The sequence below is a fragment of the Sus scrofa genome, chromosome 11, assembly GCF_054392235.1.
Source record: "Sus scrofa isolate SSC_HxYL_T2T_F1_AM1 chromosome 11, Sscrofa_HxYL_maternal_Yorkshire_Landrace_v2.0, whole genome shotgun sequence".
Classification (NCBI taxonomy): Eukaryota; Metazoa; Chordata; class Mammalia; order Artiodactyla; family Suidae; genus Sus; species Sus scrofa.
The window spans coordinates 78,390,795-79,544,227 of record NC_139393.1 but is presented as its reverse complement, the minus strand read 5'-3'; the positions used below and the strand labels follow the sequence as shown (position 1 = coordinate 79,544,227).

The 1,153,433-nt window shown below is 40.0% G+C and overlaps 3 protein-coding genes and 1 long non-coding RNA gene across 11 annotated transcripts; 2 read left to right on the top strand and 2 right to left on the bottom strand.

The window, feature by feature from the left end:
* Positions 1–627,946: 627,946 nt before the first annotated feature.
* Positions 627,947–792,754, top strand: LOC102167506 (uncharacterized). The gene is made up of 3 exons (XR_014819882.1): positions 627,947–628,215; positions 788,893–788,968; positions 789,505–792,754. It is a non-coding gene; the product is annotated as an uncharacterized LOC102167506 (long non-coding RNA).
* Positions 744,191–1,133,932, bottom strand: LOC146398708 (uncharacterized). Of its 5 annotated transcripts, XM_084982270.1 has the most exons (8): positions 1,133,604–1,133,932; positions 1,116,313–1,116,423; positions 1,085,226–1,085,424; positions 1,082,714–1,082,897; positions 1,075,365–1,075,495; positions 1,074,237–1,074,409; positions 1,073,436–1,073,976; positions 1,066,653–1,071,608 (listed from the first exon to the last, which is right to left on the bottom strand). In XM_084982270.1, exons 1-3 carry the CDS (start codon positions 1,133,751–1,133,753, stop codon positions 1,085,335–1,085,337), a joined length of 351 nt encoding a protein of 116 aa, XP_084838396.1. In that variant the 5' UTR covers positions 1,133,754–1,133,932; the 3' UTR covers positions 1,066,653–1,071,608; positions 1,073,436–1,073,976; positions 1,074,237–1,074,409; positions 1,075,365–1,075,495; positions 1,082,714–1,082,897; positions 1,085,226–1,085,334. The 5 variants fall into 5 exon arrangements, 2 of the variants coding, with proteins under 2 accessions (XP_084838397.1, XP_084838396.1); XR_014819879.1 differs by lacking the exons at positions 1,066,653–1,071,608; positions 1,073,436–1,073,976; positions 1,074,237–1,074,409; positions 1,075,365–1,075,495; positions 1,085,226–1,085,424 and adding exons at positions 744,191–744,475; positions 806,627–806,740; positions 945,967–946,144 and having other exon boundaries at positions 1,133,461–1,133,739; XM_084982271.1 differs by lacking the exons at positions 1,066,653–1,071,608; positions 1,073,436–1,073,976; positions 1,085,226–1,085,424 and adding an exon at positions 945,427–946,144.
* On the top strand, positions 977,812–997,792 carry SLC10A2 (solute carrier family 10 member 2). The gene is given in 6 exon segments (NM_001244463.1): positions 977,812–978,286; positions 985,003–985,121; positions 989,485–989,573; positions 991,376–991,551; positions 994,491–994,648; positions 997,473–997,792. Coding segments are annotated over 6 exon segments (1,047 nt in total). The 5' UTR covers positions 977,812–977,909; the 3' UTR covers positions 997,601–997,792.
* LOC102165734 (methyltransferase-like protein 21E) lies at positions 1,133,509–1,152,248 on the bottom strand. 4 transcript variants are annotated; one of them, XM_084982267.1, is made up of 6 exons: positions 1,152,085–1,152,248; positions 1,151,064–1,151,117; positions 1,139,291–1,139,457; positions 1,138,250–1,138,367; positions 1,134,958–1,135,401; positions 1,133,509–1,133,684 (listed from the first exon to the last, which is right to left on the bottom strand). In XM_084982267.1, the coding sequence occupies exons 2-5, from the start codon at positions 1,151,113–1,151,115 to the stop codon at positions 1,134,998–1,135,000; spliced, it is 741 nt and encodes a 246-aa protein (XP_084838393.1). In that variant the 5' UTR covers positions 1,151,116–1,151,117; positions 1,152,085–1,152,248; the 3' UTR covers positions 1,133,509–1,133,684; positions 1,134,958–1,134,997. The 4 variants fall into 4 exon arrangements, with proteins under 4 accessions (XP_084838393.1, XP_084838394.1, XP_020921561.1 ...); XM_084982268.1 differs by lacking the exon at positions 1,133,509–1,133,684 and adding an exon at positions 1,139,562–1,139,726 and having other exon boundaries at positions 1,134,076–1,135,401; XM_021065902.2 differs by lacking the exon at positions 1,133,509–1,133,684 and adding an exon at positions 1,139,647–1,139,726 and having other exon boundaries at positions 1,134,076–1,135,401.
* Positions 1,152,249–1,153,433: the final 1,185 nt, after the last annotated feature.

Genomic DNA, 1,153,433 nt, shown 5'->3' with positions numbered 1-1,153,433 from the left:
TGTTCGCCATTCTGCTATTAAAATATTCTAATTAAATCAGTCACCCTGGTCCCATCTGTTATCACTGATCTCATGTGGAGAAGCTGCTGGACCCTCTCCAGGGCAGGGAATGTACTTATTTCTTTCATGGCTCATTGGATGTCACAGGCAAAAGGACCTTGTTCTTGGTCTGAAATTATCGCTGAGGCTCGGGGAATGCAATAAACCACCGTGAACGCAACGAAGATTAAATCAGCTCTTTTTTTTTTCATACTCTCAGAATGCTTGGAGAGTAAATCAATTGTAGTCCGGGATGCAATTGAGCCGTCTATTCCTGGTCTCAGAGGGAGGCATGAGAAGAAACCCAGAACGTTCTCCCCAGTCCTAAGCATGAGATGATGGTCTCAGGAGCCTAGTCTGTAGCAACATGGGGGAACTGTGGAGTCCCTGCCAAGGCTGCACCTGGACACGACACCAAAGTCAGTGCTGAAGCTACATTTCCAAGTGCAGACGTCTGTTCTCCAAAGATCACGGCACCTGCGATCGCCATTTGCCAACACATGTACTGGTTTTACATTTTAATTTCTTGGAAATGAACAGGATTGAACATGGGTGGGGGTCGGGTGATGGGGGTTAATTCCTGTAACTTACCATGTATAATCTTCTTGTGAAAAGATAATGACAAAAGTCTTAATATGTTAATCAGGAGAAATTAGTTGATGAAATGTAGGATTCCATAAGACATGGGTGAGGAAACTACATTTTCCTCTGCATTTGTCACTGCAATTTTTCTGCACTATTTAATTCAGGAAATAGCAGATGTCTCTTCAAGCAAAAGCTATTACCTTTAATACCATGTTTATATATGTATTATATATATATTTTATATATATGTATGTATTATATATATATATATTTTTAGGGTTGCACCCATGGCATATGGAGGTTCCCAGGCTAGGGGTCAAATCAGAGCTATAGCTTCCCGCCAACACCGCAGCCACAGCAACACCAGATCTGAGCCATGTCTGCCACCTACACCACAGCTCATGGCAATGCCGGATCCTTAACCCACTGAGTGAGGCCAGGGATCAAACCCGCAACCTCATGGTTCCTAGTCGGATTCGTTTCCGCTGTGCCACTGTGGGAACTCTTCGCATTTTAATAATTAGGTGGATTAGTCTAGCTGATAACTGCTGTTCCCTGAAATGCATAGCTCACACTTTGTGAAGATGCTTTGTTGTAGAGTTGGAAAATTTGTTTATAGCTCAGATCCTTTTTTTTTTTTTTTTTCCTCTCTTTTTTCTTTTTTATGGCTGCACTCACTGCATATAGAAGTTCCAGGGTCAGGGATTGAATCCGAGCCACAGCTGCAACCTACACTACAGCTGTGGCGACACTGGATCCTTTCACCCACTGCGCCTGCTGGGGATGAAACCCACGCCTCTGCAGAGTCCCAACCCACTGCAGTTGGATTCTTAACCCACTGTGCCACGGTGGGAATTCCTCTCAAATCCTTTTTGGCATGAAGAAGGTCATGAAGTGTAAACAAATGGAAACATACATTATTCAAACAATTAACCATATTACTTTAGCTAGCTAGCTAGCTATACAAATGTGAGCATATACTTTTTTTCTCTCTTCTCCTATTCCTTTCTTGGTATTTCAAATGTTATTTTTTATCAGGCAAATAAAGAATCAACTAATTCCACCAGATTTAAGAATAAAATGCAGTCCCTTTAACAGGAAAATGTTTAGCTCTTGTATCAGATTCATGAGAAATCACCTCTTTTTACACCAATTGGCTGTCTGTTAGCATCCATTATCCTTCTGGATGGTTCTTTTCTACTTAGTTCTCTTTTCTTTCCTTGCCTCCTCCCACCTCCATGTAACTTCTTCATCCACTGATCACGTTACATTCCCTTTTGTGTTTAATCAGTACTCAATGTTGGTGTCTGTATCACTCTACATTCTCCCAGAGCTCATGTCATGTTTACCCAGTCCATTCACTCTCCAGGCATCCATTTCAAATGTTCTCTCTCTTCAAACCTCTAACAGCTTTCTCCCAATCCTCAATCACAGCTTATCTGGCTTCCTATTTTCCCAAGTAAATTGATGGGAGTAGGAAAAAGAACTTCCACCAGCTTTCAGATATAACACGTTGACCCCACATCTGCCATGCACCCCACCCTGTCTCCTGTAAAGACAGACGTGCTGTCTGGTCTCCTAACTACTGCCTGTCTTTCCTCCACCCAACAGAACCTTCTGGTCCACACTTGGTATTTGCTGCAGCTCTTCTCCTTTCTCTGCATTTCTACCAAATCAGTAGTATCATCAAATTAAGTTTTCTACCATTAAAAAAAAAAAAAACAAACCTCTCTTAACATATTTAACCTCATTCAACCCCACATTTCCTCTGCAATTATCTACTTCTCTTCCTCCTTCTACCCAGTCTCCCCATTAAGGTAAATCCACAGGAAGTATTGTCTGAACAGACTCAGTTCTCTTTGGTTGAACTTTTCACATCAACTCCTGAACCTTCCTCAGCCATGATTTCATTCTCACCATGCTTGCAAGCCTTTCACAAGAATACTGATTCCTATTCTCCTTCTGATGTGAGTATCGACAATGGACATAATCTCACCCTGACACATTGTCGTCACTTGGATTCCAGGAAACATCTGGTGTACTCGCTTTTTTCGTGGTTGGCTTTAATGAACTTGCCTCAGCCCCTGACCTCTGAATGCTGTCAAGCCCCAGGTTGTCTTCTGCTCACATTCCAATCCCTCATGATATGTACTTAACTGCATGCTTCACATTTATATCCCCAGCCTGAATCCTTCCTCTGAATCCCAGCGTTAGACTCAACTGCTTTTTCAACATCTCTGCTATGACATCTAACCCAGGTTTCAAGCTCACCATGTTTAAAACATACCACCCCCAAGAAGAAATGAGGAAAGAAAGAAAGGAAAGGAAAGAACACCTGTTTCTACCTCGAGTAAACATTTTGTTTGTCACAGACTTACCTTTCATTCAGTTCAGAAGCAAATTCTATTAGTTCTACCTCCAACTTTTGTTTCAATATGGGATCCCACCATTCCTTCCAGCTTTCCTGCTCCCTTCTGAAGACAAAGACCCTTTCTCTCCTCATCTGCAATTTATCACAAATGCTACACCTATATAGACTTACTTTGCCTTTGTCTGGTTTTCTGTTGTTCTCAACAGAGCAGCCAGGTTGATCCAGTTGAAAAAGATAATGACATTTCTCTACTCAAGACATTCCAATGGTCTCCCGTCTGCTCCAGTAAATACCCGAGTCATTACCGACGTCTATCAGTTCCTGAAAGATTGGACTGTTTCTTCTCTGTGCTCATCTCTGAACATGATCTTCCTTGCACATGCCACTCAGGGAACCCTGGATGACTGTACCCAGGATAGACAGGCACATACCCTCCAGCCAGCACCCGGGGCACTTGGAGAGCCATTGTCCACCTCAGCTCACATCCTTTCTCTCTAGAACATCTCCTAAGTTATCTAATTAAGGGTGCTCTCCTGTCTGTTCTCTCTCTTACTCTTTGTAAATCTCTAGTCCTTCAACTGTGAATGTCTTGGAATGATTTTTCTTTTAATCTTTTCTCACATATTCCATCTTTGTCTTTCTGCTCTACTTACTGAAGATTTTTTTTCAATTTTATCTTCCAAAACTTCTACTGGGTTTTAGTTCTGCTCTCTTGATTTTAATTTCCCGAAGATATTTGGTGTGTGTATGATATGTGAAGTGTGTTTGTGTATTTTTGTGTGTGTAGTTTTCGGATTGCTCTTTTTTTCTGGTATATTTTTTCTTACGTCAAGCTCGCCGTATATTTTCTTATCTGAGGATATCCAGGGTGGAGTTTTAGTATTTTTGAAGTTTTCTACTCCCTGGAGAGTCTCTGTTTCCTCCAATTTCTTTCTTTCTTTTTTTCTTTTGTTTGTTTTTCCCTTAACCTCAAACCTTCCATTTGAGGTTCACTCCCTTTGATTCTGCTCACTGTAAGGAGGCAGACTAAGAGGCTGTTTGGAGGTTCCAAGTGTATGTCCCCCGAGATCTTCTCTAAGTGGTAATTATTTCTGGCCGTTTGATGGGGAACAAACATGTCAGTATCCTCAGGAGTCTTTCTGGGAGTCATCAGTTTCTTGCTAAAAAATTGCTCTCTGCCATAGTGCAGCAAAGCCGGATCCTTTCACCCACTGCATGGGGCTGGGGATCGAACCCACACCTCCCCAGGGACCCAAGCCACTGCAGTTGGATTCTTAATCCACTGTGCCATGCGGGAACTCCCACAACTTTGGTTTCATTCTTGCCTTTTCAGTCTCCTGCTACCTTACCATTCTTCTCTATCTTAACTGTAGAGCAACCAGTTAGCACTAGTATTCTTGGCAATTCACAAATCTGTTGACAATGGTTTATTTTATCTTATTTTGGATCTATGCCCATCCCCTCCCCATGCCTCAGTCCAGTCTGGAACAAGATTTTTGTCATCCTGGGTCTGGTAAGTCGACATTTCACTACTTGCCTTGCCTCTTCCAAAACAGTGTTGCTTTTTTAACACTTTCTGTCCAGATAACTTTGGTTTATTTCTTTTAAAATATCTCTTCATTGTTGGGTTAAAGCAGTTTAAAGAGGGATCAAAAAGATACACGTGTTCATCGAATGTACCAATGCACCTATGTGGGGAAGGAACATATCAGAACCTGTGCCAAAACTTATCTTTAGGAATTCCTACCTAGGACACCAGCACCAGGGTCTGGCTGGGTATGATGGCCTCAGAGTGAGGCACACCTGCAGAGATGCTGGGGACTGGACGTGGTGGACCAAGAGCAGGGTGTGGCTGCATAGATGGGGAAGCCCTATGCCCAGAACAGCCCAAGCTGCAACAGCCCACGACTGACCCAGCATCCCTGATTGTTCTTTAGGAGACACTGATGGGTTTTGGACAGTAAATGATAATGGTTGCGTCACAAAGGGGAACCTGAGATAGTTTTCGGCAAACTCTAACTGTGAAGAATACACGTACTTTGGGAGAAGATGTAAGCCCCATATCAAGTAGGGCTACATGAGTGAAGAAGCACAGCACGATGCATATGAAGCAACGGGGCCATGAGATTTGTTGATGCAGCCAAGACGGACAGCCAACACATAGTTCTTCTATGGAAGACTAACCTTTGGGGAGATGCATGGAAGTAATAAATAGAGGCAGCGATTTTTAAGATCCTACTGGGGAAAAAAAAATAAAACTCTCCATCCCTTTGGACTAGAACACCACCTAAAGTTTTTCTAACCAGGAACTTTTGGTACTAGGATTAAAATGATTATCATCCTGCAGAAGGTTCTGGTTGCTGGGCTGATCTTACCATTTATTTTTCACTACGTTGACTCTATAGCAGGGTGTTAAATACCTCTTTTATCACTTTCATCCACACAGTTATGTATACAGATATTGACCCGCCTTGCCTGGGACTAGACTAAGGGAAGCTGTGGACCATTTCAAAACAAAGAGACAAAGGTAAACTTAGAAAACTCTTGGGGGAAAAGCATGAGGGAACAGAGAACTAAAGGGTGCAACATTACATGGAAGAAAGGTGTCTGCATTTCTGTGGTAGAATCCTAGGGTCCAGTGAGCACTTCTTTTTAAAGGAACATTCAACATTATAAATCTTTCATGTGTATGACTGTCAATTGACATTTAAATGAGCTATACAGTCTGTTAAAATGGACTTTGAAAACAGATGTTTTGTTTCCTATTCCTGACCACATGTTGTATTGTTACTGAGAAGACAAAATAGTTAAATTTGCTAAAGCTTCATTACACCATTTTGAGACACATACACAATGCTAAATACAACCTGCCTTTTAAAAAATTTAGAGCGAAATATATTTGCTCAACATTATTTGTAAACTCAAGCCTTGAGTTTGTAATTGGAATGATTATTTATAATTGGCAGCATTTCTTTCAAAAGAAGAATAAAAATGACACGTTCTAAATATGCATTAATGAAATTGCAATTTAAAGTAAAAAGCCCATCAGTGTCTTCTAAGAGCCTTCAGAACACAGCTTTACTTTTCAAACATTAAATTGCAAGATCTCGGAGTTCCCATCGTGGCACAGTGGAAACGAATCCGACTAGGAACCAAGAGGTTGGGGGTTCGATCCCTAGCCTAGCTCAGTGGGTTAAGGATCTGACATTGCCATGAGCTGTGGTGGCGGTCACAGACGTGGCTCAGCTCCCAGTTGCTGTGGCGTAAGCCGGCAGCTGTAGCTCCAGTTGGACCCCTAGCCTGGGAACCTCCATACGCTGCAGGTGCAGCCCTCAAAAGAACAAAAAAAAAAAAAAAAAAAAAAAAAAGATCTCCATGCTGACAAATTATTCAATTAGATAATATTTAACAAAAATAGTTATTATTTGTACCAGATTTCTAAGATATATGCTAAGGGTTGTACAAGTCAATAGAAGGCATGGCACAACACTGTAAATCAACTATACTTTAAAAAAAAGGCATGACTTTAATATCTATTTCCATATGACCAAGATGAACAAATCAGAGAACATCTCACTGCCAACATGCATGGTTCTAAAAGTAAAATGATCCTTTCCCTCATGGCTCAGACAATTAAGCATCCAGCATTTGTCACTGCTATGGCTTGGGTTCGATCCCTAGCCCCAGAACATCTGCATGCTGCATGCGTGGCCAAAAAGAAAGGTTTTTTTGTTTGTTTGTTTTTTCTTTTTTCTTTTTTAAAAGTAAAATGAGGGAGTTCTGCTATGGCTCAGCAGGTTACGAACCTGACTGGTATCCATGGGGATGCAGGTTCGATCCCTGGCCTCATTCAGTGGGTTAAGGATTCCGAATTGCCGTGCGCTGTGGTGTAGGTCACAGTCTCAGCTCGAATCCCAGGTTGCTGTGGCTGTGGTGTAGGCTGGCAGCTGTAGCTCTGATTCAGGTCCTAGCCTGGGAATTTCCATATGCTTCAGGTAAGGCCCTAAAAAGCGAAAAGACCAAAAAAAAAAAAAAAAAAAAAAGAAAAGAGAAGAAAAATGAGAGGTGAGAAGAAGGAATACTCACTATTGTTTGGAGAATTGGGGCAAGACTGAGAGGAGTGGAGGTTGACTCACGTTTGAAGGGACGGCGGAGACTTGGAGGGTAGAGCCAAGGGCCAGAAGTGGGAAGAAACTTCTCAAGTCAAGCTGGCTGGTGGAAAGACTTTGTAACATCACATATAAGAACATAGTAGCTATTTGGGAATATTGAAAGGGATATTGAAATGAGAATTCATGTTTAAGAGAGCTGTAAAGCATCCCATTGTAACAAATGCTTTGTGCGGCTAAACAGCAGGAAGGGGCTTTTCTCAGGGCAGGCTTCCAAATCAGATCCAGCCCTGGTCAAATTCGTTTTTGCAACCTTGTGAGAGATCCCGGAGCAGGGGACCCGGTGAAGCTGTGTCCAGAACCCTGACCCTTTGAAACTGTAAGACATCAAAGATGTGTCAATGTACGCCACACATTTTTTTTTTTTTTTGCAGTCATGTGTTCCAGAGAGCACTGGATCAGTCATAAAACATATGAATCTGAAATGATAGACAAAGGATGATAGTATCCATGTTTAGTGAGGAAAAGATCACACATGTGATATTAAGTTACTCATATGGGCATATTATTAGAACCTTGGGCTCCAAGGTTTGAAGGTAACACAAAATGCTGGCTACTAGTATAAATAAGATATGGTGCAGTATGTCTTAATCCTATCCTAAAAACCCAAGGATATTATAATGACTTTTGTCATAAAAGGGGAGTTTGGCTACTACTTCTTTAAGTAACAAAAACAATAAAATCTGTCTAATATTTAAGAATTTCTTTTTTAGGTTGAAATCTAACTATAGAGATATGCAGCAGAGTCTCTGAATAAAATGTATATGGTTTATGAGCAAAAATAAAATAGCATGTGTTTCTCAAATGTATGTTTTGAGCCAGAATAGCTTCCCAAATGGTTATATGGTTTGAGATGGCAAAAACTAGGAGGGGCAGAGAATAAATTAAGAGCATCATGGTTGCATAATTGCGACATAACTTTTATCCCAATGACAAGTGTACCATAACTATAATAAAAGTTTTAGAAATGATGTGGCACTTATAACTTCAGTGAACCATGTAAGTATCTCATATTATATCTTTGGCAGAAGATACTATCCTGTATTTCATTAGGAACAAGCCACTGATATCTGTTGTAGATGTTAAAAATTTTTGTGTCCTGGACTGCACTTTCATTTATATATTCATTTCAAAATAATTGTTGAGAATTTTTTGTTATACTACTTTTTTCGTTCTTAAAGTTTCATTGAAGCATAGTTGACTCGTCACGCTTTGATAATATCTGCTGTACAAGAAAGCGATTCAGCCATACATAGACACACATTCATTTTTGTTCAGATTATTTTTTCCCTTATAGATTATGGGCACTGAGGTCTATGGAATGACTGGCCAATGGGGACTTTCTGTATAGCACAGGGAACGCTACCCAATATTCTGTAATATAACACAGATTTTAAAAATGAGTATACATGTAGGACCAGATCATCCAGAAGCAATTCAGAGGTATTGTGGGCTTGTTTCTATCTGGTAAATTGGGACGTACTGACATGACCAGAGACTAAAATGCAAAAGCCTTAAAACAACCACTGGAGGTGGGAAAGTAAGGCTCTTACAGGGGTCAAGGACGGCGACGTTTCCTAGCTGGGGTAACATGGTAATGATGTTCATGGGGAAAAAAATACGAGGAATTTGATTGCATGAACCAGAAATTCCATAACTAGACCTATACTTCAAGGTTAAAAAATACACAAATATTTCACCAAGTAAATAGGCAAAAAGTATGCCCGATTCTTTTAAAACTAAGCTTGGGAGGGGATGTCCCCCCCAAAATTCATAATTACAAATCACTCCTCATGTGGTTTTGGTGTATGATTTCATGTCATTTGTGTATCCCCCAAATCCTCAAGTATTTAATTTATAGTGGATTCAGACAGTGATTATCCTCAGGCATTGGCAGAAGTAAAGGCAAGCCTTTATTTTATTTATTTATTTATTTATTTGTTTGTTTGTTTTTGCTTTCGAGGGCCACATGCATGGCGTATGGAGGTTCCCAGGCTAGGGCTCGAATTGGAGCCATAGCTGCCAGCCTATGCCACAGCCTCAGCAACTCGGGATCTGAGCCGAGTCTGCAACCTACACCACAGCTCATGGCAACGCTGGATCCTTAATCCACTGAGCAAGGCCAGGGATCGAACCCACAATCATGGTTCCTAGTCAGATTCATTTCCACTGATCCATGACGGGAACTCCAAGATAAGCCTTTAAAACAAACAAACTTCAACCTACGCCTCAAAGAAGTTTTACAGATAAAGTGGGAAGATATTGGGGCTCAGAGTGACAGATTACAAAATTCCCAGGGCAGCTTGGTACCTTGAAGAATTGGCACGTATAATACAAAGGCTTCCGATTTGGGAGTTATCATCCACAGAATATAAAATAAGTAGGTTTGATATCTTTTTAAGGAAGTGATTTTGAAAACGTGGGCAACATTTAAGAAATAAACCATCAGGTTTTTAAAAATAGAGAAAAGAATCACTAGAAATGAAAAATATCAGTTGTAATTTTGAAACTCAATGGATTAGACCTAGATGGAGAGAGGTCTCTAAGCTCTCAGAATACAGTCCAGAGAGAAAAAGATTGGGACTGTGAAAAAAGGTGCAGATGAAACACTTTAATATGTATTTAATTAATTTGCAAAAAGGAAAGAAGGGAAAAAGAGGCACTAAACTGTGCCTGAATAATTTTAAATCTAGAAGACAGTAAACTTCCTATCCAGGAAGCACGGAAGATACAAGGAAAAAGAAATCCACACCTCGACATTTCACATTGAAATGAAAACACTTCAAAAGAAAAAGAAAAATATTCACAGAGAAAAGACAAATCACCCACAAAGATCCATTAGTCGGACCACTGATGAATTGACAGCATCCGTGAATGAAAGCCAGAAAGCAGTGAGATAATAAGTGCAATGTACTAAAAGAGCCACCAACTTAAAATTCAAAATTCCAATGAAGAATGAACTTTAAAAATGTTTGACATCCATACCTCAAAAGTGTTTATCACCCACACACTTTCACTGAAAGAAATTGTGAGAGACGTATTTCGGGAATGAGGAAAATGATTTCAGAACGTAAGCTTTGACACAAAAAGCATGGTTAAAAATATAATGCAACTGTAAGAGTAAATACAAAGGAACTTTAGTTCTGTGTCACAGCAACATGGGATGTCTAATTGGGGAGGCTGGGATAAAGCAGACATGGGTTGGAGCCGAATGCTTGAAGCTAAGTGGTAAACTCCTTAATTAAACTGGGGGAATAAGCAAGAATCTTAAGTGACACGAGGGGTGTGCAAAGAAGTTTTGGGGTCCAAGGGACAGGAGTTGATCAAAGAATGTCTTTGGATTTGTAATCTGAAAAAAAAAAAGAGAGAGAGAGAGAGAGAATGCAGTTCCTGAAGGCTGATTTACCATAAGGATATGGAAATTCTTGGCAAAGCAATATAAACACCCAAGTCAGAGTGCCTTTACACTGGAAATCCATATGGTCTTTTATGTGCTTCAAAAATGCTTGGAGGTTAACAAGTGCAGGGAAACTCTCTACACAATCATGAAGAATAAAAGTCCTTTACATCCTGGGGCTGCCAGGGGTCCCTCCTCTCATTAACATATCATTCTGACTCCTTGGTTTGCCTGGTCTCATTAAAGGTAAAAGAAGCTGTAAGCCTCATGCCACAATGCAAGGTTTTATGTTCAAATGTATTTATTTAAAGAAGTCAGAAGGGAGGAGATTATTATTACTCAGCTTAATTTCACTTTGAAAGCAAAGCTCTAGCATCAGATGCTAATGTGTTCGGTTTCCTAAACAAGTCCCCTTTGAACAGTAAAAGCATTTCTTTGTCAAATCCTTCTTCCATTTTTTTTTTTCTTCTCTCCATCAAAGGGATAGAAAAAAAAATGCTGACTTTCTTTTTAATGCATACTCTATCAATTAGTTAGCTTTTTACAGATAATTTAAATTTTCCCAGATATGTTCAAATCTGAAAGAGGCATGTAATTAATTTATCTTCTGTAAAGATGAGTCTGCAGTGTGTATTTATACTAGGGCAGAGGACTAAAGATAGTAAGTAGATTTGGTCATCTTATTTCACGTATTTCATGTTTCTCTAGATTTTTGCATCCCTTCTTGTTCCTGGGAGCCTTTAGCCATAGACACTGCTGACTTGTTTAATTCCTCATAACTTTTTCAACCTCACCCTTTGACACAACTGCTGTAACTTACTTTTCGGCCGGGATCATTGTGGGTCTTTCCATCATTTCCTCAAAGGACAAAGAGCCTTCTTATTCTTGTATATCCAGTCAGCATTTTCTATTAGACACCCCTTTCAGTTCTTAAAGAGCATTATACACAGTTCTTGCTGCTCTTTACCTGTATCTTCACTAGAAGAAATCACTCTATTTCTTGCCCTTATTCTATATCATTTTCTAACTTTTTTTTTTACTAAAGTGTAGTTGATTTACAATGTAGTGCCAATCTCTGCTATACAGCAAAGTGACCCAGTCATACCTATATATACATTTATTTTCTCATATTATCTTCCATCATGTTATATCCCAAGAGATTGGATATTATTCCCTGTGCTATAGCAGGACCACATTGCTTATTCACTCTAAATGTAATAGCTTGCATCTACTAACCCCAAAAAGAGGTGGGCGAGGCACCCCAAGGTAGGCTCAAACTCCCGTGCTTTGGGTTAACAGTCAAATGCACTGACCAGTTGCACCACAGAGACACACTAACCCTTTTATCTTCCTTTCCCCTTTCCCTCTCTGCTTCTTAACCACGTCTGTGCTCCAAGATATGATCCTTCATCATCTGCTTCTCTCTACTATCTCATCCCTGGAGATGTGTGTCTTGTCGTAAACTCTTCTCTCTATAATTGTGTAATGTCCGAGGTAGATCATACGGCTTTCTGAAAAAGATAAAATTTTACACACAAATTAGGTCTATGCTTAAGCAGTTAGCATGGATTGTTTCTTTGAACATCTGAAAGAGTAGTTACACTATAGTCTATCAAGCTTGAACATACAATTAAGAGAATAAAAATATCTGATACTTTAAAGTGATATAGTAAGATATTACACTTAATTCTTGAATATGTTCTCTATCAACCTAAGAATTTAACAAATAATATATACATATAACCCCATATTAAATCATTTGTCCATGACCTTTTTCTCTTGCTCCTTTTTTTTTTCCCTCTCTCTCTCTTTTTTTTTTTTTTTCTTTTCTCTCTTATTCCTTCTTAACTCTTGACATTAATTGAATCATTTGGGATAATGATACTAAGTGTAAAACTCAGGATAGTAAAAGGAATTCATTAACCCCCCAATTCCCTGGGCCTCATAATTCTCTCCTCCTTTGACTCCACCAAAATATTAATTCAGCGAACCTTAGAGCAGGTTCAAGAAAAATCAATTTTGGTTTGGTCTTTTCCTAATTGGTGTTAAGGGTCCTGTTACAAGAATGTGAGACTGTTTTCTCTTATTTTAGCTTCGTTTTGATAATTTCGTAACATATTGTCTGTGAAAATCCATGTCCATTTTTCTTATTGTCAAAAATCAAGCAAAACATATAGTTTATAATTAAATATAAGTTATTACTTGTCTTACCTAAATTCTGGATAATTAACCAAGCTTCTAGAATCAATATTCTTTTGGGAAGAGAACCAACCTCTCCTAAAGTACTTTAACATGTCATTCCATTTTATAACACATATAAATAAATAATTTCAATAGTTTTCTTTCCTGAAATTATTAAGAATTATCATTTCCACTTTTTGTTCTGACGTTACCCTTGGCACTTTCATTGCTGGCACTGTACTGTTTTTTCCTCAATTACCACTATAATTATCAATGCATAATGTATAAATAATGCTTCAAGAAATTACATTACTCTGCAGCTGCTTTTTGTTGTCACTGACTCATTATGAGATAGCTTCCTAGTCTGAGGCATTTCTTACATAGTTGAAAATAGGCTTTGGATTTATTTCTTTTCTTAAGTTTGATGGTACTATTTCTACATTCATCGGGAGACCACTTAATGAAAAGGCACGTGGGTAAAATCAGGATGTATAAAATGATAGAGCAAATATAAAATGACTCAGGGATTTTGGTGAGCAGACAAATGTGAATGAAAAGTCTAGAAAATTGTGTGCGAAATTGAAGTAATTATCAATACTTGAGTAACTTTATTGAAACTTTTAGTAAATATGAATGAATCTTTTATTGAAATCAAAGTTGCTTTTTTGCTTCAGTAGACCACAGCTAATCTTGCATTTTATTTTTAGTTCTTTTATCTTTACTCCTAGTTCCACACTGACTTTCATCTGATATTTAAACTCATATATTGTACAAATAGTATGTATTATTTAAGATTATAGCAGGAATTCCCATCGTGGCTCAGTGGTTAACAAACCCAACTAGAATCCAGGAGGATGTGTGTTCGATCCCTGGCCTCGTTCAGTGGTTTAAGGATGAAGCATTGCCATGAGCTGTGGTGTAAGTCGCAGACGTGGCTCGGATCTGGAGTTGCTATGACTGGTGTAGACTGGCAGCTATAACTCTGATTCGACCCCTAGCCTGGGAACCTCCATATGCTATGGGTGTGGCCCAAAAAAGACAAAAGACCAAAAAAAAAAAAAAAAAGATTATAGCAGACTCTACAAACACACATATGCCACACACATAGAAAGGAGGCAAATTGCTGCTTATAAATGGAGAAGATAAAAACAAATAGGAATGAATTATTTGTTCACATGTTTAATAAAGTATCATCATAAGCAATCTATCGGGGAAAATTCCAAATAAAAGTAAAATCTCAAAGATTATTTTAATGTTTTTTGGTTTTAGTAAAAAAAATATATTTCTATAAGGAAGAAGTAACCAATAAGACATTCCTAGAAAGGAAGAGAGGAAAGAAAAAAGAGGGGGCGTGGCGGGAAGAATGAGGAGGAAGAAAAGAAGGAAGAAACAGCATCTCAAAGCACTTATCTTCGAAATACTAAAACAAAAGGGAGGAAAATAGAAACAAGGCAAAGCAGAACTCCTCACTGCAATTAAAGTTACACTTAAGGAACACTACTAAATGAATGAATGCAATCAATCTAACAATCAATCAAAAATTAAATGAACAAAACAATATGCTTCTCCTCCCTTTAATTCACTTTTTTTTTTCCAGTTTCATCGATGGATACATTCAAACAACAGGGAAATGAACATCCTATTTCCAACTATCCGTAAGCCTCTCCCACAGTGTGCGAGGGTAAGTGCCAGCCAAACATTTTAAATTCAGTCAGAATTTTTTCCCATGTGGTAGAAATGATGATTCTTTTTTAGCTACATTTTTCTTTTTACACTTTCAAGGTACTTTAAAAATAAGTCATTTACTGTTAAATATCTCAGACTTGGAAAAAATGAGTTTTTATTTTCTTTTATAAGCCATGCCTTCTTGGCTACACACAGCTTTTACAGCAACAGCATCATCTTTTGGGTTTGTCCTCAAAAGGATGCTTTTTCATCATACCATGCAACACTTTTTTTTTTTTTTTAATGATTGAAGAGTTTTTCTTCAGGGTGTTATGAGAACTAATTTGCAGTGACCTTAAAAATATACCATGTGCAAGGCAAAACATTCATACATAAGGGTAAGGATTTTCATGACTGGTGAGGCCGTGGCCATGATCTGTAAAATTAAACAATTAATTAGCACTGTGTTACCACCTCCAGTTTTATACCTTTAGCAATGCCTTCCTGTTCCACAGCAGGAACCCCTGGAATTCTACAAAAGCTGTAAAAGATCCTCAGTTGTTCTGTGACCTTCGGTCACATCATCTATGGACTCTACAGAGAGGCTTACTCTCTGCCTTGCCCCTTGAGAATGACATTTACTTTGTCAAGATGCCCAGCTTTGCCACAGGCCACTGTCTTCCTTTGTTGGGGCACCACAGCCTCCTGCAAAAGTCTTTCCCCTCCTTCCAAGTTGTGTTATGTGAATTCCTGCCATTCGTATCCTGGGATCCTACTCTTGCTTGAAAATAAATTAAGCAGATACTTCCGATTTTATGAACTCAGAACCTGAGAGATGGTCACACATACGATCTCATTCCAGAATCCTTGGTTTTTAGGACTTAGTCACTAAGCAGCCTTGAATACGCAACATTAATTCATTTACTCAACTATTCATCAGCTCTGGTATCTAAGAAATAAGACCTGAACTCATTCTGTGGGTCTAGAATTGGACTAGATGATGTCTATGCCCCTTGGAACCCTAAACACCCACATATACGATATTTTTACAGCATTCTAATTCAAATCGCATATACCGGGTAACCTATCGTGTGTGTAATATTGTGTTAAATCAAGGGCATTCTAGCATTGGATCAGATGAAGTGATGCTAGAAGGATCATGTGCTCCCACCAAAAATATTTACATTTTAGCATCTCATAGACTGTTTTCAAATTAGTTTAGGCACACCTTTTCACTATAAAACACAGAGAAATGTACAACTTAATATCTAAATAAATTAGTTTTTAAGTTACTAAAAGTATCTGCAATATCTATCTAGGAGTTCCTATTCAATAGTGTAAAACACTCTTCTTTGTGAAAATCTGTTCTCAGATGCCTCCACAAATTTTATATGACGCATGTAATTATTTTGCTCCTTGAGGATTTAGGAAAAAAATGCTCTGAGATGATCAAATCTCTATTGTTAGAAAAAAGAGTGATATCTCTTAGAGGTAGAAACAAAGTGTATCATTTCTCCTACATTTCTTCCAGACTCCTGATTATCTAGAAATATGGTCATTTAAATATCAAATTTAGTGTTATAATTTCATAAATACTTTTTTAAAATTATGAAAATACACCTTTCTTTCTCTCTCTCTCTCTCTCTTTTTTTATTCTTTTTTTTTTTTTTTTTTTTTGTCTTTTTAGGGCTGTACTATGGCATATGGAGGTTCCCAGGCTAGGGGTTGAATTGGAGCTGTACCATAGCCCCAGCAAAGTGGGATCCGAGCCATGTCTGCAACCTACACCACAGATCATGGCAACACCAGATCCTTAACCCAGTAAGTGAGCCAGAAATCGAATCTGCCTCCTCATGGATGCTAGTCAGATTCATTTCGTCTGAACCCATGATGGGAACTCCCAAAAATGCAACTGTCCTTGACCAGGAATTATGTGCCTTAGGTTGACTCCTGCATGGATTAGGTTAGGCAGGTCTTGAAGACTAATCCAATCAACTGGGAATTGCAAATATGACAATTTCTTACATCAGAAATGCTACTACAAAGTGCCACTCTTTTTTTTTTTTTTGTCTTTTTTTTTTTTTTTTTGTCTTTTCTAGGGCCGTACCCATGGCATATGGAGGTTCCCAGGCTAGGGGTCTAATCGGAGCTGTTGCTGCCAGCCACAGCCACAGCAATGCCAGATCCGAGCCACGTCTGCAACCTACACCACAGCTCACGGCAATGCTGGATCCTCAACCCACTGAGCAAGACCAAGGATTGAACTTGCAACCTCGTGGTTCCTAGTCAGATTCACTAACCACTGAATCACAACGGGAACTCCAAAGTGCCACTCTTAGTGATGAAAATGTAGCCTATTATTCAAAGGTGCCAGGAAAAAGAATACTTGGAATTTATTGATTTAGAGAAATGAACTTGCTTTTACTTGCAGGTTGGATGTGACCGATTTTAATGTTTATATTGATTTTATGGACATCAACATTTTTAAACAGAAAATTCTATATCATTGACCTACATTCTTAAATGATGGTTGGAACACAATCACAAGAATAAGCAAACCATTACACAACACTCAAACAAAAATGTGTAAATCAGTCATAAGAGAAAAATGTACTTAATCACTATTAGATTCATAATATATGTTGACTGTCCAATGATCATGAGAGACAGAATATAACACAATAGAAACATGAAATGAGGAGAATCTAGGCAGCTATAGATATAAACTGTATTAAAGGCAGCGCTTCTCCAGATGAAATGCAGATGGTTTGTCCCTGTACAATTTGGGGCTGACTTCTCTGAGACACTTCTGTGAACTATGAGAATTCGGGAAAGAATTTTACAGGAAAGACAACAGAAATTTAAAAAATAAATAAAATTTTAAAAAGGGAGTTCCCATTGTGACTCAGTGGGTTCCAAACCCAACTAGTATCCATAACGAGGCAGGTTCGATTCCTGGCCTCACTCAATGGGTTAAGTATCCAGTATTGTCGTGAGCTGTGGTGTAGGTCACAGACCCAGCTCAGATCTTGTGTTGCTGTGGCTGTGGCATTGGCCTGTGGCTTCAGCTCTGATTCAACTCCTAGCCCCAGAACTCTCATATGCCACGGGCACAGCCCTAAAAAAAAAAAAAAAAAAAAAAAAAAAAAAAACAATAATAATAATAATAATAATAAAAACAATGGCTCAAGACTCTAATTTATGAGTAGGGAGTACATCACCTTGGGAGTTGGGACTGCCATGCCAGGGCTTTAGCTCATTTCTTTATCCCTGGGATTTAAGTAATGTTGCATTGTTAAATTTAGCAATTTCATTATCTCATCTTCTAGATGGATCTGGGGACAAACAATACAAAGCAGGAACAGCTGATGAATGTCTCATTACCAAAACTTGTTAGTTAGGATTTGTTACAATCATTGACAGGAAAAAAAATAATAAAAAGTGAAATTACCATGCATTTCTTTAGTAATATTTGTTTATAACCCAGAAGACGCTGCCCATGAAAGTATAAAACTTTAGTGGGGGCTTCTATATATGTGCTATCACCATCATCACCAGTAACAACAAAACAAGTATTTCTGCGTATGAAGGGTGAGGAATATTCCTCTATATTCAGAAAAATAGTGTTAAAATGTCTGTGCATTCAGCTGAGAAAAACATGATAATATCCTTATGGTTATCATTATAACATTTTCCACTTACGGTAGTTTCAATTTATAATATTTAATATGAAAAACATAAATAAAAATGAACAGTAAGATTCTGTAAAGTATCCCATTTAGGAGGAATGTTCAGATTATAAATGCTGAACACATGAGTGATTACCAGAATAATGCACACAGATCGCCTACTTCAATGTGTCAAAAATTGCAAAAATAGCACTTTATTAATAGATGACATGATGATATTCTAATATTTTTGTCATCAGGAAACTGTGTGGCTGCAAATGATCTTCACTAGAAGTATTTGGCTATAAGACGTGAAATTTTCCATCAAATACTCAGTTAAAAATAATATCTCAGAAATGCAATTGTCCTGATATGTTCTAATAAACCATCCTAGAGATATTCATATATATGAGAATCTATTTCTACAGTTCTAAAACAGCCTTAATGAGTTCCCTGGTGGCCTAGCAGCTAAAGATCTGGTGCTACCACTACTGTGGCTCTAATCACTGCTATGGTGTGTGTTTGTTCCCTGGCCTGGGAACGTCCACATGCCATGGGCATGACCAAAAAAAAATTTAAATAAAACAGTCATAAAAGTTCCAAGAGGTAGATTTCGTCCTAATTTTTGTATGTGCTATAAACAATTCAGCTAAAAGAATTTAAAAACACACCAAAAATTAGTTTAATGGAGAGCATGTCTACAAATGCACAAACTCTACATTACCAGCCAAACTTATTTTTAAAATAAAAAAAAGTATGATTCAAATCAGTGTTAAGTACAAAGGTAATTCTGATTCAGTTCCTAACCTTTCATAGAATAATTTAATATTCAAAAATATTTTTGTACAGATGGTTCTTCACATCCTCCTCCTATCCTCTTTTAAATACTCCACATCATTGAAGACCCTTGACAAAGGATGCAGCAAAAAACTGACTGCAATATATCTTGACTGCAGTGGAAAGACATGATACCCATTTGATTCATTTATTCATTCAACAAATGCTTATTAAATGCCTACTCTTGCCAGGCAAGTTTTCCTGAAAAAAACAAACAAAAAAACAAAAAAAAAAAACAAAAAAACTCTTTCCATTGCAAGTACTTTAGGATCTAATGGAGTAGCAAGTGATGACAAAAATAAGAAAATAACATGTTAATGATAAGTGCTAGGAAGCAAAAAACAGTATGATGCTTAGTGAGACTGGAAATGCCAGAAAGATGGATATTCATGGGAAGGCCCTCAGAGAAGGGGGATTTTGAGTCAAGTTAGGAGAAGAGTGAGCAGATACTGTAACAGAAGGAATAGCCTCCTAGGATGAGGGCTTGCCCTGCCTGATGTGGCCAAGAAGCAGACCAAAGCCCTGGGTGGCTAGAGCAGGAGAAAAAGAAATGGATAGAAGGTGTCAGGCAGTAATGAGAAGCCAGACTACCGAGAGTCTTAGAGGGCATAGCAGGTGTTTGCTGTGAATGAGACTGGAGCCCAATGAAGGTTTGACTTGAATATCAACATGGTTCCTCGAATTGCTCTGTTAAAAGAGCCTCTACAGGAAGTGAGGTTAGAAGTAGGACTAATTCAAATTGTTTTCCATCTTTTTATTAAGCCAGAAAACATTGGGGATTTTTATTTTTTTCATTTTTTATTTTTTTGCTCGAAGATGTATTCTGAAGAACACTACATTATATATTTTTATATATCCTATGCAATAGCAATATATATTTTGTTAATTTCAGACATGCAACATTGTATAAAACAGTATGTAAACATACACTTATCCACTAAGTTAAGCTAACAAACATAGCTGGAGTTGCCAGTAAAGACTTCCCTGCCTCACCTCAGTGACTTCGGCTTCTTCCTCCTTATCCCAAAGGTCATCAGTATCGTGCATGTCATGTTTATGATTCAACGATTTTTTCATATTTCACTTTTTTCGCAAGCAGCTCTAAGAGTATACGTGTGTGTCCCTTTCAGCATTTCATAGTGTGTCCGGAAAACAGAATTCCTCTAAGTATGTTCAACAGAGCCAAGGTGATGCAGTGAATTATTTACACAATCTTGAAACGATGAGGAGGTAAAAAGAGCAAGAAGTCCTAGCACTGAGCCACAAGGGTTTCAGTCCTCTAACGTGCAAGCTGCTGCTCCTGCTGTTGTTGCGAGGAATGATGTGCGGCAGAAGCCTGTATCCCTCCACCAATCCTAGGACCGGCTCTGGAGGTTGAAGTTCCTGATGCTGATGTTTCCCTCCGGGAAACAGGCCAGGGACAGGTGCAGCAGTGAGGCTGCAGAATCGCAGCTACAGCCATGGGAGAGCAGAACACGATAAAGAGAAAGTGGAAACAAGCTGGGAATGAAATCCAGGACATTTGATTTTCAGACTTCTAGCTCTCTGCCTTGCAGAGAAAAAGCACAGGAAGTTGGAATCAAGCAAGGAGATATTTGACAAATTTGGCACACTTCCATGTAATCGTCCCACTTTTTACAATTCCCTCCGCCACACAAGTAAATCTCTTAAATTACCTGGAACTAATTTCTGTCTTTGGTGTAGACAGCCAATTTTGCTTTTCCCAAGTTATCACTAATGATTCCGATTGATGTCGTAGGTTCACTAAAGACTAATGCCACCTTGTCGTACGTTATGCATGCTCAAAAGTTTAGAAGTTATTTTTTCTGTATCCTGTTTTCTATTGCACAAGTAAGTATGTTTAATGATCTCTGCATCAGGAACTATAGACTCTGGGCCTTAGATCTGGTAGGACGAATGTCCCCACATTAATCTTTGATAGTCTTAGTTATTCTTGGCAACTCTCATTTTCAAATACAGTTTAAGATAGTCAAGTTTTCTAAGAAATTAGGTAGAAAAATATTGATATGGTTTTAAATTCATAGAGTAATTTTTGGGAAATTCTATCTTTGTATTAGACTTAACCAATGAATGTGATATCATGTCCTTAATAGCTCTTAATAAAGTTTCTATTCAATATTCTGTGATAATCTATATAAGAAAAATAATCTGAAAAAGAATGGATGTGTGTATATGTATAACTGAATCATTTCGTTGTACAGCAGAAATTATCACAACATTGTATCTCCGCTATACCTCAGTAAAACCTTTTTTAAAATAAAGTTTATGTGTCTCCACAGGAGATAATTTATCTTTCGTTAGAGTTACTCCTGGATGGTCTTTTGTTGTTGTTGTTGCTATTACAATTATCTTTCTTTTAACTACTTTTTAAAAAGCAGTCTGTGACTAGCATGTGGGAGTACAGTTGATTTTTAAAATATGTATATCTAGCTACTCATTTATTTTAGAGACTTGCAAATCCTTTGGATATAAGCAGTAATAGATACTAATTGTTATCTTCATACCCTGATTTGAAACATTATGCTTCTAAATTTTTTTCTACTAAAAATTTATAGTAAGTGACACAAAGTTATTTGTTCAATTTTTTTTCAGTTTTTTTTTAATAATTTTTTTTTATTTTCCCACTGTACAGCAAGGGGGTCAGGTTATCCTTACATGTATACATTACATTTTTTTCAGTTTTATTGAGATAAAATTGAGATAATATCACTGAGTCTCAGCTGTGCAACACTTGTTTTTTTCTTTGAGTGAAAACATTTGGGTATGCTATGAAATTTTTACTTTGGAAAAATTTTTTAAAGAAACCCTGGCTGCTTGAGAATTTATAATGAGATTATTCTTACTTTTCTTGAGTTAAAACAAATACTCCTTGGTTATGGAAACCCAAAGACAAGGAATTAAATGCAAGCTCTCAGTTCCTACATCCCATCAGTACATTATAAAGGCAAATATAAATCCCACTAAGGGGACAGTTTTATAAATTAGAATTTCAAGAATCACACACAAGGAAACAAGTCACCATGAGTGAGGAGTAGCAATAATAAAACACAGTTAATTCAGATAGCCATGTACCTCAGACTGCAATAATTGGATAAACCACACAACGACTGTCTAAGAACTGTTTCATGAATTCTTGTTGGTATTTCCCCAGGCCCCCTCTCCACCCTTTCCGGGTGCCCAAATAAAATCAAAACAAGAAAGATTATCAAAGACTTATCAGGGAGAAAAACAAAATGAATTTTTAGGAATAAAAAAATAAAATTATTATAATTTTAAAATTCAACAGACCAATAAAATCAAAACAAGAAATTATCAAGGACTTATCAGGGAGAAAAACAAAATGAATTTTTAGGAATAAAAAAATAAAATTATTATAATCTTAAAATTCAACAGACCAACAGCACAGCTTGAAAGAAAGGTAGTAATAAGGAAATTACACAGAACTCAGCAAAGAGGGTGGTAAAATTTAAGACGAAAGAGTGATCCAAAGACCCTGGACATATACTAGGGCTGTTGTGATGTCTGGTGGAGGCCCCATCTCTTCTGAAGAGCCTTGCCCTTGCTTCTGCCAGGGCCAGCCCAGAACTATTGACTTGGGATCACATTACCTTAATTTTAACTCTGGCATTTCCTGGACCATGACAATCACATAAATAATACAAATGCAAATCCTGAAACTGAGAGAAACTTGCTATAAATATCTGTGGAGATGTTTCCCCCTGTGAGACCCTAGGCTCACATGGGTAAAAATTCCCCTCTTAATAGAAAACTTATTTTTCCCCACTGTTCCTTTTTAGGAGTTCGCGGGAGTGGCACATCCACCCCAAAACAGGAGGCTGGCCATTCAGAATGCTGGTTTCCTGCTCCGCGTCACCTTTTAGGCTCTCTGATGCCCTTCTTCTCTCAGAAGATCGTAGAGAATTTACAGGGAAGTTCTAGAGATTTTCAGAGTATTTGGGATACCTACTCTGCTGCAGTGTAGAAACACAAAAACGTCCACATGTGCTTTATGCTTTGATGATGATCTATGTAAAACAGGATATGAGCATATTCTGACGAAGTGGGTGATCATATTTATCTAGTAATGATCTCAAACTTTCATTGTCCATCCTTGCAACGCATAATGTTCTTTTTAATGTGATGGGCTAGTAAGACATAACATGGGCATAGTTAAGTCATGTTGACTTAACACATGAATGATTTATGAACATCAAAGGAAGCCTAACGTGTTCTGCACAGCAGGTCAAACAGAAGGATGGTGGATGAATAGAGACATGGTGGAGCACACAGTGGGATAAACAGGCTGAATTCCAATGACACTACATCGAAATAATCAAGAGCACATTTATATCATGCATATCAAATTAGTAAAAGATCATCCTCCTAACTTGATATTGTTACGTGAAAACTATGGCGTTTGTAATGTTATTTATAATTAGATTGCCTTTGTGATATATATTTTATGATTACAAGTAGAAATAGTTATTACATGATTTTGTGTTCTACTGTCTTTTAGTGACATTGAAAAGAATTTGCATTAGTATGTTTGACCACTGGCCCCCACCCACCCAGTAACCCAGGGTATTGAATTCCTCTGTAGCCAACAGATTATTAGTCAAATGTTGAAGAGAAAGAATTTGGAATTCTGAGCAATCCAGTAATTTAAAATAAAAACTTAAGAGAATAAAATTAGCTAAATATTTTGTTGAAGGAAAAGCTTACATTATATTGCAGAAGGTTGGAGGGTCCATTCTGGTAGCTGATAGTTTCCCTCAATGGGTAAATTTGAGAAGCTCAAGAATGAATTATATTTGCAAGTTGAATGTAAAATAAGTATAATCAGGCCATAATATTAAGACATATAAGAAAGACGGAAAGAAAGAAAGAAAGAAAGAAAGAAAGAAAGAAAGAAAGAAAGAAAGAAAGAAAGAAAGAAAGAAAGAAAAAGAAAGAAAGAAAGAAAAAGAAAGAAAGACGGAAAGAAGGAAAGAAAAAGAAAGAAAGAGAAAGAAAGAAAGAAAGAAAGGAAAAGAAAGAGAGAGAAAGAAAGAAAGAGGGAAAGAAAGAAAGGTATAAATATAGATAGTTATTTTGAAAGCTTCTGATGTCCAGGAATTATGACTAAACCTTACACAAGCTTTAATTCTTTAAATACTCACAAACCCCAAATTTCCAAACTGGATTTTAGAGACATAACAGGACACACTCACTATCCATTGCTAACCCAGTCCTAGTTGTCCGAATGTCTAACTCCAGAGTATATGCTTTTTTTTTTTTTTGTCTTTTTGCATTTTCCAGGGCTACACTCGTGGCATATGGAGGTTCCCAGGCTAGGGGTCTAATCGGAGCTATAGCCGCCGGCCTACACCACAGCCACAGCAACGCAGGATCTGAGCCGCATCTGTGACCTACACCACAGCTCACAGCGACGCCAGATCCTTAACCCACTGAGTGAGGCCAGGGATCGAACCCTCAACCCCATCGTTCCTAGTTGGATTCGTTAGCCACTGTGCCACGTCGGGAACTCCATATGCTCTTAATCTGATGTTATATTGCCTCCTAGACAGAAGTCTACAAAGAGCACATGTGTTTATGTAGAGAAAGAAGGCCTTGTGCTCAGTTCTGCAACTTGCCAGAATAAATTATTTGCTCCTTCTAGGTTTGGGCCTTCTGATTTGTAAAAGAGAAATGATAGCTACTCATTAAGGATGTTGTAAGGGTAATGGTTATGGCCACGCATGGCACCAGGCGTGCCACAGAGATTCCTTCACCATCTCTAAAGGAAATATCTCAATCCGCCTCATTTTCTGTACTCCTTGCAGTTTTCCTTTTGTCTGCACACTTCTTGTTTGTTTTTGTTGTTGACGTTCCTTTATTTTGTGGCTATTGTTCCTTTAATTTTTTTTGGTTGTTTCACCTTCTCACAAGTTTCCCTTTTGGCACTTGCCAACCTCTCCTTTATCTTCCTCCTCCATCTCTCCCGTTCTTCTCCACATCTTTAATTCTCTGAGCCATTATCTTTGCATACTTCTCACCTCTGCAGCCCCTGCGTTTTTCTCCTCCGATTACTCCGTTTTCCCCTTGGATGTCAATTCCTTTAAATAACTTCCCTATTTATTCATGGTGCACTAACGCAGTCATTCCAGAGGGAAGGCATCAAACTACTTTAGCTTAAAATGCCCGGACATATATTACAATATTTATTTTTCCCTTCTTGCTATGTATATCAAAATTATTGCTTTAGATTTACCCTACGTTCAACAATAAATAGAATGTCTTGCATAATACAAGGAAGCTTGCTGTAGCTGTTCAAATAAAGTCCTGTGATCTGAGCAGATCACAGAGATGAAGCATAGGAAAGGAGATCTTTTCAAGCTTAATCAAAATCCACTGTATGGAACTTATAGTTATGAGTTATCAATACCCTGTTTTGTTCATTGTTGGGGGTTAGTAATAATCCTATTGTTAAAAATATTTCTGGAGTTCCTGCTGTAATACGTGGGTTAAGAATCTGACTGCAGCGGCTCAAAGTGGCTGCAGAGGGTCAGGTTCGATTCCTGGCCAGGTGCAGTGGGTTAAAGGATCCAGCATTGTCACAACTGCAGCATAGGTCACAGCTGTGGCTCAGATTTAGTCCCTTGCCCAGGAACGTCCATAGACTAAGTGTGCAGCCATAAAAAAAAAAGAAAATCAGAATAAACCAGAATTTCTTTAAGTTCAGGTTATAGTCATATTAATCTTTTGTTCTCATGGTGACATATAAAAAACGGATGATGAACATGTCATATATTTAGTGATCTATTTAAAATAAAATTTATTTTACAAACATGAGTATTTTTCCCTAATAGTCTAATGACATGTGTGTCAATTAAAAATTGGTTGCTTTTTAAGGATGGTTTTTCTCTTTGTAGTCTGGGATTATTTCCTCTGAACAAATAGGACTTCCAGAATAATCTCAATTAAGTAAAGCTGATGTCAGAAACAGTTTTATAAATATTTAGGAACCAAAACCTTTGATTCTAAACCATGGAAAGTGACTCTGCACTAATATTGTCTGACAGTGACCTAATTAGAGTCATTTGCATACTAATGAGACTTTGAAGGAGATAAGCAATAGCATGCTTGTAATAGATAATTAATTTGTATTTCAAAATAAGCTATGGCTATTTAACAACAACTCAAATGACACATTGAATTAAAAGAGTTGTTCAAGTTACTTCCTAACAATAAACTCCTGTTACCGCTTTTCAATTTTGCTTACACTTCAAGCTGATGAACGTAGCCCAAGAATCAATTTATATTCATAAGGTGACTCCTCATTAAGTGCTTAATTCTCAAATTCATCTTCAAAATAATCTCTCTCTTTGCCAAGAAATTCAGAATGATTTATGTATCATTAATTAAAATAGTTTCTTATGTAGCAATGTGCATCTGGATAGTACAACGCGCTTTTCAAAGAATCTTACATCATCTCCCAGAATCATAATTCCCATGTTTTAGTTGTTGAAAGGTTTGCACCGAGGGTTGCAAAGATTTGGGCACAGAAGGCAAATCAAAATGAATCAGGCTACTGGGCTCGTCTTCTGTCGTTTTCCTTTTGTCTCCTAACATGAAATAAGATGCACAGAAGCTGGAACACAGTGACCAGGACAACTAATACACTTGTTCTCCATGTCCAGTACATTCCCCCTTATTGATCATTGAAAGCATAAAATACCCAGCATCACTCACCAATCACTGCCATCCGTAATGGATAAGTGAGCCGGGGTGATTTATATGAATGCCTTTCTCCTCTAAGCCACTAATTTTTCTTTCATGTAAGTTTCCAACGGTAACTGCGGTTTATTTTCATAAAGATAAGTCACTCTACAGTATAGCTGTTCTGTTATCAATTACCCTATGCCTAGCTGTCCTGAAAACAGAGCACTGAGGACATAATTGTGGGTGAATTATGAAAATAATACAGGCCTTTATCCAAGAGAGAGTTCAAATTTTCACATGAAAAAAATTTCCCCACTGACCCCAGAGGGCACCTTCAACCCAGACAAGCATTACTGTTATTTATGTAGCCTCCGACAAGAAGATTAAGAAGAACCATTGTTGGAATTTCAGGTAAGTAGGAAAGAATTAACAGGTCAGCACAAAGGTGAGGAGGAAAAAGAACGTGGGCCATATGTATGAAAAGCATGAGGCTTGTCAATCATACGGTCTTGAAAATTCAGAATGATCTCAAAGGTTCCAAATGGGTTGTTATAATTTTATAAGTATTATTTTTATAATACGTTTTATATTATTCAATATGAAAATCATTTCACTGAAGTCTGAGGCTTGCCATTGTTTACATGATATTGTTCTAAAACACCAGTGTACACAGACACCGGAACTAGAAGAAACGTCAAGGGATGTTATATAATTTTATAATCTTTTTTAACCCAAAAAGTTTCGAGATTGTTATATTTTATATGGGGGAATCACTAAACACTGAAAAATGTTAGGTGACATTCTTAAAGGTCACAGACAAAAAGCAGTGGATTGCATAGTACTAAAAACTGCCACCTATATAAGATCTTAAATACCTGATTTTTTAATCTTCAAAGTCACTCGGAAATGTCAGAACAAGACACTTTTATGATTAACGTTTTTGGTTTTGCTTTTGTCTTAAGGAATCACATATTTTTAGTTTAGCAAATGGGTCACAGTTTAGATAAGTCTACTTTTCTTGCAAGGAAGCCCCTTCCAGGGTCCCTATTTTTGCAAAAGCTGATTTGAAATCTACACATAACAGTTTATCCGAGCAGGTACATTCTAATCTTTGCATTGCAACATCCCTGTTGAATGTCTGCATTTGAAGGCTAATGATCACACGCAAATATTGCAGATAAGACTGAATTGAAATCAAAACAAAAACATCCTACCAATTCGGCAGTGCCTGTTTGCTAATATGTCAACACCTAAAACTATACTTACCATGCTAAAATATCCCATCTATTTCCAAACATAAAAATAAGCCAAGTTGGATTTTCTGACACAGATAGAGCTGAACCTGTGCCACTCTGTAGCGATTAATCTTTTTCTCCAAACTGACATCAGCATTTCCTATGCTCCTATGCTTAGGTTTTGGGACCCTAAGTCATTTCATGCCTTGTTCAGAATTTATACACCCTGCTCCATGGATACACACTCACAGGTAGATACTCAGAGAGTAGAACCGTAAAACTGCAAGTGAAAAACAATGCGGTGTGATCTAGCATCTGAAGAAATATTGTCTTAATCACTGAGATTCTTTCAGGATGCTGAAAATCCTGAGTTTCTGACTTTGGGCACTTTAAAGTACTGCTCTAAAAGTCACCTTGTGCATGTGATAGGAGCTAGCAACACATCACCAAAATGACATTTCCTTTAAAAAAAAGTCATCCTTTCTGTGCACTTCAGATAAAAATAGCAGAGGCCTCCAGCACTGTTCCACATTTTATGGTCTCATGGACAAGCACAAGAAGTTTCATTTAAAAAACAACAAAACCCATGGTGTGTTCATTTAATTGTACAGAATGTCAGAGTTTTCCGGAGTTACCCCTTCAGTCTCAATTAGATCTGCATAGTTGATGGGTATCTGCCGTTTGCTCTGGCAGTCATGAGGCTGAGCAGATATTATGGGCAGTTCTGCAAGTGCTGTTGGCCACACTGTCCTCCACCCCCTGGAAACATTTGGAATTTGGGGTATTAACGTCCAATGACTTTATAAGAAAGAGAAAAAGAGACTCAAAGATGGAAGTCCCTCTTGGTTCTTCTTGCATGGTGTTCATAAAGATAGGGTAGCTCTTATCAGCAATAGCCTTGAATGCTCAATCTTATTAAAGGATTCATGTCAAAAGTCACCTGCAAGTTCAAGACTCTTCTTGAAGCTCGGAGCCATTAAGCATGCTTTGCTTCCCACCACCACCATCATCCTTGTACAGATTTTTGTCATCTGCTTACTCCATTTCATTGTCAATAAATTTCACTTTTTTTTTTAATCTTGCCCATAGCATGTGGAAGTTCCAGGGCCAGGGATTGAACCTGTACCGTAACAGTGACCCAAGCCACTACAGTGACAATGCTGGATCCTTAACTGGCTGAGCCGCATAGGAACTATTATGTTTCCTTTAGTTGTCTGAGTTGCCCAAATGGAACCTACGTCCCATTCACCATTTTACTTACAGAGACTAGCCCATCAGGCCCTCTGTAAGTCCAAAAACACTTCTCTGTGTACAGCTCATTCCTAGCTTGTAGCTCCATGCAGCCAACAACTACAGGAAAAAGAAGAGTCACGAGGTCTGTGTATTTTCCTCCCAAGTAGTCCTCCCCAGCCAGCGGTTAAAAGGTGAGTGAGTCCAGCACTGGGCTGGACGCAGGGCAGTTAGCCATGATGTTCCTTGTCTACACTATGTTGGTAACAGGGATGTTGAAAAAACCCTCTTCCTCAAGTCGCCCGAGGTAGAGCTTTCATCAGCCCTGAGATAATAGCTGTCACTAAGGTCCTCCCAGCACTGTCTCAATTAACCTCCCCATTCAGGCATCATCCAATCTTTTGGGCTGATGGGTCTAGGAAAGTCTACTGAGGTCATACCCAGACCAGAACGCTTCTCAAGATAAATACTGAGAAAAAAGCACGAAGGGATTGGCCGCAGGGTAGAATGCAGCCCAGTGGTCACCTGAAACTATTTCCCTCACACTCAGCGTCACAGGTTTCAGTTAAGTAAGTGTGTTTGGGGAACATCCATTTAGGTAAACCTTCTATAAAGCAGAACCCCTTCAGTGGATTGTAGATGGTTGGTGGCTTCCATCGAATCTTTGGAGAATTCTGATCCTCAGACTTTCTTTTCATTTTTTATTTTTGCTTTTTAGAACTGCACCTGCCGCATATAAGAAATTCCCAGGCTAGCGGTCGAATCAGGGCTGCAGCTGCCGGCTGTCACCACAGCCACAGCAACACAGGATCTGAGCCACATCTGCATTCTTAACCCACTGAGCATGGCCAGGGATCAAACCCACATCCTCATGGATACTAGTTGGGTTTTTTAGCATTGAGCCATCATGGGAACTCCTGATCATCAGAATTTCGATGGAGATGATCAAGACCAGTGCTGTGACTACGGAAGGAAGACGAGAGCAAAGACACATGCAAGCAGAGCGCTTGCAGGCTGGCGTGTGACCCTCAGCGTCAGACATGTCACATTGGGTTAGTCAGCCAGAGGATCAGAAGACAGGCTGTTTATTCCTGTCTCTCTCTCACAGTGGATTAGCCACACTGGATGGTTCTTCTTCAGGGTTCACGTCCACGGTCGAGAACAACTCCGCACTTTCCCAAAACCTCAGGAGGGTGTGTGAATCTGCCTCTTTGAGATGAATGCACTCATGTCTATATTGTTTCCCTTAACAGAAAAGTCTGTCTCCCTCTTTCAGAATAAATATGGATAAATAAAAAAGGTGAGCATATGTAGACGTAAAGAAAAAATATGGGGGCATATAACTGTGAAAACTTATCAAACAGTGAGAATAAACCTAGAGGCAAGATATATTAAGATAAGGCCCATGCTGTTTCCATATAGATATGGGGACCATTTATTAAAAGTTTTAATATATCAAAGAGGCAGCTTCTGATTAAAAAATGTAAAAAGACACTGGCTTTGGGGGCAGTAGGTATGCCATAGCAGGAATGAATCAATGTGGTTGAATTAATTCACTTCCAAGGGTCTCTTATTTTTTTGCTTTTAGCCTCAATTATGATTTTGAGATTGGAAAGCCTGAATTAGGACCCTAAGTGCAGATTCTGGAGTCAGATATCCTACTTTAACTCTAGATCCACTAATTTCCTAGCAATATGACTTCATCCAGTTCCTTAATTTCTCTAAGCTTCTGTCTTCTTATGACAAAAATGGATATTTTATTAGTAGTGACCTCAGGACACTTTTGGATGGATAAACTAGAGTGTAGGCAAGTTGCTTTGCACACAGTCAAATAAATGCTCTAAACAAATAAATTCGTGCTTCTGAACAGAAGCCACAGGTCTAGTTCCAGTCATGATCTTGCGAAGGTCAGCTGATTCCACACGCATTTATCTCCAAAAGATTCATCTTCTGCACCGGCTTTCTTTGGTAACCATCTTCTCTCTCTCTTTCTCTCTTATTCTTACACACACACATGCACACAAACACACACGTAGTACACAATGAGGACAGTGGTAATCATCACTCACAGAGTTAATGCACATCAGACAATGATTTGCATTAATGTTTTCCATCATTTGCAGTTGGTTAAAGAACCTTATAAGGTAGACGCAACCTCTTACAGTGACCATGTCTACCTTCTTAATGCATCTTTTTCAGATGTGCTTTCTTTGGATACTGCTCTGAGAAAGTTAATTTATACAGATAATGACACTAGCTTATGATTTAAAAAGCAAATCCTGCTCTTATCTTTCTGATGTTACTATTTTTTTATTGCCAAAGTGCTCAAAATACTTGAGTTCTCTTCACACTTGTGATATGAGCTAGTTTCTCAAAATTTTCATCCTTCGCTGTTGAGTGTTGAGGGAACTGCTTATTCGTCACAGTTGAGAAAGGATTAAAATTGAGCCAACGATGAAACTGCTAAAAATTATCTTTAGTCTGATTTTGTACCTGAGGTTTTATTTAAAAACTAAAAGAGAGGAAAGGCGGAGTACAGAATAAAATATCATAGAGATGTGTACTGATTCGTAAATAGAATTGGCATTGATTGGCACAAAATAGAAATATTGAAACTCTTAATTATTAAAATGTGGTAATAATAATAATTAATGCCTATTAATGTGTAGTATACCCAGGGTGGTCCCGTGAGTTTTACTCCTTGCTATTCAGGACATACAATCTCTTCCCTTCTGCAGGTGAGGGCCACCTGACTTGCTTTGAGCGAGTGGAATGTGGCAAAAGTGAAGGGACTTTGTGAGGAAGTAGTTAAGGTAAAGTTAATCTTTCCATTGCAAATAGGTGTGTCCAGGTTTGTGGGGGCTCTGTTGCCTGGGAGTGGACAGAGGAGCTGGTTCAGGACCCTTTGAAGGAGGGAGCTACTCTTTTACAGTGAGGAGTCTCAGGAAAATAACAATGATATTCCTGATTCCAGAGGTGGAGGGGGCCCATGGGGTGGTAGGTGTGGTAGGAAGAACAGTTTCAGTAGTCAGCCTGATGGAGCAGCGAGCTGATAGACTGGACGGTGGAGAAACGTCACAGAGGACAGACACCTGCTTAGTCTTCCAGGAGGAGGGCCTCTCCATTCCTCAGCTTCCACCCGCCAGACCTGATCTGGCAAAGTGACCCTCACACCCTTTGTGGCATACGGAGCAACTCCTATTGATGAAGCAGATGTAAACTAAGGACATACATCTCAAGCCTTGATGTTATTGAATGAGTAATGTAAACAGCCAACACAGCACAAAGATTGATTGTGAAGTGAAGGGATTTTGTGATTAAGTAGTTAAGGTAAAGTTAAATGACCCAAGGGTAACTGGTGTCTCTTGCTGATAGCCAGAATACCACTCTTCTCCAGACTCAAAACACACTGTCATTTCTGCACATATGCCTGGCATTATTTTCTCTGTGAGGTTTTCACTGCTCTATACCAAATGTAAGAAAGCAAAAAGGAGATGCTTTTCAGAAGTGGAGATATAAATACACTAATACAGCACTTAATAAAGAAATCAAATATTGCCTTTGGTGTTCTAAAATAGTTTAATAACTTGCTTCAATAACCCACTTCCTGTAAAGTTTGTGTAACTCAAAGGAAAAGTAAATATTTTAGTTGGTTTGTTTTTGCTAGTTTTGAAGTACCAAATATAAACCAATAATAAAAAAACAACAATCATCCAGAGATAATCTTAAATTATGAGATTCTATCTAATGGCATGTGTAAACAGAACTGAGGATTGTGCCAGCTTTTCTAGAAGTTTCTCTGATATGTATTTAACAACATTTAACATTTTTCTAATGACAAAAATCATATACAATATAAGAAAATATTCATTGAATACAAGCTTTGATTCAAAAATCTAGAACACATTTTTGAAAAATAATAAGTGAAACAAATTATACTAAAAAATTTAATTGTATTTGTGGAAAATAAAATAATTATATTAGTAAGAGTCAGGAAATATAACCAAATTGTGCCAACCCAGAGACAAAAGCTGGCTTTTTGAATTGATAGGAAAAAACAGAAGACAGTTTAAAATAGGTGGGTGTTAACATGGACAGAAGATCATACAACATTCATGTTTTTACATAAATATGGGGAGTGCAGCCCAATATGAGGAGATATTGGGAAATTTTGGGAAGCAAAATGATAGTAGATTCTGGACAACATCGTTGTAGGTTAAGAGACATTTTCAGCCGATGAGTAAATAATAATGAAATGTTCCTCTAACAAAGGTACTAAAGCTCTAGTTCATTGATTTTCAAAAATATATGTCAGCTAAGTGTGCTAATTCTTTAAATGAATCTTGTTGGAAAACCAAACAGACCACTAACCCAAGTGGAAAGGCAAGGTTAAGGTGGGGAGAGTTCCTTTTGCCGTTCTCAGCAGCTCTTAAACACGGTTCCCCAGACCACTACAGGTTCCCCAGTTTGCAAACCACTACAGCCCCTTAGAAGTGTGAGTGCTTGACAAGTATGCCAATTGGGAATTATTTGGAGGAGCTGCAGCCCTACTGCTGAACCCCTAATGAAGTTGCTTCAATAGATTTGATTCCAACATTCCTACATAGGGGCTGAATAAACAAGTTGTGTGTACAGATGAATCACAACTTGGCAATGCAATTCTGAAGAGCAAGTGTTTTGAAAGATAATAGAAATACATATTCAACGTTGGCTAAGTATTACTGAGTAATGGATGCCAGAGACATGGTTACTTCATCCTCAAGGGATCGAGTTTCTTTGTGTTACCTCCTCAGTGATCCCAGGTTCATGCCACATCCCATCACGGAAGCAAAACCCATCCTTGGTCCTGAAGTGAAGGTCCAGGGATTCTGTGCTCTTATAAACGGTGCTGAATTTTTGGCCCTGCACTATCAGAATGTCTACCCCAGACGTCAGCAGTCTAGGGTGCACCCCTGATGTGTGTGGCCAGTGAGGAGAAAAGACTTTTCCCTATCTGTGAGATTGGAAAGTTGAGAGAAGGATTATATAGTCTAAAACTTTAAATCATATGAAATTCAAATCTCAGTGCCCAGAAATTAGGTGTGTCGGTACACAGCTACCTTCACTTGATCGCATATTGTCTGCTTTCCTGATATGATACTGTTCCCTAATCTAATGGAGATCCTAAGCTCTCAAAGCCAAAAATATTTACTATCTCTTGCTTTGCAGAAAACGTGTGTCTGCTCCTGAGAGGTGATATCAAATTAGCTACATTAGCGTGCTTTGTCAGGAATATGGTCCTAGTCTAGCTTTTTAAGAATTTCTCTTTATGAAATCATCATTTTTCATGACAAGAGAAAAAATACAGAGTCACAAGTTGTGCGTATTTTCCACCTATTTTTCCACGCTGACTTTACATCAAGCCATAAACTTTATAGTACTTTACAAAATTGGAAAACATCGGGTATCACCTGTATGTTGCATGTGTTTTTATAGTGAAACAGCTGTTTAGGATTAGCTATGATTTCATATTTTCCTAAAAAAGCAGCTGAGAAACATCTTGTCTTACACCAGGGCCATAATATCTCATTATTACTTCAATCTGCCTGAATAAGTAAGCAATATTGAAACAATGACTAGAACTTGCTGCCCAATTTTTAAATGTTAAAAATTTTTAAATGGTACATTTTTATGCATTTGGAAAGAAATACTATATGATAATCAACATAAAAGGAATATAGGTATTGCAAAGTTTATTGTAGACATATGGGCCAAACTAAGTGCCAGATGACGGAACTAAAGTGAAGATTTATAGATTACATGCATTCATTCTCAGAACAGGAATTTTCAATGACAAAGAAATTACTAAACTAACCTTCATTCATAGATATGTTCCCTTTTCGACTCTACCCCTGAGCCTTACAAATTTAGCTCAATTAAAAGAAGATAATTACATTATTATCTTACTGGAAGATAACATATTACAGTTATTTAAATTGAAAATTAAAAAAGAAATTTTATTTAATTTTGTAAATCGGCATAATTCTTCTTACCTTCGATAACACTACCCAGTACAATGTAGAAGTAGATAAAACTTTTAAATAGTTTGCATACATATTTCATGCAGTACACGTCCCCACTGGCAATCTGTTTTTTAATAAACATGAATTTGAAGGCTGAAATAAAATGGAAAACTATTACATGTTTGTATTAATCCTGTCTTTCAATAGAGGGGATCTCGAGGAACATTTAGGATTCTTCTAAAAAACAATTAGGTTAAAGTTAATTTAAAATTTTATATGCTTGAGACATTAATTCAGAAATGTAATTCTTCACTTGTTTGCCCTTATTTCGACTATCTGATTGAGAGAAATGAAGTCAGTAATCACTTAGGAAAATCAACCCCTAGTTGAAATACAATAACTTCAAAAGGCTAAAATTCAATTTCTGTCCAAAGTAAGAATTATCTAATTTGATAATGGAAAGAGCATGTTTGGCAAGTATGAATATAAATCTTAATTTGCATGTAACAATTTCATAATGCTGACAAAATGTGGATGGGTTGAATATTTACACCTAATGAACATTTAGTCCTTATGTTGTTCATATAGGTGGGAAATGGTAAATGGAATTGATGATTCTAAGTTCTCTTTTTGTTCTAATTTTTTTGAATTAAGATTGTTCATTTAAATGATGCAATTGACAAGGGCCTAATCTTTAAAATATACAAACAACTTATACAACCCAACAGCAAAAAACAAACAACCCAACTGAAAGATGGGCAATGGACCCGAATAGACATTTCTCCAAGGAAGTGATACAGAAGGCCAACAAGCACTTGAAAAAATGTTCAACATCACTGATTATTAGAGAAATGCAAATCAAAGCTACCATGAGATACCACCTCACACCAGTCAGAATGGCCATCATTAATAAGTCCACAAATAACAAAAGCTGGAAGGGGTGTGGAGAAAAGGGAACCCACCTGCACTGTTGGTGGGAAAGTAAGCTGGTACAACCACTATGGAGAACAGTATGGTGGTTGGAGGTATCTTAGAAAACTATACATAGAACTACAGTATGACCGAGCAATCCCACTCTTGGGCATATACCCAGACAAAACTCTACTTAAAAAAGACACGTGCACCCACATGTTCATTGCAGCCCTATTCAAAATAGCCAAGACATGGAATTAACCCAATGTCCACTGATGGATGATTGGATTAGGAAGATGTGGTATATATACAAAATGGAATACTACTCGGCCATAAAAAAAGAACAAAATAATGCCATTTGCAGCAACACGGATGGAACAAGAAACTCTCATCCTGAGTGAAGTAAGCCAGAAAGAGAAAGACAAATACCACATGATATCACTTATATCTGGGATCTAATATACAGCACAAATGAACCTTTTCACAGAAAAGAAAATCATGGACTTGGAGAATAGACTTGTGGTTGCCAAGGGGGAAGGGGAGGGAGTGGGAGGGACTGGGAGCTTGGGGTAAATAGATGCAGAATGTTGCCTTCGGGATGGATTAGCAATGTGACCCTGCTGTGTAGCCCTGGGAACCCTGTCTTGTCATTTATGATGAACACGTAATGTGAGAAAAAAGAATGTATACATGTATGTGTAACTGAGTCACCATGCTGTACAGTAGAAAAAAATATGTATATAAATAAATGATTTAAAAAATTATCCTAACAAGTTACAATAAAATGCTATGCAAGTAGGAAAAAAAAAGATTGTTCATTTCAAAATGACATAATTTCTATTTTCTCAAAAGCAAATATTAAATCAATATTTTATTCTCTCATATGATTAACTACACTGTTCTCAGTCCTATATAATTTGTACTAATGTAACTAATACCTAGAAGAGGCTAATTTACTTTCTTGAATAAAAGAATGAGCATTTAAAGTATCCCATTAAATCAATAACCTTAAAAACAGAGTTTATGTTAGTGACATAATAATGCCTCACCCCTTAAAGGCAATAGCAAGGAAAATATAATTTTCATGTGTATTACCTTTATTTAATTGTTACACAAGAAAACTTAAGGAAAAATTTTATTTGAAATTTCAATGGAAAAAGCAATATCATTTGTGACAGGATATTATAAAAGTCTATTTTGCAATTATTTTCTTAGCTCTAGTAATATCAAGTTTTTATAGGGAAATGCTCCTTTAGCTAAAAGTTACCCAGCACATTTTAGTGTATTTTAACTATAAGGAGAAAAATTCCAATTAGTCTTTTTTTTCTTTTTCTTTTTTTTTTTTAACAAACAGACTGATGAACCACTTCATTAGCTTTTTCATTGGAGAGATAAATTGTATGCCAAATAATTCACTGAAGAGTTATGTCAATATAATCCCTATGGCAAAAGGTACACCAAATATATAAAAAAGATAGAAAAGTGTGACACTCAAAGACACTCATTCTGCCATGAAGTTTTCCCTTTCAAACTATGCCTTCATTTAAGGGTTGTGTCTTAGCCCAGAGAAGTGATTTCTTTGCCACCAAAGAGAAGTAGCCCATTGCATCTCAAAGGTAGACATGCCATTGCAGTAAAGAATTTCTCTGGGCGTTCCCATTGTGGATCAGTGGTAACAAACCCGACTAGTATCCATGAGGATGTGGGTTCGATCCCCAGCCCCGCTCAATGGGTTAAGGATCCAGTGTTGCCGTGAGCTGAGGTATAGGTCGCAGATGTGGCTCACTCCATTCCCATGTTGCTGTGGCTATGGTGTAGGCTGGCAGCTGCAGCTCTGATTCAACTGCTAAAAAAAAAAAAAAAAATCTGTCTACGGAAAAGTCAGTATGTGCCTTCTTTGTTTTCTATACCAAGAGATGAAAGGTTTCAACAGCACACCATATTTTAGACATTGAAATGTCAAAGCCATGTATGTATTACCACCAGTGAACATTTTGAACACAGGATTCTGTTGGAAAGATCCAGTTCACTGTCGCTGCTAGTGGAAATGCCATAACAAATTAGAAACACTGTTTATTAACAATAATTATATGATTGTATTGAGAAGCCTGGACTTTTAATCTGGCAAGAGTGACAAAGGAAAAGAGAAGTGGGAAAAGGCACTAGCAGTATATTGAACAATGTGTTTAATAAATGGAGGCTGGCATGCGAGAGGGATATTATAATGTCTCCTGATGATGTGTATATATGTGTATGCATATGTATGAATCAAGAATCATAATCGACATAGATTTCTCACTTAATTTGCTTTTGTAAAAAAAAAAATTTTTTTTTTTTTGGCCATGCCTGCAGCACGTGGAAGTTCCCTGGCCAGGGACGGAACTCATGCCACAGCAGTGACTCAAGCCACTGCAGTGACAATGCCAGAGTCTTAACCCACTGTGCCACAAGGGAGCTTCCTTAACACGCTTTTCTGACAACAATTTTCAAACAGTCTTACCCTAAACTTCCTGCACATTATCACTAGAGTCTCTGGGAAAGTGATGGAGTAATTTCAAAAATGGCAACTTTCAGTGTATACGTAGTATTTCTATAAAATCAAAACATTGGTCATAGAGTGGGCCAAAATCTCATTTATTTACATCAATAAAATATGCACCTCAAGACAAACGGTCTCAGTTGAGTAATGTATTGCATTTTCCAGTGTTTTTAGAAGGAATGAGTAATGACAGTGAAAAGACTTAGGTTCATTAAAGAAAAACAAATGTAATGTACTGTAGTCCTTTATTTAGAAGGAGTCTGTGATGTGAGCTGACAGTTGCTTTGTTTAGACAAGTGTCATAGTTTTATTTCATTGACCACATTTTCAAAAGTCAAAGAGGGCAATCATTCTCTCAGCATCCAGCTGGACATCCGACCTCAACAGGCACACTAAAGAACTAAGGTATTCAAAATCAAATAACTACATGTTTTTTTCAATAATGGCAACATTTTATGTAATTTGACCCATATGGGTCTAGATCATCAATGGCCTGTTGAGGTGAAATCTAACCCTTGATTCTGAAATATTTTACAATAAACAAGAGATTTGTTGTTAATTAATGAGTGAAAACTAAATAGGCTATTTTGAAGTTTAACTATAAATAAATAATCCTCCGCCTAACATGATGTGACTTTGAACAACGGCATGCCACTCTGTCAGAAAGACTAGAAATCAGACAGTTCCTGTCTCTCTTAAGGTGATACCACTCGTCCTTAAAATGTTAGCACGTTTAATAAGAATGAAAGTAAATAAACTGGAAATGGCAAAAGAAGACTACATTCAGAGTAGAAGGGTTCTAAAAATTCTCAGTAAGGTTATTATTTTGCTGAATCATTGTCATTTGTATGTAAGTAGAATTCATCTACCATAAAACCAAGTTTGAGGGGAAATCTACCAATAACATAAAATTTAGAAAATTTATGTCTTTGGTAATTAAAAATAAATATTTTAATTAGTTTAAGCCTTAAGTCCACATTAAATTTTTATTAGTGTTTTCTAAAATTTTGCTTTCTAGTGGAAATCATAGTTTTTAATTAGGGATGCTTTTTTTTTGGTAAATTCAGCCCCATTCAGAATATTAGACACCATCATTTCTTCTATATAGCTTTGTTCCTCAACAAAGCTTTAAATAGATGACTTTTTTTCCTTTTTTCTTTTTCATTTTAATGACCACACCCATAGATATGGAAGTTCCAGGGCCAGGGCTTGAATCTGAACTACAGCTGCAACCTATGCCACAGCTGCAGCAACATCTGATGATTTAATCCACTGTGTTAGGCTCGGGATTGAACACAAGTCTCCACTGCCACCTGAGCCACGGCAACTTTATTCTCAACCCATCATGCCACAGCAAGAACTCTCATGACAGCGTTCTTCTTGAGTATCTCAAGACCTAAAACTGATCCACAGGATTAAGGCAAATGTCCACACTACTTCAGCTGAAAATAATTTAGTTGAATTGTCTAAAACGTGACACCAAAGCTTTAGTTCGGTAGTATTATTCAAATACTCCTCTTCATTAATTAATTTGCTCTTATACGTAGTAAAATTCTCTACCATCAAAAATCCAACAACTTATATGTAGGACCCTGTGAGCTCTAACCAGTCTTACCCCAAAACACAATCGCCGAGTTAAAAAAATAAAAGCAAACTCACAAGAAATTTTTGAAGAGTGTACAAATAACTGATAGTGAGCAAAGGGAGATGATTCAATTCAAGTGCCCTCTGGCTCTTTTCAAAAATAATTTTGTTTAGTCTGTGCTGTGAAATATACACCATGACGTATTGAATATTGACTACACCTAGAGTGGATGTAAAAGCTGTTTCCCAAACCCATGACAGATGGTTCGATGTAAATTAAAGCCATCACGCTCCCGTTTTGAGTATGCAGAAAATGGATACATTTGAAGGTACATTAGTTCCAAACTGTTTATTTCAAAACCATCGTACATTAAGAAAAATCGACCAATTTCTTGGCACAGACATCGTCTACCAGAAAATGTAAAATTGAAGCGTAGAAAAAGCCCAGTATGATATAAAATATTGAGCCTGTGTACAGCCTTTCTCAAGGTATAGTGAACATGGTGTTAAATATACAGGATTGTCTGGGCAAAGCCATTTAAAAAGTTAGCCGTCAAAAAAGGGAGGTGTGTGTACCCAACTCTTCTAACCGATAATGAAGAGACAAAATGCAAATCATCAGGGGTCATGGACCCTCAGCTGCTTATCTGAAAACCTGTTCTTGGAATGTAGTGATTTCTAAGTTTCTTTCATATACGATCTGGTGATCCATGCTATCTTTCTGTGGTTACCTAATTTGGGCTCAGGTGCAAATTTTGGACCTTCTTGAGTGCATAGTTGAGAGTGTTAAGAGGAATAACTGACAAGCTTGGCTGGAACCCATCCTCAGAGTGGAGTCTACTTCAGAGAATTTCCTCGAAAACAGACATGATGCTTACGCATTTAAAGCTGAGCAGTAAAGGGAAACCCTGAAGGATTAATCACCCAAAGACTCATATATGTCAGATCAATGGCTTCTTTACCATTGAGGTAGGTTTACCATAAACTAGCTCCTCAAAGTCCCAGGAAGGGGGTTAGCAAAATGTTCACCTGGTTTTACATTTGGAAAAACTGTTCTTATGACTGTGATTCTCTTTCCGCCCTGATTTTCTCTCCATTGCAATAGTCCTTATCTTAACTGGCCATTAAGAAGCTGCTATGGGAGTTCCCCTGTGGCTCAGTAGGTTAAGGAGCTGACATAGTGTCCAAGAAGATGTGGATCCAATCACTGGGTTAAGGATCACTCAGTGGGTTAAGGATCTTTTGTTTTGTGGCTGTGGTGTAGGCGGCAGCTGCAGCTCTGATTTGACCCCTAGCCCGGGAATTTCTATATGCTGCAGGTGTGGCCATAGAAGGAAAGAAAGCAAAAGAAGGAAGGAAGGAAGGAAGGAAGGAAGGGGAGAGGAGAGGAGAAGAGAAGAAAAAAAGAAGTTACTGTGATTTGGGGGATGCAAATGAGGGATGTTAGTATGGGAATTCTTTTCATTTGGATTTGGTAATTCAGGTTTATTTTATGCTTTGTCATCACTTCCATGGTAAGTTTCTGTGGGCTGACCCACAGAGCAGGAAACACAATCGGGAAAACATCCGCTGTCATTTATGCCAACCTGTTCAGTCTGAAGATGTGGATACAAGGCCAGAAGTCATATCACAGGTACCACACCCTTGATATCAAATCCTTCATTGCAGTCCTGATGAGAGAGGTGTAGAAGCAAGGTGAGGACTAGTGTCCCAACCCCTAGAAAGGTGAAACTGTGAGCAGGAGATTCAGTTTTCATTGACACTTATCAAAAGGAAAATTCAACTTCTCCCAGTAAAAATACGTATAAATGTGTGTGTATCCATATGTATATGTTTATGCACATATATATTATATACGTACATATAATAATTATAAAGGAAATGAAGATTTTATATTTTTTGATGAGAATTGGTTGGGATAGAATGAGGAGCCTCCCTGTGTTCATGGGGTACTGCAAAGCTCTGGGGTGCCTGTGTGAGTGGTTGCAGGTTTTATATAGCCCAGTCTACCAAATCATGTCTTAGGATGTCTAATGCATTTTTCTGATTAAATCTGGCAGTTCTAGACAAAATAAGACATATAATTGCTACCAACTCAGTAAATAGAGTATAGAAACTATAGTACTCTAGTGAAGTATTACAGCAACAGAGCATGTATTAGTCAATAGATCAATGCAGAATATGACTAATCTGATTACATAATAAGATAACTCAATGTACAGAGCAGAGATTTAAAATGTGTTTGAACTTATCTTCTATGTGCCTTAATTTCAGTTTACCTTTGTGTATCTTTTTCTCAAAAATATTAATCAAACCTGTAATGGAAAACAAATATTGTGAAATGTCAGGCAACTAATTAATCAGAATAGTTTTCTATTTTTTTTCTTCTACTGTTTTTTGTTTTGTTTTGTTTTGTTTTGTTTTGTCTTTTAGGGTTGCTCCCAGGGCATGTAGAGGTTCCCAGGCTATAGGGGTCAAATCAGAGTGGTAGCCGCTGGCCTACGCCACAGCCATAGCAAAGAGGGATCAGAGCTGTGTCTGCAACCTACACCACAGTTCCCAGCAATGCCAGATCCTCAATCCACTCAGAGAAGCCAGGGATCAAACCCAAACCCATGTCCTCATGGATGCTAGTTGGGTTTGTTAACTGCTGAGCCATGATGAGAACTTCTAGATTTTTTTTATGTTTGTGATATGTTCCAGTTTTTTTCTCAGTTCCAACGTTCAATTTCTTAACTAATTTTGGATTATAACTTTTATTCATTTTGTCTTTGAAAGTTATCAAAATAAAAAAAATTATAAAAGTTTCAGCTCTCCTAAGTTGAGATCTGTACCTGCCTATTGTTTATGTTGCTATTGATAGAGTTTCTTTAAAGACTGAACCCACCTGGGAAGCATCAGTTGTTTTAATGGCCTCTTTTGTCTAACACAGGTGGATTTTTTATAGCCTGTATGTAATAATGTTTCCATTTTATATTCACTGCCATCAATTTACAAGGTTAGGTTGTGCTGGTGCAAGTAATTAAAAAAAAAAAGTTTTCCAATTTCAATACAAAAGGATTTATCCTTGCTTAAATACTCAATATTTTAGCGTTTCTACAAAATTTATTAGCATTTATTACGAATCAAGCAAGTTAGAGATCCAGTTCATTTTGTATAATCTCAAAAGCACGTGGAGAATCTTGACCAGTAGAAACATTTTCTCGGCAATCTTTAACACACTAAATTTCAGTTGGACCAACGTCTTCTCTGCACATAAAGTATAGTTCCCAAGCCACTTCGGAATGAGGGTCTGAGGATCCTTCTGCTGCTTAGAGACATATACACCTACAAAGCATTATTTTATTCTCTTGCCAAATGATTTTTGTTGACATCCATCAGCGCTACTATTTATATTTAATGATTCTGTTCATTAGAATACTTTGAGCTGCAAGCAGAAGGTCCTTACCCAAGGTATTTTTCAGCTGCATAACTAGAATCTAGACAAGAGGCAACTTTTAATTATTACACACTTGTATTTCCGTCTCCATTCCCTGAATGCTTTCAGGCTTACGCTCATGTTGTCCTCTTTCTCTCTCAGGGAGCCAAGATGACTGCCAGCAGAAGCCTGTCCATCCCCTGAGAAATAATAAAACCTGATGTTTTTCAATACGTAACTAAGAGATAATAAAGCACACCTTATTCTATTGTTTTACACTAACAAAGATAGGAAAACAAAATAAGCTGAGTCTTTAGCAAGTATCAAAGGAAAATACTATTTATTTATCAACCTGACAAAACTGGTCTCTATATAAATTTTGAAGCGTCGTCTAACTTTGTGTCTTGGTCCCTCCAAGAATTTACATTCTCCACAAACATCTCATTTGCAGGCCTGTCCTATATTCTTTTTTCATCCACATCAATGCTGCTGCTCAGGACCTGGATGCCCACTTAGACCAAGTGTAAATGTCCATCCAGAGCTCACCTGAAAGTTCTAGACCCAAGTACCAAAGGCACTCCAAGGGTTTCCTATTTGAGTAAATAACATTATTCTACAGTCAGTTATGTGAGAGACAGATTTATTTATTTATTTATTTATTTTTATTTTCCCACTGTACAGCAAGGGGGTCAGGTTATCCTTACATGTATACATTGCAATTACAGTTTTTCCCCCACCCTTTCTTCTGTTGCAACATGAGTATCTAGACATAGTTCTCAATGCTATTCAGCAGGATCTCCTTGTAAATCTATTCTAGGTTGTGTCTGATAAGCCCAAGCTCCCGATCCCTCCCACTCCCTCCCCCTCCCATCAGGCAGCCACAAGTCTCTTCTCCAAGTCCATGATTTTCTTTTCTGAGGAGATGTTCATTTGTGCTGGATATTAGATTCCAGTTATAAGTGATATCATATGGTATTTGTCTTTGTCTTTCTGGCTCATTTCACTCAGCATGAGATTCTCTAGTTCCATCCATGTTGCTGCAAATGGCATTATGTCATCCTTTTTTATGGCTGAGTAGTATTCCATTGTGTATATATACCACATCTTCCGAATCCAATCATCTGTCGATGGACATTTGGATTGTTTCCATGTCCTGGCTATTGTGAATAGTGCTGCAATGAACATGTGGGTGCAAGTGTGAGAGACAGATTTAGAACTCATCCACCACGTCTTCCTGTCCATCACATCGCCTAGACACCAAAACTTTTCCATTTTCCTTCCCCAATGTCTCTGAAACCCTCTTATATTCCCTCGTATTACTTTCAAAGTGCCCTGTACTATTTTTACATGTCATTTATAATTATACAGCCTTTGGTGGAACTCTTTATAAACACCAGTTCCGCCCATTAAACTCCAAGCTTCTTGAGAACAGTTACAATATATGATCCGTCTTTATTTCATTCCCAGAAACTACCATAGGCCTTGGTAACTATTCACATGAAAAATGAATGTGGAAACTTGAGATTACTTCATTTTTACTTTATTAAAATGAAAGGTTGTAAATATTATTATGTATAAATTTTTACCATATATTCTTCCTTAAGGTAATTTTATGCACATAAAAGTATTGTTTCAAACACTATTGTTCCAGAAAGGTCTTTCAAAAAAGCTCTTATCATTTTATATTACCCAAGCTGAATGTGAAATTACTTCTTCTCTGCCTTCCCAAGCATTGACCATTGTGAGACTTATTCTTTGTAAATGTTGTAAGAATTTTTTAAATTATTTCTTTAATTTCTATGAATTTGATTTCTTGTGTGGCTCAACTTTTAAATTGATTTTTATGAATTTGATTTCTTGTGTGGCTCAACTTTTTAAATTGATTGGAGATTTATATGATTTCTATAAATTATCTTTTAGAGCCATTTCTGATTATACTAGTATATTAATAATTCCTTATCCAATAAAATAGTTATGTATATGTTAATAATAATTTGCTAAAAAGTATTATCTTGCTAATTGTATTTGTGATATTTTGACACGCGGAGTATTTTACATGCCAGGTATTTTGCACTCTATTGAACTAAAGGTGAACTGTGTTTTTGTCTTTCTTTCAGAGACAAATATAAAATTATATTGGTATCTCTTGGATCCGAATTCTAATTTTTAGACATATTTTTTTAAATCCACCAACCTTTTGTTAGTTAAATTACTTTTATAAAAATAATACATGAAACAATTTGTCTTAGAGCTAAACAATTTGATTATTACAGCTAAAATAAACGTCCCTTTTTACCTTCACCTCTAAATCCATTGCACAGGCATTGAGTTAAATAAGGCAAGAATTAATCCAATTTTGTATGATGAAGAAGAGTCAGCAGGGACAGTTTAAAGATATAAAGTGAGGCGATCCCATAAGACAACAGAGCGTGAAGATACCTTATCTAGTAAACACAGAATAGCAGATAACTCAACAGGGCTGAAGGATGTGTTATGTTCTGAGGGCCACGACATGGAGAGGAGTCAGAAGCAGGAGTTTAGCCAAGCAGAGCTGAACCCCCACCCAAAGTGGACACATACCTACTGGGGCATGGAACCCACACTTTCTGGTAACGCAAACGGCACCGTGATGAGGAAGAAAGCCCTGGCTCCAGGAAATGGAATTTGGCATGCTGCTCCACCATGTCAGGTATTTGAGGAGATATTTAGTTTTCTTATTTATGTATGTATTTACCTATTTATTTATTTAGGAAAAGAACCAACTTGGGAGCGTCATTTACAGGTGTGCTGCTCAGGAAGTTGTGGATGTATGTTTGGACATGCGCAGTGCTAGCAACTGTGCCTTCCCCTGAATGTCACTCAAGCAGGTGCAGATAAGAAAGAAAGCAGCTGCACCCCTAACTCTGTTACCTTTTTTTCTGGTTTGGCATCGCCAAGCGGGAGGGTCCTCGAACTGGGAAGACGCTAAAGCCCCTCCTGAGTCACGGCGTAATTCAGCCCAGTTCTGCCGAAGTCAGACCTGGACACTCAGATTTTAAAAATTACGTCAGTCAGACCTGGACACTTAGAATTTAAAAATTATGTCAGTTTCGGCCTCATTATGCTCCTGTCCCTCTCTATTTCTTATTGCTGTTGTCGTGGTTTTTAATTCGTCAGACTTCTTAATGAAAATTTTAGGTTTTATTCATCAGGACTAATTTGTCGGTGATGGATTTTGTCATTTCTACTGTTTATTAATTTATTCTTTTTTTGATTAATCTTGATTTTCAGGGGTTTTTTGTATTTGTTTTTGATCTCAAATTTTTTTTTCTAGACTGCTGAGCTAAAAACTTACTTCATTTGTTTAAAAACGTTTATATTTAGAGAAAATGTGTTTAAAATAAAACTCTTTTTTTAAGTACCGTTTTTTTCTGTATTCACATATTTAGCGTTTTTGTCATTCAATTCAAAGTATTTGTTAAGGGTTTATTTTGGGAGTTCCCGCTGTGGCACAAAAGGATCCAGAAGCATCTCTGGAGAGCTTTCACACAGGTTGAATCCCCAGCCGGGCACACGGGCATAGGGTGTTAAGGATTGGGCGTTGCCACAGCTGTGGCATAAGTCACAAGTGCGCCTTGGATTGGACCCCTGGCCCAGGAACCTCACATACCACGGGGTGGCAAAAAAAAAAAAAAAAAAAAAATATATATATATATATATATATATATAATTAAAAACTAAAGTTTTAGTTTGTTCACCTTCAACTGCATGAAAAATGTTTTAATTTCATTTTAAAAATATGTTATTTGTTGTTACATTCAAATTTCATTGACCTGTGATGAATAATAATGGGTTTAATAATATCAAATGTGAGAAATTTCCTGAAATTTCCCTTGTGGTTTAGTGCATGGTTATTTTTATAATGGTTCATTGAATATATTCACTGTTTTAAAAGTAGATGTACACATATCTATCTTTTAGATCAAGCTTGTTAACTGTTTTATTTATTTCTTCCTTAGAGTTATTTATTTTCTGTCTGGGGAACTTTCCATTTTCTTGCAAAGTATATTAAAAATTTCTAAACAGTTTAGCCGTTTGACAATACTCACAGTAGTTTGTTAGTCTTTTGCCTTAAATATTTGGAGGTTCCTAATTGCTTAAATATCAATAAAAATTATTTTCCTTTCAAAAAGTAAAACAATTTTCTTTTTTAATGCTTTTGATTTGTTTCGCTTGTTTCTCAGGGCAACACTGCTATGTAGCATTTGTAATTAACATTTTTCTGGTATATTTACATACAGACACTTATTTTCAATTATTTTCTTTGACAGGTTTTAGCTCAGTTTTTAGGCAGCATAGTCTTTTAAATCTGTGCTGACATAGGTATGTGTAATCTTTTAAATCTATCCTGGCATCAGTATTGTTAAAATCTCACAATTCTTAACTTAATCCTACCATCTTATTTTACTTTTTCTTTTTACCTTGTGTCTATTTTTATTTTGCATCTATTTACCTTATGTCTATTTTAGCTACCCCAAAATTAAAGTGTATTTGTTCCTTGTGCAAGAATTAAAGGATATTCTTTGCTATCAGTTGTCTCTTCTGCAGCTAGAAACCAAAGCAGGTGGCCCCCAAATCCCCAAAGTTATTTATTCATTTATTTATTTATTTATTTATTTATTTATTTATTATTTTCATGGCTACACCTGCAGCATTTGGAAGTTCTTGGGCTAGGGGTCAAATGTGAGGTGGAGCTGCAGACCTACACCACAGCCACCTCAACAGCAGATCTGGGCCACATCTGTGACCTACAGCACAATGCATGGCAACACCAGATCCTTAACCCACTGAAAGAGGCCAAGGATTGAATCCGCATCCTCACGGACACTATGTTGGGTTTTTAACCCTGCTAAGCCACAATGGGGGCTCCCCAAAGTCATATTAAGTTCTCTGCATCCAGGGAAGTATGTGAAAAGAGAGTGGGAAAAGGGCCACCATTTCTTTCCATCTTGGCCTGGTGTGGAGCCACGTCATCTCTGCCCTCACTCTGCTGGGAAAAATATGCCCTTGTTCTATGACCTTGGATCTGCAGGAAGCTGGGACATAGGGACCTTGAACAGAAACGGCCTGCTTCTGTGCACCTTCACACTCAAATGCGAAAATCTGACTTTGGTGAACATTCCACAGTCCCTGCCAGGCCGTGGTTGCCTTGGAGAATGTTCCTGAACCAAACTTGGGTCCACTTGCCTGACCTTCAGCAAAGCCAGTCTATGGACACAGGGTTGTGGTGAAGGAAGGTACAGTGTTTACTGCCAGGCACCCAGAGTGGGCCAGACGAGGCAAATGGGCAGATCATACTCAGAAGACCTGAACTCCGTAAGGATTTCGGGGGAGGGTTTTTAAAGACGGTGTGAGGGCGAGGGTCACAGGCTGTGCCCTCAGGTCCTGCACAATGTTATGATTGGCTGATGGTGAAGTAACGGGCTGAGGTTTCAGGAATCTCAATCATGGAGGTTTCCGGTTTCAGTTCAGTCTGGGGCTTTACGTGATTGTGTTCAGCGTGGAGTTAACTTCTTCTACATGGCGGGGTTTTTAGCATCTGCAAAACAACTCAAGGATACGGCGCAGGATATCATCTACAGTCCTGGAGGAGGAAGAGAAGATCTTTGATTTTGTTTCATGGCTACGCTGTTATTACTTTGTCTTGCTTCACTGCTTTTCTTTGTTACTGCATTTTTTTAAAAAATCCTCTGATAAAATTTGCTCTTTGGAACTTGGGGAAGGCCTAGAAAACTAGAACTTTTCTTAGAAGCAAGCGGCAGGGGATGGGGGGTTGGGGGGATTTGAATAACTCAAATCCTTTCATATATGCTCTATACATGGAAGATAGATTTTCACAGGTGTTTATTCTATTTTGACATCTTATTGATTCCTGTACCAGGTTTGTTAAGATTATATTATTTATAATATATTTTGACGTCTGATTGGGTCTTGTTCTTCTGCATTTTGAAATACATTTTAATTATTGTTTGCTTTTTTGAATTTTTTTCTTCGAGAAAATTTATCTCACTTTCCCTTTTGAGCAACCTCTTCTACCATTTATAGTAAATTTGAATAAAAAAAAATTTGCCTTACTCAAGATGTCCAAACTTTTGATCTTATTTGAATTAGGCTGTTTCTTCTAAAATTCCATGAAAAAGAAATCTTATTAAGGCTACCATTGTAATCCTTGTTGCTAAATGCGATGATCAATTTATAGTCCTCATCTTTGACACAGGTAATCATTCCTGGAAATAGTTATTTTTTATTTCCTTGGCAGAAAACCTCACTTCTCGTTTTCATTCTAACTAGCAGGCCACTTCAGTGAACTTTATAGAGTCTTTCCTTGTTGCCTGAATTTTTGCCCTTTTAGCATCTCAAGTTTCAATTCTTGGCCCCTGTTTTATTTAAATTCTCTCTCATGGCCCCTCAATCAGATTCACAGGGCTTTATTCATTATAAGGTTGTGGGCTTATAATGTTTGCATATAAATAAATCATCTAGAAATAGTGAATGTTTTGTATCACATTAAAAAACTACATGTAGTATTTCTCTTTTTTGCATTAAAACTATGGCCACAAACAGAAAATATGTCTGTCCAGGATGCCCAATGATTTGTCATATATGTATATATATATTTATTTATGTATGTATTTATATATATATATAATATACACTTTGCTGTTTTGATAAAAAAGGTTTACATTCATTATAAATGAATATAACATGTAAAGAGAGAAGTAAAAACAATCTCTCCATATAACCATTGTTAACATTGTCTAAAGTTCATTATAGATATCATGACACATACATAGCATGGGCGAAAGTAACAGACCCTTTTCTTTCTGCATGAGATTTTGGCTTTTTTTGTATGTTTGTTTTTGTTTTTTAGAGCCACACCCCCAGCAATATAGAAGTTCCCAGGCTAGGGGTTAAATCAGAGCTACAGCTGCTGGCCACAGCAATGCTGGATCAAAGCCACATCTGCAACCTACACCACAGCTCATGGCAACGCTGTACCCTTAACCCACTCAGCAAGGCCAGGAATCGAACCTGCACCCTCGTGGATACTAGTCAGTCATTTCCACTGCACCACATGGGAATTTCCGAGAATTTAGCTTTTGATTAACTTTTTAGTTTTGTTCCCTTTCTGAGCTGATACTATGAGATGTGTCAACCCATTGTACTAGACAAACTTACTTAGGGTGGGAGGCCTATAAAGAACTACGAATAAATTGTCAATACTTGACTGCTGGACTATATCTTCCTTGAGTATGGTGAAACATAATAATTGGGCATAATCTTTGAGGGGACATTAAACACCATGCCTGTGGGATTATAAAAAGATTGGATCTTATGGGGATCCTACAAAAGCCTTCTCAGAAACCTTTTCCTAATCCAACCTCCTGTATTATGTCACTATTTTTCTTTACATTCTGATTCTTTATATTTGTACTGATAATCTCCATTCTCACTTTTTTCAAGCTTTGTATGTTTTTTAAAAAAATCATTGGAATGTACTGGATTTATAATGTTGTAGTTTCGGGTGTACAGCAAAATGATTCAGTTATACATATATCAATTCTTTTTTTACATATAGGTTGTTACAAAATATTAAGTAGATTCCCCTGTGCTATACACTAGGTCCTTGTTAGTTATATATTTCATATACAGAGTGTGTGTGTGTTATAACCATCCTCCCAACTTATCCGTACCGCCTATGGTTTCCCCTATGGAACTAAACTCTTGATTTTGAAATCTGTGGTTTTCCTTCTGTTTTGAAATAAGTTTCCTGAATCATTTTTATTAGATTCCACATATAAGTGACATCATATGGTATTTATCTTTTCCATGTGACTTATTTCACTTAGCATGATAATTTCTATATCCATCCATAATGGCGCAAATGGCACTATTTTGTTCCTTTTCATGGCTAAATAATATTCCATTGTATATATGTACACATCTTCTTTATCCATTCCTCTGTTGATGGACATTTAAATTTCTTCCATGTCTTGGCTATTATAAATAGTGTTGAAATGGACAGCAGGGTGCCCGTATCTTTTCATGCCATATCTTATCATTCAAATGCAAGCTACAACATCCCATGCAAATTGCTGTGCCAAGAGCTACCAGTCACTTCTCTGTGCCCAACTGCATCTCTGTGCTCATCCTTCTGGAGGTCTCTGTAACATCTGATACTATTTATTCTTTGAACACTCTTGCCTTCACCATCCTATTCCATATGAGTTCTTTTCTCATTCAGACGCATTCTTTTCAGCTCTTCTAGAGTCTCTATTTCTGCTTTTCCCATTAAATGTAAGTATTATACAAAGCAATATCCTTTTTCCAGTTTTACACAGTTCTGTTGTTTCAGTGATCAACTCAATTTTACGCCTGTCAATCTTCTGTGGAAATATTCTGACATTTTTCAACTGTTCGAGTGTGTAAATAAAAACTCATCTTTCCTTTAAAATCAGCAACTCCTTTTGATATCAAAACCTATTTACTGCACTTCTATTTTCCCCCTTCTTGGGCTCAAAATATCAGTGGTTATGTAGGAAACTTCTATTTCCCCCCAACCCAGTCTACTTAGTCAAATCAGGCAAGTCTATGTTACTGTTGAGTTATACTTGAGTCACTTTTTCTCTTCCGATTCTATCATTACTATGGCCATAGACTCATTATTTCCCATATACACTATCCCAATAACCTAACATTTATTCCATAAATGACAAAAAATCTCATGCTATCCACCACCCCCACTGCTAAAATGTCTCTGTCCTACTAAAATAAACCCTGTTTTTAATTTTCTATTAAAGAATTTAAACCAAGGATCACAAATGCAGACTCTTTCCCAGGGTGAGAAGGTTGGTTAAAACCCAAAATGCACCTGGGAGGTACACACTCCATGTAAAGGAAGCAGCTACTACTTAGCCTTGGTGTAATGCTGCCATGTGGAAATATGGTTCATTGATTCAAGATCTTCCATTATCAAACAAATCCCAAAACCCAAACTTGGGAACTGTGATAAATCTCCTGAGTTGATAAATTTGGTCTTTATTTTTTTTAACTACATGTATATGTCAAGCAGTAAAGTGTTGGTTGGCCAGATCTAGCTTATGGTCAATTTGCCATGATCAATTTCTATTTAACAGCCTTTGCCCCAATATTTCCCCCCAGTTGTTTTGTATTACATGGATTCCAAAGAGATCAACTCACCATTTGCATCATTTGTGTTATTAATTTTTACTTTAGGGCCATTTATCTCCACTCTAACTCCTGCCAACCATCTCCAGTTCGTTACCAGATCACCACTTGAAGTGAATGTAGCTTTATTTTTTTATGTTATCTCCATATCCTATGGGCCAATTTTTAAAATTATTTCTATATAATCTGGAATAAAAAATGATGAGGGATGAAAGAAAAGCGTTTGTTCCATAGTTCCGGGAAAGAGTTCCCATTTGACTCAGGGGATTAAGAACCCGACATAACATCCATGAGGACTCAGGTTTGATTCTTGGCCTCACTCATTGGGTTAAGGGTCTGGTATTGCCATGAGCTGCGGCATAGGTCGCATATGAGGCTTGGCTCTGCTGTTGCTACGGCTGTGGTGTAGGCCTGTAGCTGCCGCTCCAATTTGACCCCTAGCCCAGGAACTTCCATATGCTACAGGTGCAATTATAACAAAAAAAAATCCAAGCAAACAATTTTTATGTCTCTATGACTGTGGTTCTCCGTGGAAATAGCATGTTCCCCAGGGAAGACTGTAGAAATTAGCAGAGATGATCTTGTTTGTTGCAAGAGATTTGGTGGTTGAGGTTTTCTTCATTTACTGGATGTATGTAGTCAAGGGAGATTAGTTATTCTGTAATGCATGTGACAGTTCTGCCTATGTAATTGCCCTGTGTCCCTTCAGTCTTGCTGAAATCCTTGTAGACATTTATGTTGGCTAAAAACTTGTTTAAATAATTCGAGCCTAGAACCTAACACTATTTCACAAGGAAACCAGTCTTTTTGCAAGATTTGAATAAACATTATTTTTTTAGGAATGTAACGACCAGGGATATTTTACAATATTTTACTTTGCTGTATTTGGATCTCTTACTAAGATTGTCACCACATTGAAAAATCTCATCAGTGGAAGCTGTTTAACGTATTTGAGTTGCCCATTAAAATACATGCGACTTATTCTGTCTCTTTAGCTGCCATATTCACCTTGATTCTACATGGATTTGTAAACATCTAATAACTTGTCATTCTAGTGCAGTCAGACCTGAACATACTCATATCAAAACACACATTATGGTATTCTAAATTACTTGAAATATTCCTCCTTCATACCACAAAGCGTTACTGATTTTGTTTTAAAATTTTCACAAAAGCTGAGATAATATCTATCTATATTTTTTTTCTGGATGTTAAACTATCCATTACAGAATAACTTTTGTTATTAAAAAAGGAGGACCTAGAAGCCCCTTTCTATGGTAAGCACGGTGCTGAGGGGGTATGCGTTCCTCAGGGTAACTTAGTGAAGGTAGAGTCATCCAGGAGTGGTGAGAAGATGAGGTACAAGCGTGCAAGAGAACAAAATCCCTCTTCTTTGCTTTATTTCTCACATCATTAAACATGATGAACATGATGCAATTTAAAATGAAGTAACATTTCAGGTCAATTTCACCCTTGTACCCTGTCAAAGAAGACTGGGTGAAAAGTCTGCCAGATGTTTCCCAAGGAATCGGAGATTTAGTTGTGCCTTAGCAATTAATTATCTCCTGTTTTTGCAAATGAGGATTTCCTTATTCCTATTAAATTGCATGATCCCTGACCATAGTGACTCTCTTACTCATTTTTTTAAAAATATACCCATTTCCTAGCACGTCATAAATGATAACCCTTTTAATTACAAGCAGCAGAAGCAACTGCTAACATGAGAAAACCGTGGTTGTAGGCTTTACTGGATAAAGGTTGTTGAGGCTCACATACTGTAAGGAAGAACTGAACAACCCAGACTCAGGGAAATTACAAACCAGAGCAGCACCAACCATGTTCAGTGCCTGTGTTCAGGGGAAGTTGAATAAAATAGTTCCAGTTTGAATCATGTTTTCTGTTTTGGTAACACCCAACCATGCTTGAGGAAAAGAGAAGTAGTATTGTTTTAAGTCAGGGCAATTGATGGATGCTGGACTTTCACTCCAATTTGTCTATTATAAGCACTGAATAATATTTGTTCAATATCAGTAAATATAAGGAAAGAACTGTGGTCAAACACATTTTCCATGAGCCAATATTTCATCATTTTTTTTCCAGTCCAGCTCAAGAAAATGAAATTTGTAATGCTAACATGGAACTAAATTATTTTATTTATACTTTGTAAAATTTACATTCACATTACAATGCATCTATCATGACTGAAAGTGAAAAGAAAATATTTTAAATACATAAGGAAGTATTTTTTAGAACTTGGAACTTTCATCCTCAATTGATAAATGACAATATTTTACAAGTGACTACACATTATTTTCTTCCAAATATCCGGTTGCCTCCCACATTATCATGATAAACACTATTCAAAAGTCCTATTAGGAAATGGATTGGTTCACACCTGGCTGAACACACCCTAAGATCAAATGGCAATCCATTTCCTCCTGATTTAAAATATTCTTCGAAACTTTGTGTATCATGTAAATCAACTATACTTGAATAAGAAGAAGAAGAAGAAGAGTGACGGCAAAAAAAATAAACAGCCTATGTATTATCATCCGGCCCGTAACTCATTCCAGTAGGATAATTATGTCAATTGGACTATCTTTTTTTTATCCGCCTAAATGTTATTATTGGGTTACGTATTTCTGTCATTTGAAATTGTTAAATATTTGTCATTAAACAAAAAAGGTAATTAAAACCTTAGGTAATTAATTAAGTTTGACATTAAAATGGAGAAATACAAATTATGATGATTTCCACTTTTGAATGAATAATTCAAATTTAAGCCTACAGAATTTCATTTTTAATACAAAGCTTTGTCACACTGGATAAAACACAGAATAAAAAATTCACAAAATAAAAGGGTCATGGGGAAAATTATTTACAACCAATGTCAAAGTAAACTTTGTCCAGAATTGTGAAGGGTGTGAGCTTCTATCTTTTGTTTTTGGTTTTTTGTTTTCTTTTTCTTTTTATGCCTTACCTGTGGCACATGGAAGCTCCTGGGCTAGGAATTGAATTGGAGCTGCAGCTGCCAGCCTACACCACAGCTAGGGCACCACCAGATCTGAACTGTGTTTTCGATCTACACTGCAACTTGCAGCCAGATCCTTAACCCCCTGAGTGAGGCTAGGATCAAATCTGAATCCTCACAGGGACGATGTTGGGATCTTAGCCCACTGAGTTGCAGTGGGAACTCCAGCTTCTATCTTTTGTGAAAGCTAACAGTTTAGCCTGCCACATTCTCATGAGTGCGGCAGAGGACACGGATCTTAAAGCGGAAGCATAGTTTACTATTCCCAGAAATCACATTAGCCAAAAATCATCATTTTTGCTCCAATTCCCACAAAGTGATGCAGAGAGGCTCAATGACCTCTTTGTACACAGGGCATTATGTGAAAGCAGAAGAACTCTGAGCTTAGCAACCCAGGTACTTTATTATGGGCAATAGGTCTGCCTGTCTGTTGCTCAGGGGAAGACCCATCTCTACACTCCAGGCTGTTGACCATGCAGATACCCCTGCAAAGACCCTCTATGCCAGGGCAGTTGGTGCTGTTCATCAGTATGCAGAAACGTGAACAAACATACAGAGAACAATCTCCCATCAGCTTACTACAAACTCCCCATGCTTTTCCCAGGTGTACAAAGTCAACTTGCCAAAGTGCGTCTGAGACGAGAAAATTCACTTATAATTCTGATTGGTTAGTTCCCTTTTCTTCTCAAGTGATGTAATGTTGCTGAATCCCTAACAGACAGGCCGACAATGAATCAAAACCACTGTTAAAAAAGAGTGCTCCCAGCAGACAACCCAGAATCTTGTAGTTCCCTATAAAATGGAGGAGGCGTAGACAGATGACCAAAAAGGTCATTTTTTCACAGCTCATACTTTTATTGATCTCACTCCAAAATCTCAAGTGTACTTTGCTTTTTACAGCACCTTGGGAAAATTTTTTTTGGTTTTTAGGGCCGCCCCCACGGCATATGGAAGTTCCCAGGTTAGCGGTGGAATCAGAGCTACAGCTGCTGGCCTACACCACACCCACAGCAAGGCCAGATCCAAGCTGCCTACACCACAGCTCATGGCAATGCCAGATCCTTAACCCACTGACCAAGGCCAGGGATCGAACCTGGGTGATGAGAGATACTAGTCAGGTTCGTTACTGCTGAGCCATGACAGAAACTCCCTTGGCTAATTTTATAATGACGTCCTCTCTTGCTTTACTAAGATGTGCTTTGCATTAATACCCAAAATGTTCCTTAGACTTAATTTTGTGCATATTTGCTCTATTGATCTGAATAACTCAGTTTAAGCATTTGCCCCTCGCCAATTGGAGACTATTAATTTATACTATTAAGCTTCACAAATGATGCTATCCAAGTAATAATGTCCAAACTCACTTGTGCATTGATTTATTTAGTCTTAAATACTAATTTGAAAATATTAATCTTGGAAGTTTGTGCTAGCTAATCCTCAGTGCTGTTTCTCCTTGGTTTTAAAAATAGATTTCTGAAGAAAAAGCATGCTAGATTAATCATCTGTCTCATATGGCAGCCATCAAGCCCATTGTTAAGAACTTAAAATGTAGCCTGTATAAATGAGAAACTGAATTTTTATTTTTTTAACTTGAAATTAATAACATATTAAATTGAAAAACCAATGGTCAATTTGGCTATTTGAAAACTTTAAAGTATGTTTGGAATAACTGGTGTGTATGAATCTACTTTCCAACAGTAACTTTAGTGAAAACTAAACACAGATCAAGTATTTCCCATGAAAATTGAGCACCCAAAATTTGATGTGATATGAGTGAAATTCAAAACAAGACTTTAAAAGAAGGTATCTTTTAAATTACACAGAAGGTTTGCAATATATTGGGCAGAGCTAGAAAATGTCAATTGCAGTCTTCAAACAGTTGGTAACTCTTTATGTCCATATTTTCTAATAAGATCTTTGTGTGACTGCCTTCAATTCCAGGAATCCAATTACATATGTTAAATAATTTTGTTAAAGTCATGATAAATGTCTTTCATTTTATTAAATATTACTTTGCATACCTTGGAAATAATTTCAGTGATAAGTGATTCAAAATATAAGTGATTTAAAATAAGCCAATTTGATGAATCTATGTTTTACCTGATCAGAATCCTTAGTAAGCCTCTCCTTGCTAGGTTTGTTAACTTACACCTGTTTCTACATGGAAGCATCAAAATTATTTCCATGTGAAAACCAGTAGCATTATTAAGCCACAGGATAGCACTCTACCTGCAGCATTTCGGTGACAGGTAGAACCTAAGCCACTGATTCCACTGAAAAAAATATCAAAACCAAAGAACCATTTGAAAATGTTATTTTCCCCCTGAGAAAATTCTGCATTCTCTATCCCAGTGGATAGGGTGTCAAATTGATTGAGAATCGTGCCCACACAAATACAGCAGTTTAGAAATGGAAATGTTTACTATGTAGAAACCCCAAACCATATCCCCTAATATGTTTAAGATTAAGTCCACCCAAGGAAAAATGTCTGGGGCCACAGAGGGAGGGACCAAGCCTCCATTTACCCCCTCACCCCAGAATGCAACCCTTCTTCTTCTCTCGGTCTTCATTCCTCTTTCACTGTAGCGTCAAGAGAAACATCTGACCCCAGTCAGGAATTCCAGAGCAGGGATCAAGGCCGATGGCTCTGAAAACCCTGACCTGTGTGAGTGTGGGTGGCGTCAATGTATGTGGACAGAAGCTTTTGCAGAAGGAGAAAGCAAAGAGCAACCGCCACAACTCTTCCACCAGTGGGTGTTTGCTTTTTCTCCTCCTCACTCTATTCTGTCTTCTATTATCCTCAACTATTTTTCCGCCACTAACACAGTTCACTTCCCGGTTAGCTGTGACTCCTGCATCTGCCTTTGTTTTCCACTCCGACCAGCTTCAGGTATCTTTTTGTGCACACACGTGATTTACACATTTACATCTCATGGTAGACTAATTTTTAAATTATTTTATTCACGAACATCTTTAATGGGCATTAAACCCACTGCTTGCTATGTTTATGTGCAGAAATCGGATTGCTACTCAGTTGTAAGGGGAAAAAGAGTAGGAGAAATAAAACTCGGTTACCTACTCTCGCTAGTTGAAGTTGTCATAATAAAGAAGCTAAGTTCTTTTTTCTTTTTTGGCTTTTTAGGGCCACACCCATGGCATATGGAAGTTCCCAGGCTAGGGGTCGAATCGGAGCTGCATCTGCCGGCCTACACCACAGCCACAGCAATGCCAGATCCTTAACCCACTGAGCAAGGCCAGGGATGGAACCCACCTCCTCTTAGATCCTGGTCGGGTTTGTTATTTCCAAGCCACAACAGGGACTCCTAGAGGAGCTAATTTCTGATAGCCTTCAGATATTAAAATTAAAACATCTCAGTCTCTGGTGCAGAATGCCAAGTGTAAAAATCTGAAGTATTTTCTTTAATAAATAATGGATATTTGATGGCTTAGAAAGTATTTTCTCCATTTTCTGTTTAATATGCTAGAAATCTGTTCTTCCTGTTCTAGCTTTAAATAGACCTGCATGTAAAATAAACAGTGAGATGTCTTGAAATACCATTATTTCGCTGAAAGCTTTAATATTACGAAATTATTTAGACATTGTTTCCCTTCATTTGTTCGAAGGCTAATTCAAACTGGCAGTAAAAATTGTGATTGAATATTGATTCTGCAAGCAGAATTAAAACTTGAATGCATTCCATTTAATTTTGATAATTAAAATATAGACAGTGAAATTATACAGAGTTATAATTGTACTTCTATGTAAAAATATCAGCCAAATTAAAGGGAAAAATAAATGTATAACACTTCCTCTGAGCTAGAAAATGCTCTCGCATGCACATGCAATTTTACCCAGGAGAACTATTATGAAAGTTTGTGGATGAATCAAATCACAACTCATTCTCAAACTTGAAAAGGTTAAGAAGCTATGCACTTTTTGCCATTTAGCCTTTACAGCAATTCTATGAGGCAGGCATTATCATCTTTATGTTAAAAATTATGAAGCTGACTTTCAATTGCAATATGGCACAACAAAGAATTTTCTGACCCTTACTCTTTTGCAGAGAACCCCTAATGTGCACATCAAATAAGCATCAATACACAATTTCCATCTTCAGGAAAGATATCTTTAATATAACCCGTAATATGGGCAGAGACCATGCAGAGGCAAGATGACATGTAGTGAGGGGAAAAAGCCTATGTCTAAAACCAAACAAAGAGGCCACAAAAGACAAGCACCAACTACTCTAGAAGTGACAGCAAGAGAGTGGTATTTGCTAAAAGTCTGCAGAAGGGACTGTCGGGTCATGACGACCACCTTGGGCCAGGCAGATGTTGGCACTTCCACAGGAGCCAGAAGAGTCATTTCTGAAGAAGGGGGATGGGACAGGGAGTGGAAGGTCGAATTAGGGAAAAGCTACATTCTGAAGGGTGAAACCACCTAGGGCCACCCCAGTTTTTGAACCCCATCAGCAAGTTGTCCAAAGTAAATGTTTGGAAGAGCCTTATCTGAAGTCACTGAAAGATCCCAGGTGAATCTGTTGTTGTCAGATGGATGGCCATGGAGTTCTTAAAAAGAGCGCGGTGACAGATGAGCTGCTATTTTTTCCAGTTATTATAATTATGTTGCTTTTGGTATCCTCTAGCTTCCTCAAAAGTGTGTTGATTTGTTATCTTGATAAAAGTAAGAAATATAAAAATAAGAATGAGAGTCACAAAGGTTAAGGAACATGCACATGGACCCATAACTTGAAGCAGTGCGAGAGGGAACATCCACTCATATGCGGTTCTCCAAAGCTCGTGCTCTTTCAGACTAAAAGGTTGGTACCCAAACTCCCTTTTCTGTATGCACAAGCGAGAAGGAATAAAGAATAAAAAAAATTATTAGATTATGAAAGCAACATTCATGGCATTTTAAAAGAATAATTTGATGCACAACAAAAATGTGTAATGACCTAAACACTTGACATTTCAGGAAATAATTGCCAATTTATCACTGAGCCTTACTCACAGAAAAGTAATCTTCAATTGTCCTCACTGTGTGGAAGGCTAAGAAAAACTTGTCTATTATTACTATAGAAAAAGCACTATATTTTGGCCAGCAATAAGGCAAAGTTATTTTAATTGTTTTTAATTAAAGCACAATTGTTTTTAAGTGTTGTAGTCTCTGTAGTTTTTTTGAACTTTGATGCTGCAAAGTTGATGTCACAGGAACTTATACATTCAAGACCACTTGGTGATCACATGAAATGAACTGGACGTTGGGTAAATTCATTTTTTATGGCAGACAGATAGTTATAAAAGTTGTAAAACAACATAAAATTAAGGGAGCATTTTTCCCAGCAGAGGTCAGGGAGTTGGGAATTGCAGAGGTGGTGAAATGAGAACAGAAATGTGAACGGTGGATTAATGCAAGCTCACAGAGTTAGCGTGTAGGAGTTCCCTTCATGGCTCAGTGGAAGTGAATCTGACTAGTATCATGAGGACGCGGGTTCGATCCCTGGCCTCGCTCAGTGGGTTAAGGATGTAGCATTGCCGTGAGCTGTGGTGTAGGTCACAGATGCAGCTTAGATCCTGTGTTGCTATGGCTGTGCTGTAGGCCAGCAGCTGCAGCTCTGATTTGACCTCTAGCCTGAAAGCCTCCATTTGCTGTGGATGTGGCCCTAAAAAGAAAAAAAAAAAAAAAAAAGAAAGAAAGAAAGAAGGAAAGAAAGAGTGTGAAAAGGCCATCAGGATTATCTGTGTCGTGACACCTGAGGATAGGAGATTATAGTGTTTTCTAAGAACTGCAAGTAATTCATTTCACGGGAAACTTTGTGTTTTTTGTGTTTCGGGGGCGAGGAGGGGAGTGATACCACTGAAATAGGCAGGAGCCAGATCCTAAAGAATCTTCTAGGGCAAGGTGAAAAATCTAGTCATTATTTTTTTAGGCAATGGATCCATTAAGTTTTTTTTTTTTTTTTTGAAATAAGAAAAAAAAATAATTTTAAGAGAAAAAAACCTAGCATCAGTTTGGAAAACAAATTAAGACTGGAAAACTGAAGAGGTGACATTGTAGACAAAGGATCTGATAAGTTCGAATGCTCTTTAGTCCAGTAGAATGTGGTGACCGAGGACTGAGGAAGGTGGAGCCCCCTTAAAGTTCTGGCAACGCCAATCCTGTGCCTCTCGGCAGCCTTCTCCCAGAAGGCAAGTGCTGGATGTCAAGGAAGGCTTTACATCTAGTGTGTCTGTGGAATACCTTTATGAGGTCACTTTTAGACTTTTATTCACCTATTCAAAAGTTTCTATTGGACATGTTCTGACGTAGATGGATATGTGTCTTTACCTACAACGACTGTGAAATATCTCAGTGAAGGTGGGCAAAAATATTCTTTGAATTTCAGCCTGGAGAAAAGTATTTGGTTTTTTTGTTTTGTTTTGTTTTGTTTAGAGGAATTTGTGAGGCTGGGATGGGGTTTTTTTGGAGAAAACATGACAATTAAGGCAAGTACACGTTAATTTAAGATTTTCGTTGATGAAGAAATTCATATTGGTAAGACAGTTCAGAACGTTGAGTGGGACACTGTGAGAGGGCTGTATTGAGCTGAAAAGTCTTGCATTCTATAACAAGTCTATAGTTAACATCAATTAGTACAGCAAATATAAAAACATCGAGGCATTTTACTCTCAAAACTTTCATTCATTTTATGGCTGAGAAATATTCCATTGTATGTATGTACCACATCTTTATCCATTCACTTGTCCATCAAATATTCATGTTCGTAGTTAATGCCATTTGCAGCAGCATGGCTGGACCTAGAGATTATCATACGCGGTGTGGTTAGCCAGACACGGAAAGTCAAACATCATATGATATCACTTACATGTGGAATATAAGAAAAGGATACAAATGAAATCATTTGCAGAACAGAAACAGGTTCACAAGACTTTGAAAAAGCATGGTTACCAAAGGGCGCAGGTCGGGGGAGAGAGGGATGGGGTGGGCTTTGGGAGTGGCATATGCGCACTGAGTTCTGCGGAATGACTGGCCAACAGGGACCTGCTGTCCAGCACAGAGAACCCCACCCAGTATTCTGTGATCATCCGCGTGAGAACAGAACCTGAAGGAGTGTGTGTGTGTTCTTGTGCGACTGCATCTCTTTGTTGTACCGAAGAAATGATCGATCACGACCTTGTCAACCAACTCGACTTCAATAAAAATTTTAAAAAGAAGAAAAAAAAAAACCTGGGCCGATTGTACGAGGTGTCGGTAACTGTCACTCAGCAGCTGATTTCTCACATGCAAACCGTGTGTGAGGGTTATGGAGACTGACTGTCACACTGAGGCCCGAGTTTCATGTGAATCCAGGCTTAGTGGAATGTATGGGGGACATAAATTCCCAGGGGAAACAAATCCAGTATTTATTTATCAAAAACTATACACCAACTACACACAACTATTTAAATCCCCATTCTCTTTCTTTCCCAAATAAGCTATGAAACAATATTCGTTGTAATTGAAGAGTAAGGTTTCGGTGAGTGTCACAAATATTGCTTTATGTAAATATCAAGGATATTATAGAGTCAAAAATAACAAAAGTCACATTATAAAATAGTTTTAACTCTCCGTAACCTACATTTACTGCAACAGACCGCAACACTCCTACTTCACAAAATGTAGAGTACATTTTTTGAGTGTAAAGCCACTTCTAAGAAATGTGCATCTAGAGGCCAGGAACTAGATATGAACGAATATTTTGAAAATATATTTATATACATTTTTAATTAAACTGTATTGATACTTTTTTGCTCTTTCAACATCTTTGAACTCTGAACTTCGGTCAAAGACTCAGATATTAAGTGCCTATATTCTATTTAACTACCTGCAGGAAATCAACTCGAAATGAAAATATTCATGAAAATGACCTCCTAGCCTATAAGCAAGCATCCAAAGTGGAACACAAGTTTAGGATCATTCTGCCAATGTAATTTTTCTACCACTATCAAACACAGTTTCGAGAAATCACCACAGAATAAAAGAGTACACTTTTGTCTTTACTGCTTTCTAAATGCTTGACTTTGGATGTTACTGAATTTTTACTTTTAATATTGAAAAATGAAAACATTTTCCTTAGGTTTTGTTTTTTTTGTTTTTTTTTTTTTAGGAACGGCTGAGATTAAGTGAATGGACGTGCTGGTAAATGAGAGAGAAAGAGGGAAAAATAATAACAGTAATTATAGGGGGGGTATAGAAATATCAGTGGAAATAAGAGATTACCTGACATAATTTCCACATTTGACATTGAAGGGTGAGAGGCAAGGCAAGAAATGGGACTTGCTAAAATCACCCAGAGATGAGATTGGAAACTGAATCTTGCCATTACTTTCCTAACTTTTCCATCTTCATCTGTGAATACTTTTATAAGACACCATGATCCAGGAGAGAAACTGGTAGTATGGTTTTTATGATAATGCTTACATTTTATCTGGATGCTTTGCTGCTCAGCTAGGACGATTTTTGCTTGGCTTCTCTTAGACATCACTGCTACCGTGTGACTAAGCACCCCCTTAGAGGTAGGACAAGCGTATTGCAGAACTTCAGTCAAGTTTCCAGGGAAAACTTGCACGTGACCTTCCTAAGTCTTTCTTCCAGTCTGTTGCTTGGACCAATGGAGTTATTGACTGAGGTTCCAGAATATTTTGGGGTGAAGATTATGAGAAGGACATGCTATGTTTGGCAGAGCAGGGAGCTGTTGTGGAGTCCCTGGGGATCAGGGAGAAGCCATAGCAGAACTGAAGTTGCTACCTCTGAATTCTTTTACTGAAAAAAAAAACTTTTGTATTGTTCCGTCTTTGCTGTTTAGGACTTTTCATCTTATTCAGCTGAAGCTTTCATTGAAAATTAAATTAAATTACATGTAGGGGTCTCATTAAAAGAAGAGAGAATATGGATGTTGGGATAGGCAATTAAAATTTTCTGACACATTAATTTAATGAGCTCCCTTATATAACCAAATATTTATTAGAGATTTACTGTGTGTCAATCAGTCTGCTTGCCACCTGGAATCTCGAGCTAAGTAAAGGTAGCTTTTTTTTATATATATAACCACACCCACAGCATATGGAAGTTCCTGGGCCAGGAATTGAATCCAATCTGTAGCCTTGACCTACACTGAAGCTGCAGTAATGCCATATCCTTTAACCCACTGTGTTGGACCAGTGGTTGAACTTGCACCTCCTCAGTGACTGAACTGCTTCAGTCAGATAGATCCTTAACCCACTGTGACACAGCGGGAACTCCTACAGGCCGCTTTACAAGGCAGTGGCCCCCGATAACGTAAAACTGTAACTAACATGTGAGCCACACACTGTCCGTTACCGTCTATGAGGAAATATGTACAGAATTTGAAAGTGCGTGTTAGTTTTTGTTGTAGTTTGACAGAGTAATTTATGTCTGTTAAATATTATAACAAAATGTTGAGGCTTATGTTTTATGGCTTTAAATTTGTTTTGACATATTTTTTCATATATTTAAGAAAAGCACTGGTCCAAGATGGCTTGGAAACAAAACAAAAAACCAGTGTGAAGATACACAGATGCAGGACAAATAGCAAAGACTGTTGAATCAGGATCCATTTAATGCTGATAATCCTATTCGGACTTACTGAAGTGCATATAGAATCACATTCTGAAGATGCATATAAGCTTTGTTTGAATCTTTTATGCCAGATGGATGACAATTCAACACAAGTGATCTGAGTCCTTACTTCAAAAAGAGAAAAATATTGTTGACCGTGTTCCAGCTTAGTGGTGTTTCTCCCAACCAAATGAAATCCCTCTCGATTCAGCTACCTACGCCTGAATGATTAATTTATCATCCTGCTTACAAAACGTATATTGAGTATAAATAATAAAATGTGTTAACCAGAGCAATTATAAACAGCAAACATGTAATAAAAATATTCCCATTAAATAAGAATAGCAATTTGGCTCCATTGCTCATATCCTGTTGCACAGATAGAACAAGGAATTTTGCCTTCACAGTGGAGGTAAGTTTCCTAGTCAGTCAACTTAGTGGCCTCAGATCTAATCCCTGAGAGCAGAGTCCTTATTCACGTCTTTTACTGCTGTAGCTAAATGGGAGTGGTCACCAGATCACTGTGGGGTCGCAAACATTCGCTAGACTCATCCGACCTGGGATATCCATCTTGCTGACTGCATCAAAGGGCCAGTGGGCAAAGTCAGAGACGGTCCTCGTTCTTGACACCTTGGGAAGGCATTCTACCTTTGACAAATGCCTGACTTAGCTGGAGATTTTCTCCCTCCGCCTGTCCTGGTTCTGCTCCTATCCTGGCCGCTCCTCCTGAACCAGGAACCTGTCCAACTACCCAGAGTTGCCTTCTTTTTTTTTTTTTTTTTTCAGTGCAACTTTAGCCTTTGTCAAGCAATAAACATCAGGATAATTGCGGCATCAGGCTTCTCAATTTTCTGTCTCCACCTACCTTGAAATCTTTTGTCTCTATTGCCTCCATGTCTCTGATTGGGTCAAGGACTTTGCTATACTTTTCTAAAGCTTCAAGGTACATTGTTATGATTGCTGGATGTATTGGTTGCTGACTACCAGCCAAAAGCGTTTCTGGCAATCTGGAAAATTTGCTCTCTTCTCTTATTTCTGATGGCCTGTTTAGGCTAAGACTCAAGTTCTGGAAGGAACTTACTTAAGGCTGGAAATAGTAAGCAACACACATCAGTGTCCTGTTTTTTGTTGTTCTTTTTTAAACCCAGTCCCCTAAAACTTTAGTCATGAAAGTTCCATTATGTGAGTCTAAGATACAACAGGTATTATATTATTTACATTGACTAGTTGTCATTTGACTATCTTTCTCAGCGTTCAAGTGTCACCCGCTGTATTTTCAGGTATGTCTCTGTCCTCACAGAGAGCAGATCTGGGTGGAAGTGGGAGACAGAGGGTTAAAAAAAAAAAGTCCCAAAGAACTCTTAACATGTCAGCTTTAAACACTCCTAGATTAAGTAGCTTTCTGAGAAAGAGGGCTTACTTCAGTTACCCTGGGTCACATACCCATCCCAGAGTTGGGCAAGGTCAGATGGAAAGCAGGTTCTCAGAATAATGTAAGGTGGGAGGGGGGATGAGCTGGGCTGCCAAAAATGGACAGATTTCCAAAACAGATGCTGAACTTCAACTCAAGACATATTAATTAAACACAGTGCAATCGAAAGTATAAACATTAAGCATTTAATAGTCATCATTATGCATTTACAAGTTATTTTTGTTTTAGTATACACTTTTATATATTTATTTTAATAATGTGAATTAATGCATGGAAAAATGCATTTCACATTTAACCTTTCCAAGAAAATTTTTTGGAGCTGTTTCATGAAAAACATGGCAAAGAAAAGAGCCACAAGGATTTCCCGTTGTGGCTCAGTGGTAATGAACTTGACTATCTGACTTCCATGAGGACAGGGCGTTCAATCCCTAGCCTTGCTCAGTGTGTTAAGGATCCAGTGTTGCCATAAATTGTGGTGTAGACTGCAGACATAGCTCAGATCCCACATTGCTGTGGCTGTGGTGTAGGTGGCAGCTACAGCTCTGATCCAATCCCTAGCCTGGGAACTTCCATATGCTGCACATGGGGCCCTAAAAAGACCCCCCCCCCCAAAAAAAAAGCCACAGCAAGAACTGAGAGCAGCTCTTTGGCTAAAAGTCTTAGGTCACCTTCCATCCTGTCAATTTCCATCAATTTCCATAGTACATGATAATCATATCTTATACCTGAAAATAAGGAGAGATGTATTTCATACATTTTAATTGTTTATATGATTTTATGTTTCTTTTTTTTTTCTTCGTAGGAACCCAAACAATTTCATAAACAAGTGTGAATAGTAATTACATGTGCTGCGGATCTAGAAATTCTGGCATGGGTAGAGGCTGGAGAGAGGGAATTAAAAAGAGGGGCTATAAGCTTCCACAGACTGGGTGTTTGGAATGTGTATTGGATATCACAGAAACAAAACTTTGTCCATTTTTTCAATCCAGCCACTGGCTAGCTCTGGTAAGCATGTGCAATATCTCATGGGCATATTAACTGGCAAAGCTTAAGCCTAGCTTTGTGCCCTGTACTCACAGAATACTTTAATGAATAGTGATGAGTGAGCCTAGCAACAGTTGTTTTTTTTGTTTTTGTTTCTTTTTCCTGGCAAACATCAGCTGCTTTTTAAATGTTTGGAAATAGCAAATCCTTGATTAAAGACCAAGAACATTCACTCTCCTAATGTTTAAACCCATGCATATTGTAATATAGAATTAATGTATCATTTCTGATTCATTTAAGCTTATCTCATCACAATGTTATAATAACAGTGCTATTTTATAGGCCAAATTGCTGTTCGGCTTTTCAATTAGGCATTTAAAAAACATCCAAAAATAACATTTTAACCAGGTGTAAAAACAGCTTGAAATCTGCGTGGTCTAAGCTGGTTGAAAGCATGGATTTCCTGGTTTCACATGGGCCCCATACCACACATTCCTCTGTAACTACAGGACATAATCTTGTCAATCAACCCGTCATCTTTCTCAGGGTCTTACCTTTACATCTCGTATAATGCCTAGGTACACTACGGTCTAATTATTATAAAAATTTGGCTGTTTAAACTATAAATATTTACCCAACTTTTCCCCATAGATAAATTACTGTCTGGGTGTTAGGCTCCTTAAGGCATCCATAAAATATTTCAGTGATTTGTGGTATATTTAGTAAAATAATTCACTCCAAGGTACACAAATACTCTGGGAAGATGGCATGCCTTTGTTCCTGTCCTGCAGGATTATACAGACAAGCGGTCTTAGGAAGCGATCTGATCTTCAAAAAAGTTCTCAATTAAAAGCCAAACTTTACTGATTTTCTATCTTTCCAATGATAAATAGGGAGAACTGGAGCATTTAATGACTGTCATTAAAAAGTATATTCATGGGGGTAAGTTATATGGTAGAAAGAGTAATTTTGAGCTGATCCCAAATGATGTTACTATCCCTGTATAGAGATTAAGATGTCTTGCTGGGATTTATACAGGTCAAACAAAAGCCATCGCAAGTAGTAAAAGCTCTCTAATGCATTCATTCATGTATTCCCGCATCATTCACCCAGACTGGGCAGCCAACAAGCATTTATTCATTGTCGACAGTGTGTTTGTCAGGGTGCCTCAAATCAGAAATACTAACCACTTTCTGGAGGGGGAGACACACACACAAGCAACGAATTGTAACATGTTGTGATAGAATTGAGGAGAAATGTACCAAGTTGAGAGGAAACAAGTAGTAAGAACTGAATGGGGTCAGAATGGTCTTCCACAAAAGGTGACGCTTTTGCCAGAAGGTGTGAAATTAGGGTAGATTGCCAGCAAAGATGTGTGGGAAGGGAATTCCACACAGGAATTAGCACATGCAGAAGTTTTGCAGGTGACACAGGAAGAGTAGTAGGCGTGCAAGTTCTTTGATGCATTCATCAATGACTACGTTCAAAAAATGAAGTCCTTTGTTCTATGTCTAAGACCTTATCTAAGCCATTGCAATATGGAGAATTTTATAGTGAGGAACTAGTCACAAGAAAAGTTGGGATTTTATAAAACATGGGTGACATTGAGGGTAGGTCTAAGTGGGGCTTTTCCTACACAGGTGACTCTGTGGTGACTCTGGGAAGACAAAATGGGGTGGGGGGATGTCTTACCTCTGCTGTTTTCTCAGAGCACTGGGCTTAGACAAATTTTTTGTTAGTCTCTAATACTCTGGAATATTGACCTAAATTAGTAAAACTCTAACAGGAAAAAAATCAAAGACCTGCAGATATTTTAAAAATCCTAGGCCAGGAAAATAAAAGCAATTATTGAAAACAAATAAAAACCAAAATAGCCACAGAACTGAAGGCATAAATATAAAATTATGTATTTTATCATTTGAAAAGTTTTCACTTCAAAATAAAATTCATATCTGTACATATAACTATGCATTATTATGGAAGCAAGTGATGCACATTTTGCAAAAATGATGCTTATTAACTTTCCATTTGTCAACATATACAGACTTCTTTCATGTAACCAAAGACATGAAGAAATTTTAGTGTTTTGAGCAGTGCATGAACTCAGTAGAGAGACAGCATATATATGGTACGATGAAAAAGTAATGCTTTTCCTTTAACATTTAATACTGAAAAGACACACTATTTAAAATATATATTAATGCATGCATGCATGCGTGCATCAATAAATGAATGAAAAAAATTTTAATTTATAAAAATCTTTGGGGTATATACACTTATATTTTTAAAATTGTGAATCAGACATAGACTATTACATATGCATTTTAAAATTTAAATCTACCTTTAATTTTCTATTCCATTCATCTCAGAAGGGCTGATGGCATAATTGAAAGGAGTATCTCCAGCAACCTTGTGTGTATGCATGTAGGCAAAGATGGATAGGTAGGAAGATAGATAAATGGTAGATCCAATGCAAACTGTAAAACAAGAAGCTTCAATTGCCATCCGGTTCCAGATTGAGTCGCTAGCCACTGCAGTTGCTGGCCTTCAGTGACACCCTCAAAGGAAATCAGGACAAAGAACAGGACTTATCCTGCGCTTATTCGGTGCTTTGAGAAAACAGGTAAAACAAGTCCTTGGATGGATACATTTCAGGACAAATTTTTTTTTTTATAACCCAGATTCTTACATCTTCCCATACTTAGAAAAGCGCTAACATCATTAATTAAGACACCGATTCCCCGTGGCTAGCAGCAACTCTGCCAAGACATTTACTAGACTGCATGTACTCCTCAGCCAAAACCACATATATAGAGAGGCCTGGCTGCCTGTCTCTTCAGAGCAGTTCCTCAGAGCTATTTGGGATGCCGTCTCCCAGGCTATAGTCCTTCATACAATACGGAATCAAACTCAACCTGCTCTTCCTGAGTTTTTGTTTTGTTTTGTTTTCCTGGTCCACAGTACATACCTACATACAGATTTAGAGATAGATGTGTGTATGGGTGTTAGTGGGTGTTTATGAGTGTAGACTGTAGTTACACACATAGATGCAGTTTGTAGAGTAGATTTCTTTGGTTGGTTGGTTGGTTGATGCGCCAAGTAATTCTCTCTCTTGTCAGTCCTTTCTGATCATTTTGTCTGCACCCTCCTCCCTCCCTCAGTTCCTGGCTTGCTCAAGTTTCCCTCCTGGTTCTTCTGATTTCCTATATACCTTCTTTCAATATGTTAATATTGAATACTTTAGACTTAAATCCTACTAGCCCTGGAGGCTTTAAGTCTGTTTAAATTGAATTTTCACATGCTTCCTCACATGTTGATTTTACAGGTCAGTCTCTCAGGGCAATTTTATTTCTCACTTTTACTGGTGCTCAGGGAATTCCTCCCAACTCTTGTGTCAATTAGAGCATGGTGGCATAAAAATGCACTGTGCGTTTGAGGAATGGTGAGTGGTCTCCTGGAATTACAAACCAGAAGTACTGGGGATGAAAATGGGACTGGCATAGTAAGCTAGGGCCTTAGTCACAAGCCCAAGATATCTGTTGTGAACTTTTGGCACCAGTAGATCCTGGACTTGGTCAGGGGAGAGCTCTCCTGTAGCTCACAGCCTAAGAAGAGTCATATTTACTATACTGTCAAAGCTCAAGTCTAGCAAGTACCTTGCCCTTAGCCCTATCGAAGCGCATTATCTGTCATGATATTCTTGTGGAGATGAACTTAACCATCATTGCTTGTATTATTGCAATATTTTCATTTATTTATTTTTTGCTTTTTATGGCCGCATCCATGGCATATGGAGGTTCCCAGACTAGGGGTCCAACTGGACCTATGCCACAGCCACAGCAACACCAGATCACAGCCGTGTCTGCAACCTACACCACAGCTCACGGCAATGCTGGATCCTTAACCCATGGAGCGAGGCCAGGGATTGAACCTGCAACCTCACGGTTCCTAGTTGGATTCATTTCTGCTGTGCCACGACAGGAAATCCTATTGCAATATTTTTAGAAGTATAATATTTTATGTATGTTCTTTACCTCCATTCTGTTATTTTTAAAGCATTAGCGACACCCCAAATTTCCCAGCCACAGTATTATCTTGAAGACAACACACAGTGGAATAGAAATAACTTGATGATCAGGTAGCCATGAATAGCCTTGTGTTGATTTTCAACAAATTGCTCAGACTCTGACTCAATAGTAATACAAATTTTTAAATAAATACATTAAATTAATGGATGAGGAGTTATAAAATACAGCAGTGAGAATCTAAATGTTTCTTATTTGTCAGTATTTTTATGGCATACAATAACACAAATAAAAGTTAAATTTATTTTAATCATAGTCAAGATTTTTGTGTAGATTAAGGACAGGTATTCAGAGTAGTTCTAAACTTTAAAAAGCTAAATATTTACATGAAAATAAAGAGCTTCCTTTAGGGGATTGAAATTGACTGAATAAATCAATTGCCATTTTTAGTGGATGGAAGAAAAATTCAGCAACCCAATCAGTCCATACTTTTTTTTATTGATACGATCAACCTGGTAAAGAACTCTGAAAAATGTCAACAAACATCTGAAATAGCTTTACCAATTTTTACTTGAAAAAGTACATGATGGGTGGATGGATATAGAACATACACATCTATTACCTTGAAAAATAAAGTGCTTGGAGTTGCAACACAGATTCCCTGCCATTAGTACCTAACAATTGTGCCAGTGAAAGAGCTGAGGAAAAATCCCTGAGAGACACAAAGTACATGCATGAAAAGGAAGGAAAAAGAAATGTCTTTCTCTAAGAGCAGTTAGAGTCAAGAAAGTACTGCAGTGAAAATACGATTTGGGGGTCTGTGTTTATTCTTTTTCAATGAGTTTTACAGTAATGTTTTACATTTATATATACATACGTATATATGTATATATATACACATCTATATACACATATTTTTTAAAAGGTGATTTCAGTAACTGCCAGCACTTTAGACTCAGTCTGGGACCTTAAAAATTAGGCTGTTCTTTCTGCTTTTCACACAGGGACTAATAATAAAACTTCTTAGGAATTACTTCATTGGAGATTTAGTTCATGATGTGCAAGAAAGCATAGAATTTGACTCACTCTCCTGAAAGGATATTGACTCTTTAGTTCTTGCAGCAGCAAAAACCACTTGTCCTTGTATAGAGCAAACAGACTTATGACTCAAAATAACACCCATAACAGATAAGTTGAAAATGAAAGTGTCAATTTCATATAGTTTCTTTTCTTCATAAAACAACACTTATAGTCCATCTGATACATTTTATGTCTCAGTAATACAAAGAAAAATGTAAGATTCCACAGTGTATCACTGAGCCCTAACAATAGCAGAATAAAAATAAAAATTCTGTCAAAACAAGATAGTTTAAGACTTATTTTCTCTATGTCTTAGTTGTTCCCTAGGTTTAAGTTGGTTAGATCAAAAATGGAAAGAAAAGAAGAAGAGGAAAAAGAGGAATTCTTGGTTTTGGTTAAGAATTGAAATGGTAGTTTCTTTTCTTGATACTATCATGGACGCACTACTTTAAAATTAAAAATTTGAAAATTTAGAGCTAAATTAAATCTGTTTTGAGGATTAAATATGTGCAACTTATACAAATTTTAACAGTGATAACAAAGATGGACTGTGTTACACACTCTTTTTGGAAGAGCATTTTGATATCTATTTGTTGCAAAAATAATTGCTTCATATTTTTCATGAGGCTTAAAAAAATCTAGAAATGGAGTTCCCATTGTGGCATAGTGGTTAGCGAACCCGACTAGGAACCATGAGGTTGCAGGTTCGATCCATGGCCTTGCTCCGTGGGTTAAGGATCCTGCGTTGCCGTGAGCTGTGGTGTAGGTTGCAGACGCGGCTCGGATCCCAAGTTGCTGTGGCTCTGGCATAGGCAAGTGGCTACAGCTCCGATTCAACCCCTGGCCTGGGAACCTCCATATGTCGCAGGAAGCGGCCCTAGAAAAGGCAAAAAGCCAAAAAAAGACAAAAAAAAAAAATCTAGAAATGTATCCTAATTAAAATAGGAATGCAGACCACTAATTATTGGATAAGCTTCATTAAAGAATTTCATAGAAAGATGAAGACATAATTCACATTCAAAGACTAGAAGGGTCATAAATTATGATTAATTTATACAATTTCTGGAATTTTTAAAAATTCTTGGATTTTGTAATTATTCTTAGGTAACTACCTACATTTCTTTTCTCAATTTCCATTACACCTGTTAATAAAACATGGCAGCACGCATTCTAAAGGGTTCTCTAGACTTCAGATGGCTACTTCTCCTCCCCCTCCCCTCCCTTCTTCCCCTCCTTCACTGAGATTTCAATGTTCTCTTTTATCTTTACTATAATAAAATGGTTTCAATAATTTTATTCAGTCACTTATTGATTGCTAAAGCTTATATTGCCTCTGATACTGCACTATGATTAGCAAGGTAAGGACTATCAAATATCTAATGCCTTCGCCTATTCATGTGTGTGTGTGTGTGTGTGTGTGTGTGTGTGTGTGGTATGGACGTAATTCTTTAATTGGCACACATCCTTAAACGTGGGATTGCTAGCTGGGAAACTGGACTGTTCGAGGTGTCTGGCTAACTGCTCTTTTAGCAGTGTCGTGACAGTGTATCTGCCCCCAGCACAGGAGTACAGATCTTTTACTGATGCTTCCATTCTTGTCCAGAACACTCCAGTGACTATCTCTGCTTCATCTAATCATGGAAAATCTTAGTACGTCCTCTTTTACCTTTCAGTTTTGTTTATGGTGATATTTGTCACAGCTTTGAACTTTTTAAATAGTCAGTGGCTTAGAGGTTCTGTGGTATTGAGAATTGCTGTCATTTGAAAAAACATTTTTGAAAAATCCCTACCTTCGTATTATATTCTTTCAGAATGTACGTGTGCATCAATTTCCTGTGGAATTTATTTTGATGTAAGACATGTATAAGGTATTTAAATATGCTATTTCCAGATGATTAACTGTTGTCCCATCATCTTTTATTAAATAATCTTTCTCTAATGGCCTACTTGTCTCACTAGAAACATATTTTAAATTCTTAATTATAATTTAGAGAGCTTCTGACCTCTCTAAAATATATGAGTATTCTACCTTAGTGGTATTTAATCTCACCAGACCAAATTGGCTTTTCTAATGTTCCCTTTACAATCTTGGAATGAAACTCATATTTAATATAAACTACTTCACACATATTTTTTAAAAAAATCAATAAGCTAATATAATTAATATAAATGAAAAGGGAGATTCATGTTAAAATTATATATATATATATATATATATTCTTTTTTCAGTGCCTAAGCACTACTATCCTAATAGCCATAATGAAGTAATTAGAATCTTAAACGTACTTGAAATGAACAAGATGGGTTTGAGAAGAGAAGTAAAACAATATTTAACTTAACATTATCAACATTTCCTTTAACCTGTGTACACACACAGACACACACACACGCATTTGATTCTTATCACCCATGGTAAGTACGTTCTATAAAGTCCCTGTGGACACCACATTAGTGAATACCAAGCGATGTTCCTAAGAGAAATGCAGAATAAAGTTCCTGTGACCCTGTGGGAAGAGCTTTATCAAATGAAACCCCATTTGTGTTCCGTAGGTTCGTCTATGCCCTTGTAAGACAAGCCACAGTCTCATCAGCTTGAGAACCTCTCTTACACATCAGCTTTCCTGTATAACCCTTAGCAGGTATATGAAAAATTCTTTCAGCTCCTGTTGTGCCTAATATGCCTCACATGCTAGTGAAACATTTTTGAAATGTGAGAATCAACCCACATTAGCTGACTTTGAGTGATGTGTAGGTCTCTTTGGCTTTCAGCCTCACTAAAATACCACCTACTACTTTTTTTTCTTTTGATCTTTTTTTAAGGCTGCCCTGCGGCATATGGAGGTTCCCAGGCTAGGGGTCGAATCTGAGCTGTAGCTGCCAGCCTACACCACAGCCACGGCAATGCGGGATCCGAGCTGTGTCTGCAAACTTCACCACAGCTCACAGCAACTCCAGATCCTTAACCCAATGAGCCAGGCCAAGGATCAAACCCATGTCCTCATGGATACTCGCTGGGTTCATTGCCACTGAGCCATTATAGGAACTCCTACATTTTTTTTTAATCGGTGATCAACTCATGATTCCACAAATTTGACCTCATATCTGTTTTTTCCATTGTTGTGTCACACACTGTAGATGTTACTTTGCAATTTCTGGAGTCACCTCAGGTACAGAGCAGCATATTTCTTCTTCATTTTCCTGGATGTGCCATCTCACTGACATGTTAACACCGACCTCACAGGCAACAGCACTAGAATGCAGGCCAGAATGAGCTTACTTAACCCATACTTTCTTCATAAGGCCCATCACAGGCTTCTTCGACTTAAGAACACTTGAAGGTGCTATATTTGGGAGGCCTTTTTTTTTTTTTTTTCTTCCAGTTGTATTGAGATATAACTGACATATAGCACTGTGTAAGTTTAAAGTGCACAGCATAATGATTTGACTTACATATCTCATGAAATGATCATCAAAATGAGTGAACATCTATCATCTCGTATTCATGCAAAATTAAAAAATAGAAAAATATGTTTTCCTTGTGATGAGAGATCTTAGGATTCACTCTCTTAACAACTTTCCTGCGTAATGCAGAAGGCCTGGTCACAGAAATCAGACAGGAGAAAGAAATAAGAGGAATCCAAATTGGAAAGGACAGTGAACTGTCACTGTTTGCAGATGATAGTACACATAGAAAATCCTAAAGATGCCACTAAAAAACTACTAGAAGTCATCAATGAATTTAGTGAAATCGCAGGACACAAACTCAATATACAGAAATCTGTTGCATTTCTACATAGTAACAACTAATTATCAGAAACAGAAATTAAGAAAGCAATACCATTCACAATAGCATCAAAAAAGATAAAATACCTGTGAATAAATCTAAGGAAGTGAAAGACTTGTACTCAGAAAACTATGAAACACTAATAAAAGAAATAAAAAATGACACAGCAGATGGAAAAAGGTACTGTGTTCCTGGGTCAGAAGAATTAATATTGTTAAAATAAACATTCTGCCCAAGACATTATAAAGATTCAATGCAACCCTTATCAAAATTCCTAGGCATTCTTCAGAGAACTATAAAAATTAATTCTAAAATTTGTATGGAAGCACAAAAAACTGTGAGTATCCAAAACATTAGAGAAAGAACAAATCTGGAGGTATCACACTTCCTGATTTTAAACTATATTACAAAGCTATGGTAATTGAAACCGTATGGTACTGACTAAAACAGACACATAGATCAAGGGAACAAAATAGACAGCCTAGAAATAAACCCACACTTATATGAAAAATTAATATACTATAGACAAAGCAAGAATATACAAGGAAAACAAAGTCTTTTCAACACATGGTGTTAGGAAAACAGGACAGCTATATTCAAAATAATCAAACTGAACTACTCTCTTACACCAGGAACAAAAATAAAGTCAAAATTGCTTAAAGGCTTAAATGTAAAATTTGAAACCACAAAACTTCATAAGGAAACTTAGGCAGTAAGCTCTTTGACATAGGTCTTAGTAGTATATTTGTTGTATATATTCCCTCAGGCAAGGGAAACCAAATCAAAATCAAACAAATAGGACTACACCAAACTAAGAGATTTGCACAGTGAGGGAAACTATCAACAAAACAAAAATGCCACCTTCTGAATGGGAGAAGATATTTGAAAATGATATACATGAAAAGGAGTTAATATCCAAAATACACAAAGAGCTCACATAATGCAACAACAAAAAAAATCAATCAAACTAATTAAAAATGAGAAAAGTACCTTTTTTCAAAAAAAGTTTTATTGAAGTATAATTGATTTACAGTGCTGTGATAATTTCTGTGTAACAAAGTAATTCAGTTATACATAGACACACCCAAAGGAGACATATGGAACATGAAAAGATTTTCCACATCGCTAATAATTAAGGAAATGCAAATCAAACCCACAATGAAATAGCACTTCACACCTGTCTGAATGCCTATTATCTAAAAGACAACAAACAACAAGTGTTGCAGAGGATATGGTGAAAAAGGAACCCTTGTACACTGTTGGAGGGAATGTAAATTGGTGCAGTCACTGTGGAAAACAGCAATGGAGATTCCTCAAAAACTTTAAAACAGAACTACCATATGACCTAGCATTTCCATTCCTGGAACTTTATCTGGAAAAAATAAAACACTAAATAGAAAAGATAAATATATACCCCTATGTTCATTGCAGCATTATTTCCAATAGCCAAGACATGGAAGCAATCTAAGTACCTCTCAATAGATGAATGGATAAAGTTGATGGAATGTTTCTCACCAAAAAAAAAAAAAAGAAAATGAAATCTTGCTATTTGCAACAACACGGATGGGCCTAAGTGAAATACGTTAGATAGAAAAAGGTAAATACTATATGATTTTGCTTCTACGTAGAATCCACAAAATGAAACTAATGAACAAATACAGCAAAGTAGAAACAGAGTTATGGTTACAGAGAACAAACAAGTGGTTGCCAAAGAAGAAAGGGGTGAGTAGAGGAAATAAACAGGTGAAAGAGCTGAAGAGATTCCAATTTTTAGTTACAAAGTCAATGAAATGTACAAGGTGGGAAATTAGTCAATACCTATGCAATATTTTGTAACTAGATTTATGATCATTTTGAAATGCATAGGAATATAAAATCACTGTGTTGTATAGCAGAGCGTTGTAGTTCAATTATAGTCCAAAATCAAACAGACTCATAGAATAATAGATCATACTTGTCATTACCAGAGGTGTGGGAGGGATTAGAAGTCTGTCAAAAAAGTACAGAATTGCAGTTGTAAGATAAATAAGTAATAGGAGGCCATTTTAAACAAGAACATCACCAACAAAAGCACCAAAATCCAAAAGAAAAGTGACACTAAATAGTATGTGAAGCCTCAAATCCCATGGTTCCTCGTCTGAATATTTTCATCTTTCTCCTCAAGACATAACAAGGGAAGAACATAGGATTGAAATTTAAATAATTATTTGAAAGTCACCTGGAATGGACTGTAGATTATGGATGTTATGACAAAGTGTTTTGGCAGCGATCCAGAATAGCAACCAAGATAACTTGTCCTGAAGAAAAGGTGTGAAACTCAGTTCCAACCTACAGATGACATGTAACAGAATTCTGATTTGGGGTTTTCAGAGTCTAGATCAGCATGCTAGAATCCTGTTATGAATGACCACTGAAGCACTGGGAATAAAATAACTTCCAGTTGCCCAAATTAAAAGCTTTCTATAGGACTTTGAACTATGGAGGTTTTTGCTGATCCAGGCTTAGGTAGGTCCAATGGCCGCACCAGAGCTGGGTTACTACGTAATATGCCCCCAGTAACTCAAAGTGCTGAAGTTAACATTTAAATGGACTAACCACAAGCTCGGTCTCTTATCAACAACACTGTGTTGCTTCTAGTATATTGCATACACCCTCTGATTTTTTACATTTTGAAGAGTTTTATTAAGTGTTGTTTCTAATTTGACTATATTCAAACACTCTTCAAATGAACATCCTCTTGCATATACATATTACAACATTTGTGGTCATTAATGTAATTCTCAGAAATGAAATAAATAGGTTAAAAGGTATGGAGAAACTTGAGACTTTTTCAAAATTAAATCAAATTGTCTTATAAAAAAATCTGTATCCCCATTTTTATTTCCACAGGAAGGAGTCTCACATTGGAGAATCATATATACTTTATATTTCTGTTAATTTATTGTAGGCAAAAAAAAAGTGAGCCAACTGCTTTGGTCATTTACATTTTCTCCATATAATTTTGTATGTTTAGCACACATCTATTTACTTTTTTAAATCTCGTCTTTGGAGAAGTATCTGTATAAGTATAGCATGTATATGAAAAATTTTTCAATAAATATAATGCATCATCTGTATAAATTAGGACAACGCTGATATACATGCTTATCCATTCAACTATCACTAAAAAAGAATTTGCACAACAATTTTCTATGGAAAAATAATTATAATGGTGGTTTAAAATATTCTAATAATAAATTGCTAAAATCAAGATTGAGAAAAGTTTAATCAACAGGATTTAGAAAAAACTCTCAATAGCAGAAAAAAAAAAAAAAAGCCAAAATTTGAAGAAATGACTTTAGGTTAAAAAAAAAGAAAAAAAAGCAATATAATTAAGAAGTTAATATGACTAGAAAAGAATTTGGTAGAGGAGAAAGATTACAAGCAAATAAAACTGATAAAAAGGAATTTTGCTTTTACTTCACCTCAGATTTAAATTATAGAGATTTCTCCTCTGGGAATAGGCAAAGAAGCATGCAAATAAATGTATCAATTGTTTAAGTCTGTCTGTAAAATTTAAAAGTTAGCCTGAGACTTTTTTAATACATCCTATCATGAATTATTCCACATAAAAATTACATGCAAAAATGAGGTGATTGTTCAGGTAACTGTTAATCAAAATGTATTTGCTATATCTATAATTTAACACAAGATATAAAAGATTGATTTTTTTGGTGGAGTAAAGATTGTTTATAGATGTTTAACAATGGACATTTGATGTTTATGAACCTTGTAGAGGATTTTAAAAAGCATTTTGGTAATAGTTAACGAGTCTCAGAAAGTCCATCAGCATTGAACGTGACAAACTTGTTGTCGTAACATATGATAAAATCTTTAGGTGTAGGTGGAAACATTGCATTATAGTTCCTTGCTATCTAAACCCACAGAGAACAAAGCCCACTGGATGTGCCCATTGAACCAACCAAATGGAATCAATCAAAAGACTCACAAAGCATCTGCAAACATCAGAGAATACAAACAAAAAAGAGTGCAAGAAAAATGCATCTCAAGGGCTCTGTTTGTACAGGTCTGGCCTCTCTAAGATCCAGCCATGCCCAGTGCACTAGCTGGAGAGGCTTCACTTAATGCACTGCCTAATGGCTTGGCTTTTCATGCCGGACACACTCCATTACAGCGCATATGGTATATTGCCTGTGTACAGTCTGCAAGATAAAACTGAAGCAACCATTGCCCTCCCAACCCAAACAAACTTAAAATTTAATGCTGTGTAGGGGAGACGTGTTTTCTGAATCTCCATAAACTAGTATCTGTGCCAAATTAGAGGAATATCAAAGGGGCAATGTAGAAGTATTATAGGAAATAAGAAAAAAGGTCCTTTGGAGTTGAGTACTTTAATGGAGGAAGAACACTCTCCATCCCAAAGTGCACTCACAGCCACGGATGGGAGTCACAGGTGTGCCCTCCATCACTTATTCAATCCCTTGCAAATTGTTGACCTTGACAAAACTGAAGGCAATTCTCTCGTCAAGGTGAAGAATAAATGGAGATGGACGACACGCTCCTGATTTCAGGGAGTTTGGGAGCTTGTAGAAAAATCAAGACACATGCCTGATATTAATAATGCAAGGCGAAGATCATTACACAAGAATTTTTTTTAGAGTAGAAAAACATATGCTTTTTGAGATGACAGGTGTAAAAATATAAATCTCAAACCATTCTCTCTGCTAACATAATTATGCCCTTTTGCACTATTTGTAATTTAGCATTTTGTCCAAAAATAAAACAAAGCAAAAGAAATCTAAAACTATGCATGTAACACGTCTTATGGAATACAGGGTGATACAGTGAAGAGACCTGAAAAAGTAAGTATCTCTAATAATTACATATTTGTTTCCTATAGAAACTCATAGTTAGCTAATATTTCTAATTACTTGGCACTGATGGGTGAGCGCTACCAATCACGTAGAAATGCTGGTCAGGCATGTGCCACTGTCCTGGTTCTCAGTAAAAGAAAGATAACCAAGCCTGTAATGGATGGCGCTAGGTGACTGTCAACTGGGAAATTTTACATGGTGATCAAAACCTTCCACTGGCTTTCAAATGTCATTATTTTTTTCAATCCCATCTTTCACAAATACATAAGTACCCAATCCCATTATGCTGTTCAATTCACATGATTATAAAAGTTCCTCATGATACAAGATTCAAGCAGAAACATTCTGCCTGGTATAATATGAAGCTCTGGGGGTACAGATATACTTAATAAGAGATCAAAATATGCATTTTCTTCTAGGGGCCTAGTTGAGGCATGGTCAGTATATTTGAATATATTATTCCCTTAGGCTCACATCTTCTTACCTTTTGATTCTTTTTTTTTTTTTTTTTTTGGTATTTATTTTTTCCTTTTCTAGGGCCACTTCCCATGGCATATGGAGGTTCCCAGGCTAGGGATCTAATCGGAGCTGTAGACCCTGGCCTACACCAGAGCCACAGCAACGTGGCATCCGAGGCGCGTCTGTGACCTACACCATAGCTCACAGCAATGCTGGATCCTTAACCCACTGAGCAAGGCCAGGGATCGAACCCGCAACCTCATGGTTCCTAGTCAGATTTGTTAACCACTGCACCACAACGGGAACTCCCTTACCTTTTAATTCTTGAAAAAATGTCAGATGTGTATTCTTATAGAATATAATATGGAAAATCTGTGTTAAAGAAAATTCATATATTATCCACTAAAATTATTTAAATTCAGACACACGTACTTATAATATTAAGTCCCCTTTCCTCTCCAACATTATAAATCTTTTAAAACAATATTAGTGGAAACTTTAATGTGATGCTTATTCATAACAGTGATTATTATTACTTTTACAAGAATAGATTTCTGCATTCCGATGACATGCTCTCTTCACAATTTATGCTTCTGTGGTCATTTTAATTTGAGAGAAAGAATGAATACCAAACATCATTAAACCCAGCTACCATACTTTTGCTTAAATTCAGGAATCATAAAACTCTTAGGGCAATAGGCAGATTCCCCAAATTGTTGTGCGTCATTAGCTCAAGAGTAACAGGATTTTTTTGTCTCATTGTAAAAGATCAGAGATGCTTTAATTAATTACTGGCAGTGAACTTTTGGAAATTATAAATCTTCAGGAAAGCAAAACCTTTGACACACCTTCATTAGGATAGGTTCTCAGAGACAGTAAGCAGGAGACGACAGAACCAGAAAAAAATATCAGCAGTTTTTCCCTCATGCCGGTCTTTTGGATTAGAAGAGAAGTCAGATTGTTTATTGTAGACGTATTTCTTCCCAGATGCTACTATAAGCACTTGGATGCATTGACTCTTAACACTACAAGAAAGGTGTCATTGATTCCATTTTAAAGAAAAGGAAACTAAAGTTTCAAAAGAAAGTAACAGGTTCAGATTCATGCAGAAAAGGCGGAATTTAGATATGAGGACATTGCGATTACACCTGTCATGATAATTTACACAAACTAAAAGGATGGGGACGAATGCTTAACAAGAGGATTACATATAAAATTGAAGCACCTGCAAAAGAAATGTGGAATTTCTTAGAAATGCCAAGAAAAATGAGGCATAGAAGCCATCTTGGAGAGAAGACTACATAGACAAGCACTTTCCTCTACCCAGAGTCCATGAAAATCTCGGGTTATAAATACAGAAAGCAGATTACATTCATAAAGGAGATTTTTCCTCATCTAGAACAAGCAGGAAATGGAGCCATTCCTCTGGCAACTTCCTCAAGCAGGAGACCACGTTTGGAGATGAGAAATAGATTTCACGCCTTGTGCCATCTCTGGCCACTTGGTACTGGTGTTGAGAGCATTAGTGGAAAAAGATTAAAGCAGATAAAACCTTTGACCTTCAAAAGCTCTTGGGAACAGAAATATATGGTAGAAATAAATTGATGATGATGACTCTCAAATAATTTTGATAAATAAAACATGCAGTTCAGTCTATGCATTTGATGCTTTTAATATTTGTGCTTTTGAAGTGAATGGTTCTTATACTGCACTGTTCATGTGGGTTTCTACAGGGACTTGCAGATTTCTGAGCCTCTATTCCCACTGACTCAATAAACCAGGATAGGACTCATGAACCTGCATTTTAGAAGGGCTTAGGACATCAGCTAATAGAAAAAATTAATAGAATGACGATGTTGAGGAATCCTGCTTTAGTAATTTTTTCCTCTTAAAATGAGACAAAATACATCCTACCACCAAGAAAACTCAGCAGCCCTCTGATGACCTCATATCTCCCTCCACCATCATATGTCTTTGTTCCTCTTCACAGGAAAATAAAAACATTCTTAAAGGATTTTCTTCCTGGGCTGGTCCACTTCCTCACGTCCTACTCACTGTAAATCTATTTCAGTTTGATTAATGCCTTCACTACTCTTTTGAAATCCTCTAACCAAGGTCACCAATGGCCACTTGTTCTCAAGTCTCTTGACTCCAACTGACATCACCTCAGGAAACCTCTCTCAAGGGGTTGCAGAGTTTTCACCATTCCTCCTTTCAAAAAAACTTCTCTCTGCTTGTTTTGGGGAAACAATATTCTACTAACCTCTTATTTCCCCATCAGGCTAAATTTATTCCTTGTTTCATTTTCTCTGTTCACTTCCTGTTATCTACAAATGATGTTATTGTTTCATTTCCGATCACTGTTGCAAAGGAATCATTTTTGCAACCACATCGTAAAGGCACAATTTATTCTTATACGTTATGTATAAAATAGAATACAGAAATGCATGTGATAAAAGATGGTTTAATAAGTATACTCATTAATACTTGCGTATGTTTACAAACATGTGTCAATATCATATGTGGTACGAAAATGCCACATATTTTACAATCTTTCTTAAAGGATAACTAATGTTTTATGGACATAAACCAAATCTTCTACATCCTTTAGACATTTCTTAGTATAATTTGCTAGGCACATTATTAGCCCTCTGAAGTTTCTAGTGTTGGTCAATGGAACAAGATCCTTCAAAATAGGAAATTTAACATGCTGGAACAGATTGAGGCTTCGCAGTTAGAAAGACCTAGGTTTTCTCCACACCTCCTCAAATTCCTTGATATTTAAATCTGGAGAAGTAACCTGGGCTCATTGAATCTGATTATCAGTATTTAGAAGAAAAGGAACATTAGAGTAGCTGATAAGGACATTGTCTAGAACAGAGAGAATGCATGCATAGAAATCACCCAGCCTAAGAAGTGTCAATAAGTAATCACTGTCACAGCCCCTCAAGATTCATCCTGATGTTTTAAAAGGAAGGGAGTGGTTAAATGGCAATTAGCTAATTCGCTAGCACTTGAACTTAATGGGAAGAAGTCATGAGTCGATCCAATGATGATAAAAATACACAGCAGGTGTTGGGACACCCCCAATCTGCCAAGGAGTAATCGTATTATTCCTAGGAACTATCTAACTGTATCTTCTTCTTTGAGTGCCTTCTCAATCTCTATGCAATCGCTCATTTGCTCTGTTATCTTGGGCAAGGAAACAAACCTCTCTGGGCCTCAGTTTTCTCATATATAAAATAGAGTGGTGTTTCAGTAAAGATTAAATTTCTTAATTCATGCAAAATAGTTAGCAAAGTATCTGGGAGGTAGCATGTGCTTAATACACTTTAGCTTGTTCATCTTAGGAAGAATCATTACCCTTGTTCTTCATATGATTATGGGTTGAGCTCTGTGACATATTCCTTATGTATACTGTCATTTGTTCACAAGCTTTCTAGAGAAAAGTAATTTTTTTTCCCATTTCAAGAGGAGAAAATTGAGGTGTAAATAGGCCATGTGTTTTACTCAGGGATATATAGTAAATAAATAAAAGAGCTGAGATTTGAAGCTAAGCCTGTATTATTTCCATGCCTGTGCTAATAAATTCTCTGAGTAACATTATTATAAATGTCAATATCCAGAGCCCTTTAGAGAACTGGTTTAAACTTTTGCGATCATGTGTCCTTTTCAGTATTTAAAAATACACATGTCCACTCTTGAGAGTTTGGAAATAGAAGTACAGCTGTTGCCTCATTTAATCTTCACATTCACTCATAACCATAACTTAAGAACTTGGTGTTGTTATTTCATTTTGCAGATGTGGAACTGAAGCTTAGATGAATGAAGTGACTCTCCCAAGGTTAGATGATGTTAGTGGCAGAGAAAATGTCAATAAAAGCTATAGTTTAGTTTCTTGTTGTCACTTAGCACAACTTTCCATCGATTAAGTCATGTCATAATTCTAAAGCTGATTCAGACTTTACAGAGGAAGCAACAGGCTCTGAGACACTATGTAACTTGGTCAAAATAACACACGAGTATGTGACAGAATCAAGACATAACTCTGGATTTGTCTAATTGCAATGTCCCTTCTTTTGCAAAACTGCTTTCTGCTTCAGTCTTTGAACAAGGATTCAGTTGCGACTCAAGAAGCCCTGTGCCTCACCCATAGAGGAGCTGATTCCTGCTTGGGAAATTTGGGGGACAGGTTTTAACCTTTGGCATTTTGAGTCATAAACTAACTTCAGTGGGGTCCTCAGAGAGCGTCTCATTTAGAACATCTCTCCCTGCTAATGGGCCTTCCAAGAAGAGGCAATTGTCTATGGCCTGCCAAATACGTCAATGAATTAACTTGCTGGAGGAACTTATTTCCTAATGTCAAGGTGTCCTGCAGGAGGAAATGAGGTAGAAAATGATCACGCTTAACCCCTGCATAAAAGCTGTCACAGTGACATTAGGCCCCATCTTCGAGCGATGGTTTAAAGATTTAAGTTTAGAGATTAAGTAAAATGGCGCCACGTACTGTTCTTTCCATGAGAAACAAAGGTGGGAGATAATTTTTATGGACAAGGAAGAGGAATACAAGGGAGAGAAAAATAATTTCACCTTCACAGTTAAGCATCCAGGATGACGCTTTTTAAAGAGGGGATTTTAAATCTGAGAATGCCAGCACTGCAAGGCTGGTTGCAATTTAAGACATTTAGGAAGACCACTGCTTTTGTTTTTCATGTTTCCTAATTGGCCTGCTCATTCTATAAATTTGGCCAGCTACCATAAATTTTAAAATTAAAAATACCAATGAGATTTTATTAGTTAAAATGCTTGGGCCATCGTGGCCTCAAGTGTTTTCTCTCCTCTTGTCGTAAAGTGAAGTAGTTTTTCAGATAAACATCAAAATGGTAAATTGCAGTCTCTCTTTTAGAAACCTTTTTTCTAACCTCTCTGTGTACCCTGCCTCAATTTCTATTAAATCAAGTCCACTTTCTCTAAAGGCAGAGTTTGCTAAAAGCACTCAGGGAAGGATCAACTTGTAAAATGAAAGGAACTATTGATTACTTTCAAGTGTAAGTACGAACAGCATTGAGAGAATGCACTAAATTAGAGGTGAAAAGCCAACGGACACACAGCTAAGAGCTCATCTTCACATTAGCAAAAGGACTTTTAGATTCTTTTTCTTTTTCTTTTTCTTTTTTTTTTTTTTTTGAGGGGGTGTTACCACTATTTCCTTCCAGTAGATTTTAAAACATACCCAAGAAAGGCAATCTTAGAAAATCAATATAACTCATTTTATAGGAACATCCACTATTGGAGGTAAGTAAACAAATCAAAAGGCAAACATGTTAAAGAACTCAAGTGGAACTCAAAACCCATGGAGGTGACTCTTTTGAAGAACATCCGTTATGCACTGTAAATACATTATAAGGAAACTGTACAAATGTCACACAGTTGTCATAACTGTTAGCAATTTCTTTGAGCAACCGAGAGCAGACTTTTCAAGTGTGTAATGAGCCCACAGAACCTACGCAAGGTATCCAAATCCTTAGGAGATGGGAATAAGAGACATAGTCACTTATTCTGCCCTTTCCAATGCCAGTCCTATTCCAAATGTCTCTGGGCTGTGCAATACCCTAAATGTGCACAATTATAGGAGCAGCTAAGCTGTTTCCTACATAGGACAGGACAGGCGACATCATCTACTTGACACACTCTAATTGCTCTCAGCTCTAGTATGTGCAGGTCTACTACAACTAGCTATGACTGAACTCAGAATGAAAATGAGTTGATATTTTTTGTAAGGGTAACCCTACATGTACTGCAATTATTTGTAAAAATTAAAAAAGATATTGATGATCAGCGGAAATACTTATTTTTTCTTTTTAGGGCTGCACCTGCGGCATATGGAAGTTCCCAGGCTAAGACTCGAATCGGAGCTGCAGCGGCCAGCCTACACCACAGCCACAGCAACCCCAGATGCAGCCACATCCATGACCTATGCTGCAGCTTGCAGCAATGCTGGATCCTTAACCTACTGAGCAAGGTCAAGGACGGAACCTGCAACCTTATGGCTACTAGTTGGGTTCTTAATCTGCTGAGCCACAACGGAAACTCCCATTATTTTTCAAACAAAAAGAGCTCAGATGTGACTCACTCAGGTGCCAGGGCACCGAAGTTGTGACTAGAGAGCTTACCTAAGAGGTTAAGCAGAATGGAGGTTATAAGCCGCCCCATTACCCCTGTCTCTTGTCTTCTGATGAAAACCTTAACTCTGGATTTGATCAGGGTTAGTCTTTGAAGAATAAGGGGATCCTGGCATTGAGATATCTACAACTCAGACATGAGAGTCAATTCTCAAAAATATTGCTGTAGGAGTTCCCAATGTGGTCCATTGGGATCATTGGCATCTCTGCAGCACTGGGACACAGGTTCGATCCCTGGTCTGGCTCAGTGGGTAAAGGATCTGGTGTTGCTGCAGCTGCTCAGATCCAATCCCTGGTCTAGGAGCTCCATATTCCAGGGGTGGCCAAAAAAGAAAAAAAAAAAAATTGCCATAAAGAACCATGGGTTAATACTAATTTGTGTTGATGTTTACGGATAAAAGCCAATATTTACAGGTCATAATAGAACATCTTTAAACATTTATTTTTGTCCTAAGCAAAAGTACACTACAGATGTTGTGATACCTATGAGGAAAATATTCTTTCTGGAATGGTCTTCCTGCTCCTGTCAAGCTATGTCTCTTTGTTTCCTCCTTTTTTGTTTGTTTGCTTGGTTTTGGCCATGCCCGAGGCATGTAGAACTCCCCAGGCCAAGGACTGAACTTGCTTCACAGCAGTGACCCCAGCCACTGCAGTGACAATGCCTGATCCCTAACCTGCTGAGCTACATGGAAACTCCTGATTGTTTCCTTAAGCCACACCTTAATAGAAAGACCATGTGCTCGAGCTTAGCCAACTCACTAGGAAGACAGAGGTATTTAAGATAGCAAAATGTAGCAAAAGACTCCAACCGGCAGAAACATTTTTTTTTTTTTAATTCAATGTCTGATGGAGATATTCCATTTTATGTTGATTTGTTAATTAAAAAAATGGAAGGTCAAGATCTTCATTCGAGAAAGGCAACTATTGAATTTCCCAGTGCAATTTATATCAATTTACTTCAAAGAAGTTCACAATTTTTGGTAATACTTAAAATAAGATAATTTTTATTCACTACTTAATATTTTCAAAACTTATTATGTATATAACACAACTAAGGAAGAAAGCACATCCTAAATTCAAACAAAGATTTCCATGTAATAAATAAGACTGTTTTCATTGCTAGTACAAAATACACAAGCCTTTAGAATATTTCTGATGTGATTTGTTTTATAAAGGGTCACCGTCTATTTTATTTGCACTAAAATATTTAAACGTACGATTATTTTCAGGGATGTATTTTTTTTACACACTCTTTTGATGGACATGAACAATTACAGCTTAGCCTTTAGGTTAACTGTTATTCACCTGTCTGTTACTGTTATTCACAGCCTTAAATGACTGAAAGTTAAGAACTTTTGCACACATAGTCTTCAATATTATAGTAAATAAATGTAAATTCCTTCTTGGGACCACAATTTTCTCCTATTTTATAACCCTGTGGCTATGAAGCTTTCAAGCATAGAAAGGATTTATTTCCTTAGTAGCTAGTATATTATTTATGGGCATTTATTCACTGTTCAACTGTGAAAATGCTGGATGTACCATCAATCCAGTCACCAGGCTGGTTTTGACAAGACTGATTAGTATGTTCTGAAAATAATTTATGTAAAATATAACAAACAGCTCATACAGCTCCATATCAAAAAGAAAGAGAAAAAGCCCAATCAAAAAACGGGCAGAAGGTCTAAATAAATTTCTGCAAGGAAGACATACTGATGGCCAAAAAACACATAAGAATAGCTCAACATCACTAATTGGTAGAGAAATGAAAATCAAAAATGCAATGAGGAATCGCCTCATATCAATCAGAATGGCCAGAACCAAAAATTTGTAAATATAAATAAATTTATAAACATTTATAAATTCTATGTCAAAGCTAGAGAGGGTGTTGAGGAAAGAGAACCCGCCTACACCGTTGGTGGGAATGTAGATTGGTGCAGCTACTATGGAGAACAATGTCAAAGTTTCTTTAAAAAAAGCTAATTTTGCCTGTTCTAACCTTGCTTTTAAGATGAATTTTCAACCCTGCTCTTCATTTACTTTTACTCACTAAGCCACATGTGCCCAGATGGCATTTTCTTCATGTACAGCATTTTAAAATCACTTTTAGAGAATTTTCATGCCCTTTCAAGTTGGATGAGATTTGTGTCTTATCCCTACCCAGTGCTTTCTTAATGAATGAATAACTCGAGGCATAGAATATTATTACATCACTGCACTTTTAAATTATTTGTGTTTAGGGCTTGAAGTTCTTCAACCCCAACCCATGTGTTAATCTTTTCTAATTTCACAGTATTAGCACCCAGTAGCTGTTCCATAAGAAGCATAGCGTTGGCAATATGCGTATATGGATGTATAGATTTATGAATGAATGAATAAAGGAACAATTGAAAGTATTTGAATTTAACCAGAGAAGGGAAATCTTATGTACACCGAGAACAGGAATAATCTTCTAAAACTGCTTTTTAAAAAGGCTTAATCTAGTTCACTGTGAAATTTCTTCAACCGAAATCAGATTTCTATCTCAGTGAGAGCTTGTCTCTTTGGTTGACTGTTTGAAATGTCAGAGCAGATTTCCCAGGAAACATTTGTTTGTTTGCTGTGAAGTCAGAGTACTTTTCCTGTGCATCTGTTGTGGACCATCTTGTTCTGAAGGATAGCAGCCCCCCCGACCCCTGCCCCCCCGACCCCCCCCCGACCCCCCCGCCCCCAGCCCTTTCTGTGGGGTGTAAATTACAAGACCCGCAATGGACGTCTGAAACCACAGATAGGACCGAATCCTATACATACCAGGTTTTTTTTACTACATACCCATGACAAAGTTAAATTTATAAATCGAGCACTGTGAGAGATTAACATCAATAATAAAATAGAATGATTTTAACAATATAATGGAATAACAGACATAAAGGCAAAATATCTTATCGCACAAATTTAATGCCTCGTCCATCTCAGCTAGGCAAATATCGAGGACTGTGGCCGTAACTTTTGCAGTGTGGGTACAGTAACAAAGCTAGCACAGATTTCTTTCTCCTTCTTCACAATTTCATGGCTAGAAAATGTATCCATCTTCATAACTTCAACATGCTTTTTTTTTTTCTTATACAGCCTAGGACTTTCACCTTTTCACTTAAAGGAAGCACTTTACAGCTCTTTCTGGCACATCCCAGTGACTGGCATCACCCCTCTTGCTCTTTGGGGCCATTATTAAGTAAAATAAGGTGTCTCGAGCACTAGCACTGCAACAGTTGATCTGATAACCAAGCAGCTACTACGTGACTACCAGGTGGGACATACTAGACAAGGGGACGACTGACATCCTGGACAGAAAGGAGCAGGTCATACACCATTTTATCACACTGCTCAGAAGGGCTCGCAGTTTAAAATTTATAAATTGTTTATTTCTTGGATTTTCCGTTTAATATTTTTGAACTGCAGTTTCGCATGGGCAACGAAAACTGCAGACATCAATGCCGTGGACAAGGGGGGAATGGCTGTAATTGATTAATTCCAAGTATCTAAGCCTATATAGTCTAATCTTCACCTTAAATGTATTATAGTTAAAAGTATAATTTATTTTTGGTAAATACCTTGCCTGAAGAATGACTCCCACTCTTCAGTTTGATAGAAATGAAACGTTTTTTTTTTTTCTTTTAAAACAAAAAGATCTGCCCTATTAGCCTTATTTTTGGTTAAGTCTCAACCTAGTACAAAGAATAACTTGTACCCTGTGCTGGTTCAGCATAGATTTATAAAATAAAATATACATTTTAAAAAGTAAAATGATATTATTTCTTTTATGATTTGCCTACTTACTGGCTACAGTGATGGAAATAAACTCACTCAAATGCAAAAAATATTAACACTCAGTAAATAAATAAAACTCTTTGAGTCTGAAAAAGCCAGGATACAGTTTGAAAAAAAAAAACAGTTTGAATAATTCCTGACCCCCAGGATTCTGAAAATCAAGCAGAATAATGGAGCACAATCTCTGTCTGGAGAAAAAAATAAATGATGAGTGTACAAACTAATTTTATAAGACAGTAGTTAACACAAACTAGCGTTAAAATATGAATGCATCATGGGAAAGGATAACTTATTCTCAATCATGAATACAGTAAACTATCCATTTAGCACTTTCCCACTTGATAGCAAAACGCCTGGTGGGAACAGAGGACCCTTGGGTCTTGATAATATCTTTTTTTTTCCTTAGCACAATGAATTTTATTACATTTATAGTTGTACAACGATCATCACAGCCCAAATTTATAGCATCTCCATCCCAAGACAATATCCTTGAAGGTCAGTGAAGGTCGGACAAATAGACCCCCAAGGGTTATTTGATGTTAGGTAGCTCTCAGGAGACTCCCTTAAGTCTCTGGAGCCTGACAGGGAGACCACGTAGAGACAGGTTTCAAAAACCTCCCCTACAGGATAATGCAGTTGAGAGAAGGCAGACCAACCACCACATAGTTTGGCAGAGAGAAGAAATCTAAGACTATCATCAAGGGTGGAAAATAAAAAGGAACAGATATCCCAGAGACACGTGATTCTCCCAGAAAGAGAATGGGTGCCTTATAAACAAATATGTCTTGCCCCATTAAAGACTGACTATCCTCATTACATAAGGCCCAATTTGATGGAAGTTCAGGTATGAATCTAAGGTACGCTTCAAATATTTTTTCAAAAGGCTCATATATATTAAAAACATGGGAGTGCTGTGTTTGTTTATGGCTTTAATTACTCATAATATATAAAATTATATATATATATATAAGGTGCATATAAGATGCATTACATGAAGGACTTACCACAAGATATTTCACTTCGAATTGACTTACATTTATTTTTTTTTCTTTTTCTCTTTATGGCCACACCTGAGGCATATTAAAGTTACCGGGCTAGGGGTCGAATTGGAGCTTCAACTACCTGCCTATGCCACAGCCACAGCAATGTGGGTTCCTAGCCGCATCTGTGACCTACACCACAGCTCAACAGCCACACGGGATCCCTAACCCACTGAGAGAGGCCAGGGATTGAGCCACATTTTTGCCAGAAATTTTCTTCTCATTAATACCTTATATAAATACCAATTAAAATAAATGTTTTGGTTCTTTTTTTTTTTTCTTCAATTGTCTTTTCTAATATGTGTTATCAGATCTTCATTGGTCATTAAGCAGTGTTATTTAAAATTTCAACCTCATAAGACATGTTTAGTAAACTTTTTATTGCAAGTAATAATATCAATATGGATGGAAAAAGTGGTAAATATTTCTATTGCATGCCTACAAAATACAATGTTCAGATACGTTCCTTGGTCTCATAGGTGTGTTCTTAATAACTTAGCCAAATATTCTTTTTTGACTCCCAGAATTAATCATTATTGTATTTATTTTCTTATTAAGTCTGTGTCTACTATTGTCTCAAACTTTTTATTAGTAAAGTATTTTGATTCCAATTTCTGCTTATGAGCTTATTTTGTATTACATATATACATGTTTATTTGCAGTGATAGAAAAATCTATTATACCAATTTTTAATACAAATTCTGACTGTTCTTTACACTGATTTTTGCTCATGGTGGAATTTTCTCCTCATGTATTTGCTAAGGGCCTATTACTGGAGCGATAGCTGTGTTAGTTTCTGTTAAGTTCCCATGCGTTACATATTTTTATGCTAATAGCTCTGCCTGACGTTTCCTAGACTACTCAAGCCTAAAGTCAAGCCTAAGGCAATATAAATTCCAAGTCCAAAGTCAAGCCTAAGGTAAGATATTTTTTGACAAGGTTATTTTATGTCATCTTACCTTTTGCACCTAGAGCAGGGAAGACACATTCATTTATTTCTCCTTGTTTAGTCCACAGGACATTCTCAGAAAAAAAAAATTCATTGTTTTATACCCTTATATCTAGCGACCACTTCAATTTCCCTTCTCTGTGAGCTAAAGACCTTTTCTCTATTTCTCATTCCAAAAACTTTTGTATCTTCAAACGTCCTGAGAGTAGCCGAGCAGAGACCCACCTCCACACTCTTAACACTTTTGTCCTCAAAAGGACACAGTTGACCCTTCATTTTTGTCCTTCGGGAATTTTCCTCATTTTGCGTCAGCTCAGTTAATCCTTCAAAGGACCATTTATTAGAGTTTGCCCAGCAATTTTTTCAGATGTTTTATTATGGTACACAGTCGGTCTTTTTGTCGGTTGCAAGAATTTTACTTTCCTGATTCTCATTCTATTTGCTCTTCTTACTCATTTTTAGAAGCCAGAGCAAAGGCACCTGTTTTCTCTAAAGGTTTCCAAAATGTCTCCCATGATGATTAATTTTATGTGTCAACTTAGCAAGGCCAGTGTAACCACGTATTTGGTCAGTCATGTCAAGAAGTCACTGTGAAGATATTTTACAGCGAGATTAACATTTAAGTTAGTAGATTTTGAAGAAACAGATTATCCTCCATGATGTGGATGGACCTTATCCAGTCACTTGAAGATCTTAAGAAAAACACTGATGCTCCTCAGAGAAAGAGTGCATTCTCCCGGGCCTTAAAAGCAATCACTCTCTCTCTCTCTGGATATATATATTATATACATATAATTATATGTATATAATATACATATAATTATATATATATAATGTACATATAATTATATATATAATATACATATAATATATATACATATAATATATATATTATATGTATATAATATAATTATATATATATAATTGATATGGCATTAATCTAAATTCAGCTTTCCTTTCTCAAAGCCATAAAATTATGGAATAAATGTGGGAAATAGCCATGCCTTCATAATTCTGCTCTTTTAACAATATTTTTATCTCTTAGAACTGTCCTCAGGTCACAAAATTCCAGAACTGATGATCCAATGAAATGTTCAGCCCAGTTGTCTTACCTCCCTCCCTGGTTTTGAAACAATTTTCTATATTTTCCAATCCACTTCATCTCTCACTTTTGCTGACTTTTTCCATTCTCATTGGCATATGTATTTTCAACTAGATGTTGCTTCTTAAATTTTTACAAAGGGTATTAATTGTCTCACCCAATTGTACTTGATATGCATAATACCAGACCGAATTCTCCATGTACAAAGATGTGGTAAAAAATAAAATCTAATTTGGATCGGTCTTAGAAAAACTACTGAAAAAGCAAAAGCGATGGCATTAGTAATATAGAAAGAACAGCATATTCTGTTTTCCAGTATGCATCAATAAATCATTAGTTTATTTCATGGTACTTTTCTGCATTCATTTTATTTTCCTTTGTTCAAAAATGCCCTTATTTGTATTTAAGAACAACTGCATTCATATCTTTGGTATAATTGTTTTAAATAAGAATCTAACACAGCTTTAGGTGTCCTCTTAGTGTCTTTAATATTATATGATAATGATATTGTGCAAATGTTTTTTTAATTTAAAGTTACTATTTTCCACAGCAAATATCTACATTATAAGCCACAAAATATCGATTCTGTTTATTCACCTTTCTCAGCATGTGTGCAGTTTGACGTAAACTACCTGAGTGGCATAGGAAAAATCATTAGAAAAAGGAAGTTTTGGTTAATAGTTTAACTTTATTTCACATGCTTTCATGTAAAGCTTAAATTCTCACCAGTGATTCTTATGCATCAAACGGTGTTTTTAAAGCTTGTGTATTTGTTACCATTAACAAGCTATAATCATTCACTTTTTTCTTAGTTCATACTTGGAGGTTAAAGATTTCAAATTAAATTGGTCATGATTTACAAGTAATTAAAAATTATATTTATTTCCAGCTGGTGATACAAAGATTGTCTCATCTTTCAATGCTGGTTTCTTAAATAAAATGGTAAGCTCTAGAACAGCTTGGGTTAAATATCTTTTATAAAATCTGACAATTGTTTAGATAAACCAAGTTCTTTCCCTGGCAAGAGTCAAACTCCATTTAGATTGTTTGAGTAACTGAAGTGCAGAGATAAATGTAGAAAGACCCCCGAACAAGCTAGCTGTGCTTTTAAAATGAACAGAGAAGAAATCCCAGGCCTTGGTTTCTGTAACAATTCAAATACCCCCAAATTACTACTTTTTTTATGTTGCATAAGAAAGAATTTTAATTTCGGTTCCAAGAATTACCCAATACCTCCATCTGTTTGCACAAAGATTAAAAAAAAAAAAAAAAAAGAAAGGAAACAAACAAACAAACAAAAGAACACCCGAAATCGATTGTTTTCTGCCTTCTTGAAGCACTTCAGTGTTGAAAGTCTTGGAAGTTCATATCCATGAAACACTCAATTTGAATAGCCCTTCTCAATCCATATGGTTTAATCTTTTTTTTTGTGAGTCTGCCAAATGTATCAGAGTTTTCCATTGTAACCCACAGAAGGGGAAAAGCACCTCATATTTGAAAACCAATAACAGAACAGTGGGGAGCTCTGTTTTTTCTCACTCTTCCTTTGTAACCTGATGAGCTCCAAGGACTTGTCAAGTTTTCACTGACTCTACACAGCTCAGAACATTCCCTCCTTTTTCTTGAAGGGATTTGATGAATACTAAAGCTTTATTTTGAAATATAATTTGGAGATAGCATGTCATGGTTATCAAGTCAAACTTATTTGGGAGGTATTTGTCCTGGGACCTTATTATAAGAGTCTGCTGCATGTGAAATTTTGCATTACTCACACTGTCTTAGGAGTGCGTGGAGTCATAAGATGTCAGAGCCAAAAGGGACCACAGTGAGTTATTTAATTCAACTCCTGAAATTTACATGAGGAAACTGAGATTCCAAGAGAGGTTGAGTTAGGCTTGAAATAAGCTGGTGAAGGACTCAAGGCTAGCCAGTGGAAGAACTGGGATGACACAGGGCAGGCCATTGAAGCAATGCGTGCCCGTGTGAATGATACTTAATGACCTTGACTGAGAGCCCACTGTTCTTGGATTTTGGTTTACTTTGGGTTCAGTATCCCATGTTGCCTTCTGTAGAAATCATTTCTACTTCAACCTTCATTTTTTTGCAGAATGAGATTATGAAGAAATATTGAATTAAAATCTACAACTTGGTTAGTCACAAATGAAGTTTCTAAAATATCTTTAAGAATTGCTTTTTAATGTTTTCAATGTGTAACAGCTCATCGTTAGGGTATGTTAGAAATACAGATGTCCTTGGTGGAAATATTGGTTTGACTAACCCACACAACCATTCATTTTTTAAGCCTTTTCTTAAAAATGCCATCATTTTTACCACTGTTTCCAATACAAGATCATTTAGAAGGGAAATAAATAGCCACACTCATTTTTGAAATTTTATATCACTTATGTACATACTCCAAATATCACATCTATAGTCTACTAAAAACACACACAAAAAAAGAAAAAAGATGTCTTATTTTGGAAGAGGGAAGACCTCTATTTAGACATAGCATAGAACTAGTACCGTTTGTGGAGCTTTCTCTTCAAACAAACATTGATTTCTTATGTACATCCCATCATTTTCAAGCCTGATTTTAAAGGGTTTTGCCTATTAAGGATTAGATAAAATGCAGGTAAGTGTACTACGCCAATTAGTTCACCATTAGGACTATCCAATTAGTTTTAATATTACTAGTCATGCTACTATCATCATTTATTGAGATCTTATCATAAGCAGGCATTTGCCAAAGTGGTTTATAGCTATTAACATATTTAATCATCACAGACACCCCATGGCAAAATTCCTTGCAAGTATTATTTCCTTCTTAACTCTCCAGATGAAGAAATTCAAGGCCCAGAGAGATTAAATAATTTTGCCAAATGTGAAACACCTGATAAGCAGAAGCAGGGTTTATACTCTGGCAATCTGGTGCAGCTCTCTTGTATTAGCTAGAGTTTGAGCTCATTGTATTAGCTAGAGTTTGATCATCCAAGGTAGAATCACTATGACTGATACAGAAGAAATAACCCATTGTAATAACTAACTTTTACCTGATTGTGGCAGTTGGTTATACAGTCTATGCATGGCTACTGCGTTTGCAACTAATAGTAGACCAGAAGTCAGTGGGGCCAAGCTCAGGAAGGCACAATGGAAAGAAGAAAATGGAAGGAGAGCAAGAAAATACTCGAGCCCATGTCTGTCCCTTTGCTGTCAGCCCTGAAGGTGTGGATGACCTTGCTGAATAAGTTGGTGTCCTTCACATGAAGCTACAGACACAGCTAATTCCAGGATTTGGAAGATTGAAGGAGGATATTAGTCAAAGTTCTCCAGAGGAATAGATCCAAGGGGGTGGAAATAGATAGAGGCAAGAGGAAACTTCTCATAGGAATTAACTCACGTGGTTATGGAGGTGGACAAGTCCAAAAACTGTGTCTAAAGGTGCTGGAAGCCAGTGATATACTTCGGTTCTACTCTGAAGATCCGAAAACTAGGGAAGCCAAGTGGATAGTCCTGGTCCAAGGTCAAAGTCTTAAGAATGAAGGTAGGGAGGTGATGGTGTAGATCCTGTCAATTCTGGACGCCTGAGACCCAAGACAGCTGATGTCTGAGGGCAGGAGATGGATGTCCTGGCTCAGGCCAGACAAAGAAATTTTCCTTTGCTCTGCCTTTTTGTCCTCCGTGAGCCCCTAGTGGACTGGTTGAGCCCCACTCCCACCCTGCACTGCTGAGGGTGATCTTCTGAACCCAGTCTGTCAATCCAAATGTTAATCTCTTTCAGAAACACTCACAGACACACAAAGAGTCGTCTTTTACCAGTTATGCGGGCACCCCTTCCCTTAGCCCAGTCAAGTGGACACATAAAATTGACCATCACAGAGGAGGTTGCTGCTCCACACCAACCAGGTACAGGGCCAACAATACTTGAGCTACGGCAGCAGCAGGACCAGAAACAACCTCCAAGCTTAGTGATAAAGTCTTGGCTCTGTCAACGGGAAGGGCATTCTGGGAAATGCAGCTCTAATTACTCAAGTTGACACAGTACATCATCATCACAGCCACTGAACTAAACTTTGCATAACTAAGCAAGACAGGAAACATCAGCAGTTTTGTTTAATCTCATGTGAATGGGAGCACCAAATCCTTGATGATAGTAGTTAATTTTAACACCTTTGGAGTTCCCATCATGGCTCAGTGGTTAAGGAATCCAACTAGGAACCATGAGGTTGCAGGCTCGATCCCTGGCCTCGCTCCATGTGTTAAGGATCCGGCGTTGCCGTGAGCTGTAGCGTAGGTTGCAGACGCGGCTTGGATCTGGCGTTGCTGTGGCTGTGGCTGTGGCGTAGGCCGGTGGCTACAGCTCTGATTAGACCCCTAGCCTGGGAACCTCCATATGCCATGGGAGCGGCCCTAGAAAAGGCAAAAAGACAAAAAATAAAAAATAAAAATAAAAAAAATTTTAACGAGTTTGATTAGGAGAGCCAGTATTGTCCATGCAAGAAGTTGAATTAGATAAGCTAGAATCAAGATAAATTACTGAAAAGAAAAAAAAAAAACTGAAAAAAGATGATTTTGTTTTGCTGATTTCATAATATTTCTGAAGCAGATCTATTAAGAAGAAAATATTTCCCAAATTTTGTTAGTAAGAGTTATGCTATCATCTATCATTTATGCAGAATCCATTATTTTCTGAAATGACATTTAGATATCATACAGAGTGTCCCATTTAAGCCAATATGGCAAATAAGTGCATAGCAAAACCTTCTGGCTGAATCCATTTAAAGTGCTAGGTAAAGCATAAACAATTATTTTTAAGTTTAAAAATGATCTGGTAAGAAATTGAGGAATACTCAGACACCAAAAAGTAGTTGAACGGGGGAAACAAGAAAGATGAGCAAAGCCATAAAATGTACTGAAACACAAGAAAAAAATTACCGTGTCCAGCAGAAACTAATCCACAAGTATGAAATGGTTTGGAATTAACAAAAATAAAATACGATATTTGAATATTTAGCATAATTAAATCAATTAGAGAAGACATTAAAAGTGTGAAATATGGTCATTTTTTATTCTTCAAGGTAAATTTAGAAGTAGGCTTATAAATACTTGTAGATATGAAAAATCTATTAACTATATTTAATGGTTTAAGAGCCGATAAGTACTGCTAGATAAAAGCTTAGTGAATTGGAAAAGAGAACATAAGAAATTATCAGGGAGTTTCCATTGTTTCCAACTCAGAGGAAACAGTCCGACTAGTATCCATGAAGATGCGGGTTTGATCCCTGGCCTTGCTCAGTGGGTTAAGGATCCAGCATTGCCGTGAGCTCTGGTATAGGTTGCAGATACAGCTCACATCTGGTGTTGTGGTGTAGCTCCAATTTGACCCCTAGTCTGGGAACCTCCATAGGCCATGAGTGCAGCCCTAAAAAAACAAAACAAACAAACAAACAAACAAAAAAAAACCAGCAAAAAAGATGTAGCCCTCTTGAACCTGCTAAAGGATTCGTATCTTACTCAGAGTAAGGTCTAAAGTCCTGATCTTCCAAAGCCCTACACCTTCCAGCCTTGTCATCTCTTTGACCTCATTCCTTTAACCACTGTCTTCCCCAGCTTCCTTTACTCTGAGTCATCCTGGCCAAACCACTGCTTCGGGAATTCTCCAACCAATCTCTGCCTCACGGTCTTTGCCCTACTGTTCTCTCTGCCTGGAACCCACTTTCCACCGATATACACATGGGATCTTCCTCACTTCCTTCAGATTTCCTAACAAATTCTGCTTCATAGCACGCATCAGTAACTAACTTTATATATTTGTTGACTTGTTACAAATCTTATCTTCCCTCTTGTTTAATTGTCTCTTCCCATGAATGGGACATTTCTTGTTTTATTCAACGTTGCACTCCTAAAATCTAGGCAGTTCTTGGCAAATATTACTCATGCCTATAAATATTTAACCAACACATAAAGGAAAAAATAAATAAATGAGAGTGATAGGTCTCCAGATTTTCAAACTGAAATCATTCCACTAATTGAATTTCTCAAAACTGTAGACAAGCATTTTCTTCAGTTGCCACATGAAACAAGTGGAGTGCAGAAGTCATTAATGACACTAAGTTTTAGTCTTTAAAATGATCTTTGAAGAAGGCAATGGTAAAAATACAGAATGACATCTTCTCATTACCTTGAAATTTTCCATCTGCCTTGAACAATTTCTACGTGATAGTATTTATGTTTTTAAAATACTGCATAAATTATAATTGTGAAAACATTTCTCTCCTTGCCTCTCAACTGAAACTTCAATTCCTCTTCTTCTACTTAAGGAGCCGACTACTTCTGTATATTACACTTGAACCTCACACTTGCTTGACTATAGAATTCTAAGACATTGATATTGACCTGGGTAATGGTTAAATCCCTGGTTACTTCAGAAATCACTTACCTTCGTGATACTCACCCTTGGAGAAAAGAGATCAATAGGGCAGTCCTGTCTGTGATCCAGGGAGTTGAACTTCTGCCATTTTCCCCAAAGGATACACATATCTGGAACTCATTTCCTCTTCATTACAACAAAGCGAAGGCCCTTGGCCTTCGGGGAACTACTCAATATTAATTTGTTTAGTTAAGCTTTTACCTAACTGATGAGGTGGAAAGAGTAATTGAATTGGTAGCAAATTCTAATACATATTTATAGTGCTATGCTTCTGAACATATTCATATATTTCCATCAGAGCTTCCTCTTATTAGATGAAACGGTTTAACAATGATAACTACTCCCTATTTCTTTAAATTTGCTGTGAATTTATTTCTGCTTCCTAAAATCCTATTTTTCAAACATTCTGGGCAGATTTTTCAAGGTAGAGCTAGGTTATTCAGCTTTCTGCTCTGATATGCTTTTAAATATAAAGTGGATATTTTATTCATTTACCACCACAGTAAAAAAACCAACCAACCAAAAAAAAAAAAAAAAAAAACCCAAAACTGATGGGAGCAGATTGTTCTATAAAATAATAGCAATGCTGCCCTGAGAATATAGTGTTACTACAATACTTTACTATATTTAAAAATATCATAGGAACCAAAGGGATATTTATTTCAGTATAAAGTAAACATGTGACCACACATGATTTCATTCAAAAATTATTAGATGTGTAAGTCAGATTATTAATTATCTTTAAATGAATGGAATTGGAAAAAATAGAATATATGAAATTTGTAGATTTCACAGAGGTAAAGGATTGAATTACTAAAGTATGCAATTTTATAGCAGTTGCGGGAATTATTTATTTGACTGTTTCCATTTAAAAAGTATTAACATATTTTTTCAAGATACTTCGGAATGGACACTTCAAAGAAAATCTTTAAGTGTCTTAAACATTTGAATTAAGAGTCAGGGTGAAACTTTCAATTTCTGACACGCAATGATGCTTTGTTGGTAATGACATTCCTCTATGCTTTCTGTTTATTACCCACAAATGTCCAAAGAGTTATGCCACTTCCCTGGCTAAATAAAATCCAGAAGAAAAGCCTGGAATGTTCAGCAAAATGATTGTACTTATGATGCCAACATACTTTACTGATGTGGTGGAATTTCACTCAATCAATTGAATTATCAGTTCCCAATTATCTTTCCCTTGATTTTATAGTTAACACAGAAAGAACTATACCCAATCACTTCTGATAGAACATGACAGAAGATGATATGAGAAAAAGAATGTATATATGTGTGTGTGTGTTTATAACTAGGTCACTTGCTGTACTGCAGAAATTGACATAATACTGTAAATCAACCGTAATAAAAAATAGAATAAGGCTATATTTCTTTGATTTCATAAGAATATCAAAAGAACTATCATACAACAAAACTTTATTAAGTCCAGTTGAAATAAAACGAATGATTTCCTGCTCAGCTGTTTATAAAATAAATAAATAAATAAATAAAAGCCTTGACATGTATGCGACGTCTACGTAATATTATTTTCTTTTCCTAACTCTTGACGGAAAGATTATTATGCCCAGAATTTTGAAACTCTCTCGTGGGGTTCACAAGTACCTAATAAACACTGACAGAGAACTAGGCAGGCGTAGTGTCTATATGCCTGAATGATATTTACTTAAACCGGAGTATTTACGTGTCCCTTTACCCCCAAGCCGAAAAACTGCGAACACAATGGGCGCCAGCCGCTCTCACAGGCACCAGGACCTGCCCTCCGGATGCCATCTGCGAGGCAGCTGAAAGTGACTGAGTCTTCCTTTGTTGTGCTGAGATGATGTTATGCCAGAGTTAATAACTGAGAGTCCAGGTTAAAAAGAGAGATGAATCCCTCTGATGTCATTCTTTTCATTGTGTCGGAGGATCTGTGCCTCACCACCCACAAGGCTTTCCCTGCCTGACCCGTGTTTACCTTCTGCCGGTGCCACTTCCCACTGGGTTATTGATGTGCTTCTCCGCCCAGGAGGCCGGTGCTCTCAATGCACTTTGTTAAGCTGACACCACGGGGGCACAGGGGCTTTTGTTGTACTGTTTGTGGAGGGGGCGCTGCATATCGCAGTTAAACTCTTCTCAGAAGAGAAGCGGGGGGGGGGGGGGGGGGGGGGGGAGAACAGACAGACTTATTCCAAGGGCTCCTTATTCAGATCACACCTGAAAACTGCCAAGACCAGGAGCCCTTTTCACAGCATAAGGTGACTTCAGTTGACTCCCAGAATAAAAACAACCCTGCAGGACTGAACAACTGCGAATGAAAATTTACATCACTTATTGTGATTTCCTGTCCTATACAAGAAATGGTTCTCTTCCTTTTGTTTAGATTGGACCTGTGTTTTATCTAATCATCCCTTTTTGTTTCTCATCGGAAAAAAACAAATACGGAAATTGACCCCATATTTTAGAAAAATTTAGAGAGCGTTGCTGACCACACGAAATTGTCATGTGCCGTTTTCACTATTTTATGCCGAATTTAAGGAGTTCAAAATGGAGTTTGCAGTTCTTTTTAAAAAGTCTATGCAAAAGTCTTTGCCATAATAGGCCTACATTTGACTAGATATATGAATATTATACATTGCAGTGCAAATATGAACACAAAACAGATAGTTCTGAGATTAGAACAAACACTACTGTTTGTAAAAATCTGAATATGAGACTAAAGTTTTCTGACTGAGTATTAATGTGTCTGTCCTTTTCTCTTTGGAGGCCTTCATTTCCTATTTGTCAAAGAATTTAACGATATCACTTCAATGCCCCGCTGAACTCTAAAACATGCAGCAACATGAACCAAAGGCAAGATTTTTAATGTAATTCCAGACATAAAAGTTAAAATTAAATTCATATTTAAATTGGGGGATGCTTCTTCATGTTCCTTGTGACTGATGCTCCAGTTTTCAGAAAATTTATTCTAGGTCCACCATCAATCTACTGATGCGCAATCAGGAAGTTCAGCGTTGTAAGAATGCAGAGGCTGCATGACGGATGCATATTGCTTCTGTGCTTCATTGAAAATACTTTAAGATACTGTAAGAAGTGGTGTGCATTGATTTTGAAGTGTATGTTTTTATACCAATAGTTAACTCAGACTGGCTCCTTAGATGCGAGTGAAAACCTGAGTTGTTCCTCCTTCATGGAAAATCGAGGGGTCACGTTAGGCATGACTCTGACGTGGGTGGGGGAATTACTGGGTGCTGGCCCCAATCGCCCTAGTTCAGTTTGCGGTGGCGTAATATGTAGTTAAGTGTAAAGTTAACATTATTAAAGACGGGATGTGTCTGTAACTTCCGCGTAATGTGTAACTTCTGTCCAAGAAGACTGTTAAGTGTCTGGGTTTTCATTAAAAAAAATAGTAATAATAATCCGGAGTTCCCATCGCGGCTCAGTGGTTAACGAATCCAACTAGGAACCACGAGGTTGCAGGTTCGATCCCCGGCCTTACTCAGTGGGTTAAGAATCTGGCGTTGCTGTGAGCTGTGGTGTAGGTTGCAGACGTGACTCAGATCCCATGTTGCTGTGGCTCTGGCGTAGGCCGGGGGCTGCAGCTCCAATTCGACCCCTAGCCTGGGAACCTCCATATGCCCTGGGAGCAGCCCTAGGAAAGGTACAGAAAGACAAAAAAAAAAAAAAAAAAAAAAAAAATCCATTTTTTTCATTCACTTATTTAGGATGTAATGAGCCTATTTCTTTATGGGGAGGAGGAATTAAGGTAAAATAGCATAGTATGTCTTCTTGAGAAAACAAAACATTAAGTTTTTACTCAAGGCTATTTTAATCTTTTGTGGTCCTCTCTAAGCCTTGGCACTGGGTTACAAATATATTTTGGAAATATTGCCTGTTTCTCTAAAAAATGCAATGTAATAAAAAGACTTCTGTAGAAAAATTATTATTTAGTAGCAATAACTTAATAAGGATATTTGCTTCTTTTTAAATAAAAACATATCAAAATGATTTTTAGTTTATTTTCAAGTAAATAAAATAAAAATAAACTCTACTAGTAAAAGTATAGTTAAAAGTATGGTTAAAAGAAATGGCCCTGAGTACTTTGTTAAATATATAGAATATTTAGTAACTATATAGAATCATTCACAAGATGTGAAACTAAACTATATATTTGGAGATTGATATTATGGGTGATAGACAATATTACATTTATGTAATATGCATATTATGTATAGTATTATATTTATAATATGTATAATTATGTTTTTTATGATAGGTAAATATTAAACTTGAAGTTGTTTCCTTTATTTCGTTAAAGAGGCACCTAGCATCAGTTTATACACATATGTATATATATGTAAGTACTATATAAACTTTATACATAATCTATTTATACATAAACTTTTATATTTGCATTTATAAACTATATATTTATAAACTTATGTATGATGTATAGTTTTTAAATTATCTGCATGATTAATTTTAATTTTTATAATTTTTTGGAGTAAATTTATTGAAAATTATTTTTATGATTTAGTTTTCGTTATCCTTGGTATGAATATTAACTATCATCCTATTATTTGGAATTTGTGTCTTTGAGAAGCCTAGTACCTTAGTAATAATTTGCTGAATTATAAATCAGAATTTTCTAATAAAATTGAAGCCAGGAAAAAAGGGTAGGAAGGGAAACTTCAGTAATATTCAAAATCTTTCAAACTAAACACAAAGCAATAAAATGAAATTCTTCTGTTTCCATTATCTGTGGCGTTTGGGTGAAATAAATGGTTTTCATTTAACTGATCTCAGTTTACTCCCTTGATTCTTCAATTTATTGTGAAATGATGCACTTCCTTTTGCTTAGATGAAAGTGAAAGAAATTTTGACATCTTAGTGAATTTTGAGGAGTTATTACTGGTACCACCTTCTAACTGATACCTTTTATTTTACCACTGAAAATATATTACCATGTTTAAAAATCACTAGGAAAGGACGAATGTATTATCCGTGGTACAGTTAAAACTTTGTACTTAATTTTGATTGATAATAAGACCTTAGAAATAATTCATTTCTTTGTTCAATAAATTATATCCTTTTAACAGATTCGACTAGAATGAATAAAAATACTCCCCCCAAGTAATTCCAATTTTTAAAGAAAATTTTCCCTCTACCAAGAATGTGTTTCTAGACAAATAAAGCAAATCTTTTAAACGTTCAGAATAATTAAGTACCAGCAAACATGTCCTCAAAAAAGCATTATCCCAAAAGAATACTCTTAAGTAAGTAGATGTTTATGATCATAAGCAATGACAATTTATGCACATGCAGATCAAAACCTCACGATCAATCCATCTATACAGTATCTACATGGATTTTTTTACAGAAATATTTATATAAACAGTTGTGTTGTAGCATGGGTTTATATTTCCTAAAATGTAAGAAAATTCCCTTTTGGGAGAATTAAATAGCCTGAGTTTTGGAGTAATAAGCAAAAGCCATTTCTGGAAAAGTTTTGGCCAAAAAAAAAAAAAAAAAAAGTAAAAGTCCATTCTGCTGTTTTCCAAAAGTATAAGATTTGTCTGCAAATGAAATGCTACACAATATGCCATCTCAGTCAGTCTTCAAATTCACATGGCTGTGCCCTATGTTCATCTTATTACATTTCAACATAAATGAATATCCTTTCTGTGTAGAAGCAAAAGAAGACATTCAAATATCCCGCAATGCACTAAAAGAAAGGTATTTTAAATGTGGCCATAATGGAAGATATGACTAATCCAGCGTATTTCCATTTGAAAGAGAAATGACTAATAATTGATTGGCCTGAGTCCAAAGTCACAGTGGGGTTCAAAAAGCTGGTAAGTGGCCTCATAAAAATAGAAGCTGTATCAACCAATTGCATTTAATTATATATGAAGGTGGTGATGGAAATAAACTGCCTGTAATTGGAGTCCAATTACTCAGCTGGTCTCCCATAAAATTAATTCATCTGAAAGTTCGCCATTGTCCTGTGCTCCAGGTCTGCGGCTGGTTTAATTAGTTAACACTGAGAAATCCTGAAACAGTAAATTATTTTGACTTTATTGCCAATTACTAGTTAACGAAAATTGTGTATTAAATATTAACATCTGCTTCCAGCACAAATAAGAAAGGGCAGGATGAAGACACTTTTTTTGATTTCCACCTACAGGAGGCTGAAGCGTTGGAGAGCAAACCTGTCGGTCAGATTTACTTAAGAGGAATTGGAACTTTAAGCCTTTGAATATGCCACCCTTGTAGACACCAGCAGTCGACAATAATTTCATAAGAAAGCACATGGCCCCTCGTGGGGGTACGCAGGTGAAAATTAAGGTTAACGTCAATGGAAACAAATTATGGGCAAAGAACAGTCCTGAAGAAAATTTCTTCAGGGCTTTCACTCACCTCGAGCAATATTTGGTAATGCCCTCGCATAGTTTTAAAGTGATATTGGCTGACTCCTGCTGTTTGATAAAACAATGTCTTGGATTTTTTACAGTCATCTGAATTGTACATTAAGTTCATCACTGAGCAGTTGAAACTACTGAAAACATGGATCTAATGGCTTAAATACCCCTGCTGAATTATTGTTCTTTTTATTATAACAAAATGAAATATATTGCCAATTGCGTTGAAAGCGCTGACACCATTCCAAAGCTATGCCCTATTGATACCATGTCGATGTAGCCCATTTCTATTTAGCAGAATTCACCACCCTGCACTTTCATTTAGAGAGACACACAATTCACATTTTATCCTTTAATTCCATGTCCCATAACTAATTTTAAATGAAAGGGAAGTGGAAACCTTTGATAATGAGTCAATTGCCAAATGTTAATTTATCTCGAAGAAGTATTACAAGAAGAAAATTAGTATGACCAGACCAAAAATAACCTCATTAAAAGCCATCGTGGAGTAAACATTGCCGTTCTCTCCAAATATACCACAACTTTTAGAGGAAAATGAAAAAATAGTTTGCATAAATTTTAAAAAATGTAGTTATATGTATTTGGCCTCCAAGAATATAGAAGTCTTTAGGGCAAGGTAAAGTGGTAATTAATTACAACACTATCAATTTTAAGACGTAATTTTAAGTGTTGCAATAGACTTAGCTTTTGCGTAGACTTATTCAGTAGATGTGTCTCTTCAGATTTGTAGCATGTACAATAAATAATTCTTTTACCACAGCATGCAATTAAGGTAAGAATTGTTGTTACACTTTCAATATTCCTTCCAAAAATAACACTGCAAGAATGATTGTTAAAACCCTTGTATTCAATCCCAAATGTCAAGATAAAATTAAGCTTTTACAAGAAAACTGAAGTCAATCCTTTTAAAAAGAAATGTGCCTTAACAAGAGAAGCAAGATACAGAATATGATCCTGAAAATAGTATTTCTCTTCGCAGGGTTTCACTGAAGCTTTAAAAAGGAAATGCTTTATTTAACATGTGAGTAATTAGAAGTCAAGTTAGCTGGGTTTTACCAACTTGATAGAATGTTGGCAAATTCTTTATGTAGTTAGATTGTTTTATTTTCTTCTATGCTAGTTCCACTTCCATGTGTATATTTTGAAAGAATCCAGATTTGCCAAATACTATTAACCTGGTTAACGTATGTATTTGACCATATCTGTGATTTTTTTGCCTCCACCTTGGGCAAAGGTTGCAGAAAATGTCGTTGTCAAACAAATTTGCCTCTCAAACCAAGGATGGCAGAGACTCTTTCGTTTCAATTTAAAAATAGAGACATTTGCCAAAATATTTGTTTTTAATACATCCGTGGATAAGAAAAGATTGGAAGGAGTCTTGAGGTTTTCTTCCGAGTAAGGCTTTTAGGAAGCTTTGCACACCATGCGGTTGCTTTGTATGACTAAAGGAGAGAGAGTAATATTGAGGTGTCCCTGTAGCGCTCAGTGGCAGAATGTCGGCTCTGAAATGCCACTGAGCTGCCCTGGCAGGAAATGTGAGCGCTAATGCAGCCTCTTTTGTTAGGGCTGTGAGAGCTCTCTATTAAAAGAAGTAAACACACTCTATGCAAAAAGTGGAGATTTTCTCACTTTACACAAATAACACATTTAAGAGGAAGTAGCCCATAATGAGAAGGATGGGTCGCTGGTCTCCTGCTTTCTTGGGAGCTTTTCTGGAGGCACTAGCTTGCTCGGATGATAATATGCATTCCGCTGAAGTCAACACATAAAGGTGTCGTTATTTTGCTAACTTATTACAATAAATTATGAGAAAGCTCAGTGTGCGCTGTGTTTAAAGGTAACTTGTTATCGGTGTTTCTAAGGTTGTTTAAATTATTGTCTCCCTTACCCCTCATTTTGCACACTCTTGAATTTGCATGCATCCACACACACATGTGCAACGCATGGACACTCATGAAGAGGCTGCCTACCAAGGAAGAAATATTTGTCTTAGAGGGTAACTTTCTCCATGTAAGGGCCAGGACACTTTCCTAGTTTTCCTAAGACCCCGAGACTCCTGAACTTCACTGTATGGTTTACAAGACATCCCTAAGGATGCCATACAAGCACAGTCAAAGGCGCCCTTGTGATGACCATGTGACTGGTTCACTATTTGCAAGTGTTAGCAAATCGTTTCTTCAATCTCTACTGAATTTTCAGAAGGAATGGCTCTGGCAAGGCAGAGGAGATTAGGAAAGGCAACCTTGATCAAGAAGAGCAAGTAGCAGCAGTGGGGAAGCCACTGAATACTGCTGCTGTTCCAAAAATCAGCAGAGAATTTTGAGTGCTTTGTTTTTGTTTTTGTTGTTTTTTTTTTTCTTGCCCTGTAAAGAAAAAGTATCATTCCCCCCCACCCCCCAGTCTTAAGTTATCTTACACAGCAAGATGATTAAAAAAAAAAAAAAATGCCAGTTCTGTTCTGACAGGCCTTTGCTTCTGAACAGTAGGATTCTTTTTCACATCAAACCCCAAGTAGCATAAGACTTGCATATCCTAGGGTAGCCAATCTGTAGAGTCTTGACTTGAGAAAGTCAGAGCTGGAAACAGAACTGTTGGAATGGTGATGACTGGTTGCTCAGCTCCCGAAATAAATTCTCGAGGTTCTGCAGGAACAAATCTGCAAATGGATTTTCTTCCCTTGTGGGCACGTGGTCACAGCCTCCCTACCCACAGCCCAAGGACCTCATCGTCTTACTTCACTTTTGAAATTTCTGTGGATGTTTTCTCATTCATGGAAGAAAAGGAGACTACAAAAGATGTGCATTGGTAAAGAAGGTCTATTAAAGGAAAATATAAGTCGGGAATTTCAGTGAAAAAACCGTTTACATTTTTCTGCTCTGTTTCTGAGTTTGGCAAGTACTTTTCGTTGGATTCAGTTGGAAATGTGTTCCCAGGAAAACCAGTTTATTATTTCTAGGTAACTTGGAACTGGAGTTGGGGTGACAAACACCAGATAGTCTTGGGTAATTAGGCTAAATATCTAGGTAATGAATACAATCATCTTTGGAGAAGCAGAGATGTATCTGGAAACTTTTCATTCACTCACAGGTTCGTTTCTTCACCCAACGGAAGTTTTGAATACCCATCATCACCAACCCGGCAGTATGGTCCAGAAGCAGCCCTTAAATTAGAGAGAACCGTGAATCGATTACAGAGCACTTGCCAGTGTTTAAATTCATATGTGGGTCTCATCAATACTGGCTGACCATCTATCATGTGGGTACAGTCTAGTGCCTCTCAAGGATATCAACCCACATTCCAAAGCAAACAAACAGCAAGCTTTTCCTTCTAGTATTGTTTAAAGAATGGCGATTGATTAATGTAATAAATAAGTGCATCCTGTGATCTTTTAGAAGGTTAGAATTGCTAAGGGAAAAAAACAGAGTTGTGTGATGGGCAGTGGCTACAAATAGAAAGGCTATGATCAGCATGGAACTCCTGGAAAAGAAAATGCCATTTCCTGCATTTTCTGATGAGAAATACTGATGTCATCCCTTCCCCCACCTCCATGTTTATAACGATGGAGAAATGATGGAAACTCACAAGCAGCTAACAGTGGACTAGAGTCCGGGAAAGGAATGCCAGTCACTGCAAAGCCTAATAGACATAGGCTGAAATATAAATTTAGGACCCATCTCCATGCGTTAGTGGAAGCTGAGCAAAAGTGTGGCACTGGTGGACAGTGTGCAAATTGTTGTTCCTTTTCTAAATTGGTGACCACACACACACACACACACATACACACACACACACACACACAAAGTTGGAGGACCTGGGATGGCTTGAGTGGTTAGTACACCAGAAAATGTCATTCCTGAGATAGACATCTGGGTGGAAAGGGTGAGACCCGATGCCAGAGCAAAGCATCCCCGACAACTGCAGCCATGTTAAACTCAAGTTTGTCAAGTTTAATCTCACTGTTAATCTAAAAAGTACAAATTACTGCCCTGCACACTATTGCTCACTTCTCTGAGATTCTGTCATAAAAAATGGTAATATTCAATGCTGGTGGTGCTGCACTGAGAAGACAAACCTTGCATTTGTGGGGACAAGTAAATTGCACAATATTTCTGGGAAATAACTTAGGAATATTGGGCAAGTTCTTGAAGCAGCAATTGACATTCTGTGGCTGATTGTACCAATTCACGCAATGAATCAAACATGGTAATGTACAAGGATTTTTTTCAGCAGCTTGATTTGGAGGAGATAAATCTGGAAACAACTTTACACATGCAATTATAGGAAAATGCTTACATACATTATGGTGCTTTCAAACAGGGCCTATTAAAATAACTACAAACATAATATTTAGATATATGAAAATGTTGACATTACCGCAAATAAAAAAATGCAACAGTATTTGTGCTATTAATTAAAATATACCTGGAGATGAATAAGAATAAAGAAACTTAATAAAGTGACTTTTTCGAAGGAAGAGTTTATGGCAGATTAATATGCTTTTGGGTTTGTTTTTTCTCTGCCTTGTAAATTTTCACCAATGAATGGGGTCCCTTTATGACTAAAATATAAAAATGAGTTTTTGTTTGAAAAACACCATTCAGTATAAGATTCAGGAAAAATAAGCTGTCCTGCATTTCAGATTTAACTGCTACCATAATTAACAAAATATAGTATCGCAGAGAAGCAGATTCTAGCTCAATTTCTTTAAATAAGACCTCACAGATAAACTATTGGAGGCCAAGAAATTTCCCGCATTTTGTTTAATTTTGCATTTTTACTTAGTTGAAAATCTAAGAAAGAATAACTTAATCTAAACAATAACAAGCATGAGATTAATCTGGATGCTCTCTGCTGAGGGCTGGTGAGGGCAACCGGGGTGCAGAAGGCAGGACTAACACCCTGCTGGAACCCCATTTCCATTGACAGCAGTCCCCTGCCTCTGATGATGGACTCACCTGACCTTGTGCCCATAGCCTGGAAACGCTTCAGAGCTCTGGTGTCCACGTCTGCTCCCTTCGTTAACTTCCAGGCTTCCACTTCCCGGCTTGTATCAACCTCCTACTGGCTTCTGTGTTCAACCATCTTCTAGATATTTGTTGAATTCTCTTTTTTACTACAAGGTCCCCTTCTTTTTCTTGAGCTATGTGGTTCCTCACTTCATATTTTTTAATGTGGTCCAGGGGAGGAAAAGAAACAAATACTCGAGGAGTTCCTACTGTAGCTCAGTGTGTTAAGAACCCAACAAAGTGTCCATGAGGGTGTGGGTTCAATTCTTGGCCTTCTCCTGTGGGTTAAGGATCTGGCAGTTCTGTGGCTGTGGCGTAGGCCTCAGCTGCAGTTCTGATTTGACCCCAGCCCTGAAACTTCCATATGCCTCAGGTATAGCCATAAAAAGACAAGAAAAGGAAGAAAGAAACAAACGCTCAAGCTGAGCTAAGGATCTCACACTGAGCATCTGCTCTGGAACATATGAACTAGAACAAATAACTGGACATTGACTGAAGAATTGGGGTATCTTAGCATTTAACTTGTGTGGGTTCAGTCAGGATATAACTACAAAAAGAAAGATGGTTTTCCTCTATACTTCCTAGATTCTTCATGTGGCAGACAGACCCAAGGCTGATCTACAATAATTTCAGTCCCTAGTATTCAGGCATTTTAAAATCCTCTCTTCTGCAGCATTGGTGGCCCTGTGAGTTCCTTCTAGTAGAACTTAGCAAAAGTTGATGCGGCATCACCCTCAAGATTGAGGTGTGTTTTATATAGAAGCAGTGAAGAGAGGTCCCTTCCATATCATCTCCCCTAGACTGCAGACTTAGGGCTGGAATGAGAGATTCCCTTGACCTCATGTTCAAACTGCCATGATGACACTGCCCATGGAGAGACCTCATGGTCAGAAGCCGTTAGCAGGTGACTCCTACATGCTAAGGGCATCAACCCTATGGCAGCTGCATGAACTGAATTCTGCTAAAAGACTCAGAATTTGGAAGAAGACCTTGAGTGCTAGATGAGAACATGGACTGTCTAGTACCCCGACTTTGGCTTTGGGAGACCCTGAGCAGAGGTCCCAGTTAAGCTATGCCCAGAATCGTGACCCACAGCAACTATGAAATAATAAATATGTGGTGTTTTAAGTCACTAACTTAATTGGAAATGACTTCACATCTATAGAAAACAATTCAGCCCATCATAACTGCTTTAGCAATTTTTTTTTCACATAACCCAATAGAAACTATTTCTGTTACAATGGGGCCTGAGGCGTCTGTGTTTCTGTCCTGCCTTGCCTCTTTTTTCTGATCAGGATACCATATGCTTTTTTTGGGGGGGTGGGTGCTGCACTTTTGGCATATGGAAGCTCCCAGGCTAGGGGTCAAATCTGAGCCAAATCTGAGCTACGACTGTCAGCTTACACCACAGCACAGCAATACAGGATCCAAGCCGCATCTGTGACCTACACGACTGCTCATGGCAATGCTGGCCCCCCGACCCACTGAGTAAGGCCAGGAATCAAACCTGCATCCTCATGGAAACTAGTCGGATTCATTTCTGCTGCACCACAGCGGGAACTCCCAAGAGCATCTGCATTTTGCCTCCTTTTCTATATTGGGGGTCTGGCAGTTATGACATGATTTTCCAACGAAAACATCAAGCCTACTGAAATATTAGGCAGAGTATTACATACCACCAGGACACATTTTAAACATATTTGTCATAATTACACAGAATACATTTCCCTCCCTCATATGAGCGATTTTCTGCTTTTCTTTCTAAGATTAATCCCTGCGGGGAGTTCCTGTCATAGTGCAGAGGAAGCAAATCTGACTAGTGTCCATGAGGACGTGGGTTCAATCCTTGGCTTCACTCTCAGTGGGTTGGGGATCTGGCGTTGCCATGAGCTGTGGTGTAGGTCGCTGACACGTCTTGGATCCTGCATTGCTGTGATCCCTAGCCTGGGGAACTTCCATTTGCCCCAGGTACAGCCCTAAAAACAAACAAAAACAAAAAAAAAAAAACAAAAACAAAAAAGATTAACCCCTTCCTAAAAAGGATGCATTTCACTTATTTTTATTTTCATTTATTTCTTTCTATATTTATTTACTTTTTTATTTTTACTGCCACACCTGTGGAATATGGAAGTCCCAGGCTAAGAGTTAAATTGGAGCTGTAGCTCTGCCTTATGCCACAGCAACGTGGGATCCTTAACCCACTGAACAAGGCCAGGGAATGAACCCACATCCTCATGGAGACTATGTCAGGTTCTCAACCCAGTGGCCACGGGGAAAACTCCCGTTTCACCTGCAGATTATCACCTGCTGGAAATTTAGGTCCCTCAAGGCAGGATTTCATCTAACATATTCTCTACTGCCTTCCAACACCTCAAACAGGGACTGACACACACGACTGATGCTGAATCCATAATTATTGATAATGCCTAATCATAGTTTCTGAGGAGAAATTAACAGAAGCCTCTAAGGCCACAAGAGGAAAGCAGATTAGAAAGTGAGTGATCCACTCAACAAGTTTGCCATCCTGGACTAAGACCTGCTAAGTTAACCTTCACGACTGCATACACATCATGAGGAAATGAGAAGACGGAGACAGAAGAACTGGAGATCCCACTGAGGTTCAATGGGATGGGTGACGCCTCTGGGAGCGCTGGGATGCAGGTTCCATCTCTGGCCCCGCAAGGGGGTTAAGGATGCATCTGCAGGTGTAGGTCACAACTGTGGCTCCGATGTGATTCCCTAACCCAGGAACCCATATGCCACACGGTGGCCAAAATGAGAGACAGAGAAAGTCAGAGATCAGAGACACACATCTAGAGCTTTCTGGGAGCATTCCTCCCACTGACCTTCCAGACTCTGACCTTTCTACCAGCACAGACTGCAGAGGTAGTATTTTTGCCTGTGATGTTGGCTTAGATACGCTTGAAAAGTAAAAAGCAAGAACAAGATTCTCAACAGTCAGGTAATAAATGATGTCATTTCCTTACAATAAACCCACCACGCACAGTTCTCTTAGAACAACCTGAGTGTGTCTTTCTCCCTTGTTTCCAGAAAACCAAAACACTAGGCTTCCTGGGCATGGCTCACCTTTTAAGCCTATTTGTATCTCCTGTAAATGGAAACCAGAGATTGTCTAGAAAATCAGAAATGTCTAGAAATTTAAGATAAGCAGAGGAGACAATACAGTAGGAAGATGATCATAGTTTTTGCGTTATTGGTGCTTTGCTTCCCTGCCAGTTACATCTCCCGTGGGTGGGCGTAAAACATATGCCAGTCCGCAGAAGACTCACACGCTCCTGTTGGAGTAGTGAGACGTTTGCCCTCTCTGGAACCGTGACCCTCAGAAAACCACTGAGGATGTCTGTCCCAGGCTTTCTGGGAGGAAATTGAGGCTACATGTTAATCTCTCTGGAGACAAGACGGTGATGGTCATAATTTTTCTCACATTGTATATGATTGCATACCATTTGTGCTCTTTAAAATTGCATATAATGGAAAACCTTTTTAGTTACAGAGTCCTCTGTAGGGTGCTCTGAGGAAAATGCAGACAAGACAGATGATAAATGCACAGATAATCAAATAGTGGGAATCTGTTTCTTGTCCTCTCCCTCATCTAAAGACTTCATGTTTAGAGCTGTGTGAAACCACCAATTTTCACTTTCCATCCATTCAGTTCAAAAACTCGGGTTTTGCAATGATTTGAAAAGTTAATCCTGTGCCTAGTAATTCCATCAGCGATGAGACTAGAGTGCGGCTGTAATGCTGTGATTTTTGTGAGCTCTCATTAGCATTGCTTACAAAATACACCTAAATAAGCTCCTGAGTATTTATCCCAATTAATTATTTGAGCCAGAGTTCATTTCAAATGCAACTGGGATCAAGCTACTAAGGGATTTGTATTGTCAGTTTCAAGTGCGTCACGTCTCCTTGACTTATGCTTATGTCCACTGCACGTATAGACCACCTACTTGATATACATACGCACAGGGCCATTGAACACTATACACAATTTTTCCTTGGTCTTTTAACTTCCTCTATGGAGGTAAAGAAAGAATGAGTCTTCATCCTGGACATTCGTGCGCTCTAATCCTATTGAAGCTGGACCCGCAAGCCCATTACCCTTTGGTAGTTAATGGGAAATCTCTACATGAGGTTGCGGGGACAATGTCAAGACATAGCATCCTATACACGTCCATGCCCATTTCTTTTCATATTATGGTTCCTCCTGGACCCTTGTCTTGCATGACATGATGACATTGCTTTTGGTGAATCACAGCACCGTGTGGCACTGGTGAAGGAAGGGAGATCGGGAAGGACAACACATAACATGAACTAGGCAAGGACTTGGTCAAGATAAACCTCTGACGTAATCGTCACCTATCTGCCATATACAATAAATTCCAAGAGTTAAAGAATCCAACGTCCAATTTTTCTAGAACTATCAGTTTTCTCTGCTTACCCTACTTGCCGTTATATTTTATATATGCAGCTGAATTTCCTAAGAGTCTTTTGGCTTCCCCTTATCTCCATTCAGTGTGCATGTACTTTCAATAATAGTCACTGTTTTAAAATCTAATTCTTTTTTTTTTTTTTTTTTTTTTTTTGTCTTTTTTGCTATTTCTTGGGCCGCTCCCGCAGCATATGGAGGTTCCCAGGCTAGGGGTCGAATCAATCGGAGCTGTAGCCACTGGCCTACGCCAGAGCCTCAGCAACGCAGGATCTGAGCCGCGTCTGCAACCTACACCACAGCTCACAGCAACGCCGGATCGTTAACCCACTGAGCAAGGGCAGGGACCGAACTCGCAACCTCATGGTTCCTAGTCGGATTCGTTAACCACTGCGCCACGACGGGAACTCCTAAAATCTAATTCAATTCATTGCATCACCCCCTCCATAGCCCTGTTGTAAAAATGAGATGGGCTATTACCAGACAATGCTTTATAAAAAAATGGTATTATACAAGGATTCTGGTACTTTATTCTCAGAAGGAGTCAACGTTATTTCACAGAAGCATCAAGGAAACTTTTTCATACTATATTTTGAATGTGTTTGCACTTAGTAAAATCATCAGTGCTATCCAAATCATTTTCATCATGTAAGATAAAAATGTGAGAATGGATTTAAGTTACTTTGCTTTAAAAAAAAATCAAAGAGCAGAGATTCTACTCTGTGGACAATATAATATGGTTTTTACAGATTATATCTCTTGTTCAAATATTTGAGATGGTATAAATACCATAATGAAATAAAAGCAAACCAAAGATACTAACATAATTCAATCTGCTTTTTAAGAACATATGACAGACTCTTTCATAAGAACACACTGGATTTCTGAAGTATGAAATGCTTCTTGTGCTAAAGATTTCTGAAAGCTGTGCTTCATTGAATTTGTCAGAAAATACAGTTTTATAGAATTCCTTGTTTATAAATCAATTCTTTCCCTTTGTTTATAAAAAAACAATAATATATTAAGTTTTGATAATATATTAAACAATGTCTCAAGATGTTGATACCTCTCATAGCATCAAACACTATGTAATACAAAATGCAATTCCTTAAAAACCTGTTTTTGATTGGATGATGGCATCTGTTTTTTTTTCTCTAAATATAACCAGTTTTTTTTTATTGTTTCTATGTCTTCTTTTACCCCTTTAGTTATTTTGAATTTGTTATATTCTTCTTATTTTATTACCTCCATTTATGAGAATGCAAGGTATTGTTACATCTTGTAATTAAACCGCTTGAATATCTTCCTTCCTGCAATTTCACTTTTATTCTGAGGGGATGTTTTCCCCCCAAGGAGTATTGTGTACCATTTGCCTAATACTGTCAAAGCAGCTAAATAATTTTTTTTTTCTTTTGGCCAGTGCTCACAAAGGATTTCTCTGCTCCTGGACCAGTTTTCACGTTGATTTCTTGGTTCAGGGGTGCAGACTTGTATAAAGTAGAATCACTGAGCTTGGCTGAAGCAGGTCTTGGGTTTTAATTGTTTGCAGTTGACTATTTATTGCTATTGTTTTGTTTTCTCTAATCGTGAACTTGGGCAGAAAGTGAGCGTCTTTGCAGTTTTCCTATGCTGATGGGCAGAACTTTTTTAAACACAGAGATTCTTGAAGATTTCAGGGTTTGAAAAAGGATCTCTGATTAGACCCTACAATGAAGCATCTGAGGCCCCATTTCCCAAGTCTTGACACCCACTAACCAATAGTGGCATCAATTCTAGTTTATTAATTCAGCTTTGAGTTTCATACCTGTTTCTAAGAATAGCTATTACATTTTCTTTTTTTTTTTTTTTTGTCTTTTTTAGGACTGCAGCCACAGTATATGGAAGCTCCCAGACTAGGCGTTGAATCTGAGCTGCAGCTGCCAGCCTACACCACAGTCACAGCAATGTGGGATCTGAGCCCTGTCTGCGAACTACACCACAGTTCATGGAGCTGCCGGATCCTTAGCCCACTGAGAAAGGCTAGGGATAGAACCTGCGTCCTCATGGATACTAGTCAGATTCATTTCCACTGAGCCATGATGAGAATTCCTATTAATTTTATAAATATAGTTTAATCCATCATTTCCATTGGGTTTTAGTTGGGTCAAAGGAGTGTCAGTCAATGCTAGTTTAGATGAACATACAGAGATGTCTCTCACTAGGTTTGATAATAGTTTTTAGCATTATTTTAAAATAAGGGAATCCATTTTCCAAATTATTAGTAGCAATACAATATACAATGTGGTAGAAACAATTGCTTCAATGAACACTAGGGTTTTTTCAGAGTTTCAATAATTGTAATGTTAACAAGAAACAATTTTTATAATTATAAAAATAATCTCACATCATAGAATTTTTGCCGAATAATTTTTTACATTGGATCTGTTTGGTGGGGTCCTACTGTAGTGTATTTCATGACCATCTAATCTTCTACACTTTGCAACAGAGTTCTGATGAAATAATAAAGAATTTGACACTAATCTTTATTGCACGTTTCATAGACTTACAAGTGTCTTGAGGAGTACATACTGTTAACTAACATTTACGATATTTCCATAAAACCCCTAATGTTTTCTTATTTAGAAGATAATAGCCTTCAGAAAGAATATAAATAAATTCATACATATATTAAATTTATATATACATATAAATTCAGTACTTGGATATTAAAGTAATACATCATTTAAACCCATATCTATAAAATGTTTAAAAAAGTAACCTTATCTCTTAACTGGTACAATGTTGCTATAAATTAATACCTTTAAAAAGCCACTTATTCATAAAAGACATATTACAGTGATTATTTTCTTCAAAAAGTTATATTGTTGCTGGATATAACTGATATATCATCAACTTAAAAAAAAAAAAAAAGGTGAATTTGCCCTCTAAGCTAATAAAGTGGTATTTCCGCTCTATGTCACTAAATGCCTTAGGCCATACCCTGCACTTTTCAACTCACGTGTTCATCTCGACTAAAATCATGGACACACTGACAGCTTCGGAAATATCTGATGTGCGCATGTGATCAGTAGCAGGGAGAAACTCTCAAACGGAATTTCAATTGCTTAGCAATAATAGAAACATCTGTACAGTGAGTTATTAAGTCCTGGCTTAATATAATTTGTATTGAAATGATAGTTCTCATGAAAAACAGGCTCCTTTAAGTGAGTGAAGTAACAACATTTTGGGGAGGGGGGCTGCACCCACAGCACATGGAAGTTCCCAGTCCAGGGACTGAATCCAAGCTGTAGCTGCGAGCTGTGCAACATCTGAGACTCATGCCACAGCTACCGAAGCAATAGTGCCTCCTTAAGCTACTGTGCCACAGCTTTTATTTATCCTTAATTATGATTTAATAAAATACTCAATGAAGCAAGTTGAGAGATTGTTAACCAAAGACCTAAACATGTTTCAAATACACTTTAATATATGATCTGAATAATTTATTGCTTAAATATGTATACTCTCTAGTGTTTGTCTTTTGACATGTTTTATTTTGCTCTTGACATTGAAAATTTTATGATTGACATGATCAACATTAGGCAAACATTAATGAATGGAAAACAACTTTCTTTTGTCTTTCTAGGGCTGCATCCAAGGCATGTGGAGGTTCCCAGGCGAGGGGTCAAATCAGAGCTACAGCTGCTGGCCTACACCGCAGCCACAGAAACACTGGCTCTGAGCCACATCTGAGACCTACACCATAGCTCACGGCAACGCTATGAGCTACTGAGCGTGGCCAGGGATCGAACCCACCACCTCATGGATACTAGTTGGGTTCGTTAACTGCTGAGCCAACGCTATTAACCCACTGAGGGTGGCCAGGGATCGAACCCGCCACCTCATGGATACTACTAGTTGGGTTCGTTAACTGCTGAGCCACAGCAGGAACTCCTGGAAAACAAATTTGTAAGTATAACAATTGGCTATGGAATCTCACTGCCGAAATCGTTATGATGTGTTTATATGTATAATACCGCTTTTATAAGGCTGCAAAATATTAGGTTCCTAATGGGTGCTGAAAAAATTAACTGTTGAAACATTCTGAGGTTGATCGCTATGAAGGGCAACATGTCTTCTAGTTTATCAAGTAGGATGGTGACAAGACCCAGGACCTGTTCCAGCCACATTAAGTTAAGCTGGACGAACACAGAGTGTGGAGCCACGAAGTAGTGGAAATCTTATTCAACTAAGATTGTTACTAACGGGGCCATTTGACAAAGTGAGAGCAGGGTAAAAGCTAATACAACCGAGTTATCGTTAACAATGAGCACCAAATTAAAGTTGGGTAGAAGAGGGAAGTTAGGAGATGAGGGAGGTGAAGAGCATTTAAAAATGGTACGTCCTGTTAGATCTGATAGAGATGAAGAGCCAGGATGCAGCTGTGAGCTCCCTCACAGCACAGAGTCCTTAAAATTAGGACTATGGAGGGTTTGCAAATCTTAGCAACAGATCTAAGGCGGGACCAATTAAGTGTTGCTTTTGTTGTTATTTTGCTTTTTTTTTTTTTTTTTTTTTGTCTTTTTGCCTTTTCTTGAGCCGCTCCCATGGCATATGGAGATTCCCAGGCTAGGGGTCCAATCAGAGCTGTAGCCACTGGCCTACACCAGAGCCACAGCAACGCGGAATCCGAGCCACATCTGTGACCTTCACCACAGCTCACAGCAACACCGGATCCTTAACCCACTGAGCAAGGCCAGGGACCGAACCTGCAACCTCATGGTTCCTAGTCGGATTCGTTAACCACTGCGCCACGACGGGAACTCCAGTGGTTGCTGTTGTTTTTAAATGAAGGCTTTGTAAACCGTCGTGTTCTACCTCTTCCATATAGAAAGACTATTTGCTCTAGTAAAACTAAAATCTTTAATCTTGCCACCTGCTGGTCCCACTCTCCTTTGTCTCCTTACTCCAAGACTCTTGTTTTCCCCATGCTGCAGAATTCTGCTCGTTTTATGTCTCCTCCAGGAGTGATTCCTTTGTGACACTGGTCATAAACCACCTCCCACGTCTCTTCAGTTCCATTGTTTTGTTTTGTTTTTTATGAAAAATATATTTTTTAATTTCCCAAGAACACTATTTTTTTTCTACTGTACAGCATGGTGACCAGTTACACATACTGTGAATACACATCTCTGTAAGTTCCAAAGTGATTTTCCCATAAATTCAATAACATGAGCTTTACTTCTAATCACGACCTTATTTTTGATCTAGATATGAAGTAATAAAGGAGTGAACATAAAAACCAATGAAAGTCACTTTTATCTCTTAAATTTTTTTAGATACTGCTAAGATATCAGACGCTGGATTGACTAGATTATTGATCTGATGGAGTTTGACATTTTAATGCTATTTCTTGTTACTTCCTCACCTGGGTTAATGTAATAGACTGAAATAAGGTATAGAAAACCTAAGTTGACATCTAACTCTATAAGTTAATTGATGATACACATCAAAAAAATCATGTAATTCATATGGATATTAATCGCTGTCTTCTTGAAAAAAGTACACAACTAATCAATGTAATGGTGACGTGAGCACCACCTAAAATTATTTGTATTCTTTGCTAGCAATGACCAAATGTCAGATCTTGGTCAATCTATCTGAAACTCTTTTTATTTATGTATTTTGTTAACTATCGCCGAGCTTTTAGGAACTTAAAATAATGTGAAGACCTCTTTTATGTTGAATACTATAAAGAAATACTAAATTTTTTCATAATCTCATTTCACTAATTTTGGGTGAATTAATGTTTTATTTATAATCTTTAATTTTTCTCATTTAAATTTAGCAAAATCACATATCAACTTAAGCTAGAGTGTATAAATATTGATGATGAACATACGAAAGCTCTAATAGAACTCAATATATAAATATTTTTATGATCCTATTTGTTTCTCAATATTTTACTGTTCATATTTGCCAGTTTTAAAATTCTGTCTTATTTCCAGTGTGTAAGAAGAAATTTTCCTTTATGTTTCCTGAGTTTGCTGACAAACATTATGCATATAATCTTTCCTTTTTTGGTATATGATAATGCTTTATTTTATCTCAATGACATAAAAATATACGTTTCGCAACATTATTTGTTATTCAATTACATCCGCTCCTCCACTACATCACATGAAACTGCTATTTTTTCACTGAGAAGGTTTATGACTAAAGACTTTATACAAATAATCTCAGCATATCTATATCACAAGCAGAGCAAATTGATTATTTGTAAGAGAAGGAATTAATATAGGTCACCCTCAGTGCTGGTGGTCAAGAGCCAAGTGTTGAAAGTAACAGGCCCCACATTAAAAACTGCTCTGAAGGTCATAGAAAATGCAGCATCTACAGCCCAAATGAACTTCAGCATCAGACAGTTGTGAGATCAGTTAGACTCATATTTGCTGCAGTGTACTCATGGTATCCGGATACGTCATTTAAAAGAATCATCGTTCCTCTTTTTGTTTGTTTCAGTAGTTTGTTTAATAATCTTAGGAGAAAAGGTGACCATGTGTCAGATATTTGGCCAGCTTTTAGTTCATGAGTTAGTTTAATCCAGAAATCCCAAGCTTAGTAAAATGCATGAAAACAAAACTTCCAAGAGAATGGTCAGACCTATACTATACGGATAACGAAAATATCAGAGAACGTAAACGTGGGGAGAAGCTTGAAGATGTTCGCAGACACTTGGGAGTTCCCTCGCGGTGCAGCGGGTTAAGGATCTGGTGGTGTCACTGCAGCGGCTTGGGGAGCTGCTGTGGCGCAGGTTCAATATCTGGTTGAGAAATTTGGGATGCTGTGTGTGCTGCAAAAAAATGAAAAATTCACAAACACTTCACATTAAATAGAAAAAAATGAATATTTTCATTAAGTCTTGCAGGGAAAGAAAGTTACAGCTTTTCCTGCCCGTAGCAATGGTGTATAAAATTCACGAGACGCCTTATGGGATCCTGCAAGTCTTAAGTGGCAGGCTCTGAAAATGACCATTCGTACAGATGAAATCTCGGTAGGGTGTCCATGTGGAAAGGATAGTTGGGAAGTCACTTGCATCTATACCTAGACAATCCTGACCTTTGCAGAGTGGAGCTGTTTCCTATATGTAAATTCAAAAGCTGAATCCTTTAGATATCACCTTAAATTTTATTAGTTGATGTACTTCTTACTTTACTGTGCTTGGAAGTTTGTACTTTTCTTTAGGTAGATGTTCACTCCTCTTGGGAAATTTGTAAGATTTCTGCCTCTTTTTAGAATCTGAACCAGAAGACAGCCACATTCTCGACCATGAACAGCAGAATCTAGGCAGAATAGGATTCCAGCTGCACCCTGTGACAACTGTGGTGGCTTACCTTCTCAGGGCCAAGGGTATCCTACCAATAAAATAAAATACAATAAATAAAGATATCTATCTCTCGCCTGCACAGAAATTTTGTAAAGCAAAATGAAGCAATCAGGGAATCAAAATAAATAAATAAATTAATTAATTAATAGACCTGATAGGAACTTGCAAATCCTAAGTCCTGTTTTTCTTTCTTTCACAAGGTAAATGTTGGTCCTTTCTGAAAAAATAAAATGAAGAAATAACTCCCCAGAATATAAGAATAACCAGTTCACTTGGAAATCTGTTCTAATATCAAGCTACTATCATTAAAAATGTTTTATATATTTCACGTGAATTGTATGTTTTATTTTTTAAGAATTTTTATGGAGTTCCCTTCGTGGTGCAGTGATTAACGAATCTGACTAGGAACCATGAGGTTGCAGGTTCGATCCCTGGTCTTGCTCAGTGGGTTAAGGATCCAGCGTTGCTGTGAGCTGTGGTGAAGGTCGCAGATGTGGCTCGGATTCCGCGTTGCTATGGCTCTGGCGTAGACTGGTGGCTATAGCTCCGATTGGACCCCTAGCCTGGGAACCTCCATGTGCCGCAGGAGTGGCCCTAGAAAAGGCAAAAAGACAAAAAAAAAAAAAAAAAAAAAAAAGAATTTTGAGTTGTTTTGGCAAGTGTACTGGTATACTCTAATATGAAAGTAAGTTATTAGTATTCACTCAGTTAAATATGATTTATTTCTATATACTTTGCTATGTAGGCAGGTTACATTTTGTTTCTGCTATTTCTTTCACAAGACTCTGGGCCAGGTTGGGTTAAAACACTTGATTTACTCTTTTGTCACTGCTCCATTGTGTTTAGTTGGCAAAACTATTTCTTCCTTTTGTTCTAGCAACTGGATAGAAAACTTCTCAGTGTGACCTTTGCTTCCTCCTATCGTGGTCATTATCCTATTGGCCAGACCTAGAGAAGATGCAGTTATAGAAAATGGTTTTGTTGCTCAGCATCTTCTCAGATCCATATGGCTGTTGTGATTCTCCCTGTACCATATGTCAACATAGCCTGAAATTTATTGAGAGCCATTTTCAAGGTAATCATAAAAAGAGATGAATTACAAATATCGCTAATAAATCAGAAAGCTGAGAAAAATTCTATGACATTCTATATTAATATAGATGTATTTAAACGTTGTTTTTGTGCTTCTAGTTACAATATATTTAACAATATAAATACTATCATAGTTGTACAAACATAAGAGATTCGACCTAATTAACTCAACGTTCTGGATTTACTCTCTCTTTTTTATTATTGTCCTTAGAGTTTTAATTCCAATTTTATATTTTACTTTAATAACCCAATGGAAGTAGGAAAAGAAGAAAAACATATGTGCCATACAATCTTATTGCTAATTTTAGAAGATTACAAAATAATGAATTTAAGAGGTTTCTTCCATAGTGAACCTATACTTTTCCCAGTAAGCATCCATACAATGCCTTTTCTATAGACCATGAAATGAAAGATTGAATTTATTAAACTTTTTTCTATACTTGACTGTGTTCTTTCTCAAAATTTAGCCATATGGTACAGCATCTGTTGAAAAATATCCTTCTTAGATTCTGGTTTTAGTTATAATTAGTTTGTCCTTCAAGACACCATTTTACCTGATGCAAATAAATATAATTTTCTATAGCCCAAAAATACAAAAAATAACCCCAAACAATAAGAATTTGTTGAAACACCAGGCACAATGGCTTCTACTTGCTGTTAGGGTGTTGAAATAACAAGAAATCCTCCCCCTTCCATAGATATAGATAGATATGCTATATAATATGGTTTGTTTGTTTCACCCATCAGAGGAGCAAGTATAGGGAATCTGAATGAAGCACAACGAAGACAATGAGAAGCACTTTTTAGACAGAGGAGACCCATCACTGTTTGCACCGATGCAGAACAAGGAATGCGCCATAGATGAGACTAAGGAGAACCAGAACTGGGGAGAATATGCATTTGCCAGCTTTGCAAAGACTGACTTGTGAGATGAGACATGAAAGAAGCTCTAGTTCCACAATCAATCCACACCCACATCCAGATCTTTCTACTGATCCAAAGTATTTGGTATATACTAAGAAAAGGAAAAAAAAAGCAAGATATGTGAAGAAAGCAAGAAATGTGATCAATGATCAACAGGAAAAAGAGTCACTAGAAGAAAAGTCAGAGATCACCGAGATAGTAAAATTAATCAGAAAAATATTTTAAAGTAAAATTCATACGTATATTTAAAAAGCTGGTATAGGATTCCCATCATGGCGCAGCAGAAATGAATCCAACTGGGAACCATGAGGTTGCAGATTCAATCCCTGGTCTCACTCAGTGGGTTAAGGATCCGGTGTTGTTGTGAGCTGTGGTGTAGTTTGCAGATGAGGCTCAGATCTGGCATTGCTGTGGCTCTGGCGTAGGCTGGCAGCAACAGCTCCGATTGGAAGCCTGACCTGGGAACCTCCATGTGCTGTGGGTGCAGCCCTAAAAAAAAGGACAAAAAGACCAAAAAAATAAATAAATAAAAATAAAAAATAATAAAAACCTGGTGTAAAAGATAGACAACATGTTTGAGCTCATGGGAAGTTTAAGCAATGAGACAAAAACTATAAAAAATAATCAAAGGCAAGAAAGAAAACTGTCTCCATTTGCAAATGACATAATTACTTAGGCAAAGATCCTGAGGAATCTACATACAAATTAAATCTAGAACTAATCAACGCATTTACTGCAGTTGTTCAACCCAAGGTCTGTAGAGAAAACTTAATAGCATTTTTAAATACTGAAAGCAAACAATAGGCACTAAAATAAATGACCACTTACAGTAAAAACATAATTTCTTAGGAAAAAATAGCAAATGATGTGTGAGACATTTACACTAAAAATTATAAAATATCCTCGAGAATAGACTCATACACATATGGCCAATTATTTTTGAAAAGATGCCGAATTAATTCAATAGAGAAATTAATTAATTAATTCAAACGATACTGGAATAAGTGGACAACCACATGATAATAATAATGCCATTCTCTTTACTCATACATTTTTCTGAGCTGGAGCAAAGGCATAAGTATTAAAGATAAACTGTAAACTTTCTGGAAGAAAACATAGGAGAATATTTTTGTGACCTTGAGGTAGGCAAAGATTTTTGTACAAAGTTTGTAATAAGCACCAAGTAAAAAATAATTAAGCTATTAAAATTAAAATGTTCTACTTATTAGAAAACAGAATTAACATTATGGGCAAACCATTATCTGGGAAAAAAGTATCCACAAGTCTTGCATCCATAATATATAAAGGAGATACAATGATCCAATGGGCAAAAATAGGCAAAAGATGCAAAGCAGTATATCAGAAAAGAAGATATAAAAATGGTAAATAAATACATAAAGAAATCAATGCTCAACATCTTTATCATCTGGGAAATGCAAGCCAAAATAAAATATGATTTTTCAATGGTTGTAATAACTAAGATTAAAAAGGTTGAAAATAGTTGTAGGTGAGAAACTGGACGCTGGTGATGCGTTTGGAAATTAGATTGAAACAACTTTGGAGAACTGTGTGAGGTTTCATGGAAAGTTAAATGTATACCTACCTGTAGACCAGTGACTTCACTTCTAGGTCTTTATCCAAGAAAAATGAAAACATCTATCCTGAAGTGAAGTCTGTTCAAGAACATTCATAATAGTCTAGCGCATATTAGTCCCAGAATTGAAATAGCTCAAATGCCCATCAATATAAAAATGAATTATCAAATTGTCCTAAATATTATACAATGAGGAATTCCCATCGTGGCTCAGTGGTTAACGAATCCAACTAGGAACCATGAGGTTGCGGGTTCGATCCCTGGCCTTGCTCACAGGGTTAAGGATCCGGCATTGCCGTGGGATGTGGTGTAGGTTGCAGACGTGGCTCGGATCCCATGTTGCTGTGGCTCTGGCGTAGGCTGGCGGCTATAGCTCCGATTGGACCCCTAGCCCGGGAAGCTCTAGGGCATGGGACCTGCCCTAGAAAAGCCAAAAAGACAAAAAATAAAAATAAAAAATAAAAATATTATACAATGAAATACCACTAAGAAATTTTAAAAATAGCGACTAGTATAGCCAAAATCATGGATGATCTCCTAAGCATTATTTGGAGCAGAAATCTAAATATATATATTATGATTCCATTTTTATGATGTCTCAGAACATGCAAAACCAAATTTGGGGTGATAGAAATCAGAAGAGATGATGAGCGGATGATGGATGGATGATGGGTTGATGAAAATGTTTTTTCTAGACAGGGGTGGGAGTTACACAGCGAAAATTCAATTATCAAAATTCATTGAACATTTTGATTTTGTTATTTATCAATTATACCTTAAAAGAGAAAATACAAAATTTAAAAGAAAATTTTAAATACCTAAGTCAAGCACCACAACTTTACGTATTGCCAATGACTACGTATTTAATTGTTGTTTATTTCATAATGAGAAATCCGAAAAATGAGGACTTTTCATGTTGGGTAGTATAGGACCTTAATATTTTAGGGTGAATTACAGTTCCTTTGAATTACTTTTTTTGCTCTGGGTGCCATCACACAGTATTTCATATTTAAGCTATGGTTATTTTAAATGTCTTATAGGAAATGAGCCAAAGCAGTGCCTAACACACCCATAAGACAAAAATTGATAGAAAAACTTAACACTTTATTTTTTTGACACTTCCAAGCTACAGAATAGAATTTAAGAAATGAAAATTCTAAATGAAAGTAGAATGTGGAGTTCCCATCTTGGCGCAGTGGAAACAAAACCGACAAGGAACCATGAGGTTTCAGGTTCGATCCCTAGCCTCGTTCAGTGGGTGAAGGATCTGGTGTCGCCATGAGCTGTGGCATAGGTCACAGACACGGCTCAGATCTGGCATTGCTGTGGCTGTGGCGTAGGCCGGCAGCTACAGCTCCGATTGGACCCCTAGCTTGGGAACCTCCATATGCTGCAGGTATGTTCCTAAAAAGGATAAAAGATCAAAAAAAAAAAAGTAGAATGTAATAAAAGACAACTTTTTACGAACTAAAAAGAGATTTTATTCATGCAGTGTAAATGGTAAATCCTGCTAAAATGTTATCCTACGAATATTTTTATTCTACCTCGCCCAGCCAACTAATTGGCTTGAGTGGCAGAAGCCTAATGAAAAAATGAATTTATCACAATAGGTGGTTATAAAAGCATCCGTGGTATTCAGAAGAAGACACTTGGGAAAGTTCAAAGCACCTGCCACTTCGTTTATTGTGTCTGAGCTCCTGAATGCTTTCTATAGTGTTCATCTCTCCCTTGCCTCTTCTCTCCATCTCTACTGAAAGTTCTTACCTTACGCTTGCTATATTTCCCCCTCTCTTTTAAAATTCCAAGATTATCTCTTTGGATGCACCTATGTCAATGGAAACTGCATTACCCTGCTTTTTCCACAATAATTTCACGCATCAAATACCACAAAAAAACCCTGGGTAGCACTGTTGCCACATGTTTGTGCTACTCAGAGCAGGTGCACTGAACTTCGCGCTATTCCCAAAGGATGCAGCAACTGCAACGTCTTAGATAAGAAATAATAGCAATATTTCCAAAGAGCCATTCAGACCAGGGACTGACAGTATGTGTATGCTCAAATCCAGCAGAATAACAGCCGTCTCCCAATTTCAGCTTCAATATTGACTGCCCTCAGGGATTAAAAAGAAATCATAATCTCTCTTTTAAAAAAAAATGGTGACTGCTTCATCCAAATTATATAGCTCAAAACAATGTGGAAGGGACCCAGGAGCAGCTGGGAGGAAGTTCAAACACAGGTCAGCATGCAGACCAACTGAGCTAAGACTTCTACCACTTTAGCCTAAATTAAAGGCGCATTAAAAACCAATGCCTGTGATGTGAAATGGCAGCTCCGAGTCTCGTCCACAAACAACGTGCAGAAACGTGGACAGGGTGTTGCCTCACAGATATGATGCATGTTGAAAGCCCTGACAAAAGCTTGCAAAATTAAAATGTGAAGAGTTCAAGCTCTCGCCCTCCCGGCACCCCCCACTCAAAGCCTGAGATGAGATGAGGGTAGTAAAATGCCCTTGTACTGAACTCCATATAGACTATAAAATTTATATGGTTTGTAAAGAGGTACTTTATAGGATAACTCGTCTGATAAGGGCTGGGGGGCAGAGAGAACAAGACAGCACGCAAGCGGGAGAAAGACAGAACCAGGCAATGATTAGCGAATGGGGTCTGTTAAGAAACAGATGAAAGGAATCTTGTCCTTCGGTGTTTTGCTTTGTGCATCCCGTCATGTCAACCTTGTTTATGTGCGTTTTCTCCGATGTTAACGTTTTTATATTATATTTCATTAACGCTCACCATTAAGGACTAAAATCCTTTCATCTGACCCCAATTTCATATGAATTCCACTGTCTGTGTCTGAATGATGCCTCTGGATCCCGCGTCATCTGACTCCATTTACAAAAACAGCTCAGCACAAAAAAAAAAGACTCTAAACAGAAATACTGATTTCTTGTGCTTTATGTGAGCATAATAGAGGGGTCTCAAGATTGAAGTAATAACCTAAAAGCAGATGTCAAAGCTGAAGGGAAAATACTATTTATTTCTGCGATTATTATTTCACCAAATATCAAATTTCACTTTGGAGACTTCTTTTATCCTAGGAAAAAAGATGAAGCAAAAGTATGACACTGTACAAAATTTCATTAATTAATACCAAATATGCCAGTTATATCAGAAGAGATTAGATTTTTTTTCTGGATCTAAATTCCTAAAGGAATTTGTTATTATAGGCCTTTATATGAGGTGCTAATTAATTAGTGGGAAACAGTCGTTTACAACCTAGTCAAAAGTAGTTTACAGAAAGCATAGATTTTCTTAGACTGGCCTCTTTCTGTGTCAATCCTTCATAATATTCAAAGCTTACAAGTTTAGTGAAGGCCATTCTCTCTAGCTTACACTAAATTTGGATGTATCCAAAATTGTATCAGAGTCTATGCTGCAGACATGCAAAAGTTCCAGATTCTGTAATGAGATCATACATAAATGCAAGGTTCAAACATTTGAACTTTTCTGATGTCTAGGATCTCTGATTATCTCCTTTACACTCTTTAAATCCACCAAGTGGTTATTTGGTTAAATAATAGTAATTTATGATTATAAACTGCAAATACTTAATAAATATATATTTCTTTTTTTTTTTTTTCAAAGCTGCACTTGAGGCATATGGAAGTTCCCAGGATAGGGATCAAATGGGAGCTGCAGCTGCCAGTCTACACCACAGCCACACTAATGCCAGATCCAAGCCGCTTCTGTGACCTACACCATGTCTCACAGCAATGCCCAATCTTTTTTTTTTTTCCACTGTACAGAAAGGGGGTCAGGTTATCCTTACATGTATACATTGCAATTACAGTTTTTCCCCCACCCTTTCTTCTGTTGCACCATGAGTATCTAGACATTGTTCTCAATGCTATTCAGCAGGATCTCCTTGTAAATCTATTCTAAGTTGTGTCTGATAAGCCCAAGCTCCGATCCCTCCCACTCCCTCCCCCTCCCATCAGGCAGCCACAAGTCTCTTCTCCAAGTCCATGATTTTCTTTTCTGAGGAGATGTTCATTTGTGCTGGATAGTAGATTCCAGTTATAAGTGATATCATATGGTATTTGTCTTTGTCTTTCTGGCTCATTTCACTCAGGATGAGATTCTCTAGTTCCATCCATGTTGCTGCAAATGGCATTATGTCATCCTTTTTTTATGGCTGAGTAGTATTCCATTGTGTATATATACCACATCTTCCGAATCCAATCATCTGTCGATGGACATTTGGGTTGTTTCCATGTCCTGGCTATTGTGAATAGTGCTGCAATGAACATGCGGGTGCATGTGTCTCTTTTAAGTAGAGTTTTGTCCGGATAGATGCCCAAGAGTGGGATTGCGGGGTCATATGGAAGTTCTATGTATAGATTTCTAAGGTATCTCCAAACTGTTCTCCATAGTGGCTGTACCAGTTGACATTCCCACCAGCAGTGCAGGAGGGTTCCCTTTTCTCCACAGCCCCTCCAGCACTTGTTATTTGTGGATTTATTAATGATGGCCATTCTGACTGGTGTGAGGTGGTATCTCATGGTAGTTTTGATTTGCATTTCTCTTATAACCAGCGATGTTGAGCATTTTTTCATGTGTTTGTTGGCCATCTGTATAGGAATGCCCAATCTTTAACCCACTGGTCAGGGCCAGGGATCGAACCGTGTCCTCCTGGATCCTAGTTGGGTTCGTTACTGCTGAGCCACAGCAGGAACCCCATGAAAATATATTTCTAAAACTCAGGGAGGAAATGATTTCAAATCAGAAATTTCGGGCAATTTCAAGAATAGTAACTATTCCTTTGGTATTTCTAAACTTTATTTGAAAAACAATCTTAAAATTTGAGCCAGGGAGGGAGGGAGGGAGAGATACACTTGGGCCTTCTCTGTTTACATCCATCGAGGTCATAATATACCCGTCCGTTATGTTATTATCTGTTGCTTTGCTCTACCTAAAACGTTTATGATAGTAAAGAAATAAACCCCTAATCTGTGTGCAAATGTCTGCCTACAATGCCTGCATTAGAAATCTCGTTTCTAGATGTCAGAAAGTTAGAGTGTGTAAAGCGTCTTTGAAGAAAAATGACCTGTATCTGAAATTCACATGAAATACACTGTCAACAAATTAGAAATTTTTTTGTTTAAACTTTCCTTTGGGACAACACTGAACTCCTGCCCTGTTGAGCCGGTCAAGACAATTGAAGGAAACTGATGTAGAAAGAGGACGAGGGCGTGTAGCCTCCACGTGCATCAGAGTCCTTATAAAAATCTCTGTTATCCATAATTAAAATGTCATAATTAGTTTTTCAAGTGATTTTATAAAATACTGTCTTAAGCACCCTGGCCCTCTATGCCAGTTGACAATAATCTGTTTTCATCTTCCTTATGTCAAATGTTTTTCTCCCTCATAATTGAAATTTTCACCGCAAAGACTACAGGCAGAACTGATTCATTGCATGGTGGTTGCACACCGTTTAATAACCCTTGAACAATACAGATTTGAACTGCAAGCATCCACTTATAAGCAGATTTTTTCCAATAAATACTATACTATCTGATCTGAAGTTGATTGGATCTGTGGATTCAGAACCCAGCATACGCAAGGTGAATATGGGACTTGAGCATGCAAGGATCCTGATGTCTTCATTGGATCCTGGAACCAACCCTCAGTGTATAGGAAAGGGGGGGCTATAGATTAGAGCCAGATATAATCAGGGCTCCTAGGCATCATCTCGACAGACATATATCGGAATTCACTGATGTCTGGCTTGTTTATCCTCCTGCAATATTCGATGCGTGTTTGAAACATTCAGTATTTCAAAGGTCCACATTCCATCCCATCTAGAAGTTTCTTACTCAGACTACTCAGATAGTGAATCACAAATACATGTTAGTTGGGAAAACCTTTCTTGAATCTCTCATTTTGAAAGGTTTGGCTGGAAACCATTCTGAGTTTCTCAAAAGTCAGAGTGGCTTTCTAGTTTCACGGCAGGCACCTGTAACACCTCGTTACTGGTCTTAGACAGAACCAAACTGAAAACCAACTAAACCTAATAATCAAATTATGTTCTTAGAAGAAATACTCTTCTACAAATATATTTTTTCTTGCAGGGATTGAGAACAATTGTTTGGGGGTGGCACACTTGTGGCACATGAAAGTTCCTGGGCCAGGAATCAAATCCTGAGCCACGGCTTCAACCTATGACACAGCTGCCGCAACAGAGGATCCTTAACCCCCTGCTGGGCCGGTGATTGAAACCGTACTACAGCAGAGACAAAAGCCAGATCCTTAACCTCCTATGCCGCAGTGGGAACTCCTGTGAATAATGCTGAGTAATAGAAACTAATCATTGAGAGAGGTATGCTTTGGGAATCACCTTTTTTTTTTTCCTTTTTATTTTTCATTGTGGAAGGACCGAGAAGGTGCATTTTGAATGTTCCAGAGGGGATAGTTGAAAGGCGATAAGTGTGAAGTGTTAACTCCAGGTTTTCAACTGTGATGGCATTGGAGAAACACTCTTATTTTTCCAAACAGTTTAGACAGTGCTAGTACTGAGAGTTCCTATCTTATTTTATTTTTTATTTATTTTTTAGATGGAAGCATAGTTGAGTTGTAAGGATTTAGGTTTGCAGTAAAGTGGTTTGGTTATACGTATGTATTTAGGTATATATTTTCAGATTCTTTCCACATCGCTATCCTATTCATATAAGATTATAAGACAGTGAGTTTAGTTCCCTGAGCTGTGCAATAGGACCTACAGCTCGCCTATTACATACACAGCAGTGAGTAGCTGAGATGGGTATTTTAAAAAGGGTGGGTATGCCTGCAAGCATATGCACGTTTATGTCCTATTCAACAGTTATACATCAGACACAATAATAAGAAAGGGAGCCTGCGATACGCATGCCAGGGGAGAACTTCCAGTGGGGCCACATTCGCTCTGGACCACTTGAGGAACCGCAGGCTCTAAGCACCTGACGTGTGATTCTCCGGAACCAGGAACGCCCATGCTCTCACAAGCCGTCTTAGCAAAGCCAGGTGGCCTCTAGACAAAATATCTCATGCTTGTGGGGACTCAGGAAACGAAGACTAGAGGCCCAGTGGGTTTTCACAAAGGTGAGTTGAGTGTCATAGGATGGATTCGAAGGGAAAAGCATCTTCTCAGAAGGCGAGGGAGCAGAGGGCCGGGCTGTGCACCCGGAAAGTGGCGACTTCCCTGCAGGATCCCATTTGAAGGAGGTCTTTCCACGGATGCTTCCTCCTTGCTGTGCGGGAAGAGGTCTCCAGAGCATACGAATGACCACCTTCTCTTTCCTCCTCATGATCCTTTGACTTTGAAATGTAAAATCTGCTAAAGCCACATCGTTGCGCTGCAGGGATAAAGGAAGGAAAGGAAGAGGAAGGGTCTCTCTCTCTCTCTCTCTCCCCCTTAATGCCAACAGTCTGCAGCCTCCATTCAAAGGCCTGGATCCAGGACCCCCAGGCGGGGGGTAGCCCACAGGAAAGAAAGAACTGCCCAGGGATAGGCTGAGAAGAGTATAAGCTGCAGGAGAAAAATGACTACCTGGACAACGACAACGCAGGGGTCCGTCTGGAACGGCTCCACCTCCAGTTTCCCACGTGTGGTGTCTGTATTCCTTAAAAGAAGGGAAGCATCAACTTTCAGAGTCTAGATGTGGACGGTGGGACCCAGAATCACACAGTTTTCTAAGTGTAGACATTTCTTATTTTGGTTACAAACACATTATTGTTATTATTATTTTATTATTATTACCATTATTATGATTTGCCTTGTGACAGTATTCTGAGGCTCCTGGTTTAAGCGGCTCCTTCCACACTTGTTCCAGCTCCAGATAGGAAATTTAATTTTGTGCCATGAGAAATGCTCTCATCATGCCTTTCATGAACATTAATTCAAAAACCACCTCCGAAATGAATGGATTGCCTTTCCCTGCAGGGGCACGCGGGGCCCCTCCGTGGGCCTGGGGGCGTGGGGACACAGCTGCCTAGGCTGCCACACCTGCGGGAGCCTGTGTCTTTGGGAGGTGGGCTGGGGAGATGGCTTTTGGCGGACCAGCTTCCCAGTAGAAACAAAGAAAATAATTTGCTCTATTAGATCATGGCTTGTCTTGGAAAGAGTCCAGCCTTGGGAAATGCTTTAATTTCTGCCAGCATTCTAAAGAGAGCATCCGTGAAAGAGGGTACTGTGTACAGGAGCGGTTCAAGAATTAAAAGAACAATGACAAACAACACACCAGCTCTGCGCTGCAGAGCATATGTGAAGTCTTCCAAAAGGCAATGTCTCAGAAGGACGACCATACCTCACACACGAAGAGCATCGCTAAGTGAGCGTATCAACCAAGAATTAGGAAGCTACCCAGAGGTATCAGCGGGGTTTTAGGAGGAGACTGAGTCACATATTTATCTAGGAAAGGAAAAACCTTGTGCCTCCTTTTCGCCGTCCACTTGCTCATATTGATTTTTATCATAATTTAGAAACAGAGCCAAACGCTCCCAAACACAAAAGCAGAATAAACCTCGGATTCTTATTACACCAGAGAGCTTCTGAGTAGCGGAGGATTTTGATTTAGATTCAGGCATTAAAATTAAATCACACATCCTAAGGAAAAATGATCTGTAATAATGAAAGCCACACACGCGGGATATGAAAGCAGGGGTGAATAATGAAGCAAACTACAGTTGCCGTGTGTGGGGCCAGTGTGATTTAATGAAGGGTGCTTTTGAAAACAAATTTCTTCTCCGCTGTCATCTATCCATTGCTGGCATATTAGCAAACAAATTACTGGAAGAGATGAATATCATAAATTAGGAAGGAATTATTTCTCCTCAATTAAAGTAGCTTCCTTTTATGGATGCCCTGTGGAGGCGGGTAGGACTGGGCCAGGAGATGCAATGGCAGGCACAGCAGAAGCATGTGGAACAGGTGAGAAAAGCTGCCATGCCCCTCACTGCTCCTCGGGGACACCAGCCACCAGGTAATGAGCAAGTGTGTGGTTCTGATATTGGCCATTCTCTCATTATCTGGGCTCCTTGACCTCCTTCTTATAACAGCCACCCAAGGTAGTGACCGAGGCCAAGGTTTTTCTGCATTCATTCTGAGCTCCTTTGAAATCCTCGACTTGGCACTTTTTTTTTTCTTTTCTTTTAAAATCAACAACTTTATCTTCTTGGGTCCATTTGAAGCGTTCCCGATTAAAATGTTTATTGGTGATCGTTTAACCAGGTGACAGAGTTTTATGACTTTTTTAAAAATACTGTTTTTCTATTGGGCGATAAAGATCATTATGGTAAATACCTTTTTATTAGCAGATTAAACAGAGGAGGATTGAAATCCAATGAACTCATGAAAAGGGCTTTATCCACCCATCTCTTTTTTTTTCGTGAGTGATTTTTCTGTCGCTAATGTTTTGGGAAAACACTGAGCTTGTTTCAATTGCTTTGATTTCAATCACAAAAAGAATGCAGTTTTCAGTTAGTCCTAAAAAACCAGACATTCTTACTTGGTAGTGGGAAGAAAAAGAGCCAGTCCAGCTATTTTCAAATCCCTTTTTGACCTATGCTATGTGACTTTGCATTGATTTCACTTCTATATTTGACTTCTAAGGAATTTTAAGTATGTAACACTAAAATAATGTCTAGCAGTAATCATTGTGAGATATGTTAAAAGGGAATTAACTGCTTTTACTGATATTTATAGGAAATATAAGAGAAAAAAGAAAGGAAGGAAAAGAGAGATAAAGAAAATGGTTTTGTGGTTGCAAAACTGAAAAATAAAATCCCCGAGAGAGGAAAAAAATCTCGACCTTACTGGTTTGGGCTGGAAACTAATACGTGAACATGTGCAAAGAGGCTTGGTAACTATGAAGCTCTCTATAAATAAGAAAGATGAATACACTGGAGTGGAAGAGCCATGATGGACTCTACTTGTCACAAAAGTTTTTCACCAATCAGCTGGGTCTTGAGATTTTGAATAAGCGGTTGTTGGCAAGGTCTTCGGAGATAACATTTTAATAATGATTTCGTCCTCAAAATATAGAGTGAAAAACTGATGTTAAAATATCAGCCAACATTATCTGGTGGGTCACATCTGCTCTTCTTAGAGGGAATGAATGGACAAGTTGGAAATACGCCTGCTGGCTTTACACAGCAAATTAAAGAAGATCAAGAGTAATCACACAAACTTGGTATTTATTTATTTCCTTTTTGCTGCTGCAAATATCTGTCTTCTCATTTATTCCTGAGGATTCTACATAAAAACATGCAAGTAAAAAGAATGCAACATCAAGTTAAATGAGCAGTCTCTGTATCACTTTAGATGTTTTCTAGGTAGATGAAGATAAGAAATTAGAAGGGAGAAAGAAACTTATATTTTTGAAAAGCCTGAAGGCCATAGATAGACCTATTCTGCGTATATTCATGAGTACCTGTAAAAATGTCATAGTTTTAAAATACAAATGTTTTTACTCAAGCGTCAAAATCAATATCATTCTTAATTGAAAGTCGCTTTTCAAAAAACAGCTGTAAGAGAAACTCAGTAGTAAAAAAAGAAAAATATATACATTGGAGTGTGTGTGTGTGTGTGTGTGTGTGTGTGTGTGTGTGAATACACACTAAACCCTCTATTTTAAGATACACAAGGGTCAAGAGGGTACCTGGGAACCCTGTCTGTGTTCCCCTGCTGGTACCCCGTTACTCTTTAAATACAATTTGAAGATTATTGAAATAACCCCTCAAAAGTAAAAGTGAGACTTCTAATTTTTGGCTTTAAGTTAACAAAATCAAGCAAAAGCTACAGAAGTTTTGTGCCACCATGGGAAATTATTATCTTTAACAGTATTTGTCAGAGTTCCCATTGTGGTTCAGTGGGTTAAGACGTGATTAGTATTCACAAGGATGCAGATTTGATCCCTGGCAACACTCAGGTGGTTAAGGACCTGGCACTGCCACAAGCTGTGGTGCAGATCAGCACCTGCAGCTTCCATTCAACCCCTAGCCTGAGAACGTCCATATGCAGCAGGTGTGGCCCTAAAAAGATAAATAAATAGGTAAATAAATAAAGTTTTTATCAAAAAATAACCATTCTTTCTACATTTATTAGAAGTAATATTATTTACTTATTGGAAGTCACAAGCACTATACTATTCCACGTAAGTTTTTCTGCATAAAGTGAAAATGACATGAATTTGAAAAAAAGAAAATCTCATTGAGTTATGTAGCCTGCATCATCTCCCATTATACTAAAAAATTTCAAGAGATTTTTATTGAAAACGAATTTATCCATTAAATGACACCAGCCCTACCCAGGTCCTTTCTGTATTCCTTAACTCTTTTATTATCAACAAAACACGTCCATAAGTTCAAAAAGAATTTCCATTTAAAAAATGAGCCTTACCAAATACATAAACCATGAAACTATTATCAACAGTGCCACAATTCCCTTGAATATAAAGTGCAATAAAAATACTCTTGTCTTAGATAAAGTCTGCAAATATGCTGTCACATGAAGATAACATGCTAAATTGACATTTATTAATCATAGTAAAATACCCATTAAAATTAAATTGCATGTGGGTTCCTCGGAGGCATGCGGGGCATCATAAGACAAATCGCAGTGTTAGGTTTAGCCTGGGTTTGAGTGGTAACCTGAGATCTCACAATCTGAGCTCCCCGGGGTCATGGTTCTTCTGGTGACTGGTCTGGGTGCAACTTCACACTGGCCTGTCTGTGGCTCCGTTCCACCACCAAAAACGGCTTCTCGTTCACGTGAAGTAGAATAACTGCTGCCAAAATGACCACATTGTGTTTGATCCTGTTTGCTCTGGGGAAAATAAAAGGAGAGTCTGCCACCAAGGAAATACTGAGTAACTCTGCCGTTCTTGGCCAAAGCAGGGATGCTTTCTGAAAGTGAGAGCAATGGGTGTCAAGAGGGGGCATGTAGGCTCCATTTACCAAGGACCTGAAGAAGCAGGACTCCCGGGCCCGGGGGGTGCACTGGCTGTATTGAGGTCAGCTGTGATAGTGTGCCTGTGACTCTGTCCTAAAAGGCCTTGGGGAGGAGCGAAGCCGTGACAGTTTTGTCTTGGTTGTTTTGTTTCTCCTTGCATTTCCCCAAGAGTTGATGAGACGGAAGTCTGCTCTCTTCCTGGTGCCTCTCGCAGGAGACTCACTGCTGCACTGAGCATCATTTTGTTCATAGCCATCAGCCTGAGACCAGAAGCAGAATCCAAAAATCGCATTTAGTTGGCAAATGAAGAGATAGAGCCTCTGGGTTAAAACAATATGCAGATAATAACTCACAAAATAGTCCGTGTGGAACAACCTAAGATTGTCCACTGGGTATGTTTCAGTCTTCCACAAATGTTGGACTCAATTAATGGCGACCAGGTATCCAGTTTTGCTCCAAAGCAGTTGTCCCAAGATGTGAGACTAAACCTAGGATGCCTAGGCAAAGCAGGATGAGAAGGCCACCCTATTTTTTTTTTCTCCACATATTTTCTGTAAAGTGGAGATTGCTAGTAATGCATGCTTCCAGGAGTGAAACTCTTCCCCTCAGTGGCTTTCGAGATAATAAGAGAAAGAAAATAATTTTGAAAGAGAAAGTAAGGTGAATCCAGCTATAAGCCTGAGATGTGAAGCCTAGTGGATATACAATAACAAATCTGAGTCTCATCTTGAGAAGGGTGCTCCAGGGGAAAATTGGTATTTATCTATAATGATCAATTTATGTCTTATCATTTCCACAGTGGTGAAACTCTTGCACATTACAACGTAAATTAAACACACTTTAAGACGTCACACTATATCCTCTAGGGAACACTCAGTAGTATAATTCAGACCTTTAAAATAAAACCAAGTAAGTATTAGGCAGAAATATACTTACCAGGTTTCATTGACCAAACCAAATACTGACACATATATTTGAATAATGATTAGCAGCCAAAGACAAAGTCCACTTAATTCAATGCTCAGAAGTGAGTCATGGGTCAACTATTAACACCATATACCCTCCTCCTTTCTGGAAACAAGTTAAAGAAGGGCCACAGACTGGCTGTCTGTGAAATAATTTTTGACCTTGTTGACTAGAAAATAAAATTTTGATTTTGGGCCACTCCTGCAGTATGTGGAAGTTCCCTAGTCATGGATCTAACCCATGCTGCAGAAGTAACCAGAGCCACAGCCATGACAACAGTGGATCCTTAACCCACTGAGCCGTAAGGGAACTCCAAAAAATAAAAATAAAAAATTTTGATTGCTTTCAATGTAAAAAATGAATTAAAATATTTTATAAAGCTTACGTAACTGCACTAATTTTATTGATATGATGAAACAACTATTTGCTATTATCTAGATTGTCTTGATATCCTCACACACAAAAAGGAAATTCTATAAAATCATATTTTTCTTTTTGTTTCCCCTGTGTATCATATACCTTACTGCTACCTAATGATGGGAATTTAGATGGTTTCTAAGTATTTTGTTACTTTTAAAGACAGTATAATTAATAATCTGCATTAACATCTTTATTTACCTTTGTCCAATGGTCTCCTTGCAACAAGAGTAAGATTTCTGGATTAAAGAATATGTTCACTGCTTCTTTAACTTTAATGCACATCGCCAAACTTCTCTATTAGAAGCTTATGTGAAAATAAATTTCTAGATTCCATACTGTAAGCAATACTTCATTATATCTATTGTAGATGTATATTATATAAGATATACATACACATACATAAACACAATGTATATGCTTAAAACAGGTAAAAAGGGTCATGCCATTATTACTGCTTACATTTCTTTCATCATTCGGGTTTTCTAAGTATAATATTTATTCATACTCAGTAATATTTATCCTTCCTCTATATTTTAAAATGTTTTACTCATAGAGACTATGTGATTATCGAAGGTTTGAAATAACTCACCTTTAATTCCATCTAAACCACTATTATGTGAAGCAATTCTCAGAGAATTCTATTTTTCTCAAGCTATAGTGCATTTATTTTCCTATTACTTCTTGAGTCATATACACTGTCTTATTTTCCTTTCCATTTTCCTTATTTTTTGTTTTTCCATTTGTTCATTAAACAAATTTGTGTTTGAGGGTTGCCCTTGTGCCAGGCACAGTTCTCTATTCTCAGTGAACCAGAGTCAAAGATTTCTGGCCTCATAGAATTTCTATTTTAGCACAATGGAAAAGGTCTCTCGAGAGAAAATAAAGAACAAATAGAACATACAAATCTTCGAGTATGTTAGAAGTCAACATACTAAAAAGAAAATAAAAAGCGAGCAGATTAAAGAGCATGTGAAGTATGAGTATAATCAAGCGGGAAGGAGCAGTTTGCAGAATTAAACAGGACCCGCAGAGCGGTGCCATTGACAAGATTGGAGGGGATAAAAGCTTGATGCGAGTGAGGAAGTGAAGAAAACAGCTAGCGGAAGATTTTTCCCAGTAGAGGGAAGCGCTAGAGCAAAATTCCTCTGTCATGAGTGTACTTTCTGTGTTCTCGGTTTCGCAAAGATCCCGCATCACTGAGCAGAGTACAGATGATTATCATACAATAATTCATATTCATCCAGATCCTCTGTAGCTCTCTGTTTTACTCCTGGCTCCACCCCTTACTGGATCGTCCCGACCTCCCATAAGAGATTTTACCTCTCAGTTATCTCATATAGGAAATGAAAGTATTATGGAGTTCCCATTGTGGCACAGTAGTTAACGAATCTGACTAGGAACCATGAGGTTGCGGGTTCGATCCCTGGCCTTGCTCAGTGGGTTAAGGACCCGGCGTTGCCGTGAGCTGTGGTGTAGGTTGCAGACGCGGCTCGGATCCCGCGTTGCTGTGGCTCTGGCGTAGGCCGGTGGCTACAGCTCTGATTCAACCCCTAGCCTGGGAACCTTCATATGCCGAAGGAGCAGCCCTAGAAAAAGGCAAAAAAAAAGAAAAGAAGGAAAAGAAAATGAAAGTATTATGATGCCTCGGTGTGTTGATGAGAGCAATGAATGAATCAGTGGGTATCACTTGTTTGAAACAGTGCCCAGCATGTTGTGAGAACTAAAAGTGGGTTAGCTCTCATCATCATAACCACCCCACCATCAATATCATTGTTTCTCACCCAAAAGAAATTAATTAAGCCAATATCAAGTCATTGAGATTTCTGCAGTTTTGGCCCATTGAATTGTTTGCCTCGACATTTCGTCTAGGTTGATTGACATAAAATTGCTGTATTTTTCTTTCTACCCCTTCAGATGTCTAGGACAGTAAAAAGGCTCCCAGAGCCTGAAGAACCTATGATATGTCTTGGGAAGTGGTTGTTATTAAAGCTTTTTCTGGGGGTGTTCTGTCAAGCTGGAGATGTCCTCATGGGTAAGTGGGTGAATTTCCAATTGAATTTGATGTGAAAGCCTCATGTTTCTTCAGTGTTGTCTATTTTATTTTATTTTTTAAGTTGTATGGAAGTATAGGTGGTTTACAAAGTTGTGATAATTTCTGCTGGGCAATAAAGTGATCCAGTCATACACATCCACACATCCACATCCATTCTCTCTCAGATTCTTTACCCACAATGATTATCACAGAGCATTAGGTTGAGTTCTCTGTACTCTACAGCAGGTCCCCATTGGCCAATCATTCCATATTCCTCAGTATACATATGCCAATCCCAAAGCCTCTCTCCATCCCTCCTACAGTCCCTGGACTGTTCCCTTTGGTAACCATAACTTTTTCAGTCTGTAAGTCTGTTCCTGTTCTACAAATAAGTTCATTTGTATCCTTTCTTCTTTTTCCTTTTTTTTTAGATTTCACATATAGGTGATATTATACAATGTTTGTCTTTCACTGTCTGACTTACTTCATTTAGTATCATAGTTTCTAAGTCCATCCATGTTGCTGCAAATGGCATTATTTCACTCCTTTTGATGGCTCAGTAATATTCCATTATCCATATGTACCACATCTTCTTTATCCATCCCCTGTTGATGAGCATTTAGGTTGCTTCCATGTCTTGGCTATTGTAAATAGTGCTGCAATGAACATGCTCAATTTGCTCTAAACGAGTTTTTCTTCTGTTGTTTCTGTTTGACTTGTCTGTATTTATCCCCAATTTTTCTTTCCCATAAGCACAGTTTTTTCTTTCTTCTGATGGTCCTATACAGATGACTATGTGTTCTATATAATTTTTTCTTCTGTTTTCGCTTGACTCCCTGATACCACCTTGAATGGTGACTAGAATTCCAACTGGAGCCATTTCTCACTTGGGATTCTCAGTAGACTTTAAATCTGTGGTGAAGGAAAAGAGGAAAGAGGCTGAGGGCGTGAAGTCAAATATCTACATCTCTGTGGTCACTGTCATTCTTGGTCTTACCTACCAAATTTGTTGCTATCAATAAACTGTTTCTATCTATGAATTTCTATGCTTTTGCTAATGTAATCTCTATTTTTTATGCTATATAATAATGTGCTCTGCTAAAAGGGCATTAAGATGTGGATTTCTGGAATCTTCTGTCAATTTGTTCAAAATTATTATTGATGTCTATCTTTCAGTTTGTGATATGAGCTTGGGATCACTCTTAAATTCAATATTTATTACATATTCTATGTAATCACCCTTTTGTTCATCTTCATCAGAGAATCAAAATACTGAAAATAAAAGGGTAAAAAAGTTCAGCATTAAGAATCCCTGAATAGGAGTTCTGGTCGTGGCTCAGTGATTAACGAATCCAACTAGGAACCATGAGGTTGCAGGTTCGATCCCTGGCCTTGCTCAGTGGGTTAAGGATCTGGCATTGCCGTGAGCTGTGGTGTAGGTTGCAGACACGGCTCGGATCCCATGTTGTGGTGGCCCTGGTGTAGGCCAGCAGCTACAGCTCCGATTAGACCCCTAGCCTGGGAACCTCCATATGTCACGGGAGTGGCTCTAGAAATGGCAAAAAAGACAAATAAATAAATAAATAAATAGAATCCCTGAATAATTCATCCATGTAAATAAAAAAGTTCCACTAATCTTAGTTTTCAATTCCTCAAAATTAATGTACTACATATTATATTCTGTATTATATATATCTCAAGGATAGAGGTTTGTGTCTTATAGGACAAGTATTCTCATTAATTGCATATTAATTCATTTAACTTTTTCTATGTAAATCTAGGATTATAAATCATAAGAATATGTTTCAGTATTGTTCCTAAAAGCAGTGGTTAACTTCCTGAAATTTGTTCCATGTTTTCATAACTACATTCATGAGGCTTCTTGTCTCCCAGGTTATAAGAATCCTACAGACACAAAGCTACAATTTTTTATCCAAATTTTATGTTCATACATAACTACACAATGACAAGCAGATAGATGTTTTAGGGGAAAATATACAGTCACGCTGCTGCTTTAGTGAGGAATGGATATTCTCTAAAACATCCCATGAACTCATTTGATGGCGTATTTATCTTCTGGGGGAGGAGGCAGGCACCAGGAAGAAGCTGTTCAGTCAATATCAGGATATCAATAGCTTTCCTGGCCTAACAAATGGTCCGGGTTGACCAGTTGTCATAAAACAATGAGAGGGCTTGCTGAAGCAGTATGTAGACTTGAGTCTCTCTTTTGTGTTACTGACTGGCCTAGTGAGAAGTCATTTCATTTGTTGATCCTTAAATTACTCAGCTAGAAAAAAAGAATAAAATTAAAAATGTTTCCCAGGCCTTTTCCATAGAGAACCCTGATCCTCGTCCTCTGAAATGTAGTATATCCCAATTCATTAGGAATCTCTTTTGAATTAACCAGAATATTTATTTGGCAAGCTTTAATTCCATGTCTAGTTAGGTGTGCAGGCAGGCCAAAAAAAAAAGCAACCAAGTCCTTGCAATTTGAGATCTCTTCAAAGACTGTTTGCCTAAAGCATCATACTTCATAGACTCCAATTATAAACTATCCACAATTAGACCACTTTTTATAGACCTCTAGTAACTTAATGACTTTAACCTTCCTTCGGAGGCTGTCATAATGTCAGGCATCTAATGGATTACATGGCATGTAGTAGCTACTTCATAAATATTGAAGGAATGAAAGAATGGATCAAGAAGGAAAGGTTAAATGACAGCAACTCTAGACCACAGCAGACAGCAGTAACTTAAGGGATCACACTTGCTAACCCAAATTATTTTCCAAAAAGGAAATCTGGTTAGTACCGAAAAATTAAACTTCAAAAAGAGCTATTTTTATTTTTTACTCTCAGGGTTATTTTTTTTTTTTTTTCCTTAAGAAAATACACAGTCTGTGACATAAATGACAAAAGAAGCTATTTGGATTTTCCACTTCATTATATAATTAATGATAAGATGAAAGTAAATTCTGCAAAAATCACAGAAGGCTTTTTTAGGCACGATCTATTATTATGTCACTATTTCCTTCGAACCATTTTGTGTGTTGCTTTTGACGCTTAAAATACTTCTTCTAAAATGGGAAATGAGATAGCTTTTTCAGCTGTCATGATTTAAAGACAATCTTTTACAGTTCCTTTTACAGTTTCATTTTTCTAAATCTCCATGTCTACCTCCAAAGCTCTATCTGTAACCAAAGTACTTTCTCAGAAGTTAGCAAAACTAAATATAATATTATCCTGTATGTTTGGGATAACTTAACCAATACTATTTAAAATATTTTGCATTATTATTTTAAATGAAAATATCTTACCTTTAAAAGAGAGTGAGTATGATCAGTCAGAGAATGTATAATTAAGGAGGAACTCTGGAGAATTTCAATCCCTTGTCTGAGGATGGTTGAGATTGACTTTTTGGTTTAGGATCAGTTTATCAGGTGGTAAAGACTCTTGGATTTTAGTAGTAGAAACTTGAGCTACTACCTTAAATATATAAATATTTATCGTCACAAGTAAAAGAGTTCTAGAAGTGGGAGTCCAGCGTTAGAATGGAATGCCCATCAGGTAATTAAGGAGGCTTCTTGCATGTTTCTGTTCTTCCATTTCTATCTTCTGTGTTCAAAGAAGCTCACGGTCCCATACGGCTGCAGTAGCCCCCAAATCATGCTGTCTAAGTTAGAGGCATGAAGCAATGCAAAATGGAAAGCAAGCCTTTCAGAGCCGATGCGCAAATCTTTTAAATGCCTGCTTTAAATAACAAACATCTACACATATTTCCTAGTTTTATGCAAATCGTTCGGTTCTACACTCACACGCAGCTGGTCATAGTCCAAGTCTCATGCTCCTATCAGAACTAAAGCTCTAGCTTCGAAAGCTGACACCTTCTATCTTATTTTTATTCTGTGTATTCCCCATGATTCCTGTGGTTTAAACTCCCACTGAATTTTCTCCTTTGACACGTGGGGATTTCCCTTTATAAATTGATACGTAGCCATGCACTGAATTTGTCCTATTTTTGCAATCCTTGTTGTAAATTCCTGCATGTGGACTACAACTTCACCTCTCTTAAGTAATGATGTTCCCAGTTCTACTTCCGGTCTCGAGGACATTTTCCGTGAGAGAGTTTGATTAAAAACAAACAAACAAAAATGTATGGCAGAAAAGGATATCTCCCTCTGCTTCCACGGCACCTATTTGTACTAAAGCCACGTGGAGGTTATGAAGCTGGAAAGCGGCTGTGCAAGGCAGTTCACAGCGTGGGTGAGCTGGAGCCAAAATCTCCCACCTCAGCCCACCAGGCCGTGTGTCTTTCTCCGTACTCACAGAGGGGGCATCCTTCTCCAGAGAAGTGGTCCTGGAGGGGGCAGTTTCATTCAATTTCTCAGCTTGTTTTTATACACAAATTTTGACAGACATTCAGTTATAATTGTGTCACCAGCAATTCCTTCTTTCTAAATTTTTTTTCTGATTCTAAGCACAAGTCACACCAAACACTGTGATATACAGGTTTTCAGAGGAAGTGTTTCCTACTAACCCTTCTGTAATTAAAAAATCTCTGTAAATGTAACCGTTCTGTGACAACATCATTGCTATCACGATGAATACATCATCTAAATTAAGGTGACAAAACTTGATTTATTCTTAGTGTTCACACTAAAGTGCTCCTCGTGTCACCCGGTATAGTTGGGACTCCTTTCATCTTTGTTCCTTCCTCCCGGGCGGTATTCATATAACATTCCTCAGCTCTCTTTTCTGTGCCTCTGCATCCCTTATGACCCCCATAATGTGGGTTGCATTATGCCTGTTGTAATGCTCTTCACCATTCACTTGCCATGTATGTTCCTTCTGGTTCTTTTGCTTTGAGGCAGTTCTTTTTCTATTGAACTTACCTCTTGACTTAGGTCTCACTTGATATGCAACCTCAAGGTTCTTTCAGGGTTATTTTGATATATCCTACACAATCTTTATTTCGGTTCAGCTGTCATAACAGCATATATAACTTAAATAACAACCCCCTTTTCTCTGTTACCTGTTTGCTTTGGACAAACTAAAAAGTGTTGAAATTTCATTTCTTCATCACTAATTTAACAAATCTATAAATGTTCCCATAAATATCACTTAAGATAATAAATTGTGCGTGGGGTATATAATTTATGGAAACAATTTTGTATTAACAAGATAATGAAAGACAGACGTGTTTAATATACACATTATCAATAAACTCGTATGCTAGACAATCATATCTAACACATTTAGTTGGAGTAAAACAATTTTACCTCCCAACATACTATTGTTCATAAATCAGTCTTTTCAAAGTTTTGTTGTTGTTTTTGTTTTGTTTGTTTGTTTTTTGAGAATATAAGTGCTTTGAGGAAACAGTGCCTAAGTAAGAAGGATGAGCAGAATTAAATTCTGGCATTGTTCAAACCAAATGTTTATATGTAATATCTGACAAGTCATGTAACTTTTCTGAGACTGGTTTTATCTGTGTATATTGTGTGTACACTCCTATCTGATATTGCTGACATTGAAGGGTTGTTTTATGATCAGATATAACAATGATGATGCAGTGATTTAAAAATATGAAGCATCAAGCATCACACGTGTTCAAAGTAGTTGACAAATGACCTACCAGGAAGATAGAAGGCTAGTTCCCCACTACCCCATTCAGAGTTCTCTAGAGGTTAGTTATGATTACTGCTTGACTTATTACATGATTGGTTTTATTGATTAGATATTTGCTTTCCAGTAGCTGACATCCTAGGAGGGTGAAAATTGACAATAGACAAGAATATATACGAGTCAATACATCTTGATGGAGAAAAGTGCACTGATGTTCACCGCAGCATAGGAGAAGTAAATAACTGAGAGGATTTGTTGTTTGATAGGTCACAGTTACTGTAAACAGGGTACTCATGGAAAGCTTCTGAGAAGATAAAGTTTGAGATGAGATCTATAGGGTAAGAAGGAGCTAGCTAGTACACCAGAGTTATAAACACCAGTATAAATGGCATTGGAGAATGAGATGGGTGCATGAATCTTGCATCATATGGAAGGGAGACTTGGCTATATTTGTTGATAGGTTGAATATGGAGGATGCGAATAAAAGAGTTTGAGAAAAGGATTTCTGTTCAAGGAACTGGGTAAATAATAGTATCACTTACTGTGATTGGAAAGAATGTTGAGAAGAACTAATGTAGAGCAGGAGAACCAGAGGTCTCTTTTGGACCTGTTACCTTTGACGTCTGTGTGAAACACCCAAGTGGAAATGTCACAAAGGGTATATGCTCTTGGAATTTAGAGAAAAGTTGAATATCAGGGACATAAATCTGTTGATCATCAATGTATGGAGGACTTTTGAAATCAGAAAATGAGTTCGTGGAGAATTTGTAGATAGAGAACATCCTATGAGAGAAAGAGAGAGAGAAACTGATGACAAGAAAGAGCAAAACTGATATGCAGTGTTTCGTGTCCACTTTTATGAGCCTTGCTTGTGTCATAACCATTTGGTAAAATGTTGAATAACAGAAAAAACAGAAACAGCCTTCTTTGAATAACCTGGATAAGAAAGAATATGGACCATAACTTGGAGGGTGAAATTTTACCAAAGGAGATGTTGCTTCCATTGTACTTTGAGAACAGATTTATTAGAGTACAAAGTTTGCAGAAGGTTTGGAATTTTAAGGGTAAAATATTGATGAAGTTCCTAAAAGACAATTTTTATATCCCAGTGAATTTATAAGCAACTTCGGCAGAAATTGTAGGTTTTCTGGTTGGATTTTTTTTGTTTTGTTTTGTTCTGTTTTTTGTTTGTTTGTTTTTGAGATTTGGGAAGAAAGGAGACAGAATGAAATATTTGTCTGGTAGAGTGGGAAAACAGTCTTCCTAGAGTCACATAATAAGATTGCTAGTGAGGGACTTTTGCAGCTTTCAAGGGATCTGGAGGAGAAACAAAGTTTGAACAACATTGAAACAAGATACGAATATTATTATTCTTGTTCTTGTTCTATGAGCAGCGGTGAGGAGGTGTGTATCAATTCTCACTACTTTACAAAAGTCCCTTTAGCCCTATATCCTTCACATGTGTTTTTGTTACCCTCAGACTGGGATTTAATCAGAGTATATTAGATCTGGCAATGACCTGAAGGTTCATTCTTTCCAACTGTGCCATTTTATACATAAGACAAGTGAGACCCTTGGGAGTTTAGTGGTTTATACAATTGTACAACTGTGCTGTGGTAGTCAGGATGGTTTAGTTTTGTAAGAAATTAGAGCTCTTCTATTAGAAGATTTTTAATTTTTTGATTCCCCTAACAGTCAATTAGAGATAACAAGACAGTTCTCCCATACATGTGATATAAGAAATTAATTGGGAAAGAAGAGATACATTAAAAAATACATTATTGTTCTGATGTTTCCTTTATGAAGATTAAAAAACAAAGATATATTACCATTTTGGTAATATGGTTGTCATACATTATTAGAACTTCTTAAGTTAAACAGTTTATAATGACACAAAAAGGAATTGTATTTCCCATATTATCTTATAGAATATTCTAAGAATAAAACATGTGCATAGAATATTCTAAACACCTCATACTATAAAACCTAAAATGATGTACACAAATACGGATAAAGTATATCTACACTGTTGGGAGATTTAATTAATGATATTTCCTACTGATGTCTATTTTATATACTTGCAGTCTCTATAAATGCAATTTTAAAGTTCCCAAGTGCAGTGAGTAGGTACAAGGATGGATTTAAGAAATCTCATTAGTGAAAATCGTTTTTGAAGTTGCAAATGAAAAAAAAATTTATTTTCACACAGAATCATTCCAAGACCTCAAAACATAGTTAATTGTGACAATTCATTTAAAGCAAGAAGAGTGCCAAGAAAAGTCTTCATTTTTTCCTTTATACAAGAACATGCTGAAAGGATAAATGGTCACTGAATATCTGCTTCACAAACTGCTGGTGTAATTTTAAAAATATTTTTAACTCCAGGAAATCTGTACTATGACACTTAATGCTTCCTTCTCTTCTCACTTATTATTTCTTCCATAACTCATTAGACATCTGATGAAACTGTATGTGAAATAGTTAAAGTGGCCATGAGTCTTCTCTCACCTTAAATAATAATCAATTTTTCTTGTGAAGTTCTAGACAATGAATAAACTCAACCTATGGACAGAATTTTCAAAGCAAAACTCATTCAGTTTTTTCACTGATATAATGTCACATATAGCTCCTTTTCTTTTCTGCAATGCTATATACAATGTTTTTTTAAAGTATCCAATTAATATTTTTGAAATAGCAGTGTAGCATTGAGTTATTAAATTAGGAAACATTTATATGTATGGTAGAATCAATAGATTAGAAACATCAAGGATCACTAATCCAAGGAGAATGTTTTTAGAGGGATAGAATTGCAAAGTATGAACCACACACAAATAAAAAAAAAATGTATTGACTGGTTTTGTTGATTTTATTTAATTGAGCTCATTTACAAAAAAAGTAAGATTGAAACACAACTGTATTCATATCATGTATATTTCTGAATAGAAAACATTCTAGGTGATATATGAATATTATATAAATAATAAATAGAATGAATGGAATTTGTTATATAATTTCTAAGTGAGTTTTTCTTTGAACAGAACCCTTCTGCAAGGAAAACCCAAAAGAGTCCAAAACTAATAAATCAGGTCAGTATTGGGGATAGGGTTGGGATAAAGAGAGGAAGAAAAGGTTTTCTTAATGTCTCAAATTTATTTGCAGAGAGAGAGGGTAGTAAAGTGTCTCAATGGAGAGGTTTGTGTTTGTTTACAATAATAGAAAGTATATTTAACTATGGGGATATAATTAACTATTTTCAATTTAATTATATATTATTACATATATTTAATTATTATTTCTTGCTAGATGGTAAGAGTAAAATTAAGCCAAGATTTTTAAAATCAGTGGTTTAAAATATAGAAGTGCATGTCTTTCTCATGAACCGCCAAGAAGTAGGTGGTGCAGATAGCAGACAAGGGAAGGACATACCTAATCCCATATATTATAAATCTTTTTATCAGGTAAACTTTCAAAAATATACAAATTAAGTAGAATAGGGTAACTAATCCCTCATGGATCCATCACCAATTTTAGATGGTTGTTCTTAATGCTATCCTATTCCTATTTCATTATCTCATCACCTACAACCCATACGCCAACATTCACTTTTTATCATTGGTTTACAAATGTATATATAAAGATAGAAAACTTCCATCACTCTGGGACTTTTTTTTTTTTCACTTCCTGATCTGGATCCTTTACCTATTTATAGTTATTTGTTCTTTGCTTTCTTTATGTTATACTTTGAGAATTCTTTATATTTCCTGAAAAAAAAATCTCTTTATCAGATATTTTATTTGAAAAATTTCTCCCAGTGTGTGCCTTTTCTTTCCATAATCTTATCAGTGTCATCTGAAGAGCAGTAGTTCTTAATTTTAATGAAGTTTAATTCATTGATATCTTATCTTATGGATTATTCTTTTGATGGAAGTGTCATCCAAGAAATATTTGCCTAACCAAGTGTTTTCTTCTAGTGGAAGGAAAGAGATTTTCTTCCATTAGAAATTTTAGAATTTTAAACTTTATACTTAGCTCTTTGAATTTTATTGAGATCATGTGTGTGCATAGAGCATGCTAATGATAAATTTTTATTTTCTTACATAGGGATATACCATTCTTTCAGCATCATTTATTGAAAAGATTATCTACTGAATTGCCCTGCATGTTTGTCAAAAATCAGGTAACTATATATGCTTGGATCTTGAATCACTTTTGTTATCCATTTGCCTCTCTGGATACCCAATACCTGTAGTGATTCTGTAGCTTTATTATAGTAGTGCTAAATTCTCAAACTTCAATGGTCAATTTGTTTTGACCATTTTAGGTTGGTTGCATTTTAACATGTATTTTAGAATGAGGTTGTCAATTTTCACAAAAACTTATGGTTAGGATTACATTGAGCCTAGAAATAAATTTGGGGACAACTGACAGTAGTGAGGTGCTCAATTCATAAGCACAATACGTTTCTCCACTTATTTACACCTTTAATTTCTATTACCAATGTTGTATATATTTCGTAATAGATGCCTTGCCCATCTTTTACCAGATTTGTCTCTGAATTTTGATGCTATTGGAAATTATATTTTATTTCCATATTTGATTGCATGTTGCTAATATATAGGAATAAGACTAATTTTCACATATTCATCTTTCATCCTCCAATGTTTTTGTTTTTTGTCTTTTTGCCATGTCTAGGGCTGCTCCCACGGCATATGGAGGTTTCCAGGCTAGGTGTCTAGGTGTCATAGCCACCTGCCTACGCCAGAGCCACGGCAATGCGGGATCCGACCTGCGTCTGCAACCTACACCACAGCTCACGGCAACGCCAGATCCTTAACCCACTGAACGAGGCCAGGGATCGAACATGCAACCTCATGGTTCTTAGTCAGATTCATTAACCACTGAGCCACGACGGGAACTCCTATCCTCCAATGTTATAAAACTCACATATTGGTTCTGGAAGTTTTCTTTTTTCTACACTTCATAGAATTTGCTACATAGATAATCATATTGTATGAATATAAATAACTTTATGTCTTAATTTCCAATCTGGATCTTTTTTTCTACCTTCTTTTGGAGGGGGGCCTGTACCTGAGGCATCTGGAGGTTCCCAGGCTAGGGGTCGAATCAGAGCTACAGCTGCCAGTCTACTCCATAGCTACAGCAATGCAAGATCCAAGTCACAACTGTGACCTACACCAGAACTCACGGCAACACGGGATCCTTAACCCACTGAGCGAGGCCAGGGATCGAACCTGCAACCTCATGGTTCCTAGTTGGATTCATTTCTGCTGTACAACGGGAACTCCCCAGTCTGGATTTTTAAATTTCATTGGTTTGCCTTATTTCACCAGCTTAACTCACAGTACAATGCTGAGAGATATAGAGAAATTAACACCTTCAGATGGTTCTTGATCTTAGATAGAAAGCATTTAATTTTTCACCATTATGCATGATTTGTAATGTAGGGATTTTACAGATGTCATTTACAGGATGAGGAAGTTGACTTTAATTCTTAGGTTTCTTTCAGAAGTTTTATCAGTAATGGTTTTTAGGTTTTTGAGAAAAGTTTTTATATTCCATCAAAATGATCATGTGCTTTGTTGAGATTTGTTAGTTTGTGTCCAATTTATTCTGAGTTGTAGAAATTATGAGTACAGTGTCATTTGTAGTTTCCCTGATTAATATGAAGATTAAACATTTATTAGTTTTCTCAAAGAACCAGGTTTATTGTTTTTTTAGTGTATGTTTTCTAGTTCATCAATTCCAGTTCCAATCTAATCCTTATTATTTTTTTCCACTTACTTTTGGTTTAGTTTGCCTCTTTTTTTTTTTTTTTTTTTTTTTTCCTAATTTCTTAAGGCAGAATCTGAGGTATTTGTTTTCATTTTGAACATGGGTAAGAGTGCTATAAATGTCTCAGTACCACTTTATCTGCATTTCGTAAGGCAGATATGCCGTCGTTTTATTTCCATTCATTTCTAAGTATTTTCTGATTTCTTTTTGATTTATTCCTTGTCCTATGTGTTACTTTTGAAACCACTTTATTGAGGTATGAGTGGCATACCAAAAACTGTGCATATGTAGTGTATACGACTTGATGAGTTTGGAAATATGTATTTATGTATGTAATCACCACCATAGTCTCTCCCACAGCCATATCCATCACCTCCAAAAGTCTTTAATCTCATATCATATTAAAAAGTACTCAGTATTCATCAAAATTCTATTATAGTGAACTTTTTGTCAATAAATAAGTTTATTTTTAAATCGGAAAATCTAAACTACTAAAGAATTCCCCTTTAGGCACCTTGTTATTCTTTTTGTTTTTTATCACTGGTCAACACACATTTTTATGATTTTGCACAGACTGTTGTTTTGAAATTATTTTTACTTCTTCAAAGAGCGCCTTTAAAAAAATGTTGTAGAAGCTTAAGTGTTGCAGGAAAGTAATTTTGCCAAATCGGAAAAAAAATTTGGCTTATGACATCAAATAATAATAGTTTAAACTGTAAAAAACATTACGTATTCTTAAAACCATGTTGACCTTCAAAAATGTCAATGTCAAATGGCTCCGCCTAACTCTTGCTATACTTTGAGGAATGCACGGTCTTTGGATTTTTCTTGAGTATCCCTAGAGATTCCCTGAATCCTCTCAAGGAGCTTTTAGTCATTTTTCAAGGAAATAAAGCATGTTTTATTAAACATGCCCTTATTTAAAGAACATGTATTACAACACTCCAGGAAAAGCACAGGAGCTAATGTAAGATTCTTCTCAGTTCTTCACCACATGGAGAAAGTGCTAATTAGTGACAGTGCATAATTTGAACAATTGCTACTGACAAAGTTCATCATAAGCCTGTATTTCAAGGTTCCAACAAGTCCCCTTGATGTGAAATGCAATCAATTTCATCCAAAGGCACTCAAAATAATGGAAATTCCCATCAATTAATATAGCCATAGGTAGTCTGGTCAGACACAGATTTTATCTCATTAACCTCTAGTCCTTCTTCGGGTCCAGTATGCCATTTGTATTTTATTAAAATAACATACTTCTGCATAGACTAGATTGTCACTATTTTAGTAGTAGCATTAAGTTAGAGATATACATTAAACCAATACAGATGCAAAGAACAATGTTTAAAATAACATATTTCTTTCCTCCTGACCATCTGACCTAGACTCAAACACTGCTTCTGTAGACATCAGGTCATAATAATTCATAACCTTTTAACTTTATTCTTTAAAGTATATTTTTAGTGCAGAACAGTGCACACAGTATGTTTTCAGGAAATATTTTGGGAAGGAGATATATGATAAGAAATTAAAGAAAGGAGATACTTAAGAATGAAAAGATGTTTGAAATTTCCTATTATTTTGTTTCACCATGAAGAGTGTACAACATGAGCTGATTTCCCATTAATTATTTTTTAAAATCTACACTGTGATATTTGATCTTAGGTATGATACCTTTGAAGCAATAGCAACAACCTACCAATTAATGGAGGACTCTTCTTTCTCACAGTGACTTCTAAATAGCAGTCTTTCAATACAAAGGGGGGGGGGAGGTGCCTATTGAAAACAAAGTTAGTTATCTTTGTCATCAAAAACATTTCATCCTGGAGTTCCCGTCATGGCTCAGAAGTAATGAACCCCACCAGTAACTGTGAGGATGCAGTTCAATCCCTGGCGTCACTCAGTGGGTTAAGGATCCAGCATTGCCGTGAGCTGTGGTGTGGGTTGCAGATGTGTCTTGGATCTGGCTTTGCTGTGGCTGCGGTGTAGGCTGGTTGCTGCAGCTCCAATTTGACCCCTAGGCTGGAACTTCCATATGCCACGGATGTGGCACTAAAAAAGACAAACAAAAACATCGATTTATGGAAGTCATAGTGTTGTGTGTGCTACAGTAAGAATTTTTAACATTTATTCTAAGAATAAGTGGTCTAAAGTAAATAAAACTTATATGGAATAAAAAAGTAATTAGGCTTGAATGTTTCGGAAAATAAGACAAAAATAAAAATAAAACACACAGAATTGCGTTTTAAGTATTTTTCTTACGAAAGTAAAGATTTTCTTCCTATTGACATAGCCAGAGTACATTCTGATTTGAATGCAGGTACAATTCACAAGTCGAATTTGGTATAAGCTCCAGTTTGAAAAATGCTGTCAACTTATAATTATAAAAAAAAGCATTTGCATGGGCTGTGTGTGTGTCTATGTATGTGTGTGTCTGTGTCTGTACAAAGAAACCTTGATCTTATATTAGGCACATTCTGTAGAAATGTTTCTCCCAAGTCCCCCGATTGCCAAGAGAGATATGTTCTTATAGGATTATAAACTTCATAGTCAAATGCAACTTTAGATGAGCTGTTTTGCTGCTTTGTCTTCATTCCTGTATTATTATTTTATTCCCTTGGTGTTTTAAGACAGTCACCAAAATGGCAAAGGATTTGATAAACCTTTTCATATTCCAACCAAAGTGTTTTACCCATGAGGGGAAAAGGGCATGGAACTAATTTTAACCCAAACTTGGGGAGAAACTCTACTATATTCTCTCGCAAAGCCTAAGTATTTGCACAATGGATTACTAACAAGGCTTTCAGTTGCTTTGTGAACATGGGAGAAAACTAAATACCAAAATGCATGGAGGCACCAAAACCAAAGTTATCATAGATACATATATATACATATAGATACATACACACACACACACACACACACACACGTATATACAATGTGAAATCTTACTATTTTAAAAATTACCATAAACTACCTATCCAGCCTGAGACAAAACAATATTAAAGGTCAAGATGCCATTTATTAATTAACTAAAGTGAGAAGGAACATTGAATACTACCTCATGGTAATTATTAGTGTTTTCAAACGATACTTTACAGGAGAAAATTAAATAGGCACTCTATGGAGTTCCCGTCGTGGGGCAGTGGAAACGAATCTGACTAGGAACCATGAGGTTGCAGGTTTGATCCCTGGCCTTGATCAGTGGGTTAAGGATCTGGTGTTGCCCTGAGCTGTGGTGTAGGCCGGCAGCTGTAGCTCGGATTCAACCCCTAGCCTGGGAACCTCCATATGCTGCAGGTCCAGGCCTGAAAAAAAAAAGAAAAAAAAAAAATTCAATAGGAACTCTGTCTGACTCTCCAGACATGGAGTCCCTGAATAGCCTGACACAAATACAGTCAAGCTTCACTCTTTATATCCATGTCTATATTTAACTACTTCTCCTCAAAACATAATATTTTCTTTTAAGTATCCTTCATTAGGATTCCACTCAGAATAGATGAAAGATATATGGGAGGTTATAATCCTGCTCTGGGTACCAGTAACCCACACACACACAAAAAAAAAATTGCAAGGTTTATGCCCTCTCTCACACTCAGGAATTTATACTCATATAAATTATAAATGATAAGGCCCAAATTTCTTTCTTTCTAAAATGTTGCTTTGTTCATAATTATTTTGTGATGCTAAGATTTTAATTAATTAGTCTCCATAGGAAAATATATTTGAAGTGGAAGAAGAAGGTTACAAACATTTCCCACCATCTAGAGATTCTGGCAACATATTAGCATCGCTACGTTTGGTCTTTTCCCTTTGCTGGTTACACTTTGAAGCTCCCTCTGTATGTGAGAACTACATATGAAAATCATTTTCTCATGTTTTCAGAGGCTATTCTTCAACTTTATTCTTGGTGGCATAGCATTTACATAAATGTTGCAACATTCATAAGAGGTCTTAATACTTTGTCTAACTTACAACCAACTTGCTATTAACTATAGGCCATTACCATAAATAAATGCCTAATTATAAAACAGATAAGTTTAGAAATTTCAGAAAGACAGATATTTTAATTTTGAAATGGGATTCTGAATATATTACCATTTCATTTATTTATTTATTTATTTATTGTTACTTAATGGATTTTATTACATTGATAGTTGTAATACAATGGAGATGCTGAATGATATGGAACTGGCAGTTACTGAATAACTCTTTGGTTAACAATTCCCTAGACACCCATTCTCTGGATTGGTATTTTGATAATTCAGTGGGGGCAATATATATGGAGAAGTTAACTGCACCAACCCTCTGCTGTGTCACCTGTGCTTAAAACTCCGTTGTGTAGGCGACAGATGCATAACCGTGGATAAGTTATTTAGCCTATTTCCTCCTTTCTTCTCTTATAAAGTGAAGGGAGGGGAAACATCCACCTGTTTCAAAGGATAGCTGTGAGGATTAGTGAGCGAATATAAGCTAGTAGAACAATACCTTGTCCATAGTAAATCACATATCTGTGTTAGCCATTATGGTAGGAAAACATATGAGGTTACCAAAGTTTTCCTAATCCTTCTAAGTTTTCCTTTTGCTTATGCATATAAATATCTGCTTACTCTATGTCTTTATTCTTTGAGGCTTGTCCAACATCTATTAAAATAGAACTAAAATATATTCCGAGACCAGAAAAGATCAGAACAGTGTCTGACCAGGCAGAGCAGTGCTGAGTTATGTCACTGGGTTGAATGGATGGCAGCTGGTAGGATGAAGATGGTTTTTCTGCTGGATGAACCATCACTTCCATCCCAGTTCTAAGCCATGCTCTGGGGAATCCTGCAAACCCATTCCTTCCTGAGAGGGGTCTCCTTATTGGACATCCACCCCCACCATCTGAATGTTTTTTCTTTTTACAGTTACACCTGGAGCATGTAGAATTTCCTGGACCATGGGTCGAACTGGAGCTGCAGCTGCAACTTAAGCCACAGCCATAGCAATACCTGATCTGAGCCACTTCTGTGACCTACACCACAGCTTACAGCAACACGAGCTTAACCCACTGAGCTGGGCCAGGGATCAAACCCGCATTCTCACAGAGACAACATCAGTGGGTCCTTAACCTGCTGAGCCACAACGGGAACTCCCCCACTACCTCAATTTTTTACCCATGCTTTCCAAATGATTAAGGCTATGTCACTATAAGTATATAATTTAAGACAATTTTTAATAACTGATAAACTGTACATAGGAAAGGAAAGAAAACTGATGTTTCCAAAAGAGAGTCGACATTTGTTGAGATTTGAGGTCGCATCTCTAAAAACTAACAACAAAAGCCACCACAGAATTACATATATGTAGGGCAACTGTAAAAGATGAGGAAAAGCTGTAAAATCCAAGAGGTTTTCATACATGGTTGGCTTTTTAAATGTCATCAAATTCTTCTTACTCTAAAGAATGGAACCACTGAATTACATACCATGCATTATGGATTTTATCCAACTAAAACCATCAGGAAGTTAAAATGTATTAAAAATATGAATTGGGCGTTCCCATCATCGCTCGGCAATAAAGACGCTGACTAGTATCCTTGAGGACATGGGTTCGATACCTGGCCTCGACTCAGTGGGTTAAGGATCTGGTGTTGCCACGGGCTGTGGTATATGTTGCAGACAGAGCTCAGATCCCGTGTTGCTGTGGCTGTGGCATAAGCCAGCAGCTGTAGCTCCGATTCAACCCCTAGCCTGGGAACCTCCATATACTGTGAATGCAACCCTTAAAAAAAAAGGAATTGGTGGTATTCCCTACTCCCCAACAAGTTGTGCTGATGGTTAATTTATGTATTTATAATAGACTTTATTTGGGGGGCACTTTTAGGGTGATAGCAAAACTGAGCCCAAAGTAGAAATTTCCCCTATAGCCTCAGGCTTTCTGCATACAGAACCTCCCTGCCATCAATACCCTACATAATATTTTCCAGAACTTTTTCTTTGATGTAGTTGGAGATTTGCACGCAGTGTATGAAATACAGAGACATCCCCCTGCTACCAACACGTGTTGTCCCCAGTCGTTGGATACACTTGTGGCGCAAGGCCACTCTCAGGATTTTGACATTGATCCAGTCCACTGACCCGATTCAGCTTTCACCAGCTATAAGGACACTCTTGTTTTCACATGCACTTAGCTATGTGCGATGTTATTACATGTGTAGATTTTTGTGGCTATGACCACAATCAGGACACAGGAGAGTTCCAGCCCCCCGAGTCCCCCTGCTGTGCTGTCAAAGCCACAGAGCAACGGGACGGTGGCCATAGTCACTTTAACGAATACATGTAACATGATCCAGGCAGGATTCTAGGAAAACGTTTAAAAAGGTAACTCATTAAATGCCTTTCTCAATGCTGCAGGTGAGGAAGAGTTCAGATAAAGAGAAATGAGTACATTTCCCTAAGCGGTAGAGCTGATGGGTATCATGGTTTATTGTAAGAGTTGAACCGAGGACACAGGATCCAGAGTTTGTGATTCAGATTCTTTGCTAACTCATACATCAGCTGATTAGAGCACTCATGTGTGTTTATATTTTTAGTTAAGATAAAATATTTAAGGTTTATTTATGTCCTTTCAGAATTTGTCACTTAAATTATCCTATCAAAGACTGCCCTAAGATGATCCGATAAGAAGGTTGACGCACATACTTAAAACTTACATGGTTTTCTAAACTCAGATGTAATAAATGCAAAATTATATGCAGGTTATTTTTGATAAAACAAAATCCAAAATGCAAAATCCAAAATCTATCATGAACTTATAATTTCCTAGAATCATAAAGTTGATTTTCAATATGAAACCATTCAAAACCCATGAAATTGAATGTTACTTTACTTGCAAAATTTTTATTTATTTAAAAAATTATCTTGGAGTACAGCTGACTTAGAAAGTTATGTTATTTTCAGATGTACAGCAAAGTAAATCAGTTATACATACACATATATCCCTTCCATTTCAGATTTTTTCCCATATAGATTAAAATATTGTGTAGGTTACCCTGTGCTATATAGTAAGTCCTTGTTACCTGTGGGTTTTTTTTGTTGTTGTTGGTTTTTTTTTGCCTTTTCTGGGGCCGCTCCCTCGGCATATGGAGGTTCCCAGGCTAGAGGTATAATTGGAGCTGTAGCCGCTGGCCTACACCAGAGCCACAGCAACACCAGATCCGAGCCACCTCTGTGACCTACACTACAGTTCACAGCAACACTAGATCCTTAACCCACTGAGCAAGGCCAGGGACCAAACCCGCAACCTCATGGTTCCTAGTTGGATTTGTTAACCACTGAGCCACAACGGGAACCCTCTCCTTGTGTATTTTATATACGGTAGTGTGTATGTGTCAGTCTAAATCCCTTAATTTATCCCTCCTGTCCCCCAGTTCCCTTTGGTAGCCATAAATTTGGTTTCAAAATCTTTGAGTCTATTTCTGTGTTGTAAGTTCTTTTGAATCATTGTATTAGATTCTACATATTAGTGAAGTCATATGATATTTATCTTTCTGTGACTTACTTCCCTTAGTATGATAATCCCTGGGTCCATCCATGTGGCTACAAAAGACGTTATTTCATTCTTTTTTGTCACGGCGTAGCACTCCATTGTGCATGTACCACAGCTTCTTTATCCATTCCTCTGTTGATGGACATTTAGGTGCTTTCTAACATTTCACGAGAGCAGATGAAAGATGCTCTTCTGTGTCAATAGGAATACACTCCTTGATTCAGAGATACTGCCCACTTACCTGACAAGGGATGGTTATTTAAGTACACCAGGGATTTTCGCAGGGATTACAATCTTAGACCTCATCTTTGTCCTAATTGAGTCTATGGTCCAGGAGCTTTATCCTGATAAATGATAATGCATTGGGGTAAATGCAATCTGAAAAGGCAGGTAAGACTACGTCAGCTTAGGGAAATAGGGGCTAGGAGTCAGGGAGAGCTACCTGGGAAACATAGCACTGAGAGTGAGCCAGCAAAGGCAGGAATGGCTTCGACCGAGGGAGTGACACAAGCAAAGTGGCAGAATCCTGAGCGTACATACATCTTCTGGAATATAGCTGAAGCAAGACCTGATACAGAGTGAGGTGTCCAGTGATGAAGTCGCCACCAATATAGAAATGGAAAGACTCTGGGTACCTGGAGGGAGAGGAATGATGTTTGTTCATCTATGACTTATAAAGAAACTATAAGTTGCACTGGAGGCTGGCAAGACAGAGGGCCACTGTTAGTACCCAAAAAGCTACCTTTTGCCATATAAGGCAAATGACATTAAACACAGAAGGGAACAAGTAACAGAATTTCACCTCTGACCCCTAGAGCCACTGATGTTGCCTCCTTGTTTTGCCAAACTTTAGATTCTGTCTGTTGGAATCTGTAGTGAATATTGTTGGAGGCTGCAGGGAGCAATGGTTGTGAGTATGGGTTTTGGAATAAGAGACACCTGCTCTTGCGTGCTATAACTTTTACTTTCTGGATGAGTAAATTAGGCATGATACCGACTCCTAGTGTTGTGTTTTATAAAATATAGATGATAGTTGGATTCATCTTTTAAGTAGGCTGTTAAATCTCAATAGAATTGTGTCTATAGAATACAAAGTCTGGAAGTCCTCAAATAATGGTAGATATTATTATTATTATTATTATTATTGTCTTTTTGCCTTTTCTAGGGCCGCTCCCACAGCATATGGAGGTTCCCAGGCTAGGGGTCCAATCGGATCTGTAGCCACCTGTCTACGCCAGAGCCACAGCAACGCGGGATCCAAGCCGAGTCTGCAACCTACACCACAGCTCACGGCAACGCCGGATCCTTAACCCACTGAGCAAGGCCAGGGATTGAACCCGAAACCTCATGGTTCTTAGTCGGATTTCTTAACCACTGAGCCACGACAGGAACACCAGTGGTAGATATTATTATCTCCTCCTAGGAAAATCGGAATTTTTTTTGTCTAGGCTTGGAGTATTTATCATGCATTTCTGAAATTTTAGCCTGAACTCTGCTGGTCTGCTTTGCTCCATCGTTGACACTGTCCTAATTAGCCAAAGAAGGTATTTTAATTTAATTCAGCTTGTAGCATGTGTGTGCTGCTATGAAGATGCAGTGGTTTGGTTTGGTCTGCGTTGCCTTTGCTGTGAAAACAATCCTGAGAAATGGCTGGAGCAAAGGGAGATCAGGGCATTGCATCCTTGGCACAGGTCAAAAGATGTGTAAAAGCTTGGAGCCCTCAGTGAGAAATCTCTCTCAACAAGCACGGTCTCTGAAGGATAACACTGGAAAATTAGTCATTCTGCAATAGATGTTGATGGCATCAGGTATGTATTCAATTCACATCCATTTATTACCTGGCCACTCTACTATCAGGCACAGAGTTTTGGGCCCAATGCACAAAATGGACATGGGTCTCATAACTACTCAGTAAAGGAGATATAAAGAAAGAAATCAGGGCATAGACAAACACATAATTTCATTAAAAAATTTTGAGACCTTGAAGCAGGAAATAAGAAGAACAATCTCATCGAGTTTCCCTAAACCAAGGAAAGTCTCTTTGGGAAAAGCATAGGGAAGTATGCGCCTACAAAATCACCCTGCCGGGGGCTGGGTCCCAGACGTGTTCCACGTTAGAGCACCTGCTAAAATACAAAATGCCTTTCTCTTCATTTGAAAGTCTTCCAACGCATTCATTTGATGGTCCAAATTTTAAAATAATTTTTGAAATTAAAAAATTAAAGTAAATGCCTCCCACCTCCATGTAGAGGGCACGATGGAAAATTCTGAACCTGGTCTCTGCCGTTTGTGGAGACCTGGACTCTACTGCATGGACGCACTGTCCTTTGCTGAGTCCTGTTTTTATAAGAAGTTCTATAAATTTTAAGAAGTCAGCAAACGGGAATTGCGCATTTGGAAGAACACGCACACTTTGGCTCTGTGAGAGATGAATGCGGTCTGTCTTCCTTTGATCAGAGAGGAACTGCTGAAGAATTAACTCTGCAGTAGGCACAGAGGGATAATTCGTTCAGCATCTTTGAATTTCATTCTGACATCTTCAAGGATGCACGCTCCTCTGGTAGTTGAAAGATCACTTGTCATTACATGCTCCTAATTTGTCATTTGCTCGATTCAAACAGCCCTAAAGAAGCATCTCTGATTCAAAAGAATGATTCTTTAATTTCAGGCTCCCCTCTACTTTCTGTCAGTGTGTCGGAGTGTCCCAGCTAAGCGCAAACCAAGAGCCCGCTGGAATGTGCGCGAAACTGGGAGGCTGTTCGTCTCTCTGGCATATCGTTTTATGATTTGCTCAAGGGTTTTTAGGAGCACTTGTTGGATGTGGGGACAGAAACAAAAGTGTGATATATAGGGAGTGGGTGAGAGCAGAGAGATACACAGAGGCAGAGACAGAGGGAGGCAGAGACAGAAGAATAAAATGATAAAAAGGCTTTGGACTGCCCACGTGGCTGATTACTTTTGAGAGAGTTCTGTAGTGAGAGTGCTTCTATTAAGGTTCTCCAGAGAATCAACCCTTGTCATTTTGGAGACTGAGAAGTTCCCTGAACTGCTCTCTGCAGGATGGAGACCCAGGGAAGCCATTGGAGTCCAAAGTCTTAAGAGCCAGGCAAGCCAATGGTTTCCATGTGAGTCCAAGAACCAGAGAAAATGAGACAGCTGAAGCATGGAAGCAGGGAACAAAAAGGGATTAATTAGGACTTCCTGTTGTGGTTCAGTGGGTTAAGAATCTGACTGGTATCCATGAGGATACAGGTTCAATCCCTGGCTTCACGTTGTGGGTTAAGGATCCCATGTTGCTGCAAGCTGTGGTGTAGGTTGCAGATGCAGTGGATCTAGTGTTGCTGTGACTGTGACATAGACCAGCAGCTGCAGCTCCAATTTGATCCCTAGCCTGGGAACTTTCATATGCCACAGGTGCTGCCCTAAAAAGAAAAAATGAAATGGGGGGTGGTTGGTTAATCGTCCTTATCGTCCTTCCTCTAACCTTTGTACCATTTAGACCATCAGTGGATTAGATGATGCCCTCCCACACTGGGGAGGGTAAGCTACTGACTCCACAGAAGCAGTTGCTCACCTAATCTAGAAAATCGCCTCACATCAAGCACATCAAGATGCAAGGCCTAATCTGGGTACTTTATGGCCATAACCTTAACCACAGTGGCTTTAGAATCAGAAGCTAAAGAGGCCGTTTTAATGACAGCAATTAAACAACAATAGGGAAATCTCTTCAGAAGCTACAATGGTCAGGATTATAGGAACAAGTGAAATTCAAATTCGGGTTGGGACTCAATGTTTCCTTTCTCCATTTCACAATATTTCTATTGTGTTTCACCAGCTTCTATAAGGGCTCATGTAAGGTCCCAGCAGAGGCTGAGGAAAGCAGGTCAATGAAGAAGCCAGAGGGGCGAAGCTGTGTGGAAATTAATGGAAACTTGGAAGGATTGTGGTATTAAGATGGGTCCCGATGACCTGCATTCTTTAAACAAGCATCAAAAACATTCTTGAAGCAAGTGGTTAGCAAATTGCACTTTGAGAAATACAGCCATGATGCTGCTTTTGTCTGTTGTCTGTTTTGATTATCTAGACATTGGGTTCAGGCTCACTGCTTATCTAAGAAAAACTGAAAGTGTTTTTGACTTGGAAGTTTAAAGATATCAAAGTAATTATTTGGGAGGCTATTAACTGATACAGTGAAAACAATCACGGTCAATGTATTAAAGTGTTAACTTTAGGAGTTCCCTGGCGGTGCAGCAGGTTAAGGACCTGGTGTTGTCACTGCAGCAGGTTGAGTTGCTGCTGTGGCATAGGTTTGATCCCTGGTGGCCCCCCAAAAAAGAGTAAGCTTCGGGGTAAATAATTATGGGAGCCATTATACACACACATTTGCTAATATCTTCAGTATAGGTGTATGTACATTCCACATGTCTAACAGAGTACCTTAGACCTGTTGCCCATGCCAGAGGAAGACGCCATCTACAAGGACAGCAAAGATCATCACTATGCCAATCGCGGGAAATAGAAATCCAAACACCTCGCCTGTCGTTTCTTGTACCGCAGTCACCATGAAAAGTGCAACGTAGTCAGGCTCTTGATAGAAAGATGCTTTCTAGAGAAGAGGCAAAGAAAGGTCAGCTTCAATAGCAGGCAACCCAATGCTACATCTGTCCTCCACAGAGAGGGGACGGACAGTGGGGTTAGCCAGGTGCCCTGTGATAACCATACTTTAAGTAGAGAAAAGAGTAACTCAGTAAGCCTGAAAGGAGGTATTCCCCCACAGAGTGGTAAGCCCACAGCTTTTAAGGGCTCTTTATCTCTTGGGAAAGCATTGCTCTTCACCCAAGGCCCATTCTTATGCAGTGGAGTGGGGGTTGAAAGATTGCATGTATGAGAATGCCTTCCCCAATATTACAAGTATAAATCTACTTACTGATTTGTATATCTATATTTTATAGATATATTTATATTTTACTATATGCAAAATATGTCACATATTATCTAGACTGTATATTAATATATAAGCATATCACAATGCTTAAAATGTTAGACGCCAACATCGGTAAAATCTTCTGCTGGCTGTGACTAGAGAAATACCTCTGAGTGTTTGCAGAGTTCCTTCTTCCATCACCAGCTTCCTCACGGGCTTCTTCTATGTCCCCTGCCACCAGCCTTCCTTCGTATCTCCTCACACAGCTTACACAACCTGACCACTGTGCTCTATCAGTGTGAATTTTAAATGTTAAATTTCAGGAAAAGGAAGGAAACCAATTGTACATGCTATGTACCAAGCACCGCCATCTTGGACTCTTTGCAAAACATTTTTTTTTCTTGGCCACGTCCATGACATGTGGAAGCTCCTGGGCCAGGGATTGAACCCATGCCACAGCAGTGACCCATGCCACTGGAGTGAAAACCCTGGATCCTTAACCTGCTGAACCACGAAGGAGGTCTCCCAAATATTTTATGATTTAATTGAAGTTACTTAATTTTTACTGTCCTATGTTTTGTTTTCTTGTTGTTGTGGGTTGTCTTTTCTGTTTGTTTTTGTTGACATGCAAATTTTGTAGGTCTTTCAAGTACATAAGCAGGGCTTTTTTTTTTCCAGTGTTTATTCTGCAATATTCCTGCAATGATGCTCTGCTCATAAATGTGGTAGCAAGGGATGTACAACAGTGCATTCGAGCTTAAGAAGCAGTATTGAAAAAAACGTTGTTACTCACTGAAATATTGACCTCTTCCCATTGCTTAGAGAGGTTGTGTCAAAAAAACTTGGTCCTATGTCACAACAGCAGCACACAGACAGAACCTACATGGCACCTGCACTATCTATAAAGAAGAATTTTAACAATATTGGTGGATTTAGTTACACATTTACAAATACACTGCTGACAATCAAATATCATCTATTAGAAAATATCAACTATTTCATCATTATGTAAATGTATAAATAGAATGTCTAGGAGTTCCCATTGTGGCTGAGGGGGTTAAGAATGGACAAAGAGTCTGTGAGGACACGGGTTTGATCCCTGGCCTTGCCCACTGGGTTAAGGATCCAGCATTGCAGTAAGCTGCGGCATAGATCACAGATACAGCTCGGATCTGGCATTGCTGTGGCTGTGGTGAAAGCTGGCAGCTACTGTTCAGATTCTAGCCCTAGCCTGGGAACTTCCGTATGCCACAGAATATTTTCTTCCTGTGATCCTGTAAGGAGCACACTTCAAGTTGGAGAGCCCTGTTTTAGAGAAACCCTCTTTTGCTTGCTGGCTGTTGTTACAATGGCTGTGCCATCTGTGAATAAAAATTTTCCCTTATTTTGCATATATGTGAGCTGACCGACATTCCATTTCTTTAATGTATTAACGAATTCTCAGTCTACACTGAGATTGCAAGGAATTTGGAACAGCAGTCCCCTAGGTAAACAAATACCTGATTTAGATGTAATCAAAGTTACCCTTGTTTCGTTTACAGAAATAAAACATGGCGTGAAAAACTCTGTTTACGTGCTTTCAATATCTTGCTATCCTTTTATCTAGAAAGGCCCCTAATAGTACAGATATGCCATCAGATGTGGAATTTCAATGGCATCAGCCACTTCTAACACCATTCAAATTCAAGCTTACTATGTATATGAAAACATCACCTGCAAAAAGGTAAAGAATTCTTTAAAACTCTTCCTGAAAGCCAAAACAATCCTGTTATTTTACTTCTTACACCATCAAATTAGATTTGCCCTTCTTTCGCTAATTCTTTATTGTTTATAGCTTCCTTTTAGTGCTTGTTCTAGTGTATATGCAGTTTGGATCATTTAAATCATAGATGCATGCAAATTATTTTCAAGAATTCGAGTCTATTTTTCCCCTAATATATTAATATGCATTCCATATTTGAACTTTGTAAAATTTGCTATACAAATTGAGGCAACTCCTTTGATTCATATAGTGCATAATATTTTATATTTACTTCGATAGCACTGACTTTCAACTGCTATAATTTTAACCCCATCTAAAAGCAACAATCAGAAACGATGTGAGTCAAAAAAGAAAATAAATAGTTTAAATCCTCGGATGTGGCGTATATATCTTTTTTTCAATTCAACTTCACTGAATTTGTCATCCAATCTTTTCTAAAATGCTCAGCAGGAACTTTACGAGGGCCCATTAGAAGCAATCAGTGCATGATCAAACGTGGGACAAAAAAGGAGCTTTGCATTTTCAAACAGGAAATAGGATTTAAAAAATAACCTGTGATCAATGGTTTGTTATTTTTCTTTGGGCCTCAAACTTTGGTTTCTCCTGTGAAGTCTTGTGCCGTTGAAATTTCAGATGTTGATTTGGCTAATAGTCACTAAAGGGTAGGAAACTAGCAAGGAAAGTGTGTCGAGTAATTTAAACATTTCCCCCAAATTTTTAAAACAAAAAGAGGAGCAAGTTTTAAAGTTTATTAAAAAGAAAACAAATTTTAAGTATTTCAAGGGGACAATCTTGCTCGAAGGTTGTTTAGCACTGATCATAGTTTAGTATTTTCGCAGTGGGGGCATCATCATAAATTCTATACCTGCATGTGTGAAAGGCAATATGGTAGCTCTGAAAAGAAAAGAAAAATATAAATTATCAACAACCACAAAAAAGATTTATTCATGACCATAATCCCCACTGCAACATATACATTTTATATATTTATATACATTCCTCTCTCTTTATCATCTATCTGTTTTTACTATCTGTTTTTCTATCCATCAGTCTATCTATATCATTTGACTTACTCTAGGAGAATCAAACAAAATCACAAGACATATGATTTTTTAAATTAAAATATAGTTGATCTACAATGTTGTGCCTATTTCTGCTGTACAGCAAAGTGATCCAGTCATATATACAAATATGCTGTTTTTCTCATATAATCTTCCATCATGTTCTGTCTCTGGAGACTGGATAGAGTTCCCTGTGCTGTACAGTAGGACCTCACTGCTTATCCATTCTAAATGTAAGAGTTTGCATCGACCAACCCCAAATCCCCGTCCATCCCTCTTCCTCCCTCTTCCTCTTTGGCAGACACAAGTCTGTTCTCTATTTCTGTGAGTCTGCTTCTGTTTTGTAGATAAGTTCATCTGTGCCAAATTTTAGATTCCAAGTATAAGTGATATATATGGTATTTGTCTTTCTGACTTCACTTCACTCAGTATGGGAATCTCTAGTTTCATTCACATTGAGAAAAAAGGAAATTACAAATGGCAATAAACGCATGCCATTTTATAAACTAAATTTTGCCATTTAGCTATAGAGTACACCCTTAGATGGTTGTAATCTAAAACAAGTCAGATTTCCTCACCACAACTGTATTGTGTGCTGATAAGATGCCAGTATGCTACAATGCAACATAATTATATTATTGAGGAATCTAGATTTTTAATATAATAGTAAAAAAAAAATAATGATTGAATCAAGGATTTAAGTGGGATCAATGTCATGTTGAAACTAGATTAAAATTATCAATATAAATTTATGAATTTAATTCAAGAGTAAATATATTGCCTAGCTCTATCTACTGAAATGGACAGAAGTGCTGCTTACACAAAGTTATCCTTGCAACAAAAGTCTGGACTCTAATTTTTCACTGAAAAAGGGCTACAGAAGGAAAAAATAATAAACTTTATGTTCCTTGGCACTCTGACATCTTTATTTGAAAATTCTCAGTGGAATGTGGCAGAAATAGCAAAATCACAAAAAGAAAAAGCAAAGCTGCAGTATAATGGGTTTGGTTATCGTTTCCATTCCTTTAACAGAGGTTGGAATAAAAGGTCCTGGTGCTGCAAAGAAAGAAAAAACTCCATGCCCAGAGCATGACTTCAGGATTTGGATAATGTCACAATCGTTCAAGATGGGCTGGAAGAATATCAGCACAACATTGCTGCTGGAGGGGAGTAAGGAAGAGTTAACACCCAGAGAACCAAACGCATCACCATTGCAGGTACTTTGAAGAACTCTCCCTTACATTTATGATGAAGAAGTCCCATTAGTGTTACCAGAAAGAAACCCATTAAAGAGCCAAGCAAATAAAATTCTAAATAGACATCGACCTCCAAATCCAACTTTGTTGCATGAAATTGAAAGGCCGGAGAGGTAGAAAGTGACCAGAGAATGTAAAGAAATGCAGAGAAACATTTCTTATGCACAATTCTGGTGCTCAATACATGCAATAATTCCTGTTTACTCAACTTAGGTCCAATAGTCAATATTCAAGCGTCAGTGCCCCATTATTCAGTGGCAGCATCTTCAAGATGGTATCAACACTGTTCCCTCAGTTATTTACTATGCACAGCGTAGTCCTGGGTTTTACATGCCATTATTGCGTCGACAATAAAATAGAGAGGAGACACAGGTATACCTATGGGGAAGGACTTGTACTTGCATGGGAAAGAAATTTTGACATTAACCCTTCTTTGTGCATAATAGATTTCAAGATTACAAATATGAATGTGATTCACCGACTCCTAACAGATGCACAAGTAAAGTGATGCCTGTTTCACTTTTCAAAATCACTGTGATGAAAAGTATCTTCTTTGGGTCTAACACGTGCGTATGTGACAGTTGAAAGCAACAGCCCTAAGTGTGAATGCTTATTGGCTTGGACTCCCAGTTGTGCCTCTGGAAAATGTAAATGAAATTTTTGAGGACGTTGTAGAGAATGCAGAAGAAAATGTAATCGGTCACGCTGAGAGAGTGCAAATCCGCGGAAGGCAGGAAATCAGAATAAGACCAAAAGCCCCAAGATTTCTCCCAGAAACTTGGAACGTTTGTACATTGGGACTGAATGACAATCACAGGATGAATGATCCAGTGGTAGCGAATTTCAAAAATTGGTAGTGCCTTAACATTCAGTTTGGAGATCTACTAGCCTTATAAGTGAAGAGGAAAGAGGAGCAGGCCATCACCCTGACATGGCCCATACTCAGATATGGCCACCGCCTTCACAACCACGTGGACGAAATCAATTTGGAAAACCCAAATCGTGGACAACTGTGATGAATATAAAGTCGGTGATCAGGTTGATATAATCTTGAGTGGAACTGTGCTCACTGACTTATGAGTAACTCTGCCAATTTCATGATGAGGAAGAACAAGAATAAACGTGAAATCCAAAATCCATCATGAATTACAACAGAAAACTAAAATAAATAAAATGTTAACAAAGTTAAATGATGGTATTATTTAATAAGTCATAGACCAAATGACTGAATGGAAGCTGTGAAGAGAATCAAATGCCCTGCAAGCTATATAGCTCTTTAAGATCTATATCATTCTAAGAATATGGAAAAAATTTTGAGATTTCATCAAGTCGTGAATTTGCATTTCTTAGAATTTTTTAAAATTCAAAGATCTAGAGTGAGAAAGAGAAAGACACATAGTAAGGGCATATCCACACACGTGGGAGTTGCAAATATCTACTGGGAGACAATACAACTTGGATTCTAGCGAATGGGTGAGGTAATCACTCCTCTACTCAAGTTGTGGAGTCTCAGATGAGGTTCCTAACAAGGTTTTTAACAAAAAGGAGTTAACCTTCCAGCCTTAAAAAAAAAAATGTCACTTGAACCAAGAGACTTACAAGCTTCTTGGGGCCTTTCAAATGATCACTGGTGCTCTTGCAAGCTGCTGTTTTTAGACTGTGTGGCTAAGGCCTCTGACGGTTTCAGCTAATGTCTCCAACTCGGAGGGGACATGAAGGGTTACGAAGGGCTCTGTGTAGTCTTTGCATCCTTTCTGCCCAAGTGTGGCCTGCCAGAACTACACTGTGGACTCTCTTCTTGTTGGCTCACCACCTGTCCCTTCATATCTAAACTCTGGGGAAAGAATACCTTACACCAGAGAGAGGGACAGGTGTCTGCAAAATTCTTCTGACTGTCCCATGGCTGTTCTCAATGATTCCAGGACCACTTCAACAATGCATTCATCTGCCTGCAAGTCAGTCCCTCACAACAAGCACAAGCCTGTGGATCACAACCCACAATCCCATCAAAACCACCATTAAATGGGTCGATTTCTCTGCAAATTGCCAGAAATTTAAGACCTCCAATGCCGAGACCAGCTCAGCAGGATGGGGCTGAAGAATGGGTGCTGTGAAACTTAAGGAAAAAAGTTAACATAAAACAAAACACAGACATTTATCTTATGTAAAGGTGGGAACCGGGGGACTCAAGGTCTAAGGGACAAAGTGCACCGCCTGAAGAAACCACACTGCTTTGATTGTGTGACATCAAGTGAGGAGGGGGTTGTAGGTGCAGGATATAGGTTTTTTAAGTTATTTTAAAAGTCACATAGCTGGTTGCTGATTAAGCTTTTATTCTAATCTTTAGGCATTTAACCATCATTAGCATTTGAGGAAGCTGGCCCTCAGCTATCTGCATAGCATCTAGAGAATCACCACTGTGCTTCTGCAGACGGCTGCATGCCTATCTGCAGTAACCCAGTGTGCCTAGGTTTGCACCTCAGTTCTCCTTGCTAATGCATCTCCTGCTAAGGACCCCTCGTACACCCCTTGGAACCATGAGGCTCCTCTTTCTTTTATTCTTTAGAGGACATACCATGCTGTGCAAATGGCGTGCCAATCTGTACAGGTCCGGCGTGCCTAGACCAACGCATCATGTCCTCATTCAACTGACCACATGAATAACTTAGGCCTTTAGGTCTTTGTTCTTAAGCTTAGGTCATTCACCAGCACTGTGACTGTTTTTCAAGCAGGAAGATGGGGTAAAGTAAAGCAGGACGAGATGGAGTTTTCAGCAGAGAGGCTAAGAAAATATTGTAGAAACATGTCTCTCGACACTCCAAAGAGAAGAACCCTTGGTTTTCACAGGGAATATGAGTACTGCTTTTGAATGAGCATAAAGCAAAATTCATGACATTTTTGTCTTAAATATCACTGTTGTGGTTTTATTTTTTTATTTTTAGTAATTAAAATATATGTTTATTTATTTACATGCCCAGTTAAACCAGCTTTGTCTACAGGTGTGAAGGGGGGAAGTCTATAGGTTAACAGTTTTAAATATATGACATTAGTTTTTTACTAACTTATTTATTCGAAGTCTAGATTAAGTGTTTTTGTTCTGACAGTGGTTTAAGGATACTGTTAGGGACAAAGTCTGACCTCTTAAATACAATGAGTATTATGTATACATAAAATTCAGGACAGAAAGGTGATATCAAATACCAAAACGAGTATAACATAGATCTTTTCATTTACAAGTCTTGCTTTTGGAACTAAAGGAGTTTTCTCTGAGTTCTTGTAAATTTTTTTCATTAAAAATTTTTTTAATGTATTTATTTTTGGCCATGCCCATGGCATGTAGATGTTCCCTGGCCAGGGACTGAACTTGCACCACAGCAGTGATCCAAGCCACTGCAATGACAATACTAGATCTTTCACTCACTGTGCTGCTTTGGGTTTGAGAACTCCTTTTGTGACTTTTTGCTGTTGTTGTTCTCCTATATATTAGCCAAACTATGGAACAGGAGGGTAGGGAAGGAGGAGTCTATGAAAGTGAAAGAGGAGGAAGAGATGAGAAGAGAGTCCTATACGTTCAGGAGGAAAAAGGGTGTAAAGTTATCAGGTGCATGTTCATTTTACCGAAATATCTCCTATTATCTTTTGCATAACACTCTGTAATTACTTGAAGTCTCTTTCTGTGTGTGTGTGTGTGTGTGTGTGTGTAAGGTAAGATTTAAGAATGCACAGTCTCTCTATGACAGACATTACCTTGTTCTTACCAGACCACATCCCCATGGTACTGAATTTCACAGACACAAACACATCTAAAAACGTCTCCATCGCCAGTGAATTCAATGACAGAGTAAATGGTCCCTACCTTGCATTCGCCTCATCCATAATGAATGCAAACAGGGTCAGTTCTAGTCACCAAGCATAAGCCTTTTATTTTAAATTTAGTATATGACAGGGATTCATTTTCTCTCCAGAAATGCAAAGCTAAATATTGACCATTTAAAACCTAATAAGATGCTGAATGGAAAAGATTAATAAATCAAATGCATTAACATTGCAAATGTCTTTGAGTGTTGCAGGTTGCCATCATAGCAAGGATTTTATTTGACTCCATGGTACCATTACACTAGCTGCTGCTCTAAATTTAGCTCATTGAATGCCTGATGAAATGTCATGTACCACGAGTCCATTATAAGCACATCAACTCTTGCATCTGCAGTTTGCAAATTTCGACAGTTATTCTTTGAAAGAACTCTTAATGGGCTTTAGCATTTGATAAACTGTGAACTATTTCACCGAGGACAAGGCTCTCCTAGTCAAAACAAGTGTGTTTTCTCTTCTAATGTAAAGACCACAGCAAATGCAAATAAAGAAGTGGCAGTTACAGCAAACCCTTGTTATATATTTATGGCCAGCCAAGATAAAATTCATTTCAATCAGATAAAACCTAAAGCTGATGCTTTTTATTTAAAAATATAAACAACTCTAATAATAGCAGCAGTAGGTTTCCTCACAAAATACCTAGGATAAACTGAAGATGCATAATCGAGATATCATTACACCCCACAGTGTCTCTCTGTGTAGGTCCTATTTCCCTTTGTACAACTGAGGAGACTAAATTTCAAAGAAATTAATTACTTTGGAAAGAGTCACGAGGTTAATCGCAGCAGAGCCACATTTGGAGGCTAGAAGTAATTATTTCCAAAGCCACCTGTTACTTAACCATCCTAATAGAGGTGAGTAGTTAGTTCCTCCTTTCAGCTCTCATAATTTCAGTTGTCGTCAACTACGGCCTATCATTTTGATGGTGAAAATCAGAACATGTTTGGGACAAGACTGCCAGCATTGGAGTGATGGTCAGGATGCATTCGACACCTTGCACCACACGTGGCATCTTCCCACTGCATTCAAGGAAACGCTTTCTTAGGCTACATAGAGTGAAAGGAAGTAAAGAGACACCGAGGTGTTGACCTACTGTCTAGGACCCAGTCACTCCCGGTAGAGGTAGTTCTGCAGGGGAAAAAAAATTCTTCTTTTATGCTGTCAATATTCAAAATAATGAAATGTGTTTGACCACCTACTCATTTAGCACAGCTTCATAATCAAGGCAAGTTCCATGTATGATGCAGTAACTCCAAAAATTATACAACTAATTAGTATTAAATTGCAGTTTCAGTCTTTAGATTCCAATTCCTTTGCATTTGGAGACCATGCTTTTTCTTTGATGTAAATATTTGGAATGCATGCGCAATGTTTTCCTTCCCCCTTTTTTAACAGAATCGATTTGAATAATGTGACCAATCATTTACACCCTCAGGCTACAGTTTTTCTTATGCTTTGCTTGCATATTAAGTCTTTTCTTTCTTTACAATAGTGCAGATAGAGAAAGTAGGTCTGGGCAGATTTAGGCTGAGACCAGAGTGACCCAATCCCAGATACTCCAAAGAGTGAGATTTCTTAGAATTTCCCCTAGTCTTCCCTTTGAGAGCCTGGTGTAAAAAAAAAATGCAAGAGGGTGCCAACGTCTCTAGGTCTGCAGTCTTCAAGGGTTCCATCCTCTCTCACCAGCCCAGAGTTGACAATGCATGGTACATTTCCAGCTGAATTTTCCCAGCTTTTAGGGTGTTTAGGGATGTCTCTCCCAGATAAGCTAGTGCTCAGATCCTGTTTCTCCCTGCAAGGGTATGCCTCTTCAGATTTGAGGGAAGGTGAATTGCCCTGAGATCTCAGTTCTTTGTTGGTTTTAAGGAACGTTGATTACTTAACGTCTGTTCCCCATTATTCCTTTTGTAAGGGGAGGAGCAATATTTTTTAAAAAATTTTTTATTGTTATTTCCCCAATACAATTTTTTTTCTTCCCCTGCCTTCACATATCCAAGCTTTCCGTCTCTTGCAGACTCAGGTACACAACTTATTTATAAAACAGAAATGAACTCATAGGTTTTGAAATCAAACTTAGGGTTACCGAAGGGGACATCATGGAGTGAGGGATAAAGTAGGAGGTTGGGATTAACATAGACACACTCTTGTGTACAAAATAGTCGACCGACAACGACCTATGCACAGCGCAGGGAAGTCTACTCAACACTCTGTAATAACCTATGTGGGAAAAGAATCTGAAAAAGAATAAAATATATATATGTATAAATGATTCACTTTGCTGTACACCTGAAAGTAATAACATCGTAAGTCAGCTATAATCCAATAACATTTTTAAAAGTCTTTTAATAGCAGAGGAGGAGCACTCACCCCACTCTTCCAGCGCTAATGGAAAACTCTATTTAGGAATGTATTTTAAAAGGGAAAAAAAAAATGTGAGTCCAGAGAAAGGGAATTCCCAGGGACAGGATCTGTGCCTGGAAACCACATTTATGATAAAGGGAAGCATAAACATATTGGAGTCATTACGGCTTAAGTTTTGAAGGAAAAAAGTGCCAAGAAGTAAGGCTAGAGAGGGAGATAGTCCGAGATATCAGATGCCATTTTAAGAAGTTTAGACGTGGTTCTCTTGGTTATAAGAAGTTGTGAAATGGTTCTACAAGTAATTAATGTGGTGAGCTTTAGAGTTATTAAAATCTTAAGTAGTGCAAAAGGTAGATTCAAGACACTTGCCAATGGATGCAGGATGGTTGTTTAGCGCTTTATAACAGAAGCATAGAAATAAGATAAGAGAGTGTGTTACAGCTGTCATTAATAAAACTAGAGAATAGGCATTCCCATCATGGCTCAGTGGTTAATGAATCCGACTAGGAATCATGAGGTTGTGTGTTCTATCCCTGGCCTCACTCAGTGGGTTAAGGATCCGGCGTTGCCGTGAGCTGTAGTGTAGGTTGCAGACGCAGCTCGGGTCCCACGTTGCTGTGGCTCTGGCGTAGGCTGGCAGCTACAGCTCCAATTAGACCCCTAGCATGGGAACCTCCATATGCCACAGGTGCGGCCCTAGAAAAAGAAAAAAAAAAAAAAAAAAAAAAAAAAGAGAGAGAGAGAGAGAATAAAATGCCAATTTTTTAAACCTTAGGAGGTAGCATAAAATTTATAGATTGTCTGGATGTAAGGGTAAGGTGATAAATGCCTCTGGGTTCTTGACAGGAGATATGAGACAGAAAAAAAAAAAAAAAGACAAACACGCTTATGTAAGAGAATGAGTTTGGGTTTGACATATGAAACTTGGGATGTTTGTGGAACAACAGGGCTGGGTTCCACAGGAACATTGAGGGCATGATTCAGAAGCTCAAATGAGCTGCCTGGCCTTGGAGACAGTCTCCAACATCAGTGCAGCAGTTTAAAGGCTAGATCCATATAAATATGACCTAGGATGGTGGGTCAGGAGGGAAGGGTGGAAGACTAGGGCATCATCTGTGAATTCCTGAGGAGCTAAAAGGAGGAGCTGAGGAAGAGTCTGCAAGAAACAGTGAGCACTCCTGTGGAAACCCAAGGAACAGAGGATTACAGTCCAGTTTACAAAAAAAGATGAAAGAGAGGTCTAGGAATGGTGGAATGGGGGAAAAAAGAAAGAAGGAAAGCAAAAGAACCTGGAAAAGCCATTGTTTCTAACAAGTAGGAGGCCAAATTAGAAACAGCAGTTTTAGTAGCATGCTATGGGCAGAAGTCAAATTTCAAAGCATAGACAATAAACTGGAAATAAAGCATGTGAGGACAGACTATATTTATGAGCAATCTTGAGTAAGATGATGAGACTAGAAGGGAAACTCAACAGCTCTCAGAGAATACTGCAAAGGATGAAGTAACAAGGACCAAAAGTCAGAAGTGTCAAAGACAAATTCATTTGTATACACGTGCATAAAGATTCCAATCTGGGTGGCGTACTGGGTTATTCTGAAAAGTCAAACAGGTGTCTCTCCCTCTAATGGGTCTCTTCCCATAAAGTCCCCTCTTCTTGTTCACTCTGCTTTCTCCTTTCTTTCCTTCTCTGCCCTCCTTCCTGCCTCTCTCCTCCATTTATTGCTCTTTCTCTTTTAGCATTTGCATTAGTGTTTTCCCTTTCCATCACATACAGATAAAATTGATATAATTTAAAATAAAGTCTTAAAGTTCAGAAAATCAAAGATGGAAGTTCCATATGATGCAGTGGGTTAAGGACCCAACATTGCCACAGCTGTGGTGCAGGTTGCAATTGCAGCACATATTTGAGCCCTGGTCCAGGAAATTTCATGTGCTGCAGGTGTGGCTGAAAAAAATAAATAAAGGAAATCAGGGGAAATAAACACTGACTTAAAAAGTCAATTGAAAAGGGAGGTAAGGACAAGTAAAGTGCTCTTTGGGGCCAGATGACATCAGTCATGTATAATGTTTCTTTCTCCTGAGAAGAGAAGAATTTTGATAAACCATCACTATTTTTTCCTGAAGCTTGGTGGTACAAGGCTCCAGCATTCCATCTGATGACAAGAAGGAAAGGAACCAGAGACTGGTAATAGTCTGAAAAATTCCTATGATATCTTTCTTTATCTAGAAATTTTGTATGCTTAGTATCTTGAAGTTTCTATTTAAGAAAAACAGAAAGGGAAGGACACACACATATACATGCCCTTTCTTCTCAAGTCTCAATACGAGAAAATCTGTAAGTGCAGTCTTTAAATTTCTATACAATTTTTAAAGGTTACACCCATTTAGAATTATTACAAAATGTTGGCTATATTCTGTGTTTAAGTGTATTTTTTATACCAAGGTTTTATTTTATTTTATTTTACTTTTTTATTTTTTACTTTTCTTTTTATGGCTGCATCTGTGGCATACACAAGTTCCTGGGCTAGGGGTAGGGATTTAATCAGAGCTGAAGCTGAGGCCTATCAGCCACATCAACACTGGATCTCAGCTGCATCTGGGACTTACATACAGCTTGTGGAAAAGCCCAATCCTTAACCCACTGAGCAAGGCCAGGGATTGAACCCACATCCTCACAGACACTATGTTAGGTTCTTAACCCCCTGAGCTGCAACGGGAACTCTGTACTTTTTAAATATCTACCATTTCTGCCATGAGAGATTATGAACAAGTCCGAATCCCATCATTTTTCTTGAAATAGTTTTGCCCATGACACACCTCTGTCTCTGTCCATCTATATGTCTTCGAGTCAGTTTAGATTATAGCTAAGAGTCAGCACATGATGTCTGCCTATGGAGTAGACAAGTCTAAAAACTAGCTAGCCAGTTTCCAGTCTGGGGTTGACATCACATCTGCCCTGTTGTGGACCAGACACAGACAGATGCCCTCAATGGTGTTACAGAATGCTGTCCTCGCGTTGGTCTAGGCACTAGCTGAACATAACCCAGCCTGGAATTTCATCTGAGCAAGTCCATCTGGATTTCCAGATTCATAATGGATTGTTGTTCTCTTTGAAAAGATGAATGCGGGAAACTCATTCTCCACACAATTTATAATCCCATTTTCCTTTCATTAAAAATAAGTCATTAAATTTGCTGAGGTGGAATGTGACTAATAGTAACTTGTGCATTCCTTGTTTCTAATTTTTTTTTTTTGGTCTTTTTTAGGGCTGCACCTGCAGCATGTGGAGGTTCCCAGGCTAGGGGTTGAATTGGAGCTGTAGCCACTGGCCTACACCACAGCCACAGCAATGTGGGATCCGAGATGTGTCTGTGACCTACACCACAGCTCATGGCAACACTGGATCCTTTAGCCCACTGAGCGAGGCCAGGGATCGAACCCAAGTCCTCACGGATATTAGTCGGGTTCATTACCACTAAGCCACAAAGGGAACTCCATTTTTTCTATTCTTGAAACATTGGAGTTGCTGATACCAACCCAGAGATGGAAGCCTTTACATTAACAAAAGCAAAGAAGTCCCACCCTTCTGAACAGCTTGGGAATACACCTGAGAGGGTAGTGAACTGCTATTTTATTTAACTCATTAGACTTTTTCGTGGCCACATGTGCAGCATACAAAGTTCCTGGGCCAGGGATCTAACCCCTGCCACACTCGTGACAAGGCCAGATCCTTAACCGCTAAGCCCCCACAGAGTACCTAACTCATCAGACTTTGAGGGTTTTCGTTTGAAGAACTAAAGGATTCCTAGTTTGAACCCTAACCAATATCTTCATTTTAGGTGAGTGGTCACCTGGATGGATCTTACCTGCTTTCTCCTGGATCACAGGTCACCTTGGTAACATCTCCACCTTGCACCTCCCTATGGCTCCTTCTATGCTTTCAAGATACACAGATTTGTACACAGTTTGGGAGCCCAGACTTTTGATGCTTCAGCATCTTCCCACTCACGACCCTCTGTCTTTAAGAGAGAAGTTCAATTGGAAGTAGTCTTAAAACACCAGCACCCAGGGAGTTAGTTTCATTCAAGTAGGTCAATCAAAGTTTTCAAGCCTCCATTTCTATCACAACTCTATTTTAAGGAGTTAAACACAGATACTTCTAAGCAGTACACAAAAAAAACAGCTGTTAAGCAAATCTTAACTGTATTTGCCATTGAATATTGAATTGAGATGGATGAACATACTAGAAAATATCCCATTATCCCTCTCATTGTTGTTAATAATAATAATTACGAATAGGTGAAGAACAGATTATGACATGGAAGGAATAACATTGTTTCCATTTGGAATACGTGCATTTCAGGTGCTTGTCTAGCAATTACATGTATACACCGGTCCAGAAATCTGTGCAGTTTTAAAAAATACATTTTGAATCACGATAAAGGGTAATTGGTAAAAACAAATGCAAAAATCACTTTCGAAGAGAATGTAGAGTGAGAAGAGAAAAGAATGGAAGAGAACCAATAGAATGCATGGTCGGACATCTGAGGAAAGCTCAAGATGTTTCAGTAAGAGAGACAGGTGATATCTCCAGAGGATGGAAAGAGAAGGAGACGGTCATGCTACAGAAGCAGAGACAAAAGGAAAGTGAGCAGATGGGAGGGAAAAGTCAAAGAAGCTGACTCGTAACCTACTTATTCCTTTCATCAGCAATTCAGCTCCGGCTCCCGAGAGAGGAAAGGAGGCAGACGGGGAGTTCCCTGGTGGCCTAGGGGATTAAGGATCCTGTGTTGTCACTGCTGTGGCTAAGGTCGTTGCTGTGATGCAGGTTCAGTCCCTAGCTTGGAAGTACTGTATGCTGCAGGCGCAGGCAAAAAAAAAAAAAAAAGGAGTCAGATGGAAGGTGACCTGATCTCTCTTTGTCACCTGGTCTCCTCTGATGTCTGCACTGAGGAGTAGAATTCATCTCTGAAATATCCTTAGCAGGATGTCAGTGGCTAAGATCACCAATAGGAACTTGGATCCAACGTCCAGGAGGAATGACAGCCTCGAGAATGTCGTGTAAGCTAAGTGGATATAAAATAGAAATACTTACAACATAAATGATCCTACTCTGTGACCATGGGCCTCATTAGAGACCTCATCTATTACTCTGAGCCAGAGGCGCATGACTGATTCAGGAACACAGGATGCTGAGGAGCTGCTCTTGATGTCCCAGACTTCTCTCTGCTTCAACTGAGCTTTGGAATTACCAGCACTGCTAAAAACTCAGGAGCGTCTCAGGGTCTATGAGTCTGGTTTGACAATAACGTTCTCTAAGTTTGTACACAGTCAATAGTATTAAATGTTTCAAAGAATTTAGAAAAATAATGTTTAAAAATATTGGTTGGATTCTTTTTTAAATTGGGCAAGCATTAGTGGACAGTTACTGGTAACTTCTCTGTGAGCAAGATTTTAGTGGACTGCAGATGAGATAAGGAATGACAACGTAGGAACAGCCATTCCAGCATCATCCATTAAGAAGATACGCTGAGAATTAAAAAAAAAAAAAAATGAAATCTGTGACATAATAAGATAAATAGATAAAGAAGAAGATACGCTGAGAATAAAAGGAAGGATGCACATTTTCTCTGGGAAAAATATTCAAAGAAGAGTGGCTCTTTTCCTCCCTCTCTCTCTCCCTCCCTTCCTTCCTTCCTTCCCTAGTTAATTAATGAGAGAAGGGAAGAGGACATCAGAACAAGAGCAGAGATTAAGGGGTTTTCGCTTTCTTCTTTCTTTCTTTTCTTTCTTCCTTTCTTTCTTCCTTCCTTCCTTCCTTCCTTCCTTCCTTCCTTCCTTCCTTCCTTCCTTTCTTTCTTTCTTTCTTTCTTTCTTTCTTTCTTTCTTTCTTTCTTTCTTTCTTTCTTTCTTTCTTTCTTTCTTTCTCAAACTCATGGTGTCTAGAAGTCCTTGGACCAGGGATAGAACCCCAACCACAGCAGCAACATCATTTCTTAACCCACTGAGCCACCAGGGAACTCTTAAGGGATTTTGTTTTTAATGGAAAGAAAGAGGACCATCTCTTACTCTGAGACCAGGAGGTAGCAGATGATCAATAATGACCCTAGGAATTTTGAGACTGCAGGTAGTTGGAGGATGTAAAAAATTCTCTCCTTACAACTACTTTACTCAGTTAAACCAAACTCTTAATATTATTTTGCACTTTGAAAATTCAACAAGTTAATTTTCTGTCTCTAAACTTCTGGCATGTCAACTCTTATGGGACCTTTATAAAGCCTAATTTTTTTCTTTCTTTTTACACACTGCACCTGCAGCATATGAAGTTCCCAGGGCTAGGGGTTGAATCTGAGTTGCAGCTGCAGACCTGCGCCACAGGCGCTACAACACCAGATCCAAGCTGCATTTGCAACCTATGCTAGATCCTTAACCCACTGAGCGAGGCCAAGTATTGAACCCACATCCTCAAGGACATTATGTTGGGTTCTTAATCCTCTGAGCCACGACAGGAACTTCTCAAAGCCTAATTTTCAATAACTGCTCTACTCTCCTGTTTGAGGGCTTTCTAAATGTATCTAAAACATATTTTATTAATCTTATTCTGTCTGCCGCATCCTGGAAGCTTGGTGTTGGAACTTTATTTTGTTTTTCTTGCCTTAGTTTCCAAAAGTGACATTTTTTTATAAGAAGTAGAAGAAACAAACCTTTATTCCTTTGCAACATATTATAATATCCACTCTCATTCCCAATGAAAATTTCTCCTTCTTTCTCCACAACCAAGATTACAGAGCATCATATCAAGAGATACAGAGAAGATAGCTAATTTATAAGGAGTATTGAAGCATTACACCAAATACGTTGGTGAAATATAAATTAGTCACAAGTAAGCACTCTCATGTGTACACATATTTATCTATGGAATACTTTTCCATTTACACAATGCAGCCTCAGTGCCTTAAGATTCTGAAACAGGAATGCAGTGCCTAATGCCATTTTCCCAGAATAAGTTGTATTTCATTTAAATTTTATATCCTTCAGTGATCTCATAAGAAGTTGTTAATTTCAGGAAACAAAACAAAACAGAAAAACAAACTGAGGAGAATTATAACTAGGTAAAATAGAGAAAGGTTTACCCTTTTTAAAAAAAAAGCCACTGTCCATTTTATGTTAAAGTAAATAAATTAATAAATTAGTCAAGGAATCTGGTTTTATTTAGAATTAAAATCTGATACATAACGTCATAACCATATATAGGTAGTGATAGAAAACAACAGAATGATTACAAATAAATTAGAAGCAATGTATATCACTACAAGTGAATTTCTTTCCATTTCCTCTAAGTACATTTTAATCATTTATCATTTTTGTTATTATTATTTTAAAAATTTTGTTATTATTAAATTGTTATTTTTGTTATTAATTTTTTGTTTTTTTGTTATTATTAATTGTGTTATTTTTGTTATTATTATTTTAAAAATAATGTGTTAGAGTGTCTGGTGACTTCCTGCTACAAGGTGTCATATATTTATCCTATGGTTGCTCTTCTGTTTCTCTAAATGGTCAATTTCCTTTATGAAATATCCAAGTTAGCTACATTCTTAGGGCTTGGGTCACACCCACCTCTCTACTCTGTCCACCCTTCCCCCATGGCCATCATTAGTTACCCTGAATAATGCCAATTTATTCTCATGCCATAAACAAAATGGAACAGGTGTGGGCATAATACTGCAAGGAAAACAAGATAAAAAAATTGTTACCTTATCATTATGTTGGGTGAGTACAAGAAACTATACTCCATCTGGGAAAAATAAAAGATAACACTACATTGATTTTAGACCTTGTTACTTAGGAGGAGAACTGGAGTTTCTCGATCAATATCCATAGCCCTCTTTATCCCTTGGAGTGGTATTGACCTCTGAAATACTCTATGGAGTCTCCAAGCAAATGAGGACATTTTCAACGTAGAGCAATTCGATCCAGCATACAATTTTATTCACTCGTTTTGAGGCCCTCTGTGTCATTGATAATCCGGGATCAATATTAGATACAACTGCTACCTTCTGTGAACTTCCCTTGATATTATGAAAGTGCCATGTAACCTCTGTGAAGGCCATGACCACGAGTCACTCCTCCTTCCTTTGAGAGACCAATCCCTTCTTGGTGGTTCTCAGAGAAGTTCAACACCAGTGATACCAAGAGTGAGAAGGAAGATGCACGAGGAAAGGGAAGCCCGTCCCCGGAAGCTCACAGGCTAATCACCATGGTTTAACCCCAGTGAGCCCAATCTGGCTAAGGACCTGATGGGACTGATAAAAGAAGAGTATGATCATAGGACAAAAGAGCTACCAGACTTGGTGAGTGTGCGCTTGTAGGCGTATCACCAGGGTTGCATCGTGAGCATTGTGACTGTGCTTGATTAAGAGGTTTGGGATTGAAGGCTGGAAAAGTACATATCTATCCATCTGGGGGCAGTTTCTTGGGACACAGGATTTTACATGCTGATGATGAGCTCATCCTAAAGACGAGTCTGAGAGACTGATATCGTGTTAGAAGCTTTGAGAAGGTGGGGTCTGAGGCTAAGAGAAGTGTACGTTTCTGAGCTGCTGTAACAGGTGGTAGAGGGAGGGGCACAGAGGCTGACAGAGGAGGGCTGGCAGTAGATACCTTATGTGATCCCAGACGACCCCCTCAAGGATTATGTTCCCTGGGGCCATGCAGAGAATGGTCCATTCATCAGTGCCACAAAGGATGCCTTGGGGTACAAGATAACCCATGTTCAGAGGCTGCTGTCCCTTGCAGGTGCTGGCTAAGGTTAAAACGCTTCTCTGGAATGATATTGTCAGGGTCCTTGTGAGCATATACCGGGAGAATTCTCATCCATTTGGATTTCAAAGACCAATGAAATTCAAAATTTAGAGAGAATTGTAATTGGGTTGTCAATTGTTTTTTCTAATAAGGATATGAAAAGGCAAAACAAAACTAGATTTTACCACCTACAGTAGAATATTTTTAGGGCCACACCCGAGGCATATGGAGGTTCCCAGGCTAGGGGTCGAATTGGAGCTGTAGCCTCTGGCCTACACCACAGCCACAGCAATGTGGGATCTGAGCCGCATCTGCAACCTACACCACAGCTCACATCAACACCAGATCCTTAACCCACAGAGCGAGGCCAGGTATAAACCTGTGGCCTCATGGATGCTAGTCAGATTGTTTCCACTGAGCCACAACTGGAACTCCATCAAAGTAGAATCTTTTATCATGGCCCTTTCATGAAAGAATAGCACTTCAATATCAAATTTTATATAAGAAATCATCTCAACTCCTAAAGGCCTTAATAATGAATACATTTAGTTTTCGGAAATTTTTACTGAATTAACCTTGTTCCTCTCATGTTGATACGGACCAATAAAATCTCATTATGGGCAAATGCTAGTTTGCTGATCAGAACTCGGAAATAGCTAAATTAGATTTGGTTCCAAAACAAACCATATGTACCCAAGATAGAGAGCAACACCATGCCAGGTGCTTAGATGTGGTTGAGAAGCCTCAAATTGGAAGGTCTGAGACTTAATGCATTTGCTCCCTATTAAAGACTCTTACATCTGCCAGGGAAAAGCTTCCCCTCAGCTCTTGCCTGAGCTGGTAAAGCAAGACTTCACTGGACACAGGTGAGTGGAAATTCAAATTGGATTAGTTGGCAACAGATCAAAATCAAGACAAGTGAAATTGTCATTAGATCTTGAGGACATAATCTGTTTGACTTTCCCTTGTGTGTAAATCAAGGATTTCTCCTTTCAATGTTAATTAGAATAATATGCTGGAGAAGTAGCACTGCACTATTTATAGGGACATGGACTGTTTCTCATCAACCTCAATGAAATAAGCTTGGTCTTAAATGTGAGTAGTCCGTGCAAAGGGGGAAAACAATAAATGATCAGGTAGTGTAAGTGGGCTTTAACCTGTTCCAGGACTCATCTATCAAAGTTGCTCATGAGCAAGGCATTCTAAAAAATGCTCTTTCCATATTCCTGTGCTGTCCAGTGCTCCATGCACTACATTCTCCGGGGATTCCTAATTTGTGTGTGTGCATCCTGTGTCTTTATGTGTTTCAGAAACCTCAGTCCTGTGTTCTGAATCTATTTTCCTGTTCACTAATCTTAGCTTTACTTTTGCTTCTCCATTTAGTCTATGCTCTTGGTTTCACCGACATCTGCGGCTTTCCATAATTATAATAACCAATACTGTAGACTTGCATAGATTTTTATTTTGATTTTTTTTTATTATTAAAGTAGAGTTAATGTACAATGCTGTGCCAATGTCTGCTGTGCGGAGACCCAAGCATACATATATATACATTCTTTTCCTCATATTATCTTCCATCATGTCCTATCCCAAGAGCTTGGAAATTGCTCCCTGTGCTTATCCATTCTCATTGCTTATCCAGTCTAAATGTAATAGTCTGCATCTACCAAGCCCAAACTCCCAGTCCATTCCACTCCCTCACACATAAAATGTCAAACCCCATTTCTACTTGCTTTTATTACAAAGTTTTTGTGGCAAGGCCAAAACTGTGGTTCAAGAAGCATATTGTTAGAGTCAGGTAGAAATGAAATTTGGGGAGTTCCCATTGTGGCTCAGCAGCAATGAACCCAACTAGTATCTATGAGGACATAGGTTTGATTCCTTGGCTCCGCTCAGTGGGTTAAGGATCAAGCCTTGCCCATTAGCTGCCATGTAGGTCACAGACACAGCTCGGATCCCGTGTTGCTATGACTGTGGCGTAGGCTGGCCACTGCAGCTCTGATTAGACCCCTAGCCTGGGAACTTTCATATACTGTGGGGGCAGCTCTAAAAAGAAAAAGAACAAATGAAAAAAGAAAGAAGAAAGAAAGAAAGAAAGAAAGAAAGAAAGAAAGAAAGAAAGAAAGAAAGAAAGAAGAAAGAAAGAAAGAGAAAGAAAGAAAGAAAGAAAGAAAGAAAGAAAGAAAGAAAGAAGAAAGAAAGAAAAAGAAAGAAAGAAAGAAAGAAAGAAAGAAAGAAAGAAAGAAAGAAAGAAAGAAAAAGAAAGAAAAAGAAACTTTGACTCCATGCTGATGAGTTTGAATTTTGTCCAGTAATGAGCCAACAGGGGGCTGTCCTGATAAAATTAACTTAAAACAGAAACCTCGGTGACAAGGTAGGTGATAAATTAGAAGGGATTAAGACATAAGTAAAGCTAGAAAAATAATACAGTCTTTTAGGTAAGGGATTTTGAGAGGCTGAGATAGGAAAATTTCACTGGGGCTAGAGAGGAAGGCAGAGATTAAAGAGATGTCTTGAGGTAGAATTGACTTAACGATAGTAAGTAAAGTAGATAGGGGAGAAGTCATAGCTAAATTCCTAGACAACTGGAATTTCCATTGTGGAGTTATGCAGAGAGAAGAACCACTGCCAGAAATTTGGAGAAACAAAGTTAGAAAGAAAATACCATGCTTTCGGACATACAGGGTATCTACAGGATACATGGACTATCCTGAAGAGGAACCATTTTATAAATGAATACCTGGTTATCCTACCTTCCAGGAAAATAAGCACTGTTAATCTTTCCATTGTTCTCAGTGTAGAATCCAGCACATAGGCGCACAAAGTCTCTAATCCTGACCTCACTCTCATCTGTCCGTGAGCACTGACTGCTCCCTTTAGCTGTACCTAAATGTTCTTCCTTGTTCTTTATTTCATATCTCTTTTTGCAAAGTTGCCTCTTCTGCAAGACAAGTGTTCACCTCAGGTAGAGCGAACCCTTATTTATCAAGACTCACACCAACAGTCACTCACTCTATCTTTGGATTTTTTTATTTTTATTTTTTTCTTTCCCCTGAGCTTCCATCCTCAAGATCACATCACAAACTAGTTTTACATGCCCTGAATATAGTCCCTATATTTTTTTCTCATAGCAGACGTCATTGAATTCAATGTTTTTACACCTCGTTTCCTCAATACAGAACAGATGCTGTACTGCATTTGGTTCTCTAGTCCAATAGCCAGTGTAGCTAGGGCAGATAAATGTTTGTTGAATGATTAAATGAATGATTAGTTGCACCAACATTGTCTATTAGGCAGGTGTAAATATGAATCAGGTATCCTGAAGATAGCTTGTTGGTTTAGATAAATAATTGGGTGGAACTCAAGGAGACAGAAGAGTGTTTCAGCGGGAAAGAAGTTGGTTAAAGACTTCAGATATTGAGGGGAGACTAAAAGATTAAAAATTGAGAAAAGGCTGAGTTGTAATTAAGAAGCAATTGAGACAGAAGTCATGGTTGAAAAATACTAACTAGCATGAGCATAGAATGGGGCAGTGCTGTGTCAAGAATATACAATTTATCTATCTATCCATCTATCACCTATCTACTTAGGTAATTAGTGTAGTACTCCTTGCTCTTTTTATGAGGCACTTGTAGAAGAGACACATGAACAGAGCCAATTAAAATAACCCAAACTCTCTACTGAGAATGAATGTTCTTTTACAGTCAAAGTTCAAACAAGAAAAAATAACTTAATATTATGCCAACTGGACCTCGGTGATCTCATGCTAGACAGACTAGTTCCTGAGATGAGTGTATTGTATGGTAATCAATTTAATGACTATATTCCTAAAAGGCATTAACACGTTATCCCCCCTTTACTCCATTTTTCAGAGCACTTTTGCACAGAACATTATTTGACTATGGCTTCATCTTACTATAGAAAAAATAAAATGTATTGAGATAGTTCAGCCAAGCATCCAGGAAAAAAGAGTTTTTTCAAAGTATCGAATCCATTTGTTTATTTTTAAGGTTTAAATTTTGAATACATCGACCAACCTATATAATAAAACAAATTGTTCATCTAATGATTTTTTAAGTAAAACCCAAATAAACGCATATCCTCATGAGGTCTAGAACAAAATAAACATTTACAGGGACTAACTACATCTTCAAAGTCTATATAATAAACTAAGAAATTCGTGACGTGTTCATTTTAATTCATCAGGTTAATCTATTTAATTGTATTTTCTTGAAATATTATATTGATTTAACAGAAAATGTCTAATCCTACAATTATACAGAGATTTACCAAGTTATAAATTCTCTTTTCTCATCATTAATTTATTTCATAATATAAACTATCAATTTTCCAATCACAACTGAGGTAGTTCACAACAGCTGAGCGTTTCAAAAATAGTTTAGATGGCCTGTTTCTCATTGCAGGAAAAAAAAAAAAAAAACTTCAAGAGCTTCTGAAATAGGTCAGATCATAATGGTGATATTGAACTTTTCAACTGAGAATAATTAGGTTTTATTTTCAGTGTTCACTGACCTAGCCTGGAATTTAAGGTAATACAGGAAGAGTTTGGCTACATTTGGCCTTATTTAGCAGCAAATATTCACTCTCTGTCCTATTAAAATGGTTATCATCCTTGAAACTTTTGCTGACATCTGCATTGGCAACTGCCGCAGTTTAAGAATCTGAAGCGATCAGTGGCAAAAAAAAAAAAAAAAAAAAAGCTTACTGTCACTTTCTCCAAAACAAAAATTGACCATTAAATCATTTTAGCTTCAGAGGTCCTGCACATAACCCCAAAAGCTCTAGTGTTATTACTTCCGAAAAAATTTAAATAATTCTAACACAGAGCATGATGGCATTATAATTTCTAGTTTAATACTTAGTGTAATAATAAGAAATCAACTTTCCTTAGCCTAATTTCTCTTTTATCCCATGACTCAAGAAAAAGCACCTATTAGATCAAATAACATTTGTCCTTTATACCAGGACATATCATATGCCATTCAGATCGTAAGGATTAGCAATACGATATCCTTTTCCACAATTAGGGTTGAATATTTTACTTGCCACAATTGTTAAGGCCTAAAACAATGTACCATCTGCTTTTGTTCTGAATGTGTTTTCCTAGGTGTGAGGGCAGCCTGCTACCCCATGTCAGCATCCATTATAAAGCACCATGCAACTTGACGTGACACAGTATGACAGATGAAAGCCAACTCAATATGGCATCCGTGAAGCTGATGCAGATGAGGAGCTGCAGTGCAAGTGCTTTCATGTCCTAGCAGAGAAATAACAGAGAGATGTTCGGGCATTTTGTTTCAGCTATCTGTACCAAACGCATTTTTCAAAGAAACAAAATCTGTTCAATTGATGTTTCTTAAAATTTCCAAGGCAGAATCCACATAGTAAAGTAGAACAAGAAATTTTCATTTAAGCTGTCATTTCTTCCCAGAAAATTTTCAATAAGCAGAGGTAAAATTATTCAAAGTAAAAGGGCAATAAAGTCACATGGGTTTATGTTCTGAATTGGTTTCTATTTTTAATTGAATGCATTTTCTGATACCAAACCTTTAAAATAGCAATAAATACTACACCCCCAATACTTAGACACGCTGTGTATTGATAGTTTTGCTATTTTAATGTATAAAACTTTATAATGATTCATATATTATCACACATGCCTATTTTTTTCTCCATCTAAGCTGTAATCTTACTGAAATCTATCACATCATATAGATTTGAATAGGAGAGAGCTAAATAACACCCTACAATATCTAAGATATAGAACTTAAATAGTTATAAAGGTACTTTGAACCTCATGGTGGTAGATTTCAGTTCTTATAAATCTTGACCGATGAAATAAAGTACATACTTTAAAATAAAAATTTAAACTCATTACATGGTACTGTAAGTGATCAAGAAAATACAGAATTTAAATTGGCTTTTGAAAAAAATAAGTATTTTTACAAATTTTTGGTAAGCATAATATAAAACAAAGTACTTTTTAAAGGCTTTTTGGTTTCAAAAGTCACAAAGCAATATCTTATTTTTATGTTTCAGTGACACAATAAACAATAGGATATATTACTTTCTTTTTTTGGAAGATGCATACAAATAGAGTCATATTTTTGGCTCTTAAAAGGCAAAAAGAGAGAAACCCAGCCTGAAAAGCAGAAGATTTAGGTCTTGTCCATATGTTCCTCTGATTCTATGAATTCTGTAAGTTTGTTAGATTCTTATAGTCATCTTCTTGCTTCCCAAATAGCATAATCATTATAATATGATCTGATTTCTAGTACATCTCTGTAGCACAAGGACAATGTATAATTTTATTTAATTTCTAATAAAATAAATGCTAGGAACATTTGAGTTGATGCTATATGAGAATCCGAAAGCAGTTTCACATATACAAATGAAAATATGTCTTTCTCTCTACATATATTTATATATATATGAGAATCTTAAAGCAATTTCACATAAACAAATGAAAACATCTTTCTACATTTATATAGTATATGTATACACATATTTCTACAATTATATACACATATATATGCATATGTGTATACATATATTTGCATATATGCAACTCATATACACATAAATGATTAGATTTTGGAAATAAAATAAGAACTAACTCTAAGTTACTTGGTAAGGGGAAAAGGTTAAGTAAGCTTTTAATATAGGTTTTAATGACGTTTTTATAGATTTTTAATATAGCATCCTAGAATTTGTTACAGGGCATTTCCCTAGATTTTCACTCCTTATATAGGTTAGGTCAAGACCTAAATAACTCAACATCTATGTTGTTAATATGTACATATGCTGGTACTGTGCACATTTAGGTATATTTTAGGGGAGGGATCTACAGGGTGCTTTGTGTCATAAATATAAATGTGAGTATATGTGTAACCAAGAAATAGCTACCTTCTCCTTGATAACTGCTCCAAAACAGGTATTTAAGATAAACAAGAACCTTCACAACTCTCAACTCTTCCCAAATTAAAATGTTCACTTTGGGAGTTCCCATCATGGTGCAGTGGAAACGAATCCAACTAGGAATCATGAGGTTGCGGGTTTGATCGCTGGCCTCGCTCAGTGGGTTAAAGATCCCGCGTTACCGTGAGTTGTGGTGTAGGTCGAAGATGCGGCTTGGATCTGGTGTTGCTGTGGCTGTGGCGGAGGCCAGCAGCAACAGCTCTGATTAGACCCCTAGCCTGGGAACCTCCATATGCCACAGGTGTGGCCCTAAAAAGACAAAAAAGACCCCCCAAAATGTACATTTTATTTAAGTACTATGGATGACATTTACATCCTTCTAATGGGGCCAAAAAAGCTGAGTTCCTTTTAATCTCTTTTCCTTTTATGCTGATACTTGCTCTTTTGCAGGATCAACTATTTTTTCCTTTATTTCTTGTCTCTAGCCTAACCACATAATGATGTGATAACATGCATTAAATCAAGATCCCTCATTTCTGCTCTTCTCAGAAGTTGGATCTACCTATTAGGACATAAGGCTATGCACCCTTGTCATCCTGCCTCTCCCTTGTCCCCCCCACCCCCGCTTCAAAGAAATGTGTTCACATTTTCAATTGTGCTTAATCAAAACTCTTAGTCTCATATTCTCTGTTGACTAATGTTCTAGTACTATTTGAATTTTTTTTTTTCTGTTGCACTAATTCTACGCTCTTAGTCCTAGGAGAAATCGTTCTATATGCTGTTCCTCCAGAGTTAAAGCAGATTCGCACTAGACCCTGTATCCAAAGATGGCACATTATACGTGTATGTTCAGGATTCAGGCCATTTATGCTTATTTGAAAGACTTCCTTGATAAGTTTGCCTACCTTGTTCATAACGGATATGTTAAATAGTGCTTTGTAACATCTCACGTCATAATCTCTTTTACAATGTCATCATTGTGTGTGTTTTATTGAATAAGTGACATTTATAAAAAATTAAAGTGTTCGGTAACAAAGTATCACTTAAGATTATGTTTGTTTCTTCACAGTCTCTTATTGATCAGAGTTTTCCTTAGTTGAAAAAATAAAGTATGGCTCTATAATCTCTTTTTGGGCTTGGCAATGTTATCATAAACATTTTCAAATTATTATATAATCCAAACAGTTACCCTTTTAGTGATCACAACCAAAAACAAGTACCCTTGAAATTGGACTATATACTTATACATTAGCTCATTTTGTCTCCTTACAAAATTCATAATTTGGTATTGTTATTTCCATTAATTTATGAGGAAAATTCTAAAGTCAAGATATTAAGAGATTTGCCGAAGATTATACCCAGTTAGCAAATGGACAGCCCAAGTGTTTCAGAGTCTCCTTTAATATAACAGGAAAGAGCAAATCTGACTCTGTATTAGATCTGTGTGTTTTTTACCTTAACCTTTGTATTCTAGTACTTCTGCTACAAGTTAGTCACTAAAGGGATGTTACCTATAAAGTGTACATTACGGCCCATCTCCAGGAACCCTGCCTCCCACGCCTGAATGAATGTTAAACTAGCTTTGTTCTGCCCACAGGGAACATTCTTACCCAGCCCACCTATGAATGGCTGCAGGAAAGAAGAAATGATTGCATCCCCTCCAGAGTCTGACCAAAACCAGGAAATGCTTGCAACAGCTTATGACCTTTTCACTTCACCTCCTCACCTCCCTCTTCTTTGTTTTGTAAAAGAAACTAGCATCCAGACCTCAACAAGATGCTTATTTAGGACACTAGTCTGCCATTTTTTTGGTATCCCAGTGTTCCAACACAGTTCCTTGCTATTCCTTGTCCCAATACTTTGTCTCCCGATTCACTGGTTTGTCGTGGGGGATCAGTAAGAGCTTGAATTAGGAACACTAGCAGATGCGCTCACGCACTATCTTTATCACTACATCCTCTCATTGCACAACGTTTCCCCCAGGGAATTTATTAACATTTATCATGGTTTTCCTTTTTGTTTCTTGGCTACTGAGAAATAACCCGTATGTTGCCTATTACTGTAAAGAAATATTCCAGTTTATAATATAGGTTCAGATCTGCAATAAGAAGTAAGTTTGCTCCTTCAAGTGATTTTAGTTCGATTGGTAAACTGCATCCTCTGCCATCTCATCAGCACAATAAAAATATTTAAGTAAACTCACTGGGTTTATCTAATATTTAAATAAGACCCTCTTCATAAACATAGCTCAACAAATGAAATATGGTGTACTTTTCATAACTTGAAGAATTATAAAATAACAATAGCCTTCCGTTTATAAGATTGACAGCTATACTTAGCAAACCAATAAATAAAAATAAAATAAAAAAGCCTAAACACTGATTGATATTCTTTCAAGTATTGCAATTGATGGAAAAGACTAATTTCTTCCCTCTCTCCTTCCTTCTGCCCTCCCTTCCTTCTTTCCTTCCTTCTTCCTTCCATCAGTCTCTTCCTACAGCTTCTCCTTCCCTTACTTTTCTATACTTTTTCCTTCTTCTTCACCTTCGTCTCAGGTTACAAATGATTCTGAACTTTAGACATTTGTACTGAAGATGTTAATTTGTATAAATGTTATGGCTATCCATATTTTCATAAATAGCTTCAGAATAATTTCCTTTTATGGTATATAACTGTGGTTAAGAAGGTTAAATTGTTGATGGTCTTATATAAGCCAATGATCTGTGTATGCCACCCCTGGTAAATTTCACAATAGCCATTTTTTCCAGATATATAGTCAGGAGTAGGATTTCTGCATCACACAGTAACTCTATTTTAGTTTTTTGAGGAACTTCCATACTATTTTCCATAGTGGCTGCATCAATTTACATTCTCACCAATGTAAGATGAAATATTACTTGGAAACTTTTTGATGATAGCCATTGTGGCTGATGTGAGGTGACACTTCACTGAGATTTTGTTTTTGTTTTTACTTTGGCCATGCCCATGGCATGCAGAAGTTCCCGGGTCAGCGATCAAACCTGTGCCACAGCTGTAACCAAAGCCACAGCAGTGACAAAACATGTTAAGCCAAGGGGGAAATCCCTCACTGTGGTTTTTGATTGGCATTTTTCTAATGATTAGCAATGTCAAGCATCTTTCCATGTGCCTGTTGGCCACCTGTATGTCTTCTTTGGGGAAATGTCTGCCTAGGTCTTCTGTCCATTTTTTGATTGGATTGTTTGTTTTTTGACACTGAGTTGTATGAACTGTTGTATATTTTGAGTATTAATCCCTTGTCCGTCACATCATTTGCAAACATTTTCTCGCTGGTTGTGTCAAACCCAAAAGCTTGTATAGTTTCCTTTCAGCATTTCAAAAAGAATCTTCAAAGAGACCGTTAGGTCAGGTACCAGCCATAAGTTTGAAAATGCATTTGAAAATTGCATAGGTTTTAAAATGCATTTGAAAACTGCACTTTAATCCTAAAAAGAGAAATTAAAATTTTAAAGACGTCATGTGTAATGAAGATTTTTATCAGAAAAAAAAATTTAAGTGAGAAAAATAATAAAATATTTTTCTTTAAATTCTGAGCAGATAAATTAAAAAGCTGTAACATAGTATTGCCATAAATATGAATGATGAGATATTTCTGTACTATCTTGCTGCATGCAGATGTTTTCCTAAATGCAGTGCTTAATAACATATGAAATGCTATGCCTACAGTTTTACTAGTTTTCAATAAATAATTTAAGTAAAAAAAATATGCTGTTCTCTAGTAGCCACTCCTATACATTTAATTATTTGGACAATTTGGGGGCTATTTCTTATCTGCTAGGAGCATATACAAAATTTTAGCAAAGGTTCAAAGGGGAAACTATTAACTCTTCTGAAAATGGCATTACAAACTTCAACTTAGGAAGCATTAATAAACATCATGGTGTGATGAACATGTATTAGTGTGTACAGAATTATCTCATTTTTAAAACATTATTTTGACATGATTTTATTTTATTTATTTATTTATTTTATGGGCATACCAGTGGCATATGAAAGTTCCTGAGCTAGGGGTCGAATCAGGGCTGCAGCTGCCAGCCTACATCACAGCCACAGGAACCTGGGATCCAAGATGCATCTTCGATCTACACCATGCCTTGGGCAATGCGGGATCCTTAACCCACTGAAGGAGATCAGCGATCAAACCTGCATCCTCATAGACACTGTGTTGGGTTCTTCACCAACTGAGCCACAACAGGAACTCCTGAAATGATTTTATTTTTATTTCACATATGTTTGTATTATTTACCACTAGTTTATAATATCTCTGAGAATAAATATTTGTTTATAAATATATTTTAAATTAAAAATTAAGGTGAATTAAGGATGTTAATAATTAGTTATTGAATCTTAATACAGGAAAAACTTAATGAAAACATAGGTTACATATCATGTAATATACCCCTACCTGGTCCACCTCTGAATAAACATCATCCTTATGCCACTGAAGTTTCTAGGATTGAAAAATAGAAGGATAGGGCTACTGGACGGTTCATTCTTTTGAGCAAATAAACTAAAGGGCTTTGGGAATGGACTCCTTCCCCAAGTACTATGTTTCATCTGTTCGAGATACACATTTTCCCCTAATTCATCAACTCTAAGGTCAAAACACAGCTAGGAATTGATGGCCTCTTTCAATCTCTGCCGGCAGATGTTTGCCATTGGAGGAGTGACTGCAATTCCATTTATTTTTGTGCAAAACAAAAATAAAGTGCTTTATTGTACCAAAGAAGGGAAAAAAAAACCCCACAATCAGATCACAAGTTGGTTCATTTTGCAAGTGAGTTATGTGCAAAATGATTGTCCATCACCTGCAAACAGTATAAAAAAGGAAAAACAATGGCATCTCCCTCGGAATATATTTTAAAGTTTCTAGAGGTTGGTGTGATGAATATATATGCTCTATAAGCTATTCCTAAGCATGCATTATGGCTTATAAACTTTTCTCTCTTTCTGAATGGTACATAAAATAATGGTACATTTAGTCATCAACGGCCTCTCGGATTTGAGTGAAAACAATCTCTCCATATATCTACAATAGCGCCTGCCATTCTATTATTTAGATTTCTAAGCACTTTGCTCAATGGAAATTTTATAAGAAAATACTTCACTGGATTGATCGAAAGCCTTTCTAAGAGTAAGGCTCTGCAAGCCAGCCATACAAGTAATGCTTAGGATATTTGGGAAGAAGTGGAAAATATGGAGAAGAAACACAAAAGTCATTATGAAAAAAGATGCATGCAGTCTTCACTGGTGTCTGATCTCTCAGCAAACTTGCCTAGGTCATTTTTCCCACCAGTAAGCAAACTGATGTCAAAATATTTACTTACAATTAATGTATTACTTAATACACCTTTGCCATGTATTCACAACCCTGAAGAAGATGAAGGAAAATAAAGTGATTTTAAAGGTTGATACATAGGAGTCATCATTTCATGATCAACTGAGGGATGAAAGCATTGTCTTCATCCAGGTGTTTCTGAAACGTGCTCAGTTAATGACTTCATTCATGCATTTTTTCCTCATCCGTTCTTGCCTCTATGAAGGTTATTGTATAAGAGTTAAGTAATTGAAGAGGCTTTGTAAATCTTCCAGGAAACTATGATACCGTTTAATAAATGATTCCAGCCAGAGCAGTAACATGATTAATATATGCCCCATATTGTTCTACTTTCTTTTAAAAATATGAATGAAGGCAGAAGAACACTCTAACAGAAATATATAATTGGATTGGCTTTCCCACTAAGCATTTCATTAAGATCAAACAGTCCTGTTTAATCCATCTTAAATCTTCACCTGAGGAGGTGATTTATAGAAATCACAACTCGCTCCCAAAGTTATGCTTCCTAGAAAACAGGTCATGATATTCCCAGAATCATGGGAATGACACTGAGGGGAACACCACATTCCTTTTGAATGGACACATACATTTTTTAAAAAGTTTTACCCTTTCCTGTTTGCCAAATGCTTCTAACAAACAATCCATCTCCTGGAGTCAACTTACTTACTATGCTGTTTACAACTATTCATGTAAGAAATAGCCAAACATAGATGTCTGTGTTTCCTCTCTCGAGAGCTCAGCCACTGGGTTCTACTAGATTAAAGTTTATTCAAAGATAAAGCATCACATTGCATTATCATCCCCTGTGGGAAATGGGACAGATTTGACCATATATAGTTATATATGCATTATTGGCATCTTTTATTTTTTTAAAAAAAAATCCTTTAATTTTTAAAGCCAGACATTGTGATTCATCGATAACACCTTCATATCTTCACATATTATTTTTGCAGTAATTTATTTAATCAGGTGAACAGTTCATGTTTCCAAGGCACCTTTTAACCCATACGCATTCTTGCTGACATAATAACACTAGTAAGGGTTTAAATGCGCCGAGAATTGCAGGATGGGAGTGAACGTGTCATGTCCTTCCTTAACCATTCAGGCTCCAGTAATGAAGCACCAAAAGTCACACCCACCAGCTACACTCTGTACGTGAAGTAGAAACAATGCTTAGTTCAACTGTTACCTATAGAAGCACAATACAGTCAAAATAAAGACGAGACTTTTGCTTATCATAACCCTGCTTTGCTTAGAATTCTGGCTTCCAGAACTGCACTAAAGAATGTTGTTGTGGGTACAGGTTTTCTCTGTACCCTGCACTCCTGTACAATAAAAAAATGCACTCCGGTTCCAGATAAATATGCCATGTTCCAAGAGTTTGTGTTATAAACCATTTCCCTGAGCTTGACCTTTTTCTATGAAAATGTGGTTGGCTTCTCAGGCAAATCCATAAAAGTCCATCTAATGCATAATCAACACAAGTATGTGGTTCCAAACCCCCTTTCCCTTGGATAAATATTGTTTCTATGGGAAAAACCCCTAAGCATTCCAACTGGGGAGGCCAGAAGCACCTCCGACTCTAACAAGGAAATAGAGGCCGCTCCCAGCCTCATCTCCTGCTATTCTCTGGCTGGGCGCGGGGGGGCGGGGGGGTTCCCTAACACAGTGATCTGCAGTCCAGCCGTTGTGCGTTGGGTTGATAACTCCAAGAAGACAGAGCTATTCCAAGGTTGAAGGTCAAGATGGGTCTTCCCAAAAGGTTGCTGAAGGGTCAAAGACAGCAGTGCCCAACACTGACCCTGATGAGATGGTACAGCTCCTGGGATTACCACTTTCCTCTACGTTGCTCTGCAGGTCAGGAATCTCGGCTCCAACTTTAAATTAATCTAAATGTGTTTAATCAAACTTGTTATCCAGAAATAGAGCATCTGTCCACAACTGGAAATATCTGATGACTGGTTCCCCTCCTCCATGCTACTTTTAAGCACCCTTACTCTCCTCCTTCAAACTTGGAAGAATTCATTAGCACACATTCCCAACCCAGTTTGGAAGGAGATTAGTCTGTTGTCTCGGTTCAAGGTTATCCACTGGAGCGGATTTTTCACTTGGCTGCATCCAGGGGCTCACGTGCCTGACCCTTAAAGTCATGCCTTCTTTTACCAGGATTCTGGGAATGAAGAGTGGCATCTAGGGCATTTTTTTAGTGACAGACGCCAGCTCACATGATAGTAAGGGAACCTGGGGAGGACTAGCTGGAGGCACATCATTCAACACCTTGTTACTTTCTTTTAACAATTTGACGCCAAGACACCAGACCCAAAATAAACACATGAATAAATAAAAAAATACGTAAAAGGAGGGAGTGGAGGAGAGGAATTAATTGCATCGTCCAAGGAAAGACCTCAAAACAGATTCAGGTTATTTTTGATCTATTTATTACTTATCTATATTTATATCTGTACAAGTATCTATATCTGTATCTGCCAATATCTCTCTCTATAAAGATATAACTATAAAAAAAATCTATTTCTGTCCAATTCATACAAGACACAAATCTAGATGATAGAGTATGGAAAAAAAATAAAATTCAAAGCATGATATTTAACACAATCTTGAAGACCCCCCCACCAAAAAAATAAAATGTTACTCTCAGTACAGCAAAACCAATTGAACGGAATTAAAATAAACTAGGCATGAACTCAATAAGTAAGAATGAAAAGTTGTAAGAGAGCCCCAACATCAGAAAAATAAATTAATAAAGAACAAAACATATTGACAAAGATAACTGAAAAAAATAAAATTATAAAAATTAAAATAAATCCTTTGAAAAATAAAATACAACAGTTATTTAAAGAATAAAAGACTAAATCAGAACTGTCAAAAATAGGAATTAATATGGATATAAAATAAGGCCATATCCTTTATTAAGCAGATGTTGTGTTTTAGTGCTGTCTCACTGGTGCTTTGAAAAGTGAAATAGAGTTTAGTGAGCTTAGCGAACACTCTGCTTTTATTGTTGATTTTCTTTAATGGGTGTAATAGCATGTGGAAAATTTATCTTTGTAAATTTGATTTACTATATAGATAAGCCAAAGGAATACAGTTGACATATATTGAGTCAAGAAATCAAATTCAAAATTTTCCAAAATCTAGCGATATAATTAAGAAGCACATAGATTCAAAGTTTTCATTCCCCTACCATGAAAATGCACATCATCTGAAAAGGAACTTGGTATATATGCATATCTCTATTTATCTAGAGAGAGAGAGAGAGAGAGAGAATTTTTTAAAACCATATGAATAAACATAAAACATTTACAAAATGCAACTTATCCCTAAATAAGATATAAATACAAATAATAATATGATTTGGGGCTACTTAAAAAATGATGCAATAGTTTTAGAAGTATTAATGAGAGAACGTTTATCAAATTTTTTAAAATTTTTATTTAATTATAATGAGAGAGAAAACTTGCTGTACCAAATATTAAAATACATCTTAAACAGTCATGTAATTTAAATGTTGAACTCCTGAGATGGAAAGAGAGAAAGAATTTAATGAAATAGAACCAAAGGTATACAGGTTTTGGCACATATATGCTGAGGTGACACTGTGATAAAAACAAGAGATGTTATTTAACAAACAGTTCCAGCATAACGTATTATTTAAAAAAAAAAATTTAGCCATTCTACCCTACTGCATATGCAAACATAGTACATATAGATAATATGAGGTAATATTCAAAACAAAATAAAAGAACGATAAATATTGGTAGACATCTCCATGATTTGAAGATAAGTTATTATAAGCACCATACAAAGGCATAAATCATAATAAAATGTTACATTTAATTGCATTTATTTGGAATTACGCATAGGCAGAACATAAACCTATTAAACTTGCCAAAAAAGAATGGATGTGTGTATATGTATAACTGAATCACATTTTCATATAGCAGAAATTATCACAACCTTGTAAACCAACCCACATTTCAATAAACCTTTAAAAAATGAGAAAAAATTGGTAATATATGATGAGTGATTATATAGAAGACATTGATATTAATTAGAAAAAACACAATTGATATTTACATTTAAAAATCCAGTAAATATATATGATAGTCGGGAGTCCAAAATTGCAATTTAAAACACCGAAAAAGCATTTTTCTTACAATTTGGGAAATTTTATTTAAGATATTTGTATTACCTGCCTTACAATGGACAGTTTCCAAAATTACCGTGGACCTATTTTATAAAAAGATAAATAGCCTAGGGTTATATTTAACATAGGGAAAAAAGGAAATAAACTAAATACTCAAAAAATCTGATTAACTAAACTGTGCTGTATCTATGACATGGAGAATCACAAAGCAAACAAAATTTCTATTTCCAAAGAACACTGGCTGACACGGTAAATATCCAAGATACAATCTTATGGGAGAGCATAACACAGATTCACAAAAATAAGCAGCCAAGTTTCCCATTTATATTTACCCACATCTGTATAACTGTATCTATTCTTCATGGATCATTGAATGAAAGCAATCCAGAGTGGAAAGTTATACACCAAAACATTAGGTCCTCGAAGTGCATTCTGATAGGGTTATTTCTCCTTTTTCACCATGTGTGTAGTAGCATTGAGCTCCTATAAAATCATATGTTGCTATAATTCAAAATTTATTTAAAAAAATCACTTAAAATCATTTTTACTTCAAATATAGATTTGAAGCATTATAAAACAATAATCATTCAAATCAATGAAAATCATTATTTTCTATCAAATAATGGACTACTTCAATTATCTTAAATGTTTGCATGACTATACATGCATTAATTTTATCAAGACTGCTGGTTTGTTTTAATAGAAGATTCCCCACAAACATGAAGATAGAGTTTCCAAATTACAAGGCTTTCTAGGCCTTTACTCACTCCTGATTAGATCATCTTCATTTGCTTTATTTCATTTCCTTTTCCAATGTCTGTTTTGAGAAATCAGGAGTAAATAATTATTTTTCAAATGAATAAGAACCGAAACCAGAAGGGTTCCAGAATTAAAACTCTGGACAGGGGGAGGAGGAGGGAGGGGGGTGGACTGGGAATTTCAGGTTAATAGATGCAAACTATTGCCTTTGAAATGGATAAGCAATGAGATCTTGCTGTATAGCCCTGGAAACTATATCTAGTCACTTATGATGGAGCATGATAATGTGAGAAAAAAGAATGCACATACGTATGTGTGACTGGGTCACCTTTCTGTATAGAAGAAAATTGACGGAACACTGTAAACCAGCTATAATGGAAAAAAATAAAAATCATTATATATATATATATATATACGTATATATAAACTCTGGGCAGTATAGTTGGACAGGGGATACATTTAGAAGGACATTATTTTTATCTTCACAAGTCAAACAATGGAGATCACTTGCCATAGAGATGCAGCTTTAAAATGAGACTCTTAACACGCAACCAACAGAAATCTGCACAAATGCCACTCCAAAACTTTGACTCTTTCCAAACAGGATGCACGGCTTCCTCCCAAGATTAAACATGGCATATATTCTACAAACTACAAATGTGGCATTGTTTCTTCATCTGATTACCTATCTTTCATGCTTCTCATCACTTCTTTTCCAGTCCTTCCTTTCATCCAAGTAATAAAGAATCTGGGCCAGTCTGAAGGAGAACGTACTTCTCTCCCTTCTTCATTTTATTTTGAGGAATTCCCGATTAACAAGATTTATGGATGGGGGCTTATTTGGCGAGGCTCTGGGGCTGTTTTATTTTACTGTAGTCATTCTACTCTTCCGTTGTCTCTGTTCTTCCTCATGGATTGAACTTTTTACCTCCAAGGGTCCATATGCTCAGTAGACTACAGAAAACACCAAATGCCGCTTAATTGTATTTCTCCCTCAAAACTGGGAACAATTATTCTCATTTCAAATTTTACAGCCAGTGAAAAAGCTCAGGAAAGGGAAGAAGCACCCCATGCTGAGAGCGCACATCAAATTTCATTATTAATTTAAACTAAACAGAAACAGGAAAAGGTTGGGGGTGTCCGCAAACCTTACATGCACTTTTTCTCTGTGTTTTTTCTAAAATTTATTTTGAAAAACAGTCTCTACCTTTTTGTAAATGTGCAACCAGTAAATGGGGCATTTCGCTTAATGCAACATTCTTGCAAATGATGCTCAAAAACATCAACAGATGTGAACCCAATTTCTACATTTATTGTGAAGTTTGGTTGCACAGTGTTTCCAAAAGAAAGCCACTGAGGAAGGTGCTAGGTTCCTGGATTGCTCTGTTCTTCATTTGCTCACATTCTGTCCCCTTTAACAGGAGCGACTTTTAGCAAAATTAGAATGAAAGTATGTACCATTCTCTCTAGGAACTTTAGTCGGAGTAAGATGATATATGTCAGCATTGACTTGCAAGTTTAATCATAAAAATCTGACCTGTCATCCGACCCAAATATTTGTAAATATTATGCTTCTGGGATTATTACCGTGGCGTGCACAGAGCAAATCCAGAGGAAAGAGAACTCAAACCTGGGAGCCTTTGGTGGAAGTCATTTGACCGCCGTATCAGCAAAGCAATCACTTTACTAGCTTTCTCCTTTATTTGTCTGTTTCTGGTGCTTTTTTTTTTTTTTTTCCACAAAAGATGATTTTGAATTTGCTGATTTGCAGCATCTCTTAGCAAAGGGGGTCTGTCTTTTTTTAAGCTATTTTTAAAAAGCTTTCTGTGGTAACAGAGGGGCAGAATTTCCCCATCTCTATAGACTTGTCCTTAGAAAAATCAAATTCCCTCGGAAAATGTACAGTAGGCTTAATCCTAAATTAAAGTAGCTGCTGAAATGCTATGACTTAACCCTGAGGCATATGTGATTTCTAAAGAAACAAATTCCGCGTTTAATTAACTCTGAAATCCCCCTGTAAATGGAGCTTATGTGTGTGTGTAAAGTTCAAGGCAGGATGCATTTAGGGGAGAAAACCGCTCGGAGGGCTGGCTGTCCTATAGCTTCTCGCCCACCCTATCTGAGGCAGACAGATTCGGCACAGGGCTCCATGCTCTAAATTAGGGAGCGCGGGGGTTCATCTAGAGTGCACAGATTAAAATTTTCAATAGACCTAAAAATGTCTCGAAGGCATGAATGAGCCTGTCACTTTGCCTCTGCCTCTGCAGCAAATGATGGATTCACTTTATCCCCACCATCTAACCCGAGAGATCTGCCCGCTCTTCCGCCGTTATTCTTCGTCCTCATTCAGGCTGAAATCCAGGTTGTGGTTAAACAAATCTGCTTTCACGGAGCAAAGCGCTGTGAAACAGAGCTGATTAAGGCCTGACACATCGAATTAGAGCGGGCTATAAAGTGGGCTGATGGCTCTATTGTTTCAGGGGCCTGGTTCTGGCTTTGCTCTTCTTTCTAACAACGGCCAGGAACTTTGTTTTATGTTAATTGGGGCGGGGGATCTGGGGGGAGACCTTGGCGAGAGTGAAATAAACATTATTGCCATCGTAAGCATTTTATTTCTAAATATAGTGGATGGATTTCTTTCATTTTTTTCCTTGCACCTTGAAATCTAGGTTCTTGCCAACTGGACACTGAACAAAGCAGCTAACAAACATGAACACTTAATATTGAAGGGTTTCTTAAAATATTATTGTGTGGGAAATAGCAAGGCAAATGACTGATAAAGTATATATAAAAGTCTGTGAAATGTCCTGAAGTTTTGTTTTTTTTTTTTTTTCAATAAAACCACCTCTGTAAATATGACTAAGGCTACTGTGTAGTATCTAGCACAGCAATATTAACTAGTTTGAAAACTTTTTTTTTAAACTACTAATCTTCTTAGAAGAAGATGGTTATTATTGTATTCAAATAAGTGGTATCTCCTATGTTTTTCTATATTCCCTGGATGCTCCCATGTGTGTATACACATTTACCCAAAAAGGTAAATCCAGAACATCCATCAGTAATTTACTCAAAGTTTTGAGCAAATATTTCCCCAAAGATGCTTACCTTTAAAGACTGCATGATTGCTTTTTAAGCAAACACATTAGACTTTCTTTTTCGGACTCTAGAGAATTTTGAAAGGTTACTCTCAGGTTTTTAATCTGGAAATCCTGAAGCTAATACCTTTTCAGCAGTCTTCTTTGCCTGAGATAGTAACGCACCTTAGGAAGCGCATAATATAAAGAATATTAGTTAGGAAGCAATGGATTTTTCTGTTATCAATTCGTTGCATGTAGCATCTTTTCGACAAACTGAAGTTCAGATTAACAGAGGAGAGATGGATTTGATACGGGGGGTCAAGTTTTACGTAAGCAGAGGTCCCTGGGCCTGACCTCCTCCCTCAAAACTCCTGTGTTACTCTCTCTACCGCCTGTGTGGCCCACCAGCCACTAGTGTGGGGTGTGCCCACCAGATGGTCCCTGTGTTCGGAGTCTTATCTGCACCCTTCTTAGGGCAGGTGATAGAAGTAGGTCATCTTAGACATTTTTCAGACATTTGAGTGATGTGTTAATGGCAAAACAGAATGTAGCATATAAAAACAATTGTTCATGAAATTGTTAGTTTTTCCTTGACATCTTTTAGAGTTTTTTCAAGTTCAGACAGTTCAGGGAGGATTTGGGATTGTTTGTCAAGTTCAGACAGTTCAGGGAGGATTTGGGATGGTTCCAGACTTCTAAAATTTGGAAAAAGATTGAACACAATCTGTGTTTTATTGTCAGTATTTAGATATTCTAACAACTGAGAACCTGGACCTGGACCAGTCTGACGGTCTCTGTGCAATATCAATGTGGGAGAATAACTTAACCACAAAACCCAGATTCATCTTTGTATTATGTACATGGCACAGACCACATGCGAGTGTGTGATGGTTTGGGGTTTTCCTCCTCTACATAATGTCTGACACTATAGGAAAGAAATAATGTTTTTTTTCTCTCTCAGCACCTCTAGACATGGTCACAGCTCTCAGGACCACCTACAATCTTTATATGGTGTAGAAGGGCAGGAAGAAAGGAGTTCTCATAACTTGTTATGATTTCATTACTTTTGTTGTTACATTTATAATAGAAACTGTGGGTTGAGGAGACCCGCAGGAGGGTCCCAGAGGGTGGGGCTTGAATAATGTGTTTCCTGAGTTGGAGTTCAGAGGATTCCAGGGATCAGGCACTTTCATGAGCCATCTTTCTGATGACATCAGCTGGTCCTGATTCTGCTCTCATGAGAGGCCAGAGGGCTTTTCTGGAACCTTCTGTTTATATCTGAGTTTGTTTTTTTCTTGACACATTTAAAAATGACTCCACCATGATCATACATATGCATGCCTACCCACACGAACACATCCTGGAACTGCACGTCCCACCAGTGATAACAGTAGATGACTATGACGCAGAGCTACAATTGTGAAGTTGACTTTGGTTAACTCTGAGATTATATAGAAGGGTTCCTTCAAATTAAATCCTGACTGTACCTATGGTAATTTTCACTCAGTATGTTAATACAACTAGTTAACTTTTCCCAACCTATTCGAAGTTTAAAAAAAAAAAACAAAAAACAATGCATGGGATTAAAGGACTATGTGAAGAAAGTCTTCGGAAACTCATCTGTGAGATCTTCCTTTCAATGAGATACCCAAATACCAAAAAAAAATGGAAGAGTCCTGTCTTCAAATTAGCTGAAGGTAAGCAGTAATAATAAAAATAACAATTTACCAAACAAAATATTTGCCAGATACAAAACCATTTTCCGCATAAGTCTATGTAGGTTTTATGATATACTTCTTTATGCACTTGAATGATATTTGGAATATTAGAAAAATGGTTGCTTATATATTCTAGAGATTAAGCTCTTGTCCGTTGCATCATTTGAAACTATTTTCTCCCATTCTGTAAGTTGTCTTTTTGTTTTCTTTTTGGTTTCCTTTGCTGTGCAAAAGCTTGTCAGTTTGATGAGGTCCCATGGGTTTATTTTTGCTCTAATTTCTATTGCTTTGGGAGACTGACCTGAGAAAATATTCATGATGTTGATGTCAGAGAGTGTTTTGCCTATGTTTTCTTCTAGGAGTTTGATGGTGTCCTGTCGTATATTTAAGTCTTTCAGCCATTTGGAGTTTATTTTTGTGCATGATGTGAGGGTGTGTTCTAGCTTCATTGCTTTGCATGCAGCTGTCCAGGTTTCCCAGCAATGCTTGCTGAATAGACTTTCTTTTTCCCATTTTATGTTCTTGCCTCCCTTGTCAAAGATTAATTGACCATAGGTGTCAGGGTTAATTTCCGGATTCTCTATTCTGTTCCATTGGTCTGTCTGTCTGTTTTGATACCAGTACCACACTGTTTTGATGACTGTGGCTTTGTAGTATTTCTTGAAGTCTGGGAGAGTTATGCCTCCTGCTTGGTTTTTGTTTCTCAGGATTGCTTTGGTGATTCTGGGTCTTTTGTGGTTCCATATAAATGTTTGGATTGTTTGTTCTAGTTCTGTGAAAAATGTCATGGGTAATTTGATAGGGATTGCATTGAATCTGTAGATTGCTTTGGGTAGGATGGCCATTTTCACAATATTGATTTTTCCAATCCAGGAACATGGAATATCTTTCCATTTCTTTACATCTTCTTTGATTTCTTTGATTAAGGTTTTATAGTTCTCGGCATATAGGTCTTTTACCTCTTTGGTCAGGTGTATTCCGAGGTATTTGATTTTGTGAGGTACAATTTTAAAAGGTATCGTATTTTTGTATTCCTTTTCTAATGTTTCATTGCTGGTATACAGAAATGCAACTGACTTCTGAATGTTAATCTTATATCCTGCCACTTTGCTGAATTTATTAATCAGTTCAAGGAGTTTTGGGGTTGAGTCCTTAGGGTTTTCTAGGTATAGAATCATGTCATCTGCATACAGTGACAGTTTGATCTCTTCTCTTCCTATATGGATGCCTTTTCAACTCAACAGCAAAAAAACCAATCAATCAATGGAAAAATGGGCAAAAGACCTGAATAGACATTTCTCCAAAGAAGATACACAGATGGCCAGCAAACACATGAAAAAATGCTCAACATCGCTGATTATAAGAGAAATGCAAATCAAAACTACCATGAGATACCACCTCACACCAGTCCGAATGGCCATCATTAATAAATCCACAAATAACAAGTGCTGGAGGGGCTGTGGAGAAATGGGAACCCTCCTGCACTGCTGGTGGGAATGTCAACTGGTACAGCCACTATGGAGAACAGTTTGGAGATACCTTAGAAATCTATACATAGAACTTCCATATGACCCTGCAATCCCACTCTTGGGCATCTATCTGGACAAAGCTCTACTTAAAAGAGACACATGCACCCGCATGTTCATTGCAGCACTATTCACAATAGCCAGGACATGGAAACAACCCAAATGTCCATCGACAGAGGATTGGATTTGGAAGATGTGGTATATATACACAATGGAATACTACTCAGCCATAAAAAAGGATGACATCATGCCATTTGCAGCAACATGGATGGAACTAGAGAATCTCATACTGAGTGAAATGAGCCAGAAAGACAAAGACAAATACCATATGATATCACTTATAACTGGAATCTAATATCCAGCACAAATGAACATCTCCTCAGAAGAGAAAATCATGGACTTGGAGAAGAGACTTGTGGTTGCCTGATGGGAGGGGGAGGGAGTGGGAGGGATCAGGAGCTTGGGCTTATCAGACACAACCTAGAATAGATTTACAAGGAGATCCCGCTGAATAGCATTGAGAACTATGTCTAGATACTCATGTTGCAACAGAAGAAAGGGTGGGGGAAAAACTGTAATTGTAATGTATACATGTAAGGATAACCTGACCCCCTTGCTGTACAGTGGGAAAATAAAATAAAAAAAAAAAAAAAGAAAAATGGAAAGACAAACACCATACGATATCACTTATATCTGGAATCTAACATAAGGCACAAATGAAACTTTCCACAGAAAAGAAAATCATGGACTTGGAGAACAGACTTGTGGTTGCCAAGGGGGAAGGGGAGGGAGTGGGAGGGACGGGGAGCTTGGGGTAAACAGATGCAGAATGTTGCCTTCGGGATGAATTAGCAATGGGATCCTGCTGTGTAGCCCTGGGAACTCTGTCTAGTCACTTGTGATGGAACACGTAATGTGAGAAAAAAGAATGTATACCTGTATGTGTAACTGGGTCACCATGCTGTGCAGTAGAAATATATATATATGATAAAAAAAAGAAAAATAAGAACATCTCAGAGATTTTTACATATGGATATAATTCTTTTAAAAGAATTACTCTCCTGCAATGCCTATCAAATATTACATACAAAACAGACATAACAAAAATTACAGGCATTTTTGCCTCCATATTTTTACATTTCTGTCACTGGAAATCACGGTATAGTCAAACAGTTTAACACTTCACTACTCAAATAAAGTTAATTCTATATTGTTAGGAGAAAAATATATTACCATAGTTTAAAGAAAATTAATCATATATTAGCTAGAATACATAATCTTACATATATTTAAGCATGTAAAGATAATAAAATACAGAGATAGCATTAAAATTGATTAAAGTTTCAATATGACACTATTTCTTTCTAGATTGATATATAAATGATTTAATGGTGGAATGCTTTCTCAGAATTTCAAAAATTTTGTATGTACACATTGCATTTAAAGTATCAATCTTTTTATTTATGTTTTCCTAAATTGGCATGTGTATGCACTATTATTTTATGGTACTTTATGGTACTGCCTTATGATTTTCACTGTCAGAATGACAGATATCAAAGTTAGTGTGGTCTGCAATAGACAATTCAAATGAGGTGGAATAAGTGTTGCTGATATCTAATTTTCAAAAATACTACCTTGTCACTATAAAAGGAAGAAATATAAATTTACCATCACTGTAAGCCATGTTTTGTTGGTGCCAAAATATTGATTTTTCTTTCAAATCCTCTCACATTCTTCGTGGAAATGTGTTCAGATTCACATCAGGGTTTTATTTTATTTTACCTTTATTTCTAGGGGTGCAAATAACCAAAGAAAATCTTGCAAAGTTTGTAAAGAAGAGTTACATGCAGAATTACACATGTGTGTGTTTAGGGAAATATTGATTGAGGATATTGACATTCCCTATAGAGTTACTGTCAAACAGTATAATAATGACTTTAGATGTTATATTGATAAAGAGTTATGAATTACTTATGAATTATTTATGACTATTAAAGAAGCACTAAATCATAAAAATATTTAAGAATATTAAAATATGACAAACACAATCAACTTCACAATTGATGGGCTACTCAGCAAATGTTGTTCTGTGGACAAATACTTTTAGGGCATGTAAAGTGTTCCAAACCCCTTCTGACAATTGGGTACATGGTCCCAAGAAAGACTGGACAGTCTGTGCTCAGTTTGACTATCGGAACTATGTAACATATAAACAAAAACCGAATAGAAATCATAAATACAATAAAATAGGTAATATGGTCAAGAGTACTGACCTGTGGCTATGTGGAGGGTATTCAGGGATTATGATTAGGTAAGACACCTGTGGGGAGCTGGGCCCCTGACTTGAGAACTATACACAATTTTAGAGGAAATTATTCCAAGGGAAAGGAATAGTGTTCATAGCATGCTAATAGAAAGGACCTTAGGGGAGTTCCCATTGTGGCACAGTGGAAACAAACCCGACTAGTGTCCGTGAGGAGGCGGGTTCCATCCCTGGCCTTGCTCAGTGAGTCAGGGATACGGCATTGCTGTGAGCTGTGGTGCAGGTCACAGAGGCACCTCAGATCCCACAGTGCTGTGGCTGTGGCGTAGGCCAGCAGCCGTAGCTCCAATCTGACCCCTAGCCTGGGAACTTCCATATGCCGTGGGTGCAGCCCTACAAAAAATTTTAAAAAGTAAAATAGAGAGAAAGGAGAAAGGAACTTGGTGGTTTGGTAAAATCAAAATGAAGCCAGTTGGGCCAGGATGTGGTGAAAAGGGGAGAGTGGGTGAGAGGGTTGCAGAGAAGCTGTCACCCAACACTGCAGGCCCTTTCAGGTCAGAATAATCAGCTGGGATTTAATCTTAAGAACTATAGGAAACCATTGAAGGATGTTAGACCAGGGAATAATGATTCACATTTCACAAAAATCACTCTGTTTTTTTCCGTAGAACATGGACAGAAAGTGCAGAAGTGGGAACCAGTTATTAGCTGTGGTCATACTCGACAAGAGAAGATGCTGAGAGGGGCTCAGACTGTGGCTGTGGAGGTGGGAAAGCACCATTTAATTGGGAGTATTTTGAGAGTAGAAGTGACCAGACTAAGTGAGGGAGTGAGCGTGGGTACAAGGGAAAGAGATAAGTAAAGAATTTCTCTGAGCAGTTGTGTGAACCATCCTGGAATTAATGGAAAGGAAGAATGCTTGTTGGGTGGGGGAGCTGGAAGAAGGTAGTAGAAGGAAAACCATGACCTCTGTCTTATCTAAACTTATTACATATCCTAGTGCAGAGGGCAAGTAGGAAACTGTATGTAGGAATCTGAGGGTCAAGGAACAGAGCTCTGTTATTTTTACATATTGAAAGTCAGTACATGGATGCTATTTGCAGTCATGGGACAAAGAAGGTTTTGGGAGGAGGGAGTGAAGATCTAGGGAAGAGGATTGAGGAAGGAGACTTAGGATACTTCCCTACTCAGTCACTGATAAAGGAGAAAAATATTTATACCTACAAAGGAAATGAGTGTGCCTTGCTAGTGACTGAGTGACATGTCAAGAAAGCTGAGAAAATAAAATTTTATGAAAAGGAGAGTGCCAAATGCTGCCAAGACATAATGTAACCTGAAGACCAAAAGTGGATCTTCAGGTTTGGCAGATTTTATAAAAGAAGTCTCTGAAATGATGGTGTAGAAGGTCTGACCAGACTTGGATGAGGAGAAACTAGGAGATGAGGAAATGAGGCCAATAAGGTGGGACCCTTTTGGAGAATTTTTGCTATGAAGGAAGGGAAAGCACAGTACAAAGGCAGAGGGGGATAGAATTCTAGACACAGGTAGTGAGGCTGGCTCTTGAACAATGACTGTTCTTTCGTCTCCATGGGTGGGACAGTTGAGCCTATGGGGAAGGATTGGTTAAAATGATGATGGAAGACTGAAGTAGTTCTTGACGGGTTTCAATTATTTTATTCCCATGCTGAGAGTCAGATTGGGGATGGGTTGTTGAAGATTTGAGGAGGCAGAGAGAGATCATCATCCCCAAAGGCAGAAAGGATAACTTGGTAGGGGAATGTTGCATTTCCCAATAGTGCTGAGAACCTGTTTGAGATCCGTGACCATGAATGTGAAGTGAGCCCATCCAGCCAATTTGTGGGATGTTTTCTCCATCAACATTCAACTGCTTGGGTGTGTGTAGCACCTGCAGATGGTGGAGCTTCTGAATTAGTGGTACAAACAGGTGGGACTTCACCCCAAAAAAAGAAAATCTAGAAGGACAAGGAAGTTAATGCAAGAGAATGATTACAGTGCTATGTGAAAAAAGAAGTTGGAACATGAAGAGGGTGAGGCTAGAATAAAAATAAGGTCAGGTTTGATGTGTTCATTGGAGGTTGTTGTGGGCAGTAACGTAAATCAGATAGAGATAAACAGACAGATTCATTTAAAAAAAAAAATTAAGATTTAGGAGCTCCCGTTGTGGTGCAATGGGGTCAGCAGTGTCTTTGGAGTGCTGGAAGGGGGGTTCAATCGCCAGCCCAGCACAGTGGGTTAAGAATACAGTATTGTCACAGCTGTGATCATGACTGAAGCCTGGACCTGACCCCTGGCCAGTGAGCTCCACATGCCGTGGGGTGGTCAAAAATGAAAAAATAAAACAAAATAAAGATCAAGATTTAAAAGCTGGCATAGGCACTGGTCATGAGGAGATATGCAGTAGAATGTCTAGAGTGAATTTGAGAAAAAAGAACAAAGTAGGTCCAGGAACTGATGAGTCAGTGACATGTGTTGGGTGGATCCTCCTTGTGGATGTTGAAGTTTTTAAGAAGGATGCAAAGCTGTTGGGGAGAAGGCAGGAGGACAGTGCCTCTTGTGCTAAAGTCACTAACTCAGAGAACCAGGACCTGGGAGGTAACCCCCACTATCAAGGGTAATGGCAAAAATGATTTCATGGAAGGTGCTTCAATGCTTTGGGGAATCTCGAAGAAGGAAGTGAATAAATGGCTTAGAACAGCAATGAGAGGGCTGTATCTTCAGGTGACAATAAACGTTTAGATATTAGGATCTGAAAGCAAAATTAAATGATAATTTATACCATACTTTATCATGTGTAGTTAATTATCTTACAAATACATTAGAAATACAAAGCCCCATGTGAAATTCTAAAGAGGCCTTGTAACCCTACAAAGAGAGGAACAAGAAGAGGGCACACTTGCTAAGGATGCTGAAATTGAATTCTGCAGATACTGAAGGCAGTGTCTGATTGAGAAACTTTAAGGAAAGTAATTCTTGAAGATGAAAACCTGAATAATGATATCAAGCCCAAGAACTAGACTTATTGGATTTATTAAAAACAGTAGGAAAAAAATGGAAAAGAAATGTAATTGAAAATATATTTATATTTTTAAGAAATGATAAGGAACTAATCAGTTCATTAAGGGTTAATTTCAATTTGAAGTGTGTGTGAGAGAGAATGTGTAATAACAGTATTTAGATATGCTTTGAGTAACATTACATTTAAATCTTATTTGTATTGGAAAGTTTACAATTTGAAAAAGAAGTTTCGGGAGTTCCCACTGTGGCTCAGAGGTGATGAAACTGACTAGTATCCTTGAGGATGTGGGTTTGATCCCTGGTCTCACTCAGTGGGTTAAGGATCCATCACTGCTGTGAGCTGTGGTGTAGGTCACAGATGAGGCTTGTATCCTGCATTGCTGTGGCAGTGGTACAGGCCAGCAGCTGCAGCTCTGATTTGATTCCTAATCTGGGAATTTCCATATGCCACACGTGTATCCCTAAAAAGCAAATAAATAAGTAAATACATTTAAAAATTAAACAAATAAAAAAGTAGTTTCAATATAAAGAAAAAATAATAAAGCTCCTTGGTATGAAATTAAGGTTTTTTTAATCTAAAGATTATTGAATTGATGTTTATATTATAAAATCTACACTGTTTGTGTACTGAATCAGGATGCTAGTGGCATGGGTCTAAATATTTTACAGTACAGCTTACTATGAATTTCGACAAATGTGTTCATTATTAGGTTTCTGGGTAGAGACTATAGTACAAAAACTCTGGACTGAGAATAATTTGTACAGATGGAATAATGGGTTAGGAACAATTTACATTACATTTAATTCAACAAACTTGTCTTATTCTATCCACATCTATACTGCAATTGACATTTAATTTAGTTGACCTTTTGATGAGTATCATTTGATTATAAATTTGGTGGTATTCAAACATGAATTCAATAGAATCATCATATGTATATTAGCTAAGAGAAATATTGATTTGATATGGATGTATTGCATTTGTTCATGTTGTTATGTGATCATAAAATGTATTAATTGTAGCGTAACTGTATTTTTGTTACATTTATTAATGAAAATTTGGATAAATAATTGTGATGGCTCTTGGATTTTTCCATGAAAGGCAGTTAGGAAACAAAAGCAGGCATATTTATTAACTCCATGCAATTAAATTTTAATTGAGGCATCCAGATTAAGGACTGGTAGTTGCTGATATGTTTTTATTGGAATTCTTTTATTGAGATCCCTGAATATAAATGTTGCTATTAAAATAGATAGCATTTTGGGGCAGTGTGAATTTGGATGATTTTTCCTTTTTGAGAAGGAAATAGAATAGATTGGAAATTCTGATCATGTAATTCCAAGAATAAGGATGTGGGTTGGATCAGTTTTCCCAAACAATTATAAATGAATGCAAGTTTAAGATAATGAATCTATTCATATAACACTACAATCTCACTATTTGAAGCCTGACATTTATCTTCCCACCCGTGTTCCCAGTTCTGCTTCCATTCAGCCTCTGGAATCTGGGCAGAGAGAAAGAAAAGACATAACAAACGTATTTCTGCTTTGATTAGTCACTTGACAGAGGCTAGTTGAGGTAAGTATTAATTCCTGGAAGGAAATGCAGTCCTTCATTTCATAAGAAAGAATACAAGAAGTTCTTTGGAGTTAATGTATTCTAAAAAGACTTGGGGAAGTCTCCCAGATACTGTTATTTAAAATATAATGAAAAAGGCTAGATTAATAACAAGAATAGCTGAAATGGAGTTCCCGTTGTGGTTCAGGGGTAGCGAACCCAACTAGTATCCATAAGGACTCAGGTTCGATCCCTGGCCTCGCTCAGTGGGTTGAGGGTCTGGTGTTGCCATGAGCTGTGGTGTAGGTCGCAGACACGGCTCAGATCCTGCATTGCTGTGCCTGTGGCGTAGGCTAGTGGCTACAGCTCCGATTCGACCCCTAGCCTGGGGACGTCCATATGCCATGGGTATGGCACTAAAAAGACAAAAAATAAAATAAAAAAAGATGAAGAAGAATAGCTGAAATGTATTAAGCAGTTACCACGTGGAACTATGATCAATATTTTACATGTATTATTTAATTTCCACACCAACCCGAGGGAATAAAGTTTACAATCAGTTCTCTTTCCTTAGGAAATGCTAGTGTTGAATGATATTAAGAAATATGCTCACAACTAAAGTTTGGAACCAGGATGCAAAGCTGAGTTCATTTAATTCAAGTGCTAGTAGGTTCTACAGGCCTATTGGATGCTTCATTTAAAAAATTAAAAGTAAAAAAAGCTTCATGAGCAATAAAGTTTGGAAATTGATGTTTTGTATATAAAAGATTTCTTTTGAAGAGTCAGTACCTGTTAGGGTATTAATATGTCCAAGGAGCAAAACTTTTAAAGTGAATATTTAAAGAAAGAAAAGCATTTCAGACGTATTGGTCCTTTTGTATTTAACTTCTGATTTTTAGTACGCTAGTCAAATCAGTGAAGAATAATTGGCTTAAAACCCAGGGTTTGGAAATGTAAAACCTGAGAAGAAGGATTCCTGAGTGGGGACAGGTGTCTGATAGACATAAAAGACCCACAAATTATGGTGCAGATGTGTGCGTGGATGTGTATATTTTTGTGCAAGGCAAACAATAATTATAACTTGCTGTTCATAGAAAAGTAGCAGGTTATACCCACTTCTTAAGTTCTACTCTTTGGTTGGGTAACTGGAACAAATTCTTGAACAGGAGTAAAACTCCTTTCAAGTCTAAAGGTTAATTACACTGCATTTTCGCTAAGATAAACGTTGAGCCCAAACATATTTCTCATACTACGCCAGACTGCCAGCATTCGAAAGAATGAAATGCAATGTTTAACATAATTTTCCCACATGAACTGGAGGCATTCAGGAAATCACACTATGATATTTGTAAGGCATTGTACTAAACTACAGCTAACCACTGAAAGTGGATGGTGTATATTTCTGAGTTGAAGGAAGAGGCATCAAGATTGAATGTCAAAACAAAAGCTGGAATAAAATATATAAAGATTAAAATACCACAAATGACACGTTTTAATTTAATATAGCATCGATGATAGACAATTTAAAAATACATCACCTCCCATAGGTTTCATACATAAATCATATCTGTCATGTTATTTTGGTTTGCAGTATATTTGATCTAATAGTTCCTGCTTGTTTAATTTAGGGATTAAATGCATCTAATTGTTTATACACCAAATGCCACTATGATGATGGTAATTTCCATTCTGTGCTCTATGGCTTCTTTTAATTGACATTCAAACAACTGTTGACAAAAAAGGTTTAAAAATCAGCTAAAACTGATTATTCGGAAAGCTGATTATCTGGCATCATATAAATAATAAAACGACCTCATTTTATTGAAATTAAACCTTTCTATCAAACTCAATACAGGAAAGCCACATATGTAAATAAGTGCCTCAGTCAAAGGGATCTTTATTATACACCCATTTATTAAGAGGGAAACTTATGGGGGGGGAAGGAGGTACGGACTTTTACTGAGCATCTACTGTGTTGAAATTAAACATCCTCATAGAAACTGTTATTGAGTTTCATTGAGTTCAATGAATTTCACAACATTTGCTGAAGGAATGGTCAAGGTTTCGCTGCAGGGGGTCCTCGTGATCTTAGGAGCATCTGCGTGTGAACAAAGCCACGGGCACGAAAGACCAGCCGTGAGTGATCAGCTAATGCATGCACGGACCCCTCAGAAGACACTGGAACTCCTTCTGTAAGTGAATCAGGCCGAAAGTTCAAGGGGAGAGGCAAGGAAAGGCATCTGTATTACAGAGCAACCGCCCCTTTGAAAGGCACTGGACTTTTCAGTTTATTATCCCCTGTCCTCTTGTGAACCCTATGAAGTATTAACAGCCCGTTTTACAGGAAAAGTTCCTTGAACCTGAGAGCATTTATATAGGTTATCCAAGGTTCCCCTGCCAGTAAACACTGAAACTAGAATCGCATATCCAAACAAACTCACTCAATAATCCATGGTTTGTCAACTAAATTCTTGCTGCACAGAGTGATCCGTGTCATGGGACGCGCGGCGTCTTCATGTGTGGGAGCTTTTACTGGAAATGAAAAGGCTCAACCCCGGCACCAAAACTACAGAAGCAGAATCTGAATTTTAACAAGAGAGCCCCAGATGCTTCTCATCTACGTTCAAGTTTGAAAAGCCCTAAACTAAAACCCTGTCCTGAAGCAGGACTAGAGAAGGAGTGGAACCAATGATGGAACTCCAGACGTGGAATGAGCCAGAAAGTGTGGAAACACAGTGAAAGTTATTTTCTGTCGTGCAGAGCACCTGCAGGGCTGTTTCTGATCTGCTACCTGCTACTTCAGGCAGAGACAGAGGATTAAACAGTCCAGAGGTGGCTAGACTGTGGCCAAATTAGGAATCGAAAAAATAAATAAATAAAATTGTGACCTGAAATAATTTTACCAATGGTCTGCTCTCACACCCTCGTTTTCCACTTCAGGGGCTGGCTTGTGCAAACGTGGTAGTTTAAAACCAGAGCCGAGTCTCCCAATTGCCAGCCCCAAATCATGCCTTTGGAAAAGAGTTCTACCTCCCCCCAAATGAAATCATATATCTCGAATATTTCAGGATAACTCTGAGTTCAGATATTTGATGATGATTAGACCAGACACATCAATGTAATGAGATACTTGGATCTATACAGCTTAAATTTTGAAAATGTTGGTTTTCTAGAAATTTTGATAAATCTAGGCAGAAGGCTCTAAAATCTGGCATTATGATGTTACATAAATTCAAGTCCAAAAAGAGTACTGATTTTTCATTGATAGTTTATATGAAGGTTGTTAATGTCACTTTTTCGCAATTATTCAAAGTGTTGGATTTCAGCATGTTTAAATTATTGCTAAATTTTAGATATTTGTTAATTTGTTTGCTGAGTGTCTACGAGAAGCTAGATATGTTATTTCAGTTATTAAGGTTTAAAAATGCTTCTGATTGAGCTTAGAAAGCAGAAGCATATAGATAAAAAGTATCAAGGTGCCTTGTTAGCTGTAGTTCAGAATCACACAGGATTCTGTAGGCACAAAAAGAGAGGCTTAATCCAATTGGGATGAGGCTGACTCCTTCAAACAAGATAAGAAGCTCGAGATGAATAATGTTGATGGTTACTATGTGAAAAACCTGGTTGGGATAAATCCCAGGGGAATGCACCACAGTGAGCACAGGATGTGGAAAAAAGGCAGGAACACCTTTGAGAAAAATACAAGCAGCTAGGATGCCTGCTTTGTGAGTCGTGAAATGGATTTTGGTGAGAAATCATCAACCTACGTGAATAGGTAAGTCTGATATATGCAAGATTACAGTTTGCTTTTTAGATGCTGGGGGAGCCCTCGAAGGACGGAATAAAGTGATCACTCTGACAGTTTTGAAAATGATTCTCCTGTTTGGGTGTGTGGGATAGATTAGACCAAAGGTAAAGACTAAGAGAGGAGAGTCTGGAGAAGAACCAGAATTAACAAAACATATGGTGATACAGTGTCTTTCTGCATCAAGTATGCCATCCGATTATTATACATGTTTAAAAAAAGTTAAAAATTCCATCTTGGGGGAAAAATTTTTTAAGAAAGACTTTAGTAAGAAACTTGAACTTGAATGGGAAGTAAGACCCTGAGGGCATGGATTAAAGGAAAGGAAATGATTGTTCTGCTTCAGAAATGGTCAGGAAATGGTGAAGCAGTGCAAAGAGGAGAGGTGAGCAGAGGGAAAATGAGTAAAGATACAGAAAAATGAAAGTCTGGATGGTTCCGTTTTCAGGGTCACAGGTGTCTATCGTTAAGCCTGCTTTACATACAAAGGCTGATGTAAACGTTTTACTATGCCAAGTATCTGCATGTGTATTAAATTTAGGAGGAGCTAAATTTAATATCTCCAACCATAAGATAGGAAAATAGAGGGATTAAGTAACAAGCAAAAAATAGAAGTTATCCTCAGGGAACAGGAGCCCTAGCCAATTGTGGAAGTCAAATCAATTGTAAGTTAGCAACTTTACAATCAGTAAAAATAATAAATTGGATGTGTAAGAGACACAGGAAGGGTAACATTCGAAATACTTAAAACCTTCTCGCAGGTGCTCTGACTTATAAGAAAAGATACATATATATATATATATATATATATATATATATATATACATACATACAATCCATGTGTCCATAGAGGGCTTACTATCTGAATACAAATCTTGCTGAAATTATTGGTAAATGTTGCTTAATTTGGAGCTCAGCTGAAGAGGGCCAAAGAAATACGGTAAAGAATGACGTCATTCATCCCTTAGGGAGCCATTTGTACTTGAGAAATCTGTGGGCTTATGCAGCCAACGTAGGGCAGGAATCACACCAATCCAGTTACATATTGAGTCTTTATGTCTGAGCTTGTGCTTCCAACCTAAGAAGCCATGTCACTGGCATTTGACTCCCATATTTGCTGAGATTTACTTTCCAGGATCTGGATCTAGCATTTCTAGCTGAGCCATCTAGACTACAGTTTTCAAGTTACTATATCGGCTCTTTCTAAGAGCTTGTGATCTTTATAAAAAACAAAATCAAAGTGAAGATAAATATATTTTAAAATGCCCGCCAGACTGCCAACATCCTGAAATAGCCACTGTTTTTATTTTGTTATTATTATCTTTTTTATATTTTTTGGCCTCACTTGAAGCATATGGAGGTTCCCACTCCACAGGTGCAACCCATGCCACAGCTTTGGCAACACTGGATCCTTCACCTCCCTTGCCTGGGAGACCAAACCCAAACCTCCACAGGGACATGAGCCATTGCAGTTGGATTCTTAACCCACGGTGCCACAGTGGGAACTCCCAATACAGCCACTGTTGATTTTGCAACAATCCTTTGCCATATCTCTTGCAAGAACATGGAAACCTATTATGCATGTGTTGTCACTGAAGACACAGTTTAAAGTGTTTTGATTAGTTGTGTTGTTTGTTTTGTCTTTATTTACCTTTTCACCCCTCATCCACTCCTGATGCTATAACACCCAAGGCCCTACAAGCAATGGTAACAAAAAGGCTGACCTGCTTTCTAAGAAATTTTACATTGGAGTTCCCACTGTGGCCTTGTGGGTTAAAAATCTAACTGCAGCAGCTCTAGTGGCTGTGGAAGTACAGGTTTGAGACCCAGAGGGCATAGTGGGTTAAAGGATCTGAAGTTGCCACAGCTATGGCATGGGTTGCAGCTGAGGCTCAGATTCAGTCCCTGGCCTGGGAACTTTCATTTGGGGTAGGTGCGGCCATAAACAAATTTTAAAAATAAATAAATAAAGTTTTGGATTGAAAATTTCAAAATAATATTTAAATGAGTTAGATTTTCAGGCCAAACAATTAATTTTTGTCTTTATCACATAGGTATAACACAAATTGAATAAAAATAACCTGGGTCAGATAAATAACATTTGATTATAATCAACATTGTCTAATATATTCAAATGCATTATAGCGACAGCATTTTGGAGTGACTCTGAAGGCTGGCTCCTGAGATAAACTGTACCCATTGGTGTCCTGATTATTTTTTTTATTATTATTATTTATTTTTATTTTTATTTTTTTTGAGTAACTGTGTGATGCAAGGGCAGTTACCTAACTGCTTTGTTTTTCAGTTCCATTATCTGTAAATAAGGGTGAAAACAGAACCTTCTGAAGCGGTTTGAGAATTAAATTGGCTAATACAGGTAAAGCAATTTGAATAACATGGCAACAGCAGGTACTCAATGCAACACCCCCTCATTTTTGTTTCGTGCTATTGTCTATTCATCAGTGTTATTCCTATTCCACTCCTCACTCTAGAACCACCTGTGATTCCCCCGTGACTTTGTCTACATTTCTAAGTCCCTGAGGTGCCCAAAGATCTCTTTAATGATGTACCTACACATTCAGGTGGTGAGGGGAGGAGGGCGTGTTACCTTTGTCCATCAGAGTTTTGTTGGAAAAACCGAGGCCCCGTGAGATGATGACTTAGGTCAGAGTTCCACTTCATAAGAAAGCACCTGTCTTCCTTACAGGCCTTTTGCAGGTCTCCCTTGACCTAACTCCCCTCTCGAGATTACCCCAAAGGGCAGTTTTGGGGAGCACCTGCAGGGCCTTTATGAGGCTGTGATCCTGCTGCCTAGCCCCCTCCCTACAGTGTGGATGACTAGGAGGAAAGAAGCATTCCTTCGGCAGAGACCCACTGGAAAAATCGCTGTTACCGTTGATGAAAACAACAGAGCAAGTCAGAGAAGATTTAGCAGCAGGAAACCCACACGGGTCGTTGGCAGCTAAGTCCACTAAATGCTGCGTTCCCCTTGTCTTATCTTACGATTCATCTTCTGCCTTTAATTACTGCGTGGCAGCCATAAGTTACCCAATTTCAAATATTATCAGTATTTCTTCAAGGGCATTTGCCTTGATGGCTTCTTGAGCTCACAGTAAACAGCAAGTGTTTACTTTGTCTTGTTCGCCCTTGTCTAAGTCATCAGTCCTCATATTAAAGAATATCTTATCTGAATTTGAATAAAGATCAAAATATCTATTGTAAAGGGTCTCAGAGAAGACGAATGATATCTACAGTTCTTTGAATTCATATAGCCTAAAAATGTGGCTACTTTTCACGTGGAATTCATTATTTCCAAGGATGTTGGGGACGTTATTTGCCGTTGACAAGTTAGGCTTTGATAACTTGTAAATAATAATAATACATAATGATTGTTTGCTGATGAGCAATCAAAAGGAAATTTATTAATACGTACTTTGATTTTGGCTATGTCTAATTTCATTTTCTGTATCAGTTACTGAAATCAATCAGAATTTAGGAAAGCAATTTTTAAACAAGAGGTGGCTTATTGAGATTTACCTATTTTCTTTGCAATATACGACTCATTTAATAATTATGTTCCTTGGAGCTTACAAAGTTAGACAGTCAGTGCATCAGTGGATTTTATCCATTTGTATCAGATGCAAAAGACATAATTTTTGAAGGAAACTGATTGGCCAATTCAGATATTTAAAATCAAGCTTTAATCTACGATAGAATTAGAACTACAAATTACAAATCTGCTCTCCATTTTAAAAAAAGAACAGTAAAAGAAGTAAATAGTAAAATAATATAAATATTAAAATATTATTTTCCTTCAATTTAGTAAATGTGAAGTCTTAGCCAAAATACAGGCTGAGTATTTGGCCATCTCAACAGAGTTTAAGTCCATTTAAAAGAATAAAACAAAGCAATTTTGTTTGAATTCAAATCACTAAGCCTTTTAATTACTAGGTAATATTTCTTTCACACATAGCGAAGAAACATACTCAGAATGATTTCAAATAATAATATCTAGAGAAAGGTATTAAAGATTAGCATACTCTCGGAAAAAAAATCACCTTATCTCTTAGCCTGTTAAAACAATATATGCTCCACTGCCATTTGTAGCTAAATAATTTCAGCAATACTTAACATTCTTATTGTTACTACCATTTATAAAAAATAGACTAACAGGAGAAAGAAAATTGCAAGCGCACAGTCATTGAAGTTGCTTATTGGCTAAACAATATTTACAAATGTTTATTTTTAAATGAATGAAATTTATTGCATTGTTGCCTCTATGATGTCAAATATGTATGTGTCCCAGTTAAAGAGGAAGCAGTGATTACGGGATGTAGGGAAATGCTCCCCAGCCAATATGAATGCAATATTTAATATAAAGTCAGGAAATACAAGAGCTGCAGGCCCTTGGTAGCTAACCCAGAGACCTCTGGGTGCTGAGCTAGAAAAAATGAAGTCTGATTTTGACTTCACCGTATAAACAGAATGTCATCGACACATCAAATTCCACCCACAGTGAACCCCTGGCATGGTTAATGATTATAATCTTCACATTTAATCACGGGAACTCAGTGACAAGCAAACAAAGGTTAGCTAAACTGACAGCTCAGATGGTTTCAACAGAGAACTCCACAAGTTTTGTTTTTAAAATGTGTACGTACAATTCCAATGGCACTTTTCCACAACGGAGTTGGATGTGTACAAAGCATACTGACACGGAAGAACTGACCGCCTGCTTTAGCCTTTATCCAGTAGGAATTACATGGACGTTTGTTAGATTTCTTTCCCAGATTCCAATGCCTGTTTTTCAATGCTTCTTTTCCCAGTTGAATGAAGGGATGGGTTCTTAAATCTGAAACAATGATCTGAATAAAAACCAGCTTCTTTTTTTTCCCCTCCCTTTCACTATTTTTTAAAAAATTATTTATTTATTTTGCTTTTTAGGGCCACACCTGTGGTATATGGAGGTTCCCAGGCTAGGGGTCTAATCGGAGCTGTTGCTGCTGGCCTCTGCCACAGCCACAGCAACACCAGATCCGAGACGCATCTGAGACCTACACCACAGCTCATGGCAACATGGGATCCTTAACCTACTGAGCAAGGCAAGGGATCGAACCCGCAACCTCAGGGGTTTCTGCTGTGCCATGACGGGATCTCCACTATTTTTTTTTAATTAAAGTATAGTTGATTTACAGTATTGTGTCAATTTCTGCTGTACAGCATAGTGATCTGGGTTCTAGGTTTTTTTTAACTGAAAATGTTTTCATGTTCTCATCTTTCTTCAAATCCCTGAATTCATTTTTCTAAATAATCTCATTTTCACGTGTTTCATTCCCTCTCAGCATGTGAACCCAAATCATGTATAATCTAATAAAATAAGTGAGAGAACTCGAGATTTGTTCTCTAATAGCATATACTCAGAATTCCTTGAAATGATAATTATTTAAAGTTTTTAGAATTTTACACAAACACATCATGAGAAGAAAATTAGTATATTATATTTTAATTAGATAATCATGATAATTCAATGAATACCTATTTAATCAGTGATCAGTACTAGTTACCTACTAAAAAATAAAAGCATGCAGAATTTATTTTACATTTATAATAAAAGTTTTATGAAATTTGTGTTATAATCCATAGTGTATGCCATTATATACAAATGATATACTTGGTTTTATAATTTCTGTACCTTTTCCAATATTATGCTTTTCCTTAAATGATAAGATATACTTTAAAATGTATTAAAAGTTGTTTGATGATTTGCATTCTATTTGGAAATCATTAGCTCCCACAAATATATAGTATGTTGTTTCTCATAAAACATTAATATGAGATCATTTTTAATAAATATTGTGTAGTATCTAATAGATTGTTCTACTCAAGCAGTTTTTTAGTTTCTTTGTTATTATTTTTCCAAAAAGTGAATTCCCTGACCTTGTTCAGCATGCAACCATAACATAATGATTCTTAAAAAAATCATGTATTTCATAAGTTTATTTATATAAAGAAATCTATCTTCAAAATAACTACAAAAAAAGGCAAAGAGAGAAAGACTGAAAATTAAAGAATATATGAAGGTGCAATCAGAGTTGTATGGCATCTGCTGCTTACACACTTTAGGGGCTCATTTTAAGAAAGATGAGACAAGCTCATGAATAAAAGTATGTGTAAAAAGCAGATTTCATGTAGAGCATGGTGACAATAGCTAACAATACCATATTGTATACTTGAAATTTGCCAGGAAGATAGATCTTCAGTCTCCACACATACAATCACAGATATACATGGCATCTACCAGGTGATGGAGGTGTTACTTAGCTTGATTGTGTTGATCTTTTCACAATGTAGGTATGTTTCGAAACATCGCATGTTCACCTTGAATAGACACAGTTTTAGATGTCAAGGATATCTCAACAAAGGTGTTAAAAATCAGAATGAAAAAAAAATTTCAAAAATAGCAAATGAAAAATATCTCTAATTGCAAAATCTAGAAAAACCACACATTCTGGGTAAGAATTAGCTGCATAACAAACTATAATGCTTCCTTCATTTTCAGTTTCTTACATTTAGATCACCCCTCCTACAGCACAATATTATTAGCAATATTCTCTGTAGAGATAAGGAAAAGATAAGTCAACCTTTCTTAAAGCCTGATTAATTGAATGCTTCTTTTCATAATTGATTGTAGAAAAATTTAGAAAAATTTCCATGCAAGTCAGGAGGGTTCCAAAGCTTCAGTTCCTTTATGTTCATGGAAAATTCTGCTGTGAGTGGATGACAGACAATACAATCTCCATTCAGGAGATATTTGAGGCTCTCTGCTAACACAGATTTCTTTTCATGGTTCACTTTAAACATGTGAATTTGTTGAATTATATAACCATGAAATAGATAGAATTTGCATAAAGTTTCGCCCTTGCTCTCCTGTACCCCAAAGGTTCAGTTGCAGGCACCTCACATTTAAACTCTTAGATGCAATAAATAGCCAAGATGCAAATTCTGCATTTCCCCAATAAATGTTCCTTTTAGTCAATGAACATATTTTAAAATTAAAATAATTATGAAATTATTGAGAAGTAAAGACTCCAAGATCAGGGTCAGTTTAAATCCTCCAGAGTTTGTCAGCTACGAGCAGACCAAGAAAGAATTAATTACATGCAAGGAACAAGTCCCAACAACAACTGAGATTAATGAACAACCTTTTCTTACTTTCTAAAATAAAGAATAAATTGAAAATCAGTAATTCGGATAGGAAAATGCTTGGGGAGGGTCATATTTTATTTGTGAAAATCAAAATAATTTCAGCCGAGTGAAAACCCCAGAAATGTTATTACTGTCAGATAAGAGTTTACATTCCTCTTCTCTGCACCTGTGAGGAAGGACTTTCAGTGTGGGTGCTACCAGTTGAAGAGATGCTCTTTAATGTTGGAAGGAATGTTGGTGCCCTGATGATCTGTCTCAGACGTTGTTCGCATGCTTGCCTGTCATCAATTATGTAATAAGAAAACAGGAGTTCCCGTCATGGCGCAGTGGTTAACGAATCCGACTAGGAACCATGAGGTTGCGGGTTCGGTCCCTGCCCTTCCTCAGTGGGCTAACGATCCGGCGTTGCCGTGAGCTGTGGTGTAGGTGGCAGACGCGGCTCGGATCTTGCGTTGCTGTGGCTCTGGCGTAGGCCGGTGGCTACAGCTCCGATTCGACCCCTAGCCTGGGAACCTCCATATGCCGCGGGAGCGGCCCAAGAAATAGCAACAACAACAAAAGACAAAAAAAAAAAAAAAAAAGAAAACAGCAACAAAAATTGTTAGCTGTACACCTGTAGTGCCAACAAGTAAAATTATGGTTTTAACCCATCGTTTACAGTTTAATAAAAGTCAGATTTCATCAGTGTTGTTACCAACATTTTGACCACATTACCTCTCCCATCCGATCAGAATAGAAGCACACAGTTTCTCCACTGTTCCCCCGAAACATGGCACGATTATACGAGTTGTTTCCAACGAAGGTAACTTGCCTTTAGTTCACGTATATTTGAAATATTTGCAATAACAAAGATGTCCCAATCTAAGTGTTAACATTACCAAATACCTCATTTATGATGATGCTATATCAATCCATTTTAGCGATGTATATGGCAAGTGCCACTCTAACTCATCAGGATATTTTAAATAGGAGTGAATTTCAAATAAATTGTCGCTTTTTTATGTGTAAGATGAAAAAGAATAATAACTCTAAGAAGTGAAGTGACAATTTCAAGTGTAGGTGAATATTAGGAGACACTGAGTGATGATAGATATATTTTAATCTATTCCCAAGGTTCTATAACACAATATTTGAGTTGTCAAGATTTTCTTTTTCAGGGCCATATCCATGACACATGGAGGCTCCCAGGCTAGGGGTCTAATCAGAGCTGTAGCTGCCGGCCTGCACCACAGCCACAGCAACGCCAGATCCGAGCCACATCTGTGACCTATACCACAGCTCATGGCAATGCCACATCATTAACACACTGAGCAAGGCCAGGGATCAAACCTGCAACCTCACGGTTCCTAATGGTTCCTGGTTGGATTCATTTCCGCTGTGCCACAATGGGAACTCCAAGGATTTGTTAAAGAGGAAAAAGAAATGAGGAAAAAAAAAATGATGTTGCGTTTTGAGCCTGAAATGATAGAGCGGCAGCAACAAAAGAGATTAGAAGTGTTGTTTAGCCTCATGTCATTGATTCTGGCCAGTAGACGTTTAAACTGATGGCAGCTACCAAGGTGAGAATGAATGGGTAACCCATGCAACTTTTTCAATTTTACTGCCACAGAAGCAGGACGCAATGACTTATATTCCTGAAGCATCTGCTGTCTACCCAATGGGAAGGGGCAAAATTGAAGGACCGGCTGCTCAACTTTCTAGAATAGGTAAGGACTAAAGATCTGTGAAGAATATTGAAACGCAAAAGAAAGGAGTATGAACATGAGCTTGGAGCTCTGCAGTCAGAGCAAATTCATGTGGGTACGTCTACCTGGGGAAAAACAACAAGAGCACCAACAAACAACCAGGGAGTTCTTGTTGGGGCTCAGTGGAAACGAACCTGACTCGGATCCATGAGAATGCAGATTCCATCCTTGGCCTCACTCAGCGGGTTGATGATCCAGTGTTGCTGCAAGTTGATGCAGCTTGGATCTGGCTGTGGCATAGGCCAACAGCTGCAACGCCAATTGGACCCCTAGCCTGAGAATTTGCATGTGCTGTACCTGAGACACTCCAAAATGCACCCCCCAAAAAAAACTCCAAGCCACAGTGTCTTAGTGCAAATTGCCTAGTACCAAGATATAGCTACCATGATACACGAATCATAAGTGAGGATATTTAGGTAAGTTTTTTTTTTAATTTTTAGAATAGTGATAATGCTACATCTAAGTCATGTACAAATTACAGAAGATGATCTATGTGACAGCACTTTTAAACTGTCAAGTGTCACGTAAATAGCGGATCCGAAACCCTGCAGACAGGCAGGAGATGGTGGGAGGAAATATTTGATTTGCTCGTCTCCCAGACAGTCTTCATTTCTGACTGCCTCTCACAGAGCCAGGGCCTCGGTTCACTGGTCATGTTATCTTGATGATATACATTTTCACTTTCCATGCTGATTTTAGAACCTAACCCCACATCAGAGATTCCATGTCATGTGGAGTGAAGTGAAGTGTGAGATAGAAAAGACGCCCCCAGGGCTATGGGGGGGCGGTTCCCAACAGACTGCGATCCTCTGTTGAATAAGTCTTTTCTCAGAATGTTGTCCAAGTCAGTTCAGTGCCCAGAGAATAATGGTAAACAACTCTACGAGGCCCGAGTGGATAAGCATCAGTTATCCCCAGCTCCATTGAGACCAAACATAAAACGGATGCTTTGTCTCCAAGAAATGTGGTGAGGGTGGCTACCATTTTCCTTATAGCCTGCGCTCTTCTCTGCAGAATTTCCATCCTGCTGCACTTGCAAGCACGGAGAAGAAGAATGTTTGCTTCCTGGATTCTCCATGAGTGCCCAGAAAGGCACCACTGGATAGAAAAGACTGCAAATCTGTGCATAAGGTCACACTAGCATTACATTTGCCAGAACACTTGCTGTCATACAGAGTGGCTTTTCCTGTCCATCTTAATTGGACTCAGAATTCGCTAATATTGCCTAGTCATGGATGTAGCAGGACTGGGCATAGTTTCTTATGGGTGAGTTGTACATCAGAACACCTTAGAGAGCTACAGCCTACAGCCATGGCAAAAGAGAAGCTACACAAAAACGAAGCCAAAATGAAACTAGAAATAGAAGATGTGATATGAGTCGAGCTGAATGAAGCAGATTAGCCACAGGAGATGACCCCAAAGGGGGAAAAAAAACTTCAGAAAACTTCCCTTCCTTTCTTACTTTATTACTTCATCAATATTTTTAGCTAGCAGGCCAGAAATAGGTGTTTGTGTGTATAAAAAAAATGTGTGTGTGCATTACTATATATAATAATGTACATAAATGTAAATTCATCTTTTCAAGGTGTTCTAGGAGGACAAAGCTATGATCTCTCCTTTGCTAAACTACCATTAATCATGATTTTGTTAGGGAAAAATGTTTATTTTTTTATTGCTTCTGGTTAAGGTACCCAAACAGAGATTTTCCTCAGCAATCATTTATGGAGTGTCTATTACATGCTGGGCTCTGTGCTATTATTAGTTTTGGAGGGAGTAATAATTTCAAAATGACAACCACTGCTTGAACTTTTAAGTTGGTTTTTTATGCCTTTTCCAAAAGAAAACTTGCATAAGGTACTGGAGCCTGGTATGGTAATTGTCAAAAGAATACTGAACTATCAACATTATTACTGACATTTTGAAAATGGTTGAAATTCTCTAGCACTGAGGTTTGGGACCCATGGAATGATGTCTGAGAACTGTTATTTATAACCCAGTCCCTGACCAAAAGTCGACAAAGCAGCTCCAATCATTAGCCCCATTTTGGAGATGACAGAACTTCAGGGAAGAGAGGGCATACTTTACAGATGTCTCAATGACAGGTGGCTTGCAGGTGCTGGGTGGCCTCACACCACAGCCCAGGCTCTGAGTCACGGTGGCATCTCCCCACCAGCAAGGGAGCAACAGAAACGGACTGGACCCCGTTACAACCCAACCCTTCCTTCAAAATCCCCATGTTTCCTTCAGCACATCCATTTCAAACTTAAAAACCGAAAAAACAAAGCGTGCTTACTAACACATTCTCCTGTTGTTCTGATATAAATAAGAGATCCAACGCATATATTCATTTTTAACAAAGCTGAAAACATTTGTGTCACATTTCTAAGGTCTCTTATATAAATTGTTATTTTATCACAAGTTATTTCTACAGCTGAAGATACATGAGCCACCAATTACAATCCAACAAGAGCTGATTTTACATCATGCTACCATGCTGTGCATATCAAAGTAGCAAACACAGGAGATTCTTTGATTTCCTGAAGACAAAACCAACTATGTTTCTTTGGAATGGATGTTAACCTTCCTTTTGGTCAAATATGGAACAGCTGAGCACAAAGAAAACAAAGACCCTCCATTTCCATTTTCTTTCTTTCTTTCTTTCTTTTTTTTTGGTTAAAATAGAATTGCATGGAGTTGCCTGGTGGCTCAGTGGGTTAAGAATCCGGCATTGTCCCCGATATGGCGTTGGTTCAACCCCTGGCCTAGGAACTTCTCCACGCCAAAAAAAAAAAGATAGTATTTCTTGTCTTGTGATCTTGTAGAAATGTGTTTTCATTAATAGTAAACTGTCATTGCTTTTTATTCTGATTTTCAAGCTCAAATTTTAAGCATTCTCTTATTTCAGTGGTTAAAACTGTCTTGTTGGATTTGCAGTCTATGTAATCAATTTTTCTGCATTTGAATGCTTTTATACAGATTGTCTTGCTATGAAGAGGTTTATTCCACCAAAGTAAATAATTCTTAACAATTTTTAAGAGACCAAAAGAAGAAAAATTGGAGTAATACAGAAATCACTGAAAAAAATGCTCACTTTTCATGGCTTATTTTACTTTTTAAAGAATGGTTTATTTTGAAACAATCACAAATATGCAAAACTTGCAAGCATAAGGTGGAGAAATTTCATTTTTCTGGAATCATTTGAGATTAAGCTGTCTTCCCAATTACCCTGAAATGATTAAATGTTAATTTCTACAAAGAGTATCCTGGGATCACAGTGCCACAAACAAAATCAAGACATTAGGAGTTCCCGTTGTGGCTCGGCAGGTTAAAGACCTAACATAATTTCCCTGAGGTTGCGGATTCAATCCCTAGCCTTGTTCAGTGGGTGAAGGATTCAGTGCTGCCACAAGCGGCAGTGTAAGTCTCACATGTGACCGGGATCCCGAGGGGCTGTGGCTGTGGCAGAGGCCTCAGCTGCAGCTCCAATTTGGAAACTCCCATTTGCCACCAGTGCAGCTGTAAAGGAAAAAGAAATTAACACTGATATTCTACTACCATCCAATCCTTACTCCTCATTCATATTTCACTGCATATCGCAACAGTATCTTATGACAAAAGAACTAGTTTAGAATCACTGCATTTAGATCTCATCTTGCTCAGGAGCCTTTGTGAAAGTCTCGGATTTCTACCTGTCATTCATGACATTATCACCTGATAAAAGACGTTTAGTGACAGTGTCCCACTATTTTTGCTGATTGTGAGAAGTTACATTATCTGAAAAGTAAGAGTATTCTTTAAGTGTATAAGATAATTATGATGAATCAAATCCAAATATAAACCACCACAAATATCAGAAAGGATTCATGTTAGTAAAATTAAAGCAAACAAAATAAATCATGTAACCAATTAAAATTTAAAAATAAATACATAAACATTATATGACACAATTTGTCAGACCTAACAGCTAGCATGTCTGTCATGTTAATAAATGCTGGTGGGAAGAAAAGGGAAATTCATGGCCAAATGCTTCAATTCACCTCTCTCAGATTCTGATTAAAATATATGTTAGTATATAGTATATTTCAAACATAGGACTGATTCTTAAATATGTCAAACACTTGACACAAAGAAAGGGCATTATAGTTATTTTCCAAATGCCTATGTTATATCCATAGATAGTGATCATAATTTAGGTCACAATTAAAATTCAATTACTCAAAAATAGAATTACTATACTACAAAAAGTTAATAAATATTAGAAAAAAGACTTTCATTCTGGCAATTAACCTAAACCTTTAAGCAACACTTGGGTGGAAAAGAAAATAGAAATCGTAATTATAAAACCTATCAAACCTATACCCTGAGAGCAAAACTTATGTGATATTTTAAAACAGAGATACATTTATCTGATATTATGTAATAAAGTGTGTCAACAACTACAGCATGGATAAAATTCATTGAACAAAAATTTTCCAAATAACCAGTGCAAGATGTTGCAAGATCTTGTGAAGGTAGAGGATGCATTCAAATTACAAAATGAATTTTAATTTGACAGAGTAAGAAAAAAATGAATGGCTACAGTTTCAGATTCTACATTGCAACTAGCTTTTAAGAAAGTACTACTTGTCAAGTTTTGGTATAATATAAAAGAATATTCACAATTATCTGAAAAGTCCATTAAAATACTCCTCCTATTTTCAGGTACATATTTGAGGCCAGATTTTTTTTTTTCCTTTATTACAACCATAAACCTAAAGCAATAGTCAAATGCTAAAATAGTTGTGAAAATTCACTGGGTTAAGTCAAATTTTAAGAGGGATTTGCAAAATTTAAAATCATGCCAGTATTTTTATCTTATTTTTTTGAAAAATATGGTTATTTATGTTAATGTGTAGGGTTTTATTCTTTTTTTTTTTTTTGAATCTTTTTTAGGGCTGCACCTGTGGCATATGGAAATTCCCAGGCTAGGAGTCTAATCAGAGCTGTAGCTACAGGCCTATACCACAGCCATAGCAACACCAGATCCTTAACCAGGTGAGCAAGGCCAGGGATCAAACCTGCATTCTCGTGGATACTAGTTGGGTTCATTACCACTAAGCCGTGATGGGAACTCCTTAACTTGGATTTTTGTATTCACAGCCCTGACAGAGATGATCTGGAACATTCCTTCTATAAGAGCTTTTCCAGGCTTGAGTATCAAAGTGATGCTAGCTTAACATTTCATTCGGGAATTATACCCTCGTTATTCTTAAAGCCATCTAACTGGGTTATATGGTTTTTATGGAACAGTTTTAATATTGGTTTACTTTAAAAAAAATTTTTTAATAGTGAGAAAAAACACACAAAATGTATCATCTTAAACATTTTTAAGTGTATAGTTCAGTGGTGCTAAAATATATTCATATTGGTTTACAACAGATCTCAGGAAGTTTTTCTTCTTGCAAAACTTAAAGTCTATACTCATTAAATGTTTCCTATCCTCCCTCCCCCTAGCTCCTGCCCATTTGCACTCTCCTTTCCGTTTCTATGAATGGACTACTTTAAAATACTCCATAGAACTGGAATTGTATAGTATTTGTCCTTTTGTAACTGGCTTATTGGTTCCAAAATCTAAAGCACCTTTAGGAGTAACTGTATTGTGTTTCTTTTGTGATATTTTAAACTAGTATTTTTTTTCAATGAATTGGTCAATTTCAACTTGCAGCATAAAAGCTCATCATGTTTTATTATGGTTGACTACTATAGAATCTATAGGGAAATATTTTCTCCTTCTCATATCTTTTATTCCTCTTCGTTCTCTCCCTACAACCCCGTTTACCCTGCATTAGTCTTACCGAGAGATGACCATTAATCATCCTTTCAACCGATGTTTGACTCGTTCCTTGTTTGCCTTAGAGAATTAAAATTCACATTTTAGGCTTCTTGTCTAATGGATTTATTTTCGATTATAAATTATATTTCTAGCACTATTTTATCTGCTTTCCCGTTTGATATTTTTATCATTTGGTTCAAGATATTTTCCAATATCCTTGAGATTTGCACTATTTAGACGTATATTGCTTGTCTTCCAAAATGCCGGGGCTCTTTTTAGCTTCCTTTTTATCATTGATTTCTACTTTAATTCCTACTTTAAATCTGCTCTGAGCAAATCGAGTCTTTGGAGATTTTATCAGTTTTGCCCACTGACCCGGTTAGGGTCAGTTTGGGTATACATTTTCTGCATTTGAAGAGAATATGTTTCATGATGTGGCTGAAGCACACTTTCTTTATGTCAGTTAAGTAAACTTAATTGTGCTTCAAGTCTTTTATATCATTACAGAATCTTTGTCTTTTTCTTGAATCAGCTTGTAAGGAAGTTATGTTAGCATCTTTCACTGAGATTGCCCAATTTCCTGTTGCTCTTGCAACTCTTCGAGGGGATATAGAGTCAAACTGATCAGAGTAATCTAATCAGAAACCATACTTTCTGCCTGTGGTTTGTCCCTCACCATTAAGGGCTTTTATCAGAGTCCTGTGTATTCTGCATGCTTCTTACCTCAGGCACCTTCAATCAGGTCTCATCAGACTGCAGAAAAACTCCAGTCTGCTTCTCAAAAGCTTTCTGCTTGGGCTGTTAGTCAGCTGCCCTTGGTGTAATGGCAATGTCCACTGCCCCAGGCTGAATCTCCACTATCTAGAAATGTCCTGGGGTGGTGTTGCGGCAGCACCATCCAGGTGTTTGAAGCCCACAGGTCTCCGCCAAAGCTCTGGGGTTTTGCTGTTGCTTTTTCTGTCCTTCTAACCTTCAGCTTCTTTAAATGGATGTAACATCGGATGCTTAACTGCTTTCTCTCACAATGAATCTCCCTGGATGAAATTTTTGCAGGTCACTAACCTGAACAAGATTTTTGCCTTCAGATGCTTAGCTTTCTGCCTCCATGTGTTCCTGCATCTTTCCGCATACTTCAAAAGATGCCTTACCATTTTGTATTCCTCTTTTCCAGCTGTGTAGGCAAAACTTCCCATCTGCCAATGACTACTCTATTCTACTTACAATCAGAAAACACTCCAGTTCAAATTATCAGATTATTTCCTTTTTATTTTTTTGTTGTTTCAGCTTTACACAGACAGGCGCTTCTTGGATCCGATATATCTACAGGTCTTGGGTGCTTTTCTGTTTTACTGTTTTTGTTTTTGGATTTGGGGGGCTGGGGAGAGTATGGGTAAGGAAGGGTTTCTGATTTCCTGGAATTTTTCTTTAATTACCCTCCAAAGTTTGAGGGTAAATTAATTTTTCATTTGCTTCTCTCTAACCAAGAGGGAATAAAAGTGGTATTTTTTTGTTAGTTCATTATTTACGATTTTATTTTAAATGCAAAGAATGGATTTTTTACCCCTCCACAGTCACACACAAAAATCCAAATCCAAATATGGATTTTTCATGCAATTCCTTATTATCTGAAGAATCACTTCCTGAAATCAAACAGGATTTCAAGGGCTCTCTACTATCATCCTACCCAGACCTTTTCCCTGTGTTGCCAACAAGTGGTTTGGATTTTGCACCTAGTCCTTGAAAAATGTATCTGACTAGGTTTTTTGCCCACTGAGTCCTCTTGGACTAATTTGCCTTTAACTCAAAAAAGAAACTTAATTTGTCATGATTCTCTGGTCGCTTCACCGTCCTGGAAAATATTGCAACTAGTTTTCACATGCCTGTAACTTTCTCCTAGTTTTACTTTAAAAGAGAGAGAAAGAAAGAAAAGAAAGGGAATGCTCTGTTTTAAGTCTTGTTGCTTTTAGATTATGTCTAGGACAGAAGGGGGAAATGCCAGCTTTATGCATCCTCAAAGAGAATTAGCAAGCACCACTCTTAATTCCTGTATTTTATGGGTGAAATACACAATCAAATAGATTGGCTCTGTAAAATATTTTCCTAAATCCTCTAGCTTTTTTATAAGAAAAGGACACCTGGCTGCCCATATGTTACATTTTAAATTGGATTCTTAAGGTTGTATCTTATTTACATAATAGTCAAGGATTAAAATATGTGGGACTAAATCAGAAATATAGCAAAAGAGATAGAGCAATAATTCCCATGAATGGAAATTAAAATACACACACATATGGATAAACACAGAAGAGATGCTATAACAATATGGCAATAACCAGTATGCTTCTAAATTAATGATCTAGAGTAAAACTCAGAGGATCCTTAGATCCTATCGCAACAAACCTCTTAATTAAAATCTGTAGAATTATAGTGACTCAGAAGAGAAAGGATGCTTAGTAAAATTAAGTTTCTTTTTTGAGTTAAAGGCAAATTAGTCTAAAGTGCTTAATACTGTCAATTTTTTTTCCAAATATTGTAGAGTCTCAGGGTAGAGATTTACTGACCTAAATTAATGCATCAGAAAGTCATGAGAAACCACATAATCCTAGTCTTCAATTCTTTCAAATCCACAGACAGAAACAAATAGGAGAATTCCAAAATATTTATCTTTAATTTACATCACTTTTCTGGCAGTCTAGTCTTATAAATGTTTCAGTACTTCAATTCAGGTGAGACAAAAGAGAAGATACTATGTTAGCTTCAGGAATATTTACAACCTCATGGAAAAAAATTCTATTTCCCATGAGTAAGTATCTCACCTCAGAAGGCTCAGTATCTGCTTAACAACATTGTTTGCTGCATCGCTAAAATTTCTGGTAATCTTTTGCCAAAGGAACTTGCAAAAACTAACAATAGTTAAAAAGCAGAAGGAGATAATTACCTTCATTAATGAGGTTGCTTACCAGTTTCTACATCAGTAGCTTGCCTGGCAGGAGAGCCAGGCTATTTTTATGTCAAATATATGTATTTGGCGTTCTTTCATTATTTTCCTTAATTTTCCTTGACTCACCTTAACTCTTGCAGAGTCTCCCCCCCCACCCAAATCCACCACCACTTGTAGATAATTCAGATGAAGTTCACCCACTCCTGGACTTGAGGTTGCACTGGTCCTAAAAAGGTGATGTTTATTTTAAAGAACTGAGGACCACAAACTCCATGTTAGATCTCCACATTTAGGTTTATTTTTAACACTAAGAGGAAAAATTTAAAAACTCTGAATGACAAGATTGCCTTTCATGTACTCAATTCAAAAGTAAGCATTATGAAGTTTACTCTAAGCAATGATATTCACAAGGGATAAGTGAGAGAGGGACTTTGGAAGAATAATTAGAGTTACAAAGTTACTGAGTACTGAAGATGTCTACAGGTTAGGTTGTTCTGTTATTTCATTAAATTTATACAATACTCTGATTCAATTAAAAATGAATCTGTTGATTATCACAATTCTTGATGGCTTAAGATAGGGATGAATAACTGGCCTAAATGCTAAGTCCTGAGAAAAATCCCATAAAATTGACCAATTATTTTCATGCAATGGCATGTTTTAGGGGTAAAATCAGTCCCCTGACAGTGTCATCTGTTCTTCTGTAAATTAAAAATATGAATGATATTTGGCAATGAACGAGAATAAAAGCAATTAGGTGATTTGGTATAAATTTTTCATTATAAAGGCGTTTCTGTTTATTTGTTCCCAAGAGGGAAATCCCTACTGTTTGCCAATATAAAGTAAGAGTAGCAAAATGGAGTGGCTCCTAGAAGAAATACATTTAAGTAAAATGTTTAAAAAGAACTTCAATGACTTCATATGAATCATTATTGCCATATAAGACTTTGTAAAGCAAGTTAATAGAGACAGACCTTCATGTGATTCAAAGTGGTGACAAAGGGTAATACGGCTTCCGGAGTAACGGGGAGATGACGCAGCTTTCAGGGATCTTAATATGATCAGTGTCATGTTTGTGTCTTTGATGCAAATGAATTCAGACTCACCATTTTACATACACCATCTATAGTTCCTAAGGAATTATTTACAATCTTTTAAGGCATATGCTTCACATTTATTCCCTAGTATTAGGAAAGGTTTGGCACACTCGTTCTTGCTATTAGCTAGTGAATCCTAAGAGGAGAATTAACAACTAATGTTCAAAGTAATGAGAAAATAAGTACCTTGAAGACCGATTAAATAAAATTATGACCATAGGTGACAGAGCTGTTCATACTTACTCGATCTCACAACGAGGGGTGTGTATTTAAGACACATTCATGTAGAATAAAGCAGGTGCCCGTTACTTTGAAAAGGTCACATGGTCCACGTGAAACGTATTGACTAACGTAGGATATTGATGTTGTCACTGTCTGTTGATACGATGGCTCTAAATAACTGATTTTTACCAAAATGCACCAATCTTGGTTTTTGTCCACATGACACCAAATCCTTCAGGTAAAAGCTAAATTACAAAGAGGAAATGATTTAGCCTAAACTCTAAGTGTCTTCCCACCATAGATGTTTAAGTTTCAAGTTTTTGACTCTTGTGGCACCTCTACAGAATTTCTCTTATCTTTCAATCCTTTGATAATGTCTGTCCTGTACCTGAGTGTCCCTCAGTACACACTACAGTCCATTACAATGGAAATAACGTGGAATTTATACTCCTGAAAAACTGGACTTACATCCTTATTTTTGGCAAGTAACATATTGTACATCATAATTGTGTTTATGAGCAGTAGCTGCTGCATATTGAAAAAAGTAATCTGCGCTCCAGAATTAAATGTAGACTATCCAAATCTTACATAGTACTGGTAGCATTTTGGTGTCTCAGTAAAACCAAGTGTTTATTTCATTAACCAATGCATGATTAATTTATACTTTCACACCTGCATGTGATTCATCGGCAAGGTGTTTACTTTTTGTTCTTCCTCATCCTCGTGGATGCTCCAAATCATTTCCCTGCTACTCTGTTACACACACATTCTCCCCTTGAAAACAAAATTCTCATCTTTTCAGGATTACAGGTGTAATTTTTCTACATTATAATTCCTCTCTCTTGTTGCTGGATTTTGTTAATTCACAAATTATACCTTTTCTTTCATTACTTGAATTACTATTTTATATTACCGTGATTATGTATTTACCTTTAGAGACAATGTCCTTTTTCAATGTCCAATGAAATTGAGAAAATAAACTCTATTTTTTCTTTTTATGGCCACACCTGTGGTATATGGAAGTTTCTTGGCCAGGCATTGAATCAGAGCTGCAGTTGCCAGTCTACACCACTGCCACAGCAACATGGGATCCAAGCCACACCTGTGACCTATGCCACAGCTTGCAGCAACACCAGATCCTTAACCCACCGAGCAAGGCTGGGGATCAAACCTGCATTGTCACAGACATCAGTCCTTAACCTGTTGAGCCACAGCGGGAACTCCTAAATGCCTTTTTTACTCTTTTCCTATTTCTTGAAATAGATTTCACAGTTTTTAATTTTTGTATTGTATTTATTAATTTTATTTTATTAATTGTATTTAGTTAATTTTTATTCTTCGGGTTGTTCCTTTTTTGGATTTTAATATATTTTCACAAATCACCTTCTTCTTTTTTTTTCCCCCTTTTTTGTTCATTGTATAAAGGCCCCTACCTAATAGATTTTGTACTCTTTCCAAAGTCTTTTGTTTAGGGTTTCTTTTTGGGGCACCTACCCCTAAATGCAACCACTCTAACTTAGGTTTCATTTGGTCAAGCCATCCAACCCAAACTATCTGCATGTTTCTGAATTAGTGGATTTCTCTCAATCTCTACAGATACCCTTGCATCAACACTTTCCTAAGAAGGAAAGTCATGAGATATACACGCTATGCTTATATTTCCTTTTTCTTCCAGTTCCCTCATCCCTGCTGGAACTACTCTTTCATTTCCAGTCTGGTGATAGATAGGGCCTCCCTCTGCCTCCTACCCTCTCTCGTTCTTGTTCTTCCTTGTCATTTTCCTTAGATTCTGGGGATGGAGTTCATAGGCATTTGATCGCACCTCAAAATCCGAGCCAGATTTTCTGATGTTCTGCAATTGAACATGAAATTTAATGGATTCCCCTGAAACGCTACACCTTTGCGTGGAGCAGGAAAGGTGGTGAGGACTATATCAGAGTATAAGAAAAGTGATACAGATTCTTAGACATCAACGACCAATTTTCTCCAAAGGCCCCCAGGTACAAAGTGAAAAGCTCCTCTCAAACAGGAAGCTGTCTTCAAACTTTGAAAATAGTACTGAACAATTTTAAGACAAATGCCTTCTTCTGACCAAACTGGATAATTACGAACTTCTTTAAATTAACATCTTCATTATGAAGCAGATGATAAAACAAAATTCATCTCATAGGGATGCGTTTGTTTGTTTTTGTTTCCCTCTGCTTTATAACAGTAAAGAAAAGTCATCTTAAAACGTAGTTACGGAAACTATTTTTAAAAAGACAGGTTACATGATTGGTCTTCATGATAATACACTACTAATACTTGGCTTGATGCTGAGTCTCAATTTAGAAAACTTAGGAGAAAAGAGGCCCGTGATTTTTACTTGAATAATGATTACAAATATTTATTTTTAGTTTATTGTTGTATAGCACTTAAAGAAATAAACCTTTTCTCTTTTTCTTCTGCCAATCTGCCCTTTGTGGTTTACTATTTGGTTATCATCAGAATGATTTTAATCTCTAAGGAATCCAAATAGCTATGATATTCAATGCCACTCATTAAGCAATATACTTTTCACGCTGAGTAATGAGAAATAAAAGATGGTTTAAACACAAACAGCCCTTGTGCTATAGGAAGTTACCATGTCAGCCAGTGGTACAAACCCACATTAAGATTACAGACATAAATAAACAATTCCAAGAGTAAAATATGTGCATTTAAATTTGAGAGTGATGGGAAAGGGAAGAGCATTTCCTGGAAGCTGGAGGAATAAGTGAGATGTTAGAAGTAAAATTCTAAAAGCAGCTTAGCTCCTGGCCAAGCCCTCAGTGCAGACTCCTTAGCATGGTGCTGGAGTGAATTTTGATTGGACGCCCTGGGCTGGTGGCCACGGAGGCTGCTGAGGATTCACTGAGTGTCCCCTCGGGTCAAAACTCTTCAGCATTTCTCAGAACAAATGGAAAGTTATACTTCATTGGAACCAAAATCTGTTGCATTTTTCTGGCGAGACCAACAAATAGAAGTTGCTAAGTAGGCTGATATTAGTCTATAGCTAAAGGGAAAAAAAACAAAAACAAAAACTTGAACAGAGAAAACTGAAAGCAGTCTCATGATCTGAGGTCAAATATCCTGGGTTTGCATTCTGGTACTGGCCGACAAAATGTTCTAAAAATTAATGAATTGAAATCTCAATTGGCTTAAATTTCTATCACCTGCATGGCCATAGCTAGACTTTGTCCTGACTGGTAAGGGCCTCCATTCCAATTTAAAGTCCATGTGTCCCGCTCCGGTACCTCTCCATCCCTTTTCATCTCTCTCTCTCTCTCTCTCTCTCTTTTTCTCTCTCTCATACCATAGTTTTATCAACTTTTCAACTCCCACCAGGACCTCCAGTTCACTGATTTGACCAAATACTTACTGTCAGGCCCACAGGGTTATCCTCATTTGCCCACTTACCTCACAGTTGGCATTCAGTCTGGCAGTAAATCTAGTTTACCTTTAAAATATATCCAGAGTCAAATCTATTCTCATTGCCATGTTGCTCATTATCGGAGCAACATCAGTTCCGTTTTATTTTATTTCAATAGTCTCCTAACACCTCCCTTTTTTTGCATGCTTGTTTTCTCCATAGTCTCTGCTATACCCAAGAGATCCTTTAAAAATATGTCAGGGTATGCGTTTTTCTGTTTAGAACTTTCTCTAAGCCACACCCCACTTCCCCAAGTTACTCAATAAAAGCCCTACTTTCTTCTGCTTGGAGTCCTTTTCCCAAGTATCTACTTGCTATCTCCATGATGCCCAAATACCACCTTTGCAACAAAGTTTACCTTCACCCAGGATTTAACACTGCCTCCTTGAACTCCGCTCCAACCAGACCCCGCCAATCCCTATTACCCTGCTTGCTGCATGTGTTACAGAATTTATCTACTTCCTAATGGCCCATATAATTTAGTTATGAATTTATTTATTTTATTGCTTATTGTCTATCTCTAAGTAGAAAATATGTTCAAATAGAGTAGGAGTCTTTGTACATTGTTCAGTGATGCATAGAGTGGGTCGATGAATGCACTTTAATGAAAGAAATGAATGAATAAATAAAATTGTTAGGTATTGCTATTATGCATAACCTGCCATAGGTTTGTTACAAGGGCTATACGAAAGGTTAAATAATTTGGTTAGCTTAGTGGCTAGCTCAAATCAGGCCCTCAGTAAATGTTGTTATATTGTTGTTATTTTCTGTTGGTAGATTGTCTCAGTAAGTGTTATGACACTGTTGTTATTTTAGGTTAAGTTAGATTGTCTTATTTAGACTGCTGAAAGAAAATACGAATCAAATAGCTTTTGAAGCTTTATGGCTATTAAAAATATTTTGAGACGTTCCCTTCATGGCTCAGCAGTTAAGGAACCCGACTAGGATCCATGAGGATGTGGGTTCGATCCCTGGCCTTGCTCAGTGGGTTAAGGATTCAGCATTGTCATAAGCTATGGTAGGCCAGTAGCCGTAGCTCTGATTCGACCCTTAGCCTGGGAATTTCCATACGCTGTGGGTGTGGCCATAAAAAGAAAAAAAAATGTATATATATATATTTTGAGAAAAATATTTTCATTCTAATTTTAAATAGCACCAATATAGACGATATTTATGTTCTATTTAGCATTGTGGTAATTGCAAAATCCACGATTATACAACTTGACATATCTATCTTTATACACATATAATATATACTTATATATATGTGTGTATATATGCATAATTATGCTGCAGTTAAGCATGCATATTCTATTAACAAAACTACTAGTTTCATTTGAATTTTTAGTTTTTTTGTAAATTAAACAAAAATAAAAAATATTTGAGAACTTGATATTTGGTTCTGGATTTCTCAACAAATCATGAAAAAATTCAAGTTAAAAATGGCACACTAAATGACTACAAGGTTAAAGAATTATATTTTATATGTGCCTCTGTTTTATTTCTCCAGGCTCATTTCTTTCTTAAATTGCCTTTGCATTGTCAATGTTCCTAAAAGAAATGTTTCTGAGGTTACATACTGCTTGCATTTGTTTCTTTTTATTTTCACAAATGTTGCCAATACAATAGCACACTGACAACCCTTTCTGAATGTGCTAGAACCCTCAAATCAATCTACGTTTCTCTCTCTCCCTGTCCAATGAATCCATCACAATACTCAGAGTATTAAATCAAATCCTATTATGTCCTTCCCTTGTTTACTTGCTCTCTTCTACAGAATAGAGATCGAACTCCTGCTTCTGCTAAGGGAGGCTCTCCATGACCTGCTTTTGTTTGCCTCTCTCCCCATCAGATTTGTCATCTCGCCATTTTCACAAGAAAAAGCCGTACCGACTACTTAAAATCCCTTAAGATGTTGCATTCATCCCTGAAGCATTGTCCACGTGGCTTCCAATGTGTAAAATTTCAAAAGCATATAAAAATGCCTTCTTTACCCAGAGCCTCTGCCCATTGCCCTCGATAGTTCCTTCTTCTCCTTCAAAGCTCCTGCAGCCGTAGTTCCAAAGGGGTGTCTTTGTGGACGGCGCGGGGCTGTGTGTGCGAACCCTCCTCTGTGTCTGCACAGCGCCTTTCATTTCCCCAGTTACAGCCACTTCCACGTGCACGATGCCTAGCTTGTTTACTTGCTCAACTCCCACAAAAGGGTATACATTTCTTGAAGCAGGAGCCAAGATGTGCCATATTCTCAACCTCGATAATGCTTGATACAGGGAAGTAGTCAATTACGGTGGGCTGATTGCAGAAAAATGCACAAGTGGGAAGTCAAATCCAGCCTTAGAAGTGACAAACCCATTAAGAGACACGGGTGAGCACTGACCTCAGTGCATATGCCATTCCAGTCTGGAAGCCACCTGGCATCGCAATCCCATCCGGAATCCCAAGGCCAGATAGTTCTGGCCACACTTCTATCCCTGACATCTCTGTGAAATTTAAAACTTTTTTTCCTCTTTGTTGCTTTCCATTCCATGCTTTCATTCTTTGACATGACTCAATCATGACAGCTAATATTCTTACCAAGCATTTTCACTTTATTATTTAGTGTCATCCGTGAATTTCTTTCTTCCTGCTGACTTAATTACCTCCCCCCAGACTGCAGCTTCTGCCATTGCCTCTTTGGGTTAAATCTGCTCGTTTTCTCATATTATCTATGTTGCCAATGAGGGTTCATGGCAAGGTTGTTTTCAAAGCTTCTCACTGCAGGCTTTTAAATCTATCATTCATCCTGCAAAACCTCTTCTTTGACATGCCCTTGACTTAACAGTTTTACTCTTAAAATTATGTGCCCCTGACTTTTACAAAGTTCCAAGCCCCTCCCAAACTTGGCATTGTCTCACACGCTCAACCCAAATCGCTGCCAATATCTGAGTCATTGGTGGACAGAAACCATACCCCGGCCTCACAGGTTGTTAATCCTCCCACCTCGGTGACCATCCTTTACTTCTCTTCCTACTTTTATAACCTGGAGTGAGGTTTCATTTCTTCAGTTATTTCTACCATTCCTCTTGAGAGCATATTTCTAATTTCCGTTCTTTCACTGCATGTACAGATGCATCAAATGCATGAAGGTATGCAAAGTTCCACATTCTCGTCTCATTATAACTGGAGTTAGAGCGATTCTAAACACTGACAGGGGCCACGTGGAGACCTACTTGACTTTGGTAAGAATTTACCGTGGGGATCGGAGAGGTAACCACTTCCGTTGCACCCAAACAGTGACTCTTTCTGGATGAGAAGGTGAAGGGCGTGAATCTGTGTCTTCCACAGTCTCTGAGGCGGAAGCAAAGAAACACAGCACAGCTGGGAGGAGGGGCTGACAGCAGACCTACGTTCTGCGGATTCCCTAGCCATGGTCAGAGCAAAAAGGTGGGCTAAGAGCATTTGACAGAATAATAAGACGGTGCTAATTCAACAGGCATCTTTATTTTCATTGTCTGGTGTGGATATTTACTGCTTTATTGCCAAGCATTCCTTCCTTCTCTTGCTCATGACAGCATTCTAAATTTTTTTTTTTTTTAAATCAAGAGCAGCCACCTCCCTGGCTCCTAGTCCTTGTGGTTGGAAGGAGGCCCTCACTCTCAGTTTGCAAGGAAGTCCTAGTGTAAGTCATTTGTAAATCCCGACCTCCAGCCAAAGGATTAGTCCCAGGGACGTGCAACTAATCCCATGGAGGCCGCTGGGATCCAGACCCTGGCCTTTCCATTCACTCCTACAAAACTGCATCTCTTCCTTTTTTAATGGACTTTGGGAAGATGTCATCCTGAGTCTCCAGAAACCTGCTATGTTGATGTTACTTTCTCGGGGCGGGGAGGGGGGCAAGCATAGACGTGACCAGAGCTGAGATGGAGAAATGCCAGCTTCTGGTGATGAGGCCTTGGATTCAAGTCACTTCACATGACTCGATGAACACCTTTTCCGTTATGCAAGTTTGAATTGGTTTATTGTCACTTAAAATCAAATCCCCTTGAGTAATAATTACACCCGGTTTCCAGACAAGAAGATTCAGATGCTGAGAGGTAAAGTACTCTGTGTCAACTCAGATAGGCTAGAGAAGAGAGTGAGACGTTTATGGCACATGCACTCAAATTTAGATATCCCGGTTGCATACCACCCTATTACATACCTCTTGCACTTATCTAATCAGTGGCTTAATTTGAATAACTTTTAAAAAAATTATAGCTGACTTATAATGTTATGCCAATTTCTGCTGCACAGCAAAGTGACTCAGTTATACATATGTATACATTCTTTTTTTTTCTGTATCATTTTCCTTCCTGGTCTATCTCAGGAGACTGGATATAGTTCTCTGGGTTATACAAGAGGAACTTGTTGCTTATCCTTGTTGAATAGTTATGTAAATAGCTTGTCATCTTTCAGTTTTGCCAAGTCCCTCTCAATTTAATCATTCTGGCATTTCCATACCAGAGTTTTCTTTCTAAAACATCCATAAGATCATGCTTTTCCTATTTAAAAATCTACTATCATTCTATATAGCCTCAAGGATAAATCCCTAGTTTAGAGGCTGACATGTAAACTCCATTATTCAATCACAGCAAACATGCCCTGCCCTATGGTTTACCCATTTCTTCTTTTTTGGTCTCTTGAGCCTGTGTTTTTATTTTCTAATTTTTATTGTAGTATAGTTGATTTACAATGTTCCGTTAGTTTCAGGTGTACAGCAAAGTGAATTTGTTTTATATATACATGTATTATATATATGTTCATATTCAGTACTTTTCATATTTTCTCCATTATAGGTTATTATAAGATGCTGAATATAGTCTCTGTGCTACACAGTAGGTCCTTGTTATTTGTGTACTTTATGTACAGTAGTGTGTATATGTTAATCCCGCCTCCGAATTTATTCCTCCCTGTTTCCCATTTCTAATAAGACCTTTCCTCTAGACGCGATCTCTGCTCTCGGTCATCCCCAGACTAAGAGTCCTATCACCTTGTCTAAACTCACACCTCTCAGGAATGCAGTGTAATCTTCATACACCGTGTGTTTTAAAACACACTTATCATGTAGTCATCAAGTACGTTTTGCTTATACTTGAATGTGGAAGATCTAGGAACTTCCTAAGATGAATTCAGCTTTTCTAACTTCAACGAATGTCTGAACAACACGTTAACAGTGATATATTGATAATCATAATGAAATTCAAACAGGTTGTTTCAGAATTATCACTGTAAAATGAAAAAGCACGTTTCACAGATTCCATGAATTCATTTCCCCCACCTCTCATCCCTTCAAAACAAGGCAAATATACTCATTATTTCTATTGAAACCAGTTTTTTGGCAGCAGTTTCTTTAGAAATGTTAGGGCTACATTTTGGCATCCAGTTATGCACATGTACACTTATGATTCAAAAGGGATTTGAATCTTATTACTTGATGGATTTAGGTATGGGCATCAAATCGGCAGTGAAATGCAAGGCAAAAATATCATTTTGTAAACAGTTTGCGTGCATAGTGTTTATTCCCATTCTTATAAAACAACTGAAACTTCTTGAGATAATTGCCACATCCTACAATGGCTTTAGCTCTAAAATGAATTCTGTTTCATCCATCATCCAGTGAAGCTGCTGGCTTATCTCTATGTATCAGACTGATATCAGATTAGCAAGTTATATCTATTGCTGGTATTTGTTTAGAAGTCATTCTATTCTGTTTCCCTTTAGAGAGCACTTGCTGAAGTAAAACTGAAGGAAAAAATAATAAAGCACTAGGCTCCTTAACATTTATGAATCAACATCCCCAGTGCTCCTCTCATGCCTTTAAAACTGGTGGGTAAATTAAACAAAAACAGCATGGCTCGAGATCACAGGATCTCAATTCCTCTGGGATTCCACTTAATGCAAATTCCACTTTTGGAGCTGAAAGGAAATTAGAGAAGTTTAGTGTGGATAGAATGTTTCAACTCAGGAATTTAAAAGAAACCAGATAAACTCTTAAGCATCTGCTTGATGTAATCACATTGGGGAATACAACGTCTTGAAATGAAGCTCCAAAAAAATAAATAATAAAATAGCTATTTTCCCCAAAGCCTAGCACCCAGTGTAAGTTAATGTTATTTTTTAATGACTTCCACTGGTGAAGTGATTTTTCAAAGACTGTTGAATCCAAACCAATTCTTTGCCACATGAAAACTTTAGATATTGCACGGATGCATAAATTAACAGAAACTTCACCATGGCTGAACCAGTCTTTGAGGTTCTAGTACTTTCTCCCCATATGAAAGTTAGTCTACCTGAAAATATTCTACCTTTATCTGCCTTGCTTCTCCTTGACGGCTGATGGAATAATGGTTAGATCACTGGGTAGTCTGAAATGCATTCAGTGTATAATTTTTTCTACTAAGTCTCAATGTGGCTCATAGGTGGGAAAATCCATTTTCAGGTGTGTTCTTTGTCACCTGATCCAAAGATCACCGGCAAGGGAATGACTAATGGCAGCAGATAGCATCAGGCAGCCATTGAAGCTCCTCTCGGCTTAGGTGTAAATCATACACAAGGAAGGCACAGAACTTTAAAGGCAGAAATTCTATAAAACCAGTTGAGCTGATTAGCACTAAATTACTGATGTTCCATCTGCTGGGGTGGTAATATTTTTTTTTAACTGCCTGACTGAAAAGCATCATTTCCCAAAGAATCCACGTTCAGCAGTCCCATGAGATGTACCTTTTGGATACCCCAAAGAAGGAGGTGGTGACAAGTAGGAAATCTTTTTAGGAGGGTTTAATCCCCCATTAAGAAAACTAGCAACTCATACATGAAGACATTAGGAAAATAGGTTTTCCAATAGTGTGCAAATGTATGTTTTCCCATCAGAGCGCTGAATGGAAGTAAAGACTGGAGCCTCCAGATTTTCAAACGTGTATATAAAAGTATGAATAAAACAGAAGAGAATTTATGTCCCATCACACTATCCTATATTAGTACAGATGTTAAGGTTAATAGCCAACCTGAGCTGTTCAGCTCTGAGCATTCCACACCTGCTGAAGCCATTCAATATTAAAGATTATCGCATCTTAGCCCAGTGCAAATAAACGTTTGATTTACCTAAGATATTATATAATGATTGCATGTTTTCCAAGCAGTTTTTTCATCACAGTTTATCTCCCTTTGTAGGTTTGCTTATAGAAACAGTATTCACAGATCATAAGGACTTAGAGCCTCAGAGTCTCAGCAATGGTATTTCTCTGTAAATGATACATGCTGTTGAGAGAATAATCTAGCAATATGACGTTTATCATTATAAATTAAAATGCTGGGAATCTAGTGTTATGTATTATTTACAGATTCTGTGCATGAGAGATGAATCCCTAATTAGCATCCTGACAAAGAAGGTTTCTAGTCTGCAATTATTTTGAAGGTAACAGAAAATGTAAATAAGGCCATTTTTCATGGAATGGTTATTAGCAGATAAGAACTTGTTCAGATAAGTTTATGGCTCATACAGTTCAGACTTGGTAATAGCATAGATCCAAACAACCTCTACACTTCCATAGCTCACTTGAGCCAAGGTTTGCACACATACTTATATTTCCTTTAATGTGAGCTATGAGCCTCTGTGCTGTCTTCATGCCAGCACCCAGCCTGGAGGAACAGCTGCTGTCGGCAATATCACAGGGCTCAGAGCAGAAGCAAAAGAGTGAAGAGATGGAAGACATGGTGGTCTTAGAGCTTTTCCTCCCAACTCCTACATATCACTTAACTCATTGATCAAAATCAGACAAGGGAAATACAAACAATGGAATATTACTCAGCCATGAAAAGAATGAAATAATGTCATTTACAGCAACATGGATAGACCTAGAGATGACACACTAAGTGAAGTCAGACAGAGCAGAACAAATATCATATGCTATCACTTATATGTGGACTCTAATAAGAACGATACAAAGAAACTCATTTATAAAATAGAAACAGACTCACAGATTTTAAAATTAAACTTGTGGTTACCAAAAGGGGAAATGATTCGAGGGAGGGATAACTTGGGAGGAGGGAATTATCACAGACACACTACTATATATATAACAGAAAACTGACAAGGACCTACTGTATAACACAAGAGGATCTGCTCAATATTCTGTACAAACTAACCTATATGGGAGAATAGAATGAATATATGTGTATGATGTATAACCAATTCGCTTTGTTGTATATCCCAAACTAATACAATATTGTAAGTCTACTTATGCTCTAATAAAATTTAACAACAAAACAAAGACAAAATAAGACCATGCAGGAGTTCCTGGTGGTTAAGGAGCCCACCCTGTCACTGCCGTGGCTTGGGTCACTGCTGTGGGACAGGTTCAATCCCTGTCTGAGGAACTTCCACATGCTGTGGACATGGCCAAAAATAAAAATAAAAAATAAGACCATGGTCAAGGAGATCAGAGGAGGAGATGCATAATCACTTTTGTGCAAACTAAAAACAGCATTGCGTACAGCCAGAACAAACTGTTTCCAATTGAACACAAATAAGATCAAATACGGCCAAACTGAAAGCATGCTTGGAACAAGACAAGGACACCCCCCCCACCCCAACAATATTAACAAGTCTCCTATTTGATTAACATTGATGCTGTTGTATTTTTTAACCAATGACAAGCCTAGCCCACTCCAATATGCCTTCTTCCTAGATAATATGTTTGAGATACCCTACATCTGAATTCCCTCTGCTTCCAAAAAATATCCAATTCAGAACCAGCCACATGTCCCCCGATTCCTCCCAGGAGTCATTTGGCACAAGCCTGAATTCTGTAAATTTTATAAAATGCTTCTCCGAACAGTGCTTTTGGAGGTGCTGCCACAGTTCCTCTGGAAGGCGTTGACCCTGCTGCAGTAAGCTACATCAGCCTGACTTTTAGGGGACAGGCACATCCCTAGCTGCTTTGGTCAGTGACTTTTAACACTGGGTACAGAGAGGGACCATTTGCAACCATAATCCCAGCGACCAGATTTAGGTTTATCTGCCTGTAAATTACATCTCCAATCGGAGCCACACACCACGACAGGGACATATGCTTTCAACACTCTATGCCATTTGCACATCATAATGAATTACTAATTGAACACAGCTTTGAAAAAACAGTTACCCAGATTAAATCTATCTTCATGTTTACAGACATTTGTTCTAAATCATTCCTCCATATCGTTTTGTTTCATTTTTTTTAATAAAGTCCAATGATTGGAATGAATTTATTTTCTCTACTTCAGAACCAAGTAAATCATAGATAACAAAGAGTAATAGAATCCCTTGGATTCTCTAATGGTAGACATGAGTTACTAAAAAGCAGTATATACAGGAGTTCCCTTTGTGGCGCAGCGGAAACAAATCTGACTGGTATCCATGAGGATGCGGGTTTGATCCCCGACCTCACTCAGTGGGTTAAGAATCTGGCATTGCCATGAATTGTGGTGCAGATCTCAGATGTGGCTTGGAGCTGGCATGGCTATGGCTATGGCATAGGCCAGCAGCTGCAGCTCCAATTCAGTCCCTAACCTAGGAACTTCCATATGCCTCAGGTGTGCACCTAAAAAGAAAAAAGAAAAAAAAAAGGTAATATATACAAATCAACTTACAGTAACTAATACTATTAAGACCTTACCTCATGAGAATTTAAGAGAACATCAATTAGTTCTTTCCTTTTTTAAAAAATTAAGGTACAGTTAATTTACAATGCTGTGCCAGTTTCTACTGTACAGCAAAGTGCTTCAGTCATATATACATATATACATATGTAAATATATACACACATTCTTTTTTTAATATTATTTTCCATCATGATCTATCCCAGGAGATTGGACATTCTAAATGTAGTAATTTGTATCTACTGACCCCAAACTCCCTGTCCATCTTACTCTCTTCAATTAGTTCTTTTCTCTAATAGATGAAAATTTACTCATCAAATTCTTCCATAAAGAAAGATATCAAGGAAGAAATTTTCATTGTTATGGTTTAACAGGTTAATATTTGAAAGGATATATTTTCATCTCTTCTTTCAAACTAAAACGAACAAACAAAAAAAGCCAAGTCTTTGTGTTTCTTCGCCTGGAGAGCTTTAACACTATTAGCAAGACAAAGGGATGGATGGAATAAAAAAGGAGTGGGTGCTTTGCATTGAGGGGTGAACATTTGTGGAAGGATATGAGCAAGACAGTGCAATACATATTGAAGAAATTGATACATGCTCAGTATAGCTTCAGAATAGAGAACTGGAAAGAGGGTTAAGAGAAGTGTCAGACGCTAAGCAGATACCAGACCACCATAGCTCCAACAAGCATCTTCAGGAGTGTAAACTCGATCCCAAGAGCAAAAGGAAGCCCTGAAGAAACTTTCACCAATGGAGGACACTGTTATATTATTAGTACAAACTGGGCAAAATATGGCAGATATCAAACTGAGGATAGGAAAACCATGATGATATTGTGGCAGAAATCCATGTGCAAAGATGGGAATAAAATGAAACGGAGGAGTTCCTGTTGTGGGCACAGTGGAAATGAATTCGAGACTAGTATCAATGAGGATGCGGGTTCGACCCCTGGCTTCCTCGATGGGTCGGGGATCTGTCATTGCCATAAGCTGTGGTGTAGACCGCAGATGCAGCTTGGATCCCACATTGCTGTGGCTGTGGTGTAGGTTGGCAGCTGTAGCTCCGATTTGACTCCTAGCTTGGGAACTTCCACATGCTGCAGGTAAGGCCCTAAAAAGCAAAAAAAAGAAAAGAAAAAGAAAGAAAGAAAAGAAACAGAATAATGGCACTGGATTTGGAGGAAGGGGAATAGATGGGGTGGAAGAAGCAAGATTTGGTTGCAATCTGGTGGTATAAACAAGACCAGAGAAGAGTCAAAACACATCCAGGTTTATGACTGATGAGAGAGACATTTATCATGTGAAGGAGGGCAGACAGGAAGGGGAAAGTCTGCGGGATTAAACAAGTTTAACTGTGGGCATTTCACGGTTGACAAACCTGTGCGGCCTCCACCTGGGTGTGTCCAGAGATGAATTACATGTAAGGCATCTGATATTTAGAAAAGAGCTTGCATTGAAAATACTGACTCTGCACTCACCTTCATTTACATGGTACTCAAAATACGAGGACGGATACAACTGTATAGGAAGGAAAAGTGTCTAAAATGAGGGTTAAATCTTGCGAAAGCAGAAACTTGATGGGCAACTAGGTTTATTATACATAGTGAGAGAAGCCCACAAATGAAACCCAGGAGAAGCCAAAATGATGACACCTTTGGAAATCAAGACTATGAAGATTATATCATTTTTATTGTTATTGTTTCCCATGAGACAAGAAGAATGAAAAGTTGATGAGCTGGACCCTACTAAGCCTACTAACACCAGAGAGTTCAGTTTCAATGCAATGTGGTTTAAAAAAAAAAAAAAAAAAAAAAAGAATGGTGTAAATGAACGGGTGATTACATTTATTTGAGATAGTTAGTGAGAGAAACTTAGCTTGAATATTTATGTTAAATCAAGAGATGTATTAGTAACATGAGATAAAGTGCACGTGTGGCTGGACCTTGGGTCTTGGAGCTCAGGACACTTTTTGCACTTAATCCTTGACTTTTGTGTGTACATAAGCATTATGCTCTCTAATTTTAGGAGAGATGGCAGCCAGGGAAGGTGCACCGAAACTCCACCAAAGGATCGGATCTCTTACTAAACCAAAATTTTGTTTGAAGAATCATTGGCAAGACCAGGGACCCACTTTTGGTCTGAATGCATATGTCACAGCCCTGCAGTGTGAGTTAAGTGCATGCCCTTAAATTAACAAACACTCTCCGGTGAGGATGGAGGCGCAAGATTGCATTATCTTCCCCCAAACTCCAACCCACACCCACATCCCTAGGATGGTCTTATCTGTGTGCCTGTGATGGGTGGGGTGGTGCTTTTCCTTGTCTGGCACCAACCATAAGACTTGCCTTGGCTAATGAACTGCCGTGGTCCTAACATTAGCAGAACCTTGAAATGTGCTGGCTTTGCCCAGCTGGTTCTCTCACACCCCAGCCATCAGGGCTGGAGGGGTTTCTTCTGAGCAGCTCTGGTTCCTTCAGCCTGATCCCCAGGATGATCATTAGTCGAGAAAATCTGAGTCCAAATAGAGAGACAGCCAACACAGCTAGATGTACAGCTTAAATCACATCTTCCCATTTGCACTTCAAACTTAAGCTGCAACACGTGGCCAACCAGTGGTCACAGTGAATAAGTGGTTATTGATGAAAACTTCTAAATTTTAGGATCATTCTTTGCCAGGTGACTTTATGAGGCAACAGTCAAAGGACAGGTGGGGAGTATCATGGTTTTCATTTTCCTCCAGGAAACAAAATAAGACTCACATTTTTAGTTAAGAAAAAACTATCTCATTGGGATGAGGAGAGAGTTATCCAGGATAAAAGACAGTGATGGAAAACCAAATGGCCAATACTCACCACTGTTGAGGGTGAGAAAGGTTGTCAAGTTGGGGGGTTGGGGTGTAAGAAATTTGGTGGGAAAACAAGGAAGAACTGCAGGTGGGAACTTGAGGGTGTTGTGAAGTTGAAGTTTGTTGTAGATTTTATTTTGTGTTTTGTTCGTTTGTTTTCAAGATTGGAGAGCTTTTTTGGGATATAAAAGCTAAGAAAATGGAGTGAACAAAGCAGGAACCTCTGAAAATATCAGCGATGGAGAGTATGATTGGAGTGTAAGGTTGCTGAGGAGGCTGAAGACCGTGTGGTCCAGAATGAAGGAGAGGACTGCAGGGGAGAGGGAGCAAATGTTTGCCCACCAGCAAGGGAGAAGGGAAAGTTGTGTCTGGAGAAGGTCATTGTGAAAGGTCCGTCCATGGTGGAAAGGTGAGGCAGGTAGGGCTTTCTTGGATTGTGTCAAGTGATTTCTGTGATGTAGACAATAAGTTCTTTTGCCAGAAGTTTGGAAGTGCATATTGTAGAGATATGCGGAGAGGAAAGAAGGATTGAGATAATTACTGCATAAGCTAAAGGACAATGAAAAACACAGAAATGATGAAGGCTTATACCACCATACCAAGCAGAATTTATGATACAGTCATTTACAGAATACAGGAGGAATTTTCACCTGTCAGTATGATGCAACCACTGAGAAACACAATGGGACTTCAATCATTCTTAGTTATTAGAATTTCTGTAATCCCACTGTCAAGACACAAGGTAGAAATACACATTTGTACTGTTTGTGCCCATGCTGAGAATAATTAATATCGGCCCCTCCACCACAAACAAAAGACAAGGCATAATAATGAAAACCAGCAAGTAATAGTGTCCTGATCACTTTTGCTGTTCTTTGAAGCAGCCACAGGGCTGTCGATCCAGCTCCACTAACAACTCTCTCTTTGAAACATTCCACTTTACAAAAGTGGGGAACTACACATCCAAGAAGTGTGAAATAATCAACATGACCAATCATAGCAGAAAACCAAATCCATCACTTCCTAGAATGACTATAAACTGATTAAACTCTCCTTTGGTACTCTGATAAATTATAATATTAAACCCTGATAAATACTACTTAGAAGAGTCACACCTAAAATGAAATTTAACATGAAACTTTTAAACAAAAGTGGACAATGATATGGACAAAGTACATGAAGACAGTACACTTGTGGCAAATTAATTGTGGACACAGGAGAATTTAAGGAAGTCTTTCATCAAGATAAACAGGGTTGGTTCAACTTGATGAATCCAATCCACAATGAGTAATCACTCATGCATGCTTCTATAATAAATAGTACGGCAACAAAATATATAAGGCAGACCCCCATTAGGATAATAATAATAAACGAAGAGAAACACAATTATTCTGTGACTTTGACAAGTTTCTTCCTGGTTCAACTGGTCTCACAGACCCTGAGATACACAAACGGACGACTTAAATAATACAATTAATGTAAAAATAAAAGATATGCAGAAAATTTTACTTGCTTAGTGAAAGACTAAATCTTAAATCAGAGGACAGGATCAAAAAAGAATATATTGATTATATTGATAACATGGAAAACATTTCACACTGCAAAGAAAAACATGTTAAGAGATAAAAAGAAAACATTTGTGACAAATATGGCAAATAAATAACTCTTAACCTCAGTACAAAGACGTTTCAAATGAATGAGTAAAAATTGAGTTCTCTAGTTAGTATTGGCAATGCTGGGTCTTTTATAGTTCCATATAAAAATTGGACTGCTTATTCTAGTTCTGTGAAAAAACATCATGGGGAGGGAGTGAGATGGACTGGGAGTTTGGGGTTAGAAGATGCAAAATATTGCATTTGGAGCGGGTAAGCAATGAGATCCTGTTATATAGCACAGGGAAATATATCCACTCACTTGTGATGGAACATGATGGATGACAATGTGAGAAAAAAAGAATGTATGTATATGTATAACTGGGTCACTTTTCTGTACAGCAGAAATTGACAACATTATATATCATCGGTAATAAAAATTTAAAAAAAATAGAGATTAATATTAGAAGGAAAATAGCGACCTCCTAACAACACCTCCAGGGATTATTCTCCCATGTATATTTTTGCTTTGTTTTGTTTTCTTTTTTTTTTTAAGGCCACATGGACTGCACATGAAAGTTCCCAAGCGAGGGGCCGAATGGAAGCAGTAGTTGCCAGCTTACACTGCAGCCACAGCAACACCAGATCCAAGCTGTGTCTGCAACTTACACCACAGCTCACAGCAGCACTGATCCTCTACCTGCTGAGCAAGGCCAGGGATCCAACCTGCATCCTCATGGATACTAGTCGGGTTCGTTACTGCTAAGCCACAACAGGAACTCCTCCTAAGTATACTTTTTAATAGTTTCCAAAGATATTATAAACTATTGTGCATTTTATATAAAAAACATATGTTGTAATAAACACAAATGAGACAGTGGACAGAAAACGACATTTAAACTCAGCCTCTTTACATCTTTATCATCAAGTCTTTGTGGATAATGGAAATTCCATTATCTTTTTCACACAAAAGAATGTAATGGCTTGAAAATTATTCTGACCACTTCTTCATGTCCTACACAGGTGATATTTATAGTTGTCTCTTACTACCTTGCCTTCTTCTGCTCTATTTTCTCTGAATAGTTCACCTCCTTAAGGGTATGCAAGTAGGCAGTATCTCCAAGAAACCTGTGTTGAGATGTGTTAAGTTTTATTGTTTGGTTCTACTGCTGTTTTTTTTTTTACTTCAGTTGTTTGTACATCACTGTAACTATAAGACTCAGTTGGAAGTGGCAGTGCTCAGAGTAACAATAATTATGTTTTATCAGTACACGGTTTGCATTCTAACAAGCAGAAGAACTGATAAATGGTACAATAAATAAAAATGACTTGAATTAATGTGGATTCTTTTGTGGGGCCCATCAGAAGACAAATAATTTTTTAAAATATTAGAGAAGTGCCCAAAGCTAAATGCCTTCAATTCAGCAAGCAATATAAATCAGAAAATTCTATTTGAAGTTTTGCAAATATGGTGACTTGAATATTGAATAATACAGATAAGAGAGCAACAGAGAGAATAACAAGCTAGTTTGGATAAAACAATGTTCTATAAAGGGTGCTGCTTATCGAGTTTAATTTTCTCTACCCCCAAATCAAAACAAGTCAGGCAGGAATAATTTGGTGTACAAATCTACCCATAAAATTATTTAAAAAGTGTATCTAAAAATAACATGTGTACCATTTGGACAGGACTGAATATACATTTTATGATCTATCATTCTAAAGCATACTTATAAGAAGTTTCTGATATTAAAAATTCAAATAACTTATTTACTGATATTTACCCACGAATCTTTAAAAATAGTTTCTTCATTTTCAGTCCAATTTATTAATTCTGCTCTGAGTCTTGTTCAATTTGACTCTTACTTTTCCAACTTTTATAAATTCGAGGGCACCTCCGTTTTTAAATTTTTGGATTAGATTCCTTCACCTGTGTATATACTACACTCTCAGTATTTAGATTCTTGCTCAAATTTATTCTAAATGCAGTGTCTTAACAATTACATTACTACCAGCACTTAATTTTTGACCAGTATTTTTGCAAACTGCTTGACTAGTTACTAACTTGTGAACTGCTCGTCTTTCATTTGAATTGCTTTGCAAATGAATCCTCTGCGTTTGTGGGTTGTCGTATTAAAATCCGATCCCCTGGAACGTGCTGTCTGAAGGACTCTACCTGAGCCTTCTGCCCAGGTGACATATTTATTTATTCATTCTTTTTCATTCATTAAACCAATCGATATTTGCAAGCATCCATTCTGTGCCCTGCCATCTGTGAGGTGGGCAAAATACGAAGTAATTTACACCAAAGCAGTCCTTTGCAGGAAAGCCACAGAATCGTGCCACACCTTTTGATTTTGAGCCGAAGCCGTGATATTGTCATTCTCGAAGCCTCCTTCCATAACTGCAGAACTTCACGTCTGTACGTTTATGTTGCTGCCTTCTTTCCCGGAGAAACGACTTACACTTCAAGAGCTGCCCCGATTCAGATCACATTTCATTGACCATCAGGTCTCTTTCCCCTCAGGCATTGACATTTTATCACAACTGCCACCTTTCAGCATGTTCAATTATCACTCTACTGAGTGACATTCCTGAACATTTGTCAACACGTTCACTTTCTTTTGGATGGCATACGGGCAACTGAAGCGAACGTTCCAGCAACTCAGTAACTGTGGACTGTTGGGAAACGTCTTTATTGACAGCCAACAACAGGACAAGCTGGCCAGCAAATGAAAAGCCATGTGTCAGTACCTTCTCTTTAGCAAATGTGTGGCTTAGACCAGGAGGTGAAATATCCATGATGGTTTCAGCAACGAAGTCGATAAGTGAAAACAAAATAACAGTGTAAAATGCACGACTGGCCACGAGCACAAATCAGCGCTCTGTGTGTGTGTGTGCGTGTGTGTGCGCGTGCGCGCGCGCACGCATGCACACAGAAAGAGATCTTTGTATTTGTATGGTATCTTTGTACTTTCAGGTTATCCTTGCAGTTGTATGAGATCAGTTCCTTTTATCACAGGTGTAATACTGATACCCAAAAGAAAGATTCACACTTTCCAAAGCCCACAGGATGGTTAAGATCAGAATTATAACTAGGCAGCATCCTTCCCCTTACCTCACAATATCTCTCATGTACTAGTAAAAATTGCAAATCAACATGAATGTTAGAAGCAGCTCTGCTGTCACTCTCATATTACACATATACACATATAATAATAATGCTCATATTACACATATTACACATATACATATATCTATAACACCAGCTTGGTGTATGGTATCGTCACACATCTATTTTCCAAGTTTTGGTACCTGATGGCATTTACAAATGAAATGCCTGCATAAAAGTGTATAAAGACTAAATAGGCAAATTATAAATATGCTACAGTGCTAAACATAAATATTGAAAGAGGGTTCTTAGGGAATTGCCAAATAAAGCCTTACTGAACATGGGATGAAGTGGCTGATAAATAGACATATTTATTAGCTATTTATGCATGGGTGGATGGATGGATGGATAAATAGGTAGATTGGTAGAAAGATGGGTGGATGGATAGATAGATGATAGATCATTTTCTCTTGCCTTTGCAAATGCTACATTATTTTTTAGAAAAATATCATGAATGAGATACTTAAATCAAAAGATGTATTTCTTGCAATAATGGACTTCTCTGCACTTTCGCTAGTAGAATTAAAATATTTTCATTAATCTTTTGACCTGATTCCAACCAGCTTATTAGAATCACGATTCCATGCTCTGTAAGAGGATATAAGTCAGCTATTTCTCATGTTTGAAACTCAAATATATTGGAAAGGAAGAAGTCTGCCTAAGATATATTAAAATGTTTGAGCCATTGAATTTCCAGTTTGACCAAATACAACACTAAATTCTTCTTAGTGAGGACAAAAAATTAATTATCTTAGTAGAATTGCCAAAGTGGAACTACTTTTTGTTATGATGAGAAGTGGCTTTTAAATTGAATTAGTTTTGAATTAACTCAATTACACATCACTATTCAACTGTGATATTAAATTTAGGACATTTAATGGTATGAAATACTTTTACAGAAATATCTTGGTGACAGAACATTTGAAATGTTCATATTTAGAAAATATTTATTATACATATTGAATTATTAAGGAATATTTGTTATAAAGTATCATTTAAGAGAGAAAATATTTAAGTGCATAATACATGATTAGCAAAGCAAAACCAATTAAGACCATCATGGCAAAAAAAGAGGATTAAAGAGCACTTAGAATTCTTTGGCAAAAATTTCCATGATCTGGAAAAGGATGATATGCTTTCAGAATGAAAATTAATGACTTCTGTTTTATTAGTTTTCAATATATTCTGGAAGGAAATGAAAATTCCTTGGAACATATTACTAAAACACCATTCACCCTAAATTTTAAAAATAGACAAAACTTGAATTTATATAATTTTTTTTCCAAATACCTTTTTAAACATAATGACACAAGACAGAAAACTGTGTCTAAAATATCACTGGCTTAGTTTCAAATTTCTAGTTTGTGCAAAAAAAAAATTTAAGTAAATTTTATTTTAAAATGAGGAAAAATCATGAAGGATAAAGTTATGTATCTTAGACTATTACAAACAATATCTTATAAAATTCTATGAACTGTACATTCTTTTCATTTTGAATGAACTGAGTATAATGCATCTTAATGTAATTAAGCTAGTAAAGCAAAGTATATCATTGTGACATAACTCACTGTTTTGGCCTAAAAGTATATATACCATGTAAAAAAAATCATTTTAGCTTTAAACTAAACTGTCTATTGATAGGTAAAATGGGAAAGCATTTATAAATGCTTTGCATACTTACAAGGAAATATCTTTATGCTTAAATCTTAAAAAGCCATAAGGGTTCACTCCAATACATTTTACCAGGACATAACATTTTATCGTAAGGTAGAAATTAATACTTTGAGAAAATTAATAAAGAATATTATTTAGGATGTGCACTGAATTAAATTTAGCATACTCTGACTAATTAATAGATACCAATTTAAAAAACTATTTTGGAACATATTATTTGAAAGGGCAGTAACCTGGAAATAATGTTCCATTTACTATCACTGTATTAGCTGTTCTATTCTCTGTATAAGTATACTAAAAAATATATTAAATAATCATCATTCTGAATAGACGTGAATGGAACTGAACACCAAAGCATTCTTTTTTCCAGATTTTAAATATAATACTTGCTAAATACTTTTCTGTCATTGGAGTAAGATACCTTTATAATTTTTTTTTTAAATCTCCTCATTAAAGTAGATAAACTTCTTCCTTGAAAACAGTTCATTATGTCTCTGCCATGAAAAAATAAACTTTGTTAAAAGATACGATCTAACATGAGTCTAATGACTGCGTGGTTTTAATTTGTCAGGGGATTTCACGTAATTTTTGCTAAATCATACATAAATCAGCTTAAATAATGAGCTCTGTGGTACATCCAAACAAAAACAAAAAGATTAAGAATAAAGAATCTATTTTGTCAAAATCCTATTTTAAAATCAACAACTACAAAAACGGAAGGAAGTACTTAACATGGTAAGCAGTCATTAACAAAGGCTTTCGATACTATGTGACTTAGTGATTTCATATTCTTAATCTTGCAGAATCTGCTTTTCCATGTCCCATGACAAAGCTGTATTTTCCGATTTTAAATAAATATCATTGTAAAGTGTGTTTTAATCTTTAAAATAATAAACATGACTTATCATTTAATTTTTTCATCCCCAAATCATTTTATAGAGAATCCAACTGAGAGTTTTATCAGTTTTCTAATTCGGCTGTGGACAGGCAATAAGTACAATTGATTGAATGCTAACTATATACTCTTTGCTGGGCTGTTTGACATGTTTTATCTCATTCACTATCTTCAAAAGCCCTTCAGACAGTTTCAATTTTCCCATTTTACAGGTGGGAAATTCAAGATTCAGAGGTAGGCTACCCAAGTCCACTCAGCTACTAACTAAGGTATTACAATCCAGGTCTGTTTGACTCAGATAATATACTCTAAGTAATTACTCAAGTCTTTCTAAAACACTGACTCCGTCAAGTGGTTTTTAGATTTTATCACCAAGGATGTTGCCTTTAAGCCAATGAGAATCGTCACTAATCAGTTAGCCTTCCCTAGTTGCAGAAGCTTTCTTTCCAAGGAATTATTTAGTATTCTCCCATATAAATACATAGCATTAATTAGTTTACAATTTTTGATATTGACTACCAGTAAAAAAGTTTACAACAAATTTTAATTGTATCTTTAGTTAGCCTCATATAGTAACCTCTTCTCTCTCTCTCTTTGTTTGTTTCTGAGGAAAAGACTTACTATATACAATATATAATAGATTTGAGTTTTTAAAAAAATCAAAGTATCTTGTAGAATTCCCAACCATCGAATATGATACCATTCAAAAAAACTAAACAGAACAAAAAATGCTTCATCTTAGTCTTATCTCCAGAATTAGTCTTATCTCAAACTATATTAATCTCACATTAAGGTTATAGTAAAATGAAAGTATAATATTATCTCCTTATTCCCAGGACTCCAAAACTCTTATTTATTTAGAGGTTCCTGAAATCTCCTTTTAGGAGTAATTGATTTGTTCTGTTCATTTTAAAGATGAAAGCTAATGGAAAAATACAGTGGAAAAATACTAGTAAGTAATTATAGAATTGCTCCTTTATGGTTTGATTTTACTCTTCAGATGCACGGATTTTGATTGAAATCAATGAATGCATGTGAATGAGTGACAACCCCCCAACAGAGACTGTGGGAGAGCATGGCCTTTATTTAAGTTGTATGTGAATATTATTAAATTTTAATTAAATCTTTACATTGTCTCTCTGAAGTCAATAAAAGTTGGCTCCAATACATATTTCCACTCCAGTTCAATCACCATTTGACTGTATCCTCAAAGGAAACTCTTAAGTGAAAACTACCTAGCAGAGCCTAGTAAACCCACAGACACATGAGAAAAAAATAGATTTTTTTCAACCTAGAAAGACATAAAATAATTTTTTGTTTGTTTGTTTAAGCCACTAATTTTAGAAGGTTTTTCTATAGAGCAAGAGAAAACTAGAACAGACTTAAGAAACCTACTAATCTGGGAGTTTCCATTGTGGCTCAGTGGAAACGAACCTGACTAATATCTATGAGGATGAGAGTTTGATCCCTGGTCCCGCTCAGTGGGTTAAGGATCTGGCATTGCCTGGAGGTACACTGTAGTTCGCAGATGAGGCTCAGATCTGGCATTGCTGTGGCAGTGGTGCAGGCCAGCGGCTGTAGCTCCAATTCAGACCCTAGCCTGGGAACCTCCATATGCCGTGGATGTGGCCCTAAAAAAGAAAAAAAAAGAAAGCAAGCTACTAATCAATTATAATACATATACTACATTAGAAACCCTGTTGTAGGACAATTCGGAAAATGAAATTGGGGGGTTGTGCCTGTTACATAATTACTGGTAACTTTCAAGTTGTGAAAATGGGTGTAACCTAAGGAGATTCAGTAAACTTTTCTTCAGCTTAGTTCTTTCATGTATTAAAGATGAACAGCAACATAGGGAATTAAATTGAAAACAATGCATGTATTATAACAAGCACAGTAACTGGTTCATAGTATGTTCTTGATAAACTTTAATCCCCGCATACTCATTATTTCAATCAACTATTTATATAAAATAATATCCAATAATCTCAAAATTCACCAAAAAATGAGTGAAAGAGTATCAGGAAGGTCAATATCAGAATATAGGATAATTTTGATGAAATTTGTTGTCCCATCTGTTGAGAATCTAACAAAAGTCTGTCCCGAAAATAAACAATGAAATGTTCACATTTAATCTTATTTAATTCCAACAATGAACTAATCATGATAAAAAAGAAGGGCTGGAACGAGGGCAGAATTTAGAATTTGTTATTCATGAATAACTTGAACTTGAAAATTATATGACTGAGAATAATCAAGGGTCAACTCTATTGCGAGAAAAAAAGAAACTTATTAATGACTCTAAATGATCAGTAGGTACATTGAATGGGACCTCTGATTTCTCTTCTCGGGGTCAGAGGAAAGCCCTAAAGGGCTGTGTTTGCAAGGGATCACTAGCTTCTATTTTATTGTCAGACTGCTTTTGAAAGGGCACCAGTATAAATGTACTGTTATTAAAAAGCAGTTTATCTTCTATTTAAATATATTGCATCTAACTATATTTAAAGGCAAAGAATAGACATTTCTAATGTATTCATATTCGTCATTAAATGCATTTATTGCTGTGCAATGATCAAGAAACATTTGAGGTGGATTACAAAGCAAAACGCATGCAGTGGGATGGACATTTTGAAATTAAAAACTAGCCCAAGGGAAAAACAACTGGAAAGCAATACAAAAAGCCCATTTGGCCTGGCTGGCAGCTACAGCAGCATTTGTTAAAAATTGTATGTGTGATGTTCACTGGCTGATATGGATTATCTGGTAGTAGAGGAGTCTTCTTTCCTCGCCAACCAGAAAAGCAGAATTTAAATGAAACTATGAGAAGGGGATGCAAGTCTGAAGCAGGGAGAACTGGACTAGGGCTGCTGGGAAGAAGGACCCTTTAGACAGACACCAGCCCTCTGCCAACGATCCTTCCGTGGCACCATTTCCGAGTCCTGAGTGATTACCAGGCTGATGGTCCTCCTTGCAGGCCCACGGAGGACACCTGCTGAGAGAAAAAGGGAACTGGCAGATATTGTTGCAGAGATTCAAGAGGCCACAAACATATGGCCAGTTTTTCCCTAAGCACATTTGCTGAATACTAGAATTTGATGGGGCTGAGACGAAAACACCTAAATTGAAAGCCCAGGGAAAGCAACGTAGAGCATTTTGTTCGTTTTCTGAGAGAAGGATAAGACTGCTTTATGGAGGAAGGCCCCAGAGGACCCACAGTGACCTTATTTTAAAACCCTACAGGACGAAGGAGATCATAGATAGAGAGCTGACCTTTCCCGGACTGCAACACAGCTGAGATATGGCAAGTCCCTGATTAGATTAAAATGATCAAAAACTACTTTATCTGCTGAGAGCTGGGGGCATCCTTTTTCTTCGGTAAAGGTCCAGATAGTAAATATTTTTGGCTTAGCAGGCCAGGCAGTCTCCTCCCGCAACTCCTCAGCTATGCCAATGTATTGTGTATGCAGTCATAAAAAATACGTAGATAAATAAGTGAGGCTGTGTTCCAATAAAACTTTATTATACAAAAAAAAAAAAAAAAAAAACAAAAACAACAGGAAACCAACCTGATTTGGCCCATGAGCTATAGTTTGCCAAACTCTGGTCTAGAGGGTGATAATATTAACCAAAGGCATCACGATTTTCATATGCAATGTTAATGTACGGAAATCAGTCGAAAACTGATTGTTGCAGCAAAAGATAGGACTGAAAAATCAAGAAAGAGACAGGAAAATAAAACAGATGGACAGGTGAGCAAGAAATTGAAATTAGCTGACTAGGGTTTTGAAGTGACTCATGATTTTTTTTTTCCAAAAAATAGACAAAAACGTAAAGACTTTCACAAATTAGTTAGAATCCATGAGGGGAAATATATAAGAATTCTGGAACTGAAAAGGAGAACGGTTGAAATCAAGAATTATTTAAGTCCCATTAGCAGATTAGACACCGAAGAAAGGAAGAAATGGAGGTCACAGAACGTGTGCAAATGGGAGGAAAACGTTTTAAAAATACTGAGAAAAACACAGACACAATTTCTTCCAATGGACAAGCGTAAGACTGACAACTAACTTCCTAAGTGACATCAAAAAAATCATAGGATAATGGGCAGCGTTCTTCCAAGGCTAAAATAAAAAACCAAGAATTCTGAACTCTGGAACAATAGCTTTGAAAAAAAGGTAAAAAAAAAAATACTTTGAGGCAAATCTGGTAAAATTCTCATTGTTCTTGGTGTTAGCAACACTAAATTCATCTAATTGTACATGCATATCCCTGTGTTTTTCTATATTTATATATAATTTAACAAATGATACATCAGCATTAACATGTACAAAAAATAAACACACACTTTGCATGCGCGCGCACGCACACACACACACACACACACTGGATATTCTATGAGGGTTAAATTAATATTGTTTAAGTGAATAGCCAGATGGATACAAAGACAGATCTGAGGCGCACAGAAGAGTAAATATAGACTCCATCACATAAATCGTATTATCTTCATAACACTTCACTCAACCAGATTTCTGGCAAGATGCCCATTCAGGATCTTGTCCATAAAGGGCTCTGGAACGCTGGCAATTTATTTTGTTGGAGGAATAGCTCTACTTGCTCTAGGATTCAGACAAGGATGCAGTAGGGGAATATTTCTTATGGAAATCTAAACATATCAGTGGTTTTCTGTTCACAATCCTTCAGAACTAATCTCAACTGGTAGCTAAATTCACTCAACAGAAACTAGAAATAGTGAAACTGTGGCTTTGATTGTATTGCTATTGCAATAATAGATAATATTTAAACATTTAATAGTTTAATGTTTCTGCAGAATTGTTTCAATAAAACTTCATATAAAATCCCAAGAGAAAATGGTAACCATGCAATTAAATGCAGTTTAAGAGCCTGAGACAAAAAAAATAAGTTTTCTGTCCTTTCCTGAGCAACTTAGTCATTTTGTAAATGTGTTATCCCTGCCTACCGCATAACTGAAAAACCAAAACATGCTACGTACTCTGGATAGAAAGGAAAGGTAGTATCTTCCTTGTGGGGTTATAAACTGATTTTGATAGCTAGCTAGATAAATGAATACAAGAGAATGGATATACCTGCGGGGAGGGGGCTGTGGCATCAACTTGATAAATACATGGAACCAAAGGCTATTTTAAAGAAAAGTAATAGTCTTGCAGGGTTGCTTACCTCCCCCATCCACTCATGTTATCACTGGTCTAATTCATTGTCTTAAAAACTGCCACCATGTCTTAGCCAGATAAATTCTACCAAACTCTTATAAATGACAGCACTCCCCTGTGTGATATTTTAGGTTGCCTGGAGGTGGGGGAGGGGGGCTCTAAAATCTCTACATTGTGGTCATTCTTCTTGGATCTTCTAATCCTCCAGTCAGTATCTGCGCTACCATTTCCAAAGTCCTAGTCATTTTTCAGTATAAACGCATAGTCTTAAATTAGAAGGTTCAGCCAACTTCGTTGCCCTTTTTTACATTTTCTCTTTCTATATGAGGCTTTTTTTATTCTGATCAATTCACTTTCCTCTAAGATGCCAGCAAATGCAATTCATCCATGCTCTCTGGCTTATTAAATCAAAGTCATATAAAGTTGGATCTTCCTCCCATGTTTAGCTCCTATTTACCTCTACTGTTGACAATAATTGGTGTTTCACTGAGTCAATAGTTTCAGTGTAATGATAGCTGACTCTGATATTGGCTCTCAAAAACATCGTTAAAGACTTGGAGTTCCTGTCGTGGCACAGCAGAAACGAAACCAACTAGGAACCATGAGGTTGCAGGTTTGATCCCTGGCCTCGCTCAGTGGGTTAAGGATCCTGCATTGCTGTGGCTGTGGTGTAGGCTGGCAGCAAGAGCTCCGATTAGACCCCTAGCCTGGGAATCTCCATATGCCGTGAGCGTGGTCCTGAAAGGACAAGAGACAAAAGACCAAAAAAAAAAAAAAAATCATTAAGGACAATTAGGAGTTCCTGTTGTGACTCAGTGGTAATGAACCAAACCAGTATCCATGAGGATGAAGGTTTGGTCCCCAGCCCTGCTCAGTGGGTTAAGGAACCAGTGTTGCCGGGAACTGTGGTGTAGATTACAGACCCAGCTCAGATCCATTTTGCTGTGGCTGTGGTGTAGGCTGGCAGCTGCAGCTCCAATTTGACCCCTAGCCTGGGAGCTTCCAAGTACCATGAGTGTGGCCCTAAAAAAAAAAAAAGACTTTTAAAACATTGCCTCATTTTAAAATATTGCCTCATTTGAGTCAATGGCAAACTCTGATGCCATTAATTTTTTTAAAATGAACATATAATTTCCCTAAATTATTTTCAAACAAATATTATGGTATATATATGTGGGTATTACCTGATCCAGCATTTCCATTGCAATTTTGCCAAAGTATTTTTTTTCACTAATTGTTATATAAAGCGTTTTCTTTGAAATGCTGATTTAATAGGAAAAAAAATAATATATTGTGGAAATTTCATTACTCTAGTTGTTTCACACTTTAGATAGATGTATAAATATATATGATATTATAAAAATAGTAAAAAATACAATTTCCAGTTTTCCAGAATATCATGATAAGAAAACATTATACAACTTCAGTAATTTTAACTAATATTTTTATGAATTTTTGATTGAATAATTTTGGTTGTCATTAAGTAAAAATTTCTCTATGGCTAGTCAAAACAATGCATAGTTTTCAACATTCTGTAGGAAACTGTTATTTAAATTGCTCTCATTTAGCATATTAACTGCAGGATATCTGCCTAATATTTTACTGTCAATTAATTTAAACATCAAAGAAAAAATTGAATATTAAAATATCCTATGAAATGTTTTCTTAGCCAGTAAAAGGTCTAACACTGTTAACAAGTTCAAAAATGCTGTACGGAAGAAAATCTTTTTTTTTTTTTGGCCTTTTCTAGGGCCGCTCCCGTGGCATATGGAGGTTCCCAGGCTAGGGGTTGAATCGGAGCTGCAGCTGCCAGCCTACACCACAGCCACAGCAATGCCAGATCTGAGCCACGTCTGCAACCTATACCACAGCTCACAGGCAATGCTGGATCCTTAACCCACTGCTCAAGGCCAGGGATCAAACCCGCAACCTCATGGTTCTTAGTCGGATTTGTTAACCACAGAGCCACAACAGGAACTCCAAGAAAATCTTTTTGAGTGGTTGAATAAATACCCAAATGCTGGCAATATCCAGGGAGTCATTAAGAGCCTGAAAATGATCCAAGTGTATTTTGCTTAGATGTAAAATAGCAAAAAGGGAATAGCATTATCAGACTTTGATATTCTTACTCCCAAGCTTTCGTTTTCTCTAGCAATCTCTGAAAAAACCAAGAGAACCATGAGCCAAGAAATTTCAGTGTTTAAAAAAAAAATTAGCACCAGGAAGACATGAAGAGACACAGAATCAAGAGGAATCTATTTGAATTCCCATGGACCGTCCTTGCTGCAGAGAAACGGTTTTGCTCCTTGTGGAGGCATCGCCCACATTAGACCTCTCAGGAGTCTGTGACTGCAGACTATTTGAAGTCAATGAAGCCGTCAGACAATTAGACGCAGTTTTCTATTTGGCTTAAATGAGTAATCATCTCATTTCCTTTATACTGTTTCTTGACATCTACAACCATTTCATACCCTGCTGCCAGAAAAAAGGAAAAAAAATCCTCAACCCGGAGCAGTAATGGTATTATGCTCGTGATTCAGAGGTGACCTTCAGCAGTGGGCATTATCTTTTTATTTTATTTTTTTTTAACAGAAAAGCAAATAAAAAATGTTTATGTGCTTGTTTTATTCTAAAACATTTTTTCCCCTTCACTGGCTCATACACTTTTGCAAAGGAAAGAGGAATCCTCTTTGAAGAGACGAAGATAGTTCTATATGCTCTTCCGCTGCTGGAGAGAAGAGAGATGAAATCCAGGCATATTAAAAGTAATTAGAAAATGGCCACAGTTGCCTTGCAAAATTTTTATAACAGTTTATATTTTCTTGCCTGAAAAGATTGAGGAAACCAATTTCTGAACTTCCACAGCAACTTCTCTTCGCTATTCTTTGCGAACCAGAATAAATAAAAATTCACATAAAATGTAACAGGTCCACATGTTGATGAATGAATAATATGGTTGTGAAACTGAGGTTACTTAATATATCTTTATTTTATTTCATTTTTTGGGGGGGTAGTCTTTTTGTCTTTTTAAGTCTGCACCCAAGGCATACGGAGGTCCCCAAGCTAGGGGTCCAATATGAGTTGTAGCCACTGGCCTACACCAGACAGAGCCACAGCAACACAGGATCAGAGTTGCATCTGTAACCTACACCACAGCTCATGGTAACACCAGATCCTTAACCCACTGAGAGAGGCCAGGCCAGGGATCAAACTCACATCCTTGTGGATGCAAGTTGGGTTCGTTAACCCCTGAGCCAAGACAGGAACTCCCTTCTTTTTAAAAATATTTAAACATTTTGTTGATAATCAGTTCATCATTGATCCTCAGACCATGAAATATGATTAAGTCAATTTACCAATGGATTGGTACTAGAAATGTGACTGGTGAGAGAGACAACAGTTATTGTGCATCGTACTATAGAGAGAACAACAAAGACAGAAGTGAGTAAACTGTATACAGTTTGTGATAAGTGGTGTAATCACCACTGGTCAAAAGGAAGCAGAGGGGTTTGGAGTTGGACCAGTAATGGACAGGAATAAAGGGCAAGTGATGGAGTGAAGAGGAGAAGGGGGAAGAAAATTGTGCTTAGTAGGACATGGAGATATTTTAGACTCAGTACCAAACAGTTCTAGTCGGAGGGCTTCTAAAAATACATACAAAGTAAGTATTCACCTCACAGCATGAATGCATTATACATCATGGGTAATTATGCTGCAAATAGAAAGAGGTGGCAGAGGCATGGGTTCAGTTTCCAGTCCAGCACAGTGGGTTAAAGGATCTGGGGTTGCCACAGCTGCTGTGTAGGTCGCAGCTGCAGCTGGGATTCAATCCCTGGCCCGGAACTTCCATATGCTGTGGGTGCGGCCGAAAAACAAACAAGCAAACAGAAGAAGAGAAAGAAGCTTTGCATACAGACATACCCTAGACGTGTCTCTGTTCTTCCTCTGGAATAGTTACAGACGAAATGTTAATGAGGGAGAGATGTATGCTACGTGTTACTCTGCGGTCGTTTGCGGTCCATGAAGGTAGTAAACTGAAGAAGTGATGTGCTCGTATGAAAGGATCAGGCTAAACGTCACTGTGTCTTCTCTGCTCCTTCTCCACCAGCTCTGAGCAGAGAGAGTTTTATAACTCATTTATTTGTTAGTTCTCCCTCCCAGAACAATTCTATGAATTTCTTTGTTTTTCTACCCTTAAGGCCTGGCATAGTGCACTATACAAATTCTAATGAGTAAATGGCTGGATGGGATACTCATAACTGTGACCTTAAAGCATAGCGAGATTGAAAAGCAGAATCTATAAGAAGAATTAATTAGCAAAATGCAATTCCATCACATTGCGGATTTTACAGAAGGAAGACACCTTTCTTTCTAAGTAAGAAAGGGCTATGAACGGTCACCAAAAAAAGACTGAATAGAAAAAAAATGTTTTAAATTCATTTTCAGAAAAGTTTACTTAATTAATCTTTCAAATGTATTTTTTATTTAGTGATAATGGAAAATCAAATTACTGTGTAGAGTGATAGGTAATAATCACATATATTGAGACACTGCATCATTTATGGCTTAGTATATTTCAATGGGAAAATGTTACCCATCAACCTAAAAGCCAAATTATATCTAGCTGTGCCTACCTTGCCCTAAAATTAATATTTAATAACTAAGTATCCTTATGCTTCGAATATTCACTACTATTTCAGTGATTTTAAAATGTAAATAGTAGACAGCACTTGCATTTAATTAGATACATGTAAGTTCCATAAAATCCATTCATCTCACGGACCTAACTGGAAATTATGGGATTTTTGATTTGTTTGAGAAGTAACAGAGATTAAATAAATTTAGGTGTAAACACGATGACATAGTAAGATAGAACTCACATACATGCAAAATATTTTTTCCCTAGAATACAAGTGAAAACTAAACAAGATTTTCTACAAGATGATTTTTTGTCTTGGCAAATTTGTTAGTTCATCAACAGACACAGACATGAATGGAAAAAAAGTTTTAAGAAATGATTTCATATTTTACTGTTACTGTGTTTCAGTTTTATAAATTAAGTAGCCCACCGCCTTTCAGTAAGTATGTTGTCACCTTAAGCTTTGGATAATACTGATTTGCTCCAGACCCTACCTAAAGACATAATTTATGAATAAAGAAATGAGATTTTTATCAGCAGAATCTTACAAAGCAAATGAGTTCTCACTTTTAAAAACTTAATAAGAAGGTCAAAGCAATAGATTTTCTTTAAGTATTCTGTTAATGAGTCTTGGCGTTGAAAAATATTAGGCTTTCCACATCTGACACATCTTCCATGTAATTTTAAACATATTTATAAAACTTGCAATAACTGAATTGTGTCATGTCCCTCCTTGAGCAGCTCCTATACCTACAATAGTTGCTCATTACTTCAAGAAAAAAAACCTAAACACCCCCAAATTGCACGCAGTGGCCTCCTCAGTCTGCCGTGTTCCACTGTTCCAAGTTCATCTGTTGACGTTTTGCCCACTGACTCTGACCTACTGATCCTAGCTGGTCTCTGAACATATGCTACTCTCACACCTCTCTTTCTGACCATGATAGTCTGTTTCCTGAGATTTAATTTAACATAAGTCATATCTTTTCTTAAAGTTTCTGCTCTTCAATCATAACTGAAGAGTGATTTCGTCTCTTCTATACCGCTAACTATATGATTCTTTTTTCTCACTCGATCTTGTCTCTTCCATAGCACTAATTATATGCTTTTCTTTTCTCACCCATCACAGTCATCTGTATTAATGTCTGTACACACATGACTATGTTCCAACATATTTACATATTTCAAGACCTAGAAATGCCTTCCACATTGCAATACGTAGGCAGCAACTGATTATAAGTGGATCATATCATAAGAGGAACAGAATACTGAACTTATTCAGGAGATCAAAGGCCTAATTTTGGATTTTTTTTTAACTAATAAGTACATTTCATCATGATACAAGTTAATGACATAGGAGGATACAAATCTGAGCATGTGTTTAAATTTAAATTAGCTCCATCACTTACGACTTACATCACTCATGACCTTGAGTGTACTATTTAGTATTGCTTATGTCTAATTTCCTGCTTGAAAAATAGGGAGATGTACAGATAGTTTGTGGTTAATTGTGTAGATTAACAATTAATTGGAAACAGACTCACAGATAAAGAGAACAGACTTGTGGTTGCCAAGGGGGTGAGGGGAAGGAGTGGGATGGACTGGGAGTTTGGGGTTAGTAGATGCAAACTATTACATTTAGAATGGATAAACAATAAGGTCCTACTGCATGGCACAGGGAACTATATCCAATCTCCTGAATAGACCACAATGGAAAGTAATATAAAAAATAACATACACATATCATGAGTCACTTTGCTGGACAGAAGAAATGGGCACGACATTGTAAATCATCTACATTTTCATAAAAAAAAAATTAATTGACCTGCCGGAAATACTTAGAAAAGAGTAGAGCACAATAATTAGAGATACTAGCTCATATGTTTTAACTCATATTAAAAAATGCTTAAAATTTTTATGACTCAGTTCATTCATATTGAAGGAAGATTTTGAAATGGTTTCTAAATTTCTATTTATCACTAATATTCTAATCGAATAATGATTTCCTAGGATTCAGTAGCATTTGTTTGTACATGTGAAACCCCTCTTATAAATCTGGGATAGCACCATATAATAAACAAACCCGTGAATTTAATAATATTTAATGCATGCCTAGCTTTTCAACTGTTGATTTGCTTAAGACATGTCATTACTTTCCGTTTTTTTTTTTTTGTTTGTTTTTTTTTGTTTTTTGTTTTTTGCCACACCCATGGTGTGTGGAAGTTCCCTGGCCAGGAATCAAATCCGAGCCTCAGCTACAACCTATGCCATAGTTACAGCAAAGCCAGATCCTTAAGCCACTGTTCGGGACCGGGGATGGAACCTGCGCTGTCTCAGAAACAATGCCAGGTCCTTAACTCGATACGCCAGAGCAGGAACTCCAGCATGTGACCTCTACTAGCCTCTGCTTTTTTTTTTTTTTTTTTTTTTTTTCTGCTTTAAGCAAATTTGGAGCAAAAGTTTCTTCCCTGTCTAATCTAGTTGCTGAAAGATCAAATGACAACACATATGTGAACATTCTTAAAATAGAGGAAGGTGTGAAATAAGTATGGGGTATTTTTATATTTTACATTTATAGTTTGAACATTGTTTTTTATTATCCAGATACTCAGAAAATTCCTGAAAAGTGGCTATTTATAGTATATCCATTCACAGGTAAGAAACCAGAAGTTCACAATGCAAGTGGCTTGCCCAAGATCTCCTAGCCAAGGAGCAGAATTAGGATTCAAATCCAGATTTTCTCACTCCTGATCCAGCTCCCTTTTCCCTATACTAAAATGTTATTAGTAGTTCTTTTTACTTTGAGGCTGTAGCATACAAAGCAACATAACTTTAGAGTCTTCTAATCTATGAATAAATTGACTACAACTGAAATACCAAGAGGATTTTATCAATTCAGACATCAACAGGTAAAGTATCAATAATAAAATGGTATATAGATAAATTTACATATTTTTTTATGTAGAACTACTTTATCATTGCTACCTAAATTTATTTTGTGCAATGCCTGCTGAGCCAACATAGGTTGAAGTCACGTGGAAAAAAATCATTCCTACAATAATTTTCCTTCTCTGGACTTCATGGCTTTAGCAGTCACATCACCAGCTTATCATACACCCCTAGAGAGTCACATACCTTGTTGTCAAAATAGAAATTTTTTGAACGTTAAAGAGGGCTCTGCGTATAATTACTTCAAGTATAAGATCACCCTATGCCTAAACAACCACTCTCTTTATTTTGCTTTAATATAACTTTTAATAAAAGAATGGAAGAATACGAGAGTCAAAAGGGTGAATATTGACATTACCAGAGAAAATCATATATATCAGAATAGGAACATAGGTCTTGGACCTAATAATTTTATTGATGAACCTCTGGCACATTTGATTAGAATAAGGGGAGAATACATTTCAGTGTTTATTTTTTCAAGAATTCAACCAGTCACACTTACACTTAATCAAAAACAGTATTTTACCATCAAAAATCTTTTTTCAAAGGATACAAATTTCCACGTAGAAGATGAATAAGTTTGGGAGATCTAGTATAGTGAACAACACTATATTATATATTCAACATTGCTAAGAAAGGAAATCTTGAAAAAGAAAGGAGTTATATGTCCTGATGGAGGTGTTGGCTAATGTTACAGTGGTGATCATGAGCAATACATGTGTATCAAATCAACAGCGTACACATCTTAGGCTAAAAGGGTTATAGGTCAGTCATATTTCAATAAAGCTGAAACAAAAGAAGAACTTTCTTTTAACTGCTTCAGCAACTATTCCTTTCCTTTCCTTTGTACCAAAAGTCCTCATATGAACTGCCAGTTCTCACTATCTGTTCATACCTCTTTGCCATATTTCTTAAACTCAGTCCAGTTGGTCTCTTTTCCTCATTGCTCCATAGAAAGAGCTCTCATCAAGGTCAACACTGACTCCAGCATTGCCAAATCCAAGAGTCAATTCTCAGTTTCTTCTTAAGTGATGAATCTGCCTCTTTCTTCTCTTCTTTTATTCTGTTTGTTCCTAGGTCACTATTCTACGGTTTGCTTCCTATAAACATCTCACTCATCCTTCCCAAACAAATTTGCAGGAGTTCCTGTTGTGGTTCAGTGGGTTCAGGACCTGACACTGTCTCTGTGAGGAGGGGGTTCAATCCTGGACCTGGCTCAGTGAGTTAAGGATCTGGTGTTGCCGTAAGCTGTGGAGTAGGTTGCCGATGTGGTTCGGATCTGGTGTTTCTGTGGCTGTGGTGTAGGCTTAGGCTTCAGCTGCAGCTCCAATTCAAGCCCCAGCACAGGAACTTCCATATGCCGTAGGTGCAGCCATAAAAAGAAAAAAATAAACAAATAAATAAAATCACTTTCCCATTATTCACTAGTCACATATGAATAGAATAATTATTACCTTTTAGTTACATTAAAGATATTTCAAGTACAAAATATTACTGAGCATTTGGAAATAAAACATTTTGGAAAACATATTAATACATTACTTACAAATTTTAAATATATATAAATTGTTGTATCAGGTAACGTTAATATTTCGTCTCTCTTTGATATTTATTATCAATTTCAGTTCACATTTTTGAATGTCCTTCCATTTCGTAGCTAAGGAATACTAAGAACTATACTTTCTACTGAGCTTGAATGTCATAAATTAAATTTCTTTAAACTTCAAAGATTTCAAAGACATCTGCAGAGATAAAAATCCCAGTAGTAGAATAGTGTTTAATTTCATTCATTAATGCAATAAATGTGATACCTATCATGTGCCAGATATAGATTTTTTAAGACTACCTTCTCTTTTTCTAAGCATATTATAGATATAATACATGCTTAATTGCAATAGGTCAAAAATATTTACCTTTGAAACTAAAATAGCTTTCAGTATAGATTTTGATATTGTTATTTTCCTGTAAGTATTGCCTTTTTTTTCCAAAGAAAAGATCATAGATGGTCTGGAGACTTTTAGCCTTATCTGTTGTAAAAATTTGAAGACAGACAATAATAAATGAAAAACTGAAGCCACATATGTCATCATTATTGATTTTAATCTTAAAATATGCAAAGGACTTTGGATAGTCTATTGATTTATTGTCTGGCTTTGTTTTTCTTTTAAAATTGCAATTGATTTTTAGCTCTTTGGTTTATTTTGGGCCAACATGTTAAAATGTGTGTATTCTGTAACAGAGAGAGATGTAGGTATAAAGAAGAGAATGTTTCCAAAGGTCAACCTGTTCCAAGGTAATTCCAGAATAATGCTTTTGCCATTCTGAAAATTACCAGGAGGATTCTAGAGCTGGAGATAGTGTTATTAAGTATATGGCAATCATCTGTCAAATTGAGAGATATTTCTATTCACATCAGGAGCTACATGTTTACTACAAACATTATGTTCTTATGATTGTACATACTCATTTCTTTATTTGGGGGAAGATGCTGGAGCAGCAAGTGTCAGAATCACTCCAAGAATTTAAGATGCATTTGCCAAGTCAACATTCTTTAGAATATTACTTCCCGAGGGGCTGGGGGAGAAGGAGCTCTTTCTTTTCGAAGACTATGTAGACCAAATGTAGAAAAGGAATACATATGAGATTCAGGTTGGTGCTGGATGTCATTTCTTAAATCAGACCCCTTCCTTTCATGCCCAACACTTGACCTACACTCAGGAGCTTTCAGAAAGTCCTATAAAAAGCATTGAGTTTTCCAGTTCTGGAGCTGGCCCCCAAAACACTAATACGATCACAGGTCAGACCTACAGTCATGTATCAGGATCCTGTGAATTCCTGGGAGAATACTGTTTAAAGGACACAATCAAGGGGAAAAGTCGGGGCATACTTGTTGGCAAATTGACATTCTCTCAGAAATCACTGCAAAACTTTCTTTGGATACGAACAGTGTAATGATTTATGTTGTCTGCTTTCAGAGAAATGTTCAAAAAGTTATAGTGATTACAGTAGGAATTATATGCATGGGAACAATGTAATCTATATTGAGAGGTAGACAAGGTAATCTTAGCAGTCAATGCAATCTTGAAGTTGAGGGAGATTATTCATGCAACATGCACTCACTCAATTTTGGTACCCTTGTTTCTTACAAGAGTAAAATAGGTAGAATTCATTCTCTAGACAGGAACCTCGGGCAATAGCTCCTGTGCAAGGAGGCCCAAGGAATTCCATTACAATGCACCCTGAAGAAAGCAGCAAGCCATCAAGGGATCCAATGCTTATAGTGTATAAAATGGCTAGACAGAACAATACCCACAGAAACACGAATATGAGTTTATGATAAGTTCCATAAGCTCTTTATCATAGAACCCATTAGAGGAATAAGCTAGAAAATTGATTCTATTAATAATTCTATATCTGTAATATAATAGCTAATAAAATAACCAAAAATGCACCATGATATCAAAGGTAAATTGATTTTTTTTCACTGTTGAGTATGTGTGCCTGTATTTCTCATGTGCACCCTCTCCAAGTGGTAGTGAGGATAACTTCTTCCACGAGTATCTTTAGTAGAAATACGCACCATAATGCCAACATCAAGAAACTGGCTCTTGATCACTTGAAAACTCAAACAGAATATGCTCTCTTGAGTACAGTTTTGTGTGTTTTTAAATTAAATTAGTTTAATGGAATTTTGAATATCTTAGAAGAATAATGTCTGTACCTAGAATTATTAATCTATGGTACTCCATGGACTTCCAGTGTAATACAAAGAAGAATTTCAGGACTATGTTCTCAGGAGAAAAACACTAAGAAAAATTTATGAGCATTTCTAGACCCATAAAAGGAAGTAATGCGGGAGAAAGAGAATTAACATTTTGGAGCCATTTGTTGTTAAAATGTAAAAATGTAATTGGCCAAAGTGTGTGTAGGGGTGTGTGTGTGTGGTGAAATAATATATCTATAATTTTCATGTTAACCAGAATCTTTATTCTCTGATGATGCATGAAGGAAAGTGTGGTCAGGTGGCTTTGAAAAACAACTCAGAGATTTACTTCATTTTGTTTCACTGAATTTTTTATGCAATGGGCTTTTTGTTGTTGTTTTAACACACACACATATGTATATGCATGCATGTATATATACACACAATATATATAACTGCCGTATATATAAGTTATATATGCATAGATATAATGTATGATGTAGCTATACAAAAAAATTTATAGAAACTTTAATATGAGTTTATGATAAATTCCATAAGCTCTTTATTCCTTACAGGAATAAGCCTAGAAATCAATTCTGTCAGTAAATCTATCCCTTTCTAATAGCAGAGTTAATAAAATAATAAAAAATGTACTACACAAACTCAAATTGATTTTTTGAAAGTGAATATGTGTGTCTATATTTCTTAGATGCACTCTTTCCAAGAGGTAGTGAGGACAATAACTTTGTCACAAATACCTTTTGTTAAATCAGGCAACATAATTTCAACCTCAATAAATTGACTTTTTATCCATTCAAAATGTCCATAATATTTTGGAGAACAACATCTTTCTATTGTGTTTTAATCAAGTCATATCATAAAGTTTGAATAATAGAGTTTTTCAAAAGTCTCCCTGAGATACTTTTAAAGATTAATGATTGCCAGTTATTATGACATATAAAATTGTTAACGATCATTATAAACTTGATGACACAATAAGAAATCTTCCAAGTCTAGGATTCTATGAGACTATCATATTAGCTCAGTAGAGGTGAGAGAGGATAAAACAAACAACTTTAATACAAAATCCTTTGTAAAACACAGACTTCAATGCTAATGTTTATTTTATTTCTTCCTTGACATATCATTTCTTCCTTAAGCATTCTCTGATGCAGTCATGAAGAGGACATCACCAGGAAACATGTAACATACTGGTGCAAAGATCACAGTGGCCTGAGGTGTCCTCCTGTTCAGTAATGGGTCTGAGGATAGTTTTATTTTTTTTCCTTCTTCTTTATTCAATAATCAAGACTACCTGGATATTACTAGCCAGAAATTGCAATCAGGATATGGATATTGCTGGGAACTCTGTGATAACAGCTAACTCCCAAGCTAAGTGTTTCCCAAGACAATGGATTTCACCCAAAGTGGGTAGAGGGCTTTTGAACACTGTATTCGCTGTTAAAAACATGGTTTGGCTTAAAACAGAGCATGTCCCTGTCGGTTCCTGTGGGACTCTGTGGAGTGGGAGGATCTCAAGGCAGCCTGAACATTCAGGTATAGTGTTCACTCTAATCTGGTGGCTGCTCATCAGGGACAATGGGAGACCAGAGACAGGGCAGAAGTTGTTTCCCTTCCGGTATCCAAAAGTAAAAGAGGTATAATTACATCATTGGACTCTGCATAAGCAAAATCATTAATAATTAAATAGAACGTAAACTCTTGATTTGGCACAGGGGACATATATCAAAAATGGGTGTTATCATTTGCCCTTTACGGTTGTACTATTTAGCTAGGTGCTAAATAGATGTTGCATTCAATTATTTAAATGCTTCTGCAGCAGTAGGTCTGCTATTTTCAACAGGAATAAATTCTAAAATCTCACGACATTTGAAAGCTCTTTGTGTACCTGTTTATACCATCTACATTTGGTAGGGAGAGGTCTTGGGTCAGACACAATGTAGTCATGTGACGATACTTCTAAAGGCCCTATGTTTATAAAATAATTATCAAAATCCTTATCAGCTTTCTCAGAAAGTGAAACCATATCCCTTTCTAACTTGTTAGGAGATGGAACTACCCCAACACATGCATGCAAGAAACTTGGTTGCTGAAGGGCAGCTAGTTTGTGTATTGGTTTGTTAAAGCAGGTAAGACGAAAAACCCAAAGACTGAGTGGCTTAAACAACAGAAATGTATTTCCTCACGGTTTTGGAGGCTGAAGGTCCACAGTGAAAGTGGCAGTAGGCATGTGTTCTAAGGCCTCTCTCTGGGCTTGCAGATGGCAACCTTCTTGCCATGACCTCACAAGTCAGCTTAGATTAGAATCCACCTCAACAGCCTCATTTTAAGTTAATTTTCTTTTTTAAAAGCCCTATCTCCAAATAGAGTCACATTCGGAGGTAGGAGGGTTAGGGGCTTTGACCTATGAATCTGGGGTGGCACAACACACTCCATGATGATTTGCAGAAAGGAATGGCCAAGCCCATGAAAGAAATAAGTCCAAGACTGGCAAAAGGCTTTTGGTGTGTCTCAAAATAAACACTTTTTTTTTTTTTTTTTTTTTTTTTGCTCATGCCTGAATTAAATATCAACCCATCCAAGAATTAACTCCTCTTAGAAAAAGAGGTTTGGAAATTGTGAAAAAATATCATCTTGCAAAAATAAAAATTGTCATGTCCTTATTGATTCAACCAAATGGAAACATCTCACAGTCTGGCATAACAAGCTTTACTTTAAATAGAAATAAAAAGGCAGAACTACATTATGTATTTAAAACTTTGGGAAAAAAAAGGCCCTCATCATATTATTGTCATTGTATACAGATCCAGTGAAACCCTCAGAGCCATATAAAGATGGGTATACGCATTCTGTAATCTCACTTGTGAAAGAGACTCTCCAGCTTGTGAAACGCAGTCACTTCCCTTGAATCTGGCAACATCTCCAATAAATTATGCAGTTCCATATGGTCTGGAAATAGCTCATATTACTTTCCTTGTCTTCCTCAAATGAGGCTTATTTGTAAAGTGATAAATAATGGATATTATGAGTAATTTAACTTGTTCACACACATATATATATAATATGTATTATATATGTGTATTCATATATATAGGCATATGTATATATTAGTTTTATTTTGTTTCTTTCCTATTATTCATCAAAGTCAAGAAGTTATTCTTCTATTTCTAAACACCAAATCATAATTCTTTGTGAAAGCACATGAACCTAATGCCTTGCCAAGAATATAAAAACTGTAATTTGAGTAAATGCTAGCTAGCTTCCAGAATGGATTTTGGATAAATAGATCATTTATTACAAATTCATAAATGAATGTTAACCTCCAAAGCCCAATATGCCTTTAGATTGAGGAGGCTGGTTTCCAAAATCAAATGGAGAAGTTGGCTTAGTCAGGCTCATCCGGAAAGCCCTCAACCACATGTTTATTAAATGTATACTTGAGATAGTGCACGTATGGCTCTGCGTTGTGGCCTGTACAGACTGCCCACAGAGCCACGAATTTGGTTACCAAGATCCTGCTTCCATCTAAAATATGCCGGAGTAGCTAAGAGAGTCTACGTGGCCAGTCTTTGAGAATTCTCATCAGTAATTCTGTTTGTCTTAAATTGCCTCTACTCCTAACCATGAGCAACACATCTTCATGCTCAGGATGTCTTTCTTCCTTTTTTTCGGCCATGCCCACAGCATGGGGAAGTTCCCCGGCCAGGGATCAAACCCACACCACAACAGTGACCACGAGCCACTGCAGTGACAGCGCCAGAACCACAACCCTCTGTGCCACGAGGGAAGGCCGCCCTTCTTCTGCCACGCGTACACTAACAGCTCTTACAGAGAGAGAAACCAGATAAGCAATCTCTACTTGCACAAGTTACTTTTTTATTATCCCTTTAATCAAGGTGTGTTTTTCTTTTTATCCAGTTTTTAAAATCTTTTCCTTTTAAAAGTTGAGAACAGAACTGTGAGTTTAAGAAAGGAGTGATGGATACAATCTGTTCCCCACATACAGAAAGTCAAAATGTCCCCCCCCCCCCAAAGAGATCTTAGTGAATTCTGAGAACACAAGTATTATCTTCTTTCTCATTCAAAATGAATGCCTGGAAACAAACTCAACTGGGTGACAATTTGACGACATGCCTTGAAAACCACAAAACTGCAAGTCAGGGAACCGCAAGCCAGATGTCCTCTGGGAGGCACAATGAACTCAGTCGTAGAAAGACCCAAGAAAAGGGCAAGGAAAATACAGCCTCGGAGATTCTTCCGAGCAGTTCAACGTGAAAGGGAGGGCCATGCTTACGGTCTTGGACATTATCCAGGGTAACATTTTTCCGCCATACTCCGTTCTTGTATTTATTTTTATTAAAGTATATACAGAAAGTCGTACTTGTGATCATTGTGCATCGTTTTGAGTGCTCACAAGGGGAACACACCTGCATAACCAGCCCCAGGAGATGAAGAGCGTGTCCACTGCTCAGCTGTTTCTTCTGCGCCCTCGTTCCGTCACCACCTCTCCTCCTGACATTCACCAGCAGAGGGGAGTTGACTGCATTCTGTCAATCAGATCATATACTCCATGCTCTGCATCTGCCTTCGTTCGTTCACGTTGGTGTGGGCAGTTGCCTGGTGTTTATCACATTGTCTCTAGGATTCCATGGTGTGATGGCGCCCTGATACTAATGAAGAGCATGTAGGGAGTCCCCAGTTTGTTGCCATCCCAAATATTGTCAAACATTCCATCTAGTATGTGCCTTTGGGACAAACACAAATGCATTTGTGTGTGTGTGTGTGGAATTATATGTAGGAAAGGAGTTGCTGGAATAGAAGTTACAGTTTGCAGACATTACCAGAATTTTCCAATGTAGTTCAAAGGGGTTGCTACCAATTAATATTTCTGCCAGCGACGCCAGAACTATTCAGCTTTTCCACAGTCTTGGTAATATTCTGTATAATTCTTTATTTTATATTTTTTAGTTTTGTTTACTGTTGCTTCCCATTTTAAGCCATTTGGTAGTACATCATAGTATTGTATTATATTCTAGTTTATTTTTCTTTGATGAATAAGAATCTATTTTGACTAATACTTCCCTGTTTTCCCCTTTCCCCAGCCTCTGACAACCATTGGTTCATTTTCTGCTTCTATGATTCGGACTATTTTATATCCTCATATGAGTAGTATCATGTAGTGTTTGTCTTTCTGTGTTTGGCTTTTTTCACTTAGTATCACCTTCTCCAGGCCCGTTCACGTCATTGCAAGGGGCAAGACTTCCTTCTTTTGGGTAGGGCTGGATATTATTCCCTTGTATGCATATACCACTAGCTGATGTATACTACATTATGACATAGTTGGTGGTGATAGTTTCACAAATATACACTGATCTCTAAACTCATCAAGGTGAATATGGTAAGTACGTACAGGTTTTTTTGTATGTCAACAACAGCTCAGGAAACAAGCATAGAGAACCAAAGAATCTATTTTTAATAAACTGCAGTCTAGGATATGAAACAAGTTTGACTATACAGATCTTACTCAACCTGAGACGAGGTTAAGTTCTGATAAACCCATTGTGTGTTGATAATTTGTGTAATATACCTCACTGAGTCAACACCACGGTTTAGCCTAGACTAACTTAGATGTCGTCAGAACATTTACATGAGCCTGTAGGTGGGCAAACTCAAAGACCACTCTATAATAAAGTGTTAAATATCTTAAGTAATTTACTGAATATTATACTGAAAGTGAAATGCTGAATGACTGGATGGGCCAGAATGGCTGTAAGTGTAACAGTTGTTACTGCATATCACAAGCTCAGGAAAAGACTAACTTTTGAACTTCAAAGTATTGTTCTACTGAATGCATATGGCTGTTGTACCACTGTAAATGGGGGAAAAATGCCTAAGTCAAACCATCCTTCTATATTTTAAAGGATTTTCTCTTATTTAGTAAGTTTTATTTATGTTGGATTTCATCCAAATTAAAAAAAACGCTTTTTGAAAGACAGAATTAAGAAACCAGTTATTTACTAGGATAAAATATTTGTAATTTATAAGCACATAGTATATTTAAAAACGCACACGCTCAGTAATTAAACAAGAAATCCAAGTAAACATGGATAAAGGACTGAACAGACATTCAACCAAATCATATGCTTTTCATACCACGCATATGAAAAGATGCTTGATATCATTATTCTTTAATGATTTTCAAATACATTAAACCTGCAATGAGATATCCACTTATTAGAATGTCTTGAACTTCGAAAGCCTGACCGTTTTTGTCAGGCTATTAAGTAACTGGAACATTCATTTAATGCTGATGGGAATGTAACATTGTACAACACTGTGGATTACAGTTTTGTAGTTTTAAAAAGGTTTTTTGTAATAAGTTTAGCATCCTCCTGACACTTGATGCAACTATTTGATTTCCAGGGATTTAACCCGAGATAAATTACATCTTGCACTGACATAAAGTCTTGTTCACCATGTTCCTAGACAAGGTATTAGTATCATATTTAATGTCCGTTATCAGATGAATTGAAAAACAAATGGTAGGGTAGAATACCACTCAGTAATAAAAAAATAACTGTTGATACACACAACCTGGACATCTCGAAATAATTACGCTGAGGGAAAGAGGCCAACGAGAAGAGTGTGATGTCATTTCAATCAAACGATAGAAAATACAAAGAATCCTAGAGTGAAGCAGTGCAGATCAGTGCACTGCCTGAGGACGCTGGCTGGCAGCGGTAGCCGCAGTGCGGAGAATTAAAAGAGGCGTGAGGAAACTGGCGAGGGTGAGGAAAGAGCTCAGTCAAACACTGGATCCGTACATTCACAGATTTCAGGGATGTGCCATTCATGTGCATTATTAATAGGTTCATAGTAAATCAGGGGGCACATACTCATCACTCCTTTTCGTAGCCAGGCATATGGCATGGCTAATGCCGATGCCATCATGTCAGTGTGAATTGATTATGATTTGCATGGAACTGTCTCTTTCATGTATTTCATTTGAAACAAAAAGAAAAATGAGTATTGCACAAGCATCTTAGAAAATAAATGTTTGAGAAATGTTTGTCTACGAGTTCCCGTGGTGACTCCGTGGGTTAAGAACCCGACATAGCGTCTGTGAGTGTGCGGGTTCGATCCCTGGCCCGGCTCAGTGGATTAAGGATTGGCATTGCCGCAAGCTGAAGCATAGGTTATAGATGTAGCTTAGATCTGGTACTGCCATGGCTGTGGTGTAGGCTGGCAGCTGCACCTCCAATTTGACCCCTAGCCTGGGAACTTCCATAGGCCGCAGGTAAGGCCATAAGAAGAAAAACAAAAAGAAATGCCTGTTTAATATGTCTGTTTAATATCACAAGGCAAATGAAGATAATTATTTTAGACTGCATTTGAAAATATTTAAAAATTGGTTTTATATCCTAATCAATTATTAAAGCCAAATCATACTTCTTTAATTTTTTGTTTCTCATACATTAGTGACCTTACATACTATGTGTCTAGATATAGTCACATGCTAATTTGTGATGATCAGGCAAATAATAAGGACTAAGTTCAAATGATCACTCAAATTGTCTTTGGATAATTCCAGTTTTATCAACATTTAATTGAGGTTCAAGCTGATTAATAGAATCACCTAGGTTTGCATAACTCATAAAGAATTATTCATAAAATACATGCTAAAAATAAAGCTACTTGATGGGTGGGAATTTAATGTATTCTGGCTGAAATTATAATTTACCTTAAGTAAAAGCTATCATGGCACAGAAAACTTTCTTATTGTTGCTGAACTAAAGGAAACAGTTTCTGTTTCTTTTCAAATAATAAGAGAATAGGAACTTAATATCCCAACTGTTGCTAGCATATATTTTGTTATGATAAGAGAGTGAAATTCATAGGAAAAAAATAGAGCAATTTATGTTTTTGACTCATAGCTATACAATATTTCATGTAACACTGCTCAGGCATTACAAATGATATTTTCTTGACTTCAAAAGAGACAAATTACTCACTATGTGTTATTTCCTTTTTTTTTTTTAACCACAATGGTATCTATCCTCTTTTCTATAACCTTTTCCTACATATGACTACATATTATACAATTATGAACTTTTTTTTCTGCACCTGCAGCATGTGGAAGTTCCCAGCCAGGGATGAACCCACACGGTAGGTGAAACCTGCGCCACAGCCTGCACGCAGGATCCTTAACCAACTGTGCCACCCGGGAACACCCCAAACTCTTTTTATAAGTAAAAATCATAGGAATAATAAGGAGAAATCAGCAGATAGTTGAGTAAATTTTACTGGATCTTCTAATGAAATAGTAAAAATCCTTCACCTTGTCCCTCACCCCACAAAAAAAAAAAGCAAACAGATACAGAAACACAAATCTCACTTTCAAACTGAAAAGAATCTTAACATTGGTTATGTAAAGACTTAAATTTGCAATCAGCAGTACAGCCTTTTTCTGGAAAACCTGCATAGATTTCTCATTCTTATTAGAGACTTTCTGTTCTTTTAGAGACTTTTGCTATTTACTTGCCTTTTTTCCCTTAATAACAAGCTTAGGTAGTAAAGTCTTGACTCAATTAATTGTAGACAAGGGCTTTTAACTACCCGTTATGGTGGCTGAAATCTTATTCTCTTCTATATCTATCACGTCTTGCCTAAAACAACCCATTTTAAAGATAGTTTTAAAATATATAAATATTTGAATATTTTCACTGCCAAGTCAAATAATGTGTTATTATTATGTTTCTTTTCCAGGGTTTTCTGAAACTTAACCATTCATTCACATATTTTCATCTCACTAGTATTCTATGTCTGATTTCAGGTTTTTTTCCCCTCAAATTCTAACATACATCAACAGATTTGCCAAACTCCTAGCCGTTTTCCTAAATAAACATTTTAGAGTATCCAAACACTATACATAAATATAAAGTTTGCTTTACTTTTTTTATTTAAATTTTTTTCTGTTCTTAGGGCCACACCCATGGCACATGGAAGTCCCCAGGCTAGGGGTCTAATCGGAGCTATAGCGCTGGCCTACACCACAGCCACAGCAACGCTGGATCCTTAACCCACTGAGCAAGGCCAGGGATCAAACCCGCATCCTCTTGGATGCTAGTTGGATTAGTTAACTGCTGAGCCACGACGGGAACTCCTGCTTTACTTTTTTAACTTAACTAACAATATCCCAGGTATCTTTCCAAAATGTATGAGACCTAGTTGTATCTTTTTAATTGTTTCACATTAAAATTATCTTTTGCAGAAAGCAGTGTTGCAATGAACATGCTAGTTCATTTCAAATCTTTCATGTTATTATTTTTTTTTAATGGAATTGGTTTTAGAAAAATGATGTCTGGGGCAGAAAATGTAAGCAGTTAATTTTTTTTTTTTTTTTCTTTTTAGGGCCATACTTGGAGCATATGGAAGTTCCCAGGTTAGGGGTTGAATTGGAGCTATAGCTCCCAGCCTACATCACAGCCACAGCAATGTTGGATCCAAGCAGCTTCTGCAACCTACACCACAACTCACGGCAATACTGGATCCTTAACCCACTGAGCAAGGCCTCGGATCAAACGCTCATCCTCATGGATCCCAGTCAGGTCCATTCACTGCTGAGCCACAAAGGGAACTCCAGCAGTTAATATTTGATTGAACTGGTTATATCTGAGGATCAACCTCATGCCTAGTTAGTGTTAGTCACTCTTCTAGGAGACAGGTGTAGTGGAAGATTTGGTAGGCATTTTAATTTTATGACGATACCATATTTGCAGGTAGAAATTTTTATGGTTCTCCTCAAAATGGACAATTCACCAATAGTTCATGATAGTAGTAAATTCCATGCCTTATGGCCAGAGTTACTGGTGATCTTTTAAAAGTTGATTTTTATAAATCTGATGGGCAAAAAGAGAAATGCTATTGTTATTTTATTTTGATTTATTTTGATCATAAATAAGGTTCAATATAGTTTTATATATTTATTGGCCATTTGCAGGTCTTGTTCATTTCCTGTTCATAGAGCATGCTGATTTTTAATATTAGTCTCTTACTGATTTGTAGTAGCTCAATTATGTTTTTGTTTCAACTAAATATTACTGAACTGTTAATAATAAAATCACCTTATATAATGTTTTCAAATAGGTTTTCTGAGACTATTTCTTGCCTTTTCAACTTTGTTTATGGTGTATTCTCTCAAGATATTTCGTTTCAGTAAGTTTTGGTCTGAGAATTTTTATTTAGGAGTTCCCGTTGTGGTGCAATGGGTTAAGGATTTGACTTGGGTCCCTGCAGAAGTGCAGGTTCAATCCCTGCCCAGTGCAGTGGGTTAAAGGATCTGGAGTTTCCATAGCTGTGGTGTAGGTCGTGGCTACAGCTCAGATTCCATCCCTGGCCCAGAACTTCCACAGGCCATGGGTGTGGCCATGAAAAAGGAAAAAAAAGAGAGAATTTTTATTTAAAAAAGAGCACTGAATTGATTTTGTTGATGATCTAAATTTGAAAATGCTTTATTTATGCAATTCTGTGTCTGCCTTATTTGTTCTACATAAAAACATCTAATGAGAATGTCCCCCACTGCCCCCAGAGTGGAAGAGAAGCTCTTGTAATTATCTCTAAGTTTTCTATAATAAACACTATGTGAATATAGTTAATCGACTAAAGTTTCAAAGAAAAGTCTACAGAAAATGGCGCACATTGCTTGACTCTATTAGAAAAGTTAGCCCAAGGCTTTATGAAAATATTCCCCAATGATTTGAAATATTAACTACAGAGTTTACTTTCTTCTCAAATTTTAATGCTCCTTAGGGTGGCACTGCACATTGGTTCTTATTCTCTTGAATAAAGTAAGCATTTTTAAAGGTCATCAATGGAGGTTTGATCAATATCATGGCCCTTTGTTGGCATTATAATGCTGAGAGGCTAACATGTTAGTTGAAATTTAAAAAAAAAAAAAAAAAACTAGACCTTTTTATCAATGTGACAGATACACATGCCTTGAGCACTAACAAGGCATAGCTAATTACTGATACACTTGCCGAAAAGGGATTCTGACAGTCATGATAGATGAGCAAATTTGTCTTGCGAGTGACAAGTCAGACAGAGGTTATTTGGAGTTCTGGGCACTGCCAGCTTAGTGGGTGGGTTACAGAAAGTGCCTGCTCCTGCATTTGCCTTTGCTGGGGTTGGAGGTGGGGGTGTGGGAGAGAGCCGACCACCTATCTCTTCAGCTGCTGAGTCTCTGGTGTACATTCATACTGTGTCATTAAAAGCCCCCAAATTTCTTTCCGCAAATGTTTCCAAAAGGATTTGGAAAATCCAACTGCTAGTTTTCCTCTAAAAGTTCCTGCCTAAATTCGTTGCATCTGCAAGCTGTCTCTAGCAATATGCCTTTTGTCTAAATTATATACATTTTATATCACCCTTTAGTTGCTTTAGTCATGCACTTTGCTTACTGGTCAAAGTATGTAATTTAATGTAAATAAGGCATAATAAGTCTCATAGTATTTGATGATGGCCAAATTTCCTTGTTATATCTCAAATACAGAAAATTATAAGTCATATGCAGAAAACTGGAAACTATTTTGCTATTTGCTAAGACAAAGCAGACACGGTGATACTAAGGTATGTACATTTTGCTCCATCCAACCTTCATCATATCAACTGCCAAATGAATGTTCTGCCTCTTTGGGAAGGTTTATTTTTTTATAAACAGGAGTAAACTATTATGGAGATCTGTATCCATGTGCTATGGCTTACCTGGGATACAATACGAAATGTCCCTTTTGTATAAAGAAATAAACGAGACTATAAATAGATGGGTTTTACATGTAGAAGAAAATTGCCCTTATTGACGACATAACAGAAAACACACTTTTTCAAGCCTGAAGGAGGAGGGTGGTGGCGACAAAGGTGCTCCTGTGATGAGGTGAGTTATGGAGCTGGTGGTGGTGGCAGTGATGGAGGTTCCTGCAAGGACAGCAGTGGAGTTAATCTATGAAGAGGAAGTAGGGCTGGGCTGAAGAATGGACAGATGGGCTGAAGATGCTCCATAGTGTTCAGACAGAAACATTAAATATGCGAGTTTAGGTTCTTCTATGAAACAGTGTCACGAGAGATGGTCTGTCTCCTATTTCCACCCTCACCCTCACCCCTGTACGCATCTGGCTTAGGGAGGATGGGCTACTTCAAAGAACATCTTTTACCTTGTGATTTGCATTAACATACACTATTCACGTTGACCGTTTCCTTCCATCTTCCTTGCTAAGTAAGCTGCTCATTTATGCAGGGAGAATCCCTATTGGTAATTTTATCTTCAGTACTAGAATAGGGTTTGCTTCATAGTCATCACATAATAAATGATTCCTCAAGATTCAATATGTTATCTATCTATTTTATGTCAAATCCCCTGAGGTGGTAAATTTTCTACATCAATTTGATGGGCTAAGGGATGCCCGGATTGTGGATAAAACATTATTTCTGGGTGTACCTGTTAAGGTGTTTGTGGAAGAGATCAGCATTTGCATCAGTAGAGTAAGTACAGAAGGTCACCTCACCAGTAAGAGCAGGGCTCATTCAACCCATTGAGAGCTGCACAGGACAAAATGGCAAAGGAAGAATAAATTCTCTCTTACGTAGAGATAGCCATCATCTCTTGGCCTCAGACACTGATTGCGCCTGGATCTTGAGCCACTGGACTCAGACAGGGCTTATGCCATCAGACCTCAAGTTCTTGAGTCTTCAGAGTGAATTACACCACTGGCTCGCCTGGTTCTCCAGCATGCAAAGAGCAGACCATGGGATTCCTCAACCTTCATTATTACATGAGCCGATTCCTGTAATGTCTCCTCTTGTGAATATCTATATATCTCCTATTGGTTCTACTTCTCTGGAGAAACCCCAGCTATTTTAACCCCCTTATAATATTTGAGAGATCTCGCAAATAAACACACAGATCATAAACATCAAATGTTTTAAATGGTGTAATAAGAACAGTGGAAAGGTAGAATGTGATAATTAAGGTGCTTCTGAAACAGAACAAAGAGTATTTCCAGGACAATAAATATATGTATTTCCTTGATGTACATTGTGCGCTAATATTTATAAATCTATAAATTAACTTGCATGTAAAATTCAATCACATAATATTTGTGCATTTATTTAAAAATAGGTATTATAAATATGACAATATTTTAAGCAGATTTTATTTTTAGTCCAGTGAACACAAGACAGTGACATGGGAGGCCAAACACCACACTGTTGTTTCACTGGGAAGGGCTGCTTGATCTCAGCAAGAATAGCAACTTGTTCTCTGCCCTGTTGAAGGAGAATGAAGATGAAAGACAAAATGCGTAGGGTTGATGAGGTATGAGGTTATTGGGAAAAATAGAGAAAAAATAGAAAAGGGGAGAAGGGGGAAATATGAGCAAGTTAAAAAATAAAGAAAAAAGTAGAGTAGAATAAAATATTTATCTTCTGGCTTCCTAGAATAGTTGTCTACAAGTACCATCTCTGAAACATTGTTATTCTCTGTTCCATGGCCATATATTCCTAGTTTCATAGAAAGTCTTGTTTACCTTGGTGACATACACAGAGTTTGTTTTTTGCTTTTTCTGATTAACAGTCATCTTTGAATATTTTCACCCAGAAACTAATTTCCTACAACAATTCTTCAGGGAGATGACAGCATCCTGCTTGAAATTTAAAAAAATCTTCTTAGGAGACATATGGCAAATTTACCACAGATATTTATAATGTTCCCTCCTGAAATCAAGTTAAAATTTAAAAATAAAATAAAATTTATATAATCCCCTATCAGCAAAAGAACAGGGCAGAAATCAGCAGAAAAGAAATTGCCAAAACTTTAGTAAGAAGGAAGGCTGGGGGATAATCACCGATCAATGAAGCTAAGCTGATCGTATAGGATACAAATCTCTCAGCAAGTGCCAGAACCTGTGAGACATGACTTACTATACAAGATGCAAATGGAGGACTGAGAGGAGAACATTTAGCCACTCAAAACAGACCACATTTTACTAAGTGAGATAGCCAGGTGATCATATCCAAGGCAAAAAGGGAGGTTTGCTTTCCAAAGAAGTTGAAGAAAATGTCAAGACAATTACAGTACCTAGTTGGACACGTCACAATTAAGATTTCCCATCTCTACATGTGAGTGGTCTCCAGCAGAATGTCTGGTTCTTCCAAAGCAAGTGTGAACAGATGATGGACTGTGTCCATTTTCACACAGTTACTAATTTACAATATTGTATGACCACATTTTAAAATATTGTGAACTGAGAATGTCACCTGCCATATCAGTCAACAAAGGATGTTGCAGCCATCAAACTGTCAGCCATTGCAGTTCTCCCCTCAACAGTGTACCCTGAAAAAGCTAGGATGGGAACAGGATGCATGCCATCAAGCCCTCAGCCACTGCGATTACCCCCTCCCAAGTTGCACCCTGAGAAGGTTTAGGATGAGAAAGCACAAGATACCGACCCCAAATAGCTGAGGTGCATATTCAATAAGCACGGAATTTTGCATCTTCCCATACCTAGAAAAGCACTAAATTCAATAATTTGAGATGCCTGATTTTCTTTAATTAACAGTAATCTTTTTCTGATCCAACACCTGGGCTTTGTTACAAAACCCTGAATATCCTGGCTGCTCCCTTACCTCCCTGGAGTGGTCCCTTGGCCCCCCTACCCGCCTTGAAGTCCTCAGAAAATCTGCCAAATAAAATATGATTTATATTTTATTTTAGATGATGCATTTAGATTTAGATGACACACTTTTTAGATTGTGCATTTTAGATTATGCTTTTTTTAAGATGATGCTTTTTTTTTTTTTTTTTTTTTCAGTTAACAGTATCTATGAGAAAACATTGGTCATACCTGTAAGGAAAGGCTGAAGCAAGGAAGAGTAAGTCTTAGGAAAACAAGAAATTCCTAGTGATATAATTTAGGAAAAGTTACAGAAATGAAAACAAAAGTGTCCAAAATAGCACTTTTCGTGGAAAATACGGCTATAACATTCATAAATTAAAACAACAAAAGTATCCAAAAAGAGAAAAATAAAAGAGCTCTTGAAAACTAAAATTATAAACAAATTCACCACAAATTCTAGAATACAGAGTCTGATTTATTCAATAAAAAGGATGTCAAAAATACGAGGACAAAAGACAAATGACGTAAATCACAAAATCAAGAAATTGATGATCTCATCAATGTGAGTCCCAGAAAGAAGAAACAGTAAAAATAGAGGAACAGAAATTATCAATGAAATATAAGAGAATTTCTCAGATTTCAAATGGCATAAGCTTTTTTTCAAGGGCTGCATATGGAAGTTCCCAGGCTAGGGGTTTAATCAGAGCTAGAGCTTCAGCCCTATGTCACAGCCACAGCAACATGGACTCCAAGCTACCCCTGTGACCTATACCACAGCTCCCCTCACAGCAATGCTCAATCCTTTACCCTCTGAACAAGACCAGGGATCAAATCCACATCCTCATGGATACTAGTTGGGTTCGCTACTGCTGAGCCACAATGGGAACTCCCAGCATAGACATTTCCAAATTATATAAGGGTTACTGAATAAAATTATGAAGCAAGCCATATGTAGATAAAGAATGTCAAAACATCAGAATAAAGAAGAAATTAAAAGATTCCAGGGCACTGTGGGTTAGGTTGCCTTTCCCCAAGGATAGGTTCAAATCCTAAACTCCCAGTATTTATCAAAGTGATCTTATGTGTAAATAAGGGCTAAATCAAGTTAATATGATTGTCATGCTGCATTAGGATGGACCCTAATCCAATGACTGGTTTCCCTTTAAGAAGAGGGGGGTTTGGACACAAAGACACAAGGACAAATGAGGGAATTCCATGCAAAAACAGGCAGATTTTGGAGTGACACAGCTACAAGGGACACCAAGGATTGTGGCCATGCCAAAGCCAGGAAGAGGCAAGAGATGAACCTGCAGAGGAAGCAGCGCCCTGCAGACACCTGATTCCAGACCTGTGGTCTTCAGCACCATGTGAGAACATACTTCTCTCTTTTTTAAACCACATGATTTCTGATACTTTGTATGACAGCCCTAGGAAACTAGTACCCAGGGTGTCAAGAGGTAGGAACAAAGTAACCTCAAAACAAAACAAAATAAAATAACAGAATAAACTGGAATAGTCAGCAGAGCTGGAAGGTTCAAAGAGAAATGCCTTCTGTTCCAGCTCACAATGCTTTTCTACCTAGCATCATTCCCTGTGACAAATTAAGTGAGGCAGATTAAGAATATTTTTAGACAACCAATGAATTGTACATTTAAATCATGTGTACCATTTCTTACTTAAGGATGTATTTTAGAAGAATGAAGAATTAAACCATTAAATGAAAGGCATGGTGTCTAGAAAATAATACACCATATTCAGGAAGCAGATGATGAAACATTTCAGGAGGACAGCTTTGTAAGTGCTTGGAAAGAAACCAGCCTAGATTTTAGAAACATGGAAACCATCTGAATAAGAATCTCTTCGGGAAAAAATAGACTGTCCACCTTCTTAAAATGTTTATAAAAAGTTTAAATTGGATACTTTGATAGTGCAAATAACAAAACAAATGGCAAAGAGAACCTCTCAGAAAAACAAAATGCACAACAGGAAATCAGGTATAATCATAATCCACTCTTTAGATATGTACTGAACAGAATTAACACAGTATTATGTAAATACACAGACACATACTTGTATATATATCCATATGTTTATATATAGCGGATTTATGTGTTTGCCTTACTTTAATTATAAATGAGAAGAGACACAGCACAATATAATTACTTAAGTAGATAATTTATCAAGTCAAAAGTTCCCACGTTAATATGTAGCAGTAAATCTACCTTTTTGTGTAGCTAAGACCAAACTACCTAAAAGGATGCGCTCTGTGTGTGTGTGTGTCCATCCAGTGGGAGATAGCCCAGCTTCACTGGAGCTGCATGACCAATATTTCACTGCTTTTGACATACAAAAATAACAACTTCCTATGATTCAACCTTGTAGTTTTTGATGTGGTTTGAATGAATCACATTGAAATCTAGGTTTCTAATGAGAAGGTGTCAGAACATTGCCTTCAAAATTTCTGTGAAGTTAATGTTGAAAGAATTATTCAAAAGATATTTCTTTTGGTTCATGGTAATCCATGGATCTAAGCTGTTCTGATGCTCCTGTATTGTCAGCCAATTGTGTTGGACTTAACTCACAGAACTTCTTTCATAGGCTATCAAAGACCTTCCTTATAAAACGAAGCCTGATCTGGATGCTTGATAACTCAAGGAATAATTAATGTATCACAGAAAGGAAGGTTGTTCAGATAAGAAGGGAAGAGAAATTCTGCCTCTGCCAGGTGTGTTGGGGTCTAATTTGAAATCCCAGTGGACAAGTTGGGGAGTGGATAGGAATAGAAACATACAGATAAATATGCAATTGCCAAGAAAGCGTCTCCTGTTTTCTCAAGTCTCCAGGTGAAGTCCCATACGAGCAATGTTCAACATAATGTTAGTTAACTACATTGCAAAGGGGAGAATTTGCTAGGTCCATGATGAACAGATCACACTATGGCTTGTTCATGCCATTCAGGAAATCGAGATGTTTCTGTGTGCTTGGTAAGGACGTATGTAGCTGCTGACAGACTTAGTTGGCAGAGACCTGGGGTGGGTTTGCATGTGGCCCACTGTCAGCAGCAGTGATTTCTATGCCATATCAGAGATGGATGAATCCATTAATCTCAGTTGATGCCAGTACGGAGACTACTTAAGCCAACATCTCATGGCAAGGGGTAGCCAAAAAGACAGTTTAGGACTACCTTGTTACTGGGAAGTATGGTCAGATTGCCCCTATTTCACCTTGAATATGAGAAATATAAAAGTTTAGTTGGACTCAGAATGAACTGAAATTTAACCAAAGGCGACTTTTTAAAGAAGATAAAATCGGGATAAAATTAAGGGATAAATCTAAATGTATTTTCTACTAAGTAGGCTGGGGACTTATTAGGAGATTAAATGACTTCTAGAGAATTAGAAAAATAAATCAATTGACTTTGTGTATCAGATTTGCATGATTAAATTTTTGACCTTGACTACATTATAATTTGTATAAACTTCAGTTAAAGGTTTTAAACAAATGACTTTTTCTCCAAAGATCACAAGGATAAGATAAAGAAAGGAAAGTTTCAATTTCTCTTTTCTCTCCCCTTTGTCATTAAAGCTGCAGTTTAGCAGTCAAGCAAGTGAAATGACTCAGGTTTAAGACATAATCATAAAGAAGGTAAAGAGTACGTCTTTGCATGTGGTCGAAAGATTAACTGGTCAAAAGCAAATGCGTTGACATTTGGAACTCAAACTAAATTTAGCTGTTATCTAGGGACGCCATCTTGAATTTTTGAAGAGGCAGAAACTCAGTATGCACATGGTACATACATACTTAAATGACGATCACTAACCAGAACTAGGAGGAACATCTATTCATCCCAACCACATCTTAAATCTTACGCTCACTTCACTTGATTGTAATAATCCCTGTACACAACGTTAATGTTTTTCCCTGAATGAAATAAGATCAATCCTTCTAAATAAAGAACAAAGACAAAACTTACTAAAATTGTTCCAGTGAGTCTTAGTATCTTCTATGTGAAGCAATAAATAACTCTAGAAATAAAGCTTAATTTACATGAAAAAAATGCCCGCAGAGTCTAAGTAAATGCTATGATTACCTTATACATTATGGTAACATAACTAAAATAAACTATCAGGACAAAATAATTTACTTCAATATTTTCAACCTACCCATGAATAACATTGGCTGTCCTTGACTTGTTTGGTAGGAAATGAGTCTTTAGGAACTCAAAAGTAGGTGGAAAGGGGGACAAAATTAAGATAAGTGCTTATCACTGCAGTAATTTTTCCTGCACTAGGAACACAACCAGCAACCTGACATGCTTATAACTCAGCTGCTAAAATGCTGTGTGCTGACAACCAGGGCAGTTCTCTCCCAAGACAGCTGAGGAGCTAATCTGCCATAAAATCCATCCCCACATTTTATCATCCATTAGATGTCAGAGATAGAGTTTGACCTAAGATTACTGTTTAAGATTTCTAAAAACAGAAAGGAATGTGCAAATGTTTCCAGTAGCTATTAGAACCATATTGAGTCTAACTGATTATGGGATGCACATAGTGCAATAGAGAAATTCATTAGACGTTTGGTATTTTTTTTAACTTGTAATTACTGTAGAAATGTTTATACAATGCAGGAAATACGTCTCAATATTATATTGTCTTTAGGAAAGAATCCATGAAGGGAGATCCTATACAAATGTTTCACGTAATAATAAAAAAGAATAAGCTGAAAAACAGTTGATGATGGTATTTGCGGAGACACACAAGACCAGCTTTTCCATTTGCTAAAAAATCTACATGAGCCAATGGCATCATTCAAGTCAAAACTTGTCTATATGATGTCTCCAATTCATTGTCAAGAATCACTGGAACATATTTCATTGTTTATTATTGACATTTTATTGAAAACAATTAGTTGATTAAAAACTGCACCTCTTCAAGAGCAAAAACTTTATCCAAACTCATGGGAACTAGTAAAGATCATGTTTTCCATTTATATTGATTATTTCCGAAGTAACAAAACAAAACACTAAAAAGCAAAAAGATAATCAATGACATGCATAACTACTTTCCTGTATGGATTACCGTAATTTCTGCTTTTACCATGAAATTAAAAAAAAAATCTTCAAAATGCTCTTAGCAGATATCATAGTCCTGCAAATAGCATTCAAGAACTAAAATAAGAAGAGCATAATTCTGATATTCACTTGTGGGAGACAGGGTGATGATGATAGCAACGACCAATATATTTCTAGAACTGATTTACGGTATAAACTTTTATTATTCTACCTTAAACCTATTATCACAAAGAATCTCTTGGTAAAACAAATTCTGATCACATACTAGAAGCTAGAGGCCTGCAATTCTTTTATAAATCAAAACTATTTGAATTATGTTTTGATACTTATTTTCTTGACTTCTTTGAAATCTGATTTCAAAACACACAAACACAGTATCATACAAGATGACTGATGCAAGATTCCTCTCTTAGCTTTTGAAGTGGATGTTATCTATCCATGGACCATAGCATGTCTATTCTTTATGGCTTCTCAGGAAGAAAAGAAGAAGAAAAAATTCTCTATTTCGAGTCACATGATGTGAAGATTTTATTCCTCCAACTGATTGAATAAATGGTTTGCTTTTGTGACACAAATATCATCCCACATAAGACACTATTGTTTTTTTCTGATTGAGATATCTTTCTTTTTCAGGTAATAATTTTAGTAACCTGGATTTGTTTAGTCAATGTTCCGATAAGAATGGGATTATTTGAATTTTTTTATTTGCAAGATTTAATATAATCATTATATACATGAGGATCAGATCAACTCCTGCTGCTTTTTCTTTCTGTCTGTTTTTAAGTGATCAGTCATGTAGTTTATGGAATAAATTTTGATTCGTATCAGCAGCAAAAGAGGTCAAACTCTGGCAGCTAAATAAAACCAATGAGGTTAACTAGGCCATAAAAATAAATGCTGAAGTGTTCATTTCTCTGTCTGCTTTACTAGCAGTGACTTTTTCCTACCTTGCCTATTTTATTGCCATTTTTCAGAAAAGTTATAAGTAATTTTGAAAGAAAAAAAAAAAACAACAAGAAAACTCAACTGCTACCTATGGTTTGTGGATTTAGCAAAATGAGCTAAATGGCAATATAACTGTATGTAAGGCAATGAAAATGCCTTTATTGACATTCATATATACTTAGTATTAAATAAAGGTGAAAGGAGCCATATATTTTCCATAATTAATTTTGTACTCCAATTTCTATTCTCTGCAGAGCTCAAATAGTTCTATAATAAGTGTAGAGGAAAACAATTCTTTGACTACTAAATGGTTATTAAAGATTCAACAGCATTTGATCGCAATCTCACACCATAAATAAATTTGAACTATAGAATTTTACAGTTGAATGTTACAGAAGAGGCATTCACTATACAGAGGAAACACGAGACTGATCTTTGAACAAGAAATTTGTGTAAAATTTCTATTTTTCTATGAAATAGCATTTTATCACATTGTATTTTTTTTCTCCTGTCTAATGCTACTCTCTCCTCATATTGATTTTTTTTTCCTTTCAAACACTAAATGGAGCCCCTTTTTGCTCAAGGAACATCCTGGTACCCTCACTTTTTCCTAGCTGCTGGTAGGTACCTGTTCATGTGTGATTCTGTATTGTAATTCTAGCCTACAGGTGATCAATGGAAAAGGAGGTGTATCAATTCTAAGCTAAAATAGGGAAGCACAGAATCAGTTCTGTTCTCTGGCTCTGCTCTGATGATTCAGGAAGTCACATGATGCAACAAAAGAACTGGGAGCACGGCTGAGGCTCTTCATGGAAGACAGCTGCCCTGGGGAGTCACTCCATTAGTCCCAGACTTTGCATAGACCAGAAATAAACATGTTTACTTATATGTATATATGTTTATTAATACGTAATAAATAAAACTTCTGCGGTTCGTTGATTAAATTAATACTCCAACACAGCTTAGGCTGCCCTGACTAATTTGTTCTACAAAGTCATTCCTCTGGCTTTCACCTCTCTGCATTCTATTCTACACCCCAGTTGCCTTTCGCCATCAACCTTCTCCTTTTCAATGCTGGAAATATCTAAATTCCCTTCCACTTCTCAATTTCTTTGTATTAATGTATTTATTTCATTGAAATTGTTGTTATTCAAACATTCCCTTGTAGTGATGAGATCTATTTCATCCTCTGTATCCTGCAAGACCAGCTGACATCACTAAGCACCTTCTCCTTTAAAGACATGTCTAGCTTCAATTACCAGAGATAGCAAATCTTCTACAGGTTCTCTCAGTCTCCAGAACTGCCCTTTCTCTGTCCTTTCAACATAGAAACTCAGACCTTTCCACAAAGACCTTATGTCAGCTTTTTTGTCCTTTCTTTGCAAAAATAATACACTCCTTTTATTTTGTATCTAGCCTCATGCTCTTCACTTTCATATCTACATATAAAACAACGAATATTCCACTAAAAGATTTGGCCAATATCTCATTCACATGTCAAACACTGGCCTGGTGGTTTTCTCCACCATTTTCCTTACAATACTGTTTTGTAGGAATTAACATCTACTAATAATCGAGATTTTAAGACTAGAGTTTGTATCTCAACTGCTCCTCCTTCTCTTTTGAGCTTCGCCTTCTAGCCATGGTCTACATCCTGTTAGTTCTACTTCCATCTGTCACTTACCATGTCAATTTCTGCTTTTCCAAATCCCACTTAGCTTAGGCATTGGTAATAGTTCCATTCAGAGGGCAAGACAATTTAAATTAAAATAGGCAATAATATTAGGGAAAAAGAGTTAATGCTTTTTCAAACTAGTTGTAGTCCCATAAACTGAGAACATATATGTCTAAAAACTGACCTAATCAGCAGAAAACTATGGCCTTTGCTAGTTTCCATAGGTTTTTAAAATTTTTTCTGTCGAGTTCATGATTCACTTTGCTGAATATAATTCTTGTTTTATACAAGACCACTTATTCAACATTCCAAAAGTCTTTCCAGCTCATTCATCCCTCTAGAGTCAAATGGGTGGCTTGACTCTATTCCTCACATTACCAGCTATTAGCATTCTAAGCCAAATAGAACTCACTGAATTAAAAAATCAACACCCTTGTTTTTCTTTTGAGGCTACTATTTTCAGAGCTTAATCATCTTTCATATAGAATATAATTATACCTTCTTAATTTCATATCTGACCTTATCCAAATTTAACACTGATCATTACAGTGGTTCCTGGAGGTTATGGCCATTCCCTTTGATTGAGCCACACCACCATTTAGATCCTTAATATAACACCCAAGTCTTTAATACAAAATCTAAGGGGCTTTATAATTAGGCTAAAATCAAAATACTAAATTATAGATACTATATATGCATTCTTTGCATCAGTTTGCAGAGAGAGGCAGGGTGACTATACCATATAATTTATTATAAAAATCAGAAAACTATTGATAATAGTAATTGAGCACAGGGATGCCAAACATATATCAAATCTATCCCTGGAAAACTGGGATGTCTGGCCAACCTGACACAGAATTTTCATCTTGCCTTGTGATCTTCTACTTGTGCAAAATGATCCTCCTTCCCTTTGTGACCAATATTGGAACGCTGGTCAGAGTTAATTCTAGCTTATATGTTAGTTCCCTTGCATTCTCTCATCCTCCAAGCATGAAGTGCATCCTGTAGAGCTTTTCAGGTTGTAAAAGACAGAAACCCAACTCAAAGGCACACACTGGGAAGTCCCTAGGTGAACCGAGATGCGAGCAAGAGTGAGTAGAATGGTGGGCCTCTCTCCCTGAGCTCTGGCATCTTTCCCTGTGGCTGTAGCTGCATCTTTCATACAGTAAGAGGAGGAGGGACATGGCTTCAGGAGGCAGTGGTTTATGTTGTTTCAAACAGAAATCCAGGAGAGAAGCGACAAGGAAGGGATCGTACTGCTTTGGCTCTGGCCTTTGGCATATTCCTGGGCTCACTACGGTGGCTTGGAGGCCTTATTTGCATTCCCATCTTTCCAGGATGGAAGGCCAAGGTACCCCGTACTCAGCTTCCACCATAATCACAGTCAAGGAAGGTTTTTTTAACCAGAAAATGGGAACAGGATTTCAGACAAAGTGAAAAGAGCTCTTGGAGCAATGTAGTAGCACCACAGCTTTATGTTTGGATGTAGACGTTTGAGTCTTCACTCTGTAACTTGCCAGCTTCCTCCTTAAGCTTTATCTATAAAGTATGTTGTCTGGGAGTTAAAGGTGATTTCTTTTAATGGCTCAGGGTTTAAGCACTTTTGCTGTTATTGACATCATTGTCTCTCTTCCTTTCCCTCTTGATGTGTCATTGACCTCATGGCGCCTTTTCTTATTTCTTTCATGGCACTTAGCTTCTTGCAGTTGGGGTCCATATTTTGCATCTTCTTGACCCCATAATTCCTAGCATGACTCCCTGCTCTAATGAGACACTCACTACCTAACTCTTGATGGCACACTGCTTGTTCAGATACCATGCACTGCTCATAATCATCTTTTTCCCTAAAATAATGGTCAGCTCCCCAGAAGCAAAGGTTCTTGCCTCATCCTTTTTGTCTTAAAAGAGTTTAGGGGAGTTCCCCCTGTGGTGCAGTGTTAAGAACTGACTGCAGCAAATTGGGTTGCTGGGGAGGATGGGTTCAATTCCCAGCCAGGCATTGCTGTTGCAGTGGTGGCATGGGTTGCAGTTGTGGCTCAGATCCAATCTCTGACCTAGGAACCTCCATATGCCATGGGTGTGACCAAAAAAGAAGACTTAGGCAATCTTTTACCTACTTTGCATCTATCACGCATTTGCAAATAAACTCACATGAAAACACGATGGACATAATGTTGCCCATAATATCCAACATCCGCCCTTCGACGGAACCCGTGTCAGAATAAGCTTCATCTATGCTGACATATCAGATGCACCACCTCCACCATGCTCTGGTGTGTGTGTGTTAGTTCCGTACTCTCTCTAGATGACATCTACATGCCTTAAGGAGTCAGAAAGAGCTTTACGGTAAGACCATTGCAAGTCCAAGGTCATTTAGATTTAAAAAAAAAAAAAAATGAACTAATCTGCGTTTCTGTCTTTACTTAAAGAAAAACTTTTTTTTCTAATTTCCAAATTTCTACAGCTTCCTCCTTTCCATCCCCACCACCATAAAGCTGCGAACACTCTTCTAATTCTGATTTGTTTAAGGGAGAAAAGGGGTGAAGAGTTCACGCCGTCATTTTTACGAGACACAAATAAAATAATTCTGCTTCTTCTGCGGCACATGGAGGAGTATGAAAAGCCGCTCCGATTCCTGACTGAACTGTCATTGTTTACCATTAGCACTGTCATAGCTGTGTGCCTTGTCATTCTATGCAGCGGGGCAGGGGCTGGCTCCCTGCCTGATACTGATTTGCAGACAGGGAACATGGCTTGCCTCCCAGGACAATTCCTGGGGAAAGTGTGCTCCCTAGTGTTAAGAGAGGCTTAATGGCTGGAGGGTCCAGGTGACCAGACAGAAAGAAGGTGGAAGTTCATTTCTCAACATGCTCTACTTAAACCTTTTGTCATCCTCAGATCACCCATTTTTCCAACCAGTTGTATTGCAGATTTGCCATTCCAATGCAACAAAATATACACACAAAATTTGTCCATGCTTACCAGAAGTCATCTTAATGTTAGATCTTTTTTGGTGATTTTCAAGTAAGTTGACATCTTAATGGAAATCATGACTAATTATTATGCTTATGACAAACATACAAATGCAAATTTATGCTCCTCTTTTCTGCTTTAAAATTGTATCCAGAGTGTGGAAATAAAAAACTCTTTTCTGTTTATATTTTCATATAAAATCAATGTTTCTTTTTTGTTGAGCTGTAACTTTTTGTAAATAATTTGTTACTTAATAAAAGTGAGATGGTAATAAATGATAAATAAATTAGTTATTAAGAGGCAAAACTAAAGTATGCATCTTACTATTTTTCTAATTAAAGTCTATTTAATTCAAAGCATTTTCATCAACAGATTTATTTTGCTAGAATAATTTTGCAGATTATAGCTCTTAGAAGTAAATTTCTATTTTATTTTCTTTTGGAAAAAATTTGTCTTAGTGTTCTGGATTCTTTTCAATATTATTTTAAATAAATATGATGGAGTTATTTATTTCTCCAAGCACCTGCATATATGCATTTTGCTTACAGAGTAGTTTGATGACGAAATCCTTTTTAACACCTGAAAAATTCACTTCTGCACGTCAACACTGTATTGTTACTATTGATGTTTAAGAATCTAAATAAACTTAAAATACCTTAATAAAAGGCTAAGAATATTTTTAAGTCATTAATATTAGATTGTTATGTATTTTAATGATTTGATAGTCATCTTTTAAAAAGTCAGTATAATAAGAATCACCATTGCCCAAGATTCTCTAGCAAATATGTTTCTCTGAGGACAAACACTGTACTTTAATGTAGTTTATAAAAGTAATTGTGATGCCAAAAACTGACACATGAGGGTTAGAAACATCCTCACTGTGACAACATGAAGAAAAAGATAGTTTGTTCCAGGTTCAATAATTGTGTCCCAAACAACTGATATAGTAATTTCTGCTATCCAGAAAACCTGAAAATACTAAATAACATTAAGAATACGCTAATATTTTGTAGAATCATGTGTTGAAAATTACAGAGATAGGGACAAAATTAAAATAATTCAATTCTACTGGGTCCCTATGACTAATTCTACTTTGTTCAAGGACTCTTGGAAAAAAGACCCAGTAAAATAAATTGATAAGGAATTTTCTATATCAAGTGGGCCAAAAGTACTATTATTTACTTGTTAAATATGGAGAGCCTGCAATTTCTTCTTTATTTTAGAGGTGATTTACATGGTTATTTGTATAGGTTCTCCAGTTTTAGGAATCTGCACCCTCTCCACACTCGTTAAACAACCTATATTTGATGAAAATAATACTTCAAGATCAATAAAATGATGATACTGTTTTAGAATCAAAGTAAGGCAATTTTCACATGTAGAACTTTGTTAGATATTCTTCTGCGTACAAGAAGTTACTGAATTGGCTCATTTTCAGCCATAGCTCTCAGTTCTAGGAATCTGTTATTGGTAAGTTATAACTTAAAATAAGCTTAGCTTATTCTATAATTAGTGAATAAAATGTCTGACCATTCCAAAATGAAGCCAAACATATTACTTTCATGCAGTGTTTGGCCCTTACCCCCCACATACTCCCTTCCACACAAAGTTAAATTAGTGAGTTGAGGGTGGATGGTGAGAATACTTAAATATCATCCTTATAGGATTAATCCTTTTCTGCTTAAATGTGTACTTCTTTTATAATCATATGTAACTACTTTGAATTTTTTGTTACCTTTTTTAGGGAGAGGGAAGGGAGAAGGACTAGAATAGAAATAAGGAAGGAAGAGGTACAAACTATTAGATATAAAATAAGCTACAGGGATATACCATACAGAACATGGAATATAGCCAATATTTTATAATTGCTACAAAAGGAGCATGTAACCTTTAAAAACTGTGAACTGCCAGACTGCACATCAACTACACTTCAGTAAGAAAAGGTGAATAATAAATAAATAAATAAAGTAGAACGCCCCCCCCCCCCCAAAAAAGAAAAAAGTCGATAAAATGTTGCAGTCTGGGGGCTACATACGTGAAAACCTTGTTTCTCAATGAGAGACGATCCTAGGAGTTAGAGAGATGGAGATTAAACTTTATTTTTATTACCTAAGAAAGTCTATGTTAGAGAAGGTGAATTTTCTAATACCAACTCAGGAATCAGGCATTTTCGTCCAAACTGACACAGTAGAAAAGCAGAGCGGAAGGCCCTCTATAGGTAAGGCCACTCCAAGAGAGGTAAAGACGAAAGCCCCTTAGCGAAGAAGCCAAGCCTTTTCTCCAAAACTTACCAATAAGATAAGGCGCCTCTCTCCCTTGAGAAGAACCCTAACTAGGAGCCACGGAAGGAAGCCAGGATGCTACTGGTCACATGGATTGCTCTCTTCATTACAGAAAAGAAGCCTGGCCTCTCTGCATCCTCAACAACCAAACAACAGCATTCCCAACCTAAAATGGAAATAACTTGATTTCTTGAAACCACTACACTTTTCCTTTAAATCTGGTCAGAAATGTTACGTCACAAACTTTTTTTTGGTCTTCTGTTTTTTTGAGGCCCACGCCCATGGCATATGGAGGTTCCCAGGCTAGGGGTTTAATCCGCGCTGTAGCCGCTGGCTTATGCCTCAGCCACAGCAATGCCGGATCCTTAACCCACTGAGTGAGGCCAGGGATCGAATGGTTCCTAGTCAGGTTCATTTCCGCTGCACCACAATGGGAACTCCCGAACTTTTTTTGACGTGAAAAAAATTCCACAAATATTCTTGGAAGTTGTTTCAAATCGTTAGCAAACAAACCAAAGATGACTTCTACTCACCAAACAGACTGTTCTAAAGCAAAATAATCACTTGAACATCAGAGAGCTTCTTTGGATCTGATAGTTTTGCCAAATTCCAGGGAAATTCAAATGGCATATTATGAGAGTTAAACAGAATTTCTTTTTGCTTTCAACTTCATTGTTTTTTAATATGCAGCATTTGATATTTAGGTTAATGTTTTTCCAAGAAATGTAATGAAGCTAATATTTTATTTGCATAAAGTATTTATAATCCTATATGAAAATATTATACGGTTTCCTTTTTTTTCTGTCAAATACTTCAAATACATGACTGCTTAGCAGATATTAAATCACATTAAAATCTGCATAATAACATCAGGATTCACTCTGCCTATTCAGATCATATCCACATGACACCATGGAAGACTTTTGTCAAGAATCAGATTGAACCTGTTTAAATATTTTCTATTTGGGAAAGAGAGTTATTGCAACTAGGCAATAATCTTTGCTGACTGACATGGATCCATTAGCCTCAGCAGTAAGGAAAAGACCAGGTGTGAATCTTGAACAAGGCTGAACTTTCACTTTCCAAATTTGAGATGATACAGAACTGGGAGGAATAAGCACTATAACTGATGTAACAGCTGATGACAAGATTGAGATTCAGGTTATCTCAAAAGACTGGAATGCTGGATGAACACCAAAAATATGAAATTTGATAAGATGGATCTCAAGCCATGCCTTGGGTTTAAAAGAGAAAAAGAAATGCAAAGTAGTGGATAGTGTAGACAGTAGTTGTTGGTTATAAGATCTGACTTGACCGTAACTCAATAATCAACAACAGTGCCAAGACGCTGCTAAAAACAAAAGCATATGTTGCACTAAAAGAAATTGAGTACACACAACTGTGGCGCGCATAGACCTCATTTTGGAATGTTAAGTACACATATCTGAAATACTAGGCTTGTGATGTAAAAAGGAGGTTGATGGGTAAAGACAGAATTTATGGTAAGATAAATGAAAGCACCAGAATGTTAACTGGGAGAAAAAGAATTTTCTTTGTTTGTTTTTTGTCTTTTTAGGGCCATACCCACAGCATATGGAGGTTCCCAGGCTAGGAGTCAAATTGGAGCTGTAGCCACTGGCCTACACCACCGCCACAGCAACGCAGGATCCAAGCCATGTCTTCAACGTGCACCATAGCTCATGGCAAAGCCGGATACTTAACCCACTGAGTGAGGCCAGGGATTGAACCCGCATCCTCATGGATACCAGTCGGGTTCATTAACCACTAAGCCATGATGGGAACTCCAGGAAAAGAGAATATTTTTGAAGAAGAAAATATAATGACTAATTTAAAATATTTAATGGCTTCACTGCAGAATCATAAAGGACTATTTTTGTTTCAACACTTCCAAGAACAGGATTACAAATTAGTAATCAAATTGGAGTCTACATTTCAGCACTTACTATATAGTAAATGCATAATTAACCATGTTGAATGAATTAAGGGTCAAACCAAGAATTTTGTCACACTTCAGTTTGTGAAACAATGAAAGAGGATTCCTAATAAGATAGTGAGTTTTTATGCACAGAGGGCATTTGAGTGCAAGACTATTCATGTTTCAAATTTTGTTAATTTGGTCAACAGATCATTTCAATATCCTTCCTTATTTGCTCTAACTCCATTCATTTCTACAATTATTTCATTTTTCACGATAAAATACCTCTATGTAAATCCGTGTTTGTTTCCATTTCTTGAAGAGTCTTAGAAGATATGCTCTGAGATGGAGAAAATAAGTAACACCGAAGAGATTCTTAATGACTAAGAATTTTACAACAGCCAAGACCAATTAATCGGAAATCTAGTAGCTTTATCATAAAATATTCTCAGTCAAGAGAAAGGGATGTTCCCCTAACATTTTTGCAACATATTTGTGCCCTAGCCGTGGGAGGACACATTTCATATGGGAAGTCCCTGATAGTGTGTGTGACAGTCTGTTTGGGAGACCATCTTTAAAATTTTTCACCAGTGTTAGTATCAGCTCATCAGCACCACTTACCACGGCCTAATTTGTCAACTTATTTTTAAAATGTGGCCTAGTGTTCTGCTATTATAGAAGTTAGGAGGCCAAATATCCATTTCTCTCTTCATTGAAAGGATGAATTCTCTCCATCTTCGGTAAAAATACACACAGATATCAGCAAGTGAATAAGAGGTTAAAGTCAGAAAGATAGAGTATGTTTATAAATCTGGGGGTAAAATTCTTTAAGTTTTTTCATGGTTAACAGTCAACTATGCATAATGGATTAGACTATTTCTGCCAAGGTCCTAATTGGCTATTAAGATAGCTTAAACCATTGATTTGAGTGTGCTAAGTTTGATGGGTTTTTTGGGACATTCTGAAATTGCCCAAGGTGAAAAGGGCTCAGGTATACATAATTTATGAATTGATTATCATACTACCCAGATAAACTTATATGGCCTCCAGGCTATTTGGGTGTTACCATATCAAGTGCAGCTCATTTAAATTCATCAACTTTCTCTCTCTAGGTACCTGGTTTGCCATCCTGCATGAAATATTTTAAAGTAAATAACAATGATGAAATAAAGGAAGTAAAATGGACAGCCATAAGGGAATAAATCATAATAGGCTGAATTTCCATGTCAAAATACCTTTACTTATTTTTTTATTAGAAAGACAAATATCTCTATAAGTGATTAAAACAGTGAGGCCTTTTCTAAAATAAAAATAATTGAGAGCATAATGATTAATTTAATGTGATGAACTTTTTCCTTTATGAAAATAAGAAGTAATTAACACAAAAATAGAATGTATGTAAACGAGAAATAGACACAAAATTAACACTAAAAATTTTGCTTTGAGAAAGATTCAGTAATTGAAGTGAAACCTAATTCCAGTTGGGGGAAAGGATCATTTTTTATTCTCTTTCCAACTTTCCATGTGCCAATGCTCACACAAATATTTTGTTGGACTCTCCTGAATGTCAAAAAGAAATCTCTGTTGAAAATATGAAATAGTTGCTGTGTTGCACACTTCTGCAGGCTGAAATATGGAACAGGCATCAGCAAATACATTTTTAAAGTGCAGGAAATTAGCATCGATAATCCAACTCCATTCACATATTGGTTCTTTAGAATGTCTGTTGGAAGAGCCTAAGACTAAATGAAAAACCTATGAAGGAGAAAAAAAAAAAAAAAAGGCTCTGTAAAAATCGGAATTTGCAACGGCACACAAATTCGTAAGTGGGATGATGAAAGGGTGATAAAAGAATTTAGACATCTTGAGATTTCTTGTTCTCCTCATTTTTATTTTTAAATTGTGTTTTTGCGGTGTCCCATCATTCTATTCATGAAGTTGTTATCTAAACTCTATGTAGAGCAATGTCTTGATATTTTTACAGCGAAAATGTGGTTATGTGGTCTGGCTGGAGGATTTTTTTTTTTTTTCATGCTCATGGGCCAGGGATCAAACCCAAGCCACAGCAGTGACAATGCCAGGGAACTCCAGGATTTTTTAAAAGGAACGAAATATACATTTACACAAGGATGTCATCAAGAATGTACCCACTACCTTCACTGAATGTGCTGCTCATTGTAGTAAGTCACCCTCTTTGTGGCTGACATCTATAGGCCACAGTTACCTCCCTTCTTCCTTTCTAAAAGAACCTATTTTTGTTCTAGATGACAATGTGTCTTGTCAGCATGATACGCCTCCTCCCAGACTTGCTTAAGGCAAGAGATAATTATGGGACCCAGTTCTGGCCAATTGGATGAAAGTGCAGTTGAACAAAGTGGGGTCACTGTAACATACTGAATTTTGAGAGAAACTAATTCAGTGAGCATATGACTTTATCTATTTTTATTTTTTTGTCCTTTCCACCTTTTACTGCCTGTGATGCTTGCAGAAAACCAGAGATGGGGTGGCCATGTGGCCAATCTGAAGACAAAATAGCCATAAATGGCCGAGGAGGAAATGAGAAGGACCCTGGGCCCACAAGCATTTCTGGGTGAAATCTCTTCTTACTTCCTGACACCCAGTGAGGCGGTGAGATCCCTGTCTGGTGAAGCCACGATGCCTGACTGAGGATTACAGCTTTTCTGTACAATCATAATTAGGCTGTGTTAATAATTTTCCTTTACATATGAATACTTAAATAAACTGAGCCTTGGGGATGATAATGTGTTTATAGGTAGTGAGAATTCTCAGGAAAGAACTGAGAAGAGGTACTATATGATTTTTTTTTTTTTTTTTTTTTTTTTTTTTGTTGTTGTTGCTATTTCTTGGGCCGCTCCCACGGCATATGGACGTTCCCAGGCTAGGGGTCGAATCGGAGCTGTAGCCACTGGCCTACGCCAGAGCCACAGCAACGCAGGATCCGAGCCACATCTGCAACCTATACCACAGCTCATGGCAACGCCGGATCGTTAACCCACTGAGCAAGGGCAGGGACCGAACCCGCAACCTCATGGTTCCTAGTCGGATTCGTTAACCACTGCGCCACGATGGGAACTCCAGAAGAGGTACTATAAAATAACAGTGCTGCTTCAGAAATAATAAAATTTACTTGGAGATGTATATGAAATGTATAGAATTTTAAAGTTATTGCCTAGAAGTGTTTTAAAAATGTGAATATTATTGGAGATACTGAATAGCCTGACAAACCTAAGGGATGAAGGAAAATCCAAAAAAGGGAAAAGAAGTGAAAATTAATCAGAGGAAAATTGAACACATGAATTTAAAGTTTTGTTGGGTATTATAAGCTACTTTTTTATTTACCAGTAGATTGAAGTATTTTTGGACATGAATAAAAAGGGCAGCATTCCAAATAACACTTCAATTCAGACAGTGAAAGGACCATGTGTGTATTAACAACAAGCATAGAGTCCGCTTTATTTAAAATGTGTTTATTTATGAATAAATGTATTCACTTCATTCCTCAAGCTTCCATTCACACATACTGGACATTTATCACCTCTCATGGGCTGTACTAGGTCATAGGGCTATAGAAGGAGACCACATAAGCAGTCTGCTTGTCCTCAGTGAACATATATTCCGACAGGAATAAATCAAAATAAATATTATGGTGCCTGAGATAGTCTGGGTTAGATAAATTGATCAAGAAGGCTTTCTCTGAGGAGGCGACTTTTTAAAACATGTATGTTAGAGTAGGTTTAGCTAATTATATTGTACATTTTATAGATACAGAAAAACATGTGTGTGTGTGCTTTCCAATGTGTGCGTATTTCTTCCTCTGTGTCTCTCTGTCCATCTCCACCGCATGTGTGTGTGTATGTGTATGAATAGATAGAGATGAATAAGTGACTGTCACAGAAACTCGTGCAAAACAACAAATTCCCATTTCACATCCTTATCATTGGATAATTAATTTGTCATCCAAACCACAAAGGTTGCCTACTCACTTTACGGCAGTCACTGAAAGACACCAGTTGCTTTAAAAAATGAACAACAGCAGTTTCCACACTGGAGTAGCTCACATCCCAGAGGGGAAGAAAGGCAGTAGTGGTAGTAAATGTGTGTGTGTGTGTGTGTGTGTGTGTGTGTGTGTGTGTGTGTGTGTGTGTGTGTATTTAAAAGAGATGCTAAAGTTCCTTAGAAAGAAGACTGTCTCTTATTAAGCTGAATACCTTGACTGGTCATTTTGACTGACTTTCATTGAAAAGCTTCGTAACAAAGAGACTTAATTCTCCAGGCACAATAAAACAAAAAAGAAATTTGGAATTTTATTGGGAATCCAGAACAAGGAGTGATGTCAGGGAGACTGGCAGAAGAGAGGGCAAGGACACGGTAACATGGTGTGGTACCCAGCCTGGTAAAAAAACAGAGAGTCCTCTAGATAAGGACAAGGATGGCACTCCTGTCAGTTAAAAGGTTTAACTGATGGATGCGTGGTCAACCGCCATTCTCCCAATTTTCTCTAATACCGTCATCCTCCAACCTAAGTGGTCAACAGAATCAGCTCTTGCAACACACTTTGGGGGCCCCACCCCACAGTGTCTGACTCACGACAACCAAGAACTATCCGGGAATTCGCTTTTCTAACAGGCATTATGGTAATGGGTGCTTTTAATCCAGAAAGTGCACTGCTCTAGAATAAGCCAGAGCTTGCTAGGATTTGTAAAGCACTTTGTCTTTATTTTTAATTTCTCCACCACAGATATATAGTCATTTTGTGCCCTTCTGCATTCTATTACAGAGCTGCTTGATACATTTCTTGGAATTTTCCGTTAGCCATTTCATTTATATTTATACAGATATAGATCTTTTTCAATACATATTCATTTGCTCTCCATCATAGCAGTCACCTAACTTCAGTGGTTAACAGAATTTGAATATATCTGAATATGAATATATATCATAGATTTAGGGAGAGGGAACATTTTCACTACTCTTTTGGCTTCTCTTATTCTCCTACTTACAATAATAGACACATTATATTATTATTTAAAAATTGTTTAGCCTAAAACCAAAGTAAACAGAGGAATACTATGATGAAATAGATTGGAAATCAAAATTAGGCACCCTGACCTGAAGAGACTTTTCTAAACCACCTACACTGATCTTTATGTGAATTCCTTTTCCCTGAAACCCTGCCTTAATTTTATTATTCCCATTTTAGTGCTAAGATTTGAATTCTATTTAGACCTGTTTTTTGTTTGGCTTTTAAAAAAAATTCTTTCTAACCAAGACAAATGCAAAGCAACAGTGAGGTGCTGGGGCCTTTCCAAGCATCAGCATTTTCATAGATGAAGGAATCTGAATTCTTTGTCCCTTCTTGTCTCAAAACCATCACATGGTAATGATTGGTCATTGAAAAGATGCTCATTTTTTCTCTTAGTTGTTAAGTCTTGTCATCTACTTAGTAATAGCAATAATGAAAATGGTAAGTATTATTTACAGAATGCTTGTTATTGCACTGTTTTATTGCAGCCAAACCACACAAAGATGTAAAAAGCATTCTTTCTTAGCATATGAGGAAACTGTAGGAGAAAAAAAATCACACTCAAGTTTATACAGTTCTTCCAAATCCTGTATAATTAGTATTGTGATTCTACATTATTGACAGCCTAAAAAAGTTTGCTGAATTAAAAACAAATGAAGTGTAATGTGAGAAAAAGAATATATAATAGGTTATGTCAAACTGGGTCACTTCGCTGTATAGCAGAAAATGAGAGAACACTGTAAATCAACTATAATAGAAAAAAAATCTTAATAAAATAAAACGAAGTATGGAGTTCCTCTTGTGGCGCAATGGGACTGGCGGTGCCTTGGGAGCACTGGGTCGCAGGTTTGATCCCCGGCCTGGTGTAGTGGGTTAAAGATAAGGTGCTGGCCCAGCTATGGCTTAGGGTGCAGCTACTGCTCAGATCTGATCCCCTCTCGCGGGACTCCATGTGTTGCAGGGGCGGCCGAAAAAGAAAGTAAATAAATAAATAAAGTACGTGAATGCACAAAATGATGATTTAAATGCAAAACCTACTGGAGGAGAGGGTTGTGCAAACCAACAAACTTGCCTTCAGTAACGAAAGGTGCTAACGGACCTTGGCTGCCAGATGTCGAATGACTGAGAGATTTATTCTTTGGAAACCTTTATGGAACAAGGCCCTAAGGAAACCGGGCATCTCCATCTGCAGGACAGAGGAGCCATATGCCATCTTCAGTCCCTTTGCCTGTTTAATGTTGGTGGAACTTATGCTGTTTTGAAGTGTTGTTTCTTCAATATAAGCTGGAATACATTTACTATTACTATTAAATATCTTTCTATGCAATTTATTTCAGAGATAATTATTTTTAAAAAGCTAACACTGGCACGTTGCTGATTCAGGGTGCACCCTTCAGCATTCCAAAAGTTTAGGATTCTCTCTAGGCCTATATACATTTTGAATTTTGCATAAACCCTTCAAAAGAATCCTAAAGATTGGTATCTGTGCATGTTAACTGTGATGAAATACTTAATTCTGAGATTATAAAGATAACATCTTGGTATTTTTTTGAGACTATCATGTAGATTATATTGTAAAAATGAAGAGAAGCCCAATACTCTGGTCTAATTCTCAGTGGTAACCTATAGGACCTCTACGTGACCATTCGGCAGGGGCTCTGCTGTTTTAATTAAATTATAGCTGATTTACACTGTTGTGCTGACTTCTCCTGTACAGCAAAGTTATCTCATCTATCTATCTATCTATCTACCTATCTTCTTTCTCTCATATTATCTTCCATCACGTTCTATGCCGAGATTAGAGTTCCCTGTCCTGTACAGTGGGACCTTGTGTTTACCCATTCCATATATACTAGTTTTCATCTGTATATATGGAAAATACAGTTTCATCTGGATATATTTTGCCTGCATATGTATATATATACTCTCAACCCATCCCTGCCACATACACACCTCCCTCTTGGCAACCCCAAGTCTGCTTTCCATGTCGGTGATCTGTTTCTACTCTGTAGATAGGTTCATTTGTGCATATTTTAGATTCCATATATAAGGGACATTATAACATCTTTTTCTTTCTGACTTATTTAACTTAGTATGATAATCTCTAGTTGATCCACATTACTGAAAATGGCATTATTTAATTCTTTTTAATGGCTGAGTAGTATTCCATTGTGTGCCTTTAAACATATTATGCAAAGCAGTATCTCCTAAATAACCATTCCTTCTATTTCATCTATATTCTAAAGAAACAGTAAATAAATAAATAAATAAATAAATAAATAAATAAATAAATAAATAAACAAACAAACAATACAGAAATACCCCAAAGTTAAATTATGGCAGTAACGGCAGGATCTCAAGAGTATTCAATTTGTGAAACTAGAAAATAAATGACAGCAATTATCACATACTTGATAGCACCTCAGGATTGTAGGGGCCTCCAAAGCCTCTATTATGCCTTCCAATTCTTTAGTCTACATCTCCTTAAGACTATTCTTAGACATTTCCAAAATCAACGATTCACTGCCCATCTTTCAAGAAATATAATTTTCATTATCACGGAAATGAATGGCAAAGTCAGATGTGTACATAAAATGAATGCAGTTTTCTCTTCTCATACAGGAGCAGACATTGGTTGTTCGTGATTCCTCCCTCTCTATCACCAAATTATTCCCAACATCAACAAATCTACCCTTTGGTAGATACAGCACTCTTAAGAACAAATGATTCAAGGAGTATCTCTTAATTCAAATCAACGAGAGCAAGCAGAGTTCTTCTGCAGACTCTGGAAAGGTTTGAGCTTTCTCCTACACTGACACTTCCACAAGCAGCCCTGCCTCCCTGTTATTAAGCAGTACCCTTTTTAGATAAATAACCTTTTATTGCCTTAAACATCAGGCTACCAGCTGGAAAAATCAGGCATCGGAAAGAAAGTGGAGCCTGGAAAACCTGGGTGTTTCCTGCTAGTCACTGCAGCAGTGAACATCAGTTCATGGAAATATAAAGTTCTGTTTCTTTAAGTCAGTTTCATCTGGGTGAGACAGATACAAACTAGTATGTACCTGAAAAAAAATTAAAATGTGCAAAAGAGAAAATATATGACATGCTGTAAGGCTGATTCTATCTACATAAAGCCTAAAGTCAACTTATCAATGACATATGAACTGATACAATTCTTCTGACATATTTTCATGTTCTGGAAATGTGTTCCTTTTATTCACAATTAAGCACAAGATTTATTGGTTTATGTTCATCGAGCATTCAATTGAGATTAAAGATTCCTGGCTTTAGTTTGCCTAATAATTTCCAACTCTGATTCATTTATATTGTGTTTGTGAGACTCTCAACTGAATCAGCAGTTCAGTCTTGTTCATTTCTTTGTGAAGAAAAGAGTAAATACATTGGAAGTATTTTGAAAAGGAGCAAACGTGTTAAATAGCTAAAAAGAATATGGCAAAAATTGTACTTTGGGCTCTTTTATTCAGTAGGCATACAGAATTCAATAAGCATGCGGACCTAAGTAGATTAATTTACTCTACTATAAACTCACTGAGCATAGAGGGTATTTGTTTATGTATACCTTGCTAGTGTATCCTCAATGCCTCTGCTTTTTTGCCTAAAACCTAGAAGGTTCTCGAGATGTATTTCTTTAACAAATAAATGATTTTCCAAAGCCCTGATTAAAAAAGTCAGTATCTTCCTCAAGACTAAGATATCCTTTAATAGAGAGCCTCTGAAAAGTGTGAAAGTTCAGTAGGACTTCCCCTTTGGGTTCGGACGATTTTACCCTGACATGAATCAGAGACGATCCTAAAACAAAAGTTCCATCAATGCAGTTCAATATCCAAATATTTACTTAAGCCTTTCAACTATTTGGACTAAAAACATTTTATGAAATGAGTTGGACTGAACATAATGTAAATTAAATCCTCTGCTTTTCCTCCCCTGTCCAGCCCTTATGTCTATTCCAGGGCATCATTCGTTATCCCTGCTCAACAACATCTCTGATGGGACCAGTTTTAAGAGAGTCATTCTCAGAAAGTTAAAACTCCCCGCCTCCTTCTCAAGCATCTTAAGCATCCACATCACAGGCTTCCATCTTGACTAGTGGACGATTATTTATTTTTAAAACTTATGACGCTTATCCTGCACAGGCTGCTCAAATGGGGCACCCCCTGAGAAAGACCAGTACGTGAAAAGCTTCTTCCTTTCTGCTCGCTTGCCTCCTCCCCAGTCCATAACTCCTATTGCTCACCTTCGCCCCCTCCCGCCCACGGGAGACCAGAGTGGAGAAGATGGGAATTGACGGAGATAATCTATTGGGAGAGCAGAGCCCTAGTGCATCTTGGGAGTTGGAGGGGTGTAACGCTGGCCCTGAACTTCATGGGGTGTTTGGGTGGGCTACACAGATGTCTCCCGCCGGAAATTCTGAGGTTGCACCCGCATCTTGGTGTAGGCTGTGTGATTTCTCCAGATCCCGCAATCCAAGGAAGATCCCTCAGTCACCAAAATGACAAACCTCATAATTCATTCACCCTCAAATTCCTCCTTTTACCTCCGTCCTCATCTGTGGTTCCAGCTCTTACAGTTGGTATCATACCATTCTGTGATTCCCTCATCTTTCTTGGGTTTCTTTTCTCCCCAAAGTATACTTTAGTCTAACGTGAATATTGCTGTCCCAGATTTATTTCATTCTCCTGGAATAATATTTTTATCTGTTTCTTTGAATATCTTCATATTTTTATATGTATCTGATTCACCAGTAAACAATCTCAATTTTGGAGTTCCCATCGTGGCTCAGTGGAAACGAATTCGACTAGGAACCATGCGGTTGCGGGTTTGACCCCTGGCCTCCCTCAGTGGGTTAAGGATCCGGCATTCCTGTGGCTGTGGCGTAGGCTGGCAGCAATAGCTCCAATTAGACCCCTAAACTGGAAACTTCCATATGCCACGGGTACAGCCCTAAAAAAGACAAAAGATAGAAAAAGAAAAAAAAAACCCTCAATTTTACGTTACGTTATGTTATTTATTTATTTATTTACAAGTGCACCTGTGGGCACATGGAAGTTCCTGGGCCAGGGATCCAATCAGAGCTGCAGCTGCTGCCTACCCCACAGCTAAGGCAAAACCAGGTCTGAGCCGAATCTGTGGCCTATGCTGCAGCTTGCTGAAATGCTGGATCCTTAGCCTACTGAGTGAGGCCAGGGATCAAACCCACATTCTCACAGAGAGAGTATAAGGTCCTTAACCCACTGAGCTATAACAGGAACGCCTCAATTTTATTTTAATTCACTATGACTCTTTAGATCATATAAAGTATGTCTGATCTGTTATGATGATTGATGTATTTGAATTTTGGTCAATTATATCATTTTGCACTTTCCATTTCCCATCATGACTATTTTTGTCTTGTCTCCTTTTGATTGAATTGACCCATTTCCTTTCATTGCCATCGCTAGCTGAAAATTTTACATTCTGTGATTTTGATGGTTACTCTAAAGCTGTCTGTGTTCACTGACGTGATAAAACCCTTATTCAACTAACTTCTGTATCTAAAGAAGCAGTCCAACCTCTAGCCTTTTAACATACGTAATTTCCCTTCCTGAAACCATCCGATGCTGTGTTAAAAAATTTTTAACACTTATTTCATCCTATTAGAATATAAGTTCCAGAAACTGTGTCTGACATCATCAGTGCATATTCCCAGTGCCGAGGCATTTGCTTGGCACATTCTAGGCCCCTAATAGGTAGATTTCAAATGAATACATAGGGAATATTGTTTGGTTTCATTAAAGTAGCAGCATCATATGGACATATCAACTTTCCTCCTCCTTGCATTTCTAGATCGACAAAGGTGGAACATTAGTTCACATGGTTTGGTGACCGTTAGTTTGATCATGGAAGAGAAATCAAGAAGAGAAAATGGTACAATTATAATTTAACTGGTTCTTTTTTCCTCAAAGTGGCCAGGTATTCTACATCTAACAGGCAGCTGAAAGACAAACTCTAACATGCTCTTTGGAACAAAATTAATCTCAGGGATTTAAAAATATTCCATTTGACAAGCTCTGACTTGATGTTTGGCCTACTCCATCTAGTCCCTGATCTTTTGGGTTCAGAAATGAATACAACATTGTTTTTGACATTGAAGCACGCACATTCTAGTAGGAAAAACGGACCTGGAAACACGGATTACTGTTGTTCCCTCTCTTTGCCCTTTAGCGCTATGAGCTCTGCAGACCATTCACTGGGGTCTCAGACAGGTCTTTGAGGCTGCCTTACAAACCTGCTCCCTGCGTTCTTCACGTGGCCTTAAAAACACCGTACAAACTGTTTGAGTTTGTGTCCCCCTAGAATTCCTATGTTGAACCCTGACCCCCCATGTGGTATCTGGAGACGAGTCTTTCAGGAGGCGATTAGGTGCCAACAGTAGGGTCTGCGTAGATGGGATGAGTGCCCTGAAAAGGGGCCTCGGAAAGCTCCTCCGCCTCTTCCAACATAGTCACAGTGAAAAGACAGCTTTCTACGAATCAGGAAGAGGGTTCTCGTCAGACACCTAAGAAGCCAGCGCCTTGGACCTCCAGCCCCCAAACTGCAAGAAATACATTTCTGTTGCTCACAAGCCACCCGAGCTACAGTGATTTTGTCACGGCAGCTGGAACACACTGAAATGACCTCATATAATTAACCTTACCCTTGAGGTCCAACACGCATGCCGGTGGCTTCAGGATCTTACAACTTTCTGTGCTTTGGTTGAAAAGTTCTTCCGTGAATGCTCACAATCTTATTCGCCGGGTTCTCACGGGCTCTTTTCCATCATTCCTTAGTCACAAAGGCACTCCCGGATCAGCCTCTACGACATCCCCTCTCCCCTTCACTGCCTCATCCTCTAATACCCATTTTGTTCCCTGAAATGATGCCTCATAGTCATTCACTTGTTCCCAGGAGGATGTCGGTCTTCCCAATAGAGTAGGTCTCATGGAAACAGGATCTCGGCCAACCTATGACGTTAGTGGCCAGAATGGTGCCTGGTACATGGTAGCCATGCACTGTACCTATTGAATGAATGAATCAGAAATCCAAAATTTCTAACCATTTTATAATAAAACAAGGGTTTTACAACATGTTTGGGGAAGCTGTTGGAAAAAATAAGCTCACCAAAGTAAATATTTACCCTTTATTGCATTTTATTAAACACTCCAGAGTTAAGCAAAATAGAATGTGGAAATGGTGCTGGAGCATATTTGGCCTGAGGGATTATGGCCAGAGAGCACTGTTGTCTGCTCATTTCAAGACACTATCCCCAGACTTAGTTCTCTTCTCTTGGGACCTTTTAAAAGTTCAGAAATATTTTAAAGTTCCAATATGTTTTGAAGGTGGTTTTGAGGTTTCCTCTTTCCTTATATTCAACACACTTTTATATTCTATCTGGAACCATAACTTCAATTATTTGAATACCACTAGTGTATTGAATAGAAAGGAGTTTGGCTAATTTTGACAGATTGCCATTAAATTGTGCAGACATAAGGAAAATTAAGCACCACATTTTTCATTCTCTATCAGCTGGCTCATTAAAGCCCCCCCTTAATGTGTCTAGTAGTACTGCCACATATAAAATTATTGAGTTTTATAATAGTTAAAATTCCCAGGAATCTTTAAGTCTCACTGGTGATTTGTATAAACAGTTCTTTATTTTAAATATTAATTCAAACATTCAATTGCATTTGCACTTCCAAAAGGTTATACAAATAAAACAAATTAATAAGTAAAATTATTAGACAACATCAGAATATTCAAGCTTGAACATTAGTCCACAAAGGAAGAAATGCAATAAGTTGACAACCTGTGTTTAATCTTGGGGGCCAAGGTCATGCAAACTATAATAATAGCTAATATTTATTGAAAGGATAGGAGTTCCTATCATGGCTCAGTGGGTTAAGAGCCCAGCATAGTGTCTATGAGAATGTAGTTTTGATTCCTAGCCTTGCTCAGCGGGTTAAGGATCTGGCATTGCTGAAAACTGTGGCATAAGTCGCAGATGCAGCTTGGATCCGGTTTTGCTGTGGCTATGGCATTAGGGTGGCAACTGCAGCTCCAATTTGACCCCTAGCCTGGGAACTTCCATATTCCACAAGTACAACCTTAAAAAAAAAAAAAAAAAAAAAAAAAAAAAAAAAAAAAAAGAAAGGATATTGAGTGTCAGAGATGATTCCAGGAAGTTGGTATTAATTCACTAATTCAGTCACTACAATAATCCTATGGAAACAGCATTATTATCGTTACAATCATTTTATCAATGATGCTCTCATGAGTAGTATGTTGTGAGGTTTGTTTGTAAAACTAAGACATGCTGGTCTCAGAGAACACACACTTCTCCAACGCACAATTCTGCCTGACTCAGCCTGATTAATGTCTGTCTGTTTGCCTTCACGCCCTTATACAACTCACCATTCACCTGCCATACAATTGAGCACATGAATTTTTGCATTTATCTCAGAGACATGCAAATGGATGTTCACCCCAAATCTTGTGCTTCTCGGCTTTGTTTATAATATTCAAAAACTGAGAACAGCCAAAATTTCTGAATAAGCTGTGGCACATACATACTAAAGAATGCAGCAATAAAAAAGCGGGAACTATTGATACACAACTTGGATGTCTCTTTCATGGACATTCTGTTGAGTGTGAAAAGCTCATCTCAAAAGGCATATTTGAACCATACTGCATGACTGCACTTCTCTGACATTCTCAGACGGGCAAAATGATACGCATGGCAGGTAGGTTTGTGGTTGCAGAAGGCAGGGATGGTGACGGAGGGGTCGTGTGAGGAGCCTTATGGGCAGAGGGTAGTTTTATATCTTGATTGTGGTGGTGTCTATCCATGGGATAAACTTGCACAGAACTGCACACACCCACTGCCACGCCCTGCACACACAAATGAACAAATGCCTATGAAACCGACGAAATCTGAATAAGCTTTGCGGTTGTATCAAAGTCAATAACCTGCTGGAGTTGATATTGTCTGACGGCTACGCAGTGTATTAGGGAGAGGAATCATGGGTCCGGTAGGCAGGACCTCTATCTGCGTAGTTTGGCAACTTCCTGTGAATCTATCCGCATTTAAAAGTGAAAAGTTCAGAAAAAAATCCTGGTTCTTTTAGACTTCTGTTTAGTCTCAAATTCTAACTTGCGTTTAGTCATTTAACCTCTTTGGGCCTCTCTACCAATAATTTGGGGGAAATAACATTTTCCTTCAGAGGAACATTGTTAATTTGCCAAAATATCTGCACTATTGCATGTGAAAGCACTTGGTCTTTGAGGATGAGGGCGCAATCTATGACAAAAGATACTGACCTAATCACTTGGGGGGGGGCTTTTTTTTTAGCGCTGTACTCATGGCATATGGAGGTTCCTAGGTTAGGGGTTGAATCAGAGCTCTAACTGCCAGCCTACATCACAGCCACAGCCATGCGGGATCTGAGCCATGCCTGCGACCTACACCACAGCTCATGACAACGCCGGATCCTTAACCCACTGAGCAAGGCCAGGGATTGAACATGTGTCCTCATGGATATTAGACGGATTCATTTCCGCTGTACCACAATGGGAACTCCAAGCCCTAATCATTATTGTAGCCATTTTTCTGCTACACAAAGACAGGGGATATTCTTCGGGAAACTATAATGTAGTGTGTATTACAAAGCAATGAGTTCAATGAATTGATATAAATTTAGATGAAAAGGCCATGAGTAGAAACCAGCTAAAATTGCTTTTACTCCCCCCCAAGACGATTCCCTTCATAACAAAGTCATTTTTAATTATCAACCCGCAAATAGTGTTTTCACAAGCCAACGGTATACAGTGTTTGAACTAGAAATATATTCACAATTCTTTAAAAAAATCCCAGTTAATTTAGTCTGTTTCTCATAATCATATAGTAGTAGTACTTTTCATAGTGAAATTGCTACCACATTTGATATACCGTCTGTGACAACATATTTACCACAAATAAGAGGAAAGCTTTTAAATGATCATTTTCACCCAGGAGGTTTCAAAGAGAGATTTCTGTGTAATGTGCTTCTCTTCAGGAGTAAGCTTGTTGAATTCCAATTGTTTCCAATTGAAAAATATAAATACAATTGAATTACAAGCTCAAGGTTTTTCTTCTTAAGGTCATTTACCAAGAAGCAGGACACTAGTCAAGATTTATATTTGTGTTAGTATAATATGAATTAAAACTTGTCTGATGCAAAATACATGTGTGCGTATTCAAACATGAACATGTAACTGGACAGTCAGTGTCCCAAGACATGGTCTCCAGGAGTTTCTCATCTGTGAACCCTGACATGGTCTGAAAAATATTACGAGACACAAAAAGATTTTTCTCCTTACACTGATTCTGTTTATTCTGACTTCAAAGTAAATATTGTTGGAAATATAAATGAAGTGAAATCCAAATCGATGCTAAAACAGAGCGAATTTCCGCAAGCTCTTGGTAAACTGGGCAATTTTTAAATGGAAAATATTCCTATGGTAACTTCATCAAGCTTTATTTCTCTCCTGTCATTATTGTCCGTGCCCCTTTCATTTTACAGAAACGCATCCACTTATCGAACCAAAAACCTATCTGAAAATATCCCTGTCAGACGATTTACATGTGAATAAAATTGTCAGCTGAGTTAATGATTAAGAAAGGAAAAGTCTTAATAGCTTTTGAGGAAAAATCTTTTGTTAACCTTTGACAGCTGAGATAATTGCTCCTGTAGGTAATTAAGAGGAGCCGAGACCTGCGTGTAGCAGAGCCAGTTAACGGAGGCACAGGGATGCTGGGACAAGCACAAGCCCTGCTCATTTGGGCAGCGCTCAAAGGAAATGCTCTTCAGGAAGGTTCCCTGGCCTCTCCCTTCACTTCACAGCTTCCTCTTCTGGTACTGCTCTCCCAGCCTTGACATCAGAATTACCACGGTGATGCCACAAGGTTCAGATGCCCAAGCCCCATCCACAGAAATGTGGTTTGTGTTGACTGAAACTCAAGCCTGGACAATAGAATTCATTTAAAAACACACAAGGAACTAGAGTTCTTGTTGTGGCCCAGCGAGTTAAGTACCCAACTAGGATCCACGAGGATGCGGGTTGGCTCTCCGGCCTCGCTCAGTGGGTTAAGAATCTGGCGTTGCTGGGAGCTGCAGTGTATGTCCCAGGTGAGGCTCGGATCCTGCATTGCTGTGGCTGTGGTGTAGACTGGCAGCTGCAGTTCCAGTTCCAATGTGACCCCTGACCTGGGAGCTTCCATATGCTGGGGGGTGCAGCCCTAAAAAAATAAATAAATAAGAACAGCAAAAAATAAAAGATGAAAAATAAAAACAGCCCACAACAGCAACAAGAGCCAAACACCATGGATGATCTGAACGAGCCTCTCTGTACTTTCTCCTCACTTAGCTGCAGACATGAATATTTCCCATGAGCAGTGTGTGCTCTGGCTTTTCACCTTCTGTGCACAGGCTTTGAAGAGAATGATCTGCTTCCCTGAAAACAAGAAGAAATGGCTGAGGGAACCACAGAGCTCTGTCCTCACAGGGTTGATCCCGTCAGCCTGTGAACAGAGAAGCAGAGGAGCTAGAAGAGCTAAAGCCGTTTAGAAAGAGGAGGAAAGAAGTGAAGAAATGGTACTGGGCAATTCTGAGACTTGTTAAAAAGCTACAGCAATCAAGACCGAGCACTACTGGAGGGAAGCCAGGCAAATGATCGAACGGATTGACTAGAGTGTTCAAATACCCACACACATACGGCAAACTGATTTTTGATGTAGTTTCCAAAGTCATTCTATGGAGAAATAGAGCCCTTTCAACAAATGGTGTTGCAACAACTGGGTATACACTTTTTTCAGCATCTCTGCTTCACCTCACCTCATACACAAAAGTTAACTCAATGGATTACAAATCTGCGTGGAAAATACACAACTTGTAGAAGAAAACATAGAAAATATTTATCAACTGTGGTTAGGAAAAAGTTCTCAGACAGTATATACTAAGCAGAATACAGTAAAAATCATAAATTTTATAGAATACAAAAGACCTTTTGTTGTGAGAAGGGCACTAGTAAGAGGATAAAAAGATTGGATGTGGACAGAGAGAGAATATTTGCAAACCACGTATCTGATGAGGGATTTTCATCATCCAGAATTTATAAAGAACTTTCAGTACTCAGTAAAAATAACAGGAACGATCCAATTAAAAATAAGCAAAAGCCTTGAACAGACACTTTACCAAAAAGAATACACAGAGGGTCAATAAGCTCATGAAAATATGTTCAACATCATTATTCACTACGGGAATGTAAACTATAATAATGAGATACCACTACACACCTCTTCAGATTTTCAAAGTTTTAAAAATGCATCTTTTATTAAAATAAATGCAATTTTGACTGGTTATCTGGCAGACATCTTTCTCTGAATTACACGTTGTCTTTATGTTTATGACTATGAAATTGAAGAAATGTTATCTAGTATTAACATTTTATGGAGACTATTTTTACCCGCTTATATATTAGAATTTTTTGTATTTGATATATTCTTGTTTCTCTATTTTTTTCTTTCTGAATCTGCAGGAAATATACCCACATGGCTCAAGAAAGCAATGGAATAGCTTGCCTTGAGAAAAAATAACTGGGTAAGAATAAGCGACAATTTCAGAAGTACGAAATCACTTCTGACAACCACTAGCAGAAAAGGAGAGCATTTTACTGATTAATAACTTTACTCTACCAGCCATCATGACTGTCCTTAGAAATATTAGTGACAGATCTTTAGAGGCATGAGACATCATCAAGCACCTTGCAAGGGGCTCCTGAATCCATAAACTGATCGCAAAGGGAAACAAATGGCACAATGAAAAAATAATTTGAAGATTTAAAATAAAAATAAGCATTGAGGAGTTCCCATTGTGGTGCAGTGGTTAACGAATCCGACTAGGAACCATGAGGTTGTGGGTATGGTCCCTGCCCTTGCTCAGTGGGTTAACGATCCAGCGTTGCCGAGAGCTGTGGTGTAGGTTGCAGACGCGGCTCGGATCCCGCGTTGCTGTGGCTCTGGCGTAGGCCGGTGGCTACAGCTCCAATTCAACCCCTAGCCTGGGAACCTCCATATGCCGCAGGAGCGGCCCAAGAAATAGCTAAAAAGACAAAAAAAAAAAAAAAAAAGTATTGATGCATCAAATGGATTTTATTATAAATTTAAACAGCTCCACTGTACTTGTTAAAATATATTATTAATTGATTCACAGGATTAATTAAATTTTATAGAAAATTTCCTAGTTCATGTGAACGTGTATTTTTGGAAGTGAAAACATTATTTTTATTTAAAAAATCAATATTTTTCCCTTAAATAAAGAAATCTGCATCATCAGTCTTTTAAAGAGTGTCTCAAACTGACATGAAGGAGAGTAGCCATTAAATATGTTAAATATGAGAAAATAGTTTTTGTGCAGCTTCTAGCACACATCTGTGTATAAAGGTAAAATTGAATCTTTGATTCAGAAGGACAACGATTTATACACAAAAATTGAAACTTTCCTTTAAATATACATGAAATTTTTCCATGTAAAAAGGCAAATATTCATCAAACATTTTTCAAATTTAAAATACCATGTCTTGGAGTTCCCGTTGTGGTCAATGGAAACAAATATGACTAGAATCCATGAAGATGTAGGTTCGATCCCTGGCCTTGCCAGTGGATTGAGGAAAGGGCATTGCTGTGAGCTCCAGGGTGGGTCAACGGCTACAGCTCCAATTCGACCCCTAGCCTGGGAACCTCCATATGCTGTGGGTAAGGCCCTAAAAAGACAAATAAATAAAATAGCATGTCTATATTGAATTAAAAATAATAATAATCTGCCTTGAAATTATCTCAACTCTTTTCCATGGATTGGAATTTATTTGCCCAGATAATGTGAGAAAAGTTTTTCTACATCTAATGAAAGATTCCTTTTTTTTTTTTTGGTCAGGCCCATGGCATGTGGAAGGTCCCAGGCCAGAGATTTAACCCCACCAGAGCAGCAACCCAAGCCACTGCAATGACAACCCAGGAGGATCCTTAACCCCCTGTGCCAAAAGAGAACTCCCAAAGCAGATTCTTTTAGGAGGCAACAGCATCTAGAAAGTCTAACTGTGTTGGGTTTTCTTGGTTAAGTTTCCCCTTTGCAGTGTCTTTCACTGTCATAGTGCTTAGTCAATGAAAACAACATGCCTCCACCAGTTAATACCTGGAAGACAAGCTCAGAATCATGACAAAGAAGCAAAGGCAAGGGCAGTTTTAGTTTGGGGGTGGGGGGAAGAAAGGCAAAGATGGCAAATCTTTAAAAAAAAAATCTCCTCAGAAGACTAAATATAGAACTACCATGTGACCCAGCAATCCCACTCATGGAAATATATCTGGACAAACTTTCCTTGAAAAGACACGTGCAGCACTAATCACAATAGCCAAGACATGGAAACAACCTGCATGTTCATCAAAAGATGATTGGATTAAGAAGTGTGGTAAATATACATGATGGAATACTACTCAGCCATAAAAAAGAAGAAAATAATGCCATTTGCAGCAACATGGATGGAACGAGAGACTCTCATAATAAGTGAAGTTAAGTCAGAAAGAGAAAGACAAATACCGTATGCTATCACTTATATCTGGAATCTAATATATGGCACAAATGAACCTATCTACAAAAAAGAAACTCATGGACTTGGAGAACAGACTTGTGGATACCAAAGGGGGAGGGGGAGGTAGTGGGATGGACTGCGAGTCTTGGGTTAATAGATGCAAACTATAGCCTTTAGAATGGATAAGCGATGAGAGTCTGCTCTATAGCACTGGGAAGGATATCTAGTCACTTCTGATGGAGCAGGATAATGTGAGAAAAAGAATGTATACACGTATGTGTGACTGGGTCACTTTGCTGTACAGCAGAAAATTGACAGAACAGTGTAAAACAACAATACAGTTGTTATAGGGAAAAAAATCATTTAAAAAATAAATAAAATTTAATTTGCCATAAATTAGGCAAAATTTAGGCTGTTAGGCAAAAATGATCAGGTGAAAACCATACTCATGTTTCCCTTTCATAGCACACAGTTTTTGCTGGAAAATGAACAAAAACACTTGCAATGAAATGTGGAGTTTATGACATATAGAAGTTAAATGTATGACTATAATAGCACAGGGTCCAGGAAGAGAGACACATTCTGAAATAAAGGCTGTTTTACTACACAATAAGTGTCATAAAATCACTCAAAAGTAAGCTGTGATAAGATGTTCATCATGACAAAATTTGAGGGGACCTGCACACTCAGAATTTTTATCATAGTGATATTTTTACAAATGACTATTTATGCTACAACATCAAATTTTATACTTTCAATGTTTTCAGTTTCCAGGCTATCAATTATGTCTAAATAAAGCTGTTTAAAGGGGGGGGGATTTAAAATTTGTGCTGAAAATCTGTGTTCTAATTGAGCGTCTAGGATTTCCTTGCTAAGTTTGTGCCTCTGGTCATGTGGCTTGCTATTTATGTCCTTTAGTTTTCTCATTCACAGACTTTCTCTCTTGTTTGGGGATTACATAAGAGAAGAGACGCACCTAATACAGAGTAAGTTCACGACGTGCCAGGCTTCACCATCGTAGTCATTTCCAATCATCATCCGCTCCATCTCAAATTCCTGGTTAGAGTGAGGGTAGAGCGTCTTTAAGTAGGAAGTACTTTTAGAGTTAGTGTCTGTCTTAATGTGCTTCCAGACATAATACACACGGCTTCTTTAAAATGGGTCAAAGGCCACATCTGTAATTTTTAAAATTCTTATACACCAGTGGGAAAAAAATATCTACACAAAAATCTTCTCCATCAAGCCAGAAAGTAGTCATGTACATGCTGATTTTGTGTCAAGATTTATAAACACACAACGTGTCTTTTACATATTAGGAATTCATGAATGTATACCTGGCGGCATGCATGGATGAACCACAGTGCCAATTTTTGTGCTTTAATAGTGTGATGTGATCACTAAGCCATAAAACATCTTTAGTAAACAGCGTTCAGCAGAATGTGATTAATCTAAACATCTTTGAAACCTTTACTGACTGTGCATGTTGTGGATGTGAAATTTCTGGAAACTGAATCTCTAGCCTGTTGGAACAATGGTGGGACAGATGGCCAGTTGTTACATAAGGCAGTAGTTGAAGAATTTGCCTCTCAGCAACCTCTTCAAGCTAAGAGTAAGCATCTGGTGGGTATGGACGAGGTATTAAGTGGACTGCAGAGTCTGGGAGGGAAGCCACATGGCTGCTCTGAGTTCTCTAGGCTTCCTCAAAGACAGCGCCATATGGATGTACATTGGGAGAAGGGTGGCTCAAATGGAAACTGAAGAAAGAAACAAGCTGAAGGAAATGAGAAACAGAAGTTCAGCAGATTTGCGAAGAACTAAAATCGGAGGCCTAAACTTGAGCTCATAGTTGTTTCCATTTATTATACAACTTACTTCATGACATTTCTCTGCCAAGGCAATGCCATTTAAGGACTGACACAGTGTGATTCATAGAGTCCTACACACGGAGCTATTTTATGATTGTTTGGTATGTCAGGGTCCATTTGTATATTTAGTTCTCTACATACGTGTGTCATTCTCAGGTTAACTATTTCTTTGTAAAAAATTTTCCTGGAGCCTACTTGACTTACAAGTTGTGCGCGTTTCAGGTGTACAGCAATGTGAATCATATATATATATATGCCCACTTTTTCTCATATAAGTTATTGCAACCTGATTAGATTTCCCTGTGCTATGCAGGACATTCTCATGAATCATCTATTTTATACAGTAGTGTGTACATTTTATTCCAGTCCTCCAAATTCCTCCCTTTCCCCACGGTAACAGTAAGATCGATTTTGAGATCTGTGAATTTGTTTCTGTTTTATACATAAGTTCTTTTGTATCGTTTTTATTAGATTCAACATATACATGATATCACCAACCCTTCTGTTTACAGTCTTTTCTTGACAGAACACCAGTTACCATTTTTGTTAAAATCAGTGTTGGCAATCAAAATAACATGTTTCAAGATTGGTAAATCTCCAAACACACACACACACACACACACACACACACACACACACACACACACACACACACACACACACACTCGGTCTGACTCAAATGTCTGTTTAGAGTTTACCAGGAAGGGCATTTCATGTTCTTTTAAACTTCTTCTTCTCCAGAAACTTTTACTGAGCACTTGCTATATATGGGGTTCTGTGATGTGAGATAAAAATACAACACTAAACAAGAATGTTTTAAATCCGGGAGCTGGAAGTCACAGAAAAATACGTCAAGAGACTCCACTGGCGTGGTGGTAGTCAATCCAATAATGATGACATATATTTGACCCTGGAAAAGCAAAGGAGATTCCTGCCCAAGCCTGGGGTGACCAATGATGGAGGTCAGAGAGGGCTTCCTGGAAGAGGAGACATCCAATTAATACTAGTTACTAACCCAAACATAGTGAGGAAGGAAGAAACGCAGAGGGAAAAAAATACAGCATCATTTGCAGAGACACAGAAGCTTGATAGAGCTAAGCATTTTAGGATATTTGGTGAGTCACGAAGTTGTTGGAGAAGGAATAAGGATTGAGTGTGGCAAGCGGGGTGGAGACTAGCTCATAATGAAAACTTTCATGCTCTCCTTTGCTAATCCTGGGTATGATAAAAGGACATCAATTGTTTTTAGTCGGGGAAAAGATAGAAACAGAATAACAATTTTGGTAGCATGGTAGAGAAAGGAGCTCAAAAGCTTAGGGTGTGAGTGCATGAGAAGCATTAGTTCTGCGGGCCTCTGGGCTTGGAGAGTGCACAAGGCGTCCCCTTGCACTTTCTTCTGTGGGGCAAGCAATGTCCAGTGACACAGGAAAAGAAGGGGCTGTGAGGATGGCAGGGTCCCCAAGTACAGTGTTTCCAGGCTCAGACGTGGGCTGTCAGACACATTTTTCTCCCCAAAAGCTGAATCGCAGCCCAGCAGGCAAAGGGGACGGACCACACGGTTCAATCTGATTTCCAGACTCTGTCATTAGTCTGTGTATAAGTGAATACATAAATCTCTTTTCCAAGCGCCATCTTTACGTGTGTGCGCCTGTGTGTAAACTGTGAAGCGAATATGTTCGTCACAGAACACTGCCACCTACTAGGCATGACGTGTGTTTAAGCAAAATACTTGTAAGCTCACTTCATTTTATTTTATTTGTATTTTTTATTTTTTGGTTATTTTGGCCACGCCCACACATGTGGAAGTTCCCAGGCCAGGGATCAAATCCAGTGACCCGAGCCTCAGCAGTGACAACACTGGATCCTTAACCTGTGGCACCACCAGGGAACTCCTGTAAGCTCCCTTGTGGCTTTTGGACTAGGCTCCCTGTGACATGGGGCCATTCCCCACACACACACACACACATCCTTCCTATGGAGGACCTGCTTTGGTCACAGACAAGGACAGTCAGAGCAGCCCAGCTCTCACAGGGGTCAGCACGATGCTCCCTTATCCTGGGTGCTCAGCCCGGGGGGAGGGGGGGCCTCCCCCGCTCCAGCGCAATGCCCAGCAGCCAAGGCAGCCTTCTCCTGGTGGCCCTCATTCCTCAGAAGGTAACCCTCTCCGTCTCCTTCTCAAGGGACGGGAGCCACGTTTCCTTCTTCTGGCTGCTTTAACTGCCAGTAGCTCATGTTCTTTCCAAAGCTTTCTTTAGAAATAAGGACCATAAAGATGGTGAGGGCCACTGAGAGGAAAAGACTGACGTGTGTTCCCCTCCAAGCTCATCCTTGTCCCCCAGAACTCATTTCGGGGCACCACAATGTGCCAGAAATAGAACGCCAAGCCACATGGGCAATTCTGAATTGTCTTGAAGCCACTTTCAACAAGGAAAAAGAATCAACTGGCCTCAATTCTAATGATACGTCTCATTTAACAAAAGGTATCCAAAATGGTATCATTTCATTATGCAATCAACACAAAATTATTGGTGAGGCATTTTACCTTTGCTTTTTTGGCACTGTGTTTGCAATCCGATGTGCATCTCACGGTCATAGCCCTTTTCCATTGAGAAGTATGTCCAGGGGTCCAGAAGCCATGCTCTAGAGGACTTTTTGTTATCGGCCACCAGGCTTTGCCCCCCATGCTCTCTGCCCCCTCCCAGGACCCCCTCCTGGCCCCTCTGAGCCTCTGTCCACCAGAGAAAAGGGACAGGGTGCATCTACATGGAGGCACGTGTACCAAAAAGGTCTGTTGCTGTCCCTGCCCCTTCCTCCATTATTTGCATTTTTAGGGCCTTGAACTTGTAAAGTTCTCAGGAATTGCATTGGTCATCTGTAGGTGAGCCATTTATTGTGAAGATTTTCTGAAAACACAGCTTTTTTAAAAAAAGTACATTTCCTATTGAGTTCAGGTCAGTCTTATTTTGAGAGGGACAAAGCTGAGCAAACAGACAGCTGTCTTGGCGTTTGCAGAGTGATTACAGCCTCACCAGGTGACAATGGCTCTTTGAAGACATCTGAGTATCTTCAATGTCCATATTTTCTGGATTCACCTTTCTTTCATCCGGGAGGTGAGCTCTGCTTTTTGTTCTGTAATCCTCGTTATTGGTATTCAGAACAGGGCTGCCACGTGGCGCTCACCAGTGGAAATTAAACCTGAACATCCACTTGCTACCTGCTTGCTTGAGGCACTTGAAAAATTTCTCTCGGCTCACCATGGGGCGAATGAGAGCAGCGTTGTCGGCTGAGAAGAGTTTATTAAGCGGAGTTCAAACCTCCGGTAAACAGCAGCCAGCAGCTCTCTCTCCATCATGACATCCAAAGGCAGATTTCTAAGCTAATGCATGGGGGCTTCTGGGGAGAAACGGAAGCCTCAGATCCTAACTCCCACAGTGTGCCCCGTGTAACTCAATTTCCCTGCTCCGCTAAGAGAAAGGAAATACATGAGCCGGGGTGGAAGGAACCCCACAGGCTCAGCCTGTAAGCCTTTTAGATGGAGAGATCCGGGCCTGGTATACGTCACGTAAATTAATGGAATTATGATAGAGCACATCACATTCAATATTCTTAGGATATTTGCAGCTCATTGGGTCTTTTTGATTATAGGTACTTATTTTTAATTTTTTTAAATCAAAGTATAGTTGTTGATTTACAATGGTGTGACAATTTCTGCTGTACAGCAAAGTGACCCTGTCATCTATTTATATGTATCCTTTGTGATGATATGTACTTAAAGATTAATATTCAAGAAGCATAGCACCCAAGAAGGAAAGAATATACCCTTTGCTGAATAAAAGTCTTCTAGAATTTCCATATTTGATTTCAAGAAATGTGGTTTAATTATACTATATTGAACAACCAAAATGGTCTAGAAATAGACATTGAGCCAAGATCTCTGGTGTTGGTAACATTATATGCCAAATAAGACATGCATGCTACCAAAAACATTACTGTGGAAAAAAATGGTATAAAGGTAAAGCAGACAAAAAATCAAATGGTTTATAGAATATGAATAGAATAAGCAGCTTATAGAATATCTCTCTTCTAAAGTGAAGATCAGAACTGGGTCGTCCATAAATCTTTCATGTGAGAGGAGTTCCCATTGTGGCTCAAGGGGTTAAAATCTGACATAGTGTCCTTGAGGATGCCTGGCCTCGCTCAGTGCTGCTGCAAGCTGCAGCAGAGGTCACAGATTCAGCTTGGATCCAGCATTGTGGCTGTGGCTGTGATGAGGCCTCAGCTGAAGCTCTGATACAACCCCTAGCCCAAGAACTTCTATATGCTGCAGGTGCATGTAGGAAAAACAAACAAACCAAAACACTCACATAAGAATTTTTCTTTTTGTCTATTTTTAAGGCCGAAATTGCAGCATATGGAGGTTCCCAGGCGAGGGGTCAGATCAGAGCTGCAGCTGCCGGCCTACACCACAGCCCTAGCAACTCGGGATCTGAGCCAGGTCTGTGACCTGTACCACAGCTCATGGCAGTGCTGGATCCTTAATCTACGGAGTGAGGCCAGGGATTGAACCTGCGTCCTCATAGATACTAGTCAGATTCGTTTCCACTGAGCCGCAATGGGAACTCTTCACGTGAGAATTTCTATAGGTTTACACACATTGTTCATGGTGGCAAAGTGCAGTTTTCCTTTATTTTCTCTACTATAAGGAAAATGTAATTACTCATCCTTAACACCAGCAGCCCCTCCTTCATGGTAAAATGATCTCAAGTAGGAGGATCCAGAGGTCTTTGTTGTGAAAGAATTTAATCCCAAGTTGCACTGCCCTGCCCTCCACCTTGAGCAAAACCACCGTAATCCCTGAAACACAGAGACTTTGCCATCAGATGAGATCAAGTACCAAGAGGATGTGCTGCAGGGATTCAGAAAGATGGAACGCAGTATGGGGAGGGTGAGGTCAACCTCTCAGAAAGATGACGCACACTGAGAGAACTCATGAAGTGATCTTCCCAAGAGAGGGCACATGGCGTCCTTTAATGACTCCCATTAAAGTGTCCTGGCATCACTGCTCACTAGCCTCTGCCTTGGGTAAGTCACTTAACCATCAAGAACTTTGAAATGTCCTCACACGGAAAGTGGTCACAACAATAGCTTCCATATGCTGAATAAATTCTATGGCTCCATCATCATGTTTGATACTTTACGGACCGTATCTTTTATTCTTTTACCAACCGCTTAAAGTTGGGCCTAGTATTTCCATTTTGCAGAAGAAATAAATCAAGTCGATAAAGGTTAAAGGTTTGATCCAAGTCCAAAGTTCTCTTAAGTGGCAGAGCCAGAATGCAAATATATGTCCTTGCAAATCTTCCATACTATATTTTGCTTGTTACACCCAGAAGAGTAGCATCTCACCACGTTACCCAAGCTTCACTGCAAGTACAGATGGTGAGTTACCATGGTACTGAGTGTAGTATTTTCTTGCCATTCTTCTAAAAGACCTCATCTCCATACTCTCCATGACTTTGGTTATTCGCACTCCATCTGTGCAAGCATCGAGCATCACCAAATCTCAATTTTGATGAAATCTTACATATCTGGAAGGACCTCAGCCCCTATCAAATCTCTACAGATTGCCCAGTTCCTCTAACACGAATTCACCTCTTTCTACTACTTCTCGATTGTAATTCTGTAGTTTTTTACCACACGTACCCCAGACTTGTCTTGCATTACGGTTATTTTTACATTCATCGGTGTCGTCTACTGGACTCTGACCTATTATCAGCCACAAGCTGGGACTTTTGATCTATAGATACTTATTTGATCCTTAGTATAATGCCTTATATGTAGTTGATAAGCAGTAACTGTCAAAGGAATCAAATCAAATTATCTGACAAGGAGAAAACAGTAACGCATATTTGAAAAATGACCAAATTTGTTATTTGTTTGATGTTATATGTTATTTGTTTGATGTTATGATGCCTAGATTTAGGTGATATTTTAAGACTACTAATATCCATGGTGATGTCAAACATTTTCTATATATTTGCTCTCTGGGACACAATTTAAAAAAAGAGGTGCAAATAAAAATGCTTGTGGATTCTTCTGCTAGCATCAAAATTTGCATTTGAAAATCCATTATTTATGTTCTTCATAAGTGCATGTATATTTATTTTGGTAAGCTACTCCGATGACATTCTGTGATGGCTGCATTTGGCTAGGTAATAGAAATGACACCCATGGACGATAATTTCAAATGGACCAAGCAATCCACATATTAATAAATTCAGAAATAAGCAACAAACCTTTAAATAGCTTATCCTTCCACCTCACCCAAGGAATGTCATAATTTTTATGGCTGCTGCCGGTAAAAATTATGAATATTCTCATCCAATCCCTGTTAGGGAACCAACTGAAAAAACGAAAAAGATTTTTTCTATCAATAAGGAACAGTGAATCAAGCTAATGCAATGGTATTGTGATGTCCATTGTATTGTGAAATAGCTTTTTAGGTAAAACTCACACCACTCTTCCCTAGTGGCATATGCACTGGAGAGGTGCTTGGGCCTTTTTCTTTTTCATGAAATCGAGATGCTCCTTTTACACTAGAATGTCTTTTTATTCTATTTAAGAATTAGAACGGTGAGCCATTTCAGAGCTGACCTTTAACTGTACTGTTGCACATCCACACAAGGGAAAAACAGATCTGAACACATTCTCGCAACAGAAATTTCTCTCATTTTCCCATGGTTTACAATAGCATGCCTAAAAATACAACCGAGTTGATAAAATATCAAACACTGGTAATGGAAGAAGAAATACCTATTATTTTTTCAGTTTCAGAGGACCATTGTTGTAACTATAGACATATTTCCAGTTTCCGGTATTTGTGTGGTATATGTACGATTTCTCTGCAGCACTTGAAAGAAAAGGATCCTAGGGTGAGCAGAGTACTATTTGGCCATTGGAGTTCAAGTTCAAACCGAGCACTCTAGATTTCCAATTTGTTTCATATTTCCACATTATGTTCATAATATTTTACACAAGATCTGTGGGGGGGAATTTTTTTTTCTTTTTTTTTAAGGGCCTCACTCACGCACATGGAAGTTCCCAGGCTAGGGGTTGAATCAGAGCTGTAGCTGCCGGCCTACACCACAACCACACCAACACGGAATCCTTAACCCACTCAGCAAGGCCAGGGATCAAACCTGTGACCTCAAGGATACTAGTCGGGTTCCTTACCGCTGAGCCACAATCAACGGGGGGTATGTTTAATACAAGCTTCACGTATGTCTCTGCTAATATTTCTAAATATCTAGACTGTTTCATTTTAATTTTTGATGTTGTTGAGATTATTCTGACCCAATCTCTTAACTGCACTTTGCTATCAAGCAGGCAACTGATAGTCTGTGTATATTTCTACCCTTTTGATTATTTTACTGTTTTCCTGCTATGACCTCCCCTTCATTTTCTCTTTAATCACTGTTTTTTAAAAGTATGTATCTAGGCACAGAGCACTGAAAGTCAAATTTTTTTCCACGACGATGGACAGGAGATTCCGTCCTCTCTCCCCCAAGCTGGTGGCAGCACACAGAAGTAGTGTCATGAAGGATGTCCCAGTGGGGGTCAGGCTGTTAACTCCACCCCTCTTATTTTCATTTGTGTACCACTAGTTCTTGATTTTTCAGGTTTTGGCATGACCTAATGATTTCAGTTTTGTGGGAGCTGAGCATCTGGCTCTGCAGCACTCATGACGTGAATGACATACTTTTTCTGCCTCATCCAAACAAGATCTCTTAATTTTGGCAAGACAATGTGCAATGGTTACATACCAACCAGTTATGCAGCATCTCGGGCAAGACAGATGCGATTCTAAGATCACATATCTTGCATCACTTTGTTTTCCCTGAAGTTAATAATGGTCTAATACTTTCATTTAACTTTTTTCACTTTGCATTAAATCGTTTTCTGGCCCCCTCACCTTTGTTTTTGGTTTGTTTGTTTGTTTAGGGCCACATGTGGAACACGGAGGTTCCCAGGTTAGGCGTCTAATCAGACCTACAGCTGCCCACCAGATCTGAGCTGTGTCTGCAACCTACACCACAGCTCACGGCAACGCCAGATCGTTAACCCACTGAGCGAGGCCAGGGATCGAACCCACAACCTCATGGTTCCTAGTCAGATTCATTTACACTGAGCCACAGTGGGAACCTTTGAATCACTTTAGACACATGCATGTTTTCTTCTTTCTCCCAGGTAAAATTCTCCTCTAAATGGGTTGCATATCTTCCTGATCCTCTCTTTGCTCCTTTTTTTGTTTTTTTTTTTTTTTTAATGGAGGTTATCTTGAGAATAAAGGTAAAAACTTGAGAAAATAGGAAATTGCCCCTATTCTAGCATCGTGCTTAGTTAACTTATTACTGCGGAATCGATGCTGGAAAACCCTTTTCTTCAGTAAGACCTATTTTTTTGAAAGTATTACTTCCCTTCTACCTATTCAAATTTTGCTTTTGACACATTGATGCATAGTTGTATTAATTTTGTTTTTCTGGAAGGCTTTAGAAATTTCTTTGTTCCCAATGAACTGAGGTTTGGAACAAGAGGCCTTGTTATAGACGTATTTCCATTAATTGACTAAGAACTAGGTGACCCTAGCAGTCAGACAATTCATGTCCTTCAATTTGGACAAATTTCCTAGACTTGCTCTTTAATAATGTCTTTACTTCAATTTTCTCTATTCTTTTTGTGAAGCTCCAATATGAGTTTTGGGTCTAGTGGACACGGATTTTTTAAAAATTTAATCTTTTCTCTTTTTTTTTTTTGCTTTTTAGGGCCAAACCCCTGGCATATGGAAGTACCCAGACTAGGGGTCAAACTGGAGCTACAGCTGCTGGTCTACACCTCAGCCACAGCAATGCCAGATCTGAGCTGTGTCTGTGACCTACACCGCAGCTCACGGCAATGCTGGATCCTTAACCCACTGAGCGAGGTCAGGAATTGAACCTGCAACGTCATGGTTCCTAGTCGGATTCATTTCCACTGTGCCACATCGGGAACTCCTCATTCACTTTTTGATCCTTTATCTGTATAAATAGGAGTATCTATTAGCAAATATTAATCAAGATAAAAGAAGAAATTTCATGACCTCTGAAAAGGAAGCAAAGACACTGTTAAGGATTTCCCACTTACTGGAAGATGGATTTGGAAAGAAATCACAATACTTTCTCCATCCTCAACAATGACTCTAGAGAAGCGAGTCCCAACCACTCCTCACTATCCTTAGTGAAATATTTTCTTGAGGGCTCACCGTATAGTTAGTTTTGTCAAATGACTTGGGTGGTCTTGGAAATTGCACATCCTTGAATGGAACTAAATAATCTGTTAATGTCATTTAGGTCTAATGAGTTAGTAGTATTACTTCAGTATTCCATAATCTTACTAATCTCATTGGTTGCCAATTAACTGAGGCAGATGTGGTAAAACCCCTCACCATCAGTATGGATTTGCCTATCTTCCTTGCAGTTATTCTATTTCGTGCTTTATCTATTTGGGTTATGTATTATTTTGTACATACTAATTATTCCCGTTGAGTTGATCCTTCAGCCTTATGACATATCCTCTTTATCTCTAATAATACTTTTTGCCTTAAACTGTATTTTTTCTAGTATTACCAGTATTATGTATGTATGCTATATTTTTTTTGGTCCTTATGATTCCAAATATTCAGTATCCTTATATTGAATATCTGTCTCATAGACAAAAAGTTTTTTTTATTTTGTTCTGTTTTGTTTGGTCTCGTTTTTCTCGGGTTTGACAGTGTTTGCTGTTCATTGTGGTATTTAGCCCATTTACATTTAAACTAAATACGAACATATCTGGGGTTAAATCTACCATCTAATTATTTACCATCATCATATTATTTTACTGGAGTTGCCTGTTCTGCCTCTTTTTCTCTTTTAACTTTTGCAGTTTGAGTAACTAGAGAGTATTTGATCACATCCCATATGTACCACTTCCAATCTTCTTGACCTCACTTCTCACTCCATCCACTGCTGAAGCACACCACTCTGCTTCAGGCAAGGACAACTTGACCGCACCTTGATTCAGATGCCTGCTGCATTCTTCTTCCTGCCTTGGGGCTCAGAGATCCTACAAAACAGGGATTACTTAGGACCCACAAGGCTGCATTTGACTGATGATATGTCCCCCAATTTTTTCTCATGGATGAAGGTCTTGGCTGATACATCAAGCATGCAACATAGACTAGCTAAAGTGCTTCAAGAGGCTGAAAAAAAAAACAAAACAAAAAACAAAAAACAAAACGAAAGCCTACATTGAGTGGTGGAAGCTGAGGAATATTGATATGCATTATTCTAAAAGAAACTAGTAAATTGGAGTTCCCATTATGGCTCAGCAGTAACTGAATCTGAGAGTTGAAGAAACAGGCATGTAACTGGATGAAACAAGACCATAGAAAGACCTGGTTAAAGGCAATAGAACTTCAAACATTCTATTGATTTTTAAACAAAATATATAAAGTAAAAAAGAATGAGTTAGTATTTCAAAAGAGAAAAAGCAAAGTCTTTAAGAAGAGGAAGCACAAATGAATCCTTTCAGACCATTTAATCAAAGTTAATTTCCTTTGACCACTATTTTATGTTTACTCATTGCATTCTAAAAAGACATAGTCATAACGTTTAAATATTTGTCTTAAATTAGATGTTGACATTATCATGGATAATTGTGTACTCCATTCTTACTTCTATTCCCAGATATTAGTATTGCACTTGGCGTTTAGTGGAAACTAACCAAACGCACGCTGAATGCAGGAATGGATGAACTGATATTAATCTACCAAAAATTTTGCATTAGACTGATTTTGAACCAAGCCTCAGAATGTGTTACCTTATTATGGAGAAGCCATGGTTGTATAATATTACGGCTGTTATGTATTGAACAAAATAGAAAGGAAAATCAATTTTAAAATAGTAAAGCAAGTACAAGGGAGGAAAATCTAAACAAAAATAGTTCATAATAGAAGAGCTGGAAAGGAAGCAATACATGGAACAACTCTGTTCTTATTTAAAAAAAATTACTTAGGCATTTCCCCCATATGTTAGTGATTTTTATGAATCAGATAAATAGATAAATGATGATGATGAAAAGAGTAAAATGGGTTCTTAAAGGGACTAAATGTTCATGTGCATCTAACAGTTCTTCTGCACACAGTATAACTTCATTGGAATCTCTATTTAGATGTCAACATCAATATTAAATGGTACCAGTAAATCATTATATAAGACTTATGGAAAACAAAAAATAAAAAAAATCAATGAAGAAACAGAAGCATGTTTAAATGAAGTACAAAATGACCAAAAATATTAAAAAAAAAAAAAAAACCACAGGGATTGTCAAAGATAAAATGTATCTCTACAAGAACTCTGTGTGATCCTTCTTTATCATCAAGACTCTCTCACTAAAGCCTGGCATCTCAAGTTGGCTTGATAAAACCTAACTAAATCAAAACTCCATGTGGAAAGGTTTCTGGCATCTTTCTTTGAGCACTGAGAACTTTTCCTTTGCACAGCATCTGTTTCTGCCATTTTGGGAGAGAACAATATGATAAGAAATAGCACAATATTCTCCAAGACGATTTTATAGAGAAATCAAACTCTCCACTGAACTTAAAAAAAAAGATAGAAACTGAGTAGGAAATGAAAGCACTTGGTATTTACATTTACTGTCTTAACTTAAAAAGTGTTCATATTCCATGACTAAAAACTATACAAATATTGTTTCTCCTTAGTTTGAAGAAATGGACATATTTTTAAAGAAGCCTTTTAAAATTAGAATAAAAGACAACTTCACATCTCAAAATAAATGAAGTCTGTTCCACAGTTCTACATTGATCGGACTCAAAGAATCATCTGTGATTATTTCTGACACGTAAGGAAAGGCAACACGAAGTGAAAGGAGTGTCAGCAAACACCTGTCTGTCACAAAAGAAGAGTCTTTTTTTTCTAAGTCATACCTAATTTTGATGGAAGAAAAATTAGTATCATTAACTACTTTTATGTTAGTCATTTTCCTGGCTGTCCATCAGATGAGGAAAAAAACAAAACAAAACAAAACTCCTGCACTGAAACACACAAATAGGTAAGGCCTCTGACCTTGCCAGGCACTGACATCTCTGTCTCCCATTTGTCATTTGATCTGAGGTTGTCAGCAAACAGATGTCTCCTTTAGCCTGAGGCGTGCTCAGAGTAACTAGGACAGCTGTTGCTATGACATCTGATGAAGGTATGGAAAGTGACGGTAATGTGGTTTGTAGGTCCATCCACAGTAAGTGCTTGAGAGTCTAAGATGGGAGTGATGCAGTCCCTGCTAATTTGTTAATGCTCTTTTTAAAGAGATGCTTTTAGTTCTGTGTAATTTCCTGTGCCAAACATTTTTTTCCTTTAAAGTGCTTCCTAAGATAATTTACAAGAAGGCGTTCTGTGCCTGGGAGATGCCTCTATTTAACATCGGAACTCGAAATGTTATTTGCATGAGAGCATTTGCATGAGATAGAACCTCCAATCACCTTGCTACTTTAAAGGCAGACGTGTGCTAATCGCCACAGTACCTTCTCCTAATGAATGTATATCCAAATGGGGGTAGTTTGTTATACTAATATGAGCAGAGGGATACTAATGTGCTTTAGTGAACTTAGAAGAATCAATAGGAGTCTGCAGGGATGAGAGAGGAGATCGCCTCCAGGTGGGGTGTGAATTTCCATTTTACATGCGTAGGCACCACATTTACTCAATGAACGCATCCAATGTGTGTGCATATAGGTGGGCTTCAAGATAAGTGCTAAGCTCCTTCAGTCTTAGGATTTAAAAAAAAACGCATATCTTACACTTTTAAATGTCTTTACGTCTGCATTGGGAAATGAGGATTATTATGAATGTGACAGCAGTATTTCAGGATAATGGTAAAATTTACTTTTGTTTCTATGAACGACAATTTATCGTTTCAGATATTCACATGAGTAATTGCACTGGATCCTAGTTAAGCTCAGAAACATGGCCATGATAAGTAGTTAAAGATTGTAGTACACTCTGATTGTATTTAACATAGTTATCGGAAATCTATGGGGGTGGAGAAAATGCAGAATTTGAAACCAAACCAGCACAGTCTCTAGTATTTTGATAAAGGTAATTCCCACAGACTCTTTAAGTCTTAGTTTCTTGACATATAAAGTGAGACTAATTATATAACCATCTTGAAGGATTCCTGCCATCATTGAAATTAATATTCATGAGTCATCCGATGACATGCCTCCTTCAAAACATATGCAACAATATTACACATATAATAAATGAGTGCGACTATTACGATTTCCCAAATAGATAATCCCTGTATATATATATACACATACACACACATAATCCCTTTGGGCTATATAATCCCAAAGAGATAAGTGTATGCTTGTAAGTGTGTGCATATGTGATGTGGGGGTTTTTTGTGCATGTGTATATAATGATGAATAAATAAAAACCCTTACTATATTTAATAAACCTACTTGAGCTCTCAGGAAAAAATTTAATAAACCTACTTCAATACTCCTAGGTTAAAGTGGTTAAATTCTAGGCTCTCTCCTTACAGTAAATTAGTGACTCATCTTAAATCTCCTGTGAACATCTTCCTCTTAATTCTGCACAGGACCAAGTAAGGGGAGGATTATTCTTAGCTCTTCATAAGAGACCCACATGAGAACCATGCAAGCATTGCCCTGCTGTGTCACAGACCCCGTGGCGCTTTGCAAAAATGGTCACAGAAGTGTTACTGCATTTTATAGTAAATAGTAGGCACTTGCTATTTCCAGGACAATTCTAAAGTAAAATTTTCTAGGACAGCTTTTTGGAAAGGACTAATTGAATGGCATACTGAGAGACACTAGCATACTGGGACAGGACTCTTCCTTAAAGCAAGTTCATCATTTTATTAATATATTTGTTTTTCCCACGCCTACAGCATGTGGAAGTTTCTGGGCCAGGATTGAACCCATGCCATAGCAGCAACCAGAGCCACAGCAGTAACACCACCAGATTCTTAACCCACTGAGCCACCAGGGAACTCCCATTATTTTAAATGAATGATGTTTGCTTTTTCTCAAAGGATGTCTTCTCTGTTTGAATGATATAATCACTGAAAACATGTATTGACCTTTTCTGTGAACTAATGTGCCTCCAAATATGTGTTCATTTTAAACAGCTCCACATAGCAGCCATTGGTTTAAAATAATTCCTTCTTTTAAATAATTAAATACATGCTTTAAAACATTTATTTAAATATCCAATTGTATAGGACCCTCCTGAGTGATAAGTTTTGCGTTGTATGTAAAATAAGTTATCTAAACCGATCCAGTTAGAATACAGACACGAACACTCTATGGTGTCAAAGACTTTCTTTTGCAAGTAAGGATGGGTGAGTAACTATGTAAACTGTTGTTTGACATCACAAACTGTTAAGGAAAATTGCTCTCAGTTAAAAAACCTGGTGAGCAAAAACAAATAAAATGGGAAGGCACCTTTCTAAATAGAAGCATTTGACACTCTTTAAAATGTACTGACTTAAATTCAATAGAACGTGTACATATTTTGACAGAAATAAAGGGGAGACTTTATTTATAGACTTGCTCTTGATTTTAAAGTCTATTAATTTAAATATAGAATAAGGACTCCATGCAACTGGCATGCACAGCGTTTTAAAGTTTTAATTGGACTTTAGAGGGAGCACAGACATGCTCAGTTATATCCACAGAACCTCCTGAATCTCCAGCCAAGAACATTAAGACTGCAATCACATAAAGCTGCATACACACTGCATTAGCAATGTTTTAGAACCTTGTGAAGCAGTAATGAAAGCAGGGAAAGAAGAAGGTTCATTCAGAACAAATTTGGCTGGAAACAGTATCGTTATTCTGAAGGTACAGATGCTTGAAAAATTATACTAGTTTCTGCTGAGAAGAACAACCTGGGGACTGTGTGCTTGGCATTGATTTCGTGTCTGTTATGATAGCACACATCTGATTCACAACAACATTTGCAGCAGTTAGAGATGCGGGCATTACATGACCCTTGATGCAATAAGTACAGAAGAGAATGATGATGAACAACATGTGAGAAATTTAATGGAGACACATCAGGAAAATGACTATGCCATCAATGAAAAAAAAAAATGCTCTGGATAATCTCTTATTGTTGGTAAGTAATATAAAACCCACCCAAAATGGCACAACAGAAATCTTAACAGATGGTAAGTCATCTTAATCAAGCAAATTAAGGGATCATACATTAAAAAAAAATAAAATAGTAGGTTATTTGACATGCACTGTAATTACACTGGATCTATTGCTTTCAATAAACGTTAAAGGACAAATTAGCATTAGTCGTGCCAACTACATTTCTAAATCTGCTTTTCAAGCTTATAATTAAAATCCTAAATTATTACTGCCGCAAATTAACAGTTCTAATGTAATGCAGACATTGTAATCATCAGCGCTTAGTTGTTTTTTAAATGGATTGTCTGATGCAAATTTAAACAAGATTCACCTCAGTAAATAGTAAATACAAATAGCCTTTTTCAGTGTTGCAAGAGAAAACTGTATGAGACAGACTTCTCTGCTGTATACCTTTCTCGGCCAAGAAGAAAAACTCGACTCACAAGAGGCATGGTGCAATCCTTCATAGAATAATCGTGTCTGCCTCCCCCAAAGCAGAGACAGACTTGGAATACAGTTGTGCAGAATCTTCCATCTTACAAAAAGCAAAGAGACTACACTGTCTCATCTGGATGGTGAATGTTCTGATGTCACTCCCTGGGAGTCCTTCAGCCCGAAGATGCATCTAGGGGCTGCCCAGTCTTCCCCTTTGAATAAGATTCTGACACTCTCATTGAACACATGAGCTCAGTTAATTCTCACAACTTCCTAAGTGATTTCTTATTATAGCAGCTTATAGGGAAATAAATTTTAAGACATTTATTGCACATGTGGAGTCTTGTCAAATTCCACTTGAAGCTCTCAGTGTTTAACTGCATTGATCTAAATTGATGTTTGGTGGCATCTGTCCCCATTCCTCTGTCTCCAGTTGTACGTCTCCTCCTAAGTCAATGTTTTTTTGTTTGTTTCTTTGTTTGTTTGGTTTTTTAGCCTTGCCTGAGGCGTGCAGAAGTTACCAGGCCAGGGATCAAACCCAAGCCATATCTGTAACCTGAGCTGCAGCCGTGAAAATGCTGGATCCTTAACCTGCTGAGCCACCAGGGAACTCCTCTTAAATCAATGGTTTTGGATTGGACAATTAAATGCTGCAGTTGAAAAGTGGACTCTCAAACAGCAAGGGCTTATTCAATCAGGCTGATGATACAAAGTTTGAGATCATAGAATTTCCTCTTTATTATGTTATTGATGAGGACGTGGTTGTGAAATAGGCAAATCAAAGATTATGTATAATGATAGCATTTCCTAAGGCAGGATAAATGAATAAGAAATATTTGTAGGACTTCCTGTCGTGGTTCAGTGGTTAACCATTCCGACTAGGAACCATGAGGTTGTGGGTTCGATCCCTGGCCTTGCTCAGTGGGTTAAGGATCTGGCATTGCCGTGAGCTGTGGTGTAGGTTGCAGATGCGGCTCGGATCCCGTGTTGCTGTGGCTGTGGTGTAGGCCCGTAGCTACAGCTCCGATTTGACCCCTAGCCTGGGAACCTCCATATGCCGCGGGAGCAGCCCAAGCAATGGCAAAAAAAAAAAAGACAAAAAAAAAAAAGAGAAGTATTTTTAAATCTGGACTTAAATGCATATTGGTCATAGCCCAAAGAATCAAAATGATGATGGAACTACATATACATACACAGTTATCAGTATTATTATCAGTTGTTCTTTGCATAGATTATTTTACTCAAAAAAGACTATAACTCCAAAATACTTTTAATCTTGGATACCATTTTAATTAAAGTAATCTTAGTATAGGTAGATCCCTGGTGACAGGTTAAAAATGTGGCACTTTCACTACTGTGGTTTGGGACACTGCTCTGGCACAGGTTCAATCCCTGGCCCAGGAACTTCTGCATGCTTTGGGTGAGTCCAAAAAAAAAAAATCTGAGTATACATCAGCAGTAGCTTATTTCCAGGAATTTTTTTTTTTTTTTCATTTCATGGTTGGAACCATAGGAAAAACCTTTACCAACTTATGAGGCCACTTAGAATTCTGAAGACAAGATTTGTAATTGTGTTGTCAATTATAATTGCCAAATTAAAACTAGAAATAGTATAATAATAGGAGTTCCCAGTGTAGCAAAGCAGAAACGAACCCGACTAGTATTCACGAGGATGTGGGTTCAATCCCTGGCCTCGGTCTGTGGGTGGGGGATCTGGCGTTGCTGTGAGTTGTGGGGTAGGTCGCAGACAGAGCTCAGACCCTGCACTGCTGTGGCTGTGAGGTAGGCTGGCAGCTGTAGCTCCAACTGGACCCTTAGCCTGCGAACTTCCATATGCCATGGGTTTGGCCCTGAAAAGAAAGAGAAAAGGAAAAAGAAAGAAAGAAAGAAAAAGAAATAATATAATGATGGTTTATGAAAAGAGAAACCTATTATCTTCTTTCTAAGCCTTCTGATTCATCTACTCTACAATAGTAATACCAGCATTCTCACTCAAGCCAAAGACATCTTTAGTTTGTTAGTAATAACCCCATCCTTTTGGAAATCAATGGGGACCGATGATGATGATGATGACAGGGATGTCTGTTTCGCAAATTATGAAAATGTTTGGTGAGCATAAACTGAGAAAAAGAAGTGTCTTCTAAACTAACACACTGCAAACCTAATGCACTGGATGTCAGAAGTTGAAGTTGTTCTCTTAATTTCTTTTTATTTAAGGGCTACTGTGTTGACGTCAAAATATATCACTTTAGGAAGATAACTTGGAAATTAACTACTTTTTAATCTCAGCTGTAGCATGTATTATGTCTTTTTTTTGGGGGGGGGGTTCCCAGGCTAGGGGTCTAATTGGAGCTGTAGCCACACGCCTACACCAGAGCCACAGAAACATGGGATCTGAGCCATGTCTTCGACCTACACCACAGCTCACAGCAAAGCCGGATTCTTAACCCACTGAGCAAAGCCAGGGATCGAACCCTCAACCTCATGGTTCCTAGTTGAATTCATTAACCACTGCGCCATGACGGGAGCTCTGAGTGTATTATGTCTTTGCTAAAAAATATTTTATAATTTTTGTAACCCTGGTGCCTATTTTAAAAAGGCCACTGATTAATTTCATTTTTTCTTGGAAATAAACTCATGAATCAGGGAAAATATCTACGTCGTAGACCCTTTCCTGCAGTCACTCAAACTCTTATCATGAAAAACCTTTCACTTAAATAGCTGTGCAGCACACCCAAACCTCAGACTCAGCACTGCCCTTGTTCTCTTCCTCCCGTGGTTTGAGACTCCGGAGGCTAGAGCACACTAGAATTGCACATGAGGCATTCTACATCCCAGAAAGCTGACCTGTGGCATGCCATTTTTTCTGCCCACTCCTTATTATACACCTTTCACCTAGTGGATCAACCCCCTGAAGTCAGCTTTCTTTGCTGGTCAACTCTTACGGATTCTATAATGTGTTGAGCTTCCAGGACACGTCCTAGATCTTCAAAGTTGTCTGATTTGCCCCTATTCCCCCATTTTGGAGGCCTCTCTAAGACACCCTGAGTCATACACAAAAGGTGCATCACCCACCATACGACCCAAGGAAAATTCTGTGCTCTTGCATCCCACATACTCATTTCCACAGGCTCTTCCTCTGCTTGCTTTATCTTAATGAACCCCTTTTTTAACCACTTCGGTTATTACTTAATGCCTGTTGAAGTAATAATGATTATTAATGGCTGTTATTAATCCAAATAAGTCTACTGCACCCATACACTGAGAATTACACAGCGGATTTTGTTTGTTGGCTTGTTCTTTCAATTTAGTTTAATTTGGTTCTGCCCATTTCATCCCCTCGGTTCCACAGGCAAACACAAAGACTACTCATTCCACTGAGCAACGGCTATTCTTACTTCTGTCTGTTGGCCAACAATCTAGACTATCTGATTCAGTTCAAAATTTACATCTGTGAACATTACCCCCCTTAGTCTTACGTTCAAGCAGAGAAACTGTAGTTCAGTCATCCACCAAGTGGCCATCCTAGATCCCGAGGCAAGGATTGATGGATCAATGTGGCTGTTCCTACTCCCGTCAGTCAGGAGCATGGCACATACAAGAACACCAGCATATACAGGTTACACAAAATACTATGGAATAGAGATTAAACATGCAAACTCGTTGGGAGTTCCTGCTGTGGTGCAGTGGGCTAAGAACCTGACTGCAGTGGCTCAGGCTGCTGCAGAGGCACAGTTCAATCCCCAGCCCAGCCCAGTGAGTGAAAGGATTAAGGTAGGTTGCAGCCGCAGCTGGGATTCAATCCCTGGCCAGGGAACTTCTATATGTCACGAGTGCAGCTATAACATTAAAAAAAAAAAAAAAATGTGGACACTCATTTGCAGTTTCAGAAATTAAGAACACATATTCTACAGTTAGAAGCTTTGTGCTTAAGTTCTGAGTCTGCTGGTGACAGTGTGGTGGTGTCTCTGCCTCTCTTAATCCCATGCACGGTCTCTATTTCCAACTATGGTTGCTCACTACTGGATTCCTCACTTGACACTCCCTGGGTAACAGTCCTTGACAGAGGACCCTGGACTTGGCAAAGGGCTTTTCATTCTTCTGCTTAGAAATTTACAATGACTTTCTATTGTCTTTTGTTTCCAGACCAGATCCTTCCAGATAAGTTGGAGGTTTTCTGCTTTTTGTTTTTTGTTATTTAATTATTATTGCTAATTTTTAAAAAGCCTTAAGTAACTGTCAAAAGTGTCAGTCAGGAAGGTGAGAGCTGAAATGAAGCCAGTCACAATGCTGACGTGGCTGACAATTTGTTGGAAGTGGCAACAGCAATGAACCAAGGATGACAGAAAGATAATAACGACATTTTGTTGACTAATAGACTTTAACGGCCACGGAAGGTAGCCCTAAGAGGAAAATCAGAAACTCCATTCCAATATACTATTATTTATATGGGGTTGATTACAATATTTTAAATGTTTACCCACACACAGTATAAAAGACCTGGCTCACAATACCATTTTAAATAGAAGATAACTTTTAAGAGAAGATCTTAATACATTCTAGTCCTGTCCTTTACTAGACTAGAATCTCCTAAGAGACTTATTTAAGAACGAATGAGGGTAAGAGGCTACACAGAGTATTTAGAAAGAGTGTAAAACAGTGAGAGACATGGCTCAAATAAGCCAGCAAGCAACAATAAGAAAAGGAAAGAGTGAATTTTTAAACGGATTTAAATACCTTAATTACATAATCAGTTGTTACTCTCTTATCTTTTGCACTGGAAAATTAATTTTGCCTGAAAATACAAATGTGAAAATATCAGACTTTTCTTATAAAGAAAGTATGTAAATTCAAAGTCTGATGATTAATTTTATGGTCAACTTGATTGACTTAAAGGACGCCCAGAGCGCGGGTAAACTTCATTTCTGGGTGTGTCTGTGACGGTGCTTTCGGAAGAGATTGTAGGATGGGTGGAGAAGGGATTGCCCTCACCAATGCAGGGGGGCTCGTCCAACTCACTGAGGGCCCAAACAGAAGGAAGAGGCAGAGGAAGGGCAAGGGGGGCCCTCTGTCGGATCTGGGAAACCCATCTTCTCCTGTCCTTGGGCATCAGTGGTCCTGCTTCTCAGGCTCTCAGACTTTAAATTTCGCCACTGGCTTTTCTGGTTTTCCAGTTTGCAGATAGCAGATCATGGAAATTCTTGGGCCTCCTTAGTCTATAACAAATCTGCCTCTGTCTCCCTCTGTCCCTCCTTTTCTCTGTCTCCCTCTCTCTCTCGCCTTTCTCCGTCTCTTGTCTCTGTCTCTCTCTCTGTCTCTGTCTGTCTGTGTGTCTGTCTCTCTCTCACACACACAGAACCAAGAGAGGCTATAGAGCCTCTCTTGGTTTTGTTTCTTAGGAGAATACTGATTAACACCCAAGGGCTTCCTGATGATAAATTACAACTGTGTAACTATGAATTAATTTGAGGATAAAAACATAAACTCTAGGAGTACTTGATGCATGGAACTCAAGAATGAGCTATACATGTTAAAAGTTTCATGTGCCTCATTTTCTGTCATTAGAAATCTTTATGTAAATCTGGAAATAAAATTCTAGGCCTTCTTTAAAACACGTATGCATTTTTCATTTATGTTAAACTGACAAAAATTATATTCTATTTGACACACATTTTAGACTGCAGAGAGAAAATTTCCTTAAAACATGAGGTGATGAAGCATAAAATCATGCATTTTGTTTCCTAAATTCACAGTCACATTAGATATCTATTATTGCTAACCTCAGTATTGATGCTGTTATTATTTTTTCTTCACCAAGTGGGAATAGTAGTTTCAGAAATTTGATATTTTCAATAGACACTTGTATTCCCCCAGGCTTTATTTATTGAAATATTATTGCAAATATTTCTATCATGATCATCTAAGTGATACATTATACCCATCTTTCCTCTGAGGAGATTTCATTGTTTCTGTTTTTAATATTAGATACGTGCATTCTTAGCTTGAGATCTTACCATTATAAACTTTTGAAATCTGCTTTATCAACTTTTGTTGCATATGTTTGATAACAGGATATAAGAGAAAGCCAATATATTTTTTTGTTGGATGAGGGCGACCACAAAACCAGTCGATATGCTATGAAAACTTTGATAATCTTATCTTTATGTTAAACATCTTAAGAGCTTCTAAAAGAAACATTCATTATGTCGAAGTTTTGATTTTGATATAATACTGTCCAATATTTTATTTTTTGTTGCATTTGGCTCAGTGACAAAAGTATGCAATATAAAATAGCAGAATAGACAAAAAGCAAACGTCCTATAAGAATGAAATGATACACAGACAATGATGATAAAATTACAATTTATATCTCTATGGCAATAACAATTGGAACTAAGGTTTTGCAATTTTTCATGACATTAAAAGCCATTTATTTTGTTGGAATACTGTTCCCTAAAAATAACACTATGTTTTTATATTTGTACTTGGTTTTTGAATACAGTTTTTTAAATGATGGAGTAAATATTTATATTTGGCAAAATATAATTAAAGGAAAATATATAAACAAAATACTTAAATACCCCCCCTTTAAGCCAAACATTCAGCTAACAGTTTTACAATGCTGTATATCTATTGTATTTGATGGACAAAATATACCATTGTACTCGGGCCATTTCTATATTAAATAGTATGCTTTCATATGACGGCAGTAGGAATCCTAGATATTAGTGGTTTTAAGTAAAAATAAATGTATTACCTCACAAAATGTATGGTTATCAATTATTGGCTCTCATTTCCAAATTCATCCTTTCAGAACTTCTTAAAAATAACAGATGGGTTTATTCCAAGGACACAAGGATGATTCAACAATCACAAATCAACCAATGTGATATACCACATTAACAAAAGGAAGGATAAAAATCTCACCATCATGTCAACAGATGCAGAAAAAGCATTTGACAAAATTCAATATCCATTCATGATAAAAACACTCATCAAAGTGGGTAGAGAGGGAACTTATCTCAAGATAATACAGGCCAATTATGACAAAGCCATAGCTAAAGTCATGCTCAATAGTGAAAAGCTAACAGTCTTTCTTCTAAATTCAGGAACAAGACAAGGATGCCCTATCTTGCCATTTCTACTGAATGTGGTATAAGAAGTCCTAGCCATAGCAATCAGACTATAGAAACAAATAAAAGGCATCCAATCCAAATTGGAAAGAAGTTAATTTGTCACTATTTGCAGATGTCATGATATTTCATAAGGAAAACCCTAAAGTGTTCACACAAATGTTCTTAGAACTAACAAATGAATTCAGTAAAGTAGCAGAATACAAGATTAATATAGAGAAATCAGTTGTTTTTCCCTACACTAATAATGAACAATCAGAAAGCAAAGGGAAAAAAAAATCCTGGTTAAAGTCACTTCAAAAAGAGTAATATACTAGAAATATACTTAACCAATGAGGTGAAAGACCTATACTCTGAAAACCATAAAATATTGAGGAAGGAAACTGAAAATGATTCAAAGAAGTAGAAAGATTCTTCCAATCTAAGAGCACAATCTAGTGCTCTTAGATTGGAAGAATTACTATTAAAATGGCCTTACTACAGATTTAATACAAGTCCTATCAAAATACTCAGGGTATTTTTCACAGGACTAACAAATAATCCTAAAATTCATATGCAACTACAAAAGACCCCAATGGCCAATCAGTCTTGAGAGAAAAGAACAGAGCTGGAGTGATCACCCTTTCAGATTTTAACTATATTAAGAAGCTACAATAATCAAAATAGCATGGTACTAGCCCCAAAACAGACATACAGTTCAGAATATCAGAATAGAGAGCGCAGAAATAAACTCAGTCACCTATGATCAATTAATATACAACAAAAAAGGTAAGAATGTACAATGAAGAAAAGACAGTCTCTTTAATAAGTGGTGCAGGGAAAATTGGACAGTGAAATAATGAGGTTAGAATATTTCCTCAAATCATCTACAAACACACACACAGAATTTAAAATGATTTAAAGACCTGAAGGTAAGACCTGAACCATGAAACTCCTAAATGAGAACATTAGGCAGAACACTCTTTAACATAAATTGCAGCAATATATTTTTGGATCTGTCTTCTAAGTCAAAAGAAATAAAAGCAAAAATTAAAAAAAATGGGACCTAATTAAACTTAAAAGCTTAGCCTTTGCTTTCAAAGTAAACCATTAACAAAATGAAAAGACAACCTACAGAATGAGATAAAATATTTGTAAATGATATCACTGAAAAGGGATTAATATCCAAAATATAGTAACAGCTCATGCAATTCAATATAAAAAGTAAACAACCCAATCAAAAAATTAGCAGAAGACCTGAACAGAATTTTTTAAAGAAGACATACAGATGACTAACTGGAGCAAGAAAGGATGCTTGACACTGATAAGTATTAGAGAAATGTAGACAAAACAAGGAGATACCACCTCATACCTCTCAGAATGGCTGGCTATCGTCAAAAAGTCTGCAAGTAACAAATATTGGAGAGGATGTGGAGAAAAGGTAACAATTATACACAGTTGGTGGGAATGTAAATTGGTACAGCCACTACAGAAAACAGCATAGAGGCTCCTAAAATAACTAAAAATAGAACTACCATATGAACCAGCAAATTCATTCCTGAGTATGTATCTGGAAAAAAATAGTAACATTAAAATCATGCATGTACCCAATATTCATAGAAGCCCTATTTACAACAGCTAAGATATGGAAGCAACCAAATTGTTCATTAAAAGACAAATGGATAATAAAAGAAAATGTAGGATATTATTCAGCTACCATAAAATGAAATTCTGCCATTTGCAGCAATGCGGATAGACGTACAGAATATTACGTTTCAGAAATGTCAGACAAAGAAAAACAAATACTGTATGATATCACATATGTGGACTATAAAAATCACACAAACAAAAATACATAGCAAAACAGAAAAAGACAGAAATGGAAAACAAACCACTGGTTACCAGTGAGGAGAGGGAAGGAGGGAAGAGCAAGATAGCGGTATGAGATTAGGAAATACAAACTATTTCAAGGAAAGTTCTGTCCGGATATGTGCCCAAGAGTGGAATTACTATGCGGAGTTCCCATCATGGCTCAGGGTTTAATGAACCTGACTAGTAACCATGATGACACAGGTTCCATCCCTGGCCCCACTCAATGAGTTAATAAGGATCCAGCATTGCCAATGAACTGTGGTGTAGGCTGCAGACCCAGCTTGGATCTGGCGTTGCTGTGGCTGTGGTGCAGGCTGGGTGGCTACAGCTCCAATTAGACCCCTAGCCTGGGAACTTCCATATGCTGTGGGTGTGGCCCTAAAAAGACAAAAGACAATAAAAAAAAAAAGAAAAAGAAATACAAACTACTATGTATAAAATAGATAAGCAACTAGGATATACTTCATAGTACAGGGAACTATAGGAAAGAATCAGGAGTTCCCGTCATGGCACAGTGGTTAACGAATCTGACTAGGAACCATGAGGTTGTGGGTTTGATCCCTGGCCTTGCTCAGTGGGTTAAGGATCCGGCATTGCCGTGAGCTGTGGTGTAGGTCGCAGACATGGCTCGGATCCTGCACTGCTGTGGCTCTGGAGTAGGCTGGCAGCTACAGCTCCGATTAGACCCCTAACCTGGGAACCTCCATATGTCGCGAGAGCAGCCCAAGAAATCTCAAAAAGACAAAAAAAAAAAAAAAAAAAAAAAAAAAAAGAATTAGATAACAATATGGAGAGAAATAGAGAAATATATGTCATACATATATATATTCATATTCAGGAGAGATGCTTAGAAATTGGATTGCGGGTTCATAGCTATGCACAATTAAAACACTAATAGATGCTATCAATTTATATTGCAAAAATTTAGCACTGTACATTTTCATTGACATTTTGAGAGAATATCATACTTTCCATAATTATAAAAGAACTATATTTTGCCAACTCTTTCAATAGGAGAGAAATAGTGTCTTTTGTTTTAATTTGCACTCCCCTGATGAATTATGAAGTGGAGTATACTTGCACAAGTTTATTGACAATCTATGTTTTCTTCTGTCAAAATACATTCCTTTTTATTTTTTTTTTCTAGGAACTCTTGGCACGTAATGACTATTGATCGTTTTAAGTGCTACAACGAATTTATCGCAAGCTGTTTTGACATTTCTTAAAAAGACATTGAAAGATGTTGATCTTTCCAGTTGACTGTTTATCACTAAATCTCTGACTCTCCCCTACTTCTGAAGTTGTCCTCAACCACCCACCTTACCAAAATGATTCCCTTACTTTACGCTTCAGATAAAATCCTATCATCTCTCTGCAATCTGACTTGTAGCTGTCCTTGATTTTCCATTTCTATGAATAATTCTTTTAAAAGTCACTTTTTAGCATTTATTTTGCAGTCACTATGTTCCATTTTGACATCTGGTTCTACATAAAATGCATTTTCAACCTTATTAAGCCATTTGGCTTATTAGGCATCATTTGATTGGCAAGAAGAGAGGTAACCTCAACCTTCCTGAAGTAAAATCAGGACGTATTCTGTGAAACAATGGATAGGCAAAGGTAACCAAGGAAATGAAACACCACAAGCCTTCCATCCCTCGCCCAAGTAGGAGGGCCACTCAGGGGCACATTGTGCTACAGATCATGTTGAATATAGACCACGGGAGAGACTACACTCTTGCCTGGAATTTTCTAGTTCTCTGTTCTTCATTCCAATGTTCTCTCCTAGGACCACGTCCTCAGTTCCTCATACACGCAAGAATCCCTGTTTCAGGCTCTCGCCATAAGGAAGAGCCCCTAAGAGAGAAGGCAATAAGAATGAAAACCAAGAAGATATTTTCTCTGTTTCTTATTACAGTTCTACTTGGCAAATGAAAGAAAACAGTTCTCAGAGTTCCCGTCGTGGCGCAGTGGTTAACGAATCCGACTAGGAACGATGAGGTTGTGGGTTCGATCCCTGGCCTTGCTCAGTGGGTTAAGGATCCGGCGTTGCCGTGAGCTGTGGTGTAGGTTGCAGACGCGGCTCGGATCCCGCGTTGCTGTGGCTCTGGCATAGGCTGGCAGCTACAGCTCCGATTAGACCCCTAGCCTGGGAACCTCTATATGCCGCGGGAGCGGCCCAAGAAATAGCAACAACAACAACAAAAAGACAAAAGACAAAAGACAAAAAAAAAAAAAAAAAAAAAAAAGTTCTCTTTTCTGCATTTTGAAACACAAAGTTGAGACTTGATTTTGAATTAACTGGATAATTTTCTGACTATAGGCTGCTAGACATAAACCATATACTTGATATTGCCTCTGAATTAAACTGTTCTCTGCTTCCCCCCAAAAAAGCACATACTAGCAAAATCTCACAACTAAAAGGAAAGGACACATAATATTACAAATGTAGTTGACAGGTAAGCTTGCAATGAAGTTTAAAACACAAAATTATTTGGGTGTGTATACGCACATCCATGTGATGGAAAAACTAATATTTATATAAGATCTATTTTACGACACTCTGAGTATTTCACATAATATTTTTATTTTTATTATGTATTATTTAGTCAACTTAATTCCATGAATAATTTGATCATTTATATTTCTAAATATAACATAGATCTGACTGATTTACTAATAAAAAGAAAAAATGGATGTTGGAGTTCCCATCGTGGATCAGTGCTAATGAATCCAACTCATACCCCTGAGGATTCGGGTTGGATCCCGGCGTTGCCATGAACTGTGGCATAGGTCGCAGACACGGCTTACATCTGGTGTTTCTGTGGCTGTGGTGTAGACTGGCAGCTACAGCTCAGATTCAATCCCTAGCTTGGGAACTCCCATATGCTGCAGGCATGGACCTAAGAAGACAAAAAAAAAAAAGCATTTAAGGCTCAATTCAGATAATTCATAAGATATACTTACTTCCTCACCATTAGACTATTTTTTTCAATAAACACAAGATACTTATAAAACCTTTAAAATTTATCTGAACAAGTGATGATATGATCAAAAATTAATGAAGAAAAAGGCTGACTCAATTTCTCTATTTTTTTTATTTTCCATGAATGTATTTTTTTTTAACTGATTTGACCACACTGAATGGCTAATTTTGGTAAGAAACAGACACAAGTGCTGTGTCGAATAGAATGCAGAGGATTGCAAAGGGTTTGGAAGAGGACCAAGAATGGCCTAAAAAAAGGTCCATGAGGACCAAAGCACATGATGGTGTCTAGCGCTCATTGTAAAGCATATTTTGATACTGGGTGGCTTGTGTTCCTGAACAGCCCTGCCCATTTGAAACCTCCCACATTATAACAGCACATGGGCTTTCTTTTTCAAACAAAATGGAAGTAGGTAAAGAAAATGCAATGTTTGTTCCCTTTAAAAGAAATATGTTGCTTTGTGTCTGGCTGAGCCCCTCTCTAGCTTATCTACGTATCTTACTAATCTATCCTTAACTGCGTTCTTGAATGCACTTTCCCCTGCATTTGTATGCGGCTCCCAGCAAAGTTGATTATGTGAACCTCTTATCTGAAAAGCTCTGCTATCTGAATTAGGCCATGTTTCTCTACATGCATCATTTACATTAAGAGCTTCACATTCTTATCCGAAACCTTCATTATCCAAATGAAGTCTCTGACCTTCTTTCCATCTTGCTAATTGAGGTTTAATGATATCAGAATTCATATTCTCTGATTTATGAGAATAAGGGGGAAAATTTTCCTGCATAACTGGACCAAAATATAACGATTACTCATCTGCATGAAAACGTTTATTTTGTGGCTGTGTTGCAAGTTTTCTTTTCAGATGTCAGATAATAGGTATCACGTGCCTCTGGATATCTAGACGAAAATCTCTATATCTATGCAAATTATCTATCTATGTTACACAGATATATAGATAATTATAAATAAGTTTAGTGTTAATATATATATATTTTTAAATTTCTGGCCACACCCACAGCATGTGGAAGTTCCTGCACCAGGGATCAAACCCAAGCCACCGCAGGAACAAGGCTGGATCCCCAAGCCTCCTCACCAGCCCACTCCCACCCACTCCCACCCTGTGCCACAGAACTCCTTCTATTTTTATTTATATTGTTCTACACTGTGTTTATTTACCTTTGAGCCTGGAAAACTGACTGAAATAAAGAAAAAGAGATGAGGATGCCTGTTAGAAGTTTTATGTATTGTAACACACTCTTGACCAGAAATATTATTTTTAATAATATTATTATTAAACAACGTGAGAAACATTATTTCTGGCTAATTATGCTGATAGAATTATGTGAGAACCAAAGGCTGAATTTACGAATGATGAAAAGTTTATCCACAAGAAAAAGGACTGATGATATCGTAATAGGACCCTGCCCAAGTATTAGGATTTCAGAAGTTACATAGCCCGAGGATGAGTTCCTTACATTGGTTTCCGGAAGTCACCATGTATTTTAAGGGGGAACCATCACTGTATTTCTCAGCCAGCAAGACTGAAAAGCAAATACCATTATCAGGTGCTCGATGGCGTGATTTTACGAAGTCAGACTGAGGCACTACAGTGTCGGCATATCGAGTTCAGGTGGTTGTTGTGAATTAACTCTTCCAAGAGCAAGAAACTTCTGTAACAGAGACCTGGCTTAAACATCACGTGTTAAGTACGACAAAAAGAATAGGGAAATATTTAGATAATTTAAAGTAAATAAGGGCTAAGTCCCTCATCTACTGAAGTCTCTAAGCAATCAAGGCTTCAACATTTCTCACTTTTCGTTTTTGTGTCGAGGTTCCTCATTTATTTTCAACAACCATGCAGGTACTGATCTGAAAAATCTTCCAGGCATTGTAATGCCTTTTTCTTGGGTTTATCACCTTTCAAGTAACATTGTACATCCTTTCATCTTGAGAGATGGGGAAGTCATAATTTTGGTAGGATAAATAGTTAGGGATGTAGAAGGGACCTAGTTCCCTGACAGCCTTCCCACTGGCATTTTCACCAGATTATCGTCTATTTTCCATCTGTTGGAAATTCTGGGGAGAAAAGATCACCTAAATGAGATGAGGTCAGTGGTGCTCAATGCTCGTTTCATTTGCAAATATGAGCTATTCAAAAGAAATACTAGCGAATCCTTATTGGTAGAGACCAATGGGCTGGGGGTGGGGGTAGGGAAGGCTGAGTTGGAGTTGTGCAAATGCAAAAGTTGTTTTCAAAAGTTCCCACGGCTGATTTTTTTATGAGTAGCAAGAATTAGGTAGAGATAATCTCAACTATTTTTTCTCTTTTGTCTATGGTTTTCTGAGCCTCTCACTTCTAAACAGCTCTATTAAGAATAAAAACATAAACTCACACTTCTTGGGATTCTGTCTCCCTTTGTTTCAGAAGTCACTTAGAATCTATTCATAGAAGAATATGTTAAGTTGATTAATAATGAAGGCGGGGATGATGAGGATATTAGCTACAATTTGCTGGGCAATTATTTTGTGCTAGAGACTGTTAAATATCTTTCCTACGTCATCTCATTTAATCTTCATAAGAAGACACAAAGTAGGAATTATTATCACTCCTATTTGTATATAAAGACATCGAAATACGGATGGGAATTAAACTTCCTAAAATCACACATTCAATTCCAGGGTTGGAATAAGAGTAAACATTCCTGGTTCCATTGTATTTAAAATCTTTATAGTTTTGGGGGAAAATGTTTACAAGAATGAGAAGCCCACCTAGTAATTTACCAGAGACATGAAGGAATCTACCTGGATTTGATTCTTCACCCCTCCCCCATGCCTCCTACCAAAGGAAGGGAAGATAGTATGATTCTGATGATAGAGCTAATTATTGTTATTTTTACCTTACCAATAAGGGTTAGGGTTAGGGTTAGTTTTCCCAGGACCTTTCCTATAGTAACAACCTATGCAAATATTGTTTGAAATTTAAATAAATTGTATTTAAATGTTGATTTTTATAACACAGTAGCAAGATAAAATTTAATTTTATTTATCCATTACAAACTACTAAAAGTACTACTTTTTTCCTAATAAAATTTATTAAGTAAGCCATTCCAGCCCCTCCTTTAAAAAAGGGCTTTTAGTGTTGGGAAAGCGACTCATTGAGCAATTTTAGCTTCTTATATGGAAAAATGGACCTGAAATCATCTGAATATCTATTTATTTTACGTACTTTATGGTCCTAACCTTGTGCATTTCTCTGATCATCTATTTTTCTTTTTGATTTGTAAGAGTTCTTCATAACATGGAGATAAAAGCCTTTCTCCGTCATATGGGTTACAAAGAGTTTTCAGTGTTTATCATTTTTTTTTATTCTTGCTTTGATATTTTTGTCACACTTTGTTTTGATGTGGTTTGATTTATCAAGCTAAATTGATTAAGATGTCTCTCTATGTTGTCTTACGTTTGTCATGTTCAAAAAGATTTTCTTGCTTAAAGGCTTTTCAAATTACCCATGATCTCTTACAGTTTCTCCCAACTGGAGCACCCTGATAAAACCAGCATTATGGACATGATGTATGTGCTTCCAAATTGAGATGATGCATTTTAATTCTCTCAATGCATGGCATGTACAGTGTGGTTCAACTTCAATGGTAAACACTGGAGACATACCTAATTAGGTCTTTTCTTTACACAGCATAGTATTCTGGTGCGCAGGTTTATGGCTGTCAATAGTCTCGTGTACTCGTTCTTCCCCCTCCACTAATGGGCTTTTTTTTTTTTTCACTTATTTCTTTTTACTTCCCTTTTCCCTCCTCCTCCATCTCCTTCTCCTCTTCGTCTTTTACTTTTAATGAATAGATTGATGGAATAATCCTTTTATTTACGTAGGATAAAATTTTAAACTCATGCAGTTTTTGAGCAGTAGATTATTAGGTTAGGGACACTTTAAATTTAAATCAATATCTAAACAACTTTTAAAAACCCCAGTATTTCATTTTGAATAATTACTGCCCTACAAACTAAACCATTATCCATTTACATAATCTTCTTTGAATTACATGTTTGTATTTTTGACAGGTGTTGAGTTGGCTGACTGTGTTCCCTGGGTATCCACTGGTAGATTGGTTCCAGGAGCCCCTGAAAATACCAAAATTCAGGAATGTTCAAGTCCCGTGTAGAAAATGGCACAGTAAGTGTATTTATCTTTTTCCAAAATTTTCTGGAATTCTTTGTATATTTACTGTATTATCTGATTTCACCATTCTACACATGTCACAAATATTAGGTGAAAAATTTTTTTGTCTTTTTACCTATTCTGCCATTAAAATGTTTTAATTTGTAATGAATGACATTTGACAATATCTTTTTAAACAATTTTTTCATTTCTGTACTTGTTTGGAAAACTTTTTCAATCCATACATTACAAAAATATTCTGCATGTATTCCCAATTTTTAATATTATTTTAAAATGTCATCCGAACTCTTTTTTAATTTTTTCTTAAATTTATATAGGTTATTTGCCTCAAAATACTTACTGAATCATCTATTTCCTAATGTGATAAATTAACATACTCATTTGAATGAATTATAAACTCTATAGTCCTTTGTGTCTATTTCTCAACATCATCCAGTTACGAGTGCTGTGTGTCCCTGTAGCTTTATAGCACAACTTAATGACAATAATTAGCTCTATCATCAGAATCATACTATCTCTCCTTCCTTTGGTAGGAGGCATGGGGGGGTGGGGTGAAGAATCAGATCCAGGTAGATTCCTTCACGTCTCCAGTAAATCACTAGGTGGGGTTTTCTCTTCTCATTCTTGTAGACAATTTCCCCCCAAACGATGAAGATTTTAAAGAACTGTATCCATTCATCAAACACTTTAAATTAATCATGCGTCCAGTGACATTTTTAGGTTTGGAGTCCAAAATATGAAGAAGCAGACTGGAGATAAGAGCTGAGTTCCTTGCCCCGGTGGGGGAGACTGCCTAGGAGGAAGGTGCTATAATGAAGGCTGAAGATGATGGGGCCAGTGGAGGAGAGAGGCGGTGGGAGGCAGGGATTGACGGCCCAGCTGCCTGAGGTCTCCTCTGTGATGGGACCACTAGACTAACGCCTTAGGTGAGAGCAGTGGGTGGAGAGAGCATGCCTTGCCCATGCTCCCCTGAGTGAAGCAATTATTACTGGCAGCCCCTTTCCTTGCAGCGGGATCTGACTTTATTTAAGGTCTATGAAATCCCGCTTTTTCTCCCTTCCCCTTGCAACCCCATCTTCCCAGCACACCGTCACAGCAGCACTTGTGTGTCGGGAGCTTTCTCAAATTTCCAGGCTATCGTGCTAAGCAGACTCCTTGCAGGACATCTCCCCCTGCTTTAGACATGTTTGTCCACCGTTGTGGGTGTTGATTTTGTTAATATACGTTTAATTTTGTGTATAATCTCTTCTGGAGACATGAGGTAAAACACTGGAGTGGATGCTGATAATTAAGTGAATTCTAGTCTCTAATCATCCGAAGGGATGGGAAAAGAGCAGCCTGAGCCATTATGCTAATTGGATTTGTTAAAACGTGGCAAAGTTACTGTAAATAAATGCTTGCAAATGTTCTTCCATGTAACAGAAGTACGCTTACAGCCAACACTTTTACAATGGTTTACTAAAGCCGTAGTTAGGGAGCTACATGCATGACTGAAAATCTAATTTCGTAAACTCAAACTGCTAAAATGTGTTTAGAGAATATGAAAAGAGGCTTAGTCTGTTATTGCTATATAAAAAAAAAAAAAAAAAAAAAATCAGGTACCATTGCCTCAAAATCAGGATCTCAAGGCTCTAACAACTTGTAAGTAAGATCTAGTTAATTGTGAGAAAATACTTCGGGGTATTTCATTAGCATTGTATTTCCGTATTCATACTGCCAGAATGATTTGAGTTCATCATGCATACATTTCTTAAACTGATAATGTGAAAAGTCTTAAAAATCTTCAAAGATTTAAGAATTTAATTTAGAATGGCAGACATATAGTTCCTAAAGATAAATCATTTATTACTTCATAGTAAATCAAGTAGCCTGGGTTTTGGTTTGGGGAAGGGGTCGTTTCTTTTTCTGCTAAGTCAATGCTTAGTTTTCTTTTTGCATTTATGAAGGTCGTGCTTTCTTTTTAGCCACTGCTAAAAAAGCGAAATTGCTTTGCAACAATCCTTTTCAATCTTCTATAAGGCAGGATTTTTAAATCCTCTTTAAAAATCAAAATCTACTATCAGGACCAGAGGGAAGAATTTGGGTTCACACACAGAATTCTGAAAGATGATGCCAGTACACTAAAATCTTAACCTCATGTGATCCTGGTACATTGTGATGTACCTGTGAACAAGTATTGGCATAACGGAAAATTGCTCTCATGACCTGTATTTGGTGTAGACTAATAAAGGTAGGAAACAATTTAATTTGAAAATATGAAAAAAGATTTTTTAAATATCTAAATAAAAATCTGCACACTTGCATATTTTTCTTAGGATTCCAATTCTTCATTTCCTTTTATTTATTTGTTGGCTACTCACACCATTAGAGTACATTAGAGTTAGAATATTTTGGCTTTTTCATTAAAAGCAATGTAAAAGCATTAGCAAGTCAGTAAGACTGCAACATCTGAATAGTCTCTCAAAATTTTAAGAAACTAAAAACTCATTCAAAAGAATAATCCCAACAGTTCTAGTTTGGGGTTTTTTTGTTTGTTTAGTTGTTGAGAATTTAATTTTCTTAAAACTCAAGAGTGTTTTCCCCGTTCAGTTTCCTGAGAGGCATGTCCAGTTGGGTCTCGAAAAACATTAAATCAACTTGATCACGCTTTCATAAACTTTCAATTACATCAATATCTTAAAAATTTTGTTGTAAAAATGTATGTCGTAACACATACATTTACGAATGTATTATTCTTATGAAATGCATTATTACAGCTAAACTTAGAGCTGGTATTCTCAAAACTTCTACACAAAATACTTGGAAATATATTTGTGAAAATTTGCATGGCCTAAATAATGAAAAAAGTAGTTACTTTCCAAAATAGTTGTTCAAAGATATTTGATTTTTTTCTTGTCCAAGTGCTTCATTAATTATTAAATGACTTCATCATAATCTGTTTCAAAATGAAATTGAGGTAATATTCTAAACAGAGGGTCTTGCATCATTAGGAACATGAGCTTTTTAGTAAGACCAAGCTGGGCTCCAGACCCACCTCTGTTATTCTCATTAGCTCTTTGAGTTAGAAACTTAATTTTAAGCATCAGTTTCGTCACTTCTAAAATCCACTGCAGGACTTCCCACGTCTCAGGGTCTTTGCATACATTATGTGAAATAAACTATATGAAAATACGACATTTCAGAAGTGCCCCATATATAAAATCTATTACTAAGAGCCATTATTTTTTAAAAATATGAAACAATCGACATTAGTGGTTCCTTATTTGTTTCCTTTCAAATGCGAAACAGAATGTCAATACATTTCTGGGCGGATATGAATTTAATTCTTATAAAACTTTGGATCAAACTGTCAGCATCACAGTAAGATATAATTACCTCTGGCAAGCTGTATCTTTGATTCTCTTTCCTGCACCCAGGTTTCTCAGAAGAAAATAATTCCATCACTAAGACACATGGTATAAAATGTCTGAGAAAATGATTGAAAAGGCAGCATTGTGTCCACACATCTGATTGACACCCGAGAGTCTTACCATTGAACTTGGTGAGGTCAAGTTCTCCACTGCACCCTTCTGATAAAATGTTGTGAGGGCAGAGACAGTCATAGGAGAAAAGATGTTATAATCATAGCAATTAAAAATAACCACCGCTCCTGCAAATATATAGTGATTTAAAATACACTGGAATCACAGAGAATGCTTTTCTGATTATCTGAAAATGAGTTTGAATGCAAGTGACAAAAGCATAACTTGAAACATTCAGAACCTGCCACCGGGTCATCTGGGTTTTGCAAGTTAAAGGAAAACATACTTTTTTCTCCTATAATGAAGTATGTGTTCCAGCTCTCTAAAATTCTTAGAATGCTGTTCCTCCCACGATCAGGTGTTCTTTGAATATATAACTTTCTTGAATCAAATAAAAAGGCAACCACCACTTACTGTGACAGAAATGGTTTTGATCCCCAAATTACTAAAACGTGCACTATACTATGAGCTGTGCTTTTGCTGCAGACTAGCAAATATTTTAACACGTGGAGATAAAGCTCAGGTCCAAGTTTACAACATGTTAGCAGCACCTCATGGAAATGCGGGGAATGGGGGTTACGGAGAGTTCAAATGGAGGCCAGTGCTCTCCCCCCACCAGATTAAAAGCAAAGGTAAGAGAGAAGGTCTTTCATATTTTGAGAAAAATAAATTCAGTACATGTGAAATGGGAACTAAAAATATTATGTGTGTAATAATTATTTGAAAGATTGACTATCACATTTCAGGGAGTACGAAGGCTATAATAAATTCAGTCAAATTGGTTCAAATGTAATTATGTCAATTATACTTCACAGAAGCCTGTGTTCCAGCTCCATGGTCAGTGGCTTTATTGTTTGCAATATGCCAGTCTGTGCTTTATCTGTATAACGCAAATGAAAATTCTTTTCAAAATCTCATAAAGCAAATTCATGCTAAAGACACATTCCTTAAGCTATAACCTAATGGGCCTACATCATTTAAAATAAGGCTGATTAATAAGTGATATGTTTTGATTTTACATTACATTTGGGGATCTTAGAAAGTAATAATTATGATTCCGCATGCTATTGTGTTTTTTTGGTCTCATTCCCATGAAGTGAACCACCAGACCTAAATGTCATGAAGCTACCAAAAAGCAGGAGCCTAAAGAATACACTCAAACAAGAAGTAGTTGTGCCATGAAACTGTTTCCTTTAGTATTCATTTAAACTTTATTTTGTCTTAAAGCAATGGAAATTAATATACGGCAAGTGGAAAGGGTTTTTTTTTGGTTTTGGTTTTTTTTTTTTTTTTTGCTACTACTACTAATTTGTGTTACTGCAATGCCCTTATATTTTGAGAGCTTTAAGCAACATAGCTACCTCTATCAACATTCTAGGAAAAATGACTATGGGAATAACTCACTCCAGCTACAAGGGGAGAAGATAAAGCTCTAACTTAAAATCAACACAAGAATCATTTGCCAAACTAGAAAGGTTTTGTTTCTATGGTTGCTGACATAGTAAGTGAATTTGGGAGGGAAAGTTAGAGGAACGAATGCAAGAAATTAGCATAATACTGTTTCAGGAACTGGAGCCTAAACTTGGATTAGCCAATTAGGTTCAATTTGTACACAGATATCCCTTGCCCAGCACTGTATTGAGTAAACAGAGAAAAAATTTCTCATTTCCACAATTTTCAGATATGCAACCTTGAACAATAAATATTAATATTGATCTGAGTCCTTTTTTTTTTTTTCCTTGATTGTTAGGGCTACACCCATGGCACTCCCAAGCTAGGCGTCAAATTGGAGCTGTAGCTGCCAGTCTATGCCACACCGAGAGCAATGCCAGATCCAAGCCGGGTCTGCAACCTATACCACAGCTCATGGCTGTGCTGGGTCCCCAACCCACTGAGGGAGGCCAGGGCTGGAACCCACATCCTCATGGATACTAGTCGGGTCCATAACCTGCTGAAACACAGCAGGAACTCCTTGATCTGAGCCTTTAATACAATAGTTCACAGACACAGTAATCAAGATGATCACGCGTATTCTACAAAGTTTACTTTATTTTCACTTTTCGCCTCGGGGGAAGAAAATGATAGTTTTAACTACGATTTTCTAAACAGCCAGAAAATGGAAGCTACCGACAAATCAGAACCTCAATGCTTTACATGGCCTCCAGGGCTCTTCATGAGAAATGGCCCATCCTGTGGTGAGCAAATGAAGATGAGTTTTGCTAAATCCAGAGGCTAGATTAGTCTAAGAGGTTCTGGACTATGAGCTGTTTTCAGGTCACTAAGTTGTGGCGCACTGTGCCCTTTGCCGGATGAAGTTACGTTGGATCTGCCGGCAGAGAAGGGTTTCGACCATCAGGGAGCAGATCCTGAGAAAGATCGGGCAGCGGTCAGGAGAACATTCAGCCCAGGTCCCGGCGCAACCTCCCTTCATCCCTGGGGCCTCTGCTTCCTAACCCGCATCCAGCGCACCGGAGGCCGCGGCACATGCTGCTGGAGAGAGCTGTGTGGGGGAACTCTGAGGACTGCTTGAGCAAACGTCCGAATGCCGCTTTCCTCTGTTAGCAGTTACTTTGGGTCTTTGTAAAGTTGAAAACATCCAACAAGCAGGCTCTTGAGCTTCCCCCTCACTGCCCCACCCCACCCCGCTGCACCCCAATCCCTCCACAGATTAAGTCTTGACAATCCTACTATTTAGTTGGCTTTTAGGATCGGAAGCAAGAGAAAGGAAGCACATTTCGTTTATTTAAAACCACAGGCCCTGGTATCAATCTCTGCTGCTTTTTTTATACTTTTAGAAACAAACATAAATTTATTAGAGAAAACGGCAGCCAAGAAACTGATGTCCCCATTAGCACGCGGCCTTCCTTGCAATCACCCCACTGCATTTCTCACTATCAATTCATTTTGATGCTCTCCCAAGCCAGCTGCCTCCAAAAATGTGGGTGAAAGTGAATATGTTTGCAGCAAAGCCTCCAAACCAGATAGTGATTGAAAACTCTACACAGAGACCCGTCACATCCTCTCATTTACAAAACCCCAGGCTCCTGAATGGAAGGCTCAGGGCAGTGTGCTGAAAGCTTGGTGAGAGCCTCACCCCGTGCACCTTGACCTCCTGAACCAAAGCTGACGGCCAGTCAGTCGTGAGCCTGCAGTTGTGCTCCAGTCTAGGAGCTGACATGTGAGCCTAGCAGCAGTGACAGGCTGCTCTAACTTGGCTGTCATCTGGCCCATTTTCTACACAAACCATCAACATAATTCACTCTAAAAGGCTCTCTGAGAGGACCTAATGCTTTTTCTTTCTTCCCTTGTACAGTGCAGAATTTAGGACAGCTTATTTTAATTTGATGACCTGTACTATGATCTAATAAGGGACAGCTGTGGCAGCTAAATCCCCAGGCTATTTATTGTCAATTAGAATGAATCCTGAATAAACTCCCTTCATTCTAAACTTGACCCATTCTTTGAACGGTAGACGAAAATGACACTTAGAAAAGGAAGTGGCGGGGGAAGCGGAAGAAGGAGCCAATGGGAGGTAAAAACTGTGAGTGAGAGAGAGAGAGAGTGAGAGGGGGACTCTTCAAACAAAATTAGGAGGATGTGGGGTGATAATGACATTTCGATGTCAAATAATTGCGTGGCAATGGTGGTATTGGGGTGACTATCCACGGGAGGAACACAAAGGAACAGCAAGATGTCAAATCAAATGTACTATGTTATTAGAGTTCAGCTAAAAATAAGTGCATCTCATTTGAAGGGAAAATCTTTATTCAAATAAAGACGTTAAAATGGCCGAGGGCAGTGAAGTACAATCTTTTTCTTCTGTCTGGTATTCATAATAGATAAACATTTTTCAGTCGGACCTAGGACACCAGTGTGCTATATAGAACACGATGGAAGATAATATGAGAAAAAAAATGTATATAAATGTATGACTGGGACACTTTGCTGTAGAGCGGGAACTGACAGAACACTGTAGATCAACTATACTTTGAAAAATTAAAGAAGACTAAAACAAACAACCCAACAACAAAAAATCCACATATATATATTAAAAGTCTCTTGAAAGAATACTTACTTTGCCATGGGTGATGATGCACCCTTGGTCGGAATTCTGCTCTATTCTTTCTCTAATTAAAAGAAATGCTAATCCCAATTCATCAGGTTGATTTCACTACCCCCTCAATGGGTCCAGACCCACCGTTTGCAAAAAAGTATTCCAGAACCAAGACACAAAACACCAAAAGGAAATTGCTAAAGAAAATTTGAAGCGTTTTGAAATACTGAGGGGATTTAACAGCCCAACGAAGAGGCAAGTACATCATGGGCCTATGCAGAAGTAATTTATTATATAACATTTTTTACTGCTTTCTTGAGTGTGGCGGGCATGGTGGAAAGCATACAGAAATAAACATCGGAGCATGTAACTGTTAGCCTTAAGAGTTTCTGAGCCTTTTTTTCTAAGTATGACTCACTTAAGTCTATAAAACATGAAATGATGATTTCGCAGTATCCCTGGCAACTCTCCTGCGAATAAATGTTAGAAGTGATAATGATGTTGCATAAAATCAAGATGCGAGGGAACTTAGGACACAAGTACAGAGAAGTTGGGTGATTCTGTTTGGGGGAAACGGAAGACTTTTTAAAGGGACTGGATTGCTGGACTTGTGTTAAGATTGCAATGATGGTTTTGAAAGTGGAAGGGCAAACGTGACCCATCGAATTGGTAAAAGGGATTGGCGCCCCCTTCTGGAGGACCAAATGTGTGGAAGAGCGCTGTCCGTGTGCACCCCTTGCTGTGTACCTCTATCTGTCTTTCAGGAAGACGTCAGGCTGGCTGTCGCGAGGGGCCTTCTGCCTATGGGGAAAAGCCACCACTGAGGCTCCCCAACTCTGGACTCGCTGCAGAAAAAGCCATGTTCCCCAGCCTGCTGGGCTGAGGACTCAGAACCCAGGTGCGGTTTCCTCAGCCCAAAGGCTCTCCGGTACCCTTATCAGCAGGCTCAGTCTTAAACGCTGAACCGTCCAAATTTCTTCATGTGCATGTTAGTTGATATAGCAATTCTTTGTCTTCTTTCACATTAAAAAAAAAAATTAAAACTGTCAAGACACAAGAAAATGTGTCAGATCTAAGCAGGAAAATCTAAATTTTTGTTTTGTTTGTTTTTTCGTTTTTTGTTCCTTTGGCCACACCTGTGGCATATGGAAGTTCCCAGGCTAGGGACCGAATCAGAGCCATAGCTGTGACCTATACCCCAGCTGTGGCAATGCTGATCCTCCGCCCACTTTGCTGGGCCGGACCCAGACGACTGCAGAGACAACTCAGGATCCTTCACCTCCTGCACCACAGCTGGAATTCCGAAATACGGTTTTTAAAACCTCTGCTTCTAATCTCAATCAGACAGTTTCTCCAAATTATAGGCCCCACCAGAAAGATGTCTTTAGTGTCTCAATCACATGCCAAAATGGACATGTGTCTGGAGAATATCTCTGAGACTCCCCATGTTGCAAAAGGAACTCATCTTTCATGAGCAAAGCCAGAGGAGAGATGTCACCACTTGCATGCTGACATGTCTTTCCGATGCCATCAAAAGGCAAAGGACAAAAGAAGTGGAGATGAAGGAAACCTGGTCTAAACTAACACATGCCGACTGCAGGGACGACCGGAAATGCCTGCAATAGCGAAAGGGGTCATGTAAGCCTGGAAATGAAGTTGTCAATCGGTGGAATTCACTGTCATCTACTAGCAAGATTCGCTCGTGTCCATGGCTACCGTGAGCAGGGTCAATGTCACCGCCATGCCCAGAATCTGAGCCGTCAATCCTTTGACTTAATTTCACAGAGAGCAGGGAAAGGATGGCAGCAGCCTAGTAAGATACTACATAACTACCTAAAATCGCTACTCTCATTCGTTGGCTGCTTGACTTGGGACCTCAGACCAAGTGATGAACCAAAGTAAATTCTGGGGATTAAGAAGCACTTCGTGCAACTATTATTTATTTTACTATCTTGGCATTCGAGATGGAAATAGAAACATAAATTTGATGCTTTAATTTATGAAAGAGGGCAAAGAGTCAAGCTAGATATTGATGCTTTATGATAATTAACAATAAGTGCAAGAAACTTAAAACCTTGTCGCTCATTTTTATTTATGAATGTTCAAAAGTAGACACACACACACAAACACCCACACACATTAAAATAAGAAGCCAGAACTGATTTTCGAGCTGTGAGTTGCCCTCTGTATTTGTTTTGTTTCCTTCCTCTTTTAAAAAACCTAAGTTAGGAGTTCCTGCTGTGGAAAAGAATCTGACCAGCATCCATGAGGACACAGGTTCCATCCCTGGCCTTGCTCAGTGGGTTGAGGATCTGGTGTTGCCCTGAGCTGTGGTGTAGGCTGCAGATGTGGCTTGGATCCCGTGTTGCTCTGGCTGTGGTGTAGGCCAGCAGCTACAGCTCTGATTCAACCCCTAGTCTGGGAACCTCCATGTGCCACAGGTGTGGCCCTAACAAAGACAAAAAATAAAAATAAATAAAAAGCCTAAGTTAAGAATAACCATAACTTTAGGTGTCAGAAAAAAGATTTTAAAATCAAAGCCTAGCCTCACCCTATAGAACAACAGGTCAATACTTAAGAACCGCACTGTCATCGTCCTAATGGAATTTCGCGGAGCCGTGAAACACAGTGGGCCATTGTATTTAGGGCCTCTTACATACTTATGATTGCAAGTTACCTGTGCTATAAAGCTAGGTAGAAGATAAAACTAAAAATAATATGGTCTCACATCAGAAAACAATGCATAGAAGGATAAAAGTACCGCAACCTGTTTCACTGAACTCTCTCTATGATAATATAATGGGAGATTTGATTTGTTCAGCAATATTAAAAGCATTTTCTTTCCAGGCATTTTGTCATTTATACGTACTACTATTCATATGGAAGATGATTTCATCATCCAATTAATACATAGTTAAATTCTGAAGATGTTCACACATTTGTATACAACTAATATTTATCCACAAACTAGAAGGCTAATGAATATAGATCTAAAATATGATGCAGCCTCATGAATAATCAGACAAATGGTACTTGAAAAAAGTTCTGTGATACCATCTGATGGGTAGAATACCAAGGCTGATGATTTCACGTGTGGACAGAGATACAAGGATACAGAAATTCATACACTAATAGTTTGATGTGTAATTTGTTAAAATAACTTCAGGGAGTTCCTGTCGTGGCTCAGTGGTTAAAGAACCCGACTAGCACCCACGAAGATACGGGTTCGATCCCCGGCCTCGCTCAGTGGATTAAAGATCTGGCATTGACATGAGCTGTGGTGTAAGTCGCAGACACAGCTTGGATTCTGCGTTGCTGTGGCTGTGGCAGCTGGCGGCTACAGCTCTGATTCAGTCCCTAGCCTGGGAATTTCCATATGCCATGCATGGGTGAGGTGCTAAAAATACAAAAGACAATAAATAAATAAATAAATAATTGCAGAGAGAAATTTAGTAGTATTTGGGAAAGTTGAAGATTCAACAATTCCACTTTTAAGAATATACTCTAGAAAAGCAACCCCAGCTATGCAGAATGAGAACTTGGAAATTTCAAACTACATATCTCATTAAGGGAGTAAGTGAATAACAACAATAAATTCATACAAAGAAAAGCAATTAAAATGAGTGAATTTGATCTTCATATTAAAATGAACAAATCTGGAAAACAATATTGATTGTAAAAGAAAGTTTTAAGAAGGTATTTCTATCATGATAGCATTTATAGTAAGCTTTTAAAAATAACTACACATTTTGGAGTTCCCATCATGGCTCAGTGGTTAACCAATCCGACTAGGAACCACAAGGTTGTGAGTTTGATCCCTGGCCTTGCTCAGTGGGTTACAGATCCGGCGTTGCAGTGAGCTGTGGTGTAGGTTGCAGACGCGGCTCAGATCTGGCGTTGCTGTGGCTCTGGCGTAGGCTGGCAGCTACAGCTCTTATTGGACCCCCAGCCTGGAAACCTCCATATGCTGACAAAAAAAGCCAGAAATAAAACAAAATAAAATAAAAATAAAATAAAAACACTACACATTTTTATAGATACCAACAAGCTTGATAAGCGAAGATAAAGTCAAACTTCAGGATGGAGGCTACATCTAGGAAAGGAGAGTAGAATGGAAGAGAATAAACCTGCAAGACATTAACTGCAAAAAAATCTGAGGAATGGCTTCACAAACTCAGCCTTTATTTTATCTGAGCGAAAACTTTGTGGGCCTCTGGGTCTACTATTCTCTCTGATTTTCTGTATGTTTGAGACGGTCGGTAATGAAATTATATTCGTATAATAAAACACTAAAAGTTTACAGCTAAAACTAATTAAATATGCATTTTTAAACATCGCTTTTCCTTTCTTTCATGTTTATAGGGATAGTTTTATCCCTTTACACAGATTAGCTCACATATGAGAAGAATCTGTTCACAGTGAGCGCAGTGAAATGTGACGTCGCTCCTGTTCATACTGCAGATTCAACCGAGATGTTTCCTCGTGTTTCCTTTTGTTTTCTGGAGGAGAAATGTAATTGGTGCAGGTGAGCCCAGGTACAGACCTTGCAGCCCAGGCAGCATCTAAGAGTGGGCTGTGAGGTTTACCTCTGGTGCTTGGAAATGGGCCTCTTCCACAAAGACTGCCCTTTACCAGGACCCTCCTCGCCGGGTCTGTGCCCTTTCAACCAGTGGACTGAAGCTCCATCAGTCTGCTCCACAGAGAACAAGTCAACGGGGTGCGACGATGAGGAAAGAGAATAAAATCACTGACGGTGACACAAAAGCAAAAAAGACCCCCGACCACCTTGCCTGTCGTGATGAGTCTGTGGCGTGGCATTTCTCTCCTAGTTTTGTTATAATAACACAATTTACAACACAGATTCTGACAATGCTCATGAATCACTATTTGATAAGGTAGTTTGAAAAATGGATATATACAGCTATTAATTTTCTCTAATCATACACAGGTATGCATTTACATTATCTACCTAAGATGTCAGTCATACTTATGCATTAACCAGGCCCGAGGGGTAATGTAAATACAGCTCTCTTCTAAAACCTAAAACCTAAGGCTGTTTTATTAGTTTGGGGAACAGCTACCTTTTCTAAGCAATCACATTTAATAATATACATTGTTATTTTTTATTTGTATCGCTTCTGTTCCAGTCCAGACTGTTAGTTTTGCTTCGCAAGACCAAGAACACCAGCATTTCTCCTGATGCCTGTGCAGAGACTACAACAAGCCACTGCTATTGCGAAAAAAGGAGTAAAAAAGGAGAATTGTGAAAAAAGTTATTATCTTTGAAAGATTAACTTTGAAGCTAAGGATTTCAGCTCATATTGGTATTGTTTGGCCATGGCATAGTCCGAAGAGCTTATATGTTGAATGATGAATGTCTCAGATACCTAGACAGTTTGCTGTAAGGTGTTAAGGCAGCCTTGCTATTAGGAATCATATTCAAAGAGTGGCAAACACAAGAAGGTCCCTTGTACAGCATCTGTTCTCAAGTGTCTTCTTCCAAACCTTTCACTACTTCAAACGTAGAATCTAAATACCATTTCTAGCCGCTGTCTAGACAGGGCTGGCTGCTTCATTAAACTCTGTCCCGGAGCACGTAAACGGCAGTTTGCTGGGAGGAGCGTCCTTTTGCAGACACAAAGTCCACTTGCGGGAAAGCTCTTGCGCCCTCCTACAGCCTCTCCTTGAGGCCTCAGAGACGCGACCCCTGGAGGTGCGACAGGAAACACGAGGACTAGGGCAAGAAAACAGTGGCCGGCAGGCTCTGAGATGACGTTCTTAACTAGCTGCACTTTCCTCCGTCTCCCTCCTTCAGGGCTTCGGGTGAGAAGAGAAAATAATCTCACGTGTTTCGATGTGCTGCCCAGCAGTGTCCTATCGCTGGCAGTAGATCACAGTCCTGGCTGATACACGAAAACAACCCTCGGCCCATTCGTCATGAGGAATAGTATCCCCTGTACAGACTCCTCCGACACTCTTCGACACGATAGACAATAAGCTGTAGTTATTTAGGTTACATCTGTTCATATCTTTACTAAATGCATCTGAGACGTAGTTTTCAGCAGAGAAAATGCCAGTGTGAGCAAACGAACACGCTCTGCTTCAAACAGATGGGCAGGGCAGGGGCACGGTGTGCTGGATAAAATTACCTTGCTGCAGTCCTTCGGGACGCCAGCCCTTCCCTTGATGTCATTGACACTAATATCATGCTGATAACGCAAAGATATACGGTGGTGTCTTAAAGTGTCTTTTCAAGGATCTTGGTCCTGTGCCCACTCATTCATTGCAGCCCTACCCAACTGTTGATAAATCTGGCCATAATTTCTCCCCCATGCAATGCCTCGCAGTGCCATGACTTCAGGGCAGTAAAAAGCAGCATGCTGTACTAAGGAAAGCAGAGCTGAAGCCGTTCCTTCTCCACCTTTTACAGACCTCCATTGCCCTAGTTTGCTTTCTGCCATTGCCTTTCTGGTGCTGTAAATATCTCTCACTCCCTGGAGTAAATGGCTTTATACTTGAAAACCATATTGATAAAGTTTCGTGTAATGATCACCTTAGCTGTGTGGAGAATGACAAGCCCTGTTCTATATAATGCAGGAGTGATACTGTCGTCATTCAAAGCCAGTAACTACCTCTGGCACACACACCGCACTTAATATGTGTTGGTTGCTTGTGATGTCAGCAGATGCCTGGGTTAAACTGCAGCCCTCTATCATAATGCTGACGGTGCTTTATGACCGCTCTCTCTTCCAGTTTACCTTGCAGAAGATAGGAAGACAGACCGGCCTCCACAAATGCAGCATCACTTCTCAGTGACTCAATAAGCAATGGTATTTGTCAGGCTGTTTTGAGCAAAAAGCCAAGTGTAAGTAAAAAATAAAGTGAGTGCCTGCTGCTGTTTAATCTTTATTTATTTATTTATTTATTTTGGGGGTGGGGTGGAGTGGAAAACTATAGGATAGTACCAGGAGGTAAATACTAAAACCTGGTCATTTGTTTTCATTTAGAAATTATCAAATTGCAAATAGAATGAACTATGTAAGCACTGACAAGCAGTTACCTAGACACATCATGAAAGCACTTTTTTCTGGTTGCTCTGTGGCTCAAAAAATGTTCAGATTGAACCATTTACATTACAAATTCATGCACTTACAAGGTAAGGTACATCTTTTTCCTCGATAAACCCAAACTTCATCCATTTGCTGAATATGTTTTTATTTCCTCTTAATGGAAATTCCCACATGTTCTATAAAGATTAATTCAGATAACCTGTAATTAAACTTTGATCCAGAGTTATGTAAAATTTGGTGTGGTACGTTAAATACTAATTTATTTAGCTAAAATCAATATTTTACAGCATTTAACTTTATTACAAAAATATGGAAAGGCTTTATATATGATTCTGAAGTGCTTATGAAAAATGATTTTAATGGCATCAAGAAGAGATATTTCTGCAAATTCTCAAAGTAACAATTTTGATAAACAATAATGCATGGAAGATTTAATATAAAATTTTACCTGCTTAAATTTTCAGAATATTGTATTGATATCTTCTTGGAATTTATACTCTAAGTCACAGATTGTCCCTGAAAAAACTTTTCTTGACATTTAATATTGTTTTCATATTTTATCATAAATTAATCTAAAAAGTGTGATATAATATTTTCATTTATCCATCTCATCTCTCTGAAAATTGAATTCCTGGACAGCCACCCCATCTGGGGACACTCCTTGGACTACCTGCTCTCTCCTTAGACTTTGTACAAAGTGTTCAAAGTCTGGAGACTCTTTCTAGACTCTTTCTGATTCCATAAACTAATTAAGATTTCTATAAGGTATCTTTCTGCATGAAGATTATTAAGTTTCCCGGGGTGGGGAGGTGGCCTGGATACTATTGTTTAGAATGGTATTATTTTTTCTTATTGATTGCAACCCTGCAATAACTCAACCCCCCTTGAGTTTTTAGGCTGGATGTCATCTTATCTAAATCAAATCAAAACTCAAGTCCTATGTTGAGAAATGGCATAGAATACACTCTAGCAAAAAATCACGCATTGTTAAAATGACAAATTTGAGACAGGTTGTTTTCTGATGGACTAAACCACAGAAAGGAAAATAATAGAGACATGGATATCTTCAAGATAACGTTGAACGAGTTTGATATTTCACGCTGTTCATTGCCAGAGGAAATATATACTTTGATTAATTATATTTCTCAGATTAGCAAAGATTAAAAAGATGGACAGGGCTCACAGCAGGGAAACCAGCCACACCAATCCTGTCTCCTCTGATCAGATTTCCAGACTTTGACAGTGACACCTGCTGGGTGACTTGGGGAGACCATTTAGCCTCTCTTTGTCTATTTTTACAGAAGCACATCATGACATTGGTGAATGTAGTTCCATTTTTTACAGAGATATTGTGAATTAACTGTAATTCACAGAGAAACTACAAAATACCTATACAATTGCTGCCTAGAATGACACTGGACTTTCACATAATTTTTTATCCAAAATGAAGCCTAAAAGAACTGGTGCTAAGTTTTGCTGTTAATGAAGTAATAATAAAACTTTCAAAATACTGAAGAAATGAAAGCTAAACATCAAATGTGATCCTCAGGCACCACCAAGCTCATCAATGGGTAAGACCTTTCCAACAACACAACTAGTGCTGCCTTGCTATGCGTTTCAGACGCTGAAAGGTAGAGCAGCTTCTACCTGTGAAGGACCAGCCATCTCCTGCAACAAAGGAAACCACGGCTCTCTGCCCCTTTAGGGTTGAGCCTCACACAGTCTAGGAAGCAACGGACGCAGGCGGAAGAGGAAAGGACAGGCATTTCAAAGCTTCATTTCCTCCTTTTTCTCCCAGAACTCTCTTCCTCTTCCTTCTTTTCTCAGGGAAACTGACTCTTATTTTTTCCCTTTCTTAACAACCCATACACCTTCATCTTCTCAGTCGTCCCATGAAACCATAAGTGGAAGTTGCCAAAAATATCACTCTCAATTCTCTCTGACTTGGAAAAAGGGAAGGTGTGATCAGCAAAGACAGAGAGAGAAAGGCAAACTCTTTCTCTTACACTGCAAAGGTTAAGGCACACATTTTATGGAGCACTCAAATAAAAAAACAAAACCCGCAAAGTGTCGGCAAAGTAAACGCAAAAATAATGACCGCTTTTGAACACATTCATGTTTAACTGAAAATGGTATGTTTATCATTCACTTCACTTATAATTGGGTATTTCTTTTTAAAAAATTGTGAAATGTGTCAGGCATCTAAAAAATCTCAAATTTTCCACTGAAATAATTTTATTTTATTTTTGTCTTTTTGCCTTTTCTAGAGCCGCTCCCGAGGCATATGGAAGTTCCCAGGCTAGGGATCTAATCAGAGCTGTAGCCGCCAGCCTACACCACAGCCATAGCAACGTGGGATCCTTAGCCCACTGAGCAAGGCCAGGGTTCGAACCTGCAACCTCATGGTTCCTAGTGGGATTCGTTAACCACTGAGCCACGATGGGAATGCCCAATAATTTTATTTTATTTATTTATTTATTTATTTTTTTTGTCTTTTTGCTATTTCTTGGGCCGCTCCCGTGGCATATGGAGGTTCCCAGGCTAGGGGTCAAATCGGAGCTGTAGCCACCGGCCTATGCCAGACCCACAGCAACGAGGGATCCGAGCCGCGTCTGAGACCTACACCACAGCTCACGGCAACGCCGGATCCTTAACCCACTGAGCAAGGGCAGGGACCGAACCCGCAACCTCATGGTTCCTAGTCGGATTCATTAACCACTGTGCCACGACGGGAACTCCCAATAATTTTATTTTTTTATTTAGCAACTTTTATTTTATATCTCCATTTGTGTAATCAGTGTAGAGTGGGGAGAGACTGCTGAGATATACACTTAGACACAGCGCCAGAGCAACCGTGTGAATTAGACAGCATCTCTCCTCTCACAGTCTTTGAGGGCGTTCCCGTTGCGGCTCGGCGGATTACAAACCCAGCTGGGATCCATAAGGCTGGATCCCTGGCTTTGCTAAGTGGGGTAAGGACCCTGCTTTGCTGTGAGCTGTGGTGTAGGCTGCAGATGCAGCTTGGGTCCCGTGTTGCTGTGACTGTGGCATAGGCTGGCAGTTGCAGCTCTGATTTGACCCCTAGCCTGGCCCCTAAAAAGCAAAAAAAAAAAAAAAAAAAAAAAAGGCTTTGGATATATTCCTAGCTCTCAGAGTAAAAGCTGAGGACCTACAAAGCCCATCATGATCTTCTCTCCCTGCCCTGCCTTGGCCATCCCGTAACTCAGTAATTCTATCTGTTCTACTGCCTCTGAGCTCCTCCAGCTCCTGAACTGGATCACGACCTTGAGCACATCTGGGTCAGTCCCACTCAGTGCATTGGTCCTGAGCTGTACTCTTCCGTCTCTCTTCGTCCACACTTCCTCACCTCCTTCAAGTCCTACCTCAAGTGCTCCATTCTTTAATGAAGCCCACCCAACCACCTGATTTAAATGCCCCACCACCTTCTGTGGTCTTTAGGATGCCTAACCTCCTAGGACCTTTCACTGTTTCCCTCAAGAACTTTATGTGCTTGTGGATCAGTCATGCTGTTTTCCATCAAAGCAAGGTGAATCAGACTTAAAAATGTCCCTATTGGAGAAAAAAAATTACATAGCCCTCTTCCTTATAACCAAATACAACTATTGACTTATGGGTGAAATATAAAGTGCATTTCTTCGGCTAAAGTCAAAAATGAAAACTACCTAACGACATGAGTATTGAACCAGAATCATGTGTGCATGTCACTAAATTTGCCTTGAGTAAAGTCCTCCAAAAACATGGAATCCTAAACAACAATCATGTCTTTCTCTGTCACTTAGCCTTTTGCCTGCAGCGCATTTAGGGATAATTACAGTACAATTATTCACCTGCATCAAATTTGAGACTCCTGCCTAATGTTTACCAAAAGACTTTACAAAGGATATTCAACTCGTGATTGATGGCATAGTAATTATCAAACCCTTCAATCTAGTTCTAAATAAATAAATGCCCAAATAAACAAACATAAAAAATGGCGCCAGTTCCTGCTAACTACGGGCAAACAGAAAAGTTTTGGTTAAAAACAATGCACTTTGATGAACAAAAGATAATTCTAAAAAGAAGCTTCAAATATCCTTAAAACCCATCAAAATGTCTATTTTTATTCTCCGATGTCCATAAAGGATTAAATTACAAAAACATCCAAGAATTTAGCTAACAAAATATAATAGAGCTTTCTAAACAGGTCTACATAGTCTTATAGTTAAATCTCTCCTTAAATGCATATTTAATACACAACTAATAATACAAGGATGTCATTTCTCACAGTCCAAAAATAGGCTGGGATTGAGAAATCTTATTAACACTCGTTAAATAACTATCTGCCATCATCCATTATTTCTCCATTTATTCTCTATAGGGTAATTTCACATATTTGCCTTCTGTCTGTGCAATCATTTTTACATAAATGCATTTGGTGCCTATAAAATTAACTTTGGTTTACATTCAAACTTGAAAGATAAAACAGCATCCACTATGTGATATCTGTATAATTGCTGAAGGTTTTATTTTATATATGTATTTACATTAGAATATTAAATAACACCATTTGGTTTTGGTGCCTGTGCTTGAATTTTTAGCAAAGAAAACACATACAAATGATGCTGTGTCAAAAACTCAAATGTAAGATTTCATATCCTTGGTTACTGCTGAGCCAACCTCTTTTCTCCTTTCATGGTCTCATAAATCTCACTGAAGAAGATTTAGTTACATCAATATATTGTTGATTTTTTATGGTCTTTTGGGCTTAGGATAAAAGAATAACAAAATGATATTGATTTCATTCAAACTAGGTAAATCTTCTATGACCTTGTTGCTCAACAAGTATAATGTCCCTGACTTTTAGATTAACTTATTGCAGAACAAATCTACATTTGTTCATAAAATTTGAAGTATGAATAGATAACAAAATGAACTTTAGTTTCCTGAAGGATAAGATCACATCTTGTTTTGATCTCCTACTTATGAACTCACATTTATTCATCTGCCTTACTACCCTATATACAAATTTATTCCATATAAATTTTAAGTAATTTCAAATTTCTCAAGGAATAAGTTGATATGGACCTGAAACACACCATCAGAAGCAGATACAGAACAGAATTGGAGCAGTACATAATAAACATAGAGATAAGGAAATGAATGTAAAATATATTGAAGAATTTACTTGATAAAATTTGGTGCCCAATCTTTGCAGACATAAAAAATTGGAACAGGAAATAGGTAAGACTAAAAGAGACATATTTGAGTGAGTAGAGTATGTTAGTGATGATTAAATTAACTGAGAGAACACAGGCAGTAAAATAGATTTGAAAAAAAAAACCCAATTTGGTTTTGTTTTGAAAATAAGGTGCACAGCTTGTGGTAGAACTGGGCACATGTGACACTCCGGTGTGGTTGATGACTTCTGTTTCTTCCTTAGTTCCGTCCCTGTATTTAGGGTAATTTTGTTTCAACATGGAATGCTCATTTGTTTACATCAAAGAGAAAGATAACTGAAGTACACACATGTGTAAAAGGGAAAAGAATTAAATATGAAAATATTGCCATCCATTCAATGAATATATTGACAACTGTATCATCTCAATAAGAGTTGAATAATTTATATAAAATGACTACAATGCACCTAAATACTTTGAGACTAACATAGAGATTTTTTTAAACGAGTCAAATTTAGCCTAATAAATATATTATATAGATATATCCAATGTTATAGAAGAGACTTTTTTTTGTCTTTTTAGGGCCACACCTGCGGCATATGGAGGCTAGGGGTTGAATCGGGGCTGTAGCTGCTGGCCTACACCACAGCCACTGCAATGCCACATCCGAGCCTCATCGGCAATCTACAGAACCACAGCTCACAGCAATGCTGGATCCTTCACACACTTAGAAAGGCCAGGGATGGACCCTGCATTCTCATGGATACTAGTTAGATTCGTTTCCACTGAGCCACGACAGGAACTCCAAGAAGAGACTCTTGAATGCTGTAGGAATAACAACTTGGAATATGTGTGCCACAACAGAATGCTATATAAATAAGACAACAGGTCTTCTTTTATCTCTAAATAGATATTTCCTCCTTCCAAAGCTCAAAGGACCATTACCCATGGACTTGAGTTTCTAATTCTTCCCTGGGATAGCTATTTTTTCCGTCCTTCATTCACCAAAGAGGCAGCCCTCTGAACTACTGATAAGGTATGACTCATGGTTGTCCATTCCTAGTCTGACCTAGAATTTTTCTGGACCCTTCTGTACCAAACCCCTCAAGGTAAGGTACTTACTGTTTCTTGTAGCTCATCCAATTAGTGATCTCTATTATTCTTCTTGGATTTGGGGCTGATTTTTAAGAATCCAGAAGACAATAAATATTAAAGCAATGGATCAAAGACCTAAATGTTAAGTGCTAAAAACATACAAAAAATTAAAAGAAGCTAAAGGAATAAATCCTAGACCTTGGATTTGGTCATGATTTTTAGCAATGACATCAGAAGCACAAGAAACAAAATCTAAAATAAATTTTTTTTAATTTTTAAAAAAATTTAAAAAAATAAAATAAATTGGACTTCATCAAAATCAGAAATTATGTGCAACAAAGGACCGTATGAAGAAAGGAAAAGGCAACCTACAGAACGGGAGAAAATATTTTCAAATCATATATCTGTTGAGTCAAGTATCTAGTATATATAAAAATTTCTTTTAACGCAACAACACAATATAAATCACCCAAGTTTAAAAAAAATAAGCAAAGGAATTGAATAAAAATTTCTCTAAAGAAGGTATATATAGGAAGTTCCCATTGTGGCTCAGCAGTAACAACCCGACTAGTATACATGAGGCGTGGCCTCACGATCCCTGGCCTCACCCAGTGGGTTAAGGATCTGTTGTTGCCATGAGCTGTGGTGCAGGTTGCAGACATGGCTTCGATCCCCTGCATCTGTGGCTGTGGCGCAGGATGGCAGCTGCAGCTCTGATTTGACCCCTAGCCTAAGAACTTCCATATGCCACAGGCACAGCCATAAAAAGACAAAATGAAAGAAAAGATATACAAATGGCCAAGAAATACATGAAAATATGCTCAGCATAATCGGTCATTAGAGAAATATACATCAAAGCCACAATGTAATATAAATTAAATGCACTAAGATGGTAAGGCGGCTATAACTTTTAAAAAAAAAATCTAAAACAGGAAAGAACAAGGTATTGGTGAGGGTGTGAAAAGAGAGGATCCCTAATATGTTGTTGATGGAAATGGAAAGGCGAATTGCCATACGACCCAGTAATTCCACTCTTAATAATATTCCCAAAAGAAGCGAAAACAAGTATTCAAAGACTTCCACATAAATGTACACAGTCACACTATTCCCAGGAGCCAAAAGGTGAAAACAACCCAAATGTCCATTAAAAGATGAATGGCTAAACAAAATGTGACATAACCACACAACGGGATATCATTCAACCAAAAAAGGAATGAGTTCTGATACATGCAACCTAGCAAACTTTATGCTGAGTGAGAGAGGCCAGGCATGAAAGGCCACCAAGTGTATGATTTCATTTAAATGAAATAGCCAGAGAAGGTAAATCCATGGAGACTGAAAGCTGACTAGCTGTTGCCAGGAGCTAAGGGGAAGAGGAAATATGGATGCAGTGACTGCTTAATGGGTAGGAGTTTCCTTTAAGGGGATGAAAGGGCCTTGGAAGTGGAGAGGTGATGGTTACACAACTTTTTGAATTACTAAATACTATTGAATTTATACTTCAAAATGGTTACATTTTTGTTGTGTGAATGATGCCTCAATTTTAAAAAATGATAATAAATTCCCAGTCAATGGAAAGTACACTGAGTTTCATCTTAGTTTTCTAGCCTGGTCCCAAAGTTTTCTTGACTATGCACTCCTAGAACAAATAAATGAAAGGTCATCTTTCTCAATGGAAATAGACATGTCTTGCTTTAAAAACCTTCTTTTTGAACATAATAATGTATGTCTTTATTCAGATATACACAGTATAAATTAAAATAAAATGGTTGCTATTTTATTTACCATTTTTAAAATGGTAAATTTTAATGTAAAATACAAGCTATAAGGCAAGTTTTAAGCAATTAGTCAACTAAATTTCGAGAATGCTGGTGGGATATTTTATATTATTATATGTTTTACTTTTTCAATGGTTAATCACAGTCTCAATTCATCTTGATTATCTGTGAAATGCCGTTAAGCTGGAGTGACATTTTATTCTCCTGAGCTGCATGTTTAAGTTCAGCTATAAGTGTTAAAAAGCATAATGCTTCCAAACTTATTGATGGGTTATACCTAAAATTTTCTGTATAACTTTAACAACTTATGAGGATTGGTTCGGTAGTTGTTTTATATTATACCTCGGGTTTCAACATACTAAAAGTATGCATTAAAGCATCTGACCACAGACAAGGAATGCCTGACAGCCTTCTCTCACATTCCTTCCCTCCAGTTAGGTCTTAATTGTCCCCAACTAGAGGCTCAAGTCTAAGTAAGTGCTGACCTTGGTCTGGTTCACAAATCAAAGTCATTCTAGAGACTGACTCCAGGATCTGCTTGAATTCTTTCAACCTGTCATTTAGACATTCCTCACAGGTCCATTAGATGACTTTCTTTCTTTCTTTTTTTTAACACTAGGTGACTTAAGATTAAGATGATGAACCAGGCAGAGCAGATGTCCCTCAAAGATTCATGGTTTGATGGATGTGAAAGACAAGTAAAATCACCCTAATGAAATGAAGTACCTTTTTTACCTACATGGAGGAGAAAACAGAGTACCTTGCTCTGGTGAGACGTAGGGTAAAGGCGCAGTTGAGGAAGAATTCATAGAGGAAGCACGTCATGAAAGATTCTCCAGAGATGTGCAGGGTGGCAGGCAGAGAGTGTGTCAGGGCTGAAGCTGGCTTCCCTGCTCAGGCCTCTCGGGGGCCCCTCTCCTTTCATTCAGGGCTGATCTTTTGAACTCCACTGCTGTATCTGGACGCATGGTCCTCGGGTAGACTCCCGCCTCCCTCCTGGTTTCCGTCGGGGGCTTTACACTCAGCCGGACTGTCAAGATCTATCAGCCATGTGTGGCCCAGCAAGACTGCAGGTAAGACTTCTCTCAGCCTCTGTGCGGCAGGCAAGGGGGGATTCTTCCAGGAAAGGGAGTGACTTCCTCCCTCTGAAAGAGCACAGTCATGACACGCAATGCTCGTGGATGTGTTCCTTACTCTACGCTCCACGCCTTACCAAACAAGTATGTGAGTCCTAACTGCAGCACAGCGCTTCCCCATCCTCAGCTGCAGTGTTCGCAAAATGAGGGTTTTTAAAACATTCTTTGCACTCTTCCTGCTCCAACAATTTCTACTCCTTTTTTTCCTCCCTGCAGAAATCAACGATCCTCAAAGCTAACTCAAACGTTACCTCCTCCATGAGACTTTGAGTCTCCTCACCCTACTCAGGACTGTTTCTGTAGCCTGTTAGAGCAACTGATATTTGACCATTGGTTTTGTCATTGTTCAACTTACTATGTAAGTATCTGCCCTCCCACTATGGACTAGGAGAAGATTGAAAGCAGGGTTTTTTGTTTGTTTGGCCACACCCACAGCATATAGAAGATCCCCGGCCAGGGATCGAACCCAAGTTGAAGCTGTGACCTACGCCACAGCTGTGGCAGATCCTTAATTCCACTGTGCTACAGCGGGAACTCCAAGAACAGGGGTTATTCCTTACTCTTGCATGCATCCACTAATACCTTTAGCTTTTCCTTGAGTTCATTCATTCTTTTATTCATTGAACAAATATGAATTATTTTATATACATATATAATGAATGTATCTTCATTTTTTATACATATACATATATATATATATGAATGTATCTTCCTGGCAGTGAGTTGAAGTGAATTAAATTGTAACCTCTAGCACAGAAGGACAAAGATTTTATTTGTTTAGTAAGTTAATGGGGGAGAATATAAACAGATAGGGCTTCCCTGCCCCCCTTTAAATCCAAAAAATAATATACAACTAGAATTCTGGGCTTAAAGCGGGAGAACCAAGGGCTTTATAATAAACCTTGTCATTCAACATAATCATAAGAAATCACAAACCCCTGTGCTTTTTCATAACCCAGTACTTCTTATTCAAATGCCATTTTAATTCTCAGATAAGTTCCACGTGTTAATACGCTGAAATGAAAAGGTCCCACGGCTCCATCCTTGAGGAAGTATGGTCATGTTCCCATTGCTTGAAATTCCAGACTGAGAACTAAAGTGTCCCAGAATGCGTTAAACAACAACCAAAAAATCCAATGCAGCTGTGTTTTTGATGCTTAAAAAAGATCTTGTCATTAGTCGTTTATGTTTAAGACATTTTAGAAAGCTCGCCCATCCTCAGGCTTCACATCCCTGAAGAAAGCCCAGGCCAAAGGCCAAAACAGCAGCTGCCAGAGGTGGAAGTGCTGAAGGCTCTTGTCTTCGTCGGTGGGGCCAAAGCTGCCCAACATGGAAGAAGAGGTTCCTGGACACATATTTCACATGAGGGTTCTGGCTTTCCAGAGTAAAGGAGGGGAGAGAACACCTCCAAGGCAGTCTCACCAGGGAAAGAAAATCGTGGAATAATTGTAAATTTCCTAATATCAGAGGTAAAGGCATAAAGCTACGGAACAACAAAAGCAAAATGTAAAAATCAGTGGAGTCACTGAGGAAATGGTTCTTTCCAACAAACACAGAAAGTATGTGCTGTCCTTTATTTTTTTATTTTTTATTTTATTTTTGGTCACACCCATAGCACGTGGAAGTTCCTGGGCAAGGGATCGAACCTGAACCACAGCGGTGACCAGAGCCACTGCAGTGTCAACACCATATCTCTAGCCACAGGGAATTCCTGTGCTGTCCTTTGAATGCAGAAAAGTTTCTCCTTTATCTCTTCATCCTCAGGAAAAAAACAGAGTATTTGGATGGCTTTTGCATAATGCTAATGAATTAGGATGAATTTTCACTTTCTGATTTTGTGTCCGAGACTCCTGGCATATATTTTTGAGGAACCAGACTGTGAACTTTGGATTTCAAAATGAAGTTTGCCCTCTTTCAGGGAGAGTACAGTTCACTGGCTCAAATAAATTTTCTATCTGTGATGGGAAAGTTCCCTAAAGTTTAGCTCACTCCAAAGAGTCAACACAGCACTACGAATTTCAATTGTTCTCCTTGGTAAACTTTCATCCTATTTCTTCCTCTTGAATATTCAGGGATTTCTGAGTACAGAACTTCCACCCCTCCCATCTCAGGCCACAAGGAATAACACAACAGCATCCAAGGAACAGGAATCCTAACAACAGTCTTTGTCTTTTGAATCTCTGATTAGGTGGCCAGGATTTGAGATGCATCATTTCTTCATTAAACACCCGGTATGCTCTGACACCTGCTTTCTGCCTTCATCTTCAGATCCGATCCCCACCACCCGGGGGCTGCATCTGCTCTCATCTCTACCACTACACATGATGGACATCAGCAGCAGTTTCAGAAGTTTCTGATGCCTCCCCTGTCGAGGTCGTTGGTCCCAGCCCTGCTTGCCCATCATTTCCTCAACATACAACTAGCGCAGTGGTTAGTGAAGGGTCTCTTCCAGGAAAGGCACAGATTTGCTAAACAAATAAACGGATGCATGAGCTCTGTTGTTTGTTGGTTTGTTTTGTCTTCCAGTGGCATTTCTAACATGTCCCGCCCTGTTGTTGCTCTCTAACCCCTGGTCCTGGTCACTCCTGATGCTCTGGGTACCTACAATGCCCATAATTATATCTACACTATTTGTAGATCCAAGCATCAGCAAACCCCTATCGTGATGTACACTGCCAGCTGTCCCCCAGGCAGACTTCCTCCTATGCACCTGAGTGTTCAGGTAGTTACATTCTCCAACCTCCTTTGTTTGTAGAGGCGGTGATGTCCCTGCATCCCCACCAGTGCGATGTGAGGGATGAGGACAGGATTAATCTCAGAAGCTACACATTAAGAGGGCACAGCTGGCTGCTAGCCCCGTTTCCCGAAATATTTCCAAGAGGACAGCACCACCCACCCTAAACTGTTACCCTATAAAGGAATTACCCTCGACTTTGTTTGAATGACTGTATTTTGAGGCTTGTTTGTTGCAGCAGCTCAGCCTCATTCTAATTAACAACCGTCATTTGTACCGTATAAATCAATACCCTCTATGCAACTGAATTGACAGGACATGTTTGAAATAAGCAGCCTAGGGAAAATTCTTGGGTAGGTGGTATTGTTTTCCTGACCAGACATGGCTGGATGTGTGGAATGCAGATGAGTTTATTATTTAGAAATACTTCTGTATAGGTATTGTTGAACTGAGATGCTTTCTATTAAGAATAAAAGCTAGGACAGAGAGTGCATTCTCAGAAAACTCTACAGGCTGTTGATATTATTTTATTTCATATTTGAGAGAGAGCTGGAGTTATATGTGAGAACCGATAACATGTTTTAGATAACAGAGTGTAAAAAAAAAAAAGTAGGAGAGTTAAATATGAGCATTCAACATTTTAAAACGGTAAAGTGTTCTATTTTACTGAATGGCTTAAAATTTATAATAGTAATATATTTAAAGTAAAATGTATGTACATTTACTGTAGAAATTAATTTTTTAAATATAGAATAATAAACAGAAAGGACTTATCTAACACAAGCCCTCCCATCAGAAGAGGTGAAGCAGCCTTGTAGCAAAGCAAGAAGCAGTTGCAAACTACAGGGGAGGGTCTTTGCAATAAAACAAATGATCTCTCTCCAGAAGAGAACTTGAAGAACTGACCGTCCTTCTAATAAGATGCAGCTCCTCTCTTCACTTCACCCCCTTCCTTGAGAATAACAGTTTGTGATCTCAGGGTCCCGTTTCATTGACTACGATCATTTCAACCTGCTATTCTCAGCTTACACCACGTTTAACTATGGAACTAAATTGAAGACATTACATATAAACCGTGCTTTGCAACATCCTATTAATAAAACAAATCAACACACAAAAACCTATTATGTGTACCCTGAGCATCCCTGGGCTGTGGCCTTTAGGAAATTTTGCAAGGAACTAGCACTCCTGTCTAAAAGGAAAGGTTCCAAGCTTCAGAGTAGCTGATCTGTAACCAAGAAGGCAATAAATAAATAAATAAATAAATAAATATTGGCTTGCTCTTGCAGGACAGTTATCTGAATATCAATCTCAGTTATTTAAGGGCTTGGGCAAATAATCTGAACTTGCCTAAAACTTAGAAGGATCATGACTCCTTCTCAAACACACACACACACACACACACACACACACACACACACACACACACTACACTCACACAAAAAAACACGTGTAACAGCTGTCCCTATTCCACTCAGTAATGACATTAGGACCATGCCACATAGAGATTTTATTGTGCATTAAGTAACAAGATTGTATACCCAGACTTCGACTCATAAAGAGTTAAATATCAAGTGATGTAAGGTAAATGTTTTTCAAGGTCATCGATCCTAACACTAAGGTTACCCCAACTGCTACTGATGACGATGACCAAAAGATGGAACTGAGGTCACACCAGGAAACTACGCACTCTGTGCCCTCCAGTGCTCTCTGCACCTCATTATCAGATCATTGCATCCTCATCCAAAACACGGTGGCATGGGCACTACTATTACCCCACTGAACATTAGGGGAAAATGAGGTAAGAAGAGGAGAAGTGAGTTTGGCAAGGTTTTATCTGCCCCATTCAATTATAAGGTCGTGGAAGAATCTGCACTGGGGATGGCAGCCACTACTCAAAATCCATTGGGAGGAACTGCTGAGGCTAGAGAATATCAGCCGGGAGACTGAGAGGTGGGGATGCAGGAGGGACCAGCAGACCAGAGGGACCAGCGGTTCCGAGGAGAAGTGACATCACACATTTGGAACAGGGCCAAGAATGCTGGACTCAGCAGCTTAAAAATAGAGGAGCAGCAGTGATTTGCATTGAATTAATCCTGGAAGCTAGCCAGGAAATAGTCTCAAACTCGACCTACATATTACAGGTTAAGTTTTGCTGATTGGAATATGGAGCCGTAGTATCAGAATTCTCAGAGGCTATTCAGAAAGGATGCTTTAGAAATTCAATCCATAATTAAAGCGGTTTACTGGGTGAAACCAAAAAAAAAATACATTTTTTCCAATTTTGCCCATTTATAGTCTCAGAGTGTTAGACAAAGCACATGCACACTTCAGAATGATAGGCTTGGGAAGTTTATTCCTCAAGACGTCTTAAAGCCCCATTTGTGCTGACATCATCCTTTAAAGAAATTCTACTTCACGATGATACGGTATCCATATAATTAGAGCGTACGCTTTTTCTCTAATAATGTAGAAAATTGAATCAGTATTCCACTTCATTTTGTACATGTAGACACTGTCTTAGTGGCCAAGTAATTAGATAGATAGCAATTAAAGCATTTTTTGTTGTGGTATATGACATTCTGTGCCTGATTTATACTTAATGAGCACCGTGGTTCACTAAGTGAATTCAAAACACAAAAAGGAATTATGCAAATTGGAACACATAGCCAACTGTTATTAAAATAATTTACTTATCTTTTCCCACAGATCAATTACTAGGGCAAAGGTTATTTTTATTTAATTGTAATAATCACTACTAATATATTTATTCAACAGCCACAGGCCAAGTCCAATAAGTGGAACAAAGTCATGGAATTACGTCAGATATACGAAACTGCAGGCGGAAGCCCACATTTTACCTAAGCACTGCGCCAAGATCATGTTTAAGAGAAAGATGGTGAGTTTTGCTCTGGCCTTTGGATACGCCTATAGCTATCAAATAAATAGTACATGTGCACACTTCAGTTCACACTGCAGAGATGGCTGTCTAGAAGCGGGTAGAGAGAGGGTTGGCCCCACTGCGAAGCTTTTCCTCTAAAGACTCCTCTGTTGGGAGCCTAAAGCGCATGTAAACACATGCACAGATGCCCACACACAGAATCCAGATATACACACGTGCATGTGTGCTTTCACCAGAGCCTAAATCTCTACTAAGAGACCCTGAAAAGGGATCTGTGGGAAGGGAGAGAAAGCAGCCAATTAAATTCTGTTGGACGGGCCTACAAGATAATGACCCAAAAGAAGCAATAGATTTTATTTAGGTCATCTATAAGTATGATCATTACAGTAAAATGGAAAGGCGGATTGGTTTGAGGCAAGATAATCTATGCATAATGCCAATAATAAATGGCCAAATAATTACAGTTAACATTTACTGTGTACTTGTATACGAGTGGAACTATATGAACAGGCAGTTTTATAGTGCATTTCCAATTTAAATGTTTTAACAACCCCATGAGGTACGGACTAACATAGTGCTTTATAATAGAATGCCTTTTCTTTCTTAAAAAAAAAAAGAAGTTTATGTTTATGGAACTTGAGTCATTCTCTCAAGATAACCGACAAGTGGAAGCAGATCCAAATGTATCTGGCTTCAAATATCACACTTTTAAACATATGTCTACCACTGCATGAGCCTCAATAGAAATAAAAGGAGATTATGAAGGAGACACTCCTTTGTAGAAATGGAGCCATAAAATAACCTTGGAAATGTGTGCACTTGACTCCAGCCAAGCAAGATAAGGGCTCCCTTCAACCCTCCAAGAACTGGGCGTGTAAGGCAATTGAAGTCTTCACCTAAAACAGTGACCCTTCCTTTGAAATCACCGTGTTCTCAATAATAGCCAGTGATTTTTTTTTTCCCCTTTATGGGCAAAAAGGAACCTGAGGAATGAAAGTTCCCAGGCCAGGGGTTGAAGCAGAGCTGCAGCTGCCAGCCTGCACCACAGCCATAGCGACACCAGATATGAGCCACATCTGTGACCTAAGCCACAGCTTGTGGCAACACCAGATCCCTAACCCACTGAGGCCAGGGATCGAACCCTCATCCTTAAGGAGGGCGTGTCGGGTTCCTAGCCCACTGAGCCACGAGGGCCAATGATTTTCAAAGTAAATAATAAAAGCAATTAGAACATAGGATCATTTCTTGTTGGTGATTTTAGTTTCTTTTAACATTGCTTTGTATTATCCAGGCTTGGAGTTCCCTGGTGGCCTATCAGTTAAAGATTCAGTGTCATTATTGTGGTTTGGGTTTAATCACTGGCTGGGAATTTCTGCATATTGTGAAGCCAAAGGAGAAAAAAATATATATATATTGTCCAGGCTTTCCCTATACTGCTCTAGGCACACAATACAACATCAGCTTGAATTTCCTCTGTATCATCTTTGTTGTTGTTGTGAAGGTGTTTCCTTCCTGCGGCATCAGTCTTCAAAGACACCACTAATCATGGAAAAAGTGCTTCCAGTTTGAGTACTAATAAAATAAGACATGCAATTCTAAAATGTAGTATATCCTAATGTATTAAATTTGCTGTGACGCGAAAGGACTCTTAGATTAAATGCTATTAGGGGAAGAAGGCAAGGAGGAGAAAGAGCATTGAGGAGGCTCTAGAGGCAACATTTTGTTCCATTTTAATATATCCAGATTAGGAAAGAATCAACAGCTAAAATGTTATTGCCGCAATTGAAAAATCCTACCTATCAGAAGAAAGGGTTGAAGTTATATAACCTAATAACAGGTTGGCATTAATGGGAATTTTTAATGTAAAAAAAAAGGGAAAAAGGGGTCATTCCCTTGTGAAGTGCGTCTACACCCCTGGTAATTTTTATACAAATTCAGATTCCTATTCCACGTAGAAAAAAACTTATTTCCCTTCCATTATTGTATTAGCAATAAGACTGGTCTCAGAATTAAACAGAAAATTTCACCGAACCTGAGTTTTAGAGTCTTGTATTAAGTAAATATTTTAAATAATCTCTTATCATCAAACTTCAAAAAAAATTCATTTTCTTAGACATCATGTCTGATGGGAAGAAACGGCAGTAAGCTAGTCTTTTAAAAAATTTTCCAAATGAGTTCTCCCAAGTAAAGTTAAATTGGATTAGCTGAAATAACTGTTTCTTTTGAGATTAGGACCTCAAAAAGGATTTATTTCTGTATCGCACATAAGAGTAATATTTGATCTTCAGTAGATTCTTAAGAACATTTTAAAATCTTAATTCATACTATTTTTAATTAGATAAAGGAAAGAATAAGTAATGGAGGGAGGGATTAGGGAAGGAAAGTGAGTGACAAGGAACACCATTATCAGTAGTTGGGTTTAGTTCTTGCATGGCTGGGTACAAGTTTCATTTGGGGGGTTTGTTTTTCGGCCACGCAAGCAGCATATGGAGGTTCCCAGGCTAGGAGTTGAATCAGAGCTGTAGCTGCAGCCCTAAGCCACACTCACAGCAATGCCAGATCCGAGCCGCATTTGTGACCTACATCACAGCTCATGGCAATGCCGGATCCTTAACCCACTGAGCAAGGACGGGGTGGAACCTGCGTCCTCATAGATGCTAGTCAGATTCGTTTGGGCTGAGCCACGATGGGAACTCCACAAGTTTCATGTAAAGATACAGTTTTTATGTTACCTGCTATAATAGTTCTCAAATGTTTCCTTTATAATTTTTATAGCTTTGACTGATTTCAGTATATACTCATCCAGTGCAAAAAAAAAAATTTTTTTTTTTTTTTTGTCTTTTTGCTATTTCTTGGGCCACTCTCACATCATATGGAGGTTCCCAGGCTAGGGGTCGAATCGGAACTGTAGCCACCGGCCTACGCCAGAGCCACAGCAACGCGGGATCCGAGCCGCGTCTGCAACCTACACCACAGCTCACGGCAACGTCGGATCGTTAACCCACTGGGCAAGGCCAGGGACCGAACCCGCAACCCCATGGTTCCTAGTCGGATTCGTTAACCACTGCGCCACGACGGGAACTCCCAGTGCAAAATATTTTAATGAAAATCATATTGGAGTTCCCTTGCGGTACAACAGATCAAGGATCCAGTGTTCACTGCAGCAGCTGGGGTCACTGTTGTGGCAAGGGTTCGATCACTGGCCTGGGAACTTTTGCAGGCCACGGATATGGCCAAAAATACATAAATAAATAGTTTTCAAAAATCATATTAATTTTGCAAGATGATGAAGACATCATCTAAAATTGCAAAAGATGGGATTCAGGAAAAAGAACAAAATAAAAATCTGTGCACCAGCATAGCACAATTATCTTCCAAATGAGCTATAAACCCTAAACCCAGGGTGAATGGCCCAGATGTGTGTGGCCCCCCAGCTGGCCCCATTCTACCCATCATGAATGCATCTGGCATCAACTTCGCCAAATTGCTCTTCCTAGGTAAGTAGCCGAGACTTACCTAAGGCAAGTCTCAAAAGAAAATAAGTTATTGGGAAACGTATGAGAAATACTTCACAGGCCATCAAATTACAATTTCGACAGAACAGGAATGTATTTGCTTTATGCAAAGCCTTCTAACCTCTTTTCTCTCCACACTGCTCTCCCTTCTAGTGCTCAAAGAACAGCAGTATAGTCAAAGGACTCAGAGTCAGAGAGGCCTTTTTTCAGAAATCCAGTTACTCTTCTTTCTTTATCTAGTTTTATCATTTTAGCCCCTAGAAGAATTAGTTCTCATTACAGAATGAATATGAGTGGAATATATGAAATATAGGAAATGAAAGCTCAACCTAAAATAAGAGTAGCTTAAATTTTCTCTTCGATCGCACCTGAGAACACCACAGCTAAGAAAACCCAGCCCTCAGAGGTTAAGCTCTAGGTTCAGGTTCGACGGACACGGAGGGAAACAGAGTACATGATGAAGATCGTTTCACTTATTTTTTTATGAATGGATAGATGCTGATGTTTTCAAAAGGCTTTCTGCATTTATCTTCGTGATCATGTAATTTTCTCATTTGTTTATGTGATAAACTATACTTATATATACATATATATATATATATTTTCTTTATAGGACCACACCTACAGCATACGCTAGTCCCCAGGCTAGGAGTTGAATCAGAGCTGCAGCTGCCAGCCTACACCACAGCCACAGCCACATGGGATCCGAGCTGCATCTGTGACCTACAACACAGCTCAAGGCAACGCTGAATCCTTGACCTACCGAGCAAGGCCAGGGATAGAAACCCCAGCCTCATGGATACTAGTCAGGTTCATTACCAGTGAGCCACGACAGGAACTCTGCACATTAATACATTTTTAATGTTAAATCGACCTTGCTTGATTTAATCTTTCTTGGCCCTACTCAATTACTCTTTTTAATATGTTGCTAAATTCAGTTGCTAATGTTTTTTGTTTTTTTTTTTTAAGTTTGAACTCATGAAGGATAACTCTTCTACTATTTTCTTTCCTTGCAGTATCTTCATCTGATGTTGGAATCAATGTCCTCTGGCCTCAAAAAACAAGCTGAACCATCCTTCTATTTCCTAGAGATATCTGTATGAGTTTTGTATTATTTCTTTGTTAAACATTTGATAGAATCCACCTGCTGCAGATTGTCCCATGAAGCTACAGAAATACATATTTATTCAGGAAAACTATTTATGTAGATATAGCTCTTTGAAATACAAGTATACATATATATTTCTGAGTATAGGAAAATATCAAAAATACTCTATTTACATATTTTGTCAGAGTATAGACCATTAAAACTACAGTACAATCTAAAATGGACAGCACTTCTGGCATTGTTAGAAACACTTTGAAATACACACGTATTATTTTGTTCGTGAACTTTTAAACTATATTTTATGTAAATAAGATTTATAATCTTGGAGTTAGTTCTCTTGTGGCTCAGCGAGCTAAGGACCCAGCATTGTCACTGAAGTGGCTCAGATTACTGCTGAGGTGCGACTTAGATGCCTTGCCTGAGAACGTCCAATGGAAAAAAAACACATAATCTTATAAGCACACTTCTATACAATTATCCCCACTTTTTGAAAGTTCATTTTCCACCACTTTGCTTTTGGGAAAGACCTATATTTGCACCTGTTTTTGCTAACAGAAAGAATATATCACTCATATGTGGAATCTAATTTTTGAAAAGATACAAATAAACTTATTTACAAAACAGAAATAGACTCGCAGATTCTGAAATTAAATTTATGGTCACCAAAGGGGAAACAGGAGGGGGAGGGATAAATTAGGAGTTTGGGATTAACATATACACACATTTATATATAAAATAGATAATTAACAAGAACCTACTGTATAGCACAGGGAACTCTACTCAGTATTCTGTAATAACCTATAATGGAAAAGAATCTGAAAAAGAATGGATATGTGTATATGTATAATTGATTCACTTTGCTGTACACTTGAAACTAACACACATTGTAAGTCAAGTATACTCCAATAATTATTTTTTAAAAACACATAAATAAAATTATTCTGGAAAGTTAAAAAAGAAGACATCCTAAGAGGATTTTCACTTCCTTGAAATAAAGGTGCAAAGTGAAGATAACATTCAGCATTTGTTTTGTAAGGAGTCACTACTGAGGCTGGTGCACCTGAGCAGGATGAGTGGCTGTGCAAGCTCCTTCCCCAGGAACCAGACTCAGCATATCAGCATCAGGCCCCCAGAGCTCTGAACTGTGTGAGCATCTGTGTTTTACCTCGATTTATTCTGTGCATCCCTTGGCAGGATGTGTCCCAAAGTAATTGCTTCTTCCTTTGAAGCCATTTCAGCTTGCAGAAAGGCTCTACTTTTCAGATAGAGGGGAAACCCGTGGTCAGTATCTGCCTGCAGCATGGGCCCATCAACACACGGTCTTGACTCAAAAGAAAGAGGTCAGTGCCAACGATAAAATTAGCACAGCCACAATTTTGTTTCTTGCATTTTCTTTCACTCTTTATTCCCCTTTCCTCTTTTTTTGCTTAGGACACTTAGCATTTATTCTATGTTCATGCTATACTTTCTTACCTTATATGAATTGTAAAAATGTACAAAAATAATTTGTTATGTTGAAAATAGCATCAGTTACACATGGCGTTATGCCATAATAACTCAAAGAGCCAAGGCGTATTCTCACATGACATCTCTGCCAAATTGGTTTCCATGCTGGTAAATGGAAGAATGATTGATCGGCTGCTGCCTAAAAATCTACAGCCATTTTTTGTCCTAAGGGTGACAAGATGTCTCAATAGCAAGTTTTCATTGGTAGTCAAATCATGCAGGGAAAGAGAAAGAACTCTGATGAGAATGGCTTTGCTAGACAAGAAGTCAACCAAATTGCTATGGAAGGGAGAAAGCAAAATAACAGATGACTCTTCAAATGCAAATGCATTATCCATGCAAAATATGTCTAGAGAAGGCCAAGTAGCAGCTGGACCTACACAGTGTCAGAAAAGATGCTTAAATCTGAAAAGTGTGATAAAAGAATATTTTTACTGTGCTTATCAAATAATGACAGAATGGGATTCTCGGACATGCACCCGAAGTGGAGAGATGATATCTGAAAAGCACAAAACTTGGGAACATGGAGTCACAGAGCACAGCAAGAGCCTGACTAGAGCAGGTCTTCGCTCACAAAGCTGGATGTATGCTGACGCCCTGATGATGACAGTATCTTGTCTGGAGGCACCGCATTCTATCATCTGAGCGCTTACTGCCTTGCAAGGAACTGATTCACACAAGCCTTCTTTTCTTTTTTTTTTTTTTTTTTTTTTTCCCTTAACATAAATGGAGACTTTTAGAACTAAACCTTTTCCTAGAAATACATAAACTTTTGAAAGAAGAATTTTAAAAAACCCCATAAGTAAAATACTACCAGAAGAAAAGGAGTCTTCATTTACCATTATTCCCCCAGTATATTTTTAAAAATTTATTTTAGCGAAGTTAGAAAATAGGGGGATTAGTATCATCAGATCAAATGCAGGCAGCATTTACTAGATTATCTTTACCAAGCAAGGATTAAGAGTTGCTTAAGAAGTTGGATACTAGGGACCAGATAAAGGGAATACTAGGCAATGTAGCAAAAATTTCTATTTATCAGCTTCACTTTAAGCCCTCTGCGCATCTACTCTTCCAACAGACTACATTTAATTTTGGTTTTCTAAGAAACCTGACTTCTGAGTATCCTAGTTAATCTCCTAACTTTTTGTGATAGCACAAATATACAAAGTAAATAAATAAATAACCATGTACCTCCTAATGTTTGTACATGTATTACAGACCTAAAGTAAGTTTAACATGAGGGATGATTTAAACATTGATGTATTCTAAATGGCTTACAGGAACCATCTACACACCATTAAAGGCATTTGTTTATATAAGGATCTTTCCCCAGGGCCGGTGTAAGTAGTTTATTAAACTCAATATAAAGTAAGTGGCTGTGATTTTAAAGACCAAAGCTAAGTGTGTATGTAAAAATCAGAGCACTTTAATAGATCAGTCTCTGAAAATCAAATACTGGTGTAATAGATACAAATTAAAATATTTTGTTGCCTTTAAATGCAGGAAGACTAGAAGATAAATCTAGAAGATAAATCAGACTCTCATAGAGGAATGAAATATTTTTAAGGTAAAATTTCAAAATTTGTTTTGCAAAACAGTGGAGTAAGAAAACAAAGGTGTACTGTAAAGTAAACTTGGATACTGTTTTATAATTCTTTGCACTTTTTCCCCTGAAACTTCTGTGAAACTGTGCCTATTTATACCTTCTAAAGTTTGTTTTTGCATCTATCCTCCTGCTTGAGTCTTAAAACTCCACATACTTTGTTTAGCTTCAATGGACTCTTTCTGAATATTTTAGGTTTTGATTTTAGGCTTATCTTTTGAGTTCTAGCAAGCAAATGCAGTTATATGAGCAAAAGGTCAAGAGAATAATCAGTGATGACTCTTTAAAAGGGTTCTTTCAAATTGATTATTCACTCCAATTGTGACAACTGCTTTAAAAAAAAGATGTCAATTTATTCTCCATTAAAGCTGTATTGTATTTTTTGCCTTGAAAGAATATAAAGAAATTGAGTACATTTTTCTCCCCACACACATTCCAGTTGTAAATACTAACACTTCTGATATTTCATTTATGAAACAAAAATAGGAATTTGTTGTCAATTCTTCCATATGTAAGTTGCCATGAGTATTACTGTCAGTTAAGCATGGTCTTATTTGTTTAACGAAGAAAACTGAAAGTCACAAGGCACTGTAATTACTGATGATTATTTTTAAAATTTTATTCTCTCTGCCTGAAATCCTTCCCTCTAACCTGTCACTTATTCTGTTCCCAAATTCAGGTCTGGCTGCTTGAAATCCAATATTCAGGAGACAAGTGATGGTAGAAAGAAAGTTTGCCTTATTCTGGAGGCCAGCAACCAGTGGAGAAGGCGGACTCATGTGCAAAGGCCAACTCCCCACTCTTGGTCAGTGGGCAAGAGCCCTTAAAGGGGAATTTCAGGGCTTCTAAGTGGAGAGAGGCAGCTGCATGTAGAACAGTACAGTCAGCTCTCACAACCATTTTGAAATTGCTAGGGTAGTGTATGACCTTTTGCTCATATAACTGCATTTGCTTGCTAGAACTCAAAAGATAAGCCTAAAATCAAAACCTAAAATATTCAGAAAGAGTCCACTGAAGTCTGATTAATGTCATCTTGATTGTTTTCAATACAACTACTCTTTAGTTCCAGGGTTGGTTTGTTCCCATTTCTTTGAAGCCAGTTATCAGAACTGTGGCAGCTTATGGCATGGCTACAGCCTGGTCATCACATAGTTAACTTCATCCACCTGGTGGGGTTTCACTATCATTGAAATGGTCAAAGGATATGGCTCAGAATATTATCTATAACCCTTGAGGAGGAACTAAATGTCCTTGACTTTGCTTAATGACTAAACTGTTATTATTCGGTTTTGTTTGACTGCTTTTCTTTGTTTCTGCGTTTTCTTACTTCTCTAATTAAATTTATTCTTCGGATCAAGTTTTTCTGTAGATGAAAGGTAGGCTGAGGACATGGCAGTAGAGCAGAGGGCTCTATCCTGGGAAGGCCCCCCAGGATCTTGCTCTGTTTCAATTCCAGTTGTTGTTCCCTCACTCCCTTTAGGACTTGTTCTCAAACTTCATTTTATCATTGACGTGTTTCCTGAACTCTCAGTTTAGAATAGCAAACTTTCTTATATGATGAAGTGTTCTGACAAGATGTCTCTTTTCTGTGGTTTTCTTAATCAGAAATCCTGTACATTCTACACTCTACATTCCATGTAGCCCAAAGTCTTGCATCAAACTAATGCTTCCTCTTTATAGTCCTTTTCCAAACTGGCTTTAATTGTGTCCACCATCTCCATGAACCTTGCCCCACATCGAAGATAAGCCCTAAGTGGGTGGGAGATGTCAGCTGCTGGTCATCACGAAAACCCTGAGCTTTTGTTTACCAGGGTCATGAAGCCAGTTATGTGCATTTTACATGTTTATCAGGATTGATCAAAGTGAAGTTCAAGCCTCCCTTCCACATGATGCAAATAATCCTCTCTTCATCCAATGCAATACTATGTGGACATATCCTCCTACCCATCCCTTTCATTCTAGTGCTTACAGTGTGAATGGAAGAAATTAAGTCAAATTTGCATATATTCGTATATATGCATGAGTGGATATACACACCTATATTACTAGAAAAGAGTCCCAATAGAAAGTCTCAACATAAGAAATAATTTCATGGTGATTTTTTTTCTTATTGACATTTATTTGATTGCTGCTTTTATTTCTTTTTTATGAATATTTCATGTAAATCTGAAAAGAAAATACATTTCTCAACAGCATTGTTTGAAGATGAAAAGATTTTTCTGCTGCCTTAACTGTCAGGGAAGTATCCTGCATGAGATGAGTTTTGAGCATCATTTTGGAAGAGGTATGTTTTAGAAGGAGAACTGTAATGCTAATCTTCAAATACTTCCATATTTCACCCTGAGCTTGCCAAGTAGACAGTTACATGCATTGACCAATGTGTCTGGAATGTTACCCAGACAGACATAAACTTGCCTTTGGATTCCAGTGATCAAGACTCTATCAAATCTCATATGTCAGCTGTTTTGTTTTGTGATTGGTCTCATCATATTTCCTGAAGATTTTATCTTCCATAGATAGATTAGAATGTCTTCAAAAAGAAACAACTTGATGTTTTCTTCAGTGTTTTCCATATAAAAGGAACTTAATAGACGAGAGAAAACTATTTCACCTCTAGTATTTTTCAAAAAACCTGTGAGCCTCTATGAAGTTCACATTTCAAGATACTTATGTCTCTACACTTGTATATATTTACAACTCTGCCAAATGTTACTTGCATGAATCTTACAATATTTCAGTATGTTTGCACTATTTCTGTATAAGTTAATAAAATTATAGCTTTCAGTTTTTGAATGTGTACATCTTAAAACATCCTAATAATCTCTATCAAAAAATGCACTTGGCAAAATAACATAAAAGATAAAAATAATTATAAAAATCTCTTCTTTAGTCCGCAAACTTAATATATTTGATATGTGCAGGAGCACTCAAAAAACAGAAACAGGGATGGACCCGGCGGGTACTACGCTAAGTGAAATAAGATAAAGACAAATACTGTATTTCATGTGCGGAATCTAAAAAAAAAAAAAAAAAAAAAAAAAATAGTGACTATAACAGAAAAGAAACAGATACAGAGAACAAACTAGTCATTACCAGTGGGGAGAGGGGAGCAAGACTGGCAAAATGTACGTGGGGAATTAAGAGATACAAACTATGGGAGTTCCCCTCATGGCTCAGGGGAAACAAATCTAACTAGTATCCATGACGCAGGTTCAATCCCTGGCCTCACTCTGTGGGTTAAGGATCTAGCATTGCCATGACCCGTGGTGTAGGTCGCAGACACGGCGGGCTCGGATCTGGCATTTCTGTGGCTGTGGCATAGGCTGGCGGCTTCGGCTCTGATTCATCCTCTAGCCCAGGAACCTCCATATGCCGCAGGTGCAGCCCTAGGAATACAACAACAACAAAAAGAGATACAAACTACCATGTATAAAATAAATAAGCTACAAGAATATACGTACAACACAGGGAATATAGCCAGTATTTTATAATAACTATCAATGAAATATAACCTTTAAAAATCATGAATCACTATGTTGTAGCCTTGAAACTTACATAAAATTATATATCAACTGTACCCAAATAATAACTAAGTTTAAAAAAGGGTCAATAAAAAAATTTTAGGAATTCCCATGGTGGCTCAGTGGTAATGAACCTGATTAGCATCCATGAGGATGTAAATTCCATCCCTGGCCTCACTCAGTGGGTTCAGGATCCAGTGTTGCCATAAGCAATGGCGTAGGTCGCAGATGTGGCTCGGATCAGGTGTTGCTGTGGCTGTGGTGTAGGCCAGCAGCTGCAGCTCTGATTTGACCCCTAGCCTGGGAACTTCTATACGCCGCAAGTGTGGCCTTAGGAAAAAGAAAAAAAAGATTTAGTTCCAGCTTCGAAGGGGTGCTCATTTTAGCAACAAAGATGTCAAGTGAACATATTCTGTTACTTGGAGGTGAAGCTAACAGCTACAGCTTAACCTCTATTGAGCTCTTGCCTCTCGGTAGTTTTTGAGAACATTTACCAAAATCATGGGGCTGAAAATTAATATAAAAGGGTATCAATTTAATGTCAAGCAGGGCGATACGTTCTCATCTCCCATCCTTACGGCGAGGCCTCTACAACCTACCTTGCTCGCTCTCCCTCTCTACTGGTCTCTGCAAGGATTTAGATTTGAAATGACACTCCATGGTTTTGCTTCAGTAGATTTAAAACTGCTCCTTTCATATGTTATGATTTCACACGGTCTGTCCTCGATGGGAAATTAGTTTATCCTCCATTACCTTCAAAGTGAACTTTGACTAAAGTATTTCTAATATGAAATCCAATGTAAAGCCACAGCTTCTTCCCATGATTTTAAAAAATTGTACCCTCTTACTTTGCTCTTTTAGCTACTGATGGTTTAAATGACCTAAAAACTAGGATCATAAAGACACCGCCATCAAAAGAAAAAGAATTTTACTTTACATTTTCTTTACTTACAAAAATCAGAATCATTTGAACCACTTTTGAAATGGGTTAAGGGTATTACTTATCAATTTTTGCTTGATTTTTGAGATTATTGTGCAAAGTAAATTCACCTGCTTCAAATTGTTTAAAAAATTTTTTTGAAACGGAACTAGCATAAGCTCAAAAGTTAATATACCCTAAAATGTTCTAATTTTTTTCTACTTTAATGTCATGACTATAAAGCATGATCTTTAAGGAAAGAATTTGGAATCTTTTCTTGAAATTTGCAGATTGAGAAAAAGTTGCTATTAATCTCTTTGAAAACACTTGATTTTGTCAACATGGTATCTATTTGAAAGCAAAATTTCTTCAAAGTTGAATAAAGAAATTTGTAAATTATTAAGTAATAATCATACAAAATTACTTCTCTTATGTATGTTAACTAAAAATAAATAGAAACAAGTATAACATGTAAACTTTTACAGGATTAATTTCTATCTCTTTTGCACATATCAAATGATTTAATTATCAGCAGCGTAAGTTAGGTAAGACATTTCAAATAGTAAGTATCCTTATCAATTTACCAGTTAGCAAATAGAAAGTTTAAGTAACTTACACAAGGTCATGGTTTTTCACAGAGGTCAGAGACTGGGTTTTCACCTTGTATATTGTATACTGTAACCAGTAATTAGGTGCTGAATCAAAATGTGCTTTTTGGTGAAGGGTCCCAAGCTGGTGCCCTTTCCACTAGACCATGCACCTCTCAATGGTTGTGACAACCTGAAAAAATCTTTCACTTAAATGATGGATTCGATCCGTAGCCTAACCCAGACCATATCTTTTAAATTCTTTTCCTAGTGTCTTTAATACAAACTTATTGAGATATTTAATGAGGAATAACTGAGTACCTGTTACAACCTGCAAGATTTAGAGCATCATATCCCAAAATTCACCATTATAACAAAAAAGTAGGATCTGTAGGCTAAACTCCGGGAGAACTGTTTGCACTTGGGTCATGCAGACAATGTTTTATATGAAGGTTATTTATTTCATTGCAACCATTTTCAAAATACCCCACTTTAACATGAAAACTACAAAATTTGAATGGCAAGCCAATTTATGGCCTTACATGGCTAATCTGGCAGCCATAAATTTGTGAGCTGATATTGAAATCAATGTGTAATGCTTCTAATGACTGTCAGTGTTGATGACGGTACTGATATTTTTGAATCTTGAGAGATGCAAGAGCAATTTTTGCATAAATGTACAAATATTACCCCCATTTTCCATCCCATTCTTTCCTTCTATGTACAGCGGCATAAACTGTCAGTGCTGTTATTGCCATTGCCTACCCAATTTTTTTTTTCCCATAATTGAGATTTAATGCAGTACAGAAAAATGCATAGCGGTAGGTATTTGGTAATGATACATGGTACAGTCAGCCACGGTATCTGAGGAGACTGTTTGCAGGACCCCTGCAGATATAAAATTCTGCAGAGGATTAAGTGCCTTACAGAAGATGACCCAGCACCTGCTGCACCTGCACATTCCACTCTTTTGCATTCAATCAATGGAATCAGTTGGTTGAAACTGCAGATGCAGAACCCGCCTACCCGGGTAAAAGTCAACCCTCATTGTACAAACTTCTCATCTCAAATACTGCACATCTCAGAAAATCAGCTCAATAAGCTGGAATGAAAAGCACATGGAAGCAATGGTGGTACATAAAAGGAAGATGCCAAGTCTTTTAACCCATATGTGTTGGTTAAATTAGGCTTGGAAGTGTCATAGGTCTTAGATAGTAAGCTGCCACTGTGCCTTTGGGCTCATTGGACATTAAATAGCTTTTAGGGTAACTTTAAATAAACAGTTGATTTGGAATAAAAAGGAAAACCCAGTATTGGATGAAGGGTAGCAGGACAAACATTTTTTAAATGACTGGAGAAAGCTAATGGGGAGATGACCAGTTGTTGGAATCCAGGAATATGAGCATCGGGATTGGAAACCCCACACCAAAAGGAGGAGGGACTAAATAAAGCACAGTCTCCGTAGGATGGGTCAAGGAGCATTTGATTAAGTTAGAAACTTTAGTGTTTATGGAAAAACATCATTTTACATAAGAGCTTGAGAAATCAACTGGAGTTCAGGAATATACAATCATTGATTCGTTTGGGAACCCTGCAATAACACAAAAGAATCAGGAAAAATAGTTTAAAGAAAGAATGTATCAAAGTATAAAATAAAGGAATAAAATGATCAGAGCATGAAGACAGAAAGCAGAAAGAGAATATACCGTTTGACACTTTCAATTTGTGACTATAAATAAATAGTAAGAAATTACGCACCTGTCATTCATCTGAATTAGGTATTTTTTCACTTAGACACTGTTTATTATCACAAATTACGTTCAATAAAAAACAATCTCATTCACAAGAATGGTTTCTTAGTGTGCAAAGGACAAGGCGGGGGAGAGGTGCCATGAAAAGGTTGTTAGAAAGGAGACTCACTACGTGAAAAAAGAAAATTGCTGGCAATAAATAAATGAAGAAAATAATTCTTTAAATAGAGATTTCTTTTGTAATGAAAAGTGTTTGACAATATATGGTGTTTTCATTCATTTTTTCTTTTTCAGTGTTACAGGGCTTTTTTCCCCACCTCAATAATTATACATCTACATTATAATTTTGATAGCCCCATAGTGTATCATTGTATCCCCTATTGAATTTAATCATACCTTTTGTTATTAAATATTTGGGTTAGTTTACTACTTTTAATTCTTAAAAACCCCACTGTGATAAACATTCGGTAGATAGTTCCTTATCCTTGTATACTGTTATTTCATAAGAACATGCATTTTAAATGACAAAAAAATGCCCATAAATCTACAAGGTTGTTGTAGTTTTGCTGTTCATTGACTGAGAAAACAGCTTAAAATATTTGAGTCTGGCACATAAAAGAAATTTAAAAAGTATTTGCTAAATGAATAAATTAACCCTTAAAATATTTTGACATTAAAACAGCATCTACATATATTTGAAAAACATGACCCTTATTTCCCATGTTCTAGTCAACGTGTACAATTTGATGAGTGTGGACATATGCAATACCCATGGCCATGACCTGTGTTCATGTCTATCCTCACGTCACCAGAAGTTTCTTGTAGTTGCTGCTGCTGTTGTTTTGTAGAATAATTCACTGCTGTTTGGCTATGAATATCCATCATGACTGGCAAGCGAAGGATGCACTTGTATTACTGAAGCTCCCTTCAAGACTGTTAGAACTGAGGCTCTTCTCGTAAACTCAAAAGCCTCAAGGAATCAGCATGTTTGTGGACCCGCCTGTAGCATCCCATAAACAGTCAAGCATAGGAGGAGAGAAGGGTGGCTTGTCAAAGAGGAAGAAAGACCTGGGAAATGGTCAACCACCAGATGCCCATCTAACTCACTGCCTCTGAAATGTGACCTGAGGGGAAATGAGGGGAAAATCAACTCTGATCTGCTTCTGGCAATAATGAACTGTGTGTGTGTGTGTGTGTGTGTGTGTGTGGAACAGCAGCTACGACACAGTAGGAACTCAATAAGCATCTGAATGAATATATAGTACTATTTATTTTATCGTGGCTATCTGGATTCTGCACACTGCAGTGATTCTAGAGTCCTACAATGGGCTGAGGATCATGGGCGTGAACCACTGGCTTATCATCTTCCAGGGTAATGTTTCTAGACTGCTATTTATGTCATCTCTCAGCCTCTGCTCTGATCTGGCTTCCTAGATGGTAAACTTAGCCTACTGCCTTGCATTACAACCCTCTTGGCCAAAATCAATGATCTCAAACAAAACAAACCCCTGCCAAGTCTTCCTACCCAGCTAGCACCAAGCAAAAAATAAAGTTAAAAAATAATTACATAATATCATAGTACAATTGCTACCATGATACAACAGTCTTAATTATTATTAATTGCCAATGGTATGCAATATCAATATTGCATTGGAAGATCCAATTTGATCACGATGTTTCTGTCTTTCTTCTTTTGCTTTATAGGGCCTTACCCGCAGCATATGGAGATTCCCAGGCTAGGGATCAAATCTGAGCTATAGCTGCCGGCCTACACCACAGCCATAGCAACACCAGATCCAAGCTACATCTGTGACCTACACCACAGCTCGTAGTCCAATCCTTAACCCACTGAGCAAGGCCAGGGACTGAACCTGCGTCCTCATGGATACTAGTCAGATTCATTTCTGCTGAGTTACGACGGGAACTCCAGTCCTGATGTTTCTTGCTTATTGTACTAACATACATTAGTATTAGGGTGCCATAATTACTATTAAGGTCAAATAAATTCAAACATAATTGCTGAATTATTAACACCTAATAATAATAAAGCAAGTCAGGTTGAATAAGAGATTGTGGTAACACTCTTCAGCTAAAATGAGTCTCTCTAAACCATAGACACTAATCATCTACAGTCATTTCTTCTCTGCTTTGGCCCATCTATCTTCCTCTAAAATTAATCTCCATCAACATTCTCCTCTGATAATTTTCATTGACCTTGGCATGTTCTTTTCACTCACCAAAGACTGACCCGATATGACCTCAGAGGAAAAATACTGTTGATTTTAAAAGTTACGAAAATTGTAAGCTTGGCTTTCCTGGGCAGGATACTAACGGTGCCCAGCAACTCCCTGGGTATAAGAATTGTCATATGAATTGTGCGCACAATAAAAATGGACTTAGTTAATTACCAGTTATTTCCTTTTCTTCTGGTATGATTAAGTTGCTATTTGAAAGAAGTATTTTAAGTACTTTACCATTTTAGCACAAGATAAATTAATTTATTTTGATTTAAAAAATTTTTAAGTCACATTACCTAGAAAAATATGTATTTTATACACCTCAATGTATTTGGTAATTTAGATTTTGCTTAATATCATGTAAGGAAATAAAATGCAATGTTTACCTGGCTAACTTGTCAATTTTTTCATACTTAAGAAAAATCTTCCTCTAATGGCTAAAAGTTTATTTAAGGAAAATATTTTGACAAAAACTGCATTCGATATCATCTATTATTAGAGCATCTGTACACACTTGGCATTTCTCTTTTAATTTCAATACAGTTACATGTCATTTATGCCTGTTCTGTCTGGTAATTACTAAGTAATAATAATTATGAGAATACAATTTAGTTCTATTAATGATTAATTTGAAAGTATTTACAAAATTCTAAAGGCAAAGTAAAATTTTACATGTATACTTAGAGAAGCAAAAATGCATTAATTTCTTGCATATCTTATGGAATGTCATAGTGAGGGAAGTATCTCTGAATTTTTGCAGGAAAAAAGTTTCTGCTCTGGTAATACATTAATAGTAGTGATACCAACGAGGGTTCTTGGCCTCCTAAATCCAGAGAAACTGAGAAGAGGGCAGGCAAGAAATTCAGGCACGTCTTTATTGGGACCTTGGCTACAGCAGTGGGGAGTGAAAACAAGCAACAGTTTCCTCTGCTCACTTGCTCACTCCCTGAGTGGGCGTGAGCTGGTTCCTTACATGAGGTGAGGGTCAGGGTGGGTCGAGGGGTTAGGCCACAGCGATGGTTTAGGTGGTCTGGCCAGCCCTTTGGTGGTGTTGTGTGCAGAGGGCATGTGTAGTATCCTGCTTTGGCTCTAGCTCTTCAGAAGTGGCAGGTTTTGTTTTAAGTCTTTTTGTATCTCTTTGTCCATAACTTGCCCCACTGTGCACGCATGCACTTATTTTTAGTCCTTATTATTTCTTTGTTATTTCCTTGCTTGAAGAGATGTTTGACCAGGTGCAAGCACTGCAGCAAAAGATCCCAGGTCCCAGCCTATCTCAGTAACACTGTATTGTTTCAAGATTCATATATGTTACCAAAAACCTGACAACTCTGGGTTGTAGGCTGGGGAAGGGGGGATGATTCTATTGCTGAGAACTCATGTTTTGCCTTTATTTCCCCCTTCCATTTGATAAGACCCTCCTCTATAACCACAGCCAGCTCTCCTATTTCTTATTTTTATATATTTTCATGTTCACATATATGATTTACTCTTCATCTACTGCTAGAGAACATGGCAATACTGCAACATTCTGGAATAAAATAGCATCAGCCACATGAAGTTATTACAAAACAATAGCTGATTTGACTTGTTTTACTTACTTAAAAGCAAAAGCCAAAGAGGAAGGAAGGAAGGAAAGAAAGAAGGAAGGAAGGAAGGAAGGGAGGGAGGAAAAAAAAGGAAGGGGGAGGAAGGAGAGATGAGAAAGAGAGTGGGAAACAAAACTAGAGAGAAAGAAATGGAGAGCCCGCCTCGTCTTTGCACGGCAGCTCTGTGTGGGGCTCACTTGCAGCAATTTAGCCTCAGGCTTCCTCAGGCTTCACTTCCTCTGGTCCTGAGCCTGGAGATCACCCAGAGGGAGGCACAGGGTCTTCTCTGAGCCTGGGTTCTGTGTCGAGTATGTGTATGGCCCCCTCAGTTGCCTGTATGCAGGTGTTTTGAAGACCCTCATTTCCCAAATATGCTCTCACTCAGCTTTTCCCTCCAGACTTGGCACTTTTTGGTGCCAAGACATCTACCTCAAGCCACAGATACTGTTTCCTTACCTTATGATAGTTACGGGGAATGTCTGCTGCTTTTCTGCCCTGATTGAGTTCCAGATTTGGCAAAAAATGGCAAGCTCCTTATGTCAGTCCCTACGTAGCACCCAGACAGGTTAGAAATGAGAGCAACATATGCTTTGAGAGGAAGGTCTGTGCTGCTCCCCCAGACCTTCCCCAGGAACCGGGTCCCGAGGTGGAGACGTGGGCTGCTGTCTTCCAGACAACTGCTGAGCCTGGTTAGAGGTGGGACAAGCACCGGTAAAAATATTACAAAGCTTTCCTCCCATTTTTGAATTATTTTTTTCCTGATTCACTTTTTTCCTTGGTTCCTATACAGCTTTGACTGTTTTCCAAAGTGTTGTTTCTGACAGTTTTTCCTTGAATTTTCAAAGTTTCTGTATAAGGATGGGTCTTTGGAACTAACCACTATTATATCACTTTATTTTATTGATGTCACTCTTGCTACTCATTAGAGTTTGCAAGATTAATGAGAAAGTGTGCATATACATTTATATACATGATTACAAATCTAATCATTATATATTTGGCATAGTTTTAGAGTATATAGTTTATAATGAATAATTTGAGATATTGGAGGAATATATGTAATTATGGAACTAACCATTGCCAGGGAATTACGGCAGAAAAAAACATTGTTTTTGAAAGTAGCATTTTAGTCCATTTGTTCTTTTAAAATGTCAGTTATTTATTTTGCCTCTAACTTCTTGCTTCCAAATGAAAAACATACTGATATCACATATTTGAGTGACTGAATTGCAATTTCTCATTGCAATTTCATACCAGCCCTTTTCAGTACTACCTCTCTTCCTTCTCAGCAGCAAACAGCCGCAGACTTTTATCACGGCGTAATTTGAAAAATCCATTAATACTATCATCCAACATCGAAAACAGTTTCTTCCGTAGTTGAACAAAATAACGTGAAGAAGTACCGTGGTTGCCTCTGAATTGTGTGGCTCATTAAAACCTGAGAATTAAGTAGTGCATTCTGAACAAGCTCATCTTAGTAAGAAGCACTATTCACTTGTAAAGAGTGGTGGAAAAAACCCTATGCAACTCATTTACACCCTAAGTAAACTTTAAATAAAGATCTAGTGTATAGAAAACGTTTTAAAATAAGCTCAAAAGCCATTTTCCACATGAGTCATCACAGTGTCTTATTTATCCATCTTGTCATTTTAAATATTTACTGTTTCATCTCTGCTACACGTATGTAAAACAGTATTTAGTTTTAGGAAGTGACATTAGAAAGTTATTTGGTTTTTTCACATCTTTCATACATGACTTTTAAAGCCTTCTTTCAACCATGTCTCATTCAGAATTTTGTTCAAAGAGAACACTCTGAGAATATACATTAAATCGAGTCATTTTAATAATATAAGAAATATTTTCATAATAAAATAAGAAATATTTTCATAATAATATAAGAAGTTATGATAGCCTACTTATATTGCATTGTTGGTGTTCTTCCAAAAACGTACCTTAAAAAATTGACAGTTAGAAATAACAGTCAATTTAAATGCCGGTCCATCAGGAAAGCACACTGTATACTGGTAGAATAATATCAAAAGATTTAACTACAAATAGAGTGTATGTGTAAACCCTGACCCACAGTAAATTTCAACAAATGCTTCTGAAAGAATTAATCAATAAATGAAAAATGAATGCACAAATGATAAAGGAAACACAGATTATAATCTTCATCAAGTTATCTTATTTTCATTTTTTATTTTTTGTATTTTCCAGGGCCGCACCCGGTTCCCAGACTAGGAGCTAATCGGACCTATCCCCACCGGCCTTCGCCAGGGTCACAGCAACGCGGGATCCAACCCACGTCTGCGACCTTCACCACAGCTCACAGCAACACCAGATCCTCAACCCACTGAACGAGACCAGGGATCGAACCCGCAACTTCATGGTTCCTGGTCGGATTCGTTAACCACTGAGCCACAATGGGAACTCCAAGTTATCTTATTTTCATGAAGGCAATCTATCCTTTTATGTATTTTTCCTTTTTTGGAAAGGACATTTTATAGATTATAAATACTTTCACACTGATTAACTTATCAAATACTGCAAATCAGATGAACTTTTATCATATATTATACATATATGCAGTTGATCATTTGAAAATTAAAATAACCTCCACCCCCCCAAAATATTAAATATGTAAGAAAAATACGTTTCTTCTCTGTTTGTATCCAGATAAAAGAAATGAACTATTTATGGAATAATTACTATGTACCAATGTGTCAGCTGCCTTCGATGTCCCCTTTAATGCAAAACTTGTGAGAGTCTGAAATAGGAATCATTGCCTTCACTTTCTCATTTTATGGGCCTTACACGTTAGGGGAATGTCCCCGTGTCACTGAATTGTGATAACTGAGCTATGAGTGTCTCCCACTAATTAAAATGGTCAATATACTCTTAAAGAAAAAGCCCAGGGACTTCCCTGGTAATGATCCAGACTAGTATCCGTGCGGAGGCAGGTTCGATCCCTGGCCTCGTTCAGTAGGCTACATATCTGGTGCTGCCATGAGCCGTGGCATAGGCGGCAGCTGCAGTTCTGATTCAAACCCCTAGCCTGAGAACTTCCATATGCCGCAGGTGCGTCCATCCCAGAAAGAAAGAAAGAGCCCATATTCTTTCCACTTCTATAAGAACGATGTCACACATGAGCAGGTCGCACAAGTTGAAGGAATTCCTGTGGTACGAATGAAAAACCTATATCCTATCCTGCTATTAGGATATAGCAGGTCAAAGTTCAATTTAACTTAGAACAAGTGAGTTGATAAATGGCTAGATTACACTGGGTCTTCTATTCTGAGTTTAATATACATCACAAAATATGTTGCCAATGGAACTTATTAGGACTAAAATTAAGGAAAATAAATAGCGAGATACTATTTAAATGTGTAAATTAGCTTGTTAGCCAATATGCAAAGAACTATGTAAAACAGAAGATACATTTTTTTAAAAAAGTTCTCCTGAGTAGTTGTCTATCAAATGGAAAAATTCACTACTGTGCAAACAATAACAAAGTTTGCCTTCAGAGTTGTCTAGAATTTTGTGTCTAAAATTCCTTTTTGCATTACTTTTAGCTTTCGACTATATCACACCACCGTGTTTACAAGTTCATTCATTCATTCACTGACAGCATAATATGTGTGTTTAGTAGTTGCTCTGCAAAGAACCATAGACCCCACCCAGCACTGGGCAGGCGGAGGGCCCTCCGACAGCGCTTCTGACAGGCAGGAGCAATGTCTGCTTGAACACGGCGCGGCGGCTCCATCACCAGACACGTAATATTGACTTACACTGAACGGAACTTGTTTCTCTATAATGTCTACCCTTTGTCTACTGATTTACATATTAAGGAAATGCAGCAATCCCTAAAATGACACTTTGGATTTTTTAAACTTTCTCTTTTCCTCCCCATTCATTCTCTATATGCATCTAACCACCTCCACTTGCCTCAAATACCCCTTCATGATTCCAGGTCTCTCCTCCAAATTAGTCCAGAACATTGTCACAGGACACAGCACTCTGCTAAAATGCTGTGGATAAAACTAAGAAAAAAGCGCCAGAGGGCGTTCCCGTCGTGGCTCCATGGAAAGGAGTCCGAATTCAACTAGGATCCCTGGCCTTGCTCAGTGGGCTGAGGATCCGGTGTTGCCGTGAGCTGTGGTGTAGGTTGCAGACACGGCTCAGATCCTGCACTGCTGTAGCTGCGGTGGAGGCCAGCAGCTGTAGCTCTGATTCAAGCCTTAGCCTGGGAACGTTCATAGGCCATGGGTGCGACCCTAAAAAAGCAAAAAAAAAAAGGGGGGGGGGGAGAGTCTTTGAACTTAAGGTTTTGAGGATCTCCAACATTTTCCCCTCAGATGCCCTTTTCCTCACTACCTTATTAAATCAGCAAGCCCCATGCACGCCCCGCCACCTCCAAGTCTTCAAACCCCTTGAATTATCGTCTTCTTAGCTCATTAGCTCACATAATCTCGAGTTTTTCTTCACTTTCTTCTGTGTTGTCTCCCAGCCCCCTTGGAATGCGAACTCTGTACAGGAAGTGATCTGATTTCTCTCACTTCTGTGCATTTGGCAGCGATGAGTCTTCTTGAAACATAGTTGACATTAAATACATATTTACCAATTCAATAAATCTACTAAAAATACAACCTGCGATCACACACTCCCATAATAAAAGTTTACGTATTAGGTGCTGCAAAGCAAACAGGACGTTGTGGTCACTTACGATTCGAGAAGGAAGGAAAGGCTTGCGCTTCCTGAGTCCAGAGGCAGGTTCTACGCAGACGGCCTTCATCAGGAACCGGGGAGAGGACGGTCTGTTGAAGCAAAAGAAACAGGATTGAGTTTGCTGCTTAAAATATGGCAAAATATTTAAGTGCAGCTTTTGTGAAGAAAGCAGGAACATCACAAAGACAGGCCTGACAGGGCTGAACACGTGTGAGCGCTTAGCTGAACTTAAAGCAGCAAGCATCCTTGTTGAGCACTCTTTGACTCATTTAGTCCACATTCATCGAACATCTTCTTTATTAACCGTCCTGACCACTTTCTTCTTTTTCTTCTTTGTCTTTTGAGGGCCACACCCACGGCACATGGAAGTTCCCAGGCTAGGGGTCGAATCGGAGCTGCAGCTGCCAGCCTACACCACAGCCACAGCACCGCCAGATCTGAGCCACATCTGCGACCGACACCACAGCTCACAGCAATACCAGATCCTTAACCCATTGAGTGAGGCCAGGGATCAAACCTGCGTCCTCAAGGATACTAGTCAGGTTCGTTACCACCGAGCCACTACAGGAACTCCCTCTTCTTTCTTTTTCAGATATGCAAATTTATACCCAGACATCCTGTCTTATATGCTAGACAACCACTCAACAAAGGGTACTGGAAGGACTTTGTGCATAAATATGTGGCAGATGCTATATCATTTCTTTGGAAAAGGTTCTGAAATCATGAATGATTACTACATAACTTCATACACTCTAATTTTGTAAGCATATAAAATTTTAGTGAGTTTATTCTCTAAAATACTTTAGAGACTCTAAAGTAGAAACCTTGTTATGATCACTTAGCTTTATAATTCCGTCTTTGAACCTAAATGTATCTCTTTGAAGACTCCCATAAAGCAAATTTATCAATGTTCCCCTATGTATGTATATTTACAATTTATTACACTTAAGTAAAGGGAAGTTCGCTCAGTCTCTCTCTCTCTACCCCCCTCTGCCTCTCCCTCTCTCTGCCAGAGCTACATGCTTTAAGAAATGGGGAAAAAAAGGGAAAAAAAAGTGCAGATTGCTTAATATGTCTCATAACAATAAGAATGTGGAAAAGCATTTTAGTTGGCAAAATTGATAAAATGATGAATATAATCTGGAGAGAAGAGATGACACGATAGGAAGGCTGAAGAGTATTTCAAAGTAGACTGAAAGAAAAAACAAAACGAAAAGAAAGTGCACGTCACCATGGGCTGGGGCGGGGGGTCGGGGGCTGAGATAAAACTGAAGTGTGGCTATTAAGAGGTTAATTTCCTCTCTGAACCCAGATGTTCTGATCTACACCTTTTCATGGCACAAGATTTGCTAGCAATTTAAGGCTGTGTAACATTTGCCACTGGGAATTCGTCTGAGCTTGTTTTTGGAGACCACAGGCTCCTCTGCAAGGGACGTGGGGGGGTGTCTCTTCTCCCCGGGTCCACACGCCTTCCCAGCGCACTGGCCTCCTTGGTCCTGGTTCTTGAGAGCAGGGCTCCTGCTACTTCCTCCTCCCTCTGCCTGGAATCCTCCCCTGCTGGAGAGAATTGGGCTAATTGGCTGCCTTCCTGCGGGCTTCCCTGTAAGAAGACCCTGAGATGAGGAAAGCAGTGAGCATGGAAGGGTTACACAGGACAGGAGGAAAAGCCCAAAGAGCGTCTCTCTGTGGGCAGTGGGCTGTTCTGCCAGCCCCGAAGGCCTCCTAGGAGCAGGTGTAAATGCCAGCCCCTGGATGTCCCTGTCTCTGATTGGCTGAGAACTGACCAAACTGTGATAGAGAAGCCAGGGCAGAAGGAGAAGGACACACAAGTAACACTCTAAGTGAGATGCTATGAGCCAAGGTGAGTCTGTCCTTGCGGAAACATGTCCACTGCACTTACGGCAAGAAGCAGAAATACGCCAAAGGTCACCAGAGGCCTCTTCTCTTGCACCTGCTAAGTTAGCTGTTTGCTCATGGAAGACACACTAGTTGATCCTCCCTGCCCCCAATTTTTGCTCTGTGCCCTGTTCCCTGCTGTTTTTCCACCTAGCATGTGACTTGAGAATTGTGGGGAGAGGTAGCCCTGCATTAAATACATACGTTAAAGGGGTGCAACTCCAGAGAATTAAAGACATGATAAACCCACTAAAGCCTTTTGTTTTTCATGTTCAGGATGCACTGGGTGTTTCAAACAAAGTCACTGATAAACACATTTTTTCTCTTGGGCACTGACCACACTCCACGGCTTGGCCTCCCTTGACACTTTCAGTTATTCTGTTAAGTTTGGCCTCCCTCACTAAAATGTGATTTCTATGCACTGATTTTTTTTTTTTTTTGGCTACTTTTTTTTCACTGATGTAAACTTAGTGCTTAAAATGTACCTGACGTATATTATTATGGAGAAAAATATTTGCCTCTATGCTTCTAGGTTCTTCTGGCCGGTCTAAGAAGAAAATTGACATGACACAGACTAACAGGAGAAAATCAAACAGAATCAAATATATACAAGGAAGAGACCTAGGAATATTAATTCACCAAAATGGCCTAAATCCTCACCTTTAAACACCATCTTCAGCTAAAGACAAAAGAGGATATTGGGGCAGAGACTGAGGACACAGCAGAGTCTGATTCTAGGCCCTGCCAAATTTCGTCCACCACCTCTAGCCCATATTTTTTTCAGATATTTCTGATGATAACTCTACTCCACAAACAGACCCTTTATCTAAATTCTTTTTTTGTTCTTTTTTATGGTGATAGCTATAGCATATGGAAGTTCCTGGACTAGAGGTCGAATCAGAGCTGCAGCTGAAGCCTATGCCACAACCACAGCAAAACCAGATCCAAGCTGCATCTGTGACCTACACCAGAGCTTGCAGCAACCCCAGATCCTTAACCAAATGGGGTAGGCCAGGGATCAAACTGCATCCTCATAGATACTATGTTGGGCTCATAACCCACTGAGCCGCAACAGAAACTCCAATGTAAATTCTTTTTGGTAGTTAAGGAAGAGATGCAGAAAACAAAAACAAAAACAAAAAAACCTGAATCTTCTGGGTTTTGTTTTTAATAATCAGTTTAAATGAATCCTCATAACAAAGAGACACATTTTCTGGTGGCATATTTTGCTCGCCTACGATATATATTTATTGACAGACAGAGTGTGTGGCTGTCCTGTCTTCCCCACCATGATGGGAAGGTGGACAAACAAAGAGAAAGTAGCCTGACGCCAAGGGGCTGATGGTTAAGAAAACTAAGTCAGAAGGAGAAATTTAAAATCCTGGAAGGCTTTCAGTTTTTCCCCATTGAGTATTATATTTGCTGTGGGTTTATCATAAATGGCTTTGATTATATTCAGGAATGTTCCCTCTATACCCACTTTGGCGAGGGTCTTGATCATGAATGGATGTTGGACTTTGTCAAATGCTTTTTCTGCGTCTATTGAGATGATCATATGATTTTTTACTTTTTTTTTGTTAATGTGGTGTATGATGCTGATTGATTTGCCTATGTTGAACCATCCTTGTGAACCTGGGATGAACCCAACCTGGTCATGGTGTATAATTTTTTTGATATGTTGTTGGATTTGGTTGGATAATACTCAATACTCAGATCCCGGTTGCTGTGGCTGTGGTGTAGGCCAGTAGCTGCGGCTCTGATTCAAACCCTAGCCTAGAAACTTCCATATGCTGTGGAGCAGCCCTAAAAAAAAGAAAAAGAAGAAAAAAGACCGCATCAATATTTCTACGTTCATAAGACCTATCTTTGGCTTTAAAAATAAGTAAGTAAACAGAAGATAATGATGAAAAGAGCAATTAGTCTGTGCTCTAAGTAATAAATCTAATACTGGGAAAAGGCTAATCCCAATTTGCTTTTAAAATAAGCACTGTCACAATAGGAAGCTGTATACTTATTCCAGAATGTTGTTAATGATAGAACATTTTTGCAGTCCCCGTTTTTGGGGCTGATTATTTCAAAGCTAGTATATGAGTCATGGAAATCAGCATGATTGCACTGAACACTGTTGTTAACCAGAGGTATCCTGCTGTTCTGACTTGAAATAAGAAAAGGAAAAAACAAAAACTTCCATAATGCATAAAGGAGCAAAGGATACTATTATATCTACTAACAGATTTACCTACTTCTCAACTTGTTTCATGTCACGTAAGACACATGTTTCGCCCGTTCTATGTTTATTCAAGTGAAATTGCAAAGGAATCTTTTTTTTAATAGTTATTTCCCCAATACAATTTTTTTTTCTACAGTGCAGCATGGTGACCCAGTTACACATACACGTATACATTCTTTTTTCTCACATTATCATGCTCCATCACAAGTGACTAGACATAGTTCCCAGTGCTACACAGCAGAATCTCATTGCTAATCCATTCCAAAGACAATAGTCTGTATCTATTAACCCCAAGCACCCCATTCATCCTACTCCCTCTCCCTCCCCCTTGGCAACCACAAGTCTATTCTGCCAGTCCATGATTTTCTTTTCTGTGGAAAGGTTCATTTGTGCCATATGTTAGATTTCAGAATAAGTGATATCATATGGTATTTGTCTTTCTCTTTCTGACTTACTTCACTCATATGAGAGTCTCTAGTTCCGTCCATGTTGCTGCCAATGGCATTATGTCATTCCTTTTTATGGCTGAGTAGTATTCCATTGTATATATATACAACATCTTCCTAATCCGATCATCTGTCAAACGACATCTGGGTTGATTCCATGCCTTGGCTATTGTGAATAGAGCTGCAAAGAACATGTGGGTTCATGTGTCTTTTTCAAGGAAAGTTTGGTCTGGGTATATGCCCAAGAGTGGAGTTGCTGGGTCATATGGTAGTTCCATGTATAGTTTTCTAAGGTACCTCCATACTGTTCTCCATAGTGGTTGTGCCAGCTTACATTCCCACCAGCAGTGCAGGAGGGTTCCCTTTTCTCCATACCCCCTCCAGCATTTGTTATTTGTGGACTTATCAATGATGGTCATTCTGACTGGTGTGAGGCAGTATCTCGCGGTAGTTTTGATTTGCATTTCTCTAATAATCAGGGATGTTGAGCATTTTTTCATGTGTTTGTTGGCCATCTGTATCTCTTCCTTGGAAAAATGTCTATTCAGGTCTTTTGCCCATTTTTCAATTGGATTGTTGGCTTTTTTGCTGTTGGGTTGTATAAGTTGCTTGTGTATTCTAGAGATTAAGCCCTTGTCATTTGCATCATTTGAAACTACTTTCTCCCATTCTGTAAGTTGTCTTTTTGTTTTCTTTTTGGTTGCCTTTGCTGTGCAAAAGCTTGTCAGTTTGATGAGGTCCCATTGGTTTATTTTTGCTTTTATTTCTGTTGCTTTGGGGGACGGACCTGAGAAAATATTCCTAAGGTTGATGTCAGAGAATGTTTTGCCTATGAACTCTTCCGGGAGTTTGATGGTGTCTTGTCATATTTAAGTCTTTAAGCCATTTTGAGTTTATTTTGGTGCATGGTGTGAGGGTGTGTTCTAGTTTCATTGATTTGCATGCAGCTGTCCAGGTTTCCCAGCAATGCTTGCTGAAAAGACGGAATCTTAAAATGTATGTAATGACAAAGAATGGCCACTGATCTTGAGACAGACTGCTGGATTTGTACCCAACCTCTAACTCTGACCAGCTGCGATGCCGTGGACAAGTCAGGTAACCCCTGTGTGCCTTAGTCTCTCTTTCTAAGGTGGTGCCTACTCTGTGGGGTATTTCAAAAATTAAATGACTTTATAACAGTATATACAGCACACTTAGGAAATCACCTGCACATGGCAAGTATTAACCAGGTTAGAATCTCTCATGTTTCATGGGCTTGGTGAAGTTACCATGTCTTCCTTTGCTGGACTCTTCTCCTAGTTTCGGAATGTGCTGGCCTTACGGATTTTTCAAATTCCAATGCTTTGTCATGAAGGATGAAAAATTACATGATTAAAAGTTTATGTTTGACTTTTAAGTTTTATTCCATAAAAGTGCCCATATTTATCAGGAGAATTTGTTACTAGATTCACTTGACTTTTGCACACTAGAAACAATTTCCTAGAACTGCTTGGACTTCTCTGTTGCTGCCTTATATGTACATACTTATACCTTGCTCCAGAAGTTGTGGCACCTTCAGTGATTGTGTCCCTGAGGGATCCCAGCCACCGGGCAGGGCTCCTTGTCCATCACTGTCACTGGAGAGGGGAGCAGGGCAGTCACATGGAGATGGCTTCGGCAAGGCACTCAGGGCATCTCACCACTCTTTCCTGATGACCTATTTCTGAATGTATCCTTGACCTTTAAATATTGCAGATAACTACTTTTTTCTTTTACAGGTATAATAGCATCTAAAAGTTATGCTCTTGAGTTCAGTTTTAAGGTCTTCTTTTCACCTTTAAGGGCAACTAATACTTTAATAGATTGCCTGTGTTTTATTAAATTATTTTATTTACTTTTTCTTTTTAGGCCACACCTGTGGCATATGGAGGGTCCCAGGCTAGGGGACCCTCTATAGTCCTGTGGCCCTGTATAGTCCAGCCTACACCACAGCCACGGCAATGCCAGATCCAAGCCGCACTGTGACCTCCAACACAGTTCAGGGCAACGATGGATCCTTTAACCCACTGAGCAAGGCCAGGGATCAAACCCTCATCCTCACAGATGCTCGTCGGGTTTGTAGTCACCGAGCCACAATGGAAACTCCTATTATATTATTTTAAATCTCTTCATTCATCTCCACCTCTTCTTGTTTCCACTTGAAGTTTTCTTAATGTTTGCTTCCAGTTTTTATGATAAGCTTGAGATCTTTTCCTGTAATTAATTAGAGTTAAATAAATCTAGAATTGAGAATTAATATTTATATAGTACCAGCTTTCTATATTTGATTCTATAAATTTTATAAATATTATATTGTACTTACTGGGCAGATGCTAATGATTTCCTGTACTTGATTCTGCAAATTTGAAATGCATCATTCTGCACTTAATGCATTACTGCTAATACACACCTAACAAGCTTTTAAACTGAATCGATACAGGATTGATCTATATATCTTCAAGTTTCAAGTTATTATATGCCCTTGGAAAGCAGTCTTATATTTGGGTATTATTTAGGTAAGTAGTTGAACTCAAATCTTATAATATTTTCTTATTTTCCTTAGACTATCATGAACAACAAATCAGTAGAAGAAAATTACAGTTAGAGTGAAAGGGCTGAGAATTAGGTAGTTCTTTTCAAATGCGTAACAGTTCTTACAGGAAATAATTAGTGATATTCAGGAAAAAAAAAAAGAATTCTAATAGCATGAGACATGTTGGCACATTTAAAGTGTTAATAGTGCCTTTCCTTCATGTGTACCTCTATTGCACCAGGCAATGGGGGCCAAGCCACTTCTTTAGCTGGTATTTTCCTCACTAAGCTAGGTTGTTGGGCTTTAAAAATCAGATGCTGGCTAGATAGGTGGTACCCATCTCCTTTCTAGACATAGAACCAGTGAGCTCCTGGTGCAAAGCCTCAGGCCAGGACTGCACTCCTAAAGTTTTCTGTCCATCATCCAGATTTTGAGGAAGTTCCACATGGAATTCATCACTCCAGTTTTTTTAGATTTCCCTGATGTATTGATTTCCTGTGCTGTTTAACCAAGTACCACAAACTGGGTGGCTTAAAGGAACAGGTATTTCTTCTCTCATATCTCCGGAGGCCACAAGTCCAAAATCAAAGTATTGGCAGGGTCATGGTTCCTCGAAACCCTCTGCAGAGGGTCCTTCCTTGCCTCCTGCAGCTTCTGGCAGTCCCAGGTGAGCTTTTAGTTGGCTGATGACTCCAATCACTGCCTCTGTTTTCATATGGCTGTCTGCCTTCTGTGTCTGTTTCTCTTCTCTATGAGAACACCCGATATATTACATTAGGGCCCACCTTAATGACCTCATCTTAACTAATTACATCTGCCAAGACCCTGTTTCCATACAAGGTCACATTCATGGGTACAGGTTAGGAGTTCAATGTATTTTTTAGGCGGCATAATTCATCCCATAATAACTAGGGTAGTGACTGATTATTTTATTGCTAGCAGAATTTGAGCCTTTTACAATTGAAGAATGGGCTGGCTGTACTTGATTATCAGTAACTTGATTTAGACAACATGTTGCTGTGTGTTTTTTGCTATGTTTATGAAGACGGGTGCATTACTGAATGTATTTATTGATCGACAGGCAAGGTGCTGGGCTGAGTAAAGAAGGAAATGCATGCAAGTTAGGCACAGCTCTCCTTTGAAAGGAGCTTCCATTGTAGAAACTGAAAGAAAATATTACAAATGCAACATAGAAAAGAATAAGTGCTCTGAGAAAAGGGAATTAAATGCAAGGAGGAAGGAGAGCATCTACGTAAGGGGATTTGTCAGCTAAGACCCGTGGTTCAACAAAGGAATGTGTTTCTTCTCCCCCGTGGAATTCTAAGCTTGCAAAGATCTTCTCCTCACTCTTCAAATACATCAGCGTTCATGGCTAAGACACACCCATGACTTCGAGCACTTTTCCTCAAGATGTAGCCTGGATGGGTTCTGTCCTGTTTAGGTCTGTGGTGAGATGAACACAGAAAGCACAAATATTTTGAAATTTTTAAGTTATTTCATGTATGGTGAAGTTTTGAAATTTTTTTTTGTAATTTTACGTACGGTGAACACAATCTATATCGTTTTTTAAATGCAGGCTTGTGTTTTGTATGCTCCTTTCACTTTTCTTATTCTAGTAAGTTTTCACTGGGTTTTATAAAAGTAGATAGTGGTGACCTATTAAAACTCAAAAGATTATACGAATTCTTCACCCTAGATATTTGCAATGTTCTGAAGTAAGGACTTTCTCCTGGAGAAGAGTTGCATTTAAATGTACAGCACAGTAGGCCTTAGGCTGTATCTTTCTTACCTGCCCGCCCCATAGAGACTGAGCTGAGGGGAATTCAAGGGAGTAGGAAGAAATTCAATTTTTTTCTTCCTATCCAGGCTGATCCAGATTATCTAGGAAGGCATTCCAGGTGTGGGTGTGTGGGTGTGTGGGTGTGTGTGTGTGTGTGTGTGTGTGTGCGCGCGCGCACGTGTTTTGATCTCTTGAGGGCTGCACTTGCCACATAGGGAAGTGCCCTGGCTAGGGAGTGGAACTGGAGCTGCAGCTGCCGGCCTCTGCCATGGCCCCAGCAATGTGGGATCCGAGATGCATCTGCAACCTACACCACAGCTCACCGCAATGATGCCAGATCTTCAGCCAATGGAGCAAGGTCAGGGATCGAACCTGTGTCCCCATGGGTGCTAGGAAGATTCATTTCTTCTGCACCACAACGGGAACTTCAAGATAATTATCTTTTTAAAGAGAGAAAGATTATGTCCTCATTACGCCCAGGTTTTGTCGTCACATTCCTCTACCCAAAATAGTCAAAGGAACACTAACAAACTGTCAGAGGGCTGCTGTCTACTTTCCATTCTCCAGCTTCCAAGAGGCAGGCCCTGAAGGCTTCAGCCCCTCACGCTTCACAAATCGCTCCCCATCCAGCACAGAGAGGTTTTTGCACCATGAGATTTGGCAGGTGGAAACTTTCTGCCAAAATCAAAGCTCTTTAGACATGGCAGGGATGAGAATTTTATGGCAAGTTCGGCATTGATTCTTCAGGGATTTTCCCCCAAGAAAAATGTCCCCGAAGTGAAATCCTAGGCAAAAACAAAGACAGTGGGTTTTCTTGAGTCTTTCTTTCCCGATTTTTTTTGGCTGAGACGTAACGTAGGATCGTCACCAGGTGACTATTTTCACTGTTTCCGTCGCCTGACCTTTGGATAGACCTGGATGTGTTGTTCCACCACCCATCAGGGATGGTGATTAAAACACTCAAATACTTTGATATTTCTGGATCACTTTATCTTACTAAAACTAAAGAGAAATTTAATATGTTTAACTTTTTCCTGGAAAGTTTTCCAAAATAAATAGGATGCCACCATTGGAGTCACACAATTAATCAAACAATATAATCTAGAAACTAATGAGAAAGCCAAGCTCCAGTGGGATACCAGAGTTCATTCATGTTTCTTTTCAAATCATAGGTAAAAATGAAGGATGGCAGTTCTTGCGTCTACGAATATGTGTTTGGGTGTGGATGTTATACTAGTAGATAGCTAAAAAAAAAATTGTCCTTAGTTTATTTATTTTAATTTCTCTCTTAAAAAAAATACATGCTATCATAAGTCAACTGAAGATCAAGAACTTAAACCAGAATAATTTCTGTTCCTGTATTTAACAATAATAGTATGCTTTCCTTTAATGAGATCAAGCAAAGAAAAAAAAATAGCTTATTTTCTCATTCCAGGAATTACCTGTTCCTAGAAGATAAGACTAAGAAGTAACTAAACTACTCACTTATCAAGCCTAAATTCAGTCATCCAACTCACTTCAAGATTCTCAACTCTTTGATATGCCTGCAAAATCAAAACTCTTGTATTATGAACTTTGACCAATCCTAAGGAGCTCCTCACTCTGAAATACCTGCGTTAAATATCACTTATCTCAGTTACTCAAGCATCAGTAAATACACTTTCATAATATTTTTACATTGAGTCTCCCTAAGACTATCAATATGGTTTTTTTTCTTATTTTTACAAGTTTTATTAACTTGGTTTGCTTAATCAACAGATTTTTCTTCTGCTTTTTTGGGAAAAGGACAGTGACTAAGGTGCCCCCAAATAATTTAATTAATAGAGAATTCTAGGTCAACATATATGACAGTATTTTTCTACCAACTCTCCATTCTTCCCTTAAAATCAATATTATTAGAGATCTTGTTTAAACTGCTTGCTTTGACTTGTCAGTTATCTCTAAAGCATGTAAATTTAAAGCCTCTTTCTTAGGTAGCTCCAACCGAAGTTTATTCAACCCAAGCACTGCAATTTGTGTCTCCATCTAATTGCTTTGGTACTTACTTCTTCCTACGAAAACTGGGAAATGAAAAGACCTTGGGTTAGCGAATGTGAATACTCAGATGTGGGCCCTTGGACCAAGGGGAGCTGGGTGCAGGCACAAATGGGTTTTGTTTTTTTTGTTTTTTGGGTTTTGTTTTTGGCCTCACCTGCAGTGTGTGGATGTTCTAGGCACAAATGTGAACTGAGAAAAGACGTTTGAGTGCAGTTACTGGGGAACCAGATTGAAATAACAAAATAAGAAGATCCCAACCCCAGAAGCCTATACCTGGGATATAAGAAGCAGGTATTCTGTAAGAAATAAGATTGATTGATGAACTAATGGAGCCATGGAAGTCTGCTGAGGTGACGCTTAGGTACATTTGTGGCCTTAGGGTATTTATGAGGATTCAGAGGTCAGTGGTCCCAAAGAGCAATGGTTTTACAAATGTTTCAAATTCAAGTAATGTTTTTCTAAGGAGTATTTGCTTATGAATCAAGTCTCCAAGGACAGTTTTATTATTCACAGAAGAAAATTTAAGACCAAATTTAATTTCCCAATACATCAACAAAAGTTTATAGAGAAGGAGGTAGCCCCACGTTAAATCTAAGGAAAATCTTCCAGTAGGTTGCACACATTTACACAACTTAAGAGATCCATATTCATCAGCTTTGCATTGCTTCTCACTGTTTTAGAGGAAAAAAGCGCAGATTGTTTGTACAGAGACATTACCTTTCAAGTTTTTCATTCTTAACATTATGACCCTAAGGATCATGACAGAAAGGACTGGATGAAGGAGGCGATGCCGAGTCGGGGACAGACTATTTAATCCTCCTAATTCTACAATTAGCCTTCTGAGGTCCAAGGATTTACTAGTCAGACACTTAAAACAAGGTGTCCTCCTTAACTGCATGCCCTTTCACTTTGTGGAGCCTGTATCTGGGGGAAAATAAAAAGGAGAAAGGAAAAGATTCATATGAAATTAATTTTGGAAGTCACTAAAAGACAGGCCAGTAGATATAATCTAAAGTCACTATAAGTATGTCTAAATGTGTGTGTGTGTGTGTGTGTGTGTGTGTTGTTTTCATTTCTCTTAGGGAAATTTTACAGAGGGATCTAGATACTTTTCCAATTGTGCTGTAGTTGAATAACTCATTATTTTAGGGATTCAAGGACCAGTTGTAATAAGGAAGTCAACCAAATTATTTATTCTAAAAAGCACTTCTCAATTAATTAAAAACATGGTCTAATAGGAGTTCCCATTGTGGCTCAGTCGTAATGAACCCGACTAGTATCCATGAGGACTCCAGTATTATCCCTGATCCCACTCAGTGGGCTGGAGATCTGGCATTGCCATGAGCTGTGCTGTAGGTCACAGGTGCAGCTCAGATCCCATGTTGCTGTGGCTGTGGCATAGGCCAGCAGCTGAAGTTCTGATTCAACCCCTAGCCTGGGAACTTTCATATGCTGCAGATGTAGCCCTAAAAAGAAATAATAATAATAATAAATAAATAAGAACATGGTCTAATATATCTCCAACTAGAAGAATTCATCTGAATCTTCCATTAAAATGAAATTCAAATTCCTGCCAAATGAAATACTATTCTTAATTCAACACATAGTGTTTTATCAGTATCAATTAACTGATTAGTTTATTCAGGAATCTTTGAAGCTTATTTCAGATCAAACACAGTGCTTGCTACTAAAAACACATAGATCCAAAGTCTTGGTCTGTCTTTATAGAATTCCAGGCATATAAAATATGATAAGTTCATTGATGAAGATTATGTTAATTAACTTTACGTGTCCACTGATTGGGCCATGAGGTGCCCAGATATTTGGTCAAATATTACTCTGAGTGTGTCTGTGAAGGTGTTTTTGGATGAGATTAATGTTTTTTTTGGGCCGCACCCACAGCATGTGGAAGTTCCTGGGCCAGGGATCAAAACTGTGCCACAGCAGTGACCCAGCCACTACAGTGACAATGTGGGACCCTTAACCCACCGAGCCACTAGAGAACTGAGATTAACATTTAAGTCTATAGACTGAGTGGAGCAGATGGCTGTCCCCTAGCAAGGCTGACCCTCCCCCATGTAGGAGGGAATCACTGCCTGACCACCTTCAAACTGGGACACTGGCTTTTTCTTGCCTCTAGACTGGAAATGAAACACTGGCTCTTCCTGTGTCATAAGCCTGCCACCCCCAGACCCATCCACTCTCGTGGGTCTCCAGCTTGCTGATTCCAAGTCTAGGGACTTGTCAGTCTTCATAATCACATGAGCCAATTCCTAATAATACCTATATATTATATCCTATTGATTCTGTTTCTCTGGAGAACATGGACCAAGAAAGAGGTTTATAGAGGATATCATAAGATTGTGGCAGAAATACCATATAACGAACCATAGAATTATTACAGATGGATTTTCCACGGATTGAAGCCTAATCTGAATCTAATTTAAATATCTTAAAGAGTATGCAAATTATAGTCTTCATCAAAGGAAAAATGTAGTCCACTTCAGTATCTTCAAAGTTTGTTAGTATTGGAAATTTCTTTCAAATAACGTCTTATAAAAAGTTCATTCAGTACAACAGATGCATACATAGGAGCTCTAATTGATGCACAGGTGCTAATCAGGCACCCAGTAATAGCTGCAAACTCTGCAAAATCTTCTCCATAGACCCCTGAGTCTTACACAGTGGTTCACAGTTTAAATATTATGATTTGACTGCATCAGACAAAGGGAGAGGGGTCACACGATTATATTTGATTAAATATCATACAATTTAAACCATCTTACTTTACAACCACTTTTAACACCAATAATTTACAAGATACCATTTTTATGAGGAGCATGTGTTTTTAAGCACAATTATTCCACTTGTATTTATTACTATATCTATTCCATCTGTGACAGAAGAATTAGATGAAGCAGTTAATCAAATGTGTTTTTCTCTAGGTTGATCAGGAAAGAATGAAAGGTATTTTGTTCATAACAGGGGAGATAAGCAAAGATTTATGTCTAGAGGCCTGAGGTTTTCCTTGTCTTGAAGGAGAGTCAAAACATCTAAGATCGTGGAAGCAAATGGTAGGGTTGTCCAAAAACCAGAGGGTTTGAAGAGAGGCCGAAATTCAGAATATAATAAAGGTAATGTCCAGTCAATGGGGAAGATGCATTTTTCAACAAATGGGAAAATTAGGTAGTCATCTGAAGGAACATAACAATTTGGAAATTTACTTTACATCTTCCATTAAAATAAATCCAGATGGATTAATGCTTGAAACAACTGGTAATAAAAAGGAAAGTACAAAAAGAAAGCACTGGGGGTAGACTGGTTTAAAATTTTTGAGCGGGCATGTCATGTCTAGGTATGAAACCAAATACAAAAAACACAAAACACTGATAAATTTTAATGCATACGTATTTTAAGATTCATTACAGAAAGTTTTATGAAGTCCCAGGCAGCAGGAAAATTTTTCTTAATATGTAAGCATTTTTGTAAATCAGAAGGACAAAGCAAAACACCACCAAGAAAAACAAAGGTCAGTGTACAGTGTACATGAAAAAAAGAAAGAATCCTTAAAAATATACACTGTTGGAGTTCCCGTCGTGGCTCAGTGGTTAACAATTCGACTAGGAAATTGAGGTTGCAGGTTCGATCTTTGGCCTCACTCAGTGGGTTAGGGATCCAGCATTGCCGTGAGCTGTGGTGTAGGTTGCAGACGCAGCTTGGATCCTGTGTTGCTGTGGCTCTGGCATAGGCCGGCGGCTGCAGCTCCGATTGGACCCCTAGCCTGCAGCCTCCAAATGCTGAGGGTACAGCCCAAGAAAAGGCAAAAAAAAAATAGACACACACACATATATATATATACACACACTGTTCATAGGATAATACATATTTATAACCTCCATGCAAGGTAATTTGACAATAACTCTCAAAAATCAAAGCATATATTTTGTATCTCAGCAATTCATTTTCCTGGGCATTTATCCCACACATTTACAAAGTATTGTACGCATAAGGATAGCCATTGTGTGTTGTAATAAAAGCACTTAGATGCCTACAAATATGGGACAAGTTAAATAAATTATGCCACAACCATGTAGTAGAATGCCTTAGAGCTGCATACAGAATAAGGCTTCTCTAGATGTACTGTTAAATGAAAATTAAATCACATATCATGTCTCTTTTTGTGTTGAAAAAGAATACATGTGTAAGGCTTGGAATTGTGGAAAAGCATCTGAAAAGACACCCAAGAAGAGTGAAGGCATCCAGGGAGGGGTGTGGCGAGTTAGGCAGAAGGAAGAAAGACACATTTTCATAGTATTTCTTTGCGTACTTTTTAAAACTTATCTGGTGCATGTATAACCTCTTGGGTAATAAATAAATAAAAATGTTTAACCCACCAAACATTTAGAAACAAACAATGCCAAAATCATGGTTCGTACTGCATAGGTCAAAGAATAATGTCATAAGGAAGACTACAAAACACTTAGAACTAAATCATAGCAAAAGATAGTTTAGATAAAACTAAACTGGTAAAATACAGCTTCAGCTGTACTTAATGAAGATTATTGCCTTAAATGTTTTTGTTATAAAATAAGAAACACTAAAAATAATTATGTTGATATCTAGCTTGGAGAGTAAGAAAAATTACAGTAAATTTAAATAAAATGAAGAAAAATGCGAATAACAAACTACATGAAATAAAATATACAAAATAAGAAATGAATATAAGCAAAAAACCAAAAAAGACACCAACAAAATGAAAAATCGTCGTACACATACATTTAAAAACTTAGTTAAGTATAGACAAAGGGAAAAAATAGCGAAAATAAAAAAGAGGATTTTATCTCCTAAGGAAAAGAATGACCCAAATCATTTGGAGAAATTTTAATTGCAAGGTATGTATAAGTCTAAAGTGACTAGAAAAGTGCGTACAGTAGGAAAGTTAATCTACACACACACACACACACACGTGCATCCCTAGTAAAGAAACTCACTTGTAAATAACTTACTTCCCTCTCAAACATATGGAAAGTAGAGGCACACACTTTAGGCACACACTTTTAAATTTTCACAGAACAGGAATACCAATCTTATACAAAACTCTTCTCTGATCCTATGCATTTTCTTCTTGAAAAATTAAAAAATTAGGATTCTCTAACTTATTTCAAAAGCCTTCTAACACCAAAGAAAGGAGAATTGCCTTTGAACAACAGACTTGAACTGCGTGGGTGGAGTCATAGGCAGATTTCTTCCAACAAATATAGTATCTGTTTTCGATTTACAGATCTTTAAATTAACCAAGTGTAGAGGGAAGTTTTTGCCCTGAGATCACAACATTTGGAATCTAAAGAACAGTTTCCGCTTCCAGCCCCTAGGTGAGTCACTGATCAATTCTTTTGTTTTTGAGGGGGATAGCAGTTTGAAGATTTTCTACCAGGTGGCTGTCAGTGCCCTTAAGTCCCATCTTGTTCAAGGGTCAACTGTATATTTAATTCAGTAGAGTGGTTTAAAAACTGTATTCTAACCAAGTAGTCATATCCAAGAAATATAAGTAATTTCATTCTAGAAAATTGGAGAACACAGTATTTGCCATTAATAGACAAAAAAAAGGTCATCCTAATACATGCAAAATGTGTTTTATAAAATTAAAACACTCATAATAAAAAGTTAGAGTAGGATTAGACATGGTAGTCATTAACCTGATAAATGGCATTAGCTAAAAAAAAAAAATTAGTTGTGAAATTTTGATACATGCCATTACATTCAAGGGAAAAAAAAAGCAAGAATATCCGGAAATATACTACTACTATCATGCATCATTATACTATCTATCCTAGCCAATGGAATAATACAATAAAAAGAAATACAAAAATAAAATGACAGAATCACTATTCAGTGATATGACTGTCAATGTTCAAAACTCAAGAGAATTAGTTTAATGAAACTGATCAGGTTTATAAGACCAAAACCCCATTTTTTATTTTTATTTTTTTTAGGGCTACACCTGAGGCATATGGAAGTTCCCAAGCTAGGGGTCAGATCAGAGCTACCACTGCTGGCCTACACCACAGCCACAGCAATGCTGGATCCATCCAAGCCACGTCTATGACCTACACCACAGTTCATGGCAACGCCAGATCCTTGACCCACTGAGCGAGGCCAGGGATCAAACCCGCGTCCTCATGGATACTAGTCAGGTTTGCTACTGCGGACCCACAAGGGGAGCTCCCCAGAACCACACTTTTAAATAGTAGAAACTTTAGCAATTAATAACGAAAGGAAGAATGAAATATTATAAGAAAATCAATTTCAGAGCAACAGTAACTAGAAAATTACCTGGAAAATAAACCTATTCCAATGTATAATACCTTTGATAAAAATTTACAAATTTCTACTGATCAACATTAAAAAGATAAGTGCAAATATACACACATTCTGAAATATGAGACACAGCTTCTTGAAAAAAAATATTCATGGCCAAAAACATATATTTCAAATGCAAATTTCCCACAAAAAGCATGACAAAGAAGTTTATTTGGCAGTTCTGGAGGTGTGATTATAGCTATTATCTGAAGATTTATGACCTGACTTCAAGTTAATCATGCAAAGTCAGTGGAATTGTCCTCTCTTCTCCCACCAAAAGGAGGGTTTACCATAATGTCATGATGGTAGGACCCCAAATATTCACACCAAGCAACATGAGAGTGAAGGTCTTTGTCCAAGTGGACCCCTCCAAAATCAGGTGCCCTGTGGAAAAGCTTCCATTTCTTAAATGCAGTTCTTCTACTTTGGGTATTGGAGCTTCCCCATGAACTAGAAAGGACGCCTTATTGATCTGAATACAGACAAGCTGTAAAAACAGCAGTATTAGACGACCTCACTGTGTAAGCGGCATAGGTTCCCTGTAGGTAGAAGATCGTTAATGCAGTAGATACCCACGGGTGAGAGCCTGTAACCTCTAATGATGGCAGCTGTCATCCTTGCCACTTCAAACTATTTTATAGTTTGGTGACTGGGTCCATAAAGAAGTGGTTGATATAGTACAATAAATAACTGATCCGAATTCTGCCTTTCAAATTCATTCTATCCCTTAAGATGTAGGGTAGAATTCAAACATGGAGCACGTAGCTTTAAATACCAAATTGTGTTTTCAGTAGCTGATCAATGTATTGGCCACTTACATTAAAGTTTCTGTTGTAAGGATCGTTTGTTTTTTTTTTTTTTTTTTTTTTGTCTTTTTTTGGCTGCCACACGTCATAGGGAGTTTCTGGCCAGGGATCAGATCCGAGCCACAGCTGCGACCTACACCGCCATTGTGGCAACGCCAGACTAAGACTGTTTTAAACACACGTCTTTACTACAATAAGAGAATCTCAAAGCATATACTCTGTCGGATCTTTCAAGACCTCAATCTTTGTTTATTAAGTACAAAGACCACTAACTTAGTCATTTATCATCAAAGCAGGCAGTTCCCGGTCACAATTGCTCAAATCATGGCTATATTCTTCTTTGAAGCACACACAAAAAAGAGTAGGCTGTGTATTTCATTCCAGAATTCTCCTTCTGTTTTGTTTCCATAGGCTTAATATTTAGAAAACCCAGACCTTTAAAAAAAAGCAGTTCAAGAGTAAATAGATAGATTGTATGTCAAACAAGGGATTTCTTTTCGATAATCAATAGGTGACCCATCAGAGACTTGACCAGATATAGTTGCAATCTAAACCTATTCTTTAATGTCTGACCAAGTGGTTTCTAAAGGCTGCCATTTATTATTGCAATCTCCTATCTCAATTCGCAGATGAAAATTAAGTCAGGCCTATAAATTTAAATATAGAAGAAAGCTCTTTCGTCTTCACAAAGGTTTTCTCTTTTTTTGCTGTAACCAGTTGAAAGATTGAGAACTCCAAATTCATTTAGATTCCTCTTCTGCACCCGGCCCTTCCCCACGTTCTGGTTGTTTGTGTTGACAGATTGAACAGGGAGGCTTGTTTTACGGTAATACTCCAACAGTCATATTTTCTCCAGGCTGAGTCATCGCCACTCTTTATTCATTCGCTGGCTGCATTTGAAATTTGAATTTTGTCATTCTCCTGTGCAAAGGCAATGGATTGGGAGAACTCGGGCCTGCTAGATAATAGAACAGAGCCTGCTAATCTTTGATAAAAGACTATAATCCGGTATAACATGGTGTCAGCCTGCACTTTTTATACCTTCATTTTTAATCGGATGAAGAATGGCTCAGCCCACTTAACTGATGATAGCATATAAATGCGCTTTTGGAATCATACACCTCGAGTGATAAATACTGTACCTGAGCCAATACTTCTTTGACATGTGGCAATGAAGACCATTTTCCCCCTTTCCTATAATTTTGTTCACTCTGCTCCCTGCCACCTTTTTCTCTGTTGACAGAGAGAGGAGTGATCATTCAGGTGTGTATCTGATTCAGAGAACATAACACAGAAAACTGAACCTTAATGCCTATGGTTAGCCCCTTACTTCCATTCAAAACCTCCACATTAGAAAAATGAATTAGAAAAAAAAAATCCAATTTTTAAAAGAGAAAAATAAAAATAAACACCCCTCAGTCATGGCTCCAAGTAAATCCCAGAATTGGAAAATCTCTAATCTAATCTGAATACCACAGCCATCATCACCTTGCTAAATTCTTAAGTAAAGGCATATTTATTTAGACAATATGCTTCAGTCACTAAAATGATCTGTATTTTCCTCAAAGTCTATCTGGTCTCATATCTTGGTCTACAGCCCCAGATTACACCTAACCTTTAGTGCGTCTATTTTCCAGTGTCGGCAGGAAGAGCAGAGCATGTAAAGCCACAGGCTCACCGCTCTCTTCCTGCTAGCAGTGATCTTGCTTTGTTTCTATTCTGCACTTTGCAAAGTACCTCACAATCTGGGAAGAATTCCGGTTTCATTTTTATACACAGATTACAAGAGTTCAAAGAAAAGTGTTGCATAAAGAAAACAATATTGCGCCTGCTAGGTTCCATACATAAAACTTTAACTCATCCATGAAAAGATCAAATGCCATCCTTCCTGTGTCTCTGCAGACTCGAGATCTCCACCTTGCCCTTGATTTCTTTTTTTTTTCTTTTTTCTTTTTTTTGTCTTTTTTTTAGGGCCGCACTCACGGCACGTGGAGGTTCCCAGGCTAGGAGTCAAATTGGAGCTGCATCCTCCGGCCTACACCACAGCCACAGCAATACAAGATCCAAGCCTTGTCTGCGACCTACACCACAGCTCACGGCAACACAGGATCCTTAACCCACTGAGTGAGGCCAGGGATCGAACCAGCATCCTCATGGATACTAGTCAGACTTGTTGCTATTGTGCCACAACGGGAACTCCACATTCACCTTGCCCTTGACTCTTGACAGAACATGTCTTCCCCTGACCTATGGCCCTCCTTGTCCTGACTGTCCCTTGACAATCAGGATGGTGCAACTCCAGCCCTCCAAAGGGTGGTGGATCCAGTTCTTGGTTCTCATTCATTTATTTTCCGCGATAAAGTGAGTGTACAGCATGCGTGGTCATGCTGATGGTGACCACCGTGAACAGTCAGGAAGCCCCTACCCTAGAGCTAGGGGTAAACACACCCTCGTCTGCGTCCTTTTTTTCCAGTGTGTTTTTAAGGCCCTGAACCCAATTAACTAGGTTCACTGTGCTCGCCACGTGGGAGAGGCATCTTTCCAGGACAATTCTGCCTGTCCCCTTGAACTCTTTTCTCATAAGTTACGTTACTCTGATGGATTAACGGTCAAAACAGAATGTGGATCACACCTATGGCCTTTTATTTATTCTGTTATCTCCAGAAGCTGTGTAACATCTTGGCTGTTGTGGGAATAGCTTTCAAGTCTCAAGTAGTTGAGCAGAAGCAAGGAGGCTCAGTTGGGTGTGATGTGAAAGTCTAGGTGAGACCTTGTGGTTGGATGGCGATGGTTTGGATTAGGGTAGGAGTGGCAGAAATGGTGAGACGAGAATGGATTTCTGCTGTATTGTGCAGGTGGTATTACTGTTCAATCAGTATTTTCTCATCATTGCGATGTTACCCTTAAGAAAGGGACATAAAGGAGATGCCCTGTGATTCTGGCATCGTGACATCAGTCACGGACACGCACCAGACTGGGGAAGGAGGAGTCTTTGGGAGTGCAGGGAGAAGTCAACGAGAAGCTTCAGAGAAGCTAAGGCAGAGGTAATTTCACAGCATCCACATAGAGATACAGAGCAGGTGGCTGGAGATGTGAACGCAGGGAACTGATGAGGGATGGAGAGAGAACATTAGGAATCACCAGAAAAGAGATTAAACCTCAGGTCCTCAGGCAGGGTACACCTACCACGGGAGAGTGTGCAGGTGAGTAAAATGCAACACTGTGCCTCCCCTCTTTCTATCAAGTCGGCCCTTGTTCTCACTGACAAATCAGAAGAGCTACGAGAGTAAAAGTCCACTTCCTTGTTCCCCCATATCAATTTTGCACAGTCTGAGTGCTCACTTATGTACCAAAAAATGCATGTGACAGGTACCTTCTTATCTCAGCTCTCTTCCAGCGTGAGGAACAGCAGTCAAGTGAACAAATGTCATTTCATGCATTTCTTTAACAGCTAACGCCTCGGATATCTTCCCATTGAGATCATTTCAGCACCTCCAAAAATAGCTCTCACTAGCCACATCCTTCGACAGTTTCGGGAAATACTCAGAACACCCAAGAATACCACAGCTTTGCCCTCACACCCGCAAATGGGGAAACAACCAAAATATCAATTAAATGTGACAAACAGCAGTTTATAATCTACATTCCAATTACTCTATTACACAATTTTGCTGCAAAACATGTGTGTCAGGCTCAAATATGCATTTTAAAGTCTAGACTTGAATTTTCATGACCAGCTGCAGAGAATTATTGTTATTTAGGGGGAAGAAAGATATATAAGGAGGACAAAACAAAAAAAAAGATTTCTAGATTTCAGAGTCTTTAGGGCATTATTTCATTTGCATCAAAGAGATCTTCCTTGCCAACCTGAACAGTTAAAACCAGTTATTGAGATGTTGCTACAACATTAAGAGAAAAATATCATGATTAGAAGGTGAATTCCAGAACAAAGACACCCATGTTCAAGTCTCAGCTTTGCCAAACATTTAAAGTGTGTGCTCAGACAGATTACCTAACTTCAGTCTTTTTCAAACTGCTCACCTTTAAAATAGTTATAACAATATTGCCTAACTCATGTCTCCACTTAGAACTTGCCTGTGGAAGTGCGGTTGCTCGAATCCCATCCGTGCGTGTATATTCACTCTTGCCTGCCTAAATATGCCATAAATCCATCATTTTTCCAAGACATACCTAGAATTTATTTGCCTTTCCCTTTTATATTTCTTTTTCTAACCTGAGATGTAATGAAACGGGCAATCCTAAAACTCTCCGTAAAGATTTAAGTCCGCTTAACGAGCCCAAGGAGAAGGGAACATTGTGCTTAACAACTATTTTACACAAAGATTTTCTTCATGTCATGTCTCTTTATACAGAAGACTACGGCCAACCTAGCATTTGTTGTGTGCCAGGCACCACTGCAGAGCTCTGTAAACTCTCTCTCTTTTTGGTGTTCAGAGCTGCCCCGCGAGGCTGGTCTGGGCTCTCAATCACTCTGCTGGGCTGCCTCTGACTGTAAACAAAGGATATTGTACCTTTACTTAAAAGACTTGGTGAGAAATAAGAGGAGAGCCAATCGTGGCTGATGTCTCCTCCCACTCAAGTAAGTTTTATGAAGTGGTACCCCACCCACCACAACACAAACGAACATATTAGCAAGTCCAAGATGTCCTATCTAATTTTATAACCTAGCATTTCTCAAACTGCCACAATTTGACTTGCACTGTGTATATTTATTAAATTCTCATCGTGACTAGTGTTCAAAAGAACCCAGTCAGGGAAATGCTGATTTAGATACTTTTCAGGAACAGTAGATGTGTCTTTTGTAGAAATATTCTGAGAAGATTGACTTTCATTAGCATCAATGAATGTGTTTCTGGAGAAACAGGATGGATAATCTTTTCAAAGGGTCTGTTTTACTTGTTAAAGGAGACTTAGGAATCCCCGAGTGATGGCTATTGTGAAATGAGTGTCCCGTGCCTTAACTAATTTGGTTAACTGGATACTGGCAGGTTTCTGACAACTTTCATGCTATTGAGGATTTAGAAAAGATGGTGCCTGATGGAACAACCAAGACTGTCTTTATACAGCTTGTGTGGTCCATATTTCTCTTACAAATTCTAATTATTTTTCCCAAAAGATATAAGGGATCTTGCAGTAAAGGTCCCTCTCTCACACACACAAATATACACACATAATAAATAATTAACCTGTATCTCTGTCACCTCCCGGTATTACATGGTGACCCTACAATTATGAGATGAAGATCTTTAAATATTCCGAAGGTATATCTCCTGTGCTTTACAGCAACTGCATTATGTACCAAGTGCACAAAAAGGATGAGCAACAGTGTAAGCTCTTATACCACATTCATCTAGCCAGTCATGGAGTGTGTCTGGCATACCAGGGATATTATTTTGTTTGGTCACTACAGCAACTCTATGGGCTAAGAGTTTTTGTCCTCATATTTGAGAAGAAAGAGGCCCAGAAAGGAATTTTAATAGAATTCAAATCATAAGTAGTAGCTGGATTCAATGCTGGGTCCTCTGTACCCAGTGCACCCTCAACCTGAGCCTAGTGGCAAAGATCCCTTCCTGTGGCATTTGTTTTTCTTACCTTCAGGATGCCGTGATTTTCAAATAGACAGAGTTGAACTGATGTATCCTAGACATTTCTGTTATGGAAATTCCCTATGTCCCTTAAAGTCCATTAAAACACTGTTAACTCCACCATACAACTCTAATCACATCTTCTATTGAAATGATGGATTTAGTGGGACCCTAGCAACTCTAGCTGGATGGAGTTTCGGGGCAAACTGCTGTGTCGGTTTATGCTGATGAGAGAACCAGGAGCAGAGAACTGACACATCTTATTGTTAGTCACACGTGCTAACCACCAGGGCAAAAATTCTCAGTGAGAAGTCTGTGAGTGAGCTTCATGGATTTGTTGGCTCTCCGAAATAAAAGGCAAAGTTGCTGGAAAGCAGGAAGGCATTTTCCTGAGGACAAAAGCTAAGGCTCTATTCGTGCCTTAGGACCCCCAAATCTCCATCCATCTATGGAAGAGAAGCAGTCCGCTGCTCTATACCTCACCCACGCTCCACACCGCACCCACAGCACCTATTCTTGTCCTGAGCATCGTGACGCATGCCTACTGGGTGTAAGGTGCACAAGGTCCTGTCATTGGATTTATCTTTTTCTCTGTCACTCTCTGAACATAGATATGTTTTGCTAAGATTAGGATGAAAAACTCAGAAAAGGGGGTCAAATTAGGGGAAAATAAAGCCCTTGTTTCCTATACTTGTTTCAGTCCCTTGCATGCACTAAGGTCAGAAGTCTAATAGCCAAGTTTGGAAATCCTCAAGTGTTTAAAGAGAGTGTGCATTCAACTGGAAGCATCCCTTTCTATACACCTCCCTTTAAGCCTGTGGCAGCTTAAACACATGGAAAACAATTGAAGATCTCGGGATTCTAGTGTTTTCCACCATCTTTCCACCAAGATGAGAATATCGATGATTGCTGTAAGACGGCTTATGTGTGGGGAGGGCTGAGTAGCTGGTGGTGCCGTAAACAAGGATTGTTGAGCTTATGCTGACCATCTGGGAAGAAAGTTTGGTCTATATTAAAGACAGGGAGGGTCACCCAGGAAGTCAGGAACTCCACATGAGAAAAGGACTGGTCTAAGACACAACCACTTTCTGGCAACCATTTAGACTCAATTAAGAAAAGCCTCGGAAGCCTGTGGGACAAACTGACAGGGAATTAGTTTAATGTCCTTTGGAAATAATTGATTTCAAGAGACCATGACATTAAGGCCCAACTGTTAGAACTTCACAGTTTGAGCTCTCTTTCCATTGGTGGCATTAGCTGTGGGACCCTGGTGGTAGCAAAGCAGCAAAGTGATGTTAGAATCAGTAGCATTAATGGAAGAAGAATCAAGGCCAGAGGCCCCAGTGTCAATGGAGAAGAAAAACAAAATCTGCAATGAGTTTAATTAAAACCATAAAATCTGCTATCCACTTCACAAGACAGCAGCAGCTAACTGGTCTTCTGGGATGGATACGGGAGCCTCATTGGGGTCCTCTGGGAGCAATGAGTGGAAGCACATGGTGAGACCTATCCTCACTTAGCCATCCTCACAAGAGGGAAGCCAACCCAATTTGGGGCGTGGGGGATACTGGGGGTTCCTGGGGGGGAAGAGGATTGGTTGAGCTAAAGATAGAAGCATAGAAGAAAACTACGAATGGCTTCAGGCTAACCACTTTGTGATTAAAGACAAGAGCCACTGATCTTCACAGCAGCTTGAATCACTGGAGAAAGTATGGTTTCTGCAGATAGGCACAAAATAAGCACTTGCCTACAGAGGAGTTGGAAACAGAAGGTCAGACAGGTGGATTCCATGCCTATAAACAATCTATTCGATATTTGAAAGTACTGCACAAGTAGCATTTGTGGAACATTTTCTATTCAATTGAAAGCTTTTGAGACAAAGAATAGAAGAGGTTTAATATGATATGCTTAATGCAAGTGACTATTGGAGTAAAATTGCTGAGAATAATATTTTATATGCAATTAGAAGTTAGAAGGATTATCTTGACCCTGTGGTTCTGAGTTTAAGAACAAAGTGCATAAGATGTTAAGCACTCAGAATCACAGGGGATGAAGAGAGAGATCATCAACTGACAGAGGAGAAATGGCAGCCATAAAACAAAGCAGAACTGGCAGAAAGTTTCTATTCTGGTAGCATTTCTGGTGAAGAGTTCTGCCCACCTGACCCCTCTATCTCCTTCGTGACCACTGAGGAATTCCTGTGGGATCCACTTGAGTTCCATATAGCTGAGATACCAAGTTCCCTATCTATAGATTCCACTGAAGATCTAAGCTGCCATCCAGTTCTCTGACGCATGTCTTTTTATCTTGAATCCAATCCAATTTCATGTCTACCACATGCCTCATTCTATTTATTAGCATCTTTAGAATCTACGCACAAGTTTTGCTGCAGCTTTGAAAGCTTTTCTCTTTTTGCCACTCTCTATACTCATACTATTGATTTGTTCACTTTTAATAAAAGCAAACATATTTGCCATATGAAATGATTCCCATTATACAAGTCATTTCAAGTAGTACGTATTGAAAATGCACGCTAATTCCTGAGTGAGAAAAAACTAAGCGCATCAAAGATCTGGCAATGCATTGTGAGCTACATCCGTGAAGGACAAGTTGACCAGATATTTGAAAATGATGGATACCACTGACTTGTTTTCATCCTTTAAGTCAATTCCAACTTTTTGCTTTTGAAAGACAGTGTGAAAAGTGGCTCATTTGAAACCTTATAATTTTTTTTATGGCTTAATATACATTGAAGTATACCTTAAGGAGTAGGTTTCATGCCTGAGTATTTTAATGCTCATATCAAAATACCTGGCCCATTATCATATAGCATCACAAGATGCCATTCTTGAAGGTTGTGGGAACGTTTGCATCATCATGTTTCTTTGTAGTGACATATGGAATAAACATATGAGGATATTAAAATGATACCCACATAGATTCATTCATCCAGACAGATTGTTTATACAAAATACTCCATGCAATTAATTTTAAGGTATATTTCTAAATCTTATTTTCAGAATGTTCTAAAACATGGGAATGTAATAAGTCACTTGGTAAATTTAATTAAGGAATTGTCTTCAGTTTGAATGTGAAGGTAAAAATTTAGTTTTCTGCTATCTCATTTTGGAGGTCATTGAAAAAAAATAGCAAATAAAAAGGAAAAATCAATTTTCAGTAAAACAAGGAGGCAGCTGGGAAGCCAGACAACAAAACAGATGGAGTGGCTACCAGGAAAGATACAGATGAAGTAGGCACACAGGAAAAAGTGGAGCTAATATACCCATAGAGCAGATTCCGTTCTGATCGATCCCCAGCTAAGAAGCACAACTCTCAGAAGGTGGTGAGACAAACACATTAATTTGCAAAACGCTAGTTACCATTGAGGTGACTGGTTCTGAGAAACAAAGGAGGCAAGAGTAAACAAGGATTTGTGGGGGGACAAAAAGCCATTTTTACAGAATGCATAGTGTCTCCATGACAATAGACAAGAAAAGAGTTTTTGCAATGTAATTTTTCACAATGAGCTGTTTAATTGGGAAGAAGAAAAGCATTATCAAATTCAGATGAAAAAATACATCTAAGAAAACCAACAATAACACTCAAAACTCCAATTAGCTCCAGTCAGACAACTCCCAGAACAAATCATTTACAAGTAACCGTCTGAGGGGGTGGGGGTTAGAGAGTGGGGGGAGTGAGCTGAAGGGATGAGGAAACTGCCTCTTTCAGTGATGTGCAATGTACAAGGAATGAAAGAGGAATCAATACAGACTCTAAGCAAATATAGTACATAAAAAAAGGAAAAGCATCAAAAATGTCATCAAGTATTTGTAGCACAGTCTTACCATGAAGATGAGAATGAAAACTGAAATACATACACATATACATATATATATGTATACCCACCCACACACACACGTTTTAATTTGAGAAAACAAACAAAAAAAATGTAAGCAACCACAGCAATGTAAAGTTAAGCTAACAGAATTAAAAGAAAAAAAGTAGATGGATGGACAGAAGATTGTATAGAATCGTGTTTCCTTGCATATGCATGAAATATTCGGAAAAGATACACAGGGAGCTACTAATGCTAATTATTTACTGGAGGTGAAGCCAGCATCTCTACAGGGTTTAGCAGGACACTTATTGTAGCACGATTTATACAATGCTTATACTTTTTTTGAGTTGTGAATTAGGTATGAATGCAATACCTAATCAATACATAAATTTTTTTTTTTTAAATATCATGAGCTGTTAATAGGTAGGAACACTATAAGAAATTCCCAGATGACTTCGGGCCAAAGCATCTAAAACATCTTTAGCGTGCTTACAACTTTAACAGCTCCTATTCCTTAAGTTAACGTGTGAAATTTTGGGATGCGTAGGCTTCAGTGTTTCTTAAAAAATTCTCTGAAAGGCAGGGCCTTAGGCCTGGGCAAGGCTGCTTTTATTTTTTGTCTCTTTAGGGCCGTACCCAAGACAGATGGATGTTCCAGGCTAGGGGTCAAATCGGAGCTTCAGCTGCTGGCCTGAACCACCACCACATTAATGGGGGATCCAAGCTCTGTTTGCCACCTACACCACCTCGGCTCACAGCAACACTGGATCCCTGACCCACTGAGTGAGGCCAGGGAGCGACCCGCATCCTCAAGGATACTAGTCAGATCCGCTTCCACTGCGCCACGACGGGAACTCCAAGGCCACCCTTTTCTTACATTTTCTTTCTACCCTCACTGACAGCTCCACTCTGATTTCCTAGGCTTCAAATCTACATCTCTGTGTTCTAAGCAGCCTCGGGCCACAAAGGATCCTCACTTAATTGATTTTTTTTTTTACATTTTCCTATTTTTGCCTGTATTTACCACAGTCACATCACAAGGACCATGTCATAACTACAGTCACTTGTTATTTTGTTTTTTGAGTTTTTCCTCTCTGATGAGAAAATTGAGACTTAGAAGATGAAACATATTGTCCCAAGGTCACAAAATGAGTTTGCTTTTTTTAAAAAAAGTGGAAACTACATGGATTGAATTTCACCTTCAATGTCCCATGTATCACCTCTTATACTCTTTTGTTTTAAATAAGAGCTAGTTTTCACACAAGAACAACTGTGGTTAAAAGGCTAATATTTAAATTCTATTAAACCATTAAAATCAACTTCAATAACATGATCAAAACATGTTTCTGTACCTTCTCATGTAAGAGATATACTTTTCCATACGACCTTCAACATTAAAGTTTCAAACATTGTGTACTCCTTTGGGGAGACCCAGAATACACATCTTAACTCACACTTCCCTCAAACTTTGTTTTCCACCTCTGCAAGCAATTTGATAAAAACCATATGCCTCCATGTTGATTCTGTATCCAGAAACTTTGCTGAATTCATTTATTGGTTCTAAAAGTTTTTCAGTGGAATCCTTAGGTTTTTCAGTGTACAAAAATCATGAAATCTGCAAACAGAGGCAATCATTTCTTCCTTTCTAATTTGCATTTTTCAAATTGATTTTTTTCTATCTCATTGCTCTTACTTCTGGTACTAAGTTGAATAGAAGTGATGAGAATGGGCATCTCTTTTGTTCCTGATTTTAGAGGAAGTTCTTTCAACCCTTCACTTGTCATATGCGGCCTCTACTACATTGAAATAGATTTCTTCTAGACCCAATTTGCTGAGAATTTTTGTCATGAAAGAGTATGGACTTTTGTTAAATGCTTCTTCTGCCATAGAGATGATCATATGCTTTTTGTTCATCATTCTATTAAGTGATAGATCACCTTTATTGACTTTTACATATTGTTACGTTGAAACAGCCTCACATCCCAAAGAAAAACCCTGCTTGGCCACGATGTGTCACCCTTTACATGCGCGGTTTAATCTGTTTCTCAGAATTCTGTTAAGTATTTGTGCGTCTACGTTTGTGAGAGATATTGGCCTGCAGTTGCCTGGTCTTGGGCTGAGGTATCAGGGTGACACCACAAAACCAACTTGGAAGTGGACCCTTTTCTTCCATCTTTGGCAAAAGTTTGAGAAGGATTTGCATTTATTCTACTTTAAATATTCTGTAGAATTCACCTGTGACGCCATCTAGACTTTTCCTCATGGGAAGGTTTTTGATTATTCATTCAACATTTTCACTAAAGTTCTATTCAGGTTTTCCATTTCCTCACAATTTCTTCTGAGTCTTCTTGATTCAGGCGATAAGTTATATGTTTCTAAAATTTTTTTTTTCCATTTCATCTAGGTTATCCAATTTCTTGGCATAAAAATGTTCATAGTATTTTCTTATGATTCTTTATATTTCTGTGACACTAGTTATAAAGTCTCCTCTTTCATTTAACATATTTATGTCTCTTTTTTTCTTAGTCTACCTAAATATTTGTCAATTTTGTTAACCTTTTCACAAACCAATGCTTACTTTTCTTGATCTTTTCTATTGCTTTTCTAGTCTTGATTTCATTTATTTCTGCTCTAATCTTTATTACTTCCTTCCCTCTGCTAACTTTGAACTTAGTTTGTTCCTAATTTTTTTAGATCCTTGAGGTATAAAGACAGTAGGATTTTTTGCAATGTTTCTTCTTTCTTAACATAAGTGTTCATTGCTATAGCATTTCCTTGCAGTACTACAGCTTTGGCTTCACCCCATAAGTTTTGGTGTGTTTCATTTTAATTTGTCTCAACATATATTTCATTTCTCTTTTGATTTCTTATTTGAGCAGTGAGTCATCCAGCAGTTTGTTGTTTAATTTTCACGTATTTGAAAATTTTCCAGTTTTCCTCCTGTTATTAATTTAAAATTTCATACCACGTAGTCAGAGATACCTGATATTATTTTAAATCTGTTATGAACTGTTTTGTGGTCTAACATGTGACCTGTCCTAGAGGATGTTTCATGTTCACTTGAGAAAAGTGTGCTCTCTACTGCTATTTGATGCAGTATTCTGAGTATTCCATCTGATCCAAAGGCAGACATACAGACCAAAGGAACAGAGCAGACAGCCCAGAAATAAGTCCACATGTATGTGGTCAACTGATCTTTGACAAGAGTGCCAAGACCATCAATGGGGAAAGGACAGTCTCTTAAACAAATAGTACAGGTAAAACTGAATATCCACATGTAAAAGAATAAAAATGGATTGCTTTCCTACACCATACACAGATATCAACTAAAAATGATCAAAGTTTTAAGACCTAAACTATGAAATGCCTAGAAGAAAACATAACAGGAAAACTTTTTGATGTTCATCTTGGCAACGAACACCAGAAGCACAGATAACAAAATAAACGTAGATAAGTGGGACTGCATCAAACTAAAACCTTTCTGGACAGCAAAGGTAGTAGTCAACAGTGTGAAAAGGGTTCCTATATTATGTGAAAAAAAAATGTATATGCACATATGAATCTCCTGCAACTCAACAGTAAAAAAAAAAAATGCCAATAACTGGATTTTAAAATGGAAAAAAAGACTTGAATAGACATTCAAGAAGACATACAAATGACCAAGAAGTATATGATAAGATGCTCAGCACTACTAATCATCATGAAAGTGCAGATCAAAATCACATGAAGTATCTCCTGACTCCTGTTGGGATGTTTTTATTAAAAGAATAAAAGATAATGAGTGTTGACTAGAATATGGAGAAATGGAACCCTTATACATTATGGGTAAGAATGTAGAGTGGTTCAGCCACTGTGGAAAACAATATGATGACTCCTCAAAAAATTAAAAAAATTAAAAATAGAACTGCTATGTGATCTAGCAGACCCACTTCATAATACATATATCTGAAAGAACTGGAAGCAAGATCTCTAAGAGACATCAGCACCTATACATTCATTGCAACATTATTCATAAGAGCCAGTAAATGCAAACAACCTAAATGCCCACAGACATAGGAATAAAGATACACACACACACATATATGACACAACAATGCTGAACTATTATTACTCTTCAGTAATGAAGGAAATATTGCCATTTGCTACAGTATGAATAAACCTAGAGCATGTTATGCTAAGCTAATTAGGATAAACCAGTCACAGAACAAATACTGCATGATTCCACTCATATGAATTACCTAAAATAGCCTCATAAAAGCAGAGAACAGAATGGTGGTTGTCAGGGGCTGGGGTAAGGAAGAAATGAGGAACTATCTTTCAGTGGGTATAAAGTTTCTATTATGCCAGATGAGTAACTGGCATAATCACTGCGTCACTTTGGTACGCAGCAGAAATTGGCACGACATTGTAAATCGACTATATTTTAATAAAAATTGTTAAAAAAATCAGAAAACAACAGAAAATGGTACAAGGGTACTTACTTGTAAAACAGAAATAACTCACAGATTTCAAAACCCATCTTATGGCTGGGGGAGGAAAGAATTGGGAGGGTGGGAAATACATATACACACTACTATATTAAATAAATGATTTGTGAGAATCTACTGTATAGCACAGGAAAATCTACTCAATAGTTTGTGATAACCTATACGGGAAAAAATTGACATTTATATTGATGACTGATTGACTTTGCTGTATACTTGAAACTAATACAACATTGTAAGTCAACTATACTTTAATAAAATTTTACAAAGTATGTTAAGAGGCTATATTGCATGTTAAGGGTGATAAAATAAACAAAAACAAAATAACACAGGACATTTTGGAAGTGACAGGTATATTTAGTGCCTTGCTTGTGTAGTTGTGTTGATTGTATATGGAGATATCCCACCTCGAGATATATACATCAAAAATGTGCAAGTTTTTTGTATTAATTATATCTCACTAAAGCTAAAATTATAGTGACTTATAATTTTAAGAATCTAGTTTTTCTCCAAGGACATTGCAATTTGCTCCACTTCCAAAACTGACATTGCAATCCTTTACCCCCATAATTTGAATTAATAAATATATAACTTTGAGGGGAGTTCCCATCATGGCTCAGTGGTTAGTGAACCCGACTAGCATCCATGAGGATTCGGGTTCGATCTATGGCCTCACTCAGTGGGTTAAGGATCCGGCATTGTCATAAGCTGTGGTATACGTTGTAGACTCGGCTCAGAACCGGAATCGCTGTGGCCGTGGTATAGGCCTGAGGCTATAGTTCGGACTGGACCCCTAGCCTGGGAATCTCCATATGCTGTGGGTGTGGCCCTAAAAAGACAAAAAGTCCAAATAAATAAATATATAACTTTCAGGGACATCTTGCATATGTTTCTTATTCATAAACTACAACCTGTCCCCTCTCTGGCTAATTATGGTCTCTGCTCTGAATTTTGCTCCTAGGGTAAGTTATTTTTTCTTCATTTTATCCACAAATAATTTCTCCTCTGTATATATTTTTTATCGGTTTTTATTTCACCCTCCATCTTTAGTGACTCATTAAGCAAGAAATTACCTCCATCTGTTGCTCCCATTTTTCTTATGTTATAACCTTCTTTTTTTGCTTTCCTTCAGAAATGCACCTAATGAGTCATGCATTATTCATTTCTTTATTTTTTAAGCTAAATATTGACTCATCATGCTCTAGAACAAGAATCTTTGGAATAGAATAAATTTAATTAGTAAACTCTAAAGGAATATGTAGCAAGCAATCACAGAATTAATTGCATAGACTAATGCATTTTAGAGTAGAAGCTATTTATTTAGTTATTCACAGAGTCCAGCTACCATTTACACTACAGATTTCTTTCCACACACAAACTATGAATGTAATATATATCTGTCTTTTTAGCTTAAAATGCCCCAAATCAAATCAGGCTCTGGCTATCTTCTACTTTTTTTGACACCTAGGAAAAATGTATTTCTGAATCCTCTCTCAAGCTCTATCGCTCCATCTTGATTTACTACTAGAGAAGCCCCCATCATTCAATCACGGAGCTGGCTATACACACGTGGGTTATGCACCTCTCCACAGGTGACAGCAGAAACTTGGAAGGAGAAAACTGTTTTAGCCTGGTTTTTCAAGCTCACTATAATTTCAGAGGTTTTTTTCCCCCTTTTGTTGTTGCCTTATCGAATAAACTCTCTAAAGAAATATGAATATTTCAGCCTTTAATCTATGTTCATGAGACTTCTTCTGACTACTAAGAAATGGCACAGCAACTTACTTACCTGAAGACTTGCATTCATAACTAAACCTGTGTTTTCCCTAAGTGTCCTACATGGACATTGTTGTGGGGGTCTCTGTCCTCGCCTCCCAACGGCAAGGCCATAGATTACTTTTTTTAAATTGCATTCATTTAATGGCATATCATTTTAAAGGAATTTATCCTAGGTTAAAATCAAAAGCTCTGTCATTTCTGCTTTGTTCATTACTACTAGGGGAAATATAATTGAAGAAAAGAAAGTCATTGTCATTTTATTGATCTTAGTGAAATTATTTGTAGTAAAGCCTATTTTTCATCTTCTTACCAGGTGACTGTGAATTTTTTTTTTAACGAATTTGACTTCATAAAAATCATGTGATTAAAAAAAAACTGTCTTGTATATTACTGAATTCAATATATTTGCACCCATCTTAGAAGACTCATGTCCAACTCAGTTAATAAGTAAGAGCCCAGAAAGGAAGGGATATGTGAACAGCAAGAAAAGCAGACTGAGAGAAGAGGTATGAAATACTAGCGACTGAGTCTGGGACATGTGGGTCTCTAGTGAGAATGAACAGAAGTCCCAAGCATCATACTGCACACTAGAAGATGCAGTGGCTTTATCTAATTATCTATTGGGTTTTTCAAAGATGCAGTGGCTGAGGACAGGGGAGGACACGAGGAAGCTAAGTGCCGTTGGAAAGAGCTTTCAATCTGCCATTCCAAGCACCTGCTTCATATGTTTATTCTATAACTTCTTAAGTCCATGAGTTTAGACCATTTACCGCTTTCATTTTTCTGTAACTCTGAATTCACACTATCTGCATTATTAGCTGATTGTAGGAGTCTAATGAAATTTTCTTAAAGGTGATTTAATAAAGTATAGTAATTGACATAAAATTCACCAGTTTTAAGAACTTAACTGACGAGTCTTAATATCCATCATATAACGACCACCACAATAACAATATAGAACGTTCCCGTCATTCCACAGTTTCCCTCTTGCCCCTGGGTGGTGGATCACTTCTCGCCAACCCACAGCACCCCCGCCCCCGTGACTATGATCTGCTTTCCATCATCACAGTTGTGTTGGTTCTGGAATTTCATTTAAATGGGGTCCTACAGTGAATATTTTATGTCGTCTGGCTTCTGTCATTTTATTTTCGACATTATGGTTGCATATATCAGTGGTTTCTTTTTTTTATTAATACAATTTTTTTAAATTCATTTTCTCTGGTGTCTCTTTTTTGGCCACACCCAGGCTCCTGCAGTGACAATGCCAGACCCTTCACCCACTGCGCCAAAATAGAACCCCATATTAGTGGTTTCTTTATCTAATTATCTATTGGGTTTTTCGGTTTGTTTATTTATTTGCTTGCTGTGTTTAGTGCTGAGCATTCTATTGTATAGACGTATCGCAATTTATCTATTAATTTTTGATAACTAATTCTTGATAGCTGAAGGTTGTTTCCAGTTTGCAGTTACTACAAAGAAGCTGCAATGGGCATTCAATTATAATTCTTCCTATGGACATATTTTTATTTCTCTTGGTTAAATAACAATAAGTGGGAATGCTGGGTTTCCTAAGCATGTTTACCTTTAGAAGTCACTGCTGAGCTGTTTTCCAAAGTGGATCTTTTATTCTGTAAGATGTTTCTAGTTGTTGAATCCTTAACAACATTCAGTTAAGAAAAATTGCTACTTTGTAGTGTAGTGATGTACAGTTGTGGTTTGAATTTACCTTTCACTAGAGTTGTTAAGAATGTTTTCATGTGCTTACTTAGTCTCTGTTTATGTATCTTCTTTGCAAAGTGTCAGTTTAAACAACAGAAACATTTACTTATTGGATAGTTTGCCTTATTATTGAGAGGAAGAGTTCCTCATAAATCTATATGAAAATGTATGTTTTTGCAAAATGTTTCTTAATAGTTAAGAATCGAGCACTTGTCGGGACATAGTAAATATTCAATAAATATCAGGAGAATCAGATTTTGAAGGAAACTGAATTTGAACAGAATTTGACTCTGTTCATACATAAGAAATAGTTGTGTATCTTATAAGAAATATTCACATGAAAATATAGTTTGCAATTATTTCCAAGTTGTTTACTATACCTAGTTGAAGAAGAATCCACTGTTGCTGAATCAAATCTAGGATTAAGATACCTTTGTTTGGAGTTCTCGTTGTGGCTTAGTGGTAACAAACCCAACTGGCATCCATGAAGATGTGGGTTCGATCCCTGGCCTCGTTCAGTGCGTTACAGGACTGGCACTACCATCAGCTGTAGAGTAGGTCGCAAATACAACTTGGATCCCGCACTGCTGTGGCTTTGGTGCAGGCTGACAGCTACAGCTCCGATTCAACCCCTAGCCTGGGAACTTCCATAGGCCGCAGGTGCAGCCTTAAAAAGACGAAAAAATACCTTTACTTTTACCTCAGTTTAATGAGAAACCCTAGAGGACTGTTTTTAACATGATTAATTATAATGGAGGGCAGACCACTGTCACTTCAAACATTTGCAAAACTTATTTGGGGTCCCTTATTTAAATCTTGTGACAATACTGTAACAAACAAAAGAAGCAAATAATAGAGCTTTTAACAATCTAGACCCTGGAGTCAGACAGACATTTGTTCAGTCCTGGCAGTGTGGTTAGAAGCTCTGCAACAATTTACTTAACCTCTTAAAACTTAGCTTCTTCGTTTTCAAAAGAAAGAGACACATACTTCAGAGAATCCTTGTGAGGATAAAAGGGGTAATGCATGTAAAGCCCTCAGGATAGTAGTGGGCACACATTAAGTCCACAGAACAGTTCAGCTGAATATTTAGAGAATCATTATCTGGTTCCATGGAAATGTGAAACTTACATGCTGGCATAAATTATTTATAAGCCTGAACAGGTTCGAGATACAAACCCAGGTCTTCATTTACGTGGCCACATTAGTATGACAAATATGTCTGAGAAGCTACTGTTTCATGACCTGTAAATTAACTTATTTTAAGCCTCTCCCTTGTCCTACCTCAAATGAACTGTGGTACCAATTCCAAGGGCATTAGGTCCGTGGCCTTAATAACTCCTCTAAACTCATCTCCCGTCTTTTTTGTAAAGGACACACTCACAACTTTTGTTTTATACTCTAGAAAGAAAAGAAAGAAAAGGAAAAAGGCTCATGCTAACGTCATTGTCTAGCATTTCCCACGTTTCTTTAGGCTTTCCATAATCTAGGTGAAGTAAGAGTCAACGGTCCTTGAGCATTACTTCCTGTGCTCAGGCTCAGAGCGTGGGCCAAGAGCTAGCCTGGGCTCGGAGTGTCACCCAGGGACACAGAGAGCAGGGTCTACACTCAGGGGGAGATCCAGACTCCAGGTCAACGGCAGTCACTGCGGCTGCCCTTCTAGGTAGCGAGGCTTACCTGGGTTGTATACTTTTGGCCTATGGGCTGTGGTTATGGAAAGGACTCAGGAGACACCCCAAAATAAAATATCTGGACAAGTTATTTAATCATAGGATTTTGTTTTAAAGGGAATAAAACAATGTATGGAAAATCGAAACCTTTAACCAAGTGCAACTAGAGATTCTCATACTAGTTGAAGTAGGTCAGAAAGAGAAAGACAAATACCATGGTGATATCACTTATATGTGGAATCTAAAATATGGCACAAATGAACATATCTAAATGAACCTGAAATATGGCACAAATGAACATATCTACAGAATAGAAACAGACTCAGAGACTTAAAGAAAGGTCTTGTAGTTGCCAAGGGAAACAGGGGAGGGAGTGGGATGGATGGGGGTTTGAGGTTGGTAGATGCAAACTATTACGTTCAGAAGAGATAACCAAAAAGGTCCTACTATATAGCACAGGGAATTATATCTGATCTCTTGTGACAGAATATGATGGAAGATAATATGAGAAAAAGGATGTGTGTGTATACACATACGTATGTACATGTAGCACTACGGCATTTTGCAGTACAGCAGAAATTCACCCAACACTGTAATACAACAATGCTGTAATAATATAAAATTTTAAAAAACATCTTCAACTAAGAATATGTTTACATGCATGTAAGAATACAGAATGTGTAAAACACTAGTGTGTATATATCTTAGTCCTGTGTGTGTGTCTATACACACACACATAAATATGATTTTAACAATACAAACTGCATGTATATTGCTGTTTTATGTGTCTGGCATTAAATACCAATCCCACCCCACTAGAGTATTAGTAACATCTTTAACCACGTGTAACGAGAGGTTTGGGGCCAGGCCAGTCCTCTTCTATTTTCATCTTCTGGTTCTGGGCCTCTGGGATCTGTTTCTATATCCCTCATTGATTTAATCTCCTACCTTAATGTCCAGACTTTTTCTCAGCTCAGAGCTAAGATGTTACTCCAAGAGTCCTCAGTCTCAACAGCTCAAACACTCCCAAGTGAAATCTGAACCAACAAAGACTTCATCAGCAGCATTTGCAATGTGTCGCAACATTTATTTCTCTTTCCTTTGGCTGGAGTATCTTTAAATGTGGTCACTGTTGGTGAGGTTTTGTAAATGCCCTCAGGAAAAATGTCTGGCTCGAAATTTCCATGAATTCCTGTCTGCAGCTGAAATGGCAGAATTTTTAGAGCTCCATGGCTGTAGGCAAGCAAAGGAAAACTTCTATACTTGTTTTCTCTTTGAATGCTCTATCGGAATAAGCACAAGCACTTTTTTCCTAATTGTGTCCTCTTAATCCTTCCTCTTCTAACCACTCAACATACTGAAGCCACTGGAGGGGTTACGCCTAATTGCTTACAGCCATCCAAACAATGGTACTGTTTCTTGCATTTGGAATGTCAGGGAGGACGAGCTTCTTTTTTTTCCCCACTTTTTCTTTAATTGTGGCAAACACACTTAACCCGAGATCCACCTCCTTAATAGATTTTAACTGTACTGGTAACTACAGCCACGATGCTGCACCACAGCTCTCCAGAACTGATTGATGGTGCATGACCATGACCGAAACTCCAGACTCTCTGAACAACAATCCCCCCATGACCCTCTCTTCTCAGCCTCTGGGGACCACCATTCTCTCTGCTTCTAAGAGACTGACCCTTTTAGATACTTACTGTAAGAGGAATCATGCAATATGTGTCTTTCTGAGACTAGCTTATTTCACTGAGCATAATGTCCTCCAGGTCCATGGTGTTTGTTTGCTTGTGTTTGTTACGCAAAGTACAGAAGGAAAAGAGAGCTCTGTAACCACCCGCCCTCGTGGTTTGCAACATGCGACTTTGCTAATGATTTTTATCTGCCCACGTTCAGGCAGGTCTCCTCCAGGGCTCCTCCTTGGGTTTAATGCTCGCTCATCTCTCTCTAATTATTTGGAAAGGTCAAATTAATACTTTGGGAAAAAATGCCAAAACCTTCAATCCCAACAAACAAATAAACCTGCACTGGGCCCGGGATGAAATCATAAACCAAGGATAGTTAGAACTGAACTATTTTCTCCTCCTCTCCAACAGTTTATTTTTCCAATTTAGAAGACAACAAGCGTTCAAAGAAATGGCATTGGGCAAAATATCACGGAATTTTTGATTAGTCAGACAGAAGCATTTGACCCTTATAGTTAAAAGCATAGGGTCAATTTTGAAAATAAATAGTTGAAAATCCTGATCAAGCAAAATCTCAACCAAGACAACTTCTCAGGATTGGTGTTTACCCTGTTGGTTCAGCCCCCACCGTGAAGTCTACCAAGAATAACAGGACCATTGATTTAATCCCTTTCTGGCAGGCCTTTAACTGAAATTTAATTATGTTGCTTTTTGTCTGCAACCTTCCCCCAAGGTTTCTGTGATATTAGAATACCTCCTTTAAGTGTTATGAAAAGCGCATTAGAGGGTTTTTCCTCTGATTATTTCATAACATAACATAGCAGTTCCTTCTGCCAGCAAGCCCACACAACTGTTTCCAATAAATGAAACAGTTTTCTTTTTTTTACCTTTTATAAAGTGTAGATTAAACATTAATTAGTTGTAGTTGAGTTTCAACATTTTCCTTTCACAGCGATTTTTTTTTGCAACCAGTTCTCAAACGACACAAATAAGTTCCTATAATGTGTGAACAATGGCACAGCCTAAGACTTCAGAAAGGGCAAGGATGCTTGGTTAAGTCAATCTTAAACTGTTTTGCAATGATTTCATGCTGAGCAATTATTTCTATATTCCTTAAATGATGGGAGTTTCAAAGGCATGGTTGAGTGTGTATTTTTATAGCCAACAGAATCTTATTAAAGGGGTATGGCTTTCTGGATTTCTTTCCTTCCTCTTCTCCAAACTCATAAAATTGAAAGAGGCCAACCCCGGTGTGTAGTAACCACAGTAGCGCCCACGTTTCATGGTCACCAGTGTCAATTCTTGTCATTTTTGTTTACTATTATTGGCTTGTCACGAGCTCCATATCTCCAAAAATAATTGAAAATGAAAACAAACTTTTGTGTGTGTCCTTTTTCTCCCCAGCAACGTGTCAGCCTGGGAAAATGCTCTCTTTGAAAAGAAAGCAAAGCTGACATATAATTGTTGCCTTTACCCCAGCTGTTACTGACATTACATGCTGAACCTTCCTTGGAGACGGAAAACCAATTTTGATATGACACTCTGAAAAGCCACCACTGGTACTTTACAAATAGTTCAAGGTCACAGGAGTCTTGCCTGAGACACTCTCAGGTAAACCTCTGGAGGACTTTTCTTTCTTGGGGAAAGCTGTGTTTTTATTGATTTTGCAAATTGTAGACTTAAAGTCTAACAAAGGAAAAGCTATCAAGAGGGAGAAAAAAAAAAAACTAAGTACAAAATCAATGCTTTTGCACTGAAATTTTCAAAAGCAATTCCATGCAAGTGTTATGGTGAAAGAGAAGTTAAAGATTTCAAGTCTGACATTTGAAACTTGTATTTGGGAACAGAAAACCTCAATATGACATTCTATTAATGAAACATTTGGTAAAGAATTTAACTCTTATTACTGAAATATAATTCAAGGTCTCTATTTAAAGAATTATGATCATTTAGAGTATCCTACCCATATTTTGTCAGCCTTATGTTACTTTATTGAAATTTTTGTGATTCAATCAGCAATAGATTACCTTACGATATTCTAATAAAAACCATTTTTCACCTTCATTAGCTAAGCAGTGCTTCATGAGTTTCATTCCTACTTAGCAATTTCTGGGGTAAACTAATCAGCCCTTATTTCCTTCTTGCCCTTTGAATCCTCGGAGCAAAGCTGAAATACTTTTTTAGTTGCTAAGATATTAAGGCAGCCAATCTTCCAAGGAAGCTCAACGTTATTAACACTAAGTATCAAGACCTCAGTGGTCAATTTTGTTTCTGAGCTTGCTGACCACCTAAGCTACCCTGGCCAATAACCCAAATGGTTAATCTGAACTCAAAAACTAAACTGAACTGGCCTCGTGTTCATGCTGTATCAGTGTTAGTGCTGTCCCTTTTTTCTCTTACTTCTATATACTAGGAAATTTATACTCACCCACATGGGATGAGTCGATAAAGCTCAATTTCCGAACCAGATGTCACTAAGAAAAAAAAATCCATTTGGGAAATAATGGACTCTTATCTGTGTTCTCTTTTATAGTCATCTTTTAATAATATTCTTATTATTTGAGAGCTTTAGGGCAAGAAGCAACACATTTAATTTATAAAGTTTATGACTCATATTCACATTACCGCTACTTCAGAGACAGAGCCATTTTTTACATGTCAGGTCATTTTGCTTCGTCCTAAATTAAGATGATAGATAGATAGACAGATAGATAGGCTCTCTTATAACCACTCCAAGAAACAAGTTTCATAACAAGTTCATGATATCACTGAATCCATAAAGGAACAGTGATAAATACCACTCAATGTGCAAATGTTCACTGAACGCAGGATATAGCGAACATTATATTTGCATTACAACAAGATCCGATTATGATACATTCCCTAACTTTTACACATTTAACATAATTCTAATTATAATAAGCATTTATTACTTTCTGTGTGCTATGCATCATATGCATATGTGTGCATGTGTTTCTCACTGCAATCTTGAAAAGTATTATATCTCTAGTTATACAAATGAGAAACTGGCCAGGATGAGAATAAAATGACTCATGTGGGAATGGGTAGTGAGTTGGATTTAAACCCTAGACTATTAGACCTAAAAATCCGTATGTGGTACATTACACTAAACCAATACACAAAGAAAACTGACAATTAGACAAATCACTCCATTAATGAGCACGACGTGATCACTGTCATTTGAGATAGAGTAAGTTCTACAGAAAGCAACATCTTACCATTGGTATCAGAAGAACACTTAGCAGCAAATGGAAGCTTAATTACAAACTTTGAAGTCCAGCTAAGGAGTAGACACATGAACACCAAAGCAAAACAAAACCCAAATAAATGGAGAAATGGAAGAAATGTAATCCTGGAGTCCATTCATTATTTTTGACTAATTGCTTACTATCCCCTTAGTTTAGAATGTGCAATGTCATGTCAGGCTTAAAAAAAAGAAAGCAAAAGGAACAAATGGTTCCATTCCATTCATGTGTATAATGAATCAAATTCTCATTATTGTAATGAGGTTTGCATTTGAAGACTGAATTATTTTTTTAAATGGGTTGGCCCCTAAGGTTATCATTTAAGAGGAAGTGATGAGGTTAAACTTACAATTGGAGAATGAAGACGCTTGAGGCAGGAAAATTGAGGAGGGAGATGTAAGAGCTCAGACAAGATGTAAAACAAGGGTTTGGGTACAGAAAGTAAGAGAAATGGATAGGTTCAAGGCCCTTAATAGGTAGGATGCTGAGTATTAGGGAAACTGATGACAGAGGTAATAAATCAGGGACTCCCAATGTGGGGATGATTTTTGCATTGAGCATTTCCATTATCCTTCTCTTACATCTCATGATATTCAGAATATTGCCAGTGGTCCATCTGAATTTCAAAATACAACTGATTTGACTGTGTAATTTCTATAAACTCCTCTAGGTAAGAACTCCAGAAATGAAATAATAAAGAAGTCTTGTCAGTTAAAGTTTTCCATCTCATGTTAGCTAAATGATTTGGAGAAATTTACCCTAAATCAGTCATGATTTTTTCAGGTAGAGAAAAGGAGATGATGATATATGTCTATTTTGAGTTAAAGGAGTTAGCAAAGATATACAATAATAGCATGATGTTTGACTGAAAAAAAACTAACAAATGTTGAATTTCTTCCCTCATTTTAGGTGCTGTGAAAGGTCATATTTTTATTTAGATTTGGGGTCTGAAAACCTCCTATCAAGGGTCAGTGTCCCTACAGGTTAGCTCAGTTGGCTATAATAAAATACCACAGACTGAGTGACTCAGAATCAACAGAAATTTATTTCCCACAGTTCTGATGGCTAGACGTTTTGAAGTCAGGGTGCTAGCACGGTTGGGTTTCGCTGAGGCCCTCCCAGGTTGAAGATGGCCACCTGTCTGCAGTATCCTAACAGGTAGAAAGAAGGGGAGAGCGCTCTTGGGGGTCCTCCATGTAAGGGCACGAATCTCCTTAATGAGGACTCCATCCTCAGGACCTGGTAACTTTTACAGGTCCCACCTCCTAACATCATCCTCTTGGATGCTAGCATTTCTTTTTCTTCCTTCTTTCTTTCCTTTTTTTTTCTTTTTTTTTTTTTTTTTTTTTTGCTTTTTAAGGCTGCACCTGTGGCATATGGAAGTTCCCAGGCTAAGGATCGAATCATAGCTGCAGCTGCTGGCCTACACCACAGCCAGAGCCACGCCAGATCCAAGTCACATCTGCAACCTACACCACAGCTCGTGGCAACGCCAGATCTCTGACCCATTGATCAAAGCCAGGGATCGAACCCACATCTCAGGGATACTAGTCAGATTCGTTTCTGCTGTACCACAACAGGAATTCCCGATGCTAGAATTCCTAGCTAGATGCTAGAATGTCAATACGTGAATTTGAGGGGGAACAAACATTCAGTCCATTGCAATAATTAAGTAACAATTTTAAAATCTCGGAGTTCCCGTCGTGGCGCAGTGGTTAACGAATCCGACTAGGAACCATGAGGTTGCGGGTTCGGTCCCTGCCCTTGCTCAGTGGGTTAACTATCCGGCGTTGCCATGAGCTGTGGTGTAGGTTGCAGAAATGGCTCGGATCCCGCATTGCTGTGGCTCTGGCGTAGGCTGGCAGCTACAGCTCCAACTCGACCCCTAGCCTGGGAACCTCCATATGCCACGGGAGCAGCCCAAAGAAATAGCAAAAAGACAAAAAGACAAAAAAAAAAAATAAAAATAAAAATATAAAATAAATAAAATAAAATCTGCTAGCAAGAACAGTCTCTGTTACCGTTAAGGCGCAAAAGTAGGCATAGGAAAGGCATATGGTAAATACCCCCAAGTTCTAATAAAACTTAGTTTTAAGTAGGAAGCATTTATTTGACCTGTGTGGAGGATCTGCCAGCTCCTGACATATCATGGGCAAGTGGGGCCATGTGCAATTTGTTTATAGGTAACAGAAAGATGATATGTGTATCCAGTAAAAGTGTATTATAAATTGGGAAGTCTACTTCATCATTTTTGCTCTATATTAAATATTAATAAGTTCATGTCACAGAACCTAAACTCTAGATGAGACAGCTTAAAATAATATTTTTACATGTATTGTGGTTCCTCCAATAAAGCAACTGAGTTGACCTAAGAGAGTTAAGAAGAATTCTCAGAAAAGTTAGATCTTGACATACAGTCTTAAAGAATGATTGAGACTAATAAGGAGAGAAAGGAAGGAAAGAAAGGCCAGACATGGCAAACAGTATGTAAAAGATTATGAAGACATACTGCTCCGACATGCTGAGAGAACAAAGGGAATTTTGACACGGATGTACACAAGGTGTGTTGGCATGATGAAGACAAGGCTGGAAGTGTAGGATGAGCGCAGTTAAGCTGTGGGACAAAAGGACTTTGTATGCATGCCTGAGATTCACCAAGGAGGAAGCACAAATGGTAGCCATCGCGCGTTGCACACCCATTATGTCTGGTTTGACAAGAACAGGCAGAGGGTAATTTTCCAAGTTTCTCCCTCCATGAAGTTAGCTGCGGCCACATGGCTTGCTTTGGCCAAAGGATAAAAGGCAGAAATGGCAACCGTCACTTCCAGGCAGGCCCTTCCAGGGTGTGACCTCCAGGACACCGTTCTCCTTCGGAGCCCTCACGGAATTACAGAGAGCAGTGAGGGTGCTGTACAGCAAAGAACCCTACTTTACCTGTTCCAGTTGTCTGGTGAGAAAGATAAATGACCTTTAATAGTTTTAGGCCACTGGGATGTTTTAGGCCTGAGCTGTTCTCTTTTCTTATCATAGGATCTCCTATTCTGACCAATATAAACGTCTTTAAACAATAAAGTAAAATAACTACCCAAGCAATCATTTAATGCCCCTATAAACTGTGATTTAGAATAGCTGCATTAAAATTTGCAAAGTGCAGTTAGGTAAACATTTTTTCGATTATCTTTATGATAAAACATAAAAAGAAAGGAAAATTTTAAATCACGGACGACCTCGAGTTCCCAATCCTAGGTAACTTATCATGTATGCTGAATTTGGTCTCCATAAAATAAGGACCCATGGGATTTCATACGACTACACACCTAAATAAACAAAGGCTGTATTAGAAAGTTATTGAACGTATACTACAGTTATCATGTATCTATGTCTTTATTCAGTTTAGAAAATCCTTACATTTCAGAGTGAAAACTGAAACTGTCATTTGTGAAGGTATGCATGATTTTATAATAAAGCAGACCTATTTTTGCTGTGATCAACATGTTTGGTACAATGAAAATATTTAATCTCTTGTTGGCTGTGCCACGGAAATTCTCCAGGGAGACAAACATTTGGCCATGTGTGTAACAGCTTAAAGAGAGGTGCAAAGGAGTGGCAGACATATAAAACGGCTGTTTTGTTTTATTCTTCCTTATTATGAAAAGCAATAGTGCACCAGAAATTTTATACACTGTAAATCTAACTCCCTAGTGTTTATGTTCGTAAAGGTTCAGCAACGGAGGCGAAAAAGTCCAGATCAACAAATTAAGTTACACTCACACTGACTGGCATGGGCAGATGCAATTCCACTCTCTCTTCCCACCAATGGTACTGGAGGTCACATCTCAGAGGAAAATGAAAATCCCTGTGTCTCAACCTGACACATTCCATTTGGTTTCCGAACATGATTTACCAAAGTAGTTATGAGTATGACACAGTTAATTTAGCAAACACAGTGGTTTGTTCAATACCATTATAGCTTTCTATGAAAATATCCCCACCTGTTTTCTAAAGCAAATATTATAAGATGTGAGTATAATTAAAAATTTAGACAGTGTTTGGCTCTATGGAATGCAAAGATGCCAATAAAATAAAGTTATATATACATGTATATATATAAAGTGTTATATATATACATGTACATATATATACACACACGATAATACATATAATACACATATATACATACATATAATACATACGTGTATACACATATAGAGTTATATATACATGTTATATATAAAGTTATAGATAAAATTCTCCCCCATAGGATACATTGAGAAAGAATAAGAACATGATGGCTGCCTTTTCAGGACACACTTGTTTTACATGATGTAAAAACAGACTTTGGTAGTCAAAAGCCGATGAGACATCACTCTTACCTTAAGGAAGACAATGTCTTAATAAAATATTAGGACAAAATTGAAACACCTGACCATGGCCTACAAGACTCTATATGAACTTAATTCCTTTCTGATTTAATTCCATGCCATTCTTTCCTCATTTATTTTTTAGTAAACTGCACTAGCTTTCTTTCTGTTTCTTTCAAAAACCAGCTTTCATCCCCACCCTTTGCTCTTCATATTGCTTGGCTTTTTACTCTCCAATGCCATGTTGGAGAGATTGTCTTCGAGCCCCCAGTTAGAATAACTCCTTCTTCTTTGGCCCTTTTACTCCAATAGGGCTATTGCATTTTCCTCCTACCAACTGTCACCGTCTAATATCATCCTGTTTATTTATTTAATGACTTATTTGCCTCCTCCTAGAAGAACAGAAAGTGTTTTGAAAGCAGGAAACATTTCTATCCTGACTATTCTATCTTTGTGTTCCACTTGTATTTGTCGAATGACAGAAAGAAAATGGTTTTCTTTACATTTCTATGGATTCATTTTTTTTTCTTTCTCTTTCCTTACATTTTCATGGATTCATTGTATTAGTGATTCTTAAATATACATTAGATTCTTACATTTTACCTCGAAATTAACCATGTCAGAAGTATGCCACTTTTTTATATAAACGGGCTTACGTATATTTTCAGAGTGCTCATGTGACACACAATATAGGCAGATACATAACTGGTTTGTGGGTCAAAGTTCTTCCCCATGCCTTAGTGATGGCTTTCATGATAGTTTAAAGTAAGACCACTACCCTTTATTCTCTATAAGTAAAAGCGTGAAATAATTTCTGAGTTGCTTACCTCTGGACTTTCGAGACCATCAAGATAATTAGCTCCACAGATCTTTGACTCTGTTGTAAGTATCACATTTATATGTGTTTATAATCTTGATGCTGAATATGTCCATGCTAACACATCGGAAAAGAGGACCAGAGGGGTGGATATATCCTATCTAAATGTATGTTCTTAATGAATCATAAAAAAATTGTTAATGTTTAACCAATAGCAATATGATGTTTTTATTGCCGTAATAACCACTTAGACTATGCTGAAGGATGCTTAGCACAATTAAATTCCATTGTGTGCTCATTACATTAAATGACAAAAGCTGACATCTACTCAGAATTAATACAGTAATATTCTTTAATAATTTACCATTTGTGGAGCATAACAAATGGAACTTCCTATCAATTATTTTACCACTTTCTGAGGTACTAAGACTGCAGGATTAGAAAGCAGGGAAATAAAAATCTTTAGAAAGTGAGTGATTTCCCTTATGCCCATAGTTAAATAGCTGGTAAACTTTCCTCTTGAAATTTTTTTTTTATTATTAATAAAGTATTCCTCCTGAATTTTGATTTGAACTGGAAAAGACATGTTTTCATACATATGAGGGCACAAAACTACTCCTGTAGTGGAAGAAATGCCATAAGCAGATGGGTAGAATAACTGTAGAAAGATGAGAAATCTAATTTACCTAAAATGTGTGTTGTATGTTATGACAGTAATACAGTTAAGGTAGGTAGGAACAAATAGATTTTGAAATTTTAGTAAAATTTTATTTTTCAGGTGAATAGGGAGCAAGTGAAGACCTTCCGGAAAGAGAATATAAGATCAGTTTAGGAGGTCCCGTCGTGGCGCAGTGGTTAACGAATCCGACTAGGAACCATGAGGTTGCGGGTTCGGTCCCTGCCCTTGCTCAGTGGGTTAACGATCCGGCATTGCCGTGAGCTGTGGTGTAGGTGGCAGACGCGGCTCGGATCCCGCGTTGCTGTGGCTCTGGCGTAGGCCGGTGGCTACAGCTCCGATTCAACCCCTAGCCTGGGAACCTCCATATGCCGCGGGAGTGGCCCAAGAAATAGCAACAACAACAACAGCAGCAAAAAACAAAAAAGACAAAAAAAAAAAAAAAAAAAAAAGATCAGTTTAGCATTTCTAAATTAATACATATGTGTGGAACTGGTGAACTAAGGAAATAATAATTCATATAAATGAATACGCCCCAATCATAAGAAAACCAATCTAATGGTGATTTATGAGGAGATTTTGAAGAATAATTATAAGTAATAAATATTATTCAACAATGATTGCTTTGTAGGGAGAGTAAAGAGGTACTGAGGACCTGCATCAAGACAGTGATATTATTTATGTTTGGACTACGGGAATCACTGCAGGGGGGACAAGGGAAATCCACCAGAGATTATATATCACTCAGGTAAGGCTGGAGCTGGAGGAAATAAGCCAGCTATAAAGACTGGTCTCAGAGAAGAGCAGTATGGATGGTACTGACAAATGCAGCAACCTCCTGCATGGGTCCAGCCTGGCGCTACGAAGTGCACACAAGACAGCACTGGGGATCTCACATTGTAGATTAAAATCAGAAACCTGTTGAGCAGCAGCCCTTTCACACATTGCAGGACTTCTGCAGGAGAATGGGAATAGGCGAGAAGTAGACCACATACCTGAGGAAGCTGAACAGGGAAGTCCCCAGATGGGAAGCTGTGGTTTAGTGTGGGATCCTGAATCCAGTGCAGGGGGGCTATTCTTGAACACCAGCTGGGAAGATAGTAGAGGGATGTTGGCCAAGTCTGAAACCAAATCCAGAAGACTGAGCCAGGCCCAGGGCAAGGAGAGCGCTGAGTTTTGTAGCCTTCTGGGTGCTTGAGATTGTCCCCTAGCTGGAAAAGGAGAAAAATATGTTAGTGCATAACAGCCCAGAAAGACAGGTTGGCTTCCAGCCCCTGCATCTGTCATAAGTCATCTTCATGCCTTCCAGTCAAGCCACGTCAGACTGTCCGTCTGAAGCGTTTGAACTACATCTTCAGTGGGATTGTTTTGGGAACTAGGATTGAGTGATGAACACGTGTAGAAAATTGAAGTAAAAGATAAAATCTGGAAGTCGACAGTGGAAGCAGTGGGAATGATAAGCAGAGGATAAATGCCCAAGGATCTGTACGGATAAGAACGATGTGACTAATCAAATGGCTGCAGGTTGGTTTGCAGTTAGAGGGACCAAGAAGTTGAAACTGACTCCAAGTGGTCCTAAGCTTAGCCGCAGGAAAGAGTGGCCAAAGGTAAACAGTCAGCAGGAGAAATTGGTTTGGTGGGTGAAATGTAATGAGCTATACAATATGTAATCAATGAATAAAATGTAATAGATAAGATGAATTAAAGTATGGTTTTGGTCTCAAATGCAGTGTTACAATCACAAAGGTACTGGTAAAGTACAGCTTTGTTGAGTGTTTGAAACCACAGAAAAGAGAGAACATAGACACAGGAAAACATGTTTGGAGAAAAAAACTTACAGATTGACATCATTTAGGGTTTAAGATGAGTAAGAAGAACAAACAGTGATAACAAGGAAGCCATGTTCATAAATGTAACGAGCCTGACCAGGATCCATGAGGATGCAGGTTCAATCCCCGGCCTCACACAGTGGGTTAAGGATTTGGCATTGCCGTGAGCTGTGGTGTAGGCCAGCAACTACAGCTCCAATTGGACCCCTAGCCTGAGAACCTCTGTATGCCGTGGGTAAGGCCCTAAAATGCAAAAAAAAAAAGGATGAAGTCTAGGACTCTCTTTTTTGTCTTCCATTTTCTCCTCCAGTCTCTCTTAAATGTATGTGTATGTTTAAATTGGTGGGATTTCTAGCATTTACTTTATGTCCTCTAACCTTAATTAAGTAGTCTATGATATGCACATTTTTTTTTCTAAAAATTAAAGGCTAGCAGGCATTATTTTCAGAAAATTAAATTACACAAATACTGGTCACTGCAAACCCAAGTGTCACCCTTGGCTTTACGATGCTTGAGCTTACACTTTGGCATAATATGATCCTGATTCTTTCAATGTCACTTCTAATATGCCAATCAAAAGATCATGTAACATGGTCCATACAAATTGAGTTTTGTAATTACATTCAACGAACTGCTTAAAATCATGGTTCTGTTTACTTTAAATTTCTACCATAATATTTTTTAGAGACTTTTGTTTGTTTTCTCCTGGAGTTTGTAGTTGCCTATTTATTTATTTAATATTATTTATGTTAATTAAATAATTTATTATTTTATTTTTATGGACTGTCTCATGAATTTTAGATTTATATTAATGATTTTTCCTTTAATTACTATCTTATCCTGGAGACTATTACCCTTCTGCTCTAAGCTGGACTATGAGAAAATTTACCTTGAAAAATCTCCTGAGTCATCTGATTTTCTCCTACTAAGTTTATCTTCTAATTTTGCTAGAGTATTGTCTCAGACAACTTTCCATGAAAGGGTTAATAACACAAGTTTTATACATCTTTGACTATCTGAAGATACTCCTCTATTCTCCCATCATTCTTGATTAATAATTTGAATAACATAGACTTTTTGATAGAAAATGTTTTCTTCATAACCTGGAAGATATTACCACTGCATACATTTATCTCTTGCCCCATCTAATCAAATTCCATTTATAGCAGAGACAATGGAGATTATGAAAAACACCTGTAATAAGAGACAGCTCCATGTAGCTCAAATGAAGTCTGATTTGGGGAGTTTTTTGGGTGCAATATTCCATTGATGTATCTTTTTTTGCTCTCTCCTGAATACTGTTCTACTTCATCTAGATGACTGGGTAATTTTTGTTTTTTATCATTTTGTGTTGGCAGTTGATATAGTCTTAATAGGCTTAGGTGACTAGTTTCATATCTATTAAAGATCACAATTTGCCCACTTCTTTGCAATGTGAATTTTGGGTACTTAAGGATGTGTATATAAAAAGATTCTGTGTGAATTTAAATTCTATTTTGTGACAAACAAATACTTCTAGTTTATTTTATTTGACTTGCAGCACATATTGAAACTATGGAACAAAACTTTATGATCAGACATTAATTAGACTCAAATTAATGAATTTTAAAAGCATGTCTGGGATTTCTGGAATAACTGATATGTATAAGGATTTTATTTAGTCCACGTTCTATGTTATACAGCTCATATATTTGATCCATATGTTAGGAAAGAAGAAGAAAGAGCAATAGCTAGCTTGTGTAATAGTTTATTCAGTTCCCTTTTATTTTCCTCAACGACACATTTCTAGACAGAAATAAATATGCACAGCAACAACCACTACTAGTTTCTGGCCTATGTGTTGCTAATGGTATTGCTGTTATAACTTAGGGAAATTTCTGAATGGAATGTAGAAGGAAGAATTTTCCCTGTCAAGCCTGCAATAAATTATGGATGCACCAATCTCAGTATGAAGTGGGCTATCAAGCTGGAGACATTTGATGAGACACCAAAGGGAAGCCACTGAGAGCAAAGGTTCAAGGATTTGTTTAAAAAGTAATTTATTATTGGCTTCATGCCATCTTTGAAAATCTTTCCCCAGGCAATAAACATTAGAAAGTTTATTATCACTGCCCCAGTCTTCAGCTTCTTTGGGAATCAGATAGCTTGTCTCACTGTAGCCTAGGGCAGCCTTCATAGTTTTCTCCAGGAAAAGTGACCCTGGTTCGCAATAAAAGTCGTGAGGTTAATCTGGTACTTGGCATCGCTTTCCCCTAGAGATCCTAATTCTTACATTAAATTATATTTTTTCATTATTCATCTTCCTCATTAAAATTCTTTGCATTAAAACTTTTCAAATTATAGCATATTCTGACCCATGTTTTCTGAGTGAGATTCTGGGCATTTATGATGTGGCATTCTCTGCCATACACCCTTTGGTAGTTCAATAAGAGTAGGCTTTATTTTCCATCTCATTAGTACCCCTGAGTGATGAGATCTACAAAGAGTCACAGATAGTCAGATGTCGTATATACATTCAATACTGTTTTATGAATAAGAACTTCCATTTTTTTTTTTTTAGCTGAGTTTATTCACAAGTATGACCACTGCAATAGCGTATCTACTTTAAAAAACACCCTATTCAGGGAGTTCCCGTCATGGCTCAGTGGTAAGGAACCCGGCTAGCATCCATGAGGACTTGGGTTCGATCCCTGGCCTTGCTCAGTGGGTTAAAGATCCGGCATTGCCATAAGCTGTGGTGCAGTTTACAGACATGGCTTGGAACCAGCATTGCTGTGGCTGTGGTGTAGGGCTGCAGTTACAGCTCCCATTCAACCTCCAGCCTGGGAACTTCCACATGCCGCAGGGGAGGCCTCAAAACAACAAAAAAAGACAAAAACACCCTATTCGACAGAACAGTAAATTACAAAGAAATAAAGAACAAGAACAAATCTGCACTTTATTCCAAGAAAATAAAAAAATAATCTCTTTTCTTAGATACAAGTTAGTAATCTTTAAGGCTGATAGAACTACACAATATAAATTATACAACAACCTTGTACTCAAGATTTATTTTTATGTATTATATTTTCCACATTGCATCATTATGTCTCAGAAAGATAAAACAAAAGAAAAATGTATAGTAATTCAGGTGAGACATGAGAATTTTTTTCCCAGAAGAAAAGAGAGTGTGAGGAGAGAAAAAGTATCTAACAGCAGCATAAGATTCCCTCCATCCTGGTAAAACCTTCACATGTGTGATATCTTCTGAGCATGTATCAGACGAAGATCAGCAAATCCAAAATTACTGTAGTTGATTTTGTTAGAGACAGATTTAATATACAACAGTCGGGAAAGCTGGGGAAGTAAAGGCCAGCTATTCCTTCCAGGAAATCGGGGATTTCAGGGATCTGTATCTCACGGTCCTGTGTCTGCAACGGCAGAGTAGTTCAGGAGAAACCAGGAAGCTGAAAGACATCACTCCTGATAAGCTAAACTACGCTACCTGTGAGATGAATGACATGAACTTCTAGGATTGGCTAAGATGGAATAAGCCCATTACACTTCAAAATGCTGGGTAAATAGAAAAAGCAACTGCCAAAAGACTCTGAAAAGGAAGCGAAATCGAGTTGATTGGGAAGTGAAGGCGAAATTTGAAGAAACAACCTTTGTGGGGTGAGAGCCCAGAGGGAGGTGAGTTTTGTTTTCCTTTTCTACTTTCTGTCCTGACATGGATCTGAGGATGTGACCCCAGCAGGGCTGCACAGGCAGCAAAAACTCTGAGAAGCCTTGTCTTTCTGAATGTAGAATCAAGAGGAAGGGCCACTGGAGTTCCCATTATGGCTCAGTGGAAACAAATCTGACTAGTATCCACGAGGATGCAGGTTTGATCCCTGGCCTCGCTCAGTTCGTTAAGGATCCAGCGTTGCCGAGTGCTGTGGTGTACATCACAGATGCGGCTCGGATCTGGCATTGCTGGGGCGTGGTGTAGTCCAGAGGCTCCAGCTCTGATTCAATCCCTAGCCTGGGAACCTCTGTATGCCACAGGTGTGACCCTAAAAAGACAAAAATAAAAATAAAAAAATAAAAGAGCAAGGGCCACCATGAGCAAGAGAAAGGGAGGGGTCTTTCCCATCACCTCCCGCCTCACACCTTCCCTCTCTTCCTTCAGCCCAAGGATGATCTGAGCTGCAGCAACTAGAGCAAATGAAAGCATTTTGTTTCTATGATACGATGTTCAAGATGATATTTAAACTGGGGCCTACTGGCAGGAAAATTGGGAAGAAGCTGACTCAGGAGGATAATTGAATAAATAATTAAATTACTAAAGAAAAGGCAACATGGTTGGATCCCAGTGGAGTGGTACAGAGTGAGATTGAAGAGAAAAGCAGAGGTCAAATGATGCGATGTTTAGAAGGTCAAGGCAAGTACAATTGCAAATTCTTATATGGTACTGTCTATATTCAAAGCACTATTTTAACTGCTTGCAAATTGAACTCATTTAATTTTCTCAAGAAGCCTATGCAAATGTATTTTCACCATTAACATTCTCATTTTTAAAGATGATCCAACTAAGGGCAAAGAGATTACACCCTGAAGTGGAGACAAATTACAACTACGAAGAGCCAGGAACAGAATCCATGTAGGACTCCGCAAAAAAATCCCGCTGTTGCCCGACAGGTAATAAAAGGTGATGACAGGGTTTGGGGCCAGTGAAGTAATAAGAGTGCTTTAGCTTTTCAAAATACATTTCTGGTTGTTACGTAGCAAATGCATTAAAGTCAAGCAAGAATGAAATGGGAAACCAATAAACCACATAAGAGATAGCAGTTGATCAAAATAGAGGGCCAGCACTGAAAACAGAGAGGAACAGATGATTCAGAGAAACATTTGTAAGTAGAATCAACCCAACTTGCTCGTGAATTTGGGGCAGATGTGTCAAGGACAATCCCTAGGCGGTTTCGCTTGAGCAATGAGTTGGATGGGAATGGCTTTTACTAGAGACGGGAAACCCTAAGCTAAAGGCAAGCTAGTTTATTATGATAAACATGAGAGCTGACTATGACATTTCCATGCAAAATTCAAATAAGTCATTATATAAGCATGCATCTTAGAAAATACATCAGATGCACCACATCTGCAGATATAAATATAGGCATTAGAAAATACTGATGATATTTAAAGCAACATTTGACCTGAGGGAAGGAGTAGAATGATAATTTTTAAAAAGCCAAAAATCAGGCCCTACTAACGCCACCATTTAGAAGATGGTAAAGGAGGTGCTTCTGGCTGCAGAATATTCTGGTCTTTCTTCTCTCTCTTAACATTTTTTGCAGTCATTTCCTGATATTTAATTTAGTAGTGTGATGCTCTCAGGCTATTCCTCTACTTATAAATCAGTCCTGGAGAACAATGGTCATGGTTGGTCAATGTTCCTTAGAAGTTAAATGAAACATTTAAGCAACCGGTGAATAATGTCCATCCCTAGAATACCTCCAGAGTCCATTCCTCCATGACCTTGGCTTTGTACTTCTCCTACAGAAGAGTCTGTTCCCATAAAAAGGAGTCACTACCAAAAGATCATTAAATCAGAGGAAGATTTCTAGCTGGCATTTGTGTTTGTATGTGCTTTGCTGTGGAAATGCTCAGCCTTTTAGTCTTTAATCTTAGGCTTCCAGGCTGACAGCTTTGAAATTGCTGCAGAAAAGTTCACTGAAAGAGATAAATCAGGATATCATCTGCATAAAAAGGACCATGCATCATCCTGGTAAATAAGATAACCAAATGAAGCACAGACACTGGGTAGGTGCAATAATAGGACTAGGGAGTTCAGGAAAGTTAAAGCAGCAAAAGCTGTATGATTATAAAATAACATACAATTTCATCATGGAAATAACACACACACACACACACACAACTGTAATCATGCACTTCAAAATTCCTCGAAAGTGTCAAGACACTCTGAATCTGAAATTACTGTTAAAGAATCAACAAAAAATAAACTAACACGCTTATAGTGAAAAGGTCAACATAATAAACATAATGAGCTTCCCTTTCAGATAAGAAATCTTTTTAGGACCAAATTAAATTTGCCATTTAAATCGTAATTTATTTAATCCATCTGATCCCAAAGTCTAGATGAATCCAATTTAAGGAAAACAATATGACACATAAATTGGAACTATCATACCATAACATCTTTGTTTAGACATAGGGTGGGTTTGAAAAAGGGCAGAAACCTGATTCATTTTCTAAAGACAAGGAGATTCCTGCATTATTAAAAGGACAAGTAATCACCATAATCTCTCCCAACTGATGGCGAAGTGAATGCTCTCAAAGGCTGTAGGCTCTCTTATGAGCTACGACTGGAGAGAGATTTTAAGAGTTTTTTGCTGCTACCCTTGTACTTTTTTTGGTAAGGAAAGGCACTGTAGACATTTCGATATGTACTGTAGAACCTGAAAGAGGAAGGTCAGAATCCATGGATGTTTCAATGTCAGGAGAAAAGAAGATGGCAGTCAGAGGTGGCCAGCTGCAAATGTTCTCAATTTTCTAAACTAGAAATTCAATTCAAACGGCTGAACTTCTGTGCGGTGCACTGTATATGAGAGATGAATTAACACCGAAAATGACTACGTTCATTGCCTTTCACTTCATTTTTTAAAGAAACATTATACAGCTGTTACAAAAACAAAATATCTGTTTGGGAAGTGTCACAGTGCAATAATAGTTGGTGAATAGAGCTATGAAACAAGAACAAAACAAGAATGCCACTGGGCAAAATGTGTCAACATGAAGTAAGAGGTTTTAAAGCCATGTTTTCAACTGTATCATGAACTTGAATGGATCTTTAAACTGCCAAGAAATGCTGCTATGAGAGTGCTAATATTTAGACAATTCATTAACATTTTAGGGGAGATAGACTGAACTTCAAGAAAATAGCCAGGATCTCCTTTGGGAAGTTGATCAAGTGTAATATTTGCGTGGCATCAAATTTCAGGAAAACATGAAATTCTATAAGAAGTAGTCAGAAGTCTTCCATTAATTAAGAGGTATACAGTATTAATTCATCTTATCTCCTTTCCTACCCCCATATTTATTTCCTTCTGTGAACTTACCCTATGATGTAGGTCATTTGAGTTTCTCAATACTCCATCATAACAGAGGATTCACATACCTTATCTCCCTATCTTGTTAATCCATATGCTTCCTCTTACCCAACACACATATTAAAATGCTGTCTCTTTCTATCCATTCCCTCTGAGCCTATTAGTTTTCTGGTATCCATGCATCATTGAAATGTTGCCTGTTGACCATGAATTTTAGAACCCAAAGCTTGGTTTCAATTCACAGCTCTTCAGAAACAAACTCTAAGCCATCTGACAAAGCCACTATCCTTTTTTTTTCCTATTCTGTTAAGTGAAAGTAATAATAATACTCACATCAAAGAACCAGAGTAAAGATGAATGAGAAAGTGGGCGTGAAAGGTAGTTTTCTGCATATGAATGCCGGTATTGGTAAGGTGATACCCACTCAGGTATGGCTGCCCGTGAGGAATGATCCTGCTTTGAAATTTTCAGATGTAAAATCTAGTTAGTAAGTGAATTCTTGTGAAATTCCAGCATGTATATGCAGCATTTTGGAGACTTTTTCATGGTTAGGAGAGATCCACTAAACTTGTAGATTAATGGCTGAAAACAGGATGAGATGATGGATAGTTTTTATTTTCCCTACCCAGTATTATTGGAACACCTTTGCTATATCGGATTAATTTCTAGATTGATAAGAAATTTATTTAGATTTTGATCTCCTAAGGTAAAATCCAGAAGAATATCTCGAGAACTTGAATTCAAAAGTGAGGAAATTTAGGAGGTAGGTTCATCCAAAATTAGTTTTGTTCCAAGGGCAGTGGTGGCTGGGGCATCAGATTATGAGGGCAGCAGCAACTGGAAGTTCCTGGCACAGACCCACCTTCAATCAGGCAGTGATATGAAACCTTCCCACATTGCTCCAGGGATTGTAGCAGCATCAGTGATGTCTCATCAAGTGAACTCAGTGTTATTCCTGGAAAGTTTGTTTAAAGCTTGGTTCTTTGATGTCAAAAACTCTGTGAGCTACTCAATGTTCTTTGAATAGATACCATTTCTGCTCAGTCAGCCAGATTCAGCTTTGGTTCCAATTTACGATCATTGAAATGATATCCGGGGTAGGTGCACAAGAGCTGCACAAAAAGATGCTGAGTAAAAGATAAAGAGCCAGTAACCCATTTCAATTGGATAAAATGTCCCAGACAAAAATTTTTCTCCCCCTCTCTTTCTCTTTCTGTCTTTCTCTATCTCCATTTCTCTCTATCCAAGCGACCCATAATTAAGTAGAAAGATAGTGAGAGAGGCATAGGGATAAAAAAAAAAAAAAAAAGCTACAGAGAGTGCCAATGTAGGAATTGTGTCCAGAAAGAAACAATGACAATGAACACGGATACACAGAACCACATTGGGATCCAATCAATAGAGGCGAACTTAGTTCTGAGAGTGTTTTTATGTCAAAACCGCAACTTTCAAGTGACCCACTTGAGACATAAAATGACCCTTGGCCCCCAGGAGTCTACAAGCAGGAAGCAGGCTGAGAAAGTGGTATATCTCCAAGGAGAGTGTATCCTCCAACTCAGACGTGGCCAAGCAGGGTAACGGAAAAGGAGGAGCCTTGAGAAACAATGGACAGGGAGGCACCCACAAAGAGCAACCAGAGTTCAATCAATGACTGTTCCCCATCCTTGGGGTAGAGGAACCAAACAGTTCAATTTCGTGAGCGCCTATGTTGCTATGGCTAAAGACTACTGGCTAACAACTGCTGCCTGCTCTTCCACTTCCTGAATGAGTGGTTGCCTTACATTCACCCCTGCACGTATACTGGGGGAACGAAGGGAGAGGAGAGCAAATCTGTGTTTCCTTAGTTCACAAGTCTCAAGTCTCAGAGAACACTCCCAAGAGCTGAGCATGATGTTAAGCTCTTGGGCTTTGAGCTGGACTAGTGACTGGATCCGAGCTTTTGGCCATCTCTGCTTAGGAGAGAGGTTGGTATAATCTGCACCTCAGAAGGAGAGTGAACTAATATTTCGTGAACTAAAGGGTAAATGATGATCGTCAATATTGCACTGAAGTTGCTCACAAATATTTTTCACTTTCCATCAGGGCAATGAAATCATCTTCTCTGTGCTCTAGATGTAAGGAGCAGTTAGTTAACTTCTTTGGCCAGTGAAATGTAAGAAGTGGAAATGAGTAGAAAAGTAAGAAACACTTTTAGCAGAGTAGTTAAGGCACCAAGGTACCTCTCACTGGTCTCTCCCTCTGCCACAGAGACAATGTTCCAGGTAGCGGCTGTTCCCTCAGCACAGGTTCCACAGATGCCCAAGAGAGTCCCCCACAACCTTCCCTAGACACACAGCAAGAGCAGGAACAAAACCTTTCCCGCTTTAAGACACTGAGATTGGGAGGTTACTGTCTTCACTGTAGAATAATGGAGACCACCCTGATGGACAGAAACAGCATGGAGCTAAATTTCTAATCCTGTTCCAGCAGGTCATGGTTATGCTAGAGAGGGATATAAGAAAGAGGCAAGACAGACTGATATGGTACAAAGAAATGAGAAACAATGCTTTCTGAGAACCAAGGTTTTTGGATTAAATATAAGACCCAGAGCTACATAGCAACAGGATCTAACTTTGCAAACACAATGACAAATCTAAGCGCAATCTCTCTCTTTTTAACCCATTACTCTCATTTATTATAATGCTTTTAACAAAACTGTGAGGTTTTACTCCCACTGTAGAGAAAAGAGTACTAAGATCAAGACTGCTGAATTACTTCCTGGGGTGCTACAATCAGTAAGTGACAAATGTGAGGCTTAAACAAAAGCTTTTCATTCCTATTCAGTGCAATCTTACAAGTGTTGGAAAGTGAGATAATAATATTGGCTAGAATTTAATTTAAAACCTAACTGGCAAGCACAAATAGTAAAAGAGGGAGAAACACAGCACTCAATTCACTCTCGAACTCTCTGTGCACGTGTATATAAAATCTACACTCACTGAAGAAAAGCAAAGGAAACATAGGCAAAACATTCTCTGACATCAACCTTACAAATCTTTTTTCAGGTCAGTCTCCCAAAGCAACAGAAATAAAAGCAAAAATAAACCAATGGGACCTCACCAAACTGACAAGCTTTTGCACAGCAAACGAAACCAAAAAGAAAACAAAAAGACAACTTACAGAATGGGAGAAAGTAGTTTCAAATGATGCAACTGACAAGGGCTTAATCTCTAGAATACACAAGCAACTTATACAACTCAATGGCAAAAGAGCCAACAACCCACTGAAAAATGGGCAAAAGACCTGAATGGACATTTTTCCAAGGAAGAGATACAGATGGCCAAGAAGCACATGAAAAAAATGCTCAACATCCCTGATTATTAGAGAAATGCAAATCAAAACTACCGCGAGATACCACCTCACACCAGTCAGAATGGCCATCATTAATAAGTCCACAAATAACAAATGCTGAAGGGGTGTGGAGACAAAGGAACCCTCCTGCACTGCTGGTGGGAATGTAAGTTGGCACAACCACTATGGAGAACAGTTTGGAGGTACCTTAGAAAACTACACATGGAACTACCATATGACCCAGCAATCCCACTCTTGGGCATATATCCAGACAACACTTTTCTTAAAAAAGACCCATGCACCCACATGTTCATTGCAGCACTATTCACAATTGCCAAGACATGGAAACAACCCAAATGTCTATTGACAGATGATCGGATTAGGAAGATGTTGTATATATACATAGTGGAATACTACTCAGCCATAAAAAAGAATGCATAATGCCATTTGTAGCAACATGGACGGAACTAGAGACTCTCATACTGAATGAAGTAAGTCAGAAAGAGAAAGACAAATAGCATATGATATCACTTATATTTGGAATGTAGTATATGGCACAAATGAACCTTTCCACAGAGAAGAAAATCACGGACTTGGAAAAGAGACTTGTGGTGCCAAGGGGGAGGGGGAGGGAGTGGGGTAGATTGAGAACTTGGGGTTAATAGATGCAAACTATTGCTTTTGGAATGGATTAGCAATGAGATCCTGCTGTGTAGCACTGAGAACTATGTCTAGTCACTTATGGTGGAGCATGACAATGTGAGAAAATAGAATGTATACATGTATGTGTAACTGGGTCACCGTGCTGCACAGTAGAAAAAAAAAAACTGTAGTGGAGAAATAACAATAAAAAAATAAAATAAAATAAAAACAAATTGAGAAGAGGTCCATCTGCATTAAAAATAAGATGACAATATTAAAATGTCTTTAAACTGTAATTTCATTTATAACCTTAATTTTATCAACTTTATCAAAATAGAATAGATAAATGGGATCCTCTGAGACAAAATTCCACCCAGGTTTCCAGATACTATAGACTTAATTCTCCTAACTACTTACCCACAAAATAAACAAATACTTTTGCTATCACTATAATTAAGTAAATATTGACATATTTACCACAACTTATTCCAAATCATTCTGGTTTTCATTATTACTTTCTTATCATTTTTCATTTTTCTATGACAATGAAAATGCAATTTATATACAACCTTTTTCAGAATTAATACAAGTTTTTATTTCCCCAAGAGGGTAAAAAAGGTAAAGAAACTACCCTCATTTTTCTAAATTATAAATTTGCTTATTCTCAGAGAGACCAACTTCCTCACTTTGGCCTAGATAATATCAACCTTGTCCATTAGTCAAACAGCAAATCAAGTTCAACAAAAATGTCAACAGAAAGAGAGGATATTATTAAGCAAAAAACAAAACTGGGACTAAAGTGTGTTTTGCAAAGCAAGCATGGGAGAGTACCCAATTTCTTTGCTAAGACAAAAATGGTTCTTGAGACTGATTAAATGATAAGCTAGCACAGGGAGTTATCCAAAGCAGTGGTTTTGAAAAGGTGTAAATGAACGGGGAAATGGCAGATATAATGTCATATTTAGAGAAATACAATCTTTAAAATATCCTAGGGAAAAGGTCGCAGATCTACAATCAGGAGCTTTTGCACAACAATGGTTCTCCACCCAGGGTGATTCTGACACCTTCCATTTCCCATCCCCCAGATATTTGGCAATGTTTCTGGAAATATTTTTTGCTCATCACGACTGAGACCAGGGATACCGTTAAACATCTTACAATGCACAAAACAGACCCTCAAAACAAAGTGTTTTCTAAAACAAAATGTCAAGATCGAGCAATTCTGTTATGGCCAGTTTTAGAATTTTAGAATTTCATGTATTTATTTTGCTTCCAAACCAAAACCAACCAAACAAACACCAACAACAACTAGGTTTGGGATATGTCAGAAAAGTTTCTTTAACTGAAAAAAAAAGATAATTTACTTCTTAGGAACATCCATATAGTATTTTATCACATTAAAACATCTCTAGTGAGTGAGTGCTTTGGTTTTAGCCAGACCTCAGTTAAAATATTTATTTTGCTAATTATAAGCTTTTTACTTTGGGCTTATGCACAAAACTCTCTACTCCTAGGTTTCTTATCCCTGCAAATGGACTTTTGTGGTGCTTCCATTTCAGCAATGCTATAAAGAGTAAATGCCAATATTCACACAGAGCAAATGACAGCAATCACTATTATTATTGTCATTATCTCTATTTTACGTGGGGTAATACAAGCCACTCAAATTCTGTACAATTAAAATTGGGAAAGTTTAAGGGACATTGATAATGCTTCAGTGTGAAGAATCAATAAGAAAGAATAGACAAGAAAAAAATCATTACTATTCTCAAGACTCAAAATTTCCAGCTGATGTGAGTCCTCTCACAAAGTACCCTTGATGTTGCAATAAGGAGTAGGGGCCTAAAAACAACCTGTCTGCCAGATGGAATATAACATGTGGATAAAATAGATCATTGGTGGATTTTAAACTAATAGGTTTCCTTGATGCAATGGGGGAAGTGTCCTGCCTTGTACAAAGCCTAAGATGAACTTCAAAAAAAAAAAAAAAAAAAATCACATCTTCTGTAATTACTTCCACCTGAGTGGAGGTGGAAACTATGACATATTTCTAACCAACAGAATATGTCACTCCCATGGTTATGTCCCGTTATATAGGGCCCCATTCTAACAGCCTGGAGAGGACAAGATGCTTGTGCTGGCCTTGAGGAAGCAAACAGCCATGTTGACACCTGTGTATAGAAAAAAACCACATGGTAGGACCTAAGGGTGGTCTCAAAACAAACAACTAGTTAGAAACTAAGACCTTCAGTCTTACAGTCAAAAGGGAATACATTCTGTCAATGACCTGAATGATCTTGGAAGTGGATTCTTCCTAGTCAGCCCTCACATGAGGACACAGCCTAGTTTCAGTGTGGGTATACACTGAGAACTCAGCCAAAGTCTGGATCCTGACTCATATACACTATGAAATAATAAATGTGTGCTATGCTAACCCTTGATTTTGGGGTAATTCAGTATGCAGCAATCGAAAGCTAATAGAAGGATTGGCCAAAAATACAAAGTGTATCCCTAAAGTGGAAATAATGGCTTGGATATTTATTTTTGCTGTTTGCTTCCTCAAGGCCAGAATTACAAATAAAGCTAGGACATAGAGGTCCATGAGTCATGGATCTATACTAGTTGGACAAGATAGTCCTATATTATAATTACACTGTCTAATTTAACACACACACTATACACATATACACATATTGATTTATAGGAGGAAAAAACTAATCACAGCTAATGAAAATAGTTTATAAAGATTTTACTAAAAAAAATTGCAACTGGATATACATCTATATTTTTATGCAAGAATTCTATACCCCATGGAGATAAATGAGAACCAATTAAGCCAATCTACTAAGCAAGAACTTTTAAATTGGGAATACTCCTACAACATATCATCATGCTGGAAATCTGGATGCTTTACATGGGTATTTCAAAGTTATTAATGTCATAGTAAATACTATAAGCATATGAACTTCAACATAAAAAATGCAGATGCATTCATTCATTGACAAAACAGTATCAAGTTAAATGGGCTTAAGAAGCATCCTCTTGCCGTTGAATAATGTTGAAGTCAAGGTCAAAGTTTACAGCAGGACTTGAGTATATGATACCCTACTTTTTTTCATCAAAGGCATGGAAGGGGTATTTTAACTAATTCAGGAAATATATCATTTACAGAATTACATGTAAGTATAAAAGTAAGGCATTTAACCTGCTAACAGGAGAAGCATTAGATTTCTGCATATGAGAAAAATAGGAGATACGTAAAAGAAAATTGGAAGCAAAATGAAAGATAAGGCTTTTCTGATGAGGAGCGAAGGACACACAGGGGACAGATCTTCCCTCTGAACCTGGCCGTGTTCTCCACATGTTTTCTCCATCACCTTTAAATCCAAAGAGGATTTCACATGAGGACCGGTAATGTTTCTCATCTAAAAAACACGCAGCTCTCAGGGTCCTCCATCCTACTGCGGCTGATGATAATACGACTCGCAGCAGCATTTGCATTAATTACCCTGTTTTATACAAATGCATCAGGCTGGTATTTTTGATGTCACGGTGAATACTTTTTGGATATTGCAAGGAAAATGCATACACAAGTAAACAATTAGGCAGAAATACCTCCCTAACAATTTTTGACAAGATGAAGTAAGAGCAACAATAAGGACTGGGTCTGAAAAGAACCACAGTGGAATGAGTAAAACTGGATTAATAATAACTTCCTTATCCATAAAATACAATAATAATGCATGTGTTTATGGTGAGAATTAAGTAAAATCACATTTACAAAAACAGAAAAAGTAATGCCTTATAAATGGGAGTGTAACTTCAAGTATTGTTGTTACTGGGTTTAAGTTACCCAGTCTCTAAAAAATCACAGCCATCATTTATTTTGATGCAAATGGTAGCCACCAGAGACTTTTCATATAAGATCCCATCTTGATTGGCTCTCAGGAAAAAAATGATTTTAAAGGAATATTTCTTTTTCATAAAGATGCCAAGGCTGTGGATGAGCCGAAAAGGTTGCATGTCTTCTTCCAACTCATGAGATCATGGCAGGAAAGTTCTTTCTGCAACAAATTATTGCAGCACAGCATCAAAGGGAAAGAAATCCCAAGGGTGTACTGCTTTGAAAGGTCTCTGTGGGCCAGAAGATTCATGATAAAGCGAGACAGTGAAAAGCAAAACCTAGTATCAAGAACAGTCACAAACCTCTGAATTGTCCAGTCACAAACCTCTGAATTGTCCCAAGAACATTTGACCAATCCTCCAGGTTTAAAAAGAGCCATTTTCTTCCTTCTTTGCAAACATGAGGAAAATATGGGGTCAGATGACACAGATACTTTATTTTTGCTCCATAATGATAACAATGAAAAAGTGTAACAACAACTAATTTTAGGGGCAAGTGAGTTTCCCATTATAGACTTCAAATGATTATAGTATTAGCAGTACTAGTAATTCTACCAACATATAACTTGACACGACTCAAATGAAGTAGATAAGCAAATGCAGATATCCCCACGTGGCAAGTGCCTCCTGCAGTTTTCTCTGCCTCTGGAAAGCGCAAGTAGTAAAACAGCATAATTCACGGACTCTCTAGAGTGTCATGGTTTAATGGCATTTCACAGCCATGGCACATCACATTACATTATGTTCAGTGTCACCACGAAAGCCACTGCACCATAAAGTGATAACATTGCATAATGAGACATACAAACTCAATGTAATGTGACACACAAGAAAATCAATGCAGCATATCACTTAAAAGTACCCCAGTTTGGAAGGGGGTGCCTATGAGTATTTCAAAGGAATTTACAGATCACTCATTTCCTATATAATTCTACTGTATTTAATTTCTGTGCATCTGCAGGCTTCCACAGAGAAATTTAATGCTGAATTTGCAAGCTGCGCAGTTGTGCAACCAGATTTCTTTTCCAGAGGAAGCCATGGATTAAAATGTAAATATGACCATAAACTACCTGAAGGAATTTAAGAAGGAAGGTCTTTTTAGGGGGTGGTCTCTTTGTAAAGACTGTGTGAAGGGCTATACAGTCCTTAAATGTACTGGCACAATTCTTGCTTCTCAGCACAGGGAAAAAAAAAAAAATAGGGGTCCCTTTTAAAAAAAGACATAGCAATTATAAAAGGATTAAAATGTAGGATTTATTAGGAAGGGCTACAAAGAACACAGGAGTGCTATACAGAATTAGCCACTGATGCAATAAGAAACTGCTCAACAATAATCTTTTATTGCAGGAGGAGGAAACCCTCCCAGCTAACACTACCCCAGGCCTGGCACTAAGTTACTACGGGTACCCTGAAGGACCAAACTTCTGATAGCAAACCACTGACAACACAGTCTTTGCATTCACACAAGAAAGATAACAATAATGCTCTCTCTGGTATGTTGACCAGCAAAATTCCACATCAGTTGTAGGGAGTACAAGGCAGACGGAGTTAGGGATCTGATGGTATAACTGGCCAGGTGTGTCTGTAAGCGATCTGCAAACTGGTACAACATGATGACTGAACACGTTAAGTCAGACAAGAAGATATTCTTAGGACAATTTCAGACCTTCGAGTGTACTGGTTTTTAATCTTTATGGTATCATGATCAAAACTGAATCAAAAAGTTAAGGAAACTGGATTTAAAATAACACTGAAAAAATGGAATACTTTTTAAAGGCTAGGATTTACATTCACACAAATGCCATGGACTTAGGGTGGAAGTATGTTTCACCAGTCCTACTGTGATGCCATCCTACTTGAACCTTAAGAAGACCTGAAAATTTGCACTGCTTCCGACCCAGGAACATTTGCGGATCTTACCAACCATTTCTATCTATTTATGTCTAACCTATTTGCAGAAAGGACTATGGGGTGGGGGCGGGGGGGGACAGGTATCATAATTCGTAGACAACCAAACATCCTTCTTTATCTGGAATGCATCTAATCTGCAGCCTTACAGTGGACACAAAACAAAATAGATTCCATGTATAAGGCTAAAAAAAAATGAAAGCATTTTGGCTGGTTCATGGCATGTTTTCACTGATAAGAAAATCTTAGACAGCACTTTAGACAATTTGGTAACAAGTTTCCTCATCCATTTATTTGTCATAAAAAAAGAAAGAGATATTAAAGATTATAAAATAAACATATCATGTTGAAAACTATTTGCTCCAACTTAAATCTGACATCCCAACTAGTCCTCCAATTTTTCTGCTTTGTTTTCACCTGCTGCGCAAATCTTATGTTAATGTGGGTTCAAATATCTAATTCCTCTGCTTACAACATGTCCTCTAATTATGGCAAACACCCTTGAAACTAAAGTAGCATTATTGCCAAATAACCATTCAGTCTTGTGTACAAACTAAAGAAATGCACAAGCTAACCTTTGGCAAATACAGGTACAAAAACTTTCATTTAACAACATCCATCTTAGAAGGATATCATCAAGGACTATTGACCACAAGTGATGATTCATTAACAGCAAATCTGTTTGGGGCTCAAGCTCCCAGAAGGACAATATTAGGAACTTCTGACAGTCCCAGAGTGTCTGACAAGGTGTTCGCACAACCCATGTCAGTGTAAATAAATAATCACTCCTTGCTGAACAAGGCACAGTCTGTTTTCTACTTTAATCAAGGTCACAGTACAATTATTGGATCTGAGTTCCCTCCCCACCTCCTTCCTCTCCATCCTTTCTGCCTAGAGAACAAGGACACAGCCATGACTTATTCAGACCTCCTCTTCAGCACTGAAGAGACCTCAGGCAAGGGGACACATTTGTAAAAGAGACTCAGTAACTGCAAAGTTCTGGTGCTTTGTTTGTTTGTTTTTTTTAAATCAGATTCACTCTGTCATCTGATTGGATGTTCTTCTCCACTCTCATGATATGGCACCTCAGTTCAGGGCCACTGGAGAGAAAGCTCTTCCCCTGGACCTGAAGGTCCCCGCCCCTTTGTCCCTCCTCTTCATCACTCCAGGAATTAGGGGAGTCTGAGAATCCATTCTGTCATTTTTACTCTCCTTTCTTATATAAGGAGTAGGAATCCGAAGAGGAGTCCCCTCCTCTACTCCAAATTATCAGGACTTTACCCCAAGTATTCTTCCAAGGCTTTATTTGGGGGGGGGGGTGTCAAAAGATTTATGGCATCAGTTCTGGACAACCACCAACAATGTGAGATAAATACTTTCCATTAAAAATGTGGCACAGCTGTTTTGCTTGTTACCTGCAATGATCATAAAAATGCTGTTTTGTTGTTTGTTTTTGTTCTTGTTGTTTTCATACCCACAACAGTATCCTCATTGACGCTGGATTTATACATCATCATGATTTGATAATTTCAGAGACCTTATCTAACTTTCTTAGTGCATTTAGTATTCATTCACTCTAACTTTCCTAAGATTACATTTCTAAGAGTGTGTTCTTATTTTATCTTACTTTTATTTTCTTTACTTCTGATCTTCTTTTTTACCAAAGATTAGTCATTTATTGTGTTTCCAAAAGAAGAGTCTTTTCAAAAGATTCACTATTAATTAATAGCATTTGCAAATTCTAGAGTCTGAAATATACATAGGTATGTTCTTTATATGTTTGAAAACATCATATCAGAATTTAACTAATGCTTGAAACATGCGTGCAATGTGAAGCAAAAACAAATTATCAAGATAATTCAAATTGGACTGGGATATTTTTTTAAAAGGCTTTACATGAAATGGCCAAGCAATCATAAAGAAATCTTTTTTTTTTTTTTTGGTGAAAAAGTAATATCCTCACTTTTATCTTTATGAGGAGACAAAGGTACTTCATGAGAACAAGTCTCACTTAAAAGTGTTTTTCCATGAAAAAACAGAAATACAGAACAATTGACAGAACACTGTAAACCAATTATAATGGAAAAAATAAAAATCATTAAAAAAAAGAAATACAGAATAAGTTGGCGGTTGCTGGGGGGGAGGGGGGAGAAATGGCTGAAGGGGGTCAAACGGTACAAATGTTCAATTATAAAATAAATAAGTCATGTGAATAGAATATGCAGCATAATGACTGTAGTTAGTAATGCAGTATTGCATATTTGATAGTCTCTAAGAGAGTAGACCCTAAAAGTTCGCATCATAAGAAAAAAATTGCAACTATGTATGGTGATGGCTGTTACTGTGACCATTTTGCAACATATACATATATTAAATCATTAAGTCATATACCTAAAATTAATATAATGTTATATGTCAAATACACTCTAATAATAAAAAGTTACCAGACATTGCCATATACTCCCTAGCAGCAAAAGCACTCCCACTGAGAACTACTGCCCTAGAAATTAACCAGCAATGCCATTTTCCAGTCCTTATTTCTGCATATATACCAAAAAAAGTGTTTTTCCATGAAAAATGTAATAAGCTTTCCACAAAGTTCTCAATCCCAATTATCTACCATAAGTAATATTTTAACAATCTCTCTATGGATATAGCCACTCATCTATCACTCTATTCAGTTTTCTTTGACCTCATTTTTATGATTTTATTTAGATAATTGTTTTTCATTTTAAATTTCAGATCAAAGGAGTAAAATGAAAACAAAAGTTTTACAATTTGCTGATATAAAAGTGTAGATAACGGACTTACAAGGGGCAAATGTATGTCGCGTACATTTGTCCAAGAATTAAATTTTCTACTTTTATTCTATTATGGTTCAAACGACTGCATAAAACCTTCAGGTGCCCCATGGATTCTATAGCAGGACAAGGAGAAATGCTCTCTGGAAGGGCTCTCTCCTGCCTACGAAAAGGATGGAGTGTCACTGTATGTTTTCTATGCGGTATGAGTAATGAAAAGGACAGTCAGATTGGAGGACAGAAAGATATCCTGGGCTGACATCTTTGTAGCAGATGTGGAAGACTTTTTATTACTAAAAAGAAAACATTTATGAAGGCATTGGTCTCAAAAGCAAAATCAAAGGCTGTAGTTTGTACTATACTGGACTGCATAATAAACCCTCCTCTCTCATGTTTGAAACTGTGTTTTTATATGATGACAGTGACATTTTATATATTTAGCCCACAGTTTTAACAGCTCCTAAATATTCATAATGCTAATTTTAAGTCACAGCATGATTTGTTAATTCTTATAACTCTGCCAAACCTTGATAAATTGGGCTAAATTTGAACCAGATTTTCTAAGCCTTGCAGGGACATATTAATTCAATATTATTACTGTCAAGCATAAAATATGTTCCGAAGCTTCCAGCATCACATCACACCACTTCACAGCTGAACCGGCATTTCATTCCCTTAAACTGACTAACTTATCTGCCATTGAAATAACCAATAATATTGTCTATTGTTCTTGCATTTAATGGGGTTCATTCTCTTGACCAAAATCGTAGAGCAGGAAAAGGAAATAGGGGAAATTCTTTTGAGAAAATTAATAGCTTAGCTGGTTAATAAATATGAAGTCCCATGTTTCACGAAATTTAAAAATGTCAAGTAAGAGAAAGAAGCTAATTGTTGTTGGTCTACCAAATGCTGAGTATGGTGAATGGCTCTAAATGAGCAAAATAGAGAAAAGTCTGTTCTTTTCTGAGGGATATTTCAAAAGAAGTTAAACATGGGTTATTGGATTTCTGTCATTTATAGTGCATTATAAGTAAGTCAATATCGATTTACATTGTCTAAGAAAATCTTATTTCCTGGATAGTAACTTGTGTTGCATTGACATTGCTCTATTTTCATGGCAAATCTGAACCTGATTTAGATTTTGACTTTGGAAAAGGAGACGTTTTCCTACTTTATTATCGGACTCCTCTTTCCCCACCCCCAAGCCAGGGCGAGTTAATAGCACCTGTGGTTATAGAAATGTAACACCAGCTGATATGAGGATCATTACTTAAGGGATAAATGACACAGATATTTCTCCAACAAGGCTCTTCTCTTGTGTTATCCTACTTATGACTTTCTGCCTGTCTTTATCTCTGCATCTAAGACTTTCTCCAAACCTACAAACTTAGTCTCCTCTCTCCTGCATCTGGGTTTTATCCCCTTTCATTTACTCAAGGATTTCTGTTTTGAAAATTGTGCTCCCTCTTACACACTTTCCATTTTTCCCTCTCTGCTACATCCTGCTTTAACAGATGCCATCTTGGGAAAAAAAAAAAAAAAAAAAGGTTTCTTTTGACCTCACTTCTTCCTCTGACTACCATTTCATTTTATGGTCTTGTTCAGAGAAAAACTTCTTGAAAAATGTCTGTTGGTTCCTTTCTCAAATTCCACAGCAACATACACTTTCTTTAAAATGCTGTATTTATTTTTTTGCTTCTTTTTGAAAAATAGACTATTTTTAGAGCAGTTTTAAGTTCACAGAAAAATTGAGCAGAAAGCATAGCGATTCCAAAAAAATGCCCCTCCCCCACTATCAACACCCAGCATCAGGGTGGTACGTCTGTTACAACTAATGAGCCTACACTGATACATCATTACTACCCTAAGTCTACAGTTCACATTAGGGTTCACTCTTGGTGTTGTGTACACTATCTTTTTTGGCAAATGTATATATGACATGTATCCACAATTATAGTAGCATGCGGAATAGCTTCCCTGCTCTTAAATTTATGTATGCTTATCCTACCCATCCCTCTCTCCCCCTTATCCTTGGAAACCATGGAGGGAGCATTTTACTGTCTCCAGGGTTTTGCATTCAACATATACTTTTAATCCAATTAAATGTTTCTACCAACTATTCCACAACTACTCCTGCTGGAATCACTAAGCAAGATGGAGGGGAAAAGGAAGGCTGCTAAGAACCTAGAGAATCAAGGAATACTGTGATGGTGGCTTCTCTGGGTTATACTGTGCTTCAACTATTCCACACTGGGTGCTGAAGACATCAACCTGGAAACATCAATGGGTACAGGTCAAAAAAAGCCAAGGGAAGTTGCTCTCTCTAGGCAAAGGGCCAGGAAAGGAGCATTCTGCCAATGCGGAAAGCTTTCAGAAAAATACCTTGAATAAAACTATGACCCTCCCAAATTTCCACTGTCAGCAAAAGCAGAACTAAAACCCTGGATTGCCAGGTTTGCCTACCTACTTTATTCCTCACCAGGGTGGGTTCAAAGAAGGCCATTTGGGGGGTTGAGAGTTTCATCTTTATTTACAAGGTAGGAGCTCCCCTACCCCTCCCCACACACAGATCTGGAGTGTCAGTGGAGGACACTTAGAATGAGGTACCCCTCCAGCCCCAGCTAAAATGGTCACCGCAGAGCCTGCTGGGGAGCCTGAATTATCATCCAACTAAGCAAATCACATTAGGTTTCCTTGGCATGGTGTCAGAGAAGGACCGTTAAAATAGAAGGGTTAAATAAGATCCATATTTTCACAACAATATTCAGAATATCCCAGGATACACCAAAAATCACTTAGGGCAAAACCCAGAAAATATCTCAAATTATATCAGAAGACGGTCAACAGATATCAACACTGTGACGACATGTCATTGGAATTATCCTACAAGGATTTTAAAGCAGCCATCAAAAAATACTTCACTGCGCAATTACTAACATGCTTGAAGAAAATGGAAAAGTGGAACGTCTCTTCAAAGGAACAGAAAGTGTCATCAAACAAAAACCAAATGGAAATGTTAGGAATGAAAAACACAAAAACTGAAATTAAAAAAAAAAAATCTATGAATGAATCTAACAGGAGAATGGAGATGACATAGGAAAGAATCAGTTAACTTGAAGACAGAAGAGAAAAATTACCCAAACTTAACAACTGAGAAGAAAAATGACAGAAGAAAAGTGAACAAAGCCTCAGGAACACGCAGGACTATAACAGAAGATCTACATTTCATGTCATCTGAATCTCAGGAAAAATGGAGAGAGTAGAGTTGAAAATGTATCCCAAAAGCCAATGGCTGCAAACTTCTCAAATTTGGAAAAAGACATAAACCTACATATTTAAGAAGTTGAGTAAATCCCAAATAGGATAAACCCAAATAAGTCCATATCAAGATACATCATAATCAAACTTCTGACAACCAAAGGCAAAAAAAAAAAAAAAAAAAAAAAATCTTGAAAGCAGAGAGAAAGAAAGGTCATTTTACCTATAAGGGATAAAAAAAATTCAATAGTAGATTTCTCACCAGGAGCCCTGGAAGACAGGAGGAAAGGGTAAAATAGTCTCCAATACTAAAGGATAAGAACTATTTCCCCAAGCAAATAATAGGTGAAAAAATAACTTATGATGTTGAGATTTTTTTAAAAACTTGTGACCCTTGTTTGGATTATTTTGTGAGTTATGGACCCAATCAGCCAAGCTATTCTCCCTTCCAGTTTGAAATGTTGTCATATATCCTCATGAGAGTTGAAATTTTTATTGATATCTAGATTATTTCAAATGCATATAACCTTGAGATTTTAATAAAAGGAATTTCAGGGTTGATGATGAAGCATTATATTAGGAAACAAAAATGTCTGTATTCAAATACTTGTCCACCCACTTGTAACTGTCAGTAAGTATCTCTGATAAGGACTTTGACTCTCTGAATCTTAGTTTCTTTATTTATTAAATGAGTTGATAATATCTGTGGATATCTCCCAAAGAGAATCAGAGAGTAATAAATAAAGTAGCAGGTTTTGAGATCGCACATAGTTTTTTTAAATTATAGAACCAAATGGAGACGTGCACCACTTAATTTATTTAAAATATATTGAGTAGTTCTTGAGTGGCTCAGTGGGTTAAGGATCTGGCATTAACTGTGGCTCTGGTTACTGCTGTGGCTCTGGTTACTGCTGTGGCAGGGGTTTGATCCCTGGCCTGGGAACTTCCAGATGCCACAAGTGCAGCCAAATATATACAGAGAGAGCACATTTTTTTCTGGGCATGGAGGAACAAAAAAGTAAGCCTCTGTCTTTAAGGCAGATAGTTAATTAAGGAGACTGACCTGAACACATTTTATAAAGGGCAACATGATGAGACAAAATAGGTTTCTAGATGCAAAAAATAACTATCTACAGGAGCAGTAAGGACCTTGGTATAAACCGCTGCATATAAGTCCAGGCACTGACACTCAGGTCATTGGATAGATTATTAATCTCTCCAAAGTTCAGTTTCCTCTTTGACAACTAGAAATAATGTATCCTCATAGAAGGGTTGTGAAGCTCAAATAAAGGCAATTCATGTGAAGCATTCAGCCAAGAGGGTGACATATAGCATTACAAAATGAGAAATTATTATGATAGTTATTAATCATAAGATTATTCATCGGGAGTGGTGTTCACATGACATAAGTTGAGGGAGTACTGGTTTTCTATATGTAAGTACATCATGAATTACAAGTGGATCCTAAGCTAATAAAGCAGAACATTGAAAGTCAAAGAATTAGAAAGCTTCAGGATAAGTTCTGTATTCTGACAGGGATGGAAGAATACGATGTAAATGAAAAAAGGAGTACATTGCAATCTGACTTTTGATCTCATAGACAATAAGGAGCCATGAAGGGTGCTGGAGAACAGAGGGGGCATGATAATCACTGCATTTCTTCAAGGTAAGTCTGCAGGCAGAGAGAATGTCACACATAAAAGTTCAGAGGCTGGAAGCAGGAACATCGATTATAATGTTGTTCCAATTATCCGGGCAGCAGATGGCAAAGGCCTGAACTAAAGAGAGGAAATGAGTATGCATGATGATGGGTACCAGTAGCAGGAAAAGGAGATCTCAGATAATGCACGTGAACAGATTCATTGAGAAGAATCCCCCACAGTAGTGGTGGGAAACACAACAGGTTTTCTGAACTGGATAACTTTATCACCACAAAACCTTAACCTGAAACGCCTGAGAACTTCGCTAAAGACTCAGGTCATCTATCTTAGATATTCTTTTGTTGGTCTTCTTAGGGCTGTACCTGTGGCATTTGGAGGTTCCCAGACTAGGGGTTGAATCGGAGCCACAGCCACTGGCCTGCACGACGGCCACAGCAACGCAGATCTAAGCCACGACTGCGACCTACACCACAGCTCATGGCAACGCCAGATCCTTAACCCACTGAGCGAGGCCAGGGATCAAATCTGCATCCTGGACACTAGTCAGATTCGTTTCCACTAATCCACGACAGGAACTCCTATCTTCTTCAGCTTGATTTTTGTGTCAAATGACCTTCTTCCTCTCAAGGGCAAACATGATGCCTTATTGACTCTGGTTGGGAAAGCAAATATCCTGAATGCCTAGTTACTGACACTTAAGAATTATAGCTTTTCTAATGACTCAGTGGGTGTCACATTCAATAATGGGAGTTCTTCATTTGCGATTTGGATACACCAAGAATTTGTCACAGCTGAATTCTGTCCGCTGACGTCATTGACTGCAGAGATCCCATTCACCTACTCTGCACGCAATTTCCTGTTACGTACTCTACATAATTGAATGATGCCCTCGGCACTGGTTTTCCAATAAATATCACTCAGAATGACCTTAGAAATACCCTTTCTCCTTCAAATATTCCTCATTTAGCTCAGGTCATTAATCAAATTAACTAACTTAGTCATATTTATGTTAATCTGAAAACTTATCGAAATGTGATTTTCAAGTCAAATTGGTTCTTTTGGCACTGCTAATTATATTAAATGATAGTTCATTAGCATAAATATAAAATAAAAGATATGCAGCTACCTGCAGAAACATGTTTATATACAATTCTATTATTTAATATTTACTGAGTGTTGCAATGGGCTGAACACTGTTTTAGGGCTTTATGTGTATTATATTGTTTGAAACCATAAAAGGTGAGTAATATTATCGTCCTAACTTGAGAGAAGAGCAAAGAGAAGCTTAGAGAGTTTAATGGCACACCTCAAAATCAGACTGAAAGGTTGTGAATTTAATGAATCTGACTCAAAGTCCTTATTCTGGGTCACTATGAAGGGCAGTGTGTATTCAATGGCACTGTGCATATCTGTGTAAGCACACATGTGTGCACATGTCTGAATACTTACATGCATGCACACTCATCTATACTTGACCCCATAGATGATATTGGCAACATACACTGTACCTTAATGTCGATGACAGGAAGCATGTGCCCCAGCCCTTTTACGAAGTCTTGAAACAAGGCAAAATGTCCAGCTATAGGCCGAGTTTATTATTTCTCTTCCTCTTGGCCCCTCTATTCATAATCTGAATTAAATTGCATGAGAAATTCTACCATTCTACTTTCCTCAACAATTACTGGCAATACCAATCAACTAATTTCCAGAAACTTCTTCATAATTTCTAAAAATAGCAGGATTTCAAATTTCAATTTTCTGTAGCAACAACCTTACAACACACCTGTAATTAGGACATTTTAAATTAACTTAGGGAAGCTTCGAGTGTAATTTTCACATCGCTCGATTAGCTTGAAAAAAAGTCTGAGTCACTCTGAACACCAGCCTGAGGTATGACTACACATTAATGAGTGATTTAATAAGCAGTTTTTAAAAATCAATCCTATTATTGTAGAGCAGAGGTCAGAAACTGGCAGGCTACAGGCCAGATTTTGCCCTCAGATTTGTTTTGTTTGGCCCACACAACTTTGGCGTGTCCATGGTTATAAATCTTTTAAAAACGATGCCAGCATTTAAAAATTGGGAGATAACATAAAAACCTGAGTTTCTGGCTTCTTCTGTAAAGCCTGAAGATCTGGCAAGCTGGGCGTTCTTTCTCTCACGGCAACTCAACTTATTGGAGGGTAATCTCTTAGCACACGTGTACTGTGATCTTGTCTTTCATGGCTGGAATTCTGCTATATTCGGTCGGTTTTATTCATCCACATTACCTGTCTAGTCTCTTGGAACTATGTGAGTCTAGGTATCCTGTTTGAAAGTAGAACTGTGATTTAAGTATGACTGTTCATCATCCTGAATTTCATATTTCCCCAATGGTACACTGATAGGCAAAATTCTAAGATTCCACCCACCCCCAGATCCGAGATCCCCAGCCTCTGGTATACACACACCGTCTCCTAGTTATTCAATCAAACATTAGTCTAGTTGCTGCTGTGAAGGGATGGTGCAGAAGTAATTAAAGCCTCAAATTAGCTGACTTTAAAATAGGAAGATTATTGAGGTGGACTTGATCTAATCTTGGGACCTCTTTAAAAGCAAAGAATTTTCTGGAGCAGGTCACAACAGAGGATATTAGGGATTGCAGGACATGGCTGTGGCCAAGCAAAGATCCCTGCTGTGAAGCACCTTTCCATCCCACCGCAGGAAGCCTGCAGAAGCTGAGAGTGGTCCCAGGATAAGAGCTAGAAGGAAACCTGGGGCCTTACTCACAGCACAATCCGAGCAGGAATTCTGCAAACCAGGGGACGTCAAAGAGTCCTGAGCCCAGGTGAGAACCAGAGTCATGGCTGGTAACCTGGATGTCAGCCCAATGAGACCAAGCAGAGAACTCACCCATGCCAGGCCCAGACTTCCCACCTACAAAACCTGTGAGATGATACACTGTATTGGTTTTAAGTCTCTACGTTTGTGGTAACTGTTAAAGTAACAGTAGGAAGCCAATACAACATCCAATCATTCTCCCAGTCACCCTGATATGAATCCTTAATATTGATATGAACATTCATTCCCAAGTCATTGCCAAGTGTGCTGATTCTACTTACCTGCTATATCACTGATCTAGTATGAGCTTTTACCCTCTGAACCTGAAATTCAGCTGACCTTCCCCCGGCCTCCGTATCTCCAGTTTTTCCCCCACACAAATACATGATATGCAATATTTTTATTTTAAACTTTCAGAAGTACTTTTCAAAATATCTAGTGAATCCTCAGCATTTATTTGGAAATCATCATGGTATAGTCTAGAAAAATATTTCTATTTTGGGAAGTGTAGCTATTGATTGATTTCTGGATTTTAAATTTCTCCATTAAGACTTAAAATTTAATGCTTCCACACTTTCAGTAACTATGTTAAAACATAACAAAAGTATATGACTGACCACTTAAAAAACAGGATGACCCAGTACAGCCACTCAATATCGGTCTCCTTCTTTGTACTTGTTTGTATCGATGGTCTCATCAGCGTAAGTTGTACTACATTGATTTTTTTAAATAGCAAGGTTAAGAATAAAGGAGGATTTGGTATGGAAGCAATGCTTAGTACAAAAAGTGAAGGTTGAACAAGGTCATAGTAAAATGTGGCTAAAAATTTCATTTTACTTTAAATGGAAAACACAACAGTATTTTTTAAAAAAAGAAGAATAGTATAAGGAGTGACCCATTATAATACAAATTCACTCTATTTTGTGATCAGAAATTTAGTTTCAGGAAAAACAAACAATTCAAAACAATGCGCAATAATATTAATTTTATTGGTTGAATTTTAGTGGCTTTGTCCTTTTGTCATTGTGTTTGTATCTAATTCATAAATTAGTTTTGGATTTATAGCAATGTTTAAGATGGGAATTTTTATCCAATTTTATTTTTGTCCTATACTTTAGTAACAACATACGAATAATTCAAGATGACAGAGAAGCCAGTGTTTCTCAGACTTTCCTTGTTTTCAATGTCCTTGGCCGTCTTTAACAAGACTGGTCAGGGATTTTGCAGAATGTGCCTCAACTGGGATTTTGCTAGTTTTTCTCAAGACTAGACTGTGATTATGTTGCTTTAGGAGGAAGAACACAGAGGTAAAGGGTCATTCTTATCACCTCTTATTAAGACTATAAATTATCAACATGACTTAGTGTTGATAACTTTGATCATCTGGCTAAGATTGTCAGCTAATTACATTTTTCACCTCCTTGATAGCAAAATATTTACATAAATTATTTTGGATTCTTCTGCATGATTTCTCTTAATGAAAATTTAGATTGTGAATATAAGGAATCCCACATTTCAGAACAACTGACAGTGAATATTTAAGAGACTTAGTCTTCTCAGGAATCTATTTGTTATTTATATATTTCTCACAATTAGGTTAAACTACCAGGTTTGATAACTTTGTATCCAACACAGTATCTTATAAAAGGTAGACATTTAATAAAATTTTATTTTCTAAATTAATACATCATGACCACCTCAAATGTGTTTATATAATGTATGTGTGTATTATAAATTAATAAATCATTTTATTAATCAAAACGAGGCAGACAAAAAATTATATATCCATTATGACTCCATGAATCATTAGTATATAGTGATAGAAAGCAGAGCAGGGGCCAAGCTAAACTAGGATTAACTGGAGGATTTTGGGGCGATGGAAATGTTTTATAATTTGATTTTGGCCAGAATTACATGATATTTACATTCATCAAACTCATCAATGTGTGCCTTAAAATGTAATCACTGAGTTGATTTTTGAAAAGTAAAATATTGACTTACTTTCTAAGGTTTCTTATCAGTTGAGAGAAATACTTGAAACTGTGAGAAAAAATAAGATTAGGAAATGTTAAAGATGGGTCTAAATTTAATAAATAAAGAAAAGAATAGCAGAGACTGGTAGTTGGCCAACAAAATTTATCTTCTCATTTGCTGTAATAATGGAGTTTAAACAAGAAATATGGCCTCCTATCTAGAGTATATATTTTCCATTCTCCTCTGTAAGTAGTTATACAGCCACGTAATTAAGTCTTGGCCAAAAGGGTCTGGAAAGAATTGACGTGTATAGCTCCTGCCTTACCTGCTTATAAGAAAATTGCTTGCATGGTCTTCCCTGATTTCCCCATCAGGATCACTACCACACAGATGTGTCTGTATCTAGCTTTGTTCATAATGTGAAGATAAGCATCTAGGAACTGGTGAAGCTAGACCACTGGACAAGCCTGAATCACTGGATGGCCATGTGGAGCAGAGCCTCCCACCAGGCACGCAGGGGAGAGGTAGGTAAGTGAGTTAATCTTCCATTTTAAGCCACTGTGGTTTTGGCCCCTTATACAAGTACAGACTTTGTTCTCACTGAAACCAGGAATATACAGGACATTTCCTGTGGGAAGAGAATGAATAGAGGCAGAGAGATATACACAGCTGGCAGTCGGTAGGCAGGACTCAGGGCACTAGGAAAAAGGACTGGGATAGAGGAATGGAAAATTGGGTTAGTGAGATGACCAGATTGTTGACAAACTTACAGACTGTACGGTTCAACTGAGGATGAGCAAAACACAGAAGAAATGAGTGATCATGAACACCGCCAGGACTTGTTGCAAATATTTCTTCAGAAGACCAATCAGACGTATATAACTGATTGGAGAAAAAATGATTCTAATAAAATACAACTGCAGAAATCATTGAGAAATAAAGTGATATGTACCAGGTCCAACAGAGAGGCTGTAAGAATAGAAGAAATGAAGAAGCCAAGATACATCTTGAGGAACCAACAAAATGAGGTGATAGATTCCTTAATAGGATTTAAAAAAATAAATGAGGTACAAAAACTCAGAAAATGCTGGTAATGTTTTGTAGAAATAAACAGATCATCACAGTATAATGAATACTTCGATGTTATTTTCATAAAAGCTATATTCTGCTAAACTTTCCAATTAATTTCAGTAATCTAATATTTTTAAATAGGTTGCCTGCATGAATTTCAATGAGATTCTATAACAGAATCATATTGATTTTCTTTGGAAATAAATTCAAATTATATTTGTTTGCCCTTTGTTCTCATTTCAAGGAACAAAGAAGTGTACCTGTACTGAGCAGCACAGGGTAGGAAGATGCCTTACAAAAAGACCATTCCGTGGTGTTAAATAATACACAGCCATTTCTTAGGTATGCAGATGAAAGGGCTTGATGTATAAGAAAACATGGCAAAATTAAGGGACTGCAAATATTCTGAATAGCCAATACAAGAAGTGAGTATCTTAGGGAAATGAAACTGGAAAATATTCCTTTCCTTCCAGATCTTAGTCCTAAAGGTCTAGGTCGAGATTCATATTATCCAACATTGGTTTGCTGGTAGGCTTCCCTATTCTCGTTATCCTCTTTCTCCAGTCTACTCTTCGCATTGCCAATCATGATATGCTTTATCATGCATGTGGGAGTGAGCCTTCCCTGGTTTCCAACGTCTGCCTGCAGGCCCCACATGTCCTGAAGAATATAGTTTCACCTTCCTGCATGGCCGTCAAGGCTTTGGAAGCTCCGACTCCGAATTTTCTCTTATCACCTGCTAACTTATACCGAAAGTTGCACTCTGGTTCTAGAAGACAGTCCCCGGTTTCATTCATTAGTTCTTTCCCAGAGTACTCGTCTTCTAACCTTACCTTTCAAAAAATCTACTCATCTCTAAAGGTTCGGATTAAACAGCATTTCTTCTTGGATTTTCTTATACTATATTTAACTCTGTTATGTGATTTACCACCCTTTTCAATTATTCTACTTAGTTGTGCATTGCATTTTTCTGTGAAGAGCTAAGTTATGGTGCTCCAATCTGAAACTCTGTAAAGATGTTTCTTTTGGTTTTTCCACATGCTTCCTCCCACTCTGTCCAATGAAGCACAAAAAAATCTTTGCACTAAGGGAATAAACTACACGCAATTATACAAATAAGCTGATATAACTGTTTCACTTTCCTAACCATTTAACTAGAGACTTAGAAAGAAAAAAAAAACCACACTTATTTACCGCATGGCATTTCTTTTTTACTTAATTACTCAGTAGACATAATAATTTTTTGACAACTTCAAATACCAATTGTAGGAGATGATGATTTTAAAAAGTGATCCTCCTGATGCTGTCTCACCTGTTATATTCATAATATAGAGAATGCAAATAAAATAAAGAATACAATAAAATCCTTCTAAGAATAGAATAAAAATTGAAAATGATATCAACTACAATAACAATAAAAATTGTTGTTGAGAATATTTCTGGAAGTGACAGAAAATCCAAACTAATCTCATTTAAGCAAAAAAAAAAAATTTAAGGATTTTATAAGAAATATATAAGCTCAAAGATTGAAAAAAGACTCAGGTCTAGCCATAGATATAGCTTGATTGAGGTCTTAAATAACATCACTGATTGTCATCTCTGTATTCTCCAACTGGCTTTCAGCTCAGATTTCAAACTGTAACTTCCATTTGCTTAATTCAACAAATATCTTTTGAATGATTCTTGTATAGCAGTGTGTGTGTGTGTGTGTGTGTGTGTGTGTCTATTTAGTGAAAAATGTGAAAAAGAATTCAGGGTAAGGGACAGAAGGTGATGAGGAAAAGTATTTTTTGATAGTTGCCAGGGAAGGCTGTCAAGGAACAGGACCTCTCATAAGAAGGGGTTTAGGCTAAGACCAAAACGGTCAAGAAAGGAGGATGTCTCTCCGAAGAGGCTTCCAAGCCACAGGAAACCAAGGAAAGGATTCTGAATCTTATATGTGCTTAATGTGACTGAAGAAAACTAAAGAAGTCAGTGCAATTAGAATAGAAAGAGCAAGGGGAGAATGGATGGGAGGCAATGATATTAGAAAGGTAACTCAGGTGACAAAGTAACCTAGAGCCATTTAGGTCATAATAAGAATGTTTGCTTTTACTCTAAATGAGACCTGAAACTACCAGAGGGTTTTAGAGCAGAGACTGGAAGACTGATCAACACTTTAAAAGGAGCATTACTTTCAAGGTTCAGGATCATGTTCAAAACTCTGAAGCTCTCCTTATCATGGAGGGCTCAATGTAAATTCCAGGAAGTGAGTTTGTTGTCACTGAATACCTGACTTATGTCATCTACACCTTTCTAAACTAATCATTGGGTTCATGGAAGGGGTTGGAAGGTGAGTACACTGATTGGCTCCATCAAGATCACATGCTCCCCCCACTTCATATCTGGTTGAGATAGCATCACCTGAAATTCACAGAAAATATATAAAATATAGAAATCACTGAATCAAGAAAATGATAAAGATAATGGAGGATACAGCCAGGAAATTTGAAACCAGATCAATATAAATGATCTAAAGAGAAAAGACACTGAATAAAAATATTCAGGGCCTCAAGAACATGATTCCTAATGCCAAGAGATTTAAAGAACTGGTGATTTCAGGACAAAGAGGAGTGAGAACTGGTCAGCAAAAAGTCTTTGGAAAGGAGGTGGTTGAAAACTTTCGCAATGGAGTTTCAGACATAAATTTACAGGTTCAAGGAGCTCAGTGAAACCCAAACACAAATGTGAAGAAACCCACTCCAGAGTCAAACTTATGAAAAGCAAAAACAAAAGGAAAGTAGTCAAAGTAAATAACACTATCTACAAAAGAATCATCATTTAAAGGTCAAACAGAGTTGAAGGAATCAGGCTCCCTGACTTCAGACTATCCTGCAAAGCTACAGTTATCAAAACAATATGGTAATGGCACAAAAACAGAAATATAGCTCAATGGGACAGGATAGAAAGCCCAGAAATAAACCCATATACAAATGGACAATTAATCTACAACCAAGAAGGCAAGAATATACAATGGAATCTCTTCAATAAATGGTGCTGGGAAAACTGGACAGAACACTCCTGTGTAATTCTTCTTAGAAATGATCTAGACTAGAAAAAAAAATGAGACTTGTTTAATGGTCCAATACATAGTCTATATTGGTGAACATAATAATGTGCACTTGAAAAGAATGTTTATTCCATAGTTGTTGAGTGCAGTGTTCTGTAAATATCAATTAAATCTTGTACGTTTTTAGTATTATTTCTAGGTCTTCCATAAACTGCTTAGAGAGGAATGTTAAAGTCTATTATGATTGTAAACCTATGTTTTCACCCTTTAATTTTAACAATTTTTGATTCATACATTATGAGGCTCTATTATCAGAGAACTCTACATGTATAATGGTTTTGTTTTCTTGATGAATTGATTATTTTATAATTATGTAATGGCTTAAAGACTTGAACATAAGACAAGACACCATCAAACTCCTGGAAGAGAACATAGGCAAAACATTCTCTGACATCAACCTTACAAATCTTTTCTCAGGTCAGTCTCCCAAAGCAACAGAAATAAAAGCAAAAATAAACCAATGGGACCTCACCAAACTGACAAGCTTTTGCACAGCAAAGGAAACCAAAAAGAAAACAAAAAGACAACTTACAGAATGGGAGAAAGTAGTTTCAAATGATGCAACTGACAAGGGCTGAATCTCTAGAATACACAAGCAACTTACACAACTCAACGGCAAAAGAGCCAACAACCCATTGAAAAATGGGCAAAAGACCTGAATAGACATTTTTCCAAGGAAGAGATACAGATGGCCAAGAAGCACATGAAAAAAATGCTCAACATCCCTCATTATTAGAGAAATGCAAATCAAAACTACCACGAGATACCACCTCACACCAGTCAGAACGGCCATCATTGATAAGTCCACAAATAACAAATGCTGAAGGCGTGTGGAAACAAAGGAACCCTCCGGCACTGCTGGTGGGAATGTAAGCTGGTACAACCACTATAGAGAACAGTATGGAGGTACCTTAGAAAACTATACATGGAACCACCATATGACCCAGCAATCCCACTCTTGGGCATATATTCAGACAACACTTTCCTTAAAAAAGACCCATGCACCCACATATTCATTGCAGCACTATTCACAATTCCAAGACATGGGAACAACCTAAATGTCTATTGACAGATGATCGGATTAGGAAGATGTTGTACATATACACAGTGGAATACTACTCAGCCATAAAAAAGAGCAAAATAAAAAGAGCTAAAAAGCATAGATATACATTTGTCCTTAGACTGAAAGTTTTAATATTTTTACTATGTATGTTTCCCTTGACCTGATCTAATTAATATGGATGCACTTCAATTTCCATCAAAATCTCTGAGAGATGTTTTGTAGATGTTGTAAATTGATTCTAAACTGTACATGGAAATTATAAAGGTATAGAATAATCACAGCAAAGTTTTAAAAACACCAAAATTGGAGGGTTTTATACTACTTGATTTCAAAATTACCCAAAGGCTATAATAAACACAGTGTAATATTGGAATAAAGGTAAACAAGTATGTAAAAGGAATAGAATAGAAGCACAGTAATAGATCCTTTGCATATACAGTCAATTGATTTTGACTGCAATGGGAAAGAGCAGCTATTTTAACAAACCATGCTGGAAGAACTGGATATCTGCATGGGGGGAATTAATGATCATCTTTATTAACATCCTATACAAAAAATAAATTCAAAATGGAGTCAGACCTAAAGGCAAAAAACAAAAACTATCAAGTTTCTAGAAGAAAACAGAAAACAACATATTTGCAAACTATTCCTTAGCTAGAACTCAAAAATCACAAATTCTAGAAGCTTATATCAATAAGCTGAAATTCACTAGAATGTTCTTCAAAAGGCAAGATATAAAATTAAATAAGCAAACTACACATTAATATAGAACTGATTATGTCCATAACACATAAAGAACTCTTACAACTTAATAAGACATACAACCTATTAAAAAATAAACAAAATATTTCAATGGACATTTAACAAAAGAAGATATGGATAAATACATTAAAAAGCCTAAACGTTAGCATTAGTTATTAGGAAGTAGTAGTAACAGCCAAGATAATAACAGCTAATAGTTAGATAGTGTTACTATGTCCCAGATGTGCTTCTAAGAACTTTCAACATATTAACTCATTTATAGGAAGTACTCAGTTATGTTGTAAGCGGGACTTATGTACAGAGAAACACGAGACACCAAGGCTTTTCACCAGGAAGCAGCTGTTTATTCATGCTGGCACTGGCTCAGCAGATTAGTATCCAGAGGCTGAGCCCCGAACAAAAAACAGGGCACCGCCTTATGTAACCCGCTTGTTTTCCTGCTACATCTAAGTTTCTCTGTCCCCTTTACCAAGTATACTACAAATTTTAGGCAGACAACTATAGATGCGCCTGCGCTCAAGGATATAGGTTATGCTCCTTTGCTACAGAACTACGCATGTGTGTACAGACACTGACAGTGCTGCTCAGCTCCTTCCCTTTGATCTAGGAGGACACGGCCCCTTCCCACTACAATATGTGATAAAAATCCACCTTATATAACATAAGAGTACCCAAATACACTACAGAAACTAGTCATGTAATTTTCAATAGACATTAGTATTGGTGTGAGACATGCAAGCCTAATGCACTGCAGTGCCAATAGGTGAGGCAGTATATGAATTACTCTTCTACGTTTTCAAAATTGAGAATACAACTAACTGTATTTACAAGAAAGACTGAAAACAGCAAGAGGCAACCAAGAGGCATTTCTTTAGTCATTAACCTATATTGGCTATTTGTTCATCACCGATGCTCCTACAGTGCCTGCCATTCTTTGAAAACCTAAGATGCTATAGAGTTTAGATTCTCCTTTCAAGGAGTCGCCGCTATGTCACAGACTCTTAGAAATGCATCAGCACATGTTCTCCCGCAAATGTGAGGTCAAAAGAGAGTTTGGCATAAATCCCTTTAAAGCATCCTTATGAGGTTTTCATCCAGGAAATAACCTGGGCACAACTAGGTTCTAGTTTTGCTGGGAATGTATCTTTTAGTAAAGAAACATCTACGCATAATCGTAAATGCTGATCAATTAAGAGAAACTCACTGGTGTGAGTGAGCCAGTCTGGATTTCTGTAAACTTTTCAAAGGAATAATTACGAGTAAGCCACAAACAGCTTCAGTGCATCCTAGAGAAAGACCACCTCCAGCATTTGGCTATTGCTTTCACTATTACATGGACTATTCTCACAGTCTTCAGTAATTAAAGACCATAACTCCATTATCTATGTATTTTTCTTATTCCCATACTATAGTTTTTCTCATGACTATGTGCTGAAAATCTTGCATAAAGGTTAAAGATAAGTTGTAATATCTGTCCTTTTTAAAATTTTTCTTATTTTTTGTTTTTTAGGGCCACACCTGCAGCATATGGAAGGTCCCAGGCTAGGGGTCAAATCAGAGCTACAGCCTCTGGCCTGCACCACAGTCACAATTACATGTGGGATCCGAGCTACGTCTGCAACCTACACCACAGCTCACAGCAACACGGGATCCTTAACCCACTGAGCGAGGCCAAGCATTGAACCCGCATCCTCATGGATCCTAGTGAGGTTCGTTAACTGCTGAGCCACAAAGGGCACTCGCTGTCCTTTTTTTTTTACTGTCGGTGTGTAGGTAAAATCAAGATGATCTTCATAAACTGTAGAAGCTCTAAACAACAGGAAAGATGGCAGTTTTGAAAAAATGGAACTCATCTTTGTGCTCCTGTCTAACCAAAAAAAACCTTTAAACATCAAACACATGTCTCTTAGAGAAGAAACACCAAATGTGCGTAACTAGCCTGAAGAGATTATGATGGAGAATTGAGAAAAAGAATGACTCTGGGTAGTTTTGACAGCAGAGCGTTTAGCAAACGGAGTCAAAAAGTCAAGCGTCTGAGTGACCCATTCAACACGAAATGACTCACTGAACGCCGTCAGAGGCTGTGGTCGAATTCCTCTGCCATGGAGCCAGCTGGTGGACAGAATGAATGATTGAGCACTGCGTACGAATCGACGGCATTCTATGTGTGGGTACCCAGCAAGCGGCTGGCAGCAAGGGGGAGAATGCCAATCACCGGTGCCACGTCTCCATTTACATCCCATTGGGATTCAGATGGTGACTGAGGACCCAAAAAGTGGATTTATTGTTGCAAGAAAGTCAATATTTCACACTAACTCTAGGCAGTGATTTAAAAGGCCATTCTGTGAACACCATTTACTTCTCCGCACATGCGTGTATTGCTATTCATGGCCACGGATACTCAGGAGCAGAGCGATTCCGTGAGGCCACTGCATTTGAAACACAGGGTCTTTACAAAGCAAACAAATGGCCTGTGTCTCACCAGGAAAACTGAGTTATTAGAAGTTCCCTGAATTTCAAAAGAGGCTGTTTACTTCACTTGTCCCATCCTCCCCTCCCCCATTTTGCTCTTTTTCTGAAAGGATTCTCTTCATTTTTAATGAAATCTGTCACCAAGTCAAAACCGTCAAGTGTATCCTTCCTACAGATGACTTGCCAACATGATGCTGTGAAAACAGACACAGATAACAGAATGTAAACTTGACTTTTAAAAGTGACATGTTTTGATTGGGAAGGGAGAGAATATTTGTAAATCTCAAAGCTAGTGTCCTTTTTGAACTAATATCTTCTTGCTCATTTATAAAAAGAAGTGTAACTGTTATTTCTGGTTTTGCTAGCATGCTTTTTAAATGAATTTACCTTAAATAAAAGAGACTAAGATTTTTATACGTAACTGTCCTTTATGGCGCACGCACGCACACACACACACACACACACACACACACACACGCAACTTAAAAATGTGTTCACCATTTCTCATAACAGGTATCCAGTTACTAAGACCGACAAAGAGAGAAATGAATACATTTGATGCAGCTATTAGCACTATAAAATCCTTCCGCCTCCTCCCCCTTGCCTTTGTGGAACACAAGATGGACTGGCGTACCTGTTTACCGGCATCAAGTTCATATTTATGCTGGTATCAAAGAGTAGCTTCTCTCTACCTTTATTTTTTACTATTAAAAAAAGGGAAACTTTGTTGAAATATACTGTCAGCTCTGAGCTTAAAAGTATAAAAAGGATGTTATCAAGAAGGAAAAAAAAGGGTCCCTCTAGACTATTTTCCAATTTCTTCGGTTACTACAAAGCACACAAACCAGCCACACAGCCTGCTCTCATCTGTATGGTACTTCATGTGAACCTGAATACTGGAGTCTGGGAGAGATTCTAGGGTTGGAACTTATGTATAGCTTCTCTCCTTCGCATTGCGTGTTGACATACGAAGTTAACCTCACAATAGAACTGTGTATGTTGGGATAACTGGCCACAGCAGAAATTCCCCCTAAATTGATTAAACATGACCTGAGCCACCCAGAATCACTGTTTTGGGAATGAACTGATGTAAAAGACAACCAAGATGAAAATGAGATCGGAACGGCTTGAATGGCTGCAAAATGCCTCTCGAAAGTGTTTTGGGGATGGAGGAAGCAGGAGGTCAGTTTTTGAACCAGCCAAGAAAGAGGCCCTTTACTATCCTTACAAATCCCAGCACCTGTGTGGGGGGGATTCAAGAATGTGTGCATTGAGTGGTGTGATACAGAAAGTTTCAGAAAGGCTATATGGCCAGCCCTCAGAATTTGGTAACTGACCCTTGCCCTGCTCACAACTTCCTCGCCTCCTCTTATTGCCTAATAATTCTCTCAACTCCCACAACTTCGGTTCTTCCAGTTTTGTATTCCCAGTGAGTAACCGTCCCTAGCTTTCTCATTTTCTACATCATTCTCAAGTTTATTACTGGACTCTTTTCCCACTGGGCAGTTGCTTCACACAGTCCTTCTGGTAATGAACTTGTAGGACACGGGCTCTGAGACACTCTTCCAGGAACCCTTTGATTTGGCACATTTGCTCCAAAGGGTGGAATGTCCTATGGTCCAACCCTTTCTCTTTTCTGGTCTTAAGTCAACAGAAATGCATAATTTTGCCAATTCTGCTTAACAACAGAAGTGCTTTTCTCCATTGAATTCCTCTTCCTATTACTTTTGAAATATTTCACATTTGCTACTCAAAAAATTGGTCCTGTGTTTGTGCAATCAACTAAGAAGGGGAAAAAAGACAATCTGATGAGCAATTTCTTCAAACTTGTCGTGGGGAAAATATAAACCATCCCCAAATCTATTATCTTTATGATTTATTTTTTTCAAACTTCAAGAAAGGGCTGTTTTTGATATTACAGGACCAAAGATCAACTCCCACGGTTAGATTTAACTATTTAAAACAATGCCAGGAATTTTTACTGTGGCTCAGCAGGTTAATAACGAGACATAGTGTCTGTGAGGATGTGGGTTTAATCTCTGGCTTTGCCCAGTGGGTTAAGGGTCCAGCAGTGCTGCAAGCTAAGGTGTAGTTGCAGATGGGCTCAGATCCAGCATTGCTGTAGTTGTGGTGTGGGCCTGCAGCTGCAGCTCTGATTTGAGCCCTAGCCTGGGAGCTTCCATATACTGCCGGTACAGCCATAAAAATAAAATAAAATAATGCCAGCTAATTTACATTTCAATAGTGTACTTACTTGAATCATGACGGTGCTAGTCAGGATGTGGTGACCTGTTTACAAATAAGATGTGTTTGAATTGATTAAGTGTGAAAAAAGTTTATTTGAAAGTAGAAAAGGAAATATTTATGGGATTTGCTATCTTGTCACCGTCATATAATGTTTTACCATTTGACAGCTCTACCCCTGGCATCTGCTCCACTGGTATCTGGCTGCAATTAAGGGGATGAGGCCAGCACTGGGTTCAGCATTTTGATAAAAATCAGCTCAGCCTAAAATCACTTTAACGCAAATGGCAAAAGTTGCATGGAAAATTAATTTTAAGGATCACTTTAAGTCTTGTTGCTGAAACTATGTGGGTGTCTTTAGGATAAAACTGCCAGGGCTTCAGGAAATATGAGTGTCAGCAATGACATTTGTTAAATCAAATGAAGAATGGCAGGAGGCTTAGGAACAGAGGAAGTGGACAAGATGACACTCGGAGAGCAAATCTCACCAGGAGCTTTTAAGACAATCAAGGATATAAAGTACTGGGACATATGAGATAAATCCGAGCACATTTTCATCCATCATCCCTTTGAGAAATGGAGCACACATAAACAAGAGGAGAAACTGGTAATCACAGAAGCAAACTTTCCAATCTCTCCACTGCCCTCATCTCAAACACGGTTTGTGGGCCTCTCAATCGAGCATGTTGCTTGGACCAAAAATGCTAAATGGCGAACATCTACAGGGCCAGCCGTAAAAGATAAATGAATCCTTTTGAAAACTCTAAAAGGGAGAAATCCAATTTACAAGCTACCACTTATAGGACAGCATGAAAATAAGAAAATGTATAAATTACACCAAGAAAAAACTAGCAAGGATGAGATCCAAAGACATGAGACTGAGTGAAAGGAGATGAAAAGGGACGGACTATACAGTTTTACTGTGTGACTATATGAGGTCCTGGAACAGGCTAAACTAACCAACAGTGATGGAAATCAAGTCAGTATTGCATTGTTTTACAACTTAAGAGAGTGGTGGGTTACATGGAATTTGTCAAAACTTCTTGGGGTATATAATTAGATCTGTATATTTCACTCCACATAAAGTATACCTTCAATACATTATGCATGGAAAAAACTGACAACATAGTTGAAAAATCTTAAGCCCTAGGGACAAAAGCTTTTTCACAAATATAAAAAATAACAATTTGTTCAACAAATATTTACTGGATGCCTTTTAAGTGATAGAAATTGCCTGGAGCACTTTCGATACATCAGTGAGCCAATGAGAAAATGTTCAGTGCCGACATTTCAGCAATGGAGAGTAGAAGAGCAGCAGAGAGGAGAAAAAATAAAAGAAAGAATAAGGATCTTTACAGCACAGTAGCAGAAGGCAATAAATGCTAGGGAAAAGGAAAAAGGCACAGGAAGGCGAAAGGAATCAGGAGTGCTGGTCAGGGAAGCAGAGGGCTGGGCTGACATTTTAAACAGGGGCCAGGGTGGGCACTGCTAAGAAGGTGAACTGTGCACGAACCAAGACGTGCAGTGCTGGAGGTCGCTTCCCATGTAGACATCTGGGTAAAGGGAACTGAGGGGAGAGAGGAGGGCAGAAGAAAGGCAGAGGCGGGAATGTGCGTGGAATGGGTGAGGAACGCAGTGAGGTCAGTGGAAGCAGTGAGGACTGATTCAGGAGGAGAAAGCAGAGAGGCCACGGGGATTCAGACGCGCAGGTGCCTTGGACGTCATCACAAGAACCTTGGCTTTTGCTTGGAAGGAGAAGGGGAACTACTGAAGTTAAAAATCAGTGGTGAACCTTAATTGACGGGACGTGTGAAGAAACAGAAACCTGTTGTTAGCAGAAGGTGGTGAAAGTGGTCATGGCCTGGATATATTGCACAGGCAAAGCTTGCAGGACTTGCTGAGCAATTAGAAGGGCAGTGTGAGAAAAAGAAAAAGGTCAAGTTGATTTTAACTTTTCTAGTCTATTCAAGGGGGCTGGTGGAGCAGTTAAAAAGAAAAAACAGGTTAGGAGTTCCAGTCGTGGCGCAGTGGTTAACAAATCCAACTAGAACGATGAAGTTGCGGGTTCAGTCCCTGCCCTTGCTCAGTGGGTTAACGATCTGGTGTCGCCATGAGCTGTGGTGTAGGTTGCAGACGCGGCTCAGATCCCACGTTGCTGTGGCTCTGGCGTAGGCCAGTGGCTACAGCTCCGATTCGACCCCTAGCCTGGGAACCTCCATATGCCGCGGGAGCGGCCCAAGAAATGGCAAAAAGACAAAAAGACAAAAAACAAATAAATAAATAAATAAATAAACAGGTTAATTATAGATCCATATTCAGCAAGCCAAGGTGAAGTCACTACTCAAATGAGAATTATTCTTATCACAACAATATGGGGCACAGTTGAAAGAATAAGAATAATCTACAAAGAGTAAAGGATCTAAAGTAAGAAATTACTGAAGTGACTTCACACCATTATTCCTCTCTTAGCTCCTCCGGTCACCTTCTGGCCATCTCTTGAGATTACTGTGCATAAAACAGCAACAACAAAGAATAAACAGAAAGATAAAGGAAAGCAAATGTTTCACAAGTAATCAGAATTGAAGTTATTTTGAAAGTCAACTCTAGCTTTCTCTACCCATTAAAAACACACACACACACCAGAATTAAACAAACCAAAAAAAAAAAAAAAATCACCTCATGTGAGGTATCCAAGACTCTTGGTCCATTGAGAAATCAGAAGCTCAGCCCCTCAAGAAATCCCCATTCTATGACTCATTGTAATGAAGTTCTTAGGTGGAACAATGAAAATCTGTCTTCACATAATTTTTGTTTTTGCGTTTAGCTTTAACATCTGCACTGAGTAAGCATGGTCTCCTTTATCTGACACACACACACACACACACCCCTTTCAGAACAATGAGCATACTCCCCTGGTCTTTCCTGTGGGAGCGTCCACACCCTGCTTTCCTCAGAAGTCCCCCATTGACGCTTGCTTCTAAATCCCCTGTTGTCATAGTTTGTCCAGTCTCTTTGGATGGATGCCCTGGGTCCTTCCAGCTTGGGTCTAGCATGAATACAGCTGTGGATATTCACATGCAAGTCTTCGTACATCAGAAGGTAAGTGTGTGTGTCCTATCGTGAGGTACTGCCAGAACTTTGCCCAAAGCAGTGGCACTCTTTTACATCCTCACCAGCAATGCCTGACACTTCCGGGTCTGGGTGCAGCAGAGGTGGGGACTGGCTGAGCACAATCTTGAGCATCCTTCTGGGGCTCTGGAAATGACACATCTTCATATGGATTTTGGTTGCACACTTGCACATACTGGTCAAAAGTTAGCACATATATACTTTTGTGTACATTTCATTGAATGTAAAATTTATATCACACACACAAAAGTGTAAATACTAAACGTCAGCTAATGACACACTTACTAAAATATTTAGTGTGAATTGTACCTATGCCCACAATTTACTTTGTAATGTGTTATTTAATTAAGATAGGTTGATGGGTGACCAGAAGGATGGCTGCTTTAGTAGATATCTGATCACACAAGCACAGTATTTTTTATTACAGTCTAGTTGATTTACAGTGTTGTGCCAATTTCTGCTGTAGAGTATAGTGACCCAGTCACACATATACATACACAGTGTTAATGATGAAAATTTATGGTGGGTAATGCAGGTGGCCACTGTGAAAATAGTTTCAACTCCACCATGTGTTTAAAATATTTCAAAACCAACTGCTAAAAGAAGAGAAAAAAAGTAAGTCATACATTGACTATTGAAGCCAGCTCTTCTACTCATGAAATGAACATATGTCCATATGGAGACCTGCCTGTGAATGTTCAAATCAGCTTTATCTGTGGTGACAAAAAGCCAGTCGCATCTCAGGTGTCCACCAGGAGGTCGAGTGGACGAAGAAAAGGAGACAAGAGCCTTATGATGGACAACCGCTCAGTAGTGAGAAGGAAAGGACTATCCACAGGCAAAGCATGGCTGAATCTTGAAAGAACTGCGCTGCATGAATGAAGAAGCCAGAGCCCCACCCACCCCAAATTTACACACACACACACACACACACACACACACACAGAGAGAGAGAGAGAGAGAGAGAGAGACTGCTGGATTCCACTTACGTAAAACTTCAGAAAATGGAAACCAATCTAGAGTGACAGAAAGCAGAGGAGCAGCTGCCTGGGGATGGCCGCAGGGAGGAGTGGGAGGGATAAGGACAACGGGCAGGGAAGGAAGGCTTACAAACGGGAATGAGAAGACTGGGCCTGACAGTGGGGATGGTGTCGCAGCTGTATACACACATCAAAGCCTATCAGACTTTACAGTTTATTTTTATTTATTTGTTTATTTATTTTTGTCTTTTTGCCATTTCTTGGGCCACTCCCGTGGCATATGGAGGTTCCCAGGCTAGGGGTCCAATCGGAGCCGCAGCCACCAGCCTATGCTAGAGCCACAGCAACATGGGATCCGAGCCGCATCTGCAACCTACACTACAGCTCATGGCAACGCCAGATCCTTAACCCACTGAGCAAGGCCAGGGATCGAACCCGCAACCTCATGGCTCCTAGTCGGATTCGTTAACCACTGCACCACGACGAGAACTCCAGCCTTTATAGTTTAAATAGGTGTCGTTTCATATATATCAATTGTAGTTCAATAAGGCCGTTTTTAAAATTCTAAAAAATTATTTATTATTCACAAATTCATTTTCTTCTCACAAGGTTTTCGAGTCTTTTAAATGGTCTCAGCAGTAGAGAACACGGCTGGTTTTCTCTTTGATCTATATGCTTTACTTCTATCAATATGGATTTAACTACCGTTAGTTTGTTGATAACATTACATATTGTTAGTTTATAGTGTAACTAGAGTAAAAAACAATCTCTTAAGTCCTTTAACTTTTTATTTAAAATATGTAGTGCTATTAAATCAGGTCATAGGCAATCATACTACATTGACCTTGCAGTTGACTTTTTATTTCAAATGCAGAATTTTACATTTTGCATTACTCAATTTGAAATATTTTGGCTCATTATTATAGTCCATTTCAATATTTGTGTGCCTTCGTACTATAATCAATGTATTAGTGATACTTTCATTTGTGATGACACTGCATTGGGATGACAAGTGAAAAAAACTTGGCTGTTCAGAAGAACATAAAACTTACAACTTAGAAAAAAATTAAAAATAAAATGAAGAATAGAATTAAATCAAATTACATAATGTGAGAATTACCTTTTACTATGAAGCTCATGATATATCAATGTTATTCTCAATCTAACACTTCACATTTTGTTAACTGAATGGTTTACTAACAGGTGGAACTACTGAACATACAGGCAATAGTTACATAATATATAACTTTAATAAATGTTATTCCTTAAGTGAAAGAATGATACATATTTTGAATTTTTTGTTATGATGGATGAAACTTTTCCTTTGTTCTTAAATTGTGATAGAAGCTATTCATTTTTTTAGTTATTGCCATTTGCTGATGTTCCTGTTCTGTCCTATCAATAATCATTATATTTTTGTATATTTATTTACACCCTGAGGCTATGCAGAGAATGTTCTGTGCTGTTATTTATTAAATAACAAGGAATATGGATAAGATAAAAGTCTAGTTAGTATAAAAAAGAAGAGTGAAAAGTTTAATTAGTGGATGCGTTTTTTTTTAACAGCATGAAGACAAAAGAAATAATGGCTTGGAAAAGTTGAAACTTCTACATGAAGTAGAGGACAAAAACTGTACAAGGAAAAATAGCACACTGCTTGCTTTGGCATATTAGAATAAACTAAAGCAATAATATATGCAAAATCCATCTATAAGCAAACATACTTAGTGCTTCTTAGCAGAGACAGCACAATTGCTTCTGACAAAACACTGTACCTCTGCTATTACATTCATAGGGAGGCATTACCATCACAGCGTACTACTAAAATTTATCATATTTTAGAAATTAAGTCAAAATGGAAACTAAAGTATGAATAAATCCAACTGAACAAAAGTTTAATCTATGAGATAGAAAGAAACGTAATGAAAGCGTTCTCCCAAAATCCCAGCCTGATAATACAAAATGAATATTTACTTTCAGTGATAATGCTCGAGGGAAAGTGCCTTTTATTCCTCTTTGGTTGTATAAAATGTCACTGTGCAAATAAAGTTTTAACTTGTCAAGCACTCGTATTACCTAGTGTAGCTGATGGTCTGCTAAGAGGTTCACTTATGCTGTGACTGAGGACATGGGAGGGGCAAGTATCTTTTACTCCTCTGCCCTCACTGTTAAATTTCCATTAGATTGACACGAGTAATGATGTAAACATGCTACCTTCTTTTTTGAGTGCTAATGGTCCTTCTAATAATCATCATCACTGAAAGATCCTGTATTTCTGGCATGTCCACTGTTGGCTAGAAAATTTGTTCTCTGTGAAAGCATTTTGGATGAAACGGTTTGTGGTTTCCAAATAAAGCCAGTAGTACATAGGAAGTGTATACAATCAACAGTAAATATATTTTAATAAACTTCTAGCCTAAAAAAACTCAAAACATAAGATGCAATTAATTGCATAAAAGGTAGTCTTACCTGTCAGAAGACAGCTCTGAAGTAACCACTGCTGAAATCACTGTCTTTCTGCCTTTCTGCAGCAGTATATACCAAGCCAGTTCTCATTATCTGTTTACTTAACTGCTAGGAAGCCCTCTACCCAATAATCTCTTTTTGTTGTTCTCAGGGAGTTATAGGGAGGCAGAGCAGAGCACATGAGGCCTTATGGGATGTTCCAGTAGAAGAAACTAGAATAAACATTGTTCCTTCTCCATTGTCAGGAGAAGAAAAGGATGAAGTGCACTTCACCAAAAGCTGTGGGATGTTGCCCATGCACATTCACTGGGCAGCAAGTCTTTTGCTTTGGGCCAGGCAAAGATTAGGTCCATGCCTTGTGTGCCCATACGAGAAGGTCCAAGACTCGGCCCCTCCATAAGCCATGCTACCTAACTCTCTGCTTTCTTAAATTAGAACTTGGCAATTGAAGACTCCCCAAATAAGAACCCTAGAAACCCTTTGCCTCAAGGCCAACTCTCTCTGTGGAAACCATGAGAAACATCAGGACTGGGGGTCTGTGAGTGAGAGGTTAAATACAAAATCCTAACCATGAGTAGGAACACGTTCCTTGGGCTTGCGTGGGAAGAGGATGTTTTTTCTGGGTCTACTTTTTTGTCTGGATTCTAAATGTTATCTTACTAATAAGGACATTTTGGAGGTGGGGATGCTGTAGGAAAATAAACTGTGACTTATTAACTACACTCTTCAAGTAGAAAACCCATTAGATGCTCTGTGATATGTCATGCAGTAAATTACAGAATATAGTGGAAACACAGCCCGCCTGGTTTTATTACCCATCCTGTCACCAGCTGTGATTAGATCAGTGAACCACATTTAGAATCAAAGGGTAGGGAGGGACACCGAACGACTGCCAAGTGAAATAGTGAGGCGTTGGCATGGTGGCTGCTGTCCCCTGTGTGAACTGGGGGCAGGTACCAATTTGGGGAAGGATGCAGCCCTGCCGGGGTCATTCTCATTCATTCCATGTTGGGTGGCACAGTCTGAAATTTTAGTTAAGTGCACAGGTTATTCGGGGAAAGGATTTAATAGTCCATAGATTCTCTTCCAGTAGTCATGTTCTACTAAAAGACCACGAACAACAAGGGAAAAAAAAGATAAAACGCGTGTAAGAGGATTATAAACTGCACGTCTGAAGGTCAAAGAACAGAAAGGTCACATACAATCACTGAGATTGGAAAGGGCATGGGAGCACGTTCCACCGAGGTCAACTGCCTTCCCCATGAAGGAAGGGCTCGGGTGGAAGAGAGGAGGTAGAACTACTGGAACACATTCTAAAAGTGTAAATAATCCAGTTTGATTTTTAAAAAATGCACCTCAGATTATGCAGAAGACCAGAGAGATGAGTCTAGAAGGTCACCGAGGATACTTCACTTCGGGCTAAGCCACTGGTTTATCCTTTATTCTGACAACAGAGGATTTTTGGAGGTTTTTAAGGAGAGAAGTGACACAAAGATAATTGTGCCTTAAAATGATTCATCTTGGGTCAGGAGAGGAGATAACCTAAGAACATTTTGCAATCTTCCAGGGAAAACACATTGAAGACCAAGCCTGGAGGAGCAGCAGGCAGAAATGAGGGAAGGAATAGCCATACCAGGTGTCAGGCACAGGCCTTTCTGAATGGTTAAATGCAGGGCATGGAGGACAAGAAGGACTCAGAGATGTCTGAGAATCAAACTTGTGGAATAAGGGGAATTATATTATTACCAGTAATAGAAATAAGGAGATGGGATATAGGAAATCTGGGAAAATGATGGGACTGATTTTATGGTAACTCTCTGTTACAATGGTTAAGAGCATAGGCTCTAGAGGCTGACTGCCTGCATTCAAACGTGGATTCCGCGACATACCAGCAATATAACTCTGGGCAAACGATTTTGAGTGTCTCATCTGCCTCTGCCTTAACACTGGGGAAAATAATAGCCCCTGCTTCGTGTTTATTTTCTTGTGCTTTTTGGTCCCAAACAGGTTAATGCGCACTAAGTGTTTTGAATAATACCTAACTCATAGTCAATGTCCCCAATAAAGGCTGGCTGTTCTTATTGCTATTATTTACTAGTTGGCGTTTAACTACTTTTTCCTTTAACACATTCTACCTTACACCTAACTGCTCTTTTTACCACACTTACACTACGTATCATTTATAAAAATGGAACATGATTGCTCACACTGCTCGCTAATACAGCCCTGAATATAAATTAATCTACTCTCTATGCCTCCTAACTAGTTTATTTCTACTTTTTAATAAACTCTATGGCTTTCTTCCTCTTGCATAAAACTAATCTAATGGAATGCATTTCCCCCAAACTAACCATATAACTACTAATGCTTATTGCTCAAAAATACTGTCTCAATGTTTTGTAATGGACTGCATTAATTTACCTGAATAAATAATGCCTTTGCTGCAAAAGCAATTCCTGTAAAAATCATGTTTAGCAAAAAGCCTATTAAAAGAGATTTTTCTAGAAAATGAGAATTAAAAGTGGCATAGATCACTTACATATACACACTGATTACATCAGAGAGCAAGAAAATTACTCATGTTCTATAATCCTGTATTTGTCTCATGTGTAATTTGTGGTATGGCCACATTGGTTTTTACGCATACACAGATCCCTCTTCAGAGTCAATGAGATGTCACATTTCAAAATCACAAAACTAATCCATCTTTTCTATTGTATTTTTTCAATAAAATCTCAGCCCTTCATCACTCTTGATCCCCACACAGAATTTCTATTGATGTTGCTAAGAGACGTGCCCATGAATCAAGCCTCCTAAATGACACATAATAACTAGGAGACTGAATTGCTCCAGGGATTAGTAATGGGCCCCTGACCTACAGGTCAACCATTTGAATCCAGACTCAGTTAATAGTAGCAAAAAAATTGCTACAATCTGATGTCCAATTGACAGCCAATGAAAGGAGACCTACAGTCTCTGTGGAATTCCAAGTTAACAGGTGCCATTGCATAGAATCCCCCAAAGAATAGCCAGGTTCAAAGGTCAAAGATTATATCCCTTTATAAATCTAGTGGCTTCTGACCAGGAGAGGAAGTTTCTGCAGTATTTCCTGGTGTGCTGCTTGTGAAATAGATTCTTCCTCTTTCACATAAATGGGAGACTGTTCCTTCTACGACAGTGTCAGTAGAACAGCACAACGTCACAGCAACCTAGAAAATTAACTTGTGGATATGCTGAAAATATTTGTTTGCCTCCAGGTTTGTATAAATTTCATCTTAAATGCAATTGCTATAATGGAAAGAATGTAGACTCTTCACAGAATTGACATGATATACAAAAATAAAAGCTTTTTCTTTACACACACACACACACACCCCCCACTGAAATGATGAAAAGAAGATCCCTCACAGATTAAAATTGAATAAATGTGAGCTCTGTTCTTTAATGAGTATACTTGCTGTTACTTTATTTTCCTGCTGATGTTATCATAAAGTTTCCCTTCACAGATGAGAGTCTCAGTTTGTAACTCTTAAGAAATATCTCAGCAGTGCTACATTTATAATGTCGTATTCACAAGTAATAACAATTACTGAATATCTGTTATACACAGAATGAATACTTTGAGCACTCAGTGAAAGCTCTTCATACCCATATTTTGATAGGCTATCACCAGATTCAATTTATGATAACAACAAAGAAAGGTAACTCTGTATCACTCATCTATGAAAGTAAGGACATTTATAGGGTGTTTATAAAATCCTAATGCAACCTTAACTTCTAATAAATTTGGATGTATTCACAATAAGAAAAAAAAGCACACAAAAAAAATAGGTTCTTATTCGAGATAACATGATTTGGAAGAAATGTAAGCCAAGATTTATACATGTGTGTCTGTGTGTTATATGAAAGTACTCTGCTCTCCAGTTGTAGCTGAGTGTATTGTTAGATTGTAACACGACATAACATTGTGTGTCACAAGAAATCTAGAAACATTTCCTTTTAACTTTTTTCACAATACAGATTTTTTAAACAACTCTATACCACTTCCTAAGCAAACTTGGGACCCTAAATTTATAGGCAAGCTATTTTTACATGGCCTCTATTCTCATAACACCTGGGTTTTCTTTAAATGAAAAGAATCTAGGTTATATAAAGTTCCCATTTTTAAAACCATCTGTAATTATATCTACTATCAAATAAAAAGGCATCATCTATCCAAAATTATTCAAGTAACCTGAAAAGGTCCCTAGCATTCTGAGTGAATGATGACTTGATGAAACATTTTCTGTATCATAGCAATGAAAATAAATGAAAAAAAAAAAAACCTTTTTGAATATGACATATTTGAAAATTTAAGTTCAGTAATATTTCTGACTCTACCTCATTTGGACTACCCAACTACTCAAGTCGCATCAGAAATGGCCCTCTTTGCTTTTTCACAGGGTTGGAAGTCATTTTTGGTTTGCTGACATAAAACTCCTTGCTTTCTGTGCCTGTTAATAAGATGATTTATTTATAGAAAGACAAGGAAGATAAGCCCACAGATGCTATGCCTCGCATGCTTATAAGTGGTTTGCCAAAGGTCAGACGCCATTGACCTTTCAGATGACTGGAGTAGTTGGTCGCACAAAGAGACCACTTTTCTCTCCCTGATTGAAATGGAGATTGCCTCTCTCAACTAAAACAATATGAGTGGGTAACTGTTAATATGTTCAATAACCTTGCTATTTTTAACAAGAAATTTTAAAAATCTCTAACCCTAATATTAGCATTTCTCCTCCTGACAAAAGGTACTATTTTCCACTGGAGATGAGTCAGTTTGTAAATGCAAATAAATTATTCATATCTATTTTATAAGCTCACAAGTTTAATAGTAGCATGTGATGTTCGAGTACTTTCAGACTTGTTATTTGATTCATTCTTTTTATTTGCTCGTTCTTTTAACCTCTACTCTGCCTCATTTCAAAAAGGCTTCACGGTGAATTATAGAAATATATGCAATATAATAAGACAAATAGCAAAAATCCCAAAGGCAGATAAAACGGACAAATACTGGAGTTCCCACTGTAGCAATGCAGGTTAAGAACCCAGCATAGTGTCCATGAGGATGTGGTTTCAATCCCTGGCCTCACCCAGTGTGTTAAGGATCCAGCATTGCCATAAGCTGCAGTGTAGGTCACAGATGCCACTTGGATCCTGCGTTGCTATGGCTGGGGTGAGGCCAGCAGTTGCAGCTCCAATTCAGCCCCTAGCCTGGGAACTTCCATATGCCATAGATGCGGCCTTAGGAAAAAGAAAAAAAAAAAAATTGACAAATACTAAAATTAAGCAGCAGAGACCACAAGCTTTCATGCACATCCATTATAATGTGTATAATGATGTATATACACATGAGAATATGCAAAGGCGTGCATACAGATGCAAACACACATACACACACAGTACTGACTTGGAGCAACTGAGGCCTCCCCAGTGCTCAGCTCTGGGACACACTAATCCTCTGGCCCTCTTAATGGGACAGTAAGTGATGAAATTTGTGACATTCTCAACAATATCCCCAAAGTCCCTTAAAATCGGAAGGTGATTTTTTTCAGCCACATGCCCAGCATATGGAAGTTCCCGGGCCAGGGATCGAACCCATGCCATAGCAGCAACCCGAGCCACTGCAGAGAGACAACATTGGATCCTTAACCAGAGGACTCCAGAAGGCAATTCTTTCCTACAACCTTGAAAGCAAGGTAAAGGATATTTATTCAGCTCAGTTTACTTAAAACAACTCTGCAGGACACAGAAATAATTCAGTCCCAGATACGATGTATTGATGATCAGCTAGGTGACAGTTTAAAATCCAGACGGATGATTCTTGGACTTTACTGTGCAGATGCACTGGGTGGTGGTTAAAATACACATTTTGGGTACCACTCACAGAAATTCTAAGTAGAAGAAGGACTGACCTCTCCTATTTAATGAGGACCACTCAAGATTCTGCTACAGGTATTTTGATGGCCATCTGGGAAGAAAAACTAAGTAGGCAAATGGAGGCGATGTTTGCAAATGTGATACCCAGTCTGTGAGAATACTGTTCCCGAAAACTCACACTCAAAGAAACATGGATAGCAGTGTTTTTAAGCTATAGTCTGGGAAATGGGGACTTTATAAATTAATGAAGGGTAGATAGCCCATTAAAATACTCATTAGGTTTCTTTATTAGGAGACTAACAATCTAAATCAGGGAACACGATGGTCCCACTTCATTTATTTCTCTCAGCCACATCTGGAATTCTAGGTTCAAATTTTGTGTGACACATTTATGGAAAATAGTGATAATTTATTCAACAGACCCTACAAAAGATTTCTGTCCAACACAGCATGACTATGGCCTGATGTTGCTTATTTCTGGAAATGAAAGCACGTCCATAGCGGCAAACAAGAGGGAGTGGATGTGGACTGTGCTAGTTAAGGTCCACATAAAAGACTGCAGCTTTCTTGTTGGAACCGTGAATTTGGAGCCACAATCACTGAACTCAGATCATGGTTCTGCCACTTACTAGTTACGTGTGCAATGTGTGTAACCTCTCTGTACCTTAGTTTCCCCATCGCAAAAATGGGCATAGTATCAGTACTCACCTCAAAAGGTTCTTATAGGGGAAAAGTATTTTCTTTAAGGATGGCACTTAGAATGTCTACTTGTCATATAATAAGCACTCAATTAAATGTATCTAATATCTATTAAAAGCTTGATAAAATCATCACTAACCCATCATCCTAATAAATCTGATAAGGTGAAATGTTCACAGTTCACTTTAGGAACTATCCTGAAAAAATTAGGATGAATTTGACTTACTTTTAAAATCAGATTTAAAGAATAGTATTGACCAATTAAATACCACTCGGCAGCTTTTCCACTTGAGACACTTTAATAGCCGTCCATTCATTGTCACTTTGCTGCTTATCTGACATTTTGCACCATTCTAGGAGCCATAATAACAATCAGAGTTCCTGCCATTAATTAGCATTAGCCAACAGCTTTGAAGAGTAAACTGACAAGTAAATGTCAAGTTATTTAGCAGAAAATGTGATTTTCACTACCATGGGTGTAAGCACAGGGGATTAAAGGAGCATATGAGTTCACGGAAGGAGGGTCAGGCACAGGTAGAGGCTGGGCTCGTGGGCATCAGAGAAAAGTCCTTGAGGAAATGATCCTTGTGTGCAAATGGGAGGGTGACCAGAAGGGAGTCTGCTGTCCTGTGGGATGAGGCATCCTGGGCCACATCACGGAGTGAGGAAGAGCAGGGCACACCGGAGTGTGACAAGAGCAGAGTGTGCAAGACGAGGCCTATGAAAGGTGGTGGATGGAACTTCCCACAGAGGCTCAGATTATGAGGAGTCGTACAAGTGCTGAATTAAGTGTACAATTTTGAAAATTAGGTCATGGAATTTCAGCCTGGGAAAGTTCTGTTATCTACAAAATCTACAACAGATTTGGTTAGTAGCAACAGGAGGAGACTACTAATTTTTTTAGAAATTAGAACATGGCATGTACTCGAGGCTAGGTAGCCTGCAGTCACTCTCCGGGCAGTGGGTTATTCATCATCATCTAATATGACATAGAAAGTATTAAATATTATAATGATAAAATATCCCCAGCATACTTTTGTGGGTTGAATCATGTCCTCCAAAAAGATATATAAAATCTGAACCCCCACTACCTGTGAATGTGACCTCGTTAGGAAATAGTTCTTTTTCCACATGAAATGAGTTAAAATAGTTCTTTTTCCACATGAAATTAGTTAAAATAATTTAACTAATTAACTAATTTCCACATGAAATTAGTTAAAATAAGGTCAGACTGGATTAGAGTGGGCCCCTGAATTCAATGACTGGGGTCTTTCTAAAAAAGCCATGTAGAAATACAGAGACACAGACACACAGGGATGGCACCACAGGATGAGGGAGGCAGAGCCTGGAGTACTGCATCTACCAGCCAAGGAAAGCCAAGGGCTGCCAAGACAACCACCAGCAGCTAGAAGAGGCAGGAAAGGAGCCTCCTCCCGAGCCTTCAGGGGATCCTGGTCCTGCAGTCATCTTGATCTCAGACTTCTAACCGCCAGAAGCCTGAGAACAAATTTTTGCTTTTAAGCCACCAAGTTATCAATAGTTTGTTACCCTAGGAAATGAATATATGCGCAAACATGCTCTCGTTTCCTTCTACTTATTAAGTATTTATAAATGATACGTAGCAACACACACACACATTTGTATCACTGATGTCTGTCTTCCTTTGGGTTCCCCCTAAAGCTGACAATGAAAGATTTTGGTGCAGGCAGGTTATTTGAGAGATGATCCCTTGGAGCCTATGGTGAGTGGGAAGTAAAAGAGAAGATGGAGGAATTAGAAAAATCAGAGTTCAATGAACAGATTGCTGCTGCGGGCACTGGCCACCCTTTGACAGAGTACATGAAACCCTTCTCTACATTGGACCAGAAAGAGGTAAGAAAGTTGGCTCTTCATTCATGCATTCCTGTCCCTCCCTCACTGGATGACGGTTGATACCTGAGGCATTGACTCATTGGCATTTCAGGTCTATACTGATACCCTAAGCAGGTAGGCGGCCTGCTTGAGGAAGGAAGCCAGGACACTGAAGGAAGAAGCTGCATAACAAAGCTGCAAGTGGCCTCCAGGTGGAGCTGAGAAGACACGGCAGGGCATTAATAATGTCTATACTGTCAATTTAAAAAAAAAAAAAATCATGATTTACTATTACTGGCAGCCAAGGCAAAGGTCTCCAGGAAAGTTAACCCCATTGTTGGTAAGAATAAATGTACCGAAACTTACTAATGTAGTGGCTCATTTTCAACTATGTTAGGAAACTATCCCCTCTCAAGAGCATTCCATGATGGAGAGTGTTAGAGATCTTTACAATGAAAATTATTTTCTTTAGAAGAAACATGTTATTAAATAACATGTGAAGACACTGTTTTATATTATGGCACACCATTTCTATGTTTAAGCACACAGAACAAAATCAAGTTCATTATTGGTAATTCCATAAGGAAATTTCACCCTTCTCAGTACTTAAATGATAACTGAATATGCAAGGAAGTGGGCATGCCTTTCCCTCTGCTAGAACTTTTAGGCAGGGGTTGGTGTTAATAAGGTTAGGAGTTGGGCTGTGCTTATGATTCATCGTTGCTATGGTTACTATCAATGGAGGAAAGGCTTCAAGTTCCAGGAGACTTGACATGGCTAAGTCAAGGGTGGAGAACGGTTTGACAGAAGAACTTCTTTTGATTCTGAGTTTGAAGACCTCCCTTGGTGCTGATTCAGAGTGGGTCTCTGCAAGCACGAGGCCCTCTCCCAACCTCCTTCCAGCAGCATTCCACTATGACAGGTCCTGTGAATCTTCTCAGCCTGTGGGGTGCAGCCTCTGCTCTGATGGAGGCTCTGCTGTAGGTGTGCACTGACCAGGGGCATGTGGCCTTTGCCGTTCTTCTCCTCCTCTCCAGGCTGCTTTTGCAGGCTCTCTGCAGCCTCCTCCTCTCCCAGGAGGGAGTTCCCTGTTCTTCTTTCCCAAATGCAATGACTATTCACCATTGCTCAGGGGTAAGCCGTTTGGCCCTTTCCCCCACCCTCCACCAATGAAGGCTTTTGTCCACACTGGATATCCAAGAAGAAGGGGAGGGTCCAGTTGGGTGGGGTATCCTGTTTCTCACACGTGGCTCCCTTTCCCTGGCCAGAACTGCAGCATGAAGAACTTCTCATGGCTCTCTGATCTTATCCCTGAGAGCCTGGTACAGCTCATGGAGAGAGAGTCTGCCTGAGTGTGTAAACTCCCCAGATTTCCAGTGCCCCAAGGATTTTGTGCTGTTCTCCCAGCCATGTTCAGCCTTTGCTAATCGTTCAGCTATTGCAGCTGAGCTCCTCTCATTGGCACCCTCTTGTATCTACAATAGGTGAACACCTTTTCAAGTCTCCCCTCTTCCTCAAGGCATTTTGTCTTTCATCCTGTTTTCTTTGCAGTTTCAGCTCTCCAATAGATTTTTTTAAATCATGAATTTGATGTCTATTTCATTGTAAGGATGGGACTCTGGTCTTTCCAGCTTTCTATATACCAAGAAACCAGAAATTGTCCACTTCAATATCTAAACACCACTTTAATATTCTGCAATAGCCCTTTAATTTCTATTATCTTGTCAGTTACAAAATATCTCAATGCCCAGCAGCTCCCCACAAACATACATTTGAAGACCTAATGTGAAACAAACATGTAACATATGAATTGTTTAGAGGATAACAACTGCATTGTATCAACTCATTATTTTGCAAATTAATCTTGTAAATCTTATTTCAAACCTATTTGGCCATAAAATTTCTTCTAGGTTACGAAATGTCCATAGTTTTCTTACAATGATAAATCCTTTCTAGTTAAACCCATCACATTCCCCTATCCATTGTCTAAGAGCTAAAGAGATACTAATCATCCACCTACAGACATCAATACGCCAATTTGCCCTACAAATAGCTTCTCCGAATCTGGAAATAGAAAGGCAAAACCAAATGTGTATTTGCATATTCACATTAGGTCTTCTAAGAGCACTCTAACTGCACATTAATAGAGACATGAAACTTACTTTTAATTCCCACACTAATCCATTTTACTCACATGCCCTGACCAGGCACACATCAGCACCACCCCTGTTCCTATGATTAATCACAAACACTAGAAATGTATATTTTCTTCTTCAAGGAGTCTTGTGGCCCCGAAAATATATTTGGATTTTCTAAAAACACGGCACATTATGGAAGAATTTCTATAACACAGAAGTGGGATGGTAGGAGTCTCTAAGAGGCTAAGCTTTTAGCATGAGAGGAGGAAGATACACCAAACATGTTTCTAACACACACATTAAAAAGTCCACATGACATCCACAGCACAAGGTGGCAAAGTCCCCGCCTGTAAACTCCAAAACTCCATTGGTCTCAAATAACAATTAACAACAGGATTTTTTTTTAATTTAGATAATAATAGTCAATATTATTCTTTATTCTTCATATTGCAGTTATGTTCTTGCTTAGAATCTAAAAGTTCCATTTTAAAGTCCAATAATATACTACTAAATTACTATCATTTCCTGATTCTATGAAAATCTTGTCAATTTCCACTTATAAATTTAATTTGAATTTTATTTTTATTTTAACAACATTATCTATCTGCTTTTATTAAGAAAGAAATGTGGGAGTTCCTGTTGTGGTTCAATGGTTAACAAATCCGACTAGCAATCATGAGGTTGCCAGTTCGATCCCTGGCCTTGCTCAGTGGGTTAAGGATCCGGCGTTGCCTTGAGATGTGGTGTAGGTCGCAGACATGGCTTGGATCCTGCGTTGCTGTGGCTGTGGTGTAGGCTGGTGGCTACTGCTCCAATGAGACCCGTAGCCTGGGAACCTCCATATGCCGTGGGTGTGGCCCTAAAAGAAAGACAAAAAAAGACCAAAAAGAAAAAAAAAAAAAAAAAAAAAGCAATGTAAGAATCAATATTTGATACAGCCTATAGTCTTTTCAAAAATTGTCAAGCAAAATATTTTTTATTATTTAGGGAAATTCAAACAAATATAATTAATTCTAGATTTTGAAAACTAATTTTACTGGTTAGTAACAGACAAACTAGAATGTGCAGGGTTTTTTTTCAATTATGATTTTGCATGAAATAAGATATGATGACAAAACACAAACTTTAATTTTTAAATGTATTTTATTGCATGGCATCTATGAAAAATATTAACCTTCATATGAGATGTGATAAAGCCCCAGTATTTGATGAGTTTATGTTTTCAAATATGAAAAATTCAATTATTACTATGGCATAAGCTTCTTCTATCATTAGATTTTTTATAATATAGTTTTGTCTATTTGCAGAAATATAAAATTTTTATCTTTTTTATTTATGTTATTTCACTATAGTTGTGCTAAAATAGTAATTTATAAAAAAAGTTAAGCTTCAAATGGTAATATTGACAGATAATATTGTGCATATATTAAATATTAATTTGCTCTCAGAAAAATAAAAACAGACACAAATCAAGGAAAAGGTTATGATTTCTCCTCAGCTGAGAAATAAAAAATCTCCAAGGAAATTCAGCTTTATTCTAAATCAAGAACCAGAATTAAATGTAGGCCCATAACTTTGATCCACAATGCTCATTTTAGCTTTATTTGGAAAATCGATCAAGGAAGAAATAGCTACTGTCAGACTCCCTTTTTATTTGCAATTGCTTGTGATTTTATGTAAGACAACAGGGAAGAACCATCACCTGGACATCATAGATTCTTTTTAAGTTTGGCCGCTATGTTAGGGAACAAAGTTCAAATTCCTTCCAACCGACTCCCTTTGCAGGAGCTCACTCCCTGCCATCCTACAAGTGGCTTTTACATTGAACTTGTGGTGATCGAAAAACAAAGCATAAAAACTTTCATTATTTTTAAGTTTTATAAATCTCTCCTTGTAAACATCTTTTAAGACAATAGGTATAGTACAGTTCAAATTTCTAGGTTCTAGACACATACAGCTGCCATTATTCTAAAGGTCTTTGAGAAGTTATCAGGTAAGAAATAATTTGCTTAATGCCATGATTTTCTTTTTTTTTTTTTAACCCATTTAACAATACAGTTTCAATATATACTAATTAATTACTTTCAAAGGAAATAGCAAAGGCCCGAGAATAGGCTGTACCCATATCACATGTGCTGGGATAAATTCAAACATACAATGAAACATGTGCTGCTCTTTTATAAGATTAATGTTAAGGGACAATAAACAGGACCAGTACCTAGGGCAATAACGTATATGTGAGAATGCACTACATGCGCTAAAATAGGTCCAAGCTGCAATGACGGTTCCCTAAAGGAAGTGATAGCCTCCACTTTGGGGATCAGAAATGTACCATGACTGAGAGAGGATATGAATTGTGTTTTATCAATTTTGTCACATTTTAACAAGTAGAATTAGTGGGAAGCATATTACAGAAATAAGAAACAGGATGAGCAAAGCCAATTAGGTTAGGCAGAACAAAGAAAAATGTGAGTTGGGAGAGGAGCTGAGTTTGGGTGGAGGAAACAAATAGTTGCATGCATCAACGGGAATGAAGCTGATTGACAGCAGGATGGCTGAGCAAGTGCCACTGCCAATCCCCCAATCAGACCTTTTGCAACTTCAGTGTGTAGTATTGCAAAAATCCCCAAATTTCCCTCTTTCCAGGGTTATTCCCTTAAAATCTCTTCATATTTTCATCAAAAGGGCCGAACTAAATGACAAACATAACCATGTCTTTGGTTATCTATTCTTTGCTCTATACTGCTGTGATTGCCTACTGCTGTCTGCAGGACCCTTCATAGCCTGATAACTGAGACCTGCCCAGCTTCGCACTCTTTGCAGGCACCCCGCTCTTCTATCTCTGAGTGGTGTACCTTCAAGCCACTCAGAGTATCCCAACAATGGCAATTAGCACACTTGATAATCGTTCTATGTTTCCTTGTCAATCACCCTGGATTACATGCTCCACAAGGAGTGGGATCATCTCTCTTCCTCATTCTTTTATCCCTAATATCACGCACTGTGACTGGCATGTATTAGGCACATATATGTGGTCAGTAGGAAATAGTTAATGAAATGCTTTTACTTCTTTTAGACTCCACTTTTGGGGTGATGACATTTCACTTAGCTGGGTTTATAAATCAATGATCCCAGTAAGCAAATGAATCACAGATGTTCATCTGTAAGAACACTCTTGCTGATCCACAAACCAGAGGGAACTGAGAGGCACCTAGATTCCTCTGTGTGTGTGTGTGCATGAGTGTGTGTACAAGAAGCCAGGAGTTGTTAGGATATCAGTAAACAAATGTTGAAATAAAAATTGTGTGTTTCACTCCTTTTAAAAATTCGTCCTAGTCCTCCTCTACTGTCATGAGAAGGTACTTTTAAAGAGCTGGATTCATTTTCTCTTACCACAAACCTAGTGGCTTTAAACAACACAGATTTATTATCAGACAGTTTCAATGGGTGGAAGACAAAAATCAGTCTTGATTGGACTAGAGCCAAGGTGCCGGCAGGGCAGGTTCCTTCTGGAGGTTCTGGGTTGAGGGACGAGAATCCGTTTTCCTGCTCTCTGTGGATTCTGCAGGCTGCTGCATCTACCCAGGCAGGAGCCCTTCCCCACGTTTTGCTCCAACTTTCTCCCTCCACCATCACATCTCCTGTTACCAACTCTGATCATTCTGTTTGCCTCCTACCGGGGCTTTTCTGATTACATCAGGCCCACCTGGATAATCCAAGCTCATCTCTACATTTCAAGATCCTCGCATCTGCAACATCCCTTTCAGGATACACACACTCACATATTCGCAGGTTCTGGGGATTAGGGACCAGATGTCTTTGGGGCCATTATGCAGCCCCACACAATAATTTTCTGTATTTTATTCAGTGTTCTGGTTTCTTTATACTTAGTGGGTTTCACTGGTGTTCCTAGGTCAGTTAGAGGATTTCCCAAGTTCACGGAAGACTTAAATATCTCTCTCTTGGAGTTCCTGCTGTCCCACTAGTCTCCATGAGGATGCAGCTTCAATCTCTGGCCTCGCTCAGTGGGTTAAGGAAATAGCGTTGCTGTGAGCTGTGGTGTAGGTCACACACGCGGCTCAGATCCTGCTTTGCTGTGGCTGTGGCGCTGGCCTGCAGCTGGAGCTCCAGTTCGACCCCTAGCCTGGGAACTTCCATATGCTGCTGGTGTAGCCCTAAAAAGCAAAAAAGCAAAAAGACAAAACAAAAACAAAAACAAACAAACAAAACTCTCTCTTCTAATGTATACAAGTGGTTTACAGAACAAGGTGGCTGTTCAATATTATATTCCTCAGCACACAGGCATTTCACACACATTTTCTTATTTAACTACCAGAATAACTCAGTGGGGTAGATGTTACGCCCTCATTTTACTACTACATGGCTGTTCAACATCAGCTTAAATCTGTTTGAAGAGCAGTATATAGCTGTGGTCTGCCTGACACTTCCTTGAAAACACTGTCCTCTTCTGAAATAATCCCAGCTGGAAAAACATGCTTGAAAAATTAGTGGAGAATGAATTTCATTGTTTCTTCCCAAATCAAATGCAGGACATCAAGCCTATGAAAATCATATTCCTCTCTCATCTTCTGAATGTAGATTAAGGAATGTTTATGGAAATAATTAGGTAGAGAATGAACAAAGAGTTTTAAATTAATTAAATATAATCAGGTAGGCTCTCAGCTACTGTTGGTAGACAGGAAGGAAATAATTTGAGAAGATTAATGCATGATATTTGGAAAACTCTAAAGAGAATTTTTTTAGGATTGATTAGCACTTACTTTTAAAGTAGAGAAATATGGTTAAATTTGCATTGTAAATTCCACCCATGTTTTATATTGCTACATAGGGAAAGTGTTTATTCTATGGATAGAAATTGTGAGGCATTAATTAAGATAGGAGTTCAAGACTATGGACTTTAAAAATGTTAGTTTAGGAGTTCCCGTCGTGGCGCAGTGGTTAACAAATCCGACTAGGAACCATGAGGTTGCGGGTTCAATTCCTGCCCTTGCTCAGTGGGTTAACGATTCGACGTTGCCGTGAGCTGTGGTGTAGGTTGCAGACGCGGCTCAGATCCAGCGTTGCTGTGGCCCTGGTGTAGGCCAGCGGCTTCAGCTCCGATTAGACCCGTAGCCTGGGAACTTCCATATGCTGCAGGAACGGCCCAAGAAATGGCAAAAAGAAAAAAAAAAAAGAGAAAAAAGTTAGTTTATTGCATAGTTGAGATTATTTCATATGTGTGAAATCTAGCCTGAATCAAATATATTAACCTTTGAGTGTTAAACTAATAAATCCTGTACAAAAAAGTAGTTTTTCAAAAATATGGAAATAAAAAGTTGTGGTTGAATAAATAATCAGTAGCTTGATGCAGAAACAGGTGATCATTTGAACAACGCTCATCAGCACTTCATGAAATTTTCAGATAAATTGTTTAATTTGGCAAATCTGTTTTATTTCATGCATATCAAACTGGCAGATGTGAAAATTTTGACAGAAATGTCAAAATTTTATTCCAGATAGAAGAAATACTTGGAGCATTTAGTTCATGAAGGAGAATATTCATTTCTCCAAGCCTTAGAAATGTCATTTTGTTTCTACAAGAAATACAGGTCAAATTTTCCTTCTGTTCACTTTGTTGCCTGATACAGTGGAAAGGGGGTGGGGGGACAGTGAAGCATATTCACCGATGGAGAAGAAGGGGTGGTTATGTAGTGTCCTGAAGTGTGAGATAGATTTGTGAAAATTACACCACCTGCCCTAGAGAAATCACACCATGAACATTTTGAGAATGAATTGTGTAAAGCATGACATATTACGGCAAGTAAATGACAGTGACATTTAACATTCATAACCCAAATAGAAAAACGTTGTTTGAGAGGTCAGAAATGGCCAAATTTGTAGATCCTACTGTGGCAGTGGGTTAAAGATCCAGCCCTGCCACAGTTGTAGCAAAGGTCTCAGCTGTGGCTCAGATTCAATCCCTGGCTCACAAACTTCCACATGACTGCCATGGGTACAGCCAAATAGAAAAATAAGGAGGGTTCCCTTTTCTCCACACCCCCTCCAGCATTTCTTATTTGTGGACTTCTTAATGATGGCCATTCTGACTAGTGTGAGGTGGTATCTCGTGGTAGTTTTGATTTGCATTTCTCTAGTAATCAGGGATGTTGAGCATTTTTTCATGTGCTTCTTGGCCATCTGTATCTCTTCCTTGAAAAAATGTCTATTCAGGTCTTTTGCCCATTTTTCAACTGGATTGTTGGCTTTTTTGCTGTTGAGTTGTATAAGTTGTTTGTATATTCTAGAGATTGTCAGTTGCATCATTTGAAATTATTTTCTCCCATTCTGTAAGTTGTCTTTTTGTTTGCTTATTGGTTTCCTTTGCTGTGCACAAAAGCCTGTCAATTTGTTTAGGTCCCATTGGTTTATTTTTGCTTTTATTTCTGTTGCTTTGGGAGACTGACCTGAGAAAAGATTTGTAAGGTTGATGACAGAGAATATTTTGCCTACGTTTTCTTCTAGGAGTTTGATGGTGTCTTGTCTTATGTTTAAGTCTTTAAGCCATTTTGAGTTTATTTTTGTGCATGGTGTGAGGGTATAAAAGGAACCCTCCTGCACTGCTGGTGGGAATGTAAGCTGGTACAACCACTATAGAGAACAGTATGGAGGTACCTTAGAAAACTATACACAGAACTACCATATTACCCAGCAATCCCACTCTTGGGCATACATCCAGACAAAACTTTCCTTAAAAAAGACCCATGCACCCACATGTTCATTGCAGCACTATCCACAATAGCCAAGGCATGGAAACAACCCAAATGTCCATCGACAGATGATGGGTTAGGAACATGTGACATATATACACAATGGAATACTACTCAGCCATAAAAAAGAACAAAATAATGCCATCTGCAGCAATATGGATGGAACAAGAGACTCATACTGAGTGAAGTAAGTCAGAAAGAGAAGGACATACCATATGATATCACTTATGTCTGGAATCTAATATACGGCACAAAGAAACCTTTCCACAGAAAAGAAAATCATAGACTTGGAGAACAGACTTGTGGTTGCCAAGGGGGAGGAGGAGGGAGTGGGATGGATCAGGAGCTTCAAGTCAGTAGATGCAGACTATTGCCTTTGGAATGGACTACCAATGAGATCCTGCTGTGTAGCACTGGGAACTATGTCTAGTCACTTATGATGGACATGATAATGTGAGAAAGCAGAATGTATTCATGTATGTGTAACCGGGTCAACATGCTGCAGAGTAGAAAAATATAATAATAATGTAGTGGGGAAATTTTTTTAAAAAGTTAAAAAAAAGAAATACAAAAAAGAAGCATTAAAAAGAAGCATTAAAAGAAAAAAAGACAAAGAAAAGGCTAAATTTCTCAAAAGACTTTAAACATATATTTGAAATGAAAATATTCTAAGTAAACTTGCCATTGATAATTCAAGTAGATTTGAAAAAAAACTATATACTAGAAAATGTTTAAATAATTTATAAAATAGATAACCCAACTCTATACAAAAAATGCATTAAGACACTAAAAAGTGAAGGATAAACTGACTATAAAGATTTTTTTAACACTTTTCGCAGTGAAGACCTCAAGGGAAAATGTACTCTCTATTGCAAAAATCAGAGCCAATTATTCAATAAAACTAGAAAAACATTCCTATGTATTACAGGAAGAGAGGGAAGAAATAATAAATACTGGTTTATATTCCAAAATATACCTATATTTTAAGCTGTTTGCACAGCATCCTGGGTTCTTCTGAAGGCAGAGGCATGGGACTCATACTTGAATCTTAAAATATGTGAGTTAATTGGTCCTTTCTTCCACTGTCGCTCAGTGGCATGGGTATATGCCATGTGCCAGATACGGACCTTGATGGTTTCACATACACTGTGTCGTTTTACTCTAGGGGAAATTCTAGGGAGGGCATATCACTTAAATAGACAAGGAAACTGAGTTCTACAGAATTCAGTAGCTGTGTGTGTGTGTGTGTGTGTGTGTGTGTGTGTGTGTGTGTGTGTGTGTGTGTGTGTGTGTGTGTGTGTGTGTGTGTGTGTGTGTGTGTGTGTGTGTGTGTGTGTGTGTGTTTAATCACATAGTTGGTAAATAAGGAATCCAGGATGGGATCTAAGATTATCTCATTCTAATCGCAATGCTCCTTCCAGCATTCGACTCTGTCCTCCGGGAATTACAAAAAAGAAGAAAGCATCCTCTCGTGTTCTAGTGCAGAATTCAGGGTACAGGGTGAAGCACAAGACAGGCACGCACTTGGAACACCATGTACTCTTTGACCTCAGAGTAGCTAGCAAACATCTTCCATTGCGGTTGTGTGTGAGCTTGGTAAGACACTGTGGTAAACACTATTAAAACAAAATATAAGTAAGTCCCTTCCCAATTCCTTCGGATCTAATAGTCATACAAATAAATTATATGTATACATGTGTGTATGTGTGTGCACAAGTACGCGTGTAATTTTGCTTTGATATTAAATTGCATCAGTATTATATAAAGAAGCAATTTGTTAGAATGATTCTTTTTACTTACTAATATAGAGTCATAGGGATAGAAGAGATTTTGGATATTAGTATTCTTTACCAAGAATATCAAGGTACAAGAGTAAAGAGAAAGGAGAGGCAGGAAGTTTAAATAATTTACTCAAAGATCTAGTTTACTAAGTCAAGTCAGCACTAAAACTCACATCTCTGGCTCTTTGGTCTATAATATTTCAATAGCACATATGTAGAGACATTAAAAGCTACACCTAATTCTCAAGAGCTTTTTGTTGAGAATGATGGTATCTCTTAGGATCTCAGAGAGAGTTATAAAACCCTTTTAAAAGACTCGTAGTTGAACTTTCTATCCACATCAGGAATTTTCTGACTGCACACTGCATCACTAATGGATATCTAGAAGGCTCTGTTTGCACTATTCCTGTGCTAATAAACTCACAATTTCATAAATGAGCCCATTCAATATGGGAGCTGTACTACTGCTAGAACTTTTGCCTTTATGCTTAAGCCTGAATCAACATAATTTCCATCCAGTGGATCTGAATCCTACCTTTGGAACTACAGAGAATAGATCTAATCAAGCGCGTGTGTTATCAGCTCCACATCTAAAAGTAACTAATCATTTTCCTCTTTCACGTACTCAACAGCCCTAGCATTTCCTTTCCAAAACTTTTCTCATTACAGCCATTCTTGTTTGGATACATCCTGATCAGCCAATGCCCCGTTTCAAAACGAGGTAACTAGGAAAGAGTACACAACTCTTTTGACAAGGTCCTGCCAAGTCCGAGATTGATGACATTTTCTTTTTCATGGACTCAATCCCAATAGGTGTAGGCTAAGACAGCATGCATTTTTCTGGCAGTGACCTCACATTTTTGAATGCCTTGTCCATGGAAGATGGGGATTATTTTTACCCACCACATTTCCAAGAACCCCAATGAAGAAGGAGCTGCTGGGGAAAAGCCTCTTCCACATGCATGAAGCTGAGTCTCTGGGGACTGTGTTGGCATCCGAGTTCCAGTTAGAAACTTCAGGTCACCCAGTCCTGGAAATTTTAAGCTTTGACACTGTTACTCGAGGTTTCTGCTACATGCATTTCAATCAAATCCTGACACATCCATTCTTACAAAACCCCTCCCGGAACCCATTGTGTAGTTTACTTTCTCTCTTTCTAATAGTCAAATTACCACGTGGTCCCCACAACGCAGTCCCTGGTGAGGTAACTAGAGTTTCATCCCCAAATTCACAAGCAATTCTCTTATTTGCCTTTTTTTGTTTGTTTGTTTTTTTAGAGTGGCTCTCTCGGCATATGGAGGTTCCCAGACCAGGGGTCGAATCAGAGCTACAGCTGCTGGCCTACACCACAGCCACAGCCACACAAGATCTGAGCCACAGCTCATGGCAACGCCGGATCCTTAACCCACTGATCAAGGTCAGAGATCAAACCTGCATCCTGGTGGATACTAGTTGGGTATGTTAACTGCTGAGCCATGATGGAACTCCTTATTTGTCTTTTTTTTTTTTTCAGTTAAATTTCCATGGATCCTCAGTGACTACTCTGTTTCACTAGCATCTCTTATCTACTTAGAGGACCTCACTTCCTCCTTTATAGAGAGATGGAAGAACTCAAGATAGGAACTGTCTCCACTTCCCACCACCTCCCATCAGAAACCACATCCCTCCTCTGTTTCTTCACGTCCAGAGGGGGAAGTGGCTCTCGTTCCAGTTAGTATCATCTTTCCCATGTGGCCATTTCTTCCTCTTCGGCGGCGGAGTTTGCCTCTTGTTTTTATTTTTTATCGATTATTTATTTTTGGCCATGCCCAGGGCATGCAGAAGTTCCTGGGCCAGGGGTCGAAGCTGACTACAGAAGTAACCCAAACCACAGTCATGACAACACCGAGTTCTTAACCATCAGGTCACCAGGGAATTCCTGCTTCCTGTTTTTAAAACCTCTTTTCTTACTGAGCACTCCTCAGTACTCTCTTTACGTCTTCCCCATGACAGAAGAAGACAAGAGGGGGAAATCCTTGATTAAGTTTCTCCCCAGCAATACCACCCTATCTCCTTTTCTTTTCTCAGCTATGATTCTTGACAGAATCGACTCCACTGACTCTAAGAATTCCCTCAAGTCTGAACCACTGTCCAGCCTTTCTTTGTTTGCCTCATGACATCTACTCATTTTAAGCCACTGAAACCATCAGAAGCAAAATCATCCACGTCCTCGGGATCTATAAATTTTTATTTTAGTGAAATTACTTGGTGTTTTATTCTTCTCTGCATAATGAAAATTTCAAAACATTTGATTTTCATTACAGTTCACTTTTCCGAAATTCTTTCTTCTCCTCACAATGAGCATTGGAATTCTTTGGTTGCATTTCATTTTCCCTCTGCTCTCTTTATTTATGTGTATTTTATTTGGGGTTTTTGTCTGTTTGTTTTTGATTGTTTGTTTTTTTTCTTTTCAAGGATACACCTATGGCATATGGAAGCTCCCAGGGTAACGGCTGAATTGGAGCTGCAGCTGCTGGCCACAGCAACATGCACAGCAATGCAGGATCCCAGCTGCATCTTAGACGTACCACACAGCTCACTGCAACACTGGATGCTTAACCCACTGAGCAAGGCTAGGGACTGAACCTCCATCCTCATGGATACTAGTTGGGTTCATAACCCACTAATCACAATGGCAACTCCCAATCTACACGTATTTTGATTTAGGCAGTTGTAGCCATTCTTTTATTTTTATTACATTAAAATTTCCCAGCCATGATCTCTGAGCTATGTCAAAGATTCAGGTGCATGTATAAATAAAACTGCTCTCCAAACATTTTCACTTGGATTATCCAGTGGACATCTAAAACTTATGCCAAAAACTGAATTCATCATATTTCTCTCAGAATATCAATTCATCATATTATTTATTCCTCTTCTACACTGTCCCCAAATTCATTTATGATCTGTTCACCAGTTACTGAAGCCAGAAAACAGAGTTTTCTTATAACATCATCCATCCATCCACATGCATTGATCGCCAGTTTCAATGGTTTTACCCATTGATCCTCAAAAGTTGCCCATTTCTCCTGTTATCACTACTGCTGCTTGAAGGCAAGGCTTCATCATTTCTGACCTGCACAATTGCTCCAGCCTGAAAACTGGCTTCCCCAACTCTGAGCATTCTTTCCTGTTGGGGTCCCGTCTTTCAAATGTAAACCAGACCTTAATCCTCACCTTTTCAAACGCCCCAGATCACTTCTATCTCCTGTAACATAGAACTTGGACAACACGCAAATGCCTCTGTCATCTTCTTCAGCCTCAGTTCAGGCCACCATGCAGAGAGTAATTTATGGAAAAGGGAGACAGACTGCATATTTTCCTTACATACTCAGAGGTGTTACTTTTCTTGGTGCCCTTATCCATGCTAGTCCCTTAGCCTGAAAAACAATTCCCACTATGTTGCTACTTATGTATTTTGCAGAACCTAGTACTTCTTACAAAACTGATTAACTTCCTAGATCATATATGAAAATCCATAATTTACTAAAATGTTTTAAGTCTGGTAGACTTATTACATTTCCTCTTTGCATGCTCCAAATTAAGAATTAGGAATAACAAAATAAAAATTTATATTTATGTATTATGTTCACATGTAATACATAAAATATATATACCTAACACATACTGTATTAGAAACAAACTAGATTAAAAATATATATAATATAGTTATTCATGCACCATAACAATATCGATATTCTTGTGTACACTTCTGGTATTAATGTACCCACAAATAAAAACAAAAATAAATATTTTTGTTAATTATTTAGGGAGACTTTATCATAAGATTGTTAAAATGGGAATCTCAGACATCATGCAAGTGTAAGGGGAACATGCAGATTTCAATGATTTTTGTTAACTATTTTTAAAATAATATTTAAATGTGCAGATAAATCTACTCTACCTTTGGGATTCTTCATAGCTTTCGGTTTTATTTAAAAGTTATACCCCCAATTTCTCCTTAAATTATTTTCATCCTGTATATAAAGAATCATTATTTAAAAATCCATTTATTGAAATAACATATTAGACAACTTTGATTTCCAAAAATATATAATCTTTACTGTACAAATATTTGGGTTTTCTATTTCCTTTCTGAGACTGGTGTCAATGCTAGATGTGAAAGTGTGTTGAATGGATCTCAGTGCTGATGAAGTGTGACTGATGCCTCCAATGGCAGCTGTGGAATCTCACACTCAGTGGGCCCTGAACTCGGCCCCTACATGAAAAAGGCTTTTTTTAGGGCCGCACCTGTGGCATATGGAAGTTCCCAGGGTAGGGGCTGCATTGGAGCTGCATCTGCCAGCCTATGCCACACCCACAGCAATGCAGGATCCAAGCCACATCTGTGACCTGCACCACAGGTCACGGCCATGCTGGCTCCTTAACCCACTGAGCAACGTTAGGGATCAAACCCACATCCTCATGGATACTAGTCTGGTTCTTAACCCATTGAGCCACAATGGGAACTCTGGGAAAGGCTTTGAGGTCATCTTTACAATGTTATTTTCTTTCCATTTTCAAGGGTAAATTTAACATAACAGAAGTTGGGGAGTGCAAACAGGGTTTTTTTAAAGAGGTTTTGAAATAATTTCAAGTTATGTTTAGTGGATACTGTGGAACTCCAAGGCCTCTTCAAGGAGTTAAACTCAGTCTCAGGATGTCAGCGTTGACAGGATAAAAATCACCAGACCCTCATCACCCTTCCATCCCATTACAGTTGTTACAGAGTTCTGTAGCTCTTCCTGAGCAACCTGGCCTACTCCTTCCTGCTGCTACTAGGAAAGGTATTTCGCCCACTTCTCATCCTGCCTCTATGGGGCATTATATGCCCCCAACCAACCCCAAGTGTATCATAAGACCTCTCATCTCTCCTTTGTTCCTTGGCTATCAAAACAGACGTGACCACGTGCTCAGGTCGGCTCTCCCTGATTACCAGGAAGTCAGCCCACTGCACTAGCATCATTCCTTATCTCAACAAACTTATCTTTCTTTCACCCCACTCTGAGTCTGCAAATTCTTTTTCCAACCTGCACATGGACCATGACAGTTTATGTACTCTAATCTCCTCATAATCCTCTCTCAAGACAGTGTATGTATGACAACAGCTCATCTGAAATTCAATGTAGGATCTCCTCCAGGGAGAGGTTTAAAGTAAAAAATTTTATAAGAATATCACTGACAATTCCTAATTCCTGCTGCTCTGTACTTTATAAGTGACATGTAATGTAAAAGGAAACACTAAAAAGAATGATAACAATAATATTTCATCTTATTTAATTTCTTATGTTGAAGAAGTTAAAAGGTCTTGCATCCATTGCCAAAATACACTGTTATCAATGAATTGAGCTAAGAAATAGGAATACTATACTTTTCCTCATTTAAATATTTTGAAACATTTCAAATAGGGCAAAATGAACCCAGGGTATGAATTCCTTTAAAACTATTTTGCTTTCATGATATGCTTTCCTCCTCATAGTTTATTTGTTTGGCCTACTTATCAACATTAAGTTTTCACTTTAAAGATAAAACTGTTTATTCAGATGAAATAGTTAGGTTTACACCCAAACTGTATTACTGGTGATGTATTCCTGTGAAACTGTAAATAGTGGGAAAGAAAAACAATTTATGGAGCAACCTCTGTGAATTAACATCACATTATAAATATATAAGGAAACTTGGTCGACTGACATGAAATTTAATTAACCTGAGCACAATACTTCATCACATAAAAAAGAAATCATTTGTGTAACTGGAATGCCTCAATGGTGTAGAGATGGCTAGACATCACATTTGCACTTGAGTATATGATCAAAATAATTCAAGTTCAACATAAAATTTGAATCATCTTAAATTAGCCTATAGAATACAATGCTTTATGTCATCTGCAAAATCAAATTATAACTGGAAAATATTTGGGTACGGCTATGTTCTTTTGTTTTTATTTTGTCTTTCAAAATGCAAATACCACAAGTGAGATTTCTGGTTCCTTTTTAACACACAACCTTAACAAATGAATTATGAACACCATTTCAACTACAGAAATTGAAGACAAATCAAAGTGTAATGATATACTCTTATTATTAATTTGTAAGTAAACCCCTGGATTATGATAAATCTGTAGATTTCTCTCATTATAATGGCAGTTATATAATAAAATGGTAGAAAACTTCAATTAAACAAACCCCAGTGAATTTTTAATATTTATGCTTGCCTTTCTTTCCCATGACTAAATTACAAATATTTAAAATATTTTAAAGATATTTAATATTTTAATATAAATGGAAAAAATTGCTGAAATAAATTGCAAAAAAAAAGCACCAAAGTACTGCTTAAGGATAACCACTTATAATTTCACAGAACAGAAAAAGTAAAAAAAAAAAAAAAAAAAAAAAGTGTTTTTGCTTGGAGTCTTTTTTAAAATTTTACTGCAGCATATATTGGAGATTACTTAATATTATTATTGACAACATAAAATAAAATAGGGTGACATCTTAGAATTTGTGTAAAATGCCTTAGAGTTCACATGACTATGCCATGAATTATGTAATATTTCCTATAATAACAGCTGCTAATCTCTTCTAAAAACCTGTCTTTAGGGTAACCTGTTAAAAGCTTCTTGACAGAGAGTAAGAAGCCACTACCTGTTCCAGTTTATCCTCTGTAAGCACTCAGCTAAGTTTCTTTCTTAAAAATATGCTTTAAATGTGACTGTAAGAGATTGCCTCAGAAGTCATCAAATTAGAAGCAGACAAAATTGGTTCATTAGATGTATTCTCATTTTCAAATATGTATAAGGCAACAGTTAGTCACAGAAATAAAATTATAGAAATAAGATGACATAAACCACTTGTAATTAATCAGACATTATTGTGAATGCTTGTGTATGTGTGTCCAGGGTTGAGCTTAGTTGAAATAACTTTGGTCTCTTTATCATAAGTTTTCCTAATTGATAGATGTGTTAAAACAGGCAATTCATTCTTAATACATTTAATAACATTTACCTTAGTAAAAACTGAGGTGCAAATTCCTGCCTAATTCATCAATTAACTGAAACTAATAATCCTTGCCCACCTAGTACTGAGATTGTAAAAATAAACTGATTTAAGAGTTGTGAAAGAGTTCTATAAGCAGTAAACCATCATGAAAAAATGATACTAGTTATTATTTAAACTTGTCTGTGTGACCATACAGGCCCTGTTTAAACAGGAATATTGGTTGTCTTCAATGACTGATTTCAACAAGCAAATCAATCAAATATATTGAAAGTTTACTAAGTTCGAAACTCAGTATGAAGTGTTTTGGGCAATATAAAGATGAATAATGGGCAAGTTCAGTATTTAAGGGGTGTTTAATTAAGTTGAATACATTTTGGCTGCAATGAGCAATTTGGGAGTCACTTATTTCTCAAGATTTCATTCCAAAATAATCAATGCTCCTTGTTGAGAGATAGAGCAACCAAGATTTTCTTAGGACCAGAAGTTGCAAATCTGTAATTGGAATATCAAAGGGGAAGAAACAGCGAAAGGGTAAAATCAACACAGTAAAACCAGAGACTTTGCATCACAAAGGCCTACTCTCCAGGGTGAGGACTTCACCAGCAAACAACTGAGAAATCTTATCTCAGCTAAAGGACGTGCATTCTCCCTTCCAGTCATCCTTTATCAAGCAAGAGGGAAAATGTGAAGACATAAAACTACATGGTCAAAAGGGAATGGGACCTCATAGGAATAAACTGCAATGGCTACACAGCAAGGGAAAGCATAAGAGGGCAAAATCTATTTCAGTGGTAAAGAAAAAGAAATACTTGTAAAGGCCAGTCCTCAGATCCAGGCCCGCTAGAAGACTGAGACTTAATGAGAATATCACAGAATGTTCCCTGTCTCATATCCTACTTCCACATCCAACAAGGCTCTAGATTAATAACAACGAATTACAGCTGAAAGGGCTATGAGACTCATGCTCTGTTTGAGGAGTGGTAGACAGGAAAGCCTCAAAGCCTTGAGGACAGACAAAATCAAGGATGCTAGAGAAACACAAAGCTTCTGATACTGAGTTACAGTAAACATTGAATACAGCCCAACTGCTAGACGTATTAACAAAAATGCTCATGCAAAATGCCTATTTCCTTCAATATCTATTATCCAAAACAACACGTCTGGCTTTCAACACAAAAAAGTCAAGGCATGCCAAAAGACATACATTCATACATACATACCAACCTGGGAAAAGCAAAGCAATCATCAAAATGAAACTCTGAAAAGATTCATATTTTAGAAGTATCAAATACGGAGTTTAAAATAATGATGGTTAATATTAAATCTTCTAATGAAAAAAGTAGACAACAGGCAAGAACAAATGGGTTAACTATGCAGAGAAATGGAAACTCTAAGAAAGAATGCACAAAGTAAAATGCTAAAAATAAAAAAGGCACAGTAACATAAATGATAAATGCCTTTATTGGAATCATCAGTAGACTCAGCATTGCTTAGGAAAGAACCAGTAAACTTGAAAATAAGTCTAATAAAACCTGCCAAATGGCAATAAATTTACTGCATAAGTGTAACTGGAATATCCGACAGGAAGGAAGGGAGAATGGAGTGCAAGAAACACTTGAAGTTATTATGGCTAAGAACTTTCCAAAAATAATGACACAGAAAATCCCTAATCCAGGAAACTCACGAGAACAGCAAGCAGCATAAATTAAAAAAAAAAAATTTTTTTTAAAAACCCTACACTTAGGTATATTATCATACTCAAACTGAATAAATTTAAGAGTTTCTGTTAAATGGAGAGAGAAAAAAAATTATCTAAAAAGGAACAAGAATAATAATTACAGTGAATTTCTCATTAGAAACCAAGTAGTGAATAGAGTAAAATTTTTTAAGCATTGAAAGAAAAATTCCATCAGTCTGGAATTCTATATCCAGTGAAAGTATCTTGAAAAGTGAGAGAGAATAAAGACTTTTTCAAACAAACAAAAACTGAGGGGATTAATTGCTAGGAATCATACTATGCCAAACAGATAAAGATAGTTCTTCAAGTAGAATAAGATATTATAGATCAGAAACTTGAATCTGCATAAAGAAGGACACAGGAAAAGGAATAAATGAAGGTAAAATAACAGTCTGTATTTTTCTTATTTTAATTGATTTAAAAGATAACACCTTAAGTAAAACAAAGATAGTGGCAATGTATCAAGTGAATACAGGAGATTCATTTATGATTAATGAAATGAATAACAGAAATATCAGAAGGTAGGAATGGGGTATACTATTATGAGGAGCATGTACTATAAGGGAAGCAGTATAATGTTATTTCTAAGTGAACTTAGATTATTTTAAAATACAATTATTTAAATGTTGTAAACTCTAGGGACAACACTAAATATGCTTTAACAGAAGTATAAATTATATACTAAGTGAAAAGATAGAATGAAATTATATTAAATGGTCAATTAAAACCAGAAAGGCAGAGAAGGAAGGGGAAAAGGAAAAGAGAAAAGAGAACATAAAGAAACACTGAGTAAATACAATGAATTAAAAACAGTTAACAGGAGTTCCCGTCGTGGCGGCGCAGTGGTTAACGAATCCGACTAGGAACCATGAGGTTGCGGGTTCGGTCCCTGCCCCTTGCTCAGTGGGTTAAAGATCTGGCGTTGGCGTGAGCTGTGGTGTAGGTTGCAGACGCGGCTCGGATCCCGCGTTGCTGTGGCTCTGGTGTAGGCCGGTGGCTACAGCTCCGATTCAACCCCTAGCCTGGGAACCTCCATATGCCGCGGGAGCGGCCCAAGAAATAGCAACAACAACAACAACAACAACAACAAAAAACAAACAAACAAACAAACAAAAAAAACAGTTAACAAAGATAACTGATGCAACTGTACCCATAATCACTATCAATGTAAACGGTCTAAATATTGGACTACAAGACTGAGATTGCAGAAAGGATGCACGCCAAGAAGAGATTAAGAGGTACAGCCTTCCAGTTACAAACTAAATGTCATGGGTGTGAAATGTACAGTGTGAGAAAAAACAAAAAACAAAACAAAAAAACCAAGACCAGTGTTAAAGGTAATCTCACAGTATTTGCTCTTCCCTCTTACCCACTTCAGCAACTTGAAGGACAGATACGTTAACTGTTCTGGGTTCTCATCCTAAATGATTCACACATTTCAAAGTCCTTCCTCTAAACTAATGACCAGTTGTGAACACTGTGTTGTCATTTGGCCTGGGCAACTAACTCACTGAGCGTATGCTTTCTGCAAATATGATATATATTCTCTATACCGTTGAAGTGATATAATAAAATTGCTGGATTTCGACAGCCCCCAGACTGCTTTCTATCAATATTTTTTGTGAGTGGCCATTCTATATCACAAACCAACCAAAGTATACTATAATCTATAGGACATATATTGTATGTAATTTTCCTTCTAGTGCATAGAATACCAGGGAACATTTAATCAAATAACTTATTGAAATCTAAGCAGATTGTACTACTGTTGTTGCCCACTTCTTGACATATTATTCTAGTAATTATGAAATGCTGTGAAAGGGACATAAATTGGTTTTAGTTAAAAAGTTCTGGGGAGTTCCAATCATGGCTCAGTGGTTAATGAATCCGACAAGGAACCATGAGGTTGTGGGTTTGGTCCCTGGCCTCGTTCAGTGGTTTGAGGATTCGGCGTTGCCGTGAGCTGTGGTGCAGGTCACAGACGTGACTCGGATCTGGTGTTACTGTGGCTGTGGTGTAGGTCCCATACGCAGCTTGGATCTGGTGTTGCTATGGCTGTGGTGTAGGTTGGCAGCTGTAGCTCCAACTAGACCCCTAGCCTGGGAACCTCCATAGGCCAAGGGTGCAGCCCTAAAAAGGCAAAATAATAAGTAAAAAAAAAAAAGGTTCTGGCCCAAAAAGATTGCTTTTTGTTTCTAAGCCCTCAAATACAATTACTTTAATCCATTCTCTGAATTTTTAAAATTAAATTATTAGCAAATATACTCCATTATGATGTATGTGCTTTTATTTTCTTTCATGAATATTACATTTTCCATGATCCCTCAAGAAGAAATAAAGCTCAATAATCACATCTATACATCTCTGCAGGACCTGGGATAGTATTTACCAACCACAAAATAGATTTGTTCAGATAATGAAATTAAAACCCTTCCAATCGAATAATTACCTTTGCTTCACAAATTCAATCTTACTTATTCAACCAATATTTATTGAGTGCACATTAAGTGTCAGATACTGAGCTAAAAGAATAAGCAAATGATGACTGAAGGCTTATCTCATTCTCTGCTCTATATTAACACCTGCAGCCCTACTCTTGTTCACTTTCTACAAATAGCTTTTAAATTTCCCCAGTTAACATGAAAACTCAATAGGAGAGAGAGAAATCAGCTAGATAGATATCCCTTGTTTATTTTTTAATTTAATTTTATGTTTTAGCCATACCTGCAGCACACAGAAGCCACCAGGCCAGGGATTGAACCTGTATCACACCAGAATCTGAGCTAGAACAGTGACAAAGCTGGATTCTTAACCCACTAGGCCATCAGGGAACTCACAAGATATCCATTCCTTATATGTGAAAGATATATTTGAAAACCAATAACAAAAGTTTACTGATTTGAGAATAGTCAATTTTGCTATAAAAGATGAGCAAACGAATGGGATAGATAAAATTCGTAAGAAGCACTAAGCCTAAACAACAAAGAAATCACAAGTTCTTGAGATAAATGTGAGAGTCACCAGGACTGTTAAGCATGTGCAATGAGTTAGCCTGTTACTTGATATAATTCATAATCAGCAGTAAATATTAATGGTAAGATAATAATGAATTACACATGATAAAGTTAGTTAGAATCAACAGAAAATAAGATCTAGTAAGTAAGAACATGACTTAAAGATTGAAAAGAAGGACAGAGATGAAGTCATGGTCATGCCACCTTTGGGCTGACACAGCTCGGTCATCTTTAGGTCCAACACTCTTGAGAAACATCACATATTTATTCTGGCTTTACACGTACTTCCCCAAGACACACAAAGAAAACCTACAGCTTTTCGTTAGCTTATTATTAGAAAGGTGCCTCTTTGGCCAGGCATGTCCCCATCTCTTGCCTATAGAGCAAGATGTTTCATGAGCCGAAGACACATTCCACCTACCTGGGCCAATATCAACTCTAGTCCTCCTGATATGACTAGTGTGGGAAAACGCTGATGTACTCATCAAACTCAGAATGATGTAACTCAGATTCGGTAGTGTGGTCTCTCAAACTGCTTCTGCCCCTTCCTAAATCTTCTCTCTTTTAAGTCACTTTTGACTTGATTTGAAATGGATTTAAAATGCCATGTGATTTGAGCGTATTCATTTAGTGTGTTTCTGTTCAAATTTCTGGGGTAGTTTTGCTGGTAGAGTATTTGGAGAGTATGGCCACACCAAAGTGATTTCCTACACACAGGAAAACTTACATTGTAACATGTTTCCTGTCATTGGTAATTTACTCAAATGCCTAAGGTCTAGAAAAGAGGGGGATGGTTGTTCAAAATATCTAGAAAAGAGGGTGACTGCCGTATAGTGTAGGTCCATCTTTCACTCTATGATACAGTATTCTACTTATCCAAATAGAGAGGTTGTTACAGAATGACTGCAGCAGAGTATATCAAGGAAAGTGATTTTAAAAGTATGATTATTATATTACTATACCTAATTGATACTCATTTTTATTTTTTACAAAATTTAGAGACAAGTAGAATTTTCAAAGATTCAGCAAAAATTTAAATATTCAAAGTATGAACTATAATCCTAAGTGTACATCTAACTACATCTGACGCATTTCTGCTTTACCTATTCGCTTTCTCTAAAATTGTAAATAATAAATTTGCTTCATAGTAGGTATTAACATAGATAAATTATCTTTCTTAATTACTACACTAACAACTCTATCATACATTATAAACATCCTGAGTCATTTGAATTTTGATGATCTAATAAAAATACTTAGTTACATTTTTCATCATAACTATTAAAATTTAAGACAGTGAACACATAAGCCCAAGAATCTAATATATATTACACTGAACATTCACTTGGAGATTATATTGAAATAGCCCTATTTGATGAGATCAGCCACTCTTGCAATATTTCCTTACTTAATGAAAACATCCAGAGTTGGAAAAATTTTCATAACATATTTGAAACACCGAGAAGAGAAAAATAATGAAGCAAGTTTCTCCAAAGCATGAATAACAAAAGTTATTCATATCAATGTTAAAAGATTACCTAATTTTTATGAAATAATTTATATACCAGTAGATAAAGAGAAATATTGAGCAATGAAAATCCTACTAATATAACAGAACTTTATCATTTATTAGAAAGAAAAAAACAGAAATTTAAAGACTGAAAGTATGGGGCTCATGCTCCTTTCAAAGGGGGAATTAATAGTTAATATATTTTCATAATTTAAAATATCAATTGGGAAAATTTTATATTCTCAATCATTTTAACTATAAAAATTAGCAGCCAGTAGTCACTTAGGTCAGAAATGAAATGCTCCTAATAGTAGAAGGCAAAAGTAGTTTGTAAACAACAAAGTGTTTAATTTTTAGACATAATAACTTGGCTTATATTTTCTTGGTTGTTAAATTTTCAAATATCTGAAAATGCGGTTATTTATTGTGCTAAATAATTTATTTTGTAAATAAACATGCTTTCTGAGAGATAGTTTCTCAATATATTTAATACAATAAAATTTTTAAATGTATATTCTACAAAAGGAATATTAAAATTTTACCATTTTACATATATGGCGACTTTTTAAAAATGATGGCTCTAAAACAAATTCCTAGGTAAAGGATGGTAAATGGGTTTCTATCTTGATCTCTAGAAAAATATGAATGCTGGTAGTAAAGTTAACAAAGGTTTCTTTCCTCCATAATGCTACTCAAACTCTGTTTTTATGTAATGCATTGATCCCTCCGTTCCCATAGGAAAGTACTTCTTTATAGATTCATGTCACCAGGAGAATGACTCTGGGCCCCTCTGCTGCTTGTATGATGTACTGGTATTAAGTTACAGTTACCTTTGCGCTCAGCCTAGAAACCCTGCAATCGATGCCAGTGATAGAATGGAGGGATTCAGAGTGCCCCGGTGGTAGGGATACTATTCTATAAAATATGAAAATGTTGCTTTTATATTTCTGCTTCTGTACTAGAATAGGACAAGAGATGAGAGTAATTACGGTCCACAGTAGGGACTCTTTGTGCCACGTCTCTGAAAATAACAGACATCATTACTCCATTAGCATGAATACAATTACATCCTCCTCTTCTGCCACAATTCATTCTTTGATAGGATATTGGAGAGAATAAATGAATAGCGGCAATCAAGGCCCTCACAAGTTAAATAAGTTGAAGAACTACAGAATAAAGCAACCTGGATACAATGTCTCATGATAATTTCAAAATTGAAATTTCATGATAAAGCAAAAACATGTCATAAATGATTTTACTATGTTGCAAAAACATTTGCCTAACCTAGCATTAGCCACATTACTTCTACATATTATATCTCAGTGATCTTTTAAGAAACACCCTCATCCAATCAAAATCTATACACAAAATCTCTCTTGAATTCCATTTTTTGGAGGACATTTCTAAGTACGTTTGGATGCATGAATTTGATGTGGGGGCACAGTGTCTTTGTTTAGCAACTGTTGATTCCATTTACTCAAAGTTGTGTTGTATAAAAAAATGGCGTGTGTATGAAATGAAGATTTAAGTGCCACATGAAAGGCGTATGCTCCTCTAAGGACATCACTGAGGCCTCCTACTTGGGCTTTTATCCTTAATTGCACATACAGTTCTCAGTTTCTTCAGGAGGAATATGGACCTAGGGGAACTCTCTGGGCTAGACTGGAGACTGTATTTGTCATCAACACCCATCTTCATTGTTAAGGAATTCCACTTGCTCATTCCAGATCCATATTTGCAAAGCATCTCATAATAATTCTGATAAAGCCTCACGACTTTATCTGAGAGTATTGTAGAGAACCAGCAGGTGGCTCCATCAACAACCCGAATCCAAAGGGTCCATTTTTTTTTTTTTTTTTTTTTTTTTTATGGGCAAAAATAAGCTTGTTCTGACACCATGCTCATCTAGTTCATCGGGGATTGAAGTTCTGATTTCCTGGCTTCCTTAGTATTTAAGCTCCCATAAGTCTCCCACTTGGAAGAATGCAACAAAAATAACAAACATTTTGCTGAATGCCACATTTTCAACTGTGAGGAAAAAAAAAAAATCACTTTTGCTTTAGGTGCTATTTAAAGGGAAGATATAGCAAATTTTCTCCATGCCTGCCCCCCCTCGATAAGTACTATGTAAAGATGTTTCATTTCAAATGCTCTATCCTGCTTGCTCCCACTCTTTTAAACATGAGTCTCACTTTCTGTGTGTATGTGAGTGTCTATATAAACGTATGTTTGTATGTATTATATATACATTAAAAGTATTGCCCTTTTCCTCACATGACCTACTTATGAAGGTCTATAAGCATGAAAAGTAGTTGTGGGATATGTAAGCAAAAATGGCTTTACATATTTCATATGTGATATCAGATAAAGCTCTATAAATACCTGGGGAAATATCTCTGGCGGAAAAAAAGCACAAAATTTACATTCCTTCAAAGATCATGTGAGTGAAAGTCATAAAAAAGGATTTTCCCACTAATGTTATAAATACGGAAGCAAAAATAACGCAGAGTTGTGGGTGTCGGTGTCAACTGTAGGCTGTGGGGAGAACCGTTAGTGGGAATAGGTTTCCAGAAGAGGTTACACACGTCAGGACTGAAGGGTTTTACAAATGAATGAATAAGGCTCCACTTTTAAAAATGACACAGGATTAAAGACTGGAGAAGGGAGACGATGGTAGAATATTCTGGACAAGGAAATTAATGGCGAGGTCAGAGTTCTAGAGCAGAAAGGGGATTTACGTAGTTAAGAAGGAAAAGAGAACCTTCTGAGGGGAAAGTTTATTGTTGTAGATAAAAATCATTGACTTGACCATGCACCCCTTTTTACAGTTAACAGCTAGCTTAATAAGCAGTACCAAAGATCTTTGCTGGCTTGGCCTATTGTATCAAATATGAAAGTACCAAATATGTTTGTTGGCTTGGCCTATTAGTACCAAATATTGTGTTCTGTGTAGCCAAATGTAATATAAATGATAAAAGACTGCAGTAAGACTCATGTAAAGGTTTTACACCTCAACTGTTACACCCTGCTTGCCCACACTCTTTCAAATCTGGGTCTCTAATAAATATTAAAAAATTACTCCTGTGCTCAAAGGAAGTGTGATTTTCTGTCCACCACCAGTGTCATTACGCCTTCACTTACTAAGAAAATTTAAAAGACAAATACCCAATTTTAGATTGAAAAGGATTAAACTGACTTTCAAACTGCATTTTGCCTATTTCTCTCTTTCTAGGCAATGCTAGGTATAAACCATTTAAGGGAATCACTGTTTTTGCTTTTTGTTTTTTGGCAATCTCAAGCATAGATCTGCTTTTCTGTGTTCATGTAACAGTCTCCTGTATTTTATGTCCAGCACTGGTTTTACATTAGGTCTGGCAATATAAAAGCTATGATTTAAAAATTATCTCCTTATTTAAAGAAAAATATGGGGGAAAACATTTTGGTCACTTTTAGCAATTTATTGCAATTCTTTTTAAAGGGGGAAAGACTAACTTGGGGATTTGCAGTAAAACCTGAAGTAAAGAAAAAAATTTCTCTATTTTACCAGAATTTCAGTGAGTAAAAACCCATGGCTTTGTGTTGTAAAGTTAGATTTGTGTGAAATGAAACAAAATGGAGTATTTACCAATAATTTATGAGCACATTCTTCAGTTTAACTATTATATAACCTAAAAGATGAATTGTGCTATGAGTCAATCTATATTTGGAAATTTTAACAGAAGAGAATGTTTTTTTCCAAATCCACACATCCTTTGTTTAAAAATCCGTGCACTCCTGAATGTAAGGTATTAAAATGCTACACCTTTTAGTCTTTGTTTATTTTAACATTCAATTAATGAGTACCCACACATACACTGTTGTCATTCTAAGTTATTTTTACTCGATAAGCACTCCTCATTCAAAGCAATTTCAAAACCCACAAATAATCATTGCCTATTTTGCCCAACATCCTATGACCATATTGAATCTTCCAAGAATTGTCAATAGGAATAAATACCAATTTTGTATAGAAATCGGCTGGAAAAATTTTAAATGTCAAAACATTTTATACGTTTTCCTTTAAATGATGTTTAAATTGTGTGGGTGCTACAGGACAGGCAAAGAAGCACGCCAACCCGCCCTAGCCAGTAGTAAATTGGCAGAGAGAATAGGCATAAATGCAAGAAAACATTGGACTAAAACTTTCCTACCCAGTTTTAAAATACAAAGCAAACATTGTGTATGTGATGGCAGCACCCTTACCGAAAAGACATCATCCATTTATCCATGGCTTACATGTAATAATGTCAACCCAAAAGCATTCCTATATTTAACTGGCTTCCAAAAAGTAGAGTGAATTTTATTAGTTTAAGAGCTCTTCCTGGTATTTATGTTTATTTCAATGTATCAAACTGTATTATTAATATATATCTCCAGTTAACTTCCAAGGGCTTTTGAGTACAGCTTGCACTGCTTCCTCTCCATTATCAACTCCTCTCACGTGTTGAGGTTAAACCCTTGCTGTAGTCATACACGTCTCTTCACTACTACATCGTTTTTGTCTCCATTCCTGTACAAAGTCTACGAGTATCTCATACTGTGAGTTAAGTATCCACTTGCTACCTGGCTGTCAGCTCCAGCGTCTCCCCAAGGTGAATACGTGTAATTTATGCTTCTAGATCTTTGCCTTTTCCTCCCCTCACTTCTGCTCTGGCTCCTCCTCTGCTGTCCATGAAGCAGGGTAAGGAGGCCTGAAGAGGTGCAGGCACTGACTTTTCTCTTCTTCGCACATCTAGAATGGGATTCTGGGCACATGCTTTGATATCTTCCAAACTCAGTTGTCTCATCTATAAGATAAATACGTTGAAGGAGACGACCTCAAAGTCTCTGGCCTGTGCCCTAAATTCTACAAGGCCAAGCAGTTCTGAGCTTCTCAAAAGCAGGTCCATTATGTGCTGCTTTTTGTTTATTTAGTTTTTGGTGTTCCCACCATGTCTGGTACACATAATAAACACAGTCTTAATTAAGTAAATGCTTGTGGAATAACCTGACTGCATTGAGAATTTTCCTGGGAATGACTCCATCTAGCAACACGAGTGCTTAGTGCAGTTGTGTGCTGAATTTCCTAGTGTCACAGAAACACCATGGCCGCTCTGGACTCTGAAGCACCCAAAGATCAGAGGCCCAAGGCACTTACGCAGCTGGACAGAGCCGTATAAGTTAGAAAGTTCGTCCAGAGATACAAGTCTACCATGAGAAGTGTCTGCTGCAAGATGCTGATGTACACATCCGCCTCCTGCTATTTCCAAGACAAAACCCCAAACCTCTAGTATCGTCAAGAAGAGATGAAAAACTGTGAATCAAATGTGAACAAAAAAGGTTTCAGCCTATCTTTCAACCCCAGCTATTATGAATAGTGTAGCAATGAACACAGGCGTGCATGTATCTTTTTCAATGAAAGCTTTGTCTGGACATTTGCCCAGTGACAATTTTTTAACTATCAGACTAGTTAAAATTTGACTCGTGCATGCACTTATAAAGACTGAAATGTTTCATGATCTTTCTACACTACACACTGAATGAATTCTACTAGGCACTTCAACAGCGTGAGAAAAATATACTTTATTCTTCTCCAATTAATTCGAGTTACTTCTAGAAGACTTCAGTATACTGCTTTTTTTTTTTTGAGTCTTGGCTACCTCAGCCTTTTTACATCGAGAGTATTTGTTGTTTATTTTATTTTCATTTTTTCTTTTTTGGTTGCCCCACGGCACATGGAGTTCCAAGGCCAGAGATCAGCTCCCAGCCACAGTTGCAACATACACTGCAGCTGCAACCTACGCCAGCTGTGGCAGTGACAGATCCCTAATCCACTGTGCCTCACTGGGGATTGAATCCATGTCCCAGCGCTCCAGGGATGCTACCAATCTTGTTACAGCGAAGTAGGAACTCCCTTTGTATATTTTAATACTAACATTCATTCCAAGAATAATACAGCAAACATTTAATTTGATATTGTCTATTGACTCAAAGAGAGATGTTCCGATTTTGAGAAAAGCAACAACGGTGAAACCAAACTGCTTATAACCATGGACTCCTAGGCTGAAGAATCACCCTGCACAAGTAAACACCATAACCCCCTATCGATCGCAGTGTCTGTTCTGCCAAAGCCGAGCAGAGGGTCAGGCTGACTCGGCTTGAATTCTTCTCCTGAACCCAGTCTCTCCAGACCCAGGAAAGGCCTTCTTGGAGTAGCCTCAGGGCTACAGAGCACTGCCTCACACAAAGTTGAATTCTGTCTTCCTGTAACTTCTGCTTCTGTCCCGCTTCTGAACCTTAGAGGTGCTCGGGGTGGATTTCATCTTCCCCACACATGACAGCTCTCCGCTCATGCAGAGACAGTTGTATGGAGCAGTTTCTGTTCATCAGTTCCCTCTTCCCAGGGCATGGAGTCAGTGCTAATGCAAATCAATCATATACTTTCCCAGCTAGAAAGGAAAACAACAAATAAATACAGAAGAAGACGGGAAAAAAATATTTTAAAAAATGAATTCCTTTCCAGATCTAAGTTTTATTCTTGTCAATTACTTTTCCTCTTTAAGCCATGGCAAAGGGTGCGGTGGCAAATGTCAACAGGACTCCAGGAAACATTACTTCATGTCCAAACGGAAACGCCAAGGAAGGCTCACAAAATCAAATGCAGGCTGTAATTTTCATGCCTTCCACTCCATCATCCTCCAGTTTATTTAATTTTTCCCCCCATCTTGAATCCAAAAGAGCCCCGGGGCTTTGGCCAAATGCTGTGTGGATAAGAAGTTCTTTGTGGCCTGAGTGGGTCGCATCATTTCTAAGCCATCTTCCATTCAGCATGCCTCGTGCGCGCAGGACGGCTGAAGATAGATGAGGATGTCAGGCTGCAGTAAGTCAGACATTAATCCACGCTCCCACTGCAGTGACAGCTAACTTTCCTTGACGGGAGACGGGAAGGAACGGTGATGTAACTGGGCATGATACCCGGCGTCTTCCATTCTTTCCCTTGCCTGCTAACTCCTCTTGAAATGATGAGAGGACGCTTCCGGAAAATCCATCCAGTGTGAAACAGGCTCTCTTCCCCAGGCACCTACTGGTATTTCATTCAGTGACATTTCCTTAGGCTTCAGATATGTTTTAATTCTACTAAACATTCAGACAATTTTTCATCTACCTAGATGGGGATTTCCCCCCGACCCTAAATCCAATGTGTTTCAATCTGTAAGTTACATGTAAACCTTCGAGGCAAATAGACTTATTTTGTTTTATCGCTTATTATATAATCTACTGCTCTGCCCTATCTTTAATTGTATTTATATGAATACTAATGTGAAGTTAAATGCCACGGGTTTAGTTGAATCAGATACTACAGATCATTTTACAGCAGCAACATTGCTTTAGTTTAATCTCCCCCTTTGTTTAATCAAACTCTATTTTTTTCTAGTTGTTCCTATATTTAAATAACTAAATGCATTTATTTTAACAAAGGATAGTGCTTAAAGCAAGGAACAATTTATAAATTTTCAAATATGATAATACCAATTCCTATATAAAGTACAGCTGTGAATATTTCATACGCTAGTTATAATAACAGGTAAAACTGATCATTCTGTGTTATAAAACCTAAAAAAAAAAAGAAGAAAAAAGTATTGGCAAAGCAAAGTTGTTCATTTAAACCAACAATGAGTTTTGAAACTAGGCCTGTACACTGAGAATAGTTGATTGACTTTGATTTTTTGAACTTTTTTTTTTTTTTTACCCTTTTACACATTAGCTTCTTTTGCTTTTTATGACATAAATACAGCCCTAAATATATACCAATTTAAACCAAGGAACCAATCGCTGTGGCCAGAAGGGTAGAATCATGTAGGTGGCCCATTCCTGGCTTACATAACCCTGTTGGTGTCAAAGGTCTCGTCAGGTGCACGTAAACAAACAGACTGGACATGGTTACTGAAAGATGGAGGCAGAGCTGCTATCTGCAGTGGGTTGAATGGCATCGCACTTCCAAAGCTACGTCCACGTCTCAGAATCTGTGCATGATGTCATGTGGACGAAGAATCTGTACAGGTGTAGTTAAGTTAAGGACAACAGGATGACATCATGCTGGAATGAATGATCTGTGTGGATCCCAAGTCCAATGTCAAGTAAGAGAAGGAGACACAGATGTACAGGGAAGGCCATGCAGAAACCCAACAGAGATGGGTGTTTCCTAGAAGCAAGCCAAGGAATGTCTGGAGCCACAGGAATCTAAGGGAGGCCAGGAAAAATCTCCCCTAGGGCCTTCAGAGGGACCACAGGCCCGAAGTCACTTTGATTTTGGACTTCTGACCTCCGGAACGATGAGAGAATACATTTCTGTTGCTATAACCCACCAAGTTTGTGGTCATTTGTGACAGCAGCGCCACAGTTTTAAATACAACATCCAAACAAAGAAAGACTGAGCAGCTAGGAACTTTAAAGTCTAACACTTTCTGAAATTCTACTGAGATTCTGAATAACACCTGCATTTAATTTAAAATAAATTTGGGGAGGATTGACAGTTTCCAAGTTTTAATTTGGAAATGTGGATTTTCTCTCCATTCAGGAACTGTGATTTTGTGTCCCTAACTAAATTTCATAATTTCCATCATGTACATCCTGCCTCTTGATTGTTAAATGCCAGCAATTTTTTTTTGTCCATTTCCATTTACAACCTATCTTAGAAGTTGTAAATGAGTTTTTTTTGGCATAATTATTCTGTCTTCTGACTCCACGTTATTTTTAAATTTATTTAAGCCTCTTCCTACATCTCATCTTTGTAAACATTAAGATACAGAGGACTGGGAGTTCCTGTCGTGACTCAGCAGTTAATGAACCCAACTAGTATCCATGAGGATGTGGGTTCAATCCCTGACCTTGCTCAGAGAGTTAAACATCTGGCATTGCCATGAGCTGCAGTGTAGGTTGCAGACGTGGCTCAGATCCCATGTTGCTGAGGCTGTGGTGTATGCCGATTCGATCCCTAGCCTGGACACCTCCATATGCTGTGGGTATGGCCCTAAAAAGACAAAAAATAATAATAATAAATTACAATAAAAAAGATACAGAGGACTGAAAGAAGAAAAAAATATTATATTACCAGTACCCAGAAGCCATAATCACTTAAACTTACTATCAAAATCTACTACATATATCTGCTTATCTTTTTCTCCTGAACAAGAAGGATCAAACGTGGTATGTTTTCTAGCCATATATTTGTCTCCGTTTTCTTTGCAATTCTGGTTACTTCTCTGCCTGGATCCCTCTACATTAGCTTAGGATAAAAATTTCAGACTTTCAATTCAGCTAAACATAAGAACACATGATCCTCTGTGTCTGTGGTTTGGTAAAGCTCTATCTTTTCCTCTCTCTCATATTACTGGTTTTTTTGTTTTCACTTTCAGTTCATATTTATAAGATACATTGTTGTAGTTCAGGTGAATAGGACTATTATTACTTACAGCAGGGTTTCTCAGCAGGAGCACTGCGTCCCTTTGGGATGAGACAAGACTTTGTTGTTCAAGGAGCCTGAAAGGGTGAAAAAACAAACAGACAAACAAAAAAAAAGTGAAGAAAACCAACCAAGCAGTCTTAGAGTACAGGTCTAGCTCCAAAACTCAGGGCTGGTTGAAATACACAACGTCACTTTGCTCGAGTAATCCACCCCGCCCCTGCCAGGCCAGACACATCCTCTCCTTTGTTATTTGTCTCCAGAGCTGTTGACCATCCTCACAAATTCACAATCTCCCCCCAGGATCTGAGAAATCCACAGCCATCGCAGAGTTGCTTCAACTTTAAAGTGACTGGGTCCATCTACAGAAAGGACTCATCCTTGGTCCAGATACAAACTGTATTATGTGCTTCATTCATTTCAACGTCCTTCCTAATGTTTCTTATTTTTCCTTCCTGACCCTTTGGTTTCTTAGGAGTGTATTATTTAAACTCCACCTACCTGTGAATTTCTCAAATTTCCTCCTGTTATTGATTTCTAATTTTACTTCACTGTAGTTAGAGAACATACTTTGTATGATCTCAATGCTTTCAAATTTATTAAGGTCAAAACTATGATGTCCAAAGGAAAAAATTCTGTACTTATTTTTGTGGTCTTGCCTAGAAAATGATTAAATAAACTCTACTGAAGGGACATTTCTTGTATTGGATCCCAGCCTTGTGTCTACGTTGTTCAAGAAGATAATGACACAGGGGATGTGTTCGAGAAAGTCAAGTTCACTTCCAAATTTGTATTTGATTTTACCATTGTTTTCAGTATTAAACCATATCCTATTCATAAGAATTATATTCCATTAGCAGTAAAATAAGAAAATGTAAAATACTTAATTTGTTAATTAAATTTAAATTATTTTAATTAATTTAAATACCTTGTGTATATCAGGTACTATTTATCACATTAGTGTTACATTTTGTAATATTCGAATAGACATAGCAGGACATCTATAAATCAAAAGAAACTGTTCCCTCCTTTTTTTTCTGGCTGTCCCAATTTGTTGTTATTATTGTTATCAGTGCTAAAAGTCAGTTAAGTCAGTTTTCTTAAGTGATGTAATGTGAAAAAGACTATGCTGAAAATACTGGAGAAAACACTTTCCAACACTTCATTCCAAAGAGTATAAATACGAAAACATGCTCAATGGTTTTTACAAATACACACATGTGAGATGTGAGATCAATAACAGAAGCAGTGTAATGTAGTCAAAGACAGAAATAAATTATCTCTCAGATTTGTAATTTCTAGAAGAAATCACTTAAAATTTGTGTTATCTTCCACTCATGGTGAGAAGCAGCATCTGAGTTTACCACTATATCCAAACTTGCACAGACGAACATGTATTCGGAAATATATTATTTTATACCCTCTACACTGGTACAGTTTTTGGTTTTTTGTTTGTTGTGGCCACATCTGTGGCATGCACAAGTTCCCAGGCCAGGGACTGAACACATGCCACAGCAGTGACCTGAGCCACTGCAGTGACAACACTGGATCCTTTACCCACTGAGCTATAAGAAAACTCCTGTACTGGTATTGTTTTAAAAATTGATGCTTTTCTATTTACCCTTTTGAAAGTAGAGGTGTAGTTCACACATGACTAAACATCTAAGTCAACATAAAAGACTGTTATTAGTAAATGTGAATAAATGATGTTAATTTTCATGTCAGTGATGATGCTGATGTTATATTTAAAAGGCTCTTGCATTCAACTTGAATGTGAAACTGTTGCTCTAATTGATAATCCACACTTTTTATTTATTTTTATTTTTAAATTTTTTTTTTGTCTTTTTTGTCTTTTCTAGGGCCGCACCTGCGGCATGGGGAGGTTTCCAGGCTAGTGGTCTTAATCGGAGCTGTAGCCGCCAGCCCACACCACAGCCACAGCCACTCCAGATCTGAGCCTCATCTGTGACCTACACCACAGCTCAAGGCAATGCCGATCCTTAACCCACTGAGCAAGGCCAGGGATCGAACCCGAAACCCCATGGTTCCTAGTTGGATTCATTAACCACTGAACCACGATGGGAACTCCCCACACTTTTTATTTAATTGCATATTTGTACTTACAGGTTTTGCATGTGGTATTTTTCCTACGGCATGAAAATGTTAATAAAAATATGAAATGATGACAATTCACAAAATAATTTATTTTAGAAAAAAATGTTTTCACTCTTATATCCACTAAAGCATATACATATATATAGTTTGAGGGCACTTGAGGATTTTCAGAAATTTCATATATAAGAAATGGGAAGTTATGACAATTGGAAGTTTTTGCTACAGAGAGCTTAATATTTTCTCCTCAAAATTCAACCCCACTTGGAACATCAGAATGTGACCTTACGTGGAAACAGTCTTTGCAGATGTAATCTATTACAAACCCATAAATGAAAGGCTTCTGGATTTAGAGAGGGCCCTAACTCCAAGGACTGGTGTCCCTATGAGAAGAGGAAAGGGCACCAGGAGACAGAGAAAAGAAGATGCGAAGATGGAGGCAGAGACCGAAGTGACAGAGCTATAAACAAAGGATGGCCAAGAAGCAACTGTAACCCGCGGAAGCTGGGAGATGGCAACGGGATGTTTCCTCCTCAGAAACTCCTGAAAAAACCCAGCACCTTGATTTCAGACATCTGGCTTTCTCGGCTATTAGCGAGTCAGTATATGTTGTCTTAAGCCACCCACCTGGTGGTCCCTTGTCATGGCAGCCCTAAAGAAACTGGGACAATTGCATGCGCTAAGAATGTAGAGCCATTTTCAATTGCTTACTTAGAAATTCTATTTCCTTCATTAGTGCAATCCTAGGACATAGTTCATTGCCTTTTTTTTTTTTTAGAGTAGAATCTAAGTAGTATTTGGGATTGCAATTGATTTTATTGATAACATAATGTTCATTTATAAATATAGCCTGTACCCCTGCTAATGAACATTAGAAATGACTGCCAATTAAGTGCCAACGGACAATCTCATCTGTCTTTAAATCATCACAGGTTGAATGACAAGTTTACTGTTCAACTTTGCATAGGCATGCAGACACCATTACTTACTGATACAGCCGACAATGACAAAGGCTGTCCTCTCCATGTCAAGAGTTAGTTTAACTGCATACAATATGAGATTCTCCTGGCCTTTTCCAGCTTCTAGGTGCTGTCCTTATTTCTTGGCTCATGGCCCCTTCCTCAATCCTCGTAGCCAGCAATCTGCATGTCTTTATAGACTTTTTAAATTTATTTTGTTTATCTTTTTAGGGCTACACCCAAGACATATGGAAGTTCTCAGCTAGGAGTCAAATAGGAGCTGCAGCTGTAGGCCTGCGCCACACCCACAGCAACATGAGATCCTAGCAGCATCTGCAACCTACCCCACAGCTTGTGGCAATGCCAGCTCCTTAACCCACTGAGCGAGGCCAGAGATCAAATCTGCATCCTCTCAAAAAGTAGTTGCATTCTTAGCTCACTGAGCTACGATTGGAATTTCTACTTTTAGTTTTCTCAGGAAATTTGCTGTGCAGCAGAAATTGGCACCATTTTGAAAAACAACTATACTTTAATTAAAATAAACAAATAAAGAGGTTGTTGTCAAGGTAAAAAAAAATAATCTCTGTGATTACTGTGGGCACACCTGGATATTCCAAGGTTCTTTCCTTATTTTAACGTTGTGTGATTAGCAACCTATTTCCATCTAGAATCTTAATTCCCCTTTGGCATGTAACCTAACAGAATCCCAGGTTCTGGGGATTATGACACGGACATTTGGAGAGGCATTATTCTACCAATAATGCGGCTTTTAAAAAATCAGGTGAAGTCCAATCAGGAAAAGAGAAACCACAGTGGACACTTCAACAGGGGCAAGTTCATATGGGAACGATTTACACAGGAGTGGGGAGCTTAGAGAGCAGAAAGGGGACATGAAAGAACTTGGAGTCAGGATCTACAGCAAGGAGACCCTGACTTCAGTGCTTGCAGGTGGCTGGGGGTGGGGCGAGAAAGATACTCAAGTACCGAAATTTATGACTTTGGAAGAGGGATCCAAAGGGCTGAGGTCTGTGTGAGCAAAGTGCGTTACCTGGGTGGTGCTGGTGCTTCTGAAGAGGTGAACTGGGGCTTGTTCTGCGAAAATCAAAAGAAGCTGGAGACCAGAAACAACTGCTTGGGGTAAATGCTGCTTCTGGGGCCACACTGAGCAGAACAGCTAGAAAGAGGAAAGAAGTTTCTTCTCCCTCCCTACACCTGTGTTCCAGTCTCCACTGCTCTCTTAAAGCAATCTAAAGTCTCAAATGCAATTTTACATTCCCAGCTGCAGCACCCCAAGTTAGCGTAACAGTGGACAGACTTCAACCCCAGGAGAAAAAAGCTGACATTCTGCCAGTAGAATCCCAACATGCAGTTTCAGGGAGGAAGGGGATAGGGTGTTTGTAGCAAAGAGAAAGAGTGAAAAATCTGCCCTTCCCACTCCAGGACATAGTGAGAACAATAAAAACACAGAATCAGGGCTGAGGCAAGACCTGCGCATCCTCATAATAGAAACACCCCCCCTGGGAAGCTGGACGGGGCACTGTATACACGTCTAGTGTATACAGACAACACTATATCCAGACAAAACTATAATTCCAAAAGATGCATGCACCTGTATAGTCATTGAAGTATTAGTCACAATAGCCAAGACATGGAAACAACCTAAATGTCCATCAACAGATGAATGGATTAAGAAGATGTGGTACATACATGCAATGGAATACTACTCAGCCATAACAGAAAAATGCCATTCGCAGCAATATGGATGGAACTAGAGATTCTCATACTAAGTGAAGTAAATCAGAAAGAGAAAGACAAATACCATATGGTATCACTTACATGTGGAATCTAAAATATGGCACAAATGAACCTATCTACAAAACAGAAACAGATTTAGAGACATAGAAAACAGACTTGTGGTTGCCAAGGGGGATGGGAGGAGGGAGGGGATGGATGGGGAGTTTGGGGTTGGTAGATCCAAACTATTACATTTAGACGGATAAGCAAGGATGTCCCACTGTACGGCACAGGGAACCATAACCTGCATAGATCCACTCATATCATACCTAGAGATATGACTGGATCACTATGCTGTACAGCAAAAACTGACACAACACTGTAAATCAACTATATTTTAATAAAGTTGAACTGTAAAGTCCCTTACATGCTTCTCTAAGGGACTGCAGAGGTGCCTGGAAAACTAGAGGTTCATAAAAGCCCCCAAACACGGTAAAGAAGCCTTGTTTCTGACTGTGTGGTCTCCTACAGATATTTCAGGCCATGAAATCCAGGCATGGTGCCAGCTTAGTGCCCCAGATCTTCTTATATCGAGTCATACCTCAATAATCACAAGGGCAGACCAGAAAGGCTACTGCTCCAAAGAGAACAGCATAGATCTTAAGGACAGTAAATGCATCTCAGGCTGCCTTACTCCCCATAATCAAGAGTTCAATAAGCCCATGCACAAAATGCCTTGCAGAGTAAAAATCCAAAGGGAAAAATAACAAGAGTATTTGCCAAAATAAACTGAGACCTCCAAGAAAGAAAATGTAAAACAAAAATGACTAAGATAACTGTAAGTCAAGTTTAAATTTTTCAACTCGTCTCCATATCCACCTAAAATACACATTTTAAATAATTAATTGCAGTTATGAGATGATAACAAGTGACAGATTTTTATTTTATTTTATTTTTTAAGGCCACACCTGTGGCATAGCGAGGTTCCCAGGCTAGGGGTCAAATTGGAAATGCAGCTGCCAGCCTGCACCACAGCCTCAGCAACGCAGTATCCAAGCCACATCTTCGACCTGCACAACAGCTCACAGCAACACAGGACCCTTAACCCATTGAGCAAGGCCAGGGATTGAACCAGCGCCATCATGGACACTAGTTCAGTTCATTACTGGTGAGCCACAACAGGAACTCTCAGAAATGATGGATTTCAAAGAAGCTACACTGACATCGTGCATCTTAATGCACAAGGTATGACTTTCTGATGAACACCCATTGCACTAGGGGTGAGAACCGATTCATGCCACCTTATGACATGAGTCTGGAAGATGAGCTCTTGACACAGAAAAAGCAGTGGACCTGTGAACAAGGAATTTTAAGAACAAGAATTATCCTGGTTTAACATTCCAAGGCTATTGTTCTGGTGGTATATATATTTTTTAGTTATTTGACACAATTTTTGAAGCTGGATTGTCCAAGGAGGTTTGTAAAATCACAGGAAAGGGGGGCCTAGGACAAAGTCTTGACCAAGACTAGTTTTGTCAGATGCTCAGCAAACGGGCAAGAGCAAAGAAGACTGCAAAATCTGAGGAGGTAGATGGCCTCTCCAATTCTCAGAGAGGGCAGAAAGAAAGCAGGAGAAGGGAGAAGAGGTGACCCACAGCCACCAATACGATGGATAAATACAAGTACAAGGAGAGCTGAAACGCATCTGTTTGACTCAGGGGCCAAAGCGCCACTGTAACCCTCCTGATATCTGTGTCCACAGAGTGGTAGGGAAGAATTCGACACATGCCCCCCTCTTCACTAAAGGAAATGTTCACCTCATGAAGAAATGACAGAACACAATGCAAGTCATTATCGGGGTGGCAGCCTTGCTGCACCAAGGATCTGGGAAGTCTTCATGGCAAGGAACTCAAACTCTCCTTATACCATAAAATAGGCGATCAAAATTCAAGTATCCTTTACACACGCAGGCACACGTGCAGGCCCTCGAGTTTAGAAGATGCTGATGTGCTGCAGATGAAGGAATCATGAACAACAATAACATGAAACGTGTGTAGAGCACATTCTCTGTCGTAGGCATTGTGCTGGATCTAACATGTACATACACAGTATTTAAATTTACACCATCCTCTCTCAAAGATGTTTATGAGGTTGATTTTAAGGTTTAGAAAAATGAGTTTGAGAATGGTTGACTAACTTACCCACCATATAACCTAAGGCAACTCTACCTTGTCAACCAAAGAAGTGGTTGTAAAGATAAAACCCCAAAAAATATTTTGTGTCTTGTTTCAGGAGAATCATCTCTAGAACAAAAAAGAAACTTGAACTTCTCTTATTTGGAAATGTGTCCATCTCGATGTGTGTTAACACATTCAAAAGCTCATTATACCAATGTTACTGTTATGATTAAAAGTATTTTTTTATTTTCTCTTTTAAAATAGTATTGAAAGACTATGCTACACTCATTTCAATATCTTCAAAAGTGTTTAATATGCATTCTTTGAAAGTAAATTCTATCTGTTAGAAATACTTGAAAAAATTTGGAACTTATTTTGATAAGGACAGGAGTGAGCAAAGTGATAAATAAATGAACTTTAATTAAAAAATAGGTGTGATGTGGAGTAGTAAAATGGACTTTTTAAAGGCATCATTCCTAAATTGATTTTGACTGAAATTCCAAATCTCATAATTTCATGAGAATAGTAAAATGGATTGGGGTAGATTTATTTAAATGTCTCTTTACCATAAAGGTGCATTTTTGCAGATTGGTGCATTCAAGCAAATGTTTCTATATTTTCATCTCATTATACATGGTGTCTAGATAAATGAGAATTCAGAAACATCTGCTTCAAAGTTACGGAAACTTGGAATGATAACGCAAGCTAGTGGATCAGTTCTGAAGTCATACATCCAACACGTTAGCATCTTCATTTTTCCTGCTTCCATGTTGCATAAATGGCAAACACGATTGAGATTTGTTTTCTTATACTTCAGTCCAGGTGATCATATGATACATCGATAATGCCAGCTACTGCTCTGACAGCTTGTATTTTCCATTGCTATATTCCAATTTTAATATGTCCATAATATTTAAATATATGAAGGTTATTCAAGCATTCAATATTTAATTTGAAAAGCTTATTTAGGAGTTCCCTTATAGTCCAGTAGGGTAAAGGTCTGGTATTGTCACTACAGCAGCTCAGGTTGCTGCTGTGGCATGGGTTCGATCCCTGGCCCAGGAACTTCCACTGCCCTGGAAGTGGGGGGGAAAAAAAAGAATAAAAAGATTGCTTAAGGTTTGCATTTGAGAGTGTTATGTGGTATGTGGAAAAGATGCATCATGTGCGTAGGGGTAAAACTAAATTTTCTGGGGGATGGGCTGCTAACTGTATTATTAATTTTATTCCCCATTTTTGGGGAGTAATTATACCTCTGAAGATACTGCATCATAGAAACTGAAGACCAAACTGTGATATGCAGAAATAACATTAACTCAGTGTACAGTTACATCTATGCAGGCGGTTACAGTGTTAACTTCAATGCCAGTTCATCTACCTACAGAGAAAGAGCATCACATTTTTTTTACATTAGCTAGTAAAGATTCAAGGTTCATATGCCAGGTGACTTCTAAAAATTGCTGCAAATTCTGTGAGGTCACGTAAAAAAATCAAAACCTGCTATTAAAGAGTTTGACCATGCTCGTTTCCTCTACTGCAGCATGAGTTGGGGAGACTGTCTCTGCTGCATCCAGGGTTTTTCTGATCTCCTGATTCTGTCTCTCTCTTTCTTCCTAATATAACTTCATTAAGAAAAATGTATTAGTGTTTATTTGTCTCTGCACACACCATGAATGATAGAGGCAGCGGAGGAGCCAGGAAGCCCTCAGTGCATCACTGCTGTCTCCCACTACATCTGGCCCGCCGCGATCGCTAATTGCCTGTCACAGCCATGCAGCCATGGACCTGGCAGGGCTGCCACCTCCTGTTTGGTCACCTTGTCATCTCCTATTAATCTGAACCCTGTTGTTTTTTCCATTGCCTCTACTTTCTCCCTCCAGACAGAATGAAAATTTATTATCTAACTGTGATATGAGTGTATCAAAATTTTATTTTTGAAGGAAAAAAACTGAGAAAAAAAAGGACTTCTCATTAAAAAAAAAAAAAAAACCTCTCACCAGGATGGCGTGGCATTTTCTCTACCATGCTGATTTTTAAGGGTTTGTGCTGTTTTCATTTCCACTACCACGCAGCTATTTTCATAGCACTAGAGGTCATATGGTGAAATTTTGCAAACTGCAAGCAATAACAAAACAAAAATATATACAGATGCAGGGAAAGTTCTGAAGCCAATTTAATGATGGTCAGAAAGTTTATGTTGCTTATGGGGTTCTACAAAATATTATGGAAAACGTGACCAGAGGCGGCCTGGGATCTCATTTCAAGACTGCTGAAGCATGATCCAGCCAAAGGTCATGTAAGATGTACTTGAACCCCCCTGGCTCACAGCATCACAGCAAATATATCAAAACCACCAAGCAGCCACCAAAAAAAAAAAGAGAGAGAGAGAGAGAGAGAGAGAGAAAAGCAATAGCAAACAATTTTAGGACTGTAGCAGGTGGAAAAACCTTTGAACCAGAGCCTCTGTATAATCAGGTAAGAAGGGGCTACTGGCACTTATTTTACTGCTGATGGCCCACTGTCAATCTAGAGCGCCACAGAGTCATTTTGCTTTACTGAGGGCATGGTACCTCAGCCTGCCCATTCAGAAATCTCCAAGTTAATAAACAGGACCTTCTGAAGTGAAAGTGGCCACAAGAATCCAGCTAACTTTGTTTTCCTGAACTTGAGGCAGGGTTTAGCTGCAGTGCTCACACAGGTAAGCCTCTTCCCTGGGGACCAACACGGAGTCAGGTTTGGGAAAAGTGCCCACCTTGCTTTGACTAACCAGTTAAAAAGCTGTGCGATCACCGTTCACGTGCCTGAGTGGTGTGTGCCACCACTGAGAAAGTGGCTGAAATGAAGCCATGCAATTCCTTCTTTTAAATATTCAAGACTTTGCGTAGGAAAAGAGAATTGTTCCCCCAATTCCAACAAGCTCCCACGAGGGTACGCTGCTGGAACGAGCAGTGGCCCATTACCGTTTGCTCATGCAGCCCTGAAACTGGTCAGAGCAGGGCATGAATGAACTCCGGGCCCTAACTTACTCAAATGTTGAAGATTTTCTCTCAATTCTGGTTTCTGTTCTAATCTATTTGCCCCCTATATTTCACCAGGTAAGGCAAAATGATAATGAAAGATCAACCCATTTAACAGAGAGATATCTCAAATTAAAAATAAAGCTCTACTTTCAGCAAATTCTAAAAGAGAAATTTTAGGTCCCCAAATTAATTCCTAATACCCTTATAAGTTAAATTTCAAGGCAAGTTTAATATCCCATCTTTGAAGTCCAAAGAAAATAAAAATTAAACATCATCTGTCTTAAATTTCTTTTTTGTTTGTTTGTTTTTGGTCTTTGACTTTAACTTACAAAGTACTGTTACATTTATAGTTTCATTTCTTTTCAAAATTGTTTTTAATGAGGTAGAGTGTAAATTCAAATTGGGAACATTTCTGTTCTTAGTGTTATTCTATCCTACCCTCTTTGAACATTTTACCATTGGAGTATCTTACTGTTGTTAATCTGATTGATGAATTTATGACATGCTCCACTGAACAATAAGAGCAGCCAACATAGAAAAATAGAACAGAAAGTGAATTTTCAACTCTGGTTAAAGACTGACCTTGGAATTGATTATACAGCATATAATTCTGACCCACTTCATACATTTTTTTTTTAATTAAAGTACAGTTGATTTACAATCTGTCCTACATTTCTTATTTGGCTCAATCCTCATCAGAAACAAGTAGCTAAGTAGCCTCTACTCCCTCCTGGAAGGTGGCTTTTCAGTCCTACAGCCTGTGAGCCTCTGTCATTGCCTCTTAGCCCCAGGACACTTGTGTCCCCCACTATCATCCTACACTCATGTTCTTGTAATCGAAGAATCACCCATCTTAGATTCAAGAACTGAAGCTGCTGTCGAGTTTTCCGGAAGTTGTGACCCTCAAGGCCTAGTAAACCAGCCCCAACTCTAAAGACCCACGTGTGCACCCACCACTTCGTGCAGCACTGGCCTCAGTATCGAGCACCTTCCAATTTTTCTCCTGTCTTTTAAGAAAGGATCAGCTATGCTCATGCTTTCTCATTTGCCCTTTGCCTTCAGAACCTCTTAGAGCTAAGCTGAATGTGAGTTACAAATTTCGTTACCATCTTTTCTTTGCTTTCTGGCCCAGAGCTTTCTTTTGTTAACACATGCCTAGGTGTCGCCCATCATAACATGTAGAAAACTGGGACATTCTGGGCCTGCTAGAGGCATCCATGGTTCACACCAACTTTTTCTACCTTCCCTTTATGAGTGGGAAAACTGGACCTGAAGTTATTCTCACATTAGAGCATCTCCTACCCTGGTGTGAATTGACCTTATGTCTGTTTTTCCTTAAGCTTTATTTTTTGTGAAATAAAAGAACAAGAAATTAATTCTTCAAACCCACTGATACACTTTTTGTACTATTCAATATTGGTAAATTTGAAACTGCAAAATACTGCAGGAATGATACAGTGAACACCCATATATCTGTGAGCATTTGGCTATATTAAGTTTTTTCTTTCTATATGTATGTTTGCGGGGGCTTTCTAGCTTTTTTTTTTTCTTTTTAGGGCCACACCTGAGGCATATGGAAGTTCCCGGGCTAGGGGTTGAATCAGAGCTGCAGCTGCCGGCCTACACCACAGACAGCAACACCAGATCCAAGCTGCGTTTGGGACCTACACCACAGCTCACAGCAATGCCAGACCAAACCCAAATCCTCCTGGATACTATGGCAGGTTCTTAACACCCTGAGCCACAAGGGGAACTCCATTTCTGTTGTTTTTGATCACACATTTGAGAATTATCTGCAGGCATAATGATACTTTATACCTAAATACTTCAGTATCTATCCTTTAGGAAAAAGAAATTTCTGAATATCCATTCTAGGATGACTACATGAGAACGTCTAATATTAATTTTATGTTATTAACTAACATACATCATACCCAATGTTCTCCTCATGTCCCAATATTGTTCTCTGGAACTGTTAGCTTTTTTGGGTTTGTTTATTTGCTGTGTTAATCCAGGCTCCAATCAAGGTTCATGTTTTGCATTTAATCGTCATGTCTTTTCAGTCTCTTTTAATCTCGCAGGTTTTTCGGGCTGTTTTTGACTTTTAAAAATTGATTTTGGTTGTTTATCTATTGGTTTACTCATGTTTAGCCACAAATTAAACCCTTTTGGCAGAAATACTATATAGGTGACAGCTTTGTTTGTAATGTGCCTTATCTTCCTGTGCTTCCCAAACCCTAGCTCCGTAAATCTCTCAGGCATGTATCGGGAACAGGCGGCACTTACACCCCCACCCTCATGAACTGGGTCATCCTAAAACTCATCCAAGAGTTCTCAGGATCGTACTTAATCTCCCTGGTATTTCCCTCCGAAATCGGCTCACATTCGTACCAGTTCCTTAGAACAACGGGCCAGGCTGTTGGAAGATCTTCTAAGTGCTCTGGGCTGCTTAAAAAAAAAAAAAAAAACAAAAACAAAAAAAAAAACGTGCTTCCTGGTAGATTCTAGGCAGCTTCTGGGAGACACATTCCTGACTCCTTTCTGAGCTCAACTAAATTATTTGGGGCCCTGACCATCCTTGCTGATATAATTACACGTTGAAACAACTCCTCGTGTTTTAAACGCCCCGTTGGAGGGCTTTCCGATGGCAGGTGTCTTGTGAAGTCTATTCCTGTTCTTCCACATGAGTCTAGATTTACTTCTGAAATCCCAGGTCTCTTGACACACATCCGCCAGTCCTTCACGTCTCATTACAGATTCCCTAGTTGGTCTTGTGTGGTTGTTGCTGTTATTGTTTTTGAATTGAAATTGTGTCCAGAGCAGAAATATGAGAAGTTGGGAATAAAGGTGCCCTTAATATTCCACACAGCAAATACTGATGACTTCCCTCTCCTTCTACACTCAGATTGGGAGGAAAATGTGCCTTGCGTCCCCTACAAGCAGAGGCTGAGACAGATCTGGGAGGACAAGATTCACTGAGAACGTGAAGGATGGGCCTGATGCATAAAGGGGCTGAGAGGATGAAACACACTGCAGCACTGCCTTCGTCCGGAAGAAGAAAAAGAATTGGTCTTTGAGCCCCATATCAGCCCATCCATCTTGTCTTCAGGTCACCCTACAGAGTGGGGCAAATAGGGGTGCAGCAGGAAGCTGGCCCCAACCATCCGAGGGGGATTCTCTGGAGAAGAAGGGGCAGCTCTGAGCCAAGAGCAGAAGGCTGGGTGTGCTGGCTTGGTTGGTGGTCTGGGCAAGGCACCTACAGCATGCACTACCTCGTGGCCTGTTAATCTCCAAGTAATAAGCCCTAGAGAAGGAACCTTCTTAGAAGGTAAGGAAACTCTCCCTGATTACAGCTCAGCTGGTGAGCCTATTTTCCAATTCTGAGGCAACAAAAAACATAGCATTCCATCTAAGGTCACATGCACAATCTCACTGAATCCTCTTAAACAAACCTCTGGCCGTTTGATGTTGTTAATATTATGAAATTTTTTTTTTCTTCCCAGCCTCAGAGGAGGACGAGGATGGCTCCATAGTCACCTCCTCTTTGATCCTTCTTACCACTGTCCTGATACACCCAAGATACAGTCTTTGGCCTAACACAACCTCAGATTCTCCCTTCAGGAGAGTTCCGTAATTCTAGAGACAGTGCTCAGGTGTCCTTCCAGGAACCTTCCAAGAAGGTTCAGGTGTCCTTCAGAACCTTTTGCAGCTGCTTGGGTGGTACTGACTGCAAGTCCTGCTCCTTGGCCTTCTGCTTCTTCCCAAGGAATTCTCAGCAGCCAGGTAATAAATTCTTGTTTTTCTTAAATTAAGTGGATCCAATTTCTAGCGCATATAACGAAAGAAACTTTCTATTACATATAAAGGTTTAAAAGTTTACATAATCTAATGTTCCCCAAGTGGCATAGCTAGTAAGCTTCAGAGCTGGAATCAGAACTCAGGTATACATGACATTCAAGGCTGACCCTTTAGTCCCTGTATTTGATTTTTATTCATAAATTTATTTTTTGTAGATTACAATGTAAAAACTATACAATTCCCATATATGAAGGATTCTATACACCTTCTTCAAGGATAAATATTGTACTAGAGAGAAGAAAAAGGTATACAGGGCTGCATATGCATAAGAACTTCAATAAACATCAAAAAATTCAATTTAAAAATATTTGCCTTTCAGGTGATCATAACCTTTTGTGTCCGCCAGAGGACAAATGTGAACCTTCCACGTTTTCAGAAGACACTCAGTACCGCCAGGTATTACCGCAGCGTGTCTGTTCTCTCATACATGATGTCTTTTGATGAATTTATAGTTTAGAAGATGTATGAATAGGGAAAGTTAAGAGAGATTTCTGGGGAACTTTTGTTGGAGATTAATCAAGGTTCCTGATTGTCATAGATCAAAATATGCTCCTCTAAGATCCTTTGCCATCTCAGATCTGGACCCATACAGAGCACTGTGCTCTAATGAACTCTTTAACCTGGGTTCTCCCTAGAGAAGTGGACTGGGTGGCACATGGGGGCCACCCCACCCAGAGAATTGCCTAGAAAGGGAGCTCCCTCTTTGGGGAGGCAGCTTCCAGGTCCTCAGGAGTGTCAAAAGTGCCTGAAGCATCTGAGTCCCATCCTTCTGTGGTCCTTGGGGGGGTGATGATTGAGATCTGGACCTGGCTGCAAAGGATGCTGGCTGCCTTGAGTAGCGGCTGTGCCTGACTTCTCCCAGCCTCGATTGATGGAAAGTGATCTAAGACGAGTGGAAAGTGATCTAAGACGAGTGGGACTTCTAAAATTAAATAAGCTCTTGTGCACAAATGCTCAGCCCCATGCCTACACTGCACGAAGTGCTCAGTACCTAGGGGCAGGGGGTGGTGGGGGTGGTGGCAGCCGCAGAGCAGAATCCCTTCTGAGATACGGAAGCGGACCCTTGGTGCTAGCAGAGTTTGGCCTTGGAAAATGTTTAGAGAAATCCCCTTAAAGTGTAACGGCACGGTTTCGCCTCTCCCAACTTTCACGCAAGTGCACAGTGATTTAGTTTCATTTGTCAAGGCCCATGCTAGACGAGAAAGTCTTCAGTTTGACCCTACAGCTCTCTAGTGGGCTCCTATGGTCACCGCCAAGCCCAGGAACAATTTCTGAGGGATAAAAATAGAATTGGGATCATAAAATAAAGTCTAACCTTTTTCTTTTCCTTTGTGCCTCATCTGGATTCACTGGCTCACAGGGGACTGCGTGCAGAAGCCTCGTATTAGCTGCTTCAGACCAGAGTCCCTGGTTGCGACAACACCTCCCTCGGCGGGGCCCTGTGCATTGACGCGGTGACCAGCCCTGGATCAGGCGCCAGGACCACTGCGCGCCTGCGCCGCTGCTCGCCCGCGAGAACCCCGCCCCTTCCCCAATGTCGCGGTGTCTACAAGGCGGCCCGTCCACCACCTGTTGTGTCCAAGAGCTTGCGGTCTCGAGGGAGATTGCACCCCTCCATTCTCTGATCAGAGAATACAACTTTCCTTTGCTTCTGAACCAAAAAATAAAAATATGAGTTCCCATTGTGGCTCAGGTTAAGAACCCAACTAGTACCCATGAGGATGCAGGTGCAATCCCTGGCCTCGCTCAGTGGGTTAACGATCTGGCATTGCTGCAGGCCGCAGTGTAGGTCACAGATGCAGCTATGATTTGACCCCTAGCCTGGGAACTTCCATATGCTGAGGGCACGGCCCTAAAAAAGACAAATAAATAAATAAAGCCTCTAACACTACCCCAAGGCCACTGATGGTGATCACGAGGCTGCCTTCCAATAAGACCGTCCTGAGTGGATCTGGGTCTGGTCGAATTTCCCTGCCTCCTATACCCCTTGGCAAGCAGCCCTCTGGATAGTAAGTGCAGTGAAGGCACTTCAGAGGGTGGTGAGGCGAGCAGGTCTCCTTCCCAAGGATGTTTAGGGAAGGAGAGTGAGACAGAATCCTCTGTGGTCCCCTCACCCCAGCAAGGCGTCTAGAAAGACCACCACGGTTTCTCTTTGGTAGGACTGAGGACAAGCCTGGCTTTCAGGGCTTCTTCCCCCCTCTTTCAGCCATAGATGTGGTCCAGGAACCACATGTATCTGTAGGCTTTTCTGAGACTAAGTTGTGTCTTCACAGGAAAGTAAGCGTTACACAGCCAGTGAAATTAATCGAGATGCTGGCCATCTAAGCAACTTGACTGAAAAGCCTGTCTAAATTCAGAAATCTGATGTCACTTAAATGTATTCGTTCCTAAGCTGCTTCCCTTATACACTACAGAATACAGTGCACCGTTATTAACTTAAGGTTTTTATTCAGGTAACAATGTGTGGATGCTCATCTCTCTTCTCGCTGCTTCAGCATAACTCCCTTGCTTCCCCAGAGATAACTAATCAACTCAACACAGCTTTAGGGATATTGAGTGTATTCATGCAAGTATTTTTTTCCTTTTTTTTTTCCTTTTACTTTTTAGGGCCGCACCTGCGGCATGTGGCAGTTCCCAGGCTGGGGTTGAATTGGAGCTGCAGCTGCTGGCCTACATACACCACAGCCACAGCTTCAGGGGATCCCAACCACATCTGCAACCTACACCACAGCTCCTGGCAATGCTGGATCCTTAACCCACTAAGCGAGGCCAGGGACTGACCCCAAATCCTCATGGATTCTAGCAGGGTTACACCCACTGAGCCACAACAGAAACACCCAGAAGTATTTCTCTTTTTTTTTTAATTTCACCGAAACTCACATTCCTTCTACTTGACTGGGTTGCAAGGAATCTGGAGGCTGGGAGACAATCTATTCTAGATTTGACACGGGACATATTTTAGCTAAAAATTTATATTAAACTGGGATAATAATAATAATACCTTAGAGTTTTAAATGGAAGAAGCTGATCAAAACATTCAATGACTTCCTTCACTGAAAAAGAGACCCAGCAGTTCCGTCATGGCTCAGCAGTTAGGATCTGGCATTGTCACTGCTTTGGCTCTGGTTACGGCTGCGGTGCTGATTTGATCCCTGGCCCAGAAACCTCTGCACACATCAGGTGTGTCAAGAAAGGAAGAAGGAAGAAAAGAGAGAAAAGGAAGGAAGGAAGGGAGGGAGGGAGGAAAGGAAGGAAGGGAGATACATTTGAAAGGCGTTCTCCCTAGAGTTTGAAATATTTTTTCCCTTTGAAAGAGTTTTTCTGACCAAAAAAAAAAAAAAGGAGAAAAAGAAAATAGACACCAAATCAACAATAACAAAAAGCAAACAAATATTCCTTCTCACTAGAGGATATTAAATAGACTCCTTTCCTTCCCTGCTCCGAACTCCTCCCTTTTAAAGAAAGGATGCTGATTCTTGGCATGGCAGATGATGGGAAAAACACTGAACAGAGGTCTGAGAGATGAAAAGACTTTCAGGTTTTCAAGAGCAAACAATATTCATGGACCTCTGAGGTATTATAGGACTAGAGTTTGTTGGGGAAGTTTAGAAAGGTAGATACGGAACAGGTAATAAAATACTTCATATGTCATACAGTGGAATTTAGATTTACTGCGCAGCAAGCCACTGAAATATCTTTAGCATTGAAATAACAACATAGCTATATTTATGGCAGATATAGCTCTCATACCAGAGTGAGGATGGATGAGAGGTACTGAGATAAGACACGTGAGAAAGAGGACAGTCTTTACTAAGAAAGCGGCTACAGAAACAGAGATGAAGGGCAGTAATTAAAAAGATGGAAACAATCCGGTACCAGTTCTACATGTGCAGAGGGAAGGAGAATAATTAACTGAGACTGCGTCACTCTTCTTACAAAGATATTAGAGTAAAACTTTTGTTTGCTCTTTGTTTACTGAATCTTCCTACAAAACTTTTAGTTGTTTTGAAAATTGTTTTGCTTTCTAAGGACTGGGAGAGTCTCAGCTTAGGGCATTTCCTGTCGATCTGGAGCTCATATGCCTTACATTTTATAGAAAGGGATAAAGAACAATGTAATTAAAAACTCAAATATATGGTTCTCTTCCTCCTGGGGCTTTAGGTAATAATGATTGAGGTGACGCATTATAGCTAAAGGGACAGATGATAATGAGAAATGTCCCAAGGCAAATAGAAAACATATTTCCTTGAATCTAACCCTAAGTTTTCCTATAATTCCCACCATGGGGACATAATGATGTTATATAATGATGTCCCCACTATATAATATCTATCTACAAAGTAAGCCTCTTAAAACCCAAGACCAAGTCTGTTTTAAGCAGCTCCGGGCAGTAGCTCCATGGTTTAGGATCCAATTAGACCTTACCAACGTTCTCTAAATGAAACTGTGAGCCGGTCTAGTCAATGACTATTTTCTTTGTTATTTTTCTGAAGCTGAATTCTTCTATTGGATCCCTGAATCACCTGCCATGGTCCACTTTGGGCCAGTGTGCACATATGCAAGTTTATTCAAGATTACAATGTGCCTTATCTTTTTGTTCCCTTTGGGAATGAGAACATTTCCCTTGCATGAGATTTTCAAATTCCTACGTTCCTAGCATTTGCTTCCAGTCCATGCTGAAGTCAGCAGATTGTTCATTATAGATCTAAGGTGTATGGATCTATCTTTTGCTGTTACTGGGTCACAATTACATAACGCCGCCTTTCCCATAGTTCTGCAGGGGGCCCCACTGGACTGCCTGCCTTCTCGCCAGAGTATCCACCATTTATCTAACCATCCATAGTCACATTTCCATTTCTAAACTGTAAGGTTCTTAAGCCTGTGTCGTTTCCTCATCTTGGTTTTCCTTGGTCTGGCTTGTCACACCAGCAGGTGTTTGAAACCTTCCAAACTGAGCGTTTAGATTTTTGCCTTTCCACTCTATCTGGATCAGCTTTCCAATTCCTTTGAGTATTTTCACATGTCTGCATAGTTTTGCTACAAAATTATATAGACAAACACCAATATGGAAAGAAAATTGTCTAGGGTTGGAGTTCCTGTCGTGGCTCAGTCCTAACGAATCCGACTAGGAACCATGAGGTTACGGGTTCCATCCCTGGCCTTGCTCAGTGGGTTAAGGATCCGGCATTGCCGTGAGCTGTGGTATAGGTCACAGACTCAGCTCAGATCCCGCGTTGCTGTGGCTGTGGCGTAGGCTGGTGGCTACAGCTCCAATTAAACCTCTAGCCTGGGAACCTCCATATGCCGTGGGAGCGGCCCTCAAAAGGCAAAAAGACAAAAAAAAAAAAAAAAGAGAGAGAAAAGAAAGAAAGAAAATTGTCTAGGGTCAAAACTGCAGTATCTGTCATGCAGAAATGAATACATTTTCCGTAAGTCTCAATTTCTCTTCTTTATGTGATTTTATGAGAAAGGACACTAAAGAATATATTTTGCACTTTGTTGTATTCTAGTATCTCTGCCTATTGTCAAGGTAGGTAATAGGTAACATAACCGAAAAACTTTGCTAAAAATAGAATAAAAGTTTTGGGGGTTTTCTGTTGTTGTTGTTTAAGGCATACGCCTACAAGACCAAAGAGAGTAGAAGAGAAAGCAATTATGAAATTCTGGAAGCTGCACACTGACTGTAAGATGGAAAAAGCTAAACCTAAGCCTGGCATAGAAGTTGGTGAGAAATTTCTGAAGGAAGCCCAAAAGGAAGCCTGTTCACACCATGGAATCCCAGAACAGCTCAAGAACCAGAGGCATCAGGTTGCTCTAAACTGAAGTTTTTCAGAGGGCTGAAAAGAGAAGTGTATTGAGAATGTGGCGAGAAAAGCTCCTTTCCCAAGCTACTGAGCCAGGCAACTACCCCTCTTACTCTAAGGCAGAAAACTGGAGTTTCAAAGATCAAACAAGCAACTTAAGACGCAAACAAGCAAGAAAACAGAGGGATTCTTGACTTGGACATCAGGCACAGCTGATGGCAGACACGGAGCACAGAGGTCTATACAGGCATATACGCCGATTTTCAAGACCTCCAACTCCAAGCAGCTGGATCCTATGGTGACACTGCAGATCTGTACAGTATCCATCCTCTTTTTTCCCCTCTCATGGAGGTCCTCGCTGCTCCATGTCTTAGCTGAACATCTCACTGCTCCAAGTGTTAGCTGAACACCCAGGTAATCACTACTCTTCAAAACTTCCAGTGCAGGAAGGGAGAGTCGTGTAGTAGTACGTTCACTCAGGGAATTGAAAAGGGAAAGAATGACTCGTACAACCTCCACATCACATGTTTAAGAGACAGCTGCTGGCTCTGCATTCCTTCTTTTCTCTGGTCAGGAAATAGGATGATAAGGGGAACAGGGCTTCCTACCTGCCCTGTGCTATCTGCTTATGTTGAGTCTATTTCCTCAGAGAAAACCAACTTTCACTTGTTAAAGTTACTGCTTTCATGGATGTTTTAAATGGAAACCAACAGTCTTAACCAATAGTCTAAAAATGCTTAATTCTTGGCAAAAGACTGAAATTTCACTGTGGAGCAACTGCTATGCTTAATAAATATAACATATGGATAGCAATGGTTGGAGGCTTCCAAAAATTGGCCTAATATAATCAACTGAGTAAGACTACCTTAAGCATTCTGTCTAGGATCCCAATTAGATATTTAGTGTTTAACCTTAACATTATGAAAACAAAGATAATTACTACAAAGTGAGGAAAGTCTCTAACAAGAAAGACACACACATATATATACATTTTTGTTTATATATATACAAATATAAACAAAGTAAGGAGTTCCCAGTATTCATGAGGATGCGGGTTCGATCCCTGCCCTTGCTCAGTGGGTTAAGGATCTGGCATAGCCGACAGCTGTGGTGTGGCTCAGATCTTGCGTTGCTGTGGCTGCTCTCCAAAGAACATGAAATGGATTACAAATCTGTCTCTTAGATTAGAGGTCACATATAAATATTTACTCCAAAAAGTACATCTCTTTGCTCTGTTCACTTATGATATTTGATATATAGCATATGCATGCACACACCCACACACATATAATACATACGGTTGGAGTTGAGATTCAATTCCTAGGTCTGAAACGTTTCTGAGTCTTTTTCCTCCCTGGAACTTGGAAATGTCAACAGAGACCACCACAGTGTTTTCTAAAGATTAAATGAGATAATTTATATAAAGTTCTGAGCATTAGTACCTATCAAGTGTACAGTTATCGTCAGTTACTATTTTACGGATCTATACTTTCCACAGTTGCCTTACACCTGCCTTATTTCTTGGGATTCTATTGAGGTAAGTTTTCCCAGCGGTTCTTGAACCTCCCTGCAAATTTTTTTCCCATTCAGTTAACAGGATCGTTAACACTGATGCTTCCTTAGGCTGTTTCTATGGCCTAGAGACTTATGTGCCATTTCCCAAAGACATCAGGCCATTCGACTCAACGACTTTTATTTTTTAAAATAATTTACATGTTGTTTCTCCAAGAGGTACTTTTAATATTTATAAGGAATTTCAAAAAATTTTAACTTGCTTCCATATTTAAAAAAAATAATTTTGTTGTAGGTAGCTCTCTGGTTAAATTACTGCTAAATACATACATACATACATACATACATACATACATACATACTGCTAAACTGCCTTAATTGATAAGCAATGCTTGACACATATTAGGTGGTTAAAAAATATTTGTTATATGAAGCCATAGTTCTATATGTAAGAAGAAAGTCTATTCTATGAACTCTAAGATATGGATTATTTAAAACTGTGTGTTGTTTCTCAGGCACCAATAACAGCATCATGTATATTTTTATTTATTTTTAAATACATTTCTATGATATGTATGTACTTCTGTTGATAAGACTGTATAGAGTATGTGCAATATTAAACTTATTTTAGAGAAGCAAATTACTTGTATGACTTAATGGAGCTTTCACTTTAAAAAGTTCCCTGCTGACAGCTGTGGGTAATGTCACATTTTACAAGGTGGGTGCCATATTGGGTGTCTGTCTTTTAATTAACTTTATTCTAAAAAAAAAAAGACATATAAAAGAGATATGGGTATATAAAAAAGAAACAGGAGTAGAAGAAGAAGAAATATAAGAGGTCTTTGCCACTGCTTTCATCTCATGGAAGAACTCTTCTGGTGAAGCTGTAGACAGTAGGAGCTTCGAGGGAAACAGATGAGTGGATAGACCACAGCTCTTTTCTTTAAATATTAAATGTCCTTTAAAACTCTCAGGTTTGCTTCTTTCTTACTATCATTTGGTTTGCTTGATTTGCTTTCCTCTCTGGAGGTTGCTTCTGGGTATGTTCAGTCTTGTGGTAAGTAAGTTTCTGAGCCATGTAAATAGATTGTTTTACTTGGGGATATTCCCACATTTGTCTGAATTCTTCAATGATAACTGCCTCATGAAAACATGTAGAAAAATGCGCCTCCTGCTGAATGGCTTTCACCTGTGGCATCACCCAAACACAAATGAAAATCCTTCTTCTTTAAGCAGGGATCTCTGCAAAGTCAGGGTGCTAATCCAGAGTGACCCTTCCACAGCATTCTCTAATTGTTGATGACAGCAAGTGAAATGGGACTGGACGCAGAGCAAATTGCTTCATTAGTAACATAGCCTAGAATGCCTGTGAAACCCTAACCTGCATTTCCTAATACAAGGGCTGTGAAAAGTGATCATTTAACTCTCACAATTTAGACACATATTGTCTGCTCAAGCTTTTTTTTTAAGTTTTTATAAATTACCTGCAAAAATGCAAAATTATTATATTTTCCTGATTTTTCCATGTTAAAACATAGCACATGGCACTGGTATAAACAACAAAATTGTTAACAACATGATGCAAAACTGAAAATAATTGACTATAGTGTTTAACTTTATGGTGTATATTCAAAGAAGTCATGTATTAAGCAACAACTTTGTACTCTTTCATTTTTGAGAGTGATATATGGAATGTACTAATTCAATCTGTACCAAATGGATGTAATAACTTTAAACCATCCTTTGGCTGGTTTTAGCGATACTTCACAGCTGCAAAAATGAGTGATAAATTTGCACCATAATTACCGAATGTTTTTAAATATATATACTCTTAATCCCACATAGCTAAAAGCCTGGATGCAAACTCTAGAAACAAGGTGAAAGAACACATAATAAATAGTGCACAACTGAAGAAAAATTGCACAGTATGGCCTCTTGAAAAAGGGAGAGTATGACATTTTTTAAAATAAAGGTTTTCTTCCCAAGAAGAATTCTTTTTTGTTTTTTGTTTTTTATTACTCAATGAATTTATCACATCTGTAGTTGTATAATGATCATCACAATCCAATTTCCCCAAGAATTCTATTTGAAAAATGAGAAAAGTAACAACGCCTTTTTCAGAAGTTAAAAAGTTATAAATTATATTGTACAAATGGATGACAACATAATCAAATTCATTTTAAATATATTCTTCTAGGCATAGGAGCGAAAGAGAGGAGCAAAAAAGTTTAAGAAAATCTTTCGTTAAACACTCTAATAATATATCTTCTCCTTAATTTTAATCATAGAACAGGAGTAGGCAAACTCTGTAAAGGACCAGATGGTCAATATATGGGCCTGGTGAGTCACAGAATCAACTTAGCTGTTTTAGCAAAAAAGCAGCCATAGTAAAACATAAACGGGGGGGGGGGCAATTATATTTCAGTACAATTTTATGTTCAAAATCAGGCAGACAACCAGATTTGGTCCTCAGACCAGAATTTACCAAAAACATTTATCCTAGAATAACTTCTAGAGATTATTTTTCAAAGAGACTCCACCACCATTCAAGCTTTGTGAACCAAATAAAGTCAGGATTGATGAAACAGATAAAGGATATCCTAGGTTATTCTATTCCATCATATCCCTAAACATTACTTGGAGGTCACTTAGGGTTACATTCCTATGTTCAAAGCAATTGATTTAGGCAGTTTAAAAGCACTGACATGGATACAATTAAAAAGCATTTTACTGATACAATAGTTCATGTTTGAAAATGTATCATTACATATTGATTGAAGGTACAGAGAAGGGGTGCTGAGCAATGCTACATCTTACCCATGTTCATCTCATTAGTCAGCTGGTGCTGTTTCCATATCTAGTCTTCATTCTGTTTTATTTATCTATTTTTTTTTTTCATTCTGTTTTAACTGCCACTTAGCTGACCTCCATCATGACAATGAAGCACAAGTGTACTGCATTCACTTACCAATGCCAGGGAAGTTTCAAAGTGTCAGTTCAATCTACAGTTAATGTGTCCTTTTAGAAAAGTCTGTTTAGACACACATGGAAAGGCTTTTCAGTGGCCTCCAGATATTTTAAAGCGATACTTTCCATTTTAACAAGAAGCATTAATCCCGTTTGGTCTAATCATTACCTGGGCTGGCTCAGAGCTTTCCCATAGAAAGCCAAATGTAAACAGTATTTTGTATAAAGACCTTTCTTCCCTCCCCATAACTAAGCCTCAGAGTGATGCTGAAATCTAAATGTCCTTTTTATTTATTGTTTTAATCTCCAAATGAACTTCACAAAAATAATTGTTATGTCAATACACAAGGTTAAAAGCCAAACACAGCTTTGTTAAAAAAAAAAAAATTTACCGATTTTGGAATGAAAATATAAAAGGAACTATCTAGAGATGAATATAAACTCAGAACATATCTTGTGTCTCTGTCATTTTCAGATGCCCGTGCTGAAACGGATGACATTATAAAACTCTTCCTGAATGTGAAGGGTAGTATTTGTTCTGCAGCTGTTACCAGCTGCTTGTGGAATGCATAGTTTGTTTTTGCTTTTTCCCCCAGTGCATTACTTCACAGAATGTGTGGCACTTAAGTGGCACAGAACACATGGGCAGAAAGAGTTCACGCCCCTCCACTGTGGAACAGGAAGGAATTACGGCACTTCTGCCAAGTGTCTTTAAAGAGAGCCCTTTCCTCCCTTTGGTCTCTCTAATCCTGCTGGCTGGATTGCAATTCAATGGCTGGAGCCAGCAGCCACATTAAGGCCACAAAATGCCCACTGAAAAGAGAAACACAGAGAAATAAGACAGATGTAGCCCGAGTCTGGGGCCCCCTGACCAAACATATCAGCCATGGCCTAGATTACCTCTGACTATCTTGAACATAAGAGCAAAAGACTTTTTTACGGCTGAGTAGCTCAGTCTCATACTAAGTGAAGTCAGGAAGACAAGGACAAATACCATATGATATTACTTATATGTGGAATCTAAAATATGGCACAAATGAACCTATCTGCAAAACAGAAACAGACTCACAGACATGGAGAGCAGACTTGTGGTTGCCAGGGGAAGGGGGAGGGAGTGGGATGGACCGGAGTTCGGGTTAGTAGATGCAAACTGTCACATTTAGAATGGATAAGCAACGAGGTCCTGCTGTGCAGCACAGGCAGCTATATCCAGTCTCCTGAGACAGACGACACTGTGGAAGATGGTACCATGGAAGATGGCAGGAGGAGAAGAACGTATACCCATGTATGACTGGGTCACTATGCCGTACAGCAGAAATTAACTCGGCACTGTAAATCAACTATACCCTGGTAAAAAATAAATTTAATTTAAAAATAAGCTCAGATATGACCAGAAAAGAGAGAGCGAGAGAGCACAAACCTCTCAGTCTTGTTTAAGCTACTCATTTTGCTGTGTGCTGCAGCTGCACACAGGTAAACCTAGCCCCAGCTTCTATAGAGTTTCGTACCCGGAAATAGGGGGATACAAGTAAGGGCACCTATACTGGTAGCATTTGTTTAGCGGACATTTGCTTAGGGTGGGATGTCACATGAACTGAGCTACTGCCACTTGAAAGCTTATTATGCCTGAACAAAACACTGGTCAGAGTGTCCCCTGCTGTTTCTTAGAAGGCAGATCGCATGCAGATCACATTAGGGAAAACTCAGATTGTTGATTTCTCCTGGCTGCTTCCTGCCACTTTCAGCAAAGCCCACAGGAGCCGTGGACATCACCTCTGCTCACCTGTCAGGAGACTGCGCTGGGGGAGCGAGAATGAGGCACCATCTGCAGGCAGCGCTGTAGACAGAATAAGAGTCTAGTAAACTGAAGCCTCATGGACGTGAAAAAACTAAAATGCTCCCCTTTCTCCAACTAGAGCAGTCACCTTCCACGGTTCTTAAATAGCCGCCTCAGTAGGAGACTGAGGCCCAGAGCTTTTCCGAGTACCTTCTATTAAAAGTTTTGTGACGGAGTTCCCGTCGTGGCGCAGTGGTTAACGAATCCGACTAGGAACCATGAAGTTGCGGGTTCGATCCCTGCCCTTGCTCAGTGGGTTAACGATCCAGCGTTGCCGTGAGCTGTGGTGTAGGTCGCAGACACGGCTCGGATCCCGCGTTGCTGTGGCTCTGGCGTAGGATGGCAGCTACAGCTCCGATTAGACCCCTAGCCTGAGAACCTCCATATGCGCGGGTGCGGCCCAAGAAATGGCAAAAAAGACCAAAAAAAAAAAAAAATACACAATGGAATACTATTCAAACATTAAAAAAAAAAAAAAGTTTTGTGACAAACAGGGGGGGTTGGCCCAATAGCACACTCAGATTAAAGTGCTGCCTTCCCATTCAAGCCCCTCGTTTACGAAGCCCTCAGATGGAGCTCCCGTTGTGGCTCAGCAGGTTACAAACCCGACTAGGATCTATGTGGACAAAGGGTCAATCCCTGGCCTTGCTCAGTGGGTTAAGGATCCGGTATAAAACCAAAATAAAAAAAAAAGAAACAAAGAAAAGAAATCCTCAAAAGAGCCTGGACCAGAGAAGGTGCGATAGGAGACTGTATTTATAGATAAATAGCAGTGTAGCAATACAGAAGACCACTGTGCAGATACAGGTTACTTATTTACTTATCCCGAGAAAGTATACAACTGCAGGTCTGGCTGAGCAAACTCAATGTGAGCATTCAGGAAGGAAGGACGACCATTAGGCTAGAAGAAGCTGACGAGCTTGAGGTAACACTCCAGGGCCACAGACCAGGCAAGGAAGCAACTGAGGTTCATCTGCGGCTTCACACTGAGGAGGCCAATCAGCAGATGAGCCACAGGGAGGTGGGCCAGCAGGTCACAACAACACGACTGTGCTGGTCCCGGAGTAAAGAGAACCCTACAGCTGCCCTTCCATGTTGTCGGGGTGGTGGGGGTGTGGAGGGGAACGAAGGGAGATGAGTATGGGGACAAAAGCCAGAAACCAGTGGGTAAAATATGTGGCTCGAGAGCTCTTTGTACTCAGCTCAGGGCACCGGCCAGGAGCAAACAGCTGAGAAATCCACGCAAGGTGTGGAAAAGTGTCATTTTCAAAGAACCTGCACGAATGGCATGCAAATATCTGAGTTGCTCACATCTGAAGCATCCCAGGGTCTCCAGACTCACACCCTGAGAAAGCTGGTGAGCTCCTCAAACAGAAGCCACCAGAGGGTCAGCAATAACGTATTCCACTGCCCCAAATGAAGCCGTCACTAATCTAATCCTAAAGGATCTGATAATTGCAAAGGAGTTGTGACTACTTTCCAAGTGAGTTTTTGACCATGATTATCCTGTTTCTACTCAATAAATATGTGCTAGAAGTGGTGACAGCAGGTGACTTGCCTTTGCATTTATAGGCCATTGAACAAGATGAGTTTCCACACACCATCCTAATCAAGAACTATGCAATATCTAAGGAATCCTGCAAACTGAGCTGGATGTATAACTGGATAGGGAGGGTGAATGGACTGCCAAGTAGCTGAGACAGCTTCCAATCTTTCCGGGGTAAAATTTCACCTGGATCACAACTTCCCAAAATAAAGGTTATACTTCTTTGTCTAACTTGCAAAGCAGTGTGGCCATGTAACTAAGCCCTGCACAATAGGATGGAAGCAGAAGGCACTGTGTGTCTGCTCCCGGACAACTTCCTTACAAGATAGCTGGCATGTACCTTTGATTTGTACCTTTATTACCTATTCCTCTATTTCACTACCAGAAATGCAGTCTGATAGTTCCTACCTGCACCCACAAGTTGGAGAAGCACAGGGTAGCGATGGCGGAGTGGTGACCTTGCGCTAGCCTGGCTCCCTTGGGAGTTCACTGAATGACACTGGCCTTTCTGACTCTGACGTTTATTCCTACCAAAAATAGCATCATCCCAGTCCCCACTGGTAGAAAATTTCATCACAGTGTTTCTGAAGATGCAAAATTTGTCTTTTATCTCTGTATCGCTCCTCACTATCCCCTCACCCACTTCATTTCCTGAAGTGTTGCCTACAATTTTAGTGAATTGTGCCTTTAGCCATCTTTCTTTTGTCCATCCTGTGGGTAGCCACTTAGAGCCCCTTCACTGGCATTGCTAAAAAGAACTTTTCTACCCATTAATTACAGAACCATGTTGAGGCAAACACTGATTCAATTCTCCATTTGGGCTATATTCTCACATCTAATTATTGTAGATGCTGTCTTGCCATTAAGTTTAAGCATGGCTCATGAGTTATACTAATTAAATTGTTCATGAAGCAAAATGTGGCCCAGGTGGCTTGTAAAGGCTCCTGGTTGTAAAAGTGTTAAAACCAAACAGTGCACTACAGACTGTGTTATATCTTGAGCTCAATGGCACACTATGATTATATTCTGTCTTGGAGGCTTCCACAGTCAACCTAGCTGTCTTAATTCAGTTTTCCATTTTGACTCATACTGAGCAGTGCTTTGTGGGATCACAGACTACAGGACAGCAACTTCAACCATAAAGATGATCTTCAAGACAACAGAACAACGACAGGAAATAAGATTGGAAAATGCACACCAGATACATCCAAGTAGATGCAAACTCTTACATTTAGAATGGCTAAGCAATGAGGTCCTACTGTACACCACAGGGAACTCTTACCAAATCTCTTGGGATAGAATATGAAAAAAAATATATATATAGATGTGTGTATGTATGTGTGTGTATATATATATATATATATATATATATAGATGTGTGTATGTATATATATATATATATATATATATATATATATATATATATGTACAGCACAAATGAACCTTTCCACAGAAAAGAAAATCATGGACTTGGAGAATAGACTTGTGGCTGCCTAGGGGGAGAGGGAGAAAGTGGGAGGGATCAGGAGCTTGGGGTTACTGGATACAACTTGGAATGGATTTACAAGGAATCCTGCTGAGTAGCATTGAGAACTATATCTTGATACTTATATTTCAACAGAGCAAAGGGTAGGGGAAAAAAATGTATACATGTAAGAGGAACTTGGTCCCCATGCTGTATAACGGAAAAAAATTAAATCATAAAACAAGGAAAAAAATTTAAAAAAATATTACGGGGGCGGAGAATATATATATATATGAATCACGGCTATACAGCAGAAATTGGCACACTGTAAATCAACTATACTATAAATAAATAAATAATTAATTAATTTTAAAAGGGTTTTATATGAACATTTCCAAACTCTGTCCTAGTGGTAAGGGTTCAGCCACATATAAACAAATTATATGTGGGGAAAAAAAGGAATTTTGTAACTTAAAACGTTTAAACAAGAGCGTGTTAAATAAAAGGTAAGAGGTCTTAAATGTGCTAGAGCACTGCTTATGGTCAAGCGGATCTCTGAGAAGACAAAGCATTCGGTGTCGAGTACGGGTTACACGGTGCTCCTTAAACTTACTGGGCTAGAACTGTTTCCCTCAACAGCCCATGCTGCGCACATCACTAGATCTATGCTGTATTGCATTATCAACAGAATTGAGCCTGGACAACCATGAGCCGACTGCAGCAGCTTTGGATCTTACAACCCATAGCGGACTCTTGATCATGGCACAGTTAGCAGCAATGTATTAGTGTTTTCTGTTCACCCAAGTCATGGAGTCAGGTTGAATACATAGGTCCAGTAGAGTTAAATTTATTGAAAAATACTGAAATCATAAAAAATCTGGAAGCTAGTGTTAAGCTCCAAATCTGACCATCCAGAAAATGCTAAGGCTTGGAAGAGCTTCCAGAGCCTTCTGGGGCCAATGACTATGCTCAGCAAGATCAGCCCCAGGATGTGTCATAAATCATGGACCAGTTGGCAAAGATACCAAATGAGGCGTGCTGTCCCAGTAAAACCGAAGTCTGAGTTCAAAAACCCCCACTCGCCAGGGAAGGGCAATAGGGCAAGATATTCTCGGGCAGGAGGTATCTCATGTGTGGTATTGTTTTAAAGACCGAGACAAACGTTTACGGTAAAAGACCGATACAATAGACAGCCTTCAGAAGAATTTTCGTAGTTGTTTATTCTCATGTAAGACAGGTTTTCCAATTTGAGATTTTCATGAAAATCAAAGTCATTCTGAAATTTGGATGATAGAGTAAAACTCCTTGTATGAAAAATGATATAACCTTACCGTAAATTGGATCCGGAAACATCTCATCTTATCATCACCATCCAAACAATTAAAAGCCATTACTGATGTCAAGAATATTTTCTCATTAATGGCAACCCATAGAAATTAAAACTTACACTTGTGCATGTGTGTGTTGGGAGGGGGGGAGAAGGTCAGCTATTTTGGTTCTAAACCAAATTTGAGATTTTTCTATACTTACTTATTTGTAATACATAACCTCCAGAAATTTGGTGATTTAAGGATCAGCAAACCACAAATTTCCCGTCCACAATTTTCAACTGTTCATTTCTCCTCAGCAGAAAAAAACTACCTGATAAGCACATTTCAGCAATAAGGAATCATGTTTAAAAATATATATTATGGGGAGTTCCTGTTGTGGCTGAACAGGTTACAAACCTGACTAGCATCTTTAAGGATGCAGGTTCCATCCTTGGCAAATTTTGTTACCTTCTGGGATGCTCACAGAGTAATGGATTATAAAGCTTCTTGGCTGTAAATTACATACTGTGTGTATGTATGTGTGTGTGTGTACACACACATTTAGTATGCATATATTAAAGCAGAGGATTTTTTTTCCTCCAGGTTGAATAAATAGATCTCATATACTTCATTTTAAGTTCTTTTTAAAGTCTCCGGAAAGGACCCAAGATATATTTCCCTTCTTCCTTATCCTGGTCTTCCTGGCTACAACTTATATGTTCTATGACTTACTTCTAATTTTATCTGCCTCTTTGGTAATGAAGAAAGGATATTAGTAAAATACGTATGATTCATTGATTTGATTGTCCAAAATGACTTCACTTTGTTTCTGCGGCTGTCACATGCACAGCCCAGACCTCCTGCTTTGGCATTCAGTGTCTGCACTATCAGCACTCAGATGACTGTGGTCCTAGTCCTAGGTCTTCGAATGAGCAGTTCTATGACCCTGGGGAAGTCGCTTCACTTCCAAAGGATGTTGAGGGATGATGGGAGTTGTGCTAAACACTTTTACATTATTTTTGGAACATGTACTGAGCATCTTCCAGGGTGACCATGACCAGGGTGACCAGTCCCTGCCCACAAGAAGCTTAATTTACTGCGAGAGTCCCAGAGGAGAACTGACCAGCACAGTCTATTATAATCAGTCTTGTGGTCTCAACTTGCTTGACCCTCTATTACATTAGATTCAATTTAATTTGATTGATTCGATTCATTCACATATACTCATGTAGCCACACCAGATACCTTGTCATCTCTACAACTTCACCATATCTGTAACAAAATTCTGACCCAAATATTCTAACTTTCCAACATTACTTAATTGTATCTAACATAATAATTATTTGCCTCTCAAGACCATATTGATCCACTGGCCCTTCAAACTTTCCCTACATACTTGAAGTATACAGCATTACTAGATGCAAAAAATACTCAGTAAAAGAACAGAAATCAGTAAAATAGAAACACACATTCAATAGGAAAAAATTTAATAATTTTTTACTACTAATTTGAGTGAGTAGTAATATAAGCCCATATGATGTACACCATTTAATAGCACTTTCTAAGATTTTTCTGATGTCATCTATTTACATTTATTAGCTGCCTGCATTTAATTGATATCATTAGATACTATGTTCCTAAACATAGAAAGATGAGTGAGATATGGTCCCTGTCCTTTATGAAAACCACAGAAGCCTGGATGATAATGAAATGTGGCAGGTACATTGTAGAGAAAAGAACAAAGTGATCCGGGAGCATAAAAGACAAAGAGAGCAGCTCTGTCTGAGTCATTGGTGCAGTGTTATTACAGTGACCATCAATTACCAGTTCAATCAATATACACTGAGTCTGTTCGGTGGACCTGGCACTGTGTTAAAAGCCAAGAGTTAGAGGAGAAAACAAAATAGACCTGCAATGTAATGACATTTCATTTGGCTTTTAAAAAGAAAAATAGTCATTTAAGAGTGAATATGATCTAGAGAAAAATGACATTCATGAGAAAAAAGTCTTAGAGGCAATATAATTAATGGTTGAGAGGTTGGTTCTGAAGACTGCATGCCCATACTTTATCCCAATCTTAGGATACTCACTTAGGTAACCTTGGGCAGGTTAATCCTCCAGTGTCCCACACTCCTCCTCTTTAAAACGGGAATGACGGTGTTACCAGCATGCATCTCTAGTGTTCGTTGTAACTTTCGAATGATTTAATACATGCACAGTACATAATATGCAATAAGAACACAGAAATTCCTCAACGCATGCTCATACAAGAAATGTACATTCGGCAAGCAAGAAATTCACATAACTGTTTCACTGCTTTTTGTCTGAGGAAGATGGTGCTGATTTCTGTTGGGGGTACAACAGGCTAGAGGAGTAGGACGCTTACATAACAGAAACAATGACCTACGTCAGTGGCACTACAGATGCAGAAGAGAACGCAGGCCAAAAGGTGTTTCAGAAATAGGAAGAAAGGCTTTAGTGATAGTTCACGTGTGAAAGGAGAGAGAGTGGGCAGTGGGAGACAGAATGGATAACCTCTGTCTCCCAGGACTGTCATTATAAACGACCGCAAACTGGGGGGCTTAAAATAACAGAAATGCATTCTCTCCCGGTTCTGGAGGCAGGAAGTTTGAAATCAAATACAGAGGGTGGCAAGGTGGTTCCTTCTGAAGCCCCTGGGGAGTCCTCCACCTGCGTGTGGGGTTCTATCTGTGTTCCCTCACATGGCATCTTCTTTGGAGGACACCAGTCACTGGATTTCGGTCCAGTCCTCATCCAGGACAATTCACCTTAATCAGTTACAATGAAAAAGAACCTGTTTCTAAATAAGGTCATATCTAAAGTTCTGGGCGGACTTGAATTTGAGGGGGGAGGGCCTGTTCAAATCACAATGGAAGGGGATGCTCTCTACCACTCACGGAAGGAGGAGAAGGATGAAGCTGGAGACGTGACAAAGGACCTACAGTCACCATTGTAAGGTTTCGGTAATTACAAAGAGTCCTAGTGAAGACACCCAGCCAGTAACTATTCCAGTTAGAACTAACTATTCCAGGAGTTAGAATTCAACTGAGGATATCAGATTGGAGAGAGAGATTTAGAAATCACTAATATTCAGGAGATAGTTCAGGTTATTTTAGCGAATAAGATCTTCCTGAGAATACACCTACAATCTGGTGAGAAAGAGAACAAGAAAATCTTACTAGGGTGAAAAAAAAATCTTTTAAATTTCTTAAGTTATTAAGGTTTCTTACACTTCTTTTGTAATGCATGAATCACTGATAATAATTGTATTCAATTTTTAAATCCCCTTATAAATTTCTGATACGATGACCCCGTCAATTTTATTAGCCAAAGAGCAGCAAGAGAATTTATAAAAGACGACTGATAGCAACGGACACAAAGTTCTTTCATATTTAACATTTTGTCTCTATTCCGATTAAATGGCCATTTCTTGAAATATCTGCACTGGTGTTTCATAAGCATTCTTCTCCTAATTGAAAGAAGTTTATAGTAATACTTCAGACCTTACCTTTAACCTTGGCATTGCCTACACTTAAGCAAAAGGAGGAACTATTATTTTCTCTACATAGTTTCTAATACAGGGATATGCAAATAATACCACTTAGGATGTCCCACTTATTACTTCCCTTCAGGGACTGAACTAGTTGAGTTTTTCTATCAATATGTCCTACACAAGACCACATGTGTATTGGGAGGAATACTAAATCTAGAATTTCACTGCCAGCTGAAAGATTAGCTCAGTGCCACATTGATCAGGTCACTTGACCTTTCTGTATCTCAGTTTCTTCAACTATAAAATGAAGAAAATCATAGTTACCACTGAGCTTACAGGTTGCTTAGAAGGCCTGAATAAGATAAAGCATGTAAAAGCCTTTTGTCAACTGAACAGGAGTATATAAATAAAAGATACTGTTCAACCAATGTTAAGATGAAGATCAAGTTTAACAGGATGACCATGGCTCAGGAAAGTCCTATAGTTAGAATAGTGTTTGAATATATGGTAGCTTTGGAGCCAGTAGTTAAGGTGGTGGAATCCGAGATGAAAGCGAAAATGGTCCAGGTTCTCCAAAAAAACCAGCTCCACTATATATAGGTTATTTCTTGACTGCTAAGAAAAGGCACCACTTAGATGCAGCAGTCTGGCAAAAGGTCAAATAGGGGGAGGGTGGTCCACCTGGAACATTGGTCAAACCTTTGGGTAAGCTGTAGTAGAAAAGGTTGTGCCAGGCTGTGCAAAAAAAAAAAAAAAAAAAAAAAAAAATTACAGACCCACAATCAATCAGCAGTCTTCATAGGGCAGAGAACATAGCAAGGAATTATTTTCACCCTTTGAGACTCTCAGTATCTCCAACTATTCTCCCTTCCTTAGACAAAGAACAGAGAACTTTAAAAAAATAACTACTCAGCCAGAGAAAACTGCACAGTGGGAAAAAGTGAGTAGAAGCCAGGGCCAAGAGCATTCTCCCTCTGGTTGAGGACATACAGGATGGATACAATCTCTGTTTGCAGAGCCTCAGAAGCAATGCCAGGGTCTTAAAAACAGCCGGCATTAAATAGCAAGTAAGAAGCGACGCCGAGTAGTTATGCCACGAGCCACACGACAAGTCCATGCTCCTGGGTTGAAAAAATTAATATAGTAAAAATGGCCATACTACCCAAAGCAATCTGCAGATTCAGTGCAATCCCTATCGAATTACCCATGACATTTTTCACAGAACTAGAACAAACAATCCAAAATTTTATATGGAAACACAAAAGACCCAGAACTGCCAAAGCAATCCTGAGGAACAAAAACCAAGCAGGAGGCATAACTCTCCCAGACTTCAGGCAATATTACAAAGCCACAGTAATCAGGACAGTGTGGTACTGGTACCAAAACAGACACAGAGACCAATGGAACAGAATAGAGAACCTAGAAATAAACCCACACACCTATGGTCAATTAATCTTCGACAAAGGAAGCAAGAATATAAAATGGGAAAAAGACAGTCTTTTTAGCAAATGGTGCTGGGAAAACTGGACAGCCACATGTAAATCAATGAAACTGGAACACACCCTCACACCATGCACAAAAATAAACTTAAAATTGCTTAAAGACTTAAATGTAAGACAAGCCACCACCAAATTCCTAGAAGAAAACATAGGCAAAACATTCTCTGATATCACCTTGCAAGTGTTTTCTCAGGTCAGTCTCCCAAAGCAACAGAAATAAAAGCAAAAATAAACCAATAGGAACTTATCAAACTGACAAGCTTTTGCATAGCAAAAGAAACCATAAAAAAAAAAAGACAACTTGCAGAATGGTGTTTCCATATAAAATTTGGAATTTTATATGGAATGTGTTTCCATATAAAATTTTGGATTGTTTGTTCTAGTTCTGTGAAAAATGTCATGGGTAATTTGATAGGGATTGCACTGAATCTGCAGATTGCTTTGGGTAGTATGGCCATTTTTACTATATTAATTTTTTCAAGAGAAAATAGTTTCAAATGATGCAATTGAAAAGGGCTTAATCTCTAAAATATACAAGCAACTTATACAACTCAACAGCAAAAAAGCCAACAACCCATTGAAAAATGGGCAAAAGACCTGAATAGACATTTCTCCAAAGAAGATATACAGATGGCCAACAAGCACATGAAAAAACGCTACATCACTGACTATTAGAGAAATAGAAATCAAAACTACTATGAGATACCACCTCACACCAGTCAGAATGGCCATCATTAATAAGTCCACAAATAAAAAATTCCAGAGGGTGTGGAGAAAAGGGAACCATCCTGCACTGTTGGTGGGAACGTAAGGTGGTACAACCACTATGGATATCAGTATAGAGATACCTTAGAAATCTATACACAGAACTACCATATGACCCAGCAATCCCACTCTTGGGCATATAGCTGGACAAAACTTTGCTTCAAAAAGACACATGCACCCACATGTTCTTTGCAGCTGTATTCACAATAGCCAAGGCATGGAAACAACCCAGATGTCCTTTGACAGAGGATTGGATTAGGAAGATGTGGATATATATACACAATGGAATACTACTCAGCCATAAAAAAGAACAAAATAATGCCATTTGCAGCAACATGGATGGAACTAGAGACTCATACTGAGTGAAGTAAGTCAGAAAGAGAAAGACAAATAGCATATGATATCACTTATATCTGGAATCTAATATATTGCACAAATGAACCTTTCCACAGAAAAGAAAATCATGGACATGGAGAAGAGACTTCTGCTTGCTAAGAGGGGGAGGAGGGAGTGGGAGGGACTGGGAATTTGGGGTTAATAAATGCAGACTATGGCCTTTGTAATGGATAAGCAACAGAATACTGCTGTAGAGAACTGAGAACTATGTCTGGTCACTTGTGATGGAGCATGATAATGTGAGAAAAAAGAATGTATACATGTATGTGTGACTGGGTCACCTCACTGTGCAGTAGAAAATTGACAGAACACTGTAAATTAGCTATAATGGAAAAAATAAAAATTAGATAATACATTCAAAATAACACTGAAAATAAATAAATAAATTAATTAATTAATTAATGGCTAAGAAGCAAGGCCAAGTTGACATCTATGCAAGCAGAGCACTGGGAGGTTAAAGAAGAATAAGGAATGGTAAAGAAAATGCTTCAACACTGTATTATCCCTGTTGAGTTATTACATGGACCAAATTCACCCTGGTCTTGTTTTTGGAAATAATTTTACTAGTCACAGCCAAACTCATTCATTTATGCATTGTTATAGCCAGTTATGCGCCACATGGCAGAGCTGGGTTTGGGGGACAAAGACCATACGGCCTGCAAAGAAAATATATATACTGTCTTCCCTTTGCAGAAAAAAGTTCCCCAAAGCCTCTGTTAGAGGAATGGAAGCAGCACGATCTTAGAGGGGACCGAAAGTCTCCACCAAAGTGCAGAGCAAGAAGTGAGATTTGATGTCGGAAAAGAGGTTGACTTCCGGAAAAGAGGAACCCTTGAACCAAATAAGCAATCACAACACATGTTCGTCATGTCATTTAAAAGGAATCGAGAACAGATGAATAAAAGGCAGCTAGTTGCTGGATTTTCTCACAGATGTCATCTTCTCTAAAATCAATATTTGAATGAGATGAATTCTAGAGCCCATTCAGGCCTGGGCATCCATGAATGTAAGCATTTCCCACTATCTCCCAGGATAAGTGGCTTGCTACTCAGCAGGAAGAATTGCTTATTTCATTCATTTTCTTATAAAACAAAAGGGAAAGAGGTTGAATACATTCTGATGAAAAATTTGATTCTTGTGTAAAATTCTTTTAAAAAAATCTCCAATCATAGAGAAATCTGAATTGGGAACTTCATTCATTCACATTTTATATGAATAAGGAAGTTATGTGTATGAAGTGAGTAAACAGGTTACAAGAAGAAAATAAATATTTTTCCACCGTAAAAATCAGGAATCTAAATTCTGGACTTCCCATTGTAGCTCAGTGGGTTAAGAACCCAACTAGTATCCATGAGGATGTGGGTTTGATCCCTGGCTTTGCTCAGTGGGTTAAGGATCTGGCATTGCCACAACCTGCAGTGTAGGTCACATGCACTTGGATCTGATTTGCTATGGCTGTGGTGTAGGCTGGCAGCTGCAGCTCTGCTCTAATCCCTAGCCCGGGAACTCCGATATACCACAGGCGAATTTAAAAAAAAAAGGATCTAAGCTCACATCACCCTCACCTCATCCCCATGTTCCCCTCATCTCCTGTGCCCCTTATCTCAATAAATGACAACATTATGACCCAGGCGAGGCACCCAGAAGTCGCTTTTAGTGATTGTTTCTTACGCTCTCCAGCAACCCCGAGACCATCCATCCTTTTGCATCTCCCGTGTCTCCATCTCTCTCCATCTCCACTCCTCTCCACTAACTAGGTTCCATCCCCCATCCTTTGTCCCCTTGGTATCACAGCTCCCTTCCTGGTTACACCAACACTGGCCAGTCATTTGGTTAACTGCTAAAATGTATGGCTATCAGAATAAAAGAGCAAACCAGGAGTTACAGTTGTGACTCAGCAGTAGCAAACCTAACTAGTATCCATGAGGATGTGGGTTTGATCCCCAGCCTCACTTAGTGGGTTAAGGATCTGGCATTGCCATGAGCTGCAGTATAGGTTGCAGACACAGCTCGGATCTAGGGTTGCTGTGGCAGCATTGTAGGCTAGCAGCTAGCTGCAGCTCTGATTCCACCCTTAGCCTGGGAACTTCCATACAGCCGTAGGTGTGGCCCTAAAAAATAAATAAATAAATAAATAAATAAATAAATAAAAAGAGAGAGAGAGGGAGAGAGAGAGAATAAAGTGCAAACCCCTTTGAATGGTTTTCGAGGTCCTTCATGACCCTGTCCTCTGTTTTAACTCATTATTCTAATCACTTTACTTTCTTAATCCACTCACTAGGTCACCAGCCAAGGGATACTGTGCTCCTACTGTATCTGATGACTTATCCACAACCCCACCTGTTCATACTCAACTGGCTGATTATTCAGAAATCAATTCCGATGTCATCCTTTCAAATACACTTTTACCAGCCCCCTGCAAAATGTCTAAGTAACCCTACTGAGCAGCCAACACAAGCTTGTCTCACTTTATATCAAAACGTAAGCAACACTGGGTTGTAATCCCATATCTACTTATTTGCCCAGACAAGACATTAAACTTCCAAAATATAAAATCTGTGCCTTACTTAACACATTGTGCCCTGGTTTGCAGTGGGCAATAAAGAAATACTGGTTCAAGAAAATAAATGAATTACTAAGTCATTGGACTATTTCAAACAAACTGAATATTTCACTAGAAAGCCAAAGGATGGAAACAATAGCCGATTTGAAAAGCGATATTCTGTCCCATAAGAAAAATAGTTATAAACAGTATATGTGTTTAAAACAGTGTACTTATTTATGTAACCTATCACAATCATTTTACTACATTTTGTCATACTTTAAATGCTTCAAAATGGGGGGAAGAAATTGAACTTTAGTCCTAAGCAGGCAGTAAACAAATAAGCACACACAGAAAAATCACATGTGTGTCCATACAAAAATCTTAAAGTACCTGAGATGAATTAGGAACATCTTTACATAATAATAGTAAACCCAATATATTGAGGAGCTCAAGAGTGAACGAGCCACCAACACCAGCTGTGGAGTGAACACCAGTGTAGCCTCTCCATCCCTTCATTTAGGTGTCAGGCAGCACCAGGGAGGGGCAAGGAAGGAAAAAGGGAGGAGAAAGTGGGAAGTGGGAAAGAAAGACGGAGAATAACAGTCACATCTTGTATTTAATATGGCAGAATTCTTTTTAAAATAATCTACATCTAGGTTTTTATAAATTTTTTGTGCCCTGGATTCCTTTTGCAGTCTGGTGAATTCTATCTCAGAATATTTTTTTAATGCATAAAATATTATACATGGGTACATAAACCAATCACACTGCAATACTATTCCTAACCTGAAACAAGGCATCTTAGATGCAAGGGAGAGATTATTTAAATGAAGAACAACTTTGTTCTTTGAGTCAAAGATTTAATTTGATTAATAATGAATATGAAGTGTACAAATGAGGTATTTTGCTTATCTGCATCACTGAATCAGTCTGGGGAGTAAGACAAACAGTAATGAGCAAGGACAGCGGACAGCGACGGAAACATCTTGCCAGCATGCATCTAAGCCCGCTGATCTGCAGGCCTGTCTTTATCCAACTGAATCTTAGACTTACCCTGCTAACTAAAGTCATCTCTTGATGCCTGAAGGCACCTGATTATGGTTACAGAGATTATGTTAGTTCGAGGCATAGCAAAAACACTAATCCTAAAAGATTTTAAGGAAAACCATGGTGCTCTATTCCCAATTGTAGGCAGTCATACAAAGTTCCTGAATGCAGCCTTATGTCTTACATGATGCGTTAGTGTAACACATAAATACAGAGGCGCATCTACATGAACTGAGGAAAAGTCTGCAGGTTTTTCTCTGCTTACAGTAGAAATTGCTCTTAACTATTTAAAATTTGTTCTTTGATATTGATACCATGCAATTTGTATAAATTATAAACAGGCATGTCTAGCTACTCAAATTAGACACACATACATGTAACTGAGCACATTAAAATGTAGGCAAACAATTGATCAACCACACGGAAAAAAATAAACTTAGCTCTTCACCCTACACTACAGATTGAGACAAATTCCAATGAATTAACAGTAAGTAAAAAGACACAATTAAATGTAAAGAAAAATACAAGTAATAAGTAAGTACATATATACTTCTCTGATGGAAAATATCAAGGGACATTCTGAGCAAAGACCTTAACGTAAGGAGAAAACCGACAGAGTTAATGACACAAAAAAATAAATGTTTGCCTAAACTGTAAAAATTAGTATCAAAGAGGGTGCAGCATTTTAATGAATATTATGCATGACACTGTGTTTAAGATAAAGAGATCTGAGAAGCCATTCAGAAAATGATGTTTCAACTAATTTTTAAAAAGCGAGAAAAAATAGGCCATTCACAACAAACAACATAAACATATTACTGTTACATTCCATCTCAGGAATATTTTTTTTAATTCACATTTAAACTGAAGTTAATTTTTGTCTCAGAAAATATTCTCTAAACCCTAATTTTTAGTTGGCCTGGAAAGAAGGGACATGGATTTTCTGGTGCGGCTAATTTGATCACATGTACCAACTGCATTAAAATATTAACTTGATAGTCACAATGCATCTTGAGAATAATCAGAGGGGGACAAAAAAGGTTATATTCAAAGATATCCATCATCAAGAGACAGAATCATATGAAGAACTTTTAAAAGAGAAAAAAATGTGCTCCTCCAATTTCTGTAAAGAACAATTTGAAAAAAAAAAAAACCGCATAATTATAAACATGTAGAAAAAGGCTAAGAAGATATACATCAGAATATGAATTGAGACTTATGCTTCCAATCAGGATAGGGTAACAGAACAGACTTCTCCCACTTAAAACAACTAAATATTACAACAGAAGATATGAAAGAACATCCCTCAAAACATTAAACACCCTCCTCGGTGGTGCCCTGAGGTGACTGGGGCCACAGGCAGAGCCTGATCACAGACCCCTGGTGGGTGACAGTCCACGGCTCCCTCTGGTTTCTGAGATGACTGCTGTGGTTTGGCCCTGCCGCCTGTAGATCATACAAGACGCACCATGTAGCACTTAGCCCCCTGCTGCCTGTAGCCCACACAAGAAAATAGATCACAGCAGAAATCAACAAAAAAGAAATATACAAATGTATTTTGTGTATGTGTTTACACATTTTCTCTACTAGATATTTAATAGAAATGGCATACTCATATTTTCAGAATTTAATAAATACATATTTAATCTTCAGGCTAATTGAAAACAAAGGTTATTTTTAATAAAGGGCAAATAATATTCAATGTTGAGCTGTAACTATAGTCAAAGGCTTAAATTAAAGCCAACCATGGGGTTTTAGACTATTTTTCATCAAGGAATGTTGCAGATATGTTCACAGTACAACTACTTTCTTGCATCCATGTATTTTTTAATTCCACAAATGTGTACGAACCACTTACTATGTACTAAACAGTGTACTGGGACCTGAAGATATAGCAGTGAACAACCAATAGAATTGTACTCCTGAACTGCAGCATGTAGAGACATGTAGAGATGCTGGCCAGGGCTGCTGCCAACAGCCTCTGGACCACAGCTTCCTGGTTCTCTTTGCATCTCCACGTCAGAAGCTCATGTGCTTCTTTTGATGGTGTTTTTCAGAGGTATTTCCCCTGCACAAGGGGTTGTTCTCTGACAACTCAATTCTCTCCTCTTGCTGCACCCTTCTCCTTCCCAGGGCGTAGAGGTGCGGTGAGTGGGTGGTGTGTGCGTGCACACGCATGCACTGGGGGCAGAGCAGGATAGGACCTTGCTAGAAGCATTGCTTCTTCGTAGATTCAGACCTGCCTTGGAGGCCAGCCCACAGTTCCAGACCTAATCACATGTGATGACCGTCTTTGTATCTCACCCATGGTGTCACTCTCCATCTGGCTCCCTTCTGGATCCCCCCCCCCAAAAAAAAAAATTTGAGTAAATTTGACTATTTCCCCATCCCAGTTCTGGTCTGAGTTTAACTTTCTAGAGCAGAGCTCCTAGGCTATATTTAAATCGAAGGACAGTGTGGACACTTTTTAGCTCTGAACCAAACTCAGGTGTTCTGAAGTCTCCTACACGGGCTCCACAACAGTGAAGAGTTTGAAACGGAGAGTTTAGAAAACACCTAGAGAATGGTGCCTAAAACCACCAATCGGCATAATAAGTATGAACACCATAGCTCTCCAATCATTATTAAATACAGCTTTTGTTTTTAGGTGTTCCCCCACTAACCTGTACATTCTTTTAGGGGTTATACCTTATTGATTTTTATATCTTTAATATCTTGCAAAAGACTTGAATATGAGAAGAAATGGACAAAAATATTTATTAATCAATAACAACAGCCATCAATTTCATTGAAAGGTCTTGAACTTTACTCAGGCTTGCCAAGCACACCCCAAAATAAAATGCTCTCACTTTCTAATTTCAGAAATTGCTGAGAGACCTTGGCAACCACCTAACTTACTAAGGGAGGCTGTGGGTCCCTGTTTTACAATTTAGGCTAGAAAAACACAGTACCCTTCACTTTCCTCTCTGGGTCCTTTGGGATTTATGATTTATCCATGTGAGTTCACTCGGGGAAGCTCTGAGCTCTTCTGAAAATTTAACGCGTAAAATCAGATCATTTTGCTAATGAACTTTAGAAGTCCCCACTTATGTTTAAATTCGAATCCTTCTAAACAGGCATTTTTCACACTGTAGGAAGATGAAAATGACTCAAAGTCAACACTGTCTTGGTGATAACTGCTATCTCTGGTATTGTAGAGCAAGGACTGTTTCGGTTTTTTTGGTCTGAAACTGTCGTATTAATTTACAGCATCATGCTCACAAATGCTTATTTATGGTATGTATTCAGTTTTTACACCTGCCTCTTTGAAGCATAAACTGAAGAGACACTAATGTTTTCCTGAGCTGTTTTTTTTTTTTTTTTCTTTTTAATTATTGTTTTGTGGGCACTTATAAACATCCAAACACCATTTTCCCTCAGAACTGCCCAATTAGAGTGACCTCACAATTAAGGCTGCCTACAGCACTTGTGCCCCTGAAAAGCTTCTCCAGCAAGATTGTCTCAAGAATTCTAAATAACAAGGCCATCCCTGATGCTTTGTGAGTTGCCCTTAAGAAGAATTATTTTGACCAAAGGAACTGTAACAGAGCAGGGCCCGTGGGGCTTCTGGGCACAAAAGCCTTTCTGTGTCCTGAATTTCTCGTTTTTAGGAAATGGGCCTCACTCGGCCTCCTTGGCCTTCCCTGAGTTCCACGGGGCAGGTTCAGGCAGGTGCTGATCAGGGCAGGGAGGGGATGCAAAGAGAAGGGAGGAACAGTCCAGAAACAATAGTGCAGCCTTGGGGCGGGGTCCTGGTTCCTTCTCAAGGGATACACATAGCGGTATAGGCATCTTATGTACCTAAGAGAAAAGTGATATTCCTTACACTTCTTTTAGAAATGAATACTTTATAACTGAACAGCTTAAAGGCCTTCCTTGTTCTTCTCCCTGGCTTAACTGCACCCTAAACACAATCACGCTCCAGCTAAAGACTAGGCACCCTGAGCCCAGCTGCCTGTGAATTAAAGATTACCTCAGGAACTCTCCTGGTTTGTTCGAATCTCGGCTCGACATGCCCTTTCTGCAAGTACTGTTCTTCTGGGCAATAACTCAGAAAACTGCCAGGATCACACTGGGATCTCCTAACACCAGCCTGCATGAGTAAGACGCCCCTAAAGAAAGAAGAACGGATGTTTGCCCCCATCCTGCTTCTTATCTGAAAACCTGTTTTTCTCCTTTTTACTATACTACTCCATGCCGATTCTTCCCAATGGAGGGACACAGTCTTTAAGGCATTAGCCTGCCGTGGCCTCCTTTGCTTGGCAAAGCAATAAAAACTTTCTTTTCCTCCATCACCCAAAACTCTGTCTTTGCATTTCTATTTGGCACTGGTAGACACAGGCCGAGTTTTGGCAACAGAACTTGTGCTTCAAAACATACAGGTGGGAATTCCTGTCATGGCTTAGGAATAACAAATCTGACTAGCATCCCTGAGGACACAGGTTCCATCCCTGGCCTTGCTCAGTGGGTTAAGGATCGGGCATTGCTATGAGCTGTGGTGTAGGTGGCAGACGCAGCTCATATACTGCGTTGCTGTGGCTGTGGCATAGGCCAGCATCTACAGCTCCAATTTGACCCCTAGCCTGGGAACCTCCATATGCCACGGGTGTGGCCCTAAAAAAACAAAAGACAAAAACAAAACAAAACAAAAAACCATACAGGTGTGGTCTAAGTGTATCCCCCCCGCCAGCCAATTAACATGAGCCTCCACATTACCAGATACACATGGAAATGTATCTAACAAAGCCGTGATGAGGCTCCCTCTGTAAGTCCTTCCTGCTACCACTGTTTGGACTGCTGGCCTTTTGCTACCTCCTAGGTAGGTGCCACGGGGCAAGGTGGAAATGAGATCAAACGTCAACTTCCCCCGCTATCAGGGCCAGGGACTGTGATGAACTCTTCCTGCAGTCAGTGATTTTCCAACTTGATACAGCCACCCGCTTCTATCAACCTACAAATGACCCTTTCCTCTTTCAAAGAAAAGATCAACTCGACGATTCTTATCTTCCTAATTTACATCATTATGCCCACTCCTTAACTCTGTATCTCCACAGAGCTGGGACCTTCCATGTCAATAGGACGCTCTGATTTGTGAAAATGTCATAAACTGTAATAAAAGTTTAATAAAAACCTTCTTGACAATTAAAAGACAAGATGTTAAAATTATCTCCAATTACATTTCAAGCATAAAAAAGGCTAGAAAGGTCAAATTAAACAAAAATAATATAAATTTAACTTTTACCTCAAATGACCAAATGGAAATTTGATTCATAGAGAATCACAGTCAGAAACACATGAAATGACATGGCACAGATTTATTCAAGGACCAAGGATCATACCCTTATGATCATCATTCATTAACTACTTTCAAGCTCTTTGATCAGTCATATGAGGAATTTTAAGATTTAGTGAGATGTTTAACTCATCCAAAATACACATATTTGGAATGGATTAGCAATGAGATCCTGCTGTATAGCACTGGGAATTATGTCTGGTCACTTAGGATGGAGCCTGATAATGTGAGAAAACAGAATGTGTACATGTATGTGTAACTGGGTCATCATGCTGTACAGTAGAGAACTGACAGAACACTGGAAACCAGCCATAATGGAAAAAAATAAAAATCATTATATAAATGCTAAAAAAAAATAAAGTGAAAAAATAGAGAAAATGAAAACGAAACACAGAGATAAACTGAAGAAGGAAAAAAGAATTTGATTTACAAATTGGTAGGCAATTTTGTTATGGTGTCAGGATTTTAAAATATCCTGACAGAGGTAGAAAAAAGAAAAATTTTTGTCTGTTGCGAAGAAATATCATAATTAAGATACAACTCTCATTTTGAAAATATAATTTCAAATTATAATACAATTAAAATAATTAAAATCTTATTAATTCCAAAAAGCCCAAAGTATAAATACTTTGGGGATATAATTATAAGCAGAAAATAGTTTCTGCGCTATAGTTTTGAGAACCAACACATTATGAAAAAAAAGTACGTAAGTTTTTAAATGTTTAGATTAAGGAATGAGAGAGATTTATTTAAAACTTCTTAGTTTCAAAAACGTTTCATTCTAATTGTTATTCTCAAGAGCAAACATAAGCCCTATTGTTAGCTATTGTTTTCTTAAGAAAATAAACTGTGATAATGCAAATGCTTCAAAATAGTTTCAAAGGCAACCCTTCTCCATAACGCTTATGTGGAGATCTAAATATTTACAAGGACATATATATCTGTCCTACAAACATACTATTATAAATCACACCAATGTTAATTTAAAACTATGATCCTAAAATATCCTGAAAATAAGAAAATACCCACATTAGAAGAAAGACCATAAATATGACATAATGAAATAGCACGCTTTTTTCCTTCTGAGAGGATTAAAACAGTCCTATGTGTTTTTATTTTGCATGTGAACTGTGAGGCTATAAATTGTAAAACACAAACCAGTAGAGAGCCTAACTCTTATTACGAAGAAACTAAACTAGTTGGCATTTAAGATGGAATTTGAATTCTGTATGTTTTATAGGACTATACATTCTGTGCAAGTTTGTGGCATGCATGCATATCCACATATGCAAACATTTATTTAACGATATCTTAAATCCTAGTAGAAATACTGAAGGCAAAAGTGGCGGTCAGAGTTCAAAGTGACCCAGAGGAGCCAGAATAGGAATTTGTAAAGATATCTCTGTTCCCAAGACCTCCAACTTTGAAAAGAGCGATTAATAGCCATAAAGGACGTGTGACAGCAGAATTTCTCAAACATTTGGCACGTTATTTGTCCCAAACCACAAAATGATGTGTAAGCACTTCAGGAAAATCTCAGGAGTAAAAGAAAATGGTTCCTACTTGCTAAAAAAAGGATCTCACCATTTGTCACCTTGGAAAGATTCCACTTCGGTTTTTTGTGAAATCTGTTTTTAAGTCTGAAGTGCAGAAATTTTTCTCACTCCATAGTGCACACACCTCACTGCGTATTCACAGGATAGGTCCCAGGAGGATATATGCCATACATTAAACAACCAGTGGGTACGGCGAAAGGGCTTAAAACATTTTCTTGTTATAGGTTTATTTATTTTTGTTTAAAATTCAAGTTCATTTTTAAATATAATAGAAGGATGAGAGCTCAGCTGATGGTGATGACAGGCTTTTTCTTGTCACCATGCGAAAGCTGCTTCTTATACAGCTGGCCCTGCTAGTCAACTACCATCACGCCCCAAATTTAATCACTGTATACAACATACAGCACACATTGTCTTGAATGTTAGGTTTGGGGGGGGCTTCATCAAATTACATTAGGCCATTTACTTTAATATGAACAAAAATCAATCCTACTGTATCACACAGGGAACTCTATCCAATCTCCTGGGGGTAGACCATGATGGAAAATAATATTAAAAAAAGAATATGTACACATATGTATATGTATGTATGTGTGTGTCTGTATGTATTTATATATATATAATATGACTGAGTCCCTTTGCTGTACAGCAGAAGTTGGCACAACATTGTAAATCAACTATACTTTAATAAAAAATTTAAAAATATAGGAGATTCCCCCTGTGGTGCAGCAGGTTAAGGATCCAGCATTGGTGCAGGTCTGATCTGGCTGGCACAGAAGGTTAAGGATCTGGTGTTGCCACAGCTATGGTGTAGGCTGCAGCTGTGTCTTGGATTCAATGTCTGACCCAGGAACTTCCATATGCCACAAGTGTGGCTGAAAAAGAAAAAAAAAAAGTTTTAAATATGAACAAAAACCCATTATTTATCTTTTACCTTGTTGCATCAGATATATTTCCATAAGACAAATCATATTTAAAATCCCATAGATTATGGAAAAATAAATGAAGATATACACAGATATATTCCTAACTTCACAAAATCAAAAGAGACGATATTATGATACTAGTTTCCTGAAATGTGAAAATGTCTTGGATAACAATCGATTCTCTTTCTCAACGTTTAGTGTGCTAATCCTTTATTCCATGTTTTAGCACTTCATTGTATATGCTCTCATCCTCTTGTTTCTTATGTCAATATAAGTAAGTCGTCTGATTAAACGCTTCCTTCAGCAGGGAATTCAATCTCACACTTCATTTTACACTGGCCGTAGTGTCTAGGAGCCGAGGACACACAAAGCAACTGCTTCATCAGCCCTGTGACTGCCTGATTTGATGAAGGGAGAGATATTCAACGGAGTGCCTCGGGAATGGCATTCTTTCCAAAGGCAACCTTGCACAATACTCTTCTTCCATTTCTGCATTTCTCTGCTTTCTTTCCATTGGGCAGCTGTCACTACAAGGGCAAGGTTATTCCTAAATTCTACCCTCCTTCACTGATTCATTCCTGCATATTAACTCTACACACACACACACACACACACACACACACACACACGAAAAGCATTGTGGAAGCACTCTAAGTGGTCAGTTTGGTTTTGTTATTTTGTTTAGGAGTTATCTCCCTCACCCTATGAATAACACTTTTTTAAACAGGAGAGTAAGAAAGAAGGCTATTTTGAATGAATGGATAATTGTAACAAAATTATGTATGTCAAAATCATAGCTCAATTCAAAAAGTATTTAAGGTTTGAGTGAGTTACTTACTCAGAGAACACCTTCTTACTTTGGGTTCCAAAAGATCATGGTTGGGAGGTAAAGAAAAATGAAAGAATGTCTGTACTTCTTTGTTTTCTCTGATGAGTTTGCACTTGTGCTGGGACTTCAGTGAACCTCAGTAATTGCCCTCACAGCTCTTCTAGAACAATCCATTGTTTGAGAGTCATGGATGTGTAAATGGTATATCAATACACTTACGTTCAGTTTCATGGGAAAGCATTTTCTAGATTTTTTTTTTCAAAGAATCTATTGTCAAACATGTGATTGAAACAAGCAACATTTCTATCCTACATATGAAGCATGTGCAATGTTATTTCCTGCCCGTGCTGGTCATTGTACCTGACATTTGTGAACGTATGTAATCCTCTAATGACCGAACTGATTGGCCAAGAAGGATTTCAGCCAATGAGAACCTTGCCAAGTCCTCATCTCCCGGCCTGCACATGGAGTCGTTTGCATCAGATATTAAATTTGGTATCTGTCATATTATGGAATTCAAAATCAAAGAAAGGATTAATTATCCTTAGGGAATGTACACAAATAAAATAACCAGGGGCTGCTCCTAATAGAATACAAATAGGAAAATGTTAAAGGTATAAAATTGGAATCAGGTTATTTAAAAACACACACCTAAACATGTTCATACACATACCCACAGCTAATCTTGGAAGAGTACAATTTTCCTCATTTGTGACTATCCCTTAGACCCTAACTCATTCTAGATCTTCTGTTTACAAAAGAAGTATGAATTGATTTTTAGGATTTTAGGATTGTTTTTTAGGAAAAGGCATATCTCACTTTTCAAAGAAAGTGGAATACAAGAAGAAAGACATGAATGACCTAGTGGTAACAGGAGAAAGCCTCTGAGATTTCAAACAAAGAAAGAAAAAAAAATCTCTCTCTGCTAAGCAATCTCAAAACACATATAGTCGTCCTTTAGTGCAAGAGGGGTACTGGCTCCTGGGCTCCCACAGACACCAAAATTCATGGATGCTCAAGTCCCTTATATGAAATGGCAGACTTCAAGCCGCCCTCAGTGCCTGCGGGTCTCAGGTCACGGTTTCAACCTCCGGTGGCCTGAATCCTAGTGAAATCCGGCAAATACAGAGGGCCAATTGTATTCTGAAAAGCAATCACCACAGTCAAACCAAGGCCAGGAAATTGCCAGGTACCCCAAATCTAATCTGTGCCCTCAGGGGATAGTATAAAGCTGCAATATCCTCAAGGACACAGATGAAATGTATCAAGGAAACAAACAAGACAGCAAGCCTTGGAGGACCCAATTTTCCCACAGGTACTTTCACTCCCATTTCATTCTTGCGTATGTGTGAGGCATAAGCAAAAGAAGTATGTCCTCCTTCTTCTCTTCATGTAGACAAGTGCACCTAAAGCATCTCTAACTCCACAAAAGTATGCTTCTCCCATGAACACATTTGAGCTCTGAGAGAATTTATCCCAAATCCATTCCATCCGATGATATTCATAGCCTGGCATTTGTACAACCAAACATTGTATAGTAGATATTACAAATAGTTCCTAAATTAGATTATTTTTAATTTTTGTATTTTGCCTGAGCATCCTATAAAAATTATAATTGCTGTCCTGGCATATCGAAATAAATTATATTTAGTAAAATCATTAACATCGTAATTCAACAAAAATAACTTGACATGAAAATTGGCACCATGAAACTCTTTGTTTTAGAAGAGGCAAAAATAAGAATCAAAATATTTCTCAATATTTTTTTCAGGCCATACCTGTGGCATATGGAAGTTCCCAAGCCAGGATCAAATGTGAGTCACAGTGGCAACACCAGACCCTTAACCCACTGAGCAAGGCCAGGGATTGATCTTCTGTCCTCAAGGATCCTATGTCAGCTTCTTAACCTGATAAGCCACAATGGGAGCTCCTTAATTTTTTTTTTATTCAGGTATATTTTAAAATGCTAAATGTATTACAAGAGCCAGTTATAAAGTTAGTTACCAAAAACACTGAGGAAAAGAACAGCAAACTGTCAAAGTATTAGTAGAACAGTAAATATTTGTTACAATTTAAATGTATTTACGTATTTTTATAAAATCAAAAATTTACGAAGATATGTTATTATACATAATACATATCATAATTACATATAATTGAATGCTTGGACATTTAAGAAGAAGGAAAGAAATGATCAAAGTTAGTCCAAGTTCCAAATCCCATCAAGACCCTTCTCTACTCCTTTCAGTCCGGGAAGGGATACAGTAGAAGATAAAGCCACAAATGTACACAGGTAGAGATGATGGTTACTTTGGAATGCCAGGCTGAAAATTTCTGATTTTGTTAGTATGTGCGTAGCTATTTTATACAACTAAACATAGACAATCCTTACAAAATGTAACTCTGTATACTGGGGTTCCACAAGTTAGAAAAATATACGTGTGGCCCCAAAAAGCAAAAAAAAAAAAAAAAGTATGAATTAAAAAGAATTAAAAGAATGAAGAATAGAAGATAGAAAATGAAAGTTTTTTTGATCTTTGGGAATAATTTCTTTCTACACAAATTGTGAGAGAATGAAGCTAAGTTCTTCATAAGGTTATTAAATTATCCCTGAAGACAATTTCAAGAGAAGACAGTGTAGACACAAGACTAGCAACCAAACCCACTCCAAAATTCTTCTTACACTGCACCTTCTCAGGAAATTAGGGGCTTAAGGACAAATGCTTACTTTCTTAGTCTCCTTTTCTGTCTAAGTACACATGAGACTGATTCTGACCCAGAAGATGTAAACAGATGTTTTATATTCTTCTATCTGCTCATGTTATGTACAATTTTAGCAATTAATTGCTATATTCTAGCTGGTGTATATAATACCCTTTCTTTCTTTTTTTTTGGTCCTTTAAATGATTTTTATTTTTTCCATTATATCTTTCATTTTGACTGAATTTAAGATAATATTGTCTACATCTTCTCCATCGTTGTAATCTTGTCCACCAGAACCTGGCTATTGCTGATGAAATTAAAAAATATCGAATGTCTCTAAATGCATTAAATAGAATGGAAAAAGCTTTTTTTTATGCAGCAATTCTTTAATATAGTAGACTAACTCCTTAAAAATTGTAGAGAATGATAGCTAGATGTGAATGTAACTTTTCAGATGTAATAGAGGAAAAAAAAATCATTTGTGACTTTCACCAAAAAGTAGGATAGTTACTGAAGAACAAAAATTTCAGAAGCTAAAGAGTAGTTCATTCTGAAAGATTACACTTCTCGTTGGTGTTTTAAGGAAAGGAGACCATCATTCAGTCGTGCCACCCTGATTAAACAAACTTCAAGAAGCAAGATGCAGTAAAAGGAAGCTGTCGTTGCCATGCACTTTTTACAAGTAATTCAACTACTTAAAACTGTTTTCCAAAGTGAAGAATGCAATGAGGAGAATTTCACGTATCTGTGCTTTGAGTCTATTCTCTGTTAACCTTTCTCAGAAAAGACATGCCAGACATTATTTTCAGACAATTGTTCTGTTCAGAAAAATGCTAAGAACAAATAAGCATTTGCACTCGAGGTGTGAAGCATATTTTAATGGCGTCAGAAATAATTTCGGCTTTGCTGGCTGCAGGGCTAACAAAAATAACGAAAGAAAAGCAGTCCAAAAAATGTGGTGAAAAGGTATTTAGATTTATCAGTGAACTCTGTCTGCTGTTTCTCAGACCTTTTCTTTCACCAGTTGATAATAAATGCCATGTATCCTTCACAGTCATGCCACAGAACAGAAAGTAACTCCTGACTGAGGTGTAAGGCTTTTCGTCTTTCCAAAAATGACAGACACTCCAAATAAAAGACAAAAGGTCTGAGACATTAATCCTTCTAGGTTGAAAACAAGAGTTTCTAAAATTTGGATGTTTTCTCACAATGACAAATTATCTTAACATAACCAAGACAGATTATATTTGAGCTTCTTCAGTAATAAGTGAAATTACACAGAATCTCCATTAGGTAATAATTCACCCTAGTACATATAAGTTGAAAATTGACTAAGTAGCTCACTACTGGGTTTGCCTTTTAAGAATATCTGCTAATAAGTTTAAATTTTGTCATTGATAAGACACGCATACAAACATAAGACACCAAAGCTCAAAGAAGAGTATAATTAAATGCTTCAGTTTTTCTGGAAGGAAAACTTCACATAGGGAAGCAGGTGTAACGCAGTGATATAGAATAAGAGTTCCATGCTCATATACTCTAGGTTCAAGTATTTCTTCTCTTACCTGTTTCTGATCTTTGGAAATTGACCTTATCACTCTGAGCCTCGGTTTTCTTACCTGCAAAATCTATTTTCTTGTCATTTATTTACACTTGCTGGGACAGACTTTATGTCCCTACCAAAGATCTCCCTTCCCCTTCTTCCCTTCTTCTTTCCTTCCCTCCCATCATTTATTTTTCTTTCGTCCCTCCCTCTGCCTCTTTTAGGGAAAAGAGAAGTCTGGAGTAGTATACGTGCAATCCTTTCTACTTTGGCTAAATAGCTAAGAAAGAACTCCTTTAATTTTATCTTGTGCCCGCTTTGCAATGAACGCCCACGCTTTGTGCCTCTGTCCTTGTTTCCCATTGTATTCACACACTCCATCCCAACCCCAGCCACAAGAGCACCAAAACCGAAGATCTTTCCAAACAGGAGTGCCAGAGAGTCCCCATTCAGTGGGTGGGTCTTCATTCCTAACGAAAAGCCTTCCAGAAATCCCGAAGCACATCCAAGTCAAAGGTCTCTCAGGAGTGAACCCCCTCCAAGAAAACACTCTAAAAAGGAAAGGTTTAAGCGGAGATGATGATAACAGACTCCCTTTGTGGTGACTCACTGAGCTTATCATACTAGAGCGAAATACAGCAATTTAAAAAAAACCTAACTCAGTCTCTTGTCCTATCAACCATCCTCCCAGGTGCTCAAGACAGAAGTCTGAACACCACCTTGCTTCCAATCCTCCGTTCCCCTGTGCCTCTGAACCGCCTCTGTCTTCCACTCATTGGCCAGCTCTACTCCCGCTCTCCTGGGTCAGGTCTGCATGATCCAGGGCATCTTGTTTAATGTCCTTCCACCCAGTCTCATTCTATGTTCCTGACTCTTCTAATTCATCCTGCAAACTATGGCTGGAATCATCTTTCCCCACTCTCCCCCAAAGATGACCTTTTTGTGCCTCAGTTGTCCCACGGCCAAAAATCCAAAATAAGAAAGCGTTTTTTTAAATAACCAGATTTCAATTCACTCTGCAGTCTCTTCTTTGCTAATCTTTCCATTCCCATTTCCCAAAGCACCCCCAATGCCCACCCCATGCAGCCTAAACTCCAGTCAAGTGAAACTACTTGTCAGTTCTGTCCATTCACGTGTAGATATCGCCACTTTTGGTCAAAACGCACCACGGATGGGGAAGGCATCTGAGATGCTTGGTGGTCCAGGTAACGTTACTTGCTACATCATTGTGTGGTTCCAAAGAACATCAATACTCCTTAAATGCTCAGGCACATTTAACCACTTTATAGGTCAAATCCCCCCATTAGGCCTTGAGAGCAGGGCTGTGTCTTATCTGCCTTAATATCTAGCACATGACATAGATTTGAGTTTCATTTGAGTCCTATTGCTCAAGAAAAGGATACCCATCTATCTTAAAACAACGTTTTTCCATGTTTGACTCTGTTGTGGATATGCTGGATCTCCCTGCCCTTAAGCTTTCTTTTCCACATTGAAATCACCTGGAGCTCCCCATCCCCACCCCCACCCTGCCCAGGGGCCCTTTCCAGTTGCTCTGAGCCAGGAATCTACAGAAGGAGGCTCAGAAAGCTTGTCCTGTCTGTCCTCCTGTTCCGACCCTTGCTGTTGTCTACCTTTTGTTAAGGTGATTTTCGTTTTAACATATACTCCTTTTGCTTCATTCCAAGAGTTAAGGCACACTAAGGATACCGAGTGACCCCCAAAATATGCTGGTACCCAGCACCCGGTTTGGGAAATACAGCATCCCCAGGATGCAGGAAATCTCTTTCCAGATCTGATCCTATCCCCTCCCCTCATCATGAGTCACTATCCTAACACTGGTGATTATTACGCAGATGCATTTCTTTAAGCTTTTACAACTTATATTTATCTACATAATTCCTCTGAGTATTGTTACGCTTTTAAGTTATATATAAATGTTATCATGGAGCCCATCTTCCGCCAACTGTCTCCTGTTGAAAGATGTTACTAAGATTCATTCATATTCATGTGTGTAGTTCAAGTCAGTTTACTGTCATAGTCATATGCAAGTTCAATGTATTAATATATCCTTCTTTGTTCTCATTTTGATGACCCTATCTGCAGTCTCCTTTATTTATTATTTCTATTTTTACAATGGTTCTGCTAAGAATACTCATACATATCCCTTTGAGTACACTTGCGAATGTTTCTCTAGGCTATAATATATACATGGAGTTGGTATTTTAGGAGGTGGGTATATATTACAGTTTTTCTCCACCATACAAAAATTTTCTACCAGGAATTTTCATTTTGATTGTGTCAGTTACCTACTACATTCAAGAAAACTGACATCTTTATAGTATTAGCATTAGGTCTTTCTTAATATGTTCCAATAAAAAGCTAGTTTTCTTCATACTGACCATGTAGAGCCTGGTTAAATCAAGTGGGTCCTAAGTGCCAGCTATTTGTTGATTTTAAAAATAGCATCTTTAAGATTTTTATTTCTGAGATACAGTGATAAATGTATATTTTATAGTGTGCATAGGTCTAGCAAACTTGATCAACTAATTGAATATATTCACGCTGACTGGTTCATGAGAGTTTCCAAGTCAAATTAACATCACCTGTGAGAATAGACATTGTTTTCCTTGTCAAGTTCTTCACATTTACTTCATTTATTTTTTTCTTTTGCTCCAGTTAAGATCTTCAGGACGACATTAAAGAAAAACGGCAATGTCAGTCATTCATGTCTTGATCCCAATTTTAACCAAAATACTTTTTTACTTTTAATTTTGTAGTTTCTGGATAGGCACTGGTTAGTAGTTTAAGAAATATTTCTTTGATTTCTAGTTAATTAAGACTTGTTTTGATTTTTTTTGAAACCATAAATAATGACAAATTTTACAGAATCTTTTGGCCTGATCAAACGTTTTTATCCTTTAATTTATAAATGTGGTAGAATACATAATGACTTCCTAATGTCAATCCATCCTTGAATCTGTGGAGCAAACTTAAGTTATTCATGAAAGATTATGTATTTCATAAACTGCCAGATTTTAATTGTTAAAAATTATTTCTACTTTTTAATTTTTTATCAGTGAATAAGAGTGCCCTATAATTATTTTTAAAAAGGCCTCATCTGATTTGGTTTATGAAATAAATTTGGAATAGTTTCCTTCTTTTTACTAATCTGTAATAATTTACAGGAACAATATGTATCTTCAATGTATCCAATAATTTATGGCGGAAAGAATCCATTCTTCATTTTGAAGGCTACAATTTTTTTAAATTGCAGTAACATAAACACAACATAAAGTTTATCATTTTAATCATTTTTAAGTGTATGGTTCCATGGTGTTAAGTACACACGGCTGTGCAACCATCCCATCATCCATCCACTTCCAAAACTTTTTTCATCTTCTCCAACTGAAATTCTGTATCCATGAAACCCTAGTTACAGTTTTGGGTTTTTTTGGTTTTTTTTTTAGGACCACACCCATAGCATATGGAAGTTCCCAGGCTGGGGGTCTAATCACCACAGCCACAGCAACACAGGATTCTAGCCGTGTCTGCGACCTATGCCACTGCTCTTGGCAATGCCGGATGCCCAACCCACTGAGCGAGGCCAGGGATGGAACCTGCATCTTCTTGGATACTAGTCGGATTCGTTTCTGCTGCCCACAACAGGAACTCCAAGGTTATAGTTTTTAAAATACTGACTTTCTATTAATTTTAGAGCATTGGGTTGTTTTTTTTTTTTTTTTGGTTTTTTTTGTTGTTTTTTTTTTTGTCCTTTTGCTATTTCTTGGGCCGCTCCCGCGGCATATGGAGGTTCCCAGGCTAGGGGTCGAATCGGAGCTGTAGCCGCCTGCCTACACCAGAGCCGCAGCAACGCAGGATCCGAGCCGCGTCTGCGACCTACACCACAGCTCAGGCAACGCCGGATCCTTAACCCACTGAGCAAGGGCAGGGACCGAACCCGAAACCTCATGGTTCCTAGTCAGATTCGTTAACCACTGCGCCACGACGGGAACTCCAGAGCATTGGTTTTAATCAGGAAAAATGTGCTGGATGTGAAAAAATCATGAGGGAAAAGAATAAAGAACGTTTTGTTTCTAATAATTTTATGTATAAACAGAGGACATTTTATTTGCATCACATCAGGAAGGTCACCAGAATCCAGAAGGTTTTCTCTACAAGAAACTATTTTTCTTTCCTACGATACAGAAGTCACTGTAAAACTCTGGGGAAGAGAAGATCCCTCAAAAGAAACAGTCCCCCAGGAAGCCTTCAAGAAGATATCCTCCTAGAGTCGTCAGTCTATGCACCGGAAAGTAGTTCGCATTAGAAAAAATAAAGTGATATTGCATGCCAACCTCATTTATATTGTTAAGGTTCATACCCACTTCCTGTAAATTCTAAGTATGGATTTCTGCTGACAAGATTTCTCCCAGTGTCTGAGACAGAACTCTCTCCCTATCTGGAAACTGCTACTAGAAATCCAAACTGGAATCTTGGACCAGGAAAGGAGCTATCCATCTTGCATCAGCATACAAGGAGAGTATTTTTCTAAAGCCAGTTCACAACCTAGCTACTCTGGCACCTAAAAGGCAGCGCCTCAGTGTTGGGAACTTTGATATTATAAGTACTCACGTCAATCACATGAAGTTTCCCAAAGTATTATTCTTATCTACCTACCGATTGCTTCTCAAACTAGCTTAATCTTTTCTGGGGCACAATCTTGCCTCTGTGTATCTGCTCTACTTGAAATTCCAGACAGTCCTAAGGGTTGCAGTTGGGGACTGGAACCAGAAACTTGCTCTGTTTATGCTGATACCGAAGGTGAAATGCAATCTGGTCTATTTCCAGCTTCTAAGGCAGAGATCAAGCTCAGAGATGTGTAATGGAAATAGGGATTTACCCCAAAATTTTAGGTCTTTTCATCCTTCCTATTATATCTTTTTTTTTTCTTTTTTTGCCATTTCTTGGGCCACTCCTATGGCATATGGAGGTTCCCAGGCTAGGGGTCTAATCGGAACTGCAGCTGCCAGCCTGACAGAGCCACAGCAACGCGGGATCCGAGCCGCGCCTGCAACCTACACCACAGCCCATGGCAACGCCGGATCGTTAACCCACTGAGCAAGGCCAGGAATCAAACCCGCCACCCCATGGTTCCTAGTCGGATTTGTTAACCACTGCGCCACAACGGGAACTCCCCTGTTATATCTTTACCATGGGGCTTTAATATCTTTTTTGAAGTGAATCTGTAGAGAACTGGACATAATCCGTACCTGTATGTTAGTACAGGGTACACGTTCTAAAGACAAAATCATGTTTCAATCATACATCATACTATCCTTAGTGCGGGTGCTTTGGAGAACACACATTTTAGTACAGATAGGAACCTGTTCCTCTAAAGATTCAGATGGTGAATATTTGGGGCTTTGTGGGTTAGTGACATGGTTCTGCTGCAATGACTCAATTCTGATGATGTAGCTCCAAAAGAATCATAGACAATAAGTAAATGAATGATCGGGGCTGGGTTCCAATAATACCGTATTTACAAAGTGGACAAAGGATGAGATTTGGTTCAAGATCCATCATGCGTCAACCTTTGTTTCAGTATGGGCTTTATCCCCACATCCTTACCTGCTAGTATAAGGAAGCGAATCGGGAATCCACATGTGTCTGTCAACTTCCAAACAGTCCAGCACCCTCCCCAGGTTTACGACCTGAGTTTGACTTATCATTGAACAAACTAACCTCTGAGCCTTCTCTCATCCCAAAGACTTATTTAAAAAGGGAGATTTTGATATCTAAGTGGTAAGGCTTTGGGCAATTGATTCTGTTTTGATCTTTATTCTTGACTCTGTTTGTTTATTTGAGTTCTGCCTCAAATACTTCTACCAGGAGAAACACAGTCCTGCAGAAAGCTCTGGTGGCCTTGGCATGCTTGTTACCTTGAAGATGTGCGAGTGCTGCATGTGCGGAGACTGGGCGCCACCACATAGTTTCAATGTGCCTGCACTGGGTGCCATCTAGGGCTTAGGATATTACTTTTCCTCCAATGCTAAAATGGCACTGTTACTGGTTTTTAAAAATATACTCAAAATCTGGGAATTAAATCCAAATGATCCTGGCCTGCAAACCTGTAAAGTTGCAGTTCCCAAACACCGCCTCCGGGATCCTGGCACCCTGCAGTAAACTCAAAGGGGTGCCGAGGAATTTTCAAAGCAAAAACAGTGATACCTAATACCTATTTATTTATCTATCCATATATAACTCTGTATTCCTGACATGTTCTTTTGAACCCTTTCACACCAGTCTTTATTAAACTCAGTAAAATTTTCTTTGTCTAAATGGGTTTTCCATTATATGCTCTTTTTTTCTAATTCTAGAATTTCTATTATTCAGGCATTAACTATTCTAATGCTATCCACGGTATGTCTTAATTTCTTTCCTTTCATCATTTCCATCTCCATCTTTTTGCTCTGAAATAAAGCATTGGGATATTCCTCTAAATAATTTAAATTATTTTGATATAGTCTAATTGTTATTATATTTGTTTTAACAAGAATCTTTAACTTTGGGAATTTAAGAACAGCCTTCCCCAGAGCAAAGCCTTCAGATTCCTTCCAGGGACAGAACTTTGGTGTGAAGGCAGAATTCCTTGCCAAGGTAGGGAGTAATTCTTTGGGAGTAATAGTAAGAAATTGTGTGATTTCACACTATACAATTTATCCTACTCACAACTGCTAGGCTGGTCTTCAGAAACCACCATTAATTCCACCATTACCCTGTGTCATAGGTAGTGTGCAACTCATTGTGAAAATGTTCGATTAACTCTTATCCACCTTCCTGACCGAGACTCTCTCTCTCTCTCTCTTTTTTTTTTTTTTTTTTTTTTTTTTTTTATCTTTTGTCTTTTTAAGGGCCACATCCGCAGCATATGGAGGTTCCCACGCTAGGGGTCAATCGGAACTGTAGCTGCTGACTACACCACAGCCACAGCAACACCACATCTGAGCCATGTCTGGGACCTCCACCACAGTTCACAGCAATGCCAGATCCTTAACCCACTGAGCAAGGCCAGGGATGGAACCCGCGTCCTCATGGATACTAGTCGGGTTCATTAACCACTGAGCCATGGTGGGAACTCCCTGACAGTGGATTCTTTTAACACCACCTCATTAAACTTCATGCTGTCTTTCAAATCAATTTCCAATTATCTTTAGAAAACCAAATAGTATTCTCTCAACAAAAAAGGCCCTCAAACAAATATGAATAAAAACCAAATTAAAATGTATCCTTCTTCATACAGAATCTATTCCACAGAAAACAACAAACTTGCAACCGTGGTTTTCAACTTATAAATCATTATGCTACCAATCTATTGAGATATAAACTCATCAGCAAGAGAAAAGAAAAGGGTACATTCGAATTTTGTTCTGAATTATAGAAATACGGTATGTTATGGAAGTAAGAATTCATGCTAATAGTCTAGGATCTGCCTAATATATAAATCTTTTCACTCTTGTAGCTAGTAAATTTTAGGAATTTTCACTCACAAAATGGTTCATCTTTGAGAAAGTTTCTCTTCCAAATAGTACTGAGAAAAATGGGATGTTATAAATTCCCAGAAGAATAAACTAGCTCAACTCCTGGCTGGTTTTGTTTCAAGACGAAAGCATGTAGAGGGGAAAGAATTCTGCTAAACTTTTCAGTTTCATATCAACCTAACTGCTGTCTTGAATGCCTTTACTGTGTAACATAGTATAGATCCACTTCAGTATTCAAGAAGCATAAATCCTCCATCTGGATTATATTGTAGGTGTGAAAGTTTGTAGTTGAAAGACATGTACTTGGCAAAAGCTTAAAATTACAGGAAGCTTTTTGAGTAAGTGAAAGGTGAGAAATTACTACAGTCAGAAGATCTGAATATCTGATTTCTTCATTTTGAATTTTACAGTTTTCTTTACAGCACTTGGAAACTTAAATGAGTCTAAAATCGCTATCATTTTATATTTATTTTTCAAAAAAAAACCTTCAGAAACATTTTGCTCAGTGATGTAGAAGACTATCTCTTTATAAGCATGCAATAAAATATACAAAAAAGTGTGTAATTTATAACCTGTAGCATACTGAAGGTCAAAACTAAAAGGGAGAAAAAGAAAAAGAAAAAAAAAAAAAAGGAAAGCATAAGAAAAAGCAACCTCTAACAGGAATGCATGTCTCAAAAGCTACTTTCTTTAAATTTTAAAACTTCCAAGCAGGATAGCTAGGGCAATATTCTTAAAGCCACAGCTGAAGTGTCCTCCTGAAGGTAAGCTTCTTTGAGGTCCCTGTACTTCTCCATCACCACATATAATTACAGTGGTGTCTTGTGATGAGAACGTCACAGACCTACTCTCAGCAACTTTCAAATATATGACACAGTATTATCATTCTTAGTTGTAGTGCTGTCCACGACATCCCCGGGATTTATTTATCTTATCACTGGAAGTTTGGTTTCCTTTTTTACACCCATAGTTGCTTCAAAGCTGTTCAACTTTAAACACAAAATCTGAGTATGTCAATTATTTTTTAAATTTCTGCAGTGGATCTCCAATGACAGATTGATGACAAATAACTAGAAGACCTAATGTGGGTGACATCTGTACACGTGTAAGTAATATAAACAAAACCTGACTGCATATGACAATAAAAACTGCGTCTGACTTGCACACATAACACAAAACATGGTATAAACCCCAAATACTTCAAAAAGTTTATAATCAGAGAAAAATTGAGGTGGCGTGTGCTGCGGAAGCTGTCTCATAAGAAGGGGCCATAGGTGCACGGCCACCGTAGACCCAGGAATCTGCTGGGAGGGGCTCTCCAGAACCAGAAAAAAGAGCTCTCTCTACTCCAGGGTCCCTCCATGCCTCCACCAAGGTCACCTACCTCCAGGCAAATTGCCAAGAGAGGAATGTTGTAGGACCACAGCAGGGCACTAGGTGTGGATCTGGAGTGAAGAGGCAGTAGTTTACAACTGGCACAACAAGCAACGAGCCTGACCTAGCCACCATAGGAACAAAACTACACCCAAGGAGGAATCCCTTCCTCTTGACTCTCACATGGAACATTTCTGAACAAATGTTTTATAGATTTGGAAACCAATGGAAAATATTTCTGAGGAAATTATGAGGGACATTTAAAACTATTTAGAAGGGCAGATCATGGAAATATCACACATTGCAAATTTAGAAGCAGTTAAAACAGTCCTTGAAAACAGATTAATGACTTAGTTTTGAAAAGAAGAAAGCCTCCAAATTAATGAGTTATACCACAAAATTATAAAGTTAGCAAAGGATTGTAGAATCCGAAGAAAGTAGAAATGATAGAAAATTACAAAGTCAGGAATGGATGAAAATTTAAAAGTGAAATGGATAATGAAACAGAAAACAATGTAAGGTTCAAGAAAGCCAAATGCTGGTTCTTTAACATACAAGCCTTTGGCAAGCTATTAAAAATATAATTTTAAAGAGAGACAGAAATTAAGTTAGGAGTGAGCCTGGAAGAGGAGGAGGAGAAAAAGTGGAAGAAAAGGAGAAGGAAAAGAAAGGGACAAAGAAGACAAAAAAAGGAGATGGAGGAGGAAGGGAAATATATAAAGAGAAAAACAGTACTTTGGTAGGATTTATCCTTTTGAACATCAATATTTACTAGAAAGTAATGCACTTTGGATAATTTGGAAATGGCTCCAAATAACTGAATGGCATGGAGTAAATGAGTCCCGAGGCTGATAAAATATATGTAGAAACTTGATTTATGACAGAACACCATTTGCAAATTAATGAGAAAAGTGAGAGATTATTTAATAAATATTGATGGGGCAATTATTTATGGAAAAAGATCCAATTCATTTCTGACATAATAAAATATGAAATCCAAGTGGGTTAAATATATGAATATGAAAAGCATAATAATTATGGTTTTGGGGTAGGGAATGATGTTTTAATGTGTTTTGAAAAAGCATTAAAACTAATTTTTAAATAAAAATGGGACCATAAAAAGATGTAAAAGACAAAGATTAGAAAATATTGTCAACCCAAGTAACAGCTAAATAAATAAAATTAAATACACACACACACACATATATATATATATATATAAATACCTCCAATGAATCAATAACATTAATTTGAAGGAAGTCCTGGGGGATGACTTCTAAAATCGCAAAATTAAGAGTTCTGTAGAACCCCCCCCCACCAGTGAAATAACTATAACTGATAACTATTATTTTTAAAAATAAATAAAATTTCTGGAAATTGTCTTGAGGTCATATAACAAATTTAAAACATTTACTCCAGAAAAATTATAAAAGGCTGATAAGAATAGTGAGAGTCCCTGGCACTTCAGCCAGGATCCACGCCCTCACCGCTCTACTAGCTGAGCATGACGCCTCGTTTCCATTCTGAGCAGTTTGGCCCAAAAATATATTTCTTGCTCTCACTCCAGCTTCCAGCCAAAATTTGCGGGGTCTCCCCAGGAGGGGTAGATTTCCCAGCACTTCTCATCCCCCTGAACACCATGTGGCAAAATTATATTCCAGGTGTGTGTGACCAACAGCTCAGCCTCCCTCCACCTCCCTGCCCCCAGGGGAGGCAGTCCGGGAACACAGAGTCCAGGCTCCGTCATCCCAGCTCCATGCAGGGATGGGCTCCACTTCCCGACAAGAATGCTAGGAATACCAGAGGCCCGGACCCCACGCATAAAAAGAAATAAAATCAAATACACCTCAATCCCAGTTTCATACCATGCAGAAAATAACTTGAAATGGATCAGAAACTTAAACATAACTGCTACACCCATTTTGAAAAAAATACAAGAACATCATTGAGACCTTGAGGAAGATAAAGAGTTGTTACACAGAACACCAAAAGAAAACAAAGACAAATCAATCAACTGGACGCCATCAAAGTTTTAAAATTTCTGCTCTTCAATAGACAATACTGATAGAATGTAAAAGCTAGCCACAGACTGGAGAAAAAAATCGTAATTCACATATTTTTACAAAGGACTGGTATCCAGAATATATTAAAATAAAACTCTATTTCAGCAACAAAAGGCAAACAACTCAAACTTAATCAAGATTTTAAAGAACATTATATAAAAGATATAATCAATGAGCACATGAAAAACGCTGATTTATCATTAGTCATCACTTAAAGCAAGTTAAAACCACAATGAGATAACTTTCCAAATCCATTAGATTGCCCAAAATTGTAAATACTGATAACATCAAATTTTGGTGAGTATATCTGGCATCTAGAACTCCCACATATGCCTGTAAGAGTATAAAAACTGTACAAGTCATTTAGAAAACTTATTTACTAACGTATTTCTTACATTAAAAAAAAAAAAAAACTTGCTTCTTACAAAGTTGAGCATCCACTCACCAAACAACTCAGTAATTCCACCTTCAGGTATTTTCCCCCCAGAAAATGAAAACATATTACCACACAAAGACTAGTACGCAAAGGAGTTCCCGTCGTGGCTCAGTGGTTAATGCACCCAAATAGCATCCAGGAGGAGTCGGGTTCAATCCTTGACCTCGATCAGTGGGTTAAGGATCCAGCCTTTCTGTGGCTGTGGTGTAGGCCAGTAGCTACAGCTCAGATTCGACCCCTAGCCTGGGAACCTTCATATGTTGCAGGTGTGGCCCTAAAAAGACCAAAAAAAGAAAAACAAAAAACTAGTACACAAATAATGGCAGCATTTCTATTCATAGTAGCCGAATATTGGACACAATGTACATGATCATTAATGTATCTATGGATAAACAACTTGTGGTCGCAGTCCCCATCCATGGCTCAGCAGTAAACGTACCCAACCAGCATCCATGAGGATGCAGATTCGATCCCTGGCCTCACTCAGTGGGTTAAGGATCCAGTGTTGCCGTGAATTGCGGTGTAGATCGCAGGTGCCACTCAATGAGATATGCCTGTATACTCTTAGAAATTGTGGAATGGTAATAAATAATTGGAAAAAAACATAATTCAGCTTCAATAAATGATTTCTAGTAAAGGTGGGGGTTTTTGGCTTTGAAGAAAGACATATTTCCATTCTTAAAGCTGATAGATAATTCAACTGCTAAGAGTATTTGAACACACAAAATTAAAAGCAAACTTTGTAAAAGAAATAATGACAATGCTAAAAAACAAAAAAGTGAACTCACAGTTTAACTGAGCTGTGGGCATCTATGTGATCCTTATGTCTAACGGCATAAAGTTATACCTTCATCTTCTAAATTTAAGATACATTAATTCAGCCAAAGGTAGTGGACTTCCTTTCCAACAAACGAAAATAATGCAATCTGATTTCACTTTCAACTTAACCTGAAGTAACCCAGGTTTACAGGTAAAAGACATCAAATTGGTATGCAAAAAGGTCTTTGAGATGAATTTAATAATATCAAGCTCTGGGAACCACGGGTATTAAACATGAAAAAAAGTTTTTAAAAATCTCATTAAATATTTCTCACTGTGGATCAGAATTTGTTTCTTTTTTATTCTACCTTGAGGTCCTCAAAGAGTGAGCAAGCTAATACATGAATGGCAGGATAATAATAACATTTTCATCTCTCTCATCTCCAAGGAACTCAAATTCTTTATAGGAATGATCTCATTAATCCTCAGAGCATCCCTGCAAGGTAGGTAGGTGAACACTATAATAACCACTTTATAAATGAAAATAGTGGGAAATTTTGCAGTTTCATATAGATGAAAAAGAAAAGCCAGAACTTTTAACATGGAGCACAGTAGTTATATATACTGGTCGGCTACTTTCTTAACTTTGAGCTTAGTTGCATTTTGAAGTTATTTAACTCATTAAACAAAATCGTCCAAAGATAAAATACATCTACATGTCACTAAGTGACATAGGCTTCAACTGACACTATATTCAACAAGAATATTCAGAATGTCACTAGGAGATTTCTCAACAGGCAAAACTGCGAAGACCTAAAAAGGCAAAACTTTATACCATGGACACAACAGGCCATCAAAAATGAATGTCAAGGAGTTCCTGTTCTGGCTCAGTGGAAGCAAGTCCAACTAGGAACCACGAGGTTGAGGGTTTGATCCCTGACCTCGGTCAGTGGGTTAAGGATCCGGCGTTGCCGTGAGCTGTGGTGTGGGTCACAGATGCGGCTTGGATCCCATGTTGCTGTGGCCATGGTGTAGGCCGATAGCTGCAGCTCTGATTGAACCCCTAGCCTGGGAACCTCCATATGCCATGGGTGTGGCCCTAAAAAGCAAAACAAAACAACAAAAAAATGAGTGTTAAGTAAAAGAATATTCTAATAAATGGGATATTTTACCTCATGAGAAACCCAGCACCTACTACACACAGAATTTTTCATCTCAAAGTAAATGAGATAAGCATTTATAAGGTATGTCACAATATTAAAATATATCAGATATTTTTAGATATACTTTTTCTTATTGATTAAAATAATAAAGCTCATAATGAAAAATTTAGAAAGCTGAAAAAAATTACATAAAAGAATTTTTTTTTTGTCTCTTTAGGGCCACACCCCTGGCATATGGAAGTTCCCAGGCCAGGGATCCAATCAGAGCTGCAGCTGCCGGCCTACCCACAGGCACAGCAAGGTGGGATCCAAGCTGCATCTGTGATCTGCACCACAGCTCACAGCAATGCTGGATCCTTAGCCCACGGAGTGAGGCCAGGGATCAGTCCCACGTCCTCATGGTTACTAGTTGGGTTCATTATCGCTGAGCCATGATGGAAACTCCCACATAAAGAAATTTATAATTATAAAAACTGTAAAAGTCACTCTTTATAATCCACTAATAGAGAATAAACTCCTATAAAATACTGGCATATTAAATATCTGGCCCACACTCACACATGTATTTTAGCACATATAAAGTATATATTTTACAATCATACTGAAGATTCGATTTTCAAAACACACTTAAACGTGTGCAAATATTTTTCAACTCTAAAAATTCTTGATAGCACCAATTCTAACATCTGTATAGTGGTATATCATATGTGTATAAAATGTACGCATTAATATCAAATATGTTTCTTTTGGCAGATAATAGGTTCCATCTATCGTTTGTATTACAAGCGATTCCAGGATGAGTCTCTCCAAGCATCAATCCCTTATTTACATTTCACGTTATTTCTGTAGGTTTCCTAAAGTGAACTGCATAGATAAAACACATGGATTCACCCTACATTCTGGAATCTAAATCTCCTTACTGCTCTTGGAAACTTTTTTTTTTTTTTTTGTCTTTTGTATTTTTACAGCTGCACCCACAGCATATGGAGGTTCCTAGGCTAGGGGTCCGACTGGAGCTGTAGCCGCTGGCCTACGCCACACCCAAAGCAATACCAGATCTGAGCCGTGTCTGTGACCCACACCACAACTCACAGCAAGGCCGGATCCTTAACTCTCTGAGCAAGGCCAGGGATCGAATCCGCCTTCTCATGGATGCTAGTCAGATTCACTTCCACTGAGCCATGACAGGAACTCCTGTTCTTGGAAATTTGTGTAGTCAACAGCCCCACTACCCATGACGTTGTTTTCACAGGCATTTATTACCGTGGTTTTCCCTTTGAAGATGTTCTGAAATGAGAAAACACAATCTCTCTCTTTTTCGATTTTAATTAGTTGTCAATGAGGTCGAACTTTGAACCATGCCTTATTTTTATTAAACATTTGTGATTCCACATTTCTCCATTATCTGTTTATTTCTTTTCCTTATTCATCTACTAGGGTGTGTTTTTTCATACATTTTTAAAAGAGTTGTTGCCTTATTAAAATAACACATACTGTGTTAAAATATCAGGCTATACAAAGGGAGACAAAGAAGAAAACAGTAAGATTCTGCCGGCTAGACATCGCCTGCGTGAAGGTCTGGCATCCACACATGCACAAATAAGTAACACACGTGGGTAGGGACACATACTAATGATGAATGAGGACGTGAAGAGCCAGAGAAAGAAACAATTTCATAATTACAAGATTACATTAAACAAGCTTGAAAATATATTACATCCCATTTTCATTTAATTTAAGAAAAGAAATAAAAACAAGTGATACTGAAGGGACTCCGGAATTTCATATAAATGTTTCTTTACTGCAGGACTTATTCTTTAAAAATCTCTGCAAGATTGAAAGAAGAGATTCTGATATCTATATTGAGTTTGAAGTCACTGCGGTTTTATTTAAACCACATGATTATATTTTAAATACTATAGGATTGAGTCCATGCTATATAAATGAGATTTTGAGCAGTCATATGTCTTTCCTTCTGCCTCTCTATTCCCGCTGGCCTAGTTTTATTGGTTGGATTATTTTTTCCTTGTCATGTTTTATTGCATTTACATTCTGTTCAAGTTATAATTTTTTTTTATTATTTAGATGGGACTCATTCTCAACATCAGTCATTTTACCACTTCTCCTCTTCTCATACTTCTTTATTTTGATTCCTTTATGGATTGGCTGCATTTCATTATGTGGCTGCTTATTTAATTGCTAAATAAATAATCCTGTGTTTATACTTGACACTCAAATAACAGCTTGCCTGTGTGTAAGATTGTTCATATACATCAGAGTTAGTTGAAATTAGACTTAAATTAGATTTTTTTGTTTAATGTTCTATGTTGCGTGTCCCTGAGGATTTCTGGATTGTGAGACTATCTGTATTCTGACTTTATTCAAAGACTTAGTATAAAATTGGTGGTTTACAGAGTCCCCTAGAATTTTTTAGATAAACCTCCCCCATCAACTGGTCTTGAACGTTGCTATAGAGAATTCTGAGTGACTGGGTATCTTCTATTCAATGACTTTTCCTACCTAAATACTTATAGACTTTTTTTTTTTTTTTTCAGCCATGTAACATACTTTCTTCTTTGGCATATATTCTGGAATTGGTTATTGTCAGTTTTTTCTGGGATCTGGAGGATTGTGTCAAACTGCAGTTTCAGATCCTCCTACACTTCAGTTATTTTTTTCTGTTTTATCTTTGTATGTTTCTTTTCACTTATTCTGTCACATTTGTAAGGAGCATATACTGTTGACTGGCTGGCTCTCTAACATCTGTCTTCTTTATTATCCCATATCATATACCTGTTATTCTCCAATCTCCTTTCCACCAGCCTGTCCACCATGTACCTAACTGCTTTAGTTCCTATTTATTCTGGTTTATTGTTGCTTCTTATATTTTTTGTCTATTTTTTTTTTCATTCCTTTCCTGAGATCTGCTAGTTTACCCATCAACTCATTCTGTTTTCTTAAGTTCCATACTTAAGCCCTTGTATTTATTATAATTTGATTTTCTTTCTCTCTTCTTTCTCAAAGATGAGCTGCTGGAAAGTTCTCTGACAGAATGGAGAACAACTGTTGGGAATCTTACGTTTTTTGAAAATTTATTTTCACATGTAGATCATTCAGGAAATGTCTGCTAATATTTCCCTCCTCCTCTCACATTTTCCCCACTATTTATATATAGGGTCCATATTATTTCTTCTTTCACATTTTTACTGCTTTTGGTAAGATCATAAGGGGTCAAAAACTAAATAAACTTTATTATTTTGAGGCAGAAATTGTTTAGTGTTTTCTTTGGTCGAATGTTATCTGGGTCTTATTTTCTCATTGTACTACATTTTATATTTTATTTAATTGGAATCATTTCTAAGTGAAAAGTGATTTTTAAATTGTCAAATAACTCTGTAAGAATGTTAAATATTTCATAAATTTTCCAAAATGGTTGAGAAATTCAACACGTAAAAAAAAAAACATTTCTATTCTAGTCTTTCTGAAAATGATTTTAGAATCTATTTCCTTTCAACCTTTGTTTCCTGTAGCATCGACTAAAATTTATCTAAATTTTAATTGAAAAATCCTGTTGGTATTTTATTACAAGTACTGTAAACCAAAAAAGAACTACTGATATGCAAAGATCCTTACTGCATCTAAACAATGTGTGATATATGACTCTAAATTCAACAATGAAAATACAATACATCAGTATAAATGAACTAACTCTTATGGAAGGACTCTACTAATGACATTGGAGTGCTTTTTTTTTGATTAGTCATTTTGGATTTATCATCAAAACAAAATGCCAGAAAAGATAAGCTCTTTGCATTATAAACCCCTTAGCTACAACGTTAGAGCATCATTAAAAATAAAAACGTTTAGCATAAAGACAATGGTAACTATCATATATTTTTACAACAAAAATACTATTGTTAAGTAAAATTAGCTTGGATAAATTATTTTCATTTTTAAAGGTTTTTGTTGCAATGGACATATCTTAAGATTTTTTTTTTTACCTAAAATCTGCTTTAATTTGTCTGTCTCACTGAATTTCTCTTTAGAAATCTGAAATTAACTTTCTTGAGCTTATTTTCAATACAATTTTCTTTAAACTATAAAATAGCCTCAGAATTTTAATTTGTAAATAAAACAATACAAAAATCATGACTAAATTTAAGTGCTTTAAAAAAAATTCTACGTATCAGGAGGGAAGACAACCATTATAACAACTTAACTCAGCATTATTGGGGGGCATCCAAGAGCTAAGTTTCAGAAGAAAATGGTGATGTGTCCTACCCTGGGGACTTTGGTGCTCCACAATACAGTGAAAGAATATGCCTTTGTGTTAATTATGGCTTTGACATTGTTCCAGATGCACAGAATGCATGATGTGTAAGCCAGATGCCCCAAGTGTGTGGGCGCCTCCACCTGGACACTGCTGCTCAAGGAAATGAGAACCCCACGGCCGCAGGTGGGCCGTGGCAGACAGCCAAGATCTATCTCTGGAAACTTGTGCTGCCCTCTGAGGAGAGGTGCAAGATCGCGCTACAGAAACATTTATGATTTCATTAAAGAATGAATCACCAAGAGTCAATGGGGGCCTGCTAATTGGCATTTAGAGATATAAATCTATTTGAACGGTAAATGAAGGTTTCTCTCTATCCGTCTTTCCTGACCATTTCCGAAAGTTATACATCCTAACAAAACTTCCTTATTATACTTTCCACTTTTAAAGCTGCCTAAGGGTTTATCAGCTTCAGAAGGACATATATTTTCTACTAAGGAATTTCTGAGAACTTTTAAAGAAATGTATACATCCCTTCCAATCTTTAATTTTATATATCTTCTACTCAAAGTCATCGAATGGCTCAGTAAGTTTTAATGGTTACCTCATCCTTCAAGAATTCTGGAATTCTAACATTTTTCAGTTTGCTCTCTAATATGTTGATTACAGTAATACATATTCCTCTAAATATATTTTCCTAGTCTTTATGTAAGGGAAAAATAAGCATTTTGGCATTAAGTTTATTATTTATGGTAATTATTTCTATAGCTATTTCCCAAATAGCTATAACCACTTAATAAATAATTATTTACGCATAGAATTTTGAAATTAACTTCATAAATACAGTGCAAGTTTGTGCAGAATGAATATTTATCTGCCAGCCTCTATAAATTCTCTGTTTAGAGAAAACTCAGGAAAATATATTGCTTCAACTAATCTTCCCATGTCACTTACACAATTCTATAGCTTAAAACATACAACCATTTCTTGGCTAGTTAAGATTCTATAAATTCTGGTGACTTTTTTCATTCTAGCAGAAAATATGATGAGTAAACTATAAGACCTGCAATGAAATTTCTTCTTGAAAAACGAACCTATTCTAGTAGACTATTTCATGTAAGATAAATACTAGAAAAATTTCCCATTTTCTCTTTATTAACAAATCTATTTGTATTGGAATTAATAAAATCTAGAGAGATCTTACTGATACATTTATGATGTAGTATTACTGTTGTGTTTATTTAATTGTATTCAGCAAACATTAAGGGAGCCAAAATGTAGAGTTCCCGTTGTGGCTCAATGGTCATAGCTAGGATTGAAGGGTAGGTGGGTTCAATCCCTGGCCCCGCTCAGTGGGTTAAGGATCCACTGTTTCCATGAGCTGCCGTGTAGGTCGCAGATGTGGCTTGAATCTGGCATTGCTATGACTGTGGCATAGGCTGGCAGCTATAGTTCCAATTTGACCCCTAAACTAGGAGTTTCCATATGCTGTGGGTGCAGCCCTAAAAAAAAAAAAAAAAAGAAAGAAAAGAAAGCCAAAATTTTACACTATCAATGCCTCTAGTTATTCTAAGTCTTAGAGTGCATAATGACAGTTTTCATTCTATAAAATTAATACAAGTCACCTTTCTTATATTTAGCTTGTGAAGAACTTTGTTTCCTGTTATTAAAATTATAACCTCTAAAAAATTAAAATTATACATTCGCACACCACCATAAATGTATATGCTTGGAAAAATTCACCAAAAAAGTTTTAAGCCAAAATAAAGATAGATAAAATTTAAGGAAAAGAGATATTTTCACATGAAAAATACATTGGGAAATAAACTTTCAGTTTACTATCACTGCTAAAATATAAACATTAGCACAGTAATGATGTTACAGAACGAACTTCAGCTAGACTCTATATTTCTCATTAATAATTTATTTGCTTTATAAAATTTGATTTTAAAATGTACATTTTAAGCGGTTAGGTTACAATTCATTATTCTTAATATCTGTCTGAGAGGTCTGGCTCCACTATATCGGCATCAGTGAAATTTCTTTTTATTATTTCTCATTATCCTTCTGAAACTTTAAATCATAGAATATGATTTAGCCCAGTGTCTAGAATTCTTTTTTTTCTTACCATGCTGTACATTATATTTCCAGGATTTATTTATCTTATAAGTGTAATTTTGTGTGTTTTGACTACTTTCACCCATTCTGCCCATATCATTATTTTTACTTATTCTGGGAATTGAATACACTGATTATATGAAAATTAACAGCTAAGCCAGGCACAGGATATCAGAGAATTAGAAAATTATTAAATTGTATAATTACAATACAATTAACACAAAAATTCATATAACTCAAAAGTCATTTTGGAATTCTGAAGTCTTACAAAGGCATTAGTAAGAACATCAATTATAGCTCTATAATTACCAATGTTACAATGCATTGGACTAAATTTATACTGGTTATCCTATTTTGAACAATTTTTAAGATATATATTTTTATATCTATACACTGGCGGTTTTAATTTTGCAAAGATTAGAGTTCAGAAAAAAAAAAAAATCCCGTTTGCTCTGTTCCAATCACTATGTGTCTGCTCATCAAAAAATCTTCCTTTTAACTGCATCTTTCCATAAATTCACTATGCTACTTTTTGAGAAAAGGAGGGGTTTTTTGGTTTGTTTGTTTTGTTTTATTTTGTCCCAGCAGATGGGCCAAAGCAGAACGCCCCCTCTTGCCTTCATGGCTGGGAACCTCAAAGTACTTATTTGGAGGCTGAGGTAACTTAAAAGAAGAGGCCCATCCCGGGACCTGCTCCCTTATCTTATTCACTGGGATGAAAAGAAACAGCCAAGGAAAGATTAATATGTTCTCCAGTGAAGGGTTGATATAATGTGTGCCTTTACTTGGGATGGCCCAGTTTCCATGAACTGTGTCCACTATATGGGCAATAAAAAATTATAGTGACTTTGACTACATTATATAATAATCCATGCTGATATTCCTTAATTAAATATTTTTCTTAGTTTATAGAAAATCTGTCCTGGTATATCAAAGTTCAATTTATACATTTCAAAACACAATTGTTGCAACTTGTTGAACCATATTCCCATATATTTAGAGGTTCTGCTTTGGAAATTTGTGACCAAACTGAGATGCTGTTGCTTCATTCAAGCCATAAACGATTTTAGAAACCTGAGTTCTATAAAAAGTGGACGGCTTTCTATAAACTTGAAGGCAACATAGGTAAGTTCTATGGCTATTTCTACGTTTATGCTTCTGAGATCCTTTTCTAAAATTTCTTTTCAACACGATGGCTGAAGTGAACTTTTTTCCTTTGAATCGGTCACTGACCTTTCCACGTCGGCCGGACAACGGTCCTCCTGCCCAGAGTGCTTGGAGCCCGAAGAAGGCCCCAGAGATCCGCTGGGAAGCAAAGGGAAGCATCCTTCTCCAGTCAGAGAACGCAGAGATGCGAGATGAGGCCCTCGGGTCTCCCGTCAGGCCACGGGGCAGGCTCTTTATCCGGGTATCTGAGCGGGGAGGCGGGGGCGGGGTTCTCGCTGGCAGGCGCAGGCGCAGGCGCAGGCGCAGGAGAGTTGCTCACGCCCCATCCCTGCGGCGGGAGCAGCATCTCTGCACTGCGCCCACCGCCACCATGTTGGACTGAGCATCTTGCGCAGCTTCTGCAAAGACAGACCGACTCGAGGAGCTGAAGTGCTCTCGCAGCCGTTTCCCATCAGGAACTCTGGCCTGAGGCACCAGGTGCGAGGCCTCTGCGTGCGGCCTCCTGTGAGCTTGTGAAACAGACCAAGCACAAAGGAAAAGAAACAGGTAAGATTTTATTTTATGACCCAGATTTTTATCTCCCAAAAATTGCTCATGAGCTTTGCTGGGGACAAATTCTTCATTATTAGAGCCTCGAAGTGTTTTAAATTTTGCAAATTCTTCATGTCTAAAGGAGGTTGTATTTTAGGTTTTGAAGTGTTTGAATTTTTTTCTGTACTCATGTCAGCTCTAGACAGTTCAAGTAAGGACATTTTTAGTTATCAGTGATACTGATTATATGAGGGCTTAAATAATGTACAAAATTAGCTTTTGCCAGAAGAATTTTATGTGTATATAATTTGTAAGTGTGGCTAATTTTTAAATCCTGTACCTCATTGACTTATGTGTGTACATGATGTTTCTTGACCATCTGTTTGTGCTTTACATGGTGCTATATTCTGGTATAAATAACGATATCTGTAAGAGCCTGACCTTGAGAGTTTCGTCCGATCTGCTAAGAAATTCAGAAAGAAATACATAAATGAAATGGAATAGGCAAAAAAAAAAAAAAAAAAAAAAAAGAGAGAGAGAGAGAATCTGACTTGTCATAGTGGACCTGTAGATGGCTTCAATAAGAAAGTATGCTTTGATGTAGATTTTTAAGACTGAGTGGGAGTTTGATATGTAGAGATGATGCAGAGGAAGCCCTAGTAGAGAAAAAGCAAGGGTAAAGAGGCAGAAATATGACGACCTTGACCTTTATATGGTATAAGAGGTACAGATTGCCTGGCTTGCAAAAAGATAGTTGGTCAAACATTATAGTAGGAGGAGTCATGTTGTTTTATGTCAGATGTCACACTGAAGAGTTTGCGCTGGATTATATAGGGGATATGGTAACACTTAAGCAAGAAGAGAAATTACCAGATTTTTGTGCTGGGAAAATCAGTCTGGATATGACAGCAAGATGGCTGAGGAGGAGTAAAGAGCACTAAAAATGAGTTACATGGATAATTACAAGGATCTAGCTGGAGAGAGAATGGCTTGGAATGGAATGTACTAATGGGATTAGAAGGCTTCTAAAGGATCTGGGGAGACGTTTTTGGAAATAGTAGCTATTCATAAGAAGGTTTGTTGTTCTCACTTTTTAAATAAACTGGAAGTTAAATTTAATTCTTGATCCAGCTAACCCAGAGATGCGTTTTGGCAAATGTTTTATGAGTATTAAAATACCTTTCCAAGTTTCTTCTGTAAGCATCCTCAATATTATAAAGGGCTGAATAAAGGATAAAGAGAAAGGCAGAGAACTGCAGGTGGTGAGACAATTTTCCATTGCAACTTTTTCTCATACTTTTATATGAGTATTAGTTCTTATTGACTTAAGATCTTCAATATCCATACATAGTAGATATCTTTTGATGCCATGCCAAACTGTAAACATCTACAATTCTGTTTGTCTAAAGTTTTATTCACAAAGGGTACTGAATCAGATAGTGGCCCCGCAATTAGCCTGGAAGCTTAGAAATAATTGCCATTCAAAGTGACCTGTGACTGAGTCACCTGCCCTATGTGTCATCAAATAAAAGAGGGTAAAATTTGCCCGTCTTCTACTTCTGATAGTGAAACAAAAGAAGCACTAAATTGGTTTGTTCATCAGCTGTAGACCTGCTGGAGGTGGTGGGGAGCTGCTTGTAGTGGAAATTTTCTTTGTTGAGCAGCTAATAGATGGTGATACCATTACTTCCCATTGAGATTAAATGGAGGATAATTGTTCTGGGGGCAAACCAGTCCATTCTAGATGCTTATTTTGAGATTTTTGAGAGCACAGAAGACATGTATTTAAGTTATTTTGTAGGTACTTGTGTAGATAGTGGGGCAGATCTTACAGATGTGTATTTTAAGATGGTTTTGTATTTGTGTCTATGACTAATCTCCATAGATGCAGTTGACCCTGTGAGAGTAGGTGGCCAGGAAGAATATGCAGAATCGAGGAACAAGGATATCAGGGGTGAAGCCACGCACAAAAAAAGACGCACTCAAAAAGTAGTTCATATAAAAGACAGTTAAAGGGACAGAGAGAAAAATAGTCAGAGATGTAGGAGTAGAAGAAAAAAGGGAAATGCCTTAAAAAGGAGAAAAGAAATAATTTTAGTAAATGCTTGCTAACTTGAGTAATATTAAAAATCAAAGATTATTCGACATTGCTCTTCTGAGGCAAATGTTGATGATTCTGTGGATAAAAAGTAGACTTCTATATTCTTTGATCTCACAGTATGCACACATTCATTTAATGAGATTTATATGCAGAATTCTTGAATGGTAATAAATTGAAGGCTGTATGAACCTATAATACTCTTAATTAATGAAATAACATTTTTACCAGTTGATAGCTAACAGCCTGTTTAGGACGAAAAGGTGTGTGACTAAAATGGGTTTGTTAACTTCACCAGTAATCAAATCTGAAAGATTGTTATGGTAATAATTTTTTTTGTAAATCAAAAAATAAATGGAATAAGCAGGAAAACTGGAACCAAGATGAGGATCTCTGTGGCATTTGATTAACTGCCAGGAAATGACTGATTTTCTAGTAATCAAAATGAAAAAGGCAATCAGGTAGGTTTATAATATATACCACCAGAGGTTCTGTGATATGTGTTATTCATAATTTAACCTTCTTGTGGGTAATTAACATTATGAATACTCAGCATATATTAATGGTTTACAAGTAAGAATTTACAAACATGCCACAGGTTCAAAGGATCTCAGAACAGCTCAAGGGACTGCATAAAACTTGGCCGTCTTTTAAAATATCACACCTGTTATAATTAGATGCTGTCAAAAGCGGTGATTAAAACAGAGTGGTCAAATCTGTTATGTGCGAGTTTGGAGGACATCACCATTATAGGAAGTTAAGAAAAAATTGTCCTTGAACTCCTCCAAGTTTCTCTTCCAGGCAGAAAGAAAGAAAAATAAATACATGCTTCAAACAAATAAAAATACAGCACAAGGCCCTCCGCAAGCCTGCAGAAGGTAAAAGGCCCTTCAGAGAATGACTAGCGCCCACAAGGAGATATGGGAGGTCCACTTCAGGCAACTGTCTTCTTATAAGGGTCTGGTGCCCTAAAATTTATGATCAGAGCCCTTTTACAACGTGTGGATTTAAACTCTTTCGATGAGAAAAGTACTTGTTCACATTAAAAGTCCATGTTCCATCCAGGTTCTCTGGTGGCTCAGCAGGTTAAGGATCCACTGTTGTCACTGCTGTGGCTCGGGTCACTGCTGTGGTGGTGCAAACTTCCTCATGCCACATGAACCCCCACCCCCCAAAAAAGTCCAAGTTCCAGTAACTTGAGATATCTTCTGCATGCATACCTTGAATATGGACATATAATTTAGTTATTTCTTAAGAGATAGTTCTTCACTTGTGTCTTAACTAAAAAATGGATTTTTGTAGTATTTTAATACCATTTGAGTTATTTTTAAAAAATCATATGATTTTTTACTTTTTTTTTGTTAATGTGGTGTATGATGCTGATTGATTGAACCATCCTTGTGAACCTGGGATGAACCCAACCTGGTCATGGTGTATAATTTTTTTGGTATGTTGTTGGATTCGGTTGGCTAAGATTTTGTTAAGAATTTTTGCATCTGTATTCATCAATGATATTGGCCGATAGTTTTCTTTTTTGGTGGTATCTCTGTCTGGTTTTGGAATGAGGGTGATGGTGGCCTCATAGAATGTCTTTGGGAGTATTCCTTCTTCTTCAAACTTTTGAAAGAGTTTATGGAGGATGGGCACCAATTCTTCTTTATATGTTTGATAGAATTCACCTGTGAAGCCATCTGGTCCTGGACTTTTATTTGTAGGGAGTGATTTTATGACCTCTTCAATTTCATTTCTAGTGATTGGTCTGTTCAGTTGGTCTGTTTCTACTTGATTCAGTTTTGGCAGGCTGTAAGATTCTAGAAAATTGTCCATTTCTTCCAGATTGTCAAACTTGTTGCCATACAGTTGTTCATAGTATTCTCTTATGGTTTTTTGTATTTCTGCTGTATCCGTTGTGATTTCTCCTTTTTCATTTATAATTTTGGTTATTTGGGTTCCTTCTCTCCTCTTTTTAGTGAGTCTGGCCAGGGGTTTGTCAATTTTGTTCACCTTTTCAAAGAACCAGCTCTTGGTTTTATTAATTTTCTCTATTGTTTTTTGAGTCCCTATTTTATTGATTTCTTCTTTGATCTTTATAATTTCCTTCCTTCTGCTGACGTTAGGACTTTTTTGTTCTTCTATTTCTAATTCATTTAGGTGGAGGGTTAAGTTGTCAATTTGGGATCTTTCTTCTTTTTTGAGAAAGGCCTGTATTGCTATAAATTTCCCTCTGAGCACTGCTTTCACAGCATCCCATAGGTTTTGAGAGGTTGTGTCTTCATTATCATTTGTTTCAAGGTAGTTTTTAATTTCCTTTTTGATTTCCTCATTGACCCATTGGTTTTTTAGTAGCATGTTGTTTAGTCTCCATGTAGTAGGTTTTTTCTCTTTCCTTTTCCATGGTTGATTTCTAATTTCATGGCATTGTGGTCAGAGAAGATACTTGAGATAATTTCTCTGCTCCTAAATTTTTAGAGATTCGCTTTGTGTCCCAATATGTGGTCGATTCTTGAGAATGTTCCATGAGCATTTGAGAAGAATGTGTATTCTGATTTTTTTGGATGTAGTGTCCTGAAGATATCAATTAAGTCTAACTTTTCTATTGTTTCCTTTAGGATCTCTGTTGCTTTATTGGTTTTCTGTCTAGAGGATCTGTCCATTGATGTGAGGGGGGTATTAAGGTCTCCTACTATGATTATTGTATTCTCATCAATATCTCCCTTTATGTCTGTTAATATTTGTTGTATGTATCTGGGTGCTCCTATATTTGGGGCATATATGTTGATGATAGTAACATCCTCTCCTTGGATGGATCCCTTAATCATTAAATAGTGTCCTTCTTTGTCTTTCTTTATGTCTTTTGTTTTAAAGTCTATTTTGTCTGATATGAGTGTTGCGACTCCTGCTTTTCTGTCTTGTCTATTGGCGTGAAATATTTTCCCCCACCCTTTCACTTTCAATCTATATGTATCTTTTGTCCTAAGGTGAGTTTCTTGTAGGCAGCATATTGAAGGTTTTTGCCTTTTTATCCACTCAGCCACTCTGTGTCTTTTGATTGGGGCATTCAGTCCATTGACATTTAAGGTGATAATTGATAGATGATTATTTATTGCCATTTGAACCTCGTGTTCCAGTTGATTCTATGGTTCTCCATTCTTCCTTTCTTTTTTTTTTTTTTTGATTGGATGGTCTCCTGTTGTTATCTGCTTGAGTGTATTTTTTCATTTTTTGCAAATGCAATATTTGGTTTTGGCTTGTGGTTGCCCTGTTTTTTAAATATGCTAACCCCTTCCCATAATTATGTGTTTTAGCCTGATGGTCCTATAAGTTCAAACACTTCATTACTATATTAAAATTAAGAAGAGAAACATACAAACAAACAAAAAGGGTTATTTACTTCCTAACATCCCTTGCCCACATTTTATGGTTTTGATAGTAGCAGGATATAAGATTAATATTCAGAAGTCAGTTGCATTTCTGTATACCAGCAATGAAACATTAGAAAAGGAATACAAAAATACGATATCTTTTAAAATTGCACCTCACAAAATCAAATACCTCGGAATACACCTGACCAAGGAGGTAAAGGACCTATATGCCAAGAACTATAAAACTTTAATCAAAGAAATCAAAGAAGATGTAAAGAAATGGAAAGATATTCCATGTTCCTGGATTGGGAAAATCAATATTGTAAAAATGGCCATACTACCCAAAGCAATCTACAGATTCAATGCAATCCCTATCAAATGACCCATGACATTTTTCACAGAACTAGAACAAACAATCGAAACATTTATATGGAACCACAAAAGACCCAGAATTGCCAAAGCAATCCTGAGGAACAAAAACCAAGCAGGAGGTATAACTCTCCCAGACTTCAAGAAATACTACAAAGCCACAGTCATCAAAACAGTGTGGTACTGGTACCAAAACAGACAGACAGACCAATGGAACAGAATAGAAAATCCGGAAATAAACCCTGACACCTATGGTCAATTAATCTTTGACAAGGGAGGCAAGAACATAAAATGGGAAAAAGAAAGTCTATTTAGCAAGCATTGCTGGGAAACCTGGACAGCAACATGCAAAGCAATGAAACTAGAACACACCCTCACACCATGCACAAAAATAAACTCCAAATGGCTGAAAGACTTAAATATACAACAGGACACCATCAAACTCCTAGAAGAAAACATAGGCAAAACACTCTCTGACATCAACATCATGAATATTTTCTCGGGTCAGTCTCCCAAAGCAATAGAAATTAGAGCAAAAATAAACCCATGGGACCTCATCAAACTGACAAGCTGTTGCACAGCAAAGGAAACCAAAAAGAAAACAAAAAGACAACTTACAGAATGGGAGAAAGTAGTTTCAAATGATGCAACTGACAAGGGCTTAATCTCTAGAATATATAAACAACTTATACAACCCAACAGCAAAAAAGCCAACAACCCATTGAAAAATGGGCAAAAGACCTGAATAGACATTTCTCCAAAGAAGATATACAGATGGCGAACAAACACATGACAAAATGCTCAACATCGCTGATTACAAGAGAAATGCAAATCAAAACTACCATGAGATACCACCTCACACCAGTCAGAATGGCCATCATTAATAAATCCACAAATAACAAGTGCTGGAGGGGCTGTGGAGAAAAGGGAACCCTCCTGCACTGTTGGTGGGAATGTAAACTGGTACAGCCACTATGGAGAACAGTTTGGAGATACCTTAGAAATCTATACATAGAACTTCCATATGACCCCGCAATCCCACTTTTGGGCCTATATCCGGACAAAACTCTACTTAAAAGAGACACGTGCACCCACATGTTCATTGAAGCACTATTCACAATAGCCAAGACATGGAAACAACCCAAATGTCCATCGACAGATGATTGGATTCGGAAGAGGTGGTATATATACACAATGGAATACTACTCAGCCATAAAAAAGAATGACATAATGCCATTTGCAGCAACATGGATGGAACTAGAGAATCTCATCCTGAGTGAAATGAACCAGAAAGACAAAGACAGATACCATATGATATCACTTATAACTGGAATCTAATATCCAGCACAAATGAACATCTCCTCAGAAGAGAAAATCATGGACTTGGAGAAGAGACTTGTGGCTGCCTGATGGGAGGGGGAGGGAGTGGGAGGGATCGGGAGCTTGAGCTTATCAGACACAACTTAGAATAGATTTACAAGGAGATCCTGCTGAATAGCATTGAGAACTTTGTCTAGACACTCATGTTGCAACAGAAGAAAGGGTGGGGGAAAAACTGTAATTGTAATGTATACATGTAAGGATAACCTGACCCCCTTGCTGTACAGTAGGAAAATAAAAAAAAAAGCTCAAATAAGCTCAAAAAAAAAAAAATCAATAGAACTGTGATTTGATTTAAGAATCTACATTTTTATTACACTTCTAATGCAAAACCTCTATTTTTTACTGGTTACAACGCCAAAGACAGGGGAAACAGTTTACGTTTGGTTCAGATCATTCTCCATAGAGATGGACTGGTCATCATCAAGCCTGCTGCCTGAACAAAATGATTTCCAGGGTTATTGGCAAATTGTTCATTTGTAGCACAACACATAATTTTTCAGTCTATTATCCCTCCTTTGTTCCTTACCCCCCCTTTGTCAAAAGTAATAATTAGAAACAACTAATTCTGAAGAAGCTCCCCTACACATTATGTTTTTCCTCTCTCCATCTCACTTGCTGGATTGCCAGGAGGCCACTATGGGCTCAGTTCAGTATTTGGGACGTTAATATTGAGGTTTTCTCCTATTGGCACACACACAGAAAAACACAACATGCCCTCCGACCCACAACCCAAGGGTGTGCTTTGGCACCAATACAACTGACTCAGGGTTGAGGGTGGCAGAAGCTGTAGCAGCAGGAGCACCAGCATGAAGAGCTTGATAAGCTCCCTTTACACTCTGGAGCCACCTAAGCAGCTCTCTTCTGTTGGAGATAGAACCTAAGAGGATGTTCCCACATGAGGTCTTCCAAAGTTACGATGAAACCAAAATATCATTTGCTGCACAAAACTGTCTAGATAAATGTCTTTACTGGTATTTTTCATGTTACTTAGAAGATGAACGTAATGAATAGGGTATGTCTCTTACTCATATATGTGTGTGTACATATATACATGTGTATATGTTGATGTGTGTATGTGATTATATATACATTCATAAACATACACACACATACACAGATTCCAGACAAAGTCTAACCAGCTGTTGTTTTATTATCCCATATTTTGTAATTTATTTATGGCAAATAGTTTATCCATCTGGCCATCAGAAGAACTTCCATAAACATCAGCTTTGACCATACCACATTGCATTTGTGGTCAGAAACTGTCCCCTCAAACCCACTTTTTTGTATTTTTTAAAAAGAGATAATTAACTCCTTCGTGCCTCCAAGATCCATTGTTAAAGTTTCCAGGTGAGCAAAGGTCTTTGAAGCAATTTTTAAATTTTAAAAGAAGACTATCTTTTACCTTCAAAACAGAATTTAGGTCTAATCGCCAGTATACAACAGCTATAATCAACTTTGTGAAACTAGCATATAGTCCTAGGTCAGCCTTCATCACTTGTGTGGCTTGATTCAGTGAACTATGACCATAAACTCCAAAGGCGTGGGGAGATGTTGGAGATGGTTCAACAAAGAGTGATGGAATCTGAGTTTGGGAGCTGGAAGAGACATGTGGGAGCAATGCAGCCCCCTAACTGCACAGAGGAGAAGCAGATGAAAGATTGGAGGAAGATAATGTTTTTAAAGAAAGAATTCTGGATTGTGTTAAAAAGGAAGGCAGAGTACCTCGCAATGATAAATACGTAATTAAAAATACAACAGAGGTACCCCTTTACCACACGCCACACACGCAGTTCATGCCACACTCATGCACACACACATTGTCACCCAGAACGGCAACCTAGACCCCTTACTGTCCACAAACAAAACAAATAGTGGAAGTTTACTGTGCTGTCAACTGAGAAATACGCGCTTACATAAGCAAATACCCAGTGATATGGGCTGTTGTTCAACCTTTCTAAAGAACTTTTAAATGATGAAATCTTTATATTTAAGTGGCAAAAAAATAGTAAATATTCATATATGAGTTGCTGGATTTCAGGGAAGTGTTTTATGTCTCCCATTAAATTGACACAATAATCCTGTGAGATAGGTGTGAAGAGCCACATTTGACATATGTGGAAAATAAAGATCATAGAAAATACTTAGTTTAACAAAAATCCCACAGTTAGCAAAAAACCCTTATTGATAGCCCTGCAAGTGTAATACCCTAAGAGATGTGCATAACAATAACCCCTTTAAGATAAGTTGGGTGTTAGAAGGATTTCCTTACAAATTAATCATTAAAAGTTTAGGTTTTCAAACAGTAAGCTTCAGTTGTTTGGGGAATACACTCAAGCATACACAGATAATCCACAGTAAATTAATGCTGTCTGATGGAGGGAACGCGGGTTTGGCACAGTCAGGCTTATAATGAAATCCAGGCTTAACATTTTATTCTTGGGTCTCATTGCCTGTATTTATTTACCCTCATTGAACTTCAGTTATGCCACCTATAAATAGAGGGACATGCCTTTCTCAAAGGGCACATGTGAGGCTCAAATGAGATTATGTGCGTAAAATGCTTTCTGCCAGCCCTGTCATGAAGGCCATTCTGCTGTTGTGTGTTTTTACAAACAAATCTGCCTTCCCAGACAGAGAGGGCTAGGATTCGGTTTAGTGTTAGTATTAGAAACAGTTTGCTTTAGTGGTATAGTCGAGGATTAGGAAATCTTTATTTTCTCCTCCTCATAATTAAGATGTACAATTACTCTCTGCCCTTTATGAGTGACATGCAAAACTTACATGCTTCAACAGTGACACATCAGAGGTGTTCAGAAAACATTATTTTGAGTATTGCCAAGTTTGCTGCTATACAGATACTGTCTAGTGCCAAAACCTACAGTGTTACGGCTTTTCTCCGGAACTCATTCACTGAAAGGTCAGCTACACAATATTGCTTCTAGATGGTTGTTGTAGGAGGAGCCATATGTGTTAGATGATGGTTTCTTTTAAGTCATACATGGGTGAGTGAGTAATGATCCTCCCACATGCAAACAACCTGCAGAAAACGCTCCAGCCCTACAGTTCCTATGCTCCTGTTATTCTCAGATAGTCAGGTTCCATAAATAACAAATTAATAGGAGTATGATTAGAATATTATACACCTGGAAATAGCCTAGATCAGAGTTGTGGCTCAGGAGTAACAAACCCAGCTACTAACTATGAGGATGCAGGTTCAATCCCTGGCCTCACTCAGTGAGTTAAGGATCTGGCATTGCCATGAGCTGTGGTGTAGGTCACAGAAGTGGCTTGGATCTGGCATTGCTGAGACTGTAGTGTAGGCCAGCTACTGCAGCTCCAGTTAGACCCGTAGCCTGGGAACTTCCATATGCTGTGGGTGCAGCCCTTAGAAGACACACACACACACACACACACACACACACACACGCACAAATAGCCTAGACTTAGATTATTTAAATTTTACTTCTATTATTTTAAAACTATACAATTTCAAGTACCTTATGGCCATGCCATAGAGAGGGGCAGGAATTAATATTTATTGAGCATCTACTATGAATTAAACATTAAGTATGTATCAGCATTGAATGCTCCCTTTATCATGTTTCAGTGTTCTGAGTCATAAAATAGATTAAATAATTGAACAGCTACAGTGCAAGGACAGCTTGTTTATGCTTACGTAAGAGTCCTAGATGGGCCTTCCCAATGCAGTAGCTGTTTTCCTCCAGCCTGTCATTCAGGAAGAACCACTTTCATCCTGTGGCGCTCCATCCCCTACTGCCCCCTCATTTGAATCTGAGTAGAAGATGGGAATATCTCCTGTTGAAGGGTTTTTTTTTCAGCCAGACCTGGAAGCTGGCATCTATGACCTCCGCTCACATTCTTCTGGAAAGAACTTAGTCACATGACCGTACCTAGTGCAAAGGATGCTGGGAAATACCTTCTACCTGTGTGTGCAAAGAAGGACACTTCCAGCTCTGAGTGTCCTTTTACACTCAGATTGTACAGTAATGAACAGGTTTTGGACTCAGGTATATCTGACTCCAGAACCTCCCAGTTTCTGCGTCTCTGATTTGAAGATTTGTGTTTCTACTACTCTGCAGCTCAGAAGTCTCTGTGTTTTTCTCCTGCTTTTCCATCCTGAGTTAGAAGGAAGAATGAATAACTCTCTCTCCCTCTCTTTTCTCTCCCTCTCTTTTCTCTCCCTCTCTCTCTCTCTCTCTTTTTTTTTGTCTTTTTAGGGCTGCACCCAGCAGCATACGGAGGTTCCCAGGCTAGGGGCCGAATCAGAGCTACAACTGCCAGCCTCCACCACAGCCACAGCAACGTCAGATCAAACCCACATCTGTGATCTGCAGGCTCATGGCAACTCCGGATCCTTAACCCACTGAGTGAGGCCAGGGATCAAACCCCCAACCTCATGGTTCCTAGTTGGATTTATTTCCGCTGCGCCACAGGAAGAACTCCTCCTTTTTTTTTTTTTTTTTTTTTTTTTTTTGCTTTTTTAGCGAATAACTCTCTTGAAATCGGTATCTTTAAATACAAAAGTTGCTAGTCTAAGCATCTGTTTCAGATCTGGTCTTCTGAGTGTGCCCGAGTGGGCTGGAAACCTATCTACCAGCGTCTATGTCAAACATTAACATGAGGGTTACCTAAGACCTGAAAATTCCTACATGTCCTAGAGTAAAAATGCAAATATCCAATATAAAAAAAGTTAAAGGAATCCAGTAGCTAACAGGAAGTATAATATTGTGGAAGCTATACAAAGGCACTTCTCAGCTCTGCTTCAAGAGAGACCTCCCTTGGTGTGTTGCTAGCTGGCAGCACCAGCAGCCAGCCCTCTGGACTGCACACCCGCGAAACACCAGTGCAGCAGCTCCCTCAGGCTTCTCCAGCCAGGGGGTGACCACAGCAAGGCACTAGCGAGGCCCATCCTACAGGTCCACCCAACTCCTCTAAGAGGAAACTTCGGCTCAGGAGCTCCAAACTCTCTTAGAACTGTTCTAGCATCTGAGACTCTTCCCACCAAATATCCCTTCCTTCTCTCTTGTTTCACAGCTTCCAGGCCTGCACTGCAGGGTGAAGCCTCTGCTACCTATAACTGCTCCCTGCCCTTATTCTTCTCATGTGCTTCCCCAGAAAATCTCTTGCTCATCTAATCCTTTTGGGGCATTTACTTCTCAGAGATAATCTGACTACAGAGATGCTAAAAAAAAGTACGCATATGTAAGTATTCAAATACAGCATAGATGGATAGATGTAAAGACATGGTGGATAGATAGATAGAGGAGTTCCCACTGTGGCACAGTGGGTTGAGAATCTGACTCCAATGGCTTGGGTCACTGCAGAGGTGCAGGCTCAATTCCTGGCCCAGCACGGTGGTTAAAAGATCTCGTGTTGCTGCAGCTGTGGTGTAGGTCAAAGCTGCAGCTTGGATTTAATCCCTGGCCCGGAAATGTCCATATGCCACAGGTGCAGCCATAAAATATTAAATAATAATGATCATAGAGAGAGACTCAAAGTCAGTGAAATATTTGACTCAGAAAACCTTGAAACAGTCCCACTGAAGTCTGGAGCAAAACATGCATGTCTATATAATTGCTATCATTTAATATTGTAAATTAGGAACAAGGCAAAAATAATATAAAATGAAAAGAATTACACTTATAAAAATCCAAAGAAAAAAGTAGATCAATTTTAGCTGATATGATGTAGGCTTGAAAAATTGAAATACGAATAAAATATGACTGTAAGCAAAAACAAAGTTCAGAAAGATGACATAAGGCAAAATTCACATGAAGAAATCGGTTGCATACATGCAAGCAATGATTAGTTAGAAGGTATAATTGAAGGAAAGATCTTAAAAAGCAATGAAAATGATAAAATACTTATAAATTTGATAAAACCTATGAAAGATTTCAACAAAAGCAACCTAAAACACCACTGGAAAACAAAAACAAAAATTGAACAAAGAGACACACCACGTTATTGGAGAGAAGAATTGAGTGTCACACAGATGTTAATTCTCTGTAAGTTTATTTGCATGTTTGACATGTACCTAATAAGATGCCAAATTATTTCTTTTTAGAACTAGATCCATTGGTTATAAAGCTAATATGAAGAAATAAACATAGTGAAGAAATATTTGCACAAAAAGAGCAACAAAAATTACTGATCCTATTAGATATTAAAATATAAGGTATCAATAATTAACAATAATGTGGTATTGGTACATAAATAGACCATCAATCAGAATTCAGAAGACAGACTTTTTTTAATCTTAATAAAGGAATTTAGTATACTGGAAATATTGGATCTCACAAAATCGTTGAAGGGAAAAAAGACCATTGAACAAGTTGTGTCAGAGTAATATATTTTGGAAAAAAATATGAAGTTGAATCCACACACCACACACTATACACCTTGATAAGTTTGCAATGATCAAGATTTATGTGTGAAATAAATAATCCATGAACTAAAGGAAAACGTGGCTGAATCCTCTTATAATACTGAAGTGGGAAAAGTGTTTTTTAACTAAGACTCAAAGCCCAAAGCCATAGATGAAGAGTTTGATAAAATGTAACTACATAAAAATCAAAACTTCCTTAATGTACAAAGTTAACCCAATACAAAGTCTAGGGGTGTGGGTGTAGGGAAAGCAGGGCTCAAACCTATCACAAGGATCAAGCCTGGATACTTATTAATAAGAAACTGACCCAAAACTCAGTAGGAAGCATATAAACAAACAGACTGTTCACCAAAAAGACAATACAAATGATTCTTAGCACATGAAAAAATGCTCAGCTTCACATAAAGCAAGTGAATGCTACTAAAGTTTTAGTGAAATAATTTTTTTTCTCCAGGCATTTAAGGAACTCTCTATATTTTGATAACTCACTCATAGTGATGAGGCTATAAGGACGCAGGCAATTTCCTATATTGCTGGGGGAAGCTAGCATAGTCCTTCTGGAGGACAATTCCATCATGTCATCACTATCAGCTTGGACCTAGCAACCCAGGAATTACATACTGGGAATTCACCTACACAAATGTGAAATGCAAAGTTAATCACTGAAGCATCCTTTATATGAGCGTAAGATTGGAAATAAATGCTCGTCAATGGGAAACAATCCAAATGATTAACTTCTTAGAATGTGATACATGTTAAATTTCAATATTTCCAACGTACTTGGAGTATGGAGTAAGATAGGGAGTAGGTTGTATGGTGTGCTACCCTTACCACATGTACATATATAGAAAGAAGAAGCATGTACTTGTGTGCATCTCTGTATGTGCAAAGTGAAACTCTGGAAGGAGCCAGAGAGTTCTCATGGCAGGGGGACAGCTGTGCAGATGGAGGATGAGAATGAAAGAGAGACTTTTCCTTCCATACATCTGATAACTTTTGATTTTGCATTCAAATTCTTTGATTGTCTATTCAATTTCTTTAATCATAGGAAGAGTTATCAGAGGAAGCAAAGGTTAAAATATATATATTCATTTATTCCAGAAATGTTTATTCAACAACTACAGTGTGGCAAGAGCTGCAGCAGGCAATGGAGAATAAAGGATGACAATTCTGGTACTTAGGGAGCATACAGCCAAGTGAAAGACGCTGACAAGCAATCATGACCTAGATTTAAGCTAGAGTGATTGAGGAAAGGAAGCTGCACCAGTAGAAACAAAAGTCAAAAGGGAAAGCCGCTTTAAGAAATAATGTAGTTGATGGGAGATGCTCAGCAATTTGATGAAGTGAAGGATTTATGCAAATTGGAAGGTTCCATCAGGGAGTAGGTGAAAGATTGGCATTTAGAAAGGATTCCAAAACTGGATTTTGAGTATTCTTCTGAGGTGGAAATTCCAAGAGAGAAATCAAGAAGAGAAGGAAACCCGGAAGCAGTCTTGGACAATGTCCTCATTTATTGAGTTTCAGATGTCTTTTTTTTTTTAATCAAAAGTTTCCATTCAAGATTCTGTTTCTTAAAAGCAGTATCGATGGAGGTAAGATCGAAGTATTTTTTCAAATATAGCTTCAAAAGGACTTAAAACACTGTAACAGTCCCCGGCAAAACTGCTAGGCTTTTATGACCATAATAATGAAAAAGAAGACTTCTTAGTCAGATAAGGACGGCCCCCACATGATATTCCTGAGGTTGTGTGTCTGACATCTGGTGAGATGTCTGGTGCCATTTTATGATTTATGGTGCAGGAAATTTGAAGGTTCTTTGGGTGCAATATAACTCAGGTGAAAAAGACACTTTGATTCAAGTCCATTTTCTTTTATTTTTGATCATTCAGAGAAACCATTTCATGTTGCATATTAATTCTTCCCAGAGCCAGCTGGTAGAACACGAGGCTAATGAGGCCAAAGTTGCTGGTTCAATCCCTGTACTGCAGACAGGCCCCACGCAGGGAAAGCTTTTTCTTGTGCACCTCTAATCAAGTGCAGCTGTCTCCCGGTTTGGCATTAGACACAAAGGAGCCCAGGTGAGGGAAGGTGAATTCCTGATGAGGAATCATCATCCAGGAAAAGTAGCACAAGTTTCTAACCTAGTTAATCTTACGTCTCACAACTTGACAGCCTCCACTCACCTACATTTGTCCTTGAGGATTTTTTTTTTGAATGTAAGAGAAGATCATTCAAATAAGGATATCACAAATGATTCACTCAACCAGGATAAAGGGAAAAATCCAAGGTGATGTCTGTAAGTGTAAGTGAATTCCTAAGCCGTGTCTCCTGGGCTTTGTTATTGTCAGCCAGACCGTTGGTATTGCTCCTGTGTTAAATCTGAACATAACTTTGCCACACAGGAAAAGAAACCTGCAAACAAAGATGCATTTTCAGGCTCCAGCCCAAGTTCTGCCAAGCATAGAGTTTAGAAGTGTAACAATGGCAGCTGTTCCCACTAGTAAGAACAGCTGGGAAAAACAGAACCAGAGTCATTATCTCTCAGATGATGATCTGTTGGAACAATGCCCAAAATATCAACACTGACACTGAGTGACAGCATTTAGCCTCTGATAACCCCTTTTAAGTTTGTGTTTCATTTCACCAAAAGAAATTAACCGTATCACATATTCAAAAACAAATATCTCAGAATTATTTCAACAATTGAGGTATAAACCTACGTTCTTTCAGATGTTTTGAACTACTTGTATTCAGTATCAGAATCAATATTGGTCATTCTGTTCTCCTGAAAGATTACAGTCTACAGCAGATACTTTTTAGGTGAAAAGTAATAGAATTGGTATCCTGTTCAAATTATCCATGAAATCTAATCCAGTTGCGATACTTAGATAGTGCCACAATTAAACATTGGTACCTCCAGGGTCCGGGTAACCCAGGATGGAGAAAAATCTTGTCAACCTTATACTCCATGGACACTAATTAGGATTAAAAATTCATAAAGTGAGTTAGATTTAAGGGAAATCTTAAAGAAAATTTCAAAAAGAGAACAATAAATTTGGTAAAGAAAAGATGTAACTCAAACAGAGTCAAGAAGAAAAGAGTCATAATTCAATTGGAGTAAAAGCTGGAGCATATAATATTATCATCGTGGTCTCAGCTGCCGACATTAAATGAATGAATTTTCCCCTTGTTCTTATGAACATCATCAGATAAATAACACAATCAACCTTGACATCAGGTAGCTACAGAGATTATTTTAATGTCTGGACAGCTGGTATAAAAGACTCTAGATTCTGTTAAGAATTGCTACAGAAACAAAGTCTCCCTGGAAAGCAGAGTCAGGGGAAAAATAGGTGGCATCTGTAATCATCATGTACTCCTCATGCCCTTGAATGGTATGTTCACCATTAAAACTTTAAGTCAACTCGCTAGATGAATGACAAGGTTACAGTAACATGTATGACATCATGACATGGGGGAAAAAAAAAACAAGCAGGAGTTTTAGAATCAGGCACAACTCGTATTTAGCAGGAAATCACAGTTACTGAAGTCTAGCAAGTGCTTCCTGTATACCCAGGAACCTTCTACAGGCTTGCATGGATTATTTTCTCACCAACTTCTCCCCATCACCCTATAATTTTGTATTATTATTTATTCCCACTTTATAGATGAGGGAAGTGGACCACAGAGAAGTTGAGTAATTTGGGCCATCTTCATAGAGGCTGTAAACAGCAGAGCTCATCTGTAAGATATCTCGCTTTTGGCTTCCCAACGTAAGCCTCATGCTGTGACATTTTCCCCTCCACATTAATAAAGTAGCTGAGAAGTTCTGTATATCAGAGGTGCTAATGAAAAGAGGGAAAAGTCAGGGACGGGGAAGAGGTTGAAGGGCCGCCTTTTTAATAGTTCTGTCTGCATAGACCGAGAAGGTCTTACCTTTCCTCACTAAACTGTATAAAACTTGCTCCTAACTATGGGCCCCTGACCTCCCTTTCCTTAGAGCATTTACTTTAGAGAACCTGCCAGTGTAAATTCTTCCTCTGTCCTTGGAGAAGTAGATCTTCTTCCAGCCTCTTGCCAAGTGTATACCCCAGGAATGTCTTTCTCAAGGCCTGGACGCCATCCTTTTGAATGTAATTAGCAAGGATGGCGCCTCTACCTCCCAGTCGCTATGGCAGGCTTGGAGCACCAGTTAGGAAACACAGGTGCCTAATCTTATTGACCAACTTCCTCCCTTCCATCCTTAGCACATTCACACTCGCTCCTGCCAGCACTTAAAAACTCTTCCGTCTTATGTTTCAACAGAGTTGAGTTCCTTCTCTCTCCTATAGCAGTTGTCTTCACCTCTATTGCCATAGTCCTGAATAAAATCTTCCTTTCCTGATGCAGTTTTCCACTGACAACAGTGGGCTTGACAATCACTGAAGAAGGCACACATTAGACAGGAAAAGGGTGTAAGAGAAGCATGTAACTGGATTTTCTGATGAGGAAAAAGAACCAAGGATGGTGAGAAGATGCCACACGGTGAGCTCTTTATGTAAAAAGCATCAGCACCTCTGTTACTTCCTGACTGGGTCATGAAGGAAGGCATTTCTGAAAATGTAGAAATCTTGGGAAGGACTGAAAAGGAAAGGGAGAAAGTATGAAAAATAAATGACAGCTTTAAAAAAAGAACAATTATAAAATTTATACTCTAAAGGCATAATAATAGACTTTTATGCAAATTAAAATGCATTTAAATGCAAATTCAAGGCATATTTTTATGCAAATTCACGTGTGGTCCTCCTGCCTATTTCACATATTTGGCTGTGACCTTGTAAAGACCTTAGCAACAATTCCTACCTAAAGTTTTAGAGCAGTCAGGTAAAGGAGAGGTCTGTTGCAAGCTGATCCTGAGAGACTGGGTGAGGTTTTAGGAGGAAGAAAGGAAGAATAGGCTATTGTCAGTTCTGTTCCTTTAGACATAAGTAAGAGCTTCAGGTTAGGTCTCTGATAAATTTATGTTAAAATTTTAGCTGTGAGATCTTGGGTGAATAAAAGATTTAATTTCTCTGAGCCCAGGTCCTCAACTATGACAGAAGTACAAATCTTTAGTAAGAAGAGTATCGTGGAGTTCCCATTGTGGCTCAGCAGGTTCAGAACCCAGCATAGTGTCGTGAGGATGCAGGTTCAATCCCTGGCCTCACTCAGTGGGTTAAGGATCCAGCGTTGCCACCAGTTGTGGCATAGGTCACAGATGTGGCTAGGATCTGGTGTTGCTGTGGTGTAGGCCAGCAGCTGTAGCCCTGATTCCACCCAGGCCAAGGAACTTTCATATGCCGCAGGTGCAGCCATAAAAAGAAAAAAAGTGTCATGGTACATAGTACTGTATCTGGCACAGAAAATCACTGAATATAGACAAATGCTATTGTCATTATAATTATTGTGATTTTCCCACTTGTTACTCTCAACTACCAATCTTTTTTTTTAGGGCTGCACCTATGGCATATGGAGGTTCCCAGCTAAGGGTCCAGTCTGAGCTACAGCTGCCAGCCACAGCCACAGCTGCAACGATGCCAGACCCAAGCCACATCTGTGACCTACACCACAGCTCATGGCAGCACTGGATCCTTAACCCACTGAGGGAGGCCATGGGTCAAACCTGCATCCTCGTGGATCCTAATCAGGTTCGTTAACAGCTGAGCCATGACGGGCGCTTCTCAACTATCAATCTTCCCACTTGGCTATAGGTTCCTCTGTGTGTGTGTGTGTGTGTGTGTGTGTGTGTGTGTGTGTGTGTGTGTGTGTGTGTGTTCCTCTAGGTATCTATACTTTCTGAGATACTAGTTTTAAGTTGCTTAGAGCCTGGATAAATTAATGTCCACTGCTCAACATTTACTATAATGATGTACAGACAATATTTGATCAATAATTACTTTTGACTCACTTTCCAAGTCGTGAGTTCTATTAGTTTGCCAGTACTGCTCTGACAAAGTTCCACAGACTGGGTGGCTTAAACCACAGAATTTATTTTCTTACTGTTCTGGAGGCTAGAAGTTCAGGATCAAGCAGTTGGCAGGGTTGACTTCTCTTGAGGCTTCTCTCGTTGACTCAGATGTGGCTGTCTTCTCCCTGAGTCGTCACAGCATCTCGTGTGTCAGTGGCCATTCCTCTTCCAGTAAGGACACTGGTCACATTAGATGGGGATCCACCCTAATGACCTCATTTTAACTTAATTATTTCTGTAAAAGATTCTCTGTATACAACCATGTTCTATAGAGAAACTAAGGTTAGGACTTCAATATATGAATTTTACAAGAGGCACAGTCTAGGCCTATGATTGTCTTGCCTTCATGAACGTCTATTTTATATAATTTTCTCACCTCATCCATTGTATTTTTACATTATTCATAATTTTATATTTAATACTTAGAGCAAGTATAGTCCAGGCACTGAATTTAGGAGTCCTTCAACCTCTTAGGATAGAGGAGACTAGGACCTTATATAAGAATACTTGATAGGATAAGCTTGTAAATTCCTGGAGAGTGTGGTCTAAGTATTGTACCTCTTTGAAAATCCCACAATGCTCATGCAGTACAGTAGACTCAGTACAGTAATTGTCTGTCTGGTAGACAAATACGTGACTCAATGAGCGAATAAGTAGGAGTCAGGCAGCAATAGCTATTGGAAGGCACACGAAGTAACCATGTTGTCTCACTGAAGACTCTCTAGAGCTCCCCACCTGGTGGATTTTCAGTGTGAGAAATGGCCTAGGGACCTCTGTTCATCTCCAGAGTAGCCTGAGCTACATCCTGAGGTTTTCCAGTGTTTTCAGAGTTCTTTGCTGCTCCAGAGGTATGAAGATGATTTCAGAGGAGTAATTGGCCACGGTCTTGAGCAGACTCTGGGGAGGAGAAAGGTGAGAATACAACACAGTTTAAATGATTGAAAGCAGGAAATTTAATTTTAAAAAAAAATTGGCAGGTCATTACCTTTCTCCTTTAGGAAGACCAGTAGTGTTCACTTGGATCTAATAACAGGCTTAATCCGCAAATAGGCAAGTCATCCATTTATCCCCCAAATGATTGCATCTTCAAGTAATGAAATACATTAGCCTCTCTGATACAGGTAATTCTCCAACTTACCAACCACTGTGCTCTATCTACAGAATTTTGTATACATGTATATAATGTCCATTCCAAAGAGAAAGCTATCATCAATTTTTTTCACATCTGTATCTTCCCTAACACCACAATTTAAACCACTGTTAATTTTCAAATCCCTTTTCATTCATTTTCCATTTTTTTCACTTTAAAACTGATTCAAAACAAAAATTAGTTGAGATTGCTAGATGATAGATAAATAAAATTAGGTATAGATATAGACACATAAAATCATTGAAATCCAGATCTCTTTCTAGAAAAATATCACTGTTACCAACACACTTTTTAGTTTGCTAGTTATTTTGTTTTTCATTTTTAACAGAGACAAAAGGTAAAGAAGAGAGGGAGGAAGAGGAGACAATTGTACATTTCTAAGTGTTTTATCAGAGCATGAGTTGGGAGGTTGTGTTACAGTCCCTAGTGGAAATTTGATTTCATCACAAACCACCTCACAGTATGATACAATTTATCACCACTGTCATCCTAGGCTCAACAGAGAGCAGAAATAGAATCCTAGAGGCTCCGTGTGGAGAACCTTGTACCCAGGTGCATGGTTAAACCTCCAGAAATCATCCCCATTACTGAATACTAGCTGCTGGCTACTTATTCTCAAAAATCAGTAAACGACCCTGATTTCCCAATCTTAACTCTTAAATTGACTGGAATGTACATCGATAACCATTAAAAAAAAAAAAAATTACTCCAGTGCATAAGCATGCTTCCTCATACTCAGCAACCACATGTTATGTGTCCTTCTAATTACATACACAAGGCATTTTATAGTACTGTTTTCTTTTTTTTTTTAACCTGCATTTTATTGCTCCAAGAGCATTTAAACTTCTGTCAGAAATGTTGATTTGAACCAAGACTGTCTTTAATTTCAGGAAGGGGAAGGATGTAATGACTTAAAAAAGAAGAAGGAAATGCAGTGAGTTTCTGCAGTTAGCAATATAGAAGTCAGTTAAAATGCCTTCTGGAAATCTCCACTAGATAGGGGGTAAGTTAGAATGACAGCAGGCAGCAGATGAAAACAGTACTTGACAATTTGGGAATCCTTTTTTTGTGACACTATCCAGTAGGCAGCAATTTTGCCTTTCTTTAAACTAAACTTGCTTGCTTTTATTTTGTCTGATTTTGATCATTAGCACAACTGCACATACAATTGTCAGTTAAATTAACTTCAGAAGGCATGCATGCCTACATTCCCACCTCATTCTACATAAGCACTTTCAGAAAGCCCATCTTTTCTCTCGGAGAAATGTTGAAACAAGAATTAGAAAGATCCCCAAATTTCTGAGCTGCTTCTCCTCTCTCATCTCTGTTATTACACGACATGCAGTAAAAGTTATGTCACTTGGGCTCACCACTTCATTGCTTACGTCTGGACCTCAACTTTATCTCACCAAGCCATCTTTTCCTGAGGATCAGATGCTTATAGTCAGGTTTCTACCAGACAGTCCGTCTGGTAAAACATAGGTACATGTTCAGACTAGAGAGGGAGGCAAAGGCCTTTCCTCAAAATAGGCTTTTTTTTCTTTAAAAAAAAAAAAAAATGTATCATTATCTACCCAGTTGCTTAGCTAAGTTTCCAGGGTGCTTTTTCTTCCTTCTGTTTTTTTCAACTGCAACACTTAACCAGTGAAATTGCAGTGAAATTTTCTGAATCCTCCCTCCATTGCATCTCTCCAGTCTGTCCCTGTTCTCATCACCCAGCCCCGGACCTCTCAGTGCAGCCCTCAGTCTTCTCTCACCTGCATTATTTTTTTTCTTTTTTTCTTTTTCTCCTCATGGAAGTTCCCAGGTTAGGGGTCTAATCGGAGCTACAGCTACCAGCCTTCGTCATAGCCACAACAGCAAGGGATCCGAGCCATGTCTGTGACCTACACCAGAGCTCACTGCCACACAGGATCCCGGACCTATTGAGCAAGGCCAGGGATCGAACCTGAATCCTCAGGGATACTAGTCAGATTTGTTTGCACTGCACCACATCAGGAATTCCCTCACCGGGATTATTGTAACAGCTGCAAAACCTGCCTTTCTAGACCACTTGTAGACATTAACCTCATGATGCAGCTAGTTTTATTTCCAAAGTGCAAATCTCATGGGAGTTTCAGTTGTGGCTCAGCAGAAACAAATCTGACTAGTATCCATGAGGATGCAGGTTCGATCCCTGGCCTTGTTCAATGGCTTAAGGATCCAGCATTGCCATGAGCTGTGGTGTAAGTCTCACATGTGGCTTAGATCCCAAGTTGCTATGTCTGGGGTATAGGTCAGCAGCTACAGTTCCAATTTGATCCCTAGCCTGGGAACTTCATATGCCACAGGTGCAGCCCTAAAGGACAAAAAAAAAAAAAAAAAAAAAAAAAGTGCAAATCCCTTCATTTCATTTCTTTGGTTAAAACCCTGCACTGACACCACATCCAAGAATTAAGACCAAATGATATGAGATGGTGAACAAGGCATTCATGATTGGTCCCTGGTGAGCCGCTCCTGCCTCATTTCCTCTTCGAAAGCACTTACTGCAGTTGGGGCTTACTTTTAAATCCCGTCTTCCTCTATCCAAACAGCTCTTTAAGAGCAGGCATTCTGTCTTTCGAATCACTGTTTATCACTAAATCTTGAGTATATAACACAATACCAGGACCACAGAAAGTTAGTGCTTTATAAGCAATGCTGAGAATGAATGAAGAGATGGCAGCGGAAGATGCCTTAGGAGTCAGTGTCACAGACCAGCTGTTCAAAGTCCTGCTGCCCTTGCTTCAGGGAGGTCCTGGGAAAAATCACTCACCCTGATTGGAAAGCTTTCGTGCCTTCCCCTTTTGTAGTGAAGGTTTGGTGAGGAAAATCCCACTGTCTAGCTGAATGATGCTGTGGTGATAACAAGACTTCTATCCAAATTTTTATTTTCCATTATTCTGATGTTAGGTAAAGTCAGTTATTTTCCAACCATATATAGAAATATTACAGGAAGGGGGACCCCTTCCCGGCCCTGAGCGTGGGCTCTTGTCTAATAGCTGGAAATGAATCGTCTGAGGAGACGCACATGCTGACAAAGCAAAAGACTTTCCTGGGTCGGGGCGCCCAGGAGGAGAGCAGCAGGCTGAGGGAACCCAGGAGAACTGCTCCGCCAGGGGGCTCGCAGTCTCAGGCTTTCTGGGACTGGGGCTCGTTTCCTGGCTGTCTCCGACCAGTCATCTTGCTCGGCCCGTCCTTGGTCTGGCCCAGGGTCCTTCCTGGTGGTGGGTGCACCTCTCAGCCAATGTGGATTCCAGCGCCAAGGATCCTGGGAGGTTGGTGGTCTCCTCCCTCCTACTGGCCCTTCCCAAATCCTCCCGGTGAGCCTTCCGGGCAGCATCCTGTCCCTTGTCAGGGGCTCCTGCTGTGAGACAAGTCACACAAGTGGCTATGGTTGTCTTGGCCAAGGTGGACAGTTTCGGTCAGTGCCCCCCTAACAGAAATGCAGCTGTCATAGGAAAAAATTATTATAGGAAAGGACTAAATTGCAGTAGTCCTTGGAGTGCTTCCTTCTCATTTCTAAGTTCTTGAGATGGAAAATGAATTAATGACTAGATATAAAATATTCAGAAATCATCCTGTTTAGACTTTGGAAACCATTGGTTTTCATAGCTGTGAAAAAACAAATTCTACACATCCTGAGTTGTACTTACATTCTTACTTAGTGAAATATGTTTTTAAAAAAAAAACATAAGCATGGTTATAAGCTATGTAGGTATATCCGATCACTGCTAATTAACGTTTAGTTGTCATTCATGGTTTCATAATCATTTGTCTTATAATTTAATTGATGTAAGCTATTTACATGTTCAAATAGCCATTGACTGTGAAAGTCCAGTGGGGCCAAGATCAGACTTCTATTATTTTCCCAGCCAGAAAAATCTCCTAGCAACCAACATTAATTTATTAACGCATTGTTTTGGGAATCCCCCATGTTTATTCGATTGAAAATGTTGTACTAAGGAGCTGAGAATGAGGTTTTCTTGAGCAGAATTTCTCTACCCCAGCCAGCACTGTTGGCATTTGAGACCATTCTTTGTTGTGGGCCGTCCTGTTCATTGTAAAAATGTGTAGCAACATCCCTGCCCCCCACACCTGAGATGCCCGCAGCAACTCCCTCCCCATTGTGAGAACCAGAATTGTTTCAGACATGGTCCAGTGCCCCCTGGTGGGAAAAATAGTCCCCAGTGGAGATCTCTGTTCTAATCTTTCAGTTTTCTACGTGGTAAATAAGCCAGTTAGTAATTTTTCAAGGCAATCAATGCTATTATCAGCCTAAGGGAAAGGAATGTATATCATGTCATGCTTGATGGTCCTAACAAAAATAGTTATGGAGAGGTGGGTTTTTAAAAAATCAAGAATATGAACCCAAACTGCGCAGAGACTCAGGCCTGGGTTAATCCTAGCAGTTCCACCTCTAAGCTCTTAAGCCAGATCCTTAAATGTCTTCATCCCTAATTTCCTTCCACCAAATACGAATAGTAATAATTCTCCAAAAGGTTGATATGCAGATCAAGGGAGCTAAAACTTGCAAAGGGCCAGTGAAGGTAAACTAGCACAGAGCATTCAGTCAATGGTGGTTCCTATTATTCATTAAGAAAAAACTTTTTCCAAAAATAGTTCAGAATAAGCATTTATTTTTCTATGTTGTTTTCAGGGAAGCTTTGTCTGTCATGAATCAAATGCCACTAAATTAAGGAAGTCAGACTCTCCCATGCCTAGGCTGCAAAACAGCCCTTACAATTTCAGATATTTAGGATTAGTATAACGATCCTTCTTAGCATCAGTTTTTAAGAGGTGGTAAAATCTACTAGTTGAGAATGTGAACTTTATTATTTTGATTTTTTTTTTTTTTTTTTTTTTTTTTTTTGTCTTTTTAGGGCCACATCCATGGCATATGGATGTTCCCAGGCTCAGAGTCAAATTGGAGCTCTAGCTGCCAGCCTACACCGCAGCCACAGCAACACGGGATCTGAGCCACATCTGTGACCTACTCCACAGTTCACGGCAACACCAGATCCTTAACCCACGGAGCGGAGCCAGGGATCAAACCCGAGTCCTCATGGGTACTAATTGGGTTCCTTAGCACTGAGCCCTGACAGAAACTCAGAGAACACAAACTTTAGCATCAGACAGACTTAGGGAAATAAACTTTTCGTCCTGTGTGACTTCCTGTGCCTCAGATATGAATTAAACCAAGCAAACTGTAAAGTTGTAGTCTTACTTTTGACTTTACTTTCTATGATACGGATTTGGAGGCAGCTCCACTACAAAATGAAAAGAAACCAGTGCTTAAGAAATATTTGATTGATGATGTTTCCTGGGACTTCAGAAATAATAGAAAAGGAAAACAAGAGGATATGATAGTAAATTTTATGTCAGCTCGACTGGCTATCAAGTGCCCAGACTCACTGGTATTTCTGGGTGTGTCCATGAGGGTGTCTGTGGATGAGATTAACGTCTGAATCTGTAGACTGAGGAAAGAGGATTGCCCTACCCGCTGTGGGAGGCTTTCCTCCAGTCCTTTGAGGGCCTGAGTAGAACGAAAGGCAGAGGAAGGAAGCATTTGACCCCTTCGTCTGTCCCATCCTTGGGCGAAGACGTCGAATCTCATCCTCTCCTGCCCTTGGACCGAGATTCATTCCCCTCAAAGTGAGACTCAATTATACCACAGGCTTTGCTGGCTCTCCAGCTTGCATAGCTGATTGTGGGCGCTCTCAGCCTCCATAATTGTGTGAACCAAGTCCTTTTAATGAGTACGTATTGCATTAAACACACACCCTGTTCTGTTTCTCTGGAGAATGCTGACTAATACAGAGGAAAATATATTATTTTAGGAAAATAAGAAGTGGGAGAAATGTGCATTTATGCAGTACCAGGTGCTATGCCGGCTACTTAGCTCTACCAGCTAAGGACTCTCCCACTTAATCCTCGCCCTAACGCTGTGTTGGCTTCATCTTACAGAAGAGCTTCGATGGGGGGCTGTAACTTGCTTGACAGCACACAGTCAGTTAGCAAATAATGGGCCTGAATTAGCATAGCAATCTGTCTGACTCCAGAACCTCTGTCCTTATCCTTCACCTTGAGAGGCTTAGGCACATTCTTGCCATCAGAGCTACAGAGCTATTCTGTGTGTCCAGATACTACTGACCTTACACAGCAGGATGCAGGATTTATCAAGATCGATCACTGTAAGACACCTCAGTAGACTAGGGTTCTACTTAACCAAGATCATCTAAGACACGTGATCATATTGTTATTTGTTCCATTAATTGACTTAGAATTCTAGACTATTTATGAAGATGACGTATATTATTCTATAAGAAAGATTAAGGACAAGTGTTACAGTCAAGATTCCTTTTAAGAATGAAAATATCTCATATCTAAAACATCTTTAAAAATCAAAAGGAGAGAACTGTCTCTACCAAGAGTCAAGGTGTCAAAGTAACAAAGTGATGAATGTCTTTGTGTGGGGGCGGGGAGGTTGACTGCTTAATAGGTTTTGCTATATTGTGGGGAAATTTTATGACACCATTATCTTATACAAAAGATCTACCCATTCTGTAGATAACTTATAAAACAAAAAGTTACCAGAATTCACAATCCAGGCAAAATGTGCTAATGCAGTCGAAAAATAGTTGAAGATGCCATTTATAATCTCTAGTCCTGTCCTCGGAGCATTATATTTCACAGGTGCTCAGCATACTTTTAAAATGAGCCATGCTTCAAAAAAAAAAAAAAAAGTGACATTTGCTTTGTTATATTAAAACAATTCAAGAAGCTTATAGCAGCTCCAGAGACAAATTCCTTGGGAAAGAAATAGAGTGAGTTTTAATATTCACTCACAAATATATTTGCACTTTACAATATTTATTACCTATACTTAACTAATAAAAAAGTCAAAAAATTTAGAACCAACTGAGGCTTTGTAATTTGACTAAAAGCATGTCATTATATGTGGTCTGTAGAAAGAACTACTTTTAGACTGATACCCTTTAACGTTCACATTTGTTTGATAAATTTGTCAACAAAATCCCTCGATGAAATCTCCCTAAAGTACATTCAATAAATAAAAGCGATTCAAGGTGCACGTAACTAATAAAATCTTGTGCTCATTAGTTCATGAGGATGTCACTAACTGACCGAGAATATATCCCTTCATCAGCTCTGATATCTCTAACAGACCAGTAAAATAAATCATAGCTAAGTGCATGTAGTGAAGCTATGGCTTTGTAAAAATGCATTTGATGAATTTTATTTTTACTTCCTCAAATGTCCTTTCAGCACTCAAAGGGAGTAAAGATTGTTTTTGGAGGTGTAGATAAATTTCAAAACAATATCCATATGCTTACCCTTTTCATCGCGGTACCCTGGTCTGAATCTGGCCTTATGTTTACATGCTCATAATCATGTTTTGGGTGAAAAGTTTTATAAAACACCCAGGGTTTATTTCATATGAATGCACAGGGATTTTATAAACAAGGATTTTGTTTTATATGATATTTTAAAATCATGGCCCCAAATTTATTTGAATGTCTTCCATCTAGAAGTGGTATTTGTTCCTCGTGAACCTGGGTTTGGGGACAGCTTGAGCAACAGAAGACAGCAGAGGTGAGGCTGTGCAGGCTTCTGTGTCCAGGTCTTAAGACATCGGCAGTTCTGGAACACAACACTGTGTGTCAGAAGCAGCTCCCGGGAAAACTCCACCTGGAGGGGACCAGAGAGCATCCTAACTCTCTGACCAGGTGAAGGAGCCTCCTGGATGCAGATCTCCCTCCCACTGAGCCACCTGCCCAGGCTGATGCCTGTGGAACACAGGTCACACCGTCCCCACCGCACCCCCACAAAAATGCAGATTCAGAACCAAATTAAGTGAATGATGCCGTTTTAAAGATGAGTTTGCACCCAGGAATAGAGAATCAGAACCCTTAGCAAAACCAACAGGTGCTCTGAACAATTATTTTCAAGAGAAGGACAATAACTTCAGAATGTAGTGGCCAAAACTGAGGGTATTCCTTAACTTTTGTCACAAGTTCTACATACATCAATATCCATGGTCCCACAGGGAAACCAGAAACCCCTGTTCCTGAACCACAGCACTGATGGTACATTTGGAATGTATCCACTAGTGCATATGCACGTATATAACTTGGGAGAGATAGTAAGTTCCATTAAAATTACTACGTTTTCTTTTCTGCTTAAAAAGTAAATGTTGACGATCTATGACGTAGATTAGGTAATCTAGCCACGTGAAGGAGCCTAAGTCACACCTTGAAAACAGCAGCAAGTCACACACCTATGGAGAAGAATGTGGTTCATCTACCTCTATTTCCAACCCCACATCCTGATAAAGTGACTGTCCAAGCAATTGAGTAGGAACTGGAAGAATAAATGGACTTTCCAAAACATAGTTCTGAGCACCAGCCGCACATGAGAAATAAGAAAAAATAATAATAATTGATGTGATTCTACCCTAAAACAACTACATTAACATACCCGAGGTGTGGCCCAGATGTCAGTACCAAAACAGAGCTAAACGAACCTGAGAAGCTCAAGCAGGTCTAATATGTGGCCAAAGCTAATGATCACTAGCCTAGCATCTCTATGTACACTTTCTTTTGTTTCTCAAACGTGCCTTGAGGGGAAGGGAAGAGGCAGTGGAGCTGGGAAATGCACGGAGTTTCTTCTTCCTCCCTCCTGTTTCCCTAAGCCCACAGGATCACCGCCTTATAGAGAAAGCAAAGGGAAGAAAAATAAGGAAAAAAAGTGTATTGAAGAAAGAATGGTAAATGATAAAGAAAAAAAGAATGCTTCTTCTATTTGGTATACAAAAAAGCAACCTATACATTCATCTAACATCAAAAAATTGAGAAATAAAGAAAATCAAAAGTCGGAGTTCCCTTTGTGGCCCAACAGTTAACGAACCCGACTAGTATCCATGAAGATGTAGGTTCGATCCCTGGCCTCGATAGGTCTGGGATCTGGCGTTGCCATGAGCTGTGGTGTAGGTCACAGACGTGGCTCGGGTCCCGAGTTGCTGTGGCTGTGGCGTGGGCCAGTGGCTGTAGCTCTAATTCGACCCCTAGCTTGGGAACCTCCATATGGCGCAGGTGCAGCCATAAAATAGCAAAAAAAGAAAACCAAAAGTAACCAGTTGTCCCTCCCCTACATATCAACTTGGAAACTTCAAAAGACCAGGTCATGTTTAGTATTGGTGAGAGTGGGTAAATAGAAACTCAGACACCAATGCTGCGAATGTAAACTGGTAAAGGAGTTCCCGTCGGGACGCAGCAGAAACGAATCCAACTAAGATTCGGGTTCGATCCCTGGCCTCGCTTAGTGGGTTAAGGATCTGGCGTTGCCATGAGCTATGTAGGTCACAGACGTGGCTCAGAACAGGCATTGCTATGGCTGTGGTGTAGGCCAGCAGCTGTAGCTCTGATTCGACCCCTAGCCTGGAAACCTCCATATGCCGAGGCTGCGGCCCTAAAAAAGACAAAAGACAAAAGAAAGTAAAATAAAATAAATTGGTAGAAACTTTGTGGAGACAAAAATCCAGCAGTTTTGCTTCTGAATGGTCTGTCCTACAGAAACAGTGGCACATGGGCTCAGATATACATGTGTAAAATATTCACTTGCAAGTTGTGTCTAAGTATCAAAAGTGGGAAGTAACTCAGGTATCAGTCAGCATAGGAATAATCAAATTGTGGTTCAACATTTCTAGAGAATATTATATAACCATTATAAAGAACAAGGTAGATGTCTAGGTAATGACAAATACAGGATCTCTAAAACACAAAATTAGAGAAAATGATAAATCACAAGTTAATACACACATTACGTTTGTGTTTACCTAAATGTAAAACCTATATAATGTGTGTTCATGTGTGGACCCATGTTATTTATTCACGTTTTTACATATCACTGTATGGAAATTTTTACGTATCACTGTATGCAAATTTGATTGGAAGTTTAATCTAAATACCAAAAGCAGCTACCTCTGCATGTGGGAGAGGAATGGAGAGAGGGTAAGGAAAGATAATTCATGTATTGCCTGGGTAATTTTTTAAATATTTTTTTAATGAAAAGCTAAAGCATTCAGAACTGAACTTCTCTGGGGTTAAGAAATCGACCAGTTCAATAAATAAATAAGGATTTCCCGTTGTGGCTCAGCAGTTACTGAATCTGTCAGGCATCCATGGGGTTGCAGGTTCAAAACCTGGCTTCGCTCAGTGAGTTAAGGATCTGGCATTGCCATGAGCTGTGGTGTAGGTCACAGATGCGGCTTGGATCACGAGTTGCTGTGGCTGTGAGCCTGGTGTAGGCCAGCAGCTGCAGCTCCACTTTGACCCCCTAGCCTGGGAACCTCCATATGCCGCAGGTACAGCCCTAAAAAGCCAAAGAAAAAAAAAGAGAGAGAAAGAAAAAAAAATTGACCAGTTCAGTTTTCAGATCTAACAGCACCTCCCCGGCCCACCCCACTTGGGTGTCATCAGTTAGCAGGGTTTTTTACTGTCTCCAAGCCCCAGTTGCCTCTTCCACTGTTGTGCAAATTTGACACAAACGTGGCCCATTTTTCTACTGCTTTTCTAAGATAAATCAGGTTTCCTTTCATCAATTCCCTCATTTTCACCACTTGCTTGTGAAAGTTGTCAAATAATCCTCTGGAAAATATTTATGAGTTCAGGCTTTTTGCATTATTGTTTCTGTCTCCCAGTCTTACATATGGTCACGGTGACATTTCCATTGTTATAATTGCTAGTCAGTAAAAGAAACAGAGAAACATTACATTATCCAAGATCATTGTGCCATGTGTAAGTCTATTTCATTTGTACTCATTGTTCTGAAAAGGGTGTATTTAAATGAGCTTTGAAAAGATTTTATTTGTAAATGTTCATCATCTGGGAAGCATTTGTTGAGCCCCTTCTATATGTAAAAGGGGGTTCTAATTGTTCCATAAAGGTTATCAGCAAAGACGCACAACCCCTGACCTTAGGCAAGTTTGAATTCACTGAAAGACATAAGATTACTGATATCTAAGAGGACACTCTTCATGGAAATTTAGGTGTTTATGTAAAAAATATTTATTTAATCCTTACTATGGGCTGGAAATGATTCTGAGCCCTTGGAATATATCAGGGAATACAATAGAAAAAAGAATTAAAAACCCTCTTCTGTCACAGAGCTCATATTGTCCTGGGGAAAACAGACAGTGAGAAAAAAGGGACTTAAAATACCATTTAAGTTAATGTCACGTATTAGGAGACTGCAAATGCAGCAAAAGTGGACAGGTCATTGGGCTTAAACAGGCGGGGGCGCTGCGGTACGTGAGGTGTACTTTTCAATACAGAGGTGAGGGAAGCCCTCAGAGAGCAGGTGGCCTCTGAGAAACACCTGCAGGCAGGAGGAGGTGAGCTGTGTGGTTCCAGGCTGAGGGAACAAATGAGAAGATGTCCAGGAGGAATTACCTTCCTAGGTTGTCTGAGGAACCTGTGCTCTTAACGTGCAGAGAGTAAGTGGTGATGTAGCAAACCAAGTGGGTGTGAGACGGGTGAGGCCAGATGATGCAGGGCCTTGTAAGTCATTGCAAGGACTTGTGCATTTACTCTGAGAAGATAAACAAACAAGTTGCTCTGGGCAAAGAAGGGACATTGTGTGAAGAGATGCTCAGAGGAGTCACTGTGAATGCTGTCCTAGTGACACACTGTCAGGGAACCGGAGTAAAATCATGGAGCCCAGTTAGGAGGCTGTAAGAATCATCCAGAGGAAATGCAGTGTCTTTAGGTCAGGGTGGTAGCAGTGGAAGGGGTTCGGATTCTAGACATATATTGCAGGTAAATTTAACAAGATTCCCTGGGAAACTCATTACTGAGTTTGTAATGTCTACTAGACATCCAAGAGTGGCTATCACAGGGAGCACATGATACAAAGTCTAGAATTCTGAACCGAGGTCAGGGCTCTACATGTACATTTGGGAGTCGTTAGTACATAGATGCTGCTGCAAGCCTTGCAACTGGATAACATCATCAAGGAAATATCATAGAAGAGAAGGTGACCAAGCATAAGCTCTGGGCACTCTGGCATTAAAAGGGCAAGGAGAAGAGAAGGAACAAGCGAAAGGCAGAGAAGGAGTAACAAATTCAAAAAGAAGAAAATCAAGAGGAAGGTCTCGAGGAGCCAAGCGAGGAAAGCATTTCAACAAGGAGAAGGTGATGAACTGCTTCCATTCTCTCGGTTTGCTGAGTGTCCTAAGGCTGAAGAGTCACCATCGCATGCAGCCAATTGGTGCCTTTAACAAGAGCGGTCCGGGCAGTAAGGTGAAGGCACACACCTGGCTGGGGTGAATGTCGGAGAGATGGGCGGAATGTAGAGGACTCTCTCAAGATGGTTTGCTACATAGAGGGCAGAGAAATGGGAGGGAAATTGAAAGGGAAGGAGCAAGGACTGCTATTTTAAAGATCTGTTACTATGGTGATGGGGATGATCCAGTCGAGAGAGAAAGAATGGTGCTCGGGAGAAAAGGAGGACATCCTGGAAGCAGTGCCCTTGCACAAGCGGGAGAGACGGGCTCCACACGCAAGAGGAGGGGTCTGCTCTCTGCGCAGGGCACAGGCAGCTCATCTTGTCCCAAGAGGGACAGAGCACAGGTACATCAGCTCATAGGTGGGCTCAAGTGATGACCAGTCTGTGCAAGTTCTCTTGTGGTTTCTTCATTTTTCTCAGTGTGGTAGAAATCCAAGTCATTGGTTGAAAGTGAGATTGGAGGCAGATACAGTTGAGCTTTAGAAGAGAAAAACAAAACAAAAAGACAGGAAGGAATAGTCTAAATCCCTAGAAAGGTGGGCTCCTAAACTAGAAAAATAGGGTAAGATTTTCAGGCCGCATTAAGGCTGACTCGGGGTTCGTGGTTATGGATGTACAATGAGACTAGTCATAAAGTGACAATTACCCACGTTCAGAGTGCTTCTTTTCTTAACAAAATTTTCAGTCCCACAGGTTTCCAAATCTTATGAAACCCTCTCTCGTGCAGTTGTTTCTAGAATCTGCAACACAGTCCTTCTGGGCGGTGCAAAGTTGACAAATGTTCAACTTTTGAAAACTGGTTTTGTTTCAGAAACGGCAAACGTCTTTTGGAGCCAAATCTAGTGAATCAAGTGAGCCATCAGGCCATGTAATTCTATTTGGGGTCCCAAACGAGGTGTGATTACAAAGTCATGAGACTTACGTCCTTGAATGACTCGTAAAGTTGCTCCTGAGAAGGAAGGAGAGGAAGAGTCACGCAACTTTGAATTGAGCTCAGCTTAACTGGAAGAAGTCTTCCAGAAAGAGTGGGTTTTAAATTGGGCTGCAGAGGGGGTAGGAAGGCGATGGATTTCCAGAGGACTGACCTTAACAGGCAGGACTTACATTTTCTCAGCTATTTTAACTTTCAAGTTTCAATATCATTTGCATGTACCGCCTTCCTCCTTCAAATAAATGTATGAAGTAGGCAGAATCGACTCTGCATAGGGAGGAAATAGGGTTCTTTATTCTCTCAGTACTCCTGTGTGTAAATGAGAAAACCGTATTCTTCAGAATGTAAGAGACTTGTCCAAAATCACAGAAATGGTGAGAAACACACACACCTATGCCTCCTGGTCATAACCCATAGTACTGTCTCCTAAATCACCATGGTCCTCAAACTTTGACCAAAGAAGAAATAATTTTTCCTTCTTGATTGCCCACTGCCTATTGTCGACATATATGTGCAGAAAGAGGAAAGTAAAATATTTTCCCCAATAAAGGCTTGGATCGGTGGTTCTGAACTAGGGTGCTCTTGCTCCTGAGGGTTCTTTGAGAGAGAGGACTCCAGGCGCAGGCGGGGAGCAGGGTTGCTCCTGGCATCTGGTTTGCAGAGGAGAGGGATAAACTCTTACAATGACAAACATCCTGCTTTGCACGGGTCAGCCCGTAACAAAGGATTGTCTGGCTCCAAAGCTCAGCAGTGCTGAGGTTAAGGCTCTAAATCCAGATCTATATCTGCAAGGAATGGGTGTGTTTGGGAACCAGAAGATGTCTTATTAATAGTTTCTATGTACATAGTCCTTATGGAGAAGGTATTGAAACTAGGAAGCATTAGCAGAAACTGGTCCCGAGGGTCCTGGTTTGTCAAGAGGTATTGTTTGAACATTAGTAAGTTTGTGAATTGATCACTGAATTAAAAACCCCTCACATGTAGTTATTTTTCAAAGAACAAATTTTGAATTTTGCAGTTAGCTTCCCTCCATATAATGGCAATCTTATTTAGGCCTCAGGACAGCTGAGCCAAACCCTGTAAAATGTTGATGGAGATGATGTTGGTAGACTCGCCTGCAGGAGATGGAAGGAGGAAAGGATAAAAGCAGACAGTCCATTAGGAGAAAAACACAGGTCTCCGCTAAAGGTCTAATGTTTAGTAAGAAGAAAACCTCATTTGAAAAAGCCAGGGCCCCAATGATACATGCTTGTGTCAAGTATCTATTTGAGAATTCGAAGAAAAAAAAAAGAGAGACAAGTGGAATTCCAAACTTGGGAACCTAAGCTTATAAACCTTATTGGGACTGCCTAAACTGAAATTGAGCATGGTTCTCACCAAATTGTTTTTTTGAATGTATGTTAAGAAACATTTTCGACAAACTTTCAAACACGATAAAAACGTAAATGACTTCCATGAAAATAATAATGGATATCAATGTAATGTTTTGAGATTTTATTTTCTATTAATTAGGAAGAAAGATTTTGTCCCTTCCCAGGAGTGTTGGAGTTAATTTTCATTTCATGAATCCTTACTACTATGATGTCTTTGGCCCTGTATTTTGGAAGTGAAATATATTTATATGTGAAAACAGCAGGAAGAGAATTTGTTTCCCAAAGCTGTATTTCAGAAGTCACCAGATTGTGTGGCTGTTGAGAATCGATTTTCCCTCACTTTGTGGTCTGTACATGCAGTTTTTATTTTCCAAGGGGAAACACCTGCAATCAATTGATGAACTGCTGTTTGTGGATCCAACTGTCACTGGGGCCAGGCGGTGGCAAAAGCCTCATTACCATGACAGGAATGTGCCTGCAAATGTCTCGTTGAGATGCACACTGTGAGCACATATATTATTGTCTTTGCAGATTCTTTTGGCCAAAAACAAGCTCAGTTATTAGAGCCAGCCACCCTGAGCCCTATCCAATGAGTACTACTCTTTGGTAGTAGGTTAATGCCTAAGGCAAACTCATATTCCCCCTTTGTCAGCTCACAGTAATTTTCCAATTTCTTCTCCCCAGAATAACAGCAAAAAAACTTCACTCAATCTCCCACATGGCATTGAGTCTGAGCATCTGCTCAATTTAGGTATTGCTTTCAATAATATCCTGCATTGTCACAGCTGGTATGGACCTGCTAAGGCAATTTCTTAAAAAAAAAAAAAAAAAAAAAGAAAGAAAGAGAGAAAGGGCTTCATCGTGCAGAGTTATGGCAAATTCCTTCATTGTACACACTTGCTGTTTTCATAAAGCTGGTTGGTGTAGCTTTATATGAAAATATTTCCACTTCTTATTGTGTCTTCCTACTATTGTTGCACATGAAAGAATAGAATTTTGGTGCTATAAATGAACTGAAGCATCTTCCTATGTAATTTCCTCATTTTTCAGAAGAAAACAAGAGACTCATGCATTACTCAAATTGCTGAGTTTCACTTACCCAATTAGTAACAGTTGTAACTTGAATCTGGGTCTCTTTTTATATTTCATCGGAACTAAATAAGCCCCAGAATAGTTTGCTTTCTGCCATGACAAAGCTGAAGAGTTTGATTAGATGTCAAGAATTTCCTAATCTGGTCTATTTTGGAAATGATATAACTCCGTATGTACCAACTCCATATGTATTAAATACCCAGTAACCTCCGAATGAACTCAAGTAAGTGTTTGCATGATCTTCAAAGGACTTTTTTCAGTGGGTGAACTTTTTATTAAGCACTGCCATGTCTCTGGTGTCTCACTCAACACTAAGCCGTGCTGTGGGGAATAAAGGAGAGCCCCTACCCTCAAGGAATTTGGAGATGAGGGTGGGAAATGTATGAAAATATGCATAGACGTACCTCCTTTTATTGCTGCTTGTTTTATTGACCTTCCCAGATACTGCATTTTTTATAAATTGGAGGTTTGTGGTAACTCTGCATAGAGCAAGTCTGTTGACGCCATTTATTCAACAGCATTTTCTCACTTCCTGTCTCTGGGTCACACTTTGGCGATGCTCACATTTCAAACTCTCATTACTATTGCCTTTGTTCTGGTTATCTGTGGTAGGTAATCTTTGATGTTACTATTGCAACTCGATGAAGGCTCTTGATGATGGTTCACATTTTTTAGCAATAAAGTATTTTCTAATTAAGGTGTATACACTGTTTTTTTAAACATAATATTATTGCATACTTAATAGAATACAGTATAGTGTAAACAACTTTCATATGCACTGGGAAACAAAAAAATTTGTTACCCACTCTTTTGAGATACCTGTTTTGTTGCTGTGATCTGGATCTGAACCCATGATGTCTCCCAACCATGTCTGTAATTGCAAGTTATTGTGATAAGATGTTAAAATGGAATAGGTATTATAGGTACAGTGGCAACAAACAGGAAAGGATATTCATTTTCATCTGTGGGGTCAGAGATGTCTTCAGATCAATGGTGGCATGAACTTTCGAAAATGTTTTATTTTATTGTTTTGCTTTTTCCTAATTTATCATTCTGTGTCTAGGTATAGTATGTAGACTCCTTTAGTGTTACGTTATCTCTAAAAAAAGTCATGCGAATAATATTTTAGTAGGGCAGTGCGGCGCTTTTATTATTTTTTACTTTATCGTGCACATAAACAAAATAAGAATAAAAGAAATATGAATGTAAATGGAATTCTCCAAATTCCTGGTGGCACTTGTAGAAATCCAAGACCTACTTTGAAAGTATATGTGGAGAAGAAGGAAATAAAAGCAAGGAAGTGCCTCTGGGAGAGGAATGAAAATGAGGGACTGTAGGGATTTGAGAGAATGTGGAGCAGGACCTGGGGGATAAATGTGAGGGCTCTGCTTTGAATGGAAGAGAATCACTGTGAGACCCAAGAAAGGAAAACCACCGTTTCAGTGCCCAGAGGCCCCATGGAACGGCTCACTCCTTCATCCTGTGAGCCTTCCCCTTGCAGCTCCAAGGGTCCAGGGAACTCTCATTGTCCCTTCTTTTGTGTCTGGCCAAGATTTTCCTTTGTGAGCTGCTGACATCTCCCTTGTTGTTGTCTACTAGGAGTGATGCTGGTCCACACTCCAAGACTTTGCTCCAAAGCAGTATGACTCACCGTGGGTCGTCCCATTTTGCAACTTGAGCACCACACTTCACCTACACCCTGAACACTATAAACCTGAGGACAGTGGACCGAATTGTGTCCCTCCCACCAAGTCCATATGTTGAAGCCATAACCCGTGATGTCAGGGTATCGGAGGAAGACGCCTTTGGGAAGAAGTCTTAGATGAAGTTATGTGGGTGGGGCCCTCATGATGGGATTGTAGCTTAAGAAGGAGAAACAGATTCTCTTCCTGTGAGGACACAGTGAGAAAGCAGCCGTCTCCAAGCCAGCAGGCGAGCTCTCACCAGGAAACTGAATCAGCTAGTACCTTGATCTTTCCAACCTGCGTAACATGAGAAAATACATTTCTGTTGTATAAGCCATTACGTCTGAGATATTTTGTTATGGCAGCCAGAGCTGAGACACCAAGCAAGTGGGGTGCCTGGTAGGGTGGTGACTGCTTACCCACATTTACCCTTTGACCAAAGCAGAGAGGGTCAGAAGCTGGATTGAACCAGTTTGAGATGCTCTGAGAGGAGCTGGTGGTCTCTGAGTTATGGAAAAATAGGTACTTTCTGTAAACCAGGAAAACGAAAAGAGCTTTGGTAACTTCTGTGTCCCCTTTCCTTCTCTCTCACACGAGTGGGCTTCTCAAATCTCAGACTTATGAGTGCATACATTCAATATGTAAAACCCAGAAAACATTCGTGTGGAATTAAGGCTGAAACTCCTCTTGGTTTCTCTTATTGTCCGTGAAAATATTTTTCAAGGTGTCAGATTCACAGCTACCAAGAAATTCATGGCATAATACAAGGTCTGTCATCTTGAAAGTCTGAAATGTGATTTCTGAATTGTTGAAAGTGGATCGTCTAAGCCCCAAATGCTCTTAACGGGAATTATTAACATGGACACATTTGCTACCTAGGCAGTGACTCTTTGCACAGCTGAGAAGTTCCTCACTGAGAGATTAGCTCCTGGAAAAGGAATTAGGGCTTTACTGTGTTACTATAGTGACCCGGAATATATGTAAGAATCTAAGCACAAGGAGGAAAAGGCAAGTAACTCCCATAACCAAAGAAAGTTTGAAAAAGCAACAACCGCGCGTCTATTCTGTGTACTTAATTAAAGCATTTGTGGTGAGGTGCAGAGAGCCAGGCTTTGTGTCTGCCTTGGAAGGACATCTTTTCAGAAACAGTGTGGGGTTTGGAGCCAAAACTGTATGGATTCGGAGTAACTTGGCAAGCTTTTTAGAATTTCAAAATTTTAATCTAATTTGCTGTAAATTGGAAATATTAACATCACAGGATAATTATGAGCATCTATGAAAGGAAAGTGAGGGAAAGTGAAAAATGCATGTACATATATGCATATATGATCGTCTGTGTGAGGGAAAATAAGAGTGAAAATTGTGTTTGTGTATGCATCTATGTATCTCTGTATATATACTCTGTGTACATATATATGCAAATGTGTCTATGTGATTATTCATATGTATATGCACATTTGCATCATGTGTATATGTGTATTCATGCAAGTAGCGCTGTGTGTGTTTATATACACATGCAAAGGTGTGACAGTTAGATGGATAATAGATATCACCTGCCCCGTACTCAGAAAATGCCACTTTTCTCTCTGTTACTGGATTTGCTGGCACCTCCAGAGATTACCAAACCCTTCAGAGGTAATACCTCCCACTGCCAACAAATGCAGGATCTGGAACTAGAATCCAGTTCTCCTCACCTGTTCTACTCCTTGCAGGTATGCATCCCATGGAGTGTGATTACTTGGTTATTCGCCGTCCCTTAGGAGGGGCTCTTGGTGGGTGAGGATGGTATGTATTGTTTTTCGCAGGACTCCCACAGTGACCAGTGCTAGTAAGCACTTGGTAAGGTTTGCTTGCTAAGGTCAATAAATAACAGAGTAAAGGAATGAATGAGTCAGTCTGTTAACAGACAAGTTCCTTAGACTTTGTTCATAATCACATTAGTCAGATATTCAAGTGCCACCCGACATGCAAATGGTAAAGGGTCTTTGAGCCTCGAGAGGGGATGCCATGTCAGCCTTTGGAGGGCAGAGTCCTCAGAAGTCCAGACCTCTGATGGCTGCAGGGCTTAAGGCGCTAACGGAAGCAGCAAAGCCCTGAGGGAGTGCTGGAGATTGGAGCAGAGGACAGAGCACACACGTTCTAGCACATTCTAAATAGATTTTTGTCCTTTAGTGTTGCATGTGCTTTCTACTTTGCACACATTGGGCAGGAGAGTCCTTTACCTGGGCAGCACCTTCGGCAACATTAAAGTGGAATGTACTGTTTTTGCAAGGTATCTAACAAAACAAGTACTTCCATGAGTAGGACTCAAACTCCTCCCCAGTTTGTGGCTTCTTTCTTCTGTTAAGACAAAACCATGAGTGGCCATAGTCAAAGCTCAGACTGATATGGTAAGATGTGACAGCCGTTTTGGTGTCCTCACGGGCGACTCAGCTGTGCCCTGTGGCCTCACAGCGGTTGGCTTTGTCCGCATCCCCTAATGCATCTCTACCTGACAGCTCTGTGAAAAATACTAATTGATCCTGAGATCGCTGCAACCCAGACACAAAACAGCTTGTGGCTGCTCTGTCGCTGGGGAGCACTAGGGGAAGGGAAGAGGTGAGGTGATTAACGACATGGGCGAGGAAGGTTTTATCTCCAATGAGATGCTTATGTAAGACAGTCTGGCTTGTGCAACTTTCCTGTTCTGCTGGTGTTTTATTAGAGGTCAGAAAGAAAGTGCATGTGTAGGTGAGGATTCCCTCTGGTGCGCTGACTGACTTGTGGCTCTGTTCCCAGCTAAGTGCCCGAGGCACAGAGGCGAGGAAAGAGCACTGGGTTTGGAGTCAGAAGGTCTGCATTTGGGCCTCAGCTTTGTGAACCTGGGAAAATCACTTGACATCTCAGAGCCTCAGTGTCTCCATCTGAAAAGTGAGATAAATGCTGATGCCTTTTCCTGTGCGCTGCACCAGTCCCATCCAGCCCTGTCATTTTGTTCTTTTAACACTAGCCTCTATTAGTAAAAAAGTGAGCATCTTCTCAAGCAAATATGCATGTATACATTTGTATGCCTTGTACATATATAACTTTTAATGTTGTGTATGCTGAACAAAAGTAGACATTTTCAGAAGCTGACATGAAAAGCAAAGAAGCTCTAAGAAGAGTTCCTTCTTACCTCCATCTTGCAGGTCCCCTGGAGCACATGGAAACAAATTTGGAGAAAGGGATCTGAATATAACAGATTATTTATATTTCTCTAAATGTGGCTTTTTCCCCCCCAGAGTCTTGATACTCAAATAGAGTCCATATACCAGTAGCATCTGCATTACTAGGACACGGTAGAAATGAAAAACTCTCAGGTCCCACCCTAGAGCTGCTGAATCAGAATTTGCATTTTGATAAGATGACCAGGTGACTGGGTATGCATGGAGGCGAGTCTTTTTCTTGAAATAAGCTCCATTCATTTGAGTGTCTACAGAATGTTCACTAACCTCTCAAGACTCCAGGAGCACACAGGAGTTAATCTGACGTTCCCTGACCACGCTTACACCCCTCAGAGCTAGATGCAGTCACACTTCTGATCCCAGGCACCTTCACATGCTCAGCTACAGTGACAGCTCTTAGATGTAAGAGACATTAACTCAAATGTATTTGTCCATCTTCTTGGTGCTTGATAATATTCACTGAAATGAAAATTCATGGAAATGAAAATTCATGGGAGTCTGTTGCCAGATCAAATGAGACAGGGTGTATGGAAAGACAACCATTATTTATTCATTCATTCAAAAAACACATTTTGAGCAGCCACCAGATGCTAGAAAAATCCCCAGGTGTGCAGTAGAGAGAAGGCAGGAGCACAGCCCCACCTCAGGGACCTCAAGGTCTAAAGCATAAAAAAGTCATGATTTTCTTCCTCTTTCTGTGGTCATTCCTCTTGCTGCTTTGGCTCCAGGCATTTCAGAAGGTAATAAGATTCTATGGGAGCTCAGGTGTTCACTCTTGGGACTGCTGTTGGACTGGAATGTCCAGGTATCTTGTCCAGGAAAACCAACCTCTCCGTTTTCCTAGGACCCCCGCAGAGCTCACCGTGCCCTAGACCTCATCCTTCCCTTGGGATTCAAGCTTTTGTTCTTGGCTAAACTATTTCCAGCTGCAAAACAAATGGAAACATATCTACATTTTCAGTGGGGAACCCAATAAATAAACCCCAAAGGATGGCTTTATAAGAATTTAAAACAATGTGGTAGAGAGGTAGAGGGGCTGTCTGTGCAAAGTGTTATTTGGCCTTTATATAATAATTCAGTGCAATTGCCTCCAACTACAAAAAATAAATAACTTGCAATGAATTCTGCACTACTACTGCTGCAGTGCAAATTGCGGAGCACCTGATACCATGGCCTAAATAAAAACTAGAAGCCCAGAAAGCATGCTCTGAAAAACAGACTACACCATATTTAGTGGACCATCTGTCAGAATAGAAGAATTAATCTCTCAATAAACTCATCCAGCTAATTCCAACAGCTCAGAGCAATTGATGCACCTTGCCAGCTGCCCAACCCTAGCTAAAAAGATCTCTCCTTCCTGGTTTCAAATGTAGGAATCAAAGCATGGGATAAACAAGCTCTCCTGTCAACTCTCATTCCCGTATGATGCAATGTTAACTTTCCCTTAGTCACCAGCTCTTATAATATCACCATTAGTAGCTTCTATCCCAGTTACATTTCTCACACTCAGTAAGTAGCATACAGATAAATTTTCTTTAAGAGTTCACTGCTATCTATATTTTTAATGCAATATTAAAAGATTAACTTTTAGCCATTGCAGTAGGTTTTCCCTCCACAACTTCACTTGCCTAATTTGGAACATAGACGTGTTGATGCCCTGCTTTCTATGATTGGCATTCCCTGGATTTGCTCAGTGCACAACTTGAGCTATATCACATGGCCTCCTGTATGTACTGATTCTCAATTTTACCCTCAAGATTACAATTGCAGAGTTATTGGTTTATATATTTTTTTGGTCTAATTGAAGTGGGTAGGGTGGTTTTATAGAGAAAGTATTAATCTTAGAAGAAAGACTGATTTTCTAATGGAGATGCTTAACCATAGTACCATGAATGGTGTCACTATAATTACCATTTCAAGAAGGGAGCAGAGAATGAAGCAGAGTGGTGGACTCATTCATTTCCCTGCCTCTAACCACCAAGATTCAGATGCAGCTCAGAAAGTGAGGCCAAACGCCGCCGTATCAATCCGCACTGTGAATGTTGAGCGCAGTGAAAAGCAGTGTCACAAGGTGAAAGAAGGAACAGGCTTCTCTGCCACCTGCTGACCTTGAGGCAACAAAACAGAAATGTTAATTACCATTTGGATTATCATTCTGTAAGGATGTCTTTATTATGGTAATCATGAAATTTTAAGTAGAATTAAACACATTAAATCAGATCCTTCGCAGATTCTACTGCTTGATTTGTAAAGATACCTACACTAAATTCATCTTTTGAGGGTAAAATGTATATAGTAATTGGTTTGAATTTGCTTATGAATGATATCGTGCATAAAGAAGTCTAGAATATATATAGAAGTTACAGTCAGTGCTTTTGTAAAAATACCTATTTTAAATCCCATGCCACATAATATAGTTTTAATAAATATAACTTACATCAGCTTTTACATGAAAATAAAAAAATATGTATGGAATGTATGTGGAGTTACATTTTTTTTTCCCCACTGCACCTGAGGCATGTGGACGTTCTCAGGCCAGGGATCCAAGCTGTGCCACAGCAGTGACCCAAGACACTGCAGTGACAATGCTGGATACTTAATCCGCTGAGCCATATGGGAACTCCACAGACATTTTTAAATAGGGAAAATCGATTCAACATATTTATCATTTGCACCAAGTGACACAGTTTGAGTTCTTAGGACCCAGAAACTGTAAGGGATTGAACTAAATATTTCAATAATTTTTTATCAAAGACTTGAGTAAGGTTAAACTAAAGCACGTGCCAATATTTTAACAACATTTTATGACAAAACTGAGGCCCACTTAGGTATTATCCCTGGAGTTTTATTATGTTAACTTTGTAGACAAATGAAATAAGAGCAAAATTACATTCTTTGATTACTGTGTCTACGTATTTACATATTGCGTCTTTTTCCTTATATACATGTATCATAATTTATAAACCTGCATGCACCCAGTAACAGATATTATGTAAGATTATGAGTTTTATAATAAAAAATATTATAATTTGAATATGGATTCTGCAAATTCTTAGGTGTATGCTCTTGAGCACATTTTTAATCTCATTCTCCTTAGTTGTAAAATGTAAATAGAGAGCTCTGCCTCTGGAGAAAGGGGTTGAATGTATATAAAGCTCTAAGTACCTGGCCAATCTCATCTCCCTCTGCTTGTGGTCTTGGCTTTGCCTGGAGGTTGGCAATCTGGGAAACGCAGGCAGACCATCTCTTTGTACACCAACTTCTCACAGACTTTCAGTCTGTGCCTCCCTCCCAGTCTCTTTCGAGATTTATCTCCTCTGGTGCTGGAGAATACGCATGGCTCAGTATTCCCTTAGAATCCCAAACTTGGATTTTGACTACAGGGAGTAAAATAGGGCATCACCAAAGTTTACTTCCTTCAAATATATGTTAGTCTAGTTAATTTAGCAAAAAAAGAAAAATATTTGGGAAGAGTTTTTATACATCTGTTTGGGCCAAAAAAGCCAATTTAACAAGGGCCATGTTGCTCTTGAGAGGCAAGCTCAGCCACACGCAGGATTCAGCTACTCTCAGGTTCTCTGTAGTAGGGTCTGAACTTCTAATTGTGCTAATTTTTAAGAATTTTTATACTGTATTGATGTTCCTCTTAAGGCTTTTGACGATGATAAAATATATCAGACATAAAATTTACATCTTAAGCATTTTTAAGTGTACAGTTTAGTACACTTTAGTGTTAAGTACATTGAAATTATTGTGCAACCAATCTCCAGAACTCTTTGCATCTTGCAGCACTGAAACTCTGTACCCATTAAATAAGAATATTGTGTCCTTTTAATTAATTCCTGAATATATCATGGTATAAAACAGAGCTTATTTGACTTAAGATGACAAAGCAGTAAGAACCTCAAAGCAAATGTATCACATTCCACATTAACCTGAATGCCTACTATACACAAGTATGTATTGCATTTAGTGCTCAGAAATTAACTGCTGCTAGTATTCCGTAGTAACATTATTTAATACTTGAATATCTTTACCCCACTTTTTGCAGATGAGGAAACATTACCAAAGAAATAAACCATATCTCACTAGCCACGAAGTTGATAACTTATAGCCAGGATTTTACGTCCAGCTGAGGATATTGTGCTGGTCACTGTCTTTCCATCCCAACGCTTTTCTCATAGTTCACACCTCATCATTTCTTGCCTGGATATGAACCAACACTCTAATCCCCCAGTTGCTAGTATATTTCAGTCCTTCTCCTCTTTGTGTCCAAATAAAGCTATATCAGATGCAAATCTGACCAAGCAGCTTTCTGCAAGGAGCCCCTGTACCTTAAACTCAGAAATAAAAGTTCTTCCTTTTTTTTTCCATTTTTAATGAAATACAATTGACATACAACAAGCAGCACCTGTATGAGGTGTACAAATTGATAAACATGGACATGTGAATACACCTTTATAACTAGCAACATAACTAAGATGCCAAAAGGGACCATCACTCCCCACATTCCTGACCCCCATGTCCAGGCAACATTAGAGTTGGTTTGTATTTTCTGGAATTTCATAGTAGTAAAATCATAAAGTATATATATATTTTTTCTCTGGCTTCTTCCTCGGAACAGTTTCAGATTTCATTCATGTGATTGGGTCTATCAATAGCTGTTTCTTTTTGTTCTTGAACAGGGTCCCACTGAATAGGTAAACTCTGACCTGTTTACTCATTCAACTGCTGGCACACATTTGGTTTTTAGTTTGGAGCTATTATTGTAAAAGTGCTATGAAAATCATGTAAAAGTCTTTGTATGAATGTGCACTTTCATTTCTCTTGAGTACATACCTACAAGTAGGATGACTTGTACTTACGATAGATGTATATTTCATTTTTAAGAGAGGCTCAAAACTGCTTTCCAAAACGTTTGTGCCATTTTACACTTTTCACCAGTGCTCTGTGAGAGTGCCAGTTGCTCCACATCCTCGACAACCCTTTTGCTGTGATTAGCCTTTTTATTTTATCCTTTCCAGGGGTGTGTGATATGTCTCAGTGTGGTTTTAAATGGCTTTTATTTAATGACTAATGATACTGAGCATCATTTCATGGGCTGTGTGCCAACCATGTGTCTTTGTCAGCAACATGTTGGCTCAAAACTGTTGTTCATTTTTGGCATTAGGTTGTCTCTATAGTTCAATTTTAAGCGTACATTATACAAATCCTTCATTTAACCTGTTACTTATAAATATTTTCCCCTTGTTTGTGTCTTTGCATTTTTGTAACTGTGTCTTCTGAAGTGCAAAAGATTCCCATCATGAATATTTAAATTATTACATTTTCTTTCTTATATTTTGGGGGTTTGTCTTCTAAGAAGTTTTTCCCACACTTAAAGTCACTAAGAATTTTCTCCTGAGTTTTATAGTTTTAGCTCTTAAATTTATGTATGATCCATTTCAACCAAAGTTTTGAATACACTGTGAGGTGTATTCAAAAATGGCTATCAAATCATTCCACTGCTGTTTATTGGAAGTTTCAGACTGAATTACCTTGGCATGTGTCAAAAATCAGTAGACCACATGTGTATCTTTGGATCTACATGGAATCTATTCTATTCCACTGATTTATTTAACATCTACTCCAACGCAGTACTGCCTTAGTTACTGTAGTTATGTATGTATGAGTCTTGATATAGAGAGTGTAAGATTTCTAACCTTAATTTCTTACTCAAATATATTTTGGCTATTCTAGGTCCTTTGTATTTCTATCTAAATTTCAGAATCAGCTTGCCAGTTCCTATAAAAAGTCTGCTGCAGTTTTGACTGAGATTGCATCGAATCTGTAGATCACCTCGGGAGCATAGATTTCTTAATACTGTGGTGACCTGTGGCCCATGAACAGGATTCTGTAAGATATCCTATGCGGACAATCATGCTCTCTGTGAGCAGTGGCAGTCTGGATTTTCACTTCAGGCTCTCAATGCATTTTATTCTTTCTTGCCTTCCTGCACTGGTGATAATCACGGCTGCACTACTGATGGAGCTGTAGGAATGGATGTCCTTGTCTTATTCTTGAATTGAGGAACAGAATTCCATCTTTCACCACTAATATGACAGCAGCAGTAGATTTTTTACAGAGGAACTCTGTCATTCTCTTCTGATACCCTAAAAGTTTTTGTTTGGAACAGATGTTGGATTTTTTTTTCCAATATTTCTTTCTTGTCTTTTGTTGTATTTATCGAGTTGATCGCATTGGCTTCACTGGACTCCCAGACCCATCTTCTCAGGTTGGAGGATCTCAGGGGTTCCCGCTGCGCCCGCTCCTGTGCTGTGGGCTAGAGACGCTCCTAGGAGGAAGCGGAATCACCCTAGGGCTTGTTTCCCCTCTGAGAGTCACTGTCACGTACTGCCTTGATGTGCCTTGTCTCAAAACCACTCTTTCGTATTCTGTTTTCTATTGGTTAGCTGTTTCATGAGGCGAGATAAATCCAGACACTGTTACTCCATCAGTGGCAAATACTGATGCCATCCTGTGCGTCTACACAGACTTTTTTCTTGCCAGCCTCCAACTTTTAGTTCTTTTTTCAGACCTAACAAGCTACTCATATGTCTCCAAATGGACTTTTCACACTGTTTCCTCTGCCATCTGTGTCCTTGTCTTCACCTCTGTGAACCCCTCATCTTGTGAGATATAGTGTATCTGCTACATCCTCCCGGAAAGCCTCCCTGTCCTTCCATAAAAATCAGGGTTCCCCCATGTGCACCCCACGGTCTTGTGCTCATCCCTGTCATGTCACTGCCCTCCTGCTCCTCCCAGGGTTGTGGCTGTTTGTGATCAGATCCCTGTCATAGTCTTCCTTGCTCTCCCCAGATCCAGTTCATAATCGGAATTGGTAGGTTGAAAGAAGGAAGGCGAATATGTAATCCATTCTTTTGTCTACTTTGGCGTAGATGTGTCTGTATTTCACTGGAGTTTCCCTGGTAGAATAGCTTTAATATTTTAATCATAAATTGAGAGCTACTTTACTGAGACGTTGAGAAACCTGAATATCTTTTGCTCCAGAAAATGAATTATTCTTAAATTTAATATGTATTTTCTTACTTCAAAGTTATTTTATATAAAATAACTACAGGGAAATTCTTAATATAAAATTACCCTGGGGTTTATTTGTGCTTATAGACAATTCACCCTTATTGTGATAGAACAAGATATAAATAATAATGAGAGCAAGACAAATATTTATACAATGAACATCTTTGAATTTGCCTTTGATATTTAAATTTATAAGATTTTGTGTGGTAGCCCTCTACAGAATTGCTTTTGTCTCATTTTATTTTGGTGCCATTGTGGCTTTTGACACTTAAATATTCCTTAGTGTATTCCATGGTAGTCCTTGGCAATAAGAACAATTTATATGTCACATAGAACAGCACACACGGTAAATCGAGCTCAAGGATCTTTCTTAATGATCTCACCAATAGATTTTGTCCTCCGCTCATTTTTGCTGTTGTTGTTGTAGCTTTCCAAAAGATAGGAAAGATACCCTGCACATAGGGTTTCAGCCCATAGACAACTAAACATGGCCGTTCTCTCGCTCATTTGGTTCAGAAATAAGAAACCCAGACAAGCTTGCCTCCACCCTCATGTTATTTGTAGACGTCAGGTGGCAATAATCCAACTGTTCATTTCAATAAATCCTGTCACTATCTTCCTAAAACATCTACTGAAGTAAGAAAATACACTGCACCTTGATTTTCCTAAAGAATCCTAATTTCTTTCTTTTTTCTCTTTCTTTTTTCTTTTTTTTTCTTTTTGGTCTTTTTAGGGCCACACCTGCAGCATATGGAAATTCCCAGGCTAGGGGTCAAATCAGAACTGCAGCTGCCAGCCTACACCACAGCTCACGGCAGTGCCGGATCCTTAACCCAGTGAGCAAGGCCAGGGATTGAACCTGCATCCTCATGGATCCCAGTCAGGTTCATTACCACTGAGCCAAGATGGGAACTCCCAAGAATCTTAACTTCTAATACAGTTTCCATTGGCCCCGTGTGTACACCCATACCTGTCAAGCCAGGGAAGTCATTCTGTACACATGAAAAAGGATGCCATTGTCAACACTGCTAATCTCTTCTCAAGTTTTTTTTTTTTTAATTTTTAAATGATTTTTATTTTTTCTATTATAGCTGGCTTACAGTGTTCTGTCAGTTTTCTACTCTACAGCAAAGTGACCCAGTCTCACACACACACACACACACACACATACATATATATATATATATATATATATTCTTTTTCTCACATTATCCTCCATCATGCTCCATCACAAGTGATTAGATATAGTTCCCAGTGCTATACAGCAGGATCTCATTGCTTATCCATTCCAAATGCAATAGTTTGCATCTATTAACCCCAGATTCTCAGTCCATCCCACTCAAGTTCTATTTTTATTTCAGTGTTTGAATTTTTTTAAATCTGTTGAAATACCATCTTTTCCCCCTTCTGCTTAGTAGCCTCCTTATTTTTCTCAGGATGAGCAGAAAGGGGAGGAGATAGCAGGGCCTAGAAGCGTTTCCAAAGCCGTCCACTTCAACCACCTGATTTTAAGGAAAGGACAACAACAGCTGGACAGACTAAGTTAACTGAAGTCTCACAAAAGTGAGAAAAGGAATGTTTAATAAAACATATACTTTTATTGATTGCTTTACAGAGTCATTGCTGGAGTTAGGAAATAGTCTACTTTCATGTTTTCCTTTCTCACCCTGCACTGAAGGAGGGGGGGGTCTCCGGCCCAATTGTGAAAGGTGGGGTGTTGATGGAGTCAACTGAGGACCTCAGGACTTGACCCAAATGATCTCAATCCTTAGAACGGCCCGATGGCAGATATGGAAGATGGACTAAGAAATAAAATAATGCACTCGGAGCTGATAAATTACTACTATTTAAGAGTCAGAGTCAGCCCAGGTCTGTCAGATTCCAAAGTCTTTGCACTATAAAGAGATCGCCCCATGATGTTGTCTAAAATGACTGGGGGTGTGGAGAAGGGGCTATAGAGACAAACAAGGAAGGAGAAACAAGCAGTCTTTACCAAGGTGTTTATCCTGTAGTTAATTTCTGTCTTATTTCCCCTTAGTGTCAGTCTGTCACACCCAGATGAGACCCCCCCCCCCCAGGGGAAAGGTGGTTTTATGCCAACCCCATGTTTTTGTTGAGCATCACAAGGTCAAGCACATAGTAATATTCAGTATATGGTCTTGTAATTGATAAGTGTAAATCATATATAAAGGTGTTATCAAAACGTCTACATCTTTTTTACTTGGAATTAAAAATTGTATCCCTAAAACAAGGCAACATCCTACAATTTTTACAGAGACCTGAAGAAATGATTTTATTTATGATCATATTCATACCTTTCTAGCTAATAGTACAAGAACCTGAGATAAATTTGTGTTCAGAACAACCTCTGCATGGGGAGACAGTTCCTTCTCCCAGCCAACCTCCATTCGCGGCTCAGGGTCACAGAACATGTCCTTTTGCCCCGATGATCGCGCAGACACGTGCCGAGGCCAGCCGCTCTCTCCACCAGACTCTAGACAGAGCAGTGGGCATCTCTCTAGAACATCCACCTGTTTTCATGGCCTCGTGCTTCCTTTCCTGTACCTGTTCCCCCGCCTCCTGTTTATTTGTGAGATGCATTTTAAATTGCAAACACAATTGTAGGTCTATAGCTTAGAGTGCTAGTTCAGAATCCCAGCCAAATGTTTCATTTCTTTGTGAACTTGTAGCTCTTTCAAGAATGTGCAGACATCTGTGGAGAGCCGGTGACCCATTTGTCCACTTAACAACATGTTTGGCCGTCAGAGTAATTGTGAATGGGGCTCTGCGGGTCAGTGTTGGGGGGAGGGAGACGCAGCGGTGGGACAAAGCAGTGACGATGTTTACTCTGCAGCCATACAGGTTACACGGGTCTTTGTACACCCAGGGCTGCCTCATTGAGTTGACTATGCGTGTAAGCAATTCAGAGAGGACTTGGAAATGTTACATGTTCCTTCTCTCTCTGTGAAATTGACCCACCATGATTCTTAAATGGTTTTCATATCCAATTTGAAACTGAGAGCCTGTTTGGGGTCATGTACAGTTTGGTATTTCATGGTCCCGAAAAAGAAAATGAACTTCTGAAAAAAAGAATAGGATTCTAGGCTCCATTAATGACAGGCAAAGCACCAGCAGGCCCAGATTTTACATTGAATCTAAAAGATACATTTAACGGATGTGTTTTCCAGTTAAACATTAGCTTTAACATGGACTGAGACTAATGTTTCACCAGGGCACGTTTGTAATTGAGATACACGGCATTTAAAACAAGTGGAGACCATGCACGGCATCCCTTGGAAGCTTAATATCATGGCAAATAATGAAATAGAATTTATTGGGCAAATAAGGAAAAGCCACCCCAAATGATTACTGTATAATGCATGTTGTTTTCCTAATAATTAGTATCACTGTTATACTGTTTCACAAATATAGTTTCTTCTAGCAAAATATATCGAAGATTGGACAGCAAATCTGGATGTCAGCCACAAAAGGGGACATGCCAGAATCTTGCGGTCATCATTTATACAGGAGACACTTAAACCTGGGTTTCACGCCAAGCAAAAGGTTCATGTGTAGAGTAAAAGTGCTTCCTTCAAAGACCTGTATCCATGGCAGGGAACGCAGTGGTCTCCGGTACTCACGTGCCTCAGCAGAGAAGCTGGAGGTATTCGTACTCAGGATCCTAGTGCGCCTTGGTTGGGGAGTCCTAAGGTTGGGGAGCAGCAGGCTGTGGGAAAGGGACGGACCACGTGCATGGAGCGGGCCCGCTCCCGGTGACCCCTCGTTTCCATGGCTACGTTTCAGGATACTTAACTTTCACAGGAACTGGTGTTCATCACGGGTGATGTCACCACCCAGTTTCCCATTCAAGAAAAGGCACAGTTGAAGAGGTCAGAAAGTCAGAGGAAACATTTACTCGGCAGGCATGCGTGGCACTTCTTCCCCTGTTTGTGTCAGGGTCTTTGCGAAGTTGTGTTCGTCGGAAGGGCTGAAGACATCCTTGTAGAAATCCTGTTAGGAAGTGGAACATGAGGATGAGCTTTTTGGAGGCGTGGTGAGGTCAGGCGAATGCTGGGCTGTAGTTTAGTAGAGAAAAGGAAAGGGCAGGAACCAGCTGAAAACCCTCTTTAAAACCCCTACCAGCGTCTGCCCCAGATGCTGTGCTCTAGGTCACCGAGAACGGCTCTGCCGTGCAGCCACCTGGAGCCGGCTGTAAACTGTCTGTTTAGGCAGCTGTTTCTGAGAAAACATTTAGAGTATCTATAAATAAGGAGAATGTCATCCTTGAAAAGAAGACTTTAAAATTTATCTCAGTTCAATAAGCAAATATTACGAGAACGACTCAGGTGGACGTTGTTCCTTCGCCGAGTACCCAGTGCTCGCCTTCCCGGCTCCACAAGCCTGTCAGGATTATGAGCCTCGTGAACAGAGGTGATTAATGGATTCAGATTTTTCTGATGCATAAAAAGCATGAATCTGTGCTCCCCCATCCCTGCACCCTCTGACGCATGCGGGGCGCGCATCGACCGTAGCGGCCTGCCTCATTGGGCAAAGACAAAGGGCAGGGAGCCCTGCAGTGGAGCCTCCCTCCCAGGCCATGGTGGGCCAGAGGGCAGCTCTTGCCAGTAATGGAAGACCTCGTCTGTCCTCTGCACTCACCCCTGCACTGCCTTCTCCCACCCACACCTCTCACCTCCCTCCCAAACGTCTGCGCAGAGCCTGCTGGAATTGCCACTTGGCACACAGCCTCTTGACTGTCGCATTGCCCCCCCCCTCCATAACATTCCCTCCTTTTGCCTAGTTGTATAGAAAAGGCTTTCCAAGGAGTCCCTGTGGTGGCTCAACAGGTTAAGAACCCAACATAGTGTCCTTGAGGATTCAAGTTTGATCCTTGGCCTTACCCAGGGGGTTAAGAATCTGGCATTGCCACAAGCTGCAGTGTAGGTCACAGATGCTGCTCAAATCTGGCATTGCTGTGGCTGTTGTGTAAGCTAGCAGCTGCAGTTCTGATTCAACTCCTAGCTTGAGAACTTCTCTATGCCACAGGGATAGTCCTAAAAAGAAAAAAAGGAAAGAAAGGACTTTCCAGAGGCAGTGGTTCCCTTCAGCACCCATAAGAGGAGGCTTTTCTTCTTTCCCGGAGGTCAGGAAACAGGAACAGAGCTCTTGCCTCCTTAGTCTCTCGTGCTTTTTACCCCAGTTCGCTCACTCTGCCAAAGTGGCTCCTTCTTGGAGTTCATGGCCGTCCTTCTCTGGTACTTTCCAGTCTCCTGGACTGCAGGCTCCTTGCAGTCATCCACAGACCTCCAAGAGCCTGCCTCTCATTCACTGATAACCCTTCCAGCTGGCTCACCCTCAGCCTCTGCACACTGTCTCATCAGTATCAACATGAAGATGCCCCTACCACCCTGGCCTTCAAGTTTAATGATCTCCTAGACTAAAACATTCTGCTCTTTGTCCTATGATAGCCACTCTCCCCTACCATCCAATCCTGAACTATTTCTTGTCTAAATTATGAATCAAAATATCCCACTTTCCAGCCACAACTTTCATCCCTCTATCTTAGACACCCAAGTACCTCCCCAAAACTGTGCTTCCATCTCATGGAGACCCTCGTTTTTGAGCCTTCTGCCCTCTCTCTATCCAGCAAACCCCCATTGTCATCCTTTTTCCACTAGCCTGTCATTTAATCATGCATTTGTAAATGTTCCAAATTCTTTGCTTCATATTGTCTTTGCATTCACTTATCAAGCCCCCAGTTCTCCTTGGAAGAAATTATACAACTGAGCATATTGGTGTGGCAGTGTATTTTGATTCATTGCTCTTGGCTGGGCTTTTAATGCTGCTCCATAAACAGTTCTTTCTTCCCTTCTGCACAGAAACTTAAACCCATAGAACTTGAATCACATCAAACCTCCAGCCTGCCCCCCCAGCCTTTGCTCAGGAGAATAGATGGTATTGAGAATGTCAAGCCATCTGCGGAGATGGCCTCAACAGCCTGTCACCAGATCTATGAACCACCAGTGTCTACACCCACCTTCCCCGCTGGAGAAAGTATTTCTTCCATTAGAGTCCCTTCTCTCCACAGGGCTCCGTGCTGGAATCTTGGGTTGTCACCCATGTAGTTTCCTTCTTGCATCTTCAACCTTCTCTTATGTATAAAATTTGACCCTTCTTATTAACATATACCCTGTTTCCTCATACAAACAAAAATTTTTTTAAAAATTATTTTCCTAGGTATCACAGTCCTCTCTGGCTGTGGGTTTCTTTATTTCCTTTCTTTTCTTTTCCTTTCTTTTCTTTTCATTCCTCCCCTCTTCCCTTTCTCCCTTCCTTCTTTCCTCTCTCTCTCATTCTTTTTTCTTTCGCAGTCAAGCTGATGAAAATACTGTTCTGCTTATGCTTTTAATGCTATTTCATCTCAGTGATGGCTTCGCTCACTGGAATAAGACTTCACTTCACCATCACTGCGCAACAAAATCCTCCCAGAGTCACCAGGAATCTCTCTGTTGCTGCGTCCAATGAGAATGATTTCTGTTCTTCCCTTGACTTGAGTTGTTATCAAGTGTACAGAGCTCCCTCTTCCGTGTTTGGTGCAATATTCCCTTCGTTCTTCCTTCCATGATGTGTGGTCTTGACTCTTCTCACCCCCTCAGAAAGCGTCACAGTTCTGTCAGCTCTTCCCTTCCTCTTCCTCCTCCTTCCACCAATAGATCTTAGAAATTGCTTTTTCTCAGAATTGGTCCTCTGTATACAGCCTCTTTGGGGCAGTTTCACATATCCCTTTACGTACCAGTTCGTGAATTCAGCCCAGACCACTCTTCGGCTCTCCGTGATGGTTTACTCCACTGTTTGCACAGTGTCTCCACTTGTATCTCAGATAACGTCAAACGTATCCAGCTCAAAACTGAAGATCTAATATTTTGAATAGATGTTGATTCTTTCCCAGTGTCTCTCATCAGCACCGTTGCAAAAGCCGGAAACGTTGAGGAAATTCTGTTTTTTCCTTCTCCTTTACTTCATCACCAGTTCCTGTTGAGTGCACCTCCTGTGTCTCTCCAACCTGCCACCTTCTCTCCATCTCTTTTATACATCCTAATCCAGGCTTTATTCCCCATTCAACAAACAGGGTTTATAGAAATACACATTTTTTGGTCTTTTCTTGTCTTTTCAAGGCCACACCTGCAGCATATGGAGGTTCCCAGACTAGGGATCTAATGGGAGCTACAGCTGCTGGCCTACACCACAGCCACAGCAATGCCAGATCTGAGCCGAGTCTTCGACCTACACCACAGCTCACGGCAACACCAGATCCTTAACCCACTGAGCGAGGCCAGGGATCAAACCCACAACCTCATGGTTCCTAGTGGGATTCACATCCACTGTGCCACGACGGGAATACCTAGAAATACAATTTTAATAACGTCATTCCCTGCCTGAAATATTTCACCAGTTCCCATTGCACTTCAGATAATGTTCAAAATTCAAATCTGGCTCCTGCCTTCCTTCTTAGAAAAAGAAACTAACCTGTCTTTCTTTCTGATCCTTGAACCCCTAGGTTCCACCTTATTTTGAGGACTCCTCATATGATAATTCCTCTCCTTAAAAACCTTTTCCCATCCCCCTTTCAGTCCCACTTCTCCTGTCTGCATGACCTAAATTACTCATTTTAGTCTTAGCTTAATGTCACATCTTCTCTGTAGGTATACCCCTCAGTAGCAGCAGAATCAGCATCAACTAAGGAACCAGCAAGCTGGGTTCTCTCCTGGATCCTGTACTGCCGAGGGTTCCAGTCTGGCCCACCTGCTTATAAGCTCTGCCCAGGGAGTAAGGGCTCCATATGAGACCCTGCTCAAATGCCCTAGAGCCTGCTGCTAGGACCGCCCCCAGGCCATCCACCATTGCAGAGGTTGGATTCATGGCTCAGCTGTGCACACCTCCAGGAACAAGGGGCAGCCAGGAGTGTGCTGTGTGCAGAGCATGGAAGGAGGTCATGGAATGAGATTGAATCTGCAGGGTATGGTACCTGCATACCTGCGTATGAAGCCCTTCATGCACAGTAGGAGGAAGCTGAGTTTGGAAGTAAAGACTTGGTGCAGACCAAGGACCTGCCTGTGTAAACTCATCCCCCAGCTGCATCCTGGAGAGTGGGCATTATTTATAATTGGGCTATACAGTGGCTACATTGTGTGGCATGGAACATGTTCTCACCCATAGTGTGAAATTGAAGAAATGTCCTAGAAAAACATTCTTTTCATTCCCTCATGTAGAACTTCTCACAGAAAAGGGAAGAGAAGTTGAAAAATCAAATTGGGGCCCAGAGTCCAGCCTTAACACACTCGGGACCGTGATAAAGCAGAGGTAACAGAAGGGAGATAGAGGAAGTGGATTTTCAGGATGATAAGAATAAAAAAAAGACTGCTCTCAGAAACTTCTTAATGTGGTAAACTCATGTACACCCACGTTCAGGTAACTTAAATGCTACTTGCTGAGTCATAAAGTACAATTCCTGTTTTACCGAGTGCTTCCTCATTACCCGTTATATTCCTCAAGTTAATCTCGTGGCTAGATTCGATATTAACTCTGAGTTCTACAGATGGCTTGGAGGCCTATATACAATTACGCAAGTCGAGTCCTCTAGCACTGACTACATGGATTAATGTTTCAGCAAACTAATTAAGGCAGAGGAGTTTTGAGCCAAATGTTACCCTAGAGGTTTTTAAAGTAAAAGTCAGAAAAACTCATCACAATCTTTGCTTATAAACTCATAGTCAAAAGCAATTTCAGGGTGGAAAATAGAAATCAAGTTAACATCCTCAAGGTAAATTTATCACTGCTAGTAACCATCATTACTCAGACATGGAGACTTTGCCGGTCCAGGCTGCTCCAGGTCTGTCCATTTGCTATCCAAGGATGACGGGCTCCAAAACCTTTGAATCACCAAATGGCCAACCATATGCCTTGGAAGAGGGTTTCAGTCTCCAAAGTTACATCCAGAGAAAAGGCAATTAAAGAAAAGGTCTTGAAAAAAAATAGGAAACCTGAGATCACAGCAGAATTCTCACTTTGGGAAACCTCCATCAATCCAGGTTAATGCTGCATAAAACATACTACACTGCAGACACGTTTCGAGAGGATCCAAGGGTTTGGAAAAAGAAAATCCCAAATGGTGGGAGATACCACCTTATCAAAAGCTAAAAACAATGACGCCAATAACAATTAGAAACTTAGTGGCTCAGTGATTAACGAATCTGATGAGGAACCATGAGGTTGCAGGTTCGATCCCTGCCCTCGTTCAATGGGTTAAGGATCCGGCATTGCTGTGAGCTGTGGTGTAGGTCGCAGATGCGGCTCAGATCCCAAGTTGCTGTGGCTCTGGAATAGGCAAGTGGCTACAGCTCTGATTAGACCCCTGGAAACCTCCATATGCTGAGGGAAGCAGCCCTAGAAAAGGCAAAAAGACAAAAAAAAAAAAAAAAAAAAAAAAAAAAAAAAAAAGATTAGAAACACCGCTGTCTGAGAAGGATGATGAAGTGTTATTCTAGGAAAGCAAAGGCAAACCATCATTTAGAACATCAGAAGGACCTGGAATGATGCACAGGCCCTTGCTGTGTGTTTAGATTAATATTCCTTATAAAAAATAGCTGCACTGCTATCATGCATATGCAGTTTTTAAACGGTGTCTTCTGTTTGCAATCAACATGAAAAGTTTCACTCTAGTTCTCAATTGGATTTAAGGACATCACCCCGCACCCCCCCATCCCCTGTGCTGGGCCTCCTGGTGACCCACCTGCACACATCCAGCTGTCGCTTTCACTTGAGCTGGTCTCCACACCATCATGCCTACAGTGACCAAAGGCGCAGTATGTTTATCTTAGCTCTGTATCTTAGAGTTTCCTCATGGACACACACCACAACTGATGACCTCAGTCAAATTTAGGATTAGAATATTCTAGAGTAGTTCTGTTACCATGTGCAGGCAAACATCAGCAACGAGTCTGCAGGGAGTAGCGTGTAATATTTCATCATTTCATCGTATTGAAAGAACCCAAGGAGGCTAACTAAACCGTGTCCCAGAAGGACCTGTGAACCTTGTCCCTCTGTGGGTGGTGGCCTCCTGTCCTCTTATTAGACTCTAGTGCAGCATGATCCTTGACACCAACTACCCCGTGTCCCCCAACTAAACTGCAGCAGATGGGGCCCTAATCTCTTCCATGTGCAGGCAGATAGCATTTATAAGTGTGCTGGGGACTTGTGCATCTCATGCAATGGCAGCTGGAAACATTAATTTTCCCCACACAACACACATGCAGTGAGTGTGAAATTACAGAAGGTCATATTAAGTCTCCAATTCTGGCACCTCATTAAACATGTTGCAGTGTATTCTCTACTTTAAAAAAGCAGACCACATGCATGAACTTGAATATATGTGCATATGATCCTAAAATATTCTGATGGGCCTTCCTATGCCAGTCCACCTCGTTTTAGTCACTTCAGCCAGAGCCTGCATTAGACTAGAGAACAATGAATTGTGAGGTTAGGATGAAAGATTTTAGAGTACCATAAATGCTCCCTAATACCAAATGTTTTAGCAAGTAAGATGCCACTTATTTGCAATCTTGAATTCCAAAAGTGACTTCTTGTTCTGAAAAAAAAGGTCATAATATCCCTTTTAAAAGGCATGTTCTCAGCTGCAGAGGCCAGCTCAACACATTTTTAACAAAATCGATCAGGGCCAAGGATGTCGTCACATTAATGCAGCTTTCCTCTTAATGGAGCTCAGACTGTGCGAATAGAGCAATGGAGTTAAAGCGCATGTATGTCTACCTTTTACTGATTCTGCTCCTGTGCTTGATCAGAGAGCAAGAATGAATGGAAGCGATGCCGCTCCTCCATCCCAGCCTCATGCCCAGTGTCTGGAGTGAACGTGAGAAGGGAGATCGAACCTGGTGATACTGCAGTTGATCGTTCCTCTGCTTCTTCAGTTGTGATATGCTGGCCACCCTGAGGTCCCCAAACATGCCAGTCACTCGGCTGAAGAACAGGAATTTGATGCAGTTTCAGAGAAAAGGCTGGTGAGGCCTTCTCCTCCACGACACCTCGCTAAGGCACCTGTAACGGGATCTTGTCTAGAAGCAATTTTTCTGAGAAGCGTTGATTTCAAAGCCCAGTCCTCATGGAAGATGAGGCCGCTGTGTGAGGACCCAGTACAGCCATGTAGCTGGTTTATTATGATCCAGGCTAAGATCGAATTCCCAGCACAAGCACAAATGTTGACCATTCAGCCCCTAAAAGCTTCAGTGTATTTTCTCAATGATCTAAATGGACTGATGTTGTAGTTTTTGTTGTGTCGTCGCTTTTTTTTTCTTTTTAGGTCCGCACCAGGAGCATATGGAAGTTCCCAGGCTAGGGGTTGAATTGGAGCTGCAGCTACTGCTCTACACCACAGCCACAGCAATGCCAGATCCAAACCGCATCTGTGACCTACACCAGAGCTCACGGCACTGCCAGATCCGTAACCCACTAAGCAGGGCCAGGGATTGAACCCACATCCTCATGGATATTAGTTGAGTTCATTACCACTGAGCCACAACAGGAGCTCCCTCATTAGAGTTTTACGTCACAAAAGTAATACCTGCTCATCTTTAAAAATTTAGAAAGGCGTTCCGTAGACACAATGAAACTGTCGTCGTGTTTGTTCGTCTGTTTCCAGTGTGGTAAAATGTGCTGCGCGTATTGCTTTACGCCTTGACGTTTTCCAAATGACAGTGTAACTTGACACTGTCCTGTTGGGAATATTTATTCTCAATGTGACTTCAGCAGCTCTCAATTAGTACAATGTAAGGACACAGTAAGTTATTTAACCAGTCTCCTACCCCAGTTAATTTTTCTGTAATTGTATTTAAAATGATGAAGTTAATGTACCTCCATGTTTACTAAGTGATTAGCCTCCGTTTTGTAAACCAGAGGAATCACCTTTCTCAGATCATTATATCAAAGGAATTAAAATGTTTCCAAATGCTCATTATCTGTATGTTGATCAAAAATCACACAGCAGATTTACAAAACTTTTAAAGATGGGTTTACCTTAAAAAAAAAAAAAAAAAAAAAAAAAAAGGAGTTCCCATTTTAGCTCAGCAGATTAAGAATCCAGCTAGTGTCCCTGAGGATGTGGGTTTGATGTCTGGCCTCACTCAGCGGGTTAGGGATCTGGTGTTGCCCCAAGCTGTGTCAGAGGTTGCAGATGTGGCTCAGATCAGGATGTAGGCTGGCAGCTGCAGCTCCAACTTGACCCCTAGCCTGGGAACTTCCATTTGCTATAGGTGTGGCCCTAAAAAGAAAAGAGAAAAAAGATAGGAAAACTCTAGGTATTTCTTTAGGACACATTTCCTAGAAGTGAACTTTCTGGTCCACAAGAAATGGACATCACTTAGTCTGTTGAAGCCGACGTCTTCCAAAAAGTACACTTTATTCACAAGAGCACTTTACTGGCGTGTCCCTTTTCTACCATCCCCTTAACTTTGGGCATCCTAACTGTTTAAATCATCGCTGGCAGGAGATTCTGGCATAACCAGGAGGGTCTTGACCCCATGACTTCAGAAAGGCAACTAGTCCTAATCAAATAGGTCACCTGCTGAAATAAAAATACCTAGGAGTTCCCATCATGGCTCAGTGGAAACAAATCTGACCAGCATCTGTGAGGACGCATGTTCGACCCCTGGCCTCACCCAGTGGGTTAAGGATCCAGCATTGCTGTGAGCTGTGGCATAGGCCAGCAGCTACAGCTCCGATTCAACCCCTAGTGTGGAAACTTCCATGTGCCAAAGGTATGGCCCTAAAAAGACCAAAAAAAAGAAAGAAAGAAAAGTACCCAAATCTCAGTGATTTCCCATAAAAAAAGTTCATGTCTTGCTGACATACCAGTTTAGTTCCTGTTTTGGGGGGCAGCCAGCCACACAACTGTTCGGGGGCCACCATGATGTAGGGCCTCACAACCTTGGCTGGGTCCTCTGCCTGTGGCCAGTACACAGGACGAGAGCAAATCGTGCATGGGAGAGCAGTATGGTCTAGGCCAGGAAATGGCCAGACACACGGGCTCAGGATTCCATTAGGCAGAACCTAGTCTCAGAAACAGACTTGGCTTCAGCGATGCTTCAGACACAGTCTAGTTGTATAGCCTGCAAGAAAGGCAACAGATTTGGCCAATAGCTAACCACCTCTGCCACAAATATTAATATTTACTTTTATTTTAGCCAAATGGGAGAGTTTCTACCTTTTTAAAAAGAGAATTTAGTCCATCCACTGTGATTTAGAGTAATCACCGATATACACATGATTGTATGCCCTGCTGCTCTGTTGTCATTCCATCACCTGCCTGCACAATCTTCCGTTTTCCTTCTGTTGGTTGGATGAGACTGTTCTATTCCGTTTTCCCCCTCATTAATCGGAAACTACTGTTACACCTTTCTGTCTGGGGATGGCTGCTGTGGCAAGAATAGGACTCAATAAGTTTGTGAACACACAACCTGTCTTTCGCCACCCATGGCTTTTGAAATAGCCACTTCAAAACTATTTCTCCGACTTCCTGTCATGGCTCAGTGGTTAACAAATCCGACTAGGAACCATGAGGTTGTGGGTTTGATCCCTGGTTTCGATCAGTGGGTTGAAGATCTGGCGTTGCTGTGAGCTGTGGTGTAGGTCATAGACACGGCTCTGATCTGGCATGGTTGTTGCTGTGGTGTAGGCTGGTGGCTACAGCGATTAGACCCCTAGCCTGGGGACCTCCGTATGCTGAGGGTGTGGCCCTAGAAAAAACAAACAAAAAAGCTATTTCTTCCTGATACCGTGTCGCATACGATAAGAGCTCCTGTTGCCTCTCCCTGTATCCCCTCCTTATCACAACTTCCTCCTACTCCTGGATTTTGATGAAAACCTCCAGAAATTATCAGCATTTCTATGGAAGAAGCATACTATCCTTCTTCTTCCAGCGTAATACTATGCTAAATGCTATTAGTCTTCTCTTTGAAGAGTTGTTATGCTAAGTAAATACTATTAATCCATCCTCAGACTTTCTGTTCTATCTATACTGTAGAGTGATGGGTGAACAAATGAGGAGGCCTTCTCGAGGTCTCTGTCTAGCCAGTTCGTTATACATTAGTGTCACTTTTTTTTAAGTGCTTTCCTCAAATTAAGCAAGAAGGTGACGGCCTTTGGCTAGGAATAGAGTTTTTCCTTTGGGGACCTCTTTTCTCAGATTATGGATGCTAGACCACTTCTCGCGGCTTCTACCGTTACAGAGTACACTTTTCCATCCTTTGTGGGAGCCTGTTCTTTGTGGCTGGGATAGGGCTTCTCAGCCTTGGCATCACTGACCCATTTGGCTGGGTGACTCTCTGTTGTGAAGACTTCCACGTGGATTGTGACGTTTAGCAGTGTCTCCGCCCTCCCCCCAGTGGACACCAGTAGCATCCTCCACTCCCTCTGAGTTGTGACAACCCAAAATGTCTCTAGACATTGTCAAAATTCCCCGGGCGGACAAAAATCACCCTCAGTTAAAAGCCCCAGGTCTAGAAGTTTGTAAAATTTGTTTTTTCTCTGAAATGCAAGAAATTTTACCAGGATGAACCTCATCCTGTAGATTCTTCTTACACTTATTTATCCGTCCTTCAGCTTAGGTGAGCCTTTTTATAATGACCTCTGTCCCTGGGGACCAGGGAGGAGGGTGGGCGCTGAGGCTCAGCGGCAAGGTCTTGAAGGAGGACTCTCGGCATTGTTGTCTCTCACAGCGTCCCAAACACAAAGAAAGATAGGAAAATGCCAGCCTTCAGGTTCAGTCCATCTTGGTCGCTATAGAATCATAAAACAGAAAATTCACATGAGGTCAAAGATGACATTCTCCCCAACCAGCATAGACCCCTGCCAAGCGAGAAGCAGCTCGCTCGCCTAAGATTTCACCAAAACCTGTTCCCCTGCCACTGCATCCACTGGTCCCAGCAAAGCAGATCCCTTCAGAATTAATAGTAGAGGGCAGTGAAGGTTATTATAGTCACACGTTCCCAGAGTCACCTTTAGAACTTATTTGAAAAGACTTGCTTTAAGATATTAAAGAATTGGGGGAAAGATGGGAAAGGCTTGGTAAAGACATTACTCTGTATCAGATACTTGCCCCAGTTTAAATGATTGTGTAGCAAAATGAAGCCCAAAGAAAAGTGAGATAGAATCAGTTGGCAAATGATGCAAATTATTTTTAAATTCCACAAAAACAAATCAATAGTGATTTTTAAACCAGTATGAAAACAGTAAATATTTAATATTAGATGTAAGATCTTTCTCTGGTATTAAAATTTCTTACAGAAGTTGCGGGGGGGCGGGGAGTCCACTGACCCTGTATACCATGAAAAAGTAGATATTAAGCTAGAGATCAAAAGGATGTGCTATTGCAAAACCCAGTAAGAGGAGTTCCCGTCGTGGCGCAGTGGAAACAAATCCGACTAGGAACCATGAGGTTTCGGGTTTGATCCCTGGCCTTGCTCAGTGGGTTAAGGACCCGGTGTTGCCATGAGCTCTGGTGTAGGTCGCAGATGCGGCTCGAATCCCACGTTGCTGTGGCTCCGGCGTAGGCCAGCGGTTCCAGCTCCAATTAGATCCCTAGCCTGGGAACCTCCATATGCCGCGGGTACAGCCCTAAAAAGACAAAAACAAAAACAAAAAACAGAGTAAGAATGTGAATAGAACCCCAAGAAACCACCAGTATGAAAAACAATCTGTTCCAAAGGAATGATTTTTCTAGGGTGATAATTTAAATATATTCAACTAGGTACTAAATGAAAGCAGAATGATTTTTATGATATACAATGTAAGTAAAAAGGGCAGAATTTCTCATTTATCAGTTACAAAGGCAAATAGAAAGTCTGACCTAAGTCTTATCACAAATGCCCCTCACAGAGTAAACAAGAAACAACTGCAAGTATCAAAAGCAGGAACAACCACGAGAAAATTCGGTGCATTTGTTTGACCGATAATCAGATCATCCTCCCAAGATTTTTTTTTTTTTTCAGTGATTTCATTTCAAAGAGATTTCCTGAATAACACTCTTTGGCATGTTCTTATCCTTTTAACAATCATTGTTGAGAACTTTCAAATGAGCAAGAAAATTATCTGCCTCAAAGCTCAGACTAGAGCACTCTTGCAGTCATGGCTGTCTTCCCAGACAGCAAAGAAATAAGCTATAGATGAGCAGACCTTGAACAATAGCAGCAAGGACCAGCAGGACGTGCATCTATCCCGGGCATATGTCACAGCCTCAGTGGAATGGGTTAGTAGACATTTACATAGAGAAAATGCCATCTCCTTGTCTCCTATGGAAATGGAATCTGACTGCAGAACTGATAGAACCTACACAAAAAGTCAAGTTCATACCTAAAATGGAACAGGTGGCATTTCCTTGCCAGACATTCTATCAGCTGCTCCCCAGAAAAGGTGAGCCTCCCCACTAGCAATTCAGAACCTTAAGTAAGTGATGGGGCTCAAATGAAAGCAAGAGGAATTTGCTAGGGGTCTTTTTTTTGGGGGGGGGGGCGTGGATCCACATGGCTGTGGCTGTGGCATAGGCCGGCAGCTATAGCTCTGATTCGACACCTAGCCTGGGAACCTCTATGTGCCACAGGTGCGGCCCTAAAAAAAAGACAAAACAAACAAAAAAGAACCTTCGCAGAGAGGAGCGTCTCGGCATTCCCTGCATTCCCTGCTCTTTTTATCTCCTGAGGCTTAACTGAGCACAAATGCATTAGAACCGTTGATTAGAAAGGGACGGGGTGAGGGAGGCACAGGCAAAACCTGTTACACATTCATAGACCCCACATTGCAGAACTTACGAAGATGAGCAATCTTAAAAAAATATCCAGCACTTTTATTCAGCCCACATGCATTCTTCAGATTATGCAAATGAATTTATTAAAATCGGAATGCAATTAAAATGTACATCCCTCCACCACCCCCAACTGGCCAGACACACAACTCTCCAGGCCTACATTTACTCATTTCTCCGTTTATCAGTGAAGGTCACCTTTTAACCTCCCAGGGTTTTGAAAATATCCCTAAACCGAAGCAAATGATGTCTTCCACTAAGCTTTGCGAGGAGGCCAAAATGAGTTACCCTTCCATCTGAAAGGTAATAGTGAAGCAAATAAGTAAAGACACTTCCTCCCAATCAAACAGAGATCTATTCAGGAAGATGTTTGCCTGTGTTGCCCTAGTATCGAGTTTCAAAGATGCTTCAAAGAAAGCATCTCATATTCAAGATATTATCTTGATATCTTACTGTATTAGATGTGATACATCCTTGTATCTAATATACAAAGATATATTTAGTTTGCAATGCATTTTATGAGAAATGAAAAGAGATGGAAAAAAAAGAAAAAAGAACCCAAAAAGAATAAAGGAAAGACAAAAAGGGAAAAAATAATGCAGGTGCTCTAACTTGTACCAAATCATAGCAAAATGATTTTAAATTAATGTTTACATAACAAGTACTTAATAAAGAAGTGGATTTTAATTATTTTCATGTATTATAAATACTGTAACTCTACAATTCAAATAACTGAAATTTTCTGCTTTGAAATACATATCTAGCCATTAACATGAGTTTATAGCAGTAAAATCCACTTCTGTAAAACTGCACACAGAAGTAAAACATGACTCTCTGCCTTCGTTTATATTATCCGTTTCTTGGCTATAAATGTCTTCATTTCCTACCGAGTGCAGCGGTAAATGTTCTCCTGCTCTGCCTGATTGTCACCCAACCCCAATTAGGAGAGTTCAAATCCATTGCCTAGTGTTGTATGATGTATTCACAGTACTGTCAATACAGGCCATGAGTTATATACGTTCTAGGTATGATTTATAATAGTGGTCAAAACTTTCATTACAGTGGCCCATAAAATATTAGCTTATGGTCACTGGAATGCAGTTGGCGTCATTTACCTCCTGTGACCGTAGATCAGTTATGTGAGCACAGCATCACACCGGAGAAAATAAAATGCAGCTAAGTACAAATGGCGTGGCGAATGCCTTTTGGGAGCTCATATTTAAAATGGAAATATAAGCTTACCCCTGAGAAAGGACAAGAGGAAATGGGCTTAAATAGAGAGAAAGAGGGGACAAAGCATTTTTCCTCCTGCTCTTAGCTCCCTCACCCTACCCACGAGGTTGCAAACTTCCAGGTGAACAGGAGAATAGAGTGGAGAAAATGAAGACACTGTGTAGCTGAGCCTGATCTTATCCGGGGCGGGGGGGGGGGGGGGGGACCAGGACTGCGCATCTGCCTCCTTCTTTCTTCTTCACTCGGACTTGTAGAGGTGTCATGGGCTGCACCAGGAGAACCAAACGGGAAGATCCATTGCCCACTACTTTCAATCAAAGTCAGGGAATTGATTGTGAATAACAGTTGGAAAGCTCTGCTGGAGGTCATCACAATACATCCCCCTTTACTGTAAACATTAAGAAGGCCGTTTATTTGTTTGGAATAGCTCTCCAGCAGTTGCTCAATTCACCTCATTACGGGCTTCCTGGCCCCGTTTCATCCTTCGTCTCTTCCAATGAAATCATCAAAATAAACCACACCAAATTGCTTCCAACATAATTTGCTTCTAATACTCTCAAAGTGTCAGAAGTCCAGACAGAATATTTAGTAAAGAAAAATATTTAAAAAAAAAAAAAAGTGGTGATGTAGAAACATCATCATCTAGTCTGAATCTCAGCGCCAGCAATTTTAACATGAACTGTGGGAACGTAAGTTTCTTAAATATTTTGTAAAGTTTTCCTCACCCAAGAAAAGGTCTTATTTTTGAGGATTAAGGATAACTGGTGTAAACTCCTTGAGCAGTAACCTAACAGAGAAACATAGTGAAAAGGGAAAAAAAAATGTCTCAGAACAAAGCGTTGGGAGACCTACATAAAAGAGCAGAGACGCAGAAACAGCCTAGGTGAATATTCGAGGGGGAGGGATGGCGTCAGAGAAATAAGTGATAGGATGGTGAAAGGAAAACCACAGTTGAGCAAAGCAGAGAATTTATGGGGGTGTGAAAACCAAGCAAATACCTTTATTTTAGATTAGAAATAAATTCCCAAACTTCTTAGAACAAATAGTCCTTTATGCAAAGGTCTTCTCTCCCCAGTGAGAGATGGAGGAATGTATTTTGTGTGTCTTTACATTTCTGGCCACAGTTGACACTACGTAGTCACCGAAGAGGTCTTTCCTAATTGCTCAATGAAAAAGGACCACGAAGGCACATGAAATAATTCCGCCTTAGCTGGGGTGCTTTTACAGAAAAGTACAGGAGACTGTGGTTTCTCCAGACAAAGGGAGGGATGTAGACATCAGGCAGCAGAGAGGCCGTTTGGAAATTCAGGGTGTACGCGCGGAGTTCAAGGAAGAGGCGCCGCAGGGAAATGAAGTTGCAAAGTGCTGGAGTAGAGACAGACTCAGGTTCTGAACTCAGCTGCATGAGCAAGTTTGGAAGAAGAACGCTTTCCTAAGCCTCAGTTGCCTTAACTCTCATTGGGCCTAATAATAATATCTATCCTGATGGGAGATTGTGAGGTCAAAAGAACTTTCTGAATGTCATTCCTCGGGGTGCCTGGGACATAGTATGCCCTCTGTAGCTGAGAGCTGTCACTGCCATCAGTGGTAGAAGCAGCACCGTAATTGCTAAGCCTCGGTCAAGGATGCAGGAAAGAAATAAAGAATGACCATATGAAAGGAAAGGGGGCCACAGGGATAACTTCCGAGGAGCTGTCTTCAGAGAAGAGTGCAAAGGTACTGATGCCGGAAGGAGGGTAGATGTGGTGGGAGATGAGCTCCGGGCAGAAGAGAGGACAGCTCGCTGCCCGCCAAGCTTTGCCCCCTGTGCCGTGACTCGGCGAGGAGAGAGAAGGAGCTGGTGTGGGCATCACAGGGCCCTGGACGGAGCCAGGCCAGAAACGCTGTGTGAAGAGCAACTTGGTAAGGCTTGTTCAAGGAACGGAGCCGGAGAGGGCAAGCGCCAAAGGGGGACCCTGAGTTCCCAGCACCAGAGGCAGGTGGATGGTGAGGTGGAAGTTCAAGACTCCGAGAAGGTGGGAAATGGGAATTTTTCCCTCTGGCTTCATTTCCCCAATCCCTTTTTAAAATGAGTGCCAAATAGAGGAGTTCCCCTTGTGGCTCAGTGGGTTAAGAATCTGAGTAGTATCCATGAGGATGCAGGTTCGATCCCTGGCCTCCCTCAGTGGGTTAAGGATCCGGCATTGCTGCAAGCTGCAGCATAGGTCACAGATGTAACTTGGATCCCGAGTTGCTGTGGCTGTGGTGTAGGCCCGCAGTTGCAGCTCCAGTTTGGCCCCTAGCCCAGCAACTTCCATATGCCACAGGTGCAGCCCTAAAAATATTTAACAACTAAAAATTGTGATAAGTAGAGGTTTTTATCCTTGGCTGTAGAACACTAGAGCCTTAACATAAACTCATCTTTTTTTATAGGCTAGAAACTTGAATTGTGAAAGTAAAAATAATAATGATAGAAAAATGTGTATTTCCAGGTGAAATTGAAGATAACTAAGAAATCTAATCTAAGGGGAAAAGTAATGCATAAATCTGAGAAAAAATTAAAAGTAATAGAATTAGATAATATCCTTAAGTTTAATTTCTAAAAGACCTTGCCTGTACTTTAATGAGCGAATGTACAAATATATAAAATGCACTGTTTCGAGTATGACTTCATTAGACTCTCATTTCTCCTGTTTTTTCTATGTGCATTAAAAATTTTATTCACAAATAAATATTTAAAAGTTGCATAATGACAGCTTAAGTTGAAGGGAAAAAAAAAAAACCTAATTTTTTTATTTGTCACTCTAAACTCGATGCAGAGAACTACAAGAAGTAGTTTGAAAACAGCAAGTTGTTGTGTCATTGTATATCTAGTATATTTTTGCACTAATTGAACTATCTGAAAGCATATACATTATTCATTTTCTGGAGAGTTGAGCTGATCTATCAACACAACCTCCTCGGCTGTGACTTTTTAGTGTAAATAAAAGAACCCAGATGCCCACAAACTGAGGCCATTTGCATGGCATTTCACATTCACACACATCTCATTAACTAGGGGAAAGGCTTTATCTGAACTCAGCTGCCTATGCGCCCGAACCCAATTACTATTTTCTACTTGTTATCTTCAATATGCTACTATTATAGTTGAACAAAAGAGAACACTTTACATATTTCCAAGAGTTTATGAGCTGCATCGGATGCACAATGTAACCTAGAGACTTTATAATGAAATATGAAAGGTTTTATGGAAAGAAGAAACTTTTTTCCCTTAATTTTGGTAGACCAATTGTCTTGAACAAGAAGTGGCTTTGAACTCTTAAAGTCTAGCCCAGCCTAGAGAGCAGAGTGGTGCTGGGCCAGGAATCTAGGGGAGAAGAGGGGAGAGGGTATTTTTCTTTCTTCTAAGAATTTTTGGGGTTCCCGTTGCGGCTCAGTGGCAATAAACCCGACTAGTGCCCATGAGGACACAGGTTTGATCCCTGGCCTCACTCCATGGGTTAAGGATCCAGCATTGCTGTGAGCTGTGGTGTAGATTGCGGACAGGGTTCAGATCCTGTTTGCTCTGGCTGTGGTGTAGGGTGGCAGCTACAGCTCCAAATCGACTCCTAGCCTGGGAACTTGATATGCTGCAGGTGTGGCCCTTATTAAAAAAAAAAAAAAGAATTCTTCCCACTAATGAAACTTTCATTCGGAGGAGCATTGAATCAGGACAAACTATCGACATAAATGGGAACTGCCTTGAGTACAAAGCATCTCTGTGTTTTGATTACTTTCCTTGATGTGATCCTCTGAGTAGAGACCATTGAGAGAGGGTGGATGAGAGGGTCTTATCCCCCAGTTGGTTAGGAGTTACTGATCTGCACTGTGTGCTTTTTGAGGGCAGATGCACCAGTGGCTCCCTGTTCTATGCTTAGTATCTAGCCTGCAGATAGACATCCACTAAGTACCCAGCACATGTTCCGTTGCTAAAGATGGCAATACAAAGAGTTAGAGAGTATAACACATGGGTCTGGTACCTTTTACTCTAAAGGGCCAAATGGTAAATATTTCACACTCAGCGAGTCATATGGTCTCTGCTGCCACAACTCAATTCTGCTCTTGTAGTGTTAAAGCAGCCTCAGACTGTCTATAAATAAATGGGTGTGGCTGTGTCAATAAAACTTTATTTACATGAACAAGCTGAGGGCCAGATTTGGCCAGTGGGCTATGGTTGGAGGACCTCTGGTTTTACGTGTACAAATGGTGATCGGTTAGAACTAGTCGGTCTGAGAACAAGAAACCAGTTCATACCTGGTTTAGAATAGAAAGCTTCAAGGTCAGGGTCAGGACTGAAGTCAAAGCACTGATGCAGCAGAGCCTGTGGAACCTGAAAAATACCACCTAGAAAATGCTTCTCTGATATTTTCTCCAGATTCATGACAACTGGATTCCCTTGTCAAGTGTTGGCAGAGGTCAGCAATAGGATTTTCTTCCTGGCCAGGGTTCAGTGAGTCTTTTTTCCAAAACTTCCTCAGTGACCTGGATGGTTGACCTTCCAGTTAATATTTAGATATTAAGAGGGTGGAGGTTGGGACGAAGCCATGATATCTGCCAGGGTCTCTGTGATACTGATATACTATCCTCTCAATAGTTCCCCCAGGCAAATGAAAAAAAGGAATAGGCGTGAGGGTGAAGGAAGAGGAATTCATCTTATAAGCGATGATTGTATGTTAGGATCCAGGTCATGGTAAATGTTCCTCATCTTTGCAGTCACATAATTCCCATCGTAACTATAAGATGGTCATTTCCGTTTCAGGTGAGAAAACTAAGATTCATAAATGTGAGGAAACTAGTCATGTTGGTAGGAGGCGATAGACTTCAAACCCGGATTTGTCACATTTCATCGTTCATCTCCACCTTTCCACTGCTCCCTGGACCCCCTACCCCCCAAACACTGGCGATATTCCTCCCTCTAACCTCGCGGGGTACAGAGAACTACAAGGTAGCATGACCAAGTGACTAGAGCGAGGCCAGATAATGCTTCAGATATGGTACGCAGGGAGTATTGTGGCACAGCGGAAATGAATCTGACTAGGAACCATGAGGTTGCAGGTTCGATCCCTGGCCTTGCTCAGTGGGTTAAGGATCCAGCATTGCTGTGAGCTGTGGTGCAGGTCGAAGATGTGGCTCGGATCCCACATTGCTGCGCCTGCGGCATAGGCTGGTGGCTCCAGCTCCAATTGGACCCCTAGCCTGGGAACCCCCATATGCCATGGGTGTGGCCCTAAAAAGCAAAAAAAAAAAAAAAAAGAAAGAAAAAAAAAGAAAAAAAATAGATATGGCTACACAGAAGGCATATCCAAGGAGGTCTCCTTTGGGCTGAAACTGGAATGAAGAGAAAGAAATTATGCAAAACTCTGAGAGATGCATTAGGAGAAACAGCAAGTTGAAGGCCCCAGGGCAGTAAAGCACTTTGGTTGAGGAATACACAGGTCCTCTCACTTCAGGACAGAAGACAGGCCGGTGTGGCCAGGCCACAACCAGTCAGCAAGGAGAGCAGGGTGCCCGATGATGCCAGATCTTATAGAGTCTTATGCACCATTGCCATGAGTTTGAATTTTACTCTAAGGACAATAGGAAGTTATTAGAGGATTTCAGGTTGAGGAGTAATAGGCTCTGAGGTAGTTTCTTAAAATATCATTCATAAGTTGTATAGAAATAGATTGCAAGGCAGTGAATGAGGAAGAAAGGGGAGCATCTAAGTGAAAGCCAGTGGAGTCTAGAAAGAGATAAATATTTGGTTTCAGCATATACTCTTAAGAATTAGTTGATGTTTTCATGTTGAGAGTGACAGTTGGCCAAAAAAAAAAAAAAATTAATATTACTGCCAAACTTTTCACTTAACCAGACAAAACTGGAGATAAACAAATGTGTGGCAATGGAAAAATTCAAAGTTGACATGTCTATTGTGGAATCAAGTGGAAAGTGTAAGCCAATTGTTGGATATACATTTCAGAGCCCAGGATTCTAGACGGGGAGAGAGAGAGGGATGGATGGATGGATGGATGGATGGATAATCGGTCAAGGTCGATTTGAAATTCAGCAGAAGTGGATCACCATGAAAGAGAATGCTGACAATGAAAAGAGGCTAGTGCTGGTTTCTAAGATGCTCAAAAATGGGAATCAGGTAAAAGAGAAGGGGCCCTTTCTCCTTCTTTTGAGAGAACCCACTATTGCAAAGATACCCATGTATCCTGAGTTAATCCATGTTTTCAGACACACACATGGAAGAAAATGTGACATTTGTAGAGGATCACAAGCTAAACATTGTTGAGGAAGGCATGGATCACCACTAAACATACTGGATCACCAAGGAGAAGGAACAGTTCAGGCTTAACATGTTCGTGATGGCAGCAGCAATGGAGGTGGATATGAAGGAACAGTTCGGGCTTAACATGTTCGTGATGGCAACAGCAATGGAGGTGGATATGAAGACACCAATGCTCAAGATAGAGTATTTAGGAGCCTGCTGCAATAACGCAGCAAAACCCAGCAGCGCCTTCCACGGTCACCAGTGACGCCTGTGCTCCTGGGTCTTCTCATTTCTCCAGCTGGCCCTTACCAGGCTTTGACGCCATCCTTCTTCCATGTGCCCACCCTGACGTATCACATCCCCTGTGACGCCATCTTCGGCTTTCTTCTGACCCCCTATGCTCTCCCTGTAGGAATCACAGGCTGGGCAGTGACCACAGGTATGCTGACAGTGACCGAACCTCGACCACAGCCCAGTCCCTTCCCCCAGGCTGCAGGCTCTCGTTGCAGATGGTCCACTCCATCAGAGCTGTTACATTTCGGATGGAGGACATCCAAAGCCCATTTCGTTGTTTTCCGCCCACAGCCGCCTCGGTCTCTAACGTTTTCTCTATTAGCCATGGTCTCCCCTCCTACCCAGGCAACCGTGCTAGAAATATGAGAACCCTCTTCCAATTTCCAATTTCCCTTCCCTCCCACATCCAATCTGAGACCAAGTCCTGTCAATTAAACTCCTACCACTCTCAAATCTATCTTTTCCTCCCTATTCCCATGGCTGCTGTGAATTCTTTATCATCTTTTGCCTGGACTGTTTAAACTTCCCTAACTCTTCACAGAGCGAGCTTTCCAAAAGGAAGTCCGTGCACATTTCTCCTTCGTTGTAACCCTTCCGTGGCTCCTTCATTGTCTCTGGCAGTATTTTTCAAAGCCATTTCCGTGACCTTGGTCTCAGGGGTCCTGGATTTCTTTATTAACTTCGAAGTTGTGCATTTTTTAAAAACATAAATACAAGCATATTCCAAAACATACATGTAAGTGTAAATATAGGTGTATATCACAGACAATAAAGATAACAAGATTTCTGTCAATCTCCTTAGCAGCCAGCAACCACTCTCCGCTTTATTTTTGTGTTTTAGATGCTTTTTATTTTTTTACATTTCTTATTGAAGTATGGTTGATTTGCAGTGTTATGCCAATTTCTGCTGTACAGCAAAATGACCAGTCATACATATACAGACATTCTTTTTCTCGTATTATGTTCCATCCTGTTCTATCTCGAGAGACTGGCTATAGCTCCCTGTGCTGTACAGTAGGACCTCATTGCCTATCCATTCTAAGTGTAATAGTTTGCATCGACCAACCCCAAACTCCCCGTCCATCCCACTCTGTCTCCCACCCCCTTGGCAAAAACCACATATCTGTTTTCTATCAGTGACACTACTTTCATTGTTGCGGATAAGAAAAAAAAAAAGTACACAGGGGAACTTGACGGCTTAAACTCAAATTGCTTTCCCTCTTGGTATATAAACATATAAAGATCTCCTGTGTTTTAGATAGAGACACAGTGAGCAAATTGAGCCCTAGTATGGCACACGTTAGCATTAGTGGATATGTAACAAATTCATAGCTCCTGCACCAAAGCAATCAAGGCCACGTTCACATCAGAGCAGTGTCTTTTTTTTTTTTTGGTCTTTTTAGGGCTGCACCTGTGAACAGTGGAAGTTCCCAGGCTAGGGGTCAAATCAGAGCTGCAGCTGCTGGCCTACACCACAGCCACAGCAGCATGGGATCTGAGCTGTGTCTGGGACCTACACCACACCTCACAGCAAGGCTGGTTCCTTAACCCACTGAGTGAGGACAGGGGTCCTCACGGATACTAGTCGGGTGCGTTACCTCTGAGCGGAAATGGGAATTCCCAGAGAAATTAATTAAAAACAAAGTAACATCATTCCAATTTTGAATTGTTATAGTTACATAATTCTATTTATTTTTAAAATTTTTGTGTTATAGTTGATTTGTAATGTTCTGTCGATTTCTGCTGTACAGCAGAGTGACCCAGTTATATGTATATATACATTATTTTTCTCATAATTATCTTCCATCATGTTCCATCACAAGTGATTGGATAGAGTTCTCTGTGCTGTATAGTGGGACCTCATTGCTTATTCACTCCAAACACAATAGACTATTTTTAATTTATAATTTTGGTTATATAAGAGCTTTGTATATGAGGAGTTTGAAGGTGGTTTTACATGTGTATGTATGTAGCTAAGAAGATGATAAAACTAAGTGAAGTGAACAATGGAAGTCACAAGAGTTATTTTCCTTGAAAAGGCATCCATACATTACTCAACTTTAAGAAATGCTGGTGTATCAGCTCAAGCCCGAGTGTCATATAGTAATAAGTGCCGCCATAATCCAGCCACCGTCACCTCCCAGTGCTAAATGCACCCTGTAGTTCAGCCTTTTCCAACTGCCTACTTTGTCTAAATTATCCTTACTTTTATATGCCTGGTGTTCTGTAGTTTACATTCCTCTTCTTAACTTGAATTCCATCTAATATATTGACAATATTTTTATTCTTTCTCGTTACTTCTGTCTTCAACCCCAGTCAGCCAGGCAAATGTAAATATTGTTTCCAAAGCCTTTTTCAAGGACAGTTATGTGTCTGTTACAGCACTTACCACATGCGTCATAATCATTAAGTTACATGCCTGATGGTTTTCATGAGGTCCTGAGCAACTTGAAATTGGGAATTTTCTTTGCCTTACTAGTTCTTAGGTCATTTCTCAATATTCAGTAGTTACTTAATAGGTAATTGTTATATAGATGAATAGATGAATGAAGATATGAATGGATGGATGGATGGATGAGTGGCTGGGTGGATGGATGGTTTACTGAATGGATGAATGATGAAGTTGATATATGAACGGATATTGTCACTTCAGAGTACAATGCATTTTAAATTAAAGACAAGTGAGACAAAGCAGCCATACTTTATTTAGTCTTCAAATCATGTTGTAGCAGTATTCTTGTTACTTCAGTGGCTCAATATGCGGAGTATTAGCTCTTATCTACCTTGAAGATACTTGCGTTTATTTCCACACAACTGGAAAGCTAAAGATATTTTAACCTGGCTAGATCTCTGTTGCTTAAGATACAGAAAACTTTTGGTGATCAATTTAAATCTTAATGCCTGTGTTATTGGAAGTTTTATATTGTCTGTAGGGCAAAATACTATGAACCCGTCACATTGTATTTTCTATTGTTTTCACTTCTGATGAAAGTATAAGGGAAGAATTAGCTGTCTACTCCTTGTCCCGCTTCAAATAAAATTCACGAACCCTAATGTGTTAAAAATGACATCCAAAAGGAGCGGTGTTGTTCAGTTTAAACAAGGAATCCTACACTTAACTGCACTTTCCTCCTCAGGCCCATAAACACACATAGACGAGTGGTTTGTTACCAGTGGAGGCCAAGTGAATACTAATTGTTCTTTGTTTCATTTGTGCTATAAAACTGCTCATGGGTTTTGAAACGTTTTACATGGTTTTTGTTCCTTATTTGTGTTTGTTGTTTAAAAAATTGGGGCCTTTAAGCAATAGGTTTACACATAAAAATTTTTATTTCCAGCTCTAAGTTTGTAACATTCACCTTCCTTGTACATTGTAACATAACATCAAAGGTACATGATCCACGATATATAAAATATTATCATCGAAAAACTATATATTTTATATTGCCTTAGTATTTCTGTTTATTGAATGTATACTTCTCCCTTGACATATCATTCAGAGAATAATATAATACAATATATAATATAATTATATATAATATAATGAATAACATAGTAATTATAAGGGCTAATATAATATGAAGAATGATATAAGGAAAACAAGTGAAGATAGGAAAGAACAAAAATATTGCAGTAGATCTCAGTAAAATTTCTCTAAGCATGAAGTATAATGTAATGAGAACACAAATTTACTAAGTTAAGCAACATTGTTAACAACATGAGATCGGTAGTAAAAGGAAAAATTTTATGTGAATGATGTGTCCTTTTTTCCCTTTGCCCATAGAGAGGGTTTGCCTCCCTGAAGAGAGAAACACAGTGACTTAAGTTTGGGGGCAACACAGTGGATTCAGGAGCAATCCTAGTTCATCTCTGTGTGTTTTTGATAAATTGTGAAATCGTTGTAGTAGAATTTACCTGTACATTTATTCTGAACAGTAACTGAATTAATTCACTGGCAGCCATTTTTCAGGGCAAGAAGTCTACGTAAACATTGGCTCAAATAAATTGAAGGAGAGGGCAATTTCGCATCACAGGGAAGAGAATCATGCCGTTATTCTTAGTTTGCCAAGGGAGAGTGGAATAGAAGCACCATGGATGTGTCTGTTATGGCAATTTGTGAAGGTCACACAATTAGTTATTTATTGAACTTATATTTGAACCAAGATCTGCCTGACTCCCATATTCAGGTAATTTCCACTATACTGTACTGTGAATTCCACTCTTATTAACAAGCAACACAAACATGCAACTCCTGATAAAAGTGCTCTTGTCATGAAGAATCTTGGGCTATTTCTTTGGCAGGAAGGCTGACAGGAATGATGTCAGAGCCCCATTTTTCTTTGCCTGGATCTCAACTAAGAATCCTTGAACAAATTCATTTTCCATGGCTATCCCATAGCTTTCTACCTAGAGAAATATTGGTAGTTTAAGAAAAAGCTTAAAGAGTAGTAAATTAATCAGAAAGCTTTTGATATTTAATATAAATTTGAGAAAAAAAAATTGGAGTTCCTGTCGTAGCTCAGTGGAAACGAATCTAATAGCCATGAGGACACAGGTTCGATCCCTGGCCTCTCTGTGGGTTAAGAATCTGGCAGTTCAGTGAGCTGTGGTCTAGGTCGCAGATGCGGCTTGGATCCCGCGTTGCTGTGGCTGTGGTGTAGGCTGACAGCTATAGCTCCAATTCAACCCCCTAGCCTGGGAACCTCCCTATGCCGTGGGTGCAGCCCTAAAAAAACAGAAAAAAATAAATAAAATCATAAATAAGTAAACAAATTGATTTGAAGGCGGAGCTTTGTAAGCTTGTTACATGTCCCACAAATGTACTCTAATTGTTTGGGGAACAAAAGCAGGAAATTCTCTGATCCCTAAGCCCAGTTTGCTTCTGAATCTGCCTTTGCCAAGCTCTTCACTCTGTAATGTCCTCAGACTCAGAATCTTTCTACACCTCTTCCTCTTTTATCATTTACCACCTATTCTGTTCTTAGCTTCCCTGCATCTTTTCCCTAGAGGAACTTCTGATCTGGTCTCCTAGCTTCTAGGAGAACCTATCCGTTTCCTCCTGGAAATATTCTATCCACTGGAAATTATTTTTTCTTTCCATAACATTGGAGGAAAAACTAAATCTCCATCCATCCTAGATTTGTCTGTCGCGCTTCTTTTCTGGATTGAAAACCAACTGCCCTGGATTAAATTGCTCTTAAGCAGAGGTTCTAAACACAGATGCCCTGTTTGGGAGATGTGGGTAGAGAGAGGCTCACCACATCTTTCTGCGTGGGCGTGACTTTTCTCTCTCTTAAGAAATGGCCGTTTTTCAAATCAAAAGAAAGACCACAGAGAAACTGAAGGCCCTGACAGTCATCACGGGTTACTTGTGCACAGGACTTTTCAGTAGGATGGATGTTCTGTGTAAAGGCAACTTTAACCCAATTTACTTAATAGGGCGTAATATGGGGTTTTGAAATAGTAAACCCAACAGTAATTGGCTTCCCTAGCAAAAAAAAAAAAAGTTTGAATATGGATTTCTGTTTTATTCATGTTCGTATTCCCGATAATTTAAAAGTTCCTAGAATATAGGAAGTACAAATTAAATATGGTTAAAGGACATTTTGACTCACACATGGCTAATGGGTCCTTTAAGTAAATGCTGTTTTAACAGTGAAGGAAGAAAAGATTTTTACATATTTCACACAAAAATCTAGAAAATCTAGAAAATTGGTGTTGATGCTCTGGTGCAGAGGTGCTCCTTTTTCCTTCTGCCACTCTACCCTCCATCCGCCCCTTTTCTTTTCTAAGTCACTTGAACTGAAGTCTTAGATCCCTGTCACAGGCTAAGTCTAATGTATAAATGACATAGGCTGCCCATGACGTGAAGAAGGCAAACCGACTACTCCCTACTTCACAGTCACTGGGCTGGTTATTCGTTTACCCTCATTGAAATGCTTACTATTAGAGATCTCTTTTAGTAAACAGAAATGTTTCCAGGAGGCCAAGGAAATGTCAGATTCTTGAGAGAAAAAAAAAAAAAAAGCTGTCTTTCTTCCTCTTCTCCGTTAACACATAGGAGAGCATTCATCAAGCCAACACTGAGAGGCAAAAATGTGGAAGAGTGAGGTTTCCGCACGGTTCTTAAGAAAGAGAATAACCACCAAACATCAAGGGAAGCCTGCCTTTGTCTGAGGCTCCCGTCATCAGCTCATGTGACAGGTGAAGCCACTAGGTTAGGACGAAGGCAAAAGGCAGAGATCGAGGACGAAGGGAGGGGGTGACCCAGAGCCTTCTGGCAAGGGCTTTTGGGTGCAGCCGTCCTGCCTGAGCTGGAAATTCGAAAGACAAAATGAAGTTTCTATACAATACATATTCCCCCCGCCACCATGTGCAGGGGCTCCACGTGGGATCTCAGTTCCCAGACCCGGGATAGACCCCGGCAGTGACATGCCAAGTCCTAACCACCAGACCAGCGGGAATTCCCCCCGTGTCTACTTTTTAATCATATATTTTGAAAGAGAAATGGGTGTTGGTTATGAGAAAAGCCCGATGATAAGTCACAGTGTCTCAGATTCCCTAGCATAGTATTAAACCCCGGGAGGAAATTCGTTAAATGCTTTAAACCAAACACACTATTACGAAGCGTTTCTCAATACAGCAGACAAGGAGCCCGCATCTTCCCAAGAACAGAACTTGGTTCTTCAGCCCAGAGCAAATGTTTCAGCTGAATCACTTTCGGGACTTTATAAGGTGTTGACACAGCTTTGACTTTCACCTCATAAATGTGCCACCCTAATAATCCCTGTTTAATTACTGTTTATTACAAATGAATTCTCTCAGCATCCCCGGGTGGCACTTTTCATTTTTCTGTCAGTGACGTTTCCTCCGGCGGAACTTTTGCCCCCAGCTACCAAGGATAGGCTCCCAAGCCTGCAGTGATCCAGAGACCGACCGTGGGGCCCAGCATGTGGAACGCTGGAGGCAGCATCTTTATTGACACTCAAATAGGTGAGAAACCAAAAAGGCCCTTGAAAATGATAGAAGAAGCCACGGCCCCTTCAAAGCAAATGTCTTCTAAATACTGGATTATATATTCACACGTTAGCATCAGCCACATTCTGACCAAATACCCTCTCCTCAGAAGACTAACAACTGATGCAAATTAATGGGAATAATAATTTCCCCTTTCCAGAGGCCCACACCTGACATCCACTGCGTTGACAACCTGGAAACACTAGAAAAGGATGTGAGACAATCTGGTTATACCTTCAGAGTGGCAGAGTATTCTAGAGGTCAGCCCAAAACTGAGCTAGTTTTTACACTCACTCTATAAAATAACAGCTAATTTATACACTCATTCTATAAAATGACACTCCTTAATGGAGTGTCAAAGGCCAAATGTTATGGTAACACAATATATAGGAATTAGAAAAAAAAAAAAAGGTCAATTAATAATGTTTTCCCTACAAGGATCACATAGACCCAGTTCTACGAAATAAATACTTGTGATAAGCAAAGCTCCTGGTAAGACACTGGGCCTATTCATTTTCACCAGAGAAGGGTATGACCACCAGTACAGGAAGCTGAGATTTTAAAACTTTGGGTAATTAATTTCAATCAGAGCTGGATTCAAGGTCAGTTGTGTAATACCAGCCATTATTTTCCCTTTGCTACTTTTGGCAGGCATTTTACATGGCTCATCCATAAATAATTAAGACCAAAGTATCTGCTGCATCAGCTTAACTCCTGTAGGGAAATGCAGAGGTCCAAGATTTTATTTCATTTGTAACTCCTAATAGAAAGGGAAACAGCCTTCTCTGTGTATTAAAAAATGAGTCTCACTTCCTGCATAAACAACACAAACATTTTTTAGGCGTTCAATATGTTCATTTCCATCTGGACCTTTCTAAATTGCTTGAGTAAATTGAGAAAAATTACGAAAGCAAAAACCTTACGCACATACTGCCAGCATGAAATAATTTAAATCTGAGGTAACCTCCAACTGACAAGAGTGAGTCACCAGGATAATGTAATATTTTGTGAGACACATGATGAAATAACAATTTGAAATTTAGCTACATGAATCATGCTTCCAAAGCATGAGAAGGGTGGTCAAAGGGACCCTTGGGACGCCTCCATTGAGGGCTGGTTTGGGAAAGAGACGATCTCTAGGTGCCCATAAACTGAAAAGTGGACTTAATGGGGTTAAGGTTGGCTTATGAGCAGGTCAGAAAGTTCAGCTGGTAATATTTTAATTTCTTCAGGGGAAATGATTTCGATTTTTCTTCATTCTTATAAAAGTTTCATTTCATTTACAACAGATGCACCTTTGAAATGTATGTATGAAAGTGAGGAGATTCCCTTTCAGTCAAAAACACCGCTGTATCTTGGTTCAGTAGGTGTTTGTATACCTATATGCAAACCCAAGACTGACGTCATCGTGCAGGAGAACAAACAAAGTAGATATTAAATATTTTAAGGTAGCTGACTAATCCACGCCTAAACAAACGTAAAATATGCCACTCACCCTCTTCTAAGTTGAGTCTGCTTGGTCAAGCGAAAAGAATTCAGGGTTTGAATCACAATTTGAGTTAGAACTGTGGGAACCTGCCCAAACTGCTCAGGTGGGTGGAGACGAGAGTAGGTATGCCATGGTTAGCAAAAGGACAGCGGGAAGAAGGGCGAATGGGGGAGAAAATAAGGGACTAGAGAGTTATACTTGCATGACCTTGTATGTTTCTAAGGAATAAGCATGGTCTGGGGACAGTCACCACTTTGACCTCAGAGGGCCTGATTCCACTGCTAAGGCCAGTAAGAGGGGCACTCAAATTGACCAACACTGTAGCTGGAGTGGGTTTCCTTTTATGCATCAACTCTGCTCTCCCCCGTCATTGGGGATCCACAGAGAAATAAGACGTTCGTATTTGTTGCCCTCGATGTCAGCATCCTTTTCATCGCTGCCATCATGTCCTAGCTTTGATACCAGAATAATAGTACTTTAATATTAAATTCAGGGCATTAGCCATAGTGACAAAGGGAGATGTAACCGTTACGAAGCAATAGTTAAAGGGAAGAAAGTCAGAGCCTCACAAAGTGATAGGTCCTTAATCGTTGTCTAGAAAAATACCAGCCCCTTTCAAACGTATGATATTAGCCCCTAATAACATTTTGTAACTTCAGAAAACAAAGGCCTGTCCACCTCTGCTGATTATCCAAAGACCTCCTCTTTCTTTTCTTTTCTTTTTTTTTTTTTTTTTTTTTTTTTTTGGCTTTTTTTCTTTCTTTGTCTTTTTGCCTTTTCTAGGGCGACTCCCATGGCATATGGAGGTTCCCAGGCTAGGGGTCCAATCAGAGCTTTCGCCACCAGCCTGTGCTACAGCCACAGCAATGCCAGATCCAAGCTGCATCTGCGATCTATGCCACAGCTCATGGCAACACTGGATCCTTAACCCGCTGAGCGAGGCCAGGAATCGAACCTGCAACCTCATGGTTCCTAGTCAGATTCGTTTCCACTGTGCCACGACGGGAACTCCCTCCTCTTTCTACTTAAGTATCTCCACCGGTCCTTTTGGCCAAAGGCGGTTCTCAGAAAGACCTTAGTTTGAACTTAAGTATAAGAAATCTCGTAACTTCCAGGCTAGACTGATGCATAAAAGGGAGTCTTTAATGTGGATAATTTCCAAAGGTTGGTGTGATCATCCCGCACCACCTCCCTTCCCTCTGGTAGTGAAGTTCTTAGTTAATAATAATTCCCTTTTCAGGAGTTCCCTTCATGGCTCAGCAGAAACAAATCTGACCGGTATCCATGAGGACATAGGTTCAATCCCTGGCCTTGCTCAGTGGGTTGAGGATCCGGCATTGCTGTGAGTTGAGGTGTAGGTTCCAGATGCAGCTCAAATTTGGTGTTGCTGTGGCTGTGGTGTAGGCCAGTGACTACAGCTCCGATTCCGTTTGACCCCTAGCTTGGGAGCCTCCATACGCCGCGAATGCGGCCCTGGAAAAAAAAAGAAAGAAAGAATTCCTTTATTCTCAAAACAGCTTTATTGCGATGTAGTTGATATACAAAAAAAATATTTAATGTATACAATTTTCCATTTAATGAATTTGGACCTATACATACACCCCTGAAATCATCACTACGACCAAAATAATAAACACATCTGTCACTTCAAAAAGTCACCTCCTTCTCCTTTGTTTTTGGAGAGTTTTTTGTGTGTGTGGTAAAAACCCTTGACGTGAGATCCGCCCCCAACACCTTACTGTGTAAGTGCACAGTACAGTATGTTAACCGAAATGTGTCTATCGTACAGCAGATCTCTAGAACTTTTTCATCTTGCATGCCTAAAAGTTTATACCCACTGAACAACAACTCCCGATTTTTTCCTCCCCTCAGCCCCTGGCAACCACATTCTACCCTCTGCTTCCATGAGTTGACTTTGTTAGGTTCCTTATACAAGCAGAATCTTGGAGTATTTGTCCATCTGTGACTGGCTTATTTCATTTAGCATAATGTCCTTCAGGTCCATCCATGCTGCCACATATGGCAGGATTTCCTTTTATAAAGCTGAATTATATTCCACTTGTGTGTGTGTGTGTGTGTGTGTGTGTGTGTGTGTGTGTTTGTGTATGTGACATTTTCTTTATCCATTCATTCATCAATGGACATTTAAGTTGTTTCCATGTCTTGACTATTGTGAATAAGGCTGCAATAACACGGGAATGCAAATACCTAACACCCCGACTTCAATTATTTCGCACGTATATTCAGCGGTGGAATGTGTACCTAGACATGGGTAGCTCTCTGTAACTTTGTGAGGCCCCTGCTTACTCTTTCCCGTAGCAGCTGCACACATTTGCACAACGGTGTGCCAGGGTTCCAGTTTCCCCAGGACCTACCCAGCACCTGCTATTTGTTTGTTGATAATACCCATCCGAATGGGTGTGAGGTGATGATATCTCACTGTAGCTTTGATTTTCATTTCCCTGGTGATTAGTGGTGTTGAGCAAATTCTATATACATGTTGGCCATTTGTGTGTCTCCCGGAAGGAATATCCGTTTCAATCCCGTGTTCATTTTTAATCGAGTTACTTGTTTTTTTTAATTCCTGAGTTTTAGGAGGTCTTTATATATGTGGATATTAACCCTTTATCAGATATATATGGTTGGCAAATATTTTCTCCCATTCCATAGGTTAATTTTAGTTCTGTTGATGGTCTTCTTTGCTGTGCAAAAGCTTTTTAATATAATACAGTCCTGCTTGTCTCTTTTTTGTTGTCGTTGCCCGCGCTTCTAGTGTCGTATCCAAGAAGGCATTGCCAAGACCAATGTCCTGAATATCTCTCTCTCTGTGTTTTCTTTTAAGAGTTTTAAAGTTTGAGATGTTATGTTTAAGCCTTTAATCCATCATGAGTTTTTTTTTTTTTTTTGTATTGTATGAGAGAAGGGTAAAACAAATTCTTATTTCACATTCTGATTCCGGATTTTAGTTTCCTGAAACAATAGCCGAAAGTAATACGTAAATTATCCTGAAGAGAAGAAATACAAAGGGCGCTCATGTGAATTCACTTGTATTTTTCCGTCGATCTGTTGTGATGTGCTTGAGCATTCAGAATTATTTAGGCATAAAGGAATTTTGTGATATAGGTGTGGCTTAAGGACTGTTCGACTCACAGGTCAGTCAAATGTGACATTCTGGGATTACCTAACATATACAATATTGGTTTGACAAAGACATATTTAAAATATTGTTCTAGCAGCTACAGAAGGAACACAATAAACCAAAGGACTAAAAATTATAATAAAAAGGTCGGGGGGGGGGGGGCTTTGACTTAGTTCTTAGTATTTCTCCAAGACAGAAAAAAATTTAAATTGAAAGTTTTGAGAATATAATGCTTCAATTGAGCTGCATGATTTTAAGTTTGCTTTCGTTCGTTCTTTAAGTAGAACTCAGAAACAAATTAGCAAGTAAGTTGGTAAGGGAAACAGAATGTGGAGATGGAAGGCAAAGAAGATTTGCCCTCCTGAGGCTTGATGCCTGAAGGGCTGCCTTCCATTTCAGAACGGGTAACACACTTCCACCGTGCAGAGAATCCATCACAGCCCTCAGAGGATGCACGCTGCACCGTTTCCTCCAAGGGACCCCCAGAGGTAGCAGATTTATAATAAAAATAATTCTGCATTTTCACAAGTTCCAGTCTTAAAATCTGGTGGAGCGGATTCTTTTTTTCTGAAAGAATTTGTCGTTGTACCTAGTTGTTTCAAACCACTCTTCATCTTTGAAATCCTAGCTTTTTCTTTCTTTTATCTTTATTGTTTTCTGTGTACTCTGGGCCATTAGCAACCTGCTCTCCAAGATGCCACTGAAAAGAGCCTCCCTTTGCCCTTGGCTCCTCTCGGGGACTTTAGAGCTTGTGGATTTAGATGGTGCCTAGATCCGCACCTGCTGACACTAGCTCACGGTTTTGCCCCGCTAGAAAAGTGAGCCTAGAAACTGATGTATCTGTAGTTTCATCTGATAGGAGCTCTTCCACTTGGCCTCACTCTACCACTTACCAGGTCTGTGCACCACGAGGCAAGCTCCTTAATGTTTTCATGCCTCAGATGTCCCACCTCAAAGATGGGCAACAGATTTTTCCTGAATCTGGGGCCTGCGTGAAGATAGTCAGCCCTCCTCAGGTCTGCCACTTGGTTTGCAGTAGGTCTCAATAAATCAGTTACTAAAGTGCGTAAGAAAATCTATATTGGCTGATATTCTACCATTCTCCAGATTCAGGACAAATGTGGAAGCAACTTGAGTCCCAGGCATCAAGGCTCCAGTGACAGGTGAGCAGCAAGGCACCTCTGGTCCTACATCTGCTGGAAGGTAAAGACTCCTGTCCAGTTTTTGTGGGAAACACACTCCATAAAAAGGTCGAGAGCCTGTTAATGAGGCTTTTCCAAGCGCAGTTCTGATGATAACCATGAGCACGAGCACATTAGGGCCATACTCTGTAATCAAGAATTTGAACTCTGAGAGTCTAGTCCAGGAGAACAGGAACATTACTGAGCAAATCACCTGAAAGAATTCACCAGAGTGCCCTCAGTGACCCTCCTCGTTTTAAACTGCGTGCCCAGTACATAGGGAGCCCCTGGGAAAGACCGCCCCTGTCGTAATCGCCAGCTAAGGGCGCCCATGTAGCCCGGGGAGCTCCCCAGGGTGAAAGTCTCTACTGTGGGGCCGTTCTTTGGAGAGGATGCGGGTGTGTGAGTCAGGAAGACATGTGTGACCCCACTGAGTAAAGCCTGTGTTTGGTTCCCAAAGGGAGTAGTTAGGTTGTATTAGGATCCTTTCTTTATCACAGTGTTATTGACTTATTGGTTTGATGGGGCACCAGAAACTAAGCTCTAACGAGCAGGGAGGACTCAGTTTTCATATTTATCTACATACTACTTGAAAGGGCTCTTTGAGTTAAGAATGTATAAGGTATTCATGGGAAAACAAAAAAAAAAAAACATAGGCGCATTCCATCTTGGCTCAGTGGAAACGAATCTGACTATTATCCATGAGGACACAGGTTTGATCCCTGGCCTCACTCAGTGGATTAAGGGTCCAGCGTTGCTGTGAGCTGTGGTGTAGGTCACAGATGCGGCTTGGATCCCGCATTGCTGTGGCTGTGGTGTAAGCCAGCGGCTGCAGCTCCGATTGGATCCCTTGCCTGGGAACTTCCATATGCCATGGGTGCAGCCCTAAAAAAAAGGGACCCCCCCAAAAAAAAACCACGTAAACGTATGAAAAGAGAGCTATAAGCAGTTTGCTAAATGAGTCAACCTTAATCACACACATATGCAGTGCAAAGTACAAAGGACATACAGTTTGGTTGATACGTTCATTTCCAATTTTTTCTAACGGGGGCCAGATCACTGCTACAGCCTGGTTTGTCCAAGCCACAGACAGGAGAACAAATATTCAGAATCACGTGGCTTCTCTTGCCTCTTCCACCAGAGTCCCTGTAATCATACCAGTGTTTGCAAACTCATTTTGCGGCCCTGGCACCTCTGTCCTGAATTAGAATATCCTTATATTATGATTTTCAATCTAAATTACTACTGGATTCTCTGCCAGAAATTTTTCAGACATTAGAAATAAGGTGAAACTGGAGTTCCTACTGTGGCACAGTGGTTAACGAATCCGACTAGGAACCATGAGGTTTCGGGTTTGGTCCCTGGCCTTGCTCAGTGGGTTAAGGATCCAGCGTTGCCGAGAGCTGTGGTGTAGGTCGCAGATGCTGCTTGGATCCTGGGTTGCTGTGGCTGTGGTGTAGGCCGGTGGCTACAGCTTCGATTAGACCCTTAGCCTGGGAACCTCCATATGCCACAAGAGCGGCCCTAGAAAAGGCAAAAAGACCAAAAAAAAAAAAAGAAGAAGAAGAAGAAAAGAAAAAAGAAATAAGGTGAAACCTAGATCTTTAATCCCCAAATTTGCTTTTTTTCCAATGTCTATGCTCTGAAGAGACTGACTGTCTTCACCTGGGACGTCTCCTCTGTGCCTGCGTGGGAACTCGCTATGCCCGTGACTTAACCGTAGTGGGAGGGAATTACTGCTCCTGGTTTTCAAAGACAGGGAAACAGATCTCAGGGCATTGATTAAGACTGAAGTTTCCTGAATTTCCTGGACTGAGCAATACATTCTCATTTCCACATCCCCTCACCCATGTCTTATCTGACCCACTTTTGGAAACAGTGTAACCTCACTGATTAACGATGCCTCACGCATCCCTTGCCTTGGATTTCATGGGTTTGGAAATGGAAGACTCCAATAAATACAGTGAAGGCTTTCTGAAGCCATCCAACTCTAGATATTACTGTAAGCGTGTGGAACCAACCTCAGAGACGACAGTGGTGCAGGTGGAGGCCTATTTCTTGTGGAGGAGCCAGTGCTGGGAAGAGCTCTCGGGCACAGTGAGGAGAGCAAATGCAAAGGCCCAGGGATGAAACTAAGCTTCGCGATAAGATGAAGGCCATGCAGCTTCGTTGCAAGAGGCCAAAGGTGGAAGGAGGCAAGAAAAGGCTGTGTGAGTTTCCTCCACTGCTGTATCAAATCACCATAACCAGGTGGCTTACAGCCAGAGGGATGGATTTTCTCATAAAAAGGAGGCCGGAAATCAAAATCAGGGTGTCCACGGGCTTGTTCCCTTGGGGAGTCTCTGAGGGCGTGTCTGTCCCATGCCTTTTTCTAGCCGTTCGTGGGACGCGATCGGCCTTGGTGTTCCTGGGCTTATAGCTGTGTCCCTCCAGTATCTGCTTCCATCCTCACCTGGCCTTCATCCCTGTACCACCTCCGTGCCTCTTTTCTCGGGGTAAGTCTTATTATATTTAGGGCCCATGCCCATCCGGGATGACCTCATCCTAAGGTCACCGGTTACTATCTGCAAAGACCCTCTTTCCAGCTGAGGTCGCCTTCTGAGCTTCCAGGTGGACAAGAATTTTGAGGGGACACTGTTCAACCCAGTACAATGAGTGACAGTTGTCTGATCACACAGGGCCTTGTCATCTATTACATGGAACATGGGTCTTTTTGTTGCTTTGTTTTTTAGGGTTTTTTTTTTTCTTATTTTACTGCAGTGTTAAATCTTTAGAAGGTTTTAGCAGAGGAAGAGCACAATGCAATTGATTTAAGTGTAAGAACATTCTGATCAGTAGGTAAAGAGAAAGTTGTAGGTAGAAAAGAAAAGGTGAGCAACAAGCCGGGGTATTGACTCCTGCGGGAACCAGGGTGAGAGGTGACAGTGAACGGAGTCAGCGTGCTGGCATTTGCAGTCGAGGGATGCGGCCCTCTTAGGGAACTCTCTGAGAGATGTAGCTAACACGTGCACTGATGGATTTGATGTGGGAGTTGGGAGAAGGGAGGCGCCCGAGATTTCTGCTCTGAGGAACTGGGTGGAGGATGGTACCATTTACTACGATAGGGAAGACTGCCAGCTGGGCGGGGACGGATAGGAATCAAAAGTCGCACTGTGGATATATTACATTTGAGATGCACATTAGAATTCCAAGTGGAGATATAACATGAGGCCTGGAAAGAGGTCAGGACTTGCAAGATAAATTAGACTGTTATCAGCAAGTTAAGGGTAATTAAAGCCATGCGGGATGAGGTCATCTGGAGTTTGAGCGAAGAGCCGCCGGAGGAGAGCTTCTTATGCACCCCAGGATATGCACATGTTTGGAGACTGGTCAGAGGAAGAGGAAGACCCAGCAAGAGAACCTGGGATAGAGGAGCTACGGCGGAGGGAAGAAGTAGGAGGGCAGGGAATCGGAGCTCCTCTTGTTCCCTCTGTGTGTGGCGATGGGGGAATTGCATGAGGAAGACCCCATTAGTTGTTCATGATCCTACTGGCTTTTCTGCCAGTTCCTCCTCTAGAGCGGCTCTTCCCGAGGGAGGAATAGTCGTCCTTCAACATTCACCTGAGACTCGTCCTTGTGACAAGCTGGGGCCACTGTAAGCAGAAGTGATGGATTATTCACTAAACAGGCTTCCAGAGTCCTTGCATTGCTTGGCCTTGTTCTGTTCCTTCGGGGTCGAGTCCTGATGGGGCTCCCTCCTTCAGCACAAACCAGAAGAAGAAGATGTGAAGAACAGAGCCACACCCAACATCTAACGTGAGCAATAACAAACCCTTGTTTCCGTGAGCGCACGTCTAGTCACCGCGCTGTCACCCAGGGAGAGCTGAGGAAACCAGCCCTTTTATGTGAACCAGTTGCCGAAGGAGGTGGTGGCCAAGGTCTGGGGCCCATGGGTCCTGGAAGTGGCGCAGACTTTACGTCACATGCATCTAAGGTCAGCCCTCAGATCTGCCAGGTCCTAGCTCTGTGAACTTCAGCAGGTTGGCGTCGCTGAGCCTCAGTCTTCCCGCCTGGAGGAAAAAGGCCAGCTGCCTTACAGGACTCTTGTGTGGATTAAATGCACAATGCTCAGTGCTCTTCCCGCCTCTCCCGAAAACACCCTCCAAAGCATAGAGGCATTTCTTCTTTCTCTCGTTATCTCTTAATCCAGGTTTGGAGTAGAAGGCACTATTAGTTTGCTCAAATCACTACGAAGTCATTGAAAGGGGGGAGGGGGTAAGCAAAGAATCTATAGACTCCAGGCCTGGGAATCCCCCCCCCCACCCCGCAACGACCCCAGCCTGGCCCCAAGGGGACAGCTGGTGTCCAGGAAATGGAGCGCCCCCCCCCCCCCCCAGTATCACCGTTCATTCACACGGAAGTCCGTCCCAGGGGACTCAATTCAGAAAAGAACCCAGACCATCCTCGGTAATGGCCCTAACTCAGGGGCCTCTCCTAGAGACGGTGCAGTTCCTTTGACAGCAAATGGGAGGAAATTTAGTCTATGTTCGTGCAATATGAAGGCAAGAACGCTCAGTGATTAAACTGGTGGAACTCAGATTAAGCCTAAAAAACCAGAAATTTATGTTCACTAACAGAGGATTCACATCTTTCTTAAACCACATTTTCCTTTTGAAGTAGGCATCCTCATACCCCTTTTTCAAGTTCAGAAAACAAAGCTGTGAGATGAGATACCAGAGCTGGAAACTGCACCCAACTTTATATGCCCCGCAAAGTCCATACTCTTTCCACTGTACATACCACGCGTCTGAAAAACGAAGTAAAAGAAAAGATACGTCAGAGATCTAGACATGTGACGAATGAAAAGGGGAGGGGAAAACTGAAAACTTACAATCACCCAAAACCTTGTCCAAAAAATGATTCTAGCAGCATTATTTTTAATAGCCAAAAATTGGAAAATAACCCAGATGTTCATGAACAGGTGAAGGGGTAAACAAGTTGTGGTCTGTCCATACAGTGGACTGTTATTCGGCCTTAAAAGGAAGGAAATTCGGACACAGGGTACAAGGTGGATGGACCTGGAAAATGTTATGCTAGGTGATGGAAGCCAAACACAAAGGCCACACCCTGTGTGATTCCATTTATGGGTCATGCTCAGAATAGGCCAGTCCACACAGACTTGGGTAAAGTAGATCAGTGGCTGCCCGAGAAAGGGAGGGATGCCTAATGGGTGTGGGTTTGTTTTGGAGTGATGAAAACGTTCTGAGTTTGATGACCTTGTACAACCGTGTGAATACTGAAAACTGTGGGCCTGTATACTTGAGAACCATGAATTTCATGCTGTGCAAATTGTATCTCGATGAAAAGAAAAGGAGAGGGGATGGTATCATTTCAGAGTGTCTTCCCCGTAGCATGTGGCGTTCAGGCTTGTGACCACTGACGCAATTCCCGAAGCGACTGCTTATCTCAAGTCTGAACCCCACAGCCTTAGAGGTGGTTAGAGGAGAGGCCCTGCACTTAAGCCTCCCCACCACCCCGCCCCTGCCCCCCACCACCCTCCGGGCTGTGTCAGGCACGGAGCAGAGCCTGGAGCTGGCCTGCCTGCAGAAGCAGATGCCAGAGTCGGGGCAGAAACATCAAGATGCACTTGTGTGGCCTCTTGAGGAACAGTGCCAGTCTTTTCCGCAGGCGCCTCCAGGGCGCTGGGTGCACCAGGAACGCCCGGCGACCTTCAAGTCCTCAGCATTATGTCAGGATCTTCTTCTATCTTGAGAATCCCCTGAGGAAAGGAGGAAAATATTAAGTGCAGGAGAGCAAGGAAGAGCCTCTTCCCATGAAGGGCAAGGCGATCTCACTGCACAGGCACCTGTTCTGTCTCACAGCTTTCCGTCTCTAACCCAGAGTGCAGCATCCTTATAATGACAAGGTGACTGAGCAGGGTCCCCAAAGGCAGAGAAACGGAGGGAGTCAGAGCTGCCGATCCTGCCCAGCCCTGCAGTCTTATTTCTGGTTTTTAAGAGATTTTTGTTTTTTCTATTATAGTTGATTTACAATGTTCTGTCAGTTTCTGCTGAACAGCCAAGTGACCCAGTCATTCATATATATTTACAAATATATCTTTACATATGTATATACATACACATATATTCATATACACACACACTCTCTCTCCCACTCCCACTCTTTCGTCTAAGTTCTGGAGGCACAAGGTCATTCTGTCTGTCTCTGGGCAAGGAGGGGATTCAGAGGCTGAGTGGTGATTCAGTGGTTCAGTGATAGGGCCCTGGTCTGGGGGTCTGGGTGGTGGTGATTAGCAGTGAACAGTTCAAGCTGCAGGGGGCGGGGCAGCCAGTGAAAACCGGAAGTGCTGAAAGCTTTGCTCCCTTCATTCTGAGCTGGGCTCCCCAAGTTCCCAGCAGGGCAGAGGAACACGACCTGCCTTCTCTCCCTCCTCGATAATCATCTCTGCCTGATGTTCCTTGAGGATGGTGCTGACAGGGAGTCAGATGGGGACCATTAGCAACAATGTGCTGCTTCATCTAAAATAAGAAAATCAAGCCGTGATGGACTGGGAGCACCGAGGGGAAGCTTCCTGTGTTTAATCTCGGCCACCACGACTTACCAGAACAAAAAGTGGGAATGCCATGCCACCTGCGCAAGTCACAACGCATTCCCATTATGCAGCATTTTGTAAAATCGTCGGATTTTCACCATTACAGTAATTCACATTTCTGATTAAACATTTTTATCCTACTCTTTCCTAAACAGGCATTATAGTTCTAGATGCCCAAATTTCTTAAAGCTTAGAATTTAATTTAACCCCTGTGAAAAATTGCTAATGCAGTTTCCCACTTAGGAGTATCACCAGCCATTCATAGTGCTGGAATCTTCATAAAACTTGAGTGCTCAGAGATGAGGAGAGAAATTTTCTTTAAATTTGATCTTCTTTCTTTTCTTAAAAAAAAAAAATAATCGCCTTCAAACTCAGATTGCACAATGGTTCTGTCTGGGTCCTTTTAGTCAATGACTTGCTATCTTTTAGATTGCAGTGCATTAAAATGCACCCAGAGAGCCTAAGGGGGAAAAAATAAATATGACATCTGTCTTGAACTCGTAAAAGGGGTCATACAGAAAAAAAGGAATTTAATAAAAATCATTACCACCTAAGAGCAGTGCCAAAATTTAATTATACATTTTCAACCCCCAAAGTAAATGCTCTAACATCTAAGCCCTCTGAAAAGCAGCCTGGCTTTATTATTGCTATACCTACAGTATTTTTTTTTTTTTTTGAAGCAGTCTCATTTAATTCTTGGATGCATGACCGCCTAGCATTGCAGGTAGAGAGAATTTTTCTCTTTCGCTAAAATAGCCTCTATTCTCAAAGGCCCATGGCAATCCATCAGTGTGATCCTCCAGGCTAATTAAGCCCCTTCCCCTTTCCAGGCAGACGTTCTGGAAGATGCTGCTGGCTGAATAACAGTGAGGTCCAGGGCTGTATTCTCACTATAGGGTTGTCCTCGGTCCCTTGGTGCCACGGCAATTTTTCAGAAGGGAAATTCATCCCCTGGCCAACTCTTATATTTTGTATAAGCCCAGATGTCACACTTTGCTAATATCATACTTGACTGTAATATTTTTATAATACAGTGTAGAAAACTAAAACGGAGCCAAGTAGACACATTGCAGCCAGATGGCTGACCTTTATTTACTGATAAAAGTTTTTTAAAATCATAAAACTTGAACTTGTTAGAAATGAGCTGAGTTTTCAAGTTTTCAAGCGAGCCCAATCCCTTCTCCCAAAAGCATGAGGGAAGATGAGCTCATAGAAAGATGGGGCGTGGGGACATCCAGAAGCTTTCATGGGACAGGAGCAAGGGGAGGGGGCTTGCTCCCAGGCGTACAGGTTCTCTCTGCTCAGGGAGGGCTGGCATTGCTGTGAAATCAGCCGCAGGGCAACCTCTGCGTGCCCTGAAGTTGAAGCACACTGCCCGCCACCTGCCTCCCAAGCATGAGCTGCTGCTGTATCTCTCGCCAGAAGAGAAGGATGAAGTTGATTGGGGGCCTTCCCAGCCATGCATTTAGCTCTCTCCCCAAAGCTATTCTTGTACAGTAACCAGATTCCTAATTGAATGTAATCATGTTATTTTTACTTCAAAGAGAGGGCAATTATCCCTCCTTCATATTTCCCTGTAGATTTATTTCCTTTGAAAATGTTTTCTGTTCTGATTCAGATATTATTTTTTCTTTGGGGTTGGCTCTAAATATGGCTAGGATGTTAATGGGTCTTTTCCCCATTCTAATGTTTTTCTTCCCCAAACAAATTATTCTCCCTTCGCATTTATTGATATTGAACTTTGAATGTTCCATGTATTCATCATGATCTTGAAAACAGAAATTTGCCTCATTTTCTCAATTATTAGTTATTTTAATAACAACAAATGGCTTTGCCAGTGCGTTTATTTCCTGTTATGGACCCCCTGTTTTTGTTACTTTTGTATTTGTTAATAATTTGCTGCATCGCTCGTCTGAACCAGATCACCTTTTTATTTTACTGTTTTGGTTAAGCAATAATCCCATTTTCCCACACTTCATCGATTCATCAGGCCACCAAAACTCTTTATCACACTAAATTAGGGTATATTAAAAACCAAGTATTCTGCCCTGTCCAGAGATTTCCTGATTCCGATATATTCAGAAATCGATCCCCCTCTGTTTTTTCCTCGTTTCCTTTCTAAAGGTAGGGTCTTATATTCTTAAGTACTGGTAGTGCTCCCCCTACATAAAATGATCACCCCAGCTAGTTGGCTTGAAACCTCGCCACGAGGAACGAATATCTGAGGAGTTAAGCATCATGTCTCAAGATTCTTAAGATGAAAATGTCAACTGGAGGACTTCCCACTGTGGCTCAGCAGGTTAAGAACCCGACGTGCTGTTGTCTGGGTTTGACCCCTGGCCTCACGCAGTGGGTTAAGGATTCAGTGCTGCTGCAAGCCGTGGAACAGGTCACAGATGTAGCTTGGATCCTGCGTTGCTGAGGCTGTGGTATAGGCCAGCAGCTGCAGCTCCGATTTGACCCCTAGCCTGGGAATTTCCATATACTGCATATGCAGCAATGAAAAAAATAAAAGAGAGAGAGATAAGAAAAGACAAGACCAACTGGGAGGGTTAAGATATTCAGACTCACAGTCAAATACCTTGGGATCAACTCCAAGCCCCATCTGATTGAGATTAGACATCCCTTCAATGCTCAACACCTCCACCAAATGAAGACAGCAAAAACGCCTTATTTATCTGGATTTTTGTGAACACCAAGGAACATAACACGTAAAAGTAACTTGCAAGCTAAATATCTAAAGTATCCACTCTCGGTGTCAGTATGTATAGTCCTTCCCTTTCTGGTTTATCCCCTTGGAGAAAGAGAGCAAATGATGGCTCCAAGTCTGGCAAAGTGACCTGGAGCAGAGAGGGCAGAAGGAGGCAGGAGGAAGGTGTCAGGGGAGAGCTGTGGAGACGGTGACGCCCCCAAGGTCACACATGAGGGGGTGTGAGCAGTAAAGTGCGGAGGGAATGCCTAGGAGAACTTCCCTGGGATGCAAGCCGTGGTGAAGGAGGTGGGCTCTCCTCTCCTCGGGGAACTTTGGTCCAGCCTGTCTCTCTGTTGTGCTGCTCCCACCTCGTCCTTCCACTTGCAGCAAAGGACGATCACCAGCTTACGGCCTGGGGACACCGTAAGAGACTTGAAATCCTCAGTTCGTTTCTCTCCCGTGATTTGCAACAGTGGGGGTCAGGCTCAGTGAAGTGTGCTCAGAATTGTGCCCTGAATCAAGTAATCCTTGTGGAAGAGTGGGATGAGAGAAGAGGGATCTGAATTTCAGGTATTCGGCGATAGATCATTGCCCGGAGCCTCCTCTCAAAACAAAGTGAAACAAATGGGCATAAACAGACAAGAAAATGAAGATAAGACGATTCTTCCTCTCCTGAGGGTGTGCAGTGTACAGACAGCTTACCCGTCTCCCCTTTCTCTCTTTCACTCCTTTTTCATGATATTGAAGCTAGAACCTCCAAACTCCTAACAAACTGTTAGTGTGAAGAGAGCTTGCTTGCTTCCTTTTTTTTCTTTTTAACTTAGATTCAAATCTAGCTTTGTCTAACTTTCTTTTTTTAAATTTTTGTCCAAGATTTAAAGGTTATACTCCATTTATAGTTATAAAATATTGACGCCCCCAGCCCTACTGGCTTCACTGGCCTCCCTGGTGCTGATGGCTGACCTGGAACTGAAGGGGAACCTGGCCCTGCTGGACGCACTGGACGCCCTGGACCCATTCATGACATCCGTGTTCCCAGACCCACAGGTGCTTGTGGCAGCTCTGGTCCTCCTGGTGCTACTGGTGTCATCACACGCTGTTTAATCTCTCATGTGGCTGGGAAAATAATGTTACCCAGAGCGACACTGGCTTACAGCCCTCCCAGCAGAGAAGGGACAGGGAGCAGGCCTTCCCTAGGCAGGCCTCCGCCCTGACTCCGCAGGAGGTAGTTACTGAACAGTCGTCACCCAATATCCCCTTTAAGCATAAAGGGGTCAAACACCTGAAAGGGGCAATGATGGGGGTGGAGTAGGCACAGGTGGTTGCAGAAGTCCCCATAAGGGACCACAGATAGAGAGGGAAACCGAGGGGACTCTGGGAGATCACCGTGAGTTAATAACTGCTCAAGAGGCCCATCAGGACAAGGCAGGCTTGCTCGACAAGAGGAGGCACGAGATAGGCCTGCGGTCATTGGATGGGGGGTGGGGGGAAGTCTGCATTCAGGTTCAGACCTAGGGCAGCAGTTTGAGGACTGCCCTTCTGGTAACTTGAATAAGTACCATGACAGTTCTAGGTTGACCTTATAGGGTCAAATACTCTCTTACCGGATATGAAGGAGGCGCTGTCATTCAAATGAAGAGGAAGAGGTGGTCTTTTCCCACCCCCAGTCCCCTTGGATTATAAAACTGTAGCGCACCTGGTCCTTGGGGCAGAGCCTCCTTGCCTGCCTGCTTGCATCTCTCACAAGCATCCTATCTTAATAAATCTGTCTCTTGCCTAGCAAATATTTGTATCTATTGGCTGTGTTCCCCATGTTGTACGGTGGCATCTTTGAGCCTGTCTTACACCAAGTAGTTTGTACCCCCGACTCCCCCGCCCCTGTGTTGCCCCCCCACACACTGCTAATGATTAGTTTCTTTGCTACAGCTGTGAGTCTGCTTCTTTTATTGTTGTGTTCACCACTTTGTTATACTTTACAGATTTAATGTGTAAGTGATGTCAGACAGTACTTGTCTTTCTCTGACTTTTTTCACTTAGCGTAATGCCCTTCAAGTCCATCTATGTTGCTGCAAATGGCAAAATTTCATTTTTATGGCTGAGTAGTATTCCATTGTGTGTGTGCATGTGTACATACATATGTATATGTGGTACGTATATGTATATATGCGTGGTATGTATGTATATACCACATCTTCTTTATCCATCTTTCGTTGGACACTTAGGTGGCTTCCATATCTTGGCTATTGTAAATAGTGTTGCTATGAATATTGGGGTGCATGTATCTTTTCCAATTAGTGTTTCTGTTTTTTTCAGATATTTACCAGGGAGGAGAGCTTTCTGAGTAGTTAGTATTTGCCACACAGGACCTGGGTATGCACAGATGACTAAAGCAAGGTCCCCAGAGCAAAAGGTCCATGTCTTCATCCTACCCAGACCTAACCTGAGCTTCCTTGGAAATTATTTGTTTATGTGCACCTGGAAGCATTTGTTTAAAGTGCATATATTTAAAAACAAAAACAAAATAGCCAGGAGTTCCCACCATGGCACAGTGAGAATCTAACTGCAGCAGCTCGGGTCACTGTGGTGGTGCAGGTTTGATCTCCAGCCTAGCACAGTGGCTTAAAGAATCCATCATTGCTGCAGCTACGACACAAGTTGCAGCTGTGGCTCGAATTCAGTCCCTGGTCTGGGAACTTCCATGTGTCATGGGTGCAGCCATAAAATTAAAAAAAAAAAAAAAAGACAACAACAGCAAAAAAAAAAAACTAGCAGTAATTGTATTAGCAAATTCCTTTCACCAAATGCTCGCCTATTTCCCTCCATCAAATATCCTATAAAATTAATTGCTCAGATATCCTTTTACAAATCACAATACAAACCTTCCTGGTGACTTCTGTTGAACATTTTTGGTGGGATAAAGAACCACAAGAACACAAGCAGAGGCGATGGCCTGGGCTCCTGCCTGGGCACTCACATTCCTCAAGTTTACTTTCAGCCACTTTCTTGATTGCTTTAGCCCTTGAAAGCAGGCTTTTCTCATTTTTTTAAAATCTATTATTCAGGTAATTTCTCTTTCCCTCGTGTATCTCTAAAGATATTTTCTCAGTTCCAAGAAGTGATTTCTTTTCTAAATTGTCTGGTTTTCTTTTCACCCCACTCTGCCTTTCCTCTTTATTTTAAAATATTTCTCCCGCCAAAGTGTCTCCTCACCATTTACGCATCCACCCCACCCTCGGGTTTCTTTAGCCTGCTTTAAATATCCTCCTTTTCAAAGCAAATGAGTTGCCACCTCAAAGAAACTCGTTCATTCCCACCTCCCAAGAGCAACAATTTTTTTCTTGGTAGGGAATCATTTTTCCCCAAAACAGTTTGCTGTATATTTTCTCCTGTAAGTGAATTCTCATGGCATATGGTATGGATATCATCTCTCCCTTTCTACAGAAAGACTTCAAGGCTCTGTGTCAGATGGAATTTTTATTTTGGCGATCCCTGCTGGGGCCAGTTTTTTTTTTCTGTAATGTAGCAAAAGTCCCCTCAGAACATTAATCTTGTAGTGCCCAGCAATGGAGATAATGCTCGAATGTATTTCTTCACATGTACCTGCGCGTGTGATGCAGTACGAACTCACCAGCCTTGCTATCCTCCTGTGCCTTTTCGTGGCAGTCCTCAAGGGGACCTTAAATCCCCCACCCGCCTAGTGGTGGGTGGTAGGATTGCAGCCTCCGGGCCAGGCTGTGCCTGGAGATGCCTGTGGCCTCTGTGGTTACAGTGGGATGGGCAAGGAGAAAGGAAAAAGATGCGTGTGGGTGTGACCCTCTTTCCCTCGAAGTCCCCCGAAGCGAAGCCAACTCGGAGGCTTCCCTCCCTTGACAATGCCATTTCTGGGCAGACGCACTCATCCCCTGATCCTGGAGTTAGTCCACGCCATGCACCCTGGATCCATCTTCTCTAATTGACCCTGCTCTGCGGTTCCCATGCAAGTTATACAGATTGTTCTCAATTCATGTTTCCTAAAACTCGGAGCTGCTGGCATTATCATTTTGGTGTCTCCCAGGTCTTCTTAAACTCTGGGTCCTCTGACACGTGCATGGAGTGAGGGGGTGGGGGGAGCCGCTCCCTTTGATGACTAATCATCTTCAGTCCCTTAACGTGGGCTTTCTTGAGCTGACCACTTGTCTCTGTGACCAAGCAGGACCCTAGGAGGCAGACCCCCGCCCCAAACGTGCTCTGAAGTCGTCAGACAGTAGTACCTGGCGCTCATCTCCTGAGCTTTTCAGATGCTACCCCCCCCCCACCAAATGAAAGAAATTAAGCACTTGATGATCCTGAGCCTGGAGCCCCTAGAGCTGTGGCACCCAAGGGCTGATAACACCGACCCCTGGGATACCTCCTCGTTGCCCTCACCATCGCCAATCAGAGAATCGAGCTGATCACATACCCAGCGACCCAGCCTCCCTCTCCAGGCCTTTGAAACTGCTTTGCAGAAAGTTTCAGGAAGTTCAGGGGCTTGGGGAGGGGGGGCATGAGCCCCTCGCCTTCCTTCCGTGGCCCTGCAGAAAACCTTTCTTGGCCCCAGACTCCGCTGTTTTGGTTTGTTTGGCCTCACTGTGCTTCGGGCACACACATTGGCATTTGGTAATATTTCAGCAAGGTATATAAATCTTGATGAATTTCCGCTTTTTCCTCTGCCTGTCTCACAGGTTTAGCTTCTTTTTTTCATGTGTCGTAAGGATGCCTCTCTGTCCCCTTTCCCCCAGTCTCTCTCCTGTGACTTCTCCATGCTCAGTGCCTACTGGCAAAGAGAAAGTGCCATCTTTATGCTCCAAGGGTTTATGATTGTATCAGAGGAGATAAGATACGAACATCCAGAACTTGACCTGCGAGGCCCTGTTTTGTACCAAATGATGAAGATGATGAGCTCTACGTGGCTAAGAAGAGCGAGGCTTCATTGCAGGGTGGCCTAGAGGGGGTCAGGAAAATCCCTGGGATGGAAAGGGGTGTCTACAAAGAAGCTCAAGCCGTGATGAGGGATCAGTTAACACTCTGATGGGGCGGGGTCGGCAGGGTGGGGGAGTCAGTGTCCAGGATTCCTGAAAAATACAGTGAGAAAAGAAAATTAAGCCCTGGTTGTGATGAGTCAGTTTGCGGATATGGGACATTATTTTGGCAGCTTTAAAGAGAGTTTGAAAATATTCGGGGAAAAATGGCAAAAACAGGGTAGTATTTGAAAAGCACATCAGAGATCCCATTGAGCAGTGTCTTCCGTATCTTAGCAGTTGTCAGTAATGGTTCTGTGAACGCTGGGATTCGGGTATCTTTTCAAGTTAGGGTCTTTTTTCTTTTCTTTTCTTCCTTTCGGATATATACCCGTGACGTATACAGGAGGAGACAGGCCTCTGCTGCAAAGCTCAGGCAGGAAGGGACCGGGGACAGCGTGGAGGAGTAGCCACGGGAGGAAACCAGTGTAGTGTCTACGGAATGGCCAGACCCTGCTGGTTGGATGATTAGTGAGCAGCAAGCAACGTGTAACTGCACAAAGTCTTTTTTCTGTCTTGAGCTTGCATTCCCTTTCCTCAACTTGGAAAGGGCTACAGCTCGTGTTTGTGAAAAGATGACTGCAAATCAGGGACTGTGCTGAGGACCTTATACAGGTTAACGAATGCATTCCCCGTGACAGACCACTTCCGAGGCAGGAACTGAGACCCAGAGAGGGCAAGTAAGTTACCTGGGCTACACAGCCACCATTCTGCAGGCAGTTTGGCTTCAGAGCCCATGTTCTTAACCACTACACTGCGTCACTTCTCACAGCCTGTTACAGGAAAATATCCTGGGTGCAAACACATGGGGTTAACAGCCAGGTCCTCTTTGATGTTATTCTAATAGGATGGTGAAGTTAGCTGACCTTACCAGGCCTCCATCCCTATCTGTAAAACAGGTGAGGAGTTCCCTGTGTGGCTCAGGGTAACGAACCCGACTAGTATCCATGAGGACGCGGGTTCGATCCCCGGCCTTGCTCAGTGAATTCAGTATCCATTGTTGCCTTGAGCTGTGGTGTATGTAGGTCACAGATGTGGCTCGGATCTGGCTTTGCCATGGCTGTGTTATAGGCCGACAGCTGCAGCTCCAATTCATCCCTTAGCCTGGGAACTTCCATGTGCCATGGGTGCAGCCCTAAAAAGACCAAAAAATAAATAAATAAAATAAAACCTTTCAATAAGAAATAAAAATAATCTTTAAAAAGAAGATAATAGATCCTCCCTTACAGGATTATTGTAAAGGTTTAAATAATCCATCTTAAGTATCTCGCAGTCTCTGGGAAACTTTCTTTCTATACTAATAATAGGTGATTCAGTGAAAGCCTATTATTATTGCAGAATGTTCTACAAAACCCAGTTTGGAATCATTTTTTCCATCCTGACCTCCATTGCAGGCGAAATCTTGAATGTCCCCCAAATGCTCTTCTGACTGTAAGCAATCAGACTAAGCTTCTCTCCGCTTGCTGGCATCAAGTTCACAGCACAGTATGTGCCTCTGCCCCTTGCCTCCCCCAAGCCCTGAGGTACGAGCCACTCTCATCTTTAAGTCCTAAGTGGGTCTGCATTTATCCAGTGTGTGGATGGCCAGTACCCTCCGGCACTCACAGGGAGTAGTTGCAAGATAAATCTTTTATCCTCATGTCTCTGGGCCAAAATGTTTTCCTCGTACTCTATCCCCTTGTCTGCACCTGAAGACACCCGGTTACCTTCTCAGTGGTCATAATCTTCTGATGTCTTTTAGTTACGAGCACGTGCTGTCTCCAGCGAGTATTTTATTCGTAAATGATATGTAAACAGTCTTCACAGCATTTTGGTCACAGTCAGCCAGCAGTTTTCCTTTCCTTCTCCAGAAATTTCATTCACAGATAAATCATAGTTTGCCCACTCCTAAAACTAACACCCTATACTTTTACGTTTGGCATCTCTTGATGGCTAGGATGTGTCTATGTCATCTCCATTGAAAACCTTTTCTAATGAAGGTTTTCTGGAAAAAAAAAAAAATTACTTTATGAACCCTTGCCCACTTCTGTTCTACATCTTCCTGAAGACCAATGCTCTTTTTTTTTTCCTGAAATAAAAGTTCCTTAAGAATCTGAATGAGCCATTCATTCTTTCTGCAGAGAATTAAACATGTCCTACTTTCCTTATCAAGTTTGCAGTTTCCTTTCTTAAAAATTCAAAACCTTTCCTACTTTTGCTATTTTTTCATCTCGTTGCTTCCTTACTCTGCTCTCTTTCCGAGTTTGAAATGAAGACTTCTAAATCTGGATTAGAGTTTCCTTTTCCTTTTCTTCCTCCCCCTGCGGCTGGTCCGTCCCTTGCCTCCGACTCTCCATTGCTTACTCCCCACTCTCATCTCTTCCTTCCCTGCAGGAACATTTACATAATTGTCAGAAGATGCCCCTGCTGCCCCTTTGAAGTGCCGGGCATCCATCAGACATGGGGAGCCAGTCTCCCTCCCAACAATTCTCTCAGGCAGGGAGGGAACTGCTTTTGAAGCCACTTTACAGATAATAGAAGTAAGATACGGAAGAGTTAATTAATTTCCCTAAGAGTAAAAATTAAAGCAAATTGGAGCATAATTCCCCGAGACCCAGCTCCTTCTCGCTAACTCCCCTGTTAGACCCTACTGCTTTGATCAGGAGTAGACCTTCCCTCTGCAAGCGTCATAGTCCACCTTTCCTTTCAGAGACTTCCGCAATCATGTAATTTTTTTCAGAGTTACAGCTGTTAATTTCTATTTCAAGTAACATGAGGAACACTCAAGGTAAACCCAGCGTTGTCAGATCTGTTCTCAGCCACACTCAATTCTGGGCCTGTTTGCACTGTGAACTTGTTGGATGGCCGCCGGAAGTCATTTAATTCTGATAGGTCTCAATTTCCTAATTCATAAAATAAAGGGGCTGTATTTTCCCCAGGGTCTCTTCCACATCTAACTGTTTTTAATCTATGCTGTAAGATAGAAATAGTCATTGCCAACTTTCTCAGTATTCTGCGTATGTCCCCTGAGATTTCACATGCTGGGAGAATTTTATCTGCAAAAATCCTAGGCATAAAAGTGTACAAGTGAAATATGAAAGGCTTATTAAACAAACCATACCCTTTCAACTGGGGTATGACAAGTGTGGCTCCTGCTAATAAAGTGATACAGCTTCCTAATCCAGTGAGAATACAAACCTGGGCTGGCAATACAGATGTCAGGTATGTTTTGTGCCATATCAATATATTTATATGTCACTTTTCAGTTAAAATTACAATTTTTTGACAACCTACATCCTTCTTGCTACAATCAAAGGGAAAAATCCCACAGGCTTCTTTCTTTCTTAACAGTTTTTGTAGCATTGTGATCTCAAATCATAATTCTAGTTAGTTTAATGTATCGCTCTTCTTGAGAGTGGGACAAGTTCTTTCTTCAAGAGACATGAATTTCTGAAGATATGTAAATCAGAATTTTCATCTGCATAAGTCCTGTGTATGATGAGGTCAGATGAGCTCTTGGCAATATGAAGAACAAAAGCTGGTTCCAGGGGTTAGCTTCTCTAGAAATCTTTTCAGAAAATGTTCATCAAGTGAATGAAACTAAAAAGCAGCACTTCCTGTGTATCAAGTGCATCTTAGTCACTTGGGGGTGTTTGCAGTTTTCTTCCTGATCCATTAGGTCAGGGCAGGGGCTGGAGTTAGGTGCTAAAGCATCTGAGTTTCCCCAGGAGTAAAGGGTTTCCTGGGGCCAAGGACTCTCGGTGCTGAAACGAGGAAAGCCTTGCGCCAGCCACTAGGGCACTTGAATCGCTTACCCTACATGAGGTTCCTGCCTCCATCAAGGACCAGCTGTTGCTGCTGATGTTGGCCTCAGATCAGAGCTTGAAGAGCAGGAAGAGACTACTGGTGTCAGAACATATGATCTGGGTGGCTGGTTTTCCCTTGCTCTTGTTACTCGCGTGATCTTGTGCAAGTTCCTTAACTTACCAAGCCTCAAACTCTCAACTCAAAATTAGGATAGTGAAGAATGGCCACTTCACAGGGCTGTGAGCTCTAGAAGCGATGACAAGTGTAAAGTCCCTTATCAATTAGAAGTTCTCAACAATCTTTACCTTTTGGTATAGTCATTATCTTAATTGGTCTTCTATAAAATATCAGTAAAATGAATGTCATTATAGTATACAGCTGTAAAAGAAACTTGATTAGAAATGATCTTGATACTTAGTTGAATTGAAACAAGATTTTATTTCACGTACATCGAGTCTTTGAGCAAGTACCTCTTTAGAAAGTCAAGAGCATATGGCACAATAACTCATACATGTCCAATTTTGTGCTTTTAAGTATGAACATGCAAAGGGTAACAGTGCTGGATCTGCATCAGGTTCAATGTCTCATGATAACTGGCTCACCATTCAATACCAAGTCCATTCATAGATGGGAAATTCCAATTCAACTCTGTCAATTCATATGTAAAATAATAATAGAAGAATGAAATCAAAATCCTATTTAGTCAGTGACTAAATCAAGCAACATAGTACATTTCCTTGAAATTCACTTTTTAAAAGCAGCTTTCATGAAGGTAATTCCTTGGTTTGGATATTAAAATCATATGTCACCTAAGACCACAATGATCCTGATAAAAGGCACACCGTGTTGTTTGGACCTGAGATGAGACAGGCTGTGAGCAGGAGACAATTGATGGAAGAGAAAGGGGAAGAAGTGAAGGGCTCTGAGAAGTGAAAAATGATGGAGGAGTTGAAATGGGATGTGATAGACCAGGCAGGACCAGATTCTGAGGGTCAAAATCAACCCCTTAGAATTGTGTATTCTAAGTATTCAAGAACAAAAAAAGCACTCCAAAACCTAGTAAAGAGGGAGATAATCTAAATCAACTACTACTTAATCATATCAGTATTGTTCATCATAGTTTAAATTTACTGTTACAATTCACTCTGTACCTAGTTCTTAGGAAGGAATTTGCATGTTAAATAAATTGGTTACTGATGATCATTCAGGAGGTTTTTTTGTTTTATTTCCCCTTTTCTGCCTAGTTCTAGAGAGCCCAGGCATCTTTTTTTTGACCACAGAGTCTAGCATTTGAACTTTATAGCCAGCAATCAAACTGTGAACATACTGGACAGGTTTATGATTATTAAGCCACAGGATATGACCTGAGCCAGTGTTTTCTCACTCACTCCCTGAGCCTTTAGGAGTCATGGCTTTGATTCATGATTTAGTTGTAGTTCACCATCTAATCAATCAACAAGACGATTGACACAGGATAATTTATTTCAAGTTAGGGTCATTTACCAGTCTGAGAATATATAATGCTTCAGTAATGTTTAAGATACTGTTTTTATAATAAAAATCTTAAATCATGTATTTCAGCTTTCATATGACAGAAAACTAAAGAAAGTTGGAAGAGGGCTTGTACTAAAACTTAGGTCATCTAAACTTCTGGTCTCAGGCTGTGTCTCCTGCACCAATATTGACAGAGAATAAAGAAGAAAAATTGCATCAATGCTTGAGCATCGATCACCTACTTTGTCATTTGTCAAAGGAGCAAATGTTCCATCCCTGCCAAGCCCTTTTGTAGATACTCATTTCATCTTTCTCCTCTATTGATTTAGTTCACGTTTTCTCAAACTTCCTAACTTCCTGGGAACTCGTTGAACATATTCAAAGGCATTCATTAAGTTAGTAGAGTCACCACAAAGGAAGCACACAGCTCAGGGCCCAGATGAAGAATTAATACATCACCTCACATGAGGCACATCTTTGAGGCAAGGGTAATAGATGAACATCTCACATCATTTTCAAGCATCTTGAACATGCTCCACGTTCATTGCCCATTTGAATATTCAATTTTCTAGCTTCCTGGTGTGTTCAGCTTTTTGCGTCTCCTTGAATCTTGTTGCTTTTTGGCAACAGACTTCCTTTGGAACAAAGGAGTTCGAGTAAGCACTCCTTTCTTTAGTGTCCTGTAATTTCATGCAGTCCTGAGCCACCTACAGTAAGAAACCTTCTCTCTTACAGAACTTCTTTAAAAACTATTCCCTTAGGCTTCCAGAACAATTTCATCTGACCTTTATTGGAAAGCCAGCAATCCTCCCTCCTCCCCTCCACATTTGGCAATCAAGTTTCAAGCATCTCCCAGGTGCCTAAGTAAGACAAGTTGCACATGTGGACATATGAAATTATATCCTTTATCAAAAACCGGCTTGGGAGGGCAAACTCTGTGGCCGTTATCTGCAGATGTTTTATTTGAACAGATATTATAAATGGGTTTTAATTGTGTTTTCATATGTAAAACACCCACCAAGGAATAACCCTAATGGACCTGTAGAAACTCAATAAAATAAATCAATAGCATATGTCCTGGAAGAGTATTGAGCTTTCTAACATTTTGATCAATATTGACATTTGACCTACAAAATTTTTCATCTACGGATTTTTAAGAATTTGCTGATACAAGTGCAACTACATACAAGAAAACATATTAGGGAGAACTTTATTCTCTAAGACTCTTGCCAACATTTTTCTGACACGTCCCCCTATTATCACCTCTCTGTTACTAATGCAGTTCTCATTGCAGGAAATAATAATCATTCTTTGTGTCAGATCCACATCCTCTTCTGAATCTCAAATACCCACAGTGTGCAGTCACCCTACCAGGTCAGAATATTAGCTTGCTTCATGCAAGTCTCTGCACGAGAGGCACACAAGCTGCAGGACTAAATCTGAGTTCTCTATAAAAAAAAAACTGCACAAAGAAATGTAACCAAATAGTTCCCAAGGTCAAGTTCACAGCTGCCCTGAGATGGAGAGGTATGGTCAGGTCCCTCAGAGGCCCTTGGTCCCAATGGAATCAACCTGATGTTAACACTTTCATCTTCCTGTTGCCTGTTAGTTTGTTTATACTGAGTATATAGATGCTAAATATTATTATTGGCAGTTACTTATTACATAAGAAAATTAAATTTTGAGAAATAGCTAAAAGTGCCAAAAAAACTAATCAATCTAAGAGGCAAGGTGACAGGGCAACCTAAAAATCTCAGATTTGGCAGGAAATTTGTCTAAGGAAGGAAGAATTGGATAAATTGTCATACTGTGGTTTGGCACACAGTCAAACATGACAAATTCAAGACAAAGATCATAGTATATTCCAGAAAAAGATGGGAACCAGAGACAGGCAATGATTGGAATTTGGGGCCTCTAATGATGTTACACAGAAGAAGAGAATATTGAAGGCTTACTGAGTTCCAGGTCTTCACAATGTTTGGGAGATACTCGTTCTCCAACCCCCTCCCCATGGAGGAAATGGAGGTTCAGAGAGGTCAGTTAACTTCTCAGGGCCACCCAGCTCCTGATCGAAAAAGCTGAGATTCAGACTCAAACCTGCCTCATTGCAAGCCTTCACCACTTTTCAACATACCATTCTGCTGATGTCTTTTATTGTCTTACTGGCCAAATCTCTGAAATATTAAAGATTGTGATCTCAACCCCCCCCCTTACATGTGCTTTTTCAACTTTTGCAATATTCTGTGTTCCATGTTCATGTAGAAAGTTGGTCAGATTCTCACAATTTCCCTTTTCTAAACCATGCAGGCCCCTGTTTTAAGACTCACCTTATACTCTCTGAGATTTCTCTAGGAGTGGGAGAGTGACAGGTACCAAGGAAATAAAATGAATGCAGGGGACTCACACAAAAGCAAAGGTTTTTTTTGAAAAACCACATGTAGTGATAAACATAAGCAAGAGAAAGATAAAGGCAAGATTCAGCAGTGTGGTTACCTCTGGGGAAAGGCAGAAAGATGTGATATGAAAACTTAGACACAATGTCATTCTTCACTGTTTTAGGGCTTAAGTTGGCAGAGAACTAGAAGGCATATACTCTGATATTAAGCTTTGTAAATTATATATGTGTTCATATACAACTTTGTTTTTTCATGTGTTACATTAAAATTTTAAAAAAATTAAAACAAGCCTAGAGCAGCAGGGCACCCTGGGCATGGTCCATACAACTAAGATCCTAAAGGAAGACCTCACTGGTCCCTCCTCCCTCTGAACCAAGCAAGACACAGATGATCCCACTGCTGTTCCACAGATGTGCTCTGTAGCTGATCACCGAGGGTTGATCAGCTGCAGAGCCCACCATGCTCCTGCAAGGGAGTAGCACACCATGAAGCAACTCTGACTTTCTTACCAATAATGCAGTGCAAGAACTCCTTTCTGGCTAAATGATGAAATGCCTCTCCCGTCCTCCATCCTCCTACGCTCTGCTCTGTTCTCCAGGCATGAAAATGGAATCCTTACAGTCAGTCCATCAAGGGAGCAATGCCAGCATCTTTGACTGGAACCTTGTCGGTACCATGCTGAAAGGGAGGCATTGTTGTTTGATGATACCTACTGGTAACATTGTTTTCTTTTAAGTAAAACAAACAACACTCACTCACCTAAAGCCAGATTCGTTAGGTTCTTTCCTTTGTCTAGGAAGTTGAGAAGTAGCATGCCTTTCCCTTTCAGCATGATAGCAGTTATGTAATGTTGCATTTACTTGTCTGAATGTTTAGCTAATGTCTACCTCCCCCAGGAGACTGTAAGTTTCATGAGGGCAGCTCTGTCCATGGACCAAGCATAGATTCTAGAACAGCGCAAGGGCTCAGAAGTGAGTGGCTGAGTGGATACATACATGAACAAAGATTTTAAGGTAGGAAATCTATATCCTGTATGCCCATTGCTATTCCCTCATGAGGATTAGACAAGAAATATATTAATAAGCCCAATTATCAATGGATAGAAAGTTTAGCCATTAAATCAGTGCATCAGCTAAATAGCACACCCTCCAGCCCACTCTCTTGGTAATACCTCAGATATTGGGTTATTACCAATTGCTGTGACCTCACAGTCATACCACAAGTATTCATTTTAATGGTATTGGCTGAATGATGTAATATATTTAGAAATAAAATTTCTATAATTATGCACAATATGTAGGAAAATTATTAGTATATACTTGTAATTATTATATCCATCCACTTCAAAAAGAATAAGTTGATTATAGGGAAATGAATCTCAAAAAAACACCATATATGATATATGATATATACATATATATGATATATAGAGATATATTTATAATCTGTATTTTTTCTGAAAAGCAATCTAATTTTAATTGTTTAAAATAATGATATGTATCTCACCGATAAGCATCTTTCATGTACTTTGCACAGGTATTAAAACACTGAATTATTCACTTTAAATAGATGATTTTTAGGGTATGAGAATAAAACTCAATAAAACTGTTTTAAAAAACCAAAATGTAAGAGTTTAAAACAAAGCTGAGAGCCACATGAAGAATGTCACTCATACTTCACAGTGTCTAGAAATCCTTGGTTAGAGGGTTATTTTAAAAGTTGCTTATAGAAGTATCTTAATTTCATAGGAATTGGCTATCTAATTATTAGCACTTCTACTAGAGGGAGTGCAAGGACTAGTGGGTTTAAAAATTACACTTGAGGAAGGAGATTCAACAGAGGGATTTTAAGATTCCCTTTGAAATTCTGGAAAGCGTATGATACACTTTCTCAACAGAGATTTTAAAGATGGGTTAGATGTCCACCTCTCATGGTGGACTCAACAAAGCCCGTATGAAGACCATTGATGATGGTAAAATTGTGCCAGCCTGGCTTAGGCTATGTGCCCAGGAGTTTGGTCAAATCCCAGTGTAGATGTTGCAGTGAGGCTGTGTTTTAGATGCAATTAGCGTGACTGAGGTGTTTATGTAAAAGCAGGTTGCCTTCCATCTGCCCACCTCCAATGAGTTGGAGGCCTTCAGAAAAAGACAGGTTCCTGGATGTAAAAGGAACTCTGCCTGAGGTTCCAGCCTGCCAGCCTGCCCCACACTCTAACACTGGCCAGCACCCACACTCCAGCCGGTCCAAAGTCTCTCATCTCCATGTCTCTCTCTCTCTCAGTCTCTTATCTCTTTCTCCCAAGAGTGCCAACTGCCGCAGCCAACATCAGGAGCTGCCTCTTATTCATTCCTGATGAAATAGGATAGTAATAAAACTAAAATGTGAAAATTCAGCCCACGTTGCTGTTTAGGTTTTAAATTTTCAAGGCCTAAGTATCTGACATCAGCACTGACTGGGCGAAATTTTTACAGTGCAGATGAGACCAGACACCTCAAAGCCTACGTGTGTGTGTGTCTTGTGACACACTCCTCTCTTCACACGATGGCAGAGGTGTTGGCCAAACTGCACATTGCTGGTGGCAGCTTCTATGCAAGGAGAAGACGAAAAAACTGATGTCTGTGATGCATCTGGGATGTTTCCGCCCATCGTCCGGTTTACATGCACGAAGAATTACGTAAGGGCAAAAACAAAAGTGTGATTCCCTGGATTTCTCCTTTGTTACTATACAAAGGTTCAGGAGTGTGTGAATAATTTATGTGCAAAGGAGAATATCAAATGTGATGATTTCAAAGACAATCTTCACAGAATTCACTTTATTATTTTTACCAGCGATAAAGGCCTTTGGCCAGGATAAGAATCCTACTCCCAAATTGCCTGTTACTGCAGCACTGCCGAGTGGGCTTCAGCGTCATTAAGAATCTATAGCACCTTCGGGAATAAAGGAGAGTTTATTTTCTGGGGGGGGCAAGCCCGTGCAAGCTTTGTTTCTCAAAACAATGGACACGCCAGCAGTAATGAAACAAAACTGAAAAGAAAACATAATGTGTTCAGCAGAAGAACCAAGACATTGCTAAGTATTAGGCAAAGCAAAGAGAGAATTAGAATGGACAAATGATTCGGCCAAGCTAGAAGACAGCTCAGCTGAGACTCCATTTTCACTTCCACGATTCTGTTTTTCTGTAAGGAAAAGGGACAGGCTAACACTTGGGAAATTATGAGGAGAATCACTGCTATGGATTCCTGGAGCGAAGAGGGATTAATTGTCTTCTTTGGCTAATTACACTTTCTTTTTTATTTTTTTTAGTACGGAGAGGAGAGTTTCTTCTCCTGTAATGATGGGTAATGTTCAAGGTCACAGATGATGTAATGACCTCACAGGTCGAGGCAGTTCCCATAGTTTCCGGGGGGGGGGGTGGGGGTCGGCAATGACTAGTTGCACTCCACCAACTCATCACTAAAACCAAGCAGTTCAATGAGCTCCCCCAAGACAAAGTTTTAAATATTCAACCAAAAGTCATTATTTTACTCATTTCACCTAAGGTCCTATAGTTTTTTGATCATTATAAATTCAGACAAAAAAGTGTCATTTACTTGAGTTTCCAAGTGCAGCCAGAGTTATCCTCAGATATGAATCATCATATGTGATACCAATAAAAACTAAAATCAAAGCACACAGGAGCTAAGCGCTCCTGACTCCGTTCCCAGGTCAGCTCAGGATTTATAGAGGAATTCTTTCCCCACATCCTTGTGACTTGATGACAGAGCTGCCTCGTATGATCTACAGGCACTCCTTGAAAGATGAAGTTCACTTACAAATCCTTATGGATTCAAATGGTCACTGGGAGAGTTTGAACCTGTAAATCATGCCTTCTTAGGGATGATAGCAATTTTTGCTCCTCTGTTTTGTATATCTGAAAATAATTTTAAAAGAACTTTTTTTCTTCTCTTTGTGAACTGGAGACGGGCATTTGCCATCTGCCTCCACGTGGATTGAATCCTGAGCCCCTGCAGCTCCCAACCCTCCACACCCTCTGAAAGGAGACCAGGGTGGAGCCCAGGAGTGAGGCCCTCTGTGCTCTGGGAAAACTGGCAGAACAGGTCTTCAGACAGTTCGGTATTTTCAGAAGATTTTATGATCCCAATCCTTGCATCTCCTGGTTCTAGAAAAGCACTGAAATCCTTCATGATGACAACTATTCCTCGTGACCAGCAGCTACCTTCTATAAGACGTGTGCTTAACCGCATGCATTGTTCCCTTCACCAAAACCCTGTATCTGCTGACTTTCCCTTCTGCCTCTTTGGAGGGATTCTCAGAGCTCTCTGACATGCTGCCTCCTGGGTGATAGTCCTTATTTAGCCCCAAATAAAACTTAACTCACAACTCTCATGTTGTGCTTTTTTTTTTTTTCAGCCAACCTGTTCAAAAATCTGTAACAGGGAGGAAAACATTCTATTAGAAAGAGAGGAAGGAAGAAAAGAAGGAAATTCTGCTTCCTGGGCGAGGAGGAAAAGAAGGAAAGAAAGAAGGGAAAAGAAGAGAGGATTTCCTGAGCAAAATAAAATCTTGGAAGAATCCCCAAACTGGCATAATGGAGCTGTGGGAGTGGGTCATAATCACTGAGGTGGTGGAACCCTTGAGCCGGTACCACCAGTCTTTGCACCAGTGACCCTAAGTTGTCTCCAAATGGAACACCGGAGTCAATATATGAAGGAATTTGCTGCAGTCTGTAGGGGTGGAAACCACCTTCTCCAGAAGACAAAGTAGGTAGAGACTCCACTTGGTCAGAAGCCCCATGAATTTCCTGAGTAATCACGGGAAACACGAACTCAAATCTGAAGTGGCTTTGACTGCAAGGCAAATCTAATTATCATTCAGTCTGAGGAAGTACACTCCCAGTTATTAATTTTGTTTAAACCATACTCTCTTTTAAAATGTGATCAAAACAAGAAAACAAAACATTGAAAAACTCAATATACCACAGATCTAAAAATTATATGGAACAGAAGAAAACATCAACATGATTATAATTAATATCCTCAGAGAGATTTCAAAGAACACTTAAAAAAACAAAAAAAAAAAAACCCACTAAAGCGTACTGCTATGGAAGGAAAAAAATTCAGAGCTCTCTGGTAGTATAAAATATAAATGTGATAAAATACAAACTTCACAGGTAGACAGAATAGCAACTCAGAGTTGGTAATTAAACACTGAGGTTCAAGCAGAACCATAGAATAAAGACAGAAATATTAAGAGCAAGAACAACAAAAAAGATAGTATATTTAACGGAGGAAAAATAATGCTGAAACCCAAGTTTTTCATACAAAAAAAAAGATGTGAGTATAATTCAGAAGAAAATAGAATAATTTATTTAAATTTCAGAGAAAAAATGCCTACCTTGACTATTTTGAAAAATCAGTCAAAAATAGTCTCAATAAAGACATTTGCAGAAAAAAACAGAAAATTCAAACACAGTAGGTCACATTAAAAGACATAAGAGTTCCCATTGTGGCTCAGCAGTAATGAAACTGATGAGCACCAGGAGGACTCAAGTTTGATCCCGGATCTTGCTCAGTGTGTTAAGGAACCAGTGTTGCTATGAGCTGTGGTGTAGGTTACAAGGCTCGGATCCCACATGGCTGTGGCTGTGCCATAGGCTGGCAGCTGCAGCTCCACTTGACCCCTAGCCTGGGAACTTCCATATGCTGTGGGTGTGGCCCTAATAAATAAATAAATAACATTAACTTTTTTTTCATGAACAAGGACTATGATCTCAGAGTAAAGCATAAAAATGAAGGAAAAAATTAAGATCAATAGTAAATCAAAGGTGAAATGTGTGTGGGAAAATTAGAGAATTGATCATATAAAATAGCAATAATAATTTGGGGTTTAAATATTTTGAAATAAAACGCATGACAACAATAGAGAAATTAAATGGATTGGCACTGTTCTAAGTTTCTTTCATTGTTTTGGAAGTACCAGGTATTATTGGACATTAATGGACAAGATTATGATCAAGATTATTGTTGTCAATTCTAGGGTAACTTCTGAAAAATAGTCAAAGGATATATAACTGATTAATAGAAAAAATTAAAATGAAATATGAGAAATTTTGATTAATCTAAAAAGGCAAGAGAAGTTCCATGGTGGCTCAAGAGTTAAGGGTCCAGTGTTTTCACTGCTGAGGCCCAGGTTCGATCCCTGGCCCAGGAACTTCCTCATGCCACAGGTGCAGCCAAAAAAAAAAAAAAAAAAGGCAAGAACAAGAATAGATATTAATAGATGACATGTGAGAAAAAATAAATGAATACTAAAATGGTAAATTTGAATCCAAACATATCAGGAACCACATTAAATTTTAAGTGTGTTAAAAGTTTACCAAACTAGATACAAAACAAACTTTAATTATACTCTGCACACACACACACAAAATCAGGCCTTAAATTTAAAGATACAGAAAATTTAAAGTAAAATGATGAAAAAATATATACCATTCAAACATTAAGAGTAAGAAAGCTAATACAGTTATGCTAAAGAAGCATTACTAAAAATACAGAACAAATAATAATAAAATGTCAATAAAGCAAGAAAATATAAAATTTCTAACTTCCCAGGCTACTAATGACATAAATTTTAAATATTTAAAGTAATGGCTGAAAGAAATAAAAAGGAAAATAGAGAAATCTTTTATCCTAATGGGATATTTTAACATACTTCTCTGAATAACTGCTAGCAAGCCAAGCAAAAAAAAAAAACCAATTTCGTAAGAATATACAATACTTAACATGATTAACCCAGATGCCCTGCATGGAACACTGCACACAGAAAGTGCATTCTGCACATAATTTCAGGTGCAGGTGAAACAGATACCAAAATTAAACATATGCAAGGCCATAAACCTAATCTCAACAAAATTTAAAAATTGAAATCACACACAAAATATATCTGGACAGTAGTGGAAATAAGCTAGGAATCAATAACAAAAGAAGAAGGAGAAGAAACAAATACAGTAAAAACCAAACAATGTGTTTCTAAATAACCTATGAATCAAATAAACATCAGTGAAAATCACAAAAAAACCTTTAAACTGAATGAAAAAATAACATACTATAAACGAAAGATAAAACTCCTATTTCGCTTTACTATGTTAGAAGAAATAACTTTGCAGTCTCAGGATCTATTTGCACAAGATGCCTAACTTTGTATAAAGAAGAAATATTTACCCTCAAATTGACCTGGTCTTTTTAAGTCTTCCTCTGGTGGAGATGGGTGCAGCGTTGAAGAAAAAAGTATTGTTACTGGAAAATATGTTTGGCTTTTTGATCTGGAAGGAATTTTTGCTGTTTTATGCTTTCTCAGTGACTAGTCTCATTTCTGTCATTCATTGTGACAGTTGGGAAGACTTAACCCAAAGCAGTTTTTTGGTTTGGTTTGGTTTGTGAGGTTTCTGCTTGTTTCTGCTTGTCTTTGGAGTTAGCATTCTTTATTCACACCAAAGGTTGTTGAGAGGGTAGCTCTGACTACACTGCTCCAGTCCTGCTTGATGAAGCTGCTGACCATGAAGGGTGCAACCCCACATTCCCAGGAAGGGATAGCCAGTAAAGGGGACCCATTTTGCCATCCTCGTGGTCCCCACCTTATTCCCTTGAGATATTCCTTCTTGGGGGTGGTAACAGACGTCATCTTTGTCTTGACACCCACAACAGTGTGTCTCCACAAAGGAGGAAGAGGGAGCTGCTTTGGAAGGTCAAGGTCAGACAGCGTGCTGATCAGGATGAATTCTTTCCCTTACCTTGAACCTCCTTCTAGGCTTTTTGTGAATATCTGTATTCTTGAGTCGTTTTGCTTACAGGTGGAGGGAAAGGACAGCAATTTGACCCAGGGAAGCAGAAGGGAAGGAGGCCTAAAGGCTTCTAACAAAGTTTAGCAAAAGACAACACAGCCCAATACTGTGTTGAAAGTATTAGTCATAAAAAACTTAAAAATCTGAAAAATATTATTCTCCCTGTCTCTGGGGAAAACAAGGCACACAGGCAAATACAAATTCTGCACACAACTTTCTAGAATGCCTGATGTTTATTTATGAACATTGATTTCTGGCTTTGACACAAAAAAGGAGGAAGAAGAAGGGAGAGGGGGGAGGAGGAGAAGAAGCAAATTAAAACTACCATAAGAAAGTCAATAGAAACGCATACTTTTAAATATACCAACCTACTGAAAGCTCCAATTTTTCGATATCTTCCCAGACTCAGCACTCAACACGTTAATGCCATGAATTGTTCTTCCTTCACGTAAAGATCTGTCATCAACAATGCCTTTCTTTTTTCCATGTAGCATATTCACTGAAGCAAGACAGGGAAGAGAAAGGTAAAAAGAAATCTCACCACATTTAAGATCATGTACTTGATAAAACAGTTTTCTTAGCCAGACAATGTGTGAAATTCTTTTCATGGTTTTTAGTTTAAGTAATTTGATCAGATCACCATTCAGCCTGTCGCCCAGAGCTGCTCCATTATGCTGAGTGCTTCTCCAAAACTGTTTTCCTCCCATTCAACTGCTTCTCCACTGATGGAACAAAAAGATTAGCAGGATTGGGTGTCTTTCATTTGTTCCTTTCTATTAGGCAAGACTCTATTACTCACATGTTGGGAAAAGCCTTGTGTAAGATTTTTTAAATGTTTTATTTCATTCTATTTTTGAAAGGTTCAGATGTTTTCCCCTACCAACTTCCATCCTATTGCAAAAAGTCTATATATATTCTCAACAATGTAAAAGATGAGCTTCTAAATTTTTTCACCTCTAACTTGGTTAATGCTCAAGAATACATCATTTAACTATATTTATTACCATTTGCTTTCTTTCCCCGGTAGTCCTGAGGACTATGTCTCTGAAACATATTATTTTCCTCTGATTTGAGATTTTCCACTTCAAGTCCAAAAAATAGCTCTTTCTGTACTGTTTGGTTAAGCTATTAATTTGGAGGGAAGAGAAGAAAATAAAAAAGGAAGAAAAATAAACACAAACCAATTCATTCAGTACCTCCTGTGTTTCAAGGAATATGTGAGAAAATGTCATTTTCTTTCATTTGATCCTCTTGTCAGTTCTGATTCAGAGATGTGTAATCAAATGGGCTCAGCCTTGAGTAGCCGATTAGTGAACTAGCTATTGAGGGCCTCCTTGCTAAGATGTAGCTGACTCAGAGTCCCACCTCTGTAACCATGGTAATCATTCTCCTTCTCTCCACCCACTCCATGGGCCCAGCTGACATCTTGGGAACTCAGCTCCAGACCTGTCGAGTTGACCACCTTCTTCAAGCTAGTTAGGGGAACATACGCATCTGATTCAGCTGCCGGGGCCCTCCGTGAGAATGGGATTCCCACTCAGGATTCTGACAGCTGGCTTCCAAACTAGTGAAACCCTCCAGCCTGTTAAAAAAAAAAAACAAAACACCCCAAACCCTTTGGCCTTCACTTCATCACCTACTCCTGCTCCTCCCTCAACTCTGTGGTCCTTTGCGTTTGTCTTTCAAATGGGAACGTTTCTTGAGAATGAAAGAGTGCATTTTTAATGATTATGAGAAGACAACAGGCATTAATTGTGACTGTCCCATGCAAACCTGGACTGATGATTGGTCTGGAGCCATGCTGCTTTTCTGTTAGCACCAAAAAGGGTTTTGTGAACAGTTTTGCTTTCTCCCTTCTTCCTTTGGGTTGAGTCTGCAGTTCCTTTCCTAAAGTCAGAAGGTAGGCAGTTCGCTCAGTGTTGAGTCTTTTGTTCTCTGTAATTTAGGAATGTAATGCTATAACTATATGCATGTTTAGCCATACAGTGTTTTCATTATTTTTGAGAATCTTGCTATATTGCCCTTTTATGTAGATAATTAATATGAATATTCAAGTCCTTGAGAAACAAGACCATTCTCCAGTTGGGGAAAAAATAGTTCAGTTTTGTGCATTTAAAAATTTTTAACTATATTGAAGTCATGCAGTTAATGAGATGGTTGTTTTAAAATACTTTACTAGGGTAATGAATTTATCAACTTTTTCGTACAATAATGTCATTTTTTAGCCTTAAGTATTTTCTACTATGACATTAGGTGCTTATAAATTTAGTCTATTTTTATCTTTTCCCAGTAAATTGGAGGGTTATGCTGACTTTCTTCATCCCTAGGAGTGTTTTTGTCTTTAAATCCATGCTGTCTGATACTTATATAGCTACAGCATACTTATTTTTTTGCAGTATATAATTTTCTACACCCTTTTATGTTTTCTTAGGTTTAATATACGTCTTGTAAAGAATATATGCAGTTGAGTATTTTTATGTAATCTGGAAAACTATGTTTTACAACTTATAAATTAAGCCTTATGTTGTGGTTATGGATATATTTTAAAGTATGTTTGTGATCACATTTTGCTTTTTTCTGAGTTTCTTATTTTTTGTCCTCTCCTGCCTTCCTTTGGGTCGTTATTTGGATTCTACTTTTCTCCACCAGTTGTGGAGACATCCCATCTGTGTTCAACATGCATACACATCTGAAATGCAGAGATATTATCTTTATCTTCATCTGGATCAATGACATTATCTAGGAGCTTTAACTTTCATCCCCTCTCCCTGTTTTACGTACCATTGTGTTCTCTCTTCTTGTTTTCCAGCAAATACACCATTATGTTATTGTTTTATGCAGTCTTGTGTGTACAGGGTCCCTCACACTTAACCTTTTTTTTTTTTTTTTGATTAATATTGTTTTTCTTCCTGAAGTATCTTCTTTAGAAATGCCTTTAGTAAATGTTCTGTGCTTCTGTGAAGGTGTCTTTATTCGGCATTACTTCTTGACTTTTACTTCTCTGGTTTTACAGTCCTACTTTGTTATTTTCTCTCACCACTTTGAAGGTACAATTATACTATGCTGTTGCTTCTGCCATTGTGCTGGAAGGTGCCTCTGATTCTGGTTGTCATTCCTTTGCAGGTAATTTGTCTTTTCTTCGTAATTTCTGTCAAATCTTTCATTGTCTTGGGTGTTTTGCAGTTTGATGTACGTAGGCATGAATATCTTTCTTATTTCTACCTAGGATTCAGTGAATCTGAGGATGAATGACTTTAATTATGGATAAATTTTATCCACTAACTTTATAAGCAATGCCTGTAACCTCTTCTCTCTCTTTCTGAAAATGCTATCAAATTTGTGTTAGACTTTCAAAGCTTCATAACTCTTAACCTCTCTTCCACATGTTATATATCTTTTCTCCAAAGTTTCAAAGATTTCTTCAGCAGTATCATCCAATTCTCTCTTTAGCTGTTTCTTTTTTTTTTTTTTTTTTTTTTGCTTTTTAGGACTGCACCCATGGCACATGGAAGTTCCCAGGCTAGGGGTCAAATTGGAGCTACAGCTGCTGGCCTACTCCACAGCCACAGCAATGAGGGTTCTGAGCCATGTCTGCAACCTACACCACAGCTCACGGCAATGCCACATCTCCAACCCACTGAGCGAGACCAGGGATTGAACCCGCATCCTCATGGATACTAGTCAGATTCATTTCCTCTGTTCCACAATGGGAACTCCCTCTTTTGCTGTTTCTAATCAACTTAATGAACTACTGAGTTTTTTATTTCACTAGTTATATTTTTCATTTATAAAATTCTATTTGGTTCTTTTGCAAATCTACTGAAAAATTTTTTTCTCTCATCTCTAAACACTTTTTCTACTACGTATTTTACTTCTTTTTCTAAACAAAGTTATTTTATCTATACCTATATTTTGTAATATTTTAATTCCTTGATATTATTTGATCATATTCTGTTATTTATAGTTTCTACTGCTTTCAGTTATGATTGCTCCCCTGATCATGTGTTGTGTGTGTAATTTAGGATTATCAATGTATAGCTGGCTGACTTTGGTCAGTAATAATGTTTGGGCACCTGGGTTGAGGATGTTTTCTCCAGAGCATCCTGCTTGCTTTAATTGAATGCCCCAGGGCATTGCCACCCTGTCAGTCATTTAAATTAATTCTTGGTTTAGGCTTTCCTAAGTCATGAAATTATGGTAATTATCCAAAGAAGGGAGAAATTTTTGTTAAAGTATTAATTTTCCACTTGGTGCCAAGACTAAGGCAGACATGTTATCCTACTATCACGCTTTTCCAAAGGTCAGTTGTTCGTTTCTTGGCCTGCCTTTCCATGAGTATGTGGCACATCTTTAGGGAGAGAAATTCAAATTCCTGTCTTCATCTTCTGCAGGGTCAAGGACTTGTCTTCTGTTTCTGTGTAGCCAGCCCAGGAGAGTTAAAGCACCAGAGCTTGCCTAACACTCTGTTATCTGCTCTGTCTCAAGTTTGGACCGCTGGAAATGTCTTGCATTGCATTTATGTATTTACACACTTTCTTACTCTCACATTCTTAGGGAACTTCACTGTGTACTTAAAATTATGTTTCTGTATTTTATCCAATATTTGTAGATATTTAGTATGGAAAGTGTATTCGGAACATTTAGTCTTATCATATTGTTATGAGCCGAACTCTGAAATATGACATTTGTCAAAGGGTCAGTTCGCTACTTTTGAGAAATTTCTCTTACCTATCCACATCTTTAACTTGGGAAATCAACAAGATCTGGAAGGGGAGACTTTTAGCATTAAAATTAAAGGTCCTTCTCAAGGAAGTCATGGTTCCTAATCTTTCGTAAAACCCTTAAGAAATGGTAAGCGGACAGAAACAGCTGAATTAATAATTCCCTGCCTTTTAGAGAAGAATCAGATGCCCTCCTAAGGAATCTAGGGACACCAACTTATGAGGTGGTCAAAATATAGGATTTAAGGCAACTTTTATTATGAACACTTAATTCAATTCCTTTCCTCCACCTCCTTTTTATTACTACTGTTTTTCTTGTTGTTGTTTTGAGTACAGCTCTTCCTACACCTGCATGAACGTGCTCCACCCCCAATATTTTATCTTACTCAGTGGCTTATCTAGTTTCTGGAAATGAGATCCGCTTTCAGCATCTTGTAAGAGATGGTCTATATGCTGCCTCCCCATCACACCTTCAACTTCCTTCCTTTGATCAGTGAGTCCTCGACTCCATAATCTAATAATGTGTGTGGATCACACTGGGTAAAAGCAAGAGGGAAACAGTTATTTTTCCTAAATTCTAAGTTATAAGACTGGTAAGACACATTGGGCTACACTTGCAATATCATCTACAGCGCTGGCTCCAAGAAGAGAAATGTAGCTAAAATATCTTTCAGACTTATTACACCCGATACAATGTAATACTACCATAAAATGTGTATTAAATGGGTTCTTGGATGGCTTTTTCATTTGTATGTGTATTTCTCATGCTAAATTCTGAGAGGAAAGCTTTCCTCTCATTCTTCAATACCTCCCATTAGAGTTTCACCTGATGGCAACACATTCTGTATTTCAGTTCTCCATAAAAATTAGCTCTGCTCGGAGTTCCTATCATGGCACAGTGGAAGCGAATCCGACTAGGACCCATGAGGTTGCAGGTTCAATCCCTGGCCTCACTCAGTGGGTTAAGGATCCGGCATTGCCATGAACTGTGGTGTAGGTGGCAGATGAGGCTCAGATCTGGCATTGCTGTGGCTGTAGGTAGGCCAGCAGCTGTAGCTCCGATAAGACCCCTAGCCTGGGAACCTCTATATGCAGCAGGTGCAGCCCCAAAAAGAAAAAAGAAAAAAATTAGCTCTGCTGTGGGGGAGACAGACCATAGAAATTTAAAAGGTCATAGAAACAATCCCATGTACTAAAATGTACCACACACCTTAGCAAAGGGAGTACAAGCATTAAGACACATGGCAGCTCAATTGCCAGGTGATGGAAGCAAATCTATCAAGAAGAGATTCCTCTTGTGCCAGATAACTCTGGAGAGCCTCCCAAAGGCTGGAAAAGAGAAGAGTGAGCAATCCATGTTCCCTTCTACTAAAGTAAGAAAGAGGAATAAAGGCAAATAATTTCTGAATATAAACAAACGTTGGTACTAAAATCCTGATTTCTCAAAGATAAACATTTTAAAACTTTTCGCAAGATCGCCAAGGAATATGATCCTTAACTTCAGTGCACCTAAAGCTGGAAAGGGAGGCTTTTCAGAGTATAGTCTAAGAAAGCTACCAGCTCTGAAGATAGACCTCCATTAGCTCTGCTGTTAAGTATGTCCTTCAGGAGGGTGGCATTTAGCTTGGCATGGCACATCCAGCATCTATCAGGGAGTTTTTTCTAGACCAAAAGAGAATTCTGACACAGCAGTTGTGTCTACAAGTTCTCTAATTCAAGTGATCTAAGATGAGTTGGGGCTAACTTCTAAGATAGCCAAAGACCAATTTGTAAAAATGAGCATGGCAAAGAGCAGAGACAAGGAGGAATGTTTGAACTTCCCTAGGGAATTTACTTGGGCTAAGAAGCTTTTGAACTTCCTCTGATGCCTCAAGAATCTTCTTTCCAAGTAGCAGACTGAGACTAGATTATAAACAGTTGTAAATTGCAAACACCTATGGAAATTTCCCAACACCTCACTTGATTTCTTGAGTATTCAGCGTATAAATCTTTAACAAGATTAATAAGGTGCCATGTAAAGAAAAATGTAAAAGTGTCCATCCAAGACTTTTTGAAATTTAAGTCTAAGTTTCTCCAACCCTGAAGTAGAACCTAAGCCAGGCTGGTAGATTCTATAATGAGTACATTTTGGGGGAAATGATTACTTGGCAAATAAATCTATTGAATTTGGTGGTAGAAGTCTAGAAGCTAGCTTTTCAAATAATGATCAGCAACTACCATCTTTATTTTTGTGTATGGTGTTAGGAAGTGTTCTAATTTCATTCTTTTATATGTGGCCTTCCAGTTTTCCCAGCACCACTTATTGAACATACTGTCTTTTCTTTTCCCTCCTTTGTCATAGATAAACGTGAGTTTAATTCTGGGCTTTCTATCGTGATCCACTGATCTACATGTCTGTCTTTGTGCCAGTACCATACAGTTTTGATGACTGTTGCTTTGTAGTATAGTCTTAAGTCAGGGAGTCTGATTCCTCCAGCTCCATTTTTCTTTTTCAGGATGTCTTTGGCTATTCTGGGTCTTTTGTGCTTCCGAACAAACTTTAAAATATTTTGTTTGAGTTCTGTGAAAAATGTCCTTGGTAATTTGATAGGGATTGCATTGAATCTGTAGATTGCCTTGGATAGTATAGTCATTTTGATAAAATTGACTCTTCCAATCCAAGAGCATGGTATGTCTTTCCATCTATTTGTGTCATCTTTGATTTCTTTCATCAGTGTCTTACAGTTTTCAGAGTACATGTCTTTTGTCTTTTTTAGGTAGGTTTACTCCCAGATATTTTATTCTTTTGGATGTGATGGTAAACGGGATTAAAAACCTAGATATAAGACCAGATAACTATAAAACCATTAGAGGAAAACAGGCCAAAGACTCTCCAACATAAATGACAGCAACATCTGCTCAGATCCACCTCTTAGAGTAATGACAGTAAAAACGTAAATAAACAAATGGGACTTAATTAAACTTAAAAGTTTCTACACAGCAAAGGAAACCCTAGACAAAATGAAAAGACAACCCACAGAATGGGAGAAAATCTTTGCAAATGAATCAACTGACAAGGGATTAATCTCCAAAATTTATAAACACTTCCTACAGCTCAATACCAAAAAAAAAAAAAAAACCATCAAAAAATGGGCAGAAGATCTAAACAGACAATTCTCCAAAGAAGACATGCAGATGGCCAAAAAACACATGAAAAGATGTTCAACATCACTCATTATTAGAGAAATGCAAATCAAAACCACTATGAGGTACCACCTTACACCAGCCAGAACAGTCATCATCCAAAAGTCTACAAACAATAAATGCTGGAGATGGTGTGGAGAAAAAGGAACCCTAGTACACTGTTGGTGGGATTGTAAATTGGTGCAACCACTGTGGAAAACAGTATGGAGATTCCTCAGAAAACTAAACATAGAACTACCATTTGAAGCAGCAGTCCCACTCCTGGGCATCTACCCAGGGAAAACCATGACTCGCAAAGACACATGTACTCCAATGTTCACTGCAGCACTATATGCAATAGCCAAGACATGAAAACAACCTAACTGCCCATTGACAGAGGAGTGGATCAAGAAGTTATGATACATATACCCAATGGAATATTACTCAGCCATTAAAAGGAAGGAAATAGGCATTTTTAGCAACATGGATGGACCTAGAAATTAGCATGCTAAGTGAAGTCAGTCAGACAATGAGACACCAACATCAAATGCTGTCATTGACATGTAGAATCTGAAAAAAGGACACAATGAACTTCTTGGCAGAACAGATACTGACTCACAGACTTTGAAAAACTTATGGTTTTCAAAGGAGAGACGTTGGGGGGTGGGGAGATGCACTGGAGGTTTGGAATGGAAATGCTGTAAAATTGGGTTGTGATGATCATTGTACAACTATAAATGTAATAAATTCATTGAGTAATATACAAAAAAACAACTACCATCTTTATATATGGCATAAAATATCTATCTTTTATGAAAAGAGCTTAATTAGAGTCTGTCATGATGTAATGTTGATTTAAATATTTAAGAAGAAAAGAAGGAGTTCCCATTGTGACTTAGCAGTAATAAACCTGACTAGCATCCATGAAAATTCAGGTTCAATCCTGGCCTTGCTCAGTGGGTTAAAGATCCATTGTTGCCATGAGCTGTGGTGTAGGTTACAGATGCGGCTTGGATCCTGTGTTGCTGTGACTGTGGTGCAGGCATGCAGGTACAGCTTTGATTTGAACCCTAGCCTGGGAGCCTGAAAAGAAAAAAAAAAGAAGAAAATAAATACTTTCAAAATATGATTTTCTTCTTCGGAGAACTTTATTAAACATAATTTGCTTCTTCAGAGAACTTTATTAAATCTTCAGAGAACATGTGGAGCCCCAGGATTTACTTTATCTATGGAAAGATCAGTCATCTTATACCCCAAGATTATAGACTTTTATTTCATTTTTAAATCAACCAAAATTTACTTCTGAGAGTTACTTGGTATCTGTCCTACACTAAAATTGCTCTACTCTTAAAATCAAAGATGAAAACATCTCAATAGCTTCAATTATTAACATCTCTTGTGCAAGTCTTCCCATGAAAACAGGTCCTCATCATGAAAACCTCCAAACCACTGACGGCTCCACTTCCATCATCCTTTCCTTTCTTTCCCTCAGGTTAGAATTCATGGCCCACCATCACAGTCAACCTCTTACAAACACATTTTTCCTCAGTAGTTGTCCCTCCATCACATCCACTTGGAAAATAAAAAGTAGCCACTAATCTAATGACCAAGTGACATGACTTATCCACGTCCAAAATTATACAGCTGAGAATTACTGAATAAAATTTCATAAAAGGTGATTCAACACAAGCCAAGGATCCAAAGTCATTTCTCAGTAACCTCAATAAAATTACTCCTTTCTCTAGGCAAAACCTGGAAGCAACCTAAGTGTCCACTGACAGATGAATGGATTAAGATGTGGTACCTATATGTACAATGGAATACTACTCAGCCGTGAAAAGAATGAAATAATGCCATTTTCAGCAACATGGATGCAAATATGAGTAGATTCTCATACTAAGTAAAGTAAGTCAGACAGAAGGACAAATAGCATATGATATAACTTATAAGTGGAATCTAAAATATACCACAAATGAACCTATCTACAGAACAGAAGCAGACCCACAGACATAGAGAAAAGACTTGAGGTTGCCAAGGGGGAGTGGGATGGACTGGAAGTTTGGGGTTAGTAGATGCAAATTGTTACATTTAGAGTGGATGAAGTTCCCATCATGGCTCAGCGGAAACAAATGTGACTAGTATCCATGAGGACACAGGTTTGGGCCCTGGCCTTGCTCGGTGGGTTAAGGATCCAGCATTGCTGATGAGCTGTGGTATAGGTTGCAGGCATGGCTCGGATCTCGCATTGCTGTGGCTGTGGCATAGGCTAGAGGCTGCAGCTCCAATATGACCCCTAGCCTGGGAACCTCCATACGCCACCAGTGCGGTCCTAAAAAGACAAAAAAGAAAAAAAAAGAATGGAGAAGCAATGAGGTCCTATTATATAGCACAGGGTACTATATTCAGTCTCTTTAATAGACCATGATAGAGGATAATATGAGAAAGGAGAAAGGAAATAAATACATATATATGTGTGTGTGTGTGTGTGTGTATATATATATATATATATATATATATATATGTATGATATATATGAATGGCTGGGTCACTTTGCTGTATAGCAGAAATAGGCACAACATTGTAAATCAACTATACTTTTAAAAAAATTACTTCTCCCATCTTTTGATATATCTTTAGTATTTAGAAAAGTGTGCATATTATATTCTAATAATTTCATTTATAACCCTATTTCAATCATTAGTGATCCATGATGAAACTTATTCCACTTCCTGGGAAGACTGGCAGATGTTCTTTCCTTGCTCCCCAGACTCTGCACCCCTTGTTTCTGCTATGCACATTGCCTAGGACCTCACTGAGACGGTCCTTGACCAGTATCTGATCTTCCTGTTTCCTTTACCCCATAACCATATTTCTCTCCTCTTGTGAAAAGCAAGGAGGTATTTTTTTTTTTCCTTGCCAATGAAAAGTCTCCCTCTCACCTCCCAAGGACTTTCCTGGAGTCACCCTCTTCTCTTCCCTAAATTCTCATTCTCTCCTGTTACTGGACCTTTTCCTTCATACAAGCTCTAGTATCTATCATTAAATAAAATAAAGATTAAAAGGAAGAAATCTTGGTTTTCTCTTCTCCAGATTGTCCCCATTTCTCTGCTCCTCTTGAGGCCCCATTGTGGTGCATACTCATTACTTCTGCTCTAGGATGTCCCTTTACTCCTTGACTCATTTCAATCTGGCTTTTTCCCTTACTCTGCCACTGAATCTGATTGTGCCAAGGTCATGAATTACCTACCTGTTGCTAAATCCCAAAGGCATCCTTCCTTCTGCTACATCCAAGTAGCAGCTGAAACAGGTGATGACTCCTTGCTTCCTGAAGGGTTTTCCTCTTAGGGCTTTCCCAGGACCGTCTACTGTAGACAGAATGCTCACCCTCTACATTAGCATATGGAAGGCAAACCCCCAGTGTGACTGTCTTTGGGGGTGGCGGGTATAAGGAAGTAAATGAGGTAAATGAGGTCATGAGAGTGGGGCGTATTTGATAGGATCAGTGTCCCTACAAGAAGATACATCACATATGCTCAGAGGACAGCCTGAAGACAGAGCAGACATCTGGGAGCAGGAAGAGAGCCCTCATGGAACTCTCTCCATGCAGTCACTTTCAGCCTCCAAAACTGTGAGCAAATAAATTTCAGTGGCTTAAGTGCCCCAGTCTGTGGGACTCTGCTATGGCAGCCCTCACAGACAGAGACGCCGCCTTCTGCATATTCTCTTCCAGCTCTTTCACGGTTCCTTTCTAATTCCAGGGCTCTGCCCTACTGTTGCTATGAAGGTTTCTTACAGCTGAATCTGTAGCTTCTCTCTTTATATGCTCAAGATTTTCTGTGCTTTTAACAACCATCCAGATGCTGAAGACTCCCCAAACTGCAAACAGTTGAAATGTCTTCTGAAATTCCCAGAATTTCATGTCCAACCCAATCATGACTGAGAAAAGAAAACATCGAAAGATCTCCCTGGCTCCCAAAGTTTCCTCCCAGAGGTGACCTGCTCCCATTCCCATTCAACCCATCCAGGCAGGTCACCTGGCCATGTGTGACTCACAGGTACCTGGGAAAGGAGAGAGGATTGTGATTCAGCACCAATGATGCCCATAACCCCAGGCCTATTTCCCCTCCATATGCCTGAGGCATCAAACGTCTACACCACAGCACTCACACCGCTACTCACTTCTTTGCCAGAAGTTTTCTGGGACACTGATTCCTTCCTCCTCATCTCCCGCATGAGGTCTTTGTTAATCCTTTACATTCTTCCTTCTGCAAATAGCTGGGGTTCATTTCTTGCCATATCCGTGCCACCTCCTTAGGCCACCTCACTCCCATCTCCTCCCTAAACAATAGCACCACTACAGCTGAACCCCCACCTCCTCTCTTTCTTTCCCTTGCCCTGCATTTTCTACTCTTCCCCTTCTCAATCCATTTTCCGCATTTCAGGTAGAATGATATCCTGGAGGTGAAAAAGAAGGTCAGCCACAGCAGCAGCTCCCATCACCGTCTCCCAGCAGGTCTTGGACCATTTTTCTCACTCACTCATCTCCAGACAGGCTGGCTTCACTTGCCATCTTCTTGGCAGGGTTACCTATGGCTGTTTCCTTCTCATCCTCAAATATCAGCTTAAATATTATTCTCTCAGGCAGGAGGTCCCCAGGAATTTTATTTTAGCAGTGACCCATACCTACCCCACTGCTTTACTTCCATTACAGAACACAGGTCCTGAGTCTTCAGTGAATTTGCAGTTGGGTTGAAGGTACAGGTGCTTATCTGTTATTTTTCTTCCCCCAGTTGACAGGATGTTTGTCTTTTTCATTCTCCGGGATGACCCTGGTATTTAGCACAGTGCCTTAATGTTTGTTCAATGAATAAATGACAAATGCCACCTGAGAAGCTTAGGCCAATGTTTACTTGAACCAAAGGCAGATTTTAATATGCTTGTCTGCCTCTCTGCTTTGCCCACAGTTTATTTTCAGCGAGTAGAATAGACTTTGTCTACAATATGTACCCAACAAATATTTGTTGAATCAATGAATGACTGAATGTGGTAAAATGTATCAGAAACAAATAGCAGATTATTTGCCATTTTATTGGCCTTTTCTTGACCTTTGGCCATGGGGATCATTTATAGATCACATCACGGAGAATTAGTCCAGACCCTGGCTGCTGACACGTGAGCGTCGCGTTCTCCTTAACTCCCTGTCGAGGGTCCCAACTGAAATGAAGACCTTCCTGCAGGGCAGTTAGAATTTCCAACTGAAAGACTAAGCCTCATATTCTGGCGCCTTCCTTTTAAACTTGAGTCGTAATCTGAATGTGTAGAAACTGCCTTGCAACTGGAAAATAAAACAGTCATATCAGATTTCGTACTTATGCCATACATATTTATTATAATTTTATTATTTATGATCCTGCTACCTAATTAATTGGAAATAAAAATCATTAAATATCAAATATTCTAAGAATAAAATTATTGGTTGACATGCCCTATTTCAGGCAGATTGTAAATAATTATTCTGTTTAACTAGATAACACATTGTTACTTTAGTGTTAATTTTTCAGCCATTTGCAAAGTAGCATTGAGATATAGTTAGTGGGGCCATGAGGAGTAGCAGCTTGCATGTGCCTTTAAGTGTTTTCAGGCTGACAGTATTTTATCCATCCCATATAGACTATAATCTTTGGGCTTCTGCCACCTAGTTATCTATTCAATAGAGAAAGTTTAAAATAATCGTTTAATCATGATCCTGGCGTAGTTAGAAGACTAGTTATCAGGTCCTCTCAAACAAATATAGGATGATTTTCTCACTAGACTGTGTCCTTGGTGGGTTCTTACGCTTCCACAAAGACCCAGAAACTACGTTCATGCCCCACTTCCTGCCAGAGCAGCATGGAGACGTGCACACGTGACCTGTGAGCCTTCAGAATTCAGTGGAGAAAAAGTAGCATTCAGGACAACTTTCTCAAAGAATGTCTGGTCCACCCATTGTTCCAGGTATTTCATAATGAAAATGGCAGAGGATCAACGATGGATCAGCAAAGATCCATAACAGCAGCGTTGCTTTTAAGTGAGTTGCTCTTACTGTGACCTCGTCATCTGTACTGAGGTTCGCTCCACGAGGAGCCCCGTGAAGCAAAGTAATAAGTCAGTGGGAACTTGTCCAGAAGGTGCTAATGGCCAAAAATTCCTGGGCCAGGTGTGGAATCTGTGCCACAGCAGTGGCAATACTGGATTCTTAACTGCCAGGACACCAGGGAAGTCCTTTTATTTATTTATTTAAAAAAAAAAAAAAAAACCCAAGAGATGTTTTTATCGTTTAAAGATCTTGAACAATTTTTTTCGAATTTCGATGTCTTTGTCTTCTCTTGTCTCATTCTCAATTTTTGTTCACTTGTCATATAGTCATTATAAATATTTTCTGAAATAAAAATATGTACATACAGACATGTATAAATATATATATATCACTGTACACACATAATACATATAATATTAATGTACAATATATAATGTTATCAAATATATGATGAACCCCTCTAGAAACTCTCTCTAATCAGGTTTTTGGCCTTTTTTTGAAGAAAGTGTCTTTAATCAAAGAAAGAAATCTACAAAGTGCAGTTTTACCCCAGTGGGAGGCACAGGGGAGATTTAGCGGGTAGGAAGAAAGCCAGGTGACACTTGAATTACAAGTTAGCAGTTACCTATCCCATCTGATCACTGTACCATTCTAATGTACACACAATTCTCAAAACCAATTTCAGTCTGGATTTAAGGCAGGAAATTGGAGCTCGGCCTTCTCACTTTGCTTCTCTTTTCGACCTATCTTGGGTCATCATTAAGCTGGTAGCTCTCTTTTCTCATATTGTTTCCTCTTTTATCTCTGCTTCATAGTCAGGAACAGCCTACTCAAGAGATCTCCTGGATTTTAAAAATTAATCCATACATGATTTTTTAAGGACATTTACTCTGTAGGCAGCATAAGGCTAGACTTGGAGGACTATTGACAAGTCCAAGGCATAGTCTTCTTCCCTGTGTCCAGCCAAGAGTGTAACAGGTTTGTATTCACTGCTATGTGGAAGACATATAAACAAATGCAAAAGAAATAAGCCAAGAATCATTTTCTTTTTTTCTTTTTAGGGCCACACCTGAGGCATAAGTTCCCACGCTAGTGGTAGAATTGGAGCTGCAGCTGCTGACCTACACCACAGCTCATGGCAACGCCAGATCCTTAACCCACAGAGCGAGGCCAGGGATTGAACCTGCATCCTCATGGATACTAGTTGGGTTCGTCACCTGCTGAGCCACAATGGGAGTTCCATTTTCTTAGGGGAGGAGGTATCTGAGTTGACATTTTAAGAAGGACACCTGGAACCTGGAAAGGTCGATGAAATTGGTGTGATAGGTTAAAAGAATGATGAAGAATTTCCGAGGAGTGTGTGGTTGAGGGGGTAAAATAAAAGGTTGCGAATATAGTCATGTTGTGCAGAAAATCCATGGATAACTTTGACAAGTGGTATAGCCTAATGATGATAATAATAAAGCAGTAATAATAGTAGTTAGCATTTACTAAGCACCTAAGTTCACAACGACCCTATGACTTCGTTATTATCAGCATTCCCATTTGACACATGAGGAAATTGAAGTCCAGAGATGTTAACTGATTTTCCCAAAGTCATACAACCAGACCAATTATTGTGGCTCCCAGGTCCACCCGACAAGAGCTAACTTTCATCCCTGCTGTGCACCTGTGTGGCCTTAGGTGAGGTAGGTAATTTCTCCAAGGTTCAGTTGTCTCATCTGTAAGATGGGAGTCTATGGAACTATCTTATAAGATTAAAAGCATTTGCAGAGTTGGAGTTCCCATCATGGCGCAGCAGAAATGAATCCGACTAGGAACCATGAGTTTTCGGGTTCAGTCCCTGACCTCACTCAGTGGGTTAAGGATCCGGTGTTGCCATGAGCTGTGGTGTAGGTCGCAGACATGGCTTGGATCCTGCGTTGCTGTGGCTGTGGTGTAGGCTGGCACCTGTAGCTCTGATTAGACCCCTAGCTTGGGCACTTCCATATGCCATGGGTGTGGCCCTAAGGCCCTTAAAAAGAAAAAAGAAAAAAATTGCAGCGTTGTTAAATGCTCCTTAGTAAGTGCTTGCTACATGTTACTTATCACTGCTCTTAGTATTTTCATTGTGGTCGCTTTTGCTGTTGTAACACAGGGTTCTTCTAGTTAGAAAGGTAGGTTGAGGCTGGACATAAAGACTTAACCCAAACATTATAGGCCCTTGAATATCTGCTATCACCCCCGAAAAAAGTAGATATTGGTGTCTGTATGATACCCGAGGGCAGATGTACAACTTTATGCTTCTTTGTGCCACACAATCCAGTGGAGAACTGAGCACAGTAGATGCATTCTAGATGCAGGATGAGTAGATAGGTTTGCTTACACTCCCTGTCTCCCATGATGCATGTGGAAGGTCCACGGGCTGTCACAGAGCCTCGTGAGGTGACTGAAGCACACCTGTGGCTCTCCACTCAGTGCAACATGCAGCCAGAGAACCACAGGGACTGCAGAAGGGAACGGGGGAAGGAGGGCTTGAAACCCTGCCCTTAGCCACCTGGGGCCTTAGCTATGGGGTGACTGCCAAAATCCATGATGCTCAGAGGGAAGTTCAGACAAATACTACGGAAGAGCGGTGCCCCTTCTTCCTGCAGGATTGTCCCCTGTGAGACACCTTCTCAATAGGATTAACCCTAGAATAAGAGCCCTTCTGATGAGACTCAGCATCACCAGCCTCATTCCCTGGGGATTTGAGATTCCACCACAGTCAGTGTGCTGACTTTGCCTCCTGTGTCCCTACCAGATAATTCTTAAAGTAGTTTCCCACTTTAACAAGCCCTCACCTGGGATGAGATTTTTTTTTTTTTTTAAGTTAGAAACTTAAAATGAATAAAATGTCAACACTGAAAATTCACATGTAACACAGTTACGGCGTGGTAAAGGTGAATCCTAAACATTTCAGATCACAAAATTCCACCTGATTTTGACAAACAAAAAAAATCTGGGCCCAGTGAGTTTGTTATAGCCTAAGTTATTTTCAAGAAATTCATCTTTGATTTCTACATGTACAGCCCTCTCAGAGAATTTCCAGAAGCACTGAAATGGAAGCAAGACGAAGAAGGCAGCTTTGTGCTTGAGACACGGTCCAGAAATGCAGTGTTTCAGTCACAGCCATTTGCTGATATCTTTAACTTCTAACAGCTCCCTTAATCTCCTGGTCTTTGCCATTCAGTGTGTTCAGTATCTTTGTACACTTGGAAGCATAAAACAATAATTTCCATGACTCTGTTTTATAGGGATCTGAGAAAGAGGGATGACTGGTGAGGTGGTCACTTAAGAACCGTTCAGAAAGATGATGGCTTTTAAGGTAGTGTGACGTCAGGCTAAGAAGTGTGCTCACATAGGACATTGATGCTTTAAGGAATTGTAAGCATGTTAGGAAGAAATTGCTTGCTGAATTTTAGCCCTTTCTTCTTACAAACATACTATTATTACCTGTAATAATTCGAGGCAGATTTTTTTAATGCATAGGCTACTTTCAGGAAGTGGGATTTATTCTTTTAGTTCCCTCTGTTAGCCAACTTAGGACTCTTCATAAGGAGCAGTGCTTTATGTGATTTCCAACATTTGCTTTTCTGTTTGTAGGAAAAATCACATCAACTTTTATGGCAGATGCATTTCATTCAAACAGTGACTATTTCAAGAAACAAATATTTCTGTGTGTATGTGTATGTGTGTTAGGTGCTACGCTGTAACGGTTAGAAAAATGCGCCAGCGCTCTCATTCGTAGATGTTTTACATGCTAAGGAACAAAATGGGTAGTAATGGCGTAATAACAAAATGAACTTGCAACTGTGGTAATTGCCGCCAATGAGAGGTAGGTGGTTTCATGACCATACCTAACAGGTGAGGATGGGAGGGATTCTTGCGTAGATACAGAGACAGGAGAGAATATCACAACAGTAGCGATGGCCTCGGAGCAGGATTGATGTTGAGGATAATGAGAAAGCATCACAGCCTCACTTAGCATCTGAACTCAAAACTGTATGAACCATTTCCTTATAATAAACAAAAACAGTTCCCTTTGGTTCCTAAAATCTTTTTTTAGAAACACACGCATGAACCTTCACTTCCTTTGTAATGACCCTCTTAACTCTGATTATTACAATAGCAGAAACTACAGTTCATCAGAGGAAGGGTACGACCTAAAATGGATTTTTTGAAAAGTCCTAATAAAAGGTTACAATTAGGTCTGAAGACTGGGGGGTTTTTTTGGTGAAAACTAGAAGCAAGTTCTAAATGTAGTATTTGACTTGCGTGTCCAAATTTTGTCTTCTTCACCAAAAATCATAAAAGAGCAGACAGATAAAGGAAAAACACAACTGTCATTCTAATAACTTTACTTATTGAAAACAATTTCTCTGTTCATCGGTGGGTGATAACAGAATTCCTTTTCATTTTTCTTGTAGACATCACTGATGAAGACACATATTCCTAAAAGACCATTTTAAATGCCTTCCCTAAAAATAAAAGCCAGACACTTGTGTACAGAAAAAAAAATCCATGGATCCTGAAATCATTTTCATGGTGTGACACATTTCACTATCTGGATTTATGGAGCTGTCCAAATTCCCATAATAATCACGGGATAATGAATCCCTTTGGCCAGGTAGCTGCAGGCTCTAAATGGATTATTTGTTTTTAGGGGAAAAATGAGTGGACACCAACACAGTATTAATGGCTAGCTTAATCTGCTCTTTGTTTTTCTTTTCTCTTATTAAAATGTTCTGTGATTGTATCGGCAGTGCTCAGAGTTTATATACCAAGTGATAAAACTCAAAACAAAATGGCACATTTGTGTTTCTGCCAGGGGATTTTTTTAGTCACTGAAAAAAGCACAGGCTTTGTCTTGAAACCAATCACTTTATGATGTGTTTTCTACAACTAAAATGTGTTCATCTTACCCTGAAATGCATATCGTAAATGTAATTCCTTTTCTTCGGCCATTAGCACACAGGGGAGGTTTGAATCAAAGAAAGCAAGCATATTAGGCCCCTTCCCAGCCTTCTTAGAAATCCCAAAGTCTTAATTGTAGACTTATTATTATTAGTGCCTGCGTTATTTATTAATTTATAGGACTTGAATCTTATGGGGATCACTTAACCAAATATATGCAGTCATTCTGGCACAATATGGAATTTTCTGCTCTTTGGAAAGAGCACAAATTAAAACTGCTCTAGAGAACGTTGCTGAATGTTAGAGCTGGATGGAAGAATAGGCATCATTATCCCTTTTCATTTGACATGCAGTAAGAATAACAAACACTTGTGTTGGGCACATAGGTCGACTCTTTTAAACCATCACAAACCAATAAGATGGTACCACTGCTGTGCCCATTTCACAGATTTGGGAAACTGCACAGAGGCCCTAATGAATTGCTATGGTCACAGAGTTGGGAACCCGCAAAGCGAGAAAGGACACAGATCTCTGACTGCTGGCAGAGGTCATCCCAAGGGTATGGTGAGAGGCCGTGGCGCCGCTGCAAGCCAACCCCGTGAGCCAGTATTTTGTGTCTCATTTTATTTTCTTAAATTTCAGGCCCATTCTGACCAAACAGGGATAACCCAAAAACTTCAGAGGAAAAAAGAAATGCTCTCCTTCCCTCTTTATTTCTGTCCAGGTCTTATTTTTACCACGTATAGCACTGGAAAATTACACTTTCGAAAATTGGCTTAGCATCCAGAATGCATCTGAGAAACCGCAGTGGTTTGAATTATACTTTAATTGCAAACTTAAAGAAATTCTTAATAACCTACAAACAGAAAATTTGTCAGAAAACGTGAGCCACATTCAAAATTAAACAGATGTAGCTGTATTGAGATGTTAGCATATCCTCAGTCAAGGAGAAATCTGTTTTGTCCTGAGATCTACACTCAGTCAGCTCAGTCTGGACCGTGCTTTCATCTCCCAGCAAGCTTCCTATCGCCCCATCTCCAAGGGCTGTACCTAAGCCTGATTTGTTTGCCTTGTTTGGTCATTGCAGCCGAGAGCTGTGCTGCATTGCAGGCAGTTGGCTTCCAGGTGTCCTTAGGGAATTTCTTCCCTACCCTGTTTGCAGTCACCCTGTTCATCCCGTAATAGAGGTCTTGCAGCTATCCTGTGCACATTTCCAGCTCGGCAAAAACTGAATTACATGAGGTAGAGCTTCAAAGTTGTATTCATTCAATGTTACAAATGGTTCTTAGCTGACAGTGATGAAACTCCTCAAATGTCTGATGGGACATGGGTGACAGAGATAAATGCCATAGGCATGTGTGTGAGCAGGTGTTTGTGTGAGCTGAGAAAAAGTAAGTTTGAAACTTTAGCATGTAGGTCACCTCTAGATGAACATTTATTTCAACCTTTATCAACATTTAATTTTTTTCTGTTTAAATAATGACAGTTGTCTACCTTATTTGCTTAAGAAAATGCCAGTTCCCATAATGGTATAATAATATTTACTTATTAAATGAGATAGTATGTAGAATATTTGAAATCCTCTATTATGTAAAGGTGACTTCTCTGAGATCTTGCAATGCTCTCGAATAAATATATTGTAATGTTAAATATATAGTAATCATTGATTCGCTTGGCTGTCTGCCTCAGATCATAAGTTCCAAAGGACAAAACAACCGAACAGATAAATAAGTAAATGAATGAATGACAGGACAAATGCATATCCTCATTCACCCCACTTGTACTGAAGCTTAAAGAGAATCACAATTAGTATTAGCTATTGTTAGTACTTGTTCCTCCCTCACCCAACCTCTAGTCAATTACCAGGACCTGCTGCTTCTACTGCCTAATTTTTAAAATAAAATGCATTACTTCTTTCCTCACTATGCTACTGAAAGCTAAGCCTTCTTCACTAGACCCCCACCTCCAGCTTTTTTTCCCTTTGAAATTCACCTCTCATAAAACTACCAGCCATATTTGTTTTTTTTCCAAAACGCACATCTAATCACTCTTGCTCTGCCATGGACTTCATCACTTGCTCCCAGGTGGCACACAAGGACCTCCATGGCCTGACCCACCTCTAGGCACAGCTTCATCTGCCTGGCCTCTTATGGCACAAACTCTAAGAGCCATGTCTGCCTCTTCCATCCACCAGCCCTGCCTCTTGGCACTATGCCTTTGTCATTGTACTCTCTTCTTCTCAGCCTTAACTTGTTCCTTGGCCTCAAGGTGCAACTCAGATTTCCTCCTCCAGGGAGCCCTCTGCCCTCTATAGGCACTCCTCCAGAAGAGCACCCACATCCTGTCGCCTGTGGTCCCGTGGAACCCACACCTTAGCAGTCATACTACCCACTTCCAAGTTTGCAGGCGACATTGCTGCATCTCGTTCCAACTCCCTGAAGACAATGTGCATGAGCATTTCTTATTCATCTTTATTCCCTTCACTGTACAAAGTGCCTGACTCACAGGAAACACACGGAGGATGGAGATGGAACTTAGTCGAACCCTGGGGAACAAGCTGGCCCAGCTCTGTTCACCCAGACTAAAAATCTGGTTTCTCCAGAACGCTTCATAGCATTCAAGGTTGTAACCAAGTATAACTTTATGTTTATAAATTTGAAAGTAATGAAAATCAGATTTATCTTCCTCATTTTGGATTTGGCTAGTTGTCCCAAACAACAAACTGAATAGAGGCCATTTAAACCACCTTCCATTTCATGAGAGGCCATTGATTTTTTTTTTCTGGAAGTAATATGGGTAATAATTTTCTAACCAAAGCTGACTATATAATTGGTCCGTCTTTCCCCTCAGTAGAAAAACAAAAAGCCAATTAAATTGTTATTTTCAATTTTTTTTCACTGTGGGTATTTCAGTCCTCCACACATGTTTAAAATTAAACATGTATTTATTACCTTATAGCTCAACTTATTAATAGTAAAAAGTGTGAAATCGCTAAAAGCAGAAAACTGGTGACCCATCCAGAGTTTTCCTTCCATTTTTGGCCAGCAAAGTTGATACCCACAGTCAGGAGGAAAATTCATGTGTGTTCTTGCTATTGAGGACATGGCTGCCTCATCCTAAATCTTGCCTCCGTCACAAAGGTTGAATTGAAATAGAAATTATGTGGCAGATTGATAAGAATTGCAATGGTAACATATTGGCCAGAAATTATGCCCAAAGCAAGCTTTCCCCACAGATAAGGGAGAAAGTCCAATTCAAACCTCCCAGTCTTTGTGTCTCAACATACAATAGGGACACATTATATAGAAATTACCAGGATAACAATAGACTATTATCACTATACAACATAAATCTTTAAATGTATCTAAGCTTCTGGATTAAAGGCAGCCATGGAGTATCAAAAAAAAAAAAGGGGGGGTGGTGGCGGCTCTGAAACATAAAATAAGGAGATGACATAAAGTCATTTATAAAATCTGACCGAGACATAAAGGGGATACCATAATAATCACTGAATGATAGCTGCAATCAGGTTTTTATGACAGGCCATTGAGATCTAAAATGAAAAACTGAATTATTACTAAATAAAAAGATCTGTTTTCATTGTGGAATTTATTCACATACTTAATGCAATTTAGTTGTCTTTGGGGTTACATTTGAAGGTCAGAGAATAAAATTGAAGCATTTTGCCTATTTCAAAGATGTCCTTGGCTCTGGGGCTTTAGAAGAGGGTTAGATTTCTTAATTAGGCTTGTGTGAGAGTAGACATTCTAAGGAAGTACAGAGGAAGGAGATAGATATAGACATAGGTATATACATAGATATGGATACAGGTATAGATATAGATACAGGTGTAGATATAGATGTAGATACAGGTATAGATATAAATATAGGTATGATATGGATACAGGTATAGACATAGATGTGGATACAGGTATAGATATAGACATAGGTATATACATAGATAAGGGTACAGGTATAGAAATGGATACAGGTAAAGATATAGGTATAGATATGTGAATTGGCTCACATAATTATGGAGGCTGACATGACTGTATACTCCAATCTGGAGTCTGCAAGCTGGAGACCCAGCAAATACAATGTAACTGCAGTCCAAGTCTGAAGGTCCGAGGACCAGCAAAATTGATGGGTAAATCCCCATCCAAGAGCAGAAGACTGCTGTCCCAACTCAAGTCAGGCAGAGAGCACATTCCCCTGTATCATGCCTTTTGTTCTCTTCAGGCCTCCAATGAGGGGGATGAGGGCCAACCATAGTGGGGAGGGCAGTCTGCTACTGATTCGAATGTTCCTCTCATCCATACACACCTGGAGTCATGTTTCACCACTACCTGGGCACCCAGTGTCCCAGTCAAGTTGACACATGAATTAACCATCACACCACTTAAGCTCTGCATGTGCTCCCTGGACTGTCTTGACCCTACTGGGCTTCCTGTCCCCTAACACAATCCTCACCACTTTATTCCCCTCTTTCCAGCCAACCTTTTATGGTTTTGTGTTCACCAGCCCTGAAAATGAATATTATCTTTTTCCTGTGAAAAAGAAAATAAGACAATATGTACCTAATGTCTAAACTCACACTGGCCATGAGTACTGCTGTTCTGAGACCCTCTTCCGCTGTGGGGACAGACCAGAGCGGAAGGAATCACCTCCCAGCAATTTCATTTTAACTGAGAACACCAGGCAATGTTCTCTTACATATACTACGGCACAGTGTATCTTGGATGGGAGGCACGGAATAGTACCTCAGCAACCCCAACTTGCTTTCTGGGTGTTGCTGAGAAGTTCTTGTTCTCTGCTTTTAGCAATTTTACATTTATTTTTTGGTTCTGATTATGTGCATTGTAATACACAGGATTACAAATTCAATTACCAAGAAACTTTCAAGGAGATTTAAAAATAAAACATTGGCAATGCTATCCCCATCATTTGAAACTGGAATTAGCTTGCAATTGGAAAGTCCTGAATGAATGTACAATTCCATATAACTCAGGGAACAACTGGCATCCAAGAATGGTTCCAGGTCTCTGAGGACTTCCTTTTTCTCATTTTCCAGGCAATTTACTAGAGGCCTGAAAAGGCCTTATCTTTTCACCAGCTTTCATTTAGTTTTTCTATATTGCCATAGTATAAATACAATTATAAATGCCTATTCACAGGCTACTCTCCTCTTCTAAATGAAGGATTATTAAGAAGAAAAGAATTGAACAGATAAAATAATTTTTAGATGTATGTCTATCAGTGGTGTCAAATATTTCTTTTTCTTCTTTCCTTTTTTGCTTTTTAGGGCCACAGCCATGGCATATGGAGGTTCCCGGCTAGGGGTCTAATCGGAGCTGTAGCCACCAGCCTACACCACAGCTCACAGCAACGCAGATCCTTAACCCACTGAGTGAGGCCAGGGATGGACCCCGCGACCTCATGGTTCCTAGTCGGATTTGTTTCCACTGCGCCACGATGGGAACTCCTCAGGTATTTCTAATTTAAGTCATTTTCCTTTTTGTCTGCCTTTTTTTTCCTTTCCTTTTCTTTTTTTAATTTTTTTTTTTTTTTTTTTTTTTTTTGCCCACCCCACAGCTTATGGGCCAGAGATCATATTCGAGCTGCAGTTGTGACCTAAACCTCAGCTGCAGCAATGCTGGATCCTTAACCCACTGTGCCGGGCTGGGGATTGAACCCGAGTCCCTACTCTCCCAAGGTGCCACCAATTCCATTGTGCCACAGCAGAGACTCCTCACCTGTCTTCTTAATTAGAAAGGAAATCTTTTCCAAATAAGTAAATCTTGATAGTTACTTGGTGTGTTTTCAACACTGGCCAAATAATGGAGGAATGTCTTTGTAATGGGGTGGCCTCTTGGACTACAAGTGATTGGCTGGAATTATTTATTTAAATTTTAAACTAGAAGAAAGTTCTGGGCCCACTGACATTGTCTGTGGAGTCCCTGGCCCAGAAGTAGTTTCTAGTTCCACTGAAATGTTTAAATCATATCTAATTGAACTTTGGGCACAGAGTACAATTCACTTTTCAAGAACAAGGGGAACCATTTTAAAACCTTGAGGAACATAAACGTTTAAAACATACTCACATTTCTAAGTTCCATTCTGTTCTTTTTTTCTTTATATATATATATTTTTTTCTACTGCACAGCATGGCAACCCAGTTACACATACACATATACATTCTTTGTTCTCACATTACGTGTTCCATCATAAGTGACTAGACAGAGCTCCCAGGGCTACACCACAGGATCCCATTGCTAATCCATCTGGAAGGCAACATTCTGCATCTATTTACCCCAGGCTCCCCGTCCCTCCCAGTCCCTCCCCTTCCCCCTTGGCAACCACAAGTCCATTCTCCAAGTCCATGATTTCTTTTCTGTGGAAAGGTTCCTTTGTGCCGTATATTAGTTTCCAGATATAAGTGATATCATGTGGTATTTGTCTTTCTCTTTCTGACTGACTTTACTCAGGATGAGAGTCTCTGGTTCCCTCCATGCTGCATTCTGTTCTTGATCTCAAAACTGATAAGATCTCTCCTTGATATCACTAAAACGGGGTCTTCTTAACTCAAGGAATCCTCTTCCTTTTAAGAGCTTTAACCCAGGGCCTAGCAATCTGTAGGTATCTGATAAATATTTATTGACTAAATAAATGCACGTCAAAGATGGAAATATGTTTTCCTGATGAGATTGCTTCACTTTCTCTCTGGTCAATTGACCTGTTTGAGACCCCTTCTGCTGGAGAACTCTCTCCTCGCAGAAGTGTCAACATACTTGAGTTTTAAGGCGGTGCAATATTCCAACTGTAAAGTGTTTTATCCTTATACCTAGTGAAAAAAAAAAAAAAAAGCTATCAAAAGGGTGCTTATTTCGGCTAAGAAAAACCCTACAAGATTTTCATCGAGATAATGTCTGTTAAGATTTTGGTTTTCAAGTCGACACTTAATACAACAATATTGAGAGAACTTTTTTTTTTTTCCTTCATCTTTCTGCCTTTTCTAGGGCCGCTTCTGCGGCAAATGGAGGTTCCCAGGCTAGGGGTCTAATCAGAGCTGTAGCTGCCAGCCTCCACCAGAGCCACAGCAACGCAGGATCCGAGCCGCATCTGCGACCTACACCACAGCCCACGGCAACGCCGGATCCTCAACCCACTGAGCAAGGCCAGGGATCGAACTGCAACCTCACGGTTCCTAGTCGGATTCGGATTTGTTAACCACTGAGCCACGACGGGAACGCCAACGATATTGAGAGAACTTTTTTACTTTCTCTTAAGAAGTAGCATGATTGTGAATGTTCTTGCTTAACAGCCTCATGGGCAGGTTCTGCTTCATCAAACATGTTTCATTAAACAATCAACTCTGATTTTTCCTTCCACAGCTGAGTTACAGATAACATTATTCTGAGATGCCTCAAAAAGCTATCCGACCTTTTCTGACTCTGAGACACGATTCCCTCTTGACCATCTGCCTTGAAAGAGTTCTTAGTGTATTGGTGCCAGAGAACAGCTGAAGTGGCCACACCCCATGTAAATGTCAGCAGTCTCATGCCTGTAACCTATCACTTCATCTCCCAAAGTTCCCCTTTTGGGTAAAGAAGCTCAGGTCATGGGGAAGGTATTGTGACAGGAGGGTGCTTACATTTTTTATTTGACTATTTTATGTCATTTGTAGTTTGTAATTAAGTTATATGGCTTAATAGTAATAGAAATAAAAACAAAAATAAACAAATGGGACCTAATAAAACTTACAAGCTTTTGCACAGCAAAGGAAACCATTAAAAAAAAAGAAAGAAAGAAAGGACAACCTAGGGAATGGAGAAAGTAGTTGCAAATGATAGCTGAAAAGGGCTTAATCTCCAGAATATGCAAACAATTCAACAATGAAAAACAATGCAATCAAAAAATGAGCAGAAGACCAAAATAGACGTTTCTCCAAAGAAGAGATACAGATGGCCAACGGGCACATGAAAAGATGCTCAACATCACTAATTATTAGAGAAATGCAAATCAAAACTGCCATGACATACGACCTCACACCAGTCAGAATGGCCATCATCAACAAGTCTACCAACAACAAATGCTGGAGAGGGTGTGGAGAAAGGGGAACCCTCCTGCACTGTGGGTGGGGATGTAAACTGGAACAACCACTATGGAAAACAGTATTGAGGTTCCCAGAAAGTTAGAATCACCATATGATCCAGCAGTCCCACTCCTGGGCAAATATCCAGACAAAACTATAGTTCAGAAAGATACCTGCACCCCTCTGTTCACTGCAACACTGTTCACAATAGCCAAGACATGGAAACAACCTAAATGTCCATCGGCAGATGAATGGATTGATAAGATATGGTGTGCATAGGATATCACTTAATATCTGGAGTCTTATGGCACAAATGAACCTTTCCACAGAGAAGAAATTCATGGACTTGGAGAAGAGACTTGTGGTTGTCAAGCAGGAAGGAGAGGGGGCGGGGGACTGAGAGTTTGGGGTTAGTAGATGCAGACGATTACATTTAGAATTGGTAAGCCATAAGGTCCTACTGTATCACACAGGGAACCATACACAGTTTCCTGGGATATATGTGACTGGGTCACTTTACAGCAGAAATTAGCACAACATTGTAAATCAACTATAATTAAAAAAAAAAAATCAGGAGGAGTTCCTATAGTGTCTCAGTGGAAAGGAATCTGACTAGCATCCATGAGGATGAAGGTTCGATCCTGGCCTCACTCAGTCTGCGTGCTGTGAGCTGTGGTGTAGGTCACAGATGTGGCTCAGATGTAGTGTTTCTGTGGCTGTGGCATAAGCTGGTGGCTACAGCTCCAATGCGACTCCTCGCCTGGAACCTCCATATGCTACAGGGTGTAGCCCTAAAAATACAAAAAAAAAAATCTGTATATCTGTAGATATAGATATATAGATATATAGATAGGAGCCCCATTCTATCTGGTGACAGAGTTGGAAAATGCCAAGTACCCAAGCCTCTGCTTAGCACGGAGGAGGCCAGACTGAGAAAAGAGGTCAGTGTGAGGAAAGCAGCAGCCATAGGCGAGTAGAGAGTGAGTCTGGTGTCCTGGCGTCTCAACCCTGGTGTCATCCGAGGCCAGGCTCAGTCACACCTGTTTCAACCCTATCATCCCATACGTCTCCATTTTTGCCTAAGCCAGTTTAAGATTGATCCAAAACCAATTCATCAACTAATTCACTGAGTAATGACCACAGTGATACACATTAGACAATGATGTCTAGTAGGCAGCTGCTAATCTCATTCCAACAAGCATCTGTCTATAACCTCACAATTGTATGACACGGAGGTGTAGCTTGCTTTCAGAGGTACTTAACCTTCCATCTAGCACAGCTGAAAACTCCTCCCTCTCTCTTTAATGAATATTCCTAAATTCAACTGAAAAACATTTTTTAAAAAACATATATATATATATATATATATATATATATATATATATATATATATATGAGTTGGTTTGGGGGTTTTTTGTTTGGTTTGGGTTTGGGTTTTGTTTTGTTTTTTCGCTTAACCTTCATCATCATTGAGCTGCCAGCAGTTTCTCCCAATCTTTCTTCTTGTCAGAGTCCCACAGTAAATATTCACTTAAGTAACACCTTTTAAAGCAAATATTTATAAACCTAGTTTTTTCTAGTCCTTTTATTTTCTCCTGGAAGACTGGCGTATACAAGCAATGACCTCAAAGCCTTCCAGGAACTTCACCTCCAACACCAGTGGCCCCTCCAGTATTTTGACGTTAATGCAATGTTAATTTATGACGCTTTTATTTTAAAATGTCACCCCTTGAAAAGCAAACATCTCTTCCTGAGTAGAAAGTTATGGAAAAGAGAAATTGTGTTTGGTTATTAAGAAATTGAAAGGTGATTGATCACAACCAGGTGAAATCTTTTCCCTCCCCAGGTATATTTCCCCAGAGAGCTTTCATTTCAAGTCCTGTAGTCATGTTTTCAAATTTCCAATGATTCAGAATGAATCCTTACAGCATTGACAGACTTGGCAAGCCTGGCTTGATATTTCGCTGCCATATCATCTATTAATCTCGTCCTGGAGAAGGCAGGGAAGACAGTGCTCAATTTGGCCTCCTTCCCAAGCAAGTTTCTTTGCCAGGCAACATGTCTGGATCTTTGATGTCTAATCATGCCCAGGCAAAGAGAGAAGCTAGGGCAAGAGATGGTTTCCAGAGGAACCCCACATTCTCTTAAGAGAGAAGCTAGGGCAAGAGATGGTTTCCAGAGGAACCCCACATTCTCTTTACTGAAGTTACTCATCCTTGGTGCATTACCAAGCATGCCACTGAAACAGGGTCTTTCGGCTGCAAAAACCATGCAAATAAAGTGTGAAAACAAACATCCAGACTGCAGACTATTAAAGTTTTCAAGATAATAGCACTTGAGCATTTAAACAGTGATTTTTCAAGTATGTGTGGCACCTTCTTGACCATGACATGCCTTAGAGTATGTTTTCATTTTCTTCCTGTTGTTGTTTTTAAAAACCATGCCAGTAGGAGTTCCCGCGTGGCTCAGCGGTAACAAACCCAACTAGTATCCACAAGGATGCGGGTTCAGTCCCTGGCCTTGCATCGTTTTGGTGGTGTTCTTTCTCCTTTAAGGATGACCTCCCTCTCTGGGAGAGGGACCCAACCACACAACTGCATGTGCCACTTCTGGACAACAACCGTATTTTTCCTTCCAATTAATGCTTTGACTTGTTAAATTCTACCACAGAATAATATGCACCATTTCAGAGTCCTCTCCCCCCATGGCTTAATGGATGAGAAAGTTCCCTGCACCAGCTGAGATCTGCTTTACTTCCAAACTGTGCAGACTGGGGTCGGGGGGGTGAGGGGAGGTGTGGGGTGGAGGTCATGGAGGTGGCTGTGCCGGGGAGGGGGGACACGGGGTCAGGCGAGGAGGTTGTCTCCTCATTACCCCCTCCTGCATCTTGCCTCGGCTGCATTTTCGTACAGTTACATTAGACGTCCCCGTATCTGTTTCAGTAAGGAAATGAGTTCTAGTCCCTTTTTCAGGGGAAAAAGCAAGAAAACAATTACACACTTTACACTTAACCTTTGAAATGTTCCCATCTTACTTTCATATGAGAAAAAAGTGACGTAGTAAAGTGAGATTTGACTTGGAGAAAAGCGGGTTAACGTTTCAATTCTTTCTCGTCTATACCCGCTCACTCTGAAGAGGATATGGTAAGATTTCCCAAGGCTGCTTTACCCATGTGGCTCCAGAAGTGTTTCAGGGCTATTCGCCCATGACCTGCACTTGAGCGGACGCACCAAAGCCCTTTCTCCTGGTGGCACGAAGGGCAGAAACCAGGACTTGTGCTCAATTGTGTTGTGATGAGAAGGGGCCACAGATGAGAGGCTCAGCCCAGCGTTACAAGAGGAAATCACAAGAAGAGATGCGGTTTTGCTGGCCAGACAGAAGCAAGCGAAGTACATCTTCATAAAACTTTCTCAATGGTCACAACATGCATTAATGAGAGGAGAGTTTTCTCTTATAAAGTCACCTTTGAACACCCTTACCTCGATAATATTCTATAACACATTCAAGAAAACTTTGTTTTATTGCCTTTTTTTTTTTTTTTTTTGGTATTTTTTTGACTTTTAGGGCGTTACCTGCAGCATAGGGAGGTTCCCAGCCTAGGGGTTGAATTGGAGCTGTAGCTGCTGGCCTACACTAAAGCCACAGCAACGCCAGATCTGAGCCTCATCTGCAACCTACACCAGAGCTCACGGCAATGCTTAACCCACTGAGCAAGGCCAGGGATTGAACTCTTGGCCTGATGGATACTAGTCAGATTCGTTTCTACTGAGCCATAATGCGAACTCCTTTTTTTGTTTTGTTTGTTGTTGTATTGCCTTGTATTGTTCAATTGCCTGAAGGGGGGAAGATTTATACTGACCTAATAATTATTATCTTTCTCCCCCCACCTTCTTGGAGAAGAGGCAAACTAAGTGCAAGTATGGAAAGAAATTATTTAATTGTTGTCACTTCCAGTGGCCCGGGTGGTAAGAATGACCAGGTTCCAAGTCAAGACAGAAAGTGTATGTTGGGCCAGGAGCCGTGATTCACTTAGTTCTCCTCCACATCATCGGAAAAACGTAAACTAAGTGCACTCCCTTTATTTACTTCCTTTAATCTAATATCCAGAGTGATTTTAATTAGGATGACAGATAGAATTTGAAACTACAAAAACTAAGCAACTCCATAGAGTTCCTGTTGTGGCTCAGTGGTTAACGAATCCGACTGGGAACCACGGGGTTGTGGGTTCGATCCCTGGCCTTGCCATGAGCTGTGGTGTAGGTCGCAGACGTGGCTCGGATCCCAAGTTGCTATGGCTCTGGCGTAGGCTGGTGGCTACAGCTCTGATTAGGCCCCTAGCTTGGGAACCTCCATATGCCGCGGGAGCAGCTCTAGAAAAAGACAAAAAGACAAAAAAAAAAAAAAAAAGGCAACTCCATTTAGCATCCCAAACAGGTGGTGGAAATTGCATTTCTCAGCTCTTCTTTCGAAGCTTATGGGCGCTGTGGGTGTTATAATGAGTGACAGGATGTTTCCAGCAGACCCTTTTGGCTTCACCCAAGGTACCTCCTCTGTGTGAACCTGGGCTGGAAAGCAAGGAGACAGTGTGCGTGGTCTGGACCGTCTTTCACCTCCCTGCACTCCCTCAAGGCCGAGGGATGCATGACCTTGGCGAAGTTCTCCACCTACCTTGAGCAAGTGATGTCGCGCCGGCCCTGGAGGCCCACAGCTGGTTACAGGTGGAAGTGACAGATAATGATGAAAGGGCCGTCCGAGCTCAGAAGCCATGAACAGAAGCCAGCCTGCCTCTAATGCTGGAGTTGCTAATAAAATGGGAAATCCCTGAGAAACGCATAGACTTTCTCATAAAAGACCCAGCTGCACCAGAGAAGGAAAGAGAAAATACGAGTAAAAGTAAGAAAGGCCCGAGAAAGCTGCAAGCAGCCCAGTGAGCATATAGGATCCAGACCAACCTAGAAGGTACAGGTGGAGAAATGGGGAGGAGACTCCTGCATCCCCCCTTTAATAAGAAACTCCCGGGGTTGGGGGCCCCGTGGGGCAGGGTGGGTAGGAGGACACAGGGGACATCCCTGGGCAGGAGCAGGAGCAGCGACGTGGCTTGAAGGGTCACTTGGTGGTCAGAAAACATTGAGGCGAGGTCTGGAACCCCCCAGGAAACGTTGCCAGGGAGCACCTGTGACCCAGTGACGAGTGGGCACGAATGTCCTCAAAGCATCCGGTGCCTGCGACACACGGCTGCCAAACCTGCACACTCAGGCGACGGGGTGGCTTCACCATCCACTTCTCCCCTCGGTGACGCCACCTCACCTTCCCATTCCTAGAAAGGCCAGGCTCATGTCCACTTTACGCCCCAGGGCCTTGCCATGCCTCCCCGCTGGCACCTTGTTTCTGCCTCCACCCCAGCCCTTCAGAAAGGAGCCCCCACCACTGTGCTCACAAGCCCCGCGGCACCCCCACTCTCCACTTTCCTGCTGTAATGCGTGGGTGTCCGGGCCCCTGGGAAGGAAGACGTATTTTGAAAAGAGTCTTTGCCAGTGTGCTTAAGAAGGTGGTGAGAAGACAAAAGCAGATTAGAGGTACGGTGCCACTCTTCAAGGAACGCCCCAGACACTGAGAGGAGAGGAAGGGTCTTCGGAGGGAGCTTGGTCCTGCCCTCACCTGGACTTGCGTGTCTGGCCTCCAGACCTGGGAGGGAGTAACTGTTTTTCAGCCACACAGTTACGTCATTGTCGTCGTCATTGTTGTCGTCATCATCCTCATCCTCATCGTCATCATCCTCATCATCCTCGTCATCATCATCATCGTCATCCTCATCGTCATCCTCGTCATCGTCATCATCGTCATCATCCTCATCATTATCCTCATCCTCGTCATCATCCTCATCCTCGTCATCATCATCGTCATCCTCATCATCGTCATCATCATCCTCATCCTCGTCATCATCATCCTCGTCATCGTCATTGTCATCCTCATCGTCATCATCATCGTCATCATCCTCGTCATCATCATCATCATCATCATCCTCATCATCGTCATCATCATCCTCGTCATCATCATCCTCGTCATCGTCATTGTCATCCTCATCGTCATCATCATCATCGTCATCATCATCCTCATCGTCATCGTCATCCTCATCCTCATCGTCATCATTGTCATCCTCATCGTCGTCATCATCATCGTCATCATCCTCGTCATCATCCTCATTGTTGTCATCATCATCGTCATCGTCGTCATCGTCATCATCCTCATGGTCATCGTCATCATCATCGTCATCATCCTCATCGTTGTCATCATCCTCATCATCATCCTCATCATCGCCGTCATCGTCATCATCCTCATCGTTGTCATCATCGTCATCATCGTCGTCATCCTCCTCCTCCTCCTCCTCCTCAGCTGTCGTCGTGGTAATAAGAGTGGTCAGTAAGAATGTGTTGAAGGAGGAATGAACCTTTCAGGCGTTTCTGTTGGGGGCAGTTCTGTAGGTGGCCTCTGGGTTTTGCTGCTGTGACTCTTACTCCACAGTGGGCACAGGTTGGTCGAGAGAATCCTGTTGCTAACACCTTTACCTACACCTGCCTCTGTCTATGCTGCAGGAAACATCGTGAGTCCTTAGACGTGGTTTAAAAATGCAACTATTCTGAGAAGTTGCCATTCAAGAAATGCCACTGTGATTCAATGTTCCAACAAAGTCAAATCCAGTGTGAAAAATCCTACATGGAAAAAGCTCCTGGAAGTTCCCGTCGTGGCTCTGTGGCGTCCACGAGGATACGGGTTGGATCCCTGGCCCCTCAGTGGATTAAGGATCCGGCGTTGCCGTGAGCTGTGGTGTAGGTGTCAGACACGGCTCAGATCTGGTGTTGCTGTGGCTGTGGCGTAGGCTGGCCGCTGCAGCTCTGGTTCCACCCCTGCCTGGGAACTTCCACGTGCCGCACACGCGGCCCTAAAAAGCCAGAAAACAAACAAAGGGCGCAAAAAGAAAAAAGAAAAACTCCTGGCTTCCCACATGCTAGCACTCCCTGCATACTGTTAGATAGAATCCACCACTCAGCATTTTCTGGTTCAACCTCACCATGTTGATTTGGGCTGCGGCGTATTTAATTTGTGAGCAGAGCCAGCTCGCAGGAGCCGAAGGATGCTCTCTTGATGGCTCATACTTCAAGGGACACTGCCAAGGTTACCAAGTGTCCGCTCCCTGGAACTGAGGACGGGAGAGCGATGGGACAGCTGAGCTGTCGGGTGATAAGCAGAGAGACAGTGTGCAGAGGTACTCAGTCATGTCAGCACAGCCTGCGGTGTCAGGGGACACGCAGCCCTGTCCTCCACAGGCAGGTGAAAAAGGACGGTGAGAAGGCCCGCACTCTCCTTGGGCTGGAAAGGCTCAACTCAGGCCGCACCAAGTGTGTTCCCGCACGAAAGAAACAATAAGAGCTCATTTAATTATGTAGGAAGCTGGACAAGAGAATGGGGTGGGGGGATAATTAAAAGCAGAATAGCACAAGTGGAGCTCATAGCCAGGGTGGGAGAAATAGCTACTCTTCATTTATTTATTTATTTATTTGGGCTGCACCTGTGGCATACAGAAGTTCCTGGGCCAGGGGTTGAACCCATGCCACTGGAGCCACAGCAGTGACAACGCCGGATCCTTAACTGATAGGCCACCAGGGAATGCCCTAGATATCTTACTTTTAGAAGTGAGAAGAACTGACTAAGGGAGGTGGGGAGCATAAAGAGGAGGAGGAAAGTGCCTATAGAATATAAATGGCTGGCATTTGATAGTTGTGACCTAGGGTGACTGGCATGCTGGGCCCTGACTCCTACTTAGCATTCAGGACGCTGAGGTTCGGAGACGTTAAGTGGCTTCCTCAAAGCCACGGAGAGATCCCTGAGTGACTCAGTCGCACGAATTTCCTCTGCATCACACTACAGCCTACACAGCAGTACAAGCAGAACTGTTTGGTCTTTGTGATATGCCTTGGCTCCATTTTCCAAAATAATTCTGACCTTGTGACGAAGAGACATAAAGTTTGCAAACACCCCTTTCCCCTCACGCACACAAAGGCCAACACCTTAAAATAAGCAATTGTCCACACACTTAGAAGCTTGGAAACACCCAGAAAGGGAGCAGTGATGCAGTAAAGAAAATGACCCAGAGGCAGGATTCCTGTATTCAAATCGTAGCCCTGCCTCTGACCGATTAATTATGTGACTTTGAATAAGACACTTAGACATTCCGAGACTCTGCCTCTTCGTCAGATTCACTGGATGTTACTTTTAAGATGGAACAGATACTGTACATAAATAGAGCAACTGGCACCAAGAGGTGTTCAGTAAGGTCAGTGAGCGTTAGTATTGTTGTTGCTGCTGTGTGTTAAGAGAGACAGCCCCCGCCGCAGGCACACGGTGAAGGAGCAAGCTGCAGGCTCAGTGACCTGGACCCTGGGGACACACGGAGACGAAGGACGCTCTTGGGATCCAGGGCCAGGACTGTTGGTGGGAACAGCAAGCAGTGCTGGACAGAAGGGCTCAAATAGGTCAGAGCAGAGCCTGGAGAAGAGCTGAAGGGAGACGTTCATCTTTGGCTCCCCAGGTCCACGTACGTAAGACATGCTGCGCGAGACCACTGGATGCAGACATCTCAGGGTCCGACCTGATAGCTGTTAAATTTATGTGCCTCCTCAATCTCTTACCAAAGCTTTTATGCAATGAGTGGGAAGTCATTTTAAATGAAGACATTTAAAATCTAGCTGGTACCCCCATGGAAAAGGTAATACCTTTGAGTGTATTGGAACTTGGAATCTTTTTTAGTAAAATTCTCTCACTTGAATGTTACGACCAAAAATTAAACTATTCATCAGACCTGGAGCACATGAATGAAAAGTTTAAGCTTTATCGCTCCTCTTCATGTAAAGTTCTTGTCTTGCTCGTTTATCAGCACATTTATTAACACATTTTCTAAGAGACCCAAGTATCGTGGTCCCTGTCATATTAATTGACTAAATTATCCAAGACCTTTGCAGAGATGGTCAGAAGAGCCACCCTGTTGGCTCGGAAGGTCAACGTATATTCAGTAGTTTCAGGTGCTCTCTAAACATTGAATGCATTTCTGTCTTTTTTCCCCCTATTTTAAGTTAAACATGGGCATGGTTAACAAGAAAACTAGTAGAAGAACCCTAAATAAAAACCAATACTCTTTTAAGCCACTTTATTCTACTCCTTGTCCAGCTTCCCTCTCAAGAGCCAATCACTGTTAATTAAGCTTTTACTTCGTATTTTTCTTTGTTATCTTCATAAATGTAAATAATTTTTACACCACTGCGTCTACATAGACATTCTCGACGGGACTCCAGACCACAGAGGCTATGATTAGGTAACTGATAACCCTTCTCATAGTTATTTGCCTTTGCAGTGTTTGAAAGTGGTATTACAAGGTTCTGTCTCCAGTAACTCCACTTTGTAAGCTCAAACAATAAACTTATGCTGCTATTTACTGTTCTCCTGGCCGTGAACACTATCTCTTGAGTACTTAGCCTATAAAACATGGTATTGTTGGTAGAACTTTCATCTCCCTCTTCCCAGCTCCCCACTCCCATCTTCAGTTAACCACAAACGTTCACATTATCAAGTCATTAATGCTGGCTTGAAATGATGGTCACTTTGGAGGTTTGACTGTAGGTTAAGCACAAAGTTCAAGATGAGTAAAGAGTATTTATACTTCCTAGCAAATACTGCTCCTCGAGGGCCACACTAGAGAGAGGTCAACACATTCTCTGACCCAGAGATCCCCCTGGGTCAAATGCCATCTAAGAGTCAGTGCCTTTTTCTGCCAGTGAGTCATCAGGTATTAAATCCGTGTCACGTTTTTCTTTGTGACCTGTTTGACCCATGTCATTCTTAAAACATTTTTCTCTCTATTCTTCCAACATTGGTATTTAGTATTAATTTAGAGATTGGATCATACTTTGGCTCCATGAAGTATTTTTGTTACTTCTTTTATTTCCTTTTCATGGTTTATTTACGTTTGTTCTTTCTGGAATGCTTATTTATCAGACATTGGCCCTTTTATATTGTTCCCTTATGCTTTATTTAAGCTTTCTCTAATATTATGTGTCAAATAGTTTGTTCAGTTTTCTGGGGCTTTACCTCAGTTATTGCCACTAACCTTTCTGTTTATTAACATTTTTAGCAATCGCTTCTAATTTTCAAGAGATCTTTGTGTCCTTGATTATTCATATTTCATAGCATCTTGCACTTATTCTTTAGATTTGACATTTCCTTGATTTCTCTGAGGATAATAATTAGAGGTTTTATAAATTCATGATAATAACAATAATAACATTAAAAATTTTTTTTGGACTCACCCTTAAATTTTCCTGGCTTCCTCCTGAATTTGTTGTCATGTTTATTTGTCTTTGTCTTTTTTTTTTTTTTTTTCCTCCATGCTGGCACTCTTTGGCTGGTGGGTAATTTTTGATTTCCATTTTCTCTATCAGGAATCTCAGTGTGTTTCCTTTCTGGGCTTCTTTTTGAACAGAAGCTCAGTCTGGGGGCTCTTCAAGTGGGTGGGCTTGCAGACTGCGTAGACAGAGAGCCAGTGACATTGGGGAACTCCCTAAAGCTAGTTCAAAGAAGGATCTGTTCTGGGCTCCCCACTTCACATCAGCAACCCTAGTTCTTCCCAGGAAGTTTATCCAGTTTTGGGGGAGAGGCATAAAAGTCCTCTAGATTTTGTCCAAGCGTAACCCTTGAATTGCCGATCCCTTTGTTCTGAGACAGGGAAATTAATGAGGGAGTCGATCCAGGAGAATTGTTTCTTAGATAGAGTTTCAGTTTAACTCCTTTTTCACATCCACCTCACTCCCACCCTTGAAAGCTGGTGGATCCCAAGTCAAGAATTTCTCTTCTCAGTTTTCTGGGCAAATGATCTTCAATTTCCACCACCCACTCTGGGCCAGAGCTTCTTCAATCCATTAATACGTCTTCATCCATCAGTATGTTTTCAGAATGCACAAAATTTTGAAATATACCATCTGTCCATCAGTGTTCTTCCTTCCAGTATCTTTGCTATTTTAAGTCTGTTCCCATTGCTAAGTCTACATTAGGTCTGTAGTGGGTTTTGGAGAAGATGGGGAAAAATATATGGGGAAAGGCAGACCTAGTACTGAGTTCACTGTATCTTACATTAGAAACCCTTTGACTTGTCGAAAAAAGACATTAGTGCTCGAGCAAGAATCCCATCATGATATTGTGCCAATGGTCTCAATCCAGTCTATCTGCCGCTTCTATCTGTTTAAAACAACCATGAAATTAAATGGCATCTAAACTCTAGAATTACACAGTCCAAACATATGGTTCCTTAAATTTAAATTAAATAAATTAAATCTAATCTCAAATTCATTTCCTCAGCCACACACGTCCCGTTTCAGGTGTACCAGACCATGTGTCCTGGACCACAAAGATAGAGAACATTCCCTATGTGGTGTAAGGACAGAGCATCTCTAATGCGAACTCAGAACTCACTGATAAAGAACTAATCATTGGAAGGCAAGGCACACCTGATGGCGCCTGGGAAGGGGCTCTCTCCTCTTCATCCCGGTAACTTTGTAGAAGCATGTCCCTGCCGTGTTTTAGGAAGGAAATCTCTTTCCCACAGTTCCTTTGCTTTCCATCGGGAGCTCAAGGGGTTAATCCTGACTGTATGCATTGACCATATGAATTGATGGCTTGGCCACTGCAGGTGATGAAGAGGTGAGAACTGTGAATGCCTACGGTGCTTCCTGCCGGCAGTGAGTAGGCTCTGAGATGTTTACTCTGTGCAATGAGGCTTACACAAGCGGACGATCTTAAATTACCTCTGAGAACAGCACATGAGCACAGGCAGAGAGAGAAGACGGGATCTGACAAGGACTCTGCTCTGTTTAACTTTACAGTTCATAGGGCATCCATGAGGTGGTGGGAGTGACAGCCCACCGAAACCCCCTGGAATCCATCCCTGAACAACGGACTGTAAACCTTTTAAACAGAACTCTGATAAGGAAGAACTACTTCCATCCTGCCCTAAATTGTTGTGTTTTGTTTTGTTTCGTTTTATCTACTGCGGGGTCTTTTGTGATGAATTGGATACAGTTTCAGAAGTGGAAAGTAAGGGAGAAAGTCAAAGATCTGTATTGATCCAGAGATAGTCCGGGATGACAGGGACAGGCTTATGTGATTTAAGGGAAATGCAGCACCTTGGAGATTTAATGCACTTGGTTTTATGCCTAAGAAGTCGGTACAGGACATAACGCAAAACTAGAAATAAACTGCACACCGAAACGGAGGTAACGCAGAGGTCTGTCAGTGACTCCCTGTGGAACTGTGAGACCCCGGAAACTGCAGGGGACGTGCAGGTCTCCCCGAATGTGTCCCAACGGGAAACTGCAGACACAGTGCCCTCTTTCCTCTCCTCTGGAGCATCCAATGTAGCATTCTTTTTTTTTTTGTTTGTTTCCTTGTTAGGGTCACACCTGCAGCATATGGAAGTTCCCAGGCTAGGGGTCGATTGGGAGTGCAACTGCTGGCCGACACCCCAGCGGCAGCAATGCCGGATCCGAGCTGCATCTGCTCCCTGCCTCCAGTAGCAGCGTCGTATCCGTAACCCACTGAGTGAGGCCAGGGATCGAGCCACATCCTCATGGATACTAGTTGGGTTTTTAACCAGCTGAGCCACAGCGGAAACTCCCCAAGTCATTATTTTTAGATGGTAGAGGCCAAGTTTTTTAAAAAGGATTCCTAGTCTTTAAGGAATGTAGATATCCAAGCTCTCTAAAATCTTGTTTTCTTTTATATTAGCATGGATTTTTAACGGCAAAACCCACACATAGCATTTTTCTTTTTTTTTTTTTTCCTGTAAACTTAATTAGGGCACACTGTTTTGATTTGGGTTTTTGTTGTTTTTAATTTTATGGTCACACCTGTGGCATAGGGAAGTTCCGAGCCACAGCTACAACCTACACCAAAGGGGCAGCAATGTCAGATCCTTTTAACCTGGGTCAAACTTGAGCTTCTGCAGCAAACTGAACTACTGCAGTCAGATTGTTAACCCACTGCACCACAGCAGGAACTCCTGATTTGTATTTTTTCATGAGAGGATAAATGATGACAGGTAATAACACCTTTTTATGCAAAGTGGTCAAGAATTCATAGATATAATATTTAGTATAGACAAACCAAATAATGACATGAAAAAAATCCATATTCAAGTCTGACTTTGAGCTCAGATGGATCAGATTAATTTCGGGAATTTTGATTTCCATTTCCCAGGCGGACCCATACTCATTCATGTCTTATTATCTTTGCTGTATCCATCCATCTGTCCATCCATTAAAGAAAGATGAATTAAGAGCCAGGTACAAGCAGGACACCTCAGTGAAGAGAGTAATGAATCAAACACAGATTGCTGCTCATAAGTTGGTAATTTTGCAGAGATGATAAGACCAAATAACTAGAATCAAGGGCTGCCTTGAATTGCTATTTGAACCAAAGTTTCCAGTTTTCTGTAGAACTTTAGGATGAGGCTAACGACAGTCCTGAGCCCTGACTCCAGCCGTTCCTTCCTTTCTCAGGACTCTGCCAAGCTGGGACCAAAATGGCCACATGTGACCCACTGGGGGAAAACATCCAAGAAACCAAAAATGAGTAGAGGAAGCAGCTCCCCAGGATGGCCCTGTCTGCATTGTCCCTGAATATCTCCCACAGCAAAGCCCCCATCAACTTAAGCAAAGAGGAAAAAGACTTTATTTCCATGCACTTGGATTCTGCAGCTCAGTAGAAAGTAATGCACCCCTGACACTGCTTTGGGAACCCAGCAGTCCCTAAAGGAAGAAGAGTCTGAATAAGGATGGTTCCTCTTGGGTTTGGGCAGGCTCTGCAGCACTGGGGTTTGTGAATGTCCCAAAAAGGGGCCGTGGAAAGGGGGACACGGCTGCTTATCAAATCCAGATGCAATTAATGGGAGAGCTGGGGGCTGGTAGGCGGGGGGAGAGGAGGCTGATTGAGAATTGCGATCCTTGTAATAATAACGTAAGGGAGGGGACTTGTTGAGCCACAAAAACTGCTTCATGTGACTTAGGGTGGCTGAGCCCCCCACCACCAGAGACAGTCACAGAGCCACACTCAGCAAAGCCTAGTCTACGTCCCAAGTGACAGTCTTCTCAGAGACGTCTCCGTGGCGACTCTCAGTATTGGCCACTTTGAGAATTTATCCTAATGCACCCTTCCATCTCCGCTGAAAACACCACTTTCTGCTGTCTTAACACAACCTGAAACCACCAAATAATCGACAATCTGAAAGGATCAGATCATCAATCTCTTTAAAAAGGAATCTACATCCGTAATCAATCCTATCACTTCCTTTCAGTCTCATAGGAAGAGTTATTCCTTTTTATTCCACACCAGCTTGGGAATGCGATGCCCTGACCTTGTTTGTCCTTCTTTGAGAAAACTCCTTCTCACATGGATTTTCAGGTTTTTGTTTTCTTTCTCTAGACTTAATCCCCACAGTTGGTAACAGGTTCTAATATCTACTGTTTTAAAAATCAGCCTTCCTTTAACCTATATCCCTCTCAGGAATCCTTAAGCCTTTTTGTGCCAGGGACTCTGAAATTTGGTGAAGCCTATAGATTCCTTCTTGGAATAATGTTTGTAAATAAATAAGATACTTAGGATTACTCTAGAACCCAGTTACACTGGGTAGAGTTTTTAAAAGATAATAGAAAAATGAGTAACAAAGCAATATATCTGCTTTCTTTGTTTTATTATTTATTTTTTGTGCTAATGAACAAATGGAGTGGTTATTCTAATAACTACCTTAATTTTGAAGGCATGCTGAGCACAAGCAATACTGAACAATAGTTGCAGTAACAGTAATGTGATGTGACAATGTCGGTGTCTGGCTACGCTGGCGTTGCCAGCAATGCTACAGAGCTGGTTACCCAGGTTTCATTATTAAAAGAAATGCTCAATTACAAGTAGAGATTCATACAAAGAAAGATATTCCCATCCAAGTTCCCAGAATTCCATCCTTGAGTTTCTTGGAGGGAACATGAACCTGACCTTGCTCCTCTCTTTTCCATCACAGTTCTTGCTTTTTTATTCTCAGATTGGTTTCTTGCCCTGTTGTGACCTACTTTCTGTCCCGCCACTCTCATGACCCTGCCCTGGGAAAGAGCACCACGGGATCCCAAAGCCCATAAGCCCACAGTCTAATGGTTCCACAGCTTGCTGACCTACCCAGGGAGTCCCACACTGAGGACCATTCTTACACCTGCTGATAAAACACTCCCCTCTGCCCCCACTTCCTCCCCGATTAACTGACTGCTCAACTTTAGGATTTTTAATCATTATAACCACTTGCCTGATTTCTGCTCAGCCTGAATTGTTTAATTTACACATTGCTCTAAAATATTTTCATGCAACACATAAAAATCGCCTATGTCCAAATCATACACCTTTCTGGGATAAAAAGATTTAGATGAACCTGAAAAAGGAAGGGAAACTGCAGGATCCCTAACATGGTAGCATGGTGCAAAGTGCTTGACATATACGATATTTTGTTTCAACCTTCCAACAACCCAGTAAAGTTCCTTCAGAGTGGTGAAGTAACTTCCTCAAAGTCACACAGCCAGTGGGGGTAGAACCAGGATTCAAACCTTGTTTGGCTGAAATTAGGTTTTCTGTATGGAATAGTGGTCCCTCTATCTGAGGCCACCTGGTCCGTCCAGGTGAAGCATGGCTTGGGCAGGGGAGTTGGGTGAGGAGCAGGGTGACAGGATGTAGGGTTCTGATAGTTCTGCTCATCGCTCATCTACGACTGTCCACCATTGCAAAGCCTCCAAAGGGTCTGCTCTCTGGTCACAGGGGCAGCTCATAGCTACCCAGCAGCCCAGGTAAGCCTCTGGGGTTGCCTGACATAAGCCCTAAGGACACATTTTTAGGAAGGGACTTTTGTCAACATGAGCAGGTGAGCTGGGAAGCTCAGCCCACTCCCACCAGAGCCACTCTGTTTACAAAACCGTATTTCTGTCGGGTGATGACTTCAGTTACCTTCGTTCGTTGTTTTTTTTTGTTTGTTTGTTTGTTTGTTTTTTTGTCTTTCTCTCTTTTTCTAGGGCCTCACCTGAGGCATATGGAGGTTCTCAGGCTAGGGGTCGAATTGGAGCTGTAGCCACAAGCCTACACCAGAGCCACAGCAACACCAGATCCGAGCCGTGTCTGTGACCTACACCACAGCTCACAGCAACGCCAGAACCTTAACCCACTGAGCAAGGCCAGGGATCGAACCTGCGACCTCATGGTTCCTAGTCAGATTTGTTAACCACTGCACCACAACAGGAACTCCTGCTTCGTTGATTTTTTTCATTGAAGTCACGGGCTTGGCCCTTCTGTTCTGACTCTGGAACAAGTGAAAAGGTGGCCAAACTGGAGTAAACAGCTAACACTGGTGGGGATTTCAGTTCTCCTTGAGGTCAGCCAGCGTCCAAGTGAGATTTGCAAGGTCCCCTCGCAGCTTCGTCCTTAGGGACCGGTCATCTGCTTCTTGGTTGTTGACAACCCTGTGGAACCCCCTTTCCCAGGAGACAAGATGGGGGGTAGGCAGAGTGCAAGCTGTGGATCGGCCACCCCTGTTTTGAACTGCCTTCTGCTTCGTGGAATTTGCCGCACTATGAAGTCTCTCTGCACTTTAGCTGCTTGTCTATAAAGAGCAATGGATGAAGCCTCCCTCCTAGAGCCACTGGGGGATTAAATAAGGCAACCAACCAGCAGGGCCTATAGCAGTGGCCATGCAGAAGGCAATCGGTCAATCTCTGTTGTTGCTGTCATTTTTCTCATTAGCCACTTGATACCTTTACCGAGTAATTCAGAATGAAGTGAAAATGGTCCTAGGTTCAATATATGTAGACAATATACAAATACAACGTGTGTATCCATTTTCTCTGTACGTAATGCTTAAAGAAAACGAAGTGATTTCCTCATTGACTCACACCCGTGGAACTATTGTAAGACGTATACTGACCTCCGTCGCACTTGCATCTTTTTTTTTCTTTTTTTAAGGCTGAAACTGAAGCATATGGACGCTCCCGGGCTAGGGGTAGAATCAGAGCTGCAGCTGGCGGCCTACGCCGCAGCCACAGCAGTTCGGGGTCCAAGCCACATCTTCAACACCACAGCTCACGGCAACACCGGATCCCCAACCTACTGATCGAAGCCAGGGATCAAACCCAAGTCCTCGTGGATGCCGGTCAGGTTCATTACTGCTGAGCCACAGTGGGAACGTTCCCCCCTTGTTTTTTTTAACACGTGCGTCTTTTTTAGTGCATATTCCGGAAATTCCTCATCTTTTTTCTTCCTTTTTCACATCCCAGCACCAGGCAAAGTTGGACACTCGGTAAATGCTTTTGAGGATACTAATAGGTTTGCCATTTCAAAGTATGGATAATTTGAGCCATAGAAAAGGTTAAAGAGCTTGCTTGGAACCACCGGCTGCTTCCTTTGCAGCTTCTGAGCCAGGCCTCCACCTGCGTTCATCTTTCCCTGTGTCTTCCTCTCTGATCCTTCACAGGTAATTGACAAACAAAGGCATTTCCTTTCTTAACAAAAGATGTGTCTTCCTGACTAAATTAAGGTTTTGGTAACCCAGTTTACTCTCTTAACCCAGCAGAACAAGCAATTGATTTCTTTTCCATTTTCAATCATGCAAACGTTGTCACATTTAATTCTTGCCCTCTGAGTTATTAGATTTCAGTGCTTGTTGCCACATGCTTTATATGCACAAGTCAAGTGTAACCTGAAAGATATTAAAGTGGATTTGCAGTGAAATGGCCCATATCTGGGAAATTTGTCTTATTGCCTCTTAACTCCTCTTTTGTTTAATGTGCTTATTGGTATTTTCCTAGGATCCTGCTGGCAACGGCGTGATGACACGTTTCTGCTGACAGCTCTGAACTTTCAGGCAGAATCTCTGTGAATAAGGTGAGAGGGAGGCTTTAATTAACGCCCTCAGACGGGGAATGAAAACACCGAGCAGGAAGGTTGTGAGATGGATCTGGCTGTCAAAACGAAATGAAATAAAAACCCCAAAGTGTTCTGCCCCAACAAGCAGCCCTGCCTCGTGCTGCTGGGCCCTGACCCTCTCCCAGGCCTGGGCCATGACCCTGGAGTCTGCGGAGAGATGCTTCATTTGGAAGGAATCGATGAAGCAACTTGCCACAGAAATCTCCTACCAAGGGCATCCTTTGCCTCACTCCTCTCTCTGCCCTGAGGACTGCTTTCAAATCCCTGATGATCTCAAATTCCCTAGGAAGGGCTCGAAAATATCCCTCCGTAATTATGCCCCAGTGAGGAACTATCAGCCTGGGAAAGAGGACTCCGAAAGAATCCCTGAAGTCAGGCCTGGCCATTGTGTCTGTTTTTAGAGTTCGATGAGAAATTCATGTTACACTTCAGGAAACCTCTTTGGTAAAGTAGCTTGAACGTCCCAGCCTGAGGCTAGCATTCTCTTTCTTTAGGAAGAGACATATTTCAGAATCGGAATATGACTTTGAACACAGCCTGAGAAATCCAATATCGTACAGCAGGGAGATGTCAGCACTGAGGTTCAAGGACAGCTGACGAGGTAGCACGTTTCGTCACCCCACTCTGTCTGGAGTGATCCCTGCCCTTCTCGCTAATAGACTCACGCTCTTCTCTCCATGTGAAAACAAGTCCCAAGCTTTATCATTTTCAACAAGGATCTGTGGACCACTTAGGATCTGCCAGGCATTGCCTTAGGAACTGGAAATCCAGAGGTTACTTTAAAAGCAAAATCCTTGTCTTCGTAAAAGCAGATGCACCGTATGAACCTCAGCTGCTCCACTGAAGGTGCGCAAAGCAATCTGTACTTATGCAGAAAGGATATGCCCTTGGCTCTGATCTTACTTCTCTGTTCATCTCAGGTTTGCTGTCCGGTCTCACCCTGACTGTAAATTCCTCAAGGGCATGAACCACAGCCTCCTTTGGTCTCTCTTGGTGCCACATATGGAGCCATGTCCACCGTGACCACTCAAAACCCATGACAGGCATCCAGACACTCAGATAACCTCCTAGGTGATGTGCTCTGACACACAGAGAGCATGTGTCGTTGGGCTTGCTGTTTATATTTTTGGAACCTGAGTCAGCGTGCTTGCATAGAATGGCCAAGAAAACAAAGCGAGGGGCCAGGCTGAGACAAGACTGGGAATCTTACTTCCCAAATTCCTGACTTAAAGAAAACAGTGGGGACGAGACAGGAGAGTCTCTCACCCATCAAGAGTGCGTGACTGAGGGTGATCTCAAAAGGTCTCAAGCGATCTGAAATGTTATTGGAAAGAATTACGCCTACACATGATCAGCGCTTTATACCTTGCATTTAGTCATTCATTCAAGAACAAACCTCACTGTGTGGCAGAACCACCAGAATAGGATGCCTGCCTTCAAGGATCTGGGCTCTTTGCTGATTTGATCTTCTAGGATCGCTTCAGGACAGTTTGGCAGCCCCCATCACCCCTGGGGAATAAAGCCTAAGGTTTCCAACTTCAGACTTTGGGATTTAACCGCAAAGCATAGGGTAACATGATGAGCTCTTCCAGCTTCGCTGTATTCATAATAGTGTTCAAAGCATCATCCATCTTAGGGGGCATAAGAGTCAAGGTTGAGCATAAAGGGATTCGTCGTAGGAACTGGCTGACGTCATTGTGGGCATGGGCTAAGCGTGAGTGAAGTTCCCAGGGAAACAGTTGGGAAAGGTGCCAGTGGGCTGGAAGCCCACGGACAAAGGCTGACGCTGGCTGTCCATCTGCAGGCAGCCGTGTAGAAGGATGGTCCAGGGGAAAGGAGAGCACCAGACACCAAGCAGCTGGTCGGCATCTCTGAGCCCGTTTCAATAAACGCCTTGCAACTGATAAAATCAGGCCGCCCAAGTAACCTCCCCTCTGATTAGCAGGAAGTCAACTGATCAGGGACTTTAATTATATCTGCAAAATCCCTTCACGGCAACGCATGCACTGGTCTTCGGCTGAACAACCGGGAAAGATTTGTGTGCTGCAAAACACCCCCTGCCTCACTATCCAGCTCCCAAGAGAATATCACTCCCAGCCCACCCTCCCCTGAACTCAGGAGAAAGAGACACAGGGTCAGTCCCTGTTGAGGTGACTCAGCAAAAAGACATCCCATGAGGTTATCATGAAGCTTAAGGAGATGGTACACATAAAATGCCTGGAGAACACATAGCAGGTGGAACTGCCATTTAGCAGATGAGAAAGTCAAGCTCAGAAAACAGGCAAATAAAGTGACCACCCAAAGGGTGGTCTGTAGGGTTGAAATTGACAGTCTGCTGCTTCTCACCCACAACCCTTTGTTGTTGCCACGGTCACCGCTCCACTGCTTGTGTTCCTCTTCCTGGCTGAGGCAGTCCACAGGAGCGCAAGGCAAAAGTCAGAAGTGAGTACCACTGTCAGGTGGGCAGATGAGAGGTGAGATGTTTGGCCATCCCCAGGGGCTCCCGGGCAGAAAGTCCCCCCAGCCCTAGACTTCAGCATGGGACTGTTAGACCTCTGAGGCCTCAGACACTCTTACGTGGCAGGCTGCATGCTCCAGGCTTCTCCCTCAATAATCCATCACTTCTTTGCGAGCTTCTGCAAAGCTGACTCTAATATAAATCTGTTTTCATTGTGTTGCTTGATCTTCTTTCTAAGCAGATTTCACTTTGGAAATGTTTTGTTACCTCCTTTCAGTTGACTATTTTTAGGCTACAAATTCAAAATTTATGAACCAGCCTTTCAATGATTCAAGACCAAATTTTGCTAGGGAGGTTGGAGTGATTTTTGGGTGGTTAAAAATGAGCAACAAACACTCTTCACCCACTATTCTTACTGAGAAGTAAATAATAATAGACATAAATGCGCACAGAACTCAAACAAACTGTCAACACAAATTAATTCTCCTGTTACACTTTGGCAGGGAAACAGAAGCAGCCATTTGCCTTGTCTAGGTTCAGCCTCCTCCCTAGACATTGTCTCAGAAGTTGCCAGAACACCACTGACACTGGCCACCCATCTTCTCCGTGCTCACATAAGGCTTATAAGACTGAACTTGAAAATACCCACATGCTAAGACGTCAATCAAAATGCTACCCCAAAGTTATGTTATTCAGTGACGCAGCAACAAACTCCTAGTCTTCAAAGCTGCATTGAACCATCTCCAAGTCACCAAATATTGATGAAGCTCCTCTTATGTATCAGAAACTCTTTTTGATGGTGAGATTAGAGCTGAGAACAGGACAAACGGGGTTTCCGCTCGTAGGCTTACTTATATTCTGCAGAAGCTCTAGAGACATTAAACTAGTAAACAAGTATGAGACACTTCACATTTTGGTGCAGGCAGCTAAGAAAAGGAACAAGGTGATCCAATCAAAAGTGATTACGACTCTAGTTGTGACTTAAAAACGGAGAAACCTTTCTCCAATCCAAAGAAGCACTACTGTATATCCTTTGATAGAGAAGATCATTTGTCAGTACTATCAACAATTCTACATTGATGCATTTTGTTCAGAACTTGCATCCCAATGTAATGCTATACATTTCTTAAAATACTTATGCCATCACCAAAAGAAACACAGTGTAAAAGGAATGTTAGCATTTAAAACGAGTAGCTAACACAGTACTTCTCATACACAAAGGAAATAGTATTTAAAAGATAGATGCCTACTTAACAATCCTTGAGGGAAGACTGAATATTTAAAAATCAAGAACAAACCGCATTTTAGCCAAAAGAAGAGATGGGTGAAGAAAACGCCCATGGGTCCAGGTAGATGCAGTCCAGCAGAACTCAGTTAAAATTAGCCAGATTACAAACACTCTGATTTTTTGCATAGGGATGAAGATGCTCTCTGATGGGCTATTTAGAAAAGAGGGCACTTGCATTGTTTCAGAGGCTGATGTGACAGTGACAGATTTATAGCAGATTAAGGAGCTCAATTTTATTTCTTCCTCACATCTACATAATGCTGACCTATTTTTGAAGTCCATGTCCTTAGAAATTTTCTTGTCAGTGGCTACAGGATATTAGCAGTCAAGCTATTTTATAAATGACAAGCTTGACTTTATTTTTTTTCAACCCAGTGTATTAGCCCATTCATCAAAAATACACATAAAAGGCAGTCTCACTAGGCTGTAGAGAAAACATACAGCAGCGTGGGTGCTGAAAAAAAAGTTCAGCTCAGCCAAAATTCAAAATATTAACTCTCAATTTTCTTGGCCACAATTACTTACATCTTTCTCATCTTAAAAAAAAAAAATACCAAGCCTTTGACATCATGTAAACAATTAAGAAAAAAAGTCCCCACAGTATTTCTTCTAGATACGTAAATTGCTTTTGCTGCTTTAAGGTCCAATTTGGGACTGTGGAATGAGGCAACCCGGCAGTATATCCTAACTCATTGAATCTTCTCAAAAGCCCTGCAAAAGAATTACCTTCATCATCATCACCACTATCATCATCGTCCTTCCCAGTCTATAAATTAGAAAGTTCAAGGAATTCATCCAGGTTCGAAGAGCTAATGCAAGGCAGAATGGTGATTTTTAACTACAAGCCTTTTGACTCAAAAGTCCCATGAAAACTCTTGACTCTTCTGCCGAGACCTCCTGAATACTTCATCAACCTGTCTAAAAGCACCTAACTCTCCACTCTCTATTAGAAATCCGTATACAGTGCACGTATGCCTCCCCTCTTAGCTCTGAGTAGAATGCGTGCCTGATGGTTCCTTGCAGTTAGGGGTTTATTTAAAAAAGACGGAATAACTACCACAGTCGCCACCGCTGTAATCAGCCTGAACACTGTCTTCGATCACATTCTGTACCCGGGATCACATGAGGTGTTTTAAATCTTTTTTAAAATTGAAGTCTGGTTGATTTATAAGGCTTTAGGTGTACAGCAAAGTGATTCAGTCATGCTATGCAGGTCCATTCTTTTTCAGAGTCTTTTCCATTACAGGTAGTTGCAAGATACTGAATATAGTTCCCTGTGCTATAGTAGTGCTTTGTTTTCTATCTATTTTTTTATACAAAATAGATGTATATCTATTAATCCCAAATTCTTAATTTATCCCTCCTCCCTCTTCTCTCCTTGGAGTACCATAAGTTGTTGTCTATGTCTGTGAACCTACTTCTATTTTGTAAAAAAGTTCGTTTGTATCATTTTTTAAGATTCCACATGTCAGTGATATCATATGATATTTGCCTTTCTCTGACTTACTTCTAAGTGTTTTAATTCATTTTAAAATATAATCCTCAAGTTAATCCCAAGTAATGTAAATACCAACAGTATTTCTATTCTTTAAATAGGAAAACTGAGGCTGAAGGAAGTTTCTTTTCAAGATAACAGGACAAACACAGGAATAAATTTAGTAGTATTAAGCACATCATATACACATATACACATATTCTTTTCCTTTCGAGGTTACAGGATTTTGAGTATAGTTCCCTATAAAATATAGTAGCTCCTTGATGTTTACCTATTTTATAGGTAAAAATAGCCAGACTGTGCATATATCTCTAAGGTGGGGCTGATAGGATTTTCTGACAAATTAGACATGGGGGATGAAGAAAAAGGAGTCCTTAAGGATAACACTGAGCAACTGGATGGATGGAGCAGCGCGTAGAGAAAGGAAGGTCAAAAGTTTAGTTTAGTTAAGAACCAACATTTGAGACCCCTAGGAGATAAATGGAAGCGGTGAGTGGGCAGTTAATTACATGAGTCATAAATACCCAGACAGGACAGAAAAATTAGGGCGCTCCCATGATATGGATTACTGAAATCCACGAGACTGAGTGAGCTCAGCAAAAGAATGAGTCTACACAGCGAGAAGAGCCCCAAGGGTTGACCACTGAGCCACTCCCCAGCTTAGAGATAAGAAAGATGTGGAACCATCTGTAAAGGAGACAGAATCACGGAGCAGGGAAACCAGCGGAATGTGTGTTCCTGGAAGCTGAGTGGAGAGTGACTTCCAAAAAGGAGGCAGTGATGACCTCGTCGGATGCCGCTGATGAGGCGAGCGGGACGCCACCTGAAAGCTGGTGTTGGATTTTGCCCTGGCACTATCCCTGGAGACTGGCCATCCAGCTTTGCTGGCGTGAACGGGGTCGAGATATTTAACGGCCATTTGAGTGACGTGTCCTCCTTCACGGGGCCCTGGGATTTTCTCCCAAGTATTAGTGCCATGAAAATAGCTGACTTGGGGGGAAAACCATCGATCGTTCTAATTGCAGATGTTTTTGCTCGGTATTAAAGGAATTCATCTGGTTTCAATTATCAGGCCTTTTTTTATTGGATGTTTGTTTTTGTGTTTATGTGCACATGTACGTGTGTGTGTTTTAATTTCCAAACCAGAGCTGCTTTGATCCTAGGAAAGAGAACACTCAGCATTCCACCCCGATGAGTATTGTGGCTGTGAGCCCTGTATTTGCTTTTCTCCTCCCCGCTGGCTGAAATTCTACGGGGGCCAATTAAACTGCCTAGGCCGGCATCAAACACAACATACACTATCTCGACATGTAGGTGATTATAAACATCCAACTATATTTTAGCATAAGGACCGAGCTGTGCATGGGGTGTTTTCACTCTGCATGAACTATCTTTTGAGTAGAAACACATTGTAACTTGCGATGTACTTGGGATCTCAGGAGTATTGCCTTAAACTCCAGGAAGACACCTGCGCTGAACTTCCTCCTCATAATTAGTGAGGTCAAAACAGTCCCCTTAGGATGTGTTTTTCAGTTTTTGCCCATTTTCTGAGGCCCACGGATGAAGTCTGATGTATGACTCACTCACTAGAGTCATTATTTAAAAAAAGGGTAAATAAAACATTTTAGCCATGTCTGAAAACACAGAGGAAGGTAATTCCTGTTGGGGGAAATGGGGCCCGCACGTTAAGCGTATGACAGTACAGACTTTTGCACACCTCACGGGAATGCTTTTCTCAACCTACTCTGAACAAACATATTGGAAAATTAGGTTTTCATTGAAAAATTGCCTCCCTTGAAAATGCTGGAAAGGGCTAGTGCGTTAAATAAGGAAATCGTGTTGTTCCCAAGTTAGATCTGAATCTACATTTCTTTTCTCCTTTGTGATTTAGAAAACAAGAAACAAAAAAACAGCCAAAAAAAACCTTCTGTTAACTCCATAGATGTGCAAAAATGCACAAAGGAATGCTAAAAGCGTTTAAGTTTCTGGCTGGTGGACAGTAACAAACTGGAGAAGAACTGCATCTGCTCAGGACGGGGGTAGAGTTGGTGGTTGGTCCTGGCGCGGGCCGTGAGGAAGGCCCGGCAGGCTGCTTTTGTCCGTTTCGGTAAGTGAAAATGAGGTGATCCGTGGAGTTAGAGAGGAGTCGGGTTGACGGGTGTGTTCCTGGGTGCTAACCTGTGCTTGGAAGAGGGCGACTCCACCCCGGATGCTCACCGGGCTTCCAGGCCACCGAGAGCATTCAGCACCTCTCTTCCTGGAAGACTGGCCATTCCTTCATTCACTCACTGACTCGTGTACTTCCTCAGTCATCCTCACTGAGCACTGCTAGGTGCCAGGAGCTCTATTTGTCTACCTCCAGCAGAGGGTTTTTTTTTTCTTTCTTTCCTGTAGAATGCTTTTCTTTTTTGTTTTGTTTTATCATTTTTTTAAATTAAAGTATAGTTGATGGGAGTTCCGTTGTGGCTCGGCAGGTTAAGAACCCAACTAGCATCCATGAGGATGAGGGTCTGATCCCTGGCCTCGATCGGTGGGTTAAGGATCCGGCAGTGTCACAAGCTGCAGCATAGGTCACAGACGTGGCTCAGATCTGGCGTTGCAGTGTCTGTGCTATAGGTTGGCAGCTACAGCTCCAATTTGACCCATAGCCTGGGAACTTCCCTGTGTCGCAGGTGTGGCCCTAAAAAAAAAAAGTTTAGTTGATTTACAGTGTTGTGCCAGTTTCTCCTGTATGGCACAGTGACCCAGTCATACACATATATACATTCTTTTTCTCAGACTGTTTTTCATCATGGTCTATCCCAAGAGACTAGATAAAATCCTCTGTGCTGACAGCAGGACTTCATTGCTTATCCATTCTAAATGTCATTGTTTGCATCCACCAACCCCGAAGTCCCCGTCCATCCCACTCCTTACAGAAACAATTTCAGAGCAAGCAGAATGGTAGGTGGAAGCCGCGACAGACCAAAGAAAGGAGACACTGTACCCCTTGTGGCATCTCCTCACACACTTGCCGTGGGTGCCTGTGAGGGCCCCCTGCGCACAGCCTGCACAAACCCCCAAGTTTGCCGGTTCTTACCTCAAAGGTCACTTCTCCCCGACCCTTCCAATCTCAACTGCCTCCCCCGTTATCTCCGCTTAGCCCTGCCTTAAGATCCTTTTGTAGCATTGTCACAAATTACAATGTGTATATAACCTTTATGGGTGGGTTGATTCAATCAGCGTCCCCAACAACCAAGAGGACAGCTTGTTGGATTTGGTCACCACGATACACTCCATGCAAAGCATGTCATCGGGCACACACATTCAAGTAATTGGAATTCATAAAAATTAGGAATAAACCCATTTTACAGAATTCCTTTCTAGGCAGTGTACTTTGTTTCCTAAAAATTTGCACTATTTTTTGGGGAGTTCCTATCACGTCTCAGTGGTAACAAACCCAACTAGGAACCATGAGGTTGTGGGTTCAATCACTGGCCTCACTCAGTGTGTTAAGGATCCGGCATTGCCATGGGCTGTGGTATAAGTTGCAGATGCGGTTTGGATCCCGTGTTGCTGTGCCTGTGGTGTAGGCCAGCGGCTATAGCTCCGATTTAACACCGACCCTGGGAACCTCCATATGCCGTGGGTGCGGCCCTCAAAAGACAAAAAGAAAAAATTTTTTTCACTACTTTTATCCTTTATAGCTTCAATACTATATTTTCTATCCACTTGGCTTTTATTCTGGATAATTTGCACAGGCATGGACTTTTTTTCTAGCACTTTCACCCGGATGTCCAAAATCTTCCTGAACTTAGATCTCCAGAGTTGTTTCTGCTATTTCCTGTATCCTGTTATAGTCCCACGTACAAAGTCCTTTAAATACTTGCGATGGACAAATGGGGGAGGGGGTTACCTTGAATGAAACTACCCAGAACGGATGCTTATAAATTCATGACTGAACATCAGCACAGAGCAGAGGTCTCAACCCAAGTCACATCAGCAGCTCTTATGCACCTGCTAGTTTCTTCCTCTTCCCAACAGCTTCAAGGCTTTCCCCCCATCCTTAGCCTCTAGCATCCTTTCAGTTAGTCCAGGTTGCCCTGCAGCATCCTCCACTTTTTTTCACTTTCTGCTGTACTTTCTCCGGATACACACAGCACCTGGCTGCCTCGTTTTCAAATTATTTCCATCAGCAAATCTCATCTCAAAATTCATGCATACGAAAGCTAAAACTTCTTGCGACTGAAGAGAAAGTATATGGAGTGAAATCTCTGTATATTTGAGTTCTATTAGGGGAAATTGAATTTTCTAATGCTTGATGAGATCCACACACCATATGGTAGCAACCTCTGGGCTCATTCAGCCTTTCAAAAATGGCAGCTCTTTCTTATTGCTTCTTTGAACTGTCGTCCCCATTATCATATCACTCATTGAATATCTGCTAGGTGTCAGGCACTACAGCAGACGCGTCACAGTTGGTTCACGGACAGCCATTGACCTTCACTTCCCAGGATACCACGCTGCCTTGGTTTTCCACCTTCTCAGCTGCTGCTCCCAGTCTCTAACTGACCACCAAACATTTAGTATTTCAGGATCAGTCCGAGGCCCTCTTCTCTATTCTTCTTGGCCATGCATGATTTTCATCCAGACCCATGGTTTTAAATATGCATGGCCTTAAAATGTATATCTCTAGCCCCTAAATCCAGACTCTCACATCCAGCTTCCTAAAATCTCATCCCTATTATCATGATAAAAACTGTTCTTCGCCTGGTATTTACCAAATCCTCCAGCTATCCCATCACCCACTTGCTCAAACCAAGAAACTCCAAACCACCTTTAATTCCTCCCTTTGAATATTTATTCATTATCAGCTCTCACTCCTTTTGATTCAGATTTTATCTTGAGTCTGTCCACCTTCCCTAACTTAGATGCAACCCCCTCTATGCCCAGCCGTGCCCCACCTGCACACGTTCAGATCCTCTTGACTAAGTCCTTATTTCCGCTGCCGACCGTAATCTATCTTCCATCCAAGTAGCTAAACAGGTCCTATGTTAAAAGAGAAACCATGTCGCCCCATCGTTTCTTACCTTTTAATTGCTCTCTACTGTTTTTACAATTAGATCAAAACATCCCACTGAGTCCTGTGACTGGAGATCTGGCCCTGTCTCCACCCGTCCCCTCCCCTGCTGCCACCCCCTCCCGACCCCACTGTACTTGAGCTTCTCCAGCCTCCCTTTCGGGTCCTTGAACCTGGCAGAATCCACTCTCCCCTGAGGGCTGGCAAGATGCAGAAGATGAAAGATTCTGCTTCCTGGGAGCCAAATGCCCCGACATTTAAAACACCCTTAACTTAGTGTTGATCTTGAAACTTCATTTCCTTGTTGTGTCTGCAATAGGAAACTGATTCTACATTTGTCTCTCGTACAACTGCTTCCTCAAAGTCAGAATTGGGATCTTCTTGCCCCCTAAGACCTCATGGCACCTCAGAAGTTTGCTAGATGAGTGAATCAATGAATCAGTGAGTCAATCAATAGAGGATGCATAGGCACCCAGCCGTTAGGACTTTCCTACCTTTCCAAGAAAGGTAAGCATCATTGTCTCACCTTCTCCCCAGCTTTCTCTCACTTGGTCCAGGTAGTACTGAAATAAGAGCCCTTAGACTCAGACTCTGCTCATCTATTTATTAAATTCCTGACCTTAAGCAAAAAGCGCCTCTCGAAGCCTTGAACCCTTAATTTTGAAATTAAAGATTTGGACTAGATTGGTTTTCCAACTCTCTAAATGAAGCAAAGATTTTAAAACGAAATTATATAATGAGCTGTAATATGTTAATCATTTAAACATGATGCTGCCTTGGTTGAATGGACTGGTGTTCTTGGAGCCCTGCCAATCAGTAAACAACTCTGTCCCCGCCTCTAGGGAGCCCAGAGGCACCTCCATAGATGCCGAGGGCTCTGCAAAGCCCAGTTCAAAAACCACCAGACTCACAAAGTCTCTGAGGCCCTGGGTAGATCTAACATTTCATGATTCCAACTCTGAAATAAACAACAGATGTTGCCAACTAAAGCCGAATGAAATGTATTCATGCTCTCCTTTAAAAATTAAATGGAAGACTTTTCTCCCCTTTAAAAATCAAGCAAAATTCATTGCTTGGAGTTCTGACAGAGCATACAAAGAGCCTTTTAAATGCTAAAGAACATTCATAAATGACTTTGTCACAAAGTGTTATAAGATTTTGCAAAACTGAGCTTATGTAGGTTTTTGCTGACTTGAAGTGTTATTGATTAGAAAATACCTTCCACCCTCCGGGCCCTGCGTGCCTCAGAAGGTTTCAGATCCAGGAACTCGCGTCGGCTCACCTATGTACTGGAAAGGTCAACCCGCCGTGGAAACCCATTAAAACACACGCGAACATTCACTCAGCTTGGAGGTTGAGAGTGGCAGATCCAATCTCACCCAGAGCTGCACTGCAGCCTCCAGGAGGCTGATGTAATTCTCCGGCGACTCTGTGGTTTAAACGGAATTGATTATTTAAAAATATTAGATATGGCATTGCTTGCTTTTTCACATTACATTAAGCGCTCCCATACAGAGAAGCAGAAACAAAGTAGATGAATACCCAGAGCCGTGCGCACTGCCCGCCTCCCTCATGCATATGTATGCGCACACCTGCACACGGGTGTAACACACATACAAAGAGGAGTAACAACATTAATAGCTTACATATGTGCGCAGATTTACATTTGTAAAACGCTTCAATCTATAAAGTCCCTTCGATCCCCCTAAGAACCCTGTAAGCTAGGTATTTAAGAGCTTCTATGTACCAAAAAAAAAAGTACACTTAGTAATTTTCATACACATATCTTATTTAATTGTTCCCATACTGCAGCTGCAAAGATGCAGGGTCTGAGAATTCAAGCGGCTCGTTCAGCATCATGACACCAAAAGGGAGGATTAGTGAATTCAAGCCAGGACTATTGAAGGCAACCCTATTCCTCCATCAGTTCAGCTTCAACTAAGTCCCCAAACAGAACGCGGGCTGGTTCTTTTAAAAGTGCACTCTAATAGAGCAGTTCTTCTGGACTGCTTTTCTAATGTTAAGCTACCTTGCGACAGGTCCACTCACCTCCACTGTGTTGGATGGCACCATTTGTGACAAGTGGGGTGATGTCAGAGCTGAAAACTGGGTCACCTAAGGTCCACTTTATTGACCTTGACCTCATTCACCCCATTGCCCATCGATAGAAGGATGGTTCTGACAAAGACTAACACTGGAGCAGTGATTTGCATCTGCCTCCAAATATCCCACCTTCCCAGTGGAACGGTAACCTCAATCCCTTGCTTTGCGGTCCCTTCACTGCAGTTGATGTTATATTTTCTCTTCCATGTGATAAGACATACGATCTTCCCTGTCTCTTTAATATACAGCTGGCAGGATTAGCTGACTGGTCTTGTAGGAACAAGAGAAATGCAATGACTACCCTCGGTGGTTTAGAAACTTTATACTGCTGGGTCTCATTAGTAGGACATCAGCCAAGAAATTTCATTCACATACAGCTTAAGCCCATTGTGCAAAATCTCGAGAGCCTGCCACAGCTTGGAAGTTGTGAAAACGATCCTGGATTAAGCTGTTCTGTGAGGAAGGAATGAGAATTGCCCAAGATAAACTACCAGTCCTGTAACTAAATGGTACAGAGCTTCTAGGAAAGAAGAAAGATAAATGGTTTCCTTGATTACAAATCTCTCCGTCTTGTAGAAAACCTATTCTCCAACTCAGACCATGCGATTGGAAGAGCACCATCTGCCACTGGCTCAGCTCTAATGAAGCAAGAGTTCAACAGAGCAGTGATGGATTCTCTCAGAGGCCCCATTCATCCTGGGCAAGGGATTCTGACCCTTCCCGCAGCAGCATGCCTCTCCTCGGCTGCCATTGCTCTACGTGGAAGGTGCTTTTTCCTAGAAAGTAGGACAAGGGCTGGAATCCAAAATGTGGTGCCGCAGTCCTGCTGTTGGTCCCACAACCTACTGGGTAGCTCCTGGCAGACCTGAAAATTACCCCGGGTCTCAGGTTATCCATACGCGGCGTTAACACAAGTACCCCAGAAGTTCTTAGTACACAGTTAAATGTGCAGTAACTAAAGCACTATACATTCCTGAAAAGACGCAATGCTAGAATAATGGTTCTCCACAAGGAAGATGACTGCTTGTGTTTAATTCCTTTTGCTGCAAGAGGAGAACTGACACAGGATTGACTTCTAAAGTGAGTTTAAAGCCTGCCCCCATCTCCCAGGAAGGGCCCATTCACAGCTACATGAGGTATCTGTGGGAACGTTCTTTCTAGATTTAGTTTCTAGATTTAGTGCCTTGTACACATGTGAATTGATGATGCTCACATTGTAGTTCTGTCTTTTTGAAACCGAGCAGGACCCTGTGGGGCTCTTGGGCACAAGCCTTTCTGTGTCCCCCACTTCTTATTTTTAGGTAATAAGCTTCAGCCTCCTGACTTTCCCTGAGTGGCTAAGGGCAGGTTCAAACTGTTGCTAATCAGGGAAGGGAGGAACAGTCAAGAAATGGGAGTGCAGCCTCGGGACAGGGTCCCGGTTCCTCTTCAAGGAATATGCATAACAATGTCTTTGAGTCCTCCTGCAAAACTAAAACCTCCAACAAATAAAAGCCAGAGAGGAGGACCACCAGAAGCAGTCCCCGGAGCCATAAACACCAACTTTGAAGAAGAATGAGCGCTTACATCTACCCTTATCTGTGGCTTTATTTTCTAAACACAAACTATCAAGTCACTTCCTAATTTCTCCCAAGGGAGGATGCAGTCTTTAGGGCATTAGTCTGCTGTGGGCTCCTTTGCCTGGCAAAGTAATAAAGCTATTTTTTTTCTCTTTCACCCAAAACTCTATCTCTGCATTTCTATTCAGCACCAGTGGACGGAGGGCAAGTTTTGGTGACACCTTTTCTAGTAACTGTATTTCTTAACCTAACTCATTGATGTACCCACCCACTTTCTGGGTATCAATTCAATAGAGATCAGCAAAGTCTCTCTGGTAGGAAAAGTGCGAAGGCAGAGAGAGAGGGGAAGAGGAAGCCAAGGGGAGAAAAATTAAAGATGCCACGATAATAGCAAAAACACTCTGAGAAAGAAAATTATGATTCTTCTTTCTTCCATTGGCCTGGAAATAAGCACATTCAATCATGGTTAAGGTGAATGTATTTTCCAAACCAGAAACTCTTGGAACAAATAGTCTCACTAGGAGCCTTAGTACCACTTCTGAGGATGAAATATAATGTAAAAGCTATAATCCGAGTCCTGAAATAGGAGTGTCTAGAACACATCATAGATCTGGAGTCAACAATAAAGTAAATTTTAAAATGACACTGTCCAGGAAAAGCCAAAGATGTATGTTCACTAAGTCATACTCTACCATAAAATTACTATTTTATATCAATGCAATAGTGGGTGGAACTGACTGCAAGACCTTTAACACTTGGTCTCCGCAGGCATCCGCTGCCACAGCTGGAAATTGAAGGGAATGCATTAGATAAACTTTAAGGTCTCTTCCTAAGCTAATATGCTAATAAATTCTATAAATTTACTCTCTATGCTATTATAGTCTTGCTTCAAAAGCATAGCATGCATGCACACACACAGTCACTTACCCATCACATTCATTAAGCTTGGCATTTGCCAAGATTATCTTTACTATGGCAACTACCCCTGATCTTTATCCCCCATATGATGGTCTTTTAAATCAAAAACAACTCTGGGTCTTTGCCCAATGAGATAATAGGATGACGTCTAAATATTCAATAAATAGCCAGAATGGACACTTGCTCAGACCTCTGGATTCTTTGGTCATCACAACTCTCCATCCTCCATGTCAATTTGTAACTCCACAATGAAATGAAAACATCCAAACTCAAGTAGCCCCAGCTCCCAGAAATTTAGCCAAAGCTGGTTTCACCACCTTCTCTCTACTTTCTGCCAATGGAAAGAATAATGGTATTATGTTATTGCTTGGACTGGTAAATTCATATCCAACAACCAGGTGGCTCTTCTTCAAGCCCCAGTTTTTCTACCCATAAGTAGAAAAATACTATACCTTATACCTAGAAGGTATGATAATAGTATCTACCTCATACCATTGTGAGGGACAAATAAAATAATGAGTATAAATACTGTAGCTGGTACAAACTTTATTCTCCAAAGTCATAAAATAAGCCCCAGACTCTGAAAATAGCCTCTGTCATCAAGAGATATTGATGTTGGTATTGTCTCATCCTCAGACAGTCAGTCTCTGGCTGTCCATTGTCGAATGCCCTGTTTCCACGATTAGGTGCTAGTCCACCAATGACTGTGCAAAAAAAATGGCTAAAGATAGAGAGGTAGCATGAAGGTCCCTGAGATGGATCCCATGCCTACAACAAGAGATTATTGCAGATGTCCCAGTGGCCTCAGAGTTAGGAGAATACATGTTTTTGATAAGAAAACCAGTAATTCCATTTTGTGTAAATTTAGTAGAATTATCAAAGATGTAGACATAGATCTACTTACAAGGTGATTATTTACATTTATTTAGAATAGTAAAATCCAGATTGTAAGCAATGTGATGTCAGTTTTACATGTCAACTTGGCTAGGCTGTGATGCCCACTTGGTCAAATACCAGTCTAGATTTTGCTGGGTAACTATTTCTTAGATGTGATTAATACTTGATTCAGTAGACATTGAGTAAACCAGATTATCCTCCGTAACATGGTTGGGCCTTTTCCAGGTGGCTGAAGATCTTAAGAGGATGAAGCATTTTGCTTAAAACGTAGAAAGTCTTCAAATTTCAGACTCAAGAAGGCATACCAACTCTTCCCTAACCTTTCAGTCTTCTGGCTTGCTGCCCTACAGATTTCAGACTTACCAGCCTCCACAATCACGAGTTAATTGCTTAAAAAAAATCCTTCTCTCTCTCCCTTCCGCCCTTTCTCCCTCCCTCTCTCTGTCTCTCTGTGTCTCTGTCTCTCTCTCTCTTCATTAAAAAGTAGATTACAGATAGATAAAAAGATACATACATGATAAATAGCTACATAGATAGAATGACCATATCCTATTGGTTCTGTTTCTTTGAGAAGCATTACTAATGCAAGGAATGTTCACAAATATAAGGTCGAAATATATGAAATTGCTGCTTTTGTTCAATTCAAAGCAATTGACTATTGGCAATTTCATCTAGTTTGATGGACATACACACACACACAAATGAATGCTAAAATGAGGGGAAAAATGAGTATTTGCTCCTTAGTTTGTAAGATTATGAATGATTTTACTCTCTTCAGTTTTTTTATCTTTAATTGTCTAAAATTAATACATGATATTTTAACATTAGAAGAATATATTTAAATATTAGTCAATCTAAAGTCTTTTTTTTTCCAGTAACGTCATAAAACCTGAAATAAATTAAGCCATTGTAAATCATTAAAGGTCTCCTTTTAAAGATTACTGCTATGTGGTAGCTATTTTATTTATTAATACCTTAACAGAAGCATAAAGTTTCTGAAATGTGAGAGTATGTGACAGACTAGCAAATCCTGCTGAGTGAGAAAACAGTGAAATGACATTCTAAGCAAAATGCCTTCCCTGAGGTAAATGGTTTTAGGAATGGGAACTATTGTAGAATGTTCAGGAAAGAGATGCAGGGTACTGCAAGGAAACTCTAGAAAGTTCTAGGAGAACAGAAAAAGAATGAGGTTCAGCTACTGGAAGGAAGATAAGGCTTTGAAATCACATACCTCACAAGTGGCTTGGAATCAGTCATGCGTTGGTAGTAAAAGGAATATGGTCCTGGTGACAAATTCCCAGGAAGTGAAGGCAAAAGAGGCTGCTTTGCTCCAACTCGCTTGGTTTGGTTTGGTTTGGGTTGGGTTGGGTTGGGTTGGGTTGGGTTGAGTTTTTAAACAGAACAATGCCCAAGACCAATAAAATACAAATATTACTTTTAACAGAGCTCTTAGAAGTAAATATTTACTGTTATTTTTGCAAAGCATTAGAGTGTTGTGTCAATGATAGAAAATATTTCACCTGAATTTCAAGAATATTGAATTTTTTTTTACAATGATAAAGCTATTAGAGGTTTTCCTGCTTAATGGAAACTTCTGTCAAATGCTATGAATGTTTGTTGTATGTGATGAAATTGTAACTCTCAATTACAGTTGAGACTATGAAAAATGATCCATTGATTTAGCTTGGGGATTCCTCTTAAGACTTCACAAGTCCTTTTAGCATCTGACTGAGGCCTCTTGCCAGCCCCTTTTCTGGTATGTGAAGCCATCCACTAAGCACTCTCACACACCTGCCTTATATAGTTTAGACTGATTGTATGAATCAGTTGCACACCTACCTCTGGCAGTGCTTTTCTTCACTGACCCAGTGACTTGCTTGAGCCAACTTAATACACATTTTGGCCTCCTCTTCTGCTCCTTTGCCTTCACCTTGACATCATGCCTGGGCTACCCTGCCAAAGACACATAAAGAAGACACATGTCTCAGTTGCCCAACTGAAGCCTTGACTGAGAAAGAGGCCATATAAGGGCAGTAAAGCCATCTAGGCAAGCAATAAAGCAAAAATCAGTGTTTATTGTTGAATTCCACTGAATCAACTACAGTTTTGTGGTTGTTTGTTACACAGCATTATTACAACCTGAGAAAGCTGATATATCTGAGACCTTATGCTCAGCCTTTCTTCCCCTCCTTACTTTTCACCAAAACCAACCAGTCATGTGTCTTATTCCATCAAAGTCCTGCTTGAGGCTGGCTAATTTAGATGATGTTTTTAGTGGATAAAATTATGCCCTTTTTGGTTGCTTTATTAGGAATTTTAATGATCTCAGGAAAACAGAATTTGCACATTTCCTCCTTGTGACAAAATAATACAAGACAGACTGCAAGAAAGTGAAAGTAACTGCAATGCTGAGTTGATGAATAGGAAGATGTCTCCAGGCAACAGCAAGAGGGATGGCCCAGTCAGCCTGTGGGGGCACATGTGAGACCAGTGCTGGTGTCAGGGAGGCCAGCCTGCAGGGAGAGGCATCCTGAGGGGAGCAGGCACTGCATAGTAGCACAATTCAAGGTGCCAACCACATCCTCATGTCTGGAAAGGTCAGTAGCATTTCAGAGAATAAAAGCAACAGAGGACACTATGTTTCTATCACACATCATGAATGTTGAAATCAGGTGACTTTTCTTTCTTTGGCTTTTATAGGTATGAGCAGGAAAATAATAATAGAAATTGGGTTTCTGGCCCTGCACTTTAAAATGTAAATCAGTGTGCCAGTTCAGTATGATTTGGATAACTTTGTGAATTAAAAAAAAATGATTTTAAATCTCGACCAAATTTGTAAGCAACATACAATCTATAGAAGAATTAAAGTCTTTTTCAAATTGTATGTAACTTGACTTGGTATTGAGACAGTCTGAAGACAGTTAAAATAATTACTCAGAAAATTCAGACCCTTGAAAAATCTTTAGGTAGTGTAAAGGATTTGTTTTGGCCTAAATTATTCCAGGGTACTGTCTAAATTGATCAAATTCATCAACCATTGCTCGACTTTATACCTCATTTTGCCTATGTACACACAAAACCCTCCTAATGGTTACTCTAATTGCATGCAATAAGCTCCCCAAACCAACTCGAGAGTCATGGCAGTTGGATCTTAATGATTTAATACCCTCAAGCCTTCAAAAATTGGAGACAAATGTAAATCTAACGTAAAAGCATAGCTCCCAGTAAGTCTTAATTGCTTAATTGTGTCTGTGTGTGTGTGTATGTGTGTGTATCTGTAGGCTTTATTACAGTTTAACTGTCCTAGGTACATAAAGTATATACTACATTAAAATTTCCCCAAAACTATACATCTGATTCATAATTAGTTTTCCTTCATGAACTGGGCTGCAGATTATTCCAGTTATGTTGCCTACATTGGAATATTAGCTTTTATTTGCCTCTGTTTGTCTTATTCCAAAGCCTCAGACACATTAGTCAGTTTTATCTGCCACAGGCCAGTAGGGCTTGAGGCAGTCACTCAGCAGTTTAGAATGCAAGCGAAGGCGAGCTGAAGCTGACTAATGCAGATGAGAATAACAAAATCAGAGAAAGTGCCCTCGGTTCCATGAGAAGGCATTTATTAGAACTCCCGTGGCACTCTTGAGGTCAATTTTTTTTTCTACAAAATTATAGAAGTCTCAAGGAAAACCTAACATACTATGTTCTGCAAAGGACAACATGGGGTCCAGAGAATCAATTCTTTTTCAACTGAGTTTCTAGTGAAAGATTTTTTTTGCTCGTCAGACTGATTATATGGTGTTATATCCCTTAAAATATCAGAGAAGCCAGAAAATTCAATTGTGAATTAAATATAATTTTCCTGGTAATTCTTAATAGTCATATTTACAGATGGGCAGAATTAGGCTCTTCTATGTCTATCATCTTTCTTCCAATCCCATTTGCCCTTTTAGAGAGGCATACTTTTGGTAAATTCCCATGCTGCAGAATGGCCCTGACTCTCATTGCCTGTACATCCAAAGTCAGGCTGCGGCCAGCTTCCAGCCTAGACCATCTCCATTTTTATATCTGCTGATGTCTACCTGGACACAGACTGAAAGAGCCAGACCTAGATTCTAAACTTTTGGAGTTCCCGTCGTGGCTCAGTGGTTAACAAATCCGACTAGGAACCATGAGGTTGCGGGTTCGGTCCCTGCCCTTGCTCAGTGGGTTAACGATCCGGCGTTGCCGTGAGCTGTGGTGTAGGTTGCAGACGCAGCTCGGATCCCGCGTTGCTGTGGCTCTGGCATAGGCTGGCAGCTACAGCTCCGATTCGACCCCTAGCCTGGGAACCTCCATATGCCACGGGAGCGGCCCAAGAAATAGCAAAAAGACAAAAAATAAATAAATAAATAAACTTTTGATAACTGACTCCTCAAAGACTAAGCTTGAGCCTCTTTCTTTTCTTTATTCCATTGCTAGTTCTCTTTTCCTGCCCCCAAATGATGTTGTCAATATCATTCAGGGCCATTCCCATCAATTCCCAGCAACCAAAGCTCTCCGTGCCTGAGCCCTTGAGGAAAACATGGTTTGGAACAATGTCATCCCACAAAAAAATGTTTATAACCAAGAAAGCAAATCCAAGTAGAGTTAAGGAATGAAGAAAAGATGTCCCCAGGTGATTTCATGATACCTGGGATAGTCGAGTGTTTTTTTGTCTAAGAGATTCTGGCGTTGATGGTGTCTCTCGAATCTGGAGACTCCACAGTGTCATCAGACACCCTTAGTTCTGACCAACTGGCCATACCTGAAGCTCCTGGGCAGCAACACCATTGCTTCCCAGTATTCTGCACAAGGCAGCACACAGTAGGTGCTCAATAAATATTTCTTGAATTGCTTCTTTCCTTTACAAGATCCATCATCATCAACTAGACATACACATGCTTTTTCAGTTTGATAGATTTTTGTTGAGTTCTATGGAAATAGAATCATTATTTTGTTTCTCTTATTAAAAAAGTAACATGTATTCATTATAGTATATTTGAAAAATATAAACATTCAACGGTACATCCCTGTGTATTACTTACTTTTTCAAGAATATATCACCAGCATCCTGCCATGTGATTGAATATTGTTCTGCAGCCCTGTTGACAGCTGCAGAGTATTCCATTACAGGAACTGTCATTATTATTTGATTCAATTATCCCTGATTAACAAGTAAAACAGCGAATGGCTCAAAGCAATAGCTTAATATATATTTTTGAAAGGATAAGTGAATTTAGTAGACATTTAGTTTTACCTCCATTTTTTTCTATTAAAAATAGCACTGCCATGAATATGTCTGTGATTAAATCTGTATGTATACATATAGCTCATCCTTTGAATTCCTAGAAGTTAAAATGCTGGTCAAAGAGTAAAAATTTGCTGGATTTTAATCCCATCATCAGAAAGTTTTCTAGAGACTGCTAAGGCTAGCCCCACACACAGAGTAATTTGTATTATTCAAAGCTCCCAACTGTTTGTTTCCCTAAGTTTAGTCTTATAACTTTAAAAAAGAAAAGAAAAGAAAATCTAGTTTTCTCTCCTGTTGCTCCATAAGAATAACTCAGACCTAAGTAATTACCAGAACATATATCCATTAGATGTGAAATACATTGAGTCGGGGGGAAAAATCCTCTAGTTGCATTCACCAGGGACCAAATAGGAATGATTATAGGGTATGTGGTACTATCCAACCACAAAAATGGCTAAATTGGATGCTAATGAATGTTTTGCCTCAGTCCATTTGGCCCTATGTCCAGTGGTTTGTTTCAGTAACTACCACAAAAATGGACTCTAACTGCAGTGTCGATGTCATCCTATGATCCACGGGCTGTTGAGAACTGGAGAACATCATCTATTCAACCACCTGCCTTCAGACAGGGACTGCATTTAAAATGTGCTGAATGAGACATCCTGCGGTAAAACGCATTCCTGCAAGGAATTGTGAGGGACCCCACGAGGAATTCAAAGACAATATGCCAACTAAGTAACCCTTAAATAGCCTAAAAATTATTGAGCCACTTTGCAAACACTACCGTGGTTTTTTTTTATCATTTTAAAACATTGTACTACAGTTGGTGTACAGTGTTGTGTTCATTTCTGCTGTGCAGCAAAGCAATTCAGCCATACACACATCCACTCCGTCCCCATATCTTTTATCACAGAGTATTGAGTGGAGAACAGGATCATGCTTAATTGCAAGCTTCTCCTTTTGTGTGGTACTCTGATAATTCAAAGATAAAATCCTACACGCATGGAAGTGCCATTAGCACAATGTTTCATGAGACAGCCAACCCAAGCTCAAGTGCGTTTCTTAGACATTTATGAACTCTTTCCAGTGAATATTAGACTCCTTAACACCATTGTTTTCTAAATGCAACCACTAAGATTCTCCACTTCCCTTCGACACAGTTTGTAAAATGGGTTCTTTAATCACGTGTCAGTGATCACTTTCAACTTCCGTTAGTGAGAAGGTGAATTTAGGCTCACCACACCCAGAACCAAAGGTAGTTTAACACTTTTTCATTCCTTCCCCTCTTTTATCATGTTGCTACCTTGTTTTCATTACATAATGACTTGTTGACCTAGAATATACATATTTTTTGAGTGCTGAAAATCTTAACAAAAATAATGACTCCAAAATTACCAACTGTAATTATGGGGAGCTATTTGATCTTACCATGTGAGAGACACTTCAAAGAATGACAGCCCAGGCTTCACAGGGTAGCGACTTCTGGGAACAATTATTTCAGTTGTTCAAAAAGGGAGGGGTAGAGGCTGAAAAAGGAGTTATCTCTGTTTCTCTTTCAATTAGATATCATTCATAATTAAACCAATGTCTCACAAGATGTTTTTAAATGTGTGAAATTTTATTTCTGCAAGGACATTCTATCATTTAATTAATAAATTAGAGGGAATAAATAGGGCATGTTCATTAAAGTACTTGTGACTACAATAAAAAAATAAGTTATTGATATGCCACACGATGGTAACTGTACACTGCATATTTCATATAGGGAAAAAGCCACCTTGCCAACAGAAATGTGATCTTTATTTCTTAAATCCTTAAAAATGCCCTCTTTTGACCTATAACTGTGTCTTCAGGCCAACCGGTTCAGAAGACAAGAGAGAATAAAAAGCAAGCAAGACTTAACTAGTTTCCAGACTGTTTTTGCATAAATCCAATGAAGTGGGTAATACAGTCAACCACACCTCACAGGAGAGGAAACTGAGGCATTAAACGGTTCAATAAACCGCCCAGAATAGTGGAGAAGGATTTAAATCTCGACTGTCGATGCCTCACTACCTGCTGATACTATCAAACTCTAATTCATGATATTTGATTATTCGTCCATTAGCCCGCTGCTAAAATAAAAAAAAAAAATCACTCTTATTCATGTGGCAGAGATTGAAAACTCTGGGCAAGTCACTTTGGCTCCCTGAGTTTTTGTAACCTTACTTTGAAGTCGGAGCTTTAGATACCTATGTGTTCAGGCTACCAGAGGATCTTAAAGGTATTTTCCAGGTCTCGGCGTTTTTTGTTGTTTTTTGTTTTTTGGTATTTGTAATATTAAAAGATACCGATTATCCGAATAGCCATCATATACCACTGAATCCCTGACTGTGTCTACATATTATGATTTCCATTTTCCCAAAATGTTGGTCCATGGTTTCAAATAATATAAAGCTTTATAGGTTACCATTATCTACTGTCACCACAAAGTATTAATATATGAGAGCATATAACAGAGATGCCAAATTAAGTCAATAAAATGAATTTGAGCCACAATGAAAGGAATCATTAAATATAGATAGCTTAAAATACATCCCAGTGATTATAAATTTGCCAGTAAATGATTTGCTTCAAAGAGAAATCATGGAATCCATAAAACGCTGTAAGACCCCCTTAAAACATGATCGAAAGATTTATTTTCCCTGAATTGTCTTGTGGAATATTTTCTAACTAAGGGAATAATTTTATTAGTCTGTTTTAAAATGAATTGTTTGCCCACTAAAGTAGATAAAATCAAGGACAAAATTGACATCCATTCTTCAGAGCTAGAGCCCATTTACTAGGGAGGAAATACTGGCTTTATTATTCAGGGCATTTTCAAATACCCCACAGTACACAGTGACCAAATCTAGAAATAGCATCCTGGAAACTTTTGCTGTTTCTCAACAAATAAAATCATTACTAACCATAGTTTTCCAAGGTACTTTTGAAGAAGAGAGAATTCTTGCCCATTATCACCCCTCCCCAACCCCCTACAAAAATGAATATCATGGGAGTTCCCTGGTGGCTCGGTGGCTTAAGGATCTGGTGTGGTCTCTGCAGTGGCTTTGGTCCCTGCTAAGATGCAGGTTAGATCCCTGGCCCGGGAATTTCCATATGCCACAAGTACAGCCCCCCCCCAAAAAAAGATGCATATCATAATTTGTGGATAAAAAAAAGTAAGAATTTTTGAAACTAACAAAATTTTTCCCATTTCACACAAACTTGTGGGTAAACTGAAGATTTTAAGTTGCGGGAATGGGAATAGCCTTCCAGATCTTTTGGAAATGCCTTAAAAAAAAATCTGAGCAGGAATGTTACCTCTTCTCTGACCTTCTGAAACTGGCCAAAAGCAGAAAAGTACGGGAAGCGAAGAATTGGGAAAGAGGAAGATGAAACTGCTGTGGTGTAGGTCTTTTTCCCGCATCAAGATGATAACTGTGAAGCCTTCGTGGGCAGGGATAAAGAGGTCAGGCTGCAGACCTGACGGGCCTTGCGTCCTGGCTCTCCGCTGCCCCTTTTCCTAGCTCTGTGACCCTGGGCAAGATGTGTAACCTCTCTAAACCTCAGGCCCCTCATTTGTTAGAAAAAATAATAGTAATTACAGAAACCTCAGGGGGTTGATGAAAGGATAAATTAAGATAACATATGTAAAAGCTAGCACAGTCTCAGGTGCATAAGTCATAGATATTAATGATAAAGTTGCTTAAGATTCTATACTGCCATCGATGCTCTGGGTCACTGCATGTCTCATTCCTTTTGAGTACACAGCAGTGATTTATACTGAAGTCTATCTGGAAGTTTGGCTAAAAGGGCAGTGGCTCTCGGCAAAGGATGGATGTGGAAGGCCTGTCTTGTATGAGCACTCTGCTGTCGGTATTAACGTCCTGGGACGGTCATAGCAAGATTATCATATAATGGTTGTCTAAAACCAGAAATTGAGTCTCTCACAGTTCTGCAGCCAGAAGTGTCTGAGATCAAGGAGTCATAGGGGCTTTGCTTGCTCTGAGGCTCTGGGTAGAATCCTTTTTTCCCTCTTGTATCTTCCAGTGTAGCCAACAATCCTTGGCTTTTCTTGGCTTGTAGCTGCATCATGCCACTCTTTGCTTTTGACTCATGGGCCTTCTCCCTGCATCTATTTCTTTGTATTTTCTCTCTTTCTCTCTCTCTCTCTCTCTTTTTTTTTTTTTTTTTTTTTTTTTTTTTTTTTTTTTTTGCTTTTTAGGGCTGCATTTGCAGCATATGGAGTTTCCCAGGCTAGGAGTCAAATTGGAGCTACAGCCACAGTCACAGCAACGCTAGGTCCAAGCCGATTCTGGGACCTACACCACAGCTCACAGCAACACCAGATCCTTAACCCACTAAGCGAGGCCAGGGATCAAACCTGCAACTTCGTAGTTCCTAGTTGGATTCATTTCCACTGCGCCATGACGGGAACTCCTGTATCTCTTCTTATAAAGACACCAGTCATATTGGGTCAGAGACACAACCTACTCCAGGGTGACTTTATCCTGACTTTAATTATGCCTGCAACAACCCTATTTCTAAATAAAGTCACATTCTGAAATGTGGGGGAGGAAGGGTTGGGTCTCTGACATATCTTTTTGAAGGACATAATTCAACCCATAACAATGTCTCGAACATGGACCAGTGCAATGGTGTCTTTCAGAGGCCTTCCTCCGTTACACCCACAGCTCCCCGTCATCGCAGAGAGAGGTGCATATACTGTAAACAGTGCAGCAGAAGGAGGCTCAGGAACAAAATGGATTATAGCAAGTTTGGGAAATCCATTTTTAAGTGCTCTTAATAAGCACCTGAATTGAGTCAGGCGATGTTCAGCATTTTAGGCTTTTCTCTGGGTCATGCTGATAATCTAGTCATCCATCACCATGTTTGGATGATTCGTTTGACAACAGGCTCTCCTTCCAGCAAGTGGGGTAACAGGCCTTGAGCAGAACTGCCGCTGGATCTATGACCGATTGTGGGGGATGAGCAAAGACATTTCCCACGATAAAATCTTTATCAGCTTTTCCATCTTCAGCACACTTGGCAAATATTTTATTATTCTTATGTATGTAAAATTCACAAGGAGAGGGAGCTCCGTCATGGCTCGGTGGTTAAGGAACCTGACTAGTATCCATGAGTTCGATCCCTGGCCTCACTCAGTGGGTTAAGGATCCGGCGTTGCCGTGAGCTGTGGTGTAGGTCACAGATGTGGCTCGGATTCTGCGTTGCTGTGGTTGTGGTGTAGAGTGGCAGCTACAGCTCCGATCCAACCCCTAGCCTTGGAACTTCCATATGCCATGGGCATGGCCCTGAAAAGCCAAAAGACAAAAAAATAAAAATAGAAATAAAATTCACAAGAAGAACCAGTTTTAGGACAAATTGAAGGGCCCTGAAATGTGGAAATTTTTTAGCTGAGATGCTGGAGCATCCTCTTATACATGAACTTCAAAAGGAAAGTCTTCAGTAGTATTCTTAACTCGACAAACTATGACTTTTATAAGAAATAAGCTAATGAATATTCTGGCCGATGACACTGTATAACTTTATGTCAGAAAACTTAAAGGAACAGCTGCTAAGACAAATGATATCCTACTATTTAATCCAGAACTTTTGCTCAGTGAATCCATTCAACCTAAAATCACCCATGCACTTCCGTTCAGATGTACAGAACCAAACCCAGGCTGCTATGGACCACATAGTCTTTGAACACAGATTCAAGGGAAAAGCATGCAGAATCTGGGAGAGAAACGAAGAAACACTACTCGAAATTCATAAAAAGGAAATTCACAAACTTAGAATTACCGGGGATTTTGATTAGTAACATGTCAGGAAGCCTAAGAGCAAGTTCAAAGTCCTGACATCTTCACAAAACCACTCCTCGATGCCTCAAAAATGAAAGGGTCGTGCCTTTCAAACTAGTTTCTCACAAGGCTCGTTAGAAAAGTGATTGTGGGAGTTCCCATCGTGGCTCAGTGCTTAAGAATCCGACTAGGAACCATGAGGTTGCAGGTTCGATCCCTGGCTTTGCTCAGTGGGTTAACGATCCGGTATTGCCGTGAGCTGTGGTGTAGGTCACAGATGCGGCTCAGATCCCGTGTTGCTATGGCTCTGGCGTAGGCCGATGGCTACTGCTCCGATTGGACCCCTAGCCTGGAAACCTCCATATGCCACGGCAGTAGCCCTAGAAAAGGCAAAAAGACAAAAAAATTTAAAAAAAGAAAAGTGATTATGGAAACCACAATGTGGATTTTAACTTTGATGGTCTCCCACTTGATACCTCTGTGCTGGGATTGGCCAAATCCATATTTGCATCAAATTTATCTCATGGAGTCAACCTGGAAAAGTCTTGGTAATATCAACAATACTACCACGGAAAGTCTGTACTGGATCTTAGTACAGGTTAGACAACATTTCAGGGCTTTGCAGGTATTCACCATTTAACTCTTCAAACTTAATGAGGTGGGTACTAGTATAATCCTCACTCTGCAGATGAACACCTGAGCATCCTGGCTCCAGACTTTATAAACCTTTAAACATTATTCCATCTTGCCTCCAAGGATCATTTTTCACAGCACTTATACTTTTACTGTAGCCAATAAGCACCTCCAATTTAAAGCAGAAGGCGATAAGGATAGAGTAAAAGGATCTATCCATTTACTCTTTCATTCATAAATTCATTCCAAGATGTTTATTCTGTGCCTGTTGTATTCAAGGCACTGTTTTAAATACTTAGGGAATAGCAGTGAGCCACAGAGTTCTGGTTTCATGAAGTTTATAATCTATAGAAGGAGACAAAGCATAAGCAAGCTGATGAAGAGTGTTTGTGTAATTGAATTTCACATTGTGATATGTTCCATGAAAAAAAAAAGGAAGAGTCAGGAGCTAGAAGGTGACTGGGGACGGTACCTAATATCGCCTATAATGTTTCACACCCCTGTTGGTGGTTTATCGAATTCTCAGTTGCACAGGCTAAAAACTTGACAGTGATGCTTGGAACCCTCTCTTTTCCTCACAGTCAGCTTATCAGCAGATCTGGTCATCAGTTTCTTGTGTATTTTTAGAATCCAATCACGTTTTCCCATTTCTACCACCGTCACGTCACTCAAGTCTCTACCATCTTTCACCTGGACCATGGCAGTGGCCTCTTCGAAGGCCTTCCTGCTCAAATCCCCACCACAACACATAGACAAGCACACATCCTCTAGTGTGAATGTTGCAGCAGCACTGGGCTCTTTGAAACAAAACACAGATTGTGGCCAACCTCAGCTCAGAAACACCAGAGTTTCCCTTCCCATTGTAATGGATGACCCAGTTGAGAGCCAAGACCCCGTGTTCCCTGGCGGCTCTCATCCTTCTCTGGCTCAGGGACCTCACTCCTGTAGTGGCCCCTATTGACTTCAAAAATGCACAGACTAAAAGTTGAGAGTTAAGTTTTATTGGGGCAAAATGAGGACTGTTCCCTGGGAGGCGGGCGGATGGCAGGTGCCAATCTCCAGCTCACATCCCTCTGGCAGAGCATCAGTTTGTTCTCTCCTACGTCTTCCTCACCAGCAGGAATAGAGGCTGCTCCAAATAGACCCTTAGCTTCCCTGCTTCTTCTTGTGTCCTGTATACCTTGAAAATGCTGTGCATATTTATGATATTAACTACTGTCCCCAGTCACCTTCTAGCTCCTGACTCTTCCTTTTTTTTTTTTTTTCATGGAACATATCACAATGTGAAATTCAATTATACAAACACTCTTCATCAGCTTGCTTATGCTTTGTCTCCTTCTATAGATTATAAACTTCATGAAACCAGAACTCTGTGGCTCACAGCTATTCCCTAAGTATCTAAAACAGTGCCTTGAATACAATAGGCACAGAACAAACATCTTGGAATGAATCAGTGAATGAGGAGGTTGACAGACATATCCTACTACTCTATCTATATCTTTATTTGCTAGAAAGAAAACTGGAAATGAAATCTGGAACAAGGTACTGACCAATATCAAATAAACTTCTTGAACCTCGTGTATAATAGTCTTATTTTAATGTATATTAGTCTTTTCTAGGTTTTTTACACATCATAATAGCAACTATATATGCCTACTACTATTTAATATAAATGCTCCATCAATCCTGAATTTTATTACTCTACTTATTTGATTTGCTTTATTTCCAAATAGTTGAATCTGCTCTCTCCCATTTCCCCTGCAATCAGTGGTCAACACCCTGGTTTCTTTAAATTCTCTCCATTATCTTTGGAAACTGATTTAAAGTCAAGTTTCATTAGCTACATTGTGGCAAGCCCTTTTTGGTAAAGGTTTGAAAGAAACACATTCATATATTTAAATGTACCTACTCTCTCTCCTCAAAATCTCACTATTCTTTACCTCCCAAACCGGCTTAACAATTATCCACATCTCTGAATGTGGCTTAGTGCCCTTTTCTTCCTTAGACTACAAAAGCAATTACACTTTTAAAACTCTTCTGCAAAAAACTAATCACAGTAAGTGGAATAAAATGTCATTCTGAATGACAGGACGGAGCTTTGGAAAACATCAGGATTTACCAGACAAACCTCATTTTGCTGCAGCCAACGGCCCACATGGTCCTCCCTACAGTGTTGACAAATACAGCTGCTGAGGCTGTGGTGTATTAATAAGGGAAACCCAAAGAGAGGCCAGAAGGCTCCTGATGGTGTTTGGAGTTGATTGCCTTCCAATAAAAATAATCACCTGCCTGCAGATCTGCAAAGTCACGGCTGCCAAAACCATGTTGGCCCAAATGGCTGTCCTCCGAGAACCCTCTTGGAGTGCCATCCAGAGAGAGGAGGGAGAGTCCTGGATCTCTACAGAGCCTTCTGCAGAAAGGTGCCTGTTTGTGACCTAGAATCTGTACAAGAGCAAGTGGGAAGGTATCAGGGAGCAATGCCTTGTGCATACCTTCTGGAGATCTGTCCTGCAACATGGCATCTAGAGTTGACAATACTGTGGTGTGCACCAAAAAGGTGTTAGAAGGGTAGATTTCATGTTAAGTTTTCTTAATACACACACACACACACACACACACACACACACACGGACATAAGGAAACTTGATAGAGATAAGTAGATGATACATAGATAGATAAACTTGAGTGGAAAACATCATTTCTAAACTCCGAAGAGTTCAGCATCAACACAACCTGCCTGAGTCTGGGTGCCCAGTCATGGCATCACCTGGGAGAAGGTCACACCCCCCATTCAGTGTGTGACATGGAAAGGCTCAAGGGAAGCCCCAGGGGGCGCACACAGGCAAAAGTGAAGAACAGGGACTCTCATTAGTCACTCCTTTGAGGGCTACTGAATCCCTTAAGATGAAATCAGGCTGCCCAGGGCACTGGATGAGCTTGCCTCAACCCAGAAGTGTCTACACAGCTGAGAGTGGGACAGAGTTCACAGAACCATCTGTCCTGAACGCGGGCCATGTGTCAGTGCACACAACTGCATTTGTGGGAGTGGAAGAAACAAGGTCCCTCTTTTTCAGGCGGCTACATGACCGGGTGTTGTCTCTTCGAAGCTTTCCGTAGTCAAAATACATATCTTCAGGGTCTAGCACAGCAACTTGCAAACAATGCTCCCTAGAGATTAAGGGTTCATAGAGCTTCTTCATAAATTCCCTCGGGACAGCAGAGATGGGCTCAGAGCCTCACTCCTGCCTCCCAGCCCCTCCCTCTGGGCAGCCTCATTTATCTAGCTCAAATATTGGGAGTTTGGGATAGAGCTTGTTTTTTAATGTGAAAACCATTATCTAGTGATCCATGCAGAAAAGAGTAAAATCTTAGCATCCCACATCTTCCCAACGGAGGAGGCCTCCCTCAGACTCACATGGTACATAATGTATCTCGGGCTCCTCTGCAGAGATGAACATAGTGAGATTTTTAGAAAACAATGAGGTCCTCAGCAGAAAGACACTATGGGAAATATGCTATCGGGGTTACATAACATGCTACATTTGGTTTTTATCCTAAGGATATAGTTAGAATGAAGACAAATAGCCAGAATTCCTGGACAACCAGGTTGTCTTAGACATCAACTCTGTAGAGAAAGGATACAGGCAATCTGGATGGAGGGCATGTTACCTCTCTGCAAGCTGGTTACCTGGAGAGTAAACTAAAAAGACGTCACCTCCAATGTGTTAAAGTTGGATCAGCACCTCACTGCGAGCAGAGAACTTCCAAGGCTATAACCAGCCCTTTCAGTGCGCGGGTACGTGCACGTTTGCATGTACACACACACACACAAACACACACACACACACACGTCCTTATCCTGGTGGATGTCCAAGGCATAGAGGACCACTCCCTTCCTGGGATCGCTGATAGTGTCCTCTGCTGTCTCTCACCCTTCCAGTCCCTCTACATCTTTCCAGCCTCCTTACTGACTCTCTTCCCTGCCTGCTTCTACAAGCTTGGTGCTGTCCGCCATGCAGCAGGGATGAACAGGGTCTAGACTGAGGCATGCGCTCCTTAGACCTGTGGGTAGAAATGACTGTGGCCAGAGGAAAAGCAACACAGCTAGAGGGGAAATACCAAGACCCAAAGCAGAGACCGCATGAGCACCCAGGGTCTGGCTGTGAGGTCACAGAAGGAGACCTAGCCAATCGGGGCCCCAGAGAGAATAGCAGGAACCACAGGAGCCTGGGTAAGTAGCTGAGGAACCGCAGGAGCCTGGGTAAGTAGCTGAGGGGTTCCGATCAGCCCATACCCTGGAGGTCACAGGTGTCATCCCCAATACACGTTACCTGTTCTAGGCCTCCTACACTGGGTAAGCTGAAACCATTAAAAGGTATGAGATACACAACACGCATGTGTCCGAGATTCCGTCCTGATGCCTCTCTATTCCCTTCCCTTCCTGTGCTCCATTCCTTACAATTTAATCTGCTCCAGTTTTGACCTGCAGCCTCATAGACTCAGAGGTGCCACATCTACCTCAACCCAGCACATCTGATGTTGGTCTTATCATCCCAACCTGTTCTTATGGCAAATTTCCTTGTCTCAGCAGATGCCTTAACCCTGAGGTCAGCAAACTTTTTCTGTAAAGGGCCAACTAGTAAATATTTTAGGCTTTGTGAACCATGAGGTCTCAACACAAGTAGTTGACGCTGCCACTGAAGTCCAGAAGCAGCCACAGATAGTTTATAAATGAATAGGCGTGGCTGCTGTTTGCTGACCTTAACATTCGCTCAGTGTGTAAGCTACACACTTGAGGGTCCTCCTGGTGCATCCTTCTTTCTCAAATCAAATGGGTGACTAAGTCCTATTGATTTTATCCTCCATGTATTTCCAATCCTACCACACTCCTCAAATCTCCTTGATAAGTAGATGAGTCTGGATCCTTTTTGTTTGTTTCTTTTTGGCCACCCTGTGGCATGTGGAGTTCCTGGACCAGGGATCAGGTCTGAGCCATAGCTGCACCAACACCAGATCCTTAATCCACTGTGATGGTTCAGGGATCGAACTTGCATCCCAGCGCTCCTAAGGTGCTGCGGGTCCTGTTGTGCCACAGTGGAAACTCCTGGTTCCTTATTTCTTACTTCAACTTCTATAATACCCTCCTGACTTCTTTCCCACCTCTCCCTTTCAATTCATCTTTCCTCCTCCATCAAATATGTTGCATATAATTTTCATTTTACCGTCTCAATTAATATTGGCCAACAATTATTCTGTAGTCTGTAGGAGCAACTTCAAACCCTTTACACCATGTAACAGCCCTTGTGTGATCAGAATTCTTAGCTTCACACCTTGACAATCTCCTAACTGCACATACACATGGTATTCATCCAGTTGAACCATGGCTTTCAACCCACCATTCTGACTCATACGCCCATCATTTGCCTGGACTAGTCATGCTGTTCTCTCTCAGTATTACCCTACATTCCCCACACTGGTCCAGCTGGTTAATTTCAACTCATTCTTTAAGACTCAGCCCAGGCATCATCTTCCATGGACACTCTTAGAGGGCCATTACCCAGCAATCCTGATCTTTGCTATTTTTCCTACTGCTGGACCTAATGCATGGCTCTCTTAGAGCATATATCTCATTGTATCACAAATATTCTATATGTATCGTATATCCTTAACAGAGAGTACTTAGCATGATCCCTGGCACAAAGTACATGCTCATAAATAAATGAATGGATTATTGATCATATCCCAAAGTATATCCATGATTGACACACTTATGTTGACACCTGCTAGAATTGTCCCTTTGAAATTGATGACTACAGGGTTTAACTCATTTGAAATTGCTTAGGTACCTCGAAATTTTTTTAACTCATCTTCTCTTTCAAATTTTCACAGCTGCATCTGGAATATAGTCTCAATATAATTTATATAATCACTACAAATTTAATTCATCCCACAATATTAGAAGATTGCTTATGAAAATATCATTACTATAATCATTATTTGGAAACAAAGTGCAAGATATTTGACGAAACTTAAGTTTATGTGTACTATACCCCATCTGCATGAAAGTCTGAATTCAAATTTCTAAATTGTTTATTATAAGGCTTGGTAATAATGTGCCAACTAGCAACTTGGATTGTGAAGTTTGGCTGCTTATTCCACTCTGATGCGGGTCAGTAAACATTTCTATAAAGATAATCAATACTTTCCATTTTTCAGGCTATATTGTCCCTGTTGCATATTCTGGGCATGTGATTGTGCTTGCACACACACGCTCAAAGTTGACAACCTTTTAAAAAGATAAAAACCACTGCTAAATTTTTTGAATAATTTTTTAAAGACCACTAATGACGACAGGATTTTACTCACAGGGCGCAGTTTGCCAATCCATGGTCTACAATAATTGTTGCATTCTATTAATTAATTGTTTTAACCCATCCTTATCAGTTATTGGGTGAATCAGAGAAACAGACAGTGCATATTTATTAAACTTTTTAAATCTTTAGAAGGTAAAATGTAGTCTAAAATTACCCCAGGTTTTAAATACTGTGGATTTGGTAGAAAAGCTGAGGACTACATCCGAAGTGGTGGACACACATTTTTCCCTAATGCAACAGCTGTATCTTCCCAAATGCTGCTCAGGGACTTGTACGGCACTGAATTTAGGACTACCAGAAGACTGAGCTTTCAGGAGGAGAGAGAGAAAATATCACAGGCCCCCATGACCCACTGTGGTGGTGACATGCCATAGATAAAGGCATGTTACAGTCTTCAGCAGGAAGAGCGGCATGGTTGGAAGTATAATCTTGAGAATCAAAGCCTGTAGGTAGTATTTAAACCGAGAGTTGGGGATAAAAGGAATCAGAAAGTGGGTATAAGAGGAGGAGAAGAATCAGTAGGTGTGAGGACAATCTTGGCAGTCCACTGAGTGTTCTACTGTCCCCCTGCCAACGAGAGGTGTCATCCAGAACAAATAGGGTAACAGCAGGAGCAGTGGCTTCACCTCTAAAATTAAGAACTGCGCAGCAGGTACATGTGTCCCTAGATAAAGTTTGGGAAAAGGTGGTGATAGGAGAGGGCTAAAGTAGGAGCAAAACAATCCAACACGGTTCCTCTAAATCCCCTTGGTGTTGAAGAAACCTGACAAAGTGATGGCTACTGTTTTCTGGGAGCACCTATTTCAGAAGAGTTTTGGCTTATTTAGATAGAAGTTCACTGGTGAAAGGAATTATTTGGTTTTGTGGTTCACACCTTTAGAATCTATTTATAAATAGCTACATATCCAGACAAAACTATAATTCAAAAACTACAAGTGCCCGTATGTTCATAGCAGCGCTGTTCATAATAGCCAAGACACAGAAATAATATAAATGTCCATCAACAAGTGAATGGATTAAGAAGATGTGGTACATATACACAATGGAATACTACTCAGCCATTAAAAAGGACAAAATAATGCCATTTGTAGCAACATGAATGGAACTAGAGATTCTCATACTAAGTGAAGTCAGAAAGAGAAAGACAAATACCAGATGATACCACTTATATGTGTAATCTAAAATATGACACAAATGAACCTATATACAAAACATAAATAGACTCAGAGACATGGAGAATAGACTTGTGGTTGCCAAGGGGGAAGGGCGAGAGAGGGGGATGGGCAGGGAGTTTGGGGTTGCTAGATGCAAGTTATTATATTTAGAATGGATAAGCAACAAGGTCCTACTGTACAGCACAGGGAACTATATTCAATCTCTTGAGATAGACCATGAGGAAGACAGTATGAGAAAAAGAATATATATATATATATACCTATGACTTGGTCACTATGCTGTGCAGCAGAAATTGACACAACACTGTAAATCAACTACATGCTAATATTTTATTATTAAAAATAAAAAAAATGAAAAGCAAATAAACAGCTTTGTACACAAGATGTAAAATAAATGTTCATTGAATGAGAATACTACCATTTTCCCCACTGGTACCGTGGAAATTGATTCAGCTCTTTCTTGCATTTTTTGCAAGTATACAAAAATGCAACAGGTCTTTTCCAAGTAATTTCCATTTCAATTCCTCATTATCACTTATTGTTAATAAGTAATTGTCAATCTTGTCTTAGATTAGAGAACTTCTTTATGGAAGCTAATGGCCACAGTTCAAAGCTATAGAATGAAGAGAAATCGTTACACTGTACACCTTAATCTTGTCCAGTGCTGTATGTCCATCATATCTCAATAAAATGAGAAGGGGGAAAAAAAACCACAACAAAACAAAAGTATAGAATGTGCAATACATTTTAAATAAACAAGTGTTTAATGGAAAGTTATTCAAACAGCTTTTTCTATCATTGTTAAACTCACACCTTCTTGACCAACAGTGTATATTATTCATCCTTTAAAAAAATGTTTCAGGTGAAGATTGAATGAATTTGTAGGAGGCGATTAAGATTCATGTTCATCCCACGCCAAAGCTGACAGTTTCGGAATGAAAATTTGCATCTGTCTTCACTCTCCAGTTGGGTCCTACCTAATACTGTATAATTTTGCAGACTAGCTTTTCTCTACCTTTCAAACTACAAAACGGAACACTGGCACGCAAAGGTCACCACGGCCAGCCACTTTTTCACAAAACATGGCGCTGTGACATTTGAATTCAACCTTATGTCTACTGAACTACTCACTAGACGTAGTTTGACAGATCTGAGTATGATGGATGCAGATTTCCATCCAAAAGGTTTGGCTAGGCCTTAGCAGCAATATAACCTTTCTTAAAGGTTATTTTTAACCACTTGCTAAAAATTCCTGGAGGAAAAAAAAGTGACGTGCCCTTTAGTAAAATGAATACAATAATATACCTACAATTGATACCACTGCAGTCAAGTTTGGCCAATTGCCCTAAGAAAAACCTATTCCTTAATAGCCGGGGTCTGTCCAGTTCTGGCCCAGCTCCTCGAGTCGGGGCTCAAACTAAAGATTATACAGAAACCGAGCCACAGTCTAATTTTGAAACAAAGAGAAAGAGGAGGGAGAAGGAAAAAAAGAAAACCTTCTAAGGTGGTTCTTGCAAACCCTCCATTATATTGTCAATTAAGTCTGATATTGTTTTGAGAAAGTCAAATCAAATATAAGGCAATGGATTTATTCATTAGGAATCTCGTTGACTCCGTGAAGGTTAATCTAACCATTAAACAATGTTTGGTTGTATTTTCAAAAGATTTTAATATGATTCCATTTCTGAGAGATAAAGTAGAATTAAGTATAGCAATCAGCACATTGACCAGACCAGCAAAATTAGCACTCCATTTGAGATAATAGCTGAAAATTATTTCCCAAATAAGACTCCATGTACTTTTATAATTTGTTAGTGATTGGTTAAGAAAAAAAGGCTGTACAAATATAATTAATCTTCTTGCTCACAGAGTTTTGGTAATACAGATTTCATTCTGACAGCATCGAAGCCAATATATTGCCATGTTTAATTCACAGCTAAAAAATGTATTACTTCAGGGATCTACAGTTATTAAGGTAAGAGGAGGAGTTAGCAGCAGTGTCATGCTGGCTATGCCTAGTTTGGACCATGCGTTTCTGGGTTTGGGTGAAGGGGTGGCACTGACTGAAGCCTTCTCCACCGCTCCCCCTTCCCTCTTTGCAGTGGTGGGTACAGACAGTGCCAGGAGACAGCTCTGAGGAGGACCTGATACCTGCTGGGAAGCCTTCTCCCACTCCTTGAGAGGAGACTCGGAATCTGAAGATACGGCCCAGCGGCCATGCACAGAGAGATGTGAACCAAAACTGCAAAGGAAGTGCTCCTGAATGGCACAGACCTTCTCTGAGAGCAAGGTGAACTTTTGCCCCAAAGCCATTTAATCGTTTTCAATATTTTTACTCCAAAAATCAAGACTATTTCATTTCTCTTTTTTTTTTTTGGAAAATATTAGGTGTATTTTATCTGTTATTTACCAAAAGGAGAATGTTCTCCAAACCCATTTAATAAGTGTAAAATTTTGGAAAACAAACACCTGCGTTTTGAGATGCCCATCACTCAAAAAAAAAAAAAAAAATCCCTGTCATATCCTTTAGTTTAAGCTACCTAAGCTACCTATGTAAGCATTAGTATCTATTATCTTTATAACAAATCCACTTACTATTAGCCTCTATGAGTAAAATCGGCATTGTGAAATATATGATGTGTGAGAACCCAATTAAAATCCTATTTTTATATATATATATGTATATATATATATGCCTATTTATTTTTTTTTATTAAAGTATAGTTGAGGAGTTCCCATTGTGGCACAGTGGTTAATGAATCCGACTAGGTTGCGGGTTTGATCCCTGGCCTTGCTCGGTGGACTGAGGATCCGGTGTTGCGGTGAGCTGTGGTGTAGGTCACAGATGTGGCTCGTATCTGGCATTGCTGTGGCTCTGGCATAGGCCGGTGGCTACAGCTCCAATTTGACCCCTAGCCTTGGAACCTCCATATGCTGCGGGAGCGGCCCAAAAAATGGCAACGAGACAAAAAAAATAAATAAAATAAATAAATAAATAAAGTGTCGTTGATTTACAATGTTGTGTCAATTTCTGCTATACAGCAAAATGCCCCAGTCATCCATACATTCTTTTTCTCATATTATTCTCCAGCATGGTCTATTCCAAGAGCCTGGATAGAGTTCCCTGTGCTGTACAGCAGGACCTCATTGCTTATCCATTCTAACTGTAATAGCTTGCATCGGCCAACCCCAAACTCCCCGTCCATCCCACTTCTTTCCCCTTCCTCCCTGGCAACCACAAGTCTTTTCTGTACGTCTGTGAGTCTGTAAAACCCCATTTGAAAATCAGTGTTCCAAACTTCCTGCTGTGGTGCAGTGGAAACGAATCCGACTAGTATCCACGAGGACACGGGCTCAACCCTGGCCTCGCTCATTGGGTTAAGGATCTGGCGTCACTGTGAGCTGTGTAGGTCACAGACATGGCTTGGATCCCCACTTGCTGTGGCTGTGGTGTAAGCCGGCAGCTGTGGTGTAGGCCACAGATCCAATTCAACCCCTAGCCTCGGAACTTCCATGTGCCACGGGTGCAGTCCTAAAAAGCTAAATATATAAATAAAGGAAAGCGGTGCTCCAGCTTTATTGATTAGCTATTGCCATCTAAAAGAAAACTGTAGAGATAGAAAACCCTCACTAGAGGGTTGTAAATCAGTTTCCTTTCTCCTCCTTCGGATGCATGAATGCAGAACTTTCAGAGAAAAGGAGTGAAACAGTCAGCATAGGGTGTCAGATATATTTCAGCATATAAAGTTATGGTGTGAATAGGCTTCCAATTTTATGGCTTTTCCTAAAAAGCACAGAGCATGCCTTTAAAAGTATTAAACGCTGTCAACAAGACTCAGTTGTGACGTTCCAGGTGGGGCACCTCACTTACTTCTGAAATGCCCACTGTGCGCTCAGGCTCCATGAGACCTCCCACATCCACAGCATCACCAGAGTTCACAAACACCCCAGCTCCAAACTGTTAAGTTCCCAGTGTACAAGGACCCTGTCTATCAACTGTGAAAATTATTCTAGGTACACAGGCCCCAGGCACTAAAGAAATTGAGTTGAGTTGAAATAATGTTTTCAAAAAGTAACATTTTAGTAAACATTATATTTAAAATCTTCTGGATATAATTTTGTAGCTTTTGATGTATTGTAAAATTTCATACTTTGTACATTTAATTTTCCCCAGTCGGCATTAAACTGTAAAGAATTCATGACGAATAGATGGGTGGGTGGATGGATGAATGGGTGGATGGGTGGGTGGAGAGGGGAGTGGATGGGTAGGTGGGTGGGCGGATGGGCAGATGAATCGGTGGATGGGATGGATACACCACATGTGCGAGAAAGGCCATAAGGAGACTATGAATTAAAAGATGTCATGCCCTTCTTCTCAGAGGTGAGTATTGAAATAATAGAAAAAAGATGAAGGTAGAAGCACCTTCTCTTGAAGGATAAACTTACACATTTAGGTCTTGGTAGTAAACCCTTATTTTTACTTTTTTATTTTTTGGTCTTTTTAGGGCCATACCCATGGCAGATGGAAGTTCCAGGGCTAGGGGTTGTGTGCCACAGCCACAGCAATTCCAGATCTGAGCCACATCTGCGACCTAAGCCATGTCTATAACCACAACTCACGGCAATGCTGGATCCTTAACCAGCAAGGCCAGGGATTGAACCCGCATCCTTGTGAATACTAGTCAGATTCATTACTGCTGAGCCACAGTGGGAACTCCTTGGTAGGAAACCCTTCTTGATGAAAGATTTTTTAAAGAAGAATTTTATTCAAAAGGACTGCACTGGGAGATGGTACTAAAAATAAAAATGGACTGAGGAAAGGCAGGAAATTAGTTTGGAGGATGGAGATGGCCTGAATTGTTAAGTCCTTTGAATAGCTAGGTTAAACTTTATAATACAGAAATCTGGGGGAAAAAAAGGCGTTTGTGATGGAAGATTTTATTTGCATTTTAAGGACATAACTTTAGCGGCAGTACAGAGAAGAGCTAATTCAGAAGAAAATGCTGAAACATTATGCAAAGGGGATGCAAGAGGAATGGAGGGTAGACACCAGACCAGAGGGGACATCTCTTAGGTCCAACAGCTTGGTCATGAAGGCCAATTAAAGGAAAGGGATGGAAGGAGGGAAAGGAGTCAGCAAAATTGAACGTTTCCAGGCTTTGGGGCCGCATGGATGGTAAGATCACAGAAAGTTCAGGAGAAAGGGCAAGGAATGTATTTGGAGTAGGGCTTAGGATACAGTTTTAAGTGCTCATATTGAAGTCATCGTGCAATGTTCAAGAAAAGACATGTCTGTCCACTTCTGGAAGCACACATCTGTCATTCCAGAGGCTGCTGTCGTGCTTTTGAGGCACCACCAAAGTCAACTGTCTGAAGAACAGGTGCAGAGAGAAGAGGATCCCTCATGTTCAAGTGTTCATGAAGGAAGAAGATCAGGAAAGGGGCCAGAAAGAATTGTCAGAATCCTATTAGAAGAACCAGGATAGGCTCGTGTTCTAGAAGCTAAAGGAAAAGTAGATTTTTCAGAATTTGGAGGTAAACAATTGGGTCACATGGTGTGGAAAAAAATAAGAATAGTCTAGTTAAAAATAGCTCACAGTCTGCCAGACAGAAAGTTAATGCTATTGAATAGGGCAGTGTCAGGGCATTTGGGGAAAGTTTAAGGCAACATGCTTCTGAGTGAGTGGAAGCAGAAGTTAAGAGAATGACTTCTGTTGATTCATTTCTTCATTTAATCACTCTATAGATACTAACTGATCCCCTACAGTATGCCAAGTGCTGTTCGTGAGGCTGGGGAGATTGCAGTGGTCAAAGTGAGCCCCTTATCCTTGTATTTGGGTGGGGAGAAGATCCTTCCAGAAGAGTCATCATGAGGAGCAGGAGTAAAAAGGAGCGTGAGTAAGGAGACACGGTGAAGGGGAAGATTTGAAGAATGAGGGAAACTTGAGCCCACCCGTGGCCTTCAGGAAGGCAGAGGAGGAGATAATGCACAAGGGGTCAAAGAACACGAACTCCAAGGGCTGGGCGAGAAGCAGCATCCTCCTTGCCCCCCGTTCAGGTGCACACAGCTCTGACAGTCCTCCTCCTGTGGTCACCACCGATTCCCGAAGCCAAATATCCAGGGGGCTGGGACCTCAAGGAGGGTGTTACAGCTGTTCAATGATCCTGACCTTTGCCAAGCGTGGGAAGGGCTGGTGAGGCAATACCTCCATCTGTTGCCACACAAACACCTTGCGTGATAGAGGACCTCACACCCAAGGAGGAGTCACAAAGCCCCACCTGTGTTGACCTTGGTCTGAAAGCCCACACCCATTTCTGGGCTCAGCCTCTCACATGAAAGGAAGCTGCATCCCAGAAGCCACTACATTTCAATATAAAGCCTTTAAGTGGAATTCCTGAGTTTAGCACTCAGGAGGCAATGAAATATTAAACTGATTCGAATGGACTGGAAAAGTCCTAGTAGTAATAAGCTCTACCCACAAGTGAGTTGGGTACGTTAGCCAGATCTCAGGTCAACTTCCTCCTCAGTACCTTACAGTTAACCACAGACAGAGCAGGTGCTATTCCAGGTACAGTGGTGCAGTTAATTTTATTCCTTAGTAGACAGTACATTGTAGGCATCAATGCTTACAAGATTCTCCCCTGTTTCACTTTGTTTTTATTTTCTTGTCTGTGTGATTGCGTCAATTCCACTCCCTCCCAACAGACGCCTACCTCCCCTCATGTGTTTGAAATAGGTCCTTAAATATGCACGTATCCTTGTAAAATCCACAGCACTCTGTGTTGTTCATTTACATGAGGAGCCTTGTGCAATAAATTCCCCGCTGCTTCCTACCTTTTCATCTCAGCATTAGGTTTTTAAAATCCATCCAGGTTGCTGAATGCATGGTCTGTCACTATCATGCAAATAAGCTCATCCACAAATGGTAAAGAGGAGAGGGATGTCAGGAGAGCAAAGAAGTTACAGGGCTTCATACACTATTCTCTCAGCTCCCTAATATTTAGAACCACCAAATAAGAGCCCCTGATGACGAGGACCCAAAGCCAGCTCAAGGAAGCCAGCACAGGTCTACACATGGTCACGGAGCCCATTTTCCCCTTTCCTCTGGTCTTGGCTCTCTTCAATCTCTGCACCTTTTGCTCTTTGCTCCAAATGCAGCAGGCTAAACACTTCCTTGCCCTCCCACCCCTCATTCTACATTCAAACTCTTCTGATGAGACCCTATGTGGGCATGAGTTATTTTTGTATATTAGAATTTTAAAATAATTATTGTTCTTTTCAGTGTTTCTACTGTATCTTAGCGATGGTGCATAACTGTGATATGTCATAACTGTGATGGAAAAAGGAGTGTAAAACACTGTATAAAATCCAATAGCCAGAACGAGAAAGTGTGGTGTTTCTGGCTATATAAAAATTTAACATGTAACTGCATATAATTATATAGGCTGAGAGAAATTTTTTGCAACACACACAACAAGCAAATGATTTATAATGATCATGTAAATATGGGTTTTAATCCAAATCAATATGGAAAAAAATAATTGGGCACGTGGGCTAAAGAAACTAACAAGCAACACAAAAAGAAAACAAATAAAAATGGCCATAGAACATATGAAAATATACTCAAACTGATTAACAATGAAGGGAACACAAATGAAAACAAAGAGATAGCATTTTTTAATGTTTTAGATGGCTTTACGTGGTCTGGAGACCGTTACTTTAATAGTGGCACCTTGGAGTTTCTTGTGTCTCAGCAGATTAAGAATCTGATTAGTATCCATGAGGACATGGGTTCCATCCCTGGCCTTGCTCAGTGGGTTAAGCATCCAGTGTTGCCGCAAGCTATAGTGTAGGTCACAGACACTGCTCAGATACGACGTCACTGAGGCTGTGGTGCATCAAGCAGCTCCAATTAGACCCCTAACCTGGGAACTTCCATATATGCCGTGGGTATGGGCCTAAAAAGACAAAAAATAGTGGCACTACTTTAATAGTGGTTATGCCTCAAGAGGAGGGAAGAGCCAGGAAAGAGAAAAACATGTCCCATAACCCCCTTGTTCTCCATAGTGTTGCACTGTTCGCCTTAAGTATGTATTGTTTAGGCAACTGGATTTTTTTATATAAATACAATGGAAATGTCATTATGGGCATATATATATATATATATATATATATATATATACACACATATACGTATATGATCAAAAGAGGCTTCACACAACAGAGATATCTGGACTTGAGGGATAAAAAGGACTCAGGGCACTGGCTCTTGACTGGGGACAATGGTGTCCACTAGGTGAGGTTTGGCAATGTCTGCAGGCATTTGTGTTATTACAAGGGGAGGGTTGTCTAGTGAGTAGAGAGGCCAGGGAGGCTGCTAAACATCCTATGGTTTACAGGGCAACCACCCACAACAGAGAACCATCCAGTCCAAACTCTCAGTAATACCATGGTTGGATAATTAGAAAAGATACATTCGCCACTATGTTCATTGCAGCATTATAAACAATAGCGAAGACAGGGAAACAACCTAAATGTCCATCGACAGAGGAATGGACAAAGATGTGGTGTATATATATACAATGGAATATTACTCAGCCATAAAAAGAGTGAAAGAATGCCATTCACAGCAACATGGATGCAACCAGAGATTATCATACTAAGTGAAAGAAGTCAGAGAAAAGCAAATATCACATGAGATCACTACTATGTGGAAACTAATAGAAATGATTCAATAGAACTTACGAAACAGACTCAAAGATTTTGAAATCGAACTTACATTTACCAAAGGGGAAACGTGGTGGGGGATAAATTAGGGGGTTGGGATTGATATAAACACACAACTTTGTAAGTCAACTATATTCCAGGACATTTTTAACAATTAAAATAAATAAATAATTTTCTTTAATTAAAGAAGAATATACCCAAAAAGTATTGCATGATTAAAACAAAAGGTGGAAAGGACTTAAAAAAAAAAATAGGATTGGGAGCTTGGGCTTATCAGACACAACCTAGAATAGATTTACAAGGAGATCCTGCTGAACAGCATTGAGAACTATGTCTAGATACTCATGTTGCAACAGAAGAAAGGGTGGGGGAAAAAACTGTATCTGCAATGTATACATGTAAGGATAACCTGACCCCCTTGCTGTACAGTGGGAAAAAAAATATATATATATATATATATAAAAAATAGGGCGTTCCCGTTGTGGCTTGGTGGCTAACGAACTTGACCAGCATCCATGAGGATGAGGGTTTGATCTCTGGCCTTGCTCAGTGGGTTAAGGGTCTGGTATTGCCATGAGCTGTGGTGTAGGCTGCAGATACGGCTCGGATCCCGAGTTGCTGTGGCTGTGGTGTAGGCCAGTGACTACAGCTCAGATTTGACCTCTAGCCTGGGAACCTCTATATGCCATGGGTGTGGCCCTCCCCCCCCCAAAAAAATAGCCCTGTGGTTGAGAAACCCTCATTTAGAGAGATATTGCACCATTTCCAAGGAAGAATGATGGAGGAAAGTCATGGAGTAAAGAACGCCCAGAGTGTGGACAGTGGACCTGTCTACACCAGCATCGCTGGGCCGGCTTACTCGAGGATTCTCAGGGGGCCGCTCAGCACAGCACTCACCTGGGAATGAGATGCTCCTCAGGGGATGAAGCAGAGGGAAATGAGAAAAACAGCCTGAAAAGGTGTTTTCTTTGGCTCGCATTACTTCCGACCCTTCCGTTGGGTTTTATACCCTGTGATTATTTAAAAGGTTTCCATTTGCATCAGGATTGTTTACTGCAGTGTGGACGTCTGTTCTGCATCAAATACACCATATGTATATAATAACATTTTGAATGTTCAACTTGGTGCTTTATTTAAAAATGAGTTCCACGAAAAATGATTAGTAAATAGTTCTGTCTGATACGTTTGGTTGGGGAGGCCTGGCAAGAGGAGAAAATGACTCAGAGAATAAAACATGAGGTTTTAGTGAAACTCCTGCCACGGGGTGTCAAAGTATACACTGGGTAGTGGCTTCTAAGCAGTCGGTGAAGCTGGGAATCACTGGATTCAAAACAACTGATCAGGATGGTCGTTATTTGAACCCAAGAGTACATGCCTGCCGTTGCAACGAGCTCCCTGAGTAAGATTTTAGTCCAGATTTTCCAGGCAGCTTCACTAGGCTAAAGGTGGAGAGAGAAGCGATGTGACTTCCTTTGTCAAACCTCTTTTCAGGTCCTCCTGCGGGTGGATGGTTTGGGATCGAGAAAGCTATGCTTTGTCGAACTATTTTTTTTTTTTTTTTAATGATTTAACCCAGTTGTCAGGCTACAGAGGATGAGACACAACTGTTTACATTTCACAAAGGTATTTTCTGGGCTGGACTCTTGACTCTCCCGAGATTTCAATCCCCAATTACCTGGCTGGCTAGGGATACTGTCCAAAAGCCTCTTTGATTTACCAGGGTAAGCCTGTGGTTTGACAGAATGCACCAATAAATTGCAAAGTCTGGCCTAATGTGGCAGAAACTCTAAGCACAGGCAGCTCAGGAGTCCAGGGGGACCTGCTGAAACATCTTCAGCAACTGGAGAAAGAAGAGCCATCCACCTACCTCAGCCGAGGCAGCTCCAAATGCGTGAGCTGTCAGCTCGGAGGAGGAGAGAATTGGGGTAAAGAGACCAAGGTTTCAGATCCAGCTCCTGATTCTCTTCTGTTACACAGCCCCCGTATCTACATCAGCACAACCTCATGGACTCAAGGGGACCCAATGGAAAACTGTGGATGAAGCAGAACGCCAGCAGGTCAAGGAAGGCTGCAGTCCCTTCCGATGGATTAGGAATGATGAACATGATTAGAGCTCCACGAACTAGTCCTTGTTTACACAGCACTTCCTGAATTTTTCCTGCAAATCTGCATTCAAATAGGAATCTCTTGGCAAAAAAAAAAAAAAATTTCTTTCGTGAAAAATAGACAATTGAATGAAAATGAAATGTCACCACAAAGAAGAACAACTTTCAAATGAGTGTTTGCTTTCTTTTTTTTTCACTTTTCATCTCTTTATCTTGTCTTCATAGAAATAGCCTCAACTGGAAAGTGCTATTATCAAGTGAGCGAAATTCCCCACACTGTAGCTTGTACGCCACCTCCATTTCTTCTCTTCTTCTTTTTTTTTTTTTTTGGCTTCACCTGCAGCATGCAAAAGTTCCTGGACTCGGGATCGAACCCACGCCACAGAGGTGAGCCAAGCTGCAGCAGTGACAATGCCAGATCCTTAAGCTGCTGAACCACCAGGAACCCCAATTTCTTCTCTTCTTGATAATGAGATGGTTAATGAAAGAAAGAGTGTCACCCCACCATAGAGTCTCCTTCACCCCAAATTCTTAATCAGCTCTCTTGTAACTTGCTTCCCCAAGGGTGAGCCAAGAAGCAACGGTGCCCACATTACCTGGAGTTTGTTAGAAATACAGACTCTCAGGCTTCTCTCAGATCCATTAATGCAAAAGCTGCCGGTAGACCATGTGCCCAGGTGACTCTGATGTGTATGAAAGTTCGTCAGCACGTCACGTGGTGTTGCAGGCGTCAAGATCAGCAGGAGAGGCAATCATTAAGGTTTTTCAGTTCAAGGTGTTCCCCGGCCCATGAGTGAGACTCAAAGGCTGCCCCTGGCTGCAAATACGACACGCTCTATATCTGTGGACTCACCAGTTAAATGGAAAGGGCTTACCGGTCGTGTCAGTGAAAGGGCTCACAGCATGTCAAACTGCCCCTGGCATCTGTTGCACTGTGGACTCAAGGGTGGAAAACATTGTGATGGACTTTGTTAGTTACTAAAAATGGTCAACACTGAATACTTCAGTCTTTCATGGTTTCATAGACAAGTACCCCTTTTCAAAAATTTGGAACCAGGGAGTTCCCCCAGTGGCTCAGCGGTTTATGAACCTAACTAGTATCATGAGAATTCAGGTTCCATCCCTGACCTCGCTCAGTGGGTTAAGGATCCGGCATTGCCACAAGTAGAGGCGGCTTGGACCCCACGTTGCTGTGGCTGTGGTGCAGCCTGGCAGCTGCAGCTCCAGTTCAACCCCTAACCTGGGAACCTCCATATGCTGCAGGTGTGGGCCTTAAAAAAATTTTTTTAGAACCAAGAATTACATATAGGACACAGGAAAGCACATTGAATACATCATTTTTGTAAACTATTATTCAAAGAATCAGTTTAAAATGATGTCTCGAGTATTTCTCCATTCTAAAACCAAATCCCAAGAATGAAATGGTGTTTAGGAAAAGGAGCAGAAGTTTAGTAGATCAAGAGCCCCGGATGCAGAGTTCAGTATTTATAGCGCAGTTTCGGAAGGAAATGTACCTGGTTAGAACTTCCACTTGTTTTCATTTGAGACATAACATCTTCCCGTGAAACCCTGAATGTGCAGAATTCATTTCTAACCTAAATTCTGACTCTTGTTGCTCTTTGCCCTCATTTTTTTTTTTTTAATTATCTGGTAGGATCAACAGTGCTAGGCTGTGCTATATCTTTTCAGAGACAGACAAAAATCTGAACAAAGGTCATAAAAAGCAAGGGTGATTTCTTTGATCTGGCAACAATCCATCAAGCTGGCTTTTTTTCCCTTTCTTCTTGGGTGGTTGTTGCAGAGAACCCTTTGTTCGGAAGACGGATTCCTCCATGCGCAGTGCCCTTTGCTCAGGGTTAGTCCTGTCCTCCGTTCAGACACCCGACTGTCATGGCCTGGGATATTGATGTGTATACGCGATTAATGCTGCAAGCTTCCAGAGCATGGGAAGGTGGCCCCTATGGCACCAGGATGGAAGTACTAACTGAATAAATGAGCAAATGAGTTACCATGAAAGCAGGCTAACAACTCAACTGGCAAGCTCACCATTCAGACCAGCCAGCCCCACTCCACTCTGCCCGGTCTGACTTTGCCACGGGCCAACACCACACACGCCATAGTCATTTTCACAAACACTGTTAGAGTAGGTTTACGGCTCTTCTGAGTTGGCAGACACGCCGAATGTTTCCTGGGACGAAAGAAGACTGTCATTCAATGCACTAACAGCTGATGGCTGGAAAAGGAATTCCGAAGTGGAAGTCCCCACGCATGACCTTTGTTCATCACGAAGACCAGAACTGCAGCAGCTCCGGCAGGAAAATGAAAGGGTGGATGATAAACTGGGATTGATTTTTGTCCTGATTACAGCAAACTCTAAAGCAACTGCCTGTGTTGAGGAAAACTCCAGAAATGATTCTAGCAGGTTCTGACTTTCTGCAGGGAAACGCATTGATGATAAGTTTAGCTCGGTGCATTTTGGGGTTGTGAACCTTTGATATCACTGGAGTAGTAATTTTCTTAAACCAAAGATTTCTCTAAGCACATGACATATAAACGCCTTGTCATATCAGAAACTTGGAGGGCAAGTCCACTTCCCCTTGAGATGCTTCTCTTTTCAATATGCAGGCCCAAAACTCAATATCACGTTTAGGCTTTTGGAATGTATCTTAGCTGTTTACAATTTTAATGGCTACCACTTTATGTAGAAGCTGGCATATGTAAAAATCATCTCAAAGCACATTTACAACCTGAGTTAGTATCATTCCTACAGTGCACCTATGCCCCTCCCTTCAGGCTTCTCCCCAGACTCTGTGTTAGAACATTCCAAGGTTTTACTCCAGCAGAAAATCTACCAAAGGGGGAAAAAGCAAAGTCAAGATAAAACTTATAAAATGCATCCATTAAAGTTTTGACATGGATAGGACTTCTAAGTAGGAATGGGGCGTAATTATCACGGTCGTATCAGTCAACCCAATTTTACCTTGGGGAAGAAAAAGTGCTCTAAAGATTTTTGATGTAATCTCTCACTTATGTCAATCATGAGCATAAATGTCATTTGCTTAGCAAACAAACTCAAATCATGTGTGTCATCATGCTGCACAAAGTTATTTTTAGCTGATAATGCCACCTTATATTGAATTACTGTCTATCAACAGACCTCTTTTATAGGCTTCATCCAAGAGTGACAGTACAACGTTCACACATACTTTTTTTTTTTTTTTAAGATTCATTTCACCAAGGCCTCTGGGCAAATGTGCAGACAGAGAGTTCATGCACTGCCTTTGCAACAACTTTCTCAGTGACATTCCAGTAAAACAGTCTTGTCAACAGACTGGGGCTTCGATGTTTAATTTACATCAAGCACATCCATGTTCACTTGGCTTCATGTAATACTATTTACTAATCTCAGTAGTAGAGCACCGACGACCAACTGTGGGAAAGAATCTATCTGTTCCCCAACAATGCAGAAAGTCTAATATTCAACTGTTGTACACACTTAAGCACATGCATTAGGCCTTCAATCCTGTTACTCATATTAACCCAGTAATTATTTTGAAAGACATATGTTTAGAAATATGTATGTTAATATAAGTATAATGTAGAAAATTTAGCACAAATATCTTCTCATACCATCCTTTTTGGCTTTGGCTAAAACATTTGTCTATAATTTGTTATACGGTACACAGCGTTTTTCTTACTTAGTACGAACCAATCCTTTAACAGGAAATTTGTAAATCCCACCTTTCAATTATGACGTAAACCTCAAAGATGATGCTCTATGGACCAGATGTTTGTGAAATGAATCTTTATCTTTTTGACATTAATAAAACATAAAATGTTAGGCCTCCCTACATTTATGATGCCTCAATCCCATAAATAAAATTGAGAGCTGGAAGGTATCGTCGAGATTTATAATCTGATCCCATCATTTTGAAAGTGAGGAATCTGAGAGCTGGAGGTGTTAACTGACTTCCTCAAGGTCACAGAAGTAGTTAGAGGCAGACTGGGAATGAAGCACCCCAGACAACCACATGCCTTTCCCATCTTGAAGGGTTTGGCATCCACCCCTGCAGCAGCGATACCTTTCAAGATGCACACACCTGGCTCCAATTTGTCCATCTACGGAGAAGAAAACAAATGGCGTATGGGCCCTTTCACGGTTCCAAGTCCATACTTTGGTGAGACAAGACAACTCTGTGTCCCATTAAAGAAAATGGGCTAAGTCTGCCTGGAGGCCAACTAGATGTCAACCGATTAACCTCGGTGTGGACTCACTTTCACTTCCATGAAATATTAAAATGTTGACATCTTCCGGGGGTCAAGGAGGATTCAAGCTTCTAAAGTCCTTTAGTCCCATGGTGTCTGTGGGAACATTTCAGAATCTTGGCACAGGTATAGCTTATCCAACAATCCAGTTAATGGGTAAATATTAATAATAATTAATTAATCCATAAGTCAATGCTTTGAAATAAAGAGAAATTCATCAAAACCTCCCTTAGAACAGCTTCTTTGTATCCCCAGTGCCTAAAAAAAATGCCTAGTATTTAGTAAGTGTTATTAAATGAACTATTCATTAATGTTTCTTCATTAATTAATAAACCTAAAAACACACACAAAAAACAGGTCCACACACAAACTTGCTGAAGCCAATGTGACTTTAGGCAAAGGCTAGCAGGTTTCTGGGATGTGCGATTTGGTTTAGGCCTGGTATGTCTGCAGAGATGAGAAAGCCCAGATCGAGGTACAGCGTCGGCAGGATTGGAAGCCTGACTGGGATGTTTATGTCTAAGAATCAGCTAAAACTAAGCACCATCAATAATTTGAACACAACCCACGACCACGGGTAAAAGAAAGAAAGAAGTTTCAGCCAACTGATACTGGCCTATGTAAAATGAATGGCTATCTGGAGATTTTGACTGGTAGGAAAGGAAACATAATCCTTTTCAATGTTCCGCAGATACACGTGTGTTTAGAAGTAATAGATGTGTTAAGTGTTCTAGATGTTTAATTTTCTCTCTGTTGTTTCAGCCTTTAAACTGAATAGTCCCATAGCTGAGTTGTGTGAATCATTAAATGTCTGCTCTACATCCAGGCGTGGTATAAGAAGAAAAGGAAGGTTGTATAAATATTCATTTAGACTTAAAGGCTCAAAACAGGTTTCCAAGGTTGATGGTCACACATCCTTTTGGCAAAATCCAATGGACTAAATTCATAATAATGCTTATAAATGTGTAATAAGTATATATACATATATGTATGTTAAGCGTCAAATATTTAATATAAACATGTGTAATAAAAACAAATAAGTGTAAACTATAAAAATAAAATACTGAGGACTACAAAGAAAAGTCATATTGAAATGCACATATAAGAAAACAAATTATGTTAAAAATACGCTACTGTAATTTATCAATAATGATGAGCAAATGTCACTTCAAGATATCTGCAACAACTGAGCTGTGATAGGAAAACATCTGTGCTTTTTACAGATAAATAAAGTCCACATATACTACAATACTTCTGTGCTTGTCTGCATACATAATGAAAGAAAACGTACTTAAACAAAAATAAACATGCAAATTTTTTTTCCCATCCAAGTTCGCAGAATCCCTAAGTTCTTTCCACAGACTCCCTGAGGCAGTGTAGATGCAGGTTAAGAACCCGTGACTTGGGGTAATGCAGATCCCGAGCGGGAATTCCAGCTCTGCCATGGGTGATTGCAGGGACCTTGGGTAGAGCGCCTACCTTCTATGAGTGCCTTAAAGTGGGAGCAGAAACACAGGTCCCAGGGAGCTGTTAAAGGACTGATGGGTGTGACATAGCACACTGTCTGGAACATAGTAAACTCTCAACGTATTTTTTTTTAAATTAGAGTATAGTTGATTTGTGTTGTGACAGTTTCTGCTAGAGAGCATGGTGACTCGATGTATATTGTATGTGTGTATATATAATCGTATGTGTTCCTATATTTGTATGTATATTGTCTTTTTCTCACACTGTCTTTCATCATGTTCTATCCCAAGGGATTGGATATAATTTCCTGTGCTACACAGTAGGACCTCATTGCTTGCGCATTATGTTTTTCACTCCCCATGTGATAATTTTTTCTCTCTGATAGTTTAGCCTTTCAGAATAAGTTCCTTCACATCCAGGTAAGCCTATACTAGTCCTTCTTCACTGCTGAGAATTACACTCTTCCTTCATTTTAGCAACTTAATTCACAACAACAAGAAAGTAGTGCCGAGGGGGATCAAGGTCACAGGTGATTCTGCGACAGCCCTAATATGAACTTGGTAATGCAAATCAAAAGATGAACGAAATATCAAGTGTTGGATGCTGTTGGGAGGAGGTGGGGACTGAATCTGGGGCACAAAATCCCTTAGATCAGTGAGACAATATGATGTCCCCAATGATATAGACCAATCTGTTGCTTCCGTAAAAACTAGGTATTTTTACTTAATTGAGTTAAACGTCTTGAGTTTCAGAAAAGCTAAGCAGAAGAAACTCTAGGAGTATGTGATTTCATTTTAGAAGGGAGACTTTCCTTTGGTCTAATCTGTGTTAATGGTCCATACGTGGAGGCACAAAATGGGAAAAAGAGAAAAGGATTTAGCAATTACAATACATAATCATCTTCAGTGAGAAAATGTATGTGAAATTTAAAAGTTATTTAAATTGTAAAAGTTATTTTTTTAAATCATCCATCCAAGTGTATTTTTATTAATGACACTGAACTTTGCACCCTCAAATTGGAGCACAGAGAGTGAGGCGGCATGCTAAGGACTTTTGTGGAGCAGAAAAATCTGCTTTCTCCAGGAATGAATTGACAAAAATAAAGTGTCCTTCCTGGGTTTGGAGGATACATTAGTATATCATTTCATGCTGGAAGAGACATATGAAAACGTCTTTCATATTGCTATTAAAAGAAAAGCAGGAGTTCCCTTCGTGGCTCCGTGGTTAATGAACCCAACTAAGATCCATGGGGATGCGGAATCAATCCCTGGCCTCATGCAATGGGTTAAGGATTTCATGTTGCTGTGAGCTGTAGTGTGGGTCACAGACATGGCTAGGATCCTGCATTGCTGTGGCTGTGGTGTGGGCTGGCAGCCGTAGCTCCTATTTGACCCCTAGCCTGGGAACCTCCATATGCCATGGGTGAGGCCCTAAAAATAAGCAAAATCAACAGACAAGGCAACATCAAATTTTAAGTCTTCTTCACAGCCAAAGAAACAGCTAGCAAAATTAAAAAGCAACCTACAGAATGGCAGACAAATTTTGCAAACCATATATTAGTAAACTATGGGAAGAACCCATCTAACTCAATAACATTTATTTATTTATTTATTTTGGTTGCATTCACGGCCCAGGTGGAAGTTCCTGGTCCAGAGATCGAACTCATGTCACAGTGGCAAGACAAGCCGCAGCAGCAACAATGCTGGATCCTTAACCTGCTGTGCCACAGGAGAGTTCCACAATCCAGTTTTTCAAATGGGCAGAGGAACTAAATAGCCTCTTCCAAGGAAGACATTCAATGGCCAAGATCTATATGAAAAGATGCTCAATATCATTAATCAGGGAAATGCAAGGAACAACCCATTGAGGTAATACCTCGCAGCTGTTAGAATGGCTGTCCTCAAGAAGACAAGAGACACCAAGCGTGGCACTATTGGCAAGGACGTGGAGAAAGTGGAACCCTTGTACACACCGGTGGGAATGTGCACTGGTTCAGCCACTGTGGAAAACAATATGCAGGCTCTTTGAAAAGGATCCAGCAATTCTCTTTCCAGATATATACCCAGAAGGAATGAAAAGAAGATGATGAAGATATATGTGCACTCCTATGTTTTTTGTAGCATTATTCACAACAGCCAAGATATGGAAACAAGTGCCTGTCAATGGATGAATAATAAAGAAGATGCGGGGGTGAGAGAGAATATTATTCACCATGATAAAGGACATCTTGCCATCTGTCACATCATGGGTGAACTTTGAGGATATTATTCTAAGTGAGAGAAGTCAGTAAGAGAAAGCCAAATACAGTACGGATATCACTTACGAGGATGTGAGGAATCTAAAAGTGCCAAACTCATAAAAGAAGAAAGTAAAATGATATTTACCAGGGGTTGGGGGATGGCGACGGGTTGGATAGGTGCTATTTAAGAGTAGAAACTTACAACAAATAGCAAATAAGTCCTACAGATCTAATGCACAGTATAGGGAATAAGACAACGATATTGTGTAATAATCATGCAACTTGTTAAGAGGCTAAATCTTAATTATTCCAACCACTGAAAACAAATGATAATCATGAGATGATAGGGGCACTAATTATCACTATAATGGCAATTATATAATATATAAATATATTAAATCAACATGTTGTACACCTTAAATTTACACAATGATATATGTCAAATATATTTCAACTAAAATATGAATTTTTAAGCACTTAGACAATTAGAACTAATGTTGGAACAGAAAACCTAAATTATCCTTTAAGGTGATTTCATGTAATTGCTTTTGCCCATGATGGATGTGAGCAAAGCTAGAATGAACAGTATATTGTTAGAATGAGATTATACTGTGAGTTTTAAAAAATCAAGATCTTTGATTTCCCAAGTAAAAAAAAAAATTGTTATTAATTGTTCATTAAAATTTTGGAAACCTTCCAATGAAGAGAGAGGGATTTGATTTTCCTAAGGATTGAAGCACATAAATTATGCCTAAATCCTTGAAAACTGTGTGTATTTCTAGGAAATGGAAGACACCCCTTTTAGCTATCAAGAGTGCAAATGTCCTTTTATTGCCATGAATAATTCACATCTCACTTTAGTGTTCTGCACATTGGACCATTTACTTCAAGTTTTCTTTTTTAATTTCTTCTCTGCCAAGCCCAGATCCCAAAGTATATAAACATATAAACCCTCGTGTGCTCTAGTTCTGTGATTTCAGACAAATTATTTACCTGAGACCCAATTTGCCCAACCACACAATGGAAATAACAGTAGTCAGATAGAGTCGTTTGAAGGTTTTGAGAAAATGCATAAAAGATAGCAAGAAGCCTGCCACAAAGAGGCACCCCCCAGAAATAATAATCACTGTTTTTCTTATCTTCAGAAGCACTAATAGTCTTGGCTTCTGCGTGAAAGAAGCGCATTGTTTAATTAATCTAATCCATCAAATATCTTACTACTCAAAACATATACTGTCTTCATATTGCACCTACTGATGGGAAAAAAAATCGGGAATTTGGCTTAAATATTTTTCACATGTGAGTCAAATAAGTACAATCAAAAGCCACATTGTAATTAAAGGGAGGAACTTTGCTTTATGTTCTGTGGTTACAAATCCCAAATTTTATTTTTGTATTTAATTCTATTTTTATTATAGACACAGTTTGCCTCCGAATGGGGGAAAGAGTGATATGATTCTCTGTGAATCAGTGAAAATACAAATAGAATTACTATTCCAATTTTTAAGGGGAATCATTGCTTTTTAAACACATTTCCTCCAGAAGTATCCTTTTCTAGGTAACAGGTGATTTAATGTCAAACAAGTAGCACTTACACAGCCCTTCACACTTTACCCAGTTCCATGTAAATGACAAGAGGGCATCAAAGATTTGCCCAAATTATTAACCTTGTAAGAGGGACAAGCATGATTATGATTTTATGATCCCACAGTTAAGAAAGTCCTGCTTCAGACCCATGCACTCTTCATGGAAATCCACTCAACAGCCAATTGGTCTCAGAATTAAAAATGCAGGCATAGTGGGCTGGTAAAGGGACCCTCAAAAATTAAAAAACAAAAAGCCCCAATTTATCACATTTGTCAATACTTGTGGTTCAATACGGCCCACTATGACCAATTTCAAGCTACCAATAATTTAACAACCAGTGTGTGAAATTCCCAAATATATTCAACCATCAGCTCCCCTGGGGCTGTATAAAAGGACTTCTGGGAGTTCCCATTGTGTCTCAGTGGGCTAAGAACCCAACAGGGTGTCTGAGACGATGCAGGTTCAGTCTCTGCCCTCGCTCAGTGGGATAAGGGGCTGCTGTTGCCGCAGTGGGTCACAGATGTGGCTAGGATTCAGGGTTGCTGTGGCTGTGGCGTAGGCCTGTAGCTGCAGCTTGGATTCAACCTCCATGCTGGGAACTTCTGACCATAGCTTAGTGCCCTCTCTGTTTCCCAAGGCCAAATCCTCAACATGCATCACTGATATGTCCAATAATAATGTGAGTTTTTTCTAATCATTTTGTTTTTATAGCTTTATGTTTCTACTATAATCACAAACATGAGTTCTGGAGTTAAGTCCATCTCGGTTCAACTGCTGGGTTCCACCATCTCTAAGTTCTGACCCTGACTTTAATGTTGTAACTTTTAAGTAAATATAGAAAATACTAATATAATAAATATATAATAAAATTATAATAAAATATAATTAAAATATAATAATACTTAATACACCTTGTAAGTGGCAGAACTGAGATTAGAGATTCCATACTCTTCACCAATATGCTATACTATCTCTCAATAAGTATATTAATAAAATGCGGAGTTCCCATCATGGCGCAGTGGAAATAAATCCGACTAGGAACCATGAGGTTGCGGGTTCAATCCCTGACCTTGCTCAGCGGATCTGGGTTTGCCCTGAGCTGTGGTGTAGGTCACATATGCAGCTTGGATCTGGCATTGCTGTGGCTGTGGCGTAGACCAGTGGCCATAGCTCTGATTAGAACCCTGGCCTGGGAACCTCCCATGCCGTGGGTGCGGCCCTATAAAGACAAAAGACAAAAAATAATAATAATAAAATAAAATGCAATAACACATCAACAGTGATGATAAGTCTGTGGGGGGATTGTGCATTACATTTATTTTTTCTTTATAATATTTTTTATATTTTAAAAACTATTTGAAATACTACTTTTATATCAGAATGTGTTTGTGTAAACACACACACAGACACAAGCTTTTATTTTATTTATGTATTTATGTATTTATTTATGTATTTATGTATTTATTTTTGTCCTTTTTAGGGTTGCACCTGCGGCATATGGAAGTTCCCAGGCTAGGGGTGGATCAGTGCTACAGCTGCCAGTCTACACCACAGCCACAGCAATGCAGGATCCTTAACCCACTGAATGAGGCCAGGGATTAAACCCACATCCTTGTGGCTATCACTTTTATAAGGTAAACTCCCAAGCTTTTATAAATCGATAGATATATCTGAGTCAATAAAGGCAATCTCAATCCATGTCTATGCCTTTGGCTATTTTTTTTTTTATGGTCACACCTGCAACATACGGAAGTTCCCAGCTAGGGGTCAAATCAGAGCTGCAGCTGCAGGCCTATGCCACATTCACGGCCATACTGGATCTGAGTGGCTTCTGTGACCTACACTGTACCTTGTAGCAAGGCTAGAACCGTAACCCACTGAGCGAGGCTGGGGAGCAAACCTGCATCCTTACAGACATTATGTTGAGTTCTTAACCCACTGAGCCACAATGGGACCTCTTGCCTATGGCTGTCTTAAGGCTATAATATGTATAATGTAGTACCCAATATATGTAAGTATTATATATATATCAGCTCTATATAATCTCCTTCTACCTATCCTTCTCAGTAAGGAGATCTAACTGGGCAGAGGTATAATGATAAATACAGATTCTCCTGAAAACATCGGTGGGACGACATCACATGATAATCCAAAACTAAAAGACCTTATGAGGTGCCTGCCCCCCACTCCAAGGTACCTCTCCAGCTCCATCATTTCTCTCCTTTCCCCTCTCCTGGGCTCTAAAGACCACTGTTACACCCTGACACTTTAAAAAAAAAAAGGGTTTTTTTGTCTTTTTTGGGCCAAACCAGCAGCATATGGAAGTTCCCAGGCTAGAAGTCGAATCAGAGCTGCAGCTGGCAGACAACCCCACAGCCACAGCAATGCAAGATCACAGCTCACGGCAACACTGGATCCTTAAGCCACTGAGCAAGGGCAGGGATCAAACCCGTGTCCTCATGGTTCCTAGGTAGGTTTGTTACTGCTGAGCCACAACGGGAACACCTGCACTGACACTTTAGACGTCCCGAGTCATTTAGCACAATAGAAATCGGGCCGTGCTCTGGATCTGAGTGGCTTCCATGACTACACCCCGCAGCTTGCAGCAACACTAGATCCTTAACCCACTGAGCGAGGCCAGGAATCAAACCTGCATCCTCACACACACTGTGTCGGGTTCTTAACCCACTGAGCCACAACGTGACCTCTGCCTGCACGACTGTCCATGGCAGGTCCAGTCGGGGTTTATCCTCACCCCCTCCAAAGCACTGACGAAATTTACATTTCACCTGCCCTCGCACCAAAAGAAGAAACTGAAAAGCAGGTGTCACAATGGCTGGAGGGGAACATGAGACTAAGAACGTATGATACATTGACTTTCTGCCTATTTAGAATATTACTAAACACTGTATTTCCCAAATTAGCTGTTAGTTGTCATCAGCACCTCTATTCAGCTATCATTTAGCCCTTGGCTGCACGAGCATGATCAGTCATGTAATCAAGCCCATCCTGTAATCAAGCCCAGATGTGAACTGTCATTCACATCTGACAATTGCTTATCAGTGTCACCTACAGCCTTAGATCCTGGAGTCCACAGACATGAATGAAAAATGGTCTTGGTTTCAGGGAACTATAGTTTAACATGAAAGATAATAAGTATGTTCAGAATTTGAAAAACGATCCCTGGTTTATCAACCCCCAAAAGTGGTCTGCTGGAACTGAGATATCTTGTTCCTGTGGTTAACCAGATACCAGTAATTTTTGGAGAATGAATGAGTGACTGAATCAATAGATGCAGGAAGAATATTCCCAAAGATGTTTGTAGCTTAATTCTATGTATACTAAGTAACTGCCTGATGAACATATTCAAGGGTCTTCCTTCTACTACAAAGACGTGTTCTCAAGACGAGAGCACCACTCAAGACCACAGGAAGGTAATAAATCGATCACTTTCCAAGAGAACAGAACATGCATTGGTAAAGGAAGGTTTTCTTCATTTTATTTGGAAGATCCTCAGGAATCAAATTCCCAGAAAGAAACATTAGCATGAGTTAGGGGAACTGAAGAAGGAAATGTATAGCTTAAAAAAAAAAAAAAAAAAAAAAAAAAGCAGTGAAGTCGGAGTTCCCATTGTGGCTCAGCGGGTTAAGAAAACAACATAGTTTTGGTGAGAATGCAGGTTCGATCCTTAGCCTCGCTCAGGGGGTTAAGGATCTGGCATTGCTGTGGCTGTGGCATAGGCCTCAGCTGTAGCTCTGACTACATCCCTGACCTGGGAACTTCCATATGCCATGAGTATGGCCATAAAAAGAGGAAAAAAAAAAAGTTAAAATGAAGCAAATAAAGGAGAGAACTCTGGCGAGCTGCAAAGTGATTCACATCCATGGATGGCAGGAGATAAGCAACAAGCTCAGAGTCGAAAAGAAGGGTGCGTGGTTCCAGCACAGGGTTTTGTCAGAGACAGAAAAAAGCAGTGGAAGCCAGAATATGGGTATAAATTCTTAAAAGAGAATACGGACATGTTACCACCCCCCCAAAAAGAGTAGACCCCTTTCTGTGATAATAAATCTCCATCTTGGAAAGCCCTGGAAGAAGAGATGGACAAACAAGGATAAAACAGAAGCAATTCATTCAGGAACAGGTTTGGGCTTACTGACACTGAGCACTTGGGGTTCACTCCAATGGGAAGAAGAGTCTATGACAATATGAAAGGTCGGTCAGAGAAAGACGAATATCACATATCACCTATATGTGGAATCTAGTGAAAATAACACAACAGACCTTATTTATAAAACAGAAACAAACGCACAGATTTCAAAACCAATCTTATGGTTACCATCGGTGCAACTGTTCTGGGGAGGGAAGAATTGGGAGGCTGAGAATGACATACACACATTACTGTATAAAATAGATGATTTTATACCTGCTCTACAGGTATAGCACAGGAAAATCTACCCAAAAGTTTGTAAGAACCTGTATGAGAAGAAAGAATGAATATATTTATATGGATAACTGATTCACCTTGCTGTACACCGAAGACAACATTTTTAAGTCGACCATACTCCAGTAAATATAATTTACAAATAAATTTAGGAGTTCACATTGTGGCGCAGTGGAAACAAATCCAACTCGTAACCATGAGGTTGCGGGTTCGATCCCTGGTCTTGCTCAGTGGGTTAAGGATCTGGCATTGCCGTGAGCTGTGGTGCAGGTTGCAGACACGGCTCAGATCTGGCATTGCTGTGGCTGTGGAATAGACCAGTGGTTACAGCTCCGATTAGACCCCTAGCCTGGGAACCCCCATAGGCCGCAGGTATAGCCCTAAAAAGTTAAATAGATAGATAGATAGATAGATAGATAGATAGATAGACGATAGACAGATAGACAGACAGACAGACAGATAGAGAATGAGATGTATATTGAGAGTAAAAAGAGTAAGGAGAGTCAGAGAGGAGAAAAGGGAAAAAGTAGGAAGGAAGGAAGGTAGAAAGGATAAGCCTATAATTAATCCCCAAACCAAAATGGCAACATACACCAAGGGTTCTTTTGAAGACACCTCTATAAGTCCAGGAAAATTGAAAGCCAAAGCAGCACCACGGAGAAATGGCCCATAATCTGGTCTGTTGAAAGCAATTCCAGGGGCACAGAAGAAGCCCTGGTTCTGATTATGACACAGCAGCTGCAGGGTGTTCCAGGAACAAACTGCCCCAGAGCCCATGCCCCGGGCTCACCCCAGCGGTTCTCAACCACGCGTTTCTGAGCCCAGCCCCGACCCAGCACACTAGCAATTCACACGGCACACTAGTAACTAGGTTAACAAATGCCCTTGCTTTGCTGGAGAAATTCACTTCTGCTGGGGTTTGAACCCTCGTCCTTAGATCCAGAGGAACTAGAATCAACATAGTGATGACTGGCTCCAGAAATATTCATTTAATCAGCTCCCTGGTTAAATCCTGGTGTGTTTATAAGTTACCAACTTGGGAAAAGGAAGGTGCTACTGACTATTGGCTTGAACTGACTGAATAAGCGCCACGTTGTGTCTAAGGAACTGACGGTCAGGCCAAGGGTTCTGGTTATTTCTTCCAGCAATGAGGTCTGATGTTAACACTTTTTTTTTTTTTTCCCCTTCATGGGGAACCTGAATTTAGAGTTTCCCTTATCCCTCACTCTTTCTGCTAAGGTAAATTTTTTTTAATAATAACTATTTATTGTAGAAATTTCTTTGGAAAATAGGCCTTTGATGTTTCAGAAATTGAGCGTTCTTTTTCAAGAATTCACGTTCTTTAGTAAAGATTAACACTTGCAAAATTAACATTATAAATTATATGAAAAGAGACCAACTTTGACTCTCAACTGAGTTACATTAAAACCCCTGTTTCCTTATAAACTTCCATCATTTATTTTCTTTTCTCTAATTTTATTGCTCTAAGGTTCACTTTAATGCAGTTGTATTAGGACTAGGAAAATTAATATTAAACTACTGGAAGTGAAAATCAAGGCACCTCTGATTTAAGGATATTTTAAAATACTACTTCTGTTTTAGTTTCCTGGCTGTTTATTATATACCTTAGCATGAACCAAACTGTATTTCAACAATTTATCCATAATTCAGAAGCTAGAAGAGGCCAGTGAGAATGATAATGTCTTTATTTAGTATAAAATCCTCTGTTTTCCCAGATTCTGTAATATTTGAAACATTATTTATAGCAATGGTAAAATACTTAATATAAAAGGCACTGCCATGTACCAACACAGAGAGTATATTTCCTGAAGCGTTACTCACATAGCAAATGGTACAAAGAGATCCTGGCCAAAATCTCTCTCTCTATGCTCTTCCCCAAGGTCTGACTGTCCTGCTAAGTCTGACCCTGAAATCTTTATCTCTGTGATACCATTTTCATTTTTAAGCAAGTACAATAAAAGAAATCCACAATTTGCAACTTTGATAGGTTACCGATATTAAAATACCAATTAGCATTCCTCACCTTCTTTGAGAATAAAGACAGAAGATGGATTCCAAAAGGTGACAGTTTTTAATTATTTTCCTTATCAGTGAAAATTCTTTGAAGTACAATAAAAGGTTTCTGGGCACCACTGCACTGCTTATGCCAAAAAAGAGATATTAGGTAGACATGAAAGTGGCATCAACATTACGTGTGTTTTCCACTTGCTTGGTCTTCTGCTAGATTTTTTTTTTTTTTTTTTTTGGTCTTTTTTGTCTTTTGAGGGCCACACCCTTGGCATATGGAGGTTCCCAGGCTAGGAGTCTAATCAGAGCTACAGCCAACAGCCTATGCCACAGCCACAGCAACGCCAGATCCGAGCCGTGTCTGCAACCTACACCACCACTCACGGCAACACCGGATCCCCAACCCACTGAGCAAGGCCACGGTTCCTAGTCGGATTCGTTTCCGCTTCGACACACCAGGAACTCGTCTGCTAGATTTTTAAGACACAATTCTTCACTGAGAATATAAATTCACATCAGTCTATTAAAATGGTGGTGAAAATTGTCAGAAGGATTCAAAGAGATGTGATTTACATTTGGGGGAATAAGCAGAAAAAGGTTTTTCCACAGAGGTTCCTAGGTTAAAAAAAAAAAAAAAAAAAAAGCCGGTATCTCAGATTAGAAAGGCCTGGAGAATGAGACAGGAATTCACACTAATCTTCAGAATATAGTGAGAAAATGTAAGGAATCAGCCAGCAGTGAATGCTCAAGGCAAATTCAGGGAAATGTAATAGGCTTCCCTGATAAATTGGAGAAAAGAGAAGTATGCTGGGGTGCTCTGTACGTAGGATGCCATGGGTGCTTGATGGAAAGTGGTTATTAAAAGCATATAATCCCTACAGCCAGTTGGATGTCAAAGGAAAGACTCAATACAGGAAATGGCCCCTGGGAAGAGAAAGGTAATTTTCTCTCTAAAAGTTAAACCAGAAATAGCAAATGCCTGATGACAGTATCCATATGGAAGTCATCGGAGAAGGGCTATCTCAAAAAGTGGCCAAAGCAGGGGGTGGGAATCAGGGAATCCTGATCTTCTAAAGGTGGATTCTAGGGTAAAATCTATGGAAAGCAGAACTTCAGGATTGGTGACAACTCAGTATCCAAAAGACACACACCATGTGATGGCACTTATACGTGGAATCTAAAATATGGCACAAATGAACTTATACACAGAACAGAAACAGACTCACAGACATAGAGAATAGACTTGTGGTTGCCAAGGGGGGCGGCAGGGAGGCAGTGGGATGGACATGGACGGGCAGTTTGCGGCTGGAAGATGCAAACTGTTCCATTTAGAGTGGATAAACAATGAGATTCTACCGAACAGCATGGGGAACTAGATACAGTCTCTTGGGACAGAACATGTTGGAAGATAGTATGAGAAAAAAATGTTTAAATATATGTATGACTGGGTCACTATACACCAGGAATTGACACAATAGTGTATGTAAATCAACTATACTCTAATAAACATAAAATAAAATTTAAAAAATATGAGCAGAAGAAATGACATTTCATGGGACGGAAGTGTGACAGATCCTGAACTCTTAGCAGGTGTCATCATACTACAGGCCAAAGGAGGAAGATGGCCAGCCCTTCGTCCATTAGGGCAACGTAATTTTTAAAGGCAAGGATCATTTAATGTAAGTGTCCTTGCCAGGAGAAAGAGTGCTTGAGATATCTACCAGTTAACGTTTTAAATTTAATTTCACTTCCACAGGAGAGAGCCCGTGGATGGTGGATGACTGTACCCATTTGCAAAGCTTCCTATTGCAAAATAATGCGTTTGCATTCCAATGTACTCATTCGTTTCTTGTAAATGGTGTTGGCTGTCAGTTCCCAGAGGATGATCAACAGTGGAGACACCGAAAATTCAAACCGAGGGTTTCATTCAGATACTTGTTCCTCTAAAGCTTGTTGGGGTCACCAGCCCACCCCTGTCTCTGCCGTCTTTGTGACAGCATTCTTTACCTTCAGTAAAGGCAGCAAAGCATATTTGTTGTGTGCATGTGTGGTAGGTAGAATGATGATCCCACCACCTCCAAGATGTTCACCTTTTAATCCCCTGGAACCTGTGACTCTGTTAGGTTACATGGCAAAGGCAATTAATACAGTGGATGGAATTAAGGCTGCTAATCAGCTAGCCTTAAAATAGAGATAGTCCTGGATTATCTACATAAGCATCCTTACCAGTGGAATAGAGACACAGATGAAGTCATCACCGGGAGATGTGATAAGGGAAAGAGCATCAACCTATCTTCTTCGGTTTGAAGATAAAGGAAGAAAGAGGCCATGAGTCAAGGAGTTTGAGCGTCTTCTAGAGGCTGGAAAAAGCAAGGAAGCAGACTCCCTCCAAAAGCCTCCAGAAGGAAGGAAGTCCCTGGCTTTAGCCCAGTAAGACTGACATTGGACTTCTAGCATACTGAAAGGAAGCAAAGTTGTATCATCTTAAGCTACTATGTTTGTGGCGATCTGTTACAACAGCAAACTAATACAGCAAGTATGCAAGTACAACCCCATTACGATGTAGTTGGACTAGACTTAAAGAAAGGTAACTTGTCACCTAGGATCTAAAGAAATTGCTCTGTCTACCAGTACAATTAAGATAATAGGATTTGGAAGTAGACAAATCCAGATTCAAATTCCAGTTGGGGCCATTTAATAGCAATATGAGGAGAATATTTAGCTTCAAGCCCCAATTTCATCAGCCATTAAATAAAGAGAATACCCACCTCATGGATTGTAGTGAGAGTGTAATAAGATAAAGCTGCCTAGTTCAGTAAAAATGTCTGTGTAGCATTAACACCTGGTAAAGGGTTAGATGAAGGAAAGTTATGCAATGACTGAAAAATACTAATTAGCACTTCTGTTAGATGTTGGGGCTGCAACAATGAACATAACAGACACTGAAAAATAACCATGTGACTAATACCTGATGAAAAACCTTTGACAGCATGCAGGAAGTTCTATGATCATATAAGGGCCACGTTGGCTGGATTTATGCATCAGAGATCACATCTTAGGAGACGTAAACTCTAAAAGGAGACCTAAAGAATAAATGACCTAAAGAATAAATAGCAACTATGCAAAATGAGCAAAAGGAATACGGAAGGGTGTTCTAGGCAGGGAACCGTGTAGCATAAGATATGCGAGCTTGGCAATGAGGGGCACTGAAAATCACAGCGAGGGAGGCACATTTCTGAGCTCAGCAGAGGCCAACATGGGGGGTGTCTTTTATCCTCACTGCCAGATGGATTTCTTGCAATGTTTTCACCAGAGAAGAGACACAGTTCTGTCTTCTCCTGGGCCAGTGTGGCCCCTCCCACCCTCGAAGCACACACTAGACCTTGAGGAAGTCGGAACCTGGCCCCCAGTTCTGACATCATCCAAAGACAAAGCCAGGGTCCAGAAGATCCCCCAGCACTGGGATGAAATGTGCAAAATCCAACCCTGTAGTTGTTCACCTGTAACAGCCAACACTGAATCCTCATACCATTTCCACACACAAGCCCAATGCTACCTAGATGGCAGATGTCGACAGGATTAGAGCTCAAAGACATTTGATTTTGGAATAAGAGACAATGACCAGCACTGCTTAGAGACTAAAGTACACAGAAGGCCTGCAGCGGTAAAATGGACAATTCCTTATGAAACTATAAAGCCAAAAAAAAAAAAAAAAAGTGGGAGAGATGAAACAGAACAGTAACTTCCCCAGGAAGCTTAGGAGAAAAATGACATTGGAAAACTCCAGGGAACCCCCAGAACCCCAGACAAGTGCAAACAATCTGCAGATATGTTGTTTCAAAGGCAGAGGATGAAAAAATGTTAAGTTTAGTTTGAGAGGCAAATTTTGCTTCTAGATGCCAAAAGTAATTGTAGCACAATATGGAAGAGACATTGGGAAGCGCCCAGCAGCAATTTTACACATGCGCGGTGGTCATTTCCAATCATGTAAGACGGAGTGACAGCAACAGGCGGCTACAAGGAATGAGAATACGATCTAGAATGAGAGATTTACTCGTCTCAGATGGTGGTGGTTAGGCAGGCTTTAAGAAACAAGTCCATTTTTCTGATATGTGAAAGCTGCCTGTTAAACAAAGGCAAATAAAATAGAGACAAAAGAAATATATTTCATGGAACTTTCTAATAAAGGAATCACTACTTGTCTTCCAGGCTGGAACCTGAATGCCCTATTTGTTGTTGGGAAACTCATTACTATGGCACTTGGGAATAATGCCTTTTGTTAAAACAAATGAGGATTTGCCCCATCTCACCGACGTCACTCTTTCATAGTTCGTCTAGAAATTTTGCAACTATCAACAGGGGCACATTAAGCAGACATATCATCAAGTCTGCAAGAGGAAGCAGAGAAACAAATATTTATCAATCTGTCTGTCAATCTTATTAAACTGAGTTGATCACATATCTAGATTCAACCCTAGATACAGAGGAGGATTACCCAAAAAACCCCCTCAGAACTAAACCCAAATAACCGTGCTTGTACCAAACAATTAAGCCATCAAGTTTGGATACAAACCTGATTCTGTCTGACCAGAGAGGAAGTAAGGCTGCCTTAGGTGACCTCAAGAATGAAGTCTGAGCATCTTGAAGCTGTGACTAAACCAAGACTATATCCCAAAACATTCTTTACTATATTCGGTCAAAAATGATTTTTTTAAACACCTGCTCTCTGCTGAACATTGTTCTACATACTGGGGACACATCAACACACTGAACAGAAAAAAGAAGAAGAAGAAGGAAGTGGTTCTGTCCGGTAGATTTACACTATATAAGACACAGCAGTTACACCAAATCCTGATGTTGTGCTGCCATCCACCATCTTGCCACGCTTACTCCATCCCCGAAGTGGATCAACAAACTTTTTATGTAAAGTCTAATAGGGAAAGAGTGATGGATGTATTTCCAAACACCTCCTTATTTCGATAACTCTAATGCAATGGAAATACTTGTAAGCTCATATTTTGTACATCAAATTGTAATTCAAGAAAGGTTTGTACCATGAGAATCACATGATTTGCGTCACATCAACCTCTTCAGATGCGGTCATTCACAAAGCAAACTGCGTCCTCCAGAGTTTGTGGGTCTGAGTCCCCCTTGATTACCTGGAGAAGGCTGCAGACACAACTATCCTTGCCAGAGAGACATGAGGTCCCCTCAATTCTTCTTGACACTTGTGACCAGCCGTCACGCATATGAAGTCTCCAAGATCTTTCGAACTTGGTTATTTTATCCATTCTGTTTATAATCAGTTTCAGCTTTTAATCTGATTTTGCAATTATAGTTAATCAAAAGTTATTTTATTTTTTGTGCCACATTTTCATTTCCTTCCAGCCAACACTGCAATAACTGGAGTTTCAGCAACTTATTCCTCATTAAATGCCCATTAGAAACACCTTCTCCTCTGTATGTTTTGGACGATGGCTTGTATTTCTGATCCCTTTTGCCTTTTTATAGCGCTAACTACTTTTCACTGATAACCATACTTTGGTTCCTTTTCATATGAAAGCTGAGTTTTTGTTTTTCTTGTTTCACTTTCATTGTCAATATTCCAGACTGCGTTTTATGTCAATGTTTCTTGGAAAATATATAATATAACATCAAAGTCCAAAAGCAGGAAAAACTGTATTCCAACAACATAGTACTAATATATATAATACTCTGATTTGCTTTTATTGGGCCTCTAGGCATGGTAGCAGGGGGAAAAAAAAAAAAAAAACCCTGCTCCAAAGTTGCCACAATCCATGTAGTCTAAAATATTAATGACTAACTTCGCCCAAAGGTCAGCTTTTTAATAGAAAATATTTGATCGTTCTTAATAAAATATTTAAGAGTGAAAAATACCTGGAATAAAGCAGTTAAAAAAAAATGTGATACGTCTCAGGCAATCAGCACGCTCTTCTCCTTGGGGACCAATATTCAGAAAAAGCAGTTCATTTGATTTTATTGACAATACAGGGATACTTGGCAGAGGGGGTATTTTTCCCCCTTTTAAATTTTTGTTTAAATGTTGAAGGCCTGCCAGATTGGCAGCCCTGGAAATCTCAGTTACTTCACGAAATGGGCTTTCCATATTATGTGTTCTCAGGGTGGAGGTGTATAGAGATCTTGCTGAGGTTCTTCCCCCCCCTTAATTATTTTCCTTCTATAGCACAGCCATTAGTGAATCAGAGAAACCACTGGAAAAGTGATTGACCACTCAGTCCCTGGTGAGCAATAACTGACTTCTTCCTATTATAAGAGAATTTGAACAGAGAGCGAAAAATAGAAGTGAGAGAAAAAGAGGAACAGTCAGAGATCCCATCGTCTCGGTGGTTGATATCCTCTCATAGGCCGTCTGCGTGGTTTCTAATCCCATCGGACTGAGACACAGGAAATACCTGAGCATCAGAGAAGATCCTGCTTATTCCCATTTGCAGAACCACAGAACCTCTGACTCTAATGGTTAAAGGACCCTTGAGTTGAAATACAGCTCACATCTAACGCTTGCATCCTTCTCTAACGCAGGCTTCCCAGGTGATTCTCTGTTCTTCCAGTGACAAGAAACTTTATATCCCCCGAAGGCAGCTCCTTGGAGAGATAAATATTCTTTTTATTAAGTCGAAATGCCTCTTCTTCCAAACTCGGACTCTAAACAGTGTGGTGTTTGCTGGACTTGATGCTGTCCTTTGGGGTCAGTTCCTTGGAAACGTTTTTTGTGTTAGATTTCATCTTCCTCTTTCAAGTCAAAGTTAATAAGAGCTTAATCAGTCTCGTAAATTACCATTACTTCTGTCTCTCTCAGCCTGTCTCCAAATGACCCCAAGCTAAAAGACAGTTTTTCATTGTGCTCTTCTCTAAACCAGGGATGTGGGGCTTGTTCTGAAGCTGAGGAACCCATTTCTAGCTGCTGGTTTTTTTATTCAGCAAGTTTGTATCCCTCTGCTTTTAAGTGTCTTTAAAGACCTTTCATCCTGGGGCACGGGAACAGGCCATCTCCAAAATGTGAATAAATCAGATTGAGTCATATTAGTGTTGAAAGGGCATGTGTGAAAGATGCCAAGTCCTGGGTTTCAGAAGAACATGAGACATTTTCCATTTACAGATACATGAAATACCAAAATTACTGTGCTCAAAGTGACCTAACAAGGTACACCACAGTTCCCAGTCTGAATAGAAAAGCCCCTGGTTTTCAGACACAAGGAGGCAACATCACACAGAAAACCACCTCAGTTGACTTTTTCCTCTAGACGTATGGTCACACCAAAATAAGCATGTCTAGGAGCTCCCACTGTGATGCAGTGAGTTAAGGATCCAGTGAAGTCTTTACGGCCACTTAGGTTGATCCTGAGGTGCGGGTTCCATCCCCAGCCCGGCGCAGCAGGTTAAGGATCCTGTGTTACCGCAGCCGTGGCATATGTTGCAGCTGTGGCTCCCTGGCCTGGGAACTTCCACATGCTGCAGTCCCTGGCCTGGGAACTTCCACATGCTGCAGTGTGGCCGTGGGGCAGGGCGGGGGAAAGGAGGCATATCTATTAGCTAAATAGAAAATGAACAGAAACCATTCCAAATGGGCTGCTTGCACTCAGGGAAGTGCACATATCTAATGAAAGGTTTGTTTTCTGATGTCTAAACTATTAGAGAGAAAGTATTTATAAAAAGTGTCATAGGCAGTAAACTACTGCAGAAGGATGTGCCTGAGAGTTGCAGATTTGTGCACCATAAGACATGTTGTTGGGGATTAGAAAATTCAGAAGAGTGACAAACATTAAGGAATTCTGCATGTCATAAACAGGGAACTACCCTTTCTAGAACAGATGCCTAGAGAGAAGGGTACCAGAGTGAGAAGAGAGGAGCAGAAGGACATTTCGAGACATGGCATAAAATAGGTTATCTCTGTACCAATTCAGACGGCGATTGAAACCAGTTATTTAAACGCCTGTGATCCTCCGAAATTCATGTCCCTTAACAAGGAAACTGGTCATTATCGATTCCATTTCTCTAAAACCCGTGTGACTGCGCCTCTTGGAAAACAAAGCAAAAGTTGGAAGAGAAGCAGTCTGAGCAGAAGAAGCAGTTTCTGTAGCTTCTCCAGGTAATGACACTTAATCTCTATTTCACTCCACCGAAAAGCATCCATGAATGCCTAAGGGACTCCTGCTCAAATAGCAAAGGGTCCAATTTCACAAGACCTAGAGGCAAAGGAGGTGACACCATTCGGGCTTTCCAAGCATAGTGTGAGGATAAACCCCTGTCTTGAAAGGAACCACATCCTTCCCATGCTGATCTGGACACTCCTTACTCTTTGCAAATGCACAAAGACCAGAACGAAATTTCATTCAGCAGTACTCCTTTTTTTTTTTTATAAACCACAAAGCGTGTCAAGCTCATTTGGCTGCAGGTGGAATCTGTAGCCAAATGCGACAATCTGATGTCGGTTGTTTGTGTTTTGTGTTGTGTAGTGTTTTTATTTATGTATTTATTTATTTATATTTTGCTCCAGCTGCTTCCAAAAAAATGCTAAAGAAAACAAATATAACCCATTCCCCTGAATTCAGCAGTTTTTCCCTTTTCTAACCTGGGCAGGGGAAGCAGCTATGCAAGTCACTCATTTGATATTGTACACATTTATACATGCGGATTCGGATCATTTCAAATGAATAGGCTAATACAATAATTTTGCAGAGTAGTTCCCTCCTTTGGAGTATCCCAAACCATAATCACCTGTCAGGGGTATTTTAAGAGCGGCATTTGATTTAGGTGTAGACTGTCCTCTATCAAAAGGCAGTGGGGAAACGTGGTTAAAAATGCCATCTCTGTTCTCCTTTAAAACCGATTCCCCTTTTCCTCCCATGAGGAAGCAAAGTCAAACGTCCAGAAAAGGCATGAGTAGGTCTACTGAAGACCTCTTTGAGAAAACTGCTTCAATTCCCCCTTTTCAGGAGTAGTCTTGTAACTAAAATAAATGCAACAGTTCTTGTGTCTCTTTCCTACACCCGCATATCCTGTTTTTCTAACTGGCAAGAAAAAGTATCATAAATATAAGTCAGGAAGGAAAAAAAATCTACTGATGCCCCACCAGAAACATTTTACTAGGACCCTAGTACAGATGATTTCCTAAGAAGGGCCAAATTCGTCTCCGGAAAAAGAAAAATAAGCAAAACAAATGCTTAGAAATACAATTTAAAAATTGTGGCAAAAGTAGAGAAATGAGGTTCTAGAAAAACCCAATAAACCCCCCAATGCACATAAACCGATTCCTTCCTTCCGCTGAAAGATCTGCTTGCTTGTCACGTCGAAGCCTCCTCTAAGCTCAGGGGTAGAGACCATTCCTCCAAGAGGCCAAGTGGTTTTTCCTGAATGTGATCCTTGAAGTTTCCATCGCAAATGCAACGAGTCTACTAAGAGTTAGGATTGACCTGGAAAAGGAAGTTGAATTTCGTATTCTGTTTTGGTGTCTGTATACACCACCCAAGATACAATGGATTGTAAACAAAGTCAGTTTGTTCCCAAGGAAGAGACCTTAACATATGGCAGTGGCCTTCGGGAAGCCACTTACCTGACGGAGACAGTTTGCCACCATTTTTACATCACTAAATCCCTTAAACATCGTCCCCTCAGTACCTTAGTTTATGTTCCAATAACCGTCTGTTTTTCAAGTAACCAAATGAACATAACTTGGTCATGTGGAACCTATTGACTTATATAGCTAATAATATTACACAAACCAAGGAACGGTGGAAAATTTATGACAAATGGCATCGCGTTTCCTTTTAGATGTATTACAATACACCAAAATGAGTGCCAAGACCATACTTTAAACAACACAACTGAGTATTATCCAAAACGATATTTTGACAACATACATATATTTACATCAAATGCATCATGTGGTAAGTTGATTTGATTTTATAAGCTATTTCTCCCATAAAAACTAGCGTAAGGGGAAAAGCACCCCATTAAAATTAAGAACTTAGGGGAAGGAAAAAAAAAACACATAGAAAATGCATTTGAATTAGAGGTCTTAAAAAAAAAAAGTCTAGTAAAAATGTGCAGGTTGGCTTTAGAAATCTGTTTTGGAAGAATTACATGGAGGATCTTTGAGCGCGTGAACCATAATGAGAAAGTTTGCAGCTTGGATCAATTATGAGTCATAGATGCTTTCAGGGGCTTCAGCCGATATGTGTGTGAACAAGTTATCCATAACATAAATAAAAGGCTGCCTATCTCTAACATACACTAAAGGCAGCTATTTAGACGGGACCACTTGAATGGCCTTGCGTGTGGGTGCGTTAGTACGGTAAATTGTCTTACGAGACACTCAGCATTTCAAGAGGTCAGGTTTCTAGTTTGTTGGGTTTGCTTTGTGTTTGGCGGTGTGCAGAGGGAGCTGGGCATCCTGGCTGGATCAGTGCTGCTTTGCTGGAGGGACGACAGCATACTGAGGCCAAAGGGCTACACGCCCCAATCTTGTGGCCTTTCCCAAATTCATTTTTCTCTGTCCCAGAGAGGTTCACTATGCAGTTAAAGATCATGCCTAATAGCCCTCTGATATAAGGAAAAGATTATATTTAATGGATTTAAATATTCCTTTCTCTATCATGCTTAGCATTCCACAATTCAGGCACTTAATTGGTTTGCAAAGGTACAGGGGAGGGGGAAAAAAAAGGGCTGTCTGGATTTTATATGTAGTACTTTCTTGCCCCCTACTGGAAAAATGTGAGCCGGGCATACTTAGAAGTCTCATTTAAAAGTATTTCTGATTGATTTTTCCCTATACATCAGCTACGAACCCATATCTACTTCGAGCAAAAACGGAAAGGTAGTAGAAAGCTTTAATACCATTAGCTATGCATTTTATTGAAAAATAATGAATTTTAGAAATCCAATTTGTTAAAAAAATACCCTCAGGAGTGTACAAAAGTCAATTTTCCAATTGCATAGTAAAAGTAAATCCACCATATCAAGTTGAAAACTGGTAGAATTCTTTGTAAATAGAGCTTAAAGGAAGCTTAACATTCAACTGGATTTGCAAAGATTATAAAGAGAGTGTGTTTTCTGCTTTTAAATATTATTCACGACTTTCTGGGCATTGAAAAAAAAGCAATTTCATTAGAAAGAGTATTTCCATAATATCTTTATTTTTGAAGGCACACTTCCCATTTCCTTTTTTTTTCTTTCTTTCTTTTCTTTTTTTTTTAAGGCTGTGTATGGAAGTTTCCAGGCTAGGGGTGAATCAGAGCAGCAGCTGCCGACCTACACCACAGCTCAGGGCAATGCTGGATCCTTCACACACTGAGCAAGGCCAGGGATCAAACCTGCATCCATACTAGCTGGGTTGCTACCACTGAGCCACGATGGGAACTCCACACTTGCCGTTTTTCTTTAGAAATATTTTCCATCACAGATCAGCTGGGCCCCTGGATCCCTTTTTGATCATTTGTCCTCCAGCAAATAAATTATCAACATGCTGTTTCATCAGCATGGCCACCATCGCGGTTCCCTCAGTAGGCTTGTTAGTTTTTACGGTGCAAGACCTCTGAACATTTTTATACCAACACAGATAATGGCAAATCACAAGTCTCACAGTGATGTCCGTTTTCCTTCGGCCACGTACTTTTTCATCAAATTCCAGGGACTGTGAGGTTGATCATAAGTATGACCGGCCCTCAAAGAAGAGGTCACTGCGGGCGGGGTGCACAGCTGGGACGTGCCTGTGACTTTTTCTGCCTTTTTAGGTCTTTGAGACTGAGCCGTGGCTCCCTCCTGGGTGTCAGGGACCTTTGCAGAGAGCGTCTCAGTCATAAGCAACGTGGAGCTTTTTACTTGGTGAACTTAATCTTTCAAATGACAGGTCACTTCCGTGGTGAAGAAAATGTCCCCTTCCGCCTACATCCAGCTCGGACGGACAGACAAAGGCACCCCACAAAGAGAAGGGACCTTTGCTTTTCTGCGGCTCCCCTTTGACACTGAATGTTTTCAAAGGCCAGTTCTTAGCTTGATACCTGGACAAGCGTCACATTCCAAAGGCACTGAGCAGACGCGGCTGCCAAGAGAACTTCACTGACCACTGATACGCCTCCTGGCCCTTGACTTCCGGTAGATGGAGCGAGAGTTCTCCTTGGTTTTAAAAAAAAAAAAAGGTCTTTTTTTTTTTTTTTGGCTGCACTTTGGCAAGCAGAAGTTCCCAGGCCAGGGATCCAACCCACACCACAGCAGTGACAACTGCCAGATCCTTAACCTGCTCAGCCACCAGGGAACTCCTCCTTCATGGGCCAGCCTTGCATGGACTCCTGTCATGCTTAGTGTTCTTCCTCATTCACACCCTTTTCTCGCAAAGACAGAGCAAGCCAGAGGAGACGCAGGGGCATCATTTTCTTCGATAATAATCTTTGAATCCCAAATTGCAAACATCTGCTCCAGACGGCACCTGTCCCTTCCGGATAAATGGCATTCCCATGCGGCAGGGAGAGACTGTCATGGAATGCCTAAAAAGGGTCTTGAACCTTTTAGAGCTAAGTCATTCCCTCTTGTTATGAGCATCAGGGACGCTTCCTCAGAAAAATTACCTGCCCTATAAATAGCAAGTGCCGAATCTCTCAGCTGACTTTTCCCTGACCTGCACAAAATGACCATCTTCCAACAAAATTTGTGGCAAACACGTGTGCATATTTACCAAGCTCAGGGTAAAACACCCCCCACCTCTTCCCCCACAGTAGTAAGGATTGGAAACTGAGGATACTCAGTAAATGTCCCGGATTGAACTGAGGTCTGAGTAAACCCCGTGCAGGGATTATTCTGCCCTATATCCTGCTAAGAAGAAGGGAGGTTCAGTTGTAAACCCCTTCCCGAAGGTGTCAAAGATCAGCTCACAAATGTATCTCACGGTCTCGCTCTACCCTGTAAGGAGTTGGCTGCCAGGACAACTTTCCATCAGCAAGTCAGTAAGGATGCAAGGTCATAGGAGGTTTCCTAGTCTTTTTCCCCCTAATTTGTCTGTATGGGTGTCTCCTCAGGGTTCACTGGTTCAATTTTAAGGAAAAGGACATTGCAAGCTATGCTGCCATTAAATCTAATCATTTACACCCCCATGAGTATGGTCCAAGTACATTTAGTGGCCCATCGGGAGTTGGACTCTGTAATCTCTCTCCGTAAGTCAACTGATTTCAGTGTCTGTGAATGGAGGGACATTTTATAGTTCACTACGTCTGTCTTCAGACTCTTCCAGACCCCTTTTCTAGAATTTAGGAAACAGAAATTCAACCTCATCGTAAATGTTTGACCAAACATGGACTCCAGAATTTTCTCACACCCAAATAATTTCCAGAGAAGAGTTTTCATCTACCTGCAAATAGCGAGAGGAGGATTCTCCAAACACAAACATCTTCATTTATCCTCCTAAGAATGTACACACAAAAAAGCCATGGACTTCCTTGCTATCTCAACGCATACCTGGCAGGTAAAAAGATTTTTCTGAAATGCAAAGCCATAGCCATTTGCATCCATTTGCCAGTAGCAAAGTAGACATTTCTGGAGTTCTCTGGTGGCTCAGTGCTTAAGGATCCAGCGTGGTCACTACCATGACTCTGGTTACAGCTGTGGTACAGGTTCGATCCCTGACTCAGGAACTGCCACGTTAGGGCACAGACAAAAAATAAATTTAAAAAAAGAAAAGTAGGCACTTCTAGGTATCACCCCTCCAGTGCTTTGGGACATGGTGCAGAAAACACGTAGGTTTGGAGAAGCCCCTGGGGAAGGGCACTCAATGCCATTGCCTCACTTGTGTGTAGTGTCCTTCTGATCAACGACACATGTACCCACACCACAGGTGAGCTCCAAAGGCTTTCAGCCAGATTCTCAGCCCCACCTCGTGTGAAAACTCACGGAAACGGCTGCTTTCCAAGGGCCAAGGCCTGCGGCCCTGCTGGCCCCAGACCATCCTCTTGGTCATCCACGCTCTGGGTCTCCAAAGAGTCAAACTCTGGGATAATTAGTCAATGGACACTTCAGTTTAGTTAGTGTACACAGAATTTCGTGAAACTCCTATTTGATACTCATACATACAACTTTTACACAAAGCAGGCGTAGAGAAACAAGGCAATGAATGTTACTACATGGTCCTGACTTCTTATGCTTTGACTCAATGATTTTTCAACTTGACGATGGTATACAGGCAATATGCATTCAGTACATACTTCCAATTGTAAAGTTTGACCTCTTCTCAGACCGGCGATACGCAGTACAATCCTCTCTGGTGATGCTGGGCGGAGGCAGGGAACCGAGACTCCCAGTCCACCTGTGGTCACAAGGGTCAATAGCGGATACACTTAGAGCCATGCACCCGGATGACCATTCTGCTTTGCCCTTTCAGTACGGTGTTCAATCAATTACATGACATATTCAACACTGTATTATAAAACAGGCTTTGTGTCAGATGATTTTGCCCAGGCTCATGTAAGTGTTGGGAGCATATCCAAAGTAGGCTAGGATGTTCAGTAGGACAGATGTCTTAAATGAATGTCTGACTCATGATATTTTCAACTTACAACAGGTTTGTAGGATATAACCCCATCATAAGCCAAGGAATATCTGTACATCTTTTGTAAAAAGTTTTCTTCACCCTGTGTTCCTTGCAGCACTATTCATAATAGCCAAGACATGGAAACAACCTAAATGCCCATCGACAGATGAATGGATTAAGAAATATGGTACATATATACAATGGAATGCTACTCATCCATAAAAAATAAGAAAAGAATGCCATTTGCAGCAACATGGATGCAACTAAAGATTCTCATACTAAGTGAGGTAAGTCAGAAAGAGAAAGACAAATACCCTGTGATATCACTTATATGTAGAATCTAAAATATGGCACAGATGAACTTGTCTACAAAACAGAGACAGACTCACAGACATAAAGAACAGACTTGTGGTTGCCAAGGGGGAGGGAGAGGGAGTGGGATGGACTGGGAGGTTGGGGTTAGTAGATGCAAATTACTGCATTTAGAATGGATAAGCAATGAAGTCCTGCTGTATAGCACAGGAAACTATGTTCAATCACTTGTGATAAAACAGAATATGAGAAAAAGAATGTATATATATATATATATATATATATATATATATATATATACATATATATGACTGGGTCACTTTGCTGTACAGCAGAAATTGACAGAACATTGTAAATCAACCATACTTTAATAAAAAAATTTAAATAAAGAGGAATAAAGATAGTGACGTAATACCATGTTCTCTTTGTTCGCTCTTGCCTTGCCTTCCAGATTATTTAGTGCAAAACTTTGACCTTGCAAAAATTAGATGGTAACTAGTTCTCCTAGTGTAGGAATTTATGTGCAAAGACCCTCTTCATTCCTTGAGGGAAGCACCTTGCAGGGCCTGGCACATAGCAATTGCTCAATAAAAATCCATTTCCTACTTTCCTTTATTACAGACTTTGAGCAAGGGTGGGAGCCATTCTAAATTTAATTTTCCTCATAAATAATGTAAAAATGTGAAAGGTGCCTATTACAAAGTGTTGTTGAAAAGATTTAGTGAGTTAGCACATGTACAGTGTTTGCAACTTTTTTTAAAGCAAAATAAATGTTAGGTGCTCTTATTGCTGCTTTGGTTGTCCTACTAAACTTCTTTATCTAAAGGTGATACTGTATATTTCTCTTGTAACTCACTACTAATCTATCTAATAGGTGAATAACATGCATCATAAATTAATGATATGTATAAACATATCTAAGGCCAAAAAATAAAAATCAAAAGTCATACTCAAGGATGCGCCATGATTGTAAAGAAAATAAAGGCAGACTTTCTGAGCTTTCAGGAAAAAAGATAGAAAAAGCCTATTTCAACTTATTGGGATGGCCGACAAAAACTTTTCTGACCACAAATAATTCTATTTTACGGACTGAAGGCATCTAGAAGAAACCTCCACCAGAGGACGCTCCCTGGAGATCCTGGGAAGGGAAAGAAATGACCTGAAACACCCATCCCTGCTCTTCACACCTGGTGGCCAGTGGGAAAGGAAGCCTCTCTAGGTGTCCCCCTCCACTGCTCTGGGACACTGGATGCAGAAACCCAGAGGTGGAGTTCCCGTCACAGCTCAGCAGAAGCGAATCCAACTGGTGTCCATGAGGACGCGGGTTTGATTCTTATCCTTGCTCAGTGGATTAAGAACCTGGCATTGCCCTAAGATGTGGCATATGTCACAGACGCGGCTCGGATCTGGCGTTGCTATGGCTATGGTGTAGGCTGGCAGCTGCAGCTCGGATGGGACCCCTAGCCTGGAAACTTCCATATGCTGAGGGTGCAGCCCCACCCCCTGCCCCCCACCACCAAAAAAAAAAACCCCGAGGGCTGAGAAGTCTTTGGGAAGCAAGACTTCAATGTTGCTTATTCAGTAAGTAATTGATGAAAATATGTATGGATTCAAACAACTAATTAATGTCTCACTTCTTGGAGACATCTGATATTTTCTCTTCTAGTATCTTTGTTCATTTCATGTTATTTTCCCACAATGCTGAAAACAAGAGTTCAAACTCCGGGTTTTGTTGGATCTGCAACTGACAAACCAGATTACAGTTAGAAAAATAAACAAACAGGTAAGCAAGCAGAGGTGTGCCCTTGCCATCAGCCCAAATAGCCTAAGAATTGCTTCTTCCTTGTTCAAACATTCATCTAATTCTCCCCTGGGGGCTGTGAAGATGCGGCTCTGCTGGTTGTTCCTTATGGTTGTTCCATGAGAGTCACAAGAGGTAGATAGGACAGGAATACGTTAAAGGAACAGCAGGAATAATAGGAAAGGAATCGATTAAAATGAACTTCTTAAATTTTCATTTTCTGTTTGAAAAGCCAGGCCTCTTTTCCAAGTCCTTGGACCCCAGCCATCAAGCTCTTATTCAGTTTACCCTTAGCTTCTGGTTCTTTCCTCTTGAAAAACCCAAAGCTCCTAGCCATTTACTAACACAATAAGCCATTTATAAATATTAACTAAAATTAAAAGAAGGTGGTGATTAATGAAAGGACAACCGATGTCTCTTCATCTACCAACTCCTAATTTCATTTCCAAGAAAGCACTCTCTCGCCATGATGATTCCTAATTTCATTTCAAAGCAAGCACTCTCTGGATGACTCCTTCCTCTGCGGGAGCCTCGGTGTTGTAGTTAAGCCCTTCCTTTAAAAAAATAATAAAATCACTACGGCTTATTTCAAAAGTAAAATATGAATAACTGAAATGAATTTTGATTTCTTTTGATGGCACAAATTATTTTGAAAGCTAACAGCTCTGCACATTTTAAAATAGATTCAATCATTCAAACTCAATCACGAATTTTCTACCCCATAATAATTTCTAATCATTCCACAGCACACACACACCCGCATCTAAATGCCTTCTTCCACATGTCAAAATAAAATTCATATCTATTACCACACCTCTGAACCATCAAATCGTTCAAAATGAAGATCATAAAATGAAGATATATGGAAATGATGTGTAATATGTGTAATTCCACAGAGGAATGCATTCAGCAGAGGTGAGCCAGCCTAACGCCAAGATTCTGTTTCTAAAACCCAGTGGTATTTTGCCTTTGAAATAATTTATTTTTAACTTTCTAAATAGTTTGTGATATTCACCACTTAACTCGAACTTGGCTTAAAACAGCCCAGGTTTGTACTGAGCACAGTATCATTTTTGGAATCATCCGCGGGGTAAACACTGTTAATAGCATTATTATTGTCCCTCATTCCATTTATAAAGTGGTTGGGGTGATTTATGCAGAAGCTCAGATTCCAGGAGAAAATAATCTACCCCAAACAGAAATAACTCACGTGGGGAGAATGAGCAAACTCTACGAAGACTGAATGATCAGCAAACACTGTCCCTTCTCTGATGAATGACGATAATTATAAAATGAATGATTCCCTTCCCTCTTGTCCTCCTCAGGACGTCCAGTCCTGCACACACTTGGAAACACACGGAAGGCTCCCACGTACACACACTCACACGTAGACTCACCCTCGTCCACACACGCACACGCCTGTACACACAGCACACCTACACACAGGTGTGCAGGCGAGGACAACCTGGATGGCCTACTAAGGGTGACATGCTAGGACTGTCCTTCAAGAGACCTTTACTCTGGGCCCCAACTTACAGAACAGCACATATCTTCTGAGCCCTGTCTACACTGCGAATGCACTGCTGGACAGCAAAAGACCTCATGATCCAACTTTCCCAGGGCCGAAAGCAGTTACCTGCCTATGACCATGACCTGGTGCTAAGTCAGCTAACCTCCCATTTTGAATTAATCTCCACCATGCAGTTAGCGGTGGCTCCAGCTGGTACTGTAACAGACTGCTCTCTCAGAGGACAAAGTTTGCCCACAGAGGACAGTTCCATTCTCCTGGAATAACTGTGTCCCCTTTTCTCTTCCTTTATCTGGGCAGCCCCTTCCCAAATGCTTCTTCTCCTATCATCCCCATATTGGCTGCACACACACTGAAGGATGCCGGAGGCTTAAGCAGGCTTTCAGCTGAAAGCTTCATCCAAATGCTGGGAAACAACAGCATCATCCCATCGCTAGTGGGGCTGACCCATCCCAGGGGCCACTCCGAGGACGTGACCTCATTGTGTAGACCTTCCAGAAGAACCCAGTACAGATACTCATCCCATCCCCAGGATGTCCCCACTGGATGCCTCTCATTTTGAATTAATCTTGACCGTGCTTTTTCCCTGTCCCCTCCCTCCACCTGGACACCCCATCTCTGTGCTAGCAGGGTCTCTTCTCCAGTTATTTCCCAAACTCAGCCACTTCGACTCTTCAGTGCGAGGCCAGTGGTACCTTCAGCTGGTCTGGCCAGCTTGGAGTGATTCTCCTAAAAAAAGCACCAAGAGGGAGTCTTTTTCTCAGAATTAGCCTCATTTAACTGTTCATTGCTTAGTCCATTTTCTAGGTTAGATTCTTTCCATCCAGTCATTCCAGAATATCTGCCTCAAACTTCCACATGTTCCTATTAAATTTGCATTATTTGAATTAATGCAGCTTCTCAAAGCATCCTATTTGGGCACCAACCATGAAATCCTCTTATTTTACAACCATATGATAAGATTTGAGGAACCCTTTGCATTTCTGGTTAAATGAAATATTGTATCTGATGTTTTCAACTAAAGTAGCCTAATTTCCATCTAGAATTTGCCCTTTCCCGTTACAGCTCCTCCACACCCCCAATCCTGGAAAGGATATAATAGAGCACTGCCTGATCCCTCCAAAATCGTTAGCCTACATTCTGGTGGTGTCAACCAGAGAGGAGGTAGAATTCTATGCTTTGACAGCGATGCAAAGAAATCTCAAGGAATTACGAGGTCTATGAAAAGAATGCTGATTTTCTTCTTTCTGAGCAAACTTCAGTATTCTCATTTAGCAATCAGAGAGGATTGCTTTCCCAGGGAACTGGCTAAGTAGGTAGCAAAAACAAAAGGAAATAGCAATGACCAAACATGTAGCCTGATGGAATTACCGGCAGAATGTACTGTCTGCGGAGGCAACCCCTGGAGTTAATGGTTCCAAAATAATAGGCTCTATATGGCTTGTGTTAATCTTCCATGTGCCTCATCATGCTATCATGTACCTTTCCAGAAGGGATTTTAGCAACTAACTTCCTCTCGAGTCAAACTATTTAGAAGTATGAGTTCAGCTTTCTGTTCAACTCCTAAACCTAAGTCAAATATCCCACAGTACTCTTTCTTTGCATCTTTCATTGTCCTATGAAGTGCTGAGCCTGAGTTACATTCACAGAAAACCTCTGTCCATAGCAATATGCATAGTGAAATTTCTAGTACATGTATTTGCAGGAATGGATATTTGTTTTCATTTCATTTATTTATCAATTCACTTGAATCACATTTCTTATACCCCATCTATAGTCAAAGCACTGTGTTAAGAACTAGGCTGCTACAAAACCGAACAGAATATTGTCTTAACCTTCATGGTATTTCAATCCTACAAGGGATTATAAAGCATATACACCACCAGGAAAGTAAACTAAGATACGTGTAAACGAAAGCTTTGGAGTTCAGGGAGGTAAGGATAAACCCCATCCTAGCTATGAAGACGATGGGGGATTTCACAGAGGTCATGGTGTTTGCACTGGGGAAGGTTAGGCAGGACTCGATTATTTGGAGGTGGAAGAGGTAGATTTGAAAAGGGACTGTCACGGCAGAGGGAAAAGGACCAACAAAGGTGAGAACGCCCGCGGTATGGGAATAGAAAACGGTATTCCCCTTCATTTGCCTGCAGCAATGGCTCGTGAAGAAGGGGAATGATGGGAAACACATTTGTTACAGCATGTTGCAGTCAGATCAAAGGGAGACTAGAACACCAGCTGAGGAATTGCTCTTTCTTCTAGAGGGAATGGAAAAATCTCTGGAAAGTTTGGGGCATGCAAGTAAATCATCAAAGGTGACTTCAGGCAGATTGCCAGCTGTGCATAAAAAGCAGAGTGGTGCACAGCTGGCTGGACCCAAGACCAGTTAGAAGGCTACCGCTGTAACAGAGCTCCCAAGAGAGGGGAGGAGAACGTTCAAGAGTGTGAGGGCACCTCAGAGACTGAACCGAGAGGATGTAATCAGACAGGCAGGAGCAAAGGGTAGGAGTCACAGAGCCTTGAGTAACTGGGAGAATCTCGATGCCAATTAACGAGTGACACAAGAGAAGGAAAGAGAAGATAGTAAGTATCCATTTCCATATACACAAATTTGGGTAGTGTTTCTACAAGTTTCATCCCAACCCAGCAAGGTGTGCAATTCATCTATGGAAAGGAGCTTGTGGAATAAATATTACTCCTATTCATTCTGAAACAACATTTGCTCTATCAACACCTCAGCGTGATCTTCACCTAATCTTCCTCTTGCGTTTGCAGTGGTCGGCTCTCGGCTCGTGCCCTCCGTGCTGGCCTTCCATGGGCTTCAGCCTGCTCTTGAGTATTGGACCTTCTCAGCTCAGCCCCAGCAACCTCTCACCAGGATTTTCCAAAACCCAACTAGACGCAGCATATCATGTCCAAGGACCTGTCCTCACTGGATGGCTGGGCCCAGACAGAATCTGAGGCGTTGGAGAGGTGGCTGAATGAAGATGGCCATAGTCCAGTGAGAAATGCAAGACTGGAGGGGAGAGTTCTGAAAAGTGGGAGATGCCAGGACCACTATTCTCAGCCATCACCTTGGTGAAGGGATGATGGAACATGCCTGCCCACCCTGCCAGACAGCAGGGTGTCTATGAAAGGAAGGAGTCCTCTGAGCAAAGCCGGGCAGGGATGCTCACCCACCTGGTCTCTTACCCACACGTGGATGTTTGCCTAGAAGAGGATGGACAGGGGTTGGGAATATTCTGCCATGTAAACTCTGCAGTGACAGCATGCCCCCTCGCAGCTCATGTATGCTGAAGGACCACTGGTAACCCGCTCTGGCCACAAGCAGTGGGCTCGCCCTTCAGAGTAGAGCCCTGGGAGGCTCAGAAGAACTGAAGTGGAATGAGCAGAGGTTAAATGCACTTTCCCTTACATCTAAGTGACAGGTTTTAATTAAACATAATTCACACCTCAACTGAGCCAATGTGCAGCTTGTGAACTCATCAAAATTAAGGGAAGACAGAAAATATACTAAAAGGAATACGCTCTAAATATGGTTTGACTTACTTAGGGTGGTGACTTTGTTGTTTTCACTCCCTTAAAAAAGTAGCTAAATAAGTTGTCTTTGTGAAACAATACTTTGTATCCCAATATTACCTTTATCCCAGTTTTAAAAATTACTGGAAGATGGGAGTTCCCATTGTGGCTCAGTGGAAATGAACCCAACTAGTGTCTATGAGGATGCAGGTTAGATCCCTGACCCCACTCAGTGGGTTAAGGATCTGGCATTGCTGCAAGATGTGGTGTAGGTTGCAGACATGGCTCAGGTCTGGTGTTACTGTGGCTGTGGTGTAGGCCAGCAGCTGCAGCTCCAATTTGACCCCTAGCCTGGGAACGTCCATATGCCATCGGTGTGTCCCTAAAAAGCAAAAGCAAACAAAACAAAACCCTGGAAGATGTTATTTATTTCATTACAGTAGAAATATGATAAGTGCAAGTGTTCCCATTATATAGATTTGAGCGCTGACACAGACAAAAGAGGCAGGGACCAACTCCTGTGGAAAATAGCGTCCAGGATAACAACAGAAACACGGATTCCTCCAAACAAGACCTCAACCTGGCTTTAAACAGGAGAAAATCTGACATCAATGGCTTCTGCCATCAAGCCAGTCCTTTTTGTTTGCCAAAGCTAAAAAATATAAAAAATAAATAAAGATATAAAAAAATTATTCTTGCAGAAAATGCTATTTCTGGGGTCACAGCTGCAGGATTAACATATGCTAAAGCTCAAACTCCTGAAGATTTGATCATGCACATCTTTTCAAGTGCAGCTTAATCGCCCAAGAATGCAGATCACATTGCAGATGTATTTAAAGCATGACAAATATTTATGTAATTATTATCTCATCAGATAAATATTAAAATCCTGAACCACTCTCCTCCTGAAGGTCCCTGAAGTTTCTGCATTGACTCCCACCTCCCTATTAAGCAGCCCTCTGCTCGTGATCAAAATCCTCTCCATCCACCCGAATCAGCTCAAATTCCATATCCTCAATGAAGGCACCCCTGGTGCCCCAATGAGAACTAACTGTCACCTCCATGAAACCCCAGAGCACTTTGTCTTCCGAATGTGGCACTTCTGTGCCCTAGATGGAAGTTATCTGGCCATGCACTCATCGTATTTCCCCAAGACCCTGTTGCATCGTGCAACTCCCCAAGGGAAGGAACTGTAATTTACACATCTGCATATCTGCTCTAAGAGCCCAGTGGAAAGCATCCTGCTCAGGAGGTGTTAAATGTGTGTGTGTGTGTGTTTTAAATGAATGATGACTGCATGGAAATTCTCCAGGGTACCCAGGCTTTCCTTTTAAAGTTGGGGGTCTTAGAATATGGACAGCAAGCTTCTGCTAGCTGCACCTGGCCCGAGGCTATTCCTTGACTGCTAAACTGCAAAGGACCCCATCTGCCCCCTCCCTCGGCCCCGCTGCAGATCCTCTTTTGGCCAACTGGTCACTCTCTCTTCTAACCTTGGATTTCTATCAGTTCTTAAGCCTGGAGAAAACTCGCTTGGGCCAGGGGTCTATCCAGGATGCTGGTTTCTAGGCTTATAGCCTCAATGCCACGTGCTTTTCCTCTTTAAACTCTTAATGACTACTTTCTTTTCCATTATCTTCATTTCCTCCCTCCCGAAATGTTCCGTTCCCAGGTTTCTCCTGAAACTATCTCCTTTGAGCCATCGACAGAACAGAAGGCAAACAGATGGTACTCCAATTGCACTGGTAATTACCCCCTGAGAAAAGCATCCTTGTTCCCAAAGCAGGTAATTTGGACTAAATTAGAACTTTTGCAGAATAACCCAGGTGAGTAGGGTGATGAACTATCTACTTATATGATCATATTTTATATAATAGGAACCATCATCATTAGTTTTTGACAAAACCCAGGCTGTCACTCCCTATAATGAAAGATGGCCAACATCTAAAAACTTATATTAATGATTTTCTCTTCTGTCTAAAAGGAACTCTTGCAGGCTCCGCCCACTTCCGCATCCAGCTCTCCTTTGATGATGGGTAGAATCACATCTCAATCATGATAGAGAAACCCTTGGGCAGCTCTCCTCACTAACGATCATGTGCTCCACCTCTCATACCTAATTTCTAGGCACAACGACTTTATTTTTTTAATGACACCTTTTTAATTATTGAAGTAGAGTTGATAGATAATGTTGTATTAGTTTCAGGTGACAGGCAAGTGATTCTATACATATACATATATATATATATATATATATAGTCTTTCTCTGATTCCTTTTCATTATTGGTTATTAAAAGATATTGAATATAGTTCCCTATGCTATATAGTAGGTGCTTGCTGTTTATCTATTTTATAAACAGTAATGTATATCTGCTAATCCAAAACTCCTGCGTTATCCCTCCCCCCTCCCCTTTGGTAACCATAAGTTTATTTTTTATGTCTGTGGGTCTATTTCTGTTTTGTAAATAAGTTCATTTGTATCTTAGTGAGACTTAGTTCAAAGGAAAACTGAAATGCGATTTCCAATAGGTTAAATTATTTTAATTTTTTGGCGAAGTTATGAGCAAATCTTTAAACCCAGGCATGGACAATGGGGCAAACAATGACCCCTCTTCACTCAGGAGGAAAGAGAATTCTGCCTGCACATTCACTGGTCTCTGATGGTAACCGCAAACCATGACCTGCTGAAATTCTTCTCTAAGAGTAAGATTCACTAGAGAGCTTTCGGTCTTAAGACCAGGACACTCAGTGTTACCAGGAAAAATGGCAAAGGCCATCCAAATGAACTTCACATAAGAAGAGAAGTAGTGAAAAATGGTAACTGCCCTTTTCCCACCCAGGCCAGGTCCAATTACCATCAGTTCTTTCCAATGGTGTTTTTCCTCTTTTTCTATCTGGCCTATTAGCATGATGGTCCAAAGGCTGCAATTTAGATGTAAGGCTCACTAAAAAGAACGTTGGGATTTTAATATGTATACCCAACACAAAAGCAAGATATTTATTGCTGTTGGCACGTGGCAGAGGTTAACATTTCAGGGAAAAAGATTTTTCAGAGATTAACGTAACTGCCTGTATCTCTTTCCTTCTTCTCCCCTAGAAAAGCAAAATAGAGCAGGAAAAAATACTTAAGGATAAAAAAGCTCCTGCTAGACTTGTCAGCTTCATCAGTGTTCCGGACAAATGATGGCCAATTTTACATTAAGTGCCTGTGTTTTCCATTTCAGCATTTTGGGTCTTAACTTGGAAGGTTGTTTTGCGCTATTTGGTAATCTTCTCTTCCCCTGCTTTTTCTGACATTACAAATTGTCCAGACTACTTGTGTTTTCTGTTCTTAACCTTCTAAACTCCCATCCACTCTATAATAAACTTGCTGTGAAAGTAAAAAGTAGGGGTGGAGAGATGTGTTATTTTTCATTATTCTACTGAATAAAATTGCTTATGGAATTATTTTGCTGCTTAAAAGCTACTCACCTGTATGGGGTGGGGTGGGGAGAAAATGTATGTCACATTAAGAAGCATCAGAATCTCACAAGTATTAGCATTTCTAATAAGACTCAATCCTCCCAGTCATGTAAGTTGGAAAAAATAACTCTTGGTCATTTATCAGAGTAAACTTAGGTCCAATAACCTGGTTAACATGAGGCCAGTTTGATTTGTGTAGCTTCTTCCACTGAAATGCAAAAGGGGACGTGAACCCAACTACTGGATTCGCTGAAGATGATGCATTTTTTAAGACATCGAAGTCTCCCTTCAAACATGGGAATTGTGAAGTAAGTCAGATAGAGAAAGACAAACATCATATGATATCACTTATACGTGGAATCTAAAAAAATGATACAAATGAACTTATTTATAAAACAGAAATAGACTCACAGACATAGGAAACAAACTTATGATTACCAAAGGGGATGGGGGGACGGGGAGATAAATTAGGAGTTTGGAATTAATAGATACACACCACTATATACAAAATAAGTAAACAAGGAGTTCCCTGGTGGCAGCAGGTTAAGGACCTGGTGTGGTCATTGCTGTAGCTCGGGTCACTGCTGTGGCTCAGGTTCAATCCCTGGCCCAGGGAACTTCCTCATGCTACGATCATGGCCAAAAACAAAAACAAAAAACTCAAAAGGTAGACAACAAGGGCCTACTGTAGAGTACAGGGAACGATACTCAATATCTTGTAATAACCTGTAATGGAGAAGAATCTGAAAAAGAACATACACGTATATACCTATAACTGAATCCCTTTGCTGTACACTTGAAATTAACACAACATTGTAAATTAATGATACTTCAATTTTTTTTTAAAAAAAAAGTGAAAAACAAACAAAAAAAAAAAACCTTGGAGACAGAAAGATCTTCCTTACTGGTTAGTATCAGAGCTAAATGGTGTACCCTCCCTGTAGGTATTAAAATGCCTTTAGTCATCATAAAGAATGATTATTTTCTAATTAAAAAGAATAAAGTTGAAATAGAACAAACATCTCAGCATCCCCAGATCATTCTGTAATTAACATGAATCTGAAAATAGCCCCAGGGCCAGGCGCATATATATATATATATAGTTTTTTGTTTTTTTTTTTTTTTTGTAGACCAGGTATTTTTCTTGTCATCTAGAAATGTCACTGGCGAGGCATGGACAGTCCCGTGCCACCCATCAAGCAGCCCCACCATCCATCAGTAACATGATTAAAGAGTGTCTTTATCACCGTCAAAACACAGCCAGAATTAGTTTAACAACACTTGCCAATATGAACAAGTAATTTCCGGTAAGAGAAGGGGCAGCAGATGTCGAGATGGGAAAGGGAAGGAAAGGAGGGTGAATTACGGCCTTTTACCCACACCCCACTGGCCAGACACAATCATGGGACCCCAGCTTTACTGCAAGGGAGGCTGAAATTGTAGTTTTCCCAAGAAGGACAAACTTACAGTGGGATTCAGTGAATATATAAAATTACCTTTGGCATACCTACTATTTGCAAACTGCTCTGCTGGGTAGTAAGAAAAGCAAATGTGTTCCCACCTCCAAGCTTCTTCCAGGAGCTTCCAATCTAGTGAACAGTGACAAATATATACACAAATAACTGACTGAGATAGACTGAACATATGATATTATGGAGGATATGAGCTCTTGAAATTCTGAGTTTCTAAGACATTTTATAGGGAAAAAAATTCAATGAAGAAAGTGATGAGATTTTTCCAAGTAAACATGGAAAGGGTTCCAGGAGGAGATGGTTTGAGAAAAGGAAATGTTTAAGAGGGGGCAGGGGGCCCTGTGTGGCCCACATGTGACTCATGTGACACGTGAGAAGCTTCACAAGGGAGGGCACAGGTGGAGTTGAGCTGGGTTTTGAGTGTCACGGCTTAGAGTTTGAAATCATCCCTGTGTCCAGAAGGCAGACGCGGAGGAAAGTTGTTTTAAGAACACAGTCAAGGAGATCCCGCTGTGGCTCAGCAGCTTAAGAACCCAACACTGTCTCCGTGAGGATGCAGGTTCGATCCCCGGCCTTGTTCAGCAGGTTAAGGAGCCGGTGTCACAGCAAGCTGCGGCATAGGTCACAGATACAGCTCGGAACTGGCGTTGCTGTGGCTGGCTGTCGCATAGGCCAGCAGCGGCAGCTCTGAATCTGATCTGGGACCCTCCACAGGCTGCAGGGGAGGCAGTAAAAAGAAGAGGAGAAAAACAGGGACTGAGATTCTAACCCAAGGACCTTCCCAGGCCACTGCTTGTCATCTAGAAGCAGAAAGAACTGCTTGAAAGCAAGAACTGTGTCTTTGCCAACTCCTTTTCTTTTTAAGTTTGTCTTTAATGGCCCTGCATGCCTACCCAGGACACAGAGAACGCCCTTGGTCCGTGTTGACTGACCGAATGGCTGCCCAACTAAATGTCTGAATAGAGGACTTCGGACAATAGCAAACACCATACGGACGCTGATAACTGCCCCATCCGTAGGGGGTTCACGTTAAGGAGAGGAACCAGCAGAGAAGAATCGTTTGCTGCACCTTTTCAGAGCTGGGACAACGCATCGCTTGTTCAATAGGGAAAAAGCATGGTTAATAATCAGCCAAGGCCCAAGACAGGAGAACAGAGAGGCAGCTCTTCCACTCTTGTTTATGCGCCCCCTTCGCCCTGGTCTCGGGGACAGCTGGGCCCACCTCTGCCTCCACTGGATTCCAGCCGATTGGCCTTGGACAAGCCGAGAGGCCCGTTCCATTTCCTCATCCAAACGCAGCGAGGTTGGCAGTTACCTCCCCTAGACTTTAGGGAGATAAAAGAAGACGGATGTAAAAGCATTTTGAAAAGACTCGAGTCCTAAATAATATATAAAGTACCCCTTTTAATGGACAGTATGGCCTCCAAGCAGAAAGAGCAAGAGATGGAAGCAGAACGAACACTGGTTAAAAGAGGAACGAAATGGAAAGCTTTATTCTTGCCAGCCTAGGAAACACAGCCCGTGCCCGGCCTGCCCCGCAGCACAGGCTTCAGATGCCAGCTGATTTGGACAGGTAGCGTCCACATGGGCAACAGAACCAGTTTCAGACCCAAAGCAGCTTCTGCCTTGGGCTTGGCAGTGGTGATTAGCTTCTCTTATTTAGCTCCTGGGGGTATTGGCTCACACCCCACGGTAGGGCGACTTAATTAAAGAATTAGATAAACAAAGCCATGCCTCCCTCTCTGAATCCATGCAAAGTGTCATGAAAAATAAAACAATTAGGCAGAAACAAAGGCCCCGATAAAGTATTCAAGCAGAACAAGTTTATACAAAAACATAATGAGGGTTTATTATTACAAATCGAAAGGCCAAGAGGCAGCCTGCCGAGCTCTCCACGGCTGCCTTTATCCCACTCACCTATAAAGCAACAGAGCCGGGAGGGGAAATGATTATGCAGAGACAGGAACAAACCACACGAGGGTCCTGTGTTGAGCTTTACCAGGAGCTTCGAGAGGCAACATCTCATTTGATCCCTCCAGCAAGCTCTCTAAAATGAGTTTCAGCTTCATTTTTCAGATCAGGAAACAAAAGCTCAGGGAGTTTACGTGACCTCCGTAAGTTCACAGATTTATGAAGTAACACCCCAAACTCCAACCCCAATGGCTCACCTCAAGCCCCAGCCCCATCTCCTGGTTGTAGGGACCTGCCTACCCCCACCCTCCTCCCAGCTTTGTGCCCGTGCTGGACCCCAAGTGGCCCCGATGGTGTGCTCCGTTTCTGTGACTCATCTTTGAGGCTAAAATTTTGAGGCGAGAGGAAAGATGAACTACGAACATGCTTCGACCTGCAGGAGGCATGTTTGAACCAACTAGTGATCCCTTAGAGAGGCAGGTGCAGAATAGACAGCAGATGCTATTAGGAAATATTTCTGGACAAGCAGGGTTTTTTAAATATGCTACAAAGTGAGGTTGTCCATTTCTCCTATTGAACCACCTCCCCCAACTTCACCTCTGCATCTAAGGTTTCTTCCTGTATTCTGAGTTTTGCTGACATGGAGGGGATTTGGTCAATGGTAATGGATGCCTATGAGGGTGAAAAATCAATAAATACCAACCTCAACAGTCATATAATTTGTGAGCTTAGAAAAGGCCCCGTGTCCTGAGCTCTGCTGTTGTTTTGCATGAAAGGAAATGGAGAAGAAATGTCAGAGCTAAGACACTGAACTCTGATTTTTTTAAAAAAGCAAGAAGATAGAGTTAGGTTGGTGGTGAAGAAAAGGAATGTCCTGTAAATGTGGACATCAGGAGCATTATAAACAGGAGAATAGGGTTATTGGTGGCAATAGATGGGAGCATTGGTTATAGCTTCAGTGGGGACAACCCATCGTTTCCAGAAACTTGTAATCATGAGAGTCTTGTAACTGACATGGTAGAGGGAGTAGAAGTGGAGGGAGAAAAATAGGAAAGAGTCAAGGTCAGACTCACAGAGGTAGCGTGGATGATCTGCGGGCAAGGAGAGGAAAACAATGAAGAGTAACAGGTAAAACCACGAAAGGAATAAGGAAACCAATCCAAACCAAAAATCGTTATCCTAACACCCGCTCAGTCAGAATCCCCGCAGGAAGTGCATGGTACCTGCACACGGGGAGACCCCAAGATGCGTTTCATCCAAGACCTCTTGCAAACGGGGAGGCAGGGCACTGGGAGACCACACGAGAGATAGAATCTCAGGACTAGTAAGAGCTGAGAAGCCGTCCCCACCCCAAGGTCTGAAGGGACGTGAGCAGATAATGATGACCAGATCCTGGAAGGTGAGACTTGCAGAGAGCGAGCCATCAGGAGTGGAGCGGTGATTTTTGATTAAGAGGCACATCAACTTGCAGTTACCCTTCAGGGGAAGTTCCTGGAGACGCAAGACTCCAACCACACCCCCTCTTAGCCCCTCTCTGATCTATTCCTGGGGCTCCCCACGGGATGAAGACAATCAGACAAGACATGGAGGCGCCGTGGGTGTAATTCATGCAAGTCAGCCACCGAGCTAAGGAGAGACACGTGGGAAAGTACAAACGCGAGATGCCCGGCAGAGACGCCAAGGAGCCAGGAATCACTGTCTCCAACCCAGAGTGCCACCTCGGTACAGAGAACCAGTCTCCAGCTGTGAAGTCTGATTGCAAAGGAGAACACTGCCAGACAAAAAGTTCTAAGTGGAAGAACCCCAAACGGATTTCACTTAGCAACCATCTACTCCTCCAAACAAATACACATGATTTACACCTGGTGTCTGTTATAAAGAATATTAACATCAAGAAGAGCATGGAATGAATCTGGGAAGGAAAGCAACACACTATCATCCGGCAAAAATTCAGGTGCTAAATCAGTAATCACGGAAAAGCCCTGATGTGTTATGGCTGCCATGAGTTACAGAGACCACACTCAGCCTGTGCAAATGAAAAAGGCAGGCTCTTGGCCAGACCAGGGCTGGCCACTCTGGGCAGCCGGCCTATGTTTGCTCTACTAACTCATTAGCAGCCTCTCTCTCCAAACGTTGAACTTGCACAGTCCATCTCTGCTCATCAATTGAGACTTCTCTTTGGAACATGGCCTGCTGAGGTTTACAAAATAAACACCAGCGCTGTGCTTTTTATGTTTTTTAATGTGCCCAAGAATTATGGAGACCACAGTTGCTGTCTCACGGGGCCACCATGAGTTTCCGATGATCCTGCACCTCTCGCTTATGAAAGTCTATCTGATTTAGAATGTAATAAGGAAAAAAAAAATGTTTTTCTACCTATGGCATCAATTATGCAGATTGGCTTTTCTGGGGAGGAAAACCTAACGAGACATCATCAGTATTCTTTGAATTTCTAACTTAATTCACACAGTTACTGTGATAGTACAACTTATCATTGGGTACCCGAGGTTGATGAATTCTCCACAGGCTGTCAGTAATTATTCTCAAGTATCCATTATGAGGACGCAGAAAATTGCTATTATGTGCTGACTCAGTAGACACTGTGGGCTCTCGGCTCCCCTCCCTTTCTCCTTCTCAGGCGCTGAGATTTCCCCGTGATATATCTTAGCTGATTCACTCAGGAAAGTTCTATTAAATTTCAAATTATCTAATCACACCACTGATGGTATATTGAGATATAAATAAGAGGAAATAGCGACATGATTTATTTGGTGCCTGTCATCCCAGAGAAAGAAGATGCGAGATGAAACCTCAGGAGGATATGAGAGCAACCCCACTGAGAAATATCTCAGGGGATTTCTGCGGCTGCGTTGTCTCCTTAGGCTGCATTGTGAACACGAGTTTCAGGGGAACAAGAGAGACCCAAGGGGAAGCCCTCGCCATGATCCCATAGAAGTATGGACCCTTCGGATGCAGGTGCATGCACTCTAGAGAGTTCTGGAAAAACTAAAACGGGAAGTGACTGGATTTCCTAACTGAAAAATCCGGGCCTCAGGAATGGCAGAAACTCAAGTGAATGATGTTGTCCATTGCTCTCCACCTTCAAGATGCCTTGTTTTCATGCCTCGGTCTTATTATCACTCCTTCAGTCATGTTGGTCCTTGAGGTGTGTGGAGGAGAGGCCTGAGTGACCTCGGGTGGGGCCATGTGAGCTCAGAGCCTGGGGTGGGAGAGAGCACGAGCCCCAAAAAGCAGCTCCTCAAAGGAAGGCAATATCGTTCCCAGGAGACAGGCAGGAAGGAACGCTGGCGGCCAGGGTCAGGAAGTGTCCCTCTGGAGTCCAACCACACAGGTCCAGGGCCTCCCCTCCAGACAGGGGCATCGGATTGCCTTGGGAACCCAGGGAGGCAAAGACGGGGTCCTGAGCAGATGCACCCAGCGTTGCATGGTCTTAGGGCTTCAACAGAAAAAGTTTCTTGGGGTGCCATCCCTTCCTCTCAATCCCAAAAGAGAAAACCAAGATGTGAAAGCCTGAGGTGGCAGCGGGGAATGGGAGCATCCCGGATGCTGGAAACGCTGCCAAAGAAGACCAGCGCCTGTCCTGGGTCGTTTCCTCTGCCGCCTCAATGCAAAGCAAACCAACAACCACTCAAACCAACCAACCTCATTTTCTCTTAGTTTCTTGGGCCTTTGAATAAAAATTCAAAAGCTCCTGATTAAGGCCTCTGTGTCACTTCATGGTCCTTTAGCAGACAAGATGCAAGAGCAAGGATGTTTTCGTTGGACTAGACAGTGCTCCAGGCTGATGGATGGGGCTTTTCTTCGATGACGGATGTGCTTTGGGGGTTGCCAGGCTGCCGGTCTATCTAAGGAGTGGTATCTGATGAACAGTCTGTCTCCCCTCCCGCTCTCCTGTCTCCTCTAGACATGATGTAAGAGGCACATGTCCACACCACACAGAGGCTTCTCCACACTACACAGAGGAGAAAAGGAAGACATCTCTGCAGATAACGTTCCTTTGAATCCTTTTTTTAGATTCCACCTATAAGTGATTTCATGGGATGTTTGTCAGAACAGAAACAGACTTACAGACTTTGAAAAATTTATGGGTACCGAAGGGGAGAGGTGTCGGGGCGGGAAGGGGTGGACTGGGGGTGCAGGACTGGCATATGTACACTGAGGTACAGGGAATGATTAGGCAATGGGGACCTGCTGTAGAGCTCGGGGCACTCTTCCCGGTATTCTGTGACAATCTATGTGGGAAAAGAATCTGAGAGAGAGTGGATGTGTGTATACATATGACGAGGTCACCTTGTCGTACAGCAGAAATTATCTTGCAAATCAACTATACTTCAATACAACTTTTAAAATGGAAAATAAATAAATACATAGAATGAGATGAAAAAAGGAAAGAAGACATCACTCTGTGAGCCTCCGCAGCTCCACCTGCAGTCATCCACCATGTTGTCCAAGAAGGCAGGGGTTTTCCTCTGAAAATTTTTTTTTAACCTTTTGCCCTAAAAATAAATGAGATAAGGCCCCTGCCCTCCAGATTCTGGGGAAAGCAAGTCACAACCATCAATAAGTTCTGATACAAGGGCAGGCATGTACCCTGGTGACCACATCCCACAGGCGTTGAGAGGTCAGGGCAGCAAACTCTGCCCCATACATCGATGGGGGCTGCAGAAGAGGAAATACCTTCAAGCACAAATGGGACTTGGCCAAGCGGCCATGGGGAGGGGGCCGGGGCTGGAGTGGGATTGAGGCAGACAGATCTGTATGGGAAAGAGTGTGGAAACAGGAGACAGCACAGTGTAGAAATTCAGATATGAGAACTGGGTGCTGCCCAAAGAGCTGGAAAATGAAACTATGGCAGGACCTGAGCTGGGTGGTGAAAATCTCTGGATCCCTCGTGCATTAGTCTCCTAGGATGGCCCTGACAAAGCACCATAAACTGGGTGGCTTAAAGGAACAGAAATTTATGCTCTCACAGTTCTGGAGTCTGAAATCAAGGTGTTGACTGGGTTGGTTCTTGCTGGAGGCTCTGGAGGAGAAACTAACCCATGCTTCTCTCCTGTCCTGCAGTGGCTACCAGCCATCCTTGTTGTTCCTTGAGTAGGAGCCACACCCCTCCAATCTCTGCCTCTGTCTGCATGTGGCCATCTCTCCTCCATGTTTATCTCTGCAACTCTTTTCTCCCCATGAGGACCCCAGTCGTAGTGGATGAAGGACCTGCTCAATTCCGGTATGGCTTCGTCTTAACTTATATCTTCATGACATCTGCAAAGACTTACTTCCAAGTAAGGTCAGATTCATAGGTGGTACCATACCTTGTATGGGGACAATTCATCTCACAACATCAAGGTAACTGGTGTCAAAGAAAAATTTGCACGGACATTGCAAACTATTGCCTTTGGAATGGATAAGCAATGAGATCCTGCTGTATGGCACTGGGAATTATATCTAGTCACTTGTAATGGAACATGATGGAGGATAATGTGAGAAAAAGAATGTATACATGTATGTGTGACTGGGTCACTTTGCTGTACAGTAGAAAATTGACAGAGCACTGTAAACCAGCTATAATGGAAAAAATAAAAATCATTTTTTTAAAAAAGAAAAATTTGCATGGACAAGTAGGCTGGGTTAGGAAGACTTGATTCAAGATTTCGAAATGGAGAGGAGAGCAAAACTGTTGAAAGAGGTGGGAGAGCTGGAATTCAGCTCCACTGAAGCAGAAGGGATGAGGTTTTTAAGCACAGGACTGAGCTGGAAGAACTTAGAAACATTTCTAAAATGTCTGAAACTGTCTCAAAAATTGACGTTGATTTGATGCAGTCCCTTGGGGTCTCGAACTGTTCTGGGGACAAAAGGCTTGTCATTCTCCAGTTCTTTAAGATGTTTGGAAAGATGCCTTGGGAAGTGTCCAACCATAGCTAGCAAACCCCGCTGCCCATGTGCAGAGCCCACGTGCAGAACAAGAGACAGAGGAACAGTGGCTGGGAAAAGGAAAGGAAAGATTGTTGTCTGTCGCTAAGTGACAATCTGAGCAACTGTCTTTCCAAATTAAAGAGCAGCACACACTCAAATTCATCTTCAGCAGCTTTAGATTAAACTCAAGATGCCCCGGGGACTATGTGTTCGTGACCACATGTTGTCTTTGGTCCATAGATTTTCATCTTCCTCAATTTAAAAAAAAGTGATGCAATAAGCCTTGCAAAGAGTTCCGCTGGGACCTGAATGCATAAAACAATCCTCTTGTCCTTTTCTGCTTGAAAAGAATTCTACTGGGAAGCATCAGAAAAGATCTTAAAGACAGCAAGCTGGGCAACGTCCAATTGCAAACGGGGTATTTCTAGGGAGGCCTAAGGCTCTCAATGGAGGGTTAGCAAAATTTTACAGGGAAGGGCCATGGAATAAACACCTTGAGTCTTACAGGCCCTGTGGTCTCTGTGGCCACTCCTCAACTCTGTTGTTGTGGCACAAAAGTCACCCCCATACACAAAGTGGCAATGAACAGACACGACCATGTTCCGATAACCCTTACTTGCAGACCCTGAAATTTGACTCTCACAGGCAATCTTATTTTTCTTTGGATTCTTTCTTTCCAATCACATAACAAGGTAAAATCCATTCTGAGCTTGCAAGCTATACCAAAGAAAACAACAGGCCAGATTTGTCCCAAAGGCGGCAGATTATCCACCCCTGGTCTAAGTGAAAAAAAGAATCGCAAACCCCACATATTTCTAGCACCTCTCATTTTCTTGCTTCTCATCAAACATGAGCCAGTCATAGCGGACATATTGCAGCCAATCGCAGAGGAAATGTCGCCGCACCCATGTTGACAAAAAGAAAGAGACTTTGCAAGTCCTAAGTTGTTTTATCAGTGTCCCAGCCTCCTAGGGGCCTAACAGGACACAAAGGCAATCATTAAGTAACATAGTCTATGCATGTTTATGGAAGGCCTGCTCTGAGCCAGGCAGAGCCCTTGACACTAAGCACACATACAGCTGAGACCCAAGCCCTTGGCCTCTGTGAGTTCACGTCCACGGAGTTGTCCTCCAACCAAACGAACACCAGAGTCCCCCAAGTGACCATCGAAAACAACAGAGCGGGGATACTTCTTAAAATGCCCCCAAATCAATGAAACCAGCATTGCTGGGGTGGAGCAGAGCCATCCTTTGCTGCAAAACTGGCTTCTGCAACCTTCCACTGTCTACACAGCGGCCTCTGGAGTGGAGTTCACTGCTTTGGGATGGGTTCAGGCACAGGGTGTTTTTAAAGTTCTCCTGGCGATTCTAAAGAGCAGGCGGGATTGTGAACTCCAGCCTCGAGCTTCTAATCAGGCAGGTTTGATGCATGACACTCAGGGGGCCTGTCAGTCACAGTAAGAGTGGAAAGCAGCTTGGGGAGGAGCGCCCCGCCCACCCCACCCCCAGCCTCCTCAGGCTGACTTCACTGTCACAGGGCAGAGCGTTCAAGCCCCAGCTGGTCCCTCTGATCCCCAGACCCTCCATGGCCAGGTTCAAATCCCCCAGCTTCTCACCTTGAGATTCAATTTTTTCAATCACGTCCATTGTCCCCCACGGTCACAGCTCAGTTTCTCCTTTTCTAAAAAATACAGACTTGGAAACAGAACCTTCTACTGAAATTTGCATAGAGCAGTGGTTCTCTAAGCATGGCCCCGAACCGGCAGCCAGGCTCACCTGGGAACTGATTAGAGGTGCATATTCCGGGAGTTCCCACCGTGGCTCAGCAATAATGAACCAGACTAGTATCCATGAGGATGCGGTTTGATCTCTGGCCTCGCTTGGTGGGTTGAGATTCCTGTGTTGCCGAGAGCTGTGGTGTAGGTCTCAGATGAGGCTCGGATCCTGCATTGCTGTGGCTGTGGCCCTAGCCTGGGAACTTCCATATACAGCAGGTGCGGCCCTTAAAAAACAAACAAACAAACAAACAAACAAAACCCTATCTTTGCCACCTTAACTATAATTCAGCATTGTTAATTATTGACAACAGTTATGTAGACCCTGTATCCTTGGGTCCCTCTGAGGCCTCCCTGTTTGGTGACATGTGGGTGATGAAAATAAGGCCAAGAGCTTCTGGAAACAGCTTACCCAAACACCACGACTGGACAGTCCCGACGTAGCGAGGCGGGTGAGTTACCCTTCAGTCCGCTAGTTCCTTGCTGGCCCAGCTCACTGAAGCTTCTCGTGTGATGTCATCCTCCAGTTCCCACGCCACGCGCCACCCCCAAACCCTCTCGCAGAGCGTAAATTTTCCAGCAAGCAAGGGACAGCGCTGTCTTCCATTCCCAAATTAAGGTTATGCTGGTGACCCAGCGATGATGGGAAAGTCCTTGTGAAATGTTTTATACAATCTAGTTTAAGAGGCTATTCTAATGCAGGAGCGAGAATCCCCAAGAGCTGCAGTTTTGGGCTGAAAGAGCTCCCTTGGCGCCCCCCCCCAACTCCCCGGGTCTATTGAGCTTCAACCGACAAATAAAAATTGAATATATTGAAGATGTACAGCTTGGTGTTTTGATTCGCACACACATTGTGAACGGATTGCCACAATTAAGCTAATGAATATAGCCACCACTTCACGTATTTACCATTGTGTGTGTGTGCATGTGCGATACTACTTGAGATGGATTAAGCCTCAGCGAATTTTAAGTATTCCATATATTTCAAGTATACGGTAATGTTAACGACAGACACTGTGCTTTCATTATGTCGCCAGAGCTTATTTGTCTTATAACGGAATGTTTGTACCCTTCGACTGTCATCTCACTCTCCCCACCCTTCGGCCCCTGGTAACCACCATCCTATTCTCTGTGGCTATGACTTTGACTTTGTTAGGGTCCCTCTATAAGGGAGATCACGCAGTGACTGTTTTTCTATGCCAGTTATTTAGCATCATGCCCTCTGGCTGCATCCATGAAGTTGCAAGTGGCAGGAGTTAAGTCAGAGAGAGTTTCTTTCAAGTTAGAGTTTGAGTGTCCAAAGGGATCAAAAGCTAAAATTCTGAGACTCTTGGCTCTCCAAATTTTAGTCCATTGCTTCATGTTTTTCCAACAACTGCTAGTTGATTTAGTGACATCTTCAAAATTCACTCTACTCTTCATCTCTCTCTGCCATTGGTTCTCAAAACTCAAGTGTCCTTCAGAGTCCCCGGGAGGGGTATTTTAAAAACTCTAATTCGCAAAGACACACACACCCCAATGTTCATAGCAGCACTATTTACCACAGCCAAAACATGCAAGCAACCTAAATGTGCATCGACAGATGAATGGATAAAGAAGATGTGGTACATATATGTGGATATTACTCAGCCATTAAAAAAAGAATGGAATAATGCCATTTGCAGCAACATGGATGCAACTAGAGGGTCTCCTAATAAGGGAAGTAAGTCAGACAAAGACAAATACCACATGACCCCACTTACACGTGGAATCTAAAAAAAACGATACAAAGGAACTTATTTACAAAACAGAAATAGACCTATAGACAGACATGGAAACCAAGCTTATGGCGGCTACCCAAGGCGAGAGTGACACCAGCAGGGTGGGGCAGGGGTGTAATTGAGGAGGTTGGGATTAATACGCACACACTGCTTTGTGTAAAGGAGGTAAACAGGGACCTACTGCAGAACACAGAGAATTATACTCAAAATCTCGTAATAACCTAAAATGGAAAAGAATCTGAAAAAGAATACACGTGCAGATGTATAACTGAATTGCTTTGCACTTGAAACCAAGGCCACATTGTAAATTAACTATATACTTCTATTAAAAAACAAACCAACCCCAAACCACGTTGCTGGGATCCACCCTCAGAGGTCCTGACGGTGGGACTGGGGTGGGGCCAGGAATATGCTTTTTTTTTTTTTTTGTCTTTCTAGGACCTTTCCCCGGGCATATGGAAGTTCCCAGGCTAGGGGCTGAATCTGAGCTGCAGCTGCCGGCCTACACCACAGCCCATGGCAACACTGGATCCTTAACCCACTGAGCGAGGCCAGGGATCGAACCTGCCTCCTCCTGGATACTAGCTGGGTTCATAAGCCACTGAGCCCTAGCAGGAGCGCCCCAGGTAAAGCTAGATGTTAATGAGTAACGCAGTGTCACGCAGTACCTACTGTGACCCTGGGGAAGCCAGTCCAGTGTGAACTCCACTCAACTTCCACTTGTACAGGGGGGACTGGGCATCTAAAAGGGGGATGGCGATAGGGGGAGAGGGAACCATAGGGGCCTGTGAGGATTGAGGGAGGCGAACAAAGACCAGGTGGGCCGGGGGTGGGGAGAGGATTCGCCCAGGCGAGGGCCGCCTGGGTCAGGCCCTTACCTTCCACCCCACAGAAGCCAGGTGACAGGCGCCTATCTTCATGCGCTCGCTGGAACTGTCAGAACGAGGTCACCTGTTTGTGCATTTGGGGGCATCGCTCGCCTGTGTCCCTGTGTGTGTGTGTTTCTGCGTGTGTGTGTGTGTTTGTGGCAGGGCTAAAATTTCTCAAACTCACCAGAGAAACGGCATCAGGGGAAAAAAAGCAGAGGAAAATTAAGAAGCCTCTCAAAGACATTTTTATCTCTGAGAAAGTGGGGCACCACCCACAGCTCCCTCTACCCAGGGGAGAAGTTGTTTGGAAAACGTGGCTACGCCGGAAACCTTAGAAGGAAGGTTCACAGAGGCGGTTTCTTTTTAACTTCAGTGAGAGGAAGGCAGCCGTAAATATTCCAAAGGGCTGCTTTGCATTTGTCAAAGAGACCAAAGAGACGGCAGGAGCGGCAAAGGCGCGGCCATCCAAACACTACAGACGCTGGGAGGCCTGTCCCCGGGGTGGGGGGCGGGGGGGTCTTGAAAAATAATCAGTGCACAACAAATATTATTAAGTCGCAAAAGCAAGCACAGAAAAATGCAGGTGGAAAATAGATTCTCGGCTGTAACCAGGCTAGGAAAAGGAGACGAGTAAGGGAGGGTAAAAGACTTCAGAATGTAATTAGAAGGGCGAGAAAAAAAAGAAGCCAGCAGATGCAGACGACAGAGCATGCCCATGCGCCCAGGGTGTGTCATGAATGACATACAAAGAGAGGAAGGAACACTGCACAGAGTTTGACCCTCGTCCTCTTTTTTCTATTCAATTCCAAATGGGGTCAGAGTTACACATGCAGAAGAAGAGCAGGCTGAAGAAGATACAACATGTACAGCTGTATGAGAATCATTTCTGACCCAAGAAATTAAATCCAATCAAGACTCTCTGGTCTTCTCCCCCCCAACCCTTGTGTTCTGTCCAGTGTTATATTTGATCACTCCCTGTGCTCAGAGAAAGCCGGACAAGCAAGGACAGGAAGCCTGATAATTGCTCCAGCCTCCACCCCCAACAAGGCTCAAGGATGCCACTAGTGAAAGCCAGGCAGTGAGGTCACTAAGGGACAGAAGGTGACCTCAAAGCCAGGGCCTAGAGCATTTTCCTGATGCAGGTGATGGCAGTTCCCAGAGAGCCGATGTGACCAGCAGGCGGGCTTCAGAGGCTGAGCAAAGGAACAGCTCTGCAGAGCAATGACCCCAGGTGCCTGCAGAGTTCTGGACGGGATGCAGACCAGTGGTTCTCAGCAGTGGGCTCTTGTCCTTCAGGGGCTGGTTGAAATGTTTTGCCACACCTGGGGAGGCTGGCCCTGACATCTGGTGTCACCAGACCCCCACAGCAGATTCATCCAGACCCCAAGGTCACTAAGGCTGACATCGAGAAACCATGGTGCAGCCCAAGAAATAAAAACACTGCTGAAGAGTGAAAGGGACTCAGCGCGTGGCAGAAGCGTTCTTATGAAGGATGAGAGGACGACAGGGAACTGGCAAAGCAAATCATTAGCAGAGTAGGTGACTGTTGCAGCAGGCTGGGATGTTCTGAGAGAAAAGAAGACAAAGCCATGACAATAGGACGCACGAGAAGTTACACGACATTCTCAACACAATATTATTAGTTGGACAAGGTTGCACGGGGTGTTTGAGGTTTCTTTTGAAGTGAGGTATGCCAACAGTGTAGATTGAAGGGCTTGGCCTGAACACCCATGTGAGTCACATAAGATCAGGTGCCAGGGAGGAAACGAAGGCTAAAAACACCTCTGCAAGATGTCACCTCACACCAGTCAGAATGGCCATCATTAGATAGTCTACAAATAATAGGAGTTCCCATCATGGCGCAGTGGAAACGAATCCGACTAGGAACCATGAGGTTGCAGGTTCAATCCCCGGCCTCGCTCAGTGGGTTAAGGATCCGGCGTTGGCATGAGCTGTAGTATAGGTCGCAGATGTGGCTTGGATCTGGCATTGTTGTGGCTGTGGTGTAGGCTGGCGGCTACAGCTCCAATTGGACCCCTAGCCTGGGAACCTCCATATGCCATGGGAGTGGCCCTAGAAAAAACCAAAAAAAAAAAAAAAAAAAAAAGGAAAGAAAGTCTATAGGTAATAAATGCTAGAGAGGGTGTAGAGAAAAGGGAACTTTCCTTCACCGTTGCTGGGAATGTAAATTGGTGCAGCCACTATGGAGAACAGGATGGAAGTTTCTTAAAAAGCTAAAAATAGAGTTGCTATATAATCCCACTCCCAGACATATATCCACAGAAAACTCTAATTCAAAAAAACATATGCACCCCAGTGTTCAGAGCAATAGCCAAGACGACATGCAAACACCCTAAATGTCCATCGACAGATGAATGGATAAAGATGTCATACATATATACAATGGAATATTACTCAGCCATAAAAAATGATGAAATGCTGCCATTTGCATAACATGGATGGACTTAGAGATTATCATACTAAATGAAGTAAGTTGGACAGAACAAGACAGATAGCACATGATATCACTTATATGAGGAATCTCAAAAAATGATACAAGAGAACTTATTTAAAAAGCATAAATAGGAGTTCCCGTCGTGGCGCAGTGGTTAACGAATCCAACTAGGAACCATGAGGTTGCGGGTTCGATCCCTGGCCTTGCTCAGTGGGTTAACGATCCGGCGTTGCCGTGAGCTGTGGTGTAGGTTGCAGACGCGGCTCGGATCCCGAGTTGCTGTGGCTCTGGCGTAGGCCGGTGGCTACAGCTCCGATTCAACCCCTAGCCTGGGAACCTCCATATGCCGCGGGAGCGGCCCAAGAAATAGCAACAATAACAACAACAACAACAACAACAAAAAAGACAAAAGACAAAAAAAATAAAAAATAAAAAGCATAAATAGAGTCACAGACATAGAAAACAAATTTAGGCTTAGCACCTTAGGCTTAGGAGATGGTTGGGGGTAGAGGGATAAATTAGGAGTTTGCATTTAACATATACATACTACTATACATAAGTAGATAAAAAATAAGGACCTACTGTATAGCACAGGAAACTATATTCAATACCTTGTAGTGGCCTATAATGGTACAGGAGTTCCCACCATGGCAAAACAGGATCCGCGCCATCCTGGATGCACTGGGACACAGGGTTGGTCTCTAGCCTAGCACTGTGAGTTAAGGATCCAACATTGCTGCAGCTGCAGTGTAGGTTACAACTGTGGCTTGGATCTGATCCCTGGCCAGGATCTGACCCCTGGCCTGGGAACTCCACATGCCATTGGGTGCCCAAAAAGAGAGAGAGAGAGAGAGAGACAGAGAGAGACAGAGAGAGAGAGACAGAGAGAGAGAGAGAGAGAGTGTGTGTGTGTGTGTGTGTGTGTGTATAACTGAATCACTTTGCTGCATACCTGAAGGAAACACAACGCTGTAAATTAACTACGCTTTGATTTTAAAAATAGCTTAATTTTTTGTAAATGACGGTAAATACTGGATAATCAAAAAAGAAAGAAAAACACCTCAGTGGATGTCTGGCTGCTGGATGGATGGTCCACTGTCCTTCTGTCAGTCAAGGACAAAGTATGGTACCTCAGATTGCTGGTTTACAGCATCCCCAAATAAAGCTATTTGCATGGTTGAGGGAGCAGTTTCTTCCAAGAGGAAGATGGAAAGGCAGAAGTTTCTGGAAAGATAAGAATCAACCTGAATATTCTGATACACCTAGAGAATTAGGAATTTCAGCAGCATTATCCTATGCGTATCATATCAAAGGCTTCTTCCTAGAGTCTTGGTTTAAATACGTTTTGGACCTTCCTCATGGTTCCCTGAGCTCCTAGGACAGAAGGTTTAAAGTCTAACAATTATGAACAGGACAACTGACCACACCAGACAGAAAAAAGTCTTAGGGCCTGGATTTCATCTGCCTTGAGCTGACATGCACCTATAGAACCAAACCCAACAGCAAATTTCATAAATGCCCCATATTGTGGCATTTAGCACAAATCTAGTTTGTTCCACTAGTGGATCTTGTTTTATCATGCTTTTGGCATTTCTCTCTGGAACTGGGTAACTATGCCTTTTCAATTTTTTTTATTTTTAACAAATTCATGTTCACCGATCCATAGATGCTGCGGTACCATAGTAAATCCCTACAATACCAGGCATGCTTTCAGAGATTCTATTTCTGTTTGCTCTCTATATTCTCATCTACTTTGATGTGAAGCAAAGCCTTGCCACAAATTTCAAAGGGCGACAACATTAAAAGGACTACAATGGCGGAATGTCAACAATTTTGCACAATGAACGGAGAAATGTTTCTGAAAACTGCTCTCTTTATCAAAAGAGCGTACACATCCAGTTATCCTTGAATCTGTGCCAGTCGTCTTGAAACGCTGTCCTTAAGAACATGTGAACAGCTTTTTGTTCCATTACAATGGCTGGAACAATTTAAAAATAGAGTTGGAAATGCAATCTCAATAAGTGAATTAAAAATGAAAGAGGGTGGCACTTAAGAAGACCAGAGCCCATGTAAGTTGTCATGATCTTGCCAAACCTGTTTATCCGGCTGTTCCTTTGGAATGAACCACCAGAAGATGCCATGTTGACCCAGAGACAACCTAAAAAATTACACTAAGACAAAAAGTGACTGCTTCAAAAATGTTTATGTTTGTAACTTTTTCTTTTTGCCATGTAGTCTTTCCAATAACTATAAGTTTGTTACTTATTTTGGAAAATTCCTTAGTATTCATCCAATATTCATGAATGTCACTTCTTGTGATCACTGACCTGAATTTTCTTTTAAAAATGAGTTCCAAGGAACACACTAGTATGTCTTGGGAACCCAGTTTTCATTTCAGACAACCAGAGGAAAAAAACCTATGGAAAATTTAAAGCTCGTTGCAATCTAAAAAAAATCTCATTTTATTTTATTTTTTTATTTTTTTGTCTTTTTGCTATTTCTTGGGCCGCTCCTGCAGCATATGGAGGTTCCCAGGCTAGGGGTCCAATCAGAGCCGTAGCCACCAGCCTACACCACAGCCACAGCAACGCGGGATCCAAACCGCGTCTGCAACCTACACCACAGCTCACGGCAACGCCGGATAGTCAACCCACTGAGCAAGGCCAGGGATCGAACCCGCAACCTCATGGTTCCTAGTCGGATTTGTTAACCACTGCGCCACGACGAGAACTCCCAAAATCTCATTTTAAAGAAGAAAGTTATGTCCAACTTTGGGTAACCTATCACGTACATTCAATACATTTGAGTAGCATCGATTTAATATTCTATTTCAAATTTGCATGTGATCCAAGTAATTAACATTAAGGCAAACAATGATTATCCTAGAAACACTTCAAATCTACTTTATACTTTTATATAGAAGTATTACCATATTATTTAAATATTAATATTCATACACGTTGATATAAAAACACCTTATAGGAAATGAACAGGAACATTATACTAATCAAGCGTGTAATAGGAAAGGATTAAAATATTTCCTACCTAAGTAATGCTAACGAAATTATTGGAAAGGTCTGCAGGCCAACAGATAAAAAGCCAAAAGTATAAAACATTAATTTCTATTTAGTACTGGTCTGAAGTTTTTGCTTTTCTATAAAGCAAAAAGGAAACAAGTAAAGGAGGGAGAAAATCCAATATTCTAGAAGTGTCTACCACGTTCCAGATGTTATGCTTGGCCCTTTATACTAAGTTATCTCATTTCTTTATTTTGTTTGTCCTTTTGCCACACCTGAGGCATGCAAAAATTCCTGGGCCAGGGATCGAACCTGCAGCACAGCAGCAACCTGAGCCACACCAGTGACGACACTGGATCCCTAACCCACTGAGCCACCAGGGGACTGCAAGTTACCTCATTTCATTCCAGGAGTAATTGTGTGGAATAGGTTTTAACACATGAGAATCTAGGTACATCATATTAACTTACCCAATTTCTGACAGCTAAACTCGTAGTAAATACAATTTGTTTTCCCCAATGTCATAAATTTTTGATAATTTCACAATTTCCTAGAGACCTATAGGAAACAACCCTAGTTGGTTTTATTTTCTCCACATTTTTCTAGTTAATTTGGCCACAGAATCCTTTCATTGTCCTACAACTAGATGTTAAAGGAACAAAGCGCTATACCAGTCTCTCCAGTGTGGGTAAATTGAACATATTACTGGAAAGTTCAAACTATCAGTTTGTCAAGGACACTCACAAAAATACCCCTGGGGAGTTCCCATCACGGTTCAGTAGAAACGAATCTGACTAGTATCCATGAAGACACAGGTTCGATCCCTGGCCTTGCTCAGTGGGTTAAGGATCTGGCATTGCCCTGAATTGCGGTGTTGGTTGCAGATGACACTCGGATCTGGCATTGCTGTGGCTGTGGTGCAGGCCAGAGGCTACAGCTCTGATATGACCCCTAGCCTGGGAATCTCCATATGCTGCAGGTGCAGCCCTAAAAATAAAAAAATAAAAAAATTTTTAAATCGAGATGCCTGGAAGGGACCTGGGTCTAGTATAATGCTGTACTTCACCTCGTGGCTCTTAAATGTTCCAGGATTCTCAACTTGCTTTAAACAATTAGCAATAAACTCTTACGGTCATTGGCAACTCTCTAAAAATATTTGTAAATTAAGAAGGGGAAAGGTGTGAATTCTCTCCTTTGACCCAAAGATAAGATCTGCTGGAGGAGCTATAGAGCTCTCTGGAGTAACTAAGCTTTTCTGTTTCGAGCCCCTCAAAACCCAACCCACCCGAGATAATCTGCTTAGCATATCTGGGGTCTTGGGCACCTGCATGACCCAATTTCATCATCATTCCCTCTTTAGAAAATGCAAGTCACAAGATGTCACTTTCCACAGATGTACAGAAACACTGAACAGAGTGAACTGTTTAATGCAAGTAGAGTTGCACATAAAAAAGATATAGAAGAAGAGGCCTAAAAATGCACGCCTGTCTGGTAAAGTCATTGATTTTAGTGAAAGTACACATTTCCATTAAAAAAAAAATAGCATGAACAGTGAAATGCGCAACTTAGTAAATCCAAAACACATTGTGTGAAGATGACTTTTTTATTAAATCAGGAAGAAACTAAAATGTCTTGGCTTAAGAGTTCCCTAAAGTACGACACCGTTACCATAATCTGCATATTTAAAACATGAAATAAATGCATGGTTTTGGTTGTGGACGCGATTATTAGGAAGCCAGAGGCAACTGAAATTGAGATAATCTCCCATTTTCTTGTTACTGACTTGTTACAAAAAGGTCAGCGGAATGTAAGCAAGAATATGTTACAGAATTTCAAATCTAACATTATCGCCAATTCCTACCCTATCACCACCCTGCATTATCACTTGTAGGGTGTTTTCCACTACATTATTCTGTGTGAAGTACTGTGTTAAAATAGCACTCTGAAAATTTCAAATCAGGGTTTTAGAAACTGCAGGCATTCACAACTCTCCAAATATTTATTTATTTCGCAAAATTAAAAACATGCTGTTTTTCTAAAATAATTCAGTTACTCTAGGAGTTCCTGTTGTGGCTCAGCAGGTTAAGGACCTCACAGTTGTCTCTGTGAGGATGTGGGGGTTCAGTCCCTGGCCTGGCTCCGTGGGGTAATGACTCAGCACCACGATAAGCCGAGGCATAGCTCGCAGATGCGGCTCAGATCCCATGTTGCTGTGGCTGTGGTGTAGGCCAGCAGCTGCTGCTCTCAACCCCTAGCCTGGGAACTTCCATATGCCACAGGCGTGGCTTTAAAAAATAAAATAAAATAAAATAAAATAAAACAAAATCTCAGTTACTCTAATATCTCCATTATGGGCCCAATCTGTATTAAAGCCACAGAAGGAGAAGACACACAAAATGTATATCACATTGTTCCTGCCCTCACAGAATTTACAATCCAACTATGAATTAGACTAAGAACGATAATGGCTGAACACGTCACTAGAGAGTATTCCTTGATGGTCAGGAGAAAGGCATCTGGAGAACTTCACAGTTCCTAAAACATCAGGCCCTGCCTAAAGGCCTCCTGGGTTATGGAGAGGGGGTAACACACCAGCTAAGTGACTCCCAGAAGTGAAACACAAAGAGGAAAAATGATACCTCCGCCTATGCCCAAGTCTCCTTAAAATTGATTGCAACATCGTGTGAAGCTCAAGGTCATGCTGATATAATTCAGAAAGTACAGATAGGTACAATCATATAGTCACAACAAGTATTATTGCAGGCCTGCTATGTACCTGGGAACCGTTCTCTTTTTTTAACCCCAAAGCAGAATTTTTTTTATGAAAATTTTCAGACGTTTCATTGAAGCTGAGTTGATTTACAGTGTTGTGATCATTCTGCTGCACAACAAAGTGATGCAATCGTACATGTACACACATCCGTTCTTTTTCAGATTCTTTCCCCATGTAGGTGATCACAGAATATTGGGTAGAGTTCTGTGTGCCATACTGTAGCCTGGGAGCTGTTCTTAGCAGTGGAGGTACAGCAGGAAATAAAAGATACAGGACTATTCTGTTAGGAAGCTGACATTCTAGGGGAAGGAGACAGAAAGTGAAAATAAGTAAAGCGAAATCAATACAATGGCAGTAAGTCAATAAACACTGAATGAGTCAGGTTATGCTATGAGTGCCAGGAAGCGTAGGCAATGCTAGAAATGGGGATTGGATGCTCTTTAGATGGACTAGTCAGAAAATACGTCTTGGTGACTTGATATTTGAGTAGAGAACTAAAGATGCGTCCAGCAGAAATGATCACAACGTTGTAAATCAATGGGAAGACCCCGCCCGGCAAAGAGGAAAGGCCGTGCAAAGGCCCTGAGGTGGCAATGACATCAGCACATTTGAGGAGGAGCACGCAGCACAGTCCGGCAAGAGTGACGTGGTCAGGACAGAGGTGGGAAATGTGGTTAGAGAGCTGTGCTCTTGGGGTGTGGGCAGCAAAAGCCAAGTGGGCACGGGCTGGAATCAGGATGGACCTATAGGTTATCACATTAAGTAAAGTTAGGCAGGGAAAGACAAACATCATGTGCTCTCTCTTATATGTGGAATCTATAAAAAGGATACTATTGAATTTATCTGCAGAACAGAAACTGGCTCACATACTGAAAACAACCTTATGGTACCCAAGGGGACAGGTGGTAGCAGGGACGGACTGGGGGGTTGGGATTGGCACAGGCACACCGAGGTATATCGAATGATTGGCCAACAGGGACCTGCTGTAGAGCTCAGAGAACTCTCCCCAATATTCTGTCATCATCTACGTGGGGAAAGAATCTGCAAGAGAATGGATGCGTGTGTGGGTAAACTGAGTCGCTGGGTGTCCAGCAGAAATGACCACGACACTGTAAATCAACCAGCCTTCAATAAAACCTTAAAAAATGAGAGCAAAAAAGAGACAGTCTCGCGACACAGGTGCCTCTACACAGATATTGAAGGATAGATGAGATTTGTCTAACTTGAAGGAAAGAAAGTCAACTTGGGATTCATACTGATATCTATTAACTGACTTCTTTTTAGACCTTTCTGGCACTTCCGGGAACATTAAAAGCAACACAATGCTTCTGCTCAGACTTCTATTCAAAATAAACCTCCCATTCCTGGCCACTTTCTCCTACCAGGACATCTTGAAGCCTACTGAAATCAGCTGGCCAGTTCCCTGGCTTTCTAACTTGCTTTCCTTTGTTTCTGGAAATCTCTCAAAAAGTGAGAATGTATAATCAAACCAGTCGCATTTGGCTCCATGTGAGAGGAAAATGTCTGAAAAGCTGTTTCAACGTCTGATTAACTGTTTTAGACCCATGGCGGCCCCCGTCTGCTACCAGCTTATAGTAGCAGAAACGTTAAGAATGTAGGAAGGTGAATTTTCAGACGCCTGCCTGAGCAAAGCGTTCAAGCATGGGTTGGAAAAAAGGTGAGATCTAATCAAGCAAGAAGGTCTCATCCTAAATGTGCATAAATTTATGAGGTGATAACAACATGGGAAGCAACCAATAGAATAGTGCTCACTTTATTTAAAAAAAAAAAAAAGAAGAAGACCAAAATGTGCTACTCTCATTATAAGAGAAAAGTGAAATGCCTCATACCAAAAGGCAACTAAGCAATGACTGCAAAGGGTTTTATAAGGACAACAGCCCTACCGCGTGTCCCAGCCCACTGCCAGTTTAAGACACACCATCAAGAATTAACTTTTGCCCATTTTTCAGTTGGGTTGTGGGAACTCCGTGTAGTCACTTATGATGGAACATGTAATGTGAGAAAAAAAGAATGTATACATGTAAGTGTACCTGGGTCACCACGCTGTACAGCAGAAAAAATATATATAAATGATTTAAAAAAAGAATGAACTTTTGTACTGATTTCTTCAGCCTGCATAGGGGAAAATTGCTTTCTGTTTTGTTGTTGTTGTTTGTTTGTTTTAGGGCCGCTCCTGTGGTATATGGAAGTTCCTGGGCTAGGGGTTGAATCAAAGCTACAGCTGAGGCCTACGCCACAGCCACAGCAATGCCAAATCAGAGCTGCCTCTGCAACCTGTGATGCAGCTTGAGGCGATGCCAGATGCTTAACCCACCGAGCAGGGGCCAAGGATCAAACCCACAACCTCAGGGATACTGTGTCAGGTTCTTAACCTGCTGAGCCACAATGGGGACGCCTGCTTTCTGTTTCTATTTTTCAATGTCCTCAGCTATACATTGAGAAAAATTCCATTTCACTACTTCCCAGGGGATATCATTCAGGGTGTTCATGTCTAAAACTGGTAAATATTACAGTTTTTCTCCACTGTGTGTCTATAGACCTCAAAACAATTCTTTGCAAATTCTAAGGCACTGAAAAATCAATGTCTCCTAGTTTCATTTATTGGAAATCTCCTAAAGGGTCGCTGGAAGGCACAGCCCAATATCCTTGAATATCATTTCTTGTGGTCTAGGATTCATCGTGGATTTTCCTGTTGAATGTATACAGATGAAAAAAACAAAAAACAAAAAACAAAAAAAATTCTGAGTGGTGCATAGGACAAGGGAGTTTAAAAATTCTGCAATCTTCAATCGGCTACATAAAAGAGATGTCTCCCCTCTTTGAAATCTTCAAGCACTTATGGTCTGTATTATTCATTTGTCAATTTATTTTATACTGCTTTCTGATAGCTATGCTATTTTTTACACTTAAGTGTTATTTTAATATTTTATTGTTATATTTCTCCTTACTTAGCACTTATTTAACCAGATTTTTAAAGCTTTATAAGACAAAAGACTAAAAGTTCAATATCCGTGCAATCCCTAGCCCACACCTAGGTACTTCAGGCAATATTTGGAATATTGCAGGTATTCCTTCTGACAATGTGTTGATCCGATTTTTACATCTCAGATACATTGTTGGGGAAGAGTACAGCTGACTAATATTAGGCATAGTTACTGATACTAAAGCCACTACATCTTCCAAAAAATATTCGCTAGAGCCTGAATAAGGATAATCACAATTTTCACACATTTGAGGTATAAAAACTGTACCTTGAGGAGGATTCTGGAAAATAGAGTAGGAACCACCTGGAATCTGTCTCCCCACCTGGACAACAAGTACACTGGCAGAATCTGTCTTCTGTAACTATTTAGGAACTCTGGAGTCTACTCAAAGCTTGAAACCTCCAGGGTGAAGCAATAAAAGGCATCCAAATTGGAAAGGAAAAATTAAAATTATCTTTGTATGCAGATAATAAGATCTTACACGGGGAAACCCTAAAGGTTCCATGAAAAGCTGTTAGAATGTGTTCAGCAAAGTAGCAGCCTGTGAAAATTACATGCATTTCTGAACAGGAACAATGAAGTATATGAAAAGGAAATCATAAAAACAATTCCATTTATAAGAGCATCAAAAACAAATACTTAGGAATGAAGTTAACTAAGGAAGTGAAAGACATATAAAGAAAATTACAAAACATCACTTAAGAAATCAATGAAGACGTAAATAAACAGAAGCACATTCTGTGTTCATGGACTGGGAAACCCTCCAGTATTAAGACGTCAGTACTACCCTAGGCAATTTAAAGATTCAATATCAAATCTTTGAATTTGATACCAATCCTTATCAAAACTTCAGTGACATTTTTTTTCAAAAACAGAAGCATGCATTCTAAAATTTACATGTAATCTCAAAGGAGGCTGAATGGCCAAAAGAATTCTTGAAAAAGAAGAACAAAGCTGGAGGACTCACACTTCCTGATTTTAAAACTTACTACAAACCTACAGTCATCAAAACAGTGTAGTGCTGTCGTAAAGACAGACATACAGAACAGTGAAATTGAACAGAGTCCAGAAATAAACCCTCACATATCTGGTCAAATAATTTCTGACAAGGGTACGAAGACCACCCATGGGGGAAAGGATAAACCTTTTTCCAAAAATGGGAAAACTGGATACCATACGCAAAAGAATGAAGCTGGACCCTTATCTCATACCACATACAAAAAAGTAACTCAAAATGGACCAAAGACTTAATGTAAGACCTAAAACTATAATATTGTTAAAAGGCAATACAGGACAAAATTTCACAAAGTTGGATTTGGCAATGAATTCTTGGATTTGATACCAAAGACACAGACAACAACAACAAAAAGAGACAAACTTCATGCAAATTTTTTAAATTTATATGCATCGAAAGAAACTAATAGAGTAAAAAGGCAATCCACAGAAGAGGAGAAAATATTTGCAAGTCACCTATCTGATAAAGTTTAGCACCCAGAATAAAAAGAGAATTTCTAAAACTCAACAACAAAACCACGATGAGCTGATTAAAAATTGGGCAAAGAGAGTTCCTGTCATGGCTCAGTGGTTAACGAACCCGACTAGTAACCATGAGGTTGTGGGTTCGAGCCTTGGCCTTGCTCAGTGGGTTAAGGATCTGGCATTGCCGTGAGCTATGGTGTAGATTGCAGATGCGGCTTGGATTCCAATTTGCTGTGGCTGTGGTGTAGGCCAGCAGCTATAGCTCCTATTCGACCTCTAGCCTGGGAACCTCTATATGCCGTGCGTGAGGCCCTAAAAAAAGTCAAAAAAAAATTAAATTGGGCAAAGAACCTAGATAGACATTTCTTTAAAGAAAATATGTAAATGGCCAATAAACAGATGAAAATCTGCTCAGCATCACTATCATAAGGAAAGGGAAAACCAAAAACCCACAATGAGATCCCATATTATACCCATTAGGATGGCTACTATCAGGAAGGAAAGAAGGAAGGGAGCGAGGGAGAGAGAGGAAGAAAGAGAAAGAGAGAGAGAGAGAGAGAAAGAAAGGAAGGAAGGAGGAAGGAGGGAGGAAGGAAGGAACGAATGAACGAACAAACAAATGAAGGAAAGAAAGAAAGAGAAAGAGGGAAGGAAAGATAAGGGTGTTTGGTGAGAATGCAGAGAAATTAGAACCTTCATGCCCACTTGATGGGAATGTAAAATGGACAGCTATGGCAAACATTTTGGCAGTTCCTCAAAAAAAATGAAAACAGAAATACCATATAATCTAGAAATTTCACTTCTGGATTTATATCCAAGAGAATTTAAAACAGACTCTCAAAGAGATACTTGTAGACTTATATTCAAAACAGCATCCTTTAAATAGCTAAAACGTGGGAGCAGCCCAGGTGTTCATCAGCAGATGAACAGATAGGTGAAATGCGGGGTATGGATACAATGGGATATTATCCAGCCCTAAAAGGAAGGAAATTCTGACACATGGTGCAACATGGATGAACCTTGAGGACATTATGCTAAGTGAAATAAGTCGGTCACAAAAAGACAGAAGCTACATGACTTCATTTACATGAGAGACTCAGAGGAGTCAAAATCACAGAGACAGAAAGTCAAATGGTGAGCCCCAGGGGTATTGTTTAATGGGTATAGTTTCAGTTTCACAAAATGAAAAGAGTTATGAGGATGGGTGGTGGTGACAGTCAGTGGCACAACATTACGAATGCATTTAATACCACGGAACTGCCCAGCGGTTCAGTTAAAAAGGGTTAAGACCAGAATTCCCATCATGGCTCAGTGGTTAACAAAACCGACTAGGAACCATGAGGTTGCGGGTTCGATCCCTAGCCTCACTCAGTTGGGTAAGGATACGGCATTGCCGTGAGCTGTGGTGTAGGTTGCAGACATGGCTTGGATCCCATGTGGCTGTGGCTGTGGCTGTGGTGTAGGCTGGCAGCTACAGCTCCAATTAGACCACTAGCCCGGGAACCTCCAGATGCCATGGGAGTGGCCCTCGAAAAGGCCAAAAAAAAAAAAGTTAAGACTTTTTCTTTCAAAAAAGCTGTAGACTGAAATGTAGAAATATGTAGAGGGTAGAGTATGCACGTTGACCTCAGGGAAACTTGGATTCAGCTCTCTGGTCCTCAGCTTCTGGCTTCTGTGACTTGGTGTAAGTTGCAGAGAGCTGTCGAAGTCTCCATTCCCTCCTCTGCACAAAGCGAAGGATAATACCTCCTTCGAATATTATCGCGAGTGTTGAAAGAACACATTTAAAACACATGGATAAAACAGAAGCTCAAGAAGCTGTTCACAGGTATTCGGTCCCTCACTGGACACTAGCAAGTAATGCCTGTCATTAGCAGATGGTCTTAGGGACAGGAAAAATCTTGCAACTGAGAGTATTTTTTGGAGTTCCCTGGTGGCCTAGCCATTAAGGATTCAGCATCATCACTGCTGTGGCTCAGGTTCCATCCTGGCCTAAGAAGTTCCACATGCCATGGGCACAGACCAAAACCAAAAAACAAACAAAAACAAAAAACAAGAAAAGAGTATTTTCTCGTTTAATTTTTTAAGGAAACTCGGAGCACTTAACCTAAATTTATTAGTTTATTAAATGTACTCTGCTCCTGTATTTCTATGGACCAACTGGCATTCATCTACTTCTGTTTTACTCTCAGCATGTTTCTGTTTACCTTTTGTTTGATTACATTGTATGCATTTACGCAGCTGCAAAATTTTTTAGAAGTTACCTAAATACAAGAACAAGGTAAATAAGCTAAATGCTGGATGTTGACAAATTCCCTTAGGATGACTCAGTTCAATTATTGTTTTGTTGTTGTTGTTTTTTTTTTTAAATCTATACACAAGAAAAGAAGTGACGTGCAGAGCCAATGGATCATGTTTTTCACTTTTATTTATTTATTTTTTTCTAATTGAAATATATGTTGATTTACAATATTGTGTTAGTTTCTTGGTGTACAGCAAAAGTGGTTCTGATGTATATACATATTATATATGTATATATATTCCTGTTTTTCACTTGTGAGTTGATAGCTGTGCTTTTAAGTAGAAAATATGTAATAACTCTGGCATATGAAAGAAAATAGGTTCCTGAATTAAAGTAAATAGGATCTTACAAATCCATTGCAATAGAATAAGGGTGTGAAACGAGAAAGAATTAAGAAAAGGCTAGTTAATGGTTTTCACTAGTCCTCTTTGTGCCACTCATCTTCCATAATGTCACTATTTTTCTCATTTCACCAAGTTTAACAGGAAATCCAAATTCCTGAAAAGTCTGAGATTGTCATCTGAGCCCCTCGTTTTATGAATTCTCTGAATAGCGGGTTCACGTGGGAATACCCCCCAAGTCACGGAGGTTGAAATGTCGACCCCGCCTCTTGTTTCTCAGAAGTTATCCCCCTGCACCTGGTCCTCAAGTTAATGTCTGGAAAGTCCTCAGCTCCCTCCAAACACATTAACTTTTTAAATTGTGACCGAGTCATTTCTTTGAGACTTTTTCAGAAAGAAAAAAAAAAAAAAATGCTGATCTTAACAGATTTGCTTTCAAAAATCTGGATATGATTTCCGTAACATTCTGAGGGCAAAATGCCAAACACTCAGCCAACTATTAAAGATAGTGTAAGTGACCAAGCAGACCTACAAAAAATAGTATCGGCTACAAATGTCACCGACTGCGAGAGTTTCACAGTTAACTCTTGCATTGCTTCAGCTATGAGCTTATCTGGACCAGCTTCTTCACTAAATCTGGTTCTTCTTTGATCTTAAAAGGAATCAGTGTCATTTGACCGGAGAGAAGACTGGTCTTAACCTTGTGGTGATGAATGAGGTCCTGTAACTTCATTGAAACAATCACTTCCGGGATGTATTCTCATCAATTTCCCAGTTTAATGGGTAAGCTTGAGAACATTTGTTGAGCCAAAGAGTGAAGCTTGGTGTGATTTTGATGTGTAAATTATAATCCAAAGACATTATTAAATGTCTTTAATAAGTTGATATTGATAGGCGGCTCGGCAGTAACTTTATTTTTCCAACACACTTAGATTTACCAAGACAAGGATCATTCGTCTACCTAATTGAAGAGATGTTTAAAATAGGCTAGAGATAGAAATGTTTTAGGTACCTAACAAGCTGAGAGATGTCCCGAATCCTCTATGTTTTGAAATTCATATCACAGTCATCACAGGTGATAATGATCCAGGGTATGGTTCATTACTGCATCTTGTTTCTCTTCCTCTTTGTTTTCATCTTTAAACTACCTGCTACTTAGTATATCCTCTTGTAGATAGAGGATAAGAGAAGGAAAAATGGAATCAAAGTAACCTAAGGCTTTGCTACCATAATGGGTGTACCAAAGTCTCTTATTTAAAAAAAGGGGGGATAAAACATATTTGCCAAAGAGAAATTGGGTAATTGTGAATGAGATTCCATGATTCATTCCAACTCTTGCTCATTTGTATGACACTCAAGAAGAATTCATAAATAAAGTTATAACACCTCTACAGGACCTATTAAGAATTTGTTTCATATTTGGAGGTCCAGTTGGTCAGTCTGGATTTCCCTTTTCCTATTCTGAATGTTGCACCAAAGAACTCGCCTCTCCCTCCCCAGCTCTGTTCTTCTTTCTTGGCTCTAGAAAGGAGGTGGCAGAGCTAATGAGTTCTCACCGGGGTATTCAGTCATTTTTAGTTTGATTTCCCAAATTCCACCTCCTGGGACATCTGTTACATGGTCCCGTGAGCCTCTCTTTATCTTTATGGGTTAAGAAATCTACTAGGTGTCAATCTGAGTGACAGTATATATAGTTTTCTAATTGAGGAATTCAATCTATGTGGGATTTAAGTCTACTTAGAAAGTATGCATAAAATGCAGTCAATTGAAATGTGTGTCTGTGTGAAAGAGAGAGAGAAAAAAGCTAAGGAGAGAAGCAGAGACAGAGGAAGACAGAGCAAGCACTGGAACCCGTTTCTTGGACACTGATCATGCCACGCCTCTATTATGCCTACTAAATTCCATTCAGAAGCTGTTGACTTCACAGACATTTTCACTGATATCCAACAAAAACAAACTACATATATACAAAGCCAAAGTCTTTGATGGCTATAAAGTCCCTTTATATATTATCTCATGTGATGGTTCTACCGCCAGTGCATGAATGTAGGAGGACACTCATCAACCTATCAGTTCCATGGGAAAGAAACTGCTCAGTAGGTGCTTAAAAAAAAAAAAAAGAAAAAAACAGCTACAATGAGAAGCATCGTTTATAGTCCAAGAACAATGGAAATGTCAAAAACTAGCTGAAAATGGTAAAGTTGCTGAGAAACCTGTTTAAATAGTTCCTCCTTAAATTTATCTGACTTTTAAAATCTAGCAAATAAAATACAGTTGACCCTTGAACAACATGGGTTTGAATTCCACTTACATGTGGACTTTCTTTCTTTCTCTTCTTTCTTTTCCTTCCTTCCTTCTTTCTTTCTCTTTCTTTTGAGGGCCACACCTATAGCATGTGGAATTTCCCAGGCTAGGGGTGGAATCAGAGCTGCAACTGTTTGCATAGGCTACCGCCACAGCAGTGCAGGATCCAAGCTGCATCTGTGACCTCTGCTGCAGTTTGTGCCAACGTCGGATCCTTAACCCACTGAGTGAGGCCAGGCATTGAACCTACGTCCTCATGGATACTAGTTGGGCTCATTTCCACTGAACCACAACAGGAACTCCTTGGATTTGTTTCAGAAGTAAATACTACAGTGTTACACATTCCACTGGTTGAATTCACAGATATGAAACCATGGGTATGGAGCAACCACGTATACAGAGGTTCACTGTAAGTTATATTCAGATTTTCAACAGCTTGCAGAGTGGGTGCCCCTAACCCCTGCATTGTTCAAGGGTCAACTGTAGACTAGAAGGTTCCAATCTAACCAGTCATTGATGTTTTCAGAATGTCTTCCACAATTAGAAATATTTTCTTCTTCCTAAAGATGTACAGTTAAGACCCTCTGTTAATTGAGAGATGATAATGTTGGTTGGGCTTATCTGGACTAACCTCACTCACACCGTATTCACAGATTATTGATTCCTCCCTTCCAGATAATTACTCAAAGCAATAATAAAAAATTCAACTCAATTTTAAGCAGGCAGTTTGTTAAGATGTGAACATTCTACTTTAAAGCATGACCCTGGCTTTTTCCAGCCTTATATGATACCATTTATCACAAAAGTGTCATATACTGCATGAAAATTTAAATCGTGATGAATTACTTATGAGATTAGCAGATTTCAAGTATTAATGGATTAAATTAAAGGTCATAACTTTGTCAACACAAAGTGCCTTTCACATATGTGATTAATAAAAGAAGCTATTTGGGACTTAATTTTTTTTACTAGCTTCTCAGTGTTAGATTGTGATATCCATATCACAAATATGATAGATATTCTTAATCAGTGATACTAGAATTCTCATTAGGTACTCATTAAACTCCTGCACCTTAGAATAACCTTGAGAAGTGCATTAGACACTAATGAGGCTATGCTTCCATTGTCTAACCCTTATTAATGATAATGGAATTTATATGCATGCAGTAAGCAAAGACAATATAGAGAAACTATAACAGCAATTGGAACTTCATACCTCAAGACCAAAATAAAGGACATGTGTATTGATTTGTTAAAATAAATCTCTGCATAAATGCTACACAAGGGATAGAAATTAGTTCAAAGAAAAAGAACCTTCTGACAGTTAAAAATACTAAATGTTTGGCAATAAAAAATTAAGATAAAAAATGAAAAACCAGAGTTATTTTGTGGCTGCACGGGTTAAGGATCCAGCATTGTCACTGCAGTGGCTCAGGTCCCTGCTGTGAAGTGGGTTCAGTCCTTGGCCCATGATCTTCCACATGCCACAAGTGTGGACAAAAAAGTGAAAAAAAAAGAAAAAGAAAAAGAAAAATTACCTGTATTTTTCAGAACAAGAATAATTTTTCAAAGACAAAGCAATAGTTTTGGATTCTGTGAGATGTCAGTCAAGTTTCTCAACTTATGTAGCAATACAACTGATGAATTGATAAACCACTGATCTCCCCACTGTCCATCCTGTTTTTAATTTGCTGCTATTGTCTCTCTTATTTAAAATAGTCCCCTGCTCAAAAACACCTTGCAATGGGGAAAGACATTATACGGTCAAATTAAACCATGAGTCAGAGGTATTAACAGCTGCCTATTATCTTGATTTTGAATACAAGTAGCTAAATTATTCTCATAAAGGACTATGCAAACTATTTTTCAAGTTTATCTGCAGTTGAGATTTCCTAAAACTTCTGATGGTCCTACTCATGCCTTTCAGAGATTTCTTTTTCCTTGCTGCCTAAATTGTCCTAAAGTACTTAAATTCCATTTCTTCTTGAGTCCTCTTTGGAGATCAGACAAAAAAGGCTACCATCTCAGACTTGTAGACACATAGATCTGAAAGAGGCTGAAGACATCACCTACCCACTAAGTTGTAATCATTCTCCTTGCACACTGCTAGCCTTGAGAAAGTTAGTAATATAAAAGGAAGCTCATTCCAATTGTTAGAACATTCTCACTTATAATTAGCTGAAATCTACTCTGCACGTAAATTCTGCCCCCAAAGCCTAGATCTGAAAGCTGAATGAGTTTCATTCTTCTTCCAAATAACAGCCCTCAAACATAGAAAGGCTGGTTTCTGTGCTGATGTCTCTTTTTCCCACTGAACAACTATAGCACCTTCAACCATCACTTATAGAAGACAGGGTTCATTACTCACTGACCTCTTACAGAAATGTCAGAATGCTCTCCCATTTCAATAAGGCACCTAGAATTAATCACAATTTGTCTGGGATGGGTTTAGCAGTGCTGAGTGCAGGGAGCTTATTATCTTCTGTGAACTGGACACTATTTTTCTCTCTATTAATGCAGCCTAGGATTGCATTAGATCTTTTGCTGGCCTCATCACTTTGGATAACCCTCAATGTCCGTGGATATATTACCAGAAGGGAATTGAGAGGAACTCTTAACAGACCATCTAATCTGCCCCCGATCCCTTGATCAAATAGCCGTGTTTTTATAGCTGGCTATCTGGAAACCTATATAAATGGGTCATTAAAAACATTGCAGTTTTTGAGCCACGAAAAAGGGGGGTGAGAAAATTACTCAAACATTTCTTCGCCCACTCTTGTCCGCGCAAATTTAGAATTTAAATATAAAGCCACACTGTGTGTCTGGCTGGGACAGACCCCCTAAATCTCAAGTCCCAGGTTTTCAGACAAGCAAATCATCAGTAACAAATTGTGCTGAATAGTCTGATGACAATTTGTAGCAATGACATGAGAGCAGAGACCAAGAACACCCAATTCAGCCTAAGTCAGAGGAAGGTCAGGGAGGCATCACTGAGAATCCTAATTCTGATTCATATCTTAAGGGAGAAGTGAGAGTTTTCGCGGCTCTCTCTCATCAGTGCCCTAGAACAATGCCTTGATGCTGAGGAAGTAATGAATGAACATGTAAGATAATACAAACTTAAAAGACGGATGAGTTGATTAACTGATGGATGCACTGATTAATGAATGAATTTGAAATAAAGAGTATCTCAGGCATGTGCCTGTCAGGAAGATGAGACGAAGCCTATTCGGAGAGGGGTAAGTAGTTTAGTTAAGTTACAGCTCGTACTTGTGCAGAAAGAACGAGAAATGGGACTAGAGAAGTAGGCAGTGGCGAGACAGAGAAGTGAGGGCAGAGACTAGATGTGCAAGAACCAACTTGTACCCATCTTGCAAAAGGCCAGGCATGAAAGAGGGGAGGGAAGGAGAGGTGGGGACAGATGTGAGAGAGGCCAAGGACCCCACGGAAGTCAGAGGTAAGGGATAGAGACCACAGGTGCTTCATTTCTTGCTTGGACAACTGTAAAAACAAAGACTGCAAGAGTTTCCACAGTGGTGCAGTGCAGCAGGTTAAGTATCTAGCAGTGGATACTTTCTCTGCAGTGGTGCAGGTTCCATCCCTGCCAGGTGCAGTGGGTTAAATGAGCTGGTGTTGCCGCAGCTGTGGTGTTGGTCACATCTGCGGCTCAAATTTGATCCCTAGCACGGGGAACTTCCATACGCCATGAGTGTGCCCCCCCCCAAAAAAAAAAAGATTGCAACGACCAACTTCAGCCCACAGGTATGGCAGGTTCTGAAAGTGGAGAGGATGACAAATCCCATTTGATTTGGATTAAATTAAAGAAGGAAATAATGCCACTTGCAGCAACATAGATGGACCTAGAGATTATCATGCTAAGTGAAGTAAGTCAGAGAAAGACAAATACCATATGATATCCCTTATACGTAGAATCAAAAAAAAAAAAAAGATGCAAAAGAACTTACTTACAAAACAGAAACAGACTCCCAGACATAGAAAACAAACTTAGGATTACCACAGGGGAGAGAGGGGCAGATAAACTAAGAGTATGGGATTCAGTAGATACACACTGCTATATGTACAACAGATAACCAACGAAGACCCACTGTACAGCACAGGGAACTATATTCAATGTTTTTAATAAACTATAAGGGAAAAGCATCTGAAAAAGCATATTTTATGGAGAGAGAGAGAGCTGAATCACTGTGTCCTACACCTGAAACTTACATGGTATTGTAAATGAACTCTAAGAAAAATAAATAAAAACTAAAGATGGGGTATTCACTAAAGACCTCCGTGAGCTGCTGGCCACCCACACCCCGTCTCCAGTTGGGGAAAGAGGTCTCAACACAGCTATCTGGGTCATCAGAGTGATAGCTACAGCCCTCGGGGTGGGTGAGACTGTCCAGGAAAGTGCCTGGGTGGAGAGAAAAATGCCCACGCCTGCAAACCAGACTTCAGAAAGTAGTGAGAGACATTTCCTTGCTAAGATGGAGGGACTGAATACATCTGTAGGTTGAGGAACAAAAACCAAAAGCCGCTGAGCAGAAGTTGAAAACAAGGGAGACAGAATAATTAATGGCTCGGTGATCCCTGCATTTATCTCTTGTTCTGAGAAGTTCTCCTGTCTTACAGACTTTAATTATAAAAGGAGAACTTTATTCCCCAAGAATACATTTTTCTAAGAAATCAGCTAAAAGAGTATTTTCTGAATTATTAATTACATTTCCTTTGGCATCTTTCTCATATTCACGGTCTCTATTCAGCTACCTTCCAGTGCTACAATTTCTTTCTAGAACCTTCTGGAAAAGCGGAGGTGGGAAAGAAGGCTGGATCCAAACATGGGGCTGGCCTTGAGATGGAGTTTGGGCTTGATTCTCCGTAAAGTAGGCAGCTCTGGCCTGAAACAATTAGCTGCTCTGACCACAGGGTCTAGCCTTTACCAGCAGGTCCCGGTGTCCAGCAAGACCCTTGGTTAAGACCTCAGTTATACAGAACCCCAGGGATGTGGCTTGTTCTGGATAGCTGGATAGATGACCAACTTCGGCAACCAACCTGCCCCCGACACCCCATTACATTTTATGTGGACTCTTCTTTAAAACCTGCCTACAAATATTTCTCTCTTTATCTGTTTCTTGCTGTGCTTTAGTGGGGGAAAGAAAAGGGGGGGGCCGTTCTCTCATTTGACCATCCCCAAATTTACCGCCTTCTTCTATCTGTGTCTGCTCCGTGCCTTCCCTCTTTTTATCTTGGGCAAGAGCCTCAGGTGGCCTCAACGCCCACCCTCCTTTGGTGCCCCCATCCTTCCTACCCTCCCTTTCTCACCTCCACCAAGACTTCGCCAGGCTATTCTCAGAAATAATCCCACCTCTGCTTTCCTGCATCCTTGCCTTCTCTTCTACTGCTAGAACTTACCTTTAAGACTCGAATAGACTATACGTCTCCTGCCTTACACATAACACACCCTTACACTTAACATACAAATACCTTAACCAGTCAAGGTCATCACGCTTCACAGCATAATCTCAAATGAATGTGGACTGTTCCTGTGGCCCCTACACTCTCACCTCCCATTTTCTCTGCAACCGACGGTGCGCGGTGACTTCCAGTGCTGCCACGGAATTCCAATGGGATATCCAATCGTGCTACAGCATTCCAATTGGATTTCTATTCTCTCAAGGTCACCAGGGGAAGGTCACCATGTTGGAGGTTCCGTGGTCCCTCTTCAACCCTTCGACTGTCATGATGTTTGAACTTCCACAGACATTGGATCCAGTTGGCCCTTCCTGCCTCAAGACGTACTTTCTTCTGTTGGTTTCTATAACCCTCTGTAACTCCCACCTACCTTACCAACTGCCCCTCTTGCCTTCTGTTCACTCCTTCTCCTTGCACGATCTCCACTTTGAGGTGTGTTATGAAGTCCATGCTCAACATTGCAAAACAGTTTCTGATTTACACCTCAAATCCTCTCGAAATTCCCCACTTCAGTAAAAGGTCCCACCGGCCACCTGGGCAGTTGCTCAAGTCCCGTCTTCCTCGATGCCCCCCTCTCCTCCCTTCCCCACCCACCACACAGTCTGCCAGCAACCCCTCCAGCTCTCCATTCGCAATGAGCTTGAACTTCACCACTTCTCCTGCCCCCGCCTTCTCCCCTTTGGGCCAAACACCAACCTATCCTTTCGGGACATTCCTAACAAAGCTCTATGTGTGCTTTTACTTCCCTGCAATCAGAGTAATATTTTTCTAACCTTTTTCAAATGAAGTTAGTCTCTTGAATAAAACTCTCCAATGGCTTCCCACTTCCTGTAGAATAAAATCCAAACTCCATAACCAGGTCTTATATCCGCCGAGCCTCCTCGCCTAGGTCAGTCCAGAATTCTCTCTACTCACCATACATCACTTTAGGGGCCCTTCCGTTCCTTGAAATCACAAAGCCCACACTGACCTCAGGGCCTTTGCTTGGATAGTCCCGCTGCCTGGAGCTCCTTTCCCTCCAGACTCCACACAGCTGCTCCTTCTGCGCACTCAGGTCTCTGCGTAAAAGCCACCACCATTAGCAGCCTTCCCTGATGGAGACTCTGATGCCCAGCTGTGTGTTGGGTTTCTACTCCACTCTCCTCTTTCCTTCGTCTCAGTCTTTACGATCTGAAATTAATCTTCTTTTTCACATGGTCATCTGTCTCTCACCAGGAGAATATCAATTCCAGGAGTTCCCGTCGTGGCTCAGTGGTAATGAATCTGACTAGTATCCACAAGGATGTGGGTTCAATCCCTGGCCTTGCTCAGTGGGTTAAGGATCCAGCGCTGCCATGAGTTGTGGTGAAGGTCGCAAAGGAGGCTCAGATCCCACATTGCTGTGGCTGGGGTGTAGGCCAGCAGCTACAGTTCCAATTAGACCCCCAGCCTGAGACCCTCCATGTGCTGCAGGTGCAGCCCTAAAAATGATTTTTTAAAAAAAAGAATATCAATTCCATGAAGCCAGGTATTCTATCTGAGTCCCTCCTGGGTCTCCCCAGTGCCTAGCATATATGAACGGCTTAATAAATAATAAATCAATGATAAATCAGGGATCAGTGCTGCCTGGCTCTGATTCTGAGATTCCTAATAAATCAAAATTATATTTATAGAGATAATAAATGTTGAAAAACTCATGACCTGGCTTGTTTGAACACCTCTGATTTAAAAGCATCAAGATGGATGTGGAGCAATGTATTCTGACACTGAATCCTTCCAGGGCTGTGTAAACACATGACCATGTGACCGCACCAATGCCACTGACTAGTTTTTAGAACTTTAAGCACTGCTGACTATTGTTTTATAGTAAGAGATGCATAAAGAGTATTAAAAATAGTCTAGTTTCATTTTGAAACTAGGAAAACAAACCTCACGGAAACCACCAAAAGTAAAATATCCATGTGTGAGGCCGGGACCCGGAAAGGTCTTAAAACTGGCAATTGCCCGCAAGAGAGGAGTAAGCCCCTAAGCGGGGGGAGTCTCCATGTCCTGTTTGACCCCATGATCTCCAGGCCCACCCATGGAGGCAGCCCCCAGCGGAAGTCGTTTTAATGGAGTGGTCACCACCATGAGTCCTGTACCCCAACCACTGAAGTTCCCTGAGCTCGGGAGCTGCTGGCTTGGTGGTGAGTCCCTCCTGCCTGTATTCCCATGGTGATTAAAGCTCTTGGATTAGAACACAGAGGCCTGGGAGTTCCCGTCGTGGCTCAGTGGTAAGGAACCCGACTAACATCCATGAGGATTCGGGTTTGATCCTTGGCCTCGCTCAGCGGGTTAAGGATGCAGTGTTGCCATGAGCTGTGGTGTAGGTCACAGACGCAGCTCGATTTGGTGTTGCTGTGGTTGTGGTGTAGGCCACTAGCTGCAGCTCTGATTGGACCCCTAGCCTGGGAACTTCCATGTGCTGCAGACCTAAAAAGACAAAAATCAAAAAAGAACACAGAGGCCTAAGCTGGTCTTACGGGAGGGAGTTGCAGAGAGCAGGTGGGGTGCTGACAAGCTATTGGGGATGCTGGGGCCTTTACAGAGGAAAGGAACTGGTGAGAACCACTCAACCTTTAGCAAGAACGGAAGGGGAGGAGTTTCCTGGGGGCCTTGCAGTTCCAGGTGGCATGGGTTCAATCCTTGGCCCCAGGAACTTCCACATGTGGGCATGGACAAAAAAAAGAGGGGGGGGAGGGAGCAGGATCCAATTGGAGCCCAACAAGCAGGAGAACCTGCATTTGCGGCCACAAGACAGGATTTCTGCACGCCGTTCCCGCAGTGCTGACAGCCGTGCGGGTTCAGTGCATCTCAACACCTTTAGGATGCAGTTGCCCACTGCTTGGCCTTGAACCTCAGGAAGTTATATGACCTTCAGAGCGCAGCTTTCTCTTCTGTAAAACAGCATTCAAGGTCACTGTTTTCTTACAGGGCTGCTGGAAGAATTAAATACCATGAATAAGCTCACCATGAGGACTTATTATTATTACATGTTGTTATTATTGTTACACATAAGAGCTGAAACCTTAGCTTTTGTGTCTGCTACTTTCTGCCACCCTTCTGCTGCTGAGTCACCATCTCCCAGAGCCTCTGCTTTGGGAAGCTCTTTTCTTCCCATCAGACCCAACAGCATTGAACTCGTCTTCAAACTGAAAATAAACTGACGGTGTATCATTAACCCTCTATCCTCCCATCAGGCTGTGAGCTCCCTGAAGCGGGGAAGTTCTGTTCTGTTCAACCTGCACCCTCGCAGCTCGCTCTCCGTTCAAGTCAACGTCTCCAACATATTCCTGGCTCAGCGAAAACCTGCTGACTGCTATTGAGTGAAGGGCTAGCAGTCTGGTAATCATACCCACTGTTCTAGCAAACGAAGATGTGAGTGAAAGTCAGGGGCCCCTTTATGGGAACGTGCATGATCTTTAGCGCGTGAACTTTGAAACAGCCTCCCCCAGAAGCTTCTTTTCCTACATCTGAGTGTTTCAGTACAAAGAGCTTTGGAGAAATGCTGACGGGGGCAGGCCACTTCCGAACCTCTGTGACCCAGGGGGCCAGCTGACCACTCGGGGCTCTAAGTGCTTTATTTATAAAATGGGAATATTGAGAGCAAACCCGCAGGAATACTGTCTAGACTAATCGTGATAGAAAAACAAGTTCCAAATGTATTTGTGAGAGCAACCATTTTAAAACCTAGTATGATACAAAAGCCCAAGATACAGCTGATCCCGTGGCACTTCACAGGGCAGAGCTGGCCCTTGGTGTGTCCCCAGGAAACCTCATCAGAGACCACAGCTCGGTGGCCCACAGTGTCAAAGCCACTGACACTTAAGCTAATGGAGAACTTAATAGATTCCCACAAATGTTCATTCTCCCTTTCTTGCTGCTCTTCATCCTGTTACACTGAGGTTTCTTGATGAATTAGTTATAGACTAAGACCGGGGAAGGGGAGGGGGCATGTGAATTTCCTCCCACATGAAACTTAAGTTCTCATCTCACCATTGCACAAAATAAATTAGCATCTGCATTGGCAAGTCTCTTAAATTCTTGATACTGCATTAGAACAGAGATTCATATCATTAAACCCAAACTTCAGGCATGAAAGAAAGTGCCATTCCTTGCAAGGGCCACTTTCACATCCTCTTACCTAAAGTTAGGTGGATAAAACCCAGCCCCAGCAAGGGATGCAGCAAGAAGCATTTTAGGATAATGTTACAAGCTTGTGACTGATGCAAAGCCACTGCCAGTCAATGTCGCCGGCAACAAATATTTTCACAGCTACAAGGTGACGATGAAACACACACGGGTTAGTCAGGGGTTTTTGGGCTGTGGTTTTTAATTTCTCCTCCACTGTAGGAGAGAGGGAAAGAGAGCTGGTTCCTGGCATTCTCCAGCAGCTGAATCCAGTCCTACGATTGGCAAGATTTTCTTCTCAGCTCTGCAGACACAGACCATTAAGCTCTACTGGATGCGCGTGGGTCTGGCATAACCTCGGTAGTTTCTGTAGCCTCTCAGCCCAGGAAGCTCATCCAGCTCCCGGGCATCTCCCCTTCTTGAGCCGCACCCCCTCCCAACTCCACTGACTTCCTTGGCTTACAGATAAAACAGCCTGGTCCCATAGGCACCCAGGGCACCATCAATTAACCTTTGCATTTCTGTGTTTTCAATGTAGCTGATGGCCCTTGACTGGCACTTAATAGAGCCTCTTATTCTGCCAGAGGCACTGCTTTAGGTTTTTTTGTTTTTGCTTTCTGGGTTTTTGTTTTGGTTGTTTTTTGGTTTTTGTTTCTTTTTAAGGCCTCACCCGTGGCACATGAAAGTTCCCAGTCTAGGGATCCGACTGGAGCTGCAGCTGCCGGCCTACACCACAGCCACAGCAATGCCAGATCCCAGCCTCGTCTGCAACCTACACAGCTCACAGCAACACTGGATCATTAACCCACTGAGCAAGGCAGGGATGGACCTCACATCCTCATGGTTACTAGTCAGGTTCATTATCATTGAGCCACAATGGGAACTCCCCTGCTTTAGTATTTTCTATACAAAGGGTCGGCCCATGGAGTCTGCATGGTGGGTGACCTGTACAGTTTGAGCAGAGGGTCAGGAAGCCTTACTTTTTATTTTCTCTTCTCAGTTTATCAAGCATGCTTCCAGCTCCCCATACAGACCTGCCTCTCCAGCCCACGGGCAGCTCAACAGCTGAGAACTCTTCCTAAGAATGTGGCAAAACGTTCAGCTAAAATTCCCTCTTATGAGGACAAAATGTCCAGCCTGAACAAGAACCCAAAATATGACCTGGAACTTTTCTGTTATCTTTCAGCCAAGCCTGCCCAGTCCCTGTGAGAAGACAGCCATGATTTACAAGCCACAAATTGACATAATCTTTTGGGTTTCCAAGCCTGAGCAAAGAAAGTAGCAGGAAGCTGAGCTTAGGTAAAAAGCCTAACAATGCCGATCACTCACAAGTTTAATTGTGAGGGAAGAATAAAAAATAACAAGCACTCATGAAGGATTTCCTGAGGTTGCTTTGGACAGAGCCAATAGAATATCATTATTTTAGCCCCTGCAATTGCTTTTATGCCAGCTGAGTACAAACCAACCCTTCTCTTAGCAAGGCCTGTGTTTAAGGAAGTCAATTGCTGCTTACAGCTGCCCCTGCTGCTTTGATGGGGAGGCTGAGGAGCTGGCCAGCCTGTTTGATGCGGAAAGCAGTGACCCCTGGGGGTGAAGATGCTGCTACAGAGACAGAAAGAAAAGTTGCCGGTGACAACCAAGGAGGATTCTAGGGCCTCCCCCCAGTCTCATATCACACAGAGACACAGAAAGGCGGTGCCCAGGTCCTGCCTCTTCCAAGGCGTTCCCTGTGCCCCAGGGTCAATAGAGCAATGGTGGGCCCCTTGCTGTCTTCACCAAGAACAAAGACCAGCCTAGGAGGAGTCATAAAAAGAAGGAAAGGATACAGAAGGATCAATCAGGAGGAGATGACCCAGGTGACAAAAGCAGCAGAAGGAAAGCGTGCCCAGGTCTTAAAGTGGCTCCCACGGAGAAGGCTGTTCTCCTTCCCGCTACAAGGCCACTGGCTGCTGCGCAGGACCCTGGAGGTGGCCTCTGGCAGCCTGGTGACCTTGTTTCCTCCCTCAGTTCGTTGAACAGAGGGCAGGACAGCTGATCCAAGATGGAGCAGACAGAGTTTCTGCCAGAGGTTTGGAGTTTGGAATTTGGGGAACAAAAGCAAGAAATTCGCATGCTTTTTGGAGGTGGGGATCTATAGCATGTGGGGATGGGAGTAGCTAGTGGCCACTTTTCTTGCGACTTGAAGCACAGGAGTGGGGGGCGGTGGCGGGAGCAGGTATCCTCCACCCACAGACGGTGGAAGCAGAGAAAGCTACTTGCAGATACGCCAGAAGTGGGGCAGGTGGATGCCCAAGTTTCGGGTCCCCGGTCAGTTGCCCTCATGAGCAAACTTGCCAGAAAATTCTCCCACTCTCCCAGATGGCTGAAATCAGCCTCCAGGTCACAGCCGAGGAGAGACCCACCCCCCCCACCACCATGAACGCTCGGCAAAAAGCCCTGTCCTCCACCTGTTCGTGCAGTGACATTGTTGCAGCAGCACTGTTCCAGACACTGGGCAGAACTGAATCGTCACCACCAAAATTCAGCTTTTGTGGAAATTACTGGTGAGAGTGGAGTAAGAATAAAAAGAAGATATAGAAAATAAATTATATAACCTTTTATATAAGTTGTGAGGAGAAAACAGTACAGGATAAGAATCAGAAGGGTTGGGGAGCAGTCATGCAGCTTGAAATTTGAAGTTTCAAAGGATGCTTTGCTCAAAGGAGAAAGCACTTTAAGGAAGTGAGAAGGGAGCCATGTGGATAGGTAGCAGGAAAGCTTTCCAGGCAGATGGAGCAACCCGTGCAAAGGCCCTGAGGTAGAAGCAGCAAGGAGGACAATACAGTTGGGCAGAATGAGGGTGGGGAGAGGGGTGGGGTTGAGGTCAGAGAGGGGAGGGCCCCTGTTTGTGGAGGGCTTTGTAAGCCATTGCGAGGACGTCGTCTTTTGCTCTGGGGGAAACCCGGGGCCACTGGAGGTGTCACTAGAAGAGTGACATTTCTCAACTTGCATTTCCACGGGAGGGTTCCCACTGCTCTGTGGAGGACATGGAAGGGGACCAAGGATACTACCCAAAGCAGGAGATCGCTGGAGAAGCAACCCAGGATTGCTAACTGTGGCTTGGATCGGGGCTGCAGCAGGAAAGCTGGTGAGCGTTCTCAGAGAGTTCAGCTCTTAGCATTATTTTGAAGGTGGGGACCAAACTATTTCTTGATATTAATTTATGTTACTGTTTTTACACCATCCTCAATGCCCTAACTTGGCCTTATTGACTTTACCTTTATTCACTTCACCTTCTTGAGCATCTGCTTTGTCTTCAGCCCTGGGTTAAGTGTTTTAAGCAATGAAATATTTAAAGCAAGGATTCCAGACCCTATGGAATCGACATTCTAGTTGGGAGGTAAGAATAACAGCTATTTAAAGAATTATACTACTTGGGGTGGGAAGGCATCATTATTGTCCTAAAAAAGTAAAACATCAGCATGAGAAAGAGTTCCTGCTTTTGAAGCTGTGAGACTTGCTAGAGAAGGCTATGGAAGATTCCGGAAAAGAACTGCCTCCCAGTTATGTGACACAATCTCCAGCGTAATAGGGAAGAAAGAGGTCTGACTCCATGTTGGATCAGTTTCTTTTACCTTTGTCTTCTGTTGGTTTCGCTCCAAGTTAAGGCCATTGCCCATACTCTGAAATAGACAGGTGAGCCTATTCTTTTTTTTTTTTTTTTTGGCTTCTTAGGGCTGCACCTGTGGCATATGGCAGACCCCAGGCTGGGGTCAAATCAGAGCTGCAGCTGCTGCCTGTGCTACAGCCACAACAATGTCGGCTCCAAGCCACATCTGCAACCTGTGCGGGATCCTTTAACCCACTGAGCGAGGCCAGGGATCGAACCCACAACCTCATGGATACTATTTGCGTTCATAGCTCTCTGAGCCATGAGAGAAACTCCATGGTGAGCCCATTCTTCTGTCTATGACCTTGAAAGGTATAACACTTTTCCACTAATACAGAGATAAAAAATTGCAGAACAGAGAACAACCTTTGTTTTGTTGGAGGTTTACGGGAACATCGTGACTTGATCTGTATGGACAGACAGGAGAAGGAAGGATTCTGACAGCAATAGGCTGGCAACCACCAACCACACTCCTTCCTCTTTTAGAATAAAAGAGAGCTGAATGCTACCTCAGGGAAGGTGGTTCTTTGGGACACTAGTCCCGCCTCTCCTCCATCTGCTGGCTTTCTGAACAAAGTCGCCATGCCTCGCCCCAACGCCTCGTTTCTCAATTTATTGGCCTGTTGTATGGCAGGTGGCACCAGCGTGGACTTGGGAACACCAGCATTTATAACATGTTAGATATAACAATGGCTCAGTTATATTTAGGTTTGTTTTGTTGTACAAAACTATATTGAGATCTTCCTTCTGTCATAGAGGTGAAGATAGGGAGCTCAGCGCCCCCTTCAGGAATAAAGGACTTTCCTGCAAGTGCTGGGGTGTTGCTGAGGTCAGGTGTCACTAATATGCTAACATGTTCTGTCAATTGCCGCTGTACTGCAAAGTGACCCAGTCACACATATATATACATTCTTCTTCTCACATCATCCTTCATCGTGTTCCATCACAAGTGAATGGATTTAGTTCCCTGGGCTACACAGCAGGATCTCATTGCTTATCCACTCCAAATGCAATCGTTTGCATCTATGAACCTCAGACTCCCAGTCCATCCCACTCCCTTCCCCTCCCCCTTGGCAACCACAAGTCTGTTCTCCAAGTCCATGAGTTTGTTTCTCTTCTACAGATAGGTTCATTTGTGCCATTTAGAGCTTCTTTCCTTCACAAATTAAGGAAATATGGCACAAAATCCTTAATTAGGTGGCCTAGGATCAAATCCAGGTGCTCTGCCACATTACCTATGACTCTGGGGAGGCATGAACTTGTTCATAACTTGGGCAGTTATGAACTTGTTTCCTCATCTCTAATACACAGATAATAATAATATTTACCTTAGAGCGTTGTTGTGACTTTCCAGATGAGATTTAATGACACAAAAAGAATTTGCTTTATATGTTTTATATATAACTTTATGAGACAGTGACTAATTAAGACTAACACAAGAAAAAGAAGGTATATATATATGTGTGTGTATATCTATATATGTGTATATATATTTGCAAGACTGAGTCACTGTGCTGTACAACAGAAATTGACACAGCATTGTAAATCAATACCGTAATTTAAAAATTTATATATTTAAAATTTTTAGAAAATTTAGAAAGATTAAGAATGAAAATTTTCAAGTATGTGTATTGCATCCTAATTATTCAAAAGTTAAAATTTCATTAAATATATTAAAAGCAATATTCCATGAAGAAAAAAAAGAATAACATAAGAAAACAACTAAAAGTAGGACCATAAATATTAACCTAAAAGTCTTCATTTGCTAGAGCAGGAAATCATTTCTTACAAGTTTGATTTCAATACAATAATTGGTTAAGAATCTCTTCAGCAGCAATCAAATGACAAAAACTACCAAAGTCATTAGCACTCTGCATAATTTTATAGCAGATATTTTCTTTGTAGACATTCCGAATGAAATAATAGTAAATGGGAGATGATGGAAGTGGTTGTAGACACTTAAATAGGGTATTTTTTTCCCCTGCACAAAAAGTTGATGTAACCATGACTCTGTACAGGGGTGATATAAAATATCAATTCAGGAAAAGGATGATAAAAAGTTTTTTTAAAGCATTTTGTCAGATACCTCCCAGAACTGCTAAATTGCCTTTCTATTCTCAATAACACAAGTCAAAGGCCTCAAAGCTGGTATAAAAAATGTGAAACAATCCATCTCCGAAGCAGCACCTGATAGGAGAAAACAGGATTTCCAAATCAATTTGTCATGATCCAATATGGATTAAGCAGTTTATTTGTTTTGACATTTCTCATTTGCTAAGTGCCAGTGTGCCAAAGTAATCGCCCTGTGATACATACACAGACCAGAACATTTATTATTATTTATTTAGGGGATTTACAGCCCCCTTCCCCCCAGAGAAGTCATTTGAAAGCAGAAATATTTCGAAATTGGGACTGCAGGTGGTTTCACCTGATAATAATTTAATCTCATCATTTCACTCCTTCCCTAGAAAACCTCAGACATGGTGGGAAAGAACTTCCAGATTTGTGCAGCCAACACCACTGCCCAGGGGAGCACCTGACTCTACCCCTGATAGAAAGTGATAGTAGTTTGGATTCTAGAACCTTCCTAGTTCAATATATTTTCACCCCTTCCCACCTATCTTATCACTGAATTGGGAGCAAGTAGAGACTCAGAGACTCAGCAGGGACGCTTTAAACTGCAAGAGAGAGGATGGGGTAATGACATGATCTCCCTGGGAGTCAGAGCAATCTGAGTTCGAATCCAAGCAGTACTTCGCTGATAGACTATTTGACATTAAGCAAATTATGTAACCTTTCTGACTTCAGTTTCCCCATCCCCCTGATGTAATACTTTCCTCAATGGGTTAGCGTGAACTTCAAATGAAAAACTGTAAGTACCCTAACTGACATAGTACTTCATCCACAGAACTTCAGTAAATGTTTGCCCCTCCTCTCCTGGCACTTCCTGATGCCCCAGGCTCTCACATCGCAAGTTTTACAGGGTCGGGGGGCAGGGGAAGGAGGATACAAAGAGAAACGAACAGGTGTTTTTCCAATATGGTGCAGACTCATGACTTAATGTGACTCCCAGAGGCTCCAGTACCCAAAATTCCTTCTTCAGCCCATTTTAGGGAAACTTGGAGAAATACGTACTACAGCAAAGAAGATGAAAGAGAGAAGAGGGAAGAATCAGAGTGAAATGACCAGATCAGAGCAGGGATTTTATGTTGACAGGGTGATGATCAACCTCATAACTGGAGGGTTAGGAGGGTCATTAGAGATGAGACATTCCAGCATCTCAAACCCCGCTGACCTGGGACTGTACCTCTTGCCAAGAGGGTTGGCTTACATAAGATATTGCAGTTTACACAATATATTACACATATCAATTATTTCATGAGTGTATTGGCTTAGGTGCACTTTAGAATTGCTATTTATAGTCTGATACCCCCCAAATGGACTAAAATACTCAGCTACAGTGAATCCATCTTAAAAATAAAGAGGTGGGGAAGTGGTGGTGGAGGAAGGGGACAGATCCAAAACAATGTGTTGCCAGGTTCAAAAAGTCAGTTGAAAGAATCAGGTACATGGCCTTGTAGAAGATGATTTCTGCCTGGTAACCACAGAAATAAATAGAACCTAAGATGATCCCAAACCCAGAGTAGTGCCTCCACCCCACAAGCGCTGAGTTCTGAGCACAAGTTTCCCACGCTCGCCATGCTTACTGCTTCCAGCAACACTTGGAGGAGCTTGCTATGATCAGAAAACCAAAACTCAGAGGTCACTGGTCCATGCTGTCACACACACACACACACACACAAATTCCTGGAAGCCAAAGCTCTTCCAGTTGTAACATCTGCACTCTTAATTTTATGGAAACTCCCTTCATCTCAACCTGCATTCCGCAGGATGGAAAAAGCCAGGTCTCTCCTAATCCCAGAGAAGACCCATGCTTGGGAGATCTGGGCTTGGCCACTAAGTGATGGATAGAAGGTGGGAAATGAGAAGTATCTGAAAGAATTCTAAGGAATTTATGGGCCAAATAATTTCTATATGCTTAGTTGCCTGAGTTCACCACTAAAAGGAAATTGAAGAGGCAGCTATAAAATGGGGCGGGGGGGAAGAGGTTCAGACAAAGGATTAGAGTCGGGAACTGAATGAGGGCACCTCAAAAGAGTGAGACAGGCACGAGGGGAAAAAAAGCAGAAGACAAACTATAAAGCTGGGATGAGATCCAGGTCGACCACGTCTGTAGCGTGGGCTCTGTGTGAAGTGCAGCATGAGAAGCTGGGTGGTTGAACTGAATGATCGCTTACATCCTCTGCTTCCCACAGAGCAGGCAGCTCAGGAGCGAGGGGGAGTGGGTCCCGCCAGTGGAGACGACTGTGTACCCTGCTGCTCCTGCTGCCCAGGAAACCCCATCTTCTTCCAAACACCACATGCCAAAAAGAACCCTCCATGGTCCAGACTAGGTACAGTGAAGTCCTACTTCAACGCTCCAAACTGCAAAAGAGATCAGGAGAGCATGTCTGGCACTTCTGCTCCTACAAGTGGGAGGCTGATTCTTCTACAAACACTCATAAGCTGAGGAATTCCTGAACATGGGCAGGGAAATCAAACACTGGAAAGCTGAAGAATAGTGAATGTCCAGTGCCGAATCCTTTCAACTGATGCTACTTAGTATGGCTTCCAAATTACACAGACGGTGCCATCAAGCCACTCTCATTATATCCTCACACTCCAGAAAGTTGCAAGATTCCAGGGCTTTCTGTGCAAAGCATAAATGGCTTCTGAAGCCTGCCTCGCCCTAAGATTGTCTATGTTGGATCTGAAGAAATCTCAGACTCCTAGACCTACCAGATTCCTCCTCCGAGGGGTTGAAAATGTCTCAACCCAAGAGTTTTCTGCAGTGAAACATTCCAAAGGAAATTGCAAAGTAAATATATCCCAAAGCCATGCCAGCATTTAAGTTTGTGTTCATAAATGCTCCCTTTGTGCCATGTTGCTGATCCATGTTCCCCACTGGGGATACTTTGCCCTACAGGATGACTGAAATCTTAGACACTCTGAATCCTGGGGAGCCCAGGGTACTCTGAGGTTGCTGTCATTTGCACCTACCTGGCCTCATTCCATAGCATCTTTAGATGTAGCTTTAGAATGGATAAGCAGTGAGGTCCTATTGTACAACACAGGCAACTATATTCAATCTCTTGGGATAGAACATGATGGAAGGTAATACGAGAAAAATAATGTATATGTATGTATGACTGGGTCACTATGCCGTACAGCAATTGGCACAACACTGTAAACCAACTATATTTTCATTAAAATTATATTTTAAAAATACAATTAAATTTTTAAAAATTCTAATGTGCGAAAACTGAACAATATCAATAAAGCATTCTTGAATTTTAAAAAAATTAGGTGTAGCTATGTTTAGCCCTAGAAGAATCTGTGGATTAAAACCCAGTGCTGTGGTTTAAAATGTGAGTCCTGGTGAAGACTGCCTTTACCAGATTTCAAAATCTGGCTCTACCACCCCCTGGATTTTATGATCTTGAACATTAGTTTTGTCACCTGTAAATTAGGGATGCTAATAGCTTCTGCCTCATAAGGTTTGGGGAAGATTAACAATAATATATAATGATGCCTATAAAAGTACCTAAAAATGGTTTCTGGCATATTCAATGCCTTGACAATTCTATTACCTTTTTTTTTTTTTTAACTGCAAAACTGAGACTTAAGAATATTCACTAACTTGTCCTATTATGTGCGGAAGTGTTTTCTAAATGTATTCCAAAGAACTGGCTAAGGGCGCTAGTGAGCTGCGGAAAAACTGGTGAAAACAAAGAGCAGAGGGTACAGTGGACAAGGAATCAAGGGAACAGAGCCCTAGTCTCTGCATCTCTAAAATGGGTAGATTGAGCTTATTTCCAGGTTAAGATGGCATTGTGTGCAATTCCTGGTAATTTCCAAATTCCCGCTATTGAAATAGTTATAAAGACATGGGGGGAAATGTTAATATGCAATATCCTAGGAAAGGAGGGGTAACGAGATGGAGATAGACCACTCAATAAAACTGCTGGCCTCGCTATGTGTTGTTCCCTGATACAGAACAGTATGTCCTGCTTAGATTATAGCAAGAAGATGCCAAATCTTATATCCATTGTCCCAATCCCTGTCACCAGGGTGGAGTTAGAGGAGCTGCAATAAATAAATAAATAAATAAATAACTGTATCCATTCTTGCCCACCATGCAGGTATTATTTTATAGGTTGCAAAATTTATGTCCCCAGTACCGCCACCACTACATCACTGTATTTCCACACACACATTAGCATAGTCCTTTAACAGGCATTCTAAAAGACCTAGAACTTCAGAAACCTTAGAGTCAAGCACACAGTATCATTTTTGGAAATACAAAGACCACCCTAATGAGAACAGGGCAGAGGCTGTTTGTTCAGAGCTTGATGTATCGGGGGGGCAGCCACCCTCACTGTATTGGAGAGACTTTAGCCCCTGCAGCCGAGAAGAGAGCTTCATGGGGAGAAAAGGTGTGTCCTGATTGGAGGCTGCTGGCCTGGGAAGCTGGAGGCGGGCCAACTAGTTACAGGGCTCCTATGTGATTGGTTAGGTGCATACTTAGCTTTCTCTGATTGGTGGAAAGGAATTAGGGAACCTGTCAGTTATTAGTCAAGTCCTGGCCATTTGGGGCCAATTGTTACAGAGGTTATTGCATAGCTTTCTACCCTGGTGGCTGGAGACTTGTAGATTAGCAGGCTGGCTTCCTGGGCTGGTTCCTGCGGGTCATGGGGTGGTCTCCCGGGCTGGTTGCTACAGATCTCTTTTTATATGTGGTCCGGACGTTTTCTGTTTATATATTCAGTCTCTCAAATGTATTATGCTTGGTTGTGCATGTAAAGAGAAAGGCAGGAAACGATAGTGTCAGAATACACCGGAAATTCTAATTTTTCACATATATGCTTTTGATTGGAAAAGAATCGTACACTGTCAAGGTGACCAAAGGAAGAGTTTCTTGATTCCATAGGCAAAGCACCTCCACTGCTGGGGAGGAGAAGACCTCAGCTAAGTCCAGGAGGACCTTACCGGACAAATTCTGCTTTCAGGAAACACAACCTTAATTTCTACATTTGGCACCTTCTGGCACTAAATGTAGCTACATATAATTTTTTTTAATTCAAGAATGCTTTATTGATATTGTTAAGTTTTAACAACATAAGGAGGCAGAGAAAAAAGTGATAAGGAAAACAATAGAAAATATTTGTAGCATCTCCGTGTGGTGAGATTCCATGATGTTTTCTTTTTTATATTTTTCTGTGCTTCTCAAATCTTCTGCAGTGAGCATTTATGAATATAAGCGAAGATGTAATAATATACATTCATTTTCATTCATCTAAAATTAGAATGTGGAGTTGCAATAGACACTCTCTAAGTGACTTCCAGTTATGAATATGATTCTACCAGTGTAATAATGTCACCACTCTGTCTTCTATAATTATTATTTATGTACAAGGGAACCACATGCATCTAAACCATTTGTAAGACTATGGATGACCTACCATGCATTTTAAATCTCAACCCTTAGTCAAGCTTAATGGTATATTTTTACTTTTCTTGTTTTAGTAAAGTGGACTAGGAAGAAAATTCCCCTGCTTACTCTAAAATTACATTAAGAGGCAAAGAATGGGAATAATCAATTGCCTAGAACATATCTGAAAATTCTACAAATTAATTAGGCTTTTCAATTAAGTAAGCGAGACTTACAAGGTATCTTTGACAAACAAGTCTGAAATATCTGTGAAAGAAATCTTTCATATGGTGCCAGACTACATGGGCAAAGTGGAGAAAATTCCGTATCATTGGAGTCTGTTTTTTTTTTTTTTTTTTTAAGGAGGGAAAAGTAGTGTCTGTGATTTTGCTTAGATCTGAGAAAGCTCCTATCTTTCGGATTTAAGACAGAGGGGAGAGTGTTAGGATGTGTACCTTCCATTTTTCAGGTGAAGAAAATTAACCAGATAGTTACTCATTAATTTCCATCTACTGTAGAACATGATCATTGGCTGTGTCTCTTTCGAAAAACAAATCAGTTTGCTGTCATTATGGTCTTCAATTATACAGCAGAATAAAATTTTAACAGGAAAATATGCAGAAGATCTGTCTAATGGCAGTCGAGCTAAAGCGTGGCCCCCAGACAGGCTTTTGAACATATAGAACTTAAATTATTGACTCAGCTTTTAAATTCTCTGTACCTGGGTAAACATGGGCAAGAGGGTCTCTCTGCTCACTCCAGTAAAATAAAATCCAAGGTGCAATCGAGATGTTTGCCTTTCCTCAAGCCCATTACCCTTATCGCTTCCTTATCTGAGAGTTTAAAACAGAGATTTCTTCATTTGCACGAGTTCACCATTCTTTGGGAGTCTAAAGGGAATTATCTTCAAAATTTGCTTACCTAGTCCCAGGAAAGGCAAGATTGCTTTGGGGAAAAAGTTTCTTAGAATAGAAACTCCATTATTTCCATCTATTGTCAAGATCATCTTTTACTACAGAGACAAATTCCTGTTCTAATTAACCATTACTCTGACTTTCCCAAAGATTAGAAGAATTTTTGCAGTTTCTCATGTATTTGTAAAACTTGAGCCTATATCCAGTTGACTCAATGAAATAGCTTCTACTGTCTTCTTTTCTCTGTAAGAAACCGTTTACCTCAGTCATGGATTCAAATCAATCAGCATACTGTGACTCACCCACTGTAAAAATAATTTGATTCATCACTTTAAATTTTAAAATTCAAAGTAAAATCCTTTCCTTATTTTTTATTTCCACCACGTGCAGTCTTCCAGTTTACTTCGTCTCATGTAAATCAAGAAATCTGTGACGCATCTTAATTCATAATATTTTGTTCAGGTCTTCATGTCAACAGATGCTTTGAAACCATTATCCTGCCTTAAACTTTCTCCAAACGGAATGTGAATTTTATGATTTCTTATATAACCCGGGCTTCTTACTCTTTAACACATTTTTGTTCATCTTGAACACTCTGTTGACTTCAATCTTTTTATAAATTCGGAGACAAACATGTTCTGTAGTACATTCATTCATCTAGTATTTCTATATAAATTGAGATTATCACCTGTACCAAGTTCCATGGCAACCAGTGGAGATGAGCAGGTGACAAGCTTGAATAACTATCTGAATGGTACTGAAGACACCTCCTGGGTCTTCCTTCCCCCTGTTAAGTCTATCAACCTGCATCATAGCCATTTGGTATCCGTACAATGATGGCAAGGGAATGATTTGATGATGCACTGGAATCTGATTATTTTTCTGCCGTGGGTGTATATAATTTCGATATCTTTAATGAGTTAGATATTGGTCCCTGCGTATGTACGTATTACATATCCCTTTGCTTTCGATACACAATTTTTCTGATTTCTCAAACCACTGTGCAATCACTAATGTCATGAACTAAAATCTCAGGGGTGTCCTTCCATTTAGCGACTCACATGTTGAGCCTTTTTTGAAAACTTCTGTTCCCCTTCAATCCCAGTCCTTCAATTAATAATTTTATACTTGAGACACCTGTGCTCAGGACTCACAGGACAGGTGTGGGCCTTGAGGAAGTGGAATCTGAGACCCCTCCAGAAGCAATTTCATGGACTCGAGGAAGCAGGTTTTATTGCCTTCTCTGCCCCTTGATTTTGCCACCTTTGATTATAACTCATCAGAATGGGAAGGGGAAAAATTAAGACAACTAGAGAAGCCAAAATATAGTAAAAACAGAGCGGAGAATGGATGAAGGATAGGGACTCTGAACAAGCATCAGCGGTGTCAAAGGGCTTTCTTAGCGTCCTGATGTTTTCCGAATCCATTTGTGTACTTAGACCCTCTGTTCAACGTGCTCCTCCTCAATCAGGGCTGCCACATCCAACTATAGTTCAGAATGGGTGATAAGTGCGCTTTGAGTGTAATGCAACAGAAAGCCCAGAATAACGGCGGCTGAAGCAGGAAATGGCTGATTTCTCTCTCACGCAGACAAGGTGCAAGGGCTCCACCATGGCTAGGATCACGCCTATTCTCACCACATGGCAGTGATCTTGTTGATCAAGACGGAAGCCTCGGCTCTAGCACCACGTCCAGAAGCAAGGAGCCAGAAGGGACGTGGAAAAGGCACAGGCCCCCTCCTCTTAAGGCTGCTTCCTGGAAGGTGCCTATACTACTTCTGCTCCTGTTCACATCGCTTGGACTAGAATTTAATCAAATGGTCCTACCAGCTGTGAAAGAGATTGGGGAATTTCATTTTTGTCTTGGGAAATTACATGCCCAGCTAGCATTCGGAAGTTCTATGATTAAAGAAGAAAAGAGAATGGATATTGAGGGGAAACTATCATTATCTGCCAGAGAACTAATTATTTTTGTTAAATAATGGTTTGAATAATTTGATGACACATGAAATCTGACCATCTCTGCTTCTCAGTCCAGCCTTCCCTCAACAGGGTGTGATGGAAAATTTTGCCCTAAAGGACAGTTATAACAAAACCATGACTGTAGATAAGACTGTTGAGTACAGTATGTAAATTGACCAGGGATATCATAAGTATGTCTTCAGATAAATCAGGCTAAATGACCTATGCTTAATATTTCACATGGCAAAATAAAATGTGTGTCAAAGTTCCTGAAAACTGATTAATTCAATTTAAGCAATATTTTGATAAACACACAAAATGTTTCTCTCTGTCCTAACTTCATTTTAGCATTAGCTGGGCATTTTATCTTACTGCTATTACTGTTACTTGCTTCCTTATCTTCTGATGATGCCAATGCCCAGCACATGCCTGACACCAATTAATCCAGAATCAGGAAGGTATAGGAAAAGGAAGTGGCAGGAGTTCCCTGGTGGCTCAAAGGGTTAAGAATCTGGCATTGTTGCTGCTATAGCATAGGTTTGATCCCTAGCCTGGGAACACACACATGCCATGCGTGAGGCCAAAAAAAAAAAAAAAAGAAAAAAGAAAAAAGAGAAAGGAAGGGGGACCAGGTCTCTGGATGTTTTAAAAGCACCCTCTCAATCATAAAACTCCATCCATAGGATTTGCCCATGAAACCTTAGAATACGAGCATTAAATGGTCCAGCACTGATGCTTTTAATTGCACTCAAGAGTAAAGTGCAATTAAGAAAATCTGGGATGTAACTGATCTCTCTGAATACTGGAAAACTTTTGCACTAGATAAAGCAAGTCACTAAAGTCAATGAAACATATTTCTGATGATGTTCCTTTGAGCCGCAACACTTCTTTTTCTTCCAGTTTAATTACATAAAGCAATCGCGATGATGTAATGTATAGTAACAAAATACTTTTTAAATGCAGAAAGAGGGGAGAATTAGGTGCTCAAAATGATAGAAAATATAAGATTTAGGAGTTCCCATAGTGGGTCATCAGGTTAAGGACCCATCATTGTCTCCACATTGTCCGTGAGGATGGAGGTTTGATCCCTGGCCTCGCTCAGTGGGTTAATGATCCAGCATTGCTGCAACCCGCGGCATAGGTCACAGATGCAGCTCAGATCTGGTGTTGCCATGGCTGTGGCATGGGCCTAAGCTGCATCTCCAATTTGACCCCTAGCCCGGGAACTGCCATATGCCGAAAGTGTGACCATAAAAAGAAAGAAAGGGGGGGGGGATAAAAATAGATAAGATTTAATTCAGATCCTTTAACGTCTTCACAAAAACTTTGATTCTCCCTGTTGGTATCAGGCAGGGGTCGGGCTGGGCATCTCAGAGATAGCCCCTGCTCTTTGAGCTAAGAGGCTTTTGGTAGTCCCAGCTTCCTAAGTGAAGGGGACAGGCATAGAAAGATAAACTTTCCCCCCAAAAATTAATGTAAGAACAAAGCCCTACAACCAGCATGAAAAAACCATGGATTCTAAGCCTAGATCTGCCCTGATTTCCAACATGATCTCTAATAACCCACGCTCCCAAACTAAGCATCCTCATCTGAGAAACTCAGGCATTTGATCCGCACTGTCCAGATCCCCTTCCAGGTCCAGAATCCTCCACTTCTCCCAGCAGTCATCCGACTTGGAAAGAAAACTACTAAGTCAGGTTTCCTGTCCAACTCATTGCCTTAGTCCTCCCTGAACCGCAGCAATGACTAGAGGGAAAATCCTCCATCTGAGCCTCTCTCAGGCTCCCTTGACGATGGAAGTGCATTAAGTTCAGGGAAGGGGGTTAGAGTGTACTTACTCAGGGGCTCTGCACATCATAGAGAAAACACCGAGCACGAGCTCTCCTTGGGATCTCCAGGGAGGACCACTGCTTAAAGCTTTTGAGACTTTCTAAGAGGTATTTATGGGTCATGGGATGCATAACTTTCCAATGGTCCATAGAACAAAACTGACGTCAGAATGGGTGGTGGAAGTGCTGAGGGGATAAATCTCATAAAAAAGGTTTATGAGATGGAAGGTCTGAGGGGATAAATCTCATTAAAAAAATCCAGATACTGAGGATGACAATGGAAACAGAGGCTAGAAAACTGGAGACTCGTGGCTATGAGACAAACGTGGAATGTGAATCAGTTTCCAAAATGAGGACCCATGGATCTTGTTGGCACAGTGTAACACACAGCCTTGAAGCTGGCATCAAGACAAGGGAGGGTTTTGTACAGAGTTACATGCCACCTGCTAAGAACCCTGGGTGAGAAATGGCATAAGGTTAATTGGAAAAATACTGAGCATTAAGGGCAGCATGTATCAGAAACTGGAACACAAATTACTCAAAGTTGGGGCCAGAAGAAGGAAGGCTTGATCAGGAGACTCAGAAGAGAACTGGGTTAACCTCAAGCTTAACCAAGATTGCACTATCTTGGGCGGACTGAACACTAAATATTCCCCCAATTGTTTATTGCAAAATCCCAGGTTTGGTTAGGGCAGAGACACGTCCTACTGGAAATGCACAATCTCACCACCCCCCTTGTGTGAGCAGGACATGCAAGGGTGGGGAACAGGATCATGAGATAGCTCTGGCCCAAATGATGTAGGCAGAAACCCCTGGAGACACCATCCTCTCCCAAATCAGAAGAGAGAAAGGCCTCTGAAGGAAGTAGGCTGCTGGCTCCTCCTCTTCCCCCAGCCTGGAGAGTGACTACGAGGCTGGAGCTGGAGCCTCCACTTTGCAACCATGAGGCAAAAGGAAGACAGAAGTCATAAGGTAAGAGTGGGAGGGAAAATGGACAGAGGCTGGGACCTGGGACATCACAAAACCACCAGACCATCGTGGACCTCCAGCTATAAGAAGAAATAAAGCAGCACTATTTGATTAAGCCAAATTACAGGCACACCATAGCATTCAATAAGCCAAGCAGCTCATTAATGACAGTTCAATAGTACTTTGCGACTTCACAATAGTGAAGAATTGGAAAGCAGGAAAAACCTGTACAACGGAGCATATCCTGCTCTTCCAACATCTGCTCACAGCAATGAACCAAATGCCTCTTGTTGATAATCTCCCTTGAGTTTTAAAAAATAAATAAAAAGTCTTGCAGAAGCCAGATGAATTCAGAACTTTAAGACACGTGTGAAGAAACACCCAGCATCTCCTGACTGAGCAAGGGGAATGTTTCTGCCGTTTCTATAAACAATGGGGGAATGATAGAAAGGGACTAAAATTAGCATCATGCCAGAGCCCTGACATTTGAGAAGATATTAAAACTACAAACTGGCACTTTGAAACGATGAGAGACTCACAGGAGACAAGCACATCTGCCCTGTTAGCTGATTAGTTTGAAAGGCAGCATTAAGGCTCAGCATTCACAGATAATGCCTGAAGAATTTCAGATCAGTTGAAGGGAGACAAATAGGAAAGTATTATTTTTCTGGTTCCTGATGAGGTCTTGAGGCCCAAACACCTGGCTGCTGGAATAAATACACTCCCTCGGGGCTGCATTTCTGTATTGCTTGGAGCAGCATGTGCCTCCTGGATAGACTGGCCATAGCAAGTGCCTAAGTCTCGTGGCGTCCACCAGTGCCCTGCAGCCTTGTCCAACTACTAAGTGGACATCAGTGAAAGCACAAAAAAGGCCATATAGGTTATCATAGAATATTGGGTAGAGTTCCCTGTGCTATGGAGCAGGTCTGCATATGTATAACTGAATCACTTTGTTGTATAGCAGAAATTATCACAACATTGTAAATCACCTATACTTCAATTAAAAAATGGAAGAAAAAAAAAAAAGGCCCCCTTAGCTCAAAAGTCATTTTTCATTTGGAAAACCCAAACTTTCAGAGGAGTTTCCATATAGAAATGTCACCTGCAATGCTTTCAAACCCACTTCCACCAAGGACAATGTCAACACAATCCTTCACTCCTTCCAAGAAGATGGCTCTTTGGCCCATCACGGACACCTAGTGCCATGAATCCTGGTCAAGGGCTTGGCCCAGTCGGACCCCAGCGCTGACTACCACCTCACCATTGCTGGCTCAGGACAGACCAGCAATACAATGTACATATGCGGCCATTTCATTAGAAGCCATCTGAAAAAGAACACCGAAGGGTGGATGTTTAATAAAATGAGTGATTTTTATTGCTTCATCCTGAACCCCTTTAACTGAAACTGGATTTGTCTCTTTGCTCTCACTGTCAGTGAAAGGTGGCGAGGAATGTCATGACCGCCACTCCATGTGGCCGTCACGGCTGTGACTCTGCTCTGAATCATACCAGCAGTGCCACTCACCATTGCTTTTGTACCAGGAGTGCCAGTGTCGACACAGGGGAAAAGGCCAGGGATAACATCTGACCTTTCGAGAGAAAAGGAGAAATCCAGAGAACTTGTGTTGCTGGTGGAGCTTGCCGATACCTAAAGATTTTTCTGGTGAACTTCACAGTGATATTAACAGATAGGATTTTTGATGCTATACTCAAAACTGGACAACTGGCAGAGCTTCATCACTCTGCAGATCAGGGTTTTCCAATCATCAGTGAATGCTATTATAAAGTCACTCATGGCTGAAAGATCAACTCCAAGTGCAAGACCACTGGGTTTTATAGTAGGAGACCACAAAAAGCTGGTTGTGCTTCCCTAGTCCACATTGCAATTAACCTGCAAGAAATCCCACTTTCCACTTGTCAAATGTTGGTGTGCTATCAAAGAAGTGTATCTGTGATTATCTGTAAAGGCTATTAAAATACCCCCGCTTTCCAATTATGCATTTGCGTGAGGCTGTATGTTCTTTGTATACTTCAATCAACTTGCATATCGAACAGATGAATGCAGACTCAAACATGAGGCTCAGCTGTCTTTTACCAAACCAGACATTAAAGGGATTTGTAAAATTTTGAACTAATGCCACCTTTCTAACTAAAACTTTGTTTTAGGAAATACGGTTATTTTTAATGAAAATGTTAATTGTATTAAGTGAGTTTATGACAGACATTTTAATGACTCAACAAATAAATACGTTTAAATTCTTTCAGTTTTAATCCCTAATGCAGTAAATATCAGGAGATGGAACCCACATAAACAAAAGGTCTTTGGGATCCTCGAGAAATTTTAAGAGTGGAGAAAGGACCCAAGATGAAAATATTTGAGAGCTACTACTTTAAACCAAAAAAAAATTTTTTTAAGTACTTAAAAAACTAGTATTTGGAGACAAATACCATTTGATATCACTTATATGTAGAATCTAAAATACAGCACAAATGAACCTATCTACAAAATAGAAACAGGAGTTCCCACTGTGGTGCAGCAGAAATGAGTCTGACTAGGAACCATGAGGTTGTGGGTTCGATCCCTGGCCTTGATCAGTGGGTTAAGGATCTGGCATTTCTGTGAGCTGTGGTGTAGGTCGCAGACACTACTCGGATCTGGCATTGCTGTGGCTCTGGCGTAGGCCAGCAGCAACAGCTCCGATTAGACTCCTAGCCTGGGAACCTCCATATGCCGTGGGTGCAGCCATAGAAAGACAAAAGACAAAAAGAAAAAAAAAAGAAAGAAAAAATAAAAAAATAGAAGCAGACTCACCGACAGAGAGAACAGACTTGTGGTTGCCAAAGGGGAGGGGGAGGGAAGGATTGAGAGGTGGGGGTTAGTAGATGCGAACTAGTACATACAGGATGGATAAGCAAGAGGGTCCTAACGCAGAGTGCAGGGAACTACAGTCAATATACTGTGATAAACTGTAATGAAAAAGAATCTAAAAATATATATGTCTACATGTGTATGTATAACTGATCACTTTGTCGTACAGCAGAAATGAACACAATGTTATCAATCAACTATGTATCAATAACATTTTTTAAAAAGTAGTATTTGACAAGATGAGCTTTTTGTGCCTTCTAGAATTATTTAACATATGTACAATTCTAGGCAAAATAATGGCCTCCAGAGATATGCAAGTCTTACTTCCCAGAACCTGAGAATACATTTGGCAAAGTGAATCAAGATGCTAACTGGTTGACTTTAACACAGGGAGATTATCCAAGTGAAAGAGAGGTAGAAGGTCAGTGTCAGGGTTATGCAGCATGAGGAAGAGTCTACCAGCCATTGCTGGTTTTGAAGATTGAAAGGAGTCACAAGCCAAGGAACATAGCAGCCTCCCAAAGCTTAAAAACCAGTGAGAACAGGTCCTTCCCTGGAGACCCCAGAAAAGAACACAGTCCTGCCAACACCTTGATTTTAACCCAGTGGTACCTGTGTCAAACTTCTGATCTCCAGAACTGCAAGATAATAAATGTGTGTTGTTTTAAGCCACTTCCAATGTCCAATTTTACCTGAAGCCTGAGATCCTGGAAAACAGCCAACATTAAGTAATCACGCTACCATTCTGAGCTTGGAGAAATGGCTCACTGCAAAGAAGATGTGGTATATATACAGAGTGGAATATTATTCAGCCATAAAAAAGAATGAAATAATGCCATTTGCAGCATATATGGAGGGGCCTGGAGATGATCAATAGTAAGTGAAGCAAGTCAGACAAAGACAAATTATGATATCATTATGATATCATTTACATGTGGAATCTAAAAAATTGATATGAATAAATTTATTTACAAAACGGAAATAGACTCACACACATAGAAAACAAACTTATGGTTACCCAAGGGGATAGCGGGGTGGCAGGGGAGAGGGGTGGGGAGAGAGAAATTAGGATTTGGGGATTAATATATACACACAACAATGTTAAAAAATTAACAATGAGGATCTACTGTATAGCAGGGGAGCCACATTCAGTATCTTGTAATAACCCATAGTGGAAAAGAATCTGGAAAATACTATGTGTATGCATATATGTATAACTGAATCCCTATGTTGTATACTCCAAACTAACACCACATTGTAAATCAACTGTATTTAATTTGTTAAAAAAAAGGTTTAAAAAATCAGTAAAAAAAGAAATTGCTCTTCTGTTTTGAACTTAGAAAAGTGCCTCACTGCAAAAAAACCCCACTTCCCCCCAGACTTAGGCACGACTCACTGATGCCCCCTTGTGCACCTAACACAAGGCCAGATGCTGGCCCTCCAAGTCGCCATTCTTTGCCTCAAAAATAATTAGCTGAGCTGTTTGGTTTTCAGGTTTGGGTTTTTTCTTTTTTTTTTTTTTTCCTTTTTTTTTTTTTTTAACAGTCGCACCTGCAGCCTATGGAAGTTCCCAGGTCAAATTAGAGCTGCAGTTACAGACCTATTACACAGCCACAGTCACGCCCCATCCAAGCTTGTAGCAACACCAGACCCTTAACCCACTGAGGGAGGCCAGGGGTTGAACCTGCATCCTCACAGACACCAAGTTGGGTTCTTAACCCTCTGAGCCACAACAAGGGCTCCCCAGCTGAGCTGTTTTGTCCACATTGTCGAGTGAAACAAAACGCTTGTTACCCAAACATCAGTTAAGTTGCTCTTCTTCCTCCAGGCCACTGAACTTTGACTCAAAACATACTGCCTGACTTAATATTCCCACCTGAAAATAGGGTGACCTCAGGGAGAAACCTTCTTTGATCCACTATTCTAACATGCTACTCTCTGCCTGCTCATCCCACTGGTCACATCTGGTTCTAGATTTCTAACCTTGTTCACTCCTCCTTATTCCAAGAGAAGTCTTTTTCTGCCTGACCTTGGAGATGATTGCACCTCCATGGCCAGAGACTTTTTTCCCTGTCTCAATGGCCCCTTCATCCCCCTTGCAATAACCTTTTCAGATAAAGTGTCTCCTTACCAAAGTTCAGATCTGTATTTTATTTGACCCACTAAGCCTGCAGTCATTTGTTCCAGCAGCGATAGGAAACTAATATGACTGCCCAGCCCGGCTAACAGCAGGTTACTACCCAAAGTCGTCTTGGGAAAAGAAACAAGGCAGTGGCAGGAAATAAGAACATATTTCCCCATCTGTAATTCCTATTACATTGCTAGTATAGCTGTGCTCCTAGCAGAGGTGGTGACCATTTGAAATTGAAGCAGTTACCAAGATAAAAAAAAAATCTTTGATGACTCAAATCAATGGTTCCTCCAGCCAAACTTGCAGGTGACTTAGCAGGAAGTCTTAAAGAACCATCTTAAAATCCTCAATGGCCCCAAACCCAAACCGTCCCTACAGGAGGTCCCTTGATAGCCCAAACAGGAGTACACTTGACCTCTCAGAATCCTCCCTTCTAATACAAGTCTGTTCATGGGAACTCTTATTTCATTCAAAAATCAAAGCATAAAACTTGCAGAATGAATATGAATCATACCATTCTCCAGGGTGAAAAATGGAAAAAGAATCTCCTCTCAACCATAATATCATAAAACCCTTGAGGAGTAACCCCCAGACCTTACGACAGGCAGCATTCGCAAGGGTGCTCTTTCTACAGAAAATGACTTTGCTTTCCTGTTTGCAATATTTTGAGCCTTAGGAGGTGTGATGCAAGCAATGCTGAGAGCTGACATTTCAAAGTCACGAAATGAAAGCCTTTTGTTCTGAAGACAGAAATCTTTGTCTCCTAAAAGTTGTCCTGATGAACCAGGTGTTTCAGCGATGTTGGCTGCTATTTCAATGTCTGAAGTGCTCTCTTTTTCTTAACTTGAAGATTTAAAAATAAAGAAGGGGAGTTCCTGTCGTAGCTCAGCAGAAACGAATCTGACTGCAGGTTCAATCCCTGGCCTCGCTCAGTGGGTTAAGGATCCAGCGTTGCCGTGAGCTGTGGTGTAGGTTGTAGATGTGGCTCGGATCCGGCCTTGCTTGGCTCGGGCCTAGGCAGGTGACTACACTCTGATTCGACCCCTAGCCTGGGAACCTCCATGTGCTCCAAGTACGGCCCTAAAAATAAATAAATAAATAAATGTGAAGAAAAGCTTATCTAGTTTCCTTAGCAGAGGCAGAACTTAGCTCATGGATGAGTCAGTCTCACACACACACACACACACACACACACACACACACACACACACACACTAACACACAGGCATGCATGCTTCTATCATGCTTATGACTCCAGCACAGCCTGTTGGTGGACTCTCCATAGCTCAGTCCACAGGTTGCAAACTTCATCTAACCCATGACCATCAGAGGAATCATGGCTGTGCCAAAGATCACGTCCACACGTCCGCCCTAGCCGTGTCCCTCTTTTCCACACAGTCAGTAGAATCTGAGACTTCTGGCTTATCACCCTAGAAAATGCAGAGCAGACAACTGAGGGTATCTCATAAAATGAAACGGGTGGACTCGGGGAGCTCCACCCAGAGCTGCCCTCCTAGCCGTGTTTGCTTGCTATTCTGTTCCTCTTGATGAGCCCAGCAACCTGGTTTGCATTTCCCCAGCAGCCTGAGATCTGCAGGAGGCCCTTCCCAGCTGAGTGGCCCGCAGCAGGGGCTATGGCCCTTCTCCAAGCAGCACACAGGACGGCACACGCACTGTTTCCAACAGCCACCTGACAAAACTTAGAACTGCCCCAGGTGAGGGCTGGAGGTTATGGAGGAGCGTTAGAAAAAGCAGAAGAGGAAAAAAGAAAGCAGGCTGAGCCTAAAGTGAACCTGACATATGCGTGGACAATCTCCATCACTGGAGCACTTTTGATTCCCCGATATGCAAAGAGTTCGTAACCTGCGGTCCCTGAGTGGGTCTGGGGAGAAAGATGGTTTTCTGTTATTAGATGCAAAATTGTGCAGGAGGTGAGTGGAGGTGGAAACGGCTTTCATCAGATTCTTAATAAATCTTAGTAAGGCTTAAAGTTCAACTGAGTCAGAAATATCCTCTCTAAACTCTTCCACACAGTTTAAACGATTAGAAATCATCTCTTTCCTCTCTGCGCTTTACCTTCAGTTGTAACCAAAGGGAGGTTTCTGCTTCTTTCTTCTTTTTCTTTTTTTCTGTGCCCGACAGAGAAAATTAAAGTGGAAGTGGAAAAAAGGGAGAAACAAAGAAGAGAGGAAGAAAACCAAAACTGGAATATAAGACCAATTAGCCAGTTCAAAAAAGATGAAAAGAAAGGATAAAGAAAAAGGAGGATCAGATACGAAATTGCTACTGTCTCAGAATTTGAGAGCTGGAAGGATCACCTCTTAACAACACTCCTTGGTAACAAGTGAAAATAACTAGTGATTTATCCAAGACCAAACAGCTAAACGCTGGCCTGATGACTTCTTCATGTGAAAACCAGGAACAAGATAACTGGCCCGGGTGAGTGGGTAAGGATGAGTCATGAAACAAAGACGTCACGTGCTGGTCACTAACAGGCTCCTTCCCAAGGATACTTCCTTCGAGGTTTGCCTTTAAAGATGGTAATAGGTGCATAAACCACGTAGCGAGAACGGGGATGACATTAAACAAATGCAAGCGAAGGTTTCTGACATCTGTGATATTTATTTGGTTTTATCACTTTTCTTTTTGCACTGTGCCCAGGGCCTTGAGAAAACTGGATTCAAGAAAGATATTTGCATTTGCTTAAAGCCCATCCTTTGTTTCGTGCACCTCTGTGGCATCTGTGTGCCTATTATTTTTTAAAAAGATGCTCTCCTAGAGCCTTCAATTATCTGAGAGGAACATGCAGGGTGTCAGGGCCATGGTTCCAGAAGCATCAGGTCCTTCGCCCCACACACCGTCTCCAACCTTAGTCTTTTTTTTTTTTAAGTTTTATTGAAGTATCATTAATTTACAAGGCTCTGATCATTTCTGCTGTACGACAAGGTAACCCAGACATACATACATACACACAGAGCCCTTCCCAGCATTAGTCCTCACCCACTTCCTTGCCATGGTCACCAGGAATGTTGGCCAGTTAAGTGTCCAAACACCCTGGGCTTCACCCTCCCCGCCTCCCACCTTTGGTCCTGCTGCCCTTCTCTCCTGAATGCTCACCTCCTCTGTCCATCTGGCGAGCCCCTGCTTGAATTTCCTCTTTCTCCCTGACCCCACCACTGGCAGAGTGGCCCCCTCTTCCCCAGACCCCACCAGACCCTAAGGTTGTTGAAGGTAAGAACCACATCTCAGAAGATCCAGCAGTTGGCAGAGGGTCTGGGCTGTAGAAGGAAGTCTCTGATTGGGTAATGGTTGAACCAAAGTTTTCATGGACTTAGAGTATATTCATCTGACAAGCATTTTGTTCATCACTGACTCTGTACCACGTCTGTGCTATACAAGATAGGGATATGATAAAGATAAATTCGTCACTGTTCTGTTTACGAAGAGCTCTTGCTCTGATGCAAATGAATGCAGAACTGTTATCTCTATGGAAGAAAAAGTATCTAAGTTTATTCCTTCTGATAATAATTCTCAGGCATGGGGAGTTCCCATTGTGGTTCAGCAGTAATGGAACCAACTAGTAACCATGAGGATGCGAGTTCAATCCCTGGCCCTGCTCAGTGGGTTAAGGACTTGCATTGCTGTGAGCTGTGGTGTAAGTGGCAGATGTGGCTTGGATCTGGCATTGCTGTGGCTGTGGTGTAGGCTGGCAGTTGCAGCCCCAATTCGACGCCTTGCCTGGGAACTTCCATATGCCACAGGAGCAGCCCTAAAAAGAAAAAATAATAATAACAATAATTCTCAGGCATGGTATTCACGGATGAATATTCTACCATTATATTCCGCCATTATAGTCTATTCTTAGAGGAACTCACTTAACTGCACACCACGTCCATGTCTAACGAAGGTTTAATAATTTGATATTTTAAAAGTTAAATTCACGTTAACAGAGGCCTGAAGGTATTAGGGTTGGGAAAGGAAAGCACAAGACAGAAAGGAAGAAAATTAAATATGAGAATAAGAAAAATAAAAAAGATAATCAAATTTTACAGGAGGAGATTTCGTTCAATTTCTTTGTCTCAAAGTAAAGGCTAAGAGAAGAATTTCCCTTTATTCTTTAGAAAATCCGCTGCCGGCCCAGGAGGCCAGGCACGTACTCACTTCCCACCTCAAGACTTCATTTATAGCATTCTCCTATTTTTAAAAATGGATTTCTGTGAAATGTTTCATAACGTGGATTGGTTTCTTTGGGGTCTGCCTCTGCACTATAGCTGCATAAAAAAAGACATTAATAACTTCTCCGCTAATGGGTTTTTCAGAGTCTCCAAAGACTCACCTCGTACGTTATAACTTCCTCCCACTTAGCCCCCTGGCTAGATCTTGATTGCCCTTGTAAGACATCTTCAGGACATGCTGCTCGAGTTAAAGATGGTCCTTAGGAGACATAACTTCTCACACCACACGTGACACACGCTCACGCTCCGGCAGAACTCAAGCGCCATCACTTCCTGTGTCATTTTATATTTGTCCCAGGAAACGTTCGGCTCCAAGAGGACTGGCCCCGTCCCGTAAATGAAGAACGGCAGTGGCAGAGGCAGCAGAGGCTCTGTCCCAGACCTAAGAGGTGACTGACCTGGTTACTTCACATTTCTGTCCTTTGCCAGACATTCTAGCCAAGTCCAAACCCATCGGTTTCACAGAGTGATATGGAATTCTCAGAAAATTTGTGCACAGTTTAGAAACCATTAAAAGAGGAGAAAAAAGAGTCCACAAAAATCGTAATTTTCTAAGCATATATTTGTGTGTGTGTGTAAAGTGTACATAAGTATATAACGGTATTTTTATGTATATAGCTATGGTATGTACAAAACAGCATATTAGAATATATGAATATTACAGAATATATAATATGTACAAAATAGCATTTAGACTGTTTCTAAGGATATTCATTCGTGTGTACATATGTATATGAATTGTATACATATATGCATGATATTTAAATTTATAGAATATATAGCTATAGTATATATAAAATAATATATATTTTCTAAGTATATACACTTGTGTGTATATATATTATATATATGAAGTGTATGAATATATACTTGATTTTTTATGTATATAGCTATAGTATATATAAAATAGTATATATTTTCTAAGATATATGTGTGTGTGTATATATATATGAAGTGTATATAAGTATATACATGGTATTTTTATGTCTATAGTATAGCTATAGTATATGTAAAATAGTATGTCTTTTCTAAGTATATACATTTGTATGTGTATATGTATGAAGTATATAAGTATATACATGATATTTTTATGTATATTATGTATAGCTATAATGTATATAATAGTATATATTTACTGAGATATATGTTTGTACGTATATATGTATGTATGAAGTGAATATAAGTATATACATTGTATTTTTATGTATAGAGTATATAGCTATGGTATATATTTTCTAAGCGTATACATGTGTGTCTATACATATGTACATGAAGTGTCTATATACATGATATTTTAATGTATGCAATATATAGGTATCGTATATATGAAATAGTGCATATTTTTAAGTACACATATGTGTGTGTGGGGGTTAGCAGATGAAAACTATTGCATTTAGTGCATAAGCAGTGAGGTCCTGCTCTATAGCACAGGGAACCATATCCAATCACATGTGATGGAACAGGATGCAAGATAATATGAGAAAAAGAATGTATATATTTGTATAACTGGGTCAGTTTTCTGTGCAGCAGAAATTGACAGAAGATTGTAAATCAACTACAATTTAAAAAAAATTAAATGGGATTTTTTATGTATACGGTGTATTGCTGCATAGATTATACAGATATTAAAAGTACAGTCTTGAAATGGGCCTCGAGGTTTGCTCCATAGGGTTCAAGACACCACAAGATATAACCCATCTGAGGGTGGCAACCATGCTCACTTAGGTTTGTCACAGATCTTAAAACACTAGCCATCTCTGGTTCCAGTAGAAACTGAGCCTGCCACTCTGTAAACTCTCTGCCATTGGAACTGGAAACCATGCCAGCCTGCTCCAGTTTGGCAAGCAACACCTGCATTCAGATGCGACAAGCAAAGAATCCACGGCTCTTCTTGCTAAAGCAGGAGTTCTCTGCCTTTCATGAGTTACAGACAGCTTCAAGAATCAGAAAAAGAAAGCAACATGGATACAGACACAAAGTCTGCATGTGATTTTTGGAAGGTCATAGCCCCTAGCTAACTGAAGAGGAGTTTCTGCCCTTGAAAAAAATTTTTCTTTTCTTTTTCGGCTGCACCCACAGTACACGAAAGTTCTGGGGCCAGGGATCAAATCTGAGCCTCAGCTGCAACCTATGCCACAGCTGCAGTAGGATCAAACTGGCACCTCCACAGACACAAGCCAGATCAGTAACCTGCTGTGCCACAGCCAGAACCCCTAGAAAGTTTTTTTTTTTCTTTTTTCTTTTTAGGGCCACACATGCAGCACAAGGAAGGGGTCGAATCAGAGCTGCAGCCACTGGCCTACACCACAGCCACAGCAACACTAGATCTGAGCCACGTCTGCGACCTACACCACAGCTCATGGCAACGCCAGATCCTTAACCCACTGAGCGAGGCCAGGGATCAAACCCACGTCCTCATGGAACCTAGTCAGGTTTGTTACTGCTGGGCCACGACAGGAGATCCCTAGAAATTATTTTTAAAAGCACCTGTCTCCTGCCCTCACCTCCTCTCCTTCTATGTCCATCTGGCAGTTCTGTTTCATCTAGGTCTCTACCCCGTTCGGTGCCACCCAGAGAATGCTTGGTAATGGCCATCGCCACTGAGATTGACGGTGAACGGCAGCGGTAGGTGTGTGCCACTGCGCTGCCCTTGAAGAACTGACAGTCTGATTACCAAAGCAGCACCCGTTTTAAACAGATGACAAAGCATTTGTGGCACTGAGCTCAGTTTCAAAACAAACGGCTGTCTCACGCCACTCACCACTCTGTCACGGGACTGTCAGCGGCGGCCTGTGCACGTTGTTCACAGCAGAGGAGACTGCCAACTGGCACTCAGGGGAGATGACATTTATCCACAGCATCCATCTCTGCGGGCCTCCAAGGTCCATAGCAACGTCCACAGACACAGCAGGATGCGCCAGATACCCTGGGGGCGGCAGCTGCAAACAAACAGCAGACGATGAGAAGTTGCTTCCAAAACTGGGGTTCGTGGTGATGATTCAGTGACATGCGATGGGTCGAAGCACAAGTCTTAGACCCCAACACACCTCCTGTCACTGATTTCTCCCTCCACTGGCTACAGATCCTTCGTTTCCCCCTTAGAGAAGAGGTAGAGGTGGGGGGGGGGGACTCCATTTTCGAGGGTTGAGAGAGGAGAAAAGAGAGAAGGAGAGGTCTCTGGTGTCTCTTCTTATAAGGCCACTAATGCTACCAGGTCAGGACCCCACCCTTATGACCTCATTTCAACTTAATTAATTACCTCCTAAAGGGCCTGTCTCCGCACCCTTGTCGTGCTGGAGGTTTGGCTTCCAACAGATGAATTTAGAGGGGGACACGATTTAGTCGAGAGCAAGGAGCAATAGATTTTTATATACCCTGAGCAATTTGGAATAGGGAGATTAAAACTGAGATGCTCTGATGTACAGATTTTAGAAACATTCAAATGAGAAACACATAAATCCTGAATTGAGAAAAAAAAAAATCCCATAGAAAATCTATTTCTCCTCCTCTGGGTTTAGAAGGAACCACGTGACACAGGGATGGCCTTCGCCATTGGAGCCACTGTGTGAGAATATATCCGTACAGCTGAGGTTTGCGTAACAGAGACCAAAGTAGAGCAGGAGGAGGAGGAACACGCCAGCAGCCACAGCAGCAGGAGGCAGGAGGGCCGCCCTGCCCTTCCCATTCCTTCAGCACCAGTGTTGCCAATGGGAGGGCGCCTGAGAGGATTTGGGGCGGGGTGGGGGTAGGGGGGCGGCTGCACCTGCTGCATATGCAAGTTCCTAGGCTAGGGGTCAATTGGAGCTACAGCTGCTAGCCTACGCCACAGCCACAGCAGCGCTGAGTCCGAGCCACATCTGTGACCTACATCATAGGACCTTTAACCCACCGAGCAGGGCCAGGGATAGAACTTGCATCCTCATGGATACTAGTCTGGTCCTTTAAATTGCTGAGCCATAACGGGAACTCCCCAAGAGGATATTTTAAGGTTCACATCACACAGAGAGCTCAGAAGGGGGCAAGGGACATTTAGAGAAGAACCTGCCTAGCTCTCTGCTAAATAGACATGGTTTTCTAACTAACAACTCTGGGGAAACTAAAATCGAAGAAGAAAAGCCCTCTGCATTTCCAGGGCTCTCCATCTGGGCTTTTCCTTCAGTCCACATGGCATTTCTCCCTTTCCTGCTGGGCAAGATAGAGGGCACAGAACACTCCCTCTCTCTAATTTCTCCCAAATCCCCTCCACATTCATTCTCTCACCCCTATGTCCCAACCCCCTTTCCCCCCACACTTGCTACAGTGTGATCTTCTAGCATGTTCTTCATCTCTCCCTGCCTCAGCTTCCTCACCTCTAAAATGGGTATAATATTGATATGCGTTGCATAGGTTTGTGGTAATTACTAAAGTTCTTGTCTTCTGGGCTTGAGTTTGAATAGTTTCCCTTGCTGTCATCAAGTTCTTTGAGTTTTCTTACGTCTAATCAGTTGGTAAGTCTGATTAATTCACTTAAAATAGTTAATTTTTAAAATGTCAGGCTCTTGTACTTTTCAGCTTTACATCTAAGAAGAACACGTGGCTCTTCTTATATCTTTAATTTTCACTTTCATTATATTTGTTTTCCTTTAAATCTTTGAGCATATTTACCTCAACAATTTTGAACTCCTTGTCTGTTAATTCTATTTTTTTTGTCATTTCTATTTTTTTTTGTCATTTCTATTGCCTTATTTCTGCCCTAACCGTGGGCCACATTTTTTCTACTATTCATGTTCAATACTTTTTCATTAGATGGTGGATTCTGTATCTATTGTGTTATTGGATTTTGTTATCTTCTTTAAGGAGTGTCGAGTTGGTTTGTACAGGTATTTAAGCTCAGCATCAGCTTGATCCTTTAGATTGTTTTTAGACTTTACGACAGCAGGTAGGGTAGCGTTTATTCTGTGGCTTTCCTTCTGAGGCATGCCAGAAATTAAACATCCCTGGGCGCTAGGTCAGCTCTGGGAATTATTCTGTTACAGGCCCCTGGCAGTTGTCCTTTGCTCAGCCTGTGCGCATGCGGCTTGGTGGCCAGCCAGAGATCAAGAGCATCCCAGGCAGATCTCTGCAGCTCTTTCTCTCAGCAACTCTGTTCCTCCAGCACCTGCTCTGCAAACACCAGCTTCCTCCTCCTCTGTCCTCCCAGCTCGGTGCAACCAGAATGCTCTGCTTATGTTTCCTCTCCTTGCACCAAGGTCCAAAATGTGCTTTCAGGCAAGAATCTGGGACAACTACAGGACTCACACTGTCTGTGTCCCTTATTCAGACCCCTTGTGCTGCCTACGTCAAACATCTGAAGACAGTATTTCCTACATATTGATGAGCATTTCAGTTGATGACAGAGCAAGATGATCGGTCATCCTCTCATGGTTGGAAGTCCCTATAAACGCCTACACACGTTTGCTACTTAACTCGTCATGGAATTATAGTCATTTTGTTTTGTTTTGTTTTTTTGTTTTGTCTTTTTTTTTTGCCATTTTCTTGGGCCACTCTCACAGCATATGGAGGTTCCCAGGCTAGGGGTCTAATCGGAGCTGCAGCCACCAGCTTACGCCAGAGCCACAGCAACGCGGGATCCGAGCCACATCTGCAACCTACACCACAGCTCACGGCAACGCCGGATCGTTAACCCACTGAGCAAGGGCAGGGACCGAACCTGCAACCTCATGGTTCCTAGTCGGGTTCGTTAACCACTGCGCCACGACGGGAACTCCCTATAGTCATTTTTAAAATCAGTCTTCCACACCCCACTAAACCACACAGAGGTCGAGGATTTTTGTCACTCATATTTGTAGAACCTGAATCTAGCAACATGCCTGGCATGTCGTGAGCATGGGCAGGAAATATTTGTTGAACTGACATAGGTGATTTCTTCTTCACTCCCAACTCCAGCCTCCAGTTTTCCAGATGTGACTGGGAGGCCGACTTTTTTTTTATCAACCTTGTTTCCTCATTATTGCCTCTGCTCCCTTCAGACAGAGAGCTGTGTCATCTAAGCCAAGTTGGAAATCTACCCTGATTCCTATTTATTTCTTTACTTCACTTTTCATTTTGGGGATTTTGAACTAGACATTATCTCAAGTCCAAGTATGTAGTTAAAGCAGGAAAGATGTGAGCTTTTCCCTGGGCTGGTGTGTATAAATCAGATAACATGTAAAAAACTTAATCCCTGGCCTGTGGATGGTAGCTAAGAAATGGGTTATTGTTTCCATACCTTCAACCAATCAGCCATCACGGTGACAGAAATAACCATAAGAATGTACCATGACTGCATTCCTGGCTACAAGGTAAGAGAAACACTCAGTGGTTTACTTTGCCTTTTGTGTGCAAAATCCTTAATTCAGCTTTGACCTGCATTCCCTATAGGTGTTTTGTCCACTTTTTAGCTTCACATTTTATGTTGTTGCTGTTGTCTGACTGTTCTTCCCATGAACAGCTCCTAGTAGGCAGTAATATGAGCTCACAGCTAACGTTTATCTAGCACTTTGTGTCAGACACTGTCGCAAGTACCATGTATCTATTAACTCATTTAAACTTCCCAGGTGACAGGTGCTACTAGTATCTCTATTGTAAAGATGAGAAAACTGAGACCCACAAAGGTTATACCACATGCCCAAGGTCACATAACCCATCAGCATAGGAGGTGAGATTCAAACTCCAGAGCCTGAACTTCTACTCACTCACTACAAGATGCTATTTTAGCAAGAATAAGCTAATGTACCAGTCTTCATACACAAACACCATGTGCCTTGAACTGGACACGTGGCCAGTTTATGTATCGTCCCAGATACACTCAGCCCCATCGGACCCCAGGTCTCAGCCTGCTTCCTCTCCTGGCTGGAATGGCTCCACTGAAGACACACACTTCCACTGTCATTTCTTCTCATCTCCTAACACTATCAATTTTGTTAGCCTCTCTGGAGGGATAAGACTCAGGCTTCATGGTTGCTCCATCGCATACATCACTGCAAGAGCAACAACAGTTCTGGTACCCAGATCCAACTAAGACCCATGGAAGGTCTTTTCCAATGGCTATCTAGAGTGAGGAAATAGTACCACTAAGGAATGTGAGGAGTTCATGTCCCATGGGAGGTACTTTGACCTAAGACAGACAAAAAAACAGCAGATAAATTCCTCTCCCTTCCTCCCCAGTTGACTACGCTAAGACACAGTGGCTCCATATTACCCACCCACCTCTCTAACGACATCCCCTCTGACTGGGCAACCAACTGCATCATCTTGAGAAACTGTGGCCAGCTTTGTTGGGCACCACTTTGAATTTTTTCCTCTCTTCCGTGCCTCACTTTCACTTTTCCCCTCACTCTTGCTTCCTTCAGACTGTATTCTCTGCTGAAACAAAAGCATGCAGTCTTGACTTTAGACTCTATTTTCTTGAACAAAACAAATGACTTCCTTCCCATAGCATAGATTAATTTGTGCTGACATATGTCATCTCTCTTGGTCTATCAGTTAGTTATCGCTGATTGTGTAACAAATTATCCAATGCTTAGTGGCTTAAAACAATAAACTTTTTTTTAATCTCACTGTTTCTGTGGGTAGGTAATTCAGAAGTGGCTTAGCTGAGTGATCTGGTTCAAGGTCTCTCATGAGGTTGCAGTCAGAATATGAGCCAGGGCTGCAGTCATCTGAAAGCTTGACTGGGATGGAGAATCTGCTTACAAGATGGTGCCCTCAAAAGGCTATTGGCAAGAAGCCTCCGTTTCTCATTGACTCTTGGAAGGCCTTAGTTCTTCATGATGTGAATCTCTCCATATGGCTTCTTAGGTGTCTTCACATTGCAGCACTATGTATAATAGCCAAGACATGGAAGCAACCTAAGGTTCCATATGGATAACCATGTCTTTATCCATATGGACGCTTAGGTTGCTTCCATGTCTTGGCAATTATACATAGTGCTGCAATAAACACTGGGGTGCATGTATCTTTCCTAATTATGGTTTTCTCCATATACATGCCCTGGAGTATAATTGTTGCATCATAAGGTAGTTCTATTTTTAGTTTTTTAAGGAATTTCTATATTGTCCTCCATCGTGGCTGCATCAATTAACATCTGCACCAACAATGTAGGGGGGTTCCCTTTTCTCTGCAACCTCTCCAGCACGTATTGTTTGTAGAATTTTGATGATGGTCATTTTGACTGGTGTGAGGTAGTACCTCATTGTAGTTTTAATTTGAATTTCTCTAATGCTTAACAATGTTGATGCTCTACTTTTTGAAGGGAAGAATGTTAATGAATTTGTGGGCACATATTAAAATCACTAGGCCTGGTTTCCCTTGTTGCTGAAAATACATATTTACAAGACAGATTGCGAGGGAGAGAGTCTATAGTCAAAACAGGGGGATGCTAATACTCCTACAAGAGAATTAAACTAATAATTATCACCAACTAGCTATCTTGCTATATTGAACTATCAAAAACAATTTGCACATGTGTTTAGATTTAAGTCTGATGTCAAGGAAAGCACCCTGAAGTCATTTGCGTCCATTCTCTCTCTGTTCTTTGTTTCCTCAGATCTTTATCTGCATAATTATAATCAATATTCCCACATTTGATCAACACTGACTACATCTACTATCAATACTGATGACATCTACTAATGATGTTTCTAAAAAATATTCTCATTTGTCAGTAATCACAAAGTTTATTAGAAGAATCGAATAACTCAGCAGATGAAAATCGCCAGAGAGCAGTGCCTGGCACAGAAGGTATTCAATAACTGTTCTCCCCTAAATCAAAATGAAAAAAAAAATAAACTAATCATTAATAAGTCAATAAGAGCTCTTGGCTTCTTTCTGCTTAAGTCACGGCAGCTATAATCTTGTAGGTTCCAGATCACACAACTTGATTTTTTCCCCTCTGGTCCTAAATGGTGAAAAGCAACTTGTCTCCTTCACCTGGTAGTTTTTCTGGTGCAAAATATAGAAAAATAATAACACGTCAAGTTGAGCATTCTGCTTAACTGCCTTCTTCTTACACTTTGTCTATCTCTTTGCCTTTGACCTTGGTGTAATATAAAGTGAACCTCTCTCACACTCTGGTTTTAATGAGGTCATTACCCTGCATACCCAGTGAGATAGTGCCCTCTGCCATAAACTTCCTACTTTAAGATATATCCTTTTAGCTGTTGAAAGAATTAACCTTTTAACTGATAATAAACTTTAATTGCTGATCACAACCAGATCTTTAGATATACTGTTACTTAAAATGAATATTTTGCTTATAAGCAAGGCAAGCTCTGTGAGGAGCTACCACTAAAGACGTTTGTGTCTCTTGTTAAGGTCCTGTGTCAGCCAACTTTTAATTATTTGTACTAATAGGTAGCAACATAATTGAAATTAATGATCCAATAACTCCATCCTATTTTCCAAAAACTTTTCATTTTGTATTTGCCACAGCATCTACCACATTTAAATAAGTGAAGTTTGATCTCCTTCTGTTTCAATGACCCATGTTTATAGATGCAATGCTCATCAGCAGACAAGAGTCAAAATAGGTCAACTGGAAGAATAAAAGAATAGAGATTCATAGACTCAAAAAAAGAAATTCATCCCCCAAATAAATAAGCATCAACTGCACTTTCTATTATTAAAAACAAAGTGGGGAAAAAACCCTTTATTTTGTGGTAGCTGTAAGTGATATACCATCAGATGAAAACAGGGTATTTTCACTAGGCCAATAAATAGTTTTCATCTCATGTACCAACTTCAGCCTAAGATGTACAATGCAAAGCATCGTACTGAAAAGGACTGCAAAACCAAGGACGCAGATGGAAGAGGAGTGGGGGTGTATCTTACTCTGTCTAGACTTTCAGGAATAGCCTCTTTTGTGATAAGTTGCTTGAACCATTTCATATCCATCATGCTCACTTCATTCCTATAAGCCCACCTTTGAGCCAACCAGACCTTCCAGTTCTGGGACATGGTTGCCATTGACCTTCCCCTCCTGCCGCCCACCTCCACTGATCCAGCTGCCCCCATGGATTCCTAGGAAAAGGCACTGACTCCCAAAGGAGGACCACAGCATTGAGAGAAACTGTGTGGAAAGTTCAACCAGAAGAAGGAAGCAGAGAAGAAAAAACCCACAATATTCCCTGAGAACAGAGACTGTCACTGCTTTTGAACAGGGCTGGTAATTCTTGGGGGGGTGGGGAGAGGCGCAAGAATAGTGCAAGTTTGATGGCCCTGGAATCTTTCCTTGGTAATTGACCATCATAAAGCTCGATCCAGCTTCTCTTACGGATCTACTTATGGGCTGTAGAAGAGGATAACATGGGCTTCTACAGAGGGGATAAAGCTAACAGCTTCTGGAAGACAATTATTTGTACAAATAGTGGTAGCTCCTCATAGAGCTTGCCTTGCCTCTTCCATCCGTGTCCTTGGTTTTCTATTCTATAAAAGATCAATGCTAGACAAATACGCAGTCAACAAACATGTTTACTCGGTGCCTTCACTTCAAATATTATCATTACCACCATCAGCATCATTATCTGTCTCCTTGGCAGAGACTTCTGCCTTGACACTGCTTCTGGCCCTTTGGAGGTCAGCTCAAAGGATCAATCTGATTTATCAGAGAGGGAACCCAACACTTCTCTCAAAGATCCAGGAAAACGGAGTTCCCATCGTGGTGCAGTGGTTAACGAATCCAACTAGGAACCATGAGGTTGCGGGTTCGGTCCCTGCCCTTGCTCAGTGGGTTAACGATCCGGCGTTGCCCTGAGCTGTGGTATGGGTTGCAGACACGGCTCAGATCCTGCATTGCTATGACTCTGGCGTAGGCTGGTGGCTACAGCTCTGATTAGACCCCTAGCCTGGAAACCTCCATATGCTGCGGGAGCAGCCCAAGAAATAGCAACAACAACAACAACAACAACAACAACAAAAAGATCCAGGAAAACTATTCCACCATCATCTTCCTCAGAGGAACACGGATCACTTTAGACCCTGAAAGAGCAGTTTCCCTCCTGTAGCCCACAGTGTGTTTATTTGCCAGCTCCTCCTGAGTATCCATTTGGTAAGGAGCGCTTTGTCTTTGTAGAGCTAACTCAGAGAGAGATGTAACGACCTCTCACAATGTGCCTTAGATCTTGAATGTTCTTCCAAACAAACCTCCAGTACCCAAGAGCCTGGTTATTGTAGAGACAAATGTTATTTGTTCTCATTAAAGAGCGGGAGGCAAAGGCTTGCAGTTTGGAGACAGAAAAAGGAAAAACATTTCTTTACATTGTTACATCCTACAGATGATTTCAATAGAAGTAACAAGACCAACCAAGTAACAAAGTCAAATTCACACCAAAGACCCCCTTTACGAATTTTAACATGTTTGTGCATAGTTTGCACAAAAAAACAATGTTGTTTTGAAGACTGAATCTGAATCTTGCAAGTACCCAATCCAATCTAAGTAACCTATTTATTTATATTAATTTAATGGATCCTTGATAAGATCCATGTGCAATTTGTACCTGGATTTCTATAACTTGAATATTGAAACACTGGCTTTATTTTTAACCTTCCTAGACGACTCACCTTCACAATTCCCTTTTTTTTTATTTCTATATTTCTTTGTAAGTTAAATTCTAACTTCACCACTTTCAGACTGTGGCCTTGAGCAAGTCCCCTCCCTTCCTTCTGATTCAAGTTCTTCATCTATGAAGTGGGAATATAATAGCCCCAAACCCATAGGGTCGGTGAAAGGACAGAATGTGTCGATCCACTGAAAAGCACACAGAACTGTGGTAGGTATAGACCTGGACCACTTTCAGTTTCAATACCTGGGAGAGATCAAAACTTCAGGTGACAATACCTAAGACTTCACTATTACATAGTGAACATTAATGACGTATTAGCTATTCTTAGTATTACCCAAGGGTTCACCACCCAATAGGACTGTGTTCCAGAAATCCCAGTCCTAGACATTCTTATCTCAGTAAATCCTTTTTCATCAATGACATTCCCATCATTAGCTGACTCTTGACTTTTTGGACTTTCCCTCTTTTCTGGTATCTGGTCCTGATGACAATTTGGCTTCTGTGGTTCCACCTACACAAGTGAGTCCCCACCTACCTTTCCAGCCCTATATTCCCTTCGATTGCCTCCATACCTGATATACTCCAGCAAGGCGGGAATCTTTGGACTTCCCCTGTGTCCTTTCTCAGTGATATGCAATAGTATTTCCACCAGAAAATTATTTCCCCATTTCTCCCCCAATCTTACTCATTTTCCAGATGAAATTCTACTTCCCCTCCAACCACAATCACTGTGTCCTCCCACTCTCAAAACAAGATATAATCTCTCTCCCTCAAACCTCTCTTACAACTGTGGGTATACCTCTCCTTGGCCCTTATTCTATTCTGCTGTATATTACAATCATTCACCTATTGAATTTTGTGTCTTGCCACCATCAAATCATATTCACCTTCAAGGTAAAGACTGTATCATCATATCCTCTTGCCATGTCTTTAACAGAACTCGGCAGGCTAAAAGCCTGGAGCAGATATTTTCCAAGCTGAAGACTGTATTAAGGATAAATATCCTTTGATTTACTCTATATTTATTTAAATTTATTTTCTTTCATTTTTCAAATATTACTGACTCTCTCAACTTAGTCTTTATTTTTCCCTTTTGTTCCTATTATTGGCAATGAACAATATTCTCTATTGAGTGTGCGTATGAAAAATCTAAAAAAGACAAAAGAGAGAGAAAAAAATATATACACATACATAGAGAGTGAAAGAGAATGATGAACCAAGCCTTGAGTTTCATCTCCATGTTTTCTATTTCCAGAAGAAAATCCAACAGAACACCCACGTTCTCAGATAACCTACATAATACACTAGGTTACAGATCCACTAAAATAAAAGAAAATTTAAAAGCAAGGTTATATTATTATTCTTTGAGACCATTAGCCTTTGGTTTATCTCTGGATGGTATCTCATCCCTCAAAACTTAGTGTTCTCTCGCTTTCTCCATTGTGAACAATTCACTGCACAAATGCAGAATAATGAAATCAGATTTAATAATAAAAGGGTATGAATGCTGATAGAAGATAAATCACCTCTCTTTATCCTCCCTGTGCTTTGCTTCTTGGTCTCTGTGGTTTCTTCTTTCTGGATCTGTGCCTCTCAAATGCCTTAAGGTCTAAAAGTTAAAAAGTGGAAAGGATGAGAAGAGTTGCTGTTAATGAGGACAATTGGGTCCTGCGACTTTGTAGTCACTATTTCAGTACAAAGCACAAGAATGCTAATTTGAGAGCTAGCTAAAACATTTCATCTTGTTTTGGGACAGGAGCACCTCGAAGAATGTACTGTTTTTGTTGAAATAGATTTGTATAAGGCCATCATAGCCCAGCATGGTATGATGGAACAAAAGGTATTGAATAGCGACAGCATGATAAAGATAAAACCATCAACATTTTTGGTTTCCATATTATGTAAAAGACACTGAGTCACTGAACCGATAAAGGGAAAGAAGGAAGAAAGGAAGGAAGAAAAAGAGCGAGAGAAAGATGAAGAATGAAAAGGAGGGAGGGAGGGAAAAGGAAGGGAAAGAAAAGAAAGAAGAAAGAAATGCTGACATGGGAGAACTAGCAAAGCCAGCTTTTATAATAAGCACATTGAAAGAGCAAAGGGAAGACCTTCAACTAACTTATACAGCACCTGTCAAAGTCCAGGGTTAGTCTATCTAAAGAAAATAATATGGTCAATTTCTTCATTAAAGAGCTCCAATAAAGCCATCTGAAATGTTTAAATGTATCGTTATTGTGACTCATGTCTTTACTGAACACACAGTCGTGTACCTCGCTGTTATATAGTCAGTGATACATTAAGCATTTTCCAGGTTCAATGACCAAAAGGATAAGGAGCCCTTTGGGAACCCTTTGTCCTTTATACAACACGTGTGCGGAAAGGAAGAGCATGAAGTAGGTGAAGTGTGTTCAGAAACCCAAATATCCATTTTATTTGCCCAAGCCCTCAGCATGTGGGAGTTCCCAGCTCAGAGACTGAACCTGCACCACAGCAGCAACCTGAGCCACTGAGGTGACAACGCCAAATTCTTAACCTGCTGCACCACAAGACAATTCCTGGGATATCCATTTTTAAAAGAAAATCAGCAAGGAAGGTAGGTCTATACTGAGTTCTCTGAGGAACCGCCATACTGTTTTTTCCATAGTGGTTGTACCAATTTGTATTCCCACCAACAGTGTAGGAGGGTTCCCTTTTCTCCACACCCTTTCCAGCATTTGTATTTGCAGACTTATTAATGATGGCCATTCTGACCAGTGTGAGGTGGTACCTCATTATAGTTTTGATGTGCATTTCTCTAAAATTAGTGATGTTGAGCATTTTTTGATGTGTCTGCTGGCCATCTGTATGTCTTCTTTGGAAAAATGTCTATTTAGGTCTTCTGCCCATTTTTTGATTGGGTTGTATGATTTTTTGGTTGTTGAGTTCTTTGTATGAAAAAAAAAGCATGTATATATATATATATGTATGATTGGGTCACCTTGCTGTACAGCAGAAGTTGAAGGAACACTGTACATCAACTATAATAAACTTAAAAAAAAAAGAAGAGAAAATCAGCAAGGAAGAAGAGAGACATGTTAGGCATTGTCCTCCATTGTGATTCTCCATTCAGATATTCCTACTCAAAGACTCAGATTCTCCTATAAACCAAATGTCTCCCTATTTTTCTCTTGCCATTTCCTTAACTTAAAATTTTATCTATTGTCTATTAGGGTTGCTAGATTTTGCAAATAAATACATAGAACAGCCGGTTAAGTCTGAATTTCAGATAAAGAACATAATATTTCAGTATAAGTACATCCCATGCAACATTGAGGAACTTCATACTAAAAACAGACTCATCGTGGGAGTTCCCTGGTGGCTCAGTGGGTTAAGGATCTGGCATTGTCACTGCAGCAGCTCAGGTCATGTCTATGGTGTGATTTCAACCCCTAGCCCGAGAACCTTCTCGTGCCGTAAGTGTGGCTCCCCTGAAAAAGACTCATTGTTTATCTGGAATTCAAATTTAAATGATGATTCAATTTTTAGTACAAATTTGCTCCAAATATTTCATGGGATATACTTATACTGAAAATTTATTTATCATTTATCTGAAGCTCACACTGAACAAGACCTCCTGATTTTTATCAGGCACCTTGGCACTTACGTAAGATCTTGCATCATTCAAGCCCAGATCAAATCCCATTCCTTCAGCGGATGTTTCCTTAGCTATCTTATTTTGAAAGAATTCGAGCGTTTATTGCCTCCCTCCAATCAACAAATATGTACTAAACACCTGTTGTCGTCCAGGAAATGTGTTAGGTGCTAGGGATAAAACAAAGAGTCTGCAGAGGCAGAGGATGGTCTGGAAGGCAGGCAATAATGACGCAGGGGAACAGGTGCCATGGAGAGATATGCATGGGGTGACAAGGGAGATCCCCTAATAAGCCTCCCGGTAGGACATCCCTTTTATCTCCTATCTACTTATCTTGTCCAAGGCCAAACGCTCTTCATATTCCTGGTTACTACCAGACATCAGCACATCTGATTAATCTAAGAAAAGAGGGTCATGAAAGTTTTCTAAGTAACTGTTTAACTTAAGGTTAATTATCGTGTAGTTAAAATAAGTAAAAATGCCCTCATGCATTTGGTAAAAAAAAAATAATAATAGAGAAAACCAAACATGGTGCAGAAGGATGTACTTAAGATGGAGTGTTGTCACGTTATTACAAACCTGAGCACTGACTGCTCCAAAGCCTTAGTGACTTCCAAAAGGTGACCTTATAAGGCTACGTGATGAATGTTAAAAATATCCATTTTTCCATTTGCATGCAGTGAGGATATTTAAAAGAGATTAATGTGGAGGCCCTCCAAACCTCCAATCTCTAAAGAGGGTATTGATTCTTCCCACTTTCTGATGGCTGGGATTTCTAGCAAATACATCACAATTTAAATTTCCACTACCTGGGACACCAGTGGGAACCAGAGAAGAATTTTTTTTTCTTCTTCTCTTTTTTTTTTTTTTTGCCAGGGAAGGAAATGAAGAATTGACAATACTCATGAGGACATCTTCGTCTCCAGGAAATCATTCCATCCACAGACACCAGAGGCTGCTGTGGTCTCTGGGCTCAGTGTGAATGTCCCACTTCGTTTTATGCAGTAAATCAGGGGAAAGCTCATCCAGTATGAGCTTTACTAATAAATTAAGGTGTTTAAAAAAAAAGAAAAATTTGGGGGAAGAGCTGTTTGTCCCTAAATGGCTTACTGATACCAAAACTCAGACTTCATTCACTGTGAAATACAAGCAATGGTCTCTCACTTTTAGAATCAGAAAATCGTGCAGAAAAGGGAAGGCGCCATAGCCAATGCTGTTTGGTATTTACATAAATCATGCTCCAAAATCTCAAAAATATTCAAAACCGTCTTACTCTGGATAAATTTTCCAACATATAAATAATATGAACTTCATACATAATTGATAATACAGAGTATGACATTTAGAAAAAAAAATGTCAGCAGAGGCATCTAGAGTGAACATGTCACAAAAGCCTATGTTTATAATAATAAAAGATAAGTATATTGGAGGGAATAATAGAGGCTCAGAGGTTGAAAGAACTTTAAAGGTTATCTCGCTGACTCGCCCCGAGTTTTAATGTACCCACCAGTATCTTCTCCCAAGCCTAGGCAGTTCGGGCTTAAGTAGAAGGATGGTACAGTTTCACCCAGGACTTTGATGCCAATGTTTCCACTCAAAACTCATCACTGAGATCCCCTTACTGAGAAAGAGTGAGAAAGTAGGACCAAGACTGGAAAGGGACTTTGAAGGTACCTATTTCCACAACATGTATGTCTCTTTTTTTTTTCTTTTTTTAAAATGATTTTTTTTCCACTATAGCTGGTTTACAGTGTTCTGTTAATTTTCTGCTGTACAGCAAAGTGACCCCGTCACACACACATAGACACATTCTTTTTCTCCCATTATCATGCTTCATCACAGGAAGAGGGAGGGAGTGGGATGGGCTGGAAATCTGGGGTTAATGGACTGGGAATCTGAGGTTAATAGATGCAAAGTGCTGCATTTGGAGTGGAAAAGCAATGAGATCCTGCTGTGTAACACCGGGAACACGTATCTCTTTTTGTCTCTCTTTCAGCTTCCACCCACTCTGTCTTCCAACCCCTAGAAAGAGAACTTGGGCCCTTGGAGATGCAGGACTTCATGAGCTGAGGACCATGGATGGGAAATTGATATGAAAGGAGAGAGAGGGCAAGAACTGGCATTAGGGTCAGTGGGAACAGCTCTGAAGGAGGACAGCAAGTGTCCTTACCTTGATATGCAACTGGGGGGAAAAAAGCTGTGTGATCGGGGACTATTTAATTGTGGCAAAACACGCATAACATAAAATTTACCATCTTAACCCCTGTCAGTTAATAATAGTTCGTCCCTGTGATTCACACATCACTCTTAAGTGAGCTGCATTAAGGTGTCCGTCTTTGGACAGCTGACAAACGGCAAGCCCTCTACACCAGCAGCCAGAAAAGACACCCCCCAAATTCTGCCACTAAAGGCATATTCCATGAGGAGCTGAGTTCTGTCACAGATTTACCTTTAGTATCTAAAGTCCATTTAGAAGCAAGGGATATCTCTATCTCTATTTTTTTTTAATTTCCCCAATACATTATTTTCTTTCCACTGTACAACATGGTGACCCAGTTACACATACATGTATATAGTGTTTTTTCTCACAGTATCATGCTCCACCATAAGTGACTAGACACAGTTCCCAGTGCTCCCCAGCAGGATCTCATTGCTAACCTCTCTCTCTTTCTAGATCTAAATACCTAGCCAGCAGTAGTAAAGAATTAACCTCAGTGGGAAGATCTACCTCAGGTTGTAAAGACCAAATATGTTTCAACATGAGCTAAAGGATAGAAACTGGGGCAGTTTGGAATAAAAGTGTAAGCTGGGACATGGGCACAGTCATTAATACCAGGACACTTGATGAAAATGAATAAATGATTTAGCCAGTCCCGAGTCATGCCAGGCAGGGCTGGAGGGAAGCAGCAGCATGAATCAGGACAGATGTGGCTTTAACACCCTTCACCCCTCCCCCGCCAGCGAAAGCATGCTCTCTACCATCTTCTCCCCATTATCCCTTGACTCGAATCTCTCTTTCCCCCCTTTTAGGTGCAACTGCCAGAAATATAATATAATATCATTATAAGTAAGTGTACCATGATATATATGTGTGTGTGTGCAGAAACACAATATAAAATCAGTCCTTTACACCTTAACAGGGATTGTATTCTATGCAGTGGGGTCTGGATTACTCCTAAGTTAAGCCTTACCTTCTATGAGTAGGCACCACAGTGAACAGAGTCCCTGGAAACAACCGGAGAGGTAATTAAATGGTCACGTGATGCTGGATAAGGTAACTAATAGGTAGACCACAGTAGGCTAGGTAAGTTCAGAATCAGAAACCCAGGCAAGTCCGAAGCTCTGCTGAGAAATAATTCTGACCTGGTTGGAACTTGTAGCAGACATCAATCACTGACTGCAGCCTTAGTTGTGTTTTCTGGGGTTTGGTCTGTTTGTGGTTGTTGGTTTGTCTGCCATCTCGATGGTCGCTGTGGGAGAGGGGATAGGAGGGTGCACTTTTCACGCTCCATGATGAACACAGACAGGGATGACCAGGATTCTGAATCCTAGTCCCAACCCGTTATTATAGTATCTACAGCCACCTCCCAACGGACCTTCGGGGAGTCACGCACACAAAACACAAGGACACACAGAATTACATTGCATGACTTTAATGCTTTGTTCCACAACACTTAAGCTAAAATAACTCAGGGTACCACCTCAGCCCTGTTCCTGCATGCACCTATTTTTAATGGTTGTTCTCTTATCACTTTAAAAATCCATAGAAGGATGAGCCCAAGGAGGAAGCATGCCAAAGGAAGGAGCAAATGTAACCCTAAGACCAGCTTTAAGAAAACAAGGCAAAAGCCAAGAGCCATAGACAAAAATTGGTCCAGACTGTCTATTCTGCCTTCCTGTTTCCACGGCCATCACCCTGCTTCCAACATAGCGGTGCAACCCTGCTACCACTTCCTACGTCGTAGAACCCCCCCCCCCCAAAGCGGCCAACTGCTTGGAAATAAGATGGAATTCTTACATTAAAAACAAACAAAAAACCAATGTCTCAAAAATTATTTTGCCACGCATGCAACAAAATTCAAAATATTCTCCTCAACAATTAGCCAAAGTTAACATAATCCTCAGCAAAACAGGTGGAATAAATTATAGTTAATATCTCAACATTTACTGGGGCTGCAGCAACTTTCCAGACAGTCCCAAATTCCAGAGTAATATTCCTCAAGATGTAGCAGAGCCTTTTTTTGGAGTTCTTACCACATCCGAGAAGTTCTGCTATTCCTATCAGGCCCTTGGGAACAGGGAAGGACATGCAGAAGGGTGGTTTTCAAATCAATGACATTGCCCGTTTGTGGAAATAAGATATGCCAAAGGAAAATCAAGCTCATATGTGAGTCAACTGTGGTCCTCACATCTCTTTATGGGAATAGACCTCCATTGATTTTGTTTTGAAAAATGTACATTTTACCAGACATCAAGAATGTTTTTAAACAAGACTTTCTCACACAGTATCAGCAGCTTCAGTCACTCTGCAATTAGATTCGATTCACATGTCCCAAATGCCAGAAGGGTTGGCAAAAGTGACAACAGTTAATACCGTTAATGCCTAAAAATTAACATGTTTGCTCCCCATAGCATTAAACTGCATACTGTATTCCTCTTTACTTCTCTAATGTCTTCTTAGGAACCTTGAGGATTATGGTTTTATTGTGGTCGGTCATATACATCAACTTTTTAAAAGACAAGTTTACTGGTAGATTACTCAGGATGAAGATAGAACAATCAACTCATAATACAAATGAGAAGTTTCCATTTCCTATCCCTCTTTCTTGTCAACTGCGTGGTTGAAAACTTCCTGGAAGAGATCATCTCTGAAGATGATAGAAGGGGAGTTTGAAAAGATGAAACCTAACACTCAAGCTACAGCATAGCAACCTCCCATTCTGTCAAACAAGAAGCATAAAATAAAATAAAATCTAAGTACGATCATGCCTAGAATATTTAGTGGCTTCATGAACATGAAGCAAAATACCATAATAAGAGTGAAAGAAAGTAAACAGCAATAAACTATAGTGTGTGGTTTGAGACGGACCTGTTAGTACAACTCACTACCACATTAGTTTCAGAATAAAGTTTACACATCAATCACTCATTCCCAATTGACTAATTCGTCTACAGAAATAAATTCACCTATAAATATCAATCAATAAAAGAGAAGAACAAGAAGAAGGGAAAACTACATACATATTTAATAATTAATCAACATAAAAGTACCAACCATAGAGTAAGCAATTTTGACTGGCATTCCAATGAGATTAAAATAAGTGTAAATGCCTTCTAAAAATCTGCTTGAAGATAAGAGAGCTGATAAGAAATATAGAGATGCAAGGAGATTAAACAAGGGTTGGGGATCATTTTTCCCCAAAGTTCTTGGACTTCTAGAAGAGACTGTAGAAGGATTAGCTGCACAGCTAACAATTTTTAGGGAGGGAATGCAATGATCAGAGTCCAGCACATAAAAAAGAATCAAGAACTCAAGAAATGAGGAGGGGGAAGAAGAGTAAAATAGAAAAGAATGGCAAAAGAATTTAAAAATAAAAAAAAATTACAGCCATGTTTATTCTTGCTTCATAAAGTACGTTAGAGAGTGTTTTCTCTAAGTATGTTAACTAATACACTAATAAAACCCTTTGGGTCTGGCTCTTTCTCTGAGAGAAGACAAAATACAAATTCAATTCTTTTAACAGATACAGGGCTATTCATATATTTTCTAGTTTTCCTCGACTTAGTTCTGATAAGTAATGTTCTTTAAGTAATATGACCATTTCCTCTAAGTTGTCTAGTTTATTGGTGTAATTTTTTCATAATTTTATTACTATCCCTTTACTGTCTGTGTGGTCAGTAGTCATATGGCCTCCTTCATTCCCGATGTCTATCATTGCGTTTTGTTTTATTTGACCAGACATACTACCTGTTTATCCACTTCACTAATCTCTTCAAAGAACCAATTTAGTCTTCTCTATTGCTTTATTATCTTCCATAAATATCTTGTTATTATTTAGAGTATTTCTTCCTTTTTTTCTTCTTAAGATTAAAACTTGGTTCTTTTATTTTAAACTTTTCTTCTTTAATAAAAGCATTTGCAGCTATTAACTTTTCACTGCTTTTGCTGCATTCTACCTTTTGGTATTGTGTATTTTCTTTTTCTTTCTTTTTTTTTTGTCTTTTTGCCATTTCTTGGGCCGCTCCCTCGGCATATGGAGGTTCCCAGGCTAGGGGTCTAATCGGAGCTGTAGTCTCCGGCCTACGCCAGAGCCACAGCAACGCAGGATCCAAGCCGCGTCTACAACCTACACTACAGCTCAGGGCAACGCCGGATCGTTAACCCACTGAGCAAGCGCAGGGACCGAACCCGCAACCTCATGGTTTCTAGTCGGATTCGTTAACCACTGTGCCACAACGGGAACTCCCATGGTATTGTGTATTTTCAATTGCATAAATTTCAAAATATTTTAAAATACTTCCTATAGTTTTATCTTTGCTCTAGGGATTATCTAGTTTTTTATTCCAAATCTATAATATTTTTATAGCTGTCTTATTGGTATTTATTTACAGTTAATTCTCTTATGGTTAGAGAACATACTATAGAAGATTTTTATCTTCTTAAATTAATATACAAATTTTTATCCTATTGTGTGATCTTAGTGAATGTTCCATGTGCACTAGAAAAAAAATGTATATTCTCTTCCTATTAGGAATACTATTCTAAAAATGCCTATTAACTGAATGTGGTTCATAATATAGTTCAAATCTTCTACATCTTTACTTAATTTTTGGCTATATATTCTATCAATTACTAAAAGAGATGTTAAAAATTTCCAAGTATGATTCTGGATTTCTTCCTTTAGTTCTTATATTTTGAAATTCTGTTATTAGGTACAGACACATTCAGGATTGTCTCATCTCCAAAATGAATAGAATCTCCACCATTATGAGATATTTCTTTTATTGATAGTATTGCTCCTTTCCTTTAGTTTTTTGTTTGTTTTCTGTTTTGTTTTGGGGTTTTTTTGTTTTTGTTTTTGTGGGGTTTTTTTGCTTTTTAGGGCTGCAGGTGCAGCATATGGAAGTTCCTAGGCTAAGGGTCAAATTGGAGCTGCAGCTGCTGGCCACAACCACAGCCACAGCCACAGCCACAGCCACAGCAATGCAGAGCTGAGCCTGCAACCTATATGCTGCTGGTGTGGCCCTAAAAAGCAAAAAAAAAAAAAGTGAAACAAGCAAAATATCCATAGATAAAACAGAAGAAAATTCTTGACCAAAAAAAAAAAAAAAGAATAATTGCATCTAGACATGATGAGTATGTAGAGTGCTAACATATATCAACAAAAATGTGACCAACACAGAGACAGGTTCTAATTATTAGAGAAATGCAAGTCAAAACCACAATGCAATATCAACTCATTGGTTTGGCTATTATCAAAAAGACAAGGAATAACAAATATTAGCAAGATGTGGAGAAAAGGAAACCCTTATGCATTATCATCAGAAATGTACATTGGTGCAGCCACTATGAAAATAATATGGAAATTCCTTCAAAAATTAAAAATAGAACTACTATACAACCCAGCTATCTCACTCCTGGTATTTATACAAAGAATACCAAAACACTAATTTGAAAAGATATATACACCCCTATGTTCAGTGCAACATTATTTATAATAGCTAATATATAGAAACAACATTAGTGCCCATCAATAGATGAATAGATAAAGAAATTACGACAAACGCACATGCACACACATTGGAATAGTACTCAGCCATAAAAAAAGAAATCTTGCCATTTACTACAACATGGATGGAACTTGAAGGACTGTGTTAAGTGAAATAAGTCAGATGGAGAAAGACAAATACTGAATGATTTCATTCATATGTGAAATATGAAAAAGCTAATAAAAAATAAAATAGCAAAATAAATGAAAAAACAACTAAACAAAAACCAAACAAACAGATATAGAGAACAGAGTAGTGGTTACCAGAGGGGCATGGGCAGAGAAGAAGATGAAATGGGGAAACGGGATCAACTGTATGATGATGGAGGGAAAACACATTTTTAGGGCAAGTATGCTGTAGGGTATATAGAAGTAGAAATATAATGTTATACACACGAAACTTACATAATGTTATAAAATAATGGTACTGCAATAAAAACTTTTTTTAAAAAGGGGGGAGTTCCTGTAGTGGCACAGCAAAATGAATCTGACTAGGAACCATGAGGTTGCAGGTTCGATTCCTGTCCTTGCTCAGTGGGTTAAGGATCCAGTGTTTCCGTGAGCTGTGGTGTAGTTTGCGACGTGGCCCAGATCCCACGTTTCTGTGGCTGTGGTGTAGGCTGACAGCTGTAGCTCCAGTTAGACGCCTAGCCTGGGAAATTCCATATGCTGTGAGTGCAGCCCTAAAAAGACAAAAACAAAAAACAAAAACAAAAACAGACCCAAAAAAACCCACCTTTTTTTAAAAAAAGAATATTTTACCTGGTCAATTTATTCTTCCAATAGGCAGGCAAAAATATATTCATTCTCAAGCAGAAAAGAACAGGTGATGAGCCTTTCTGGAAAAAATTAATCAGTGAGATAGACACAGTCAAAATAAATCCAAATGCAAAAAATCATAGGGGAGAACTCAAAAAATAAGTCATCTGTTATAGAGAACAGACTTGTGGTTGCCAAGGGGGAGCAGGGAGATTGGGGTTAGTAGATGCAAATTATCACATTTAGAATGGATAAGCAATGAGGTCCTACCATATGCACAGCACAGAGAACTATATCTGATCTCTTGGGATAGACCATGTTGGAAAATAAGACAAGAAAAAGAATGTGTGTGTGTGTGTGTGTGTGTGTATGACTGAGTCAATCCACTGTACAATAGAAGTTGATGCAACATTGTCAATCAACTATACTTTAATACATAAATAAATATAAAAATAAAATAAGTCATCGTGATGAGTTAAAATTGGCCACAATACCCAATGAAAGATGAAGGGTTTTTCCTCCACCTCTACCTGGAATCTGCAGTAGAAATGGTGCTGTGCCAGTTCCAGACCTAGACATTAAGGGAACTGAGATGCTCTCTCTCTGAGCCCAAGCCCCATGCTGCCAGATGCTACAGCCACATGGAGCAAAAACGTGTCATTGCTCGAGCCAACAGTCAGCATCAACTGCCAGCATGTGAATGCCCAGGTATTCCGGTCAACCCACAGATTCGTGGGAGTTAACATTATAATTATTATTTTCAGTCACTAAGCTTCGGGATACTTTGTTACACAGCCTTAAAAACAAAAACACTAACATAGAAAAATTGATAGTAAGCACTAAATCCATTTTAAAAGACAAAACATCCACGAAACTCAGAGTCGTGAAGCAGAGTATAAATATTATAATAATTGCAATGAGAAAAAAAATACTATGACTTGTCGGGGCTCCCCCTTTAGGTATAAACCAATGTCCTTAAAATGGCCTATAGGGCTCTGCTTGGTCAGCCTTTCCTTCTTGTAAATGTCCATGGCCTTCCGTTATTTTCCTCTTGGCTCACTCCATTCCAGCCCTGTTGGCCTCTTCACTGGTCCTAGAACTGCCAGGCATGGCTTGGGGTGGGGCGAGGAGTTAACCTCGCTTTCCTGTGCCTACAATGGGCACCCCAGATATCTGAATCCACTCATCTTTTTTCTGCAATCTTACCTTCATAACCAATTCTTTGAGAGTATAACCTTCTCTCACACTGAAGCCTGTCACTTCTGCTCCTTCTTACCCTTTGTTTTTCTGTCTTTATTTACTAAATTATCATCGTATTTATCTTCTATCTCCCTGTGACCATACTACAAGCTCCACAAGGACAGAAATCTATCCATTTTATTCACTTTCATATCCCAAACACCTAGACCCATTCCTGGCTCATAGTAGGTGCTCAAATATATATTCATTAATGCAGTCAGAACCTGAAGGCAGAGAAAAAAATCTCAGAATGCTGATTTTCCCTATCTTTTTTGCTAGGGGGTTAACACTGCATAAAATTCAATGTGTGTTTTTAAATGCATTCGACATCTTATGCTTTCCACAGTACCCTCTCAATATTTACCTGAAGTCCTTCATTTTATAGTTTTCCGGTAACCTTACAAGCAATAACTTTCATGCATCTAATTTTTACAAGAGTGCGCATATGTGATCCCACTTGTATAAGCCTATCTCTTTCCATGCCAAACTTAGCCTTCCTTCCACGTTTCTGCACAGGGACCCAACCCTCACTCGATATTAACAAAGGTTACTTCCAGCGGATGGTATTTGGACATTTTCCTCACTGCCTTCTTTGAACCTGTTTGCATTAATTGAATTCTTTATAATAAATATGTATCCGTTGTAAAAATTATAAAGTTAAATTTAAAAGATAAATTACTTTCTGCTTAATGAGATATCTCTACACAAATGTCCCCAAAGTAGCTCCTATTCAACACGCTCCCCCCCGCCCCCAAAAAAAAGCTGTCCTCATTTTATTTAGCCCACGCTTGTTGACTTGCGCTTCGCTGAGGATTAGGCCTCTTTACCAAATTGCAACCTGAAATTTAAATCGATTTTGACTCTTTCTGTCTTAACAAGGCAAATCGCTCTCAAGCATTCTCGGTTTCTAATTGTAATGAGGGTCTCAGACCCACATTTTCCTTTCCCAGTCCCATTGCTGTGATCAAAAACCCGGTGCAGAATTGGCACAACAGTGTAAATCAACTATACTTTAATTTTAAAAATACCCCAGGAGTTCCCGTCCTGGTGCAGTGGTTAACGAATCCGACTAGGAACCATGAGGTTGCGGGTTCGGTCCCTGCCCTTGCTCAGTGGGTTAACGATCCGGCGTTGCCGTGAGCTGTGGTGTAGGTTGCAGACGCGGCTGGGATCCTGCGTTGCTGTGGCTCTGGCGTAGGCTGGTGGCTACAGCTCCAATTCGACCCCTAGCCTGGGAACCTCCATATGCCATGGGAGCGCCCCAAGAAATAGCAAAAAAAAAAAAAACAAACCCAAAAAATTAAAATTAAAAAAAAAAATCAGAGCTTTAAATGACAAAATAAATAAATAACTAAATAATTTTTAAAAACCAACCCTGGGCAGGAAGGCATCCAAATTCCTTCACTCAACACCCAAATATCTGATCATTTGTCCTTGACCAATTTTCCCACCTCAGGCACTGTCTCTTCCCAACCTCCTGAATTCCTAAAAACTCAGACAATTACAGTTAGGTTTTCCTGTACTTTATTCATTCCATTTTCTTCTCTCCCCCCCCCCCCTTTTTTTTTTCTTTAGGGCTACACCTGTGGCATATGGAGGTTCCCAGGCTAGGGGTCCAATCTGAGCTACAGCTGCCAGCCTATACCACAGCAACACCAGATCCGAGCTGCGTCTGCAACGTACACCACAGCTCAAGGCAACGTCGGATCCTTAACCCACTGAGCAAGGCCATGGATCGAACCCTCAACCTCATTGTTCCTAGTCAGATTCATTTCTACTGCGCCACGATGGGAACTCCACTCTCTTTGAATTTAGTAAAGTTTCCTTCAAGAAGCCAAAGGTGTTTCAGAGTGGAGAAGGAAACAGGGAAGGTTATCTGTCTGTCTGGGGTTTATTTGTCTAAGTTTCCCCTCAGTCTAGAAGTTTGAAAGGAGCTAGAGTTCCACGAAGATGGCAAGGAGGTGGGGAGGCTATGATGTGAAAATCTGAGAAATAAGACAAGACCAGTGGGCACGTTCCAGTGTTGCTTCATCTGCTGAAGCGGCTACCCCTGGCTCTTGAAGAAGTCTATTGCCAGGTGCTACTCTTCTAGTTTTGGCGGATGGAAAGACTGTTACTTGAACTTTGTTCTTAAAAACACCACTGAACACAGGCAGCCTGACACAATCGACATGTAATTGATGCCCAGTGGCCAAGCCCTTGCTCCCCTCTGAAATCCAGCCATGCATGAAGCCTCCTCCCGGGCCTCTCTCAGACTCAAGAGGCCAGGCGGTGGTGGACCAGGCCAGCTCCTTGAGGGCCAGGAGACGTAATAGGACGGGCATCCAGGCACTTGCGGAGAGTCACCAGAAGCCAAAGTGAAACCATGCTCAAGGACTTTCGAGGTTGGGGCTGGCAATAAACCTGAGGTCAAAGCGGGGTCGGGGAGGGTTGCTGAGCCAGGACAGTAAATCCCGATTACGTAGCAACCCTGAGAGGCGAGGCAGGGAGGAAAGGTACTTGTACCATCAGGACAGAGGAAACTTCCTATGGGCGTCAGCCTTATCCCCAGGACAGTGATTTTCACACCCTGATAGGGAGCAAAAGTCCAGTGGAATGTCTACAGGAAGAGAACAGTCTTTGTTCTTCTCTTTTTTCTTTGTTTCTTTCTTTCTTTCTCCCTTTCTTTCTTTCTTTTTTATTTATTTATTTTTTCTGCTGTTCAGCATGGGGACCAAGCTACACATACGTATATACATCCTTCTTCCTCTGACGGTTGTGTTGCGATGTACGTATCTAGACATGGTTCTCAATGCTACACAGCAGGATCTCATTGTAAATCCATTCCAAGAGCAATACTTTTTTTCTTTTTAGGGATGGACCCGAAGCATATGGAAGTTTCCAGGCTAGGGGCTGAATCGGAGGTGCGGCTGCCGGCCTAGGTCACAGCCACAGCGACGCCAGATCTGAGCCACATCTGTGACCTACCCGACAACTTGCGGCAAAGCTGGATCCTTATTCCACTGGATGAAGGCAGGGATCAAACCCACATCCTCACGGACACTGTCAGGTTCTCAACCAACTGAGCCACCCTAGGAACTCTGAGAATGTTCCTTTAGTTAGCACAGATATCTTGCTTGACACCATTCTGGTGACAAACATATAATAATGCGTAAGAGAGAACCACTGTCCAGAAGGAACTCTAGAAGTGGCACCGTGGATTGAATTATGCCCCACAGAGCTCATATGTTGACGTTCTAAGCCCAGTACCTCTGGATGTGGCCTTATCTGCACATACAGTCCCTGCAGATGATCAGCTTAAGATGAGGTCATTAGAATGAGTCCCAATCCAGTATAAGTGTATCTTCGTAGAAAGAGGACATTTGGACACCGATAGACAGGTACACAGGACGAACGCCTTGTGAAGACAAGGAAAGATGTTAAAGCGATGCTTCCACAAGCCAAGGAATGCCAAAGATAGCCGGAAAACCCTGGAACGGGTGCTCCCTCAGAGCCCTCAGAAGAACCAGCCCTACCAAACTCCTTGATCTCAGACGTCTGGCCTCCAGCACTCTGCGTACCAGCTTGTGGCAGTTGTTATGGCAGCAGGAGCAAACCGATGTGGTGGAAACTGACAAGAAATAAGCAAAGAAATAAATATGCAAAGGATCCCCACAAGTAGGAAGGGCTTCCAAGAAGAGGCAAAAGAATGGCATTCAAATGGGGGCGGGAGGACGTTTGTAAACAGGGCCCTCAGAAGAGGCTTATCTGAAGAATTTCACTTCGGAAAGACTAAATGAAGGGAGGGAGCGAAGCATCCTTACATCAAACGGAAAGTGTTCTGGGCAAAGCGCTCCTGAGAGAGGAGTGAGATGCTTTTATCCAAGGAAGGCAAGGAGACCAAGAGGCTGGAGCAGGAACAGGCTGAAGACTGATGGGAAAGATGGATGGGACAGTCCGTGGAGGGCCGTGCACAGCACAATAGCCTGGATTCTATTCTGCGCAGGAGTTTGAATTTCATTCTGCACTTGGAGAATTTGCGTAGAGGTTGGCATAACCGAATGATTTTAGTATTAGCTGTTTTGTTGTAACTATTGCTTTGTGGAGAACAGCTCTCACTAAAGGAAGGATGGAAGACTGGGGAGGCCAGGCTGCGGCTCAGATGATGACGTGCTGGTGCCTGGAGCAGGGCCGTGGCAGGGTGGTGATCAGAGGATGCTTCAGGACATAGGCAGTGGCCTGGGTGAAGGTCCGTAGCAGGGGGTCCTGAGAAGCAGTCAGTAAGAGGGTCGTAAGATGAGTATGATCTGGTTGAGCTTCTGGTTCTAAGTACAGAATTTCAGACATGAGGGTGGTGAGTTGAGTTTCTTAGAAAATTCCTGCTAACTGGGCCAGGTCGGGGTGAATAGCAGAGATGCGACTGAACAAAGGCACAATCTGCCTTAAGCCCAATGGAAACAGATACAGCTGACAGTTATATAGCTATAATCATAGATGGAGATAACAGCCACATTTTAACTTGGCATTTTGATGAATCCATTTCATGGGATCGGTGACCTACCTTGTGGTACATTGTATCATTGATCTCAGTGATTTCATCTGTTCCCCTGTGATGGGATTTTATAGCCACACCTGTTGGAATTGACTTGCAGGGCCTCCCAGCTGAAGGAACAGACCCAACTGCTAAGCTTGAGGCTCCAGCCCATGTGCATCGCCTTGGCGAAGTAAATGTTCATGACAATGGTGCTTATAATACTTCCAGACAGAAGCTCTGAAGAGTCATCGTGTGTTGGCCCTACTTTCTTCCCCCAAGTCCCCTGTTCCCCCCCACCCGGCCCCCACCCTTTTCCCTCTGCCATGGGAATGGCAGGCTTGGAATGGAAAGACACAGGGAGCAGAGCAACAGCTGCCCACAGCCAACAGAGGAAGAGGTAAGCCTTTGTGTTATAAGCTACTTATGGAGGGGAAGATTTTGTTACATGACACAACTTAGTAAAAGCGGTTACTTCTCTGCGGTAATTTTCAAGCCAATCAGAGAAGCGTCTCCTCTGAATTTTATAGGAAGTATCTCTGTTATGGGCTAAGTCATGTCTCTCCCCACTTCCAACTTGCATGTTGAGGTCCTAACCCCCAGAACCTCATAATGTAACTATATTTAGACATTAGGTCTTTCAGGAAGTGATTGGGTTGAATGAGGTTCTAATCCACTCTTTCTGGAGTCCTTATTAGAGGAAATTTGGACCCCAAAGGAGAAACCAGAGGGACCTACCTAGATAGAAAAGGCCATACGGAGACATAGAAAGACAAGGAGAGAGGTCTCGGAAGAAACCAAACCCAAGGACACCTTGACCGTGGACTTCCAGGCTCTAACACTGTGAGACCACACATTTCTGGGGTCTCATTTCGAATTAAGTATTTTCACAACGGTGCTAAACTTGAACATCGGCCTTCTCTTTAAAACAACAGGCACCTTGTCTCCCTCCCTGAGCCAGAGTCTCTGATGTTTCCACCCTGAGCTCACACCATCAAGGCCTGGCTGAAAGGCAGAGGAATAATTTCCAAGAATGGTTTCATCGTCTCCACGCCTCAATTCTTCACTCCCTATAAATTTTTACACCATCTATAGATTAAAGAGCATTTGGCTTCTTGGAGAGGATTGCCAGGGTCCCGAATGATTAAATGATCACCTGTCCAGTTCGGATAGGAAGACTCTGACCCTATAAGAGAGAATGACAGTCTATGGCCTGGTGAGGAAGGTCTCACCAACCCCAGTGTGCAGATGACGTGACCGAGGCTGAGAGGAATTAGGTCACATACTCACGTCACACAGGCAGATGTGGAAGACTTAGGGGTATCATCCCCTTTTTTGAGAAAAAATTTTTCCTCAGACCCTTGGATCCATTTGGACACAGAGTTTGTATCAAACACTAAGTGACCCATATCACACTGTCCCCCCAATTTTATTTGTTTTACTTTTTCTCTTTTTATAGCTGCACCTGTAGCATATGGAAGGTCCAGATCTAAGAATCCCAGTGAGCGAGGCCAGGGATCAAACATGCATCCTCAGGAAGACGAGTTGGGTTCCTAACCCACGAGCCCCAGTGGGGACTCCTGCCTTTTGCCTTTAATGCCACAAAGATGCGTGCACAGCTTAGTCATTCACGGGCTGGTCTCCCCAGGGTATTTTTGCCTCAAAGAGGGTCAGTGGAGACTCTAAATCATATCTCTAACTTCAGGTTCCATAAAAGCTCAGTCCTTAGGAAACGACGGGACAAAGGAGAGGCCATTTCACTCAGAGGGAGCTGTCTATCAGAAGCTCTCAAGTCCCCAAAGATCTGGTGATCTGAAGAAAGCCAACCTGATGAAACACAGTAAGAAACAGAAGGCTCATCTTTTCCCATATAAACTTCAGAGCAAACCCCTTGAAAAGCTATGAAACTCACATTCCTCCAAAGCAATACACTGGAACCAAAGAGAAGCCTGAGCAGCCTAACCGACCTACAACCTTCTGTTTCTCCACCCAGGAGGCCAGGAACAGAACCCTGCTGCTGGCTTCTTGAAGACTACCGGTATCCAAGCCTGGGGCATGAGGACACTGAGCAGAAAAGATTGAGAAAGATGACAATGGAAATGGAGCCCCAACCTCCTGATGGCCCACTCAGGTGTGCACCTGTTCCCCAACTCGAGTCGTAATTAAAGCGAATGATTTTTTTCAAATTTCGCTCTTTCCTATTCATCCCAGTCTGATGCCTGAATCTGAATGCAGCCATAGTTAAGGGTATTAATTAATTGTGAATCACTCCCATACTTGAATAGAAGGCCTCTCGAGCCTAATGTGCAAATTTATGTAAAAACAATGTGAAAATTAGAAATGCATTGGCACATTTTTTTTAACCAGAACTGTAGCACTCTGTCTAGTCAAACAGACTGCTCATTTGCAAGTTGTCTATATGCAAAGCATTCTGCCTCTGGGAGCCTCGAATCTCCTTAGCAAGTCGTCTGAAATTTGAGAAGAGCTTTGTTCTGATCTTTCTCTCTCTTCTCTTTCTCTCCTGTGGACCAAAGGCTCAGCACAGCTTTCACCTGGCAACCCCAGGCATGGCCAGAACATGAAGCCCAGCCTGGGAAACATCCTAATCCTTCCTGCCAACCCACAGGACCCCTGCTTCCCTCTCCAGACCAGAACTGTTGAAATAAAAGAGGCGGTTTGCAGGTAGGTCCCGGGCTAGCTGTCAGATTCTCTGGATGTTGGAGGCTAGAGCAGGGCAGCCACTTGGAGAGCTGATTGACCCTGTGTAGATGTCAAGTTCATGACTGGCAGCTCTGCACGGGGGACCCCCCCCCCACTCCCACCCGGGCCAGAGGGAGAAGAGCCAGCACTGTAGGTGCCAAGGTGCAGCAGCAGGGGGCGCTTTCAGCTCATCTGCACTTGGCTGGCTGGCCCATGAGCCAAGACGTGCACCAGAGGCCAGGAGATGCTCTGAATGAGCCAGCCGGGCAGGGTCAAGTCATTCCACACCTAGGAGTGGGAGGGGAGCCCTGATAGGAATGAGATAGCTAATCATTTAGCTCTGGGAGAGGGAAGGCTGATGCAGGCAGCCAGGCAGACTGATGGCAGCCCTCCCTCCCCACTCCCCACCACACAAGGAAGGCAGGAGCAGAGCAGGACAGCTGATGAGGAGCACTCTGGGGACAAGGCCCGCACCAGCAGTGAGGGTGTCACTGTCACCCTTGCAGGATGTGGCTCAGGGATTTCCCAGCATCTCAGTCCCCAGCAGCTGGGAATTCTGATTCAATCCCTCGACTCTTCTGCTTGGCAGCCCACCCACCGCCCACAGCTCAGATTTTCTCAAGTTAGGAAAGAGCCGACTTTTCCACATTGAGTGGCTCTGTAAACGCTGTTTTCAATAAATTCTTCGGAAAGAAGTGGCCAGGAAGTTGAGTTTTCACCAGCTTGGGTGCAACTATCCTCCCCCTGTTGTTGGCATCCTAAGACCTGATACTCCAAGTGAGGTCCCTGGATCAGCATTCACTGTGAATTGCAAGCTTGTCTGAAAAGCAGACTCCTGCGTCCTCCCCATATCTCCAGAATCAGAATCTGCATTTTAACAGGACCGCCCCCCTCCCCGGGGTGGGGGTCGGATTCCTGAGTTTTGAGAAGCTCTTTTCTAAGATATTTCTCTCTATCTCCTCCAAGCCAAACAGAGTTTCAGTATTTCCAGTTATCTGCTGGATAACCTTGAATAAAGCACTTCATTTGAGGAATTCCCACTGTGGTGCAGTGGAAACAAATCCAACTAGTATCCATGAGGATGCGGGTTCGATTCCTGACCTCACTCAGTGGGTTAAAGATCCAGCGTTGCCGTGCGCTGTGGTGGAGGTCGCAGACACAGCTTGGATCCCATGATGCTGTGGCTGTGGCTATGGCGAAGGCTGGCAGCTATAGCTCTGATTCGACTGCTAGCCTGGTAATTCCATACGCAGCAGGTGCGATCCCAAAAAGCAAAAAAAGAGAAAGAAAGAAGGAAGGAAGGAAGGAAGGAAGGAAAGCAAGCAAGCAAGCACTTAATTTCCTCAACCTTCAAGTCCTCTCCTGTAAAAGGGGAGGCTAATTCTACTTAAGATGATTAAATTGAATAAGAATTTGTTTGTCCTATAAGCTGTGAATCGATCAGAACACTCAATTTCATCCTAACGCTGCATCCTAACCCACTAATTGGATTATAAACTCCCGAAAATAGGAAAGATCTCTCTTCTACCTCTTTCTCACCTTCCCTGTATGATAAGTACAGCATCCTGCCCCTAAGTTTGACCATTTGACATATAAAAAAATCAGCCTCCCTCAGAACTTCAGATCGCCTGCCTCCCCCCAAAGATCTCTACTTCAATTCCGGACTTCAAGCACAAAGAGCTCCCGTCCCTTTGACCTCAGCCTCTGAGGTTCATCGCTGCAAATAATTGTATTGTCGCCCTTGCTATGAAGCATTTTGTTACTATGGAGACTGTGAATAACTGAGCGGGGTTCCCCTGGCCGCCTTCCCACCAGACAACACAGACAACACCCCCTCTGCCTACGTGTTACCTTCCCATAGGTTTGCTCAAGACCCTACAAGTTTCTCCAACTTAAATCTTCTTTAACCAGAGACACTAGAGACCAAAAACACAGACAGATGTACAGTAGGAAAACTTCCCTATCATGGGAGGAAGTAAGACTCCTGGGCTCCAGCTTAGAGTCTGATACTAATTGTTCATCTGACCTGTCCCAAGGCAATGGACTTCTTAGAACCCAACCCCACCCCTCATTTCAAGGGGATGAGACATGCATGCTTTCCCAGGGCTTAACCCCTCCAATGTTCTGTAATGGTCTGAGTTGGTCACTTAACTGAAAGGATTTAACAAAAAGCTCCCCAGCATTAAACATTAACACGAGCTCTTTTTATATGGCACGGTTCGTTATCATGCCAATAAATGATTAATTAGAAGTCTCTGTCTGGACCAATAATTTGGCAAGACTTTTATGATTCCATGACTGGTGCTGTGTTGTAATGTTACCTCTGGAAACTGACATATGAGCAGTTCTGCTCTTTTATTGGCTCTCTGAGGTGGCTTTTGAAGGAAACGCCAGGTGACACATGTTGAGGACGGGTTTAAAAGTTTGATGCGGCTGGAGCCGACAGGATTGACTTAGAGAGGAGCAGAGGGCCGGTGCTCCAGCTGGACTTCCGTGAGCATTTGAGCAGAAAACCCAGGGATGGATAATTCAGGGGTCTGTTTGGCCAATGCGACGGTCTGCAATGGCTCGTCCTGCGTGGTACCCGAGAGCAACTTCAACGCCATTCTAAGCACGGTCCTGAGCACCGTGCTGACCTCCCTCCTGGCCCTGGTGATGTTCTCCATGGGGTGTAACGTGGAAATCAAGAAGTTCCTGGGGCACGTAAAGCGGCCGTGGGGCATATGTATTGGCTTCCTCTGCCAGTTTGGAATCATGCCTCTCACGGGGTTCATCCTATCAGTGGCTTTTGACATCCTCCCTGTCCAAGCCGTGGTGGTGATCATAATGGGATGCTGTCCAGGAGGCACTTCCTCCAACATCTTGGCCTACTGGGTTGATGGCGACATGGATCTGAGGTAGGACATCTAAACCTCCAAATCCTGCAATCCCATTGAATTAATCTGCTCCAGAGCCTATGCCACGGTGATTGTCCCTCTGATCTGCCATTTGATCTGGGGGGGGGTCCAACTAAGGAATGAAACAGGAGTGACTTTCACTCTCTCTCCTTCCTGCACAGCCGCTTGGCTATGCAAATTTAGGGGTTCTCTTTTGTGTTTGTGCTTTGAAGTCTAACTCCGTTAACAAAGAGTTGTATAATTGCTATTTATCTTTGGGCAAAGAGTCAAGGTTTTTGTGAAAATAGAAATCCCTTCCAAGCCACAAGCGGCATATGAGAAAGTTTTCTTTGTTGGCATTAGAAACAAAGAAAACAACAACAACAACAAACAACTTTCTTTGTGGGGAGAAAGAGCTCTGGATGCAGTCATGAAACTAAGTAACTAAATTGTTTGTTAACCATTAGATCCTAGGATGTGACAATGACCAAACACAGCCAGTTTTTTTGGACAAGCTTTTTCTTGGTACCGAAGCCTAAGAAAGAATTTGTACATATGCTTTGCTTCTACTGGCATTAAACGGGGGAAAAAAAAAAAAAACAAAACAGCTTTTTAAAATATTACTCTTACCTTTCTATAAAATAAACAGAAAATGGTTTCTCTGCTTCCCACAGAGTAATCTAAATTGCAGCGTTTGCCCAATCCATCCTGTGCCAGTCTGAACTAGCACTGGAAAGAAAAAAAAAAAAACTAATAGAAATAAGATGAAGCATTAATGTGAGGAGACGGAGCATTTTCATGCCCCCAGTTGAATAGACAAGTGTCTTTTTCCCTACCTCACCATTCCTCATTTCCTGTGAAAGGTATGCATTTCTGCAAACCAGCCCAGTGTCAATGTAACGCGTGCTGATTAAATACTAGATGGTAGAAGCCGTGGGCTCTGTCCATCACCAGCTACTTCGCTCAGCAGAAAGAAGGTCACAATGTAGAAATGTAGCCACGGCAAAAAATCTAAAACTCGATTCCGGGTCGACCCAACCGAGAGCCCGCCACCTCAGCTGGTCTTGATTTCTCCAGAAGCTTTAGAAAAGCCATACAAATGCTATATCCTCACATTACATCTTTTTCACGTAAGGAAATACCATCTCTGCCCTGCAGTGGGTGTTTTTTCCCCTAAGGAGAGGCCTGTGGGGAGCCAAGGGCAGTGTGATGCTTGGGTTTGGTTAATCTATGAACCACCATAGACCAGTAAGGCCGTCTGGATTGCAGCTTAGTTTGACCTGGATGTGGGCACAGAGATGAGAATTTTACAAGTGAGTCAGGGCGGGGGGGGGGGGGGACTGAATTAAATACAGGACTTGCCACCAAACAGCTTTTACATAATATTTGTAACTCTCTTAAGAAAACAGAAGTCTCTGGTACCTCAACGTAATGCCACATGTGTCATCAATTCTGTAAGACAGAAAAGGGTGCGTGCAGCTGGGTTGATTGGTTCCTGGGACGGATTCCCTTCTGTGACCTGAAACTGTAGCAACCTAATCTAAAAGCTCCATGTTACCCCTTTCCTGTGGTTTTTAAGGAAATCTAATTTCTCTGGCAACAGAAGATGATAATGTAATCTTGTCTCCCTCGCACACCAAGTCCCGTAAGAAATAAAAATATTAAGAAGACCCAAAAGTAGAATTTGAAAGCTTGGTGGGAGCAGCCGGCTGAATCAGTGCAGATGAATCCTTCAGCAGGTCAGAGCACGTTCTAGTAGCTGAGGCGTAGGTTGCATCTGTGGCTCAGATCTGAGTGATCCCTGGCCCAGGAACTCTATATGCCCCAGAGCGGCTTAAAAAGGGAGGAAAAAAAATAATCCTACGGTAGGACATATGACATTGAAAATGTCTAATTTTCATTCTAGAAAGTGCGCGTTCCCTAGATCTCCTGTCTTGCGATTAACATCCACCCCGTCCAGTTCCATAGTCACCTCTCTGGCAACCTCTCCCATCCAGAACTCCGACAGGCTCCGATCAAAGACGCTGCCCACCCAAAGTAAATCTCACTGCAGCTCACAGACGTTCCTCCCGCAGGACCCACTTACTCTCCCGACTCTCAAGCTCTGCTGCGCTATTTCCTGGCACCAGGATGAGGTGGGGAGAGCAAGGTATTAGACAGGTATCCCACAGCCGCACGCGGTCCCATAAACCAGACCTCAAGAGAAAAGACCAAAATGCCTCCAAAGGAAAGAAGACAACTCACAACGCACAGCAGCTCTGCACTGCTTACTTAAGTTAGGAACAGGTGGCTCAGCAAGCACATCAGCCAGGGGACAGTGCTTTGCGGTCGTGGAACGAGTTATAATGTTTCTCGTAATAACCCATAACCATGGCAAGGAGGTTAAACCATGCCATTACGAAGATGATGCCATTATGCATCCCACATGTGAGAGCAAAAGCTGTTGAAATGCATCTTTAAAGCAAAGGAAGAGTAACAGCTCAGCTCCTGGGAAACCATTTTCTAATACTTTTTCTTTCTTCTGCAGTAAGCGCTGGATAACTAAAGTCTGATGATGATTTCTTTAGATACAATCCCACGTGCCCTTCTATTTCCACTTCTGTCCTCTTAAACTTGACCTTCCCTGTTTCCACTTGAGCTGTAGCCATAGCAGACAAGATAGACTGTTTATACCAAGACGATGCGGCACTCGTTCAGCAGATACCACCTAAGCCTGGCAAAACAACTCCCTCTGACTTTGACTTTCCTGGGTGTGGTTCCGGGAGGAAACCCAATCATTTCCCCCTCATGCTATCCTCTCTTCCAAAACCTGGGAAACCAATGCATTTTGCAGTCTCTAGTGACCTACACACACACACACACACACACACACACACAACAAAATAGCAGACCTTGCTAATGGAATCTCTGCTCACTGAACTACAGCAGGCAATATTCCAGCTCCTGCTCGGACCCCTCCCACCTAGACAAATGTTGTGGGAATCTGGCCAGTGAACAGGGATCTTTGGGACAGTGCGTTGTGGACAGTGTTTCAGGGAGAAATGAAAGTGACATTTTGGTGTATTTCCTGGTGGCCCAGGCCTGTAGTTTAGGGACCACAGAGGCTCCCACCTGCCATGCCGGCTCCAGCCCCCAAACAATCCCTGTTTTGAAGCTCTCCTTTCGTAGCCATGACCTCGGTCAGACACACAAGAATTTTCCTTCCGATTTTCCTCTTTGGCTTCTTGGGGGAACCCCTGCCTCTGCATCCTTCCCTCTGTTCCCCTAGTTCCTTCACTGCTCTGCTGTGTCACCACTCCCTTTTATTATTTTCTAGACTTATTCTTTCATTATTTTCTAGATTTAAGTTTCTAGACTTTCCTACCACATCCTTTGCTCTTTTCCCAAATGTTACATTTTTCTCCTGCCAGCTGTGTGTTCCCTGTTATTTTAGTTGTTCAGGATCCCTGACCCTCTGCTTTATCACAAATTCAAAGCAGTTCCTCCCGGTTCAACCACATAAGTGTCCAGCGCCTTAGAACTAATCCAGCCCTCTCTGAATGTCCCTTTACCTCTCCTCTGAGAAACCAAGCCTTGTTTCTCTCTGCAGCATTGCTTTTTATTTACTAGCTCACATTTAGTAGACACTGCAGTGAGCCACACACAGTGTATTATTTTAATCCTCAGGCTAATCCTCTGATGTTGCTACTGTTATTTTCTGCATTGGATGGAGGATAAAATGAAGGCTCATAACCTTGATGGAGGTGAGAGTCAGAATCCGAATCTAGACCTAGCCACTTATCCCTGGCCAGACGCTTAACCTTTGTTCAACACTACTTCTATCACTCATCACGTCTCCACTCTCTGGCGCCACCTGTATACACTTCTTTTGATCTTTCAAACTTGGTATTTCACTTCTAATATGATTGCAGTCTTTTGCATTCCTTATCACTGACTCCACCAAATTCCTCAGCATTTACTGAATTTTCACTTATTGCTTTCTCTTAATTCCAAAAAGAAAAGAGAAGGAAAACACTCTCCCTGGCCGTTAATAGGGCTAAGGCAAGAGTGTGGACCAAGAGATTTTTTGTTTGTTTGTTTGTTCATGTTTTCTCTTATTCCAATATAAATGCATATGGTGTAGTGTTTCCATTGTTGACCTCTATGCTCCTTGTGGAACTTCAGATTTTTTTATGTAAAGTGCTTTTTTTTCTTTTGCCAATTATTCTCCTACATTGCGCCTTACCCTATTTATCTGTGGGTTATTTTTCATCTCATTTGGAGTGGTTCTGGCCATCTATTCTCTTGCCCCTCTGCAGCCTCTCATGGTCAAGGCGGCCCATGCAAGCTAAGCCATTCCCTTCCCCAAATCCTGTCTCATACCCTCTCGTGACCTCTAAGCACCTACTCTCGCCAAACTCAAAAGCATGGTACAACTTCATAAACTGTCTTAGCAATGAGTCAGAACTGAAGCTTTCCCAAGGAAATTTGAAAGAAAAACAAGGAGACAAAGAGACTTCCTTCGAAACGTTGTGCTCATGGTTTAAAACAAATAATTCTCAGCCTTCTCTTCACTGTGACCCAGGTAGTAAACACTGGCCCCTTCTCTACCCTCCTCCCATCATCTCTGCTCCAGAGAGCATACTGGATGCACTGGAATAAAGGTAACTTTATTGCAGGGACAACTTTAAATTCTTCCTAATTTATTTGTTCAAATAAAAGATAAAAAAGAGAATGGCAAAGGAAGAGAGAGAGGGGAAAATCATTTACAAACTCCAGTATTTTAATTCTACAGAGGACAAAGCACCATTTATAACAATGTATTACTCTGGCATGGGACTCTGCCTTTAGCACCCTATTTTGTATCTGAATTAAGTTAACCTGTCACCATTAGAGACTGAACGTCTTGGAAATGCTTTATATACATCCCCAGCATTGGTTATTGTTACACTATTTTAACTCTACTAAAACAAGTGCTTTTTTCAAAATCCTTTCAATGTGTTTTAAGTGAGATCATTCTGGTTTTGAAAAAAGGATTATTGGAGAAGTTAAGCCCCTGATAAACATTGCCACCTCCTTTATTTTACCAAAACTCTGCTTAGTTTGATGCACTGAAACACACTTCCTCATCTCCAGCTGTTTTCCTTAGCAACGTGTGGGGTGATTGGGAGTTTTGGGGGATTTGGAGGGTTTTGGTGGGGGAGGGGAGGCAGGTGGTGTAAATAATTTAATATTTTCCTTGAAATCCACATATAATACCTTTAAGAAATTACTACTCTGATAGTCTCAGTGATATAGGGATTAGAGAAAGGGACTTTCAGAAACATCTCTCTAGTTTTCGGATTCTGTATTATGCTGGAACACAACACACACACACACACACACACACACACACACACACAATGGCTGGACAGATAATGCAGGAAGTGGCTTGTAATGAGCACCTTCCTTATTCTAAGTCCTGGCCTCTTGTTGGGTCCCTTTGTCCTCACAGCCTACGAGGTGGCCGCAGTAAGGTCTTCATGCCACAGATGAGGAAGCTGACAAAGAGAAGTCAAGGAAATGAGCCAGGGTCACACAGGTGGCCACGCCTGCTTCCAAGCCAGACAGTGTCCAGCCCAGCATTTATGGGTTCTGTCCCCCAGGAAGAGAATGGGGCCCTGTGCAGAGGGCACTTTGCAGGGACCAGAAGAGCCCAAACGGCTCCTTCATCCCCTGAGGCAGGGCTGAACGGCGTTCCACATGGCCCACTTCCAACACCAAATCCACCTACCCAGCCAGGGCTGCTCCCTCAAACACTGCTGCTCTCAGAAATATAGGCCCCTGTTTCTGCTCAAAACCATTTGCCGCATTTCTTAAACTAAAACCCAGGCCCACCCCGCATGCAGGGCATTTTCTTTGGGTTGTTTTTTCTTTTTTTTTCTTTTTTTTGTCTTTTTGCCTTTTCTAGGGCCGCTCCCGAGGCATATGGAGGTTCCCAGGCTAGGGGTCGAATCTGAGCTGTAAGCCACCGGCCTACGCCAGAGCCACAACAACGTGGGATCCGAGCCGCGTCTGCAACCTACACCACAGCTCACGGCAACGCTGGATCCTTAACCTGCTGAGCAAGGGTAGGAATCGAACCACAACCTCGTGGTCCTTAGTCGGATTCATTAACCACTGCGCCACCACAGGAACTTTCTCTTTGGTTTTTTGAAGTCAGCTTCCTCTCCCTTTTCTCAAGCTACGGGTGTTTGGGAATAATTTGCTGCTTTAAGAAGAGACACTGAGGCATCCTCCCTTGGACAAGCCTCCTCCTCCAGGGGTCGTGGAGGCCCCTCTCACCCTGAGCTGAACAGACACGGCCAAGTCCCTGAAGTCTTGGCCGGTGTAAACGTGTGTGCTGCCCCTTGCGGGGTGGGCACGTCCAAGCACCTAGTACCCTGTTTCACAATGAGTTTAAACAGTCATGAAACGTCTTCTCTGATCCTTGAGAACCCATGGGGAGGGAGAGATGGCCCAAGACAAAGTGGAAAGACACCAAATACAGACGTCCCCATATTGTCCCCCAGCACCCCCCCTTCCAGACCCCTGGAGGGGCGGGGCGGGGGCGGGGCCTGCACAGACCCGGACCCGGGTCTCTCCCTGCCCATCAGGGCGGATGGTGCGGCTGGTAGAGTGAGTCTCTGGCGGGACGTGCTAATCGTGACCTGAAAAATGGACCAGCTTCTCCCCTGGAGAACCCAGGTGGCCGAATCAACCTGCCGGTTTCCTTTCAGCATCAGCATGACCACATGCTCCACGGTGCTGGCTCTGGGAATGATGCCGCTGTGCCTCTTAATCTATACCAAACTGTGGGTCAACTCTGGAATGATCGTCATTCCCTTTGATAACATAGGTAAGTCTCTCCTCCGCCAGATCTCGCGCTGCTCCTCCCTGGCTGGGTCCCCAGGCGGGGCTTGGACCCAGCTGGTCTTTGCCTCTCCACAGCGGTAGTTTGCGCCCAATTAGGGTTTCAGGACAAACCTGGCCTGCATGCGAATGAGGGTTTGAAGACTGAATTCCAAACCCTGACTCCATGGGAGAACCCGTTGGTGCTCCATTGAAATCTCCAGGTAGAGGGGCCAACCCAGGGACCCCCACACTTGCAGCACAGCCGCCCGGACTTGAAGCTCTGTCCCGCCCTTAACCCCCAGTGCCATGAGTCCAGCGAGATCTGAGCTTTTTTCCCTGGGACCCGAGTTTCCCCGCCCCCAACACGCAAACGGAAGAAATACAGAGAGCATCCCACGAATGATTTCAAAATAGGGCACCCAGGCAACAGTCAGGAGTGTGGCGGAGGGAAACCTCCAGGTGAAACACTCCACCCCAGGCTTCTCCCCTTCCCCTGGGGGTCATAACTCCATTTAGACGTCTATCTATGGGCACAGCCTGTGTATCAGGCCCCAGGCGCAAATGAGCTAGTTGTAACTCTGTCTGCACTCGTTTCAGCTACCGGATGTTCCCCCCCAAACCCAAAGGGCTTCTTTTTTTGTCTGTTTCTGGGAGAACTAATTAATGGTGGGAGATCAAGTTGCTGGTGGAACATGGCATCAAGGGAGGATCAAGTCCAAGCAGTTCTTGCTCTAACCCCAACCAGGCCTCCCCCTGGAGCGATGCTCATAAAGCGTGAGATGTGGGTTAACTAGCACATCAGTACCAATCACCAGGTCTGTGACATGCTAACCAGTCCTTTCTCAGCTGACTTTGGGGACAAGTGGTTCCCTGATGAGCTGCCTCAAAAGAGGCAGCATCCTGTGCAAAGAAGCACGTAAGCAAAGATGAAATGGTGGCTCAGAAAGATGTCTGTAAGAAGGAGTCCTGTTGGCATGGGAAGGTGGATGGGATGGCATCTCATACCACTTCTATTACTAAGATTGCTTCTGTGATAAAAATATTGCTCAGGGTCCACACAACTGAATTAGAACAAACTTTGGAATACTCACTGGGGACAATCCGTGTTGCAGTATTTTCAGTCTTTCCTTTCTCTCTGTTCCTACCATGGCCATTGGACGACACCCCCTATAAAGGGGTCTTTTGGGCACAGCTTGCTCATTATAGGAGCTCCCCCCATATGGACCTTCTACTGACCCTGGGAACTCTTTTCTATTGGATGTCATCTCCTGTAAGCAGGTTTGAGGATGACCCTGTACAGCCACCTGCCTGTGCCTGGTGCTGCTAACTCTTAGTCTGCCCCCTTGGAGGACACCTTCCTTCAACTTGAAGAGTGCAGTTTCCTTGAGTGGAATACACCATAGGCCTCTCAAAGCATCTGAATGCTAAATAAGGAGTTTTAATTCTATACAACTTGTTGGCATAAGAAAAAAAAGTTAAGACTTAAAATATTCTCCTCTGGAAAATGCCCATGGCAGTATTGAGAAATTCTAACTACAGTGTGAATGACTGATAGCACCTCCTTGAATATAAATTTTGAGAGGAAGAGAAAGTGAGAAAGAGTTTTGTATCTCAAAGGAGAAAGAGGTCATCATACAAGGCATAAAGGGCAAAAAGAAAAGAAAAAAGGAAATAGAAAGAGACAGTAAAGAAGAGGAAAAGATACATTTTTTTTAAAGCAAGAGTTTGACAAAACAAAGATATTAATTCTGCTTGTTCACCATTTTGCCCAGGCCTATTTTCCAATCCAACCTTCTTGCTATTTTTTAATGTAGAAAATAAACAACCTGATTAACTCACAAGATGTTATCACTACTTTTTCAACGAGGCAGTTAAGGCTCAGGGTATGTGTTTAATTTGTCCAAGATGACCAGAGAGCTGGAAATAGCCCTCCAGTCTGCTCTCCACTCTGCTCCGTGGACAGGGCTGTTTGGCCCAGCTTTCATGTGGGGCTCACTAGGTTCTGATAATTCAATGAACACCTGCTGAGCCCCTTCAGATAATGACATCTGGACAGAGAAGGAAGCAGTTTGCACAGCTGGTACCACTGCAAACACCTGCAGCCAGTTCTGCTCCTCTTCCTCCCTCCCCTGCCCTGGAGCATGTCAGGACCACGAACCACGGATCCACTTCACCACCATCCGATTCGCACAATGGCACCATGAGACAGACATAATTCTGTCATAAGGCACTGCACAATGCGGAGTCCCAGGCTCAGAGATGCGCACAGTTTTCAGTGTGCGAATGAGGTTGTGCTCCAAGGAGGCCTGGCTCTGAGTTCCACCAGGTGCCTCTGTTCTCCACTCTCTTTCCTTCCCTCCTTCCTTGCCTCTTGTGCCGGCCGTGTAAACTTGATTAAGGACCAAGTTATGGTTCAAGCAGTGCCATGATGAGATGCTTTCTCGTCGAAATAGCCAGGCACTTGCCACAGGGAGCTCAGGCACATGGAGAATAAGGAACACAAATCTCTGGCCTGCTGGGGAGTAAAGAATTACAACAACCCACCCCTCCAGGCAGGAGTCACACACGCTGAGTGGGACAAAGGGCAGAGAGTGTCTTTTCCAGCCAACTTGGAGGCTTGGAAAAACTTTATCCCATCTCATCTGGTCAAGAGAGAAAATGCAATTCGGCCCTGGACTTTGGCAGCCGTCCTGCTTGTGTGTTTATCCTGCAGCCTTGGGCTGCCCCAGAGAGATAAAGACGCAGCAAAAAGGGGCCAGACCTGGGGGCTGGGCTGCCTTTTCACTGAGCCCACACATTGCAAGTCCATTACCAAAACCTAGCAGCTCACATTCCAATCACATTGAACCCAGATCTAAGCGACCACAGCACAACCCATTTGTATCAAGATGGTTTTCCTTTAAAACCTATGAACTTCACACAGTCTAGGGACGAGGCTGAAGACTCGAGGGAGGGTCTCCCCACAAAGTGGCAGGAGGTAGGGATACCCAAAGGAGATGTTTTGCTGGGAGCTCTTATCAGCATACCCATCAGGGACCCTTTTATTTCCTTTGTTCCATCGTTTTCTCCTTACTCTGTCTACCCCCCCTCTTTTTTCTTTTCCTACTCTTGGTACCCTTAGCTATTACTTAATCCCACTGAGTACTTTCTGAGAAAAAGTAATCGCCGACCCTTATATTGCCAGGAGGGCCAGAAGGCAACAAAGATATTATGTTTTCATCACTATTATATTCATTTTAAATTGATATTTACTGCCCTGGAATCCAGAATCCATTCCCAGTCCTAGTTCAATCTACTCCAATACCCAACAACATCCGCTCTCAGAATTTCATTATTCGATGCCACTTTCTCCTACTGCTCGAAAAGGATGTTTGAAAAAGAAACAGCCCATGAGACGTTAGAAGTCGTTGGTGCCATATTATATAAAAGCAGTGATGGGACAAATGCGTGTTAAATAATGTGGAGAAACAAACCGCATGCCAGGAGAACAGCAGTAAATTTAACACGGGGAAATTGAAGGATGACTCTTTTATCTGGCTGGGTGACCACGTTCCCGCAAAGAATTATAATTACATGAGAGGTCGCCAAATATATTATCTCATGGAAAATTTAAGGCGTGCTTTTCAACCTGTTCTCTCACCTCTCTGCTGCAGATTTGAATAACCCAAGTCAGGCTTAACAGAAGTCATTAGCCCACAGAATGCCTGGAGAATTTTGAACTTTTTTTTTTTTTTTTTTGGTTTCTACTACCATAAAGTAACAGACAGGTGTAAAATATCATCTTTGTACACTCCAAGAACACACACACACACACACACACACACACACACTTTGAAAAGGTGTTTTTCCTAGGATAGAATGATCCCACAGTCCAATAAACCAAGATACTGGCAAACTGAAACAAAAAGATGTTGATTGGCAGTGTCAGGAACTCTAAAAAATTAATCTGGGATTTAGGGAATGGACTTGTATCATCAATATTATCAATTTTCCACCAGCCATATTGAATTATTTCCTGGAGCGGATAAAGTGGGAGGGAGTTTTGTTTGTTTCTTTTTACATTTTTTTTTATTAAAGTGTAGTCAATTTCCACTGTTCTGTCACTTTCTGCTGAACAGCAAAGTGACCCAGTCACACATATATATACATTCTTTTTCTCATCTTATCTTATAACGTGTTCTATCACAAGTGACTGAATATAGTTCCCTGGACGATACAGCAGGAAGTTTCTTTTTTAAATTTTGATTCAGATATGCAAAAAGGGAGCCTGATTTAGAACTTAGACCTTTTTCAGGATGCTTACTCTTTTGTTTGCCTCTTGCCTGTACTACGTGTTCTGTTGATCAATGGCTCTCTGTCACCTTTAGGCATATCTTTGGTCGCTCTTATTGTTCCTGTGTCCATCGGAATATTTGTTAATCACAAATGGCCACGTCAGGCCAAGATCATACTTAAGGTAAGTGTCTCGTGTCACAGGCAGCTCGGTCAGCTGCTCCACGGTGTGCCTGGCATTGGTGGATCTCTCCATCTGCCAAACTGACTTTTCTCACCATAGGATAAAGCCCCTTCCAGTGGGTCTTTAGATTATTCGACATTCAGCCCAGTCTTCTAGAACACCCCACCCTGTCCCATCCACACGGCAAGCTTCTCACCCCCCCCTTGAGAGACCCAATTCAAACTTCACCTCTTGGCTTTTCTACTCTGTAGCCCACAGCACTTTGCCTTTATCTCTGTTAGGTGGGTTTGTGTTATAAAATACATCTAGACAGCTAAGAAAAGAGACCATAGCTTTCTCATTCCTGTCTCCATAGAACCCATTCAGTGTCTGGCCATCAGTAGATAGATAGACCGCTACACAGATAGATAGACATAAAAATAATATAACTATATACAAATGGTGATATGGAATTAATAACTATTCGTTTCCTTTTACCAACCGTATTCTAACCAGATGAGATGGAGATGGAGTGGAGATGGACAATACAGAAATATAGACAGGGACAGATTCCCTTCCTCAGGGCGCAGAATAAGCCACTTGGTATTCTTTGTTTCTCTGGACCAAGAAAAAAAAAAGCTGTAATCTCCAAATTTTTTTAATGTGAAAAGGAGAACACGATAATAGTGGCTTTTGCTTGCCTGTGCCTTTTTAACCTGTAGAGAATTTTTTCTCTGTTTTCTCACTATCATAGCAATCATAAAAGGTGACTGGGGGAGTTCCCTGGGGACTGCGTGCATGCAGGATCTAGCATTGTCACTGCTGTGGCTCACGTACCTGCTGTGGCACAGCTTTGATCCCTGGCCTGAGAACTTCCTCACACCATGGACATGGCCAAAAAAATTTTAATTAAATTAATAAAAATAAAAGGTGACTGGGGTAAGATTTCATCTTCAATGACTGATTAAAAAAAACTAAGACTCAGAGAGGTGTCATGATTTACCAAAGGAAGGAGGGCAGGAGGAGCTGAATCTGGAAGGCAGGTCTTCTAGTTCTCATTGGAGCAGGTTTTCTTCCTCTCTGACAAGGATAATTGGCTAAAACATCCTCTTCAGGCTAACCAAGCAAAGACACTCTGTGTCCTGTTAATCTTAAAAATTGAAATGTGGGGGAGTTCCCGTCATGGCGCAGTGGTTAACGAATCCGACTAGGAACCATGAGGTTGCGGGTTCGATCCCTGCCCTTGCTCAGTGGGTTAACGATCTGGCGTTGCAGTGAGCTGTGGTGTAGGTCGCAGACACGGCTCGGATCCCGCATTGCTGTGGCTCTGGCGTAGGCTGGTGGCTACAGCTCCGATTAGACCCCTAGCCTGGGAACCTCCATATGCCGAGGGAGGGGCCCAAGAAATAGCAAAAAGACAAAAAAAAAAAAAGAAATGTGGGGAGTTCCCACTGTGGCACAATGGGATTGGCAGCATCTTTGTAGTGGCAGGATGTAGGTTCAATCCCTGGCCTGATGCAGTGGGTTAAAGGACCCCGAGTTGCTGCAGCTGTGGGGTAGGTCGCAACTTCGGCTAGGATCCGATGCTGAGCCTGGGAACTCCATATGCCACAGAGCAGCCAGAAAAGAAACAAAAAATTGAAACATGGGACAAGCACCAATGATTCTGGTGGGTCCGACCACAGCCATCAGGTGAGGACACAGAGAGGTCACTTATTCTCACTTCCCCAGAGGCAAAGAGATGCCTAGGCATCTTCTCTGATGAATACAGTTGAATTTGCTTTGACACATGATTTCTGCATCTGCTCCTGCCTTTCTTCCAGGTTGGATCCATCACAGGCGCCCTGCTCATCGTGCTCATAGCTGTGATCGGAGGAGTGCTATACCAGAGTGCCTGGATCATCGAGCCCAAACTCTGGATTATAGGAACCATATTTCCTTTGGCCGGTTACTCCCTAGGCTTTTTTCTGGCTAGACTAGCTGGTCAGTCCTGGGACAGGTATGGTGTTTGATAAATCAGACTATGAATTTTCTTCTATAATAGCTGCTATGTTCATTTGCTAGGGCCACTGTAACAAAGTACCACAAGCCCAGTGGCTTAAACAATAGAGATTTGTCTCCTCGCTCTGGAGGTCAGATGTCCAAAGTCAATGGCAGCAGGACTGGTCCTTCCTGTGGGATAAGAGGGTAGATACCTGTTCCAGGCTTCTCTCTTCGGCTGGTGGATGGGCATCTTCTACCTATTTCTCTTCATGCTGCCTTCCTTTTATGCAGGTGTCTGTGTCCAAGTTTCCCCTTTTCGTAAGGACACAGATCATGCTGAATTATGGTGCATTCGAATAACCTTGTCTTAACTTACTATATCTTCAGGGACCCTATTTCCTAATAAGGTCACAGTCTGAAGTACCGAAGGTTAGGACTTTAGCATAGGCATTTGGGAAGATACAATTCAACCCATAACAGCTATAAATACCAAATGACAAATTCAAAGTCTCTCACCTGTAATAACATTCACCCTATTTCTGAATACATCATTTGAAGTAGACTTATTCATTCCTAAATTATACAAGTCCCCAGAAAGAAAATACTGACTGCCTCTTTTTAGTCCAGATTCTCCCAGACCATTCCCCACCCCGTGCAGGTTGGGCTCTTCCATTGTCACGTGTCTTATTCTCTAAGCAAAGTGACTTCAACAAAAACACTCAGGTTGGCCTTATCATATAGAAGGATTCCTCCAGCCAGAAACAGGATGAACTCATGACTCAAAAAGTGCAGAACTTGTCTTAGCATGCATGGCTTGGTGCAAGGGAAAGACATTTCCTTTCTTCCTAACAAATCAGAAGCAACAGGCAGGCAGAGAAGCAGGTGCAGGAGCTGGTACGGATGAGGTTGGGACAAGATGAGAGACATGAGCAGTGAGAAGGGTGTGATGTGAGTCAGGATGACCCAACATGCACCTGCTGTGGGACCCAGGCCAGGCATTTACTTTTCCTCTGACTTTCTCATCTGTAGAATGGGGCTGGTGATGCCTACCTTGCACATTTATTTTTTAATCAAATTTTAAAACAACATAATAGGTGCAAACTGTTACCTTTGGAAAGGATAAGCAATGAGATCCTGCTGTATAGCACTGGGAACTTTATCTAGTCACTTATGATGGAGCATGATAATGTGAGAAAAAGGAATATGTATGTGTATGTGTGACTGGGTCACCTTGCTGTATGGTAGAAAATGGACAGAACACTGTAAACCATGGAAAAAAATAAAAATCATGGAAAAAAATAAAAATCATGGAAAAAAATAAAAATCATTAAAAATTTTTAAAATAACAAAAATTTAAAAATGAAAAAAACAAACACCTGCTATACAGCACAGGGAACTATATTCAGTATCTTCTAATAAACTATAATGGAAAAGAACAGAACAAAAAGTATATCGATATATACATACACATACATGTATTTATGTATAACTGAATCACTTTGCTCTACACCTGAAACTAACACAATATTGTAAATCAACTATACTTCAATTTAAAAAAAAAAAGATTTGCTGAGAAGAACAAAACCAATTTAACAAATAAAACAACTATAGCAAATACTCTGTCTTGAGTGTTTTCTCAGCACCCGCTCTGTGCTTTGCACAGTTAGCAAGGACTTAACTGAAGAGTGAAATGCATCCACTCTGCCAGTTATGGAACACAGATATAAATGAGCCTGCTTTCATATTTTTTAAAATTTAAATAAATAAATGAATATATACACACATGCACACACATAAATATATCTGATTTTACTATATATGTATTTATTCAATATATAATTTTATTGTATAAATTTTATTTTATTACTAAATATATGAATGATTTGATTATATTTAATAAGTATATATCATGTATTAATAAATATATTATATACACTATAAAATATATTAAATATAGTATAAATACTATGTGTGTGTGTATGTATATATATGTATATACACACGCACTTATAGAAACAGATGACATAGATACCTTTCACTGCTCAGAGCCAAAATAAGCTGGTGTTATTTGTTCTTAAACAAAAAGAAAATTATGATCTCTGATTTTTTTTTTCTTTTTGGTCATGCACCCATAACACGTGGAATTTCCCGGCCAGGGATGGAACCCACGCCACAGCAGCGACTGGAGCCACTGCAGTGGCAACACCGGATCTTTAACCCACTGTGCCACAAGAGAACTCCTAATCTCCCATTTTTTTAATGTGAAAAGGAGAAAACAATAATAGTGGCTTTTATTTATATAAGGCTTGTAACTCTTATAGAGGTTTATAGCCATGGTCTCATTATCATAACAATCATAAGGTGACTAGCTCAAGGTTTTGTCTATGTATATGTAGAGAGAAAGAGAGAAAAGATGTGTATTACATTATATCATCTAATAATATATTAATAAGTTACACATCTGTTTAATATAAATAGCTACATTGTAAACAGATACATTAAAAGCAGATACCTGTATGCATGCATGCATGTGTACTTATTCTCATATCTGCTTTTTTTTTCCGGAGGAAAACGATTTAAATTGAAGTATGATTTATTTAAAATGTTGTGTTAGTTTCAACTGTACAGCAAAGTAATTCAGTTATACACACACACACATATATATTCTTTTTCAGATTCTTTTCCACTATAGGTTATTAACAAGATACTGAGTAGATTTTCCTGTGCTATATAGTAGGTCCTGGTTGGTTATCTATTTTATACATAGTAGTGTGTGTTGGTTAATCCCAAACTCCTAATTTGTCCCTCCCCACACAGCTCCCTCTAGCCCCTTTGGTAACCATGAGTTGGTTTTCTCTGTTCATATCTGCCTTTAATGTAATACAATGACAAAGCAACACAACGACGCCCAAAACAAAGCAATAAAAACGTAGGTTCTCTGATCGTGCCTTTCAGGTGCCGAACGGTTGCTCTGGAAACCGGGATGCAGAACACGCAGCTGTGCTCCACCATCGTCCAGCTCTCCTTCACCCCCGAGGAGCTGAACCTCGTGTTCACCTTCCCCCTCATCTACAGCGTCTTCCAGCTCTTTCTGGCAGGAGTATTTGTAGGAAGTAAGGAACACTGATCACCACATTTCCCTGTACTGTTCTTCTCTGAGAAGCCCCGGAGTTGCTAAGATGGCATGTTTTAATTCCCCTGTTTCCGGTAGTGAATTTTAAAAATTAAATCAAATTCCTTTTTTCTGGCAGTGGAATAAATGGGTGGGGAAAACCACCCATTATATCATTATGACTTTCCAACTGCCAATGAAAAAAAATACGATTTTACCAAAAGGGTCTAGTAGAGGCTATTTTAAGTGAAAAGGAATGGAGATTGATTCTCTCCACAGATGTTCTTTTTCTCAGTAATTACAGAGGCATATTAACCAATAAAATGGTTGGGACCATTTTATAAATAATTTTATAAATAAAATGGTTGGGACCATTTTATGGTGGGGCCCCTCTACCTGCTCCCAGGAACCCTGAACTGGTCATTTTTCTCAAAACATCATCTTAATATGCTTAGTATATATAGAATGTTTATCAGAAAACTGGTATAGAAAAGATACTTATCTGGCTAAGTTATATTTGAAGACAGATATATGTGTGTGCGTGTGGGTGTGTGGGTGTGTATATATACACACAAGTACATACATACAAGTATATGTATGTATGTAAGTATATATGTACACATCTATGTGTATGTATATATGTGTATGTGCATATATGTGTTTACATATATGTGTATGTATATACATATAAATATGTGTATGTATATACATTTAAATATGTGTATCCATATTTTGTATTATTTTACTAGCCATATAATTGAAACAGTTAAAGCAAACATGTATTAGGAACAGCAAACTTAAGTTTTCATTTGACCCTGATGTACCACGCAGCTTTGAGCCACTGGTACCTGCCACCTGCTGGCCTTCACCTACTGCACACTTTTGTCTACATTTTGCTTTTGAGGACTGGTGATATTTAACCTTTATTTTCAAATTCTGGGCTTAATGAAGAACCTTTTTTTTTAAAGTCTCGAAGCATTGTAACAGGGATCATACAGGGAAGGGGAATGAACAAAATCACGTAACTCAAGTGATACAATGACCCGAGGTGTAGTTTTGTCTAGGCTGGGGTTTGCTTTCTCGCTTAGCTCCAGTAAGTATTCAGCTGGCCCTCGGGAGCTGGTGGTTCTCTGGGCTATGGTCTCGAATGCCATTCTCGAAGCAGAGTTTTCCTTTCTGGTACAGGACTCTCTGGACCCATTAGAAACGTTCCACTGACTCATCGCTGGTGCAGGAGAGAGGCTCCATGGCCTGATTACCTTGTTTTCCAGTATGATGGAGATGGAGTCAATCTGGTGCACTGTGGGATTTTCCCAAAGAACTACTAGTGGAGTCGACTAGACGAGCCAAGGGAAGTAGGCTGGTGATACAGAACAATTAAGTCGATTTGCCAGTTAAATAACTAATCTAAAAGGACCGGCTAAGTTGAAGGAATAATGGAAAATTGGGCCAGGCTCTTCGCCTTATACTTTCTCATAGTTTTAACAGCAAGAACGAAAACAAGGAGACATCTCTCCTAAGGATAAGCAGTGCTGGGAGACATCGCTTGGTGAAAGGATGTGCAGTCTGAATAGTTTCTGAAACAAGGAGGGGAGAGAAGGAAGAGAAGGAGAGAGGGAAGAAGGAAAGAACGAAGGATGGGCAGTAAACAGTTTGATGAAAGAAAATCAGTGATAAGTTGAGGCATTCCCAACTCAAAACAGTTTGTAATAAAAGTTCTAGGATACTTTTAATTAACCACAAACTCAGTTCAAAAGAGTCAATAGCTCAGTGGCCTCAAAACTAATATATTAGTAGAAGTGCCGGGACCATCCAAGGAGATGCCAACCTTGACATACTAAGATCTTGGGAGCAGCCTGTTGTCTCTCTCAGTGTATCCTCATGTGAGTGAGTGTTTACTGAGCACCTCCTGCTTCCCCAGGGCTGTGCCAGGCACCGAACTACTTAATCTCATGTATGATCACACCTGCCCTATGAGAGGATAGTATTACTATACCAATTGTAAATATGAGCTGTTGGAATCCAAGGGTTCCAACAAATAACATCTTCTCTCTGTGTGTTGATGTTGGAGCCAGATGAGAAGTAGGAGGGGAAAAAAAGTATTTAGATAATAAAACAAAATAGCACTTTTATGATAGATAAAGCTTAATGAGAAAATATGGCTCAAAACTGTGGCCAAGGGGGCTTGTTAATTCCACCCCTCTCCACTGCTTCCTGGGTGTACAATTTGCACACATATAACACACATAAGCTGCAGGCCAGTCAGTCTGGGTGAGCTGACCTCAAAAATATGTGGCCACCAGGGACCTGCAGCTTCGTGGGAGAGGGGAAAGCTGATCACCCAGCGGGCAAGGCTCCCCCGTCAAGGGAATGAGAGAATGAAGGCAGGGAGACACAGCGATTCTAGTTCAAGTTCTCCCACACAGATCCTTAGACCAGGCTCTGCCCTTCCACTTAGCTTGCAGCTTATCTGTCAAGGACTAGGAAATAACTGGGAGATGGGAGGGAGAGAACAGAGGGAGAGAAGAAAAGCTTGCTGTTGTGGTTATTGGGAAGGAGCGCCTGCAGGGCTGAAGCCTGCAGAGGTCACTTGGGCAAACATCCCCTGGCTGTAAGCTGGGTCTTCCAAAAGTGCAGTCACCTCTCTTAGCATGAAGATTCGTTGTCACAGGAAGAGGGATCGTGCTCTCTAAAACAGCCTCCAGCCTCCAGAAACCGCAGACTGCCTCCTGCTCTTTTTCCCCCTCAATTAGAATCACTGTCCAAAGTAAGTCGGCAGTTTCTTGCTATGAAGTTTGTTTAACCTGCTGTGTATTGTTTTCTAGTATACGCGGTATACAGGAAATGGTATGGTAAAAACAAGGTGGAATTTCCAGAGGGCAAAGACAACGAACCCGACCCCAAGTCATCATTCCAAAAGGCAAACGAAGGATTTCAACCAGATGAAAAGTAAACAGCAGTAGACCAAAAAGAAGAATTCCAAAGACTGCTTCCACTGCCACAGGATTTAATTATTTGCTTTGTTGGGACACTGGGCAGGAAAAAGTGAAAGTGAAAATGTTAAGTTTGAATTGAATCCATGTACTGGTTTGGGTACCAAGTGACTGGAAGTTCAAATCTTTAATATGACAAATATTTATACATATACACTTATATATACTTATGTACTGTCTTTGAATATGCCCCCCCCAAAAAAAATAATATCCTCAGACCTCAGACTAAAGCTGACAGAGGAAACACTGAGAATTTAATAACCAAATGAGAATCGAGCCCAGAACTCACCAGGGATTTTTCGTACATCAATTGCTCAGCCTTGCAAGTCCAATGGCGTTCACCACACTCTTTTAGGAAAACAGAACTTGAATTTGGCAGAGCTCTTCAAGGCCTGGAGAGAGACGTTCTGAGCCTTGCCTGTAGGACGCAGGCCCATGTGGGCTAGTATGACAGCTGTTCGGTTCACACGAAGCCCCCACAGTAGGCCTCATAGAGCGAGGAGGTGGCAGGAGGCACAAAGACAGCAGAAGTATTGGAAGAAACACGACGGCTCTAGTGGGTGACCTCTGTTCCACAGGAGGTCATGGGGAGTACGTGCAAGAGCCCAAATAACAGAAATGTGCTTGAAATGCAAGACTCGAGTCAATTAGATGCGCAGACGTAAGTAGCGGTGAGAATGACATCAGGGAGCCGGGGACAGAGGCGGGGGAGTGATATTAAACTGTGTTTGAGAAAGAAGAGGGCAAGTCCAGGGCCCAGAAGTGGGAAGAGCATCGCCAAGGGAGTCTCTCAGATGCTGGGAGGTCTAACAAGAGGAAGTGGACAATATTTTATGGCCAAGGAGAAACAACTGGCCAAGGGTTAGGGTCTCAATTATAGGTCTAAATTAATCTCCTGTTCCTCATTCCTCAGCAAGATGTGGCCCATTCTTAATTCTGTTGGTAGTGGTTTCGTTCCCCCCCTTTTTTTTTTCTGCTTTCTAAGGCCGCACCCAGGCTGGGGTTTGAATCGGAGCTACAGCTGCTGCCTACACCACAGCATATGGCAACACCAGATCCTTAACCCACTGAGGGAGGCCGGGATCAAACCCACAGCCTCATGGTTCATAGTCAGGTTCATTACCACCGAGCCACAACGGGAACTCCCAGTTCCATTTTCTGTGTGGACATGTTCACTGCCTCATAGATTCCCTTTCAAGTGTTTTGGCTTCCAAGGGCCTTTGGCATTTGGTTGGTGTGTGTTCAGGTCCTGCTCTTGACCCTCAGCCTTTCAGGAACATGAACTTCAGCTTTTAACTTGGCTCTTGCAACACAGGATGAGGAGGGAGTCTGCCTTTGAATGTCGTAACATTGATGCTTCTTTTAATACCAGGCTCACATTTACAATTGAAGAAGGCCTCCAAGTCTTTCATCATTAGACAGATATATTCAAAGGAACTGGGGATTTTCTTAAAGGAAAGTAGGGGAGAGGTGATGCAGATTTTCCTATTAGGCAGGGTCAAAGAACAGCCTTCCAAGGGTGGAAAAAGAGGACTTGCAGTCTCTCTGCCAAGTCCCTCCTCCACTTGCTTCATCAAACAGAAAACAGGCAGGTGCGCAAAAGACACGCTGTGAATTCCTATCATGATTTCAACACGCCCAAAGTCAAGGGCCTGGACGCCAGCAGCTGCAACAGGCAGCTTTTTCCTCCCTGTCGATATGGGAGTCAAACAGAATTTGGCTCTCTTAACATGATGTGGTATCTTGTGAGTGGTGGGTTTTTTTTTTTCCTAATGTGCTAGAGGGAAGAAAAATAGCTGAGCTTTTTGAAAATGAAAGCTCTCTATTTTTAAATGAGTTTGGAAAGCTGGTTAAATTATGTATTTTATTGCCTCTGTGAGTATCATATTAAATGAATATTTTATTTTAAAGGCTTGAATAAATGAAAATAATTTTTGTAATGGTTGGTCCATTTGGGTCTTTGTGACACTTGTCAAAACATCCTCACTGTTCAATTCTAGAGAAATAAATACAGTGGGGCTTTTCATGTTAAATTGCTCTTTGGAAAGTACCAGAAAGAGACTTTTAATTAAATATTCTAGTAATTAGGTCTCCTACTCAATCAGATTGAGGTGGTCCCCAAGAAAATCATACTAGGGGATCATTAAAGATTCTTAAGAACAGTGTGTTGATACCTGATTTTAAATAATAATAAAAGTACTATGTGTACTTATAAATAAGACCACCACTACTTCTGTGAAAAAAGAGAGAGAGAGAGGAATTCCCGCTGTGGCACAGTGGGTTAAGGATTCAGGATTGTCTCTGCAGTAGCTTGGGTCGCTGCCGAGGTACGCGTTCAATTCCCACCCACTGCCCAGGGCAGTGGGTTAAGTATCTGGCACTGTCACAGCTGTGGCATAGGTCACAGCTGTGGCTCACATTCGATCCCTGGCCAGGTCTTCCATGTGCCCTGCAGGTGCAGCCAAAAAGAAAAAAGAGAAAGAGAAGGACAGAGAGATATACAGATACAGAGACAAAGAGATATTTCAGTTACGGTGCTGGTGCCTTAAAATCTCTCATCAAGAAGAATTGAAGAAATTCAGGTTATGACCCTCATCTGACTATTTGAAGACATCTCTCTCTTCTCCATCTATGAAACTCTCCCTCTCTTCCAGCAGGACACAGTTTCTCTTTCCTGGAATATTTGGCATCCCATTACCTTTATTTCTCAAAAACCACATCAGCTTAGAACAAGGGTCTTCAGGTGGTAATATGGATACTTGCAGTATTTGAAATTGTCCCGGGGGTTGCAGGAATGGATGGGGAAGCAGCTCCCTTGTCTTCAACTTGCATGTGTTTACTTTCCCAAAATTACCCTGCTTAAAATCCTGCTTGAGAAAGTTCTGAGTCCTCCCTTCCCACCTCTTCCTTTCTGGTAAGATGCCCCTCTGCCCCCTTGAAAAAGGAAAGCCTGACTCCCACCAGCTCTCATTTGACTGTGGTGACACTGGCCCAGGGTTGAAGAATTTTGAACATCAAGTAGAGGAACAATTCAGAATAATAGTGTCCAAGAAAAACATCTCATCTTTCTCAGTTATATACATATTCCTTTAAGGTTCTAGAAATGGAGTGGTCTCATCTGTAATGGGAATATTCAGAATCTAGAAGTACTGTAAAGTGGTGTGGGAGTGAAAACAATTTTCTGTTAACATGCTGGCACTTCGGCCCCAACTCTTTACCAAAAAATCATCCCTGGGAGAGCAAACAAAGGAGAAACAGTGAAAGAGGGCACTTTTTTCCCCAACCAAGAGATCCCAAACTTATGGCACCTCTCCATCTTGACACTGAAGTTCAGATGTGACAGGACTGACACAGGGACCCATATCAATATATTGGTTAGACTTGAACAATGAAATCAAATATTCTTTTCTGACAGAAAGTGTGACTTAGCTGATGTGAAAATGGCCCTTGCTTTGCCAATGAAGAAATGCAAAGGGGGTTTTCCACAAATTAGATGAGCAAAATCTGTAGCACACGGTTTTAAAGAATATACCAAACATGTGATAATGTAGAAAGCACATTAGGAAAATAATTAATTTAGAATATATGAGTCCTATAACCCAATAATAAGGAGGAAAGTAACAATTAAAAAATAAGCACATGGAGTTCCCGTCGTGGCGCAGTGGTTAACGAATCCGACTAGGACCCATGAGGTTGCGGGTTCGGTCCCTGCCCTTGCTCAGTGGGTTAATGATCCGGCATTGCCGTGAGCTGTGGTGTAGCTTGCAGACGCGGCTCGGATCCCGCGTTGCTGTGGCTCTGGCGTAGGCCGGTGGCTACAGCTCCGATTGGACCCCTAGCCTGGGAACCTCCATGTGCCGTGGGAGCCGCCCAAGAGATAGCAACAACAACAACAACAACAACAAAAGACAAAAAGACAAAAAAAATAAATAAATAAATAAAAAATAAGCACCAAAATTTAAACAGACTCTTCAGTAACGAAGAGCAGTAAGGCAAATAAGCAAGGAAAAGATGCTCCATACCATCTTTAAGGTAATTTCAAACCAAAACCACAAGGGGGTACCACTGAAGACCCAATAAAACAGCTAAAATTAAGAATTATTGGTGGCAGCGAGTATTGAGGACATAAACAGTAATTCTCATAGATTGCAGGTGACAGGGTCACTTCAAAATCAGTTTGCAGTCTCTTATAAAGTTAAACACACACCAACCATATAACCCAGCAATCTCCCTCTTAGGTATTTACAACCCAATCAAAAAGTGGGCAAAAGATCTAAATAGACATTTCTCCAAAGAAGATAGACGAGACGGCCAAAGAGAGAAAAACACTCAACACCTCTAATATTAGAGAAATGCAAATCAAAACTACGAGGTATCATGTCGCACTGGTCAGAATGGCCATCATCAAAAAGTCTACAAACAATAAATGCTCGAAAGGGTGTGGAGAAAAGGGAACCCTCCTACACTGTTGGTGGGAATGTAAGCCAGTACATCCACTATGGAGAACAATACGGAGGTTCCTTAAGAAGCTAAAAATATGATCCAGCAAGCCCACTCCTGGGCTTATATCCAGAGAAAGACATCATTCAAGAATGTACGTGTACTCCAACACTCATTGCAGCACTATTTACAATAGCCAACATGTGGAAGGAACCTTAATTACCATTGACAAAGGAATGGATAAAGAAGATGTGGTACATATATATATACATCATGGAATATTACTCAGCCATAATGAGTTAATACATTATGGATGGACCTAGAGATTATCATACTAAGTGAAGTAAGTCAGATAGAGAAAGACAAATATCACATGATATCACTTATATGTGACTTCCTAAAAAATGGACTTATTTACAAAACAGAAACAGACTCACAGTCTTTGAAAACAAACTTATGGTTACCAAAGGGGAAAGACGAGGGTAAGGGATAAATTAGGAGCTTGGGGTTAACATATACACAATACTATATATAAAATAATCAACAAGACCTACTACATAGCACAGGGAACTCTAATGAATATTCAGTAATAACCTATAAGGGAAAAGAATCTGAAAAAGAATGGATGTGTGTATATGTATAACTGAATCACTTTGCTATACACCTGAAACTAATACAACATTGTAAATCAACTATACTCCAATATAAATAAAAATTAAATTTTAAAAATTGGTGGATTTTATTCTATATAAGTTCTACCATGAATAAAATGGATTAAAATGTTTATTGGTCAAGATGTTGAAGCGGGTAAATTTATTTCACCCCCAATCCTCTTTGAGAATACTGAGTTAAATTTGGAGCCTCTCAATGAAAGGGTAACAAGCTGTAAGAGCTATTTGATAAGTCTGGTCAAGCCTTTCGCAGTCTAGTTCCTAGAAACTGAAACAGTGAATAACTCAGGTTCCAGAAACATTTTGCAAAATAGGCATTTCCAGTTCTTTGCTTTCAACACACCTGGGAGGTTCTGGTTAAGCTATTGCTCTTGCATAGTTTCCACTCTGATTTCTTTGGCATATAACTTGGAAGAAGTTCAAATTTAAGGAACAATATATACCCAAAGTTCTTCCATTGTCATCTCCCTCTTTATATGAAACAAGATTGATGAGCACTTAAATCTACAAAAATTTTAGGAGAGGAGCAAATGAGATGCTAAACCTTAGCTCAGTCTGATAATAACAGCAAAAGCGGTGCCATTGTGTTGCGGGCTTTCTTTAATTTCTATACTGTGTGAACTGATTTAGTCTTCACAACAACTCTATGGCATAAGTAATATTTTCTCCTGTTCTCAGATAAGGACATTTAGACACAGAGAACTAAATAACTTTCTCCATATCACACAGCTGGCAAGTGGCAAAACTTGGCTTGAACTCAAGAAATCTCACTCTACATCCTACAACACTGACCACAGTGCTAACCTGTTTCATATTCATCCACGGATACGTGGAATTTCACAATTTTCATGAAGGCATTACATTAGAATAAAACTCTTCAGTGGAAATGAAATGAAAATCTAAATTCAAGTATAAAGAAAAACAACGTGAAATTCCCAAATATGAAGGCAGAACTTGTTAATATTCGCTTTAATTTGACAGTGAATATCATACCGAGGAAGCATGCAGATCCCCTTGGATACATGTGAAAGCGATGTGACAGTTTGATTTTAAAAGTTCAGTAGTTACAAAACTGTATTTACATCAACTGTCAGAAATTAAATTTGTAATTATTTACTCGTAGGATGACACATTTTAAATAGCACCAAAAAATGTGCAAGGTATTCATAGGTTTTAAAAGATATTTGGGGGTATGAGATCTAATTTCTTTTTTAATTCCAGTGTTCTAGCCTTCTATTAACTTGGTAAGAATTGCATTTAAAATCCTGGTCAGTAGTATGCTTTTTATGAAATTCTACTCAGCCATAAAAAAGAATAAAATATTGCTATTGGCAGCAACATGGATGCAACTGGAGATTCTCATACTAAGTGAAGTCAGTCAAAAAAAGATAGACAAATACCATGTGAAATCACTTATATGTGGAATCTAAAATATGGCACAAATAAACCTCTCTACAAAACAGAAACGGACTCACACCCATGGAGAACAGACTTGTGGCTGCCAAGGAGGAAGGGGAGAAATGGGATGGACAGGGAGTTTGGGGTTGGTCGATGCAAACTATTACATTTAGAATGGATAAGCAGTGAGGTCCTCCTGTACAGCACAGGGAATTATATGCAATTTCTTGGGGCAGAACATGATGGAAGATAGAATGAGAAAAAGAATGTATATGCATGTATGACTTGGTCATTATGCTGTATCGCAGAGACTGACACGACACTGTAAATCAACTATATTTTAATAGAAGAATTAAAAAAACCCTCTAGAATCAAAGAAGCCACCGTTGGAAGCCCAGCCCACTTGCTAGCTCTGAGATTTCAGGCCTGTCCCATAACATCTCTGAACCTCTGTTTCAATATTTGCAAAATAGAGGTGATAAAAATACTCCATAGGGTTGTTGATGATTAAGTATTTTGCACAATTCCTAGCATAATCTGAGAATTTGAAAAAAAAAAAAAAGCTTCGTCAGTGTTATAAAGATGGTAGAGGAAGTTGGGAAGCATGATTTTTACTGCATATAAAATACAGACAGACAGACACGCCACGCACACAGTGCAAAAAATAACAAAAGTATATTGTTATTCAAAATTACAGGAGTGGTTTGGGATGTTTAGACACAGAGATTACTCGCGTGTTAAACCAGCAGAGTTTGGAGCTGAGTTACTGATGCATGTATTATGGATAAGTCACCATGGTTACATCATTCTCAAACCAGGAGAATTTAAAGAAGAGCTTTTCAAAAATAACAGATATGATTCAGTCCTTCTGCTACTGAGAATATAATGACTCTTTTGCAAGTAGCCTTTGGAATTAAGGAACATTACAGGGGCTACAGCTACTAGGTTAGTATTGCGGATGTCTACCCTTTAAAGGAATCAATGAGGACAGTACAGACACTCATTCAGGACAAAAGGGAACCGGGTTATGAAGTCACAAGTGAAAAAATAAATTCGTATGTAATTATCTTTATACTGCAATGCATCCAAGTGATCCGGATCAAAAGGAAAATGGAGACATGAAAACTGTTTCAAGAAATGGGAATGGGAGTTGACTTTTCAATATATTTTACTATTATATAACATGTGAGAACCAAATAAATTCAAAGGGGAAAGAAAGAAACATCTTAAGATGTTTCCCCTGGAGGGATAACGTGAGTTCCCTCGTGTCCATCTAGAGATCTGGGAGGAAAGGGGAGATATATGTGCCTCTACTGGTTCTAACAGCTGCTGCCTCCTGTCTTTTCTCCTCCCACTTGGCCCCTGGGAGTCTCTGTTCCCAACTGGCAGGGCACAGACTCACCAGTGTGCCAAACACTAGTCTGGTTAACCCCACTCCCATCTCCTATCCCTTTCTCCCACTCCCACCTCAACTGAAAACTCAGGCTCCCACTTTGATTTGCATTCAGGTGCCCCTATGCCACAGTTCTAGTCGATTACACAGAAGCAGAAAAGTGCAGGAAGATTCTAGCAAAGCCTCGGGTAATTTGGGTTGATGTTGCTAGAAGGCAGTAGATGCATTCAGCATTATTCCTTCCTCCATGGCCTTCTGATTTCAAAACAAATGGGTTCACGGTGCCACAACAGTGACAAGGAAGGAGTGAACAGGGTCTTGCACAGACACCAGCCCTAGACTGCTAAGCCACTGAACCAATGGCGGCAGCATCCTGCCTCTGGGCTTCCTGCTATCTGCGAAGAACGAACACTACTCACTTAAGCTGCTGTTGCTCAGAGCTGTTGCTACTTGCATTTAGAAGCATTCCTAACTTGTGGATCTGATAATTACTATACCTGGAGTTGCCTTGGGTATAAGACTCTCAGGCAAACATCTGAGGACACAGCCTTGGTAGACAAGAGGGAGCTGAAAGTTGTAGGGGTCACTGTCAAGATAAAGTTTCTCCAAATACAGTTCCGCTTGGGGCACAGCGAGGTGGCAAGTTCTATAAAGGCAATGACTGTAACATTTAATTTGTCTATCTCTTATCATAAAAGAAGCTCAGTACATTTCTGTGAAGTTGAAAACACTGACCCTGCATCACATTATGAAAAATGTTGCACATTTTCAAGCCAAAACTATCTCTCCACCGATTTAAAATTAAAAATAATAAACACAAGAGTTCCTGTTGTGGCGCAGTGGAAACAAATCCAACTAGGAACCATGGGGTTGAGGGTTCGATCCTTGGCCTTGCTCAGTGGGTTAGGGATCCGGCGTTGCCGTGAGCTGTTAGTGTGGGTCACAGACGCGGCTTGGATCTGGTGTGGCTGTGGCTGTGGCCAGCATCTGCAGCTCCAATAAGACCTCTAGCCTGGGAATCTCCATATGCCATGCCATGGGTGTGGCCCTAAAAAGACCAAAAAAAAAAGTAATAAACACAGAAGTTGCAGCTATGGGACTAGGAATTTTTTCTGTTATTTCCAAGTTGTTTACTGCAAAGCTATGTTTTGGAATATTTCATTTAGTACATAGCACAATTATAATTTCTATTAATTCTCCCCAGACCACGCAAATTTCTTTGAAGTTTATTTACACTATTCATTTGCTGTAATGAAAACAGAAGTCCTACCATATAGTGATTAGATGGGATTGGAAAGACAAAACAAAAATTTTAATTACATAATTCTAGCAATAGTTTTGAAAGCTTTCAAATACATACTTATTACACGGGGTTTCCAACCACACAGAGTCATCACTCAGGTATTTGACTATTGAGCGAATATGCTTTAGGTACAATTTTAAGCACTCATATTAACTCAGCCAACCAGAACAAACCCATTAATAGTGAGCTTATCTGGTTTATCAAGTGAATCTGGCCTGGATCCTTAGGAATGTGCTTAAATGTTGTATTTATTCAGTAGACCTCGCTTGAATCCCAAAGTGATATGTTCATTATGCCAGGGATTTTTAGTGTACTGTGTTGCACGATGTTCTCCAAAACACTGAAGTGATACAACATGATTAACTTTATAACCCAGGTGTTAATTCTCATGATAAAAAGAGCCATGAATGAATCACCAACATTACAAAGATTTTTGCTACCTTTGGTCTCTAAACTCTGGATCTGATATCGTCCCAAACTTGCAACCCCACCCACCATTCACATTAGAAACTTGATCTCTTTCTTCGTTACCTGGAGATCTGGCGACTGAACCTGAGAAGTGTCTTCAAGGCTGATACCTCCCCCAGCGCCCTGGACAAGGTCACCGCTGGGGGCTGCTCCTAAATCCAGCCTCTATCTATTTAGAGACTGAGGAGGTGAGAATAAATTCATGCAACCAGCATGAACAGGTATCTCAAAATCTCACATAACACATACCACATCGATCAAAATGCTTTACTTTTAAAATGTGGTGATCTCCTATTATTCTCTCTCCATAGTTTTTGTCTCTGAACTATGACTTGGCGTTTCCCAAAGGCTTGTCCAGTTAGTTTTCCTTCTCTTTCCCCAAGCCTCGTGAGTGAGTAGAGTTTGATGAAAATTCATCAAATAATAGCTATTTTAAAGCACTATAGATCTTTAAAGAGGCCAAGTGTCTTGATTTCTTTTCCATGCCACCTAGCCAAAGACTCCTTATTCTTGTGTTTCAAAAATTCACTAGTCCTAAAACACGTTATTTCAAAACTCACAAAATATACATCGGCCCCACCCTTAGGTATCAGCAGCCTCTTCCTGTTCATCCCCAGTGTTTCCTGGCTAAGCACCACCAACCGAAGGCTCATACTTCCCATGTCATTGAACTACAAAATCCTTGGGAAGACCTTCAAGTGATGAGGACACTTACTGCGTGATTCCACCTGTGGATGTGTGTGCATTCAGGCACGCACGCTTGTGTTTCCTGTGTCTAGTGAGTACACACTGGATCCTGATATTTACGGGGAAGGTGTTTTTCATGAGAAGCAACACTGCCCTTGCAAAGATAAGATGCATCTCTGCAAAGAGACCTTTGATGATAACGTTAGCGTGTATTGTCCACCTTGTGAACTTTGCTTGCCTTTGTGCATTACACTCATTTCTGACACGTCAGAAAAGGCTGTGCTCGTCATTAACATCGACTCAGCAGCTTGTTTCCCAAGAGACCGAGTCCCTACCCCACCTCTTCTACAATTCTCTTCTTCAAGGACTTGAGCATTTTATAGACTTGTAAAAAAGACTGTATTATATCTGATGCTGCTGATGTATATCTAGAGTTCTATTCATTCCACGACTCCACCTTATCTCACTTTTATATAACTCTATTTTATTGTCGTGGGGATTACTGAATCATAAACCTAAGAAGGAAAAAATGTTCCCTTTAAAATATCTTTTACACCATTTGGGGGTCACACCCATACTTTGAATCAGAACATATTGCATATCAGTTCTTTAAAATGGCTCTGTGTTGTATTCCAAGGCATTTTCAAATTTGTATTTCAACCTCTCTTGCGTTTCCCCCACAAATACATAACTTCCATGAGGTCAGGGACATTTATATTCACTCCTATATAACCTTAGCACTTAAAATAGTGCCCAGCTCATTATAGGTGCTCAAGGATATTTGTTAAATAAAAGTATGAAAATCTATTGTTGAAAATATTGACATGTGACACATTTTTTCTTCTCCCATTTCCTCCAGTTACTCCGCTCCATATAAATCTTATCCTCATCTTTCCATAATCTCTCATACCACCTGGGACCATCTCCATTATTTATTTCTTGGCTCTATGACCTTCGACTGCAGAATAAGGACAGTCACCCTCAGCACCCATAGGGGATTGGTTCTAGAAGCCCCATAGGTAACAAACTCAAGAGGCTCAAGTCCCTTACATAAAATGGAGTAGCATTTGTGTATAATCTCTGCATTTCTTCCTATGGACTTTAAATCATCTCTAGAGTACTTGTAATACCTAATACAATGTAAATGCTATGTTAATAGTTGTAAATACAATGTAAATGCTATGTTAATAGTTGCCAGTGTGCTGCCAATTTAAGTTTTGCATTTTGGAACTTTCCAGAATTTTTTTTCCAAATATTTTTGATCTGAGGTTGGTTGAGTCCTTGAATGGGGAACTTGTGGATATGGAGGGTCAACTGTAATATGTTTCAAAATAAATTTAATGGCTTTAACTTTACCCAGTTAATGACATGTATCCAGCTTTGATCTCTCATTTATATTCTGGTCCTACACCTCTAAGTGCTACTTTAATATCTGTCCTCTTTGTACCAACATGTCCATTTAAATCATTTCATTCTTCCTATCAATAGCATTCTCCAAGTCAGCCCAGTTTGACTACTTGGAGCCATTTTCTCCTCTCCTTTTCCTTTATTTCTTATAGCCAACTAGTTAAATAAAAGGAACAGTTCAGTATGGATTCAAGATTTCTTTAAAAATTAAATATAGAACCACCATATGATCCATCAATCCCATTCCTGGGCATCTATCCAGAGAAAACCATAATTTGAAAAGATCCATGCACTATTTATAATAGCCAAGACATAGAAGCAACCTAAATGCCCATTGACAGAGGAATAGATAAAGAAGATGTCATACGTGTATACAAGAGAATATGACTCAGCCATAAAATAGAATGAAATAATGCCATTTGCAGCAGCACGGATGCAACTAGAGATTGTCATACTAAGTTAAATTAAGTCAGAATGAGAAAGACAAGTATCATATGAGATCACTAATATGTTTGGTATAAAAATGATACAAAAGAACTTATTCACAAAACAGAAACAGACTCAAACATTTCCAAACCAAATTTATGGTTACCAAAGGGGATACGTTGGGAGTGGGGATAAATTAGGAGCTAGTGATAAATATATGTACATCACCATATATAAAATCGATAATCAACAAGGGCCTACTTATAACACAGGGAAATCTCAATACCCTGTAATAACCTATATGGGAAAAGAATCTGAAAAAGAATGAACATATGTACGTGTATAACAAATTCACTTTGCTGTATACCTAAAACTTACATAGTATTGTAAGTCCACTATATTCCAACTTAAAAATTTTAATTAGTTAATTTAAAAAGCATCCCTAAGGATAACCTGACCTCCTTGCTGCACAGTGGGAAAATTTAAAAAATTATTAAAAAAAAGCATCCTAAATGTAGCCCCTCCTCTTTGCTTCCATTACCAAACTACAATACTGGCCCTGATTTTCTCATCTCTGGACAACTTCATTGGCCTCTTTGTTCCCCTTCCTCCAGTTTCACGCCCCTCCGAAATCCTGTACACTCAGCCCTTGACACCATATCCAACAACAGTTAGGCATCAATTGCTATTTCTTCAATGAACGAGTATGAAAATGGATTAATAAGTAAATGCTCTTTTCCTATAAAGTGACTTTGGTATGTAGTTCATAACAGCCACCCCGTCCCAATATGTCCCAACTCAGATTCTAAATCTGCATACAATCTGACTCCAACTTTTGTCTACTGTTTCCACACTCCTTCTCTGTCCCGAGTAGCTTTTCCCGAGCAGGCCAGAGTTAAGTTTCTCTGGCTCTGAAAAGTACTGCTCCTTCTTTTCACGCATGCAAACTTCACCCTATTACCTCTGTGACTAGATGTCCAGGATGACTTGTGCCCCTCACTGGCCATCCAGCTTCTCTGAATCCCTATAGCATTTCCTACAACAGCAGTAAATTCTGGCATTCTACCTGTAATGTCGCTTCACCATGTCTTGCACAGATATCTTTTTCCCTCCACTAGATTTACATAATCCTAAAAGACGGACTCTACGTCTTAAGGTCCTCACTTGACTGAGTGATGATTTAAAAAAGGACCATGGGAGTTCCCGTCGTGGCGCAGTGGTTAACGAATCCGACTAGGAACCATGAGGTTGCAGGTTCGGTCCCTGCCCTTGCTCAGTGGGTTAACGATCCGGCGTTGCCGTGAGCTGTGGTGTAGGTTGCAGACACGGCTCGGATCCCGCGTTGCTGTGGCTCTGGCGTAGGCTGGTGGCTACAGCTCCGATTCAACCCCTAGCCTGGGAACCTCCATATGCCGCGGGAGCGGCCCAAGAAATAGCAACAACAACAAAAGACAAAAAGACAAAACAAAAAATAAAATAAAATAAAAATAAAAAAGGACCATGCATTTCTTTAACTCTTGACATACTTCATTTTGTATACCTTTGTATACCTCCTGCAATAAAGGAATAAGTTAATAAATGAAAAGGAAACAAACTTTAAAGCAAAAAAAACTACACATAACTAGCACCTGAAAGGAGAGGAAACCACATGTTCTACACCAATTGATTAACATGAAGCCTAGAATTTAAGAAGATCTTTTTACGTAGAGCTTCCTAAATGCTTGCATGTATAGACAGGAAATAGGAAAAAAGTAAAAAAATCAGAATTAGAAGCAGAATATTCTACTGTTTTTTGTTATTGCTTTCCAAAATGCCAAAATTAACTTACTCTGTGTATTAGCAGTCAGTTGAAATGGGAAAAAAAATAAATATACACTTGTTTCTGTCCTTGTGTAATAAATATCTAGAAAAATTTATTTATTTTGATGGCTTTCAATGAGAGCCAGAATAAAAATTGTACAACCTGTTTTTTAAAAGCACCCAGTAATAGTAATGTCAAAAGACAGAGAATAAACAGAGATAGAAATCAGATATCAAAGAAAGTACCATATAATTTTATTAAAGATGCTTGTTCCTACAACTCAAAAGTTGAAAACACTCTTATTGGATAAGTTTCAAAGATAAGAAGAATAAGTGAAGATAAGAGTTTTTTTTTGACCCTCCAAAGACTAGCGGGCATTTAGTAAAGTATTTAAAATAATAAAGGAAATAACTCACTTTTTTTTTCTTTTTTTTGGCCTCAGGAAATACCCTGCTGTTTATGGAAATAATTCCCCAATCTTTATCCCCTGTTTTCCTTTTCAGATAATTTTTTCAGTATTCATGTGGCTTTGGTGCTTAATAACAAGAGTTTTTGAGGAAAGATTCCAGGCAGAAATATTAACATGTAAACAGAGCCAACCTCAGGCCATCCTATGAGATGAATTTGTATCATCTCCTTTCCTTTCATTCTGCTTCCCTCTTCCTGCCAGGTGTTCGCTGTGGGTTGGTAGAAGTTTCTAGTCGTATTGACATTCCTGTCCCAGAAAACTTATTCTCCAATACAGCTGATCCTCTCCATGTTTTCTCATCAGTCCTCACACGTCCTTGACTCCACCCCTTAATGTCCACCGTTTCTCTGGCCTCCATCCTCTCCCGGCCTCTCCAGCTCTCCAAGCAGACCTATCCCCGGTGGTCCCACTCAGGTCCGCCTCTCCTGTGAAGTCTTCCCCGACCACCTCAGAGTCTTCAGAAATGCCGCAGAGTCACAGTATTCATACCAGTGCTATGGGTTCTCTCCTCAAGGAAGTTTGCCTGTCCCCAATACGGTTGATGAAAAGAATCAATGAACAATCTACAACCGAAGAGAAAAGAGCTTTATCTGAGCCGCACCAAGGACTATAGCCCAGAAGACAGTGATTTGGGCTCCTCTCAGATAACTCTGAGGACCTGCTCCTTAGAAGCATGGTTTCAGCAGTTTTATGTCTTGTTAGAAGAAAGAAAGAGGAGTTCCCGTCGTAGCGCAGTGGTTAACAAATCCGACTAGGAACCATGAGGTTGCGGGTTCGGTCCCTGCCCTTGCTCAGTGGGTTAATGATCCGGCGTTGCCGTGAGCTGTGGTGTAGGTTGCAGACGTGGCTCGGATCCCGCGTTGCTGTGGCTCTGGCGTAGGCCGGTGGCTACAGCTCCGATTCACCCCCTAGCCTGGGAACCTCCATATGCCGCGGGAGCGGCCCAAGAAATAGAAAAAAGACCAAAAAAAAAAAAAAAAAAAAGAAGAAGAAAGAAAGAGCATCAAATAAGTCAGATACAGTCCTTCAGGGTTTCAAAAACAAACAAACAAACAAAAAAACCCAAAAACCAGATCAGCGATTAGCACCCACGCAGTGAGTGGTGTCGCCTTGGCATCTGGGAAAGGTGTCTTACTGTCAAAGGAGAACCAGTCTTGGCATCCCGGGAAGGAAGATACTTCATCTTCATTTTTAATATGGACGTGGACATTCTTTAATTCTGATCAATGTATCCTTTCCTTTAATAATTGAAGCAGCTGTGTAAACATGCGTGTTTGAGAGGCCACAATCAGGCCTCTTAAACACTCGAGAAAAAATTCGAGTTAACTCATATATATGCCAGAAAGACTTCCCCAAACATCAGTGTGTTAACATGTCTTTTGTCCACACCGTGTTTTATGTTTCCAAAGAGAAGTGATTTGGGTCCAAATCATGTGCCTACCTTGTTGAAAATACCTACCTCTTCCTTAAACTCCCTCCTCTACTTTCCTGTGTGGGATCCTGCTGGGTTCTATTTACTACCTTCTATTGTGGTTAGTTTTTATGTAAACATATCCTATGTCCCCTGACAACAGGAGAAGCATCTTAAAAACAGCTGTGTCTGCCAGTATCTGACTTGACCGCCACAATCAGCAGTGACATACATGGACTAAGAAATAACTGGGAACTCAGCAAGTATCTGTTTAACAAATATAACATAGTGGTTTCGAGTTTGCACATCTGGAATCAAAGTATGGCTTTGTCACTTACTAACAGTGGCAGTGTGGCCTGAGGGTTGCTAGTCATCCCCCCACAGCCTCAGCTATTGCATCAGTGAAATGTAGTCGCATCAGCTATTTTCAGCACAGGTTTTGGTACTGCTAGAGTTGTGGTGCTTTTAGCGGTCTCTTTCCATGTGTAACTGGAAGAGCAGCCATGTCTGTGGTGAGACGATGCTTTATTTGAGAAATCCTAACTCTCCCATTAAACTCTCTGCAGAATACTGACTCTTGACACCATATTTTTCTGAAGTTTTTCCTTCCAAACTCATAAAAGTATGGGAAGGCAATAAAAACGAAGAAAGGAAACATTTATAATATTTATGTTCACTCTTAATAACCCAGACAAATGATACTGCAAGAGGCTTTCTGTCAAATATCACTTTGTAATCCTTGATGGGTACCCACCCTCCTTTAGGAACAATACACTGGGTTCTGGAGATGGTTTTGCAGTTTACTGCAATCTTGGTCGAAGTCTTTAACCCTTAACACTTGCTTCAGTGAAAAAGTTCAAAACCACCTTCAGTCATTTGAAACCTAACAACACTCGCTTGCTTGGCGCTATTGCATTTTGTCTGTAGCATGGAGCTACACCAAAAACAAAACAAAACCAAAAAAAAAAACCACATCTGAGCCATCAGGTGGCAGTCCTCTGGGATGCTAACATTTGCACACCTGAGTGACTGCCTGATGCTCACATGCCAAAACAATTAAAAAAGGAGTGGGTTAAAAATTGTCCATTTTTTCCCTGAAGTCATTGCCCCCAGTTCCTACGCATAATTTGTTTGCCATTATGCAGACTTTAAATCTTGCTTACCACTGCTCAGATGGAGTGTTTCTATTTGAAAAGTTGCCTGAGTTTCTATGAATTGATTAAGAGTGAGATCTCGAAATATAAAAAGTAGTCATTATTCAGTGAAAGAGGAATTCCAATCAACCCTGAGTGTGTGCAATGATGCTCAAGCCCAGGAAGTGAGCAGACTCTGGACCTCTGGGTCATCCGAACATCACTTATTAACTGAGCAAACTTTATCCTCCAGGCATCGTGCTCTGTGTTGTGAGTAGACTGACTGCCTGGCTTTAGGATCCTGTATGTTGTCTTTTATATTTGTCATTCTCAATTAAAATGATCTGTTAGCTGGGGAAGGATGGGTTGGGAGGTGGGAGTAGCAGATGCAAACTATTGCGTATAGAATGGATAGACAACAGTCCTTACTCTGTAGCACAGGGAACTATATTCAATACCCTGTACTAAACCATCACAGAAATGAATTTCTCCAAAAGATGATCTGCTTTAGAAAATCAAAGAGAGAAGCCCTGACACCCCCGTAGATCCATCTGAGCATAAGAAAGAGTTTAAAATCAACCTCTCGACAATGTGATAGAGTCGAATTAACTTTCTGCCATGGCCGTCAAAGGTCTTCAAACTTCATTATCTAACCCTCTCCGCGTTTTCAAGCCATGAAATATTTTGTCTTAGTTAAAGTCAGTTAGTCATAAGCTCTATGCTATAAATGCATACTTGATTTAGACTTTTAAACTTTCATTTCACTATTTTTTTTTTTTTTGCTATCCCCCTCTTGGAAAATGGTATTTTCCACTCTGTCTACCAAATCATGACGCTTTTCTCAAATTCAATCAATTAGAATCATTTCTTCCAGAAAACCCGTTTACACAGAGTTTCAGTCATGATGTTCACTCAAATAAAGGACATTCCAATCAACCTTATACAATATCTAGATTATTCGAAAACATAAATGTAAACGCGCATTTACTACGCAACTTGCACAGAGCAGCTATACAAGCCCTTCCTAATGAAGGCATAATATTTCCTTCAATTTCTCATCTCTCTACACCAAGAGTCTTTCAACACACCAGCAATCTCTGTCAGTGTACATTTAGGCACACCCACAGTTTTGTTTCGAAGATAAATCTATTATGAACTATAAAGATCATTAGAGATAGTTTTAAAAATTGTGTGATGTTTGTGGAAAGACAAAAGTAAAGGGTTAGTCACTGAAACCATGAACCATTTCAAAGCGGCCTTTGATTTTTAGAAGTCAGTCCTGGGAAATACAGACTAAGATGAATAGAAAGATGCTTAACATGTGAGCCCCAGGCTCCCAAGAAAAAACACACACATGAAAAACAACAACTGGCCAAATCATAAATAGTGCCTTGGATCCAGAATTTTCAGTAATGAATAGAGAGATCCAGGACATGTGCACAGAGAAAAACACATTCCCAAGTTAGCCACTCAACAGGCAGGGATCAGCAAAGTGGTTATAGTCCTAAGCTGGCCTCCCAGAGATGTCCTTGGCCAGAAATGGAAAGGACCAAAGAAACTTCTCAAATTAGGCCAGAATCCTGGGACTGACCTGGAACAGAACCACAGGGAAACTGGAACAGAAGCTGATTATTCCTTTGCCAACACTTACCTCAGCATGAAACTACCTCATAAAAGAGTACCACCAAATTTTTAAGAGAATTTCTCTTAACGGCCCAGCAGTCACAAGGGCTGAGCGCAGATGAAAACGCACGAATAAATCGTACCTCTTCTGAGCTCAGAGTATTTGATCTTGCCTCATGTCTGACCGTAGAAAATATTATTTCACCCCTTTTGTGTCAGAAGCAACCTCAGGATGAGACCTTAAGTCAGCCCATGAAAAGACGTGAGACTCTTTCTCACATAAGCACAGCTCTGCTGAGAAACATGAATGTTAACAGGGAAAATAGCAGTTTGCAGGACCTAAATCAAGAAAACATAAAATAAATAAATCTAGAGAGAGAGAGAGAGATAAATCTTAACTGCTTAAACTTGATGTCCCTTTCCACTGAAAGCCATATTAAAGAAATGGTAAAGAAACATTTCTTGGTTGTTGGCCCAAAACTACAGTATTGTGTTCTCTATGCATGCATCTCAATACACTGTCCCTTGAGAAAGTGACTCAGAATTGGGTGCTTAAGGGATTTCAGTAGAGATCCCTTCTTTATTGCATTGCAATAAAAATTTACAAGTTAATCAAATGCCATGAAATTTTTTCCCTGATAATCTCTGCTGCCAACACCGCATTGGTGAGGAGCTGTTTAAATTTACAGCTTCCAAGCAGGGGGAGTGGACTGACAGGTAGGCCACAGAGGTAGAAAAACACCCTGGCAAGCAGTTTTTTTCATTGTGCTCTTAACAGCCTCTTCCCCGCCTATGCCTATGGCCCCAGGAACTGCCAGCTTTTGAGAAGCAACACACAGTCTATTAGCTTTAAACCCTGCAAGGAGCTGGACAGGCGCCATCTTTGGCTTTAGTGACATCCTCTGTCTACTGCGGGACTCTCAACACACGCCTTTCTGTGTCCACACACTCAGCTGGTCCCCTTTCAAGCACTCCTGCTGCTGAGGATACTGGCAGTGAGTTAGTGAGGCTGGGATCAAGAAATCTTGCCCCCTCCCACCCCACTTCCCAATACCCCCACCCCACCGCCAAGCCCGCCCCCTCCCATCCCTGCCAAATAGCTTCACTGTTGATCTTAACCAGGTAGCAGGCAACTAACTCAGCCTTTATTGTAAAAAAGCCCAGAAAGAAACAGCATGTCCTCAGTAGTCTAATTGCATTACGCTCAGCATATTTGGTTCTCTTTCATATTTTCTTTTTTAGCATTCACTCTTACTAAGCTTAAAAAGGTAACATTGTATCTGATTTTTAAAATTCTATATATATGCACAAAAAAGAAGAGTTGGGGGGGGGGGGAGTCAGACACGTAAAAGTGTGACCTCTCCCGTCAGAGCCAAATTCCTAAAGGGTTGCCCCATTAAATGGCCAAGCAAAATAAGACAGGATTGGTGCTAACTTCATTTTCCAAAGTTCCCATGTGTAGGTTTTTAAGTGCCCAGAGGGAAGAGTTACCCTCGATTGTGCCTTGTTTCGTTTGGCCATTTAAAGGGCTAACTCTTTTCTCACTTGGCTCTGGCTGGAGATCTCACACCTCTGCAAGTCTGAACTTGACTCTTAACTTGGCCTTTTTCAGTGCTCATGAAATGTTTCTGATTTGGTATCACTCTCAAAGAATTTGTAAGTGGTTTCTTTGCACTCATGTCTGGACGGATTGGGGTCAAGTGCGACTGGTAGGTTGCCACTGCCAAGTTATTTCACACTGCCTCACCCCCACCTCGTAGCTGTCACCTCAGAGTTCATCTTCCGTGTGGGAGGCCAAAATATTCTGAGTCCAGACACTGAAAAAGGTAGGTTGACCCATTGCAATCGCGAAACAAAAATGATATATGGCTCTGTAGAATCAATGTGTTATCTTGGCCAAGAGCTTTTCTCATTAACACTTTTTACCTGAAAAATAAATAAATAAATAAATAGGAGTTCCCGTTGTGGCGCAGTGGTTAGCAAATCCGACCAGGAACCATGAGGTTGCGGGTTCGATCCCTGCCCTTGCTCAGTGCGTTAACGATCCGGCGTTGCCGTGAGCTGTGGTGTAGGTGGCAGACGCGGCTCGGATCCCGCATTGCTGTGGCTCTGGCATAGGCTGGCAGCTACAGGTCCAATTACACCCCCAGCCTGGGAACTCCATATGCCGAGGGAGCGGCCCAAAGAAATAGCAAAAAGACAAAAATAAATAAATAAATAGGAATTGCCTAATCCAGTAGATAGAAGGCAGAAATTAGGTCCTTGTCCCTGTCAGTTTCTTCATTTACTGAATGAAGAGACTTCTATTTGTCATGGAATTACCTAGTTTCTGACTTAGTGGAAAGAAACTTGAATAAACTCCAAATTCCTTCAAGGAAATGCACTGAATTTGTTTCTTTCCCCAAGAAAGAATTAAATTCAGCCTAAAGAGAGGCATACAACACTAGAAAACTACAGTAAAATAGGGGAGAAAGATTCATAAAATGGAATGAGGACTGAGTGGATGGATTATAAATCTTGGTGTCAGAAAATGGCACTGGAATCCTGACGCACAAGCCTTCGAACCGGTGGTGAGCCGTTTCCCCTACTGAGCCTCACTTTTCTTACATGTAAAATAGAAACTATCCTAATATCTTCCTCCCTGGGGTTTTGAGAGAATCACATGAAACTGTGGATAGGAAAGTACCCTATAGAGAATAATTCCCAATAAGATACTCCACTACCATTAGAAGCAGGAATAATGGTTAAAATACGCTGGAACGATAACCGTCAGAGTTCGCAGAAAGGGGATGAATTGAAGAAGATTAGAAAAGTCTCCTTTGGAGCAGGTGCCATTTGAGGCGCGCCCTGCAGATCTATCCAGTTTGAGAAAGTGCAGAGGAAAAAGACAGTCTTCTCGGGGTGGGGAGTAGGAAAGAGGTTTCAGGAGAAGCAAGTGCAAAAGCTGACTGGTGAGGCACTCCTGTCGTGGCTCAGCAGTAATGAACCTGACTAGTATCCATGAGGATGTGGGTTCGATCCCTGGCCTCACTCCATCTGCATTACTACCATAGCTTTTACTCATGGGTTAGCCAATAAAAGAATCAGAATCTCAAAAAACTATGCTCAGTTTGGCTTAATTCCAAGTTTCCAAAAGAGTTGCTGCCTCATACCCCTGCTTCTACTTCCAGCAAAACAGACTAGCCCAATGCTCCCTTCTTTCTTGGATAAGGTTATTTGTAAATGACTGAGCTTGCATTTGTGAAAAATTAAAGCTCTGCAAAAACATTACCATGGAAACATAAAAATTAGTATGCCGAAACCCACAGCCATTATTGTAAGTAGTCATGGTCAGCCGAACAACTAACCTTTAAAAATTCAATGCTTTTGATCAGGAACTTCTAGAGTCATAACTTCAAATTTCATTGTTGGGCTTTACAACAGTTATGCCCGTCTCCAGTCCATGGATTCCACATGCACAAATTCAATCAACCAAAGATCTAAAATATATATATATTAATTCCAGAAAGTTCCAGAGAGCAAAATTTGAGTTTGCCCTGCACCGAGCAACTATTTACATAGCATTTACGTTGTACTAGGTATTAAAGTAATCTAGGGATGATTTAAAGTACTCAGGAGGATTGCATAGATGACATGCAAACACCACACCATTTTATGTAAGGAAGTTTAAAGCATCCTCAGATTTTAGTGTCTGCTGGGGGTCCAGGAACCAATCCTCCGTGAACACCAAGTGATGGCCATATTCACATTTCATAAAGGAAAAAAAATTGAGGCAAGAGAGTTAAAATAATATAGCAAGCTCATCTCTTGGGTAAGTGGCAAAGCTCTGACGAAAGCCAGTGTGTGGGATTCAGAATCCATCCTTTTGAAAGCCCCAATTCATGATCTTTTCATTTTGTCATTCTGCTTGTCTGACTTCCCCCCAGCATGTTATCCAGGAGACAATATTCAGAACCCCAAGCCATCCTAAAGGACCAGATAAGGTCACTTTGGGCCTAAAAACACCCAAGCGAGACAGGTGATTTGGAAAAGATCCCAACTCATCTTTAACCAGGATTTGGTAGCTCCGATTTCTCACGCAGCTATAGCGTTGAGCTCAAAACTAGATCTGACGTCCAGAACAAAGACATAAGCCCCGGGTACTTTGCTCTGCCCCCTCTTCCGGCTTTCCTCAGGAGGCCTGACTTTTTGTCCTGGAACTCTCCTTGTGCCCCCTCCCACATTCCTTCTGCTGGAGAAGCACCCAGGGCTCCCCCCCGAGCTTGCATCAGTGCAGCCCCTGCCTCCCTCGAAATCAGAACCTCTCTTTTCTCAAGTTCCAGGTGCAGCAACCTAGTTGCAGAATTTTCCAATCTGTGTTTCTCCAAATACACACAAAAAACAGCTCTTCGAGTTGAAATACGTTTTTTCAAACTTTGTAGACTATATTCCCCTCTTGGGGATTCTCGCTACACACACTAAGGCTTTGGAGAAATTCATAGCTAAAAACAGAAGAGAGAGAAAAAAAGAAAGAGACAGAGGAAGAGAACGAGGAGGAAAAAGGGAGAAAAAGAGTTTGTTTCTATTTAACCCAGTATTTGCCAAGCTCACCTGACCATAGACCTCTTTGTTTACATAGCTTCTCAGAAATAATATTCTGTGAAATGCATTTTAGGAAAATCTGCATTGAATTCCTTATATCTGTAATTGGATGAATGTGTGCCTTGTTCCTGCTAATATATTTGTAACTTAACTTGAACTTCCTAGAAATATACCTTAACCCCAGGAGACAATTCCCGGAGGGAGACTCTTACACAACTGACAGTCCCTTGAGGGAGCAGAGAATGACAGTCTTCCCAGCTCCAGAAAATGTCATCAGAAAATGCAGCCAGCCTAGCCCGGGTTCCAAGCGGCATGACCACGCTTAGCCCCATCATGAACACTTGCCAGGGTTTCGGGAGTCATGGTGGCAGAGCTTTTTTCTTAATCTTAATTTTTCTACTTAAAAGCATAGAGATCTAAAATTCCCCTCAGAGAAAAGTGAAACGATACGGTTTAGCACACAGTATTCTTTCTGCAGCGTTTATTGAAAAAGGCATTATCACGTGGAGTCTTTTTGAATTACGTTTTGATTTTGTAACTTTATTTATTCATGGCCTTCTGATGTCAAGTTGTTGTGAGAGCTTCAAATTCTATTTCAGGTCCACCTAATTGTATTTGAAAAGATCTGTGAAAACAGTGGCCGCCAGGAGAATGATCTGTGTGGTCTGTGCACCAGGTAACAGCTCCCACAGCTCCCTGCAGGACTCAGCCCAACCGGCAGCAGCCTTCTCTTGTACCATCCTCTCAGCACCTTGCCCCAGTGGAGCCACATAAAGCCTGATTGACACACCTCGGGAAGACTGATCTCCCTTATTGATGCTCAACTACCTCTCTGGAAATGATACTGCTTCAAACAGCTTCTGTGTAACCAGTGCTGGATTAACCAAAGCCCCTACCAGCCTGGACTTGGGGTCCTCCTGCTCCCACGTTTGAGCCTGTCAGTTACTCCATCCAGGACTGCGACTGCACCGTGGATGAGCCGGAGAATGAATAGAGGTGCAATGCCTTTGAAGGCAGCTTCATTTGCAGCAGTGGGACCGGAGAGCAACCATGGCTCATTAGCTTCGGGCCAGCTCAGGATCTTGCCCATTTGCTTCCTCCTCAGTCACCTGACATTCATTCATGCACCAAAAAGGAAAACAGGGTGGGGTGGGGGGCCTGCTTTGCCTATGATGGGGGCGGGGGAAGAATCACAACCCAGAGTTATTTCTCACCCAGACATTCCGTGCAGCTGTGTGCACGGCCTTATTACAAACAAAATGTTAATAAGGACACAGCTGCAGAGCAGTAATGCCAGCAATGTCTCAGGACGATCTTTTATTCAATACACTCACTTTAGAAGAAAAAAGAAGACATAATTTACCTCTTACTGAAATAGGAGATAAGGTGGCAGGGCCCGGAAAACTTTAAAAAAACAACACAGCCCCTGAGGAGATGACAAAACCTGCTTAGAACCAACTAGGACCAAGATGGTGGAAGATTCGACTTCACTGGACTTTGAGCTTCATTATGCGCTCATTGTAATATATTAGCATATGCTAAACAACAAGCCCACAGGTGCCTTGACAGTTCTGAGGCTGCCCAGAAAAGACCAAAATGTAGGGGGTGGCCCAATTCCTGGAAATCCCTGCCACCATCCCCCCCCCAAATAGCTGAAATAACCCTTCCACTCATTAGCCTATGAAATTACCTAACCCATTAAAAACTCACTACCCCTTATTTTGGGGTCTCTCGCCTTCCGAGATGTCCCACACCCCATCTCTCTCAATCAGTCTACTTCTTACCTATCACTTTGCCTCTCGCTGAATTCCTTCTATGCTGAGACATAAAAAACCTGAACTTCGATAAGTCCTAAGAGCAGGTGCGGGATTTTAATTTGAAAAACAGTGGATTTCAGTCCCAGTCTGGGTTTCGCCCAGGGTTCAGTCCCACCCCACGGATTCAAGTCCCAAACTGAGTTGTGCAGTTTCACTACCATATACCAGGCAGTATTCACGGGGCCAGGGATGAATTTAAAAAGAGTTCACGCTGTCGAAGTGTTCACTGAAGGTCCAGGGAGAGAGAGAGAAAAATCAACCAGCACCTATAAAGTGTAGCTTTCTACAAAGGATCTGAAAGAAGTATTTCAAGAGCCCTGTAAGAAAATAGAAACTCCAGCCAAGGAGAGTCTAGACAACAAAAAAGAGACCCTGTGGTGAGTCTGAAAACGAGATATTAATCACGGGGATTGAAGAGGAAGGCATTTGAGGCAGAGAGAGCAGGAGAGGAAAAGGCTCAGAAGTGAGAGAGAAACTTCTGAGCCCAGGGAGCAGGTTCCTGGTCATGGGCCAAGCATTTGTTGCACACGGGTGTGTCAGGGCACGTTGGCAAGACAGGAGGCAGCAGTCCAGTCACAGAGGGTCTGGTGTGCCCTACAAAGAAACTGGACTCTCACCTTAGGGCAGTGGAGAGTCATAGTAGAATTGCAGACAAAGTCCTATCGTTGAGTTTGCATATTACAAAGACGCTGTGGCAGCATGGGGTGGGCAGGGTGGCGGGGGATTAGAGGAAGAGCTAGTGTAGAAAGAGGGAGCCTGAACCAGGACAGAGCAAGGAGGAATGCAGGCTTCGAAGAATGAGGAGCTGATGGTTCCACCCACTCAAAGAGAATGTGTCTGGGGAGCATGGAATGTGTTGATTGAGTTTGGGTCCCCTGTGGGTTCTTCAATCAAAGGTGTCCAGTAGAACATCAAGGCTATAGATAGAGGCTGGGAATAAATTTGAGTATTTTCTGGATGTAGGTGGAAACATGAGTTTGTCCAATGGTGTCAGATCATCCAAAGGAGATCGTGAAGAAGGAAAGGAGCAGAAAGATGCAGGAAGAGGTCTAGGCAATGCCGATCCCCACTAGGCAAGAAGCAAAAAGGAACCACAAGACGATCTCATGGTCCAGAGGTGGCAGTGGAGTTAGGAGGAAGTGGCCCCTTGACACCGCTAGCCTGAGAGGAGGGGGGATTCCTCACACAGTGGAGGCAGCTGGGACCTCAAGTTTTCTTGGGTTTGTTTCCCTGGGACCAAGAGCACCACACTGGGGACCCAGTTCCCCTTGTCTGTGTTCCAAATATCACCTCCATCCTTTGCTCTGCTTTTTTGCTGGTTTGGACATCAACCAGTGTGAAAACAATCTAATTTCATCATTCTTATCTCTCTGCAAACAGGGAGAATTGCTGTGGTCTTTCCAGCCCATTTCACTGTCACTTTCATTTTACAGAGAAGAAAAAGGAGGCTCCTAGAGGTTGAAACTTGGCTACTCACACAAGTGATAAGACCTGGCACCTGGAGAGACTCCCACCTGGCTTCACGTTCTACCATTTCCACTAGATCCCACTGGTTCTGATGACACTCCCCACTTGTGCTCTTCTTTTTTTTTTTTTTTCCCTTTCACATTCTTTCTTCCAAATGAGTCCAAATTAAAACCCGAGCTTGTTTCCCAAATCTGACCTCATCATCCTCTCACAAATGGGAACCTCACTGCACATCCTGAAATACAGCCTCTAGAAACATACAATTCAGTGAAGATTTTTAGTTCTTACTGGGTGAATGTTCCATGTTTCGGCGCTGTTTCTGTCTCTGCTCTTTGAGGAAAATAAAAATAACTGTAAAAACGAATGGATGAATGAAAACCTCAACAAACTTCCATCAGGAAATAGCAGCCTTATGAATACCACGATCACATCTTAACTGAAAAATACCCCAAAGGGGGAGGAGACATCAATCTAGGAGAACATACACAAATGTTCTGCAAGCAATATGCTAATAGAATTTTCATGACTATGTGACATACACAGGAATAAGCCCCAGGAAAACCCTAAAATACACCTGGCCTACAGTTGATGTCTTGAGAGTTGAGACCACCGTAATTTTGAGTAAGGTCTACTGGTCAGAATGGGATGCTACATAACATTAGGTCAAATTGAGGGGGCTACCCTTGTTTAATCAAGGAGCATATTTTTTTTAAGGTTTCAGAATGTGTCCCTGGTGATTCAAATTATTATGCTGCTACAAGGAAAGAAATTGGGTCAAAACTCATTATCAAGTGGCATTTCCACAAGTAGCAAGGGAATAGTCTATTTCCTATCAGACATTACACCCAGAGTCTGGGTAGGTTTCGTTCCTGAATCTGAGCCTAAAAACCTACTTCATTTCCTCACCTTTTCCCAGTACTTATAAGGATCCAAGTTTCAACAGTGACCATGAACGGGCGGGCGACAAACCACTCCGATTCCCTGTGCTATAAAACCTTTTTTTTTTTAAGTGATTTGTAAATTCAGAAGTTGCTTCAGTTTCTTCCTGCCAACAAGTAGTGGTCAACCATTGCCATTCCTAGGGACGGACAGAAGAACTATCACAGCCAAAATAATTCTTTTTTTTTTTTAATTTAGAAGAAATCTTTTTCGCCACCACTTCATTTCTATTCCTTCCTCCCTGGAGGATCATTATGGAAAAGTTAGTACTCTGGACCTGAATTATCAGCTTCGGTTTTTGCTTTAGGGCCATAATTGTAAGTTACTGAGAGCATGAATCGGGCTGTGCTTTGTTCCCCTGGCATCTTCCTACAGAGAACTCTGAGCAATGCCATTCAGTGTTTTAACTCTTGAACCCTCATAGCAGCCCTAGAAAATAAAAAAATATGGCTATGATTAATCTCCTTTTTAAAAGATGAGCTTCAGTCTACCCAGTGAGGTAAGAGGCCCACCTATTTACAACTTCACACTCAAAAGAGAATCATAGTCTATTCCAGATATTTAGGCTTTCTGAGGGCAGATATTTTATGATGGTTTGCCGAACGTGTGGGTCAATGGATGAAGAGATGTGTGGATGGATGAATAGATAGATATACACCGTAATCTTGGTAGATCTTATTCTTTTCCCCATTTGTTTGATTTCTGACAAATATGGACGGAAAAATGGATGAACAGATGGGCAGATGAAGAGGTGAGAGAATGGCTGTAGATCATATAAGTAGAAATGTGGATGGATGGATAAATAGCGGATGAATAGAAGACCACATGGTGGAGAGACGAGTGGACAAATAAACGGATGGATGGCATTGCTGATCGTGACCCAAGAGGTCATTGTACGCCACAAATGAGTCCACAAAGTGGACGAATCTCAAATGACACCTAATCGGAGCTCCAGCTGGGAAAATGGAAAATCCATAGAGACAGAGGAAGAACTACGCTGGGCTGGAAGTGAGTAGGATTAGCCGGGAGAAATCTTCAGGGAAGCAAAGCGTATTTGTTTCACCAAGTTTGGGATTAGCTCAAAATGCAGGAGTAAGCATTGCTTCAGTTCTACAAAGGCGCCCCAGGATTTGCTGCAGGATAATGAAGAGGAAGCTGAGGGCAAGGCCAAGGCAGGCTGGCTCTGATCCAGTTCTGCAATCCTCCAATGGAACCAGAACAGATCCACTGGTATCGTGTTTATGTACAGTGGCTCCACATAAGAGTTTCCTGAAGAGGGGTTTTCCACCACTTACAATAATTTAAAAACCAGTCTCCAAACTAAGAGAATTAATGTTCTGCTTACTTCCCAGAATTGTTATAAGAACCACATGATCTACTGTAAGTGGAAAAGGTTCTGAAAATCACAAAGAGGTTTTTTTATATATAAGTATAAAGCATTACCCAAATCAAAAGAAATTTCAAAAGATCTGAGACTTCAGAAAGAGCTAATTCATATTAATTACGCCTTTCCTTTTTCTTCTTTTCTGACCCATCCACCCACTCTAGGTCTTTGCAGGTTCTTACAAAATTATAACCTTAGTATGTTTTATCCTTTCCTCTGTTCCTTTTCCTTGTGACACAGACTGAGACAAGGAATGTTACCAAAAGTTAAGAAGAATTTGGCCACAAGAATGAGGTCTGGGGAAGACAAAACCGTGTTGGGAAGGATTGTGGTTTCCAAGGCCAACCATCTGCGTGAGTGGGTGGAGGTTAGGGACATGAGGTGCATCTCTGAAAGCATCCCTTATGTCTGAACCACGCCGGTCCTCTTAGAGTTCTAAGGATCCTTGAAAATAAGTTATTGGATTTTTCCATGATAAGGTTCCCCTTAAAGCAGAGTTGAACCAGGCTTCCAACAACCTCAGCCTGAGCAACAGCAGATCAAGCTCTTCCAGAAACCAAGAACCAATCATTTTCTAATGTAAATGTTATAGCAGAGATTTTCTGACCTGATTGTGATATTTGGTTACTGTTTCAGTTATCCGTCACTGTGTAACAGTCACCCCAATGGTCTCCTTTGAAGTCTTTCAAGAGTGTAACCATATATCGGCCAGTTGGTGCTGGCGTCAACTGGGATGTCAGTAGTTGAGAGTAGTGGCCTCTCCCTCTCCGTAGGGGCTCAGGGCCTCTGCCCCTGGTTCCTTCAGCAAGTCAGCCAGACTTCCTGCACGATGGTTCAAGGGTCCCAAAAGAGAGGGTTCCAAGAGGGAGGAAGCAGAAGCAGCTAGTATCTTAGAAGGTAGACCTAGAACTGACAGTGTGGTCCCCATTGCCTTCCAGGGTCAACGTGAGCTACAGACCAGCCCAGACGTACTGTGGGGGAAGATGACACAAAGAAGTTGATATTCTGAGGCCTAGCTGGAGCCATCTTTGAGACATGAAGCCACATGGAAGCCACATGAAAAATGCTTCTACTGATCAGAAACATAAAAATGTCACAATAGCCAAGACATAGAATCAACCCAAATGTCCACTGATGATTGGATCAGGAAGATGTGGTATATATACACAATGGAATACTACTCAGCCATAAAAAAGAACAAACTAATGCCATTTGCAGCAACATGGATAGAACTAGAGACTCTCATCTTGAGTGAAGTCAGTCAGAAAGAGAATGACAAATACCATATGATATCACTTATATCTGGAATCCAATACACGGCACAAAGGAACCTTTCCACAGAAAAAAAAAAAGTCTTGGATTTGGAGAATAGATGTGTGGTTGCCAAGGGGGAAGGGGAGGGACTGGGAGGGACTGGGAGCTTGGGGTAAAATAGATGCGGAATGTAGCCTTCAGCATAGATTAGCAATGGGATCCTTCTGTGTAGCACTGGGAACTCTGTCTAGTCACTTATGATGGAACACTTACTGTGAGAAAAAAGAATGTATACTGTATGTGTAACTGGGTCACCATGCTGTGCAGTAGAAAAATAAATATATATAAAGAAATACAAATTTAAAAAATTTTTTTAAAAAGTAGAACTTTTAACATCAAATACATTATCATTCCTGATAACAATGAGAATCAGAATCATTTGGCAGGATGGAGTTTCCTGGGGCCTAGCGGTTAAGGACACGATATTGTCACTACTGTGGCATGGGTTTGATCCCTGGACCGGGAACCTCTACATGCTGCAGGCATGGCCAAAAAAAAAAGAATCAGGATTCTTGAGGATATTTTTTTTTTTTCCTGGAGGATATTATTCTACTGAATAAGTACACATGGAAGTTCTCAGGCTAGGGATGGAATAGCCTGCGGCAACGCTGGATCCTTTAACCCACTGTGCTGGCCAGGGATCGAACATGGGCACCTCGGCAGTGACCTGAGCTGCTGCAGGCAAATTCCCAACCCACTGCCACGGCCGGAACTCCTCCACTGATGTACTTTAGATGAATACTGAAAACATGCTGATAGTGGCTACGGTCACAAAAAAATTGATTGAGGATCCATCTCTGCTTACAAACTGAGATTAGAAAAGAGTCCTCTATGTAACCTCAAACGACTTTCTTGATCTTGAAACATCATTAGCTGCTAAGAAGTCAGAAATGAAAGGGTGAGCATATGGTATGCGATCCAATACACATAGTCTATGACCCAATACATAGTGATGTGTGATCTGCCCAGATTCATATGTTGAAATCCTTATGTTCAGTGTGATGCTATTAGGAGCTGGGGCCTTTGGGTGCTTAGGTCATCAGGGTGCAGCTCTTATAAATGAGATTAAAGCTATTATAAAACAGACCCCACCAAGCTCGTTGGTCCCTTCTACTGTGTGAGGATGCAATGAGCGGTCTGCAACCCAGAAGACAGCCTTCATCTGACCATGTTGGCTCTTTGACCTTGGACTTCCAGACTGCAAATCAGCGAGAAAGAAACCTCTGCTGTTTATAAGCCACCCAGTCTACAGTAGTTTGTTACAGCAGCCTGAACAGACTAAGACACAAAGCCATTCCTAAATCAAATTAAGTACCTTCTTTAATTTGATGCCAGGTATCTAACTTTCCTTAGATCATTAGCTTTTCTTAATAATTCTCTGAAGTAGACAGGGTTCAGGTGTCCTTGTGACTCCTGGGCCACCTGACTGATATGCCCCATTCTTGATTATCTCACTATTTCTACTTAAGGTGGCCCAGTCCAAGATGGGGAAAGGTGAGAGTGCTCTAAATGATGTCATCCTGATCCATAATTTAGGAAAGAGGGAAGAGAGAAGGAAACAGAGCAAAATTGAAGATGCTCGTCCTACCAGCGTGACGGATAAATCCTAACTCGAGAGCTTCATGTAACAGGAGTGGCAACACCATTAATAACGCAGAGTGAGAGTCACAGACCCAGGCTCCTGCCCTTTATCCATGGCCCTGACTTTCAAATTATCCCGCTTTCTTGGTTGTGATAATGCCGCCACACATTAAAGTTTGCAACAAGTCACTGAGTGTGTAAATTATTTCAGAAGAATTGAGAATAAGTCGTTACTACAAAGCCTCCATCCTTACCAACAACAAAGGGAAGTCGTGATCTGGGTAAAATCACTCTGTTATTTATAAGGTACTGTATTCACTACAACTTCCTCTCTCCTACCGTAACTTAATCTACAAATCCTATCATCAATGAAGCTGCGTAATTGACAACTTAGCATGCTACAATTTGTTATAACTTAGTGTTTTTGAAGGACATTTAATACCCTCCATCCTTATACAATATTCTTAATGGCATTTCATCAAAATATTGTTTCTAGTGGCCCCCCAAAGTACAGTCAAATCACTTTTCTTTTTAAATTTTTATGGCCACGCACATAGCATATGGAAGTTCCCAGGCCAGGGACTGCATCTGAGCTGAAGGTGTGACCTACACCACAGCTGCAGCAACATCAGATCCTTTAACCCACTGTGCTGAGCCAGTCACTGCAGTTGGATTCTTTTTTTTTGTAAGGCTGCACACGTGGCTTATGGAAGATCCATGGCTAGGGGTCAAATCAGAGCTGCAGCTGCTGTCTACACCACAGCCAGGGCAACACTGGATCCCAGCTACATCTGTGATCTATGCTGCAGCATGCAGCAACACCAGACCCTTAACCCACTGAGGGAGGCCAGAGATCAAACCCCCATCCTCACAGACACTATGTTGGGTTCTTAACCCACTAAGCCACTGCCGGAACACCTCAAATCACTTTTTAAGATTAAACTTTTCAAAGTGGATAATATATTCTGTACCTTAAAGAGACAAAACAAGGTCTATTTCCTTCTTTGCTGCTATTTGGGGATGACATATAAAAAGCCACTTTAAAATAACTGCTGCCGAATTGCATGGTCCTTCATTCATTCCTCCACCAAGCGCTTGCATCTATAGTCTGCGCCGGGTACGTGACAGATGGTGCCTGCTTTTAAGTATTGACTCTAGAGACAGACAAACAAGCAATAAATATGGGATGTTTGGGACTGTGGTGAGAGGTACAAGTGTAGAGGAGATACAAAGGCATTAAATAACAGCCCCCAGTCTGCTTTAGGGCCTTAGGAAGAGACTGATAGAAAGCAGGCATGCTCAAGGTAACACGGGAACGATGAGGAGGAGGCCATGCCCATCAGCAGGGCAAGAAAGTGTTGGAGAGAACAGTGCATCCAAACGTGCAAAACACAAAAATTCTCCTGTATTTAGAGACTACAGGAACCCAAGTACAAGTTCGAGAGGCAGAAGAGGAAGCCAACACGTCGGGTGGGGCCAGATGGTGAAGGCCCTTGTTCCTCTTGCAAAGAAATTTGGAATTGATTCCAGAGGCCAAGAATTGAGAGACGAGGTTCGTGCTTAGCATATTCGCTGGTAAGGAGCTGCTGCGAGGTTTGGCTCAGGCCCCTGGCTGGAGAAAAACGCATCTCCATCCGCAGAGCCTGCAGAACCTGTGGGTTTTCTCCAGGCAGAAATGCCAGCTGGGCATGGCTTCCATAGCCATTGTAGCAGCACGGTCATCTTAACTACAAAACCTGAATGAAGGACCAAACAATCTGAGGACAAATCTATCCCAACATTACTCTCCTGTTGTTAGCTGGACACGTGTATAGTAGGAAAATTCTTGTTGGAACATAACATGTGTTTGAACATGTATCATGCACATCTTAAATAACCTAAATTTCTCAAACCTGGATACCCAGTGAAATATAAGTATGGTATATCTTCCTGATGTGTCCATTTTGCTCAATATTGCATGGCAAAAAAAAAATGTAGATATTTTTCTATATCAACATGATTATTTAAGATGAAAAAAAAAATATGAATTCATGGAGTTCCCATTGTGGCTCAGCAGGTTAAGAACCAGACAGTGTCTGTGAGGTTTCAGATGCAGGTTCTATCCCTGACCGCTCTCAGTGGGTTAAGTCTCCATGTACTAAGTTTTTCCTCATTTCTTTTCCTGTGGTTGATGTCTAGTTTCATGCCATTGGTGAGAGAAGATACTTTAAATAATTTCTATACTCTTAAATTTGTTGAGGTTGGCTTTGTGCCCCAGGATGTGATTGATCCTTGAGAATGTTCCATGTGCACTTGAGAAGAATGGATATTCTGATTTTTTTGGAGATAATGCCCTGAAAATGTCGATTAAGTCTAACTTTTCTATTGTGTCATTTAGGATCTCTGTTGCTTTATTGATTTTCTGTCTAGAGGATCTCAGTGGGTTAAGGATGCAGCGTTGCCATGGCTATGGCGTAGGTCAAAGACGTGCCTGGAATCTGGGGCTTGAATCTGGCTTTGCTGTGGCTGCGGCATAGGCCGGCAGCTGCAGCTCCAATTGGACCCCTCACCTGGGAACTTCCATATGCTGCAGGTGTGGCCCTGAAAGAAAAAAAAAAAGAAAGAAAATGTGACTTCAAAACATTGTGTTGTAACTTGCCATTCAGACCCTTCTTCCAAATACCCATCCCCCACCCTACTCCCAAGGGACAAAGTCATTCTTGGATCCAGCTATGGGTGTCCCATCAACGTCTGAGAAGCCAGTGCTCCATAAACGATGTATGGAAATTGCATCCCCTTGGGAAGAAACACATTCTAGGGGCTCATACATGTTTTATGCTTGGCAAAAATTCGATGTTAGTCCATATATAAGTTTAACACGAAACATTTAAAGGCAGGAATAGGAGCACAGTGGATTTTCCCCTCCACTGTTCAGCCTCTTTCAACAGCCCTGCCTGTTTCGCAAGGTTATTTGAAGGATTAAATGAGGAAATGAAAGCACTTTGTAAACTGTGAAGTGCTCCTCTGATGTAAGGTTTCCTTAACAAATGAATTTACAAATGGCTACAGGACAAGGTGCTTTTTGAATGTGATGGTTTTGTTCCTACGTGAGTCAGGGAGAAAAAAGACACGTGCAAGTGGGGTCTGTGGGGCGGAGTGAAGGGCTGACCTGTTCCCTGCAGTCAGGGCGCAGATGTGCAGGATCCCCGTCGTCGACATCAGGCAGTGGCCGTCAGGCGGCCTGTGGATCCCATCTGGTTCTCATGTTGTCGGAGCGAGGTGGTGGTGAAGTGGGGGCGGGGGGTCTCCTTCGCTGGGTCCGAACAAATCCTCCTGAGCATTCCCCAGATGATTCCAGACCTTTCAAACTGTCCTCGACCTGGTCCCCATCCTTGGACGGACCCTGCCAGCAAACCCGGGCTGTCGCCCAAGACAAAGGCTGCCGGGGCGGATGTCAGGGGAACGACCCCAGAACTCCCGGCTGATGCTGCAACCTTGGCACGGGCTCCTTCAACTCAGAAGGCAGGTGTGAGACGTCGGAGGGGGCGAACCGAACATGAACCAGACGAGGCAGTTGTTCGTGTCCTCAGCTGTGCATTTGTGGGAAACACCGTTCTTGGAGGCTGGCCCCTTCTTTGGTGAGTGCCCTGGCGGGGGTGCCTGCTCAATCCTCACGTGGACGTGGGGCTGCTGGTGACAGAAATGCTAAAACCAAACCCAGAAGCCTGGCTAAAGAAACCAAGCTTTCTCTCAAGAATACACACCATGAGCGCCCAGCGTTCCAAGAACATTAGGAAATTATTGAGTCAGGCCTCTCTGTCAAGTGCCAAGTATTTTACTTTAAGCCCTTCTAAAACCATGCTATGTTCTTTTTTCGTCTTCTTCTTTTCTTTGTTCTGTATAGGGCCATACCTGCAGCAGATGGAAGTTTCCAGGCGAGGGTTCGAATAGGAGCTGCAGCTGCAGGCCTGCACCACAGCCACAGCAATGCCAGATCCTTAACCCACTGAAGGAGAACAGGGATTGAACCCGTGTCCTCATGGGTACTAGTCAGGTTCCTTACCACCAAGCCAGGACAGGAACTCCCATGGAGGTGAAACCAGGGAGAGCCTATGATAAATGATGGAATGAGAGGCACACTGACATTTTAGAAGGTCCGTCTTGCTTCTTGGTGTCCAGGGTTATCCAAACTGAATCCAGAGACGCAAAACTAAATGTTTAGGCTAATTTTGAAATTCACCGGACATGTGCTAAGACCTACTATATAAAAATAGGTTTTTCCTTCATTATCTTATTTACTGAAAGATAGATGCCAGCAAAGAGCTGTGGGAGCCAATATGGTCTTATAAATATGAAACAGAGAGCACTGTATTTTACAAAACACTGGACACATATATTCAATGCTTTAAAAATATCACGAGGAGTTCCCTGGTAGCCTAGCAGGTTAAGGATCTGGCATTGTCACTGCTGTGGCTTGGGTTCTATCCCTGCCCAGAAGCTTCCTCATGCTGTAGACGAGGCCAAAAAAACTGTAAAATTGATGCTATTCATATCTTCATTCCACAGAAAGGAAAGCTGGGGCTCTTGGGGGGGGATATGACTTGCCCAAGAATGTACAATTCAGCAAGTGACTAAGATTAAAGGTCAGATTTTTTTTTTATTCCTAATCTTAAGGGTTTTTTCCACCACCTCCAGCTTTCTCTTTCTCCATAACCATGTGCCATATTCTTCTGCAGGTGACACAGTAACGGGATACGGGTGTGGGCCTTTTAAGCTCTGCAACTTCCAGGAAGACCCTCAACTGCACAGAGTGCTTTCTGTTGTAAAGCAGTCGCTGACCTGGTCTTTCTCATCGGTCAGCTCACTTCTAGTTGGGTTACTTTCTATTAACAAAATCATCTTACCCCTTTCTTTTGTTTCTTTTTGCTTTTTGCTTTTTAGGACCCCACCTGTAGCACATGGAAGTTCCCAGGCTAGGCATTGAATCGGAGCTGCAGCCACCAGCTTTCGCCAGAGCCACATCAACACAGGATCCCAGCCGAGTCTGCAACCTACACCACAGCTCATGGCAATGCCAGATCCTTAACCCCCTGAGTGAGGCCAAGGATCAAACCCTCAGCCTCATGGATACTAGTCAGGTTCCTTTCTGCTGAGCCACAATGGGAACTCCATCTTACCCCTTTCTTATCACCCTCACGGGGCCCTGGGCAGGAGAATGGCAAGAGAGCAGGAGGTAAGTGTCATGGTTTCTGGCCCATGGATTTTGATCCATCGCTTGGGTTCCTTCCCACACCTTTCATCCCATAAGCACTGATGATCATACATTCCATCTTAGGAAACCAATATTACTCATTGATGAACCTGATCATAAGAACTATGAAGCAGGAAGTCCACACTGAACAAGCTGCCTGCTTATAAGTCATCAAGTTTTTCGACTAAAGATCATTGGCCAACATGACTCATATGATAAGAATCCCTTTAGCTTATCATTTCATAAAGAAAGGTGAAGAAGCCAGATGCTTCCTGTCATTCCGTGGGCTCATCTCTAAGCACAGAGATAAGGAAGGAGGTTGAAGACGAGTGAGAGAATCCACTCCCCAATTCTGCACCTAGCTCTGCCCCTTGAAGCTCCACACTGGGGGGCCTCCGGGAACACTTTTCTATCTGCACTGGGGTGGAGGGAATGAAGAATGGACCTCCCTGGACTGGATGCCTTCCAACCCCAGGTCTTCAGAGACCTGTTCTCCGTGAGCAGAAAAACTAAGGAAATGTTCTCCATATAAGCCGGGTGCAACCCTGACCCAAACTGCTGCCAATGACCTTCATCCTCTTCCTCGCCAGGAACCGTGACTCCAGCTCCTCCTTATAAGGAGACTCTCAGACAATTAAAGAATCAACACGAGCAGATCAACTAATGACTTCATCAGCAAAGTGGAAACTGGATCTTGCCATCAGTCCTAAAGAGGACTGTCCCCGGGGGGTCGCTCGCAAATTACAGGCCCATCATGCACTCATCATAGAGAAAAATACGCGGACCTCACCAACATTCCACACACCTCGAAACAGATGCTTTAGAAAAGCATCGCGGTACTAGAGACGGTGACCACTGGCTCCTTTGGAAAGTGTTGGGGCTATTGTTCCATAAGCAATTGTTTTGTCTCTGTTTGATCCAGGGTTATTTCTCTGGGGAGCACGAGCACATAAATCTAATCACGCACTTCCGCCGAAGATTTGGGCGGGCTGTGGAACGGCGGGTCCATCTGATACCGGACAGCCCTCTTCTCTCAGGTTTGGTAATTCAGTTTTAACCACGTGCACTGTTTCAACCCTCGGTTTATATCTGCCACTGAACCATCACGAGAAAAAAGCCTTGCCTTGAAAATTACCCGCACCAAGCCTGGAACACAGTAGGTGCTCAGTAAGTAATTGTGGAGTAAAAGTGAAGGGGCCTTATCAGGTGGGATTTAGCTCCTAGAAATAAGAGGTGCAGACAAGCTTCTTGGCTGTCCCCAGTAGGAGTCAAACCGTCTATTTTACCCAAGAGAAACGAACTATTGCAGCCTAAACTGAGATGAGACAGGTGTTTTTTCTTCTCCACAGACAAGCCAGGCTTCCCTTCGCTCAAAACGGCACGTTTTCACGCCATCTCCCCAGTAAGGCAGGACTTTCTGGAAAGTATTTACAAAATCTTTTCTCAATTCAGAGGCTTCTCTCAGTTATTTGCTTTTCTAGCAGAAAGTTTCCCCAAAGGAACATCCGCGTGCTTTTTTCTGCCGAAAGACTGGGAAAGTACATCCCCTTTATTAAAAGAAAGAAGAAAATCTCATCGGGTGAAGGCGGAGGAGGCGGCTGGGGGCTCCCACTGTTTCACCGAGAAGTACCCTTGGTTTTCTTTCCCTTTGCTTTTGCATTTAAAATTCTACGATATTATGAGAAACAACAAAAGGCTTTTCCAGAAATCATCTAAGTGCTAAGGGGACACACGCGCAGAGGAGAAGAGAATTAATGTTTTTGGCTCTCGAGCTTCAACAGAAGGAAGCCTTTGTTCCCTTGCAGCGAGGATCCTTCTGGAAGTCATTGTCCCACTCCTAAGCACGCATCTCCAGACAAACAAATGAAGTGGCTCTATTCAGACTCCAGCCTCATTCCAAAACGGGGCAAAAATCACGCCTTGTGAATACCATCGAGGACGAGCTATTTGCGTCTGCTCTAGGGTCTGTCAAACATTTCCTCTGAATCTTACAGAAGATCCGGGGCTCTGGTCCAGGATGGGGTCCCAGGAGCCAGTCCTGCCTTCTTCACGGAGGAAAGAGGAAAAGGCGAATCTGAATAGCTGGCCTCAGAAAGTAAGACATTGTTCACTGATGCCAGATCCGAGAGGAAGAGGGAAAAAGGCAACATTTCTTTTTTTTATCAACGCTTCCTCATGGCCTAGAAAAATGTCCAGTACATAACAGACAATCCCATAAATAATCTATGAGATCCAAAAAAATGTAGCAGTTCGGGCAATACCAGCCATGGCCTGTGTTCAGGATACAAGTTAAAACAAAATCACTGCTATGCAGCATGCCCTCGGGGAAGGCTGGGTGGGTTCAAATATCACCACCACCAGCCCACGCCACCATCACGTGGCAACACACGGCCTGGGGTTCTTCGAGCCACTTAGGGGAGAGCTTTGAGGGACGCCTGAGCCCTTCTGAGAAGCCCCCTCCCTGTTGGGCCACCCACGCTGTGTTCCTGGGAGCCTAGGACACGCCTGGTCTTTTCTCTCTCACATCAAGCCGGTCGCCTGAGCCAAAGTGGATGGCACCATCTTGGTGTATCTGGGAAAGCTAGATGGCATCACCAACAAGAAGGGCAACTGAAATCTACAGCCTATAGAGATGATCTCCTTTCACCCTGAATGGGCCCAGAGAACGTTCTAAAGCTTCTGGCATGTGCAGGTGGAGCTGATATACTGAGAGAATCAGACATGACTCCATAATCTGGCCCACTCTGCCCTGTGGGTCTTCCCTTTAGGGAACTGGGGATCCTTCCAAGACACTGTGTTTCACCCAGACCCTGGCTGCCCTCCAGGATGGTGATAGTGTTAGGAGGTGGAAAGAAGGAATGGGGAGTCATACCCAAACAACTTTCTATGTGGATTGGGTGCAGAAAAAAGGGTTTTTTTGTGGTGGACAGTTGGGCGGTTCTAAGGTAGAGGCATTACAGGGATGGGCCAAGTACCCATTTTATGGGCTTTTCTGGCCATGGGTCTGTGGGTGGTGGGTGGTGAGCAGTAAATCTGGGAGGCCTCAAAGAGCACCTCCAATACCAAGAGACCAACAGGGTCCGCTGGTGGAACCCCCGTGCTGCAGCCCAGGGTTGAGGAAGAGCTGGTAGGAGAATGGATTTGATGGATGCACAGGGCAGATGAAGTGGGCCTTATGGGTAGCTCTCCATTCCTTTAGGGAAAAAAAAAAATGCCATACGGGGCTATGATTTTCCAAGGTGCAAGAAATGACATGGACCTTTACTCTCTCTATGGTCCACTGTAAGCGTGAGCCTACCTTCTTCCATTTTTGCAAGAAACTTGAATTATTCCTGCCCCCAGCCCCCACCAACCCAGGGCTCTGCAAGGTTCAGTGCCTTACACAGGAACCCCCTGAATGTACCCTTCCCCTCTGCCTGATTCTCCAGCAGACGTCAGCCCCTGGGCCTGCCTGGGGCAGCAGGTGCATATGAGAAGGCTGTTTAGGATTTCTCTCTGCTAGGATGCACCAGGCAGCCCTTCCTTTCAGGAAACTTATCATATCCTCTGGAGGCTACTCTCAGAATCATGAAGGTTCCCAGTGCTTTCCTCCCCATCCCACCCACCAGCTTCTAGAAGTCCTTTCAGCCTGGGGAACATTCTCTCATCATGCTTCTTCCAAGCCACTCTGCTGCTTTCAGCAAGACATTCCCTCCCTCTGCGACTTTGGCTTTTAGAAACAAGCAAAAAAAACAAACAAAAAAGCAAGCAAACAAACCAAAAAACCCAGGAAGTTTTGCAGATGGCTTCTGCTTTCCAACCCAGGACAAGAGACACAAAGATGGGCAAACTCCATCATTAGGGCGTGGGAGAGGGGAAGGGAAAACCAAGAGGGGAAATAAACAAATACGTGAATATTCAGCTGTCTATAAAAGGGACAGACCAAAGAAATTGTCCAGATTAGCAATATTCCAGAGGTGCTTAGGAAGTCAGATTTCCTCATGAAAGGGCCTTAACTTGGACACAGATGTCACGGGTGCATGTAATACACACTCCCGATTTGCCCTAATAGGAGGCTAATGCACCTGCATGTGGCCATGAATGTCCAGTGGCCTTGAATGGGCCACAATAACTGGCCAGGTTATAACCACCCACATTGCCAGCAGGTCTTGCCAGCATTCTGCCCCTCCCTCTCCAGGGCCTACGTGTGACCCTGGAACTGATTGTGCCAACCACATGGGTGGCTTTTTATTACCTGTAGATGAGCTGAATAACCATATTTTTCCAGACGAGCATCTGCTGACGGAGGCTGGGCTGTATTCATATCCTAGAATAAATTGCCACCAAGTGGCTTTCAACAACAGAAATGTATTCTTTGTAGTCAGAAATCAAGCTGTCATCCTGGCCATACTTCCCCAGAAGGCTCTAGAAAATAATCCTTCCCTTAATCTTCCAGCTTCTGGTAGGTCCTGGAAATCTTTGGTTTCCATGGCTGGTACATGCATCACTCAGTCTCCGCCCTCATCGCCCATGGCTTTCTCTCTGTGCATCTGTGTCTGGTATCAACCTTTCCCTCCGCTTGTAAGGACAACAGTCACAGCAGATTCAGGGCTCACCCTACACCAGCATGACCTGGTCTGAACTTGATTCCATCTGCAGAGACCCTATCTCCTAATAGGATCACATGCAAAGGTTCTGGGTAGACGTGAGTTTCGGAGGAGCAGCACTCAACCCAGGACAGAGGTCATCTCTGCAGAGGTGTCCACCTGTCCCTTTGGGCAGCTAGAAAGGACACAAAGGTTGGAAACTCAAAGCCATAGGAAAGGTGCCTCTCCCTGTCATGAACTGCGTTGTCCAGCTTGCTGCAGCTGCCCAGGGCTGCAAGAGTCTGGGCGCACTGCCACCAAAGGTCACGTGTCCTTGTTCTGCCTCTAGATCTCAAAAGCAGCGTTGACGGTAAATAATTCTCTACAGTGTATGGGGCTACCTTTTAGAAGAAATTAATGCAGGGTTTAGGATTCCCAGACGGGGATCCATCCAGCCCCTTAGCCTCCCTCCCAGCCTTGTCAACAGGAGTATGTTGACATCTACAGCTCCGTCCTCCAGGGGTTGGGGGAAGAGATAAGTTTGGATTCAGAAGCTCAAACTATCCTTCACTGGGAGAAGTTCAGTGGATCTAATGTAGTGCATGGTGATTACAGTTAATAATCCTACATTGCAACGGATATTTGCCAAGAGAGTAAACTTGGTGTTCTCTCTCACCACACACAAAAAGTAACTATATAAAGTGGAGGACACATGATTTCACAATGTACATGTATATCAACCCATCACATTATCTTTCAAAAAGTAGCATTGTACAACCGAAATATATACAATTTTTATTTGAAAACCATACTTCGATAGAGCTAGAAAAGAAACAAAATTTTTAAAGCTTCATTCATTTTTTAATGAAATGAATGAAGCTCACATCCATTCATTTCATAGACTAGCCCTGAAGAGTCCGGGGACTGGGACCCCAGGGCTGACCTTTCCTCTTCAGCACCAGCCACCCACCCCCGAAGGTCCAGTTCAAGAAAGTAACCCTACGGGCTGCTTATCACATTGCAAGTTCGGTGCATCAAATGAACCGGTAAACCCATTTTCAGGAGAATAAATGTGGGGACAATAGGGTCTTTGGGTCTGTGATGGCGCAGCTGAAGCCAGTCCTACAGGGTTCAGACTGACAGCAGGTCCTCAAGCTGAAGGCAGAGGACCCCCCACCATGGTCAGTCACGTGGGATGAATAAGTGAGCAGGGGCCAGGATCTGGATTGCACTGGATGCCCTGCTCTTTTGTAATGATCCAGTAAGTACTCTAGAGGAAGGGGTAGGCAGGCCCCTGATACAAAACCCTTGAGCAATTTTCACCCAGCCCCCAATGGTGAATGGGAAGCAGAACCACAGGAGGCCACAGGAGCAGAGGCCGCCTCATGGCACCATCTCTGAGGCCCCCAAATGACCATAAACCCTTGAGCGAACCCTGTCTCCTTCCCCTAATGTGTTAGAAGCTGAGACTCCAACGAGAGGTAAAGTCTGAACCAGGAGTCAGCAGAATGGCCCCAGATTGCACAGGAAAACCAAAGGCCAGACCCCAGTTAGGGTGGCCGCTGGGAACAAGAAGTCATTCCAAAGCCATGAAGAATCTAAGGACCAAAATCACAACTGAAGGTACTTACGGGAATTTGCACCACTGGGGTCAGCAAACTGAGCCCAGGGAGAGATGCTCGTTCTCACTGCAGCCTTGGCCTAAGGTGGGAGCTGAGGGAGCTGGGTAGGAGGCCCAGGACCAAACATCTATGGAGAAGCCGAGGGCCAGACTGGGCACCCAGAGGACATCTCTTTGTTTTTGTAGGAGTCATTTCTCACACTTAGAGGTTATTAGGATCAACTAATCAGTAGTCGGGGAAATGATGCATTGATTTTACCATCTATTTAGATTTATCAAAAGACGTATGATGGCATACACTGCCTATGGGCCTTATTAAGATGTGGCAAGAAATGGTGATTTCTGCAAAACTGCCGTTTCTTCCCATCTCGCTGAAGTGAGGGAAAAACAACGATGTGATTGTTTTCACTGCCAACTACATTTTTTTCCTTCTTTGTTTCTGGATTCTTGGCACTCCTCAGCACCCCCTACCCCCACCCCCGACTCTCACCCTTCATAATTCCTTTAAGACTCAGCTCTTCTGTCTCAGCTTCAGATTTGTCCTCTCCGGGAGTTAGTCTTCTGGGATCCCAAATGTGATGCTAACTGGCTCAGCAATCTCACAGTCATGCACAGAAGACTGATCGCAATCTATTCGCTAGATGGGAAGTCATGTTACAATTTAATCCTTTCCTATCTCTCTGCCAGCTGACTCATGAGGTAAAGCTGGACTCAAGAGTCTCAACCCAAGAGAGATGCGATTTTTGGTAAGCCAGGCAAATCGAAAGATATGATAAAGAGTTCTCCCTCTCTTCGACCAAGAATATTGATAAGGCAGTGGTTTTCTGTTAAATGTTGCCCAAAAGCATGACTTTGTTTAAATTCTCTGTAAGTGTCCAAAAGGAAATGCTGATGCCAACGAACATATGTGTTTCTGCTAAAAATTGGCCATGTAACTTTGCAGGAAATGGAGGCCCCAGAGATGCATCATGTAAAACTTATCGACACATCAGCAAGTATTTATTGTGCAGTTTTTATGCCCTAAGCATAATACCAGGCCTGTTTATGGAACCGTCTAGTAAAAATTACATATCGCCATATCTAAACCCCCAAGGAGTACATTTTGTTAGACTGCATGAAAAGACAACTAGCATAAAAGCAATAGAAAAAAATAACAAAGGAAAAGATAAACTGACTTGGCTGCATGGAAATGTAAACCTGTTTCTCAAAACACAAGCTTATCAGGTGGTAAGCAACAAGGTGAAAATATATATATGATTATGATACACCAAGGATCAGCTCCTTGATATGTGATGAGGTTATGTAATATGATAAGACACTAAGATCCAGCAGATAAATGACAACCACAAATGAGGACAAATAGTAGTTTATAAATATTTGAAAAAGTTAACCTCAGTAATTAACTAAAAAAATGAAAATTAAAACAGAAACAAAACTATAATAAAAAAAATTTAAAAGAGCAACAAAAAACCAATTTAGTAATTTAGCCAAGACGTTTTTAATGATAACTGGGAAAACACCATCTTTCCTTTTTTTTTTTCTTTCAGGGCCATAAGTTTGCCATATGGAAGTTTCCAGACTAGGGGACAAATTGGGAGCTACAGCCACTGGCCTATGCCACAGCCACAGCAACACCAGATCTGAGCAACATCCATGACCTACACTGCAGCTCTCAGCAATGCTGGAGACTTTAACCCACTGAGCAAGGCCAGGAATCGAACCCACATCTTCATGGATACTGGTTGGGTTCGTTTCCACAGAGCCACAACTGGAACTCCCAAACTTTCTTGAATGACTCTTACAGGTGAAGTGAAGAAACAAATTATTCCTTTATCTCCCAAGTACAGCAGCAAAATGGGAGGGAAAATCCATACCACTAAGTAATGAAAGAGAGAATCTCAGAGAAAAAATAATTTTTTAACTAACAGATTTGGAGAACTTCAGGTATTTGGTTAAAGGCCAGTTGTAGCCTGGAATCTGTTCAATCTCCTGAGAAATTAGGGAATAACGTTGGCCATGGGAAGCTGGGAATACACAGGGGGGCAAGGGAAAGGCTTTGTGCCACATTAAACATTCACCTACATTTCTTACAGCTGAATAACTGTACGTTTCAAATGGCTCTTTTATGTTGGCTATCATTAAGGCTAAGATTATCAAACCAAAATTATAGTAAAGTAATTCTACAGATGGCCACTGCTGGGAGGTCTGAGCACCCAGCTCTCTGCTGATCTGACCACCCAGGGGATTTCAGAATATCAGAAGGAACAGGTGAGCTGTATAGTCTTCAAAAATCCCCCTCCCCTCCATTGAGTTTCTAAAAAATATTGCATGATGCCTATATCAAGGCAGTCAGTGTTATGGGGGCCCAGAACAGACCACCTCAAAGTGACACACTGATTATTTGGAATTGAAGTTACTCAAGAAATGGCCAATGCAAGAGGGACACTTTGACCCTCCTTTCTGTCTTCCTGAAAGAAGAAAACAAATCTCCCAAATGAAACATCTGCTCCCTGCATCTGGATGCAGAAGGACTCCCATCTCCAGAGATAGGGAATTTGGGGCAGAGAAGTCTGTATAGACAAACCTTGTTACTTCTTTAGTTGACCACCCGCCCAAGCTCTGTTTAGATTCTTCACTAATTAAGCATCCAAAGCCTAAGTTTCTTCGTCCTGTCAATTTCTCACAAATGCATTGTTTGTCTAAAAAGTATAAAAGCTGCCTGCTTTGGCCTCTTCTTAGCTCCCATTTCCATGAGACCTCAGTGTGTGCACATTAAAATGTTTCTTTTTCTCCTGTTAATGTCTCACATCAATTTCATTGGTAGTCCAGTTTCAAGAACTCAAGAAGGTGGGGGGTACATTTCCCCCTTCTGAACAGTGCTGTACATTAGGCACAAACCTCCTGTGCCTAACCCATCCTGCTGGGGGTAAAGCTGACAGCTCTTCTAAAAACTGTAGAGCTTGAGGAGGATTCATGCTTAACGAGAATCCATAGCTCCTCTGTGAGCAGAAGAACCAAAGCAAAACTGTAGGCAGAACCAAGAGGGTTCTTCAAGCACTACTGTGAATCCCCAAAACAAATGAGCACCACAGAACCCCATGTGCTACCTTCTCTTGTGCTCACATTTCAGCTCAGAAGGCTTTCAAAGTGGATGTAAATATCATTCATCATGCTCAAAGAAAAATGTCAACAATCACCTCGCTTAGAGCAATGAGAAGCAGCCTCCTTACTAATCAATTTGTAAAGTGAACTCTCCAGGGTACGAAATGCTTGTTGGATTTTTTTGTGAACCAATTAATGTTGAAGAATGAATCCTCAAAAATAGCAACTTGGGTTTTGGAATATTGATCTGTGGCCCTTCTTCCCAGTGATAATTCGTTTTTAGGGTCATCATATTATTTTTTCAGGACACTCTCAATAAAAGTCTAACACCATGGAAGGCTTTCTGTCTTAAAGGAGAAGGAAAGTGAGCTAACCCAATCAAAAGTTGTATATGCTCTTTAAGATACCAATTTAAAAGACAAAAGAAAACATTCTTTTTTAGCATACATTTTAAATTTTTTTACAATTCCATCTGGCAGGATTCCTTAGCCTGTTTGAATATAACTTTGGGTAGATATTCATGCAGTTCTTGCAATATAGTCCAAAACCAAAGCCTGCAAAATCAAAGCCTGAGAAAGAGTTGATAAAAGATACATATACCTATCATTAATTCCAGGGTACTGTTTTCCACAGAAGTGAAGAGGATAGCAGTAGATTAAGACCGAATCAACCTATCTCAAGTCTTCATGTTCCTCATGAAAAGTCTTGACCCATGAAAACCAAACTGGTAGTTCTTTAAACAAGCAGCTAGTATACTAGGAAAGTGAAAGGTTCAATAAACAAATGTGTCTGTAATTTGACAAGATAGGAAGTGTCCTAACTTTTCAAATAAGATAAACTACATTTCAGACAAACAAATGTATTGAGTTTGGAATCCAATCATTAAGTAATTCCCCAAAAGCTCTGCAGACAAAATTTTCCTTCCTCTTGAGCAGATTATTTAACTTGGTTTTTTTTTTTTTATCAGAACATCAGGATCTCAAATTTTGCATAGTGAAAACAGTTTCTTACCTCTTCTTCTTTGCCTCCAAATGCTCTTCCCCCATTTTTACATCTCAGGAAAGGTGCCCTCACCCCTACAGTTACTCAGGCCAAAAACCTACTTAGTCTCACACCCCACATCCCACTCCCAGCAAATTCTGCTGGTTCTCCCCTCAAGATTTTTTTCCCACCGCCCTAGTCCAAGACACCAAATCTTCTCACCTTGACTGTGAAATAGCTTCCTAACTAGATCTCCTGCTCCCACTTTCATCCACCATCAGACAAAATGACACACCACACTTGGAACAACTTTCAAAAGCTCAGGTAAGATTGTCACTCGTTAGCCCACCCTATCTTCTGCAGCTTTCCGTTACTCTTGGAATAAAATCCAAATTCTTGACCAAGACCTAAAACAACATACATGATCTACCCTAGTCTACTCCAACTCCAGCGTTCTTCACCCAGCTCATACCCTCACACCACCTAAATCTCCACTCAAATCCTCCTTTAAAAGGGCCTTTTTTGGCAACCCTCTCTAAAGTATCCACCTGCAAACTCTATTCCATCACTCCCTGTGCTTTACCCTGCTTTGGGGAGCCCTTATCACAAATATATATATTTGTTACTGTTATCTTTATTTCCTGCTAGGATGTTAATTCCCTAAGAGCAGGATCTTGGCTATATTCATAGCTATGTCTGCCATCTTCTAAGGTGTACCCAAAACACAGTGTCCATTCAATGAATATTTGTTGAATATTCATGTCCTTTAATGAGGACAATCACCAAAAGTGGCTGAGATACTTGCAAGCCTTACTCTTATTGGCTAAAATCCATTCCACGAGTAAGAATACACCTTGATCTAGAAAGCAATGTGAAAATTAAGCATCAAGAGACTAAAATGTTTATTACATCAATTTCATTACATTATGGTCACATGTTACATATTGTGTATAATGTGATTAATATGCACAATGTCAATTGCATTATACTTTGCAATATCCACGGCCTCTGTTTACTCTTTACAGTATATTGTGCATGTGGTCTCATTTGAGCCAGAAAAATAAATGTTTACTTTCACCTTGATATAATAACATTTTATCCTCCTTAGATTTGGAATTTCAAATTCTGGGAATTGGTCTTAAGGAAGGTATTCAAACTTTGGCAAAAATGTAAGCACAATTCAAAAATGAGCAATTTGTGAAGAAAGTCTAACAATACCTCAGAGGTTTTCATCCCAATCCTAAACCAGTTAAGACATCCCAACAGGATACCAGCTGTTTTAACAGATCAGAGCAGTCCCCATACTGCTAGATCAAACCTTCATCATCTGGCTGAACCCAAATTAGAATGTTGTTCAAGGACAAACATCTCCGTCTTTCTCCTTTTAGTATGTACACATATACGTGTTTGACAGGTAATTGAGAAAATGTTGAAAAGTGTGAATAGCTGAGGAAAGAGGGGTCTAAATGGCTTTCTCTTTGCTATTAAAAAGAAAAACAAAAATACAAAAAAATGTTAGCACCTATTCCAGACGGAAAGTGTCACAAATCTCAGAACAGCTACTAATTGGTAGCAACCCCGTTCTAACTAAAGACAAACATAAAAATATGTCCGGAGTAAAACTATGCAGACAGATCAATAGGACAGAAGTTGAGAATCCAGAAATAGATCCTTACATTTATGGTCAATTGATTTGTGACAGAGATTCTAACCCAAGTCAAGGGGGAAAGAACAGTCTTTTCAACAAATAGTGTTGGGACAATAATATATCCAGGTGAGACACATTATAAATTTAGACCCTTACCCCGTACCATACATAAAAATCGACTCCAAATAGATCGCAAGCCTAAGTAAAAGTGCTAAACTTATAAAACTGTTAAAAGAAAACATAGGAGAAAAATTTTATGACCTTGGGTTAGGCAAGGAGGTCTCAGATATGACACCATCTGAATGCTAAATTGGACTTTCTCAAAATTAAAATCATTTGTGCTTCAAACAACACCATTAAGAAAACCCAGGACAAGCCACTGATGCAGGAAAAATACCTACATGTCATATATATGACAAAGGACTTATAGGCACAATATATAAAAGATTCATACAACTAAAAAAATAAAAAGGCAGACATGTACAGTCAAATAAGGCATGCTTAAATAAATTTACAAATAGTGCTAAACAGACAGTATCTGCAAGGACAATAATCAGTTGTCTTACGCCAAACACAATTTACATTTCTCCGGCAAGAAATTTTTACCTGCGTTATCAGTTTTCGAAAAGTTAACTTTTGGCTCCCCAGGGTTCTAAAGAATGTTAGTCAAAGGCAAACACAGGCAGAGATTATATGCACTAAACACTTAACTACATTCCAAAGCCTTTCACAAATTTTATTATAATTTTTTGTTACATGAGACTTTTCATGGTAAAAAAAAAAATAGTTTTGAAATAGTGACTATGTTAAAATAAAATTTACTAGCTGTTGAGCATGTTCCCAAACTTCTCCCAATTTTACAGGCATTCTTCCGATCTCTGAAAGGTGATCTGGTTCAAGCTTTACCCTCCAAATATACATCCAGTTGAGAGTCGGGATTGACATGTGGTTTCCTCAAAAGCACTTCTTTTTTTTCTTTTCTTTTTTTTTTTTTTTTGTCTTTTTTTGTCTTTTTGTCGTTGTTGTTGTTGTTGTTGTTGCTGTCTCTTGGGCTGCTTCCGCGGCATATGGAGGTTCCCAGGCTAGGGGTCCAATCGGAGCTGTAGCCACCGGCCTACGCCAGAGCCACAGCAACGCGGGATCCGAGCCGCGCCTGCAACCTACACCACAGCTCACGGCAACACCGGATCGTTAACCCACTGAGCAGGGGCAGGGACCGAACCCGCAACCTCATGGTTCCTAGTTGGATTCGTTAACCACTGCGCCACGACGGGAACTCCCCCTCAAAAGCACTTCTAAGTGCTGTGACTTCCCACTCCAGAAATCTAATGAAGGGCTTTCATGCGCCCAGGGGAGCTGCCCAAAGACCCGATCCACATCATGCTGAATCATCCCTCCACCAGGCTTATTTAGGTCTAAGACCCCTGACCTTCCCGTGCCCAAAATCCACCTCTCAACTGCAGGTGAACTTCTACGTTGGGAAATCTGAGGCTCTTTCTCCTCCAAATCAGTAAGCCCTAATCCCCATTTCCTATCATTCCTAAGTCCCTAGACCATTTTTTGAGTTACTCGTCAGCCCAGAAGTCACTTCCCAACTATAGAAAGGACCTGGGTTCTACATCTTCCGTGTTAGACATCAAGAGCCACGAAATGGTTTCTGCTTGGTTTATTTCCCAGTCCAGAATCAGAGCACAAATCTCAACGAACTCAACTCAGCAGAGAAATACAAATCAAAATCACATTAAGATATCATCACTACCTGTTAAATGGTTATTATCAAAATGATATAACATGCGCTGATGAAGACGCAGAGAGACGTGTTTAAACTGTTGATAGCACATTCATTAAAGAAAACAGTGTGGAGACTCCTCAAAAAATTAAAAATAGAACAACCATATGATCCAGCAATCCCACCTCTTGGTGTGTATTCAAAGGCAATGAAATTGGTCTTTCAAAGACATGTCTGCACTTTCATGTTCGATGCAGAATTATTCACAACAGCCAAGATATGCAAGCAACCTAAATGTTGACCAATGAATGGATAAAGAAAATATGGTAGTTTTACATGTATATGTAATACTCAGTCTTAAACATAAGGAACTCCTGCTGTTTTCGACAGCATGAATGAACCTGGAAGACATTAAGCTAAGTGAAATAAGCCAGACCCAGAAAGGCAATCACTGTATGGTCTTACTTATATAGGGAATCTAAAAAAGTCAAACCTCTCATATCAGAGTAGAATGATGGTTGCCAGAGACCAAGGGGAAAGAAATACAATGATGTTGGGCCAAGGGTACAAAGTTTTAGTCAAACAGCAGGAATAAGTTCTGGAGATCTAATATCCAGTAAGGCAACTACAGTTACTAATACTGTGTTATATGCTAGAAATTGCCTAAGAAGGTAGATCGTAAGTACTCTCAATATACCAACACCAAAAAAAAAAAAAAAAAGAGTTAACTACACGGGTGGCAGACGGGTTCACTAGCTTGACTGTGATCATTTCACATGCACATATATATCAAAACAGCCCATGTATACCTTAAATGTATATAATTTTTACATTCGTCAACTATACGTCAATAAAGCTGGGGAACAAAAAATAAATAAATAAAATGAATACCCCAAAAAAAGGAAAGAAAAATAAAACAGATGACAAAACGTTTTCTCAGAGTTCCCACTGTGACGCAGTGGGTTAAGAATCCAACTGCAGCAGCTCCGGCCACTTCAGAGGTGCGGGTTTGATCCATGGACCGGCCCAGTTGGTTAAAGGCGCCAACGTTGCTGCAGCTGCAGCATAGGTCACAGTGGCAGCTCAGATTCAATCCCATATGCCTTGGGTGTGGCCATAAAAAAAAATGTCTTCTTCATTTCAGCTACCATAGTCCTGCATTTTAGTCTTCCCACTTTTCTTGGACGCAGTGCTTTAGAGCATAAATGGTCACTGTCTCTGTTTGGCTGGCGTTCGGGAAGAATAAGGACCCAGACCCAACAGAGGCTCCCAGGGGCCTTTACCACACACCTGTTGGCTGACAGGACAAGGCTCAGCATAACCTAGTTCAGTGGGAGCCTGGCCCTTGAAGACCTGATGCAATGGAACAAACGTATTAACCCAGGTCTTGCCAACACCTCTGTCATTTCAGCATAATGACAAGGAAACACTCTAATGGTTACAATTATCAGTTAGTATATATCTGATGTATTTTGCCTCATTAACAAAACCTTGTCAATCAGCATTATTTAACAAGTGCAGATGCTTGAGTAGAGACAGCCTATTGTCCACACTCCATACACAGTAAATGACGTAACGTTGGTAGAAATTCTACTGATCACATGGCCATATCACCAGCACTGTTATTTACACTTAGATGGCAGACCAAGCCCAGCAAGACACAGAGGGATACGCTATTTGAGGCTAATATGGCACTCTTTTCTTATGTATCTGAGTCATCCATTCAAAACTTTCTGCAACAGAGAACGTGATGGTGAGGGAATATTCTAGGCTGCATATTAGGGACACCAACCCAGCTCAAGATTGAATGACTGCAGTTCCTGCTGTGGTGCAACAGGATCAGCAGCATCTCTTCTGGAGCACTGGAATGCAAGTTCAATCCCTGGTCCAGCACAGTGGGTTAAGGATCTGGCATAGCTGGCCTGGGAACTCCATACCATGGCAGTCAAAAAAGAAAAAAAACCAAACAAACAGAAAAACAACAAGACTGAATGACTACATGACATGTGACACCCTGGTAATCGGGTCAGTCCTAGCAAGAATGTGAGTTCTGGATTGAAATAATCCATAGAGTCTCGATAAAATAGAGCAAAAGCAGGGGCTCTCCTGAAATTTTCACGGCCTAAAGACGGTAAGAGGTTCTTTTTTAATCTGGCGACAAAACAGAATGCTCTGATATGAACAATTTGACACAAGCATTTTAATGCTTCTGTATTTATGCAGTTGCACACAAACGGACGTGACAAAATGTTAAATGCACTATTTCTTACATCAATAAATATGAAGAACAAAAATTGAACTTCACTCTACCCCTGACCCTAACCCTGATCCCCACCCCAAGGGGACAGATTCTGTAATAGGATAAGGCTCAAGGATAGAGCAGTGTTATGTGTTTTGCACATTACCTAGAATAATTTTTTTAAATAGAGTGTTTCTTGAGCTGTTTTTAAGGAAGCTGAAAGTATCTGGGAACAGGCCACACTGCAATATTGTGTAACCATCCATAGGACACAATCCTTAGCCATTCTATCTGAGACTGAATTTCAGAATTTCAGGATAACACATCCATCTTCACCTTGTGACCTCCTTTCAACTTCCTTTCTGGGCAACGGACAGGACATTCAAATTTGGGGAAAGATCCTGAGTCAGCGCTGGAGCTAACGTCACCAGAGATGGATGCTTTGTGATTGGATTAAACATTATTACCTATCATAGTCTAAAAAGCTTTATCTGATAAACACAAGAGGCTGATATTGAAAGATGATTAAGGAAATCAGCAGCGCGTTAAATATTAAGCACTTCTTGGAACGTGATAACTAGGCTAGAGGTTACAGCATCATAGGAAATGGATCTTCAAAGGACCTCAAGGTCTTTGGCTCTGAGACTCTGCTGAAGCATGAAAATGTCAAAGTATCCCAAGGGGTTCCAGAAGCAACAGAAGGAAAGATGACTGCTTGAGGATGCTTTCCTTCTCAGATCCCCAGAATTGGTCTATCTGGCATCGGGTTTGCCCTGAAACACCGTCAGCTCTTGGGGAAACACGGTTAAATCCATCACCCTGGCAACCTTCAAATTAAGACACTCTCTTGACTTTGTATATTGTTTCTGTTTGAACAACTGTATATTGTTCCTATTGGAAATTTTGCCCTCCTTCCTTCTTGACATTATCAGATCTCTCTCGCTCTCCATGATGCTACAACAAATTATGTCTATCTATTCATTCTTTAAACGTCTATTGAGGACCTACTGGGTGCCAGGCACTGTTTCGGACACGGGAGAGATGAACGAGTGACTAGTTGTCCTCATCCTTTCCCGTAAAACCACAGGAACCATGGCTGTACCCATATCCTACTCTTCTTGCTTCAAGCCCACGTTGTGTCCCCTCCATAACACTGGGGATGTTACTGTCTGCCGCTGATACCGTGTAACTTGTTTCCCTCCAGCCTGCAAGGATTCCCACACTTGCAGCATCTGATTGCCCCTCATTAAATAATAACTGTCGAACACACTAGCTTCCATTTCAGGAATATCCGTTCTCAAACTACCAACCCGGTATAGCCATCCCCAAACCTCCACATGCTCTGCCCAACCTTCTGCCCACCTTCTCAAATGCGTTCACCCCAACTTTCCACCACCGCAATCTCCATATAACCCATGACAGAATAATAGGTCTAGCTGAAGACCCAGTTAGAGCTCCTAAGTTACAATTTTTATAATTTACCGTGATAATATTCATGATACACTCATCCACGAGTAGTTCCCTATATAGAAAAATGCTTGCCTGCCACCTCCGTGTCACTCCAGCACATCTTCCTCTTCCCTGCCCCCTCCCCTTCCCCCCTTTCTTCCTCTTCCTTTTCTCCTCTTCTCCTTCCCCTCCTCCTCCTCTTCATTCTCTCCTTCCTTCTCAGAGAACATCCTAAAAGCCCAAACTCTCTATAAACGTCTTTGCACAACCTCTAGAATTAATTGTTTTTGAAAACCAGCCCTGTTAGGGCATCAGCACCCTCCAAAACACTTAGGTCTTGAAAGCGCATTTTATGTGTTTACACCTGAAAGAAATGCCCATGTTTCTGACCCAAATTGAAGCACTTACATTCATTACTCCACTCTTTGTCAGTGTAGACAATTCTTTATGAGTCGGGTCATTCAGAAAGTAGGAACTGATGTCCACTACTCAGAGTGTGAAAGGTAAGAGACAGGACATGAAGGTGAGAGACAACACCTGTCTGCCTTTTCTACCACTTCATTAGCTGATGATGTGGAAGGTGAGAAACTCTCCAAAAGAAAAAGAAACTAGCAAGTGACGATTTCTAGTCCTGGTTTCAACAGGTGATGGATTATTAGATTCAGAGGAAGGAGGATTGGAGGGATTTTTTTTTTTAAGAGATGAAAAGTTCTTTTATTTGTTTGTTTTTATAACACAGAACACAGGACTCAGAAAACAGTATTTAAGTCATGGGTGATCTACGAAGACGTGGCACCCTTGAGGCACCACTCCACATCTCTGGAACTCAGTTCTTTTCACTTGTAAATGAGAGGGTAATGCTAGAAGGCTCTTGGATTCCCTCAGAATACAACTGTTATTCATGCTTTCCTACAAACTGGACAGCTTACCTATATAAGGATCTAGGGGGAAAGCTGTGCCTCGATCAAAATCCGCTCACCTCCAGGTTATATTTACCGATACTCCAGGAGTTGGAAAATATCCTGAGAGCTTGAGAATACTCCATTGGTGATTAACAGTAACAGAAAAAAAATACATATAAAAAACGGATATTGTTCCACTACTAAGCCTTGGTCCACAACCTAAGGTACTATTAGAAGCTCTACTCCACTGACAATGACTTATACTGCATTACCTCCTGGGTAAAAGTTCACAATGAACGATGCAGAGAAACAACCAAATATTCAGAATCACAGATATTTGCAAAACAACACATTATCACTGTTTAGATTGATCCCACACAGAAATGGACACTGAGGAAATTAGACATCACTTCAAGTTTTCATCTAATTATTACACAGGGTCAAAAAGGCTGCCAAGATCAAGGAGGAGTGAACATGTGCTATAAATTACAACCCTTGCTTGCTTGCTTGCTTTATTTTTTCTGTTCATTGTTTCTTTTCTTTCTTTTTTTTATTGTTATTTCCCCAATAAAATTTTTTTCTACTGTACAGCATGGTGACCCAGTTCCACATACATATACACATTCTATTTTCGCACATTATCATGCTCCATCATAAGTGACTAGACATAGCTCCCAGGGCTAACTATGTTCCCAGTACAGGATCTCATTGCTAACCCATTCCAAAGGCAAAAGTTTGCATCTACTAACCCCAAGCTCCCAATCCACCCCACTCTCTCCCCCTCCCCCTTGGCGACCACAAGTCTATTCTCCAAGTCCACGATTTTCTTTTCTGTGGAAAGGTTCCTTTGCGCCGTATATTAGATTCCAGATATAAGTGATATCATATGGTATTTGTCTTTCTCTTTCTGACTGACTTCACTCGGGATGAGAGTCTCTAGTTCCACCCATGTTGCTGCAAATGGCACTATTTCATTCTTTTTTATGACTGAGTAGTATTCCATTGTGGACATATACACCACATCTTCCTAATCCAATCATCTGTCAATGGACATTTGGGTTGTTTCCATGTCTTGGCTATTGTGAATGGTGCTGCAATGAACAGGCACCCATATACAACCCTTGTTTAAAACTGCATTCAGGATCTAGAGGTACAAAGGAGTAAAGGAATATACCTGTACAGAGGATGTATGTGTTGAGAAGATAAAATAAATGGGGCCAGTTTCATTATGTGGTATTTTTCAATTGGGCTCACATCCCACTTTCAATTTAAAAATGCACAAAATACTGGTTCATACATCCTGTGAGCTTGCAGTCAAGTTGGTGAGAAAATGAACTAAGGCTCAATGAGAAAAATGCTTAAATGCTAAACTCTTGGAGGCTCATAAACTAAGGTAAATCCAGAGACAGAGAAAGTAAAAGCTCCCTAGAGTCGGGAAGAATTGGATTTCCTTAAGAACAATGGGGTAAGTCAAGGCTGCGGTACTGGCCTTATGATTGGTCATGCACCTGTCTTTTTAGTGCTCTGGGTGGCCTGTGTGACGGGAATGGACATCGCCAAGAAGCCCAGGCATCAGAGTTCCCATTGTGGCTCAATGGTAACAAATCCGACTAGTATCTGTGAGGACGCAGGTTCGATCCCTGGCCCCGCTCAGTGAGTCAAAGATTCAGCATTGCCTTGAGCTGTGGTGTAGGTTGCAGATGCAGCTCGGATCTGACGTTGTTGTGGCTGTGGCTGTGGCTGGCAGCTGCTGCTCCAGTTCAACCTCTAGTGGGGAACTTCCATATGCCATGGGTGCTGCCATAAAAAAAAAAAATTAAAAAAAAAAAAGCCCGGGCAGTTTCCATATTGCCAATGAAGTCCATGAATATACAAGTGGAGTCAATGAACACATGACGTATTTACAGGAGAATAAGAGAATTCTTGGTGATGGAGGAGTCAGTAACTAAGGGTGAAAGGGGGTAGGATTTTGCCATGAAGAATTCCAATTTAGGATGGTTTCAGTCTAGCAATAGCATCAGGCTCTTCCCACAGTTAAGAGACAGACTCAATTAGGAATGTGCCCTGTGGGTATTAGATGCAATTGCCATCCTAGGGACAAACTGCACTCAATCAGCACAGAAAGAATGGCTGCCGTGCATCAAGCTTACAATTCAATTCACTAGCCCACTAAAAGCTCCAGAAGGAGCAGCATCGAAAACACAGGCAGATTCCATTAACAATTGGAGGAGACACATACAAATGTATTAATCATCATAGTTATTTGTCCTTTGAAGAGTCTAAAAGAAGGACAGCAGCCCTGGGTTTGGAGCCATGCCCCAGTATGACCGGAACGGGTTCCCGACTGGTGCCTTCTTCTGCTCTGCTCACACTGCCAACCTTCGTTGTGTCTGTTGCTATAGACTAATCCCCCTAAAGTGGAGCTGTCATTATAGGTCAACCCTGCCCCAAATCTTGCCTTGTTTCCCAGCCCTGGCCGACAATACGTAGCTCCTTCCCTCTATTGATCCCGCTGTCCTTCACCCTAGAAGGTTCGTTTAAAGCTCTCTCAGCTGGCTTATCTCAAGCTCCCTGCGTGCAGCTCCTCGTGGGGATCTTTGTCATGACCTGATCCATCCTCCATTGGAGGTTCTTCCCTCATCTTCCCCAGTCTCTTGTGAAGGTGTTAACCGTGCCCACCAGCTCTTTGCTGTTCCTCCCTTTGTGAGGCAGAACCCAATCTTCCTCCTTCTGAACGTGGGATGGGCTTAGTGGTTCACATCTGACAAACAGAGTGAAGCAGAAGTGATGATGATGCATAAAATGAGGTCATAAAAAGGTGCTGCCTCTTGCACATTATTTGCTTGCTCTCTCTCTTTCTCTCTCTCTCGCTCTCTCTCTCTCTCTCTCTCTCCGATTGCTGACTTCGAGGAAGCCGGGTGCCATGTCCTGAGGACCCTCAGGCAATCCCATTGGACGAGCCCACATGTCAGGAACTGAGGCCCCCTGCCAACAGCCATGAGCATGCGCCCTCTTGGGAGCAGATCCTCCAGCCCCCATCAGGCCTTGAGACTGACTGCAGCCCTGGCCCAGAGCTTGACTGCACCCTCAGGAAGACACTGAGCCAAAACCTCAGCTCAGCTGCTCCCAATTCCTAACCCCCAGAAGCTGTGGAAATAAACAATGTTTGTTGTTTTAAAACACTTATTTTTAGAAGAATTTGTTATACAGTAATAAAAACTAATCACAATAATAAATAACAGTAATAACAGGTAACTTGCAGATAAGTGGCTATTTCTAAATGTCTAAATACATTTCAAGCTCCATTTTAAATGCTTCTTTCTCCACAAATCTCTCCGGGCCCACCTAGATAGAAATAGTACCTAAAATCATATCAGGTTGGATCTTACCTCTCTTATGTAATTTCATATTTCTATTACAGGGACATGTATGGTTTGCACAATTTTCTCCCTATTAGAGCTTAAGCTCCTTGAGAAACTGGTTCCAGACTTCCCCTCTTATCTCATCACAGGAGTCAGGTGCATAAAAAAAGACATGGAAAATATCTGTTGAGAGAATAAGTAGTCAGATTCCAAACTAAAGTTTCCTTCCTTGAACTCTATGTGTGTTTATTGTTATGGTTTTTGTAAGGACTTATGCACAAATGAAAAAGCAAAACACAATTTAAAAAGGGGAAAAAAAAATGAGTTCCCTGGTGGTTCAGTGGGTTATGGACCCCGTGCTATCACTATTGTGGCTCTGATTGGTGCTGTGGCTGGGGTTTGATTCTGGGCCCAGGAACTTCTGCATGCCATGGGCACGGCCAGAAAGAAAGAAAGAGAGATAAAGAGAGAGAGAGAAACATGATTTAAGAGGTATTTAATGATTTCATTTACAAAAGGAGAAAACTGCTCAGAGAAAAATAATTAACATAATCAAATTTACCAGGCCGATCAGGTAAGGGGAATTAACACTGCCATGTTGATGTTAGTTCTTGTCCAAAACTGATTGAAGATGAAAGGAGAGGCATGGAAATCAGTTGAGATGACCACTGTCCTAAGCAAGCAAGCGTCCTTACCAGTTTTGGTCCCAGGGAAAGGCAGAAACTCTTCTCTTTCTCGGGGTTTGGGAGCAGACATCACCCCCTCAGCCGCCCACCCTCCTCCCTGTGGACTCCAACTGGCTTCGCACGAGATTAACTAAGAATCAACAGCACCAGATGAAAAGGGAATAACCATTTTTGATTGTTTGTGTCTAAATCCAGGCTCCCTGTTTCCTCTGAGTCATGGGAAATTGTGGACCCTGCTTATGAGCTGAGCATGAAATGTTCAGAGCGCCGTGCCTTTTAAAACTGAAAGCACAGAAATCACAGTGCTTTGCTGGAAGTCCATGGATGTCGTTACAGAAAGGGAGGGATTCTTCCAGCCAGTCCCTGAGTTTGCCACCGGTAAGGGGACGTGCTGTCAGAGCCCATCTCTCAGCTTCCTTTGACCTATTTCTAAAGTGTCTATTATCAACCACTGTTCAGCAGCAGGGGTAGCTCAGATTCAGGCAGTAATAGCCTCGGGAGGTAGGCCATACCTATCTCTTATGCAACCAGATTTGATCCTTGATCTGAAGCAAACACAATAAACCTATTGAGACATTTCGTACAGGGGTAATTGTTTTTTATAGGAAATCGGTATCCATTTACAGATTATTATATACTGTAAAGCAACTCATATGCTGTTTATGTGCGGACTATTATGCATTCTTGACATGAAAGACACCAATTCCACGGGCTCCCCTTTTCCTAAGCAACGGTGACAACAAAGAAACAGGAAGTGCCTGAGTTTCAGTTGTTCCTGGGTTGCTCTCAAATGTTAACATTTTTTCAATTCAGAAATTCAAATAAGGGTTTTTTTTTTAAAAGTCATATTCTTAGTTTCCACAGTGCATCCTTACATTTTTTACTTCGACGATTCTCACTCTTTATTCCCCAAATGGGGGTAAAATTTTAAGACTGGAAACCCTTGAGGAGCATTATTCACACGTCAAGCATTAGATTACAGAGCGCGTCTGCGTTATTTTCAACTCTAGTTAAATGAAATAAACTAGAGGTTATTTAGGCAATAATTCAGAGAATTTAATCAATGTAAGTCATCAAATGGGTGCTGCAAGACAGTATAATTTTCGCCCTTGGTAGTAAAAGTTTTCAACCTGGATTTTTCCAGATAAATCACTCTACATTTCTCTTTGTCACCGTGAACAAAGCTTTAGGAGAAAACTTCACTTTTTTTTCCATTAGTCCTCCCCGCCGTTCAAATCACCACTCTTACAGAAGCATATTCTAAGCACACCAAGCTAACAGACCCTCGTGCACAATTGTTATTCATTTTCCTTACAGGAAAATGGGCTCTCCCTACATCTGGCCTCTCGGTTAGTTTAATCAACTTCCCCTCAAGCCCTACTGAATTTTAACTGGACAAAGCCATCAATAGCACAGCCATAGATTAAGGGGCAGCAGGAAAATCACCACGTGACTGTTACTTAGAGGGGAGTCAAGACAGAGAAAAACATCACAGAGGAAACACGTAAGAACTCAGTGAGGTAATGTAACATTCCTGAGTGTGTCTGGAAGATGCTATGGGAAAGCAACAATGTGTGCCTAATGTATGGAATAAAAGATATCACCCAGATGTGATTTTTGAAAGGCTATATTTTTAAATCAGACTTTTCCAAAATAGATAAATCTAAAATCTTTTCAGTCTAAGCGAAAATCAGCATCCCATCAGCCTGTTGCTTGCTGCCATACAGATCAGTCACTGTCAGAAGGTCACTGCATGTCCTGGCTTGCCTGGCATCATGCCTGCTGTTCTGGATAATAACAGTGTCACTTTTCAGTCTCAAAACTGTACCAGTTTAGGGAGTTCTCTTGCAGCTCAGCAGGCTATGGATTTGGTGCTGTCACTGCAGTGGCTCAAGTTGTTTCTGTGGTAGGGTTTGTTTGATCCCTGGCCCAGGAACTTCTGCATGCTGCAGGTGCATCCAAAAAAAAAATAATAATTTTTAAAATGTTGGTGTTCCCACCATGGTGCAGTGGATTAAGAATCTGACTGTAGCGGCTCTGGTTGCCATGGATGCCTGGATTCAACCCCAGCTCAGCACAATGAGTTAAAGGATCCACTGCCACCGCAGCTGTGGCACAGATCTGCCATGGTGGCTCAGATTCAACGCCTGGGCCCAGGAACTTCCATATGCCTTGGGTGTGGCCATAAAATATATATAAATATATATATTTATCAGTTTAGCAAACAAATTATTTGGTGACCCTAATTTTTAGTGGATTAGCATTTAGAGGGAACGAACTGATATAATAAATACATGTGAAATCTTAAAACCATCTCATCCACCTCCTCTTTCTGATATTCCTTGGTCTTGGTGAGAGTAACCAGTAAGTATACAGTTTCTCAGCAACCTTCAACCTGACCTTGCTAATGCAGCTAAAATACACACATAAACACACACACACTCAAAATTTTGGTGCTGCCTTTAAGCGTTTGCCCCAAACTTCCCCTTCCCCAAATAAGAACTGGCTCTTGCTTGACAACCAACGTATCACTTTATTTGATACCAAGATCAAAATTCACCTGCCTACTTGGTCTTACTGATGACACTTCAATCTGCCTCACTGGAGACAGATTGAAGTAAAAGTACCTTCATGCTTATTACACTGATTTGCTCAGAAGGAGCTACTAGTTGGATTGCATATAGTTATAGTGGTAAAATACATCACCCACATCCTGGGGTGGTTGAGAAAACTCTGTCTGCCAGCCGGTAGCCCCATGCATTTTGGCTGCAGAGGCTTGGAGGACATCTCCATTGTGGGATGTAAACAGCCCCACCCCGCCGCTAGAAGGGCAGCGAGCTGGATATTGTCAAGTCACAAAGAAGAGTCCTTGGCCCCATTTTTCTCATCCATTTAAAAAAAAACAATATCTATAGTAAGGGCCACACCCGCAGTACATAGAGATTCTCAGGCTAGGGGTCTAATTAGAGCCACAGCCTCTGGCCCACACCACAGCCAAGCAATGCCATATTCAAGCCGCGCCTGCGACCTATACCCCAGCCCACGACAATGCTGTATCCTTAACCCACTGGGTGAGGCCAGGGATCGAACCCAAATCCTCATGGACCTAGTCAGATTCATTTCTGCTGAGCCACTATAAGAACTCCTAAATATATTATTTTCAAATACAATAACATTTCAATGACAAAAAGGAGCATTACCTCTTCTCCCTGTCCCCCCACAACACACACACACACACACCAGCAGAGGCATAATGAAGTTCCTGGGCCAGGGATCAAATCCGAGCTGCAGCTGCATCCTATACCACAACTGCAGCAATACCAGATCCTTAACCCACTGCACCGGGCCAGGGATCAAACTTGCACATTAGCTGCCCCCCAAGCTGCTTCAGAGACAATGCCTGATCCTTAACCACTACGCCACAGTGGGAACTCCCTTTATCAGTCTTTTAAAATTTCTATCATTTTGCTGTAAACGCCTATAAGCCTTCTTACATCCTTTTGCCACAATGTGGGGAACACAGGACTAATCAAAGACGGTTCTTGCCTGCATGGATCTTAAAATGTAGAAAAACAGGGAAAACAGAAACCATAGAGCGGTAGTACAGAATATTATATAATAAGTGCCATGGAAGAGAAACAAGATGCTGTGGAGATTCAAAAGAAGGAAGAAATGACTTCCATGGGGAGGGGAGAAGGGTGGCAAGAGAAAAGAACTGGCACTGGATAATGGACAGCGCTGGGACTGGGTGGATAAGGAGGCTGGATGACGGCAGAGATATTGAGGGAGGGACCAGCCATCCAGGTGTGCACAGCATAAATAAAGGACCAGGGGTTGGAAAGGGTGCGTATGATTGGGATAAAGCAGTAAGTTCAAACCAGCAGGATGTCCATTTAGCACTAAGACTTGTCCTTTCTTACAAAAAAAAAAAAAGGTAGATTTTTCAGCTTTTGTTTTTGTTTTGTTTTGGCCACGCCTGTGGCATGCAGATGTTCCTGGGCCAGGGATGGAACCCATGCCACAGCAGCGATCCTAGTTGCTGCAGTGACCACAGGAGACCTTAAACCCACTGAGCCACCAGGGAACTCCAGTGTAGGTTTTTGATGTGCCTGTCATAGCCGGGGAGTTCAGACTGAGGAAGGAAAATGTATGTGTTCATAGTACTTGTGTGTGTGTGTTACTGAAAATGTACACAATTACTAAACGCTCACTTACAAAATGCAGGGATTGAGGAGTCTACGACTGCATGCATTCATACGTGGCTGCCTTCTGCTCAGATAGAGAGAAAATTGGGCGGGAGCCCCCCAGAGACCTACTTGCTATCAAAGATGCAAATTCCACGTGAGCGGCAAAAGACAGAAGAGCCCCAGATCCCCGCGCCTGCAGAATTCATGTTCAAGCCTGGCAGCTCTGATCTGAGATCATACTCCCCAGCTCAGATCAGGCTGCATTTGCAGATCAAATGCTGGCAGGAAAGGAGGACAGGAGAAGCAATTACTACGTAAAAGCTGACATACCGTCATATCTTCCGGACTCGGTGACAGGGTCTTGGTGACAGGTTTCTCCACTCTTAATTCTCAATCTGTTTGACTGACACACAGAACTGTTCCTCTCTCTCCTCCCTGGGGAGGGAGAGGAAGATCAAGGGCAATATTGTGGAGCAAAAAGTGGTTTTATACACGTCATCTTAATTTTCAGCGATGGAGAAAGAAGAAAAAGAAGAGGAATGCTAAGCAGCAGAGAAAGGTTCAAGGTTAATTTGATTGGCAATGTATGAAATGCCACTTACCTCGGGCCATTTCAAATTGCCCCTCATTCTCTCCACAGTAAATGAAAAGATTCTTTCCAAAGACAGGGGCATCAACTGATAATGGCTGCAATTACATATTCATACAGCACTTTGTATTCGGTAGCTTACTTGGCAGGAATGCTTACAAGGCTCCCCTCACAGAAGCCGAGTCAGAAAGGTGAGGTGAGGATGGAGGGAGCTCTTGCAAGCACTTTTTAGTGGACAGAGGAACAGCGTGGACTGTGGGTGAGGATGGAACCACACCTGTGCTGAGCCATGCCTGCACTGCCAGCCCCTTCGGGAAATGGGCTTTCCAAAGATGGTACTTTATTCATTATTTAGGAACCATTTGAATAATCCATAGTTTGCACATCAAGGAGTACTTCTCAAGGCTGGGAGGGATCTTGGAAAGCTAGAAGGGAGGGATGGTTTGGAGTGAGATCTTAATTCTCCACTCAGGAATTGAACCTGCGCAGCCTGGGTGAAACCCAGGAGTCCTAGTTGCTAGACTAGCTAGAGGTTCAGCGCAGAATGGCCCTGATTCTTGCCCCCTCTTGAAAGCAAGAATGTTTCAAGGAGGCAGAGACTGTAAAAGCAGGCACAAAGCTTATTGTTGGAAACACGGTGGAACATGAGGGCGAGCACACAGAGAAGCAGCCTATTTGTCTAAGGCAGAAGCAAAGCAGTCCTACATACCCAAAGAAGCATGGGTGTGGGCGGTCCCCCTGAATGAGGAGGGAGCCAGAGAGGTGATTTAAATCACTTATTTAGGACAATTCTTCAGGGTCTTTGTCTTCCTTTGGCCTGTTATCTTATTTGATCTTTCACACCCGACCAGACCCAGGGCTCTCCCAAATCTGCATTCACAAACTTTGGCCAAGATGGAGCCCAAACCAAAGCATGGCAGGGAAGGTGATCTAGACTTACTATGGCCTGGCACCCCCTCCCTTTCTGACCCAGAGGGGTCTCTCTGTGCATGTGTAGTTGGGGGTCTCCCTGACCCTGAGGATGGGAAGTACATGACCTCTTGGTCTTTCGTCCAACCAGGGCTCAGCCCCTCTTCTGATCCTGCCATTACCCTTGTTTAATAGTTCACAGAAGACAAGTACCAATTTTTTGCCTTGTGCCTGCTGTTACTCCTGTCTAAAGTATACATGGGTGGCCGGTTGTAAATATTTGACCTGGAGCCCACCTCTCTCCTGCCTCAGGAAGTGTAAACAAGAGGCTAGTTGTAAATGTCTATCCTGGAGCCCTTCTATCTCCTGCCTCAGGAGGAAGATTAAAAAAATAATAATTTGCACCTTAAAAAAAAAAAATCACATGAGACAATTGTCTTTCTATATCAGGATAATCTCTTCATCCTAGAGAAACTGAGAATGAAAATTTTCTTTTTTTAAGGATTAAAAAAAGACAGGGAAAGGCATAAGCTTTAACATATTGCGTGCCTGAGAAGTGATGCACCCAAAACACATTTCTCTGGAGCACAGTCTCCAAGAAATTCGCTTTAGACCAATCCAACATTCATTCACGGTCTAGTGTGCCTCAGGCACAGTGCGGGCCAGTTCCACACTCTTTCAAGCCAGTGGATGCCACACAACAAGGAAGTGGCCACAGAGTTCCTAACTGCAGACCAAAGAAAGCTGAAAAGAAGATACGGTGGCCCACGAGGTCTACTGTAGAGCACGGGACCCAGGTCCAGCATCTCAGGATGGAGAAGGGGAGGATGCGAGAAAAAGAAAGTGTCTACATGCATGACTGGGTCACTTTGCTGCGCAGGAGAAACTGACACAACACGTGGATCAACTACACTTTTTAAGAGACAAAGAAAAACTACGATGTCTCCGAACATGCCATCCCACCTTAGAAAGAAACATAAAACAACACAGGGATTACTCATGCGGGACCATTGAGGTCACGTTTTTAAACCATGATCTCTCACTCTCTCTCCCTCCCTCCCTCTCTCTTTTCTCCATCTTCTCAGTTATTCAGTGACACGGCCTATTGCTGAGTTGCTTTTCATGATTAACTCTCCTCCTTCAAGGTCAAGGATTGGCCTTAGCGTGATGACAGCACTCAGGGTTAATTCGCTGTTCAGATAAACTTTGAAAGGATGGCCTATCCTAAGTTCAGTGTAATTAAAAGGTGTGCCTACGCCTGAGCCAACTGTTTAAAACACCCTTTGCTAGAAACCGAATGTCTCTGTACTTACCCCGAACATCTGTTCGTGAATGTTCTTCACAGGCCCGTGGTTCAGGGCAATTTTCATAAAGCTTTAAAAATCTGCATGAAATTAATGACGGCAAAGATGCTTGAGCTGATTTTTTAAAATTAACTTTAAATAACAATTTCTGATTTAAAATTAGGAGGAAAAATACTTTCTATTTATATACTGCTCGAGGATACAAGATGAATTCAAATACTTTAGGAACAAACTACTGCCCCATTACTAGAGTCTGCGATTAGACCTGCGAGTGGCATTTCTTTGTTTTACTTTTATTTCTGTATACGTTCTTCTTCTCACATTATCCTCCATCATGTTCCATCACAAGTGACCAGGTAGAGCTCCCTGTGCCACCCAACAGGATCTCGTTGCTCATCCACTCCAAATGCAACAGTCTGCAGCTATGAACCCTGAGCTCCCAGGCCATCCCACTCCCTCCGTCTCCCCCTCCCCCTTGGCAACCACAAGTCAGTTCTCCAAGTCAAGTGGTATTTCTTGAAGAATTGTTCCTAAGAGTTATTCTGACCACAACAATTTCCAGGGCGATTGATTTTTTTTTTATTACCAATGGGATTGGTGCTCCCAAATAAATAATATAGAAAGAGAGAGACAATAAGAGAGAGAAAGAGACAGTCCCACTGAAACTGTTCTAGAATATTCTTGCTTCCCCACCGCTAAACGTCATTCCAGGATGCCAGGATGCATTTTGGCTATTTACATCCTGCTGGGCACATGAGGGCATTGCTTGAAGAACAAGTGGCAAAATTCTTACTCCAAGAGAACAGTTGTTCATCCAAGTTCAGCAGTAAATCGGCTTGGGATGGTTGAACTCGAACAAGGAGACAGGCTAAGTAATGAGAGTGTATCTGAATCAACTACATTCATTTGGGGGGAAAAAACTATCTGGGGGGGTTGTGATTTAAAATACAGATGTGTCTAAAATAACCTTGTCTCCCAGAGTGGGAAGAACAAATATGCATGGACAGAAGGACCTATGTTCTGAAATAAAAGCTTGCTTCCCCACGTGGTGACAATTGTGGTTTGTTTTAACTCCATCAGACCCTGGAGCAAAGGAGGAAGCTGAATTACAGTTATCAAATCACTCTGCACTCTCTCAGGCTCAGGCTCAGCTACAATAATAATGTTATCTTTCTGGCTATTCTTCCAACTTTAAGATGCTGTTACTCTTCTGCAAAATGAAGATCAGAATGATCGACCTGCTAGAATTGTGGCAACTACATGACTATAAGGCTCCGTACCCTGCCTGGCATGCAGTGAACTCTCAACATGCTAATGCTCTGAAAATGACGGTCACAGGTTAACCCTTCAGTGTTCAGCCATGAATGGACATTATTGGAAATGATGTGATGTGTATTCGGCCATAATCCTTTATTTCCTCTCACCCAGAGAGTATGTGCTGAGTTCCAGCTACCTTCTAAGGAGCAGGTGAGGCAGGGGGCCTGAAATCCCAGGGGATCAGAGACACACAGGTGCCTGACAGGATGCTGAGTCGGCAGACCGGCCTAGGCAGTGCCAGTTTACAATGTCAGAGGCCTTGACGGCCCAACTTCCAAACCAAAAAAAAGGGTTATTTTGGCCAAAGAAAATAGAACTTTCATTTTTGCAAACCTCAGGAAGATCTCTCTCCTAAGTATCCAGGTGTCCCACAAGTAAAGAGCAGCCAAACAGGAGTGTAAGAGGTCTTTTGGGGAGAACCTTCCTAAGTTCTGAAAGTCAGAACCTAGGCATCTGAAAGTCAGGAAAATAAAAATATAAATTCGCTGAATGGAAAGAGAGCCCCGGGCAACACTAAGCCATTAGGACGGATGGTTATTCCTTTGCCAAACATCTCCCCGACGAAAAGAGCACCTCACAGCCCCGTCCTGGGCCCAATCACACCGATCCACACCCACACCCCTTTCCACGCGCGCTCTGCTCCAGGCTGTCCTGCAGGGCACCTTTGGCCCCAGCGCATACACGTATCAGCCTTGCCAAGACCTTCGAGTGCCTGCGGATGTGCTCAACGATAAGCCAGCGCTTGGAGGAGCTTTAGCTAACACATCAAGCCTCAAGGGGGAAAAAAAGAATGCCTGCCTCGCTCTTGTGGGCTCTAATACTGACAACGTTTTTTTCCTACCACTAAGTTATTCTTTCTGCTATCATTCCCTACAACAGCCCAGTTTTCTTCACACTAAAAACGTGCTGTGTGTAAGCCATGGTCTCCTTATAATGATTCACAACATCTTAAGGTAATGTGTGCTGCTTTTATAAGGACAGCCTGCCTTCCCAACCTCTCGCTTTTACATTTTGGGTGTTTTTTTTTTTATTATTATTATATTTATTGTGGGTTTTTTTTCCTTTTATTTATAATGATTTTTATTTTTTTCCATTATAGCTGGTTTACAGCGTTCTGTCCATTTTCTACTGTACAGCTGCACAGCATGGTGACCCAGTCACACACACATGGACACATTTTGTCTCTCAGCTGTACGAGCCTCAGTTTCTCATCTGTAATGTGGCTATGAGGACACCAGTACCTTGTAAGATTGTCCCAAAGATTTGATAAAGGTCATACAGCTAAGAGACAAAATTCAGAACCCCCACCATCTAACTCTCCATCTAACTCCAGGGACGAGACTCAAGCATTACACCATGTGCAGAAAATTTTCTGTGTTTTTTTACGCAGGTGCTTTTGTGCAAAATACTTTTCCATGTCAGGGTAGCCAGAAGAAATCCACACACAATGGAATAAAGACTCTGGCCCTTTTAAGCTTCTTTAAACTTTCTCTTTTTTTTTTTTCCTTTTAATACACCCCTTGTTATTGCTTGGTTTCCATTCAGCCACAGTTAGAAGGTTATAAAGGAGGTAATAACGCAAATGATACTGAAATAACACACGCAGCCATAGCAAAACTCCGCGGGCAAAGCAAAACAGAACAACAGGAAAGCAAAGTCTAAAGGCTCCCGCCTTGTGGCAGCTGCCGCCCGCCTGGCTCTCTGGCTTCGCAGCCATCAGCCACATACCGCACAATAAAAATTTCCTTCTCTGAGATGTTATTATGGGCCTGGTGGAACAATCTGCGAAGGTCATATTTGCATAAGTCAAGTGTTGCTCAGCCCGGACCGCGTCTTTACCTCAGGCAGGACCCAGTCTCTGGTGTGGACCATGATCAGCCACCAGATTGCCCGAAATGCCAGCCAGCTTTCACTTGGGGAAGAGCGGCTGGGCTCTGGAAGGAGTGAGGCAGGGAACCGAATTTCCAGAAGCCCTGGCTTCCCGCCTCAGAGCTGCTTTAGGAATGAGAGAGAAAGGCCCAGTGAGAAGGGCTACAGGTTTCCAACTCCCACCCCTTAGGCCAGCGTGACTCCCCATCTCGCAGGTAGGCCTGCCGGGGGTTTCACGCACGATTTCACTGGAAAGGGTACTTGATGCTCAATATTGAAGGGGGAACACTACAAATTCCGGGCCACCCTACCTTAGAATCACAGTCGGATGGTCCTGGCTCAAGATCAGATCTCTTGCCCAATGAGTCAAGATTGGAACGTGTCCAAACGTAGCCTGGAACCCCAGTGTTCTCATTCCTGGTCCAGTGCCCAACTTACCACACCTTGGAGCTTCAGCCATTACTTCTGCTTCTTTCTACTCTCAACCTGGGACATCCACTGGGTTTGTTTTTATCTTCCCGATTTGGGTAAATGCATAAAGGTGAGAGATCCATAGGTTATTCCTCCATCCAGCCTCCAAAAAGCGGGCAGAACGATAAGCCATACAAGGCCTGTGGTCTTTGGGGCTGGGGTACCTTTGGTGAACGGTGCCTGCCTCCGAATCCTGTGCTGCATGTCTGCACATGGACATATGAGCCGGCCTGGCCCGATGCCTTCAGCCATTACAGTGCACTGTGCTCTAAGCGTTACCATCCTTTGTCTCCATGTAGAAAGTGGCCCTTTAGCAGAGAGGCGGGAACTTATGGATTCCACTGGGAATGCTGCTTTTCACAGTTAGAGAGGACTTGACTGATGACTCAATCCAACTCTTTCAGGAGACACGTGAGAAAAATGAGACCCAAAAATGTTCAGGGATGTCATAAAGTCATTAGGATCTAAGCCAAGACTGCAGACCAGATCAGCTAATTCCTAGGACCCCTCCCAGCCGGTATTGTTTGTTCGTTTGCTTCAATGCCTTTCTCTCCCATGAAAATATAAGCTCCATGAGGAGAGGTGCGAGTTCTCTCTTGGTTAACACTGTTATTTCTAGACTCTAGCACAATGGCTAGGACATTGCAGAAGCAGAATGAATGGATGAATGAATTTCACAATGCCTTGAAAATATTTTATTGCTCATTTAACGTATTTAAACCGTGCCCTCACAGTTTAATAAACTAGGAGCTTCTTGAGGGTAGTGTGAGCGCCCTGTTGTGTTGGCATCACTGAGCTTATGTCTTGTTACCACAGAGAAGGCTGTCAAAAAGTGTTTGTCGGGTGAATAAATTTATTCATTCAATAATAAAATCGAATGATGCCAGACATATAATAGGTACTCAAAACCATTGCCTAACTAATGGACTGCTTGGTTCACTGATTGATAAACTCCAAAAACATCAGATGTTTGCAGTGGGGGCATTTTCAGGAAGCCACCTCCCCATCACAAAACCTAGTGTTTCTGAGAACCCGAAGGTATTTATTCAAACTATGATTCCTCTAAATGGTATTCTTCCATCTTCCCTTTTCTTTTCTACTCGTTAAATGCCTCCACGGTGTGGAATAACTCTGTGCTTCTGTTCACGATGCGGTATAAAGGGGCACCATTCCCGAGCAGGTCAGAGCAGCCTTCCCTTCTGTATCCATCACTTCAAGTTCATCCATGCATCATTTCAAAAACCAAAGAGGAGCCAGCGTTCAGGGTAACTCCTCTGAGTGAGCATCGCAGTATGAAATAAAGTAGTGCTAGGGCTAGCATTTACTGGATTTGAGACGGTCATTCTGAGCAGGGCTCAAGGCTAAGTGTATGCCTTGGATTTGTCTGCACTTTTTCAGAACATCTTTGCAAAGCAGGTGACAGCTGTGGAAAATAGAACACACACACTCACACTCACAAACTCACACACTCACGTAGATCTCTTCCACCAGCGTTTTAGCTTTACTTTTGAAACTTTACGTCTATTACAAAATGGAACAAACAGAGACCGTTTCTCAGCAGCTATTGAGGAATGAAAAAGCAACGGGAGTGTGTCTTTGATCTTTCTGCCATATTCCAGGTGGGATGAAAAGAACATGCTCGATTTGGCAGTGAGTGCGCAGGGGGGCCTGCGAGCACGCAGAGATGCCATCGGCTCCTAGCTCCAGGCTCAGAGCAAACGAGGAATCGATGCATGACTGAGACCCACTGCTGCTTTCAAACATTTCATTTCATGTAATCATTTTATACCCTCCTCCTCCACCGTACACCTTGCTAAAATGATCTTGAAGCTGCTTTCTCGCCCTGCTTCCACCCATCTATTGGTGAAGGCGTCTAAAAAGCATGAACTCAGCCCAGCCAGACACCATGACATGATGTTGCCAAGGTAACATAAAGGTATGAGCGACCCTCCCTCAAAACCCACCTCTGCAAAGGCAATGGATGTTACAGATACACCACCTCCCAGACAGCTCCTACCTGAAGTGTCCACACTCAGTATGTTGGGGTCCCAGCAGGAACCTAAGGTGATGCTCACACCTGCCTGCACTTGCCCTTTGAACAGGTACAGGGAGCCCAGCAGGATCTTATTTGGAAGAGCTGATAGGGCCGAGTGTGTGCCTGGCCAGGAGGAGAGCCTCAGCTCAGCTGAGAGCCTTCTTAGCTCAACTGAGGCCTGAAGAAAGGGAAGGAGTGTCACAGGGCGAGGGGAGAGGAACCCAAACAACTGTTTCCCTAAAACCACGCTGCTTAGGAAAACATCCCTTCTCCTCCGACCAAAAATGACCAGGACGGTGATGGCGGTGATGAGGAAGGCGGGGGAAGAGTGAGACACACCAAAATTCATTCTCTATTTCACAGCAAAATGAACATACCTCCCCCCTGCCCCACCCCCAGCTGCGATCTGGGAACGTAGCAAACCCAAGAAGCTGCCATGTTAAAGGTGAAAGGTCATGTCAGCATCTGGCAGGAATCCACACCCTTATAGGCACATCTGGGGAATTTCCAAGGTATTCCCAGTCCCGCGGGAGCAACTTGGGAGAAGTGAAATTTGGGTCACTCCCATCCAAGTGCTCCCACAACCCAGGCAGACCTGGGGACCCTCGGGACACACGACACATCCGTTCACAACACATTTTCTTAAACCTTAAAATGACCATCAGACAGATGCGAACCGGGACCTCTAAGTCACACAGGCAAGTGCCGACGGCATTTTCACAGAACTTATCAACTGTCTACTACTCACAGGTCACTGTGCTAAGGGCTACGCAGGACTTAAAAGATTTCTTAAATGTGGTACTTTTTTCTATGAAACGTTATATACCACTAAGTACATTTGTGCAAACAACTGTGCATAAGAAAGCTTCCCCACCCCCACCCCCACCTCAGCTTCTACTTAGATTTCTAGCAACTCTAGACATTCAGGTCACCGGCATCAGACCAAATTTAAAAGGTCGCTAAGTTGCGAAGAAAATGCACTTCACGCTCAAGGGACAGAAAGGGAGTCACCTGCACGGCAGAAGCCACGGGCGTGGTATAAAGCACGAATTTAACATCATTGATTTTAAGTTTCCTTACCCGCACCCCTCTGGTACCCAACAGCTTACGACGTGACCCTTGGACGGCAAGGGGGATAAGATGACAACCCCAAGTTCTTGACCGAGATGATGGGCTGAGGCTCAACGCCAAGGGCACAAACACTTTGTCAAAACACATCAGTGCCATGGCCTGTGTTCAGCTAACATCGCAGCCGCCACAGGGAGGTCGTTTGTGTTGTGTCTCCTCTGGCACCCGAGGCAACATATGGATATACCACAGGTGGATTGCTGGAACAGGTTCAACTCAGCACGTAAAGGCTACCGACCAGGACTAGCCCCCACAGAGCATAATGACGTGTGGAAAGAAGACCCAGGATATCTCAACCACAAGTTGGAGATAAAGCCAAAATGAAAATCCAGGTCCCGGTATCTGACTGGGATGGGAGCGAGAACGGCAGAGCTGAGAACACGATGGAACCCAAACCATGTTTTCATCTCTAGCCTCGTGGTTTTCAGGTGAAATAATTGGAATCAAGAGAAAAAGAGAGGGCGAGAGAAGACCTGCTCCAGGTCACAATTCAGTGCAGAGTAGGACTGGGACAAGAACCCAGGTCTTGTGGATTCCAGTATTATATCCTTTCCATCAAAATTTGCTCCTTTCTTAGATAGTTTAATAGAACCTACATCCCACAGGCTAAACGCCATCACTCAGTCTCTATGTTACAGTGGGCATCCTAGTTGAAGCAGCTACTGCTCCTGCTTGCCTCCATCAAAAAGTCAAACAAGAATAAGGAAATTGGCTGGATTAACTCACTCTAAACTATACAGCTGTTCAACCCCTGAAATAGATATTTTAAGGAACTGCAGCCATAAATTTTCAACTTGAGAAATTTAGTGAGAAGAAATGATGTCCTACCCCCCACCTGCAGGAACAAGAAAGAAAATGGGAAAGTTCCCGTCATGGCTCAGTGGTTAACAAATCCCACTAGGAACCATGAGGTTGCGGGTTCGATCCCTGGCCTCACTCAGTGGGTTAAGGATCCGGTGTTGCCGTGAGCTGTGGTGTAGGTCGCAGATGCAGCTTGGATCCCACGTTGCTGTGGCTGTGGTGCAGGCCGGCAGCTGTAGCTCTGGTTAGACCCCTAGCCTGGGGACCTCCATGTGCCACGGGTGCAGCCCTAAAAAGTTAAAAAAAGAAGAAGAAAGAAAAAAAGAAAGAAGGGAAATGGGGAACAGGCATATACACATCCTCCATTCAAGTTCTCAAACGTTTATTAAGAACCTACTACTACGTGTGAGAACTCTGCTTACACACCAAGTATGCTCAGTTCTTCAATGTTAAGTGGCTCTGAGTCTCAAGAAGGGTGACCTCAAGTTTCCTCATAGTGTCTGGGAAATTTAATAATTGGGAGGCTCACACCAAACCTCATTTATGGCTGCTTTCAATGAAATAGATCTCAGTTAATAAAGCGCCTGCAAATTAAAGTAACCCAGCCGTCTTAACTAGCAATTAAAATGACTTTTTTTTTTTCCTAGCAGAGGTGAAACCATATGCCAGAGCAGATTTTTGTCACATTCAAGATAAATGAGCAGTTGGGCTCAGCGGGGACCCATTCCAGTTCAGATGAAAGGATAGGTTTCAGTATCAGAAGCTCGTTCTCTCAATGTCAGAATCCTGCTACCGAAGTCACCTGGGCTCAAGAGCCTTCCCTGGGGGACACAGCTCAGGCCCCCAAACGCCCTTGGATTAGTGAGGAAGAAGGAAGGAGTCTAGAATTACCTGGGTGCACACAGAACCCACAGTGACTCTCACCTTCCTTACACGGATCGACGGGTTCGACAGAAGGAACGGTGAACAGGCTGGGAGAGATGTGCACGGCACCATCTAATCCAGATCAACGCCAATTCACTTGGCCGGTGGACCCCTAGGAACATGTAAGCAGGAGGAAGACAGGCTCTGGAAAGTGCCCATCACCCTCTGAGAAAAAAAGACCATAGGTGCCCACGAAGCTGGACATAATTCATTCATGATGTTAGTACAGCAGCACTCAATAGCTCGCAGGCTCAGCTGCCTGAGAGCTTCCTCCAGGACCTGACATGCCTCTGTGTCTTCACTTGTCCAGATCAGAAAGGAAATGGGGGGTGTGGGGGGAGTAGCCCACCAGATGGAAAAGCAGGAAGTAATAACTGGTATCAAAAGACAGAAGAAAAGACAGGTGGGAAGAAAGAAAAAAGGAAAGATAAATGGGCGACAGATGGATGGATAGACAGATTTGTACACATACATTTTGTGTGTGTGTGTCTTTTTTAGGGCCGCCCCCTCGGCATGTGGAAGTTCCCAGGCTAGGGGTTGAATGGGAGGGAGATACAGCGGCCGGCCTACACCACAGCCACAGCCACACGGGATCCCAGCCGCGTCTGTGACCCACATCACAGCTCACGGCAACGCCGGATCCTTAACCCACTAAGCAAGGCCAGAGATCGAACCTGCATCCTCATGGATGCTAGTCAGATGCATCAACAGCTGAGCCACCACGGGAACTCCCTGTATACATACACTTACTGCAAAGCGACAACAGCAATGAGATGCACCAATGAAAAGGAGAAGCAAAGACATATTTGTCAGAGATTGACTTGGTTCTGGTCACTGCACTTCAAGTCCCTCGTGCAGCAGCTCACGGGACCCATCGGTAACGGCGCTGCTATTTTGCCTACTTTACCCATAAAGGTACCATTGACATGATTATCAGGGTTAGAGTGAAAAACCTAGTTCTGCAGTTCTCATTGTGGCTCAGCAGGTTAAGAATCCTACATAGTGTCCCTGAGGATGTGGGTTCAATTCCTGGCCTCGCTCAGTGGGTTAAGGATCCGGCATTGCTGCAAGCTGCAGTGTAGGCTGCAGATGCAGCTTGGATCCAGTGTTGCTGTGGCTGTGGCTGTGGCGTAGACTGGCAGCTTCACCTCCATTTAAAAAACAACAACAACAACAACAACAACAACAACAAAACCAACCTGGTTCTGTGTCACCACAAAACCTGTAAGTTTTCCATTACCCACATGGCTTCTCATCCAAGCTCATGCTACAATTCAGAAGACACTACATTAGAAAACAGACATGCAAAAAGCCACATAGATTGGCTCTGTGAGTGCATAATTACAAATTGCACCCTCAAATCTATTCAGCCATTTAACACATGCATGCTACTGAGCTCCAGGGTCAAAGAGCACAACAGACTCTTCCAAAACCCTCCAGGACTTGACAAGAAGCAGGTGAGAAGCACATGCCTGTCCATTATTGTCTTTGGGCACCTCTATCCTACACCCTCTGCGGTCCCCACACCCCCACCTCCCAGATACCTCTTTTTTCTTCTTCTTTTGACAGCCATACCTGCAGGATACGGAAGGTTCCAGGCCATGGGTCAAATCGGAGCTGCAGCTGTGGGTGGGCCTACATCACAGCCACAGCAATGTTGGATCCCAGCCACAGCTGAGACCAAGCCCCTCACTTGCGGCAATGCTAGCTCCTTATTCACCCAGTGAGCAACGTCAGGGATCGAACCTACATCCTCAGAGACACTATGCTGGGTTCTTACCCACTGAGCCACAACAGGAACTCCCCAGACATTTCTTGACTCCAGCAATTCTCACCTTCCAATGTACAAGCAAATTGCCCAGGATTTTGTTAAAATGCAGCGTCTGGTTCAGAAGATCTAGAATCTGAGATTCGGCCATTCAAACAAGCGATGTCAGAGTCCAGGTGATGCGGATGCTTCTGGTCTGAGGACCACACTTCAGATAAGTAACCTCCACTCTATAGCTCACTGATGGAGAAAATCAACGTAAAAGGATCTTCAGCCTCATCCTCTGAGCAGGAAGAAGGTGTTAGTATATGCAACAATAAGAAATGTGATGTGGACGCAGGAGATTTGGGCTCTGCGAATATTTAAAGGAAGAGCCTCTGTAAGTGATGGAATCCCCCCAGTGCCTCCCCAGAGTACCCAGAATGCAGCTTGATACAAGTAAAACCAAGAACTTTGCAGTAAAGAATAGATGCCATTTTGATGCTATTTAAATATATATTTACTTCGTATGCATGATCTTTCACCCATTTAATTTTCTCTGAGAAATTATTCAGGTCACTTTTGAAATGGGCTTCAGTGTTTCCAGGACTGCAGCTCATGATAAAAATGTTCACAGCAGATCCAGCATCTTGCTTCAGCACAGCCCTCTTTTCAAGCAGGCAACACAGACATAGGTATGAGGATACTGTACCATAAACATGCATTTAGTATTATGTGGGAGGTTGATTGATTAATAAATACATAAGCCAGGAAGCCTAGTTTAACTCTTAATTCACTTTTTTTTTATTTCACAGAGAAGGAAAAATTAATCTCGAAGTGTTGATTGATTGAGAGTTTTGATCTCAGTCTAGACAGCAATGGAAAATGACGATGAACCTGGGACTCTGCAAACTGCATCATTGGCAAGATAAACCCAGTCAACAAATTTCATCACCCAGTGATGGATGGTCAGAAAGGAAAGGCTCCAGCATCTGTGGAGGAGAAGAATGTGTAATCACCCAGCAAAGCAGCTCGCCATGCAGGGAGGATAAAGGAGAAAGAACCAGCAAGGATTTCCAGCTCTGGGGTGGACACACATGAAAAAATATACGTATATACTTGAAATTTCCTAAATGAATGAGCATCAGAGCACTCTGGCAGACTAGCAAATTAGAATTAGTACATTGCATTTTTTAAGAACATACAGAATACATACTGTAGCAGTCGTGGTCCCACTAGGAAGACAGCACGCTGCGAAGAACTGACTCAAGTGAGTGCCACGATGAAAGGGTCACATTTAGAACCAAATGTTCTATATCCAGATGTAAATGGTGCTGAGTTTTTTTCCTAAAAACAAGGGAAGCATAGTCATTGCTCTTTTTTTTTTTTTTAAGAGCAATTAGGCTGAGCAGGGCAATTGCTTATAAATTAGACCTGCATCTCCTTCCCGCAATTCTGTTTTTGGTTTCCAGCTCATATTTACACAATGACAATCAAGGTCAAGTTCTAAGCCCTCAGCCTCAGAAAGCTGACATCAGAATCATCAATACTGTCTGCATTTTAGTGAGTCCATGGAAGGAAATGGAAGGAAGGAAAGAAGGTAACATTTGAGGACCGACTATAATAAGAACTGCAAAATATTCTCCTGGAGAGTCAGACTGAAGTTCTCACATCATACTTTGTTTCTATTAACCCCGTTTATTTTTTAAATTTTATTTATTAAAGTAGAGCTGATTTACAATGTTCTGTCAATTTCTGCCATATGGCAAAGTGACCTAGTCATATATATGTATAGGTTTTTTTCTCATATTATCTTCGATCAGTTCTATGCCAAGAGATTGGATATAGTTCCTTGTGCTGCACAGCAGGACCCCCTTGCCTATCCACTCTAAATGTAAGGCTTTGCCTCTACTAAGCCCAAACTCCCCGTCCACCCCACTCCCTTCCCCTTATCAACTCCATTTCAGAAAGGGAGAAAACTGAAGATTTAGGATGTTTGGGAGACTGGCCAGTGCTGCAACAGCTATTAAGCAGCAGAACCCCATAGATGTCAGGTTCTGTGCATTTTCTACAGAAGGATCTTTCCACACCCTGCATCAGAATGACTACAGAGCTTTGAGGATATGTTAAAACATACCGTTTCTGATTCAGTCCATGTATGGGTTTCCTGTTGCTGCTGTAACAAATTACCACAAACCAGGTAGCTTCAAAACACAGTTTCATTATCGCACAGTTCTGTGGGACAAGTTCAGATACAGTGCAGCTCAAGTGGGTTCTCTGCTCAGAGTTTCATGGGCTGAAATCAAAGGTGCTGACAAGGCTGCCTTCCTTCCTGGAGCCTCTGGGCAAGAATCTGCTTCTGCTCTCGTTCAGGTTGTCGGCCAAATTCAATTCCTTGTGGTTGTCGGACTGAGGTCCGCCTTTCCTTGCTGGCTCTCAGTCAAGGGCTAAGCTTGGCTTCTAGAGGCTGCCCACATTCTTTCCCTTGCTTTCCACGTGGCCCCTTCCAGCGAGACCAGTCCGTCTCACACTTTGAATCTAAGTTTCCCTTCTGCTGCATCTCTCTGACTCCAGCCAGAGAAAGTTCTCTACTTTTAAGGACTCTGTGATTAGAGGGGGACCCCTGAGTTATCCAGAATAATCTCCTTATCTTTAAAGTCCATAAACCTTTATTACCTCCTCAAACTTCCTTTTGTATGTAACGTCCTCACAGGCTCCATGGATAAGAGGGTAGACATTTTCGGGGGTGGGGGTGTATTCTGCACATTGTAGTCAGTCTGGGCTGGGGCCCCAGAATTTCCACTTCTAACAAGTTTCTCAGTGATCCTGCTGGTCAAGGGACTGCGCTTTGAGAACTCCTGCTCTAACTCTCACGCCAGGGTGGCCCATGGCAGCAGCAGCATTGAGGATCTTGTTAGAAATGCAGAATCTCAGCCCTCATCCCCGACTAAGTGAACAAGAAGACGCAGTTTAACAACCCCACCCCCAGGTAATTTGTGTGCACATTAACGTGTGAGAAGCATTGCTCTAGGGCAATAAAAGATGGGGCAAAGGAATGGAGTGATGTGTATGTTTTATTTATCTTCAAAACCTTCTGGAAAAGAGACAGTGCCTCCTTTCTGCAGGTACTGCCCTTGTTGTTTTTCTCGGCAGAAATGGAAAGGGGCGTCTTACTTACGCCTTTGTACTTGGAAGGAATATCTATCTATCTATCTATCTATCTATCTGTATATCTCAGTGGATTTATTTGTGCACACCTCCTCTCCATTATAATTCAAAAGGGGGAAATTTCCCCGTGACTCAGCCACAGAAATGTTTGGCAACTTAAAACAATTCCAGGTTGAACCTGGCTATTCCCTGGGCAGCGCTGACAGGGCCAGCCCTCCTTTGGTCAAATCCAGGCTGTGATGGGAATAGATTTCAGAGGATGCGCAGGAGGGTTCTAGGAGGCAATGTGGTACTTGCCATCACCCATGAGCAAAGACAAGGTGAGTGCCAACGGGTGCAGCATAGTTTGCTTTTACTTTGACATTAATGAGATTTCCTCAGTCCTGGAAAGAGATTCAGCAAAATCTAAGGGCCCCAAAGGAGAAGGAAATGTCATCAACCCTTTTATTGAGGATGATATTGGTTTCCTGTGAGTTACCATTAGAGCAAAGTGACTGCAGTTGGAATAGATTGAAGAAGACTGCAGAATGATACAGACAGTCTGCAGCTAAACACACGGCTCCCTTCCATCCCCAGCTCAAAAACGCCCAAATGTAATTACCGAAATCTAATCATTAGACAGCCAGAGCTAAGTGGAATATGTTTCAGGATGTAGACATTAAATGACCATTAATTATCTCAAACTCCCCCCCTGCTTTCTCTTAATCTGAGGTGAGATGAAGAGAACAAAACAAAAATGGAAGGACATTTGGTAGTGAAAATAAGAACATATGAGTGCAAGGAAGTTCTAGTAAGTATATTCTACTGGTTAAAAAAAAAAGTCAATCAACAAACTCTCTCTCTCTCTCTCTCACATACAGACATGCACACACGCATGCAGGCATATATACACATGCACGCTCACACTCACACGCATATGAACACACACTTAGTGTTTCTTTTTTAATATATACTGAGCTCCAGGCAATAAAGGCCAATATTGTCTGCCTATGTCAACAGATCATTCCATAAAAAAAAAAAAAAAATACAGGAAGAATCACATAACCCAACTCTCATTCCCAGCACATTCTCTTGATTCTTGCACTTATTCTCCTTTGGTTGGATAAGGAGACCATGGGAGCATTTCCAACACGAAACCCAACCCTCTGAGACATTACCAAATTACCTGTGGGTTCTCAGTAATAAACATGTGTATTAACAACAGCTGTCCGCAACCCAGAAATGTTTAATGAGGCACCTGAAAATGTATTCAAATGATACCAGCAAAGAATCAATAAGGCAATGGCCGCTCAAGGCAAGATGCAGGACAAAAGCCAAGGAAACGACAACCACCCCGGAAACTACTGTAGGGAAAACAATTCCCACCTCTCTGATCAATGCGATTCCCCTGCCTCCACTTCTGGAAACTATTTACCTCTAGAAGTATCTGTGAAAAGAAAAGTTTCCTGAAATCTGCAGAGTGTTTACTTCTGACAACTACCTGGTAAAATAGCTTATTAGCTTTCAACCCATCATCAATAAGCCAGTGTTCTCTTACATCTGTGTTTATGGGGGGGAGGGGGAAGTAGGAGAGTCCAGATCAAAGGTGGGATCTCTCTCGGGGTCACAGGGGACAGAAGATGACCTACTTGTCAGATTCCTTCCCCTGATGGGCAGTAGTCTGGGGCTGGCACTCAGCCAATAAACCTCAGATAATTTTTGCTCTGTATTTGAGATCTGGGCAATATTCTAACCAATATTTGAATGATTGGTCTACGAAGCCTCTCTTCTTCAGAGCCCAGAACATCATATTGGCTTTTGTTTTAGATATTTCTGTTCAAAATGCTGCTACTGATAAGTAGGTCTCTTCTGGGTCTTCATGCATGGGCTTCAGAGCAGTGATGGTCAACGCTGCTCTTTTCTGTCTGAGCACCATCATGAAAAGGATTTTCAAATTCCTACCATGACTATTCTTCCAATCTTTGGAGCAGCATATGGAAATTCCCGGGCTAGGGATCAAATTGGGGCTCTAGCTGCAGGCTTATGCCACAGTCACAGCAATGCTGAATCTGAGCCACATCTTCAACCTACGCCAGAGCCACAGCTTGTGGCAACGCTGGATCCTTAACCCACTGAGTGAGGCCAGGGACTGAACCTGTATCCTCATGGATACCAGTCAGGTTCTTAACCCACTGAGCCACAACAGGAACTCCCACTCTTCCATTCTTTTTAGATATCCATCCATCCAATCGCTCTTCCTCTTCCCCTTTCCTTCTCAGTCAATTCAATCCCTATGTCATTAGCTAGGGCAGAGCAAGGTGTGAATCGGCAACCATCAGGGACCAGAGGGCACCTCCATGGCTTGAAATGGGCTGTTGCCAAAGCTTGAGAGGGTCCGGGGAGAGTTCACCCGGGAGGAATGCATCAGCACAGACATTGGAGACAGGTGTGAGGAGAAGGCTCTCCTCACAAGGAAGGGGTTGCCATGGTGACAGGCAATCATCACATACTGAGGGATCAGTCAAATAACATTAAATTACTAAGGATAAGGGGAGCCAGGTTTCTCACAGTTTGAAAAGGGAATTACAAATACACAAAGAGGAGTTCCCACTGTGGCTCAGGGGTAATGAACCCAACGAATAACCATGAGGAGGCGAGCTTAATCCCTGACTTCACTCAGTGGGTTAAGGATCCAGGGTTGCCATAAGCTGTGGTGTAGGTTGCAAACGAGGCTTGGATCCAGCATTGCTGTGGCTATGGCTATGCCTGTGGCCAGCCGCTGCAGCTCTGATTCAACTCCTAGCCTGGGAACTTCCATATGCTACAGGTGTGGCCCTAAAAAGCCAAAAAAAAAAAAAAAATAGCACAAGGGGAGAAAGGTAAAAAGAACCCTATAGTGTAGTGAATTGGAGGTAGCAGTGATAGCTCACTGCTTTTCACCTGTAAAGACAAATTTTTAAATACAGATGCAAATGCATATATCTGCACATGCATTGTGTGTGTGTGCACACATGTGCATATATACATTCCCTAGCTCTACCAAACAAACAAGGAGTGACCTCCTAGCAGCAACATGCATACTCAACACCTAGATCCTGGCCTCTAAATACCATTCTCCACCCAAAGAACCAGGGCTCCTTAAAGGAATGATTCAAGGACAGAGGCCAGGAAATTACAAGATAAGCCTGCAATTTCTCATTTGACAAAAAAAGCAATGAATCCCAGAGCAATGTCAAAAGGACCCAAGCCAGCCTGAATGAGCTCTTAGCAGCCAGATGAGGGACAAAATGACCCTCAAAATAAAGAACGATAATAACAAATTATGACTCACTGAACAAAAAGAGGAAACTCTTGAGTTCATACTGATACAAACTCATAAATGGAAAACTGAATGCTCAGTAAGGAATGGGTTATTTTCATGATTTCTAAGTACCTGTCCAGAAAATACTTCTTTTTTACAAAGAGCAAAATAATAACTTTATAGTGGAGAAGGTTGGCAGACACATTAATCAGCTGATCAATGTGGACGTTATCACTAATGGAACTAATATTAATTTCACAACCTAATAAGATGCATTGAGAAGAAGATAGCATCACTTCCATGTTAGTCTTTTCAACAGTATATAAAACCCGAATCTAAGAATATGAAAGACAAGCCCACATAGAAGAATACACCTCAAAATAATTGGCCTGCCATCTCCAAACAAGTCAAGAGTATCCCAAGTCAAAGAAAGGCTGAAAATGGTTCCAGAATGAAAGAGAGAATAGAGACAAGTCAATTAAAGGCCAACATACGATTCTGAAACTGGATTATTTTTCTCTCATAGAAACTATGGGGACAACTGGAAAACGCGAATGGGGCCTGAAGACTCAATGGTAGTAATATATCAACATAAATGTCCTAATTTGATGGCTGTATTTAGGAATAATAGGCATCAACTGATTCAGAAAAAAAAAGCAAGAAGTAATTATTAGAGAAACTCAAATCAAAACTACTGGGAGGTAACTCCTTATACCAGCCAGAACGGTCATCATCAGAAAGTCTACAAACAATAAATGCTGCAGAGGGTATGGAGAAAACGGAACCCTCCTACGCTGTTGGTGAGCATGTAAATTGGTACAAACACTATAGAAAACAGTATGGAGATTCCTAAAAAAAAACCTAAAAATAGAACTACCGTATGATCTAGCAATCCCATTTCTGGGCATACCAGGAGAAAATTATAATTCAAAAATATACATGTATCAGAGTTCCCGTCATGGCGCAGAAGAAACAAATCCGACTAGGAACCATGAGGCTGCAGGTTCGATCCCTGGCCTCGCTCAGTGGGTTAAGGATCAGGCATTGCTGTGAGCTGCGGTATAGGTCACAGATGCAGCTTGGATCCCACATTGCTGTGGCTGTGGCTGTGGCTGGCAGCTGTAGCTCCTATTCAACCCCTAGCCTGGGAACCTCCATATGCTGCAGGTGCAGCCCTAAAAAGCAAATATACACACACACCTCAGTGTTCACTGCAGCACTGTTCACAATAGCCAAGATATGGAAGCAACCTAAATGTCCATTGACAGAAGATATAGTACATATATACAATGGAATATTACTCGGCCATAAAAAAGAATGAAACAATGCCATTTCCAGCAACATGGATGGACCTAGAGATGATCATACTAAGTGAAATTAGTCAGACAGTGAAAGACAAATGTCATATGATATCACCTATATGTGGAATACTTTTAAACTATGACATAAATGGAATTATTTGTAGCATAGAAACAGATGCACAGACTTTGAAAACAAACTTATGGCTACCAAAGAGGACAGGTGTGGCGGCAGGATGGGCAGGGAGTTTGGGACCGGCATATGCACACTACTGTATATGGAGTGGGGCCAACAGGGACCTGCTGTGTAACACAGAGAACTCTACCCAGTATCCTGTGCTGGTCTATATGGGAAAAGAATCTGAAAAAGAATGGATGTATGTTTGCGTATGACTGAATCACTTTGCTGCGCAGCAGAAATGATCACATCATAAATCAAGTCTACCTCAATAAAACTTGGAAAAAAAGAAAAGAAAAGAAAAGAAAAAGGCAAGAAGTTATTTGAACCATCCTTGCAACTTTTCTGTGAGCTTGGGGTTGCTATAAAGTAAGTACAATTCTATGAAACAAACTGAATCCTTCGAATCTCAGTATTTCTCCTCTTTGGTGATTTCATTCCCTCCCAAATCGTCAGAGTCTCCACACCTTGCATTTATGCAACGACTTTCTACATCGGTGACCTGCCATTACATGACAAGTCACCCCAAAACATGGTGGCTTAGGACAACCAATATCTACTTAGCTCAGGATGTTATGGATTAGAATTCCGCACCCCACCCCCAGTCAGCTGGGCTGTTTTCTGGTAGACTCAGCTCTTACCCAGAGTTTGCAGTCGGCTTCCAGCTGTCTGGGTGCTTCTGCTTCTTGGCATTAACAGGCTGTCAGCTGAGACCACAAAGGTAGGCAGGCCATGTGTTGGTGATTCTCTAGCTTGGGAGGCTGGGTCTGTTCCCGGGGCGGCTCAGGGTTCCAAGAAGAACAAGACAGCAAGGATGACTTGGTCCTATTGGCAATAAAAATAAAGAAATAAATATTTGATGGGGTTTAATGGGGCTCCGTGTGACCCCCTTAGCACACAGTAGGCATTCAATAAGGGTGTGGTACTCTCTACCACTTCCCAAAGTAAAATCTACTCCCTTTTTAGAATTTCCCTCTTGACACGCTTCCTGCGGCAACATCACGAGCATTTTCAAATGTTCCTTTTCCTCTTCAACCTGCCGCCCAATCCATTGTGGCGAAGAATTAAGTTGAAGCACCAAGCAAAGTGCTTATATCAGAGCCTGCTCTACATTTTTAAATTTTAAATCGGCTTTTTTTTGTCATGAATTCAGTTAATTTCATCTACCTTACATTCAGCACATCAGGGAGGAACTCCTCACCTCTCTGCTGTCTTGCCAGAGCTGCGTTTCTCCCACAATCCCCTGCGCTGGGCCCTGAGCACCCATCAGGTGATTTGGGTTGTAAGCCTGATCTCTCTGGAGCTGAGTTCTCCTCCACTTTGCTCAGATAATCCACCGGGAAGTCACCTTGACTTTGCCTGGTAGTACAACATGGAGTTGAAGGGCCAGGCTAACTACCTGGATTCAAGTTTCCCTTCCACCACCTGACAAGTCCCTTAAGCTCAGGGTCTCATTTTCCTCACCTGTAACACCGGCGTGATAAGAGCAGGGCTATTGGAGAATCAACGGGCTAACTAAGGAAAGCACTGAGTCTGTGCCTGGTACTGACAAAGGCTTTGATAAGCAGTAGTGGCTACTTTTGCCCCCAGGAGCCCGTCCTTTTCTCACTGTCTCTGCTTGCTCTCGCCTCAGTTCAGGCTCTCATCGCCCCTCTGGGGCACAAGCTCCATCACTGTCTAATTTAGATTCAGCCCCAGCACCACCTCTCTGCATCCATCCTCTCCTCCAGCACAAGCAGAAAAGCCTCATATATGATTTCCCTACTAAAAAGCCTTACCAAATTATTTGGTGTCTTCCCAAATTATTTGGGCTTAAGACCCAGTGTATTTCCTGACCAAATGTCAATAATAAAATATATTTGTGTGGAACACAACAAAAAATAATTATTGGAAAATTTTAAGGTAAAAAACGGACACAAAAGACAAGCCCAAGATGTCTATTATTAGATGTATTAGAAAGGCGTCTGCTTCTAGAGCACAGGGAAGAACTACCTATTGTGCAGTATAACAAACTCTTACATGAAGAGATGCTCAACATCACTAATTATTAGAGAAATGCAAATCAAAACTACAATGAGGTATCACCTCACACAAGTCGGAAAGGCCATCATCAAAAAGTCTACACACAATAAATTCTGGGGAGGGTTTGGAAAAAAGGGAACCCTCCCTCCTCCACTGTTGGTGGGAAGGAATATTGGTGAAGCCACTATGGAGAACAGCAGTAAGGAGGTTCCTTCAAAAACTAAATATAGTACCACCATACGAGCCAGCAATCCCCACACCTGGGCATCTATCTGGAAAAAACCATAATTCAAAAAGATACATGCACCCCAATGTTCATTGCAGCACTATTTACAATAGCCAAAACATGGAAGCAACCTAAATGTCCACTGACAGAGGAATGGATAAAGAAGATGTGGTACACATAAACAATGGAATATTATTCAGCCATAAAAAGAAATGAAATAATACCATTTGCAGCAACCTGGATAGACCTCATACTAAGTGAAGGAGTCCGAAAGAAAAAGAGAAGGATCATATGAGCTTACTAATATGTGGAGTTTAATTAAAATGATACAAAAGAACTTATTCACAAAACTGAAACAGACTCAGATTTCAAAACCAACCTTGTGGTTCCCAAAGGGGAGACTGTGATGAGTGAGAGGGGAGGGATGATTAGGAGGACAGGAATAATACATACACACTGCTGTATACAAAGGAGATAATTAACAAGGACCTACTGGGTAGCACAGGAGATTGACTCAATAGTCTGTAATGACCTATATGGGAAAAAAGAATGGACACATGTATATGGACAACGGATTCGCTTTGCTGTACATTTTAGGTAACAACATTGGAAGTCAACTGTACTCCAATACAATGTTATAAATAAATAAATACTAAAAGAAAAAAAATCTCTTATCTCCCTCCTCAACAGAAACTGGGCACATTGCCTTGCAGCCCATTTATAATAAAAAAAAAAATTGGGGTTTCCTAAGCCCAGGTTCCTCAGCTGTGAAGCAAACCCAGACCACTTGCAGCATCTAGGACCCTCTTTGCCGCCCCTGTGACTTTGGGGGCCAAAGGAGGTGACCCAGGCAGGAAGAATGGGCTGCTTGCGCTGCGGGGACCCGTCAAGCCCTCCTCTCTTACCCAGGAGGGTCGTGCCCTCACTCCCTGCATCCGCGTAACTGCGCTGGGCTGAAGTGGTTGCTAACTTCAAAGCTGGGTAGAATCTAGCCCCCTTCATGGTTCTTGACATTTAGACAGGGTCAGAGAAGTATTCTGTGGGTCCCGACACCCACTGGGGCCAAGACAGGCAGGCTTCCTGTACGTTCGCCACAAGAACATTCTGGAAGACAAAGGGAAGGGCATGTGGATGCCGACGGACAAGAAGTCATGAGCACACGACGCATTTAGGAAGGTACGTTAACCAGGCTGGCCAGCTCACCCTCTTCATGCACTAGTCATGACACTAAATCAAATGTTCAACTTGGCCTTAAGGTTCATGTCGAGTTAAAATGTTTAGTAATATTAACCGCGGTCTTTGAATTAGCTGATGCCGTGCTTCCCAAATTGATGCGAAAAACTTCTGCGTAGCGTTAATTGGTGTGCCAAGAAAAATAGACTTTCCTTGAACAATTAAGTTAGTTTGTTAACAGCAAACAAAGTTCAATGGGTTTTTGGGGGGTTTTTTTCACCGAAGCTCTCCTCAATACTTTATGCAACTTTTTTTTTTATGGCCGTGCTCACAGCATATGGCAGTTTATGGCCAGGGATCGGGCCTGCGCCACAGCAGCAACCAGAGCTGCCATAGTGACCCCAGGTCCTTAACCCACTGTGCCACGAGGGAACTTCGAAGCCCTCCTCAGTACTTTAATACAGCAATAAATATTTTGAATAACCAAAGGGAAAACTTAGCCCTCAGCCTAGCTCAAGCTAACCGGATCAGATATCTTTTGTTTAGGGGTCCCTGATTAACATTTCCCAGGATCATTGTTCTGTTCCTGCTGATATGAGCAATGTTTGTCTAATCCATTTAAAAGTCACTAGAGCCTTTAAGCAAATACACAAAATTATAATTGAATAAAATTAATCTTTGGCTGGATTTGCCTTTAAAATATGTCCAGGAGGTTAGGATTATGTGGTCCTAAGCCTTCGTGACCTAAAAAAAGTAAAATTTCATAAAGGTTCATCTGTTCTCTGTTCCAATGACCCACAAATTAACAAATCATTCTATTAATTACACAGAAACATTTAAGCATTTCAGCCATACAACTTCATCTCATAAGTATGAATTGATCTTGGAGCAACTTATTCAATGTGTGTATATATATATATACAAGGAGAGAGAGAGAATATCAATATATCACAATTGAACACAGGTTTGTGATCTAGGTCATTGAAAACAGAGCATAGCATAAAGTTCCCATTGTGGCTCAGTGGTACCGAACCAGACTAAGATCCATGAGGATGCAGTTCAATCCCTGGCCTTGCTCAGTGGGTTAAGGATTCTGGTTTGCCATGAGCTGTAGTGTAGGTCGCAGATGTGGCTCGGATGCCACGTGGCTGTGGCTGTGGTGTAGGCTGGCAGCTGCAACTCCGATTCGACCCTTAGCCTGGGAACTTCCATATGCCGCTGGTGTGGCCCTAAAAAGCAAAAAAAAAAAAAAAAAAAAGGAAAGAAAGAAAAGAAAATAGAGCATAATATACTTACACGATTTTAATGTAGAAAAGACATATATGCATATGTATCATATACCACATTTTGAAAACATCTGTGTGAGTTCTTTTGAGTCTAAAACTAAAAGGAATAAACAACAGGTCCTATTGTACAGCACAAGAAACTACATTCAATATTCTGAGATAAACCGTAAAGAAAAAGAAGAGAAAAAAGAATGCATATGTGTGCAGCGGAGTCACTTTGCTGTACAGTAGAAATTAGCACAACATTGGAAATCAACTATATCTCAATAAAAAATAAATTTAAAAAAACTAAAATGATTAGACAGCCAAGAAAGACAAAGCTGATAGCCTTATTGTTAGATGTTTTATGGCTGAAGCACTGGTTTAATCATTGTTAAAGTGTATGCTACAATATAAATGTAAGTATCATTTCCTTAAAGTTGTAGGGAAAATTGGTACTTTCCACATTGAAAAGCTTTCTTGACCAAAAATATCTGGAAGATTTTGTCACCACCGTCTTCAGTCTATGGAAAGGGCAAAGATTAAATCTGCTAGCTCTCTGTGGTCTGTAAATTCACCACAGCACCCCTCACCCCTAGCATAAAGCTATCATATGGAAGACATTCAAGCAATATTTATTGAATCAATAGGTAATCCTTTCATCTTGAAATTGATATGATAGCTATATTATACAATTCTAAGTACATTTGTTGATGTCTATGAACTTTATCACCAATTCATTTAATTCAAATGGATACAAAATTCATTAGAAAAATGGAAATGTAAAAGAAATGCTTATATATGGTTTATCAGAAGCAATTACTAAATTACTGAAATCCTGAGGATTATATAAAAATTAGTTATATCAATATAGTAAACAGAGACAATATTCTGTTTATAGAGATATTTCATTTAAATTGAAAAGTAGGAGTTCCTGTCGTGGCGCAGGGGAAACGAATCTGACTAGTATCCATGAGGACAGGGGTTTGACCCCTGGCTTCACTCAGTGGATCAGGGATCTGGCATTGCCATGAGCCACAGTGTAGGTCATAGATGCAGCTCAGATCCCATTGCTGCGGCTGTGGTGTAGGCCCCCAGGTGTAACTCCTATTCAGCTCCTAGCCTGGGAACCTCCATATGCTGCAGGTGTGGCCTTAAAAGCCAGTAAAAATAAATAAACAAATAAATAAATTGAAAAGCAAATGCATTTGTCACTACAGTTTTTCTTTAGTAAAATATTCTTGGGGAGGGCACAGCGTGCAGTTGCTTGATGGGGGATCTCAGTTCCCAGACCAGGGATTGAGCTCGGGCCACAGCAGTGAAAGCACTGCATCCTAACTGCTAGACCACCATGGAACTCCCTAGTAAAACATTTGTTAGAGTTTCACAATATGCCAGATCCCTGACCCACTGAGCAAGGTCAGGGATCAAACTCGTATCCTCATGGATCCTAATCAGATTCGTTCTGCTGTGCCACAGTGGGAACTCCCTCTCTCCCCCTTTCTGTTTTTTTTTTTTTTTTTTTTTTGTCTTTTGTCTTTTTTGTTGTTGTTGTTGCTATTTCTTGGGCCGATCCCTCGGCATATGGAGGTTCCCAGGCTAGGGGTTGAATCGGAGCTGTAGCCACCGGCCTACGCCAGAGCCACAGCAACGCGGGATCCGAGCCACGTCTGCAACCTACACCACAGCTCACGGCAACGCCGGATCGTTAACCCACTGAGCAAGGGCAGGGACCGAACCCGCAACCTCATGGTTCCTAGTCGGATTCGTTAACCACTGCGCCACGACGGGAACTCCTCTCCCCCTTTCTTATAGCTCTTACAGTGTCACCCTTGTATATCTTCTCTGTCCCATTGGACCAAAGGCTTTCCAAGGACAGAGACTACATCTCACTCTTCAAGGTAGAATCCTCTCTATTGCGCCCTGTACCTTATGTATGAGGTGTTCAATAATTGTTTGAATTTAATTAAATTCACATTTTAAAAACCTTTATAAATTTTGAAATAGTTTCTTCTATTAATGATTTTAGATGATCCCATCCCCAAGACATAACATACAAGATATCGTGACTTTTTCTGAAGTGTTACCTTAGTAGTTGCATTTTAAAGACAAAAGGACATATACGCACGACTGTATAAAATAGATGATTAACAAGAACCCACTGCAGAGCACAGGAAAATCTACTCAATAATTCGTAATCACCTGAGAAAAAAGAATGGATATATTTATATGTATGACTGATTCACTTCACAGTACACCTGAAACTAAACAACCTTTTAAGTCAATTGTACACCAATAAAATCAAATTTTAGAAAATAAAGACAAATGAATCTTTTCTTTAGGCAGCATTGGGTTTGCATTGCCTTGCACACATGACACTCAATAATCGTGATGCGTGAATAAATGTGACGGTTTAACTGTTTAATCTCTCATTGGTGCCTATGTGGACTTATGGTGAGTGTCAGCAAAAGCCCCTTCTGACAATAGCACAGAAGGGAATGTACACAAAGCACCTTCTGGACCTGGTGTCCACTTTGATCCGCTCTTTAACAGCAGGACGTTCGTCCTGATTTTTAAGTGTACTTTGAAATCCTCTGATTTTCTCTAATGAACCTCTTGATTGTAAAAGGCTGCCTCATGTTTCAGAAATGAACCAGCAGTGCCTGTGTTCGACGGGGATGGACACAGGCTATTTGAACAGCGGAGCAGCCTATTAACAAGCAGTTATTCTTGTTTTGCTTTTGTTACCAGAAACCAATTTCCTCCGGCAGTTTTTACGGACTGAAAAAAATTACACAAATTAGAGCATGTCTTTAAAAATGAATTGCTTCTACATAAACCTTAGATGCAATTAGAGTTATGATACTTATTACAAAGAGCTGTGTCTCCTTCCACTGGGCGCTAGTGACAAAGGTTAAAAATGCCCTCCTATAAAATACCACATAATTAAACAAAGCAATTTTGTAATTACCCACTACACAACTGGATAAATTCCAAGTTTCATAATTATTTCAACCTATAGATGATCCACGCGTACAAAAAAAAAAAAGTCCAAAGGATAAAAGAATGGAATTCCTCTTCAGCACAATTTAGTTTCGTTCCATTTCTCTCAATTTGTTCAGCTACTCTTCTCCAAAAAATTATAATAACAAATATCAAGCAGTTGTCTGCTTTTTGGATCACCCCCCTCCAGTCACGATGTGTAGATACGGGTATAGGACATTGGGCTTTCTGCTTGAGAACGGCTAAAGCCCACTGGAAATGAGACTTAGAAGTGGTCCCTGGTCCCCTGAAAAGTCAACCCCCGTCATCCACAGCTGCAAGAAGAACGCCTAAGGAGGAGTTGGGGGAACTCATTATCATAATCTGATAGACACAAAACTCTCTAAAAGGCAAACCCTGTTTCCCAATAGGATCACATTACACACCACTCAGCAAATTCCCACCATACCAACCTCCTTGTGTTGCACTTCCAAAAGTTTTCATCAAAACCTCACACTGCCCTCAGCTTCTCAAAGTGCCAAGGCGATAGCTCTCTCACCAAGTTCCAGATACATGTCAGCTACCTCAGGGTCCAGCCCCACTTCCCCATCATACTGTGAATGGAATTGCCTGTGGGTAATTCTAGAAAAGGAATCCATTATGCACAGTCAATCCAACCCACTCTGAGATGACCAAAAAAAAAAAAAAAAAAAAAACTTTTTTAAAAACTATCCTTCAGAATTTCCAGGTCACTGGATGAATTTTAAAATCACAGTGATGACCAAGTGCTTTCATCAAATATCCATGATCTACCTTAGGCATTTTGCTGAGTACCGGTCCTAATACCTTGGCCAAATCTCACCTTTGAGAAGGTGTCCTTGTTAATTATTTAGTCGTTTTACTTTGCAAGCAGTATTCTTGCTTTAGGCTCAACTCCCCCACAGCATAAGGAATAAATGGCCCCAGATGCCAGGAGGTTAGGGGGAGTTTCTATAAATGAAAAAATATAAAAAACGATGACATCTGTTGAAGTTGCCTTCAAGATCTCTCTATTAGAGTGGCATAGCTTTTCCAGAAGGTCACACTTCCCTTCTGGAAAAGTACAAAACAGAACCTGTTAACCAATGATTCACAGAGTCCAAGTTCAAGGTCCTTTGGGAACTCACTTCGTCGTCGAAGCTTTCAGACCATGGGAGAGCAAGGGTCACCACAGGAATACAGTGGTCCAGGCAAAGTGGCCTGGATTTGTCTTCCTCAGTTTTGATATAAAACTATAGGGCCAGATAATCTGATCTCTACACACACTGAACACCCAGTATAAGTTTCAGCTAAAAACCACCTGGAACAATATGAATAGGGCATGCATTTATTTATATATCACTTATTAGGCCAGATCTTTCCTAGGTGTTTTATTAAAATTATCATATTTAACCCCTATGACAAGTCCGTTTTTGTTTTTCATGAGAAGGCTGAGGTCCTACGAATTTAGGTGACTTTGTCAAGGTCACCTAGTAAGGAAGCAATATAACTGAGCATCTGTCTCCAGAGTCCGAGGTCTTTCTACTTAAGGCATGTTACCTACATGGATTTTTTTTTTTTTTTTTTTTTTTTTTGCTTTTTAGGGCTGCCCCCACTGCATATGGAGGTTCCCAGGCTAGGAGTCAAATCCAAGCTCTAGCTGCCAGCCTACACCACAGCCACAGCGATGCAGGATCTGAGCCGCATCTGTGACCTACACCACAATTCACAGCAACGCCAATCCTTAACCCACTGAGCAAGACCAGGGATCGAATCTGCATCCTCAGGGATGCTAGTCAGACTCGTTACTTGCTGAGCCACAACGGGAAGTCCATCCTCCATGGATTTTAAGTTTAAAATGCTGAGTTTATGTCGCTTAATTTCTAAGCCTTAGTTTCTTTGTCTGTAAAACTGCAACAACCCCGAGGTTACACATAGTTGATCTCTGGCAATGATGGGATTTGAACCCTGATTTTCCATCTCTTCCTAACCTACCACCTTCAGAAGAAACCAAACATTTGGACTTCCTTGGCCAATACCTTTCTTCCGCCTTCTCAAAACTTATGCCTCATTTTGAAGGCATCTTTCGCCTCATGGATGCACATCCTGCTCATCAAAAAGACCTGGGAATTCTACCTTCAAAATATTACTCAAACCCATGGCTTCTCCACTCCTAGCATTAGGTGCCACTATCTGTGGCTGGGGCTAAGGGACCCCCTGCAGCCACCCAATCCCTCCAGTAGAGTCAGAGGGACCGTCTGGAAAGAGAGACCAGGTCACGTTACCCTTGGGCGGTTTCCTAGTTCAGGATTACCCTGATTGCGTCTCCCTACTCTCTCCCACGCTCCCCACCCCTTCGTTCTGCTCCTCTGACACAGGGAGTCTTGCCTGTGCCCTTTGAGGACCGCATACGTGCGGCTCCTGCTGCCCGGCGCGCTCCTCGTTGCGCTTGGCAGATACGGCCTCGCAGGAGACAATTTCCTTGCCCCTCCCCTGATTTAAGCTAAGCTCCCTCTTTCGCGTTTTGGATTCGCCAGGGCCTGGGCTCCGCTGCAATAACAAAGAGATCCTAAGAAACATGGGCTAAATCAAAGTGGGGATTTATTTTCTCCATCCCAGTGCCCAGCACCAGAAGGGTATGCTGTCATCTTCGAAACGCAGATTCCATCTTGGAATCCAAGGCTGCCACCCCAGTTCCTACCATCTTCCAGCAGGAAGGGGAAAGGGGCCAAGGGAATGATTCCTTTTCGGGGCACCCCCCAGCAGTGGAAGTTCTGTTTCTATTCCATTGGCCAGAACAGAGTGGTTCGGACAAGCCGTACAGGATAATAGGCCTTTGGTGCTGTTTTCCCAAAACCCAGGCGTTCTAGTATTCCACCTCCTCTTCACAGGACTAGTTCAAGTAATAATTATACATCTGCTGGGTTCATGAGTTGTTCAATGTCAGTCTTTTTTTTTGACTATAAGTTTGATAAGAAACATTGCCTGGGGTTCCTGTTTTGGCTCAGTGGTAATGAACAAGGCTAGCGTTCATGAGGACTCAGGTTCCATCCCTGGCCTTGCTCAGCGGGTTAAGGTCGTGGCGTTGCCATGAGCTGTGGTGCAGGTTGAAGACAGCTTGGATCTGGTGCTGCTGTGGCTGTGGTGTAGGCCAGCAGCTGTAGCTCTGATTCAACCCCTGGCCTGGGAATTTCCATATGCCACAGGTACAGCCCTAAAAAGTTAAAAAAAAAAAAATAAAGAAAGAAAAGAAAAGAAAGAAACAATGTTATCCATGACTGACAAAGTTTCTGGACTGTGCCTAGTGAGTCATAAATATTTAAAGACTGAATGAGTAGACAAGGGTTCTTTAAGACGTGGGCAAACTAATACGTCTACCTTCCTCTAAATACAGATTTCTTTAAGTATGCATTCTTAATTATATATTCTAAATATAGACAGTGGTGTTCTGCATCCACAAGTCCAACCAACTGTGATCAAAAATATGCAAAAAGTAAAAAAAAGAAAGTTCCAGAAAGTTCCAAAAAGCAAAACTTGAATTTGCTACTCTCCCAGCAACTCTTTAGATAGCATTTACACTGTGTAGACAATTTTTACATATCATTTATGCTGTATCAAGTACTGTAAGTAATCTAAAGATGATTTAAAGTTTACAAGAGGATGTGTGTAGTAGGTTATATACAAATACTAGGCCATTTCATATAAGGGACTTGAGCATCCATGGATTTTGATACCTGCGGGCATCCTGGAACCAGCCCCCAAATGGGTTCCTAGTTTTTAAAGGATGGCTGCACTCTAAACATATGTTCTCACTAAAACTTCCCCAAAGATAAAATACACTCTTCATGTATGGGTAAGTGTATTTCTCATTGACTCTGCCAACTCCTACGCTGCCTCTGTTTTTCAGCACCCCTTTCTTTTTCTTTCTTTTCTTTTCTTTCTTTTTTTTTTTTTTTTTGTCTTTTTAGGGCCACACCTGCAGCATTTGGAAGTTTCCAGGCTAGGGTCCAATCAGAGCTGTAGCTGCCGGCCTACATCATAGCCACAGCAATACCATATCCAAGTCATGTCTTCAACCTACACCAGAGCTCACGGCAACGCCACGTCCACAAACCCACTGAGCGAGGCCAGGGATGGACCCCGAATCCTTATGGAGACTAGTCAGGTTCATTACCACTGAGCCACAACAGGCACTGCCCATTTCTTCCTTAAACCCCTTAGCTGGAGCTTATGAACGAACACTCCAATGGAAACTTTTTTCTTCATTTAGTATTGCATTTGTCACTACTTAGCAGCTTCTATTGTTCTCAGAATTCTTTCTGCCTTGGTTTCCTCCTGATACCCAGTGTTACTTCTGTCCTGCTAACCAAATAGGCCAGATCTTTCTTTCTTTCCCTGACCACAGTGACATCCATTCCTACTTTTATCCCACAACTCCTTGAATATCTGCTCTCTTTACTCTGCTGGCCACCAAGAATATAAAAATAGAAAATACAATCTGCTTTCCCTTAGACATCTCAAAGTCTGTTTGGGAGACAGGCTAGAAAATAAACAATTCAAACACAATGGAACAGGTGCTATAAAATAAATACGCTTAAAAAATCACAAGAACACATGTACTGAGTACCTGCTGTTATCTCGTGGGCATCTGATGTTATTGTCATCAGATCATCTGAACTTTAAAGATAAGGAAGCTGAGGCTTCGAGAGTTGAAGTAATTTGCCCCAAGTCAGACATCTCAGAAGTGAGAAAGTAGCAATGCCAACGCCAGACTCCCCGACAATGAATGCTCCCTCCTCCCAAGTGCTGATGCAATTCTACTCTACAGTCTAATGCGAGCTCTTCTCTTAAGAAGGTTTCCAGTTCTGCCTCTCCCTATCCACAGCACCCAGCCCCAGCCAGGTGCCCACAGTGCCCTTAGGACGTTAGCATAATGTCCTCCCTCGTTCTCTGCCTCAGTGGAGGGACGCTGTCAGAACAGGAGGCTCTCCTGTAGGGTAGGCAGCACAGGCAACACCTGTGCTGGCTGGTGGGCCAGTTAGGCATTGCTGCAAACTAGCCCATCACTTTGTGGCTTAAAACAACAATGTATTATTACCTCTCATGGTTCTGAGGGTTGGCTGGGCTCAGCTAGGTGGTTTTGGCTCAAGGTCTCTCAGGCAATTGCAGTCAGGGGCTGGCTCGGACCAGAATCAGAGAAGGTCCCCTCATTCACATTTCCGGTGCCTGGGCTAAAGTGGCTGGAACAAGTGGGGAAACTGGGCAGACCTATCTGTGTGGTTCGCTCTGGCCATCTCACAGCTGGGCAGACTCAGGAGGGTTGGACGTCTCACGTGCCAGCTGGCTTCCCCAAAACCCGAGTTCTAAGAGGCCAGGGAGAAAGCTCTGGACTGCTTTTGATCTAGCCTTGTCAATTCCAGAATGTCACTTCTGCTCAATTCGGTTAAGCCTAATGAAATCAAAAACATCAGTCCAGATTCCAGAAGAGGAAAATTAGACTTTTCTTCTCAATGAAAGCAGTAGCAAAAAATCAGTGACCTTCTTAACCAACGTCATGTGGTCTGAGACAGATCTGGCGTCAAATCCCAGCTTTGCCACTTACTAGCTGTGTGGCCTTAAGTCGGTTACTTAACCTCTCTGCACCCGCATGTTCACTGAAGCATTATCCACAATATTCAAGACATGGAGACAACCTAAATATCCATCAGCAGATGAATGGATTAAGAAGATGTGGTGCATAAACACAATGGAATACTACTCAGCCGCAAAAAAGAATGAAATCATGCCATCTGCAGCAACACGGATGCAACTAGAGGTTCTCACGCTAAGTGAAATGAGTCGGGAAGAGAAAGACAAATACCCTATGATATCACTCATATGCGAAATCCAAAATATGGCACAGATGAACCTGTCTACAGAACAGAAACAGACTCACAGACACGGAGAACAGACTTGTTGTTGCCAAGGGCGAGGGAGAGAAAGTGGGATGGCCTGGGAGTTTGAGGTTAGTAGATGCAAACTGTCACAATTAAAATGAATAAGCAATGAGGTCTTGCCATATATAGCACAGGGCATTATATCTAATCATTTGGGATAGAACATGATGGAAGATGGTATAAGAAAAAGAATGTGTGTATATATATATATATAAACGGGTTACTTTGCTGTATAGCAGAAATTGTCACAACATTGCAAATCAACTATACTTTTATTTTTAAAAAAGTTTTAAATACTGAAAGGAGCATCTATCTCATTGGGTTGCTGTGAGGATCGAATGGAATCTGGTGCGTAAAGCGCCATGTTCCAGGCAGGTGGGTGCTCAGTGAATGTTAGTGTTCTTTCCCCATCATGACCCACTCTCACTCCCAAGTGGATTGTAGAACACTTTCCATACCCTTTGGCTGGATGAATGGGTGAGAGAAACCATGCCATTCATCGAGCCTCCAAAGTAACCTTCCAGCATATGCCATTCATCATGTCCCCCTGTGCCTCAGAATGTAGAGGACGTTTCAGTTGCTACACAGAGTAACCCAAAGCCACCCGCCAGGCATTCAGGCTCTGGGACCTCCTAAGCTCTGCTGCCCTGTGACAGACCTCCCAGCCCGCCTGCTGGCACAGCACACCTGTCTCACGAGTACCCCTCGATGGAACAGGAGCCAACTCAAGGACAGAATGAAAACACCACGGACAAAATGAAAGCAGTCCAAGCAACAAAATTGTGAAAGTAGCATTGGGTTATAACCCAAATTATAAAATATTCATGCATCCTTACAGACATAAATACATAACTGAATAAATTATAAATGGAGGAGAAGAGACAAATCTCTCCTGCAGAAAAATTCCAAGTAATTTATAGAGACACTCCCCCCCCAAGAGATGGAGCAGAACTCCCAGATCCTTCACTCCGGCCTGTAGGGAATGACTTCCTTCCAAAAAGTGCAGTACGGGGAGGGAGAAACCTGACAGTCAGCACCTCGGCCAGGTGACGGAGGTCACCATCACTAGTTAGAAGTCATGCTGACGGTGCGGATTCTTGACATGACGTCACGGGAATAGCATTCCACTTCCGTGATCTTCCCAACTTCATAAACCCCGTCTCCCCATGGGAAAGACATCAGACAAATCCAACCTGAGGAATGAGTACTTGACTGGTACTCTTCAAAACGCTCAAGGTCAGGAGTTTCCAGGTGGTGCGGCAGGTTAAGGATCCCGTATTGTCACTGCTGGGGCAAGGGTTTGATCCCGGGCCCCAGAACTTCTGCATGCCATGGGTGCGGCCAAAAAAAAAAAAAGAAAAAAAAGAAAAAAAACTCTCAGGGTCATTGATCACAAGGACCATCTGAGAAACCTTCACAGCCAAGAAGAGCCTAAGGGGACACAACTAAATGCAGTGTGGCTTCTTAGGTGAGGCCCTGGTACAGAAAAAGATATTAGGTAAAAACTAGGGCAATCTGAACAAAGTATGGACTTCAGCAACAATAATGCACTACTATTGGATCCTTAATTGTAACAAACGTATCATAGTAATTTAAAATATTAACAACAGGAGAAACTGGAAGAAGAACCAGATTTTCCTCAACTTGCGATGGGGTTATGTCCCAATAAACCCATCCTCACCTGAAAATATTGTAGAGCAAAAGTGCCTTTCATACATCTAACCTATCAAACATCACGGCTTAGCCTAAACATGCTCCGAATACTTAGAGCGATGCAGAGTTGGGCAAAATTACTGAACACAAAGCCTATTTCATGATAAAATGTTGACTCATAATTTCTTGAATGCTGTACTGAAAGGGAAAAACAGAATGGTTGTCTGGGTACAGAATGGCTGTAAGTATATCGACTGGGGGGCTGACGGGAGCTGCAGTTCATTGCTGCTGCCCTGCATCACGGGAGAGGGGATGGGACCAGCCAGGAAAAGATCACAATTCTAAATTCAAAAGTACAACTTCTACAAAACGCATATTGCTTTTGTACCATCGTCAAGTCAAAAAACCCTAAGTCAGACCATCACAGTTCAGGGATCACCTGCATATTGAAAATGGCTGTATTATCTTTCCAATTTTCTGTAAATATAAAATTGTTCTAAAAAACTAAGTTTTATTGGCGGGGGGGAGAAACACTAGCCTTTGCTAAGCACTGCCCTCCTCGCCACTTCACAGAAGAGACTGATGCCTTCTGACGCTTTGTCATCATGGTCATGGCTGAGGAGGCTCAGATTCCGGATACATATACCCGCCTCTGTATCTGGGTTGAGTTGGAGAAGGGGCTCCATCATTTGGAACCACATCTCCATGCGAATCCAACCTACTTCCTTCCTGCACCACTCTCTCCAAGCAGGGAAAGCTCATGGCACCACCATCCCCTAGCTCTCCAAGTTCAAGGTTTTAGAGGCAGCCTCTCCCTTTTTAGTCCCATTTTCTAAGCCCTATTGGTTCTAACTCACCATTTTACCTGAAATCCAGTACCCTGACTCAATACCACACCCCCACATTAGTTCAGGTCCTCAGCCTTCATCATCCACCTGCTGTTACCATTCTCCCTGCCCCCAGCCTCGCTCCAGTTTTATCTGTCCTCCAAGGACACTGGAGTTGGCCTCTCCAAACAGGTACTTGATCACACCGACCCTGTGAAAAGTCCCCCACTCCTTTCAGATAGAATGCAAACCTACGAGCTCTCACGGAAGGTTTTTTACCCTCTAACCTCTGACCCCAACCCACTTTTCCACTTCCCTTCCCCACCTCACCCTCTGATAGCCCCTACACCAAAGTCACACTGGGTGGCCACTGTCCTCCACGAATACATCCTGGATCTTAGGACTTCATGCCTTGGCAGGACTCTCCACACCGGCAACAATGCCTTTCTGGGGTGGGTACCCAGTGAATAGGTACCACACGCTTCCACTCTTCCCCACAGCCCCCTTGGGCCATACTCCCTGGGTCCCCTCCCCCGCAACACCACCCTCCACCTCCCAGCCCTGGGACATCCTTCTTTCTGAAAAGACCACGTCCCATTTGCACGGCTGAGGGTCAGCCAGGACTGTCTGCAGCAGGGCTCGAAAAGAGCCGGCACCTAGAACTTAGCACAGGCAGAAGCACAGGAGGCAACCCAATTGGTGGCTGCCTTTCTCCTCTTGGTAGACTCTATTTCCAAGTGGCGCTGTGACATCCAGCTGACTCAAGGTGAAGCAGCTGCAGCCCACAGGAGACACGGAAAATGTCTGCTGTTCCTACAGAATCCCCGTGCTTCCTCTCCCCAATTAGAGGTACAGAGCCCAACAGAGAGCACAGGTGTGTCCCCTACCTGGCCCCAAGCCTGTAGGCTGGTATCCCCCTAGCTTGCCTGACACGTCACAGTCTCCTCCTGGCGCAGAGAGTCTATGAAACCTCCCCCCCCTCCCGCCCCGGCCCAAGCAGACAGACATACCACCATCAGGACACGGGTCCAAAAAAAGGAGGAATGAGGAGTTCCCGTCGTGGCGCAGTGGTTAATGAATCCGACTAGGAACCATGAGGTTGCGGGTTCAGTCCCTGCCCTTGCTCAGTTGGTTAACGATCCGGCGTTGCCGTGAGCTGTGGTGTAGGTTGCAGACGCGGCTCGGATCCCGCGTTGCTGTGGCTCTGGCGTAGGCCGGTGGCTACAGCTCCGATTCAACCCTTAGCCTGGGAACCTCCATATGCCGCGGGAGCGGCCCAAGAAATAGCAACAACAACAACAAAAAAGACAAAAAAAGACAAAAAAATAAAATTAAATTAAAAAAAAAAAGGAGGAATGAATTGCTTAGAAACCAAATTCATAAGCGAGGAAATCATAAAAGACATGTCCTCAAAGAAATCATACAGAAACTCAAACGTGTTCACACGAATTGGTGTTAAAAGGAAAACTTAGGAGTTCCCATTGTGGCTCAGCGGAAACAAATCCGACTAACATCCGAGGACGCAGGTTCGATCCCTGGCCTCACTCAGTGGGTTAAGGTCCAGCGTTGCCATGAGCTGTGGTTGCAGATGCTGCTCAGATCTGGTGTTGCTGTGGCTGTGGTGTAGGCCAGCTACAGCTCCGATTCGACCCCTGGCCTGGGAACTTCCTTATGCCACAGGTTAGGCCCTAAAAAAAGACCAAAAAACAAAAAGAAGAAGAAGAAAGCAAGCTTAAAAAATTGGCCCCCTAACCACTATCAAAGTCTGCACTCGCGGATTGCTGTCCAAACTTCTTTCTCAAGAACCTGTATTTTATGACAATAAATCCCTTTCTTTGCCTGCACGCTCTTTGTCTAATAATTGGAATTATAAAGCATGTGGGTTTTTCCTTTCGTTTTCGTTTGGTTTTGTATATGTTATCTCTTCTCCTAAATTGTAAGTCTTTTTATCCTTCAAAATACATCAGGCCAACGATGGTGGATAAAGGAGTGGAGTTTGGCACAAAATCACTAGACATCAGTGCTTATATTCAGGGCCCGACGCTATAACACATCAGTAAAATAGCCCCCTTGCCGAAAAGCACTAAATTTTCTCCACTCGGACCTAAACCTGTTCCCCAGGATCCTGATAACACCTAACGGGGTTCTACACCCAACACAGAAACCCAGGGAATGTTAAAGCCTCACATTGTATTATGCTAAAATTTTCCTAAAGTTTTTTGAATCAAATTTTATAAATACGTATGCCAATGTCAGGGTTAGCTAATGCATTAATAAGACTCAAAATCACAAAACACTATAGTTTTTTTCATGTCAGCAGGTCCTACATTTGATCATTAGAGAGCAATAAGGTAAAAAGTTTCTCTTGCTCTTTTTTTTTTTTTTTCATTTGTTCTCCAAACTGATATTTGCATCGGAGCTCACAGCTGATAACAGAGAGATTATGGAAATTCTGACTAAAATTAAAATGCCAAAACTGGATCTTCTGGGTAATGAGAAACTGATTGCCTCTATTACCGAGGAGGAAATGAAAACAGCAATAGAGAAATTTGCAAGTAGCAAACCTCCCGTGGTGACAAGAGAGCTTTTGAGGAAGAATTGAAAGATCTGTTATACAGGGTTTATGAGGACTCTCCACTAGGAGACCCATGAAGGCCCCAACGCAAGAGCCTTTGTTCTAATCTGTCAAAAGTACCAACCCTGGTCCTGTTTGCTTCATTAATTGCCCTGAGGGGAACAGAGCCCTCCAGGTTAAGAACTGGATGAAATAATTCAGCTTGTGATGGGTGGTGGTTTCCTGCACGGCCACACTCACTGTGTGTGCAAAATTTCTTAATTCGCAAGTGCCAGCCAATAGATTCAGACCTTCCTTCCACGGCAACTTCAGAAATGGCACGGAAGCCTTTATCAGGTGGGAAAGAGAGCGACTTACAAAGGCTTTTAAACAGATTTCGATTTCAAGAACTTTAGTAAATGAAATATAAACCATGAGCCCTTTTGTTGTCAGCATCAGTTACCAGGAAGAGTGGCTCTTTCTCCTTGAGAAGAAACAGGCGGCGCGGAGATGCCTTTTCGCTTCATTTCATCTGTTGACAAAAGACGTTTATGTTCAATTCCATAGTGAAGGGATTCAAGGTAAAAGTTAAAAGTCAACCATCCTTGCTAAGTGCGTACTGCGTTTCACAGTAATGTGTTCATTCCACTTTTCAAATTACTTTCAAAACCTGGCCTCATCAAGACTTCCAGAATCTGCAAGTAAACACTTAAAAAAAAAAAAAAAAGACAAAAAAGTAACTTTGTTTAAAAGCACTTAGCAAGCACTAAAAAATAAAATCCACATCTCTTCAGCTAAAAACTTCTTTCGCAGACAGTATTCAAAGACTTCTGATTACCTTGGCAGTGGGTCATTTAGTTTCTTTTCCCCCCAGTGGATTGTTTATTTATTGCCTTTGATTTTTCTCAGATGCTGGCCCCATGCTCTCTGTGAGTGAAGGAAGGAGAAAATTCCCCGTTATTTCAATTGCTTCTGAAATTATCCTACGAGACAACACAAACACACTCGACAGTGTTCACCGGAGAAGGTCTTGGCTGTGAGAACATCAGGATCCCTCCCTCTCTATTTCTCAGCACCTTTTGTTTCTGCTTGACCTGAAAAGCCTTTGATATAGATGAATATCTGAGAGTGCAGGCTCTACCTAGGATAAGATTTTCCACACTGGGAGCTCATTTGACTCAGGAAATCTTTATTTCCGTTCCTTTTCATACAATTATTAAGAAATTTTACTTCCCAATGAAGTAAAAGGTAACTATAGCATATTAGAAAGTGAGGAATTGTAACCCCATGTTCATTGCAGCATAATTTACAATATCCAAAACATGGAACAAAAGTGTCCATTGATGGATGAATGACTAGGGAAAACATGGCGTACCCACATGCCATAAAAAAAAGAGAAAATTGTGCCATTCGTGACAACGTGGATGCACCTTAAGGGCACTGTGCTAAATGAAGTAAGTCAAAGAAGATAAATGCCATGTGATCTCACTTTTATATGGAATCTAAAAGCAAACAAACAAATAAACCAAAGCTCATAGGTACAGAGAACAGCTTGGCAGTTGCCAGAAGCAGGGAGCAGAGAGTGGTGAAATGATAAAAAGAGTCAAAGGTAGAAACTTCTAGTTATAGAAAAAATAAACATGGCAACTATAGTTAATAATACTGTATTATACACATATCTGAAAGTGGCCACGAGAGTAGATCTTCAAAGGTGTCCACACAAGAGGAGTTCCCTGGTGGTTTGGTAGGTTAAGGACCTGGAGTTGTCACTGCTGTAGCTCTGGTTACTGCTGTGGCTCGGGTTCGATCCCTGGCCCTGGAATTTTTGCATGCCACAGGTACAGCCAAAGGAAAAAAAAAAAAGACTCTCATCACAAGAAAAAAATTGTAAATTGGTGATGCATGGTGATGGATATTAATTAGACCTATTGAGGGATCATTTTTTCAACACATACCTCCATCAATTCATTAAGTTGTACACCTGAAACTAATATAATGTTATACATTGGTTATATCTCAATTTTTTTAAAAAAAGGTCAGGAATTAATAACACTAGGTTTACTTAAGGGTACTTACTGAAAGAATCTTCTAAAACATTAACGACTATGCTATAACACATATTTCACATAAACTAGTTTTTGGACATTTTCTTATCCTCTGTTTGCATGTGAAATTAATATCTCTACTTTTCAAATATCAAAACCAGGCTAACTGAAGAACTATGGAGTTTTTTATGATTATAGGAATATACTGTTATTGCACTTAGCCAAAACTATTGCATATTACTGGAGAAGTCATAACAAGAAACAAATTGCTGAGGAAGCTATTAGCTACTTAGCATTTCCAGCCCATATGGAAATACTAATATCATGTATTCATGAGGATATGATAGGTATATGCAGTAGGAAATTCATATTCTCTCAACGGAATGGTTGGGGGTATTTTTGTTTTAGCTTTTGTTTTTAGCATTTTGGCCAGATTCCCACCAGTGCCAATGTCTTTCAAAGTTAGCAGAGTCAGAGGTCTTCTTTGTGCTCCATCTGCATTTGCAAGACTGCATTCCAGAGCAATTTATTAAGGTTCTGAGAGCTCTTTCCACAGACTGGCTGGCCCAACCAGAAAGGAGTATGCCAAGCATAGAGTGGTAAGAGGCGTGGCTCAAGGGGTGGCCAGCTTTCTAGAAATTCTCTAGGGTTTCATTAGGGGCCTCCCAGAACTATCAGACTCCAGGCAGGACCTGTTGAACCAGTCCTCAAACCTAGATTCAGACTAAAAGAACTCATACATCAGGCTAAAGCAAACTCTAGAGGGCCACGATGGATTGGCAGGCATTTGGGTGTGTGTGTGTGTGTGTGTGTGAGCGTGTGTGGCATCTGGCCCTACGTCCACCAGAAGGTGGAAAGGATCAGAAGAGATGACAAGTGAGTTAACATCTTGAAAGTGACTCAGAGGGTATCTTAAGAAGAAGGAGGGAAAAGGCTTCCTGTGAGAGGGGAGTGAGTAGTGGTTCCTGCTGGGGAGCAGTGGATTAAGAATCCAACTGCAGAGCCTCAGGTCGCTGCAGAGGCGCGGGTTTGATCCCCAGCCCAGCACAGTGGGTTAAAGGACCCGGAATTGCTGCAGCTGTGGCATAGGTCAACACTGCAGCTCAGATTTGATCCCTGGTCCCAGGAACTTCCATATGTCATGGGTGCAGCCAAAAAAAAAAAAAAAAAAAAAAAAAAAGAGGGGAGTGCATAGAGCGTGAGGGCATAGGGGTCTGAGAAACTTCACTGAGTTAAGGGACAGGGGGATGTTCCCTGTGGCTGGATTGTAAGGCGAAGCAGGGAAGGTGTGCGTGATGTCACTTTCTCCTGGGACAGCCAGACGATTCTGGGGGAACATCCTCCGGGACGGGCTTAGAGATACAAGCCAGTGCACAGGACCCCCTGGGTTCCAGAAGGATGACCTAGGGCGGACAGAGTGGCATCATGTCAGCAGAGATTGTGGCCCAGATTCCAGAGCAGACGTCCTGGCTCTGCCCCTTTGCAGCTGTGTGACCGTAGGTGTTTTACTTAGACTCCTCTGTAAAATGGGAAGAGTCGTAGTATCTGTCTTAGGGTTACGATGAGGATTAAAAGAGTTCATTGTAAGGCATTTCGCACACATTCTGGCAAAGAGTAAGCATGACCTAAGTGCTTGGTAAATAAAACAGTGGTTGGTGCAATGAAAACATCAGCTTTGTATCAAGAGTACTTGCTCTGGATTCCACGCTTAAAGAGAGCTGCCTTTTTTTTTTTTTTTTTTTACAATACATAAATTAATAAATAAATACTCAGAGGATCACTGAGGTCTCTTAAGTCTAGAATCTTAAGCCAAAAACTTGTTCAGGCAAGAACATTCCAATCTGAACCCACGAATTAACCAAACAGAGTCTTCTGTAAAAATTATGGGGTGCACGCTGAAGTCTTGGGCTCCCCAACAGAATCTGAAGATGAGCCCCTCAGCTTGCTTTAGGGGACAGAGAAGAAAGCCAGCAGACGGATGGGTCCCAAGCAAAGAAAGTCACGAGAAGAGCTTTTCCCTCATGGTTCTCCAATTATCCTTTTTTTCCCCTTTCTGAAAAGCAATCATTCCTTTTTCTAGGTTCTTCAGAAAGAAAGACAAGGTTATTAGGAATATTTTTCATTCACGCAGCCCAGATATCTTTGGGTAATCATGTGTCCAGATTGCATATAAAATAAATTGTTGTATATACATGAGCAAATAAAAAATGAACTATGACATTCTTTATAATCGCAGCTACACTGTCCTAAACGGAGCATTAAGAATTTTACAGGAACTTCCGGGTTGCACTTTGCCTTTAAGGTAAGCCTGTGTGGCATAAGGGTCCTCAGACCTCATTTGGACAAATAGAAACGGGACAGTTTGCTTGCTAAATTCTTTTAGATGTATATGCAAACGACTGTCCTCTACTCAAAATGATGCAACAACGTGTCATTTTCATCAAAAGAAAAGAAATGCATGTATGCGTGTATGTGACACATACTGCTGACTTTTAAAAAATGTTCTTCTTTTTAGGGCTGCACCTGTGTCACGTGGAAGTTGCCTGGCTAGGGGTCAAATCGGAGCTGCAGCTGCTGGCTTATGCCACAGCAACACCAGATCCAAGCCACATCTGTGACCTATGCCACAAATTGAGGCAATGCCGGATCTTTAGACCACTGAGCAAGGCCAGGGATCCAACCCACATCTTCATAGACACTAATGTCAGATTCTTAACTCACTGAGCCACAATGGGAACTCTGAATGATGACTATTCAATTCAATCATACTAATGAACAATATGTCAGGACCAGCATCTATTAAAAATTAATTATTGCAGAGAGCAATTTTAGAATAAAAGTCTCTTTAAAATGTTCACAACTTAGAGAGTTAACATTTCTTTAAAATACAAATTAAGCTCCCCACCACACCATCATCGTTTCCTAAATAAAACTTTCCCTATAAAAAAAAAATTGGGTTAGAGTTTCCTGGTGGCACAGTGGGTGAAGGATCTGCTGTGTCACTGCTGTGGCTCGGGTTGCTGCTGTGGCATGGGTTCGATCCCTGGCCCGGGAATTTCCACATGTCGTGGACAGCCAAATAATTTTTTAAAATAAAATAAAATAATAGGTGAGAAAACCTGGGTCAAAGATAACTTGTATGTAATTTGGGTTGGAGGGAAAAAACTACAACAGTCTATGGTTTCTATGTGATTTCTGGAAAAAAACAAAAAAATTATCCATTTAATCAAATAATAAAGTCTCTTTTGGAAAAAAAAAAAAGGAGAAAATGAAGTCAGGAAATCAAAAGAAGAAGGCTTTCGAAAAGAGACTAACAAAGGGCTTCTGATGTCACCAATTTTATTACCTTTCAATACAATCATGCTCCCTAGTGGGGACTTCTAAAAGGTTTCGTTTAAATTTTTCAGAAGTTTGTTTCATGCAAGCAACACCACACATGCCAAATGATCCATTAAGGACACTGCATTAGAGCTTAAAGAGTTTTGAGTTAAACACACAGGGCATCGTGGCTTAAGATGCTAAGGAAATACGCAGCTCCATTTCCATTTGATGTAACTCTGCGGGAAGATATTATCCACAGAACATTTGCTGCATTAAGGCGAGCGTTGATACAAGGTCTTGGGAACGATTTTGAAGCTCCTGACCTCACTTGACCAAAGTCCATCTGTCTTAAGATTTCAGAAAGTTAGTCAATTATTATTCACACCTGAGCTCTGAGTATACAGAGGGCACTTTGCAAACAGGCCCAGAGATCTAAGTTACGTCTTTGTGTTACATCTTTGTGTTACATCTTTATGCTACTTTGTGTTACCTCTGAAGGACTTTCTACCAACAAGCAAAACCACTCCCCTGCCCCACACCTCCAAGGCCCACTGTCTCAGGTCTTTCCCAAGCTGGCAATTTCCGAGTTTAAAGTACTGAACTCTTCTCCAGGTTACCCTGATCTCATATATACCATCCCACTGAGAGTCAAGTGTCCTGAAAACACCTCTGAGCCAGGATTACATAAGGAGCGTCTGTAAACTTGGAGAGAAAACTGATAGCTGCAAGTCACTGAGAATGTCCTAGACTCCAGACGAAGCCGTCCTGAGAATGTTCCACCACATGAGCCCCTGCAGTCCGTCCAGATTCAATCGTGCAAAAATATCCCCACTGGATCTTGAACAAGGGCCATGTTTGCGGGAGGGAGACATTTGAGGCTCATGAGGGCAAAGCAGAGATGCACATCCTTAGAGACCAGACTTGGGGTTGCCAAGGGGGAGAGGGGAGGGGTAGACTGCGAGTTCCGGGTTAGCAGATGCAAATTACTACACACAGAATAGATAAACAACAAGGTCCTACCATACAGCACAGAGAATTATATTCACTATCCTGTGAGAGGAGTTCCCTGGTGGTGCAGTGATTAAGGATCCAGCATTGTCATTTCTGTGGCTCTGGTCGCTGCTGTGGTTCGGGTTTGAGCCCTGGCCCCAGGAACTTCCACATGTTGCAGGCTTGGCCAAAAAAAAAAAAAAAATATATATATATATATATATATATATATATACACATATATATATGTATGTATATATATGTATATGATGTGATAAACTATAATGGAAAAGAATATTAAAAAGAATATATATATATGTATGTAAGTATAACTGAATCACCTGGCTGTACAGCAGAAATTAACACATAGTAAATCAATTATACTTCAATAAGATGATTTTTTTGAAAAAAGATGCATCTCTTAAAGGTATTGATTGGAGTTCCCATTGTGGCTCAGCAGTAACGAATTCGACTAGTATCCATGAGGAGGCAGGTTGGATCCCTGGCCTCACTCAGTGGGTTAAGGATCTGGCGTTGCCCTGAGCTGTGGTGTAGGTCACAGACTCGGCTCGGATTTGGCATTGCTGGGGCTCTGGCGAAGGCCAGCAGCGGCAGCAGCTGCGGCTGATTCGACCCCTAGCCTGAAAACGCCCATATGCTTTGGGTGCAGGCCTAAAGAGACAAAAAGAAAAAAAAAGAGTCTTTATTTCATGGCGGAAGTTGAAACAGCTCGCTTCTGGAAAGTGCAGTTCTCCCACATCGTCCTATTTTGCTTCCTTTCTACTCCTCTGCTCTTGCTATAAATCACCAAACACAGGAAAGGAAGCCAAGAGCCCAAGCCGTCGGAGGAGGGTGGAGAGGGATAAGAAAGGCTGCAAGGAACAGACAGGACGAGGGCCCTGGTCTCTAGGACGTTGCATAAAAGTGGAGGAAGAGGAGGAAGACCTTCCGAGAGAGTGAGCGTAGGATGCACAACACGCAGACAGGACCTGCTGGGAAGGGGTCAAGGAACGGGGAGCACACCTGATTCACTGGGTGGGTGCTCTGTGCGGGGACCGGGAGGGTGGCTGGGACCCAGAAGTGAATGTTCTCAAACGTCAGCCTAAGGGAGTCGGAATTTATCACGCAGAAATGAGAAGTGGTTAAAGGCTTCTGAGATCACGAAAACCACCCTTCAAGAAGGCTTGTCTGATGCTAATGAGCAGAGGAGACTTGGGGGGACTGCGAGGAGCTGCAGAAACGGAAAACAGGACGCGGTCAAGATGCCCTCAGCCACACCTCTGCCTTTAGCCCCAGGTGGTGACTCGGTCACAGAGGGAGAAACCCAAGCAGGGGACACATGAAGACCTTCCCTCATCCCCCCGTCTTGCCCTCTTCCTTCCCCAGGGCTAATCCCACCCCATCCCCTAGAATAAGCACCCCTGGGAGAAGCCCAAGCCCTGTTCTGTGTTCCTCTTCTCTTTACACACTTCCTGAAGACAGACATGCAGCTGGATAAGAAGAAAGAAGCCTTTCCTTTCCAGGGAACTGGATTCTGCTGAGCTGATAAGGACCCTTTAGGATCAGTAAGTTTCCATCTGGGACAGGCCAGCTAAATATTGCCCGAGGCTTCAGTCTACAGAGGCTCCTGATCAAAGCTACTCATCTTTCTGAGAATTCTTTATACTATACTCAGCCTTACTGAAGTTTTTTCCCCACTGCTTGTCAACTCTGAGGTCCAGAATGTTGCTAATGCCAGAGCAGACTTGCCAGTCTCATTCCAGCCTCTTTCCAACGAGACCTGTGCTGACCTCAGCTTGCTTGACCTTAACTTACTCATCCAGCCCTGCCGGTTTCCAGTGGCCGTCATGGCCCTGGCCCCTTTCCCTTGTTGCAGCATCCAGTCACAGGGTGGGAAGGCGAAGCTCTGGCTCGCATCAAGAGCAGTAGAAGGAAAAATAACGCATCAATCCAGCATCCTGGATTTCCCCTAGCGCAGCGTAGTGAAAGGGCTGTAATCACCTCCCTCTAGAAGATGCAAGGTGCAGCTCATTCCCATGGGGTCGCGTGAAAGTGACCATCACTTCAATGGAACTCAATTTCAAAATGCCTTCGCGACACTGGTATTAGGTATAAGGCCTAGAAACTCACAGTAATTACATACACAGGCAAGAGAGAGAGAGAGAGAATGAAAAAGAAACTCGCCTTTCTTCTTTCAAAAAGATAGGAACTGGGTCATGGAAGAAAAGCTCAGAATGCTAGCTCTCCAGAATTCTTCATCATGAAATTCGAAGCAATGAATTTCTTTCCTGTAATACACATTTTGAATTTTTAAGAAAATATTTACATTCTAAATGAAGATGAGAGAACAACAGAGAACCACAGAGGGCGGATGGACATGCAAAAGAGAAACCTAATAAATGCCTAAAACATGCCCTTCCTTCTGTACAGTGGTCCTTAATTTTGCTAGGTTCTGGTCTCTTTTGAGAACCGAAGAGACTTGCAGACCCTCTCCCCAGAAAACGGCACATGTGCACTGTGGGTTCAGCTTCACCCCAAAGAGCACAATCCACTTGGGATCTGTAGCTTGTATCTTTCATCCATGACCGTATGAAAGGCTCAAGGGTGGGAGGAAAGAAGCTAACAAAAAGAAAGAAAGAAAAAGTGTGAATAGAAAATAAGCACAAAAATGTCTGCACGCATGCAGCCTATCCATGGGGCTCCTGGCTTAAAACCACCCCACAGAAACCGAGACCTTAAAACAATAAGCCCAGAGCAAGAGATAAGACAGGGAACAGAGTAGTTTGCATTAAGCCCCGAGGAAAAACAGAAGTGGCTATTCTTTCATGTCAACCTGTCCAGCTTACAAGCCACCCTGCAAAGGCTGAATTGTAAAACCAACAAGAGGATACAGTCCCTGCCTTGATCTTCCATTTCCTCATCTGCAAAATGGGTATGACAATCATAAAATCCTACCCTACCTACCTCCTGGCATGTCTGTGAAAGTCACTACAGAGAACATACATGGAAGAGTTGTTAAGCTCTCAAGTGTTGGCTATTATTATTATTTTTTTTTTGTCTTTTTTCTGTTTCTTGGGCTGCTCCCGCGGCATATGGAGGTTCCCAGGCTAGGGGTCAAATCAGAGCTGTAGCCTCCAGCCTATGCCAGCCACAGCAATGCGGGATCCGAGCCGCATGTGCAACCTACACCACAGCTCATGGCAACGCCGGATCGTTAACCCACTGAGCAAGGGTAGGGACCGAACCCACAACCTCATGGTTCCTAGTCGGATTCATTAACCACTGCGCCACGACGGGAACTCCTGGCTATTATTATTATGTCTGATCCAAGATACAGGTCACCTTTAAGGAATCGACAGTTGCTTCTATAACCCACTGGAAAGGAAAGCCTCTTACTTATTGAAGAGCTCGAATCAATTAATAGTAAATAGCGCAAATGAAAATCAGCTGCTTCAACATAAGCCCCCTAAATATTATCTGATTGATCAAGCAGCATTTCCACTAACAAATGTCTATTAAACATGGGTGGATCAGCAGGATTATTATCAAATCAGTATATGTGAAAGGCCAGATGCTCCAAATAGCACTCCAAGAAAACAAGCACAGGGAGCTCAAGCTCAGCCTCCTACCAGAAACGTGCTTGAAACTCAAGAGATCGCATCGGAACTCCCCACCCTCCCCTCTGCTCAAATTTCCTCCTCCCAGCCTTTCATTCTCACCCTCCAGAGTGCCATTACCCACACGGGTTTTCATCACTTTCCACCACCCCCTCTCCCCCAGCTCCCGTATTCAGTTAAACAGCAAATCCTCTCTCTTTAACCACCAAGTCAGTCCTTTCACTCTATCAATACTGTTTTTGTCTAGATTGTTACCATCTCTTGAAGAAATGATGCAGAATCTTCCCAATTTGTGAGTTCGTTATATTTCCAGGAGGTAAATTGGGTCAAGATTTTTAGCCGCGTTGCTCAAATCCACTCTAACCTGACCAGTTTTCATTTGGAATGGTTACCAATTACTGACCAGAGCGTGTTACCACTCTCCTACTGTGATGGTGGTTTTGTAGATTTTGTCTTGCGATTTTTGTCAGTTCTTGCTTCTCAAGCATAACCTGCATTATTAAGGTTAGAATCTATTCTTAGATTTCCTCCTGAATCATTCCTTTTATCAAAATGCAATACCATTGTCCCTTGGTATCCAATATCTTCAGGAGACTGGGTCTCAAGACCTCTCCGGATGCCAAAATCCATGGATGTTCAAGCCCTTTGTAAAATAGTATTATATTTGCATATTACCTATGCAATCCTCCTGCACACCTTAAGTCACCTCTAGATTACTTATAATACTTAATATAACGCAAATGCTATGGAAATCATTGCTGATGTGCAATAAATTCAAGTTTTTCTTTTTGGAACTTTCTAGATTGTTTTCCAATTTGGTTTATTGTTGTTGTTGTTGCTGTTGTCACTGTTGTTGTTTTTGGACGGCCCCATGGCATATGGAGTTCCCAGGTCAGGGATCAGATCTCAGCTGCAGCTACAGCAAGGCTGGATCCTTAACCCAGTGTGCAGGGCTGGGAATTGAACCTGTATCCCAGTGCTCTAGAGCCACCGCCATTGGCCCTGTTGCACCACAGTGGGAACTCCTTTCCAAATATTTTTAATCGGAGGTTGGCTGAATTCACAGATTGCAGAACCCATGGGTACACGGGGCCAACTGCAATCCTCTTTAGCTTAAACAACGTTTTTTGCCTTAAGGCCCAGGTTGCCTGCCATTAATACAGTTAAACTAGTTTCTTTGGGGCAGTAGTTAGCTGGCATATCTTTCTCTACCATTTAATTTCCAATCATTGTGTGTTTATATTTTAGCTATGTCCTTTGTAAGTTACATACACCTGACTTGTATGTCAGTTGCTTTCTCTGATGCTTTCATTTTTGCCTTTTGATAGCAGAATTGTTCATCTAGTCCAATAATCTCTGCAGAATAAGTGGGAAATTTAATGTAATTTTATGTGTTGGGCTTATCTCTGCTACCTCCCTGGATGCTTAATTTTCATCTTTTTTCTACAATTTTTCCTCCTTCCTTGGTTTCTTTTGGTTTCATGAAGTTTTATTTATCCTTTTTCTCTCCTCTATTTATTTGGAACTTGCAAGTTCTATTTCTATTCCTTGCAGTGCTTAGTGTTTTCATATTTTGACAAGCTGTCCCCATTTCTCAGTACACAAAAATAGGGCAGTTAAGTTGGATGATGGGAACAGTATCCAGGCAAAGTATGAGGTTGGAAGCGAGGTATTCCACATACAAGCCTGGCCTTACTCATCCCTCTGATGGTTCACTCTCCTCCCCTTTACTGGTGTATATAGAATCCACGTGCTGGGAGTTCCCATCATGGCTCAGGGGTAACAAATCAAACTAGGATCCCTGAGGATGTGGGTTCGATCCTTGGCCTCGCTCAGCGGGTTAAGGATCCAGTGTTCCTATGAGCTGCGGGGTAGGCTGGCAGCTGCAGCTCTGATTCGACCCCTGGCTTGGGAAGGTTCCTGTGCTGTGGGTATGGCCCCAAAAAGACAAAAAAAAAAAAGAAAGAAAAAAGCCTCCATGTGCTAAAGGCAGTGGTGTCTCTAAATACAAGAAGCCTGGGTTGCTGATCACTCTGAAGACAGGTCCATGAAACATCGGGGTTTACTCATTACCTCGGCACAGTCAAAAGCATACGTAAGGTCCAAAGGTGATCAGGATATCTAACCGCAGATGATCTCAGAATGATTTCAGTTCAGAAACCCCTTCCCATCTCACAGGATTACGCAGTCATTTTGTTCCATCCTGATTTTACTACCTACAAACTCACTGCCGTCGTTGCTGCTTTACTCAGTGCTTACTCGTATTTGCCCACGTTTGCCATTCTTTCTTACATCTCATTCCTTTCTTCTGGGTTCAATTTTCTGTTTCCCGAATTAAATGTACACTGATGTTTTTAATCAGGAGTTGTGTTGGTGGTAAACTACTCAGTCTTTCTTTATCTCTGTCTTTCTTTTGCCCTGCCTCTTGACATATATTTTCACTGAGTATAGAATGTTTACTAAGCATTGTTTTCTATCAGCACTTAGAAAATATCCTTCCATTACATCCTAGCATCTTTTTTTGCTGATGATAAGTCTCCTGTTGGTTTAACAGTTATTCTTTTGTAGGTGAGCTATATATTTTTCTGTTTTTCTTTTTTTCTTTTTAGGGTCATGCCTGCAGCATATGGAAGTTCCCGGGCTAGGGGTCAAATCAGAGCTGCAGCTGCTGGCCTACACCACAACCACGGCAACGCCGGATCTGAGCCACATCTGTTACCTATGCCACAGCTTGCAGCAACGCCAGATCCTTAACCCACTGAGAAAGGGCAGGGATCGAACCCGCACCCTCATGGTTCCTAGTCCGATTCGTTAATCACTGCGCCACGACGGGAACTCCAAATTTTACTATAAGGAATTATCCAAATACTAGTGCTCCTTGGGCTATAAATGCCTGACTTATAAATACTTTAAACATCCATTAATTCATTCTCTATACAGGAACAGTCACTGTTCCAGTGACGTGATCAGTGACAACGAATGGTAAAAAGTGGCTGCTCTCATGGGAATGCATTCCAGTGGGGAGGAACTGACTACAGATAGATCGTCTACAGTAGGTAGATAGATGGATGATAGATAGATAGATAGAAAGACTAGAAGGGAGGGCGTGCCCGTCGTCATGCAGTGAAAATGAATCCGACTAGGAACCATGAGGTTGCAGGTTAAGGATCTGGCGTTGCCACAAGCTATGGTGTAGGTTGCAGATGTGGCTCTGATTAGACCCCTAGCCAGGGAATCTCCATATGCGGCCCTAAAAAGACAAAAAAATGGAAAAAAAAAAAAGAAAAATAAAGAATAGAAGGGAAAGGAAGAGGAAGGAAGAAAATAGATCCTTATTAAAGCTTAGCCAGAGAAGTAAACTAAAGTAATGCATTGGGGAATAGCTGGATTAATACTTTAAACTTGAATGGACTCACTCTATAGTGACATTCAGCTGAGAACTGAACAGTAAGAGAGAATCCGCTATCTCAAGATATGAATAAAAGCATCCAAGCCAATGGGGCATTGAATGAAAAGTCCCTTAGGGAAAGGCTTTGTTTTTTCAAAAAGCACAGAGGTGGAGTTCCCGCTGTGGCATAGCGGAAATGAATCCTACTAGGAACCATGAGGTGGCGGGTTCAATCCCTGGCCTCACTCAGTGGTCAGGATCTGGCATTGCCATGAGCTGTGGTGTAGGTCACGGACTTGGCTCAGATTTGGCGTTGTTGTAGCTGTGGTATAGGCCAGCAGCTATAGCTCCAATTCGACCCCTAGCCTGGGAACCTCCATATGCCGCTGGTGGGGCCCTAAAAAGCAAAGCAAAACAAAACAAAAAAGCACGGAGGCCACTGTGTCTAGAACACAGCCAGATTAGGGGACAGTGGTCTGAGATAAGTTCAGGGAACCAGACACGCACCGTATCACGTAGGGCTTTGTAAACCAGGGTAAAGAGTTTGGAGTTGATTCCACCAGTGGGTGGGAGGCCATCGGAGTTCTGAACAAGAAAATGGCATCGTCTGAGTTCCATTTCCAAAATGTCACACTGGCTGTTCAGTGTGTGAGATGGAGAGTGTTTGAGGAGATGCAGTAAAAACAAAAGGTGAGCACTTGCATCCGTTCTGCCTGCTCCCCAACCTACCCTGAAACCGCTGTTGCCGTCACCACCACCTACCACTACCATCAGCGCCCACACCCGAAGCTCTGGTCTCATATCGCCATCTGGTGGCCAGCATCGGAACTGTTTGATCCCACAGCTGAAAACACCCAGATCTTCCCAAAAAAATCCCCCAAAGTCTTCTAAACTCTCAAATCAAGCTCTTTCCAGTCCTACATTTAAAAGCATGTGTTATTCGATTTTGCAATTTCCTTTTTTTTTTACAAATATGAAAGCAATAGGATCTTCTATTATTTTTCATTGTAAGTAAGACAAATTTTGGACTAGACTCTATATAGATTATATTAATTATTATCTTATATGGCTGTAATTTTATTAGTAGAGTTTATTATTAATCATAATATATTTTGTGGGGGAAAAATGAGTTATCAAGTTATTCCTCCCCTTACAAATCACTTACAAACACTTCTAGAACACAATTAAGGGGTAAATAAGATAATTTATGACAGTGCTTTACTAAAGAGGTTGGAAGCCAATCTCCTGTATATATTTTTAGTTCAAAATGTGATCCTAGATGTGTAATCATAACATCTGGAACAGCTGGTATGTGCTGAAAGAAGTTCATGATATTTTTTTTCTTTGCTTAAGAAAGTAGCAATTTGAAAGATGAAGCTTTGTTTCAAAGAGGAAAGCTATTTATAACTGGCAGTTGGCAATTGTTAAAGCTAGGTCTATACATATATATATATATATATAGAACTGCGTCTTTCAGCAGCATAACGGTCACATCAGAAAGCTCTCAACTCTCCCTTGGCTAATATAAAGCAGCTCTTTTTACATTACTTTAAAAATATGACACCAGGGCCACCAGTCTCCTTGGAGAGGATTTTCCACTTGCAATAATGTGGCTAATTGCAATGATATAAGGAGACCTACTTCGCTACACTGATATTTTCTTGTCCATCCAATTGAAGGATCTTAAAAGCCATGCTTACTCACTCAACTCTATTCAGGAAACTTTGACACATTACAGCAAGTCTGTTAAAAATTTATTTCCCTGGGCACAAAGATCTCCTGCTGCTTTGCTAGGCGGAGCTGAGGCAGTGAATTTTTACCCCAGATGTAATTAGATGCACTCATACTTTGAGAATATTTGGGGGTCTTCCCACATCAAAGCTAGATCTGGGAAAGAAGTGGTAAAATTCCTCTTTCTGGGAAAATTAATTAGAGGGTGATTTTTCCGTATCTGTTGGTGGATTATAATGAGACGGGTCTGCTGAAAACCACTGTGCTCTTGGTAATGATCTTTTTCCCAGCTCAGCCTCATTGCTCTCCTAGCCCAGAGTACGGCCTCTCCTGGGCATGCTCGACATGAAATGAGTTAGGGGTCTTCGCCCTCTTCTTAGCAGAGACTTGTCACGGAATCTTTCCCCACCATCGGCAGCAATTAGCACTAATTGGTACCCTGGGCAGCGAAGAGAAAGGTCAGTGATGGAGCGAGCAGGCAGAACGAATTACCCTTTCGCCTCTGGAGGTGAACTTGGAGGTTCTGTGTGCAGCTGCTCGGTCCCTGCTACCTGTCTCCGCCAGGCCTGCGAGGAGGATGACGGAGGAATTTCTTCGCCGGGGCTGTCAAACAAGAGTATTGGCGAAGGTCAGTGGACAGAGTGGGCAAAACAGAGCTGCTGAGCCAGGACCGCCCAATGACCAGGAAGAGGTCTCCCCGCCCTCTCCCCATCTCTCCGCACCCCTTCCCCTCACTGCCTTTCGCTTTAAGTCTCTTCCTAGAATATTACAAATCCAATCCAAGCAAGGGCTCCATCAGCAGTTTCCTCTCCTCGCCCCAGAGCCCACACGGCTGATACTCATTACTCTGTCCACCCGGTGGCTCGGTGGCTGGTGGGCACTTGTCTCAGCTTTGCTTCCCCATGCATCCATCCTCCCTCCTTTGGGAGACTGTGAGGGGGGGAAATGGGGTGAAAGGAAGGAAGATCAGACCAGGGCAAAACTTTCCCCTTGTCGAATATTAATTCCTCGAAGTGCCCTTGGGCTTGTCATTCCAATATCCTTGCCATAGCTCCTTGAAGTTCATGGTTTGAGAAATCCTTGAGCGATTTGTCAGGGAATAATTAATAATCCTTTCCTCTGCTACAAGTAGCCACCAGATGACTTGGCATCACTCGCAAGACGGCAGAAGGCGAAGGAATGTTGGCATTCTGCCATCTTATAAAACTCGCTCCTCCCTGTCACTTAACTTGCCAGCACTTTCCCAAAGACTGAGCAGAAAGGAACAAAAAAGAGAGTGAGTATCTGATTAACAAAATCACAACAAATAAACTAGGGGAGCAGCGTATAAGTCAGTGCCTTTTTGTCTTTGTAAAAAGAACATGTTTGACACACAACAAAAACTATTCCCTTTCCACCTTGGGTTACCCAGAAAATTCTTATCTGAGTTTTTGAGCCTTCGCTTGGAGAAAAGAACCAAGACATGGTTGACCTAGAAATAACTCAGCCTTGCAGAAATGCCTGAGCCCAGACATTAGCCAAAGCCAAGAGGGACCTTTCAGGACCATTTATAACTAGATCAATATGTCAACTGGTCCTGCCCTCAACTCAGTCAAGCTTTTGTTGGAATTGAAAGATTAGTTCAGGCCAGAAGAAACATGCAGGAGACAGATGTGTTCTGCTCAGTCTCCACGTCCCTTCCTCGAAAGAATCCAAGATGAAGTTAATGAGGTATCTGGCCCAGGTATCTTTTATTCTCATTGACAAAATGCCTGGCCACAGAAAATGTTCAGCCCTGTTTGTGCTATGAAAGAAATACCTGGGTGGTCAATGAAAGGCTAGTAACGGAAGAAACTTCTAGCAACAAACTGAGCTCATGCCATTCGGCCAAACTGATGCTCTTGGCTAAAGTTCAGGATTAAAGTGCCTGGAGCAAAATGAAAAATGCGTAACACCAGCATTCTTTCACTTATTCAATCAACAAACATTTATCATCCACCCTTAGAATGGTCGGACCCTTTGCCAGGCGCTTGCGCACAACGATCAAAAGCATAGACTCTGCCTCAGGTAGAGTTCAGTTTGATGGAGAGGGTAGGGATGAGAACAAGCAGTGACAGCGCAGTGTGGCCATGGGGTGAGGGTCCCAGAGAAGGGGACCCCCGGCCTGGGGAGTTGATAGAGGAAGGTGTTTGGGGAGTGAGCGGGAAACCAAGATGGGAAGCGGGGAGTGTTCCAGGCTGAGCAGGTGGGCAGAGGAGCAAGGAAGGGGCCTCGAGAGAGGACGGGCCCTGGGAGGAGTCAGGGTTATCCTCCAGGAAATAAGCAGGTAGAGGAGAAAGGAGGCAGAAAAGGTGGAAACAGGGAGTTCCCGTCGTGGCGCAGTGGTTAACGAATCCGACTAGGAACCATGAGGTTGCGGGTTCGGTCCCTGCCCTTGCTCAGTGGGTTAACGATCCGGCGTTGCTGTGAGCTGTGGTGTAGGTTGCAGACGCAGCTCGGATCCCGCATTGTTGTGGCTCTGGCGTAGGCCGGTGGCTACAGCTCCGATTCAACCCCTAGCCTGGGAACCTCCATATGCCGCGGGAGCGGCCCAAGAAATAGCAAAAAGACAAAAAAAAAAAAAGAAAGGAAAAGGTGGAAAGAGAGGGAAAGAACAGTGACAGAGACTAAGAACCATTGCATGGAAAGGTGACAAGGGTCTGTGTGCCACCTGTGCCACCAAGAAACAGTCTGGACTTTAGTTTACAGGCCACAAGGTGCCACGTAGGCATCAGGTGGGGGAGTTACCTGCTCAGATCAGCGAGCGAGGGGACAATGCAGAATTCAGTCAGCCTCCCCATCGCCACCCCCCGGCCCCGTTCACTTCCTGAGTGTGCCTTTCCCGAAGCTTTGAATGAGTGGATGTCCAAAGATTCGGGGGGGGGGGGTTGTTTGCTTGTTTGTTTTGGGGTTTTTTTGTTTTCTTTTTAGGGCGCATCCGCGGCATATGGACATTCCCAGGCTAGGGGTTGAATTGGAGCTGTAGCTTCCAGCCACAGCCACAGCCACACCAGATCCTTAACCCCCAGAGCAAGGCCAGGGTTCAAACCCACATCCTCACAGAGACAATGTCAGGTCCTTAACCTGCTGAGCCACAACAGCAACTCCAAAGATTGCGTTTTTTAAAAACAGCACAGTGTGGAAAGCAGGTTGGAGTAGAAGAAAAAGTCAGGAAGACTTTATGGCTATTTTAAAGGCATTACTTGGGAAGTAAACTTGATAAGCCCTGATGACTAAATGATCCATGAATTAAGAGAGAAAACGGACTTGAAGATGACTCAGATTTCTTGGGCAGCAACGGAACGGGTGAAGAAATGCTTATCGGGAGAAGACTAAAACCTCGGTCTTTCACTCCAAAAAAGAGTCACTGGGCTTTCGACATACACTCAAAATGCTTATCACTGTATTAAATGCTTAAAGGCATAGGCCACTGGCAGGTTTGCTATCTGTGCTAGAAAAGAGCAAGAAAGACTTGAATGCTGACAAGCCTTACAGAGATCAAGGAAAGTATTATCTCAAAAACATCCCCAGTTAGCCAAGGTACCATTTTTGCTTTCTGTGCTAAGGATGCGCAGGAAAGCGAAGGCAACATTTGGGGGTAGGAGTGAACTTGCACGTCAATGGTGAAGGCCCCCTTTCCTTCATCCCTAACTTCAGATCTTAAACACAGTCTCATTTGTATCTCCCTGAGAAGAGTGTGCATCAGCTTCCTTATTAAACTTGAAGGTTAAAAACCTGTGCAACCACCCCCAAAGGTTAAGAAACAACGAACAGGAGTTCCCGTCGTGGCGCAGTGGTTAACGAATCCGACTAGGAACCATGAGGTTGCGGGTTCGGTCCCTGCCCTTGCTCAGTGGGTTAACGATCTGGCGTCGCCGTGAGCTGTGGTGTAGGTTGCAGACGCGGCTTGGATCCCTCGTTGCTGTGGCTCTGGCGTAGGCTGGTGGCTACAGCTCCAATTCAACCCCTAGCCTGGGAACCTCCATATGCCACGGGAGCAGCCCAAGAAATAGCAACAACAACAACAACAACAAAAAAAAAAAAAAAAAAAAAAGAAAGAAACAATGAACAAAGAAATGGCAACGTGCACCACCATTCGTACGAATGGGAGACAGATGATGACAGTGGCTTGTCTGGGCCGGTGGCGGCCCCTCCCGTGGCCAGGCAGACATTTGCCTCCTCTGGCCCAGGCCTTCAGGGACCCAGACCTGTGCATTATTCATTTTGCCTACGGCACCCAGAGCACAGGCTTTCAAATACGCAGACAGAGGGGTGGACATAGCTATGCAAATAGCCTCTTCCCTGTTGCAAAATGTACCTGAAAATCATTTTCCCAAGCTTCCCCTCAGGCATTTTAAATACTCAGACCAGGTAAATTTTTCAATTTACACTGAAGTTAGCAATGACGCCACTAAAGGAGTTTTCCTCCACTCCAAAAGGAGAAGGGTTTTGTTTTTTTTTTTTTCAAGTTATAAGCCGCTTAAGTATAGTTTTGCACAATAAGGCATTTCATTTGGTTTTTAATCTGCATCAAAATGACACAATAAAATGATTACTGCTTCCTAGCTGGTTCTAGCCAAGGTTTTATTCTTCATTCTTAACCTTTCTTGTCTCTCACGGTCCCAGGAAATTAAGGATAAAATGCATATTCACAGTGTTTATGTTACCAATGTAAACACAGGGAAGTCAGAAAATATTTTAGTAACATCCTCACAGTCATTATAATTCATCTATGCTGGTCTCAGGCAAAACCCTATCTTCTTGTCCTGTTTTCTAACTATGTCATTTACTGAGGAATGGCTAGCTCTGGGTCCATCCCTGTGCGCTAAAGGAAACTTCATTTTTACTTTTGTGGACTCACATTTGTCACCCAAATAAACTACTGAATTGTTGTTTACTTATACTCACAGGGATGATTTCATTTTCTTACTATATTTCCTGGGAACACATATCAAGAGAGCTAATCGAGAGTTCCCGTCATGGCTCAGCGCAAACAGATCTGACTGGCATCCATGAGGATGCAGGTTCGATCCCAGGCCTCACTCAGTGGGTTAAGAATCCGGCATTACCGTGAGCTATGGTGTAGGTTGCAGGCGAGGCTTGGATCCCATGTTCCCGTGGCTGTGGTGTAGGCTGGCGGCTACAGCTCAGATTCGACCCCTAGCCTGGGAACCTCCATATGCCACAGGGGTGGCCCTAAAAAGACAAAAGACCAAATAAATAAATACATAAATAAATAAAAAGATAGCTAATCGAATTAAGTGTTCATAATCTACTCTGCCTCTGCAAAGCCATGATCTTTTTCCTCTTTTACTCTCTGAAACATACCAAAGGTGACCTGAAGCATGAGTGAATTTAAATTCCATATGAATTGCACCAGCATTTGTATTTTGCCTTCACATTCCAGGATACCTTCTTTGACCACCTCTTTTATAGGGGCTAAAGAAACTATTGCATTTGGAGTGGATAAGCACTGAGATCCTGCTGTGTAGCACAGGGAACTCTATCTAGTCACTTGTGATGCAACATGATGGAGGATAATGTGAGAAAAAGAATATATATGTGTGTGTGTGTGTGTGTGTGTATGTGCGTGTGAATGACTGGGTCATTTTGGTGTAGAGCAGAAATGGACAGCATATTGTAAATCAACTATAATAGAAAAAAATTTAAATCTTTTAAAAAAAGTATATGTACCAAGCTAAGTAGCCTGCAGAGCGCCCTCTAGCGAAAGGTCAGGGATGCCATCCTAGGACCGGGTTCTAGCAGGATTTGTTAAAGGCAAACAACCTTCTCTTCTGAACCCTGCACAACCCATTTGAAGGATTGAACTCCCAACGCAACAGATTTCTTGACATCAAATCACAGCTGCCTGGTTGTATTGCTGACACTCTATTAAAATTCCAAATCAGCTTATTAGCGTATGCGTTTCTTCAGTGAATAAAAACAAGAATCCTAACAGAACTCTCTAAGTCAGTAACAAAGCTGGAAACCATCAAGATGATAAGGCACTAAAACCTGGAGAATTCATCTTTAAATTGCTATCAAAGGAAAGCAAATCCCCAAATGCGGAGGTCATTCAATGTAGCAACAACCTCTCTCCTAATAAAAACCAAAACGACAAAGCGCGCGGAGGTTGACCAAGACAAAGAAGCAGAGTTATGTCTGTGAAAGGCTTTTCATCCAAGTGGCCAGGTTCACTGGACAATCCTTAGCCTTGTGAGAAAGTCAGGTAATTTTAACGTCTCACCCCATATGTGCCTATTTATACAAAAGACTTGAAACAGCTTAAAACGAGATTTATGGTAAGAGGATCTATCAAGAAAAAGAATTTTTCTAGAAGGATTTAAAGTTAGAAAAAAAAAATAGATTCTCCCCAATGTCCTCAGGAGGGCCTATGGGCTGCTTGAGAGCTGCACTGTCAATAGAAATATGGCTACAAGAGGTATCTGCCAAGAACAAGACACAGAGTGCAAACCCCCAGGATCACTGACGGTGATGCCCTGGGCACTTCTGAGGTCCCTCAGGAGAGGAAGCCCCACAGACGGTGAAAGAGCACTATTGTCTTAATAGCGGCACAGTCAACTCCCCTGGACCAAGAACGCTTCCCACATTTTCAAGATCAAGCAAGTCCCTGGAGCTCCCGAACAATCCAGAGTAGTGCCATCCTAAGATTAATATATTTTTCTTTCAACCCTAAAGAATGGAGACTACCAGTGTGTTCTTAATTTTTTTTAGGTGAGACATATAATGTTTTTACACCAATATTATGGTTCATGTCTGTTTCAATAGTAAACTATAAACAGACCTAGGAAACTCAACTCAAATAAAAAGCGAGCTCAGTATGCCAAGCCTCGTGGTCAGCATGGCTGTCTTTGGCTCTGTGCTATGTTGTGATGTGCAGGCTGCACTGAAGGGTAAGGAGGATTTCTTTTAAAAGGGAAAGTTCCAAAGCAGATTTATTATTATGACTTAGCTTGAGCTTTCTGAAGAAAACGTAACTGGTTTTAAGAAAACATTGAATGTAGCTTTCAAATTCCCGGAATGAATCTACACATATATCAGGAGAATGTCTAATGCCAATTACGAAGATCATATTCCTTCTTGACCCTTCAGCTGGGAGCCAAGGTCAAGTAGGTACTTTTAATTTCCCAGCTCCTCCAAATGGATGACCACTCCCTCTTTCTTATTACTGAACCCTAGCCCAGGCTTGAGTCATTTCATCAGTTACCAAAAGGAAAACATTGGACTCTGATCCTGCAAAGCAAATCATTCTTTGAGTTTATAGAGGGTAGGAATTTCCACAGGAAATCCCACATCTCATACGCTCCCTGGGTGGACCCGGACGTGGGGAGCAATGTGTTTCTGTACCATGTTTCCTACAGACCAACAAAAGTCAGATTCCTCGAAGTAAGATTTCTTGATTCCTCTCATATCTATGAAGTACAGCCATTGCCTGCATTCCATTGTCAAAGGATTAAGTGTGTTCAGAAAAAGTGCTTTCCTGGTCAGACCACCTCTGTAGCACTGCACTGCCTCTAGTCTTGGAGACCACAATTTAAGAGGAGATATTGAGTGACTGGAGGATGTCCAAGGAATATAATCAAGATTCTCAAAGTAATGTTAAGCTTCAAATGATTGAAAAAGAACTGGAGATGTCTAGCTTAGAAAAAGACAGACGGCCTTGTACTACTCTCACTGCACTGTTATAGAAAAAGGCTTGTTTTTTGTTGGATGGAAGAGGCAAGCAGATTGCAGTTCCATATAAGAAAGTACTTTCTTATAAATAGAATATACTGCCTTGTCAGAGATAGGGGCCCCTCCCTGAGAGAATGCCCATCCACCATCTGTTAGTAATACTTTAGAAGATGATTTCACACTCACTAAGAGGTCAGACTCCTAACCTCAGAGGTAGCTTGAAATTTCAGCTTCCTAATAGTCTACATATTTGGTTAATTCTTTAAAAAAAAATTTTTGCATGAGAATTCTGAATCATTTCCGGAGTCAATAATTCCTTCTAAAGCAGGTCAATCTGACAAAAAACACTTGATGTGATGCCAGTAAATCAATGACAGCCTACTGATTCCCATAACCTCACAGAGGGGGTAGTAGGTAAAACCGAGAAAGCATAGACTTCAATGTTTGACCTACGTTCACATCCCTGCTCCCCCGTTTATAGCCTGTTGTGACCTAGGCAAGTCCCTTCACCTCACTAAGCTTTAATTTCCTCATCTGTAACATGGAATGCTGCTATTTAGCTCCAAGATTGTCGTAAGAAGGAAATGAGATCATGAATAAAAGGAGAAGAGCAAGGTCCCCGACTCAAAGAAACTCTTCAATAGAGGGCAGGTGTTATTATTAGACAAGGCATAGCCCTGGGATGACCCTACCCCCCAAGGACCACACCGAAGACCTTCCCTGCACATCCTAAACATCCCATGTAGAGGAAGGTGAGTGGGGAGAGAGAAGGACAAAAGCGGTGTGTGCATCAGCCACATTTAAAGAAATACATCTGGACAAACAGGGATCTGTTTCTAGAAAATGTATTTTAGCTCTAACTGTGGATTCCCACACAGGCATAAGAACTAATACAGAGACATCTCACAGAGTCTTTACACATGGCATATCTTTTTATGTACTGTTACTTCCTGTGGTGTTAGGCATCATTGTCAGATTTTTTTTCCCCCTTGATCAATGTACTGATGCAAAACGTGGAAATAAAAATTAAAAACAAAACAAAACACTGAGAACCTGGGAGAGCTCCCTCCACTGGGGCCCATGCAGTCACTCTTCCCCCCAATTTGTCTTGACCCATTTCACCCCCTGCTGAGACTCCCTTTCTAGAAAAGATGTGCCCAAGGCTTTGTGAAAAAGCCAAGTCCTGGTTCTAGGAGGCTGAACTTCTTGAGTTCTTGGAAAACGGTGGTGTGCAGGCTCATTGAGCAATGGACATACTTCGTGTTGAACACGGTAATATTCCAACTTCTATTGATTAATCAGTTCCTACTCCAGTGCTAAGGTCAGGCAGTATGCTTTCTTTCCTCCCCAAACAATTAATTAATCTGTATTGACTGAGCTCCGGGGAAAATATATCCTAGGATATATCTGAGTTCGGTTTCAATGCAGTCAGAGGCTTTCACGTGGAAAATTCTCTGTTTAGCAGTTACATGCAGTGAGAAAACTCAGAATTCATAAGTGATTCGGTAACTCACAAGCCATGAAGAGCACAGTAAAGGTCAAAGCAGGATAACCCGGGCAGGATTCATCCCATACTCGTCCCACATTCATCTTAAGCCATGCCCATGGCATCCAGAAGTCCCTGGGCCAGGGGTCGAACCCACACCACAGAAGCGACAATGCCAGCACCTTAACCCACTGAGCCACCAGGGAACTCCAGTTGCTTTTTCGAAATTAGTTTTTACAATGAGAATGAGGAAGTCCAGTTTTTCAAATTATTTCATGGAAATCATCTAGAGCTATAACTACGTCAATTTCATGGAAGACTACGGCTCTAATTCATCACAAATTTGAAAATAGGGGGGAAAATGCTATACCCCACTGCCAGAATAATTCATTGTGGTTAAAAAAAAAAAAAAAACCTCACCAGTGCCAACATCTTCTAGCTTATTGGGCAGGTGGTGAAGGTGGGTAACCAAGGGGGTGTTTGCCCAGATCCATGTACATAGCGATGAAACCAAGAACTCCCCCACCCCAGGGGTGACAAATAGTCTTCATCACTACAAACCCCACCCCAAATGCGGTCATTCCCTGCTTATCAGAACTTTCCCTCTAAAGATAATATAAGGTTGAGAGTCAAAGCTCTGGTACCAGGAACACCCACACATTTTTTTAAATTAAGAGCTCCTTTAAATATGGAGCTATTATTACACACTGTACCAATAAAATTAAACATTGTCACTGTCTGTTCCTTAATAGCTTACAAGCATTTTATATTCAGAGTCCCCAAGCTAGAGTTTGAAGAACTATCCCTTTAGTCTTTGACTGTGAAATAATCTCCATACCATTTTTCTTACTCCCTCTTCACAAACTATTTATAACCATGCTTAGACGCACAATGAACATAAACGGTGCATCAACATAAAAGAGCATTAAGGACAAGCAAAAAGGTGAGCCTGTATCATGCCTTGCTGAATAAAGGTGTCTTCCCAACAGCCTAGGAAAGACGGAGCCCAGAGGGAGCTAGCCAGGGCGTTCAGGGAACGGCCCGTGGGAAAGAGTGTTCCCTCAGGGAAGAGGGTGCATTTTAAAATATGAAGCATCAGCTAGAGAAGAGAGGATACAGTGGAACGATGAGAAGGGAGCATCTTCTTCATGTACCAAAGGCCCGAGTCTCCACTGAACAACAGGCTGGAGGGTAATGGGCGACAACAGCAGAGGTTCTCAAAGAGTGTTCCCCAGAACCAGGAGCATCAGCATCGCCGGGGAACCCGTTAGAAATGCAAATGCCCAGGCCCCGCTCCGGATCTGCTGAATCGGAAGCTCTGGATTGGGGGCAAAGCTGGTTGTGTTTAACAAGCTCTCCAGGGGATTCTGACCCCCCTGCTCCAGTCTGAGAACAAGAAAGGAAAACATGGCCAGATATTTCCTCCATTCTCTTACACGCTTCCCTGACACAGACACAAATGTGTGCATGTGCACACACACCTATGCAGCTGGGAACACCTGCACAGTGTTCAAAGAACAGGAAACCAGCCCTTATTGTCCCTTTTCTTGGAGCGTTTCTTTCTGTGTGCATTCTGAAGCAGGGACCGAATTTCCCCCCCTCCCCAATTAACGAGAACGAGGTTGGCAGCACGTTTGTATCACATTATATACTCTGTGTGTTTACCCTGTACTGCCTTTGATGCATTTGCATATAATCTTTCATAATTCAATTCATTTGTTCAAATCATGTCTTTTCACTTGCTTATTCAGATGGGAGAGTTCATTTTACAGATCACTGGGGCCTCCCAGTGGCAATCGTTGGTCATTTCAGGCTCAGATTTAATTTCCGGAAGCTTGGAGGGAAGGGTATCCGGTGGTGCTTAGCTTTTCACCCACTTGGTAGAAGCAAAAGATGGAATCACAGCACGCTTTTTATCTGACGCAGGTTGACTGGGCAGTCGAGCTGACGTTTCCGCAGATGCTGGCTTGGACTTCATGCATCGATCAGACTCCAGGTTCAGGTCCTTGCTGAGTGGCGATGTCAGGCAGCCGGCTTCCGGCTTCCGTTTCTGCAGATCCGTGTCAACCTCAACCAGGACTCTGTGCCACGAGACCCTCACGGAGAAGCTCCTCCTGCGAGTCCTCCTTCTCCATAACCCTGAGGTTTTTCTCCCTTGAGTGTCCCCTCCCGCCATCCTGCCTTTGAAGTTGTGACGGCCCCGGGGTTGCCACGTCCTGCGGGGAGTTGGGATACATGGATTCCCCCTCCTCCGGATTCTGGAACATTCCGTGTTCTGGCTCTTGTCTCTGTCCACCAGCGGCGATGGGCCCTCACGGGACAGCCCCTGCCAGCTGCTCTGTCCTGGCGTCACAGAAGCAGGCCGCCCCCGCTGATCACCTTACATCCCGTCACTGGTCCAGGCCTCCAGCCAGGGTGCGAGGCTTACTCAGCAGTGTCAGCCTCCCCGAAGTGAGGTGCCTGTCATCCGATGAGCCTCAGGCTGAAGGGCACCACAGGCCATTTCCACCTAGCCAAGCATTTTGCTGTAGAGACGCTGGTGTCCTTCCAGTGTCCTCAGCACGGCCCCTGTGCCCTCTGCTTGGGCTTCAGAAGGCCACGCGGCCTGAGTCAGTTCTGCTCTTGCCTTGAAAGGTTGCTGAAAGGTGCTTTCCTGGACCGGCTTAGTCGGTGCTGATGCAGTGAGCCTTGTCACCTAGGAACAGCCCTGTAAACACCAGCATCGCTGACAGATCGGGTGACGTTTTAAAGTTCAGCCCCGCCCCCTTGGCCTTTCCCTCGGAGAAGTCGCCTGAGGGCACCCCCTGCCCCCCCTGGATTCTGCCTGAGCTGGTTGAAGCTCACTACCTATCTTTAATTAAGCTAAGATGTGTCTGATATTCCTTGCAAAGAAAATTTTATTTAAGGCTTTGCTGGGTACATACATACATGTGTCAAATCATTCTCTCCTGACTTACTGTGAAAAGCAATTCACAAGGCAGAACATCTCAGCATTATCCCACTTCAGCCAACTCGTGCTCAGGAGGCAAATAAAGAAAACATGCACTCAACTGGATTGTTTCAAATTAGCTAGAATAAAAGTCAAGTTCAGGGTTTTCTGAACAGGGTTCAAAGGGGAAACTGGGCCCAGGGCAGTCCCTGAAAAGAGCACAGGCTTTGATGCCTTAGTGACCAAGGTCCCAACAGACACACGTGTGTAAGCTTGGAGAAGGTGAGCTCACTGAGCCTCAGTTTCCTCGTATGTACAATGGGCTGATACCTCCAAGGCATCAGAGGTACTCAGAGAGATGCTGTATGTGAAATAGGTAAAACAGAGCCCAAAACAGTGAGTATTCCATAAACGGAGTTATTTCAGCAAGGATTATTAGAAGCTACAATTCTCCAGCAAGTAGTTCGGAGAAGTCACCCTTGGCTCCTTTTAAAAAAACTGCGCACATGCTGTTCCTTCTGCCCAGAAAGGCTCCCTGTCTCCTCTCTCCAGCTCCTTTTCCAGCTACCTGTTTTCTCTCCAGGAAGTCCTCACTGGCCCCCTGGTGTGAATTAGGTTTCCTCCTGTCAGCACACCTAACATTACTCTGTAAATGGGTCTATATCCCCTGCCAAGCACTAACTTTAATGCCTCGGCTCATTTGCACTGAACTTGAAGCCTCCAGGAGGACTGGCCCATCTCCCTTGTTCACTGTGTGTCTACAGCCCCCGCTTGGCATTTTGTGGGATTCCAATAAATACTGAATGAATGACAGCCATTAGATAGCTTCCTAGAGAAGAAAAAAATACACCACCAGGAACATAAAAGGTAGCTGCATTAGCTATTTTTGCATTCTTAAAATTGCCTTTCAGCTTCCTTGAATTACCTTCAAAAAAAAATATGAAATCTGTTCCCAGCAGTTCTGGCACTTTGCTCCCCTCACCCTAAAAATACTGCACATTCTTTTTTTTTTTTTTTCTTTGTAGGGCCACCTGCGGCAAATGGAAGTTCCCAGGCTAGGGGTGGAATCAGAGCCACAGCTGTGGGCCTATGCCACAGCCACAGCCACAGCCACACCAGACCCAAGCCACATCTGCAACCTATACCACAGCTCATGGCAACACCAGATTCTTAACCCAGTGAGTGAGGCCAGGGATGGAACCCACATCCTCATGGATACTAGTTGGGTTCTTAATCCACTGAGCCACAGTGGGAACTCCACATTCTTATTACCTATTATATTCATTAGAATAATTGTATAATTATATAACTATATGATTGCATAATTGTATAATATTATAATTAGTCCTCCATTCTGCTTTGAATACATAATTATAAAATATGCTTACCCTGTTTGACACCCTTCTAATTCTTAAATTGACTATATATTAATCATAGAAGTCCTAAGGAAGGAGGAAATCCTTGGGAGAAAAGTGTTAATAATTTACTAGTTGCAAACTGTACTTTTACCTGTGAACATCAAGTGGGTAAAAACATTACTCACGGTCTTTAATCTAAGAATTTCTTCCATTTTTATGGCCTGTTCTTTGGGCTTATTTATGATGGTTTGGAACAAAGAGGCAACCTTTGCCATTGTGATTTATACTCTTCCAACAAAGGAAACACAGAAAGAGATAAGAGACCCAAATTAAATCACGGCACTAGATAAGAAAGCCCAAATTAAATCATGACACTTAAAAAAAAATCCAGTGAAGGTAAGGAGCTGACTGATCATTTAAAATCAAAACCAAGAAGGGGACAGACACATAGACTGAGGACAATGAAAACAGGGATATTTTCAAAACCTAAGCTACAAAATCTAGCATTCACCAAATGCCTTTTGTCCTATATCTTTTGTACTTATGAAATAATGTCTAGCCTTTAAAATACTTTATATGCCTTATTTTAATCTTTTGCCACTTGTGCTTTTGTTTAGAAGATCAAACAATATACTTTGGTAAAGTGTTAACGACTGGCAACAGATATCCAATATTTTCCTTCTCTCTTTTTTTTTTTTTCTATTAATGCCATTTAGCAAAAAAAAAAAAAAATTGACCTGGACATCTGTTTTCATTTTTAGTGATGCTTTTAACTTCCTTGATGGTTGAGTGCCAATTCTAAAACCTGATTTGATTTCAAGGAAAGACAACTGCCTGAGAAACAAAGAAATTGAGAGAATTGAGAGGAAGAGCTGCTGCCTTCCAGCGTTCCCAGTGTAAGCACTGTCTGATGATGGAGGCCAAAGGTTAGTTTGACAGAACAGGCAGTGAGCCGTCTGTGCGGCGGCGTTATCTGAACAGGACCCAGCCATACCCAGACATACATGAATAAGCATGTATGTCTGGCCCTAGAGCTCTTAGTAAAAGGAGTCAGTTATGACCACAGAACTAATGGATGCTGACTAAGGCCACCTAAGACACAACTGTCCCTTTAACATGATCACAGGATCATATCAACACTCTTCGATTATGAGCACAGCAAATACTGAAATTAGACTTGCGGGTAAATGCTCTAGACTTAATTTCACATCACGAACTCAAGAATGCCAAAGCCTGGATGTGGAAATCACGTGGGAACTATTTCTAGGCTCCACAAAGAAAACATAAGAATTAGGTCCACACAGAGACACACTCACAAATATCTGTGATTTTTTAAATTTTGCTTTGTCCGCGTGCCCTACACTTTGCGAAAGTATTTACCTGTTGCATGCCCAATTTTGTGTAGTATTGCCTTATCATTTGGTAGAAAAATGCACATCTTTGACAATTTTTACTTCCTCTATGTGCAGATTTCCATGAAAACTAAGTTAAAATGGAATTGAAAGAAGAGGCACAATATAACTAATTTTCTTCGAAACTTAGCAATAAGCTTACTTTCAAGTTTAATTCTTTTGTTTCTAGAACCCAAGGTATGCAGCCTGTTTTCAAACTTAGTACATGTAAATTTTTTTCTTGTATCAAAATCTTACCAGTGGGCATGTTTTTCTATCAAAGGATATTCAGAAATTACTTATCTGCTCTTATACCAATGGCACTGCTTAAAGCAAGCTGGGCAGGGTCTCTGTCTATAAAGATCGGGTATTCACAGAGCTGCAAGCTTCTGGAATCTGGGGATTTAAAGGGGAAAAAACACAGGAACATTTCATTCTGATGTGTTGCCTCGTCTTTTTTCTTTATGCTATTTGGCTCCAAATTGCTTAGGAAGTTCCCCAACACAATCCTTTATCCAAAAAGAGAACCAAATATAAATATGGAATGAAAACCAATGTTTTACAATCCTGGCCAACAAAAACTGGTACAAATCGGAGTAGGATAGATCGGTAAATGCTAATAAGACAGACGCTTTTCATACAGTACGGGCGTTTCCTAAAGTCAGCTGAGACAGCCTGGGGAGAAAAAACTCTCACGGTGCCACGTATGGAACATGTAAACTTGAAGCTACAGGAGTATCATCAGCAAGTTGGTGTGTCTGCTGTGAAGCAGGAACTCTTCTGTGATAATCTCGATTAAAACCTTGACAGCCAGGTTCTTTATTCATCAGAAACGCAGAAAGTTATGGCAAATGCTGGACCAAGATTTTCAGAGGCATAGTTGTTAAGGAAAAAAAAAAAAAAAAAAAAAAAGCAAAAGAAGGAAAGGAAGGGAGGAAAGAAGAGAGTGAGAAACAGAGAGGGAGGGAGTGGAGAAGGGGAGAGGAAGGGAGGGAGGGAGGCCGGGAGGAGGAAAGGCAAATTTCACAGCCCTTGGATTAAAGTTAACACATCAATTCCTGACCATAAAAAAAAAAAAAAAAAACCACTAAAACCGTAAGACAGGAAAAAGCTCCTCAAACTACATCTTTTGGAATTCAAATTAGTGTAAAATCGAATCTAGAAAAGTGTGGAGAAACGACAGCAAAAAGATAAAAGCAGACAAACAGGCAGAGTGAAGCAGGAGTGACACAGGGTCTGTGGGTGGGTGTTAAAATTTGCAAGTGACTGCTAAAAAAAATAAGAGGGAAACAATGGCTATTGAACATTGTGTTTGACAGACTGACACTCAGAGAAAGAGGATGTAAAGAACCGTATGGCTGCTCAGTCCCAACAGTGTGTGAAAGGACACTTGATCCATGCTGCCTAAAAATAGCTTCCTAGGCTCTTCAGACATTCTTTAGCAGAGGAGCCTTTTTTTTTCACTTGTTACCCCAAGATTCTTGCTGTTGCCCCTGAAACACTCCTAGAAGCCTCTGGGTGGCTTAGGAAGTTTAGGAAGCTTAGAACTGGGCTGACCAGTTCAAAACCAAGGGGGTGGTAAATTCTTTCAGAGTCAATAGATCCTAACATAATTCGGGGAAAGGCTGGCAGAATTTCAAAAAAAGAACAAACAGAAAACAAACAAAAATAACCTCAGACACAGCTGTGTGTGATTTCACTGTTGGCGACCTCAGGGCTCCAACCTGCTCCCTGTGTGAACTTCACCAGCCACCCTCAGCCAACCGCTGATGTTGCGTCCAGCAGCTCGGACCAAACAAGCCAGAGCCAGCCTGTCCTCGTGCTCACATTCAACACGGCCAGACTGTCCGCTGGCTTTGGCCTCCAGACTCATCTGGAAATGATCACTTGTCACCCCCTCCAGCCACAGACCCCACTGCCTCCTAACCCCAGCCAGCCTCCCCAGCTGGTCCTTTTGCCCATGGTTTCTAGAAACGTCAGCCAGATGGGCCTTACTCCAAACTGTCCAGAGCTTCTCCACTTCCCTGGAGGAAAAGCTGAAGTCCTTGCCATGGCCTTGAGGTCCTGGCACATCGTGCTGTGCTGCCCAGGCTCTCAGAGGGACTAAGCACCTCGCCGATGGCAGAGCTGCTGGCAGACACCTCACCCAGGGGAGTCACCTCCCCCAAGGTCACTGCCTTCCAGGGCAGCCAGTCCAGGGACTGAGCGACAGGGGTTATCCAGGCTCAGCCATCTCGCCCCAACCCCGGGCGACCCTGAAAGGCCACCCTAGGTCCAGAGCCCCATCGGGGGTCCTGAGGCTATGGCTGGGCCTGCACTGCAGCTCAACCTCTGCTTCCGCCCTGCTTCCTTCTGCTCCTTCCCGGGCCTTGATCCCAATGACACGCCCTACAACCGACCTGCACATCACATGCCACCTCAGGGTCGGTGTCCGGAGAGCCCAGCCCACCCCGAAGGTCCCAACCGATTCAGCCCCCGCCAGCCGCTCCCACGCGGTGTCCCCCGGCCTCCCCGAGCACCCCTGCTCCCAGCTCATCCGCCTTCCACGTTCCACCCCAAGGACCAGTGTGCCCCTGCTCTGAGGTGGCCGCACGGCTGTCCCTTCTGCCTGGATCACACCTCCCCAGATGCCCGCAGGGCTGCTTCCCTCACCTCCTTGCGGCTCGGCTTCAAAGTCACCTTCCACACGAGCCTGCCCTGAGCACCCGATTAGGACGGAAATAGAGGAAAAGATTTTCATCTTTTCCTAGTGCCTCGGCTTACCTTTCCAGAGATTGACTTGGAAGAAATGGCTTCACTCACAAAAGAGTCTGAAAAGTACTGGTTTAGATACACGAAGGCAGAGCAATGGCAAAAAAACACAAAACAACACAAAACAAAAATGCCCACGGGCTCTGGACTCAGACCTGCGTGCCAGCCATGCCACCCCGAGGCTGTGCGGATTTGGAGCAGGGACCCCGCGAACCCTGCAGTCTCAGCTTCTTTATCTGTGTGGAGAGAAGGATATTACACAGACTCTCAGAATGGCCGTGAGGATTAATTGACCTTATGTACATTTCGGGCTATAAGAACTACAAAGGGGCGTAAACACTGGTTGTTCTTGAGAGCTGACCCCACGAACTGTGCATTCCAAAAAACCCACTGGGAGTGTACATTTGCATCCTGGCTTAAATGTCAGAGTCCTAGGAAATAATCGTTTCAGCTCTGCTCCACCCAGAGTAGACCAAGAACTTCCAGCAAAACAGAAAGGGCTGAGCAACTACCACCCCCAAGGCACAGAGCCAGCCTAACAAACATCAGTAAGAACTCTCAAGAGTTACGAACCACCCCAGTCCTGCTCCATGGTACAAAATCCTACTATTTTGCTCTCTGCACAAATTTCAGTAACTTCAGACTTTATTCTAATCTCTGAGGTCCTTCTGAAAAAACAATCACACAGGATTTCAAATATTTAGGTCTCTATGTGTTCATCAGAAGAGCTTTAAACCTTAAAACTAGCCATCTGTCTGGTTCTTTGAGATTAGAAGCTGAAATCTTTTCATGTGTATTTTCAACCTAAATTTTTATATTTATTTCTGTTTCTGCGATTACAGAATAACTGTACTTGGCTTAAAAATAAGACAATAACGCCTCCAAAATCACAACTTTTTTGCTTTCTTCCATTCATTTTTCATTTACTAGCGTGAAATGTCCTTGCCCGTAACCTCCAATCCACCAGCTTGATTGATTTCAGAGGTTCTGTTGGAGACCCTCCTGCCAAGCAGAGAAGGCAGAGTCCGACACGCTGGCGCTCCTGACACCACGACAATCTCGCACTGACCATCACACTCGCGGTCTGCCTTTTCAGCTTTATTTGCAAAGCCCGCTGTAGTCCATTTCTTTATTTCCAACGAGAGACTCACATAAGCTTATGTTGAATATATTTTAGATTAAAAGCCCTTATTGTACAGTTACACATGAACAGGAACAATCTTGGCACTATTAAAATGAGAATAAGTAGAAATGGGGCTCTAGAAAGAGAAGGAAAGCAGACGTTGTCCTAACCAATTAGCACACGGAACGGCGTAGCCATCCCCTAGCACCCCCGGGCTGAACCTGGGAAAAATCCCTGTCTGAGGTGAGGGGTGTGTGTGTGTGCGTGCGTGCGTGCGTGCGTGCGTGCGTGTGTGTGTGTGTGTGTGTGTGTATATGTGTGTTTCCCCTGGGGAAAGTCAGTGCTACATCAGATTATCCAGGATCTTTGTTAAAGCCATAATCTACCGGAAACTGCCTCCACTTGCCAAGTCTTCCTTTGAGGATATCACGCATTCCTCCGATTTTTCTTCGTGGCTTTAAACAACTTAATATTCAGGCTAGGGAAACTGGAAATCTCCTCCAGGTCAAAGAGCTCCTGAAATCTATCTACAAATCTGTTTTCCTTTTCCAGCCTGAATTTCATGACCCAGAGGATGACGGTGGTTTCTCGGCACAGGTGCTCGAAGGTGAGCAGGAGCTCTTCCAGGAAGGGGTGCGCATAGACCACGTCGGCGGCCAGGATGTAGTCAAAGCTGTTGGACGACCTGGGGAAGTTCTTGTCTAAAGCCACGCCCCAGGAGAGTTCTTTCACCTGAGGCAAGTGCTTGCATTTCATTTTGGTGTTTCGGGAAAGATTGTATTGCAGATTCCCCAGTAACTCAGGTAAATCTGTGGCCGTCACGTGTGCACCTGGGAAATAAAGGACCGCAGGAAAAGTGACTCTCCTGGGAGAAGGTAGAGCAGTCAGGTTTCAACCCACCAGGCACGCTGCAATTCTGCACAGTTTGCTGCCCCAAGGAAAAGACTGGTCAGCACGCACAGGAGGTAAATCCCTTTGAAATGGATGTGAAGGCAGCTTTATGCTTCCCCTTAAAAAATTTAGATTCCCACATGGCACTTTTGCACTCCATTCCATTAGTCTATACTCTTGGGTTTTGTTTTTTGTTTTTTGGTTTTTTTTGGATGTTTTGTTATTGTTGCTGTTGTTATTTTCTATTTATCTACTAAAAAAAAAAAATCAAGAGAAAGGGAAAATTAAAATATTTGGTACCCTCATTGGAACAATCAGATGTCCCTGCTGAAAGAGGAACAAGTCCTTCCCTAAAAACATCTGAGCCCCAGTCAAGTGAGACCAAATGAGTGGATATAACACTGAGCAGCCTGGTGTTGCACAGGCATTGCTCAAGTGTGAGCAGTGGAGGGAGGAGAGGAGACACTTCAATGTCATTACACAGAAAGTATCATGCATTCATGTTTACGCCCATGTTTTCAGCTTGACCCCATTATAAGTGTGACTCTTCTTCCCATCAAGAGATGTTTAAAACCTAGACATTAGCAAAAGAACACATACATGTATAGCTGAGTCCCTCTGCTATATAGCAGAAATTAAACAACATTGTAAATCAACTATGCTTCAATAAAATTTTTAAAAATACCCAGACACACATACATATATGTACTATGACAGCAAAGACCACTAAGGCAGATAAAAAAAGAATGCAAGAATGTCATTTGCGGCAACATGGGTACAACCAGAGATTCCCATTAAGTGAAGTAAGTCAGAAAGAGAAAGACAAACACCATATGATAGCACTTATATGCAGAATCTAAAATATGGCACAAAGGAACCTATCCTCAAAACAGAAACAGACTCACAGGCATAGAGAACAGACTTGTCGTTGCCAAGGGGGAGGGGGGAAGGAGTGGGATGGACGGGGAGTTTGGGGTTAGTGGATGCAAACTAGTACATATGGAATAGATGAGCAATGAGGTCTTCCTGTACAGCACAGGGAACTATGCCCAGTCTCTTTGGATAGACCGTGATGGAAGGTGATATAAGAAAGGAAATATGTATGTGTGTGTATATATATGTGTGTACACACATACATATGTATACACACACACACACACATATATGACTGGGTCCCTTTGCTCTACAACAGAAATTGGCACAATGTTGTAAATCAACTAGACTTCAATAAGACTTTAAAAAATTAAAAAAAAAGATCACAGATGCAGGACAGAATGCTCGGATGAAGAAGATACAAACAATTACCAAATTAAAAGGGAATTCTGATGGTAATTTTCAGGAAGAAATGCGAAACCAATAACCCATAAAATGTGGCCCTTAAATTGAACTTTAAGCAATGGCAGAGCCTGAAGACAATGTGTAAATAAATCGAGGACTGGCCAATTCCACATCATCAGACAAGAACAGACTCAGGTAAGGAATGAGGAAGCAGAATAGGAAGAGAAGTCTAGTTCAGCCCAGACCAGCTTAGAACCCATTCCTGATCCATGACGGCAAGTTTCTCTGGCCATCGACTCTGTTTTCTAGAACATGTGACAATGGTGGGAAATGTGCACGTCATTGGTGGAATCACAGAGACAGGAATCTATTCTCGCGAGAGGGGATCCACCACTTTCAACAAATCTTTTTAAAATCCCAAGATAAGGAATGACTCCACCCCACCCCCCACAGGGATAAAAACTATCTGACCCTTAAGATCTTTGTGTCTAGAGGGTAAACACCACCACTAAACACAGCTTCCAGCTTGTGAAATGTGGGTCATTATACAAGGATCAATTCACTTTAATGAAATGAACAACTTCCCAGAACACAAATTCTGCCCCCAGATCAGGAAGCCTTCAGGTCTAAATGCATTAGCGCCTCTGACTCTATCCACACTAAAGGGAAGCAACAGCAGGACAGAGAAAAACTTTTTTAAATATTGGGGGGCTGGGACTTCAAGAGGCCTATATCTCTCCAGTGTGTGGAAGGTCATAAATGGCTAAATCTTGAATTCCTCTTGAGATTTTCAAGTGGCAGGTGTGCACTTCTGAAGATCAAGGAAATCAAGACGGACTTGGGCAGCGCACGTCAGAGAAGGCAGCCAGATTAAGGCCGTGGAATAGGTAACAACCACAACACAAAGACTGAACGGAAGCAGGCTCAGGCATACAAAGAGGCCATCACACGCTTAGTTGGAAAAGAAGATGCTGGTGAGAGAATGAGGGATGGAAGAGCAGCACAGAAGTGAACTGTGGGAATGAATGCAAGGGCAAACGCTTACACTTAGAAGCAGACGTGATTTCTAATACTCTTTCTCTATTCTAACAGGTGCTTTTTCATAAAAGCATAGGACTTCAAGACCCAAAAGGAATATACAGCTACGTGGGAATGTGGAAATGGGGCTAAAATTTAAATAAGGAACATCCACATCCACCATAGTCGGGTCTTCCCTTGTCTAGCGTTTCATATGACCCCTAGCATCCTGGATGCTGGGGTGCTCCTCCCAGAGAGAAGACCTTGTGACCCACACCCCGTGAGAAGAATTAAGACAGCTTCCCAGAAAACTGTGAAAGAAACCAGCTAGGTGATGTTAAAATTAGCAGAGTTTCCTGATGAAGCCCATTTAAACCATAAAGGTTAAAAAAACGGCCCAGGTCATAGCAAACTAGATTTACTATGCGACCATCTCATAGTAAAAGCAGCTAATGATATTGGCTCATCACTGAGTCAAAAAGGCCTACTTACCCAGTAAACTGGCCACAATGGAGACGAGCCCAGTTCCAGCTCCGATTTCAATCACATTTTTGTCAACCATGTTATACTGCTTTACGTTTGTTTCCAGAAAGTAGCAGAGAACAAGGGCCTATGAACATTTAAAAAGAAAGAAAAAAGTAGTGCTGGGCAAGTAATCACGAAAGTAAAAAGACACTTAATTAGATGAATGTCCCACTAAATCTATGAGGTGTCACCTCAGACAGTCACACCCAGGAGTACATTCTCCAATAGACTCAACATTTAGGATAGAAAAAGCCCTTGGAGTTTGTTGCGGAAGAAAGAGAAGTAAGAACAGTGTTTAATTACTTAGGTTTGATTATCTTTAAAGAAAGCAACTTGTAATAACAACAGGCATTTTAAAGAAGTGTGTGTTGGAGTTCCCACTGTGTCTCGGCATGTTAAGAACCTGACACAGTGTCCATGAGGATGTGGGTTCAATCCCTGGCCTCACTCAGTAGGTTAAGGATCCTGCATTGCCACAAGCTGTGGCCTAGGTCGAAGCTGCAGCTCTGATTAGACCCCTAGCCAGGGAACTTCCATATGACTCAGGCGAGGCCCTAAAAGTAAAAAAAAAAAAAAAAAAAAGTGTGTTTTCAAGGACTGGGGGGGCCAGGTGGGGCGGGGGTGGGGGTGGGGGTGGTCCTGCACCCTTCATAGGACAATTGACAAATGAATAGTGGTCTTTTAGAATATTCTGCATGTTGAGACTGATAGACTTCATTATAATTGTTTAACTCAAAGGGAACGAGTTAAACGGGAAATTAAATGCTTACTCTTCTAAACTTTTGTGAGTTATAGTCACCAAAAAATGCAGGTACAAACAAGTCTCTTCATTAACCCTACAAGTCGGGATTAATTTGTGGAAGCATTTTTGTGATTTCTAAATGTACTATTGTTTGAGGTCACAAAATAGAACTATGGAACCTCTCTTCTCCTTCCAATTAATATATAATAATGAAAAAACTGGATGAAAAATCATTGAAACGTAGCAAATTTTGCATGAAATTATACCGATGGCCAAACAACAGCACCATAGCAATCCATGGCTTCAGTAATCCGAATCTCATGACCAACAAAATGAAATCCCTCCCAGCAGGTGGTTGTTATCAAAGTTGGAACGAAACATCTCTGCATGATCTCTGCAACCACTTTCTCGTCGTCATTAGCCTTTCTTTTCTCTGAAAGAGAAAGAAAAAGGCAGTGTCTGTGGTTTCGGTCGTAAAACCATGACAAAGGAAAAGAACCTGAGGGAAATGCAGCGATTCTACTTGTTCTCACTTACTTTTGAATAGCCAATGACTTCGGGTGGGTGCAGTGCAATCACAGGAAGGTAAACCATTTGAAAATACCTCTTAACAGAAGCTCACCTTGCATGCATCAGTATAGCAACGTCTTTCTGATTTTCACTAAGGTTGAAGTCACCACTAGTCTAGTCATTTCTGCAAAGCTACAGGAAACAAATAATAATTGATATACTTTTTTAAGCACTATCTTTTAAAGGCTACCATCTATTCATCTAGAACAGGAGAAAGACTGGTGATGGAATATAAGACCTTAGCTATTTGTATTGGTTACACAGTGCAATTCCAGTTATTTCAATATTGGAAGAGTAGACTATTCTTTATGACCTACCTTTACCCAGACTGAAGACATCCGGTATCACCCAACAATATACCCTTGCATTAATTCATTATTACTTACTTTTATGTTTATTATTTGTAGGAAACTCATGGCATCTTAACATCGGCTGCATCCAATAAGTTTCATAAGCAACATTAGCCACCAATCACTTAGCTCATCCTTCACACGCCAGACCATGTCAAATATACTGTATCTAATACCTCCTGTGACTTTTGCAACAACTTTGTCAGGTAGGCATTATTACTTGTATTTTTACAAATAACAAAACTAAGACTCAGAGCTTTATCAACTTGACCAAGCTCATGAAACTTGTAAACAAAGGGATCCAAAATTTGAGCTCCTCTTTGGTTGTTCCAAAGGCTCTCTTCTCCTCTATTAAAAAGCTATGATGTAATTTATAAAACACCAACTATTGGAGTTCCCGCTGTGGCGCCATGGGTTAAGGATCTGTAGGATCTGTCATTGCCACAGCTGTGGTTTGGATTTGATTCCTGGCCTGGGAACTTCCAAATGCCTCAGGTATGGTCAAAAAATTTTTTTTAATTAAATAAATAAGGGAGCTCCCGTTGTGACTCAATGGAAGACAAATCTGACTAGTGTACATGAGGACTGAGCTTCAATCCCTGGCCTCACTCAGTGGGTTAAGGATCTGGTGTTGCCATGAGCTGTGGTGTATGTTGCAGACGCGGCTCGGATCCCGCGTTGCAGTGGCTGTGGTGTCGGCCGGCGGAGACAGCTCTGATTCAACCCCTAGCCAGGGAACCTCTATATGCTCTGGGTGTGGCCCTAAAAGAGACGAAATAAATAAATTAATTAAATAAAACACCAATTGTCTCTAAGCACTTACAAACTACTGCGGAGAAAGATACACGTCTCTCTCCAAGTCTCCATTTCCCTATCTGTAAAATGTAAAGACAGAAGCACCTGCAGGAAATAACGTTGGGAGATTTAAATGAGATGCTGTGGGTAAAGTGCTTAGCACTGCGTCGCATGGAGCTCAGCAAATTACGACGACTGCTGTCATTGTAACCATTACTATGTTTTGGTCATGAAACCAAATGATAAAACAAGATCATCCTATAATTGAAAATACTGGATAGTGTGGTATTTGATTGAAAATTCTCTAAGTACTGATAGAAGCAATGAGTAGAATGGTGTTACCAGGGCCAAGGGGTGGGGAAAACGGGGATGATGGCAGAGGGTACAAAGTTCCAGTTACGCGAGACGAAGACGTTGTAGAGACCTCATTACAGCAGGACGACCACGGTTAATAACGATGTGCTGTATGCTTGAAATGTGCTAAGACAGTGATCTCATATGCGTTTTCTCACACACGAAAATGTATTAAACAAAGAAAAGGTCATGTGTGATGTGGTGTCCATGCATCTACACACAGAGGTGACAAGGGAGGAGAAATTGTAGATGAGTGGTATTTACTGCAGAAAGGCGACATCACTGTCAACTAAGGAAGGAAGACTGTCGAGACACCAACATCATGTGCTATCGCTGACGTGGAATCTGAAAAAAGGACACAGTGAACTTCTTTGCAGAACAGATACTGATTCACAGACTTTGAAAAGCTTGTGGTTTCCAAAGGAGACAGGTTGGGAGGTGGGGGGATGCACTGGGGGTTTGGGATGGAAATGCTATAAAATGGGGGTGTAATGATCACTGTACAACTATAAATGTAATAAATTCATTGAGTAATATAAAAAAAGTAAATAAAACAAACAAACAAAAAACAAAACAAAAAAAGAAGGAAAGTAAGATTGTCACTTCAAGAAGGAACTGGGAACTTAAAGAGGCATCTTTGAACAGCTCCATTAGGGGACGATCCAGGAAATCGATGAAGTTATTATATATCGTATTCATATATTATATATTTTAGAACACTCTGGCACATTTTCCCACATCCTCCTCCTTTTCTAGTCTCCTTGCAAGAGAGGAGAAGCTGTTCATCTAATTACCAGCCTAACGTGTGGACTGGGCCATGGTTTTTCCCAGTGGGAGAGGTTGCTGCGCCTTAAAAGGTCAGCCCTCATGTAGGGATGCTTTCTTCAGGAGGTAGGCTGAGCTGGGCAAAGTCCTGCCTCAGAGAGAACTTAATCAATAGTATCTAGGGCTGCAGTCCTTCGTTTTCAAGGAGACTCGAATCACTGCTTACCTCGAGATCCTGTAATGCTAAATGTCTGCCATTCGAAACCTGTCTTTCAAAATGCTTGTACACACCTCAAGGCTGAAATGACCTATGGCAGTCCCAACTTGATACGTGCCAGTTTGAAATATTTTTTAGTAATAATAGATGATATGAATAAATGGAAAGAGACTCTATGCATTTAAATGCGATGACTTAATACTATAAAAATGTCACACATGGTCCATGCAGTTCAATCATAATTCCAATGAGCTTTTTTGAGAAACTTGATATATTTACTTCAAAATTTAAATGGAAGAGTAAATATCTGTGAAGAGAAAATTTTGCAAAAGAAGACAAAGGGGTGAGGGAATATTTGCTTTATTAGATAGTTAGGTATATCACAAAGCCATAGTAACAAAACCAGTATGGTACTGCTGCAAGAGATAAAGGGACCAATGGGCAAAACTGGCATCTTAGAGACAGACCCAGGTACACAGAGAGAGTGGGCTAGCTGGCGCATTATATGGAAAAAATACAACTGAATCGCTACATGAAATCTTTTATGAAGCTGGATTCCAGATGGATTAAAGACCAAAATGTAAAAGGGAAAAGTAATGGTAAATAGTGTAGGATGATAATCTCTGTGAATTTGGAGAGAGGAAATCTTCCTAAAACCTGCAACACCCAGAAGGGGTGAATATCCTTATATCAAAAGATTTCTCTTTGGGAGTTCCCACGTGGCTCGGCAGGTTAAGGACCCGACATAGTGTCCGTGAGGATGCAGGTTCAATCCCTGGCCTGGCTCAGTGGGTTAAGGATCCAGCATTGCCACAAGCTGTGGCATAGGCCTCAACTGCTGCTCTAATTGGACCCCTAGCCTAGGGAACTTCTATATGCCGCCTTAAAAAGAAAAACAAAAAAAAGATTTCTATTTAGGGAAAAAAACGTCATGGATGAGATTCGAAGATGATCAGTGAGAGAAGATATCCTACAATGTCTAAGACTGAAAAGGGACTAATATCTAGAATATATAGGAAATCTGTATAATCTCCAAATTAACAAGGAAAAAGACAGCAACTACATCAAAAATAAGCAGAGGAGTTCCCGCTGTGGCGTAGCAGGACGGAGGGTATCTCTGTAGCATCAGGATGCAGGTTTGATCCCCAGGCTGGCACAGGGGGTTAGAGGATCTGGCGTTGCTACAGCTACAGTGTAGGTCACAACTGCAGCTCAGATCTGGTCTCTGGCCCAGGAACTCCATAGGCTATGGGGTGGCCAAAAAAGAAAAAATAAATAAAATGAAATAAAATTTTTTTTTGTCTTTTTTTTTTTTTTTGCTATTTCTTGGGCCGCTCCCGCGGCATATGGAGGTTCCCAGGCTAGGGGTTGAATCGGAGCTGTAGCCGCTGGCCCACGCCAGAGCCACAGCAACGCAGGATCCAAGCCGCGTCTGCAACCTACACCACAGCTCACGGCAACGCCGGATCGTTAACCCACTGAGCAAGGGCAGGGACCGAACCCGCAACCTCAAGGTTCCTAGTCGGATTTGTTAACCACTACGCCATGACGGGAACTCATAAAATAATTTTTTAATTTAAAAAAGAAGCAAAGGATATAAACTGGCAGACTACAAAAGAAGAAACTAAAAAATCCACAAAGCAACATGGAAATGTTCAAACTCAAATACATGCAAATTAAAACAAGGTATCCCTTATACTCATTAAACTGACAAAAATCAGTGATGAGTGATGGTGGGCTTGTGGGTATGACAGAACCTCAGATACCACTAGTGAGTATAGAATGTTCCAGTAACTCTGGAGAGCAATCTTATGGCACTTTGTTAAATTAAATATACAAAGATCCTATAACCCAGCCATCCTGCCCCCTTCCCAAATTTTTATATAAGTCTTTACATGGATATGTGTGAAAATACTTATCAAAAATCCATATCAAACACACTAGGGTGGGTGCCAAGAGGACGCTAGAAAAGGAAACGGGAGTAGGAAATGGGTGAAAGAGGAAGGAATGAATGAAAAAATGAATGAGACAAAATACAACAGTGCGGCTTTGCCAACGTGAGGAGCATGAACCAGGACCTGACGGGTATGATTAACTCACACCTCAGTCCTGAGATCCAAAAATAGGAAGTAAATAAACAACAAATAAAAGGTGGTTTTTGTTGTTGTTGTTGTTTTTTTTTTTTCTTTTTACGGCCATACCTGCGGCATGTGAAATTTCCCGGGCTAAGGGTTGAATCAGAGCTGCAGCTGCCAGCCTACACCGCAGCCACAGCAATGCCAGATCCGGGCCTCATCTTCCACCCACACCCTACACCACAGCTCATGGCAATGCCCGATGCTTGACCCACTGAGTGGGGCCGGGAATCGAACCCTCGTCCTCATGATACTCGTCGGGTTTGTTAGCGCTGAGCCACAACAGGAACTGCCCCTGCTGGGACTTTCAGCGAAGATGATTTCCTGTCCTACATTCTCTGGTCCCTTATCTGAGCCTTTATCCAGAGGGAACAAGCAATTCTCCAAAAACCTCTAATCTCACTGCACCCTACAGATAGGCCCCCTCTCCCACCCACCCTCTCACCACCAACAACACTGACCTTTGGCAGAGATGCAGAGAAAACAAACAGATGAAAAACCGATAGTCTTTGGCAAGAGCCACCTCTTCTAATATATTTCACTCTATTTCTCCTTAAACAACGGCACGCATTCATATTCAGGCAGAGCTCTCAGGCCCAAATAATATTGGTAATATGTTGTATTTGAACTTTAACTTTCATCTCACTATATTCACTTGCCTTGCTAGGATGGGGGGTGCAGGGGCTGCTTTTGCGGTGGAAGTTCTTTAGGGAAAAGCAGAGAACATTAATTGCTTCCTTGACCTTTAACTGAATATGCCCTCTTGGGCCTCCTTGCAAACTCCTTGTAAATGCAGCACTTCTTTGACAAGTCACCTAAGGTATCAGGGATTAATAGATGTTAGAGTACACGGAATCCCAGGAGCATCGCCTAAAGTTCCAATCTTTGATATAAAAACTTTGCCAGTGAATATTTACTGCTACCAAACACATCTGTGACTTTGCACTTTCCTTTAGAGGTTAGTTGACCAAATTAGCAGCACTGTCCTAACAACTACGGTATAATAACAAATGACTTCTGGGTTTATTTGCGGTTTGTTTGTTTTTTTGTTTTTTGGGGGTTTTTTTGCTGTCTTTCCAGATAAATAGAGCTAGTCATTTCCGGTTTTTAGTTTTTTGGTTTTTTTAAAAGAATGACATCTTCACTTCTCTAAGGAAATGAGATTAAAGATATATATGTGCGGCGTTCCCTTTGTGGCTCAGCAGTTAATGATCCCAACTAGGATCCATGAGGATGTGGGTTCAATCCTTAGCCTTGCTCAGTGGGTTATGGATCTGGCATTGCTGTGGCTGTGGCGCAGGCCAGCAGCTGTAGCTCTGATTCAACCCCTAGCCTGGGAACGTCCATTTGCCACAGGTGCAGCCCTTAAGAGCAATATATGAATATATTATGTAATCACAATGATTTACACCCCCCCAAATAACCTTCAAAGAGATTTTGTGAAACAATAACCACTGTAAATTGGATATATACTCTAAATGAACACGAAAATAACACTATCCATCATACGTGGTCACTTGAAATTAGTTCTTTACCTTGGATGACCACCTAGCCTATAGAAAACATTATCAAGCTGAAGAAAATACAACTGACCATGCTTTAAATTAGCATATTCTCTTTAGCATTTAAAGACCATATGAATACCAACCATTCGGTAAGAAGTGACCCTCATAAATAATTGCATAATTTATAGTCAGGAATCAAAATATACTGAACTCAGCCACTTGAAATAATGTGTCAAACTCTAATACGTGGGGTTTTAAAAGCAAATATGCACACATAAACAATTATGTCCATCTTAACACTTGGCTCTTTTTCAGCACTAACTTCTGCTTAAAGATTCTGGGGAGACAATTTTAACAGTAATTGTTTAAATCAAAAGACGGGTTTCGTGTTTTAGCAATATCACCATTGCAAAGTCAAGGATAAGAGCTGACCAGGAATCTAATGGAAGGAGCTGCACTATTATGAGGTGTCCCCAAAGGTGCCTTGTTGTAATAAAAGCGGGCAACCTATGTTCCGACATAACATGCAAAGAGCAGACCTCTCCAAGGGTATGCTTAGTGATTTGTCAGTTATGGGATTGACTCTTGAGAAGTTGGTGAATGAGCAAATATTCTTTGATTTGGGGGTAAGATTTGAGGAGTAATTTTCTCTGAAAATTAACAGCATTATCATACAGTGGGATTTAATTTACATTTCTGATGAATAATTTTTCCACACACATTCTGTCTTTGTCATCTAGCACTTAGGCCCCAGGACAAATAACTAAAACCAGGAACTATTACACAAGGTATGGAATCTTGGCTTCCCTACATGAAAAGCAGAAAACTTCTGGTATCTATACCTTGAGATAAAAGCTATCTACTATAATCTTAGAGTATTATTTTATAAATGAACTTAATATTGAAACATAAATATTAAAACAGATTGTTAATAAAACATCATTAAGAAAGAATTACAATTATGTTGACATCTTAGGCTTATCTATTGTAATGCTTTTTGCTATTAAAAAAAAACTTCTTAACACCATTTTCCTGCTACTAAACTTTGCTGATAGCGGAAAAAAAAAAAAAAAAAACAACTAGCAGGTGCTCTTGTTCTCCAGAGAATTAAAAGGGTTTCAATTATGAAGAAAAAATTAGCAAGATCCTGCGATATTACAATGATGATTTTCTTAAGAGGAAGATTTGACAGTGAACTGACTTCCAAGGCTGGATTGCAGCAAGCTTTCAAAAATAGAGGCTCTGTCTGTATTCTTCTGTTCTATACTTTTAAGGTCAATAACAGCAATAATAAAAGGAAGGGTCAGATCACAGAAATACAGGAAAAGAAAAAAAAATTCTTTAATAGCTATGACAAGTGAATTTAAGCTTCCATTTGAAGGCTGTCATGAAAACCTGTCAGTGAAATTTAGAGTAAAAAAACCCTCAACTAAATGAAAGAGACTGTCACTCAACTGAAACTTCTATTCAAAGATGAGTGTCATATGCTTCTGAGAAATACCTAGAGAATTTTTTGAAAAGATGTTAAAGATATTTTCAGATTAGTGAATGGTCACATGCGAACCTGAAAGCCACAGTTCTGAATGCGTCAGCAAAGACAAGGTCTCAGGCTCTCCTGTGGAAACTAATTCCTGAGAAGTTTTCACAAATGGCTTTTTGTCTGGATGTCTGCTTAGCATCAAGAATATACAGAGGCCACAAGTTTAATCAAGTGGCTCAAATGATAACTACATTTACCACAGAAAGAAAATTCATTTTTTACTGAGACTGCTCAGGATGCAAATGGGAAAAAAAAGAACCAAATTTAGTTGGACTCAAAGTTTGCTTCTGGGATCTTAGCAGGAAAAGACCACAACAAATGCCAATGAAGTGTGATAAATGCAATAAAAGAAATATTCCTGGAGTTCCTGTTGTGGTGCAGTGGGTTAAGAATCTGATTGCAGGGAGTTCCCGTTGTGGCACAGCGGAAAGGAATATGACTAGTATCCATGAGGATTCGGGTTTGATCCCTGGCCTCACTCAGTGGTTAAGGATCTGGCCTTGCCGTGAGCTATGGCATGGGTCATAGACGTGGCTGGGACCCTCTGTGCTGTGGCTGTGACGTAGGCCAGCAGCTGTAGCTCCGATTCGACCTCTAGCCCAGAAACTTACATATGCCATGAGTGTGGCCCTAAAAAAGCAAAGAAAAAAAAAAAAAAAGAATGACCCCAGTGGCTTGGGTCGCTGCAGAGGCACGGGTTCAATTCCTGGCCTGTCACTGCAGGTTGAAGGATCCAGTGTTGCCGTAGGTCACAGCTGCAGCTCAGACTCAATCCCACCTGGTAATTTCTATAGGCCATAGGTGCAGCCAAAAAGAAAAAGAAAAAGAATCAGGAGAAGTATCCTCAAGGAGGAGACATCGGAGCTGAGCTGGAGGGAAGAGGGAGGCTTCCAAGCAGAGAAGGGAGGAGGCCAGGCCCTAGGAGATGCAACACCCCCCAGGGTGTGTAGGCAGACTCAGGAGGACCGTGGAACTGGTGAACAAGCCGCTGTAGAAAATAAGCCTGAAGAAGCAGGCTGCGGTCAGACCTGCTGCAGGCAACGTTGACCTTGGTTCCACAGGGTGAGCAAGAGCCAATGAAAAAAATCATAAGGACAGGAGCAGACACAGTCAAAGGTGGTATCTGAGATTTCACTTCTGGCAGCAGCAGCTGAGGCCACATTAGAAACTAACTAAACGACTTACAATCATCTAGACAAAGACGCAGGAGGCTGAAGCGAGGGAGCGCCCTGGGTCTGGGAGCCAAGTGTCAGTGGTTGGCAGACCTCCCCTCAAGGGCAGCAAATGATGTTCACCTTTTTTTTTCTTTTTTGGGTTGCACCTCCAATTCGACCTCTAGCTTGGGAACTTATGCACATGGAGGTTCCCAGGCCAGGGGTCGATTCAGAGCTGCAGCTGCAAGCCTACTACACAGCCACAGCCACACCAGATCCGAGCCACATCTGTGACCTACGCAGCAGCTTGCAGCAACACCAGATCCTTTAACCCACTAAGAGAGGCCAGGGATCACAGCCACATCCTCATGGATACAAGTCAGGTTTGTAACCTGCTGAGCCACAGTGGGAACTCCCTGGCATCGGCTTCTTGAAGAAACCAAACTAACACAAGGCAGCATGGAAGACATCAAGTCAGTAGCTGGGGGGACAGATTTGGGAGTCACTGAGCCTCCGCCAGGAAGAGCCTGCTCAAGGCTGCAGACCCTGAGGGGCCCCCTGTATTTTATGACGCATTGCTACCAGGCCTAACAGCTGCAGAGCAGCTGTTGGCAAGAGCAAGCAACAAAGATATTTGGAATAGTTAACGAGGCTGAGGTTTAGGCGGTTTAGATTCTAATGCAGCCTTAGCAACCACTGAGAGAGGAATGTTTAGCATCCACCACAGTCCTAACTTAAACTGTGTATTAATAAGTGACATCCGATAATGATGGGGTCTTCAGGCCAGTGTGGAACTAGAAGAACTGGGCTGTGGGTTTGCTTCATCCTTTCCAAGCATGAGACACTATGTATAAAAGAGTTAAGACAGGAAAAGTCAATACCCTTCCGCGCTTGAGAACTGAGTGTTCTGGTTAGTGGAAGCCTTTCCAGCAAAATGCCATCTGACTCTGTCCCAGGGGCACACACTTAACCCCTTAGCACTGTGGCTGTGAATGTGGTTTTGTTTTTTTTGTTTTTGTTTTTGTTTGTGTTTTTGCTTTTTAGGGCTGCACCTGCAGCATATGGAAGTTCCCAGGCTAGGGTCCGAATCAGAGCTGCAGCTGACAGCTGGCAACATGGGATCCTAGCCCCGTCTGCAACCTATACCACAGCCCACAGCAATGCTGGATCCTTAACCCACTGATCGAGGCCAGGGATCGAACCCACATCCTCCTGGATACTAGTTGGATTCATTTCCACTGTTCCGCAACGGGGACTCCCTGTGAATGTGTTTTTGAAGTTTCACCTGACCATACAGATGATTAGAAGCCTTGTTTGTTCGTGTTGTAAAATATTTCCATACTACTTCTGTCTCCATCTTACCTTGATCTTCTTCCATATGCTTCGTCATCTGCCAACTTAACGTATGCACAGTTGAAACCAAGCATTGTTACTAACGGCAATGATAATAATGCTATTTTGTTCACAAACCACACAGAAATTGCATCTTCACTCAAATCATCTAAACGGCTAGAGTCTCTAACTGATGATGACTTTAAATGTTTAGATTTGCAAAATTCGCTGCAGGAAAACTGTTCGCGTTTAAGCGCAGTAGGCTGCCAACACTGGGCACACACCCAGCTCTCTTGGCCTGAGGTATGCTCACCTGTGTAGAGGCCACCTGGTATGCCTTAAAAAGGAGAGAAAAAAAACCCAGGACTCTAGGCCTTAGAAAACATCTACAGTATGTAAAGGAGAGAGAGAATGAAGCCAAGAGAATTACATGTGTACTACAACTGTTCTACCAAATCATGGTAATAATTCTCCTCTCTATGTCAAGAACATATGTCTGCACTTTTTAGCTCAAGGCAATGGGGATCGTCTTATATGTAATCTAGGCAAAGCCAGATGTTTAGGATGATGTAAAACCAGTGGGTCAAGTCCAAATAACTCCATTGGTAGTGGAATCCAACCTTAAATCCTCCTTACCACAAGAGAGAAATTACATTATGTATTTGCCCCTAATTAATACACCAGAGGGACCATACACAAAGCTAGAATTTTTTTTATAGTCTAAAATCATCTTTCATGGAAGCATCGGTAAAAACTTACAGTTTGACATAAAACTCTCTGCATCACTCTTGCAATCTTCCTATCGGAATAGGAATAAGAAATCACAGCCATGTATTTAGTATACAGCACTTGGGGAAAAACTATTCCATTTTTGCAGATTTTAAAAAAACCTCTAAATACCTAGCAAGTCTATATATTTGATTTATTATATGTCAAAACCATCTCTAACATACAATCAGGCCCACAGATATAGCAGGAGGTAATAAAGATTATTAGATGGGGGGGGTGGGGAGATGCACTGAGGGTTTGGGATGGAAATGCTATAAAATTTGGTTGTGATGATTGTTGTACACCTACAAATGTAATAAAATTCAAGAAGTAAAAATAAAAATAAATGGCTTAAGGGACGGCAAGAAAAAAAAAGATTATTAGAGGTATTTACAGATTAGCAAACACAAGACAAACGATGATACACAGGTGGTAAAGGTCCTAGCTGTCTTTAAGACATTAGTGAACACTGAAAAGGTAACCATTTATATTTATTAGTTATTTTATCTTCTCAGAATTGCTGAAATTACAAGAAGAAACATAACATAATTTACCTTTTTGAGCTTCTGGATCCATTAAGCTATACATTGATCTTTTCTTGATCATTTCTGGAAAATTAGGCAAATAATACATTAAAACACCAAATGGTAACAATTCAAAAATTATTATCTGTTAAGTGCTCTTGTATTTACCTAATCAAGATTAATGTCAAATATAGCAGAGAAAATCACATTAAAATATCTTACTAATAAGTCATGCTTTTAAAAAGACCATTGAAGCATTATCAAGTACAAACCCAAATTCTAAGTCAGAAATTTTAGAAGCTCCTAGAGAAAGAAAACACCTTCTTTACCAGAGACTAACTCGGTATCAGAAAGAAAGGCATCATCTTTACACTGACTAGTCAGGTGGCAATCCTAAAACTTGAGAGGTGACTAAAACATTAGGAGAGAATGGGTTTCATTCAGTGTAGTGAAAACCACAGTCCCAACCTACAACAAAGCTTCCTACACAGCAAGATGCCAAGTTCACCTGTTCTCATCCATGGTCATCAGCACATCCCCAAGATCAAATAGCTCAACCACCAAATGGCTTTTTCGTGCAGCTTCCGCTTTAGAAGAAGATCCACACAATCTCAGCAAACATTTAAAATGGAAGAAATTCCAGTATTTTATGCCTCCCAAACAGAGCATAACCAGAGAATAAGCTTAAACGAGCTGTAATTCCAACTTGGGAAAATGACAACTCCATGTTTTGAGTTATTTAATAATCACTGTACTACCACGATTTTATACAGCATTCCTTTCTTCCAGGGCACCCCAAACACATTTCACAGCCCCCACTTTTTTCTTTACAATATGCCTCAGTAAATCAGAAGACAAATTATTTTTCCCTACAGTTTACGAACGAGGAAAATCACAGGTTAAGTTGCATTCCTGAGGTCACATGGCTAAACTGGAGCAAGAGTAATCACCCATCTTGTTCCCAATTTAGTTTCTCTTCCATTAAAGAAAGCAATCTTCACGACACGTGTCTGCCTGACGGTCGTTTGTTAAATTGTAAGTCTGGACATACCTATATATACGAGTTAGCTGAGCTTCTAGAAGGTTAAAAAGTATCATCCGCAACTTTTGCTTTGCTGATGAGACCTCTGATGGTGCCTAAAAGGCGAGCACCAAAGCACACAGCTTACTACTGTACACACTGGCAGACAGTCCTCACAGAGGTATTAGGATCCTGACAGCTGAGGCTTCACAGCCTCGGGTTATACAGCAGTGAGGCTGGAACGCCCATAAATAAGGGGGCTGAAGGAAATGGCACATGAGTGTCTCGTGAACACAGGGAGAGCCAACAGGTCCATGTTTTAACTTCAATGCCAAGGGTCATTTAAGAGGTCACAGCTATGACGTCCTGTGAAATGGAGACAACGTACTTTTCACATCACCTGTCTGGGTGTGAACTGTGTTTTTAGAATCCGACAACCATACCAGCATGTTTGAGAATGCGTGTGCAGCTGTGCATGCTCTGGGTGCAAGAATTAAATTACCCGATTCCTTCCTACTCAGACAGAATAGGAACGCTAAGAAGGTGTGTCGCCTGTGCACCTGCTTGTGTGCATTTAGGGCTGCATCTCAGTGTACATATACATGTCCCTGATCACTGAAAATAGCCTGAATGAGAAGTTTCCATAGGTGAAGAAATTAAACAATACTGTAAAGTGCAATAAACTTAGGAGTGTGGATACAGCTTCTAAGAAATACTTCACATACCATGATATATATACCACCATGGATACATAACATCGCATGATGAAAGATGACTTTATTTTTTTTATTTAATGATTTTTATTTTTCCATAATAGGGTTTACCGTGTTCTGTCAATTTTCTACTGTACAGCAAATGACCCAGTCACACATACATATATATATATATATATGTATATATATATACTCATTCTTCTTCTCACATTACCCTCCATCATGCTCCATCACAAGTGACTAGATATAGCTCCCAGTGCTACACAGCAGGATCTCATCGCTTATCCACTCCAAATGCAATAGTTTGCAACCATTAACCCCAGACTCCCAGTCCATCCTGCTCTCTCCTCCCCGCCCTTGGCAACCACAAGTCTGTTCTCCAAGTCCATGAGTCTCTTTTCTGTAGACAGGTTCATTTGTGCCGTAAATTAGATTCCAGATATGTGATATTATATGGTATTTGTCTTTCTCTTTTTGACTTACTTCATTTAGTATGAGAGTCTCTGCTCCCATCCATGCTGCTGCAAATGGCATTATTTTGTCATTTTTATGGCTGAGGAGTATTCCATTGTGTATATATACCACATCTTCTTAATCCATTCATCTGTTGATGGACATTTAGGTTGTTTCCTTGTCTTGGCTACTGTGAATAGTGCTACAGTGAAC

Coding starts and splice junctions, on each gene's coding strand:
- LOC146398708 (XM_084982270.1), bottom strand. CDS start 1,133,753: ATGTACATAAGGTCAATTAATCCTCACGGCCATTCTGAGAGTCTGTGT. Junction 1,116,424..1,133,603: donor GTGGCATGGCTGGCACGCAG/GTCTGAGTCCAG, acceptor CTTGTTTGACAG/CCCCGGCGAAGAAATTCCTC. Junction 1,085,425..1,116,312: donor TCACCTCCAGAGGCGAAAGG/GTAATTCGTTCT, acceptor TTTGTCTTCCAG/AATGTTCTTGTGGCGAACGT.
- LOC102165734 (XM_084982267.1), bottom strand. CDS start 1,151,115: ATGATCAAGAAAAGATCAATGTATAGCTTAATGGATCCAGAAGCTCAA. Junction 1,139,458..1,151,063: donor GGATCCAGAAGCTCAAAAAG/GTAAATTATGTT, acceptor TTTCTCTTTCAG/AGAAAAGAAAGGCTAATGAC. Junction 1,138,368..1,139,290: donor GTGCTGTTGTTTGGCCATCG/GTATAATTTCAT, acceptor AAATGTTCATAG/GCCCTTGTTCTCTGCTACTT.